The sequence below is a fragment of the Schistocerca cancellata genome, chromosome 5 (genome assembly GCF_023864275.1).
Source record: "Schistocerca cancellata isolate TAMUIC-IGC-003103 chromosome 5, iqSchCanc2.1, whole genome shotgun sequence".
Taxonomy (NCBI): Eukaryota; Metazoa; Arthropoda; class Insecta; order Orthoptera; family Acrididae; genus Schistocerca; species Schistocerca cancellata.
The window spans coordinates 642,520,649-643,590,222 of record NC_064630.1 but is presented as its reverse complement, the minus strand read 5'-3'; the positions used below and the strand labels follow the sequence as shown (position 1 = coordinate 643,590,222).

Below are 1,069,574 nucleotides of genomic sequence, written 5' to 3'. Positions count from 1 at the left end.
CTTCTACGTTACTCATCTTGGATGGGTCCTGCCAACTAGGGGGAGCCTTGATCTCGCTCGACTTTAATAACGCATCACACGTTCTTCGACGCAGTAATGGAAAGATTGGGAATCCCACATACGTTTGTTACGATAATCATGCGATCCTTTATACAACATGCGTTCGAAGGTGGTGGTGAGTGGGAGGGGTGCAGACTACTGGGGTTGTATCACAGTCGGTACGACAGGGTTGCACACTGTTGGTATCATTATACAAGATGGCTTTGGAGCCCTGCCTGTATAATCTCTGCAGGCGGCTGGTGGGAGTGACGATGCAACACTTGACCTTTCAATGCCGCGCTTATGCTGACGATTTAATGTTATTAGTCAGAACGGAGGATAAAGTAGGCATCGTGCTGGCTTGGATAAAGTGATACAGGGTGTCGGCGGGAAGCGTCCTCAACCTTCAGGCGGTTCCAACCATTAATCGCCTAGGTATCATGTTCCGTGCAGATATACAGCAAACGATAAACGATGGATCGGATAAACAAAGTAAGAGCCTACGGAATATCAGACCAGCTTTGTGGCTGGATAGAAGAGTTTTTAGCAAATAGAACACAGCATGTTGTTCTCAATGGAGAGACATCTACAGACGTTAAAGTAACCTCTGGAGTGCCACAGGGGAGTGTTATGGAACCATTACTTTTCACAATATATATAAATGACCTAGCAGATAGTGTCGGAAGTTCCATGCGGCTTTTCGCGGATGATGCTGTAGTACACAGAGAAGTTGCAGCGTTAGAAAATTGCAGCGAAATGCATGAAGATCTGCAGGATTTGCAGCGGATAGGCACTTGGTGCAGGGAGTGGCAACTGACCCTTAACATAGACAAATGTAATGTATTGCGAATACATAGAAAGAAGGATCCTTTACTGTATGATTATATGATACCGGAACAAACACTGATAGCAGTTACTTCTCTAAAATATCTGGGAGTATGCGTACAGACCGATTTGAAGTGGAATGATCATATAAAATTAATTGTTGGTAAGGCGGGTGCCAGGTTGAGATTCATTGGGAGAGTCCTTAGAAAATGTAGTCCATCAACAAAGGAGGTGGCTTATAAAACACTCGTTCCACCTATACTTGAGCATTGCTCGTCAGTGTGGGTTCCGTACCAGGTGGGGTTGACAGAGGAGATAGAGAAGATCCAAAGAAGAGCGGCGCGTTTCGTCATAGGGTTATTTGGTAAGCGTGATAGCGTTACGGAGATGTTTAGCCAACTCAAGTGGCAAACTCTGCAAGAGAGGTGCTCTGCATCGCGGTGTAGCTTGCTGTCCAGGTTTCGAGAGGGTGCGTTTCTGGATGAGGTATCGAATATATTGCTTCCCCCTACTTATACCTCCCGAGGAGATCACGAATGTAAAATTAGAGAGATTCGAGCGCGCACGGAGGCTTTCCGGCAGTCGTTCTTTCCGCGAACCATACGCGACTGGAACAGGAAAGGGAGGTAATGACAATGGCACGTAAAGTGCCCTCCTTGCGGAGTATAAATGTAGATGTAGGTGTAGATGTAGACGGCTGACAATTACTGGCACACTTTGAAGATGACATGGACTTTGGTACACTTGCAAAGTTTACGAGCGTTAGACATGATGCACAAGGTCGCCAATGTAAACGTGTACTTGGCACACAGATTCACACATGCAGCTCATGATCTACCCTTAACGCGCACGACGGCGACGAGACTGCAAGCGACGTATGGCGCCTATGTGAGTGTTGAAAGTGTACAAGGCGTTGGTATTATGGATCTAGATGATGTTCCGCCTGTGGCCCGAGCAGTTTCACAGTCTTACTGGACGGACGGCCGAAATACTAGCGCCAACAACAATGGTGCCATCAACTGTGGGTCATATATCCCCGATGATGTCTCACTACAAGACGTTCTATTTGCAGCTCAGCTATTTCAGGGCAGACCTCCCAACAACTCGATCACGGATGTCGTGCGATGTTTACCTTATCCTGCAGCGATCCAGTCTGAGGAATGTCATGGGAAAGAAATACCCAGATAAGAACTGGAGGCAAATGTGGTGTATATTACGAAATAATTACCTCCCGACAACTATTCGGTCATAGTGGATCGTGGAGGTTAATCGAAAATACGCAGCCGGCCGAAGTGGCCGTGCGTTTCTAGGCGCTACAGTCTGGAACCGCGTGACCGCTACGGTCGCAGGTTCGAATCCTGCCTCGGGCATGGATGTGTGTGATGTCCTTAGGTTAGTTAGGTTTAAGTAGTTCTAAGTTCTAGGGGACTGATGACCACAGCAGTTAAGTCCCATAGTGCTCAGAGCCATTTGAACCATTTTTGAAAATACTCCACGAACAACGGCCCCATGCAATTCGTTTGATGGATTTTCCGTTATGTCTCAACTGCATGACGGTCGACACAGACGAACATCGCTTAGTCTGTGGTGGGGTGACCGAGGTGTGGCACCTGGCACAGTCCTCGCAGATATTGGCTTTCCTGTTACGTGTCGCGCCCCACGCGATATCGCCGGGCACTTTTTACTTTCCTCAAGAGACTTACCTCCCGGTATCTAAGACAAACTCAGTGACTTCCCAAGGGGAAGAACACGCGCAGGTACAGCAACGTCAACCGTACGGACAACAGTTTGCTAATTGCCTGCGACTGATATTTTCCGACCCGCCGGACAGATGGAGTGTACAGGGTGCAAGATGACCAAGGAGTAAAGACGAACGGCGTTTCTTTTTCGATCCCACACACGGAAACCGAGTTTTTCATAACGTTAAAACTTGTGGTGTGGCTCAGTACAGGTTCTTTGCTGTATCGGGATAAGAGGGGGGTGGGTGGCGGGGGGGAGGGAGGGTGGTCGCCGGTCCCGGTATCAGTGTTGCTTGCTGGAAGTGCACGATGCTTGTTTTGTTCTCCATCCATGGTTCTTATTTTTACGTTTTTCTTCACTACCAGCAATATGCTGGAAAACAACATAGCGTTTGACGTCCGGGCTACATTTATGTTTAAAGAACAAAAGTTGCTTTTTTACTGTATGTAACGAAATACATGGCTATACGCTCCCAAGTGGTTAAGCTATCGGATTTAGCTCGTATTTCTTTTTCTCTGTTGTAGTTTGAGGCGAACGCTCGCGTTGGAAAAAAAAGGATAAAAAGAAATGGTTGAAGATCCAAACTATAATGCCAAAGGCTTTGGTTTCGACCACCCTCTGGTCCTACGATTTTTCTGTTACTTATTTGTTCTTTCATCTCTGTTGTTGTTGTGGTCTTCAGTCCTGAGACTGGTTTGATGCAGCTCTCCATCCTACTCTATCCTGTGCAAGCTTCTTCATCTCTCAGTACCTGCTGCAACCTACATCCTTCTTAATCTGTTTAGTATATTCATCTCTTGGTCTCACTCTACGATTTTTACCCTCCACGCTGCCCTCCAATACTAAACTGGTGATCCCTTGATGCCTCAGAATATGTCCTACCAACCGATCCCTTCTTCTGGTCAAATTGTGCCACAAATTTCTCTTCTCCCCAATTCTATTCAGTACCTCCTAATTAGTTATGTGATCTACCCATCTAATCTTCAGGATTCTTCTGTAGCACCACATTTCGAAAGCTTCTATTCTCTTCTTGTCTAAACTATTAATCGTCCACGTTTCACTTCCATACATGGTTTACACTCCATACAAATACTTTCAGAAACGACTTCCTGACATTTAAATCTATACTGGATGTTAACAAATTTCTCTTCTTCACAAACGCTTTCCTTGCCGTTGCCAGTCTGCATTTTATATCCTCTCTACTTCGACCATCATCAGTTATTTTGCTCCCCAAATAGCAAAACTCATTTACTACTTTAAGCATCTGACACAACGTGCAACAGAACTAGACATTTTTCTCCTTATTAGAGGTGGTTCAAGAATCATGAAAGAAGGTTGTATACATGCAAGAAGCCTGGAGATACTAGAAGGTTTCAGATAGATTATGTAATGGTAAGACAGAGATTCAGGAACCAGGTTTTAAATTGTAAGACATTTCCAGGGGCAGATGTGGCTATTGGTTGTGAACTGTAGATTAAAACTGAAGAAACTGCAAAAAGATGGGAATTGGAGGAGATGGGACCTGGACAAACTGAAAGAACCAGAGGTTGTAGAGAGCTTCATGGAGAGCATTAGGGAACGATTGACAAGAATGGAGGAAAGAAATACAGTAGAAGAAGAATGGGTAGCTTAGAGAGATGAAATAGTGAAGGCAGCAGAGGATCACGTAGGTAAAAAGACGAGGGCTAATAGAAATCCTTGGGTAACAGAAGAGATATTGAATTTAATTGATGAAAGGAGAAAATACAAAAATGCAGTAAATGAAGCAGGCAAAAAGGAATACAAACGTCTCAAATACGAGATCGACAGGAAATGCAAAATGGCTAAGCAGTGATTGCTAGAGGACAAATGTAAGGATGTAGAGGCATATATCACTAGGGGTAAGATAGATACTGCCTACAGGAAAATTAAAGAAATCTTTGGAGAAAAGAGAACCATTTGCATGAATATCGAGAGCTCAGATGGCAACCCAGTTCTAAGCAAAGAAGGGAAAGCAGAAAGGTGGAAGGAGAATATAGAGGGTCTATACAAGGGCGACGTTCTTGAGGACAATGTTATGGAAATTGAAGAGAATGTAGATGAAGATGAAATAGGAGATATGATACTGCGTGAAGAGTTTGACAGAGCACTGAAAGACGTAAGTCGAAACAAGGCCCCGGGAGTAGACAACATTCCATTAGAATTACTGACAGCCTTGGGAGAGCCAGGCCTAACAAAACTCTACCATCTAGTGATCAAGATGTATGAGACAGGTGAAATACCCTCAGACTACAAGAAGAATGTAATAATTCCAATCCCAAAGAAAGCAGGTGTTGACAGACGTGAAAATTACCGAACCATCAATTTAATAAGCCACGGCTGCAAAATACTAACACAAATTCTTTACAGACGAATGGAAAAACTGGTAGAAGCCGACCTCGGGGAAGATCAGTTTGGATTCCGTAGAAATGTTGGAACACGTGAGGCAATACTGAGCCTACGGCTTATCTTAGAAGAAAGATTAAGGAAAGGCAAACCTACGTTTCTAGCGTTTGTAGACTTAGAGAAAGCTTTTGACAATGTTGATTACTCTCTTTCAAATTCTGAAGGTGGCAGGGGTAAAATACAGGGAGCGAAAGGCTAATTTGTACAGAAACCAGAAGGCAGTTATAAGAGTCGAAGGGCATGAAAGGGAAGCAGTGGTTTGGAAGGGAGTGAGACAGTGTTGTAGCCTATCCCCGATGTTATTCAATCTGTATATTGGGCAAGCAGTAAAGGAAACAAAAGAAAAATTCGGAGTAGAAATTAAAATCAATGGGGAAGAAATAAAAACTCTGAGGTTCGCCGATTGCATTGTAATTCTGTCAGAGACATGTTGAATTATATGACCCCTCTATCTGTATAAGATGGTTCCGAGGTGTGAGCAAGTCAGGGACACACTGCAGTGCTCAAACAAACCTTCGGGTTGAGCACAATTTTACAGGATTTTAACCACAACAAAAGCAACACAAAAATACTTCAGAGACGGCTGACATTAGCATTTACACTATCGATGTGACCAGATTCACCTAACTCTGCACGTGTTTGAACTCCCCTTTCTGCCTAGTAGCACGTGGAAGCGCCCTGCGTAAGTAACCAAAGATGAGAATGCAGTCAACAGAAAATCGTAACCTGCAGCACCTTCCTCCAGTGCGCCAAAACTGCTATCGGATGTGGGCGTCTCGTTCATGTAATTACACAATTTTCTCGTTTTTGTGGTACTACAGAATTAGTAAACAAAGCAATAACTCAGTTGCTAACAACAATCAGCAAATGACTTTAAACCTGAAGAACTTCTGAAACGTTTGCGGATTGCTGCTGGACGTCCAGAGTTATCTGAAAGTGTTTTGGGATTAACCTAGTCTAAGCTTCCCGTTATAATATGGAATAGATGTTCGATCCGACATGATTCTATGCAGTTACAAAGAGCTTTTAGATTCAAAAATTTCGGGATATACTCTCTGTTTGAATACGTCTACATGAAATGTACGTAAAATTGCAGCGCACTGTTAACTTTTTTGTAGCGAAAGTGTCAAGTGACGTTTCGAAGATGTTTTTTTTTTTTTTACACCAACTTCATTTATAGCAGCAATGTCTTACTCGTGATTTGAAAAACGAATAGTTCAACTGTGTTGCTGTCCATGAGCAAGAGAAGCTTACAAGAAACTATAGGCATACAATACCCAAAGAAATATCCAAGAAATCGTGTCGCCAGTTTCGAACGATGTATGACGAAAATTGAAAATTTTATTTTGAAAGTAATTATGAAAGTGAAGCTATCGTGGAATCACAACGAGTTATTTGCCAAAAACTACAAGGGGACTGAAGAGTTCTCAATGTCTGATTAAGAAGACTGTGAGTTGAAATTCGTGTAATCGGTATCATGGAATAAAGATGATTTTAGGACATACAACGCACCAATATCCTCACTGCGTGTAAAGGATGTATTTTCTTTGGTGTTACAACGGCATATCTTCGAAAATCAAAGTTTTTGATGAGATGCTTAGAAAAATTTTCTGAAAACTCTGTTAAAAGCAACAAAAACTGCAGTCGATTAGCAAACGACGAAAATCTGGAACAATAATGTCATTTGATTTCAGATTTTATCTGTTATTCCTAACACTTTTTATTCACATTTTATCATAAATGAATGTTTTTTATTTGTGTGGGTGAGTAATGTTTTCGAAAAATATTTCTTATCTTACGAATGGCGAATAATATTTCTATCTGCATTCATTATTCGAATGCATTTTACCCAACTCAGGGAACAAGCAAAGCACATACAGGGTACGCACGCTGCAGATCCACAGTCTATATGAAAGTGAATGCACAGTCGTTTTAAACGTAGTCACTGCCCCGCTGACAAACAGAAACTATGCGAAATGAAAGCAGCTGTCAAAAGGTCAATAAAAGATTCTTTTAATGAATTTGAAAGCGATATTTTATCTGCAGATTTTAAAAATAATCCCAAAAAATTTTGGTCGTATGTAAAATCTATGAACGCTACAAATAATTCAATACCTTCTCTTGCTGACAGTACGGGTAATGTAACGAATGATGATAAACACAAGGCCGTAATTCTAAAACTAGCTTTCAAAAACTCGTTTACGGTAGAGGACTGCAGCACCATTCCCCCTTTCAATTATCGAACTAACGCAAGGATGGCTGGCATAGTGTTTAGTGTATCTGGGATTGTAAAACAGTTAAGATCCTTACACGCTAGGAAGGCATCTGCCCAGACGGTATCCCTATAAGATTACATCTTGACTATGCTACAAATATAGCACCATTCTTATCCATCATCTATCAGAGATCACTGAAACAGCGAGAAGTTCCACGGGACTGGAAGAAGGCCCAGGTCATAGCAATCTGTAAAAAAGGCTAGCAAATCGGAAGCACGTAATTATCGGCCAATTTCACTGTCATCGATTTGCTCAATGTAACCTACTGCGTATAACAAGGCGAAAATCCCCATTAATGTACGAGTACAAAATAAATGCCCAAGGCGAAAATCCCCATTAATGTACGAGTACAAAATAAGTGCCCAGTCTTCGGAAGCGGTAACATCCGTCAAATATCTGGGTGTGACTATTCGAAATGATCTCAAATGGAATGAACAGATTACACAAGTAACGGGCAAGGCGAACTCTAGATTGCGGTTTATTGGTAGAATCCTGAAACGATGCAGTCCTTCAACAAAGGAAATAGCTTACAAAACGTTAGTTCGTCCAGTCTTAAGAGTATTGTTCGTCTGTATGGGACCCTTACCAGTTGGGTCTCATTCAAGAGATTCAGAAGGTCCAAAGAAGAGCAGCAAGATTCGTGACTGGTACATTTAGCCATCGCGAGAGCGTTACAAATCTCGTAGTAAGTTTGAAGTAGGATGCACTTGCAGATAGAAGACGCGCTAAACGGAAGGGGCTGCTCACTAACTTCCGAAATCCGATCTTCCCTGAGGATGTAGAGCAAATATTATTACCGCCGACTTTCATATCGCGCTATGATCACCATTCATAGATAAGGGAAATTAGAGCTCGTACTGAGGCGTTCAGACAGTCGTTTTTTCCTCGTGCAATCCGCGAGTGGAACAGAAGGGGGGGGGGGGGGTGAATATGACTTTGGCGCGAATTGTGCCCTCCGCCACACATCGCTTGGTGGCTAGCGGAGCATGTATATGTAGATGTAGATGTAAGTGCGTTACATCCACGTGGCCGTGAGCAAATGTTCACTCGGCTGTGCCATCCACGTGGCCATGAAACGGGTGGTTATAAGAGTCAGTCGACGTAAAATTTTTCTGTGGTACCGCGTCATATTGTATAAAACTACTGCTGGGGAAAACCAACGTTTCGGCCACGGTTGCAGCGGCCTTCGTCTATGTCACAGAAGTCCAGTGTGAGCTGCAGTTATCACACGGCAGTGAGGCTTGGTACTTCGTTAATGCGGAACTGATTTATCCTGGACAAAATTTAGTTCGGATTTTGGTCACTAGCTACAAATCGGGCGCTGTGAATCCAAGAGAAACCTACAGAAATGTTTCCATGTGGAATGAATTACAAACGAGATGCAGGCAGCGCAAAGCTTGTGACGAATTCTAAGTTGTTCACGAACCATCAAAGCCGCGAAGTTTAACTGAAATCCACCCAAACTGAACCTGTGCAGGGAAAACGCCAAAACTTGGTGTAACCTTAAGGCGACGCCTTATTTGCTTCATTATTCAGATCCAAACTTATCACACTTCAGACACAACATGCTATGTTTGCAATAGGATCAGGAACAAGGTCAGTCAGTTTAGCAAAGATTAAAGCATTTTTGACGTTAACGATGTATTAGCTTAAGATGAGTGTGAAAAAACAGCATCAAAACAACATCATTTTATGAACTGTGATTGTCCTGTATATATTCATTGTGGAAAACAAATACAACTCGTACTGCGATCAGCATTCGGTTTCTCTGTGCACTGAAGGCATCGCAGTTTAGTAAGTTCTCTAGAACAAACACAGGAACCAAATACACTCTAAGACTAAAAAACTAAACACTGCGAAGGAATTAACCGAATGAATGGAAATTGATAGGTATGATGTACAGTCGTGGACAAAACGAGCGAGACCCCTCGCCTTTTCGTTATGCTGATCCGCACGGCTTTAAAGTCTGCTACACAGCATAACCGGCAAGGCGACGAAGTGCTACCAACATACTATGCACAGGCGTGAAATTGACAAACTATCTGACCTTTTTTAGGCTGTTTTCAATAATTTGTAATACTATATTAATGCTGATTAGTGTGTTAAATACAACACGTAAATATAAGACAGAATGAAGGAAGAAACGCTAATTGGTATGAACTGAACCAATAAAAATGAATTTCAACTTATCGAGATAACATAATTGTTTTAGTAATACAAAGAACGCCGGATCGTTACGAATTAGCAAAATATTATCCGCTTTCGGCCGCGAAACGTTCAGACCAGTCATACTGGATTACCGTTGCTGACCTACCATGAAAGTGTGCAAGATTCATAACGAAATTCAGTTAAAAATCATTCAGTGCCACACTTAAGTCAATTCCATTATTGACAGAAGCGGAAAAAATAGGCAGTAACATGTATGAAATTCTACAAGAGTGTCATATTGACATGCACAGGGCGCCAGTACAGAATAAAGGTAGCGATAAAAAGTATTGAGGGCGCGAGAATTTCTTAAAATTGCTTTACTGATATTCTACCTGCCTCCATCGAGATTAGAACCGAAAACAAACCAGACTTTCCTTTCACTACGCTAGCAGACAACCCAGGCAAACAGCCCTCTATTATTACCCCAGACATGAATAAGCCGGCAATTTCGCAATGAAAATGGTAAAATGATCTACAGATTCTGTTGCATAGAGCTTTCTGGGCTCAAAAACATAAATTTTCTTCCTTTATGTCACCGCTTATGTGACAATCATTCGGGATGTTTATCGAAATAACAAAATACTCTTATTAGAGGGTAAATTTAGTAGGATAATTCTGCACCACCTCAGGAAATGAACGGCTACATAGCTGCCAAACATATTCTACACTGTTTCGAATTCTCCACTAGACTCGCCACAGCCAGAAAACGTTCATTAGCCTAAGTGTTTCTTAAGCTACCTAGCAATGGGAATGTTCGCACTTCTAAAACGCGGTAGCATTAATACTGGGATGTGAATTACAACGTGTATAGGCAAATGGATTCTATTTGCATTCCTGTAAACATGATTTGGATCGAAAGCGTAGCTACGAGTAATATGCTGATGTATCGACTACAACTAGAACATTTCGAATAAAGAGTAGGGGGTGTTATTTATGCGGCCCTCATCTTCAGTAGCTGTCGTAGCTGTTTTCGTTGTTAGGATTTCGTCATCTAAACCGGTAAAAACGGAACCCTACTAGTCTCACTTTCTTGACCGTCTATCGGTCTACCCAACCTTTAAAACTCGTTTACCTCCACAACGGGTAGACATGATAAGCGGAAATGTATCGCACTTCTTGCGGTAACCGGTCCCTTGGTGGTGTAAAAAAGTGAGCTTCTATGTCAACGCAATCTAAAGATACGGCCGTTTATGTAAAGAAAATTTACGCGAAAGGTCAAAAAATGGCTTCAAGAACTATGCGACCAAACTACTTATGTCATCAGCCCCTAGACATAGAACTACTTAAACCTAGCTAGCCTAAGAACATCACAGACATCTATGCCCGAGGTAGGATTCCAACCTGCGACTGAAGTAGCCGTGCGGTTCGTGACTGATGCACCTGGAACCGCTCGACCACAGCACCCGGCGGAGCCCTATTCACCTCATGTATAATGATAAACTGTATTCGCCAGCAACTCAGATCGTTTGATCACGGAACTTTTACGAAGCTACATTCAAACTTTGTTCGAAGTCGTCTGCAATATCCATTTATAAACACCCTAGGAACGTCGTATGTGATATCCACTTCTGAAGACGCTGGCAGATACTGCAGTACCATAACAAGTAGGTAAGAATTTATTGTTATTGGTCCATGCATCACACTTTATTTCAATATCAATTTAACGCACCTAGGTGTTCATATATGGCTGAAACTAATGAACAACAAGTAAATAAATAGCAAACAACTTCGATGTTCAAATCAAATGAAAGTCACATGTTGCAATTACAACATAATTTCGTTGTTACATCTACATGACTACATCAACAAGATTTCTGTGCAATCCAGACTTACGTGCCTGGCAGAAGGTTCGGACTATTTCTCTACCGTCCCAGTAATTAACAGTGTGCGGGAAAAAGGACCACTTAAATCTTTTCTTGCGAGCCTTGAATTACATTACTACTATGGTTTCTTCCTGTGTAAGTTCCCGAGGATTGGCATTCAGAACAGATGTTGGTGATTGAAATTTCGTGAAAAGATCTCGCAGCAACGAAAAACGCTTTTGTTTTCATGAATGTTACCCCAACTCGATTATCAAACCTGGCACCCTCTCTCCCCTATTTCGTGACATTACAAATCGTGCTACCGTTCCTTGGACGTTTTTGCGAGCGCAGTCAATCACTTCTGTCAAGGATATTATAGCAGTGGACGGACAAACGTAGTGTAGGCAGTGTTTTCAGTTGGCCTGTTGCGTATTCTTAGTGTGCGGCCAATAAAACGCAGTCATTCGTTTGCCTTCCCCACAAAGGTATGTTTTCGATCGTTCCAGTTTGAGTTTGACTGGGTACTGAGATGAACTGACAGTGCTTCGACTTGTGTTTTGTCATGTAACCGAAAGTTAATTATTGTTATTGAACGCAGCTTTCGTGTTTAATGTATTCCTCATTCAACAGAGTACACTCCTCCTACACCACATATAACTGTTTCAAAGTATTAAATTGTTACTGATGTTACCAAGTTGCAGTGGTCATCTTAACTTGCCGTTTTGAAACAAAGGAAAATGTAGCAACTAAGAAGCGGAGTATCCAAATAAATAAACATTTCCGGTTTAAGAAGTTGCAGTAGGTCTACTACACAGTAACGTAAATTAGGAGCAAAGTCCATTAGTGGATCGTTATCAGGAAAATCAGCCCTCATAATGCAAAGTGCCACTACAAGAAAGAAAGTTTCCAAACATGTCAATGAGTAGTCGAGGAAAGTGGACGCATTCTGTCTACTGAATCCCAACGCACGCCACTTACAAGGGGACACGCAAAGCGTCATACCCCGATCTTGCTGAAACTTCCCTCAGTGAAAGAGGGGACAAAATAAGCGAACACGTGTCTTAGCTTATCTGCTTACACTCTACCGCTTCTGAGAAAACGACGGTCAAAATTTTCAATGCGCTGTTGCTATAGTGTAGATACCTCTTAGCGGGTAAGGATTCAAATGAAGCGGTGGCTCTGCGGCTGCCATAGCGACTTCGGAACTTTGCGCTGCGAGTTCGAAACCCGGTTTTTCCTTCCACCCCCCCCCCCCCTCACTCTCTGAATTATCTACGAATGTTTATTCCAGTTAATGTTGAAACACTGTTGTCGTTATTCGTCAGTTAATTTACTGTGTAAAGAAATAAGTTAAAAAGGGAACACATAGTGCGTAGTGGGGCGATCACTCTGTTGTAGAAATAATTCAGAAGCCAAGATCGCTTAAATACTGTTTACTGGGTAACCGGGTTCAACACACTAAAGGTGCCGTCATCGGATCTGAATGTAGATTAACATTTATAAACCATTTGGATATAACGATACATGAGGCAGACCAGATGATTTTAGATCAGCTTGTCTCATTCGTTTATTATTTTTTAATTAATTTATTACACATAAAGTTAATTGGCGAATAATGACAACATTATTTCAACATAAATTAGAAAAAAAAAACATTCGTAGATAATTCTGATAGAGAGGCAGGAAAAAATAGTAATAAAAAACCCAATATGGTCTCGAACACGGGAATCAAAGTTAAAAAGGAACGACGGTAGCCACTGAGCCACCGCCTCAATTGCGTTCTCGGCTGCAGAAGGTATCTACACTATAGCAAGAGCGCGTTGATAACTCTGACCGTCGTTTTCTCGGAAACGGTCGAGTGTCTGCAGATAAGTCGAAACACATGTTCGCTTATTTTGTCCTCTCCTTCACTGAGCAAAGTTTCCGGACAATCAGCCTATGACACTTGGCGAGTTATCCTCGTTAGTCGAGTCGCTTCTTACGCCCGGCGAGAATTATGTATGCCTCAGAGAAAACTGCGCCACTTGGAAACACGGCAAGCGAGGATAAACACGTTTTCCTTCTTATAAGGCAACCTTCTACAGCTAAAATTCACGAAGTGTTCTTCAGGTTGCCTCATATATTTTAGAAATGTTTCTTGCTTTAGGCCTGCCGCATATGCAAAACGTAAACATTTCATTTCATGTAATATTTATCAGGATAAGACATGACAAGAGTGGACCAGTCCCTTCTGAGAAAAATTACAGATTCTAAGTTGCTCCACTATGTAATGACACGGGTACGGGCTTGCGACCTCTCGTTTATGCCATCGATTTCCGTGTTACACATACTTGGCCACTGCGTTGTGGCTGCCGTCGTGGAGGAGGCAGTCTGTTTCCTACTAGCGCTGTTTCCGCAGCAGATATTAACCGCGACGAATCATTCGGTCAACGCTAAATGGCCCATCTGGCTGAGGAAGACAAGGGCGCTATAATAGCACTCCATGCAGAGGGATCTTCAAATGGCTATACAGCACGAACTATGGGTCTTCACAAGTCGACGGTAGCCAGATGGATCAGACGAAAGGAAGAGAGTGGTAACCTGAATGGGAGGCCTCGTGGGCGTCGCCGCAAAACAACAGCAGCTCAGGATCAGCAGATACGCCGTTTCAGTGAGAACCACCCATTTGTCACCCCACGACAAATTCAGCAGACTTTGGGTCTCAATGTTAGTAGTAAGACCGTCACTCGTCGTCTAAGAGAAGGTGGACTGAGAGCAAGAATCGCTGCTGTGAAAGAGACATTGACTGTTTCCCACAGAGAAGCTCGCCTTGCTTTTGCTGCTGAAAATGTCGACAAACCTCTCCAGTTTTGGAGGCGAGTGAGTTTCACGGACGAAAAAGTTTTCTCTACGGCATCAACGGGAAAAGTACTTGTTTACCGGCCTGAAGGTGCTAGGTATAATCGAAAATATATTACAGTTGCCGAAGGAATGGAAGGGAGTCGGTAACGGCCTGGGCATGGATATCGGCCGAAGGGCGTGTGCTCCTGTGGGAAGTGGAAGGAAGATTCGATGCGCGCAATTACATATCAATTCTGGAGAACGTGGTGTAGCCTTCTGTGACAGCAAGATTTGGCGATGATCAGATCATGTTCCAACAAGATCGCTCGCCTATTCATATGGCACGTGTGGTTAAGAGGGGGTTCGACGACCATAGTAATATCACTGTAATGGAATGGCCACGTAAAGGAGCTGACATGAATCCCATTGAGAATATTAGGGCAGAAATGGTCAGAGTAATACGAGAAAAGGGGCAGTCACCGTCGACTCGCCGACAGCTTTCTGATGTGATTCATGACGCTTCGAATGAGTTACTTGAATCTCCTAGTTATGTGGCTCGAGTTGTGGGCTCAATACCCAACAGACTTCGAGCTGTCGTGGAAGCCGAAGGAGGCTTTACGCGATACTAAGCAGCATCAGCGGAGGTGGTTTTTTTTTTTCAGCCCTCCACCAATCAGCTGCAACAGCTGTTTCAAGTTTTTTCTTTATTTACAGACGTATATTTTATATAATTTCAAGGAAACGCAGTAAGTGGAATGTGGACAAACAAATTAATTCACAGCAAGATATGTAATATTTAATTTGACAAGAGAAGAAATACACACCTTATATATTCATGCAGTCTGTAAAAAATACATGACACACGTGTATATGCAAGAAGGGTACAAAACAATTCAGCACAAATGAAAAATATTGAGGAGAAGCTCGCCGATGAAGGCGTAATTGGAGAACAAAGGTTGGGCTAGAAGGAGAGGTAATGAGGCCCGAGAAAGCAGAGAAAAATCAAATACCCAGTAGACTTTGAGTCGTTGTCGCTGCAGAGGGCGGTTGGTATATGCGATTCGGAGCAACAGTAGAAGAATAGTTTTATTTACTGATTTTTGAGGCTTTCTTTTGTGACGGCTAAACAGTGCTGCATCATGAGACCCACTATTTGTCCACATGTGGCTAAACATCAGAGGTGTAAAAAATTTTGAGAGATGCCGAAGTTCTCTGGAAGAGTAACGTGTTTTAGACAAGAATATGATTTTTAGTTCATTTCATTTTAACCATTCACACTATGCTTTGACATTCTAATCTTTGATTTCATTTTATTATCGTGCATCTTTTCTTCAGTGAAAGTCAACGGTAGTAAGTTTCAAGATATGAAGAATAACTGGAAGTTTTTAATTTGTGGAATAGCGTATTTAACAGCTAATATTTTCAACAAATCTGTGGTTACAGGACATATTAAGAAGCAAGTCAAAAATGGCATTGTGGAAAGATCAGGTTGGTTTCTAAAGGGTAACGACGGTAAAATAGCAAATACGAAACTATGGGTAACAACTATTGTTGATGGTGAGGAGCAATAATCGATATCCAGAATGAGATTTTCACTCTGCAGCGGAGTGTGCGCTGATATGAAACTTCCTGGCAGATTAAAACTGTGTGCCCGACCGAGACTCGAACTCGGGACCTTTGCCTTTCGCGGGCTGTGGCTAAGCCATGTCTCCGCAGTATCCTTTCTTTCAGGAGTGCTAGTTCTGCAAGGTTCGCAGGAGAGCTTCTGTAAAGTTTGGAAGGTAGGAGACGAGGTACTGGCAGAAGTAAAGCTGTGAGTACCGGTCGTGAGTCGTGCTTCGGTAGCTCAGTTGGTAGAGCACTTGCCCGCGAAAGGCAAAGGTCCCGAGTTCGAGTCTCGGTCGGGCACAAAGTTTTAATCTGCCAGGAAGTTTCAATAATCGGTATGCCACTATTCTGTAATTGTTTTTCTGAAGTTTATCGTCAATCCTAGGACTGAAACCGATACTCTGTTTTACGTAAAGAATATAACCTTCAAAATTATTTAGCAGCGCAGAATATTAAATGGTTCAAATGGTTCTGAGCACTATGGGACTTAACATATGTGGTCATCAGTCCCCTAGAACTTAGAACTACTTAAACCTAACTAACCTAAGGACACCACACACATCCATGCCCGAGGCAGGATTCGAACCTGCGACCGTAGCAGTCGCGCGGTTCCGGACTGCGCGCCTAGAACCGCTAGACCACCGCGGCCGGCTATTAAATCATAGTTTATAGATCAGGAACCTAATCCAACTGCCTTTAATTTTATTCTCACCGATGACATTGAGACAGTAAATAACAAGAGAAATAACAAAACTCTCAGAATCAATATAGAGAATTCAAGTGTCCAGTGGATTCAAAAGTTTGCTATAATAGCGAATAATTGCTTTTACTGACTCCTTCATGCCTACGTCTTCTGTCAGACAATATTTGAAACTAGGACTAGCAAGGTAAACAATTTTTCCACAAATTGTCAAATTGGAAGTCGGAGAGCCAGTTACATAAATTACGATGGCAACAAACGTTTTTCAAGTAAACTGATCACAGGAGGCATCCAACACATTTATTGTGTGTTACATGCACAGTATGTAAACTGGCAACGCCTCCAACACACAATACCACTAACAAGGGAACATCCCCATCGCACCCCCCTCAGATTTAGTTATAAGTTGGCACAGTGGATAGGCCTTGAAAAACTGAACACAGATCAATCGAGAAAACTGGAACAAGTTGTGTGGAACTATGAAAAAAATAAGCAAAATATACAAACTCAGTAGTCCATGCGCAAGATACGCAACAACAAGGACAGAGGGAGCTCAGGAGCGCCTGATCCCGTGGTTAGCGTGAGCAGCTGCGCAACGAGAGGTCCTTCGTTCAAGTCTTCCCTCGAGTGAAAATTTGAATTGTTTCTTTTCAGACAATTATTATCTGTCCGTCCGTCCGTCCGATGCGAGGTAACTGCGCCGTAGTATGATGACGCTACACCGAAACAAACATCGAAACACATGACGTCAGTCGACTACAGCGCACGGAAGAGAGAGTATTCCTGCTAACTAGGCTCCATGGCTGGCAGTTGACTGTTCGCTACTTTAGAAGGGAGTGAATTAAATACGTGAGATGCATTCCGTGGGCAATATGAATCCAGCAAATAGAGCTCGCAACTTCAATAACACTTTCAATGAATATTTTCCGAACTGTAAGGCATTGGAAAGTTCCTTAAGGGATCGAACGATTGTCGAACATTTGTATGATTATTTCCTACATTTGTTGATAAACAGTATGAGTGGTGACGATTGTCTGAAATCAAAAAATGAAACGACTCACTCGAGGGAAGACTTGAACCAACGACCTTTCATTCCGTAGCTGCTCACGCTAACCACGCGACCACGGCGCTCCCGACCTCACACTATCCCTGCGCATGAACTACTCAGTTTGCATATTTTGCTTTTTTTTTCATAGTTCCACACAACTTCTTCCTGTTTTCTCGATTGATCTGTGTTCAGTTTTTCAAGGCCTATCCACTGCGCCAATTTATAACTAAATCTGAGGAGGGTGCGATGGGGAGGTTCCCTTGTTAGCTATGAAACAACTGTAGCAAAACGGAGCATCCTCGTTATCCATGTGATGGATAAGACGACTAATTCGCAACACAAATGTCAGTGTATGCATCAATTTATGTTGGAACGTGCTTCCTGGACCAAATAACATACGTTTCCTACGTCTTCAATACGAATCATGAAGCAAATGTAATTTAAAGGACATAAAAATATCGAGTGATTTTACTAACATAATTATAAACCACCCACAAACATAAATCGATGATCACATAGTTGTCAAAAAGTATTCTACAGTATTGCCATTGTCCATTAGACTAGCAGCAGGAAGAAAACGTACGCTCAGCTGTGCTGAGATATCTTGCACTGACGAAGGTCGCGCTTCGAGGACACCACAGCATCGTCTGCCACCATTTCATGGGAAACGAAATATCTCAAGTGTACAGCCTTAGACATAAAAACACCGCCGGCGCAAGCACCGTGCGATCCGCGATATGACGCCGTTGAAAGCACGGCTAACCCGTGCAGGAAAGCTGTTAATATCATCTGATGTTGCTAACAAGTTATTTACTTCTGGTGAATGATTTTCTGCGCAGTTCATTTAAGATAGAATAACTAAAATATATTTGATGTACGGAAGACGAAGGACGCCTAATTCATTTCCCTCTCTTTACTTATGATGTTACATTCGCAATCTGAGCATACGTATTATCCATAACCACACTTTAGCGCCACACAGATACGTGAATGAAACACGTTGGCGTACAGTTTTAGACATAAAAACTGACCACCGGCCGCCTGCCACAGAGACTAAGTCCGAGTCTATTCACTTAACGTAGCCAATAAAACTGACCGGCCATCGGCACAATCTGGCAACACTGTAAGATGCGGAAACGTTAGGAGGAAGTGTTGTCTACTTCCGAGATGTTCTCGGATTGTGTGAGCCCGTGGTCTAGTGCTAGCCGGCACGGTAGTTCAGTGTGTTCGGTCAGAGAGCCGGCTGGCCTCTGTAATAAAAAAACTGAGTGGAAGGATCAACCACCGAACTTGAACAGGATGTCCTGCGACGTCCGCAACGACCAAACACAACGATCGATAATGAACAATAAGAAAAAAAAAGAAAAAATGGTAATCGTCATGCATTCTAAGCTTATGGTCGCCTGTTCGTGTCCAACTATTTTTTTTTTACCACATTTCGGTCTAAAGTTATGATTCTGATTGAGCATCGAAGATAATTCGCTTAACATTCTACCCACCAGCAACGACAAGTATTCCAGAAACAATTCCGCAGGACAGCTCGTGGCTGCGCCGCGATCATAACAGCTTACGCTCGAGCGTTTCCTCGCGCTGCAGCGGCTACCGGCCACCGGCCAGACGCCACCCGCCGCCTGAAATCCGGCGCCGCCCATGTGAACGCGGCGCCACGTTGTCAGTGTATGTATCAACTGTCATTTTCGAATTTGAAGTTCTAGTTATCATCTTGCAGTTAAGCACTGGATTTTGCATACTTGAAAATCATTAACTACAGTTAAGCATTGTAAAATTGAGTCGCAAGTGGAAAAAGGTGTAACACCTGAAACACAACGTTTACTTTTGGTATAACAGAGGGGTGAATGCAGAGGAGGCAGCTAGAAAGATTTGAACTGTGTTTGGAGCGAGTGCTTTTGGTAAAAATACGCCAGAAAAAGATATTCGTGTTTCAACAAAGATCGTTCTGGCATGATTGATTTTCCACATTAAGGAAGTCTCGACTACTGATATATGTGATAGATTACTATTTAACCATCATGCGACGTTTGCATTCAACAGGCAAAGTTCAGAAGTCTGATGTAGGAGTACTGCATGCTCTAATTCGAAACAACAAAAATCAATGGAGTGACTATTATTGAACGTCATCAGGTCATTCATCGAGCATTCCTATGCAGTACTGTTACTGGTGACGTATTTTGTTGCTTTTATTGTCAACTTCGTAAGAAGAAATAAAGGCTGTGCCCCACCAAAAGACATAAACTCGAGGAAAGAGTAACGTGAACATGATATTTTACATCTGATAATTCTAAAAGTGTGTTTTGGGCTACGAATTCTGCCCCCAGGGTGTGTGCAACACAGCTGGCATTTGTTGCCACAACTGAGACACCTTTCTTTCGCAGTGTAAGAAAATCGAGCAACAAAACTACATCACCTGTGCTACTGCTTGATAACGCACTATGTTGATTTGAGAAACAAAACTATCCAGGAGATTGATAGGAAAGTCGTCTGTCAGGCACTTGTATTGATAGGGACGTCCTCTCTCAAGCACTTGTCCCTCTCGTCATATATTTGTAAAATTTTACCTTTCCTGCTCTTGATCGATCAACCGTCAAGACAATTCATTTCTAGACGAAAATACTCTTAAAAATACTCTGGTTTAATAACATCGTTAGAAGCAGTAGGTTTCTACAGGCGTAGAATTTGTAAACAACTTTAGTATTGTCAGATCGTTTCAGATATCGTGAAAGAAAATTCTGCTGCTGATTAATTTCTCTTTGATAATTACTGTTGCGTTTAGTAAACTAATGGAAAATGCAATTAAAATATTCACTGTACTAATACAAATTAAATTCAGCTTACTACAGAAACATCACGACGGCAGTCTATCTTAATAAAGCATTAAGTGTCTGTGAGACGATTGAGCCTATTTTAACACGAATTAGTAGGATATTACCAACTTTTGACTTCGAAAAGATCTGTATTTATTTCATTTCCTGTACCATTCGTAAGTATTATGAAAATGTGACATTTCATAGATAAAATTATGTATTCACAACAACAAAAAATATGTCGGCAGAAAACAAAAGTGGCATTATGAATTTGGCAGTACCGTAAGGTTTTCGCTCTGACACTAAGAGTTACTGAAAGTAGCAAGACGAATTTTGCTCGAGCGTTGTCTTACGATTCCCTTATTGAGTTTTTATCAGCCTGCTTGTAGCTGTGCTACAAAAGAATTAAAAATCTGGCTTTCAGCGAGTCGCGAAAGGCGAACGAAAGCAGCTTGCACCTGTTAGCTAAGCATGTTACCTGGGAACTGGTTTTTTCCTAAAGTGGGAAGACGACCTTTTGTGGTTGAATTGTTGGCAAATGTCAGTCAGACGTGTGCCGTTGATATAAGGGTTTCGGTGTGTTGAATTTGTACCAAAGATTTTTCTACAGTTTTTTCTGCCCAAATAGAGAGTTGAAGTTTCCCATTAGTATTTTCACGTCATCCTGGTGAATTTTGCTCATAGTATTTTCGACTGGGTTCCAGAATTTTTCCCATGCACTTTTAAGTGCTACAGTCTGGAACTGAGCGACCGCTACGGTCGCAGGTTCGAATCCTGCCTCGGGTATGGATGTGTGTGATGTCCTTAGGTTAGTTAGGTTTAATTAGTTCTACGTTCTAGGCGACTGATGACCTCAGAAGTTAAGTCGCATAGTGCTCAGAGCCATTTGAACCATTTTGAACCAGAATTTTTCGACATTTTTGGTGTTTTTCTTATTTTCGATGTTGGTGGGGACACGTGCATTGATGAGTGTATATTTTTTACTGGGGCTCAGAATGAGCATAGTACCTAAGCTTACACACTACTTAACCTAAATTATCCTAAGGACAAACACACAAACTCATGCCCGAGGGAGGACTCGAACCTCCGCCGGGATCAGCCACACAGCCCATGACTGGAGCGCCCCAGACCGCTCGGCTAATCCCGCGCGGCTACTAAAAGTATAGTCGCCCACAAAACCCATGTGGACAATTATCGGATAATCGGTCAAGCTTCGCTTTGTCGCAGCTCTTTAGCATACAAGTCCATTTACTTTCAGGCTCCTCCTTACAATTCTTTCAATGCGAGGTAATTGAAAGAACTCATCCACTCGACGCCAACTGAGGAACTGACTGGTGCATGTGTTGTTCAACACACAGAAGTTGTCAGCCTCACTAGAATCAATGACTGTGTGTCTGTGTGTGTGTGTTGTGTTTTCGTTTTCATGCACAATCTGAATCAATACTATTAACATTAGAGAGACAACCAACAATAAATAATTCATCAAATATGACTGTAAAGTATTTCAATGCGATGGGAAGTTACTAACTGAATTTTCACCCAACCCACGTCCTGCATGATACGTTAAGTAAGATGTATTAACACCATAGTATCGTTAGCAGAGGCAGTGCGCTCTTGCTGTCGAGGCTCGCGACAAGCGCAGCGATCAGCAGTGCCCAATGCCGCCGCGATTTGTTTATGTTGGCTGAGCGTGGACACTGCAGCAGACGCTTCGTCATAAACAGAAAGAAATCACCTTGTCTCTGACCGCAGTGAGCGGATATCACTGCCTGCGTGTTCTTATAGTAACCAACGTGAGACTCTACTCACAGGAGCCATGGAGCAATTGCAACGGGTATCATGTCATTAGTCATCATAATATTAACCAGTGTTGAAATGTCCACTCTATTTGAATCCCGAGAAAATAGGAACCTTCTCACAAAGGAATGTGAGGTGATATCAAAATTTATCCAACATACAAATGTTAACTGCAGGGGTCTCATGTATGCAGTAGTAGCACACAATGAAATATTATGTCTTGGAAGCGTATATTTCATTTCCTCTTCTCATTTTAACGCCCTTGTTTTAGTATGAAGTGGGAAAATAAACACGAAAAACTTAAGTTCCTGAGAAGCATATAAGTCATTTCCTCTTCTCATATCATAACTTTTGTTTTAGTATGAGGTAAAAAAATAAACAGTTTAGGGTTCTGAAACATAATATGACACCAGATTCTTATCGTAGGCGCTATCGGAAACGCAAAAAGCAGGGAGCTGTCCATTGTTTTGTCCAAAAGTCTGTTTCCTTTCATGCATTACTCACGTTAGGAGATTCTTATTTAAGGACTTGTGGGCATCAAGTTCTTCAGCAGAACAAGCCTTATGTTATTGTGCTAATTACGGTATGGAAAAAGTGCAACAAACACGAGTTCCCCTGGAGCACATGTCTGTATTCAGCAATGACCGCCAACTGCCACAACACTTCACAGAATCCTTGCGGCGGGCAACACAACTGTGCGTGCACTTCAGACTTCATTCAGTAAGACGTCAGGAGATGGATGGAAACGTCAAATTAACGTTTCTTTCCGAGTCATATTCAACCCAGAATGAGGTGTTATTAAGGTAGTTGAACGTTCTAGCAATTACACTTATATAATTCCAATATGAGTATTCAGATAGCCAAAAGAAACCGTTAGTGAGAAACCATCTGGAACTGCATTAACATCAAACTGCAAGAACTTGAGACAATACGTGGACTCTTCTCTTCGCTAGGTGACCTATTACTGATATTTAGGATTCTCTCCGTCCTAGGCGTAATGGAAACGGAACTTCAGAGGCGCTTTCCGCTATTCTTGACAAACATGAGAAACTTGTAATCACTGCGAGTTACAACTGCGTGATGATAATGGTTCAGGTTGTCAGTAGTTGTGGTGGTGTTATGCTGTCAAACTGCTTACGGCAACGTTAATGGTGGTGCACATAATTTAGCGCTGACTACCTACTTAAGTAAAGATAGTGTTGTGGCGTCGTCGCTTGTCTTTATTTGGCCTCAGCTTGAGTAATCCGATTTAACGAACATAGTACTACATTCGCGGGCTGCTAATGATACAGTATGACTACAGAAATCATCGTGCGGGTATTACATTAATTCTGCAATGAATTGCTTAAAAAATGTTGCCCTCAGCTATGCAGCTGGAATGACTCATTACACAGGTACTCTATGTTGCACTTGGTTAAGTGATCAGTTCGCTGCAATCCTGCTTCTTCTGTTTGTAAATGCTTGTATACGTCAAAAATGGTTCAAATGGTTCTGAGTGCTATGGGACTTAACGTCTGAGGTGGTCAGTCCGCTAGAACTTAGAACTACTTAAACCTAACTAACCTAAGGACATCAGACACATCCATGTCGGAGACTGGAGTCGAACCTGAGACCGAAGCTCTCGCGCGGTTCCAGGCTGTAGCGCCGAGAACCGCTCGGCCACCCTGGCCAGCATACTTGTATACTGACCATTCGTTATTTGACTAAATATGAACTACAATCTAATTCGCATGTATATGGCATGGGTTAGCTCCGGCACGAAGGTATGACTAAGGATTGGTTTCCGTTGGAGTCCAGTTATTTTGATGGCAAGACTAATGTTCGCAAATCACCTCTATTGCCTCAAAAAACAATTGCATCTTAAATATCGAAGGACCGACGTCCGCACTGTCACTGCGCGTTGAAATACAGCAACGACAGCAAATGAAAATTTGTGACCGACTGAGCTTCGAACCTAGACCTGCTGCTTACTAGACAGACGTAATGACCACTGCACTACTTTTTTTTTTTTAAAGTTTGAGAAGTCTTTCAGCACCAGGTAGGCGGAGGCAAAGAGGGCAGGGGTCGAATATCCGAGGCCTGGCTACAGTGCCTCCCCCATACCTGTCACTGAGCAGCTGCATTATTCACATGTATTCCAAGTTTGCACTCATATATTCCTTTAAATTGTTGAACAAAATTACAGACTGTCGCCTCCTATCGCGTGCGATCCTTTTGGAACATAACTTATAACAGTGAACAGGGTGACGGAAAAATAAATAACAAACATTCATTCAGAAGTATATTCACAATTTAAGTTATTATGCACTGGATGCATATGAAGTCTGTAAGGAAGCCATATATTTTTCAACAAATGGAAGAAGTTTCGGAGCCGGAGGGGGTTTGCCAAATTAGAACAGTTGTGATTTAAGATCCGACGTAAAAGAATATTCCAGGAATAAAAAAAAGTGAAAGAATAGTATTCTGCTTCTAATCAATAAAACTGTCCATCTCTTTGTAGCCCACATAAAGCAATAGATAAAAAAATTTTAAAACATTCCTTATATTTGTTATTCTTCTTCAGCTTAAAATGTTCTTCTGCAATATAAAACATGCACTCTTCTAAGTTCTAAGTTTTGTTTATTACGACGTACAACACAAACTGTCCCAGAAGCCACGAATAACTGTTATTCTTTGCGGACTGGTAACATTTCCAGTCAGGTTTAAAGCTTCAGTTCTCGGTATATGACTTTCTGCGGTTCTGTGGCTAGTGCTAATTTCTTCGTAGTCCAGTTCCAAATTCTGATTCTATTTTCACATAAGAAGGTGTGCGCTACAGTTTCTACAAGCCCACATTTGTCGCAGTATGAAGATGGTCTCAATTTGATTTTTCATAATCGTTCCGCTGTGGGTATGGTTTCGTTTAGAACGTCGCACCATACGGCACTGACTCTAGTTGGTATAATTTTATTGTTGATATTTTTCCAGACGTTTCTCCAGTTTTTTGTAGGTTAATTCACCGGAATTGGTTTGTGTAGACGATGTCTGGTAATATAATCATAGACGGTTCTAGTGTTGGTTTGTGCTGGTGGAAGTCTCATACAGCTCCAATCGCCATAGTACTTTCGGACGTAATCTAGGCTGGCGTGCTACATTAATAGGAGCGTTCCTATCTCCAGGATCTAACGAGAGGAACAGAAGTTTCGTGATGCTTGTCTTAGTGGCATGTATTAGTTTAAAGGCACGTCTTTAATTCCAAGTCCTCTGTTTTGCCTGTGCAAAGTCGCCGTGTGGAAGGGTACTTTGAAGATATTTTGTTTCCACACATACCAAGAGGCTACAGCTAATATTTTATGTGCAGTGACCTGCAGTATCGGTAAGACTGCTGTGACATGATAAATTTTGCTAAGTATGTATGTATTTATAAACTGAACTTTCTGCAGTCAGTCTAACGATCGCATGTCATGGTCCTTCAACACGGTTTGATGACATTAAGTTTCCGCTCCCAACTGTTCGTGGCCATTCGCTTGGGGTTCGCCCTTAACCACAATCCGAGATGGAGACTCACTTCAGTTACATCTAACCAGTGCGCACTTATTGCACTATTGTAGGAAACGAGATGCAGTATTTTGGATATAAAATTTTGTAAATTTGTGGTGAGAACGTATGGGACCAAATAAGCTTACACACTACTTAATCTAACTTAAACTATGGACAATGCCGGAGGGAGGACTCGAAGCTCCGACGGTGGGCACTGTCGGGACGCAGCAACCAACCTCTCTGCAGCACATATCTACACACGCTCCTCATCAGACGCGATTCCCGTCCTGCCATCTTGCCATCTTGCCGTGTACCACATGCGCGGTACTCCCCCCTCCCTCCCCCCCCCCCCCTCCACACCGTCCATTATTCCACTCGCTCGCGGCCACACTGTATTCCCGCGAGGGTTCGGACGATGTCGTGCGTCAGGGTTCGGACGATGCCGTGCGTCTAGCACTGAAAACTTTAGATGACCCGTCGAGAGCCAAATAATTGTACAGGATGTTTCAGGAGAAATAGTAATTATTGTAGGAGATGGTAGTATAGACAAATTGCAGAAACAATGACATATAACATGTGTCCAATTTTTATTGAACATACATATAGCTGGGTTGTAATGTATCTAGAGGTAGCCCTGGATGGAAAAATATTATGAACACCTCACATAAATAATGTGTTCCACTGCGAAAGACAATCTTATAAGCACTAGAAGCTGCTGTAGGGTAAAATGGGGTCTAAACCCAGTACTTACTGGATATACACCTCTGTAAAAAGACCATTGGTAATTTATAGGCCTATAATATGAACAAAGTCGAACAGAAGGTGGCTGCTAGGGAGTCTGGCAAAGTGCAGAGACTGATCTGCTTTCACAAACAGATTGAATTAGCAGGACATCCACTCTTGGGATTGATATTACGCTAGACATGCCAGCCTTACACCTGTGGCTTAAAATGGTGACAGCGGCAGGGACATAAAGGCTAAAAATTGGAAATGGCTGGATATAGTTAGAATATACGGAATCCCAAATCAGTATGGCGCTGGCTCGGGAAATGCCGACTAACTATACAATAACTTGTAGCTGTTTCAATCAATAAACCTTGCCATGTAACAGTTGGAGGCAGGGAGCATTGGAAGAACGAACCACTAAACCGTGCAGGAGACATAATATAGTGGTTTGCTGACAGGTCGAAAACAGATGAATGTACCGGGTCCGGTGTACTGCCTAGAATCTCTTTAGGGAAGATGGCCACAGTATTACATGACATCTTCTATCAGCAAGTGCACGGAGGATAATTAGAGTAGACCCTACAAAAATCGTAGCATCTACTTTTATTCAGACAGCCAAGCAGCTCTGAAATCTCTATCAGCCCGTACAACTAGATCGAAGGTCGTTGCAGAATGCCATGAAACATTTTCTTTCGGACATGTCCGAAAGAACAGACACCACACATATATCCAAATACAGGGTGTTTGAGGAGGAATAGTAGATATTTTAGCAGGTGGTAGTACAGACGAAATGCATAAAAAAATTCCATATAAATGCGTCCACTTTTTACTGAGGACAGAGATACAGCTGTTAGTACGTAACCCTAACAAACTCAAATCAAAGGCAAATGAGGACGTTCAAAGTTGATTTTTAAAAATTTCGCCACCAACTTCAATGCACATTTGACTTCTCTTGATAACACCACGCGTAGCTCTTCTGAGGTCGTCTTTGCGTTCTTTTATGAGGGCTGCACTATTCATAATCCGATCAAATCGGCTCTTGGGTTTACTTTTTCTTTGTAGACTTCGCCTTTAACCATCCCCACAGGCAAAAATCCAAAGAGAGAACGTCCAGGGACCTTGAAGGCCAAGAAAAGTGCCCATATCTAATGATCCATCTTCCAGAAAATGTTAGGTATGGATAATGTGTCACCTGACGACTAGAATTTGCAGGAGCCCCGTCATGCTGGAGGAACATAGGCATTCCTGTAGCCAAATAAACCTCTTCCAATAACGCTGCAAGTCATTTTCAAGGAAATGTAGACAACTGGGTCCTGTAAGGACCAACATACGAAACGTAAATGCATTGAACCCAGCTGTATGTACGAAATAAAAATTGGACACATGTTATATGGCATTTCTTCTGCAACTTGTCTATACTACCACCTCCTACAATATTTACTATTCCTCCTGAAACATCCTGTATAATTATTTGGGTCTCGGCGGTTCATCTAAAGTTTTCAGTGCTAGGCGCACGACATCGTCCAAACCCACGCGGGAATACAGTGTGGCCGCGAGCGAGTGGAATAATGGTCGGGGGGCTTGGTCTCATAAATTCTTATCACAAATTTACAAAATTTTAAATCCAAAATACTGTATGTCGGTTCTTACAATAGTGCAATAGCTGCGCACTGGTTAGATGTAACTGAAGAGAGACTCCAACTCGGATTGTGATTAAGGGCGAATCTCAAGCGCATGGCCACGAACACTTGGGAGAGGAAACTTAATGTCATCGGAACCTTGTTTTTTCCACAGTGTTTAAGAATTCAGGCCCTGTCATAGATAAGTGATCTATATTCAACAGTCCGATTAAGAATGTGATTTGCCCAGTCTATCACATGATGAGATTCGTAGTCAGATATCCACATTAAGACTGCCTAGCTGAATCCGATTAGAACTATCTGGTATCGAAACGAAATTACAGAAATCGGATAATTTGAACGTCTGTATTGCAACAATGCTGCGCACATAAATTCCTATGATGGAGTAACAGGTAGCAACTATCTAAGAAAAAGTGAGAAATATGTCTTCTAGCAGCAATGTAACGTGATTATAACCCACATTTATGTGATGGAAATACTGAATCGAACAATACACATCTATTTCAGTGGTGGGAAGATACACCATATCGGATTTGCTGATGACATAATGACAATAATAATAATAATAATAATAATAATAATAATCGCGTGTGGCGGATAGGGGAAACCCACCCCCATATGGGTGGTACCGAGGAAATCAAATACTAGGGGTGAACCAAATACTAACACAATCCTGAACGGCTACCAAATCCGTTGAACCCAAAATCCAGACACGTCTGAGTGAAAATCACCGCTACTCTGGTCACCGTCTCTTAGCTCAATGAGCTTGGCTGAAAATATTTGCTTTCAAAGGCTTCAACACCCTCTGGTCCTGTCCGATCCTCGTATCATCCAAGACAAACCAATGAAACACAAGCAAACATGAACTATGCAAGCAAAGTCAACTTTACCCCAGGTGGTACACAACCCGGCTGTCGACAGGCGGCAGTTGGATTTTCGGATTCTGGGGAGTCCAGGTTAGCACGGCAGAGAATATCGAAGATCTCTGGTAAATTTCCCTACAAGGAAGAAACATGCATTTAAAAGTAAACATCGATACATTGATCCAAACACGAAAACTAAATAATCTCACAAAAGAAATCCACCGACAAAAAATTCTCATCCTTGCTCTTCAAGAACCACGACTAACTGACAATGAAACCTTGCATTAGGGAAACCATTGCGTCTTCAAAAGCAAATTACAACAAAAGGTAGCGAAAGGTGTACCAATCTTCGGTATTGCATTTCTCGAACACAGATCTAACATCAACTCTGTCAAAGAAATCACACCCATCAACAATGAAAAGGTTCAAATGACTCTGAGCACTATGGGACTTAACACCGGAAGTCATCAGTCCCCTAGAACTTAGAACTAATTAAACCTAACTTAACCTAAGGACATCACACACATCCATGCCCGAGGCTAGATTCGAACCATCGGCCGAGCAGTCGCGCGGTTCCGAACTGAAGCGCCTAGAACCGCTCGGCCACCGTGGCCGGCCCATCAACAAGCGACTTATGACTATGCTCATTCAGAGCCACAGTAAAAAATATACGCTCATCAATGCACATGTCCCCACCAACATCGAAAATAAGAACGAAAATGTCGAAAAATTCTGGAACACACTCGAAAATACTATGAGCAAAATTCACCAGGATGACGTGAAAATACTAGTGGGAGACTTCAACTCTCTATTTGGGACAGAAGAAACCTGTAGAAAAATCATTGGCACAAATTCAACACACCGAAGCTCTTAGACCAACGGCACACGTCTGACTGACATTTGCCAACAATTCAACCACAAAAGGACGTCTTCCCAGTTTAGGAAAAAACCAGTTCCCAGGTAACATGCTTAGCTAACAGGTGCAAGCTGCTTTCGTTCGCCATTCGCGACTACTCGCTGAAAGCCAATTTTTAATTCTTTTGTAGCACAGCTACAAGCAGGCTGATAAAAACTCAATAAGGGAATCGTAAGACAACGCTCGAGCAAAATTCGTCTTGCTACTTTCAGTAACTCTTAGTGTCAGAGCGAAAACCTTACGGTACTGCCAAATTCATAATGCCACTTTTGTTTTCTGCCGACATATTTTTTGTTGTTGTGAATACATAATTTTATCTATGAAATGTCACATTTTCATAATACTTACGAATGGTACAGGAAATGAAATAAATACAGATTTTTTCGAAGTCAAAAGTTGGTAATATCCTACTAATTCGTTTAAAATAGGTTCAATCGTCTCACAGACACTTAAAGCTTTATTAAGATAGACTGCCGTCGTGATGTTCCTGTAGTAAGCTGAATTTAATTTGTATTAGTACAGTGAATATTTTAATTGCATTTTCCATTAGTTTAGTAAACGCAACAGTAATTATCAAAGAGAAATTAATCAGCAGCAGAATTTTCTTTCACGATATCTAAAACGATCTGACAATGCTAAAGTTGTTTACAAATTCTACGCCTGTAGAAACCTACTTGTTCTAACGATGTCATTAAACCAGAGTAGTTTTAAGAGTATTTCCGTCTAGAAATGAATTGCCTTGACGGTTGATCGATCAAGAGCGGGAAAGGTAAAATTTTACAAATATATGACGAGAGGGACAAGTGCTTGAGAGAGGGCTTCCCTATCAATACAAGTGCCTGACAGACGACTTTTCTATCAATCTCCTGGATTGTTTTGTTTGTCAAATCAACATAGTGCGTTATCATGCAGTAGCACAGGTGATGTAGTTTTGTTGCGCGATTTTCTTACACTCGGTCCGAAAGGAATGCTCGATGAGTGACCTGATGACGTTCAATAATAGTCACTCCGTTGATTTTTGTTGTTTCGAATTAGAGCATGCAGTACTCCTACACCAGACTTCTGAACTTTGCCTGTTGAATGCAAATGTCGCATGATGGTTAAATGGTAATCTATCACATATATCAGTAGTCGAGACTTCCTTAATGTGGAAAATCATTCAAGCCAGAACGATCTTTGTTGAAACACAAATATCTTTTTCTGGCGTATTTTTACCAAAAGAACTTGCTCCAAACACAGTTCAAATCTTTCTAGCTGCCTCCTCTGCATTCACCCCTCTGTTATACCAAAAGTAAACGTTGTGTTTCAGGTGTTACACCTTTTTCCACTTGCGACTCAATTTTACAATGCTTAACTGTAGTTAATGATTTTCAAGTATGCAAAATCCAGTGCTTAACTGCAAGATGATAACTAGAACTTCAAATTCGAAAATGACAGTTGATACATACACTGACAACGTGGCGCCGCGTTCACATGGGCGGCGCCGGATCTCAGGCGGCGGGTGGCGTCTGGCCGGTGGCCGGTAGCCGCTGCAGCGCGAGGAAACGCTCGAGCGTAAGCTGTTATGATCGCGGCGCAGCCACGAGCTGTCCTGCGGAATTGTTTCTGGAATACTTGTCGTTGCTGGTGGGTAGAATGTTAAGCGAATTATCTTCGATGCTCAATCAGAATCATAACTTTAGACCGAAATGTGGTAAAAAAAAATAGTTGGACACGAACAGGCGACCATAAGCTTAGAATGCATGACGATTACCATTTTTTCTTTTCTTTTTTTTTCTTATTGTTCATTATTGATCGTTGTGTTTGGTCGTTGCGGACGTCGCAGGACATCCTGTTCAAGTTCGGTGGTTGATCCTTCCACTCAGTTTTTTTATTACAGAGGCCAACCGGCTCTCTGACCGAACACACAGAGCTACCGTGCCGGCGAGCACTAGACCACGGGCTCACACAATCCGAGAACATCTCGGAAGTAGACGGCCAGCGGTCAGTTTTTATGTCTAAAACTGTACGCCAATGTGTTTCATTCACGTATCTGTGTGGCGCTAAAGTGTGGTTATGGATAATACGTATGCTCAGATTGCGAATGTAACATCATAAGTAAAGAGAGGGAAACGAATTAGGCGTCCTTCGTCTTCCGTAACATCAAATATATTTTAGTTATTCTATCTTAAATGAACTGCGCAGAAAATCATTCACCACAAGTAAATAACTTGTTAGCAACATCAGATGATATTAACAGCTTTCCGGCGCAGGTTAGCCGTGCTTTCAACGGCGTCATATCGCGGATCGCACGACTGCTTGCGCCGTCAGTTCGAATCCTTCCCCGGGCGTGGATGTGTGTTAAGTTAGGTTTGTTTAAGTAGTTCTAGGTCTAGGGGCTGATGACGTAAGCTGTTTGGTCGCATAGTTCTTGGAGCCATTTTTTGACCTTTCACGTAAATTTTCTTTTCATAAACGACCGTATATTTAGATTGCGTTGACATAGAAGCTCACTTTTTAACACCACCAAGGGACCGGTTACCACAAGAAGTGCGATACATTTCCGCTTATTATGTCTATCCGTTCTGGAGGTAAACGGGTTTTAAAGGTTGGGTAGACCAATAGACGGTCAAGAAAGTGAGACTTGTAGGGTTCCGTTTTTACCGGTTTAGGTGACGAAATTCTAACAACGAAAACAGCTACGACAGATACTGAAGATGAGGGCTGCATAAATAACACCCCCTACTCTTTATTCGAAATGTTCTAGTTGCAGTCGATACATCAGCATATTAATCGTAGCTACGCTTTCGATCCAAATCACGTTTACAGGAATGCAAATAGAATCCTTTTGCCTATACACGTGGTAGTTCACATCCCAGTATTAATGCTACCGCGTTTTAGAAGTGCGAACATTCCCATTACTAGCTAGCTTAAGAAACACTTAGGCTAATGAACGTTTTGCGGCTGTGGCGAGTCTAGTGGAGAATTCGAAACAGTGCAGAATACGTTTGGCAGCTGTGTAGCCGTTTATTTCCTGGGGTGGTGCAGAAATATCCTACTAAATTTACTCTCTAATAACAGTATTTTGTTATTTCGATAAACATCCCGAATGATTGTCACATAAGCGGTGACATAAAGGAAGAAAATTCATGTTTTTGAGCCCAGAAAGCTCTATGCAACAGAATCTGTAGATCATTTTACCATTTTCATTGCGAAATTGGTGGCTTATTCATGTCTGGGGTAATAATAGAGGGCTGCATGGGTTGTCTGCTAGCGTAGTGAAAGGAAGGTCTGGTTTGTTTTCGGTTCTAATCTCGATGGAGGCAGGTAGAATATCAGTAAAGCAATTTTAAGAATTTCTCGCGGCCCCTATACGTTTTATCGCTACCTTTATTCTGTACTGGTGCCCTGTGCATGTCAATATGACACTCTTGTAGAATTTCATACATGTTACTGCCTACTTTTTCCGGTTCTGTCAATAATGGAATTGACTTAAGTGTGGCACTGAATGATTTTTAACTGAATTTCGTTATGAATCTTCACGCATTGTTAAATTTGCACACTTTCATGGTAGGTCAGCAACGGTAATCCAGTATGACTGGTCTGAACGTTGACACAGACCGTTTCGCGGCCGAAAGCGGATAATATTTTGCTAATTCGTAACGATCCGGCGTTCTTTGTATTACTAAAACAATTATGTTATCTCGATAAGTTGAAATTCATTTTTATTGGTTCAGTTCATACCAATTAGCGTTTCTTCTTTCAGTTCTGTCTTATATTTACGTGTTGAATTTAACACACTAATCAGAATTAATATAGTCTTACAAATTATTGAAAACAGCCTAAAAAAGTTCAGATAGTTTGTCAATTTCACGCAAGTGCATAGTATGTTGGTAGCACTTCGTCGCCTTGCCTGTTATGCTGTGTAGCTGACTTTAAAGCCGTGCGGATCAGCATAACGAAAAGGCGAGGGGTCTCGCTCGTTTTGTCCACGACTGTACATGTACACACAAACAAGTGATTACAATTTCACAAGTTAAGCAAGTCAATAATGCATCGGTCCACCGCTAGACCGTATGCAAGCAGTTTTTGGCATGGCATTGATTGCTAAAGTTGTTGGAGGTCCTTCTATAGGACACCGTGTCAAATTTTGCCCAATGGGTGCTTTAGATTGTCAAAATCCCGAGCTGGTTTGAGGGCCCTGCCCATAATGCTCCAGACATTCTCAATTGTGGAGAGATCTGCCGATCTATCTGGGGAAGGTGGTGTTAGGCAAGCACGAAGACAAGCAGTAGAAACTCTCGCCGAGTGCGGGCGGGCATTATTTTGCTGAAATGTAAGCCCAAGTTGAGAATGTTTGGAGCATTATGGGCAGGGCCCTCAAATTACGGCGGGATTTTGACAATATAACGTGCCAGTTGGACAGAATTTGCGGCCGGTCGGTACCGTTTGGCCTTCATGGCCTAGTCGGACGGTGTTCAATTTCTTTTACTGCAAGTAACTTAACATTAGGTTAAGACGTCCTCCCAATGTCTTAACATAATGACAACATCTCTTCAGTAAAAGAATGAAATAAAAGATAAAAAATAATAAAACACACACACACACATACACAAACACACACACACACACATACAAACACACACACACACACACACACACACACAGGCAAGTACGCACGCAGAGAGAGAGAGAGAGAGAGAGAGAGAGAGTGAGTGAGTGAGTGATCAGTCGGCAGTTGACAACGCTTACAAACACAAATAAACAAAGCGACACCAAGTGCCCCCAGTGTTACAACGGAAATCTCTCTAACCGCCCTCTTAAGGAGAGTCTGCAGTTCTTGCCAGATGAGTAGTGTGGCCTTCCACAGATGTTACGTAACGAAATATGAAACCTGCAAAACAGAAAGATCGTGACGTGAAAACGTGGCGGTGTTTTATAAGTGAAGTGACATTGTGACCCTTCACCTATGATAAGACAAGAGGGAGCGCAGATGTCGGCCACAACGACGTCAAACTGCAAGTAACCATTTATTCGTGCGAAAATAACATCGTGAAGTATTTTCTAATCTATAAATATCGCATAGAAAAGCCTGTCGCGGTGGTCTTGCGGTTCTAGGCGCTCAGTCCGGAACCGCGCGACTGCTACGGTCGCAGGTTCGAATCCTGCCTCTGGCATGGATGTGTGTGATGTCCTTAGGTTAGTTAGGTTTAAGTAGTTCTAAGTTCTAGGGGACTGATGACCACAGATGTTTAGTCCCATAGTGCTCAGAGCCATTTGAACCATTTTAGAGCCGCATAGAAAAACAGAACTTTGTTTTTCCAAAGTAAATCCACTGAAGATGGCTTAATATAAAAGACGAAACACGCAAAAACGCCTGGAAAATAAATTTACATGGCTGCATGAAAAAGCGTACACTTTATAATACGAATATCTATATACTTGTTGAGAAAGGTGACCACATCAACAAACGCGCCGTATGTTGGTTCAAATGGCTCTGAGCACTATGGGACTTAACTTCTGAGCTCATCAGTCCCCTAGAACTTAGAACTACTTAAACCTAACTAACCTAAGGACATCACACACATCCATGCCCGAGGCAGGATTCGAACCTGCGACCGTAGCGGTAAGCATTCTGTTGCATGTGTACCGATTAAACTGACCAGGTAAATTTGACGCACCAAGCTCTGTTGTGGGTTTGTAAGCAGCCGTATCGTAAATATTATCCATAGAGAGAAACATTAAGTTTGTCGTCACGTGACACTGTGTGAGAGATTGGTATGAACATTAGGACCTACCTTCTGATTCTGTTAAGAGAAATAAGAGTATAAAGCAGGCAGAATGGCCGATAGTTGCCACATTCCATAAGGCAGATGGTACAATAAGTAACGCCATAGAGAAAATTTTCCATGTTCCAAGAATTCTTTTTATGTTTGCAAGCAAAATTTTGTAGCTAGAGGATATTATACCTAGGAACAAACGATGTTTTTGGTCGTTACGTCAGTCTAGCGAGTGATTTTAGAATCACACGAAGGAAGGGCGCGCTAGGCGCCACCATAAGCACTTTTGCAATTTTCTACACTTTGTTGTTGTTGTTAGACGTGAGATCGTGTTTTTTGCAGCATTTGTAAATATTTCACGTTCTGCACATTTAATTGCTGTATAATGTATCAAAGCTATTCGGAATATATTGTTAATTCTCCAGTCACAGAATTTTATGGTGAGTAAAATGATGTATATTTTTGGGACTATTTGGACAACGTGTGGACAGTTCAGCGATACTCCGTCGATGGTACACTATCTGGTACCTTGAAACAGAAGGTCTTTTACCACGGAATATGTGAAACTTACAAATACACTGTCTTTAAAGTCTTAACAATTTTACCTGTCTTGAAAATTGAAATATACGTAAGTTTTCAAAAGCTTCTATTTCAGTATGTATTTAACTTGTAAATAGTTTTTGATGACACTTCTACCTAATTGATTTTCACATACTGATTATTGCTGTGTAACAGACACGGGCGATTCTGTAAGTCAGTCAAGGGATGCAGGGGCTAATGGGGGGGGGGGGGGGAGGGGATTTGGGGCAATGGAGTATGGCTTAACAAAAGTAGAGTTGGGGTCCTCTACCGAGAAATTAATAAAATTTGGTGTTGCTTAAAGTAGTTTTTGGTAACTGTTTTCGAGTTCAGGGTAAAAAATGTGTATTAATAAATAATAAGACGCCTATTTTAAGTTAAATGATATTTATTGGTTTAGGTTGTAAACTATTTGCCGCTCTTATTCTTTTGTTAAAATGTGTTTGGAATACATTGCAACCTATATTGCTACATAATTATAAAAAAATGATTGAATCTGTTGGAGTAATACATTCGCTGATTTCTGAAGTCATTTTATCCAGTGTAAATTGGTACTCCATGGGGGGAGGGGACTATAGCCCCCATAGGCCCCACCCCTTGCCACCGCCACTGTTAACAGAATAATAATGCAACAGATAGACGATTAAAAGCAGTATTAACAAGAGTTTCTCGATTGTAGCTCTTTTAAAGTTCAATAGTATATACGTTACTAGCTACATGGCCATGTTGTACTTTGGAACACGTTTTTACATTTGGAAAAACCTTATTTGTCCAGAGTAATTTTTATAATTTTAGAAGAAGATTACAACACAAAAAAGTAATTGACGTCTTTTTAAAAAGGATTAAGAAAATATATTAAACTTCTATTTCAGGGCTGACTAGAGGTGAACGTCTAAAAGTGTACCAAGCACTAGACATAAACAGAAACACTAATAATTAATAATGAAGGTGATGACATTCCGCAGGTGATAGAAGATGACGTATATATAGTCATTTTAGGTATGATGAAGGAAAGGCTTCGATAGGGATTGGTATTTCAGTAGAAAGGATTAATTCAGAAGGAAAAAACAAAAGAAAGTAGAAAATTGTTCACTGGATCTTTTCGGAAGAGGGCAGTTCCCAGAAACTTAAAATAATTATTTAGTTATTCTCCTTAAGAAAATGGCTCTGAGCACTATAGGACGTAACTTCTGAGGTCATCAGTCCCCTAGATCTTAGAACTACTTAAACCTAACTAACCTAAGGACATCACACACATCCATGCCCGAGGCAGGATTCGAACCTGCGACCGTAGCGGTCGCGCGGTTCCAGACTGTAGCGCCTAGAATCTCCTTAAGAATAAAGTAGACAGACATAACATAGAACTACAAATCTATCAGACTCCTAAAGCTAATGCAGAAGATAGTTACTAAAATGATGATGACGATGATGAGCATTTGGCGTCATTGACCGGGAGGCCCCTTGTGGGGCAGGTCTGGCCGCCTTGGTGCAGGTCTTATTACATTCGACGCCACATTGGGCGACCTGCGCGCCGGATGAGGATGAAAGGATGATGAAGACAGCACAACACCCAGTCCGTGAGCGGAGGAAATCCCCGACCCAGCTGGGAATCGAACCCAGGCCCGTAGGTCTACATTCTGTCACACTGATCACTCAGCTATCGGAGCGGACAGTTACTAATATTATAACCGACTATAAAAATACTTTAGACCTAAGTATGAAAAAGTGCAACCTGGATTTCGGAGAAGTACTAGCGCAAACCATTTTCAAATAGTAAGCGCAACAGTAGAATGGAGCAATAACATGAATACTACTTTGCGTACAATTGATCCTGAAAAAGCTTATCTCTTGGTTTCAACGAAACCTATACTAGCACCCCTAGAGAAACAAGACAATGGCTCAATTTAAGTGAATATACTCAAGAATGTATGCACCAATTCTATAGCTTCCGTTAGACTTAATCAGGATAAGTCAGAAGTTTAGAATTAAAAATATGAATCAGTAGTAGAGATTCAATATTTCTGGAACTATTCTCAGCAGCTTTTGTAAGTGTTTTATCATTCTTAAACTGCGAAAACGAATAAGGAATACTTTATAACGGATATTACCCTAATCACCTTCATTTTGCGGATGACAATGTACTATTTACCTGCAGTGCAGTTAAACTTCAAAAACAAATGGAATAAATTTAACAATTTGGAAAGTAGCTTGAAATAAATCATAATAAGACAATAACGCTGTATAACCAGCATAAAAGAGAACATCACAGATTATCAATGAAGTAATGGTGTTTCCTTTTTTAGGGTAGGTGGAAACATACTGGATGAACAGCAATAAAATAAATCCAGTGAAGAGACTGTTAATCGTTGACCTCACAGGATTTCACACAAAGCTTCCAAACCGTCTGAAACTTAGTGTTTACAATCAATGTGAATTAACAATTTTTAATTCCGATAGAGAGGCAAGGACTAAAACTGAAAACAAAAAATTCGAATAAATTGGAGTAGGACTCGCGCACTGAGGGTACCCAACAAACGTAATTATGTATGTAGATAATTCATCCATCCCTAGAATCATGACGATTTTTTCCTGTTATAGATATCGATACTCGCAAGATATCTGTCCTGGGAATTCCATGACTTTGGAGAATCACAAAAAAGTATTTTTCTCGTTTGATGTAGTTAGAAAATAACACTTTTTGGATTATTTTCCTTTGCTTGTACTGTGAAATCTTGCTTCTTGCCAGATTCCATGTTTCTAGGTCAATGGGAAGTAATCTGTAGGGTTTGAAAAGTGAGTTTGCGAGTATGAAAATATGTGACATAAATTGCCCTATCTTTTGTCTGCATTGGCTTACAAGCTTCAGTCTTTTAGACCGCTAAGGGATAATAGGTCTTACAACTTAAATCAGAACTTGATACAGCAACTCGTTCCTGAGCAAATGGGTTTTCAACAGTCAGACAGGCAGACACACAGACAAGAAAGTGATTCTACAAGGGTTCCATTTTTATCGACTGAAGTACAAAAACCCTAAAAATTGAGCAATGTTAAGTGAACTATGGAGAGATGTTTGATGAGAATTGCTAGCAGACACTGGAAATCTAAAAAATGGGGGAGTGGGAGACGTAATTATGACCGTAGTGAACGTGACATGGGTGTCGGCGAAGCACGTAGCCAGACTAGTGGGTGACACATGGTGTTACTTTTCCAGCGGCGTCGAATCTTTGGAGTGGAAGCGCTGGTAGTTGTGGGAGGGTAATTTTATGAGACTATAGTCCTTGACTTAGAGGTATTCGAAACGAAATACAAATTTATCTTAAACAACCTTATACACATAATTTGGGAGAACAGAATTGGGCTAGTATTGGTAACGACACTTTTACTCTTTTTAATGGTGTAATTATACTGATAATAAAGTAGAAATATTAGTAATAACAATCTGTAAACAATATCCTCAAAACATATAAATGTACAAAATTTAAGCAACCATTGCTCTGGATGCACTGAGAGGTCCGTTCAAACTTATTTGTGTACGAGGGTTGAATGAAAAACAGTGCCTCCACCTTCGTTAATTAGGTTTGGATGGGAATATTTTAATAAATCAAACGCAGAAATAATCCTTAGAATGTGATCTTTAATTACCAATATTCACTTTTCCACATCATCACCAGCCAGTTGGATACATTTCTGCCAAAGTGTGAAAGTTTTCTGAAGCCGTCACAGAAGAAGTCGACACTCTGTTTCCGTAACCACAGTCTCACAGTTCTCTCAACGTCTTCAGCAGAAGCATAATGATGTCCCGCAGATCGTCTATCATTATCGGGAGCAGATGGAAGTCAAACGGTGCTAAATCTGGACTGAAGGGAGGATGCTGTACGGTGATGAGATTCAGTCTCTGAAGTTCTGCTGTGGTGGCACGTGAAGTGTGTGGTTGGCATTGTCATGCTGCAGGAAAACATTTTCCCTTTTCATTTCGGACCTGTTAGCTATCGTTTCAGAGTTGGTAGCATTGTGATGTAACGCTCTGAATTTATTGTTGTTCCACGATCAAGGAAATCGACATGGATAACACCAGAACACTGTGGCTATGATTTTTCCAGCTGAGGGCTGCGTCTTGAATTTCTTTTTCTGGGGCGAGCCTCCATGTCGATATTCCGTAGACTGACGTTTCGTCTCGGGTCGTAGTGGTGTACCCACGTTTCGTCTCCTGTCACAACGGAATGGAGGAAGGCGTCACCTTAATTCACGTAACGCGAGAGGAATTCCTGGCAAATTTCAAGTCTGTGTGCTTTCATTTCAGGACTGTTGATATACTTTCCGGGATGTGAGGTCGTGGTCCAAGAACTTTTCTGCTCCTTACGTTTCGTCCAGGACTGCGCTGGACTTTCTCAGAGGCGCTGCTACGCTGAGTCTTGCCGACTGACTGGTCGGGTGTCTGAGAACGACTTACATACTGTGAGAAAGGGGGGCGTGGTTCAGGTGACACGTGATGAGCAGTGATAATCCATAGCAAAGATAAGGTTGACTATCGATTACCACCTTGTCAAAGATAAAAATTGTTAGCAATTTAGTAGAGCCACTGTCCATATATCGCTGAGTTTCATAGCCTCCTCTTTCCTATTAAAATTATCGTGATGTTTATAAATTTCCATAGCTTCTGTATAAAGCCGTGGATAGTAATTTAACGTTGTATATAAAACCTCGATATCCGAAAACTTCACTTGGTGGTTGCCTGGTTGAAGAGTATGTTCCGCTACAGCTGACTTTTCTATTTTTCCAAGTCGACAAAGACTTATGCTCTTTCAGTCGCGTGTTTACGCTTCTTTTGGTAGTACCAATGTAAACTTTACCACAGGTACATGGAATCTTATATACACCACATGTCGACAGGGGAGGGCGTTTATCCTTCACAGATCGTAATACTTGATTTATTTTCTTTGTTGGTTTAAAGATCGGTTTTATGTCATGTTTTCGTAAAATCTTACCGATCCGATCTGTTACTTTTTTAATAAAAGGGAGAACTACTGTATTTTTCTGTCGTTGTGGTTCATTCTTATCTTTTGGGTTTCTGTTCCTTGGACGCAAAATTCTATTTATCTCTTTTCTTGAGTAGCCGTTTTTTTCAAAAGCCTGCTTCAGATGTTTCACTTCAGCATCCAAATGTTCAGGTGTACATATCCGTTCCGCTCGATCGACAAGACTTTTTATAACACCTCTTTTTTGTTGAGGATGGTGATTAGAATTTTTATGTAAATATCTGTCCGTATGTGTTGCCTTCCGAAAAACTTTATATTCCAAGCTTCTATCGGGCCGTCTCATAACTAAGACATCCAAGAAAGATATTCTGTTTTCCTTTTCTATTTCCATGGTAAACTGTATTTTTGGGTGAATTTTATTTAGATAATCAAAGAAATCGTCCAAGGCCTTTCTGCCATGGGACCAAACCACAAATGTGTCATCTATATATCGATACCAACGAGATGGTTTGTTATTAGCTTTGTCTAGGGCTGATTATTCAAATTTTTCCATATAAAGATTGGCAATCGCAGGGCCTAATGGATTACCAATTGCTACTCCATCAAGTGGTTCATAAAATTCATTATCCCACTGAAACTGACTTGATGTAAGACAATGTCTGAAAAGAACAGTCAAAGCTTCTGGAAAAATATCCGCTATGAAAATCATAATTCGTCAACAGGAATCATTGTGAATAAGGACACAATGTCAAAACTTACAAGAATATCTTCAGGGGCCAGAGTTAGTCCCCCTAGTTTTTCAATAAAATGACGCGAGTCTTTTATATATGAGTCAGTTTTTCCAATAAATGGTTGTAAACAAGTTGTTAAATATCTTGCTATTTCATAAGTGGGAGAATTGATGGCACTGACTATGGGTCTTAAGGGAAAATCTATTTTATGAATTTTAGGTACACCATACAATCGAGGACACATAGCTTCACTTTTCAATAAAGTTCTTTTATCTTCTTTTCGGATAGAGGTAGATGACTTAATCAAATTATTTGTTTTCCTAAGTACACTGGCTGTAGGATTCCTCGCAAGTTTTTTATACTGTCCTGACGTTAAAACGTTCAAAATTTTCCTTCGGTAATCTTCTGTATTCATAACAACAGTAGCGTTCCCTTTATCTGCGGGAAGAACCACTATTTCTTCATCTGCATTCAAATCCTTAAGAGCCTTCCTCTCACCTTTTGTTAAATTACTTTCTAGAGGTCTGCTGTGGCTTAAAACTCTAGTGGTTTCAATTCGAATTGCATTCGCGGTTGCCTTAGGGATATTTCGTATGCCTGCTTCTATATTCGCGATAATATCTTCAAGTGGTACTTTTACAGGTGTTATAGCGTAATTTCCTCCTTTTGCAAGGACGGAAATCTCGTCTTGAGATAACACTTTCTTTGACTTGTTTATAACAGTATCAGTCATCATCGTATTACTTGTAGTTGTTACATTAGCTTGTAACTTTCCGAACTTTTTCTTATGTCTACTAGTAGTCATTTCTATCGTAGCTTCCGTAGACTCGCATTTCAGGAGTCAGCATCCGGGGTACCCATCGTGCACAGATCTTCTGATAGCCAAGCAAAGCAATAAAGTGACCCACACGTTCTTGTGAAATGCCTATTGTGCTTGCAGTTTCTCTCTGAGTGATACGACGATCGTCCTGAATCAATCTGTCAACATTTTGCTTGTGAAACTCAGTGGTTGCTGTCACAGGACGTCCATATCTTTGTTCGTCACGCAGGTCAGATATTCCCGCCTCAACATCTTTAAACTTAGTCACCCAACGACGCAAAGTACTCACATCAACACAATCACCATAAACTGTTTTCATTCTCTGATGAATCTCCTTTGGAGTGACAACTTCTGCAGTCAAGAATTCAGTGACTGCACGTTGCTTAAATTGCATTGACCGACCGTCTGCGCAGGGTTCCATACTTTACACTGTAACAACACAACCATTCAATGCTAAGGCTTCCCGCCAACTGGAGCTGTAGAGAAGCGGCTACGGAACAAGCCACTACCTGCCGCGTACCAATGCTGCCAACTGTTGAAGAGATACGAAGGCGGAGGCATTACTTTTCAGTCAACCCTCGTATGTAGACAGTTCATCCATTCTGGAAATCAAGGATATCGACCATTTTTGCTTGTTATTGACATTGAAACTGGCAAGATATTAGTCCCACGGATTCCAAAACTTTCCAGAATGTTTTAATTTTATGTTTGAAGCCGCGTAACAAATGAGAAAAGAATTTTTTCAAGTAGTAAAGCGTACAGCAATCAGTCGCAATGATGTTTACTGCATATCTAGATCTCGGTCACTGTGTGGCCATCTTCAGTGCTACAAAACACGTGAAGGACCGGCTACAATAACGCAACATGTATGCCTTATTATATGTGCTGTTGGATAAGTTTCAAATGTAAGTAAATCATGAAATACTGATGCACTGACAACGTGAATTAATTTTATCTACACAAATCGTGAGTTCCGTAATTTTATTTATTATTTTACACTTTTTAAAACAAACATACATAAAACCATTCTATAGTTGCACGTACATGGTGTAACAACGTGAACTAGCCAGTGGCGTCAGTTACTCCTGCACATTTTACAAATAGACATAATTTTAAAAAATACAAAACATCTCGCTCAAATACCCAAGATAATAAAATTTATTATAAAAATTTATTAAAACCGTGCTACATATTAAGTACAGTTAAAGAAATTGGAACAGACAAGAGTGGTGCTAAAAGTCGTCATAGCAGCGGTATATCGAAAGCATAGGAATCTTTCTGTTTTAAAATGTCCTCTCTTATGAGTTTATGGCGGGTCATGGCCCATCGAACATAGGCCGGTGTGAGGTGGAGGTTACACCATTAAGTTAAGTAACGGTTTAGACTTTGTACATATGTATTGTTTGTGTTTCCCTCCTTTTTTTGTTTATAAATGTATAGCTATCGTGTTCTTTTAATCATTGACAAAGGTCTTCTTAGACACTTGTGGGTTTTATTGTTCTGAAGAAGGTGTAGTTATCTACGCCGAAACCCAGGTTAACACAAGGTGTTTTTTTGCAATCGAGGCGGCTTTCTAGTTTTTTAATATATTAACCAACGATTGCTAACGCGCTGCGATGTTGAAGGTTCTTAAGTTCTGTAGTGCAGTGGACAAGATGGCGGTCGAAATACAGCTGGTTTCGATTTTACTATCGATTTGTCGATCTATGTGGTGTCAGATGTTTACATGTCGTCTGCACGTCTTGTTATCGTATTACAGATGTAGGATGACAAAATACATTGTAAGTTGAGCACCTGTTACAATATTATTGAACACATCATGTTATAAAGTATTTATTTTACATATTTCTAAGCTATTGCTGGGGTTAGAAACAAGATGGCTTCAAATTTTCATTTAGTCCACACCGGTCGAGGTGCCTTCCATTACTACCCCAAGTCCCATGGAACCCCAGGTGAATGTCCTTCCCACCAGCTTCGTCCGTGATGCAGTGCATGCTTTAAGCAATTGTTCGCCTGGATGACGGAGTAACTGGATACAACCGTGTACCTTGTATCACAAAAACCTGATTCACTCAATCAGTCCAATTTCGATATTCCTGGACAGAGCGAGGTGAAGCAGTGGTTAGTGCTCTGAACATGCATTCGGAATGACAACAGTTCAAATCCGTGACCAGCAGTTCTGATTGAGGCTTTCCACGATTTTCCCAAATCGCTCCAAGAAACTGCCGGAATGGTCCCTTTCATAGGGAACGGCCCATTTCCATCACCCGCCCTCGAAACAATCGGAGCTTGTGCTCCATCTCTAATGATCTTCTATGTCGACGCAACGTTAAACCCTGATCTTCCGTTGATATTCCTTAGCCCATTGCAATCGTAACTGACGATGTCATTGAGTCAACACGGGGACATGTAGGAGTCATCTGCCGTAGATCCATGTTCAACACTTGTGCCTGAATCAGGATTGTAGATCTCCTAGAGATGCCCCCGCCTATCCTTTTCTAAAGAGTGGGCAAGCCTCCGACCTACAAAATTTGTAATGGGCCATTGTTCTCACCTTGCCATTTACTCGTGGTTTCTTTGTCCTTCAACCACTTTCCACAGATGCTCACAAACTGTATCACATGAACAGCCAACCAGCTTCGGCGTTTCCGAGAAGCTCAAATCTAGGCACCAGGTAAAAGTCAATCCCTTGTCAAGGTCGCTATGTCCATATGCACTACTGGCCATTAAAATTGCTACACCACGAAAATGACGTTCTACAGACGCGAAATTTAGCGATAGGAAGAAGATGCAGTGATCTGCAAATGATAAGCTTTTCAGACCATTCACAGATTGGCGACGGTGGCGACACCTACAACGTGCTGACATGAGGAAACTTTCCAACCGATTTCTCATACACAAACAGCAGTTTACCGGCGTTGCCTGGTGAAACGTTGTTGTGATGCCTCGTGTAAGGAGGAGAAATGCATACCATCACGTTTCCGACTTTGATAAGGGTCGGGTTGTAGCCTATCGCGATTGCGGTTTATCGTATCGCGACACTGCTGCTCGCGTTGGTCGAGATCCGATGACTGTTAGCAGAATATGGAATCGGTAGGTTCAGGAGGGTAATACGGAACGCCGTGCTGGATCCCAACGACCTCGTATCACTAGCAGTCGAGATGAAAGGCATCTTATCCGCATGGCTGCAACGGATCGTGCAGCCACGTCTCGATCCCTGAGTCAACAGATGCGGACGTTTGCAAGACAACAACCATCTGCACGAACAGTTCGACGACGTTTGCAGCAGCATGGACTATCAGCTCGGAGACCATGGCTGCGGTTACCCTTGACGCTGCATCACAGACAGGAGCGCCTGCGATGGTGTACTCAAAGACGAACCTGGGTGCGCGAATGGCAAAGCGTCATTTTTTCGGATGAATCCAGGTTCTTTTTACAGCATCATGATGGTCGCATCCGTGTTTGGCGACATCGCGGTGAACGCACATTCGAAGCGTGTATTCGTCATCGCGATACTGGCGTATCAGCCAGCGTGATGGTAAGGGGTGCCTTTGGTTACGAGTATCAGTCACCTCTTGTTCGCATTGAGGGCACTTTTAACAGTGGACGTTACATTTCAGATGTGTTACTGCCCGTGGCTCTACCCTTCATTCGATCCCTGCGAAACCCTACATTTCAGCAGGAAAATGCACGACCGCGTGTTGCAGGTCCTGTACGGGCCTTTCTGGATACAGAAAATGTTGGACTGCTGCCCTGGCCAGCACATTCTCCAGATCTATCACCAATTGAAAACGTCTGGTCAATGGCGCTTGAGCAACTGGCTCGTCACAATACGCCAGTCACTACTCTTGAGGAACTGTGGTATTGTGTTTAGCTGCATGGGCAGGTGTACCTGTACACGCCATCCAAGCTCTGTTTGACTCAATGCCCAGGCGCATAAAGGCCGTTATTACGGCCAGAGGTGGTTGTTCTGGGTACTGATTTCTGTCACAAGAATGCTTCCCCCACCCGTCTCTGCTCCGCTTGTACACTTTTCTTACAGTATAATGTGCTCCGAATGTCATCAGACGTCATTCAGCTTCCTGATGGCCAGTGGCCGTCATGTTTTGGCCCATCAGTGGACGTGTTGAAACATGTATAAAAAAACTGGCCAAGGGCGAGTAGGACTCGCGTACTGACTGTTCCGTACATGTAAACAGAGTTGTCGTTTTTTTTTTCTTTACAATGTATATGGGTAACTCATTCTTCCCAGGAATTGAAAATCTGAACAGTTTCTGCATGTTATCGAAATCGATACCGGCAAGATATTGGTCGCGGGAATCCCAAAACCGTATCAAAATCTCTTCAGTAGTTCCTGATACTAGCCCGGACATACAAAAAGAAGCTAGTAGGGGACTTCAGTTTATACGGAGAGTTCAAAAAGTCTCTCCGCAGTGCCGTATGATCGTTAGGCACGTGTGCCGTACGATTCTTCGCCTGCCTAGGTTACTTCCCTTCAAGTGGACTCCCCCAACATTCCATTGTTTCGATTATCTCAGTAAAAATGAATATTCAATAAATTAATAACTTGTATTTCACTGAGTTTCATTTCGGTATATTCACTGCGGCATACAGCACTCGCGGCTAACAAAAAAAAATGGTTCATATGGCTCTGAGCACTATGGGACTTAACATCTGAGGTCATCAGCCCCTAGAACTTAGAACTATTTAAACCTAACTAACCTAAGGACGTCACACGCATCCATGCCCGAGGCAGGATTCAAACCTGCGACCGTAGCGGTCACGTGGTTCCAGACTGCAGCGCCTAGAACCGCACGGCCACCCCGGACGGCCACGGCTAAAAATCATACGGCACTGCGGAGAGACTTTTTGAACACCCCGCTGTATTTACCTTCCGATTCAGTTTTGTTTGTCGCCATTCCGCCAGTTATAATGTCCATTGATCCTTACTTGGGATTCGCGAATCGACCAGCTGATCGGCATGCAGCGAGTGTAGATGTAATAAAATATTTTTATTTACTTACTATAACATGACTACAACCTACATGTTAAGTTTGTCTGCAACAATATTTTTATATTATGCTTTTGAGGGATGATAATTGCAATATAAGTTCTACCGGCAAAAAGACGTTTTTATGTGATATAATTGCATTTAGCAATTTTCGGATTTTTTTCTTCACTTTTACTATGAAACCATGCTTCTTGCCAAATTTCATAATTCTAGGTCAACGGAAAGTAGTCTATAGGCTTCGATAAGTGAGTTAGCGGGTATCAAAATACGTGACATAAAATGTTTTACATGAAGGGACCGCAGACACACCGTCAAGGGACCGCAGACCTCAGTACGTAACATAAATTTCAGCTTGATTAACCCTCCGTTAATCGTGCGAAAATTCGTGACATCGTCACTCGCCCGGATGACTAGTGTCATCAACAAAACAAGCGGTCTATTTATATACTTTGAACGGTCTTTATGACTGGTTTTATGATTTTTTTTTAAATCTAAATATAATACATTTAACATTTGTACACAGTATAATATATTCTAATGTTTGAAATAGTTTGACCATTCGAGGAACAATATCTTCAGCTGGATTGCTGGCATTACATGGTCCCTCTTGTTGCTTACCGACGGACGGTTCTAAATTCTACATCTACATCTACATCCATACTCCGCAAGCCACCTGACGGTGTGTGGCGGAGGGTACCTTCAGTACCTCTATCGGTTCTCCCTTCTATTCCAGTCTCGTATTGTTCGTGGAAAGAAGGATTGTCGGTATGCCTCTGTGCGGGCTCTAATCTCTCTGATTTTATCCTCATGGTCTCTTCGCGAGATATACGTAGGAGGGAGCAATATACTGCTTGACTCTTCGGTGAAGGTATGTTCTCGAAACTTTGACAAAAGCCCGTACCGAGCTACTGTGCGTCTCTCCTGCAGAGTCTTCCACTGGAGTTTATCTATCATCTCCGTAACGCTTTCGCGATTACTAAATGATCCTGTAACGAAGCGCGCTGCTCTCCGTTGGGTCTTCTCTATGTCTTGTATCAACCCTATCTGGTACGGATCCCACATCGCTGAGCAGTATTCAAGTAGTGGGCGAACAAGCGTACTGTAACCTACTTCCTTTGTTTTCGGATTGCATTTCCTTAGGATTCTTCCAATGAATCTCAGTCTGGCATCTGCTTTACCGACAATCAACATTATATGATCATTCCATTTTAAATCACTCCTCATGCGTACTCCCAGATAATTTATGGTATTAACTGCTTCCAGTTACTGATCTGCTATTTTGTAGCTAAATGATAAAGGATCTATCTTCAAAGTGCAACCTGTTTTTACATCAACCAAAGCAAACACTTTTAACCAATACTTTGCTGGTTTGCTAGGAATATATTGCCTGAACGGGCAGTTTCCTCTTAAGTGCCAAAAGCTGTTTGTCAACAGTAAGATATTCAGTAGGTGAAAAATATTTTTGGCAACTGTTCCTGAATAGTTCAAGTACCTATCTGATAGTTCTGAGAGCAGCCAACTTGTCTCTGCAAACACCTCTATCATGGATAGATCAAACCTCAGACATCTCAACAGAAACCTGAATCGGTTTTCACTTATGCATAAATAACATCATTTAAGTCCGTTTCCCTTTGAGTTATCCCACAATTTCAATATACTCTTCCTATAACATCTCAAAGATCCACACAGATATAACAAACCAATGAAAGCTCTGATCTCTATCGCATCTGTTTCTTTAGCGTCCCTTTCCCTAGAGAAGTTACCACGAACTTAATTGATGTATATATTAGTGCATGTTGCGATAATGCTTATTATGTTTCATCCAAGAACAAATTCAGAATTTCTGTTTGTCTTTTTTTATACGATCTTGATTTTTTGGTCCAGGCATAATAAAATTACGAGATCTGCTTCTAACACTGATAGGATATTTATTTTTCCTCCGTTCAGTTATTCCATCTTTCCCTAAAAAAATGTGTCCTCTTGAGTTACTTCTTCCTGTGATTCATATTCATCATTTTCTGACACTTCTTTTTCTGTTCCTGAATCATGACCGCTTTCATGAACAGAATCCTTAGTGTCTGAGTCAGCGGTATCACTGTGAGCATCTTCATCACTCAGCTCATTGAACCATTCCAATCATACATTAGGATCTCTACTAAACTCTGTCCGAGGTCGACTGCCTTTGACATTTCTTCCACAATTCAGAAATAAAGAGAACACTAGGTAACATGGAAGGTAACTGCAATCAGTTCTAGGCGCTTCAATGTGGAACCGAGCGAGCAGGTTCGAATCCTGCCTCGGGCATGGATGTGTGTGATGTCCTTAGGTTAGTTAGATTTAAGTAGTTCTAAGTTCTAGGGGACTGATGATCTCAGATGTTAAGTCCCATAGTACTCAGAGCCATTTGATCCATTTTTTGCAATCAGTTTCAATACGTCTAAATTTCCGCACATGAAAAATCGATTGAATCTAGGAAAGCAATATCGTAATACAGAGTTACTTTCTTTCAGATTGTGGCAGCAGAGCTCCAGACTATAATAATGTTTCATAAACAATGTATCTTTCATAACTGAAAGCCAACAATGATTGAGGCTAACAGCCGGCGAGTTAACAGAAAGGTACTTAAAATGGGGCGAATTCAATCCTGCCCTGTCAGACAAAATTGAGCGGGAAAGCCATGTGGATGACGAGTGTCATCTGCGCGAGCAACGGATTTTCCTTCGTGAGATTTATTTCAGATTAACAGTTACTAACTGTGGAACTTTGCTTCTTGCCAATTTTTCATGGTTCTGCGTCAACAGAAGTACCGTACGCCATACACAGGTTTTGATGAGTGAGTTTTCGTGTATCAAAACGTGCGACATAAATAACCGTATCTTTTGATTGCGTTGGCTACGATCCCTTCAAGGCCGGGTTGAAGATTTTTCTCCGCTCGGGGACTGGGTGTTGTGTTGTCCTCATCATCATTTCATTCTCATCGCCCATTGTGGCGTCGGTCGAAATAAGACTTGCACTTGGCGGCCGAACTTCCCCGAATAGGGGCCTACCGGCCAACGATGCCATACGCTCATTTCATTTCCATTCAACTTGATGCATATACTGGTTCCTGAAATAAAGGCTTATTAAGAGACCGACAGGCAGACAGATACGCGTACGGACAGCAAAGTGATCCTATAGGCGTTCTGTTTTCACCGAGGAATCCTAAAAGTAAGAAAGTCGGAAAACATTGTATTTTGTGGAAGGCGAATCTTTTCTAAAAACCAAATTTAATTCGTACACATGAAGAAACGGCAAAAGGAGCTTCTGCATTCAGCAAGACGATTATTTAAGAAGAAATAACTCTCCCCTTCCCGTCTCCATCGAAGTACAGGGTGATTCAAAAAGAATACCACAACTTTAAAAATGTGTATTTAATGAAAGAAACATAATATAACCTTCTGTTATACATCATTACAAAGAGTATTTAAAAAGGGTTTTTTTCACTCAAAAACAAGTTTAGAGATGTTCAATATGGCCCCCTCCAGACACTCGAGCAATATCAACCCGATACTCCAACTCGTTCCACACTCTCTGTAGCATATCAGGCGTAACAGTTTGGATAGCTGCTGTTATTTCTCGTTTCAAATCATCAATGGTGGCTGGGAGAGGTGGCCTAAACACGATATCCTTAACATACCCCATAAGAAAAAATCGCAGGGGGTAAGATCAGGGCTTCTTGGAGGCCAGTGAAGAAGTGCTCTGTCACGGGCTGCCTGGCGGCCGATCCATCGCCTCGGGTAGTTGACGTTCACGTAGTTACGGACAGATAAGTGCCAATGTGGTGGCGCTCCATCCTGCTGAAATATGAATTGTTGTGCTTCTTGTTCGAGCTGAGGGAACAGCCAATTCACTAACATCTCCAGATACTGTAGTCCAGTTACAGTAGCACCTTCGAAGAAAAAGGGACCAAAAACTTTATTGGCTGAAATGGCACAGAAAACGTTCACCTTAGGCGAGTCACGTTCATACTGAGTTGTTTTGCAGCTTTCTGCTAGCTCTGCGAGTCGATTTTCCTGGGCTGCGAACAAATGCTTGCTGGATGCGTGCTACATTTTCATCACTCGTTCTCGGCCGTCCAGAACTTTTCCGTTTGCACAAACACCCATTCTCTGTTAACTGTTTATACCAACGTTTAATACACAACCTATCAGGAGGTTTAACACCATACTTCGTTCGAAATGCACGCTGAACAACTGTCGTCGATTCACTTCTGCCGTACTCAATAACACAAAAAGCTTTCTGTTGAGCGGTCGCCATCTTAGCATCAACTGACGCTGACGCCTAGTCAAAAGCGCCTCAAGCGAACAAATGTACAACTAAATGAAACTTTATAGCCCCCTTAATTCGCCGACAGATAGTGCTTAGCTCTGCCTTTTGTCGTTGCAGAGTTTTAAATTCCTAAAGTTGTGGTATTCTTTTTGAATCACCCTGTATATTCAGAGCAAACCTTGTGCACTTTGCTCCATCACCAGGCGACAGTAGCAGTCCTGAATATCAACAAATAGGACTAAGAGTGCCGATACTCTTAACGATTTACCTGTCACAATAACCGACGTCGTAGGTACGCTCAGTGCTCGAGGAGAGGTAATTATAATCTGTTCAGCATAAGAATAAACCTGATGTAAACAAACACAAACGTGTTGATTGGTCAGAGGCCTTAGCACACGTAGACTGGTGTTGTTACGCTCTTGGAAGTAGGTCCTACTTACATATTAGGTATCTTATTACTGAGTTAAGTTAAATGAAACTTTGAGATACTCAAATGTATTAACGGCCATCAGCATTTTTCTCAATCACGCTTTAGCTACGCAGTTTTTATTTCAAAAATCGTGTACAGTCACAGCCTCTGCAGCGTTGTGCTCTGATTGTCGCGCTGTTTAATGTGCTTTATGAAAATGGCTGAAGTTGCTTTCTATTCCGTAGTGAAACACGCGCTTGGAACACGGTAAAAAGTGCCGATGAATAGGTTGTTCTTAATGTTTTTCATAAATTTACGGAGATAATCGGCTTTGAAGTTTTTTCCTGCGTTTATATACCGCGGGTGATATGCAAACCCAGATTGAACGTGTAGCGCAGTCGAGAATGTAAAGGAATGCGAACCGAGTGAGATTATTCGTGTGTTGGTTCTAATCTGCTTAATATCGTTTTTTTCTCGTTCAATTTGAAATACCTATATCTCGTAATTATAAAACTCATCATCTTTTTTTATGAATAATGCACGTCTTCTTGTTTCTAATTATATATTGGACACGAATTTTCTGTTTCCATTTCAAATACAAATTCTTAATTATCAACGTTTTATGAAAGACTGTTCATAAAAGTTGTATAAATTAAGAAAACATAACAATTTAACTTTTTGAGGCAAAAATGAAAAACCAAACCCTCTTTATTTGGACTATGTCCATCGTTTTATACCACAGAGGTAGATACAATGAGTCCGAAAAGTATTCGTCTAGTTGTAATTTTGTTTAAAAACTAAGTATATGTCACGTGAAAGAAAGGGAACATAAAATGTGAACATCCAGTCATATGCAATAAACCTTGGTAAGTCATTTTTATTGATGGGCAAGAGACTAAGTACATCCATAGCGATAACAAATTTGACAAAATGGAGAATTTATTCAAGGGCTACTTCAAAAAGTATTCGTCCATTCATATTTTTTTTAATTTGCAATCTGAAAATGTGATTTCAATTACAAAAATTAATATTTAGGGGGGTTTCGCTTTGCAGCTATTACTGCTTGTAGTCGTCTGGGCACCGACTTGACCAAGTTTGCCGTCAGAGAGGCTGGAATATTGTCCCATTCGTCTTGAAGTGCTTCTTTTAGGCCTCTCTTGTTAGACATGTGTCTTCCCCTGATGCTGTCTTCCAGTACTTTCCAAAGTTGTTCGATAGGATTGATGTCTGGGCTCTGAGGAGAGTGTTAAGGTGTTTTGGGGTATTGTACAGGAGCCACAGCCTTGTATTTATAGCCATATGCTTTGGGTCGTTATCTTGCTAAAATGTAATTTCCTTGCACACCTAATTTTTCGGTGCTAGGATTCAGATTGTCCTTTAAAATGTTGATATACATATGGTGATCCATTGTACCTTCTATGAAATGTAATTTTTCAACACCTGCAGCACTCATACAGCCCCACACAATCAGGGAACCACCACTGTGTTTAACCGTTGGCGGCCGGCCGGAGTGGCCGAGCGGTTCTAAGCGCTACAGTCTGGAACCGCGCGACCGCTGCGGTGGCAGGTTCGAATCCTGCCTCGGGCATGGATGTATGTGATGTCCTTAGGTTAGTTAGGTTTAAGTAGTTCTAAGTACTAGGGGACTGGTGACCTCAGAAGTAAGTCCCATAGTGCTCAGAGCCATTTTTTAACCGTTGGCACAAGACTGCGTGGCAACATTTCCGCATTCTTCTTACGCCACACCATTTGTGGAACGCATGAAGTTCTTCTTCGCCGTGTGGCCATATAACAAATGTATCATCCACATAGCGGAGCCAGCAAGAAGGTTTCAAAGGAGCACTACTTAACGTTTGTTGCTCAAAATGTTCCAAAAGAACGTCAGCTACAACTGGCGGCCGGCCGGTGTGGCCGTGCGGTTCAGGGCGCTTCAGTCTGGAACCGCGTGACCGCTACGGTCGCAGGTTCGAATCCTGCCTCGGGCATGGATGTGTGTGATGTCCTTAGGTTAGTTAGGTTTAAGTAGTTCTAAGTTCTAGGGGACTGATGACCACAGATGTTAAGTCCCATAGTGCTCAGAGCCATTTTTTTTGCAACTGGCGAAATGGGTGAGCCCATAGCAAGGCCGTCAGCCTGTTCATAGAATTCACCATTGTATTTAAAATAGCTCGAACGAAGACATAATTCAATTAAGTCACAAACATCTGGAGCAACATTCTCTCTTATTTATTGTATCTGATACGATGTCACATAGAAGTCAACAAGAATGTCTCCTGCAGATATCCTCAGTGCGCGTATAATTTCTAAAAAATATTTTGAATCTTTTATAAAAGTATTTGTTTCACCAACTAGATGTCTCAGTTTGCCAGATTAATGACGTGCTAAAAAATAAGTCCCACTGACTATAGGCCTCAAAGGAACCGATTCTTTATGTATTTCGGTATTCCGTACATTCTGGGTGAGACAGACTTTAGAAGAAACATGACGCGGCCTAATAACCCAGAAGATTTTAACTTCAATGTTCGATTGATCACTTTAAAGTGACAAATACGACTACTGCATAAATTCTTTTAAAACTGTTTTCTGTTAAAAGATTACTACAAAAATTGAGTCTGAGAGATGTTATGCTCAAAGACGAACGGTCAACATGAAGAGTGCCCATTAGCGTTGTGTGGCTGGTTCACGAAGCTCTGCGAACACCTGAATGGCGAATAATGTCAGACCGTCGGTGTTCCACACTACACACGCTCAGTATGCACGGAGAATATCTTTGGGGCCATCAGTACTGCTCGTCAATATTTCTGTTATTGATCATACGTCGATATGCACACTCAGGCGGTCAATATGACGGATTGACAATATTATTGAGCGGATGAGGCCCCCTTCCTTTTTAGGTGTAATGCGAAGCAATGTTGGTAGTGGCCGTTTAATGTATGACGAGAAACCGAGATGCTCTGTCGACAGCTGATTTTAAGTGACTAAACTGCTAACATAACCACAACCCCGTGATATGCGAGGAGACGGCGGTCAACAACTTGTGGCAGAACTATTCATCACACTCGCTTTGTTCATACCGATTAAAGCTGACCTGTGCGAGCAAACTCCAGAGAGAAATCAGTGACAAAAGCAAACTGTAATTTCTAGTTTTCATTGGTTACGTGGAACTACCCTCACACTGGTTTCAGGAGCTGACACGTTTATAGGCCACACAGGCACGGCACATGGAAATAATGTACACTGTTTAAAAGTAAAGAAACTTCTATATGTACATACCTCCACCGATTGATAGCTGCAGGCAGGTGCACTGTCCAAAAGAAGATGGATACCACTCATGTCAGAGTCACTGGAACTTCCCGAAGTGGATGTGCAGCTGGAAGTAATAATAAGTTCCGTAGCACTATCTTCAAGAAGACTTCCATTATTTCAAGCTTCATAAATTACTCGCTTCGTATGCATCACAGCAGCCCTCCAGTCCATTTCGGTGACATTTTTCAGGCCCTGAATAGTCAGTTTCTCAACTTCACTCATAGTAAATTTTTTTTATTTTCACGAAAAACATATCCTTTCACTTGCGCCCAAATAAGTTCAATAACATTGAAGTGGCAATGGTAAGGTGGTAGTTAGTCTTATGACTCTATGTTCATATTTATAAACTACCACGTCGATAACATAGGTTGGAAACTGTGGCTTGTGAGGGACCCGATTTCTTGTAATCAATGCATCATCCGCAGTGACTCTGTGTTGTAACCGCTGGATAATGTCTTCCTTTCGAGACGACAGGGTTGGATTCTTATCCTTTAAAACTGAGTGGTATGGGGCATTGTCGATAATAATTACTCACAGATTTCTAAACTAGGTAACAACTTATTTTCGAACCAATTTAAAAATGTTTCATGATTCATTTTCTCACGTTACTATCATGTTTTCTTGGATCTGAAAGCAGTTGGCAGCCGGGAATAAAGCCGTGGTAGGTACAAGCATGCTAAAGAATAATTGTACCACCATTTCCAGCATCGAGTGCCATACTTCTCCCTTGTTGTCACTCCAGCCTTTCGTAACTGTATGACCTGCATTTACCCATGTTTTATCAATCAAACAATGTCCTCGAAATTAATATCTTTCATTTCATTCAAAAATCTGCTTCGCCATGCAGCTATGTCTTCTCGTTCCGTCAACATTTTACGGCATGAAATATTTTTGTATTCAAAGCCGAGATTCTGCAGCAATAGTCAAGACGACGATCTGCTACCTTCAAAAAGTTCGGCCTCACGCAGTGTTGTACGAAGCTTATCTAATGTAGGTCAATCTTTTTTATGACAATAATTGTATACGTGACGTCGGATCGTGTCTTGTGCGAAAGCATCCATGTTTGTTATGCGTTTCTGCATAGTTCTTTTCTTACCCAGCGTATGAAAAGAAGAGGGTCCTGCTTCGCTTCTTTCATTCTTGTATTTCAGCTTGCTGTTACCAAGTACTGTCGGCTCACTACCCTTAACTGCGGCTGCAATTTGCGCGGCTACTTAGGAAACCGCTAAGAGAGGGCCCCCATTTTTCGCCTCCCTCTCAAAGCATTCCCGCCAATTGCACACGAGCTGTGATTGTTCTTTAAACGTAATTCCTTGCCCGACTTTTTTTTCTGATGTGTTCACATCTCAGTTCCTGGGTCTGCCCTTTTTCTTTCGGATTTCATCAGACACGATAAACCACACGAAAAGCACACGCACAACAACGGTAGCGGAATACGGAAGTTTGATGCACAGCACTAGCCAAACAATGGAAGGCAGCTGAGCATTTGTTGTGGCAGTCTGGCAAGACGAACAGTTCGGGCGTGACGTTGGAGGGAACCAGCTCCAACCCATGAAGTGTCAACTATCAAGTAATTTAAAACGGACTATAGTCAAGTGTCGAGTGCTGTGTAACGTGCACAGCTAAATAATTCTGTGATCGATTGCGAATCAAGCTGTACTCGTACATGTTGCAATAAAAATTACCCTGGAAGATGTACATGAAGAGATTACATATGTAGGGAAGAGAAAATGGGTACGAAAATTTTTATCGAAGACATGTGAATGGACTATGAAGACAAAGCCAAAACCCACAATAGTATAACAATATATATTCTCACTAGTTCTGCAGACGAAGAACAGAGCGAAAAACGAGATAAAATATCGTTTAGGGAGACGAAAATTTAATTGTGAAGGCTGACTGTAATTCAGTGTAAGGAAAAGGACAAGAAGGAAAAGTAGCAGGAGCACGTGGATTGGGGGAGAGGAATAAAGGGGCACCGAGTTCGCAATGAGCATAATTTAACGATGGGAAACACCTAGTTTTAGAATCATAAAAGGCTGTACATGTGGACGGAACTTGGAAACACCTGGATGTTTCACACACATTGCATAATGGAAAGGCGGAGATTCAGAAACCAGATTGTAGCAGTTACCTCTTTTTTTTTATTGCATGGAAATAAGATATGCTGCCTGTAACTGTTTCCCTATCAGCAGTTAAAAGTACACTCACATGCCAATCTTCCGTCCCCTGATCTCAGAGACATCAGTCCTCTTCTCCTACACTTGGTGTTTCTATTGCCTGAATTAATAACTCATTAATGAACGAGACAAGGGAAAACTACAGACGATGAACTGAAACTAAATCAAATTTATTGACGACAAAAACATGATAAATGCGAGATTGTCTTGTCACATAAATTGGAACTTAATCAACTCACATTTCTTGGGAATTCGGCGAGCTGCCGCTTTGCTGCAGGACAAGAAAAATACATTGAAAAACACTGAAAAATAAATGATACCTCGTCTAGTCCCTGGAGAGAGTGATAATTGGGAAACTGAGATGAATACTGGAAAATGAAAATCACAAAAGAAAGTTGTTAACCATGAGTCGCGTAATACGAATATGCAGATACGGGCAGCACGGCAAAGCTTATCTCGTTTATATTGATGAAATCGCTACGACAGTTGCTGTTGGCTCAAACGGCGTATTTGCATAGTAACGACAAGTGAAGCTGCCCCGAGCGTTCTACCGCAAAACATCTTAACTATAACTGATCGAGTCTCGAAGTGGCTGCTTCCAAGGTATTGGGAGCCAACACATGTAGAACAAAGTGGCAGCAACTCCTACACTACTATTAATAAATGGGTGAAGCCAACCAATACTGCAACGTAATGAGGCGTGGAGAGTGTTTCGCGATGCTGTAGCCAAATTAATTGTGGATGGCAGTGAAAACGGTTCCGCGCAGGAGAGCAGCTCGGTTCCTGCCGTTCATATCGGGGAACCTGTCGTAGTGCCAGTTCTTTGAAAGTCGGCGGAACTGGTGTTCCTAAACATCGGAGTGGCTGCACCTCAAATTTGAAAGTAATAGCCCTGAGCTTCTACAGAGTTTCACCAATTTGTGAATTATCTGAATTAATTGATCAGAGATTATGAAAATAGCTGCACCTCTCATTCCTTTACTCAGGCGAATCATTGGTGGTTTCAGCTGGCTAAGGAAAATTGATTTTAATGCCTAACTAACTAATTAGTTCTATCGACTTCTAATCTAATTCCATCACAGCCAAAACTGTCCTACCTGATCATTTTTTAAAAGGCCTTTTCATTGGGACAAATCGCCTTTAGCGCTACTGAGCGAGTCATTTAAAAGCCGCGTACTGGATGATTTACAAGAGCCAGTGACTTGTTGGGTACAAGGCAGGCCGACACCGCAACTACTGCAACGAAATGTGCCCGGCGTACTAAAGTACATCGAGAAAAGCATGTTCCTGTCATAACGACGAAGTCGCCGTAAGTTTTTGGACAACCTCTGTAAGGGGTCACTCTGCATTGTTGCCAGATGTATCCAAGATGACGTCATCCAAGTTGGCGTCGTGTACACTTGGCAACAGCGCATGACATCATCCAAGATGGCTGCCATGACGTCATTCAAGATGGCGGCTTTTGGGGGAACTTTATATTTTGGCGGGAAAGTACCACACCCCCTCCCCCAGAAAAAATTGTGAGAAGTTCAAATTCCAATAGGATAATCCATCACACCAAGGTTATCTCTACTAAGCATAGAAAATCGCGGGAAGCTCACTTGACCTACCTCTACAAACCTAAGTCACCCAACCGCCACTTCCTCCTACGACGCCATGTTTGAATTTTGGCAGTAAACAAAGATCACTTGGGGTTTCGCTGCTAAGCTAAGAAAACGGCGCTAAAGAAAAGACACTTGTACTAACCTCAGTCACCCGACCGCCACCTCCTCCTAAAGATTCATGGGAAAAAAGGACCTAGACATAAGTCTTTTTTTAACAACTTTCTCAATGGTATGCTGAAGCCACATTGCTATCTAAAATTATAACAAAGTCAAACTCTAGTAAATTGCATAGTGTCTCAGAAATACTTAACGTGCACTTTTTTTTTAATTTGCTTTCATCAATAAAACTGGTTTAGTCTTGAATTGTTCCGGGCACACCTTCTTCTTTAAGTTTGCTCCTGCAGAGAAGTTTGGTTTCTGCAAGTGTGCTAACCGTACTGTGCATCGAAATGCCTGCACCCTTGCTGTTAAGGCTGTGCCTAATGAGTTCGATCTTACCCATCTCTCGCCACATCAGGCTTCTCAATTGTAGGATTTGTTACAGAGGTTCCCTAAGCTTCTCTGTGATAAGTTGGGCGTTACTAATATTCTTAACTACCATCTTCGTCTGACCATATTCCTGTCAGGCAGTCCCCATATCGTCTCTCGCCCCATAAGATGAAGGTACTAAGAGCTAAAATATCCAAAATGCTTGAGCAAGGGGTTATTAGGCCTTTTAAATCTGCCTATGCTACCCCCACATTCCTTGTTCCTAAGGATCAGGGGCGGGATTTTAGCCCTGTTGCTGACTACTGGCGCCTCAGCACCAAGGATGTCCTTGAATCTGTTCCACTACCTGATCTTCATGACTCCTTTACTTGGTTTGTCGGTGCTAATTGGTTTACTGTGCTAGATTTGAATCAAGCCTATTATCAGATTCCCTTAACTGAAGAATATAAACATGTTACAGTATTTCGTACTGATTGGAATCTGTTTGAGTTTAAAACGGTTCCCTTTGGTTTGGTTACTGGTGCAGCCGTTCTTACTCGTTTGCTGGATAATATCCTTGGCGACTTGAAATTAGTCTGTGTTTATAATTATTTGGACGACTTGGTGATTCATAGCCGTTCGTTTCACGAGCATTTGGATCATATCCAGCAAGTTTTTATGAGATTGCAGGGGGCCGGGTTAACTGTTAAATCCAGTAAATTGACGTTAGCCAGGCAGCAGGTGTCATTTTTAGGTCACCTAGTATCAGGCCAGAGTATTCGCATCGACCAGGGACGTACTAAGGCATTAAGAGCTCTGCCTCCGACTACTTATAAGCATGGAATTGCCGGGTTCATAGGCATGGCGAATTATTTTAGGCGTTTTGTCCCTAATTTTGCTCAGTTGGCGCCTCCGTTAAATGAATTGCGCCGGAAAGGAGTGCATTTTGAATGGGGACCTGCGCAAGAGGCCACGTTTGAGCACATAGCCAGCTATAGCCAACCCTCCCGTTCTCGGAGTGCCAGATTTTAATAAAAAGTTCCATTATCCAAACTGACGCTTCTAATGCGGGTATTTCGGCTGTCGTCCTCCAGGAGTTCGAAGGTCAGAGGCAACCATTAGTGTACACGTCTCGTCAGTCAACCAGTGCCGAACTTACCTTGAGCATCGGGTATTTCAGCTATAATCCGACAATCAAGCATTAAGCTGGGTGTTAGCCAGGCCACCTAAAACTGACTGTATCGCCAGGTGGGCAGTACGCATTTCTACATTTCAATTTGAGGTCAAACACATAAAAGGGACTGAAAATGTCCTTGCGGACGTCCTCAGCCGTGTGTTCACTAAACATATATCTAGTGAGGGCACCTGGGGAACAGAAGGAGGCAGTCGAGTTGTATCATGTGGGGCGAGATTCCTTATTTTTTTGATGATGTTGCTCAGCATCAGGATCAGGGCCCTACTTGGGCACCCGTTAAGCAACACCTGTTGGCTGGGAAACTATTGGATAAGTACATTATCAAGAAATGCATTTTGTTTAAAAGGGTGGGACCTGCTAAGCAGTCCAATATCTGTTTGCCCGTAGCTCTGGTGCGCCCGGTTTTTCACTGCTTTCATGATTCGTTGGTTGGCGGGCACTAAGGAACTTATAAGAATTTGCAAAAAATATTAAAGAACATTTGACTTGGCCTTCTCGTTGTCAATTGTGTAATGTGGCCAAACCTAAGAACGCTCTTCAACAGTGTCTGTTGAGTTCTGAGCGTGAATCCTGTCCTATGCACAAACGCTATATCGATTATGTGGGGCCCTTACCTCGTACTAAGAGAGGCGCTGCAGTCATGGGCTGTGCGGCTGGTCCCGGCGGAGATTCGAGTCCTCCCTCGGGCATGGATGTGTGTGTTTGTCCTTAGGATAATCTAGGTTAAGTAGTGTGTAAGCTTAGGGACTGATGACCTTAGCAGTTAAGTCCCATAAGATTTCACACACATTTGAACTGAGAGAGGTCATCGGTACGTATTGGTTATTATTGATGCGTTTTCGAGATTTACCTGGCTCCTTCCGTCGTTGCTACCACCACTATTTCGCATTTAACTAATGTTTTCAGTGTTTTTGGACCTCCCCCCCCCCCAAATAAATCGTAGTGATAACGCGTCGGACTTAGTTTCCGCCCCCTTCAAGGTGTTCTGTTTTCAAAACGGTGTCAAGCATGTGACTACTACACCATATTATCCGCAGGGCTCTTTTGCGGAGAAAGCCAATCTAAATCCTAAATCCGCACTGATTATTTTCCATCAGAAGGCGCCTAGTAAGTTGGATTTTAGTCTTCCTTGGCTTAGCTTTACTTTCAATACCGCCAATCATGAGGCTTTGAAAGCTACTCCAGCCTCCTTGATCCTTGCCTATCTTGTTAATTCCCCCCTTTCGTACTTATGGGGAATTCAAGATCTAATTCCGGCGGATATTACCCCTCAGGTCGTCAAGGAGAACTGGAACCGTGCCAGATGTAATATTCTCAGGGCCCATAACAAGCAAGCTGAGCGTTACAATCGTAATCGGGAAGCCTTTAGGGGAAGGCCAGGAGATCAGGTCGATGTCTGTAATTTTCCCAGGAGACAGGTGTGTGTCGGAAATCTTAAAAATTCACTCCCCGTTTTTGGACTCTTGTACCATTTTGCGTATTTTAGGCCCTGTTAACCTTCTGGTTAAGGATAACCACACCGGTAAACAGTATCGGGTCCACCTTAGCCAAATTAAATTTGGTTAACCAAGTTGTTGAGTTACCCCCGGGTTGGTGTTTAATGGGGGGAGGTTGAGCCGTGTGCGGCTCGCGTTCATGCCGTTTGTTCTTTGGCATTTTGTCACATTGAGTGGCGTCTTGTTTCTTCCTTACTTCCTGGCGTCAGGAAGTTGGTGGCTTGCCTCCTTGAGTGGCAGAAGCAGCACTTATCGATACTAGTACTGTAGTACTATCTTTGGTGTGACCGCTAGTATTTCCAGGTGGTGGTGGTGTGTGTGGAGAGTCAGTCGCTTGGGACAGAGCAACAAGGAACTCTCTGCGGCATGAGGCCAGGCCGGGACCGCTGGCGGCGGGCACGCGCTATCGGATCGTGAGGCGCTAGCTGCGAGAGCTACAAAGTTCATTGGCCACTGAACCTGGACGCTGAAGTTGAGTGAACAGTTAACCTGTTATGAAGCCTCAACTATTGTGACATCTCTTTGTTCATTTGCGGGTTGTTGCTCCCTGGGCCATTCGGGCTAGCAGCAACAAATGATGCATTGGGGTTTGCGAAATCTTGCAGCCGTCTTCCTATATTGTGATTAATTATTAAACAGACTATTACTTACTAGTTAAGTGCACCAGCGGTATTTTCTACTCTGTGGCTATTAACGTCCCAGTAACTGCCCTGGTCTTTAGCGTACTTTTCCAGTAGTGTGCCTTTCCTCATTGTGTTGATGCTGTGGTGTCCAGCCCGGCATGTAGTTTGACAGACTTTTAAGTTGTTTGGTTCGTATTTGCTTAGAGTGGTCATTGTTCCCTTGGTTGTTTTCAAATGACAGTTTGTGAAGATGTAGTGTTGTTCATATCCTCATCCTCGACCGATATTTTCCATCATTGTGCTGTTGCTTGGATGGAAGGGAATTGGTTAAATTGTTGATGAGTCCTCGAGCCGTCCCTGGTTTGGGTTGCCACCCAACTATTTAACTTCAACTCTTGGCTGCCTGTCTCACCTTACCTTACGTTTGAGCTACCTTCTCATACCAACACTTGGAACACTTCTGAGCACCACTTGTTCTGTTTGTTTTCGATCGTGAGTTTCATTTTAATTTGAAGTATTGTGTGAGGCCTTCGGTCGTGTATTAATTCAGTTCTTTTTAAATTTTACATAAAGGCCTTCAGCGCCAGCCGGTGTGGCCGAGCGGTTCTAGGCACTTCAGTCTGGACCCGCGCAATTGCTACGGTCGCAGGTTTGAATCCTGCCTTGGGCATGGATGTGTGTGATGTCCTTAGGTTAGTTAGGTTTAAGTAGTTCTAAGCTCTAGGGCACTGATGACCTCAGATGTTAAGTCCCATAGTACTCACAGCCATCTGAAAGGCTTTCAGCCTTGTTGAATTAGAATTTTTAAGATTAATTTCATTTTAAAAAAGAAAAAAAATTTTTTTTCTTAAAATTGGTTCTATCCGAAATTCTTGTAATCCAGGCCCTAAGCCGTTAATTGCTTTTTTATTCCAGTCTCTGATCACAAATGAATTCTTTAGATGATGACTGGTTTCAGTCTGCAATGACCATCCTCAGATCTTTTTTACACCATGTCCTAAAGTGATATGGCCATAATGGCATCGTCAAAACATGTAAATATAATCAGCATAGCTTTGTCACATAGATTTAAAATATGGTGTAGAATAGGCCACATCGTCCACGTAGTGATTATTGCCAACTAGCTACTCAAGAGTTTACAGTATTGAATCACTGTTTGTATACGCGATTATGTTGCAGTTGGTGAAACCTAAGCCGTTAGTTGTTCGATGTGTTACATGTGGCCTTCAGCCAAGAATTTACGTGAACCCCTTTTAATAAGGCCTTCAGCCCTGTATTTTCTTTAGAAAAAAATTTGCTATAAGAAGGAAGGGGTTTATTTCAAATTGTTTGTCTGGCTTGTTGTTCAGGCCTTCAGCCATTGTTTCAGATTTATTTGTGGCCTTGAGCCGTGCAATAAGTTATTCTTTAATTAGGCTTTCGACTGTTCTGTTGTAAGTTTAAAAAGAAATTTCTTGGTTGGAAAAATTGTTTATTGATTTGTTTTAATTATAGTTGTCATTCAGACATGTAGTGTAGGCCTTCAGCCGCTAATTGTTTTCAATGGCATGTTTTTTTTTTAAAGAAAAGATTTTTAGCTTCTATTTTTAATTGCTATTGATTTCTAAGCCAGGCCTTCAGCCGTTCTTGTTTTGGTGTGGGCCTTGAGCCCAGAAAACATCTCAAGTTCTTTAACTAGGCCTTCAGCCATATTGTTTGGTTGTGATCTTTTAAAGCAATGTGTAAATGAGTGGTTCTTAGAAAAATAAAGTTGTGTATTTGATTGTGCAACTCACAGTAACTGTTTATGGCCCCATCCACAATCATAACCTTATTCCGTGCGCTCTCTGAGTACCTATCAACCTGGTTTTAATTATTTACACTACAAATTCTTCTTTAAATAAGTATTACACTTATTTTGTTTGATATACAAGTTAAATTCTGTTGGGATAAACAATGCTATAAGTGGTATTCTAACTTAAGATTCTTACTGAAGTCTTCCCCATGCTTAACAACTTATCCACTGGCAAACCCACTGCAAGCCACTGGTGTCTCGCATTAGTGGACCAATGAGATTCAGTGCAGAGTTACTTATGCTACAGGGCAACCAACAGCATTTACATTAAGGAAATTGTCAACAGCAGAAAAGAACTACTCACTGATTGAGAAGAAGGCTTTAGAAATCATCTATGATGATAAACTATTTTCCTTGAAATTTCTGGACATAGGTTTCATCTAACAGATGCCCTCAAACTGTTGACTGCATTATTTGGCCCTCATTGCCAGTAGCATGACAAAATTGTGGAAGAATTATCTGCATTGAGACCTGTTCATGAGGACACGCAGCCATGAAATGGATTCTAATCCCACACGTCAGCATGTAAGCATTTATGTTCTTTCCCAGGTATGCATCTTGATGTGGTATTCGGTACCTAAGCAGCTCTTTGCCTACAGATCGATGAATCCATGTAATATTTTTCATCACTGGACCCCTGAAATCACCAGTATGGATCCTGCATTGTACAAAGCATTGTGTTAGATGCAGTAGGATTGTTTGGATCATGTGCATTGCCAGAAGTACATTTCTTCCCCTATGCTATTAACCTTTGGTGACAGATGATGTTTTCATGTTTGACACAGAAACCTGACACCACACTGCCTATAACAAAATGTCAAGTTACAACTGACGGCATTGATGTAATAACCAGATAAGTCCCATTTCCACAACTTTGAGTAAAACACAAGGCACTATCCACAGGCAGAAATTTTTTTTTTAATCAGTCTTGCCTTTTATTATACTGATGGAAATGCTGAGACCAGCAACAAGTTTTCTTGCAATGATTTTTTCATACCATACTAGTTTTGGGCCTGAGCCTTTCGCCAGCTGGTAGCATTGACTTTGGTTTTAAGTTCAGTTCATGGATCAGTATGGATTGTAAAAGAAAACCAAATCTCTGTCTTATAATATGTAAAGGTGGGGTTTCCAGAAAGACACAAATGTGAAACTTACAAGAAGTCCACTTTACCATCTGACGAAGGGCAACGGCTTAAAACTAGTATGGTATAATCAAATCATTTCAAGAAAACTTGTGGCGGGTTGCAGTATTTCCTATGACCTACAGTGTAATTTACACTGAAGCGCCAAAGAAACTGGTATAGGCATGCGTATTCAAATACATAGATGTATAAAAAGGCAGAACATGGCACTGCAGTCGGCAACGCATATGTAAGACAACAAGTGTCTGGCACAGTTGTTAGATCAGTTACTGTTGCTACAATGGCAGGTTATCAAGATTTAAGTGTTTGGGTGTGATGTTATAGTCAACGCACAAGCGATGGGATACAGCATCACCAAGGTAGTGATGAAGTGGGGATTTTCCTATATGACCATTTCATGAGTGTACTGTGAGTATCAGGAATCTGATAAAAAATCAAGTCCCGATATCGCTGCAGCCAGAAAAAGGTTCTGCATGAACAGGACCAACAATGACTGAAGAGAATCATTTAATGTGACAGAATTGCAACCCTTCCACAAATTGCTGCAGATTTGAATGTTGGACCATCAACAAATGTCAATGTGTGAACCATTCAATGAAACATCATTGACATGGGCTTTTGGAGCCAAAGACCTACTCGTGTACCACTGATGACTGCACAACACAAAGCCTTATGCCTCACCTGGACCCATCAACTCTGACATTGGGCTGTTGATGACTGGAAACATGTTGCTTGGTCAGACGAGTCTCATTTGAAATTGTATCAAGCAGGTCGATGTGTGTGGGTGTGGAGACAACCTCATGAATCCATGGACCCTGCATGTCAGCAGGGTGGTGGGGGCTGTGTAATGGCGTTGGGCGTGTGCAGTTCGAGTGATATAGGACCCATGATACATCTAGATATGACTCTGACAGATGGCATGTACATAAGCATCCTGTCTGATCACATGCATCAATTCGTATCCATTGTGCATTCCGACAGACTTGGGCAATTCCCGCAGGACAGTGCGACACCCCACATGTCCAGAATTGCTATAGAGTGGCTCCAGGAACGCCCATCTGAGTTTAAACACTTCCACTGGCCACCAAACTCCCCAGACATGAACAGTATTGAGCATATCTGGGATGCCTTGCAACTTGCTGTTCAGAAGAGATCTCCACCTGCACTTCAGACATTAGTCAAGCCCATACCATGTTGTGTTGCAGCACTTCTGCTTGCTCTCATGGCCGTACATGATATTAGGCAGGTGTACCAGTTTCTTTGGCTCTTCAGTGTGTAAAAACTGCTGTGGTGTTCTCCAACCAAAATGGATAAAATAAGATCTTGTCTTTTCCTAACCTTTTTACTTCCTACTAACAAACAGGCAGTAACAGATAATTTGAATTAGTTTACGGAGGCACTACATCAACAGACATTAGTTTCAAAAAATACAAGCCCTAATGAGATAACAGAATTCATTAGGTCAGAAAAGTGGTGGTTCTTCTGGATGTTATGGTGTTTATAGCACGCTTAATTTTTTGTGTTGACTTGATAAGTGTTATGCTTAAGTTTTCTTTGTAATAAGTCAGTGATACAGGGCATATTTCCTCTGGCTTTTATTGATCCACTAACCAGCAATACGCACTTTGGGGAGGAGGGAATAGGTCATCTTGGCAGATTAGTTGCTGCCATAAGATTTTCCAAGGAAGGCACTCAAACATACAAAATTAACACAAAATCAGTAACAAAATATTAATTGACAAACCTTTACACACCCATTTTTATTGTGTTTTCCACTTATTTGTGTACTTCTCTACCAAAATTTCTATTTTGGAGGCGGCTGTATTGGATAAATATTAGATTCCAGTGTTCTGTGCAGGCACACTGGCTCAGATCTTCTCTTTTTAACCCCCCCCCCCCCCACCCACCCAACACACTTGTGTGCGCATGTGCAAACACAAAGACAGATTTTCTATTGGCACTGTCACAGAAAATGGATTTGATTCTGAGACTTAGTTTCATTTGTTATGTGATCAAATAGTTGGCACTTGTTGTTCAGTGCTTTAAAAAAAAACCCTAGGACATTAATTTTTCTCTGTGGATTAGGATTTTTCCTCTGATAAATATCAAGTACAAAGCTACAGGAAGAAATGCATAAAGTTTTAAAACCTATTTCATCCTCTATCCTGTTTCTCCACTCATTGTCAAGATGGAAACAATACAAGTCTTTAGCTCAACAGATCAATAATTTATTGACACTACTGATCAGATAAAGGCCAAGTACATAAATCACTCACTGATATAACGCCATCCCAAAATAATATGTTTTCAAAATTTTCTTGATATATTTCTCATTACTTTTAGTACTTATAAGATTAATGTCAATACACATTTGATGTTATCTTCATACAATTTTCAAGTTGTGATTCCTCTGGTTGTAATCGTAGACTTAGACCTCTGGAACTATCATTATTTTTATACATCATCATTTCTACATTATCAGGTTTTGCCTGAAACACAAAACATAAATGTCAAAATTATATGAAAATTATACGAACAGTATAAACACTGACAATCCCCATCCATGCCACTAAATATTGTAATACAACAGATATTACACTGTTTTGTTTTAAGTAGTCATGTTAATGTCAGTCACTAATAATATATTCTCATACAAGTACCTCCTTTAGTACTTATAAACAGAATGTGCTCCAAAATAAAAACTCAATATATAGTATTAAATGTGACAAATTAGGAAAGCAGGAAACACCATCTTATAGCTCAAATTTGTCCATGTTGCATGGAAATGGTTGTGGTCTGTGACTACTAATAAATTCATAAAAAACACTTCTTCATCTTCAGTCATGTTTATTTTCCAATAGTTACTGCCGAAAATTATTTCAGCAGCTTGCTGTCATCATCAGGTACCTAACTGTTATGTGCACATCAGTGTTACATTAGATGTTCTTGTGAAGTGCAAAAGTATTTTTTTATGGTTGTGCTACTGAGGCCATTTACAACACAACAATAATCAGACCACAGTTGTTGTCAATTGTTAATGCTTAACAGAACCTAGTGAACTGAAGTGCCTTCATTCAGCATACATTACCAAAACCAATGTACAATATGTTTATCCTTTCATAAGTGACAACCACTGCACATACAGTTTTTTTTTTCAAAATGTAATTTTTTGTTTTATTTTGAGTTTAATGCTTCTATATTGTTTGTCTTGAGAGATGGACAAGGCTAGAACACTGATTTACAAAGATGTCAAGTTCTGTTCTTGCTCTTTCATTTATTCACTCACCATGTATCACAAATCCTATCATGTAGGATAGCCCTGAGGGACATGGATCAAGTCAAGTTATAATATTAATATGCAGAAACAGCCACTAGACTTCTGTAAATTATACTAACAACAGTCTATGACTAACATACTAATCTACTCATATGGATAATTGTTGGAATAACTTAAAAATTACTTTTTACATATATTATGTATATTAGGGGAACAGATACTTAGGAAATAGCCACTCCTCCTCCTCCTCCTTCTCCTCTTTTGTTGCTCAACAGTGTTTCTATTGGATACTTCAAAGTATTTGTGTTACTTTGTTTCTGAATATCTGGGACTTTTCAACTGAAGTTTGTCAGAAACCTGTTACCTGTTACAGACCTTTGCAGCAGAATATAAAACTCCATTTTCATTTGAACTCTGGAGATCGGTGCATAGTCTGTATGGAAGTTATTATAACTTCTAGCAGTTCATCTTGAAATCACATTAATTTTAATCAAAAGACTATTAGGAAGTGTATTTATTGGTACGTGAGTGTCAAGAATCCCCAGGTCCCTGAGGAGGTGTCCGTAAGATATCCAGTTATCAAATGTATGCAACATTCTACTGCACACTTATATATAATACGTTTTTGACTTGACCTGCACTAAATAGACTGTATCAAAAAAAAAAAAAAATTGATGCAGAATTAAGCTGCAAATACACACTGAAGATTGTACACCAGAATGTACAGTCATTAACAAACAAAGTTGATGAAATAAATATATTCCTCAATAGTGAATAGAAAGATGTTTCAGTGTTATGTTTTTGTGAGCATTCGTTACAAAATGAGTATTTTCAGTACTTAAAAATATTGCGTTTTAACTTTGCAAACTGCTTTTGTAGAATGGAATCAAAACAGGGGGAACTTGTATATATGTATATAAGAGTATAGCATTTGTTTGCAAACTTGGTTGTGAAAGAGACTTTGAAATCTCAGCTGTTGAATTAATGTCTGAAAAAACTATTATTTTATGTGTGTATAGATCTCCTGCTAGCAACATAGGTGTTTTTTTTTTCAAAAAATTGGACCTTGCTTTAGGCAAACTTAAGACAACTGAGAAAACAGTGGTACTATGTGGTGATTTCAGTATTGACATTCTGAGCCATAGCCTTCACAGGGAAATGTTTTTTAATATTAAAAGAAGCCTACAATCTTTGTCTGACTGTTAGCTCCCCAACACATGTAACAAAAACTAGTGTCACTCTCCTTGATCAGGTATGTGTAAACATGGACAAGTGTACATCAGAAAACTTTGACACCTGTTATAGTGACGACCTTTCGCAATTACTAACCATACCTGTAAATCACATTTTGACCAGTATAGAAAATGTCATCCATAAAAGAATTTATAGTAGGAAAAATATTGAATACTTCCAGTACCTAATCAGCGAACAATCTTGGAGAGAAGTATATGATACCTCTATTACCAATGAAAAGATGGAAAATTTTTTGAACATTTTCAAGCATTACTTTGACATAGCTTTTCCACAAAGGAAAGTGATTTCCAAAAGCACAGATAGATTCAACAACTGGATTACATCAGGCATTAGAGTATCTTTTTCTGTAATCAAAAACTTACAGCAGTCCAGAATTTATTAATTATTTCAAAAAATACAAGTTAGTTTTGAAACATATCATAAAAGAGGCAACAATTGAGGAAGATGACAAATATATTATGAAGTCATCCAATAAAACTAAGTCCATGTGGAAAGCTGTGCAGGATCTTACGGGAAGAAGACAACTCATAAGAATACAGTATTGTGATATCACATGATGGCAAGAATGTCACTGACCTTAGGGCAGTTGCAAACAGTTTCAATTCTTATTATGCAACTGTTGCTGGAAAATTAGTGAAGGAAAAATTTGGAAATCCACCTACTATAACATGGAAAGAACTTTCATCTATTGAAATAAATAATATATCCATGTTCCTCAGTCCAGTAAGCCCAACAGAGCTCCTAAATACCATTAATTCACTGAAGAGTAAGTATTCAACTGGTATTGATGATATTACAGGTTATATTATAAAAGTAACAGCAAGACAAATACTTTCACCTTTACTGGACATATGCAATTCATCCTTATCATTTGGTGTCTTCCATCAGCAACTGAAAATGGCAGAAGTAATACCCCTATATAAAAAAGGGTGATAATCAATGTATGGGTAACTATAGGCCTGTGTCTCTATTGTCAGGGTTTTCGAAAATCATTGAAAAAGTGTTCCCTTCAAAACTAATTACATTCTTTGACAAGAATAATATTATTTCTGAATGTCAACATGGCTTCAGATGACAGTGATCAATTGAAACAGACACTTTCAATCTGATAAACCATGCCTTCAATGCAGTGGACAACCACAGAAATATCTCAGATTTATTCTTGGACCTAACAAAAGCTTTTGATGTGATTGATCATTCTATACTCTTGAGGAAGCTTGAATGGTATGGTGTAAGAGGTGTGCCAAATCAGTGGATTAAACCATATTTGGAATATCGCTCTCAGGTAACTGAAATTAAGTACATGGAATGAAAAGAACTCAAGGTACACCTTTCAGAACCATGTGGACTAAGTCATGGTGTTCCACAGGGCTCCATTTTAGGTCCCTTTCTTTTTTGGTCTACATTAATGATTTCCCATCACACGTTTGTTATGGGATTCTGAACCAGTACTGTCTGCAGATGACACCAGCCTATTGATTGAAGGGAATAAAGAAGAAAATCTTACTGCATCTGCAAAAGATATTACAAAAGGAGTGTCTGAATGGTTTAACAGAAATCTAATAGTTAATCCCCAAAAAATGGTACTCATGAATTTCCACACTGATCAAAATAAAAATCTGTCACAACCTGTAATATGTATAAACAATCAAAACATTAGTGCTGTCAATGAAACTAAATTTCTTGGGATTCATATCCAGGAAAATCTTAAATGGAGCACTCATATCACATCCCTAAATTCAAAACTAGCAAAAATGAACTATGTAGTATGAATTCCCTGCAACAATACTAGTGCAGAAACAGTTAGGGCTGTATAATTTGCTCGTGTACATTCAATACTGAAGTACATTATCATTTTCTGGGGAAATGTACACCAGGCCATAACAGTTTTCAGGAAACAAAAGGCAGTAATAAGAATAATGAAATGAGTGAGCAGCAGAAAACCATGCAAACCTTTCTTTAAAGATCTAAAGATCCTGCCCCTTCCCTGCATTTATATACTGGAAGTGATCATGCAAGTCAAAAAAAGCATACTGAGAAAAGACAACCTTTTTCCTCAAAACAAAAGTGTCCTTGATTACAGTACCAGGTCAGACAGTGACATACATGTTAATCATTGTAACACCACATTATGCCAAAAAGGTGTATATCATGCAGGAACAAAACTTTACAACAGATTACCAAGACATATAAAATCTCTTCCTCAACTACAAAGCTTTAAAAAGTAAGTGACAGTCTACCTTCTGAAAAACTGCTACTATTCAATCTCACAGTATCGTATGCAAGAAAAAATGTAATTTGTATCTTTAATTGTAGAAATAAGTTATAAATATACAGTATTCAAAAATATGTAATTATTAAGTGTATAGATTCAATTTGTCCTAAAAATTTAAGTAATGTATGTTTGATGTTTGAAAAACCAATAGCTAAAAAGGTTTTCTTTCCAATATCCTGTGTCCAATATATGTACTGAAAAAGATATTTATATGGACAAATAAATAAATAAATAAACCCAGAAGATCATGCCATAGGTTAGTATTAAGCTAAAATGTACAAAGTATGATGTTAGTCCTGTCTGCTGATCTACACAGTGAGAGATATTTCTAACTGTGAGGCAAGCAGAACTGAGCTTTTTAGTTAACTTAAGCCACATGCTGGTACCAGCACAGTTTACTATGTATCTAGTTGCCATGAGCATTCTACAAGGAGACTTGTCCAATGTGTGCCCTTTCATCTCTACTTCTGATACCAAAAATTCATTTTCATTTGTGTATAATTTATATTATGTATGTTGTGAATCAACTGTAAACTCCTGGCTGTGATTGGTTGCTGTGCTTGCTTGGAACTTTTGCTGCTGTACTAGACTTATCAGCAAACATCACAGTTTCTTAAGAAACCTTCAGTGTCCCAGGGTAACCATTTATGTACGCCATGAAGTGGTCCAAGCACCAAACCTCGCAGCATACCAGTCTGAATGTTTCCTGACTCTGAACTTCATATTATCCCTGTCACATAATTTGATAATGTGACCATTTGTTTTGTACGGCCATGATACAGCTCCACTGATGCAAAGGCAATGCCTTTAATGCCAATCCTCACCTTCACCTGATTTATATGTCTTAGGTGTACAAGTGCAGATATTTTTATTGGTAACTGAGGACAGTGTACTGAACAACAGTAGATCAATATTTACTTCATTTGTAGGCTAATGATTGTAGCTGTTAGGAGAAGTATGTTTTTAGGTTGGTTAGTACCTCCAATTACAAGTGGCAAGAGCAAGCCATTAATGCTTATTTTCCCCTAGGCAGTATGTCATATTGAAGTGGGGATTCAAAATAGTCAGTCTATACTGATAGGGGTTGTCCACATAGAGGTGCAGTTACGATTATGCAGAAAACATCAGGTAGTAAATTATGTGATATGTTTGCTGGAAAACTGTTAGATGCAGAGAAAACACAACTAATACGTTGAAGTGGATACATATCAAGGTACAATTGATCACAATATCTGCACTTATACTCTAACACCCTGTGTGTGCATGCATGCATGCATGCATGTGTGTGTGTGTGTGTGTGTGTGTGTTTGAAAAACAATGTGAGGTATGTTTTTTTCCACGATCACAGCTTGCTGTCATTACCATCCAGCAGTAGCATGCACTGTGAAAGACATGTCAACATCTGGTAGCCCCAAAACTGTTCATAACACAATAACATGAAATTGAAGACCATTTTTGCAGTCAGATGCAAATTCATTCCTAATCTCAACTTATCACATGATTCCATTCCTGACTGATATGATTTTGGGAAGTTTAAATCCATACCACCTATTATAATAGGACATTCTTTATCTACCAGTATATGGTTTATGAACAGACCTTTGTACAGGTAAACCACAGCAAAATAATTACCTATTGCACTGCAAGAAAGTACGCTTATTTTACAACAAACATTATTCTGCAGCATCCAATGTCCTCTTAATCCACTCTCCATAAAAATCTACAATTTCAGTATATTTATTTTCTGAAGATTCCTTTTAAGAACTTTAGTGGCAATATATATTCATTTCACTACATTAATAGGTTTCAACAACTGATGTCAGTTTGAATAAAACCATTTTGGCATTATGTTGCATCATTACAAAAAACTAAAACAACTAAATCACCAATGTTTTGATCATTATCATAGCAGTTGTCTTGGTGGTGTAGTTGTTTTAGTGTCTTATAATGGTACAATCTAACAAACAAAATGATTTGTTCAAATATTCTCAGTTCATTTATTCATTCGTCATGTTCCATAAATCCTACAGTGAAAAAGACTTTCAGGAATGTGGAATGAGTCGTAACATACATTAAAAAAAGTAAAGCAGCTATTGAAAACCACATTAAGGGGACATTGTATGTCGTATGCCGCCAATGTTAAATTATTGAATTTTGTGACCCATTATCTCGGAAACTTTTTAAGACACCAATTTACAATTTTCCATAATTATTGAATGCACCTTTCTAGATACACTGAACTACAATTATTACTAAAATTATATTGTGGGGCATGCTATATTTTTTGTTTTTCAAACATTCAATTTTTTACCAACTGCCTATTGGCTTCTGTCTCAGGTTCTTCGGCCGATGTTCATCTGATGATTTTACTGACATTTTACCAGTTCATCACCGGCAATGGAAGGTAAAGCTTTAACAATGCCAGCCACTTGTGCTGGTGAAATGTTAGTAAAATCATCAGATGAACATCGGCCGAAGAACCTGAGACAGAAACCAGTAGGTAGTTTGTCAACAAGTGGCCATGAAAGACTTAACAACTAAATTTTTTTACAGAATTTTGTAAATAAATGAACATAAAAACAAAACAACTCGGGATATTTTAATTATTCTTGTTCCATATGTGTTGAATCTCACACTTGGTATGCTGTGAAAATTTCATGTCTCTACCATCAGTACTTTTTTAGAAAACAGGTCATTTATTGCAAAAAATGCAATTCAGAGATATTGAGGTTTAAAACTTTTTTATTACAAGTTCTTATAGAGACTTACATTTCTGCATATTTTATGCACTAGAATTGCCCTGGCCCATAGTCTGTCTCTTCGTCAGTGTCACAGCAGCCCAGTGCTTGCCTCCTCCTTTTCTTTCTTGCTTCTTTTGTCATTTGCTGAGCACCTAACTCTGCTTCAGGGTACACGAAGCTCATCCAGTTCCCGCAGTCCTTTAGCTGTGTTCTGTCCAAATCTTACACCTAACTTCTCCAGAACCTTAAGTCTTTCATAGTTCCCACCATTAAAAGTTATTACAGCATCAGACACTGCTAACGTTAGAGTCATAAGGCCAACAAATACATTTTTAGGCACACGACACCACACAACATTATTGAAGGACTCATTCACATTCTGGGTCTTCCCATGTAAACACTTCTTTAGAAGCTCGGGATTTGCAAAATCTCGGTAAATATGTTTGATTGCCTCCATTACTGTCAAAGGAAGAGCATGTTTATGTGTAAATTCATGCAGGGTGCCAGAAAATTCAGCTTGCCTATATTTACACCAAGTGTTTGGTGGAAGTGGAGACAAAGCATGACATGGCTTTTCATTGGTTGATATTCAATGAATGTGCTCCAAACAGCTCTCTTCATCTTCTCTAAATTGTCACAGTTATCTCTAATGGCCTTCCCATAATATTCCTGTAATTCATCAATTACTTTGTCTGTTAGTCTTACAACACATTTTATTGTCTTGCCATCAGACAGTTTTGTTACCCAGCTTGGTTTTTTAGGTTTATTCGTAATGCCAACTTCTGAGACATAGCAGTAGGCACAAGACAAAGCAATTCACAGCCTTTTAGACTGTGTAGTTCCCAAGATATGACTGCTCAACTATGGCAGTATATGCATAGCTGCAAAATTTGACAGTCACACGTCAACATTCAAAATATTATTTGAAGGACTCGTGCCAAATTTCAATGAATTTCACGTACAATGTCCACTTAATTAATGACTGTCATTAACTGCAATAAGCTATTGTGGCTAATCAAGCTAAATTTACCACTGCATAAATAAAACTGTATTTTGAAAATAACTGCTGCCTTCTCAATAAATAGCTGCTGTTCATTTCCAATTGCTACTTTTATATCTTCAATTTTCATCCATATTTATTGTAGAGTAGCAGTTATCAACGTGCCATTAGAAAAGATATTGATTCAAATACGCAATGCTACTTATAATATAACCAATGGAATCTTCAGTCCTCGAATCTTGACAGTCAATCAGTACAAAGTGTAGTTATAAAGGTATTTTTTGTAGTTTCTTCTAAAGTTATAAGCTTTATCATTCTCAAGCTCAGATGAGATATTGTTGAAGACTTTTACATTATAGTACAAGACCCCACTCTCTATCCTAGGTAAGGAGTCAAAGCCTATATCAATATCGTTTTCCTGTCCTACACTGTTGTATAAACTGTAGTTCAACTAAACCTGGATGTTGCTACCAGTAGTGAACACCATTTTAATAAATTTATAGAATTTGGAGTATTTCCAGAATCACTCAAGCCATCGAAAGCTTTTCCAATCTTTAAAAAAGGGGAAAAACAACTTTTCCAAAGTTTCAGAGCAGTCTTAATTATGCCAATATTTTCAAAGATATGTGAGACACTGCTACACACAGAAATAAACAGCTAAAAACAAACACAATCTCGTATGGAACAATCTGTTTGATTTTTGCAAGGGGAGAAACACAACAGTGGCCTCTTTGGAAATTGTGATCAAACTTAAACAGCTCTTGAAGACAAAAACATGGTATCATTGCTGTTACTTGATGTTAGCAAATCATTCTATTTCATTATTGTTGACTTACTACTGAGGAAGCTGGAGTTTTATGGGGTGTTGGAGCACATTAGCTGTGATGTGTTCTTATTTAAGCTACAGAAGAAATTTGCCTCAGTCAGAAATGTAAATTTCTCCTTAATGAAAATCAGCACAGGGGTTTCACAAGGATCTATTCTTGGGCCCTTCTTCTCCATTACAGCAATCAATGATAACTCACTCTGTCATATGATATGCTGACAGTACAACAATACACATCTGAGAATTTCAAATCAGAATAGGATTGCAAAAGAAACTCTTGATATGGTATTGGAGTGGTTTGTAGCTAATAAATACCTGTGTAATCCTGATAAAACCCGACAGCTCCTAATGGGAATGTCAAATGTAGTAGAAAATAAGCCAGTAAAACTTTTAGATATTTACATTGACTATAAACTGCTGGGAGGAACTTATCAGTCATGCATATGAAAAAATATCTCAGGTGTCATGCCTCATTTTGAAACTTAGGGATTTAGTGAACTTGGATTACTTAGGGTACCATACTTTGGATTATTCAAGACACATTTGTCATATGGTCTGGTTGTATGGGACACTCCCCTCACATCAAGAATATTCTAAAAATACAAAAATGTCTTACGCATAATGTGTAAAATGTTCATAAGGAGCACTGTTGCCCTCTTTGTTCCAGGCTCAGAATACTCACACTTATAAATTTATACTTATATGTTTCCATGCTCTATATTAAAATTAATATTTCAGAATTTGCTGCTAGAGAGAAAACCCATGAACAAAGCAGCAGAGCTAAGGTTATTTAGATATACCAAGCCACAAGTTAGCAAGAACTGGATATTTTTACAAGGTGAACCCACTCAAAATTTTCAACAAGTTAGGAATCTATTTTTGGTGTATGGATCTAAAAATGTTCAAAATAAAGTGGTACAGCTGGCTATCAGATCACCCATTTTACCACATTAAATAATTATTTTGGATGCCTGAGGAGGGCATTAGCTTTTAACAATTTTTCCTACAGTCTCTTGTATTATCATGTTTTATATGATTATGTTTCTATGTTTTGTATAATTATGTGGTGTATACTCTGTCCAATTATTATTGTACAAGGTGTGTACCATTCTATATTGTAGTATAATTTACTGACACCAGCTCTTAGAAATTTGCTGTAGTGCATTTTATTATTGCTGTGCTTAATATGATACTATACATAACTAACATTAATTTATTTTATCATTATATACTAGCATGTAGTCCTACATCCTGTATTATACTACTATGACAACGAGTATTTGATTGTAAAATGATCAGTGGTGAAAAAAAATTCTTGATACTTGAGTAAATGTATTGGGAATTGAGAGCAAGAATCCAAGGATCGTCAAAGAGATGTCAACAAGATGTATGGTCATCTATTTACAAAGTAACCATTCTACTCAACTACTTCTAAATGAAAGAGTTCATCACTATGAGCCAGAATCAAAATGCCAGAGTATGGAGTGGAAGCACCCTGAATCAGCAATGAAGAAAAAATCAAATCTGTGACATTGGCAGGAAAGATTACGCTAAACATGTTTTGGGATGAAAAAGGGCCTATACCAGAAGATTACATGGAGAAGGGGAAATACCATCAACAATGACTGTTACTGTGCACTGTTGACTAACAAACTTAAACCAGCAGGTTGCAGCATATGATGAGATGTCTTTTCATGTGAAGTGTTGCTGTTAACATGAAAACACTTGTCCTCGCACAGCTCACATCACCCTTGAAACCATCCAGAAACTGGGTTTCAAGCTGCTGGAACATCCACATTGCACTCCAAATCTTGCTCCATCAGACGTTTTTTGTTTGGCCACTGGAAGATGCTTTATGAGTTCATCGATTTTCCTTGGGCACAATGGTGAAAGAAGCGGTGCATAAGTGGCTTTGCAACAAAAAGAAAAAACGTTCTTTTGGCAGGAATACACATGCTTGTAGACCACTGGGCCAAATACATTTCAAAGAATGGAGACGACTAGTGAATATTGAAAAATAATGTGCAAATCAAACTGTACTATTGAAGAAAATGAAGTGTTTATGGAAATTTTGGATAGTTTTTGACTTACCCTCCTATTTAAACTTAATATTGTAGACCACTTAATGGAAATGTAATATTCATTGTTTGTCACAATGATGGCTACTGTGCAATGCCATTAGTAGATGTATGGTTTATTGTGCATCATAAAATTTCTTTATCACTCAATAAGTGTTTACATTTGTGGTGGAATGAATGGTTTCATTGTAAATACATCTGACTGCAGTTGGTAATTTTTTATATGATGAAATGCATTCCATTGACTGACTTAGTGCTTTTGCATTTACTGCATTAGTCCTCCTGCTCCCATCTGTGGTGTGCTTTGTCTGTCATTAGCCAGCCGTATACACTACTGCCTGTGGTCCAGTATGGCTGACCTGTGGCCACATGTAAACACCATACTGTCAAAACACGGCCGTTTGCTAGCACCAATATTCTCATTGTCCATAGGCCCTCTCAGTGCATACACAGTGGACCCTTAACACTCATCTTGTGAGTTCTCAAAGTGTCTCCGTAACACTTACATGTTGTTCGAACCTATCAGTAACAAATGTAGCAGCTCACCTCTGAATTTCTTCGATGTCCTCCTTCAATCTGATCTGGTACAGATCCCAAACACTCCAGCAGTACTCAAGAATAGGTCACACCATTATCCTATATGTGGTCTCCTTTACAGGTGAACCACTCTTTCCTAAAATCCTCCCTATAAACCGAAGTCTACCATTTGCATTCTCTACCAGTTTTTACACACTTGTTCCACCTCATGTCACTTTACAGTGACAGGTATTTAAATGACTTGATTGTGTCAAACAGGCCGCTGGTAATACTGTATCTGAATGTTACAGGTTTGTTTTTCCTACTCATCCACATTAACTTACGTTTTTCATATTTAGGGCTAGCTGCCATTCATCACACCAACTGGAAATTTTGTCTAAGTCATCTTGTATCATCCTACACTTCGTCGTCTTAACATACACTATGGCATCACCAGCAAACAAATACAGATTGCTGTCCATCCTGTCCGCCGAATCATTTATGTATACAGAGAACAACAGCTGTCCTATGACACTTCCCTGGGAAACTCCTGATGATACCCTTATCTCCGATGATAACTCACTGTTGAGGTCAACGCACAGGGTTCTACTACTTAAGAATTATTTGAGCCACTCACAAATCTGTGAATTTATTCCATACGCTCGTACCTTTGTTAAGAGCCTGCAATAGAGCACTTTGTCAAATGCTTTCTGGAAATCAAGAAATATGGAATGTGCCAGTTCTCCTTCATCCATGGTTGTCAGTATATCATGTAAGGGAAGAGAAAGCTGAGTTTTGCATGAGCGATGCTTTCTAAAACCATGCTGACTGATTGACATAAGCTTCTCAGTCGCAAGACAGTTTATTATATTTGAACTGAGAATATGTTCAAGGATTCTGCACCAAACAGAAGTTAGGGACAATAGTCTTTAATTTTGCGGGTCTGTTCTTTTACGTTTCTTATGTACTGGTGTCACCCGCACTTTTTTTTCCAGTCACGTGGGACTTTGTGTTGGGTGAGAGATTCACGATAAATGCAAGCTAGGTAAGGAGCCAGTGCCACAGAGTACTCTTTGTAAAATCAAACTGGGATTCCATCCAGACCTGGTGTTTTATTTATTTATTTATTTTTTTTACATATTTCAGTTGTTTTCTACGCCCAGTATGCTTATTTCTAAGTCGACCATATGGTAGTCTGTCTGATGATCAAATGACGGTATGTTTGTATGGTTCTGCTGTGTGAAATTTAAAACTTCAGCTTTCATTCTGCTATCTTTTCACCTTGAATTTTAATTTCACTCTTGAACCTTTCTTTTATTTCCATTACTGTTTCTTCAGTGTATAGATTGAATGGTAGGGGGCAAAAGACTAATCCCTGTCTTACACCATTTTTAATCCAAACAACTAATATTTGGTGTTTTTATTTACTCAGATTCAAAATTCACTTAACTATTTTTTATGTTCCATTGCAGCTTTGGAGTTGTCCCAAGACTCATTAAGTTACAGTCTTCTGTTTAAGGGGGTCCTGGTCCCACTTGCTGAACAGGAACTATACCTTGACTGCTCTACAGACATTAACTACTTGATATGTTCAGGTTCTGCCAAGGCTTCTTCCTAGACTCATTATGTTGCAAGTTTTAAGTTCAAAATGTTCCTGAGCTAAACTTCTTGGTAAACTTACTTGTATATGGATTCCATTTAAACTTATTACTCAGTTTGACATCAATAAATTTTACATACAGCATTTCACTCAGTGTCCTATCATCAGTGTCTGTTTCTAGTACCAACAGACATTTGTGTTTGTTCAAACATTAATATCCCTTGTAGAACAGAGTGTATCATACTGTTTAGTGAATAGAAAAACAGCTAAATCAATATGTGTTAAAAATATAAGCCTGAACCTGGAAAGACATGTCCTCTAGAGTCAACACAGTCCGCTGAACAAGATTTGCAGCAAGTCAGAAAAAGTGGTGGAAATGTAAGCAATGTTGATTACAGTGCTGAAGCAGTGAACAGAAAATATGTTTACAACTGTTTCAGTCACTTAGTATGTAAAGGAAACTGTTGAAGGTGCACTACATTTGGGGCATCAACAAGCATAAAAATGGATAACATCATTGAAGTGCAACAGACACTGGCATAAAAGTGGCAACATCTCTGAAGAAGCAATGAGGAAAGTTATGAAACATTCACACAGAGGTTTGAAGAAAAAGGAAGAAAGCTTAGGATTTAATGTCCTTTCAATGAGAACACAAGTTTAGATTAGTGAAGAGCAGGGAAAGATTTCAAATATCTTCTGTCATTCCAGCATTTGTCATAAGCAGTTAGGAAACCCAGAGAAAACCTAAATTTTGATGGCTGAATGGGATACTGAACCTCTGTTCTACTAAATTTGAGTCCAGTGTCTTACCACTGCACCACTTTGCTCAGTGTGAAGGTTTGAGCCAGTGGAAGGTGCATTCCCAAGATGCACAGCACACATTAACTGCCAAGGAGACCCTAACACAACTATATTTGCAGGAAATTTCTACATCTTGTGTGGCCGAGATTTATTTTTTTCTGTGAATCATTGTCATACAAGATGAGAAATGTGTTAAAAGAGCTTCAAGCAATCGTCTTCTGATACAGAGGGTAAAGACACACTGAATAAAAAAAGCTCCACAAGACAGTCACTTGAACTATGTTACTTGAAATTTCACTACTATGATACCTTTCACTTGGAATTCTTTTTCAGGCATCCTGACTGCAACCTTTGTTGCGTCAGGACCAGTTACAACATCTAAGATTTCAGGGGTTGTATAAGGGTAAAAAATTAAGTAGCAAGTCCCAGTGGCTAAGAGCATGCATCTAAATTTCTTTGAGTGATGATCTTCTTCAAGAATATGCGCTTCCTTTCCTACCAACATCCTTGAGAACTGACACCACTGATTGAGGCAATTGTAGTGAATTCAACTTCAATAACACTCAGATCTTCTGAGAATTGAGACAGTAACCATATTTATCTTTTGTATTATTCCTCTGCTGTAGATAAATCAATATGGATGTCAGGAACAGGTTCTTCAGACACAGTAAACAAGTGCTTGGGTGTCGTTTCATTTTCAAACGGCCCTTGTAATTTACTTGACAGTGAGCCCAAGATCACTGCAAGCACTATTATCATATGCTGTGACAAAATAGTCATTCTGTATCACTAGGGTAGTCAACCTTGTGAAGCAACTGTCAAGAATTTTTTCGTGCTTTTATGTTGTGCAGCAGTACCATCATACAAGTACATCATCTTGTTTACTTTAGGCAATGTTTCCTTTGACGCCAAGAACAACTTGACTAAAAGCCAGTAAGTGGCACTGTATCAAGTTCTAAGCACTCAAAAATGAAATTATAATTTAATGTCTGAGTTCAGAATTTCCTTACTGAAGTCCACAATGAAATGATACTTTGTGACTTGGCAGTTAGGCCAGTGGTAGGACTGAATTTCATTTTTAAGCACAAATGAATCTTTTTATCACAGTCATAGGTTATAAGTATTTCTGCATTCCTCAGTTTATTTGGTATAACCAGAAAACTGGTTTGCTTTACTTTGCACATCAAATATGAACTAACAACAGAAGCTAATATTTTATCAGACCTTGATAAGATTTCAAAGTGGTGCAGTGATTGGCAGCTTGTTTTAAAAGTTCAAAAATGTAAAACCGTGCACTTTACAAAACATTGTATCATATGAATATAATATTAGTGAGGCACACTTGAAATCTGAAAACTCATACAAATATTTGACCGTAGCACTTAGTAGGGTCATGAAGGGGAACTATTACATATTCTCAGTCATGGGTAACGCAGATACCAGAATTCAGTTTATTGGTAGAATACTAGGGAAACGTAATCAGTTTACAAAGGAGACTGCTTATAAATCACTTGTGCGACCAATCCTAGGATACTGCTCAAGTATTGGGACCCATACCAAATAGTACTGGAGGGGATATTGATCTATAGCTAAGGGCAACATGAATGGTCACAGGTTCGTCTGACCTGTGGGAGAGTGTCACTGATGTGTTGAAAGAACTGAACTGGCAGACTCTTGAGGATAGGCAGAAACTATTCCAATATAATCTGCTAACAAATTTTCAAGAACCAGCTTTAAATGATGACTAGTAATATATCACTTCCATAGAAATCTTGAGGATATGATCAGATTAATTACATCACACACAGAGGCATTTAAACAATCATTTTTCCGGCACTCCATATGTGAACAGAATGATAAAAATGTCATAATAACCAGTACAGTGTGACGATCTTCCAGCCACACACTTCACAGTGGTTTTGCAGAGTGTTGCTCTTGAATGCAGCTTCAGTTACAGCTAATGCCAAGAATTAAATTGCACATGAGAGGTTAAGAGGATCTCTGTCGTACATGACACCAATACAGTGCGACGAACTCCCTGCCACGCACTTCACAGTGATTTGCAGAATGTAGATGTAGAAGTTGAAGTCTTTTGCTCTTGACGCAGCTTTAATTCAGCTAATATCTAGAATTAAATTGCACATGAGAGATTAAGAGGATCTCTGTCGCACATGACACATGCACAGGTGCACACTACAGGGTGAAGGAGGAGGACTTGACCCCATTCCCTGGGATATGGAGTAAAGAGTTTTATTCATTATAGAATTTTCATACACTTCTAGAAGTGAGTGGATAACCATCAAACCTCTTGGATATAACAAATTCTTTGTGTAACCTATAAAATTTAGTTTTTGTAGCATGACACATCTGTAAACTGACCAACTCATTCACATACAAAAGGAAATTTTATATGGCGTCTTGCCCCCTCCATCTCCTGGATAAATGTCTGTGGACGCCCATTATACATGTCAAAAATCTGTATTCACTATAATGTAAAACTCTTATCATCTAACAGTAGAGTAAAACCTACAACAAAAACTCTGTATCTGTTAATTTTATTGGTCATTTTTTACAATATGAACTGCTAAGAAAAAGTTGTGCTATATTTTTCAAGATTAATTTAATCTCATAGTAGTGTTGCATTGCATATTAAATTGAAGCACAGTTTACGAGCTTCAAAATATTGCCCGACAAATCTGTAACTTCAGTGGTTTTAGAATAATAGTCGAATTAATTCCAGTACAAATTGGAAAAAAATTGTCAATTTTTCATAATTTGAAACTTAAACACAAAAAACTGCCTTGGTCTAAAGCTGTTAGAAATTTGCTGCATTGTATTTGTTAACTGCATGGATGCAGCCGAATACTCAAAACAATCATAGAAATCTAAGATATCTGTATCGAAGTCCAAAAATTGATCAAAGTGTTTGATTTGATGTAGATTGACCCCGGGGGTGACCTAAGTGAAGATGGATAGATCACACAAGAAAAAATACAAAAGCTACAAGCTGTGGGTGCATATAGTTAAAGGTGGTTAGGGTATTAAAAAGCCTTTACGCACTAATGGATGCCACATGGATGATGACTATTAGAAAAATGATGTGTCCTGCTTTGAGGTAGCTCTGTCTGGCTCTAGACAGAGAAGTATGATCGCAATGATGTTGATCTGGAAACTTCTTATATAGTGTTATTCTGACAGTACTATCCCTTTACTGGTATGCATTTTGTTCTTTCATGAGGTCGTGTCCGCTGCCATGCGGCTCCTCTCAACTTGCACGGTCATTGCTGCTCCCATCATTTAAAAAGATTTTTAGAAAGATTTTTAAATTTTAACTACCGCTTTCACCAGGTGATGGTATATTGGACATGAATGGTGGGGAGTGACTACAGGGCAATGTTCAACGTTACTATGTTTTAAATAGTGTATATTGCCTGAGGATGCACCGATAAGTGGTGCAAAACCAGTCACAGATTTAATAAAAATCATTCATACAGCCAGTGCGGCATTTTCTATGAAAAAATTTCATGCGATTTCTTGTTAACAATTAGGGCTGATTCAACAGGAATTGTTGGAATCACTCCATGTACACTACAGAGACACTGGTATCACACTTGGGTATAGTGCACACAGAATAACGTGGCCGATAGATGCACAGCGGTAGTGGTGGGAGGTGCGGGCAATCGCTGCAGGGGAAATGTCCAGAATAACGTGGCTGATAGATTCACAGAAGGGAGGGCACGAGGGGGGGGGGGAGGGGAGCGGTTGTGGTGGGAGGTACAGGCAGGCACTGTAGGGGAAATGCCGAGCACTGGAGGGGAAGTGCCCTGCCGTTCTAAACTGAAGACTATGCTCATATTTTTTGTAAATATTACGTGGATCCCTTCCAAGCCCACACTTACGCCAATGACCATTCAAAGTGCTCTACTGTTATCTCTGCGCGGGACTGCTACGGTCGCAGGTTCGAATCCTGCCCCGGGCATGGGTGTGTGTGATGTCCTTAGGTTAGTTAGGTTTAAGTAGTTCTAAGTTCTAGGGGACTTATGACCTAAGATGTTGAGTCCCATAGTGCTCAGAGCCATTTGAACCATTTGTTATCTCTGCTTTGGTTGGTATCTAAAAGGAATTCTGCTCAAAATGCAGCAACAGCAGCTATTTGTTTTCGCCCAGCTTGTTAACAAGTTGTAACTCCCAGGGAAATGTCATGAGTGGCGAATTTTGAGTAAAATCTACAGTTCTCTTGTTGCAGTATTAAAATTCGTTTCTTTTACCAAAATACAATGTAGTTTACACAATGTCATCTCATTAAAATGTGCAGATGCAACTGTGACAGAACTCTGAAACAGTGGTTTATTAAATAAGGAACTGAAGAAAAGTAAGGTCAATATGAAAAACCACATCTTCGGTTCAAAAATAAACGTGTAATGTCTTCACCTACGTTGTTCCCAAACCTATAGCATTTAAAAATTACATTCTTGCATAGAAAAAGTCCGTAGTTAGTGGAATAAAACGGCAGATAATGGAGTTCTGCATTGTAACCATATGGAAAATACACTCCTCTTTGCGTGTTATCATTAGGTAATGAAAATCTCATTTCGATATCTCAAACCGTTTATGAAATATGAAAAATGGTGTGGGTATTTCGTATTTACTATATCATTAACTTTCTCGAAATTGGTGACAGAGAGAGATCTCCACCGAAGTCTAAAGAAAATTTCAATATGTTGACCCAATTTCATATGCAGCGCCATACTATATAACATGCACCATAAGCAAAATCATAGCGTCCCCTCTTTTTCACTGTAAACTTTTTCAACTTTCTGGCAGTGTCTTACGTAAATGAAAATATCACAATAGTTATGACCATTAACGAAATGATGGGCATATCATTATAAAACTGGCATATAAGGTTATAAGTGTGGCAAAAGTGAATTTTTTTTTACCGAGTAGTACCTGTAAAATCATATGAGAAAGATTATAGGGCATATGCCTCGACTCTGCTGTCGCACTGCGTACTGACCGGCAATGTTCAAGGTTATTAATAATAGGCAATGTTGGCCTCCCCTCCTGAACAAACGAATGAACTCGCCCAGTGTTTTGGACGAAAATTGCTCACTGCGCATCGGCCACGGTATCGTTCGTGGACTCTACAACGTTTTTTAATCACTACAGAAATAATAACAGCTATCAAAGCTTGATAGCTTGGCTTTCGAGTATAACTCAAAAGCCTTCCTTTTAGTACCTTTCTTTCCCTTTAATTCTATGCAGGTGGTCCTCATAATATCGATGTACTCATCAGCGTGTTCATAAGCACTGAAGTAACTGAGACAGTAATAGTTATAAAAAAGCATTTTTTGTGTTTTCTTAATAACGATTTGCCGACATAGTTCGATGAAAATCTGTGGAAGAAAAAGCTGCAGTGCAAGGCGCTCATTCAAGCCTGTACATCGGTATCCTGTATATGGATCTCACTACTCTTTCTAACAACAGAATCTCACTCAGATTGTGGTTGTTCTACGACTGCAATTATCTCTCGTGCAGTATGTAGGCTACAAAGTAATTTCTTGTATGACCGGGTCACTTTAGCTCATATGGTTCCACAGACAGTAAGATGTAAAATGTCACGATTTGCACGTTCCCCCCCCCCCCAGTCTATATGCAGAAAGGATAATAAGACTCAGATAGAAATGCTAGAAGAAGATTAAAAAACGTCTCCCTTAGAATAAGCATCTTGAGCGAATTATAGTGTCATCCGTTACAAAAATACATCGGCAGCATTGTTGCTCACACCCAAAAGTCAGATTAATAGTTACAGATAGAATTATATATTTTACTTACGTTTGCAAAGAGTAATAGCGACAAGACAAGCACAACAAAAACAAAAATTGCAATCATTTTGATAGCTTCACAGTGCGCAGCGTATTTAACATCACTGCCAATTTGACCTGTTATAAGGAAATTGAAAATACTGGTTGGTAAAAAAGAGCACGCAATACATAATAACGATCGCCAGAGATATGTAATTATTCTCAGATGATATGATTAGTTATTGGAAATTAACCTGGCACTGAAGTAACTGAGACAGTAATACAGTTATAAAAAAGCATTTTTTGTGTTTTCTTAATAACGATTTGCCGACATAGTTCGATGAAAATCTGTGGAAGAAAAAGCTGCAGTGCAAGGCGCTCATTCAAGCCTGTACATCGGTATCCTGTATATGGATCTCACTACTCTTTCTAACAACAGAATCTCACTCAGATTGTGGTTGTTCTACGACTGCAATTATCTCTCGTTGCTTACTAGCCCTACTTTGCTCATTTTCTGTTGCTCTACACTACTATATACATTTTCTTCAGAATTGTATTTATTATTCTGTTAGTTGACCAAAGAGTATATTTTGACTTGCTATTCACGAGAAACAATATGCAACTCAAACGACAAATTTTTGCTGGTGTTTGAAATTAGTTTTAGGATTGAAACTAGGAATAATTCAACACATGAAAGAGCCAACTAAATTCGTGTCTGGTAGTCCGAATTACAAAAAACTAAAACAAGGTAGCATTTTACACTATTGTTGTATTAATTTTATTTGTTCACAATTAACTTCAGCCTTCTAGGCCATTATCGAGTGATTATGTGGTTCTGCAACAAAAAACTATGCCTTACGTATTAAATTGTCAGAGTCTTTATATTTGTGTTTTCCATTAGTTTTGGTTAACAAATACTGTCTCTTAAAAAATGTGCACTGTACTTAGCCTTCTGTTTGTTGTCGTTTGATTGTTGGACTCCATTCTTGTGCAGTGTTGCCAATTTAGCGACTTTGTCGCTAGAAATGGCGACTTTTGCATTCGTCTTAGCGACAAAAAAAACTTTTTAGCGACAAAAATTATTTAGCGACTTATCTGGCGACTTTTGGAGTACTGACGACTTTTGAAGTACAAATCAAAACTATTTTGGGCCAGTATTTTCATTAACAAAACTAAGATTTTAACTATAAAATGGGTACTACACTGACTTTGATCTAGATTTACCAAGTTAAATTAAGTTCTGAATGTGGGAATTGCCTACAGAGTAAGAATACCTTGACTATAGAACAATTCATTATTCATTACCCACTAGCTTGTTATCATCGATAGCGTATCGATCTATAATACTTCAACTTTTGAACTCCCTTTATTTTTCGAATTGTCAAAAAACTACGTAATATTAAGTATAATAAAATACATTTCTGTCCAGCAACCTCTAATTTTTCGAAACGTTAACTCGCAGTCAAATTATTACCGCATGCACAGTGGTAACGTAAGAACAATTCGGTGGGGGTATCTCTGACATTATTACGTTTTAAACAATGAACAATAGGACTGATATCGAGTTACCGAGTGAGTAGATTGTTTCATGACCTCTAGTTCGCCTGAGTTTTAATGTATTTTCAGTGATTATAAATTGGTGAAACTTATGTTGTGCTGGCTTACATAATGGATTTACCGCAGAAGATGCAGTACGCTCAAAAATATCGGGATGCGTGGGAAGCAGAACCTGAATTCAATGGGTGGCTGAAACCAGTCGTTGGAGACTTATCTAAGGCATGATGTCAAGTATGTGCAACAGAGTTTTATGCTAAATTGTGTGATATTAGGAAGCATTCGAAAACTATTAAGCATAAACAAAAAATTGATTTAAAAAAAACACAAACCATCTTATCTGTGAAAATTGTTCCGAAAACTACAGTTAGAATAGCAAGCAGAGCGGAAGGCGCCCTTTCTTTATTTATTGCTGAACATTGTCTATCTTAGCTGTAGATCATTTAGGAATACTGTGCAAGAAGGTGTTTTCCGGTGATGAAGGCGCTAAAAACATGCAATTACATCGTACAAAGTGCACTAACATTATAACTGAAGTTTTGGCTCCATATTTTACACAATCATTGGTTGAAGATATAGGTAACCAAAAATACAGTGTGCTAACAGATGAATCCACAGATGTATCTATATCTAAAATGCTAGGTATCGTTATACGGTACTATAGTGTAAACAACCAAATCATTAGATCAGCATTTCTCAAACTCGCTGTAGTAGAAACTGCAGATGCAAGAAATCTGGCTGCTGTTCTTGTGAATTCTTTGAAAGATCTCCAACTTCCAATCGCTAATATGGTAGGAATTGGCACAGATAATGCTTCTACAACGGCTGGAATAAACAATGGGCTTTTCGAACAACTCAAGAGAGAATATGGTTTGAAGCATTTGGTATCGATCCGTTGCATTTGTCACTCTTAAGCTTGCAGTTTCGCACGCCTCAGTGAATACCATACCTAGAAACACATAATTTCTTGTACGGGAAACCTACTATTGGTCCTCCATTTCACCCAAAAGACAAGAGTAATATAATAAGGTTTATGAGACAATAAATTGTGAAAAACAGCCACTAAAAATTTGTAAGGTCTTCGCAACACGTTGGTTTTCAATTGAACCAGCAATACGAAGAATTCTGGAGCAGGGGGAAGAACTAAAGCTACATTTTTCACTTGCCATGGTTCAAGGCAATTGTTACACTACCGATCTTTTGTACAAGATGTATTGTGACGAATCAAATCATCTTTACATGTTTTACCTTAAACATGCTTTAAAAGACGTACAGATAGCTATAAAAGCTTTTGAAGGAGAAGACAATGACCCCACTAAATTACTAGATACACTTGTATTTCTCATGCAGTCACTCGGACAAAACATAGTTTTTCCAACTGTTTATTTGTTGACAACACCAGTTCCAAGCGAATGGATGTACGCAAATCCGAACCTTGGCTTTATGTTTGAACAGAAATTGTCTGAGTCAAGTTTGTCTGAAGAAAATAAAGTTTATTTGAAGAAGAGATGCATTCAGTTTAGTTGAAACTCATTAAAGAAGTTCAACAAAGACTGCCAAGTAACGTTACGATCCTGAAAAAAATGTCAATGCGAATGTTGAAGGAACACTAAAAGTGAACAAAAATAATGCTGTAGAGGATGTAGCCAAAGAATTGGGTTTTAGTGGCGATTTCATAGACGGTATGCTGCAAGAATGGCATAATATTAACTTCATTAGATGGAATAACACTACTAACATTGTTCGAAGTTTGTACCCGTGGTCTAGGGGAAAAACAAACAACGTAACAGATTATCGTTAAAGACAATTAATGCTTTGATCGTATTGAGAGACCAGCTGAAGAAACAAAGATTGTGCATCTTCTGACATACCGTCAGACGTGTTGAAGCTTATTGGAACGAACAAAAGTTACTCTTTTGCGACAAAACCAGTCGAACTGCAACATCATCTTTTGAGCGACGTTCAACCCTCTACATCAACTATAGTTCTGTCAGAGCATGAAACAGAAGAGTTATTCGATCGTCTGAGTGACGACGTTGAATAGCTCACATACCGGTATGTATATATTTTGTAACCTAATTTGAGTTCTTGCTTTCTTTTGTTACAAATGTAGTTGTATATTTCTAGTATATTTGACTACTGAGATTGAAACAACAATTTATGTGTTGTGTCAATTATAATAACATGTTTAATTAAACGTTAGCGTATTTTATATGTATGTTGTTGCAAGCGATGCGTCATTTAATTAAGACAATATAGCAATTACGTATGAGACAATTTTTATTAATATTTTATTACACCCCCCCCCCCCCCCCACACACACACACACTGGCTTATTGCACCATTCACAGCACGAAATTTTCAGTACACCCCTAGTAAAATCAGTTTTAGCGACTTTCTAGCGACTTTTGATATTGAATCTAGCGACTCGGGTTTTTTAGAGTTGGCAACGCTGTTCTTGTGAATTAGTAGACGTCGGAAGTCTTCAGGTTGCTAATGCTTTGTGTTTGGCCACTGAACTACCACCACCAATAATAATAATAATAATAATGCTGTTTAGACTCTATAGCAATGTAGTTGCCATTACTTAGTGTTGTTCTGTCGCTTAGTTTACTGTTGCTAGATGAATAATGGAACAATTTCTGGTCTATTGCGGAAACTACCTACAAATCGGAGAAGGCATTTTCTTGAGATGTTCAAGTATATTTGATGCATATGTTTCAATTATACTGTCATACGTGCATGTTCCAAAGTACAAAGTATTTGTGTAGTGGGTGGAACATAAGTGATCCTCCAAAACAAAAATTGTCATTCATTAATGATAGTACTTGAAAAACAAATAGTACTTACGAAAACGGTATTGCAAGCTTAAGAAAAAATGATAATAGTAATGACAGAATGGCCGGCCAGTGTGGCCGTGCGGTTAAAGGCGCTTCAGTCTGGAACCGCGTGACCGCTACGGACGCAGGTTCGAATCCTGCCTCGGGCATGGATGTGTGTGATGTCCTTAGGTTAGTTAGGTTTAATTAGTTCTAAGTTCTAGGCGACTGATGACCTCAGAAGTTAAGTCGCATAGTGCTCAGAGTCAATGGCAGAATGGTTATAAACAGTCCGAAAAGCTTGAAAGGGTTTAGCAGGGTAGGTTACACTGAGAAATAATTGTTAAGAAATATATTCGATACGTTGCACCGTCTCCGTTTTTATCAGCATCGAAGTTAGCCAACAAGATCGTTTCGCGCGCAAATTCAAGCGCCCCGCCCGATACATTTAGCGTCAGATCAGGGCTTCGCAACATACGTGCTCGCGGAGCAAGCTGTGAGCAGCAAGGCGCGAGCTTGGAGCAGCGCGAGCACGCTACCCCCACTACCGGACCAGAGCTGAGAATGGGGAGAGTCACGTGGGGCACACAACACCTGCCGCCAGTCAATGTAAATCCGCGGCCACCTGAAGGGATATCATTCACGAATTATTACTGCGACAATCGAAACAAATAAAGGAGAATGTACACGTGCCACATAATTTTATTAGCTTAGTGTATGCCTCTACATTCGTATTAATTTGTGAACTATTACACAATAAAAGGTGTCACTGAAGTGTGAGATTCTCGGTTATCTTGTACTTTTGGCCTTTACAGTTGCGTCTATGTTCGGAGTAATTGTTCTTGTGCATCGTAGGCGCAGCGTGCAGTTTAAATTTTGATCAGACAATGCGTTTCTCAGGCGCGTCTTGTTACATTTCATTGCAGAGAACAGTTGTTCACAAACATACGTGGAACCGAACATTGATATTATTGTAGCCGCCAGTTTGTGCAAGCGAGGAAATCTATCCTGAGGAAAGTGTCTGTAGAATTCCAAAATGATTTTCTTGTTCTGAAATTTGTCTCTGTATTCTCTGTCACTGCTGCAGCTCAGGACGAATCTCTTAAATATTCGCTGAATATAGAGAGAACAGATCAAAATCACTGTCTAGTGCTGTCAGATCTTGAAAGCGCTGATCAACTAAACTATGTGAATAACGTTCACAGTCTTTGTGAACATCTTGCGTGGATGATAATTTAGGAAAATGAGCTAGGTTTCCTGTTTCCAGCTGACTCACCCAAAGTGTCAATTTCATTTTAAAAGCTCGTATTCGATCTATGAAATGAGTAATTAGCAGATCTTTACCTTGTAGTGGAATGTTCAAAGCATTCAGATGGCTAGTTAAATCTGCTAAGAATGCGAGATCAAATTTCCACGAAGGCTCTTTCAATTCAGGAACACACATGTTATTTATTTCCATGAACATATTTATCTCATCTAATAGGCAAAAAAATCGATTTTATAATTCGCCACGACTAAGCCAGCGGACCTCGCTGTAATAAGGCAGACTGCCACACTGGCTTTCTACATCCTCAAGGTAGCTTTTAAATTGCCTGTGTTGTAGCCCATGCTTCCTTATATAATTGGTTGTACGAACAACAACACTCATTACATTTTTTAGAGTGGTACTCTTTGCACATAAGTTTTCCTGGTGGATCACACAGTAAACGCCCCATATTTCAGTTGGCACGGTCAGTTTTTGCATTTTCTCCTTCAACAGCGCAACGAAACCTGATTATTTCCCTGTCATCGCTGGTGCACCGGTTGTAGACACTGAAACTAAAGAATTCCACGACAATCCTATATTTTCAACACTTTCTTCAATACTACTTAAAATATCACCTCCGGTTGTAGTGTTCTTCATGGCTACTACAACGAGGAGCTCCTCCCTCACCTGAAGATCTCTTTTAACACCTCTAATAAATATGCCAAGCTGCGCTGTTCCAGTGATATCAACACTTTCGTCCAGAGCTATAGAATAAGCCATAAAATCTTTACAGATATTTGCAAGCTTGCTCTGGACGTCGTCTGCCATGTTCTGTATGCGACGCATAATGGTCATGTTAGATAATGGCACAATCCGAAACTGTTCAACTTGAGATGGACCTCAAATGTTCCGCTGCAACTACCAAAAATTCTTTTATTAAATCGCCATCAGTGAAGGGGCGCAGGGATTTTGCTAAAAGCAAAGCAATTTTGTAACTCACTCTGAGAGCTGCCTCAGTTTATTTTTCTTCGTCGTCCAGATCTTCTTCGGATAGCTTTCTTTTAAGTTTAATAACTTCCTCTGCACGATCTGGTCCATCACATTTTCCACTTCCGTAGTCTTTCGCGTGGTACGACATATAATGTCGCTGCAAATTAAATTTCCTAAAAGAATTCAGCGTTTTGTAACATACTAAACATTTTGCTCAAATGGCTCTGAGCACTATGGGACTCAACATCTGTGGTCATAAGTCCCCTAGAACTTAGAACTACTTAAACCTAACTAACCTAAAGACATCACACACATCCATGCCCGAGGCAGGATTCGAACCTGCGACCGTAGCGGTCGCGCGGTTCCGGACTGAGCGCCTAGAACCGCTAGACCACCGCGGCCGGCAAACATTATGCAACATCATCTTTTTCTGTAAACAGATACAATTCCTCCCAACTGCGAAAGCATGGTTGGGGTTACACTACGGCGACTTGACATGATTCTTAACCAGCGAAGTGACTGTTAGAGCTGATCGTAGTACTTTAAACGTTACACAGTCGTGATTTCAATAGGCAAGCTGCGGCCCTATTCAAACGTGCGCGCGCATTTCCCCTCCCTCCCTTCCCCACGAACCTTGCACCCGCCCGCGAGCACGTGCCTGAGCAGATGCGAGTACTCGCGCTCAAAGCCGGCCAGTTGTTAAGCCCTGGCGTAGATGATAGCGCACGAGCCTGCTCGGCCTTCGTCTCGGGTTCGATCCTTACCATCATCTCATGTCCAATTTTGGTAGTGCTCTCTTTGTTCTGTTTTAGGAAACCAAACAAAGCACACACGTTTGGCGATACCAACTCTGGCGGGCCGCTTAAATTTGCGCGCGCAACTGCCTAACTGCCTACTTCAGCCCCAGATCTATTGTATTTCATGTTCATCTTCCTGAAGACATTGATATACAAAGCAGACATGTTCGAGGAAGTGTAAGAGATTTTATTCGGTCATAAGTGTGCCAAAGTGCAGGCATCGTACGTCACTGTATTTAGCTCTTTGGAATCCAAACGCGTAAATTATGTAATGGAAGCCATCAAACACATAATCAGGACACTGGAAATTAAAATGTCCTGTGGTGCCTCTCCTGCTCCCAGTCGACTAGTTTGACATCCTACCCCCATTATGGGTGGGATCATTTGTGACTGGGAGAAAAACAACTCTTCAGAAAATTTGCACTGCTTCTCGCCTATTAATTGTTAACTTTCTGTTTCGAGTGACTAAAATTAAATATAGGAAACATAAAACCATTAAAGATGAGAGACAAGCAAAGCTGTGCAAATTTCTTCAAACCTTAGGTCCCAGCATTTTTCTCCAATCTTGGTACAGCTTTCCAAGGCGTGCTTGTCGTTCTGCGAAAGAATCTATCACCTCGTCAAAGTTCGTAAAACGTTTTACCACATGAAAAACCAAAACATCGTTGTCTAATACCGCAAAAGCTGTTGATACGAATAGTACCCAAGACTGGCGTGGTTTCTCAATTTGATTACGTCTATTTCGTCACTATCGGCTACATAAAACGAAATAGGCCTTTGTAATACTGCTGCAATAGTAACACACGCCAAATAAGCGAGACTGTTTTGGCGCAAATGGTAATTTTTATGTACTTCATTTACTTAATAACACAAAAGAACATAATTCACGAAGTACCAATATCATGTGCCTATTAGGCCGACTACAAGCAAAAAGTTTTATGTTCGGAAATACTCTGAAGCGCTAAAGAAACTGGTACAGGCATGCGTATTCAAATACAGAGATATGTGAAGAGGCGAAAGACAGAACTGTGGCTGGCAGTGCCTATTAAGACAACAAGTGTCTGGCGCAGTTGTTAGATATCAGTTACTGCTGCTAAAACGGCACGTCATCAAGATTAAAGTGAGTCTGAATGTGTTGTTACAGTTAGCACACGAGCGATGGGGCACAGCATCCCCGAGGTAAAGATGAAGAGGGGATTTACTTGTACGACCATTTCACGACTGTTCCGTGAATATCAAGAACCCGGTAAAATATCAAATCACCGACATTGCTGCGGCTGGAAAAGTATCCCACAAGAACGGGATCAATGACGACTGCAAAGAATTGTTCAACGTAACAGAAGTGCAACCCTTCTGCAAATAGCTGCAGATTTCAATACTGGTCATCAACAAATGTCAGCGTGCAAACCATTCAATGAAACAACATCGATATGGGCTTTGGAGCCGAAGACCCACTCATGTACCATTGATGACTGCACAACACAAAAGCTTTATGCCTCGCCTGGGCCCATCAACACTGACATTGGACTGTTAATGACTGGAAACATGTTGCTGGTCGGACGAGTCTCATTTCAAATTGTATTGAGTGGATGCACGTGTACAGGTATGGAGGTAACCTCATTAATCCATGGAGCCTGCTTGTCAGGAGGGGACTGTTAAAGCTAGTGGAGGCTCTCCAATGGTGTGGGGAGTCTAGAAACGACTCTGACAGGTAGGTAACCATCCTGTCTGATCACCTGCATCCAATCGTGTCCATTGTGCATTCCGACAGACTTGGGCGATTCCAGCAGGACAATGCGACACCCCACACGTCCAGAGTTGCTACCGACTGGCTCCAGGAACACTCTTCTGAGTTTAAACACTTCCGTTGGCCACCGAACTCCACAGACAGGAACATTATCGAGCATATCTGGGATAACTTGCGAGGTGCTATTCAGAAGAGATCAACATACCCTGGTACTCTTACGGACTTATGGACAGCCCTGCAGGATTAATGGTGTCAGTTGCCTCCAGCACTACTTCAGATGTTAGTCAAGTGCATGCCACGTCATGTTGTGGCACTTCCGCGTGCTCGCGAGGATCCTGCACGATATTGGGCAGGTTTACGAGTTTCTTTGGTTCTTCAATGTAGTTTCACATTTCATTCATAGCCCAAGTTTCTCAAGCATGAGACTGAAAAGTAGTGGTACGAAATTTTTATATAAATTTGGACTAGTCATATTCTTCCTTATAATTTGTGTGATGCCCTTGTTTCTTCTTCCTTGTTCTGGCAAACAATCTTGTTGTCACTAAATCTGTAACAATTCCTGCCATTGTCAAAACTTATTCTCCGGTTAAGTTTACCAACCCTGTCAGACTCACAAGTTCTATTATTCTGCATTTATTCTCCGGTTAGATGTAATACATTTTTCGCTCTATTCCGAGAACAGAAGTTAAAGTGGCTGGCAACCTGTGAGTGTACAACTGGTACTGTAGCAATCTAGCAAAAATTTTCTGTCAAAATTTCATTTTCTTCGATACACCGGGAAGATAATATGTAATCTTTCTTTAGCACAATTTCATTGACAACTAACAAATCCATAAATCCTGAGGTTATGCACACTAACAGGAACCACTCCCTCAACATCTGTAGTTGGTACTTCCATGTATAAAACATTGTGATGCATAGTTATCCAGTAGTGGTTCTGCTTTATAATGTGAGCTGGAACTTAGTGATATCACCTGCAGTTTAATTGGAGCTCTTTTATTACCCTTGCACCTCCAAGGCTCGTATTTGTTGTCTGTCTTGCCACAGTATTGTGCAAAATTGTAAAGAAAGCCATTGGAACATGTAAGACAGTGAATTTTATGTCCAGGTTTGTTAGGATTTCCCTTAGAAACATCTTAGCTGAATGTTTGCCTTAATGACATGCCATCATTTCATCAGTTGAGGGTTCTGAATAAAATATTTCAAATTTAGAAAATTTCTTCTTCAGTGTTTCAAAGTACAGTCTCGGATTTATATCTTGTCAGTTGTCTCTATTTTGGAGCTGTCATTTAGGTGACTTAATTTCTTTATTTCCTGAAATCTGTGTATTGGCATGGAGTTGAAGAGTAAAAGAACACCAACATCCTGAGCTATTCCCAGTACGTACTCTGATGGAGAAGCTTATGGAACCCACTCAGAAGCAGTATGCCTTTAAAGGATTCTGGTTTTCATCTGGTTACAAGAAAATTTACGGTGTTCTGTTGGCATACATAAATTTTTGCTTTGTTCTATAATAGCATTCACTAGTTCCTCAGAAAGTAATTCCTCAGACACAATGGGCACTGACTTATTTGCTAGACATTCTGCAGCATAATTTTTGTTGCTATTACTTGGTTCACTAGTATTTGTATACTTTGGTTCACATTTATTCCACTTATATTTGTGTTTTTGTGCGGATGCCTGTGTGTGTCCTAATGTTTGTCTTCATGTCGGGGCTCCAGCCAGAACATATTGTTATCTGGACACAATATTTTGGTGGTCCACCTTGCCACCATCTTCAGGTGAGAAGACTGTCGCACTATTTTGCCAGAACTGAAATCAAACATGCCATGGTGGCTCCTTTATACACCGACCGAGGGTCCACTGTTCGTGAGCGAACATAACTGCCCTCTATCAACAGACACAACAGAACACCGGTGGTGCAATCTCACAGAAACAATAAATTTATATCAAACACTATTGACCATTTTTGATGAGTGAAACAAGAACTGTTGCTTCTTAATGTCAAAGAGAACAGGACTCTAATTCTTACTTAAAGGATACCCCTTATCAAGGGTGGTGGCAAGGGGTCATATCATATTACACTGGATAAAATGACTTAGAAATCAGTGCATATATTACTCCAACAGATTCAATCTTGAAACTTCCTGGCAGATTAAAACTGTGTGCCGGACCGAGATTTGAACTCAGAGTCACAGTTATTAAAAAGTTAAAACACACATTATTAATGATAATTTGCACAAATCTATATTTCACTATTGATGATTTCTTACAGGCGCATGGTAAGTAACATTGTTTGTTGTAAGCAAACTCTTTACTCTTACAGTGTCGATATTTTAATAATTATTATTGATATTCTTTTTTAAATATTAATCTAGCATGGAGGCAATAAACAACAACTCTTTCATACAACAGAGGGCAGGAAGTCTTTTTAAAGCAGCATTCTCGCTAATTTCTACATGTTTGTACATGGTCACTTAATTAAGTGCCAGGACTGAAGTTCTGCATGAGAAACATGTGGCACAGTTACTTGAACAAATATGAAGCTATGCAGACTGAAGTTTCCTGTATAACTGCTCTCTCTCTCTCTCTCTCTCTCTCTCTCTCTCTCTCTCTCTCTCTCTCTTTTAAATCAAGCAGTTGCCAACCACGGTAACATTCTTCTGTATCAGTTTACATTCATGCCCATGCTCATCTAATTTGGCCCCATCAGACTTCATGTTCTTCCAATGCAATCTGCCCTCAAGGATGAGCCGCATATCTGGGACCACGAAAGGTATTATTTTGAAAAAAAAAAAGAAAAAGAAAAAGATACAATAATAATTTGATCATAATTTTCTTTTTTATTAGTCTATGTAAAGAAAATATGTATTATGTAGTGGTATGTTGGTAATTTAATGTTAATACAAAGTGTAGGATAAGTTTCTAACAGTGGTTCCTGTGTTTTAGTCTTCATTTGAAGAATAAATATGTTCTGTTTAAGTACCTGGTGTTATCTGGAGAGATAAACACCAAATACAGAGGTTTATTAATCTGCAACAGAGTTTATGTACTAAGAATTTCTTTGATGATCAGAATAATGGCAAGATTTATGAGTATTTCACCTGAAAATGGCTGAACCTGTTTTAGCCTGTATAACAAGTCTGTATAGTGACTGAAACTGGTGGAAGGAAGTACATCACATAGATTTCAAAGCCGTATTTTTGTTTTGAGGTGACTTTTTTGTATTATCTGACAAGGCATGTAGAAGTTTCATTGCACATTGTATCTCACAAGCAGCAGTGTGTGTCAGCAAAGGAAGAGAGGGGTGCATCACACAGCAGTTGCTCAATTTTTTTGTTTTGAAAACTGAGAAATAATTTCATGCTGCAATTTGGAGGTCTGTGATTCAATGTTATCTTCCTTTTCAATAGTCCCTTGAGCAACAAGCACAAAAAAAGAAAAAAATTAATCACTCCCTGGCGACATCACGCTAGTACTACTTTCTGGCCTTTGTAATGGCCGCTGCTTGATGATGTTGAAAAGTCACATTTCTTCAGCAATGCCATATCCAGCTGAAACTAATCACTGATGATTATCAAACAGTGAGGAAACTGACTTCATTGTTTCACACTCTATTCCTAATGGTCCCAGAAATTGTCTATGAGATTAAGATCTTGTGATAGGGGTCCCAATTGTTCATCAAACCAGGAATGTATGTGGAAATCCATTGAACAGAGCCAGTGTTATCTTGGAAGACAGAAATGTCCACATCTTGAGGATGCCAAAGAAGGGAACACTTGTCACCGATAATGTTGGAATAAACATTCTGATTTGTATTTACAGTAACCTGAATGAGTGAGACCCTTTCACAGTACAAAAAACACTCCCAAAATATCACAAATCCACGTCCAACCTGAAAAACTATCTCCACACACTGCAGTGTGTTCAACACCTTGCATCACTGGAAAAGAGGAAATCTTGAATCTCTATCCTATACCACATGTCTCCTGTCAAAACAGCCCAGTTTTTGTGTTGTTTGTCACCTTGAAGACCTGCAGTTTCATATGCAGATGTGAGCAATAGCCTTTTGCAAAATACACGACTCCAAACGTTCCAGTTTATTATTGAAGTACAACACTCAAAGTATTGATTGTTGTGCCAATTCTTTATGTGATGTGGGACTTTATTCCACTTTCTGTGTATTTATCCACTCCATCTTTCCTTATAAATTATGTCTATATTAAAAGAATACAACTTCCATCCATCTAAATGAACATGTTCTATTTCTGTAACTCCCAAATGATCCAGTCTGTCGTGGACAGCACATCTGAGGAAATACCTTCGGATTTTTCAAGGTCCAGTAGTACTCATCCTTTTTATTTGACGACCACTCGAGTCTCAATCCTGCACAGAGTTTTAACCTGCCAGGAAGTTTCATATCAGAGCATACGTCACTGCAGAGTGAAAATTTCATTCTGGAAACTATTTTAATTGTTTCAACTGTGCGTGCCTTAATTTGTCAGCTCTGTTTTGCCCTACCTTAATTTAAACAAAAAGGACTTAGTGAAAATAGTGGAAATTGCAGAGATTAGACACAGTGCTCTGATTACACTGAATGGTTTTGAAAATTGGTTGTTCAAGTAACCTCTTACCATAAACATTCAAATGCAGACCAAACCACTTGTGGTGCGATGAACAGTGGCGGATACAGAAAAACCTCAAGGAGGGGCCACTAAAGATACCTTGAGCTATCTCTACATTTACCGTAATAAAAAATAAAGTCACATGCAAAGTTTAAGAAAGTTTTATTTAAACTGATTATATAGATATACAGTTTAATATTTCTGCTTCTGAATGTAAACTAGTTTCTTATTCGGCAAATAGTCAAGGGTTCTCTGTACAAGAAAACAGTAGAATATTCATGACTTTTCTTGAACAAATGCCAGTCAGAATAATGTATCGAGATCACTATAACGGCCATGGCTTTTCTCGTAGGTATGTATTAGCTATCTATGTGCCACACAGAAATGTATAAAATATGACGACATGGATGGGTGTGCTATATAGGAAAGTACAACCACTCGATAACTCAATTCAGTTGAGTCGACTGATGAAAGAAACGAATAAATAGCATGCGGGCTGACTGGCAGGGGCAGAGCGGGTGGCAATGTGTGCCCCCCCCCCCTTCCAATGTATCCGGCACTGGTGATGAGCAACACATCAGTCATCCATATGCGAGATTGACAGCTATCATTCCTTTAAGTACCTATGTACAAAGGTTATAACAGAATTCCTGATATCTAATTAATAACTCTCACAAAATCAAATTTCCTTATTCAGACGGAATAGTACCTTCTTGTCAGAGTGTAAAATGGTCACTTTGGAGGAGGCTGCAACAGAACTGAACCATGATCTTCGTACTGTACCAAACTATTTTCTGCCTGAAGTTAACCTGTTTGAAGAGGCAGTTAGAAATGAAAATTAATAAGTTGACTCTTTGTTGAACCGTAGTTTTGCCTCACAATTTCAGTGGAAACAAATTTAATTTTCTGAACCTCAAGTAAATATTCAAAGAATGTCATGAGTACTCTTGTTGTTAGGTTAATATTACCTCATCTGTACTTCCAACTTTTCAAAAATATGAGTGGAAGTAGTCAAGTAGAAGGAACTATAATGATAATTTATTTGTGGGAGTACTTAACTGTGTATATACTGTTTTCCACTTCTGGTATCTTGATAATCAGTTCAATGGTCTGTTGATGTTAAAATCCTCTCTGCCAAAATGTTTATCATTATAAGCAGCAGTCATATTTGGTCCATCTCTATTGCCAAACATCTGAGCCTGCAAATATTCTTCCTAACGATACATTTCATAATGAGCAGTCAGGCTCATTCTAAGATCTGTTCCAAACAGCTGAGAATTTTAACAACACCAGATGAGTACATTTACCAATCAGTTGCCCACATCAACAATAACATTTATAATTGCTGCACAACAGCTCTGTCCATGATGATTGAACAAGAAGTAGACTGAACTTAACATTTACCAATAAACCTAAAACTCAAAACAGCTTTTTCTACCAAGCAATAAAACTATGTTGTTGTTGTGGTCTTCAGTCCTGAGACTGGTTTGATGCAGCTCTCCATGCTACTCTATCCTGTGCAAGCTTCTTCATCTCCCAGTATCTACTGCAACCTACATCCTTCTGAATCTGCTTAGTGTATTCATCTCTTGGTCTCCCTCTACGATTTTTACCCTCCACACTGCCCTCCAACGCTAAATTTGTGATCCCTTGATGCCTCAAAACATGTCCTACCAACCGATCCCTTCTTCTAGTCAAGTTGTGCCACAAACTTCTCTCCTCCCCAATCCTATTCAATACCTCCTCATTAGTTACGTGATCTACCCACCTTATCTTCAGCATTCTTCTGTAGCACCACATTTCGAAAGCTTCTATTCTCTTCTTGTCCAAACTAGTTATCGTCCATGTTACACTTCCATACATGGCTACACTCCATACAAATACTTTCAGAAATGACTTCCTGACACTTAAATCTATTCTCGATGTTAACAAATTCCTCTTCTTGAGAAACGCTTTCCTTGCCATTGCCAGTCTACATTTTATATCCTCTCTACTTCGACCATCATCGGTTATTTTACTCCCTAAATAACAAAACTCTTTTACTACTTTAAGTGTCTCATTTCCTAATCTAATTCCCTCGACATCACCCGACTTAATTTGACTACATTCCATTATCCTCGTTTTGCTTTTGTTGATGTTCATCTTATGTCCTCCTTTCAAGACACTGTCCATTCCGTTCAACTGCTCTTCCAAGTCCTTTGCTGTCTCTGACAGAATTACAATGTCATCGGCGAACCTCAAAGTTTTTACTTCTTCTCCATGAATTTTAATACCTACTCCAAATTTTTCTTTTGTTTCCTTTACTGCTTGCTCAATATACAGATTGAATAACATCGGGGAGAGGCTACAACCCTGTCTTACTCCTTTCCCAACCACTGCTTCTCTTTCATGCCCCTCAACTCTTACAACTGCCATCTGGTTTCTGTACAAACTGTAAATAGCCTTTCGCTCCCTGTATTTTACCCCTGCCCCCTTCAGAATTTGAAAGAGAGTATTCCAGTCAACATTGTCAAAAGCTTTCTCTAAGTCTACAAATGCTAGAAACGTAGGTTTGCCTTTTCTTAATCTTTCTTCTAAGATAAGTCGTAAGGTCAGTATTGCCTCACGTGTTCCAACATTTCTACGGAATCCAAACTGATCTTCCCCAAGGTCGGCTTCTACCAGTTTTTCCATTCGTCTGTAAAGAATTCGCGTTAATATTTTGCAACTGTGACTTATTAAACTGATAGTTCGGTAATTTTCACATCTGTCAACACCTGCTTTCTTTGGGATTGGAATTATTATATTCTTCTTGAAGTCTGAGGGTATTTCTCCTGTCTCATACATCGTGCTCAACAGATGGTAGAGTTTTGTCATGACTGGCTCTCCCGAGGCCATCAGTAGTTCAAATGGAATGTTGTCTACTCTAGAGATGGGGGATCCGCTCTTGAACTAATGCATAGAGTTGAATCTTTCAAAGGAGTGTACAATCAGTGATTCAGAAAAAAAGAACGGTAGCTCCAAACGTTTCCCACGGCAGAGAGAGAGAGAGAGAGAGAGAGAGAGAGAGAGAGAGAGAGAGAGAGAGAGAGAGCATATCAGCAGCACCTCTGCTGTCAGAGCACAGTGCACGCCACACAACACAGCCAGCGCCGGCCTCTGCCCTGCTTCTACCTTGGCTGCCTACATTGTGCAGTGCCCCATTGGATTTCACATATGCCGTGCCGTCTCTGTGCGTCGTCTGCCGCCTGCAGTGTCTGGCGCAGCGTAACTTCGCATCGCACTCTGTCGGCGATCGTTTCAGTCGCACGTCCTGCCCTCTGGGCAGTTGATGCAAGTAACAGGACAGAGAGCCACCTAGCGGATAACATAGGAACTACTTGCAACAACCTGCTCGCAAGGGAACGGACGATTTGTCTCGGAGCGGGTGAGTTCACCGCTCCCCCCCACCCTCGGAACTCGCCCGTTCAACGCTCGCCCCACCGTCTCGACTCTAGCCAGAGCGTTGAGAAAAGCGACTCAGGTGTCACTCTGGTCTCTGCGGTCTCAGCTCACGCAGTAATACAGCTCGCGGCTCAACCTGCTCGACTCAGCGCCTCTGCATTGGAGTTCGTCTCTACTGGATATTGTTCTTCGTAGTAATACCGCTATGTATATTACATTATTGTTACGTATACATCAATTGTTTTTATTTTATTTTTCTTTGTTTAAACTGATTAGAATAGGTTCTTGACGACTCCTCTTACTATAGGATTTTTATTATGGACACTCGAATTTTCGCGTTAATTACGAGCGAACCGATAAACGTATCGCAAAATGTGATACACCAATATTTTCCTTGTTTTATTCTGCGTAAGGCTATATGCAGCACTTTCGTTTTACAGTCAAATTTATATATTTTTTTCTTATTCTGGTACGGATTTTGCGATTTTAGGCGTCTTCGGAAGGAAACGTTCACTTTAAAAATATATGGCTTGCGATGTATTTGTATGAGGTTAATGAAATTTTAATACATTATAGCCAAATATATTGTTAATGTAAATCTCAAGTTACAACATTTTCCGATCACCCAAAAAACCACGATAGTGCAAAATAAATCAATAATCCAAAACTGTCATATCGTGGAAATTTCAATAAACAATACAAAATTCTTACTCATTATCTGTGTTACTTCAAAATAGGATCAAATAAGATCAAAATACAGGTATAGTACTGGAATAAACCCAGTTTAAAGGGCAATGTGCCTTCCATTTATTTTCTATTGTAAATGAGTGGTGAGTCTTGAAAAAGAGCTAATTCATTTCAGGGAGTGAACAGTTCTGATCCAATCTCTGAAAAGAACAGTTTTGCCCATCTCTAGTCTACTCCCGGGGCCTTGTTTCGACTCAGGTCTTTCAGTGCTCTGTCAAACTCTTCACGCAGTATCTTATCTCCCATTTCGTCTTCATCTACATCCTCTTCCATTTCCATAATATTGTCCTCAAGTACATCGCCCTTGTATAAACCCTCTATATACTCCTTCCACCTTTCCGCCCTCCCTTCTTTGCTTAGAACTGGGTTGCCATCTGAGCTCTTGATATTCATACAAGTGGTTCTCTTCTCTCCAAAGGTCTCTTTAATTTTCCTGTAGGCAGCATCTATCTTACCCCTAGTGAGACAAGCCTCTACATCCTTACATTTGTCCTCTAGCCATCCCTGCTTAGCCATTTTGCACTTCCTGTCGATATCATTTTTGAGACGTTTGTATTCCTTTTTGCCTGCTTCATTTACTGCATTTTTATATTTTCTCCTTTCATCAATTAAATTCAATATTTCTTCTGTTACCCAAGGATTTCTATTAGCCCTCGTCTTTTTACCTACTTGATCCTCTGCTGCTTTCACTACTTCATCCCTCAGAGCTACCCATTCTTCTTCTACTGTATTTCTTTCCCCCATTCCTGTCAATTGTTCCCTTATGCTCTCCCTGAAACTCTCTACAACCTCTGGTTCTTTCAGTTTATCCAGGTCCCATCTCCTTAAATTCCCACCTTTTTGCAGTTTCTTCAGTTTCAATCTGCAGTTCATAACCAATAGATTGTGGTCAGAATCCACATCTGCCCCAGGAAATGTCTTACAATTTAAAACCTGGTTCCTAAATCTCTGTCTTACCATTATATAATCTATCTGATACCTTTTAGTATCTCCAGGATTCTTCCAGGTATACAACCTTCTTTTATGATTCTTGAACCAAATGTTGGCTATGATTAAGTTATGCTCTGTGCAAAATTCTACAAGGCGGCTTCCTCTTTCATTTCTTCCCCCCAATCCATATTCACCTACTATGTTTCCTTCTCTCCCTTTTCCTACTGACGAATTCCAGTCACCCATGACTATTAAATTTTCGTCTCCCTTCACTACCTGAATAATTTCTTTTATCTCGTCATACATTTCATCTATTTCTTCATCATCTGCAGAGGTAGTTGGCATATAAACTTGTACTACTGTAGTAGGCATGGGCTTTGTGTCTATCTTGGCCACAATAATGCGTTCACTATGCTGTTTGTAGTAGCTAACCCGCACTCCTATTTTTGTATTCATTATTAAACCTACTCCTGCATTACCCCTAATTGATTTTGTATTTATAACCCTGTAATCACCTGACCAAAAGTCTTGTTCCTCCTGCCACCGAACTTCACTAATTCCCACTATATCTAACTTTAACCTATCCATTTCCCTTTTTAAATTTTCTAACCTACCAGCCCGATTAAGGGATCTGACATTCCACGCTCCGATCCGTAGAACGCCAGTTTTCTTTCTCCTGATAACGACGTCCTCCTGAGTAGTCCCCGCCCGGAGATCCGAATGGGGGACTATTTTACCTCCGGAATATTTTACCCAAACTATATTTTACCAAACTATACAACAAATTATCTCAGGATATTATAAAGATTCTAAAAAGCAAACTTATTTGAAAATGCTGTCAAAAAATACCTGTTAACCCAAACATTCTATACAATGAAGGACTACTTAGATAACGGAGCAGAAGTGTCACAAATGTAACACACATAATAATAATTATAATAAAATGTCTAACATATCACATAACACTTTTACACTATTTTTTCCGTTTTCTGATAAAAAAAAAAAAATGCTCCCAAAGCAATGCAATTTGTAATACAACACCTTATACTCATTCTGAGCTCAACGTCTCACTCATTTTAGAGGGATGCTGGCTCAGTTTTTCAGGCTAGCAAATGGGGAGTTATGGTACCCAAAATGGAAAGCAGGTATCATTGCTATGGTCCTGACATCAGTTGATAGCATGTGTAGTGTTATGTTATAAAACAGTGTGGTGCTATCCTTTTGCATTATTAAGTAACTATCTCTGTAAAAAAAAGTACTGTATGCTAGGGATAAATTGATTGAAATAGCACTGTTTTAAACAGACTGATCTTTTATTTGGGAGGGGGCCTCCAATCTCCATTTGACCATCCTAATTTAGGTTTCATTTGTTTTCCTGTAATTACTTCAAACAAATACTGTGATGTCCTTACTATAATACCATGGTCGACTACCTGTTCCATCCTTGTCATGCCAGACCTGTTAAGTACGTAAATGCTTACGTTGCTGTTGTTCATACACTGTATGCCAAGAAATGTCCAATATCCCTGTAAAAGTGATCTATGATGATGACACTGATTACTACTACTACTACTACTACTACTAGTACCACCACCACCACCACCACCACCACCACCACCACTACTACTAAATTTGTGTCAAACTACTGGTTTGTGTCATAACACTTTGTGCATGCTGTTCACAGGCATTTCTACCTGTGAAGCAACAGCATCATTTTATTAAACATTTTCTCATATATTATTCTTACTGCAGGTTTCATTTTCTCCCATAGTCAACCACTACACTGAGAACTAGCCATTTTCATTCACACACTGAAAGGTTACCAACTCATAACATCTCAAGAACCGATTTGCTTTTCTCTGAAATGACCTATGCCCTGAATTTTTTTCTTGGCTCAAAATGACAAGTATTTCCTTTCTGATAACAGTGTTTTACTTTTTGGTTCACATTTATACAGGGTGATTCAAAAATGCATGTAAATATTTCAAGGGTGTATTTGTGAGGTAAATATAAGACAAAAATGTTCTATACAATTTTTTCCATACTTGGCTTATTACAGAGTTATGAACAAAACAGGATAATACATTCAATACAACGTAAGGTATTTAATTCCCAGAGTTCACAGTTTAATTACAGTGCATTTGGACTAACAACGCAAACTGATAAATAAATGTGACGTAACAAACTGAAACAATTCCTCGCGAACACTGTATTAATTTAGGTCCTGTTGATTGAACTACAGCAATGCACAATAACTAAGGAAAATTGAAGCATTTTACAGACTGTACTGTACTGTACTGTATTTGCACAAATCTTAATGCAATGCATGTTCAAAATGCTGTCCCTGAACTTGCAGACAGACCCGTGCTCGCCGCATCAATGATCTCTGCACATTACACAGTCCGTTCAACTCTCCACGAATAATTTCACAACCACCTTCAATTCTTTGTTGTAGCACTTCTCTGTTCGGTACTGCAGAAGAATACACCAATGTCTTTAGTCGGCCCCATAAATAAAAGTCTAAAGGGTTCAGGTCAGGTGATCTGGCTGGCCTAGCAATTGGTCCTCCGCGACCTATCCATCGATGTGGATACGCAGAATTGAGGTACGCCCTTACGTTGCGGCTGTAATGGGCGGGAGCACCATCGTGCATAAACCACATGGTGGCTCGTGTTGCAAGAGGGACATCCTGTAACAATCCAGGCAATTCTCCCTCCACAAATTCGCAGTACGCGTGCCCATTCAGCCTTGGAGGCAGAACATGAGGTCGGAGTAAGTAATTCCCCACAATACCACACCAAATGTTTATGGAGAATTGATGTTGATATCCACGCACAATTCTCGCGCCAGGATTCTCGACAGCCCACTGGTGCATATTATGCGAATTGATTACACCCGCACGAGTAAACATGGCCTCATCTGTGAATAATATCCGCCGAATGAACATTGGATCATTCAAATGACGCTCTTGTAACCACTGGCAGAATTGCTGACGGCGAGGATAGTCTTCAGGTGTCAATTCGTGCACTTTTTGCAGGTGAAATGGATGCAACTGTTGTCTCCGAAGCAGCCGCCATACAGTAGATTGTGGAAGTCGTACAGCTGCACTAATTTGTCTCGTACTGATAGATGGATCTTGGTCTACCAGGTCCAAAACATGTTCCTCGACGTTCACTGCATGCTCAAGTGGTCGACCTGAATGCGGCCCAGGACGAATGCCATACTCCCGCATACGTCTGTCCACAGATACAAACGTCTGATGACTTGGTAACCGTCTTCCTGGAAACAGCTCACTGTACCTTCGTCTTGCTGCAAGTGCATTTCCATCTGCTGCACCATACACAAGGTGCATATCAGCACACTCACTGTTTGGGTACATCATGTGCACGAAACCTTTGGCCTTCCGACGATGAATGAACGACAGGACGTACTTTTCCGTTACCAACAACATCAGCGCCATCTTCCGTACAGTAGGAGTAAACATCACGTGCAAACAAAAACAAACACTATTCATGCAGTTTCGAATCAACTGTTGGGAGATACGTATGTGAATTACGTACCAGAATATGGCATCCTGCTGCTTGCACTGCCGTCGTTTTGATACGGACATGACTTTCGTATTTAACGATAACTCAGGAATTAAACGTTTATGGAAAAACATTTATAGAACATTTTTGTCTTATATTTACCTCACAAATACACCCTTAAAATATTTACATGCATTTTTGAATCACCCTGTATACTCTGGTTAACATCAGCAATCTGTTATTTAGTGATTCTGACTAAGAATTTTTGCAGTACGTAATTAGAAAAATGTGTTGTACGATGTAGAAATGTATATTGTAAAATTATTGGATGGGCTGGGCACTGGTAACTTAAAATAGAAAAAAAACCACATTATTACTTTCAAACACTTGTGTTTCATGGGGAGTACAACTTTTATTCATAAGCAGCACATAACAAGCATGTAAAGTCCATTCAGTGCAATTCTTAGTACAAAGTCAAATTTTAGCTTTCTGTTTTTCAGTGACTATTTTAACTATTCATGTCACACTTTTCAGTTTTCATTTTTTTGCCTATCATGTTAACCATTTACCTTAAAACTTCTCTGATGACCAACTGGCTTGAGCCAGACAATGGAGACATACAGGAAACATTTTTTTTGATGAAAGTAACAAATATTACTTCAAATAAAATGCATCAAAAACTAACACTCTGCATTGTATATGTAGGAGATACAACACAGCCACATTTATATAGCAAAGTACTTCCATTAAAAGTAAAATATAAAAACCGTATTTCTGCTTAACGCAGCTGTATCTAAATGATGTTGTCACACAGTTAATGCCAGTCACAGCACTGAGGTAAAAGTGATACATTTCAGAAATCACTAAAATATTCAAAACTGTTGTTGCACAATAAACAAAATAATGAAATAAAAATAAAAGCAGTGAAATCAATACTTTAGGTATTTCTAATGGGGCAAGTTGTATACATGTTACTAGTGAACTTGTATTCACCACTGAAGCAGTACCCTAACATTAAACTGTGAAAATGTTTTAGCGAGTCATATTGGCATAATTTACTATCAGTTTTGCTGAAACTATGAACTACTAAACTCAGTAGTTGTCAGTATACTTGATTTCACATGACAAATCTCCTATTATTGTATGCGTAGTGTTCTGTTAAGGCACCAGAGTGAATTTCAAGCTGTAAAGGAAACCCCAGTTCAAATGTAACATTTTCCCCAGATAAAAAGCCTGATATACAGTTTTGGTTTCATCCTAACCAAACAGAAACACTTCTTGTTTGATTACTGCGAAATATGCACAAATTAAACAACTAACAACATTTACATCCTTATGGAAGAAGTGTAATAAAAATATAACTCCATTAACAGTGATCTGTATCCTGTTTCTCTTCACACATTCTTACCGAGATTTACAATATAATCATACAATAACATAAATTTATTCCAACACCATTTATATCAAGACTGATTTCTCACCACTGAAATTTCTTGTAGTACTAACTATAAAATCAATACTTTCTAACCAACAACGTGGACCAAGCGGCATGCATTTTCTGAACACAAGCTTGGACACACAGTATTCAGTTCCCATTAAAATGCTTAATAAAATATATATATTGTGTGTGATGTAAATATATTTGTATATTATATATATATATATTATATTTATCTCATAGACATCTATCAGAAATCCATGCTATATTTCTGCACTAAAACAATTGAACTGTTTGGCGTAGTATATTTTAACATATATACATTTTTATTTTGAAGCTATTCACATAAACAAAATCCAACCTCAACATATCCAACATCAATTTTAAAAAGTAAAGCTAGATATTCTATTGACAAAGTTAGCTGTTAATTATGATTCACGAGTTTTAAAACAAAAATGTGGAAACAATATTACAGGCGAGAACTTTATCTACAGAATACAATGAAACAATAACATGCTTATTTTGTATCAGCTTCTAGCTGACAAATAGTCAGTGATCAATTACTTACAACATACATGAAAAAGTTTATACTACTTTTCAACAACATGAATTAATAACATGAACATTTATACTATGTTCAACACAGACCAATGCGCCCACTACACAAAGTGATTTAAGTTTTAACAAAGAGACGATTCCCCTTTATACACACATCTATACTAATATTTTGTACAAAATATCAGCTACACCAATTTGGTTTTGACTATATGGTAATAGCAGCACACACAGAGAGAGAGAGAAAGAAAGAAAGGAAAGGAAACTTAAAATTCACACCAGATTATTTTGATATTTGGGCAATAAGCTATATGTATTTACCAGTATTTACATGAAAGCATACACAAACCATGGTTACACTTAAATCATGACATGATTACTTTAGGTGCTATCATAGTTGGCTTTGAACATTACTATAAAAGGTTTATTTACTATTTGCTCAATTGTATTTGAATGCGTTCCTGCCAGCAGCAACGGCTTACACACATAGATATATGCATAAAGTGTAGATATCTCTTGACACCAGTATTTCCGGCCTGCCGGTAAATAAGTTTTATGGAATATGTAAACAGAAACAGCAATAACAGTTGCTTTATATTTATGGAGGAAAAGAACATACTTTATACAATTGTTTGTCATTTATTCAAACATTTAATTAAAAATATCAAACAGCCAGAAAGAGAAAACAAAACATATATTTACGAATAATAAGAGTGAGTTCTTGTCAGAATTGATAAACACGGAGGAAACTATGGTAAAACCTAGCAAATTTACATTCAGTGTCCTTGAGAAACCTTTCTTCATTAATTTTTTTAAACAAAGTAAACCCTTAGACAACTTTCTTTTATATTCATAATGGATACCGGTAATATCAAGGCACAGCTTTCTTGTCAATTAAGTTTGTGTACAGTTGCTCTGTCCACATGTGATAAAAGTGCTATAAGCCTTTTTTTTGTTAACAATGTAACCAGGACGCCAGTGGTTTCATAACCGAAATTTCTGTTAGTCTACTTCATGATTTGCTACTCACACTTGTACAGTGATTTAACAATCCTAATTTATTTGTTTTATTCACTCCCAGATGTCTTCAACATATGTATCAAACTGTCTATTTTCTCCTTCTGTATATTTGTTTCACTCTGAGAGTCTAATCAGTACCCTGTCTGTTCTATGTAAAGTGCTCAGTTTTGAACTAGCTTCCTCAGTGCATAACAATGTCACAATTAATCCTGTGTGTGCACGTGTGTGTTTGCTTCATGTGTAAATACATAAAAAGTTTGATATCATTTCATCTGAGTAAATGTTACTGGTTGGGCTTTCTCTTACAAAATCAAAGTTCTATTCGTATATATTGAATTAAAAATATATATATAGATATATTTCTGAGCATTCTAAAATCCTATACCCTGTCATCAGTTAAAACAATCACAAGTCTACACTATGGTACTCTAAATTACAATAATATTATTCATGTACAGATGTGCTCAAGTCTTGACTGTTCATTAACACCAGACATTAATGTACTTAGACAGTAAAATACATTGTCCCTGTATGAATGGATGCTACTTTAATGAATAAGATTTTGCATTTTTTTTTTATGTGGAGGCTGGTGGTTAATAGCTGCCAGAACTGTGTTACTTATTTACCTCCTAGATAGCTTCTGCAGTTGGTGACAAAAGCTGCCTTCTTTAAAGGTCAGAAGCACATAAATTTCCAATTGCTCCATCATGTGAAAATGGTGATAGCTATGACACATGAAATAATTGCTGCCAAAAGTCATTTTGTTCCTTTTGACAAATGATATTAGTCCATTCTTGTGGCCACCTCACCTCATACTGTAAACACTGAGATAATACATTAATTGCAACAGTTCAGCTGAATTACAATGAGTTTTCAACATATTCAGCAGTAACGATTGTGGTCACAATTGAGATGAAATAAGGTTCAACTTCCAGTTATGCATGTATAATTAAATGGAATTCAAAAAGTTAAGCATTCCATCTCATGATATAAACATATTTGCTGTGTGAGTCTACTTTGTTTTAGGAACTGCATCAATATTGTGGACAAGGTGGCCACGTTAGACTTGTGTACCCAACTACACATCTGTGAACTTTGATAATTTGTCTCTCAACAGCATGTTCTCTTTCTTCAATCGGTCCAGCTCCTGTCGTAGGTTCATGTTCTGAAAAAGAAAATATAAAAATTAAAATCACAGTTAAAATGTAATAAGTGAAGTTTGCTGTCAATGACATTATAAATTTTTAATATATGACTCTCCTAATAAACTGAACACTTGAGTTTCAAGACTATATGCTACAGTTATGCTGCTTTCATGATAAACAGCATGTATAGTTTCCTGTTATTCGTTTATCAGATGCGATGTAGCTATTGTTATATTTTATCAGGAATTACTGGTAGCATTCAACCATTTTAATTGTATTAACACACAACAATAACATCAGCTACTGAGAATCAATTCTCTCATCACCAAGTTGTCAACATTTAGCTAATGTGGTTAAAGCATAAAAATCTATAAAAACACATTTGTGTCTTTCATAAAATGAAATAAAAAGATGTTGGACTACAGGTCTTCATCTTACTTTAAAACTGCCCAAGAACTGAGGACCCAAAACACAATATAATTTATGAAAATTTTATTTATAAACACTGCAGATGTGATGTTAAGAGCTTTCAGTTCTGACTATTGACAACTTGATGATGAGAGCACTGTCCCCTGAAAAGTAGTGTTGAATTGTGTTAAGTACACTAAAAGAAGTTGATTGCTTCCAGTTATTACTGATAATGGAAAATTTGTTCTGATTACTACATTATACATAACAGTAACAAAATGATCAATGGTCTGACTATCTGCTACATGGCAGAAGCATTACGTGTTAGACAGGCACATAAATAAAAACTGGAATGTGGTAGCTTAAGTTGTAAATGTTTGGTCTTATTTAGAGCACACAGACCTGTACATACACACAAATCTACATTCTCCCATCAAAGAAGGCCGACTGGATTTAATAGAACGAGTGGTTATCTTCAGTTACTTCTATTCTGACAACTATTTTGCAGTTGTGTATAGATGTGATTACAAGTTCCATTTATTAATTTCACCAAACGGAAGAATTTAACTGCTTTCAAATAATTTTAGATATCTTGCATATTAACATGTAATGTCAGAAAAGCAGAACCTGGTATAGTCAGTCTGCAAACCGAAGAGTGAATAGGCAAGTCCCCACTCTGTCTATCCAGCTATGTCACAAAGAGCACCTACAACCTTTCCCACGAACTTACATACACCATTCCAAGTGCGCCTTTTGTACCAGTGGTGACACAATGTGCGGGCTCACTCAGGGAGTGTTTATTTTTTGCTTAACATGTTAAAACTTCACAAAATACACCAGAAATGTGCATAAACAGAATCTACATAAATCACAGAATGCTGCACTGAAATTGATTCTTAGTCGTCCTCTACAACAGGTATAGTGTTCTTCTGGGAAAGGCCACTACCCCTACCACAACTGCTGATTGCTCTTCAGTTTACGAACTGCATACATAACTCGAGATAAGTATGAAATGTGTAACCTGTTTAAGTATACTTAAGCACAGAAGCATATAATAATGCATGTGTGTTCACACTAGAGCCTCTTATAGACAGCTCTTTAAACAGATGGGCATACTGACAAAAGTCTCACAGTATGTACACCAATAAGCCAAAACATTATGGCCAGTGCACACCGCAATATTGGATGCTACCTGCTGGCGTTGTGGGCACATGATGCAGTAACAGAAGTATGTAAATGGAGTGACACAGACAGGGTCACCCTAGCAAAGATTGCAAATGGGGAAATCCACTGAGGTAAGTGACTTTGTCAAAGGGCAGATTATTATTATTATGCAGAGTCTGTGAATGAGTATATTCCTTTATGAAGGTCTTGGCAACAGTCAATCAAAGCAACAGTCACAATTCTAGGGACGAGAGAGAGAGAGAGAGAGAGATAGAGAGAGAGAGAGAGAGAGAGATGAAAAAAAATCTACTTCAGAAATCATGTAAGCTTTTATGATCCACCAACAAGCAAATAACTTACTGGGCATGACTGATAGTTCTATCCATAGTCTGCATGTTCTCAGAGGGACTTGTAGGTAATGGAAATGTCAAGTTATAGGTCAGCTGATTTCTCTGTTTTGGAACCTGCACATTATAGACTTGTAAAATGTTACTGAATTTACCTCAAAAATTAGTAAAATATCCAAACTAGCAACTGAGAATGTTAGTGTCTTTGACACAATGTGACAAGATAGAAAGAGTGAAAGGCTGGAGTCCTACTTCACAAAAAACAAAAGATTGAAGAAGTGAGAATATGTAAAGTGTACAGAAACACACAGAGTTTGATGAAATGTAAGGGCAGGAGATGTGCCATAATGGTCACCATGTATCATGACTATGCACTTCTAGAGGAAAATTCTAAGAATGACATCATGCAAAAGCCAATTGTCATGGATAACAACCTGGATGTGGGAGGATAGGAGCTATTACCAGTTGCAAAGCACTCAAATGATCCACAGCAGCAAAAAATTACCACAAACTTTTTACCATTTATTGGGCACTGTAAGTTTCATTATATTTATGTATTTGTTCCATATAAAAATCACAGTAGCAAAAATTACAGAATGCAAGCATCCTCAGTTGGATGCCCACTTTGAAGACCAAAAGTTACTGTCTTATAGACAGGCAATTTTCCAGATTATTTACCAAGCACAACAAAGAAATGTCCAAAATGAGGGTATAGAGTAACCATCATATGTAGATGTAGAAGATGAGGCTTTCAAAAACAAACATCATACTCATGTGTAAAATGTGAAGTCCCTTCGTGTGCAGCACCACATTTTAAAATTTTCTACACCGAAAATGACATGAAATTTTGCTAACATAAAATGCACTTGCTTCTTTAATACATTCTGTCTCACCTTAATCCATTTAAATTTCAGTTCATACACTAAAATCCAAAAATGTGTTTTCATGAGTTAGCAAGGCATATGGTGTGTTATTGCCAGCCTACAGTAAGTGAGAACAACCCAATGAGGCACAGGTACATGCACATAAAATACCCACTTAATCTTTGTGCTGGCTTCCAAAATTATCTAATTAATCACCCATTTCTGGTATAGAGATGAGGCATCAGTAGTATTTGAATAACACTAATTGCATATTGTTGGAACGTCTTGAACTTACATAATATTAGTGACTGGACTAATTTTCACTCTCATGTGAAAGTCATGTAGAAACATGGACAATGGAAGTCTGTAGGTGGAAATAATTTCCATGCACACAAAAATGACTATTTTCCTATTTAAACATGTTAGATGTTGTGAATGTATGTTCTTCATAAGTTATTAACATCTAATGTATTAAAGGCGTAACATAGAAGTACCAAAATTTACCACAATGTATAATATACAGTTAATGTGTAAAAAATTGAGATATTTTTGTAACAAATGTGATGAATGTAATGTGGAAATGACATTCACACTCCAGCTGTATGTAAGTACTATAATACTATAAAACACATGTCGCTCAGCAACTTCGAACTATTTCAGTTGGGTCTATGTAGTAATCATAGCATTATTTTTTATTTAAACAGTAATCTCCAACTTTGAGCACTAAAACATGTAACTGAATGTAAATTACCTGAAGGTTGGCACAAGCCCAAAACTGGCCACACATTTAAAATCATCTTTTATTGTGACTGGTAGTGGTTATTATTCTATACCTGATATCGTTTCATGTTGTGAGAAATTTATAAAGACAAGTTAAATATGTTGATGGAGATACTGAGTTATAATAGTTACATTAGGACATGAGAATGTCGAACAACAAAGACATAAACAGTGGCTTTGATGAAGTTACAGTCGTAATGATAGTAAAAGAAAGGCAAGTGTCTTATATGAGACATTCAGTGGACTGAGGTTGTCCAACACATTTTTCTGAATATTTTGGTATAAGGGTCCCATAGTCTCTGGTAGCTCACTACACAGTAATTACATAATTACAACTTACTCAGTTGGTCAGCCCAGTTACATTTGTTCCTGTGATTACACTTTACCAAGAATGAAAAAAAGCCTGTAATATGTAATCATTAAAATGTAAAATGACACAAAACACACTATGTAATGGAATAACCCTCAGACTGATGCAAAAATACTATGATGGGGTTTCCATAACTATAAGAACAGCTCAGCATCATGCTGTTGCACCTCTCCTCCATTGTATTCAGTAAAACCATACACAAGGTGCATATTTGACAACTCCTTACCAGTAAACTTATCCATATTACTGTCTGTCACTGTTAACACACAATTTACAACCAGAAAAGTAAATCCAAGATAGAACTGAGCTGTAGTGTATGTAAGCTAGATGGCAAAGAGTAAAGTGGGCCTTATTACTGCCAGCAGCCAGTATTTTGAGTGAAAGGAACAAGTTTGTTTCTAAACAAGAAACACAACACATGCTGACAACAATTCTACCATTGTGCAGATATTTTCCATGCCATACAGATACATTAAACAATTTTCATGAAAGCTATTATATTAACCATTCAGGATGTACGTGAACATCTCTCCTGTTCACCTTTACTTAAGATACTCAAATTTCATATTTTTCTATAAGCTGAGTGTTGATTACATCATTAGAAACATTACAGTGTTGCATCTTATGTAACTAACAGCAGCTGAATAAATACGGATGTTGGCCTAAAAATACTTTCATCAATAAGATTTAAGAAGAGCTGCTGTGAGTGTTATTTAAAATTGAGGCCATTAGGGGCAGGGCAAAGATTGGTCTGGAGATTCGGCACAGCTTTTTTGAAAGAACCATATGGCACTTGACCAACACAGATAATGCAAGGATGGGGATTTGTAGCCCTCTACTCCTGAATATGTATCCAGAGCCAAAACAACTCTGCTATATGACTAGTTAACACTAAAGCATTCAAATATTCTGTTTACATGTTATAGTGAATTTATAATGTTTCTTGAGGTATACAGTACAGTGGAAGGAAAGGCTATTTTTCATTTCAGAGTTATATAATTCCTGACAGTCTTAACTTTTTCCTTAAGCAATTTGGCAGCATCTGCTGAATCTGAATGCTTTCATTTTATGTACATGGATTTTCTGAAATTTATTTTCAGCTTGCATACACAGCTAAGTAAACACTCACCTCCTTCTCTAAAAATCCTGCACGCAGTGCTATTTGATTTTCCTTGACACGCCTTGCATCACGAGACCTCTTTGCTGCCAAGTTATTTTTGCGGCGCCGTGCCCAGTACTTCTCATCCTTCATATCATCGGGAACAAACTGAAAGTTAAGCAGAAAATTCTATGAAATACACAAAACTGATAGATGCCAATATAAGAGGTGTTTGTAAACAGAAATAAAAAACTGAATTTTTATAAGTAAGTTGTGTCTGTTCTTTTTTAAGAAACTTTTCAATTATAACATTGATTTTAAACAATCTTCAGAATCTGGTAACTGTGTGGGCTATTTACAGGTGCTATGCACCTACAGTTAGTGGTTGGCATACAGAGACTGTAAAAAGAGGATTAGAAGAATAATGGAGGAAGCCCAAAGTGTGATGTGTTACAAGGATATCATTAACTGCACACTAATAAAGAAAAATTTTTATCATGTATGCAGAAGACCCCACTTATCAGACAAATTAGAAAATGAGAGTATTTATCCAACCCACTGATATCAGTGGATATCTAGCATCTAAATATGCCCTTTTCAGAGGTATCCACTCCTCTTTACCTGAACTGTTTACTCCGGGGTTTCTTATAACAGTATACACATTCTGAAGGAACAAGTTGTCAGTAGATATTACATAAAGAACTAGAAACATATGAAGATTAAAAGTAAGACCTATTGTTAACTACTACTCCTTTGTATATGCTTCCTGACCTCCTGTAATCTGGGATACAAAATTTCTGACAGAGAATTTTATTATACTTAGTCATTTCACGCCAGCCAAGAGAGAGATTGGCCTGGGACCAAAAACGATAATATTAAAAAGTGCATTGTAGGTACTTTTACATTACAACCAAAAATAAAAAATCGAAGTTAGCAAATGACATATTGAACTATCCCCTCTGCAGCACTGCAGAAACTCATTGGCCACATAAATTGAACTCTACTTGTTTGCATATGTTAGAACAAGCAGTCAAATTTACAGCACTGTCAGTACTATCCTTACATGTGTCAGCAAAAAGCATAAAATAATGTTAGTAACACTTGGTACAGTGGACTTTGATGCTCAGGATTTGGAAATTTACATCACTGAAGCTCTTGTGAATAGAAGGTCAACTGAGAATGTAAATCACAAAAACCCAGAAATGTTTGGATATCTGGATGAATGCAGTGACTGTGAGATGGAAACTACTCAAAATTTGTCAAGTAACCCATATTTTCCAAAAGAGGTACAATAGTGCTTGATAGGTGCTTGGGTGTTGGATGGGATGGTGTGGTGTAACTCCACAATATCTTAATGAGGTGGCCACCTGTAATCTTCTGATGCAAATGTGCAGTGCTGTAGTGGCTCACCAATGGCTGTGAATTGGTGAGCTGTTATGTCTTCCTACAATTGTACCTAAAGATAACAAGCAGCTATCTTGCTCAAATAATTGTCAGTTTCCACAACACTGTCTGACACTATGTCAGAGAACCTTCCATGCAGTTTTTATGTCAGAAAAACTTTAAGAATACAACAGTATTTATCACTGACACATGTGCTAACAATTATTTTCCTTTGTGGAAGGCTCTTGCTATGTTAAGTACTCCAGTAAGTCATCAGGGAATTTTCTTTTCAAGTAAACAGTAAGGTGGGTTGAGCAACGTGTTATTGGTCTGAGATGAAGGAGAGAGAATATGGCTTAGAACTGGTTGTAAGAAGGAGAGTCTGTAGTTGGAAATAAGTGGCTACTGAATCATTTGTTATGTAGTGGTGACAGATTTTACATCAAGATACATTACTTTGAATGGCTTGCATAATTTTCTGAAAATGTAAATAACTGTTTTCACAAAAAGTAAAGATTACTAAGGTAGTTGTCTCTTGTCTTTACAGTGAACTTTTTAAATTATGATAGTTGGCAACCACTGTGATCATATAGGTGAAATGGAAAGAGCATATAAACAGTGTGTACAGCCACTTCTAACCTCTCATACTGAGACTGGGGACTTAATGTGCAAACCATATGATAACAGAGAGTTGCACACTGGGTAATATATAAAAGATGTAATGGAAATCAGAAGGCACCAGAGGATAAACTAATGACTAAGGCTTGCCTTTGTAAACAACTGGGAAGTTATATGCTTTATTTGACGACTTTGTGGACCCTTTCTGCTACCTAGCAGTGAATGGGAGGCAGACAGCATCAAAAGAGGAGAGGGAAGAGCACAGGACAAAGTCTTACAGATTCTGCACAGAAAATGTACTGCATTTTAAGGAGAGAGACAGCTCCAAATTCTCATTTAATAGGGTAACTTTCAATTGAAATAAAATGCATATATCATATTTATTATACACGGTCATGTTCACATAAACATTCTACTCTCTTATAGTTAGTAAAACAGAAGGCACCATATTCTGGACTTGAGGGTAGAATGGGAAGCTCCTGCGGAAAGCAAATATTTATGACTTCCTGCAGAAGCTGAACATTACATTTACTTTGAGAATATTCATCACAGTTCACACCTCTAACATAATGAAACCTGTTTACTTTTCATTCTTTCATTCCTTGATGTTACGTGGGACCATATTTTGGGACAAGCCAGGGCAACAGAAAGTGAGCCTCTCATGCTACTAACTTATTAATTCCAAAGATATATGAAACAGGCAAAATACCCTCAGAGTTCAAGAAGAATATAATAATCCCAATTCCACAGAAATACGGTGAAATGTAGAACAAGTGAGGCAATACTGACCCTAAGACTTATCATAGAAGACAGGTTAAGGAAAGGCAAACCTACATTGATAGCATTTGTAGACTTAGGGAAAGCTTTTGACTGGAATACTCTCTTCAAAATTATGAGGGTAGCAGGGGTAAAATACAGGGAGTGGAAGGCAATTTACGATTTGTACAGAAACCACACGGTAGTTACAAGAGTCGAAGGGCGTGGTAGGGAAACAGTGGTTGACAATAGAGTGAGACAGGGTTGGAGCCTATCCCCCATGTTATTCAATCTGTACAGTGAGCAAGCAGTAAAGGAAAATTGTAGTAGGAACTAAAGTCCAGACAGAAGAAATAAAATCTTTGAGGTCTGCTGATCACATTGTAATTCTCATAGAGATAGCAAAGGCATTGAAGAGTATTTGAATGGAATGGACAGGATCTTGAAAGGAGTTTGTAAGATGAACACCAACAAAAGCAAAACTAGGATGATGGAATGTAGTCAAGTTAAATCAGTCAATGCTGAGACAATTATGTTAGGAAACAAGAAACTTACAGTAGTAGATGAGTTTTGCTACTTGGGCAGCAAAATAACTGATAATGGCCAAAGTAGAGAGGATATAAAATGTAGAGTGACAGTGGCAAGAAAACCATTTCTGAACAAGAGAAATGTGTTCATCAAGTATAAGTTTTACGAAGTCTTTTCTGAAAGTATTTGTATGGAGCGTAGCTATGTACAGAAGTGAAACATGGGCAATAAACAGTTTAGACAAGAATAGCACAGAAGCTTTTGAAATGTGGTGCTACAGAAGAATGCTGAAGATTCGGTGGGAAGATCAAATAACTATTGAGGAAGTATTGTACAGAATTGGGGAGCAAAGAAATTTGTGGTACAACATGACTAGAAGACGGAATCGGTTGGTAGGACATAATCTGAGACATCAAGGGATCATCAGCTTAGTACCAGAGAGAGAGAGAGAGAGAGAGAGAGAGAGGGAGGTGTGTGTGTGTGTGTGTGTGTGTGTGTGTGTGTGTGTGTGGGCGCGCGCGCTAGAGGAAGACTAAGGTATTTATATCGTACGCAGATTCAGAAGCATGTAGGTTGTAGTAGTTACTCGTGCTCAGTACTGCACAGGATACAGTAGCCTGGAGAGTTGCATCAAACCAGTCTTTGGACTGAAGACTGCAACAACAGGTCTCTATTTAATAAGATGGGGAACTGTCCCTGGTGTTCACTAAACTCATGGTACATCTACTCACTTACCCTCAAATACTATTTACATAATATGCAGCACTCTGGAACATACAGTTTCTATGGCCTTCCATAAAAGTTGGAGGTTGTTCTTGAGAAACCACAAATTTACAAACACAAGCTAAAGTAGATCCCCTGAATTAGTCGTGAAAGTATCTGTGTGCACTTATGAGGTAGACTTTCACCTCACTATAGGTGAATCTCTCTCACCTTGAAGTCTGAGTGACCTATTCTTCCAGTTCCTCTCTCCTCCCTGAGGAAGAAACTAATAGTCCTGAAAGCTAGGACGGTGTCATACACTTTTCTTTGGTATGTATCTATAATTAATACTCAATATTTTGTCTCCTGAAGATTATAATCACCAGAAGTTCTTTCTCATAATTTAATAGTTTTCTCAAATGAAAAAATCTTTTTATATTAAGGTTCTCCTTGGAAAACTATTTGCTTAGAAATGAATTATTGCTCTATTTTCAGTCACTTGATACCACTTTAACATTCAGTGTAGCAGTATAATAATGGACTGTTATTTGTTCTGACACCATGAAGAAAAAATCCTGTCACCCACAAGTGCATACCGGTTAATGCAATTGTCGATGCACAAAATTAATAACATCTAGTCATTTCTACTTTTATGCTAGCAATGTGCCCAAAATGATGTTCAATGTGTCTTGATATTGTTCCACTTGCAATGTGGTTTTCACTTGAATTACTTCTGTTGAATGTACCTATGATGGAAGAGAAATAGAATTAGCTGCAATTTGCACGAAGATGCTACGAGATGAGACGGGCATCTGGATGCCCTTTTAATGACTTTACTTATGTTTTGACCACTTTTATTTTTCATCAGTGTAGAATGTTGATGAAAAATAAAAGTGTGGTCAAGACATAAGTAAAGTTATTAAAAGAAATAGAATTATTTACTATAAGCCTTCTCAGTGTCTATGTCATTCTATTTGGCACTTTATTTGCCAGTTTTGTCTGTTTGTTTTCTCCAAGTGTACTGGTGCATCTATCTGTAATGCATAATGAGAAAAGATTCTTATAGTGCTTTTTTATTTTGGAAAAAAGGTAAGAGATTAGTGTATAAAGCTCATATGACACTGTTTTATTCTTGTGTAGTGTTTTCGCGTATCTGCATCATCTGGCTGAGGCACAGAAGAGAAAGGAGACAAGGACCTGCTGGCTCACCAAAAGTCTCATTTCAACTAATGGAACAAAACAAAACTCTGTTTAACTGCCAGTTGTAAGAGACTTCATTACTATTGTACTTAAATGCATCTAGGGGCTAACTTATAAAGTTTAACAATTTGCAACATTGTCCTACGAGGACTTTCCTGTTTCTCATTTGGTCTTAAAAATTAAGAGCATTCGAACAACAGTGCACAGTTTTGGCACAACGGAAAAGTAATTTGTTATTAAAAATGCACATATTTACAGGTACCTGCTTTCTGGACTTCTTGATCATCGGTTGTGGTTTCAGCTCTTCGTCCGAAAAGGCTCTCGTCCGAGGATCGAAATCACGACCAGATGACGCCAGGGACAGTGCTGAGGACAAAACTAAAAGTTTGAATTGCATAAAATATTAGTAACATGCTGACGCTTAACTTTTAAACAATAATATCTTAAACTAACAAACTAAAACTATGGAAGATAGTTATGTAAGTGACCAAATTGGCGACTGCCCCGTGTATCAGGATTGTTTCTACAAATTTTCCATGATTTTGTATTTCCACATCACAAGCTTCAAAATGCTAATTACACCAAAATCTGAGTGTCATTGTTTTCATGTTTGCTTTCCTTCTAAATGTAAGTGGTACCTCTGGCTTCAATTTCACTCTTCAGAGTATTTTGTGCTCCCTGAATACCCACTAATTCTAATGTAAAGTTCTTACTCTAGGTCAGCTTAGCAAAATGAAACAAACTACACACAATTGCACTTAACACACAGACAAATGTAACACAGCCATATCATTGCACATTGCTAATTTGTTGCATGTGATTAATCAAGCTCATATGGGAGATTTCTTGGTAGATTAAAACTGTGTGCAGGATGACTGAACTGTAAAGCAATTAAACAAACTAACTGACAGCACAACACAACAGTAACTACGTAATTGCCCTATATTATTGTAGGTCCTACATATTATTATTATTGTTATTATTATTATTATTATTATTATTATTACTTAGTGGTTATGATCAGGCACGAAACATTGCAAGCCTGCAATCATCCAATTTGTGTCAGTTGAGAGACGATTTACAAATAATAAAAATAGTGCACTCATTTTAACTTGGTCGATTTTACAAGGGGGTGTAAGGGGGGGGGGGGGGGAAGTGGTGCAGAGGAAGCATAATCTGTAACAAGTGTCTACCCTCAGTGTGGATAGTTAGCTTTCTTTTATAAGAAGGAGTTGTAGGTAGTAGATGCGCACTTATCATTGTATAAGAAAAGGTTCTTAGAAGTAAGCAGTAGAAGTCATCTCATCGACTCATTACTTTGTGATTTAATAAAACACCTACAAAAAATAAATATCACTTATTTCCATCATTTTTACAAATAAAAATGTTCAAAGGAAATTCTTTTTCATTCTAAAGCTTAGTCATGTGCTAAAGTTGATGGGGACTGGGGGGGGGGGGGGTGATGGGAGGGGAGGGGGGGAGGAGGAGCAGATACTAGCTAATATCTGATTATGGTTAGATAAGTTGGGAGCCAGAGAACAAGAGTTATTTAGTGTTGCTGTAAATAAGTTCTTAGCCCACCAGTGACACCATACTTTGAATATACGGTTCACCTTGGTCTTTTCAGAACTACTTGCCTTTTTTTCAAATATTTACTAGCGTAGGGGGGCCAGAGAAATTCATAATGAAATAGAAGTAGTGTGCCAAATCGACTACTCGAAGTAAATCAGTAAACAACCACGCCGCGAGTGCGACGTCTGTGATCTATAGATTGTGCGGAAATCCTAAATTACCGAGGGTGGTGCAGCTGCGCATGCCCAGAGACGAGGGACTAAGGCGGTGTCTAACATCGGAAGTTATAACCTATTCTGCTCGAGCTCGATCCTACTATAGAATTATTTTGTGGTTTCGTGTCTTCTTAATCTTTATTATGTTGTTTGCTTTGTTTTCGTGGCACGCTTAAAAGTTAATTCCTACTAGCGTTTCCTAACGCAAGCAAAAAGTTATTTGCATTTCACAAAGAAAAAACTTACACTACACAAAAATAAGAACGTAAATAGATAAAATATTTTAACGAAAATTATTGCAACAGTTAAAAAGTATGAAAGATTGGACGAGAGAAATAATTTTCGTTGTTATTTGCCACTTTGCGAGAAAACAAATACAAAGGATATAGCAGAAAGACGCTATTTACTGCGTTCTACGTATTGTCTGACGTGTTTGCAAGTATATATTTTCTTGAGCAATAAATGTATATGTTCTGAAATGTTTGGATGACGCTTTTCCTATTCTTTCAGTTCTCAGGAGTGAGAGCAATTTACCACACGACCTATGACAAGAATTTCCACTACGGTCATTAATAAACTATATCGTTATTGATTGTTCCTAGATTTTGTAACTATAGTCCCTCATAACCTCACTTTCTCACTGTCAGTACGGGAATAAAACGGCGGGGTTCTGCAGTAGACGCAACACGACTGACCGTGTAAAAGGACCACAAGAAAATCAGCGTTATGAAGTCACAAATCTCATCACCATTTCACGTCCAGGTTCGGGTCCACAGCTCCTGTGATAGGATCTCACCGATTTAACTGGAGGTTATTTATCAAAATTAAACTCTGTAAAGTTATCTGAACTGAAGATATGTAGGCTACATCCAGTTCTACCGTCAATTCCGATCCCAAGTCTCCGTGCAGTGTGCAGTGCAAGTGACAATCGGTGACAGAAAAAGCACAGCTGAAACCTGGCCTGAAGGTTGTCTACTTTCTTCACTACTTTATCAATGGTCCTGTCATGCTCTTTATTATCGTCATCCGAAAACTTAGGAAGATTTCTGGAGGGAATTGCACAGTTTATCGTCACATAACAAGAGTCTCTCGCAAGGCAAAAGGCCCTCCAAAACTGCAGTTTTCGTACGGTATATAGCTCAGATACGACCTCACAAGTGAAGCCTGTTTTACACAGGCGACTTTCTGTTGGAAATCGACTTACTCGTTGTGGATGCGCGTCGCATATTTATGTGTAAATCAGCAGCTAGCCACATTGCGAGTGGGACACTGGCTTCGATGTTCGATTGACTGTACTGAGGTACGCTGGAGACACTTGAGCATGCACAGGAACAGGGGACCATGACGTCGTCTCCCAAAATCATAAGTTAAACTAATTTCACATCTCACTGTTGTTATAGTAATGGAACTGTGCTTTTGTGTCTTCTTAATGCTTATGTCTGTTGTTTTTTTTTTTTCCGTGACAAACAGCAAACTCTGCACAAGCGCCTGATATTTTTCCTATTAATGTTCTCACATCAGAGACAGAGAAAATATCTCAGGCAAAACAGTATTTATGTTTTACAATACCTGGACAGAGAAAAGGCATACACTATGCATACCTAACAACGTAAATAGGTAAATGTTTTAATGAAAATTGTTTCAACTGTGGAAAATACAAATCTAACAAGAAAAATAATTTTCTATGTTATTTGGCATTTTGAAAGAGAAAAAAGCTACAGAGGATAAAGTAAAAAAGCACTACTTACTGCCTTCTCAATATGTTTTGACGTGTTTGTAAGTATATGTTTTCTCGAGCAGATACACGATGTTCCGGAGTTTTTAGACGACACGCTTCTTATTCCCTCATTTCTCAGTAGCATGGAGTATTTACCATACGAAATTTGTCAAGAACATCCACGAGTGTGCATCTTCATATTTTCGCGGCGCAAAGATTGTTCCACAAAATTTCGGGCGTGCAGCCGCATAAATTCTACTTCTAATATTTCGGCTGTATACCGTTCAGCTGTGAAGAATTTATGCGGCTGCACGCCCAAAATTTTATGGAACAATCCAGTATGAGTTTTATTTTGGTCTTTAATAAACGCTATTATCATTTTTCCTACACTGTTATATTTAGATACTTTCCTAAAAAGGACGGTACCTCATAAACTCACTTTCACTGTTCAGGTGCCAAACCGCACAGCAAACAGCTCTCTCAAAGCATGCAAATTTTTATTCAAGGTGCCCTGCAGCCTGTATAAATTTAGTGAATGACATTGTCTGTATATACACAGAAAAGGCTGTTTGTTTTATTGTTTACTTTTATTTTACCTGGACCTGTGTCTGGCTACATGCCCCATGTTCGGCGGTCGTATAATTTATTATTGTGCCTTAACAGAATCTTTGTAGTTTTTTTTAAATTTTATTTTACTTTTCAACTGGTTTTTCGCACATCCTCGTTGTGTTATGGATGAGACGACGAGCTTTACATTGCCAACTTCTAACAAGCGACTTTCCCAAGGCGAACACGGCAGATGCCACAACCCTATTTTCCAGCAACTTCTTTCAGTGGAAGAGGGGCAAAAAGAAAAACGATCAAGTGTCTCAGCGTACTCATGGATACTCGACCGTTTCTGAGAAAATGACAGTCAAAATTTTTGAGACTTTTATATGCCTTTCAGGGCATAACTAGCTTTGTTGAAACTTTGGCACAGTTGGTAGCATGGCGGCTTCATACTTTTGCGGCCCGTGTTCGAAACCCAATTATTGCTTTCATTTTATTTTTTTCTTCCTCATTTCATGTCCGTAGAAGGCTACTGCACGAATGTTTCCTAGCAAATTAGGGGATACAAGGGCGTCGTATTAATTGTAAAATTTCAACTGGGTCTCACAATAAGTGTCATACATTTATTATATTATATATGTGTGTATGGCCCCTTTCTGGCTGTTCGGTTTGAGAACTAATTTGGGTATGATGTGTTTCCCTTACTCATACCATCAAGAGGACAAAACCAGCTGCGCAGATCAGAATCGATTGAATACAAGCTTCATAGTGCTCTGCTAGTGCCGCAGAGAGTGGCAGGAACGGCGGTTATATTAGCCACCGGGCTATTGGCTGATGTCGTCTCACAGCCTTCTCTGCTCTTGTGTTCTTCATCTCCGTGCCGGCGCTTGTCGATAGACCGGAACACAGTCCATTCCATGTAAACACAGCCAGCTTTCAAGGTGCCTTGTTGACAACTCGAGTCCATGGCTTCGTGGGGTCTGCGCCACAATCGAACCGTACTTTCAGCTCTCACCAACTGAAGTCGGGTCTCATCTGACCGGGCCACGAAATTCCAAGCGACAGCTGTACGCAAACACCGCTGCTGTCGGTCGTTAAGTGAAGGCGGTCGGCCACTGCATTGTCCGTGGTGAGAGGTAATGCCTTAAATTCGGTGTTCGCGGCACATTCTTGACACTGTGGCTCTTGGAATATTGAATTACGTAACTATTTCCGAAACGGAATGTCCCACGCATCTAGCTCCAGCTACCACAACGCGTTCAAAGTCTGTCAATTCCCGTCGTGCGACTGTAATGACGTCGGAAACCTTTTCACATCAATCACCTGAGTACAAACGGCAGCTCCGCTTTTTTTTCCTTTACTGTTATTTTGACACCTTATACAAAGGTAGGCCGACAGCGGCAATACTACGACGCTCTTCGGCCACAGATAATACATTTATTACAAGTGGAGACATCGGAAAACGAAACCACATGGTGGATAGACAACAGTAGACACACAAATTTAAGAATACATGAGGTCGTTCCCAAGTGCAGCGTCCAAAGAAAGACGTGCAGCACTCGGGGACTAACAGACGACAGAAACGGCACACGTGAACGAAGGATCACAAATGACGAAACACTGAATCACTAACATGATGGCAAACACAAAACACTGGCGACTCCAGTGCGCGAATGTTCACTTTACATGTACGAGACCGGGGACCTGCGAAAGGGGAAAAATGTGGGGGAGGAGGGAGAGGGGAGGGTGTAGATGCCAGTGGCAGAGGAGATGGTAGGGGGAGGATAGAAGGTAGGGGGGTAGGGGAAGCCCGGGGGAAGGAAGGGAGGAGGGAGAGAGGGTGCCCTAAGGAAGAAACACAGGGTGTGGAAGGGGAGGATCAAAGTTGGTAGGAGGGGTAGATGGAGGGGATGAGGGCTTCATCAGGGAGGGGGAGTTGATGGAAGCCACCTTGGGCGAGGGTATGGAGAGTGGAGAGAAGGAGACAAGGTGGGACGTGGGAATAAAGGCGCGGCAGTGGACGGGGGTGGGAAAGGATGGGAGAGACAAGCGGGTGAGAGGGATCAAGTTTACGGGAGGTGTAGAGGATCCGTATTTATTTTAGGATAAGGAGGAGGTGTGCGGGAACAGAATAAGGTCATACAGGATTCCCTTGGGGGAGGGGAGACGGATGCGATAGGCGAGGCGGAGCGCATGGCGTTCTAGGATTTGAAGGGATTTGTAAAAGGTTGGAAGGGTGGAGATCAAATGGTTCAAATGGCTCTGAGCACTATGGGGCTTAACTTCTGATGTCATCAGTCCCCTAGAACTTAGAACTACTTAAACCTAACTAACCAAAAAACATCACACACATCCATGCCCGAGGCAGGATTCGAACCTGCGACTGTAACAGCCGGCCGGTGTGGCCGTGCGGTTCTAGGCGCTTCAGTCTGGAACCGCGTGACCGCTACGGTCGCAGGTTCGAATCCTGCCTCGGGCATGGATGTGTGTGATGTCCTTAGGTTAGTTAGGTTTAAGTAGTTCTAAGTTCTAGGGGACTGATGACCACAGATGTTATTGCTCAGAGCCATTTGAACCATTTTTTTGCGACTGTAACAGTCACGCGGCTCCAGACTGTAGCGCCTACAACCGCTCGGCCACGACGGCCGGCGGGTGGAGATCCATGCAGGGTGGGTGTAGTAGAGGATAGGGCAGATGAGGCATTTATAGGTGTGCAGGGGTCCAGACCTGCAGCTCCGCCAATGCACTGCCCTTTTATGCCTCGTGTACGTGGTACTACCGCCATCTGTATATGTGCTTGTAGCTGTCCCATGACTTTGGTCACCTCAGTGTAGTAGTGGCACAAGAAAGTCGTTCGTGTGATGTCCGTGTATAGGCCCCTTGAGAATGGCTTAGGCGGGCTAGATAGCAGCAGAGTAGCAGCGCGTGGTGCTTACTTGAGTCGGCCGGCGACGGCGGGTTGAGCGGCTCGGTGTCGGGCGTGCGCGGCTCGCAGGGGCTGGGCGAGCGCTCGCGCTTGGCCACCAGGTCGAGCGAGGGCGCGGGCCCCGGGCCGGGCGCGACGGCGACGACGGGCGCGGCCGGCGGGTGCGCGTGCTGGTGGGGGTGGGGGTGCGGGTGCGCCAGCGGGTGCTGCGGCGCGTGGTGCGGCGCCGGCGTCGCGGGCGGCGCCGGCAGCGCCTGCTGCGGCGGCTGCGCCTGCTGCTGCGACTGCTGCTGCTGCGCCTGCTTCAGGTGCTGCGTGCCCGGCAGGCCCTCCACCGGGATGCCGTTCTCCGACAGGAACTCGTCCAGGTCCACGTACTGCCCACACCACACCGTCCACACTCGTCAAACACGTACTCAGTATTACCTCTTTCCTACACGGTGACAATTATTAACTATATAAAAAACGTAAACTAAACTACTGGCCATTAAAATTGCTACACCACGAAGATGACGTGCTACAGACGCGAAATTTAACCGACAGGAAGAATATGCTGTGATACGCAAATGATTTGCTTTTCAGAGCATTCACACAATGTTGGCGCCGGTGGCGACACCTACAACGTGCTGACGTGAGGGAATTTTCAACGGATTTCTCATACACAAACAGCAGCTGGCCGCCGTTGCCTGGTGAAACGTTTTTGTGATGCCTCGTGTAAGGACGAGAAATGCGTACCTTCACGTTTCCGATTTTGATAAAGGTCGGATTGTAGCCTATCGCGATTGCGGTTTATCGTATCGCGACATTGCTGCTCGCGCTGGTAGAGATCCAATGACTCTTAGTATAATATGGAATCGCTGGCTTCAGGAGGGTAATACGGAACGCCGTACTGGATCCCAACGGCCTCATATCACTAGCAGTCGAGATGATAGGCATCTTATCCGCATGGATGTAACGGATCGTGCAGCCACGTCTAGATCCCTGAGTCAACAGATGGGGACGTTTGCAAGACAACAACCATCTGCACCAACAGTTTGAGGACGTTTGCAGCAGCATGGACTATCAGCTCGGAGACCATGGCTGCGCGACGAACCTGGGTGCAAGAATGGCAAAACGTCATTTTTTCGGATGAATCCACCTTCTCGCACCCGTGTTTGGCGACATCCCCGTGAACGCACATTCGAAGGGTATATTCGTCATTGCCATACTGGCGTATCACCCGGCGTGAAAGTATGGGGTGCCATTGGTTATACGTCTCCCTTACCTCTTGTTCGCATTGACGGCACTTTGAACAGTGGACGTTACATTTCAGATGTGTTACGACCCGTGGCTCTACCCTTCATTCGATCCCAGCGAAACCCTACATTTCAGCAGAATAATGCACGACCGCATGTTGCAGGTCCTGTACTGGCCTTTCTGGATACAGAAAATGTTCGTCTGCTGCCCTGGCCAGCAGATTCTCCAGATCTCTCACCAACTGAAAACGTCTGGTCAATGGTGGCCGACCAACTGTGTCGTCACAATACGCCAGTCACTACGCTTGATTAAATGTGGTATCGTGTTGAAGCTGCATGGGCAGCTGTACCTGTACACACCATCGAAGCTCTGTTTGACTCAATGCCCAGGCGTATCAAGGCCGTTATTACGGTCAGAGGTGGTTGTTCTGCGTACTGATTTCTCAGGATCTATGCACCCAAATTGCGTGGAAATGTAATCACATGTCAGTTCCAGTATAATATATTTGTCCAATAAATACCTGTTTATCATCTGCATTTCTTCTTGGTGTAGCAATTTTAATGCCCAGTAGTGTAGTTGAAAACTAAGGCGTGCACATACTTTATTCAACATGTAAACGTCACTACAGATATTGGGATTTAGGTTGTGACGTTTTATAAGCCTCAACTAATAAAATATTCCAGGCAATTATGCCGTTGTCTAAAGGATTTCACTTCAAAATCCGACGTTTCGTCCCGATCTGCAGAGAACATTTTCAAGGGGGATCGTGGCTTTGTTGAACGTCCGATTCGGTAGCGAGCCAACAAAGCTACGATCCCCCTTGAAAAACCAAGCGGGGTGGCGCAGTGGCTAGCCTGGACTCGCATTCGGGAGGACGACGGTTCAGTCCCGCGTCCGGCCATCCTGTTTTAGGTTTTCCGTGATTTCCCTAAATCGCTCCACGCAAATGCCGGGATGGTTCCTTTGAAAGGGCACGGCCGACTTCCTTCCCTAATCCGATGAGACCGATGACCTCGCTGTCTGGTTTCCTCCCCCAAACAACCCAACCCAACCCTTTGAAAATGTCCTTCGCAGATGGGGACGAAACGTCGGGTTTTGAAGTCAAATCTCATAGACCACGGCATAATTGTCCGGAATATTTTATTGATAGTCAGAATTCCTCTCGTTAAAGTTTACATTTTACATAAAGTTTGATATGCCTGTCATCATTGGCGATGACGTGGCGCGGACGAATTGCGAAATTCTGCATGACCCACCAAAGTGTCGGAACACCGACACTGTCGCTGACCTCCTGAATGGCTGTTTTCAGCTGAGAAATGGTTTTGGGATTATTGCTGTACACCTTGTCTTTAATATATCCCACAAAAAGGAGTCGCTTGTGTGCAGACCCGTAGTATATGGTGGCTAATCGAGGCCCACGCCAGTTGCCTCTTGGTACCCCCGGACCATAATGTGGTCCCCAAGTGCTGCTCCAGGACATCAAACACTCTCCTGCTTCGATGGGGGTCGAGCTCCGTCTTCCATGGACTACCTCTTGTCGAAATCAGGGTCGCTTTGAATAACGGGGATGAAATTATCTTCCGAAACCTTCACATACTGTTCGGTAGTCATCGTGCCATCAATGAACATCGCACCGATTATTCCGTGTCTGGACATTGCACACCGCAGAGTTACCCGTTGAGGGTGAAGAGACTTCTCCATCGCGAAATGCGGATTCTCAGTCCGCCAAATGCGCCAATTTTGCTTATTGACGAACCCATCCAAATAACTGTGGGCTTCGTCGCTAAACGAAACTATGTTTACATACTAATAGCCATCCTGCCCCGCGGCCAACCATGCAGTCTGAACGTCCTAACACAAACCGTTCAGAAGTTATGACGATTTTATTTCATACAGTTCAATAATTGTCACGCTGTAGTTGCCTACAGTCTCTTTGTTAAATGTCAATCATGACAATGCCTTGATCACTTTTATTGTATTTTATGTAGTGACGGAGAAATCTTTTTTCTAGACTTGTAAAACTACCGAAGACAACTACATGGAAGCCTAAACTACGGCAGTTTTCCTAGTAGCTTTGGTCAGTTATAGTCATACTTGCATTACTTATATGTTATGTGTGTTGCGTCCTTGTCGGGCGTTACTTCATAACGATCGCTTTCCTTAAGCGGTGCTTGCGCTGGCATGTTTACGAGTGACAACTGACATCAACCCGCGCTATTGACTGTTCCCATGGGCGTGAAAATTTTCGCTCCTATCAAGTCCAGTTAAGCTTTTCAACATGGCACCAACTCAATTAATACGCGCAGGAATTCGAGTCGTGGCTTTAATAGCAATTCAAAAAGCTACAGAACGCTTGAATAGGGATTATGAGAAGAAATAAGTTGCGAACGTCTACAATGCTAATTACTGAGTTGGAAAATGAGGACGAAGCATTTTCGATTGAACAGATCTAGTTTTGAACATTTACTGAGACTCGTAGGCACTTCTATTCAGAGAAAAGGTTCTCTCATGTGGGATGCTATTCCTGCTCGTGTAAAGTTGCCTAAAGGTATCTTGTTTCAGGCGATTCACTTACCTCACTCAAATAAGCTTACCGCATCCCTAAGTCTACCATTTCCAAGTACATGCCTGAAGTTCTGGATATAATGTATGAAGCATTAAACGTTCTTCATAGAGTTCTAGAAATTGCACAGTATACAGTGATGGCCACTTTTTTGTCACTGCAATTACATTTCAGACCGCCGGCCGCGGTGGTCTAGCGGTTCTGGCGCTGCAGTCCGGAACCGCGGGACTGCTACGGTCGCAGGTTCGAATCCTGCCTCGGGCATGGGTGTGTGTGATGTCCTTAGGTTAGTTAGGTTTAAGTAGTTCTACGTTCTAGGGGACTTATGACCTAAGATGTTGAGTCCCATAGTGCTCAGAGCCATTGCATTTCAGACCTTGTAAACTAAATCTGCGCCATCTCAACTCTCGAACGGACGGAAACAGACATGAAGAGCCATGTCGCGAAGAAGATGAAAAACTTGTGCGGGGAAGCCAACATGCGCAAGTAAGTAGACCCGGCTTCAAGTTCCATTTCTAAGTGGCCACACGCGCATCTTTACATGTTTTGCGCCAACGATATGTGCCCGCGTAAACCCCGTTTTACGTATGCGATCTGTGTCTTCGCAGAGTCCCCTAAAAAGGCATTTATCAGTAACAACAGGAAACGCTTGCCTTTGATCATGATGAAAAATTTTCTACTGAGCACAAAATAACAACAATAAGTATTTATGTTTGTTCATATAAACTGTACTTGCATCAAAAGTAATTCTTTACATAAAAGCGCAGAAGTTAGACGATCAACTAATTTTTATTACTTATAAACTGCAATTTAGATTCTGCAAGGATACAAGGTTCACAGTGGACTACCACTATCTTGAGTACTTGTTTGACTGGTCCATCAGTGTCGAGTTCTTAATTTTAGCTATTAGAATACTTTCTTGAACTTATACTCCACAGTCATTACATACATAGCGAAACAATCAAATACTGCTGGGATCAAGTCATTATCCAGCCTATGTCATCCTATTGTGCAGCTGCTTCGTATGTCAAAAGCAGTCATCGTGAAATACTTAACAAATTGTGTTGTATTGTCTGTTTAAATATTTTACCTACCTATTTAAACGATGATTGATATACACCATCTGCATATTAAGTAGTGATAGAGATTGCGGTTATCGCTCAAATATTCGGTTTCCACTAATATAGCTTTTTTTCCAACGCTAGTTTAGCCTGAGTGTTAAAACCACTTCAAATAACCGCCTTCTGAAATAACTGATTTTTGGGCTTTTTACTCCTATTATTTCCTGTAATAAACACGAATATGGTGTAAAGATCGAATAATTTTGACTCCCTTTGTTTCAAGATACATGGAATCAAAATATTAAGTAGGCAAATAAAACAGTGCGCCCACCCTTCGGTGCTTTTCTCGAAGAGTGATGCGCGGTTGAATACTACTAAGAATCACTAGTATTCTCCTACTGATTCTAATTTTCTGAAACTCTGCTCAAAAATCATGTTCTAATCGAGGATCGTACCACTAACTGGGCTTTACGAACAGTTAGTGCTAAAGGGTGAAAACTGAGTTTGAAGCACTCTATTTTTCAGGTTAATCTGTGCGTTTTCAAAAGCTGCAACCAGATAAATACATATTATGTACAACACAGGAGCTACTTCCTACTTTTATTGTAATCTGGGAATGAACTGTTAAGTTCTCTCCTTATATGATGTCGCAAATTTATTGTGCCTCCTACCTTTCTTAATCTTGTAAAGAAAATTGGACATTGCATTCCGTAAAATAACGTCAAGACTAGGAATGGTGCCATTAAGTAATAATACAACTGAGATCCGACGATAACAGCGGGAAACTACCATACAGACCAGATGGTACAGGTCTTGCACATTGCATGCACACGCTTACCATCCAATAGGCCATGCCACAACATTGCTGTACCAATCCGTATGCCATGTGTCCGTTGCTCATTTCTGTCGTTTGTCATTAAAATAGCACTGAACCATGTTCCCATTTTCTATAATAACGTAATATTTCGAAGCAATGCAAATTTCACAAATAAAAATTTCTCGTTTTTTAACGAAAGTTTAGCAGCAAAAAAATTTAGCACCGTTGTGCCTAATTGATATTTTTATTTTGCCCAATCACAAGCCAAAAATAAAAAAAACACCTGTTATAACCGATACCAAAAAAATAAAGAAAAATACCGGTTATTTTGAACTGAAAACCGATATCAGTCTTAACCGGTCGGTTTTTCCCATCCCTTCGCAGTAATGTGTCCCCTAATACACGCTCTTTACTATTAAACAAAAGGTCCCAGGAAAAGCAGTAAGAGATACAGAATTATTGACCAAGTTAAACTACATATCAAATAAATATCAGTTCGTGACTTTTGTAATTAGACGGCTACCCTATCGAACGTCTGTCGATGCGTTCGAACTTAAACACATTATTCATTTGCATCGGTAAGTATATAATGCATGTGACATTGACCGTAGACGCAATGTAGGTAACGACACGAGTGTGGTAATAAGGGAAAATAAAGTGGTAACTGAAGGCACGTCATATTTTAAGTAACAAATTAAAATTATGTGACGACGAAACATAATACGTACAGGATAATTTCCGACTGCTTGGGGATAAATATTTGAGATACTCGAGAGCGAGAACGTTTCTGAAGGAATAAACTAACGTTTGTTATCTGCAAGTGAAGGCTCTGCTCAGTCGTTCAGTTAATAAATTACACCTGGACGATTGATCAGTGACGTGTTTCCCGGTTTGTAAGTACGGCTGCCAGAGAGTGCGCTGCGCACGTTCTGAGCAGGTGGCGTCGAAGCGGTGAAAGACTGTCCTCGCTTCATTAAACAGCCTTCTGGGAGTACTGCCGCGTCATCTTATAAAATACTAGAAGCCTAGAGTACTAAAATAACCGACGTTTCGGCCGTGTTGCGACAACTCCTTCAGGACGTAGACTAAGATAGACACCGGCCGAGGAAGCCTACTTGCTTGCCCTCTGTTTCGGGAGGAACAGATTTTCAGTACCTGTTGGTCAAAACACACCTAGACTTTCCGCGATCTGCTTTACGACCGCCGCTTGTTCCCTATAAAGATTAACCAAACCTTTACTCCTATGATCAATGTTATAGGCGAAATAAACTCCTAAATTATTTTTAGAAGTGAATATTTCAGGTGGCTTCAGTTTTCTAATGAGAAATGTACACCAGCCGATCAAAAGTACACTACTGGCCATTAAAATTGCTACACCACCAAGATGAAGTGCTACAGACGCGAAATTTAACCGACAGGAAGAAGATGCTGTGATATGCAAATGATCAGCTTTTCAGAGCATTCACACAAGGTTGGCGCCGGTGGCGACACCTACAACGTGCTGACATGAGGAAAGTTTCCAACCGATTTCTCATACACAAACAGCAGTTGACCGTCGTTGCGTGGTGAAACGTTGTTGTGATGCCTCGTGTAAGGAGGAGAAATGCGTACCATCGCGTTTTCGACTTTGATAAACGTCGGATTGTAGCCTATCGCGATTGCAGTTTATCGTATCGCGACATTGCTGCCCGCGTTGGTCGAGATCCAACGACTGTTAGCAGAATATGGAATCGGTGGGTTCAGGAGGGTAATACGGAACGCCGTTCTGGATCCCAACGGCCTCGTATCACTAGCAGTCGAGACGACCGGCATCTTACGACGACGTTTGCAGCAGCATGGACAATCAGCTCGGAGAACATGGCTGCGGTTACCCTTGACGCTGCATCACAGACAGGAGCGCCTGCGATGGTGTACTTAACGACGAACCTAGGTGCACGAATGGCAAAACGTCATTTTTTCTGATGAATCCAGGTTCTGTTTACAGCATTATGATGGTCGCATTCGTATTTGGCGACATCGCGGTGAACGCACATTGGAAGCGTGTATACGTCATCGCCATACTGGCGTATCACCCGGCGTGATGGTATGGGGTGCCAATGGTTACACGTCTCAGTCACCTCTTGTTCGCACTGACCGCACATCCACATCCGTTGTCCACTGTCAATGATAAAATCGGGCACAGCCGTAAAAATTATTTATTTCTAAAAAGGAAAGCAATAGCCGGTTTCAGGACGTACGTCCCATATCTCCAGGTCCATATTGTATTGTGAGTACCGCAAAGGATGGCACAACTTAGATTAAAATACCTTAAAATATGTAAAGATACCGCTTCCCTTGTAGATGATATGCAAGATATTCTCTTGCATGTCATTTACCTGGGACGCACTATTTCAACTTAAGTTATGCATCCTTTGTAGTTCTCACATTTTATCATGCCCCTGAAGATGGGACATATGTCCTGAAACCTATTAGTGCTCTCCCTTCTAGAAATAAATAATTTTTACGCGTGTAGAGGATTTTATCATTGACTGGTTAAGATGAGTGAGTGCGTGTTTGCTGTCGAGTTAATACTTGATCCGTCCACAAATGGTTGGAGAGCGCCGGAGAAGCAGTGGAGGAGCGAGGCGACGCGACGCCGCCATCGACCTGGGCGCCTCGCGCTGGCTCTGGCGCCGCGGCGGCTCGTTAAAGTTGGATGCGGGCGACGCCGCTCCGTCTGCAGACGCACTATCGACGCCCCGCGGGTCACGGACGCCGGTCACTATCGAGGGGACGGCCGGCCCAGACCGCCAGCTGCTCATCTTTTTACGTGGCTCGCGTGTACGTGCACCACACGACACCCAGCAACACCATCCTTGTGGCTCGTTTCTCCCTACTAGTAAGAGTTTCCTTTTGCCCTAAGATCAAGACACATCTACGCCATAATGGTCCTCATTTGCTTTGGCGGTCAGGCCATTCATCTTTTACACTTTAATGGGTATTTCCGATTTTTTTTACCAGCCAATAAAGGAAATATCCAATCTACGGGGCCAATAAGTTACAGTAAACTTTAAAAAACTGACCAAGTGCGAATAGGACTCGCGCACTGACGTTTCCGTGCAAACTTAATTCAGACACCCCGGATATCTACACTACTGGCCATTAAAATTGCTGCACCACGAAGATGACGTGCTACAGACGCGAAATTTAACCGACAGGAAGAAGATGCTGTGATATGAAAGTGATCAGCTTTTCAGAGCATTCACACAAGGTTGGCGCCGTTGGCGACACCTACAACGTGCTGACATGAGGAAAGTTTCCAACCGATTTCTCACACACAAACAGCAGCTGACCGGCGTTGCCTGGTGAAACGTTGTTGTGATGCCTCGTGTGAGGAGGAGAAATGCGTACCATCACGTTTCCGACTTCGATAAAGGCCGGATTGTAGCCTATCGCGATTGCGGTTTATCGTATCGCCACATTGCTGCTCGCGTTGGTCGAGAACCAATGACTGTTTGCAGAATATGGAATCGGTGGGTTCAGGAGGGTAATACGGAACGTCGTGCTGGATCCCAACGGTCCCGTATCACTAGCAGTCGAGATGACAGGCTGCGGTTACCCTTGACGCTGCAGCACAGACAGGAGCGCCTGTGATGGTGTACTCAACGACGAATCTGGGTGCACGAATGGCAAAACGGCATTTTTTCGGATGAATCCAGGTTCTCTTTACAGCATCGTGATGGTCGCATCCGTGTTTGGCTACATCGCCATTCTGGCGTATCACCCGGCGTGATGCCATAGGGTGCCATTGGTTACACGTCTCGGTCAACTCTTGTTCACACTGACGGCACTTTGAACAGTGGACGTTACATTTCAGATGTGTTACGACCCGTGGCTCTACCCTTCATTCGATCCCAGCGAAAATCTACATTTCAGGAGGATAATGCACGACCGCATGTTGCAGGTCCTGTACGGGCCTTTCTGGATACAGAAAATGTTCGACTGCTGCCCTAGCTAGCACATTTTCCAGATCTCTCACCAATTGAAAACGTCTGGTCAATGGTGGCCGAGCAACTGGCTCGTCACAATACGCCAGTCACTACTCTTGAACTGTGGTATCGTGTTGAAGCTGCATGGGCAGCTGTACTTGTACACGCCATCCAAGCTCTGTGCGACTAAATGCCCAGGCTTATCAAGGCCGTTATTAAGGCCAGAGGTGGTTGTTCTGGGTACTGATTTCTCAGGATCTATGCACCCAAATTGCGTGAAAATGTAATCACATGTCAGTTCTAGCATAATATACTTGTCCAATGAATACCCGTTTATCATCTGCATTTCTTATTGGTGTAGCAATTTTAATGGCCAGTAGTGTAGAATCTCAATAATTACTGCCGTTTATCGATGTCGATACTGTCAAGATATCGGTCCCTGGAGTTCCCAGACAGTAATGAAACATCTACAGTATTTTCTGAGAGACATCAGTTTATATCAATAGCGAGAGAAGATGTAATACAATACTTTTATTTACTTACTAAAACATGACAACATCTTACATTTTATGTTTGCAAGCAGTAATATTTCTCTGTCATGCTTTCATTGGATAATGAATAAAACGTTAGTTAAAACGGCAAAAAGATATTTTTATGTGATATAATTACAATTTGCCTATTTTCCGACTTTTTCATTTATTTTTTTGGTGGAACCTTGCTAAATTTAATGATTCTAGATCAACGAGATCTACCCTGAATGACATTTTCACTCTGCAGCGGCGTGTGCGCTGACATTAAAATTCCTGGCAGATTAAAACTGTGTGCCGGACCGAGACTCGAACTCGGGACCTTTGCCTTTCGCGGGCAAGTGCTCTACCAACTGAGCTGCCCAAGCACGACTCACGTCCCGTCTTCACAGCTTTACTTCCGCCAGTACCTCGTCTCCTACCTTCCAAACCTTACAGAAGCTCTCTGCGAACAATGCAGGACTAGCACTCCTGAAAGAAAGGATATTACGGAGACATGGCTTAGCCACAGCCTATGAGAGCTTCTGTAAATTTGGAAGGTAGGGGACGAGGGACTGGCGGAAGTAAAGCTGTGAGGACAGCGCCTGAGTCGTGCTTGGGTAGTCAGTTGGTAGAGCACTTGCCTCGAAAGGCAAAGGTCCCGAGTTCGAGTCGCGGCCCGGCACACAGTTTTAATCTGCCAGTAAGTTTCATTTGAGTTCTACGCTATAGGTTTTGATGAGTGAGTTTGGTAGCACCAAAAATGTGACTTAAATGACCGAATATTTTGATTCCATTGACTTGGAAGCTTAAATTTTTTTCATCCCCACGGAGCACACCTCAGTATGTGACATAAATTTAACTTGACACGTCGACCTATTCCTGAGAAAAAGTGTGCTTAACAGTCGGACAGGCAGACAGAAAGACAGACTTACAAGGGTTTTTACAGCTTGAGGCACGGAACCCTAAAAAACAAGGTGGAACCACATTCACGAAGGAAAATGATTTAAAAAAAGAACTAACCTTCCATATGCTTTGCCCTTCAACAAAAGCACCTATATTCTCTTCAAATTCGAATGGATAGGTAAAATACTTACAATTTTAAAATGATAAGCGCAATGTACTCTGCACATGCGATACATAATGGTATAGCGCTTAATAACGTTAAATAGTTGACAATTCTAATTTATGTTCACGTGTACCGCTACGTCGACATTGTAAATAGGCATTTTAAACGCAATGCTTTGGTGTCTTTTTGGATCTCACGAGCTTTTTCAGCAACAACTAAAGTAACAACGTATGAGTAGTTTAGGCAATCAACGAAGCCGCGCGAAATCGGTTCAGTTTTAAAAGCATTCATACATGTAACATATTCAACATTAATATCTCCCTTAATTGTTTTTTCTGAAAGCGCCGGCCTGGGTGGCCGAGCGTTTCTAGGCGCTACAGTCTGGAACCGCGCGACCGCTACGGTCGCAGGTTCGAATACTGCCTCGGTCATGGATGTGTGTGATGTCCTTGGGTTAGTTAGGTTTAAGTAGTTCTAAGTTCTAGGGGACTGATGACCTCAGGAGTTAAGTCCCATAGTGCTCAGAGCCATTTGAACCGTTTTTCTGTAGTCTTACGTATTTTAATGTACCCTGAGGTGACAGAAGCCATGGGATACCTCCGAATATCGTGTCCGCCCTCTTTTTGCCCGGCATAGTGCAGCAACTCGACGTGGCATGGACTCAATGTCGATGGAAGTCCCCTGCAGAAATACTGAACCATGCTGCCTCTACAGCCGACGATCATTGCGTTTTGTGCCGGAACTGACATCTCGGTTAGGTCCAAAACATGTTCTATGGAATTCGTGTCGGGTGATCTGGGTGGCCACACCATTCGCTCGAATTGTCCAGAATGTTCTTCAAACCAATAGCGAACAACTGTGGTCCAAAGACATAGGGCACTGTCACCCATAAAAATTCCATTGTTGTCTGGGATGAAGTTCATGAATGGCTGAAAATGGTCTCCAAGTAGCCCAACATAACAGAGGACTCAGTCCATTGCATGTAAACGTAGCCCACGCCATTATGGAGCTACCACCAGCTTGCACAGTGTCTTGTTGACAACCTGCGTCCATGGCTAAATCAGGTCTGCGCCACACTCGACCCCTACCATCAGCTCCTGACGACATTTACCAGGGCTCATCAGACCAGGCCACTGTTTCCCTGTTGGGTAGGGTCCAACCGATATGGACACGAGCCCAGGAGGGAGGATGCTAAGTTCACCGGACTTGGATACGATATGACGTCATTATGACGTATACACGCTACATCGAAAACGATAGAAACCGTATATCGACTATTCGACTTTTGTGAACTTTCGAGAGGTTGTGACAGGGTAGCGCTGTGCTCTGCGCTATTCGTTTAAATGTGTTTTTGCGTTCCTTGCGTTTAAATCGTGTATTGCACTGTGTTTGTGTCCTGTGCGTTGTTTTTCGTTTGATCGTCTCTAATTATTGTGGCTATCCGCTCATGTTGTGATGCAATTCGTATTTTGCATAATCTTGTCTTAGCAGATAATACTGCTGACATAAACCACATTGACATGGCCAGGTACATGCTAAAACTATTGTGGTTGTATACATGACATAATATACAGTACGTCTGGTTTATCATACCACCATGGAATTCTTTGACACTGCATTCAATCATTTCATACGTTAATCAGTACTAGACACTAACCTTTGGTTAAGATTACATTGAGAAATCCACTTCCCCTCGTATTTCATCTCCGGTCGACGATTTTTCTTCAACAATGCCTCATATTTTTCTTTTTAAGTTCGAAATTCAATCATTATACACACCAGTCATTACTGGACACTAAGGTACCTGTCTCTGCGGTCCGAGTGTAAAATTACTTGGAATTATGGTTGATAAAAGACTATCTTGGGATGGACATGTAAATTACTTAGCTAACAAACTTGCACGAGTTCTCTTTCAGCTATATAAATTAAGAAAAAGAAGTCAGCAAGAGTATGCTGCTACAATCTAATATGTACTGACAAGACAAATTGTATGAAACCATACTAAAATGTTGATAATAAATAAATATTATTTTCGGCGTAAGCATTCAATACAACAATCACGCAATCTAATTTGGTCGGGAAATAAGAAGACTTCACTTTTTTACGAAACGTGTTGTCCGTGGTGTTTTCAAGGCCACGGTCAGGAATATTCCTATTAATATCCAGCTCTTTTACTTTTATTTTGGCGAAATACATATACGCTGCCACTCAGCTGTTTTCAGAATCGCACGTGTCAAAACAAACCACTAGCTGACGACAGTTTAGAATCTCGAACGTTCGTAAAAGTCGATAGGTGTGTTAATCGACTAAAGCGTATATACGTCACAATGACGACGTCACATCATATCCAGGTTGGGTGAACTTAGCATCCTCCGCCCAGGAGAGGCGCCACAGGCGATGTCGTGCTGTTACGTCATCTGCCATAGCCCATTAATCTCAAATTTCGCCGCACTATCCTAACGGATACGTTCGTAGTGCGTCTCACATTGATTTTGGCGTGTATTTCACACAGTGTTGCTTGTCTGTTAGCACTGACAACTCTACTCAAACGCCGCTGCTCTCGGTCGTTAAAAGAAGGCCGCCGGCCACTGCGTTGTCCATGGTGAGAGGTAACGCCTGGAATTTAGTATTCTCGTCACATTCTTGACACTGTGGATGTCGGAATAGTGAATTTGCTATGGATTTCCGAAATGAAATGTCCCATGCGTCTAGCTCCAACTACCATTCCACGTTCAGAGTCTGTTAATTCCCGTCAGGTCGGAAACCTTTTCACTTGAATCACCTGAGTAGAAATGACAGCTCCGCTAATGCACTGCCTTTTTATACCTAGCGTACGCGATACTACCGGGAGGAGGAGGAGATCAGAGTTTAAAGTGTTCTCGACAACGATGGCTTTAGAGATGGAGCAGAAGCTTGGATTAGGGAAGGAAGGGAAGGAAATCGGCTGAGCCCTTGCAGAGGAACCATCCCGGCATTTGCCTGAAGTGATCTAGGGAAATCACGGAGAACCTAAATCAGGATGGCTGGGCTGGGTTTGAACCGTTATCCTCCCGCATGCGAGTCCAAGCGGAAGGCGAAAGAGACTTTAGGACCGGGCGCTGTGTCCCGCGGGCTGGATCTAAGGGCGTCGCTTCCTGTTTCAACGGCTTATCAGCGCCCTTGGCACGTGCATGGCTGGCGCACTAGGGCGGCCAGCCTTGCCCTCCTCGCTCCAGCAAATGCGGCGTGCTTCTGGTCCAGTGCAAATCTCCAAACTTCCTCCGGGGCTAATCTAGAACGAGGTCAACTGCTAACGTCTGCAAATCCGACAAGTCTGTGTCGCGAGAACGCCCATCCGTAAACTGTCTACAATGGTTACTGTTTTCGCACCATGACTTACAGTCTTCTGTCTCTATATTAAACAAAACGTTTTCTCGAAGGAACTAATACTGAGTAAATTATAGCTGAGGCGGTCCTTTCAGACTGTAGCAAGTAACCCGTCGTTTAAAGTCATAAACGATTCATTATTTTTTCATCTCGATAAATTTTTAAATCCAGCAGTCACGAAGTATTTTAAATATGAAAGGTAAGCTTGCAGCTTTGTTCCGCAATGTATCCCCGAGAAATGAAGTACACGCAGTCATCGTTTTACTGATTCAGCACTATGAAGGCACCTGTAATATTGTGCCTAAGACAATACAGCGGTTAACGCCAAATAAAAGTTATTTATAAGATATGGGGCTCAAATGGCTCTGAGCACTATGGGACTTAACATCTTTGGTCATCAGTCCCCTAGAACTTAGAACTACTTAAACCTAACTAACCTAAGGACATCACACAACATATATGTTCTGCCAGATGTTCTGATCATACAGAAAGCATGTTTCCCAGGAATATTATGGGAGGAGGAAACTTGAAATACCTGTCCGGCCATCAAACGTTTTCTGTAGTTTACTTCAAGCACATCATGTGAATACTTGGACTATTCCTATTACCTCCTGATCCTTGACCGCGTGATCTAGCACTAAGCTTCTTATAACCTAGACATTGGCGTGTTTGTTTCTTCCTTCCAACCAAAATTCCAGCTACAGTAGAACTCTGTGAAAGAATTAAAGTATTTTGCACAAGACTCACGATGATACAACGAGGCTATGCACGTATCTTTGCAGGTGCTGGACGTTAGAGTTCATGGGGATCAAGTAATTAGTGTTCGAGTTTCGTTAAGTCGAACGTGTATGAAGCGACGGTTCGACTACCGCTCAAAACTTCATTTCTGTAGTACAAGTGTATATTCTGCGATATTAAAAAAAAAATTCACCTACGCTATCCGTTATTACTGCATTAGCAACGTCTCACCGCTACGCAGGTGAACTGGAAAATGGGGCCAGCCTCTGTGTCTGCAGCTCGAGGTGTCAACGTGCGAAGTGGTTCCGAGTACCTTACCAGGCTGCATGTGTAAGGCATTTCGCAAATCACGAGAGGCATACATTTTCAGGAAAACTTTCTCGGAACTGCCAGAGTAGTTCACCACACTACTTTCACATTATGTTGTTGTAATGGCCTAATAAAGGCATACAAAGTTTGAAGCAAATCTGTGATCCCCACGTCGTGGCCTCCCCTGTCAGTATCTCCACTTTTCTAAACTAGGTATTTCTTGGAGACGAATTCCACCTCATGCAAGACACCTTTGTAATTTTCTTTTCACCCATCTTTTTGTGCTGTCTTCCAGCCGGCCGTTGTGACCGAGCGGTTCTAGGCGCTTCAGTCCGGAACCGCGCTGCTGCTACAGTCGTGGGTTCGAATCCTGCCTCGGGCATGGATGTGTGGCTGTTATCCTTAGGTTAGTTAGGTTTAAGTAGTTCTAAATCTAGGTGACTGATGATCTCAGATGTTAAATCCCATAGTGCTTAGAGCCATTTGAACCATCTGAAGCTGTTTTCCAGTGGGTTTGTTTACTTTCCTTCTCACATGGTACCACTGGATATTTATGGTAATACTTTTAGGTTTACTATGCAGCCGACATCTTGTCATAGTTTTTTTTTATGCTGCGATGTTTTTGCTGTTTTGTGTTTCTCTCCTTTTGGTCGTTACACATTCATTTTATAAGACTTCTTGCCGAGCATTTAACGACAAAAAACTAAAGAAACACGCATGTTATCTGAACACAAAACAGTAGAAACACCGCAACATAAAAAAACTATGAAGAATGGTAGATTGCGTAGTAGACCTGAAGCTACTAGCATAAATATCCAGTAGCAGCATATGAGAAGAAAAATAAACAAATCCACAGAAGATAGCACAAATAGTGCTGAAACATGTCTGGGTGAAATTGGAAGAAAAATACGTCGTGGGAGTTACATACTCTACATCTGTTGAAATACCTACATAAAGAGAACCCACATGTTTTTTCTCCTCTCGTAATAACCGTAATCTATTTTCAACACAACATTTATTACGAAGGCAAAAGCGCTTAAATGCTTCAGAAAAGATTTCCGCGTTAGTATTTGTCTCATGTACCATATATTTTTTGACAGAATTCGTCTACCTTTTGAGAAAGCCGTACGTACGCTTCTTGGTGTTCTCCCGACGACTGTCTTGTCAAGATCTTAAAGACATACATTATTTCCTATTTTTTAAGTTACACTACTGAACGACAAACCGAGAGAGCCAAATACTTTCAGTACATCTCCGCCATGCAACTACCGTTCATTCTATACCCTACTATGGTTTGGATATTTTACTTGCAGAAAAATTCTCTTTTAGGCCTACTTTCTTGTTGTGCAATATGTTCCAGTGTAAATGCCAATCGTGAAGGTTTAGGAAGAAAAAACCAGCTCAGATATCATTAAGATACAGTAGAAAATCTAAAACATTGGCATGGTAAGACTTGATAATTAACATCGAGCTCCGTACACAATACATTGGTTTACAAGCAACTAATTTTGAGATTCTTTTATAATAGGTATGTTGCTGAAACAATGAATGTGGTCGTAATCTGCTATTCTTGACTAAATTTCGATACGCTGTGCGAACTTGGCAATTCTTGTGGGGGGGGGGGGGGAGGGGTGAGGATCGGGGGGGGGGGGGGGGGGAAGGCAGGTTGATGTGGCGGAGGCTCGCGCGACATGGCCTGTACGGTTGCGGCCGGTTACCTACATTCCGTTTCCAGGTCGCCCAGCACGGACCCTCCCGATGAAATTGAACTTTAGACAGCTCGGATTTCAAGTTGTCTTCGGAGCTTAAATATTTACGGGCTCTTTGTTTATGGGTTGCTGGGGCTACATCAATAACTGCGAGTAATCCACCGTTGACGTCGTTTCAAGTGACCCTCTTGACAGCACGTTGCTGAATAGCACATAGAGTCGTCCTGGCAGTATTAAATGTGATTCCCACGAAAAGGAATCCATGATTTTTTTCCGTAATTTTTTTTTTACAATAATCGCTACCCATTGTTTCAACGAAGTTGCGCAAAACTGTAACCTCAAATCAGTTCTCGCCGTATTCTTTTGCCTATAATGGATCCAGAAGTACAGTATATTCCAGTTTTCTTGACACCAAAAAAGACGAAGTAAATGTTCCATAATTCGAATCAAGAACAGCTGCCAACATAAGTACCTTAGAAGTACATATCCTCGGAGCAGTGAAGCAACCTAAATCACTGAATACAAGCAAGTCTTCCGGTCCATACTGTATACCAGTTAGGTTCCTTTAAGATTATTCATACGAAGTACTGAGTGCTATTGACAAAGGATTTCAAATTGATCCCGTATGTCTAGTTTTCGAGAAGACTTTTGACAATACCACATAAGCGGCTTGTAGTGAAATTGCGTGCTTACGGAATATCTTCTCAGTTATGCGACTGGAACTATGATTTCCTGTCAGAGAAGCCACAGTTCGTAGTGACTGACGGAAAGTCATCGAGTAAAACAAAGTTATTTCAGGCGTTCCTCAAGGTAGTGTTATAGGCCCTTTGCTGTTCCTTATCTACATAACCGATTTAGGTGGCAATCTGAGTAGCCGTCTTAGGTTGTTTGCAGATGATTCTGTCGTTTATCGTCTAGTAAAGTCATCACAAGATCAAAAAACTGCAAAGCAATTTAGAAAAGATATCTGTATGTCGCGAAAAATTGGCAGTTGTCCCTTAATAATGAAAAGTATGAGGTCATCCACATGACCGCTAAAAGGAATCCGTTGAACTTCAGTTAAACGATAAATCGGTCAAATTTGAAGGCCGTATACCTAGGAATTACAAACAACTTAAACTGAAAAAAAAAGAACCACAGAAAATGTTGCGGAGAAGGCAAACCAAGGACTGCGTTTTATTGGCAGAACACTTAGAAAATGTAACAGAGCTACTAAAGAGACTGACTACACTACGCTTGTCCGTCCTCTTTTGGAGTACTGCTGCGCCGTATGATATCCTTACCAGATAGGATTAACGGAGCACTTCGAGAAAGTTCAAAGAAGAACAGCACGTTTTTTATTATCGCGAAATATGGGAGAGAGTGTCACTGAAATGATACAGGATTTGCTATGGACATCATTAAAACTAAGGCGTTGCTCATTGCGGCGGAATCTTCTCATGAAATTTCACTCACCAACTTTCTCCTTCGAATGCAAATGTTTACGCCGATGTACGTTACATACAGTCAACACTACGTGGCTCGTTAATAGTGAACGAATACGGCCTTAGAAACGTGAAGCTTTGGAAAAGCCAAATCCCCTCGCCACAGCTCATTCTCCCATTTTCTCTAGTCCCATGGTATCGTGTGTGAACCTCTCTATAGTTTGGAAGGAATACAGCAAATCAAAGCTTTCAGTCGGTACCTGAGGAGTGTTGGAACAAACATTTGGTTGAGAGGAAGGTATCTGGATTTAGTGTATGGTGGGGTGCAGTTGGAAGTTGCCAGATGTAAACATCTATTGCCGTGGCTCGCGGTCATTACTTGCACATCTACTCTTATAAGCTCCAAGCCGATGTACAGTGCTTGGCAGTGGGTGCTGTCGCGAAGAGTTTGTTATGTTGGTTATCGGAACAGTGAAAGGACCCGATCTAGTTTGTCTTTTGTTAATGGAATGCGCTACGTAAAAGGAATAACGCATACTTAGTGTACGAATTGGAAATACGAGATAAGTAGACTGGGCTACACTTCCAAACCGTATCGCTGCACAGTCGGTTGTCACTAAAGTACACGTTAATGCTAATAATCTGTACAGCCGTCGGCCAGCAAGAATTCATGGCAGAATATTGGCAGGAGGCTAATGTGTCCGACTATACAAGTCTGATAAATGGCAGTTGCTGAAACAGCAACCTGAAACTATCAGCAGACTGTGCTGATAAGGTTCTTTCAGGGTCTAAGGCACTTCAGTGGCAAAGTGAAGGAGGCAATGCTGCAATGTTGGGAACTAACTCGTATTCAACCACTTAATCCTGAGTGTACAACGTTAATGTGCTCGCAAAATAGCACAGTTTGTTTCTACAGCATGCCGAAGGACGAAGAAGCCAGGAGAGACTCGATTACGCTGCATTCGCATCATTTCCTCTACTTCTGACCTGTGTAATTCAGTGTTTTGATCACGAAAAGGTTTAATATCGCTCCGAAACCATTATACTTCTGTAAGTCTTAAGAGACGAGAGTACAAGCTCGGATTGGCGAAGAGCGTAGAAAGACATGCTGCAGAATGCTATTAAAAGCATTCTCCCTGACATCTGCCTTTGGCGAACAACAGTAAAAATTAAATCTACAGTAGTACTTTGTGCCCACCACAACAAAAATTTAAAAAAAATGTATTTCGTTAATTGTTAACTTTTATTAACAACATCCTTTTTAAACAGGTACTGATGTATAAAGAGGACCCAGGACCTAAAATATCTTTTAGCGCTATCTTAGCAGTACCATCGCATTTTCCGTAACGTGGACACTGGGAGGAGGGGTACTTTATGAGCACCAGCAAATTTAAAAATTGCATGTTTCGTTTACTGTAGCTGAGTTTTATTCACAACATAGTTTTTAAAGATTGTGCAGTAGCTGTGTGGTCAGCGCGACAGAATGTAAGTCCCAAGGGCCCGGGTTCGATTCCCGGCTGAGCCGGAGATTTTCTCCGCTCAGGGACTGGATGTTGTGTTGTCCTAATCATCATCATTTCATTTCCAACGACGCGGAAGTCGCCGAAGTGGCGTCAAATCGAAAGACTTGCGCCCGGCGAACGGTCTACCCGACGGGAGGCCCTTGTCACATGACATTTCATGATTAGATTATAATATCTTCAAAAGGTGGGTACTGCGGGGCTTAAGTGAGAAATCTGGATGTACTTTACACAGAAATCTCTACATATGGATCCCACAGGGACAGCGAAGATAAGGTTGGACTAACTATAGCAAGCACAGAGGCATTTAAGCAGTCATTTTTCCCTCGCTCCAACGCGAATGCAGAGGGAAGAAACCTTAATACTCGGTACAATGGGAAGTAATGAGTACTATGCAGCGGTTTTCGGAGTATTAATACAGACATAGATCCCAGCTACTGTGGGGTAGGACAGAGGAGTTGCAGACTAAATGCGCCAATAACGCCGCCTGCGACTGCTGCATAAAAGTACGCTTCTGATCTCACGTCACTGCACTCGACAGGGTGCGGTTTACGTTCCACACGTCGGAGAATCCAGTGACATAGGCACGAATGTGAAGGAATAAATGGCACCATATGGGTCTCGGCGCTAAAAACTGACGACGAACAGAGCTACAGGTGTATAGCCACGCGAGCACGGCAGGGAACCTCTTCATCTATTACAGACTATTTCTAGACCTATAACTGCGAGACGAGCCTATCAGACTTCCGCGAGGCGAGCTTTCTCGCCGCTGCACGGCGCGCCGCCGCGGAAGGCGTTTCCATTTCACGCTGTGATGGGCTGTGGAAGGACGGCTACCGGTAATTGCGGAGACAACGCACAATTTGCGGCGGAAGTGCTGTAATTGGTAGGTGCGCTACGGCGGCTCAGGATTCTCCGAAGACGCCGGCCTTGCTGCCCTCAGCTCGCTGCGCCAACACCCGGAACCCAATCCGCCACGGATACCTCTTCGTACAAAAACAACAGTCCTTCTCCCCCCACCCAGCGACGTTCTTACAAGAGGGCACGCTTACAGTGACGTTCTCACAACGTTCTGACGGACGGATATACAGTGTGTCCCAAAAGTAGTGCACGCAGTTGGAATGCAAATAAAACGCTTAATACATCATCATAAACTTTTTGTTTGTTGCAGCTTGGGACAACATCCAGGCGTTATTTCAGCAAAATCGGAACACGGAATGAAAGATATCGTAATTTAAAATTTTATCTAAACTTGTCTGCTCAGCATAGTAGTTCGGATGGTTAATCCACCCGAGAACCAATTATCATCTTGGGGTTGAAGCTCTTTTTTTCCGTGTTTGCTGTAACAATAAGTATGTTTTTGGATAGGGTCTGCCTTTAGCAAAACACAATTTTGTTTTTTAACCTTAACATGTTTCACTGTAGTTGCAGCATCTTCAGTGGGCTTTTATTTTTCATCTGTTAAATATAAAGAATGTTCTTTACTGTTTGTACCCATGTAACTATTAATTTTAAATCGTAATTACAGATATCAGATATAAATCGCAATTACAAATATCTGCAATTACGATTTAAAAACTAGTAGTTACATGTATACAAACAGTAAAGAACATTTTTACCTTTAAAAGGTGAAAAATAAAAGCCAACTGAAGATGCTGCAACTGCAGTGAAACATGTTTGAGTTAAAAAACAAAATTGTGTTTTGCTAAAGGCAGACCCTATCCAAAAACATACGTATCAAGAACCAATAGATAGCGCTGTTAGTTTCGTAGTACATCTAAGGACTAACAGATTGCGCAGCTTTTTTCTTTTTTTTTTTTTTTTTTTTTTTTTTTTTTTTTTTTTTTTTTTTTTTTTTTTTTTTGACTGAGTGAAATGTATTTTCGGCAGTTCACGTCAGTGACAGAATTAAGCGCCGCAATCTTATCTTTACAAATACAACCGAACAGCGGATTTACTTGGCCAGGATATATGGATTTATTGATTTCGCTTAGTGTATTAAGAACATAACGACACAGCTGTCTTTCTTTCGATAGGTTTTATTTATATCTTTTCTAGGAAAAACGAGTTTGTATGATTTGGGTATCTACTTATTACATTTTGATTTCGTTTTGTTTAGGAATATGAATGCCTAGAAAACGGTCGTGTATTTCTGACTACATCGCGACGCCTAACAGAGTGAGGACTACGCGGCCTCAAGTATAAGATGAAGTTCGTGAGGCTAGACTTGACTGTGGCTCGAGAACACCAGGTTTTTAACTCGCTCTTTGGAAACTCCTTCTGAAAGCGAGGTGTAACGTAACTCTGATCGAAAGCGTCTGCGTTATCTCGCTCCTCAGAACCGTTCACTCACAAAGGCTTAAGGTTATTTCTCTCCAAAGTAACTTAACAAAAACGGAAATTTTGACGGGAAGTGACGCGAGCGTGCGAGTTTTTATATCTCCTTATACTTAACAATTTACCATTTCTCTTTAAATGTGTTCAATTTCCGGTGAGCTTATGTTATTCCACGATCATAAACGACGCACAAGGCCAGACACACCGCGAACGGCTGTGGAGCTTATTGGCAGCTGCTTTTCGCACGGCCAGCTCTATGTGACTTTCTCCTACGTTAATGAAGCAAACATGCTCTTCGTTCATGTTCCCTACCATACTATTTCAAACGCAGTATACAAAGAAGCTTTATTAGTCAAAAATAAATTCCAAGCATATGAAGTGTCATCAAATCCTAGGAAAGCCGGATTTCTCAGTCAAGTCAAGAATAAGAGCTATACGTGAACTGTACTTCAGACGTGGCCAACATGTTGTACAAGCCCAGCAGGCATAGAAAAGAAAATTTACTATTCGTAATGCAGTCACTTAGTTACGTGACACTGGTAACCTTCCCAATAGGCTCAGACGTGGACGTCCAAAATCCTCATGGAATGCTGATAAGATTGACGATGTCCGCGCATCAAGGACAAACAGTTACCGAAAGTCACTTCGCCGTCTGTCTCAACAACTTTGCATATCAAAATCCACGTTACATGGAATTTTAACAGGTGACTTGGACACATGTCCCTATAAAATTCAGATATTACAAGGAATATTGCTTACCGACTTGCCAAAAAGACTGCAGTTTGCAGATAAAATTATCTTAACGGCAGAGCATACCAATTTGCGCAACGAACTTATAACGAGCGTTGTAGCTCATTTTTATCTCAGTGTCTTTCCCTATAAACAAAATTGGCACATTTGAGCCGCAAAACTACCAGAAATTCTCCGCATACTTCTCCACAGGCATAGTGTAACAGTGTGGTTTGGTAAAAGGTAGTATCCTGTGTTTGGTCCTTTCTGTTTTGGAAATGCGGAAGGGATCGCTGTCACTGTGAACGTCGAACGTTACCGTGACATGTTAAACATTTTTCTAAGACCATTACTGTGGTTTCAGCAAGACGGCGCAACCCGAAATAGCGCTTGACAAACCATGACACTTCTTCAAGAAATATTTCCATGTCGAGTCATGTCTCGAACTGGAAACATCAGTTGGCCGCCGATATCGTCGGATCTCTCGGCGCCCGGGGTTTTTTCTTTTGGTTTTTCTCAAGGACAGTATTTACAAGAATAAAACACGGAGACTTGCTGCTCCCAAAGACAACGTTAGCATGCTAATCCGCCAACTTTCGCAAGAGTATTTGCTGAAGGTCATGCAACATGTTGTGGAACAGATTCGTTACTGCCAAAACGTGGATGGTGGACATATAATGTTGTTTTTCAAAAATTTACTTCTGAATATAGGTTGTAAATATTTATGAACATTTCAACTGCGAAACCATTACTAAACAAATTAGCAATTACTCAAAAGGGTACACTATTTTTGGGACAGTCTGTATAATAATGAAAAATGTGTGCTTCTTGCAGTTCTAGGAAATTGAGTTCTGGCCAAGCGGGAAGCCAAAAACTGTATGTTTTCTCGTTGGCTGTCCACGTATAGAATTTGTAACGTCATGTCCAAAGATCATGGCTTCTGTTCAGATGACACGGGAACGCAGTCCTGCAATGTCCTCGATAACAACCGATATTTCGACAGAAGAGCATACTGTCAATTTCAAGGCACAAGTATGATGAGATATCGCTGTGTACGGCAGCTTGAGTCATAGATGGGCGGGGCTATGCCAACCGGGAACCGAAAGAAAGCGTATGGGGAAAGAAAACACATCGTTAATCAACGTTACACTTTATCGCTAATAAAATATGAACAACGGATGATTAAGTATTACCAACTGTATTCCTCTGTTGTTCGACCAGTGAGGCAGCAAGAGTCAATGCAGAGCTAATGATGTTAAACTAGCATGTGAAATTGTAAAAAGGGACGGGGATTTTGCTTAAATTCTGCCTGGAATCCTTGTCTGTCTCCCTGGTCAAACAACAGAGGGGCGGAGTTAGTGCTACTTCGGCACCCGTTGTTAATATTGCAATGCCGATAGCGTCTGATGGTTATCACTGGTTGTGTGGTGGCACTAATACTGTCTTTCTGCATACGCCGCATTTTGGTTCCTGGTTGACGTATCCCCGCCCACCAAGGTTTAAGTTAACATGCACATCTGTCTATAGTTGCACTTATGCCCTGAAAATGGTAGGGTGTTCACCTATCGAAATATTGGCGTTTGTCGACGATGTTACCCGGCTAAATTCTCGTAAGTTACTTGATCTTTTAATACGCCATGAGAAGCTCATGTTTCCCATTGTGGCTGCTAATAACAGCAGTATTCAAGCGAATGTTCAACTGGTGGGCGCGTAATGGAGGATTGCTGGTTCGTGATCAGTGCAAGTACAGCAAAACCTTCGCCCATGCTGTACATTCCTTCACGTAGATACATTTTATATTTGGCTGTGAGGCGCAGCTTTCATCCTACACCTCACACAAATTCAGGGTTATTACAAATGATTGAAGCGATTTCACAGCTCTACAATAACTTTACTATTTGAGATATTTTCACAATGCTTTGCACACACATACAAAAACTCAAAAAGTTTTTTAGGCATTCACAAATGTTCGATATGTGCCCCTTTAGTGATTCGGCAGACATCAAGCCGATAATCAAGTTCCTCCCACACTCGGCGCAGCATGTCCCCATCAATGAGTTCGAAAGCATCGTTGATGCGAGCTCGCAGTTCTGGCACGTTTCTGGGTAGAGGAGGTTTAAACACTGAATCTTTCACATAACCCCACAGAAAGAAATCGCATGGGGTTAAGTCGGGAGAGCGTGGAGGCCATGACATGAATTGCTGATCATGATCTCCACCACGACCGATCCATCGGTTTTCCAATCTCCTGTTTAAGAAATGCCGAACATCGTGATGGAAGTGCGGTGGAGCACCATCCTGTTGAAAGATGAAGTCGGCGCTGTCGGTCTCCAGTTGTGGCATGAGCCAATTTTCCGCGGGCTACGCGTGAAACTTGCCCGCACGCGTTCAACCGTTTCTTCGCTCACTGCAGGCCGACCCGTTGATTTCCCCTTACAGAGGCATCCAGAAGCTTTAAACTGCGCATACCATCGCCGAATGGAGTTAGCAGTTGGTGGATCTTTGTTGAACTTCGTCCTGAAGTGTCGTTGCACTGTTATGACTGACTGATGTGAGTGCATTTCAAACACGACATACGCTTTCTCGGCTCCTGTCGCCATTTTGTCTCACTGCGCTCTCGAGCGCTCTGACGGCAGATACCTGAAGTGCGGCTTCCGCCGAACAAAACTTTATGAGTTTTTCTACGTATCTGTAGTGTGTCGTGACCATATGTCAATGAATGGAGCTACAATGAATTTATGAAATCGCTTCAATCATTTGTAATAGCCCTGTACAGAGCGTCAGGACAGTTTCGGACAAAGCCATCTCGGCTCCGAGATGAATCATCTAATGACGGTATTTAGAAGCATCAGGTACTCAGACCATGACATTTATTCAGCTTCCTATAGAAAAACAAATCACTAAAGTGTTCAACCAAGCCAGGAGGACGAACATAGATAGCAGCTTCCGTTCTGCGGCCTAACAAAAAGTAAGACTGACTGATGCGTTCCGGCCACCCAGAAAAATTACAGAAACAATTCGATTTCTAAAACACGATCTCGCTTAAGTGCGTCAGGCTTTTATATATTTCCATGCGAGTATGGTAACATTTATGCGGGACGATCTCTACAAACTATTATGGATCGCAGTGCCGAATACTAACGCCACTTCAGCAATAGAAATTTCGAAACATCAGCAGTGGCGGAGCACAGACTAATTGATAAGCGCAACACTAAGCCTCAACACACATATGAAATTAATTAAGTGCGCTCATATGAAGTGAATGGATCGATGGCGATTAAATCAGTCAAGAAGCAATGACATGAAATGGTATCAGTGTAAACTGTTCAGATTTGCTGAAATTCATATGTAGCTAAGCAATAGGACATCTTAGAGGCTCGCAGCCGCGACATTTCATTAGTACGTTAAACATCATAATCTTCCTCAAGCTGCGCTTTATTGATGTTGTTTATATTAATTGAAATATAAATAATCGGTTTCAGAATAAACAGTCAGCTGAAGATGTGTCTGGGAAATCAATCTCATCTGGAAATAACTGCCCTGGGAAATATTTGATGCGCCTTAATATGAGCAGTGCAACTCATATCGTCTACAACTGAGGAGGATGATCTAAGTTGGGTTGACTGTCTTAAGTTGCATGAAGCAATTTACAAGCCGGTTTTATTATGCCCAGCACGTATATCGATTCAAAGAAATACGTCCATGCATGGATAGCATGGCATGCTTTTGCAAATAAAAGAGATATTACATATGTCTGTCTCATCATTGTGACGTGGGGGGGAACTCATGTAGAATGATGCGCCGGGCTGCAGTGCCATAAAGACATACTGCATGGGATCCGCCTGCTTAGTTGAGTGGTAAACCGGGTTCTATTCCCGGCCGGGTTGGAAATTTTCGGACGGCCGTGGTGGCCGAGCGGTTCTTGGCGCTACAGTCTGGAACCGCGAGACCGCCACGGTCGCAGGTTCGAATCCTGCCTTGGGCATGGATGTGTGTGATGTCCGTAGGTTAGTTAGGTTTAAGTAGTTCTAAGTTCTAGGGGACTGATGACCTCAGAAGTTAAGTCCCATAGTGCTCAGAGCCATTTGAACCATTTGAACAATAATGAGTAAACTGCAATACGAGAGAATCGAAGCGTTTGAAATGTGGAGCCACAGAAGGATGTTAAAAGTAAGGTGGCCTGATTAGCAATGAAGAGCACCACAGAATAGTAGATTAGGGGAAAATATGGGAAATACAGACAAGAATAAGGGACAGGATGATAGGACATATGTTAAGGCACCATGGTATAACTTACACGGCATGGTGGAGGATAAAAACTGTAAGGGAAGACAGAGATTGGAATATATTCAACAAATAATTGAGGGTGTAGGCTGCAAGTGCTACTGTGAGGCAATGAGGCTGGCACAGGAGAGGAAGTCGTGACAGGTCACATCTAACCAGTCAAAAGTCTGATGATTCCAAACAAAAACATATTCTGGAAGAATGTGCGATTCGACAACAGCGCGGTGTGGACTGTGGAAATTTTGAAAAGAAGATAATCGAAGCGTTTGATGGAGATGGGCTTATAGAATAAGGAACGAGTGTACGATATTCCAGTGCCCATGTTGTTCATAAGTATGACAAAATGTTCCTTTGTACATCCATGGAAGGAACAGCCTCTGCGGCGATTACAGCCGTTATGAAATACATGTTGCGAATATGGACAACCATCAGTTGCGTAATGAAATGACGACAATGAAAATTTGTACCGGACCAGGACTCGAATTCGGATTTCCCGCTTTTCGTGAGCAACATGCATGCATGCATGCGTGCATGTCTGAAGGAATAGGGTGATGACCAAAGGAACAATGCATCGTACTTCTGAACATCACAGGCAATTTATCCGCCGATACCGGGTTAGCGACCTTCAACTAAAATGTCTTCCCTGTACGGGAATATACATAATGGCTGTAACAGTGCAGGTTGTAGGCACATGGTCGACGAGATATAGAGGTTTGGGGCTGGTGTGAAGCGTGCTCTGACAGCCTAATGGTAAGACAACCGCTCGCAATAAGCGGGAAATCCGGTTTCAAGTCCCGGTCAGGCACAAATTTTCATTTTCGTTATTCCATTATACAGCTGGTGGTTCTCCATAAGCGAATACGTTTCATCTAAGGAGTGAAGAGGTTCTTCGTAGAATCGGCGTGGAAAGGAATATGTGGAAAACACAAAAGAGGGAACAGTATAATAGGACATGTATTAAGATATCAGTGAGAAACTTACACGGTTCTTGAATGAGTCGTGGAGAGCAGAAACTGTAGAGGAAGGCAGAGATTGGAATATATCGAACAAAATATCGAGGAATTTTCGTGTTATTTGCTACTGTGTGATGAAGAGGTTGCAACAGAAGAGGAAGTTGTAGCGAGCTGTAACAAACCAGCTACATGACTGAAGACATCTCCAAAAAAGAAAAAAGAAAATACACGAAATTGTTCTCAGTCAGATAGGTCTGTAGTTCTACACTACTGGCCATTAAAATTGCTACACCAAGAAGAAATGCAGATGATAAACGCGCATTCATTGGACAAATACATTATACTAGAACTGACATGTGATTACATTTTCACGCAATTTGGGTGCATAGATCCTGAGAAATCAGTACCCAGAACAACCACTTCTGGCCGTTATAACGGCCTTGATACGCCTGGGCATTGAGTCAAACAGAGCTTGTATGGCGTGTACAGATACAGCTGCCCATACAGGTTCAACACGAAACCACAGTTCATCAAGAGTAGTGACTGGCGTATTGTGACGAGCCAGTTGCTCGGCCACCATTGACCAGACGTTTTCAATTGGTGAGACATCTCGAGAATGTGCTGGCCAGGGCAGCAGTCGAACATTTTCTGTATCCAGAAAGGCCCGCACAGGACCTGCAACACGAGGTCGTGCATTATCCTGCTGAAATGTAGGGTTTCGCAGGGATCGAATGAAGGGTAGAGCCACGGGTCGTAACACATCTGAAATGTAACGTCCACTGTTCAAAGTGCCGTCAATGCGAACAAGAGGTGACCGAGACGCGTAACAAATGGCACCCCACACCATCACGCCGGATGATACGCCAGTATGGCGATGACGAATACACGCTTCCAATGTGCGATCACCGCGATGTCGCCAAACACGGATGCGACCATCATGATGCTGTAAACAGAATCTGGATTCATCCGGAAAAAAAGACGTTATGCCATTCGTATACCCAGGTTCGTCGCTGAGTACGCCGTCGCAGTCGCTCCTGTCTGTGATGCATCGTCAAGGGTAGCCGCAGCCATGGTCTCCGAGCTGATAGTCCATGCTATTGCAAAGGTCGTCGAACTGTTCGTGCAGATGGATTTTGTCTTGCAAACGTCCCCATCTGTTGACTCAGGGTAGAGACGTGGCTGCACGATCCGTTACAGCCATGCGCATAAGATGCCTGTGATGTCGACTGCTAGTGATACGAGGGCGTTGGGATCCAGCACGGCGTTCCGTATTACCCTCCTGAACCCACCGATTCCATATTCTGCTAACAGTTGTTGGATCTCGACCAACGCGAGCAGCAATGTCGCGATACGATAAACCGCAATCGCGGTAGGGTACAATCCGACCTTTATAAAAGTCGGAAATGTGATGGTACGCATTTCTCCTCCTTACACGAGGCATCACAACAACGTTTCACCAGGCAACGCCGGTCAACTGCTGTTGGTTTGTGTATGAGAAATCGGTTGGAAACTTTCCTCATGTCAGCACGTTGTGGGTGTCACCACCGGCGCCAACCCTGTGTGAGTGCTCTGAGAAGCTAATCATTTGCATATTACAGCATCTTCTTCCTGTCGGTTAAACTTCACGTCTGTAGCACGTCATCTTCTTGGTGTAGCGATTTTAACGGCCAGTAGTGTAAATGATTTATGCAGCTCATGCTACGTCCTACCTCTTTACCTCGTGCTATGGTTGACTGTCGCAGCCGTGGCACGTCATTGCAGCACTTCAAAGGACTGAGGAGTCTTGAGACACAGTCGAGTGGTAGTTATCCTCACGTACAGTTACTTTACACAGCCGTTTAATGTGGGGAGCTATTTACGAGAATACACAGCAGAGAGACAGACTTGAAAGACACCAAATGGATCATTTTCTTTTGACTTGAGTGCATTTTAATTAAAAAACTGTCTGGGTTTCGGTTTATCATACTCCCCATGTAAAATCTGTAACAAATTTGGGTAGCACTTTCGGATGGGATGATGGAAGTATGGTACCATTTTGTGATGTTGTTTAAGAGTGTTGGGAGATGTACTCACCTTCAGGTCGGCGTCGTACGTCTTATCCCAGAGGTTGGGTCCCAGGAAGGCGGCCTGCGCTTCCACGTTGCACCACAGCTCGCCGTCGTCCTTCTTGTCTTCAGGGCCATCCTTGCCGCTGGTCTTCCCTGTAACACAGACAGAGCGCTCGTCTTTACTGGCAGTCAAACCAGTGTCTCAGTAGTGACGTCTCTCCGAATATACGACCAACAGATAAGACGCGGAGCCTGCAATTGTACATTGTCAACCAGCACTCACCTCAAAACAGCCTCACTGCACCGTCTGTAAGAAAATTTTAGTCTCTACACACTACCAGTTATTAGATAAAATTCAAAGTATAGCTTTGAGTATGTACTCGAGAGAGAGATACAGCGCGCCCAGGCCTAAGAGAGTGTTATGTCTCTATTCCACTTAGAGACATATCGTCGTATTCTAATACTACATAAATCGTGTGGAAAGGTAATAATACTACTCGAAAATTTTAGCCTCTTGTGCGTACTCTTACCCAAGAAATGCTTCATGTGACATGGTTTATAGCCTACCGCCAGCCTAAAAAAATATACAATATTTATTACTTCCTTGTGCCTTCCTAACTGTCGACAAAATCTTCAGCAGCAATTAAACGCAGCACTATAAGAATCGTGAAGACAGCAGCTCTCGGCTTCGTCTATAAGGAAACGGCTTACAAGACGCTGGTGAGATCAACGCTGCCCCGACGTATAGAGCGCTAATCAAGTAGGAAAGGCAGCTGAAACAGAACGAATTTAGAGACACGTCTAAAGTAGCAACAGGTCGGCATAGCCCATGGAAAAGGAGTAACTGAATAGCTAAGAAAATGTAAATTCCAATCTTTGACACAAAGGCGAAGTTGTTCTCGTGCGTAACCCTATTGGCACTCCTCCTCCCCATCCGCTAACAGGATTTCATGAGGAGAAAGTCATTTTTATATAAAATATTCGAATTTACATTGTGAATGTTTGTTTCCTCAGTACATACGCAATAGGAACAGGACAACAGTTCACTAATATTGCTACAAAGTACCCTCCACCACACACAGGAGTCTGCATTGAGAAGTACACACACACACACACACACACACACACACACACACACACACACACGGTTGTAAGTTCAGATATTTTTGCATGTGGTACTTCAATATGTACACACATATGTGTCAATTGTTTTTTCTCTGTGTCAAATAGTCTCCCCAAAAACACATCACAAAGTTTACGACCTGATATATTCTGCATGGCGGTAGCTGCATCATGAGTGGACAACGCCTGTCACTATAAACTAACTGTATTACATCGATACATTCCACTGCAACATCTGACTTGCTGCCCAGGGGAAAATAAGCATTATTGCCACATGTACTTGGAAAATAAGCATTATTGCCACATGTACTTGGAGCTGCCATCCAACCAAAACACATATGACTTGTAATAGCTATACGGTCTCTTAAACTGACATACGGCCGGGAGAGCGGTGTGCTGACCACATGCCCCTCCATTTCTGCATCCAGTGATGCCTGTGGGCTGAGCATCACACGGCGGCCGGGCGGCACCGTTGAGCCTTCATGGCCTGTTCGAGCAGATTTTTTTTTTAATAGCTATAATTATTAGTCTACAAATGACATAAATACTGATGTAATGTTGTTAAGTACACCATCCTCAATCACCAGTGAAAATATCTGCATTTATACCCATTACACCCTGTTTATATACATACACAGTGTTAGGGCTATAAGCAGGCCGGAGTGGCCGAACGGCTCCAGGCGCTACAGTCTGGAACCACGCGACCGCTACGGTCGCAGGTTCGAATCCTGCCTCGGGCATGGATGTGTGTGATGTCCTTAGGTTACTTAGGTTTAAGTAGTTCTAAGTTCTACGGGACTGATGACCTCAGATGTTAAGTCCCATAGTGCTCAGAGCCATTTTAACCCTTTTGTTAGGGCTATAAGTGCAGATATTTTTTATTGGCGACTGATGAAGGCTATTAGAAGTAGTATGTTTTTAGGTTGGTTGGTACCTCTAAGTACATGTGGCAACAGCAAGCTGTTAATGTTTATTTTCTGAGGCTGAGAACTGATAATGGCAAAGGCCTCGACGCTAACGACCCATTCGAGGACGCTGTGGATGAATGCATTTCCAGCACGAACAGTGCGGTTTGAGGATTACGGCGGTACTACGTAAACATGTGTTCTCCCGCCACAGACAGGCATTTACAACGCAGACGGGCGCCGGCGCGGTACGGAAGCAGTGTCCTTGCCGCCGCCCGAAAATATGAGACACGGTGCGGTGCGTGACGCACTTGCCAGACGCCGTTATCTCCGCTGCGTAGCGCCGCGTCACCACTGCCGGCCGTCCATGGGCGCAGTGCGGACACTGAAACGGCCCGTCCTGGACAGCGGGTGTCTCAGCTGATGTTCCAACCTTTTGTTCTGAACAGCGAACATGGGAGCGGTCCTCCTCCACAGCTGCAACGTCAAGCGCGGCAGATTGCTAAACGAAGGGGCCATGGTTCGATTTCCGGCCTGGTCGGAGATTTTTCTCCATCTGCGGACTGGGGACTGTGTTGACCTTACGTTCATATCATCATAATTCACATTCTACTGTTGAAATGGCCATAAGGGCACGTACCGAAAGCCAATTAAAAAAAACAACAACATGTGAGCGATAACAGTAAATGTGTGGCTGCAACTGCTTGGTCCGTACCTGCTTCTTAAATTTTAATCTTCCATATTCTGCACAGAGTGCTGAAGATGCCAGCGAACAAGCATCAGACAAGTTTATCATACGCCTTTTCTTTTCTTGTCATCAATCTTTTGACTTGTTTTGATGCAGCCTGTCACGAACTCCTCTCTTGAGCCGACCTGTTCATCTCATGGTAGCCCCACCTAAGTCCTCAATTATTGGTTGGATATATTCGAATTTCTGTCTTCCGCTACAGTTTTTACTGTCTACACGTCCCTCCAGCACCATGGAAGTTGTTCCCTGATGTCTTTACACATGTAGTATCATCCTGTCCCTTCTTCTTGTCAGTGTTTTCCAGATCGTCATCTCCTCGCCATTTCTGCGGAGACCACCTCATTCCTTATCGGTCCACCTAATTTTCTACATTCTTCTGTAGCATCAGGACTCCAACGATTCTATTCTCTTCTTTTCTGGTTTTCCCACAGTCCGTGCTTCACTACCATACAATGCTGTGCTCCTAAAGTATGTACCCAGAAACATATTCCTCAAATCAAGGTCATTCTTTGGTATCAGTAGCCTTCTTCTGGCCAGGAATGCCCCCTCTGCCTGTTCTAGTATACGTTTTAAAGCCTTCTTGCTTCTTTTGTAATGTGTTATTTTGTTTCCATCGTGGCACAACTGCTTCACTTTGTGGTATCAGCAGTCTTCTTTTGGTCAGGAATGCTCCCTTTTCCTGTTCTAGTCTACGTTTTATAGCCTCCTTGCTTCTTCCGTAATGTGTTATTTTGTTTCCAAGGTGGCAGCATTTCTAGTTCTTGGTCAACAATTTTGATGTTCATCGCTAATCTCATTCTTACTCCTCATTACTTTCGTTTACTGTCAGTCCACATTCTATGCTCGTTAGACTGTTTATTCCATTTAATAAGTCTTTTAATTCTTCTCCACTTTCACTGAGGATAGTAATATCACCAGTGAATCTTATTACCGACATTATTTCACCCTGATTTTCAATCCCACACTGAAACCTTTATTTTATTTCCGTCACTGCTTCTTCGACGCACACGTTGAACAGTAGGCGTGGAAGACTACAGCCCCTCTTATATATTTCCTAATCTTAGCACTTCGTTCTTGGTCGTCAATTCTTTTTGTTTCCTCTTGATTTTTGTACCTGTTGTATGCTACACGCCTTTTCCCTACAGCTTACTCCTATTTTCCCCATATTTTTGAACGTCTTGCACCATTTCACTTTGTCGAATGTATTTTCTAGGTTGACAAATGATACAATAGTCTTGATTTTTCTTATGCCTTGCTTCCATTATCAAGCGAAACGTCGAGTTGCCTTTTTGGTTACTTTACCTTTCACAAACCCCAACTGATTGTCGTCTAACAGATCCTTAATTTTCTTTTCTATTGTTTCGTATATTACTCGCGTTAGCAACTTTGATCCATGAGATGAAAACTTACAGTACAATACTTTTCGCACTTTCTGCTCTCGCTACCTTCTCATTTGTGCAGATGATATTTTTTCCGAAAGTCTGATGGTAAGTCTCCAGTCTCATAGTTTCTGCAGACCAACATGAATAGCCGTTTGGTTGTCACTTCTTCCAATGATTTTAGAAATTCCAAAGGAATGCTATCCCTTCTGAGTTATTTGATCGCCAACCTTTCAAAACTCTATTATGTTCAGAGTCTCATATGAGATTCCCTACGCCTTCCATATCGACTCCAATTTATCCTTCTATCATGTGAACCTCGAGGCTCATAAAAAAACCTAATTTCTTGATCTATCCAACGTGTGTGCTACAACGGAAATATAACGCAGCCTAGAATTATGTCGAAGCTTCCCACTCACTCAGAGTCATTTTTGTTCAATGTTGGAATCGGACATTATATTCTGATTGTCAGGTCTAACACACACACACACACACACACACACACACACACACACACCTTCTTTGAATTTCGGTTCAGCTAGATGAAGAAACATTTCGCAGAGGTACTTTAAGCATTCTCCTACTTTGGGAAGGCTTTCACATACTGTTTCATTAGACACAACTTAATGTGTAGACGTGTAACGTGTAGATGTGATATATTTTTTCCGACCAATGCAGTTCATCTGAAGAAAAAGGCGCCGAAGAGTTTACTATAGTATAGGGTGGGCGAAATAAAACCGACCCGGAAAATATTTTATGCACCTTAAGGTAGGCAACCCAACTTACGTCGTCCGTAACTCGGGCAGATGATGTAACTTGGCGTTGCCTATATCCTAAAGCGCTCCGTCTTCAGGCCACAAGTGGCCCATCGGGACCATCCGACCGCCGTGTCATCCTCACTGAGGACGTGGATAGGAGGGGCGTGTGGTCAACACACCGCACTCCCGGTCGTTATGATGGTTTTCTTTGACCAGAGCCGCTACTGTTCAGTCGAGTAGCTCCTCAGTTGGCATAACAAGGCTGAGTGCACCCCGAAAAATGGCAACAGCGCATGGTGGCCCGAATGGTCACCCATCCAAGTGCCGGCCACGCCCGACAGCGCTTAACTTCGGCGATCTGACGGGAACCGGTGTATCCAATGCGGCAAGGCCGTTGCCACCTATATCGTAAGGTGCATGAAATATTTGCAGGGCCAGTTTTATTCCCCCCCCCCCCCCTGCAGTTGTGATACAAGTACACTAGTCAGTGCAACCGCTGCTACCGAAATTTTAACTCCATATGATTGAAGTGGAATGTGAAATATCTATAATTAAAATCACTAATATTGCATTTTTCTTAAATTATGGAGTGTTAATTCTAAAAAAAAGAGGAATTATGAGCCTTTTTCGTTAAAATTTTAGAATTTTGTTCACTAAGGGCCACTAGTATCGGCAACTTCATTAAAAACGTTTTTCCTTCGTACGCCTGTGATATTTGTACGAGTCTCTCACAGAATCCTCAGAGTAACTAGTTGCGTGTGTGCCCTCGTCCTCATTCGCTTCGTCTCACAAAAACAGCCTCGCAGGGTGCCGCTTTCTGTGAAGAATGCTTTACACCAGAGCGATCGTCAGCGAAGAGAGCATTCTCTCGGGTGTGAATGCTAAGCGGGTACTAGCGAACAAAGGTCGGTCGTGCTCGGTTCATAGTTGCTCGTTCGTGTTCCTTCCGTTTTCTCTTGAAACGCGCACGTTTCATATGTATTCGAGGCATGCAAGGCATGACAGAAACTCTGACCAGAGAGTTATTTATCGTTGCTAGTCTGCGCTTGACCGCGCGAGAGTTCAGTTCGAGAGCAGTAGTTGTAGCGAGTGGACTGTTGTACTGAGCGGACGTCGACATGGGTCGGCGGCGTGCTCTCCCTCCATCTCTGGTCACGATTCAGGACGAGGTATATTGTTATCAAAGGTAATGAAGCAGCATTGGGTTATGAAACGCGTACGTTTCATATGTATTCATTACCAGCGATGGCGAGGCATGACAGAATCTCTGACCAGAGAGTTATTTATCGAAAATGAAGCCAAATATCGTTAAATTGAAATGGAACCATGCGTGAACCTCCCACAAAATTAATAAATGAAAGTTGACCAAAAACCACAGTAATATCAATTAAATAATGAAGCATGAACTGAATGTAACATCTCAACAGCAATAATAAAACCTGATAAATCTTATAGGCACAGCAGCGCTGACCTATGGCCCTGTGAAATAATCAAACCTGATAAACTCTTACCTCAGTAAAACTGTATGTCTATCTGCTCTTATTTTTGGCACAGCTTCGTGCAATGCTGGCGTATATTTAATTCTGATTCTTGGAGGAAATGCATAGGAAATATTCTTTGAATTGAAATGAATGCTTTTTCTTCAAAAAGGGTGGAAAAATTCTTTAAAATGAAATGATTACTTTTCTTTAAAAGATTTACTTTATCAAAAAAATTATTATTGGGCATCTCTTGAACAAATTAATTACAATTAACAGATGTTATTGGCTGAGCGCAATGCTGCTTCATTACCTTTGATAACAATATACCTCGTCCTGAATCGTGACCAGAGATGGAGGGAGAGCACGCCGCCGACCCATGTCGACGTCCGCTCAGTACAACAGTCCACTCGCTACAACTACTGCTCTCGAACTGAACTCTCGCGCGGTCAAGCGCAGACTAGCAACGATAAATAACTCTCTGGTCGGAGTTTCTGTCATGCCTCGCCATCGCTGGTAATGAATACATATGAAACGCCGGCCGCGGTGGTCTCGCGGTTCTAGGCGCTCAGTCCGGAACCGCGCGACTGCTACGGTCGCAGGTTCGAATCCTGCCTCGGGCATGGATGTGTGTGATGTCCTTAGGTTAGTTAGGTTTAAGTAGTTCTAAGTTCTAGGGGACTGATGACCTAAGATGTTAAGTCCCATAGTGCTCAGAGCCATTTGAACCATTTGAACATATGAAACGTACGCGTTTCACTCTCTTACAATGAATCATTCCCGCGCTCTTCACTTCGACGCTCGTCACAGTATAAACAGAACAGAGCATTCACTTGAACAGCGTTTTTCGTCGTTGTAACTTACTACCAGATGTAGAAGCATGAAACCGGAATTTGGATGCAAATGATGCAACTGAACGTCTCTATCGTTTCCCTGATACGTTTTGCTGTGTGTGATGGGACGTTACCATGGAGCAATATGACTTTGTGTTGCCTTTCTCCATACTCCGGTCGTATTTCATGTAATGATCGATTTAAATCGATCATTTGCTGCTGTTAGCGATCAGTATGAACGGTTTCGCCAGGTTTTAACAGCTCATAATAGATGACATCCTTCTGATCCCACCAAACACAGAGCAGTGTCATCTTTCCAAAGTGATTTGGTCTTGCAGTGTATGTCGATGGTTTGCCTGGATTCACACATGATTTACGACGCTTAGGATTCTCAAAATATATCCACTTTTCATGGCCTGTCACTGTTTGATGGAGAAACGACTTTCGCAAGTGGTCTTTCGAACTCCTTGATATCTTTCATTCAGTTCATACGGAATCCATTTTCCCACTTTCTGAACTTTTCTCTTAGTTTTCAAAGGAAGAGAAACGGCTTTCTGCGTCACATTCAATTGTTCTGCGAGTTCCTGTTGAGTTTGAGTATCATCTTGATGAATAACACCTGCAATTCGTTGTCTTCGAACTTTTTCGGTGGTTTCCCGCGTCGTTTCTCACGTCAAAATCATCACTTTTGAATTGTTTGAACCACTCGAAATACTGTGTATTCCCGAGAGCATGTTCTCCGAAAGCTTCGACAAGCATTCGATGCGATTCTGCAGCAGTTTTCTTCAAATGGTAACAGAAAACCAATGCTGTCTGCCGATCGTAGTTCGTAGACACAAAACTCAACGTATTTACGGGTTTGAAACTGATGTCAATGTATGGAAATTGGGTTACTGTGTGTGACATTCGTCGTCAGCCTTTACTGGAAGCAGATGGCGCTGCAGACGCGGTCTCACGGGCCCTACACTGACGGCTAGCGCCATCTATAGGGGAATTCTTCTACATCTGGTATTTGCCTGTGTTCTGGGAGTGGTGGAACAGCTGGACGGAAAGAGTTGATGATTACCGAGGAATATCGGAGACACATTTAACTGTGGAATTTGGTTGAAGTGCAACAGAAAATGCGAAACTTGAAGGTATTTAGACTTGACGTAACGAATGCTTCGTAATGGCCAGAAAGGGCCCACTCAGGTAACTGGAAATCAAAGATAGAATGATCCTGAGGTGGGTACTACGACCAGCAAAACAAGAAGAAGGCACACACAGAATCTGGCACAACGACGTTCTGTACAAACACCAAGAGGGCACCGTCACGCGTGTGTGGAAAAGGCGATTGGCCATCTACGGACACTTGACCCGCTGGCCCACATGAACCCCGAAAAACTCACAAACAGAATCTACACAGTGGCAAGTGGGTCGCCTCGGTCTGGAACAACTGGAGATCCCAATGGAAAAAACATAAGACCGACTTTGGTTCTGGCAAGCCAACCGCGAGGGAATTTTCCTAATTTCCCTTATCCATAAGAAAGCCACATGGCCCTCGGTATACCCAAGCGACGACGACGATGACGGAGAAGAAGAAGAAGATACACGTGGCAATAAATTTTCTTTATTCGGCTGATGTTGTTTATGTGCAGTTAGTGACCTGGTTTGCATTTTCTTCGTACAACTGCAGTGAGTAAACGCGGGAGAAAGGAAAGAAAGGGAGCTTAGGCTTTCACCTCGCGTCGACGACGAAGTTGTTAATTACGGTGTACAAGGCTGAATTACGGATGGATGGGAAAGGAAATCGTTCACGCCCTTTCGAAGGAAACATCCCGACATTCGCCATAATGGATTAGGCAACTCGCGGAAGACTAGATGGGGTTTTGAACGGATAATTTTGTCTCCACTGTTTTGCACTGTAGTAAATGAAATCTTACAGTGCGAAGCACCCAACGTTGGAAGTGCTCGCTTGCTTCGTTACCGGTCCTCTCGTGTTGTGTTCCGCCCGCTGCACTGCATTCGCTTCCTGAATAGGTGCAAATGGTCACTGGCGAATGTTCACGACTCTCACTCTCTACCCCTTCGTTCCGCAAGCAAGACGCAGTATGCCAGTAGCAAACGTTATCGGCACTTACCTGATACATTCAGATACTTCTTGCATTTCCTCGCTTTTAAAATTTATAATTAACTCTCTTGATCGGGACGACCATTTACAGCTCCGCTCGTTTCAACGTAAGGCAGTACGAGGTCATTGTGGATCATCATATTTGAAGACAAAGTAGAGGGCATGGCGAGCACTTTTAATAGAGTGAAAAAGTCACATTATGTGTTTATTCGGGATCGTATTATTCAGAGCCTTTGTGGAACTGTAGTCTCGCAGTAATTGGATTTGGGTCTGAAGATGTCCTCAGAAAAGAGTCAGAACCGGTAATACGAATAAACGGACAAGACGGTGGATCATTTTCTCATCATGCAATTTACGAGGGAGTTACTCAGAAATAGTATAAATTCTTGGGAGGAGGGGCGCAATCGAGAGGGCCAGGCGATCCTGAAACAAACAGGGACGACAATGATGAAGGAAGTCACCGGAACAACCTTGGTACTAACAATACATCTGGCAGAAGACAGGAGGAAGCTGCGGGACAATAGAAGACGTGGCCTTCAAGTCAGCGATTCGAAGAAATTAGAGAAGGAAGACGGAGGGAGTGATATGTTGCTCTTGGAGAACCTACTTTCACCATCTGTAGCCTCCTGGGACTGAAGGACTGTAACGCCAACCGGGAGCGGGTATTAAAAAAGTGCACGACGTCATTTACTCATAATGGTCATTTTAATGGCTAAAGACGTCCGCTCCATGAAACATAATGCTGTTGTTCTTCCTCATGGTTATTTGGTGATGGAGGACAGCAAACGGAACATAGGCGGTGACACGGAGTTACGCAAACGTCAGTACCTGAGCCGGCCGGTGTGGCCGAGCGGCTCTAGGCGCTTCAGTCCGGAACCACGCGGCTGCTAGGGTCGCAGGTTCAAATCTTGCCTCGGGCATGGATGCGTGTGATGTCTTTAGGTTAGTTAGGTTTACGTAGTTCTAAGTCTAGGGGACTGATGACCTCAGATGTTAAGTCCCATAGTGCTTAGAGCCATTTGAACCATTTTCAGTACCTGAAATCTTCGATTATTTTTCTAAGTCTAACAGAGGTAATTTTCTTTGCGGACTGACCTGCGTCAACTGTTAACTTACCCGGATGTATCATGAACACTGGCAACTGTCCTGCGCGACAGTTTTAGTCCACCAGTTCTCAGTCTATCTGTCGGTATAGGCTTAAGCCATTTGTGCCTATTTATCAATTTTTCGTTACTTAGAAACTGTTCAAATATCTTCTTATATCTCCATTGTAAATATGATCCAGTCTACTACAACACTTTAAACTTCTTAGAAATTTCATTTCTGTGGTTTGTTGGTCTTACGAATCCGTTCTTCGCTGCTACACCGAAGATTTGGGACTTCTAGAGCCTCATATTGGTCTTTGTGTGGCCGGTTTTCACTAGTGCTGTTCTGTTTGCGCCGCATTTTCTTGAGAAACCAAGCACCTTTCGGTCGATGTCTCCAAAAGTAGCCGAACACCTATTAGGGGACATTAAAACCACCCGTCGCCTTTTCGACGACTTGAATTCTCCTGGAGACACATTCACTGCGGTTTGAAGTTTTCTGGAGATATAGAGGAATGGCACCCTATTCTTCCTAAAGTGCAGCAACCAGAGAACGTAGTGCTGTTGGACGCTGGGTTGTGGAACGAAGACGACGTTCTAACTCTAACCAAGGGTGTTCCACTGCGTTCAGGTCGGAACACTGAGCAGGCCAGTCTGTTTCAGGGATGTTATTGTCCACAGACCATTGCCTCATAGATGCTGCAATACGACGGGATGCATTGTCTTTCTGATACAATACCGTCTTCGAACTTATCCTGTGCTGCACACAGTACATAATTTCGTAAAATGTGTTCATATCCTTCTGCATGTACCATCTTCTTAAGTGCAACAAGGAAACCATAGCCTAACCACGAAAAACACACCCATATCTCCTCTGTACTTCAGTGTTGGCACCACGCATGGCAGGCAACGTTCTCCATACATTGGCCAAACCCAGACCTATCCATCTCTTTCACATACGGTGTAGCGTGACTTATAATTCAAAATCATTCGTTTACAGTCATACTGACTACAGGAAAGTGTGGTGGCTTACGAGGAGTTGGCTCTGAGCACTATGGGACTTAACATCTGTGGTCATCAGTCCCCTAGAACTTAGAACTACTTAAACCTAACTAACCTACGGACACCACACACATCCATGCCCGAGGCAGGATTCGAACCTGCGACCGTAGCGGTCACGCGGTTCCAGACTGAAGCGCCTAGAACCGCACGACCACACCGGCCGGCTACGAGGAGTTGTTCGGCCTTGTACCTCATTCTTTTAGCTTCCTACGCGCTGCGCCAGCTAGACTGTTGGTAGCACTTTGGAACTGACGAGTAATTCCTGCTGCTGAGTTAATGAGAATTTTTCACCACCACACTTCACAGTCTTCGACGATCCCTGTGCGTCAGTATACGGTGTCTGTCTGGGTTTAGTTGTGGTTGTTCCTTCGCGTTATCACTTCAAAACCACATCACATCAACAGTCGGCTTTGCCACCTTTAGAAATGTTGAACTACGATTATTTGTTACTCAAGTGACAACCAACATCTAGTCCACGTTTGAAGTCACTGAACCCTCCTGATCGACCCATTCTGCTGTTACTGCTTTTGTGCTGACAGCACAGTACTGTCCCGTGCGGGAGGGGGAAAGGGGGGGGGGGGAGAAGGGGCGAAGAGGGCAAACGGACAGAATATTTTATGATCAGTGGTTCTTGGATGCTGTCTTTAACATTTTGTACGACAAAAAGATCTTCTATTTCTTCACTTCAGCACAACTAAGCAACCTAAAGATATTCCAAGAAACCAAACCGGTAGTAACACAATATATGGGTAAAAATGTAGCTGAGTTGGTTTTCATTAATCATTAAAATTACAACAGGCCCGTGAAGAGAGCGCCTGCTCCCCTTTAGCGCTAGTGGTACTCACTTCTTATCGCGATGTCGTATTATACTACACTGTATAAGTTTGTTCATTTGGAGCATCTGTTGGCAAGACATATTACTCTGCGCATCCGTAGCAACAACGTTAATTAACTTACTTATTTGTACTACAACCAAACAATAATAAAAATAAAATCTGCATTATAGAGTGATATTTAACGACGTAGACGATAAATAGTTTAGACAGGAAGAGAACAGAAGCTTTCGAAATGTGGTGCTACAGAAGAATGCTGAAGATTAGAAGGGTAGATCACATAACTAATGAGGAGGTATTGAATAGAACTGGGGAGAAGAGAAATCTGTGGCACAATTTGACTAGAAGACGGGATCGATTGGTAGGACATGTTCTGAGGTATCAAGGGATCACCAATTTAGTGTTGGAGGGCAGCGTGGAGTGTAAAAATGGTATAGGGAGGCCAAGAGCTGAATGCACTTAGCAGATTCAGAAGGATGTAGGTTGCAGTAGGTACTGGGAGATGAAGAAACTTGCACAGGATAGAGTAGCATGGAGAGCTGCATCAAACCAGTCTCTGGACTGGAGACCACCACAGCAACGACAACAATAGCTTAATGACAAAACATATCTAATAGCGTCTGTTCAGAATTTTGCTAAATCACGGGAATTAGATGTCGTTGCCATCAAATCCTCCATTGTGAATCTCAGAGGGTAACTGCCTGAGTTCACGAAGATAGGCTAGGTGTACCGCTTTATACGAGGGTGAGTCAAATAAAAACCTTAAATTTTTTTTTAATACGATTCACTGTGCAGCAGTGGTACAAAGCTGTTTCACTTTTCCCAACATAATCTCCCCTACGCTCAATGCAAGTCCTGCAGCGCTTACAAAGTGCATAAATTACTTTGGAAAAAAAATCTTTTGGTAGTCCGCGCAGCCACTCATGCAACGCGTGGCGTACTTCTTCATCCGAACGGAACTTCTTTCCTCCCATTGCGTCTTTGAGTGGTCCAAGCATATGGAAATCACTTGGGGCAAGGTCTGGGTTGCTCGCTCTCTTAGTTTCGGGTTGGTGGGAGTGAACCCAGGTTTCGTCCCCAGTAACGATGCTTGCAAGGAAGCCATCACCTTCTCGTTCAAAGCGCCGAAGAAGTTCTTCACAAGCATCAACACATCGTTCTCTCACTTCAGGAGTCAGCTGCCGTGGCACCCATCTTGCAGACACTTTGTGAAACTGGAGCACATCATGCACAATGTGGTGTGCTCACCCATGACTATTCTGTAAACATGCTGCAATGTCATTCTGTGTCACTAGGCTGTTTTCCTTCTTTATGGCTTTAACTGCTGCAATGTTCTGTGGAGCCACATCTCTTTGTGTCTGACCTGGACGAGGAACATCTTCCGCTGAAGTCACACCATTTGCGTACTTCCTATTCCATTCGGAGACTTGCTGATGTGTCAAACACGCATCAACGTACTGAACCTTCATTCGTCGATGAATTTCAATAGGTTTCACATCTTCACTGCGCAAAAACCGAATAACAGAACGCTTTTCTTCCCTGGTGCAAGTCGCAAGTGGGGAGGCCATCTTTATACTGATACTGCGACGGTATGTGTGCATCTGCACTACGCTGCCACCTACAGGCAATTCTGCACGCTGTTTGTAGCACGCTTACCAACTTACAGGATAACGGCGAGAAATTTCGATTTGTTATTACAAGTTTAAGGTTTTCGTTTAACTCACCCTCGTAACATATTCATTCTGGAATTGTCAGCACCAATATGAATTTACGAAGTCTGTTTAAGGATTTCCGGGTAGACAAGTGTCCCTCATATGCTAGGAGGAGGTGGGAGGGGCGGAGACGTGCGATTGGTTGCTTCCAACCGGCAAGTTGAGTGGTTCTCGCCCTTCATGATCTTAACTTTTCAGTCTCACGAGGTTCGTTTAGAGTTTAGGTTTTTATGGAGGAGATCCCTTCTAGACCTCAGTCGTTTGTGGGCTGGTTGACATCGATACAATGGGTACGCATGTGAGACACGTGCTTTAGATCTCTCGTTCATGGATGTCTGATGTCTGGTTCAAAAATGGTTCAAATGGCTCTGAGCACTATGGGACTTAACTTCTGAGGTCATCAGTCCCCTAGAACTTAGAACTACTTAAACCTAACTAACCTAAGGACATCACACACATCCATGCCCGAGGCAGGATTCGAACCTGCGACCGTAGCAGTCACGCGGTTCCGGACTGAGCGCCTAGAACCGCGAGACCACGGCGGCCGGCTCTGATATCTGGTGGAGCGAAGTAAACTTTATCATGTGGTGTTGGTCTTCGTAAACCAGTAATGAGTCTACATGTTTCATTCAAAGAAGGGTCAACTTCTTTAGCATGACTGGATCTGTACCAGACAGGGCAAGCATACTCTGCGGCAGACTAGCACGAAGTCAGTAGTTCCCAACCGCTCTGGTTGTGAAACCCAATTGGTTCCAATCAATTTGCGATGGGTTTTATTTCTAGCCGCCGCTTCCTGTTTGGTCTTTACGCAGTGCTTTTGTATGTGAGGCTGCAACTCATTGTTAAACGTAAATCTTAGATGCTCTGCAGTGATTTAACTAAATGACCTTCAAAGCTGCCTGCAATTTACTTGAAGACTACTTGCGAGTGACTACGAGAGCAGGCACACGCCCGAAGTAGAAAGGCTGACTTTTAGGATGTGCCGGACTCAGCGAAATCATTAGAACGCAATCTGCATCCAAGTTCGCACAGAACAGGAGAAACGAGAGCGCTCGTGTACTTGGAAAATAAAAGAGAACATGTGCTTGAGGTGTTTTGCACTGCAGCGAGCTGAAGGACGGCGCCTCTGAGGTGACAGTTTGCAGTCAGCATGGCACTGTGGACGACGATTCCCGCGTCACTCAGCGCAAGACAAAACGTTTCCTGCTATTTGTCCCATTGTGTTTCCCAGCAGCAGTGTTCACACGCATCCGGCGAATAACGCGAAATGCTGTCATGGCCGTGAGAATGCCGCGAAAAAAATGTCTGTCTGATGGCGACTGCACAGCAATAACCTCGACAGCGACGGAGACGACGCCGACTACTGCTGTAATCACGATAGGGTGAGGTATATAGAGGACTGCCTGCATCTGGTGGTAAACTAATTTGCAGTTTTCGGATGTTGTTCCCCAAACCCGCGACCGAATTCCTTGCTTTACTCTTCGTGAAAGCAGACACCTGGAAAAATATGTATTTGTTTTCGGAACTGTAGTACTGGAATACGTACTGCGAAATGCTGTTACGCGCACTACACGAACATATACTGAGGGTAATTGTTTCTGTTGAACAAGAACTTTCCCTGTGTAACCCCGAAAGAATGAAAATTGGTTGCTGCAGTGTAATCAAGAAATCAGCACTAGGCTGAACACCTACGAAAAGAAACCGATTTGTAAAGGCGGTGTAGGCTTCAGAGGTTGATCCGTGAAGTGAAGAGGATAAGCAACTGGCGTTCCTGTAACGTAGGATCCCTAATTATGACGGCGTATTAACTGAGGGAGCGCCAAGAAGATTTAATTGGTAACGCACTCACTGAGACAGGCATCTGTGTTTATTTTTTCGCAAGTTATATGTTTTGTTAGAAATGAAGCTTCTGGTCTGCCTATTGTCGCACCGTACTTGCTTGCACCATTGCTGAATTCCGCTTGTTCATTACTGTGTGATAAGAAGTATCTACAGATTTTGTGGAAACTTAATTGCTGATAGCCGGCCAGAGTGGACGAGCGGTTCTAGGCGCTTCAGTCTGGAACCGCGCGACCGATACGGTCGCAGGTTCGAATCCTGCCTCGGGCATGGATGTGTGTGATGTCCTTAGGTTAGTTAGTTTTAAGTAGTTCTAAGTTCTATGGGACTGATGACCTCAGATGTTACGTCCCATAGTGCTCAGAGCCATTCGAACCAATTGCTAATACAAACCGCTCCAAACAACTAAATTAAAGTGCAAAGCGAAAGAAGTTTTGACGACAGAAGAGATCGCGCTAGAACGAAGGAAAGCGCTTTCTATTGTCAAACAAAGCAAACGTCATCTGAAAGTGTGTGGTTATTCGGATGTATGTTAGTGAACACTGGAAATTTAAATCACACTGTAGATCACGCGTTAAAGAGAATAAAAAAATCAAAGTACCTACTACGCGTAAACTGTTTACAGAAAAAGGTGAGAAGACCGCTATGTTAAAGACACCACAGAAATAATAAAAAAGATATTTGTAATCTAACGCAAAGCTATTAAAATTACTAAACTCATAGTGCAGGGTAATTTTGTTACATTTCACTCTAGAATTTTTCGCTTTGGCAGAGCTGGGATTGTAACTTATACGAAATTTTACTTTCTGTCTGAAGGATTACGACGATAGTGCGTAAAACTATGCTTCACCCTCTCGACACAAGTACACAGAAACAATCGTCCTAAAACGTTTGTTCGAAGTTAACGACCGAAACATAAAGAATGTTATTGAAATTCGTCACCAATAAAAACGTGAATTCGATACTAAGCTTGTGAAGTTTGGCTTTGCCTCTTGTAGTTAACACTGATTAGTTCTAACTACGTAGTCACCTCGTTGCCGTAGTGCAGTTGTCATAGTATAGTTGTGTAAATTTCTATTGAGCAGCGTATGGATTGCGTACTTATCTGGGCAAAGGAAATGGGTATCCAGTTGGAAATAAAATACTGCGCTGTTAGTTCAAATATGTCCTCGCTTTTCGACCTGATATCATCCTGGGTCATGTACTTTTTGTCCAACTGCCAGCACTTCCGCATCCCTTTCCTGAGCAATGACTTTGGGAAAAGTCTGAAATACCCCTCTGCTGCTGCTAAATCTGCAGTGCACTCTAAATATTAGACGAAGGAACAAGGGCATTCCAGAGGATTCTTCAAATTCCTGTGTCCTCAATGCCAAAAATTCTTTGTGGGCTGGCGCAGAAGTTTCTTTCTTGGATCTGAGCTTTCACTGTTCTTGTCCCAGTTCTTTCACGAAAGAGAGTAGAGGAATACAATGTGAAGGTACATCTGTACGATACTTGCAACACAAATGCGTGAAAATGTTGTGATGCGAATTTGTACACAACAACACGCACTGCCCACGCCAACTGTATCAGCTGCTGTAATAAAATGAATGCATACACAGCAATACCGATTGAGATTTGTAAAGGTGGTACGAAGATGCTCTTTGAATCCATTACTTGCACTCTGTATGACCATGGCCTGAAATGTTTATGTATATCAAAATAAGTTTAATTATTTTTAAACAGTCGTAGATAAGAAATGTTGCACTTTAAAATGACCCCACTGTCGAAACTGCGGGTTTGATGATTGGAATTAAAATGACAGTCAAAGGCGAAAATACTGCCCTGCAAAAAGTAACGGAGTAGTTTATATGAAACACTTAGGGCTTAAATATTATGAATTTCTCGTCTTAATAACTCTCCCTGCCCCTCTCGCTGTACTTCCCCACGCTCCCATCCTCCTCCCTCTGTTTCCACTCCTATCTTCTCACCTCCCTGCTTTCTTAATATTCCTTTGTAAATGTTCCCATTACCACTGCATTAAGCAAAAAGGTCCTTCAGGTAGTGCAAAAGCAGAATGTTTTACTTAGGAGGTGACTGAATAAAACAGTGGTATTTAATTTCGATGTTGCTGCGATGTTATTGGCCACAACACACAAGCAGAGCATGGGAACGGGGCGGAGATTATTTAAAGGCGGCGGCACCGGCACGGGGAACTTGAGCGAGCCCGTATCTGAGCGCGCCGTCCGTGGCGTGAACAGATCCCAAGGCCTCGCCGGGGAGACCTTGGCAGGAAGGCCTCAGCACGCTCCGAGCGTAATGGCTGACGGGACGCGGCGGCGCTAGTGCAACCTCACTCGCGGCTTCTTGCCTCTCGCCAGCTCAGCAGTAAAAACTGGACACATCTTTACAAGCAGATACTCATTTCCCTGCCCTCCTACGATGCTTTACAGAGGTGGGTAGAAATGTGGAAGCACCAAAAACACAACACTTTATCACGCCTAACACGGTGTAGGAAAACTTTTTGGCGTTCAAAACAACTTCCAGTCCTCTAGGAATGGATGAGTCCAGGTCCTGCGTGGTTCCCAGGAGACTCTTATACCATTCTTCCTGCAAAACAGTGGCAAGTTCAAGTAACTATGACGGAGCTGGATAGCAAACAAGCAACCTTCTCTCCAAAGCAGACCACAAAGCCTCAGTAATACTCAGATACGCTGTCGTGGCTGGGGGAGATGTTACATTTCATCGTCGTATTGACAAAACCTATGTGGACGGCGTCAACTGTTTACAGGGGCCCTAACGTCCTAGCATAACCAGTGGGGAGCAAACTTTGTAGCATACGATGGGCCCGTTCCGCCAGAATGGTCATATACTTCTTGGCAGAAATGCGACATTGCAGAGTAACCAGGATATGGCTGCCAAAACCACCACCATGTTTCACTCTTGGGACGTAAACTTGTCCAGAAGTGGGAAACAGTATGAAACAAGACTCTTCCGACCAAATGACATTCTTCCATTTCTCCACAGTCGATTTTTAACGTCGTCTGCACCACATTTTCCTGTCAGAGGTGTTTGCATCAGTGATGATTTGTTTTGGTATTTCAGCTCATCCTTCAGTCCCCTGATTATGTAGCTGCCTTCGTGTTGTTTTGGCGCTGACAGGGCTCACGAGTAGGACATTCAGTCCAGCAGTAACATTTGCACTGTTGGCCTCTTACTTTTCTTCACAGTCGTCTTCTATGGCCATCTGTCATGATCTCAACACATACTTTCGTCCATGTTGTAACTTGGCGGATTACGTTTTTCCGCTTCCCCTTCGACAGCTTGCCTCCGACCGCCTCCGTACCCGAACGGTTAGCGTCGCTGCCTTCGGCACGGAATGACCCGTGTTCAATTCCCGGTAGCACCTCATCTATCTTCTGAGATAGCGACGTCTGGTACGCGGTCCACTCAGAAAATGTGAGGCGAAATGAGGAGCTGCTTGAATAAAGAAGCAGCGGCATCATCAGGATTCATCTACCGACAACAACGGTCAGACGGATTCGCAATATCCTGATCCCACGTAGCACGATCATAGATAGTTCCTCGCTCTGCCTTGTAGGCAGCAGGCGGTCAGTCGGAACAAGCCTATGGCCTAACCCGTGAATTGTGTTTATTTTATTTTACTTGCTTCACGGTGCCTCTCCAAACACTTCGACTACCTTTCTTACGAAATCACCCACCACACTAGCACCAACAATTTGTCCACGTTCGAATGCACTGAGCTGCGACATAGTACACTCACAACTACAGGGAATACTGTTCTGACCACGATTCTTGCAACGTAACGAGGACATTGCACAGGTGCCATTGGAGGTCAAATGCAACAGAGCAACCTGCAGTGTTGTTTAGCACCTGCGTTTATGTTCAAGCGTGGATTTCTCGCAGTGTCTATTTCTGTCCACGCCATGTCCCATTACTTTTCAGTTACAAACAGCCGAATAATGCTCCAATGCTGCATGTCACAGCTCTACATCTGCATCCACATCTATACTCTATGGCGGAGATTATTTCCTACTGTACCACGTATTAGAGTTCCTTCCCGTTCCATTCGCGCGTGGAGAGCGGGAAGAATGATTACTTAAGCGCCACTGTGCGTGCTAATCTATTTTTCACATATTAAAGGAGTGATACATAGAGTGTTGATGATGATGTTGATGATGATGATGATGATATATGGTTTGTGGGGCGCACAACCGCCCGGTTATCAGCGCCCGTAAAATTCCCAATCATTTCACTGTACAGTCTCGCTACCTTCCCGAATGGCGATGAAATGATGAGGTCAACACAAACACCCAGTCCCTAGGCGGAGAAAATCCCCAACTGGGCCGGGAATCGAACCCCGGATCCCGTGATCCAGAGGGAGCAACGCTAGCAACTAGACCACGAGCTGGGGACTAGAGGGTTGCTGCACTAGCCCAGACTCCTCACTTCATACTTGTTCGTATAACTTTGTAGGATAGCTTTCGAAATATTGGCGTCTTTCTTCAGGCATCTGTCTGCCATTTCTCGTTTTTCAGCGTGTCTGTGCCGTTCTCTCGTGTGTCAATCAAACCTCATGGACATAAGTGTTGCTCTTCTTAGGATATGTTCAATATCGTCTGTTACTGTTATTCGGTAAAGATCCCAAATACTTCAACAATATTTGAGAATGGTCACACGAGTGTCCTGTAAGCTATCTCCTTCGTATGTTGACACCCTGGGTTCCGGTTGTCATTCACTGACTTCTCTTCGCGCTGTACTACGTATTTTTGTTTTGTGAAGTGCACAGTTTTAAATTATGGGCGGGATCGGGTAGGACACAGCACGTTTCCTGGTTGGAGAGCCATCTGCCGGCCGCAGTGGTCGAGCGGTTCTAGGCGCCTCAGTCTGGAACCGAGCAACCGCTACGGTCGCAGGTTCGAATCCTGCCTCGGGCATGGATGTGTGTGATGTCCTTAGTTTAGTTAGGTTTAAGTAGTTCTAAGTTCTAGGGGACTGATTACCTCAGATGTTAAGTTCCATAGTGCTTAGAGCCATTTGAGAGTCATCTATAGACACTAAAGTAACGTGTGGTGTATCTCTGTAATAGGAACGTTATTGTTCGTATGTACATTAATGGCTTGGCCAACAGTATTAGATACGAATATGTAATAACACACTCTTTGAAATTCTAAAGTTAGCAGAGATAAAACACACGGAGCAAAAGCTTACATATAACTTTTACTGAAACAGGATTACATTTATAAAAACCCTAGGATGTGAACTGGAACCGGTGGTTTGTAGAACGCTGCATCTATGTGGCGAACCCGCATAAGCGACATTCGTTACGCATCACTCATTTTGCACGTGCGGAGCACGAGGCAACAGGTGAGTGGACATCGATACGTCGCAGCTTCGTCACAACGTAGCGGCACTAATAGGCCCCGCAAGCGTTGTAACCCATTTAGAATTAGAATTCCTCTTTAGCTTTTTATTCCCTCTCTTTTTCTTGGGAGAAAGTGTATGCTACATACTTGAGATTTAGCACGCTATTACTACAGCGACTATGATAATGTATAACGGAATTTAAAGTGACAATGACAATCGAACATTGAACGTCACTGAAGGTCACTAATTTCGCTATGGAACTGTAAATTTTTGTCAAGGAATAGCTCATAAAATAATGTTCGCATTCTGTCTGCAGCTAAAAGCGCACTGACGATCAGCTGTATTTTGGACAGAATAAAGGAAAAAAGATTTACGTTGAAGAACGTGACAAGTGACTATATGGGTCAATTTTGTTTGTAATTAACAACGAAAGTTCAGTCTAGTTACACGGCAGGCTCCCGTGCACAATTCGAGCAAATGAACTAAGAGGGCTGGTTACAGTCGTTAATGTTATCAGCGGCGACGGGGAAGAGGTAGGTGCAGTACGGGAAGCACATCGCGCATGCGCACACTGCAAATTCACAGCTCGTGTGCAAGTGAGCGCGAGCACGTGACATCCGCGTGGCCGTGGACAGCGCTCTTTCGGCTGTGTCATCAGGCGAGGCAGCATCGGTCATCTTCGGCAACTTCCGCCAAGCTACGTGAAGTGTATTCGCACTCCCTCTCGCATGGCGCAGTCGCGTGCGGGCCACTCGGATGGGCCGCGCGCCTGTAGGGCTCTCTTCGTTTGTTTGGCGATGATACAGAGTTAAGGCTATCGTCTATATTTTCAGTCATACACTGAGGAAGCAGTAAAGGAAACCAAAGAGAAATATGGAAATGAAAGTTCAAGGAGAAGAAATAAAATGTTGGATGTTTGCCAATGACGTCATTCTGTCCGAGAACAGCTGAAAAGAGGTGATAAGATGAATATAAGCCAAAGTACAGAAAAAGATAGTGGAATGTGGTCGAATTAAGTCAGGCGATGTTGAGGAAACTGATTAAGAAATGAGACACTAAAAGTAACAGAGGAATTTTGTAATTGGGTAGAAAAGTAACTGGTGATGCAAAAAAGAGGGGGTCTAAAATTCAGACTGCTGCAGCAGGGAAAGTATTTCTGAAAAAGATTAATTTGTTAACTTAGAATTTAATTTAAATGTTGGAAAGTCTTTTCTGAATGTACACTCCTGGAAATTGAAATAAGAACACCGTGAATTCATTGTCCCAGGAAGGGGAAACTTTATTGACACATTCCTGGGGTCAGATACATCACATGATCACACTGACAGAACCACAGGCACATAGACACAGGCAACAGAGCATGCACAATGTCGGCACTAGTACAGTGTATATCCACATTTCGCAGCAATGCAGGCTGCTATTCTCCCATGGAGACGATCGTAGAGATGCTGGATGTAGTCCTGTGGAACGGCTTGCCATGCCATTTCCACCTGGCGCCTCAGTTGGACCAGCGTTCGTGCTGGACGTGCAGACCGCGTGAGACGACGCTTCATCCAGTCCCAAACATGCTCAATGGGGGACAGATCCGGAGATCTTGCTGGCCAGGGTAGTTGACTTACACCTTCTAGAGCACGTTGGGTGGCACGGGATACATGCGCACGTGCATTGTCCTGTTGGAACAGCAAGTTCCCTTGCCGGTCTAGGAATGGTAGAACGATGGGTTCGATGACGGTTTGGATGTACCGTGCACTATTCAGTGTCCCCTCGACGATCACCAGTGGTGTACGGCCAGTGTAGGAGATCGCTCCCCACACCATGATGCCGGGTGTTGGCCCTGTGTGCCTCGGTCGTATGCAGTCCTGATTGTGGCGCTCACCTGCACGGCGCCAAACACGCATACGACCATCATTGGCACCAAGGCAGAAGCGACTCTCATCGCTGAAGACGACACGTCTCCATTCGTCCCTCCATTCACGCCTGTCGCGACACCACTGGAGGCGGGCTGCACGATGTTGGGGCGTGAGCGGAAGACGGCCTAACGGTGTGCGGGACCGTAGCCCAGCTTCATGGAGACGGTTGCGAATGGTCCTCGCCGATACCCCAGGAGCAACAGTGTCCCTAATTTGCTGGGAAGTGGCGGTGCGGTCCCCTACGGCACTGCGTAGGATCCTACGGTCTTGGCGTGCATCCGTGCGTCGCTGCGGTCCGGTCCCAGGTCGACGGGCACGTGCACCTTCCGCCGACCACTGGCGACAACATCGATGTACTGTGGAGACATCACGCCCCACGTGTTGAGCAATTCGGCGGTACGTCCACCCGGCCTCCCGCATGCCCACTATACGCCCTCGCTCAAAGTCCGTCAACTGCACATACGGTTCACGTCCACGCTGTCGCGGCATGCTACCAGTGTTAAAGACTGCGATGGAGCTCCGTATGCCACGGTAAACTGGCTGACACTGACGGCGGCGGTGCACAAATGCTGCGCAGCTGGCGCCATTCGACGGCCAACACCGCGGTTCCTGGTGTGTCCGCTGTGCCGTGCGTGTGATCGTTGCTTGTACAGCCCTCTCGCAGTGTCCGGAGCAAGTATGGTGGGTCTGACACACCGGTGTCAATGTGTTCTTTTTTCCATTTCCAGGAGTGTATTTGTACGAAGTATAAGCTTATATGGTAGTGTAACGTGTATGATAAATAGCCCACGCAAGAAAGCAGAAGTATTCGAAATACGGTGTTACAGAAGAATGCTGAAGATGTGATCGGTAGATCGAAAAACTGAGGGATACCGAATCGAAATGCGGAGAAAAATTTATGGAACAACTTGACGAAAAGAAAGGATCGGTTGATGTGAGACATTTTGAGCCATCAACCAGTACCTATTTAGAAAATGTTCAAATGTGTGTGAAATCTTACGGGACTTCACTTGGTTCAAGTGGCTCTGAGCACTATGGGACTAAACATCTGTGGTCATCAGTCCCCTAGAACTTAGAACTACTTAAACCTAACTAACCTAAGGACATCACACACATCCATGCCCGAGGCAGGATTCGAACCTGCGACCGTAGCGGTCATGCGGTTCCAGACTGAAGCGCCTAGAACCGCACGGCCACACCGGCCGGCGGGAATTAACTACTAAGGTCATCAGTCCCTAAGCTTACACACTACTTAATCTAAATTATCCTAAGGACAAACACACACTCCCATGCCCGAGGGAGGACTCGAACCTCCGCCGTGACCAGCCGCACAGTCCATGACTGCAGCGGCCTAGACCGCTCGGCTAATCCCGCGCGGCAGTACCTATTTAGGCTACCAGCTGATCGACGCAAATAAGTATTCTTGAGTAGAGTGTGACGATCTGCAACACAACTTTCGCCACGATATTTACACCACTAAACACCAGAACTGGTAAGAACAACGACAGAAAATAATCTCTAAATAAAGCTGACCCATGGTTGAATACAGAAGTGAGTTACTACGCATGCTCCTCTCGAAAAAGACGTTACCTTCTTCCAACCTTTGAACTGACTTGCCCATACAGTTTATACCCTTAAATCGAGTGTAACGTGGAATTCGAACGACAGAGAAACTTAATAATTTTCAAAATATTTCAAATGGCTCTAAGCACTATGGGACTTAACATCTGAGTTCATCAGTCCCCTAGACTTAGAACTATTTACACCTAACTAACCTAATGACATCAGACACATCCATGCCCGAGGCAGGATTCGAACCTGCGACCGTAGCAGTCGCGCGGTTCCAGACTGTTGCGCCTAGAACCACGCGGCCACCCTCGCCGGCTATCACACTCAGCTTCCACCTTAATAGAAACAATAGTTTTGTCAACTGCTATGAACACTGCCCCTACTGTCGACTCTAATCTGCCTTTCCGACATACGTTCCACTACTCACTAAATATTTCAGAGCTTTGGGTTTCACCCAGCTCTCGGTCACAAGAATAACTCGAGCGCGAGAACTTTCCTGGAGGGCAGTAAATTCGAAACTTTATTACGAATACTTCGACAATTTACTGACAAAAGTTTGAGAATCGAAGCGTGTTTCCTCTGAGCGCCGTCTCACTTCCCTCGCTGTAGTGGACCCGATCTCGGTAATGTAAGGACTGTCACACATTGGAAACGGCACAGCTGCTAGTATCACGCTGCTGAGCTAACGATTGTCGCTGCGAGTGAGATAGGGCTCTCCCAAGAGTTCTCGTGTCAACAAGCGCGGAGAGCGCTGCCGCGAGAATCAACAGGTGTGTGTGGCCGGCTGGCGGCCAACTGGCCCGTGGCTCACACCGCTACGCCAGAGACGGTGGATCACTTGCCAAGCTCAGCCACTGCTAGAGCCACTGCACGTGCTCGCCAGCTCTGCTCATCACCAGACAACGTGCAACCGCCAGTGGCACAAGCGAAACGCGAACCCAATTAAGACAGCTCGGCTAGCCGGGGCGCACTTTCTGCGTGTGTATTGCAGACGTCGGAAGTCTTCTGATAAGTACCGGGTGATCAAAAAGTCAGTATAAATTTGAAAACTGAATAAATCACGGAATAATGTATATAGAGAGGTACAAATTGACACACATGCTTGGAATGACATGGGGTTTTACTACAATCAAAAAAATACAAAAGTTCAAAAAATGTCCGACAGATGGCGCTTCATCTGATCAGAATAGTAATAATTAGCATAACAAAGTAAGACAAAGCAAAGATGATGTTCTTTACAGGAAATGCTCAACGTGTCCACCATCATTCTTCAACAATAGCTGTAGTCGAGGAATAATGCTGTGAACAGCACTGTAAAGCATGTCCGGAGTTAATGGTGAGGCATTGGCGTCGGATGTTGTCTTTCAGCATCCCTAGGGATGTCGGTCGATCACCATACACTTGCGACTTCAGGTAACCCCAAAGCCAATAATCGCACGGACTGAGGTCTGGGGACCTGGGAGGCCAAGAATGACGAAAGTGGCGGCTGAGCACACGATCATCTCCAAACGACGCTCGCAAGAAATCTTTCACGCGTCTAGCAATATGGGGTGGAGCGTCATCCTGCATAAACATCGTACGTTCCAGCAGGTGTTTATCAGCCAGACTGGGGATGACGCGATTCTGTAACATATCGGCGTACCTCTCACCCGTCACGGTATCAGTTACAATACCGTGGTAAATCCAACCCATACCGTGACATGGAGTTTCCACGGCAGTTCTAGGATTTTAGGTAGCCCAAATTCTGCAGTTGTGGGCGTTGACAGACCCTCGGAGCGTGAAATGAGCTTCGACGGTCCACAACACGTTACTCAACCAGTAGTCATCTTCCGCCATCTTTTGAAACGCCCACACCGCAAATGCCCTCCGCTTCACTAAATCGCCAGGTAACAGTTCATGATGCCGATGGATTTTGTACGGATAGCATCGGAGGGTACGCCTAAGTGCCAACCAAATACAGGGCTATTACAAATGATTGAAGCGATTTCATAAATTCACTGTAGCTCCATTCATTGACATATGGTCACGACACACTACAGATACGTAGAAAAATTCATAAAGTTTTGTTCGGCTGAAGCCGCACTTCAGGTTTCTGCCGTCAGAGCACTCGAGAGCGCAGTGAGACAAAATGGCGACAGGAGCCGAGAAAGCGTATGTCGTGCTTGAAATGCACTCACATCAGTCAGTCATAACAGTGCAACGACACTTCAGGACGAAGTTCAACAAAGATCCACCAACTGCTAACTCCATTCGGCGATGGTATGCGCAGTTTAAAGCTTCAGGATGCCTCTGTAAGGGGAAATCAACGGGTCGGCCTGCAGTGAGCGAAGAAACGGTTGAACGCGTGCGGGCAAGTTTCACGCGTAGCCCGCGGAAAATTGGCTCATGCCAGAACTGGAGACCGACAGCGCCATCATCTTTCAACAGGATGGTGCTCCACCGCACTTCCATCACGATGTTCGGCATTTTTTAAACAGGAGATTGGAAAACCGATGGATCGGTCGTGGTGGAGATCATGATCAGCAATTCATGTCATGGCCTCCACGCTCTTCCGACTTAACCCCATGCGATTTCTTTCTGTGGGGTTATGTGAAAGATTCAGTGTTTAAACCTCCTCTACTAAGAGACGTGCCAGAACTGCGAGCTCGCATCAACGATGCTTTCGAACTCATTGATGGGGACATGCTGCGCCGAGTGTGGGAGGAACTTGATTATCGGCTTGATGTCTGCCGAATCACTAAAGGGACACATATCGAACATTTGTGAATGCCTAAAAAACCTTTTTGAGTTTTTGTACGTGTGTGCAAAGCATTGTGAAAATATCTCAAATAATAAAGTTATTGTAGAGCTGTGAAATCGCTTCAATCATTTGTAATAACCCTGTAGTAGTTTATGGAATGCCGGTGCGACGTGCGACTGCAGGAGCGCTGACTTCCCCGTGCATAGACGAACCCACTACAGTCTCCATTTCTTCCTGAAATGTCTCAGCAGTCTACGGGGTCTATAGTCTAAACAACCCGTGGCTTCGAACTTCGAAATCATTCTCGCCACAGCTGCATTTGTCAACAGACCTTTACCCGTTCGAATCCCCTTCCTATGGCGATAGGATCGTAACGCTGAACTAGCACATTCCCCATTCTGATAATACAGCTTCACTGAAAGTGCCTTTTCAGGTAACGTCAACATGCTGCGAGTGCTAGCGCATCTGATTCTCTCTCTCATTACAGCTCCTTTTATACACGATTGTCATGAGCAGTCACTGACGTTTTGCTGTCCAGAGCCATCTGTCGGACATTTTGTGAATTTTTTTAATTCTAATAAAACCCTATGTCATTCCAAGCATGTGTGTCAATTTTTACCTCTCTATCTACGTTATTCCGTGGGTTATTAAGTTTTCAAATTTATAATGACTTTCTTGATAACCCGGTATATCGAATGACGTGACCCAGTGGTTAACACAGTAGACTGCCTTTCGCGCTCAAATCTCCTTTCGGACATCCAGGTTTTGCATTTTTTTAGTTTTCCTAAATTATATACGGCAAATGAATCCTCTGAAAAGTAAACACCTGATTTCGTGGCTACTTGCCAAAAACTGCCTTTACCCGCAGTGCCCTAGGGACCGCGGTCATCGCTGAAACAACCGATATTCGGTTATATCTCTTTTCCACGCCAGTTAAACCTGTCTGTTAAAACCGCTCAAAATAACTGGTTTCTGAAATAACCGCTTTTCGCTTTTTTATTCTTGTTATTTCCTGTTGTAAATGTAGAAACCTAAGAGAGACTGAAAAGTTTTCACTCCCACAGCTTCAAGAAAAATATTTGTAGAATCAAAATATCAAATTAAATACGCAAATAAACGAAACCTTAGCCCGTGATAAGTGGTTGAACACTACAAAAACCCATCAGCATTCTCCTATTGATTCTAATTTTTTGAAACTCTGCTCGAAAATAATCTAAGAACATACAAGTATTGGGCGTTACAAATAGTCAGTGCTAAAGGGTGAAAACTGAGAATGAAGAACTCTCTTTTTCATGTTCATTTGTTCCTTTTCAATGGCTACAAGCAGATAAAGGCGTATTATGTTGACACAGGCAGCAGATCAGCTACTATCTATTTTTTTTGTAACTACGAATGAATTGTTAAGTTCTAAGTTGTCTCCTCATATGATGCAAATTTGTGGCTGTCACCGTTTTTAATGTTTTAAAGCAAATGGAGCATTGTACTTCATTGATACCGCAGCTTCGGAAAATAGATCCAGGCTAGGTATGGTGCCGTTCTTTAATACAATTGATGTCCGACGGCAACGACGAGAGACTACAGTATAGACCAAATGGGAAATTGATTGCCCATCCATCGCACATTTCCCGACAGACCATCTTCACTACCGCAAAGTCTGCGCAAGAGGGGTGCCACGTTTGCTGAAATGAAGTCCACACGCAACAACGGATGGGTTCGGCAAGAATGTTTCTGGAAATGCGGCAGAGACAGAGGGGGGATTTGCTCTTCAGACAGCTTGTCGCTGCGGATGAGACTGCTGGGGCAAAACGTCAGGGTGTCGTGTGCAAGAAACCTAGCGAGAGTACCCCAAGAAGGCCAAAGATCACACATTCGGCAGGGAAAGTTGTTGCAGCTATCTTCTGGGACTACCAAGAGGTTTTGCTCGTTAACTACTTGCCTCGCAACACCGCAATGAATGCAGAGAAACGCTGTATTGTGTCTTGAGGAATCTGCGAGCCGTCGTCAAAAGAGAACGTCCTGCACTTATGTCTCACGAACTTCTCTTCCTTCATGACAATGGTCCAACTCATACAGATCGAATGACCCAAGCGTGGTTCGGAAGATTCAACCCGCACCCTCCATATTCATCAGATCTTGCCCCGAGTGATTTTCACATTTTCCTCCAACTCAAAAGATCATATTGTCGGTAAGCACCGCAAACCAATGGTGAAGACACATCGACAGTGAACAGCTGACTATGAGCACAGGAGTCGACCCTCGACAATACTGGTTTGGAGAAACTTGTGCCGCGATACCAAAAACTCTTGGAAAAACATAATCGCTAAGTAGAAAAGAAACAGAAACGTTGTATAACGTCAAAAAAATTATTTCAACATGATAAAGTGTGGGTAATATTTTTTTGTAAAACTTACTGGACGCCGCTCGTTATCTTAAATACCTTACTTGACAGAAGGAATGCGAGAATGTGTTCAAATAAAAGAAAATATAATAACGATTACAACTACATCTCCATACACAAGCTGCATGACAGAGGGTAGTCAGCTGCTGGTGAACTTTCCAGCTTTGTATGGCCTTGGTCCATGAAAGCTTGTAGTTCCAGACGTTTCGTCCACAGCTGTGCTCAACATCTTCAGAAGTGCTCCTGTTCCCGCTGAGTCTTTCCGACTCGCTGAAAGTCAAACAGGACTCAGCGGAACCAGGATCACCTCTTGTCGAAACGTTTGGAACTAAAAACTTTCATGGACCACGGCCATACAACCCGGAAGGTTCACCAGCAGTTCAGACACCCGGTCGTGAAAGCCTTCATTGTAAGATCAGAGGTACTTAACATGGTAACTCATGTTAACGTTTCTTCCCGTTTCAATCGAGATAAGAATCACTGCTTAAATGCCCCTGTGCATGTTCTAATTAGTCTATCTTGCCGTCAAGATTCATGCGGAAGCGATACGTAGGAGAATAATTATTTGGAAATTGATTAAATTTGATAAACATGCCTTTGCGGGATAATTTGTATGTATCTCCTCCATGAGTATGTCTGTTCAGGCTTTTCAAATTTCCGAGGCTCTGTCACGTGAGTTAAACAAAGCTGAGACCATTCGTGCCGCTTCTCTTTGTATACTTTCAATGTCCGCTGTTTACAGTAATGCTGTATTGCTCAACGGTCTGGTGTAAATCTATCAGCTGGAGAGCACTTCGGCTTCTTGCGTATACCTGAGCCAATGATACAATTTTTTAAACATATATAAAGCACCCGGTGTTCCCAAGCGGTCACCCATCCAAGTACTAGCCAAACCCGACATTGCCTAATTTCGGTGATCGGGCGAGAACCGATGTTTGCAACGTGACAAGGCCGCTGGTTTGTCGCCTGTAAGTCATATTTGGTGTGGTTCCTACGATGTAACTTGTAAGTGATCTGCAAGCAACAGACTGAAAGCATTTTTCCAGTATCCCGCCAATGAACGAAGTCCAGCACTTTCTTTATCTACGATTGTGCCTATCTGATCATTCAATTTCCTACTCCTACAAGTTGTTGCACCGAGGTACTTGTACGAGTCAACTAATTCCAACTGTGACTCACTGATGTTGTTGTCATAGGATACTTCTTTTCTGCAAGTACTTTAATTCTGGATATTTAAACTTTTTCCGAAACGTACCTGAATAAGTCCAATCTGTCCCCTTCACCAGCTGGCATTCCATAAATTTGTTCTAGATAAATACTTGTCTATCTTTCGTTTCCTCGTAATTTTTTGAACTGAACTAGAGCCGAATCTGTTTCGCCGAATGGAAGTCTGTGTATATACCCTTCTCAAATTACTCACAAAAATGTAAGTACTAGGGCTGGCCAATCCAGACAGAGAGTTGAAACCACAATGAAAATTCTAGCATGTTATGGACGTCCTCTGAAGCGGAGACGGCTTCTCTGTCTAAATACGCGTGCGTGTTCATCCGCCTGAAGACCAAGATGTGGAATTCGGGTACGAGGATCAGTGTATCCTTCCTAGATCATTACTGAATAGCGGAGCAGGTGTCTGTCCCCAAATTCCTTCTCCATCCTGGTTCGATCTAGTGCATCGCTTCTAGTGATGTCGTCTTCTTGGTGAAATGTGACGACCACTTAACAGTGAAGTAATACTAGTGATGTAGCCATAAGCACGTTGAAGTATATGGCGAAACAGCGTTTAGAATTTGTGGAATTCAAGACAGTCTTTGAAAGCATTCTTTTTTTTCTTTTGACCGGTTTAGATCCACGGGATTACGTGTTTATCAGGGTTTTATTATATTTTTACTCTGTTGACTGTGCCTATATCGCGTAGAATTTTTTTTATTTTTTGTTTTCTAGTTTATGTCATTATGGTTTAATACATCCAAACCTACAAAAAATGCATAGATCGAAAATTATCGCAAAATATGTGAAAATTTTTTCGATCAAAGACTGTTTTGAATTCCAGAAATGCTTAAGCTCGTCGTCAACGGGGCATTTAAACCTAATCTTCGTTCCTTTCCGCGCAAGTCGTGTTTGCTTCATCCGCAGCCAACCAATGCGACCTGACAACATCAAAGCATTTTATCAGCTAGAGGAGTATCGTTTGGCGCTGTTTTCCATTTGGTGCGCTGCGTACCGACTTTTTTCTGTGGAGAACTGAGTGAAGAAGCGAGCACGAGCTTCACCGGCGACTGATTATGGTATTTAACTTGCAAAGTGGAGTAAGTACAGAAATTCTTTCATATAGGGAGCGAGGTTATGGAGTATGGAGGATGGTAGAATTACTGAAATAACAGAAGCAGATCGACACAGGCAAAGACAGCTGCTTTCAGTACTCGTAAAAGAGCTCTATTCTTGATATGGAAACGAGGAACAAATTATTGGCGGTGTACGCTGCTACAAATCATAATACAGAAGTGAACCGTCGACCATCAGAAATAAGGAAAAGAAAAAAATGGGAGCACTTACGATGTGCCGCCATAGAAGAACGTTAAAAAATTAAGTAGACAGACAAAGTACGAAATGAGGAAGCACTAAAAAGAGGTGAGGAAAGAGGCCAGGGGAAGACTGTTGCCAGTAGTAGACAGGAATATATTTACAGATTGTTTCATCTCTTCTTAGTATATCTGTTTCATATTTAAGGTTGAAAAGCAAACAGTCTGCTTCTCTTCAACTACTATTCCGGTTGTGGAAGGAGCAATAGAAACTGAAATAGTAGAGGCAAATATTATTAGAACATAGAGGGTGTTGCGTGTAGTAGTTATGCAGGACTGAAAAGATTAGCAGAAGATAGGAAATGATTGAGAACCACACCAAACCAGTTGCAAAACTGATAAACTAAAGAAGTGATACTGTTAAGTATTCTTCAGCGCAGTAAAAACGGGTGCTTATTAGGAAGTACACATAGGTGATCCCGTTTCCATTGTTGCAAATCCAACATAAACGAGTGGAATGTAACCAACCCCCCCCCCCTCTACTAATACTAAAAAAAGCGAAGAGTTTCACACCACACAAAACAAAAAATACTCAAAAGAGAAAGAAATCGCGGAAGACGAAGAAATCGCGAAAGACGAAGAAATCGCGAAAGACGAAGAAATCGCGAAAGACGAAGAAATCGCGAAAGACGAAGAAATCGCGAAAGACGAAGAAATCGCGAAAGACGAAGAATGACACAGAACACGAGTAACACACATATCACAAAAGATAAGGACGATTCCCTCTCCAATGAAGATGATGATGTCAGGAGGGATAATCTTTTTCCGGGGCAAGTAATGAATGGCTGATGCCTCACTGCTCAGCTATGAAGAAGATAAGCGTTGAAGGTGACAACTGCAACATGCATCACAAGAAATGCCATAACATACGCTCTGACAAAACAATGCGAAAGTGCCACACAGTACTGACAACATCCGGTAGGAGACGCTACAAGGCCACTCTGGCTCACAGAAAGTTTTGCTCTTAAAACTCTATAACATTCAGAAGGTAGACGTTTCAAGATAATCCGCCAAGAAAAATGTTATTTCCTCATACATACTTCTTGCGTATGATTCGTGACAGTCAAATAAGACATATTAAAGCTCTTCCACGTTAGTACTGACAATTGTTCTCAGACTAGTATACAAATAGCACGCAGAGAGATTCCTCAGGAATATATCCAGACCGTCTCTGATGCCATGCTATAACATCTAGAAGCTTCATGTCATTCTCAAGATCAGATATAGCATGGAATGTATTTTCAGGTAAGCTCAGCGGACAAAAAATTTGTCATCCCAAGAGAAATCCTTGCAAGCACCATTTAATTTCGTGTAATTCCGGGGCTGGACTTGATAACTGTCCGCTTTCGGTTAGGCAGTGAGTCCACAAGGTTAGGCAGGTACGTCGCATCCTGGTTAAGCCACTCTCTGGGATTTTGATAACACAGATCTACCAAATTGCGGTGATGCTGAACAGATTTGTTATGTTCAAGTCAGGTGGTTTTGCAAACCACTCGAGATGTAACAGGGTGGACGTGGGTTCAGAAAATCTGTCACATATTCTTCCAGTCCGACGAACTCTGTCGTTGTCGTCCTATGTGCTTGTGTGAGCAGTGGTCTCGCGTGAGATGGCCGACTCCAGACGTTCATTGCGTGCAGTTCTCGTCGCAATGTTCATTTTTGGAACACAACCTACGACCAGCTTAGAGACAGAAGTGATGACACTTTCTGCAGTACCTGACCATCATTTTGAGTGACAATGCTCAAGCACGTACAGTACAAGCTGTTACTGATTTGTTTGACTGATGGGGCTGCTAAGTGCTATAACAACTACTGCCCCCCCTGACTTAAGCCCTCGTGAGTTCAACTCGATTTCTAAACTGAAGGAAACACTTCACGGCATTCGCTTCACAACTGCTACAAATTCGTTGAGCAATAGACCGCGCCGCTCGAACTATCCACACAACTGGCACTACTAGGCGTACCCTACGACTTCCACATCGCTGGCAACGGGTTATACACAATGCTGGTGGCTACTTTGAAGGTCAGTAAAACTTCGAAACACGTATCTATTTTGTACGAGCTGTAAATAAATAGTTGCCACTATTAAAGTTCCAACCCTCGTACTGTGCCTCAGTTGTACGACTGCATCCGTGAGTTCCTGTCAGAAAAGTCACAATTCGTAGTGACCGACGGAAAGTCATCCCGTAAAACAGAAGTGATATCTGGCGTTCCGCGAGGTAGGTTCTAGGCGCTCTGCTGTTCCTGATCAACGCAAACGATTCAGGAGCCATTATGAGCAGGCCTCTAAGACGGTTTGCAGATGTTGCTGTCATTTACCGTCATGTAAAATTAACAGATGATTAAAACAAATTGCAAAACGATTTAGACTAGATACCTGTATGGTGCGAGAAGTGGCAATTAAGTATCAATAATGAAAAATGTGAAGTCATTAGCAAGAGTGCTAAAAGGAATCCGGTAAATTTCGGTTACAGCAGGAAACACACAGTTTAAAGGCTGTAAAAATCAACTAAATACTTGAGGTTTATAATTACGAAAAACTTAAACTGCAACGGCCGCGGGGAAATCAAACCAAAGACTGTGATTTATGGCGGACACTTAGAGAATGCAATGGATCTACTAATGAGGCTGCTCACACTACTCTTGTCCGCCCTCTTCTGGAGTATTGCTGTGCGGTGTGGGATCGGCATCTGATAGGACTGACGAAGGATATCGAGAAAGTTCAGAGAAGGGAAAGTTGTTCTGTACTATCGTGAAATAGCGGAGAAAGAGCTACGGATACAATACACGAATTGGGGTGGTAAACATTTTTTTAAAGGATTTCTCGTCGTGGTAGGATCTTCTAATGTAATTTCAATCACCAAGTTTGTCCTCAAATGGTTCAAATGGCTCTGAGCACTATGGGACTTAACATCTGAGGTCATCACTCCCCTAGAACTTAGAACTACTTAAACCTAACTAACCTAAGGACATCACACAAATCCATGCCCGAGACAGGATTCGAACCTGCGACCGTAGCGTTTGTCCTCAGAGTGCGAAAATATTTTGTTGATGCCAACCTAGCTAGGGTGGAATGATCTGCAGAATAAAATAAATCACAGCTCGCACTGGAAGATTAAGTGTTCGTTTCTCACGTGCGTTGGAACGGTAGAGAAATAGCTGCCGGGCACTTAACTGTGAGCTGAAGAGTAATCATGTACATGTACATGAATCCGGTTTGTTGGGGGACAACTTCTTTACAATAGCATACACTTGCTGACCAATAATTGCCTCAAGACTCTTGGCAGTCATCCGTATGTGGAAAACAGACGAACAGAATACCATGACGGTACAACCCACACCGCTCCATTTTGAAACAGTAGTCACCCAGCTTCACTTGCTGTCGTAAAGAAACTAGTTGGGTCGAATTAGAACCTACGGACCATCGTCTGTGAACTCTGCGTGGCCCAGTAACCAATTACGTCGCTTAGTTAGGAGATACGCGTTAGAGTCTCGAACTGTTGGCGCTGATGAATAGATTCGAGTTAAGGTGCACACCGTTACTGAACAATGACTTTCATTCAGGAGGGACTCGGCATTCATCGCGTCAGCGGCGCAAATTATGCACTCGTTTCGCGTCGAAGGACGTACTCGTCCGCGCCACTTCCAGGTGAGGTGGGAGGTGGCGGTGGAGGTGGTTGCAGTGTCAGCGTGAGCATGCAGCAAAGCTGTCGTAAGTATGAGGATCGGGGGGGGGGGGGGGGGCAGGAGGCACGCGGCGTTCTCAGAAGAGGAGGGGGAACCAGTGGCGCGTGTCCTAGTCAGTACACGGGACGACCAGCGGCGCTGCAGAAGCTGTGAGCGGCGGGGAGAGGGGGAGGGGGAGGCAGCGAAGCTCAGGAGCGGGGTATCGATTCCCTGGAGAGCCGGGCAGCGAAGGAGGAGGCCACGCCGCAAGGCGCCCCCACGTGACAGCGGCAGTCACGTGGACCGCCACGAGAAGAGCGCGGAAACTCGGCAGTTCACGACGTCAGTCCATGGCCCGAGCTGCCCGCAAACGGAGAGCGATTGGTTGCTGCGGTGAGGCTAACCAGGACAGTGGAAACACCTTTGTGTCGTGACGCGCCACCTTCGGGTCGTTGTAAAACTGGTGATTGGTCGTGATGATATCTGATTGGTCGTGATGATATCCACTGCTTTTGAAGGAGAATCCAGTGACAGCTCCGCGACGTATGTCTGTGTGGACTCTTTGATTCTGCAATCTATGGCTATGAGGCGTAGAGTCATATTTACAAAGAATTTGGCAGTATGACCCTACACATCTGTTTGACGTTGCACCCCCTCTGGTCTAGATGCTTGGGAAGGGTGTCAAAGCCATTGCACCCTCTCCTGAGCAAATCTGGCCCACAACTATTGTAATTGGTCCTTGATATCCTGGACGCTGGAGCTGGGGCGAAGTTTACGTCTGAGCTGGCCCCACACGTGTCCTAGCGGAGACAGATCTGGGGATCTTGCTGGCCACGGATGTACCTCAACATTACGCTGGCAGTTCAGAGAGACAAGTACTATGGGTGAACGAGCGTTGTTCTGTTGAAAAATGGCACCATGATACTGCCGCATGACAGATAACACATGAGGACGCAGGATGCTCGTCACGTACCGTTGTGCCGTTCAATTTCCCTCAAGCACTAATTCATCAACCGACGGAGTGGCCGAGCGGTTCTAGGCGCTTTAGTCTCGAACCGCGCGACCGCTACGGTCGCAGGTTCGAATCCTGCCTCGGGCATGGATATGTGTGATGTCCTTAGGTTGGTTAGGTTTAAGTAGTTCTAAGTTCTAGGGGACTGATGACCTCAGATGTTAAATCCCATAGTGCTCAGAGCCATACATGTATCAAACCATCTAAGACTAATCTCTAAAGAGCGTAAAATGTAGTATAGATAACAAATAGTTGCAAGAAACTGTGCAAGTAGCTGTGTCGAATGTTAGATTCTATGTTTTATAATTATTAGTCCCAAGTCGAAGTAGGCCTCTCCGCTTGCAGATTGCATGTTTGTCACTTGTACTACATTTTACGTTTTTGTAGGGACTAATCTTCGAATGTCTATTACATAAATTACTGGCAGCAGAATGCTATTATGATCTAATTCAGCACAGTTTTGCGACGTGTGTCCCTTTTTACGTGTATCTACATTTTTATACAGGATTGCTTGGAAATGGGGTTGCGACCCGAAACTGTAGTAAAGTCTGCGAGAGAAGTTTCCTGGCAGCTGACAGTACTGTTGATGGTTTTCAACTGCGCAGCGCAAACTGCTGCTGGCGAAACAATACTCGTCTACAGAGCTACGTCAACATTGAGGTGCTGACATGAAATCCTACACAAAATCGCTTGACATAGTTGGTTGAGATAGACTCGCGGAGCAGACGCGCCAAGACCATTGGAATTGTTATAGATTTTCTCTATCTAACACCTACAATCGTCGCAATGAACTAAACATATATACACATAATAGTATTTGTTTTGGGATCATAGTCTCGTAATTTTTTTAAATATTCAGCAACAGAATGTTGTCGCTACAGAATGTATGAAAGATAAACAAATAAAATAAATAAGACATCTAGTTGTGAGACATCTATTTACGGAACAATTACTCGCCATTGGTGCAAAGTTACTGTCGATTACGATCGCTAAAGAGCATGGTCCTTTACAGTATGCTAGACGGACTTTTCCTCGGAACTCGTAGGAACCACAAAATGACAGACCTCCCTCTCAAGGGTGGCCGATTGTTGGACCTGTATTACTTGGAGAAAGTGTTTCGAAATTTGTGTATATGTCAGGTGTATCAATAGCAGTAAGGTCCACTGCGATGCGAAGATACGAAAGCTTGAGATAAGAAATCATCAGGATGGAGGAACAGATGATGCCCCCAAGTCATCAGCTACAGAGATTGCTCCACACCGAAGAGGTTCAAATGGCTCTGAGCACTATGGGACTTAACTTCCGAGGTCATCAGTCCCCTAGAACTTAGAACTACTTAAACCTAACTAACCTAAGGACATCACACACATCCATGCCCGAGGCAGGATTCGAACCTGCGACCGTAGCTGTCGCGCGGTTCCAGACTGTAGCGCCTAGAAGCGCTCGGCCACCCCAGCCGGCCACTGAAGAGGACTGTCGGAGAAAAACATGGGAGCTGACGCTAGACAAGTGACGTCAGAACTCAATCAGTAACGCGAAGAACCTGTTCCTGCGACCGCAGTCAAATGGATCTGCACGAACTGAATATCGTCGTGACAGCCTCCGTATCTCTAATAGCTACTACGAAAGTATTTAAATGACGTAATTGGTGCCTAAACAACGCAACGTACACCGAAGATAGTAGGTAGGTTGTAATTCGATACGAGTGAACGTTTTTTGTAGTCGCTCATAGAAGACAGAGTCGGAATGCTTCCTGTCGATTGTTTAAAAATGGAGTTAAGTCCCCAGAGCTTAGTAGTTTCATGGTATTTTGTAGACCTATTGTACAAGTACGAACGATGGTCAATAATAATGAGGACATTCTTGCTGACCATTTGCATTCTGTGGCAGAGACATGGTTCGCTAACAAACCCGATTTACTCAGCTTGTTCAAATGGCTCTGAGCACTATGCGACTTAACTTCTGAGGTCATCAGTCGCCTAGAACTTAGAACTAATTAAACCTAACTAACCTAAGGACATCACACACATCCATGCCCGAGGCAGGATTCGAACCTACGACCGTAGCGGTAGCCTGGTTCCAGACTGTAGCGCCCAGAACCTCACGGCCACTCCGACCGGCCACTCAGCTTGTTCTATTGTTGCTAGATATACGTGAGGATGAATTTCATCGCGTTCCCTTGTCATTCCAACCACCTAAGGAAAATACCGAGCCTCTACGATCAATTTCCCTACATATTTTTCTCCTTTTGTCACTGTAAGGTTAAGGTTCAGCATTGCACGATGCGTGGTATGAAATCTCTAACGGCATAATTTATGAAATGTGTTTCAAAGTTCCGATTATGGGCTCTAGAGGGGAGTTAGTTCTGATAAGTAGCCCATATCCGGAAATGAACAGTTTGTATATAGAAGTAGTTTGAACTTCGGATCACTTTTAATTTCCTGCTTCACGATACGCACTCAAAGAAGAAGGTGCCGTCGTCAGTCCTTTTTGTAACTACAGGGTTATTACAAATGACTGAAGCGATTTCACAGCTCTACAATAACTTTATTATTTGAGATATTTTCACAATGCTTTGCACACACATACAAAAACTCAAAAAGTTTTTTTAGGCATTCACAAATGTTCGATATGTGCCCCTTTAGTGATTCGGCAGACATCAAGCCGATAATCAAGTTCCTCCCACACTCGGCGCAGCATGTCCCCATCAATGAGTTCGAAAGCATCGTCGATGCGAGCTCGCAGTTCTGGCACGTTTCTTGGTAGAGGAGGTTTAAACACTGAATCTTTCACATAACTCCACAGAAAGAAATCACATGGGGTTAAGTCGGGAGAGCGTGGAGGCCATGACATGAATTGCTGATCATGAGCTCCACCACGACCGATCCATCAGTTTTCCAATCTCCTGTTTAAGAAATGCCGAACATCATGATGGAAGCGCGGTGGAGCACCATCCTGTTGAAAGATGAAGTCGGCGCTGTCGGTCTCCAGTTGTGGCATGAGCCAATTTTCCAGCATGTCCGGATTCACGTGTCCTGTAACGTATTTTTCGCAGAAGAAAAAGGGGCCGTAAACTTTAAACCGTGAGATCGCACAAAACACGTTAACTTTTGGTGAATTGCGAATTTGCTGCACGAATGCGTGAGGATTTTCTACCGCCCAGATTCGCACATTGTGTCTGTTCACTTCACCATTAAGAAAAAAATGTTGCTTCATCACTGAAAACAAGTTTCGCACTGAACGCATCCTCTTCCATGAGCTGTTGCAACCGCGCCGAAAATTCAAAGCGTTTGACTTTGTCATCGGGTGTCAGAGCTTGTAGCAATTGTAAACGGTAAGGCTTCTGCTTTAGCCTTTTCCGTAAGATTTTCCAAACTGTCGGCTGTGGTACGTTTAGCTCCCTGCTTGCTTTATTCGTCGACTTCCGCGGGCTACGCGTGAAACTTGCCCGCACGCGTTCAACCGTTTCTTCGCTCACTGCAGGCCGACCCGTTGATTTCCCCTTACAGAGGCATCCTGAAGCTTTAAACTGCGCATACCATCGCCGAATGGAGTTAGCAGTTGGTGGATCTTTGTTGAACTTCGTCCTGAAGTGTCGTTGCACTGTTATGACTGACTGATGTGAGTGCATTTCAAGCACGACATACGCTTTCTCGGCTCCTGTCGCCATTTTGTCTCACTGCGCTCTCGAGCGCTCTGGCGGCAGAAACCTGAAGTGCGGCTTCAGCCGAACAAATTTTATGAGTTTTTCTACGTATCTGTAGTGTGTCGTGACCATATGTCAATGAATGGAGCTACAGTGAATTTATGAAATCGCTTCAATCATTTGTAATAGCCCTGAATATGTAGGCCTAAATTGAAGGTGGTGACGTGAAGAAAAGAAAAGAAAGGAAAGGAAGGGGAGGGGATCATTGTTGTCTCCTGCAGCAGATACCGGGTTCGAATCCAACATCGGCTGTGAGTAACTGGTACTCTTGCAACTAGGAGCGTTGACCGCCGTGCTCCACGAACGCGCCGCAATCTCGAATTTGGAAAGGCGGCCTTCCTCGCACAGAAGAGAATCCGACGACAAGAGCTCGGAACGCAGCCCATGCCATGGGCTCCAGCAAAGCACAGAAGGCTGTATCTCATTGTTTCCGCTGTTCGCGCACCGTGAAGCGGGGCATTTGATAGTGGCTCGATATTCAAATTCAGTTTATATCAATATTGTACATTATCAAAACCTAACAGATAAAGGTGCCGGCCTCGGTCGCCGAGCGGTTCTAGGCGCTTCAGTCCAGACCCGCGCGACTGTTACGGTCACAGGTTCGAATTCTGCCTCGGGCATGGATGTGTGTGATGTCCATATGCTAGTTAGGTTTAAGTACTTCTAAGTTCTAGGGGACTGATGACCTCAGATGTCCCATAGTGCTCATAGACTTATTTTTAAACAGGTAAAGTCCCTTCTACATGTCCAAAAAGCCTGTAATAGCAATTCGAAGCACCCTATATTGTACCCATAGACACTACTCACCAGGTGTTACTAATGTTTGAATATGTTGTATCGGTGGCTACAATTAATGCAAGTAGTGTCCTGTTTGACATAGTCAAGTCGTTTAAATATCTGGCGTAACGTTGCGAAGCGATATGATATCGAACGAGCGTGTGAGGGTTGTGGAAGGGAAAGCGAATGGTCGACTGCAGTTTGTTGGGAGAATTTTAGGTAAATGTGATTCATCTGTAAAAGAGACTGTATATAAGACCAGGTCGGATTGAAAGAAGACATCGAAGCAATTCAGAGGAGAGCTGCTAGGTTTGTTACCGGTAAGTTCGACCAGCATGTAAGTGTTGCGGATACGCTTCGGGAGCTAAAGTGAAGGAAGAAGAAGGGAAGAACACATTCATTTCAAAGAACACTATGGAGAACGTTTAGAGAACCGGCATTTGAAGATGACTGCCAAACGAGCCTACTGCCGGCAACAAACATTTCGCGTAGGGTCCACGAGGGCAAGTTACGAGAAATTAGGGCTCATACGGATACGGAGACATATAGACAGTCCTTTTTCAAATGGTTCAAATGGCTCTGAGCACTATGGGACTTAACAGCTATGGTAATCACTCCCCTAGAACTCAGAACTACTTAAATCTAACTAACCTAAGGACATCACACAACACCCAGTCATCACAAGGCAGAGAAAATCCCTGGCCCCGCGGGGAATCGAACCCGGGAACCCGGGCGCGGGAAGCGCGAACGCTACCGCACGACCACGAGCTGCGGACAGTCCTTTTTCCCTCGCTCTATCTGCGAGTGGAACAGGAAAGGAGACGACTACTTCTGGTAAAGAGCACCCTCCGCCACGCAACGAACGTTGGCTTGCGGAGAATGTATTTACATGTGATATAGCGTGTAGCGTTATGTCCGTAATTTTACAGATAAATATGCAAATCGAGAGAAGGGAGAAGATGGAACTTGCTGCCCGCATATGGAAAAATTTTTCGCAAAATTATCAGGGAAACGCCGGGGTCAGTGTACCAATCAAACGGTCGTACACACATTCGCACTAAATAAGACAACGAAAGAAGATTTGGAATTTTACTAATGTGACTGGCACAGAGCCAGGTAATACAGAGAATCACATCACGTGTACAACTTTCGTAGGTTTACAATAAGACTGTCCTTCCACAGTTTCTGTTTCACGCCATTAATAAATAGCTTTATTTATAACTGTTTCAAAATGGCTCTAAGCACTATGGGAGTTAACATCTGAGGTCATCAGTCCAGTAGACTTAGAACTACTTAAACCTAACTAAGACATCACACACATACATGACCGAGGCGGGATTGGAACCTGCGACCGTAGCAGCAGCGCGGTTCCGGACGGCAGTTCCTAGAACCGCTCGGCCACAACGGCCGGCTACAACTGTTTAAAATGGCAGTTGCGAAAGTAATACGAATGCAAGAAAACCGTGAAAAGTAGAACCTGTAAAACTGTCGTTTAGTCAATATTTGTGTGACTTTTTGATGAATGCTATTGAAGAGAATGACAATGAAATACGTACGCACATTAACTGAATCAATATCGTAAAGAAAATGGTTTTCTTTTTCACAAATGGGACGAAATATTTCATATCTTATTTTAACGCAAACACGGTCCAATTTAGGAACTTGACAATAGGCTACACGTAAATAAAAATAAATTGAAATACAAATGATCCGTGCAAAACAGAAACAATGCTTTTAGGGCGCGACGCAGTCGAACAGGAAGAAGTGATTTGGGTTTCATATAGATGCGTGCAAGAACAAGAGGGTCATCGGAACCGGTCTGTGAGATTACTGCCGTTCCGTTAAGAGGATCTGACAGAGTTCGCCTCTGATAATGCGGATTGGAAGTCACCAGAGCTACTTTCGGTTAAGCATTAAATATCCCGCGTTCCGATTTCATTTAAACCCAACGGCCAGCGCTTCGTTGGCCGAACTTTCACAAAAAAACAGGGACTGCCATTTTGGGAGTGAAGTTGGAAAGCGACTCACTTGTGTCCAAGGAAAACTGCTAAGAGAGATGTAACACTTTTTCAGGGTTTTCTCTCTTCTTATCATCTTAACCTTTACACATGACTATCAAAATGCAAAACGTCAAGCATAAGGAACGCTAGGGATCCTTGAACGGGAATTCTTAACAACATAATCGAAGTGTCCAGCTTCGTGATGATGGCAGTGCTCTTATTCGTCATAACCTCTTGACCAATCATGTTATTTCACGTATTTGATCTCTCGTTTCGTTCAGAAGCTGTTATTTGCGTGGGCCAGGTACAAGGTTAGTGGCGATATTTGCACTGATTTGCAGGAGCAACGATCCAAAGAAAACTTTTAAAAAAAGGTGGGTAAAATATTAAGGGAAAGATTTGATATTTTTAAGCAAATTTAAGGAAATTATACCCTAGTCGGAACGCAGCGCTACAAATGGTTCTCCTGATCCAACAGTGGTCGTTAATCTATTGAAAACATCCCTCGACCAGGAAAGTCTGCGATTTCCACTGGTCGCGCTCATATCCAGAAAATCAAGGATCTGGTTCGCACCAATCGTCGTCTGCCGGAGAACTTGGAACCAATCGTCGTCCGCCGGAGAGCTTTCAGTAGAGATTAGCATCTCGACTGGTTCGACTCACGATATTACAACCGAAAAAAATCGGCGTTCATGAGCTGCAGCGAAGTTTGCGCCCCTTTGGATGAACTAAGGCACAAGAAACATCGAGTGACTGTTTGAAAGGAACTCCCAGAACAATCTACGAAGAAATATACGAGATGAAGCATCACTATTCGAGACCATTTCTGGTGCTTCCTGCTGCTATAGCAAAGACTTTAAAACACACACAACGGTTTGACCAAGGATCTCCATTCCCAGACAAATTAACGATAGTCGCGATTCGTTGCTAAAGACATACTCAAAAAATTTCTTTCCATTCTGTGGAACGGTGCATTTCAAATTCCTGCCTCTATATTAAACGATGAAACGTTATTATCATTCTGAAAAGGTTGTGCGAGAAAATTCGCGAACTACAACTCAACGGTTCCTCCCTCATGGCAATGTACCAGATTACTCGACTTCAATTAGATTTTGTGCCACAAATAAGATTATCCGTCTATTCCAACCATCCTTCTCGAAAGACTATGCTTCTTGTGATCTTATTCCGTATTTTCAAAATTAAAATCAGTAATCGTAGCTTTCCATTTGGACATCATAGATGAGATTAATGGGAATTCGTCACGAGCACTGAATAACATTACAAAACCACTTTGCCATTACGACGTGGCGAAAACCGCTTGAAAAAAATCAGGCAATAGAGGAGACGAGCATTTTAAAGGAGAAAAGGACTAAAATTATTACATGAAAAGATGAAAAAAAATTCAAGTAGACCAGGTAGTTTCGATCACATCTCCTGATAAACAGGAGAAAGCTCAAGAAATCAGTTTCCATATTTCTGACGCAGAGAAAGATAGTTTTCTTTTTGAGTCACCGTTTTAAATTTCAGTGCAACTGCTTAGCATACTGTTACTGAATGTAACAGACCAAGCGGCTACCTTCGCCCCATGTCTTCTGTAGCAGTTACAGATCTTGTGCTGTATGGAAATGAAAGAAAACAATGCAAAAAGAAGGTGGTCACCGAACGACCGCCAGAAGCGAGGAACATCAAGGAAAAAACGACACAAACACACACAAAAAATTTGTTTTTGTTTCTAGTATACACTACGTGATCAAAAGTATCCGGATACACCCAAAAACATATTAGGTGCATTGTGTTGCCGCCTACAGCCAGGTACTCTATATCAGCGACCTCCGTAGTCATTAGACATCGTGAAAGAGTAGAACGGGGCGCTCCGCGGAACTCACGGACTTCGTACGTGGTCAGGTGATTGGGTATCACTTGTGTCATACGTCTGTATGCGAGATTTCCACATTCGTAAACATCCCTAGGTCCACTGTTTCCGATGTGAAGGGACACGTACAGCACAAAAGCATACAGGCCGACCTCGTCTGCTGACTGACAGAGACCGCCGACAGTTGAACAGGGTCGTAATGTGTAACACGCAGGCATCTATCCTGACCATCACGCAGGAACTCCAAACTGCATCATGATTCACTGCAAGCACTATGACAGTTAAGTGGAAAGTGAGAAAACTTGGATTTCATGGTCGCGCGGCTGCTCTTAGGCCATACATCACGCTGATAAATGCCAAACGACACCTCGCTTGACGTAACGAGCGTCAACATTGGACGACTGAACAGTGGAAAAACGTTGTGTGGAGTGACGAATCACGGTGCACAATGTGGCGATCCGGTGGAATGGTGTGGGTATGTCGAATGCCCTGTGAACGTCATCTGCCAGCGTATGCACGGCGAACAGTAAAATTCGGAGACGGTGGCATAATAGGGTGGTCGCGTTTTTCATGGAAGGGGCTCGCACCCCTTGTTGTTTTGCGTGGCACTATCACAGCACAGGACTAGATTGATATTTTAAGCACCTTCTTGCTTCCCGCTGTTAAAGAGCAATTCGGGTATGGCGATTGCATCTTTCAACACGATCGAGCACCTGTTCATAATGCACGCCTGTGGCGGAGTGGTTACAAGACAATAACAGCCCTGTAATGGACTGGCCTGCTCAGAGTCCTGACCTGAACCCTACAGAACACCTTTGGGAATTTTTAGAACGCCGACGTCGTGCCAAGGTCCACCGACCGACATCGATACCTCTCCTCAGTGCAGCACTCTGTGAAGAACGGGCTGCCATTCCCCAAGAAACGTCCCAGCACCTGATTAAACGTATGTCTGCGAGAGTGGAAGCTGTCATTAAGGCTAAGGGTGGGCCAACACCATTTTGAATTCCATCATTACCGATGGAGGGCGCCACCACGTGTAAGCCATTTTCAGCCCGATGTCCGGATACTTTTGATCACATAGTGTAATAACAAACAGTGGCGTTTCTGCAGTTACAATATAGAGAGATAGCTGAAGAAAGAACTGTTTTCAAGTACTGGAGAGGCAGAAACCTCTAATATCGAAGACATGAAAAAAAGTTTCGTGAGCAACAGCAGGAGCAGTTTCGTCGACACTCTGAATACGTACTCCACGTTCTCTGATTCTGCCTCCACAGTCGCCCCGCAAGCGGGTGAATGGTAGGCACTGTTTGTCGTCGCTCAGAGCCTTGAGATATTTTCCTGTCTTCCTCACCGAGGTAGTCGGTCCAGAGGCGGTGACAAACAGGCGCTCTTTACGTCGGGAAGTCGACCATGTCTTCTCGCATCGAGCGAGACGCAGCAGCGGTTGACATACAGACTCGTATTCGCTCAAAATCCCGTCCTCCTATACAGATTAGATTTTATGTTGTTCCTCTAAATAGGTTCAAGAAAATGCCGGGATGGTTTCTAGAATTTGGCAGTCGCCCATTCCTCGCACCGTACTTGTCCGATTCGAGGTAATACTGCGTCTTTAAGGGGGAAACCACATTAGCAGGGTTTTTTAACACTGATTTTTCGGGATTTTTTTGGGTGGGAAGAATTAATTAGAATTTAATCAAATTTTGACACCACTTCATTCGTATTTCTAACAGTTTTTGTGATTTTTTTAAATAATTTCAGTCAAAAACAACAAAGTTACGCTACGGTGTCCGCTGAAAGTTGTGAGTATAGGTCTCCAATTGCGTGCAGAGTAGCCATTGAGATTTTCATCTGAAATCAAAAAGGTTTTGATTTTACCTTAATAACTTATTTTCTAAGAATGTGAACCTCAATGCAGGTAAAATAATGAAAATTAAAAATTTTGCAGGCGTTGGAACAATTTACTTCGATTTTTTCTCTAATTACGCAAAGAAAATGCGCTTAAAATCATGATATCACCTCACAAGGTGGTTCATATAATTCGTAATTTTATCTATCAATTTTCATAATGAACGGTTCTATACCTTTTGAGTTAGACTGCCCGCAAATGTGGAAAAAGTCATTTCTAGATAAATGCGTTGCCGCGCGGGATTAGCCGAGCGGTCTGACACGCTGCAGTCACGGACTGTGCGGCTGGTCCCGGCGAAGGTTCGAGTGCTCCCTCGGGCATCGGTGTGTGTGTTTGTCCTTTGGATAATTTAGGTGAAGTAGTGTCTAAGCTTAGGGACTGAAGACCTTAGCAGTTAAGTCCCATAAGATTTCACACACCTTTGAACCTTTGATAAATGCGTTCTGTGAACAGATTCGTATCATGTACATGATACGAATCTGTTCATAGCATTGTAACACCGACTGGAGTTGTAGCATGCATGAGTGCACTACCTAGCACAGTTTTATAGACTGACGGTGTATCGTTATTTATATTGCGATATACCTAGAGTGTCTGATTCATCGTTTTATCATATGACGTTAACCATTTTATATTTCGCTTAACATGATGCTGTGAAAACTTTTAGAACCTCTTGATGGGCTATCTATACTGGCTGTCTAGTTAAGTAGAACTTTCCGACCGATTAGGTGACTACGTTGAAAAGTAGTGTAATGTATCAGCGTCAGTGTGGCGCAGCATTCAATAACAATTACTTGGCTTGCCTGTCCTAATACTATGTAATATTTTAAAGTCATCTCGTATTAGCAGAAAAAAGAAGCACAATTCGGGGGTGGTGACAGTTTCACTTTGGCCTTCAGTCACGAATCAAAGAGACAAAGGCCGGCCAGGGTGGCCGAGCGGTTCTAGGCGTCAGTCTGGAACCGCGCGACCACTAGGGTCGCAGGTTCGAATCCTCCCTCGGGCATGGATGTATGTGATGTCCTTAGGTTAGTTAGGTTTAAGTAGTTCTAAGTTCTAGGGGACTGATGGCCTCAGAAGTTAAGTCGCATAGTGCTCAGAGCCATTTGAACCAAAGAGAGAAAAAAAGGCTGATGTAGGCAGTGAAATACAGCGTGCAAAGACAATTGGAAAGCATAAAAAAGAATATACAGACGAGTCGCTAAAAATATAGAACGGTGTGTGATAATAAAAGACAATTACTTCTTAAGTATGTAATTGGAATTCAGTATTCCGAACTGGAACGTGTCATGCCTTTAAAGAATCATAAACCGAGCATTGCGCAGGCAGAGCCGTCGCGAAGCGCGCGGAACCGGTTGTGTAGTGCTAATTACAATGTTTCTCACAGCGCAAGCGCAGTGGGAATTCCCTGCTCCTACGCCGCAGAACACAGCCAGAGGTTCGAGCGTTTACACACACAGCAGCGACAAATTGCCTGCCTTCATATGTGGCCGTACCAAGCGGACGGTGCCCAAAAACACTTCTGATATGAAGAATCAGTTGAGTGAAAAATCTATGTCTTCGCAACAGTTGTGAAGTACAGCCATGGTTTTACTCGTGTTACACAATCGAAGTCGTTTCTTTCTGTGAGATTTATGCAGTGCGAAACTCCGACGTTCGGTCGCAAGAGCGTTTAGCGTTGTAGTTAACGAACAGTCCTGATCGCATGCGGAAAACAAGATACAAGAATAGACTGTATTTTACTGTAAATACTTGCAGAAACCTTACTCATTACAGCAGAAAGTAATGTTTCGTGTGCTCGTGTGCTTTCGCTCGTATTATCGTATGCCTAGTGAGTCCCGAATCGATGCCACATTATCTCTGGTGATCCAAGCCGGAATATATTAACAATACATTAAATGAATTCGCAATTGCGAATAAGGACAACCATCAGCTGTAGAATGGAATGTCGACAATGAAAATTTGTGCCGAACCGGGACTCGAACTCAGATGTCCTGCTTATCGCGAGCGGCCGCCTTACCATTGGACTATCCGTGCACGACTCAGGCCAAACTTCCATATGTCGTCAACCATGCGTCTACAACCCGTACTCGTACATCCATTATGTATATTCGCGTACAGGTCAGACGTTGTACTTTTAAGTCGCTTTCCGGTGTTATTTTAATTACGATGCAAAATTCCTTTGGACATGCGTGCATTTCCAGAGAAACTTTGCATTGCAATTAGAATAACACAGTCACTGCAATATTGTAACATTAACAATGATCGCTTCCAGGCAACTCGTCATAAATAATGAAACAGAAAATAAAGCATGCGAAGAATTCTGTAGCACTGAAACCTTCGGCACAAGATCAATTTCTGGTTTGCTAAATCAAACCTACAACTGCACGCTCAGTCATCACTTCAACTATGTCCGTAGCGGGAGAAAATTAAATGCCAATTTTTGGTAACAGCGAAGTAGTTGTTCTCAAAAGAAAAAAAAACAGCTCTAGTGGTTGAGAAAGGAAATATAAGGGGTACTTATAAATGATGAAAGTATCATAGATTAACCTTGGCTATGAGAAAGTTAAAACGTAGCGAAGCTGCGTTATGGTTAACATACTGAATTCGTATTCGGGAGTACCGCAATTCCCTTCGGTGTTCAATCATCCTGCATTTGTTTTTCAGGACTATCGTCTATCTTTCGGTCCTAGTTGCACATTTTTTCCCATTACTAAATGATCCCGTAACGAAGTGCGCTGCCCTCCGTCGGATCTTCTCTATCTCTTCTATCAACCCTATCTGGTACGGATCCCACACCGGTGAGCAGTATTCAAGCAGTGGGCGAACAAGTGTACTGTAACCTACTTCCTTTGTTTTCGGACTGCATTTCCTTAAGATTCTTCCAATGAATCTCAGTCTGGCATCTGCTTTACGGACGATTAATTTTATATGGTCATTCGATTTTAAATCACTCCTAATGCCTATTCCCAGATAGTTTATGGAATTAACTGCTTCCAGTTGATGACCTGCTATATTGTAGCTAAATGATAAAGGATCTTTCTTTCTATGTATTCGCAGCACATTCCACTTGACTACAATGAGATTCAATTGCTATTCCCTGCACCATGCGTCAATCCTCCTCCATTTCAGTACAATTTTCCATTGTTACAACCTCTCGATATACTACACCGTCATTCGCAAAAAGCCTCAGTGAACTTCCGATGTTATCCACAAGGTCATTTACATATATTCTGAATTGCAAAGGTCCTACGACACTCCCCTGCGGCACACCTGAAATCACTCTTACTTCGGAAGACTTCTCTCCATTGAGAATGACATGCTGCTTTCTGTTATCTAGGAACTCTTCAATCCAATCACACAAATGGTCTGACAGTCCATATGCTCTTACTTTGTTCATTAAACGACTGTTGGAAACTGTATCAAACGCCCTGCGGAAGTCAAGAAACACGACATCTACCTGGGAACCCGTGTCTATGGCCGTCTGAGTCTCGTGGACGAATAGCGCGAGCTGTGTTGACCTCAAGGGGGTTTTTGTTGTTGTGGTCTTCAGTCTTGAGACTGGTTTGATGCAGCTCTCCATGCTAATCTATCCTGTGCAAGCTCCTTCATCTCCCAGTACCTACCGCAAAACCTACATCCTTCTGAATCTGCTTAGTGTATTCATGTCTTGGTCTCCCTCTACGATTTTTACCCTCCACACTGCCCTCCAATGCTAAATTTGTGATCCCTTGATGCCTCAGGACATGTCTTACCAACCGATCCCTTCTTCTAGTCAAGTTGTGCCACAAACTCCTATTCTCCCCAATTCTATTCAATACCTCCTCATTAGCTATTCTCTTCTTGTCCAACCTATTTATCGTCCATGTTTCACTTCCATACATGGCTAGACTCCATACAAATACTTTCAGAAACGACTTCCTGACATTTAAATCTATACTCGATGTTAACAAATTTCTCTTCTTCAGAAACGCTTTCCTTGCCATTGCCAGTCTACATTTTATATCCTCTCTACTTCGTCCATCATCAGTTATTTTGCTCCCCAAATAGCAAAACTCCTTTACTACTTTAAGTGTCTCACTTCCTAATCTAATTCCCTCAGCATCACCCGACTTAATTCGACTACATTCCATTATCCTCGTTTTGCTTTTGTTGATGTTCATCTTATATCCTCCTTTCAAGACACTGTCCATTCCGTACAACTGCTCTTCCAGGTCCTTTGCTGTCTCTGACAGAATTACAATGTCATCGGCGAACCTCAAAGTTTTAATTTCTTCTCCCTTGACTTTAGACCTACTCCAAATTTTTATTTTGTTTCCTTTACTGCTTGCTCAATATAGAGATTGAATAACATCGAGGAGAGGCTACAACCCTGTCTCAGTCCCTTCCCAACCACTGCTTCCCTTTCATGCCCCTCGACTCTTATAACTGCCATCTGGTTTCTGTACAAATTGTAAATAGCCTTTCGCTCCCTGTATTTTACCCCTACCACCTTTAGAATTTGAAAGAGAGTATTCCGGTCAACATTGTCAAAAGCTTTCTCTAAGTCTACAAATGCTAGAAACGTAGGTTTGCCTTTCCTTAATCTAGCTTCCAAGATATGTCGTAGGGTCAGTATTGCCTCACGTGTTCCAATATTTCTACGGAATCCAAACTGATCTTCCCCGAGGTCGGCTTCTACTAGTTTTTCCATTCGTCTGTAAAGAATTCGCGTTAGTATTTTGCAGTCGTGACTTATTAAACTGATAGTTCGGTAATTTTCACATCTGTCAACACCTGCTTTCTTTGGGATTGGAATTATTATATTCTTCTTGAAGTCTGAGGGTATTTCGCCTGTCTCGTACATCTTGCTCACCAGCTCAAGGGGGTATGTTGAGTAAATAAGCTTTTTCTAAAAGTATTTTTCTTTATAAAGCCAAGCGCTTACCAAAAGCCCCCTCCTACATAGTTTTTTAACTTTGTTCGTTATTTATTTTCGTCTCTCTACATTCCCTTTGTGGCTCTGGGTAGATATCACCATTGTCATTATCACCATTCGAGCTCCACTGCTTTATATGACTGACCAAGACGTTTCCACGCTTTGCGGTCTTTAGTCATATGCATCCATCCTGCTACGAGGGACGTTCAATAATTGATGCAACCTATTGTTTCTTCTGAAAGAAGGTTGGTTTTATTCAGGATTCCATTAAACCATATTATTTCCCACTCTTCTGGCTACAAAACCCTGTTTTTCAATATAATCTACGTTCGATGAGGCGGCCTTTCGCCACCTTACTGGGAGGGACCGCATTCGCGCATGGTACCACTCTACTGGTCGATGTTGGATCAACATCTTGCTGCATCAGTAGCCTCCCGGTCATTCACGTACTGCTTCCCGCAGAACGCATCCTTCCTTGCGCCAAACAGATGGAAGTCGGACGTTGCGAGATCTTGCCTGTGGGGTGGACGAGGAAGAACAGCACAATGAAGTTTTGTGAGCTAGTGTCGTGTGCGCAGATGTGTCAGACACCTTGCGTTGTCATGGAGAAGGGGAAGTTTGCTTAGTTAGTTAGTTACGTGTTCCATTGATCAATAGCACGGAAAAATCGTTATGATGTGGAACATGTCAAATGCACAAGAAATGCGCACAGGAAACAATTTTTTTGTTTACATTATAGTGTTATACCTAACTATTTCTATTATCTATCCCATTCCCTAAAATGACACAAAATGCATATACTATATCTCCAAATTTATTTACTCATATTCAAGAATTCATCTATGGTATAGAAGGAGTTGTCAAGGAGGTATGATTTCAAATTGTTTTTGAAACTATTACTGCTGTCTGTCAGACATTTTATTTCATGTGGTAATTTATAAAAAAGTTTTATAGCAGCATATTTTACCCCTTTCTGGGCCGAAGATAGGTTAAGTAAAGGATAGTGTAGGTCTTTCTTTTTTCTGGTATTGTAATCATGAATGTCGCTGTTGATTTTAAACTGGTCCATGTTGTTGAGAAAAAATTTCGTTACGGAGTAAATGTACTGCGAATCAGTTGTAAGAATTCCTAACCTTTTAAACAGATGCCTACAAGATGTGCGACTTTGAACCCCATACATTATTCCAACTACTTTCTTTTGCCTATATGTTGAGTTACCCCAGAATATTATTCCGTATGACATCAGAGAGTGGAAGTATGCAAAGTATGTTAGCTTACTAATTTTTACATCCTCGAAATTGGCAATTATTCTGATTGCAAAAGTCGCTGAACCTAGTCGCTTTATGAGATACAAAATATGAATTTTCCAGTTAAGATTCTCATCTATATGTACACCCAAAAACTTAATATGCTCTACCCTGGCTACTGACTTCTTTTGGTGTGTTATGTTTATTGAAGGGATTATACTTTAAGCAGCAGGAAATTGGATGTACTGTGTTTTTTCAAAGTTCAGAGCAAGCCCATTCGCAGAAAACCAATTAATAACTTTTCCAAAGACCTTATTTGTATCATTTTCTGGTGGAATTCCTTTTACTGGATTAATAATTATGCTTGTATCATCAGCAAACAGTGTCATTTCAGCATCTTGTTTCACATAAGAAGGGAGGTCATTCACTTATATCAAGAACAGGAGGGGACCCATGATCGAACCTTGTGGAACACCTAATGTAATTTCACTCCAGTTAGATGAAGTGGCAAAGTCCTTTGAATCACTTGAAGCATATAAAAGAGACTTTTTGCTTCCTGTTCTGTAGATATGACTTAAACCACTCATAGCCATAGAATTGTAATTTCTCTAACATAATCTCATGGTTCACACAATCAAATGCTTTGCATAAGTCACAGAATATTCCTACTGGTGACATTTTACTATTTGGAGACTCTATTATGTGGACAGTGAAATTGTATATTGCTGTCTCAGTGGAACAGCGTTTCTGAAATCCGAACTGTGATTTACTAAATATCCCATTACTGTTGAGATGGCTAACCACTCTTGAGCACATTAGTTTCTCAAAAATTTTTGAAAATTCTGTAAGCAAGGATACATTTTTGCGGCGACTAACACACTTAAATCGCATCCTCAATTTCCTGAGGATAGAGGAATACACTTCAGAGTTGATCGAATAACCGCTTCACAGTCCCAGCAGCATTTTACAAGCCGAGGGTGCAGCTATGAACTTTTTCTTCGGAGGATTTGGCACGGCGTTATTTCATGCATTGACGTTTTGTTTCATTAATTGTGATCCGTCGATCACCTCGAATGAGAGGGTCCGTACGTTCCAAAACTGCAGGAGAGACAGCTATGTGCGACCGGTTGGCACGCGGGAGATCTGACAAGTTTTCGCGACCACGTTGCGACGATAACGCCTCGCCCAACGACTCACCGTGTTTTTATTTACTGCCAGGTCTCCGTAGACGTTTTGCAAGCGCCTATGAGTATCTGCGATGCTCTTGTTTTCCGCCAAAAGAAACTCAGCGACAGCTCTGTGTTTGGAACGCCCCTCCGGCACAGAAGACTGTTTGAAGGCTACGTAGAGCGCCGTCACCCATCGGAACTTCACGAAACTACAGGGGCTGAAGCGGCAATGTTCCACACAGCAAATTCTGCATTGTTTCAACCGAAACTTGCCGAGAAAATGTGTGTTGCACTGCTTACTGAATGCCTCTCGAACTTCACGTTTCTTCATGTCAACAAGCACGTTCCATCAGGTCGTTTCCATGGTCTCTTCTTATTTCGTTGTAAGTACTCCCTCTAACATTGAGTCGTGTCCTGCACACTTGCACGAATAACGGGGAATCTCTGAAACCTCCACTACAGGCCATTAAAATTGCTACAACAAGAAGAAATGCAGACGATAAACGGGTATTCATAGGACAAATATATTATACTAGAACTGACATGTGATTACATTTTCACGCAATTTGGGTGGATAGATCCTGAGAAATCATACCCGGAACAACCACCTCTGGCTGTAATAACGGCCTTGATACGCCTGGGCTTCGAGTCAAACAGAGCTTGGATGGCGTGTACAGGTACAGCTAACCATGCAGCTTCAACACGATACCACAGTTCAGTGAGAGATCTGGAGAATGTGCTGGCCAGGGCAGCAGTCGAACATTTTCTGTATCCAGAAAGGTCCGTACAGGACCAGCAACATACGGTCGTATATTATCCTGCTGAAATGTAGGGTTTCGCAGGGATCGAATGAAGGGTAGAGCGACGGTTCGTAACACATCTCAAATGTAACGTCCACTGTTCAAAGTGCCGTCAGTGCGAACAAGAGGTGACCGAGACGTGTAACCAATGGCACCCCATTCCATCACGCCGGGTGATACGCCAGTGTGGCGATGACGAATACACGCTTCCAATGTCCGTTCACCGCGATGTTGCGAAACATGGATGCGACCATCATGATGCTGTAAACAGAACCTGGATTCATCCGAAAAAATGACGTTTTGCCATTCGTGCACCCAGGTTCGTCGATGAGTACACCATCGCAGGCGCTCCTGTCTGTGATGCAGCGTCAAGGGTAACCACATCCATCGTCTCCGAGCTGATAGTCCACGCTGCTGCAAACGTCGTCGAACTGTTCGTGCAGATGGTTGTTGTCTTGCAAACGTCCCCATCTGTTGACTCAGGCATCGAGACGTGGCTGCACGATCCGTTACAGCCATGCGGATAAGATGCCTGTCATGTCGACTGCTAGTGATACGAGGCCGTTCGGATCCAGCACGGCGTTCCACATTACCCTCCTGAAACCACCGATTCCATGTTCTGCTAACAGTCATTGGATCTCGACCAACGCGACCAGCAACGTCACGATACGATAAACCGCAATCGCGATAGGCTACAATCCGACCTTTATCAAAGTCGGAAACGTGATGGTACGCATTTCTCCTCCTTCCACGAGGCATCACAACAACGTTTCACCAGTCAACGCCGGTCAACTGCTGTTTTCGTATGAGAAATCGGTTGGAAACTTTCCTCATGTCAGCACGTTGTAGGTGTCGCCACCGGCGGCAACCTTGTGTGAATACTCTGAAAAGCTAATCATTTGCATATCACAGCATCTTCTGCCTGTCGGTTAAATTTCGCGTCTGTAGCACGTCATCTCCGTGGTGTGGCAATGTTAATGGCCAGTAGTGTATAAGTGAACGTTCCTTTGGCGTCTACACTGCCGAGCTGTGGATTTTTCTCGGCATTGCGACCAGACGAGACCGTCCTGAGCAGCGATCAGCAGCAGCAGCAGGTGGTAACCGGAGAGGCCGGTCAGCGGGCATCGCGCCGTGGCGCCCTTGGCTGGCCAGCGACCACAGCCCCGGCCCACCACTGCTGGCGCTCTTGTTTTGTCGGGCGCGCTCTCCGGTATCGGATGATACTCTACGACAGCCGGCCGCCTCGCCTCCTTTGGTTTCGCGTCTGCTGCCTGGAAACTGCCACGGCTCGCAGCACGAGCTTTCCTATAAAACTCGCGGCTGCTCACGGCGATCGATGTTGCTGGGAAGAACACCTGCAGGTACGCCTCAGTATGAATTTCTCCGATTTTCTCGTCGCGGTCATTTCGCTAGACGTACACTGTCTGATGAAAAGTACCCGGACACCTATTCGTACACATTAATATGGAGCGTGTCGACCGTTCGCCTTCATGACGGCTTGCACTGTGTTTGGAACATTATCAATGAGCTGTCCAAATGTCTGTGCATGAATGGCAGTCCATTTCAACCGAAACCAGACAAAGTACTGATTTTGGACGCTGGGACCGGGAGCGAAATCGACGTTCTAGCTAATCCCAAAGGTGTTCGATATGGTTCAGGTCAGGACTCTGAGGAGGCCAGTCCATTCCAGGAATGTTATTGTCCACAAAGTATTGCCTCACAAATGCTGCTCAAAAATGGTTCAAATGGCTCTAAGAACTATGGGATTTAACATCTGAGGTTATCAGTCCCCTGGACGTAGAACTACTTAAACCTAACTAACCCAAGGACATCACACACATCCATACCGGAGGCAGGATTCGAACCTGCGACCGTAGCAGTACCGCGGTTCCAGATTCAAGCGCCTAGCACCGCTCGGTCACAACAGCCAGCTACAGATGATGCTTCACGGCAGGCTGCACTGACATGCTGATACAATCACTGTCCCCAATCTGTCCCTCTACTGTACACAGGATACACTGTTGCAAAATGCCTTCATATACTTCCACATTAAACACACAAAAAAAAAACTGTCAGGTCTAACACCGCCTCTCCGTACATCAATGTCCGCGCCACACATGTTGGCAGGTAACTTTCTGCAGGCCTAATCCAAACCATTCCAGCGAATTGCCACATCAGTCCAGTTGACTCATTACTCGTTTCCAGTCAAGCACTGTCCAGTGGCGTCGTATTCGCATCATGCAAGCTTCGCTTTCCACTTAACTACAGGCGATGTGGCTTACGATGAGCTACTCCACCAGTCATAGTGCTAGCTGCGCTGATTTGGAGCTCACTGCTCGTCAGCACTTGAGGTTTAGCTGGTCTCGGTTTAGCTGTGATTGTCCCTTCAAGTTTCCACTTTACAGTTGCATCAGCAACAGTGGTGTTGGGCAGTTTTAGAAGGGTTAAAACGTCCCTGACGGATTTGTTACTCAGATGAAATCCAGTGGCTAGTCCACATCCGAAGTCACTGACCTCTTCTAACCGAGCCATTACGCTGTCACAGCTTCTCTGCTCGCGAGATAATACTCCCCGCCTCCATTCACACTGGCGGCTCCACCTCTCGTGACACATCAACCTGGTAACGGTGTCATACTGAGAAGCAATATTCAAGATCCAGTCGTACGAGTATTTTGTAAACCACTTTATTTGTGAATCAGTCACATTTCTTTATGCGCCTCAGGCTGTTACCTCTTTCTCATGCAACACGTTTTGTGTCGTCATTCCACTTTGCTCCCTCCGGACGGGTACTGTGCGGTATTTTACGAACATCACTGTGTCCCAGTAGTTTATCGGCAATAGCGCACTCGATCAGTAATGGTTCTCTTCGCCTGTTCGTGCGTAATACGTTCTTTTACGTTCGTTCAGAGTGAACTGCTACTCCTTAAACCAGTCGTCGATCATCCACGTATCGAGCCGCCGCAGTCTTCTGGCATAGCTACCTTCCCCAGAAACAGAATCGACTCGAACACGCTCATGGAGCGTCCGACGATGTGCTGTTGCACCGCGCCTGCCCAAAGCTTCAGCTAACGAATGCAACTTCATGAAGCTGACGTCGTACCGTGTGGCCTTGGAAGCACCTGACTCGATCCTAACTGCAGGTGTGAACCAAGCGGTCAGTTTTGGCACTGATCAATCGAAGCTAATCACTGGGCAGTAGGTGAACAGGATGAGCACTAGCACAATCGTAACAATGGAAACAGCCTATATTCCCATTTTCACTTCTTAACGGCGATGTACTTTGCATTCAAGATTTAGGAAGCATTAGAAGACAGATATTACGCATTGAAATCGGGAAAGTGGACTAGTGTTCAATATCAACTTCATAGATTATACAGCACGAGCTAAAATAAGTTAGAAAAAAGCAGTCAATGGAGCCCCTATAAGGTGGAGAAGACGAAGAAGGAGAAATGCTAGCAATTAGGAGCCGGCCTCTGTGGCCGAGCGGTTCTAGGCGCTTCACTTCAGTCCGGAACGGCGCTGCTGCTACGGTCGCAGGTTCGAATCCTGCCTCAGGCATGGATGTGTGTGATATCCTTGGGTTTGTTACGTTTAAGCAGTTCTAATTACAGGGAGCTGATGACCTCAGATGTTAAGTTCCAGGCCGGCCGAAGTGGCCGAGCGGTTCTAGGCGCTACAGTCTGGAACCGCGCGACCGCTACGGTCGCAGGTTCGAATCCTGCCTCGGGCATGGATGTGTGTGATGTCCTTAGGTTAGTTCGGTTTACTTAGTTCTAAGTTCTAGGCGACTGATGACCTAAGAAGTTAAGTCGCGTAGTGCTCAGAGCCATTACTAAGGGAACTAACCACAAGTGACAGGTTGCCATTGCGTGTCTGGTTGTAACCACAAGCTACGTCCCAGGAAAGTATCCCTGCTCTACTCGCATCTTCCTTTGAAGCAAAGAGCCTCTCTATCACCTCCATTTTGGTAAGCATAGTATGAAAGGCGTTGCCTTAAAACTAACCTAGCCGACAATTACTCCTGCCAAGAGCGAACGATGCTGAGTAATTTTCTTCTCACTCTAGTCTCAGGACAATCGGGGGGCAGATTTCTGTATTTTAATTCGTAGCTTCATTCCCTAATAAAATGTGTGTAGTACCATAGGTTCAACCACTAGAACATGCATGCATATTATAAAATGTAACGGTCTCGTAGCACTCAGATCGGTAGTCCCAAAGTTACTTTCACGTCAGTCCCAAAGTTACTTTCACGTCTCACAGAAAACCGAAACCTGGATGCCCAGACGTGGATTGGAACCTGTTTGCTCCCGTTAGATCAATGTAACCACTGTGCTACCTCGTAGCGCGCAAACATACGAAATATGGTACTAACCAGTGTAGGCAGTCTTGCCCAATATCGCAACACAGAGAAGAGTTCTAATGATCGTTAATTCCAAGGTGAAGATTAAACAAGTGTTGTGCGCTGCTAAAATTCCTTGCTACGTTTTCTGACAAGTAATGCACATGCATCTGACAAAATACCGCTGTCCTGGAATGTGAAGATTCTGGAATGCCTTCATTACGTTGGTGCTGCTGTTGAAATAGCATATCGCCTAGCTGCAACTGTTGCACAATGAAAGGGTGTTTTACATATATGGAGAGTATTCATCTATCAAATGGCTTGTCATGCCTATACAATGTTAATACTAGTGTGTTCCCCCAAGTGCTCAAATTTTTGTAGTCCTCATTCAAGCTCGCAATTCTATTCAGAACAAACTAAAAGACAAAATATGTAATTTTTCTACTTGCCAATTACAGGCACTAATCAGCGCAGGTCTTAGTACACGCAGTGGCCCCATTAGTCGACCTTCGCTCAACAGTTTGAGGAACGACAGATAATGCCCAGTCCTTCCAGTTCTGCACACGAACTAAGCACTATACCGCTGCAGACCAGCTCCCTTATGAAAGTCAGCAACAAAAAATATTTTTAAAATATTTGAGCCGCGTAATATTTGACGATTAGTGTGATGGGTTTGTTACGCAATCGAGGGGATACAATTATCACTCTGCGTCCTCGCAGATAGCCAGCGGAAGAGCAGTGAGTTTCTAGTACTTGTTTATGTGGAATTACGAAGCCATTTGCAGCTGAGAAGTATTCAGTCCTACGGTTAGTTGCTTTGTCGCCAGAGAGGAATAACAAGTTTTGGAAACAAGAAGAAACGCACCACAAAAACAGATCCCTAGTAACAGTAGAATACAGAAGAGATGGTTACGCCATCGACGAGAAACAAAATATGTTTCTTTTCCCCGTTATCGACGGTTGACCAGGGCTCTTCTTGTCACTTCGTTTGTGGATAGAAATAAACTTCTAAAAGAGTTGAGAGCGTAACCATGGTCGCCAACTATCGCTATTTGACCATCAAAACGAGAAGGTGTGGCTCCCGTTACTAATAACCAGTTTGGGCGTTAATATCCTGAGTAAATGCAAAATCGGCATTTTTTTGAAACTGCTCGTGGAGAACAGCGGTTTTTCTTAGTGCAGTACGAGTAAACAGCCTCGACCGCAAGCAACCTTTATTTTTGTGGTTACCGATCAGCAGTGGATGTTCGTGAGGTTCGTAACGCCTGATACGTTCTCCGTCACCACCGACCATCACATGACATGAGGTCTGAAGATGGTCAGTAACTGACCGAAACCGGTTACCGTAAAAATAGAGGATTCTTGCGGTCGAGACTGTTCATGAGTTACGAGTTAAGAAAGAAGGTTATCAGGAAAAATAGGCGAGGAAAGCGATCTGTAGAAAATGCAAACTAAAAGAAGGGACAGGATGATATATGAGGGTGAATCACAAACAGAAAATTGTCAATTTCTTTAAGCTTCAGAAAAATTCATGCACAATAACTTATCTCTCTACAGGGTGTTACAAAAAGTTACGGCCAAACATTCAGGAAACATTCCTCACACACAAAGAAAGAAAATATGTTATGTGGACATGTGTCCGGAAACGCTTACTTTCCATGTTAGTGCTCATTTTATTACTTCTCTTCAAATCACATTAATCATGGAATGGAAACACATAGCAGCAGAACGTACCAGCGTGACTTCAAACACTTTGTTGCAGGAAATGTACAAAATTTCCTCCGTTAGCGAGGATACATGCATCCACCCTCCATCGCATGGAATCCCTGATGCGCTGATGCAGCCCTGGAGAATGGCGTATTGTATCACAGCCGTCCACAATACGAGCACGAAGAGTCTCTACATTTGGTACCGGGGTTGCGTAGACAAGAGCTTTCAAATGCCCCCATAAATGAAAGTTAAGAGGGTTGAGGACAGGAGAGCGTGGAGGCCATGGAATTGGTCCTCCACTACCAATCCATCGGTCACCGAATCTGTTGTTGAGAAGCGTACGAACACTTCTACTGAAATGTGCAGGAGCTCCATCGTGCACGAACCACATGTTGTGTCGTACTTGTAAAGGCACATGTTCTAGCAGCACAGGTAGAGAATCCCGTATGAAATCATGGCGGTGAATCGAGAAAGTTCAGTAGATACTGACGAAACTAAAATGAGCTCTAACAAGGAAATTAAGCGTTTCCGGACACATGTCCACATAACATCTTTTCTTTATTTGTGTGTGGGGAATGTTTCCTGAATGTTCGGCCGTACCTTTTTGTAACACCCTGTATATAGGTCTCCTGAACGGGAAACACATTTTTTCTGGCGGATAGGAAGTTTTTTCTGGCTGATAGCAAGTTTCAAGTTTCAGTTTTCGTAAAATGAACGTGACTGCGACAGCAGCCAGTTGCGTACGAACACTTCGACAGTACCGTCGTCATCAAATCTGTATCCTCCGCCTACTTTATTTACTGGTCCAAACAAATGAAAATCGCAAGGCGGTAAGTCCAGACTGTAGGGGTCACGTTCTAGTGTGGTCCGGAACAATTCCTGAATTTTCTGTGCTCTGCAGTGAGAAGAAGAGGCACCCACCTTACGGACACTTTCCGAAATCCTAGGTTGACAGTAATAATCGCCCGAATACTACCGTAGCTTGTGTCAACCTCAGTAACAATTTGAGGAAGTGTTATTTGGCTGTTGTCTTCCAAATACTGCGTAATAATTCAGATAGTCTTCTCATTAATGCTAATCCCCGAGTGACGACGGCGAGCTGCGTTCTCAACTGTTTCTGGTTCTCGTAGAAGCTGTTTGCGCCACGCGTACACTTGAGTCTTTCTCAGGGCTTATCCCCGAACTGTGCCGCACGTCTTTTCAAAATTTGTTGTGTGAAACTTGATTGTAATGTGTTGCACAGCAGATGGCGGGCCGGCCGGTGTGGCCAAGCGGTTAAAGGCGCTTCAGTCTGGAACCGCGCGACCGCTACGGTCGCAGGTTCGAATCCTGCCTCGGGCATGGATGTGTGTGATGTCCTTCGGTTAGTTAGGTTTAAGCAGTTCTAAGTTCTAGGGGACTGATGACCTCAGAAGTTAAGTCCCGTAGTGCTCAGAGCCATTTGAACAGATGGCGGTACCTCTTGCTCTGTCATTGAGATTCTGGCTAAAGAAACGGTACAACGTTCTAGGTGTGGAGAACAATCAATGGAAACGAAAGCAAAAGCCGGTTGTGACGTTAAGCATGTAAGCGAGAAAAAATTTAAAAAGATTTGAAATTATGTTCAAAGTTTGCTGGAAGTCGCTAAGTGCTCTTATTCTCAAACACTGGACGAGTATATTCTAATTTCCTTTCCGTTTCAAGCAATAGCAGCTTTTTCACACAGCTAAATTTTTACATCATATCTCCTGAACTATGTATCGTACATTGATAGAATCTTGCAGGTACGTTCAGTAGTAAATGTGGATACGATCTGCAAAATGCATTGCGAATGAAAAATTCGTAGCAAACAGGTAATCAATCGTCGTGCCTGATACCTTAGTTTTACTGCACGAACAGCGAAAATGGTAATAAGCGATAAGTGTTTTTCCTTTCATCATTTTGTGTACTGTCAACGAGAAAATAATTTGCTAAAGGATTGGAATTATATGTAAAGTTTATTGTAAGCACTAAGCGTGCTCATGCACAATGTTTCTAACTGCAATATTTGTCTTATGTACGAGTCGCGACATAGTCGCAGTGGGGTTGCCCAGCTATCAAGCAGTTAGTTACTGTTGAAAATCAGTCTTGATCACAAATTCATTTATTCTGGTAACAGGTTTCGACCACGCCTGTGGTCATCTTCAGACCAAAATGCTGTATGAGCAGTGATTTACCACCAGAAGGAGGCTCCTGCTCATACAGCATTTTGGTCTGAAGATGACCACAGGCGTGGTCGAAACCCGTTACCAGAATAAATGAATTTGTGATCAAGACTGATTTTAATAGTAACTATTAGTAATAACATTGATTACTGTATGCTCCCACAGTGTATTCAAAAGTTATCAAGCAATAATTTAATTTGTTCAAACTCAGGTCTGAAGATGGTCATCGTCGACCGAAAATAATAACGTGATTGATAAACTTTGTGGTACGTGATTGGATTTACAATAAAAGAAAAGCAAATTTGTCTTATTGTGTTAAACCTTTAACGTAGGATTATACCTCGTAATGAGTAGTTTATGACAGCGTTTTAAATTTTTAAATTCTGTCAAGAATTACGCGTAATATTCAAAATCAAATGTTTGTTGACTGCGGATGTCGTCAGTTAGGCAACCTCAACTGGAACTACGAACCACCATCCATGAACCGGGCTACCTGTTTAGTAATATTGACATCCGTGGATGGAGGCGTGTGGGAGACATAGACCAGAATATACAGGCTGTCTCTTCTACGAGCCGTCACACGCATTTTTTCTAGTGTTTCAACTGGTATTTGAAATTTCATTTTTGAAATGTGTAGCTGGAGTCATCACAAACAAGTAGTCCCCATACGTCTTTCGTGCTACGCCCAGCGTCAGAGAAAAGCGTTGCTTTGTTTCCCTTTACAAACAAGATCATTTTGAAAGTGTATTTGTCATGCCCATTTGATAGACCGATACCAAATTAATATGGGGCGATATTCGTTTCCTGGACATATATTAACAGGGAGAGTAAAACACGAAGAATAATCAGTACTCGAGCAGCGACTGAGCATGGCGGTAGCAGTCAGCACGGGCCAGGGCGGTGACGTCGCGCTGGAATACTGGTTATCCTTCGTGCTTTACTGTCCCTCTAAATATATGTCGCTGAAACGAATATCGCACTGCAGTAATCTGAGACCGCTCTATCAACTAAGTACGTAAAATTGCGCATTAGTAATCATTTTGTTTGTAACGGAAAACAAACCGCTGCTTTCCGTCGACACTGGACGTCGCATGAAAGACGACGCGAGCAGCATTTGTTTGGACTGACTGCAGCTACACGTTGCAAAAACGAAACTGCAAGTAGCTGCCGACACACTAGAGAAAATGCCCCTGATGATTCTTAGGAAAGACACCAGGTATAGCAAAAATGATAACTGAGGACGTTACGTGTCAGTGCTACTCTGAGACGAGGAGGCTGGTATAGAAGAGAAATTCGTCGCGGACCTTATCAAAATCGGTCAGAGGACCGATGAAGAGGAAATAAGAAATGCTGCATAGGCTGTCTCCCTTGTCATGAACAGCCTGCCGGGGTGGCCGTGCGGTTCTAGGCGCTACAGTCTGGAACCGAGCGACCGGTACGGTCGCAGGTTCGAATCCTGCATGGATGTGTGTGATGCCCTTAGGTTAGTTAGGTTTAATTAGTTCTAAGTTCAAGGCGACGGATGACCTCAGAAGTTAAGTCGCATAGTGCTCAGAACCATTTGAACCATCTGTCATGAACAACACATGACGCAAGAATACATTCTACACGCACTCATCACAATCACCTACATTAAACAGCTACATTCTCACACACTGTCACGAATATGTGGCTAATTGCGGAAGAAAAGATTTCCCATTACCTATCCTTTCTGTCTTTCGTGTCTCTTACGTGATCGTGCAATTAGCATTTCAAAAGTAGGGCTGTGCATGGCAAAAGTAGGGCTGTGCATGGCACTGATGGTGTGTTTGGTCTGGAAACATCCCGGCATGCCAGCCGGAGTGGCCGAGCGGTTCTAGGCGCTACAGCCTGGAACCGCGCGACCGCTACGGTCGCAGGTTCGAATCCTGCCTCGGGCATGGATGTGTGTGATGTCCTTAGGTTAGTTAGCTTTAAGTAGTTCTAAGTTATAGGGGACTGATAACCTCAGATGTTTTAAGTCCCATAGTGCTCAGAGCCATTTGAACCATCCCGGCATCTACACAATTCACCTCAGAAAAGAGAAGGAAAACGTAAATCGGAATGCACTGTTTCAGTGCCTGTGTTATTCGGAATTACGATGCAAAGTTCCTTTGGATGTGTAGTATGCTTGCATATCCAAAAGGAACTTTGCGTCGTAATTCGGAATAACACAGGCACTGCAACATATTTTTATCCGCCGATATCGGGCAATCGACTTTCAAGCAATGTCTCACCCGTATGGGAATATACATAACGGATATACGAGTACAGGTTGTAGACACATAGTTGACGACATATAGAAATTTGTGTCTGGCAGTGAATAGTGCACGAATAGGCAAATTGTTAGGCGACCTGTTCGCGTTACGCGTGAGATACGGGTTCGAGTCCCCGTTTCATTTTAGTCCTTCCATTCTATAGCTGATAGTTGTCCGTACCTGCAATTGCGAATACATTTAATGTAAATCCGAATGAGCGGAGCGAATCTTTAACTCAGATCTTGCCAAATACACGTGCTGTGGTGTATTACGGCTGTGGTGTATTACGGCGTCAACTCTGTCATACTGTACTAATGTTTTGATACGAATCCTGAAGCAAAAAACGGTTTCGCTGACGTCCGAAAGCGTCATTACCGGAACACTTTTATGTTATTGAGCTAAGACGCCATTCGGTAACCTCGAAAGCGTGTCTGCGTCGACAGGGAACTCGGAAGTCGGTAAACAGAGCGGCAGACACAGAAACCTGAGAGCTGCCTGTCCACGGCACACTTCTTTGTTTCCGGCGTCATTTCACTTTCGTCCGAGCTGGAGAAAGCGTCACGCGGCTCTAGGCAAGCGCACACGTTATGTCACGCAGATCCCCTCTCCCTCCCTCCTCCTCCCCCCTCCCCCTCCCTCCCTCCTCTCTCTCTCTCTCTCTCTCTCTCTCTCTCTCTCTCTCTCTCTCTCTCTCTCTCTCTCTCTCCTCCCTCCAAGGGCTTCTTTCCCCGATTTCCTGCTGAATCAATTATATATGCACTTTTCCTCCTGAAGCCGCTGCACTTCCTAGATCCCAGCTAAATTGCAACTCTCAATGCGTCAAACCGAGTAAGGTGCCGCAGTAGTTAACATACGGAATGCGGTTTCAAGAAAACGGCGGTTCAGGTTTCCGTCCGACCATCCAAATTTGGATTTCTAATGACCACGTTGTTGACGGGACTTTAAATGCTAATCTTCTTTTGTTTCGAACCCAACTGTTAATATGTTAGGATATGGAAGCCATTCTACCGCACAGTACACATGTTGTCGTGTACGTTACTGCTGTCAGTTCTTAGACGGTGACATTTCTTGGTCACATTTGACATAACTGTCATATAAAGCAAACATGGAACTGACAGATAGGCCAAAGAGTCTACTGTACAGGGTTGTTGTTATTTCTGGGACCATATTGATACGCATCTGTGATCATGTATTCGTATACGGAATATACCATATTTGGACAATTAGTATGTAAGCTTCGAATACAGAAATAGTATGAAATATATACAAAAATAGATATGTTAATTGTCACTGCCCAATAAGTGACAGCAGTAACATACATATGTGCACTGTGAGGTAGGACATACATATACTAACGTGTTAACATAGACATGGTTGGCCGGCCGTGGTGGCCGAGCGGTTCTAGGCGCTTCAGTCTGGAGCCGCGCGACCGCTACGGTCGCAGGTTAGAATCCTGCCTCGGGCATGGATGTGTGTGATGCCCTTAGGTTAGTTAGGTTTAATTAGTTCTAAGTTCTAGAGGACTGATGACCTCAGAAGTTAAGTCCCACAGTGCTCAGAGCCATTTGAACCATAGACATGGTTGTAATTGGTTTCTAGGTATCCACATAGTTGTTTGCTTTTTAAATGAATATCAAGTTGACAGTATCAATGAATTTATAACTGACATAAATGGCTTTGAAGAGATACATAATGCAACTAGACTTATGTTTGTGCTGTTATGTACATAACTGACACGTTGTAGATATCAATTTACATAGAATTACTTGTTGTCCTCTGTAACAGGTGCCACTGACGATAGGCTATACATCCGTACCTATTAAACATTTTAAGTGCAGACGTCCTTGAACAAATATTTACAGGTCGCGAAGCAGCAAGGATTCGACATTTTGACGGAATGTACCCATTAGATGACAAAGGAGTAGAAATTACAGGAAGAAGAGTAGGGTGTTTGAGGTTTGCGGATGACATGGTCCTTCTAGCTACAGGGGAAAAGGAATTACAGGATTTGGTGGACACCATTGAAGCTAACGGAAAAAAATTATGGAATGAAAATTAATACAAAGAGAACAAAAGTATTGTCACTACGAGGAAATAAACAAATAAAAATTATAGTGAATGGAGAAATATTAGAACAGGTGCAAAATTTTAAGTATCTTGGAAGCAGAATAGACCCCGACTGGAAGTGCACCACAGAAATTAAAACATGGATAGCAATGGCAAAAATAGGTATTTTATAAAAAAAAGGAGAATTTTCTGCAGCGGTCTGGACAGAGAACTAAGGAAGAGACTCATAAAATGTCTTGTATGGAGTGTTCTTCTGTATGGCGCTGAAACATGGACTTTGAGGGAGAAAGACAGAGAAAGGCTGGAGGTTTTGAGATGTGGACATGGCGGAGGATGGAAAGAATAAGTTGGATGGACAAAGTAAAAAAATGAAGAGGTAGTGAGAAGAGTGGGAGAGAAAAGACAGTTACTAGATGTAATATAAATAAGAAAAAGAAATTGGATTGGGCATATTTTAAGAAAGAATAATGGACTGATAAAAACAGTTTTAGAAGGTTATATAGGAGGGAAAAGGAAGCGAGGAAGGAAGAGATTTCAGATACTAGATGACGTGATAAACGGTACAACATACAGCAGCCTTAAGAAGGAAGCAATGGATCACAGAAAATGAAGAGGCAAAGGACCTGCTAATATAGCAGAAAACTGATGATGATGAATCTGCAAACGGCAGATGGTTTTTCCGGAAGTTCTACATGTTAGGACTTTCTTCTGTTCCATTCGCAAAAGGAACGCGTTGTAATTAGTCAGATCTTCTCTTCGCAGTCCCTACGGGAGCGTGGTTGTAGGAAGTATATTCAAAGATTCCTCAATGCTGGTTCTTGAAACTCGAAAAGGAAGTTGTCACGCAATAGCTGGCGTCTTAGGTTGAAGCGTCTGGCAGTTCAGGTTTTCCAGCGTCCCCGTGACGCTATGCGTTAGGTAAAAAAAAAAAAAAAAAAGGTGTGACCAGTCGCGGCACCCTTCTTTATATACTTCCACGTTTGGCATGGCTCACATACACTTGAGCAATGTTCCAGGATGAGTCGCACGAGTGTCTTGCCCCACGGAGGTGGAACAAATCTTAATTATACCGCTTGAGACAGGCATCAAGTTCTGTTTCCTAGGCCGGCCGGGGTGGCCGAGCGGTTCTAGGCGCTACAGTCTGGAACCGCGCGACCGCTACGGTTGCAGGTTCGAATCCTGCCTCGGGCATGGATGTGTGTGATGTCCTTAGGTTAGTTAGGTTTCAGTAGTTCTAAGTTCTAGGGGACTGATGACCTTATAAGAAGTTAAGTCCCATAGTGCTCAGAGCCATTTGAACCAATCTGTTGCCTAGAGCTCTTTCCCTATCTGTGACTATTTTATTACATTTTCATAGAGAGTATCTAGACTGGGCAAGTGCACACAGAAGGGCGAGTCTGTTGTGACGAGGCGACCACCCCGGCGAGCAGTTGGTGCGCCTGGCGGTGCGGGAGGGGGAAGTCCCTACCGCGCGCTCGTCCTCAAGCGGTGCGCGGCCGCCTAGCGCTGGGACAGCGGCTCGGCGCGGTGAAAGCGAATTTACGGCGGACGGCGCAGCGGGCAGCGGCTCGGTCACGCTCGGAGAAAGACGTGCCCGTTAGCGGCCATCAGATACGGACCAGCAGGACCGCTCTCCACCGGCGGACGTCTGCTGCTGGCAAGCGTAATTGCTCTTATTTTACGAAGGCACACGCACAAGGCTCCCGCTGTGGATATCCTTCTTCCGCATCAGCGCTCCTGTGTGTGTGTGTGTGTGTGTGTGTGTGTGTGTGTGTGTATCAGCTAGTGCAATAAACTTAAGAATAGGGAACCTGCATTCGTCATGATATGGTTTCTACACATCACTGATGCGTGAAAAGCAGTATAACTCAATCAACTACGATATTATTGCACTTGCCCGCTACCGGAACCACAGTAAACAAGCACAGGAGTGACTAAGGAAAACGCATACCATCAATCCCGATTAGCCGACCGAATAGCCTTCACCAAAGTGCAATAATATTGTGGTCGACTACTAGATCTTCACATGCCTACTGACAGGAAACCAGTACATATAGACTGCTGGCCAGTAAGATTGCAGCTGCATGAAGACAACATGGAGCTAACTCAATATTGGTATGACGTGTACTATATGCTTCGATGTGCAAATGATTATCATTTCAGTACAGCCACAAAAGGCACGTAGCAGTGACGCAATCTAGATTTTGTTAGTTAGGGGTCTCCTTTGACTGTTGCTTGTTTGTTCAAAATGGTTCAAATGGCTCTGAGCACTAATGGGACTTAGCCGGCCGAAGTGGCCGTGCGGTTAAAGGCGCTGCAGTCAGGAACCGCAAGACCGCTACGGTCGCAGGTTCCAATCCTGCCTCGGGCATGGATGTTTGTGATGTCCTTAGGTTAGTTAGGTTTAACTAGTTCTAAGTTCTAGGGGAATAATGACCTCAGCAGTTGAGTCCCATAGTGCTCAGAGCCATTTGAACCAACTAATGGGACTTAACTTCTGAGGTCATCGTGCCCTTTAGAACTTATAACTACTTAAACCTAACTAACCTAGGGACATCACACACATCCATGCCCGAGGCAGGATTCGAACTTGCGACCGTAGCGGTCGCGCGGTTCCAGACTGAAGCGCCTAGAGCCGCTGGGCCACCCCGGCCGGCGCTTGTTTGTGAAACGATCGCATTACGCCTTGTGTAAGAATTCACGTCTCGGTATTAGACGGTGGCAGGATCGTGGCCTGATACAACTGAACTTTATCGTTCCACAATATTGCTGCTCGCGTAGGCTGAGAATGCAAGACGCGAGCTTGGGACCCCAAGACATATGAATATGGAATCGATCGGTTCAGGAGAAACACACTCAGTTCATGACATCCAGTCTTACAAATTTCGTTTTTCTGATGGACACACGTCCAGATCGTCCGCTCTCAAAACTCTGCCATCTCTCATCCCACATCCACCACCGCTGGCGGTTAACCTGCCACTGCGCAACGCTACGCTCTGTTCACATCTAACTGCCCAACACTACAATAGGGAATATTCCAATAACGCCAGCCAGCCACAGACTGCACACAGCACAGCCAGTGATTTTCATACAGAGCGCCACTTGACGTTACCAACATAAAAACCTAAACAGCCTACTTACAATTTATGCAATTTTTCAATTCCTCGGCGTTATACATCTGCTCCTTCATCACGGAGCCATCCAAGAACCGCTGTGGGAGCGCCCTCGTCGTTGGCAAATGTGTGACTGCTGCGAATAGTCCCACCATTGCCTGGACATTGTCGTCTGTCTTCGCTCATCCATATTTAAACTGGATGAAGGTGGGACACAGCTGGTATAAGTTTTATTAAAAATGAAATTGCTCCAGCTGTACTTAAGATTTTATATTTACTTCGCTACTAGTTTCGACGTTGCGTGAACGCCATCTTCATGTGCAGCACATTTTGGTCTCACCGCGGACTGCTAGACTGAGCCACACAACTGATTTCATCAAAGTGTCGCGGGCCTGAAGGTGGCGTTGACGCAACGTCGAAACTAGTAGCGAAGTAAATATAAAATCTTAAGTACAACTGGAGGCATTTCATTTTTAATAAAAATTGTCGTCTGTGGTCGATGTCGATGGAAATTCCAATCAGCATCGCCCACGTAAGTACTGCCTTGGTCAAATTGTTGGCAGCATTTCACTACGGCTGGACGCAACCTTGCACCTGCTCCATACATAGCCGTAATTTCACGCTGACATCTGCACGCTATTTAGACGTTTTGCTCACAAGAATCCTACTTCCCTTATAGTTCAACTGTGGAGTACGTTTCTCGCTGTCACACCATTTTATTCGGACACTGTGATGCGACGCAGCAGAACCGTGTCTGCAGGGAACCTAGATCATCACAATGCGCCACTCTTGTTGCGCAATGTTCTTAGCGTGGGGAGACATGTGCAAAATGCTTTCCGAAGTCCCCGCGTTATATATATATGACTGTGTGCGAAAATAAATTATTTTAACAAATATTAATGGTGGCGGTCGTCTCCACACTCTACAATATAAATATGTCATACTTTAATGCAACAGGTCTCCCACAGCACATACATGTGACCGTCTCAAAAAAAAAAAGGCACTCGTTTACTTCCAATATCACCACTGCTTTGGAAAATGACGGCAACCTGCCCACGTGTGAGGGCTAGCACACTCTTCTTTAATATTTGTACGAGCTGGTCAGCGTAGCATGTCGCGCCGCCTTAGTGGACGCGACTCTGAAGGTCACCTGCATGGGGTATAATTTAGATACGCTATCGACTACAGTGATGTTCACGGGCGCTGCGCCGTCAAGGATGTTTCATTGTATCATAAAAACACAGGCGCTTTCTCCCTCTGGAGACGGTGACAAGGCCATCCACTTTCACTGTCCAGTCCGCCACCTGTAGGAAAAGTCCGTCTGGAGTTGACGCGTCGAGCACGTGGAAGAAAGGCGACATGGTGCCGTCATCTGTGACTAAGGGAACGTCCTACTTTCAGTACTTATGCTATAATATGACTTAACTCTTCCTGGCTCTGCGTCCTAAAATAAAGTTCGTGACAAGAGAAGCGCTGCAGTCGGCAGCGGTTTGCTTCCTTCTTTACAGCACTTGCTCATTCAGTGGCAGCGTGGCGCTATTGTTATAGGCCTAACACGCTAGGAATCGCCACAATACTGAAACGCATCATAGTTGGCGGACGAAGCTCACAAGATAAACGCCAACCGGACGGCGTGATAGCATTACACTCTAGCGGGAAGTGGTGGCACGATCTCCTCTCCCCCCCCCCCCCCCCCACGTCTTTCGCCAGCCCATATGTTGCGTACATATGATATTCTGAGTAATTATTACAATGGTAAATCACACTGAACCACAACAGCTGCTGTCATGAATCATTTTTAGCACCAGCAGCAGAATTCCGCCGGGTATAAGACAAAATTAATTTATTTATCTTAGACATAGAATTTTTAAATTATTCTACCTGTAAAGTTGTGATATGATATACTCCAAGATGATAAAAAAAACCGCCGTACCAACGAAGTAATTATCCGAATGGGACGTAAATCGATAGATGTCATGTAAGTGTACAGATAAACAAACGAAGATAATTTCAGAAAAAAACTGGATCATTTATTCAAAAGAAAGAGCTTCAGAAATTGAGCAAGTCAACAACGCATTGGTGCAGAGCGTTTCCAGACATATCTTCGCTAGTGACTGGGGCTCAGTTCGAAACGGTATTCATAACTGAAGACAATTCTAGTCCAGTCAATGAGATTCCAGGCTGAAGACGTGTCTGGAGACGCCCTGGACAGCGGTGGGGTACCACCTGACTGTCGCCGGCCATACGGTCCGACAACCAGGAGTGATCGTCCGAGGTGCCATTTCTTTTCATAGCACCCTCACGGCCCGTTTTGTTGCCCTTCATGGCAAGAAATCCTGGATTTACAATGCAGCAGGACATTGCCCGTCCGCACAAGGTGTGGGCTCGTACTGTTTGTCTTCGTGCTTGCCAAACCCTCCCTTGGTCAGCAAGGTCGCCGGGTCTTGAGAACATTTGGAACATTATGAACAGGGCGCTCCAACCCTCTGGGGATTCTGATGATCTATCGCGACAATTGGACAGAATTTGGTAAGGTATTCCTCCGAAGGACATCCAACAACTTTATCAAACAAGGCCAGGCCGAATAACTGCTTGCATAAGGTTCAAATGGCTCTGAGCACTATGGTACTTTTCATCTGAGGTCATCAGTCCCCTAGGACTTAGAACTACTCTAAACCTAACTGACCTAAGCACATCACACATACCCATGCCCGTGGTAGGATTCGAACCTGCGACCGTAGCAGTCGCGCGGTTCCTGACTGAAGCGCCTAGAAGCGCTCGGCCACGGCGGCCGGCGCTTGCATAAGGGTCAGAGGTGGACCAACACGTTACTGACTTGCTCAGTTTGTGAAGCTTTTCTTCTGAATAAATCATCCAATTTTTCTGAAATTATAACAATTTGTTTGTCTGTACACGTACATCACACCCATTGATTTCCGTCCCATTCGGATAGATCTTTCCTGGTGCGTCCTTTTTTTTTTAATTTCTGTCTTAAGAGTCTATTTTGAAGCAGCACTGTGCGCTCACAAAGAATTTTTTTAAACCGAAAACAGGACGGTCAGGCAGATCTGCAGTGTCAGTTCGCAAACTAGGTGTACGCTATTGTTCAGATGTCCCTGAATTCTAACTCTGCCATCTCTCTATATTTACTCCACCACGGGATTTATATATATATATATATACTCATTAAGAAGGAAATGCAACAATCACACTAGAGTGGAAAAATACATGCTTTTGATGACTCTTCTTTAAGAAATATACAGAAATGTGCGCATATTGCAGTAGGTTTTACTTTCAATAGACTTCCAGCAGAACTAAAAGTTATGAGTGGTAAACACTATGTCTTCTAATCCAAACCAAAAGGTTTCTTTGTGGCACTATTTTTTGTTATACACTGGCGTACCTTGCAGTAGTTGAGCACATTCGTATACTCTCTCACAGTTAATTTTTCGTGTTTTACATATACATCTACATATATACTCCGCTAGCCACGAAGCGGTGTGTGGCGGAGGGCACAAATCGCGGTAACGTCATATTCCCCCCCCCCCCCCCCCCCCCCCCGCCACCCGCCCCATTCGCGGATCGAGCGAGGGAAAAACGACTGTCTGGACGCCTCAGTACGAGCTCTAATTCCCCTTATCTTTGAATGGTGATCATTGCACGATTTGAAAGTTGGTGGTAATAGTATATGCTCTACATCCTCGGTGAAGATCGGATTTCGGTATTTAGCTAGCAGCCCCTTCCGTTTAGCGCGCCGTCTATCTGCAAGTGTGCAAGTGTGTTAGTTCTTTAGTGTGTTTTCTTTATAAATTTTCTAATCATCGTTCTGTAAACTACACACCGGTTCATACCATGAAGAAACTAGAAGAAGGTATCGGTTGTTAGGACATGTTCTGAGGCATCAAGGGATCACCAGTTTAGTATTGGAGGGCAGCGTGGAGGGTAAAAATTGTAGAGGGAGACCAAGAGATGAATACACTAAGCAGATTCAGAAGGATATAGGTTACAGTAGGTACTGGGAGATGAAGAAGCTTGCACAGGATAGAGTAGCATGGAGAGCTGTATCAAACCAGTCTGAGGACTGAAGACCACAACAACAACAACAACAACAACAAACGATGAAGAAATAACTTCGGCTTCCATTGTCCCACAGAACATGATAAATAAATAATAAAATAATGGTGGTTTTCTCACGATGTATGTTTGCTACTACATCGGCCCTTATGTGATTTTGTCTGGCTCTAAAATTTCCTGACAAGAGCCGTTATTGTCAATTTTAAAGTTCTGACATATATACCGTTTGTGGGCTTCACTGATATAGTAATGTAATTTTTTATATTTTGGCTTTACATGCCACTGGGCGTAATTTTCTCGGTGTAAGCGCCACCTGCTTTTTTGATGTATAACGACATTATTTGTACCAATGCTCCCATACTGTTATAACGGGAATGTTAATTGCCTTCCTTTTTTATTGTTACTTTACCTAAGGGCGTTATTAATACTGATAATTTACACGTTGCCTTTGTACGCCAATTGGCACATGTTTCTCGCCACGAGCGCCACCTGCCCTGGTTTCAGAGTAACTACGCTCGCCGATTACACTCAGTCGGTTGTGAGCTCTTCAAGATCCGTGAGCTATTTTATATTTACGTGACAAACCCTAATTCTAGGGCTATATTTCATTTTTGACAAATGGATCTATGCCGACATTTGTAAAAACAGCGATGGTACATTAGTCCTTACTAATGTAAAATTGTAAGTACCAGTCGTCGTTATCATATTTCTGTAATGCAAGAGTTCTCTAATTTGTGTTAAAATTTATTCTTGGCTTAAGTTTCATACTTTTCTAATGTAAGCAATGATGTTCATTGTCATTAGGCTACCTTCTGAAGAAGACAAATTTATATTTGTCGAAACCTAGGTACAGAATTCTTTATCCATTGCAACTGGTCGGCTGTTTATAATTTTATTACGTGGAACCGTTGCTGTTGTGCAGCTATGTTTAAAATATTGAAATAAATAATAATAAATTTCCCTCTCGCTTGTCAACACCACTGTATATCTTTAGTTGCAGAGCCGAAACGGTCGGGACAAACTTCAATCAACTGAGCGACTGACTCCGGCATATCATTTGACAAGATCTCTGGCCTTTCTCACATCAATCTGTAACGTAGGCGATGCCTGGTGAGACGCTGTTTGTTAGATGCTGAATCAGGGGCGATGAGCGCAACACACATCCTTGGCTCTATGAGCAGACACCACCTGTGCGTCAGCTGCCATTGCGAAACCACTCGCCTCCAGATGGTGTTCGTGGTCATGACCCCGGCCTTGTCCGACCCAGTCTCTTCTGTGTCCCTGGTCTAGTAGTTGTGAGCGCTGGGACTTTCCGCTCGCTGTTATACTGTAAGCGCTGTATTCGCTTTACATCATTCGGACGACTGTGAGGTAATGTTATGCTGGCCTAGTTACACAAAGCGCAGAACGAAACAATTGCATCTGCCTCTAGGTCAGATACACCATTATTCTTGTTATGACCAGTCGAACAACTGTGACATGTTTCCTACGGGCTGTAGTATCTATTGTGCTGTTGCAAATACAATTCAGTACTTCATATGGGGCAAGCTTCTAACAAGAGTCCGCAGCTCGTGGTCGTGCGGTAGCGTTCTCGCTTCCCGCGCCCGGGTTCCCGGGTTCGATTCCCGGCGGGATCAGGGATTTTCTCTGCCTCGTGATGACTGGGTGTCGTGTGATGTACTTAGGTTAGTTAGGTTTAAGTAGTCCTAAGTTCTAGGAGACTGATGACCATAGATGTTAAGTCCCGTAGTGCTCAGAGCCATTTGAACCATTTTTTTCTAACAAGACCTCAATTAAAAGTCATAAACTAAGGCGGCCGAAAACTTCCGCTACCAGCGTTCTGTTCAGAAGAACGGAAGAAAGGAGACAGATTCACGTTTCTACACCATGTGATCAAAGGTATCCGGACACCTGGCTGAGAATGACTTACAAGTTCGTGGCGCCCTCCATCGGTAATGCTGGAATTCAATACGGTATGGCCCCACCTTAGCCTTGATGACTGCTTCGACTCTCGCAGGCATACGTTCAATCAGGTGCTGGAAGGTTTCTTGGGGAATGGCAGCCCATTATTCACGAAGTACTGCACTGAGGAGAGGTATCGATGTCGGTCGGTGAGTACTGGCACGAAGTAGGCGTTCCACACATCGCAAAGGTGTTCTATAGGACTGAAGTCAGGACTTTATGCAGGCCAGTCCATTGCAGGGATGTTATTGTCGTGTAACCACTCCGACACAGGCTGTGCATTATGAACAGGTGCTCGATCGTGTTGAAAGATGCAGCCGCTTTCCCCGAATTGCTCTTCAACAGTGGGAAGCAAGAAGGTGCTTAAAACATCAATGTAGGCTGTGCTGTGATAGTGCCACGCAAAACAACAAGAAACACGACCTCACTATAACACCTCCGCCTCCGAATTTTACTGTTGGCACTACACATGCTGGTAGATGACGTTCACCGGGCATTCACCATACCCACACCCTGCCATGGGATTGCCACATTTTGTAACGTGATTCGTCACTCCATACAACGTTTTTTCACTGTTCAATCGTCCAATGTTTTCGCTGCTTACACCAAGCGAGGCGTCGTTTGGCGTTTACCTGCATGATGTGTGTTACACTGCCAATGGTGACGTGACGTTAAGCTTGATGGCCCCTCCGTGCTATTCGCGAGGAGTAGCCGATGTGCCGGACCCGGGCTTCATCTTCTCCCTTCTCTCGTCATCATCATCATCATCATCACCATCACCACCATCATCGTCCAACACAAACATTGCACTGCACACACACACACACACACACACACACACACACACACACACACACACACACACACACACACACACACTTGATCTTTTCTTTTTTTTTTGCGAACTTGACCCTCCTAAACAGAATAAACTCTGGCTTTTGTAAGGTGCTGTTTTACTAACGTCCTTTTCACCTCTGTGACACACACACACACAACATGAGAGGCATGCAGTACAGTGAGCATTACGATTATCTTTGTTTATTAAGATATGCCTAAATATGAGCCCTGTTCCTCTCTGGTCTTATGTCGTCTTCCTAGCCAAGCCATTAGGGTTTTTTTGAGTCAAATAGGATACTTGCGAGTTTGTCGCTTTAAATGATGACGCATTTTACACATTTCAGTGTAGCAATAAAAAAAGAGGGAGGGGGGGGGGGGAATTTTACCCGCATAACGTCCGTCTTCCACGCTGGTGTGTGTTTTTAAGCCCAATAATTTTACTTGTATTTTATAAAAAAAGTTTTCTTGCTAGAAGTTCTACCTCCGAATGGCGTAGTATTGAATATTATATGGTTGGCCTCTTCATCTGAAATTACGGTCCTGTGTTTTTAATGGTCTCGTTCTAGTGGTATATGATACGAAAAATTTGTTTATGTACTGCATCTGTGTGTTGTATTACACACCTTGTTTTCTTATTTTAAATTTACCGCCTTCATTTATATTTTACTTCGTCAAACTTTTAGGATAAGTTATTGCAGAGGTGTTGCCCCTAGTAATGCCATCTTATCAATGTTTTATGAGCATTACATTTATAAAGTTTTAGTGGGTATGTATATCCAGTTTACGATCTCTCATTCTTATCGCTGCTGCGTCGCAGCGCCACCTATTGAGGTGATTCTGTATTAGGCTGCAGTACTAGCACACGACGCTGTGGTGCATTATGCTTACTACCTGAGCCCCCATCTTACTCTGTTACTCGCTCCTGTGAACGGGAACGCGTTATGCAGATCTTGGTGCAATGATTTTACTATTTTATATTTCTAGTTTTTACTGAGATTAACGAAGGCGATGTTGGCCTGATATATTCGACGATGCCCTTTGGCTACACTGACAAAAGGATTCTTCTAAGAAATACCAAATTAAGGTATTTGCTCTTTCAATAGTTGATCTGTTTATACATGCTTATAGGTTATCCAAGTCTGCACAACGCGATCGCGATTCTTAAATAGATGTATTTGTTCTCTGTTTTCTATGTAGATAACCTGAAGCTGCCGAAATCAGGCGAAACGCGTCGTTGAAAAATAAAAAACTAAAATTGCAACCAAGACTGTTTTTAACCAATAATAACGTAAAACTTAACTATTCTTACTAAATTTGGTTTTCAGTTCCAACTTAAGCTTTCAATAGTTTCGTTATCCGAGGACGAATGCAGCCATAAAAATGCCTGTATACTGTAAAATGCACGGAATAACAACTATGTTCAATTTGTGACTCGCTAGTGATTTCGTGTATGTTCTATGTAACGTCTTATGAGTGCAGGTTTGCCAACTTGGCTTTCTTCAGACTAAAAGTTGAATTTTTAATTTTAGTCTAGCTTAGAAGACAGCCTGATAACTTAAACATTCACGTAATGAATAGATTAAATTATGTGTTTAGGTATGATCGGGATTTTTATCTATCCCGACAAGGTTTACATTTACATTTACACTCCGCAAGCCACCCAACGGTGTGTGGCAGAGGGCACTTTACGTGCCACTGCCATTACCTCCCTTTCCTGTTCCAGTCGCGTATGGTTCGTGGGAAGAACGACTGCCGGAAAGCCTCCGTGCGCGCTCGAATCTCTCTAATTTTACATTCGTGATCTTCTCGGGAGGTATAAGTAGGGGGATGCAATATATTCGATACCTCTCGAAACGTGGACAGCAAGCTACACCGCGATGCAGAGCGCCTCTTTTGCAGAGTCTGCCACTTCAGTTTACTAAGTATCTCCGTAACGCTATCACGCTTACCAAATAACCCTGTGACGAAACGCGCCGCTCTTCTTTGGATCTTCTCTATCTCCTCTGTCAACCCGACCTGGTACGGATCCCACACTGATGAGCAATACGTAAGTATAGGTCGAGCGAGTGTTCTGTAAGCCACCTCCTTTGTTGATGGACTACATTTTCTAAGGACTCTCCCATTTACGAACATGGAACAACGAAATAAACTTCGTCAGATTTTAACAAAACGGCGTAATTGATTATAAATGCAGAAAACGTCGACCACTCACTTTTGTTTACTCCCATAAAATAATTGTAGAGTCTTTTCAAGCTCATCTTGTGTTGGGTCGTATAGAAGTTACAGCACTATTTTCACTTACATCTGCATCTCCAGATTCTAAATTTCGTGTAGCCATTTGTACCTCGCATATCGAGAGTCGACAGGCAGCCTTTCTGGAACGGAGGTGTGGTCTCTGGGGCGAAGGTAGTGTTTTCGTTGTGTATATCAGAATTCGGGAGTAAGTGATCCTTCTTGGTCACCCGAGTTACCGAGTGCAGTGCGGAAGAGTGACAGAAATCGACATGCGTTCTCGGGCGCGGGCGATAAGCTCTACTTAGCGTTGTTTTTCTCGGCGAGTGTTGACCTGGAGGAGAGCACTGAGGTGTGATGTGGGATAAAAGTGACGGACTTTGCTAGAATTAATTCATGTCACTAAATTTTCTTTCATGCAATACGTTTAAGGGACATTGATATAAAAAAGACGCATGGAAAAAGGCAAGTAAACTCGCCATAACTATTAAACATTTATCCAACTGTGAGAAAAGATGGTCAATGCCTTCACGGATAAATGTTCGCTGATGCCTACGGAACCATGATTGTACCCAGGCGTGCAGATCTCCGTCCGAGGCAATCGACAGCCACGAATGTCTTTGTTCAGCGCTCCAAAAATACGGAAATTGCATGGAGAGAGATCGGGGCTGTTTGGAGGATGTGTAAGGGCTTCCCAGCGACAGTGCTGCAGTCAGCTCCGGGAAAGTCGTAATGCTAGGGCCCGCTGGTAATTGACTTTCCGGAGTATAGTGACACAATCAACGCACAGCGGTATGTGGATACTTAAAAAAACTGTAGGCGGCCTCAAGTCGAAACGCCGGGGATTGTTGACGGATGGCACCATTCTGTTGCAGGCTAATGCCGGCCGGCCCACATGTTGTCAGGGTTGTTTCGACTACACTGTGGAAGTTTCGCTGGGGTAACCTTACACATCCTTCATGGAATCCCGATCTCTCCACATACGATTTTCAAACTCTGAACAAAGATATTCGTCCCTGCGGATGTTCTTCGGGGAGAAGGGATGCGCGCTCAGGTAAAATCATTATTCCGTAGGCAACGGCAAACATTTTACGTGCAGGCACTGACCGTCTTATCTGACAATGGGATAAATTTATTGACAGTTATGGCGATTACTTTTTAAATAATAAGCTGTTCACTTACTTTTTTGCACATGTCTCCATTTCGTTTCACTGCCTCTTATAAGTCTGACGATGATGCTTTGTGCTTCTACGCGACTAACTTCGATCTGTATTCCTGTTTTGTTGTTGTGGTGAGTATCGGCGAGAGCTGGAGGCGGTGTGCGAACTGTTAGTGGTGTACATATTGCAGTCCAGTGCTCGCATTTCGAAATTTTTTCTCTAAGTTGTTGGATTACTACAGGGTTTTGGTATTAAATCTGGGCTCATGATACGTTTTTGACACTGTCTTCGGGTCAGACGGAGACTGGCCATTTAGTTGTATGGGAATGCAGACAGTTAATCCAGGTCCGCTAATAAACGTTTCGAATTACAACAGCGTGACAGTCGGTCGCATGATTTCTCCTCGCGCGCCGCACATCGCCAAGAATGCGTGGATTCACACCGGCGGCCGCGAGTTTTGCTTCTCGGGACGCGGTGGAAGCTGCGAAGAGCGGACGAAAGAGGAACGTTTCAGTGTGCTGGGGAGCGGGTGCCAACACGCGGAACCGATCCGCGCCTCGTAAAAATGCGCTCACCGTAAGACAAGTCCGGCCGGGCGGGCCGTGTTGGGTGTCGGTGACGCCGGCGCGGCTGCGGGTGTAGCGTTACGTTTGGCGGGACGATGCTATGCGATGAACTCCCATCGGCCTTCCGCAGCCACGCCCAAAGCCGCGCGCGCCCGGTACACACAGGAATGCAACACGCTCTGCACTCCCCTTTCAGCCTGCTTTCCTCTCAGCCCGTAATAAGGGGACGTCAAATTGATTCCATATTTTTAGATTTCCAGAAGGCTTTAGACACCGTTCCTCTCAAGCGTCTTCTAACCAAACTGCGTGCCTACGGAGTATCGCCTCAGTTGTGCGACTGCATTCGTGATTTCCTGTCAGAAAGGTCACAGTAACAGACGGAAAGTCATCGATTAAAACACAAGTAATATCCGGCGTTCCCCAAGGAAGTGTTATAAGCCCACTATTGTTCCTGATCTGTATTAACGACATAGGAGACAATCTGAGTAGCCGTCTTAGATTGTTTGCAGATGATGCTGTCATTTACCGTCCTGTAAAGTCGTCAGATCATCAAAACGACTTGCAAAATGATTTAGATAAGATATCTGTATGCTGCGAAAAGTGGCCATTGACCCTGAATAAAGAAAAGTGCGAAGTTATCCACACGAGTACTAAAAGAAATCGGCTAAATTTCGATTACGCGATAAGTCACACAAATCTGAAGGCTGTAAAATCAACTAAATACTTAGGGATTACAATTACAAATAACCTAAATTGGAACGATCACATAGATAATACTGTGGGTAGAGCAAACCAAAGACTGCGATTCATTGGCAGAACACTTAGAAGGCGCAACAGGTCTACTAAAGAGACTGCTTACACCACGCTCGTCCGCCCTATTCTGGAGTATTGCTGTGCTGTGTGGGATCTGCATCAGGCGGGACTGACGGATGACATCGAAAAAGTACAAAGAAGGGCGGCTCGTTTTGTATTATCGCGAAATAGGGGAGATAGTCTCACAGACATGATACGTGCAGGGGGTGGCATTCACTAAAACAAAGGCGTTTATCGTTGCGACGGGATCTTCTCATGAAATTTCAATCACCAGTTTTCTCCTCCGATTGCGAAAACATTCTGTTGGCACACACCTACATAGGGACAAATTATCATCACGATAAAATAAGAGAAATCAGGGCTCGCACGGAAAAATTTAAGTGCTCGTTTTTCCCGCGTGCCGTTCGAGAGTGGAACGGTAGAGACACAGTTTGAAGGTGGTTCATTGAACCCTCTGCCAGGCACTTGATTGTGAATAGCAGAGTAACCACGTAGACGTAGATGTAGATGTTCGAAAGGTTTCATTTAGTTTAAACCAATAAACTCCCGCTCCTTAAAAAAATAAGACTCCCTTGTATATAACAGCTTAAAACGTCTGATTATTACACAGACGAGGTAATGAGTTAAATATTTGACGTTAAGCATGTAAGCAAGAGTAAGTTTAGAAAAGGGCTGAAATTATGGTTATAGTTTGTTGGATGTCGCTAAGAGCTCTCATTATAAAACACTGGATGAATATAATCTGCGTTAACTGCGCTCCATTCAAAGCAAAAACTAGTTTTCTACGCATCTCAATTCATATCACGTCATCTGCTGAAGTATGTGTCGTACAGTGGTGAACGTCGGAGCCAACGCCTCGCCATCATCCACGTACTGCTTCCCGCGGATTACATCCTTCACTGAGCCAAACAGATGAAGTCGGAAAGTGCGAGAATCAGCTTGTAGAGAGGATGAGGAAGAACATTCGATAGAAGTTTTACGGTCTCCTCTCAGGTGCGTAGACTTGTGTGAGGGCTTGCGTTGTCGTGGAGAACGAGATGTTCGTCTGCATTTTTGTGCCTACGAACGAGCTGAAGTCGTTTCTTGAATCTCAGAGCTGTGTGCTGCCGGCCAGCACGCTGGAGATCGGACAGGTTTGCACGACCTTGTTGCGATGATGATAGACGCCTCACTCAACGGCTCACCGTGCTTTTGTTCACCGCCAGGTCTCTGCAGGCATTCTGCAAGCGGCTCAGAATATCTGCGATGCTCTGGTTTTCCGTCAGAAGAAAGTAAATGACAACGCTATGCTCACAAGGGAACCTCCCCATCGCACCCCCCTAAGATGTAGTTATAAGTTGGCACAGTGGATAGGCCTTGAAAAATTGGACACAGATCAATCTAGAAAACAGGAAGAAGTTGTGTCAAACTATGAAAAAAATAAGCAAAATATACAAACTGAGTAGTCCATGTCCAAGATAGGCAACATCAAGCGTAGTGTGAGTTCAGGAGCGCCGTGGTCTCGTGGTTAGCGTAATCAGCTGCGGAACGAGAGGACCTTGGTCCAAGTCTTCCCTCGAGTGAAAAGTTTAATTTTTTATTTTCAGACAATTATTATCTGTCCGTCCGTCCTTCCGATGCGAGGTAACTGCGCCGTAGTATGGGGACGCTACACCTAAACAAACATCGAAACACACGACGTCAGTCGACTACAGCGCACGGAAGAGAGAGTATTCCTGCTAACGAGGCTCCCTGGCTGGCAGTTGACTGTTCGCTACTTTGGACGAGACTGCATTAAATACGTGAGATGTATTCCGTGGGCAATATGAATCCAGCAAATATAGCTCGCGGCTTCAATAACAATCGCACGGTTGTGCGGTGCGGTCGCAAAACACAACTTATTACAGTTAACAGAGACGTCAATGAACGAATGGACAGATCATAACTTTGCGAAAATAAAGAAAGTAAACTTTTCACTTGAGGGAAGACTTGAACCAAGGACCTCTCGTTCCGAAGCTGCTCACGGGACCATGGCGCACCCGAGCTCACACTATCCTTGATGTTGCCTATCTTGCGCATGGACTACTCAGTTTGTATATTTTGCTTTTTTTTTTCATAGTTCCACACAACTTCTTCCAGTTTTCTCGATTGATCTGTGTCCAGTTTTTCAAGGCCTATCCACAGTACCAACTTATAACTAAATCTGAGGGGGGTGCGACGGGGAGGTTCCCTTGTCAGAATGGAACTCCGTTACAGGCACCATTTCGATGGCTGCCTATTGAGCCTCCACCTATCAGAACTGGTTCAAATGGCTCTGAGCACTATGGGACTTAACTTCTGAGGTCATCAGTCCCCTAGAACTTAGAACTACTTAAACCTAACTAACCTAAGGACATCACACACACACACACACCCATGCCCGAGGCAGGATTCGAACCTGCGACTTAAGGGTCGCGTGGTTCCAGACTGTAGCGCCTAGAACCGCTCGGCCACAAAGGCCGGCACCTATCGGAACTACACGAAGTTACACGGCTAAAGCGGGAATGTTCCACGATGCCCCACAACAAATTCCGCTTATTTTTAATCGAAACTTCCCGAGAAAAAAATGTGTCGCATTACTTACGAAGGCGCCGGCCACGGTGGCCGAGCGGTTCTAGGCGCTCAGTCCGAAACCGCGCGACTGCTGCGTCGCAGGTTCGAATCCTGCCTCGGGCATGGATGTGTGTGATGTCCTTAGGTTAGTTAGGTTTAAGTAGTTCTAAGTTCTAGGGGACTGATGACCATAGATGTTAAGTCCCATAGTGCTCAGAGCCATCTGAACCATTTTTTTACTTACGAAGGCCCCAAGTGGGCCATAAAATGACTCGCTCCACACGGTTACGATACGTAGCGCACGTGACTGTCGGACTGTGTGGACAAGCCGTATTGGTGATGGGGCGCAGAGGCGTGTCAGTGGGAGTGACGGAACAGTGAGTGTCCCGTGCGAAGAATGGGGGTGACCTCGGCGAAGCACCTGGCGCCGCTATTAATAACCGGGCCGGGCAAAAATAGCCGCCCCGTGATCTACGCCACTGCCAGCGCCGGCCAGCGCGGCCATGGCCGGCCACCGGGCCAGCTGGCCTGAGGGTAGAAGGGTACCCCGTTCTGCAGCTACCAGCCTCCACTGTGCCTCGCTGCGCCGTCCACACCTCCCGGCCCTGCACTCGTTGAACATGTTTTTGTTACGTGCTATCAGGCGATATAGAAATCAGCCTATGACACACACACACACACACACACACACACACACACACACACACACACACACACATATACACACCTCAACGTCTGTGTGCAGTGGCACAAGCGTATAATACGCCACTGGCCATTAACATTGCTACACCACGAAGATGACGTGCTACAGACGCAAAATTTAACCGACCAATAGAAGATGCAGTGATATGCAAATGATTAGCTTTTCAGAGCGTTCACACAAGGTTGGAGCCGGTGGCGACACCTACAACGAGCTAACATGAGGAAAGTTTCCAACCGATATCTCACACGCAAACAGCAGTTCACCGGCGATGCCTGGTGAAACGTTGTTGTGATGCCTCGTGTAAGGAGGAGAAATGCGTACCATCACATTTCCGACTTTGATAAAGGTCGGATTGTAGCCTATCGCTATTGCGGTTTATCGTATCGCGACATTGCTGCTCGCGTTGGTCGAGATCCAATGACTGTTATCAGAATATGGAATCGGTGGGTTCAGGAGGGTAATACGGAACGCCGTGCTACATCCCAACAGCCTCGTATCACTAGCAGTCGAGGTGACAGGCATCTTATCCGCATGGCTGTAAAGGATCGTGCAGCCACGTCTCGATCCCTGAGTCAACAGATGGGGACATTTGCAAGACAACAACCGTCTGCACGAACAGTTCGACGACGTTTGCAGCAGCACGGACTATCAGCTCGGAGACCATGGCTGCGGTTACCCTTGACGCTGCATCACACACAGAAACAGCGATGGTGCGCTCAACGACGAACCTGGGTGCACGAATGGCAAAACGTCATTTTTTCGGATGAATCCAGGTTCTGTTTACAGCATCATGATGGTCGCATCCGTGTTTGGCGACATTACAGTGTACGCGCATTGGAAGCGTGTATTCGTCATCGCCATGCTGGCGTATCACCCGGCGTGATGGTGTGGGGTGCCATTGGTTACACGTCTCTGTCACCTCTTGTTCGCATTGACGGCACTTTGAACAGTGGACGTTACATTTCAGATGTGTTACGGCACGTCGCTCTTCCCTTCATTCGATCCCTGCGAAACCCTACATTGCAGCAGGATAATGCACGACCGCATGTTGCTGGTCCTGTACGGGCCTTTCTGGATACAGAAAATGTTCGACTGCTGCCCTGGCCAGCACGTTCTCCAGATATCTCACCAACTGAAAACGTCTGGTCAATGGTGGCCGAGCAACTGCCTCGTCACAATACGCCAGTCACTACTCTTGATGAACTATGTTATCGTGTTGAAGCTGCATGGGCAGCTGTACCTGTACACGCCATCCAAGCTCTGACTCAATGCCCAGGCGTATCAAGGCCGTTATTACGGCCAGAGGTGGTTGTTCTGGGTACTGATTTCTCAGGATCTATGCACCGAAATTGCGTGAAAATGTAATCACATGTCAGTTCTAGTATATTTGTCCAATGAATACCCATTTATCATCTGCATTTCTTCTAGGTGTAGCAATTTTAATGGCCAGTAGTGTACGTCTATACTGACGGGTTAGTGATTCATTTGTCAACGTCATAGGTCAGATGGCGCTCGAAAGGCCTATCTTTGCGCACTCAGTGTTGATTCTCCAGGCAGTAATTGAGCCGAGTTTAGACGTTAACATTGTCTGCAACATTTATTCTAGTGTACTAGGTTACAACCATGCCCCATTGACGATTAAATATCCTGTGGTACAGGATCTTTCTTCTGCAAAGAATTTGCGGATAATTCTCGACCATCACTTAGACTGGACTGAACATACTAATGTAGTCTGCAAGGTGTCAGCTTCACTTCATAAATATAGAAAGTATTCCCTTTCGAGCTTAAAAAAAAACTAGTTGTTGTTGTCTTCAGTCCAGAGACTGGTTTGATGCAGCTCTCCATGCTACTCTATCCCGTGCAAGCTTCATCTCCCAGTACCTACGGCAACCTACATCCTTTTGAATCTGCTTAGTGTATTCATCTCTTGGTCTCCCTCTACGATTTTTACCTTCCATACTGCCCTCCAATACCAAATTGGTGACCCCAGATGCCTCAGAATATGCCCTACCAACCGGTACCTTCTTCTAGTCAAGTTGTGCCACAAATTTCTCTTCTCTCCAATTCTATTCAGTACCTCCTCATTAGTTATGTGATCTATCCCGAGAATCCTCAGTATTCTTCTGTAGCACCACATTTCGAAAGCTTCTATTCTCTTCTTGTCTAAACTATTTATCGTCCATGTTTCACCTCCATAATCCATACAAATACTCCATACTCCATACAAATATTTTCAGAAACGACTTCCTGACACTTAAATTTATACTCGATGTTAACAAATTTCTCTTCAGAAAGGCTTTCCTTGCCATTGCCAGTCTACATTTTATATCCTCTTTACTTCGACCATCATCAGTTATTTTGCTCCCCAATTCGCAAAACTCATTTACTACTTTAAGCGTCTCATTTTCTAATCTAGTTCCCGCAGCATCACCCGACTTAATGTGACTACGTTCGTACAGTCACTAAATACCCCTGTCCTTAACTATGGTGATTCTATTCTCCAAGGACTTCCGTATATGAGCTCACATCTGCTGGAACTGACGTTGAATGCTTGTTTGCGATACAGTGTGTGATGCATGCTATTCCGACTGTATCACTCATGCCTATGAAAAGTTGTCATGGTTACATACCGATACATTCATTATACCCTGTGTTCGCTGTATAGTCTTTCCAATAATACCACTCCTTCCTATTTATCTTGAAACCTTACACTACTATCTGATTAACACAGCAGAAACAATGCCATGTTCTCTAAATTAATCACTGTATCAGGAACCCATCTTTGGAATAATCTTCCTCAAAATATTAGACACATTAAAATCCTTTCGAACTTCAGAAAGTGTGGCCGAGCGGTTCTAGGCGCTTCAGTCTGGAACCGGCCGACCGCTATGGTCGCAGGTTCGAATCCTGCCTCGGATATGTGTGATGTCCTTAGGTTACTTAGGTTTAAGAAGTTCTAAGTTCTAGGGGAATGATGACCTCAGATGTTAACTCCCATAGTTCTCAGAGCCATTTGAACCATTTTGAACTTCAGAAGACAGGTAAAGGTCCACCTTGTATCACAACAGCTATCTCTCATGTAGCTTACTTTCGTCAACCCTTCTTCCTCCACTTTTTTCCCTCCCTGTTCGTGTTCGATCACTGCGTTGCCACTCACTTGAAAAAGCGCGTTGCGGAAGGGCCGGAATATCATCATGAAACAGCCTGTAGTTGCTCCTTATGTCGTAGTTCGTAGAATAGGCACTCACACGGTCGCTCTTTAGTTTACCGACAAACTAGAGCACAACCTCAAAATTTCGATCATGACAGTAAATTCCGGATGGCTGTTAAACACAAAATATTGTAAGCATAGAAATTTCGATCGTATGTCAGAAAGTCCTGAACTTACAGCCTGCTTTTCTAGATCAACACATCATAATGTCTGCTTCTAGTACACAGGATGCCCCAGAAATGTTGTGACAAACTTTGATGTGTTGTAGAGGGTGTCTAGAGGAACAGGCCCAGGAGAGGTTCAAATGGCTCCGAGCACTATGGGACTTAAGTACTGTGGTCATCAGTCCCCTAGAACTAAGCTAAGGACATCACACACATCCATGCCCGAGGCAGGATTCGAACCTGCGACCGCAGCGGTCACGCGGTTCCAGACTGTAGCGCCTAGAACCGCACGGCCACTCCGGCCGGCGCCCAGGAGAGGAAAACGTGTCAGGGAACGTCATCCAACGACGCTACAGAACGTCGTAATTATACGCGCCCGCGCCTGGCACCAGACTACCCTTTCGGCAGCAAACGTGCGCTGACGGACCGTAGGCGGAAGCTCTCGCAAAGTTAGTTGTTATTCTCAGTGATAGCCACTGACTGCCACGATCGCCTGTGGAGATGCAGGTAGCTGTTACGCAGACAGGTCTTATCTCCTATGAAAACGATGGATCGTTGCCTTGTTGGATTACGGTTTCGACAACGGGTTTCCATCTTCAGTTTATTTTCATACTGTATCCCGAAAAACACTGGAGATTTTAGAAGGTTCCAAGAGAAAAACTGCGGATGGAAAGCTGTGTGAATAGGTTTACGATCATTGAACAGTGCCCAGTTTCGGTACAAGATTAATGGTTTGTGAAAATGCACCGACAATGAAACAGCTTCGGGGCGTTTACGGAAAGATTTGTAATCAAATCCCTAGTCTTGTCTCCGTGAAGATCTAACGCGACATCAAGTATCCTGGAGCGGAAGCGAAACACTAGTAGCTCCTCTTTCTGCTTTCCCTTCCAACGAAGACTATTTTTTAAAAAATTATTTATTGACCCCGAAGCTGAGATGTGTGTTCCGCATTCCCCGGAATCGCAGACATCTGCGCTCCGGCGCTGCAACTAGAGCGCAACCACGCCGTCACGACGCGTGATCGCCATACGCGTAACCACACACACTGTACGGCGTGCTGTGGCGTGGCGAGCGCTCGCGGAATGCTGATAGCGCCGCGCCAGAGTTGCTGCTCTTACAGGAATCTGGCTTTCGCTCGATGAAAAGCAACTCGACGGCGGTGCACGTGGTCCACTGTTCACCGTACGATTTTCCGTCTGTACAAAGCTCCAGGATCGTAGCTAGCGTGTCTGTACGTCGTACAGAAGAATACACTGAATCAAACCTTTGTTGATACTGGTTACCTTTAAAAAACCAGGATGAATTCGGCCACGCAACGTGCGCTCAGTTGAAACTTCTTGGCAGGTTGTACGTGTGTGCCGGACCGAGACTCGAAAACTTGGGATCTTTGCCTTTCTCAGGCAAGTGCTCTACCGACTGAAGTAACCGAGCAAGGCTCACGACCACACTACGAGCTCTGCTTTTGCTGGTACCTCAGCTCCAGCCTCCCAAACTTCACAGAATTTCTCCTGCATGTCTCACGGGGCTAGGACACTCTCGAAAGAAGGATATTGCGAAGACATGGCGTAGCCACAGCCAATGTGACTGTTTTCAAGATAACTTTTCACTCTGCAGTACAGTATAAGCTGATCTGAAACTTCCTGGCAGATTAAAACTGTGTACCGGACTGGGACTCGATCCTGGGACCTTTGCGTAGTGCTCTACCGACTGGCACACAGTTTTACTCTTTGCCCGCATCTCGTGGTCGTGCGGTAGCGTTCTCGCTTCCCACGCCCGGGTTCCCGGGTTCGATTCCCGGCGGGGTCAGGGATTTTCTCTGCCTCGTGATGGCTGGGTGTTGTGTGCTGTCCTTAGGTTAGTTAGGTTTAAGTAGTTCTAAGTTCTAGGGGACTTATGACCACAGCAGTTGAGTCCCATAGTGCTCAGAGCCATTTGAACAGTTTTACTCTCCCAAAAAGTTTCTTATCTTAATCATGTTTTGTAGTTTATATTAATTCATTGTAACAGTTCAGAATAACGCGCCGAACGTCGTTAATGACTTGCACAAATTACACCCGACATGGCTGCGTTTTTGTGCTAGGAGACGGTGGAACATGATCTTTCCTTAATCCAGAGCTTATGCAGTCAATGGTGTGCCAAACAGAAACAATTTTTTAACCTCGTAGTTGTGTACGCTTTATTACAATGGAGACACCTTTGCTTCGTATTATGAGATTATGAGCACGTTGATTACATCTACATCTACATCCATACTTCGCAAGCCACCTGACGGTGTGTGGCGGAGGGTACCTTGAGTACCTCTATCGGTTCTCCCTTCTATTCCAGTCTCGTATTTTTCGTGGAAAGAAGGATTGTCGGTATGGTTCTGTGTGGGCTCTAATCTCTCTGATTTATCCTCATGGTCTCTTCGCGAGATATACGTAGGAGGGAGCAATATACTGCTTGACTCTTCGGAGAAGGTATGTTCTCGAAACTTTAACAAAAGCCCGTTCCGAGCTACTGAGCGTCTCTCCTGCAGAGTCTTCCACTGGAGTTTATCTCCGTAACGCTTTCGCGATTACTAAATGATCCTGTAACGAAGCGCGCTGCTCTCCGTTGGATCTTCTCTACCTCTTCTATCAACCCTATGTGGTACGGATCCCACACTGCTGAGCAGTGTTCAAGCAGTGGGCGAACAAGCGTACTGTACCCTACTTCCTTTGTTTTCGGATTGCATTTCCTTAGGATTCTTCCAGTAAACACGGCAGGTCTTCAAGGTGTTTATATACTAAGGCGAAACACTTGACGAGACAGAAATCAGTCTTGACGGCTAAACAGCTAAAGCCCAACTACTCAAAAATTCCACTCTGCGCTTTTAGTCTCACGAGCAGGAAGGCCATAAGAGAATAAAATTTTCCTTGGAACGGTGCCCCTCGGAATACTGCCTCATTCCAAAGTACCTAGACGTAACACTGGACCGTTTCCTGACCTTCAGACAACACTGCTGCAACGTCTAAAAGAAAACCGGCACTCGGAGCAAAATATTGAAAAAGTTAAGAGGCGCAAACTAGGGAAGCTAAGTCATAAGTTCTTAGAACCTCTACTTTGGTTTTGCAGATTATGTCCCCCTGTGTCGCGCCGAATATGTGGACCCTGCTCTGAACGAAGCTTGCAGGCTGATTAAAATCCTTGTTGAGAAGATTACTCTCTCGTCAGTATCGCACCACCAAATATTCGTCGAGAAGTTACAACCGATCATAGACGCATGAAGGCTGAGAACGGTGAAGCTCACCCACTGTTTGGCCATGAAACTACCGCAGCCTTGGCTAAAATCAAGGCAAAGTTTCCTTCGAACAGCAGTTTCCTTAGAACCTTTGAAACTCTCGCCAGGCAAGCCTTTTTCAATGGAAATCCGTACAACAAGATTGGTTTGAAGCGCGAGAACATCTTGCGCCCGGCCACAACAAGGAGTGGGGTGGTTGGAGGTCCCTTAACCGCTTAAGACCTGGTGTCATTAGGGCGGAGGCCCCCCCCCTCCCCCCCTTGAATGAACTAGTGGAGGACAGCAAGTGGGAGTGTGGAGAAGAACAGACTATGGAATACTTGTGCCATTTCCCTAGCTGTGACTCAATTTTTGACAAATGTCTTCTGATTTGCAAACTCTGTCGATGATATTTCTGACTGTCCTTTTTTGTTTTTGTATGTATATATTGTGCATAAATGTGTGTACTTTAACGGTACTAGAAATCGAAACCGGATCCTCCGCATAAGGATCATACACGCTGAGCGCTTTGCTGCAGAATCGAACACACAGTCGGCAGTAAACAAAGTCACAGGTTGCACACGTCCATATTTCGCATTTTTGTAATATTTCTTCTTCATAGCCTTCTACAACACTTCCAGAAAAAAATAATCAGAATGCAAAGTAAGATTATAGTGTGAAAAGAGTGCAAAAATATGACAGTTAGGATTTATTATTTTCCCATATAAAACGTCGAACAACGTTCTGCATGTTTGTATCTTAAAATTAGGTAAAATTTAAGCACTTGTTGGGATAGTAATTTATAGTAAGACATAAATAAGTTAGACATTGTTACGACAGCCCAAGTAACTTTCATTCAATACTATACTACACTTCAAAGTGAGACAGATACATTAAACTATTTTTAGCGTAGTCACTGAATCCTTGTAAACAACCGTCGGAACATTCTACCAGACGTTCAATTCCTGAACGATAGAAATCCACACCCCGATCATTGGGCCATTCGACGACTGTTGTGTGAACGTCCTCATTATTGGAAAATCTCTTCGCCCCAGGCGTTCTTTCAGCTTGCCGGAAAGGTGCAAGATCTGAACTGTATGGTGGGTCAGCATCATCCATGTCTGTGCAGCGCGGTCAAATTGTTGGCACCATTTCACTACGACTGCACGCGGCGCTACATTTGGTCCATACGCCGCCATAATTTCACGGTGAAACTGTGTGCAGTTTAGACGTTTTGTCGACAAAAATCTTACTGCCCCACGTACTCCAACTTTGGAGTACATTTTCAGTTGCCGCACCATTTCACTGGCATACTGAGATGCACCTGTTATCTGTACTGAAATAGAACTCTGTCTGCAGGGCACCTGGGATACGTAATTTCTTCTGGAAATGCGTCTCTGAAGTTGAGATGATCTTAGCCTGGAGCGAAATGTGTTAAATTTCTTTCCGAAGTCCCTAGGTAGTTACTTTAATAGTAGGGCGTTATTTACACCATCTATCTGAATCCCTTGGCGGTCGCAGAGTTCATTCGGTGCTGCTATCATCCTCCTTACAGGTATCTGAAATTTTATGAACCACGTAGAATTGCTGATTCCGTCTAAAAGACGGAGCAGATGGAGCCTGTGCAACAAAAAGCTACTTCCTCATTTTAAGCGCTGTTGCTCAATACAAATCATATAACAATAAAGCGCCTCATATACAAACGTACTTTACAAGAAAACGTCAAGACAACTGAAAATTTGTGACGTACAGGCCATAAGGATTTTCTGTTTCTCACGAACAGCTGCCTCAACCACTAGGTAACCTGAGCAGCCCTCTGACAAACTCGGGTTCGAGTCCCGGTGTAGTACAAATTTTCAGTTGTCACGACATATTCATCATATTGCTCATGCCAGCATATCTGAACGTTTGAACTGATATCATTTCATGTGATTGTACGAGGGGCGGTCAATAAGGAACGCACCAGAGTTTTTTCTGCAAGCAAGTTGGTTTTATTCAGGATTCCAATACACCGTATTATTCCCCACTCTTTTGGCTACAAAACCCTATTTTTCAACATTATCTCCGTTCAATGAGACTGCTTTAGGCCACCTTATCGGGAGGTCCTGTATGCGAGCATGGTAGCACTCTACTGGTCGCGCTGGAGTCAACCTCCTGCTGCATCAGTGCCTCTCCATCATACACGTACTGCTTCCGTCGGAGTATATCCTTAATTGGGCCAAACATATAGAAGTCGGAAGCTGAGAGAAACGGGCTGTAGGGTGGATAAGGAAGAACAGCCCAGTGAAGATTTGCAAGATCCTTTCGGATGCGCAGACTTGTGTGAGCCCTTGCGTAGCTCAAATGGCTCTAAGCACTATGGGACTTAACATCTGAGATGACTTAAGAACTACTTAAACCTAAGTAACCTATGGACATCACACACATCCATGCCCGAAGCAGGATTCGAACCTGCGACCGTAGCAGCAGCGCGGTTCCGGACTGAAGCGCCTAGAACCGCTCGGCCACAACGGCCGGCCCTGCCGTAGCCATGGAGAAGGAAAAAGTAATTTGCATTTTTGTGGCGACGAACACACTGAAGTAATTTCTTCAGTTTGCTGAGGGTAGCACAACGGCCTTGCCGCAGTGATAACACGGGTTCCTTTCAGATCACCGAAGTTAAGCGCTGTCGGGCTGGGCTAGCACTTGGACGGGTGACCATCCGGTTTGCCAATCGCTGTTGCCAAGACTCGGCCCTAGTGAGGCAAACTGAGGAGCTACTTGATTGAGAAGTAGTAATCTGACATCCGTTGGGGGGGGGGGGGGGGGGAGCGGTGTGCTGACCACATGCCCGTTCCGTAATCGCATACAGTGACGCCGATGGGCTGAGGATGACACGGTGGCCGGTCGGTTCCGTCGGGCCTTCATAGCCTGTCCGGGCGGAGTTTAGTTCAGCACAGTAGACTTTAGAGTTGCTGTGTGCGGTCGGCCGGCACGCGGGAAATTAGACAGGTTTGCGCGACCTTGTTGCAACGATGACAGACGCCTCGACCAACGACTCACCGTGCTTTTGTTCTCTGCCAACTCTTTCCTTTGATTTTTCGCTAAAAGAAACTCAAGGACAGCTCTTTCCTTGTAACGCACCTCCCTTAGATACCATTTAGATGGCTAGGTATATTCATATAACTTACGGGTTTTGCTGCCGGGTGACGTCGTCGACCACCGCCGATATTTCGACAGGAGCACACCCTGCCATTCTCAAAGCACAAACGCATTTGTGCCTTGAGAACGGCAAGTTGTGTTCCTGTCGAAATATCGGCGGTGGTCGACGACGTCACCCGGCAGCAAACCCGTAAGTTATTTGAACATTCAGTTCGCCGGGAAAAGTTAAGGTCTCACATGGCAAGGTACAGTTCCACCACCTGTCGGAACGTCATAAAACCTTAGGGGCTGAAGCGGAAATGACCACGATGAGCCTCAAGTTACACACGTTTTCAACGGAAACTGGCCGAGAAAGAAAAAAATTGTTGTTACTTACCGAACGCCCCTCGTATCTCCATTGATTTCATCCTCGCCGAGAATGTCCTTCTAGTGCATTTCACTAGTTTCTTCCCTTCTAAGTGACATTTGGTTACACCTCCTGTACCGCTGTTACAAGACGAACATGAGCTCCGTTCAAAGCGCGCACGAATAGTAGGAATAAAATTGAATATGGTACTTCATTGCTAGGGATAGTGGCAGACTGTGGTACTAGGCAGCCGCAATTATGTTGTGGATAACATTACGCGCGACGGTGGCGCAACGGGCTCCGCGCGGATGAGCGTCATTCGCTAGTTGCACGCCGGGCACTTTCACCGCGGCACGTCGGAACAGGAAGCCGTCCGCAGCCGCCGCATCCTGCCGCCGTGCGCCCGCGACCAAGTTCCGTCCGCTCCTCGCCGCCACCACCAAACGTCCTCTACGGCGTAAACGGCTAACTACTTCGGGGTGTGATGCCCCGTTACTGTATATCTGTCTTCCCCCATCTGACAGCCGGCCTACGCAGCCACTCTAGTATCAAGGGAAACTCTTTCAGAAACGGCCTAAATGAACTATTGTAGCACACTCTGTCGCTCTTATATGACACTACTGTCCATTAAAATTGCTACACCACAAAGATGACGTGCTACAGACGCGAAATTCAACCGACAGGAAGAAGATGCTGAGATATGCAAATGATTAGCTTTTCAGAGCATTCACACAAGGTTGCTGCCGGTGGCGACACCTACAACGTGCTGACATGAGGAAAGTTTCCAACCGATTTGTCATACACAAACAGCAATTGACCGGCGTTGCCTGGTGAAACGTTGTTGTGATGCCTCGTGTAAGGAGGAGAAATGCGTACCATCACGTTTCCGACTTTGATAAAGGTCGGATTGTAGCCTATCGCGATTGCGGTTTATCTTATCGCGACACTGCTGCTCGCGTTGGTCGAGATACAACGATTGTTAGCAGACTGTGTAATTGGTGGGTTCGGGAGAATAACACGCAACGCCGTGCTGGATCCCAACGGCCTCGTATCACTAGCAGTCGGGGTGACAGGCATCTTATCTGCATGGCTGTAACGGATCGTGCAGCCACGTCTCGATCCCTGAGTCAACAGATGGGGACGTTTGCAAGACAACAATCATCTGCACGAACAGTTGGACGACGTTTGCAGCAGCATGGACTATCAGCTCGGAGACCATGGCTGCGGTTACCCTTGACGCTGCATCACAGACAGGAGCGCCTGCGATTGTGTACTCCACGACGAATCTGGGTGCACGAATGGCCTATTTCATTTTTTCGGATGAATCCAGGTTCTGTTTACAGCATCATGATGGTGACATCCGTGTTTGGCGACATCGGAAGCGTGTATTCGTCATCGCCATACTGCCGTATCAGCGGGCGTGATGCTATGGGGTGCCACTGGTTACACGACTCGGTCACCTTTGTTCGCATTGACGGCACTTTGAACAGTGGACGTTACATCTCAGATGTGTTACGACCCGTGGCTCTACCCTTCACTCGATCCCTGCGAAACCCAACATTTCAGCAGAATAATGCACGACCGCATGTTGCAGGTCCTGTACGGGCCTTTCTGGATACAGAAAATGTTCGACTGCTGCCCTGGCCAGCACATTTTCCAGATCTCTCACCAATTCAAAACGTCTGGTCAACGGTGGCCGAGCAACTGGCTCGTCACAATACGCCAGTCACTACTCTTGAAGAACTGTGGTATCGTGATGAAGCTGCATGGGCAGCTGTAGCTGTACACGCCATCCAAGCTCAGTTTGACCCAATGCCCAGACATATGAAGGCCGTTATTACGGCCAGAGATGGTTGTTCTGGGTACTGATTTCTCAGGATCTATCCACCCAAATTGCGCGAAAATGTAATCACATGTAAGTTCTAGTATAATATATTTGTCCAATGAATACCCGTTTATCATCTGCATTTCTTCTTGGTGTAGCAATTTCAATGGCCAGTAGTGCAGTTCTGGGAAGAGAGCGGCTTGATAAGCTGTTGCAGTCGATTTCACTGTATCAAGTTCAGCAGAGTATTTTGCGTTTAATGTTTTACAAATAGCCAAACCATTCAAATGTTACTTCACACATTTAATGCCATCTGTGCGTGCAGCTGCGATCTACATAATTCGAATTTCAGTAAAAGTCTATAGCGACTGGCTTCTGAAGGCTGTTAAGGTAAAAGTTTGCTCCCAGAGGCTACCCTATACTCTTCGGGAAGCAGTTGAAAAACACTGCAGCTGGAACATCGTACTTCGTAGTCCGTATAGCACTGTAGGAGATTCCCGACATCCTGTACTTGACAGATTTGCTTAAACAAATACGTGTAAAAAAAGCGTTCTAGTTTTACTGGATATCGCAGATACGACAAAACGTCATACGCAGAACCGCTATGTTCATCATTAATGGAACGATTACACTCTACTCCCACGCACCTCTTCTGAGCTTCCACTGGTACCGATCTTTCGCTATTGGTGTAAAAGCTATGTAGCCCCGAGTATTTTGAGCACAACGAAGTGTGCTCGCTCTAGGTACATTCAATGATAACTAATTACAATGGAGTCGGCTATATTTGTTGTTGAAAGTAAAAACAGCAGGGGAGTGAGACTCTAGAGTGACGAAGAATACCTTCCTGTAGGAGCGAAGCACGTCTTGTATCAGCGTAGCAGGAAGTTGTCAGCCCTACAAAGGGTAAAAAAAAAAAAAAAAAATGGTTCAAATGACTCTGAGCACTATGGGACTTAACTTCTGAGGTCATCAGTCCCCTAGAACTTAGAATTACTTAAGCCTAACTAACCTAAGGACATCACAAACAGCCATGCCCCAGGGCAGTATTCGAACCTGCGACCGTAGCGGTCGCGCGGTTCCAGACTGTAGCGCCTAGAACCGCTCGGCCACTTCGGCCGGCTACAAAGGGGAACATCAAACTCATGGAAGGACTTACATAGAGGCTTTCCATATATGTTGCAGAGTACCATCACCGAACTGTTAATGTTAAAGAGATGGATATTGGAATTTGTATCTTCTACTGCGTCTCACTATGAAAAGGCAGTCGTCGATTATCCGAGGACAGCCTGTGGAACGCTGAAATATATCTCCAACAAAGTCATCAATATATCTGTCCCAGTACCGATTTAATCTTTTCAAACATAAACAGTATTTACAAAGTATCTATTTATTTACAAATTAAAAAAGTTGTATGCCTCGCTGTGCATTCTAGCGACAGGTAACTACCAACTGTAATCTTAAGCGAAACGGAGAAAAGTGCGACCCCTCATTCGCAGCAGAAAACTTAACAGGAAATACGAACAATGTGATCGGAAAGGTAACGGTGCTGCCAAGAATTACAATAATCATCCATGAAGCGATCGGGGCAATTCACTGTGCTTCGAGTGACTGCAAAATTGAGGGGAAAATACTTCGGAAGAAGAATGACTACAAGCTGGCGAAAAACGGGTGTACTGTACTAGCAGCTGTATAGAAAGAATTATTCGAATTTAAGCTAAGGCGAACCCTGGACGCACAATCAAAATTCCGCGTACCGGTTTCTCCTTCGGTAATTGGAAACTGATAAGCTGTTATTTACGAGGCAGAAGTGATCATTTGAGTGCCTGAACTACTATCGAGCTCTGCTAGGTATAAAAACCAGAGCGAAAAATTACGGTACAATTATGACTTTCCCCATCCAAATCAGCTGTATCCACAGAGATGGAAATTACGGACACAGACTTTCAGAAAGGTATTATTTTTATTTTTCGTTATCTAGAAAGCGTCCTGAGAACATGATCCAGCTGTTGTTATACTGTTCTTTCGAAAGTAAATATAGTAACATTTATCCAGGGCCCTTACTTATACGTTGCGGTAGCGTCGTGAAGCTGGGTAAGACCAGTGCAGGGATAATAAACACAGTCATTCCTCCGAGTAGCGGAATGTCATATACTGCCACTGTCATCTTACTTGATCGATTAGTGAATATTTACAGACTTTAGCTGCCTGTTACACCCTATCTGACGTAAGTAAGTTCTACACAGGAATCTCTCTCGTAAGCCTCCAGAAAGCCAAGTGGCGCAAGGGAGCCTGGAACTTGCAAGCAGTTTTTGCACGTTTTTCGCAGTACTGGAGCCAAATAACGCGTAGACTCAGTACTTCAAGGCAAAACAAGTAGAATGCGATGAATTCCTTTTTGAATATGGTGCTCTTGGTGTCAGCAGAGAGATCAGCAGAGATGAGACAGCGTGTAATTTTTGGAAAAGAAAGCTTTAATTCGTTATGACTAAATACAAATCCTGCATCTCACTAATTCCGTAGCGTGAAATGTCAGCAGAGCTTTGGGGAGGAGAGCCCATCTTTTCCATGTGCTTGAAACTATACCGGTAGTCCTCCACACTAATTTAAAGGTAAAACATTCAAATCTAAAATATGGAAACTGGTAGAACATTTGAATTGCCGCCGCTCCTGTAGACGCCTAGAGAAGCGTACTTTGCTCTGTTCTTAACAAATGAAATGGTTCTTCTTTTAGTAAACAGAGCTCGCATTGCAGAAGAGCAGAACTCACATTCATCCATGCGGCCGTCATGATTTCTTTATCGTCCTTTCCTTAAACAGTTTCAGGTAAACGTCAGGATGGTTCCTTTAAGAAGGCTATGGCCATTATCCTCCACCATTATACTTCAAATTAGCCAGGGTTCGTTTCTAGTGACCTAGAATAGATGCTATGTGAAACACTGGAAGAATCTTCTAGTCTGAGTGAACATGAAAAGAAAGTATTGCCAGAGTAATTTCAATACTATACTTCAGTTTTCATCGAACAAACTTTTTTAAAAAATCTTTTAATGCCTGGACTGAAATGTTCCTATTACAATTACATTACGATAACTAGTTTCGGTTGCTATGTGAAATCATATTCCGATCGTTCAAAACGTAAAAAAGTGCTGGATATGCATTGGAAAACATCATTAGCTGTAGTCATGCGACGATATGAATTCTTAAATACGAAGACAATGACAGTACGTAGCTTGCAAACATCACCGGGATGAAGCCAGGTTGTAGAGCGTAATCTCGCAGGAAGACTAATAATGAAGGACAATAGCCAGCTGCGTGAGTAAAGGTTGCATCAAAAACTCACTATTTGCTACTGTATGGCAAGTGTTACGCTGAGGACAGTATACGCAACGGTTCCAAAAGCTGTCAGCTTTTCCGTAGCCTGGCTTACAAAAGAATGATTCTACATGACGTATGAAATAGTTATCTCCATAAAATTTGCACAGGTTGAAGAGTAAAAGAAAAATTCCACAAGCCTACCACCCTGACAAGCAGAAGCCGTTGCATAATTCAGCCAGTTTTGACATGTCTTACAGCTTATTTCTCCGTGCTACGATACTTTATAAATTACGTTTTCGCCCTACTCCGTATTTTACGTGTACCAACTGGTATCCCGCACGGCTTTGGTACCTAAAAACCACGTTCTTTTGGTGTTCCTTGATAAGGATAAAGATTTTTGATAGCGGCAAGATAGCACTTCTAAATAAATGCGTAGAGAATATACCGATGAAATCTGAACAGTTTGCTGAGGTTAGTTAAATAACTAACTTAAATAACTAACCTAAATTACTAAATAACTAAATAACTTCCCTAATAAAAATGGTTCAAACGGCTCTGAGCACTATGGGACTTAACTTCTGAGGTCATCAGTTCCCTAGAACTACTTAAACCTAACCAACCTAAGGACATCACACACATCCATGCCCGAGGCAGGCTTCGAACCTGCGACCGTTGCGGTCGCGCGGTTCCAGACTGTAGCTCCTAGAACCGCTAGGCCACCTCGGCCGGCACTACCCTAATAAACAAGTAACTAATTAATTAAATAACTAACCTAAATATACTAACAGTTGATGACGGCGAAAAATTGGTGAAAAACGGTTTTTACGAATTGTCTCAGGAAGCACCCATGAACTAAATGGTGCCTCCATAAGCCCCATAAGGGTCACTGTAGACCACAATTAATGCAAAAAGAACACACTGATTTGCTCCATTTGCATATGCTGGAAGAAGTGTGTAATATCGTAACTCTGACCCAGCACTCTAGTATGGTTACAATGAGATGATCCTTCAGTTGGGTATACGAAAGGCCCCTATCCCATTCTTACGAGTGGCGTTTTGGAACACGTTGCTACTTAAAGAAAGTGCACAAGTACACAGTCAGCTAATAAAATACCTGTGTGTATCAATTTAAAGGGATATGGAATGGATCCATCACATAGGTTTAGTCGCAGATAAGAGAAGTTGCAGGCTTCGGTTCGTTGGCAGGATACTGGGAAAACTTAGTTTACAAAGGAAACCGCTTACAAAACAATCGTACATTCCATCTGAGACTACTGCTCATGTGTGCGGAACTAACATGGCGTACTGAACGTACACAGAGAAGGAAAGAACAAACGGGAGAATGTTTATTCGACTCATGGAAGAGCGTCACAGTTGGTCGAGGATATATGCAAATTAGCCCGGAAAAATCTGCTTACAAATTCAAGAAGCATTGCCCGCTGAAGAATCTAGAAATATACGCCGGGCCCCAACGTATGATTACGGTAGCGTCCGTGAAGAGAAGGTGATAATAATTACAACATGCACAGAAGCATTTAAGCCGTTATTCATTCGGCGCTCAATACATGATTCTAAAGGGAAGAAACTGTAGTGTTTGGTACAATGCTGATCGTCGTCTTCCATGCAATGCACAGGGCTTTGCTGAATGTGTATTCAGATGTCGACGTTGATAAAGCGTGCACGCTTCCAAGGCTTGGACACGGCAGATAACGCACTCGTGGTGCGACTGGTTGATCACGTGAATGAAATTTCACTGTACAGCGGAATACGCGCTGTATGAATCTCCCTCGCAGATTGAAACTCGAGACCTTTCCCTTGAGCGAACTGAAACTGAAGAGCGAGCGAGTCCCAACTCTGCCAACCCAGCTACGTCACAAGGCGCTTCTACAGGCTGCGTTTCCCAACGTAGTGCCGCCCCTGCCGCGGCGCGCGCTTCAAATCTGTGCCGACGCCGTGTACAGATACGTCTCGGCTGCGTTCATTTTTAGACAAATGTATTAAGACCATAAGGAATACAAAAAACGTCAGCTTTCTTCTGGATCACAACATTATAGAGTAAATAATATTAAGAATGGAAGTCAGGATTCTACTACAAACATAGAACCAAATGCTTGCTCATGTGAATGTACTGTATGTTCCTCTATTGCTATTCGTAAAACGAACCCCACATAATGCAGTGAATCTGTAGAATTTGAGGCTTGTTTTTACTTTGTGTTTCTACTAAAACATATAAGTTTTCTTTGAAGGAATGCACTGAAACTTAACAATTTTTGCAACAAGTTTTTAAAAAGTAAGCACAAATTTATAATTTTATATATTGATTAGTCCGATTTGCACTAATTTTTTGTCACTGTCTTCGTAAACATGTCTCAAAAGTATGTGTACGATGTTATGCATATTGGGTATTTACTCTGTTCTCAGCTGTCAAAAAGGTTACATGTGTTTTGGTCGCATCAACGATTACCAGATCAGAGAATCTGTATTAAATTTTGTTATAGAAATGGAATAAAGTGTAAGAAATTTTTAGAAATGTTAAATATTGCTTTTGGTCAGCCTGTTATGAGTGAAAGAAGGGCATACAACTGGTATAAACATTTCAAAGCAGGCCTTAAAGAACAGCGGTTTTACAACAATGGATCAGATTAAAAATGCACAGTTAAGAGACCTATAAACTATCCCGAAGAAACAGTTCCTGAAGAATTCCGGAAATTGGAAAAAGCACCGGCACGAGTGTATAGTATGTAATGGGGAATATTTTGAAGAGGATAACATTGCTGTAGATAAAGTTATTACCAAAAAATAAAAATTAATATATCAACGCACCTCGTACGTCAAGCTTTTTGCTTAGAAGTCCAGAATCGATGCACATGTTTCAAAGAAAATTTCAGCAGTGTTTAGAATAGCTAATGCGCACATATTTCAAGCAATATATCTGAGAATGGGGTGAATAGTGACCGAGATAGAGATTTAGTGTTCGATAAGTATCAAAGGTTTTACGTGATTTTGAAACTGTCTATAACGATCGGTTTTCTCCCAAGATTATTAGTTTTCCTTCGTGACGATTCCACAAAACCATGCGGCTTATTTTCGCGTTCCTTCCTCATGCGTCCTATTGGACGACGCTGACGTTTGCATGAATTGCAGCCCTTTCATTGGGACTAGTAATATTAGCCAACAGTTCTTCTTGGGTCGCCTCTTTAATACACGCTGTACTAACATTAGAGACGATAGAACGATCGTTACTCCGCAAATACCTCCTCTTCCTCGTATTCTGCACATTTTCTTGCAATGCTAGACGATTATCCATCACTTCCGGACATTGAAGTATATCAGTGTTGTGTACATAGTTCCGCGTAGTCAGCACGTACACAACTTTAGCGTGCCCCGCTAAGCACAACAGCGCAGGCGCAGCGCTCGTCCGTCTCCGCATTACGAGACAGCGCTGCCATAGAAAACGGACCAAATTCTGCTTCCGCCGATCCGCGTATTAATATGTAACGCAGCCAATGAGATTGCTGCTAACGTAGAACCTTTTCGCCTCGCGTATCACATTCGCGCAGTGATACATGAACGTGCGAGGTATTATAACGAGTGTACAGACCTCCGATTAGTCAGTCTGCATTTGTGTGCAACAGTCTGTACGAGTTCTACATTTGTCTGTACCAGTCTATAGTCAAAGTTTCAGTCTGCGCCCAATAAGATCACCATATTCCTGTACATAGCCATGAAGATAAATGAAGAGACACTTTGTCAAGTATCAGAGATATGTGAGAATAAGATTAACGTACCAAGACCAAAGGAACTTCAGATTGTCAATTGTAAATAGCATCCAGAACCAAGTTAAGTAATTTTTATGCTTCTTATTATTTAAATAAATGTGTGTGAAAATTAATCAAGTTCTGTTTAGAGTTGGTCACCGTCAATCTCCTACTCTAAGCGTGCAAGTGGCATTTCTATCGTCTGACCTAACGGCAGAAGATAAACACGCCATGATAAGACCACGAGACATAATGCTGACACTCGCCTACTTCGTTAGAGCGACAAGTCAAATAATCTGATGGTGTGTGTACCGAAGGTCTTACAGTACGCACACCACACTTTCATTGCCAACTAAATCTTTAAATTCTTCGTGCTCGGTACTGTAATTTCAGTACCTGTCGATCATGTTACCGCACAATAGACAATGAAAATTCTCATTCCTCTCTTCTGTGTTTCCCATTCAGTTTTCAAAGCTTGTGACTATAGATCGCTAGAGTGCCTCTTGGTATGAAAAGAGCCAATGGCGGCCTCTTACTGTGTTGCACACCACGAACAAATAGCGAAGAGTAAACAGCGCTGATACTACGATTTTGCCGAACAGTTGTGCCTACCGAAAAATCTTTCTTTCGGGAAGAAACGACGGAAACTGAGAAAGACCGAGGCTTTGCCCGCAAACTCGGTACGCGTGAAGTTTTGTACGCCATGGCCGGCCGTGTTCTGAGGCGTTTACTAATGTAGACGTAGATAAATGATATTTGCCGGCCGTTGTGGCCTTGCGGTTCTAGGCGCTTCAGTCTGGAACCGCGTGACCGCTACGGTCGCAGGTTCGAATCCTGCCTCGGGCATGGATGTGTGTGATGCCCTTAGATTATGGTTCAAATGGCTCTGAGCACTATGGGACTCAACATCTTAGGTCATAAGTCCCCTAGAACTTAGAACTACTTAAACCTAACGAACCTAAGGACATCACACACACCCATGCCCGAGGCAGGATTCGAACCTGCGACCGTAGCAGTCCCGCGGTTCCGGACTGTCCTTAGATTAGTTAGGTTTAAGTAGTTCTAAGTTCTAGGGGACTGATGACCACGGATGTTAAGTCCCATAGTGCTCAGAGCCATTTGAACCAATGATAATTAATTTAAACCAATCAATTGCCGTCAGTTGTTGTTGATATACCACGATGGGGAGAGCTGAAAATGTGTGCCCCGACTGGGACTCGAACCCGGGATCTCCTGCTTACATGGCAGACGCTCCATCCATCTTTTTAAATCTCATTATGTTCACTTTTTGTTCGTTGCATCCGCTCGGGGCGGACGTCGTAAGACATCCAGTTAAGTTCGTTGTTGATTGATTAACTCAGTTTTTTATTACTATTACTACTATTTATTACTAACCGAACACGCTGAGCTACCGTACCGGCTGAGCCACCGAGGACACAGATGAATAGCGCGACTGCAGGGACTTATCCCTTGCACGCATCCCGTGAGACCCACATTCCCAACTGTCCACAACCAACATACGTAATGCACCTAATAGGTATTTGCCCATCCACTCATTACTCGCGCACACTAAGATGACGATTCCCGTAAGAGTTCGAGCAACCTGTGCGCATCCGCACAGACGAAGGTCAATGGCTGGGTAGCCTTTAAGTATATATGTGAAGGTAGTAATTGTTCTCCAAAGAACAGATACCATTGATGACCGCGCAGCTTCTCTAGAATAGACAGGCAGCTGAGGGTTTCAATTAATTATCATTTATTCTAGAGAAGCTGCTCGATCATCAATGGTATCTGTTCTTTCGAGAACAGTTACTATCTTCATAGATATATAGACGAAGGTACGTGAGTTCCTGTAAATACGACTCTGGCAGGTATCTGAATTGACTTTCAGGTCTCATCGCCTCGATGTCCTTAACGGAAGATTTCAGCGGCTGTCAGTGGAGAAATGTAGTGATGAACAGAGGGTCCCGTATGCAAGGCCTGCAGGCAGTCGAAAGTGTGAGCGGTGCGGGCCACGCGTGCGGCTGGGTGCGTGCGTGCGCCGCCCACGCGTCACCCCGGCGCTCGCCGCTCGCCCAGAACAATGGCTCATTTCCATAGCGGCCACAGCCTCGCCTCTCCTCATGACGGCTCTCGCCGGCCGCGTCGCAGTCGCTGCTTTCCTTGCCCCTGGGGTCAGCGGCGCGCTCCCGCTTTCGGTAGTCGACCGGCAGAGGCGCTACGGCCACAAGTCCGCAAGTACACAGCGGATTAGAATTGTTCGTATCGGCGCACACTCCAACAAGAGTGAAATTTCGTTCTGGAAACATCTCCAGGCTTTGGCTAACCCATGTCTCCTCAATATCCTTTCTTCCAGGACTGCTAAACTTCCAACTTTCCCAGGGGAACTTCTTTGAAGTTGGGAAGGTAGCAGAGGAGGTACTGGCGGAAGTTGTGACGACGGGTCGTGAGTCGTGCTTGGGTATAGTCAGTCTGTGAACTCAAGCACAAACAGCGCTTTTGGTGGGAGAAGTGGCCGTTCCCGGAAGAACGCTGCCACCAGCCTACAGGGGCACCCAAAATGTGTTGCCCGTTACCTGTGTAACGGTGTAGATCGGCGTGCACTGATATACGTCGTTCTGTTCGTGGGATCTTAGTTGCCAGAGTCATTCAGTTAACTTTGTATACTTACTGATTGTGGTGTGCATACTGTAAAACCTTCAGTACACACACCATCAGATTATTTGACTTGTCGCTCTAACTAAGTAGGCGAGTGTCAGTAATGTGTCTCGTGGTCTTATCGTGGCATGTTTATCTTCTGCCGTTAGGTCAGACGATAGAAATGCCACTTGCACGCTTAGAGTAGCAGATTGACGGTGACCAACTCTAAACAGAACTAGATGAATTTTCACACGCATTTATTTAAATAATAACAAGCATAAAAATTACTTAACTTGGTTCTGGATGCTATTTACAATTGACAATCTGAAGTTCCTTTGGTCTTGGTACGTTAATCTTATTCTCACATATCTCTGATACTTGACAAAGTGCCTCTTCATTTATCTTCATGGCTATGTACAGGAATACGATAATCTTATTACGCGCAGACTGAAACTTGACTACAGACAAATGCAGACTGATGCAGACTGACTAATCGGAGGTCTGTACACTCGTTATAATACCTCGAGCGTTCAGGTATCACTGCGCGAGTGTGATCCGCGAGGAGAAAAGGTTCTACGTTAGCAGTAATCTCCTTGGCTGCGTGACATATCTATACGCGGATCGGCGGAAGCAGAATTTGGTCCGTCTCTAAGACAGTGCCATCTCGTAGTGCGGAGACGGACGAGCGCTGCGCCTGCGCTGTTCTGCTTAGCGGGGCGCGCTCTAGTGGGAAAGTTGTGTACGCGCTGACTACGCGGAACTATGTACACAACAGAAAGAGAGACAATTACAACGATCGACAGATTAATTCATTGTTCTGTACATCAAGAAGTACTTTGTGTGAAATTTGCAGGCATGGAGTACGTGAAGAAATTGGTGGTACGCATAGTAAAATTTCAGAAGTCGCACACATTATTCCAATATAATTTGTAACAGTTTTCAATAGAACTCGATGAAGGGTATGGGGACTTCTCGTATTACTGCAAGGTACGTTGGTTAAGTCAAAGGGTACGGGCGCAACAATTTTTCGATTTAAAACTCGTTGTTGTTGAATTTATGAAGCAGAGAAGGAGTGTAGAAACGAAAATTAGAACATCCCGCTTTTTAAGTGGACTTGATTGAACACTTTCCACAGTATGACAGTGCAAGGAGAGAAACAACTTATTTGTCATTTGTTGGGAATACATTTAAAGGTAAATGTCGTGTTGTAGAAGGAACAAATTCTGACAAACTTATCTCTGTTTTCGAGATCGTTTGCCGTTTCAGCTGAAAGCGCCGCTGTGCATGTGCAGATGTAACTGACTGACCTGCAGTGTTATTCCCGTTTTAATGACAAATCCTTCTACATTAAAACTATCCAGGACATCTGTGTTGTTTTCTTCAGGTAGAGGTCGCAAAATGCTATCATATAAAAATTATATTACGTCTTCACTGCGTCAAAAATAATTAAATGAGACTGAAAATTTGTTTTGTTTGTGATGTATCTTGTTCAGAATTGTGAAATATACAACGAACTCGTACGGAGTGTGACTGTGCTGCCAGTTTCCACCTCTACCCCCTCCTCTCTCATAGACGGCTTAGCATGGCGGTGGGGGAAGTGTGTAGCGAGGCTTAGCGCTTTGGCACTTGTCCCAGCTCACGGCCCACAACTCCGTTGTTCATGTTGTAAAACTTGAGCATCTGACATGTTTTATTTTATTACTTCTTTATGACTAACTCCATTTGCAATATATTTTGCATACAGTATCCTGAAACATTATTGAATATTTTGCATTTTCAACCATAAACATTTCACTTGCTTTGCGACAACTGTTTAACAAATTAACTCATTTGTTAAGTAATGAGGCGTTTGAAGCTGTTTGATTCTTTAAATAATCAGTGGCAGGATGGTTATCGGTTTCCATTTGATGAAGTAGCCACCTTACGATGGCGAATACTTAGTACCATGTTCTCGTTCACCCTCCCCCTTTCCCTCTTCTCACACTGTGGAATTCATTACTAACCCAAAGGCTTTTGGGCCACGCCGAGTTCCCTCGGTCTTTACCTCGACAGACATTCTCCCCTATGAGCGCAAGAGACTTACACTGGCAACTGAGGTGAATGTCGCCAAAACTAATACTATAGTTAGAGTGCTATGGGCTCTTTGGAAACTGACTGACAGAACCTGGACTCAACAATGGTTAGCGCTATGGTCAGGGCTAAGCAACTTGGACCCTGGGCTCGCTCACTGTACGGTTGCTTTTTCGGCAGTGTCTCCGCGTGCTTTCCCGAGGACAGCCGTCTGCGGTTTGACATCGACTCGCTGTTGCCTAATGGTAGAGCTCTTTGGAGAGTCTCAAGCCGTAACAGTGTATTTCTTCTGGCTAACTTCAGAGGCAGTGAATAGATGTGTTCGTGAGTACCCTTTGACTTGCCTAGTGATAGATTGTTTTACCACATAAATAGCGAACTACTTTTTCATTATGAGCAATTATTTTTCCGGGTACAGCTCGGGACAAACTGAAGGCAACTAAGAAAAAAGGTTAATCCTCTGCATAAGCTCGAATTTCTCGTACTCTGCCGCACGGATAGTTTGCAAGACATAGTACGTAATAAGCTGCTTGACATGCCTTGGAACATTTCTGATCAGAATTTTAATGGTACACTGCTCCGTCATGCACAACGCCTGGTTTTTAGCGTGTGCGACTGGAGTTGACGGAGCATTTGCTTGATGCTTTCCCGTGCCACCCAACGTGCTCTAGAAGGTGTAAGTCAACTACCCTGGCCAGCAAGATCTCCGGATCTGTCCCCCATTGAGCATGTTTGGGACTGGATGAAGCGTCGTCTCACGCGGTCTGCACGTCCAGCACGAACGCTGGTCCAACCGAGGCGCCAGGTGGAAATGGCATGGCAAGCCGTTCCACAGGACTACATCCAGCATCTCTACGATCGTCTCCATGGGAGAATAGCAGCCTGCATTGCTGCGAAAGGTGGATATACACTGTACTAGTGCCGACATTGTGCATGCTCTGTTGCCTGTGTCTATGTGCCTGTGGTTCTGTCAGTGTGATCATGTGATGTATCTGACCCCAGGAATGTGTCAATAAAGTTTCCCCTTCCTGGGACAATGAATTCACGGTGTTCTTATTTCAATTTCCAGGAGTGTAGAAGTTGATTGTGGTACCAGGCTAAACAGTATTCAAGAATCGGTAGAACTACAGTTTTAGAGGCTACCTCTTTCCTGAATGAGTTACATTTCCTAAGCAAAACCTTGTTTTGAACTTACTTTCATGTGTTTGTTCACTCTGAACGCTAAATATTGAGTAGCGATCCTCTGGTAGGTATAGCTTTTTCACTGTCTAAGACGGCATCACTCACGAAAAAGTCAAAAGAGGTTTCGTCGCCATCTACATCATCAAATGGATACAACTACGTAACCTGAACGCACTGAATACTTCGCAAAACATTTTATGTACCGATATTCAAGAGAAAGCCGCAAGAATTTCGAACGAAGCGCGGCGCGTTTCGTAGGTCGCAGCGAAAGCGTTACCAAGACACTCAACAAACTGCAATGGCAGACGTTACAAGAGCGGTGTTCTGTATCACGGAGAGGTTTACTACCGAAATGTCGAGACAGAGGTTTCCAAGAAGAGACGGACAACGTATTCCTTCTCGCGAAATGACCACGACAAGAAAATTCGAGAAACTGGAGTCAATACAGAGAGGTTTACCGACAATCATTCTTCCCACGCGTCATTCGCTAGTAGGGGGGGACCAGTTAGTGGTAACAAAAGTACACTCCACCTCACACCATTTGGTGGCTTGCGCAGTATGATGTAGATACGGATGAGAATCTGCTATATTGATAACACTTCTATCTTCCTTATCTACAGCGATGCTGGAAGCGATGTATTTTTTTAGTGGCATTCGAAACCTCGTGGAAAGATGAGTTCTGTGTTCAGCCACTCGATAAGGTTCGGTCTTTATTTTCTAAATACGGGTGACAGGACAGGTGACCAGATACTTACAGCAGTACTTTTGCAACCGAAGAGAGCGCCATTAAAAATGTATCGTTCCATTAATAGAACAGTTGCTTCAGTATCTCGACAGATAAGGAAAGATAGAAGCTTTACAAATACAGCAGACACCATTTGCGTGCTATCACTTTGTGGAAACTTCTTTCTGATAACTACACCCGTTTACGACTTTCGGGGTGTCCAACTTAACGTGGTTCACACGTACATAGTGAAAAACAACCATTCTGTAACACCACGTTCGGGTATAGCCGAAGCTAATTTCACATCTGGAGTTACGAAGATACGAGGGATGAAGTTTTAACTGTCTTCTTGAAAAGATAAAGTTACCTCATTAGTATTTTGTTTGTTTGCAGGTGCCTGTCTAGAGAGCCGCTGCACAATGGTATTCCCGCGCAACACCGCTGTATAACACGCCGCTAGAGGAACAACAACAACAACGACGACGACGACGACGACGACGACAACAACAACACAACATTCATCAATACAGTAATTCGTTTTCGGCAGCCGCTGTGTGTGGCCGGTGCACGTGGCTACGGAAGTCATCTGGACTGGATCGACACAGCTTTCACGTTAGGCGCTATAAGTTGCGACGCGCCTGTTAAACGTAAGCAGCGTAAGGCTTAAGTCTACAAGGAAGTTCCTCAGGGAAGTGGTGCGCCACTGTCTTCCTTTCACCTGCAGGTCTCGTTGGTCAGCATTCAAACCAGTTACGGTGACGGACGGAAAGTGGAAACCGCAAAGACCGAAGGGCGCTTCTTCCCTTTCCTTATTTTCTGAAATATCCTGGTGTTTATCCAGCTTACTGAGAAAGTTACAAAAGCTTACTATATCAGTTCCAAGCATTTTTTTAAAGCACCATCTTCAAAAGTTTTGAGAGTGCAATCTTTGTTACACCACCTGAAGGCGAAGTCTACAAGTTCAATTCAGTTCATTCCGTTGTTGTTCGTTTCAAAAAGCACTATGGGACTTAACAGCTGAGGTCATCAATCCCCTAGAACTTAGAACTACTTAAACCTAACTAACCTAAGGACATCACACACATCCATCCCCGAGGCAGGATTCGAACCTGCGACCGTAGCGGTCGCGCGGTTCCAGACTGAAGCGCCTAGAACCACTCGGCCACACCGGCCGGCTGTTCGTTTCAGACCAGCAAACTTCCGCACATATGTAAGGGACAGTCAAATGAAAAATGAGCAGCCGCCAGAGTGGGACGATGGAATTAAGACATTTGTCCCAAGGGGAGGCGAGACTATCAATTCCGTTTTCGTAGAATGCGATAGGCCGCAGACGGTCCACAACCACACCCACTGTTTCACTCCACGTTCCGGTTAAAACCGGCGTCCATGTATGTCTTTCTTCAAATCGCCAAAGATGTAAAAATCACGCAGTGAAAGATCCGGGCTGTACGTAAGACGTTGGAGTGCTTCCCAACTAAATCGCTGAAGCGTAGCCCTGGCAGTGCGGCAGCGGGCGTTATCGTGACCTCCTGCTCAGACTGCAGGGGCCCTCTGGGCGTCGAGTTCCTCAAGCGTGAAGCCAGAATCAACGCTCAGGGCAATGAAGACACTTTGCAGAAACTGCGACGCGCCGTGAAGTCAAAACGCCCAGAAGTGCTTCGGGCGGAATCATCCTGCCGCACTACAACGCGCGGCCCCACACTAATTGGGAAACATGGCAACGGCTTTTTCGATTATGAAAACTAAATAGGTCACGATTACGTGGCAACCTAAGTGAGACAGTCTGTGAAATTCTCTGCGTCTGTCCTTATGCCAGCAGTTTGCCGTAGATTAAAATTGTCTTCAGCGTGAAAAAAAAAATACTGAAAATGTTTTGTCTGTGTTATATGTTGTTGCGAAATGTGAAATATAAAACCAATTCGTCTGCAGTTTCTCCCTCCTTCCTTCCAGACAACGTGCCGTGGCGGTGGGGAGAAATGTGCAACCAGGTTGATTGCTGTGGAACCCGTGTCAGGGCACGGCTTACGAGCCGAATTTTTGGCCACCCCTCCCTTAACGGATTTTGAGAAACCACAAATAAGGCGTGTGACGGGATTTTGAACCGTTGTACGTCCTGAATACCCGACCAGTGTTAACCACTGCTATACATCGTTCTGTCTACTACAGTTGGCGTACCCAACATTTTTCTACACTACTGGCCATTAAAATTGCTACACCACGAAGATGACGTGCTACAGACGCGAAATTTAACCGAAAGGAAGATGATGCTGTGATATGCAAATGATTATCTTTTCAGAGCATTTACACAAGGTTGGCGCCGGTGGCGACACCTACAACGTGCTGACATGAGGAAAGTTTCCAACCGATTCCTCATACACAAACAGCAGTTCACCGGAGTTGCCAGGGAAAACGTTGTTGTGATGCCTCGTGTAACGAGGACAAATGCGTACCATCACGTTTCCGACTTTGAAAACGTCGGATTGTAGCCTATCGCGATTGCAGTTTATCGTATCGCGACATTGCTGCTCCCGTTGGTCGAGATGGAATGACTGTTAGCAGAATATCGAATCGGTGGGTTCAGGAAGGTAATACGGAACGCCGTGCTGGATCCCAACGGCCTCTTATCACTAGCAGTCGACATGACAGGTATCTTATCCGCATGGCGGTAACGGATCGTGCAGCCACGTCTCGATCCCTGAGTCAAAACCTGGGGACGTTTGCAAGACAACAACCATTTGCACGAACAGTTCGACGACATTTGCAGCAGGATGGACTATCAGCTCGCAGACCACGGCTGCAGTTACCCTTGACGCTGCATCACAGACAGGAGTGCTTGCGATGGTGTACTCAACGACGAACCTGGGTGCATGAATGGCAAAACGTCATTTTTTCGGATGAATCCAGCTTCTGTTTACAGCATCATGATGGTCGCATCCGTGTTTGGCGACATCGCGGTGAACGCACATTGGAAGCGTGTATTCGTCATCGCCATACTGGAATTATCACCCGGCGTGATGGTATGGGGTGCCATTGGTTACACGTCTCGGCCATCTCTTGTTCGCATTGGCGGCATTTTGAACAGTGGATGTTACATTTCAGATGTGTTACGACCCGTGGCTCTACCCTTTATTCGATCCCTGCCAAACCCTACATTTCAGCAGGATAATGCACGACATCATGTTGCAGGTCCTGTACGGGCCTTTCTAGGTACAGAAAATGTTCGACTGCTGCCCTGGCCAGCACATTCTCCAGATCTCTCACCAATTGAAAACGTCTGGTCAATGGTGGCCGAGCAACTGGCTCGTCACAATACGCCAGTCACTACTCTTGATGAACTGTGGTATCGTGTTGAAGCTGCATGGGCAGCTGTACCTGTACACGCCATCCAAGCTCTGTTTGACTCAATGCCCAGGCGTATCAAGGCCGTTATTACGGCCAGAGGTGGTTGTTCTGGGTACTGATTTCTCAGGATCTATGCACCCAAATTGCGTGAAAATGTAATCACATGTAAATTCTAGTATAATATATTTGTACAATGAATAACCGTTTATCATCTGTATTTCTTCTTGGTGTAGCAATTTTAATGGCCAGTAGTGTACTTCCTTTCCCAGTTTTTGCTTCTCATCTGAGATCAGACATAAGTCTTGGTCCAAATAATGTAGCACGTCAGCCGCGACACATACTTCTGTAACGACTCCAACATCCGGTTAAACACGCTGACTGCCACAATCGATGAAGCGGCCGTACTCCTCCACCAGTTCTCCGGAGGCTCGTCGAGTGTCTGACTCCATTACAACACTTCTTAGAAGCGGCGCGGCGTCGCAGTGACTGAAAGCTCGTTCACCGAGCAATAGCACTCGTGGACTGGTTCCCGTCGCGTACCTTTCGCTAGTGCGGATGCCGAGTCTTCTGACAGTTAAAAGGGTATGTGTGTTGGTGAGCGAGGGAATGAAGAGCAATGGGATGACAGCGCTGTCGTAAACACAATTCAGTGCGGGACGAGAAACACCAGACACTGCTTTCGACATGCCTGCTGGCTGCAGCGCGAGTGCGTCTTTAGAGGAGAGTTACAGCATTCTGCCAGCACCCTCTCTGACAGCTACTGCAGTCTTCGGACGCCAGTAATGTTTGTCAAGACAACGTGCATGAAAACCGACGTGTGAGGTGGTCAGGTGGCTGTCGGCATAGTACCAGGAACAGCGCTTGCGTCATTTACAACAGAAGTGAACTCTCTCGGTATGGTAAACACGAGTACTTTATGTGTCCTATTGTTACATTCGTAGGTTCCCGCTAAAGTTTTTTCATGTTCGCTAATTAAATTTCGTTTCATAAATTCTGATTTCCGCCAAACATAATCTAATACTTTTTTTATTTACGCCTGCGTGTCATCTTCAGTGGGTGTCGATTTGTTTCTGTAAACATATCATAAAATGTTCGCGGTTAATTTTAAATTTTAGGCCTAAAAGTTGTAACATGTGTACCTTTTCATTTTGTTTGGATTGCTCACCTGACAGAAGGTTAACTGTGAAAGTGGTTGGCCTGTTTTTATGCCTATTTTTCGTTTAACAACATGTCATCCCTGAAGTAGCCCGAGGAATTTGCTTTGGAACACTTCTTCGAGAGCAGTAGTTGTGTATGCCTTGTACTTAAGTTTTTCAACTTCTCGTGCATCTTCGATGCATTTTCTTTTTCTGTTGCAATTACGTCGGCGCGACGGAAAAGTAATGCCTCCGCATATTTATGTGAAAACTCTTAAACCTTGTCAGTAAAACAAACGATAGCAACGATCTAGAGCATTACTCTTCATGTCTACATATTCATTTCTCAACATGTCACCCTTTCGACAACACTCTTCTCTCTACTAGAGACCAGTTTGTTGATAAAGCCACTGCAAAACGTTTTGTTAACGGAGGCATAACCTCATATCCGCTTGCACCAGTGCATCACTATCGAAGCGAAGTCCTCGAAGGTGTTCCTTAAGATATGCAAATAGATTAAAATTGTATGGGGCCGAGCCGGGACCGTATGGAGGCGTCGGACCGTTTCAGATGACGCCGAGCTCGTGTTTGGTTTGCATGGTCAGGCTGAAGTGGAGGCTGCTCCATGTGTGGACGAGCTTTTGGGATTCGAAACTCGATTACAGCACGCTGATTCCCACGCACCGACACAGTTACATTGCCCACCTCCACGTTCCACGCTACAATTCGGAGCCGTGTAGCCGCAGAGATCTGCAGATAAATAGGGATCAAAAATAAAGTTTGTTTTATTTAGAAAATTTTAAGTTTCCACGAAAAAAACCGGATGTGGCCTATTACTTTTCAGCACGCCCTCGTACATAAAATGTTTCCCAGATGTTGCAGAAACCAGCATTAATACTAACACGTAAACAGACTAGTTTGGAGTTGGCTGAAAAGCATATGTCATAGACTTCAGAATGGGATAAAGTGATCTTCAGTGATGAGAAGTTTAAGATAACTGGGCAGAGGTGGATTTCAATATTATTGCGATGGTCTGGGAACAGAGCGACAGGTAAGAATGTGGAAAAATTTGGCTGGTGGTAGTTTTACGATTTGGGCAGCCTTCTGCGCTAAAGGTAACTCGAGCGCTGCTTGACTGAACACTGGAATAAATTCAACATATACTCTGGGTGCTAGAAATAGAAGTGACTATAAAGTACGAGGATCCAGGGGACGAAAACCTAATGTTTCAACAATATAATGACTTGTCTACGATTCTGCTAGAATCAAAAAGTGGTTTGAAGAGAAAGATATCGCTGTCTTGCCCTGGCCAGCACTTCGTCGGGATTTGAACCCAGTGGAAAATCTTTGAGAAATACCTGCAAGGCGTGTTTATAGGAATGGAAGGCAGTTTGAGGCCGTATGTAAGCTGAAAAGTGCTATACGAGAAGAGTGAGGCACAATTTCACAGCAAAAACTACAAACGCTAACAAAATCAATCCCGTAAAGAATTTTTAAGGTAATTCGAAAGAATGGAGGTGGGACAAAGTACTAACAGTGCAATAACACAACACGCCAGTGAGTGCCTTTATACCAGTTTTCATCCCGGAAATGCAAACACCTCATTTTGTTACTCGTGTTATGAAAGAAACATTGTAATTTCCATCAAAGCTGTTTATGTCTTATACATATCTAGTACTTTCATAGTAAATTCAACATGCTTCAGACATTGCACTCAGGTCCGAGGCTCCATCCTTGGATTTTTACTTATCGTGTCCTGAATCTGTGGCAATTGCATGTCATCATCATCAGTTATCTGCTATATTAGCAGGTCCTTTGCCTCATCATTTTCTGCGATCCATTGCTTCCTTCTTAAGGGTGCTGTTATGTTGTGCCGTCCGTCATGTCATCCAGTATCTGGAATCTCTTCCTTCCTCGCTTCCTTTTCCCTTCTACGTAACCTTCTAAAACTGTTTTCATCAGTCCGTCATTCCAGAATGAGATTTTCACTCTGCAGCGGAGTTTGCACTGATATGAAACTTCCTGGCAGATTAAAAGTGTGTGCCCGACCGAGACTCGAACTCGGGACCTTTGCCTTTCGCGGGCAAGTGCTCTACCATCCGAGCTACCGAAGCACGACTCACGCCCGGTACTCACAGCTTTACTTCTGCCAGTATCTCGTCTCCTACCTTCCAAATTTTACAGAAGCTCTCCAGCGGACCTTGCAGAACTAGAAGTTTCATATCAGCGCACACTCCGCTGCAGAGTGAAAATCTCATTCTGGAAACATCCCCCAGGCTGTGGCTAAGCCATGTCTCCGCAGTATCCTTTCTTTCAGGAGTGCTAGTTCTGCAAGGTCCGCTGGAGAGCTTCTGTAAAGTTTGGAAGGTAGGAGACGAGATACTGGCAGAAGTAAAGCTGTGAGTACCGGGCGTGAGTCGTGCTTCGGTAGCTCGGATGATAGAGCGCTTGCCCGCGAAAGGCAAAGGTCTCGAGTTCGAGTCTCGGTCGGGCACGCAGTTTTAATCTGCCAGGAAGTTTCAGTCCGTCATTATTTCTTAATATATGCCCAATCCAATTTCTTTTTATTCTATTTATGTATACGTGAAAAGTGTCAAACTGCAATGTGGTTCTTCCAACAATAGTGCTCTGTCTCTAATGACCGCGCTGTCGACGGGTCGGTAACTCGAATCTGCCTTCCTTTCACTGCGTAAAAAGAATGGCGCATTGTCAGAAGACAGTACATGTTGTGAGTTTCCGCTGCGGTTCGTGTGACAGGTTCATCACAGAGTGCGAGGGAAATCGCGCGGCAACTGGAAACGTACTTCACAGTTGGCAGTAGGCGGAACACTAAGATTCTTATGAGCGAATTGTCTATACTTGACAGTTTCATCGTGTAATTCTGGCGGTATGTGGACGTAATGCGATGTCGTGTCCAGCCACTGTGAAACGGTGCCTACAATTTGACCAAGCCACACAGACGTGGGCGATGGTGGAGCCTATATCATTCACCAGGCGATTTGCACCTTTTCGGTAAGCTGATGAGGATAATTATGGGTTTAAAGGGACTAAACTACTGGGTTATCAGTACCTGCATTTGAAGAGAGAAACACGTAAAAAAGATAAAAAGCGAAAAAATTGGGGACTTGGCTGCTCCAACCGTATAAGCAAGTGAAAGAGTTTAAAAAAAGGGCGTGACAGTAGTTCTAACGTGAAAGGCAAAAGAAACGAGAGACAAGAGAGGCAGCATCTTCTTCAGAGGTTCTAAAGGCACATCAAGATGAGGGGAAAGAAAGGAACCCGCGATCACATGGAGGAAACCCGCCGCGAGGGAAGGCTGACCCCCCTCCCCCTCCCACCCCACACACACGCACACAACCACCCCTAACACTGTAAATGCGGGAGTATTACAGTTTCGGGAAAAATCCGCTCTGTCAGGAAATGCAACACTTTGGTAGTGGCTGCCTCGTGATACGTAAGCATCTGAGGTAGTGAGGTAGGCAAGCTGAGAGCGCGAGGCAGATCGGCCAGCAGGGCAGGGCGCACTCAACAAGAACGTGCGCTACCTTCAGTAGACTATCCCAGCTGCAGTGAGGAGGACCCTCCAGAAGCAACTCGTGGGTCTCGTGCGGCTGAGCGCAGTCGGCACAGCACAGTGGCATCTTTCAGAGAGGCCTGGAAAGATGCCTGCCACACCTTAGTAGGCCCCTTATTCTCTCTTAAGGGGCTCCGGAACGCCCTATACTTGCAATGTTAAAATAACGCTTATAAATTACATCATTCCTCACAAAGTATTTGAGGTAGGAAGTTGAACTTTTTACAGATTATTTATTGGAATATGGGCTACAACTTAACACAGGGATTTTACAAAATTTTAGTTCAGTTATTAAAGATGATTTTTTTTTTCAATTGTAATGAAAATTCACAACATTTTTTTTGCAATTTTTTATTTATATGTTAAAAAAACAGTTTTTTGGAAAAAGGCTGTGTTAAATTATGCAGAAGGTACTGTGTAACATTTACTGAAAGTTTGAAACAAATATGTTTGGAAGATCCTTAGAAAACATGTAATTAGTATGAGAAAATAAAAGTTTTGGGAATCGAGCGACAAAGATTGGATTAACTTTTTAGTGCATTCCAGGTCCATAGGATGGATTATCTTCATCCTCTGCAAACTCCTCCTCCAGCTTCCTCTTGTTCCTCCTCCTGTTTACTCTTGCTTGTATTTCTAGACTCTTTACAGCCCTGTCTGCAGCCCGAAGGCGTTCCTTGTCTAAAGCAAGCATCGCTCGTACCATGTTAGAACCTATCTTCATTCCCATATTTCTAAATACCTTGCACTTTACAATGTTGCCATCATTGAAAGTCGCAACAGCAACTTTACTTTTACTCATTATTATACTTCAACAAAACAGAGACTCAAGAAACAGAAATAATTACGAATATTTTCGAGATAACGACAGAGTGATTAAACATGAAACAATCGACAATCACACCAGCGATATATATTGAACCATCACAGGTTAGCCACAACACATACTTTATCTCACATCACTAAAATGTACCTGATGAACACGGACGTTAATAATAACACCATTTGACAGCAGTTTAACAGCGCCACAGTGGGTCACGCCCATGTAGAACACATTTCAAAAAAAAAATTAAAAATAGTTGTAGTCTTCGGAATTGAATAAATTATATATCTATTAAAAGGTAATAGTCTGCAGATTCAGAAAACGCAAAAAAGTAAAAATTGAACTTTTCATGATTTTGAGCCTTTCCGGAGCCCCTTAACTTGTTTTGGGTCGTAGTAGCCTGCCATTCCATTTCCCAGAGCCTCATAACATTGCGTCGTAAGTATGTGCCACGTATTCCGAAGTCAAGATGATCTCCTGTATTTGACCGAGCGGGGTGGCGCAGTGGGTAGACACTGGACTGGCATTCGGGAGGACGACGGTTCAATCCCGGGTCCGGCCATCCTGATTTAGGTTTTCCGTGATTTCCCTAAATCACTCCAGGCAAATGCTGGGATGGTTCCTCTAAAAGGGCACGGCCGACTTCCTTCCCTAATCCGATGAGACCGATGACCACGCTGTCTGGTCTCCTTCCCCAAACAACCAACAAATCTCCTGTATTTGCGTCTATAGCTAGACGGTCGGTGAGTTCATTTCCTGGAATGCCTACGTGGCTCGGTGTCCAGATGAAGGCCACTGTCTCGGTAAGCTGAAAGAACATCTTGTGGGAAAAAAGATTTTCCCACGATGAGGAAGATCAGACAGCAATTCTTGAATAGCTCCTTGACCAAGGAACGGAGATCTGTCGTCGAAGAACTAACCGGTTGGTAACAGGTTCTAAATGTTGAGTATAAAGACCTGCTGCCTGGTGCATAATAGTTGACGTATATGTCTCACTTCGAAGTGTAGCGCAGCTATCAATAAAACTTGCCTGGCGTGCCATAACTATGTGTACATTACCTTCTTGTCCTCTCGTGCAAAGCCATGTCATGACCTGTGTGGCTCAGCCCAACATTTGGACTGAGAGTAGCTCTACCTCAGTTTTGTCACAGCGGAAGAGCGGGCTCAATAAGTAATACATAACGTTACTTCACACCGAATGAGGAAGAGAATATTTATATTTGAACATCGTACAATGTTCAACTTGTAAATCATCAAACCACCTTAACTGCTGTGGGTTTGGTAAGTTAATCACTGGACAACTAAGCGTTTGATTCGCGTATCACGCCGTCCATTCAGAGCAAGTGTCCATGGCCAGTTGTTTGACATACACGAATGTCGTCATTACTTCATCAAAATCAGGGAAACTTAACACAAAAGGACACTTTTTTTTTTTTTTTTACTTATGTGATGAAGGCTCACGCGCAAGACGACAGATTTCTCCTATTAACTGACTCGTGGGGAGGAAAAAGTTATGCACAATATTATACTACGAGATTATCCGAGATGAAGAATGACTGCCATCATGCAAACGTTACGGCAACGCTGCGATGTCTGTTTCTACCGTCAGGCAAGGAATTTGATCAAAACGTTTCACAACTGTTCCTATCTCATCATGAGAGAAAAAGAATTCACAGCCCGAAACGAATGCATCAAAATACGTTCGATTGTACATATTTGCCGAAATGACGTGTTACGTGTGGTTTGCTGCCAAACTATGCCATGATAGAGAATCTTTTATGAATGTAAATCACCTTTGTTTCTCTATAGAACAAAACCACCATCTAACTGCAAAAACGCCAGTAAGTGTAAATCATCTGTTAGTTCAAATGGCTCTAAGCACTATGGGACTTGAATCTGAGTTCATCAGTCCCCTAGACTTAGAACTACTTAAACCTAACTAACGTAAGGACATCACACACATCCATGTCCGAGGCAGGATTCGAACCTGCGACTGTAGCAGCAGCGCGGTTTCGGACTGAATCGCCTAGAACCGCTCGGTCACAGCGGCCGGCCCTCTGTTAGTAATAGTACCCAATTTTGTATACGAAGTTCTCGTGTATGTTTTGTCATCTCTTCCTGCAAATTTATTTGCATTGTTACATTTTCGTTGGCCTTTCCTTTTCATATCATTTATGAAAATATTAATAAATACTATATACTGAACATTATTTCGCTTCTTGTGCAGTGTAAGTAACATAAAAATTTAAGATAAAAAAGGCCAGTTTCCGCATAGGGACTCGACCCCACGACACTCGAATCACACTTTCGTACGCTTTCCGTTGTGTCAACCGCTGCCTGGGAACAGTGGTAACATAAAAAGTGCCCGATCTGCGTCAAAAACGGTATTTTTTTTCTAAACCCTTGGCTATCTGGAGTTTCCAGTTCTGTCACTTTCATTTCTAGCCAAGCCATGCATGTACCATAGATCTGAACGATATCGGTAATGACGAATAGACGCGGTGTTCCTACAAGAATGGGAGCAATCAAAGAGTGTGGAAAACTGCGCAAAATGCACATTTTGGCTTCGACGTGAGACACCATCGCAGATGCCTAGTCTGCCGGAAAGACACGATCCGCGGTATTTCCCGAAAGCCTGTCGGCGCGGGCTTCTTTGTTTTTCGCATAGGGAGCAGAGAAGTGTGGGCGAGGCGTTGGCCGAACGAACGGCGGCTGTCGGCTGGAGACGTTACGCCGTGGCACAGACAAGCAGACATCGACCGGCCGAGGCGGGGCTAAGTGGGCGCAGCACGCGCCGCCAATTAACTGGCCGCTCGCTGCCGCAGCAACAGGTGGCCCCGGCAGGCGCAGCCTCCGCTCCTGCGAGCCAGAAAGCGGCCACTGTTCACTCGCCAAACACACCGACGTCGCCCACTCCATGCGCGCCTCTAGTTACGTCCAGTTCCCGATACTCTCACTGCACGGTGACGACTCGTATCGGCTCAGACTTACGACTTGCACCAATTCCCTGCTTAGTGCCGACCTCGCTAAGACTGGGGGTCCATTACGTTCCTTTCCGCGCCCAACAAGGGTCGGCGGAGTTGCGCAGACTGTAAATTCACCACTTCCACCCTGGTGCTATATGTTGCACGGAACCGAAAGAAAGTACGTGCCTGAAAGCGCATCCGAAGAAACACCGGCGTTACGAACGGAAACCTGAAGCGTTTATTCACGGGCGTGCTTTAGAGCAAGGGAGACGTCTTCTTCATGGCTCCCATGGCTCTCTGCCAAACGTATTCCGAGACGATTAAAGGTAAAACATGCTGTCTGGTGCAAAGGGCAAGCGAGTGTTTAATACGAGCTTAAATAAAAAAAAAAATGGTTCAAATGGCTCTGAGCACTATGGGACTTAACTTCTGAGGTCATCAGTCCCCTAGAACTTAGAACTACTTAAACCAGGGCTTCCCAACGTGTGGTCCGCGGACCCCTTAGGGGTCCGCCGGCTCTTTCTAGGCGGTCCGCGGCCACCCTTCACCAAATCGTGTAAAATAATGAGTAAAATTATTGAATGAAAATGTGACAATCAAATTCATCACTTTTTTTGTGTGTGAAAAAAATGTCTACTTTTACTTCAGGTCGTATTCCCAAACTGCCATTGCGGTTCCTAAATGAGATCGCATACACAGTTTAGTGCCGGAGAACGCGGCTTCTCTGATCGACAGTTTCGCAACAATACGGGGGTCGCTTGTGCGACGGCTCATGGCGGTAGATGCGCTGAAACCTTTTACGCATGCGCGGAGCGAGCTTTGTCGACCAATCACAGCACTCGCTGGCACGTATGCGGCCCCAGGCATCATTAAATGTAAAACTTGCTTTGTAAGTGCACTACCTATTTCATAAGTCGATTTTTGGCCTTAAAGTTGTTTTCATGCATGTCTAAACCAAAGACTATAGATACTTCGAGGGGGGGGGGGGGCAGTCATTGGGAACAGACTAGGGGTCCGCCATGGATTTGCGACTGAAGAAGGGGTCCACCAGCTGAAAAGGTTGGGAAGCCCTGACTTAAACCTAACTAACCTAAGGATATCACACACAGCCATTCCCGAGGCAGGATCCGAACCTACGACCGTAGCGGTCGCGCGGTTCCAGACTGTAGCGCCTAGAACCGCTCGGCCACGCCGGCCGGCGAGCTTATATCGTGTCCCATTAACATCAAAGGTAAATGTTATCACAACAGGAACAAACGAGATACAGCATTAAACGAAATGTGCTGTCCGCTAAAAGACTGTAGGCCGCACTCAACGACGGAAAAAATTAAAACGTAAATAAAAACACGGCGTTCACAGAACTGCCAAAACGTCATTCAGACCAGTGGTCATCTGCGATGCCATAGTATATACAAAACGGAGTTTAGGGAACCAGGATGCAGACAAGATGACTGGAACTCTATAAACACCATCGCTGACGAAGTGTTACGAGCATTACATGCACCACAGAAACGGCAGAGACCATATGGTACAACAAGACAGGCTCCACATCAGACAGATCAGCAGTACATAGTAAACGACATTGATACAGACACTGACTCGGATGCTATATAACACACAGGCAGTGAAGATGAGATACACATAAAAACACAGCAAAAGCAAGCGGAGGTTCTCCAGCTCTAAATCGAATCAGTCTTAAAATGTAACACTCTATGTAGATGGTTGTTACACCACTTCATAGCATGTAACGCTATCTGGAGACGTGACATTTCTTTTTCCTTTCGCTACATCAGGTGTGTCCTTATGCAGCTATGAAATAACAAATCAACTCCCACCCTCCACTGTTACACATTGTAACCTAATTAATCAATACATTACTTGGAAGAAGGATCGGTCGCAACAGAACTAGAGTAATAACAAATATATACACAAAACATCTTGCCATACCAAAATTACGTTCTTAAAAATATAAGGATGTGTTAAATCGCTGATAAAATTCACATTTACATCGTTTGGTTTGCAGATGACAAGCTATCAGTGCAGACCACCACACGTATGATCCTGCCAAACTATATAATGTAAAAACAAGGTAAGAACACAGGCGAAGAAAAACTCTCCTTAGGCTTCGTTTTGTTGTATCAGTTACAGACTAAAATATGTTCACTTTTTACAGTTGTTCAATAAACAAAACCCACTGATGATGGCACAGAGGTGCCGAAACCCGTTTCGGTAACAAGAAAAAGGCAGTGTTTTGCATAAAAGATGGAACCTAGATCCTAAAATATACGAGCTTTCAGTCACAGAACTGACTGAATTATTTCTATCCCTCTGTAACTAAAGCTTACTTACCAAAGTTTCACTGTCGTTTTGCGCCCATGCATGCATCAAAAATTTAGTCAGCTTCTTAATCAAGACTGGCCGGAATAGGTATTGTAGCCGCTGGCCGCTGTGACCGGATGGTTCTACGTGCTTCAATCTGGAACCGCGATGCTGCTACGGTCGCAGGTTCGAATCCTGCCTCGGGCATGGATGTGAGTGATGTCCTTAGTTAGATTTACGTAGTTCTAAGTCTAGGGGACTGATGACCTCAGCTGTTAAGTCCCATAGTGCTTAGAGCCATTTGAACCATATTCTAGCCATCAGAGCACTAATGGTTACGGAGCAGCTTTATTACTGATCTGCAACGGGTCACAACAAAAACAGTACCAACATGGTGTGCATCGCATCTGGTCTCTTCCAAACAGCGACTTCGCGTGTAATCAGGATTGCTGCTTACGCATTATTTTACAGGAAAGAGGGCACAGAGACAGTCACGAATACAGCAATAATTTCACAATATTCACATGACAGTGTTTATTATTATATTACCCCCAGGAGAGTCGAGCGGCGTCTACGTACTGCGAGCACACAGAATAGCTTCCGCGGCTGGCAGACGTCAATTCGCCTCAACCCGGCGGTCGATATCGAAGTTGACCCTATTGAGTCGGCGGCGAGATGCAAATTACTCGCCAATTCGGCGGCTCCACTGCCGCCCAGTTAATGCTAACAAGGCGGACAGGAAAAGTGCCACACGTGCTGCCTGCCACCGAGCCAGACGGCGGTACCAACACCCATGGCCAATTCAAGAGCCAGAAAAATTTTACTAAATCGTGATTCTGCAATAGCGATGCACAACAAACTCTACATTTGTTCTCACTTTTATGCAGTTTCTGCGTAGCGCACTCTGAGCAAGTGCTAACATCTTAGATCTGCAGCAATGAGTCCTGACATTGGAATGCTGATTCTATGTACAACCCCCTCCCCCTTTTTATTTCATTAGCACATGGTACTTGGGAAGAACGACTCTCGATAATAATTCGTATGGGCTCTAATATCTCAGATTATTTTGGTCGTATACGTGGGAGGAAATAATATGTTGCTTAAGTCCTCTTCGAACGTACGCTCTCGGAATTTAAATAGTGACTTCCTCGTAATACACAACGTCTCTGTTGTAGCTCAGTTTGCTGAGCACCTCCGTAATGCTCTCGCACCGACCAGATGATCCCGCGACGAAATGCGCCGCCCTTCTCTGTATCTTCTATCCTTCCTACCTAGTGAGGGTCCCAGACTCATGAATGATATCCAAGAATTGGTCGAACACGTGTTTTGTAAACCACTTGGCACGTGGATGCATTATATTTCCCTAAGATTCTTACAGTGAATCTCTGCCTGGCATCTGCTTTCACTATAATTTCATTTACGTGGTCATTCGACTTTAGCTCGGTACAGGAGGTTAATCTGCACTCATGCTCATAAATTAAGGATAATGCTGATACATGGTGAAACAACGCTCTGGTGGGCGGTTTGCGGGTTTAAATAATCTCGGGGTATGACCATGCGGTGCATTTGACCTGCGGTCGTCACACGGTGGCGATGGCAGCAGTCCACATACGCACAGGTGTGTTGGTGCATGTCAGAGTACGGTGCAGCGAGTAAGTGTGCAGACGTTTTCAGACGTGCTAATTGTGACTGCGTGTTGCAAATGGCTCAAGGAACACACATTGATGACGTTATGGACGTTATGAGGGGTAGAATACTAGGGCGACTGGAGGCTGGTCAAACACAGCAGGTCGTAGCACGGCCCCTCACTGTGCCACAAAGTGTGATCTCAAGTTTATGGCAACGATTCCAGCAGACAGGAACCGTGCCCAGGCGCTACAGTACTGGGCGTCCACAGTGTACAACACCACGAGAAGTCCGATATCTCGCCATCAGTGCCCGCAGACGGCCACGGAGTACTGCAGGTAGCCTCGTTCGGGACCTTACCGCAGCCACTGGAACAGCTGTCTCCAGACACACAGTATCACAGTATACAGACGACTCAACAGACATGGTTTATTCGCCCGGAGACCTGCAAGGTGCATTCCACTGAACCCTATTCACAGGAGAGCCCGTAAAGCCCGGTGTCAAGAACACAGTACATAGTACCTGGTACATGGTCATTGGAACAGTGGTCCCTGGTTATGCTCACGGACGAGTCCGGGTATAATCTGAACCGTGACTCTCGCCGGGTTTTCATCTGGCGTGAACCAGGAACCTTGAAAGGGACCTGTATGGAGGTCGTGGTTTGATGGTGTGGGGTGGGATTTGATTGGTGCACGAACGCCCCAGCGTGTCTTTGAGAGAGGAACTGTAACAGGTCAGGTGTACCGGGTCGTCATTTTGCACCAGTATGTCCACCTTTTCAGGGGTGCAGTACGTCCCACCTTCCTCCTGATGGATAATAACGCACGGCCCCACCGAGCTGCCATCGTGGAGGAGTACCTTGAAACAGAAGATATCAGGCGAACGGAGTGGCCTACCTGTTCTCCAGACCTAAACCCCATTGAGCACATCTGGGATGCTCTCGGTCGACGTATCGCCGCACGTCTTCAAACCCCTAGTACACTTCAGGAGCTCCGACAGGCACTGGTGCAAGAATGGGAGGCTATACCCCAGCAGCTGCTCGACCACCTGATACAGAGTATGCCAACCCGTTGTGCGGTCTGCGTACGTGTGCCTGGTTTTCATATTCCATATTGATGTCGGTGGTACAAGAGCAGGAAACAGTGGCGTTTTGTAGCACATGTGTTTCTGGACGGTTTTCTCAACTTATCACCAACTCCGTGGACTTACAGATCTGTGTCGTGTGTGTGCTATTAGCGCCAGTTTTGTGTAGTGCCACATTCTGCAATTATCCTTAATTTATGAGCATGTGTATAGGTATTTTACGGTTATTAATGTTTCCAGTGATTTTTCATCAGTGGGGTTGTCGAACAGTAATGTACCTCTTCCGGCATTTACGCGCAATATGTCGCACTTATTTAAGTTCATGGTCAGCTCCCACCCACTGCAGCAGTCATCGATCCTCTGCAGGCCAGTCTGCATTTCGCTGTAGTCTCCTTGCATCGCAACGTTTCTACAGACAACAGCATCGTCTGCAAAAAGTCTCGCAGACTTTTCAGCACTACATAATCAACAAGGTCCAGTCACATTAATATGACCAACCCCAATTCTGGACGTCAACGTGCAATAACCACTCACAGCAGACAGGTGACAGCACTAACACGGTATATAAAGCGTGTCAGGGGACGCCGTAAACAGTGCAGTCGCTGTCGTAATGCGGAAACGGGGCGATTTATCTGACAACCTAAATGGCATGGTCATTGGCCTTCGGGTCGAGGGTAGAAGCATTCCCGAAACTGATTAGTCTGTAAACTGTTCGCGTGCCGAAGTGGATTAAGTATACCGTGCATGGCAAAATAGCGCTATCCAAATCCGGCTCCGAGGCAACAGCGGTGCACCAAATGCCATAGATGACAAGGGTGAACGACCGCTGCGGGGACGTCTACGGCGAATAGACGTGCAGCCGTTGAACAAATAACCGCCTCGACGACCGTTCAGCGAACGTTGCTGCGTGTGGGCGTCTGCAGCAAATGGCTGGTTCATGCAACCATGCGGACTGATGTTCATTTGGCGACGAAGACGACGAATCGATGAACTCGGTGGTAGTAGCGAGCCACTTACTACAGAGCTGTGTTTCTGCTCTCCGCCGGAAGGCAAACACGATGGCGCTCGTGAACAATCTCATGGAAAACTACATATCTAACTATGTCGAGCAGTGGAAGGAAGGAATACAAATGTTTGTGGACTCATACAGATCAGTTAGTTAGGTAGGTAGCTAGCTAGTTACAGGTTCCATAGGGCATTTGAACGATTTTTGCTATCGAAATGTTATGGAATGAGTCCATTTACAGGCTATGTTCAACTTTCTTTAAAGGCCAGTAGTTTTTAACTAAAAATTCGTCGGAGGAATAGGAGTTGCTGTCCAGAACAAATTATTCTAGGTTAGATGTAAAACTTGCCTTGTTACGTGTCGGAGTTTTATGTTAGTGAGCAAACCAACAAAAATATTTTCTTTTTGAAGCACCGGCAGCTTTAATACTGTTTAATAAAGGTCGTTTTTTCTACTACTGTTGATATGTACCGGATGTAAATAGTGCCACACTGGTGTAAGGGAAATCGAGACGAACAATTTGATATGTGACACCTGCGGTCCATTAAGCCGGGAAACAACCTGTAATATGTTACAAAAGCCTAGCCCTAGATAGATGTCAACCAAATTTGGTACAATAACGCTTTTTGTCTGTTTTTGACTGAAAAGAAGTGCTGTTGGGATAAAAACTACACAGCTCCCACTGGTGTGAGGGTGACATAAGAGGTGAACAGAGAGAGCGGATAGGACGAGATGGGTGGAGATGAGGGGGGACGAGGACAGACAGAGATGAGGGAGAACGAGACAAAGATGAAGGGGAGGCTCTGGCTCTGAGCACTATGGGAGATGGAAGGGGAGGATGGAGCTGTAGGAGGCACGTGGAAGGCAGAAAGGGATAGTGGGCAGGTGGAAGAAGAAGAAGAAGAAGAAGAAAGAGAGAGAGAGAGAGGGGGGGAGAGGGAGGAGGAGAATGTGTTTGAGGAGACAGGTGGAAGTGAGAGGGGGTGTGGGGAGCCAGGTGGAAAAGATAAGTAGGATTAGGGAAGATATTTACTAAATTTTTCCCATGAAACGACAGCTAACATTATTCACCATGGATTTAGTTGACCTGAAGTAGTTTAAAATATGAATCTGTGTCAACCAAGTCCCAAGAATGAGCAATGCAGTTAGGTAATAGTTTTGTCGACGTAGTCGATCTTTTTCCTTGACACAATGTGAGTTTCAACTCTATCTCTGATGATTATGGAAGCTGAAGAAATGAATTAGAATTCGAGCCACAGCCAGGACTAGAACCTTGTTCTCCTGCTTACTAGGCAGATTTGCTAACCATTACACCACTGCAGCAGTGTTGCCAATACTACTACAGTGTTGTAACAGTTAGCTCATCTGCCTAGTGAAAGGCAGACCCATGTTCTAGTCCCGGCTGTTGCTCGAATTCTAGTTCATTTCTTCAGCTTCTCCCATTATCGAACATAAATTTCGTGTTTCAGGACGAAAGATCATGTCGCAAGGCCACATCATAGATAAATTAGACATCCTCTCTTGAGCTGTACAGCATTAAAAAAAATCACAGGTTCAAACATGTATTGTAAACAGAGTATTATAGCATTTGGGGGCGCGGGCCGGTGGCAGTTTCCAGAATGCGGGTGGCAGAGCGGGAACAGCACAGAATGATAATCCGAGGGTCGTGGGATCGAGTCCCTATGCGAAAACTTTCTTTTCATTTTCAATTTTTATGTTACTTATACAGCAAATAAAACGAAATAATGCTCAATATAACTGTATTGAAAGGCATTAAAAGGAAAGGCACACGAGAACTTCTTATATAAAATTAGATTCTTTTATTATTTTTCAGTTGTTGATTTACACGTGCTGGGGTGATATTCATCATAAAATCAAGGGTACTTATTGTTTGCGTGCGGCTGCCGAGGGCTGATCGAAGGTCCAAATGAAATTAACGGTTATCCTGCAAGCTTTAATTACAGTCTCTTCTTGGAAAGTTATTTGCAACGTCTTCGTGGAGGCTCTTTCTTGGAAATTATTTGCAATCACAAAATTTTTGCCTCTCCTTTTCATGCTTTTATGAAGATATTAATAAATGCAATATATTGAGCATTATTTCCCTTTAATTTCCAGTGTGACTAACATAAAAATTGAAAATCAGAAAACACATAAAAGTTTCACATACGGATTCGAACCCACGACATTCGGATATCCGTTCTGAGCTCTTTCTGCTGCGGGGCTTCATGGAAACAACTCTCAGATAAATGTCTCGTGTCTCGCCCGACCCGTGCCAAAAATGCCTTTTTTGTTTTCTGTGAATTCTTGGACGTCTGGAGCTCCCACTTCCGTCGCCCTCACACCTGTAGAAGCCACGCATACACCATAAACTGGATCGAAATCGGTGATGCCGGGTAGGCGCGATCCCCTTGTACATGATGAGTTACTCTAGAAACTTATTCCATACACTCGTATTGAATGGAATTGAATTAGGAGGTTGATCGTTTCTTAAAAGCGAGGACCACTCAAATATACAACAGGAGAGTCATTTTCAGAATGAATTTTCCACTTTCCAACGGAATGTCCGCCACTTTGAACTTTCCTGGAAGCTTACAGCTGTCTGCTGTACTGGGACTCAAGTCAGATACCTTGCCTTTTGCGGGCAATATTCTTACCGCCTGAGCTGTTCAGTCATGATTCACATGCACTTGCACTTCTGCCAGTACACATACAAAACTTCTCCTGCATAGTCTTGCACATCTAGCAGCAAGTTTGGAAAGAAGGAATGAGATAGTGGCAGAAATGAAGCTGTGAGGGCAGATCTTTCCTGGACAGCTAAGTCAGCAAGACCACTGCCCGCCTAAGGCAAAGTATCGAGTTCGAGTCCCGGTCCGATACACATCTATAATCTGGCAGCAAGTCTCAGCTGCGCCATTTCTCTTGTGGCAGACCTCATACATGACATTTTCCGGCGGAACCTAAGACAACGACAGTTGTAAAGTGCTAGTCCGCTGCTGTCGAGTTGATTTCCATGAAATTTGTTAAACCGTGACGACACAGTATAGGTCCGAAAAACACAAGCCATTCCCTTCAGCAGAGATTATAATAAAAAGGATGAATATGTGCCGGTGTAGAGACCACTGGTGCGTATAAAATAAAATACTTAGAAAATGTAGAAAAGATATTTAATGCGACGGAAATGTTCGAAACAGATTGCTGTCACGAAGACTACACAGTAAAGATTAGATAACAGTTCATTGATATGGTTCGAGAAGAGATGGCGGAGTATTTGGAGCGGGATAAGAAGCCCCTTCAGGGTATATAGCCTATTTTTATACGGTTTGTGGAGGGATGGCGCAGTATTTGGGAGGAGTGGGACAAGAAGCCCCTTCTGGCCACATACCCTATTCTTTTTAATGTTTTCCCTACAATCACTTGTAAATGCCAGAATGATTCCTTCAAGGCGATGGGGGTATTTGTGTCCCAATACTTATCGAAAATCTGAGCTTGTACTCCATCTCTGGTAACTTGACAGTCGGCAGGACTTTAATAACACTAATCATTGAGGAAAACTCGTTACCAAAGCTTTTTAAGAACTGATATATTGTCAAACGGAAGCATGCGACCGCATAAATGTTTATAGAGTAATTTATTAGGTAAATATCGCCTAATCAATACAGTACTCACATTAGCGACTTCGTAAATTTATGTGATGATTAACTCAGAAACAGTTTTGTTGTGATATATGTTAATAGATATCATGTTAATAGAGTAACATATTTCATACAATTTAATGATCTTTAGAATGCATAATTTGAGTTTACATATCACGACGAAACTGTTTGTGGATTAATTCACACGTCTGAAGATGCCAATAAATTTACGAAACCGATGATGTGAGTACTGTTGTAATTAGGCGATCTTGACGCAACAAATTTTTAAAATGTTATCAAAGGCATATAAAAAACGGAATGGACAATTATCGTACTTACTCGCTGTCTCACTTTGAAGTAAAGGACAACGTCAGTCGCCGACAGTAGGCGCTTGTGGCTTTCGTCATCTGCTACGTCGCTCCAGTTCGCTGTAGGTTCCTACAGCCATGAGGCTGAACCGAGACAGTCTTTACGTTTTTCGAGGCACTTCTGGCCTTGATGTTTTCTCAAGGCAGTTGCAATTACGTCGCAACTGTTGCTGGCTGCGCCTACTATGGGAACATCTTCCTCTAGGTTGCTGAATGAAACGGTTTGCAAGAGAAACCCTTTCACAAGTACGGAAAAGTACCTGCAGCCCCACTTGCGCTTTTCGTCACGCAACTTACCGTGTCGCATGCGAGCAGAGACTTCATACAAGCGCACTTCCCAAAGTTGAATTCTTTCGGCATTCAGCTAAGCCTCCAGGATGGTGGAAGAGATACTGCTCGCAAACTTCTTAGGATCTCCATCCGCGCTCGCTATTGATTCGGTACGTGTGGTAACTCGCACGAATCCTGCTCTAATGTGATACATTTTTCATTTTCTGAACTATGGTACAGGCAATCGATTGCAGATGTCTTTTTCGGACGCGTGCCACACAACCCATTGACAGGTAAGCAAAATCGTCTTCCCTTGAACCGACTCCAGCAGTTTACTTCCTGCAAACGGTACGTATGTGATCGAATGAGAGTTCCAAACCATCAATAAGGAGTCAGTAAGTTGATCATCTAAGACAAATATATCGACGCTCTGTACCAGTAAGCGCGTCAAGAGTTGTTAAAATTCATGACGAAAACTTCAAATGTCATTTATTTTGCACAGTTCCCTACTAGTTCCGGTCAATGACCATAATCAAGCTTACTGGCATAAACGGCAGGAAAGTTATACTGATATTCCTGCCGTTTAAGCCAGCTAAGCATGACAATGGTCATTGACCGCATGTAGTAGCGAATTGTACAAAATAAATGACAGCTAAAAATTTCACCATAAATTTTAACAATTATCTGGTGGCTGAAAATCCCCACCTGCAATCAGTCATACAAGCGTAAAGAGTTGCCGTGTCGAATTATTATGATTAACTTGAAATATGATATTTTCACTAAAGCGGGAATAGTACAATTAACTAGGCGGTCTAGTTAACTGTGCTATCTACCTGTGAAATAGAAAATTAAGCAGTACATGTACAACCCGATTTTCTCATCTTTTTCCAGAAGCTGTACTCCGTTCACCAATGTTTACAGCCACATGCCCCGAAATTTTTCCCAACTACAAAGTGCTATTAAACATCTACTTAGCAGTACTTAAAAGCGAACCACACATTCCTTTTAAACTGAGAGGTTAGTTGAATAACACCGAATTAGAAAACTACTCGAATGCCCAAAACAGGTGAACATAATCTTCCTAGTAGCGCACATGTCAACCATTGAATGAAGCTGTAAAAACCGACAGAAATAAGCGATTCACTTAATGACCTGCGCTGGGTTCTGTTTGCATATTTATTATCTTAACACAATTTCATTTTACAACCTATAAATTTTTGCTACTACTGAGATTATTCACGGACGATGCTGTTTCCTCATCACATGGTCAAAACTAATTGCTAAATGAATTAGACAAGATATCTGCATGGTGAGAAAAGTGGCAACTGACCCTAAATAATGAAAGTGTGAAGTTCCCCACGTGAGTGCTAAAAGGAATTCGCTAAATGTCAGTGACCAAATTTCTTCTCCGAACGTGAAAATATTTTGTTGGCGCCCCTATGTAGGGGAAAATGTGCACGGTAATAAAATAAGACAAATCAGAGTTAGCACTTCGTTCTTTCCCGAGAGTGGTAACGGTAGAGAAATACCTCGGATGTGGTTCGATGAATGCGATTCCAGGCACTTACACGTGAACTGCATAGTAATCATGCAGCTGTAGATTTTCTCTCTCTGTCGTGTGACGGAACGCCGCCGGGTGCAAATCTTCTTTTACGTGATGCTATTTAGGCGAGTTGCGCGTCGTTGATGATGAGGTCAACACAACACACGATCTCCGAACGGAGAAAAATCTCCGACCCTGCTGGAAATCGGAACTGGGCACCTTCGGTGCCTAGCCCAGCCAAGTTTACAACGTAGCTGTCGAAGCGGACGTAGATGTAGATGATGTAAGGAACTGCATTTCATCCACTAAAGAAGTGGCTTACAAAACAGCTGTTAGCCTGTTTCTTGGATATTGTGTATCAGTCTGGGTACCCTACCAATTGATTAATGGATTAACTGATGAAAACTTGAAGTGGAATAAGCACATTACTGAGCTTCTCAGACAACTAAGGTCAGCAACTAATGTTCTTCGTACAACCGCTTGTCTTGGAAACAAACTAATTAACCTGACGTATTTAGCATACTCGTATTTACACTCAGTAATATCTTGCGCAATAATGTTTTGCCGGTAGCTAATCACTTGAGTGCACAAAAGCGAGTAGTAAGAATAATATGTGGTGTTAATCTGCTGTCGTCGGGTAGGTACCTCGTGAAGGAGTTGGGAATTTTTAACTGCACCATCGCAATACATATATTCGTTAAAGAGATTCTTTATAATTTATGCATCACAATTTGAGAAGAACTGTGTTATCCAAAGCTACAACACTGAAGAAAATTTTTTTGATTTGCCCAACACTGTCAAGTGCCTGACACGTAACAAAACAAGTTCTGTGTCTAGCATAAAATCATTTCTCGTAGACAATTCCTCCTATTCCACGGACGAATTTTTATTAAAAAGTTGGTAGCCTGCAAGAAAAAGTATACTTTTTTTGGCATGAGTAGGATTAAATATTGATGTCTCTATTAATGTTAACATGTATACCTTGTAAACGGTCTCGCTCCGCACGACTTCAATGAAAGAATCGTTCAAAAGATCTATCGAACATTAACTAACTGAACAGAAAAAATACACACGGTCCAACGAAGAATGGCGCGTTTTCTCAGAGGACTGTTTAGTCGGCGCGAGAGCGTTACGGAGATGTTCAACCTTCTCCAGTGGCAGAAGCTACAAGAGAGGCGATGTGCTTCAGGGAGAGGTTTACTGTTGAAATTCAGAAAGAGTACGTTCCGGGAAGCGTCGTAAAACATTATTTGCTGCAAATACGTCTCGCGAAATGGTCGCGAAAAGAAACCTGAGAAATATAGCTCTAAGCACTATGGAACTTAACTTCTGATGTCATCAGTACCCTAAACTTAAAACTACTTAAACCTAACTAACCTAAGGACAGCATACAGATCTATGCCCGAGGCAGGATTCGAACCTGCGACCGCAGCAGCAGTGCGGTTCTGGACTGAAGCGCCTATAAATTAAGAGCTCACACGGAATTTTACCTATAAACAACCTTCACATGCGACTTCCGGAATGGAACAGGGAAGGGGGATCAGAGAGTGATAGCAGAAGTACCGGGTGATCAAAAAGTCAGTATAAATTTGAAAACTTAAGAACCCACGGAATAATGTAGACAGAGAGGTAAAAATTGACACACATGCTTGGAATGACATGGGGTTTTATTTGAACAAAAAAAAAAAAAAAAAAAAAATCACCCCATATTGCTAGACGCGTGAAAGATCTCTTGCGCGCGTCGTTTGGTGATGATCGTGTGCTCAGCCACCACTTTCGTCATGCTTGGCCTCCCAGGTCCCCAGACCTCAGTCCGCGCGATTATTGGCTTTGGGATTACCTGAAGTCGCACGTGTATCGTGATCGACCGACATCTCTAGGGATGCTGAAAGACAACATCCGACACCAATGCCTCACCATGACTCCGGACATGCTTTACAGTGCTGTTCACAACATTATTCCTCGACTACAGCTATTGTTGAGAAATGATGGTGGCCATATTGAGCATTTCCTGTAAAGAACATCATCTTTGCTTTGTCTTACTTTGTTATGCTAATTATTGCTATCCTGATCAGATGAAGCGCCATCCGTCGGACATTTTTTGAACGTTTGTATTTTTTTTTTTTTTGGTTCTAATAAAACCCCATGTCATTCCAAGCATGTGTGTCAATTTGTACCTCTCTATCTACTTTATTCCGTGATTTATTCAGTTTTCAAATTTATACTGTCTTTTTGATTACCCGGTACTTTCCGCCACACAAGATGTAGATTTACCACATCGTTCGTTTGGTTGAGAGATTATTACAGAACAAAAACGTAGTAAGTCTTACCAAAATATTCTTTGACTTCTGTGAAAAATTTTGACAGCTGTGTTGTACAGAAAATTCAATATGAGGCACTCCAGTACGTTCTCAAAAATTACATACAAACTTCTTTCAAGTGAGAGCTATTCCGCCTTCGAGACACACCGAGGAATAGTTAAATTTGATATGAAACAGCGCTACTCCACAGTGAATAAGAAAATTCGTTTGGAAGTCAATGAGCTAATGGAAGAGCTATTACTCTCCATTAAGCACACGTAATCACATAACGGAAGTAACGAGCCGATGAATTATTCATGTTGCCGCAGCCTGGAATGGGATTATAACAGATCGAACCGTACGCCTGCTGGTACAGCTCCCGTCTGCCCGCGACTAAGTGGTGCGCCAGGCGGGAGACGGGCTCATTTCAGGAGGACCGCCGCAATTATTTCGGCTCAACTGTTTTCGTCGCCGATATGCCGGGCTTAAGGAATTCCCGAACTAAATATTAAATGGTTCCTGGCAATTATATGCGGAGGAGGACAGGAGGCAGGACGTGGAAGAGAGCAAAATTACGAGGCTAACGACTCGTTGACATCGAGAACATCAGAGACAGTGGTCTATCTGGAACCGCCCATGGCCTTATCGTTAAAGAAAAACTTTGCTGCCGTCATTGTAGTTGATTTAAGGAAACGAACACATACCACTACACTCTACTAAGTTGGTCTCTAACTTAACCGTTCCGCTAAGTTCGTAAACTTTAATATGTGTACCCACCAGGGCTGTGAGGAAGTACGAAAAAGGTTAAAAATTGAGACGTTTGAAATGTGCTGTTACAGAAGGTTGCTAAGAAAATAATTGGACGTACTACATAATAACTATTTAGAACTATGAAAAACATATGATCCGACTCAAACGAATCAGAACCAAAGCTCAAAGATAAACATCAATAAGGTAGAGGAAAAGGCCAAGAGTAGAAAAGGATGTTTCCAGAATGAAATTTTCGCCCGTCAGCGGAGTGTGCGCTGATATGAAACTTCCTGGCAGATTAAAACTGTGTGCTGGACCGAGACTCGAACTCAGGACCTTTGCCATTCGCGGGCATGTGTTCTAGGAGACGAGGTAATGGCGGAATAGAAGCAGTGAGGACGGGACGTGAGTCGTGCTTGAGTAGCTCAGTTGGTAGAGCACTTGCCCGCGAAAGGCAAAGGTCCCGAGTTCGAGTCTCGGTCCGGCACACAGTTTTAATCTGCCAGGAAGCTTCAGTAGAAAAGGAATTAGACACGGATGTCGCCTGTCCCCAAATTTATTTAAAGTGTTCACTGACGAAGCTACTTATATCGTGAAGAAGACAAAGAGAATACAAGCGAATGGAGAAAGGATATATACTATTTGATGATGACATCGTGACAGCTACAGGCTTCGAAAAATAAATGAATAGAATGTTTCAAGTCCTATCAGCGACCATTAAACTATGGCAATTAAAAGTGAACAAACGAAAAACAAAATTAGCTGTAGTGCGAAATCTATGGGAGAAATTAAAAGCAATAAAAAACTAAGGGCTGCACAACTGATCCGGTACAACAATTTTGTTATCTTGGTAGTCACAATAGATGCTTAACAGAAGTGAAGAGAAGGATTGCATAGAGAGACGAGGCATTTTCAACTTAAAAAAAAAAAAAAAAATTAACCGGCCAACGTATGAACATAGATATAAGAAAATCCTTTGCAAAATCATTTGCATGGAGTATGCTGGTCTCTGAGTAAATTGAAAAGGACTCCACATGATGCTGCTGAAATGCGGACATGGCAGAAAATGACAAGAATGAGCTAGACGGGAAGAAAGACCAACCTGGAAGTCTTTAGGGAAGTTAACGAAGAGAGAAGATTATTGGAGGAAAGGGCAATGAGAAAAAAAATGTATTGGACATGTCATCAGACACAACATCTTAATCATTAATATTGTTGGAGGAAAAATGCTGGGAAAGAACGGAAGAGGAGGGCCTAGGATGAAGTATTCGGAAGGCGTCGAGAAGAGGATGGGACGTGACAATTACACTGAACTGAAACGAACACCCAGTGAAAGAAGAGAGTCGATACATCGAGAAGGCATTACTCTTTAGGATATTTGTATGATGACAGACTAATAAATGAGGTTGTTGAAACTTCCTGGCAGATTAAAACTGTGTGCCGGCCGAGAGTCGAACTCTGGACCAGTGCCTTTCGCGGGCAAGTGCTCTACCATCTGAGCTCCCGAAGCACGACTCACGCCCGGTCCTCACAGCTTTACTTCTGCCAGTACCTCGTCTACCTACCTTCCAAACTTTACAGAAGCTCTCCTGCGAACCTTGCAGAACTAGCACTCCTGAAAGAAAGGATACTGCGGAGACATGGCTTAGCCACAGCCTGTGGGATGTTTCCAGAATGAGATTTTCACTCTGCAGCGGAGTGTGCGCTGATATGAAACTTCCTGGCAGATTAAAACTGTGTGCCCGACCGAGACTCGAGCTCGGGACCTTTGCCTTTCGCGGGCAAGTGCTCTACCATCTGAGCTACCGAAGCACGACTCACGCCCGGTCCTCACAGCTTTACTTCTGCCAGTACCTCGTCTCCTACCTTCCAGACTTCACAGAAGCTCTCCTGCAAACCTTGTAGAACTAGCACTGTTGGAAGAAAGGATATTGCGAAGACATGCCTTAGCCACAGCCTGGGGGATGTTTCCAGAATGAGATATTTTGACTCTGCAGCGGAGTGTGCGCCGATATGTAACTTCCTGGCAGATTAAAACTGTGTGCCGGACTGCGACTCGAACTCGGTCCCGAGTTCGAGTCTCGGTCCACACAGCTTTAATCTGCCAGGAAGATTCATATCGGCGCACACTCCGCAGCAGAATGAAAATATCTCAATCTGGAAATGAGGTTGTTCTCCGCACACCAAAGGAATATGTGGAAATCACAAACAGAATCAAAATAACAAATATGTCTCACAACTTTAGGATACGCATGATTCTAGAGCCAGCGGTGGAGGGTAAAATTTGGAGGATAATGGAGATCGGAATATCCGAAAGAAATAGTTGAAGGTGCGTTATGTCTTATTGTGAGATGAAGAGGCTGGCACAGACGGAACAATATTGTTAGACAGAAACGTTTTATTTATGGATTTCATGCTACTACGCGTCTTATTTCTCATGAGGTTTTTGTGCTGTGTGTGTCTCTCATTGAAAATTAAATCAAAGATGTTTCAGAAGCAGCCATCACCTAAAATAAACTATCGATAGGGAGCAAGTTTTATATTCCGACGACATATGCATAAGTGTTTATCCATTAAGAGCCGGCCGGTGTGGCCGAGCCGTTCTAGGCGCTTCAGTCTGGAACCGCGCGACCGCTACGGTCGCAGGTTCGAATCCTGCCTCGGGTATGGATGTGTGTGATGTCCTTAGGTTGGTTAGGTTTAAGTAGTTCTAAGCTCTAGGGGACTGACGACCTAAGAGGTTAAGTCCAATAGTGCTGAGAGGCATTAACACAGAAGATAATCCGAAACGTTATGCATTTACGAACGTTACATAAAACTCCTAGGAAAAGCAATTGGGCGGCAGAGAAATCGTAAGAGAAACCCCCCCCCTGGCGCTTACGAAGTTGACGCACGCTCGAGGGTGGGAACAAAGGCTTGACAGAGCATCTCTGATCTCGAGGAACGGCTGCACCTGACGTGTACGCCGCCTCCAGCTATCTCCACCGCTGTGGAGGCAGAGCGGAATACAATAACAGCCAGCGGGCTGCACGCCGCGGAACCGTTAAAAAGATACCAATCTGGGGCTGCGCTCGAAATAAAAGCCGTCCCGGTGCCAGCGCCGCAGCGAACAGCTTGACCAAATACCTTTCACCGGGCGCGGACAAACACGTTCTTCCGTGAAAGCGCAGTTACCGCGTCCAAAACAAAGCCTGCGTCCCAGTCGGCCGCCCTGCTGCTACGTGCTGCACGAGTTACTACTCCCACCGGCATTTACCCCTACAGCCGGCCGGAGTGGCCGAGCGGTTCTAGGTGCTACAGTCTGGAACCGCGTGACCGCCACGGTCGCAGGTTCGAATCCTGCCTCGGGCATGCATATGTGCGATGTCCTTAGGTTAGTTAGGTTCTAGGGGACTGATGACCTCAGATGTTAAGTTCCATAGTGCTCAGAGCCATTTGAACCATATTTGAACCCCTACTTGCTGCAACGGCTGCTCACTTTGTTGTAGAGATTTCGTCTGTTATTCCCTCTCTTACAACGTGGTCAAAAAATGGTTCAAATGGCTCTGAGCACTATGGGACTTAACATCTGAGGTCATCAGTCCCCTAGAACTTAGAACTACTTAAACCTAACTAACCTAAGGACATCACACACATCCATGCCCGAGGCAGGATTCGAACCTGCGACCGTAGCGGTCACGCGGTTCCAGACTGTAGCGCCTTTAACCGCTTGGCCACATCTGCCGGCACAACGTGGTCGACAGAAGTGATATAAGCTTGTCTGCTCATGTGATACTTAACTTTCGTCTTGAACAGTCATGAGAGGTTAAAACTGAGCGTTATAAAAAAAATTTATAAATTCAGACATTTTCTAACAATCCATTTTTATCTGCTTAATTTAAAACGAGAAAAGGACCCGCTGCTGAGTGGTAGTAAACAGGGAACCGATGGGGAAATTCCTTTTGTAAATCTGTGTGTTTCGTGTTACTAGTTGCCAAAGAACATTGAACTCTCACCCAGTCTCACATACCAGGAGGGCCCAAGTACCCGAAAAACTGATACTAATGATGACTGGTCATGGAAATGATGAGACAGCCTCCGCAACAAAAAAGTTGTTTTAAAACAATGAAAATTAACACTGTGATATGATAAAGTCAGTCGCTGCTTTGTATTCGGACTTGATCGACGAGTTTCCGTAGAACTGTAGTTACTCACTGAGCCGTGCTGCGGCTCGCTTTGGTGCTGCTTGCAGATTTCCGTCCTCTGTTAGAGTCCAGACCATGTCGTTTAGTGGACATGGTTGCGACTGTTTGTCTTCTTCTCGTGTTGACTGGCGCCACTCGGTTTCGCAAGCGTTGCTTGTCCGCTAGTGGCAGCAGCGGCGGCTTAACTGTGGCCTTATCTTTGGGGCAACGTCATGGTTCTTCTGGGTAGAGTGAGTGTGCAGTTCGGTTGGGGACTCAGGAGGAGCGAGGTTCGCGCAGTGCGCGATCACGCCGGGACAGCTGGCGGCGCGCAAGGAGTGCCGGATTGAAGGCCTGTGCTCACGAGGGTGCACGAGCTCGTCGTAAACCGAAAGCTTTGACTGCATTTGATTTAAGTAGAGAAACCTCCATCACTGTGAGATCCTGCGATTCTCCAGTGACTTGGGTTAGTGTTGCTGCTTGTAATATTGCCGAGGTAAAGAGCAGCGAGTGGAGTGCTGGGGGGAAGGTGTATCTGATTAGCTTTCCTGGACTTCTATTTATTATTTATTCCGTTCAGTTTATTACTATTTATTAAGTTCAGCCAGCTGTATTTTTCCTGCCTCGTGGCTGCTGCAGCCCCAGTTACCTGCCCTGGGTGTATGTAACAGCAGTGTACGTTTCCTCGCCTTGCCGCTGCTGTCTGGTGGGGGTGTAGCTTTGACAGCTTTCTCGATTGTAAGTTGGTTGGCGATTCTTCTGCTCTGGTGGCAGTGATTCCTTTCTCGTTCTGGGCGCTCTAAGCACAGTATTCTGCGAACAGGGGCCAGACTGCCAGCTCCGGCTTTGGCATATTTTTAGATCTTTGCTTTTGGTTTATTGGACGTGAGGTAGCCCACCAAGATTATCATTACTCATTCGTTAGTGCCGCTAGTCTGAGTTACAATCCTGTGAAGTGAACGGAACTCTCGGCTGCCTATCTCATCACTCGCGAAAGTGTTGTTTTGACGGACCTACCCAGATGTCGATTCCTGGTGCACCGTCTGTGACTGGCCATTCTGTTTTATTACTGTATTTGCTGTTTTATTGTATGTTTCTAAAATTTTTTGTAATTGTAATTCTTGGCGTTACAGAGGTTTACATGATTGTGCTACCAAGTTTACCATCATTTTGTCTCACCCGTTTGGTGGGCAGTTGGCTATCTTTTTAAATTAACCTTTGCTATTGCATTGCTTTTTACAGTGAGTTTGTTACATTTTTTATAATTGCCTTTATTGGCGTTAAAGGCCTTCAGCCGTGACTGTGGTTACGTGCCTTAAAATTCTAATTGAGGTCACACTGGCTTGTTTTAACAACTTTATTTGCTGTGTCTGTATGTTACGCTCATTTGGTAAATTGTAACGCACTGAAAGCACTATTAATTACACAATTGTTTACTCTTTCATTAATAACGTGTGATATCTTTATTTATTGCTGAATCTGGAATTATCGTTTTAAAATAAATGTGTGTAATTGCAAAAGGGAACCAATAGTAACTGATTTCGGCCCCGTCCAAAATCATAACCAAATCCTGCCTTCCTTTACTATCAGGTTTCACACACTGTTTTATACCTGTGCAGTGCAGCTATTCATGGAGGTCCGCCCGCATCTCGTGGTCGTGCGGTAGCGTTCTCGCTTCCCACGCCCGGGTTCCCGGGTTCGATTCCCGGCGGGGACAGGGATTTTCTCTGCCTCGTGATGGCTGGGTGTTGTGTGCTGTCCTTAGGTTAGTTAGGTTTAAGTAGTTCTAAGTTCTAGGGGACTTATGACCACAGCAGTTGAGTCCCATAGTGCTCAGAGCCATTTGAACCATGGAGGTCCAGTATGGCAACGAAGGTAGGTATGGCAAAGCGATAATACGGAACCGATTTACTCTGCACAAAAATTAGTTCCAATTTTGGCCACCAGGTGCAAATATGGTGCTGAACACTGTTGTATGACGGCATGGCATCCACGCTGGCATTTGACGAGCCATAACATGAGTGATCTCTATGGCAATGGAGAAGAGAGGCTGTCCGCTGTTAGTGAAGTGTTTTATGTGAACGGCAGCATTTACGGTGCTGCACTGAGAGAGTATCGCCTACTGAAAAGTCTGAGGAGAGGGCCCGAAGTCATCAAATGGTTTAGGGAGCTTGGTGTGGCACCTGGAAGAGGAAGGCGTCCTATTCCAGCGCAAGTTATTGACAAGGTTGTTGTTGTTGTTGTTGTAACTGACCATGCAGCACGTGCTAGTGCTCTTGCAGTTCAAGGGTGTTATCCATCCTACGATCAACAGTACGAAAAGTTTTGCGGTCTGTTTCACACTGGTACCCGTACAAGATCCAGAGAGTATAGCAACTACACTCCTGGAAATTGAAATAAGAACACCGTGAATTCATTGTCCCAGGAAGGGGAAACTTTATTGACACATTCCTGGGGTCAGATACATCACATGATCACACTGACAGAACCACAGGCACATAGACACAGGCAACAGAGCATGCACAATGTCGGCACTAGTACAGTGTATATCCACCTTTCGCAGCAATGCAGGCTGCTATTCTCCCATGGAGACGATGCTGGATGCTGGATGTAGTCCTGTGGAACGGCTTGCCATACCATTTCCACCTGGCGCCTCAGTTGGACCAGCGTTCGTGCTGGACGTGCAGACCGCGTGAGACGACGCTTCATCCAGTCTCAAACATGCTCAATGGGGGACAGATCCGGAGATCTTGCTGGCCAGGGTAGTTGGCTTACACCTTCTAGAGCACGTTGGGTGGCACGGGATACATGCGGACGTGCATTGTCCTGTTGGAACAGCAAGTTCCCTTGCCGGTCTAGGAATGGTAGAACGAAGCGTTTGATGACGGTTTGGATGTACCGTGCACTATTCAGTGTCCCCTCGACGATCACCAGTGGTGTACGGCCAGTGTAGGAGATCGCTCCCCACACCATGATGCCGGGTGTTGGCCCTGTGTGCCTCGGTCGTATGCAGTCCTGATTGTGGCGCTCACCTGCACGGCGCCAAACACGCATACGACCATCATTGGCACCAAGGCAGAAGCGACTCTCATCGCTGAAGACGACACGTCTCCATTCGTCCCTCCATTCACGCCTGTCGCGACACCACTGGAGGCGGGCTGCACGATGTTGGGGCGTGAGCGGAAGACGGCCTAACGGTGTGCGGGACCGTAGCCCAGCTTCATGGAGACGGTTGCGAATGGTCCTCGCCGATACCCCAGGAGCAACAGTGTCCCTAATTTGCTGGGAAGTGGCGGTGCGGTCCCCTACGGCACTGCGTAGGATCCTACGGTCTTGGCGTGCATCCGTGCGTCGCTGCGGTCCGGTCCCAGGTCGACGGGCACGTGCACTTTACGCCGACCACTGGCGACAACATCGATGTACTGTGGAGACCTCACGCCCCACGTGTTGAGCAATTCGGCGGTACGTCCACCCGGCCTCCCGCATGCCCACTGTACGCCCTCGCTCAAAGTCCGTCAACTGCACATACGGTTCACGTCCACGCTGTCGCGGCATGCTACCAGTGTTAAAGACTGCGATGGAGCTCCGTATGCCACGGCAAACTGGCTGACACTGACGGCGGCGGTGCACAAATGCTGCGCAGCTAGCGCCATTCGACGGCCAACACCGCGGTTCCTGGTGTGTCCGCTGTGCCGTGCGTGTGATCATTGCTTGTACAGCCCTCTCGCAGTGTCCGGAGCAAGTATGGTGGGTCTGACACACCGGTGTCAATGTGTTCTTTTTTCCATTTCCAGGAGTATATATCCTCAAGTTCCGCAGTAACGTTCTGTGCCTGACGTGGATCGAAGTGGGTGACATGTGATTGGGCAATATTCTATGGAGTGACGAGATGCAGTTCACACTACAGGGTGCAGTGAACACACACAACTGCCGAATTTGGGGTAATGTTAAACCACTTGTTGTGCACGAAGAGACACTGCACTCGCCATATGTGCTGTGTGACTGTGTGGCGTGGACCACAAGCATCTGTATTTTCAGTCCGTTCTTGTTTCTAGATAATACACCCAGAGGGTCTCTCAGGTGAACCGTAACGTCTGGACGTTATCGAACCCTCCTTGTACAGCACGTGATTCCTGCTTTGGAAGGGTCCACCTGTATGGAAACCACTGTCTTCATGTAAGATGGGGGAGCTCGTGTCGCTCGCCCAGTGAAAGATCTGCTTAATGCAACCTTCCACGAACGTGTTCCCTCCAGAGGTTGTCCAGATGCATGGCCTCTAGCACCACCTGACCTGAATGCATACGACTTCTTGCTTTACCAGAGACAGGTTCGATCTCTACCTGATCTGGAGGCCAGTTTACAGGAACACACTGCTCAGGTTCCACCAGAGCTGCTGCGAGGAACCGTTGAACACTTTGTTTTAAGAATGCAGCATCTCTCGACGTCTCTATTGCTCACACTGAACAAATTTTGTAAGCGGACGCTAGTAATGAAATGAACATTATGCCTTTCTCATTTGTTTGACCTTTTCTGCCCACATCCCGTTCCTGATCCACTACATATGAAAACATTTCTATACGTCTTTCTTGCATTCACAGCAGCAGATTTTCCCCTGGTGGCCAGAGCAGAAACTATTTTTATCCAGTGTACATCAGTTCAGCATTAACGCATTGGCATATCTACCAAGTTTCTCTGCGATACGATAATTACAGCCCTCATTGGACATCCGTGATAGCTGCACTTTAATTATAAGCATCTGGTATTATGAAGGTTAAGTAATACTACGTGATGCAGTATTTATATTTGTAATTACAAATAAAACAAATATTTATATTCATACCGCCTTTGTATTTTAACCGTTTCACTACCACTGTGACGTATGTGTCCCGCGGTAGGTTATCAGAGAACCACTGGGAAATTACTGCACGTTATTGCTCTGTAACAAAGAAAGGGAAACCTGCTAACGGTTTGCGGTATTCTTATAATATTACAGACTGCACCTGCTGGTATAACATGTAGGCAAATCAGCCGTTCCGTATTGTCGCATCGAATTCGTTCGCGCTTGCAGATAGGCACCCTTACTGGACAACTCGTGTCATTGAATCGCAGACTCGCACTGACGTTTGCCGCGGCTCAAGCGGTTCCTATACTGAGCACCTGGAATATGAGTCAAAAAACTTGGATAGATGCTGTAGTATCCGCTGACGTGTATCTGTTTTCCTTTTGCAGTTACTGCGCATGCGTCTTCTGAAACCGCACAGATACTTACGAATAACCCCGTATGTGCTACCAATCCGTGCATCGGAAAAAGAATTGGAGGGGAATTTTTTTCATATTGTTTCGTCTATCTGCGACAGTAATGAAAATAACCCTATATTAGTGTCTTTCAATATGGCAAAAGAAAGCAGTTAGTGAAAGGATTAAGGAGCGTGAACGGACTGACGAGACGCGCTTTTTCAAAATGTACCTTTGAATTAAAGCGATGTTGAGATTTAAAACGAATATTCATAATTGACGTTTACAAGCTAGGGCAGTGCTTTGTTCTCTGGAATTTCAACTTCTGGGATTACATTTGCTTGACGAGAGGTTGTTCACAATGGCGGAACAGTAACATTATGCAGTCATGCCGATTTAAACTCCAAGTACCGTTTTCTGTGCTGGTAAAAAAAATTTCCGGGAGAATTTTTAGTTGGGTTCCCTAAAATGTGGTGTTCACACAAACATTTTTAAATAAACATACCAGTATAGTATTCCGAACATTAGCGCTTGGGAACTACGCTATCTGCTCCACTGACGTAGTCCTTCAGAACACCGTACTCGGCCTTTCGCCTTTAGTGCGAAAAGCGTATGTCTCAAAAATCATTTACAAGGAATCCCTAACCTTCACGATCAAAACTGTGCGTAATGTAAAGGATTATAAACTGAATATTTTGAGAGCAGAAACCAATGCTCGAAAAGTATCATCTCAAGCGATAGAGATGGTTGATTTGGGGGCGAGACCAAACGGCGATGTCATCCAGTCTTATCGGATTAGGGAATCACGGGGAAAGGAAGTCGGCCGTGCCCTCTCGAAGAAAGTATCGCGGCATTTCCCTTAAGCGATTTAGGGAACTCACGGAAAACCTAAAAGTGGATGGCCGGACATGGGTTTGAGCCGTCGTCCTCCCAAATACGAGTGCAGTGTACTAACCACTGCGCCGGCTCGCTCGTTGCATAGAGAATTTGAATGAGCGACAAGTTTGGCGGGTGTCTGTAAATTTCACATGCTTCACAACAAATAAATGCTTGTTGCATCAACAATGGCTGCATTATTTTGAAAAACAATACACAATAGTCGGCAATGTATCAAAAGTTGAGTTTAGTACTATTTACAGATTCTCCAAGATGGAGTATCACATTGACAGGAGCTTGTAGGCATACACAGAAATTAACGACAAATTGAGTTATTCAAGCCGCATACAGTTGTCCAAGGTCTCCATAAAGAATTGTTTGCTCAGAAGGGGGAGGGGCGTTTGAATCGCGTGGGAAAAGAATCATCAACAAACAGCCGTAATTTTGACCAGGAAATGCACACTTTCAGAGTACAGGATGGATAATACTGGTGGCACAGCAGTTACGCCCGATCACAAACAACGTGCAAAGGGCCAAATGATTTTGAACTGAAAACTAAGTTCCGTCAATGGACTATTTCGTCGTATTCTGTAAGTTTGGTTCTATAGCCGCAAATAATTTGTTGAAGGTTAAAACCATCGTTTATTAACACGCATGGTGATTCAGCTGCCCCTGCTTATGGGATTTATGCAACCTGCAACATCTTCAAAAACCACATACGAGATTTTTCATATTCCCTAGATCGCTACGTGCAAACTATTAGTCCTACAGAAAAACGAGAAGGACATTTTTTTCTGGAAATGTGAAGTAGTTAATTTTTTTTACTGGGATACGTTTTCGCTGGAGGCCACATTTTTCGAGTTATTAACGAAAAACGTGTCTCAATGTCACTTTTGTACGTTTTTCTTGAATAATTCGAAAACTATGGCCTTTAGTGAAAACTTATTTCATTACAAAATTTACGTACATTAAATTTCCAACAAAAACGTCATGTTCATTTTTTCTGTAAGACTAAGAGTTTGCACGTAATGAGTGAGGGAATATGAAAATCTTGTGCGTGACACTTGGAGCTGTTAGGGGTTTCTCATATCCCATTGGTAGGACCAGCTGAATCACCCTTTATACTACAATCCTCTGTCGGCGCTTAAGCCACTGTCAAATAGTACTGATGAACGTTATGTTAATTGGAGAACTACTTGACAACTAAATTAATCCCGAAATTTTTGCAAAAGAAACACATTGTGCCTATAGTAGAGTGAAGTAGCAGGTCAGCGTGGAAAGGGTGTACCTTTCATATTCCGCCACCAAGGACGATTTTAGTTTTCTTCAGTTTCGTTAATTCCCTTAGCTCCACATCTTAAAAATCCACTGACATCAGTCGTAAATATCGTGTACTTGCCGTGCAGTTCGAAGGAGTCTCAGGCACGTGGACACACGAATGATGAAATACCATCTGGGCAAAAAAATTCGTTTCCACTGCAGTTACGTGAACTGGTGATACTTACGCTCCAAAACAACCCGACTAGCTACCACAATGAATCGGATTCGAGGGTTGTTAAACCCACGTCCATCGTGTCACGCTGTCATACATCGGACACTTTCTCTCGACACTGCCGGACACACTTCAATTGGAAGCCATTAAAGGATTGGACGGAGTGACAAGGGCTCTTCGCAGAAGTGGATGAGGAAGGCGGACGAAGCAGCGCGCAATGAAGTTGAGCCCGAGAAGCGGCGACGGTGGCACGTCGGCTAAGGCGCATGCCGCAGACCCGAAGAGCAGGAATGCGGAGCAAGTGTCAACGAGAGCCAATTGCGGGCGCAGACAAACGCAGGGCGCGCCGATCGGACCGACTTTCTTCTGTCGCGCCAGCAAGTGCCCGCTGTGATCGCTTCGTCTCCCTAATGGCCCCGGACAGCTGCCTGCCCTGTTTACACCGAAACCGCTGTCCCACGGGCCAGTGTAATCTTGTGTGTCTGGCCGATGAACGAAGGTACTATGGACCGCTGTTCACATGTCAGCGTGTATTCCCACGTGACCGCTGCACGGAGAGTTCCCAAAATGAAATCTCGTGCTCTGCTGTGGTTCGCCCGCCGGAATGAATCGCCGTAGCAAACTAAAACCGTGCGCGAGGCTGGCGTGCACGAGTGTCACAACAGGCGCTCTAGCAATTGAGCTATTCGACTACGCTTCCTTTAATTCTGCGTATCAAATACTACTCTGGCAGGCACAATCGTGTGTGTAATGCAGTGGTTGGCCAGGAGAACAGCTGCAGAATGTGACGCAATTGGAAAGAGAACAGCTCTGACCAAGATTGTCTTTAGACCAAGCTGTTTTACAGCGTGCGATAACACAGTCGGGTGTTACTTTTGCCACAGGAGCAAACAAGGAAGGAAAGTCTATTAAAAAAGGCGGAAAGCGAGTTAGGGACAAAGTGCTAGCTCACTGTGGACAAGGGACTGGTCGTCGAACTGTTTAAGGAATCACGCCAACATGTGCCTGAAGAGATTTGGGCAAAGCACTTTGCATGTGCATCAGGATGACTGGGTGGGAATATGAACCTTTCCTCTCCAAAATGGCAGTCTAGCATCCTGGTAATTTATTACCTAGCTCCATCGTTCACGCCCGGGCATGGCGACGAGTTTCTCTCGCAAAGTCACACTTGCCGCCAGCTACTATTTTCTTATGTCACCAGCATCATTTCTCGGAGAGTTTTTTTTGTTTCCATCATCAGACCTAAGGTTTGGTTTAATGCACTTCCCCAGTCCTGTCGCCTGTTGTCTATTCTCTTCACTTTAGAGCAAGTTCTGCATCTTGCATGGTGAACCATGTGCGTAAGCAGTAGGTAGTAAAATGTTCGACCTTTGTCAGTGAAATAAAGTATTCCTCACACTACATCTTTCGGCAAGTATCTTCTACCTTCAGGTGGTTTTTAGGTGAAACATTTAGAGGATTTCCGTGAATGCGTAGTCGAGATACGTAACTAATTACATCTCGCGAATTCGTTCACCGGCATAATCTAATTATTTCATCTAAACACACCTGAAGATGGAGGATACATTGCGGAATATGATACATTGCGGAATATTTAATTGAGGAATAAATTAAATCGGTGGTAAAGGTCAAACATTTTGTTTCTTCCTACTCAGATAACCACGTTACCAGCATGAGATGGTTAAGTGAGCGCTCAATCCCCTCTTTCGATTCCTTCTTTCGACCATCCCTGTCACTACATTTCCGGGAACGACTTATGACATAACATGTGCGTAAACATTCTGTCTCTTCATTACGTTATTTATTAGAAATGTTCCTTGTTGACTCGTTGCACATCTCCTAAAATATTACTCTAATTGTTTCATCTCTGTCTTCCCCATTGTCCACGATTCGTGTAGTTCTCGAAGTATAGCTTTCAGGAATCTTTTCCTGTTCTCAGTATTTATATTTTTGGAGACTGGCAGGCGCTGTTGATAAATAAATTCTTTTTAACTTGTCGAATCCTTGTTATTTCTTTCTTGCGCTATTCTGCTTTTCTATTCTGCTACCTAGTTGTTCTTGCATTATAGCAAAACTGTCGGTGATCGCTACTACGTCATCAGCAAAATTTATCGTTGAATTGTTACAGGACATTCTGTATAGTCATTTCTCCATCATTAGCTCCATATTACGATTTAAATATACAGCCGTTGGAGATACCCAAGACCATACTCTTCTACGTACTATAGGAGAAAATCAACGTAAGTTATGAATGACTCCGGTACATATCTACACTTGAAGCGTATGAATGCAGCAGTGTTGACGTAATCATGTTTAAATTTATCGCAGGGCCTGAAGGGCGCCAGAGTAAATAAAAGGTTAGTAGTTAAGACCGGAACAGTAAAAAAAAAAAAAAAGTCATTTTCTGTGACCTCATTGTTGATAGACGCAACTTTATTCACAATAGAAAAAGTGTTGATGGGAATTAAAATATTATGCTCCCAAAAGGCAACGGCCTTGCCGCAGTGGATACACCGGTTCCCGTGAGATCACCATAGTTAAGCGCTGTTGGACGTGGCCGGCACTTGGATGGGTGACAATCGAGCCGCCATGCGCTGTTGCCATTTTTCAGGGTGCATTCAACTTCGTGATGCCAATTGAGGAGCTACTCGACCGAATAGTAGCGGCTTCGGTCAGGAATGCCATCATAACGACCGGGAGAGCAGTGTGCTGATCCCATGCCCCTCCTATCCGCATCCTCCTTGAGGATGACACGGCGGTCGGATGGTCCCGGTAGGCTGAAGACGGAGTGCTCCCAAAAAAGAAACATGCTACAATGGTCAATTTGTAAATTACACAGTATGGTGAAACTGGGCTTATCGTTGGAGAAGTAACTTCTTTGCACACTGACGATGAAGTGTTCAAAAAGTGTGGGATCTCGCCGACCAGTGACGCGCTCGTGACACACGTCTAGCATGAAGCTAACTAAAAGCTTATTTCTCAGGCAGAAACCGAAGCTCATGAGAGTCGATGCCACGACGTTCGTATCACAGCGAGTAGCGGCTTCACTGGATTGCGTTATACGTCGTATATTGAGTGAATTTAGTTACTTATTATGTTTCTCTCGCACGGCTGTGGTTTTTTTACAAACAACAGGAGCAACCGTATGAAGCAACGTGTGAGTATAGTTCTACAAAGAGATCAGCACCGTTGTGAAAAGTAGCAAGCCCAGTTTCTGGCTTTCTCTTTCCGACAGGACCGGCGAAGGTACCTCCCATTCAAGTTGGACGCTGAGGGGAATCGCTACGATTGACAGAACAGTGATGCCCTAAGAGCCGTGCCGCGGCCGCCAGCCGGACCCGCTCGGCCGTTCTGCGCCCTGGAGCGGGCTATCGCAACGTCCCGGATCCACATTCACGCCAGCCCAGACGCAATTTCCGTCCTGGCCATTGACAACGCCTTTCAGGCGATCTCCCAATGCACTCATGTTAATGGCAGGTCAGTCCCCGAACGACGACCCCGGTCAAGCCTCCCGTACGACTAACCCCAACCTCAGCAGTCTGCTGGTGCCTATCTGAGAGATTTTCCTCAGTTCTGTTTCAGAGAAACGTGCACATTTCTCCGCCTATACCGTTCATATAGCTCGCAGTCAGCGTGCGCGGGAGCAGTTACCTGAAGTGCACCTTACGGCGCTGTCGCTTACGGAAGTATAATGTGTTCTTTACACAGGATGAGCTAAAATTCGCGCACCATAAGGCCGCAGCGCGATCGCTTGCATACCAAGAGTACAACATGTCTCTAACAAAATTTCGTCGAATGGACATTTTCAGTACGGAATGGCAACACTGTAATAACATGTAGGACGAGGACCTTGCTTGGGTGCTCTTTAACCGTGTTGCCCAGCTAGAGTAGTGGGTAGAGTTTTGTATTCGGACAGTGGAGTTAAAGACTCAGATTCCGAGACTAATTTTAGACTGCGTTTATTTGTTTTGTTTTGTTTTGGGGTGAAAAAAACAACTGAGGTCATACGCGCCCAAGTCAAAACTGTAGAACGCAAACACAGAGACGAGGGAAACGACTACATGTCAGTCCCAATGGAAAGAATAGGAGACGTCTAAACAAGGCACGTGGAAAGAGTGGACGTCGGGGGTGAAGTTGCGCATCATGCAGCCTGTTGGCCACAGTTTGAGTCGTAACACGACGTCTGTGGCTGCACGAAAAGCGTTAAACATGGTCGCGTTGCTGTCACGATTCCTTCGAACCGTAATCCGTAGGCCTGAGCGAGGCATGTCATCGACAGTTCCTGTCTCTCTATATCTCCTCCATGTCCGAACAACATCGCTGCTTTGGTTCACTCAGAGACGCCTGGACACTTCCCTTCTTGAGAGTCTTTCCTGGCACAAAGTAACAATGCAAACGCGACTGAACCGCGGTATTGACCGTCTAGGCATGGTTAAACTACAGACAACACGAGCCGTGTACCTCCTTCCTGGTGGAATCACTGGAACTGATCGGCTGTCGGACCCCCTCCGTCTAATAGACGCTGCTCATGCATGGGAGGGGGGGGGGGGGGTTAGCGACATCTCTGAACAGTCAAAGGGACTGTGTCTGTGATACAGTATCCACAGTCAACGTCTATCTCAGGAGTTCTGGGAACCCAAGTGATGGAAGACTTTTTTTTATGTCTGTGTTTATGAAGAGTAATGATAAGTTCAAATGGTTCAAATGGTTCAAATGGCTCTGAGCACTATGGGACTTAACATCTATGGTCATCAGTCCCCTAGAACTTAGAACTACTTAAACCTAACTAACCTAAGGACACCACACACATCCATGCCCAAGGCAGGATTCGAACCTGCGACCGTAGCAGTCGCGCAGTTCCGGACTGAGCGCCTAGAACCGCGAGACCACCGCGGCCGGCAATGATAAGTGCTAGTGGTAAGCACGCCGTTAGGCAATGTGGCTGTGTTATTTGCGTGGTTTTAGGGAAGCTACCCAAGACAAATGATGCCGTGATAGACCAAGAGGCAGAGGGGTGGAGTTTGTTTTTCTTTCTTTCTTTTTTTACTTTGGGGCAAGAGGGCGTCAGTGCAGGAAAAGAGACCGGAAAGCAAGAAGCTGTGCAGTAAACGTTTAAGTGCAAAACAAGTCTTTAACAGTGTAGTAACACCCGCCTCCGTAGCGGAGATCGCTAACGCACTCCCTTAGCGGTGGCGCTCTTCTCAGGGGTAAGCCGGTTCGAATCCCAGTGGTGAAAAAAATATATCACTGCCGGTATTTGGCCGGCAAGGGCAGGAGCATTTGTGGCGTAAAGTTCCTGATCACCAGTCTTTGCGCCAATGTCCTGCTTTAAGTACCAAACCTCCCCGCAGAGTCTCGCGAAGTGAGGGCATGTGTCACCGTTGATGGTGACGTGAAGTGTGAGCTGCGAAGCCCGAGTGCGCGAATGTCGCTTCAGTTAATGCGGTAGCTTTCATTCGATTGTATAAGAACAGTAGGAAATTCAGAATTGAAAGAGGCGGCACGCAAGGAGATCCCATGCTACGGAAACTGTTCTCAGCAACTATAGAACCTATATTTAGGACAACTAGCTACAATAACTGGATGCACAATAACCGAGGTAGAAAGAACTACTGTTTTCAAAACTAAATTTCACAAATGTCTGTAAAGGAAATATTACTTTCTGAATTCTGACAGTAAGACGACGACATTTAATGCGAAAACCACTCAAAACCTATAGGTTGCTCAGATGGAAGTGGAAAAATGGATGTTAGGGATTACCAGGAGAGAAAATAAAGGATCATTGGGTAGACTTGAAATTAAGATATAAACTGACTGAAATGAAGTGGAGATAAGTGGGATATTTTTTCAGGCGAATGAATGTTACGGTGGCTACAGCACTTTTTCCATTCCCACAGACAACAATAGACCAAGACGATAACTTAATAAAAGGTGGGTGGTTTTTATTTAAACACAGCTGGCTATTTGTCGCTAAAGATCGTTATGTATTGAAAAGTCTGTAGGATGACTTTACTCAACGACGAGTATCAAATGGAGGATGAAGATGATTAAGCACGACGGTATCTCGTGCTTATTACACTGACAAAGAGTGAATATTTAAATGAAATACATGCAAAAACAAGCCAACTGAAGACAGATATTATACAGAGATCTGTACCTTATGACAGCTCTCCAACTCGCTAAACATTATTCAGCTACGTTCTCCACTCATTGAACATGTCGGACGTTTAGTTGGCTACCAACTCGCGCGCAATTCTTTTCGGGTATTCAGTACAACAGAATTCAGGATTAGGCTAGAAACTGTTGCTTAGGGACACAGTCTAACGTATTAATTTGATGTCATGATATATGAAGACTTCCTGCAGCCCGTGGAAGATTCAGCAAATACTGTTTCTGCATTTGTAACGTCGATTTATTCCTCTGCGCTACCAGCTCAGTACACAGACCAAATTTCGTACGTCCCCCACTACCGTCTCCTTCATGGTGCAGCAGTTTCCCTCACAGAGATATCCGTGTGACGGTGTAATTAGACGTATTCAGGGAAGATCTTTACTAAACACGTGATTCGAAGTACTGACTGGATCATATGAACTGAGTGATCGTCAATGAGCACTGTTACTGGAACAGCAGCACCAACCAACAGCATTTATTGCTGAAACGTCCGGGCTGATTTCAAAACAGAGCGTACTCCGCTAGAGGAAAGATTCATGCTACAGCGTTTATTGCTGCTCGTACGAAAGCCCCCGTATGGGTCTAAAGAATTTCTCGGACAGTAGCTTTTGAAAATTCGAACTGAATACACAGTTTGGATTCCGTTAACAGCTACGTTTTTCCACGCAGCTCTCTTACATCAGGTCTACTAGTGAAATCTCAAGCATGAGGAAAAGATGTGCCGACAACAATGTTACTGTCAGAAACAAACAAAACATTCCTTTTTGCTTGAACACTAGTACAAAGACACACCTCCCAACTGTTAATCTTACACAAAATTATACAAAAGGTTCTACACAAGATTAGTACCAAAAACTACACAGTATCAGTATGAATGAATACACTATAACGAAACACAAAGGAAACAAATTAAACCAATTTTTAAGAACTACTAACATACAGACCAATTACTACGAAAAAAATTCTGTAAAGGAAAGACAGTGTGTATAAGAAAAACAAAGTGACTAATATTAATGGCCTTAAAAATAAACGCGTGGTTTTGGCTGCCTTGCAGGCTTCGTATTATAAGCAGATGTACTGCAGTCTCAAAACGCTAGACAGTATGTAAAGCAGAACACCCTTACAGCACAGATCGTCTGACTGCCTCGTAAGAGAGCCAAAGCCGAGCGCTAATCTAAGAAAATGTGTATAAAGAAAAGAAAAAAAGAAATATTCACCGTATATGGGACTTCGACTTGGCAAGGCACCGTCTATCCAGGACTCACCTGAAACAGAGAAAACTCGAATAAGATACGTGATTCGCTTTCCGTTCCTAACTATACATTGATTGACATGCACCCATCTTATCTAAGATCATTTCTGGTTTCGCAGTACACTGGCTTTTCTTCTTATTTGAGCCTTCTACGTCAGTGGTTGTATCCTTGAGCTTGCACATACGAGGTCAACGTTTCATAGATAGCTTCCCATAACGGTCAAACAAAAGACCATCATCAGGCATAGAAAAACTATATTAATTACAGGATGTGTTTCTAACCATAATCATTTGTATCAAGAAGAATGTTTACATTAACCGCATCGAAGTTATAAAACGCATGGAAGTACCAGATTTATACATTAGGTAACACAAGGTGATCGAAATAAAAATTGCTCGAGAAAAATTTCCTGCACCTTAAAATAGGCAATCCAACTTACATCCACTGCCCCGGGTGCACATGATGTAAGTTGTTTGTTTAACAATGAAATTCGCCAAACAGCCGTGCAATTGCGACGTTATTTTATTTTATTTTATTTTATTTTATTTTCGCAACCAGTTTCGGCAGTTCATTATGCCAACTTCTGATCCCATATATACCTCTAAAAAAATAATCGACACTGGCACACTGTGGTCATATATTTCTGGATGTCGTGAATTCGTAGCTCACTTGCTTCCTTTGAAGCAACACCAACATCACTTTTTCTTCTGTTTTTCAGTCATCGGTCTTCTCACTAGAGAGATGCGGCCCGCACCGAATTCCTCTCCTTTGCCAACCTGTTCATCTCAGAGTATCATTTGCAACCACTGTCCTCAATTATCTACTGTATGTATTCAAATCCATGTCTTCCTTTACAGTTCTCACCTGTCACAGCTCCCTCTAATACCTTGGAAATTATTCCTTGAGGTCTTAAAAGATATCCTACCAACCTGTCCCTTCCTCTTGTCAGTGTTTTCCATATGTTCCTTTCCACGCCTCGGAGAAACTCCTCATTACTTACTTTATCAATCCACCAAAATTTCAACGTTCTTCGTAGCACCACATCTCAAATGCTTCTATTCTCCTCTGTTCCGGTTTGCCCACAGTCCACGTTTCACTACCATACAATGCTGTACTCCAACGTACATTCTCAGAAATTTCTTCCTCAAATTAAGGCCTATGTTTGATACTAAATGACATCTCTTGTCCAGGAATTCCCTTTTTGCCAGTGTTAGTCTGCATGTCCTATTCACTCCGTCCGCTAAGTACAGGGTGTCCCACTCAAACTTCCCTGATTTCAAGGACTCAGGAGAGAAAAACCACAGTAGATACGTCAGTGAAAAATGTACCACATTGTAGACCATCTCAGAGAATTTATATTCCCGGATCAGAAGTGCCAAGTATCGTCGCCAGAGTGCAGCATGGTCGTTAAAGTGAAAATGGCGATTCCACAGCAGCGCCAGAATGTTTCAGAACACTTCCTGTAGCCAGAAACTTCCTATACCATTCCTTAATTGTTTCCACATCAGGTGGATCACATTCATACACATGATGATAATATCTTTGCACAGTAATCGGCGATTTTGTTTCTGCAAACCACACTACTGCTTGCGCGCACTGCTGCGAAGTTGCCATTTTCACTTCATGCGACCGCGCTGCACTCTGGCAACGACACTTAGCACTTCTGACACGGGGATATAAATTCTTTGAGATGCTCTACAACGTGGTGTATTTTTCACTGTCGAATTCACTGTGATTTTTCTCTCCTGGGTCCTTGAAATCAGGGAGGTTTGAGTGGGGCACCCTGTATTATTTTGCTGCCTAGGTAGTAGAATCTCTTAACTTCATCACCAATCCTGATGTTAAGTTTCTCGCTGTTATAATTTCTGATGCTTCTCATTGTTTTCGTCTTTCTTCGATTTATTCTCAGTCCATATTCTGTACTCATTAAACTGCTCATTCCATTCAGCATATTCTGTAATTTTTCTTCACTTTCAATGAGGATAGCAATGTCATCAGCGAATCTTATCATAGATATTTTTTCACCTTGAATTTTAATTCCACTCTCGAACCTTTCTTTTATTTCTCTGACTGCTCCTTCGATCTATAGATTGAACAGTAGCGGCGAAAGACTACATCCCTCTCTCACACCATTTTTAATCCGATCACTTCATTCTTGGTCTTCCACCCTTGTTGTTCCCTCTTGACTCTTGTACAAGTTGTATATTACCCGTCTTACCCTACAGCTTACCCCCACTTTTCTCAGAATTTCGAACATCTTGCACCATTTGACACTGTATATGGGCCGGCCGCGGTGGCCGAACGGATCTAGGCGCTTCAGTCCGGAACCGCGCGACTGCTGCGGTCGCAGGTTCGAATCCTGCCTCGGGCATGGATGTGTGTGATGTCCTTAGGTTTGTTAGGTTTAAGTAGTTCTTTCTAGGGGACTGATGACCTCAGATGTTAAGTCCCATAGTGCTCAGAGCCATTTGACACTGTCGATCACTTTTTCCGGGTCTACAATCCAATGATTTGTCCTTGTCTTGCTTCCATCCCAACCGCGTCAATAGTACCTATCTGGTGCTTACAGCCAAACTCACCGTCGTCTAATCTATCCTCAATTTTCTTTTCCACTCTACCACTACAATTGCTATTCATGTATTCAGCCTTCAGTATATGACAGCCTTTAAGGTCGCACCCACGTGGAAGTATCACGATTAAGACGAAAGGCGCTGGCATCAGGCGTCGTAAGTATTCCGCACCTGTCGCCCGAGCACACAGCGAAACTGCGCATGCGCGGCCATTCCGCGAGCTACTAGGGGGGCCCGGCCTCGAAGCGGACGCGTTGGAAATACGGTAGAAACTGCCGCGTCGGATCTACTGCGGGCCCCACATACGCCCAAAAACTAGTACGCTGCGGTACGGTCGCAGTTTCCCGTCGCGGCTGAAGCCCGTCACCTAGAGCGTCGTGCGAGCGCGGCAGTTCCGCGAGCTACTAGGGGGGCCCGGCCTCGAAGCGGACGCGTTGGAAATACGGTAGAAACTGCCGCGTCGGATCTACTGCGGGCCCCACATACGCCCAAAAACTAGTACGCTGCGGTACGGTCGCAGTTTCCCGTCGCGGCTGAAGCCCGTCACCTAGAGCGTCGTGCGAGCGCGGCTTTTTTGACAGGCGTCCAAGGCTGGCCCGCGCCGGTCCTCAAGGCCGGAAGCCAACTGGCTCGCCTCTGCCTCGCGGGTGCCCAGGGAAGAGGGAAGCCGCGCAGCCGTTCCAAAGCTGCGTCACAGTATCGCCGCACGCAACAGCTGTCTGCTACCGCGAGGGCCAAGGTCACCGTAAAGACTCCGCAAACGACCGAACTTCTTTGCCAAATTCGCTGTTTACCATCCACTAGTTCGTCAAACAAGCGCGCAGCCGTATCAAACAAGTGCGCGTATCTTTGGGCGAAGTATTTTGACTAGTGGGCAAAGTACGAGGTACAATTCAGGATACAAATTCAACTCTTCGAAATCTACTCCAGTTGCTAGATGTATCAAGGTTACAGATAATAGCAAGACAATCAACTGTCTTTTGTTTTTCAACCACTTGCGTAAGCGGTCAAATTTTTTGTCAAATCGACCTTTGATCAACATTTTTCTCAAGAACTTCACAGACGGTGTTTAGAAAATAGATCAGACAAAGCAGCAGGTCGCCAAATAATTTGACAAGCATGCAAAGTTTGCAGAATTGTAGTACCCACAGACCCAAATCGCGCTGTTTGTGCCCTTCCTCTGTGTGTGACCACGCAATTATCTACAGTCACATATGCGAGGAATGAACTCCACAGCATGTTTAGCATACTACCAATTATCTTCCTTCTGACGAACGAGATGACTTTTCACAGATGATACAGATAATAAGGCATTGTCTGAAAATAATGCACAAATATTCAGCCACATGGTGAGTTTCAAAATGGTGCAAAGAGTGAAATTACTTGAAATGTTCAAAAACACAGAATTTTGCACTTCAGTATGACTGCAGTATCGATGAGCCACAATTGGAATAAGGCTTATTCAGCTGCGTGTAATGATTTCCATGGACATGGTAGGGAACGATCAGACAGTCGTAGACAAATATGTGCGACATTTTGGTCAGTGGCAGACTACTATGCAATGCCTATGAAGGAGACTGCTTACAAAGCATCCGTGCAAACTAATCTGGAATATTATTGTGGTACTCACGCCAAATAAGACTAGCAGGGGATATTGTACTTATCCAAAGAAGGGCAGCAGGATGGTCACAGGTTTGTTCGAGCCCCACAAGGGTTGGAGGGTGGGGAGGTGAAGGGGGTCAGGGGCTTACTAACAAACTCACACTATCCCGTAAAAGCCTACTTACAAAGTTTCAAGAACCAGCTTTGATGGATCTACAACGCCTTACGTATCGCTCCCTAAGGGGTCGCCAACAGACGATTAATTAAAATGCTCGTAGAGGCGCTTCAGCAGTCATTCTTCCAACACTTAATGTGTGCCTGTAACGGGAGAAGCCCAAATAAGTGGTAGAACGTTAAGTTCCGTTCGGCATGCTGTATGACTGAGTGCCTACTCTGAAGAGTTTGGCACAGTACAGGCAATAGCGACGGACCATACCAAGCCAGACAGAAGGCTGTTGATCCAAAACGAATAAATAAACAAACAACATATACACAATGCCTGTATCGTAACGCTCTACCACAGCGATAGCGATTATCTTGTCGAGGCTAATACCAAGTTCCACGTGTTACAGTAGTACAGCCTATAGAAGCACATGCTGCCGAAAGGCGGCGTGGCAACGTGTTCGCTGTTAAAATCCCATTATGCCGACCGGCGGTGAGTCATCGCCAGCAGTTCATTCCGTCTGCAGCCTGACTACATCCACGCAGACGGCGTAATTATCGGACAGGAGAGCGGCCGTTAGGGAACGCATTCATTCGGACTGACACGCTGCGACTCTTTCACATGAGCAGTGTTACAATCGTATGCTGATGGTATCACGAGGAGGCAATGCATGCCAGTCAGTATGATAAAATGAGAAAATAAAACAACTTATGAGTTTATTTACTATCGACCCGCTCCGGCAACGAACAGGTAGTACTAAGCATCTTATGCTGGACGTAGCGATAATTAAATTATACAGGGTGTTAAAAAAGTGTGGAACATTCTGAGCGGTGGTAGAACTCAACGAAGCAAGAAAATTAAGCCCAATAAACATGCGTCCACTTTCCGAGATAAATACGTGTTTGTGGGAAGGACTGCGCGACTCTTGGTTGCGGATATTAGCACAGTCGTTGCACTGGCGCTCCGTCAGAAGTGTCGGCAGGGTATGATGATGTTTTACTGACAGTACTGTACCTACCATTAGGTGGTCTGCAGTCAGTTGTGTGGCTCGAGTCGTGTTGTAGGTTACGTTAGTTTTCGTCGTGTGCTGCGGAAGTCTGCCGCAGAGCCACTGTTCACATCCAAGATTTTATTTACCGATGAGGCAGGGTTCACCAGAGATGGTGTTGTGAATTTCCATATCCAGCATGTACGGGCAGACGTAAATCCCCAAACAATTGAGGAAAGACGGCAGCAACAGCGAATCTCAATCCAGTGTATGGGCAGGCGTACTTGGTGATAGATTGTTGCCACCACAAATGTTAACTGGGGCGTATTATCAAGACTTTCTCATTAATTTACTGCCTACCTCGGTGAAGGCTGTGCCATTGCAGCAACGAAAACAGATGTGGTTCATGCATGATGGCGCACCAGCGCACTTTCGTCAAAATGTGTGCGAATGTCTGATGCAGACATTTCAGAACTGGTCGCGGGGAGGGGGGCAGGGGGGCAGGGGGGGAGAGGGGGGAGGGGGCAGTGTGGGAGGGGGGCGGCGGGGGGCGGTCACACCTTGGCACACTTGGGACAGTTTGGTCCATGCCATACCAATCAATGATGTACAGACACTACACACTCGCGTCTTCAGTGAGTGCTAGCAGGTACAACAACAACCGGGTGTACTTCAAAAGGTGTGTCATTCCTTACGCTAGAGGACAGATGGGTGCATTGTTGTCAATGGACGCCACATTCAACACCTTCTGTTAACACCACCGTGTTTATCGCAGTAAGTTTCTTTTCTGGATCTATGTTTATTGTACTTATCTCAGAAAGTATGCATTTCCGGTACCGTGTTTATTGGACTTATTTTTCTTGTTTTGATGAGTACTACCATTTCAAAGTATTCGACACTTTTTTTGAACAAATTATAAATACAAAGCTCCCTCTTGAAGCTGTCTTACCTGTTAGTGAAAACCATATGAAAAATCACTACAGAAGTTATCTGAGATTAGACTTCACATAAAAACGCGACAGGAATCTTTATAATACGTACAGATTTATTCACCTTGGCGTTAGCTCACCGAGATCAGCCAAGCTTTAGCATAGGTGGTGTACCTCTTCTTCCGCCGGCTCTTCTGTTCGAGCTGTCGCTAGGCTCTGCAAGTTTACTTATTGTCTTCGCGAGACGACTATGTGGCTTCAGCTATTTCTACGCGAGCGACATTTTCTCAATCGACTACTGGTGACAAGTGAGTGTACTGCGTCTCTGATATATCATTCCTGTACTGAGTCTCGCCTGTCACGTGTGATCGTTGTCGTCCACACGTCAGCACCAAAGGTGCGTGTATTGTGAGAGCTGTGCAGTTTGATACGAGAGCTAATTGAAAAGTAAGGTTCAAACGGTTCAAATGGCTCTGAGCACTATGGGACTTAACATCTGAGGTCATCAACCCCCTAGAACTTAGAACTACTTAAACCTAACTAACCTAAGGACATCACACACATCCATGCCCGAGGCAGGATTGGAACCTGCGACCGTAGCGGTCGCGCGGTTTCACACTGAAGTGCCTAGAACTGCTCGGCCGCAGCGGCCGGCAAAAGTTAGGTCCGAAAGTCACAAAATGGAAACGACACTGGAAATCCGATGAGCTTGGGACAGAGGTGTTGGGTAAAGTCTCTAGTACGCCTGTCGATCGCGTCACATCTCGTTTTTCAGTTCTGAGCACACAGTGATCACATGCCTAGAACAATAATGTCTCCAGCCAAGTATGGATGCCCTCTGTGAGGTTTCGCCTGATATCATGCAACCCCACATAACGTGTCACGCACTTCCTTCTTCAGAACAATTCTCGGCCGTGCACTGCAGTGGCATTGAGGAACGCTCCTGCAGCCCTTGCGACAGGAAGTGTTTGATCTTCCAACATAAAGCCCGGACTCGGTTCCTTCTGATGTCCATTTCTGCTCACATGAACCACTGGCTATGAAGACAATATTTTGGTACTCACAACGAGCTGCAGTCCAGCGCAGACAAGTGGCGGAAAGCACAGCCGGCTGCCTGCTCTGGCGAAGGTATTGGAAAGTTGGTATAACGCTAAGACGAATGTCGGCGGCTATGTAGAGAAGTAGCTGGAAGGTGTAGCTAACTATTGCAAACAAAACATTTCTGATTTTCCATGTGGTTTGCATTTCGTGACCGATCGGATCTTACTTTCCGAACAGCCCACGTACCTGCACAATGTAAATAAGTTTATAAGGGACCGTCCTTCTCAAACAAATCGCAGTACAGTAAAATATAGGAACAATAAATGACAATGGAGTTTACTAATGACAGAAATATAATTCATGGTGGATGTTCTTCGCAAAAGCAGGCATGGAAAAATCACAGTAATGACAACTGAAACAATGGAAAAAGCGTCCTCCAAACATTTGCGGAAGGAAATGTATGCTTATGAACACATCAAATACAATGTAGAAAGCAGTAAACAGCTCATTTTTCTGTTTTCTTTTAAAGTGCCACATAACTTCAAAAATTATTTTTCTCGTCAAACAGAGCTCACGTTTTCATTCTTGAAATACTTTTCATTAATAAACGTGCATCTACTTACGTTCTTATTTATGCATAGGATAGTTTTTTGTCCAGCTACTGTAAAACGTAAATACTGTTTTGCTTTCCACATATTTCGTCTCTCTCTCGTGGGAGAACACCAGTACGAGAAACACCAGACCCTTAAGCAACCTCTGTAATTTGTCACGGAAACAAAGCAAACAACGAAACAGAGGTAAAGAACAAAACCACAAAATCCTTTACAACAGGAGTGAGCTCGGCGAACTTCCGACGTCGGCAGACGACACCAACGTCTCCTGTTTCTGCTCATGCGCGGTCGGCAGCATATTCAAATTTTAGAACTCTACGCCATCTTCAGTCAACTGATCACACGCAAGAACCACCACGAATAGCCGATTTTGACGGGAAAGCCGCTAGACCGTAAAAGCGGGGTTTAGCAATGCGATGCGCGCATCTGCTCTGCAGTAGTCGGCCAGATGTTTTCTTGGCGTGTGTCTATGTATATGAGAACAGTGTAATAAGTCGAGTATATTTCTATATAATGATTTTATTTTCTCTTGGACTTTACATTAAGGTGGCCTAAAGTTTATGAAAATTCGGACTGTCACAAAAGTATTAAAAATAGGCTGAGTGTGTGTTTAATTGCAACTTCCCCTCTGTGGGTGCACTCTTAGAATGGATCTTTTCTAGAAACAAACGACTATGTCATTTTCATTTCCACGCAGAGGAAGTTAGACAGAGATTATCCAACTGTGTGGCAGATGCATTTTAGGCGCTTCCTTGATAGGAGGACAGTTACGGTACCTCCGAAAAGCACAGTTACGGTACCTCCGGCTTTCGACTCATGAACCACAACCAATAGGTATCTGGGGATGAGACACAACTGTCTTGATACTGATCGCACACGCACGAGATAAACACAGAACCACTTAGAACCCCACTAAGATTAAATGACATCACTCTTCAATACATATGCTTAATCGGATAGAGATCAATTACGTTGTTTTTCATTCTGTTCAGTGATATCATCATCTTAACAGCGATTGGAGATATCATAAAACGAGCTCATAATCTCTCGAATGATGTAGACCAACTCATCTCCGTATCGTTCTTTGAACTACTTTTGGACTGATGTACGAAAACAGCATTCCTTTCAGTTTTTTTCAGATATTAATACACACCGCAGTGTTTTCAGCAACGTAGTAAGAAAGCCGCAATTTGTGATGATTTGTCCACCGGAAGAGGACATTAGCATGGCCCTCTCCTCATTCTTGTTCCCCAAATGATTCTGAAGTGATTGTCAGTATCTGGCTACAACCTATTTTCTTTTATCATTTTAACGCTCTTACACAACAGCAAAAAACAGCAGAAATACACTTAGTACGCGTATGCTATCTTCGTCCACAAATGACAGTTATTGGGTTGGCCCATAAGTTCTGGAGTTTTTTTCTTTCTTTTGTTTTAAGTTTTGCTTTCCAGTTTCGCACTCAATGAACTCGTGCAACCAAGCCTTCACCCCCACGTCATTACTGGGCGAAACGCCACGCACTGCAATCGAGAGGGATCGGAGGAGGTGGGAAACCGTAAGCGCTGATTCGGGAGAATACGGTGAATGGGGCAGTTACTTCCCCGCAAAGAGTCTGAATGGCTTCGGTGGCGAACTGAGGGCGTTGTGGTGTTGCAGCACAATGCTGTGTCGCCGATCAGGTCGGTTTTCCTCCATAGCATTGTTGAATCGTTGCATGTGTTGGGTGTGAAGTTCCGCATTCATGGTTTGGTTCCGGTCAAACAATTCGTGGTGGATCATGAATGTCTTTGAGGTCAAAATGCCGTCTTTGGATCGCTTAAAGCACTTTGAGCTCTTCTACGAGGCATCGCTTCTTCGCCACGCACTTCCCAATTCTCTCGAGTAGTTTCTGTGCATTTGGCACCTCGATTAAAGGCGCACTCCATTTTTATGACTTTAAAAGAACAGAAAGTACTTCAGCATAAAAAAAAGAACACTAAGCTGTGAGGGCGGGTCGTGCTTGGATAGCTCAGTTGGTAAAGCACATGCCCGCGATAGGATAAGTTCCCAGTTAGAGACCAGGTTTTAATCTGCCAGGAAGTTTCAGCATAAAAACTACTGCCAAAACATTTTATTCTTCACGCGTAAATTTTACTAAGAAAAACCGCCATGACTTAAGGGCCAACTCAATTCATTCGGAACCCGAACTACCAGGACCATTGGAATGCAGCTCTTACATTTTCAGGAAGTTATTGTAGGGCTATGGAACTATTCGGTAGTTTTTGGAAGCGAAATGGTTTTCCTGTACACCTTCTGATTATGGTTTCTTAATGAAGTAGGCATGGTATTATTTACAGAATCTTCTCGGAATGCTTATGATTGATTTACTAGACCTACACAAATATGATTCCGGATTTCACTGTATCCACTGTGAACGATGAATTGCAATTGTGATTCAAATTGGCGATTTATGTCAGTATAATATGAAACTAGTCACTTTCTTGAATTTGATACGACTTGCTGTACCATTAACTAGCTATCGAGACACTTCAGGATCAGTATGTTGGGGTGATACAGCAACACCATTTCATGGGCCATGTGCATCTAGAAGCCAGGGTCGTGTTCCTGGCGAAAACGATGAAAATTTACGCATAGTTTACCGAAATGCTTACGTAACGAAGATTTTTTTTTTTTAGGATCTTACACTGCATAGCCTCGTAGTATCCGTAATAATTTGTCATGAATACCCACGAAGTGGTACAACTTAAGTATTCTAAAATATAGATGCGAAAGCGTCGTTAGGTCAGGATAACTCACGATCACGAACACGATTTTTAGAAATACACTACTGGTCATTAAAATTGCTACACCAAGAAGAAAAGCAGATGAGAAACGGGTATTCACTAGACAAATATATTATACAAGAACTGATATGTGATTGCATTTTCACGCAATTTGGGTGCACAGATCCTTAGAAATCAGTACCCAGTACAACCACCTCTGGCCGTAATAACGGCCTTGATACGCCTGGGCATTGAGTCAAACAGAGCTTGGATGGTGTGTACCGGTAAAGTGTACCGGTAAAGCTGCCATGCAGCTTCAACACGATACCACAGTTCATCAAGAGTAGTGACTGGTGTATTGTGACGAGCCAGTTGCTCGGCCACCATTGACCAGACGTTTTCAATTGGTGAGAGATATGGAGAATGTGCTGGCCAGGGCAGCAGTCGAACATTTTCTGTATCCAGTACCTGCAACATGCGGCCATGCATTATCCTGCTGAAATGTAGGGTTTCGCAGGGATCGAATAGAGGGTAAAGCCACGGGTAGTAACACATCTGTAATGTAACGTCCACTGTTCAAAGTGCCGTCAATGCGAACAAGAGGTGACCGAGACATGTAACCAATGGCACGCCATACCATCAAACCGGGTGATACGCCAGTATGGCGATGACGAATACACGCTTCCAATGTGCGTTCACCGCAATGTCGCCAAAAACTGATGCGACCATCATGATGCTGTAAACAGAACCTGGATGCATCCGAAAAAATGACGTTTTGCCATTCGTCGTTGAGTACACCATCGCAGGAGCTCCTGTCTGTGATGAGCGTCAAGGGTAACCGCAGCCATGGTCTCCGAGCTGATACTCCATGCTGCTGCAAACGTCGTCGAACTGTTCGTGCAGATGGTTGTTGTCTTGCAAACGTCCCCATCTGTTGACTCAGGCATCGAGACGTGGCTGCACGATCCGTTACAGCCATGCGGATAAGATGCCCGTCATCTCGACTGCTAGTGATACGAGGCCGTTGGGATCCAGCACGGCGTTCCGTATTACCCTCCTGAACCCACCGATTCCATATTCTGCTAACAGTCATTGGATCTCGACCAACGCGAACAGCAATGTCGCGATACGATAAACTGCAATCGCGATAGGCTACAATCCGACCTTTTCAAAGTCGGAAACGTGATGGTACGCATTTCTCCTCCTTCCGCTAGGCATCACAACAACGTGTCACCAGGCAACGCCGGTCAACTGCTGTTTGTGTATGAGAAATCAGTTGGAAACTTTCCTCATGACAGCACGTTGTAGGCGTCGCCACCGGCACCAACCTTGTGTGAATGCTTCGAAAAGCTAATCATCTGCATATCACAGCATCTTCTTCCTGTCGGTTAAATTTCGCGTCTGTAGCACGTCATCTTCGTGGTGTAGCAATTTTAATGGCCAGTACTGTAGATATAATTAGCAGCAAAAGCAGATATATTAATATTCTCGGTAGACTGTGTGGACTGATTTCGAGGCGGAAACACGACAGCTTCCCTCCTTCCAGCCGAGACCTCGGGACCTGAGCCGCCTTCCAAACTGGAACCTGTCGCGCCAAGGCTGCTTTTGGAAAGCAGTCCTCCCACATGCCTCCGGTGCACAGAAAGGGGATACCAAACATATGGTGGCTCCTACGTCACTTCGTACCGATTTTCGCATCCAATAGTCCGCAAACGCGAGTAATATCGCAGGAGTAATTACCTGGGAAACTGTTCTTATTAGACTCCTGTACTGAAACTGAAGTCATTGGTCTCATACTAATACTCCTTATTTTCCTGTGTTTCTTCTGAGTGGTGAACTGCGACGCTGAATACAGGGCTGTTAACTAGTATGAAACGACTGTTTCCTTCGTAACTGGGCGCACAACCATCAAATGCTGTGCAGTTGCCCAGGTTCAAAGTCATGGTAATTAGGAAACATCTGAACGTAAGTTGTCATATATAGCTACTGTTTGTAAACCACGCATGAAAAAAAAAAGTATTGGGAATAATGCTGAGAGATGTTCCAGGCAACACTGTTCAGCTGTGGCTGTTGTTGAACAGTTGTGCACCTTAGTTCAAATAGCCTGATAACGCTCAAGAGACACGCAAATCTAATTTTTTTTTTAAAAAACCAAGAGATAAAAATTGAGCAATAGCAAATATGAGGAGTTAAAGTTACTGCCTCAGTGGAAACATGTCTTCATTTAACCAAAATGAACAGAAAGATTTTAAAAAATCGTAACGCAGTTCACCTAAGGCCATTTGACAATATAATGAAACACTTAAACCAGGTTTCGAAACTAAATCGTACACATTTCTGTAGACCGTCTGTCGAATGTTTCACTCTCGGCTTTTTTCTCGATTTGTAAATGTGTTTACTGATCTTATTTATTTTCCTCAGTTTCCGTGGCATCGTGTAAACTATAAGGCTACTTTATCATCGAACGAGTCGCTGCGTCGTTCACAGAATGCTGAGGCAAAATTTAAAAACTAATGAACACCACAAAGCAAGATCTGCTCAAGTACACACAAATAAATAATACTTACAGCGAAACGATTTATAACACTGCAAGGAGTATCAGTACAGAAGAAAACGGGCGAAGGGAAACCTTTCCAGCTAGATTTGAAAATATGGGGTTTATTGCTCATAAATTTCAGTTCTGCAAGGACAATATTGAAAATGGAACTTGTAGAACAGTACAGTTAAGGAATTATTATCAAAGAGCAACACATGATTCTGTCGGTCGTTCACTGAGACCTTGTTGCAGTTCGTTTTAAATGAGTCTGTATTATTAAACAGATCACACGAAGAATTGTATCTACAAGTATACAACGGTTGCAACGTCGAGAGAGTTGATCAACGGTCTGTGCGAAGTTCGCGAACCGAGGTGACACATCGCTCTGGCTGTTCCTTTCTGAACTAAGAATATTCTTTGTTAGCGCACTGAGTTGGCTCAGTACGTTATACCACAGAGCGTAATAGATTGAAAACAAGCAAAATAAACAAGATTTTCCCTTTCAGCGTCAGCAGTAGGGAGATAACACTTATAGCGAAACAGCAGCATTCAGTTTAAATACAAGATACGGCACGTGATGCTAGACAAGACAGTCTTGCGTCTAGCTTCAGTCCTCAAAATTTAAAATAGTTTATAGATTATTAGATGTGTGTCAAAGGAAGGAAGGAAAGAGATGAGGATGTTTATAACTGATTACCGATATTCAGATTACTGGAGGCGGACTACAGCTGCGCGCTTACTGAAGATGATGTTGGCAACAGCGACAAAGGGTGCAGACACTGAGAGACACCTACGATGTAATATCGTTTACCTGTAGCGCTGGTGAAGTTTACGTTCTTTTTACGGAAGATTATAATGCTGATGTTATTTCTAGCTTTGTAGACATTGTTCGTGCATTCCCTACTGATGTCTCATTTGCTGCTGCTACCGTTAACGAACTGTAGCTGTTGAATTGCGTCTTATTTCCATCAATGTCGAGGATCCGTCGGGCAGTAATCTTGCTGGAACATATTCCATGACAATTTTCTCCAAGTATTTTTAACATTCTAGCCCTTCTCCGGCACTCCGGTGGCTATGAGCTTTTGGTGTGAAAAATTCGATGTATATAGTGGGGAAGAACTGGTCAATGAGACGAATATAAACGGCAAAATAAATCGTTGAGACCCAGCTTGCATGAACTAGAAAGCGAGTCCGGTGGAACAACAAAGGACTTTCACCGGAAAAAAAAACATGTTTTGCTGTTCGCTCTGCAGTTCCACAGCTGCACAAAAGCTTTTACTGTCGAGTAAGAGACGAGTCATGGATAGCAAGGACCGCAATCTCAAATAAATGCTGCATTCCACCCTTCACTGCTTGTGCATTACTACCTGGTTCGAAAACTCGTAATAACCATAATGACCAATTAGGGTCTACATAATTTTTTTTCTGGATAAATGTAGCATTCCACATTCACTAAGAAATTCTTCCCCCTTTGAGGCGTCCTGGTGTCATGAAACAGAGCACTACGTCAAATATGTCACCATTTCGAAAGGTCACAGGAAGGTGTTGTATTCCTGTTCCTTGTGTTGTTATGCTTTATGCAGTTTGTGGCAGTTCAGTGGAGATGGCTGTGGTGATCACATCCTAATTGCAGCATTGTGTGGAGAAATGAAAGAAATGTTGACAAAAAAAAACTGACTACAACAGCTGAACTGATGCTTTCAAGAAGTTTGTCATTTACTCAGTTCCATACGAGAATGGTTCAAATGGCTCTGAGCGCTATGCGACTTAACTTCTGAGGTCATCAGTCGCCTAGAACTTAGAACTAATTAAACCTAACTAGCTTAAGGACATCACACACATCCATGCCCGAGGCAGGATTCGAACCTGCGACCGTAGCGGTCGCTCGGCTCCAGACTGTAGCGCCTAGAACCGCACGGCCACTCCGGCCGGCTCCATACGAGAATACAGCGATATTTTCGAGTTAAGGCAGCGCACTACTGTACCATACAATCCTCAAACTATCGATACTGAAGTATCATTCTACATTAGTATTCGAACCAGCTAAGGTCGAAGAAGGTACTGCTGTGTCATAAAAATGTCACGATTCTGAGACCACTTTGGACGATTTTTGGTTATTTCACAATTCCTGGAACCACATCGAATAAACTGGAGATTCGCAGTTGATACGAAAATTCTGACGCTCTACTTTCTTTTCTCCTGGACGTTCATCTCGTTCTCTAAGTGGTCTGTTTTTGCCGTTGGCACAGTATTGTCGGTTTTAGGCCATCCCTCACTTTTGCTTCCTAGCCTGGAACTGGCTAGACCTGCCATGACGCTTACAGGGATAGATCTTCCCTTTGTTTACTGCAACTATAGAGCAACAATTGTGACAGGAAGTGTAGTTATTCAATTATAAAACACGCAAACATTTCGAGGTAAATGCTTCATATCGTATAATACGTACAGCAGCAATCCAACCGTCTCGTAAACCATACAAGCAACGCCAACAAATAGTACGCGATCGATTTATACAATGCGCAACACAATCAAACGATAACTTTTTCGAAACCCCATAAATGTCTCTCATTGCAACTCAGAAGTTTGAAATCTGACGCTCTAAGGTGGCTGTAGCCTTCCTCACTAATGTTGCTGAAAGTTGTCGCCCTGTGACGTCATCCATGCGCTCGGCGACGCCTCAAATAGCAATGTGTCGACATGTGAGGAAAAAAGGCAGATCAGAAATTGATGTGACGTGTGAGGTCGGTTAACGATGTCACACTGGCATCAAATTTCATAACAATTTTGCCCAACGTCACCGTGCACATCCACTCTTATCCACATTCCACCCGTTCTTCTGACGCCTATGCGTTCCGAGGACATTGTGGGGTTGCCACCCCACAGAACGTGATCTCGCCCCTTTGGAGTGCAGCGCGACCCCAATTTTTGCTCTCTTTTACACGTAGGAACCACTAGGGACGGTTCAGAACCACTCGACGAAATTCGAACATGATCCGAAGCAGGAACGGGTGCTTAAGCTTTCTCATCCATACGAACTGGCCTGGATTCGAAATTTCAGTGTACAGACTTTTCAAGTGGAGTCAACAGCCACAGGAAACATTGACACGGAACGTGTCAGGTGGATACGTGGCATTTCTACCTCAAATTCCTACAAGACCATGGTTATGGGGGCTCATTTGCGCCGATCATCGATTTCCATCATCCGACTCCGCTTTAAGGATGCCTCTTTACATCTGCACAGAACCAAAATGGTTCAAATAGCTCTGAGCACTATGGGACTTAACATCTGAGGTCATCAGTCCCCTAGAACTTAGAACTACTTAAACCTAACTAACCTAAGGACATCACACACATCCATGCCCAAAGCAGGATTCGAACCTGCGACCGTAGCGGTCGCGCGGTTCCAGACTGAAGCGCCTAGAACCGCTGAGCCACAACGGCCAGCCTACAGAACAAACATTTACAGTTCTGCTGCATGTGAGTGTGACACTGTCTGAAGATGATGTAAATGATATTTTTTTCTGTGTCTCAAATCTGAGTGTGAACGATAGAAATTTTGCAAGAAGCTGATGTTTATGGGATACGGCCTCCCTCAGCTAGCTTCTATTTTCGTTGGTGAAAACGTACACCTTTATAAAGTGACTTATTTACGTTAGGAGTATATGAAAAGTATGTAGTTTTAATGATATTCGTATTTTCGTCTCTCCGTATCGCTTATAATTAAATTTAAAAAATAAAGCGAAGTGGTCAGACAGAAACTTCTAGTTTATTTGTGAAAAACTTTACTGTGGAGGAAACAGTGGCAGTTTGCGCTTTTAAGCCTGTAAATGAGCTTGTACGTATTTTCTCTGCCCTGTTAAGTAGGTAATACTTGTTTTTAACAATGTCTGAAGAAACAGACATTGGTGACGGTCTTGCACCTGTACTAAATTTATGAGATTTATTCGGAATCTCTCTGAGATACTTGCATTAGGTATGAAGACATTACCTGAAAATTTGTGCCAGGTGGGGACTCGAACCCAGATTTCCGGTAGTCGCTAGTGGTCACCTTAACCACTTCGGCTATTCGAGCACGCTCCCAGGACCGACACGCACTTCCATATGTCATGCTATCTACGACCCCATCGCTCGCAGCTTCACTTGGATTCCTGCCACAGGACTGAAACCCTGGAGCGATGGAGGCTTAGACAGTATGACATATGGACGTTAGGTTCGATCCTCGAAGCGGGCTCGAACATATGAAGTGGCAAGGCGAGTGCTCGCGACGAGTGGGAAATCCGGGTCTGAGTCCCGGTCTAGCAAAAATTTACTTGTGTCATTAATAGGTGATATTTCATACCTAAAGCAGCTGATGTCAGAAAAATCTCGGAATTGCAAATAAATCTCTTAAGTAGACAATGCAAACATTTGTTTAAACGGCTAAATGGAGTATAATATGTGGAGGCCAAATAAAACGAAAAAAGGGCAGCCGTCAGTCGTGGCAACGCTGTACTGACGTGTAAGACGTTCAAATCCTACGTCGGAAATGGATGTGTGTGATTTCCTTATGTTAGTTAGGTTTAAGTTCTAGGGACTGATGACCTCCGATGATAAGACCCATAGTGCTCAGAGCCATTTGAACAGAACCTTTGTATTCCACGAATGAATCCTCTATCCCTTATTCCAGGACTTCTAGCGCCGCAAGGTGTGCAGGATAATTTCTGTGAAGTATGGAAATCAGGAGATGAAGTACTGGCGGAAGTGAAGCTATGAAGTCGGGTCATGAGCTATTCCTGGGCAGCTCAACCGGCAGAACATTTGCCCACGAAAAGCGAAAGTTCTGGGGTAGTATCCTGGCCTGGCATTGTGCAGAGTGAAAATCCGTTTTGTTGTCTGCTACCCACAGTTCATAGAGTCCGGAAATGACTGATCGACGTTATTCGTCTTACACACTACTGGCCATTAAAATTGCTACACCACGAAGATGACGTGCTATAAACGCGAAGTTTAACCGACAGGCAGAAGATGCTGTGATATGCAAATGATTAGCATATCAGAGTATTCACACAAGGTTGTCGCCGGTGATGACACCTACAACGTGCTGACATGAGGAAAGTTTCCAACCGATTTCTCATACGAAAACAGCAGTTGACCGGCATTGACTGGTGAAACGTTGTGATGCCTCGTGGAAGGAGGAGAAATGCGTACCATCACGTTTCCGACTTTGATAAAGATCGGATTGTAACCTATCGCGATTTCGGTTTATCGTATCGCGACATTGCTGCTCGCATTGGTCGAGATCGAGATTAGCAGAATATGGAATCGGTGGGTTCAGGAGGGTAATACGGAACGCCGTGCTGGATCCCAACGGCCTCGTAACACTAGCAGTCGACATGACAGGCATCTTATCCGCATGGCTGTAACGGATCGTGCAGCCACGTCTCGATGCCTGAGTCAACAGATGGGGACGTTTGCAAGACAACAACCATCTGCACGAACAGTTCGACGACGTTTGCAGCAGCGTGGACTATCAGCTCGCAGACCATGGATGCGGTTACCCTTGACGCTGCATCACAGACAGGAGCGCCCGCGATGGTGTACTCAACGACGAACCTGGGTGCACGAATGGCAAAACGTCATTTTTTCGGATGAATCCAGGTTCTGTTTAGAGCATCATGATGGTCGCATCCGTGTTTGGCGACATCGCTGTGAACGCACATTGGAAGCGTGTATTCGTCACCGCCATACAGGACGTATCATCCGGCGTGATGGTACGGGGTGCCCCTGGTTACACGTCTCGGTCTCTTCTTTATCGCACTGACGACACTTTGAACAGTGGACGTTACATTTCAGATGTGTTACGACCCGTGGCTCTACCCTTCATTCGATCCCTACGAAACCCTACATTTCAGCAGGATAATGCACGACCGCATGTTGCAGGTCCTGTACGGGCCTTTCTGGATACAGAAAATGTTAGACTGCTGCACTGGCCAGCACATTCTCCAGATCTCTCACCAACTGAAAACGTCTGGTCAATGGTGGCCGAGCAACTGGCTCGTCACAATACGCCAGTCACTAGTCTTGATGAACTGTGGTATCGTGTTGAAGCGGCATGGGCAGCTGTACGTGTACACGCCATCCAAGCTCTGTTTGACTCAATGCCCAGGCGTATCAATGCCGTTATTACGGCCAGAGGTGGTTGTTCTGGGTACTGATTTCTCAGGATCTATGCACCCAAATTGCGTGAAAATGTAATGTCGGTTCTAGTGTAATATATCTGTCCAATGAAGGCCCGTTTATCATCTGCATTTCTTCTTGGTGTAGCAATTTTAATGGCCAGTAGGGTATCAATCCCGTCAGGCACCCCACCGGGGGCCTTCTGAGGGTGGGTGTACAGCAGGTCCGAGGTACTCCCAAAACGTTGGCGATGACGCGTTTTGTTCCGCGGGGGCGCCCGGCGGGTTCCGGAAGTGGGCAGCGGCAGTGAGGGAAAGTGGCAGCAGGGCCGCCGCGCTGCGCGGGCCCGACTTTCTCCAGGACGGCACAGCGCAGCGACTGCCTGCCTGCAGCCGCTACGCCGCGCTGCGCCGTGTCCCGGCTCTTGGACTACCTCTAACTACAACACCCAAGTCATGGACCAGAACCAACAACCAACTAGGGCAAATAAGCCATACGCCAATTACCGATCTACAAGGCTTAAGGTTATGCGCGTTTCACAACTTACTTAGAAATGCGACCCTGGCCAACTTCATGTACACTAAAAAGTAACCTCATATGGAGACTAGCAACGAATGCAGCAAGTTAGCTGCTTTAAACGATGTAAGACATATCGGACATTAGTTCCCCTCCAATTCAGAACTGTCTTAAGGCCCCTAAGTTTGCACTACAAATAACCAGACAGGTTAAAAGTAGAAAAACAATCACAACAACATTGCTACTACAACAAACTTCATCTCCTACTGGATACCCCAATGATTGATCTACTTATAAACTCTAAAAACCAGTGGTCTCCCAGATGAACCTCATCTGAAAAATGGTTCAAATGGCTCTGAGCACTATGGGACTTAACATCTGAGGTCATCAGTCCCCTAGACTTAGAACTACTTAAACCTAACTAACCTAAGGACATCACACACATTCATGCCCGAGGCAGGATTCGAACCTACGACTGTAGGAGCAGCGCGATTCCGGACTGAAGCGCCTAGAACCGCTCGGCCACCTGACCTGGAAATCCACTGAAGCACAAACTAATTACTTAGAAAACCGTAAACGGCTGTTAATTAATGATTTATTCACGGCCGGCTATGCAGTTAAAGGAGAGTTGGTTCTTACTTGTACAATCGAGAAAAGTGAGTAGTGAAATCGATATGAAGTGTTTTTCCGACTGAAATCGCTGCTAACAACGAGAGAAAAAAAAAACATGTGAAAGAAAATGAGCAATAAACGCTGTAAATAACGTATAGAAAACATTGTATCTTAAGAAAAATTTTTTGTAAGAGTAGAGTGATCGAAATGCTAAAAGCCGGCCGTTATGACAGAGCGGTTCTAGGTGCTTCAGTCCGGAACCGCGCTGCTGCTGCTACGGTCGCAGGTTCGAATCCTGCCTCGGGCATGGATGTGTGTGATATCCTTAGGTTAGTTAGTTTTAAGTAGTTGTAAGTTCTAGGGGACTGATGATCTCAGATATTAAATCCCATAGCGCTTAGAGCCCATTGAACCAACTGAAATGCTAAAAACTATCACGTATCCAAAATGTTTACATACAGTCCATTGATTATGCTCTACCAGTAGCAGAAACGCAATTGATGGAAATCTTTCCAAATTTGCAGTAACCAAATTAATTTCTGTTGCGGAAGATGTTCACCCAAATAAATGAACTTATGTGTTCGTGTTCGTCAGGTTAGGCGAGAATAACAGCGAGTAGAACTGTGATGATATTTCAGTCAACAACTAGCAAAATAGTGACTATGTTGTATTCAGGAGTGTAGTGTCCTGATAGAAGCCTTGCATGCCAAATGATTCTTGATACCATTGGCCAAGACATAAGACGGGCTACTGGTAATAACTATACAGAGAAATCGGAGAAACCACAATATTGTTTTCCAAATTTTTGATCGCAATGGACTACATTCTTCAAACATTACACGTTTCACAAACAGCGTATATAAGTTTGACTACAACCTCCGGTTACAACGACGTTGTGCCTCAGAAAAAGCATCCGGAAATGAGTGCCCATCACATGGAGGCCAGGAAGAAGCTGCGTCATGAAGAGAAAGGATAAACGCTGTTTGGTTTGAAAATGAGTGTTGGAAGATTTCCCTAATCAAATTAGATGAAGAGACTTCATAGTAAATGGAACGTGCAAATAAATGTGGCTTACAATTGTTAATGTTCCCTTTCTGTAAGTTGCCGTAGGTCTAAATGAGTGTGAATTATAGGCAGTATTTTGATGGTCACTAGACCAGCACAAAGTCAGTATGTATTAAGGAGGAAGATAGAGGAAAAGAAAAACTCAGTTTGAAGACGACACGGTTCAGTTTGGTTCGCTTCCGTCTGTTGTCGCCGACGTCTTACAATTCCGTATCGTCTGCTGTCCACGACGTGTTAAAATTCCGTATTATTGTTAACGTGGCGTAAACTGTATTACCTGGAGCTCTGCGTGGCTCGCAATATACCTGCTGCTTCAGTTACAGTCACTGCCTGTAACGACTCGTGTAACACCAGAGCAGTACGCCAGTTTCTTGCGGCCATAAATCTGAACCACTTTCAACAAAAGGGCCTGGAGATAAGAGTTACAACTGTTTCTGCAGCCTGCCGACACAGGTGGAAGATAATTTTTACTATGTTACGACGTAAGTGATTGTAGCCAACATAGAGGGCGTTTGGCTATTGCAGGTAGAAACGAAAGTGTCGAGTAAAGGACAATGTTCAATGTTCAAATGTGCGTGAAATCTTATGGGACTTAACTGCTAAGGTCATCAGTACCTAAGCTTACGCACTACGTAACGTAAATTATCCTAAGGACAAACACACACGTCCATCCCCGAGGGAGGACTCGATCCTCCGCCTGGACCAGCCGCACAGTCTGTGACTGCAGCTCCCAAGACCACTCGGCTCGGCTAATCCCGCGCGGCTAAAGGACAATGAAACAAGCTTATAATCCTAATAAACGTAGCTCCAAAATCCAAAGCTTTCCCCGATATGACATATACACAGGTGCACTCATGCCGATGTTACAACGCTATAATGTCTAAGGCTACGTTTAGACGATGTTCCTTACGGTGAATGAATGCGTGTGCAGTACATGCGTCATGGCGCATCGGCGCGTTTTCATGTTGCCGTTACCAAATACGTAGCACGAATCTTCGACAGCAAGCGTATTAGTTGCAGCTCGCCAATACCATTGCCTCCCATGTCCCACGGCTAGCATCCGTTAAATTTGTTGTTGTTGTTGTTGTTGTAAGTGAGGATATTTAAAAGCTTTGGTGTATTCTAGCCCTGCGGATAGTGTCAACGACCTCTGGCAACCTCAATGCGAACGGTTGCAATGCATTCTGAACATGCCTGGGATTTTTGAACGTGTGCGAGCAACTATTAGGAGACCTGCCGAAGCCTGCTTTCAAATGAACGGTGTCCATGTGCGATAATTGTAACGTATTTGCCATCAAGTGCACATCTGCAGTTTCGAACACTTTCTGCAACAGTCAAATCCCGGTAACGAAAGGTATCAGACAGCTAGTAATGTCTCGGCTAAAAATTACGATGAATGAAATTTCATTACAGCCAGCTATTCTTTGAACTGTGAATTTTTCCCTACCGGTCACATCAGTCGCTGTCCTGATAGATCGATTTGTCATTCTCGCAAGTGAATTCCACTGTTCGTCGACATTTCAGCCTCTAAATCCCTTACCAGTTTACTGCATCAATCCTTGACTGACCGTTTTTCAAAATATCTAACGGGTTATTCCCAACACACTGACAATCTATATTTTGTGTCAGGAACAAGTGTACGCATTTGTTGATTCCTCAAGGAACGAATCTCCAAATTTCTTGGGTTGCCCATATTTCGCACGACTGTAGCTCACACTAGATGCTGCTGTACGATCCGCTTCTCAAGCGACTCAAATTTTTCTTCGGAAAGAATCAATAGCCATAATCATAATGATTCGTTCGAGGCGACGTATAATCGTGTTAAAATTAACGCCTATCTATCGATACTCTTAAGTGCGTATCGCAGTTAAGTACTAGGGCGTGCTGAAATGTAATTTCTCTGAATTTTCTTTTCTGTTCTCAATATCGGATGATCTATGTCCTACATGCTACTCGGTCAATTTTCCCGCTACGCTAACACAAGTTGCAACCATGTGCTGCTGGAGGGGTCAGAATTTTAGCGCGTAAAAGGCGGTAATTCTCTTTATCACATTAGTCAATCGTTCAAACCGCACAGGGCGCTCGTTCATTACTGTGTACTGCAAATACACGGCCCCTTTTTTTAAATGGAGCCGTTACCAGCGACTGAAGAATCGTCGTATGAGTATTTGGTGGAAAATTACAATAACAAAATGAAGAATAAGCAAACAAACAACGCGGGTCGAAAGCAGTAAACTCGGACATCTACTCTGATGGCTTAGGCGGTTGCGTTAATGCCGTTGCTCGATGTCTGGCGCTCTCATTTTTGATTCAACAAGCTCACTGAGCTCTGAACTTCGATTTGTTGGAAATGCTGAGAAGCGTATCGTATTAGAGCAGCAATTGTTATATAGCAAGTGAGTACGACAATCATGCGAAAAGAGAGGAGAATCTGTAAGCTGTATGGTGTATGCTCCCTTGTGCGATGAATGAGGCTTCAAGCTTACCAGTCATTAGAAAGTTTAGACGATTACCTAAACACAGCCTGTCTAGCTATTGGCGAACTGCGGTCGCTTTGAACGGAAAGAATTACAAGGGCGTAAAAAAAAAACAAAAAACAAAAAAACGTAGAGCATGTTTTCGGCTATGCTAGATGCCAATCGTGAGCTCTGAAAAGTTAGTCGCAGAACGTGGCGCGCAATAATTACTTTCGCTAGTTCGCAAAGCACTTTGCCGTCCGTGGCTTTCTCTTCACGCGCGTGTCAGTCAAAAGCTCGGAGCGACTGGCCCAGTCGGTAATTTGGATGATGCATTAGCACCTACTTTCTAACACAGCTGCTCTTTTTATTTCTACTTCACTGGAGCTTTCTTCACTCTCAACGTGTCTTAACAAGCAGCACGGAGCGCAAAAAGTAATATTTTTCAATTTAATTGCATTCACAGGCATGAGTAGGATGGAATCTGGACATCAATTGAATTAAAAGCAGTGACGTAATCATACGGTCAGAAACGTACAGTTCTATTTGTGATAAGTAATGGAAACTTGTGGTAGATCTTGTGCTATTGGCTGGAAGTCGCTTTAACCATCGCGCTATATGAGAACGATGTTTCCCTGTACTCCTTAACACGATTTCTGGGATGGCTGCAGTGACAAGTACACGGTGATACCCTTCTCCCGTTACTTATCTCTGATGATCACATTGTAGAATAGGCGTTAATTCCTGGTCTTCTTTTCCTTCCCATGTTCTTTAGAACCTGTAGGCGTACAATGACTTAATTCTAAACATGACAAAGGTTTAAGAGAATAATTTAAAATACCGTATCGCACACAGAGGGATGCAAGCCTTACGACTTGATGTCACTTCGATAGGTTGCGAACCAGTCCCGCTGCTTGTTTATTCCCGCAATCTCTTTCTTAGCTTTACCAACTTGAATGGATCCCGTTACAGATCCCTCCCAAAAAAGTTGGTTATGCGGGATAGATCCCGGGATCATTAGTCGGTATACCAAGGAGTGCGTCAGTTTCCCATTTTGTACAACGTCAGTGCGTAGGATTCAATGCACATCTTTTGTTTATTCAACCAACAGAGTAGCAGAAATCACAATGACATTATCAGCGCCTGTTGGAGACAAAACCAAGAGATCAACAAATCGTGCCATTTCCGTTCTGTCTCTGGAGGTCACAGCACGAAGATAACAAGATCGTAAACCTTTATGCTACAGAGATACGAAAGGCAACCGTACTCGGCGCCACATGGCAAGGTGGGCGTTCAAAGGTGCAACATAGCTGGGGTCAGACGCCACCGTGGGCGCACCAACACAGACTACGTTATGCTTCCGCCTTACGTTACGCGAATTGTTCCCAAGTGAACATCCATCCGCCAAATACGAACATAAGCAGACGGACGGGTCCATTCAATGTATCAATAGTTAGTTCGGCAGTAGTAACACCGACTTCAAGAAAGTACCAGGAGATTTCTACAGTAGCAGTCCAGAAGAGCTCACCGGGACACACTACTTGTTACGTTAGACGACTACGTTCACTGGATTAAGGACTTGACAAGTGTTCAAATACTCCTCAATGCATGTGAACATTTGACTACATTGCCAGCTATCATGCGTAAATTGCATCTTCATTTAATAAATCATTGTAAATTATTGTTAATCTGTGATGCCGCCATTTTTGGCCTTGTTTGCCAAAATCTTAAACATGGCTGTTAAACAGGAACTGTGTACATTTCAAGAGGCTGAAAAATCAGCCAACCAGTTGCAAAACAATGGTTTATTAGCCCTTGACCTAGGTTTCAATGTTTGTAAAAATATATTTTTTCAGAAAGAGTGGACCTTGTTACATCAAATGATGGTACATTAGATTAGGTGAAGCCGAGCGGCTCTTGTCATACACTCATGGAAATTGAAATAAGAACACCGTGAATTCATTGTCCCAGGAAGGGGAAACTTTATTGACACATTCCTGGGGTCAGATACATCACATTATCACACTGACAGAACCACAGGCACATAGACACAGGCAACAGAGCATGCACAATGTCGGCACTAGTACAGTGTATATCCACCTTTCGCAGCAATGCAGGCTGCTATTCTCCTATGGAGACGATCGTAGAGATGCTGGATGTAGTCCTGTGGAACGGCTTGCCATGCCATTTCCACCTGGCGCCTCAGTTGGACCAGCGTTCGTGCTGGACGTGCAGACCGCGTGAGACGACGCTTCATCCAGTCCCAAACATGCTCAATGGGGGACAGATCCGGAGATCTTGCTGGCCAGGGTAGTTGACTTACACCTTCTAGAGCACGTTGGGTGGCACGGGATACATGCGGACGTGCATTGTCCTGTTGGAACAGCAAGTTCCCTTGCCGGTCTAGGAATGGTAGAACGATGGGTTCGATGACGGTTTGGATGTACCGTGCACTATTCAGTGTCCCCTCGACGATCACCAGTGGTGTACGGCCAGTGTAGGAGATCGCTCCCCACACCATGATGCCGGGTGTTGGCCCTGTGTGCCTCGGTCCTATGCAGTCCTGATTGTGGCGCTCACCTGCACGGCGCCAAACACGCATACGACCATCATTGGCACCAAGGCAGAAGCGACTCTCATCGCTGAAGACGACACGTCTCCATTCGTCCCTCCATTCACGCCTGTCGCGACACCACTGGAGGCGGGCTGCACCATGTTGGGGCGTGAGCGGAAGACGGCCTAACGGTGTGCGGGACCGTAGCCCAGCTTCATGGAGACGGTTGCGAATGGTCCTCGCCGATACCCCAGGAGCAACAGTGTCCCTAATTTGCTGGGAAGTGGCGGTGCGGTCCCCTACGGCACTGCGTAGGATCCTACGGTCTTGGCGTGCATCCGTGCGTCGCTGCGGTCCGGTCCCAGGTCGACGGGCACGTGCACCTTCCGCCGACCACTGGCGACAACATCGATGTACTGTGGAGACCTCACGCCCCACGTGTTGAGCAATTCGGCGGTACGTCCACCCGGCCTCCCGCATGCCCACTATACGCCCTCGCTCAAAGTCCGTCAACTGCACATACGGTTCACGTCCACGCTGTCGCGGCATGCTACCAGTGTTAAAGACTGCGATGGAGCTCCGTATGCCACGGCAAACTGGCTGACACTGACGGCGGCGGTGCACAAATGCTGCGCAGGTAGCGCCATTCGACGGCCAACACCGCGGTTCCTGGCGTGTCCGCTGTGCCGTGCGTGTGATCATTGCTTGTACAGCCCTCTCGCAGTGTCCGGAGCAAGTGTGGTGGGTCTGACACACCGGTGTCAATGTGTTCTTTTTTCCATTTCCAGGAGTGTATATAAAATTGACAAAACAAGAATTATCCTAAGCTATGGCTTTAAATAGCAGCCAGATTACATATATCCCGGGTTCGGTTCCCGGCGGGGTCAGGGATTTTTTCTGCCTCGTGATGACTGGGTGTTGTGTCATGTCCTTAGGTTAGTTAGGTTTAAGTAGTTCTAAGTTCTAGGGGACTGATGACCATAGATGTTAAGTCTCGTAGTGCTCAGAGCCATTTGAACCATTTTTAGATTACATATATCTTACTTCAGAATGAATGCTCACTAGTAAATGCCAACAGGTCGAGGCTCTTGTCAACATAAAATTGTAACAGGCGTCACAGGATAAAATGTTTGCATAAGGTACGTGTACATCATGCCAGAGGCTAAGGCCAACTGTTAAAGAAGATATTTTTACAAATTTCAAAACCTAGGTTAAGGGCTAGTAAACAATTGTTTGCAAGAGGTTGCCTGATTTTTAAACCTCTTGTTTGCCTAAATTTATTTGGCCCTGTGACGAGGTAGTGTAGTTGCTCCGTTCGAGCAAGTCACCTAATAATGGCAACAAGATTATGTTGTAAGGAGTTTTCTTAGTGCTACCTATATTATGTTAGACGCCAGTTGTATTTGGTGAATGGAACACTTCAGCTAGAATAAACATTGCCGTGATTATTTTTTACGTCCAGTAGAAAATTGCACAACAAATTTGAAATCGAAATGAAATTTAGGATTTCGTTTGGTAATGATTCAGTATTTCGTATTTTTCCCCGAACGTCGTGCAGGCTGACTTTTCTGCCATCGACGTCTTTAGACGTCACATTGAAAGCGACTTACAAACCGTTTCCCAGTTGATCGAACGATAAAGCCCTGTACAAGGCTATATACAGACGGACAAATCCCCGAGGCGCCTCTACATAGCACGAGGCACTGTGGCCTTCCTGATAACACGTCACTGTACCCAGAAACAAACAGGCTAGGCCGCGACTACTGTATATTACTTATTATCTGGTTCTTTACAGCACGATATGCACAGCTACTGACGATCGTCTCCGGAAGGCGTTTTCGTTGCGACACTACTGTTATGGCTGGGTTGCACATGTGCATTACACAGTACCCAGAAAGGAGGGGAAAAGCGAGTTTGCTCGTAGGCGAACTCTGATAGAATCATAACTTTCATCCTTACAGGGCTGCTGTATGACTGTCCGTTGTGATGAATACATCGTGATATCTGAAAATTTATGCCATTATGGATACTCGAACCCATAGTTCCTTCTTTTCACGAGCAGTCGCTGCAATCATGAGGCGACCTGAGTACGCCTGATGGCCAGACAGTGTTATTTCTGTTTCACCCTGGTTAGTGCTGAACGCGAGGTCCGTAGGAAAGGATATGGAGATGATACGACATAATCACATTGATGTTCGGCATCTTCTGAGCTTTCGTCCCCGATATAATTTTTTATGTCACTGCATGTAATTCGAATCAGTCTCGTCGATTAATTAACCAGCCTTTGTGATGTGATAAGGTTAATATAGTGGTCAGCGTCATACTGGAAACATCCAAAAACATTACGGTAAACATGTCCTAGCATCTGTAAGAAGTAAATGGCGAGACGAACACATCACATATGATGGATGTAGGACCGATGATTGTGGAGCCCATTGAAGGAGACAGTTATGGTGAGGAAAATTGCCAATCTAACACACCAGACGTTCAACAGTAAGATATAATTGCATGAAATTTGAGATCAAGGTTAAATAGTCAAAACTGTAAATGCTTTTACAGCCAATAGCGACTAACTCCGTGCTGCCGTCTGGTGGAACCATTCAAAATCTCACTTCGCGAATTAAGGTTCTAAAAAGTCCTCGTGACATCACAAGAACCCATCTACTTGTCGGTTCACGGGATGGATGGCTCTGTGCACTATGGGACTTAACATCTATGGTCATCAGTCCCCTAGAACTTAGAACTACTTAAACCTAACGAACCTAAGGACAGCACACAACACCCAGCCATCACGAGGCAGAAAAAATCACTGACCCCGCCGGGAATCGAACCCGGGAAACCGGGCGTGGGAAGCGAGAACGCTACCGCACGACCACGAGATGCGGGCGGTTCACGGGATGGATCCCAACCTCCAAGAAAGTATTCTCCGTGCATTGAAAGTTCTCCCACACGGTTTCACTATGGTCGCATTTGGGAAAATCCACCCGTCCCTATGAAGATTTCGATCAAAGCAGTATCCCAATCCCCTTGCAACTCCGAACGTCTTCCATAAATCTCGTTAATGTCAGCACTCGTCTCAATGAATACAGCTTTTTTGTCACCCGTGTTCTGATTCGTTTGATGCAGCCCGCCACGACAACCAACATCTTCGTCCCAGAAGAGCATTTTCATCTGGATCTGATTTGAAACTTCCTGGCAGATTAAAACCGTGTGCCGGACCGAGACTCGAACTCGGGACATTTGCCTTTCGCGGGCAAGTGCTCTCTAAGTGGCAGAGCACTTGCCCGCGAGAGGCAAAGGTCCCGAGTTCGAGTCTCGGTCCGGCACACAGTTTTAATCTGCCAGGAAGTTTCATATCAGAACATACTCCGCTGCAGAGTGAAAATCTCATTCTCGTTCAGATTTATTTCATAGTATGCTAATGTCTTGCCCTACAAATTTTGCGTAATTTACGTCAGTCTAGCCATTTCGCTGCTACAGACGTGCCGCTGAGGGCGGCTTTTGTTATGGATGTACTGCTCGCCGAATGCTCGTGCGTATGCTGAGAGTCGGGGATCCGGTCGATATAAAATACCTGAAATACTTGGCATCCGATTTTTAGAAAACTACGGTGGAAAAAAAAATTATTTCGGCAGTTCTTACAGTATATCTTCACTCGACAAAGAAATTAATTTATTTTCGTTGTCGATAATATTTACTTCACTCCATTAAATTAATTAAAACATTGCAGCCTCGTGATGACTGGGTGTTGTGTGATGTCCTTAGGTTAGTTAGGTTTAAGTAGTTCTAAGTTCTAGGGGACTGATGACCATAGATGTTAAGTCCCATAGTGCTCAGAGTCCAAAAACATTGCACACAATTCTAAAGACTCCGCAGAGGTAAAAATGCATTGCGAAAACCTTGTGTACGATAGATTTTAGCTTGTACATTTCACTGAATGAAATGTAGATAAGATATCTAAACTGCATTTAAAATTGAGAGCATAACGATATCTCTTTCGTTCTCAGCTCGTCGGGTTTCATATGCGACAGAGGCGCCCATTCACGTCCTTGCGCAACGCGAATGATGTGGTCATAACAATCGTTATATCTCAAACGATTCAAGATATTGGAACGAAGTTTTTTTTTTTAGAAACGATAGCATACAATGAGGCACATACGTTGTACGATAAATACTCGAAACTTTTACATTCACACCGTCAGGCGGCTTGCGGAGTATAGATGTAGATGCAGATGTAGATGAAACTCGTCCGCAGCGGGAAGAGGTCGGCGGTTCAGGACGCTTACAGACGTCCACAGCACTGTACGAAAACCCAAGCGGCGCACGCATACATGTTCACAGCACCTGAGGAAACAGCGCAGCAGGACGTCCATACACGCTCACAGCAACGTAAGGGCTAGTGCCATGTAAGTTTCTCAAAAATGTATGTGTGAAATCTTACGGGACTTAACTGCTAAGATCATAAGCCCCTAAGTTTACACACTACTAAACCTAAATTATTCTAAGGACAAACACACACACCCATGCCCGAGGGAGGACTCGAACCTCCGCCAGGACCAGCCGCACAGTCCGTGACTGCAGCGCCTGGGACCGCTCGGCTAATCCCGTGCGTCGTAAGTTTTCCCCCCTCATGTCTCCGCACATGACCTTCCATTCTGTTCCATCTTCTAGGGTTTTCCACACATTTCTTTGCTCGCCGTTCTGAGGAGGACCTCCTCATTCATTCATCACTTCTCTTCATTTGTCCTTACTTCTGTATCAGCATACCGGGTACGCTTCGATTCACTATTTTTGCAGTTTACACACTATCCACTATTCACTTTCACGGCACATAGCACTGCACGGAAAATTACTTACGGAATTTGAGATCTGGATCGAAATATTACTGCTCCGACAACTCGCCCCCTACGAGTATGTGAAACACGTTACCAGGACGAGATGTTTCCCTCGCACCGAGCATATTGTAACAAGTCGGCGGAGCTCTTTTTCCGAAAGCGGCGCTACCAGAATGTCATTATTGCGGTGCTGCTGGGGGGTATCAGATTTCCCGGAGTTTCTGGACGGTGGGCGGTAATTGGACGCGTGATGAGCGCGCACGTGCGGCGTGGCGAGCGGTAAAAATACGCTCCGTGCTGCGGCTGCGGCCAGCTATTTGTGAGGCGCGTGAGTGACGCCGTCCTTCAGGGCCGGAGAGGGCCCTCCATCCCTGCGAGTGGCCAGCGGGGAAAGTGGCGCACCGGCTCCCAACAAGTGCCCCGCACATACTCTCGTATCGAACCACACTCCACGTACGGCCGTCTGCTCTGGCACTCCAAATGTGGCCACACACCTAGCCGCGTGCTTGACAAGCATTTTATGCAAGCAAGCAAAAAATTCATCAAGTGCGCTTGTACAAGCATCAGTTTGTACTAAAAACGCACTGAGAAGTCGTAGGATAGCGATCTGCACATATAAAGATGGCGGTAGTATCGCATACACAAGGAATACGACGGCAGTGCATTGGCGGCGCTGGTATTTGTACTCAGGTGATTGGTTGTTTGGTTGTTTGAGGTTTAAGGGACCAAACAGCAAGGTCACCAGTCCCTTGTTTCAAATAGGCTCCATTCCGCTAATGGGACTTCGCAGTAAAGTCAGAAAAATAAAACGGAAAAAGGTAAAAACGTAAAAGGGCAGTCATGTTGTCATTGGTAAAAACAAAATGAGGGAAGTCGGCAAGAGAACGAACCCAACACTATGCTGAAGCAGCATAGGCAAGACCAACTGTGACGTAAAAGGTACAACTGCTAGAATGTAGAAAGTACGTATGGGAATAGAAAGACTAACCAAGCCTTAAAAAAAAGGGGTAAAAACAGAGTAAAAGGGGAAGAAAAGAGGATTTCGGTCAGGGAGGGGAATCGGGAATCTCCGAACACTGATTACAGTGGGAGACACCCAAACACTCACCGCCCTGCCCCAACACCAGAGATCTCAGGTGATTCATGCGGAAAGGTTTCCTAAGTGATTATGTCCGCACGATCTAACAAACTTTGAACGCGGAATGGTAGTTGCAACTTGACGCATGGGACCTTTCATTTCGGATCTCGTTACGGACTTCAGTATTCCGTGATCCTCGATGTCAGGAGTCTGCGGTGTACATTAATGATGTCTCATCAGTTACACTGCCAGAAGAAGAGTTCGTTTTGTTTGCAGATGACACAAGTAATGCAATAAATAGTATGTCGAGTGTAGTTCTAGGAAGATCTGCTAATGATATTTTCATGGATATTAATAAATGGTTTAAAGCCAACTCACTGACATTAAACTTCGAAAAGACTCACTATATGCAATTCAGAACCTGCAAGAGGTTTCCACCCAGCATATGCATAAAGTATGAAGAAGAGCAGATAGAAGAGGTTGACAGTCTTAAATTCCTGGGATTACAACTTGATAATAAATTCAGTTGGGAGGAGCACATCACAGAACTGCAGAAACGCCTTAACAAATCTGTATTTGCAATTAGTGTGTTAGTAGACATAGGCGACATAAAAATGAAAAAAAAAAAAAAAACTTGCATACTCTGCCTACTTTCATTCCATAATGTCATATGGTATAATATTTTGGGGTAACTCTTCAAGTGAAACAAAAGTTTTCAGTGTCCAAAAGCGTGTAATACGTATTATTTGTGGAGTAGAAACCTCTTCAAAGAACTGGGTACTGCCTCTCAGTATATTTACTCCTTAATGAAACTTGTCCTAAATAATATATCTCTTTTTCCAACAAACAGCTCAGTTCATACATACAATACCAGGAACAAAAACGATCTGCACAAGGACTTAAAAGCACTTACTTTAGTTCAAAAAGGGGTCCACTACTCAGGAACACTCATCTTCAATAATTTGCCAGCGAACATAAAAAATTTAGTTACAAATAAAGATCAGTTTAAAAGGAGCCCGAAAGACTTACTAGTGACCAACTCCTTCTACTCCATTGATGAATTTTTTAAATAGAAGCAAATAATGTATATATTGATACTATTAGTATTGTTATTTCAGCTTTAAAAAAAATTGACATGTTCCACAGCCACGAGGATCTCCTCAGCACGGCTCTATGGAATGAAAAACTAATCTAATCTAATCTAACACCAAATTTCAGGCATTAGCTCTCACCAGGGACAACGCAGTGGACGTCAGCCTTCACTTAACGACCGAGAGCAGCGGCGTTTCTATACAGGTGTCACTGCTAACAGAGAAGCAACACTGCGTGAAATAACTTCAGAAATTAATGCGGGACGTAAGTTTGCTAATAGCCCGATATCACCTCCAGCGTGTCTCATGGGCTCGTGACCGTATCTGTTGGACCCTAGACGAGTGAAAAGCCGTGGCCTGGTGAGATTAGTCCTGATTTCAGTTGGGATGGACCCGCTAAGTGAACCGATCATTGACTGGAAATGGTTTGGTTCGACTACTTGAAGACCATTTGCAGCAGCCATTTATGGAATTTTTATGGGTGACAACGCACCATGTCACCCAGCGTGACAAGTCTGAAGGACATTCTGGGCAAATCGAGCGAATGATTTTTTCACCCGACATGAATCCCGTCGAACATTTATAGGACATAACAGAGAGGTCAATCCAGGCCACAAAATTCGACACCGGCGACACTTTTGGAATTATGGGCGGCTATAGAGGCAGCATAGCTCAATATTTGTGTCGGAGACTTCTAACGGCTTGTTGAGGCCACGCCACGTCGAGTTACTGCACTACGCTGGGCAAAAGGAGTCCAACACAGTATCAGGGGGTATCCCACGACTTTTCTCACCGCAGTGTTAAGCTCAGGCGACGATTGGCTGGCTTCGGCAGGACTTGCCCCTGTACTATGGAAAAACAATGGAGGGAACGTGATATGTGGTTCAAAGAGTGGTTAAAAACGGAAAACTTATTCCCATAATAACGGCTGCTTTGTCATTATTTAACGAGCACAGTGCGTCAGGCCTATGCTCCACATAATGTCATAGGTACTGCGGACGTAGAAAAAGGCATATCCATGACAAACTAACATCAGAGAATTCCAATGTGTTACCATTACAAACATATATCATTGGAAATATTGCACTTGATGCCAAACATGTCAGGGAAGAGTTCATGAACTACTTTGTAAACGAAGGACAAGCTCCTTGGCAACAAAATTTTATGCATTAACGAAATGAAAATACACTCCTGGAAATTGAAATAAGAACACCGTGAATTCATTGTCCCAGGAAGGGGAAACTTTATTGACACATTCCTGGGGTCAGATACATCACATGATCACACTGACGGAACCACAGGCACATAGACACAGGCAACAGAGCATGCACAATGTCGGCACTAGTACAGTGTATATCCACCTTTCGCAGCAATGCAGGCTGCTATTCTCCCATGGAGACGATCGTAGAGATGCTGGATGTAGTCCTGTGGAACGGCTTGCCATGCCATTTCCACCTGGCGCCTCAGTTGGACCAGCGTTCGTGCTGGACGTGCAGACCGCGTGAGACGACGCTTCATCCAGTCCCAAACATGCTCAATGGGGGACAGATCCGGAGATCTTGCTGGCCAGGGTAGTTGACTTACACCTTCTAGAGCACGTTGGGTGGCACGGGATACATGCGGACGTGCATTGTCCTGTTGGAACAGCAAGTTCCCTTGCCGGTCTAGGAATGGTAGAACGATGGGTTCGATGACGGTTTGGATGTACCGTGCACTATTCAGTGTCCCCTCGACGATCACCAGTGGTGTACGGCCAGTGTAGGAGATCGCGCCCCACACCATGATGCCGGGTGTTGGCCCTGTGTGCCTCGGTCGTATGCAGTCCTGATTGTGGCGCTCACCTGCACGGCGCCAAACACGCATACGACCATCATTGGCACCAAGGCAGAAGCGACTCTCATCGCTGAAGACGACACGTCTCCATTCGTCCCTCCATTCACGCCTGTCGCGACACCACTGGAGGCGGGCTACACGATGTTGGGGCGTGAGCGGAAGACGGCCTAACGGTGTGCGGGACCGTAGCCCAGCTTCATGGAGACGGTTGCGAATGGTCCTCGCCGATACCCCAGGAGCAACCGTGTCCCTAATTTGCTGGGAAGTGGCGGTGCGGTCCCCTACGGCACTGCGTAGGATCCTACGGTCTTGGCGTGCATCCGTGCGTCGCTGCGGTCCGGTCCCAGGTCGACGGGCACGTGCACCTTCCGCCGACCACTGGCGACAACATCGATGTACTGTGGAGACCTCTCGCCCCACGTGTTGAGCAATTCGGCGGTACGTCCACCCGGCCTCCCGCATGCCCACTATACGCCCTCGCTCAAAGTCCGTCAACTGCACATACGGTTCACGTCCACGCTGTCGCGGCATGCTACCAGTGTTAAAGACAGCGATGGAGCTCCGTATGCCACGGCAAACTGGCTGACACTGACGGCGGCGGTGCACAAATGCTGCGCAGCTAGCGCCATTCGACGGCCAACACCGCGGTTCCTGGTGTGTCCGCTGTGCCGTGCGTGTGATCATTGCTTGTACAGCCCTCTCGCAGTGTCCGGAGCAAGTATGGTGGGTCTGACACACCGGTGTCAATGTGTTCTTTTTTCCATTTCCAGGAGTCTAAGTAAAAAAAAAACTGTAAACACAGGGTGTAGCTCAGAAGTGCAGATATTTTCATATGTGGAACCTTAAGATGCACACATCTAAGTGTTGGTCGTTTTTCCTCTGCGTCGAACAGTCTTCCTACAAACATACGCATAATTTACTACCTGAAGTTTCCTACACAGTCGTCACTGCACCACTAAGTAGACTTTGCCTGTCAGAATAGGCTAACCATTTGACAACCATGCATTCACACTTCAGCATCTGACTGCTGCCTGGAGGGAAGATAAGCATTACTGGCTTGCTCTTGTCACATGTACTTGGAGGTGCTTACCGATCTCAAACATACTAAAATGTCAAATCAAAACACTCTTTGCTGTCGAAATTTCCAGTTTTGCTTTATTTTTGTTACCGGTTTCACCGTTACATTACATCTTCTGGCCTCTGGAACGACCTGTAAGAAGAATCCCACCTTTTACAACTGAAGTAGGGGCCACCGTACAGTCACTGGGGCCGGCCGGAGTGGCCGTGCGGTTCTAGGCGCTTCAGTCTGGAGCCGAGCGACCGCTACGGTCTCAGGTACGAATCCTGTCTCGGGCATGGATGTGTGTGATGTCCTTAGGTTAGTTAGGTTTAATTAGTTCTAAGTTCTAGGGGACTGATGACCTCAGAAGTTAAGTCCCATAGTGCTCAGAGCCATTTGCACAGTCACGGGTATCCATAGACTTCTTCATAACACAGCAGTCCCTTCGATCATGGCCGATGGTGTCTTTGTATCACTGCATTGCGATTCTGCCCACAACGAAAGCACAAACCTGACTACGATTACTGTTCATGTTTCAATCACGTTCCTTCTCGAAGCAGTGCGTAGGCCTATAGATACAGTACACAGTGGCGAAGTCTTGACTATAATTTACAGTGCCAAAGGTAAGATTCAGCATTTCCATTGGTAAGCTTCCGACCATCCGCGTCTCTGTCGCGAACTCGCACACAGAGACTGTTACCACTTCTTGCAGTTCAAACAATGGCTTGGTGGGCAACGGTTTGAAAATGAAGCAATCTAGACCACTACTTTCAACTGATTCAGTTACAAGGCTTGGAATTTTTATGCGTTGGGCTACGTTCCGCGAAGTGCTTAGAAGTGAACGACGCTTAGATACGAAAGAGAAGTATGTTAACAGGAAATTATAACTACCAGTAAAAGCTTTTCCTGGCGAATATATATTTTTTGTACGGACGAACAGCCTTTAATTCTAAAGTAACTTTAGCATTATGAGTCGCATCTCATCAAAATTTTGGACGTTTTTTGTGTTATGCTATCGTTCCGTTATTATATAGGATTTCCTTCAGCTACGAGTGCAGTGTCAGCTGCAAATCGCTGCATACCCGGCTTTTCGCCTCAAGATGGTGCTTGGTCAAGTTCCTGACTAGCGGGTAAGTTTCAAACCCTTCCACTGTGTCTCTAAGTCAGGGCTTCACAACATACGTCGTCCGCCGCTCGTGGTCTCGCGGTAGCGTTCTCGCTTCCCGAGCACGGGGTCCCGGGTTCGATTCCCGGCGGGGTCAGGGATTTTCGCCTGCCTCGAGATGACTGGGTGTTTGTGCTGTCCTCATCATTTCATCATCATCCAGGAAAGTGGCGAAATTGGACTGAGCAAAGATTGGATAATTGTACGGGCGCTGATAACCACGCAGTTGAGCGCCCCACAAACCAAACATCATCATCATCACAACATACGTGCTCGCGGAGCAAGATGTGAGCAACAAGGCGCGAGCACGGAGCAGCTCGAGCACGCTACCCCCACTACCGGACCAGAGCGGAGAGTGGGGAAAGTCACGTGGGGCACACAACAGCTGCCGCCAGTCAATGTAAATCCGCGGCTACCTGCAAGGGATATCACTCACGAATTATTACTGCGACAAATGAAACAAATAAAGGAGAATGTACACATGCCACATAATTTTATTAGCTTAGTGTATGCCTCTACATTCGCATTAATTTGTAAACTGTTACACAATAAAAGGTGTCACTGAAGTGTGGGATTCTCGGTTATCTTGTACTTTTTGCTCTTCACAATTGCGTCTATGTTCGGAGTAATTGTTCTTGTGCATTTTAGGCGCAGCGTGCAGTTTAAATTTCGATCAGACAATGCGTTTCTCAGGCGCGTCTTGTTGCATTTCATTGCAGAGGACAGTTGTTCACAAACATACGTGGAACCGAACATTGATATTATTGTAGCTGCCAGTTTGTGCAAATGAGGAAATCTATCCTGAGGGAAGTGTCTGTAGAATTCCAAAATGATTTTCTTGTTCTGAAATTTGTCTCTGTATTCTCTGTCACACTGCAGGTCAATAATTTCTTGCTGCAGCTCAGGACGAATCTCTTAAATATTCGCTGAATATGGAGAGAACAGATCAAAATCACTGTCTAGTGCTGTCAGATCTTGAAAGCGCTGATCAACTAAACTATGTGAATAACGTTCACAGTCTTTGTGAACATCTTGCGTGGATGATAATTTAGGAAAATGAGCTAGATTTCCTGTTTCCAGCTGACTCACCCAAAGTGTCAATTTCATTTTAAAAGCTCGTATTCGATCTATGAAATGAGTAATTAGCAGATCTTTACCTTGTAGTAAAATGTTCAAAGCATTCAGATGGCTAGTTAAATCTGCTAAGAACGCGAGATCACATTCAAACGTGCGCGCGCATTTCCCCTCCCTCCCTTCCCTCCCTACTCCGCGACCTTGCACCTGCTCGCGAGCACTTGCCTGAGCAGACGCGAGTACTCGCGCTCAAAACTGGCCAGTTGTTAAGCCCTGCTCTAAGTGGAGGACATGAGAAACTGTTGATAATATTCTATCCGTTGAATGGACGCATGATGCTCAGCAGGGCTCTTTATGCTATTCTTTTTTGAAATTTGGCTTTGGTTTATTGAAACATACTGCCAAAAACTTGGTATATATTGTTGTGGTCTTCAGTCCTGAGACTGGTTTGATGCAGCTCTCCATCCTACTCTATCCTGTGCAAGCTTCTTCATCTCCCAGTACCTACTGCAGCCTACATCCTTCTGAATCTGCTTAGTGTATTCATCTCTACGATTCATCTCTACGATTTTTACCCTCCACGCTGCCCTCCAGTACTACATTGGTGATCCCTTGATGCCTCAGAACATGTCCTACCAACCGATCCCTTCTTCTAGTCAAGTTGTGCCACAAACTCCTCTTCTCCCCTATTCTATTCAATACCTCCTCATTAGTTATGTGATCTACCCAACTAAACTTCAGTATTCTTCTGTAGCACCACATTTCGAAAGCTTCTATTCTCTCCCTGTCCAAACTATTTATCGTCCATGTTTCACTTCCATACATGGCTACACTTCATACAAATACTTTCAGAAACGACTTCCTGACACTTAAATCTATACTCGATGTTACCAAATTTCTCTTCTTCAGAAACGCTTTCTTTGCCATTGCCAGTCTACATTTTATATCCTATAATAAGAAATCTATTTCTGTCAATGCGAAACTATGGGATTACAACACAGTAGTCCTACCAGAAGCACTTTATGCTGCAGAAACTACAGTGATTCATGGTCATACGAAGACCAGAGAGATTGAAAAGCAGGAAAGAAAAATTCTGAGGAAAATATATTGGCCATTGTTTCGTGCAGAAATTTGGATGAAGAGGCCAACTAGAAAGATGTACAGAGACATATAAACAATAACAGACACCGTTAGAAAGAGAAGGATGAAATTTTATGGACATATCAGCAGGATGAGTAAAAGCAGGCTCACAAGACAAATCTTTGAGATAGTAAACAAGAGCAAAATCAAGACAAAGTGGGTCACTGAAACAGAACAAGACATTGAAGAACTGGGGATCACACAAGACAACATAAACAATAGAGAACAGTTTAGAAACATCAATAAGAAACACGCACTTAAACAAGAACACACGGAGAACAGAACGGGAAAAAGATGGTCGGAAGAACGCCAGAGAGAACACAGTGAACGTATGAAGAGAATTTGGAAAGAAGAAGAAATCATGACAACTCAATCGCACTCTTAAAAATAAATAATCGAAAATAATAATACGGAGAGAACGCAATACAACAAGTTAGAACACTGATTTAAAATTATTTTACGCTTTCCACAAAGGTACAACACATGTAGTTAAGGGAATCTGGCTTATTAAATAAAACAAAATAGAAAACAGAGTTTGAGAAGCATACACCAGAGATTAGTGTGTTTGTGCATTCACAGATAGAACACCAAATTTCATATGCACACGTTACAATCTCGTACAAAACGAAGAAGGGCTTTGTATATTTGAGGACGTTCGTGACAAAATAGGTGCGCTGGTTGGAAGGATCACCTTCAGTTTCACGAATTTGTGCTGTAAGCGATTTTGCTGCGCTTCGAAGAAACCGTATGAAAGCTGCAAGTGGATGACATCTGCTTATTATTTCTTCTGACAGTCGTAGCAATGCTGCTCAGTATGAATAGGCTACGTGCCGTCATCGGTTTTCCTCCACGTCTTTTCAGTTCCATCATCACCCGTAACAGCACGCGAACAGAATACTACAGCGCATTGCGCCAAGTCACACGCCTGTCACCTATGGAACACAGCGATATTATTGACACCATCGCGGAAGAAATCTCCCCGTTTAGAACAAATGCCTAATTTGGTATCTGTAATACTGGTAACAATGTACTTAAATATACGAAGATAGAGCGCTCATAGCAGATAATTATGCCTTTTTGTTTTTTTAATAGGTGATGGGACTAATGTACGAGGGGCGTTTGAAAATTCCGTGCATAAATAAAAGCTACTTACGTGTTCGGGGTAAACCTTTTTTACTTTTCGACGTAGTCTCCTTTTAGACTTATACACTTCGTCCAACGCTGTTCTAATTTGTTGATTCCTTCCGAATAATAGAAATTGTCCAAGTCTGCAAAATAGCTATTAGTTGCTGCAATCACCTCCTCGTTTGAGTAAAATCTTTGTCCCGCCAGCCATTTCTTCAAATTGAGGAACAAATAGTAGTCCGAGGGAGTAAATTCTGGAGAATAGGGGGGATGTGAAATGAGTTGGAATCCTGTTTCCATTAATTTTGCGACTACAACTGCTGAGGTGTGTACTGGTGCATTGTCGTGATGAAAAAGGACTTTTTTTGCGTTCCAATCCGCGGCGTTTTTCTTGCAGCTCGGTTTTCAAACGGCCCAATAACGATGAATAATACTCACCTGTAATAGTTTAACCCTTTTACAGATAGTCGATGAGGATTATCCCTTGCGAATGCCAAAAGACAGTCGCCATAACCTTTCGGGCCGAAGGAATGGTCTTCGCCTTTTTTTGGTGCAGATTCTCACTTGGTGACCCATTGTTTAGATTGTTGTTTGGTCTCAGGAGTATAGTAATGTATCCATGTGTCATCCACGGCGACGAAACGACGCTTGAAGTCTTGTGGATTCTTCCTGAACAGCTGCAAACCATCCTTGCAACACTTCACAAGATTCCGTTTTTGGTCAAGCGTGAGCAATCGCGGAACACATCTATCGGATAGCTTTCTCGTGCCCAAATGTTTGCGCAAAATATTATGTACCCTTTCATTCGACATGTCCACAGAAGTAGCAATCTCACGCACCTTAACTCTTCTGCCATCCATCACCATATCATGGATTTTATCAATGATTTCTGGAGTCGTAATCTACACAGGGTGTCCAGAGCGTTCAGCATCACTTGTGCCCATATGGCCATTCCGAAAATTTTGAAACCACTTATAAACTGTTCTAATCAAAGGTGCAAAGTCGCCATAATGTTTATCAAGCTTCTCTTTAGTCTCCTGAGGAGTTTTGTCTTCCATAAAGTAACGATTAGCCACCACATGGAATTCTTTTTCGTCCATTTTTGACAATCACTCGACTTCCTTGATTCACACAAATGCCAAACAGAAAGAAATAGACCAATATGGCTGAAACTTGGTGCGCGTTTTTTCCAAAGATGCTACTAACTAAACATGACCTCGATACGCGCCGGTGGTGCAAACTCTCTCGGACTTTGCATGGACTTTTCAAACGCCCCTCGTATCTGGAAGACTAGAGTGCAACACCATAATAATGACGATTTGAAGCATTCATGTGTGAAACGAGGCATAACGAAGTCGGTGGGACGACTGTTACGCACGGTTGAGCTTGTTTCCAGCGAAATGTTGACGACAGTGTTGTCGTCACTAGCGTAGCAGAGCATGACCTAGGCCAAGCGAAGGACTTACGCTAGCGTCAGGAACACAAGAAGCCGCAACGGAGCCACAAGAAAAAAAACCAAATGCTACAAAGTGATTTACTGCGTAGAAATGCTTTTAGCAGCAACAAGGGGCGTTACACAATCAGCCTTCACATTTGTCAGCCGCACTAGCAATATAAAAAGCGGGAAGAGACTTTGCTAACGTGCTCAGTGATGAATCTCAAGGTGTAATGTCGTTGTAAGAAGTGGTTTGAAACTACGTCGGTTTGCAACATCTGTATAGGCACAACAGTTCACCGAGTTCACGATTGGTTTGCCTGAACAGAGTTGCAGCGTGAAAGAATGTAGAGGTAAAAAAGTAAAGCAGTCATTATCTGAAGATCACTGTGCTCCGGTAGTCATGGCCCTGTTTTTTAATCTTTATTATTATTATTATTATTATTATTATTAATATCCAAAACTACCTATGAAGATAACAGTTCTGTAAGACATCAATTCACGGTGTTTAAGAAACATTGTCCTGGGTATTTCATTAAAGAGCAATACGTCTTGAAATCGTAATTTATAGTTTCTGATACATTTCTTTGTGTGCTCCCAGGTGTGAAAATATCCAGTATAATTTGCAGTTTCGCATCATGCGGTGATCCACGCTTCCTGAACGTTTAGAAATCGTTAAAATTTTTTACCAAACTGCCAATTACGTTGTGAGCGTTCATCGTTTGTTCACCAGTCCGCCCCGGTAGCTGAGTGGTCAGCGTGACAGACAGTCAATCCTCTGACCCCGGGTTCGATTCCCGGTTCGGTCGGGGAATTTTCTCCGCCCAGGGACTGGGTGTTGTGCTGTCCTCATCATCATCCTGTCATCCTCATCGACGCGTACGCATTCGAAACTTTTGTGATAATGATTTGAGGGGCACTTCACATCATAGTCATAAGCGCCCTGACGAAAAGTCAGCATGCTAATCCCATGGATAGGGACACTGACTGTCCCTATATGCGGAAGAGTTCATAATGCATTACAGTCTGCCTCCCTTACCCACCAATTTAGGGATGGGGCCTGACAGTTCACAAAATTTCACCAGATTTGTAACACTGGAACCAGTATCTGCGAGGATGGTGGGCAGATCTCCATCGAGACTGAGGGCTGCAAAAATATGCTGAACTGAAAGTGGCACGCACCAAACTTCACATAGTAGCGGATCCTCCCGCCGGAGGAGTTAAGCAGAAACTCCTTCCAGCGGTGAAGCTTACATGAAGTCTGCCATGGTCGGTTTGAGCGACTGCAGTTTCTTTTCTGTCACTTTCAACCATTACGTCTTCCACTGACGCAGAAAATGAAACGATGGCGTGCAACAGGATGGGACATTGACGAACAGCACCATCCCGACATGCTTCCTTGGCGGCTTTGTCAGCCATGACGTTTCCCTGTATCCCGGTGTGGCCAGGTGCCCAGCAAGAGATCAACTCCTTACAGCGGCTCCAACACCGTGGCAAGGAGTCGTGGATGAGCTGAATCAGCGGTCTGTTGGATACATTTGGTGAAGTGCTTGCAGTGCACTAAGCGAGTCGGAACAGACAACAAACCTTGTACGGTGAAGTCTGCGAACCTTCTCCAGTGCCATCAGAATGCCATATAATTCCGCAACGTAATTTGTAAATTGTTCCGGAAGGTGCACTTTAAAAACCCTATCAGGGAAAACAGAAGAACAACCGAGGACATTCTCTTGTTGGGATCCATCTGTATAAAAAACAATAAAAATATGGTACGCACTTAAAATGGACGAAAACCAAGTTGTAAAAATATAATCTGGAGTGCAAATTTCTTTTGTACTGTGCCAAGCTTAAAATCACTTTGGGCCTCTGAAGACGCAAGGCGGTAATGCGTTCCATCTATGGCTATGTATTTCGATGCCTGACAGATCCAGATCCTCGAAACTTTTGTATTTTGTCTGAGTGTTCCGAGGAGACCTAAGCGGACTACTATCTATTTTTGTGAGAGGATGCCTGACGAAATTAACACACGTAGTAGGATAAGCGGAAATAAGGAAAGCATCCCGTAGAAATCCTTTGGAAAAAGTGTCAATAAGGAAATTTTTCACTGGTGAAAAGACGAACATTTTGTGACTAAATGAAGCCAACCACCGAGACGCTTAACTCGAAAACACTACTAGTTGTGACGTCCATTAAGTGCCACCTGATAAAAATTAAGGATTATGCTTATCCATTACGGATATGTACAACCAAAACCGTTGATATAGTTGCTGAAAATGGAGTTGTAGCTCCAAAATGCTTTGGGCTTGCACAAGAAAATGAAATATTGCGACTGAAGAAGGCGTTTTAGTAGCAGCAATCTGCCACTGCTTGCTGATGAGGCTGCATTGTACGGGACTGTCACCGTTGAGTGACGGTAGAAGCACACATAATTATGTGGGCAGAGTTTCTGTTCGGTACCTTGAATAGCGGGCTTGCTCTAAATGCGGAAAGGTTAATGCCGATGAGCAGGAAAAATAACCACGTAATGTTAGAATCAGTATTGGCACGGGGTCATTGACACAATCACGTCGAGTAAATATCGAAGCATAAAGTTCCAAAGCAATAGCCTCGTGATGACTGGGTGTTGTGTGATGTCCTTAGGTTAGTTAGGTTTAAGTAGTTCTAAGTTATAGGGGACTGATGACCATAGATGTTAAGTCCCATAGTGCTCAGAGCCATTTGAACCATTTTTGAACCAAAGCAATAGCAGATGGTGCAAGCATCTAAGGTTGGTTGTAGGAAACGAGAATGGTAGATTTCGTTTTATTGGCAGAAATTTAGAAACGTGTAGCTGATCTATAATGGAGGCAGCGTCGGGAACACTAGTGAGACCAATTCATGAGTTGGAACTCAATATGTTTCAGTGATCCTATGTATGCTAACAAAAAATACTGAAAATTTTCCAGTTGCAAGGGATGCTTCCACCTGATGCATTGATTACAGGGAGTGTCTTATGAGGACACAAATATGAATTTTAAGAGGAAAATGTAAGGAATAAAACTACACCATCAGGCGAAGCATTAATTTTTATCTTACTTGAAAGAAATCACGAAAATCACATATTTTTCACTTGTTCAAAGAGTACTACCCCCATGTAGCTGAAACGTACCCACGTATCCTTGGATCTTAAGGGACATCACCTTCGCCGTTCACAGAGTTAACAACTGAAAAACAGCACCAGGAAGACAGTTACAGAAAGAATTAAATGTAACTTCCGCCCTACACACAGAGACACGTAATATATTAAATTATTAACTGCCGTCCTGATCTCCGAAATCGCTGAGGTTCTTTGCTATAAACATGGGTATTTATGAACTGATATCGATCGAATTCAGACTAAATGAATTTAAATAAAGTATGAAAACGGAACATGAGACATGTCAGTCGAACAATAGACCGTCACGCACAAAGACATCGAAGCAATTCAGGGGCGTGCTGAGAAGTTACGTTGCAAATTTTCACCAGGCGGCCTGGCTGTTGTTACCGGTAGATTCCATCGACATGCGAGTACCACGGAAATATTCGGTTAACTCAAGTGGGAATCCTGGACGGGAGAAGCTTTTTACACGAAACCCGTTGAGAATGTTTAGTGAACTTGCATTTGTGAGACGCTGCAGAATGATCCTACTGCACCCAAGCAAATCTCACGTAAGGACGGCGAAGTGAAGATCAGAAAAATGACTCATACGGAAGTGATTCCGCGCGGGGTAGCCGCGCGGTCTTGGGCACCTTGTCACGGTTCGTGCGGCTTCCCTCGTCGGAGGTTCGAGTCATCCCTCAGGCATAGGTGGTGTGTGTGTGTTGTCCTCAGCGTAAGTTAGTTTACGTCAGATTCAGTAGTGTGTAAGCTTAGGGACCGATGACCGCAGCAGTTTAGTCCCACAGGCTCTTACCACAAATTTCCCGAATTCACGAAAGCATAAAGACAGTAGTTTTCAAAGGTTCAAATGTCCGCCCCCGGTAGCTGAGTGGTCAGCGCGACAGACTGTCAATTCTAAGGGCCCGGGTTCGATTCCCGGCTGGGACGGAGATTTTCTTCGCTCAGGGACTGGGTGTTGTGTTGTCCTCATCATCGTCATTTCATCCCCATCGACGCGCAAGTCGCCGAAGTGGCGTCAAATCGAAAGACTTGCACCGGGCGAGCGGTCTACCCGGCGGGAGGCCCTCGTCACACGCCATATACATATGTATAGGTTCAAATGGCTCTGAGCACTATGGGATGTAACATCTGAGGTCATCAGTCCCCTAGAACTCAGAACTACTTAAACCTAACTAACCTAAGGGCATCAGACACATCCATGCCCGAGGCAGGATTCGAACCTGTGACCGTAGCGGTCGCGCGGTTCCAGACTGAAGCACCTAGAACCGCTCGGCCACACCGGCCGGCCAGTGGTTTTCCCTCGACCCTTTTACGAGTGTAATAGGAAAGGGAATAATTGTCAGTGGTGCAGGGTACCCTTCACCATGCACCGGGTTATTGGCTACGCAATGTATAAAGATGAAACGTAAAGAAGTATTCTAAGCCGATCCAGTAACAGCCTGTGTGGCAGAAACGTGCGAACTGTGGTGGCTGTGGACCGTGTTTAACATTCTAGCGTCCTCGCCTGAACGGCTGTATCAAGAACATTCCTCAAAGGCGTATGCACGGGCTGTCGCACGTGTCAGCTGGATCTAGTACTTGTCGTCACCTGTGGTATGACGTAAAGAAACCGCGCGAGGCTTAGAGGTGGGCGGCAGCCGCATGCGCCACGGGACGCGGCCGAAAGTCAGTGGTGGGGGGAGGGGTCCGGATAGCGGGAGGCTGTGGTACACTCGAGGGGTGGGAGAGGCAAGGGAGCGATGGGGTGGAGGGTGGGGCGAAGGGTGGATGCTGCGCCTGCTGGAGAAAGCAGCCACGCGGGCGCGCTGCGCGTGGGATGTGGCAGCACGTGGGGAACGCCGCACGTGCAAGCAGGTGGGGCGCCGATACACGTGCAGCCTGCGGTCTAGCTCCATAAACTCTCCACATCACACAGAACTCTGATACTCTGTCAAAGTAATGCAGAAGCTGGAAACAGTTTGACTAGTGATGTGCTCACTATCCAAGTTCGGCGTTGAACATAAAGAAGCAGAATACGAACACCGTACCCCAGGAAAATAGTTACTGTACCGAAGGTGGCGTGCTTGCACGCTTGCAGATAGACTCGCGATAAATTCTAAAACAGATACATCAATATGAACCAGAAACAATCATTTCAGAAAAGTAAATACGTTAATACAATCTATGCCCATATTAATGTGACCACCTGCCAAACGCCTGAATAACCACCTTTTGTAGCGCGTGACGTCCAGAAAGAGCCAATGAGGTTTTTGAACTTAGCGACAGGGACGTGGAGCCGTGCCGACTCACGTGCAGTGGCCGGTTGCGCTAGGTTTCTCAGCTGAGGATCCATGGAGCGTACAGCCCGACGGAGGTGATCCCACAGGTTCTCGATTGGGTTTACATCTGGGGGTTTGGTGGCCAAGGGATTAGGCTAAACTCATCCTGGCGATCTTTGTGTGACGCGTGTACATTGCAAGCCGTCTGATATTCTGCATTGTCCAGTTGCTAGATGCCACCATGCAGAGGGAAAACAAACTCCTTGTGGAGGTCGACATGGTCCCCCAGGATAGATGCATACCTTTGTTGATTCATTGTGCCTTCCAGAACGATGAGATCATCCAGGGGGTATCACGAAAACATTCCCCAGACCATAACAACAAATCCTCCGTCCTGGACCCTTCCGACGATTGTTGCAGAGTTCCTCCCAGACATTTCACGCTGTACACGCCAACAGCCAACCTGTCCTATGGAGCATAAAACGTGATCCATCTGAAAAGGCCATTTGTCGCCAGTCAGTGGACTTCCAGCAGCGGTACTGGCGTGTAAACTCCAGCCTTCGTCGCAGGTGAACAGGTCAGCATAGGTGCATGAACCAAGCGCCTACTGCGGACGTACATGCGCAGCAAAGGTCGTTGAGGTGTCACTGTTGGTATGCCCTTGGCTCATCTGGTCCGTCGTCGAGGTGTCACTGTTGGTATGCCCTTGGTTCATCTGGTCCGTCGCTGAGGTGTCATTGTTGGTATGCAATTGGCTCATCTGGTCCGTCGTTGAGGTGTCACTGTTGGTATGCCCTTGGCTCATCTGGTCCGTCGTCGAGGTGTTACTGTAGGTATGCCCTTGGCTCATCTGGTCCGTCGTTGAGGTGTCACTGTTGGTATTCCCTTGAATCATCTGGGCCATCGTTGAGGTGTCACTGTTGGTATGCCCTTGGCTCATCTGGGCCGTCGTTGAGGTGTCACTGTAGGTATGCCCTTGGCTCATCTGGGCCGTCATTGAGGTGTCACTGTAGGTATGCCCTTGGCTCATCTGGGCCGTCGTCGAGGTGTCACTGTTGGTATGCCCTTGGCTCATCTGGTCCGTCGTTGAGGTGTCACTGTTGGTATGCCCTTGGCTCATCTGGGCCGTCAGCTGCTCAACAGTTGTACGTCCCGTCGCCCATACACGGATTATTAGCCATTTTTGACCCTGTAATCTATGGCTCGTGGTGCACCACAGTTGCCTCGGCGTCAATTCTGGATAGTGCCATTTTGCCATGCATGGTATACTTTAATCACGGCGGTACGCAAACAGTTTATAAAAGTAGCCGTTTCTGAAATGCTTTTACTCTTGCGCCTAAAGCCAATTATCATGTCTTTCAACATTTCCGCATTCCGACAACGACTACAATGTTCACCGTGTAATCCGACACGGTATATACAGGGTGCTTTAAAATTTCCCTTGCAAATTTCAAAGTTTTGTAGAGGGGACCGAGTAGATCATATTTTCCGTGCTACAATCATTTGAACACTAGTTGATAATGCGGCCACTTTTACAAGTAATTTATTAGGCGTGCCATAGTACATCACTTGTTTTACAATTTCCTCGTTACTAACCAAAGACGAATAGCTCTTCCATTGCCGTGAGGTTCGCCATTGAGAAGGACCATGTCTGTGTATTGTGTAAATGTGTACTCAACCATGTTGCTTTAACACGGACACGTGAATGAGGCTCGAAATAGGCCAGAGAGGTAGGTTACGTCATGTCAAACGACATCTGCCAATTCCACGTAAGAACGCTCCCCCCCCCCCCCCCCCAGTCTGACTACTCCGTTCCATACCTACCTAGCAAACATGTTTTCAAACGGCTGTAGCATGCAAATGGTACGTTTCCGGACATGGGTTCCAAATCAAAATATTGCCTGCCCACTCCGTTCTATACGTCCTATCTGTTTATAGATGGAGTTTAGAAGAATCCCCTCCTGTGCTGCCACCTGCCATCTACGAGTGGTTATTGCACGTTAGCGTCGAACACGTCGCTGGTGCCATTAACCTGACTGGACAGTGTCATAACACTCACCATAGTGTGATGTAGGTTTGCATGGCACTGAAAACCTAGTTGGTATACAATCTGTCCCGAATGCTGGAATTTATTAAGCGACTTAAATTGCCTCACTTCATCACGAGTATCTAATTCCAAATTACTCATGTCGACAGATGTTTCTGATTCAAATTCTGAAACATTTTCTGCATCTTCTTTGGCGAAAGAATTTCTGAAAAAGTGTTTAAAAACTCCGATTTATGGCGCTACTGAACTCTACAAAAAGAGCACGCTAATTAACGAAGGTTCAAATATATCATCAAAATGGAAGGATGCGAAACGTACCTGTGCCAGGTATTTCTACCTTTCGCATTAACTCGGCATTATAAAGCACTACCTATGAGATTTCGCAAGCTATAGAATAACTACTCTTCAACTGCTCTATTCGGACAGATTCAAATAAACTTAACTGTCTGTCAACGCTTCGGTAAGATGTGGTATTACAGGCTATCTACCCACGGGATTATACTAGTCCGCTTGTAATGAATCCGCTATTAAAACGCCACTGACTTTCGTTAAGTTCACTGCTTTCCCTTCCTTATAGCTCTGCTGTGATGGCGTCAGACTCATTCAAAACTGGGAATGTATTTATGCTGTAAACAATGTGATGTAGACTTCAATCACAGAAAAACTTAGGAATGCCTATGGTATCAAAGAAAACATAACAGTAATTCTTCTCCAAGTGGGTCGTAATACTTCAAGAGCGAAACATAGTTTACAAACATTACTGTCGTAGCCGAAATAAAGCATGAGTGGCAAATAGTATTAAGGTCCAGTTTTCTTCACACAACGATGAAGAGAGACCAAGTGTCTCGAAGACGCCACGTGCAGTGCGTGAGGGGACACGCATCCATCTTCCGCAGCTGCTGCCCGTCAGATGGTGCGTCGTTCCAGGGGAACAGGTTCGGCGTGCAAGGTTAACCACTCCAGACGTCAATGCGAGACGTAGAGCCTTCCTACACGCCCCTGTTATTAACCTGATCTACGAGGTCTGAAGCACGTAACACAACTTGTGAACCACACAGTACAGGTGGCGGGCATGAAAACAAATGCACCTGTCGCATCGGCACTGGTTTCCGGAGTGCAGACTGCACTGTAGGTAGAACTACAAAATCCGAAAGCTCAGTGTGTCGTGCACAGAGTTGTACGACGAAGGATGTTCTAACGTTGCTCGCTTAAGTCTGCTTTCCCACATTATTAGATGAACGTACCTTACTACGGGAGCTATACGTGACGGTACAGCTTTACACTTAATCAGCCTGTGGGATTTCTGAACACGCTTTGTTGCATTCCAGAGACCATTACTATTCTCGTGTGGGTTTACAACAGTCAACAGCAAGATTACTAGCATACTAATAATCCTAATGAACACGTATGAGAGCAACTTATCTCGCGGGATACACAGACTCCTGTAAAACATTACCCTGAAGTAATTGAGCTCTCTCAAACAAGTCAAACTAGTCAGTGTCAGTCCCTGGTGATGAATGGCATTAGTCACAAAAATTACATTTCAGGAAGTATGCATTCACAGCTCGAACGACCATATAAAACTAGTTTTCGAAAATATAAATACTGGGCATTCATTGAGGGACTTTAATTAAGTGTAATCAATCGATGCAAGAGGTATAACTTACTAAACTTTCATCCCACCGGACTAGCGGAAGAGAGAGGAAAAACTAGAACAACAGACGCACCTTTCGTCATGGGCTCGTTTCCTTAAAGCTCAAACAACTGCAGCGGCAGAAAGTGCAACAGAGGTGCTTTCCAAAAAGAAAGAAAGAAGTATTACTTCCTACTGAGCGTATGTCACGAAATGAGCACGATGTTAAAACCAGATGTAGAGCAGTACAGAGGTCTATTGATACTAGTTCTATCGGTGCACCATTCGCGAATGGTCCAAAAAGGAGCTAAATTGTTCAAATGGCTCTGAGCACTATGCGACTTAACTTCTGAGGTCATCAGTCGCCTAGAACTTAGAACTAATTAAACCTAACTAACCTAAGGACATCACACACATCCATGCCCGAGGCAGGATTCGAACCTGCGACCGTAGCGGTCACCCCGTTCCAGACTGTAGCGCCTAGAACCGCACGGCCACTCCGGTCGGCAAAAGGAGCTAGATAATAGTGCTAAACCATCCGCCACACACTGCATGCTGCTCTACGGAATACAGATGGGTAAAATGACATCAGGGGGCTTACAACGTTCGTGCAGCGGGTCTAGGTCTGTTAACTTATTTTCGCGACCGGTATTGGTCTGTTCATTTTGTGATTTGCGACTTACATACTATTAAACTCGTTCCGAACAGACCTCGGAAGGCCCAACGGTAACGACCGACCGCCGTGTCATTCTCATCTGGTAGACGTCACTGGATGCGGAGAGGAAGGGGCATGTATGAGCGCACCGCTCTCCCGTCCATTGCCAGTTTTCGTGCACGAGCCGCTACTTCTCAGCTGGCCTCACGAGGGCTTGGTACGCCTCACTTGTCAACAGCGCTCGGCAGGCTCCCACGGTCATCCATCCAAGTGCTAGCCACGCCCGACAGTGCTTGTCTTCGGTGATCTGACGGAAACCGGTGTTATCACTGCGGAAGGCTGTTGAGCATGTACTGTTAGCTTGTTCGTTTATATTTTTCTAGTGGCAAGATTTGCTGGTTGTGTTGTCAAAGATTTTTTTTTAATAATTTTATTCAAAAGTCAAATGAGAATGTACATTAATACGTTTTCTCACGATGAAACCATATTAACATACAAAATATTTTCATAAATAAATTATGTTGAAGATAATATTAAAGAATTTTATTATATCTCTGATTTGTAAGAGAATTATCATGTCGTCCTTGGCGATCACGTGGTTTTATTTATTTATTTTTTTAATTGGTTGTGAAATAGAATTCGTTGTAATAAATTGCAAGATACAGATGTGAAATGATCTTCGTTAAGAACCTCTACTAAGTGAATTTAGCGTAGAATGCGGAAACCTTCAGTAAATTGCTTGAGAATTGGCTACAACACATGAATAACTACAGCGAAATTAGTAAAAAAATATGTTGTACTAATTGTTTTGAGTCGTTTTTAGGGCTCCGTGCCTCAGCCGGTAAAAACGAGACCGTTACAGGTCACTTTGTTGACCGTGTGTGTGTGGGAGCGCGCGCGCGCGCGCGCGCGCGCCACTGCTCACAACCCAAGGTGGACTTATAAAGTTGAAAATTATATCACATATTAAGGTCTATGGTCCAAGTCAATGCAATCAAAAGATACGGCCATTTATGTGACGCATTTGGACACACGAAAACTCACTCATCAAAATCTACAGCGTACTTCCTGTTGATCTAGAATCAAGAAATTCTACAACAAGCAAGGTTTCACGCTACAACCAAAGGAAAGCACCGAAAATTGTCATTTTGTAATTATATAACACGAAAAAATATTTCTTTTGTCATTTGCTATCCGCTTTCAGACTTGAAATTAAAATACTCTCAAAAGTCTTGGGACTCAAAAAAAAAGTTCAAATTTGTGTGAAATCTTATGGGACTTAACTGTTAAGGTCATCAGTCCCTAAGCTTACACACTACTTAACCTGAATTATCCTGAGGGGACAAACAAACACACCCATGCCCGAGGGAGGACTCGAACCTCCGCCGGGACTAGCCTCACAGTCCATGACTGCAGCGCCTCAGACCGCTCGGCTAATCCCGCGGGGCCTTGGGACTCCCTGGGACAGATATGTTGCCAGTAACAATGTCAGCAACTAGCAAAAATCGACGAGATCCTCTATTCCCAGAATGGATGGACTGCCTATACAGGTTATTCATTAATTCTAGGGAAGTGAGTACATAATATCTGAATAGGAACCCATGTGCGGAAACGTACCGTTTCCGTGCTACAGCCGTTTGTAGATATTTTTGCTAGGTAAGTCTGCAGCAAGGTAGTCGTGGGAAGGGGTGTGGGGAGGGGGGCTGCTTCCGTCTGAGTGGCTGACGTCACGTGAGACCTCACCTGGTTCGAGCCTCATTCACATGTCTGTGAGCATTAGAGATGGTATAGAGCGTTGGATGTAGTTGGTGGTCATCACAACACATCACACGGTGGTGGGAGCAACACTCATTGCACGTGTACTTGTCGACGGGTTCTCTTCAAGGTGACGCAGTACGGCCTCTTTTAAGTTCGGGCGTGCATCGTCTCCTTCGAGCACCACTTCTGACGGTCAAGATACCCCTGGAAAGTGTAGGCGGTGGAGTCGGACGCTTTGCATATCGATATTAATAAAGGCAACGAGCAGCTCTTGCATTACCGTGAGCTTGGCCTTACAGAAGGATCATGCCGGTGTATTCTGCAAAACGTGTACTTCAATGTTCCCCTCACACTCACAAACGTCAATGAGGCTCGAAGAAGACCAGAGGGGTAGGAAAGGCGTCAAATGTCATCAGCCGATCTGACGTATAGGTGTGACACAGAAACGGTACAAGTCCTAGAAACTTGTAACGCGAATTTCCGAACACACTGTATATATAATGAGGTTCGTATGGAGCCCTCAGCGCGCGAATGCTACTCGCTGATGGAACATTTCTAGAATGTGCTAAAGATTCGTTTCATTGGAGTACAAAGGTGGCAGGGGTAAAATACAGGCAGCGAAAGGCTATTTACAATTTGTACAGAAACCAGATGGCAGTTATAAGAGTCGAGGGGCATTAAAGGGAAGCAGTGGTTGGAAAGGGTGTGAGACAGAGTTGTAGCCTATCCCCGATGTTATTCAATCTGTATATTGAGCAAGCAGTGAAGGAAACAAAGGAAAAATTCGGAGTAGGTATTTAAATCCAGGGAGAAGAAATAAAAACTTTGAGGTTCGCTGATGACATTGTAATTCTGTCAGAGACAGCAAAGGACTTGGAAGAGCAGTTGAACGGAATGGACAGTGTCTTGAAAGGAGGGTATAAGATGAACATCAACAAAAGCAAAACGAGGATAATGGAATGTAGTCGAATTAAGTCGGGTGTTGCTGAGGGAATTAGATTAGGAAACGAGACACTTAAAGTAGTAAAGGAGTTTGGCTATTTGGGGAGCAAAATAACTGATGATGGTCGAAGTAGAGAGGATATAAAATGTAGACTGGCAATGGCAAGGAAAGCGTTTCTGAAGAAGAGAAATTTGTTAACATTGAGTATACATTTAAGTGTAAGGAAGTCGTTTCAAAAATGGCTCTGAGCACAATGGGACTTAACATCTATGGTCATCAGTCCCCTAGAACTTAGAACTACTTAAACCTAACTAACCTAAGGACAGCACACAACACCCAGCCATCACGAGACAGACAAAATCCCTGACCCCGCCGGGAATCGAACCAGGGAACCCGGGCGTGGGAAGCGAGAACGCTACCGCACGACCACGAGATGCGGGCGGAAGTCGTTTCTGAAAGTATTTGTATGGAGTGTAGCCATGTATGGAAGTGAAACATGGACGATAAATGGTTTAGACAAAAAAAGAATAGAAGTTTTCGAAATGTGGTGCTACAGAAGAATGCAGAAGATTAGGTGGGTAGATCACATAACTAATGATGAGGTATTGAACAGAATTGGGGAGGAGTTTGTGGCACAACTTGACTAAAGAAGAAGGGATCGGTTGGTAGGACATGTTCTAAGGCATCAAGGGATCACCAATGTAGTACTGGAGGGCAGCGCGGAGGGTAAAAATCGTAGAGGAAGACCAAGAGATGGATACACTAAGGAGATTCAGAAGGATGTAGGCTGCAGTAGGTACTGGGAGATGAAGAAGCTTGCACAGGATAGAGTAGGATGGAGAGCTGCATCAAACCAGTCTCAGGACTGAAGACCACAACAACAACAACAACGAGTACAAAGCACTCAAATTTTACTTGCACAGTAGAGCACTAGTAGGCTACAACATGAACGAAAAACTTTTCCCATAGTCGCACACCATCACCTCATTTGTATTTTGCGACACTGAAATAAACAAACTGTCCTTCGCAATAATTTCATTACGCCGCTGTTACAGCTGTCGCTGGCGGCCGAGCCACGGCGACGCCGGAGACTGCGCCGTAGGTGTGGCGTTAACAGACGGGCCGTCCGTCGCAGAGTGGTAACTAGTTGCCCGCGGCAGCGTCAGCTTCCACTTTCTCCGGCAGGCGGCAGCGCCGGCGCGCCTCGGCGCTGGCCACTGGGTCACTGAGTCGCGCATGAAGCTCTCACTTTCCGCGCGGCCCAGCGCGACTGCCGGAGACAGCGAAAGTGCGTCTCGGCTGTAATGCCGCCGCCTTATCTAACGAGGCGCCAGATCACCGCAGCGGAACAAAGAGAGCGGCCACGTGCTAGCTGCGCACCTCACTTCCTCCGCGTTCTAAACAAAGTACAGCATTTATTCATTCCGGACCGGAACTACCCGGCGACAGGTTTAATTGCTGCCTAAGCCGTAGGACTGACGTACTTTCTGCTACGACGGGCAATCAATCTCGCGATATGACACGCTCTGGAGCGGAATACTACGCGCCGTTCTATTGACATTTTCATGAAAGGCATTACGGCGACACTGCAGATTTGAATAACTCGATGAGACTAGAGCAACGGAAATGCACTGCCTGACAGAGAAAGTTAAGTACTCAGTAACATGGTCGTACGTGAATGTGACTTCGTACACGTAAGCACATGCGTTACCAGGCACTGTAGGGTATTTAAGGTATGTGAAGAGCTTCACGGTAAATGATGACAGCCAAAACAGTTGCCGGATAAAGATTATTAAAATTCTTGACCACAGTTTCGGTATATCTAAATATACCTTCATCAGAAGTAAAATACACTAAAATCACATCCTGCAATGGAGATTCATAAAACAATTGTGCCAAAGGCGTCGTCAGTGTTTGGCTGTCATCATTTACCGTGAAGAATTTCATTGTTGCTGTTTCAGCCATGTTTAAAATCTTGAGATATGTAAATAGCGTCAGATGAAGGACACGAGGATGCCGTGTTCCCAAGTGAGACGGTGTTATCAGCAACTGACACAAATTCGTCTCATTTGTGTCCATTTGGCTGGCTTGTCAAACCATTGAATATCCAGATTGGTGGGGCATTCGGATGTTACAGTGGTCCGATGTTGTATTACATCTAAAGGTGAAGGCAGACATACTCGTCATCAAGGTTTCGTTTGAACAGCTCACATCGCAATGGAGGATCCACGTTTTTGTGCTCCAAGCACATTTTAATAATAATAATAAAAAAAAAGTTCAAATGGCTCTGAGCACTACGGGACTTAACATCTGAGGTCATCAGTCCCCTGGAACTTAGAACTACTTAAACCGAACTAACCTAAGGACATCACACACATCCATGCCCGAGGCAGGATTCAAACCTGCGACCGTAGCGGTCGCGCGGTTCCAGACTGTAGCGCCTAGAACCGCTCGGCCACTCCGGCCGGCTGCAAAATGATCGCTGGTGGTGGTGGTGGTAGTAGTAGTAGTAGTAGTAGTAGTAGTAGTAATTGCTGTTGTTGTTATTGTTGTTGCTATGTCATTACCACCCTGCCGTAGAGGTCGGTCGCCGATGTTTAGCTTCCGAGGACTAGGAATTGATTCGTTTTAATTTCGTGAATAACAGGAAAACGAAAGACGAATACGTCTTTCAATTTACAAAGGTTAATCGCAGTACTGTATCTTCACTGTTACTCTAAATGATCTTAAATATCGAAATACGCACGTACAGTGCATCCTGCACGAGTCAAGCAGTGGTAGGCTTCAGACGTATAAAGTGGAAGGTGTAGAAGCAAACACCTGGGCAGACGGTATAACGCTGGTGTGTGCGTAACAAGTCAGTCTTCGGTGCCAAGATAATCGTAGGATGCGTTCCATTTCTCTTCGTAATACTGCCCTCAGCAGGCATAATAAGCTACGACCGACATCCAATGCAGGGAGCTCCTGGCGTGGCGAGAGGGCTGGATGGAATCGATACGGATCGACGGGGCCACACTGCGAGGGCTTCTCGGAAGCACCGGCCACTGTTCTAAACCTAGCAGCCGGGGCCCGCCGTGTACTGCTGCCAGCTGCCAGCGGTAACTCAGCAAGGCGTCGCGTCGTAGTCTTGCCTACACGGCTTAGGCGTCAGTCTATCCGTCTTCAGAGTTAACGTCTTCTCGGACGACCTGTGTCGCATCTTCCTTTCGCGTTCACGTCAGGATTTTCATGCCAAGTCTTTCATCTCTCACCGAATTCACATGTCCCCAGCCCCCCCCCCCCTCCTCTCTGTATTCAGTCGCCTCCTCATTAATAGTATGCATATTCAGCCCATTTAGAGTTTCTTCTACTTCTACTTCTTCTTCTTCTTCTTCTTCTTCTTCTTCTTTTCGGTTTCGGCACCCCCGACTGCATTACTTCAACTGCACTTTTGCATTCCCTTATACCTGGACTCTGACTTTAGCCCAGTATTCCAGCATTCGTTTTCTGCTAGTGAACTCTATACTTTTATGGACCGAGTAAATGTATTAAACATTTGACTTCAAGCATTTACGAGAAAAATTTTACGAACGCTTTGAAATTATGCTCAAAGTTTGTTTGAGTCCGCAGAATCGTTACATTATGAAACAATGGATGAATATAGTATGCGTAATTTGCGCTCCGTTTTAAACAAAAAATCGTTTGTCATGCACCTCAGTTTCTATGACTCGGTATCTCCTGAACTATGTCTCGCTCACAGGTACATTCAGTGATACAGATACTGTCCGCAAAGTGCGCTGCGAATAGATTTATTGGTAAGGTCTTATGGGACCAAAGTACTGAGGTCATCGGTCCCTAAGCTTACACACTACTTAATCTAACCTAAACTTACTTACGCTGAAGACGACACACACACACACCCATGCCCGAGGGAGGACTCGAACCTCCGACGGGGATAGCCGCGCGGACCGTGACAAGACGCCTGAGACCGCGCGGCTAGGTTTAGTAGTACAGAAATTAATAAGACATGGGTGATGCTGAAGTTTTCCTGCATGAACAGCGAAAATGTAGTACGTTATAAACTTTTTTCCTTTTATAATTTTGTGCGGGGTGTTTAGGAAAAAAAGTGGCGTAAAAGTTTGTTGGAAGTCGCTGAGAGCTCTCATTCTCAAATACTGCAGGAATATAGTCAGGGTATTTGCGCGCCGTCAGTTACGTTGCCTTGAGAAAAACAAACAGTTTCTGACTATAATACTTGTCTTACTGTATTAAACTTTTAGCATAAGATTATACCTCTTATTGAGCGGATTACAACATTTTTAAATTCCGTCGTTAATTATGCGAAATATTGAAATCAAATTTTTGTTGCACTTGGAAGCTGTGAAGTAATCAACCCGCAACTTTTGCTTGGTTCTAGGATAGTTTGGTAATAAGATGCTGTTCCTTCCTCTGTTCATACCATATTTTGTCAATTTTGTCTTTTCTTCGAGACCACGTTGCTCTTTGCAGTTACTGATCGAGTGGAATGCCTTAATGGATATCCTCCACTGTCATCCAACTTCTTGCAGGTCGTCTTCTATCTCGGTCAACCATTCTTACAGAAAAAGTAATGGAAGCTCGACTTATCAACCTCGCAGGACTCATAAGGGCAACGTGAGCATAGAAAACCTCCTACGAATGGTGTATGGAGTTCATGGGTGTGCCGTCTCTGAACTCATAATTTCGTTCGATGGGGCCTAGGATTTACCCCCCACGATCTTTCTTTCTCTTGTTAGTAATTACTGTGCCGTAATGTCGTACCCTGACATTAACTGATATTAATTGCTCAGTCGTATACCTGTGGTATTGCGGGTGGTCACTTCATGTCGGCAATACATTGTGGTTCCTTTAAAAAAGGTCTGGAGTCCTGCCTTTGCTGCATAAATTTTACGAAATATTTGACTAAACATGATATCTCGTCCGTCCCGCGCCTAAAATGATATCTTTTTTCTACAGGCTTGGCCATCTGAAGCTACCATTTCAGTCACTTTCATTTCATGCGAAGCCCTGCATAAGGCATAAATTTGGACGAAATCGGTGATGACGAACAGGCAGGATCCCCTTGATAAATATTTCGGAACTAATTGAAACACAGGGCACATTTTGAACAGTTTGCAGTAAAAAATGTAGTCACTGTCCAGTTTACGGTTAGCACACTGGATTCGCATTCGGGAGGACGACGGTTCAATCTCGCATCCGGCCATCCTGATTTAGGTTTCCCGTGATTTCCCTAAATCGCTCCAGGCACATGCCCGGATGGTTCCTTTGAAAGGGCACGGCCGACGTCCTTCCCCGTCCTTCCCTAATCCGATGAGGCCGATGACCTCGCTGTTTGGTCTCTTCCCCCAAACAATCCAATGCAATCCCATTCACGTTTTATGCATTTTAGGTCACACAATGCTGCATACCAAATGTCGCCAAAGTATCAAAATTGTTTTTGACGCTGGAAGTCCTGCGTAAATAAGTGACCTACTATTTGGAGGTTGTCGGAGGCTGGACTGGCAGCGATGTGCCACACGTGTGGCTAGGCTATTGCCACCTGCTGTGTCTCGTTGCTTGTCGCACCGGTCCATTGGGAGCACGAGTGTCGCACCGGTAAGTCTTCCGTTGCGCGACCTGTATCGCAACGTGTCGATCGCGTTAGGGAGAACCGCGCCCAAGATATCACGATCGTCTAAGAGAGATCGCTTACAATATACAGAAATAGCCCATTCAGTTTGCTAGGAACGAGGTCCACTGTGTTTCTTCTGTGGTGTCTGCTAAATGGAGGTCAGGAGTGTCTGCTCCTGTGAGTGAAAGTCGCCCAGACTGAGGAAGCAGTTATTGAGTTATGGTGAAGTACAAACAGAAAGGCGCGATCGCGCCGGCCACGAGCCACGGGGACAGAGTGTAGGTGGGGTGGGCGAGTGGGGTGGGGGGAGGGGGGGGGGGAGGTTAGAGGGAGTTAGGCTAGGCGCTCGCTGCCCACCGGACGGGATTTCTCCCGTACTCTCACTTTCGACGCTCCCACGGCACAGATTACTGTTCTGCCAGGCACACTGGGTTCCGTATCAAAAGCTTGCCTGCACTCATTAATGCTGCATTGTCTCCAAATGATAACATTCTACCTTCGGCATTTGGCACATATGTTCCTGTCCTCATTCTTTTCTTTAAAAATCCATCTATAAGACATCGACGTCTGTCAACAAGGTTTTATTGCACTCTGTATGTACATGAAATCAGACATGATATGGAAACTACGAAGAGGTCGCATGGAATAATAAAAGATGTCGCTCTCCCCCTGCTCCATCCGTGGATGCAGCGGGGAAATGTGTGTTACAGTGAAATACAGGGTGCAACAAAAAGATACGACCAGACTTTCAAGAAACATTCCCCACAAAATATTTCGTATATCTGGGGGTCCGGAAACGGTGTACTTCCATTTAGAGCTCATTTTCTACTTCTGCTCATAATTACATTAAACACTGGAAACACGCAGAAACGGAATGCACCAGAATTACGTGAAACGTTTTCTTACATGACATGTTCAAACCACTCTCTTCGCTATGTTTGGTTAAAATGTTGAGTAAGTTGTACTGGTGTGATTCAGCGACATTGTCTGTTATTCCAAATGAACCAAGATCAAATGCACAGATGTGACTCTGTTTTTCTTGCGTTTACATGTGACTAACTTCATTCCTCAACTAGTATAACAGATTCCGTGACAGAGGATAGGTAAAAATGGACCAATTCCATGGACTCCGCCCTATTCGGACATGAAGCCACCAGTTTTATTCGTGGGGGCATTTTAAAGTTCTTGTGTGTGAAACCCCGATACGTCTCCGTGTTCTTATTGTGGAAGTCTGTTAATAGGGATACGTCAGGGCCTCGAGGATTCAATTGACGGCGCGTTGATGCATGTAGCCCTGCTGACGGAGGGCCGTTTCAGTTAGGACAGAGTCTCATACAGTGCTGATACGTGCTTTCCCACGATAAATATTACTACGAAGAGAAGTAGAAAATGTGCTCTAACACGGAAACAATGAGTCTCTGGACTCATTCATAAAATATATTTTCTATCTCTACGTGTGAGGAATGTTCCCTGAAAGTTTTTCTACGCCACGTATAGCGCCTAGATACCTGTCGTTGTTCCCCAGCATACGACCATTCAGCACCTGTCCCACTGCCCCAACCCTCAGAATAATCCTGTCAAAATTTCTCGCTGCAACAGCTTCCCAGCCATGTCTCACTTCTGCCGTCGTCCACAACATCTCATGAGCACCTTCCACACACCTGTCTACCGGCAGATGCTCATAATGCCTCCGAATATTATCTCCTAGCTCAACTACTCCAGCACCTTCTTCACCACTCGGCGTATCTCAACACAACTACACTAATCTTCAGGAAAGAACAGAACACGTTGAACGACTGGAGATAGGGCGTTCATATTCACAGCACTTATACATTCGGTCGTTCTGCAGAAATGGGTAACAGTTGAAGCATGTCGACCAGTGGGTTCAAGGCCAACATCGATATCGCGGAGCAAGACCACCTAGCGGTAAAACGTGCCTGTGGCTCTCGTTGTAAAGCAGACGTGCAGGATGCGCGAACTATATCAACAAATCAGTGAGTTTGAAAGAGGGATCATCACTTGTAAGGTGAATATGATGCGTCCAACCCGGAAACTGCTGCTCGTGTGGGACGAGGTGTTTCAGCAGTGCGATGGGTGTGAGCAGAATGGTTGATGGAAGGCCGTAGAACACGAAATGAGTCATGTCGCACCAAACAGACCAACCCCGAGAGAATCGACACGTCATCCGAATGGCACTGCAGGACAGATCTGGCTCCTCCTCGGCTCTGGCGCAACAGTGGAACACTGGAACAGTGTAAGACATCGTACACTATCAGGGTTGACAGTCCACCGCCGTTTATTGCGGCATTGGTTACGTGCGCGTCGACCACTTATCCGCCTACCTTTGACGAATGTGCAGAAACATACTAGACGGCACTGGTGTGAGGCGATGGTTCGTGGACAATAATATTCCTAAAATGGGCTGGCGTGTCCAGAGTTGAAACCTGGACCCAATGGAACTCCTTTGGGACGAGTCAGAAAGTAAGCTTCATTCCGGACCCCAGTGTCCAACATCGCTATCTTGTTTGGTTTCGGGTCTTGAGGATAAATACGCTGCCATTCCTCCTCAGACATTCGGACACCTCACCTCACTGAAAATGCCCCCAGCGATGTTCACATTGTCACAGAGGCGAAGGGTCCACTAATAGGCGTCCGGACGCTTTTGAACAGATAGTGTACATTCTGCAGGCAGCTGTACTGTGGCTGGCGGAGGGTTCGATAGTATGAATTCAACCACGTCATGAACCTAGATGGATACACTTTCGCCTTTTCATCATTTTTCTGGAAGGTGGCATGTGGGGAAGATGCGGCCAGCGGCGATTTATATGGTCCTTGACCGGGAAAGCCAACGGCCTTGCCTAGTGGTAAAACCGGTTCCCGTCAGATCACTTAAGTTAAGCGCTGTCGGTCTTCGATATCACTTGGTTGGGTATCCATCGGGGTCTGCAGAGCGCTATTGGCAAGCGCCGGCCAGGGTGGCCGAACGGTTCTAGGCGCTACAGTCAGGAAATGCGCGACCGCTTCGGTCGCAGGTTCAAATCCTGCCTCGGGGATGGATGTGTGTGATGTCCTTAAGTTAGTTAGATTTAGGTAGTTCTAAGTTCTAGGGGACTGATGACCTGAGATGTTAAGTCCCATAGTGCTGAGAGCCATTTGAACCAATGGCAAGCGGGGTGCAGTCAGCTCTTGTGAGACCAATTGAGGAGATTCGTGACGAAAGCTGACAACGGCCGGGAGAGTGGCATGCTGACAACGTGCTCCTCCATAACGGCATCGAGTGATTCCTATCGATTGAGGATGACATGGCGGTCAGTCGGTGCCAGTGGGCCTTCCGAGGCCTGTTCGGACGGAATCTGAGTTTTTTTGATCAGCAGAACTTAATTACTGACGAATCTAAGCGGAAATATTACTGTAACGGTTGAGGAAGCCTATATTATGTGTTCCACGTGTAAATGTCATGATTGGTCCCAGGAAGAATGTTCACAGTTTTTCGATCATACTTTACCGCTTAAAATTTACGTGAACTTTGAATAAACTACACTTTTGGCAACATGTGTTGCCCTCAAAGTGACAGCCGCCTGCCGGTGGTGGCGGCGGTATTAGGAAGACGAGAGGAGAGAAAGCAGGTGGAAACGGTAGCCGACTGGCAGGAATTTTGCGTCGGCGGTCAGTGGTGGTTCGCGGATCCGCACATCCGCCGCTCATTAGCAGGCGCGCCGCTCGGACCCGGACGGCGGCGGAGGCAGCTTTCGGCGGCTCGGTCGCCCGCCCGGCTCGGCGCGGAGAAAGTTACGGCGGGCGGCGCTCTCTCTTCCTGCAAACACACACGCGCGCCCGCGCGAGCCTCACATGTGCCCGCATCCGCACATTTCGCCGGGCGGGCTACGTTCCTTTTCGTCACTTCATATTCGCCTCTTGCCGCCACTTCAAAGTAACCGGAACGGTACTCGTAGTGCGAAAAATACTGGCACGAAAACGAATACCGTTGACCTACTTGCAATGCAAGGGTAAAGATAAATTTAAACATAAAATTATATTTAGCGATTCCGGCGGAGAGCAATGAACTGGAAACTGCCTGAGATGAGGGCCTATCCGGTTTTCTGAATACGTTTTTACGGCCAAGACTTTTACGAGGCCCGTTTAACAAGTAATCCAGTACTTTTTTTTTTACTCGGTCAGCGACGGTTGAAAAATGCCGTACTTGTTGTGGGACATAATGAAATATTCCCGCTTCAGCTCCTATAGTTTCGTGAAATTCCGATACATGGCGGCGCTATACGTACCCTTCAAAGTGGCGTCTGTAACAAAGGTCTGTCCCAAGCAGAGCGCTGTCATTGATTTCCTCTTGGTGGAAAACCAGAGCGTCGCCGATATTCATAGGCGCTTGCACAGTGTCTACGGGGACCTGGTAGTGAGCAAAAGCACGGTGAGCCGTTGGGTGAGGCGTCTGTCATCATCCCAACAAGGCTGCGCAAAACTTTCCGGTCTCCCGCGTTCCTGTCGGCCGCACAAAGCTGAGCCTCTTGCAGTGTTGAAACGTGTGGACACTCTCATTTTAGGTGATCGACGGATCGCAATCCAACACCTCGCTGCTCAACTGGACGTCCACCACTTGGGGCACTCAAAGGTGTGTGCCCACTGCTCCTCGCCGCCTAACCGAAGACCGTATCTTTGGTCCAATCAAGGATGTACGCTGCGGGAACCTGTACGTGGATAAAGGGGATGTAACTGAGGCAGCAACACGTTGGGTTCGACGACGTAGACTAGAAGTGTAGTACCATGCGGGCCTACAGGTCCTCCAATTAAGGTGGCGTAAGGCCGTAGTACTGAACCTTGAAAAATTGTGTTTTGTAGCCAATAGAGGGGGGGGGGGGGGGAAACATGGTGTATTTGAATCCTGAATAAAACCAACCTACTTTCAGAAAAAAATGTGTTGCGTTACTCATTCAACGCTCCTCGTATTAGCATCCGCCACTGTAGCGGCACAACCACTGGTGCTAGTGCTACTGGCGCCAGTGCAATGTCATTATCAACAAAAGTTCGGAGTCTTCAGTAGATGGGCCCCAGCATCTCCTATTTAAAACTTACAAAAGACTCAGTGCTTACTTGTATGGAACCATACACAATGGGCACCTGTAACATCTCTGGACTGTTTCTTTTTTAATTTTTATGTGCTATTCAGTGTTCTCCAACAGAATACCTGTGGCCCACATACTACTGTTGTAACCCAGCATGCTCTGCAGAGTCTCGACATGTTGCCTTGGCCTGCTTGATCATAAAATCTACCTTCAATCTAGGACATAGGGGACATCATCGGACAACACTTCCTGTGTCACTTACTAACAGTATTAACCGCGCCTGTACTGACCAACTAAGTGCAACAGGCATGGAACTCAATTCCACAAACAGACATCGGGCACTCATTCCACACAATGTATGCAGGTCTCCATACTTGAAGTCAACATTCTGGCCGTTACACACGTTATTAATGTACCAGCATTTCACATTTGCAATCGCTTGTCTCGCACTGTAATCTCCCACTGTTAGTTACTTAAATATATTTATGATGATGATGATGATGATGATGTCCCATACTCCGTGACGATGCGGGAGACCCGCACCGCGGTACTAGGCAAGGTCCTAGTGGAGGTGGCTTGCTATTGCCTTCCTCCTACCGTGATGGGGACGAATCATGATGATGAAGACGACGCAACAATACCCAGTCATCTCGAGGCAGGGAAAATCCCTGACACCGCCGGGAATCGAACCCGGACCCCGTGCTCGAGAGGCGAGAACTCTACCGCGGGACCACGAGCAGCGGACTAGATATGCTACCTAGACAAATGTATACCCGAAATTTCGTTACTCTATATTAATTATTTTTTGTGTTGCGATTTTCTTCCGTCAGTGTACTTCTCTCGATGGATGGTAGACTCACTGAGTACATGGAACGACGTCTGCCAAAATGCGGTAGAAGTTTCGTAAGATGATGTGTATTTGTGTAACCAATAACACTTGATAAAAATAGATTCCACTGGAGAACTTTTATATAAAAGTCTATTCGAAGGGGATATATATCAGCCCGGAAACTACGATAGCAGCTATATTAGTAACTGATGACGTAACAAATAATCAGTGACATGTCGCGTAACATGAGACAGACTCGCAATACGAAGCAACGAAGTCCTGAGGCGTGTATCTCCAGTGAAGAGTGTCAAGACAGTCAGTTTAGGCGCCTCGATAAAGAAGTCGTTCACGATAGGAGCCGCACATCGGCGTCACGTCTAGACATGCGTCCACCTCCGCCCCTCACAGCGGTATGAGGAAACGCAGATCTGAAGCCGGGGGCTGAGTGGTCATCACTGCCGAGCCAAAAGAGCGGCCTACGGAGGACGGTGCACGGCGCTGCAGCAGGCACCAGGCACGCCCTATTGTGACACTTGGGGCACTACGCCAAATTACGTCACGCGTGTCTTTGGTTCAGAAGAGATCGGGGCAAAGGCTCACCCTTCAGCGGGCAAATGGCGGGCTGATCCCAATCTGTGCTTCAGAAAGCACCAGAAGTAAACATGTAAAAGTCCATAATCGACAGAACAAACAATATATGACCGACAGACAAACGGCACACCCGACTTGAACACATTAGATGGACAGTAGCGGCAGGGACGTTATCCGCCAACACAGTTGAAGCAAATATATTGCCAAATCGTAAAATACGTCACCAGACTAAGTGAACGCCGTGACCACTGGACGATCGCTAATAAGAAGATATTTCTGATGTATACACACACTTCTTTGTTCTTGAATCAGGATTCGAACCGAACTGGTCGAAAAAAATGGCTCTAAGCACTATAGGACTTAACGTCTAAGGTCATCAGTCCCCTAGACTTAGAACTACTTTAACCTACTAACCTAAGGACATCACACGCATCCACGGCCGAGGCAGGATTCCAACCTGCGACAGTAGCAGCAGCGCGGTTCCGGACTCAAGCGAATTGGTCGCCGTTGCTTACCTGTAACGAGCAAATCTTGGCAAAGAAGCCAGAATGTTAAACTGTCCTTAAAACGTTTCATTACGTCTTCGGCTTCCTAACATTCCTCTCTTCTCGTTGACAGACAATCATGTTTTACTGTCATACGAAACTTCAAATCTCTGAATTCGTAGCCTTATTCATGTCTCATGTGATATATAAACATATTTATTTAAGAAGAATAATAAAGAGTGAAAGGACCTCGACAAAAAGTTGTAGGAGTCAAGGAATCATGGGAAATCCAAAGTGGCTCAGGAGAATGCCGTGCCATTGCGAGAAATACAGTTGGAAAGCAGGAGAGAATTTCTGGCAGAAATGAAGCTGTCAGCTCGCGTCGTCGGTCGTGTTTGGATAACTTAGAAGACAATAGCACTGTCCGCGAAAAGTGAGAGTCCAGATTCGAATCCCGGTCCGACACACCATTTTAATCTGCCACGGAAGTTCCCAAAGTAGCTTAGCTGACATCTCTATTTTGATACGGCTCTTATTATAGAATATTGTCTGTCCCACATTAATTGTTCTTATTTCATTCCTTTAGGCAACACGTACAGTCTGTCAACTGATACTGTTACTGATACATAAAGTTGATTAAGATTATGTAAAGGATCGTCAGAAACAGTCTGAAGAGCTTATAAGATTCTTACAAGGGTAGATTCTGCTGAGCAATAATTGTTCAGAAAAAAAATCGATACGTTGCGTCATTTCCGCGTTAATTAGCCTTGAAGTTTGCCAACGAGGCTAAAAAATGATAGTAAAGAAAAGGCACTTTATATATATATATATCAAAACTGAGCCGTAGTAAAACTTGCTGTTCTGAAAAGTGCGCCGCAGCGGGTAGTGTAAAGCAGTCGCCCTCCGTTTCTGGCGGTGGCGCCGCTGTGGCAATCGCAGCTTTGGTGTCTCCCTCTGGTGTGAAAGGGGAAAGGTTGCCTGTTCACGTGCATTTAAGGGGCGCTATCAGCTCGGCAGGCGGTGAGTCGGATGAAGTCAGTCAGTGGGAGGCAGCTGGTCAGCCAGGGCAGTCTGTCAGTCTGGGCGAGTCTGGTCAGTTGGTCAGCAAACTTAGTCTGGGTCTGTCTCTCGTCCGCATTGGTGAGGCGGTTAGTGTCTGTCGTCTTCCGGAGTGTTAGTACACACCTGGAAATGGAAAAAAGAACACATTGACACCGGTGTGTCAGACCCACCATACTTGCTCCGGACACTGAGAGAGGGCTGTACAAGCAATGATCACACGCACGGCACAGCGGACACACCAGGAACCGCGGTGTTGGCCGTCGAATGGCGCTAGCTGCGCAGCATTTGTGCACCGCCGCCGTCAGTGTCAGCCAGTTTGCCGTGGCACACGGAGCTCCATCGCAGTCTTTAACACTGGTAGCATGCCGCGACAGCGTGGACGTGAACCGTATGTGCAGTTGACGGACTTTGAGCGAGGGCGTATAGTGGGCATGCGGGAGGCCGGGTGGACGTACCGCCGAATTGCTCAACACGTGGGGCGTGAGGTCTCCACAGTACATCGATGTTGTCGCCAGTGGTCGGCGGAAGGTGCACGTGCCCGTCGACCTGGGACCGGACCGCAGCGACGCACGGATGCACGCCAAGACCGTAGGATCCTACGCAGTGCCGTAGGGGACCGCACCGCCACTTCCCAGCAAATTAGGGACACTGTTGCTCCTGGGGTATCGGAGAGGACCATTCGCAACCGTCTCCATGAAGCTGGGCTACGGTCCCGCACACCGTTAGGCCGTCTTCCGCTCACGCCCCAACATCGTGCAGCCCGCCTCCAGTGGTGTCGCGACAGGCGTGAATGGAGGGACGAATGGAGACGTGTCGTCTTCAGCGATGAGAGTCGCTTCTGCCTTGGTGCCAATGATGGTCGTATGCGTGTTTGGCGCCGTGCAGGTGAGCGCCACAATCAGGACTGCATAGGACCGAGGCACACAGGGCCAACACCCGGCATCATGGTGTGGGGAGCGATCTCCTACACTGGCCGTACACCACTGGTGATCGTCGAGGGGACACTGAATAGTGCACGGTACATCCAAACCGTCATCGAACCCATCGTTCTACCATTCCTAGACCGGCAAGGGAACTTGCTGTTCCAACAGGACAATGCACGTCCGCATGTATCCCGTGCCACCCAACGTGCTCTAGAAGGTGTAAGTCAACTACCCTGGCCAGCAGGATCTCCGGATCTGTCCCACATTGAGCATGTTTGGGACTGGATGAAGCGTCGTCTCACGCGGTCTGCACGTCCAGCACGAACGCTGGTCCAACTGAGGCGCCAGGTGGAAATGGCATGGCAAGCCGTTCCACAGGACTACATCCAGCATCTCTACGATCGTCTCCATGGGAGAATAGCAGCCTGCATTGCTGCGAAAGGTGGATATACACTGTACTAGTGCCGACATTGTGCATGCTCTGTTGCCTGTGTCTATGTGCCTGTGGTTCTGTCAGTGTGATCATGTGATGTATCTGACCCCAGGAATGTGTCAATAAAGTTTCCCCTTCCTGGGACAATGAATTCACGGTGTTCTTATTTCAATTTCCAGGAGTGTATGTGTTAGGCCGCCAGTCTGCTCGAGTTTGTTCAGGCAAAGGGCACTGGCGGTTTGATCAATCGGTTGGTCGGTCGCGCACTGGACACAAGATGACTTGGCCGCCTGGAGCGTATTGCACTTTCGGTGGCAAATAATTTGAGGGTTGTACCGTTTCCATTCCTCTTACGGGGTGCATAGTTAACATGTTTGTGTGAGTTGTTAAAATTTTTTTGTTTAAAGTAATCTGGTGTGTTGCAGATTTGCACCAGTGTACTCTTTCAGAGGTTGTTGTGAGCGGTCATGACTACGGCCGTGTTGAAAGGGAGCGTGCAAGTTTCTCAGCCCGAAGGCTCCTACTGTTAATATGGTTCTTGCCTCTAAATAAAACTGTAACTTGAAATTTCGAGGGTGCTTTTCTGCTTATAATTTTAAATCTGTTTTGGAAAGGATTTTAGGAATAAGTTCACATTTGTTAAAAGTAATTTTCAATCGGTTATTTCCTGGCAACTTCTTCCACGCTCACCTAGTGTGATTAAATGTGTCAATGTTCTTGATGAATTGCCAGTAAATAAAGAAAATTCTTAAAAAAATTTTGAAAGTAAATTCACGGTTCAAAAACTTGCAACGACATCAAAAAAAATTTAAACACTACGTATTGTAGAAACAGAAAGGAAGTAGGTCTAGAGGATGTAATTTTTTCCTCCTATCTACGTAATTCTGTTTGATTTCAATTCGTTCGAGCAATCAATCATTAATGATAGGAAACACAGTCATAGCTCAGTCACTCCAAAATGATTCTGAAATTTTACTTGTTAGAATGAAATCAGGCGATGATTCTTCTTCTCTGCAGGCTCGTGCTTTGCGGCAGTCTGCTAATCTGTACAAATAAAATACCTCGTAATTTTGGGAGTGTTGTATAATCAGTCGGGAAACCTCAGATCAAGCGGATATTTGGCTTTGATGAAGTTTAACCTTCCGAAGAAGTAATGGAGCTCTTGGATTATTAAATGCAGGTTCGTATCCAGTCTTTCGGAAGTCCCTTCTGATTAACAACTACGCAATATATCGATAAATATCATTAATTCCCAAATGTCACATACACGCCTTTTTTTGAAGGAGAAATATATATATATTTCCTTTTTAATCGTACAGTTCGTATCAGTTATCTTCTGTGATAAATCTCAATAATCAAATTACAGTTCTTCCAAACCAAGCTCATGCTAATCCGCACGAAGGCAATCTCGGAAGATCCCTTTCCTTTTTTTCTAACAACCACCAGAGAGAGTACTACAAAGAATACTTATGCGCTCATGGCTTAGCTATTGTATGAAACTATTTTGCGCATGGATTCTGCGAGTATGAAGATAGAAAATTTGTAAACGTCATTCAAGGGTAGAATTGTATCAGAATAATTCATCGAATATAAAGAGATATTACAAGGAGGCAACAAAATAAATGAATCTATCAATCCAAGTTAGTGCCACAAAATTTCACTCTTCAGGAGAAACAGACAAAACAAGACTTTTCTCTGAATCTGTTCATAGCATGTGAGTTGCTTCTCGGAACACGTGTATCCATAATATGCAGGATGTGTATTTGCTCCCTGCGCGTGTATTTGCTATTCGCCCGGCGCTGGCCAACTCGAAATTCTAGGGATGATTCACATGTTTGCGTTCGCTGTGTTCACGGAAAGGCTTTTCCTGGACAATCGGGAGACTGCGACACTACGCAGTGAGCACAGCCCTCCAGGTGGAGCTCGTCCCTACAATGTGTACTCCGCGTCGCCCTTCTACTCGCCAAGTGCGAGACGGAGACTTGAGCGTCCAGACGCTCGCTCGCTCGCCTCCTGTCGTGCGGCTCGAGTGGTGTGAGGAGACGTCGGTCTTTTTATCAGCCAGGGTGCAGCGCGACCCGCGCTGGTCAAGGCTGGCTGGGAGCCGGTTGTTATCAGGCCGAGGACGAGGATGCTGGGCGCTACACGCCAGCGATCGCTACAAGTTGCTCCACAGCCGATCTGGTTCGCAGTACTTTCTTATGTACATATGTACTAAACCTGCAAACTGCAACCGGCCGCGGTGGCCGAGCTGTTCTAGGCGCTTCAGTCCGGAACCGCACGATGGCTACGGTCGCAGGTTCGGATCCTGCCTCGGGCATGGATGAGTGTGATGTCCTTAGGTTAGTTAGGTTTAAGTAGTTCTAAGTTCTAGGGGACTGTTGACTTCAGGTGTTAAGTCCCATAGTGCTCAGAGCCATTTTTTTTTTTTGCAAACTGCATCAAAATCTTTTTGTCAGACTTTCCGCGACGGCCTCATTCGTTAAGAGTTGTTTGTATACAGCTAAGCGTAGCGTGGAGTGAAATTGCTGTGCCGTCCCCCACGTCGCTTCTAACCGGAAATGTCAGGTGTCGATTGTCTACTGTGAAACTCGAGACGACTGCAGGCACTTAATACACTCCTGCCGTAACCTGTGTCAGAAAATATCCTGTTTTCCACACTTGGTACAATACCTGATCTTCACTGATAAACTGATTACGTTAAATTTCCTTGCTACATATCATCGTAATGTCCTACGCTGAAGAACATTACTTGCTCTAAAGAGTCCGGGCACCTATTATTGGACATCAATATGGGGTGCGTCGCCGGCCGCGGTGGCCGAGCGGTTCTAGACGCTCAGCTCGGAACCGCGAGACTGCTACGGTCGCAGGTTCGAATCCTCCCTCGGGCATGGATGTGTGTGATGTCCTTAGGTTAGTTACGTTTAAGTAGTTCTAAGTTCTAGGGGACTGACGACCACAAATGTTAAGACCCATAGTGCTCCGAGCTATTTGAACCATCTTTTTGGGGGTGGGTCAATCTTTCGCCTTTATGACGGCTCCGACTCTCTTTGGGACGAAATGGTAATTCAATCGAAACCCTTAGCTGCCGACAGTGTTGCTTTAATCTGCAACAAATTCCTATGGAGAATCATTTCCATTGGCAGCACAAAGGAGGTCAAGTCTTGCGAGGCCTTAAAGAAAACTAAAAAAAAATGCTGAATGATGCACAGTATGAACAATGGAGCCTTTACACGAAAGACTGAGAAAGTAGTCGGGAATTTAATGTCATTTTGTGTGACAACGTAAAACAAAATTAGCATGAAGAAAAGCCAAAAGAAAACAAAACTCGCCGAGCAATGATAACATAAACATGGAGCTGATTAAACATACGTCTGAAATCTGCAGAAAAGTTTACAGATCATCAATTGAGACAAAATGTCGCTAAATAAGGAATGAAGAAAACACGTAAAAGAGAAATTACGGCATTTCAAGTATTGGAATCAATAACAGCTAAAATTGTTATAGATGGACAAGTAAACGAACAAGTAAGAGAGTTTAAAAATCTATGGTGCAATTTGAAATTTTCCAGGTCAGAAGATGTAGAGCTGATATTGGCCATATTCAGACATTTCTGAGGAATAATACAACGTACATTAAAACACATCGTACGGAAAGAAACATTAATTACACTGTTCAAACTAAGGGCCTTGCCTTACTTGCTGTATGGTAGCGAGTGTTCGAACCTAACAGTACACCAATTACAACAAATCGAATCATCAGAGATAAAGTTCCTCCGCTTTGTAAGGGGTATACATTACTAGACCATAAAAGAAGCAACGATATTAGACAGGAACTAAATTAGAAGCTACTGCAACTCTAACTGAAAAATGTAGACTGAACTGGTAAGCACATTAACGTATGTCCAATAAAAAGGAACCTAAAGCTGCAATGCTATACGATAACGAGTCAAAACATTATGACCATCTACTTGATAGCTAGTTTGTTTGTCTTTGGAACGAAATACATCACTGATTCTGCGTATCAGAGATCCGACAGAACGTCGGTATGTTCGTGGAGGCATGTGACATTAGATGTCTACGCACAGCTCACGCAATTCGCGTAAATAACGGGCAAGCTGGCACACTTGGTGATGGCGCCCGATGGTGACTTAGATGGGTTCCACAAGATTTACATCGGGTGAATTTGGTCGCTGAGTCATCAACTGGAGTTCACTGTAGCGCTTCTCAAACCACTGTAGCACGGTTCTGGCTTCGAGACACGGACAATTACACTGCTGAAAGATGACGACGCCGTCGGGGAGACATCAAGCATAAAGAGATGCAGGTGGTTCGTAGCTGTCGGCGTGTCTTCAGTTACCATCAGAGGACCCATGCAAGCGCAGAAGAATGTCTCCCGTAGCATAATACTGCTCCTACCAGCCTGCACCGAGCGAGGTGGCGCAGTGGCTACCACACTGGACTCGCATTCGGAAGGACGACGGTTCAATCCCGCGTCTGGCCATCCTGATTTAGGTTTCCCGTGATTTCCCTAAACCGCCCCCAGGCAAATGCCGGGATGGTTCCTTTGAAAGAGCACGACCGACTTCCTTTCCCAGCCTTCCGTAATCCGATGAGACCGATGACCTCGCTGTCTGGTCTCCTCCCCCAAAACAACCCAACCCAACCCAACCCAACCAGCCTGCGCAGCACGTTTCGGGCCGCGGTCCACCGCGCTGGCGGTGTTTGTGGAGACGAACATCGATCTAGTGTAGCAAAGTGTGATTTAGCTGAAGAGCCGACACGTTTTCACTGATCAACGTGTAATCTCCCCACGGAAAATTACCCTCTACCCCGCAATAATTAATAATGGTCAATCAAATCATCCACATTTATTTACGTTTGAAAAGTATCTGAGCAGATTTTCTAGTAATATATGCGCCGACAGCTCGTCGACGCCAAGGTATTTTTCTAGTACGTTTATTCTTTGGAACAACAGAGGTACAAAGATGTACACTCCATGGTCATTAGAGAGAGAGAGAGAGAGAGAGAGAGAGAGAGAGAGAGAGAGAAAGGAACAGCTTCGGAAAGTATCGGTTGGAAGATTTTCGGATTGCTAAAGGAGATTTATTTATTCTTCTTCGCGCTAAAGCGAGACAGGAAAGTTTGTGCCGCTAGCGTGGTAGATAAAGAGAAAGAAGGACTTGTAAAAGTAAATTGCATGAGACTTAAAATCCACGGAAACGGAACATGTACGGAAATGGATTCAATATACAATTTTCCTCAGAAATAAGGTTTGTGACCATTTTATTCTAGAGTGAATGACGAATGCGTTCTCTGTCTGAATCATTGATGATTGTCTGGGCCCTGTACTTAATTGGGAAGTTTCAGCTGTGACGAAGAGAGCCTGCAATCTCTGAGTTTTATTGAAATCGTCCAAAAAGGCTTCGTCCACATCTGAAATTTTAGATCTGTCGTAAACTGAACGAAGTGTTCGAACGATCGATTTTCCCAACTGAATGCAGCGCTTAATAATAATAACGTATGTAAAGATCTTTTCTAGCAAGCCAGCCGCTGAATATTAAGACGAAGGGCTCCACCAGAGATTCTACTAGGCTGATTTCATGTAACTTATATTTGAACTGTACACAGATAAAGGACAGAGAGAGAGAGAGAGAGAGAGAGAGAGAGAGAGAGAGAGAGAGAAAGAGAGAGCGAATGGAATTCTAGAAGTTACTCAGAATCCTCCCATTAGTATAATTTTTTTGTCTGTCTTTGCACGGATAAGCCTGATAAGAAAACCTAAGCCCTTGACTTTATTGTACAGAATTGTGTATGAGGGTGAGAGAGCGATAAAGGCGACAGATACACTTCTGTACAGACAAAACATTACACCAAGTTAGCGGCTAGCTGCATTAACACACACACATAGACTTTCATCAAAACCAAAGAAGTAAGAGAATTCATTAGAAACGGTCGAATCCTGACAGTCCCGTGCCCACTGCAATCGTAACTGACGACGTCGTTGGGTCAACATGTGAACACCTAGGAGTGGTCTGCTGCGGAGCTCCGTGGTCAACAATGTACGTTGAACGGTGTGCTCCGAAACACTTCTGCGTGCACCAGCATTGTGCTCTTTCGGCATAGGTGCCACAGATCACCGCCTGCCCTGCTTTACAGAGCAGCCAAGCCTCCGAACCCCACGTTCTGTGAAGAGTCGTGGACGTCCAAAGATTTAGCTCCTAGAGGTATACGCTGTCCTCCTACCTCTTTCCGTAGATGATCACGACAGTAGCACGTGAACAATCGACCAGCTTCGCCGTTTTCGATATACTTGTTCAAAGGCTCTGCTTAATAGTAATCAGCCCTTTGTCAAAGTCACTTATCTCAATGGATTTCCCAATCTGCAGCCCGTATCTTAGCTAGGGTGATCCCTAGGCCGTGTTTGCTCCGCTTACACACTTCTGTTACCGTGTTACGTGCCTGCAACGCCACCAGGTGGCATCCAACGCCGCGGTGGGCAATGGTTTAATGTTTTGGTTTATCAGTGTCTTAGACAACAGAAAAGAGAAATGCTGACGTCCATTAAAAGAGACGGCGTGAACAATTCCAAGATGTAACAGGCCAAAAGGCCTTGTCCTTCTTCATGATGATGATGATGATGATGATGATGATGATGAGGAGGAGGAGGAGGAGGAGGAGGAGGAAGAGGAGGAGGAGGAGCAGCAGCAGCAGCTTCAAACATGATAAACGGCCCGTTCTGTAGAGAGGCACCGCTGAATGGAGCGTGAGATCACTGGAGTAAAGCAAGTGGGAACTCTTGTGTGTGCCGGCCGGTCCTGTGATGTGACAGGAACGGTTCCGTTCGACACGCCAGCTTGTGGCGAGGCAGTATCTTATCTAAAGGCCAAGGGCGACTCTCCGTGAACCCTACGTGCTCTCAGCAGCGCCTTACAAAGCGGGAAAAGAACCACTCGTAAGTCTCACGATCGCTAATAGTATTCACCGCAAAGCGTCCTTCGAAAAGTACAAAAAAAAAAAAAGTAAGAGTTGACGATAATTTCCTGCTGCGGTATAAGTGGTTTTGTAATCGTATGCCGTAACTCCGAGAAACACTGTAGTTTTCAGGGGGGGGGGGGGGGATACCCTCTGAAGGCAAAATTACATGTCGCCTAGAACAGCTTCTTCAACACTTGCGAATATTCCTGTCTTTATCGATTGTTAAACGTAGTGTCTTCCCCATTTTATATGAAAAGTAATAAGAGCCACTTTTTACCAAGCACATAAATTTCTCTGTTATAGATGTACAGTGGTTTCTGGCGGCTTCAGTAATTTCTTTCCAGAGAGGGAAAGATGCGTCTCAGCGGTAAGGCACTAGACTCGCCTTCGGAACGACGGCAGTTCAATCTGTCCGGCAATGCTTATTTACGTTTACCGTGGTTTCCCTGTATCATTTGACGCAAATGACGAGATCGTTCCTTTCAAAGGAGCACAGTTCATTTCCTTCTCCACCTTTCCGCAGTCTCAGTTTGTGCCTATTTACAACATCGTCAGAACGTTTATAATGTTTCTTTTAGTTCTCACTGTAACAAGCATAAATGCTTTCATGGCGTTCACAACCGCAAACACAAAATACGAGGTCTATGCTTTTCTCAACCTACGAACGGCCGCGAAATACTGTGAAAATGAAAACTGTTTTATTTGCAACATTTAGCTACACCTTCCAGCTACCTTCTCTACTTAGCCGCCTCTCAGACTTACACCTGTCGTGGCGTGCTACCAATTTTCCAATACCCTCGTCACAGAAGGCAGCCGGCAGTGCTTTCCACCAATTCCCTACGCTGGTCTGTCGTTTTCAATTTTGTTGGACCTACCCCCATTCATAGGGAGCAGATGATTCAAACATTTTTTTTTTTCAATTTTAGTGCCTTTCAGTTCGTGTCAATGCAGCCATCTCAATAATGGAAACACGATACGACAGTGTGTGCGAGGCAACTTTCGTGTCAGTAACGTCGATACGAATGTAAGGAGAAAATGAAACTTCCTGGCAGATTAAAACTGTGTACCGGACCGAGACTCGAAATCGGGACCTCTGCCTTTCGCGGGCAAATGCTCTACCAAGTGAGCTACCCAAGCACGACTTACGTCCCATCCTCACAGCTCTACTTCTGCCAGTAACTCGTCTCCCACCTTCCAAAATTTACAGAAGCTCTCCTGCGAACCTTGCAGAACTAGCACTCCTGAAAGAAAGAATATTGCTTAGCCACAACCTGGAGGATGTTCCAGAATGAGATTTTCACTCTGCAGCGGTGAGGTCCCGAGTTCGAGTCTCGGTCCGGCACACAGTTTTAATCTGCCAGGAAGTTTCACAACAGCGCACACTCCGCTGCAGAGTGAAAATCTCATTCTCGTAAGGAGAAAATCTCCGAACCGACCGGGAATCGAACCCGGGCCCTTCGGTTAACAATGTGCCGAACTGACAACGCAGCTAACGAGGCGAAGATGATTGAACTATAGACAACACACGAGGCATACACACGCCGCTATGCCACCTCTCAAGGGAGCGCCATCGAACGTTTGGTTTCTAATAAAAGTTGATCCCCACGATGCGATGTGTCACCGCTAGACGTTTGAGGCAAAGAATTTCAAACATCCTCTCTCTCTCTTTCTCACTCACTCATTCTGTGTGTGTGTGTGTGTGTGTGTGTGTGTGTGTGTGTGTGTGTGTGTGTGTGTGTCACGAATAACACCCTCCCCCCCCCCCCCTCTCTCTCTCTCTCTCTCTCTCTCTCTCTCTCTCTCTCTCTCTCTCATATATATATATATATATATAATCACTCACTGTGTGTGTGTTTGTTTTACCAATAATGTGGTACTGCCTATTTTTTTCTTCATATTAAAAGGCGGTTTTGACTGATGCTGGGAAACTTCAATTGGAAATGAAACTCAAACACTAGACGCAAATTTGTTTTAGATACGAAAGTCGCCTTATAAGCTACCTATTACATTGCTAAAGAGCATCTTCTCATTCCTGGTTGGTTGGTTGGTTGGTTTGGGGAAGGAGACCAGACAGCGTGGTCATCGGTCCCATCGGATTAGGGAAGTATGGGGAAGGAAGTCGGCCGTGCCCTTTCAGAGGAACCATCCCGGCATTTGCCTGGAGTGATTTAGGGAAATCACGGAAAACCTAAATCAGGATGGCCGGACGCGGGATTGAACCGTCGTCCTTCCGAATGCGAGTCCAGTGTTCTTCTCATTCCTGTCGTAAAGTCGCAAATACTATTTACGACGCGACAAACTTGCCTGAAGCCGATACGCCTTCCTGAGATATACTGGCTGGACATTAAGATAACAGGCCTATACGGCCGGACGGCAAAGCATCTGCGTTTACGGCAGGCGTAACTGAAAGCGAGCGCTCGGTGAATGAGCGAGCACGCAGTCTTCTGCCCGATCCGGTCGTGTGGCCGCAGGCTGCCGGCCGCTGCTCGTAACTCAGTGAGACGCCGCGCTAACAGCGCCCCGTCGCGGGCCATTGCTCCTAGAATGTTACGTCTGCATTTGCTCGCACTACCCAGCAGCGGCGAGCGAGTGGCGCTACGGACCACCAACGGTGCTATTCATCAGACGGAGGAAACGTCCGTCTCAAGTTCAGACTTCTGTAAAATTTCTACCACTAACTCAGACATCTAGTACAGCAACTGTATGTAAAATATCTGAATTAAAAACAGCCTTCGTTGCAATTTTTTTTTTAAACGCGTTTCGCCTTCGTGGGCCATCTTCAGATTACCTTAAAATTTTACTTTTGCGACCTATTAAAAATAATAGTACGGCTCTGTGCTACACTGAAGAACGTGTCGAATCAGATGGAAACTCCAGGATCTTTTCCTATTCCAGGAAAAGTCTTGAAAACATCTCGGCGGGTCCATCTGATTCGAAGCGAGCTTAAGTTTAGCACAGAGCCGTTCTACACTGAAGCGCCAAAGAAACTGATGTAGGCATGCGTATTTGAGTACAGAGATTTAGATTTCCAGAAGGCTTTAGACACCGTTCCTCACAAGCGTCTTCTAACCAAACTGCGTGCCTACGGAGTATCGCCTCAGTTGCGCGACTGGATTCGTGATTTCCTGTCAGAAAGGTCACAGTTCGTAGTAATAGACGGAAAGACATCGAGTAAAACAGAAGTAATATCCGGCGTTCCCCAAGAAAGTGTTATAGGCCCTCTATTGTTCCTGATCTATATTAACGACTTAGGAGACAAGTAGCTGTCTTAGATTGTTTGCACCTGATGCTGTCATTTACCGTCTTGTAAGTCATTAGATGATCAAAACGACTTGCAGAATTTAGATAAAATATCTGTATGGTGCGAAAAGTGGCTATTCGCCCTGAATAAAGAAAAGTGTGAAGTTATCCACCTGAGTACTAAAAGAAGTCAGCTAAATTTCGATTACGCGTAAGTCACACGTATCTGAAGGTTGTAAATTCGACTAATTACATTCGGATTACAATTACAAATAAGCTAAATTGGAACGATCACATCGATAATATTGTGGGTAGAACAAAGCAAAGACTGCGATTCACTGGCAGAACACTCAGAAGGTGCAACACGTCTACCGAAGAGACTGCTTACACTACGTTTGTCCGCCCTATTCTGGAGTACTGCTGTGCAGTGTGGGATCCGCATCAGGTAGGACTGACGGGTGACATCGTAAAAGTACAAAGAATGGCAGCTCGTTTTGTATTATCCCGAAATAGGGGGGAGAGTGTCACAGACATGATACGTGAATTGGAGTGGCAGTCATTAAAACAAAGGCGTTTCTCGTTGCGACGGGATCCACTCATGAAATTTCAATCACCAGTTTTCTCTTCCGATTGCGAAAACATTCTGTTGGCACCCACCTACATAGGGAGCAATGATCATCACGATACAATAAGAGAAATCAGGGCTAGCACAGAAAAAATTAAGCGCTCGTTTTTCCCGCGTGCCGTTCGAGAGTGGAACAGTAGAGACACAGCAAGAAGGCGGTTCATTGAACCCTCTGCCAGGCACTTTATTGTTAATAGCAGAGTAATCAAGTAGATGTGGAGAGATGTAAACAGGCAGAATACGGGGCTGCAGTAGGCAAAACCTATGTAAGACGACAAATTTCTGGCGCAGTTGTTACATCGGTTACTGCTACTACAACGGCAGGGGCAACACGACGTGGCATGGACTCGACTAATGTCTGAAGTAGTGTTAGAGGGAATTGACACTGTGAATCCTGCAGGGTGTCCATAAATCAGAAAGAGTACGAGGGAGCGGAAATCTCTTCTGAACAGCACCTGGCAAGGCATCCCATATATGCCCAATAGTGTTCGTGTCTGGAGAGCTTGGTGGGCAGCGGAAGTCTTTAAAGTCAGAAGAGTGTTCCTGGAGCCACTCTGAACATGTGGTGTGTCGCATTGTCCTGCTGGAATTGCCCAAGTCCGACGGAATGCACAGTGGTCATGAATGGATGCAGGTGAACAGACAGGATGCTTACGCACGTGTCACCTGTCAGAGTCGTATCTAGATGTATTAGGGGTCCCATATCACTCCAACTGCACACTCCCCACGCCATTACAGAGCCGTCACCGGCTTCAACAGCTCCCTGCCTGCTGATATGCAGGGCTCATGGATTGAAGAGGTTGTCTCGATACTCGTGCACGTTCATCTGCTCGATACAATTTGGAACCAGACCCGTCCGAGCAGGCAACATGTTTCCTGTCATCAACAGCACAATGTCGGTGTTGAAGGGACCAGGCGAGGCGTATGGCTTTGTGTCGAGCAGCCATCAAGGGTACACGAGTGGGCCTTCGACTCCGAAAGCCCATATGGATGATGTTTCGTTGAATTTGTTCGCACGCTGACACTTGTTGATGGCCTAGCATTGAAATCTGCAGCAATTTGCGGAAGGGCTGCACTTCTCTAACGTTGAACGATTCTCTTCAGTCGTCGTTGGTCCCGTTCTTGCAGGAACTTTTTCCGGCCGAAGTGATGTCGGATATTTGATATTTTACCGGATACCTGATATTCACGGTACATTCGTGAAATGGTCGTACGGGAAAATTCCCACTTCATCGCTACCTCGGAGATGCTGTGCCCCAACGCTCGTGCGCCGGCTACAACACCACGTCCAAACTCACTTAAATCTTCATTACCTGCAATCTGCAGTGCCGTCTTCTGTCTGTATAAGTATATCTGTATTTGAATACGCATGTCTATACCAGTTTGTTTGGCGCTTCAGTCTATAAGTCTATATATATTCGATTTTCTGTATCTGGTGTCTTACTATGGTTCAAATGGCTCTGAATACTATGGGACTGAACATCTGAGGTCATCAGCCCCCGAGAACTTAGAGCTATTTAAACCTAACTAACCTAAAGACAGCACACACATCCATGCCCGAGGCAGGATTCGAACCTGCGACCGTAGCAGTCGCGCGGCTGGACTGAAGCGGCTAGAACCGGTCTGCCACAGTGGCCAGCTACCTTACTATCGCTAATCGTTGTAAACTTTATTTAAGCTATAAACATGCATCTTTATGTACTGACTACGTGCCTACACGTCGCACCCAAATTTTTGGACAAGTTATTCATTTCATGCGCACATCTGATGTCCATTTCTTGTTTAGTAAATCTGTTGATACGTTGTTGTTTCATTTTCTGATTTTTATATCTGATGATGGCTGACAAGCTGAAACTACTTTTTAATAAAATATTAAAGGAGCAAGAGGACTGAGTTTTATAATCTTTAGTACATCTCTAGTGACCGCACAGTCTACGAGCGGGATAGAATGGAATCTTGATTAGATACAACTTTTGCCTGTTATCGCCTTCCTCGTGACTACCCTTGCAGAGTAGTGAAGACAACGGAGAGAAAAACTGGCCGATGGTTTCGCGTGGCGTGGGTGGTTACGAGCAGGCGGGCGGAACGGCGCGCAGAATGGCGATAAGAGAGAAATTGGGCAGAGTCGGCCGGGCCCGGCCCAGTACTGCCTGGGGCGCTTTCTCTGCGATGCTGCTTCCGGGGCCGCTTTCCGCTACGCTGACACTCCCAGAAAACCACTCTGGCCGTTTGAAACCACAGGCTGTTCGTTGCACGTGTGAAGGCCGATCAAATACGAACGACAGTTTTGGGAGGCAGAGCTATTTTTCTACATTTACGTGGTTGATTGTAGATACGCTAGGCATAGAAGTGTTGTCCTGATACTTTATTCACAGACGACGGCGAAGAACGAATAACACAAACATACGCAATACAACGGGAAAACAGCCAAAGTAGTGAATTTCATTTTTATTCACTTCATGACTTTTTTCGGGTCAGGGACAATTTTCAAACCATCCAGAGGCACCAGATGTCTGCTCACAGGTACCTTAAATTACTGACCGGGAGTTTGTGGACGAGTAACTTTCGCCTGATACCATCATATATATGTTCCATTGGGTTTGGATCATTTGAATCAGAGTGAGTTCACTATCACACTCGTCAGACTACTGCAGCACGACTCTGGCCTTGCGACACAGATAGCTACCCTGCTGAAAGACTGCAAAGCCGTCAGGGAAGGCATAAAATACGAAGGTTCAAATGGCTCTGAGCACTATGGGGATTAACATCTGAGGTCATCAGTCCCCTAGACTTAGAACTACTTAAACCTAACTAACCTAAGGACATCACACACATCCACGCCCGAGGCAGGATTCGAACCTGCGACCGTAGCACCAGCGCGGTTCCGGACTGAAGCGCCTAGAACCGCTCGGCCACAACGAAGCACCAAGAGTAGCATGTGATCTGCAATAATGTTCATGTAGTCTACATGATAAGTTTCACTGATGGAATTGCTATTCTCGGTGAAGGCGAAGTATAATTAAAGCGTCTGTTGGATAGGATCAACAGTCTAATGAATACAGGGTATGGACTGAGAATAAACCGAAGAAAGATGAAAGTGACGAGAACTAGCAGAAATGAGATTAGCGAGAATCTGAACATCAGAATTGGGAATCACGAAGTACATAAGTTAAGGAATTTTGCTACCCTTGGAGCAAAATAATTCACAGCACACGAAGCAACGACATAAAAAGCAGACTAAGCATGGCCAAAAAGGGGCATTCCTCGCCAAGAGAATTCTGCTATCAGCCTTAATCTGAGAATGTACATTTAGAGCATTGTATGGTAGTGAATCACTGACTGTGGGAATACGGGAAAAGAAGAGAGTCGAAGCGTTTGAGATGTGGTGCTACAGAATAATGTTGAAAATTAGTTGGATGGAAGAGGTAAGTAATAAAGAGGTTCTCCGCAGAATCAGAGACGAAAGAAATATATGGATTACACTGACAAAAAGAAGGGACAGCTTAGTAGGACGTCTGTTAAGACATCAGGGAATCTTCCATAGCACTACAGGGAGCTTTAGAGGGTAAAAACTGTAGAGGAAGACAGAGATTGGAATACATCCAGAAAATAAATGGTTCAGATGGCTCTGAGAACTATGGAACTTAACATCTGAAGTCATCAGTCGCCTAGACTTAGAACTACTTAAACGTAACTAACCTAAGGACATCACATACATCCATGCCCGAGGCAGGATTCGAACCTGCGACGTAGCAGTCGCGCGGTTCCGGACTGAAGCGCCTAGAACCGCTCGGCCACAGAGGCCGGCCCAGAAAATAACTGAGGACGTTGGTTGCAAGTGTTCTTCTGAGATGAAAACGTTGGCACAGGAGAGGAATTCGTGGCGGGCCACATAAACTCACTCATAAGGTTTAAGAACATAAAAAAGGTATAGCCAAAGGATAGGCAAGCTAATATTCGGAACGCAAACGACGACGACAATGTGTGACCCGTTGACACGTCGAAAACAGAATGTTTCAACTTTGATCCACCTTTATATGTCCCTGTCTACGAGAGGCTAGGAATGTCGGTTTAATACTAATCTCCAGCAACCAATTCTTACTGCATCTAGCGAAAATGAAATTCTTTGCGACATACAAAACGTGTGTATTGCTTTTTAAGCGCTGCAGGTCAGTGTTAAGTAGAGGGGTACGAAGTTGACATATTTTGCAGGAGCGGAATTCGAATCTGCTACCGATTTCTTCCTCAACCTGATCCAGCCTAGTGCATTCTATGTTTTCAATGAACTCACTGCCAGTGGACTGATGAACTCTAACCTATCTTCATTTCTTCTAACGAAAGCAAGTGTTAGCTGAATCAGAGTTTCATGGCGAAGTCTGCTGTGAAATTTTGTGTTCCCATTTCCGAGAACGTTATGGTATTATCGTACGCTGTGTGGCAATATAGTTAACTTTTCCTAGTTGCAACATTTGTAATTGATAAATAGGAATTATAAAATTGTTTTGTTTTTTGTATTTCAACATGGTTAGGTCAACTCGCTCCGGTATCGTGAAGAATTCCCCCGCGCAAATGAGTGGGTTGTCCAACAGGCATGTTGTTGAAACATTGGGGAAGGAAGCGCCTCATACAACGAATACTCGACACATGAGCCAATACATAGTAAAACACTATTTCGAACATACAAACAGAAATGATGAAAAGCAGAAAATTTTTGCCTACAACATTCCAAACGCATACAAATGCTCGCAATTTTGCCGTTTCCAGATCACAATATGAACCATATAAATCAGCACCACTGAAAAGCCGTTTGCACTGAACGTCACAAACAAGAGATTTGGTGACGAACGTTTCTTGGCCCACGTAAATTTCCTGGAAGGAGAGACTGCTACGTCGCAGTAGCTCCATTTCCTGGAACTTTATCTGGCATCCAAGGCGAACCTTTAACCCTGAGCAGTGATGTTACTGCGTGGCCCGTTCGTCTAGTTTCCAATACCACTCGTGCTATGGAAGCTCTCAAGCTATAGCTCAACAGTGACATTTAGTAAGGAAGTTGGAAAACTGCAAAGAGTATATCTTGACTATCTCTTTGCCTATAACTTGACTTATTGGGTACTAAAAATACTGCCCTAAAATCTTAATTAGAGATACAAAAAATTGAGGACCCAGCGGATTAAGATAGGCGCGTTTCTCTTGACATCTGTAATGCGCAAACGCTGTATTGCTTGTGTCACAAGTTTCCCACTACAATTTAAACCTTTTGTGTGGCACACTGTGGCTTCATCCTCATCTACATCAACATGACGGCTCTACAACTGACAATTAAGCGCCTGGCAGATGGTTCTCTGCAGTTCCACTTTCTAATAGCGCGCGGGAGAAATGCACGTCCGCAGCTCGTGGTCGTGCGGTAGCGTTCTCGCTTCCCACGCCCGGGTTCCCGGGTTCGATTCCCGGCGGCGTCAGGGATTTTCTCTGCCTCGTGATGACTGGGTGTTGTGTGATGTCCTTAGGTTAGTCAAGTTTAAGTAGTTCTAAGTTCTAGGGGACTGATGACCATAGATGTTAAGTCCCATTTGAACCATTTTTGAGAAATGCACTCTTAAATCTTCTCGTACGATCTCCGATTTATTTTATTATGATAGTAATTTCTCTCTATGCAAGCTGGCGACAGTAAAATATTTCTGCCTTCAGAGGAGAAAGTTGCCGGCCGGAGTGGCCGTGCGGTTCTAGGCGTTACAGTCTGGAACCGAGCGACCGCTACGGTCGCAGGTTCGAATCCTGCCTCGGGCATGGATGTGTGTGATGTCCTTAGGTTAGTTAGGTTTAATTAGTTCTAAGTTCTAGGCGACTGATGACCTGAGAAGTTAAGTCGCATAGTGCTGAGAGGCATTTGAACCATTTTTGAGGAGAAAGTTGATGACAAACTTCGTGGAAAGATCTCGCTGCAACGAAAAATGCTTTTGTTTTAATGATTGCTCCCCAACACACTTATCAGTTCCGTGGCACTCTCTCTCATATTACGTGAGAATGTTAAAGTGTTGCTCTTAACGGAAATTTAAGGGATTTATTTTAGGGCTCATATGGATGACTTCACAATTTTCCTTACTCAGGACAAACCGCCACTTTTCGTACCATACTGATATCGTATCTAAATCATTTTGCAATTGGTTTTGATTTTCTAATGACTTTACTAGACGGTATACGACACCATTATCTGCAAGCAATCTAAGAGGGATTCTTAGATAGCTTCCTAAATAGTTTATATAGTTTAGGAAGAGCAGAGGGCTTGTAACACCGGCTTGGGGAACGTTATCACTTCTGTTTCACTCGATAATTTCCTTCAATTACTACGGACTGTGATCTTTCTGAAGGGAAATCACGAATCCAGTCGCACCACTAAAACGATACCCCATCGGCACGCAACTTAATTGGAAACCGCTTGTGAGGAACAGTATCAAAAGCATTTTAGAAAGCTAGAAATATGAAATCAGTTTGAGATTCCCTGACGATACCACTCATTACTTCGTGAGAATAAAGAGCTAGTTTCATAAAAACGAAATTTTCCGAATCCTTGTTGGCTATTTAGCAAAACACCGTTATCTTCGAGGTAATTCGTATTGTTCGAACACATTAAATGTTCCAGAATCTTATTGCAGACCGACGTCTGTGATATGGGTCTGTAATTAATCGCATTACTCCTATTTCCTTTCGTAGATACACAACTTTCGACAACGAAACATTCTACCGTTTTAGGTGTCTTAGCACGCCTCAGTACCCGAATTTAAGAGCCTGTTCGTCACTGACTCTTACCAATTCTTCCATAACCCGCAGAAGTTCTTCTCCGATGCTGATGGATTGGGAACTCCGAGTATATAAATTTAAGCGCTCTTTTCTGCCTATAGGTCAAGACGTGGAGTTCGAGTAGGGGGGGATTAGTAGACCCTTTCTCGATCTTTCCCGAGTCGCGGAGTTAGCGTCTACCCATACTTGGGTAGCCCTCTACGTGCGGCACAGAGAAAGGCGCCGGTGCGATGCATGCGGTAGTCAAATGGTACACGTGCTGTGAGCTAAGATGTGTACAGTACGTCTGTCTTGTGGTCAGGAGTGTACGCTGTTTATAACCCGCTGCCTCCTCCAGTGTACAACAGACACCCGGGATCTTTGCTACGTACACAACAGCTATTGTGTACCGTATTTATATCATACAACAAGCATCTGCCAGCAATACGTATTTCGACGCAGCCAAAGGACAAGATGCTATGTGTTTTTAAAGATTTTTAGCGATGACAAACGTTTATAACTTGTTGAGTTTTATCCACTTGACATTCTGTGCATGAGATCAGTGTAAAAAGAACATGTGTTTTACTACAAAAAAAATTGTTTAAGACCTGAAGACGACAGCTCTGACTGTTGAAACCGGTTGTCTTGAATAAAAGATATTTTGTACAATCCTGGCTTTTGAATGGTTTTTAACAGAACGCACTTCAGTACTCTCATAATGAGAAAATTCAATCTTTGTTTGAGTGCGGCAGAATTGCAGTACCGATGCAATACGTTCATTGGGACTGGCGGTCGTCGCTTTGAACTATTACTATGAGGTACGTTGTTGTTGTTACGCGGTGTGCACTGTGTAAGTCCATAAAACATTATGCATTTCTGACTATTTATTTCCTCTCTCAATATAATCGGCTGTGGACCCAGTATCACTTGTTTCTGTCCGGGGGATATTGGGGACCAGTCACGAATTTGCCTAATCCAACGTGCAACACCGCCTGAAAACCGCAAGTCAAGCTGACCCGTGTACCGGACCAACGGACGCGAGATTCGATCCAGGTATGAATCACCTGCTGTCTCGGAAGCTGGTGAGCTGCGCGTTAAGCTGTATGCACAGATCACGAATATAGCTACATACTACGGATACGAAATAGTGAAAGTATTTACAAAATGCTGTACGGGCAATTGTGCAGACAATCTGCAGGTTGACAAGTTATGGAGAAGGAGCCGTAGACAGACTGACTCTGCCTTAAACAATATAAAATGACGGACACAACTGACCTGCTAGCAGGAAGTAGTACTCTATCGACATCACTGTCAGTGCGGAGAGAACAACGACGGTTCCCCGAGGACAGCAACCGCACAGTGGCGTACTGTAACGCAGAGGTGGACACGAGACGACAGCGAGGGCAGATGCTCACGGACGCTGGCTCTGCTAATGGGCGCTCCAAGGTCCTCGCCGTTGCTGCCGCCGCCACCGCAGCTTCGCTAACGCGCGCGACCCGGAGCAATGCACACACACACACGTACGCGACCCGACATTCCCCGTCACCTGTTGCTGCCCCGATGGGTAATGGAGATGCAGCGAACTATCCCATCCAACTAACACGCTTTCTCAATTAAACGGTTGTTCTCTACGAATGGTCGAACATTAAAATGCAGTGCTTATCGTCTCACTTGTGCCCGCCGGGACTTGCGGTTGGATATCACGAGCCAGCATCTTTCAGCAACGCGCACCGATTTCATCCCGAAATGCTTGGTCTCATAGAACAATCGGAAATTCACAAGCGGAATACTGAAAAACGCTTGAATATAAGAAGACACAGAGCCTCTCCCGTGACTGTAAATCAGTGCACGGTTCAGTCACAAAGATTTATTGTAGCTTACGCTCTACCGAAGCGAAGTCTGCATGCATCTGTGCTGCCATCACAACTGCTGAGATATTCACTGCAGACGCGGATGTATGTACTATTTTTGGGTTGACGCTGCTTAACCCTAGTCATACATGACCCTTTCTCCTACTGAAATTTTGTTTGTGGTGGTGCTCTCTGTAGTGATTTTAGAGTCCTGCCGGCTTTTCCTGTTTATGCAGCTTAGACGTTATCTGCAAGTTTCTGTTTTCATTTAACAGGGTCTGTCACCTTCCATCAGTTACCATATTGCACAGCCTGTGTTGTTTCGAAGTACGATTCAGGCACTGCGGCGACTACAGCCGTTATGAAACATATTCGCAGCTGCGAATACGGACAACCATTATCTGTATAATGGAATGACGACGATGGAAAGTTGTGGCCGACTGGTACTTGAACCCGGACTTGCCGCTTATCGCAAGCGGTCGCCTTACCTGAGCACGACTCACGACCAGGCCCAAACGTCCACATGTCGTCAACAGTGTGCCTCCAACCTATACTCGTACATTCATTATGTACACTATATAATCCAAAAGTATCCGGACACCTGGTTGAAAATTACTTACAAGTTCGTGGCGCCCTCCATCGGTATTGCTGGAACTCCCTGAAGTCAAACTGAACATCGTCTAATATCTCCCAAAGTTTGTTTTCTTCTGTACATCAATCTCGTCAGCAGCTTGGATGAATGAGCTGTTAAACTGGTTGTGCGATAGTTCTCCCACTTATCTGACCTTGTTACTCGGTTGCATTCGACGACCAACGAGTTGGGTAATATACGAACTCATCAAACAAATCAACGCGGACATAAATACGCATATGAGTATGCACCTTCGTCACTTCACAATACGTAAACGAGAATCATACGTTCGTTTGCTTTATCGTGTGGTAGCTATCGCGCAGATAGGCGGGCAGTATTAGAAAAGAACAAAAAGCCTCGGAAACTTTCCATCAGTTGCTAACGTAGAGCCAATCAACGCGGAGACAAGCGGACGACTTCAGGAGCGGCAAATGCCCCGGCTTGGCGTTCGGCCGGCCGCACAGTGCCGACAAATGGCTCATTAGGAACGCAAACGCCAGACAGCTTTATTCATGAGCGTCTGCCCGTAATCCCCTCGCAGTGACCGGGTACAGCGGCTGCCTGCGACACACACACACACACACACACACACACACACACACACACACACGTGTAGCACCCGCTGTGTGATTCACCGAACGGGTACATCACTGGATGCCAGCACACCAACCAGCATTGGCCGGAAACCAACCCTGAAGCCATGTTTCCAGGTGAACCTAAAGCGAAGTCACTCGAGTGGCGTCAGTGATTGTCCCGCGCGGAAAAATAAACTTTTCGCCATACGACTGAAAGCTAAAATCGTTTGAAGTTTGTTAGGTTAGTAGCCTTACCGAAGCGAACCGGTGACTAGTGCCGTTTGACTACTAACTATTGCAACGCCGTTGAAGTTTCAGATTTAGTCGAGTGCCACAAGAAACACGTGAAAGTATTATTTATTGAAAACAGCATGAGGATTTGGAGCAGTGTGTTCAGTGCACTAGTTTCCTCACACTTGAGCCCACAGCCTCAGGGTATTTTATGAAGGGAACACCCACATCGTCTACAACATAGTGCTTAATATGTTGAAACAGCCCTAACTTCAATATTTGTCTTGAAGTATTAGCCAGTTTCGCCCCATGGCTAGTTTCAAATGCAAATGTGCGAGTACACCGAGAACCGCAAAATAATTCCTGTTACGTTCAAAATGGTTCAAATGGCTCTGAGCACTAGAACTTAGAACTACTTAAACCTAACTAACCTAAGGACATCACACAGATCCATGCCCGAGGCAGGATTCGAACCTGCGACCGTAGCAGTTGCGTGGTTCCGACTGTAGCGCCTAGAACCGCTCGGCCACCCCGGCCCGCGTGTTAGTGGGAAAAGGAATTTTTTTTCGCGCTGATATGTCAAATTTCTTTGTACGTAATTGCGATGTGAATCAGAATGTGCAGTCATATGTACAAATTGCCGGAAAATGATGAAGTACGACATAAATGATATACATCGTTCCCCCAGGTCGTGTTATAGGCCCTCTTCTGTTTCTAATCTATATAAACGACTAAGGAGACAATCCGAGCAGTACTCCTAGATTGTTTGAAGATGATGCTGTCGTTTACCGTATATAACGTCATCAGAAGTCCATAATAAATTACAAAATGACTTACACACAAGTAATGTATGGTGAGAAAAGGGGCAATTGTCTCTGAATAAGGAAAAGTGTGAGTCCGTCCACACGAACAACGAAAGTTCAGTTACACGATAAACCACACATATTGAAAGGCGGTCAGTGGAATTAAATAGCGAACAATTACAATTATTAACAATCTGAATTGGAGCACACAGATAATGTTGTGGGCGGGCAAACCAAAGACAGCGTTTTATTGGCACAACACTTAGAAGATGCAACTGATCTATTAAGGAGACTACATCACCCTTATTCTTCCACCGCCTGAGTGTTGCTGTGCGCTATGGGATCCTTACCAAATGTCACCGATAGCGAACATTGTCCAACGAAGGGCATCACGTTTCGTATCATTGCGGAATAGGAGAGAAAATGTAACGGATATGATAAGCGAGTTGGAGTGGCAATTGTTAAAACAAAGGCGTTTTGCGTGGCGGCGAGATATTTTCACAAAATTTCAATCACCAACTTTCTCCTCCGAATGCGAAAGTAGTTTATTGTCGCCAACCTACGTAAGGACAAATGATTATCATAATAAAATAAGAGGAGTCAGAGCTCGTACAGAAAAAGTTAATTTTCTGCACACGCTGTTAGAGAGTGGCACAGTAGAGAAATGGTCTGTGAAGGTGGTTCGAAGAACCCTCTTCCAGGCACTTAAGTGTGAATTGCGGAGTGGTGATGCAGATAAATCTACAATAAATTATACTTTCCGAAATGCTAGTATCTCTCTTTTAGGTGTACTAAGAAGTTATTTAAATACAAGTGAAATAATATGAGATTTTGATAAACATTTGATGTGTTGTTGTATGAACAAAAAAAAATCTGTGTCAGAGGTTGCTGTCCATACCACAGCGCTCTACTATAGTGCGGTGTACGTAAGAAGGCGGATGATGGGTCGATTCGCACTGACAAGTGAATTAAGCGATGCTCCAGCCAATGGCGTCGTTCTACAGCGTCTGCTTGTAGAGTGCGCATCAGGGTGCGTGTAGATACTTGTAACGTTGTTTTTCATGTTAGCTTACGTACAGTGACAGTGCACGGCCACTGTAGTGTTCACTATGGGTGCCAAAAAGCAAACACGATAACTATTACGTCAGGAAGCGATAGTGATAGTTTTCCGAACATACCCATGTTTCTAGGGAGAGCCAGACACAGGAATGGCGTGGCCAGTTACAAGGTAGGCAACGGCTGGCGAGTGAGGCGTGGGACAGAGAGATGATAACAATGGCGACATCGGAAAGTATTCTCCAGCCCCCTCTGGGCAGAACGCATCACGCGACCTTCCCAGTTGTGCAGCGCTGTATGCACGGTCGTACTGCCTTCCCTCGAACAGTGGACTCACCCAAGTAGTTGTACGTGAACATCCACGCTGATGTTGTGGAGTCCAACACACGGTTGCGGCGGTACGCTTATTGCGACCGTCATTATCCATTTTAATCCTTAAATACACCGTCAGGTTGTCATATTCTTAATAATCGTTGATGCTGAGAGGTCAAGCGGGCTACGGTGGGTGAATGTTTTTATGCAAATAGTTGGATGACTGTGTTGTAGAAGTTACGAACTGGAACGAGCCCATCTACCGTGCGAAGTACAGTACTTGGTAACGAAATGGGCAAGCAGCGATGGCAGGGCACAATCCCAACCGTCAAAGAGTCTCGTAACGCCATTCCTGAATAACGAAAAAATGATAACACTAATGTTATTGGGTGAGACGACCACTGCGCTGTATTCCTGGACGACTTATGCGCCATGTCGCTGACAATTATTTGGATTGTAACTGAATTTACCTAGTTAGGAAATATTACGGCGCTTTATGTGTAAATGACACCGGCCTTCCCGCAGTGGTAACACTGGTTCCCGTCAGATCACCGAAGTTACGCGTTGTCAGGCTTGGTCGACACTTGAATGAGTCACCGCCAGGGTCTGCCGAGTGCTGTTGGCAAGCGGGGAGCACTAAGCCCCTGTGAGGTCGACTGAGGAGCTACTTGTTGGGAAGTAGCAGCACCGGTCACAATAACTGACAACGGCCGGGAGACTGGTGTGCTGACCGCATGCCCTTCTGTATGCGCACACAGTGATGCCTAAGGGCTGAGATGACACGGCGGCCGGTCGTTACCGTTGGACCTTCAAGACCTGTTTGGATGGTGTTTGTTGTTTTTGTGTGTATTCAGAATATATGAAGCTTTCATGACTATATTTGTGTTGTTCTGACTTTTAGATCGATGTTTATTGAAATGATTGACTTTTGCAGTGGTTATTTTATGAAGTTCAGCATTGAAAAGTTATACTTGCCGTTGGTAAATGTTTGCGGAAAGTCGCGGATAATTATTCCTTGGAAACGCTAGAGTCTCCGAGAGTTACAACTTGTATCCATTGCGAGCCGTCACGACAGATGGGTAAGAACACCTCTATCAGGGCCATAATACACTCCTGGAAATTGAAATAAGAACACCGTGAATTCATTGTCCCAGGAAGGGGAAACTTTATTGACACATTCCTGGGGTCAGATACATCACATGATCACACTGACAGAACCACAGGCACATAGACACAGGCAACAGAGCATGCACAATGTCGGCACTAGTACAGTGTATATCCACCTTTCGCAGCAATGCAGGCTGCTATTCTCCCATGGAGACGATCGTACAGATGCTGGATGTAGTCCTGTGGAACGGCTTGCCATGCCATTTCCACCTGGCGCCTCAGTTGGACCAGCGTTCGTGCTGGACGTGCAGACCGCGTGAGACGACGCTTCATCCAGTCCCAAACATGCTCAATGGGGGACAGATCCGGAGATCTTGCTGGCCAGGGTAGTTGACTTACACCTTCTAGAGCACGTTGGGTGGTACGGGATACATGCGGACGTGTATTGTCCTGATGGAACAGCAAGTTCCCTTGCCGGTCTAGGAATGGTAGAACGATGGGTTCGATGACGGTTTGGATGTACCGTGCACTATTCAGTGTCCCCTCGACGATCACCAGTGGTGTACGGCCAGTGTAGGAGATCGCTCCCGACACCATGATGCCGGGTGTTGGCCCTGTGTGCCTCGATCGTATGCAGTTCTGATTGTGGCGCTCACCTGCACGGCGCCAAACACGCATACGACCATCATTGGCATCAAGGCAGAAGCGACTCTCATCGCTGAAGACGACACGTCTCCATTCGTCCCTCCATTCACGCCTGTCGCGACACCACTGGAGGCGGGCTGCACGATGTTGGGGCGTGAGCGGAAGACGGCCTAACGGTGTGCGGGACCGTAGCCCAGCTTCATGGAGACGGTTGCGAATGGTCCTCGCCGATACCCCAGGAGCAACAGTGTCCCTAATTTGCTGGGAAGTGGCGGTGCGGTCCCCTACGGCACTGCGTAGGATCCTACGGTCTTGGCGTGCATCCGTGCGTCGCTGCGGTCCGGTCCCAGGTCGACGGGCACGTGCACCTTCCGCCGACCACTGGCGACAACATCGATGTACTGTGGAGACGTCACGCCCCACGTGTTGAGCAATTCGGCGGTACGTCCACCCGGCCTCCCGCATGCCCACTATACGCCCTCGCTCAAAGTCCGTCAACTGCACATACGGTTCACGTCCACGCTGTCGCGGCATGCTACCAGTGTTAAAGACTGCGATGGAGCTCCGTATGCCACGGCAAACTGGCTGACACTGACGGCGGCGGTGCACAAATGCTGCGCAGCTAGCGCCATTCGACGGCCAACACCGCGGTTCCTGGTGTGTCCGCTGTGCCGTGCGTGTGATCATTGCTTGTACAGCCCTCTCGCAGTGTCCGGATCAAGTATGGTGGGTCTGACACACCGGTGTCAATGTGTTCTTTTTTCCATTTCCAGGAGTGTATAAGGGGCAGTTGAATGAAAAGGAGACAGATGGGAAAAGTAAGCAAACTGTTTATTATTTCAAAAGTAATCGCCATAACTGTCAACACATTTATCCCACTGTGAGACAAGGCGGTCAACTCCATCGAAAAAAGTTTGCGGTTGTCTACGGAACCACCATTGTACCCAGGTATGCATCTCTTCGTCCGAAGGAAATTGAGGCCCACAAATGTCTTTCCTCAGGGCTCGCCCACATGTTCGGAAGGTTGTTTCGAGTATGCTGAAGAAGTTTCGATGGGAAGACCTTACACATCCTCCAAACAATCCCGATCTCTCCCCACGCCATTTCCGTATCATTTGACAGCCTTTTAAGACTATTAATCACTGAGCGTTATCAGTGTATTCCTTTTAGGCACCTTGACCTGGCACTTGCACCTGTATCGGGGTTTAGATACATTGCGCGTCCACGTTCGGGAAAGCAAACTAATTTAACAGTACCAGTAATAACACTCGCCTCGCGATAGGCAGACCACCAGAAGATGCAATTCTGCATTTTTCGTGTTAACAAATCCACTCCAGAAGTGCAAGAATCGTTAAGTATACTAAGAAGTCCTATAAACTATCGGCGATTTAACCCGGGACTGTTGGTTCGTACTTAGTCACAGACCCACACATCACACTCCTAAACCACACATACAAATGTATGCATTTCAATTCCTATGCTGACATTTCCACGAAATTAACTACAAAATGGTATTGTGCTCCCTAACCGAAAGATGTTGTTCTATTTATACATTTTACTTAATTAAAAAAAAAATGCAGTCACCAATCTGAAGATTGTTCTGGACGCCACAATGCTTTTCCTGTTGGAGGTGGTACGCCGTTGCCTCCCTCCGACCTTTGAACTGACTCAACCAGAGTGTTACAGGGGGCGCTTACAGTTTAACGTGGACTCCGAACCACGGTGCAACTGGACATTTTTCAAATCAACAAGCACTGTCAGAAGTGAAAGACGTGATAAGTAACAGATAAAGATCATAGGATTGCACAGAAGCTAGTTATATCTGGGTAGCCTACAACATCGTTCACATTTGCTTATTAGCAAAGAAACGATCCTGAATGTTTTCAGTGGACAACATTCACTAAAATTTTCGAAGCTTTGTCACAGTTCTTTGTCAAGTAGTAGTTCATGCACAGGTTTCTTAAGGAGAGCTTGTGTTCGTACTCTCTAACAATCCTACGGTAGAGAAAAGTATGAAATTTGTGATGAAAAATGTGGTGATAAATATATAAGGAAGTCTGCAATGGGCATATGTGTTACACGAAACCATTTGTGGATGAAGCATGTAAGCGACAAGAGGCTTGTCTACCGCCCTTGGTCTGGTGGACTCGACAGGTCTCGAAATAATTACCCGACAGCCGATAACGACTGTTCTGCCTAACGACTTGGGTAATTGCATAAAAGCTTGTCAAGCAGACCACGCCACTGACCGTGAAGAATAATTACCGATATTTACATTTAGTTAAAAATCAACAGGTGTATGAGCAGCCGGAACATTAAATCTCTTTTTCTCGCAGACTGATCTCGAACGCTCTCTGCCAACGAGATACTCAGGGAAAAATAATGCAGCGAACAGATAATGTTGTCCTCACTTGATTTTTCTCCGGCATTTGACTATCACATTTCGGAATCTAGCCCTCCGATTCTCAGATATGGAAAGAGAGAGGCCCTGGCAGAGAAGAAAGGAATATGAATGTGAGGGGCTACGTTCTTTTCCTTCCGTGCGGGATATTTCGCAGTAGCTCAACGGCGTCAACTCTCGACGAGGAATCTCAAAAACAGCGCATCCAGAATCTTATCGGGCCACAGTACAGGGAAGACACAAAGTATTTCTGATGCCGATGACATTCTGCAGTTTATGCTACGTGATTTATTGCAACCAATTTTGTGGAGCGGTTCGGAGCTGGCGAAATCGAGGGGCTGAGGAAGCAGCCGTCGCGGGAGCAGAGGGCAACGTAATAGCCCCTGTGGGGTACAGGTCATATTTTAGACAGTCGAGTATATCGAGTCGGAAGAGAGTGACCAACCAAGCTACTTTTCACATAGGGAAAGACTAAAAGAACCGAAAGTGAATTTCTTATCGTGGGCGTTGGCATTTTCCGATTTTGCTAGACGCCTTTCCTAGACACTAGCGCACGTATTTAATAGAAACGATACTCATAGCAGAACGTGGAACCGTTATCAAGCTGGACGTGGCGTTTTAATAAAAGCGATGGATTTGGGTTTCCGTGGAAACATGAGGTATGATGTTTTTGTGTAATTCTTTAGCCAACTGACTTTGACCTGTATTTCTATTTTGTCTCTGTGGAAAGTAACTACGAGTAGCAGACAATAGATTAGCGATAAACTTGACACCAAAACTAGCGAGCAAGTGGTACACTACTTAATGCAATTGAAAAATGTATGTGAATTCCTAAGGGAGCAAACTGCTGAGGTCATCGGTCCCTAGACTTACACACTACTTAAACTAACTTGCACTAAGAGCAACACATACACACACACACACACACACACACACACACACACACACACACACACACACATGCCCATGCCCGAGGGAGGACTCGAACCTCCGATGGGAAGGGCCGCACAATCAGTGACATGGCGACTCTAATCGCGCGGCCAGTGCGCACGACACGCAATTGAAGAATGACTTTTTCTAAAACACGCAACTGTCTTCCACGGCGACGAATAAGTTTGAAATGTGGTTCCAAGTGCCTGCAACATTCCTGTGTATTGGTGCAAAAGCGTGGCGCTCTAATACGTCACACTCGAGCACGGCGCAGATTCAGACTGCAAGGTGTCGTCACATCAGCAAGAAAAAGGCCAGCGCTCAGAAGTTTATGAGAGATATAGATGGGTTAATGATGCCACTTTGGCATCAAATTTCACCACAATTCTGCCCAACGCCACCGCGGTCGTCTCAAACGATGGGGACGTTGTCACACCGATTCTTACCCACATTTCACCGCTGATGTTGACGTCCCTGCGACGGATGTCACAAATGCGACGCCTAGCGTTGTAATCGCATGGTTTCCTTATCGGTGACCGAGAAAAACATTTCACACAAACGCCGCTCAGAATCGACACGAAAAAGTTTCAGGCAGTGACATTACGGTCGTCAGTGTAATCACCCCTTTCTTTGGGGTGTTGATTCCCACACATTTCGCAGTCTAAAACGAAATTCTGTAGTGCTTGGAAACCTTTGACGGGGCTGAAACCCGCACGACGGTTCAACCCCTGTCTAGAGTTCAAAATGGTTCAAATGGCTCTGAGCACTATGGGAGTTAACATCTGAGGTCATCAGTCCCCTAGAACTTAGAACTACTTAAACCACCTAATTAACCTAAGGACATCACACACATCCATGCCCGAGGCAGGATTCGAACCTGCGATCGTAGCGGTCGCGCGGTTCAGGACTGAAGCGCCTAGAACCGCTCGGCCACAGCAGCCGGTCATCTCTAGGGACCTTGTGAGCAAGCTCCCCTTTGTGAAGTGCTGCGCAACCACAATCTTTGGTTCGGTGCACAGCGTGGAACCACTAGGGATCGTTCAAAACCATTCGACGAAATTTGAACGACATCCGAAGCAGCATATTGTGCTTATGCTGTTTCAGCCCTCCTGTTTAGTACCGTCCTGCGGCACGGTCCTAGAGGGATGCTACATTGACGCACACGTGAATAAAGCGGCAAGGCGTCCATCTGACGAACCCTTCCAGCATCACCCTCTGTACCACCCGCCCACCTTTGTTGGGCACTTTAAAAATCTACCTGTTCTTGGCGCCTGCGGGCAGGCAACCCACTGACACCCCTCCGAATCTAGAGCAGCCATATATAGGCACCTAGGGCTCTGTCACGACTTGTCTCCATATTTGTGGATTTTTAAAATGCTCAACAAAAAATGGCTTATGGCACCGATGGTATTGCCGAACTGGGTGGTCAAACATCGGCATTAACTTGGGAAAGAAATTACTGGGAATGGACGTTTGGAGCACTGCATTGTATAGTAGTGAAACATGGAGTTGAGAAAACCGGAATAGAAAAGAATCGAAGAATGTGAGTTGTGGTGTTCCACAAGAATATTAAAAATTAGATGGACTGACTGATAAGAAATGTGGAACTCCGCAGAATCGGCGAAATCTTGACAAGAAAAAGGACAGGTGACGGGAAGTGTTTAGACATCAGGGAGTAACTTCCAAGGTAGTAGAGGGAGTTGTATAATGTAGGAACGTAGAGGAACAGACTGACGGGAATCAACAAATAATTCAGAGCGTAGGGTGCATGTGCTACAATGAGATTAACAGGATTCATACGAATTCGCTGCGGGCCACGTCAAACCAATTAAAACCGCAGCCCTCCACGGCAGAACGTCACGACGAGGCGCCGGCCTTCCGAGAGGCAGCCAGCCACGGCTGGCCGGTAGTAAATCAATCGCCGCGGCGCGCAGCGCCGAGTGGCGTCGCGTGAGAGCCCGCGCGGCCGGAAGCGGCGGCTCCCACAGGCTGAGCGCTAATGACGGCCAGATGACAGTAATCAGCTGGCCGCTTCCTGTCGCCGCCGCTGCGCCGCGCCGCCGCCGCCGCCGACCGCCGAGGCTGCCTGAACCTCGAGAGGAGCCTCGCGTAGCAACTCTGCTGGACAACGTGTTACCTAGCGTCCGGCACTCGTCAAATAAACTGGTGCCTGTGACACAGGAAAATATTAGAGAAGCCCTGGGAGGAGCGCACTGCTCGCCTTGGACCACCGTACATGGGGTAGAACTGGTACCTCCGCCGCTGACGTAATTCCTGAAGCGGAGTGGTGTTTTTCGAGCCACTAGGTCCTTATGGAGTCAGCGCAGTAAGGCGGGTGACAGAAGTGTCTCCAAGGAATGGTGTGCCTTCCGCAGCCACGTAACACTGCGAGATAATAGTTCAAAAGTGGCTCTGAGCACTATGGGATTTAACATCTATGGTCATCAGTCCCCTAGAACTTAGAACTACTTAAACCTAACTAACCTGAGGACATCACACAACACCCAGTCATCACGAGGCAGAGAAAATCCCTGACCCCGCCGGGAATCGAACCCGGGAACCCGGGCGCGGGAAGCGAGGACGCTACCGCACGACCACGAGCTGCGGACGAGATAATAGTGATCGTACAAAAATCCTAGCCGCCAGGGATTGGAACGCCTCCTGCCAATGATAATGGGCTTTTTTTTTCTTTATTGAGTTTCGATTCCCCCCCCCCCCCCCCGAAGGGGGCGGGCTGGCAGCAGCTTAGTACGCCGCTCTTCAGCCTACAGAATTTCTTTTAAAAAGATGAAGATAATAAATAATAAAAACAGGCGATAAAATCGGAGACTTAAATGGTAACACGGCGGAAAAATCTTGGAACTTAAACATAGAACAAAGGGATGATGGTGCTAATAAAATACATATGAAGCAGACAGGTAAAATAATAGACAGACAATTAAAAAATACGGCGACAGTCTGGTTTCTGTTCGCAAGAGACATAAAATTCACACCCAGCGACAGCATTATTTCTGTTCGCAACACTTTGGAAAGACGAACAACACTGAACATTCACTTGAACACTGCACTAAAAAGTTCGCAAACGTGACATACCACAGCCGAGGGCAGGTGGGGGGAACCTGGACAGATGATGGGAAAGAAGAAAGGGGGGAAGGAGAGGAAAAACGAAAGGGGGGAAGGGGGGAAAGGAGCCGATGGAGGACGAGGATCCACAAGAGGGGGTGAGGGATGCTGGGCAGATAATGGGCTATGCACGACAGACTTAAATACGGTGGCACTCAAAACAACGGCTCACAAACTCAGCCGTTTCGGAAATGCTTCTACCTTTGCCCCAAAACCCAATGGTCATTCCCTTTTTGGACGTCACATAAATCGCTCCGTTTCTGCATTACGATAATGACTGCACTGTTTTCTGCATTCCCCCCCCCCCCGCTCCCTTCACTGCCAGTGTTGCCATCTGTGAGTGGGTATTGCACGTTGCGTCGAACATATACGGTGGTCACATTACGGGGTGCATTCAAGTTCTAAGGCCTCCGATTTTTTTTCTCCGGACTGGAAAGAGATAGAAACATGCGCATTGTTTTAAAATGAGGCCGCGTTCATTGTCAATACGTCCCAGAGATGGCAGCACCGTACGGCAGATGGAATTTTACCGCCAGCGGCGAGAATGAGAACTGTTTTAAATACTTAAAATGGCGACGTTTTCCTTACTTGAACAGTGTGCAATCATTCGTTTTCTGAATTTGCCTGGTGTGAAACCAATTCAAATTCATCGACAGTTGAAGGAGACATGTGGTGAAGGGGTTATGGATGTGTCGAAAGTGCGTTCGTGGGTGCGACAGTTTAATGATGGCAGAACATCCTGTGACAACAAACCGAAACAAACTCAGGCTCGCACAAGCCAGTCTGACGACATGATCGAGAAAGTGGAGAGAATTGTTTTGGGGGATCGCCGAATGACTGTTGAACAGATCGCCTCCAGAGTTGGCATTTCTGTGGGTTCTGTGGACACAATCCTGCACGACGACCTGAAAATGCGAAAAGTGTCATCCAGGTGGGTGCCACGAATGCTGACGGACGACCACATGGCTGCCCGTGTGGCATGTTGCCAAGCAATGTTGACGCGCAACGACAGCATGAATGGGACTTTCTTTTCGTCGGTTGTGACAATGGATGAGTCGTGGATGCCATTTTTCAATCCAGAAACAAAGCGCCAGTCAGCTCAATGGAAGCACACAGATTCACCGCCACCAAAAAAAATTTCGGGTAACCGCCAGTGCTGAAAAAATGATGGTGTCCATGTTCTGGGACAGCGAGGGCGTAATCCTTACCCATTGCATTCCAAAGGGCACTACGGTAACAGGTGCATCCTACGAAAATGTTTTGAAGAACAAATTCCTCCCTGCACTGCGACAAAAACGTCTGGGTAGGGCTGCGCGTGTGCTGTTTCACCAAGACAACGCACCCGCACATCGAGCTAACGTTACGCAAGAGTTTCTTCGTGATAACAACTTTGAAGTGATTCCTCATGCTCCCTACTCACCTGACCTGGCTCCTAGTGACTTATGGCTTTTTCCAACAATGAAAGACACTCTCCGTGGCCGCACATTCCCAGCCATGCTGCTATTTCCTCAGCGATTTTCCAGTGGTCAAAACAGACTCCTAAAGAAGCCTTCGCCGCTGCCATGGAATCATGGCGTCAGCGTTGTGAAAAATGTGTACGTCTGCAGGGCGATTACGTCGAGAAGTAACGCCAGTTTCATCGATTTCGGGTGACTAGTTAATTAGAAAAAAAATCGGAGGCCTTAGAATTTCAATGCACCTCGTAATTTGACTGAACTGTGCACAAGGAAGCGCGCTCACACACACACACACACACACACACACACACACACACACACACACTCAAAAACACTGTACAATACATACCAGGGGATACTTCGCAACCGTATGATTATTTTCTCTCTTTGTGTGTGTGTGTGTGTGTGTGTGTGTGTGTGTGTGTGTAGATTAGTTGTAAAGCGCGAAAAGGGGCCCACTAGAAGTCACTACGTTAGTTGCGGGGGTCTAACCCTCACAGTGAAATCTTGCCATTGAAGCACGTACTGCCAACACACGTGCCGACGACGCTTGGGTCTAACTGGCGCTAAGTGACTAGCCGCTTGCAGGGCCAATTGGCTGCTTGCTACCGATTTGTCAGGTGCGCCTGCTGGCTATCCTTCTGGACGTTCACTTCTCGTAGTATCAATGAAAGCCTCTATGAGGGTGAAGATTTGTCTGATGTGATAGAGGAAGAAACAGGAGTCGATTTAAAAGAGATAGGGGATCCAGTATTAGAATCGGAATTTAAAAGAGCTTTGGAGGACTTACGGTCAAATAAGGCAGAAGGGATAGATAACATTCTATCAGAATTTCTAAAATCATTGGGGGAAGTGGCAACAAAACGACGCAACAAAACGACTATTCACGTTGGTGTGTAGAATATATGAGTCTGGCGATATACCATCTGACTTTCGGAAAAGCATCATCCACACAATTCCGAAGACGGCAAGGGCTGACAAGTGCGAGAATTACCGCAAAATCAGCTTAACAGCTCATGCATCGAAGCTGCTTACAAGAATAATATACAGAAGAATGGAAAAGAAAATTGAGAATGCGCTAGGTGACGATCAGTTTGGCTTTAGGAAAAGTAAAGGGACGAGAGAGGCAGTTCTAACGTTACGGCTAATAATGGAAGCAAGGCTAAAGAAAAATCAAGACACTTTCATAGGACTTGTCGACCTGGAAAAAGCGTTCGACAATATAAAATGGTGCAAGCTGTTCGAGATTCTGAAAAAAGTAGGGGTAAGCTATAGGGAGAAACGGGTCATATACAATACGTACAACAACCAAGAGGGAATAATAAGAGTGGACGATCAAGAACGAAGTACTCGTATTAAGAAGGGTGTAAGACAAGGCTGTAGCCTTTCGCCCCTACTCTTCAATCTGTACATCGAGGAAGCAATGATGGAAATAAAAGAAAGGTTCAGGAGTGGAATTAAAATACAAGGTGGAAGGATATCAATGATATGATTCGCTGATGACATTGCCATCCTGAGTGAAAGTGAAGAAGAATTAAATGATCTGCTGAACGGAATGAACAGTCTAATGAGTACACAGTATGGTTTGAGAGTAAATCGGAGAAACACGAAGGTAATGAGAAGTAGTAGAAATGAGAACAGCGAGAAACTTAACATCAGGATTGATGGTCACGAAGTCAATGAAGTTAAGGAATTCTGCTACCTAGGCAGTAAAATAACCAATGACGGACGGAGCAAGGAGGACATCAAAAGCAGACTCGCTATCGCAAAAAAGGCATTTCTGGCCATGAGAAGTCTACTAATATCAAATACCGGCCTTAATTTGAGGAAGAAATTTCTGAGGATGTACGTCTGGAGTACAGCATTGTATGGTAGTGAAACATGGACTGTGGGAAAACCGGAACAGAAGAGAATCGAAGCATTTGAGATGTGGTGCTATAAACGAATGTTGAAAATTAGGTGGACTGATAAGGTAAGGAATGAGGAGGTTCTACGCAGAATCGGAGAGGAAAGGAATATGTGGAAAACACTGATAAGGAGAAGGGACAGGATGATAGGACATCTGCTAAGACATGAGGGAATGACTTCCATGGTACTAGAGGCAGCTGTAGAGGGCAAAAACTGTAGAGGAAGGCAGAGATTGGAATACGTCCAGCAAATAATTGAGGACTAGGTTGCAAGTGCTACTCTGAGATGAAGAGGTTAGCACAGGAAAGGAATTCGTGGCGGGCCGCATCAAACCAGTCAGTAGACTGATGACAAAAAAAAAAAGTATCAACATTGTCGCTCGGAGAAACTTGTCCATTTCGAGAGTCTCTGCGGAGAAGAAAATACCAGCGTTTGCGCTAGCGAAATGCGAAAGTGAAATGACACTATCGCAAACGAGTGAATGTCTGAGGGAACGCAATAAAGATGTACTACGTTAGTTACTTTAGGGAAGGCTCCTATAAATGAGCCGGTTCCGTCGATGAGCCAACTAGATTTCTCTGTGGCTATTTATAATACGCAGATACTAGCGGTCACTAAGCGTAGCCGGCCGCTGTGACCGAGCGGTTCTAGGCACTTCAGTCAGGAACCGCGCTGCTGCTACGGTCGCAGGTTCGAATCCTGCCTCGGGCATGGATGTGTGTGATGTCAAATGGTTCAAATGGCTCTGAGCACTATGGGACTTAACTTCTGAGGTCATCAGTCCCCTAGAACTTAGAACTACTTAAACCTAACTAACCTAAGGACATCACACACATCCATGCCCGAGACAGGATTCGATCCTGCGACCGTAGCGGTCGCGCAGTTCCAAACTGTAGCGCCTACAGCCCCTCGGCCCCTCCTGTGTGATGTTCTTAGGTTAGTTTGGTTTAAGTAGTTCTAAGTCTATGGGACTGATGACCTCAGATGTTAAGTCCCATAGTGCTTAGAGCCATTTGAGCCATTAAGCGTACCCCTTGTTGACAAAGATTTGCCATCCTAGTACTGAGTTGTTCCACAAAGACAGAAAGCAATAGTGAAAAAAGGTAAGATTTGCACTATGTTCTTGTAATTGACTAGTATTAATCATTGAAGCATTATAATGCTATGGTAACAGTGATTAAATTTTTGCAGATAGAATTGGAAAGTACGAGCAGTTTACACCATTTTGTCATATTTACAATGTAAAGTTACATGCTGTTGACAGCGACCAAGCGTTAAGTGACGCAATGCGAGTTGCCTTGAAAGAGCCACCTCGAATTTTGTCTAATCTTAGGCCTAAGCAGACCACTATGAAACAAATTTAAGGAATGGTTTCATTATATGTTTTCTAATCGTTTATGTTTTGATAATCTGTCAAATGTGTTTTTCTTTGCCTTCGAAGGCGACATTTCTACTTCTAGCTTGTTTGGTTTCGTATATATGTTATTCGGTTACAGACGAAAAAAAATCTGAAATGTATTGACACGTATTTAAAGGTATGAAGTACTTAAAAGCTAGCATACTACAGCCCATTCACAGAACCTACCTGGCCTAATGAAGGAAACCAGTCACCTTGATTGGGTCAATGACATTTTTCAAATATTTCATTGATACTGTATATTTACGACTTCTGTGTCTATTACAGTGAAATGCAAAAGATGCTGTTGAAGTTATACTGAAAATAAAATATTTATTACAGTATCTGAGGGTTTTATTGTACATTTTCTGTAGGTGGCCCATCGACAGCAACTTTTCCCCACTGTGTTTACGTTTGTCTACTACATGGAGACTCCTCGCTATTCTTCGTTTTCAAATGCAGCAACTCGACTCTGTTTCTGAATGAAAGAACATTCTCCCACGGCGCTTCTTTCGTAATGCAGTCCATTGCTACCCTTTGCGCTACGCATTCATTCATTCATTCTCGTAAAGGAAGTTTGTCATGTCAGTAATGGACCTGGAGGTAATTTTTCTTTGTTATTCCCAAGGCCTATTGCGTAGCCGGAAGTCAGCTATGTCAAGCCTCCAAGTATCTCAGGGAGCCACTAAAAACAACGAGCCCCGCAGCGTCAGCAGTTAGAAAACACCTTGCATTTTCGTTTCGTCCACAGATCGTTTCAAAGAACGGAGGTTATTGTTAGGGTAAATGCGGGGGTATTCTTTAACTGGCTCCTTCATTTCATCTAGATTAACGTTACCTTCGAACTCCATAAAATAATATCTAAAGACTGTTCTACCGCTGGGACTGAAAATATTTTTCTCTTTAATGAAGCTACAATCGCATAAGTTCAAGGAGTTTAGGAACTGCATTTTATGGTGTGGTACGTTTGGGCATCGAAAATTGGAAGATGCTAGTAGTAGACCACAATGTTATTACACCTGAGAGTGAGGGCGTTTCGGTCGGCTTATCATGAGTTTTTATCGTGATATTTCACGAGGACACGTTGTATCTCTTGATAGTATATGCGCAACTGTCTTAAAATTATTCACAATGCGATGCGTTTTCCTTAGTCACCGCTGTACTTGTTTACTGTAACGTCGCCGCGTGCTTCCGATAACGGCTACGGGAGGCCAAGTGCAATAATATCCTGATCGGTAACACTTTTTTCTGTACTGCTGTTGTTGTTGTTGCAGTGGTAGTGGAGGTAGGGATGAACTCATGTTCTTAGGAAATGCTACGTGCTCGTTTCCTAAACATAACAAATATGGTCGTAAATTAAACAGGCAAAACTAAAATGGATGGAACGGAAATAGGCCGGCCGGAGTGGCCGAGCGGTTCTAGGCGCTACAGTCTGGAACCGCGCGACCGCTATGGTCGCAGGTTCGAATCCTGCCTCGTGATGTCCTTAGGTTAGTTAGGTTTAAGTAGTTCTAAGCTCTAGGGGAATGATGACCTCAGAAGTTAAGCCCCATAGTGCTCAGAGCCATTTGAACAATTTTTGAATGGAAATAGGGAAAGATATACATTTTTGATGAGGTTCAAATGGCTCTGAGCACTATGGGACTTAACATCTATGGTCATCAGTCCCCTAGAACTTAGAACTACTTAAACCTAACTAACCTAAGGACATTACACAACATCCAGTCATCACGAGGCAGAGAAAATCCCTGACTCCGCCGGGAATCGAACCCGGGAAGATTTTTAATGAGGTTCACGCGTTATATTATCTGCAGTGCACGCTGATAAAAAAGAAAAAAACAGAAAGAAAAAAAAAGTAGTTGTGTTGCTATTAGGCCAAGATCTCGACTGTGAACGATTGTTTTGCTTGGAATAGGTGTATGCATAACTCAAGTAGTAGTATTCGCCTACTCCACACTATAGAGGATGCGATCAAAAGCAACACACTTGTGGCTAGTGAACAGCATCAGAAACTACAAGTCTGTTGGCTGACCTATGTGCGACACGTACTACATTGATACTGAAGCATCGGGTTCCCTCCCTCCTTCCCTCCCCCCCCCCCCCCTCTCTCTCTCTCTCTCTCTCTCTCTCTCTCTCTCTCTCTCTCTCTCTCTCTCGTTCAGTCTTAAAAAGTACTATATTCGTCCCTATTTCCTTTACGACTTGACTTAGTAGATACGCACAATACGGGATGGCCGTCGATGCTTATCTCATGCAAAACCCATCGTCTCGCAAGTAGCAGTTGTGTAATTCGCTCCTCAGCAGTGAGCTATTACGTGAACAAGAACCTCCAAGCTGTGTCGGAAGTGTTAAATGAGACAGCGTAACAACGCTCAAACACACATTCGGACTAACATAGTTGCAACCTAAATGGTAGTTCATTAACTCTTTTTCCCAAGGTAGCTCCGCCGAGGGTTACGTAATTAACTCGCTGTTACCTGTTTACGTGCCTCGTATTGGTGATTCACTTTACGCGCACGTGTCTGCAATCCCCGGTCTCTGCAAAGAGGCGCGGACAGAATTTCTCCTTAGAAGAACAGGGCGCTTTCCACGCGCCCTCGCCCATTGTATGGGAAACGCCGTGACTGGTACCGTCCGAGCAGGAAAGTGGCTTGCGGCTCCCGTCCACCGGTGTCAGCGCGCCGGTCACGCCGCCACATTGTGTCGGGCAGGAGTCCTCGCTGCCGCAACGGCGGCCACCGTTACATTTTACCTGCACAATGCTTTCTCCTCCTACACTGCTTGCTGCAGGGTGTGCGGACATTTGCCACGCCGGACATTTGCCACGATTTTACCTGCTCCGAAGGGTTGGGTCCCTTGTCTCCCCCCCCCCCCCCCCCCCGTCCTCCTCCTCCTCCTCCTCCTCCTCCTCCTCCTCACTCGCCGCCCGACCCGCAGTAAAGGTACTTACTGAGCCTTTCCGCTGGTTTTCTTAACATAGGACCAGAATCTCTATGGATTTTTCGCCACATTTCTAGAGAGAGTTTCGTTGTAAAAACTATTAAATGCATCTCGCATTGAAATCCGCACCAAATTTCGAGCCACAGTAAAACTTCGCCAATCTTGGAGATTTTGCGCTCGTCTAAATTATATGTCCGTTTTTCGGTGCTCCTGCAGCAGCTTTCTGTCTTGTTTTGTGTACCATGGGGGATCAGTTCCTTCTGATATTAATTTATTTGGTATGAATCTCTCGAGTGCTGTTGATACCATTTCTTTGAACTTAAGCCACATATGGTCTTCACTTACATAGTTGGATGGACTGGAGACTGTCTCTTAGAAAGACGTCAACCGAATTTTTAGTTGCTGTTATAAATATAGTTTATTTTTGGTGAATTTCTTTGTTACGGAATTGAACCTCGCTACGGATGTGTGTTCACTAATTCCTGTACCCGTCATGATGCTCAGGATTATTTGTGGCTAAGAGGTCAAGTGTGTTTTCGTAACCATTTACAATTTGAATGACCTCGTGAACTAAAATAATTTTATAAAAAGTATTTAGAACAATTACGGAAAATGTTTTCTATCTACAGTAGGATCTGTAAATGTATTTTTGTCAACATACGGAAGGTAGACTGAAGTCACTGCCAACTATAATTGTATGAGTAGGGTACCTATTTGCGATGAGACTGGAGTTTTCTTTGAAATGTTCAGCAACTGCTTCATCTCAGACCGGGGGTCGGTAAAAGGAGCAAGTTATTAATTTATTCTGGTTGTCGAATATAACGTCTCTCCATACTAAGTCACAGGAATTACCTGCTTCAATGTCGCTTGTGAGCTGGAGCACACATTACATTATTTTTCCTTAAGTTGTGCTTCTTGTTTCTGTTGAAGTGGAGATCATTACAATTACGGCTTTTCCCTCCAAAACCTAGGATGCTTTCTCTGTATGACCCTGTTAATACCAGAGCTAAACAATGTAGAACAACAACGTACGTTACAAGCATAGCATTGTGTATTACTTCATTTCCTTATTTCTAACATTTTAAAATTGTACGTCGACTTTAGATGATATGTCAATCATAGATGTTCTTATCTCTGTTTATGAACGTACTTTCAATCATGTTTTGAACACTGACCCGCTACACTTTATTAACTAATGTTTCGTCAGAAGGGATATCAGATTTTAGAGAGTAAATTAATATGGAGTATCTCGTTCTTCTTTTCAAACATTCACATACCCATTTCTTCTTTCCTTATTGTCTTTTGGCCATGCAGTTGTAGTAATTAAAGTAGGCACAAATGCAGCGATCAAAAAGAAATGATTAGCGTACATTCGCATTCTCTTTACAGCATTCCTTTCTTGTTGCTCCCATGATGATGGACTGTTTCTATCGCAATCAGTAAGCGTGAAAGGAAGCTACCGTACAGACATAGGGATCTATATTTATACTTGAAAGCACTAATTACATACTGACATAATCGTCGGAATTGCTTTCGTGTCCCAAAAGATACAACTATTTCGATGTCGGAAAATAAGCTCTGTATTTCGCCAAAATGTCGAAGAAGAAGGTCCCTTACGTACTGGTTGTATCGAGTAAGATGTGGAGACGGCGGTTTGACAGCGGACAGAAGTAGTACGATGAAGGGCGTCCCTTACCTGAGGGATCACTACCTGGCGAAGGGGCAAATGTGGCAAATGTCCGGCGCGGCAAATGTCCGGCATTCTGCTGCGAATAGCCCGCTCTCTCAAAATTACCTCCAACAGTTGGATACCGAGACAAGAAGTACATTCCTGTGTACCTGAAATTTATCCATGTTATTTGGAACTGGTTGAGGTCAACGAATCCATCAAATATTTATGGAACATTTTTTTGCGAATCAGTCACTTTTTACTAATATTTATTGCCGATGACACTGTAATGCAAAGGACTTAGAAGAGCAGTTGAACGGAATGGGCAGTGTCTTGACAGCAGGATATAAGACGAACATCAACAAAAGCAGAACTAGGATTATTGAATAAAGTCGAATTGAACCAGGTGATGATGAGGGAATTAGAAACGAGGCAAAGTAGAAGTTGAGTTTTACTCAAAATGGCTTAAATGGCTCTAAGCACTATGGGACTTAACATCTTAGGTCATCAGTCCCCTAGACTTAGAACTACTTAAACCTAACTAACCTAAGGACATCACACACACATCCATGCCCGAGGCAGGATTCTAACCTGCGACCGTAGCAGCAGCGCGGTTCCGGACTGAAGCGCCTAGAACCGCTCGGCCACAGGAGCCGGCTGAGTTTTACTATTCGGGCAGCAAAAAACAGATGATGATGGCCGAGGCAGAGAGGACACAAAAAGTAAACCGCCAATGGAAAGAAAAGCGTTTCCGAAGAAGAGGAATTTGTTAACATCGTATATAGAGGTAAGTGTTTTGAAATATTTTCTGGAGTGTAGTCATATTTGAAAGTGCAACATGAACGTTAAATAGTTTAGACAGGAAGACAATAGAGACAATAGAAGCTTTTGGAATGTGGTGGTACAGAAGAATGCTTAAGATTAGAAGGGTAGAACGCGTAACTAACCAGAAGGTACTCAACAGAATTGGGGAAACAAGAAATTTGTGCCACAACTTGAATAAATGAATGAATCGGTTGACAGGACACACTCTGAGACTTCAAGAGAATGACAGTTTAGTGTTGGAAGGAAATGTGAGAGGCAAAAATCATAGAGAGAGAGAGAGAGAGAGAGAGAGAGAGAGAGAGACTAAGAGATACAGTACATACATTAAGCAGATTTAGAAGGATGTAGATTGCAGAAGTTATTCGGAGATGAAGAAGCATGCACTGTATGGAGTCTTCGGACTGAAGACAACAACACACCAATTAGCACGACGCGTTTCGGCAGCCTGCTGCTATCATCAGGTGCATTACAGTTACGTGTATATTGATCTGAAATGCAAAAAGTATTATTTTCTGGGTGAGGCAGTGACGTTATATAACGAAATTTAATCATTTTTGCTGGAAATTTGTCTGGAACACAGATCACAGTAATAAACGTAGCATCATTACCGAATACTTATACATTAAGGTGTGTGTGTGTGTGTAGCTCAACAGAAGTAAGAACAGACAAAAGCTCAGCACACTAAGAACATGTGACAGACTTGGACGCGAAAGTAGAACCTAGCTTTCCTCGGTCAGGTCTGCTACCGACTGAACTACACAGCCCACAGCTTTATTTATGTCAGTACCCCTCTACTATTTCGCAAATTTCATAGCAAGTCTTATCCATACCCTCGAAGATTAGCATTCACTGGGAAAAACGTAATGCGGAGAACTGGACTCGAACGTGGAACCCTGCCTTTCGGTGGCAGTGTGTTAATCAACAATATGATTGTTTTACTAACAAAAAATAGCAAGAACTTGAGCTCATAACAACATTCAAAGTGATGACCGTCAGTCTGAATTCATGAATTACACGAACTACAACGGCGCATAAAATAAGCCAACATCCCTGTTTCCTATTGTGCAGTGTCACGAACAGCTAGGGTCCTACGAACTTCGATATCTATTGGGATTTTATACACAACGTGGTCAAAATAAATCTGTAAGGAAAATATTTGATGCACGTTAAGACAGGCAACCCAACTTACATCTTCCGCAGCCCAGACCACTGATATAAGTTGGATTCTTTATCTTACGGTTCATGAAATATGTTCCGGGCAGTTTTATTTTGACCACCCTGTACAAGCAATTTCATGTACTAGCATTGGAAAAAAATCCGTAGTGAATACACCACAAACGATTGTGCACTGTTTTTGTAGATACCTCCATCATCGTTGGCACAAATAGCATGCAATTTGCAAAATGTGCAGTTTGCAAAATTTAAAATGGTGTTAAGTATCGTGGTATAAGTCTCCTGACTTAGTACTACTTAAACCTAACTAACCTAAGGACATCACACACATCCATGCCCGAGGCAGGATTCTAACCTGCGACCGTAGCAGCAGCGCGGTTCCGGACTGAAGCGCCTAGAACCGCTCGGCCACAGGAGCCGGCTGAGTTTTACTATTCGGGCAGCAAAAAACAGATGATGATGGCCGAGGCAGAGAGGACACAAAAAGTAAACCGTTAATGGAAAGAAAAGCGTTTCCGAAGAAGAGGAATTTGTTAACATCGTATATAGAGTTAAGTGTTTTGAAATATTTTCTGGAGTGTAGTCATACTTGAAAGCGCAACAAGAACGTTAAATAGTTTAGACAGGAAGACAATAGAGACAATAGAAGCTTTTGGAATGTGGTGGTACAGAAGAATGCTTAAGATTAGAAGAGTAGAACGCGTAACTAACCAGAAGGTACTCAACAGAATTGGGGAAACAAGAAATTTGTGCCACAACTTGAATAAATGAATGAATCGGTTGACAGGACACATTCTGAGACTTCAAGAGGCTTACATAAATTTCAGATCTTACTAGAGAAGGACAAAACTACTATTTTTCGGCAGATATAAGAGAAAGGAAGTGAATTTCATTTTCTCTTCGTCAAAGCGTTGGAAAACGATAATAGGAATAAGCTGTGATCAACAATAGGAAATAATGAACTTCCTCAAAAATCAGTAAAGGCCATGTTAAAGCCTGTAAAAAGAATATTATAAACAGAGAAACGACAAAGAGAGCTGAAATTTTAATAAATAAATACTTGCGACAAAGGTACCCAGTATCAATTATTCTTTCGAACATTTATATTAATGCCATCATCCGTAACTGGATGTAGTTTAATTACAGAGGTACTGGACTATCAAAAGAAACAGTTTTGAAAGTTTTACTATATGAAGACGATGCCTCAATACTTGAAGAAAAATAAGACAGTTTACAGCACGCCATTTACAATTTAAATAACTTACGGGGAAAAGATGGTGACATTTCTAAAGTTGCAGCAAAGTTAACTGCGTGCGTTCCAAGGGTCCAGTCCGAAGCAAGTTTATTTTACACCGTAAAGTATTCAAGCAAGTGTGTCTCATAGTTGTCTGGGTCGTCAAAGAGGACCGATAACATACGAGAATCAACTTCTATAGGACTACTGCCTTTCCAGTCCGGTGGCAGCGAAACCTGGGAGGGGGGAAAAAGGTATACGAGATAATGCAGAAATGAAATTTTAAGGGCAATAAGTTATTCTATAACAGAACATAATTACACTCGTAAAAAATGCAAGAATACCAGTAGAATTAGAGGTGCAGGCAGACCTGGAAAAAATAAGCAAGTACCTGAAAAACTGGTATGAAGACACCACATGCTGGATAGTGAAAGACCTTCCGAATCGTATGTAAATTATTAACGATATGGGACGAGACGCATCGGAAGATCTAGCAAGAGATGGAAACATTCTGTGTAGGTTAATTCATGACGAAGCAGTTTCCCAGCATGCGCATCACAAGAACTGCTCATTCCCGACATGATATCCGTTGAAGTATTCATCTCGATACTGGTTTCTCATCTCAAAACACTCAGTTTAAGAGACTGTAGCGTCTGTGTCATTTTGAGTATAATGATGTGGGACTCCCTATACTGTATGCGTCAATGAAACCTGATTTATCTTATTTGGCCAGGAATGATATTACAATACTGGTAGACTATTAGTAACATACATAACACAGTTTAATACACTCAAAGAATCTATTGCAGAGAAAGTTCCATAAAACAGATATAGTAATAACAAAATACAAGAATTTATAAACTACAGACTGGAAGATAATAAAAAAATCAACAGCAAGATATTTTTCTTAATGTTCTGTGGAGAGCTCACTTTTCGGTGGTTTTGATTGCTGCTTTATTTTATCTGCAGCAAGGTTACTGATGTAGGTCACCACATTGGCAGACTGCATCACCATTGGCGAAGCCCCATTTCCTGAGTTTTCATCGTGAGATCGCAGCTCAGCGCCTTCGACGTAACACAGGTAGGTGTGAACCTGCCGCCGGTTCGTCTTCGACGATCGTTTGTTGTACTTCAGACAACATGTTACCAGCCATCAACAGTCCAATGCCGGTGTTGATGGGCCCAGCGAGGCGTAAAGCTTTGTGTTGTGCAGTCATCAAGGGTACTCGAGTGGGCCTACGGCGCCGAAAGTCCATATCGATGATGTTTCGTTGAATGGTTCGCACGCTGACACTTGTTGATGGCCCAGCACTGAAATCTGCAGCAATTTGCGGAAGGGTTGCACTTCTGTCACAACGAACTAGTCCCTCTGGTCGTCGTTGGTCCCGTCCTTGCAGGATCTTTCCCGGCCGCAGCTATGTCAGAGATTTGACGTTTTACCGGATTCCTGATATTCATAGTACACTCGCGAAGTGGTCGTACGGGAAAATACCCACTTCATCGCTACCTCGGAGGCGCTGTGTCCCATCGCTCCTGCGTCGACTAATAACACCACGTTCAAACTCACATCTTGATAATCTGCCATTGTAGGAGCAGTAAACGATCTGAAAAATGCGCCAGATATTTGTTGTTTTACTCAGGTGTTTCCGACCACAGCGCCGTATTCTGCTTGTTTACATATCTCTGTATTTGAATACGCATGCCTTTACCAGTTTCTTCGGCGCTTCAAATGGTTCAAATGGCTCTGAGCACTATGGGACTTAACATCTATGGTCATCAGTCCCCTAGAACGTAGAACTACTTAAACCTAACTAACCTAAGGACAGCACACAACACCCAGCCATCACGAGGCAGAGAAAATCCCTGACCCCGCCGGGAATCGAACCCGGGAACCCGGGCGTGGGAAGCGAGAACGCTACCGCACAACCACGAGATGCGGGCTCTTCGGCGCTTCAGTGTAATAATACGATAGTGAATCTTATCTCTGGTACTGTGAACGATACATGTTTAGAGTTTTTGGGACACGGCTCCTGGAGACAGGCACTGACGCTGTCCATTATGTGAGTAGGCTGCGCCGACAGCGCGCCGGCACAGTGGAAGCGAGTCTGTGCCGCGGCGGTTCGCGAGACGGCGCAGAGCTGCGCCGCACCGAGCGAAGGCCGCGCCGTGCCACACATCCGGGAGCACAGTGGCAAGGCCGCCCCGCCGCGCCGCGCCAAACACCTGACTGTCGGCGCACGCAGGGCGCCTCGGCTGGTTGTCACCCAGCCGGCGTCGTCCCACTGCACGAGCCGGCCGCCTCTTCCTAAACCGGCCTCCGAGGTTCCTATATTCCCTGTGGCGACATGTTTACTAGTCACCAGGTTCCATACAATGCTCGAAATATCTACACCGGAACAACGTTATCCGCAAAGTTACAGGAACCACCTAGGGCGCTCAATGGAAAGTGCTTCGAACATCTGCTCTGGCACTATGTTTCTCCGCGACAGATCATTCTGAACCATTTTGGCAAAATTTTTTTACGCGCCAAACAAGCTGAACATGACTGGACGCTTTGTGACAGTCTGTCTCCGACCAACTCCTGTCTGTAAACTGTGCCAAATCATGGCGATGTCACAATCAGCTGTTTGCAGAAAAGCAACTTCATTGAATTTTCTCCTTATGACAGTATTGAAGTGCGATATGTTTTAACTGTTCAAGACAATCAAGACAATCGTTTTCAACAGTCTTTGCTGTCATCTTCAGATCTTAAACTTGTTTTTGTAGTAAATGACCAGCGAGATATTTTCCCTCATTTTCTGTGGAGAGTTCACTATTCGGGGGTTTTGATTGCTGCTTTTTTTTTTTAGCTGCAGCAAGGTCACTGATAGTACATGCATCCAATCGGTGCATGTATCCTGCAAGTCAGCATATTGGCAAATTTCACCACCACTGCCGAAGCCCCATTTCCTAAGACCGCAGCTCAGCGTCTTCTGTGTGACACAGGGAGGTGTGTACCTGCCGCCGGTACGTTTTTGACGCTCGTTTGTTGTGCTTCAGATGATGCTACGCCAATAAAAGGAAGTAAAACGTGTATGGCATGCTAGCAAATAGCTATTTAGATAGTTCCGTAGACTGACTACATTTCCAAGAAGATATAATAATAATAATAATAATTCGTGTGGATAAAGCGAAATACAGGCGGTCAGTAGGAGAAACGAAAGGTTTATTCAAACTGCTTGACCTAGTTTTCGATGTCATCTTGAGAAGGATCAATGGTTACACTGATTTCGTAATGTTGTGGAGGTAGGTTAAAAAGATAGCCGCAAGGCACCAATGAAAGATAAAATTCGCCTCCGTAATAGCAAAAGCATACAGTTACGGTTATATTTTTAACGTATCTTCACAACATTATTTAACCAGTATAAGCACTGATCCTTCTGAAGAAATAGCGCTCCCTTCCATATTGTGAAACAACATCACACAATAATTATTCTTACAACACTTCATCTACACACCAATACTGAAAGAAAAACATGTAATGGCGTCGCTAATATGGATGAATGGGTTTAATTTTTTTCGCTGACCAGCGTGATCGCGAGCGCCGGTTTCAATACATAGCTAAGAATAGCTACAGTTCTTTCAATTACAAATAAAAACGATTCGCGTAAGAAGTAAGAGCTCGTATTTCAATACATCGAGATTTCAATTTCAATACATCGAGATATCAGAACTCAGTCCAGTACACGGTTTTAATCTTCCAGGGAGTTTCAGTACAGACAACACTTTGGTATATAATGGAAGATTCATTCTTTAGTTACGTGCCAGATATATTTTTTTTTCCGTCTTCGTTGAGTCTTGGCTTTTTGGCTCGCGCGCAACAAACCAGTGGGCGGGTGCGATAATATGCAAAACGTAAGTAGTTCAGACGATAAACAAACAGTAATTCACTGTTGTGCAGTTGTATGGCATGTTACTGGTTTATGGAGATAACCTCATCCACTTACGAGTAGAAAATAAAAATGTAATATGTTTTCTGTTCCAGGCCGCAGAAGATGACGCAAAAAGAGGAAGAAAGAATGAGGGCTGGAACTCGTCTGTTTTCCAAGCAATGAGCAGCGCGCTACGTGCCGACGCAAGATTGCACGTTTCATAACTGGCTAATACCAGCGTAAAGCTTCCCACGAGTCGTCTAAGTAAGAATAGTAAAAGCGGGTGATAAGGCTGGCAAAAATAATATAGGTAGTTGTAGCCTTAAAATAAATTATTAGTTCAAAAAAATGGTTCAAATGGCTCTGAGCACTATGGGACTTAACATCTATGGTCATCAGTCCCCTAGAACTTAGAACTACTTAAACCTAACTAACCTAAGGACAGCACACAACACCCAGTCATCACGTAAATTATTAGTATTCTACACAAGAGAGTGTATACACAAAGATGCTATCATCCAGACTCGATATTATGCCTGCCATGATGATACTGCGATGTCAGACTTATCAAGATTTTAGTTTCTGTTGAAGTTATGATTAGAGTGGAACTACATCCACGATGCAAGATTGCGAAAATTTTTTAACACTGAAATTGAAACGTTTCTCGCGAACTGTCATTTTTTTAAAGTCTTATGGGTCAATATTTACATTGACTAATAAATACACGTTGGTTTTAACGTAAAAAATGCTTACTTTAACTAAAATGTGCAGAAGAACAGATGAAAACTCCCGCCTTCTTCCCGTCTAACAGCGAATCACCATCTCTGCCACACTGCCAGCTCTCTCCCAGCTTTCCGCGTCATTTCAAGCTTCCGTTTCATTTTCTCTTCCTGCTGTACTCTGATAATTCTCTTTCCCAAACCAGTTATTTCCTCTCCCAATTTGTGTCGTTCGGCACTGCTGTCATGCGTTTATTGAAGGGGTGATCAAAAAATTTCCGTTCGATGGCCGTACAGTTCAGAATCGGTAAGCCTATCAGACAAAATCGCCGTGAACACTGAGGTGATCATCCCATCGATGCACTAGGCTGAAGATACCCGTTTGGTTAAAACACCGTGTCCAACGGCGTGAAGAGGTCCGTGATTGCCTGTAGCCCATCCTCGTCCGACAGGAGTTGTCGACCCTTCAAGACTTTTTTTAAGGGACCGAAGGCGTGGTAATAACAAGGAGAGAGATCAGGACTGTAGGGTGGATGTTCGGGTGTCCTCCAGTTGAAGATGAGGTTACTTCCAGATCGGCCGGCGTCTTGATCTACCAAACACATGTCAGAAAGACACGAATGCCACAGTGATCCCTGCTTACATGTCGGTGCTCATATACCGGCATCGAATTCCCGATATGTTGAATATACACTGCAGCGACGCCCTCAACCGGAAACTTTTTGATCACCTCTTAAGCATTCCATTTATTACGTTTATTATTTATAGTATGATGATACAGAGCTTGGATCAAATAGATTATTTTAGGGGTATACAGTGTAAGAAATGACAAGCGAAATACAGGTACAGAATCAATTGTCCAAAGTATTATGCTAAATTATGTACACATTACACAAGTTCTTAGATTTCTAAGTCCAATCAGTTGATCCAGTTGAGCCCTTCAGGTGGTGGATGGTGGATGTCATTTATTGATTCCCGAAGGCTCGTTTCGGTCATTCACCAACAATGTGATTTATTGTTTGCAGGGCAGGTCATAAACTTATACCTTTATGACCTGCGAGCCACAACCTCAAGGAAATTCATATATGCTGATGACATCTGTTTGGTAACCCAGAGTTACAGTTACACCACTGCTGAAAGCACATTAACTGCCGACATGGAAATCCTGACACATACTTCAGGAAACGGTGCCTCCGCCTAAACCCTCAGAAAACTGTTACTTCAGCATTCCACCTTCGGAACAGACACTCTAACCCATAAGTTAAACTCCGAAGACAAACCCTACAGTACTGCAGCACACCGAAGTACCTCGGAATAACACTCGATAGGTTCCTAACTTTCTGAGAACATCCCTCCAACGTGCCCGCAAAAGTCAAGAACCGTAATATATTCAGAAGCTTGTTGGTACCTCCTGGGGTTGCAGTGCTCAAACCCTTAGCTCAACTGCTTTGGCAGTATCATGTTCATTCAAGCTGGACAACAGCATTCAGCGACAGTGCTCAGTGTAGCAAGATAGATGTGCAGCTCAAGCAGACAATGCGACTTATCACAGGCTGCATACATAGTATTCAAACTTCATGACTACCAGTTTTAAGTAACATCCAATTCCAGCTCTACGAAGAACAGTTGCTCTCCTGAAGATCAGGAGAAACATTCAGAAGAATCCCCAGCTAACCGTACACAGTGATTTATTACGTGAAAAGTACTTTATGCGAGCGACATTACCGCAATACTTTTGTTTACTACTATTTCTCTCATATGGAATCAAATAAGAGTACCAGTGGCTCTTACATTGCATGTGTACTCCCCACGTCAAATAGCCTCATAACCACTGCAAAATGTCTTGATGGTCGTAACCGGTCGTGGTGATCGAAAGTACAACTGCAGTTCTTGCTGTTACCTGATTCTCAGTAATTACGTACTGCAGCAACGTAATCTGCACCATCATGTTCCACAGGCTAGATAAGAAATTATTCTTATTGTTATTACTATGCAGCTTATACACTTTGGACATTGCAATATTAATTGTAAAGTGGGTCTCTGAGGATGCCTGGATTGACATAAGAGAAGGACTTACATTGCTGATCTCAACAAGTAATCGAAACTTATACATACGTGAGTAAAAATAAAGCTATTTCTACTAACGTTCCTTATCTGAGTTAGGGCACGAAGCCTCTGCAATAGATTAAAATTGATGGTGTTTGGTATTTTACTGCGTAGTGTGAATATCACGTGCACTCCTTTACTCATTGAGCTACATGGGAAAGCATTACGATTCTTGTCGTCAGTTCCTTGCTGAGGGAACTCTTCGATCTCGAAAATTCATTTCCCGTGCAATTTAGTTGCAGTGGTTTCTTTGACTACAGACTAATTCTACCTGAGAATATATAGTGAAATTGAAAATCTTCCGGAAACTGAAATTCCACATGATGCTCCCTTTGTCGCAAATATGTTTTCCGAGAATCGACTGAAAAGAAAGCGAAGTTGTACATACTGCACAGTAGTACCAGTATTCGCCGCCTACTTTGTTACTATACACGTGTATTGGAGCTTCTGCTCCAACGTCCATCACCTCATTTTTCATTTAGACAGTTTGACGTTACAAATATTCTGCGACTGTGGCACTTCTGCTAACCGGTCCGCGTCGGCTCTCCTCGTTCGTCTACTGCGCAGTGGGGGGGGGGGGGGGGGGGGGGGGGGGGCGTCTCCGCGCAGAGCAGACGTGCGGCTGATAAAACCCACAGTACGCCTCCGCGATCACACGACACCGCGCGGAATTTCGTCATGTTGCGAAATATCTCCGATTCCAACTTCTCTTTCGCGCTAAAAATGAGGAGCAACAACTCTAATTCAAGGTGATTTTTTTTCGCGGAAAATTTAACAACTACATCGTTTACTTACTGGCGGGTAATAAGCTGAAGCAGGTGTGGCGGCAAGAAACGTCCATGTAGTCCTTAAGAATTGAGATGCAGTTCCGAAAGGTGTACGGCTACAACAGGAAAGCAAAATATAGTGACCCATTATGTTGTGTTCGACGGCGAGTGTTCATCTAATGGTTCAAATGGCTCTGAGCACTATGCGACTCAACTTCTCAGGTCATTAGTCCCCTAGAACTTAGAACTAGTTAAACGTAACTAACCTAAGGACATCACACACATCCATGCTCGAGGCAGGATTCGAACATGCGACCGTAGCGGTCTCGCGGTTCCAGACTGCAGCGCCTAGAACCGCACGCCCACTTTGGCCGGCGAGTGTTCATCGGAGACACACTAACATCAGGTGTGCCCCAAGGAAGTGTGATACAACATTTGTATTTTCTATGTACATAAATGATCTGGCAGGAGTGGGTAGCAATTTGCGGTTGTTCGCTCTTGATGCTGTTTTGTACAGGAAGATGTCGAAGATATGTGACTGTAGGTGATCAACATGACCTAGACGATAATGAGATTTTCTCTCTGCAGCGGAGTGTGCGCTGATATGAAACTTCCTGGCAGATTAAAACTGTGTGCCGGACCGAGACACGAACTCGGGACCTTTGCCTTTCGCGGGCACGTGCTCTACCATCTGAGCTACCCAAGCACGATTCACGCCCCGTCCTCACAGCTTTACATCTGCCAGTATCTCGTCTCCTACCTTCCAAACTTCACAGAAGCTCTCCTGCGAACCTTGCAGAAGTAGCACACCTAGAAGAAAGAATACTGCAGAGACTTGGCTTAGCCACAGCCTGGGGGATGTTCCCGGAATGAGATTTTCACTCTGCAGCAGAGTGTGCGCTGACATGAAGTTTGGAAGGTAGGAGACGAGATACTAGCAGATGTAAAGCTGTGAGGACGGGGCGAGAGTCGTGCTTGGGTAACTCAGATGATAGAGCACTTGCTCGCGAAATGCAAAGATCCCGAGTTCGAGTCTCGGTCTGGCACACAGTTTTAAACTGCCAGGAAGTTTCACATCAGCGCACACTCCGCTGCAGAGTGAAAATCTCATTCTGGAAACATCCCCCGGCTGTGGCTAAGCCATGTCTTTGCAATATCCTTCCTTCCAGGAGCGCTAGTTGTGAAAGGTTCGCAGGAGAGCTTCTGTGAAGTTTGGAAAGTAGGAGACGAGGTACTGGCACATGTAAAGCTGTGAGGACGGGGCGTGATTCGTGCTTGGTTAGCTCAGATGGTAGACCACTTGCCCGCGAAGGGCAAAGGTCTCGAGTTCGAGTCTCTGTCCGGCACTCAGTATTAATTTGCCAGGAAGTGACCTAGACTAAATTTCTAGTTGGTGTGATGAATGTCAGCTGGCTCTTTATATAGAAAAACGTAAGTTAATGCGGATGAGTAGAAAAAAACAAACCCTTAATGTTCTTGCATTAGTAGTGTCCTGCTTGACACAGTCGCGCCGTTTAACTATCTGGGCGTAACACTGCGAAGCAACATGAAACGGAACGAGCATGCGAGGATTGTTATAGGGATGGCAAATGATCGACTTCAGTTTACTGGGAGAATTTTGGGAAAGCGTGGTTTGTCTGTAAATGTGACCGCATATAGGAGTTGGTGCGATCTATTCTTTAGTATTGCTCGAGTGTTTGGGATCCGCAAAAGGTCGGATTGGAAGAAGAAGTCGAAGCAATTCAGATGCGAGCTGATAAATTTGTTACTGGTATGTTCGATCAGCATGCAAGTGTTACGGATATGTTTCGAGAGATCAAGTGGGAATCCCAGGAGGGAACACGGTCTTCATTTTGAAGAACACTACTGAGAAAGTTCAGAGAATCGGCATTTGAAGCTGACTGCAGAACGATCCTACTGCCGCCAACATACACTTAGCGTACGGACCTCGAAGATACGAGAAATTAGGCCTCATACGGAGGCATGTAGAGAATCGTTTTTGCCTCGCTCTATCTGCGATTGGAACAGGAAAGGAAGCGATCACTTGCAGTACAGTGTACCCTCAAGCCACGCACCGTAAGTTGGCTTTCGAAGTATGTATCTAGATGTAGAATTATTATAAACAAAAATATTCACAACGTACATGTTATAGTTACGGGCAGCCCCTAATGAAATGACTGTTAATAATGCACTAAAGACAAAAGATTATTATTGTACAGTTGCTGTTACCCATTTTATACGCATTTTTATTTTGCATAATGGAGAATCTACTATACCATTACTATTTTGCAACACGGAGACCCTCATCATCTAAAACAGCAGTTTCCGCAACGCTCGTGACTGCAGATTTGCCACTTCCTGTGCAGTTACGTTTCGTTGGGCGAAATAAACTATTGACGGAGCTGCATTTGCCGCCAGCGGACTATGCATGGCTTCACGTTACGGCAGACAGATGACGCAGTCGGAACCTGACGAGTTGATTGCCTTTTCGGAGCGTTTAATCTCGCAAGAGGCGTCTACAAAACGTGTTCCACGCATAATCCTAAGAACCATAGCTGCACGATGAGACGGCCAGGTGAAAGGTTACGTTTCTTTCGGAGATTCCAGACACGTGCACCTAGAGGCTCAGAGATGTTGGGGGCTTCAAGTTGATGACAGGTCGTATTGTCTGGCCAGAGCTCAAGTGTAGGTGTTACAGGGGAGACGTAAATGAGCTAATTTTATAGCAATTTGAATTTACAAGTTTGCCATCGGGCAAATGTCGTGTAGTGATATCTAAAACTACGTTGCTTGCATTAAGCTTTTACGACAGCTCCTGCTGCAGAATGAATGTGACTGGACTGAGAACTGCATGGCAATTCCGTCCTTGAAGGAGAGAAATCATCTTACGTCATCTCCGGGCGTACCCCTCAAGGTAATGTTGCATTGCGATTACTGTAAATTATTTTGTTGATAATGTCGAGTAAGTGCATTGTGGGAATCAGCACAGAATCGGCTGTGCATACAAAAATGTAATTAATTATTTAATCATTACACTAGTACAAAAAGTTCACTCTAAGACATACTTTTTGGGACTGCGAGACGAACGATGAGGTACGTTCGCTGGTTGACACGTCACTGACGACCGCACTGCGGCACATACCTACCTAGCCAATCCAGAAACTGATTTTTGCTGAGCCAATAAATTTGTCTACTGCAAGGGTAAAATACAAGTAAAATAGAAGCTACGCGGTATTATACGATCGTTTGGCGATGTCTGTAGTGTCCATGATAAAAATTATGTAGAATAGAAAAAAAATTAATCCAAATATATATCAAAACTGTCTAAGGAACAACTAAAAAACTGTAAATATTAAAAAAATTGACCAGATAACGAAAGTTAGTGGACGCAAATATTAAAGTACTAGTCATCTGTTATTCCAGCAAGTTACCACAGCAAAAAGTGTTTTTTGTATTGTTACACTGGAAAGAATTAAGTGTGTTTTAATAGGGGACGCAAATAATAAATAAATGTGTAAAATCGTAAAAAAACGGTCAGGAATAGATATAATGATGCAATAACGTCCTCATTTAAAGCATGATGAAACGTTGAAGGCAACTGACATAATTGAAAATAATGGGACACAAGTTGATGCTGCAAGGCATCTAAATACGAGAAGAGATGTAATTTCAAGCATGTGGAGTCGTCATCAACAATTTGGCGACCTAGAAAAAGCCACTGACGGAATCAAAGGTTTACCACTGCACGACAGGACTTATTCCTGTGTGTGATCTCTGAAGGAAAGAGCTTCAACAGCCAGAATGTTAAGAGATGTCTTGCAACATGTAACGTAAGTGATTCAATTCAAAGTACCAGAAACAGACCGCAAGAAAGCGGCCTTCATGCCGTCGACCGTTAAGGGGTTGGGTTGGGTTGTTTTGGGTTCAAATGGCTCTGAGCACTATGGGACTTAACTTCTAAGGTCATCAGTCCCCTAGAACTTAGAACTACTTAAACCTAACTAACCTAAGGACATCACACACATCCATGCCCGAGGCAGGATTCGAACCTGCGACCGTAGCGGTCGCGCGGTTCCAGACTGTAGCGCCTTTAACCGCTTGGCCACCACGGCCGGCGTTGTTTTGGGGGGAAGAGACCAAACAGCGAGGTCATCGGTCTCATCGGATTAGGGAAGGAAGTCGGCCGTGCCCTTTGAAAGGAACCATCCCAGCATTTACCTGGAGCGATTTAGGGAAATCACGGAAAACCTAAATCAGGATGGCCGGACGCGGGATTGAACCGTCGTCCTCCCGAATGCGAGTCAAGTGCGACCTTTAAGGTTTCCAACTGTTCATCGTGGAAATCGTGCACGTAGTGTTTTGTGGTGCCAATAACATGAAACCTGAATCAGTACCGAAAAGTCCTCTTTACAGTTGATTTACACGTCAGTTTGCACGCAGATTCCAGAAAAGTGCACATCTGGAGGCGCCAGGTGACGCAGAAACGCTTAGGAACGTAAAGAAGATCCACAAATTTCCGGGAGCGTCTATCACAGTCTGGGGAAAAATAATGACCAATATGAAGAAGGTCCTTGTTTTTGCAAAGTGAATACAGTGAGCGAATATTTATATTCAAAGCATTTTGCAATATGGGCCTGAATTCCTCTACATGCATGATAATTCCAGACTATATGTTGCCGGAGCCGTGTCTGAATGGTTTGAAATGTAGAACATTCGGTGTGTGCCACTGGCCTACTCAGTCTCCTAATACAAACCCCACAGAGCATTTTGGGATACCCTTCAAATAAAAGTTTTGGAGGATGTAGACAGCATCCAGAGTCTGGGGCAGGTGTGCAGCTTACACATCACTGGCAGAACGTTCCTCAAGCTGAGATCTCCCATCCCATTCCGTCAATGTGAAGGAGATGCCTAGTTGTAACGGACTCAACAGGAGGTGCTACGACTTACTGATGCCAAAAGAAGTGATAATGGAGATTGATAAGGTGTAATGAACCTCAGAATTTTACGACTGTTTCTTTATAATTCTCGTGCCGAATTCCTATGATTTTTCGTTAAGAGTTAAAATAGTTTGTCCTTTCGATAATTTTAATGTGTGTACATTACTTCATCAATTATTCGTTTGTTGTAATGTCGCAAGTAAACCTCTACTGATGAAGGCTTATTATTCTCATATCACCAACTAATAATAATGATAATAATAATAATAATAATAATAATAATAATGTCGTGTGACTAGGGCCTCCCGTCGGGTAGGCCGTTCGCCGGGTGCAAGTCTTTCGATTTGACGCCACTTCGGTGACTTGCGCGTCGATGGGGATGAAATGATGATGATTAGGAAAACACAACACCCAGTCCCTCAGAGGAGAAAATCTCTGACCCAGCCGGGAATCGAACCCGGGCCCTTAGGATTTACATTCTGTCGCGCTGACCACTCAGCTACCGTGGGCGGACATATCACCAACTGAAGCACCTGCCGACAAAACAAGTGCCGTCTCAACATCTTCACGAACAACACTGCTCTGTACAGAAAACACGCAAGGCCTGAAAATGATCACGCTTGATCCAGGAAGTGACAGTGGACTCTCAAAGAATCTTCGACTAAACAGACAGAAAACTATTGCCCGATTACAACATTAGAGAGAAATCGCTGGAAGCAGTAACAACCGTAAGGTAACTGGGGGAAAATTACCGGAACGCCGTAAATTGGAAAGAACAGATAAAATGAAGCTCACTGGACAACATACTCGTCACCCACATATTACGCCACACTGGTCGGATTGGGGGCACTGTAGACAATGTAAGGTGGAGGATGTAGTTCAGATTGGAGTTGGTTATGTGATGCTTTGAGGCTCTTTTTCCTACCATAACTTAGGCCTACTCACTCAGGTTACTATGGTGATGGATTGTGGCCGAGCGGTTCTAGGCGCTTCAGTCCGGAACCGCGCTGCTGCTACGGTCGCAGGTTCGCATCCTGCCTCGAGCATGGATGTGTGTGATGTTCAAAAAAGGTTCAAACGGCTCTGAGCACTATGGGACTTAACATGTGAGGTCATCAGTCCCCTAGAACTTAGAACTACTTAAACCTAACTAACCTAAGGACATCACACACATCCATGCCCGAGGCAGGATTCGAACCTGCGACCGTAGCGGTCACGCGGTTCCAGACTGAAGCGCCTAGAACTGCTCGGCCACCCCGGCCGGCTGTGTGTGATGTCCTTAGGTTGGTAAGGTTTAAGTAGGGGACTGATGACCTCAGACGTTAAGTCCCATAGTGCTTACAGCCACCATGGTGATGACGCGGATGTTTATTTGGAGATTCTTAATGACCAGGTATTGCTCTTTGTTCGATATCTTCACGATTAGCACGCCGCGGACACTCTCAAGATAGTAGCAGCCATGTTCATAGGATTGGGCGCATACGTCGCTAGTTTGACAAACAATCTGTCACCCTTCGCCTGACCCGCTAAACCTCCCGCTCTTAATGCAGTAGAAAATGTCTGGGACTGTTTGGAGCAGCAGGTGAAACGTTGCAGTTAATATAACTGAAGAAACTTCGTTGAAGCTGTTGTCAGGGGTAGAGATGGTGTCTATCTTTGGCCCGAAGCTTATTTCTAGGGACAGCATTTCGATTGGGGATCTTTGATCTCTTTTTTTTTTTTTCTCTCCACAGGAGCTACTTTCGAGTAGTAGTATGCCGAAATCGGTGTATCCTTGTCTGGCTAATTCATGACATGGTGGTGCTGGTGGTTGTGATTATTATTATCATGATCACGAGGATGACGATGATCCCGAGGACGACGATGATCACGGGGATGACGATAATCACGGGGAAGATTATGGTGGTGGTGGTGGTGGTGGTGGTGGTGGTGGTGGTGACTAGACAGCCCAAAATCTCCTGCTTACAAAATGAGCAGCATTCGGACAACGGTAGTGGCCTAGCTTCCGCAACGGCGTTCAATGCCAGTGGCTTCCGCGACGCATGGGCCGGGAAGCGCCCCGCGGTGGGAACGCAGCCAGGTGGGGGTGTTCTGCAGTTTGGCTGCCGCGACCCGCCCAGCCGCGGCTGCGTATCGACGCGAGCCTTCCAATCAAGCGTCGAGGACGTCAGCACGCTGCGCTGCGGTGCCACCGACGGCGGTTTGTCAAGCGCCATCAATAGTTTAGGAGGCGGCCGCACGATCGTCTCGAGGACGTCGATACCGCAGAAGGCACGTCCACGCGACGACAAAGTGGTGACCCGGAATGACCAGCTAGCACTGGTGCAAACGATCCGCCCGGCACCTCTGCCCCACTGGCGGCGGCTCGCAACGCTGCCGCCACAATACACCAACACCCGCTTGTACGCGTAAATCGTCACACACACACACACACACACACACACACACACACACACACACACACACACACACAATATATCACCCGTAAACTATTCCCACTACTTATCTCGCCAACGAGGAATGTGGACACTACACTGGACGTGGAAACTGTTGTGCTTCCAAGCAGCGAATAGGGATGTATGCGCCGCCATAAATGTAAAGCTGTGTTGAGACCAAAGATTGGTTTGAACACCACAGAGCTTTACTTGCACTGGTCCTGTTGGTATGCCACTGCCTTCCTCCTTCCTTTCAGCTGTATAAACCAGTCAATTATAGGGGGAACTTCAATTTACAGTTTAACGTGGCATTCGAGCCACGGCGCAACTCAGCGGCTTTCACGTCAACAGACATTGCCCGAGGTGAACCTCTCGCACGAAGATCATTATTAGGGCCCGTTGCATTGTAGGTCTGCCAAACCGGCTTTGGAGCGTAAACTGTACAACTGGTTACTATCAGAACTGGATCCCATGGAGGTCACTTATGAGTCTTCATTCTGGAGTTGGAACATCTAGGAGTAATTTCGCGAAACGAAGAGACCGCACAACAGTTGCTTAATCCATAATCATTTATTCTGTACACCTCAGGTTTCGACGTAAAAAAATAAAATCGCTTAACCATCTGTAGTCATTCAAATCCCAATATTCCTATGGAACCAAAGGTTCTGTATCAAAGGCATAAAAGGGACATAAATTCCCCAAGAACTGTACCCCCGTATTGCGATTGCCTGTTATTATGGAATGTATGTCCCTTTTATCCTTTTGTCACGGAACCTTTGGTTTCATGCGGACATACATTCCATAATAACAGGCAATCGCAATACGGGGGTACAGTTTTTGGGGAATTGATGTCCCTTTTACGCTTTTGATACAGAACCTTTGGTTCCATAGGAAAATTGGGATTTGAATGACTACAGATGGTTAAGCGATTTTATTTTTTACATCATATGATGGAACTTTTAAGTGTTTCGACACCAATTGTGTACACAATTAAAAATTGTGGATTAGTCAACTGTTGTGCGGTTTCTTCATTTCACTAAACAGACTTATACAGTTGCAGCTGCCCCAGAAGAGGAACTCTTTATTCAGGAGTAAGTTCGAGAAATGAAATTTTCCTGTGGGTAGCACCAACTGTGACTGCGGAGAACCAAAGATAATGGAGCACCTACTGGATTATCAATGGAGTACTGCATCTTGCAAAAACAAAAATCTTCTGGTTGCCATTCTGAGCGCAAATGGAGTTGCAAGATTTTGGCAGTGTATTTGTTTTTACCAGGGCATGCTGAAAAGTGATGCCTCCGAATTTTTAAAGTGAAAACTCTTAACGATTTTTAAATAAAACAAATGTTACTACCATTCTACACCTTTATTTTTCAAGTCTACATATTTATTTCACAACATAGTCACCCGGGCGACGAATAGGTTTCTCCCGACGAGACACCAGTTTGTTGATACCGTCACTGTAGATTGTTTGACTTTGTTGACGGATCCACCACATCACCTCCGCTTGCAACGCTTCATCACTATCAAAATGACGTCCTAGAAGGTGTTCTTTAAGTTTTGGAAACAGATGGAAATCGGATGGGGGACAACTCGCGACTGTATTGAGCATGATCACGCCGGATTATTGCAGTGGTCGTGTGCTGAAGGAGATTGTGCACCATGTCTCGACGACCTCTTCGAATTCGTGTTTCCAGTTTTCTGAGAGACGCAGTACCTTACTGAGTTTATAGTGGTACCTTTGAGCATGAATTCCTAATGCACCACACCTGAATATCCCAGAATACTGTATGACGTTTCCCGCTGATGGCATGGTCTTTTAACTTTTTGGCGTCGGTGATCGTTTGCGGCGAAACGCCATTGATGCTCTCTTGTTGTGGTGTCACCGCCAGACACCACACTTGCTAGGTGGTAGCCTTTAAATCGGCCGCGGTCCGCTAGTATACGATAGACCCGCGTTTCGCCACTGTCAGTGATTGCAGACCGAGCGCCGCCACACGGCAGGTCTAGAGAGACTTCCTGGCACTCGTCCCAGTTGTACAGCCGACTTTGCTAGCGAAGCTACACTGACAAATACGCTCTCATTTGCCGAGACGATAGTTAGCATAGCCTTCATCTACGTCAATTGCTACGACCTAGCAAGGCGCCATAACCAGTGTATATTGAGATTGCACTTATGTATCATCAAGAGCGATGTACAACAATTATGGATTAAAGTTAAGTATTCCAGAAGTTATGTACTATTTTTGGCTACTATAATTCCTTGTCATTTTCCAGACCTCACGCCAGCCTGCGTGAGCTTTAACGCGTGCATTTCGGCCTCCTCTAGCTATACGGTGTTGGCTCTTCTGCCAACACACCACTTGTTTTCAGTATCAAATTGGTGAATCCAGTTTTCATTTCCCGTCACAATGCTGTTAAGAACCCTATCACGCTCACACTCAAAACGCAAAAGGAATTGTTGACAGATGTCCAGTCTCCTCTGTTTCTTGTCAGAAGTCAGCATTGCGTGCACCAGCAGTGCACAGTTTTCTATACCGCAGTTCTGCAATGATGGCCTGTACATTCTCTCCGTATATATACTACAGCTACCTGAGAGCTGTGTCTGTGTTACGCGACGATTATCTTTGACGAGTTCACCAGACTGATTCTGGTGAGTGCCGTCTGTTGCCGTACGCGGTCGTCCATTCCGAGCTCCGTCACACACGTTGAGGTTAACGTCACTCTTCCCTTCATTACGAGCACGAACAACCTAACGTTGCACATTACTGACATCGACACAATCATCACCACACAAAGCTTTCATTCTTCTCTGGATTTCGAGGCACGCTTTCTGCGGTTAGAAACACTATTGCAGCGCGCTGATTCTCACTCACCGGCATATTTACGTTACCGACCACCGTGTTACACGCTACTATTCCGAGCCCTCTAGTGGATAGAGAGTTGCAACTGGGGAAAGTCGACCGAGTAATATAGATGACATGTAATACCTCAATCGACATTGCGAAGAGGATAAAACATGCGTAGGCAATACTTTTCAGCACGCCTTCGTATTGTACTTGTCCAAATGAATGGTGGAATGATTCCTTCAATGGGTTAAAGACTGTTTCGTTTTCCCATCTCCCACCAGACGAGAAAACGATCTACGAGGGCTATTCGGAAAGTAATGCCCGATCGATCCCGAAAAGGAAATCGCTGTGGAAACCAAAAATGTTTTATTGGCAGCAGTTGGCCACAACTTCCAGCTACTTCTCTACATACTGCCACTCCGACTTAGACATTAGCTGCAGCGTTGTACCAACTTTCCAATACGTTCGTCATAAAAGGCAGCCGCCTGCGCTTTCCGCCAATTCTCCAACCTGGTCTGTATCTCGATCTCTGTGCCAAACTGTTGCCTTCGTAGCCAGCGGTTCATGTGACCAGAGATGAAAATCGGAGGGAGCAACATCCGCGCTGTATGATGGGCGATCAAAGAGTTCCCATCGAAAACGCTGCAGAAGGGTCTCTGTTGCCGCTGCAATGTGTGCTGCCGATAACTGTCATGAAGATGGAAATGCATGACAGTTACGTTATGTGGGCTGCATGAAATCAGGCGAAATCTCATGGCAGTACCCGTACTTGTCAGTAAACGCTATTTTCTACGCATCCTTACGTGCCCACTGTACGCTTAGAACTGGAAAGTGCGATGTGACGCGATCGACGCGCATACTACAGACACTGCCCAACATATCTGTGCAAAGCTTCAGCGGATTTTCATTGTGGTTTCCATTTCGCACCCAATCGGTCCTTATTTCCCGAACAGCTCTCGTATTTCGAGGCCTCGCTATCTAAACGATTTTAAAATCCATAAAAAATGGCGTTGCGGTTGCAAATACGAGGGTCACTCCAAAAGAAACGCACACTATTATTTTTTAAATCCTTCTTTTATTCTACGTGTTTGAAAGTTTTTCAGTGTTTAGATACATCCTTTAGGAACAATATTTTCATTTATCCACATAATTTCCATCCCTCTCAACTACCTTACGCCATCTTGGAACCAGCGCCTGTATACCCGCACGGTAAAACTCTGGACCAACCTATTGGAGCCACTGTTTGGCAGCGTGCACAAGGGAGTCATCATCTTCAAACCTTGTCCCACGAAGAGAGTCTTTCAGTTTCCCAAAGAGATGATACTCACATGGAGCCAGGTGAGCACGGTAAGGCGAGTGTTTCAGTGTTGTCTATCCGAGTTTTGTGATCGCTTCCATGGTTTTTTGACTGACATGTGGTCGTGCATTGTCGTGCAGCAGCAAAACATCCTGCTTTTGCTGATGTGGTCGAACACGACTCAGTCGAGACTGAAGTTTCTTCAGTGTCATCACATATGCGTCAGAATTTATGGTGGTTCCACTTCGGAATCGAAAAACACCGTAGCCATAAATTTTCCAGCAGAAGGTGTGGTTTTGATTTTTTTTTTCTTGTGTGAATTTTCATGATGCCACTCCACTGATTGCCTCTTCGTCTCTGGTGAAAAATGATGGAGCCACGTTTCATGACCTGTCACAATTCTTCCAAGAAATTCATCTCCACCATTCTCGTACTGTTCCAAAAGTTCGCTGCATACCGTTTTTCTCGTTTCTTTGTGAGCCACTGTCAACATCCTGGGAACCCACTTGGCACAAACCTTTTTCAACGCCAACACTTTCAGTATTCTGCAAACACTTCCTTCCCATATCCCAACGTAGCGTGACAATTCGTTCACTGTGATGCGTCTGTCAGCAGTCACCAATTCATTAACACTCTGCACATTGTCAGGAGTGTGTGCAGTACGAGGCCTGCCACTGCGAGGACAATCCTCAATATTGCCGTGCCCGCTTTCATCACGTAACCTGCTTGCCCACCGACTAACTGTACTGCGATCGACAGTATCATCTCCGTACACCTTTGTCAACCTCTTGTGGATATTTCCCACTGTCTCGTTTTCACAGCACAGGAATTCTATGACAGCACGTTGCTTCTGACGAACGTCAAGTGTAGAAGCCATCTTGAAGGCATGCTGTGACGGCGCCACTCACGGGAACAGATTGAGCTAAGTTTGAAAACAAGCGGGAAGGATGTATCTACACACTGTAAAACTTTCACACATGCAGAATGAAAACTGTATTTTTACAAAAATAGAGTGCATTTCTTTTGCAGTGACCCTCTTTAACAGTGAACAGAGAAGATAGGTGCAGTATATTTGAGCTGCAAATATTTCGCGAGCACATTTCTGCGATGACCAAATAGGAAGTCGTGCAAATGGTACGCGGGTGACGAGCGGTGTTGTCGCGCTGTAGAAGCGTCGCGCGCGCCAGAGCGGGAAGTAAGACATCGGCGAGTGGTCCAGCGAACGACCTTGCAGTGGCCGCGAATGCTAATTCTGCCGCCCAGGGATGTCCAAATACAGCGCCGCTGCCGCCGCAGACTGCAGTGACCATCTCTCTACCACTGGAGACTGCCCGCCGCCATTAAATTCCACTTCCCCTCTCTAAATAACGGCAGCGGTTTAAGCGACTCATTCGTGGTCCCAGCATTCCGAGCGGGGGTTCGAGGAAACGCAGGTGGCCTGTCAGCCCTAGTGTCTCAACGACCGACGAGATAGGATGCATATTAAGATAGGCGCGCCGACGGGGTGGTTTTCCGTCCTGGATAACGAACGTGAGTGTCGGGACGTGAAATGTAAACTCGTGCAATCACTCGTTCTACCGAACCTCCACTGTTGTGTAATTCAACACGGCACGTTTAGACGAAACACTACACAGTTAAGAACTAATGACGATTGCTTCTGTGTTTTACGTTTGCAACACTTTATATGACCAAGGCAGTGTATCATACGCTCAGTTAGGGAGGCTGTGGTCAGTCAAGTTAAGTGCTTGCCTGCTCCTCAGTACGCAAGCACCCCAGTACTTTGCATCAGAGATTAAATACCTGTCATTTCTTCATAATCTAAACACAAGGTCCCTCTCATACTATCCTCTTGTGCCTATTCGTAAAATAAAAACAGTCACGAACTGCTTCACTGCTCCTGCTGTCCACCTCTGGAACAAGATGCCCTAACTGTGCGCACAATTCAATGCTCGAATTTTTTTTTTTAGAAAAAAAAAGAAGCACCTGAGGCACTTCTTTCTCTCACCCTCATAACGTTTCTCCAAAACTTAAAGTATATGGGCAATATCCCCACTCCCTGTCAAATAGCGGAGCCAATGCTCCTTAGGTTCTCCCAGTTCCTTAATCTGATATCACGTCCTCTTTTTCTTCCTCTTTCACCTCTTTCTCTGATGCTCATTTTTGCTAGCGCTCATAGTTGTAACCTACCTTCCCGTAACTTCTTCAAATGGCTCTGAGCACTATGCGACTTAACTTCTGAGATCATCAGTCGCCTAGAACTTAGAACTAATTAAACCTAACTAACCTAAGGACATCACACACATCCATGCCCGAGACAGGATTCGAATCTACGACCGTAGCGGTCGCTCGGCTCCAGACTGTAGCGCCTAGAACCGCACGGCCACTCCGGCCGGCCCCCTAACTTCTATTTAACACTAGGATAGCGTCTGCTGCTTCGCTCGCGTAGACTGTATTCGCTCACAAAATGCAACGCCTTCTAAACTTTTCATGCTAAATAAGGTCATAGAAGCACGTTCTTTGCCGAAAGTACTTCTAACCAAAAACCGATTCTGCTAGCAGGAGTCAAAGGTTTTTGTTACTTATGCGTTTTGCGCTCTTGCTGTGCTACTTCCAAAGAAACTGCACCAGTAACACATTTTTTTTTTATATCTAAGCGAGAACTGTAATACCATTTTTCATAGATTTACATTTAATTTTTTTAACATAACTAAATACTTTCTTAAAAATTTCCATCCCCCATTCCACCCCTTTAGCGACAGAATTTTCAAACACATCGAAACACGGGTTTTATTTTATTCATTTCTGACTGAGAAGCCAAATACCAACAGTCGGAGATTTAGCTTTCAAAATGCTTTCACAACAAAATATTATCGTAAAACATTTCAACCCCCCCTCCTATTTCATCCCTTTAGGGGCTGAGTATCCAACGACAGTGAAATGTGAATTCTTTTACTTCTAACAGAGAAGCCAAATACACATTTTCATGCATTTATGTTCAAAAACGCTTGCATAATGAAATGTTTCCATAAAAATTCTCATCCCATATTTCATCCCCTTAGTGGTGGAATTTCGAAAAATCCCTTTTTAAACAACGTCTACGTGATAACATGAACATCCTTTGCAAATTTGAAATTTCTATCTTTAGTGGTTTGGGTAGGGCGATGATGAGTGAGTGAGTGAATGAGTCAGTTAGTCAGTCAGTCGGGACATGTAGATTGTACCGCTCATGAACGAATATAAAATGTGTGGTTTTTATCTGTTCTACGGTTATGTTCAATGCATAATGTTTAATTTCTAATTTTAGTATAATACGATCATGGTAATATACAGGCTGTCACAGGAGGAATGGTCAATATTCAAAGATATGACAGGGACTTGTTCATGTTCGGTACTCCGAAACACATCTGTTCTACTGATCAAGGGCTCGCAGCTCCTAAGGCACGCGTTTTAAAGCTCTAGTTTACTTGACTGTTTAGCTTCGAAATACAGTTCCTGCCATGTCTGTGTGTTCTGTACGGACAAGTTACTCTGTAACTACAACACATGATCTGAAGATGGGCAGCTAGCCCGAAACCGGCAATTGAAAATAAAGAATAGCGATCGTAGACTGAAACGCCGTATTTTATCTAATGAACGATCGCGGAATTCCCAGTGAGACAACCATGTCTAGTTTTGATAAATATTGACCTTTCCTCCTATGACATCCAGTACATAACATAAAACGTGTAGAATGCCTCGTCAGATGTAAGACAGGGCCTGATGGCCCTTATATTACCCCAATAAATAAATAAATGTAGCGTAAGGTGGGAGCTGCGCAGATCAACTGACGAAGCGGTTGCGTAAGATCTTGTAACACTCCCGTGGAATGTTAAAATACAGGGCGACTGTGTAGGCCTTTTAAAACCAAATCTCACAGCCAGAATAATTTTGATCGGTTTTTTCTTGGCAACCTCTAAGTCTAGTTCTATGCGAGAAATGCTATGAAGTTTTCACGAAGTTAGTTTTTCCTTGTATGGTCCATAAAATCACAGAAATTGCTGGTTAATAACAACACATTTATACATTTCGTCAAAGCGGTGTATTCTGTTTGCTTTTGTTGCTGTTTTCTTGCGGCAAATACACTAATCCCACTCAGCTCACTTTCGTGTCCGTCTTGCTGTAATTTTCGCACTATTAACTGTCGTACTCAACTTTAACATTTTGCTTGCTCCTTCCTTCGCATTTACCGTCCGCACTGTCACACTTCTCTCCTGCTCAACGTCAGCTAATCTGACGACGTTAACAGCAAGCCGTTGCGGCTGCGAACGTAGGCGTTTCCCGCGATCTCTCGCCGCGCTTGCACTCCGAGATACGAGCGCGCTCTACCGTGAAGTAGAGCGCGGCTGCGACTAGTGATATTACCAAATTATTTCGCGCCACGGTCTGGTCTGTGGGTAAGATCGCAGAGTTAACAGCTAAAATTTTCTAACGTTGCGACTTCTAGTATGCAGAACATTATCATACGCAAAGAGCCTCATGGTGCTTCAGAAGTTATATGCTGTAACAGTTTCCTCCTCTGGTGGGATGATTCACCAATATTCGAAGCTTGTGCAGTGTCACTTTCCGGACGACATGCAGTGTGTTCACATGAAACCTACCTTATTTTCAAACGTTATTAAAAATGTAGTGAGCCTAGGTACTTGCCGTTTGCGACATTATGTACAGGAACACACAAATTTTTGTACAAAAATTAACACACTTCTACATGGACTTGCTTTGCAAACCCGTAAAGCGTCTAAACGATACACTATCTCAACCCATGCGCGCTCAAGCACGTCCCGGGCGATGGAGGCTATTGCATCCACAATTCTTATGCAGAGTTCATTAAGATCACGTACACATGAGCCATACATAATGCCTCTCATATAACCCCACAGGAAGAAATACAGAGAGGTCCACAGAAATAAACCAAGAGGGATTATGTCTGGAGATCGCGATGGCTACTTTCTTTGTGCATTACGTCCTCTACATCGATGTGGAAATGTTCGGTCCAGGAAGTCACGAACAAATGAACTGCAGTGCGGTGGTGCACCACCCCGATCGAAGGTCACACTTGCTTGAAGGGTAAGAAACTATGGGACAGCAAGTTGCTCAAGCACGTTCAGATAAACGTTTCCTGTTACTATTGCGTTTGGAAATCAGTGTACGCCCTGTGTTTTAACATGGGTTTCATAAGCCGACGTAAAGGCAACACTCCGTTTCGCAGTGGGAACAGTATAACGGGCATTTCAAAATGTTATTAAGTGTAGGGCTATCTATCTAAAGTGCTGTAGTGGTATGAGCTTTGAGTGGATAGCTCGGAACCCGAATGTTTATTAAGTGGCCAGTCGTCCACATTGAACAGATAGTTTATAATTTGTATTCGCTTGAGTCTCATTCCATTAACTAGTATCTCGAATCTGGTGCAGTACAGTTTCCTTGGATTACGAAGACGCCATTTTGGTTGGAAATGCAAACATTCACTGTGAACTGAAAACCGATAAGAACTTTTCTCCAAACGATTCGTGGATTATAATGGCGAAGTAACCGAATAACTGATGAGTGACGAACCACGTTTGTGTCGACATAATCATTCTGAGAAAACCACTAATGTGTGTTCTTGTGGAAACGTCACAGCAGTTTCGTTTATGAGAATAGACAGCGTTCAAAGTATGGACGTGTGTGTTTGCAACACATCATTTTCTGGCCACCCGCATATGCTTACCCCAAGCGGAAACTGAAGTCGCCTCAGCCGGTTTCCGGTTGCAGGGGGATGAGGGTTTTTATTCGGCAAGAAGAAGGTACGCCAGTTTTTCTCTAATCGTCCTAAATAGGAGACTGATGGAGCCGATTAGGCCGATTTTAAGGCGACTTGTTTCCCCAAGGTGGCCCATATTTTCAACATCTGCAGCAAAGACCTGCCAGAAAGCGGCACCTTGCAGAAGCGCTATAAGCAGGAACAGGGAATGACCAATGAGAATACCTAAACATTGCTCGTGATTTTGATTGGTTGAAAGACCTGTATGTTATTTTCATGCAGCGATTTGAAACTAGCAAAGTAGGGGAGTGGACCGGTAGTCTTGGTAGGATTGCGATGCCATGCCTTGGGCCCTGAAGGGACAGAGCCTCTGTTTTAAGACGGTTACCATTTCGCAAGTCTGTTGCTAAGGATCGTCGTTATAACGGCGTTACTTCAAATGGCTCTAAGCACTATGGGACATCTGTTCGAAACTGCGACCCCGTAGCAGCAGCGTGACTCCGGACTGAAGCGCCTAGAACCGCTCGGCCACAGCGGTCGGCGGCGTTACTTTTTCGGTTCGGAAAGCCTACGAAGCATTTCACACTGCTTTGTCGTGCGTGGGCATAGAATTCTGTTTCCTCGACGAGTGTTGCCCATAGTCAGCGTGGACTGGTTACCTTTTTTTTGTAACTAATCTGTTTTTTTTTTCTTTCACATAGTTCAATAAATGTCACTCTGTATTTACCAGGTGTACCGGTATGAAATGAGCGTTTTTTTGTGAAAATGAAACACTAATTTTGAATTGAAAAGTAAAAACATTTTATTCAAAGTACTGACCATTGCTTTCTTTACATTTTGACCACCTTTCTGGCAATTTGTGGACACCACGCCAATAGAAATGTTCGTCTTTTGAAGCAAACCAATCAGACACCCAATTTTCGATTTCTTCGTAGGAATCTAAGTGTTCCTCAGCCAATGCGTGTCCCATTGATGAAAACAAATGGTAGTCGGAAGGGGCCAAGTCTGGTGAATACGGCGGGTGGGGTAGCAGCTCCCAGCCAAGTGTTTTGATTGTATCCTGAACCAGGTTTGCTTTGTGTGCAGGTGCATTGTCGTGTAAAAAAATTACTTTGCCATGTCTTCTGGCCCATTCTGGTCTTTTTTCGATCAAAGCATTGTTCAAATTGATCGTTTGTTGTCTGTAGCGATTAGTATTCACAGTTTCACCAGGTTTTAGAAGCTCATGATACACCACACCTTTCTAATCTCACCAAACACAGAGCACTGTCTTCTTGCCGAATCGATCTGGTTTTGCAGTCGATGTTGATGGTTGTCCCGGATTAACCCATGATTTTTCTCGTTTAGGATTCTTAAAATAAATCGATTTTTCATCGCCAGTAACAATTCGATGCAAAATTGATTTTCTTTCATGCCTTTGAAGCAAAATTTGACAAATGGTTTTTCGGTTTTCCATCTGTCTTTCATTCAATTCATGTGGCACCCATTTTCCACACTTTTGGATCTTTCCCATAGCTTCCAAAAGGTCAGGAATTGTTTGTTGTGCAACATTTAGCATTTCTGCCATTTGCTTCTGACTCAAAGTATCATCTTCATCCAATATTGTTTGGAATTCGGCGTCTTGGAACTTTTTTGGTGGGCTTCCACGTTCTTCATTTCTTAAATGGAAATCATTATTTCTGAACCGTTGAAACCATCTTTTGCATGTTGCTTCTGACAGAGCATGATCACCATATGCCTCGACAAGCATTCGATGCGACTCTGCAGCACTTTTATCAAATGAAAATAAAAAATTAATGCTTTCCGCAAATCATCACTTTCTGGTACAAAATTCGACATATGATGTTGTTTGTTCCATGACTTGATGTATACTAAAAATAACTTTGACAGATGTCATACCAACCAAACAAAAAAAAAATATTTAAGGCTCGTTCATAACAAATGTTCCCTATCGACACATTGTATCTTAACGCTCATTTTATACCGGTGCACCTGGTAGATACTCCCAAACTAGTTCATCAAAATCTACTACTTCGATTCTAACCGCGACACGAATGTGACTTCGCCCAATGACAAGGAACCTCCGAGCGACAGACGAAAACAAACTTTCACGTTGATACCCAGTAAGAACGCTGACGATCACGATGTAAGCGCCATAAATCCAAAATTCGCAACATCGTTATAAACTAATGCAACAATAGCATATCTAGTACAGAAATTACACGAGTCCAAGAGTCGAAATTACAAAATTCAGTCCACGTGGCCTCAACGGTGGTTCAGCACCTCAACGACAGATCAGTCTGCCATACGTAGCCCTTCCAGAAAGCTATAGACCTATCTCACTACTAAACGGCATGAGTAAAATACTCGAGCTGCTCATCCTCTCACCCCTTCAACACTTCCTTACTGCACACAACATCCTGATGCCCGAGCAGTTTGGTTTCCGCTCTGAACACTCCACAACCCAACAATGCCTGCGCTTGGTAGAGCACATTTGTCTGGCCAGGGCAAAGAGAGAGTCTACAGGAGCAGTGTTCCTGGATATAGAGAAGGCATTTGACCGCGTCTGGCACGATGGCCTAATATACAAACTAGACCAAATAGGGTGCCCAGGACATCTAATACAGATCATTGACTCATTTCTTGCGGAGCGTCAATTCTTCGTAAGAAGTGGATCGAGATCGAGCCAGACACGACCGATTGCGGCCGGAGTGCCGCAAGGTTCGGTTCTGGGTCCCATTCTCTACTCAATCTACACTAACGACATACCCAAGCAGGTCGGCGGAGGGATTGCTCTCTACGCCGACGATACAGCAATCTTCAGGAGCTGTAGTAACCTTGCATTCATACGGCGCAAGCTACAGGAGCACCTCGATACAATCACACAGTGGTGCAACATTTGGAAGATAAAAGTAAACCCTGAAAAGTCCCAAGCAATATATTTCACGACCAGGCTGAAACTCCCAGACCAACAACTCACCATTGGCGGTCGGGACCTAGCCTGGCGTAACCGTATCACATACCTAGGCCTCGAAATAGACAGTCGTCTTACGTGGCAGAAACACGTCCACAAAGCTGCGAACAAAGGCTGCGCCCTCCTGTCGCAACTATACCCCCTCCTAAAGGGTGACGGCCTCACCCTAAACTGCAAAATGCTACTCTGGCGTCAGCTCATGTTACCGGCCATCTTGTATGGATCGGAAGTATGGTCGATGGCGTCAGACACCACGCTGGCACGATTACAGCGACTGCAGAATAAAACCTTCCGAATCATCACAGGCGCTGACAGATACGTCCGAAACACACAAATAAGAGAATTTTTAGGCCACCCAACCATATACTCCCTCATAAAGGAGAAATCCACCATACTTTATGAGAAAACTCAAACATCGCCCCACCAACTCATACAAAATTTAGGTCACGATCACCCCCATTTTCAACATAAGCGCCCAAAACTAACACTCACCCGTCAATTTAGAGACATTTAGAGAACACAGACACACACACAGAGCAAACATTTACATAAAAACACGCACACAGCACAATATCTCATTTTCATAAATCCCCAAGCGCACTACTTGAAGTCAGACGGGCACAGCCCAGTGGCACTTCGGTACACTAGAACAACCTGAGAGAGACTCGCATACGTAGCCCGAATGTCACTAGGTTGGTTCTAGCGACGGTGTTGCCCAAGATTCGCAGGAATATCGTCGGCCCTGCTGGGAAGGAACGGCCGTGGCTTGGCTGGCGTGCGCGTCCTTGCCGGGTTCCCACGGCAGCGTGAAGGGCGGCCCGGTCCGGCCAGCCGGCCCGCCTGTGAAGGCTGCGGCGGCCCCTGGTCTCGCTTAGCAGCAGCAGCAGCAGCAGCGGTGGCCGCTCTTTCCGGTGGCCGTCGCCGCCGCCGCCGCCGCCGCCGCCGCAGGGGCCCTGAGAAACTCCCAGAGGGCTCCGCCTCGCCGCACCGTGACGGAGGCCCTCCACAACCACTGCTCGCGGCGAGCGCACGCCGGAGCCAGCCAGCCTGCCTCCCATTCATTCATGCCGCCGCACAGTTGCGCAGCGTCTGACATGTGATGCGATTCCCACAGTGATCGGCACACGCTGCGCCGCGCGCTCGTCAACAGCGGCATTACTCCTCCTTTGACTGGGTTATAAGGGACAGGCAAGGTGAAACTGGGCCACAAAATGTTTCATTCGCTTTAGATATGCAACCCAACTTACTCCATTGCATTCGGGGTGGAAGATGTGAGTTGGGTTGCCTACCCAACGTGGACGAAATACTTAGCGGGCCAGTTTTATTTCACCCACCCTGTATTTAGGGGGCTTATTACAGCACTAGAATCTTGAAAACTGAGCTACATTATAGTATGATTTAAAATAGTTTGCATCTGACATTTGAAGTCCAAAGAAGCGACTCTGTTTCCGCGAATAATATGTGTAGGGCAGCCATCACAATGCCCACTCTCAGCGGCATTTATGTCTCTGTCTCCTAAAAAAGTCAAGTCTGAGATCACCAGTGTATCCAAGCATGCGAAAAAATTTGTTCTGAATTTTAACTAGAGTCAGGACTGATTTTTTTGAGATTTGTGAAATTTTATCGCCCGAGAAAGAGCTCCAAACTATCACGTCATATTTCGAAAACTACTGAACTCGATAAAAGTCTTCTAATTTTGTTGGTTACCAGAATATCTAGCTCGGCAACGGACCTTTCCAAAGCACTGTATCGCGTTGCTGTGATATGTATTAATTTTTGGAAAGCGCTCTTTTTTTGTCAACATCTAAAGCTTAACAAGTACGAAATTTAAAGTGTGGCTCAAATGGCTCTGAGCCCTATGGGACTTAACTTCTGAGGTCATCAGTCCCCTAGAACTTAGAACTACTTAAACCTAACTAACCTAAGGACGACACACACATCCATGTCCGAGGCAGGAGTAGAACCTGCGACCGTAGCGGACGCGCGGTTCCAGACTGTAGCGCCTAGAACCGCTCGGCCACTCCAGCCGGCCTTTAAAGTGTGTATCTCCTACAAAAACCAGATAAAAATTCTGTAACTAAGGTATGGTGTTGATCCGTTACTCTCTCCCCTGTACCCTCCTACGCTTACTTTCACTGCCAAGGCATACGTTCACTCGAATCGTCTACGCCTCGCGGGATTAGCCGAGCGGTCAGAAGCGCTGCAGTCATAGACTGTGCGGCTGGTACCGGCGGAGGTTAGAGTCCTCCCTCGGGCATGGGTGTGTATGATGTCCTTAGGTTAGTTAGGTTTAAGTAGTTCTAAGTTCTAGGGGACTGATGACCTCAGATGTTAAGTACCATAGTGCTCAGAGCCATTTTGAACCAACAGTTCGTGATGCTCCGGGCTGTCCGTGTGGACACTTGGCTAGCTGCAAACAGCCCCACTTCCTGAGCCAAGGAACGTCATGTGGCTGTACCATCATGAGATACGTTTCGGCTTCCAACGTAACACTCTCTTCTGAGAAATAACCAACTGTCGAATGAAAAATCTGAATGAGAAACCCAATGCGTCATTTTTCCTTATACAGGGTGTCCCATGAGGAATGTTCAGTGTTCGGGGATATTACAGGAACGTCCATTTGAAGCAAAAAGCTTCACATGGGCTTACGCCCTTTCCCGAATGGTTTCAGAGACGGAACACACTTTATGCACATGTGGTTTACGGCTAGTGGCGACCACGTACGTCTCTTATCCATCCAATCTCTTTGACGTTTTACTCTAGCCCAGTGACCTAGCTGGTTTCAGCCTCTTTGCTCGGAATATCTTCCTGCAGTAAACTATTTCGTTAAACGCGCAGTTGTCCATGGTATGCTGCGAGCGAAGAAGTGCGACAGGTTGAGAGTATATCAGAGAGAACCATCGGTTATCTGTGCTTCTACGCGCGCTGTCTAAAATCAGCACGTTACACTAATGAAGAATATGGCGTAGTATGTTTATAGTGCCTGTGATGGTAGTGCTCCTGGTGCTGTCGAAAAATACAGTCGGCGCTTTCCAACACGCCGAATTAGTAATCGCAGAGCGTTTAGCAGCGTTTTCAGGACACTGCGTGAATCATGTATTCTGTCGAGTTCCCAGTTCCCTTCTGAATGTGTCGCTCAGCAACTAATGCAGGAACAGCAAAAAATTGTTGCGGTGATGCAGTGTAGTCCCACTACTTGTACACGGCGATTTTCTGCAAGTATCAGTGTCCCACGAACACGTATATGGCGAACATTACGTGCAGAAAACTTGTACCCTCTTCAAATACAGCACGTCCAGAATCTGAAATGACAATCCTCATTTTCTGCCATTAATTCTATTGAGTGATGAAGCCAAGTTTATACAGAATGGAATCAACGAGACACGTAATAATGATAGATGGTCACAGAAAAATCCACATGCAATTTCCAAGTTCGTTTTTCGATCAATGTTTGGTGCGGCATGACCAGTAACATGCTGTTAGGGTCAGTTATTTTAGAAGAGCGAATCACAGGACAAAATTATTTGCATTTCTTGGAAAATTCGTTTGTTGAACACCTCGAGGAAGTTCCTTTGGCCACGTGGACTGCAACATACTTGCAACATGAGGGAGTCCTCAACATTTTAACAAACGCGTGAGGGAACCGTCTGAACCGCACTTGCCCTAATCTCTGGGTTGGTGGTGGTAATACAGTTAACTGGTGACCAACATCGCCAGACCTTACGTCATTGCATTTTTGTTTATGGCGTTGGGTAACGCCTGACGCGTACAAACGGAAGGTGAATATTTGAGATGAACTGGTTCGTACTGTTATTAGGGAACGTGCAGAGGCACTGAAGACAAGCAGTATTTTGTTAAAATGCATGTTAGAATGTTTACTAAATTTGCACATGTGTAAATCTGACAACGTGTTGAATAATAACAGGTAATAAATAATAATGTACGTTAAATGTGTTCTATCTCCGAACTCATTCGAAAAAAGGCATACGTCCATATGCAGCTTTTTGTTTGAAACGATCGTTCCCTTCATAATCCTGAACACTCAGCATTCCTCGTGGGACATTCTGTATACAGAATGTAGATCGCGTTACTTCTACCCACTTTTGTATATTAAAATATGAAGTGCCCTTTGAGCCTATTTGGCATTTGTTGTTCGTCGTCTTCATGTCGTTGCAATTTCAATGCTAAGAAGTGTATTAATTAATGCGCCAACTCAACCGACCGTAAACGTAGCAAGATACTATTAATGAGTCTGGAAATGCGCCAGCAATAAATCAGCTATCAATGTTAAAACCGGTTAGCCTTCTTCTGTTTATACTCTGCACATGAGGTGTAAGTGTGCTGGTTGCCTAGCCTGCCTAATGGTACATCAAATTTTTATTTTAGTTCTAATTTTTCGCTTTAATATCGTTGTGCAATGTTCAAGTAAAGGGTGGCGTAGTTACAAGTTCGACTTCTGAAACAGAGTAAACAGCCACAACAATGGACAGTTTTGTGCAATAATCGATTGTTAGCATTCTTCTGTGAGCATTTCAGTTCATTACATGAGTGAAGTTAAATGTTTTCCTTCACGGTTTGCAAAATGAATTTTTGTTAGAGGAAAGCATTGGAATAGTGGAAACGTATGTGAAAACAGGTTCGATTAAGGAAACTCGCGGGATTTTCTGGGTCAAGTATCCGGATAAAGGATTACCAGCAAAGAGTGCAGTATAGAGGTTCTACAAAGGTAGATGCACCTACGGAGCTGTGCAAAATGTAAAACGACAAAGAATTGTTTCAGTTTGCACATGAGATATTCGCGTAAATTGGCCCAACAGGGGAGTAAGTAGGAGGAGTTGCTAGCGGATATTGCGAAGTCTTAATTTGAAGCCGTATCACGTGACAGTTGTGCAGCAATTACGGGAGGAGAACAGTCAGAAACGTGTAGATTACTACACGTGGCTGCTGAATGACGTCAACGATTGTTTGTCAGACCCATTCCATTATCATGAGTGATGAAGCATAGTTTCATTGTGTGAATTTACAGAATACGAGGTACTATGCAACGCAGAACCCTAACATTGTGTGGCAGCAACCGCTCCGTCATGAAGAGTTCGGCGTTTGGTGCTAGGTAACAGGAGCACGCATCACTGAACCGATGTTTTTTGACACTACCCTCAACACGGTTGCGCATACGGATATTTTTGATCCATTTTGTGCTCAACTCACTGAATATGAAAGGCAATGCTGCGTCTTCCACCAAGATGAGGCAACACGCCTCACGTCTATGGTATCCCTGGAACGAGGCTATGACGTCTTCACTGAGAAACGAACTGTCGGCAAACATTTATGGCCACCACGTCCGCCGAATCCTAACAACATGTGATTTTTTCCTGTGGTGTCACTTGAAGAGCAAGGTCTATGAAACAAATCCACACACAATACAGGAACTGGAAGACAATGCCAACCGTGAAGCTGGCGCCACCGATATCTGAACTTCACTGCGGTTATATCCGATTATGCTTAGACATACAGAGCTGTGTATTGATGTTGCACGGGCTCACTTTCAACATCATTTATAAACACATTTTTCACTGTATTTTTCGCTGTAAATAAATGTTTAGTACATCTCAGCTCTTCGTTTCTTTAATTTCACTGTATTTCTTTATACTACACCCTGTTCTATTCATTGTGGCCTAAACGTGCAGAGTAGGACCGTCACACGAGAAGGTTGTTTGTTCCTGTAGCATGTGCCGAGAAGCCCGCTGTGCACCGGTGTGGATAGCCAATAGGAAGCGCGGGAGAGAAAACACGTGCCAGCTACTTGTCGCCCCCTGGAGCGTCGTCCCCAGGCTAGACTATCTCGCTGACCCCTGCTTCCCACTGTCAGTGACGTCAGTTCCCTCCTGCGCTCTTTTTTCTCAGAATTTATTCCGACACTGAAACATCGTCTTCTCGTGACCGCTATGACTGACTACGGGCCTCAACGGCCAACCTAGCCGCTCTCGTACGTATCCCGTACAGTAAATACACTGAATTTTACTCTTCTAAGCAACTCTTTCTACATATACATCTACTTAGATACTCCGCAAGCCGCCGTAAGGCGCATGGCGGAGGGCACTTTGTACCACTACTTGTGATTTCCCCTTGCCGGCCGCGGTGGTCTTGCGGTTTTAGGCGCTTCAGTCCGGAACGGCGGGACTGCTACGATCGCAGGTTCGAATCCTGCCTCGGGCGTGGATGTATGTGATGTCTTTAGGTTAGTTAGGTTTAAGTAGTTCTAAGTTCTAGGGGACTGATGACCTAAGATGTTAAGTCCCATAGTGCTCAGAGCCATTTTGAGCCATTTCCCCTCCTGTTCCATTCCCAAATATGATGATGATGATGTTTGGTTTGTGGGGCGCTCAACTGCGTGGTTATCAGCGCCCGTACAAGTACCCAATCTTTGCTCAGTCCAATTTCGCCACTTTCCTGGATGATGATGAAATGATGAGGACAACACAAACACCCAGTCATCTCGAGGCAGGTGAAAATCCCTGACCCCGCCGGGAATCGAACCCGGAACCCCGTGCTCGGGAAGCGAGAACGCTACCGCGAGACCACGAGCGGCGGACATTCCCAAATAGACGAGGGAAAAAACGACTGTCTTATGCCTCAGCATGAGCCCTAATTTCTCGTGTCTTTTCTTCGCTGTTTCCCGAAAAGAGCACCGCCTTCCCTCCAGGGATTCCCATTTGAGTTCCCAAAGCACCTCCATAACATTTACGTGTTGTTCGAACCTACCGGTTACGAATCTAGCAGCCCGCAACCCGCCTCTGAACTGCTTCAATGTCTTCCTTCAATCCAACCTGGTATGGGTCCCAAACACTCGAGCAGTACTCAAGAAGAGGTCCTATATGCGGCCTCCTTTACAGATGAACCAATCTTCCCTAAGATTCTCCCCAATAAACCGAAGCTTGCTGTCGAGGTTTCGAGAGGGTGCGTTTCTGGTTGAGGTATCGAATATACTGCTTCCCCCCTACTTATACCTCCAGAGGAGATCACGACTGTAAAATTAGAGAGATTCGAGCGCGCACGGAGGCTTTCCGGCAGTCGTTCTTCCCGCGAACCATACGCGACTGGAACAGGAAAGGGAGGTAATGACAGTGGCACGTAAAGTGCCCTCCGCCACACACCATTGGGTGGCTTGCGGAGTATAAATGTAGACGTAGATGTAGATTTGCCTTCCATACCACAGTTTTCACGGGGCTCGTTCCAGCTCATATCGCTTTGCAACGTTACGCCCAGATATTTAAACGAATTGACTGTGTCAAGCTGGACACTAGTAATACTGTATCCGAACGTTACGGGTTTGTTTTTCCTACTCATCCGCATTAAGTAACATTTTTCCTCATTTAGGGCTAACAGCCATTCATCATACCAACTGGAAATTTTGTCTGAGTCGTCTTGTATCTTCCTACAGTCACTCAACTTCGAGACCTCACCGTACACCATGCCATCATCAGCAAACAACTGCGGACTCCTGCCCACCCTGTCCGCCAAATCATTTCTGTATATAGAGAACAACGGTTCTATCACACTTTTCTGGAGCACTCCTGACGATACCCTTGTCTCTGATGGACGCTCGCCGTCGAGGACACCATACTGGGTTCTATTATTTAAGAAGTCTTCGTGCCACTCACATATCTGTGAACTTATGCTCGTACCTTCGTTAGTAGCCTGCAATGGCTCATCGTGGCAAATGCTTTCCGGAAATACAGAAATATGTAATCTGCCTGTTGCTCGTCATTCATAGTTCGCAGTATATGATGTGAGAAAAGGGCAAGCTGAGTTTCGCACGAGCGATGCTTTCTAAGACCGTGCTGATTCGTGGACATAGGCCGCTTTTTCTTTACTCTTCTAGTGGAGTAACTCCGTCCTGGTGCCCAGATCCCCGCTATGCTGACCAGGCACCGACCGCACCTGTACGTAAGAAAACAAGTGGCAATGGCGCCGCGAATTCTCCGAGACAGAAGAGACGCAGTACCGGGCGTTCTTCATCGGGACCGCCGGCATACAACGGCGCGTAATAGAGTCACTCGTGAGACGCGATATTCCGCGGCAGAAGATGTTTGAGAAACAGCATCCTTCAGTGTTGAGACTCTCGAGGGAGATAGGAGTCCTATCAGCAGCAGTTCTGCCAACTCCGCGTCTGCGTGGGCACGAGGCTGAGCACCGAGCCAGCAATTACTCAGCGGCGGCGTGCGTGTGTGTGTGTGTGAGTCCATGTGAAGGAAGGCGGCTTCGTTTATCGCGGCGCTGACAACAAAAGCGCCGCAGTGGAACTCGTGTGACCGGTGCCGGCCCACCTCCCCCTGCTGCCTGCCCAGTAGGTCGTCCTTGGCGGTGACCTCACGCCAACGGGCAATACAACCACTTGTCCCACATTCTGAATGCCGTTTCCTCGAAAGCTTCAAATTTCACTGAATATCGAAGAATATACTGCGGATGCAAAAACGGTTTTGTATTAATATTACAGGGGTACACAGTATGAGAGAAAACATGACGTAAAACGCAAAATAGTCTCAAAAGAAGGAAAACAGGGGAACGGTATAGGTGTCGATTCCCAACCCGCTATTAGGTTAATGTAACCTATGTCACGTCGCTTTCAAAGCCTACCACGAACTACGAGGGCTATCCACAAAGTACATTACGTTTTGAAATTAAAAATAAATAAAGTATTGGATATTTTTTTTATTATATACAAATGAAAGCCACACGTAAATACTACTTTTCTACATAGTTGCCATTTAAATTAAGGCACTTATCGTAGCGATGGAAATTCCTTCGTTGTAAAATTCGGCCGCCTGCGCCTTCAACCATGTGGTTACCTCTTTTGGGACATAAAAGGTGTGATTTTTGTGGATTTCCTAGCAAGAGGCACTACAATAAACTCTCAAAGGTATTGCCGAACTCTGCACAACCTCAAAAGAGCAATACAAAACAAGCGCAGGAGAAAGTTGGGCTCAAAGATCTTGCTGATTCACGACAACGCCCGGGCCCACACGGCAAATGCCACTCGTGAAGTTCTCGAATCTTTTAAGTGGGAGTTGTTTCCTCATCCGCCGTACAGTCCCGACCTGGCACCGAGCGACTTCCACTTATTCCCAGCAATGAAGAAGTGGTTGCCTATACAGCGTTATGATGACGACGCACAGCTTCAAGAAGAGATAACCACGTGGTTGAAGGCGCAGGCGGCCGAATTTTACGACGAAGGAATTTCCAAGCTCGTCCATCGCTATGATAAGTGCCTTAATTTAAATGGCAACTATGTAGAAAAGTAGTCTTTAAGTGTGGCTTTCATCTGTATATAATAAAAAAAATTTCCAATACGTTATTTATTTTTAATTCCAAAACGTAATGTACTTTGTGGATAGCCCACGTATATCTGTAGAGCCGCGGCAGTTGGCGGAAGTGGAATGCAAAGCCGCAGAAGTCTCAGATCCTACATCAGAAATATCTCATATTCTTGAAAAGACCATCGAGCAGAATGAAGAATGGCAAACGGCTTTGGTAAGTGGTCCGAAGCAAGGTAAGCAGAATGAAAGAGCGAGATTCTTTCCGCTGGAATCAAAAGCGCTCGGAGAACGAAGACTGTCGCGAGCTATTCTTTACTAAAATCTTCACGGTATCTAATTTTTGTTCGTTCTGAGCAAACAGCCAGATTTTTCGCGGGAGCTCCATTATCAACAGCAGGAAAAAGAGGCTCTCAAGTCCTGACGGTCAAGGCAAAGATAGTCTAGCAACCTAGCGCACATACCTATAACGGGGGCAATTTCGACTGGTAAAACGTTTTACTACTAAGAAGTCCTAATTAGATCGACAGCATCAAAAGATATATGCAGTCACCTATGTCTGCATCTCATTTCCATTTCCCTTCGGTTCTAGGCGCTGCAGTTTGGAGCCGAGCGACCGCTACGGTCGCAGGTTCGAATCCTGTCTCGGGCATGGATGTGTGTGATGTCCTTAGGTTAGTTAGGTTTAATTAGTTCTAAGTTCTAGGCGACTGATGAACTCAGAAGTTAAGTCGCATAGTGCTCAGAGCCATTTTTTTCCATTTTCCTTGAGGTTTGAAATATGTCATTTCATTTCACAATACCAACTTGAGAACCTGCCGATACGTTATCCGCTATATTCCATTACTAAGCCGATGAGAATTGTTTCTCTAGGGCCAAACAATTTTAAGAAGACACGTGCTCGTAGTATGCTCACTTGAGGCACACTCGATGTTCTCTGTATCAAGTTACCCCTAAGCAAATAACCACAGTGTGAGATGTGAACTCTAGGATAGTTCCATTCTCTGCAGATCTAACCCCCCTCCCCAGTCCTCACCATCTTCTCATCTAGTTGAGCTGCGCTCCATCTTCTATGACGGCAACGTACATTAGGAACTACTCACAAATTTAATTTTCTTTCATCCCACAAAAATGAAGGAAAAAGGCTGACTGTTAGCTGGAGGGACAGTCGCAGCATCTAGCTTGTGACACTGCACAGTTAACGCCGACGATTTACTATAGCCAAGCACTTTATATCTCACGATTGTGCACAAGCCATTGAAACAGGTCATACATTAACAAACAAAAATTTTTGCCATCGAGACGGAAATAAACTGTTATATAATGTTCAAATGTGTGAGAAATCTTATGGGACTTAACTGCTAAGGTCATCAGTCCCTAAGCTTACACACTGCCCGAGGGAGGACTCGAACCTCCGCCGGGACCAGCCTCACAGTCTATGACTGCAGCGCCTGAGACCGCTCGGCTAATCACGCGCGGCTGTTATATAATCAACAGCATTGAAACTACTACGGCCGAGTGACAGTATCACTATTTCAAGTAATAGTTGGTATATCAAAATGCGGCGAAGTCGGTGCTTACGAACAAAACATACCAAGGAAGCATAATATGGACAACTACAAAAGCATCAAAAGAAATAGCCAATTACTTTGCATATGATATTCTGTAGGACCATGAAGTGCGCAGAAATTTGCTGTCCTGTGAAATACAAATCTTAAATGATACAACTTACAATGAGCAATCATAATAAATGGACAAAGACATTATTTTGGGCTTAAAATAAATATGTTCGTAACTGAAACTTTCGCTGCAGATGTACAAAGTTTTCATTACTCAAGTCTTACTCAACCCGGTTTCGGGATCTCAGTCCTATCTGCAAGTGCAACTAATGTAAGTACAAATGCACAAGTTAAATTAAAAGACAGCACATCTACCGCGCACGTTAATCAGAGGGAGTATAGTTAAGTGACCATTCCAAAACTACCTTACAAATGTATTTGACGTAATATGTAGGAAATAAGTAAGGCATGTACAACATTTTTGTACAAGGCTGTGGATACACAGAGAAGACACACAAGTGCCGAAGACTGAGTTATAAAAACAGTTTAAGAAAGGAAAACTTCGTCTACAAGAAATTAGGATTCACACTGCGCCGTTCTATGAAGCGCTATGAAGTCACATCATAATACGGTACAGAACAGAAACCATCAGAAGGTAACAGAAGGCAGCGTCCGAGCACGGAAAACCTGCCCGTCACGCACAAAACGACGCTAATTCCGCGCGGCTGCTTTCTCTGGAAAGTCCGGGAAGGTACGAGATTTCGCGCGGAAGTTAACGTACACAACTGGAGAGACGCACTGGCCGTACAATAGAGCACGATAGAGTTTCTGTTCTGCTCAGCATGTCCGTTTCTTTGCGGCAGTTTTGAGCCTATGCTAGTTGGCCACAGCAGCAAGTACACACGCTGTGAAGAAACATGAAGTTGGTTCAAATGGCTCTGAGCACTATGGGACTTAACATCTGAGGTCATTAGTCCCCTAGACTTAGAACTACTTAAACCTAACTAACCAAAGTACAGCACACACATCCATGCCCGAGGCAGGATTCGGACCTGCGACCGTAGCAGCAGCGTGGTTCGGGACTGAAGCGCCTAGAACCGCTCGGCTACAGCGGCCGGCAAAAAATGAAGTTGTTGGAACACAGTGTTTACTTAACTGAGACAGCAGGATTTAGCTGAGACAGTAGGATTCCCATCTGATTTCCGACATCAAGAAAAGTAGAGATTCCTAATTCCCACAGGAATGTCATGAAGTGCTGAGTACACCTTCATGATTACTATGCAATTCACTTAAGGGTTTGGCGGAGGGTTCAAAGAAACCACTTTCAGTATATTTAACTACCGTTCCTCTCTCTCGAATAGCGCGTGGGAAAGATGAACACTTAGATCGAGCTCTTATTTCTCTCATTTTATCGTGATGGCCTTTCCTCCGCATGTACATGGCAGTCAATGTAATATCTTTGCGTTCTGAGTACAAAGTGGGTGGTTGAAATTTCATGAAGAGATATAACCGCAACGAAAAAGGCCTTTGTTTTAATGACTGGCATCCAATTCGCTTAGCCGTGACACTGGTCCACATCTCGTGATAATGGAAAACAAGCTGCTCTTCTTTGCTCTACCTACCTGGTAAGAATTACTCCAGGAGAGACACAGAAGCGTGGGGCAGGTAGTGTCTTCAGAACATCTGTTGCAGCTATTTTAAGTGTTCAGGCGATAAAACGCATTCTCTGATTCGTCTTACCCACATTTTGTGTGTGATGGTTCCAATATAAGTTGTTCATAATTTTATTTCCTAGGTATTTAGATGAAACGACATTTAAATTTGTGTGATTCAGAGAGTAAGCGAATATCTTTCTTTTGTATGAAAAACCACACGCCAATGGTGTAACATGCTACAATATTTATTGCTTTACAAACCTGTTTTCGATATTACGCGAACTTCTAATATGTGGATAAATAGGTGTGGCTGTGAAATTTTTGTGGAATCATAGATTTTAAAACTAGGTGCATCTACAGAGCGTCACTATTGGTTTTCGAAGACGACAATTCGACGACAGGAATTATTTCAGTAAAAACGGCGTAAAACGATTTGGCTTGGATGAAATATGATATATTAAATTATGAATTGTGTGACAAATTTACAACCATTATTCTGAGAACAAAAGTAATTGGAACAATATACAGTAAACTTCGGTGGCAAGATAGTCTGTAATATTGTTTTCGACCTGCTAAGCAAAAGGTTATCTTGATCTGTCAAGCCCTGGCAGTTTGTCACCAAAATTTAGTACATAGTGTTCCACTCAGAAGAACTGTCATTACATGTCACTAGTTCATTTTTTAATGTTCCACTTATTTTTTCTAAGCTATTTCTCATACACAAACAGCCTGGTGGAACGTTGTTGTGATGCCTAGTGTAAGGAGGAGAAATGCGTACCATCACGTTTCCGACTTCGATAAAGGTCGGATTGTAGCCTTTCGCGATTGCGGTTTATCGTATCGCGACACTGCTGCTCGCGTTGGTCGAGATCCAATGATTGTTAGCAGAATGTGTAATTGGTGGGTTCAGGAGGGTAATACGGACCGCCGTGCTCGATCCCAACGGCCTCGTATCAATAGCAGTCGAGATGACAGGCATGTTATCCGCATGGCTGTAACGGATCGTGCAGCCACGTCTCGATCCCTGAGTCAGCAGATGGGGACGTTTGCAAGACAACAACCATCTGCACGAACAGTTCGACGACGTTCGCAGCAGCACGGACTATCAGCTCAGAGACTATGGCTGCAGTTACCCTTGACGCTGCATCACAGACAGGAGCGCCTGCGATGGTGTACTTAACGACGAACCTGGGAGCACGAATGGTAAAATGTCATTTTTTCGGATGAATCAAGGTTCTGTTTACAGCATCATGATGGTCGCATCCGTGTTTGGCGACATCGCGGTGAACGCACATTGGAAGCGTGTATTCGTCATCGCCACACTGGCGTATCACCCGGCGTGATGGTATGGTGTACCATTGGTTACACGTCTCGGTCACCTCTTGTTCGCATTGACGGCACTTTGAACAGTGGACGTTACAATTCAGATATGTTACGACCCGTGGCTCTACCCTTCATTCGATCCCGGCGAAACCCTACATTTCAGCAGCATAATGCACCACTGCATGTTGCAGCTCCTGTACGGGCCTATCTGGATATACAAAATGTTCGACTGCTCCCCTGACCAGCACATTCTGCAGATATCTGACCAATTGAAAACGTCTAGTCAACGGTGGCCGAGCAACTGGCTAGTCACAATACGCCAGTCACTACTCTTGATGTGATCTGTGCGGCTGGAAATCAGTGCGGCAGCATTTCTGGTGGCGCACTAGGAGCGCAGCACAGCAGTGGTTGGTGAGCCTGACGGCGGAGCAAAGCTCAAGGCGGCGGTTATCAGCGGCTGCCGCGTTGGACAGGCCGGCTCCGCGGCGAGCCGTTCAATTACGATTGCCAGATAACCGACTCAACAGCCCGCGTGCCTCGCCAGCTTGCCCACACCCGTCTACTGGCGCGAGCAGCGCAGCCAAAAGGCACGCGAGCTAGCTGCCGGTCGTAAAAGGCTTTACGATACGATGGCGGCGGCTCTGAGGAGGGAAACGTCCTAATTTAAACAACACGGGCGCAGCGCCCGGAGCGGCGCTCGTTCGGCAGCGCTCTGAAGTGGAGAGCGATCGGTTTCTGCGCGGGCGGCGCGGACACCTGTGGGGCGGGCGGTGTTTGGGGAAAACGAGAAAGGCGCCAGTGAGCGAGCGTCGGCGTCGTGTTTGCCGGCGCTATTTGCAGAGGCGTGTGTGGCCGCGGCCAGAGATAACGCACGCTCCCGCCACCACGTGTGCCGCGCCGCCGCTAACTGCCGCTCTGCATTCGGCGCGCCCCAAAACTCGTCGTACCGACTGCCGCTAGATCTTCGAAACACTGCGCCACCTTCCGAGAGGCTAGCTACACATCGGTGAGGTATACAATGAAGTAAAAGTCATGGCATAGGGATATGCACATATGCAGATCGCGGTAGTATTGCGTATTCTTTTGCTTGTGCCTCTATCCCGCAATGACGCAAGGTCGGCATGGTTAATCGGATTTGGCAAGTTTAATTGAAGGGGTGGCCGGATGCCCTTTCTGCCGCCACCCAGTACCCCCCGGGACAGAATGAGTGTACCCCAACTGTCTGTGTCTAGTGTAATTCATGGAATATTGCGAATGTGTTCAGATGTCTGCGATCTGTGTAACTGAGGCGGGACATGGGTACCAGCCCGGTATTCACCTAGTGGGGTGTGGAAAACCGCCTAAAAACAACATCCAGGCCTCCGTCGTTAAACCGCCGGGCGGATTCGATCCGGGGCCGGCGCGCCTACCCGAGTCCAGGAAGCAACGCTTTAGCGCTCTCGGCTAACCTGGCGGGCTAGTGGTAGTATTGCGTATACGAGGTATGAAAGGGCAGTCAGTGCATTGGCGGAGTTGTAGCTCACACTCAGGTGATTCCGGCAGCACGACGGGAATTAACAGACTCTGAACGCGGAACGGTAATTGGAGCTAGACGCATGGGACACTCCATTGGGGAAATCATTAGGGGATTCAAAATTCAGAGATCCACAGTGTCAAGAGTGTGCCGAGAACAGCAGATTCCACGCATTACCTCTAACCACAGACAGTGCTAACAGACGAGAAACAATGCACGATGCAACAGCAGAAATCAATGTGGGAACGTGTTCATTTGGGCACTGCGACGAAGTTTGGGCCGGCTGGTGTGGCCGAGCGGATCTAGGCGCTTCAGTCTGGAACCGTGCGACCGCTACTGTCGCAGGTTCGAATTCTGCCTCGGGCATGGAAGTGTGTGATGTCCTTAGGTAAGTTAGGTTTAAGTAGTTGTAAGTCTAGGGGACTGATGACCTCAGATGTTAATTCCCACAGTGCTGTGAGCCATTTGAACCATTTTTTGACGAAGTTTGGTGTTAACGGGCCACGACAGCACGCGATCGACGCGAGTGCCTTTGCTAAGAGCACGACATCTATCGGACACTACACGAACGGAAAACTGTGGCCTGGTCACATGAGTCGATTTCAGTTGGTGAGCTGATGATAGGTTCTAGTTTGGCGCAGACTCAACGGATCCATGGACACAATTTGTCAACAAGGCGCTGTGCGACCTGGCGGGGCCTGTGGGTTGTGCTTACAAGGAAATGATTAGGTCCCCTGGTCCAACTGAACCGATCAATGACTGGAAAAGGCAATGTTCGGCTACTTGGAGACCATTTGCAGACATTCATGGATTTCATGTTCCCATACAACAATGGAATTCTTATGGATGACAACGCGTTATGTTACCGTGCCACAATTGCTCGCAATTGGTTTGAAGAATATTCTGGACAACTTGAGCGAATGATATGACCACCCAAATCGTCTGATGTGAATATCAATTATTTATGGGACGTAACTTGGAGGTCAGTTTGTGCACAAAATCCTGATCGCCAACAATTTTGGAATAATCCTGATCGGCAACATTATGGACGGCTATAGAGGCAGCAGGTGATTTCCAACCACTTGTTGAGTTCACATGTCAAGTAGAGTAGCTGCATTACTCCTGGCAAAAGGAGGTCCTACACGATATTAGGAGCTAACACTCAGTGTAACCTTGCTCAGGTACAGAGACAAGAGCTTTCAAATACGATCTTTTGTGAATAACATCGTCTAGATCCCTTAATATACCTGTCTTTATATATGACTTCGTTTCGGCCACTGCCATTATCAGAGAAACACTCAGAACTTGTAAAACGAAGTTCACAGTCAGTAACAATAAAACCTGTCTAATCGGTCTGATGACGGTGTTATAAAACGAAACTAATAACCATAATGTAAAAAAAATGTTAGCAATACAGACGGCTTTTTATTAATTTACTTGCTGAAAAGCCCCGCCGCTGTCACGTATTCATTTTGCGAATTTTCTATTAGAAACGAAAACACAAAACTAAATGTGTTTCCAGTGAAGTATAAGATACGCTTTCCCAAAATTCTCCCAATACAACGAAGTCGAGCATTCGCCTTCACAAATACCAACCTGACGTGCTCATTCCATTTCATATAGATTGGAACGCTACACATAAATATTTAATCAATGTGACTGTGCCAGGCAGCACACTACTAATGTTGTAGTCGAACGGTACGGGACTGTTTTTCCCACTCACCCGCATTAATTTACATTCGTCTACGTTTAGAACTAACTGCCATTCATCGTTTGAACTACAAATTCTGTTTAAGTCACCTTGTATCTTCTTGAAGTCATTCAACGACGACATCTCCCAATCTGCAGCGGGATGTTCGCTGATTTGAAACTTCTTGCCAGATTACGTGTGCCGAACAGGGACCCGAACCTGCGACTTCTGCCTTTTCGCGGGGAAGTGCTGCAGCAACTGAGCTATCCAAGCACCTTGCTTCCAGAAGTGCTAGTCCCTCAAGATATGTAGAAGAACCTCTGTGGGGTTTGGAAATAGCAGATGAGATACTTCCGCAAGTAAAGCCGCCTGGGCGGGTCGTGATTCGTGCGTGTATAGCTCAGTCATTAGAGCACTTTCCCGTGGAAAGCAGGTCTCAGTGTCGAGTCCCGGTCGAGCAGGCAGTTTTAATCTACCAGGAAGTTTCAGTACTTGCATCTGTTTGACTTCGCACAAGAAAAGTGAGAAGAGTGAAAATCAAAATGATAGAAATGTAATTTTTAACTGGTCTACTATCTTACGCTCTCAGTTCTCAGTAACTACTTGCCGTTTATATTTAATGTTAGTACCGTATCGCTGTTCCATACACAAAAGAAACACTGCAAATGAGCTATTAACAGGTACGTTATTTCGTATGTCGTATGTTCTAAATGCTGCTGCTGTAAGCTGTTTGCACCACTTGCACGTTGTAGTTTCCTTCGCAGTTTATCACCATGTGCCGATAATCACCTTTCTATAGGAGACAGTGACATCTACTATCTTGTTATTACTGCCATACCTCATTCATAGCATCAATGGATATCAGAATCGACAAAACATTACATCAACGAAGAGAGGTTTCATCCATATATGCAGATAATTTGAAGTATAGAATCAGCTAACTAAATGTTAAATTTCTTCGACATGTTAAAAATAATGCAAAAGAAGGAAAGGACAGAAGACAATTGAACTTTGTCACTGTGACTGTCAAATTCGGCCTACAAGCCACACTTCGGCCAAACAGAACGCGACCTCGTCGCCGCGGATCGATTTAAAGCGAATTTATTCAAATCGCTAGGCATACGTAATTAATTTGCACAAATGATTTCAAACATTTTGCACAATTTCTAGCGCATCGTGTATTGCGCGAATCGGCAAAATGTGCTTAATAAATTTAGGTTTTCTTTTTTTGTGTGTTTTGTTGTTGTTTTGTTTCGCCAGCTATGTATGTCCCATAGTCTTTTTGTAGGAAATCAAACAAGTTAGATACCCATAAAATGATAATCTACAACGATCGGGAGATAATCCAGTCATATAGACAGGATGTGACCAAGGAAGTAGAGAATTTGTTAACTATCCGTCCACATCTTCAGCTGTATGCTTCTTTACGCGTGTCGCAGTGAAGCGGCTTGCAAGTAGTAGTCTCCTTGTTATTTTCTTACAAACAGATGGAGAGAAGGAAAAATGGTCAGTTGTCTGTTCGTACAGATAGCAATCTCGTGTTAAAACGTGTTCATGTTACCGACTGACAATGTCACTAAACGTTTTCTCCTAGTCCACTGTAATTTAGCATAAAATAAACGCAGCAAATTCAAATTCAGGACAAGCGTTTCCACTGTAACATATCAATCTTTAATGTAACACAATGTAACAAACAAAAAAACAAGATTTCACTACATTTTGGCTCTTCTCTTCCACTTAGCTTTACACTGTACTGAGTTTAAAGTATGATATCTTTTTACGCACGTCTGAAGGTTATTAATATTCTAAGGAATGTCCTAACGAAGCCAATCGTAACTGAAGCGCAACCAGTAGTTATTTAATGGAGGACAAAGGGGCGCGGACTAGCAGGGAAAGGAAGGCGAGAGAGCAGGTGCTAGAACAATCTAAACACGAACGAGAGTACGGAAAATAGTGATGTCACAACTCGTCAGCGTTAGTACGAAGATATTTCAAGCATTTGTGAGATATGGCTCAAGAACACGTGCTGATAAATTTTGGCTCATGAGGCTCAGTTGTGACATCTCAGCAAAACTATTTTTTTTTACTAAGTATAAAACAGTTTAATCAGTGAGTTCGGGGCCAAATGTTTGTTCTATCGAGTTACATAATTGAAAAAGCAAACAATCTGCACGCTTGGTTATGAATGGAATACAATGTCTGACGCTTGGAGACAGACAGCTACAGACACGATGTAATTTTCTTTTCTTTTTCTCGATAACGCAGAGTATTCTGAACTGATAAAACAGCAAGTGATTTGTAACAGTATCCTCATTAGAAGGTTATGAATGAAGTTATCTGAGGACATAATCGAAACTAGGCCAAACTGCAGGCAGTCAATTTCTTTAATGCAGAGGTAGGTTTGCTGTAGCAACAGGCGTGTTTACTCGCTCTACACAATGCACACGTATCCGGCGTGTGGGAAAGCTTGAGTTGGTGGAAGAACGTATCCGCAGGCTAGGACAGACCACATGGTTTCCCGTACAAATATACGCTAATACTTCTAGCTCTAAATACTAATTATTAAGAACGTAATACAAAGCTAAGCCAACGGCACAGGAAGCTTTATTTAAACGAATGTTCCTGTTTGAAATACTATTTTATTAAAAAAAGCTCTTCAGAATATAAGTAACGCAATATCGTTACCACGAAGGTCGGCGGAGATTGCCGATCGTCAACGGACATAGCCGACATACAGTATCAGAAGTTTGCATTCAAGGAACTATAGAAGCTGTGAGAAGTGCCTCGGGCTACTGCAAGTTTTTCTGTTGGGTGCCACTTGCCTGACACTAACGAACTGATGTCGCTACACAAAGTGACTCTTGTTAGTGTAAGACGGTGGCAATAGCCGTGACAGGAGCAGAGCTCATAAGTAGGGTTAAACACTGCGGACCTTAAATAAATAATCAGTTATGTATGTTGCTGGCTTTCATGCGGTATTATGTTTACTACAACTTCATTTATACGTGCAGTTCCCCTTATTTAGCACTGAAGGACAAATAAAAACTAAGAAGTCATCCACTGTTAAGTTAAATGACATGTGAGAATTCACTTCGGAACAGTGTCAGCAACGCTGTTCAACACATTTATTGTCAGTGTTCGGCTTTACGGGAGAGACGGAGGAGAAGGACCGGCCGTTGTGGCCGAGCGGTTGTAGGCGCTTCAGTTCGGAACCGCGCTGCTGCTACGGTCGCAGGTTCGAATCCTGCCTCGGTCATGGATGTGTGTTATGTCCTTAGGTTTAGTTAGGTTTAAGTAGTTCTAAGTCTAGGGGAGTGATGACCTCAGATGTTTAGTCCCCTAGTGCTCAGAGCCATTTGAACCATTTTTGAGGAGGAGGAGGAGGCAATCCAATGAACGGAGGTGAGCCAACCTCTCTTCCAGTGCTCAGAGAACCACTGACTGCTGACTGTTGGTATCTGCTCTCTACGTTTATCCGACGTAGCCTGCCATACAAAACTTTTTGTAAGCAACAATCTACGAAATTTGAATATTTAAACACAGTGACGCGTATGGGTTGGTAATCGAATGCTATAGGATCTCTTGAGGATAAAAACGTCACTTCACAGAGTTGTGTGGACCTAGTCGTAAAGTACAGACCACTGAGTTGAAACTTGAGAAACAGGGGATTGGCCCCATCGGGGCAAAGACAATTGGTTTTATAAAGGGTGTACCAGAAGCAAGTTTTAAAAATTCGGGAGATTGTAAAGGATGAAATTTTGAACGTTTTGATATAAGGAACCTAAACCGGAAATATGAAATAAAGTTTTTACACAACTATGCACTTTCTCCGCATTCGGTAGGTTACAGGAAACACCAGAAAGCTGTACTCTGCAAAACGTTTATTAACAATGCAGTACAATCAAATACCGTAAACTAAACCTGTGGCTACAGCACAGTAAGAGTAGATTTTCAATGTGATGACCTTGAACTTAGTTACATAAAGTGCAACGACGAACCTTGATTTGTATGATTCTCTGTAAGACACCGCGCTGCCCTCTAATAGTAGCAAACGCTGTAAAGATGTCCCTACCACTATTGAGTACAAGAATTTAGATGACGACAGAATAAAAAGTGGAAGTCAAGGACTTGACCAAGGAACTGGGCTTCCACTTCCAATTCATCCCTGCCCAAAGTTTTCTGTGAGGTGCGCCCATCTTGCCTTACAATAAAAGTGCTGCGGAAAACCATCGTTTTGAAATCACAAACCAGTGCGCAGTTGCGTGGGAATGTTCTTTAGAAGTTCGTGCACGGTATTCTCCAGAAATTCAAATATCATGCAACATTCACTCGATCCGGTAAGATGTGTGGTCCAATAAGGCTACCTGCAAGAATTACAACCCAGATGTTCACCGAAAATCTTACCTGTAACTTCTCGTATCCAATAAGGCAATCTCAAAGAATTACAGCCCAAATGTTGACCGAAAATCTCACCTGGAACTTCCCGTACATCTAGTCCGCGAATTATCAACAGCCCAGTGGCAACTATAGAAACTTGTATTTCACATTGACGGCTACATGTTACTTATATCAAATCGTTCAAAATTTCATCTTCCACAATCTCTGAAATTTTTAAAATTTCTTTCCGTCAGACCCTGTGTATCTCTGACTGAATATGGTTTTAGGTGGCGGCGTTATTCGCATAGACCACTTCTACGCCAATTCCCGATTTTCGCCTGAAAAAATATAAACGAAAGAAATACGCAGAGTTTACGCGACAGGCAGTACATGACCAAACTTATCCTCTCTGCTTACCATAAAGTTCTTAATCGAAAAGACGCATGGCCAAAAGCCGAAAGACGGTCCGCAATGAGCGAACGGTCCCCACAAAGGATATTCCGCCTAGGTGCCTCACTTTAGTCCTGGGGACAAGTCTTTTCGTTATAATAAGGAGATTGGTTCGTAAAGAAAACTATGATAACGATCAGGATTAAAAGCACGCTGGCAGCACACTCGTCTCGTGCGCCGACTGCCTGGCGGAGTCCACTGTGCTGCCCACCACAACTGATCAGTGAATACACATCGGCGTCGCCCCAGCCAATTCGCGGCCAGAGGCGGCTGCTCCCTTCAGTGGAAAAGTTCCAGGGGTTGACCTCTGCCACCTGGCACCAGCGGTATCTGCTGGAATTTCCGGAGCTAAACCCTTGCCTCTTGCCAACTAACACTGATGTACAACTAATTGGCTTGCGTAAGTCAGCACCAAAGACAAAGGCTCTTTTGATGAATTTGGCACAGAAACACATACCCTTCGCACATGTTCATGCGTTGTCCTTGGTGGTGGAACGCCCGGGTGTATTACGTAGCCTGTCTGCCTGAGCGTGGCTGTCTGTGCCTCGGATAGGCAGAGCCGACATCGAACTACACTCCTGGAAATTGAAATAAGAACACCGTGAATTCATTGTCCCAGGAAGGGGAAACTTTATTGACACATTCCTGGGGTCAGATACATCACATGATCACACTGACAGAACCACAGGCACATAGACACAGGCAACAGAGCATGCACAATGTCGGCACTAGTACAGTGTATATCCACCTTTCGCAGCAATGCAGGCTGCTATTCTCCCATGGAGACGATCGTAGAGATGCTGGATGTAGTCCTGTGGAACGGCTTGCCATGCCATTTCCACCTGGCGCCTCAGTTGGACCAGCGTTCGTATGGACGTGCAGACCGCGTGAGACGACGCTTCATCCAGTCCCAAACATGCTCAATGGGGGACAGATCCGGAGATCTTGCTGGCCAGGGTAGTTGACTTACACCTTCTAGAGCACGTTGGGTGGCACGGGATACATGCGGACGTGCATTGTCCTGTTGGAACAGCAAGTTCCCTTGCCGGTCTAGGAATGGTAGAACGATGGGTCCGATGACGGTTTGGATGTACCGTGCACTATTCAGTGTCCCCTCGACGATCACCAGTGGTGTACGGCCAGTGTATGAGATCGCTCCCCACACCATGATGCCGGGTGTTGGCCCTGTGTGCCTCGGTCGTATGCAGTCCTGATTGTGGCGCTCACCTGCACGGCGCCAAACACGCAGACGACCATCATTGGCACCAAGGCAGAAGCGACTCTCATCGCTGAAGACGACACGTCTCCATTCGTCCCTCCATTCACGCCTGTCGCGACACCACTGGAGGCGGGCTGCACGATGTTAGGGCGTGAGCGGAAGACGGCCTAACGGTGTGCGGGACCGTAGCCCAGCTTCATGGAGACGGTTGCGAATGGTCCTCGCCGATACCCCAGGAGCAACAGTGTCCCTAATTTGCTGGGAAGTGGCGGTGCGGTCCCCTACGGCACTGCGTAGGATCCTACGGTCTTGGCGTGCATCCGTGCGTATCTGCGGTCCAGTCCCAGGTCGACGGGCACGTGCACCTTCCGCCGACCACTGGCGACAACATCGATATACTGTGGAGACCTCACGCCCCACGTGTTGAGCAATTCGGCGGTACGTCCACCCGGCCTCCCGCATGCCCACTATACGCCCTCGCTCAAAGTCCGTCAACTGCACATACGGTTCACGTCCAAGCTGTCGCGGCATGCTACCAGTGTTAAAGACTGCGATGGAGCTCCGTATGCCACGGCAAACTGGCTGACACTGACGGCGGCGATGCACAAATGGTGCGCAGCTAGCGCTATTCGACGGCTAACACCGCGGTTCCTGGTGTGTCCGCTGTGCCGTGCGTGTGATCATTGCTTGTACAGCCCTCTCGCAGTGTCCGGAGCAAGTATGGTGGGTCTTACACACCGGTGTCAATGTGTTCTTTTTTCCATTTCCAGGAGTGTATATTGATGCAGAACACGTCTCAATATCTCTTCCATACCGAAGCAGATGAAGCTGCAAGTTGGTCGCCGCGGAGCTACTGTTGTGCTTGTACCGAAAGGCCGAATTTGGTTGGGAACGGGAGCAGCGGAAGAGCCCTGCCATGACAGGGTACGGCGGAGAACGCAGGGCACGCGACCTCCCCTGAATAAAAAGCTGTCTGCTGCTCCACCAGGCCCTACATCTGCCGCGCACATTAGTATCCCCTCTCCAGTTGCCCTTATTATCCCAGCCACAGAACAGTCATCACCGGCAGGCGACTGCTGTGCCTCCAGCTTACTAGAACGAATAACTTGCAGCCTGAAGGGGAACTGGATGTTCCGTCTACAGTACGTGGACGTCATTACAGACAGAGCAAGCTACGATAGGTGGATAACAGTGCCTGGCTTGAGGTATTTTCGATCACTGAGTTTAGTAAAGAATGTACTGCAAGGTGATTTTTGCGTCACAGTTGAGGTTCCGTTCCGCTCCGCTCAGCAGGTGACGCTAAAGCTGCAGGATGTCGCAGCCAGTGCCGCCAAGATCCACGAACACTGCTTCGGTGGAATGACGTAGCAGCGGGTTAGGCTGTAGAGTGAAGTGGCTAGGAGCAAATACGCAGAGGAAAGTGCCGTAAACTGACATCCTCCCCCGGCCCCCTCCCCGCAAAGCGGACCGCCTCTTTCTTGGCTCTATATTCTCCTGAATTCTAAGGAAACCAAATTTGAAATAGGCCTCCATCACACTGCAGCGGAGTACACAATTTGCCACCTACATTTGTTGCTTATCAGATCGCCGTTAAGTATGTGTTGACAACGGAAAAAGTTTTTACACTCTCCTACATTTTTCGATATTACCGTAGATTTTGGCACGTAAACCCTTCAAAACATTTGTGTTCCTGAACAGTAGGTTTTAAGGTTAGCCGGCCGGGGTGGCCTTGCGGATCTAGGCGCTACAGTCTGGAACCGAGCGACCGCTACGGTCACAGGTTCGAATCCTGCCTCGGGCACGGATGTGTGTGATGTCCTTAGGTTAGTTAGGTTTAGTTAGTTCTCCGTTCTAGGCGACTGATGACCTCAGAAGTTAAGTCGCATAGTGCTCAGAGCCATTTGAACCATTTTTTAAGGTTAATTTTTATCATTAAGTGGTTTCATTTACATCTTTGGTTAAAAATTTATTTGGTTAACAAATTGTAGACTGTGGCCCCTGTCGTTTAAAAAGGCCCTCTTACTTTTTAGCGTTTAAAATCTGTCTTTATTAGTACATACCCTTACTCTCTCTGAATCCAATTTCAGATTTCACGAGAATAATGGAGAAGGTCGGTCAAAGAATGTTGATTTCCTCTCAAAGAACTAAAGCTATTGATGCAGTTCAGAAAAAAAAGAAAGTTTGGAGGAGGGTCAGTAACATTTTTAATGATCCAAAGAACAACACTTATGAGGTTGTGTATGAATGCATGGTTTTGCAGCGATAGGAATTAATAAAATTTTCTTGGGCTTCCAGCCGCATCAGGTGGTTAACTTTCGACCGCGCTCTCCTCAGTCACTGTCCTGTGGTAAGAATGACTCACTCATTCTTACCACTTGACAGTGACTGAGGAGAGCACGGTCGTAAGCTCGTAGGATTTTAACCACTTGACGTGGCTCGAAGCCCGAGAAAATTTTATTGTCCACACTTCTTAGGTCGTCCAGCATGAAGTATGGTACACCAGGGAAAGTAGCAAAACCAAAATAGGCAGAACTACAATTCTGGGTAAAGATCTTGAAGAAGAGCTGATTTAGTATTGGTTTTGTACGTAAGCTTCTTTGTTTGAGCTTCTCGTAATGATTTGTGAAAAATGACCATACAATTCACAGAGAGAATGCCATAACGACAGTTTGGTGAGGACCGAGCAGTCGTCAGATGCAAAATACATGCACACAGATCGTTGTATATAAGAAATGTCTTAGGATTTCCGGTGTGGAAGTGGGTGGTTGGATGACCTTGAAAAGTAGCTGAAAGTAGGTAGTTGAAAGCGAAGCGACCCCCTTTTCATACCTATATGATGGCGGTACTGCCTCTAATGCGTTAAACAAAGACTTATGTCCAGTTCCTAGGAAGAGGTGACTTAGGTTAGTGGAGGTAGCCCATTTACTTAGGTTAGTAGAGATCTTTCTTTCCTGCCATTTTCTTAGCTTAGTAGAGGTAGCGCAATTGACCTATCTTCCCTCCAAAATTCAAACTTCCCGCCAGGGGGCGTGGCCATCTTAGATATGGTACTCGCGTCATCAGCTGACGTCACGGCAGCCATCTTGAATGACGTATTTTGGGATGACAGCGGCCTAACCCAACTACTGACAGGAACATTAGTAGGCAGCTAACAGAAAGGGGACTGAGCTCACCACTGACCTCTGTACACCAGAAAGCCAGTCTGTGGCAATGTCGGATAGATTTGGCCATTGGATGTCTTTGACTGGAGTGGAATTGTCTTTAACGATGAGTCCCGCTTCGAACTGAGTCCCGTCCCGCTTCGAACCGAGTCCCGATGACCAGCGGATACGTGTCTGGAGACGATCTGAGCAGTGGTGGGATACCAACCAAACTTTCGCCCTCCATACGGCCCGACTACCAGGAGTGATGCTCTAGGGCGCCATTTCTTTTCATAGCAGGCCCCGTTTGGTTGTCTAACATTTTTTGGAACATTGTTCCAGCGAACAGCGCTCCAATAATATTAAAATTTATTTAGTAAACACATGGTCGCATATATGTTGTTACTTTTCATTTGTGGACGACTGGTTTCGATCTACTACAGAGACCATTATCAGGTCTACATTCATCGGTGACAGCAGTAATCGTCGGCGTGGAGCAGGTCTGTGCGTGCCGGTGCTGAGAACGCTGCTCACTTGGTTGTCATCCGTGGCATCTTCACAGTACAGCGGTACGTCGACGATATTCCCTGCACCGTTTTGTTGCCTTTCATGGCAAGCCATCATGGGCTTCTATTTTGGCAGCTGGATAGTGCCTGCCCGCACACGGCGACACTTTGTACTGCTCGTTTTCGTGCTTGCCAAACCCTACCTTGGCCAGCAAGGTCGCAGAATCTCCTCCGATTGAGAACGTTTGGAGCATTATGGGCAGGGCCCTCCGAACATATCCGGATTTGACGATCTAAGGCGTCAATTGGACAGAATTCGACACGATATCTCAACAGGAGGAAATCCAACAGCTGTATCAATTAATGTCAGGCCGAATCAACGGTTGGTGCAGGGGCCAGAGGAGGACTGACTTGCTCAATCTGCGAAGCTCTTTCTCTTGACTAACTGATCTAATTTTGCTGAAATTGTAGTCTTTTCTTTGTGTGTATATGTGCATTATATCTACAAATTTCCGCCCGATTCGGATAACTCCTTAGTGGTGCGTCGTTTTTTTTTCTTCTTATTTTTGTCTTAGAGGTATAATAAGAATAAGATATCCACACCGGCTAAATTTCAAGCAAAGAAATGTTCTTTAAAAACAAATGGTGGCAACGAGTTCAGTAACATCACTACACAATAAGTGCACTCTTGTACGTCAGTTAAAGTATATAACATCCCACACTGTCTATTCAATGGAACTTCAATTGGAGAGGAGTGTTTCACTTTGGGACTGAACTACTGGGCCCAAAGTGCTAGGCGCAGACACAACCAAGGGCGTAACCAGGATCTGAACTGAGGGAGGGGGGGGGGGGGGCGGGGGCAGGTCATACTAGTCTCAGGACACAAGGACTCGAGACAACATACAGCACTTCTTATTAAATAAAACAGTAAACTAGTGAAAAACTGCTTTCAATAAACATTTTAAATATAAGAATGCAACTTTTTAAGCAAAGCAACCGGCACGCCCCCGCAGGCCCTGCTCTGTGCAGCCGGCGCCACTATCTCTGAGCTGAGCTGCCAACTGGACGGCCACCTGCCGCCCAGTCGCTCACTCCTCCTCCAGCTGAAGCTGCCAAGCGTCTTCCTCTTGCCGCCATCAAGTGGCCCGCTCGTAACGCACTCGGCCGCTGGTGAACAGCCGAGGCGCTAGTGCGGCGTCCTTTGATGATTCCAGCGCCAGCTCCCAGCAGCTTTGGCGCAGCGTGCTGAGAGTAGTGGGGCGTGTGTCCTGTTTTCTGTCGGTATTCTCAACAGCTCAGATGCCTACTGATCTCTGCTCACCGCGAGATTCGTCGCAGACTTACACCGGTTTAACCGACTTGCCTTGGTAGAAACTTTACGTGCGTAATCGCACCATGTACCGTACTTACTTGCTTAATCTCTAGGAATGGAGAAAGGCAAGTACACTTTTGATTTGTGAAATCTTCACAAGGTACGGGCTCAAACACGGCCAGCCGTTTCGGTTCGTGTTTAGTAGGTTGCTTGTAGAACCTAAAATAAACCCCTCCGTTATTGAAAAACACACCTGAAATTCATGGGTCGTTATTGTCTCAAATGTAACTGGATCGACAGATAACGGAAAACTGAGCATTCTGCATCGTCACACATGGAGTCTGCAAACACGTATTTTCCTCAAACTTTAATGGCTCTGAGCACTATGGGACTCAACTGCTGAGGTCATTAGTCCCCTAGAACTTAGAACTAGTTACACCTAACTAACCTAAGGACATCACAAACATCCATGCCCGAGGCAGGATTCGAACCTGCGACCGTAGCGGTCTTGCGGTTCCAGACTGCAGCGCCTTGAACCGCACGGCCACTTCGGCCGGCCTCCTCAAACTTGAGGACAGGAACTTTCACGGCTGTTGATGAATGCGTTGCTGATGTACCGATCAAGGCAACTGGCTAAGAAGCAAAAAACCATCTATTCGATTCCAACATCACGTGCACTCTGCAGTTTTTTTTGTCCGTATCGAAATGGCTTAAATAACGAATAATAAGTAAGAATAACATGGTAGGTAAATAAATTACTCAAACAACTTGACTTAACAAAGAATTACATTGCGCTTTCACACACTCTGTTACATGTTCTCACTACCCTTCGAACAACGAGATGGACGATACTTGTCTGTTCAGCAATAAAATAATAACAAGAATACTAATATACTCGTGGCACCGAGAACACCTAATGAAAGGAAACTTCGCGCAACTACATCGTTCCTTCTGAAGATGTGTCGGAAAACATACTTGGTTTACATTTAAAAATATTTACTTTCCGGGAATTAATTTTAACGCTTGCTACGGATACGATAAAGCCGCCTGAAAAATCGCTGCTGGAAATTGATCATGAATTATGCTATGAATTGTCGTTGTACAAATCTCACTGAGTTTCTAGAAGCAAATTTCAATTTTGAAACCCCCACATAAAGTTCTGTACCGCGCCTCGCTGTAAACGAACATCGCCAGGTTGGCTGTCTGTGGTCCCCGTGACGAACTCGCAGCAGGCTCACTAGGAATTGTTTTCACAAAACAATGCTTAAAATTTTAATTCTTTACTAACGAAAGCCGTTTGAGAAATTTATTTGCCTACTATCTTATTATGTCCTATTCATTACATTATGAACCCTCCTACTGCTACCAATTTCTATACGGAAAGAATTACAATTAAAAACAACTGTAGAATGCGTATGGGAATCGAACACAGGTTCTCCGCTCCACACCCGGATGCCTTGGTCGCTACACCAGCGGCGCTTTCGTTGAAAAACGTTTACCTTATGGGTACACAAGCGGCATTGATAATAGTTTGTTTCCTCGATTTCTAGGAAAATATGCGTTTGCGGACACCGTACACTGACGACAAATGCTTAACTTTCAGTTATCTATCGATACCGCCAATTTTGAGTCGATAACGCGTCGTGAAGTTCAGGAGTGGTTTTCTCAAAAAAAAAAAAAAAAAAAAAAAAACAGGAGGGTGGTGACCCAATGTATATTAGAGTCTTTCATTTTAGGTTTTACAGAATCGGCGTATCTAATATGACCCAAATCGAAGTGGCCGAGCGGTTCTAGGCGCTACAGTCTGGAACCGTGCGCCCATTGCGGTCGCAGGTTCGAATCCTGCCTCGGGCATGAGTGTTTGTGATGTCCTTAGGTTAGTTAGGTTTAAGTAGTTCTAAGTTCTAGGGGACTGATGACTACAGCAGTTAAGGCCCATAGTGTTCAGAGCCATTTGAGCCATTTTGACCCAAATCTGTTGGCCGTGTCCGAGGCATTACCGTTCTCAGCATCTGTTATACAGGTTTGTTCATCGGCTTACGACCACGCATCACAGCTACATAATATCGTTATATAAGCAGGGGACGTCACGTTAATACCACGTAACTCCGCCTCTAGTCTTGGTAGCGACCTCACTTCGACGACGAAGAGCGTTCCCAAGTTTGTGATGCCACTCACTGAGCATCAGATCTCGTAGAGTTGTCAAATAGCATGCGTGAAAATCTACGTCTCACCTGTCGATCCAAAACAGTGCCAGTCATTTTCTATAGGATTAAGATCGTCCGACTTAGGGGGCCAGCCGAAGTGCGGCAGTGCGCCTGTGTGTTCGTCAAGCCAGCAATGTACGCGTTCAGCCGTGTGAGCGAAGGTATTCTCTTCTTGCGAGATGGGCAGTGTCCACGGCTTACTCATCGTGAAAATGTGGAAGAAAAAAAACGAGAATGTTGAAACTAAAATCCTAGTTCATGTTCACGATTACCTGAGTGAGTGATGTTACGAAACAAAACACGGCCAATACGTCACAGAACCACGTTCGGCAACGCTTTCCATACAGTACAGGTTAAACGCCTCACTAACCCGTTGGTGCAGTGGACGCCTAGCAACATTTGAAAAGCTGCAAAATAGTGAGTAGTGGGACCAAATTACAACTACTATCTAGTTTTTGTGTTGTTTGTCCCACTGTAGCCTTAAACTGTCAACATTCCGAGGAAGGTCGCTGCAACACGGCCGAAACGTCGGATATTTTAGTGTTCCAGTATTTAAAGTACTTTATAAGGTGAAGCGGCAGGGCATTTAAACCTATTTTAATTAGACAATACCTATCGAGGAAGCCAACGTATTTACAGATGAAATCTAATTCCACCCATAAAATTTTAGTTCAGCAATATTCCCTAAGCATTTTGGTATAACAGGCCCGTGGTCTCCGTGGCTCGTTTACGGCATAACTGCATTTCGTTTGATTTCTTAAAAAAAAAAAATGGCTCTGAGCACTATGGGACTTAACTGCTACGGTCATCAGTCCCCTAGAACTTAGAACTACTTAAACCTAACTAACCTAAGTACAGCACACAACACTCAGCCATCACGAGGCAGAGAAAATACCTGACCCCGCCGGGAATCGAACCCGGGAACCCGGGCGTGGGAAGCGAGAACGCTACCGCACGACCACGAGATGCGGGCTTTGATTTCTTACCTCCATTTATCTTTTTGTCCGTATAGCACTGAAAATGTCTACATAAAGTGCAAATGTCGATAGTATGCGCTACGTGTGTAGTTTGGAAACTTTCGATTCGCTCGCTGTGCTTGCTATTGACAATAGTAATAGCCTCTCCATCTTTCCCCATGAAGCATTCATTCAATACTCTCGCGTTTGCTCTACATTAATCATGACACACAGTAATATGGATAGGTTTATTGATGAAACTTGCCACTCGTGCAGGGTTCACTGAACGCAATGGAAGAACGCCAGAACGACGCGTTCCGATCTGTTTCCGCAGCAACAGCAACCGCATCACAGTACTTTTGCGCTTACCAGAAACCCGATCCTACTTTGTTTTGGTAATTCTACACTAAAGCGCCAAATAAGCTGGTACAGGCATGTGTATTCAAATACAGATATATGTAAACAGGCATAATACGGCGCTGCAGTCGGCAACGCCTGGCGCTATTGTTACATCGGTTACCGCTGCTAAAATGGCAGGTTATCAAGAATTAAGTGAGTTTGAACGTGATGTTACAATCGGCGCACAAGCGATGGGACAAACTACCTCTGAGCTAGCGATGAAGTGGGGATTTTCCCGTACAACCATTTCACAAGTGTACCGTGAATATCATGAATCTGGTAAAACATGAATTCACCGACATCGCTGCGGCCGGAAAAAGAACCTGCGAGAACGGGACCAACGACGACTGAAGAGAAGCGTTCAGCTTGACAGAAGTGTAGCCCTTCCGCAAATTGCTGCAGATTTCAATGCTGGGCCATCAACGTCAGCGTTCGAACCATTCAATGAAACATCATCGATACGGTCTTTCGGAGCCGAAGGCCCACTCGTGTACCCTTGATGACTGCACAATGCAAAGCTTGTGCACTCAACACCTACATTGGACTATTGATGACTGGAAACATGTTGCCTGGTCGGACGAGTCTAGTTTCAAATTGTATCAAGCGGATGGACGTGAACGGGTATGGAGAGAACCTCATGAATCCATGGACCCTGCATATCAGCTGGGGACTGTTCAAGCTGGTGGAGGCTCTGTAATTGTGTGGAGCGTGTGCAGTTGGAGTGATATGGGTCCCGTGATACGTCTAGATAAGACTCTTAACAGCTGACACGTACGTAAGCATCATGTCTGATCACCTGCATCCATTCATTTCCATTGTGCATTCCGACGAACCTCTGCAATTCCAGCTGGACAATGCAACTCCCCATACGTCCAGAATTGCTACAGAGTGGCTCCAGGAACACTCTTCTGAGTTTAAACACTTTCGCTGGCCACCAAACTCCCCAGACATGAACATTACTGATCTGGGATGTCTTGCTACGTGCGGTACAGAAGACATCTCCACTCCTCGAACTCTTACGGATTTATGGATAGCCCTGCAGGATTCATGGTGTCAATTCCCTCCAGCACTACTTCAGACATTAGTCGGGTCAATGCCACGTCGCGTTGCGGCACTTCTGCGTGCTGGCGGGAGCCCTACACGATATTAGGCAGCTGTACCAGTTTCTTTGGTTCTTCAGTATACAAAGCAGTAGTTTTCACTGTTTTAAAAATATTATAACAGGTAGAAAAGTAATTGGGGTAACAAGTCAAATACATTACTTAATGAGTCGTTAGAGACAATCACTTTGTCGTACCGAGATAGAAAATTTGTCTGAAAAAACCTCCCAAATTTTACCCTTAAACGACAATCCAGTTCGTTCTCCGATTCCAACCCCCAGCCCCGTGGCGTCCTTTGCCAGAACGACAGGAGGGGAAGATCGCAGTTGTCGGAGCCGGACAGTGGGGACCTTGTACGGAACGGAAACCGTTTACTGCCGCAATGTCGGACAGCGGCGGGTTCCGCACGAGCCGCCACGGCCTCACTGTCCTTCATCCTCCGGATGGCAGCCCCCAAATACTGTACTGCACAGCGCAGCCACTGTGCCCCTGCTGCCTATTGTCTGATCCGACGTCCTGGCGCTCCTTCCTGGACGCCCTCTCGCCGCTGACAGTGTCATCTGTAGCTGGAGGACGGCTCGCAGCCTTCCCTGCTGCCCTTCGGTTCCGCCGACAGATAACGGTACTGATACAACCATCTTCTCCCGACAAAGTGACTGCCACGTGTTGAGTCCAGAACTACGCCACGTAGGTAATCGAGGAAACCATTTTGCCACTGTATACTCTGCCCATGGCGACTTGCTTTAAATGTTTCCACAACTCATTTAATCTCTTCTATTCACTTCAAATGGAAAAAAAGCTGCAACTGCTGCGTAAAAGTGATTAATAAATCACGACTAGTTTCATGAGATTACCGTCGCATCTTCAGGTAACAAACTGTTGACCTAAAGAAGATACGACGGCCAACACCACGAGTACAATGCAGGTCCACTCCTAGAAACGACGCACAGCAATGCGTGAGCAGAACCTGCGGATTCGAGATAATGGGTCAGGGGTCACAAACAAACGCGAAAAGCAACGTCAAAGGGCCAAACTAAAAATGCATAAATGCGGGTAACCATTGGAAGATACGGAAACCTCTGTACACAACAAAAAACCTGGACAGGAGGTCTGAACAGCTTTACAGATAACAAGAAGACATAACACTATCGTAACACAATGTGACAATAACATGCAGAATATCAAACCACAGAGGGAGAATGACTGAGAAGACGTACCCCCTATGTCCGGTAAGCTCGTTAAGATTTGGGTCCTTTGCCATGTCTTATGATGCCTTTTCTTATTCAACAATTTTTATCTACGCTTACGTCTTTCTCTTCTTCCACTGGCTATTTTTTAAGTGGCGGCTGTGTGCTCCACGACGCCATTTTTGTGCAGCAAGATAGGGGACGTCTATTATTTACCCTCACAGAGATTTTAAAGGCATTATGTATTGAAAAATATCGACTGAGAGGGAATCACTACCTAGAGCGGTTCATTTTCTCGTCTATAGCATTTTTTGACTTCTGAGCGGAATACTTCCGATATTTTGGAAACACAGCCATCCAATTCGTCTAGAATTAAGATATCATCATTGATATCATCATTGTCTCTCATTCGGCTCTGGTCTGTGTCTAACGCTTTAATCTGATTCGTTCCAATCATAGGCTTGTGATTGGCTATTTTTTATACAAGATTTATTTTCAAGACTGGCTTTTAGAATATCTTCTTCATACTTCTTGATGTCGTCTTTCACACTCTTTCTCAGAGCCTTGCACAGTTCTCTATATTCTGTCTTATTTTGTCTGTTTCTACTTCATTTTTCTTCTCTTGTCCATCAAACTTATCGTTTTGTTTGTTAGTTTCTTTGATTGGTTTTGAGATTGGCACAGGCCACCCTCTTCTTCACTGGCTGTGACAGTATCTTTCCTACTACTTCTGCTTCAAATTATTTTAATTTTCGCGAAAAAGTCATTTCTAAATTATATTGGAAAACGAATGAAATCCAAATTCTGGGGAAGAGATTAAACAACACGAGGTTCGCTGGTGATATTGTACTGTTTGCAAATAGTACAGAACAACTTATGATTAGTGCACTTGCGTCAGTCTGCTCTGAAGTTGGTTTAAAAATGAACTATGATAAAACCAAGATCATGACGAATGAATGGACACAGAATGGAAATTTATCTGTTGGAAGTATGGAAGTTCAAATGGTCACAGAATAGGTCTTTCTGGGTCAACTGCTAAATATGAAAGAATACCTAAAACCATAAATATTTCGACGTGTTAAAGTAGGCTGGCAAACTTATGGAAGCTACTCCTCAGTTTTGAACTTCAAGCTGTCGACCAATGTATAGTGACAGTAATAAATTTTGGGTGTGAGACCAATGAATTTACTTCCAGCAAACTAACAGTAGCCCAAAAAGGAATTGAAAGATCAATGCCGGCTACATAAAGAAAGCAGCTAATATCAAACAGATAACAAAGGTTAGTGACATAATAGAAAGAGTGAGTACCTTGCAATTGCAGTGAGCTGGTCCTGTCTCTCGAAGAAAGATAGCAGGACTGAACTGACAACGGGCAGCTCAAGATCGGCGTAACTGGTAGAATGTGCAAGGATCCTATGTTGCACGCCGACTCAAAGAGGCCAAGTCACCTAGTGGTCTAAATGGCTGGTGATGAATTGAAAGTTCCGTATTCACCACTTGCTAAGCAACGTTATACGAATTCGGTAATCCAGTTTTAAGATAGTTCTAATTACGATTTTTGTATCTTCTTCAGATCAACAGTTCATTACCTAAAGATGTGACTATAACTTCACGAAACTGGTCGTGGTTGATAAACTACTTTGACGGAGCTGTTCCGGTGTTTCATTGTTTGAAATACAACTGAATTTTAGTCTTCTATTTATTCTATAACACTGCAGCTCTAATTGATTCTGTACACAGGTGCATGCTGTCCAATTATATTTCTGTTTCTGCATCAGATATGATGTTGCATGGGAAAAATATGTCTGTCGAATTAGAAATCGAAATGAAAGCGGCTGTGTATTGACAGCGAAGAGAAAAACACGAAGTAAAGGCTGTTACGAGAGTACGGATCACGAACAAACATCTAACTGGAAGTTCAAGGATATAGCTGCATGTCGTCGCGAAAAGGAAGTGACAACCCGTTTGCACGGCATTAGCGGAAAACATATTTACGAAACCATCACAATAGTTTATCACGTAGGGTCTATTAGAACATTTATGTTAGTGGCATTTGTTAAAATATTCCCAGTTATTATGCTGTTGTCGGATGAATGCCTTACTGAACCCCAACGTTTCGGTTCCTCCTGTGGAGGCCTTGTTCAAGGGGGTTTTGTAGCTTCTTCGGAAGTCCGATGTACAATACAGCTCTCGGAAGATTCATTTCCGATAATCTCGAAATACTCGGTTCAGAATTTCTATCTTCTTCACAGTTTTGCCGTTGAAGGTTCGAGGCACGTTGCATTTAAAGTAAATTATAACGATCAAGCGTCAACAGTCGACGTCAGCGTCTAATGGCACATGGTAGTTAATTTGGGAGTAATTCGATGTTGGATTTACAGTGGAATTTCCCTTCATTCTCAAAGACGGATTAAGATATATCACATAGCGATATTAATCGATTGCTGACAGTTTGTGATATATTGACCGTAATAAGCAGGAATAAATAAGTGACGAACGAGTGTACAAGTAAGGAAAGAATTTAACGAAATGAAATTTATGTTAATAATAGGAAAACTACAAGTGAACTTAACTTCTGTACTCCACCTTTATGGCAACAAAAGTGATATTTTTCGTCTCAGCTTTTAAGGCGGAATTGTTTTTCCTCCTGTAGCTGTGGTATGAAGGCTAAGCCTTGGAAACCTCTCAGTCTGAGGTGGTAAAAGAGAAAGAGTATTCAGGTACGGCCTTCCGTAGCACTCGTACAGTTAATACGTAATGACTGAGTTGCGCTTCAAGTCATCTTCAACCGTTCCTTTCGTTTGTGCCTCTAAACTTCCGTGGCGTCACGCGACTCACACTAGCGGCCGTGTCCAGAATACACGTTCTCCCTCGTCGATGTGCGGCGCGCGACACACATTACGCAACTTTTGCTCCGCGGATTTGATCGGAAACGTTTACTGACGGATCAGGATTAATTCACTGCTCTGCTACACCTTCGGTCTAAATTAAGAATCGCCTATCTCGTTTTAATCCGTGGGAGAACGTTAAAAGCTCTAGCAATTCCAAAACTCAATGATTAGAAACCGTGTAGCTATCTAACTCCTTTCGAGACAGATTCCAATATTCGACTACTGGACTGGAATATGGTCACCGCTAAAAGATCAACACACTGCCGATAATAACCGCAACAACAAATAGGTGTTCAGTTTAAAGTCAGTAGGGAGAGGGTCAAAAACATCACTTTCAAATACGCACGAAAGCACATGAAATATTTATTGGCATGTTAACCCTCGCTGTCAGTTTTATTCAACACCACCTCCATCTACCTAATGGTTCCAAGCTGTACACTGGGGCCTCTCTTATTACCGAAAAAGTCCAAGCCCAGTAATCCGCAACATTCGCAGAGAAAAGTAAGAAAGCGCCGAAGCAGAATTGCATGTCTGCGCCCACGAAACGCACGTCGGATTCTCTCAGTCTCCAGTACTGCAATAAGTAATTTGATCACGAAGGATCATCTACTACCGACTTCAGAAATACACAACGAATCCACAACATCCGCTTCAGAGAACAGATGACCACAACAACACCTCGCGAGGGCTACCGACCGAATCGTCGATTTCGCCGAGATAAACAAAATTATTTCAAATTCAGGTCTTCCAGTGAACCCGAATCACGAGTATTTCCATCGGTCATTTCCTGATATCAGCAACAACTTCAGTAAGGTTCACCGTGAAATTAATCAACCCAACAATACTTCCATTTACATAAAGAAAAATTATGTAAATACTCTTTTAGTAAAAATTAATAGTTTAACGTCTAAATAATTATATTCCATGCAGGCTATTTAAAATCATGTGGAAGCTTTAACATAGGCAATTTTAAACAACGAGGAAGCTATAACATAAAATTTAATACAAATTAAATTATTAATTTTGCTGAACATGTACCAGCGAATGTCTGAGAAAGACGTAAACCCCTTGTTTAATATAGTACCTCCGTTCATTTTCGTTGTCTTTAGATTCGTCCGGCAGGGATTGTAAATGGAAGTCGAGTCGTTTTGTGAGGCTGCAGGAAGCAGACGAGTTTTTTTTTTTTTGTTCAAATTGTGCGGTGATAAAATGTGAAATTTTGAGAAGTACAAAAGTTTTAATGTTAAGCTACTTTACTTCATTTAGTATTACGAGATTCACCCTATTTTTCACAACCGTTCATCAGTCAACTTTCTCCGTACTTGAAGAAAACCTGTGGACGTTAAGCCTCCAAAGAAGACGACGAAACCGATACCAAAATAATCAGCAAAATAAAATACGTAAATATGCCCTTCGGTGTAACTAACTTCAAAATAATGGTTCAAATAGTTCAAATGGCTCTGAGCACAATGGGACTCAACTGCTGAGGTCATAAGTCCCCTAGAACTGAGAACTACTTAAACCTAACTAACCTAAGGACATCACACACATCCATGCCCGAGGCAGGATTCGAACCTGCGACCGTAGCAGTCGCGCGGTACCCAGACTGAAGTGCCTAGAACCGCACGGCCACTCCGGCCGCCTTTCAAAATAATGACTCGAGTCCGATGAAACGTCAAGTCATTGAAAACAGAGCATTGAAGAGGTACATTACAAGCGTGCTTACGGGGCATTTACACCTTTTTTCCGCAACGGGTGTCGGAAAATTGCGACCATCATGGTGAATTTACTCGCGCTCAAGGTCGGCATATTCACCTCAGGCTACCACCCATTTTGGAGGGATTACGGAAAGCGACCCATCTTCTTCAGGCCGAGCGAAAGTCCTCTTCCCAGACTCAGCCTGAAACTGTCCGAGACGACTACAATAGCGAAAAAGGCCAGCGCACATTGACGGCCAGGAGACGATATGTTACAATATTGCGTAGCTTCTGCCACAGTATCCTTCGTACGACGCTAACGAGAGCTACTTGCAAGGGGGACTGCAAGCCAACCGGATTTGTATAATTTTTAACTTATCTCACAGGATCACTTTACGTCACATACTAAGGTCTATGGTCCCTTGGTGATGTGAAAAAGTTAAGCTAACTAAATGCAATCAAAGATACTGCCATTTATGTCACGTATTTTAAAGCTCGCAAAATTATTAACTAAAACCGTTGATCTAGTCATGGAATTTGACAAGCAGAAAGCGTCCATAGTAAAAGTAAAGGAAAGAATCAGAAAATTGTTAATTTGTAACTTTGACACATGATAAAACGTATCTTTTGTTACTTGTTACCTGACTTCAAACTTAAAATTAAAACATACTTTAAAGTCTTGAAATTCTCGGGACCGATGTCTTGCTAGTATCAGTATTGATAACAGGCAAAAATCACTAAAATTATTTATGCGTAGGATGGGTGAACTGTCTGTATACATATTTAAGTTTATAATGAACCCTCAGAAAGCGAGTATTATTCACATCTGGCCAATTATTTTCTATTAAGTGTACGTGAAATTCAGAATTGAAATATCACTCTCCCAAAACAGTTTGTTTCAACTCTCATCTGAAACTTTCGAGAAAATCACTTTGCAATCTTTCGAGCTTCTTTAAAACACTACAGTAAGCTCGATATTTCGCCAGGTAGTGTGCCTCTGTGGTACAACGCTCAACTGCAACGTTGAGTGTGTGGGTTCCATTCTTGGCTGAAGTAATTTTTTGTCAACAAATTTGCATGTTTTACGAACATTTCCGTGGAGCATAAAATACACAAACGTGGGAAAAGCTCGGTAGCGCTCGAGACGTGTAATTGCTGGTTCCAGTTTCGTTTTGGTCATGATTTTTCTTAGTTTTTTCCGTTCAGTTCAAATACTTACGTCATGTCAACACAAAATTAATCAAATCCATGCTAATTAACACATATGTCATTTTTTTATGAAAAATGAACGTCGTCGTATTTCCAACTAGCTGCCAAACCCGACATTACCCGGGTACTGATTTTCCCAATTTCCTATTAGAAACGAAAAATGAACTATGTTTGTACTGTAAAGGCGAAAAAATTTCATTTACATGTATTTGTGAAAACAGCTTTCAAATTATGAAACAGTCGTACAAAGAAATATGCATAATGCTTAGCGAGTCTACATCGCGACTTTGTAAACGTCTGTAGCCGGCCGGAGTGGTCGTGCGGTTCTAGGCGCTACGGTCGCAGGTTCGAATCCTGCTTCGGGCATGGATGTGTGTGATGTCCTTTGGTTAGTCAGGTTTAATTATCTCTAAGTTCTAGGCGACTGATGACCTCAGAAGTTAAGTCGCATAGTGCTCAGAGCCTTTGTAAACGTCTGTATGGCAACGCCCCTTCATAACTCTGTACACGGCTGTATTGCTTTCGCCTACTGCCATGTGAGCGTCGCAGTTGAAAGCTGTCAAAGGCATTGCAAGGCGTCAGGGATTTCCTTAAGTTGAGTCGACTGTAAGAGTGTCTTACAAGGGAACATCCCCATCGCACCCCCCTCAGATTTAGTTATAATTTGGCACAGTGGATAGGCCTTGAAAAACTGAACACAGACCAGTCGAGAAAACAGGAAGAAGTTGTGTGGAACTATGAAAAAATAAGCAAAATATACTAACTGAGTAGTCCATGGGCAACATAGGCAACATCAAGAATTATTTGGGCACAGGAGCGCCGTGGTCCCGTGGTTAGCGTGAGCAGCTGCAGAGCGAGAGGCCCTTGGTTCAAGTCTACCCTCGAGCGAAAAGTTTACATACTTTATTTTTGCAAAGTTATGATCTGTCCGTTCGTTCATTGACGTCTCTGTTCACTGTAATAAGTTTAGTGTCTGTGTTTTGCGACCGCACCGCAAAACCGTGCGATTAGTAGACGAAAGGACGTGCCACTTCAATGGGAACCGAAAACATTTGATCCAGGAAGACACGTCTGATATATTCTATACGACCCTGTTGACGGCATGTGTGTCACATGACAGGAATATGTTGTCGACCTACCTAACTTGCACACTTGGCGAATGAGTAAAAAGATTCTTCTACCTTGCCCGATTTAGGTTTTCTTGTGGATGTGATAATCACTCCCAAAAAAGTGATGAAAACATAAGAGTGTGTCACATAAACTGCAACAAATGAATGCAACAGTTTCACAGTCGCACAGTTTTCTCTGTGCTCTGTCAAAACATATGTTTTTAACGTTTTCAAATTTTTCCGTGTGTAGACCGTCAAATCCTACATATGTCCAAGCAAATCTGAACATTTCCTGGAATTTTGGAGAGCGAAATTGATGATGGGTGAGTGCCTGAACTCTGATAATTGTCTGAAAATAAAAATTTAAATTTTTCCTGGAGGGAAGACTTGAACCAAGGACCTCTTGTTCCGCAGCTTCTCACGCTAACCACGGGACCACGGCGCTCGTGTGCCCACATTATCCTTGATATTGCCTATGTTGCCCATGGACTACTCAGTTTGTATATTTTGCTTATTTTTTCACAGTTCCACACAACTTCTTCCTGTTTTCTCGATTGATCTGTGTTCAGTTTTTCAAGGTCTATCCACTGTGCCAAATTATAACTAAATCTGAGGGGGGGGGGGTGCGATGGGGAGGTTCCCTTGTTAGTAGTAAGGAATAAACGTATTAAAATGTACTGGAAGATGCGGCAGTTTTTCGCGCATCTCACTGTTTATGACGTCCTACCTCCGGAGCTATGACAGGTAGGTTGTCCTTATCCCCGCAGCTATTGTTGTCTGACAGTAAGGGATAAAATTAATTTTTACCATGGTTATGTATTTGACATTTCGCGCAAATTCTCGTAGAACATGCGTCTTTGTTTAAAAATTTACCTCAGGCGGTAATCGAACTTCGTAATCGAACCTTAGCCGCGCACATGACAAACGAGCATTCTACCTCACAGCGATGTGGACAAACGATAAAATGAACTCGCTGTAGAATATAAAAAACGCTCGAAAAATTACAAACTCGATTGTCTGAGGATTTTTGAGAGTTGCACCCAACTGTTGAAACAACCAGCTTTCGGTCATATTCGATCTTTTCAACGCCACTTTGAGCTCAATTTTTAAACCGCTCAAAGCACTGGTTTCTGAGATAACGAATGTTCTGTTTTTATTCCTGTTATTTCTGTAATGAACGTAAAAATCCAAGAAAGACTGAAAAATTTTGACAGTCCCAGTTTCAAGACAAACAGAATCAAAATATTAAACAGGCAAATAAAAGAAAATTTAGTCTGTCCATTGTTGGCTGCTTTTCTCGAAAAGTAATACAAGTTTTCAATACGACAAAAAATCGCCCGTATTGTATTGATTCCAATTTTTTGAAAAGCTGCTCAAAAATCATGTTATAATCGGGGATGATACCAGTATTTGTGCGTTACGAGTAGGCAGTGCTGAAGGGTGAAAACTGACGTTGAAGAACTATGCTTTTCGTATTAATTTGTACGTTTTTAAGGGGTGCAAGCAGTTAAAGGCAGAGGCAGTACATCAGTTGCTTTCTATTTTTATTATATTGTTGTTGCTGTTGTGGTCTTCAGTACTGAGACTGGTTTGATGCAGCTCTCCATGCTACTCTAATCCTGTGCAAGCCTCTTCATCTCCCAGTACCTACTGCAGCCTACATCCTTCTGAATCTGCTTAGTGTATTCATCTCTACGATTCATCTCTACGATTTTTACCCTCCACGCTGCCCTCCAGTACTAAATTGGTGATCGCTTGATGCCTCAGAACATGTCCTACCAACCGATCCCTTCTTCTAGTCAAGTTTTTCCACAAACTCCTCTTCTCCGAAATTCTACTCAATACCTCCTCATTAGTTATGTGATCTACCCATCTAATCTTCAGCATTCTTCTGTAGCACCACATTTCGAAAGCTTCTATTCTCTTCTTGTCCAAACTACTTATCGTCCATGTTTCACTTCCATAGATGGCTACACTTCATACAAATACTTTCAGAAACGACTTCCTGACAAATCTATACTCGATGTTAACAAATTTCTCTTCTTCACAAACGCTTTCCTTGTCATTGCCAGTCTACATTTTATATCCTCTCTACTTCGACCATCATCAGTTATTTTGCTCCCCAAATAGCAAAACTCCCTTACTACTTTAAGTGTCTCATTTCCTAATCTAATTCCCTCAACATCGCCCGACTTAATTCGACTACATTCCATTATCCTCGTTTTGCTTTTGTTGATGTTCATCTTATAGCCTCCTTTCAAGACACCGTCCATTCCGTTCAACTGCTCTTCCAAGTCCTTTGCTGTCTCTGACAGAATTACAATCTCATTTACGAATCTCAAAGTTTTTATTTCGTCTCCATGGATTTTAATACCTACTCCGAATTTTTCTTTTGTTTCCTTTACTGCTTGTTCAATATACAGATTGAATAACATCGGGGAGAGGCTAGAACCCCGTCTCACTGCCTTCCCAACCACTGCTTCCCTTTCATGCCCCAGGACTCTTATACTACGAATGAATTGTTTTTAAGTTTTTAATTTATTACTGTTAGCGTAATTTCTTTGTAAAAATTTGCCCGTTAATGTTTGGCCCGACTAATATGGCGGTCCCGGCTTCGAGGCAATGTACAGCTCAGTCTCTAGCGCCACCTCCCCTTACTCTGCCTCCACGGATAAGTCAGTGATGAGGGTGGGTCCTCGTCCCGCCGCAGGCTGTGTTGTGTGGGGCCGGCCTTGCGGCGCAGAGCAGAGCCTCCGGCAAGTGTCCGCCTGCTGAGGCCACAGCGGCCGCCTCCAAATATTTGCCCAGCTGCCGGCTGCCGGCTCCGATTGTTCGACGCGCCGCGCCGCCACCTTGCCACGCGCTGCAACGCACACCGACTGCGAGCGGCACCCATTGGCCGCCTTCCCTCGCGTCGGTGTTTCTGCAGTTCCTACCCGCGTAACACCCATTTCACACGTACGCGGTTGCATTCGATTCGGTTCGCTTCCGGTTGCTACCGAAAACGATTGAAACCCTTTCAAGAATACACGGTTCATATCGGAGAATGTCAAATGAAACACCTTTCAGCTTGTATTGGGCTTCCAGTTTCCGCGATATATTACGCCTTCTTCAGGTCCCCTTGTCGCCGTGTAGGAAGATTCTCACCCCTGGTCCACTCAAAATATGGGCCAGCATTCAGTGACCGGTATCCGTATACTTCTGAGACAGCGATCACTTCAAACATCACCTAGTAATGGTTCTTTATTTACGTGACCATTACGGCACTCCAACCCCAGTTCTCGATACCAGTAATATCGTACTACTTTTCTGCGAAGTAACAGACATATTTTTGTGACATTAATCACATTTGGTTTTATTAATGTATAGGTACTCCGATGTATCGATATACACTCCTGGAAATGGAATAAAGAACACATTGACACCGGTGTGTCAGACCCACCATACTTGCTCCGGACACTGCGAGAGGGCTGTACAAGCAATGATCACACGCACGGCACAGAGGACACACCAGGAACCGCGGTGTTGGCCGTCGAATGGCGCTAGCTGCGCAGCATTTGTGCACCGCCGCCGTCAGTGTCAGCCAGTTTGCCGTGGTATATGGAGCTCCATCGCAGTCTTTAACACTGGTAGCATGCCGCGACAGCGTGGACGTGAACCGTATGTGCAGTTGACGGACTTTGAGCGAGGGCGTATAGTGGGCATGCGGGAGGCCGGGTGGACGTACCGCCGAATTGCTCAACACGTGGGGCGTGAGGTCTCCACAGTACATCGATGTTGTCGCCAGTGGTCGGCGGAAGGTGCACGTGCCCGTCGACCTGGGACCGGACCGCAGCGACGCACGGATGCACGCCAAGACCGTAGGATCCTACGCAGTGCCGTAGGGGACCGCACCGCCACTTCCCAGCAAATTAGGGACACTGTTGCTCCTGGGGTATCGGCGAGGACCATTCGCAACCGTCTCCATGAAGCTGGGCTACGGTCCCGCACACCGTTAGGCCGTCTTCCGCTCACGCCCCAACATCGTGCAGCCCGCCTCCAGTGGTGTCGCGACAGGCGTGAATGGAGGGACGAATGGAGACGTGTCGTCTTCAGCGATGAGAGTCGCTTCTGCCTTGGTGCCAATGATGGTCGTATGCGCGTTTGGCGCCGTGCAGGTGAGCGCCACAATCAGGACTGCATACGACCGAGGCACACAGGGCCAACACCCGGCATCATGGTGTGGGGAGCGATCTCCTACACTGGCCGTACACCACTGGTGATCGTCGAGGGGACACTGAATAGTGCACGGTACATCCAAACCGTCATCGAACCCATCGTTCTACCATTCCTAGACCGGCAAGGGAACTTGCTGTTCCAACAGGACAATGCACGTCCGCATGTATCCCGTGCCACCCAACGTGCTCTAGAAGGTGTAAGTCAACTACCCTGGCCAGCAAGATCTCCGGATCTGTCCCCCATTGAGCATGTTTGGGACTGGATGAAGCGTCGTCTCAAGCGGTCTGCACGTCCAGCACGAACGCTGGTCCAACTGAGGCGCCAGGTGGAAATGGCATGCCAAGCCGTTCCACAGGACTACATCCAGCATCTCTACGATCGTCTCCATGGGAGAATAGCAGCCTGCATTGCTGCGAAACGTGGATATACACTGTACTAGTGCCGACATTGTACATGCTCTGTTGCCTGTGTCTATGTGCCTGTGGTTCTGTCAGTGTGATCATGTGATGTATCTGACCCCAGGAATGTGTCAATAAAGTTTCCCCTTCCTGGGGCAATGAATTCACGGTGTTCTTATTTCAATTTCCAGGTGTGTATTACAGTGATATGGTTCTTGTGTGTATTCATTTCTGTGAGACTGTCATAATCTTTGACTTACTTGTAACCGTTTTAGCGCGAATGCGCACAGAGCAGTCTTTGTTTCACTTTGCAGAAGTTAAGTTGTTATTTCGCTTTCTAAAAGAACAGTCAAGTCTTGTGTTTAGTTAAAGTGGAAATTAAATATATGAAGATTGATACAAAACTGTTTTCTTGATGATGTGACAATTAACAAGAAGTATATGTGAATTTACAAGAAGTTTAAAAAAATGTGGATCGTGAACACCAAGTCAAAAATTATTTCTACCATACCATTGTTCTGATCTGGGATTGTTTGATCATTAAGAATTTCCTGAAAAACGCATGTGTTAGGTCTTGAAATATTGCTAAAATACAGATCTGGACCTTCTAACAGTCAAAGTGGAATCACACTACAATCAACAAGATGAGCCATAACAACTTCGACGAAATATATGTGGGAATCCATTCAAGATAAGTGCCAAAATTAATGACTTTTTTACAATGACTTCATTATTCCATTCTGACGATACCATCCACAATCAATAACTTTGTTGTTGTCCGATAAAGCGAACATATGCTGCGTGAGCAACATTACTAATCTGATTTCTAACCTACTTTGCAAGTGGTGTTATTGTTAGAACCTGCCGACTGAACAGTCGGGCATGAAGATGGTTTAATACATTGCTGAAACCGGTAGCCCAATAAAATGACAATTTGAAAATTTATACCGCTGACAGGTGTTTCATTTGACCTGCTGTACCAAACAGCTGAAGTCCCGCAATCATCTGTAAAAAGGTGGACATACACTGTTCATACTATGTTTTGTATTTTCTCTACACATGCTCAGTAATGATCATGAAGAGAAGTTAAGTTGCTCTCTATAGAAGAATAAAAAATGGTGTACGATATTTTATTTCTATATGTATTTTAAATAAATCTCATTGGTTACTTTCTTAATTTTCAAATAATTCCCTTTTAAATTCCCTCAAAAACGCGGTGAGTTTACCAACTGTCCTTATGCACTACGTCTCTTATTAGACAAAAATGAATTTTTCAGTGCTTACACAAATCCATTTTTTAGTGACTTCAGTTTCATCGAAGTCGTTGGAAATTTCCTGTGTCTCCAGTATACCTTTATATTTTTCACACGTTTTGTCTCACAGCACTGATTTAGACTGCACTGCAGAAATCAGCTAGTGCGCATCAACATCTAGTAAAGTTAAGTGTATAGTGCGCATCAACATCTAGTAAAGTTAAGTGTATATGTAAAGTTTGCGCGGTACCCTCAGTGCGCGAGACCTACTCGCTCTTGGCCAGTTCTTTTTTTTTTAAAGTTGGTGTCGCGCTTTACCTAATTACATGAGCGATTTACTAGATGTTGATGCGCACTAGCTGATTTCTGCAATGCAGTCTAAATCAGTGCTGTGAGACAAAACGTGTGAAAAATATACAAGGGTATATTGGAGACACAGGAAGCACAGAAAGACGTTTGTATTGAAATTTCCAACGACTTCGACGAATCTTAAGTCACCAAAAAATTGATTTGTGCAAGCAATGAAAAATTAATTTTTGTCTAATAAGATATATTCCACAATCTGATGTTAGACTTTGATATATACAACATCCATCCTGCGCACTGAGTATCTCAAAGATTTTTGCCTGTTTTCTATGTAGATACATTATATGTGTAGGTATAGAAGATTTAACAAAATATTATTTATTTACTTACTAAAACATGACTACAACTTAAATTTTATGTTTGCATGTAGTAATGTTTGTCTTTTAGGCCTATACTTTTGATGGATAATGAATGGGATGTATGTTCTAATAGCAAAAACATATTTTTTATGCGATGTAGTTACAATTTAACAATTTTCAAATTTTTTTTTTGCTTTACGTGTACCGTGAAATCTTGCTTCTTGCCAAAGTTCATGACTCTACGAGAAGTACCCTGCAGGTACTGATGAGAAAGTCTGCATCAAAATATGTGACTTAAATGACGTATCTTTTGATTCCGCTGACTTAGAAGTTAAAAATTTGTAGACTGCCAAGGGACTGTTGAACTTAAGATGCGATATAAATTTGAACTTGAAACGTGTACCCGTTCCTGAGGAACAGAGTTCTTAACAGTCGGATTCACACAAAAAACAAACAGACAACAAAGCGATCCTACGACGGTTCCGGTTTTACACACACAGGAACGGAACACTAAAAAACGTAACAGGTTAAAACAGAAACTGAACCAGGCGTGTCTGAACGCTTTCAGTGCTTTCTGTTCCCTGGACACGAGTTCGCACCTTGTAGAAACCTGACGATACCTGTTCGTGTCTGAGGAATACTCGGCGCTCTACTGTTTCTATTACGTACCGAACAGAAACCGAAACACCTTTTCACACTTGTCCGCAGTAGCAGAAAAAGAACTGTAAACGAACAGAGCCGAAGGGAACCGTATAGTGTGAAACAGGCCTAACGAGCGCTTCGTGATGAGGCAGCGCTAATTAATACGACTTTTTAATGTGCTCCTCAGTATTGGAACTAAGTCAAAACAAATAACATACGCTTAGAAGAGGACCGTACGGACTTTCCCTCACCGATTTGATTCATATTGATAGGGTGAGTACAGCACGATCAAGATTTTAACACATGTAAATAGCAAAACGTTTTCGAGAAAATCGACTCTGAACATTTTACGTGTGCCAAATGAGAGAGTCGTATGTTAACCAATGAGCCATTTCTCAGGGTACAACATTTGACTCCCTCATTTCCGGAGTAGCACGTCAAATCGATACATTTGCCCTTCTGTATCATACCTGATTATAATATCACCACACAAGCGTGCTGTGAAAGCTGTTCTTCAGTGAGGTGCAAGACACGATAACACTCATTTCTACTCGAGGAGGAGGAGATTAGTGTTTAACGTCCCGTCGACAACGAGGTCATTAGAGACGGAGCGCAAGCTCGGGTGAGGGAAGGATGGGGAAGGAAATCGGCCGTGCTCTTTCAAAGGAACCATCCCGGCATTAGCCTGAAGCGATTTAGGGAAATCACGGAAAACCTAAATCAGGATGGTCGGAGACGGGAATTTCTACTCGAGCCAGGCCGGCCGGGGTGGCCGAGCGGTTCTGGGCGCTACAGTCTGGAACCGCACGACCACTACGGTCGCAGGTTCGAATCTTGCCTCAGGTGTGGATGTGTGTGCTGTCCTTAACTTAGTTGGGTTTAAGTAGTTCTGAGTTCTAGGGGACTGATGACCTCAGAAGTTAAGTCCCATAGTGCTCAGAGCCATTTGAACCATTTTACTCGAGCCGATTTTATACCTACGCAGTCGCGCAGGCGGTGAACTGTTTTAAACATCTTCAGCAAAGCATCACTGCTACAAAATAATTGTCGTCGCAACGTTATGAACGTCCGCTTTGTGACATAAAATGTTTCACAAATACCGTGTATAGACAACATTACGCGCGAACCAAAAAGGCAGAAACAGCAGAACTCGCGCCGGTCCGTCGGGGAGAGCGTTATCATGCAGTGCACGCAAACAGTGATTAGCGGACTTGCGAGGCACGTAATGACGTCGCAGACATGTGTCGTCGCTGCTATTAAGAGTTGCAAAACAGCGTAGCGCCCCAGTGTATACGCGGCAGGTCAGTGAGTCGCCGACTGTGCGAACAGCGCATGCGCATGCGCAGCGCTTGCCAGCCGCGGGCCGTCCAAGGCCTTCCACTGGCTGGCCGGCAAGCTGCGGCCGCGGCGCCCGGTTTATACTGACTCACACACCGACCGCACGAGAAGACCAGCCAGCGCCAGCGCACGGCAGATCGGGTCCCAAGCCAAGACTGCTTTCACCTGAACCCCCAGCTTCCGGAATACACTGCCGACTGGTGAAGCAGACGGTGTCTCCTAGTCGTGCCATCTCCGATACGAGATAACTTCTGCGTGTGCATTTGGGTTTACAACGGAGGCAGTGGTAGGGGCATACAGGGCTTTTTGGGTTTTTGGGCGCAAAACATCTAAGGTCATAAGCGCCCAGTATATAACCATAGAATGCTGGGACCGCGAGGGTAAAAAAAACCGTTTAGAGGTCCAACACAGAAAGGAAGAAAAGACGTTACGGAAGAGTATCTAAACGACGTCGACAAGACACCGGGGTCACCAGGTAGAAATCAAGTCTCTGTTGTCATATTACTGCTTTTAAAAAAAACTTAAAACGTGAGCCACAGCTCGCACGTCATCCGCTAAAATGTCCGGCAAAGAGGGCGGCAGCCCGACTCTGAGACGTAAGTGGCTAAAATAAGGGCAGATGATTAGGAAATGTCTGACTGTTATTGGCTGGCTGCAGAAAGGACAGCTGGGTGCAGGGTCGCCACTCAACAAGTGGCGGTGACTAAAGCGGCAGTGCCCTATTCGCAACCGAGCCGACATTACTCCATCACGGTGAGACTGCCGGGAGGAAGTCGACCACGCTGTTGGGAGAGGTTTGACTTCTCAGAGTTTGTTCCCATGAAGAGAGCACCAATGGTCATGGCAATGTGACGTGATACGCCGATAGAGAAAATTAGGAATATCTTGCGAGGGAACAGAGTAAGAGGCGGGCCGACCAAGATGGACTGCGGCCTTGGCTGCAGCGTCATTCCCAGCCACACCAACATGGCCAGGAACCCACATGGACATCACTTGGGCTTCCCCAAAACAATGGTTCAAATGGCTCTGAGCACTATGGGACTCAACTTTTGAGGTCATCAATCCCCTAGAACTTAGAACTACTTAAACCTAACTAACCTAAGGGCATCACACACATCCATGCCCGAGGCAGGATTCGAACCTGCGACCGTAGCGGTCGCGCGGTTCAAGACTGTAGCGCCTAGAACTGCTCGGCCAGCCCGGCCGGCTGGGCTCCCCCATCCGGGAACAAATGGAGGCAGTCCTGGAGCCGTCGAACGATGGAGTGGACTGGCTCTGGATCATCCAGACTCTGAAGGGCACTGAGGGAGCAGGTACACGTTTGAAAACTGGAAATAATTGGATATCATTCGGATATCCAGAATCTCACACCATTACAATGAGTGTGGTAAATACAGGTGTGTACGGAGAAACACTGGCATACCTTACAGTAACTAGCAGCTGCAGTTTAACAACTGGAAGAAGCGAGCAGTGGAAGAACGAACCATGACACCGTTCTGGAGATCAGTCAGATTTATGGCGGAGACAGGCGTTGGTGCCAGGAGGGGAAGCCACGGTATTCCAGGCGGAAATATACGCTATCAGTGTGTGCTCTGAGAACAATACGCCTTCGTGCTGCTGCATTTACATTTATTCAGACAGCCAAGCATCTCTGTATCAGCCCCTGATCGTTGCAAATTGACATGAAGCCCTTGGGAGAGTAGGGGAGAGCAACAGGGTCAAGCTGCTTTTGGTCCCTGGTCACTCAGGAATCAGGACCACAGCCATCACCAAGGCGATGGTAAAATCAAAATTACGTAGCTGAATCAGGAGGCAGCACGTAAAATACTGGACTGTGATCTAAAAAATAAAAACATGGCAAGTCAAGGTGTGGCCAAAGCCATGTTTCAAGAGAAACTCTGTAATCCTAGACCTGAACAAGAGACAGATTATACTGACGATAGAGGACTTGTGATTGAGAATGGGATCTTTAAACACCTACACACGGCGCATGTAGAGGAAGAAGCCCTAAGGTTAGGTTGTGAGGAGGATGAAACAGCACCACACCTAACCTTCCAATGGGAAGCGTTGAACGCAAAAGAAACAAAATATCCGAGTCATTAAATCCAGATCTATTAGGAACAAGTGACTGCTCTTGATTAGAATCACGCGGAGCGAAACCGCACACAAAGCTCTGTATCGATGCGGGAAACAGTGAGGTCTACTGTTTTTGTCTTCCTGTGCAAATCAAATCCAATCAAATCAATGCAATAGGTTACGAAGAGCGCCTATGAAAAATTTCCCAATAGCTAGGAAGCTAACTGAGGCGTTATATGTACCCTATTGAGGAAATCAAAGGCTATTCTCATTGTACTTTTCCGTTCAGCTGTGTTTATTGTTTTAATTTATTTGCAACCGACTTCGAAGAAAATACGGCTTCATCTTGAGGCACTTTAACTCTGTTATCGACGTATATACCACCACAAATATATTCTATTAATGCGCCACAGCATCTTCTAATGAGGCAGCTACGAGACTTTTATCTACTTACACAGACTTTTAGTTAGCACACTAAAAGATGATATGACGCACTAACAGCATACAGGATGATCTTGCGAAATGAACACAGACCGCAGGACACCATTCCTGAGAGAACAAGGAGTCAGATGCATATGTGGCCGAAGATGTGCCGCAAGGGAGGTACATTCACTTGAAGTGGAGAAACAAGATGTATGATAATGAAGGTTTCAATGATTGAAACAATACACGAGAACATACCAGACAAACGGGACTACTATGTGTGTACTAGTGTTTTACCTCCACACTCAAGAAGCCTGTGAGCTGGACCACTATCATGTAGCAGCAACATTGTCCTGCGTACCACCGAAGGCACGTCATCCAGAAGGGAAGTCGCTATCACCCACAGGAAGTGCCTTTGAGGCGTTGTGGAAGATTGACTAGTCTCACCAAAAGATCGGGTATCATCTCCGGCTATACACTCAGGCTGAACCGGTGCTGAGATTCGCTGTCTCCGTAGCCAACAGACTGGTGTTGCGAAGGTTGATGGTGTACACTCCTCGTAAATGTAGCCTCATCAGTGAGTAGGACGGAAGACGCAATCACAGCAACGTGCTGGCCTCTGCGACGAACCAGCGACAAAGCCATTGCCACGGAACTAGGTCCGTATGTAATCAGGCCTGCACGCGTTTAAGTGATACGGATAATGGCAGTTGTTGTGGGGAATGTACCCATGATCTTGTATCTCTACATCTACGTGATTACTCTGCTGTTCACAATAAAGTGCGTGGCAGAGGGTTCAATGAACCACCTTCAAGCTGTCCGCAGCTCGTGGTCTCGCGGTCGCGTTCTCGCTTCCCGAGCACGGGGTCCCGGTTTCGATTTCCGGCGGGATCAGGGATTTTCACCTGCGTCGAGATGACTGGGTGTTTGTGTTGTCCTCATCATTTCATCATCATCATTAAAGTGGCGAAATTGGGCTGAGCAAATGTTCGGAATTTGTACGGGCGCTGATAACCGCACAGTTGAGCGCCCCACAAACCAAACATCATCATCATCATCATCATCATCACCTTCAAGCTGTCTCTCTACCTTTCCACTCTCGAATGGCGCGCGAGAAAAACGAGCACTTAAATATTTCTGTTCGAGCCCTGATTTCTCTTATTTTATCGTGATGATCATTTCTCCTATGTAGGTGGGTGCCAACAGAATGTTTTCTCAATCGGAAGAGAAAACTGGTGATTGAAATTTCATGAGAAGACCCTGCCGCAACGAAAAACGCCTTTGCTTTAATGATTGCCACTCCAATTCACGTATCATGTCTGTGTCACTATCTCCCCTATTTCGCGATAATACAAAACGAGCTGCCCTTCTTTGTACTTTTTCAACGTCATCCGTCAGTCCCACCTGATGCGGATCCCACACCGCACAGCAATACTCCAGAATAGGGCGGACAAGCGCGGTGTATGCACCCTCTTTAGTAGACCTGTTGCACCTTTTAAGTGCAGTCTTTGGTTTGCTCTACCCACAATATTATCTATGTGATCGTTCCAATTTAGGTTATTTGTAATTGTAATCCCTAAGTATTTAGTTGTCCTTCTTCATGTGGGTGTACCTCCGTTGTAAAGCTTCTCCTGGCAAATATCGGTACGACCCTTTTTGCTCCTTGATCTCTGAGGGATCTTTAAAGAAATTTTGAATTGAAGTTTCTTGTAATGAGAAATGAGAAGGGGCGATATGTACGTAATTTAAAGAAATTTTTTGTAGCCAAGATCGCATTAAAAACTGCTAACATCGCATGGGCAATGAACGCAGACTGGAACATGACGTACAACCCAAAACATTTTTGAAGATCTGTAGATGACATGTCCCCATTTATCAAAATCTCCCCGTATCCCTGCCGTAATGTATCATGTATAATGCAGTCATAGCCACTAGACGGCAGACCTCACCGACGACAAATAAACAAAGAGAACGTCAGACGTAATTAACTGGCCGGAGTGGCCGTGCGGTTCTAGGCGCTGCAGTCTGGAGCCGGGCGACCGCTACGGTCGCAGGTTCGAATCCTGCCTCGGGCATGGATGTGTGTGATGTCCTTAGGTTAGTCAGATTTAAGTAGTTCTAAGTTCTAGGCGACTGATGACTTCAGCAGTTAAGTCGCATAGTGCTCAGAGCCATTTGAACCCTTTAGACTTAATTATGACAGCAAAGTGCGAGGTCCAAATTTATCACTGCTTTGACGAGTGACTGGCGACTGCCTCGACGTGGGAGAAACACCACCCGCTACACGAATCCTGCGTCGAGGCACACGTGTGGCGCCGCCGAAAGGCCTAACGGTGCACAGTTAGGTGAAAGCTACGAACGGAGCGCCGGCGCGAGCTGGCTGCGTCCCTACACCGCCACGGTTAACTCCTGTCCGTCCTTCTAGCAGCGCCGAGGAGAAACGTCTCCGCAACGACGATTGTTTTACTTACAAATCAATGAACGATCGAAATCGGGGCCACTAGAGAAAAGAAAAAGAGGCTGCTTTTGCCCACAACGGAGAACTCAACCGTGGCCCTGTCAAAGAAACAGTACCGTTATTCAGCTGCTAAAGACGGGTAGATCACAATGGTCGGACAGTGATTTGACCTCACCAGCAGCCCACTACGTAACCTGCTTTCTGCGGCGTGTCAGGCATCAGTAGCATGGGTTCGCTGTTTCCCTGAACGGCTGCAGCGAGTAGCTAATGACTCACAGCCTGCAGCTCAACTTACTTTGCGAAACGTGAACGGACCATCTATTTCAATTACGCGTGCTGTACTGGCGACCACTCCACTCGTCCCGGAACGTAAGCCTCAGAGTTCAAGTTCATTCATTCCCATAACTAGTGTACCTGGCGTACTGGCTAAATTTCGATAATGGACTACCTCTTCCGCCCCTCTACTAACATCAGAAATTCTATTATTAATCCTCAACTCCACGTAGCCCGTTTGTTCGTTTTTCCAGATCAAGACTATTTTAAGTGAAGTCAGTACACATATCAATAACAAAATTTTGTAGGATACAATTCGAAGTACGGAACAACATAGTCGCACTGCTTGCAACAATATCGCGATTCGTTTCTCACTGTTTCATTGCAGGCTAATGTGAAACCGTAAAAAACAAAACAATTCACATAAAACATTCTCTTTACAGTTTTTCGTTTCGTTGGTCCACTTGGCTTACAAGAGCGGCTCCATCTAGTAGCCAAAAGCATGAAACAAGCGTCTTGTGAAAGTGTTTTCCAACGCATTCCTTTAAGAACCTCCTTTTGATTCCCTCTCAGATATCTCTATCCCCTCCCCATTTTGGCAGTCTCCAGTCCTTTTCTCCGCCTCCCCGTTTTTAATTAGCTTCAATCTTCCACTTTTTCTTCCCTCACTTTTTTTTTTTTTTTTTTTTTTTTTTTTTTTTGCCCTTCACGAAACTGCCTCCCTCACGGAAAAAGCGACAACGACACGCGCCCCGCCTGCCATAAATTAGTTAGGCCACTGAATTCATTCCTTACAACGAAAAGTCTCGGATTACGGTATCTTGTGGGAGAATAAAGCATTTTGGGCGAAAGAAACCCAAACGAAAATTTCTAACATCGAACCACATGCTTAGAACGTCAGATGGTTGTCAGTTCAATGTCAATTTTGACTTGGTCAAGAAAACGCGGAGACCAACCAGCACTCGTTTGTTTTATTCCGATCCTGATGAAATTTTGCGCGCCTTACCTTCAAGACAAGAGGAAGGGAATTGTCTACAAAAGATTTCGTATCTGACTTGAAAGACATATGTATGTAATATATAGAGAGCAAAGGTTGTTACCAAAGGTCTCTAAAAGTTCTTGGCCGATTTACTTCAAATTTCTATATTCATATGAAATAATCAAGAAAATTAATAGAAGATAAATGCCTAACAAACGAAATATATCGCGGTAAATTGACTGTAATTCCTATCGCGAGAATAAATGACAGTGTCTTTGTACCCCGTCTCAGTACCACCAAATGTCACTCGATCGCGGGACGAGAATTTGACAGAAACGAGACCGCAAACTGTCAGTTACTGATTAGTTGCCATTGTTGCACATGCAAGCTGGCTGTGAAGAACCTTTTGCCGAACATAATAAGTGTCCACCATCATCACGGATTATGCCACATTCCTCGCATTCCGTTGACACCCAGTGATTTAAAAGTGCACTTCGATGTACAGCAATTCCAGTTTCCCATGAGGCTTGCATTCGCTATGAGTATCAACAAGGCACAGAGCCAGTTACTTTGTGTGGCAGATATTAAACACTCTGGGCAACGCCGTGCACTGCAACTAGTTCAGTATGTTACAAATTTAGTGATGCTACGGTATCTGTGAGTGTCTTAACACCCACTATCGTAAGTACAATTCCTTTTTCCGACAACACAATTTGCATCACTCATGGTTCCTTAATTATGGAAGGCAACTGACACCATTAACAGGTTAAGAGCAGGCCACATAGCTACCAATAAAACGAAGTACCTGCTGAAGCCCATTTCCTCTCCTTGTGCGATTATTATGCAGGTGAAAAAAGAATACGGCATTTTAAATAGAAGGTGCAGAAAGAACAAATAACTCGCAGAAATACTACAAGAATCTCTGAAAAATTATACTTTTATATACTTCGAACAAACTAGCACATATATATACATATAGACTCAGTAAAAAAGAAGTTTAAGGTTTATTTTTGAATGACGAAACGTTCAGTTGAGTTACAGTTTCAACAAAGAAACTTCATTTTAAAAGTTTCATTATGTTCTATAACCTGTTCTCGAAGTGTCTTCAGTTTAATATTGGTGTATGTTATCATAATTTTGTACTTGGTAGTACGGGCTATTGCAGGTAGACACTTATAATAGATAAATAAAAAGAGGAGGTTGAGTGATAGGCTGTATAACAACGATTAGTCCCGACAAAGCTCTGAGTAATTTCTTTCCAAGTGATAAAATATAAAACACAAGTCGAAGCAATTCCGTCAAGAATCGATATGGTACAACTACGCGACTCTTCCGTTACACTGAATTTATTGAAGACACGACAACGAACAGTGACCAGACAAATTATTTAATTTGTTTATTGACGTAATTGATTAGGAGCCAGAGGCACAAGTCGCCTCGTTGTAAGTTGTTCGAGAGATCCAGCCGTGAACGAAAACTTACAGAGGATCCCTGGTTACTGCTCTAGTACATGTTGTGGAGGGGTGGAATCGCTGACATTTCTTTCATAAAATAAATGGCGCGATGCTTCGCTAAACGAGGAGATACTCGATTCCCTTCCATACTTGTCCATTTCGATCATGTTCTGCGTTTTCTGACGTCCTCAGGGTCAATTCGACACCAAACTCCAGAAGACAAATGCACAATTCTCGCTGAGAAATTTAATGTATTACATGAAAATAATGTCATTCGTCCTTTCAGGGCCTGAAGACGTAAAAAAGGAAAACCTTCATTAGGATATTAAAAAAACAGAAGTTGTCGTGTCTTTCACAGACATGCATAATATAACACAGAATCATGTAAATAAAGTGTACCATTTATGAAACTGTCCATGTTTAGTTCATAAAGTAACCGTGGTATTTATCTGATACGTTCAGTTTCTGTGCAAAGAATGTTTTTACTACGACCACTCATTCAAAATGTAGTGGGAAGACACGTGCTTACGGAATTACAGAAATGAAGACACTAGACGTGTACTGGAAACTGTTATACAGGTGTGCTGGAGGGCTTGGAGGCCGTCTGGCCCCTCTTGATGGTATTTTCAATCTGACGAATACCGCTCAGCCTTGAAAATATAGCGTGCACAGTAACGGGTCACAGGAACTCGGCAAACAGAATCGGCCATAAAGGGCTCGCTGTTGGGAGTCTCGTGTAAAAACGAGTCAAGCGACATCTAAGCTCCTACTGACGTTCTGTCTTAGAATTTGGCCCTCAGACGAGGTCAGCACTTAGCTTTGCACGACGAGCTCGTTTTGCTCGCCAAAATGATAACCGTAGAGGTAGCTTACATGCTCACTTATATGTCAAGTTCAGAGAACACATTCTGCCCAGAAAATCCAGGGTCTAAAAAAATATTAATGGTCAAGAATAACAAGGTTTTTGTTCACTCTGGAAATGGAAGCATGTGTTGCAGAACACGTTTCTTGAGCGGCTTGGTATTGCAGCCACAACAGACGTTGGAAAAAAAAATTCGTCGAGATAGTCACTGTGCAGTCCTCAAGAAAGTGATGAACTTAGCCTGATACAGAAAGAGTCAAAGTTGCCAATTTCCGTATGGTACTGGTTAATAAAAGTTGCTGTCCTGCAATTAATCCACTATGCTGGAAAGCCATAAAGCTTGGGCTTCATTCTAATTTAGCTACTTCTGGAGACACTTCTCGAGTCAAATCATACACCGTGAACTTAAGTAATTTTAGGTGTTGACTGCGGTGTTGCAGCCGACCAGTGTGGCCGTGCGGTTCTAGGCGCTTCAGTCTGGAACCGCGTGACCACTACGGTCGCAGGTTCGAATCCTGCCTCGGGCATGGATGTGTGTGATGTCCTTAGGTTAGTTAGGTTTAAGTAGTTCTAAGTTCTAGGGGACTGATGACCTCAGAAGTTAAGTCCCATCTGATGACCTCAGAAGTTAAGTCCCATAGTGCTCAGAGCCATTTGAACCATTTTTTTGCAGTGTTGCAAATTTAGTGGCTTGCATAATTTCTTAACTGTGTACACGCCTTCCATTGTGGCATATTCTTTTATTTTGACTTACCGACTATCCGATGTTCCTCGCAGTCGAAAGTGCAAGAAAGGTCGGTCACCACCGACAAAACGGGAATATTTTCTCACGACTGCTTCCTATGCAAAACACTGGAAGGTACGAGATGCGTCAACAAATAAATAGTAACAGAAAGGTGATGGACCGGTAGTACTGTACAGCATAGTTCTCAATGTACGTTAGTTGACACGTTACCAGCCACACATTTTCAAGTGGTGAGTACTGTGGTACTTCATGTTTCCCTACTGTAAATGTTTTAATTTCCGTCAGATTTCCACCCTCCAATCAACGCGGGACACATATAATTACCATGTGGATCTCTTAAATGCGATTCGATCTCCTTCAGGCATTTATAAAGCCGACCTGCCGATGTAACAACATACGGCGTAAACTGCCGCTCCTTAATCATTTTAAATTTCAACTGTATAAACTCCGTTTCGAAATGAAAATTATGAACGTCAGTCATTTCACTGCACACTTGCCGACAATTGGATGGTTCGGCAGTAGCCGACTGTGCATAGCACTTAGACACATCAAAAAAAGTTTTGCATCACCCCGGTTCCCAGAACTTCTGAAGATAGACATTGACTGTGGATATTGTATCACAGACATGGTCCCTTTAACTGTTCAGCGATGTCACTAAACCCAACCAAAGATGTAAATAACCATGCATGAGGAGCGCCTATTAGACGAAGGGGGTCCGACAGGCAATCAGTTACAGTCGTTACAGCAGGAACGAGGTACACACGGCTCGTGTTGTCTGTAGTTCAGCCACGCCTAGACGGTCAATACCGCTGTTCGATCGCGTCCACATTGTTACTTTGTGCCAGGAAGAGCTCTCGACAAGTGAATTGTCCAAGCGTCTCGGAGTGAGCAAAAGGGATGTTGTTCGGACATGGAGGAGATAGAGATAGAGAGAGAGAGAGAGAGAGAGAGGAACTGTCGATGACATGCCTCGCTCAAGCCGCCCATGGGCTACTACTGCAGTGGATGACCGCTACCTATGGATTATGGCTCGGAGGAACTCCGACGGCAACGCCACCACGTCGAATAAAGCTTTTCGTGCAGCCACAGGATGTCGTGTTACGACTCAAACTGTGCGCAATAGGCTGCATGGTGCGCAACTTCACTCCCGACGTCCATGGCGAGGTCCATCTTTGCAACGACGACACCATGCAGCGCGGTACAATGGGCCCAACAACATGCTGAATGGACCGCTCAGGATTGGCATCACGTTCTCTTCACCGATGAGTGTCGCGTATGCCTTCAACCAGACAATCGTCGGAGACGTGTTTCGAGGCAACCCGGTCAGGTTGAACGCCTTAGACACACTGTCCAGCGAGTGCAGCAAGGTGAAGGTTCCCTGATGTTTTGGGGTGACATGTGGGGCCGACGTAAGCTGCTGGTGGTCGTGGAAGGCGCCGTAACGGCTGTACGATACGTGAATGCCATCCTTCGACCGATAGCGCAACCATATCGGCAGATATTGGCGAGGCATTCGTCTTCATGGGCGACAATTCCGGCCCGCATCGTGTACATGTGCACGATGCGGGCTAGATATGAACACTATCGAAAATGTCTCGGATAAAATGAAAAGGGCTGGTTATAGACGACGTGGCCCACGAACCACTGTGAGGGATCTACACCGAATCGCTGTTGAGGAGTGGGACAATCTGGACCAACGGTGCCTTGATGAACTTGTGGACAGTATGCCACGACGAATAAAGGCATGCATCAATGCAAGAGGACGTGCTATTGGATATTAGAGGTACCGGTGTGTACAGGAGTCTGGATCACCACTTCAGAAGGTCAGGCTGTATGGTGGTACAACGTGCAATGTGAGGTTTTCACGAGACATAAAAAGGGCGGAAATGATGTTTATGTTGATCTCTATTCCAATTTCCTCAACAGGTTCCGGAAGTCTCGGAACCGTGCTGATGCAAAACTTTTTTTGCTGCTTATATTTATAATCTTCAACTGAAAGTTATAAATTTAATTTCTGCCCAAAAAGCATTCGTTTTCGGTTTCCGAGCTTTCGCGTATGTGGCCATTCTGCACGTCGCCTCATCAATACCGACTGCCTAGCGTCATGAGCTCGCTGCTAACGGATACTTGGACAAGCACTGTGGGGTGCCACAGATTTACAGACAGCCATTGTCTGCAGCGGCCGACAAAGGCGCATGTCTCAGCGTGTGGTTTACCAGCGGCATAAAAACGTTTCCTATGGCGGCGCGGTCCGTGGGGCGAGGGCAAAAACCACCGACAGCGGGTCCGTGGGATCTCAATTAGGGGGCTTCGGAGGACGTGCAGTTGCGCCGCATCCATCAGCCAGCGGCGGCGGCGGCGGCGGCGGCGGCGGCGACCATAGCGGCAGCGCGTGGCATCCGCTGGCCTGGCGCGACCACTGCGACGTCACGTCTCTCCTGCTACGGCGGGACTCTTTATGTGCCATCACAACTTCAGTTTCCTGCAAAACTATTACCAAACACATACTTTCTCTGCCACAGCTATCAATACCTGCTGATGTGCACTGATGAGCCTGATCGCACTGCAGGCATGTGGCGTGATAAGGAAATTGTAGGATTATTCATAACCACCTCCAGAGTTTCGGAAAGACGACTGTGCGAAAAGTACAAGGCATAAAGGACAACAACCCATATAGGTCGAGCATCTACTCAAGTTCTGTTTTTTAATACACGCTATGGTGGAGTATTAAGGGCATGCGTGTCAGAACGAGCAGACTAACCATCTGCTACTTATTGTGGTATCGAAATAGTTGCATCTGCACATAGGCAACACAGTGAACAGATTCACAAAGTGGGCTGATGTCATTACGCCTTTCCAAGCAATTCAATGGATTGTACGTGTTGTTCTAACCGTACTGAGGAAGATATGATTTAACATCCCGTCGATATCGAGGTCATCAGAGACGGAGCACAAGATCGGATTGTATTAAGAATGGGGAGGGAAATCGACTGTGCCCTTTCAAAGCAGCCGTTCTGGCATTTGCCTGGAGCGATTTATGACCATACGGATGGACGGAACCGGGTTTGAACCGTCGTCCTCCCGAATGCGAGTCCAGTGTGCTGACGACTGCGCCACCTCGCTCGGTGCTGACGTCTGCCGCATAGTAAACGGTGCCCATATTGAGAGGTCGTCACCTGAGATAAAAAGTTGGAGAGATGCTGTTTCCACTAACGTGTGCCAATTTTCTATATGTCGTGTAGATTTTGCGCATTTGTTTATGATATCACGAACTACCTACGAATAATACTGTACATTATTCGAGCAGAAACAAAAGGAGAATCATTCTAGCGACGGTATGATTCGAAAATGGTGGAATCCACCGACGTAAACGACTTTGACAAAGGACAGATTGTTTCGCCCTGCCAACTGCGAACGAGTATTGTTAGCTGTCCACCCGCTACTGTCGTGAACATCAATGGAAAAAACATTGAAAGACGGACGTCCACAATTCGTCACATAACGTCGAGGTCGGGGGCTTGTCCGCTTCTGTGAAGCGAGATAAGCAGCCATCTGTGGCAGATCTGACAACAGAATACAATTCCACAGCAGGGGTAGGTATTTAGGACCACACCGTCCAGCGCACACTGTTCAACATGGGCCCCGTAGCAGGCACCCTCTACATGTTCCCACATTGAGCCAACGACATCGACAATTACGGTTACAGTGGTAACCTGATCATACGGATTGGACCGTGGATCAATGGAAACATGTCGCCTGGTGGGATGAATCACGTTTCATGTTACACCAAGTTGATGGTCGGGTTCGGATATGCCGTCTCCAGGCGTATGGCTGCCCGAAACATGCACCGCGAAATGGTAGCAAGCTGGCGACGTCACTATTATACGTATTATCGGGGACATTGACCTGGGATTCCATGGAACCTGTGTTAGCAGTTGAAGGCACTATGATAGCTATGGACCACGTGAACATGATTGCGGATCACCTGCCTCTCTCAAGCTCGGTGTTTTCGCTGACAGCGACGACATCTTCCAGCGGGGTCACTACCCATGTCGTAAGGCCAGAATTGTGCTACCGTGATTTGAAGAGCATGATAGTTAACTCACTTTCATATCTTGCCCGCCAAATGCTCCAGTTATGACCGCGACATAACACGCTATAACGTGACAGCTTCGTGTCCACAAACTTAAGGCCCGTAATTTACGGACAATGCGTGACCTATTAGTAGACATTTGATACTACGTACCTTCGGAAGCCTACCAAGGACTTCTCGAAACCGTGCACCCCGAATCGCCTCTGTACTGCGTTCGAAAGGTGGAGCGAAAGAGTACTAAACAGACTATAATAATGTTTTGGCTTGTCTGTGGATGTGCCTTCATGTATGTCACTGTTCCCACGCTTTGTACGACTTTGTGTACATCGGTGCGAGTGGGAGGACGCACTGTAGTGCGAAAAGAATTCATGAAATACCCAGAGGACAAGTCATTGCAAAATTAGAGTTACATAATGTACAGTGAAAGTTTTGCTCATAATCGTTCTGGTTTGCCTCTTTGTCTGTAGCACACTGGACTCGCATTCGGGAGGACGACGGTTCGATCCCGCGTCCGGCCATCCCGATTTAGGTTTTCCGTGATTTCCTTAAATCGCTCCAGGCAAATGCCGGGATGGTTCCTTTGAAAGGGCACGGCCGACTTCCTTCCCCGTCTCCTTCCCTAACCCCATGAGACCGATGACCTCATAGTTCGGTCTCTTCCCCCAAACAACCCAACCCTCTTTGTCTGCTACCATCCATACTCCCGCCTACCCTCTTCTCCACAGCTTAAACCTAACTGCATACCTTTGTTTATACTAACACTCTATGACCCTAGAGAACGTTTGGCCTTCCCTGTCATGCCGCTTGTCAGTGCAGTTCCTTATACATACAGTTTCAAACTAAAAAGTCAACAGTTTTTTTCTCACTGAAAACCATCATTTAACAGTTTTAAAATATACTCATATCCAGGAAAAAACTGAACACCTTGAACGACAAGAGATAGGACGTTCATATTCACAGGACAGGTACATTAGAATGTTCTGCAGAAATGATTAGCATTTTAACCATGTCGGCTCGCGTGTTCAAGGTCAACATCGATATCGCGGCGCAACAGTATCTACCGGTAAAATGTGGCCACGGTTCTCGTTGTCGCTATAAACCGAAGGTAATGGAACAATCTGATTTGAGCAGACGTGCAGGATGCCTCGCAGACGTAGGCGCGAACCGTACCGTCAAATCAGCGAAACTGAAAGAGGGAGCATTATTGGTACGAGAGAATATGATGCATCCATCCGGAAAATTGCTGCTCGCGTGGGACGAGGACGACGTGTTTCGGTAGGGCAACGGGTGTGTGACGAATGGTTCACGGAAGACCGCAGAGCACTTGGAGATGGGTCAGGTCACCCAGAAAACCCCAAGAGAAGATCGACACCTCATCCAAATAGCACTGCAGGACAGATCCGCGTCCTGCTTGGCTCTGCCGCAACACTGGAACAGTGTAACACATCGTGCACTATCAGGGTTGACAGTCCGTCGCCGTTTATTACGGCATGAGTTAAGTGCGCCTCGTCCTTTTCTCCACCCACCTTTTACAAATGTGCAGAAACGTTCTAGACGGCAATGCCGTGTGGAACGACATTACTGGAGACAGGAATGGCATCAGATAGCGTTTCTGTTTATTTGAAAGAGAGGGCCGCCTATTTGTTTGCCGCACACAAGGGGAGCTGCATCACAGTGACTGCAGTTGCACAAGACATAGAACGCCAACTCAAGGCCTTAAGGTATGGGAATCTATTGGGTATAACAACAAATCACAGTTGTTGCTTGTGCAGGTCACTGCGACCAGTGTGACCTACGTGAATACCATCCTGCGCCCCGTAGCCATACGCTTTCTGCACAATACTCTAGACGCCATTTTTCAGCAAGACAATGCACGACCACATGCTGCTGCACGAACACGTGCCTTCTTGGTGTCACAGGATGTCTGCCTTCTGCCGTGGCCCACCAGATGATCACGTTTGTTGCTAATCGAAAATGTGTGGGATATGATCAAACGACGAGTGCAGTGTTGTGACCCAATGCCAGCCACCGCAGTTGAACTTCGCAACCAGGTGAACGCAGCACGGATGGCTATATCACAGGACGCCATTCGTGCCTTATACACGTCGACGCAATCACGCATGGAACAAATTATCAGGGCCCATGGCGGACCCTGTGCCTACTAGGCAACAGGACACATGCTGAAACGAGGTGACAAAGTCAGTTCCGTAGAATCTACTATTGTACATGTACTGTGAATATGAACGTCCTGTCTCTAGTCGTTCAAGGTACTCTGTTTTTTTTCTTCTGAAAATGAATTTATTATAGGTGTCTCATCTATTTAATAATAAGGTTTCGATTTTATGTATTTTAAGCTCGTTAGGCTAAAGAGCGAGATGCTCGTTCCTTTACCTATGCGATAGCTTGACACTATTTCGAACATTAATACTTTTATAGTAGTATTTCATCTCCTCACTACTGTCAAGATTTTAGAACTACGGCATAGACTTAGCGCGCAAAGATATTTCTATCCGGAGAACAAATTTGTGATACTCACAAAAGCCTAATTGAACTAATATGTCGATCAATAACGAGAATATGAATAAATTATTGTCCTCGTTTAATGAAAGTACAAAAATGGACACAAATAAGAGAATCAATGGTTAATAGTGGTCCAAGGTACTCTTTCCCAGCCGGCCGGGGTGGCCGAGCGGTTCTAGGCGCTACAGTCTGGAACCGCGCGACCGCTACGGTAGCAGGTTCGACTCCTGCCTCGGGCATGGATGTGTGTGATGTCCTTAGGTTAGTTAGGTTTAAGCAGTTCTAAGTTCTAGGGGACTGATGACCTCAGAAGTTAAGTCCCATAGTGGTCAGAGCCATTTGAACCATTTTTTTACTCTTTCCCATGCCAAACACGTATCTGTGATGCAATGCATAACTTTCACAACAGTGTTCTTACTGTGATCGAAGAGGGAGAGTGGGGAACAATATTAGCCGCAGCTCGGACTGGTACTGGAATTTTCACTTCTTTTAGCCGCGAGAGTTCTGAAGAAAGTTGCCGAATCTTGCACAAAGCTCGAGCCCCTTTACTTTCCTACATAACAGATCTGTACCTCAGTTTTGTACGCATGAGTTGTAAGCATCATACGATTACGCTCCAAATGTTTATGGAATTAGTGCAAGCTGTTAAAACGTTCAAGGTCCACCTGCGCCGTTAGGACGCTGAAACTAACATCTAAAAATAACCGACTTAGCACTGTGTAGTCAGGAAGTTTGTCCAGTACTTGTACTCGCTCAGTCAGCCTCAATGTCGCAGAGAGAGAGAGAGAGAGAGAGAGAGAGAGAGAGAGAGAGAGAGAGAGAGAGAGAGATTATATATTCTGGTCTGGCCTCAGAGAGTAGCAAAATAACTAACAGTCCGTTAGCAGAGCCAAGTGTCGACCTTTGAAGCTGTTGCTTCATAAAGACAGTTATTAGTTTCAAGTGTACCTGCATGTGTGAAAAGCTATGTTCACTGATAGCAGCCGAATGAACCAAAATTGGAGAAGCGCCAAACCCTACCTGCCAATCGGAGTAACGATTGTTGTATGGATTGTACAAGTCAGTCTATGATTTAAGGGCAATTTTTGCTGCATAGTAAATACACATCAGGCAAGGAAGGAAGGCGCATTAAGCTCACAGAATAGTGACTGTATGATACGTTCACAGATTACCTGATTGATGTTCCTACGTCGTTGATGCAACACTACTGGCAACGTAAAGAGGTAATAGTGGCCAAAATTTGTCAGTTTCGAACACAAGAAATTCTAAGAAAATGATTTTCTAATTCCTCTAAATATGTATTTTAATTCAACGCAAAAAGCGACGGACTGTTCGCTAAGTTGAGTAAGTACTACGTAGAATAGAGGAGGAAAGGAATATATGGAGTACCCTTACCAGAAGAACGGGTATGTTAATTGGACATGTGCTACGGCATCCAGAAATAGATAACTAAGCGCTGGAAAGAGTAGCACAGGGATGAAATTGTACGAGGGGACTATTATTATGGGAGGCCAAGTAACTATTCTATCGAATGCTACACAGAACTTCAAAGTGGCAAAGATCCATGACACTTTTTGGAAACATTGTCACCAAGTCACTCTGTAAAGAACGGTCGCAGTTTTCTACACGACAGAAGTCAGTTCCTCTATCATGGAGCCATTCGAGAACCCCTTTGTGAACGTCCTCATAGTTGAAAAATCTCTCCCCCCGCCTCTCCCCCGCCACGGGTGGTCTTTTAGCTTGCCGAAAAGTTGGAAATCACATGTGAAAGATCCATTTCCCAATCAGCACCACCGGTGTCTGTGCACATTTCACTAAGTCTGGACGTGAATCTGAAATTTGTCCACATATCGCCTAAATTTCATGGTGAATCCGTGGAATTATGACGTTTTGTCCACAAAAGTTCTGCGTGCTTAAACTAAGGAGTGGATTTCCATTTACCGCGCCTTTTCAGTCGTCATTGTGATGGACCTACTAACCGTACTGCAGCACGAATGTCTCTGCGGGAAACGTGGAACATGTTCTCTCTTTTGACAACGTCAGACTCTTGTTTCTCAGTGGTCTTAGCGTGGGAAGACGTGTGTAACTTACGTTCTGAAGTCCTCACGTAGGTGCAGACCAAGAGTAGAAAATGCAATACACATTATAGAGGATGTGGAGTGTAGTAGTTACGTACGGATTAGAAGATTACGAGAAGAGAAGAAAAGATAGAGAGAGCAACACCGTGCTACTCGAACGACAGACGCCTTAAAACAGAAGGTCAATAGTGCGGAAGAATCAATAGCAGCGTCGTTGAAGAAACCATCCAGCATTTTTAGAATCAGCGGATCTCAACTGGAAGTTACAGCGAAACTATACATATTTTCTGATTGAATATCAGGTAACAACAATAAAAGAAAAACAAAAATCATGAATCAAACAAACAGCTATGTTGATAAGTACAAAAAAGAGGAAAATGAACAATGCTAGACAAACGAATGGAGATATGTGTGAGATGCATGTGACGCCTTTAGAGGTGAGTGGTCGGAAGAGATTCGACGACATCTGAATTAGAAAACAGTCTCAAGAAACAGTACAAAACATTTTGAATATCAGTTGATTTAGTTGCCAGGAATGCGGGTCACGAGTAAATAAGAAAACGTTCTGAAGCCGATTCATATATAGATCAAAAACTTACTGGTCTTTTAATGGAATGTGAGATCTATTTCCGTGGTGTAAACTGGTCGTGGGAAAAAAAAATTGGCTGACTAAGCGAACTTCAGGAATCAGGCATGAGGCATCTGACGAGGCGCCAAGCGTCCGCTGACAGTGAGTCAGAACGCAAACCACGAGTTCAGAAGCGCAGCGGATGTTCTGCCAAGTCACCGCCGCAAAGAGATCACACAGGTTTCGCGGAGTGTCGAGGAACACTGCAACACGTTTATACAGGGTGGACATCAATAAAACATATAAACTGCAGGGACTGATTCCTCACTGGAAATGGAGGAATAAAGGTACTATGAACGTGTGGCCGGAAATGCATCGTTGCCACGGTAGGTGGCGCTGACGAATGAAAGTTCCTCTGACCACGTGCCGTGTGTTACTTGTCTGTTGCAGACTGCGTGATTGATGCAGCGTACTGTAAGCCGCCGGATGGTCTGGTATTCATGTTAGGAACAAGCCGAAATGGTTCAAATGGCTCTGAGCACTATGGGACTTAACAGCTGAGGTCATCTGTCCCCTAGAACTTAGAACTACTTAAACCTAATTAACCTGCCCGAGGCAGGACTCGAACCTGCGACCGTAGCAGCAGCGCGGTTCCAAACTGAAGCGCCTAGAACCGCTCGGCCACTCCGGCCGGCGAACAAGCCGAGATGATGTCCGTGTACGGCCATGGCAGCACGGCTATACCAACCAACAACCACATTACACAACATTTTAAGCCCTTTTTGGACGTCTGTGTGCTCGTGGGTCCATTCAGACAGACGAAACTGCAGGGAGGCGACGGACTATGTGTACAGCTGATTTAGAGGACCGAGTTCTGTAGGGTATGGAGACGAACTCTTGTACAAGCTCCAGGCAAGTGGTCCGCCGACATGGTCTAAGCAAAGTAAGGTTATGTGTATCCTACATAAAAACAGCTACCACCCCTACCATTTGCGTCGAGGCTACTATGCCTGTCACCTGCAACGATTGAAAGGATTATCAGCAGCGATTTCCCTCTATGGGATGGATTTTATTCATGATTTTTGCACCAGACCATCGTAATTATGGGGTTTCTGTCATCAGTCCTCTTTACCGACGAAGCAATCTTTGCCAGAACGGATACCATCACTCTGAATAATCATCTGTGTGAGTTACAGACACGGCACGTGGCCAGAGGAACTTCATTCGTCAGCGCCATCTACCGGGGCAAAGAAGCATTTCCGGACACAGGTTCACAGGACATTGTCCCCTCCCTTTTCAATCAGGAACCCATCCCTGCAGTTTGTCGGTTTCATTAATGTCCATCCTCTGTAGAAGGAAGAGAACCACCTCAACAAACGCGTGGCATCCCTGCTTCCATAATATTTTGGATTTCAGTCTGGGAAATGAAGAAACGACGAACTGAGAACATTCGTTTGCGGGGAAGACTGAATAGATCTAGTTTGCTGTTACGAAAGCGTTCTGTTCCGACGGTACCCTGTTAAGATGTTGTACATGCAAGTTTCAGAAGGTGATGGCGTCACAGCACCGTCTGGATGTTAAGTGACCTTGCATTTGCTGTATAATGTGTGTTGTACTCTCGTCACGCAAACCATATCGCGACACGCTAGTATGTACAGTACAGTAAATGACGTGAAACGTGTAAAGAATGCGCGCCGTATGTGTTTGTAGGGGAAGGCGATATAGTCTCACTGAAAGTTTACGTGGGATGACATATTTTAAATTTGCGACAACTTTTAAATAATAAAAGTCGTTCACTGAAGAGCCGGGGTTTTTTTTTTCTGGAAAGGACGCTCGTGGCGCTGCGGAGTTCTGATCCTGAAGACAAAATATCGAGCGTGTAATGTCTTTTCCTACACCTGGAGCTTCTTTCGTAGACGGAAGCGTAGTCTTGTTTCCCTCTCTCCTTTCTTCCGTAGACTGCTGACAGGACGGAAGTGGTTTAGGTATTGAATTCTGCCTCCCCAGAATCCAACTTTTTTTCAGATAAAATTACCCATAATTTTTAAAATTGGCTTCCACAATATATTGGAATTCAGTCTGGGAAATGACGAAACGAGGAACTGAGAACATTCAAAAATGGTTCAAGTGGCTCTGAGAACTATGGGACTTAGAACTACTTAAACCTAACTAAGCTAAGAACATCACACACATCCACGCCGGAGTTTTTGCATGCCAACAGTACACAGAAACAAAACCGAAGCGTATCTTTTAACGTAATGTACGTAATGTCTGCATTGTGAAGACAGACGCTGCTATAACAAAGCCGACGCTCGTATCAATTGTTACTCCCAACAACTGTGTTTATTTCAACGATTCTTGGCCCGGGGGGCGGGGGAGGGGGGGGGGGCTCAGAGATTTATAAGCAATGTAGCCAAATATTTGTAACCTCCAACCTACATTTACCTGGCCTTAAATCTATTTCCATCGTCCTGCACAGGTCCCTTGCTAAGTATTTTGCCGCCCTAGGTGACAATTAAAATGAGGAGCCATCTTTTTTACTACCATCGATCTCCCCGATATCCCCCTCCCCCCCTTCCACTACCACCAACATCCAACAGTACAACAATTCAAATCTCCTCTTCCACTTTTAATCATTAAAATGAGGTTACCAGACGTCTCCATTTTCTGGTGATAGTCTTCAATTTTCATCCTTTGCCCTAAATTCCTCCAAAACTAACTGGGGACAAAAAATGTCCTCAGGTTCTTGTTTTTTGTCCTCAGTTTTCGAAATTTCCCAAAATCACAGAAATATGAAGAACGTACTGAACATTTTGAACTGCAGCTCAACTGAATATACCAGTGAAACAAAATTTGTCATCAATAACTGATTTCATTTAATTACAATAAAATTGACTAATGAAGGTGTGAAACTGTGTTTTTCGTGCGTTCCTTCAATTTAGAAATGAAGTTTATTGTTATATATCATCAATCTACCTCACTTTTATTATTTATGTAGATGACCAAGACTAATGGCAGCTAGTCAAACTAACAGACAAACGTAAAATTTATTAGGATGTGTGATACCAGAGAGATGTCCGTAATAATCGCGTTATTTTACACTACTGGCCACTAAAATTGCTACAACAAGAAGAAATGCAGATGACAAACGGGTATTCATTGGACAAATATATTATACTAGAACTAACATGTGATTACATTTTCACGCAATTTGGGTGCATAGATACTGAGAAATCAGTACTCAGAACAACCACATCTGGCCGTAATAACGGCCTTGATACGCCTGGGCATTGAGTCAAACAGAGCTTGGATGGCGTGTACAGGTACAGCTGCCCATGCAGCTTCAACTCGATACCACAGTTCATCAAGAGTAGTGACTGGCGTATTGTGAAGAGCCAGTTGCTCGGCCACCATTGACCAGACGTTTTCAATGTGCGTTCGCAGCGATGTCGCCAAACACGGATGCGACCATCATGATGCTGTAAACAGAACCTGGATCCATCCGAAAAAATGACGTTTTGCCATTCGTGCACCCAGGTTCGTCGTTGAGTACACCATCGCAAGGGCTCGTCGTTGAGTACTGTGGTGTCACCGCCAGACACCACACTTGCTAGGTGGTAGCCTTTAAATCGGCCGCGGTCCGTTAGTATACGTCGGACCCGCGTGTCGCCACTATCAGTGATTGCAGACCGAGCGCCGCCACACGGCAGGTCTAGAGAGACTTCCTAGCACTCGCCCCAGTGGTACAACCGACTTTGCTAGCGATGGTTCACTGACAAAATACGCTCTCATTTGCCGAGACGATAGTTAGCATAGCCTTCAGCTACGTCATTTGCTACGACCTACAAAGGCGCCTTTACCAGTTACTATTGAGATTATGAATAATGTACCCTCAAGAGCGATGTTCAACATTTATGGATTAAAGTTAAGTATTCCAGCAGCTACGTACGTTTTTTTGCTAAAGTCTAATTTCCTTGACCTGTTCCAGACGTCACGCCAGCCTGCGTGAGCTAAAACGCCTGCCTTTCGGCTTCCTCTAGCGTACCGGGTTGGCTCTCTTGCCAATCCACAACAAGTACACCATCGCAAGCGCTCCTGTCTGTGATACAGCGTCAAGGGTAACCGCAGCCGTGATCTCCAAGCTGATAGTCCATGCTGCTGCAAACGTCGTCGAACTGTTCTTGCAGATGGTTGTTGTCTTGCAAACGTCCCCATTTGTTGACTCAGGGATCGTGACGTGGCTGCACGATCCGTTACAGCCATGCGGATAGGACGCCTGTCACCTCGACTGCTAGTGATACGAGGTCGTTCGGATCCAGCACGGCGTTCCACATTACCCTCCTGAAACCACGGATTCCATATTCTGCTAACAGTCATTGGCTCTCGACCAACGCGAGCAGCAATGTCGCGATACGATAAACTGCAATCGCGAATGGCTACAATCCGACCTTTATCAAAGTCGGAAACGTGATGGTACGCATTTCTCCTCCTTACACGAGGCGTCACAACTACGTTTCACCAGGCAACGCCGGTCAACTGCTGTTTGTGTATGAGAAATCGGTTGGAAACTTTCCTCGTGTCAGCACGTTGTAGGTGCCGCCACCGGCGCCAACCTTGTGCAAATGCTCTGAAAAGCTAATCATCTGCATATCACAGCATCTTCTTCCTGTCGGTTACATTTCTCATCTGTAGCACGTCATCTTCGTGGTGTAGCAATTTTAATAGCCAGTAGTGTATTTCACTTCAAGGCGCAGTCAGTCAGTCTCTCTCTCTCTGTCCCTCTCTCTCTCTCTCTCTCTCTCTCTCTCTCTCTCTCTCTCTCACACACACACACACACACACACACACGATGCTGAATCGAACTAAGATGGTGGAAGTCTAGGCCCATAACCAACATGTGCGCTGTAGAGACGGCAGAAACAGCATCTACCAGTAAATAACGAATACCGACTATAGAGAAAAGACATGAAGATATACGGCGCAATACGAAGCGCAGTATTATTGAGCTGAAACACAATGCCTTGGTGTCCAATGCATCATCCGAAACAGTAGACAGTGTTGGCATATAGGTGACAGTGGCGTGGTACAACAAAAGAACCATCAACAGCTTTGTCATTTAGCACTTGTGTGTAAACAATTTTTTGTGTGCGAAGACGATTGGACGAACAGCTCGGAAAGGTGGAAAGCTTATACAAAAAAGAAAGTCTCGCGTGTGCGCATGGAAGCTGGGAAGGCGTGATCGGTGGCGTTGGATTGGAGGGGGGGCGGGCGACTAGGAGTGCGGTAGGTAGTGGGGGGAGGAAGGAGGACCACGTGGCCGGCCGCGTGCAGTCGCCAGGTCAGCGTTGATGAGTAGCCAACGCAGTTTCTCTGATTCGCACACAAGATACCCGCTCTCTGTGTATGATTCTGGGAAGCCGCGAACACTTTATGAGCTGGGTGTCAACGAGCGATCTACAACGTCGAATATGTTCTCGGAGCAAAGGGTCACCGAACATTCGACACAGTGATGAAAGTTCAATCGCGCGCAGTTTTTGCTTCAGCCTGTGAACACGTGGTCGGTCGAGCTGTTGTGCTTGGTGACATTAAGCGGTGCTATACGAAAGCACTGTGGTGGACGTCAAATCTCAGGAACACCTGCGGAATAATGACTCGAATGACGCAAGCTGATACCGAAGGTGTGGTTTTCATTCTGGCGCATCTGTCTGCCACTTCAGCTTTTCGTTGCGTGCTCTACGTGGCAGGGTACGAACCAATTAACACCGGCCAATAAAATCAATTTAGAATTCAGTGAATGACAGAGGCTGTATTAGATTAATAGTACTGGAAACAGCTCATCCACAGATTTTCCGTGACTTTTGTTCAGGAATCCATACGAATGTTCAGAAGCAAAGTTAGAGGTTAACAATTCTCAAAGTCGAGGTATATTACAAGTAAACCACAAACTCAGGAGGGGCAAGTATAGGGAAGGAAATTGCTTCTGATCTTGTTTGAGGCACCCTCTCGCACTTTCCATTTACTTATTTCGGAATACTTACGGAAATTCTAAATGCGGGTGGTCGAGAATCTGAGCCACACTCCTCAGAAATAACGAGTTCTGAACCACCTCGCACGGAGTGCATTTCGAGTCATTTTAAAAGTAGCACTGCGTCTTGTGGTACGTTGTATAAGGTACCGGCACATGCCGGTATGTCACGACTGCCGAATTAGTCTGTACTCTGGACTCGTACAGAGACATTAAAGCTACTTGATACACTAGGGGCCGAACGCGGAAATTTAGCATTAAGGGTCAGTTGCCTGCCAGCTCAACTGCAACTATCTCATCTTTCGCCCTCCTTCCAAAATTTCATCACTGGTGGGATCCGTTAAAGACGACCTGGGCCTGCGTAAACCAGGTGTTTACAAAATTCCGTGTGAATGCGGCAAATCATATATAGGGCAAACAACACGAACTGTGCAGGAACGCATTGTGGAACACCAACGGCATACTCGCCTTCTCCAACCCACCAAGTCCGCAATCGCCGAACATTGTATTTCCACAGACCATTCCATGAATTACAACGACACAAAAATTTTGGCCCATATATCAAACTTCTGGAGCTCGATAATCAATGAATCTGTGGAAATAAGATTGCCTGACAATGAGACTCTCATCAATCGAGATAGCGGTTATCAGCTGAACTCTGCTTGGAATCCTGTTATAGAGAAACTTCGTAGTCGACGTAGTTATCTGCATAAAGATGGAAATCAACCTGACACCGATACGCCAGGCTTTCGCAGTGGAGGGCGCGAGGCGCAGCGCACGGAGCCGTTATGAACGCGCACGCTGAGCAGCGCATGCGCAATGTCACCTCAGAAGGCTTTAAATAGCGGAGCTCAGCGCGTACTCGCCAGTACTACTACAGTGGCATTCACCTGAAGATGGCCAGAAGACTCTGCGCCGAAATATCGTGGCAGGAAGTTACTGATATCCGGCAGTTCTCCCGTGTTTTTATGGAACAATCAGTACGCCGGGAAAGCTTTAAACATCATATCTCAGTACACTTCACGAACGGCTGGAAGTCGTGACTATGATAATAATTGTGTCACATTTAATATGCACACAATGACACAGTGGCGTCAGTGTATTATGCATTGCCTAGGCGTTGTTTGCTACGACAAAACTGTGACAGAAGTGTCCAATGGAGGGAAGCGGAGTTGTATCTGAAGCCCTGGGTTGGCATCTATGGGGGAGTAGGCTTTAAGTATGCTCATGCAGCTGCACCTTTCGCTCGACGTGGACACAGATGTCGCGAAAGAAATTTATGCAGCTGCGTCCGCGCTGTTTCCTGTACCAAGAGCAATTTAACGCAGTGGTAAGACTCTCGCACTCGTGAAAGTGATGGTTCAAGTCCCGTACGGTCACAAATATTTACAATTTCCTAGGTTTTTCGAACTTGCCGTCACCCCAACTTTTTAATAGGCCGTTCATACCCACGACACACTCAGGCAACAAAAGTCATGCGATACCTCCCAGTATCGTGTCGGACCTCCTTTCTCCCGACGAACTGCAGCACCAGACTCCACAAGTCGTTGGAAGACCCCATCAGAAATACTGAGCCTTGCGGCGCCTATAGGCGTCCATAATTGCGGAAGCGTCGCCGATGCAGGATTTTGTGCGCGAACTAACCTCTAGATTATGTCCCACAAATGTTTGATGGGATACACGTCGGGCGATTTGCGTGGCCAAATCATTCGCTCTAATTGTCCAGAAAGCTGTGACATAGCGCACTGTCATCCATAAAATCTACACTCCTGGAAATTGAAATAAGAACACCGTGAATTCATTGTCCCAGGAAGGGGAAACTTTATTGACACATTCCTGGGGTCAGATACATCACATGATCACACTGACAGAACCACAGGCACATAGACACAGGCAACAGAGCATGCACAATGTCGGCACTAGTACAGTGTATATCCACCTTTCGCAGCAATGCAGGCTGCTATTCTCCCATGGAGACGATCGTAGAGATGCTGGATGTAGTCCTGTGGAACGGCTTGCCATGCCATTTCCACCTGGCGCCTCAGTTGGACCAGCGTTCGTGCTGGACGTGCAGACCGCGTGAGACGACGCTTCATCCAGTCCCAAACATGCTCAATGGGGGACAGATCCGGAGATCTTGCTGGCCAGGGTAGTTGACTTACACCTTCTAGAGCACGTTGGGTGGCACGGGATACATGCGGACGTGCATTGTCCTGTTGGAACACCAAGTTCCCTTGCCGGTCTAGGAATGGTAGAACGATGGGTTCGATGACGGTTTGGATGTACCGTGCACTATTCAGTGTCCCCTCGACGATCACCAGTGGTGTACGGCCAGTGTAGGAGATCGCTCCCCACACCATGAAGCCGGGTGCTGGCCCTGTGTGCCTCGGTCGTATGCAGTCCTGATTGTGGCGCTCACCTGCACGGCGCCAAACACGCATACGACCATCATTGGCACCAAGGCAGAAGCGACTCTCATCGCTGAAGACGACACGTCTCCATTCGTCCCTCCATTCACGCCTGTCGCGACACCACTGGAGGCGGGCTGCACGATGTTGGGGCGTGAGCGGAAGACGGCCTAACGGTGTGCGGGACCGTAGCCCAGCTTCATGGAGACGGTTGCGAATGGTCCTCGCCGATACCCCAGGAGCAACAGTGTCCCTAATTTGCTGGGAAGTGGCGGTGCGGTCCCCTACGGCACTGCGTAGGATCCTACGGTCTTGGCGTGCATCCGTGCGTCGCTGCGGTCCGGTCCCAGGTCGACGGGCACGTGCACCTTCCGCCGACCACTGGCGACAACATCGATGTACTGTGGAGACCTCACGCCCCACGTATTGAGCAATTCGGCGGTACGTCCACCCGGCCTCCCGCATGCCCACTATACACCCTCGCTCAAAGTCCGTCAACTGCACATACGGTTCACGTCCACGCTGTCGCGGCATGCTACCAGTGTTAAAGACTGCGATGGAGCTCCGTATGCCACGGCAAACTGGCTGACACTGACGGCGGCGGTGCACAAATGCTGCGCAGCTAGCGCCATTCGACGGCCAACACCGCGGTTCCTGGTGTGTCCGCTGTGCCGTGCGTGTGATCATTGCTTGTACAGCCCTCTCGCAGTGTCCGGAGCAAGTATGGTGGGTCTGACACACCGGTGTCAATGTGTTCTTTTTTCCATTTCCAGGAGTGTATATCGTTGTTTGGGAACATGAAGTTCATGAATGACAGCAAATGAAGTAGTCGAACCTAACCATTTCCAGTCAATGGTCGATTCAGTTGGATGAGAGGACCCAGTCCATTCCATGTAAACACCATTATTGAGCCACCACCAGCTTCCACAGTGCCTTCTTGACAAATTCTTGTCCCCGGCATCGTGGGGTCTGCCCCACACTCTAATCCTACCATCGGCTCTTACCAACTGAAATCGGGACAAATCTGACACGGCCGCGACTTACCAGTAGTCTATGATCGAATCGGTTCGGTCAGGAGACCAGGAGAGGCGCTGCAGGCAATGCCGTACTGTTAGCAAAGGCACTCGCTTCAGTTCTTTGCTACCATAGCCACTTAGCGCCACATTTCGGCGCACTGTCCTAACGGATACGTTCGTCGCACGTCCCACATTGATTTCTGCGGTTATTTTACGCAGTGTTCTTTGTCTAGTAGCACTGATAACACTACGAAGACGGCGCTGCTCTCGGTCGCTAAGTGAAAACCGTAGGCCACTGTGTTCTCCGTGGTGAGGCGTGCTGGCTGAAATTTGATATTCTCGACATACTCCTGACACTACGGATCTCGGAATACCTAATTCATAAAGATTTCCGAAATGAAATGTACCAACCGTCTAGGTCCAATTACCACTCCGCGTTCAAAGATTGTTAATTACCGTCCTGCGGTCATAATCGCGTCGTAAACCTTTTCGTATGTACCACCTGAGTCCAAATAATAGCTCCGCCAATGCATTGCACTTCAATACCTTGTGAAAGAGATACTACCGCCATCTGTATATTTGCATATTGCCATCCCATGACTTTTGTAACCTCAGTGTAATAATAATAATAATAATAATAATAATAATAACTGTTTAAATCTGTTCTTAGTACGATGATTCAGTGTTGAACATAGCTTAAAATTTTCTATAATTTCTCGGCATTTTCGGAACTTTTAGTTTTCACTTTACCTTATTCTCCAACAAAAGCTGAAAAATTCGGAAACGAGAAATGTAAAACTATAAACACTCTCACTAAAACTTTTTTTTTTCACTTCACAGCTGACGGCAAGTTAAACCTTAACATTCCTTTCTTTTTCCTGAAGCCGATTTTACTCAGCTTAGGGAAATCAAGTTGATCAAATGTTCAAATGTGTGTGAAATCTTATGGGACTTAACTGCTAAGGTCATCAGTCCCTAAGCTTACACGCTACTTAACCTAAATTATCCTAAGGACAAACACACACACACACCCATGCCCGAGGGAGGACTCTGACCTCCGCCGGGACCAGCCGCACAGTCCATGACTGCAGCGTCTTAGACCGCTCGGCTAATCAAGTTGATCAGCTCAGTACTGCCGATAAGGGGAGTATCCCAGTCAGACGCTGATCGGCTGTGTCTTAAGAGAATCCAGCGGATGCCTTTATTCAATGCCGCAATCGTACAATTAACGCTAGAATTAAAAATCTGGGTTGCAAAATACGCTGCTGCGTTTGTTACGAGACTCACGAGAAAGACAGGCCACGGCGCGTGCATCACAGCACGTGACATTGCAGGTCTGCTGCTAGCAGCGAGTAACTGCTTGAGATGAGTTTAATAATTATCGACTGCTCGTTTAAATGCATGCAAGCTGTCGATAGCACACGACAAAATAAAGACGTTTAGGGTGAACCTATTCAATTACATATTGTTTTCCTATGGGCTCTGCACGGAGTCGAGCGTTCGCCAGGTGTGGCGGAAAGCCGACTAGTGTGACGTTACAAGTCCGTTGCGGGGCCCGTATTTGTCGTGGGCCCCGGCTTGTTAGATCCCACAAGACTAGGCAACGATACAGTGCATGAGCAACGACCATGGGAATTCTGTACTTAGATTCTGTTTTGAACCGTGAACCTTAGTGACATTAATACACTGTTTGCTGTACAGATAAACAGCCACACGTCGCATATTATTTGATACGGTATTGGTTGCTTTGTATTGACGATGGTACCGAGCGAAGCTCTAACGTGTTGCCATCAAAGCAATGAACATGTGAAGATGCTCGAACGTTACGAGCGAAACTTAATTCCTAGCTGCAACTATTTGCCCTTAAGGCGATTTCTACGTCTGCTATGTTAGTACGCTGTGTCCGATATTGCTCTCTACAGGCGGAAGAGGCGTCTGTCTGCTTCGTTACCACGACACTACTTCCGAGATTCAGGGGAAGGGGAAGATAGGAATCGCAGCAGAATAAAGCTTTTGTTCTGTAGCTAAGGTTCGTTCGATACTTAAGGTAGCGCAATGCCAGCTCAAAACTTATATCCGTTAACAGACGTTTGGCGCTAGATCTCGCTACAGACGTTTGGCGATAGTTGCTCATCTCGCAAAGTTGCATGGGGGGAGCAGACGCCATGTAATTGTGGCTTAATCGCCGCTTTCTCGAATATCACCTGGTGCTCTCGTGCTTCAAACGAGAGGCAGAAAGAAGCAGAGGAGGCAGCATATACTCAGATAAGCGTATCATTCTCTTAGACGACTGAAGAGCTGACGGGTGTGCCTGTGCTAACATCGTTATCAGGTTCACTAACTGGAGGAACAGATAACGCCCCCTGGGAACTGCTGCTACCTGAAAAGGACTTACGTACTGTGGGCGAACTTACTGTCTTGTATAAAGCACTGACGCCATTTGTGGAGCTACGATACGACCTGAAATTCGCACCGCTGCTCTCTTGACCACCAGGAGCCGAACGCCGGCGACAGCCACGCCGTTTGGCCCCACGCGGTGCGGAATCGCACGAGCGAGCCGACGTGCAGCACGAGACTAGGTGAGACGAAATAAAGGAAAAATTTCGCACTTTTCTTTTGGTGAAGACTATGGACCGGCAGTGGTTAAATTACAAGTACGTATTCCTCTTGGTTGTTATGTTTTAACTCACAAATTATTGCATGTTATTACTTTTCACGCGATCTACACAATTAATTTCAAGCAACAAAGGAGGATATATGTTCTGAAACGCAACACCCAAGAACGCTAAAAAAAATTTACTTCACTCAATTCACATCATCAGTCAATTAAGAAACAAAGGCGCTACAGTCTGGAACCGCACGACCGCTACGGTCGCAGGTTCGAATCCTGCCTCGGGCATGGATGTGTGTGATGTCCTTAGGTTAGTTAGGTTTAAGTAGTTCTAAGTTCTAGGGGACTTATGACCACAGCAGTTGAGTCCCATAGTGCTCAGAGCCATTTGAACCATTTTTTGAAGAAACAAAATTTGGAATGAACTAGAGTTTTCATTGGTTGGGTTATATTTTCTAACTCTACGTCGATAACACTCAATAACTAATGATTCTGCTTCGTCTCGCAGTGAGGGCTGGCTTTCACCTGGTCCATCACAGAAAGGGCCTCGTAATGAAGGCACGTTGCTGGTGATGAGAGTGTTACATTCAGAATATTTTTTTGTCAGCTCATTAGTTGCGAGTTCCACCTATCATGGCCATTTTATGTACTGCCCTGAGTGCCGATTCAGTCACCAGTGATTATAATGGGCTATGAGAACAAAATGCTGCCAGCCTGAACACAAAGTAGTTCTTCTAATTGCACAAAAAGTGATTTTCCTTTGATTCTGACAATACGCTGTCCAGCCTGCGATGTAGAGTCAACCGTTCACAAGCGTGCAGTAAAATATCTGCTAAGATCTCAGTTGGATTCCTAGAAGTTATCATTATGATCTCTTCTCCGGAGCTGCCACTCGAGACGCGAAGTAATTCTGCGAACAAGGTTTCACATATCTTTGAGTGCAATGAAGCAATGGAAGAAAAAGACTTGCAAGTTGAGCAAATGCATTTCATATGCATCACTCAAGGTCGATTTCGTCATATCCCCACGGGGGGGAAAATTAACTGAGGAGAAACCTCGTCGGTCAGGTTGTCACAAGTGTCAAGTCTACCAGAATCATTACATTGTGTGTGAAGATGCAGACAGAAGAAAAGTAACACTTGTTTACGCTTTCTTGCATATGTTTTACATGCTAAAGGATAGGTAAATGTGGTGAAATTGAGAACTATTTGCAACAATTTTCCCTCCAGCGCTCAAGAATTATCTATCTCTTCTTCAAAAATACACTCCTAAGTATCCTGTAGTAATGAAACAGAAAAACATTGTGTTTTCTCTTAAGTAATCAGTATTCTACTTCCCGTGTGTGTAAGAAGCGTAACGACAACAAAGTAAGATCTTACGCTGTACGGATGTGCAACAAATATCTGAAATAAGCACAACGTGGTTGTGAGTTTGGAAGAGCAGTTAGCTGTGACCTTCCTTCGTTCCTTGCGGAACTAACCATTTCACTTTCCTTCGTGATGTTTGGGCTTCCCACTGGCCTGAATTGATATACCGGTGTCGGTACACAAAGACATCATACCGCTATGGCACGGGCGTCTTCAAGACTATACGAAACAATCGCTGCGAGCATTCGGTTTGGACGGGCACAGGAAATACGCTGACAGAACATGATAAAAATCAGAACTTCGCTGAACTACATATGCAATCGCTGAACTACATATGCAAAACAACGTACTAAGAACAGTTTTTTACCTGGTTCAAAATTTAGAGGAAAAATGTTTTAACACGATTAGCTTGGTTATAGAAGGCTAAGGTTTGTGACGATTCTAGTGCGGAAAGGTGTGGAAGATAACAGTTCACTTTTGATTCGGCGTTTCGGGGAAGCTGTATATTTCATTTTCTCGATATTACTCGTACTGTATCCAGACACGTCCTTAAGCTGACGGAGAAATAGTTTTCATTCATTCATCCCTTCTCGGTCTTCCGTAACAGTTCTCGTCAAATCCTCTTCTCGTAGCGGTCTCGTTAAGACGCGAGCAGGATACGCACAGTTTGTAGATCCTGTCCTCGGCTGGAAGCAGTGGGTTCACTTCCTCGTCGCGGTTTCTCAGCTTTCGCTTCTGCGCCGTTTAGCTCACGGATACGTTCTCCTTGCCACTGTCGGTGGAAGCTTTCGTTTGTACAGGATAAAGCTTCCAGGCATAAACATTACACAGGAAAGCTAAACTTCAGTTTTGGTGTACGTAATGAATAGTTCACAATCATGTGTATACGTTCATAGTCATGTGCAGAACGTATCTGAAACCACAAGATGATACTGCAACACCGAAAGTTAAGCCGCACTTTTGTCACTTTCGTGAACACGGTGTGGATAACAAAACAACCACGTCAATCGAACAGACCTTGACATACATATTCTTTAAAGGAAAATTCAGGGGCGAAATTTCCGAACATTTCCATATTAGAACTGGAGGACAACAGGGTGACGGGCTCTCCCAACTCCTCTGCAACCTAGTACTGGATGAGACTATCAAAACTGGGGAGAAAGAAATACCTGGAATAAGTATGGGAACAAAAGATAAACGAATCAATATTAGGTACCTTTCTTTTGCTGTCGACCTAGCAATAACCACCCGAACCCTCGAGGAAGCCAGCCACGCCACTGAGAAGCTTCGTGAGCCTCCATCAAGACCGGACTCTTTCTTACGAAAGAACACGCTACATAGACTCCAATAGCCTGAACCTGAGATCAATTTCAGCCAAGTATGACAACATTACTCAAGTTAAACGCTTTAAGTATATAAGTGAAATAACTGGAAACACTGGCAAAGAACAGTAGCTAACAGTGTATGTGCACAAAAATTTGCAAAACCTACACGATTACATGGAATAAGTACAACAATAAATTTCTGTCCACCAAAGAAAAACTTTGTCACTACCGCACAGTCGTTGCTACAGAAGCACACGATGCGACGGAGACGCCATGATTAACCACCAACGTCAAAGACATCGAGAAAACACAACAAAAAATACTGATAAAACCGAAAGTGACTCTCACAAACCGGTATTGACCCACTGATACCTACACGGACCATGTACAGGCAAAAAATCAACACACACACCTCCATATCCAAAACCCCGTAGGAAGGAATCTGGAACTTTAAACGCATGGACGCAAGATAGAAGGCAGGGCCAAAGTGGAAAGATGAAGTTTTGGGACGATAAGATGAATAAGAAAGCCAGTGATAAGTAATGGTTTTACGTGTTTCTTAGAGGGCGAAAAGATATACGCCATGTGGTGTCTAGTTATGAGTCGCGTTGATTACAGAGGTATTTATCATGCTTGGTATTTTGACTTTTACAAGTTCAAAGCTGTATTTAGTGAAGCTATGGACTACATGACCATAGATTAAAAGCGCGATTTACCGATTTAAATTCGAAGTAATATATGTGACTATATGTGAGTTGTGCTTCAAGTCCAAAAGTAATAGTTTACTACGTAAAACGTTAGACTTCTACGACACGTCTTTCACAAATATGAGAGAACATCAGAGCAGCACTATGAGCTTCCAGGACTCACCAACAGATGGAGACATTTTTTGTCAGTTTCGAATAGATGATTGACAAAAAACTGTCTTTGCACGAGTGAAATAAAGAACACGCATACCAATTTACTCTGAGTTTATTTCGATGATATCTTATTGTCACGTAAGGTAATTAAATGGGTACGCCTCAACAGAATTAGCCTGGATTTATTCTGCCACTAACCGCCTCTCATATCAAAACACCATATGTATGGCTGTTTTGGAAGGAAGGGTATGGCGATAAAACGCCTCGCCACTGATCAAAGCTAATTCCAATCGTAGTGACGTTGCAATACCTCTTCGTTACAAGAAATTGATAGTTAGTAGGACTGTTCTCTCAACCAACAGTAAGCAAAAGATGGAATAAAACAGTACAAAGAGGAGTTACCTAACAGACGCAAAACAATGTTATCTGAAGGATCAGAAGATCGTGACAGTGGACAAATACAATTTACCCCTGACTATGACCCATGTCAGCGGTGCTCCGTCTCTGTGTATTTCAAGACAAGGGGGAACTGAGTCACTCCATCGAAGAGCTATTTCTCGTTTCTGTACCGAGTCTGTGTCAGCTCTGTTTCGAAGACAATATTTATTTTGTTTTGGCACTGTTCAAAACTTGTTATTTTCAGCATTTTGAGACGATATAATACTTGCAAAAATCTAGAGAATGATTTGCAACAACTGCAATATACAATAACAAACTTCGAACATCGCTCAATTTGTTCCATCAGAAAGGGTTGGTGAAAGAGTGCGACTGTAAAAACACGTGTTTTGTTTATGAAATGAATTTTCTACTGCCTGTCAAGATCTTTTTTATTTAGGCATTGCATGATGGCTAGGTACGGGAAATGATTCCGATTTTGAAGAGCGTTTTCTGTGTGCTATGCCACTTATTTGTGATATTTTTAGTGTGTGAGGGGCTGCAACGTTCTGTTCTCTTTGCTGTAATAAAATAAACACACACACACACACACACACACACACACACACACACACACAGAGGAAAATGTCAAAGTACTCCACCGACTAAAGAAATAATGTCTCAGAATGCATCTGTCGGAACAATTGGATATATATTGACATTAAAAAAGGTAAAACATTAAATGAAAAACTGAAAAGTGATTCTGTGAATTTCTTCACATGCTTCGACAGTACACTTAAATAAAAATAGTAACAGACAGAAATACGCACAACTGTAAATATATATAAGCAAATTACGATCCGGACTATTAAGCTAAATACCCTCTATACGAAAGTATATACACTCTGTAGACGACATATGGAGTTATCTCTGTTGCATACATGTGAGAACGTGTTTTTAACTGTTTATTTATGTACGTTGGCTATTTTCAATGTGTACGTGTACAGAAAAATATGTGTGATATTTCATATGTGCGAGTTTCTGCTCAAGTGGACCACACGAAAACTATAAGTAAAAAAAATCCTTCAAAATTTCACCACTAACTCTATGTGACAATAGATGATTTACTAGGAACTTTTGTATAGTACAGTAAACACAATAGTGCATGACAGCACCTCACTCATCGAAAAACATCACGAGTAAATGACATCGTATACAGAAAACGCACTTGAAAATGAACATCATTTGCCGAAACGCGTAGTGCAAAGTATAACTAGAAAGAAAATGGTGAAAATGGTGTCTGGTAGGAAAAAAGTTATTTCATAAAGAAACCCATCAGAACATTAACTTGTTCTGGTAGGGTAGAGTCCACTTTTCTGTTATTTTAATACCCGATCACCCACTCACACTGCGGATGTTGATCAAATACGTCGATACTCAGCAAGTAGGAGGGAGCTCCGCAACTTCATTAGTTTTTGTCTTAGTAGTTACTGCACGAAATATTTTGCATAACGCAGCGACTGAACGTACCATTAATGCAGTTTTGCAAAGAAGACAAAACACTGATCCTTTCGAGAATCAGTACGGCACGTGGGAAATAGGTGGTCACTGTGTGCTGATGGTGAACGACCATTCGCATTCCTCGTGATTGTTTTCACAGCACTCACAGCCAGGGGGACGCCTCGTGGGGGCGGGAGATTTAAACGTACCGTTGTGGTGGGCGTGGTGCTGGCGCCAGAAGTGCTGGTAGTGCGTCCAGCGGGAGGAGGCGGCGTCGTCGGCGACGAGCGTCTGCAGGGTGTGCAGCGTGTGGTGGGCGGCGGCGTGCGTCAGCGAGGGGTGGTGGGCGGCGTGGGCGGCGGCGCTGGCCGCGGGCAGCCCCAGCAGCGGCGGCGGGCCGGGCGCCACGGGCACCGGGTGGTAGTCCATGGCTGGCGGCGGCGGCGGCGGGGGACCGGAGGCGCGGCACACGACACACGGCTAGCTGAAGCACGGCACCGGCACGCTGCCGCCTGCTCGCGCCGCTCTCGGCACTGCACTGGCGCCAGCACCGCGGCTGCCGGCCACGCGCCGCGGGCGGGGAAGAGGTGGAGGGGGGGGGAGGGGGCGTTCCCCGCCAGGCCAGAGGAGGCGTGCCCGCCGCTGGCCGCCGACCCCCCCACACCCTCACACTACCGCCTCCCAAGGAACCCCTTGACTGCGGGGTCGGGAGGCCCATTTAAAAGTGTTGTGTTAAGAGTTACGATAGCAAAAATATCAGCTGCTGATGACTCACCACGTGCAGCTGGAGGGCGACAAACTGGAGTGTCCGGCAGGTGCAGGCATCAACATTCTATGGGATGTACGTTTTACACTTCACAAAACGGACATCGTCGAGATTCAAGAAATGTACAAAACAAACCATTAACTGGCTCCATGAACACCGAATGAAAAATGGCCCGCCACAGTGATCGCAAGCGTCGCACCATCAAGATCGAAGACGAAACCCTTGGAAGTTACAAACGACGCAGAACGTTCAACTAGGTATCCATCTTAAATAATGCCTATAGAATCATATTGGTATGACGGGTCGATGCGAACTGATGGAATGTGATGGCGTGCAACAGTCTGTCACGGAGCTTACTGAGAAACTGGCTATCCTGTAAGGAGAAGCTGCAGAAAGCGCGATAATATGTTTTATAGGTGCGCATGAAACAAACAATCGTAGGTTGAATTTGTCCGGTGTTTCCCTTTGGTATCACTTGCAGTGTCACACATATTTCAGGACAAATAGTTTGCTCCAAAAGGAGTATGATTCTTATAAGCTGACCGGGAGCCAAGCAAAAGCAAGTTATTTTGACCAGCTATTGGCCAAAAGAAGTGCTCATACCATAGTTGCAGTTCTCTTACGTTCATTTTCACATTCTTGCTTGCTGTGACGTAAATATCCCCTACTACCCTCGTAAGATCACGCACACGAGAGAGAATTGTATGGGGGAGAGCACCTCCAATTTCTCGCAGCACAATAAATAACTCTCCACCCAATTTATGAGGGTAATCCCAAAAGTAAAGTCTCATATTTTTTTTGTAAGTACATAGGCCTACATCAGTTTACAGCTCGAACATTTAGATATTTTTCGACATAATCACCGTTTCTGTCTATGCATTTTTGTAGACGCTGTGGCAGTTTTTGTATGCCCATGTCATACCAGATCGCCGCCATGCTGTTAAGAAAGTTATGAACCTCTTCTTTCACCTCGTCGCCGGAGCTGAATCGCTTTCCGACCAAATGTTCTTTTGACCTAGGGAACAGGTGATAGTCATTGGGCGCCAAGTCATGTTACACTGAAACTGTTGTAGGAGAGCAACGGTTTGCTGAGCGATGTGTGGACGAGCGTTGTCATGGAGAACGTGTACGCCCTTGCTCAACATTCCTCTTCTCCGGTTCTGAATTGCTCGTTTGAGTTTTGTCAGAGTCTCACAGAACCTGTCAGCGTTAATTGTGGTCCCAGTGGCTCAACCTTCAACACTGTCTCCTCAGACTTTGACTGTCTCCCGCTTCTTTGTTCGTCGTGAATTTCGGTCCGACCAGCTGCAAACTCTCTACATTACTTACGAACATTTTTGACATCCATGCACGGCTCACCATACACTTCCGTCAATTGGCGATGGATTTCAATCGGCGCAGTGCCCTTTGTGTTCAAAAACCGAATAACTGCGAGCAATGTGCACTTGGCGGTAACATCCGAAGGGAGCTCCATTGTCAACGGCTGCCAAGCTGAGGGTCTCATCGCGTCTTGAGCATGTTTACACACAGCGCGTGAAGCTCTCTTCATAACAGTGTGACCAACTGCCACATAAACAGAGTTCTGTACTTATAAAGAAATAGGAGACCTTACTTCTGGGATTACCCTCGTACCATCCAGATTAACAGTCACCATAATTGTATACGAATGTGTTATGGCATTGATGTTAGTTGATCGAGATACAACCCTCTTTAATTTTCAGGGTTCCTTTCATATGCATTTCCTCTTCAAATTCTGACTGGACGGAGCTGAGAACAAATTCCTTACTAAATGATGGGATGAGTTTGTTTATCTGACCTACAAATTTTCGGGCCGATTCCGCTGTTTGCTTTGCATCGTCAAGTTGACAATTTGTTTGAAATTTCGCTGTCTTATGTATTTCAAGTCTGCAGCACTGTTTGAAGCTATGCAGCCATTCACTGCTTCCCTTGAAAATACCGTAACCTGTGCCGCGTGTAATTTGATGTGCATAACTTAGTAGGTAGCTATCATGCACATCCTGTAAATTGCATCGAAAGTCCTTCAAACGAGTAAACACCAGTTTTTGTAACAAGTAGTCCTTCTTCTCTCTCGAATATCAGTGGTTTTTCTAAGGCACTACACGGTCATATTGTTGCGAACTTATTCGAAATCTGTTCATAATTGATCTTCTACTATGGTGCGGTTGAACTACCACGTACGTAATTTTGTTTAGTACTAACTCCTTGGACAACGATTATCCTTTACTACATTTCACTGGGGACAGGATTTGTGGCTCCCTGCCCGACAAGGATCAGTAACTATATGGCTCGACGCCTTTTTCAGTATCACATTCACGTATTAAGCACTTATCGTCATCATTTTACTCCTCATGCACATTGTCCACACAGTTGAGCGTATACGACACCACTTTGTTCCACTGACTCATCTTGCAGAAAAGCTAATACTTCATCTGCCACTTCTTTCCCGCTCTGCGAAATTCCTTGGGTTCCTTTGTGACGAATGTCAACTTCGGCAACTTTTATTGTAGATATAATGCAATGTTTGCTTTATTTATCGTTGCCATTGCTCTGCTCTATATCAACACCACTTACAATGTTATGTCATCTTAGCAATTCAGTACGATCCACAGCCTCATGCTGTGCATACCACTGATACCAGTTTCTTGTCAGAACTGTTCGTATTCTCTGAGACTCCTTCAATGTTGGAATGTGCGGACGTTCGCATTCGAGGTGCCCAACGGATCACAATCAAACACCTCGCTCACAAGTGGGCGCCTCTGTTGGCAGTGCTGACATACTCGTCCACCAGTTGGAGTACTCAAAGGTGTGTGACCGCTGCGTTGCTCACCGCCTACCAGAAGACTTCCATCTTTTTGATCCAATTAAAGATGCACTCCACGGGATGCAGTAGGTGGATGATGGAGAGGTTATACTGATGCAGCAAGACGTTGGCTCTGATGTCGGCCAATAGAGTGGTACCATGTGGGCATACAGGCCCTTCCAGTAAGATGGCGTAATGCTGTCACATCGAACAATGATAAAAAAAAATTGGGTTTTGTATGCATAAAAGTGGGCTATTGATTTATTTAATCGTATGGCTAGGGTCCCCCGTCGGGCAGACCGTTCGTCGGGTGCCGGTCTTTCAATGTGACGCCACTTCGGTGACATGCAGTCGAAGAGGATGATAGGATGATGATGATGATAACACAACACCCAGTCCCTGGGCGGAGAAAATTCCCCGAGCCCAGAGGATTGACAATCCGTCACGCTGACCATTCAGGTACCGTGGGCGGACATAAAAGTGGGTGATAATATGGCATATTGGAGTCCTGAACAGAAACAACCTGCTTCCAGATAAAGAGTTGCATTACTTATTGAACGCCCTTCGTATAAACAGAATATCATCAGTGGTGGTTGGTACTTATTAGTAATTTTTTACATGCTTTGGAAATGACAGGTTTTTTTCCTCATTGTTAGCGGAGGCTGTAGTCGGAAAAATAGGTTGCACTTTCGCCCATCGCGAACTCGTAATGGCAGGCTGAAAGGATACAGATGGCAGTAGAGCTGCATCCGATGAGTATCAGGTCTGAAGACCACAAGCACAACATAAGGAACCTGGATTTTATTTTGTAGCATTTGGGTTCTTTGTACATCAGTAGAGACAAACTGTGTGATGTTTCAGAAAAAGGAGACCGAAGTACAGAGAAAGCAATTGCAACAAAAGAAAAAGGGGCCTCCTTAAACGCTGACAAATTGCGAAAGGTGAAAGTACAAAGAAATATTTTCGGCAACCACTGCTAGCAACGAGGGAAAAATTTGTCGACTTCAGAACATGCGTAGAGGAGTAATGAACGCCAACTGACACTGATGATGCTTTATAAACAATAGCGAAGTGCGTCTGGTGTAATACGCTCTTAGACTACATTACGCTCAAGAAAGAATAAAAGAAATAATAACTGAAATACAATCTTCAGTGGTTTTGGTGACATTTGTCTCTGCGAAACCTTTAATTTGGAAGTGTCAATTATATTCAATACATTATCTGATTTTTTAGACTGTTCCTAAGTGATTTTCTTTTTTTGCTATTTGTAACATAAGCGAAATATGCTGACCGCAAGTAATCATTATTACCTTCATCAATATACGTGAAGTCTTTTGCTCCTTCTAGGTATCGGCTGTGAGTGGCTCCGAAAACATAAGTACAAATGTCTCTTGTTTTAGTGTCTATTAGTGTGTTCCACCTATATACTGCTACATGGGGCGAATCACAAGTCGCTCGCCGCCCGGAGGGGCCGAGCGGTCAAAGGCCCCATGTCACGGATTGCGCGGCCCGTCCGGCCGGAGGTTCGAGTCCTCCTTCGGGCATGAGTGTGGGTGTTGCTCTTAGCGTAAGTTAGTTTAAGTAGTGTGTAAGCCTAGGGACCGATGACCTCAGCAGTTTCCTCCCGTAGGAATTCACACACAGTTGAAAAGTTGAACGAGACGCTCACTGTTACTTTTAGAGCTTGACGGTTTACTGGTTCCCGTCTCTATCTCATTCTGTGACTGTACTCCTCTTATACGCACCTCACAGTTGATGTCTTAGCTAGTAGACGAATGACGGCTCGAACATAACTTAGCGTCATTTTACAGGAGCGCCATAGCACTACGCCCTAGTCACTAGTCACTATCAGAACCTTAACGCTGTGATCGGCACTGAAGCACTGAGATTAGATTTCTTTCGTTTAGTCTGAGAAGAATGTAAAATAAATAACTGTATCGCACGACTTACCATGAAAAGTGCGTGTGCAGGGTACTATTATATTTTTGTGCTCTGGCTGCTTATTATTATGAAACTGAAGAGATATGAGCGGACAAAACTCTGACAGCGCAGTTTTAGAAAATAGTGGGACACGTAGCATATGGACTTGAAGTGAAATTACTTAGTTAAACATGTACTGAAGGCAATGCTTGTCAATGATAATGCAGCCCACGACCAAACGCTATGAACATTTATAGAATAGGAAACGAAAACAGCAAGAAACAAGAAGGAACGAAAAATTCCTTAGTGTGACGGATATACAGAAAAATGTGCTATCGACAATCCACAGAAGAGAAAAAATTAAAGTCAATTATGAAAAAAAAAAATAAATAAAGGGAGGAAGAAATGGAAAACGTCAAACATGCTGACGTAAATACGAGGGAGTGCGATTCAGATCGTTTCAGATGCACCAGATCAATTTTAAATATTTCTCGCTCGCCTGAGAATCTCAGTTCTAGTATTCCGCTTCTCAGTCGTCACCGAGAGAAACTGTGTAAAGCTGGAATGATCAGCTTCAATACACAGCACCAGAATGCCTCTACTTAATATAGGGTCAGGAACATCATTCTGTCGGAGTACCGTGTGATCTAAGGAAAATGACAACTAAATATTATCACCGCAGATTTCGATAATGTTGTTTCCCATTCACTACTTATCTTCTCCTCTGCAAAGTAAAAAAACGTAATCTTCCTTATCACGAATGCTTTTTTTTTTCCTCTTTGTGTCAACAATCCACTGTATCTGCAAATACATGCTGAAAGACGTTGTTTTCCACGACAGCACCTTGGCCATTCCTTATTTCAACGAACTATTTACTATCCCATAGTTGAAGGCATGTGTGCCCCCGGTAGCTGAGAGGTCAGCGCGACAGAATGTCAATCCGAAGGGTCCGGCTTCGAGTCCCAGCGGACATTTTCTCCGCTCAGGGACTGGGTGTTGTGTTGCCCTAATCATCATCATTTCATCCCCATCGACATGCAGGTCACCCAAGTGGCGTCAACTCGAAAGACTTGCACCCGGCGAACGGTCTACCCGACGGGAGGCCGTAGCCACACGACATTTATTTAGTTGAAGGCATGACGTCTTAATAAAACCACAGTAGTATACCACTGTTCATATACTTAAAGAAATGATAAGCTTAATAAATGTTCCAGACGATGTTTTATCGAAAAGTGCAACACTTTTTGTTTACTAGTTGCTGTAGTCTGATAAATATCGTATGTCAAGTTTGACACAGTATACTTCTTAATGAGATTTCCTATTGTTGCAGTGCTAGATATAAACGTCATTTGTTAAGGAAATCGAAACCGATAAATGCAAATAAATAAATAAATTACTTGGCATCCTGATGGACATAACGTGTTTTGAAATCGAACTGCTGAGTGTTTGGCTTAGAGCTCGACGAGCACGTAAGTTGCCACTTATATGAAATGATTTCTCTAAACAACATAACAATGCTTAGTGTCCTGATCCGATTAACGCCATCTTCACCTAGATCTATGTGACTACTTTGAAATTCACACTTCTAAACGAAGTAAGCAAGCAACACTCAGATACATGCTCTGTAGACTCAACACAGCACCACTCAGCACGAAACCTACCAAAAACAACTACACATGATCGTAAAAATAGTAACAGACAATGGATACTAATAATATAGTCCAAAATGGAACAAAAGTTGAAAAACAAATGCAGTTAATAAACACAACACAACACACACACACACACACACACACACACACACACACACACACGACCAACAACGTGTTGTGGCGTATCAAGACAGCCACGCCACTCTGAAGTAGCCGAAATGCACGCGTTACACACGCCGGCTGGCGTGAGGTCTGAAACAGGATACGTAATGAATGCTATAAAGAAAAGTACGTAGCTTCTTTAATACTTAACTTTAATCCATCATTTGTATACAGCATTCTTGATGATACAAGTGAGACTCTATGATATGGTTAATGACGCCTTGCTAGGTCGTAGCCATGGACTTAGCTGAAGGCTGTTCTAACTGTCTCTCGGCAAATGAGAGAAAGGCTTCGTCAGTGTAGTCGCTAGCAAAGTCGTCGTACAACTGGGGACGAGTCCTAGTCCGTCTCTCTCTAGACCTGCCGTGTGGTGGCGCTCGGTCTGCAATTACTGACAGTGGCGACACGCGGGTCCGACATGTACTAATGGACCGCGGCCGATTTAAAGCTACCACCTAGCAAGTGTGGTGTCTGGCGGTGACACCACACAACGCAACAAAAACCCCACACAAAGAAGCACACACCCTGTGAGGAAAACAACAACACAAAGCATACATCACAAGAGAGAAGATTCAAGGTGGTACACAATGACTTACAATCACATCAAAAGAGAAGGTATCAAGACGGCATTCAAGACGGCCAGTTCTGTTCAAAAGTACATCCCAAAGGGAACAAAAGAGACGAAGGTAGAAATACATCAATTACTATGTAACACATGTGATAGTACGCATGTAGGATAAACTGGCAGTTAATTAGACACCCGATACAAAAGACATATCAGAGCCTCAAAGTATGGACAAGCCATTCAAATTTTGCTGAACATTTCAAAGAAATGAATCACAAGCCAAATAGAAGGGAGAATGGCACGAAAATAGAATAAAGAATGAAGACATCTGCTAACTTTAAAGGACATTTATCACATATGGGTGTCCAAAAGAAAGCGTCGAGTGTTTCAAGACGTGCTAGTACTCAGCGAAACAAGCAAAAATTTCCAATACACATGGGCTCTAAAATGCATACCTCAAGAGCTACAAGCAGTTGTTCATTTTCGATACCGTGAAAGACGGCTCTTCTACCGCACACGCTCTTTGCTTCCCATGTTTTGAGTGGAGGTGGTATGGACCAAAACAAGAAGAAAAATTCCATTAAACGTAGACTCTAAAAATGACACCTTAAGAGCTAGAGATACTTCTTCAATAGCAGCGAATACGTACAAGTTCTCATAGCTCTTACGACACGCAATTTGAAGCTCATATACATTCCACATTTTCCTTGATATTCGGCACATACAAAACGAAGGCAGAAAAGAAAAAAAAGTGTGTGTAAAATGTTATGGGACTTAACTGCTAAGGTCATCAGTCCCTAAGCTTACACACTACTTAACCTAAATTATCCTAAGGACAAACACACACCCATGTCCGAGGGAGGACTCGAACCTCCTCCGGGACCCGCCGCAATGTCCATGACTGCAGCGCCTCAGACCGCTCGGCTAATCCCGCGCGGCCAGAAAAGAAATCCATACTAAAATTATAACTGCGAAAGTAAGTCTGTCTGTTACTCTTTCACGACTAAAGCGCTGAACCGATTTATGGAGATAGCTTGAACGCTGAGGAAGGACATGGTCGGGAAATGTGGAACAATAATCACTCTTTGAAAAGTCTGTTTAGTATTCGAATTTTGAACTTTGTCATATTTACGAATATGCTTTTATTGTTGGGTATGTTCTAGATACGACGATTCAACGTAAACAATATAGTACTTATACAATCCTCACTATGTTTAATCCATACTTCTATTCTAACTTCAGTCACAAAGCAATCATATTTTAGCTACCAAGCATCACTCGTCTCTTACACCTTATGTGATGCTTGAAGACTCGCAACTACTACGTCCTTTCAATGCTGTATGACAAACGGAGAGACACGTAGAACTTGGGGAGTTATCAGTAAGACTGCATTTGATTATGCTACGCAAGCACAGCTGTGGGTAATAGGAAGAAATGTGACGGCATATGACGTTACTGCACGTGAAAATGTTATAAAATTTATGCTGCACAAAACTACAAATTATTTATTTTCTTTCTTCGCCAGTTTAACGCTATTTAATAACTGTCCACATTTTATTTTAGTACAGTCACAATCACTCATCGTAACTGATAAGCTTCAACAATTCGTGGTCTTTGGTTAGCTTTCTTGACCCTTGATCACAGGGTCCCGGGTTCGATTCCCAGCAAGGATAGATTCTCTGCACTCGGGACTCGTGTATATGTGTGTGTGTACTCTCATCATTTTATCATCAACGACGCGAAAGTCACCGAATTGGCGTTAAATAAAGAGACTTGTACCAAGTGGCCACACGCACATTTCTGTTGTGAAACTATTATGACTACAGAGAAAATAGGAGGCTTTCAACCGGTGTATGGTTCTCAAGTAATAAATTAGACTTTCTGGTGTATCTTTCTATTTCATAATGTGCCAAGGGTGGCACAATTTTTGGTTCGGTAACATGGTTGGCGCGATTATGGTGCATCGAGTCGGTGACCAGAGATGATGTTTGCTCCGTCTGCCGAGAACGGTGCTGTGTCGTGTCGTGTCGGTCGGTCGGTCGGTCGGTCGGTCGGAGTACAGGCCTGCCTTTTAGGGAACGTGTGGCTCGCTGGTGCAGTGTGGGCACTTGTGGCTGTGATTTCTCGCATGTTGGACACGGTACATTATTGCGCGTAAATGTGATTAACATGTGCCTAGTGAGGCAGTGCTGATGTTTTCCCTTCTCTGCCCGACCTTAGTCGAGTAGTTGTGCTGTTTTTTAGCTCCATGGAAACTGGTGTAACTTGTTTTGTTTGATGTACTGGCCAGAATACATGCCTTGCTTTCTTTAATGGGAGCAATTTTTCAAAATCAATTGTCTTTTAAACATGTTTACACTGCTGTTATAACAGGATGTTGGGTCTTGTTGCTGAGGCTGAATTGTTTTAGATGAACATGTTTGTGGTTATTTGTGATGAAAACTATATATGCTGATGAAGGTTTATCGTTTGCCAGGCCGCACGTGTAATGGAACGAGGTGGATGTTAATAGCGGCCGAGTTGGGCAAGATTGTGGGATTCAAATCTGGCTTCAGTGAATAATTACTAAAGAGAATAGTTGAACCTAAACGTTTTTTTAAAGTCATAATCAGTTTTTAGTTTCGTTTCACATGTTGCTTTCTCTATTATTAATCTGCTCTTCTGAAGTTGCTCTGATTTTTAAAAAATAAGGTCTTCTAACAGCTGTCAACCTTTGTAAATTCTTCAGGAATTTCTAGTCAGCTTTTGTGTTTACAGTGGGTGACCGATGTTACCTTGTTCATTTACGAGAAAATCTGGTATAACTCTGTGTATGTAAGTTCTTAATTGTTTGAACTCAAGTGAATTTTGCGACTGAAAACAGTTTTGTCATTTGTTATATACAGGGTGGTCAGAAAATGCGTGAAATGCTTGTAGGGATGTTACAGGGCAGGTTGTACTGAGACATAGATGTTAAGAAAGAAATTCGATACGTTGCTCTGTTTGCGAGTTATTTAGCATAGAAGTTAGCCTATCGGGGCGTCGCGCGCTCGCATTCAAGCGGTCTGCCAGGGGCGGTGTTGCCCAACGAATGATTTGTTTGGTTAGCAGAAACTTGAATTTACGCACGCGACGATCTGATTGGCTAACTTCAATGCTAAATAACTCGGAAACGGCGCAACGTATCGAATTTTTTTTTCGTAACATTCATATCGCAGTACAACATGCCAACATCCCTACAAGCGTTTCAGACATTTTCTGACCACACTGGTGATGTTGCTATTTGCATCCTAATCAATCGGTCCTAAACATCAGTCCTACTGTCCGTAACTGCGAAAATATAAAAAAACTTCCGTGAGCTGTTTTTTTAATATCTGTAATCGATAAAGACAATGAAAAAAAAATTGTGTAATGTTTCAGGTCACTCACTCAAGCTCCCTTGTTAAAAAGACAAACGCGGTTCTCTTACAAAGTACTGCAACTCAGCCTAAGTGTGTGGCAGCAGGGTTCACACAATCACATTCAGACTCGTTGACTGCAGCTACACTCTTGAACAGCACTCAGGAAATATGAACACCTAAGTCTTTCCACCGAGTTGTGGTTCTTGCTGTTTTATTACAGTAGTCATTTCTCTTTGTGTATTCAACAAAAGATTTTCGTATTCGGAAGAGAAAGTTGGTGATTGAATATCTGTGAAAAGTTCTCGCCGCAGAGAAAACGTCTTTCTTTTAATGACTGTTATCCCAATTCGCGTATCGTATCTGTGACACTCTCTACCCTGTTGTTCGATACGAGCTGGCCTTCTTTGAGCTTTTCGGTTGTCCTCTGTCAATCGTATCTGGTAATGACTCCATAGTCTGCCCCCGGTAGCTGAGTGGTCAGCCCGGGTTCGATTCCCGGCTGGATCGGAGATTTTCTCTGCTCAGGGACTGGGTGTTGTGTTGACCTAATTATCATCATTTCATCCCCATCGACGCGCAAGTCGCCGAAGTAGCGTCAAATTGTAAGACTTGCACCAGGCGAACAGTCTACCCGTCGGGAGGCCCTAGTCACACGACTGTCATGACTCCATACTCCACAGCCATACTCCAGAATCCAGAAGAGGACGGACAATCTTAGTGTAGGCAGCTGCTACAGTAGAGCTCCAGCAGTTCTGCCTATAAAACAAAGTCGACTTCCCCACAACATTTCGTGCGTGATTGATCCAATTGAAGTTGTTCGTAATTGCAATCTCTAGGAATTTAGTTGAATCTACAACCTTTAAATTTGGGGTGTGTAACCGAAAATTAATTGACTTTTGTTAATAATTACGTGGAAGACGTCACACTTTTTATTGTTAAGAGCCGATAGGTGCCTGCACCATTCAAACATCATTTGATAGTTGGTTTTGTAATTCTGAAGACTTTATTGGAGGTACCCGACAGCATCGCCTATCTAAGAGGGCTGCTCATATTGCTTTCTAAATCGTTTATATAGGTTAAGAACAGCAGAGAGCTTATTAAACTTCCGTGGGGACCACAAATGTCACTTCTATAATCCTCCATGCGACTTGCGTTATTTTTTATTTGGTTTAAAGTGTAAAAGACATCTTAACAGTATACACGGAATATGTTGCTTTCGTTCAAGTCACCAGGTCTCTCTGTGGGCAACGCGAAGACGAAGACCAGAGCAAACGGCAGGCAGAGAGGAAGCGACGTACGGCTTCCGCTCGCGGCGACAGCAGCGGAGGACAATGAAATCCGGCAATTCATGGTGCGCAGGACTCGGCTCAAGGACGTGCGCTCACGCTGACATGTGAGGCTCGACAAAAAGGAAACCAGCAATTTCGCCGCTGCCAAACAAACGGGAAATCCCGTAATTTAAATAGTGAATGAAACGTGAAAGTCTGTAAATTTTGTATTTCATACAACAGTCACCAATAAGTATTACAACGCCGGAAAAAGGCTGACTGTTCCCCAGGAGCCGTACACGGCTGAAGCAGAGTAGTCTAGCATCATTACTCGCCGATGCAAAGCAGCCGAGGTTCTCGTGGGGGATGACAACAGCGATGCATGAGGCAGTGTCAGTAACAACGAACTGAGGAAACATTCGTGTCAAGTGTGTTGTTGAGCGGCGTCCTTAGCATGCTCAGAAACGCGCTCTCGAGTCTTCCATCCGTCACAACGAGAACAACCAAAGAGTCTTACAGAAACTAAAAATTATCAGTAAATGTCTCCCATACTAATCGCGCAAATATTACAATCATATTACGTAATACTCCTAAAGGTAAAAGAAAAATGAGGAGAAGAAAACAGTCTTAGTTGCGATGATGAAATTATTGTTTAATATTGAGCAATGTAACGCATGTTGCCTAATTCAAGGGATCTTCCAGATTGGATGATAGGATATCGATGATAAAACATTCGCCACCTCGCCTCTTGTATCCGCTTACCTTTTCCCATCTCGCATCGTTTACCAACTTACCCGCTTCCCACACTTTCTTCTCTTCCTAGAGCGCCTTCAGGTCCAACGCAGTAATCATTAAACGTAATCTCAGCACCCAACACACCTTCCACTGATCTCCAATCCATGTACCCTGCTGCACCAACACATCCCTATTCCACCTTCCATGCACGTTCGTACCTCACCCATCATCTTCCTAGGATCTTCAACCAACTGCTACTCGCGAAAGACGAACTCCATCCCGAGATATATCCTTCAAAATGTTCAAATGTGTGTGAAATCTTATGGGACTTAACTGCTAAGGTCATCAGTCCCTAAGCTTACACACTACTTAACCTAAATTATCCTAAGGACAAACACACACACCCATGCCCGAGGGAGGACTCGAACCTCCGCCGGGATCAGCCGCGCAGTCCAAGATTGCAGCGCCTTAGACGGCTCGGCTAATCCTGTGCAGCAGATATATCCTCCTATCCAACCCTAGTCACAACTCTCCACGTTATTCTTACATTTTCACTCTTGCCCATTCGTCTAATTCACTGACTTTTAGTCGCTAGCTACGGTTCCACAGAGTACCTTAGTCATATTCATCACTCCATCTCTATCATGACTATGACCATACTGAAGCTCCACCAGCATCATCATTCTACTACATCATTATTATCAATAGCGATTTTAAGTGGAACTGAAAATAGTATGAAAATTTTAAACATCATAAAAATTGTACATCAATTTAAAAAAAAGCATCATTTATAGTCATCTGTTCTTTATGTATTTCAAAACTTCTTTTAATATGTACAAACTATGGCTGAATGGCGGCTTTTGTTCGCTGTGAACTGGATGAATCGTGGGGAATTCAAATAACGATAAAGAAGAAGAAACAGTGCAAAAATACTTCGCAACATCAAGCAGCAAGTGACATCGTCTGAACTGACAGAAACCAACCATTGCCTGTGAACTCGGGCACGTGCGGTATTATGATGTCAGACGACTTTGCTAATGCGTACGGCGGCTTGGATCCCTAAACATTGCGGTTAACCTATTCTATTCTGTTTTGGGCTCTGGTGGACTTCGACTCGGCACGAACAGGTTACGAAGTATGTCATTTATTATCTGTTATGGCTGTTATTTAAGTCTGTTGAATAAATCAGAGTATTGATCAAGTTCAGTGTCTAATATTTTACTAGTCTTCGAGAGTCATACAGTGCATGTCGAATGTTACGCGAAAAGAACTTCGTCTTCCGACCAGAGATTCCCTCGTGAGTTCACGAAGCATCTCGCTATTGCTGGCGTGTTGTTCGAACCTAACGGTAACAAATCTAGCAGAACGCCTCTGAATTCCTTCGATGTCTTCCTTTTATCCGACCTCGCAGGGGTCCCAAACGTTCGAGCAGTACTCAAGTGTGGGTCACCCCAGTGGTGTATACGCGTTCTTCGCTACAGAAGACACACACCCAAAATTCTCCCAGTAAACCGAAGCCGACAATTCACCTACTTTACTACGGTCCGTAAGTGTTCGTTCCATTTCATACCACTTTGCAACGTTACGTCTAGATATTTGATCTACGTGACTGTGTCAAACAGCACACTGCTAATATTGTGTTCGAGCATTAAATCATTACTTTTGCTACTCATTTGCATTAACTTACAAGATTATACAACTAGACCAAACAGCCGTACATCACTCTAGATTGAAATTCTTTCTAAGTAATACTGTATCTGATGACACTTTCACGTACGCTACATCAAACAGCAAACAATTCGCAGATTATTGATCACTCTATCTTTCAGATCATTTACGTATACACAGAACATCATATATCGGTGGGGCACTTCTGACGACATCCTTATGGGAACACTTGCTGTCCAGGATAACGTAGTGGGTTCTGTCATTTAAAAAATCTTTTAGCCCCTTCGATAAAGGCACATAGTGCCAAGAAAGGGCAACCTGAGTTTTCCACGAACGACGCTTTCCAAATCAGTGCCCATACGTGTACGTGTAAAATATGGGAAAGTGACACAATCACGCTGATTAAATATCTAAGAGTAATGCTGCCAAGCGATACGAAATGGAATGAGCATGTAAGGATAGCAGTAGGGAAGGCAAATGGTCGACTTCGGTTGATTGGGAGAATTTTAGGAAAGTGTGGTTCATCTAAAAGGAGATCGCATATAGGACACTAGTGTGAGCTATTGTTGATTGCTACTCGAGTGCCTCGTGATGACTGGGTGTTGTGTGATGTCCTTAGGTTAGTTAGGTTTAAGTAGTTCTAAGTTCTAGGGGACTGATGACCATAGATGTTAAGTCCCATAGTGCTCAGAGCCATTTGAAGAGCTACTCGAGTGTTTGGGATCCGCACCAGATCGTGTTAAAGGAAGACATCGAAGCACTTCAGAGGCGGGTGCTAGATTTGCTACCAAAAACCATGCAAGTGTTACGTGGACGCTTCGGGAACTCAAATGGAAATCACTGGCCAAAAGGAGACGTTCTTTTCGGGCAGCTGTATTGAGAAAATTTAGAGAAAAGGCGTTTGAGGCTGACTGCAGAACGATACTACTACGGCCAAAGTACATTCTGCGTAAGGACCACGAAGCCCGCCTGGTTAGCCGAGTTGTCTAACGCAAGGCTTTCCGGAGCGGGAAGGAGCGCCTGGTCCCCGGCACGAATCAGCCCGGCGGACTTCTGGTGAGATCCGGTGAGCCGGCCAGTCTGTGGATGGTTTTTAGGCGGTTTTCCATCTGCCTCGGCGCAAGCGGGCTGGTTCCCCTTATTCCGCCTCAGCTACACTATGTCGGCGATTGCTGCGCAAACAAGTTCTCCACGTACGCGTACGCCAACATTACTCTACCACGCAAACACAGGGGTCACACTCGTCTGGTGTGAGACGTTCCATGGGGGGGGTCCACCGGGGGCCGAACCGCACAATAACACTGGGTTCGGAGTGGGGCGACGGAGGGGTGATATGGACTGCGGTAGTCGTCGTGGGGTTGTGGACCACTGCGACTGCGGCGGGACGGAGCCTCTCCGTCGTTTCTAGGTCGCCGGTTAACATACAATACAATACAATACAATACAAGGACCACGAAGATAAGATTTGAGAGATTCGGGCTTGTACAGAGTCATACAGACAGTCGTTTTTCCCTCGCCTTATTTGCGAATGGATCAGGAAAGGAAATGGCTAGCAATGGTACAGAGTACCCTCCGCCACGCACCATACGGTGGCTTGCAGAGTATGTAAGTAGATGCAGATGTAGATGAATTGCAAACATCAAACCGAGCTACAGATCAATCTGTAGGGACAACCTTTATTCTGTATTCGACTTCGTCGGCTCCGCCAACTCACAATCGAATTATCGTCGTCCAAAGTCGTCCGTCAAGGTATCCTAAATTTCAAGTGCAGCCAGTAGCACAAACAAGGCAAAATTTAAACATTATAACTAAGATTATAGTCAAAAAATGAAAGAAGAACAACGTCTTTGTTACAGCAATCAGCAGAACTACAGCAGAAGATGGCGAGACTTTACGGCGTCCACGGAGGCAGCGAGGCGTGTGGGGGACGCGGAAGCACAGAGCCGTGTGCCCCTTTCTCCTGACATTTCGTCTCTGCGAATTCGTTTTAGCCACCGCGGCGCGCGGCGCCGCCCGCTGTAGACAGGTTAGTGTGGCGCGCCTGGAACAGATGGGATAGGATAGGCGCGGCGTCCAGCGGTGAAGGGTGCGCTGGCGGCTGCGGCTGGGTGTGCGGTCGCTAGGCAACGGGGAGCGCCGCGCCGCGCCACGCCGCCCGCGGCTGCGCACGGCCGCTCCCTGCTTTCACTTTTCCCGACGCGTCGCGACGCGAGGCAGATCGCCGCCGGCCGATAGGAAAGCTGGGACCGGGCCGCAAGTGTGCTCCGGAGGATCCCCTTGCGCCGGCTGTCCCCTTGCCCGCTGCCGCGGCGAGATTGATTACAGATTTGTTACGCTCCTCGCCCACTATCCAGCCTCCAGTCCCCCTTCGTTCCAGTTCTCTAGTGAAGGGTGTAATCCGTAAATAGCGTGATTGAAAATCATGATCTGGTGTTCAATAAGGACAGCAAAATTGCGCGTGACGAGTAAAGCAGATTTGCACAGGCAAAGAAGGCGCATTTGGAGCACAGCATTGCATGAAAGTGAATCATGGACTGAAAAAAAAAAAAGGAAGCATCTGAGATGTGGTGCTACAGAAGGATGTTGAAAGTCAGGTTGGCGGAAAAGGTAACAAATGAGGTGGTTTTCAGCAGAATGGGCGAGTAAAGGAATATGTAGAAAACACCGGAATGTGTTAAAACATCAGGAAGTAACTTGTATGGTACTGCACAGATATGTACACGACGAAAATTGTAGTGTAAGACAGAGATAGCTATGTATCCAACAAATAATCGAGGATCTCTGTTGGTCCATCATGGACAGGGAACATCAGCTGGTTAAATTGCTATCAAGTCTTCGAATTAAGCAATAGTGTGACGACTGAATTCATGATATCCAGAGATTTGTGGCTCTATAACATCTTTCGTCATTTTAATTTGGATAGACGCATATGGACCTGAAAATGGCATAATGAAATGCTGAAACTGGTAGCCTTCACAATAAAGTAAAATAATATCGTAAGTAATATCGTAAGTTGGTGAATTTCATTGGCATTGACAATAATCGAGGAGGTTGGTTATAAGTGTTAAACTGACGAGGGGACCATCAGACCTGTTAATTATCGATTTGATGTGTCTTAGGTAGCCGGCCGGAGTGGCCGTGCGGTTCTAGGCGCAACACTCTGGAACCGCGTGACCGCTACGGTCGCAGGTTCGAATCCTGCCTCGGGCATGGCTGTGTGTGATGTCCTTAGGTTAGTTAGGTTTATGTAGTTCTAAGTTCTAGGGGACTGATGACCACAGCAGTTAAGTCCCATAGTGCTCAGAGCCATTTGAACCATTTATCTTAGGTATGTCCTGAGTACCTGCCAAACTGACGAATTTTTATCACGCAGAGTACCACTGAACAGCACATCTCTTGAAATATTATTCAAAAATAGTCGTTTTCGCCGTAGTAATTTCATCAACAAACTAGTCATTACAGCACACTTTCTTCATATGTGTCTTCCGTTTGTGGTTCGTAGTTAATATTCCAAATATCTGGACAGCTCCGACGAGTTCACACCTATGAACGAAACATCAACAGCTGCGAAAGGATTCCAGACATGAACGTAAGTACTCATCCCTATTTTTGATGACGATTACGGAATTAATACCGATCAAACCGGCTGCCAGTATCGACGTACAGCAAATTTCTTGCGGAACTTGGAGCGAAAACCGTCCATGTGCAGAAAAAAAACTGAACAAGATTATTCATTCCTTTACAGCACAGTAAACTATAGCTGCGTCAGAAAAATATACCTTTACGTTCACTTACATATGCATACATCATACGGGAAATTTGGTCGAATTATTCAAGAGAGCGTTGACAAGTTGATTCATAAATTAAATAATAATTCATAAATAAAATAATCCTTTCTGTTTCCATAAATTTACAGCTTCCATTGAGATGGAAGACTGTTCGGAAGTCATATGCTAAGTTTTTCACGGCGGAAAGTGAATACTATACAGGTTTTTTTATTTTGTGTATGCAATAGTTGTATTCATTGTTTTCCAGTTTAATTACTATTGATTTGTAAGTCACAATGAGCAGGCATTGATGGAAATACATCAGCAAGTATAGGATTTGACCATGGGAATTCTTCATCTATCCACAAACTGACAGACGCAACTAAAAAAGGTAAGAAACACTATACACAAATAACGATTTCCTCTAATTTGCACGTAGTTTGAACTGTGAACTACTTCGTTTCCTGGCGACGCTTTTGATTGTAATTAACGTGCTATGCAGAACATAATAATAAAAATAATAATAATAATAATAATAATAACGTCTGCGAAAGAAAAGAAATAATAATAGTAGTAGTAGTAAGCACTTTAAAATCATTTAGGGAAATAGTGACCAACTGAGCAGAACTTTGGAAAAAGATGGTCCGCACATTACCAAACACAGCAAGCAAAGATAAATCTCATAAAAATCACAGAACGAACTGAATACTTTTGCGTCCAAGTTGCTCACAAGAATTATACACAGAAGCCTGGAAAAGAAAATTGAAGATTTCTTAGAATATACGCAGTGTGGTTTTAGGACAGATAAACACCACATTGCTCTTGATAATGGTTGCAAGACTTCAGAATAATCGTATCCTTAGAATCTGCTGACCAAGAAAATTCGTTCGAGAATATAAGACGGTGCAATATGTTCGAAACTGTCAGGGAAATGTGGAAAAAGGAAGCTAATATAAAATATGTATATTAATTGAAATGGAACAATAAGAACGGAAGAACAAGAAGAAAGTGTCGGATTAGAGACGATGCACACTTTCTCCCGCACTTTTCAATTTGTACAGCGAAGAAACAATGATAGAAATAAAAGAAGGTATTAGATGGAGGTAGAAAGGGTACAAACGCTAGGAAAGACAGAGTTGGCAATACAGTCAACAAATAGTTGAGAACATTAAGTGCTACTCTCGGATGAAAAGGAAGTCGTGGCGGTCACAATTAGAAGAGTGATAATGATGAACAAAATATAGTCCCCATTTATTTATATAGCCAAACAGTTATACTTATTGTTTTTCAGTTTCAAAGCTCAAAGGCCACAACTTTAGGCACAAAAATTTGGGAATCAGAGTAAAGTATATCTGCAAGTAAGTACACCGCACTAAAAATTAGCCAACGCAGCAGGAATCACGATAATACCATTTACCACGGCCTCAAGCATTAATAATGGCCTTAGTTTGGCGAGGTAGAACACCCACAAGTTTCTTGAGGTGTGCCATAACTGGAACCACCCGCGGATAATTAAATCCCGCAGAAGTACCAAACTGCGAAGATGTTTAATGCTATGTTTCACCTGCTGTTTCAAAAAGTTCCAGTCGTTTCCTATGGGATTGAAAATCGGTTGATTCAGGGGGACAGTTTAAGGTAAGGTAGGGCACCTGATATTCATCAAGCCACAAACATACGCGTACGCCAATGTGAACACAGCTGTTTTAATTTAGAAAGACAGAAAAGTGTATAGATGCAACTCGTGAAGATTTAGAAGACAGAGAAAACACATGATCACCGAGAATGTAGAAATAAACATCATGGTAACATGAATTAGTCGACCCAACTCCTGGTATATAAAACACCACTAAAACATCACAGCAACACCTGCGGCCTAAATTACACCCTCCAAGCACAGCGGTTTAAACGTCTATTGGGTTGTCGCTCCACTCGAAGCCTTGTATGATCTGCAAAGAAACACAATAGCGACCCCTCGGACGCATCGAGGCTCCAACCGGCCAGTTTCTTCATTGTTTTGCCCTTTAAAGGCGAGCACCTCTATGTGCCGCTGAACAATTGCCTTTTGCGAGAAACATTATTCCAAAAGTCAACTACATGCACTTCCCGTCTTCTAAGATGAGGACAGTCGTCTTCATAGGACTGCACGCTGATGTTCCTGATTTGACTTCACTCAGGCGGCCTGAAACACAGCGACTCGCCCCCCTAAATCACCCGATTTTTTCTCTCACAGGAAACATGCGGCACAAGATGGAAGATCTGTTGAAACGTACAATAAGTTCCACAAAAAAAATGTGTACGCCATAATTTTAAATGTAACGCCAGCAGCGACATCTCGCTGTCTCGAATCTGTAACCAACGCGATTTTGCACAATGTATGGACAAACAGCGTCAGAGCTGAATGTTTTATTTTGCCGGCTGCAGTTTAAAATGAGTGCAAAATTTCTGACACGTCTTTTATTTGTATTAATATATTTATCAAAAATGCCTTCTGTGGTCCGTTAAGAAGCTATTTTGTTCGAACGAGGCAAACTAGGTACTTCAAGAGGATAATGATCCGAAACATGGCAGCCGTCTCTGTACAGCGCGGTAACAAGACAATCAGATGTCCACATGGATTGGCCTACAATGTCTCCGTGTGCAAATTTCGAAGCAGCTGTCATATCAAATCAGGACGATATGGAAATCGTTACCGAGAGAATGTGCAGAAAATATCGTGAAAGCATGTCGAAAAGGTGACAAACTATAATCGATGATGGCGGCAATTGTGTTCAGGTAATACCATGTATTTTCGTGTAGACATATAATAGTGTCTTTTACTTCATACAGATAATGGCATACACTTTCTTGTGGAACTGACTGTAGCAACCACCGCAGTTTGGTGCCTCTGCGGGAGTGGCCTTTTTTCAGGTGTGGTTATTACATGAATAAAAAATTAAATAACATTGTAACAAAGCTCAGCACTAAACGACGAACATATTGCAGAGAACTAATCTTTCCCTCTGTATCCCAGTGTCTCCTGCTGGAATCTTATTGCAGGACTCGAACTCCGGGTCCATGCATGGTAGATCTGAAGTGTTGACAGAATTAAAGCTATGAGCTTCGCTTACATAGTACAAACGGCAAGAGAACTGATCATGAAAAGTAGGCTTTTACTTAGTGGTCCCGCTCCAGCACACAGTTTTAATCTATCATAAAGACACATACGGTATTCACCTATTACCATGTTCTTACAATCAAGGTCCGCTTTCATTTCTACAGCTACAACTGCTGTGAACTTGCGTGTCCTTATCACATCAGCCGGATAAAAGCGTTTTAATTACACTGTTCTACACTCAAAATCTATCAGGTTTGCCATCCGGGTTGGCCGAGCGGTTCTAGGCGCTACAGTCTAGAACCGCGCGACCGCTACGGTCCCAGGTTCGAATCCTGCCGCGGGCATGGATGTGTGTGATGTCCTTAGGTTAGTTAGGTTTTAGTAGTTCTAAGTTCTACGGGACTGATGACCTCAGAAGTTAAGTCCCATAGTGCTCAGAGACATTTGAACCATTTTTCTATCAGGTTTGAAATAATTAAAGCCTATTCGTTACGATGTGAAATAAATTAATGTGATGCTTAAAATGTTTGTTTAGCTCTCAGTCCCTAGAATAAACAGAAATTAATTTTATGATGGAGCGAAATTTTGCAGTGTTGATACTTTTTTATTGTCAAAAATGAAGCTGTAAATACTGAGTATGCCATATTTTGTCCATACAGAAGCCATTTCGATTACATAAATATCTTTTGCTGTGGTTAGAGACCGTATCTGACCTTCCTTCTCAGTAATTTTGTGTGTTTGAAGTTTCACGGGCACATAAGAAATCAAGCGCAAACCTTTATTTATCTTCACGGGTGCAAAATACATATCCATAATCTAAATTTTCCCAAGCAGATTTCAGATTAAAACAATTTTAACATGACATGGAAATGTGTTAACAGTGAGAAAAAAATTTTGCTGTGTGTGCGGTGAAGTGACTTGCTTCTCAGAAACATGAAACGGCTCCATTAATAAAGACAACACATTAAAGTTTTCGTTCTGTACGTGCGAAGAGCTATGGATATGTAAAATTGTTTCTTGAAAAAATAAATTGTACAGCTCATCAGTGGCAGATATGTGGCGATCAGAAATTTATTGTCATCGTTCTCTGAATGCAGTTAGGATATACCAAATATTTCTGCTTGACTTGCGAGTGGAACAGTCGCAATGAGAAGTAACACTGTGCCTGAAAGGGAAATGATGGAGACTGCGATTTCGTGATGAAATCTTATTGCCACCGTTACACATAAAGCTAGGACTTATAAAGAATTTAGTGAAACCAATGAATCAAGAAGGAAAAGCTTTCAAGTATTTAAAAACAAAATTCCCACATCTCAGTGATGTCAACCTCAAAGAGGTATCTTCATTGGACCGCAAATTCGAAAACTGTTTAAAGATGTAACATTTAATAGGGCCATAGAAGGTGAAGAGAAAGCAGCTTGGAAAGCCTTAAAAAATGTTTAATTTCTTGGGAAATCAAAGAGCAGAAAATTACAATCTAATTGTTACTTCTGATGTTATACGAAGAGCTAGATTGTAATACGTAGCTCAAGATCCACTTTTTGGACTCACATCTCGACTTCTTTCCAAGTAATTGCTTTACTGTTAGTGACGAGCGCGGGGAGCCTTCCTTCAAAACACTTTAGCAACAGAAAGAAGGCATCAGGGTAAGTGGAACTCATGTAAGCTTGCAGATTATTGTTGGAATGTCAAAAATGGTTCAAATGGCTCTGAGCACTATGGGACTTAACTACTGAGGTCATCAGTCCCCTAGAAATTAGAACTACTTATACCTAACTAACCTAAGGACATCACATACATCCATACCCGAGGCAGGATTCGAACCTGCGACCGTAGCGGTCGCGAGGTTCCAAAATGAAGCGCCTACAACCACTCGGCCAACCTGGCCGGCTGTTGGAATGTCATGAGAGGACCCAGAAGCAGATAAAATACCGGAAACGCTCGGTTTAGAGACCAAAGGGAGTAGTTCTATACAAACATGTACTATATATGTAAACATCTTTGAAACAAAAGCTAACATAAAATTTCTGGTGTCATATTGCTAGTCTTCGATCTCAATTTGACATTAACTATTTTTGTAAAGGATAGAGAGAACTTCAGTTTTCTTGTGGAGTATTGTTATTCCTGTTATAATGAACCAGTATTGTTCTTTTACCCAGCAGTCACGTAGCAGCCTAATACACTTGCTTACCTGTTCGTTCCTTCAGAATGAAACGCTTCATCTACACGAGTTTCCATATGAAGTTACTCGACACTAACCGAAAGCGCTCAGGGAGTGAAATGTAACTTTATAAATCCCCCCGTTTAAAGACCGCTTTTAAGGTCGTATAGATTTATTCTTCTGCTCTTGATCTATACATTCAAAAGACATTAATTTTCGACATCCCTTATGTCATTGGTCAGAGTGTGAAGAAACAAATGAAGGCGCAGTATCGGAGAAATTAACTGTGAGGGAAGTGCCCTTTGCAGATTATCCTAACACGCCTGTCTGAACCAAGTTGTGCTCTAGCGCTCCAGGAGACTGCAACATATCCTCACATTCCAAGAACTTTTAGACGAATACTGAAGGGCTTATCGCTGTGGTAAGAAGCCGCGCCCCACGATAACCCTCGCGCGCCGTACGGATGACGTGTGTTTACTTGGTTTGATTGATGTGGTCAGTCGTATTAAAATGTCTTATTAGCGCACTCTCGATTATGCTCTCGTGTGTGTGTAGTGACTGATACTATTACACAAGACTGTTATCGAAATAAAGCTGAAGGATCTGCGCAGCCACCATAATGTGTCACCGCAAGTCATCGTTATCTCACTGAACAAGGCGCTTTGCGTAACCGATTAAGACAAGGTTTGGAGCGCACAGTTTATTTGCAACTTGTGACTTCATGAGTTGCGTTTCAACAAAATCCTTTAGCAAATAAAACTGCATTCGAGGTATAAAGTATTGGTGAACTCTCGCACATCACTAAAGCTATTGAGCACCTGCACATGTGAAGACGATAAGGAAATATATCACAAAACTGGTAAAATTACTGAACACGTTTTACAGTTTGTCACTTCATCATTAACTCCCGCCATGGCTCGACAGACGAGTTAGAAACTTACTTGCTACGGAAGCAAAGACAGATTCACTGCAAATTTAAATGTAGTCGAAGCATCATACGAGGGCGAGTCAAATGAAAACCTTAAATATTTTTTAAATATTCCATTTAAACATATTCTCCCCCACGCTCAATGCGTGTCTCCAGCGCTTACAAAGTGCATAAATTCCTTTAGCAAAAAATTCTTTTGGTAGTCCGCGCAACCACTCATGCACCGCGTGGAGTACCTCTTCATCATGGAGTACCTCTTCATCAGAACGTAACTTCTTTCCTCCCATGGCGTCTTTGAGTGGACCAAATATATGGAAATCACTTGGCGCAAGGTCTGGTGAGTATGGTGGATGAGGAAGACACTCAAAATGCAGGTCTGTGATTGCTGCAACTGTTGTACGGGCAGTGTGGGGCCTTGCATTGTCATGTTGCAAAAGGACACCTGCTGACAGCAATCAACGTCACTTTGATTTGATTGCAGGTCGCAGATAATTTTTTAGATCTGTGTAGGATGCAATGGTGACAGTGGTCCCTCTAGACATGTAATGCTTCAAAATGACACCTTTTTCGTCCCAAAAGAGAGTCAGCATAACCTTCCCTGCTGACTGTTCTGCTCGAAACGTCTTTGGTTTTGGTGATGATGAATGGCGCCATTCTTTGCTCGCTCTCTTCGTTTCCGGTTGGTGGTAGTGAACCCAGGTTTCGTCCCCAGTAATGAGTCTTGCAAGTAAGCCATCACCTTCTCTTTTAAAGGGCCGAAGAAGTTCTTCACAAGCATCAACACGTCGTTCCCTCATTTCAGGAGTCAGCTGCCGTGGCACCCATCTTGCAGACACTTTGTGAAACTGGAGCTCATCATGCATAATGTGGTGTACTAACCCATGACTAATCTGTAATCAAGCTGCAATGTCATTCAGTGTCACTGGGCCGTTTTCCTTCATTATGGCTTCAACTGCTGCAATGTTGTGTGGAGTCACAACTCGTTGTGCCTGACCTGGACGAGGAGCATCTTCCACTGAAGTCACACCATTTGCAAACTTCCTACTCCATTCGTAGACTTGCTGCTGTGACAAACATGCATCACCGTACTGAACCTTCATTCGTCGATGAATTTCAATAAGTTTCACACCTTCACTACGCAAAAACCGAGTAACAGAACGCTGTTCTTCCCTGGTGCAAGTCGCAAGTGGAGCGGCCATCTTTATACTGATACTGCGACGGTATGTGTGCATCTGCTCTATGCTGCCACGTACAGACCATTCTGCACGCTGTTTTTAGCACGCTTACCAACTTACGGGATAACGGCACGAAATTTCGATTTATTTCAAATTTAAGGTTTTATTTGACAACCTTGTACAAACGAAAACAAAACTATGCTGAAATTAGCGTAAGGAGAGCTATGAGTGAAGTATTCAGCGAAATTGGAAGTGAAACTATCTATCGAACAGAAAATCCTAAGAATTTTGAATTAGTAAACGGATCGAACCCATGTACAGAAATTGTGTGACCATAATGGCATCGAAACGGAGGATAGAAAGAAAGCAGAAATACTACTTCTTCCACAACTATTTCATTGGGGAAGAACATAGTCACGGTTCCTCCTTCAAATTGTTGTACGAACGTTAAAATGTCAAATATCGAAATAAGTGACCACTGGGTACGAAATCCACTGATATCGCCCTACAAAGGAAAAGAGAATGAACGTGACTTAACGTGGAACGATCACATAAAACTTACCAGAGGTAATCTAGATGCCAGCAGAGATTCACTGGAAGAACCCTAAAGAATGTAGTCCACGCATAGAGGAAGTAGGTCACAAAATCTCTTTCGACCAATACGTAAATATTGCCCGTACGTCTCGCACCCGTAGGAAATAGGATTGATAAAGCTAGTAGAGAAGAGGCGAAGAACAGCAGCGCTTTAAGCCTTAGATTCATTTAGTAAGCACGAAAGGGTCCGGAGATACTCAGCCAAGTGCACTGGCAGACGCAGCAAGAGAGGTGTTCTGAATCACGCTATACTCCACTGTTTAAATTCTGAGAACGTATCTCGTAGAAGAGTTCACTAACATACTGCTTCCTTTTACTACGTTCTACGAGAAGAGCATGAAGATAAAATTAGAGAAATTTGAGAGCTCACACGGTGGATTACTAACAATTGTTCTTCTCGCGGACTATTCGAGATTGAAACAGGAAAAGGAGGAAGTGATGATGTTACTGAAAGTACTTTCCGCCATACACCATAAGATGGCTTGCGGAGTGTAGATATAAATGTCGATACTTGTCCTCCATATTACATACACTGGGTGTTCCAAAATACGCATTTCTCACTTCTAGAGATTGTAGAGTGGACGAAGTAAATAAAACTCATCTGCGTCATCTGCGTCATCTTACAGAATACATATTGAAGTAACCGATTTAATATTATCCACTGCGGATGTGACGTAACGGTTGATATCTTTTGACATTAATAACTGGTAGCACTCACCCGTAATTCCTGTCTTACATACAATTCAATTACGCGTTTCAGGAGACAATCCTCACATCATCAGGTCGTAAATCTTAGCTCATGAGGTTAAAACGCTAAAATGTCTACCAACACAGTTGCAGCGTTCACAAAATGAAATGGAATGAAAACACACTGGACTATGTGCTGTCGTCTCACATTAAAATCGACGAATTCTGTCAGTGGCCGCCCTTATCACTACACCAGGCCGTTTCCTGCTGATCTGCTTTGGGCTCCGAGATTAACACGTTGAGTCTTATGCAGAGCTCCGGTGGGCGCGCTATTACAGCGTGAGCGCAACTACTGACTCAACCATATTGCTGTTCTATTGGTCGCTTATATTTAGCCCATTTCCTAAGCGTATGGTAGTCCGCTTATAGCTACATCGTCAGAGTGCCATTGAAAATTTATAATTATGTATCTCCCTTAAATTAGTTCTGTAATTCCACTAAGAAATCTCATTCCGCTGTCATTAGCTTCCGCATTCGGAATGTTGCCATGTTTCAGGGACAATTCTTCCAGCAAGTCGAGTTTTCTACCTTTCTTCCCTATGTGCAAGATTTCAAATTCTTTTTTTATTCCCTTAAAGGGATGGCCTGTTCCGTATACATGATTCGCAACAGATGATTTGTCATAACTACCCCGTCCGAATACATCTTTCTTGTACCTGACCGAAAATGTTCTTCTTCTATGTCCAATATAATCTCATCTCAGTATTCACACTGAATTTTATAAACGCCGATCTTTCGAACTTATTTGTCTTCTTGCTGATACCTTGTCTCAGGTTATACCTTATTAGATTGAGTGCCTGGAACGGTATTTTAGCAGCATGTTTTAAAGATGTTCGGTACCTTTTGCGAGACTGTTCCATAATACAGTATAGTGGACCTTTTCTCTGTTTTTATTACCTTTGCGCATACTTTATTTACAAGATCTACATTGTAACCGCTATTAACGGCTATGGTGCAACGGAAGGCAGCGATTTATAAGCCCGTGGTTGGCACGAATCATTTGGAATTACAGCATCAGTTGTTGCCGGCTTCCTCTAAAGCCGGCTTCCTCTAAACGGTAAACAAGTGCTTATTGCCCTATCTTTTAACATTAAGATCGAGCAATTGCAAATTGCTGTCAGTTTCGCGCTCTACGGTAAACTCAATGTTCCTATGAGCTTTATTGAACTTCTTTACTATTTCTTCTGTATCTATAAATTCAGACCGCAACCAGGGATGCAAAGTATATTGAAAACACTGAAGAACAATTTCGGTCAGATGTGTACTCATACAGTTTCTAAGGGGAAAGAGGGAAGCGTGAGAGAAACGATGCTTCAGTTTATACCGTCTCTAATGTAGATGTCAGACCATCACTCTGCTACCTGCGTTCATAGGTAGCACACCGCGCCTAGTGTGTCTCCACCGCGTCGCTCGGGGGCCACAGCACCAAGTTACGACACCTTAAAGCGCCCGAAACCGGTCGTGTGATAATAAATAACTTTACAACTGAAGCAGTATTTTCAGCCTTCGGTATTAATCAATTATTTTTACGAAATAAACCTTTTAGATAGCAATGTAGGTTACGTTCTACATCTGACTTTTCATCTCGGTCTACAACTGATTTTATAAAAATATACAGAGAGTACTTTAAAATGAGTAAAATAAATACCAAGTTAGAATGTTTACCTCAAATGCACACTAATAAACGGTCACCACCTCTCAGTTCTTTGGAAGTCATGCATCTTCGTGTACAAAAAGCAAATAGATAAAAATTCGTATCTAGGATAACTGGCCAAGCTTTCACAGTAATATCTAAAAAAAATCTGCTTCAGGCAGACTTCTACGTGAGCAAAACATTTCATGACGTGTACAGCCCAAGGTTATGTCTGGATAGTCGTTTCAAGGGCCAGCGCCTGCGTTGTCCCACGATGCTACCCGCGCTACAGCAGTGCTCAAAGTGCAGCGGAACGCGGCAGCGAAGGCGAAGGTAAAGTCTTCTACTTCCAAGATCAGTTTTCTTCCGTAACCATCATCATCATCATCATCATCATCATCGCTATAATCGTCATCGTCATCATCATCCTCATCAAGTACAATAACATCGCAGAGATCGACCTCTCAGTACACTTCATAGAGCACCGGGCGCTATTCGAATGCACACTTCTGAAGATAACTAAACCTTAACAACAAAAAAGGACATTATGCAAACCTTAGAAGTTATTAACTTCCTGTGGACTTTATACTAGATAGTTTCCTTATTAATGAATAAAATGTTTTCTGCAGATAATGAACCCTTTTTTCTGACAACTGAAATAGCAATGCCATCACCGCGTTATTTCTCGCCCCCGCCTCCCCAGTATCATGCCGAGCAGCTCAGCCGAAATTTGCAAATAGTTCCAGAAAGTATGGATTTGGTAAGGATTCACTACATCGTTCTACGGACTGACGTGAAGAACACTGCGTGAAATAAGAAGTATGCAAGAGTCATGGGTCTGTTGGCAGGCGGTGTCAGTTTTGGGACTTAATTGCGAGAGTAGTTACGACGATTAAACGCGGTGAACTGCCGAGTTCTGGCGCTTATTGCGTCACGGTCGGCGTGACGAACACTATACTTTGACAAACACCAGCATCAGCATAAAAAGTAGTAAAGTTTTATGAGAACTATAACACAACATCTACCCAATTTAATGAAATAGTTTGTAGTGGAGGATGTCAACAGGGAGATGCCGTTACTGGAAGCAACCCTAGTGAGGTCTGTCGGGACAGCCTCACAGTGTCACTCGATAATACACGACTTAATGTAATTGGTCCACATCGATAAGACAACAGTTGCCGAAAAAGAATTCAGATTTCATTTCTTGGTGTAAAATACATTTTATTAAATTTGAAATATACAGTACAACTGGTATAGAAAGAAACTCTCTTAGGGGTAGCCGTGCGCCCCTTCCTGGCCGGAGAGATGCGCCACTCGATAGATTAACGACAAGGGTCAGTGTGCCAGCCAGCAAGGATGTGGTTTCTATGTGGCTTCCCACATCCTACTAGGTGAATACCGGGCTAAGTTACACATTTTCGCTCTCTTCCACATGAATAACAAAAAAAATTTCGTTATTATTTTGAAGTCCTATCTAAAATCTATATTCAGAGTATTCTTAAGAGCTAGGTGATTACGTCGCAAAACTGTCTGCACTGACAACACACGTACTGAGAGTCACTGATTTCATCCAGTGCGCTGACATAAGCCCCATTTACTGGGTAGATCAGACAAACGAATAGTAAAAGTTAACACCAGCTAACGAGTGCAGGATAGGTTGTTCATTGAATTTTCGCATCTCAGTCAGCCACAAATTGGTAGCAACTTCTGTTTCAGAATAACTTTCATTGTCAGAAATAAGAATTTTCCTTACATGAGACTACATACAGTGTGACCACATGTTCGTTAATTAATTATTAATTAATTATTTACATTTCTTCTTTTGTAGAATGTTGTTCTTGTGAGCGTCCAGAGTCTCAATATGTTTTGGTTCAAAAAAAGCTGTAACATGTTTATTGTCCGTGCTATTAGCTATTTTCGACTGTCAGTCATTTTCAAGCACTTATCATAAGCTTCAAGCTCCACATCACCTTAACTAAATGGCCGGTACATATATGTAAAGATGTAAAGGCACACATCATTTTCATGTAATTACTAATGGATGTAATCTAGTACACTACTGGATTGTATTTGTGCTACACGCGCATGGAAGCGACATGGGCCTTTACATATGTACAGGCTGTTTAGTCATATATGAGGTGATGCTTGAAGCTTGTGATAAGTGCTTGAAAACAACTAAAATATTTGAAAACGACTGACAGTCGGAATTAGCTAATAGCACGGACAATACATATATTACAGCCTGTTTGGACCATGTTTTCTTTACTAAATTTTTCCTTTTGCCTAAAATGTGGTGATGATCGAAGTTTTGGTGCAAGCAACATGTTGGGCCTATATAAATTCTAGAACCCCGAGACCAACAACAATAAAATATCTAACGATGAAATCAAGATAAAACACCATCTTAGTTAAATAAAAAAAAAACACTGCAGCACTCTTAAGATTTTATGACTAATGGTTGGCTGTGATTACCTGAATGAATACAAGAGAGACTTAAGAATAATCGTGAACAGTTAAGATTTTTTGCTTTTTTGCAGGTATATGTCTCCAGTTTTAGTACAATCTAACGAGTCCGCGTCACAGTACCGTAGCACGCCGCTGGAGGATTCAAAAGAAAGTGCCACAGCCTATCGATAAAGTTCAGTATCGCACGGTAATTCGTTTTCTCTATTTGAAGCGGAACTTTGGTGCAACAGCCCAGAAGTGTGCAGCGACAATACACCATCATACGACACAGCGGTTAGGTGGCGCAGACGTTTCCAGTGGGGCCAAACAAGTCTGAATGATGATGAACGAGGTGGAAAAGCATCTATCTGTAACGAACCGAGAATCGTTAGGCAAGTGGAGGCAGACGAGCGTACCGCAATTGAAACGATAGAGGAGAAAGTGAAAATCAATAGTGGGTCACTTTTCATCATCTTGCATTTTGAACATTACGACGATCTCTGTCCATTTGTTCAACAACTGCTCACACCCATTCAAGAATCTCACCAACAGAGACAGCTGAGAAAACATCGGAGTTGTGTCAGAACATCAGAGATCCCTGGACACCACGGACGAGTTGTGGATATAACACTATGACTCCCAGACATCGGAACACAGCAAGCAGTGAAAATAAGTGTATCCACCATCGTTGAAGTAGGCGAAAGCCCATCACTGGATAACGAAATGTTGAGTCGTGTGATTTATTGGGACTGCCACGGTGTGCTGCTGACATGTTCGTAAGCGGCAAACCTTCGTAGGAGCGCACTATCGAAATCTCACGAGGTTAAGTAAGACTATCAAGACGGAAGAGCCGCGGGAAGCTGACCAAGGGGTTGCATTAGCTCTGCGACAACGTCCCACTTCATTGTACACAGGAGCCGGCCTGAGTGGCCGAGCGGTTCTAGGCGCTACAATCTGGAACCGCGCGACCGCTACGGTCGCAGGTTCGAATCCTGCCTCGGGCATGGGTGTGTGTGATGTCCTTCGGTTGGTTAGGTTTAAGTAGTTCTACGTTCTAGGGGACTGATGACCTCAGAAGTTAAGTTCCATAGTGCTCAGAGCCATTTGAACCATTTTTTTGTACACAGGACACATATTGACTGACGTCTTGCTCTGTCCTCGGATGAAGAAACCATGGGATGCATTTCCAAAGTGTCGGCGAGGTCATTTTCGAGGACGAACGTTTCTCGTACAGCCAAAAGGCAGAATTCTACAAACAAAGTCACCATCAAGTCATCCATAGCTTGGAATAATGTGTCACTTTGAAGGGTCAATACAGTATATGCTAGAAATTATCCAGACAGCTGTCAGTGCACATTAATGGGGGGGGGGGGGTGTCAACCCTTCGCCTTTATGTCGTCTTGAACTCTGCTGGTGACACTTTCTGAATGTCTGCGGAGGAACGGCAGCCCATTCTTCCTCAAGAGCCGAAACCAGAGAAGGTTGTGATGTTGGAAGCAGGGGTTCTGTAGCGAAGTCGACGTTATAGCTCATCCCAGAGGTGTTCCACTGGGTTCAGTTCGGGACACTGTGCAGGCCCGTCCATTTCAGAAGCGTCATGGCGCACAATCCATTGTCTCACAGGTGTTGCATTATGACAAGTTACACTGTCATACTGATACAAACAAGTATCGGCTTCGATTTGTTCCTCTTGCGCACGTTGTAAACAATGTTGTCAAATGTATTCATATCCTTCGGCATTTAGAGTTTTCTTAATCCCCATAAGGAGAACTCATCCTGAACCCAAGCAATACCCCCATACCGTAAACAGTACATTTTTCTGTAATTTACTGCTGGTATTACGTATGACGGCAGCTAACGTTCTCCAGGCGTCCGCCAAATCCAGATCCTTCCATTGGAATGCTGCAGGGTACAGCTGATTCGTCACTCCAAATCCAGTCATTCACTGTCCACTATTTTCGCTCTGCACGCCATCTCAAGCGTCGCTTGACACTGATTACAAGAATTTGTAGCTTATGACAAGCTGCTCGAACGCTATACTCCATTATTTGTATGTACCTACGCACAGTCACTGTGCCAGCTAGTCTGCTGCTAGCACCTTCGAAATCACGAGTGATTCCTTCTACTGATTCCTTTGCGATTTTTTCCCCAGCCACCTTCCGCAATTCTCGACGGTCCCTCTCAGTCAGTATATGAGGTTTGCCTGGTCTTGGGTTAGGTATGGTTATTCCTCCGCATTTCCATTTCACAATCACAACAGTCTACCTAGGCAACTTTGGAAGCGTCCAAATGTTAAAAGTTCCTTATAGATTTGCTACTCAAGTTAAATGATTAGTCCACGTTCGAAGTCACTGAGCTCGCCTGACCGACCTATTCTGCTTTTATTCCTTCTCTATGCCAACACAATGCTTCATGCCAGACATGTTCGAAAGAACAGAGCCGGCCGCGGTGGTCTAGCGGTTCTAGGCGCTCAGTCCGGAACCGCGCGACTGCTGCGGTCGCAGGTTCGAATCCTACCTTGCGCATGGATGTGTGTGATGTCCTTAGGTTAGTTAGGTTTAAGTAGTTCTAAGTTCTAGGGGACTGATGGACCACAGATGTTTAGTCTCATAGTTCACAGAGCCATTTGAACCATTTTTTTGAAAGAACAGACACTGCATATATAATTAAGGTGAGGACAACCAGTTGATCACTTCAGTGCATATACACACCACGCTCAAACTCTTACATGAATCGGCGCAATTAAGCGATTAATAAGGATAATGGGCAACGGGCACAACATCAGCAATGTGTGGGCAAGTTGAGAATCTGAGCTGGCGCGAGGCATGCTAGGCTAGTCCTTACACCAGCGATCTACATTCCCAGGTAGATGCCGTGTTTCTTGACTTCCGCAAGGCGTTCGATACAGTTCCCCACAGTCGTTTATTGAACAAAGTAAGAGCATATGGACTATCAGACCAATTGTGTGATTGGATTGAAGAGTTCCTAGATAACAGAATGCAGCATTTCATTCTCAATGGAGAGAAGTCTTCCGAAGTAAGAGTGATTTCAGGTGTGCCGCAGGCGAGTGTCGTAGGACCGTTGCTATTCACAATATACACAAATGACCTTGTGGATAACATCGGAAGTTCACTGAGGCTTTTTGCGGATGATGCTGTGGTATATCGAGGGGTTGTAACAATGGAAAATTGTACTGAAATGCAGGAGGATCTGCAACGAATTGACACATGGTGCAGGAAATGGCAATTGAATCTCAATGTAGACAAGTGTAATGTTCTGCGAATACATAGAGAGAAAGATCCTTAATCATTTATCTACAATATAGCAGGTCAGCAACTGGAAGCAGTTAATTCCACAAATTATCTACGAGTAGGCATTAGGAGTGATTTAAAATGTAATGATCATATAAAGTTGATCGTCGGTAAAGCAGATGCCAGACTGAGATTCATTGGAAGAATCCTAAGGAAAAGCAATCCGAAAACAAAGGAAGTAGGTTACAGTACACTTGTTCACTCACTGCTTGAATATTGCTCACCAGTGTGGGATCCGTACCAGACAGGGTTGGTAGAAGAGATAGAAAGGATCCAACGGAGAGCAGCGCGCTTCGTTACAGGATCGTTTAGTAATCGCGAAAGCGTTACGGAGATGATAGATAAACTCCAGTGGAAGACTTTTCAGGAGAGACGCTCAGTAGCTCGGTACGGGCTTTTGTTGAAGTTTCGAGAACATAACTTCACAGAGGAGTCAAGCAGTATATTGCTCCCTCCTACGTATATTTTGCGAAGAGACCATGAGGATAAAATCAGAGAGATTTGAGCCCACACAGAGGAATACCGACAATCTTTCCCTCCTCGAACAATACGAGACTGGAATAGAAGGGAGAACCGATACAGGTACCAAAAGTACCCTCCGCCACACACTGTCAGGTGGCTTGCGGAGTATGGATGTAGATGTAGATGTATATGTATATGCGATAATCAGTGTGCGGATGGCGCAGTGGTCAGCGCATCTGTGTAGTAAGCAGGAGATCCGGTTTCAAATGGCTCTGAGCACTATGGAACTTAACATTGCGGTCATCAGTCCCCTACAATTTAGAACTACTAAAATGTAACTTACCTAAGGATATCACACACATCCATGCCCGAGGCAGGATTCGAAACTGCGACCGTAGCGGTCGCGCGGTTCCAGACTGAAGCGCCTAGAACCGTTCGGCCACAGAGGCCGGCAAGGTTCCTATTGTACTGGTGGATCTGTGGCTCGTCATATTTAGTGGTCACTCCCCAATATACTGGGCTGTTCGGGTACTTTCTGATCCGAGCGTGCATGTAGACAATGAATGACAAAATTTCATTGCCACAGTTTAGTTTTTGCACGTCATTGTTAAAACTTATGACTACCTCCCCTGAGTAACGTTTGTTTCTGCGTCTTAGGATGACACGGTGGTTCACGGTGAGTACGCAGATAGCGCCGATTCAGGGGATGCGACGCAGCTGTCGGGCAATGTGTCGGGCGTCAGCTTATGGCGACCGTGAGGTGGGAGATGGCGCGCGCGTCCTGCAGCGGGGTGTGTGGGCAGTGCGGTAACAAGGCACGGCCGCTACCCACCAGCCAGCCACCCCTGCAGGTAATTATCGCTAACAACCCCGCTTACTGTATTTGCCTGGCCACCCGCTCGTTAGCCCGGTTCTTCCGCTGTCAGTCCCCTCTGCAGGCCTGTTTTGTTGTATCCGCGTTCCCGCCTTACGGCCTGGCGGAAGCTGCTCGTTAATATGGTCGACTATATTTAGCCTCTTCGACCTACTGATACTGGGGTCCGCCGAGAAATGCGTTCGGCCTTTTCTTTTTTCTTTCTTTTTTTTTTTTTTGTTTCTCAGAAAATGGCGATCGATTTGTCCGGCAAAGTGGTTTGGCGACTCACAGCGATATGGCCCCTGCATTCATCCATGTGCCGTCTTTCCACAAGAAAAAAAACAAAAAACAAAAAACAAAAAGTGCCTGTGGTGTGCGTACTATAAGACCTTCAGTACACACACCATCAGGTTATTTGACTTGTCGCTCTAACGAAGTAGGCGAGTGTCAGCAATATGCCTCGTGGTCTTATCGTGGCGTGTTTATCTTCTGCCGTTAGGTCAGACGACAGAAATGCCACTTGCACGCTTAGAGTAGCAGATTGACGGTGACCAACTTTAAACAGAACTTGATTAATTTTCACACACATTTATTAAAATAATAACAAGCTTAAAAATTACTTAACTTGGTTCTGGATGCTATTTACAACTGACAATCTGAAGTTCCTTTGGTATTGGTAAGTTAATCATATTCTCACATATATCTCTGATACTTGACAAAAGTGTTTATACATTTATCTTCATGGCTATGTATAGGAATATGGTAATCTTATTAGGCGCAAACTGAAACTTGACTATAGACTGGTACAGACAAATGTAGACTGGTGCAGACTGGTGCAGACTGACTAATCGGAGGTCTGTACACTCGTTATAATACCTCGCGCGTTCATGTATCACTGCGCGAGTGTGATCTGCGAGGAGAAAAGGTTCTACGTTAGCAGTAATCTCATTGGCTGCGTTACATATTAATACGCGCGGATCGGCGGAAGCAGAATTTAGTCCGTCTCTATGGCAGCGCCATCTCGTAGTGCGGAGACGGACGAGCGCTGCGCCTGCGCTGTTGTGCTTAGCGGGGCGCGCTCTAGTGGGAAAGTTGTGTACGCGCTGACTACGCGGAACTATGTACACAACAGTGCCCAATTGAGGACGAAGTCACAGTTTTTCGCTATAATGATTCTATTGGCGTTCAATAAGTAATGTAACGCTTTTTTTTCTCGGCCAATTTTGGTCGAAAAATGCGTAATTTGTTGTGGCACATCGTGGAATATTCCCGCTTCAGCCCCTATAGTTTCATGAAGTTCCGAAAGGTGGCATCGCTATATCTAGCCTTCTAAATAGCTTTTGTAACGGAGGTGCGTTCCAAGCAGAGTTATCACTGCGTTCCCTTTAGCGGAAAACCAGAGAATCGCAGATATTCATAGGCGCTTGCAGAATGTCTACGGAGACCTGACAATGAACAAAAGCACGATGAGTCGTTGGGCGAGGGGCCTGTCATCATCGCAAAGAGGTCGCGCAAAGTAGTTCGATCTGCCTCGTGCTGGTCGGCCGCACACAACAGTCTTCCTGCAATGTCGGAACTTGCAGACGCTCTCATTCAGGTGATCAACGGGTGACGATCAAACACCTCGCTGCTCAACTGGACGTCTCTGTCGGTAGTGTTGACACACTCGTCCACCTCTTGGGGTACTGGAAGGTGTGTGCCCGCTGGGTTTCTCGCCGCCTAGCAGAAGATCATAAAAACCAAAGGACCATCTGCGCAGAACTGCTTGCGCGTTACGAGGCTGATGGTGACAATATCTTGTCGAACGTCGCCACAGGCGGTGCAACATCATTTCTAATAGTAAACAAAAAGGCAATCAGACTTTCTGGCAGACTAAAACTGTGTGCCGGACCGAGACTCGAACTTGCCCACGAAAGGCAAAGGCCCCGAGTTCGAGTCTCGGTCCGGCACACAGTTTTAATCTGCCAGGAAGTTTCATATCGGCGAACACTCCGCTGCAGAGTGAAAATCTCATTCTGGTAAAACGAAATCCATGGATTGGCGCCATGCAACCCCTTCCCCGAAGAAAAAGTACAAAGCCGCACCCTCAACCGGCAAAGTCCAGGTGACGGTCTCCTGGGATTCTGAAGGGGTTGTTCTGTTTGATGTCCTACCTTATAGTGCAACGATCAACTCTTAAGTCTTCTGTGCTACACTCAGGAAAATGAAGCAACGAATTCGGCGTGTCCGTTGCCAAAAAAAATGTAAACGAACTTCTCCATGACAACGCAAGCCATCACGCAACTCTGCGAACCCGAGAGGAGCTTACACTTCCTCATCCACCCTAGAGTTGGGGTTTCGCATCTTCCGACTTCCATCTGCTTGCCCAATGAAGGATGCAAATCAGCGGGAAGCAGTACTTGGATGATAGAAAGGTTGCTGATGCAGCAACACGTTAGCTCAAACGTCGACCAGTCGAATGGTACTTTGCGGGCCAATAGTCCCTCCCAGTACGATGGCGTAATGCCGTCGCATTGGACGGAGGTTATGATGAAAAACAGGATTTCCAGCCAAAGAGTGAGGAATAATATGGTATATTGGGATCCTGAAGAAAACTAACCTGCTCTCAGGAAAAAAAATCTATTGCAAAAAAAAAAATGGTTCAAATGGCTCTGAGCACTATGGGACTCAACTGCTGTGGTCATAAGTCCCCTAGAACTTAGAACTACTTAAACCTAACTAACCTAAGGACATCACACACACATCCATGCCCGAGGCAGGATTCGAACCTGCGACCGTAGTGGTCGTGCGGTTCCAGACTGTAGCGCCTTTAACCGCTCGGCCACTTCGGAAAAATCTATTGCATTAGTTATTGAATTCCCCTCGTGCATAACCTGCTGCTGGGAGTGTACAATAAATCCGTAGTTCTGGAACTTTGGAACGCTCCATTATCTTGTCCTCGGAAATTCAGCGGCGTCTTTTAAAGCGATGTGAAAGACGCGAAAGTTTTTCGACGTTTTTCTTCTTTGATTAGCATCAAAACGTTTTACAGCTGATGCGGATTCATTTTCTGCACTGCTACTCGGAGAAAATAGTCTTCTTAAAGAGTCTCCAGCCTCGCTATGAACCGCGAAACAAGGTTAAAATGGTCATTGCTCTAACACTAATGATAAATATCCTTCAGACTTAGAATGCTGTTAGATCTGCTCGTTTTACTGAAAGCGCAGAGCGCTAGCATGCGAAACAGGGAGGTGATCTAATCTAAGGGTTGCATGAATGATCTTTGATCTGGTACACCTCCCAGTGGTTTTTAGGCGATCTTCCACGTTCGTTTGGGAAACCGTCGGCTGGTCCCCAATCTCCCCTCAGAAAATACGATACACAAACAGTTAAAACACGGTGACACACAGAACGAAGTTTAAAACCTGTGTATACCGATTTGTCATTACCGCGGGCCGCAAATGCCTCACTGTGGCTAAGGTCAGCAACCTCAAAAACACCGTGGCGTGAGACAACTTATTATTCCGAACTGGGATTCCCGTGCCTCAACACTAGCTAGACAGAGTACAAAAGGGTTAAGTTCTACAATACCCCGTTCTGTTCTTCACGCGAGGGAATGACAGATGAATAAAAAAAAAATTCCAAGAACGAACAGTGAGGGGTCGGCCACCATCAAATCAATGGCCGGCTGCGTGTGGCCGGCGGGTCGCGGACTGTGTATTCCTGGTTTATACGATTCACAGGCAGGTGGTACACACGACTTCTCTCCTTAGTGTTAGCTGACGACTGTGGAGATAGAAAGGACGATCGGCCACAAAGTTAAAACAAAATAAATTTCCTAAAACATGAGAACAGCAGTTCCCATCTAAATCTAAATGACTACTCTGCAATCTAAGACCTTTCACTTTCAAACAGCATGAGGGAAAAACGAAAACTTAAATCTTTCCATGCGAGTTCTTATTTATTTTATCGCAGTGATCATTTCTTTGCCTTTGGAATTTTTTCAATGTCCTCCGTCATTCCAATGTGGTCAGGATCCCATACCCCACATCAATACTCTTGCACAGGACGGATAACCGCAGTGAAGGCAGACTCTGAGAGCTTCTGTTGCAGCTCCCCCATGCGAGAAGATAACTCCAAGAAAGGGAGGGTGGGAGGGAGAGGGGGAGGGAGGGAGGGAGGGAGGGAGGGAGGGAGGGAGAGAGAGAGAGAGAGAGAGAGAGAGAAAGAAAGAGAAAGAGAAAGAGAGAGAGAGAGAGAGAGAGAGAGAGAGAGAGAGAGAGCTGTAATCAGAAAGATTCACAGATCTGGCCACTGGTATGCAAAACATACCCCGTCGGACCAAAATGTTTCGATACTGGTTTAATAAGAAACAGAGAAACGTTAAGTGGTGGCTTTAACGCTTCAGTTGTTTTACATAGTATCCATCCACTTGAGTAGAACTCACAGAACGTTCATTCTTCTTCGGATGTTGTCCAGCTCGCGCTTCATATTGGCTTCAATCTCTGTTATGTCGTCAATCCGTTGACCCTTCATATGACTGTCTGCACTTTGTTTTTTGCTATGTTCGTACTGACAATACCAAGTCTAGTCGCCCGCGATAATTTTTCCAGAAAAGAACTATGCGCATCTTACATTTCAGTCACGCCGTAGCAAGCGTCCACACATCGTTGTTTTGGTTGGAGAGCCAAAGTGTGTCCCAAACCTTTTTCTCTTGTTCAAAAGGTTCTGGAGAATATCTTCAACGCCTGATTTATATTATGTTACTCCACTGCGATTTGTGACACAACAACGTTGACACACTACGTCGCACGTCCACTACTTAACACTGTCTGCTCACAACTGACTGATGGAAGCACATCTGTGGTTTACAGATGACAGTTCCTGCTGCCACCGTAGTTACTGCGCTGATGTTGCTTGTAAGTTAGGAATGAAATCAGTCTCCAAGCTTTCTGGACAGACGGTGTACCCCTTAACCGTCAGTAAGCCCCAAAATGGTTTCTCGCGGCTTCCACAGCAATTTCTACAGGGGCAAACACTTCACAGCTGAATACGACTAGAATAAAAAATAAAAGTGGTCTATTGGCTTCAATTATATCTTGCAAAGTCCGTCTTCTTCCTTAAACACCAACTGCTAGTGAGCTAATAGCTCCAGGAGGCACCTGTCACTTGCCCATTCACTAAGACCGAAAAGAACTCGCATACAGACAGAAAAAGACTTATTTGGCTCGCTGGTATAAGAAGCAGAAAATGATTTATTCGGTTCGTTGCTGTATTTTTTCCAGTTATTCCATCTACAGCCACAGAACTCAATCATAATCATCATGGATAAACGGAGGAAAATGACCAATCAGAATACAACAACTGCGCATGGGAATGCACTTGCGAACTCTCCTAACCATTCTGTAATGAGAGTCTAATTTGATCGATCCACTGAGACGCGCTGACGCCCAAATTCGGAAATTTCATATGAAAATATATAACAATAATTTACCTAAGTCAAATATCCAACCAAATAAATACAGTGTTCAAAATCACAAATATATAGCCAGCCTTCGTAGTAAGCACCACCTCAAAATGACACTACGTTCAAATGGTTCAACTGGCTCTAAGCTCTATGGGACTTCACATCTGAGGTCATCAGTTCCCTAGACTTAGAACTACTTTAACCTAACTAACCTAAGGACATTACACACATCCATGTCCGAGGCAGCATTCGAACCTGCGACTGTAACAGCAGCGCGGTACCGGACTGAAGCGCCTAGAACCACTCGTCCACAGCGGCCGGCAACACTACGTTCGAGCAACACTAAATCCTCATAATATGCTAACACAAGTATATATACAATCATGTGTAAGAAATTCAGTAACTTCTAAATCGGGCGAACACGACGAAATTTTAAAGTTAGATGAAAAGTGCACATCAGAAAGAGCGACAATAACAAATCGAGATCTTTTCTCCATCTGAAAAATTAAGACCACACGGACCATAAAACTGAAAATGCGTAACAAATACTGCATAGAATACCCACAGGTCTCCCTATGAACATTCTTAACGAATTAGAAATTTATATACACATGAAAAACTATCCGCAAGGAATATTAAATGAACATACAGATTTTAAACACAAACTCTACCCCAAAAAACTATATTGAAATACTGGGACACAAAAGGGATTAAATCACGAACAACACACAACAACCAAAGACAGCCTCCACCGAAATCCAACTAGTGCGAAATAACATCAGCGCTGTCTCTCCATATATATTGTGTAAACATCGTAGTAAGAGGACTGTCAAATTACCGTCAAAACATGTACAATGTATAACAACTATTACAATTATACAATTTTACCAACAACTCAGCACTGACAGTTACGTGACAGTTTACTATCGATGTAGTATGGACGTCATTTTCACCTAGACGTACGTGCCAATAAATAATCAATCGATTATGAAAGGCGTACTTCGCATGTAACGGATCTCACCAAATCTGTATTCGCTGGCTGCTTGAAAAGGGCAATGAAAACCGAAACAGATCTGCCGTGAAATAAAGACTGATAATCACACTGCAGCTATTCTAGACCTTCTTTATGATAATGTCATCGACTCACGTATACCATGCTGTAGACCCAAATGAACAAAAAAATTTAAACAATACCTCCGGACCCCGAGGATCGACGACTTACATCCTATACACACGAGTGCTGCCGGCTGACTCCCCGATTTCACGAGCTGCCAAAATAATATTTCAACGTTGAAGCCCTCCAGCCGAAAAGCCTCTTAAGCAGATGTGGAAATTCTCATTGGTCACCGAGTACTCCCCCGCAACTTGCTTCTTGTCAGGATTTCTCGCAAGGTGACTTGACAAGCGAAGAAGGCTGCTGTTACCATTCGAACGGTAGTGCGTGCGAAACACCAAGATCTTCACAAAAATTGTACAACAGACAGGCAGAATCTCTACAGTCTTGCTGCCGAAATGATCAAGTCTACCTCTGCTGCAGGAATTTGTCCAATCCTTGCTATACCTCAGGTACCCAAATGTCCACATGAACCATTCCATACTGTCGTACACCATTTCTTCGGGAAGCCTGAAATATTATGCACAACGCCAAAAAACCGCACTTAGCTCACAGCATCAATTATGTGAGCTAGCATGTCCTCTTGTTCGATTCCACATTTAGATTTTTCGGAAGTACAAGTTCTGCCATGAACACGATTTCGTGAAATCAAATAACAACTGAGTAACTTAACTGAAATTATAAACTGTGGGACAATATCCTACTGAGATCTACTTCCTTTAATAGTCTGTAATACGTTCGTGTTTGTGGGAATGTGTTACGGAAATATCCAAGCGAGATATTTATTTGCTCGAAGTAAAAGTTTTCCATGCTAAATCGCCTTCGGAATTCGATCAAAGTTGATGTAAGAAACTTGGCTCATTTGTCTGTTATACGACAAAAAATGTCCTTAATGTCCCACTACTTGGTCAGGAGCTAAAAAAAGCCACAATTAAATTCAATGTGTTTCACAAATGAGGGCCTTAAAAACTCAGGTGGGGAAAACCGAAATGTAACTGTCAAGATATAAATCTACGAACGTAATTGTTCGGCAGTTGCATCGATGGGAGTAATTCTTTTTTTTTTTTTTTAACCGGTTTTACAGCGCGTTATTTCACGCACTTCTCGGTTCATTCGGAAACGTATCAGACGTTGGTTGCACCCAATCACACATGGCACAATGCCTTTCGATGCACTAATGTTACCAGCTGGTACGCACAGCGTAAATGGGGATCTATTAAGTGAACAACATAATATATCTAGATAGAAATGAACGGGATTAAAGATGATCAAAATATTCTATTGTGATATCAAGGAAAGAAGCAATGCATGTTACAGATCTTTTATGAAATCACAGATGAAGTAGATTTGTGACTGCAATATCGGTCTCGTGGGCTGATACAAATTTTGCATAAAATTTACGACGGTTTGCGGTTTCTTTCTGAGTTCTTTCACTGATTTTTTTCTTCTTTGTCATAGACATTTTGTTTCCTCAAATTTTCATTACATGGTAATAGACTCATGATTGTATAAATTCGATGTCAAACTGCAGCTGTCTAAAGTCTTAAGTTGATGAGTGTCCTACAGATGCTAATGTTAATTTTCAATATTTTTTAAAATTTTATTGTTGGTATCGAAGGTTGCGTCAAACCTCTGTATAGAACAAAAACTAGAAATTTTAAATATTTTTAGTTGACAATTTGCAGAAGAAATAGGAAAGCAAACAGTAGGGAACAATCCAAGAACTGCTTCATAAAAAAGAATAGCTTCCCAGAGAATTATTATTAATTCTGAGGAGATTAGGGATTACGTGGAAGATTCCTTCGGGGCAGGTATCTATTCACAAACAGAACGTCAATTTTTTTTGGGGGGGGGGGGGGGCGTCAACGTGATGGTCCAAAAACAAATCTAAACATAACTGCAAAAGTTGTGCACTTCTTTCTTGAGAGTTATACGGCTTTTCTTCTAACAGTCATAATACACTATTTTATTCGTCATGTAGTTCACGGCATTAACAAAAAAAAGATGTAGCTATTAGAAATGTTATCAGAATATTTAAGAAAGAGAACAACCCACATAATTAACATTGTAATAATTCTGGAACTGAGGGCGTTGAAAAATATTCACAGTTGTTAATGCAGATTACAGGAAAAGTTGCACTGTAATGATTTATGCCTGAGTTCAACGGTACAAAAGAAACAACGGTACAACATGTACTTCGGTGGAACGGACCAGCTTGCATGAAAGTTCGCATCCCAAATGATCCCATGTTTCTAGCAGCTCACGTTGGTGGCTGCAAATTCGTTAAATTCGCTTTAACAACTTGTAATTTTCTCAGATAGTCTTTTAGCAAATCATTGCGTCAAGTAGCGAGACAGATCTTTGCGCCGTGCAAATATGACCAAATTTATAGTGTTTTGCGACTTAGGGGGTACTGGGCACCGCAATGAAAACTTCTGAGCATAAGCATGACTTTTTTTTATAGCAAGAACTCCGCAGATAGCTGTATTTTGAACCAATTTATTAAGGCACTACCGGTTTCGCCGCTAATAGCCACATCATCTAAACAACACAGTAACACCAGCGTTATAAGCAACTAAATATAAGAATAGATGAACTAACCTATGGAGAACTAATTTTTTTAATATTATTTTTAAGAGAACGAGAGTGCGAAAACAATGAATGCTTCCAATCAATTTTCCTGTTCCCTGACAGACCAATGTTTTTTACCTCTTTCCAAAGTTACAAGACAGCAAGACAGGGAATTTTCACCACACAGAAGTGAAATACCTATGCAAAATACTGCCAGCAGATTGAGTTAAGCGTGTGGAATAAGATGAAGTTAAAAGGTAACGTTTAATGATCTGAGGTAGTTTCACACGCTACCAACACCTGAAGCTCTTTTGTGGAGCAAATTGGTAAGCAGCATGTGCTGTGAAAATAGTAGTAGTGATTTTGTATTATTGACAACCGTGAATCAGTATTGCGATAAAAATGGCCAACACACTTCATCGAGTCTAGGTAAATAAAAATCCATAGGATTAATCGGCGGCCGTACAAGATAAAAATAAGGAAATAAGGAAGAAAATGACAAATACCATATTGCATCTGTTTCCACCACAGACGATCAGAATGATTTCTATAACCTTTTCCTTTCCTTTACCGCTTTCTTCATTCCAATATAAGATGTGCTGGGCATCTCAAGATACCGCCTGCTTCATGATCATTCATTCATTCATTCATTCAAGAATTATCTAACAGTGGACTCTTATGCTTGGCTATTTGATCGAAATGTTCATATAACAGTACAAACAAAATAGCAAGATACACTTGGCCCGATTTTCCGACTGCAGTATAACCACAAAAAGACAACTACAGTATAAGAGAGGAAGAACAACAACCATGCGAAGACAACACAAAATATATATGTATATATTTGCAATTTATAATGAGAATAAATTCTCCAAAAGTGTCCTGATAAGCACGAGAAAATACGTAATTGGGGCAATGTTTCATTATGTACATCTTTACAGAGTTACTGCTGCTTTTATTCATACAACCGAATAAGTAGAAGTTTAACGTTTGTGTTGCTCTGACGCCTTCCACGTTTATTGAATGCGTTAGGAGTTCCTTGTTTATTTTCACAAAACTGTGAATATCATCGCTCAGCCCTAAGTACACACTGTCTCATATCTAATGGAACCCGCCATAGTCAGGCCAGAGAAAATCAGCGCCACGTTGTATCTCCCTTACGATTTGATTTTGGAAGTGGTATATAAGAGAAACTGGCGCTGTGCTGCACTGCAGTTATGGACTAAAGAGATACGCAAAATGGATAATGAATGTGATAAGAATGCGAAAAATGCAAACGTCTCCGACCATTTAACGTGGTATATAGCAGTTTCAGAAATTTCTCCACTGCTATGTGAATATCCGTTTGTTGGTACAGACCACATCTTTCTGTCGATACCTCGTCCCAGAAGTTCAGTTGTTTCTCGCTGACGTAGTGTTGCTACGTAACTTACTGAGGTGACAAAAAAAAAAAAAAAAAAACACGGGATATACACTCCTGGAAATGGAAAAAAGAACACATTGACACCGGTGTGTCAGACCCACCATACTTGCTCCGGACACTGCGAGAGGGCTGTACAAGCAATGATCACACACAGCGGACACACCAGGAACCGCGGTGTTGGCCGTCGAATGGCGCTAGCTGCGCAGCATTTGTGCACCGCCGCCGTCAGTGTCAGCCAGTTTGCCGTGCCATACGGAGCTCCATCGCAGTCTTTAATACTGGTAGCATGCCGCGACAGCGTGGACGTGAACCGTATGTGCAGTTGACGGACTTGAGCGAGGGCGTATAGTGGGCATGCGGGAGGCCGGGTGGACGTACCGCCGAATTGCTCAACACGTGGGGCGTGAGGTCTCCACAGTACATCGCTGTTGTCGCCAGTGGTCGGCGGAAGGTGCACGTGCCCGTCGACCTGGGACCGGACCGCAGCGACGCACGGATGCACGCCAAGACCGTAGGATCCTACGCAGTGCCGTAGGGGACCGCACCGCCACTTCCCAGCAAATTAGGGACACTGTTGCTCCTGGGGTATCGGCGAGGACCATTCGCAACCGTCTCCATGAAGCTGGGCTACGGTCCCGCACACCGTTAGGCCGTCTTCCGCTCACGCCCCAACATCGTGCAGCCCGCCTCCAGTGGTGTCGCGACAGGCGTGAATGGAGGGACGAATGGAGACGTGTCGTCTTCAGCGATGAGAGTCGCTTCTGCCTTGGTGCCAATGATGGTCGTATGCGTGTTTGGCGCCGTGCAGGTGAGCGCCACAATCAGGACTGCATACGACCGAGGCACACAGGGCCAACACCCGGCATCATGGTGTGGGGAGCGATCTCCTACACTGGCCGTACACCACTGGTGATCGTCGAGGGGACACTGAATAGTGCACGCTACATCCAAACCGTCATCGAACCCATCGTTCTACCATTCCTAGACCGGCAAGGGAACTTGCTGTTCCAACAGGACAATGCACGTCCGCATGTATCCCGTGCCACCCAACGTGCTCTAGAAGGTGTAAGTCAACTACCCTGGCCAGCAAGATCTCCGGATCTGTCCCCCATTGAGCATGTTTGGGACTGGATGAAGCGTCGTCTCACGCGGTCTGCACGTCCAGCACGAACGCTGGTCCAACTGTGGCGCCAGGTGGAAATGGCATGGCAAGCCGTTCCACAGGACTACATCCAGCATCTCTACGATCGTCTCCATGGGAGAATAGCAGCCTGCATTGCTGCGAAAGGTGGATATACACTGTACTAGTGCCGACATTGTGCATGCTCTGTTGCCTGTGTCTATGTGCCTGTGGTTCTGTCAGTGTGATCATGTGATGTATCTGACCCCAGGAATGTGTCAATAAAGTTTCCCCTTCCTGGGACAATGAATTCACGGTGTTCTTATTTCAATTTCCAGGAGTGTATGTACATATAAAGATGGCAGCAGTATCGCGTACACTAGGTACAAATGCACAGAGCATTAGCGCAGCTGTCTTTTGTACTCAGGTGATTCACGTGAAAAGGTTTCCGACGTGATTACGGCCGCACGACGGGAATTAAAAGGCTTTGTAGACGGAATGGTAGTTGGAGCTAGAAGCATGTGGCATTCCATTGGGGAAATCGTTGTTGTTTGTTGTTGTGGTCTTCAGTCCTGAGACTGGTTTGATGCAGCTCTCCATGCTACTCTAGCCAGTGCAAGCTTCTTCATCTCACAGTACCTACTGCAACCTACTTCCTTCTGAATCTGCTTAGTGTATTCATCTCTTGGTCTCCCTCTACGATTTTTACCCTCCACGCTGCCCTCCAGTACTAAATCCCTTGATGCCTCGTAACATGTCCTACCAACCGATCCCTTCTTCTAGTCAAGTTGTGCCACTACTTCTCTTCTCCCCAATACTGTTCAATACCTCCTCATTAGTTATGTGATCTACCCATCTAATCTTCAGCATTCTTCTGTAGCACCACATTGCGAAAGCTTCTATTCTCTTCTTGTCCAAACTATTTATCTTCCATGTTTCACTTCCATACATGGCTACACTCCATACAAATACTTTCAGAAACAACTTCCTGACACTTAAATCTATACTCGATGTTATCAAACTTCTTTTCTTCAGAAACGCTTTCCTTGCCATTGCCAGTCAACATTTTACATCCTCTCTACTTCGACCATCATCAGTTATTTTGCTCCTCAAATTGCAAAACTCCTTTAATACTTTAAGTGTGTCATTTCCTAATCTAATTCCCTCAGCATCACCCGACTTAATTCGAATACATTCCATTGTCTTCGTTTTGCTTTTGTTGATGTTCATCTTATATCCTCCTTTCAAGACACTGTCCATTCCGTTCAACTGCTCTTCCAATTCCTTTGCGGTCTCTGATAGAATTACAAAGTCATCGGCGAACCTCAAAGTTTTTATTTCTTCTCCATGGATTTTAATACCTAATCCGAATTTTTCTTTTGTTTCCTTTACTGCTTGCTCAATATACAGATCGAATAACATCTGGGAGAGGCTACAACCCTGTCTCAGTCCCTTCCCAACCACTGCTTCCCTTTCATGTCCCTTGACTCTTGTAACTGCCATCTGGTTTCTGTACAAATTGTAAGTAGCCTTTCGCTCCCTGTATTTTACCCCTGCCACCTTTAGAATTTGAAAGAGAGTATTCCGGTCAACATTGTCAAAAGCTTTCTCTAAGTCTAGAAATGCTACAAACGTAGGTTTGCCTTTCCTTAATCTTTCTTCTAAGATAACTCGTAGGGTCAGTATTGCCTCACGTGTTCCAACATTTCTACGGAATCCAAACTGATCTTCCCCGAGGTCGGTTTCTACCAGTTTTTCCATTCGCCTGTAAAGAATTCGCGTTAGTATTTTGCAGCTGTGACTTACTAAACTGATAGTTCGGTAATTTTCACATCTATCGACACCTGCTTTCTTTGGGATTGGAATTATTACATTCTTCTTGAGGTCTGAGGGTATTTCACCTGTCTCATACATCTTGCTCACCAGATGGCAGAGTTTTGTCGGAAATCGTTAGGGAATTCAATATTCAGAGGTCTACAGTGTCAAGAGAGTGCCGAGAATACCAAATGGAAGGTGTTACCTCTCACCACGGACAACTCAGTGGGCTACAGTCTTTCCTCAACGACCGAGCGCAGCGGCGTATGCGTTGAGTTATCAGTGCTAACAGACATAATCGCAGAAATCAATTTGGGACGTACGACGAACGCATCCGTTAGGACAGTGTGGCGATATTTGCCGTTTATGGATACGACCGACACGAGTATCTTTTCTAACAGATCGACAATGCCTGCAGCGCCTCCCGTCGGATCATAAGAATATCAGTTCGACCCTAGACTACAGGGAAAGAGTTGCCTGGCCAGATGAGTCCCGATTACAGTTGGAAAGAGCTTATGAGAGGTTTCAAGTGTGGTGCAGACCCCTCGAAGCCATCGATGAAAGTTGTCAACAAGGCACTGTGCAAATTGGTGGTGACTCCATAATTGTGTGGGCTGTGTTTACATGGAATGGACTGTGTGGCTGATGCCGACGGAGGTTTGAGTCCTCCCTCAGGCATGGGTCTGTGTGTTTGTCCTTAGGATAATTTAGGTTAAATAGTGTGTAAGCTTAGGGACTGATGACCCAAGCAGTTAAGTTTCATAAGATTTCACACGCATTTTTGACTGGGGCCTCAGATCCAACTGAACCGATCATTGACTGGAAATAGTTAAGTTCGGTTACTTGGTGACCATTTTCAGCCATTCATGGACTTCTTGTTCCCAAACAACGACGGAACTTTTATGGGTGATAATGCGGCATGTCACCAGGCCGCGACTGGTTTGAACAACATTTTAGACATTTCAAGCGAATGATATGGCCACCCAGGTCGCCTGATATGGCTCAAATGCCTCTGAGCACTATGGGACTTAACAGCTGAGGTCATCAGTCCCCCAGAACTTAGAACTACTTAAAACTAACTAACCTAAGGACATCACACACAGTCATGCCCGAGGCAGGATTCGAACCTACGACCGTAGCGGTCTCGCGGTTCCAGACTGCAGTGCCTAGAACCGTTCGGCCACTGCGGCCGGCCTCGTCTGATATGAATCCCGTCTATCATTTATGGGACGTAATCGAGAGGACAGTTCGTGAACAAAATCCTCCACCGGGAGAAGATTCGCAATTACGGACGGGTCTGAGGGAAAGTTTCTGCAGTGGATTTCCAACGACTTACTGAGTCCGTGCCACGTCGAATTTGTGCACTACGCCGGGCAAAATTATGTCCAACACGATATTAGGAGTTACACTGTGAGTTTTGTCACCTCAGTGTATAGTGAACTTCGCAACAGTCTGGCAACGATAGTTCTCTTACGTTAATGAGTTTGCTCCTCAAATACATTTCTACTAATAGCAACAAATGACAAATACAACAGGTATGTCTTTTCTCAAAATTTTAAAACGCAGCTTACATACACTGAAATAAGTATAAGGAGAAAGTAAGCACATACTGATGGATTTCAATCCTCGACACGTGCTAAAATGATCTAGCTTTTTTATTTTAAGGTTCACTTACGGTTGACTTCGTCCTCCCACGGAAACTTACCTGAAACAAAAGGAGAACAGCGATTATTAAAATGAAATACAATGTTAAGACATATAAGAGTCTAATAAAAATTCGTTCAAACAGAAACTGTATGAAACGTCTATGTTAATATCGTATCGGATCGGATCAACAACAATGGAATTACGATGGTGACAACTTGAGGGCAAAGAGGTAAGAAAGATGAGATCACACTTTAAAATCCCATAGAGGCCAAGGATGAAATGTATCTCTTGAAACGGCGATTTACTTTTGAACCACTCAGTTTGCAAGACAGTTCACGTGTCAACTGGGGCAAAGGGATCGGTGGATCACAAGGGAGGTGGAAGTGAGTCAGCGCCGTTTTTTTCCTCCAATTGTTGGTCTGTAGATTAACAAATTTTCTGACTTGGTTGATACTACACCAATACTTTCACTAACTAAATGTCTTCTATACTCTGGTTGTAAATTTCGTACCTCTGTCATTGCCAGCGTTTTTCTACATTATAAGTAACGTTACGCATTAATGGGCGTGCACGTCATTCATTTTGGACACTCTGATGTAATCAAAGCAGAAGAAGGAAAATGATTCAACACAGCAAATAGTCGACACCCTGGCGACAGCGTACTGTAGTGCGTAAATGGCGCAAGTATCAACAAAGAAACTAAGTCTCAATAAAAATTCTTGGAACCGCTGCCTGGCGTTCTGCGGATCGCTGGTTCAAACCTAATCACCAGCAATTATTTGTAATTTAATATTTATGGTTTCTAAAAGACTCTTGAAACGTCACGTAATGTTTTTATATCTGCAATACTTCGATGTTTGTGCAAGTATGTGCACACACTGTACAGGAGATTAGTTCTGTTCTCGCTGTACGTTGGTGGAGACAGTAAAAAACATGCTTTCATTTCTAGATATTATGCTTCGTCGACGATTCCGTCTTCGGATTTGGACTTGATTGTGGTTTCGACGTGACAAAATTGCTTCAAAATCTGACGAAGCACTTCGTAACGTTCGATCTCGGTTGATGTTTCTGGTGACACGCTCATAGGCTGCGGGCTCCTTTCAGAAGCAGCAGCAAGAAAAGCGATGCTCACTGAATATTACTGGCGCTGGTTACTGTGATTCGCAAACATGAACTAGTTTATGACCATGACGGAAGAAAAAACTTAAGATGGCCGGACGGAGAACTGAACTACACTGAATGTAATGGTGGCTGCTCAAACAATGGTTCAAATCGCTCTAAGCACTATGGGACTTAACATCTGAGGTCATCAGTTGGGTTGGGTTGTTTGGGGAAGGAGACCAGACAACAAGGTCATCGGTCTCATTGGATTAGGCAAAGAAGGGGAAGGATGTCGGCCGTGCCCTTTCAAAGGAACCATCCCGAAATTTGCCTGGAGTGATTTAGGGAAATCACGGAAAACCTAAATTAGGATGGCCGGACGCGGGATCGAACCGTCATCCTCCCGAATGCGAGTCCAGTGTCTAACCACTGCGCCACCTCGCTCGGTGGGTCATCAGTTCCCTAGACTTAGAACTACTTAAACCTAACTAACCGTGATAGCGTTACGGAGATGTTTAACAAACTTAAGTGGCAGACTCTGCAAGAGAGGCGCTCTGCATCGCGGTGTAGCTTGCTCGCCAGGTTTCGAGAAGGTGCGTTTCTGGATGAGGTATCGAATATATTGCTTCCCCCTACTTATACCTCCCGAGGAGATCACGAATATAAAATTAGAGAGATTAGAGCGCGCACGGAGGCTTTCAGACAGTCGTTTTTCCCGCGAACCATACGCGACTGGAACAGGAAAGGGAGGTAATGACAGTGGCACGTAAAGTGCCCTCCGCCACACACCGTTGGGTGGCTTGCGGAGTATAAATGTAGATGTAGAACCAAAGGACGTTACACACATCCATGCCCGAGGCTCGATTCGAACTTTCGACCTTAGCAGCCGCGTGGTTCCGGACTGAAGTGCCGCAGCGGCTGGAAATAGCGGCTGCAGTGTCTTTAACAAGCTAAAAGTAGACAAACAACTGTTACCAAATAAGTAGGATTTTTTAATCGACATCTTACTAACATCAATCAACTTTAGAAGACAAAGTAAGGGGGTATAAATGGACTATTTAAGAGTTGCAACAGACATCATAAACGCTCTGTACACACCTCTGAACGTCACCGATGAGTCATCAGGTAATGCATCAAAATACCAGAAGTGTTTCCCGTCAGAATTATCCGAAGAATGCAATGAGACTGAACTATATAAGACGCTACTGGCACCACTAGTTCACTTGTACTGTTAGTGATGTTATCATGAAGTGAAAGCTTCGGAAAAGTACTAGACCCGACGTCTCTCTCGTATGTCTAGATATATAGATCACGCTATTGTACTGTGTATCAGTTCCATATATACGTCAATTAACTGCAGAGTGCTTAAACTGTCACCCTGATACACAGATCGTTGACTGATCCGTCGAAGAACGCTGTCATTGTTCTGTGAAAGAATTACAGGAAGCTTGCTGTGTCGTGATGGGCATCGTGCAGTTTAATTTGTGCCATGATGGATTCGGCGCCGTTCATCTTTTATTTCCCAACAGCAGGGACGAGCGAGGAAACCGGGCGATGTTGGCAGCGCTGTTATCCTTGTCTTAACCGAAGTGGGAGAATGCGTCCCACCCTTGGAGTCTTCTTCCGTGGGAGTTGGACGAGGCAGCAACGGCCCAGGCAGCGTGCCACGATGTGCATGACTGCGCTGGTGTGAGGTCTTCGATGAGTCGATGTGCCGACGATGCGGCAATAAAATGCAGATGTGTTCCTCACGTGGCAGTTACTGGCAGTTCTGGTCATTCGATGTGGTCTGATTGAGTCCGTTGTTATCAAAGTAACCAGTTTCAGTGCAGCCTTAAGTATCGGTTCCTTTCGTTAATATTATGTTGGCGAAATTTTGTTCATCTCCTTGCTGATACTTTTTATAATGTCTGCAATTAAGCTGTTGCCCTAGCTGATCTTGTGCATAAGGATATTTTGCTGTCACGAAAGACAAGTCCTCTTACTTAAAATCGTGATATAATTCTGTATTCTGTTGCTGATTTTGTATTTTAATTCTTGCAATTTAATCTGATTTTCCAAAATCGTTTTGTATCAGAGTTCATTAATATTAAATAGAACATAGGATTTTCTCATTATTTCTTTAAATGTTCATTTCTCAATTTGGAGTATATATAGAGCCGGCCGATAAATCCTTTAGTCATCTTAACCGAGTTTAATGTGTAATCCTCGGCAGATACCTGGCCAGTGCCATTTATCTGAAAGTGTAGCGGCGGCAGTGACGAACAACAGAAGTGGAGTGATTATCTATAGCCTGAGTTTTAAATTTTGGCATGTGATCAAATGAATGCAGGTGTTTCTGACAGCATTTTAAACAAATGCATACCTCTCACATTTTACCGTTGTAACTGATTCATTCCTGTATTGGCTTAACAGCATTACTTCCGACGAGTCTATGATCTCAGCTCCGTGGATGGTGGAAAATAAGGGAGATTTACTGGATTCGCCGGTCGGAGTGGCCGTGCGGTTCTAGGCGCTACAGTCTGGAGCCGAGCGACCGCTACTGTCGCAGGTTCGAATCCTGCCTAGGGCATGGATGTGTGTGATGTCCCTAGGTTAGTTAGGTTTAATTAGTTCTAAGTTCTAGGCGACTGATGACCTCAGAAGTTAAGTCGCATAGTGCTCAAAGCCATTTGAACCATTTTTACTGGATTCGCCCTATGAAAGGCCAGGTCTTAGACCTCAATGAACATATCCGTGTAAGTCGGAGTATCAGATGCCAACTTCAGCTCAGGCAAAATCCCAACACCAAAAGTTCGTCAGGATCAAAGATAAACAGAAAAAAATTCCACACTACTGGCAAGTCTTCACAGAAGCAGTTACATGAATTCCATCCGGGAGTTCTGAACTCGATGTTGTGCGCTTTAGATTACTGCAACTTTTATTTTTAATGAAAAAACTTGCAGTTATATAGAAAACAGACATAAATGGGTTTGAAAGGAATGGTTAATTTATTATTTAAATTGGGGAATTAAAATGTAAACAGTATTTCCGAATTCTCCATAAAACAAAGATTTCAATTCACAGGCTGTTTATTAGAACCTATCACGCGGAGTAGATTTACCGCCAAAATCGGTCACATGTTGCCAAATGGCGTTGTCGACATTCAGCATACAACCATTTAGACAGGGTTAATTTCGAAAACTTAATCTATCAAAAGACTAAATTTGTTTTCTTGTTTGTCAAACTGCAAAACACATTTATATTATCCGAGATTACGAGGCGAACTTAAAAGATATATTAGAGACTTCAATGCGTGGTATGTTCACGAACCTTCATACTGCTGATATGTGAGTCATGTTTTGCTTGGCAAAATGGATCTGAACACTATGGGACTTAACTACTGAGGTCATCAGTCCCCTAGAACTTAGAACTACTTAAACCTAACTAACCTAAGGACATCACACACATCCACGCCCGAGGCAGGATTCGAACCTGCGACCGTAGCGGTCGCGCGGTTCCAGACTGTAGCGCCTAGAACCGCTCGGCCACTCCGGCCGGCCTTTTGCTTGGCAAACAATCTTCATAAAAACTACTTTTTCTTAGGTAAGTCTTTCGAGAGTGCTTGGAATTATAAGAAATGAAAGAAACAATCGGATACAAAAACGCCTGACAGCTGTTTCTAGAGGTGAATTTTACGCCAAGTGTGTTTACGGGAAACATGTTTCCTTTGTGCACTAGATTTGACGCTACAGACGTATTGCGACCTCGGGAAAACACCGAGATTATGAGGTCAGCACCGTACTTCCAGTGACTTCTAAATCGCTTAGAAAATGTAGTTAGGCAGCGCATTAAGAAAATACAAGAAGTACCCAGGAGCCTAGTATGCTGATAGACACCGCAGCCTACACAAGCCGGCTAGTGCCGTTCACCATTTGTATACACAGCGCACTCAACTGGTCTGTGCGGTTACTTTAACCTCCGTTGCAAAGGCTGCCGTACGCAGCAATTACATGTTGTCAAAACTAGTGGAAAGGTTTCCAATAAAAGAAAAAAAACCAACAAACTATGAATATAGTGGCCTAAAACATTAGTAAGTAGTTTATTTCTACGTAGATAAGTTATTAGGCCTGCAGCTTTGCTTCCGGTGTTTTACAGTAGATAGCAGTAGCGGCAAATGGTAGTGCGGGTGGTAGCTCGCAAGTGTTATACAGTAAGCTTAGGCTTTTGTAAACATAGCGTCATCCATCAAAATACAGTCAGTTTCACAAGAAAGTGTACGCCTTCATCTCAACGAAATAAAAGACACTATTATAAATATACGTTTACATGAAAACACATGTTACAATTAATTGCACAATTACTTAATAGTTAATCCAATCGCCACCATTGTCGATTCTAGCTTGGCACCTTTTCGGCGTGCTTTACCAGAGATTTTCTGCACATTCTAGTAACGATCTCCATATCGTCCTGATTTTAGGTGACAGCTTCTTCGAAGTGTATATTGGGTTTCCTTTAAGCTTCATCTTAATATGTGACTAAACATTTTCGATCGGATTTCCATCGTGGACACCCCATTGTCTTGTTTCGACGCGGTACACAGACGGTTGCGCTTGAAACCCCCAGTTTGCTTCGTTCGAACCAAGTAGCTTCTTAACGGACCTCATTTTTGATAAACATTGCACATTTTCTCAGCGTTTAAATTGGCTGTAAATAAGTGCGAACAGCCTAAACTACAACTGACAAAACATAACATTCAACTCTCACACTGTTTATCTATACACTGTGCAAAAGCGCACTGAGTAGATATTCGAGACCACTACCAGAGCCAGCCGGGATGGCCGAGCGGTTCTAGGCGCTACAGTCTGGAGCCGCGCGACCGCTACGGTCGCAGTTTCGAATCCTCCCTCGGGCATGGGTGTGTGTGATGTCCTTAGGCTAGTTAGGTTTGAGTATTTCTAAGTTCTAGGACACTGATGACCTCAGATGTTAAGTCCCATAGTGCCAGAGCCATTTGAACTATTTTTGAACCACTACCAGAGATGTCGTTGCGGACGTTACATTTAACATTATGGCGTACACTTTCTTGTGGAACTGACATTATTAGTCAATTTATGAGCGCATCATAAATTTATTCTCGAATATGTCAACTTAAGAGTCCAATTCTCGTCATTTACGGGAAGTTTTAATTTTCTGCTTTAACAGGAAGAGGTCTGCGGTAAAAGCCCATAAACTATGAAGACCGGCATGATAGTGGAAGAAAAGTTTTTTAAGCCACCGAAACCGACGGAGATCGTTATCTAAAGCAACTGATGAGCTTGAGGCAAGCACTGGAAGACAAACAGCCACAATACAGCGATAGACGTGAAACGGAGATTTTGCAGCAGGGCAATGCTCGGACCCGTATCGCAAAACCCGTCAGAACGTACGTGGAAACGTTGAAAACTGAAGTCCTACCTCCTTATTTGATCAGTGGCACACGGTCTGAGTCATATGAACAAGTGCAACATTGGATCGATTCTTGGAGCCCCTCAAAAGGCGCCCAGTTCTTCCGCCACGTGATTCGTATGTTGCCCCGCAAGATGGGGGAAAGTACTGGCCAGCGATGTCTAGAACTTTGAACTGTAACTTTTTTTGTTACTGTTTCGCAATAAAGCCTGGAACTTCTAGAGATAACGGCGGAACCAAAGTTATAGACCTAATGAAATAAATGTCAAAAGACACAACCGTCTCTTGTTAGTCGGAATACGACGCTGTCAACACTTCCATACTGAAGGTGAATTTGCAGTTCACATTTCTAATCATATGTTGTCGTTGTTGTGGTCTTGAGTCCTGTGACTGTTTTGATGCAGCTCTCCATGCTACTCTATCCTGTGCAAGCTTCTTCATCTCCCAGTACCTACTGCAACCTACATCCTTCTGAATCTGCTTGGTGTATTCATCTCTTGGTCTCCCTCTACGATTTTTACCCTCCACGCTGCCCTCCAGTATTAAATTGGTGATCCCTTGATGCCTCAGAGCATGTCCTACCAATCGATCCCTTCTTCTAGTCAAGTTGTGCCACAAACTCCTCTTCTCCCCAATCCTATTCAGTACCTCCTCATTAGTTATTTGATTTACCCATCTAAACTTCAGCATTCTTCTGTAGCACCACATTTCGAAAGCTTCTCTTGTCTTCTTGTCCAAACTATTTATCGTCCATGTTACACTTCCATACATGGCTACACTCCATACAAATACTTTCAGAAATGACTTCCTGACACTTAAATCTATATCTCGATGTAACAAATTTCTCTTCTTCAGAAACACTTTCCTTGCCATTGCCAGTCTACATTTTAGATCCTCTCTACTTACCATCATCAGTTATTTTGCTCCCCAAATAGCAAAACTCCTTTACTACTTTAAGTGTCTCATTTCCTAATCTAATACCCTCAGCATCACGTGACTTAATTCGACTACATTCCATTATCCTCGTTTTGCTTTTGTTGGTGTTCATCTTACATCCTCCTTTCAAGACGCTATCCATTCCGTTCAATTGCTCTTCCAAGTCCTTTGCTGTCTCTGACAGAATTACAATGTCATCGGCGAACCTCAAAGTTTTTATTTCTTCTCCATGGATTTTAATACCTAATCCGAATTTTTCTTTTGTTTCCTTTACTGCTTGCTCAATATACAGATTGAATAACATCGGGGAGAGGCTAGAACCCCGTCTCACTCCCTTCCCAACCACTGCTTCCTTTTCATGCCCCTCAACTCTTGTAACTACCATTTGGCTTCTGTACAAATTGTAAATAACCTTTCGCTCTCTGTATTTTACCCCTGCTACCTTCAGAATCTGAAAGAGAGTATTCCAGTCAACATTGTCAAACGCTTTCTCTAAGTCTACAAATGCTAGAAAAGTAGGTTTGCCTTTCCTTAATCTAGCTTCCAAGATAAGTCGTAGGGTCAGTATTGCCTCACGTGTTCCAATATTTCTACGGAATCCAAACTGATCTTCCACGAGGTCGGCTTCTACTAGTTTTTCCATTCGTCTGTAACAAATTCGCGTTAGTATTTTGCAGCCGTGACTTACTAAACTGATAGTTCGGTAATTTTCACATCTGTCAACACCTGCTTTCTTTGGGATTGAAATTATTATATTCTTCTTGAAGTCTGAGGGTATTTCGCCTGTCTCATCATATATCTAGCAGTATTTTAACTTTATACCACTACTTTTAAAAACTGACAACTATTTTTGATCGCGTTTCACAGATTCATTATTCCTGTACAACCTAAGTTTCCGGTCATAAGCCCATTTTCTAGAACGTAAATGATCCCAATGACAAGAACCAAGCACAAAGAAACATGCCAAAGTTCTTCACTTACACTGTGGACGTTATCTCTGTTGACAATTTTGACAAAATAACACTAAATAATTAAGAAACTGACATGTTTATCTTTGATTGGTTCTCCTCTTTGGGATCAGTTATGTACTAAAAATGAGCTTACAATACGAAACGTGTGTCATACATCACTTATAAAGTTTATGAAACACGGCTAAAGAATTTTTCATTTAGTTAATATAATACACAATGTTCACCAAGAACCCATAGTTGAATCAGGTAAAATGTATTTTTACTCCGGACATAATTGTGTTGTTAAAGACTACACCTGGTTTGAAACCGAAGATAAATAGACAGTCACGAAACATTACATGTTCACAAAGAGTTTCGAAAATTTACCTCCACTTTCAATCAACGATCTTCAGTTCATCTACATAGCTAGCATAAAAAATGTTTCATTTGCACTAAGTAATTACTCATAGGGAAGTTTCCCCATCGGAACTTGACGCTGTTTACACGATGCTGGCAGTGAAACATGGACTGTAGGAAAACTGGAAAAGATGAGAATCGAGGCATTTGAGATGTGGTGTTACAGAGGAATGTTGAAAATCAGGTAGACTGATAAAGAATGACTGAGGAGGTTGTCCGAAGAATCGGAGAGGACTGGAACGTATGGAAAATACTGACAAGAAGAAGGGACAGGACACACACACACACACACACACACACACACACACACACACACACACAGAAGAAACGCAGGTGTCATTCGTAGTTTAGGAAAAACATTAAAGAAAGGAAACTGCTACTTCTGTATTCTGACTTTCTCCACAAGTCGAGACAAGAAGCGTATCGGTAACTGGGAAGGCAGCGGCAAATATTGTAGCAGGAAAAGGAGATTACGTGCGCCTTAATACAGTGCCGCACACCAAGAAAACCGTGACACAGCCAGATTAATCTTTCGAAGACACGTGTAAATTATTCGAATATGGTTGGCGCAACTCCATAGAAACTGCTTTATGGATTCTCCCACGTAAGGAACACATTCTGTAGACGATGGAGACCCGAACGACGTAGTTTTGATGTACTAAATATGGTCCACGCCAAAATGAATCATCTAAAAAATGTGGATTCTCTTTCGTTTGAGCAATTAGTTGTCCATTAATTTCAAAACGCTACCGCATGTAGTGGCTGCCAGACTAACATAAGATTCACCCAGTGTCAGAAGTAAGTGGTTATTCGCCAGTGCCATTTTCTGTGCTTGTAATATAATACATCTTATGCTGAATTTTTCTATTTGGGATATGGCGGTGCGTCTAGCTCCCGAGTAGCTAGTTCGGGCTATCGCTCTTAGATAGCCTGATCCTTGTTTAACCGAGTTTTTTCACTCACCTCACTCATTCGAAACAGCGTCGGCATTTAAATGTGCCTTCGACGTTGCCAACTGGACAACGTGCATCCGACATTGACTTAAGTGTGGCAAAACCGCATCCTATACAAAGTATTTCCACAGCGTTAACTGGTGACAAGACTACGTTATCATCGATGGGTTCGATTTTCTTCTGGATGAGAACCGCAGTCTCGACTACTTTGAAGTAGTGATATCTTTTCCGCCAGGCTACTATTTTATAATACTACTTTATTAAGCACTAAACTAAGCTTAAGTTATTCTCAAGTGCATAACAGAAGAAGACACATCATCCTAATCCACATACCCAACCATGCTACGCATAACTGTGTATTGCATACGACATTTGTTTCATACAACTTACATGCATGATGCATCCACCGCGATTGTACACTTGAGAATGAGCAAGGCTCGAAACTAGCTAGTGGTGCATAGTAAAACACTATTTTGAAATATCACTTTGGTTGAAATGCTGTCATTCTTCATATCCGTAGATTCCACGGCATGATCAACAAAGGTGCAAATGAACCGATTAGAAAATTCACACTCAACATCGACTCAAGCGAAGATACGACAGTCGTGTAGATAGAAATCCCTCTGGGACGGCATGCTCTCTTTGTGGACCTACGAGGGTGAGTCAAATGAAAACCTTAAATTTGTAATAACAAATCGGAATATTCGCGCCGTTTACCTGTAAGTTGGTAAGCGTTTTACAAACAGCGTGCATAGTTGCCTGTAGGTGGCAGCATAGTGCAGATGCACACATACCGTCGCAGTATCAGTATAAAGATGGCCGCCCCACTTGCGACTTGTACCAGGGAAGAACAGCGTTCTGTTATTCAGTTTTTGCGTAGTGTAGATGTGAAACCTATTGAAATTCATCGACGAATGGAGGTTCAGTACTGTGATGCATGTTTGTCACAGCAGCAAGTCTACGAATGGAGTAGGAAGTTCGCAAATGGTGTGCCTTCAGTGGAAGATGCTCCTCGTCCAGGTCAGGCACAACGAGTTGTGACTCCACACAACATTGCAGCAGTTGGAGCCATAGCGAAGGAAAACCGCCGAGTGATACTCAATGAAACTGCAGCATGTTTACAGCTTAGTCATGGGTCAGCACACCACATTCTGCAAGATGTGCTCCAGTTTCACAAAGTGTCTGCAAGATGGGTGCCACGGCAGCTGACTCCTGAAATAGAGAACGACGTGTTGATGCTTGTGAAGAACTTCTTCGGCGCTTTGAACGATAAGGTGATGGCTTCCTTGCAAGAATCGTTACTGGGGACGAAAGCTGGGCTCACTTCCACCAACCGGAAGCGAAGAGAGCGAGCAAGGAATGGCGCCATTCCTCATCACCAAGTGATTTCCGTATGTTTGGACCACTCAAAGACGCAATGGGAGGATAGAAGTTCCGTTCTGATGTAGAGGTAGGCCACGCGGTGCATGAGTGGTTGCGCGGACTACCAAAAGAATTTTTTTCTAAAGAAATTAATGCACTTTCTAAGCGCTGGAGGACTTGCATTGAGCGTGGGGGAGATTATGTTGAAAAGTTCAAAAATGGTTCAAATGGCTCTGAGCACTATGGGACTCAACATCTTAGGTCATAAGTCCCCTAGAACTTAGACCTACTTAAACCTAACTAACCTAAGGACATCACACACACCCATGCCCGAAGCAGGATTCGAACCTGCGACCGTAGCAATCCCGCGGTTCCGGACTGCAGCGCCAGAACCGCACGGCCACCGCGGCCGGCATGTTGAAAAGTGATACGGCTTTGTAGCACTTGTGCACAATAAACAATATTTAAAAAAAATTAAGGTTTTCATTTGACTCATCTTCGTAATAAAAACAAGCTTTGTTGCGTCGAAAATGACCTCGGTTTACGGATGGCCGGTGTATACCAGGTTGCGTGGCAACATGGCAAGACATGTACTGGACAAACAGTGTGCACCATCGAAAATCGCTGGTTAGAACACCGTCCACAGCCCGTGGTCTAGTGGCTAGCGTTGCTGCCTCTGGACCAGGAGTCCCGGGTTCGATGCCCAACAAAGTCGGAGTTGTCTTCATCATCATTCAGGGAAGTGGCAAGTCTGGACAGTAAGAAGATTGGAAATTTGTACAGGCGCTGATAACCATACAGTTGAGCTCCCCACAAACCAATCATCATCATCATTATCATCTCAAACACTAGCGGCACACTCGATTGATCTACCCTAACAAGTCGGCGGTCGCAGAGCACTGTTTGTGCTCAGCTGTTTGTGCGCAGCCAAAACCTCTCAGACAAACAGAAGCTAAACGATGTCAAAGTTAGCGTAAGGAGGGCTATGCGTGAAGCGTTCAGTGAATTCGAAAGTAAAATACTAGGTACCGACTTGACAGAAAATCCTAGGAAGTTCTGGTCTTACGTTAAATCAGTAAGTGGCTCGAAACATCATGTCCAGACACTCCGGGATGATGATGGCATTGAAACAGAGGATGACAAGCGTAAAGCTGAAATACTAAACACCTTTTTCCAAAGCTGTTTCACAGAGGAAGACCGCACTGCAGTTCCTTCTCTAAATCCTCGCACCAACGAAAAAATGGCTGACATCGAAATAAGTGTCCAAGGAATAGAAAAGCAATTGGAATCACTCAACAGAGGAAAGTCCACTGGACCTGACGGGATACCAATTCGATTCTACACAGAGTACGCGAAAGAACTTGCCCCCCTTCTAACAGCCATGTACCGCAAGTCTCTAGAGGAACGGAAGGTTCCAAATGATTGGAAAAGAGCACAGGTAGTCCCAGTCTTCAAGAAGGGTCGTCGAGCAGATGCGCAAAACTATAGACCTATATCTCTGACGTCGATCTGTTGTAGAATTTTAGAACATGTGTTTTGCTCGAGTATCATGTCGTTTTTGGAAACTCAGAATCTACTATGTAGGAATCAACATGGATTCCGGAAACAGCGATCGTGTGAGACCCAACTCGCTTTATTTGTTCATGAGACCCAGAAAATATTAGATACAGGCTCCCAGGTAGATGCTATTTTTCTTGACTTCCGGAAGGCGTTCGATACAGTTCCGCACTGTCGCCTGATAAACAAAGTAAGAGCCTACGGAATATCAGACCAGCTGTGTGGCTGGATTGAAGAGTTTTTAGCAAACAGAACACAGCCTGTTGTTATCAACGGAGAGACGTCTACAGACATTAAAGTAACCTCTGGCGTGCCACAGGGGAGTGTTATGGGACCATTGCTTTTCACAATATATATAAATGACCTAGTAGATAGTGTCGGAAGTTCCATGCGGCTTTTCGCGGATGATGCTGTAGTATACAGAGAAGTTGCAGCATTAGAAAATTGTAGCGAAATGCAGGAAGATCTGCAGCGGATAGGCACTTGGTGCAGGGAGTGGCAACTGACCCTTAACATAGACAAATGTAATGTATTGCGAATACATAGAAAGAAGGATCCTTTATTGTATGATTATATGATAGCGGAACAAACACTGGTAGCAGTTACTTCTGTAAAATATCTGGGAGTATGCGTGCGGAACGATTGGAAGTGGAATGATCATATAAAATTAATTGTTGGTAAGGCGGGTACCAGGTTGAGATTCATTGGGAGAGTCCTTAGAAAATGTAGTCCATCAACAAAGGACGTGGCTTACAAAACACTCGTTCGACCTATACTTGAGTATTGCTCATCAGTGTGGGATCCGTACCAGATCGGGTTGACGGAGGAGATAGAGAAGATCCAAAGAAGAGCGGCGCGTTTCGTCACAGGGTTATTTGGTAACCGTGATAGCGTTACGGAGATGTTTAACAAACTCAAGTGGCAGACTCTGCAAGAGAGGCGCTCTGCATCGCGGTGTAGCTTGCTCGCCAGGTTTCGAGAGGGTGCGTTTCTGGATGAGGTATCGAATATATTGCTTCCCCCTACTTATACCTCCCGAGGAGATCACGAATGTAAAATTAGAGAGATTAGAGCGCGCACAGAGGCTTTCAGACAGTCGTTCTTCCCGCGAACCATACGCGACTGGAACAGGAAAGGGAGATAATGACAGTTGCACGTAAAGTGCCCTCCGCCACACACCGTTGGGTGGCTTGCGGAGTATAAATGTAGATGTAGATGTTGTTAGAGCCTCATGCAGTGGAACACGAAAGGACCAGGAATTTAGCACAAACCTCGAAATACTGGGACGGTGTTCTCAGGCCATCAAAATACGGGAAGGGGGCAATCAACCTGGACTGCGGCTATAATCTCACTAAGGCTTTGGAACTAGCTCTGCATCTAATTACGAAGATAGCAAACATAAGGAAGTGACGGCCAGCGTAGACGGAGCGCCTACATCCACAGTGCCACACCCACAGACGCCGACGCAATCGCCTCCCGTGCTGGCCGTGTACGGAGCGGTGAGGGGCGGGAGGGGGACGTCCCTGTGGAGGACGGAGTGAGAGGGGGGGGGGGGGGATGCCCTAAGCATGTCAGTTCCTGAGCGCACCTGACGATGGCGACATGTTTCATCAACGAAATATTGTGCTCACTGGACACTATCATCCGGCAGTACGCCCATGGGTTTCGATCAGCTAATAGTCCAGAGAAACATAAGAATTATAAAAAGCAAGAGTTGTCTGCGTAAACAGGCGGACACTGAATTCCCATAATTTAGTCTGTAAGCACGGTTACTGTTAGGAGCCCACAAAGCAGTTTCGTCGAACTGTCAAAAATTCTCGAGAAAATCGTCTTTGAACTTTTTCGACCGTCTTTAGTATCTTAAACTAAGGTCTTTTTTTCCCAACTACTCCTGTGGCTCTGTGCTAGAACGCTCGCCTGCCTTGTAGATGGTGTGGGATGGATTTCTACATGTGGTAATTTTTGAACAAAGACGCATGTTACGAGGTCATTTCCATGCAGTGTAAATTACATAAAAAGATTAAAAAAAATAATTCGTATTTTCTAATTCAAACGATATTTATAAAAACTCTTTAATAAAAGATCAGTAATTAATAATTTACATTTGAAATGAAAACTAGATTTTCGAGTCAGATATGAAGCTACAAATAAGAAGACGCATATTTTTCATGAAAATGACATTGTTAATTAGCATATATTTGACAAATTTTACATTTAAATAACGTATGTATTCGAACAGAACGAAAAAAAAGAGAAAGATCACAGAAACTAGACTCGAACCAACCAACCACCGAGCGAGGTGGCGCAGCGGCTAGCATACTCGACTCGCATTCGGGAGGACGACTGTTCAATCCCGCGTCCGGCCATCCTGATTTAGGTTTTCCGTGGTTTCCCTAAATCGCTCCTGGCAAATGCCGGTATAGTTCCTTTGAAAGGGCACGTCCGACTTCCTTCCCTAATCCGATGAGACCGATAACCTCGCTGTCTGGCCTCCTCCCCCAAACAACCCAACCCCCACCAACCAACCAGCGATTACGTCTCGAGCGCTACTACCGATTTTCTTCCATCGTTGCCTGTTTTACGCTTCATGGAAATTCTCGTAGAAAATGCAGCTTTGTTTAATAATTTACTAGGTGACGAATCGAACCCAGGCCCCCAATGTGGCAAGCGAGCATTCTACCCCGAAGTCGCGCTAATTTTAGGACACTAAAGACGCTCAAGAAATTTCGAAGTCGATTTTTTTCGAGAATTTTTGAGAGTTACATAGAAATGCTTTGAGATTATGATATTTGCGATCTGGACTTCACGCACCACGAACATCAATGAAAACGAAAATTCGAGTTCTGTGCGGTCTCTTTGTGAGCTCCAATAAACTGCTGGTGTCAGTGAGGTAAGCAGCCCACGGGGGAATGCAATATTTAAACTCGCGACGTCAGTCCTAGCCCCCCCCCCCCCCCAGTGCATTTACGAAAGATAAGCGATATTTTTTATGGTACGCGTTTACTCGGGAACAACATCTAGAATTTTATGAAAGCCTAAACGAAGTGGAGAACAGAGGACTGCCGCACAGGGCCTAAACGACCCTTTCGGAGCGAAGAGCTATTCGAATTCCTGAGGAAAAGGGCGCGCATCCCCGCAGGTAGGACGACACGGGGAGCGCTTTGCCGGCGGCGGTAGCGGGAGGCGGATAAACAGGCGGGAGCGGATTTTTATGCGAGGCGGTCCCGCGGCCCTTCCGTGCCGGCCCAAGATTTACATGCGGCCCGGCGAGGCGGCGTTACGCAATCGCTCCTCGCGTGTCCGCGGCGCCGGTCACTTACCGTATGAAGGAGCGGCCAATAAGCTGATGGCGGCGGCACGCAGCGCCGGGGCCCGGGTCCCCCGTGGCCGCAGCCCGGGCCCCGCAGACGTGCGCCGGGCTGGGGACGGCGCGGTACCGAGAACCATCTCTCATTTACCGCCCGAGCGTGACGGGTTTGCTGCCGGCCTAATGCGGCGCTCGCTTCGCCCGATACGCCGGCGGGTTCAGAGCCGCACACCGTCCAGCACTGCACGCGAGATGGTGATCTTGTGAGCCACCCGTAGTGGACGACGGACGGCATCCGATACAATTCCGTACTGTCGATTAGTGAACAAAATACGAGCTTACCGAACATCGCACCACATTTGCGAATGGATTCAGGACTTCCTAATAGTGGGACACAACACGTTCGTCTTTAGACGATGATTATATATATATATATATATATATATATATCGTGTTACAAAAAGGTATGGCCAAACTTTCAGGAAAGATTCCTCACACACAAATAAAGAAAAGATGTTATGTGGACATGTGTCCAGAAACGCTTAATTTCCATGTTAGAGCTCATTTTAGTTTCGTCAGTATGTACTGTACTTCCTCGATTCACCGCCAGTTGGCCCAATTGAAGGAAGGTAATGTTGACTTCGGTGCTTGTGTTGACATGCGACTCATTGCTCTACAGTACTAGCATCAAGCACATCAGTACGTAGCATCAACAGGTTAGTGTTCATCACGAACGTGGTTTTGCAGTCAGTGCAAATGCCCATTTCATGTATGGATTAGCACGGGGCAATAGCCGTGGCGCGGTACGTTTGTATCGAGACATGTAATATTATTGGTATTTCCGTCCTATGAAAGCTTTGAGTACCCTTTGAAAGACATTTGTTTTGTATAATTTACATAACTGTAAAGATGCGCATCTAGCGCGGACGCTAATACATCGATTGCGCAGTCAAAGAAACATTTTAACAGAAGTTGAACTGTCGTTCCGTTTCGATCTAAATAAAAGATGACGTCGTTCCGTTTCGATCTAAATAAAAGATGACGGTAGAAAACTTTTGTAGGTCTTCAGATTTTAATGTACTTCTGCTTGTTATGTGAAAACGTAAAGGAGGTCGACTTTAAGTTTAAAAAAAAGTGAGCGGTCTTGCTAGCGTGCAGACAACATTATTAATTAATAAAATTAAGGTAATTCATGTTCGAAACTGTAAATCAGCAAGTTATTGTTATCGGAGGTGTTGAACAGTGCAAGAATTGTCTTCAACGAAAGGAGAAAAGTAGTGACTATAATTTGTGAAAAAAAAAAAAAACGTGAACCAAGGAGACAGCACAGGACAGGCTGAAATCTGATCACACCATACTGTTAGAAGAGTACTTATGTAAGTTATATTGTTTATAAATAATCCCCAATTTGCTAGTGAGAACTGTAAATGCCCATTTGATGTATGGATTAGCACGGGGCAATAGCCGTGGCGCGGTTCGTTTGTATCGAGACATTTCCAGAACGAAGGTGTCCCGACAGGAAGACGTTCGAAGCAATTGATCGGCGTCTTAGGGAGCACGGAACATTCCAGCCTATGACTCGCGACTGGCGAAGACCTAGAACGACAAGGACACCTGCAATGGACGAAGCAATTCTTCGTGCAGTTGACGATAACCCTAATGTCAGCGTCAGAGAAGTTGCTGCTGCACAAGGTAACGTTGACCACGTCACTTTATGGAGAGTGCTACGGGAGAACCAATTGTTTCTGTACTATGTACAGCGTGTGCAGGCACTATCAGCAGCTGATTGGCCTCCACGGGCACACTTCTGCGAATGGTTCATCCAACAATGTGTCAATCCTCATTTCAGTGCAAATGTTCTCTTTATGGATGAGGCTTCATTCCAACGTGATCAAATTGTAAATTTTCACAATCAACATGTGTGGGCTGACGAGAATCCGCACACAATTGTGCAATCACGTCATCAACACAGATTTTCTATGAACGTTTGGCAGGCATTGTTGGTGATGTCTTGATTGGGCCCCATGTTCTTCCACCTACGCTCAATGGAGCACGTTATCATGATTTCATACGGGGTACTCTACCTCTGCTGCTAGAACATGTGCCTTTACAAGTACGACACAACATGTAGTTCATGCACGATGGAGCTCCTGCACATTTCAGTCGAAGTGTTCGTACGCTTCTCAACAACAGATTTGGTGACCGATGGATTGGTAGAGGCGGACCAATTCCATGGCCTCCACGCTCTCCTGACCTCAACCCTCTTGACTTTCATTTATGGGGGCATTTGAAAGCTCTTGTCTACGCAACCCCGGTACCAAATGTAGAGACTCTTCGTCCTCGTATTGTGGACGGCTGTGATACAATACGCCATTCTCCAGGGCTGCATCAGCGCATCAGGGATTCCATGCGACGGAGGGTGGATGAATGTATCCTCGCTAACGGAGGACATTTTGAACATTTCCTGTAACAAAGTGTTTGAAGTCACGCTGGTACGTTCTGTTGCTGTGTGTTTCCATTCCATGATTCATGTGATTTGAAGAGAAGTAATAAAATGAGCTCTAACATGGAAAGTAAGCGTTTCCGGACACATGTCCACATAACAAATTTTCTTTCTTTGTGTGTGAGGAATGTTTCCTGAAAGTTTGGCTGTACCTTATTGTAACATCCTGTATAGGATGGACCATTGATCGTGACCGAGCCAAATATCTCACGAAATAAGCGTCAAACGAAAAACTACAAAGAACGAAACTTGCCTAGCTTGCAGGGGGAAACCAAATGGCGCTATGGTTGGCCCGCTAGATGGCGCTGCCATAGGTCAAACAGATATCAACTGCATTTTTAAAAAATAGGAACACCCATTTTTATTACATATTCGTGTAGTACGTAAAGAAATATAAATGTTTTAGTTGGACCACTTTTTTCGCTTTGTGATAGATGGTGCTGTAATAGTCACAAACACATGGCTCACAATTTTAGACTAACAGTTGGTAACAGGTAGGATTTTTAAATTAAAATACAGAACGTAGGTACGTTTGTACATTTTATTTCGGTTGTTCCAATGTGATACATGTACCTTTGTGAACTTCTCATTTCTGAGAACGCATGCTGTTACAGCGTGACTACTTGTAAATACCACATTAATACAATAAATGCTCAAAATGATGTCCGTCAACCTCAATGTATTTGGCAATACCTGTAACGACATTCCTCACAACAGCGAGTAGTTTGCCTTCCGTAATGTTCGCACGTGCATTGACAATGCGCTGACGCATATAGTCAGGCGATATCGATGGATCACGATAGCAAATATCCTTCAACTTTTCCCACAGAAAGAAATCCGGGGACCTGAGATCCGGTGAATGTGCGGGCCATGGTATGGTGCTTCGACGACCAATCCATCTGTCATGAATACCGCTTCAACCGCACGCGAGCTATGTGCCCGACATCCATTATGTTGGAAGTACATCGCCATTTTGCCATGCAGTGAAACATCTTGTAGTAACATCGGTAGAGCATTACGTAGGAAATCAGAATACATTGCACCATTTAGATTGCCATCGATAAAATGAGGCCGGCCGCGGTGGTCTAGCGGTTCTAGGCGCTCAGTCCGGAGCCACGCGACTGCTACGGTCGCAGGTTCGAATCCTGCCTCGGGCATGGCTGTGTGTGATGTCCTTAGGTTAGTTAGGTTTAAGTAGTTCTAAGTTCTAGGGGACTGATGACCACAGATGTTAAGTCCCATAGTGCTCAGAGCCATTTGATAAAATGAGGCCCAATTATCCTTCCTCCCGTAATGCCATACCATACATCCTCCCTGATGTTCCACTTGTCGCAGCCATCGTGGATTTTCCGTTCCCCAATAGTGCGTATTATGCCGGTTTACGTTACCGCTGTTGGTGAATGACGCTTCGTCGCTAAATAGAACGCGTGCAAAAAATCTGTCATCGTCCCGTAATTTCTCTTGTGCCCAGTGGCAGAACAGTACACGCCATGCAATTCCTGGTGCACAGAAACATGGTACGGGAGCAATCGATGTTGATGTAGCATTCTCAACACCAACGTTTTTGAGATTCCCGATTCTAGCGTAATTTGTCTGCTACTTATGTGTGGGTTAGCCGCGACAGCAGCTAAAAGACCTACTTGGGCATCGTCATTTGTTGCAGGTCGTGGTTGACGTTTCACATTTGGCTGAACACTTCCTGTTTCCTTAAATAACGTAACTACCCGGCGAACAGTCCAGACCCTTGTATGATGTCGTCCAGGATACCGAGCAGCATACATAGCACACGCCCGTTGGGCATTTTGATCACAATAGCCATACATCAACACGATATCTACCTTTTCCGCAATTGGTAAACGGTCCATTTTAACACGGGTAATGTGTCACGAAGCAAATACCGTCCGCACTTGCGGAATGTTACGTGATACCACGTACTTACACGTTTGTGACTATTACAGCGCCATCTATCACAAAGCGAAAAAGTGGTCCAACTGAAACATTCATATTTCTTTATGTACTACACGCATATGTAATAAAAATGGGGGTTCCCATTTTAAAAAACGCTGTTGATATCCGTTTGACCTATGGCAGCGCCATCTAGCGGCCAACCATAGCGCCATCTGGTTTCCCCCTTCAAGCTAGACGAGTTTCGTTCTCTGGAGTTTTTCGTTTGATGCTTATTTCGTGAGTTATTTGGCCCGGTCACGTTCAATGGACCACACTGTACACTGAGGTGACGAAAGTAATGGAATAGCGATTTTCACATATACAGATGGCGGCAGTATCGTGTACGCAAGGTATAAAAGGGCAGTGCACTGGTGGAGCTAAATGGTTCAAATGGCTCTGAGCACTATGGGACTTAACATCTATGGTCATCAGTCCCCTTGAACTTAGAACTACTTAAACCTAACTAACCTAAGGGCATCACACAACACCCAGTCATCACGAGGCAGAGAAAATCCCTGACCCCGCCGGGAATCGAACCCGGGAACCCGGGCGTGGGAAGCGAGAACGCTACCGCACGACCACGAGCTGCGGACTGGTGGAGCTGTCATTTGTACTCAGCCGAATCATGTGGAAAGGTGTCCTTCGTGATTATGGCCGCACGACGGGAATTAACAGACTTTCAACACGGAATGGTTTATTCCATTTCCGCAATCGTTAGAGAATTAAGTATTCCGAGAGCCACAGTGTCAAGAGCGTGGCGAGAATTCCAGATTTTAGGGTGGCAGACGATCTTCACTTAACGACCGAGAACAGTGGAATTTGCAGTGAGTTGTCAGTGCTAGCAGACCTGCAACGCTGTATGAAATAACCGCAGAAATCAATGAGGGGCACACGACGAACGTATCCATTAGGGCAGTGCGGTGAAATGTGGTGTTAATAGGCTATGGCAGCAGACGATCGACTCGAGTGCCTCTGCTAGCAGCACGATATCGCCTGCACTGACTCTCCTGGGCTCGCAGCCATGTCGGTTGGACCCTAGACGACTGAAAAACCGTGGCTTGGTCAGATGAGTCCCGAATTCAGTTGGTAAGAGCTGCTGGTAGGGTTCGAGCGTGCCGCAGACCACACGAAGCCATGGACCAAAGTTATCAACAAGGCACTGCGGAAGCTGATGGTGGCTCCATTTTGATGTGGGCTGTATTTACATGGCATGGACTGGGTCCTCTGGTCCACCTGAACTGATCGCTGTCTGGAAATGGTTATGTCAGGCTCCTGGAGACCATTTTCAGCCATTCATGGACTTCGTCTTCCCAAACAACGCTGGTATTTTTATGTACGACAATGCGTGATTGGTTTGAAGAACATCGTGGACAATTGGAGAGAACGATTTTGCCACCCAGATCGCCCGACATGCATCTCTTCCAAAATTATGGTTCATGATCGATGTCAGTTCTTGCATCGGCTACTCTCCCGCAATTATGTGACACCATGGCTCAGGGGACTTCCAACGACTTGTTGTCTGCCCCGATAGCTGAGTGGTCAGCGTGCCGGATTGCTGTCCTAAGGCCCGGGTTCTATTCCCGCCTGGGTCGGGGATTTTCTCCTCTCAGGGACTGGATGTCGTGTTGTCTTCATCATCATTTCATCTCCATCCGGCGAGTAGGTCGCCCAATGTGGCGTCGAATGTAATAAGACCTGCCCAAGGAGGCCGGACCTGCCCCGTAAGGGGCCTACCGACCAATGGCGCCAAACGCTCATTTCCATTTCAACGACTTGTTGAGTCGAGTTGTTGCACTATGTCGGGCGAAAAGAGGTCCGACACGACATTAGGAAGTATTCCATGACTTTTGTCATTTCAGTGTAAAGTTACTTGAATAACTGGGCTGAAAGGACTGGAAAGGAAATGAGATGAAGAGAAGAGAAGGAAATAATACTTCTAGCCGTACACGACACAGAGCTATTCAACGGCGAGAGTAGAAAACTTATGCCGAAGCGGAATTCGACCCCGGATGCTCAACTTCTCTACGACGGTTGCCTTAACCACCACGGCCATCCGGACAGACTTCCCGTCAGAGTCAAATATCGAACTTCCCGCTCGCCCCACCACAACAGTCCCTACCCATTAATCCCCTACTAGCAGATTTCTCGTTCGGTAGGAGTTTGGACGTTGATTATCCATCCATACTGAAATTTTGATTAACTTGGTGATATCAGTTCTGTCGGCGTGCGATGCGTCATAGAGCAGACGGGAATGCTTGTCAGAAAACGTCATTCACGCTGCTACAGAGCACGGGCGGACAACCGCAGATTGGTTTCAATCCTGCCGGCGGAAGAAATTCGTGGAAGAGTGAGCGTAGACGTATTAGAGAACTGCAACTGTGAAACTAAACATATACGAGGGTAATCCCAAAAGTAAGGTTTCCTATTTTTTTTATAAGTACATAGATCTCTGTTTATTTCTACAATGGTTTACATCAGTTTACAGCTTGAATATTTAGCTATTTTTCGACATAAACACCATTTCTGTCGATACATTTTTGTAGACGCTGTGGCAGTTTTTGTATGCCCATGTCGTACTAGCTCGCCGCCAGGCTGTTCAGAAAGTTATGACCTGGCGTGGTTGTTGCTTGGTCTCAGGTGTAAAGTGGTATGCCCAGGTTTCGTCACCCGTGACAATTGAGTCCAGAAAGTTGTCCTGTTCGGCTGCAAGGCGGTGAAGAAATGAGCGGGAAGCATCAAGTCGTTGCCGCATGTGGTCCCCAGTCAGCATGCGTGGCACCCATCTCGCGCACACCTTCCGGTATTTCAATGTTTCCGTTAAAATTCTGTGAGCGATGCTTCGGGAAACCTCAGGAACTAACGTGCAAAGATCATCCAGGGTGATCCGCCGATCTTCACGCATACTTTGCTCAGCCGTCAACATTGTCTCCTCAGAAATTGACGGTCTCCCGCTCCTCTGTTCCTCGTGAATTTTAGTCCGACCAGCTGCTAACTCTCCACACCACTTAACGAACATTTTTGACCTCCATTCACGACTCACCATACACTTCCGTCAACTGGTGATGGATTTCGATCGGCGCAGTGCCACTTGCGTTCAAAAACCGAATAACTGCGCGCAATTCGGACTTGGCAGTAACATCCAACTGCAGCTCCACTCTCAACGGCTGCCAAGCCAAGACTGAGCACCTCAGCGCGGCGTGCGCATGTTTACACACAGCCCGCGAAGCACTTTTCATAACAGTGTGAACAACTGCCACACAAACAGAGTTCTGTACTTATATAAAAAAAATAGAAGACCTTACTTTTGGGATTACCCTCGTATTTATAGGGCCTTCAATGAATTTATTGGCAAGCAGTTGTTTTTATAGGCTTTTATTTTTGGCTCTGAGCACTATGGGACTTAACATCTATGGTCATCAGTCCCCTAGAACTTAGAACTACTTAAACCTAACTAACCTAAGGACAGCACACAACACCCAGCCATCACGAGGCAGAGAAAATCCCTGACCCCGCCGGGAATCGAACCCGGGAACCCGGGCGTGGGAAGCGAGAACGCTACCGCACGACCACGAGATGCGGGCGCTTTTATTTTTCCATGGCTGTATTTCAAGATGTGTGATATCCCGTCTGTGATATTTATTTGTGTGTCGTGACTGTCGTTTCTTCACAAATGCCGCTGCAGAATCTGCAACAGGAGCTTTTGAGACACCTATTGTAACTAAAGAAACAAAGTTCACGAGGCGTAATTACATGTAAGCGTATGAAGATGGAGAGAACACAAAATGAATGTAGTCTCAAAAACGGTGTGTTCTGAGGCACAATTTGTTGGCGTGTCGCGTCGGGAATGAGTTACCATTCATATCGGTGCGTTACCGCAAAACACTAACTTCACGGACGCTACAGTTTTCACTTTATGCCCTTGGACCGCTACTCCCGCGTCGCGTCACGTACTGAGGCGGTCCGCAGGCGCATGTGAAACAGCGCCACGGGGCACCAAAGATTTCCCATGCCCTCTATGTAGTGTCGACGTTGCTAGGATGAACAGAAAAAACTAGGTCGCCTCTTCGACGAAAAACTTAAGTTTTCACGAGCTACTTCACGTAATAAGTGTCGTTAGGTGACATGTAACACGTCCACGCCTTTCACACCACTGCAAAGATCGCTAACTCAGCGTTGGCGTACAAAGACAGCGTACAGTCACGTCTGTTGCCGAAAGGGTGGCCTAGCGGTAGCCGTTAACGCCTGTATTTTTAATGCTGTGTAGCGGAGTTGCATAAAGTCTCCGCCGTCAATATCATTTGCTACACCTCATATATGAATGATACAGTGGATAGCGTCGGAAGCACCAGTTAATTATTGGCGAACAATGCTGTCATTTGTACGAAGATGGCAACGCAGGAAGGATGCAATAAAATGTAGGAAGAACTGTAGACAATTGACCATTGGCAAAGGAACTGACAGTTGACCCTGGAAGTTAATAAATGTAACATGTTGTGAGCAAATAGGCGAAGAGATTCACTACTGTTCGACTGTGCTATTGACAATAAAGCACTAGAAACAGCAACACTAGTAAGATACGTAAAAGCAACCATCCATGGGTACCTTTAGTGGATCAATCACATTGGAAAAATCGTAACGAAAGCACATACTAGGATAAGAATCGTTTGAAGAATATTAGGGAAATCTAAGTCATTCACAAAAGAAGTGGCTTGGTGAAAAACTTGTAGGACTGATCCTTGAATACTGCTCATCACTATGAGATCCTTATCAGGTAGGATGCAGTTTGGGATGCTTAACATGTAGGGTTAATACAAGAGAAAGAAAAGATCAAACGAAGGGCGGTGGGTTTCCTCACGGGATCGTTTAGTGCGTGCGACAGCGCTATGGAGAGGCACAATTAACTATAATACAGATGACAAAAGAGAGTCCTTCTGTATCAGGGAGACGTATACTGTTCCGAGAACATCCGGACAACAAATTTGTTCCTACCACGTATTTTTTTAAAGACAGAAGTGAAAAACTGTAATGTATTAGATTTGGCTTACAACAGAACAAATCTTCCAAGTTTCGAACGACCACTACTGCACTGACGCTGAGGTAGCCAGTTGAGTCCTCATTGGAGCTAAAATTTTTATCGGCAGAATTCGGCCAGTAAGAGGAGCAAAGGAGGTGGTGCAGTGGTGTACTGTTCCTGCCAAAACGATAACTTGAATTAAATTATTCATGAATTTTGAGTATGTGACTTCTTTGTGGAATGGCCTACGTGTTAACACTATGCTACATCCTATTGCTTCCTCAGCAAGAACACAAACCTGAAACAACTTATGCAACACAGGTGACTAGAACAGTCAGTTGACAGCTACGTGGTTATAGGAAGTGTTCTTCTAGAACACGGAGGTGCTGTAAACTGAGGGGTGTATACAATTACTTTGACTGTACCGATATCTAAATAACTACACAAAGTGTAATTTCTGTGCAGTTTTACAGAGGGGTAGGTGAGAAGCTGCCATGTAGTGCTGAACGTATCAAAGTGAAGCAAATTTCTTCGCTGCGTCCACCTGAACACTGTGAACTACTCAAGTTATAATACAGCGGATAAACACTAAATTTTGTTAGTAATTGCGGACAACTGTGATGGAGAGGCGAACAGTATTGGTGAAGTGGGCCAATTAGAAGCTGCTAGCAGAAAGTACTTCTAACTACTGGTTCAAACGCTTTAGGTAAACAAAGGATAGGAAACTGCCGACGTTACGCCACCTTTGGAACTACACAAAGAAGCATGAGTACAGTATATCGAGAAAGAGCGAATAACAGTACAGAGTCGGCAACTGACTCCGAGTTTTAAACTAGCTGTTACCCATGGCTGCACTCGCATATCAATGATTTTCTGATAATGAGTGATAGTGAGTCAGTTATCGTACGTGCAATAACGTCAGCTGCCCTCATGTGTCTGCCTGTTCGGGTAAGCATAGTTCGTGACGTACGCCGCATCCCCTCCCAAGCGTTCCAACGCATGACCCAGCCGCACGCGCTGCGTTGCTGCTGTGTGGTGCGTGCAGAGCAGCATGGGCAGGAGCGAGCATCTACGCATCGTGCTACTGAAGTAGCTACACGTCGCACAACAAATACGTAATGTACATGTCGCAAAAATCTGGAGCACGGTGGGCACAGTACCCAAGTGCTATCTCAAAAATGCCCTTATAAGAAGAATCGGAGTGTTGCAGGGTGTGAGCGCGTACTTAGAAGAATGCATAATTTAGCGGGAGAAAAGTCAGGTACAGCATTTCGTAAAGCGTGTGTTCAACTTTTACAAATGGTTCAAACGGCTCTGAGCACTATGGGACTCAACTGCTGAGGTCATAAGTCCCCTAGAACTTAGAACTACTTAAACCTAACCAACCTAAGGACATCACACACACATCCATGCCCGAGGCAGGATTCGAACCTGCGACCGTAGCGGCCGCGCGGTTCCAGACCGAAGCGCCTAGAACCGCTCGGCCACATCGGCCGGCCAACTTTTACAAAACGGTGTAGTAGCACATCGGGATCTTCGGGTACTACTCTCCGAATTTCACCCCTGAATCCAGTATCTGCTGCTGCAGAACGTAGAGCGGCAATTTGGCTCAATAATGCCCACGTTACGTAGGTAGAGAGAGAAGTGAGTCACACAATTGGAATAATACCTGGATCGACAATGTGTATGCCTAGCAATTTGGCCTCAACGATCCGCCACATTCACTCACCCCAAATACGACAGAACCGTTTACTTGTCAGCGGCCACATCACGATACAAAGTTGTTCCCAATTCACCAAATGTCCGAAGGTGTGGTAATAGACTTCGCTCCAGAGCCTCTCTGTATCTAAAGGACAATGAACTACTTGTAAATCTTCTTGTCACGGCTATTACTTTATCCAGAAAACTGTGGGATTTCAGCCGTAACCAGACTTTGTCTTCTACAAACATTTCCACTTTAAAGTGCTCAGACATCTTAAAAGAAAGCTGTAAAGACTGAAAATAAAGCTCTCCCGTTCACTTTATATACCGGAAGGGAGAGGCAATTGCGCATGCATAAACCGAAGAACGTTGGGTGGACCATCGACGCTATGTCCGCCTGCTGGTCGCCGAGGAACACCAGATAGATCACGCTACGAGAACGCCCCAATTTTAATATCTTCTATCATCCTTCTGGATTCGGGTTTCAGGGAAGGTACTGAAATACGTGATTCTGGTTTCAACCTCCATAAAAATGAGGAGTCCGAGACGCAATAGCTAGTTCTCTTAGACGTCAGTACCGTTCATCTGTCGACCAATATTTGTGACACTACACCATTCACAGAGGGTGTCAAGGCAGCATATATATCTGCTAGGAGTGTGGTATTTCTTCCGCTATGATCCTTCGTAAACGCATGCACAACTGGGTCACTCTACCGGTATATAAGAGGTACGAGAGCGCTTTACCGTCAGGTAAGGAACAGGACATGAACCAAATATGGAAGGTCATGAAAGCGTAGAAGGCACGGAAGACAGGATACTCCGAGGGGAAGATGGACTTGTCTTTGACGGAGAGGAGAAAGTGGAAGTACAGGGGACATCACTGGAGCCACAATTCCGAACTCATGTCATCGAATACGATAAAAGTGAAAGACAGGAGAGAGAAACAGTCGGACGACAGGCTCAATTGAGAGATATTAGGCCAGAAATAGAGTTTACACCAGTTTCCGATCACCTTCGAGTTTCTACATGAGACAGCTAGGGAATAATAAATCACCCGGTCCCGACAAGGTCTGTGTGTCCCACCTCAGGCACAACCACCTTCAGAAGTCACATGCCTCACCACAATCTACAAATAGTGCCTCGCCCTAACCTGCTTCTCAAGCACTTGGAAAACTGCTCGGGTCATAATCCAACCTATACCTAACAGGAACCCAACCCTCCTACAAAACTACAGACCCACTTCACTGCTGTGCTTTCTTGGTTCAAATGGCTCTGAGCACTATGGGACTTAACATCTGGGGTCATAGGTCCCCTATAACTTAGAACTACTTAAACCTAACTAACCTAAGGACAACACACATATCCATGCCCGAGGCAGGATTCGAACCTTCGACCGTAGCGGTTTCGCGGTTCCAGACTGAAGCACCTAGAACCGCTCGGCCACACCGGCCAGCTGTGCTTTCTTGGGAAAGTGCTGGAGTGTCTTATCCACATAGTGCTCACCTAGTTCCTGAGAGATAACAACATTATCACACACCTCTCCCCTCCAGAGCAGTTGTAGTCCGTCCAGAACAAAGTACTATCCACGAATCCCTATATCTGGTGGAACATATACGCAAGGTTTGGCAATTTGTGTTGAGGTACTATGGGACCAAACTGCGGAGGTCATGGGTCCCTAGGCTTACACACAGCTTAATCTAACAAACTAACTTACGCTAAAGACAACACACACACCCATGCCGGATGGAGGGCTCGAACCTCAAACGGGAGGAGCCGTGCGAACCGTAACAATGCGCCCTAGACCGCGCGGCGAAAACAAACGCAGAGCAAGAGATAGAAACCACAGCACTGCAGCGGAGCAGTCTTTCTCGACACCGAGAAAGCGTTCGACATGGTCTGGCGTGTTGGCATAATCTAGAAACTGTCCCTGTTAAGACATTTCAAGGCACATGATCGACGTTCCTGGTAGAAAGGCAGTACGCTGTCAGGTGCGGCAAGCAGGTTAGCACGATCAGGAACGCCGTGACCGGGTTCTGCAAGGCTCGGTTCTGGGACCCGGACATGAATGACGTTCCTAAATTGGCAGGAAGTGAAATTATCTTTCGCGCAGTGACACGGCGCTCTACAGAAGCATCAGCAATCTCAACTTCATCGCACGAGAACTACGTCAAATCTAGATACTATCACCCAACGGTGCAAGATCTGGAAAATAAAGATTAATCCTGACAAAAGCGCTGCAATAATATTCACAAGCAAGGTAACGCCTCCAAACCGAAAGATTTCTGTGGTAAGCAGAGTAACAGAATGGAGCGACTCGGCGATCTGTCTTGACCTGCTACCAGAGAGACGCTTGGCCTTCGCAAGACAAATCAACAGTGCAAGAAGTTGCCGCTCCTAAAGGGTGGGGAAGGGGTGGGGCTGTCGGTAGAGACTAAGCTAAGGATCTACAGTAGTGTGATCCTTCCTATCATGCTGTACGTATCAGATGTGTGGTTCGTGTCGGCAGACACACACCTGAGCAAATTACAATCATTGCAGAAAAAGATAATCCTTCATGTCAAAGTCGACGCTGACAGGTAAACGCCAAACACGCATATAAGGGACATCTTGGGCGAGCCATCTATCGATACCTGCATTAAAAGAAAGCCAGAAAACCTCTGTGAGAAGACTTCCACTCCGACCCACCAACTCGTCCATCAGTTAGGAACACAACATCCCGGTGCTTCAGATAAAAGACAGGTTTCTACACTCACCAGACAATCACGATACAACAGATTACAGATAACAGTCATACATATATGCAATCATTTAGACCTATAAACACTAGCCATTTTCAATCTTCATCAAAGCCATACTAGAACTGAGAGAACCGAAGTCCTGTGGTGCTTCTAAGGAATGATATAAGATATCCCGACGATAGCGTCGCTCAACGTGGCTAGCTCTGCAGATGGCTACAGCAGAAATATTATCAGAAGTAAACTCCTTGCATATAATTTTAATATCACCAAAGCGCTGCAATAAAAACAGTGCGCAGAGTCCCCGTCATTATGTGTTTACACCTTCCCTGTATCACAGAAAAAAAAACAGGCTTCATTCACGCCGAAACACATTAGCCGGCCTCAACACGATAAGAACAAACCACGGAAGACATGTGGAATCATTACACCGATGGTTAATGTCAGCTTCATCAGAATGTCAGTGTGGTGTGAACAGACAAACCATCTACCACGTTTCAGAAAAGTACTCTTACTCTTGTCAGTGATTTGTTTTCTTCATTATGGCCCAAGATAAATCAAATATGTAAAAATCTGTTTTTTTGTGACTCTTGTGATTTGTTTGTATTTCACGTATATGATAATGAGTGATTTACACTGCGACACGCTAAATATAAATAAATAAACTCTACCTGACCCACAGCAAGCGAGAGCACTGCAAGTAATCATCCTCCGCCTGCTGTCAGCTCAAGGCGAACGTCTGGCAAGTCGCCTTTTCCGTAATCATATTCACCGTCTTGTGCTAGGAGCTAAAAAGTTGTACGCAGACAAAGAAAACCCGTTATCTCCCAACTATATTTTTCTTTACAAAAACAGGCGTGCTAAAAGTTTCATTGCAAACGAACCGTTACGTCGGTTCATCCTCCCTGAGTGCAATATCAAAATAGCGTTACCAGAAGAGGACTCTTTAACTGGTGATCCGGTGTTCCAATCTCGCCCACTTTCATCGGTACCATAGGCTGCATTATTATTATTATTATTATTATTATTATTATTATTATTAGGTGTTGTTTGCAGCTTTTTAGGCCGTTTCTCGCAACCTCGTCTCCAAGCCTCCTGATTCTGTCGCATCTTTTATATTTATTCGTTGCTTATCCTCCTCCAGTTGCTTTTTCCATTCTCCACAGGGTCTTTTTCTTTTCTATGGAGGTTTCCAACATAATACTTCTTCAGCCAGTGTTCGTCCACTAATTTCATCACATGCCAATACCATTTTAAGTGCCATTTTTCCACCTCTTCGGTGTAGTATGTTTCGTTTGCTGATTTCCTTATTTGGGATTTTTTCTCGGCTTGAAACTCTACAACTTTTCAAAAAATCCATTTGAACGGCTTTCTATCTTGTTTTGTTATTTCTGTGGATTCCTCTCCACATAAACAAATTCTTTGTATTACGGATTCGTATGACTAACCTTTTTTGTCTTTCATTAATTTTACCTGATTGAACGACGGAATTCAGCTGAAAGATTTCCCTTTTCGCTTGTTTTGGCCTCTGCCTTATTTCTTGGAGTCCTGAGCTCAGATTGTAACTCCAGAATATTTATACTTATGACTTGACTCAATAGTATTACCATCTATGATAATGTATTTTTGTTTTCTTCCTATAGAGACATTTCGTTTTGGGAAAATTTATTTCTGTCCGGCCTTATTGCACGTTTCTATCAATTTCTTCATCACACACTATACATTACAGTCATCTGCATCCAAATTATTTTAGCATCATCTTAGAGACACATTATAGAAAGGAAAACCTATTTTAAAGTATTTGTAGATTTAGAGAAAGCTTTTAACTACATCGACTGGAATACACTCTTTGCAGTTGTGATGGCAGCAGGCGTAAAACACAGGGAGTGAAAGGCTGTTAACAACTTGTACAGAAAACAGACGACATTTGGAGGAGTCGAATAGCATAATACGGAATCAGTGGCTGAGAAGGGACAGGGTTGTAGCTTATCCCAAATGTTATTAAATCGGTACGCTGAGCAAGCAGTAACGGAAACCAAAGAGAGATTTGGAGTAGGAATTAAAGTTTGGGGAGAAGGAATATAAACTGTGAGGTTTGCGGATGATATTGCAATTCTGTCAGAGGCAGCAAAGGACTTGAAAGAACAGGTGAACGGAGTGAACACACTTGAGCAGACGATACAAGATGAACACAAAAAATGGCAAAACGAGGGTAATGGAATGTAGTCGAATTAACGCCAAGGGAATTAGATTAGGAAACAAGACACTAAAAGGAATAGTATTTGGACAGTAAAAAAACTGATGATGGCCGAAGAAGGAGCGATATAAAATGTAGACTGGTAGTGGTAAGAGAAACGTTTCTGGAAAGGAGAAATTTGCTAACGTCGAATATAGACTTAAGTTCAAGGAAGTCTGTTGTGAAGGTATTTGTTTGGAGTGGAAGGCGGATGACAAATAGTTCTGACAAGAAGAGAACAGAGGGTATCAAACAGTGCTACAGTGCTAGTGCCGTGGATACAAAGTAGAGCAATGGTAGTGGTAAACAAAGCAAACATTGCGTTATATATACAACAACAGTTGTTGAAGTTGGCATTTCGTCAGAACGGAACTCAAGGAATTACGCAGAGTGAGAAAGAAGTGGCAAATGAAATATTATCTTTTCAGCAAGATGAGTCAGTGGAATGTGTGGTGTAGTATAGGCTCGACTGTGCAGACAATGTACATGATGAGTACAATAATGACGACACTGATTAACAAGTGAAAGCAATATTGGAACGGGAGTCGAGGCATGTAGTTCAATCATACTTGTCGGTCAGGGAGCCACAAATCCGTCTCCAGTGAAATATAGTGAAGGACAATCGTTGTCCAAAAAGCGGGTACTAAATGTAACTACGCACTTGGAAGATCATCCGCAGCATAGCTTGTTTCTCCTTTAGAGCAAACTATCCGTTCTGAAAAGTGTGTGACATTGCAATTCAAACCACTGGACAAATTCAGCCCCTAGGTATTTGCTTTCTCGTGCCTACAAAACATATTACCGTTCTATCTGCAGCTAGGTCTTAAACGATAGCCAGTTTCTCGATAAGCTCCACGGTAGCGTGTTTCGCTTTCGGTTGCATACCATCACATTCCATCAGTTATTATCTCGTTACGCCAATACGATTGAGTATGCATTTTTTTTTAAGAGTTGATACCTAGCTGAGAGTCCTACACGATTTGTGATTCCCAAGGAGTTCGCCTTCGATCTTGACGGTGCGAACCTTTGTGATCACTGTGGCGTGCATTCGGTGTTCATGGTGCAAATTAATGTTTTGTTTTGAACATTTATTGAATGTCGATGATGTCCATTTTGGAAAGTGTAACACACACATCCGTAGAGGGTTGATCTTTGCAACTCACGGACACTCATTTTCTGTGGGCCTCGCCCTCCCGATGCACATGGCGAATCATCAGCCACTCGTATATGTCCTGTCATAATAGTTAACACAGCGCCTTCAAAAGAATCTTACTAAAGATTGAACTTGCGATGTCGCACTCAAGGAGTTACTTTTCAGACGTCAAGGGATTACCAATTCAATACTTTAGGGAAGAGTGTGTTTGTGGAGGGGGGGGGGGGGGGCGGAGTGGGGGGGGGGGGGTTAAATTGTAGAGGAAGACCAAAGACGAACGTAGTAAGGAGGTTCAAAATCATGTAGGTTGCAGTAGTTATTCGGAAAAGAAGAGTCTTTTACAGGGTAGGACAGCAAGGAGAGTTGCATCAAACAGTCTTTGGACTGAGGATAACAGCAACAGTTAATAGCAAATTCGATTTGTAATCACCATCTATGCCTAGGCCCAATCCTCCGAACTTTCTGATCCACGCTTTAAGAACTTCTGATAATACAGCGTGTTTATAAATGAATGTCGGGGTTTTGACGCTTTATAATATTTAATACATTAGACTTACAGTTCTAAATGATAAGCCAAATGAAAGAGCAACTCAAACAGTTTTACCGAGAATCTTATAAATGTTCAATGTGAGCACCATTTGTGACACGGGACACATCAAGTCTCCAGCCGAGTTCTTCCCAAACGTTGACAAGTGTGTCTTCAGTCATTGTAGCAACAACTGCTTTCTTAATCCAGGGAGGTCTGCTTGTAGCGGAGGCACGTACACACGATCCTTGCTGAAGCCCCAAAGGAAAAAATCTCATGGTGTTAGGTCTGGTGAACGTGGAGGCCATGCACAGCAAGTCCTGTTATTGGGCCCCTTGTGTTTGGAAAGAACTCGGCTATGGACTTTATGTGTGTCGTGTGACAAATGGTGCTCACATTGAACATTTATAAGGTTCTTGGTAAAACTGTTTGTGTTGTTCTTTCACTTGACTTATCATTTATAACTGTAAGTGTAATATAACAAATATTATAAAGCGTTAAAACCACGATACTCATTTATAAACACTCTGTATTTGGGCATAGTAGGTCCTATACAACAGAATGTGTAAGGTCTTTGGTTTGTTCTACTGCTCGAGAGATTTGTTTCCCTATTTTAGTTCTTGTCTCTAATCCTTCGTAAACTTTTTGTCCGCCCCCGATAGCTGAATGGTCAGGGTGACAGATTGTCAATCCTCTGGGCCCGGGCTCGATTCCCGGCTGGGTCGGGGAATTTTCAACGCCCAGGGACTGGGTATTGTGCTGTCATCATCATCATCCTATCATTCTTATCGACTGTAGGTCGCCGACGTGGCGTCAAATTGAAAGACCGGCACCCGGCGAACGGTCTGCCCGACGGGGGGACCCTAGCCATACGATTAAATAAAAAGTAAAATTTTTAACAGTAGCAACGTATGTCTCATGTACTGCGCTCTCGCCGAGTTATCGATTCAGATTCTTTATTGGCTTTTCGTAAATGTGTGTGTCTCTTCCACTGGCGGTGCGTGGGCAGAGGCGATACCGGCAAGCGACTCCTGGAGCCGGCTCTGGCGGGTGCGGGCAAATGCCAAGGGCGCCGAGCCCGCAGGCGACTTCCCCCGTATAATTCCGGCACTCGCTACTCACTGGTCGCTGGTCGCTCGCTACTCGCTCCCTCACCACAGCCGGCGAGGACGCCTGGCCCCCATCCAACGCGATTCTTCTCACCTGCCAGCCAGCCCCGAGGCACCGTGTACGGTCTGAATGTGTGTGGCTGTGAGATCACGGAAATATCGTCAGACAGTCGCAACAACACGAGGAGCAAAACAGCGACCATGCGTTTGTTTGACGTGGGTATCAGGTCCCGTGAGTGACTGACCTGACCGCCACAACTTTACGTTTTCAAAATGGTTAAAATGGCTCTAAGCACTATTCGACTTAACATCTGAGATCATCAGTCCCCAAGACTTAGAACTACTTAAGCCTAACCAACCTAAGGACATCACACACATCCATGTCCGAGGCAGGATTCGAACCTGCGACCGTAGAAGCAGCGCGGTTCCGGACTGAAGCGCCTAGAACCGCTCGGCCACACCGGCCGGCGTCTTCACGTTTTCAGAATCATTTGGTTCCTCAGTGAAAGTGAAGAAGAATTACACGATCTGCTCAATGGAATGAACAGTCTAAATAGGACAGCATACGGACCGCAAGTAAATCGAAGAAAGACGACAGTAATGAGAAGTAGTAGAAATGAGAACAGCGAGAAAATTAACATCAAGATTGATCATCACTATGTAGACGAAGTTAAGGAATTATTCTACCTAGGCAGCAAAATGACGGACGGAGTAAGGCGTGTGACAGTACGTCACATGAATGGACATTTGGAGAAAGGGAAAACAAGTTTTTGCTATGAGACGTGTGAAACATAAATTATCTAAAGACTAAGTACGTCTGCGCGATGTATAACAAATAGTAAAGAACGTAAGTTGTTATTATCAAAACACAAATATCGATGTAATTAAGAAAACACAGTTTTTTTGGTATAATCTCTGTGTAACATTAGCCATGAAGATCAGAGACAAGCTTTGATTGAACCAGCTCTCCTGTTTTTGTTTCGTCTAGAGGTAGGCCGCCATTGTAGCGCTGGATAATAATTAATGTAAGTTTTCCTGTATTTTTGCAAAATATAATAGAAATTGTTATTAGAATGTGTATTATTGACTTAGTTGTCACCTCTCATGATCGCAACCATTAATTATAATTAACAAAGTTTTTACAGAACTTCACTGTGCAGGGAGCTCATCTCCCCTAGCAGGATTTAGTCGACCATTACGCTGACTGTCATAATATTAAATGTAAATGTGAGAGGTTTCTCTGCCTTGATCTTACAATAGTTTCAGAGTTAGCAGAGTAAAAATAGATTTCGTTTATTAATATTTAGAATACTGAATGAGTTCAATATGTTTAGAGTTTGGCCGCCTAACGGCAGATGAGATTCTCTCCAGTTTTTCCTTGCAAAAAATGAACAAAAAATATTGAAAATCATTACATTCTGCAATATCTCCATTAATCCTTGTGTAGTTTGGTACATAAATAACCAGTAGCCCCTGAGACCCATATTAATAATTACAGTTTGCGTAAGAATATGCATATTTTCTTTGCTAAATAGCAGCGCTCACGCGAACTATTTATTAGAAGGCGGTGAGTCGCGCGTTGTGTTTAAAAAATATTATATCGTACGTACTTCAGGGCAGCCGATGTCCGTACGAGTGTTATCGCGGTATAAGTTAATTAAAAATCTCATGCTAACCCACAATATTTAAAGCCACCTCAACCAAAACCATAAAATATATAATTATAAGCCGGCCAGAGTGGCCGTGCGGTTCTAGGCGCTACAGTCTGGAACTGCGAGACCGCTACGGTCGCAGGTTCGAATCCTGCCTCGGGCATGGATGTGTGTGATGTCCTTAGTTAGTTAGGTTTAAGTAGTTCTAAGTTCTAGGGGACTGATGACCTCAGAAGTTGAGTCCCATAGTGTTCATAGCCATTTGAGCCATTTTTGTATAATTATAAAAATAAAAATATACAATTATCCCGTGATAAGGGACCCACACCCATACATATAAAGTTATACCGTGATAGGCGGACATCAAAAGCAGGCTAGCATTGACATAAAGGGCTTTCCTATCTGAGGCAAGCCTTCTAGTATCAAACTGGGGCTTAAATTGAGGAAAACATTTTTGAGAATGTACGTTTGAAGCACAGCACAGTATGTCAGTGAGATATGGACTATGGGAAAATCGGAACAGAAGAGAATCGAAGAATTTAAGATGTGGTACTACATATGAATGTTGGAAATTAGGTGGACTGATAAGGTAAGGAATGAGGAGGAAGTTCACAGAATTGGCGAGGAAAAAAATATATGGAAAACACTGAGAAGAAGAAGGGGTAGAATGGTAGGACATCTGCTAAGAGTTCCATGGTACTAGAGGGAGCTGTAGAAGGTAAAAACTGTAGAGGAAAACAGAGATTTGAATACATTCAGCAAATAATTGAGGACATACAGAGTGGCGCACGAAATGTCTTCCATTTTGTTTTTGAATATAAACTTTACTGTCAATACAATCTGAAAGGAACATATACTACAATGAAGAGCCGTCCATGGAGATTTGTTCTAACTCAGCACATGCTCAATATGCCCATTTCGTTTCCTAACTTCCTTCAAACGAACACTGAAGTTAGTGATTACCCCACGGCACATGTATTCCGTAATTTCACTGCAAGCTTGAGGAATAAGTCTTCTGAGCTCCATTAAATCACGTGGACGTTTCGGGAATTTTTTTCCCTTTAAGTACCCCCAAAGAAAAAAGTCACATGGATTGATGTCTGGACTATTGGGGGGCCAATTTTATCCGTCATTGAAGCGACCTGAAAACCTGCTTGTGTTCTTCAGTGAGCTTCTGTGCGCAGGTCATCTTGTATGGGTACATATGGAGGTCACTTTTAAGAATGCGTTGAACGAAGCGTCTGGATATTCCCAGTTGCACTGCTGCCTTTCCACACGATTTTCCGGGATTTCTCTGTACAGCAACTCGTACCACTTCAATATTCTTCGGCGAACAAACATGCTTAGGCCAAGGTCGCTTCGCTTCCAATACTGTTCCTTCCTGTAAAAATTTATCGTACAACCTGCGGATGGTCTTCTTGTAAGGGACCCATCGTGTGTTAAACTGTTGTCGAAAACGCCTCTGAGTCACAACAAGGCTTTTAGTTTCATGAAAAAGTAACACAATAGACGATCGTTGCTGTGTCGTCAGTCTTCCAGTGTCAGCCATTGCTGCTTACTACTCGCCTAGCGCCAGTATCGTGAATTACACGTCATTTCGTAACTCATTTGTCTTTCCAAGCTCTGCTCGTACTGCTGTAGAGATCCCAGCGGGATATCTAATGTGCGTCGTAAATTGTGTAAGAAACAATTGGTAACACATTTCGTGCGCCACCCTGTAGGTTGCAAACGCTCCTTCGAGGTGAAGAGGTTGGCACAGGAGAGGAACTAGTGGCGGACCGCTTCAAACCAGCAAGAAGACTGCTTACGTACCACGTGCAGTCTATTTCTACAAAATGTATCGGTAATTCAATTATGTACCCACTACTTTGGAAAGTAGTTCAAATATTCAAATTGTGAGGATAACACTACGTAACAATATTAGTTTTTTATTTTCCCATGATTTCTTCTTTTCTTGTTTTCTGCTTTCTTTATGGTACATTGGAAGATTTATTGTAAGTCGGATTTTGTAACTTTGCTTCTTTGTGCAATTTTGTTTCTGTACGTGAAATGGAGTTCCTATGCACGTGATTGCTATTTTTTCCTGTTTATCCCTAATGTCGTGGGCTTAAAAATGGCTCTGAGCACTATGCGACTTAACTTCTGAGGTCGTAAGGCGCCTAGAACTTAGAACTAATTAAACCTAACTAACCTAAGGACATCACACACATCCATGCCCGAGGCAGGATTCGAACCTGCGACCGTAGCGGTCGCTCGGCTCCAGACTGTAGCGCCCAGAACCGCACGGCTACTTCGGCCGGCTAATGTCGTTATTTGAAATGATTTTCCACGAGCATGATAATGAGAAGTGTCAATTTTGTACTCAATGTAATGCTAAGCGAGATCTGTTGAACTGTAGAAATACATCGATAGATAGATAAAGAAATACCAACAAAGAGTATGGAGAACGAGAAAGGAGGTAACTGTTGAGCCATGTGAATGCGAGTGTACTGTGTCTTCGGTCGATGTTAAAAAACTGTTGTATCGGTGATAGGCCTTTTTGATTTCGGTGTGTACCGTAGACAAAGAAACTAAGAACCAAACGTGCCACATTGCGTCTAACTGCGAACTGCTACTCGACAGCGCTCCGAAACACTTGCGTGTGCAGCAGCATTGTGGTCAGTTGTCAGGTTTGCCACACACCACCGCCTATCCCGCTTTACAGAGCGGACAAGCGTCCGACCTCAACGTTCTGTGATGAGGCGCGCGCGTCAGACATCTTGTCTCCTACTTTTGGTTTCACTGTTCTTCAACCACTTCCCACAGATGCTGAGGGCAGCAGCACGCGATCATATAACCAGTATCGCCTTACACAGGAGCCGGGCCACAACTCTCTGCCCCTTATCAAAGTTGTTTATATCAGTAGATATCCCCATATGTGGCCCGTACCATCGCTAGAATCATTCCTTATCCGCGTCTGTTTCTCCTAAATACTTTTCTTACCATGCCGCGTAAGCGTAACGCCACCACGAAGTTCAGTGTCGTGGTGGTCAGTTTTCGTAATGCTTTGCTCCACGAGTTCCTCTCCTATGCCAACCTCTTCACCTCAGGGGAGCACTTGCAACCTATGTCCTCAATTATTTGCTGGATCTATTCAAATCTCTGTCTTCCTCTACAGTTCTTACCTTCAACTCCTTCTAGTACCATGGAAATCTTGGATGTCCTACCATTCTACACCTACAGAATTGTGACAAGAAGAAGTATAAATGTCATTGTCTATTGTTTCATGCATAATAATTTCATCTTTCATTTCTTGAACATATGGAAGTCACGAAATCGGAGATACTCGTTACTGAGAAAGCGCGCTCTTACTTGTAAATTACAATGAATACTTCAGAAAGTTGCTTAACTTTGACGATTAACGAAGTGTCAGAATACATTGCAAACACGAAGAGGAAAACAAATATTTTCGCATCCAGCAGAATACGAACCTACATCCTTTGCCATGGCAGTTCGCCACCACACCAACTTCGCTGCTACTACAGCTTACATCCTACTGCCGCTTTATTTTATGCAATTCCAGTCGACAGAGACGCAGGCTGACTTCGTTGCCGAGTGATGCGGGCCTAAGCAGTAAATGCATGACATTTTTGAAGGTTTCCTCTATCAGGCTTCACGAAATTCCTTTGCATCGTTAATTAAAAGTTTTAAATGCGTTTCGATAATTAATACGTAAACCATTTGCAGAAAAGAGTACGCGATGTCACCAGTAATTTCAGATAACACTCATGTAATATACGTAAGCAGAGCCGATATCCTGACAGTTAATGGTCTTTTAACTCTTAACTGCATAAAATAACAGTTATTTTGGGAGAATATTGACCGAAAACGTTTTTTTGGATGCTGTATTCATTCACAGCAACAACCTACCCTAACCGTATTTCTAACAAAGGAAAATAGTCTATTATGAACTCACTTTCCAACCGGAACATCCTTTGGTGGTTCCTTAGTAACACAATCACTAAATCGAAAGCTAAAACCCCTCAATATGTTTAATGCAACAAATTATAGGTGTAAATAAACCACAGCTATCCGAATGACGGGGTCATACCGAAATACAAAACCCCTCGGTACAGTTGTTGAAAAATCGGCGGGAGGACCGTTTGGTAGTAACAGGTCTGATTAGGAAATTCGGATAAATGACGTCACTATCGAGACTAACCTACTGCACCGATCGGTATGAACGATACACAATGGGGCCCCAGGCCGCTCTTCTCGACAGCCGACAAAGAAGTGCAATAAACAAGAAACTACTGGCAACGAAAGTGGATTTTTATTCTATCAATACACTATTCTCGCCGTGCTCACTAATGTTGTAGGTCCGCAGCTCGTGGTCGTGCAGTAGCGTTCTCGCTTCCCGCGCCCGGGTTCCCGGGTTCGATTCCCGGCGGGGTCAGGGATTTTCTCTGCCTCGTGATGACTGGGTGTTGTATGATGTCTTTAGGTTAGTTAGGTTTAAGTAGTTCTAAGTTCTAGGGGACTGATGACCATAGATGTTGTCCCACCATAGTGCTCAGAGCCATTTGAACCATTTTTTTTTAAATATTGTAGTAGTGGACTTTTTTGTTTTCTCATTCTGATTTTATGTTTCCTTTGTTTTTGTGACATTAGACATGTCCGAAAGCGATTTGTTTTCCAAGAGTTTTCTTCCGCAAAAGACGCCAGAAACATGAAAGTGGAAAAAAATTTCGATTCTACAATAACTGTACGAAGAAAAAGCCTACGATGTGCTCAAAAGAAACATAAATGAAGCGATTTTCATTAAATACTGAAAGATGAAATGCGGTTTTGACTTTACTTCAAACCCAGGACAAAAAAAAAAAAAAGGAAACTCAGTAAATCACGTAAAAAGGCTGCATTTATCGCCTTCTGTATAATGTTTTGTATGTTTGTTTATTCACATTTTCTCTCGCGAATAAATGCCAATGTGTTGAAATATTTCGGCGGTGCTTTTTCTATTGTTTGGTTTCTCAGCAGCTTAGCAGACATACTTTGTTAAGAACATTCATTACTAAGTTTACGTTGCCAGTTCATACAGATAGTTCCTTAATTCTGATTCTACGTTCTGATTTTATGCACAGGGTGAGCTAAGACAGGCCACGCCAATTATAACCAGAATAAATACGAATAAATATATCGAAGTGTGTTTTCGCCATGTTATATTGGATAATATGGAGAATTTTCTGACGTTGGCAAGTAATTCTTATCGTTTATAGTCGCCAAATTACGACACCGAATTTTACCTGTCTTTTTTTTTCCCCTCTGACGGAAATTTATACTTCTCCCTGTCGCATTTGGAAGAAGCTTCTAACAGATCTTTAACGACACAACATGTATTGAAGCACTCCGTCTTCTGGCCACGAGTGGCCTACCGGGACCAGAGGAGGATGCGGATAGGAGGGGCGTGGGGTCAGCACATCGCTCTCCCGGTCGTTATGATGGCATTCCTGACCGAAGCCGCTACTATTCGATCGAGTAGCTCCTCAATTGGCGTCACGAGGATGAGTGAACCCCGAAAAATGGCAACAGCGCATGGCGGCCTGGATGGTCACCCACCCAAGTGCCGACCACGCCCGACAGCGCTTAACTTCGGTGATCTCACGGGAGCCGGTGTATCCACTGCGGCAAGGCCACACAACAGGTATTGGGCGACGCAAACCATTGTCCCGCCGTCAAGAGAAGAGGTTCCACAAACGTTTGACCTATCTGTTAAAACAATCAGATAACTTCCTCGTAAAGTTACTGAGACATTCACAACTTCGCGTTAGTCGAAGAAGTGAATATAGTTTATGGGGAATATTGACAAACTATCGTAGCAGCGTTGCGGTAGTATGGTGGAGTATCCAGATCGTGCCAAGCGCTCAAGATCTGTCTTTGCAAACATTATTAAAAAAAAGTTCTAGAAACTGGAATTGTGGAGAATAAAATACGCCAGGGAAAAAGATGAGACACTGACCAAAGAAATGAAATTAACATTTTAGCAGCAGTAATACATAGTGCAAATGTCACTAAGAGGCATTCGGAAGTACGAGAGGGATGACTCGAACGAGTCTCCCGCGACCACTTCATTCCATCGCATTTCATCATTCCCACATTTCACTGCATCTACAGCTTCATGGCCACGACTTCCGAATTGGTTAAAATTCTTCTCATTTTATCTACGAAAACTTCGAAGTGATGCGACATATCTATGCAAAATTTTGTTTCAGGGAGAAACATCGTTTACAAATCACATGCAAGTTAATCTACGCAATGTCCACTAATCGTCAGGCGAAACCCCACGATGGCTCAAAGAAGTGAATAAAAACAATGGCCTGGATCTATCAACGTATTGGGCCTGTTTAATTAAGATACCCTCCTTGGTCCCTGTTTTATTGATGGGAATCTAAATACAAACAAGTACCAGGTGTTACAATTAAATTGCAACTACTGATGGACGTCCAGTGTGAGCTATAATTATCGTATGGCAGCGAAACTTAAAAGGAATGCTAATGCGTTAATGCTGAACGAATTTAGACTGGAAGAAATTAGTTCCAATTTTGGCCACCAGGTGGTGGCGCTGTACAGTTGTCATCGTCTCCAGTGCTCGTATTGAACGAACTGTGCAAAAAGTGGTTAGTTATAAAATCAATGGCGCTGTACAGAATCTTGTCATCGTCTCCAGTGCTCGTATTGAACGAACTGTGCAAACAGTGGTTAGTTATAAAATCAATATTATGACTTTCTCACTTGTTTGACATTTACTACCCACGTCCCGTTCCTAAACTATTACGTTCGGAAACATTTCTATATGCTTTTCTTGCATTCACAGCTTTAGATTTGCATCCGGTGGCCAAAATTGGAACTAATTTTTTTTCCTGCCCTGTGAGCGGCTGCACTTTAATTATAACCGCCTCGTATCTCGAATTCTTATGATATGAAGTTGCTGCAGTTACTGGAAGACACCCAAGTGGACATAGAGAAATCAGTGTGGTCCCAACATGATGGATGTCCCGTTCTGAACATGTAACGATACTCTCTCTTAAGAGAACATTTGGAGAACACTGGGACGGTCGTTTAGGAAACTCAGAGTTGTCTGCACACTCACAAAACTTAACACTTTTATCTTTATATGCGGCAAATATTAAAATAAGAGATCCACAGGGTGGCGCACGAAATGTGTTACCAATTGTTTCTTTCACAATTTATGATGCACATTAGATATCCCGCTGGGATCTCTACAGCAGTACCAGCAGAGCTTGGAAAGACAAATGAGTTACGAAATGACGTGTAATTCACGATACTGCCGCTAGGAGACTAGTAAGCAGCAATGGCTGACAATGGAAGACTGACGACACAGCAACGATCGGCAATTGTGTTACTTTTTCATGAAACGAAAAGCCTTATTGTGACTCAGAGGCGTTTTCGACAACAGTTTAACACACGATGGGTCCCTTGCAAAAAGATCATCCACAGGTTGTACGATAAATTTGTACAGGAAGGAACAGTATTGGAAGCGAAGCTACCTCGGCCTAAGCCTGTTTGTTCGCCGGAGAATATTGAAGCGGTACGAGTTGCTGTACAGAGAAGTCCCGGGAAACCGTGTGGAAAGGCAGCAGTGCAACTGGGAATATCCAGACGCTCCGTTCAACGCATTCTTAAAAGTGACCTCCATATGTACCCATACAAGATGACCTGTGCACAGAATCTCACTGAAGAACAATAGCAGCAGAGACTACTGTTTGCTCAGTGGGCGGAGGATAGGGAAGAAGCTCTCAACAACGTTTGGTTTTCAGACGAGGCGCATTTTCATTTAGACGGTGTGGTTAACAAACAAAATGTACGCTTTTGGGCCACTGAAAACCCACAAGTGCTTCATGAACGACAACTTTATGCTCCGAGGGTTTTGCGTGAGGAGCAATTCCCAGTCACGGTCTTATTGGACCCTTTTTCTTTGACGAAACTGTGAACAGCGAGCGTTATTTGAGCATGCTTCGCAATAACTTCATTCCACAGCTCCTTGCTACTGCCTTACCCTTCAACACGCAGTGGTTCACGCAAGATGGAGCAAGGCCTCATATTGCAAACACTGTGTTGGAGATTTTACACGAGCATTTCGACATGCGGATCATTTCTCTCAGGTTTCCAGGTCGCTTCAATGACGGACGAAATTGGCCCCCCAACAGTCCAGACCTCAATCCATGTGACTTTTTTCTTTGGGGGTACCTAAAGGAAAAAATTTTCCCGAAACGTCCACGTGATTTAATTGAGCTCAAAATGGTTCAAATGGCTCTGAGCACTATGGGACTTAACTTCTGAGGTCATCAGTCCCCTATAACTTAGAAGTACTTAAACCTAACTAACCTAACGACATCACACACACCCATGCCCGAGGCAGGATTCGAACCTGCAACCGTAGCGGTCGCGCGGTTCCAGACTATAGCGCCTACAACCGCTCGGCCACAACGGCAGGCTAATGGAGCTCAGAAGACTTATTCTTCAAGCTTGCAGTGAAGTTACGGAAGATATATGCCGTAGGGTAATCACTAACTTCAGTGTTCGTTGAAGGAAGTTAGGAAACGAAATGGTGGACATATTGAGCGTGTGCTGAGTTAGAACAAATCTCCATGGACGGCTCTTCATTGTAGTATATGTTTCTTTCAGATTGTATTGACAATAAAGTTTATATTGAAAAACAAAATGGTAACACATATCGTGCGCCACCCTGTAATATGATACACCGACGACTCTGCAGTTCATGAAATGCCTTATAACACGGGCCTGTGCAGCCGACAGCTGGAGATGAAATTCAGCTTGTAGTACTATTTCTCCAGTATCACTTTACAGCATGTAGCAATTGTCAAGGTCAACATTTTGAGCACGTGGTATGACAGCCATGATACGAAACACGCGAACCGTACCATAGTTACGTGCTTGCTTACATTTGGTAGGACAGAGTGGACGTTTGCAGAACCTCTTCTCCTGACGGCGGCACAATCGTTCGTGGCGCCGTTATCTTGGTACTATTTGATCAAGACTCATACATGTTACGTCGTTGAAAACTTTTCGAAGCTATTTTCGAATGTCACAGAGAAAAGTGTGTAGTGCCATTAGGAAAGTAAACGAAGTCGATGTCGTAATTCGGCGACTGCGAAGGATAAAAATTACTCGCTAACTTCACGAAAGCCGCCATATTGTCAGCTATAACTTGGCAAAAACTGCACCTCGATATACATCTCGATTCAGCTGCCCCTACCTATGGATCTTATGCAAACCGCAATGCCTTAAGAATCCATGGGCGAGATTTTCATATTCTCTTGCTCACTACACGCAAACTATTAGTCCCACACGGAGATGAACAAGACATTTTTGTAGGAAATTTAATGTAGTTAAATTTAGTACTGGGATACGTTTTCGCTGCAGGCGACTATTTTAGAATTTTTCAAGAAAAACGTACAGAAGTGACATCCAAACGCGTTTTCTTGAGTAACTCGAAAACCATGGCTTCCAGCGAAAAGGTATACCAGTACAAAATTTAGCTACATTGAATTTCCTACAGAAAGGTCCTATTCATGTTTTCTGTAGGACCAACAGTTTTCGTGTAATCACAGAGAGAATATGAAAGTCCGATACGTGGATTTTGAGGGTGTTCTGGGTTGCATGAAACCCGTAGTAGATGCAGGTGAAACACCCTGTATTTATTAATTCTAGATATATACTGAAGCGCCAAAGAAAATGGTATGGGCACGCGTATTCAAATACAGAGATATGTAAACAGGCAGAATAGGGCAGCGCCTGTGTAAGACAACAAGTGTTTGGCGCAGCTGTTAGATCGGTTACTGCTAATACAATGGCACGTAATCAAGATCCAAGTAAGTTTTAACGCGTTATTATAGTCGGCGCACGAACGATGGGACAGAGTATCTCTGAGGTAGCAATGAATGGAGATTTTCCCATTCACGAGTGTACCGTGAATATCAGGAATCTGGTAAAACGTCAAATCTCCGAAATCGCTGCAGCCGGAAGAAGACCCTGCAAAAACGGGACCAAAGACGACTGAAGAGAATCGTTCAACGTGACAGAAGTGCAAGTCTTCCGCAAATTGCTGCAGATTTCAAAGCTGGGCCATCAACAAGTGTCAGCGTATGAATGATTCAACGAAACATTATCGATATGGGCTTTCGGAGCCGAAGGCCTACTCGCATACTCTTGATGACTGGACCACACAGTGCTTTACACCTTGCCTGGGCGCGACTTTGGATTGTTGACGACTCGAAACATGTTGCCCGTTCGGACGAGTGTCGTTTCAAATCGTATCGAGCGGATGGACATCTAGGGGGATTGGAGAAAACCTCATGAATCCATGGACCCTGCATGTCAGGAGAGGATTGTTCAAGGTGGTGGAGGCTCTGTAATGGTGTGAAGCGTGTGCAGTTGGAACCGCTGATACGTCTAGATACGACTCTGACAGGTGACACGTAAGTAAGCATCCTGTCGGATCACTTGCATCGCTTCGTCCATTGTGTGTCCCGACGGACTTGGACAATTCCAGCAGGACAATGCGACACCCTACACGTCCAAAATTCCAACAGAGTGGCTCCAGGGTCACTCTTCTGAGATTAAACACTACCAATGGCCACAACCCCCCCCCCCTCCCCCAGACATGAACATTATTGAGCATATCTTGGATACCTTACACCGTGCTGTTGAGAAGAGATCTCTATACCCTCCTAGTGTACGGATTTATGGATAGCCCTGCAGGATTCAAGGTGTCAGTTCCCTCCAGCACTACCTCAGACATAAGTCGAGTCCATGCCACCTCGTGTTGCGGCACTCCTGCGTTCTCTGGGGGCCCTACACGATATTAGTTAGATGTACCAGTTTCTTTGGCCCTTCAGTGTATTTGATGAGGCCTTTCTTAGCTGCCTCAGCCGTATAGCTCACTTTCACTGTTCGCTTATGGGCAAAGCGAAATGCCGTTGTGTTGACGTTCCGTCTAGCGTGAAGCACCAATTGACGGTGACGTCACCTGCATTCTGTTCTATTCCATTTATTTGACGTACAATGTGAATCGGCCGTAAGGTACGTCGCTAAATTACTGCTGAGCACGAAAAGCCTGTGATCAAGTCGATGCCGACGGGTTGCGATAAGCCTTCAAACGCACGACCGTAACATAGGGTTTATCGGGCTGATCCGATGCGGCGGCAGCCTCAGCCTCTGCTGGTAGCAGCTACCGGGCCCGTGTAATTAAGGCAATGATGCGCCTCCTCTCCCCGCCGGCTAGAAGACAGGAGGACTGGCCGCCGGCGGTCCCGCGGGAGCCGGCAATATTTCATTACCGTAAAAGGCCGTTCGTCAGGCGGCCGACACAGTTCTCCCATTTTAATACGGCCCACGCTATGTATCGGGGCCATGCATATTGCATGCGTCCCGCGCCGAATGAGATTCTTACGGCGCGCGCGCAGGACGCCGCTCTCAGCCTTGGAGGTGGCGAGGCGGCAGTTCACAGCCGTACACACGTACCTCCGGACCCGGCCGCTTACCGACCTCGCCCCGGCTCCGCCGCCGCCGCCGCCGCCGAAGAACAAACAAGAACACCACTCGGCAAGCGTTTTTTTTTTTTATATTTATAGTACGAGAACTTCAAACACAAATATCAATCGATCACAGCAAACCGATGCAACTCTAAAAAATTCTCGAGTAAATCGCCTCTGAACATTTCCGCTGTTGTTGTTGTGGTCTTCAGTCCTGAGACTGGTTTGATGCAGCTCTCCATGCTACTCTATCCTGTGCAAGCTGCTTCATCTCCCAGTACGTACTGCAGCCTACATCCTTCTGAATCTGCTTAGTGTATTCATCTCTTGGTCTGCCTCTACAATTTTTACCCTCCACGCTGCCCTCCAGTACTAAATTGATGCCTCAGAACATCTCCTACCAACCGATCCCTTCTTTTAGTCGAGTTGTGCCACAGACTCCTCTTCTCCCTAATTCTATTCAATACCTCCACATTGGTTACGTGATCTACCCATCTAAACTTCAGCATTCTTCTGTAGCACCACGTTTCGAAAGCTTCTATTCTCTTCTTGTATAAAGTATTTATCGTCCATGTTTCACTTCCATACATGGCTACACTCCATACAAATACTCTCAGAAACAACTTCCTGACACTTAAACCTGTACCTGATGTTAACAAATTTATCTTCTTCAGAAACGCTTTCATTGCCATTGCCAGTCTACATTTGATATCCCCTCTACTTCGACCATCATCAGTTATTTTGCTCCCCAAATAGCAAAACTCCTTTACTACTTTAAGTGTGTCATTTCCTAATCTAATTCCCTCAGCGTCACCCGACTTAATTCGAATACATTCCAATGTCTTCGTTTTTCTTTTGTTGATGTTCATCTTATATCCTCCTTTCAAGACACTGTCCATTCCGTTCAACTGCTCTTCCAATTCTTTTGCGGTCTGTGACAGAATTACAAAGTCATCGGCGAACCTCAAAGTTTTTATTTCTTCTCCATGGATTTTAATACCTAATCCGAATTTTTCTTTTGTTTCTTTTACTGCTTGCTCAATATACAGATCGAATAACACTTGGGAGAGGCTACAACCCTGTCTCACTCCCTTCCCAACCACTGCTTCCCTTTCATGTCCCTCGACCATTATTTCCGAGGAACCTTAATTCACTACACTTAAGGGGACTTTTTCCAATGTGGCTTACGTGTTAGAGTCAGAAGATTGGGTATTCAATGGATCGTTGGTTAGAATCTCGCCATGGTCTGTTTTTTGTCGTTTCTTTTTTCGTTTAGTTCGAATACTTACATCATTCAAATATAAAATTCATGTAATATAGGCTAGTTAACACTTATATAATCATCATTTTTTATGAAAAAATCACGTCTTCTTGTTTCTAATTACATATCGCACGAAATTTAAATATTAGACTAATGATCGATAGTTTATGTAAGATTGTTAATAAATCTCGTTTAAACTTTGAAAAAATTACAAATGTTTTAGTAGCTTTTAATGAATATCGATAATTTAGAATTTATATTTGCAATAAAAACTAGCATTTTCTGGGCAATATGAATTTAGGAACAAGAAGACGTGTATTTTTCATAAAAAACGATTAGACGTGTTAATTAGCGTATTCTTGGTATATGATGTAAATGATGCGGGTGTTCCAGTTGAGCAAAAATTAAAACGAAAGAGTTAGACAATGGTGAGATTCGAACCAACGATCCATTGATTACGCAAATACCATTGCGCTATACAGTTTATCCCAAAAGTTTTATTGACAATAAGACAGTGGTTGAGGGTAGAAGAGAGTACATGGAATAATCGGCAAAGATGATGGAAGAAGATAGCTGAGGAGGTAAGAAAGTTCTGATATGCAATGGTGAAAAGTAAGAGGAGAAGTCTGAGTGAGGATGCAACAATAATGAATAACAATGGGGTAGAGGTTAACAATAATGAGACAAGGGACTACTCTGAGCATTTGCTGAATCCGAACAGACTTTGAGATGAAAATAATAGTCTAAAGAAGGTAGAAGTAAACCCTTGGGTGTGAGGGGTGGTTAGGAAAGGACCTGGCATGGAAAGAAATGGAAATGGCACCAGACAAAGTGAAAGGAGAAAAAGCACGAGGTGTGAACGAAGGAATTGCCGAAATACTGAGGACAGCAGGAGAGGCTGGGAAACAGTGGTTGCATCGTGTGATAAGCGTGGTGTGAAATGAGAAGGAGACTCCAGAAGGATTGTAGAAACTACAGGAGAGTCACCCTGATACTACACTGAGCCAAGGTATATGAAAAGATCTTGGACGGGAGAATCCGAACTAGAGTCGAGAACAAATTGAGAGGAACAGTACGATTTCAGACCTGGCAGGTCAACTGTTGATCTCATACTTGCAGTGAGTCAGCTCCAAGAACACCACTTCGAATTTGGGGAAGACTGTGATGCCCTTCTCTATATAGAAAAAGCATTTTATACCATCTGTAGAAGAAAGGTTTGGGAAGCACTAGAAAAGTAGGTTTGGAAATTTAGACAAGTACAGTAGAGGAAATGTACTGCGTAAATCTGAGTTGGAGGAAAGCGGGAAATGAAAGGACGGACTGGTTCCAGCAAACAAGTGGTGTGCACCAAGGTGGTGGACTGTCACCTCTCCTCCTCATTGTGGTTTTGGACGAGATAATGATAAGGTGGTAAGAAAGACTGAGGATAAGATGAAAGCAATGATGTTCGCGGACGACTTTTTGATCTTGGGGAACATGGGGGAGGAGATACAGGAACAGCTTGATGCTTGGGAAGAAAGACATTTAGGAATAACATTTAATGTAAACAAAATTGAGAGCCTGATTACAACTAGAAAGAAAGGAAGACCAAGCGATGAAATAAAGATTGGAGGTGAACAATGGAAGAAGGTGGAAAATCTCAAGTACGTGGTAAATGTGACAGTGGAAAATGGAGAACTGAGAGAGATAAGTGAACGTGGCAGATAGGCAAAAAACATTCCTGCAGAAACATTCCTGCGAAGTGTTAGGAGACTGGTTTGGAACAAAGACGTCCCACAAAAAAGCAGAGAGGAAATATGCATCTGAAACTTGGGTAATGAAAGGAAATGTAAGCAGTTATAGGCAAGTGGAATGAAGTTCCTCAGATGTAGGATAGGAGTAACAAGGAGAGAGAGGATGGGGAATGAAAAAATTAGATAGTGAAAGAGGAACCCATGACAGGGCAAGACAGAAACACCAAGACTAAGATGGTATGGGCATTCGCGATCCAGAGGAAACAACCACGAGGAAGACCGAGGGATAGATGGCTGAAAGATGTGGAGAAATGTGTTGAAAAATGAGACGAGCACTGGAGCAGAGTGAATACAGAAACATACTACAGGACTAGATGGCGAGGTTCACTCTCCAACCAGATCCAGCCTGTGGCTGGAAACTGTACAAGACGATGATAACAATGAAAATACAAATAAAACAACAAACAGTACGATACTACATCGCTATCACTTGAAAAAAATATTGTAATGACGGTCTTTCCAAGATAAAGATTCTTAATTTCTGTTAAATTGTCCTATCGTAAAGGTTTTGCAGCACTTCCTGTATTTCCGTCCAATGTTTAAAATTGTGTGTTGTTCCGTGATGTAATGTATATATATATTCTTGCAGTGACGGGCATTTCATTGTCAGAATGTAGTAGGCGCAACTGCCGAACAGTTGCTTTTGGCCCCTGGGAACAGTCACCAACCCGATTTTGTGATCTGTTGCACTGTTACGACGTTCTCACTGGTTCTGTTGACAATTGCTGTTTTTTTCCCCCTGGTTCATGTCGACATCTGAGTCTGGTCCCAGCAAGCAAAGATATGTGGCAGATAAAGTTCATGGTGAAGCCTTCAGCTCTCAATTATTTTCCACAACTGCAAAATATACGACAGCTGAAGATTTCACCATGAATTTTAACAATTATTTTGCAGCTGAATCCACCACCTACAAACGTACAGAAACATCTGGCTGTGTTTCAATTAGTTTGCAATTCTTGCACTGCGATGAAGATCGTGAGTAGACTTTACTTGTGTGTGTGTTATCGTATATAAAAACCTGGGAATGCGAACTGACAACCTAAATGTGCTACTGAGCTCAAAGCCACGTCACTTACATGAGATCGAAAAGAATCCTGTGTGTGTGAAAACCGACTCATTCATAAGAAAACCAATAATTTCACGCTCGGTAGACTTGATCAGTGCGAACCGTCTGAAAAAAAAAATCGTAACTGTGTAAAAAAAAATCAATACAAACCAAACTGTAATGTCAATCTATACAAGAATGTAACCTGAAAAACACGAAAATTTCTGTACTGACTTACAGAACCTACATTGCGCAAAGGAAACTAAACAATCACGTATTATGAATCTCACCTGCAGAATGAGGTACCGGCAGGAATAGCAACACCACAAGAGTCCGCAACAGCTAAAAAAATACTGCTAAAAACTATCTACAGTTGGACAGGGAAATTCGGTTCATAATCTCGACACAATCTTGGGTCATGAAACACATGACTCAACCTTTAAGTACTGAAATTTCAATTACGAAGGACCTTATCAAAGAAAACAATTATAGACTCGAATATAAAACTTAATTTATTGTACCATGGAAGTTATTAGATTAAATGAACTCAGAAGATCAACCAATGGAATAATTATCAAAGACTCGTCTGTGATGAGGGTGAAATGGGAAAACAATACAACTCTACAAAAATAAAAATGAACTTTTTACCTCGTCAAATAATACCTTGTTCTTCATTTAAAAACCTATTTTATGTCCGTGTGCTACCCAGCCACTGTTCGGAGTCATCATTCCTGCTCGTAATAGATCCGCATCTCACGCAGTTCCATAAGTGCGTCCTGTACACTCAACGAATCCCGCCTGCTGCACACAGCAGCTTTCCACTACTGACTGTCAAAGATTCTACGACTTCACAGTTCTGTCATCGTAGACGCAGATACTGTTCGTAGCAACTGTTTCTCTGACCTCAGTTCTTCAAATAGATCATTTTCCTTTACAAATATTAACACATGCAATAACATCATCAAAAAATAGCCGTCTTACAAGGTCTTAGTTTTATTTTGTGCAGCCTTTCTCCTGTATGTATGACCTTGTTTAAATACGTCATACCACGAAGCTCTAACTTCGCTGTTTCAAACTGGATTATTTATGTTGTGCCAAACACTTCCAATTTGTGTGTGGTTACTTGCGCTCAATTGGGTTCCATGTGGCTTAACTTGTGAGCAGAACGTGTAGTGACAGGGCACGGATTGGACTTCATCGCTCAATTCTAAGCAGTATTGGCGTACATGGTCCAGTTCTGGATTTATAGCGGCGAGATTTATTGGAATTGTATTATCTGTCGGCTGAAGGCTGGTAAACAGTTTGCTCTTCAATGACGTTAGGTAGTTCTGTATTATTTTTATATTTCTGATCATGAAAAAGTCTTGCATTGCTGTTAGAAACTTTTTAACGCAAGTCCTCAGTAGTTTTGAACGCGAACCTGAAGATCTTACATTGTCACAAAGGCCAGGCAGCGCAATTTAGGAATCCTAGGTCCTCATATTACGAAAGCGGTAGAGTGGATACGATGAAATATAACTTGCTGTACACGTGAGTGGGCTACGAGGACCGTTGTGAAAAACCACATACTTTTAGAGAAGTAAAGTTCCTCGGAAATCTTTAAAGCCGATTTTCTCAATAATTTTTGAGAACTGCTGCGGATGACTGATATTTGCGTTCTAATCTTCACGTACCATAAATATAAGAAACTGCTAAAATCCGAATGCCAGGTGGTCTCTTTGTAAGATGTATGGTTAAAAAATGGTGCAAATGGTTCTGAGCACTAAGGAATTTAGCATCTGACGTCATCAGTACCCTAGAACTTAAAACTACTTAAACCTAACTAACCTAAGGACATCACACACATCCATGCCCGAGGCAAGATTCGAACCTGCGACCGTAGCGGTCGCGCGGTTCCAGACTGAAGCGCCTAGAACAGCTCGGCCACACAGGCCGGCCCTGTATGGTTAGAAACCAGATTGTTCTCCTAGACATATATGTGGAAGGTGGCCAAATTTGCTTGACCAGAAGCGTAAGATTACGCACTTCAAAAAGCTGCAGCCTTAAGACAAGTTCGGTCGTAGTATGTATCGTCTACAGCAGGGCCGGCCAGAAATTCTGCACGCGTGCGGTGCTCCTGCCCATGTGCAACTTCCGGGTCACAGCGTGCACGCCGCAGCCGTCAGCGTTCATGTAGTGCATGTTTCTACGCACAGATGTCGCTTTATCCACTTGCTGAGGTACTCTGTACCGGCGCGTTCTATTGCTTTTTCCACAGCTTGCAAGCCAACCATGGGAAGGTATTTCGCGTATTAAACATTTAAAATACTATCACGGTCTACTCATTGAGACGTCTACTTTTATGTTAACAGTTTAACCCAGTAAGACAAGTAATACAGTTAACAACCGTGGGTTTTTATTAAGGCAGCTTGACTGACAGCACGTAAATACGCGTAGTGTTTTTGGTCTAGTATTGAAGGAAGAGAGCAATTAGCGACTTCCAACGAGCCTTAGTCATGATTTCAAATAACATTATACTAATGCAAGGTTTCCTATAAATAATTCTCGGTGTCCTGAGCTATACCCACATAATTTCTGTCTCACTGACCTCTGAACAGAATGACAACCGCAGACTTCTCGATGATGACCTGTACCATTATTGCTATATTTTTCATCAGTTCCGTCTGAAATCTGCACAATAACCGACAATTAGATGAATGTTATGGTTTATCGACTTCAGCTGAGCGTAGCCCTTCACACTTTTTTTTTAAAAAAAGAACCTAAATGTAAGTATACAACAATCGGTTTAATGACCAATTTTCCTTATAATAATGTAACATGGAGCAGAATGAGCTAATAGTGCACAGTTAGTTAGTAAACAATAATTTTTAATTATCAAAGGAATAAGCCCAAACACGTTTATCACTGGTCATGAGAAATGATATAGCTAATATCGGGCACAAAAGCACGGCTCATTGACAAACGCAAGCAGTTGCGGGAGATTTTCATCACTGATGCTTGATCAAAACGACTGAGAACATAGATCTTCCGTTCTTTGCTTTTTCACAGTACCTGCCATTTCTCAGTACTTCTCTGTTAAAGTTACGGTCACCAGGGGTAAACGAGACTGGGTATGTTGCGCTCTTGCTTGTACCGCATAAACAGGGAAGAGGAGCCGCCGCCGTTCATTTAGGACACATGCCTAGTAACAGATGTCGCTGTCGCACACGTGCGCACATGTGCAGCACTTCCGCACGTCTGCACACTGTGCAGCGTTTGGCCGGCCCTGGTCTACAGTCTACCGACTCTAGTCGGCGAGAGAAGGATCCCTGACGCAAAGTTGCAGTGGATATGGTGCGACTGCTACCTCAGCCAATCACGTAACGCCATGTCGTATACGTCTGTGGCAACGCCTCGGTGTTGTCGCTGCTGTATAGACGACTAGTGTTTTCGCCTGCAGCCGTTTGCTCTTCGTAGCGAAAAGCTGGTAACAACGCTGCAAGCTCTTAGGGGCCAACTCTCGTCGACTACATCACCGGGTACGCTTACGTTGCAGCTTCGCTGCTGGCCCGGAGCGTTTACCCTGCCCTTGTTGATACAGCTATTTGAGAGGCTTACTGGGTGTGAAGCAATAACAGATTCCTCTGCTTCGTCCGAAGACAATAGCAATGGTTCCTTCACGCCGAAAATGTGGTCACTGGCAAGGACAAAAGAGCTACATGAGTATCCTTTGGAAGTAGAACGTCCACACTCTTCCAATTTATTTAAAATATTACTGAACCACGACTAGACATATGTAGATTCAGACTAGCATTACTGATGAAATTTGTAAGGGAGTGCTATTACTGGTAGGCCGAGTCAGTCTGAGGAAATATTTCAGTTTTCATTCGTTTCTACGCTGAGAAACAGAATTAAAGGGTCACTTTTTTGAAACCCCGTACTTGTCTCCCACTGCGGTGCAAAAGTTTAAAATTTGGCTCAAAGGTACGTACAACCACCGTCCGTAATGCGATATTGCAGTGCCTGTGTTATTCCGAATTACGATGCAAAGTTCCTTCGGACATACATACGTATATCTCCATAGTAATTCGGAATAAGATACGCACTATCGTATTTATCCACCGACACCGGGCAAGTGACTTTCAAATAAAATGTCGTGCCTGTACGGGAATATACTTAACGGGCGTACGAGTACAGATTGTAGACACATGGCTGACGAAGTTTGGAAGTTTGGGCCTCATTGTGAGTCGTGCTCGGACAGTCTAATGGTGAGGCGCCCACTCATGATAAGCGGGGAATCGGCATTCGCGTTCCGGTCCGGCACAAATCTTCATTTTCGTCACTCCATTATAAAGCTGGTGATTGTCCGTATTCGCAATTGTGAATTTCTTGCATCCCTCTGTAATGGTACAAAAGCGTGGCACCCAGCGACATCATCGTCGGACACGACGTCGTTTCAAACGGCAACGTGTCGAAACATGTGAAAAAAACGCTACGCTCACAAGTTCATATGACGTGTAAGGTGCGTTAATGATATCACATTGGCACCAGATTTCACCTCAATTCCGCCCAACGTCGCCGTGAATGTGTCAGATGGTGAGGAGGTCGTCACACTCCATCTTATCCTCATTTCACCCCTTCTTCTGACATCTCTGCGATGGAGGTCAGAACAGCGACGCTCATCATTGAAATCACGCGGTTTAATTACCCCTTTCAATGGGGTGTTAATCTGTAGCATCAAATACGAAACCGTACTAACAATCTGTATGGCTCTGGTCACGGACGTTTCAAAAAAAGCTGAAATCATCATTTGTGTTGATCACTCTTGAAATTTTCCCCTCGGTTCATAACAAATAGTACAGCCTGCAAATGATGGTTTCACTACTCGAAATACTGCAAAAATGAAGTCAGTCTGCAGATGAGGTTGCTTGAAAAACACTGGTGAGAGGCACTCTAGAATATTGTGAGGCTCATACCAAATGGAATTCACAGAGGTCGTTGAACGTATAAAAATAAGGGTGGCACGAATGGTCACAATTTTTTTTGCGGTTTGGAACACTTGTGCTGGGTGAGACTGCTGTGGACAACCATTTCTGCGGAGCGTGGGGCTGGATGCACGGAAGTAGCCTGTTTGTCAGCTGGCGAAGCGAACGAACGTGGAAACCAGGTTCGGTGATAGTTTGGTTGTGAGTTGGTGAAACCAACGAATGTGGAAACAAAAAATGTAGTTGTAGCTAAACACCGGTCTGTAACTTACTAACCGAAGGTCTGGTTTAGGTTGGAATGTGAGTTGGTGATGCCAACGAACGCTAAACCAAAAACTACCTGAAGTGCCTTGGGCTTCGCAGAAATGTCAACAGGCTCCACGTCTGCCCAAGTGTCACTCCGCACAGCCATAACAAATACGTTTTGTTTGACCCTCGGGAGAGCGTCATTGAAAAGCTGGAAAGCCTGAACTCGCGAACGCTTGAAGATGATACCGCGAAAACCTAATTAAAAATTTTCAAGAGTCACAATTTAATTAACTGCATTTGCTGTTAAGTCCACATGGTATCACTCGTCCTCTCGCCCACGTAGCAGCAAGTTCTCTCTCATTTGACGGAATCTGAAGACTGATTTTCAGGCAAGAGGACATACCGCTGCGAGGGTTAATTCAGAAATGCCTACCGCCGCTCACGAAATAGAAAAGAGAGCAGCAAAAGGATTTAAAATAATAGGAACAGGCCTCATACAGTGCTGTTATTTATTCGGCACAGGATTTAGCTCTTTGTCGTGTAACGGCAGGAGGGAAAACTGCACTTCAAATCATGGAGTGTAGTAACACGCATGGAGACAGTGGTCCGGCGAAGGAAGTGTGAGCCGTTGCCAGGCAGCGACTATACTCACTGCAGCCACTTGGCGGTGGCTCAATTGTTGTTGTGACTCGCGTAGCGTCTTCCGGCAGTGATACGAGAAGTGAGCCAGCGCTGTATGAAGCTCCCAGGCAGGTGTGGAACGTCGCGAAAAGTCAGCGAGGAGTGCCGGCGCTAGTGCTTTGGAGGAGTTCAGACAAGACGCTCGATGGCTGTGCGGCTATCTCTCTACGATGAAAGGAGAGCCGTGTGGCAGTGCGAGTCATAGAGACCACGCCTGAGTTGAGCCAACATCGGACCTGTTGTAGACGGCATTGTGGTGTAGGCGGTCGTGGGTTCAAGAGCAAGAATAGCTAGAAGACATTGCAGAGATCAGAAGATTGTTCCTCAAGTGTTTACCCCACTGTCCATTAAAATTGCTACACCACGAAGATGACGTGCTACAGACGCGAAATTTAACCGACAGGAAGAAGATGCTGTGAAATGCAAATGATTAGCTTTCAGAGCATTCACACAAGGCTGGCGCCGGTGGCGACACCTACAACGTGTTGACATAATGAAAGTTTCCAACCGATTTCTCATACACAAACAGCAGTTGACCGGCGTTGCCTGGTGAAACGTTGTTGTGATGCCTCGTGTAACGAGGAATAATGCGTACCCTCACGTTTCCGACTTTGACAAAGGTCAAATTGTAGCCTATCGCGATTGCGGTTTATCGTATCGCGACATTCCTGCTCGCGTTGGTTGACATTCAATGACTGTTAGCAGAATATGGAATCGGTGGGTTCAGGAGGGTAATACGGAACGCCGTGCTGGATCCCAACGGCGTCGTATCACTAGCAGTCGAGATGACAGGCATCTTATCCGCATGGCTGTAACGGATCGTGCAGCCACATCTCGATCCCTGAGTCAACAGATGGGGACGTTTGCAAGACAACAACCATCTGCACGAACAGTTCGACGACGTTTGCAGCAGCATCGACTTTCAGCTCAGAGACCATGGCTGCGGTTACCCATGGCGCTGCATCACAGACACGAGCGCCTGCGATGGTGTACTCAACGACAAACGTGGGTGCACGAATGGCAAAACGTCATTTTCTCGGATGAATCCAGGTTATGTTTACAGCATCATGATGGTCGCATCTGTGTTTGGCGACATCGCGGTGAACGCACATTGGAAGCGTGTATTCGTCATCGCCATACTGGCGGATCACCCAGCGTGATGGTATGGGGTGCCATTGGTTACACGTCTCCGTCACCTCTTGTTCGCATTGACGGCACTTTGAACAGTGGACGTTACATTTCAGATGTTTTACGACCCGTGGCTCTACCCTTCATTCGATCCCTGCGAAACCCTACATTTCAGCAGGATAATGCACGACCGCATGTTGCAGGTCCTGTACGGGCCTTTCTGGATACAGAAAATGTTCGACTGCTGCCCTGGCCAGCACATTCTCCAGATCTCTCACCAATTGAAAACGTCTGGTCAATGGTGGCCGAGCAACTGGCTCTTCACAATACGCCAGTCACTACTCTTGATGAACTGTGGTATCGTGTTGAAGCTGCATGGGCAGCTGTCCTGTACACTCCATCCAAGCTCTGTCTGACTCAATGGCCAGGCGTATCAAGGCCGTTATTACGGCCAGAGATGGTTGTTCTGGGTACTGATTTCTCAGGACCTATGCACCAAAATTGCGTGAAAATGTAATCACATGTCAGTTCTCGTATAATATATTTGTCCAATGAATACCTGTTTATCATCTGCATTTCTTCTTGGTGAAGCAATTTTAATGGCCAGTAGTGTATTGCAAAGCCAGCTGATGTGTATTAACGGAAGTTATTCGAGGTGCCTTGAGGACAACGTTACATCAAGTCACCGTCTAATAACGTCACCGGCTTTTGTTTGCTGCGTTGAATGCAACTGTCTTTTCTCTTAACGGCTTTGTCGCTTCGATGGCCTCTCAACATCGTCACTGGTTTCAGCATCCGTCGTTGTTTGTTTTGTCTATGTTTCCTCGTACAATAAGATTAAATTTAACCAATCTTTTGTAATGATCTGGCGTATATCTAATCTGATATACGCTACTTTTTTATACTTGTAATTGATATCTGAACTCACTGATCAGGATCCATTTTTTAAATAATTATTGGTGTATAATGTCTTACTAATTGTTTTCATTTTGGGAATTTAAATATGGTCCTCGAAATTTAATTACGAAGTTTTAAAATTTTACTTTATGCAGTGACTAATTCTTTTTTAAATTTTGTTGGGTTAAATTATTTTTTTGTGATCTTGTCGAACTTCTGTCCAGCAGATTTTACATATTACTGCATATAAATACATGTTGAAATTATTTAAATGTTGCTAAGCAGAAATTTCAAAAGCAGTAAAATCAGTCCCAACTATTTCGAAACCCAGACAGGAACTTTTACGGCAGTGCTATAATTTAGTGCCGCAACCAGGCAAGCGCATATTTGTGACGTCCAGCGGCGGGCCTAGAAATCGGCATAACTCTCCTTGTTATCAATGAAGAATGCTTTCCATCAGAAGCATACGGAGGAGCAGAACGATCGAAGGGGAAAGAAAAAAAAATAACATTTCCTAGAACAGGAAAAAAGTTTTCATCAGATAGTACGCATCAGTCGAGCTAGAGTTCGCACCTGTGATTCTTCTACAGTGGTCACAGAGATAATGTCCTACACGTTCGTAATTCGTACAGTTCTCAAGCCACCATTCTTTACATTTGTCACTTCCGCACTTTGGGCAAATGAAATATATATACGAGGGTCACTCCAAAAGAAATGCACACTATTTTTGTAAAAATACATTTTCATTATGCATGTGTGAAAGTTTTATAGCGTGTAGATACGTCCTTCCTTCTTGTTTTCAAACTTAGTTCAACCTGTTCCCGTCAGTGGCGCCGTCACAGCATGTCTTCAAGATGGCTGCTGCACTTGACGTTCGTCAGAAGCAATGTGCTGTCATAGAATTCCTGTGCTGTGAAAACGAGACAGTGGGAAACATCCACAAGAGGTTGAAAAAGGTTTATGGAGATACTGCTGTCGATCTCAGTACAGTTAGTCGGTGGGAAAGCAGGTTACGTGATGAAAGCCGGCACGGCAAAATCGAGGATTGTCCTCGCAGCGGCAGGCCTCGTACTGCACACACTCCAGACAATGTGCAGAGTGTTAAAATTGGTGACTGCTGACAGACGCATCACAGTGAACGAATTGTCACGCTACGTTGGGATAGGGGAAGAAAGTGTTTGCAGAATACTGAAAGTATTGGAGTTCAAAAAGGTTTGTGCCAGGTGGGTTCCCAGGATGTTGACAGTGGCTCACAAAGAAGCAAGAAAAACGGTATGCTGCGAACTTTTGGAACAGTACGAGATTTCTTGGAAGAAATGTGACAGGTGATGAAATATGGCTCCCTCATTTTTCACCAGAGACGAAGAGGCAATCAATGGAGTGGTATAATGCAAATTCACCCAAGTAAAAAAATTCAAAACCACACCTTCTGCTGGAAAAGTTATGGCTACGGTGTTTTTCGATTCTGAAGGACGCTTGCTTGTGGACATCATGCCAAGTGGAACCACCATAAACTCTGATGCGTATGTGACGACACTGAAGAAACTTCAAGCTCGACTGAGTCGTCTTCGACGACATCGGCAAATGCAGGATGTTTTGCTGTTGCACGACAATGTACGGCCACATGTCAGTCAAAAAACCATGGAAGCGATCACAAAAGTCGGATGGACAACACTGAAACAACCGCCTTACAGTCCAGACCTGACTCCATGTGACTATCATCTCTTTGGGAAACTGAAAGACTCTCTTCGTGGAACAATGTTTGAAGATCCCTTGTGCACTCTGCCAAACAGTGGCTACAACAGGTTGGTCCAGAATTTTACCGTGCCGGTATACAGGCGCTGGTTCCAAGATGGCGTAAGGCAGTTGAGAGGGATGGAAATTATGTGGAGAAATGAAAATATTGTCCCTGAAGGACGTATCTACACACTGTAAAACTTTCAAACATATAGAATAAAAGATGGATTTTAAAAAAATAGTATGCATTTCTTTTGGAGTGACCCTCTTATATGTATAAAAAATTCCTTAACATGGGGTTTTATAAGAACAAAAAAAAAAAAACAAAGTTCGCAAGGTGTCCGACAGATGGCGCTGGACAGCAAAACTGCTACCTTGACGGGTATGAGGTACGCCGATATGTTACAGAATCGCATCGTCCCCAGCCTGGCTGATAAACACCTGCTGGAACGTACGATGTTTATGGAGGACGGCGCTCCACCATATATTGCTAGAAGCGTGAAAGATCTCTTGCGCGGGTCGTTTGGTGATGATCGTGTGCTCAGCCGCCACTTTCGTCATGCTTGGCCTCCCAGGTACCGAGACCTCAGTCCGTGCGATTATTGGCTTTGGGGTTATCTGAAGTCGCAAGTGTATCGTGATCGAGCGACATCTCTACGGATGCTGCGTCATCTGGCGCCAATGCCTCAGCATAACTCCAGACATGCTTTGAAGTGCTGTTCACAACATTATTCCTCGACTACAGCTATTGTTGAGGAATGATGGTGGAGATATTGAGCATTTCCTGTAAAGAACATCATCTTTGCTTTGTCTTACTTTGTTATGCTAATTATTGCTATTCTGATCAGATGGAGCAGCGCCATCTGTCAGACATTTTTGAACTTTTTTATTTTTTGGTTCTAATAAAACCCCGTGTCATTCCAAGCATGTGTGTCGATTTGTACCTCTCTATCTACATTATTCCGTGATTTATTCAGTTTTCAAATTTATACTGACTTTTTGATCACCCGGTACAACCCGTGCCTCTTCGCTTAGCAATCCGCCGCGGTGGCCGCGGAGCTACCGAGGCGGACAGGACCATTTCTCCGATTCCTGATTGCGCGCTGTTGTTTGAAAGGGGGTGTTCTACCGCTTTTTCGCGAATTATCTTCTCCGAATACAATTATGGTTGCTTTAAGAATGTATAATTTGATTCTGACACCAATAGTGTGAATTTTTTTGTTTTTTTGTTTTTTGCTATTGAGACAGTAATTTCACATGATGCTTTAATAAGTTTCTTATTTTCTTCCGGAAAAGCTCAGTACAGTCGAGTTTCATGCGATTTACAGAATTTCTTTTTCAAACCAAAAAGCGCTTTTGATTTATTTTTACGCCGGCTGGGATGTTGTTAGATGACGTTCCAGACGCTCGCACCGCATCGAGTTGTTTGTGACGACATTATGACATATAACACACTGTGGCACTTTGACACTGTCTTTTTGAATACACGTGAATCCCTATTTAATATATCCTTCATTATACGGTCTCCCTTAAGCACACAATTTCACTTAACATATAAAGCCAATAAAAATAGCCTGGTTGGTTGATTTGGGGAAGGGGACCAAACAGCGAAGTTATTGGTCCGTTCAGACCAGGGAAGGATGGGACAGGAAGTCGGCGGTGACTTCTCAAAGGAACCATCCCGGCATTTGCCCAAAGCGATTTGGGGAAATCACGAAAAACCTAAATCAGAATAGCCGAACGCGTGTTTGAAACGTCGTCTCCCGAATGCGAATCCAGTGTGCAAACCAATGCGCCACCTCGCTTGGTCAATAAAAATACAATTTACTTCTGCAGAGCACAAGGAAGGCGAGCTAAGAATGCAGAGCGGAGAGTGAAGAATGTGTTGTGCCTGTAATAACTTGGTGACAAACAAGACAAAGCTGACGCTGTCAATTTATAAAATATACATAGGGTGGTCCATTGATAGTGTCCGGGCCAAACATCTCACGAAATAAGCATCAAACTAAAAAACTACAAAGAATGAAACTCGTCCAGCTTGAAGGGGGAAACCAGATGGCGCTATGGTTGGCTCGCTAGATGGCGCTGGCATAGGTGAAACGGATATCAACTGCGTTTTTTCAAATAGGAACCGCTATTTTTTATTGCATATTCGTGTAGTACGTAAAGAAATATGAATGTTTTAGTTGGACCACTTTTTTTGCTTTGTGATAGATGCCGGTGTAATAGTTCAAATGGTTCAAATGGTCCTGAGCACTATGGGAATTAACTTCTGAGGTCATTGGTCCCCTAGAACTTTGAACTACTCTAACCTAACTAACCTAAGGATATCACACACATCCATGCCCGAGGCAGGGTTCGAACCTGCGACCGTAGCAGTCCCGCGGTTCCGGACTGCAGCGCCTTGAACCGCACGGCCACACTGGCTGGCGAACATTACGGAAGGCGAACTACTCGCTGTTGGAGGAATGTCGTTACAGTTATTGCCAAATACATTGAGGTTGACGGACATCATTTTGAGCATTTATGGCATTAATGTGATACTTACAGGTAACCACGCTGTAACAGCATGCGTTCTCAGAAAAGATAAGTTCACAAAGGTACATGTATCGCATTGGAACAACCGAAATAAAATGTTCAAACGTACCTACTTTCTGTACTTTAATTAAAAAAACCTACCTATTACCAACTGTTCGTCTAAAATTGTGAGCCACATGTTTGTGACTATTACAGCGCCATCTATCAAAAGCGAAAAACGTGGTCGAAGTAAAACATTCATATTTCTTTACGTACTACACGAATACGTAATAAAAAATGGGGGTTTTTATTTTAAAAAAAACGCAGTTCATATCCGTTTGACCTATGGCAGCGCCATCTAGCGGGGCAACCATAGCGCCATCTGGTTTCCCCCTTCAAGCTAGACAGGTTTTGTACTTCATAGTTTTTTCGTTTGACGCTTATTTCGTGAGATATTTGGCCTGGTCACGATCAATGGACCACCCTGCATATATAGGCACTCTCAAGCTGTAATACCATATAAGATTTTTGAATTGTCTGACCGCATGCTTCTACTTTGCTCCTGAGCTGTCTGCACCTCCTACTACCATATAAATGGAACCCCCCCCCCCCCCCCGGGGTAGGCACCCTTGCACTAGATCATTTGTATATCATATAAACAGTCTCACACTTCCTTGCGGTACTCCTCAAATTACCTTTACATCTACCGATTTCGTTCCGTTACGAACGTGCTGAGTAGGTCCCTAGCGGCCTTGATGCCTGCCGCTACGTCGCCGGTAAGCTCTGGCGCTTTCTTTGCTGCGCCTGCGGCTGCCGCCGCAGCTATTCCGGCCTCGGCCGTCGCATCCACAGCACAGCACGTATCTATTCGTGCCGGGTTTCCCACGGGGCAAGGCCACAGCACCTGCGGGTCTTCCGGCCGGCGCGGAGCTGCGCCGTGCTGTGCTGACGCGAGTACACCGCGCAGCGCTGGATGGCTCGCTAACTTTGTTGTTGTCCGATAAAGCGAACATATGCTGCGTGAGCAACGTTATTAATCTGATTTCTAACCTACTTTGCAAGTGGTGGTATTGTTAGAAGTACAAAATTGTTGCACTCTCATGCACTCGAAATGGCAACACAGTCACCCAATCTTGCATGTGCTAAAACACAAGAGAGGGGAAAGTAGCTATGCATGAAACTGAAACACAGAGAGCTAAAAGAAAAGCGTAGGAAAATGTCACTGGCTGACCAGTTACAAAAAAGCTAGGGGGGCCAGTTACCCTGTTAACTTATTAAAACCATCTACGTAATATCTTGAGAAAAATGCTGGACAATTCACAAAACTTTAAAACTTGATCCACATTCGTTTGAACGTTAGTCAAAGTAGAGGGCAGATCCGTCGGAAAATCCGCCGCGGCCAGCTGGTCGGGAAATAAAAAACAGTCCAAAAAACTTTTGTAGTCCTGTCTTCTTCAGTTGCGTGTAATATTACGGTACATTGAAAACCAAAACATTGCACTGAAACAAGCGTTCAGTTCATAGTGCTGTGGAATGTGGGAAAAAACCACAAATTGGCATTCATAGGATGGAGAACAACACCAAAAATGCAACAGGAGCGTAATATGTAAGAAATTGTCCACGCAACCTGCCGCTGATGATGCCTTGCAGAAAATAAAGGCGAAAAGCGTATGGCACTAAAATTGTCTTTTATTCAGTTGCTGTCAGACGGTCCATACGTAAAAATTATCAATATACCGTAACAGTCCAAAACAATGTGGCGCACAGTGATCTGCACGCCTCAAGTACCGTACATCGAAGGGTTCTCTCGCCGGAGTAAGAAGGCATGCGTCATAGGGCTGTGGCCTATGCGAAGACCGCGTCCCGTCGGGGTGGTTCGAAGGAGGTATGCCACGGGCCTGTTGTGGGCCTTACTACAGGGAGCTTACGGTCAGTCACTTCTAGCCATGTGTCTTCCCATGGTTGCATGACTTTATACCCCAACAGCGAGGTGACAGCATGCAGGGGGATGGCACACTGAAATCAGAGCGTCGTCAAGGCCACCACTGGCTCTACACGACTTGATCTTAATTGATTAATAAACGTGCAAACATGAGAGGTCAAATGGCAGGTCACCGTACGAAACACATCGACATGCTTTCGATGTAGACAAAGACAAGGAGTGTAATCCAGATCACAGAAAACTAAGTGGTACAGTCACATTAATGCGACGTAAACGTGAAATAACCACTCAAAGACGACAGGTGACAGCTCTAGCAATGGAGCGCATATAAACCGTGTCTGTGAGGGGGGGGGGGGGGGGGGGGGGAGCCGGCCGCGGTGGTCTCGCGATTCTAGGCGCTCAGTTCGGAGCCGCGCGACTGCTACGGTCGCAGGTTCGAATCCTGCCTCGGGCATGGATGTGTGTGATGTCCTTAGGTTAGTTAGGTTTAATTACTTCTAAGTTCTAGGGGACTGATGACCACAGATGTTAAGTCCCATAGTGCTCAGAGCCATTTGAACCATTTTTTTGAGAGGGGGGGGGGGTGCGGAAAACAGTGCAACCGTAGTAATACGGAAACAGAGCGATTCATTTGACATCCAGAAGGGCATTATCATTGACTTTCAAGCTAAGGGTGGAAGCATTTACGAAGTTTGTGTCGTGGTTAAAGTATACGCTATGGTGCATGGCAAAATGGCGTTACTCAAAACTGGCGTCGTTGTAACTGTGATATATGTTCAAATGAAGCATGCAGTCGGTGCACCGACAGCCTAATGAGAAGTTTAAGCTGCAGTGAGTGCACAGTGTGGCTCAGGCCGTGATTAATTGTCATTCGTAGTGGTATCACAATATTAGTCCATCTTCCTCAGTAGTAAACTAAAAAAGACAATTAATCACTGATTTTAATCTGAATAATGGGTTTCTACCTGGGATTACCCAGAATACACTGTAATGTGGCGTTCATCTACATCTACATCGGTACTTTGCCATCCACCGTCTGGCACATGTTCTCTTCTGACTGACAGGTGGTAACACTCCTGGGGATAATCACTCCTTTTGATTGACAGGTCCTTAACCTTGACATATCCTTAACCTGTCAATCAAAAGGTGCGATTATCCCCAGGGGCTCACCACCTGTCAATCAAAAGAGAACTATAGGTTTACCACTGAGTGCATACCTGCCCCTGATGTAGGCAACCTGCACTAACAAATTGCACCAGGAGTGCTGGTGCCCCACTACCGTTCGAAACTTCCAGTAACAAATCTAGCAGCCCACCTCTGTATTACTTTAATGTCTTCCTTTAATCCGACTAAGTATAGTTCAAAAACATTCGAGCAGTACTCAAGAATAGGTCTCACTGGTGTCCTATATGCAGTCTCCTTTAGAGATGAACCACACTTTCATACTATTCTTTCTATAAATATAAGTTGTGCAATCGCCTTTACTACCACAATATTCACATGTTCATTGCATTTCATATCCCTCTGCAATGCTATGCCTAGGTATTTAAATGACCTGACTGTGACATGCAGGACACTACCAATACTGTTTTTGATCATTATGGGTTTGTTTTTGCTACTAATCCGCATTAACTAATATTTTTCTAAATTTAAAGCTAGCTGCCATTCATCACACCAACTACACATATCAAAAAAAAGTTTTGCATCACTTCAGTTCCGAGAGTTCCGGAACCTGCACAGAAAATTGGAATAGAGATCAACATAAAGATTTCCGCCCTTTTTATGGCTCATGAAAACCACACATTGCATGTTGTACCACCATACAGCGAGACCTTCACAGGTGGTGGTTCAGATTGCTGTACACAATAGTACTTCTAATTCCACGTAGCACGTCCTCTTGCATTGGTGCATGCCCTTATTCTTCGTGGCATACTATCGACAACTTCACCAAGGCACTGTTGGTCCAGATTGCCCCATTCCTCAACGGCGATTCGGCGTAAATCCCTCAGTGGGTCACGTCATCCATAAACAGCCCTTTTCAATCTATCCCAGGCATGTTCGATAGGATGATGATGATGATGATGATGATGTTCGGTTTGTGAGGCGCTCAACTGCGCAGTTATCAGAACCCTCACAAATTCCCAACCTTTGCTCAGTCCAATTTCGCCACTTTCATGAATGATGATGAAATGATGAGGACAACACAAACACCCAATTATCTCGAGGCAGGTGAAAATCCCTGACTCCGCGGCGAATCGAACCCGGGACCCCGTGCACGGGAAGCGAGAACTCGACCGGGAGACCACGAGCTGCGGACATGTTCGATAGGGTTCATGTCTGGAGAACATGCTGGCCACTCTAGCCGAGCGATGTCGTTATCCTGGAGGAAGTTATTCACAAGATGTGCACGATGGGGGCGCCAATTGTCGTCCATGAAGACGAATGCCTCGCCAATATGCCGCCGATAAGGTTCTAACGGTCGGAGGATGGCATTCACGTAACGTACAGCCGTTACGGCGCCTTCCATAACCACCAGCGGCGTACGTCGACCCCACATAATGCCACCCCATAACAGCTGGGAAGCTCCACCTTGCTGAACTCGTTAGACAGTATGTCTGAGGCGTTCAGCCTGACCGGGTTGCCTCGAAACACGTCTCCGAAGATTGTCTGGTTGAAGGCATATGCGACAGTCATCGGTGAAGAGAACGTGATGCCAATCCTGAGCGGTCCATTCGGCATGTTGTTGGGCCCATCTGTACCACGCTGCATGGTGTCGTGGTTGCAAAGAAGGACCTCGCCGTGGATGTCGTGAGTGAAGTTGCGCATCATGGTGACTATTGCGTACAGTTTGAGTCGTAACACGACGTCCTGTGGCAGGATTCGAACCTGCGACCGTAGCAGCAGTGCAGTTCCGGACTGAAGCGCCAAGAACCGCTCGGCCACAGCGGCCGGCTTCTCACGAATTCGAAAGTTCTGGAGTTTCAGAACCTGTGGAGCTGCCGCAGTTGTACACTGTGTGCAACAGTGCCTACCATCTTTCTCATACACACAATTTAAATGCTTATTATAAGGGCAAAAATGGCTGGTTCTCTTCATACATTACACAAATAGGATGATACAGTTACTTCGTCACGATTTGTATTTGTGGTCGACCGATAATTGTCGACGAAGCAATCATATAAAGACATCTGATTAACAAATGTCAGCACCAAAATAGATATGTCACGTCCGATTTCAAAAAGTATGGAGACGCATCTTGCTGAAGTCTGCAATTTTTGAGGACATCTCTCTCTGGAGTACAGCGGTTTATTTATTACTTAAAATGAACAGTCACAACCTCAATAAACTTTTTTATATTACGAGGTTACCGGTTTCGGTCTGTTTGAGACCATCTTCAGGCCTTGCACCATGATAGTAGGTGGTAGCTGTGAACGGAGCAGGCGCTCTACGTCCACGAGCGTTAACTGCTGTTTTACAATTTCTTGGAGCAAGGTCTTCGCTTTGTTTGCTGTGTCAAGCAGAGGGCGCGATTACAGTAAAACGGTGGATCTAGCAGCCACAGAAGTTATTCTTCTTTACTTTGGTAGTAGTTCAAACAGCGCGATGAATGATGGTCGCCAGAAGAACGAGGTGTAATCATAAAGCATAAATTAATGCGTCACGTAAATAATATTTTGTTTCTTTGCAGGTGCATGTCTGTGGTCCTACTACACAGTGAAATCTCCTTATCGTAACACGCCTGGGTGCAAGGGCCATAGCGGGCCCATATGTCCCGACCGACCGCCGTGTCATCCTCTTCCAATGGCGTCATTGGATGCGGTATGGATGTGCGCGCGGTCAGCATACTACTCTCCCGGTCGTTGTCAGTTTTCGTGACCTACAGCAGCCACTACTTGGTCAAGTATCTCTTCAATCACAAGGCTCAGTGCACCCCGCCCCAGTCCGCTTACAAAGGAAAAATCCCTGGTAGTACCGGGAATCGAAACCGTGCCCCTCGCCGGGCAGTAAGCCGCGCTGAACGCTCCGATACGGAGGTGGACGATAAAGTGGAGCACTGAGGGCCGAACCACACAATAACCCTGGGTTCGGAGTGGGGCGGCGGTGGGGTGAGTGGACTGCTGTAGCCTGTTGTGGGGTGGTGTATCACTGAGGGCTACGGCGGGGACGAAGCCTCTCCGTCGTTTCTAGGTACACAGATCAATACAATACAATACCACAGCAACACATAGACATTGGAGAACACGTATTTTGCAACACTTTTGAAAAGCTAGCGAAAAAAAAAACTCGAGGCACAAGACGAACTAATTGACCAAAAAAAAATTCACAAAGGAGGTCCGTTAGAAGACCGAAGAAGTCGTCTTCAAAAGACGATTACAATCCCGAAGTGAAGCAGGCGAAAATGGAAAGCGATTACGTTCCACAGGATTACAAGATTTATATCGTCATAACTGATGTGTTGGCAGAATAGCCAACACCGTGTTGCTAGAGGAGGCCAAAATGCACGCGTTTACGCTCACGCAGACTGGCGTGAGGTCTGGAACAGGACAATGTAATTTATAGTAGCAATAAGGTACGTTGCTGCTGGAATACTTAACTTTAATCCATAATTGGTGTACATCGCTCTTGACGGTACATTAATAACAATCTCAATATAAACTGTTAATGGCGCCTTGCTAGGTCGTAGCAAATGACGTAGCTGAAGGCTATGCTAACTATCGTCTCGGCAAATGAGAGCGTATTTGTCAGTGTAGCATCGCTAGCAAAGTCGGCTGTACAACTGGGGCGAGTGCTAGGAAGTCTCTCTAGACCTGCCGTGGGGCGGCGCTCGGTCTGCAATCACTGACAGTGGCGACACGCGGGTCCGACGTATACTAACGGACCGCGGCCGATTTAAAGGCTACCACCTAGAAAGTGTGGCGTCTGGCGGTGACACTACAATAACAACTCTGGGTTATTTTCAAACTCGATTTTCTCGAAAACGGTTGAGTGTTGCGTCTTCCTGTTTACGTATGTTGAAGTCCTAGTGATGTCCTACACACCCTGTCAGTATGAATCAAACAGGTGAGGCGAAGTTCGTACGGTGCCTTTGTGAGTGTATTTTGGGACTGCCATGTGTGTGGTGTTAGCAGGTTATGTCTGTAATGGAGAAACTATTTCGTGGCAAGCATTTCCAGAACGATGACCAGCTGACTTCGAACGTGGAACGTCTCCTAAACGGCCAACACGCTGACTTCTACAACAAAGGCCTCTGCCAAATCAGCCATCGCTGTGAACAATACATCGCACTGAAGCGAGAATATGTGGAGAGGGACTAGCACCATCATACCGTTTCATGGTCGCAGCTCTGTTTTTCCGAAGTTTATAATCAAAACATTATGGCTACCACTCATAAATAAAAGACCCGCCTCTGTAACTGAGTGGTCAGTATAGACGGCTGCCATGTGAAGTAATATTTGAGCACAAGCTGCCAAAGGATATTAAAATATTGACGGCAAAGCTTACAGCGCTCTTGCAAGCTTCTAGTGTCCGGGTGGGTGCTGCTCACCCCATCGTTTTAGGACGCTCTCTAAGTCCACCTTAGGGACTGACACCGCTGTGTTCAGCATTCGTCATTGTTTCCCTTGGTGCAATCAGACTGTATCCAGGATAGAGTTTTCTGTCCCAATGCCGGTGTTATTCAGGACAGCTTCATCGAATTGGAATATTTTCCATGCAAGTGTAATTCTCTACGAAAATCCTAGATGTGTTACTTTGCCAGACTCTGGAATCACCTCACTACCAAGTATTCATACCTGTGAGATACTGTAATTGTGCTTTTGTTATTGTCGTTGAAGCAGACGTTTCTTTCCTCGGTCGATAAACTTTTGTAAACTTTGATCACTGTTTTCCTTGTGTCGGTGTGAGCGACACATCGCACAACAATACACAAACGCTCCAGCAGAGGATATTACCGACATACAGACAGAGGATTCTGAATGAGTGGGACAAAGAATGGGAAGCTTCTCAACTAAAGCAAAATACTACGGGCAAATGCCACCAGGTCTACCAACCATACCTTAGACCTTAGTACCATGGGCTCCCCCGTGAACATGTAATATTTCAGTTCACATAGCGCAGTTGAAGTTCAACCACCGGTGCTTAGTACAGCACTTACGCCGCTAGAGAACAGCACACCATCTCTACTTGGTAACTGTGGCGAGGTGGAAGACGCAACAACACATTTTTATTAGGCCACTTTCTTGGGTGTCTGTGTGTTCATTCCCAATTTTGCCACTTATTTTAAAGTTAACTTCCCGATGACCTAGAAACTTGAAATTTCAAACATAACTCGGAACTGGATTACAGTGCAGTAAAATGGCGGTAAGAACCAGTATCTGCAATAGGGGAGGGCCGGCGGTAACAACAGGCTGACAAAGAAGCATACCGCAGAGCACCGCCTGTCCTTAGAGTTCCTGCAAGATGGCTGTGCTTAGCACATTGCGTCACAGCCCCTACACAAGCAATGTGCGTAAATTACTTGCTGCTGCAAGTGTTCGCCACAACTCATTCGATTTGTAAGTAAACTTCTGCAACGCTTGAAGCAATTTATACCAAACTGGGCACACGTATCACTTGACACGTGGGAAAATATTAGTGTGCGAACATTACCCCCTAACACCCTTATAGATGAAGGTGGTGGGAAAAAAAGGGTGATATAAAAGCATAGCTCAAGGGGCCTAGAGAAAATTCAACCAAATTTCATATATACATAACTCATTTTACCAAGTTTTAATTACTAAATACACTTGTAACTGGGATTCACAATCGTAAATTTTTTTTGAAGGACATCATCTTTACGCCAGTTTCTATAAGTCACTGACGTAAAGATACTTGTTCTGTTACCTGTCTGCCTGTGCGGTACAAATTTTGCAATCGATTTTAATCCTATGGATACCAACGCATTTTCCATAACGTACATTAGCAAGGGGAGAGCGTGCACTTTACACAAGCACTAAAAAGGAAAATCATTATTTGTTATGTTATCAATATACTCGTTAAAGAATTACTGACGTATAGGTAGGGTCCAGAACGTGAAAATATGTTTTACCATACTCATAGAAATATCAACGCATTTTCAATAACGTCTACTACCCAGCTGGGAACTTTATGATCACCACAAAAAAATTAAGACAGACAAATTTCGTTATCCTTTGTTGACTTTTACTCACAACATAGTTTTTGAAGATATTCTAATGAGCAAGTAAGGTCCTGAAAATACTGAATGACATTCACTGCAGAAAGTTACGTCTACGAGCCAGTTTAACTGAAAAATTTAAAACATTCATGGAATCTGGTGAAATAATTAATTAAAGAATTAAAAACATTTTTTTTTCAAAATTTTAAGATATAAAGTAACTGACAAGATTAAAATGTTTTCAAAAGGTGGTCAAAAGTACCCAAGTAACCCCTTTCCACCTCCCTGTGGTACTGCGAGGGTTAAACTAATTTCTCGATGAGCAGGAGACTTAAAATTTTAAACATACTTAAGAACTGGATGACAGCACAGTATTAACTCGCTGTCTTGCCTGGCGTGTGAGGGAACTTTGTGTGCCATCGTCGTTTCCCCTCTTTCTGTTCCAGGAGCGAAAGGTTCGCGTGAAGAACGGTTACTTCTAAGCCTTCCCGTGCGCTCAAATCTCTCTAATTTTCATCTTTACAGTCTCCTCGTGAGATGTAGGTAGGAGGCAGCTACATGTTGGGTGACTCAGGTGAAGAGAAACTGAAATAAGCCTGAAATTTACTACAGGTCTCTATTGTAGTCTCACCAAAATGTCTGAAATCGATGGAAAAATTCGCCAACGAGACTAAAAAGCAGAATTAATAATTCAAATTAAAAATAAATTTTTAATATAACACGTTTTTAAATCAGACTAAAAAGTAGAAAATTTCTTCTAGATCCTACAGATTCCTAAAGCCCAAACGATATATTTCTGAAAATTTTCGATTGTGAGTTTTTAATCGGTACGAAAATACTTGTAAGTTTTATAACGGAAAAACGTGGGGCGCATGGAATACACACTTGATGCGTGACTTGTTCATCTATCAAGTCTTATTATTGCATTTGCCCAATTTTTCGTTATTAAATCTAATAAGTATTATCATAGCTATTAATAATTCACAACCACAAATTTGCAGAACTATCGGGCATGGGAATAGGAGAAATTATTTTAAAATTTTTAGTCCCATTTAAAACACGTATTATGTTAAAAATATATTTTTATTTGAATAATTATTTTGGAAGTAACGACTGTGGGAATTCGCACCGAAGTTGTTACGGGATGTTGTGAGTAAGAAATACCAGTTACCAATGGGAATCTTATTAGCAACCACAGACTTAACAATGTATAAAAACTTTATTGTTTTCTAACGGAAGCGAAAAGGAAGATCTGAGCCGTCCAGAGTGGCCGAGCGGTTCCAGGCGCTGCAGTCTGGAACCGAGGGCCGCTACGGTCGCAGGTTCGAATCCTGCCTCGGGCACGGATGTTTTTGATGTCCTTAGGTTAATTAGGTTTAAGTAGTTCTAAGTTCTAGGGGACTGATGACCTCACCTGTTAAGTCCCATAGTGCTCAGAGCCATTTGAACCATTTGAAGCTCTGAACAAACCCACGTAAAGTGGATAACTTTGGCTAATATCAGTATGTTATTTCGAGTTGATTTGTCTTTGTTCTGTGTGTCTTCATTAGTGATTGCTTTATGAATTAAGATTTATTATCTACACCAGCTATACGTAATTCTGATATATTTACACGGTGGCTGTACGCACTTTTTATCGAAATGTCACTCTCGAAAAGTTAGCGTGCGCCATACAACCGCTATCTTTCTTTTTAGATATCGTTGCTGTTAAACATTTATACTTATTTGCAACAATACAGTTACCCTCTGTACCCGTGGTCTAGGGGTAGCGTCATTGATTCATAATCAAAACGTCTTCGTTCCCGGGTTCGATCCCCACCACTGCCTAAATTTTGATAAATAATCAGCATTGGCGGCCGAAGACTTCCTGCATAAGAAGTCAGCCTCATTCTGCCAACGGCCTTGTCAAAGATGGCGGAGGAGCGGATAGAGGTTCAGGGCACTCTCTTGTCCTAGCGGTGGGAAAATGCCCCTAAAGGCGGAAGAATCAGCAATGATCAACGACATGAGGATGCAGAAGGCAATGGGAACCACTGCATTAAAGACACGTAACGTGTATCCACAGGACATGTGGCCTGTAATTGAAGAAGTGTCATGATGATCTCTCCATTGGCAAAAGATTCCGGAATAGTCCCCCATTCGGATCTCCGGGAGGGGATTGCCAAGGGGGAGGTTACCATGAGAAAAAGACTGAATAATCAAAGAAAGGATAACGTTCTACGAGTCGGGGCGTGGAATGTCAGAAGCTTGAACGTGGTAGGGAAACTAGAAAATCTGAGAAGGGAAATGCAAAGGCTCAATCTAGATATAGTAGGGGTCAGTGAAGTGAAGTGGAAGGAAGACAAGGATTTCTGGTCAGATGAGTATCGGGTAATATCAACAGCAGCAGAAAATGGTATAACAGGTGTAGGATTCGTTATGTATAGGAAGGTAGGGCAGAGGGTGTGTTACTGTGAACAGTTCAGTGACCGGGTTGTTCTAATCAGAAGCGACAGCAGACCAACACCGACAACGATAGTTCAGGTATACATGCCGACGTCGCAAGCTGAAGATGAACAGATAGAGAAAGTGTATGAGGATATTGAAAGGGTAATGCAGTATGTAAAGGGGGACGAAAATCTAATAGTCATGGGCGACTGGAATGCAGTTGTAGGGGAAGGAGTACAAGAAAAGGTTACAGGAGAATATGGGCTTGGGACAAGGAATGAAAGAGGAGAAAGACTAATTGAGTTCTGTAACAAGTTTCAGCTAGTAATAGTGAATACCATGTTCAAGAATGACGAGAGGAGGAGATATACTTGGAAAAGGCCGGGAGATACGGGAAGATTTCAATTAGATTACATCATGGTCAGACAGAGATTCCGAAATCAGATACTGGATTGTAAGGCGTACCCAGGAGTAGATATAGACTCAGATCACAATATAGTAGTGATGAAGAGTAGGCTGAAGTTCAAGACATTAGTCAGGAAGAATCAATATGCAAAGAAGTGGGATACGGAAGTACTAAGGAATGACGAGACACGTTTGAAGTTCTCTAACGCTATAGATACAGCAATAAGGAATAGCGCAGTAGGCAGTACAGTTGAAGAGGAATGGACATCTCTAAAAAGTGCCATCACAGAAGTTGGGAAGGAAAACATAGGTACAAAGAAGGTAGCTGCGAAGAAACCATGGGTAACAGAAGAAATACTTCAGTTGATTGATGAAAGGAGGAAGTACAAACATGTTCCGGGAAAATCAGGAATACAGAAATACAAGTCGCTGAGGAATGAAATAAATAGGAAGTGCAGCGAAGCTAAGACGAAATGGCTGCAGGAAAAATGTGAAGACATCGAAAAAGATATGATTGTCGGAAGGACAGACTCTGCATACAGGAGAGTCAAAACAACCTTCGGTGACATTAAAAGCAACGGTGGTAACATTAAGAGTGCAACGGGAATTCCACTGTTAAATGCAGAGGAGAGAGCAGATAGGTGGAAAGAATACATTGAAAGCCTCTATGAGGGTGAAGATTTGTCTGATGTGATAGAAGAAGAAACAGGAGTCGATTTAGAAGAGATAAGGGATCCAGTATTAGAATCGGAATTTAAAAGAGCTTTGGAGGACTTACGGTCAAATAAGGCAGAAGGGATAGATAACATTCCATCAGAATTTCTAAAATCATTGGGGGAAGTGGCAACAAAACGACTATTCACGTTGGTGTGTAGAATATATGAGTCTGGCGGTATACCATCTGACTTTCGGAAAAGCATCATCCACACAATTCCGAAGACGGCAAGGGCTGACAAGTGCGAGAACTACCGCACAATCAGCTTAACAGCTCATGCATCGAAGCTGCTTACAAGAATAATATACAGAAGAATGGAAAAGAAAATTGAGAATGCGCTAGGTGACGATCAGTTTGGCTTTAGGAAAACTAAAGGGACGAGAGAGGAAATTCTGACGTTACGGCTAATAATGGAAGCAAGGCTAAAGAAAAATCAAGACACTTTCATAGGATTTGTCGACCTGGAAAAAGCGTTCGACAATATAAAATGGTGCAAGCTGTTCGAGATTCTGAAAAAAGTAGGGGTAAGCTATAGGGAGAGACGGGTCATATACAATATGTACAACAACCAAGAGGGAATAATAAGAGTGGACGATCAAGAACGAAGTGCTCGTATTAAGAAGGGTGTAAGACAAGGCTGTAGCCTTTCGCCCCTACTCTTCAATCTGTACATCGAGGAAGCAGTTATGGAAATAAAAGAAAGGTTCAGGAGTGGAATTAAAATACAAGGTGAAAGGATATCAATGATACGATTCGCTGATGACATTGCTATCCTGAGTGAAAGTGAAGAAGAATTAAATGATCTGCTGAACGGAATGAACAGTCAAATGAGTAAATCGGAGAAAGACGAAGGTAATGAGAAGTAGTAGAAATGAGAACAGCGAGAAACTTAACATCAGGATTGATGGTCACGAAGTCAATGAAGTTAAGGAATTCTGCTACCTAGGCAGTAAAATAACTAATGACGGACGGAGCAAGGAGGACATCAAAAGCAGACTCGCAATGGCAAAAAAGGCATTTCTGGCCAAGAGAAGTCTACTAATATCAAATACCGGCCTTAATTTGAGGAAGAAATTTCTGAGGATGTACGTCTGGAGTACAGCATTGTATGGTAGTGAAACATGGACTGTGGGAAAACCGGAACAGAAGAGAATCGAAGCATTTGAGATGTGCTATAGACGAATGTTGAAAATTAGGTGGACTGATAAGGTAAGGAATGAGGAGGTTCTACGCAGAATCTGAGAGGAAAGGAATACGTGGAAAACACTGATAAGGAGAAGGGACAGGATGATAGGACATCTGCTAAGACATGAGGGAATGACTTCCATGGTACTAGAGGGAGCTGTAGAGGGCAAAAACTGTACAGGAAGACAGAGATTGGAATACGTCAAGCAAATAATTGAGGACGTAGGTTGCAAGTGCTACTCTGAGATGAAGAGGTTAGCACAGGAAAGGAATTCGTGGCGGGCCGCGTCAAACCAGTCAGTAGACTGACGACAAAAAAAAAAAAAAAAAAAAAAAAAAAAAAAATCGAAAAAGACAGCAAGATATTTTATTACACAATTATGCAAACTTGAGTGACTGTATACTGTTTTGAATCACGGTTCTTGGGCAGTGCTGGCTAAGAGAGCCATGCTAGTCTTAGATGCTTTTAACGGACATACAACTGCTGAAGTGAAAAATAAAGTTACTGCGTAAAAGACCGACCTTGTCGTAATACCCAGAGGAATGACTTCAAAAATACAGGAGCTAGATGTGGCAATAAACACGCCTTTCAAGGACAACCTCCGAAAAACGCATTCAGATTGGCTCCTGGGAGAAGACCATGTCCTTACACCGTCTGGTAAGATTAAGAAGCCATCAGTCCCTCCTGTAGCAGTGGATTCTTGCTTCATGGTCCTCCACATCATCAGAATCCATCATCAACTGGTGCCAGAAATGCTACATATCGAATGTGCTGGATGGTAGCGAGGATGGCGAATTGTGGGTACGGAAGGAAGAAAATAATGGGAGTGAGAGAGAGAATGATGAAGTTAATACCGGTACCGTACTGTCAGTTTCAGAGTGAGTAAGACAAGATATGATGCCGGTATGTTAGGTGCTGTAACATCATAGATTAAGGGTCGACCTGCGACAGCAATCGCACAAATTGCGTACGGGCCACTAGGTGCCGCCACGAGCTCAAATCTATGTAAGTGCCGACGGAGTTCGGCCAACTCTCATTTTGTTGGCATCCTAATTTTGCCTATTCTCTTATTTGCTTAGTTGCTTAGCTCTTATTCGTTTATGGCTCATGTTATTGTGCTCTCTTTCAGCCATTCTGATTGTTTTGATTTACTTCCAATTGAGAAGTGCTCATTTTGGCATTTCACTTTTGCATATTTCTCATTTTGCTATTAATATGCTCCTTAGCTTTTTACACTTGAACTGATAAACGTAGTCTCAATGTACTATTTGTTCATTTCAGCCTGTTCATATTTTGATGTTCTTTAAATACTGTAATAATGATCGGAAGCATTTCTTCCCTTAAACTTGTGTAAAGTATTCTCGATGTAGGATTTGTTCTGTGACACAGGTGTAAGGTTTTGAATATGAATTATATACGAAACTGTGCTTTAAAAGGAATTTATTTTTTTCAGTCTGTAATACATCAGACGACAATTTTGTGATATGAGGGAGGAATTTGAGGGGCGAACCCATGGAAATAGTCTTAAGTGATCCCCTTTAAAAATAAAAATTTGTGTGACACTGAAAGACGTGACACTGTGGGCACCGAAAATTTTTATACGTCACAGTGCCAATGTGTTGTATTGTATGTTACAACAAATGTTTACGATACATACGATACATACAAGATACGATACATACAAGAAATAAATTACTGATATTATTACTCGTCTCATTCAGCGTGCGACTTATTTTCGGGCAAAATATATATTGTGTTTCTTTCTCAAAATTTAGGGGGGCTGTTTATACGCGGTGGCGGCTTATTATCGAGCCAATAAAATAAAAAGAAACCAGTTAGGTGCGTGAAACAAAGGAGAGTCACGTATTCCCCCCTCTCGACTCGCCGCGCAGTGGCCGAGTAGGCGCAGCCGGCGCTCGAAGCGCGGACAGAAGGTCGCAGCAGCCGAGCGGTAATCCGCGCTGTCGGCCTGCGAAATTGGCCGGTGGGCGCGGATCAAACGCAGGTATAAGTTGTAATTGGCAGCGGGCGCGCGGCTGGACAGGCAATTAGGGTGGTGGCGGCGGCGGCGGGGGTGGTGTCGGTGGAGGCGGCGGGAAGCGAGAGGCGTCACGTGGGCCGGCAGGTGAGCCAGCAGGCGGGGCCACGTGCCGTGGGTCACGTGGGCCGCTGCCGCGCGTCAGCCGCCGCTACAAGCTATCAATAGAGGCGCCGGCGACACACGCATTTAAAATTATGTTCCTATTTCCGGAGAAACAAGCTGTGGGTACAAGTCAGCAGTACAAACTGCTCTGTAGCTATACGTACGATTATTAGCAGAATTAGCTCCCATAGCGAACAGACTAAAACCCGCAAGAGCTCGGCCGGGGGCGTGGCGAAATAGGCCCCCGTAACGGGCGTAGGCACGGGCACTGTGGGGGCGTACGAACTGATCGAGAAAACAACGGAGACGGCTTAAGAATTAACCGAGACGGGTACGTGACTACTGTCCTACCTCTCGTGTTCCTGTTTCCATTCTGCAAGAAGATGCCTTTCCCTCCCTACCCGCGACAATAAACGCAGTCTCTTGTTTCACAAGGGGAAGGCCTCCGAGATGGCCACCAGATTCGACTCATACCTGGCAACCTGCATAACATTATGCAGTCTGCTTTCGGGACATCGGCCAGTTGCCAGTACGGCGGATGTACGCACGTTATAGAGGATTTTAAATTTTACTTACGTCTTTTCTATACAGGGTGGTCCAATGATAGTGACCGGGCCAAATATCTCGCGAAATAAGCATCAAACGAAAAAACTACAAAGAACGAAACTAGTCTAGCTTGAAGGGGGAAATCAGATGGCGCTATGGTTGACCCGATAGATTGCGCTGTCATAGGTCAAACGGGTATCAACTGAGTTTTTTTTTTTTACATAGGAAGCCCCGTTTTTTATTACATATTCGTGTAGTACGTAAAGAAATATAAATGTTTTAGTTGGACCACTTTTTTCGCTTGTGATAGATGGCGCTGTAACAGTCACAAACGTACTCGTATAAGTAAGTGCTATCACGTAACATTCCGCCAATGCGGACGGTATTTTCTTCGTGATACATTACCCGTGTTAAAATGGAGCGTTTACCAATTGCGAAAAAGGTCGATATCGTGTTGACGTATTGCTATTGTGATCAAAATGCCCAACGGGCGTGTGCTATGCATGCTGCTCGCTATCCTGGACGACATCATCCAAGTGTCCGGACCGTTCGCCGGATAGTTACGTTATTCAAGGAAACAGGAAGTGTTCAGCCACGACCTGCAACAAAGGATGATGCCCGAGTAGGTGTTTTAGCTCCTGTCGCGCCTAATCCGCACATCAGTAGCAGACAAATTGCACGAGAATCGGTAATCTCGAAAACGTCGGTGTTGAGAATGCTACATCAACATCGACTGCTACCGTACCATATTTCTATGCACCAGGAATTGCATGGCGACGACTTTTAACGTCGTGTACAGTTCTGCCACTGGGCACCAGAGAAATTACGGACGATGACAAGATTTTTTTGCAAGCGTTCTATTTAGCGACGAAGAGTCATTCACCAACAGTGGTAACGTAAACAGGCATAATATGCACTATTGGGCAACGGAAAATCCACTATGGCTGCGACAAGTGGAACATCAGCGACCTTGGCGGGTTAATGTATGGTGCGGCATTATGGGAGGAAGGATAATTGGCCCCCCTTTTATCGATGGCAATCTAAATGGTGCAATGTATGCTGATTTCCTACGTAATGTTATACCGGTGTTAGGCCGGTATTACACTATCAAATTTCTTTGTCAAAGATTTGATCAAAGATGTGATCCAATATTCCGTCCAATGTATTTGACAAAGATCTTTGACATAGCGCTAGAGGGGGTATTACACTGTCATCAAATTTTTCGTCAAAGTTCAAGATGGCTGACAACAACTTGTTACTAACCGCAGCAGTTCTACGTACTCCAATTGCATTGTGTGCACATGCGGAAAAGAAGTGGGGGAAAAAATGGAACCATACATACGAGGTTGACAGTCTTAAAAGTCCTGGGATTACAACTTGATAATAAATTCAGTTGGGAGGAGCACACCACAGAACTGCAGAAAGGCCGTAACAAATCTGTATTTGCAATTCGAGTGTTAGCAGACATAGGAAACATAAAAATGAAAAAGCTTGCATACTTTCATTCCATAATGTCATATGGGATAATATTTTGGGGTAAATCTTTAAGTCAAACAAGTTTTCAAGGTCCAAAAGCGTGTAATACGTATTATTTGTGAAGTAAATTCACGGACTTCCTGCAGAAACCTCTTCAAAGAACTGGGTATACTAACTACTGCCTCTCAGTATATTTACTTCTTAATGAAATTTGTCGTAAATAATATATCTCTTTTTCCAACAAACAACTCAGTTCATACATACAATACCAGGAACAAAAATGATCTGCACAAGGACTTAAAAGCGTCTGTGATCTATTCTGTTACTCGTTTTTATTCTCTGTGGGTGTTTTTAGTATTTGGAAAAAGGGACCGATGACCATCGCAGTCTGGTCCCTTTAATCCCACAAACCAACCAACTTACTTTAGTTCAAAAAGGGGTCCACTACTCAGGAACACTCATCTTCAATAACTTGCCAGGAAACATAAAAAAATTTAGTTAGAAATAAAGATCAGTTTAAAAGGAGCCTGAAAGACTTACTACTGGCCAACTCCTTCTACTCCATTGGCGAAATTTTTAATAGAAACAAATGATGTAGTGTATTTATTCATACTGTTAGTATTGTAATTTCAGCTTAAAAAAAATCGACATGTTCCACATCCACGAGGCTCTCCTAAGCACGGATCTATGGAACGAAAAACTAATCCAATCTGGGTGAAGCCGTGGGTTTTACGACGACACGATAAAAGCATTCAACAAAACTTGTTACGTGAGCTTACAGTGGAAGACGTCAAGTCGTACATCAATTACTTAAGAATGGATGAGCATACGTTTCTGTATGTGCTCAATGAAGTGTATCCTCATATCACAAAGCACAATATTCACTTAAGAACTGCTACATCTTCAGAAGACAGGCTCACTATAACACTCCCATTCCTTGCTACAGGAGGGTTATGTTAGGTTAGGTTAGATCAGGTTAGGTCTCCAATCTTCTTAATCTATTTTTGTATTCAGGGTGCCTCACGTTGTAAAGCGCCTCATCAGCTTCAGACATCTCTATTAATTTTGTAGTTGTCGGCACACACCAATTGTATTTACCGGCAATGGTTATAAAAACACTACAGACGACAGTACGCTGCAGCGATGCTAGCGCTCCATGTGGTAACATGTCACATTGCAGTGAGCAGAACACAAGCGGATTCTTTGATCAAATATACAGCGAGGCCCTAGATTTGATCAAATATTGGACGACATTCGACAAAGTCCCTATTACACTATCAAATATCTTTGACAAAGATATTGGACAAAGAAATTTGATAGTGTAATACCGGCCTTACTGCAAGATGTTTCACAGCATGACAGAATGGCGATGTACTTCCAACATGATGGGTGTCCGGCACATAGCTCGCGTGCGGTTGAAGCCGTATTGAATAGTATATTTCATGACAGGTGGATTGGTCGTCGAAGCACCATACTATGGCCCGCACGTTCACCGGATCTGACGTCCCCGGATTTCCTACTGTGGGAAAAGTTGAAGGATAATTGCTTTCGTGGGGAAAGTTGAAGGATATTTGCTGCTGTGATCCGCCGACAACGCCTGACAACATGCGTCAGCGCATTGTCAATGCATGTGCGAACATTACGGAAGGCGAACTACTCGCTGTTGAGAGGAATGTCGTTACACGTATTGCCAAATGCATTGAGGTTGACTGACATCATTTTGAGCATTTATTGCATTAATGTGGTATTTACAGGTAATCACGCTGTAACAGCATGCGTTCTCAGAAATGATAAGTTCACAAAGGTACATGTATCCCATTGGAACAACCAAAATAAAATGTTCTAACGTACCTACGTTCGTCTAAAATTGTGAGGCACATGTTTGTGACTATTAGAGCGCCATCTATCACAAAGCGAAAAACGTGGTCCAACTAAAACATTCATATTTCTTAACGTACTACTCGCATATGTAATAAAAATGGGTGTTCATATTTTTAAAAAAAAAGCAGTTGACATCCCTTTGACCCATGGTAGCGCCGTCTAGCGGGCCAACCATGGCGCCATCTGGTTTCCCCCACCAAGCTAGACAAGTTTCGTTCTTTGTAGTTTTTTTCGTTTGATGCTTATTTCGTAAGATATTTGGCCCAGTCACGATCAATGGACCTCCCTGTATAGCTGGTGCCTACGGAGTCTTGCATTATATCTTACGTGGTGTTATCCGGCTTGGCTCATTCAGCAGCCATGCTCTGTACGCTTTTAACAAACATCTTTTGACACAACGAAAAACCAACACAACTTACAAATATTTTATTTATCATACATTAACTACTTTCGGGCGACACTCATTTTCAAATCAACATTACAAAGTTGAAAATGATATTTCCGAAGATGTCAACAAAATGTGTAATGTACATTCACAGTGCGTACATGTAAGTGTATAGTTATCTGTTGTGCATAGTTATCTATATGCACTGTGAATCTACATTACACATTTTGTTGACATCTTCGGAAATGCCAAAAAAAAAAAAAATGGTTCAAATGGCTCTGAGCACTATGGGACTTAACATCGGAGGTCATCAGTCCCCTAGAACTTAGAACTACTTAAACCTAACTAACCTAAGCGCATCACACACATCCATGCCCGAGGCAGGATTCGAACCTGCGACCGTAGCGGTCACGCGGTTCCAGACTGACACGCCCAGAATCTCACGGCCACAGCGGCCGGCTCGGAAATGCCACTTTCGACTTTGTAATGTTGATTTGAAAATGGGTTTCGGCTCGAAACTATTCATCGAATGAACAATAAAATATTTGCAAACTTGGACTGGTTTTTCATTCTATTGATGAAAAGAAATTGCTGTCCCAATTTACTCCAGCATTCTGGAAGTTCGTAAACATTTTTTTGTTTTATTATGACAACCCACCAATGTAATTTGACCCTTAACGTGGATAACTTCCTGAATGCTCGGGCTCTGTAACCGTCCATCGACATTATGAAAATATAACTATTATAAACCTGGATGTGTGTCTATACTAATTTGAAACCAGTAGTTGCGAAAAAAATGACCTTTATACAGCTATGCGGCTATTGGAAACACTTCATCATTCCCGACTTACTTATTGTTGAAATTTTTATGATAATTTAAATGGTTATTGAGTGTGGGTGTTTCTTATTGTTATTTGTAATATCTCTAAGCTGTGACTGCTCTCCAAAGGACGTTGTTTGTGTCATATTTGGCAGCCCGTTTCTGTGTGACTTAAAATGAAAGACTAAGATATTTTGGCTCAACACCCCTCCATTTTTGATAAAACCACATCTAAAGTTCAAGAGGCGTAATCAATTCAAAGTTGACGTGATAGATAACTGAAAACTGAGAGGTTTTATCTTCACACATATTTTCCTAGAAATCGAGGACAGAAACTTTTTCGATCGCCGCCTATGTACCAAAGAGGTTAACGTTGTTCACCGGAAATGCCGCTGGCGTAGCAATCACCTCATCTGGCTGGGAAGCACAGAGCCTGTGATCGATTCCCAAATCTATTCTCACGTTCTTTTTCGTATTTTTTTTTCTGAATCGGAATTTGTAGGAATAAGTGGGTTAAGAACGTACGTAAATCGATAGGAAATAATAAGAAGGTACGCAAATAAATTTGTGAACCGACTTACATTAGTAACGAATTAAAATTTTATGCTTCGTTCAGTGAAAATACCGAGTAAGGCTAGTAATAAAAAAGAAACCCTTGTCGCAGCTGGTAGTAGACATAAAAAAAACGCGTACGTTTGCGGCACAGTATTCCATTATAGCGGCTGGAAAATTGTTTCCAGCATTTTTCAGCGCCTTACAAGCAACTAATGATTAATTTGGTCTTCGGGGTTATGTTACGTTAGACGGGAACCTAGAAACGACGGAGAGGCTCCGTCCCCGCCGCAGCCGCAGTGGTCCGCAACCCCACGACGACTACCGAAGTCCACTTCACCCCTCCGAGGCCCCACACCGAACCCAAAGTTATTGTGCGGTTCGGCCCCCGGTATAAACCCCCCCCCCCCCCCCCCAGGTAACGTCTCAAAAAATGTTCAAATGTGTGTGAAATCTTATGGGACTTAGCTGCTAAGGTCACCGTCCCTAAGCTTGCACACTATGTAACCTAAATTATTCTAAGGACAAACACACATACCCAGGCCCGAGGGAGGACTTGAACCTCCGCCGGGACCAGCAGCACAGTCCATGACTGCAGCGCCCTCGACCGCAGGGAACGTCTCACACCAGACGAGTGTAACCCCTATGTTTGCGTGGTAGAGTAATGGTGGTGTACGCGTAGGTGGAGAACTTGTTTGCGCAGCAATCGCCGACATAGTGTAGCTGAGACGGAATAAGGGGAACCAGTCCGCATTCGCCGAGGCAGATGGAAAAGCGCCTAAAAACCATCCACAGACTGGCCGGCTCACCAGACCTCGACACAAATCAGTTCCTCGGGGTACAGAAGAAGTCAACCGCTTAACAAACTCGTTAAAAATATTTATTTCACCTACTCGAAACTCGGAAAATTGACAAATTCAGTTTACAACAAATATCTAGACAACATTTTAAAATCAGAGAACATTTTAAAAGTTTGTACAGATACTGAATTCCTGGGGAGGACGAACTAGTACCGTCATATATGATAGCATGTTTATAGACGACGTGGGTCAGCCGACTTGCCCGGTAGAAGTAATACCGCCAAACTGCGCCCCTGTGTGTCAGCCATGCGGTCTTCATTTCGAAAGTCACGTACAAACTTTATTTCGAGGCTTCAAAATTGCAGTCTGGTACTGGAAACCCAGCGAGAATTGCACAAACGCGGGGGTGCAAGAACATCATAATTCATGAGCAACTTTCAGTACCGATTTTGCAGGCGCTGTTGTTTGCGTGGTATACATAAAAATTAATTGTCGAAAACAAACATTTAAAAAATGTTAAGTAAGTCTGTTTTTCGCCGAATCATTGAAATGAACGATGTCGTTTCACGAAGACTGCATTCATTGGATGTTAGTGATGCTGTGGGTAAATTTGATTCGAATACCATTCACCTTAGCGTAAAGTTTAAAACTGAGGACTGTAACAGACTATGTGAAACAGCCACTGTAAGGCGACCCTAACTAAATTTTTAGTTCTATGTCAATTTATGTCTCTTGAGAAATTCGTTTGCATACCTTGTTACTATTCCTTATCGATTCACTTACCTTATTAACTCTTCTGCTTCTACCAATTCTGGAAAAAATACAAACGGGAAAAAACTGCAGAGTGGATCTGGGAATCGAACTCAGGTTCTCCGCCTCCCATCCGGGTGCGTTGTTCGCTACGCCAGCAGCGCTTTCGGTGAACAGCGTTTACCTTAAGCGGCAGTCGAAAAAATTTCTCTCCTCGATTTCCAGGAAAATATGCGTTTTCGGACTGCGTGTACTGATGAAAAATGCTCAGTTTTCAATCATGTACCAATTCCGTCAACTCTGCGTTGATTGCGCTTCTTGAACTTTAGGGGTAGTTTCACCAAAACCTGAGAGGTCTTGGGCCACAATATCTTAAGAGTCTTTCATTTTAGATTGTATGCAAGCGATCTGCCGTATCGGAGGGCTTATCTTTGTCAGTATCATCTTGCGGAAGTACCAACACTACGCTTGGTTCACACAGTTGCCGACACTGCCCGCAACTAAGACGAATGCCGGTACAGGAGTTTGGCTGCTAGTACGGTGACGTGGTCTAGACAGAATAGTATTCGCTGTTGTAAATTATTTTCACGAATAAAACAACTTGGAAATTGTAACTTCGAGCCGTGGGCCTTCGCATAAATTCATCTAAGAGGGGGTAAGGTTCTTAAATTGCCAATTATGATGTTACTTATTTTGTGAGAAAGTGCACTCGAGTACTAAATTTGACGCGAAATACACTAATCGTATTGAATGTCAAACGATTTATAGTTTCAGATCAATATTTTTTGAGAGTAGATCACTATGACACCAAAAAGCTAAGTATATTTCATTAATATATGCAAAGTACATCTACTGTCTCCAAAATGTTTTTCCACTCTGCATCTTTTATACAAAGCGATTCAGCTGTCCCCCCCCCCTCCCCCCCTACAGCTAGCTGTCTTTCTACGCAACCCTCAATCTTATATCTGCTTTCAAAAACCACTTGCGAGATTCTCTCCCTAGCTACGTGGAAACTATTAGTCCTACAGCAGAAATGAACAGGACCTTTTTGGAGGACATTTAACGTGGTTAAATTTTGCAGCCGATTACGTTTTTGTAGTTTTCGACTTATTGAAGCGAAACGTACGAAAGTGAGCTTCAAACGCATCCACATTCCCACACTCTGCCACCACCGGTCAGGATTTACATTATGTTGTTCGTGGCGCTGCTTCCTGTCAGTGTACAAATTTTAGCGATTGCGCGAATCATTTCCCACATCCGACCTTTTTTTTTGTCTTCATTGACTGGTCGTATTACGCCGCTGGCTTAGTTGAGCAAGCCGGCCGGAGTGGACGAGCGGTTCTAGGCGCTACAGTCTGGAACCGCGCGACCGCTATGGTCGCAGGTTCGAATCCTGCCTCGGACATGGATGTGTGTAATGTCCTTAGGTTAGTTAGGTTTAAGTAGTTCTAAGTTCTAGGGGACTGATGACCTGAGAAGTCCCATAGTGCTCAGAGCCATTTGAACCATTTTAGTTGAGCAATTAGAATTTGTAAAATTGACGTTTCTGTCCATTTCACCTGACAATTTTGGGAGTTTTAACGGATATAATAAACGATTACATCGTTGTATTTGTCAGGCCTAGGGGACTGATGACCTGAGAAGTCCCATAGTGCTCAGAGCCATTTGAACCATTTTAGTTGAGCAATTAGAAATTGTAAAATTGACGTTTCTGTCCATTTCACCTGACAATTTTGGGAGTTTTAACGGATATAATAAACGATTACATCGTTGTATTTGTCAGGCCTTTAAATTATCAAACTATTGTGTCCATAAGGGCTAAGTTGGAATCGAATTGTTAACTTCACAAGTTTTAGCGTAAAGTTTAAAAAGCTGTTTTTCTCTCATTACCCTCGGGGGCACGGTTAAACTAATAACGTGAACGAAATAGCCGACTCTGCTCGTCGCGTGATAGCCCAATCTCCCAATCCACAGGTACTAAGTAAGGTCGAATTAACTCCATTAAATTCGTTTGCTTTACTTCTGCCAGTACCTCGTGTCCTACCTTCCAAACTTTACAGAAACTAGTTCGCAGGAGAGCTTCTGTAAAGTTTGAAAGGTAGCAGACGAAGTACTGGCGGAAGTAAAGCTGCGAAGACGGGAAGTGAGTCGTGCTTGGGTAGCTCAGATGGTAGAGCACTTGCCCGCGAAAGGCAAAGGTCCCGAGTTCGAGTCTCGGTCCGGCACACAATTTACATTTGCCAGGAAGTTTCCATCTCAATCAGTTTATCTTCTGACGTAACCAATGACTCCTAAAGATATACCTTACCAAAACTCACTCATTATTTATAGGACGCACTACTCCTACCTTGCCGGCCGGAGTGGCCGAGCGGTTCTAGGCGCTACAGTCTGGAACCGCGCGACCGCATCCTTCCTCGGGCATGGATGTGTGTGATGTCCTTAGGTTACTTAGGTTTAAGTAGTTCTAAGTTCTAGGGGACTGATGACCTCAGAAGTTAAGTCCCATAGTGCTCAGAGCCATTTTTGAACTCCTACCTTCCGTCTCCATGACAACTAAATACAAACTTCGCAGTTCATCGTTGGGTGAGTGGCGCAGGGAACCCTGTTCTACTATTGGTCATTTCATTTCCTGTTCGACTCAAAAATAGACTGAGGGAAAATCGATAGTCATATGCCTCCATATGAGCTCTAATTTCTCGTATCTTATCTCCGTGGTCCTTAAGCGAAATGTATGTTGGCAGCAATAGACTCTTACTGCAATAAGCTTCAAACGCCGGTTCTCTAAATTTTCTCACTAGTGTTCCTCGAAAAGAACGCCTCCTTCCCTCCAGGGATTCTCAGTTGAGTTCCCAAAGCATCTCCGTAACACTTGCGTGCTGTTCCAACCAACCAGTAGCCCGCCTCTGAATTGCTTCGATGTCGTCCTTTAACCCTACCTGGTGCGGAAACTCAAGCAGTACTCAAGAGAAGGTAGCACTACGGTCCCATACGCGGTCTCCTTTACAGATGAACCACACTTTCTCAAAATTCTCCCAATAAACTGAAGTCGACCATCCGCCTTTCCTACGAGAATCCTCGTTTGGTCGCCCATTTCATATCGCTTTGCAACCCAGATATTTAAAGTCGTGACTGTCAAGCGGTACATTAGTAATGGTTCAATCGAACATTACGGGTTTCTTTCTTAGCATTTATAGCCGGCCTATGCAGTTAACTAATACACTAAAATATCTTGGACTAACCATCAAGCGGCAACAGAAGTGGCTCCCTAACCTACTAACCATCCATCAGAAAGCCCATAACAAACTACGACTGCTAACTGACCGAGTATGAGGATTGCTCCCCTCCATAGACCTTTACACCCAAAAAACCTTGATCCGACCTGTCCTTCGCTATGCTACGTTCTATCAGTCCTTCCAGATCCTGGAAAACCATTCACTCCGTCTAGCTTTCCTCATCTGTCGAGCTTTCCCGACAAGGATCCTTTACCAACTAACCAAATTCTCACTCACACTGAACACCTTCTAACAACGTAAACCATCCGTAAAGTCGACTCCAGTAATTATTTTTTTCTCATACTTTCCATTCCCTATATGTTGCCGCGCCTCTACCAACACATCCCACTAACCCTACATCAACCGTCTCCCCCTCCCAGATCATGAACTCCGTCCCGACGTGTACCCACCTGACGAACTTTAAATCCACCCATCCATACCACATCGTCAGGGGTCCCTCTCCTAACCCCTCCTGATATTTTCCTGCCCCGTTTTTCCCCTTCCGCCTTCTCTTTCAAATGGTTTAAATCCCTCTTAAGCACTATAGGACTTAACATCCGAGGTCATCAGTCCCCTAGACTAAGAACTACTGAAACCTAACTAACCTAAGGGCATCACACCCATCCATGCTCGAGACAGGATTCGAACCTGCGACCGTAGCAGCAGCGCGGTTCCGGACTGAAGCGCCTAGAACCGGTCGTCCACATCGGCCGGCCTTTGTCTTTCCCCACTACCCTTTCACCGATACCCCCCTCTACTCCCTCCTTCTTGTTTCCCAGGAGCCACTCCTACCCCATCAATAACACGCCCCCTACTCCATCCTTAAACCACCATACCCTACCCTCCTCCATGAAAGACTTTTCGCCATGCAACAACAGTGTACCAGTCACAGGACACGTCCTTCCAGTTTTAGTGAAAGCGAAGTACCTCTTTTTAATATCAAAACCTTTTCAAATCGTACTTTTAATGTTCCCTTGTTGCTTTTCGTTTTACCTTTTCATTATTACTGTTTTAAACTAAACACGAACAAAGCCATGTTTCTTACACACAGAAATACTTCCCACTACTTTCATCCTTTAAAGTTTTGTAAAATCACTTGAGAATACAAAACACTAACATAAAGGTGAGAGATTTACGTTTTGTTTTATTTGCAATTGGCTGAAGAGCGGGTGGAAAGTACTGTAAATGATGAGCCAGACAGTAGGGGATTTTACTTCATTATATGAGCTTTCAAACAGTAACTTCATTTTTCTATTACGGCCAAGCCACGGGCGGCAGCGTTAGCTGCCTGTAAATTCTGTCAAAAAATGGTTCAAATGGCTCTGAGCACTATGCGACTTAACTTCTGAGGTCATCAGTCGCCTAGAACTTAGAACTAATTAAACCTAACTAACCTAAGGACATCACACACATCCATGCCCGAGGCAGGATTCGAACCTGCGAGCGTAGTGGTCGCTCCGCTCCAGACTGTAGCGCCTAGAACCGCACGGCCACTCCGGCCGGCGTAAATTCTGTCGTCACACGGTTTAGTAACAGGAAGTCAGCACCGAGGAAGGGCACCTTGGCCACGCACCTCACTCACATGCTGACAAGGTAACGCCGCCCCAGGCGTCGCTTAGCAGGCGACGCTCTGGTTTTCGTGCCACCCGCACGGTTTTCTCGATCCCGACCAATCAGGGCGGAGGAAGCCGCGTGGTGCGTCGAATATACCCGGCCGCCCGTCGCCGGGCCCGCGCTCTTGTATTCTCGCTCACCCGCGAGTCGGATGCGCGCCCTGTAGCAGTCAACATCTCCCGCTCCTCCCGGTGCTGCGGCACTGTGGACTTAGTTTTGGCAGACAACTTTTGTTAGCTTCGTGAACTATGTTTCGCCAAACTCTACGCTCTGGCTCATCCTCACCTCCATAGGCCCATGTGACCCCTTTTGAACATGCTTTCGCCAATAAATGGCCTTTATCTAAAAATTACCCTATTCATTCCGTAATGCCCACTGCCTACCCATACGCCCATCGTGTACAGTACCGCTGACAGCGTTGCCCTCCCCGCCCATATGGGGGATAAAGTAATAATAAAGAAAAAAAAAAGTTCTCTAAATCTTCACATCAGCCGTGACTGTCGTACTGCCCCGTAATGATCACTGCGCAAACAAAAAGCTATTACTGTCCTTGACCAAGCTAACAACAAAACAAATCCAGCTTTATAAAAAAATGTTCAAATGGGTGTGAAATCTTATGGGACTGAACTACTAACGTCATCAGTCCCTAAGCTTACACACTACTTAACCTAAATTATCCTACGGACAAACACACACACACACATACACACACACACACACACACACACACACACACACACCCATGCCCGAGGGAGGCCTCGAACCTCCGCCGGGACCAGCCGCACAGTCCATGACTGGAGCGCCTTAGACGGCTTTTTTTTATGGGTTATGAAACTGAATTGCATCTTGAAGACAATGTTAGAAGATAGTAAGCCGAATTGATTACGGTGAAAATAACTCTCTCTATAATACTATTGACCGCATTAACGGTACGCAAAATATTCTTCCATTAGAATTTAAACAAAAATGAGAGAGAAGCAAAAGTAAAAATTAAGAGAGGAAATTAAACTTCTTCTGTGATGCACGTCTTATGCATGAGAGTAGTTTTTCCCTACTATTCTTGTACTGTGGCTTGACTCCTATTACTTTTTGGGAAAACATGCTTTTTCGGGGTTGTGTTGAGGCCTTCACGGCTACCGTGTCGGTCCCGGAGAACACGAAGTCCCCACCGTACTTCACCCTCAACAGCAATCCCCTACTTTGGGAGTCTACCTTGCTCGGTCGATTTCATATTATTTAGGTATTAACCGATGCCTTGTTTCTGAAACAAAATTTGCATCATATTCCCGAACTTATTTTTATGGTCTTTGTTCCGGTATATTTTGAAGTATTCGTCTTTCATATATTCTCGATATTCTTGTAGATTGTCATTGCCTTTGTTGTTAACAACATAACTGACAAAATTTCCGAACAGCCACAAGATGACATTGTTTTTTTGCGGTGGAAAGGAAATTTCTTCTGAAAGGAGTATATCGTTCAGTGTGATTTCTCTTCCATCGGTCCATTTGAGAAAAGCGACTTGCAATACAATGTCATCCCAAATATTCTTGTATTCATTACAGATAAAGCGATGCTTTAAGGAGTCCAAATTGTGACATTTTTGGCACACATTGGTTGCATGTAGTCCTATTGAATACAGTTTTTCATTGGTACTAATAATATTGTTGACAACTCTGTACCATGACGCTGGCACTTCCGTAGTCAGTGTTTTGTTATTTATATTAGTCCATATTTTTTCCCAGTTTTTGTTGGGATACTTCAGCTCCATTTTATTTTGGATTTCGCTTGATTGTAACTTCTCTACTATATATTTACTTGTCCTCTTATTTTTGTCTGTTAAAATTCATGTCAAGTAGCTTAATTCTGCATAAAAATCCTTAATATGCTTTAGGTTGTAATTTATGTTGTGAACATCTACTGGCGGTTGCATGCTTCCGGGTTTGAGAAGGTCAAATAGAGCGGCAGTTATGCTGTTCGGCTGAGTCTCTATAAGTTTTAGCGTTCTTTTAATGAAGAGGGCAGTGTTGTTCCTCCGAAGGTCTGTCAGCCCTAGGCCTCCGCTTTCTGGTCTCGATGTAGTCGTTCCTACTGCTACCCTAAAAATATGGCCTTTCCATACGTATCGACAGATTGTGCTCATTATAGATTTCACTATGTCTGGAGGTGTTGGTAAAATCTGAGCGACATATGCAGCTTTCGAAAGAACTGCACAGTTTATTAGTTTAATTCTTTGCTTGATATTTAAGTCTCTGGTTTCATGCAGTATTAAGCTGCCTCTGATTTTTCCTAACACCTGTTTCCAATTAGCAGCCGTTGTTCTTAATGGGCAACTGTAAAAAGTTATGCCCTAAGCAGTGTGACGGTCCACTCTGTTTGCCCACGGTAGCTGCACATTGTCAAGACCCTGTAAATTTAAAAAGGAACTTTTCGTTTCATTTATCCTCGCACCAGTTACCCTGCTATAAAGCAATAACTTGTCCGTTAGCTGGGCACAATCATCATCGCTCCTTACTAGATCTCCCACATCGTCAGCGTATGCATTTGTAACCGTCTTCAGCCCAGCTATTGTTACGCCTTCTAAGGTTGTGTTCAAAAGCCGTAAAAGGGGTTCCAGAGAAACCACATAAAACAACATGGACAGGGGACTTCCCTGAGGAACTCCACTACTCGGCTAATCCTGCGCGGCTCAGTTTTATAGTAACTGCTGAAACTACAATATAGCCAGTCGCACTCGACAATGGTAGATATATATAGAGGGTGAGTCACCTAACATTACCGCTCGATATATTTCGTAAACTACATCAAATACTGACGAACCGATTCCACAGACCGAACGTGAGGAGAGGGGCTAGTGTAATTGGTTAATACAAACCATAAAAAAAATGCACGGAAGTATGTTTTTTAACACAAACTTACGTTTTTTTTAATGGAACCCCGTTAGTTTTGCTAGCACATCTGAATATATAAACTAATACGTAATCAGTGCCGTTTGTTGCATTGTAAAATGTTAATTACATCCGGAGATATTGTAACCTAAAGTTGACGCTTGAGTACCACTCCTCCGCTGTTCGATCGTGTGTATCGGAGAGCACCGAATTACGTAGGGATCCAAAGAGAACGGTGATGGACCTCAGGTTAGGTTAGGTTAGTGTTTAACGTCCCGTCGACAACGAGGTCATTAGAGACGAAGCGCAAGCTCGGGTTAAGGAAGGATTGGGAAGGAAATCGGCCGTGACCTTTCAAAGGAACCATCCCGGCATTTGCCTGAAACGATTTAGGGAAATCACGGAAAACCTAAATCAGGATGGCTGGAGACGGGATTGAACCGTCGTCCTACCGAATGCGAGTGTTAATTGCGGAATGTGCAGGTGTACCATCATGCTGATACCACATACGTCGACGCGTTTCCAGTGGGACATTTTCAAGCGACGTTGGCAGATCATTCTGTAGAAACGCGATGTATGTTGCAGCTGTTTGGGCCCCTGCAATGAAGTGAGGACCAATGAGGTGGTCGCCAATGATTCCGCACCATACATTTACAGTCCACGGTCGCTGTCGCTCTACGTGTCCGAGCCAGCGAGGACCAGTAATGCATGTTCCGTAGATTCACTGCCCCGTGGTTTGTGAAACCCGCTTCATCGGTAAACAGGTAGAACTGCAACGCATTCTCTATTAATGCCCATTGACAGATTTGCACTCGATGATTAAAGTCATCACCATGTAATTGCTGATGTAGCGACACATGAAACGGGTGAAAGCGGTGACGATGCAGTATGCGCATGACACTACTTTGACTCAGTCCACCGGCTCTCGCAATGTCCCGTGTACTCATGTGTGGGTTCATGGCAACAGCAGCTAACACACCAACTGCACCCGCTTCTCCTGTGACGGGCCTGTTACGGACCCGTTTGCGTGCTACGTCCATACCTGTTGCATACAGTTGGCGGTAGATGTTTTGCAATGTGCGGCACGTTGGATGCTCTCTGTCTGGGTACCGTTCTGCATACACCCTGCAGGCTTCAGCTGCATTTCGTCGACACTCGCCATAGATGAGTATCATCTCCGCCTTTTCAGAGTTCGAATACACCATGGTCACAGTTCCTACAACACTACACTATCACAGACGTCTGGTAACACGGTGTACTACAGTTGGTCTGCGTGCGGAGACGAATGCAGAATAACAATAGCAGCAAGCGCTACATGCGGACACTGCGACAGCTAGACCAAACCACAACAGTGCACTACAGCCACACTCGTAAACACGGTCGTCATCGTAAGCATGTCCCTGCAGATGCTGCTCGCAGACCGTGGCCCGTGTTTGTTACAACACGCAACTGAACGTCGGAGGTTTCAAGCGTCAACTTTAGGTTACAATATCTTCGGATGTAATTATCATTTTACAATGCAACAAACGGCACTGATTACGTATTTGTTTATATGTTCAAATGTGCTAACAAAACTAACGAAGGTTTGTGTTAAAAAACATACTTCCGTGCATTTTTGTATGGTTTGTATTAAACAATTACACCAGCCCCTCTCCTCACATTCGGTCTGTGGAATCGGTTCGTCTGTATTTGATGTGGTTTACGAAATATATCCAGCGGTAACGTTAGGTGACTCACCCTGTGTATATATATATCATAGAGAATAATACAATCACAGGTAACCCAGACATGTGTTGGAATTCTGCAATTAATAAAACATTTGTACCCACATTCCAGAAGGGGGCAAATGTCCTCTCTTGACCCCCATGCGGACGTCTCTGGGGATAGGCCACGGTCTATTTCAATACATGAGAATTAGAACTGCCACACAACATGTCGGAGCGCAAGCAGGTGGGTGAGACTTGCTGGTGAAGCCAGCAGGTCACTGAGTCCTGCAACACGACAGGACAGTGCTCTTCCGGTCACCGAAGGTTGTTGTGTGCGGACGTTCATTGTTATGTCCGCCCTGAGTGATACAAAGACCCCAGCCATAGAATATTTATTCTCCAGTCATCGCTTATACGCCATATCAGCGTATAGCTTAGCATAAACGCGTCTCACAAATGCGTCCACAGGGCACACGGTACACGTTTATCAGACAAATCTCATCTCGGCACGTATCTACATTTGTAATAGCCGTAGATACAGGGTATTAATTAAGCTTTAATGCGGGCGACTCGGTTCGGGTTCCATCAGCAATTCCAATAGACTGCACCCAGGATCCCGTAAAAGTGGGACTCTCAAAAATGTTTTATTAATCCGGAGATCCCCCACACTTCAGAAGGGTGCTAGATCTGACAACAACGATAATAGGCAAACAGACATGGAACAGTGAGGCCAGTCTGATTTACTCTTAACTCACTGCGAAACGACGCTGAATTTGTAAGGCGCTCTGTGGCAGACGAACTGTGTAACAGCAAGCATCATTTACATCGTCTGTTCATATCGGTTACACGACGCTTGCGCCGATACAGATCGTTTCTGAGAGATGTCAAATAACGGAATATCACAGCTGTGATGAGGCAGTAGCTAACATTTCACTTTCTTTCACTTTTTTAAGTTTTCGTATAACTGAAGACTTGATAAGAAGTTCATAGAGAAACACTCAAGGGAATAACAATGTCTTTCAGTGGTAGTAATGAATTAAGGATGGGTCCCCCTTTTTGCAAGTACACATATTATTGTTTTGTTTTATCACCCAAACATTTTTTCATCCTCGGTGGGTCTTTATTATTTGCCTGAAATACATACAAACAGTTTATTTTCAGGTTAAGTAATACGAGACATTAGATTCTTGTAATGTAAATTGTATGTGCACTTGTACTTTATTTTGCGTGTGTATCTTGTTACTGACAGCCAAAATAAGCTACAGATCTAAATTATTACACCATGTCATCTGCAAATATTAGGGATGTTAGAAAATCATCTATATTGAATTTTTTATTTATTATCCACTCATTGGAATGTACGTTCTAGTGAAATTCGTGGCATTTTTTTTACCTTAGCATTGTAGTATTTTGCTGGTCCTGAGGTGTGACAACGTGTTTTTATGTATCAAAAGGCTTTTTGTGTATCTGAGCTGAACCTGTGGACATTGCTAAAAGTTCTGTGAAACTTAGGCACGGCGAAATAGTTGTGTACTTACAAAAAGGCGGACCCATCCTTAATTCACTACTATTTTCTGCAAGTACGGGAACTGAGGTCAAAACTCTATTATGATTCTTTCAGTGGTATTCGGTTTAGCATGTCGCGCCCTCAATTAATCCATATTTTCAGTTTGTATCTTCGTAGGAATATTTGAATAATTTAAGCTAAATTGGTCTCCTGAATTGGTCAGTAGCATCACGAATTCACTGTGGACATTATGATTATGACAGTTTAACCAAATGAATTGCTGAAATGGATATGAATGTAATACATTCATTTGGCTTTGCACCCCTAGTGTAGGGTTGCCGAAGACAAGACTGGACTAATTGTAGCGCGCAATTCATCTCGTTCTCCATATATGAATGGAACGCGAAGAGATCTTAATAACATGTACAATGGTAAGTAACCTTTGCCATTCATTTCACAATGGCTTCTAGAGTATGGTCTTCGATACAGATGTACATACAGGGTGACGGTTATTGAATTAAAGAAACAAAATCGTCATGACTTCTGAACTGTTTGCATTAGGACGTTCAAACTGCACGGTTGGCCACGGAGCGTGATGGGAATTAGTATACGCATGCGCATTAGAAACGAAGCGCACTTTCATTTGGATGGGTTCGTCAATAAGCAAAATTCGCGCATTTGGGGGACTGAGAATCCGCATTTCGCGATCGAAAAGTCTCTTTACTCTCACCAGGTAACTGTGTGGTGTGCAGTGACCAGTCACGGAATACTCGGGCGATATTCCTTGATGACACGGTGACCACTGAAAGGTTCGTGAAGTATTTGGAAGACGATTTCACCCCCAGTATCCAAAATGACCATGATTTCGACAAGATGTGGTTCATGCAAGACGGAGCTAGACCCCATCTACGCAGGAGAGTGTTTGATGTCCTGGAGGACCACTGTGCGGACCGCATTCTGGCTCTGGGGTACCCAGAGGCCACTGGCATGGGCCTCGATTGGCCGCCACATTCTCCGTATCTGAACACATGCGACTCCTTTTTGTGGGGCTATGTTGAAGACAAAGTGCACAGCAATAACCCCAAAACCACTGCTGAGCAGAAAACAGCCATTCAGGACGTCATCGACAGTATCGAAGTTCTGACACTTTAGCAGGTCATGCAGAATTTCGCTATTCGTCCGCGCCACACCATCGCCAATGATGGCAGGCATATCGAACATGCAGTAACCTAGATCCGAATATCTGTAGTGACCTTTACATGTAAAATGAAATGTGTGCACGCCATAGTTTGTAATTAATTTACGTTTTTTTCACATAGTTCAATGATTGTCACCCCGTAGATATAGATGGTTAGGTGTTAAGCTGTCTAACAACCCGAAATGGAGCCATCTGAGGGACTGAACCATCTGTCAGGATCCGTCCCTTCACGAAACAGGGAGGAATTCTTCCATTACTTTACAAAATGCTCGCTACTTATTGCCTGAAAATCCCAGCGTCTTGGGAATTATTATTGCCACATGATCGTGTGTTCAGGTCGCCTTTTTTGGATGGAATTCACGGGTCAGACAATAAGTACGGGAAACAAATCAGGTTACTAAATCATTACCACTCACCGTTCGCACACGTATATGGGGCGTCCAAATGAAATTGTGAAGGAAGAATAGTAAAGCAACGATTTATTTTTAAAAATCAATTAATGCATATGACTGGTTGATTCGCTCCTTCCCTCCACGCCACTACGACTGAAGTACTTCTCCGAATTCGATATTCCAACGCAACAGATTCTAAGAATTTACTATAAGTAAAGTGTTGGCTGTATATAATGATGTGGAATTGAGAAAGGTATTCATTTGAGAAGAATCAATAAGAAAAAAAAGCGAAATCGCCTCAACCTGCAATGAAATTGTCTGTTATCTTTCAACAAAGCGCACCCTCAAACCTACGACTCATGGCATCACTGACGAAGCGATAGCCCCAGCAGCCGGTTGCAGATCTTGACGGTGGACTTCAGTTAGAAATGATCCAAAGTGAACATACTGCACATCGCTTCGCCATGTGAAAGACGAAAAATACGGTAGCTGCGCGAGACTGCATACTTGAACATAAACGCAGATACTACCAAAGTCTGCAGGTTGCGCTGTTGTATTTTACCATGAACGGCACTTGTGCAATGTCCTCGGTACGACTCAAGTGTCGGCCGTGGTCTCAGAACAGCGTTCTGCGTAGTTGTGAGTGCATCGCCTCGGAGCTGAGTTCGCACGTGGGCAAATTGTTGGTGTTCGTGTGGTGGATGCTTCAGTAAGCAAGGAACCAGAAGTGTCTGTTGTCGGCACCATATTGAAGATTTATATTGCATACTGAGGAAGCCGAAAAACATCACCCGCTAAGTCACAACGCGGACGAAAGTGTGTGTTGAGCGATCGCAACGGACAGCCATTGAACAGGATTGTGACGAAAAAGAAGAGGACGATGGCTGCAAAAGTCACTGCAGAACTACGAGGGTCGTTCAGTAAGTAATGCTCCACTTTTTCTTCTCAGAACGTATTTTTTGTTAAGAGTCAGAATTTGGTGACAATATACATCAACATGTCCTGTCCATGTCCTATTTTTCTACGTAGTCCTCATCACGTTCTATGGCTGTACGCCAACGTTGTGGAAGAGCATTTATTCCCTGCTGGGAAAAGCTCTTGTCCTGTACACGTAGCCATGTTTTCACCGCAAGACCGACACACTCGTAATCTTCAAAGTGTGTTCCCCGTAGACAATCTTTAAGCGGTCCAAAGGGATTGAATCCGAGGGTGCCAGGTCTGGACTGTAGGGTGGATGAGGTAATGACGTCCAACCCAATTTGGCGATGTGTTAGTGGGTTCTCAGACTTGTTTGTGGCCGTGCATTATAGTCCGATCGAACTCGTCGGAAGCGGTTCTTGAGTTGGTTCAAATGGCTCTGAGCACTATGGGACTTAACATCTATGGTCATCAGTCCCCTAGAACTTAGAACTACTTAAACCTAACTAACCTAAGGACAGCACACAACACCCAGCCATCACGAGGCAGAGAAAATCCCTGACCCCGCCGGGAATCGAACCCGGGAACCCGGGCGTGGGGTTCTTGAGTTTATTCAGAGTCTTCACGTATGCCTCTGGCGTCACATCACGAGAATGACGCCATCACAATTCCAGAAGACTGACACGATGACTTTTTTTTATCAGAGTGTGTGGCCTTGAATTTCTTCCTTTGTGGTGCATGAAGATGATGCCACTTCACGGGCTGCCTTTTTGTTTCCGGAGTGGTGCACCCAGCTTTCGTCCACTGTAACGATCCGTGACAGAAAGGGTTCTCCGTCGATCTCAAAACGCTCCAATAAAAAATGGTTCAAATGGCTCTGAGCACTATGGGACTTAACATCTATGGTCATCAGTCCCCTAGAACTTAGAACTACTTAAACCTAACTAACCTAAGGACGTCACACAACACCCAGTCATCACGAGGCAGAGAAAATCCCTTACCCCGCCGGGAATCGAACCCGGGAACCCGGGCGTGGGAAGCGAGAACGCTACCGCACGACCACGAGCTGCGGACACGCTCCAACAATTCCGATGAAATGCCCTTTCTTTGAATCTTGTCGTCCGCAGTGACCATTCGTGGAACTCATCGTGAGCACCTCTTTGAATATCCGAGAGTCTCGATCATTGCAGACGCACTTCCAATGCTGGCCGACAACTGTAGAACCAATTGTCGAGTTGTGATGCGCCGGTCGGCACGAATATTGGCATCCGCACGATTCAGCATGTCTGGAGCAGTGGCTGTCATAGGACTTCCCGAGCGTGGCTGATCATGGAGCTCTGTTTCTGCATTTTCTGAGACTGTAACTTTCTTTACTATCAACTGCAGCATCGCCATGCACTGCACACGAACGTTTATGGATGATCACCACGGTTTCTTTTCTGCACACTACAATTCAAAAACAGCACCCTGCTTGTAACGTGAGTGGTATGCAGACGCTATTTTGACGCAGTACTACGTCTCTGCCATCTGCCAGAACGGTTCGAAACTTCACCGGCGCACAGAACAAACATCAAATGTGAAGCACCAACAAGGACTTTTGTCTGTGTATAGTAATGATATTTCTTTTAAAAAATGTGGGGCATTACTTGTTGGACGACCCTCGGAAACAGCGCGCTCGCGAATCCTCTCAGCACAACACGAATATAGCGCCACAAGCAGGGACTTGCAGGGTGAACCGTAAATCCAAAACAATTCAACTGTAATGCATGTGCCCCTAACAAGAAAACGTGGTGCCGAAGCCATAAAGCATGCACTATGGAGCAATGGAAAATTGTCATTTGTTTAACTGATTCCTAGTGCACACCTGTTTCCAACTTCTGGCCGAGTTCACCACCCAAGAATGAAATATGTCGGAGGTTCGGTGATGAATTCGATAGCTATAACGTGATATATCATGGGCCTATGGTTACTCTGCAACGTCGAATCACTGTTAAGGTTTGTGTGAACATTTTGGAGGAGGAGGAGATTAGTCGTCCCATCAGCAACGACATCATTAGACGCGGAGCGCAAGCTTGGATTGGGGAAAGACGGTAGGAAATCGGCCGCGCCTTTTCAAAGGAACCATCCCGGCATTTGCCTGATGCGATTTAGGGAAACCACGGAAAATCTAAATTAGGATGGCGGACGCGAGTTTGAACCATCGTACTCCCGAATACGGGTCCAGTGTTCTAACCACTACGCCACCTGGGCCGTTGAACTTTTTGGCAAATCGTGTCCATACCACGGAGCAATGTTTTTTACTCAATGATGATGTTGCGTTTTGAGGCGACATGGCCCCTGTTCACATAGCTCTCATCGTCCAGCACTGGTTTTGCGAGCACGAGGATGAACTGTCGCGTCTCCCCTGGCCACAACAGTCATCAGAGTTCCGTGCTATTCAGCCTTTTGTGGTCTACACTGGAGAGAAGGGTGCACGGTCGCGATGCACTATCCACCTCAATCATCGTTATCTAAACACGCCCCTATTCTGCAGAAAGATTGGTATAAGATTCCTTTGAACACCATACAGGATCTGCACTTATCTATTCCGAGACGATTGGACAATTTTTTGACTGCCAACAGTTTTCCTACACCATATTAGGCGTCGTAATGTGTCCCGTTTTAGGTGTTTTCGTATTTTTATCTATCGCCTGTATGTATCAGGTACATCTGATGATGAGTCTAGAAGCCTCGAAATCATTCTTGGTATAATAAAAGACCATGCAATTACAATATGAGCTAATTTCCTTTTTTTTTTTTTTTAATCTAACACGACTTCGTTCCCCACAGCATCATCAAAAATGGTTCAAATGGCTCTGAGCACTATGGGACTTAACTTCTAAGGTCATCAGTCCCATAGAACTACTTAAACCTAACTAACCTAAGGACATCACACACATCCATGCTCGAGGCAGGATTCGAACCTGCGACCGTAGCGTCCGCGCGGTTCCAGACTGTAGCGCCTAGAACCGCTCGGCCACCCCGGCCGGCCAGCATCATCGACGGTGATGGAAAGCTTACATATATAAAGACTTATTTTCTGAACAAGAGCGCTTAGTTTTTTAAACAAGGCTGTGAACGATTACCTTTTCGAACTTTGCTTATGTTATCACCATGACAAGCATCACCATCACAAGTTGCCTGCCGTAATGTCTTTATCTGTATTGCGAAGTAAAAATTATCTGACGTGTTGAATCTTTATACAGTGCAAATGTTACTCAAGATCAGTCACGTTCCTACAAACTAAAATGTATACAATGAAATCCATTCTGCCGTTAAGTGAATTCATGCGGGGCGCTGAATATAATTTATTTTTTATTTGTACTTAAATACTGATTATCTCCCGTAGTAATGGCACCCAAAAGGATACTAAACATCTGAAATAAAGAACCTAATAATTTATATATGTTGGCTTCTGCGACTGGAGTAAATTTCTATAAAATTATTCTTTGTTATAGATCAAGGCATATTGTAAAATAAAGAACCAATGTTTGGGCCACTACTGAAAGTAGCCGAAACGTTAGTTCATTATTTTAACAATAAGTCGCGGTGTTCAAACACAGAAGAATTTTATTGAAACTGACTAACGATTTAACAATAGTGGAATTAGTTGCATATTCTCATGTACTTATTCACATTCTAGGCCAAAATTTCAACAACAGACGTAAATAGGGCATAAAGACGTGGTGTTTAGCAACCTGATGCGAGTATAGGAAGAGAAAGGACGTAAGTCTTCTGCAGCAAGTTCAGTTGTTGTTAATATTCCTAAGACAGTGGTTTATCCAAATTATGTAAAAAATACGAATGTTTTATCAGATACATTGCTGAAATGAGAAAGTCTGTGAACTGCTCATTTACAGTTACGGTATAAGTGAATTCTGAATATACGAATGATACCAATATGCATAGCCTACGTCGGAACTGGAGACCTGTAAACGCCTCTGGTGTGGACACGAGCACTATGCTACAAAGCATCTACAAGATGGTTCATACAGAAATCTTGAAACAGCAATGAAAATTTGGAAGGCAAAATCTGAATTCTGAGGCAGCAGTAGTCACGATTACGAAACATACCGACAAGTGGCAGATTCCTGCAAGCACGCTACACAAAGAAGCAGAAACAGTGCTAAGACGATTGCTCTGTTGTCGATTTGCACCGAAGTGCAACAGACTTGTAAAAATATTGAAATCTATCTTAGATAGCGTCGTCATACATACCCATCCGACTACAGACACACAGGCCTCATTTGAATGGAAGACGCTAGCGACTACTCTCAGCATACGAAGTAGTAACGCTACGAAATCTCGCACTGAAAGACACTGTCGACGATAATTGGTGAGAAAAAAGAAATTAAACATATATAGAAAGTTATGGTTACTGTTTTTGTAGAGTATCAGAGTGTACCAGGGTAGATAGTTCAGTTGAAGAAAGCGGATACCTCTAAAATGGGCAATCACAGATGTTGGGCAGGCAGACAGACATAGGTACAACGAAGGTAACTGCGAATAAACCTTGGGTAACAGAAGAAATACTTCAACTGACTGACGAAAGATAGAATTAAAAAAATGCTCAGGGAAAGACAGGAATACAGTAATATGAATCCCTTAGGAAAAAAAAGTATAGGAAGTGCAGAGCAGCCAAGGCTGTGGCGTGGCGCCTTATAACGCTCCTGTCTTAGAGACTTTGTATCGGGAGAATCACTCAAGCGTGCATAGTGACAGATGGTCTGGAGCGGGATCAGTCGAGTCCGTGGTTCTAATTTTCATCAGCTAGAGGACAGCAGTGCACAGACACATTCAAGAAATAGGTCAAGAGAATGTTATTTTTTAATTGTTCTGTTTGTTTCTTGAAGGTGTTTTTGTTTATTTATGTTTGTACAGTTTTGTATACGCTTTTTGTAGTGTGAATGATGCGTGAAAGTGGTCTAAAGTAAATGTGTAGATCATTGTTCTACTGATGAAAGTTGTACAAGGGGAATTTTGTATCATATTATGTTAAGTAAGTTTATGGTAAAAGGGAAACCTAATTCGAGTGAAAATGAAAAAAGTTAGTAATAAAAAGTGTAAACTAAATATCAGAATGTTAAATATTTATTTCGGAAAAAAGTACAGTTCGAAAACGTGTTATTTGTTGGCTGGTTAGTCATGAAAAGCGCGGACCAAGGCGGGAGAATAATGTTTTTCTTTTGGTCTTAAACAAAACTGACCAATCAGAACGGAGTGTTCTTCGCGCGTCTTTTCTCTTGGAAACATAGAATGCTTACAGCAGTCTGAAGTAGTCGGAGCCCAGCCTTTCAATGGTACGGTCGTGTGTAATATGAGATCCGAAGGAAGTCATAATTTGCCGGTTTTAGTTGTGCTACACGTTCCAAAAGTGTTTTAAAGTGAAGGAATATTTATTTCTGTGTGTTTTTTAGAAAGTACGGATTTTTTAAGTAATTTTGTGTATGAGAAAAGACAGCAATTCCGGTTGGCGTATTGAGCAGATCACTGACTAAAAACTTGAGTGCGTTTGACACCGATGAACTTAGTAGCACGGCGAGCATATTCATTTAAGAACAATCCGTGCTTAGTAGCTGTTCAGATTTCGGGAAATACGTTACCATAAACTTGCTAACGTGAATCAAAGGGCTTGTGCATGACTGTGTTAAGATTAGCACGGACTTGGCAGTGAACGTGTACATTAGCAATCTGAATAATAAAACGTTTCACCACTTACGTTGTTTTTATTATACGAACTCTGTGAACAGAAATTAATCTGACTGAATTTTATCGCATCAGCTACTTGTCGCTAACAAGATAAACTCCCCATCGCACCCAACTCAGATTTAGTGGTAAAACGGCCCAGTGGATGGCAGTTAAAAACCGAACAAAAATCAAGCATGAAAACAAGAAGGTCTATTGAACTGTGAAAGAAGAAGCAAAATACAAACAGTGAATAGTTTAACTCAAGATGCGTAACATCGAGCGATATGCAAAATTATGCCGTCGTAGTTGCGTGGTCATGGTGTTGGGATGCAAACCGGAAAATACGTATCGAAACCGCCGTCGTGTCCCATTTTTTTCCGTGCAGTCACTGGCGTGTCTGATCTCCTTCTGTAGTCTTGGTAATTGTGATAGTATGCGTTGTTTATAGAAAAACAGTCATGTGCTAAGAATATATTACCGTCGCAAGTAAATCTGATGAATAGTGAGAGCAGGTGAGGCGCCGCATAGACCTCCCACAGAAATGAAAAAACCAAATAATTATGTTACAAAGAGGAATTCAAGAGTCAAAACTTCCAAAACGGAACGCAAGGGTCATAACAAGTTGTACTTGTGTAGAACAAATAGGAGGTACCTTCCTTACACCTCGCTTGCAAACGGACGTTACACCACGACGTGGATACCGCGAACAGACACGTCAGTCACCGGATTGACAGTTTAGTGAAAGAAATGAGGCACGAGGTAGGTTTGAACACGGATCTCCACTTCCACTTTGCAGTCCAAAACAATGAACACAGAACCACGACACCGTGGCTAAGCTAATTCGCTCGATGTTGAGCTCGTACCGTTCCATATTCTTCTGTTTTCATGCTTGATCCGTGTTCAGTTTTTGACGCGCCGTCCACAAAGCCTGAGAGGGGTGCGATGGGAAGGTTCCTTTGTGAATAACATCTTAGAGTGCAGGTGAATTAAAGTCCTGTATACACCTCCAAAGCAAATGCCTGACAATCGTCTACAATTCTTTCAATTTACTTAACTCTTTTTCTGAAACAACCGTTATGGTTATGATGACTGGGTGTTGTGTGATGTCCTTAGGTTAGTTAGGTTTAAGTAGTTTTAAGTTCTAGGGGACTGTTGACCATAGATGTTAAGTCCCATAGTGCTCAGAACCATTTGAACCATTATGGTTACCACACCTTTACAAGAAACAGAAAAAGATGCATTTAACTTCGGAGCGGTAACATGATGCATAGAATTCAATGTATCGCTATTTGTCGGTAACGTTTACGCCTGTACACTCTTCCGAAGACAAAAATGTTTCTCTCGAAGTAAGGGTCTCTCATCGTTCCACCAACAGTGTTGGCTCAAATGGTTCAAATGGCTCTGAGCACTATGGGACTTAACATCTGTGGTCATCAGTTCCCTAGAACTTAGAACTAGTTAAACCTAACTAACCTAAGGACATCACACACATCCATGCCCGAGGCAGGATTCGAACCTGCGACCGTAGCAGTCGCGCGGTTCCGGACTAAGCGCCTAGAACCGGTAGACCTCCGCGGCCGGCCCAACAGTGTCGTTTCGGTTTTGAGCTGTACAGGCATTCGTGAAAATATACATCTCTGTGCTGACGGGACAATCACCCTAACTTCAACAGGTGTTCGATTACAGTTAAAGTAGCATCTTTAATAATAGATTTGCATATGGAAGCAATATGAAATCAAACGATAGTTTCTTCTTCATGAATGGTTCTTTATAAATGTTGCATCCACTGGGTATGGAATAGATGCCAGGACGAAAGCTGCAGGCATTAAAAGTAAATCTCTGGAACAACGCAACTTTCGAACAAGGAACGCCGAACAAAAATTTAGGACACATTACGCAACGAAAACAAAAATTGTGGGAATTATGGAAATCTTGCTCACCGTCCAGATCTCATCCAAAATGACCAGACACAACTCAACACTTCCCCTCTCCTAAACTTCATATAATCATCTTTGCTGTTCATTACTTCCCACACTCTCTCTTCCTACATATTCCCATTTTCCTGTATTCATTAAGTTGTTTTATTTGTTGCAGTTGTCTTTGTATTCCACATAGGCTGTAATTTCAATAGTTAAGGGTTTCCTTTTAACTTGTACTTGTATTACTGTCCATGTTAAACTCCCCTTGTAGTTGTCTCATCAAATACTGTTCATATTTTACTTTGCTCATTTATTTAATGAAAACTGGTTACAGCCACTGCTTTGATTATAATGTTAATGTTAAAATGCAGTAACACCACACTCTCAAACTGCAGGTTCCCTCAAACACCTCCATTTCCCTGCATTTATTAATTTCTGTTTATCTTATTGATATTGCTTAAGTTCCTTATGTATTCTGTATTTACATTGACAACTGTCTCCTCTTTTTTTTTAATTGGTTGTGTATCACTCTCCATGTTTCATACCTCTTGATGCAGCCTTATCTAATACTAATTTTATCTTAATTTTATCAGTTTTGTTTATTAATAGAAACTGTTATGTAGGCATGCTATTCCTATTTTGTGCTAAAGGTTTTCCTGTCAACTACATTGTTATTTATGTACTGTTCAGTTTTTACTATTTCATTGCAAAGATATTACTTACTGTATGTTTCTACTTCACTCTAGATGTGTTACTTCTCTTCCAATGTTGTCTGCTAACATTTAACTTCTTTGGTGATAATACTCATAAATGTCTGAAGATGGCCTTGTAAGCCGAAAACCGGTTAGCAATAAAAGTAATATTGTAGAACAAAAGCAAACTGGTGCTTTTCATTTATTATTATTATTATGGAAGAGTATTAGATCACCCACAGTGCGAAGCTGTAGCTGTTGTCATTCCCCGTCATGTAGAGGGCCAACGCTGCTGTACTAGAACACGGGAGGCAGATTAGGTTTTAATATTCTGTCTTCGACATCAGAGACAGAACTAGGATACTGACGAGCATTGGGGCTAAGGGGCGCGGTGGTGGAAGGGGGAGGGGGGGTAGGGTGGCGTAATGCTACATTCTACAACACAATGTTCAGCAACATTTGGAAATCGACTGATATCAAGTTCTGCATTTTGTAATGCGACGGATCTAGAACTGTCTGGCGTAACAGATTGCTTAAGATGTACCAGAATTATTTCATTCCTCTTCTCTGTGTTCCAATTGTGGGTCTAGGAGCAATTCCTCTTCCCCTTACCCATCTTCTTCTTCTTCTTCTTCTTCTTCTTCTTCTTCTTCATTTCTTATTCCTCGTCCATCTCTTCCTGTCCTTTTATCTTCGATATTTAAATCGAGTAGGTAGTTAATTTGTTCGGTTCATTCATTTACTATATTTCTAACACCTTCTGTTTTAACTGCAGTGTAATAATTATTGTTATCTTACCGCTTTTTTTTATTGCTGCAGATGTGCCTTTCATTCCTTCGCTGCTGGCTTTGCATATGTATTGCTCGTTTTAGTACAATTTCGTTCATACTTCGTTAACTCACAAATTTCCGTTATTTTCGTCAGCACCACGACCCTAGAGTCTAGCTGTCCACGGTCTACAATGTAACGTTCCTGTAACACCTCTATTTGATGTAGTACCTCTAAAACTAGTTAACGGTACAATGAACCACACAAAATACAAATCGCAGCTGTTTGCGTATACTACTTACGTAAAATGGCAATTTACGTGGCAGTTGCAGTTCGTTATCCACAACAGATATAACGTATACACCAAGAGCTGTTATAACTACAGCCCGGAGTGCTTTCAGAACATAATTATTTCATATTATCCTATACGTAGACTACAAACAGCAAAGCTATTCTCAAGGAGCTCTCTCGACTGATGTTTGAAGCGATGTTGTGTCTATTTACTCCTTGAGACTTCAACGGGATTAAACAGAGAAATCACAGGCATCGTTTAAGGCACAATAGGTCTGCATGGAAGAGCCGCGTTAAGCAAATGGTCTTTCAAAATACTTGGTGATGGAGAGCCAGAACGAAATTTCCTACGACAGCACAAACGTGAAATTCTCACGCCACTTAATTAGTTATATGCTAACTGTATTTCAGCCTTTTCTTTAAGCACAGAGCCTTAAACACATGTAACTGTGGGCAGTAGAGGTACAACACTTAGCCACAGATTTGTTCGGCATAACAATACGGATACGCCGTCCAAATTCGATACATCGTGTACCGTACGTACGGTGTGCGTGATACGTAGTACTCGTATGTGACTTTCGGGACATTGACACTGCCAATTATCAGTTCCCGAAATTTTTTGAAGGTATAACGTTTGGTATAACAGTTTCCGTTATGGCAGATGGGAGGAAAAGTATCCAGTGTCTCACAGGTCAAGACGGTATCTGTTATAGCGGGTGTTAACAACGTTCCATTACCACGAAAGACGTTCAGGTTCCGTGTCAACGTTGCAAATATTATACAGGACAAATGTCATGGACTGTATGTGAACGATGAATCGAAAACGGGGCCACACTTCTGCCGATCCTATATACTGCACTTTTTAGCACCGTATCTCTACTGGACACTACGAATTACAACAACATTCAAACATTGATCTCAGACACTGTGGTTAAAGATGCGGTGAAAACTACGATCAGTTAGTTGTCAGTCTAGTCAATATATTAAATACACGTTCTCATAGGAATTTTCATTCTGAGTCTGCACTCAGAAATTAAAAATGTCTAAACGTCTAATGTACAACCCACGGATTTCCGTTTCCCACCTTGTGTTTTTGTGCTCTGGAAGACAATTAGCACATGAAATTAGTCATCAACATTCCTTCATGATGCCTATAAGGTTCGTAGCCAAAATATCGGAAGATGAAACAACGTCGCAAATTGTTGGAAAAAGATACGTGAAAGTTTCAAGAAACACATACCAACAGTTATTACTCGTAAGTAATAAGAGAAGAGGTCTAGGCACTGCATTTGCACAGCATTTCCCTCACCTGTTAGTCCCATATCTCCCTTCCCGTAACTTGTTCTTACGTGAAAACCCTGTAATGCTCTTAGAATAGAAAGATGCAGACTTGAGGTAGTGTACTTTTACGTAATGGAAAGTGAATACATAAACTTTCTGCAGGTAAAATTCGCAATGATCAAATTGCAGCTGTATACCATCTAACCTTATAATCCAATTAGTGAGCAACATCATAAGCAGAAAGCGATGACATGTAGGTGGCAAGCTGTTACGACATAGGCTGTGACGCTGACGTTCGTCATCAAAGAACTGGCTCCAAGTGAAGGAAAAAGGATCATTACAAAACACTAAGTATCCCACTCAACATGATGCATCTGAAGTCAAGATTTATTGAAGCAGTTACGACTGGCGATTCCCAATGTACTGAGACACATTAAAGTGCCCCGTCGCAGCAAAGGGCAACAGCGACTCTTCTCCCATCCTCAAACAGAAAAAAAAAATAAAAAGTCATCTTCGCACACCGGACTCATATGCGGCCCGCCAAAGAGATAGACATATCTGTTTAGTATTGGCAACAAGAAAGCCAGAACTGTAATAATTACTATTAGCAAATATATTCAGAGATATTTGGCTTGAAATGTGGTATCTATTTCGTCATTAACTATCCCTCTCCCTTCCCCCCATACCAGATCCTGGGTACACTCGTTCCTGCTATAAGCAAACGAACACAAACAGAAAAATAATGAGTCACAAAAGAAATAACAATCCGTTTGGAGTTTCTCGTAATGAGAAGCGAGAAGGAGCGATCTATATGTGCTTTACGGAAATCTTTTACAGCCAAGATCACGTTCAAAACTGTTTTTTATTGATCGGTTTCGATAGGTAAGACTGTCATCTTCAGGTCTTGAAAAACTTTTTTGGTTGTACGTCATATTCGATCGTGCGTTCATTACTCATGCCATGTTAACATTTTAGTGGAAAGGATATTGCACATTCCACACAGATTTCTAAAAATAAAATTACATACAGGTTTGTCGAAAAAAAATATACACAGGTAAAAAGCACCTTGTGGAACTTGGCATGTCTACATATCCCTTTTGACAAGCACGCTCCTAACTCCAACTGACAAGCATCAAAGCAGTCTTCCATATGTAAAAAATTTTAACATGTCATGAGTAATGTACGCACAATGTAAGATGACGTACAGCCACAAAAGTTTTTAAAGACCTTATTTGTCGAAACAGGTTAACAAAAAACAGTTTTGAACATAATTTTGGCTACAAAATTTCTATAAATAATAGTCCAAAAACAAAACAAAAAAGAAACGAGACAAATGGACTCAACACACGCTACAGACGTATAAAAAATACTGGAATTTTAGAGCTACTTCATTACGACGGTGGAGGCGTCCAACATGAGAAATGTCGTCCTCGAAATGACACATCATCATTGCCAAATAACTAAAGAATGAAATATTTTATTCATGGCAAGGTGAAAACTATCTAAAAAGCATCCCACGCTGTGACCAAACTAAGACGTAGAAATTCTTAATGAAATCTACACGAAGAGCAACGTTTTACGATTTTGGGTGTGCAATAACACCGGAATGGCTGTCTTGCTCTCCTACTTTACATCATGCCCCAATTTTATACGACGTGTATAGCCAAAAGAGTATGGCGTCCATCCAACATCTCTCTCATTCATTCAACAATATTGCTGTTTTCCGTTATGACAAGGATATTTGTCGCTCATAAAGCTTTTCTACGTGTGTTCTTTCTGTACCTTTTTCTGTAAGTGACACTTCGTTTTTTGCTCTGCTTTTTGTGTGAGATCCATACTTTCGATGTTACTGTTTCGAATCGCTGGAAAAGGTCAAGTGTAAGTAAGAGCGTCAGATGGGGAAGGGAGGGATATAAATGTGTCCTCAAATGATGACGGTATTCACTATTTCTGTAGGTGTCCGACTACCACTGGCAATCTCTGCAGCAAAGTCGATTAGCGAAAACGCTATGCATTGCAGAGATGAATGGCCAAATGATGTTGAATTCTACACGGCGCCCGAAGTGTCTCAAGTCATGTGCTTCATTTCGGTGCAGTGTGGGTGTAATGGGTATGGATTAACTTACATACGAATGAAAGCAGAAGTATTTGCACCCAAGATGAAGCCCAAATGCAGAGTTAGTAGAAAACACACGAACTACCTTCACCTCAGATTCCAACAGCTTATTAATATGTGTTGACGAAAGTGGAAAATGACGAAGGTTCTTTCCGTTCAAAAAGGGCAATAGAAACCATATGTTTTGAAAAGACTTGCGATCGAGTACATCGAAATAACTTCTAGGCCTTAATGAGTGGCAAGGACTACCCATCTCAGGCCAAACGGGCAGCCAATATTAATAATGTTCCGCCACAGGATACAAGAGGGTAATAAAGATTTTCTTAAATTCTCGCTAGCACATCCACAGTCGACACCAGGCAGAGGTGGTGACATAGCTACGCAGAAGAAAGAAACAATCAACACTATAAGTCGGTCGCGTAAAACGGCACAGGTTGCTACACTGGGATCAACCACCAGCCGCAAGTTACGCATTCAGCGAAACGTACACTGTGAGACAGCTCTTGTTACTTTAAGCAACAAGCAACACATAGGAAGCAACAACAACTACTGTGGACTTCACAGTGCAATTATGAAAATGGTTCAAATGGCTCTAACCACTATGGGACTTAAAATCTGAGGTCATCAATCCCCTAGACATAGAACCACTTAAACCTAACTAACCTAAGGACAGCACAGGCAGGATTCGAACCTGCGACCGTAGCAGCAGTGCGGTTGCAGACTGAAGCGCCTAGAACCGATCGGCCACAACGGCCGGCAGTGCAGTTAGGAGCATGCAACAAATTGTCAAGCCAACACGAAGGACCGCCGACCTCGAACAAAGAAGAGGGCCACATTAACTCATAACGAACGGAGCCACACGTCACAGCCTGCTGCCAGTCTCCAAAAATATCCCAGTTCTCCAGGTCTGAATTCAGTTGGTCATTAGGATCGACGACATTCTTACCGAAGCATTAGAGTCAACTACCATTACGCTGTAGTGACATCCATTATTAGATGTTCGAGCACTAGTCGTGAATACGCTGCTTGACGTTCCCGAGATGATAGTATCCAAGTAACCACAACCTCCCACTCGTGGGACTTTGCACTGGTCACACACCACATCGTTGATGGGGAGACTGAGGGACTTCTGTCACCAGCGCATCTCGTGGTCCTTCTACCACTATCCTCATCGTTATTGCTGGGTGAGAGGGCCCTTCGGTGCCTGTATTCCCAATCCACGCTGGAGGTACTTCCGGGCACCAAGGGACCTGCTGGTGGCGCCAGGATCATCCGAATACACGACTTCCGCCAGCGCGGTATATCCTGGTGGGATACCGTGGGTAACACTAAGTTCCTCTGGAGCGAGATCGAGGACGCTCTAACCGAGTCTGAGGCCATACTCTCACACTAGAGTGCTGCAACGCTCCATGTTTGACCGGTCACGGCTCGCCTGCTGACGGGGGGACCGAGCAGCTCGTGTCCGGCCCCACACGACTCGGCTCGGTCACGTACTCGCCCCATGTCTGATGTCCGGATTCCGGACACGCGGATAACCGAGCATGACCGGTCACTGCTGACGTCTCACCTCGCCTCGCCACGGTTCGCTGCACTGTACTGTACTTTACTGTACAAATCCAACGCCTCTCTCTCTCTCTCTCTCTCTCTCTCTCTCTCTCTCTCTCTCTCTCTCTCTATTTCTTTTAATACAAAAGTAACGTTTCCAAGAATGGGTACGTTACACGGCTAAATTCATAGAGCACTTTCTTTTATAATATTTACTCCCGTCTTCCTAACGTCCGGGAATTTTGTTGTAAATAAAACATTGATCAGAAGAGACCAATCTGTGTTAATGTAATGAGATGTAAGCGTCAAATAGTGCACCTGATTATGAGAATCAGTCCACATATCAACTATCGCAGCACATGTTTTATTAATAACTTCCGCAATAACAGAAGGCATTGTACTGTTTCGTATTGCATCAGCTTGTTCTTTGACATGTCTGCTTATAGTAGAGGGATGTGGCATGACATCTGCCACGTTAACTTTTCCATAATGCGCACCTAGATGTATTAATTCTTGGCCTAGCTCTCTGAAACCTTCACCGCAAACAGCATTAAAAGGTCTCATATCTTTAGCACACATTGCAACACACTTTGCTGTAATACTATTTTGTATTACTGCCGGTATTCCTGAAGGAGCTGTGTCTTTGTGAGGTTTCTTGCAACTGTGTTTCTTTAAAAGAGTGGTTCCCGGTTGGAAACACAATAATGTGGAGCAGTTTATGCACGATACGTATCCAGTAGACGCACTGTTTTCGTCTACAGCCACCAAAAATATGCTCCGGACATGGCTTTTTAGGCCTTCCCGTCTCTTCAATGTGTAAACATTGATTTCAGTCTTACGTCTTACTGCACTGGTTTCCTCGCACTGCATGGTTGCAGAGAGAGAGAGAGAGAGAGAGAGAGAGAGAGACACCACAAATGAGAAGCCCGTACTGGCTGCAGTCTCACACGGATAATGACACGTGTAATGTGTTTGAAGTTACGTGCTACGTATTCGGTCACGGCTTCTATGCTCGGTCACTAGAACTAGTGCGGGCAGCCTATCCAGTGCTCGCCCCATCTCGTATTTTGTGCTCGCTTACTCGGTCATGCAGGACTCTATCTCACACCACACCTACGCCTGTCGGACAGCAATACGCCATACTTCGGCTGAACTGCTGGAGCAGCGCCCTTGCAGGCCCTAGAACCAATTTGGTTTATCGTATGCGAGTGAGCCGAGCATCGGCAGTAACCATAACTATAACTGCCGTTTCCTGTACCAGTACTGTGGCTATTTATTTCGATAGTTTTCTGGTTGTCTGTCGAGGTTCACGTCCGGTTCCATATCTCACTTCTGATTACTGCACTGTTGTTCTCTGAACTGGCCACACACTAGGATATTTAAGGTCTGTTAATTTCACGAAGGTTCTCAATGACTATTGTACCATTCAGGAACCAATATTTAACATCAATTTTGTCTGCTTATTTTTCTTGCGCGCCTCCGCTATCCGGGGTAGAGTAATTTTCTTATACAGTGCTTATTCGAGGAGTAAACTTTTATTTCGAACTGTAAATCTTAGACTTCATTTCTAAAAAGACTTTTTAACTCTTCTTTTGTACTGCAACAGTTTTTACTTCTGTATATAATACGTTCGCTGTTAATCAATCTGGTACCGTTTTGTGATTGTACATTCTCCGTTTGTTAGTAATCAGTGAAACTGGTAGCGTTCTTCGAACGTTGTTGTTGTGGTCTTCAGTGCAGAGACTGCTTCGATGCAGCTCTCCATGCTACTCTATCCTGTGCAAGCTTCTTCATCTCCCAGTACCTACTGCAACTTACATCCTTCTGAATCTGCTTAGTGTATTCATCTCTTGGTCCCCCTCTACGATTTTTACCCTCCACGCTGCCCTCCAATACTAAATTGGTGATCCCTTGATGCCTCAGAATATGTCCTACCAACCTATCCCTTCTTCTAGTCAAGGTGTGCCACAAATTTCTCTTCTCCCCAATTCTATTTAATACCTCCTAATTACTTATGTGATCTACCCATCTGATCTTTTCAGCATTTTTCGAAAGCTTCTATTCCCTTCTTGTCTAAACTATTTATCGTTCACGTTTCCACTTCCATACACGGCTACACTCCATACAAATACTTTCAGAAACTACTTCCTTACACTTAAATGTATACTCGATGTTAACAAATTTCTCTTCTTCACAAACGCTTTCCTTGCCATTGCCAGTCTACATTTTATATCCTCTCTAGTTCGACCATCATCAGTTATTTTGCTCCCCAAATAGCAAAACTCGTTTACTACATTAAGCGTCTCATTTTCTAATCTAATACCCTCAGCATCACCCGATTTAATTCGACTACATTCCATTGTCTTCGTTTTGCTTTTGTTGATGTTCATCTTATATCCTCATTTCGAGACACTGTCCATTCCGTTCAACTGTTCTCCCAGGTCCTTTGCTGTCTCTGACAGAATTACAATGTCATCGGCGAACCTAAAATTTTTTATTTCTTCTCAATGGATTTTAATACCTACTCGGAATTTTTCTTTTGTTTTCTTTACTGCTTGCTCAGTGTACAGATTGAATAATATCGGGGAGAGGCCTCAACCCCGTCTCACTCCCTTCCCAACCACTGCTTCCCTTTCATGCCCCTCGACTCTTATAACTGCCATCTGGTTTCTGTACAAATTGTAAATAGCCTTTCGCTACCTGTTTTTTACCCCCTGCCACCTTTAGAATTTGAAAGAGAGTAATTCAGTCAACATTGTCAAAAGCTTTCTCTAAGTCTACAAATGGTAGAAACGTAGGTTTGCCTTTCTTTAATCTTTCTTCTAAGATAAGTCGTAAGGTCAGTATTGCCTCACGTGTTCCAGTATTTCTACGGAATCCAAACTGATCTTCCCCGAGGTCGGCTTCTACCAGTTTTTCCATTCGTCTGTAAAGAATTCGTTTTAGTATTTTGCAGCCGTGACTTATTAAACTGACAGTTCGGTAATTTACATGTGACGTAGCATGTGAAAGTTGCTGGATTTGGACGGGTTACTCCTGTAACTGAAATATCAGATCTGAAGATGGTTCTGAATGAACCGAAACCGGTCATATGAATAATAAAAAAAAAAAAAATTGCAATCAAGACGGATTTTAAGTAACATTATAAAATCACTGATTGCTGTTATCGCATAAGACATTATGTCTGTTTTTGCAAAATTTACATATCTGTCGACACCTGTTTTCTTTGGGATTGGAATTATTATATTCTACTTGAACTCTAAGGGTATTTCGCCTGTCTTCGAAGAGGTGTTCAATAAATCTTAGTGCGTTCTATTAAAATAAAGAGAAAGATGACAGCACGAATGACGTTCAGTCTCCCTGTGGCCCTGTCCTTCCTACCACGGACAGCTTGACGCGGGTACTGCGTACCAGGTATCTCGAGGAACAAATCAAGGATACAAACCCCTGTCTGGAAACGTCCTCGAACGGCACTACAGATAGTCGAAGTTACAGGCGCCGGCGTCACTGGGCCACCACCCCCTCGGGCAGCAAACGTGACTTTATACGCTCACGGACCTTAGAGCGAACGTTGCGCAATGACTGTTATTCAGTGATAGCGACTGATTTCCACGATCACCAATGGAGGAGATGGATGTAACTGATACACGGAAAGTTCTTGTCTCCAATGAGTGCGATGCTCTGCCGCCTCGATGGACGACGGTTTCGGACACGTGTTCCCATACGCAGTTCATTTTTCTCCTAGAACTCTCTAAAATCTCCATGGTTACGGTATAGAGGAGAAAAAGAAGCTGCAGATGGAAACCCCTGTCCGATACTACCACGGAAACAGAGCATCGCATGCTTGGGAGACAAGGCCTGTATCCGCAGCAGTTAGATCCGTCTCCTCCACCGGCGATCAAGGCAGTAAGTCGCCATCACTGAATAATACTAAACATTTTGTAGGGAGCACATTGTGCTTATGCGGGAGTGATCTATGCTCCATCACATACAAGCGCAAGCTAGGTAGCACCTAGCTTGCGCTTGTATGTTCAAATGGTTCAAATGGCTTTGAGCACTATAGGACTTAAGTTCTGAGGTCAGCAGTCCCCTACAACTTAGAACTACTTAAACCTAACATAAAACATCACACGCATCCATGCCCGAGGCAGGATTCGAACCTGAGTCCGTAGCGGTCGCGCAGTTACAGACTGTAGCGCCTAGAACCGCTTGGCCACCCCGGTCGGCGCTTGTATGTGATGAAGACACTTAACATTTATAATGTCATCTCTCTTGGACGCCTACGAGCCATTAAAATTGTTACACCAAGAAGAAATGCAGATGATAAACGGGTATTCATTGGACAAATATATTATACTAGAACTGACATCTGATTACATTTTCACGCAATTTGGGTGCATGGATCCTGAGAAATCAGTACCCAGAAAAACCACCTCTGGCCGTAATAACGGCCTTAATACGCCTGGGCGTTGAGTCAAACAGAGCTTGCATGGCGTGAACAGGTACAGCTGCCCATGCAGCTTCAACACGATACGACAGTTCATCAAGAGTAGTGACTGGCGTATTGTGACGAGCCAGTTGCTCGGCCACCATTGACCTGACGTTTACAATTCGTGAGAGATCTGGAGAATGTGCTGGCCAGGGCAGCAGTCGAACATTTTCTGTATCCAGAAAGGTCCGTACAGGACCAGCAACATGCGGTCGTGCATTATCCTGCTGAAATGTAGGGTTTCGTAGGGATCGAATGAAGGGTAGAGCCACGGGTCGTAACACATCTGAAATGTAACGTACACTGTTGAAAGTGGCGTCAATGCGAACAAGAGGTGACGGAGACGTGTAACCAATGGCACCCCATACCATCACACCAGGTGATACGCCAGTATGGCGATGACGAATACACGCTTCCAATGTGCGTTCACTGCGATGTCGCCAAACACGGGTGCGACCATCATGATGCTGTAAACAGAACCTGGTTTCATCCGAAAAAATGACGTTTTGCTATTCGTGCACCCAGGTTCGTCGTTGAGTACACTATCGCAGGCGCTCGCGTCTGTGATGCAGCGTCAATGGTAACCGCAGCCATGGTCTCCGAGCTGATAGTCCATGCTGCTGCAAACGTCGTCGAACTGTTCGTGCAGATGGTTGTTGTCTTGCAAACGTCCCCATCTGTTGACTCAGGGATCGAGACGTGGCTGCACGATCCGTTACCGTCATGCGGATAAGATGCCTGTCATCTCGACTGCTAGTGATACGAGGCCGTTGGCATCCAGCACGGCGTTCCGTATTACCCTCCTGAACCCACAGATTCCATATTTTGCTAACTGTCATTGGATCTCGACCAACGCGAGCAGCAATGTCGCGATACGATAAACAGCAATCGCGATAGGCTACAATCCGACCTTTATCAAAGTCGGAAACGTGAGGGTACGCATTTGTCCTCGTTACACGAGGCATCACAACAACGTTTCACGAGGCAACGCCGGTCAACTGCTGTTTGTGTATGAGAAATCGGCTGGAAACTTTCCTTATGTCAGCACGTTGTAGGTGTCGCCACCGGTGCCAACCTTGTGTGAATGCTCTGAAAAGCTAATCATTTGCATATCACAGCATCTTCTTCCTGTCGGTTAAATTTCTCGTCTGTAGCACGTCATCTTCGTGGTGTAGCAATTTTAATGGCCAGTAGTTTACTTAGGACAATTTTTAAGGCCTGCGTGTTATAGGCAACTATTAATATCACATTTGTTTGCCTTGATGTTGTAACCTGTAAGTGTCCTAAGATCCGATGATGGCGACTTTAGTTTCTCCGAAACCGGTAATCATGGAATAAAAAGAATTCATGCGATCTCGGCTACTAGTTTTATAACAGAAAACATTGCGCGACGTTCCACCTGTGGTCCATCAGCGCAAAAAGTCACGTTTGCTGCGGGAAAGGGTGTCCTAGGGGCAGATACGGGCGCCTGTGGCGTCGCTGCATGACGTTTCCGGACACGGGTTCCTATCCTCGTTTTGTTCGTCAAGACAGCCTCTGCAACCTCTCGGAAGTTTCTGGGACACCAAGAATAGGTCGCCCAGCAGATGGACATAAACTATCTGAAGACGGGACAGGTAGACGGCGGCGGCGACGGCGACGACGACGACATCATTTACAATGACCTCGTCGGTCTACAAGGACGCAGGTTCACATGAGCTAACGCAGTGGGAAGAGAACAGCTTGTAAAATGAAAGTCCCAGGTTGCGGGACGGCTACCGTAGCTTACATTTTCTTGTTGCTTCTCTTAGTTGCAGCAAGTGGATCCTAAAGAAAGAACAGAAAGACCACGTAAATTTGTTTGTTGCACGAGACAATAATCGAATAAAAGTAAAGCCATCCTCACACTGGAAGAATTAGCTAACGATGACGCGGAGCTGTACGAACTTCCTGACGTCACGTCCTGTTGTTTCACGGTCAGGAGCCATGCCCTCGCGAGAAACACGAAATACGTTCTGCGATATTTCAGCAAGTGCTGCTAAATGCTGAACCAATTAAAAGCAAGAATGGTCTCTGTTTCACAAGAAGAACGTCCAAGAAGGGAAACGTATTTGTCGTTTCCATTTTGAGCCCATATTCGGCGAGTTTTGTGTAATAACTTACACCCTATGAATATACGCTGTTTCTGTGCGCCAGCGTATTAAATATACAGAGAACGCGTCATTATTGGTACAATTTGCTGAAATAAAGTGACGGGAAACGTCATACTGGTGGTTAAAAAATTTTCGTATTTCATTATTTTTGTGTTGTAACTCACATGTCATGAAACTGCGCCGTTTAAGGCAAATGCACATTGAAGATTCATAAAAAACGCGTCTTCTGGTTTTTTATAGTTAAATATCGGGAACATACCGGCGATTAAAACCTTCGATAGATCGTAACATAAAATAGAGGTGATATGATGGTAAAGTTCAACAGCGTACTTGGTACAGGCGCCAAGTTCCGAAACAATGGTTATTAATGGGTTCGTGCTTGTTGTATCCTTTTTCTTTTTTTTTCATCTTCGCGTTTTCTAAAGGGTCGTGGGGCTTTCTTATTGAAGTAAAAGAAATATTTTCTGTAATATATCGAGGTTATCTACATCTCTCGCGTGAGAGTTTGTCCCAATTTGTGCAGTTTTATAAGCTAATGTCCTTACTGACTCCTTGGAACTTTGTTTTTCGTCTTATGGCATGTTCATGGACATCGAAGATTTTATTTATGTGTACAACAGACAGACCAACATGACGAGCATACGGAAAAAGGAGGAGGTGCGTGTTTCAATACGCTAGGTTAGCAATTTCATGCGCGTCGATTTACTTGAACAAACAGAGTGCTTTGGGAGCCACATACAGCCGCACCGGTCGCATATACACCGGTCGCATATCACGTTAACTAGCACGTCCCGTGTGACGCGGACACTGCGTGTCGTGAGGCTGGACTTACGGGACGCGTCCACATTAAAGGGAGGTTTACTATCTTTGGCCCGAAAAAACCATGTTCTTTGATAATTTTTTTTCTCGGGATGTGTTTCTACAAACTGGAATTTTTTCGACCGGAAATGTGGAAGAGCAAAGGAGGAAGTGCAGTCGGAACGACATAAAAGTTCGATGTAGACCTCCACGCGCGGTATGTCACAGGTCAGCCGGCTCGTCTGAAATCAAAATTGAGTTGACGTTAGAGAAGTATATAAGATTCTTTAGGGGTTGTATCTAGCTTAAGTTATTTGGACCATAGGAAACAAAACGGCGGGCATCTGAAAAAAATAGGGTTTTTTCCATCGAAAATAGTTATAGTTGATGTATCGGAATAAAAGTGGTACAACTTCTACACAATTTAGTTAGCTTCGTCGGAAACAAAGAATCATGCCAATCGGTTCAGCAGATTTGAAATTACAATACCGCGCGATTAAAAAAAAAGTCATTTATAGAAAAAAAGCGTTTGAAGTTTTGACTACATATAAATGCAATATTATGCAAAGTACGTTCAATCTGCTATTTAGGGTCCATACTACTCCTTCCTCTTCCTCATAGAGGGCTTTCTGCTCGATCTGGGCCATTCTGCGCTACTGCAGAGCCGCTCGTATGGCCGGTGACAAGCGGATTTCGGCCGCTTGAATCCGGTGGCCGTCCGAATATTTGGCGAACGGCGTCGAATAGAGTCCCAGGGTGACGTCCATCGTTGTCATGGTCTTCATGATACCTGAATACCCTTCGCTGAAGCTGCTCACTGGCAGGAAAATCGCAATCACCACAGTCTTCGCACCAGAATGCAAATGCTTGGGGGCTAACTTCCAAACATACGAGTTCAAACTTTCATTTGAATTTTGTGTGTTTCCTCCCAAGCACCGGTACAATAAATCGTCCTCTGAAAGAAAAAAAGCTGATGTGTGAAAAAGGCCAATTTTAGCCAGGTGCAATTTTTTGTTCAACCGCGAATAACAAACATTTCCGTTCCGTATTCGGAAAAACCGTTTCAGGGGTGGATTCTAAACACTTTTATGGATCCAAAAATGCAGTTTTATAAAAATTGATTTTTGAACCAGAAGATAGTAAACCTCCCCTTAAAGTTAGCTGCCTCGTCCCGTGCGAGGAAGGCGTAACATTCTTTCTCTCACGAGGAAAATACTGAAAGCCGGTAGAAATGTAACGTTACCAATTGTCGGAAACGAATCGCTTAATAGTTTCTCACATTCAAAATACTTCTCGCCTACACTTCACTAATAATCTATACTTCAACAGAAGGGCTGTTGACGAAATGCACAATGTATAAACCTAAATAAATTGTAACAGAAAGCCACGAGTAGTTTTTCCAACGTTGACCTGCAATGGCTTTGGCTTTGCAGATAAACTATGGATGACACCAAGATTTTAGAGAAATGAAAATGTAACAGCCGCTGAGACTTCAGACACACGTTTGGGAGAAACTGTGTTTAGTCTGCCGTCAGGCCAGTATTTTCCATGTTCTCGTTGAGAACGCAGTGTTTAGTCACTGGAAATAAATTTGGAAGGACGCAGCTTCCACATACCGTGGGGCCAAGTAGATTCAGTTTTCCCCAAATCAATTTTGCTGACTGGCGGGAGGGCCAGTTCTACAAGGCCACAGTCACCATCGATGTTGAGGTTACATTTTTCCATGCTACTCTGAACAGATGGCAGGGAGGTGTAATCCTACCCTCCTCCTACCATCGACATTCCGTCCCAATGTTCTTCCCACTTTGTCATATCGCTTCCTCTTCAATCCATGTCCCAAATCTTCCCGTACTGAATTTTAACAGAAACCCTAAGCACCGGCACCCTTTTAGTTTCACGATCATACGCATCACCATTAGCGGAGTGAGACAATCGATTTTAATAATCTCATTGTATTATCACGTTTCAGAATGAACATCTAGAAACCGCTGAAATCTTTCTATAATTATAATTTTAACAACTATTCTTAGCTCACCGCCAGGTCCACAGATATAACATGGGAGGCCATTGACATCAAAAGAATAGATTCTAAGAAGAGAGTATGCAGTATCAGCTATCATGGTGTTACAATGTAGTTCAATTTGTTGACATCACATGGTTCAAATGGCTCTAAGCACTGTGGGACTTAACATCGGAGACAGAACTACCTAAATCTAACTAACCTAAGGCCATCTCACTTAGAACTACCTAAACCTAACTAACCTAAGGACATCACACACATCCATGCCCGAGGCAGGATTCGAACCTGCGACTGTAGCAGCAGCGCGGTTCCGGACTGAAACGCCTACAACCGCTCGGCCACAGCGGCCGGCGACATTAGATGAGTAAGTTGTAAGTGCCCATTATATATTGTAGTTGAACATGGCTACTCATCCGATGTTATGAAAGAGAACTACTATACTGTAAAACCATGATGCCTGGTACTGCATATTCTCTTCTTCTGTGAGCATTTTAGATGCCAAGGAACCACATCACATTTCTCGACCTGATAACGATATTGAAACTATTAGAAAATGGTAAATAATTAATAGTATAGTTTTAACGGTTTTTAGCGGTATTTTCTGTATGAACTAACAGCTGTGGAGCACTTTCTGCAGACATTATTTTCTGTATTTTTAATTAATTTAATCGTAAACGGAAGAGCGACAAAATGGCCGCTTCTGGTCTGTCACTCTTAGAGGAGGGGACGGAGTTACAAATAACAATAAAAATGGAAAGTTGTTTCAGTCTGTAAGGCCACTTTTGGTTCTTCGACCCACTGTTCCCTAACAATCAGCATTCTTTGCCTAATCCGTCTGATCTGAGAGGCCGTGGTCGATGTATAAAACTCCTCCATGAAGTTTCGTCTCCTTCTACAGGAACCATCTTCAGGAGTGTACGGAAACGAAACGTCACGGCGTAGTTTTATACCAATAAATCCCAGATTCTTTAAAGAACTAAACTCCAGTAATAAAACAGCGTCAAACGTCTGATTATAAATACTTTAATGTGTTTATATTTGCTTTAAGCATATAATGGAGAAAAAGTTTAGAAAAGGTCCGATATTGATCTTAAAGTTTGTTAGAAGTTTCTAAGTTCTCTCATTATGAAACACTGGAAGAATTAAAAAGGGGACTTCCCCGCTGCATTTTAAGCATAAGCTAGTTTATCACGCATCTCAACGCTCATTATATCGTATCTTCTGAACTGTGTATAGCACAATGATATACACTCCTGGAAATTGAAATAAGAACACCGTGAATTCATTGTCCCAGGAAGGGGAAACTTTATTGACACATTCCTGGGGTCAGATACATCACATGATCACACTGACAGAACCACAGGCACATAGAAACAGGCAACAGAGCATGCACAATGTCGGCACTAGTACAGTGTATATCCACCTTTCGCAGCAATGCAGGCTGCTATTCTCCCATGGAGACGATCGTAGAGATGCTGGATGTAGTCCTGTGGAACGGCTTGCCATGCCATTTCCACCTGGCGCCTCAGTTGGACCAGCGTTCGTGCTGGACGTGCAGACTGCGTGAGACGACGCTTCATCCAGTCCCAAACATGCTCAATGGGGGACAGATCCGGAGATCTTGCTGGCCAGGGTAGTTGACTTACACCTTCTAGAGCACGTTGGGTGGCACGGGATACATGCGGACGTGCATTGTCCTGTTGGAACAGCAAGTTCCCTTGCCGGTCTAGGAATGGTAGAACGATGGGTTCGACGACGGTTTGGATGTACCGTGCACTATTCAGTGTCCCCTCGACGATCACCAGTGGTGTACGGCCAGTGTAGGAGATCGCTCCCCACACCATGATGCCGGGTGTTGGCCCTGTGTGCCTCGGTCGTATGCAGTCCTGATTGTGGCGCTCACCTGGACGGCGCCAAACACGCATACGACCATCATTGGCACCAAGGCACAAGCGACTCTCATCGCTGAAGACGACACGTCTCCATTCGTCCCTCCATTCACGCCTGTCGCGACACCACTGGAGGCGGGCTGCACGATGTTGGGGCGTGAGCGGAAGACGGCCTAACGGTGTGCGGGACCGTAGCCCAGCTTCATGGAGACGGTTGCGAATGGTCCTCGCCGATACCCCAGGAGCAACAGTGTCCCTAATTTGCTGGGAAGTGGCGGTGCGGTCCCCTACGGCACTGCGTAGGATCCTACGGTCTTGGCGTGCATCCGTGCGTCGCTGCGGTCCGGTCCCAGGTCGACGGGCACGTGCACCTTCCGCCGACCACTGGCGACAACATCGATGTACTGTGGAGACCTCACGCCCCACGTGTTGAGCAATTCGGCGGTACGTCCACCCGGCCTCCCGCATGCCCACTATACGCCCTCGCTCAAAGTCCGTCAACTGCACATACGGTTCACGTCCACGCTGTCGCGGCATGCTACCAGTGTTAAAGACTGCGATGGAGCTCCGTATGCCACGGCAAACTGGCTGACACTGACGGCGGCGGTGCACAAATGCTGCGCAGCTAGCGCCATTCGACGGCCAACACCGCGGTTCCTGGTGTGTCCGCTGTGCCGTGCGTGTGATCATTGCTTGTACAGCCCTCTCGCAGTGTCCGGAGCAATTATGGTGGGTCTGACACACCGGTGTCAATGTGTTCTTTTTTCCATTTCCAGGAGTGTAAAATTGGCAGGTACATTTACTGATACATGTAGAAACCGTCTGCAAAGACCAATAGAGGGAGCGGCTAACAAATTAGTAATAAATTAAAACGTCATGCCTGATGCTGCCGTTTTACTGCGTAAACAGCGGAAATGTAGTAAACAATACACTTTCTTTCTTTCTTTCTTTATGCAGTTAATTTTTGGGGGGGAGGGGGGGGGGTCACAGAGCAAACGTTTGTAGATGAATTCAAATTTATATATAATGTTTTCGTTCGAAGTCACTAAGTGCTCCCATTCTCAAATATTGGATGAATAAAGTCAAGTAAAAAAAAAAAAAAAAAGAGATGCAACACGAAATTATCGCACTGGGACAGAAATCGGTAGATGTGATGTATATATACAGACAAATTAATGGTTACAATTGGATGATTTATTCAAGAGAAAGAGCTTCGTAAATTGATGTCGACAACGCGTTGGTCCATCTTTGCCCTTATGCAAGCAGTTATTCGGCTTGACATTAATTGATACAGTGGTTGGATCTCCTCCGGAGCTGTGTCGTGTCAAATTAGGCCCGGAGAGAATTTGCCGCAATATCTCTCAGGAGGATGTCCAACAACTTTATCAATCGATGACAAGTCGAGTACCTGCTTGCATACGGCTAAGAGGTGAACCATTGTCTTATTGCTCAATTTGTCGAGCAGTTTCTCTTGAATAAATAATCCAGTTTTTCTGAAATTGTGATCATTTTTTTGTTTGTGCGTGTGAATCGTATCTGTCGATTTCCGCCGGCCCGTGTGGCCGAGCCGTTCTAGGCACTTCAGTCTGGAACCGCGCGACCGCCACGGTCACAGGTTCGAATCCTGCCTCGGGCATGGATGTGTCTGATGTCCTTAGGTTAGTTAGGTTTAAGTAGTTTTCACTTCTAGGGGACTGATGATCTCAGATGATAAATCCCATAGTGCTCAGAGCCATTTGATTTGCCGATTTCGGCCCCACTCGAATAATTGCTTTGTGATGCGTCGTTTTTTTGTCTGAGAGTATGTGTGTCTTATTGTGTTAAAATTTTAACAGAAGATTATACCTCTTAATGATCAGATTACGACAGCATTTTAAATTTTTGTATCCGTTCAATAATTACGCGAAATATCTTAAATCAATCTTTTGTTATCGTGGAACAGTCAACCTGCAAATGGATTTGCATACCGTGCTCCGGGTTCGAAGGTAGTCGTTTAGTGATGGAGATATCGATTACAGCCTTTCAGCCCGGAAGTTTTAGCTGGAGTAAACAATGGCCGTGAATGTCTACATTGTGAGAGTTAGTATACTGCTGACGTCAACACTAGCGGTAATGATAAACTTGTGATTAATAACTCGGGGTAATGAAGTTACGTAAATTGTTTTTGTTTGTTTCCAGGTGTATGTCTGCAGTCTTGGTATACTTTGAAAACCGCCCAGTAACGTAGCACACGGCGAGAGAGGCGAAAAAAAAGTGGCGCTACCCACTAATGAAGTCAAGTATCAAGCGGTACCTCGTTTTCCTCATTTGAACGGTAACAACGCTGGACAAGCCATGCTAAGTTGGTGGAAATGCCACACTGTAAAGCTCAGCGGTTGGGTAGCACACACGCTACCAATGTGGCCTTACAAGTCGCAATAACGAAGAAGTGACAGATTGTTGCACTGTGAAGAAATGGCAACAGCAAGAAAAGTGGAAGTTCTGCTGCTCGAATATCGGAGTATCACAATCGAGGAGGTACTGAAGAAATGAAAATCAGTCGTGCGTTAGTTTTAAGTCTTGCGCGACATTTTGAACATAAGAGAGGTCGCAGTCTGCTCCGAGCCCTAGCTCATTTTGCACACGAGAGATACTTGCTGCTTATTTGGTCCATCAAATTCTGCCTCCCCCAGTGCTCCCCTGGTATGGCGGCCAGTGAATTGCTCTTCTTTCTTCGCCTGGAGAAATCATTACGTTGTAGGTGTGGTGTCACCGCCAGACACCACACTTGCTAGGTGGTAGCCTTTAAATCGGCCGCGGTCCGTTAGTACGAGTATACGTCGGACCCGCGTGTCGCCACTATCAGTGATTGCAGACCGAGCGCCGCCACACGGCAGGTCTGGTCTAGAGAGACTCCCTAGCACTCGCCCCAGTTCTACAGCCGACTTTGCTAGCGATGGCTCTTCTGCCAACACAACAGTAGGCATTTCCAGAAAGAGGAGGAGGTGATTTTCGAGATCGAACGTTTCCTGAATAGCCAAAACGCAGACCTCCGTAACAATGGTTTCCACCACGAGATGCGTCGAATTGAAGGGTGAATATGTAGAGAAGCACTACAACCGTCGTAGTCGAAACCTGATTTTTTTCGAGGTGATATTTAAAAGTCTGACTACCTCTCATAAACAACACTCGAAACGGTCGAACTATGAGGTTTCCTGGAAAGTAGAACACTAAAGCGCTGCTTAAGAAGCAGTTCTATGTACTTAGTAAGCGAGCATAACTCACCTACTCTTTTATTGATAAACGTCTCGATGGCATTTGATAGAGTACAGTTACCCGGTTCTGACTCTAGAGAATCATCATCAGAATTAAAAACCTGTATCTTGATACGAAAGAAATATGACGTGATAATAAACACTCATTGTCGTCATTTGTTTGTGGTGTTTTATTACGTAACAAGACACGGAACTCTTAGTTCTGATGAGGATCTAGAGTCGAAACACGTTCGCTGTAGTTTATAAAATTTGCTCGAGACATTTATAAATAAGAGAGTTTATTGCGAAAAGATCGCGTGCTCCAGTTGAAGTTGTTAATTTATTATAAGACATTTCCCTTTCCCATCTTTATTATGCTTACAGTTATTTATTTACGAGGACGTGTTGAAAAGAAACGGCTACGAATTTTGTGTGTGTAAACTTCTACAGCTTTTAAATAAAACATGCGTTATTAACATTCTACATGTTTATTTTTAGAGTCTACATATTTACTTCTCAAGGAAGTCATCCTGGCGAGGACCAGAGGACCATATTTCTCTCAACGAGATACCAGTTGGCTGATACCGCCACTGTAGAATGTTTGACTTTGTTGACAGTGGCATAACCTCACCTCTGCTTGCACCGCTACATCGCCCTCAAAGCGAAGTCCTCGAATATGTTCTTTGAGTTTTGGAAACAGACGAAAATCGAATGGGGGGACTGTATGGAGACTGACTGGATGCCAATGAACCCAAGGCGTCGGAATACTGCGGATGTCGCAGCGCTCGTGTGTGACACGTAGTCACGCCGAAGGAGAGTGTGCTCGATGTGGGAACCAACTGATCGAATTCGATTACAGCGAGCTGTTTCTATGTGTGTGTTTGGTTTTGGAGTTTACGGGCAGTCAACGGCGAGGTTTGCAGCGACGCACGCTGTTTCTCAGCACCGACACAGTTGCACACCGCCGTGTTACACGCTACAGTTCAGAGCCATCTAGCGGCAGAGTGCTGCAAATATGAAGGTTGATTGGCTGATTTGGGAGAGGAGTCCAAACAGCGAAGTCATCGGTCCCATCTGATTTGGGAAGGAAGTCGGCCGTGACCTTCAAAGGAGCCACCCCAGCATTAGCCTGAAGTGATTTAGGGAAAGTACAGAAAACCTAAATACGGATGGTCGGACGAGGGTTTGAACCATCGTTGTCCCGAATGCGAGTCCAGTGTGGTAACCACTGCGCCCCCTCGCTCCGTCAAATATGTAGACATATAAAGATGCAGAATGGCGATAACGTTTGTTTTACTTAAAAACTGTACGAGTTTTCACATAAAAAAAATCGGAGGCATTTTCAGCATGCCCTCGTACTTCAGACGTTCAGCTCACCTCGCAGGTGACATTTTCAAGTGCTTACTCCTCGTCATTTTGAAGTCGCCATGTTTGGGTGCATACATCGTACGTCTGTCATTTAAATTGTGTATACTCATACAGCCTGACTGAGGGCATGAGTAAACACTTGAAAATGGCACACCGCCGAAATTACCTGATCGTCTGAAGTAAAAAGCTGGTGAAAAATGGAGTTTCTATCAATAAATTCGCGTCTGTAGCAGCCGAAATGGAAAGAAATGTCAGATTTGAATGGACTGGAAATAACAGCCAACAAATTGCAAAATACGGGTATAATGAACCTTGCCCATGAGTTCGCCGACCGGATTGGCCGAGCGGTTTTAGGCGCTTCAGTCTGGAACCGCGCGACCGCTACGGTCGCAGGTGCGAATCCTGCCTCGGGCATGGATGTGTGTGATGTCCTTAGGTTAGTTAGGTTTAAGTAGTTCTAAGTTCTAGGGGACTGATGACCTCAGCAGTTAAGTCCCATAGAGCTCAGAGCCATTTTTCTTGCCCATGAGTTCGCCGGTTTTAAAACTTTTTCCAAAACACATTGTACGTAGCATCACATATTATCTATATCCGGTGCGGGAATCGTTGATTAGTACATGTGATTGTCATCCACTTAATCACCATTTAAATATGTGGCTTAAAAGTAGTAGCTGTGTATTAGGGGTTTGTCTTACAACGTTTTAAATACCACGTATTTGACAATGGAGCCGACAACGTGTAGCGTGCCAATTGAAAGCTTTGTATAAATACAAGTTTTCAAGTGGTACACTACACGTTGTTGGATTCTTTGTCAACAGTGTGTATTTTAAAAAGTTTTAAGACAAAGCCCTACAATAGAGAGCTACTGTTTCGAAATAATTTATTTTAAATGGCGATTAAGTGGACGAGAGGCACATGTACTAGACTGAGTCAGCGACTCCCGCGTAGGACATACAGGGTGTTTCACAATTCATGTTACACACTTCTAGAGGCTGTAGAGGCGACTTAGTAGATGGAGCTTTACATAGGAACGCCTACACGGAAACGTCATCCAACGACGCTACAGAGCATCAATTATACTGGCGCCGGTGCCTTTAAATATATATACAGGATGATTCAGTGATGATGCTACAATCTTTCTAGGATGATGCAGACGGGTAAATGTATCAATTTGAGGTAAGGGTCCCTGTACTGGAAACAAACGAGTCGAAAGTTGTAAGCGATCTGATATCTCTAACACTAGAATACGTGTGCTAGTGCTGTTTTTGCTAAGATTGTAGGCTAGGCAACATTCGGAAGTGGCAGTATGGACCATGAGAAGAAAAATGTCTAGTAAAAAGGGGATCTAAAATGCATACCTGAAAGGCGATGAGCATTTGCTCAATTGAGGAAATGTATCTCACAGAACTGAAGATGAACAAGTGCCCATAGCTTCTCAGGTATGCATTTTAGCGTCCATGTTTACTAGACTTTTTTCCTGTTTTGGTCCATAATACCACCCGTGGACGTTGGTTACCCTACAATCTTAGCAACAACAGTACCAGTACGTATATTCCACTGTCAGTGATATGCGAACGGCTTTTATTTATAACTTCCGACTCGTTCGTTTTCGGTAGAGGGGCACGTACATCCGACTGATACATTTATTTATCCATCTCCATCATCCCTGAAAGATTGTAAAATCATCGCGTCATCACCCAGAATATACAAACATTTAAGGGCGCCGGCACTTATAACTTTGACGTTCTGTAGCGGCGCTGGATAACGTTTCCTAACATGTGTTTCTATTTCAAACTTGAGCTACTACGTCCCCTCTACAACCTGCAGAAGCGTGTAACGTGAATTGTGGAACAGCCTGTAGATAATATGTGATTCTACGTACAATACCTTATGAAAAAGTTTTAAAATTGTCGAAACCACGGACGAAGTTCAGTAGACCTGTATTTTGCAAATGGATGGCTGTTATTTTCAATCCATTGAAGCTACTGCATGCATTGTTGCTGAAGCGCAGCTTTGTTTAAAATATTAATGTCAAACTTCTTGTAAGGCGCGAACGTCCCACGCGCAAGCACGAAGGAAGTAATACGAAGAAAAGTAAAAGGCTTTTAAGGACATCATATTCGCCGTTGACTGTAGAAATTATTTATTTCACTATTGCAGTTTCAGCCTTTGGGCCATTTTGAGCGAAAAACCTATTTTTGGCGGTGACACGCATAAATATCGGAGAATTTTCAGGTCTGGCGTTTGTTGAAGAAAATCTCAGCACCACTTGAAAATGACTCAAAGGCTGCAACTGCAATACCGAAATAATTTCTACAGTCAAAGGCGAATTTGATGTCCTTTAGAAAATTGTATATGACTGTGAGCCCTGACCATGAGAAGTTCTAAGTTTCCTTTAATTTACGTCTATGGTCACAAACTTCTTGTTACCAGATTACCGGTTTCATGAAACAGATCTGATGATGGTCATTAAAGACCGAAACCGGTAATCAGTTAACAAAAAGTTTGTGACCACAGACGTAAATTAAAGGAAACTTATTACATATACGGGTCACTGATTATTCGCGACGATGTCGCAGCTTGTGAAACATGAGAAGTTCAACAAAAGCAAGACTGCTGCAGTTACCTTGAAGCAAAAATCTCTTGGGAGGAGGAGGCGGTTGTTGTGGTTGTTGTTGCTGCTGCTGCTGTTGTTGCTGTTGTTGTTGTTGTTGTTGTTGTTGCTGCTGTTGGTGCTGTTGTTGTTGTTGCTGCTGGTGTTGTTGTTGTTGTTGTTGCTCTTGCTGCTGTTGTTGCTCGACGTGGTGCTGCTGCCTGGCGGCCCAGAGCAGCTGCTGGTGGTGCTGCGGCGGCGGCTGGTGGTTGTGGTTGTGGCTGTGGTTGTGCTGCGGCGGCGGCGGCTGCTGCTGCTGCTGTTGCTGCGGCGGGCCCCAGTGGGCGTAGGCGGCGCCAGAGCCGGCGCCCACCACGTCGTGCTGCTCCACCACCAGCGGCGCGTACGCCGCCGCCTTCACGTCGTAGTAGCAGTCCCAGACGTGGCCGGTCAGCCGGCCCGGGAAACTCATCGGCGTGCGTGGGCGCCACTGCGCCTCGCCATAGCTGTCGAGCGGGCCTGCAATGCCTGCAGCGGGGCGTCGGCGGGCGCGCGGTCGCTACTCGGCCTCCGCCTCTGGGCACCTTCGAGACAGAACAAGCGGACCGTGGGCCGGCGGCAGGCGGGGGGGTGCCCTCGCCACCAGGAGCAAGGCGCTCGCGCTAGGCAGCGAAGCGCGCGCGGGGTGTGCGGGCAGAAGCGAGAACCAGACAAGGTGTTTACATGCAGCAGCAACGATACTCAGCGCAGTGGGCGGCTGGTGGTCGGTGGTGCTGGTGAGCTCCCGGCCGGCGGCAGACTGCGCCAGGCGGAGGCGGCGGCGCCGAGGCCGCGGGCCGCACGTGGCCGGCGCACGTGCCCGCAGCTGCCCGCCTCGCCCGCACAGCCGCCAACCCCCGCGCGCACGCACACTTGTTGGACGTCGCGGGGCGCAGCCGCGCATGCGCCCCGCCGCCCGCGCGATATTCCGCTAACGCGGCCGCGAGTGGGGCGCGCCGGAGGGGAAGTCCCGCCGCTGGACCGCCGCGCAAAGAACAGCTGTGCCACGGAGAGCGACGTACGTGTAATTGGCTCACGAGGGTAAAGCCGTCGGCACACGAACCGTGCTGTCGAACGTTAACGTTGAGCGTACTAAGTTCGACGTGCTGCTGAACGCTCAGGTACCGTGCGACTTGTGCGTACGGTACGTGGGCCCCAACGTGGTATACGCGATCGCAACGCACTCCAGCGGCAGTTGAGGGATATTTCTCGTAGAGTCCTGCATGACCGAGTAAGCGAGCACAAAATACGAGATGGGGCGAGCACACCCTAACTGGATAGGCTGCCCGCACTAGTTCTCGTGACCGAGCATAGAAGCCGTGACCGAGTACGTAGCACATAACTTCAAACACAAGTGTCATTATCCGTGTGAGACTGCAGCCAGTGCGGACTTACCATTTGTGGCGTAATCAGGCAGCGCGAGCAAGCGGTAAGACGTAAGATTGAAACCAATGTTTACACACTGAAGAAACGGGAAGGTCTAAAAACTCAAGTATGGAGTACATTTCTGTTGGCTGTAGGCGAAAACAGTGCGTCTACTGGGTACGTATCGTGCATAAACTGCTCCGCATTATTGTGCTTCCAGTCGGCAACCACTCATTTAGACACACAGTTGGAAGAAACCTGACAAAGATACAGCTCCTTCAGGGATACCGGCAGTAATAAAAAATAGTATTACAGAAAAGTGTGTTGCAATGTGTGCTACAGATATGAGACCTTTTAATGCTGTTTCCGGTGTAGGTTTCGGAGAACTAGGCCAAGAATTAATACAGCTAGGTGCGCACTATGGAGAAGTTAACGTGGCAGATGTCATGCCACATCAAGCAGAGATGTCAAAGAACAAGTTGATGCAATACGAAATAGCATAATACCTTCTGTTATTGCGGAAGTTATTAATAAACATTTGCTGTGACAGTTGATATGTGGACTGACTCGCATAATCGGGTACACTATTTCACGCTTACAACACATTACATTAACACAGATTGGTCTCTTGTGAACAGTGTTTTATTTACAACAAAATTCCCGGACGTTAAGAAGACGGGAGCAAATGTTATGAAAGAAATTGAAGAGAGAATGGCTGATTGGGATATTTCGCCTGACATATTGCACAGTTTTGTTTTTGTCTCCGACCAGGGTGCCAATGTAATAAAGGATTTGGAAAATTACGAAAGGATTCTTTGTGCTGCTCATTGTGTAAACACAGCACTTAGCCATACTTTCGATGAAAATAACTTCTTGTTAAATCATGCCCCGAACATCGTATCAACAATAAATACTGCAAAATGCATTGTAATGGACATTAAGGAAAGTGGCCTCTGCTCATCTTGAAATCATCGTTGAAACAAGAGGTCTGCACACGCTGGAACAGCTTGTACACTGTGCTCAGTACAACGAAGTTGCTGCTTTGCTGACGGAAAAGGACTCCGCTTACAGATTGCAAGGATATGATAATGAGCTTGCAGGAAAAACTGCGCATTTTCTGAGACCATTTAAAGAGGCCACCGATGAATTAGAAGGAGAAAAAGAACCGACAGTCCAGTCAGTTCTTCTTTGGTTTCACAAACTGCAACAAATTTGCAGTGTCAATGACATTGACTGTCACGTGAGTAATTACTGTAGTTGAAAGCACTGTTTCATTATGACACGCGATAGATTTATAATTAACTAGCGTAATTGATGTGTACTAACAGATATGTACTCCTTAACAGGAGGTACAAAGGATTAAAAATCGAGACTTTCCTTTCGTTTGTGAGAAGACTGTGATCACTTCAAGACATGGAAGTGCTACGTTTGTTAGGCCGTCTTTCCGTGATCTTAATATGCTTGAAATAAATGAAAAGCAGGAAATTCTTAGCAATATGCGATAAATGTGTGCTACTTACGCAGGTACAACATGCTATCATTAACTTAATCGTTTCTGCATAGTTAGTGGATAGTGTATTATAGAGAAACGGGAATGTTATGATTTGTATAATATTTCATTAACGTGGAACATCTCGTTTTTACGGGAACGTTTCGATGATATTCACATCAGCTTTGTATTAATTGTCTCTTTTGTTTATTATCATAAATTCTTCAGGTACTGTTTCATCACCACCCAGAAAGAGAGATCGTTTCAAGGAATAGAGGAACAACACATCATCCGCAGCAGATGAAGTAGATCTCTACATTTTAATGCACCTCGGAGACGATGATGACATCTTAAAGTGGTGGAGCAGACATGAAACAGATCTGCCAGGCCTGGCTGCAGTTGCGTGACGCATTTTATGTATCCCAGCAACCGGCGCACCTAGTGAAAGATGCTTTAGTAAAGCCGGTATGTTACTAACAAATCGCCGCAGCCAATAAAATCCGGAACGCGTTAGTGGTTTGCTGCTGATCAAAAACAGCTATAATTTTGTTTCTCTTGGAAACAAGTGAAAAGTATGACAAGTTACTTATGTAAATGTTTAATGTTCTTTGTATACTTTATTTATGAAGATGGTTGTCTTCTAGGTTACAGGGACAGCACTTATTTTATGTTTCCTATTGTTGTTGTTATTGTTCTTGTGGTCTTCAGTCCTGAGACTGGTTTGATGCAGCTCTCCATGCTACTCTATCCTGTGCAAGCTTCTTCATCTCCCAGTAACTACTGCAACCTACATCTTTCTGAATCTGCTTAGTGTATTCATCTCTTGGTCTCCCCCTACGATTTTTACCCTCCACGCTGCCCTCCAATACCAAATTGGTGATCCCTTGATGCCTCAGAACATGTCCTACCAACCGATCCCTTCTTCTGGTCAAGTTGTGCCACAAACTTCTCTTCTCGCCAATCCTATTCAATACTTCCTCATTAGTTATGTGATCTACCCATCTAATCTTCAGCATTCTTCTGTAGCACCACATTTCGAAAGCTTCTATTCTCTTCTTGTCCAAACTATTTACCGTCCATGTTTCACTGCCATACATGGCTACACTCCATACAAATACTTTCAGAAATGACTTCCTGACACTTAAATCTATACTCGATGTTAGCAAATTTCTCTTCTTCAGAAACGCTTTCCTTGCCATTGCCAGTCTACATTTTATATCCTCTGTACTTCGACCATCATCAGTTATTTTGCTCCCCAAATAGAAAAACTCCTTTACTACTTTAAGTGTCTCATTTCCTAATCTAATTCCCTCAGCATCACCCGAGTTAACTCAGCTACATTCGATTATCCTCCTTTTGCTTTTGTTGATGTTCATCTTATATCCTCGCTTCAAGATACCATCCATTCCGTTCAACTGCTCTTCCAAGTCCTTTGCTGTCTCTGACAGAATTACAATGTCATCGGCGAACCTCAAAGTTTTTATTTCTTCTCCATGGATTTTAATACCTACTCCGAATTTTTCTTTTGTTTACTTCACTGATTGCTCAATATACAGATTGAATAACATCGGGGAGAGGCTACAACCCTGTCTTACTCCCTTCCCAACCGCTGCTTCCCTTTCATGTCCCTCGACTCTTATAACTGCCATCTGGTTTCTGTACAAATTGTAAATAGCCTTTCGCTCCCTGTATTTTACCCCTGTCATTCCTATTCCTATTAATGAAAGGAAAAATATATCTTCTGTTTGGAAAGGAGACTCGTCTTCTATCCGCGATTGTATTGAAATATCATTTTACTTTCCAGGTGCTTTATGAATTTAGCTGTGTCATGTACCCTTTCTTGGAAACGTTGGTTTTGTATTAAAAGAAGAGCGAGAGACAGAGATAAATACATTGTGTGAGAGAGAGAGAAAGAGAGAGAGAGAGAGAGAGAGAGAGAGAGAGAGAGAGAGAGAGAGAGAGAGGCGTTGGGTTTGTAGAGTACAGTACAGTGCAGTGCAGCGAGGCGGGGTGAGGCGAGGTGAGACAGCGGTGACCGGTCATGCTCGGTCATCCGCGTGTCCGGAATCCGGACATCAGACATGGGGCGAGTATGTGGTCGAGCAGAGTCGTGTGGGGCCGGACACGAGAGGCTCGGTGCCCCCGTCAACAGGCGAGCGGTCAAACACTGAGCGTTGCGGCACTCTACTTTCTAGTTCAACACTTTTGCTGCGGCGTCGGTGCAGGCGCGCAACTCCCCAGTGCGGCCCGGCAACGTGCGAGTGCGGGCCGGTGACTCTCTGAAACGGCAGGTGCCGCTCGGAGCCGACGCTCCTAAGCACACCTGAGATGCAGGCTGAAGTCAAGACCTTGTAAGACCTGTAGGATCATGTTCTACACAGACTTAATGATGACACCTTAGATGCATTACTTCAAATAAGCTTCGACTGTATTGTAGTCATGTTTTAACCTTCATGCGCTCGCGCTAGAAATAGTCACGCTCGCGCGGGCGTCGGCCGACCGCCCGAGAGTTTTCATCAATCTCTTGACGTTTTCCGTTCTTAAAGGTCATATTTCCATAAAATATCGACATAGGATATCTCACACAATATTGCAAACACATTTCCAATCAAAATTATTTATTTAACAATAATGTACACAATGGAATACAAAAAGGAAGCCCAATACCCAAATGAAATATAAGAACATTTTTTTAATTGTAATGTTTTGGGACTATATAATGTAATACTTAAGACTAGAATTATTCACTGTCTTAACTCGTCACAAGAAAAGCTAATTTTGCTTTGAAAAAAGAATTTTTGATTGAAAACGTCACAAACATTTCTGTCAGATGAAAAATGCTGAACAGTCTGTATGCATTTCATTTTCGTTTCGAGGCTGACAACAGATATTGCACGTAACTGTCGTGGTTCAATGTCGTAGACAGACGTTTCTTCCGCATTCACCGCATTCTCGCTTTGGTTTCATATTCTTTTTTGAGCCACACAAATAACATATTCCTCTCCTTGTAGGGGTTGATACAGCTGGATAAACTACATCACTCTCTCTGTAATTTTCCAAAAATACTAACAAATCTTTTGGTAAATGCTTCAATTTAGCTCTTTCTTTCAGGTTTTTGCTCATCAGTTCCAAAGATAACGCATGTAAGAATTGTCTTCTCGCTTTTTCTTTCATATTACCTGTGTTGACTTGAAAAATGCGTAACGAATTTATTCCTGCCAACTCAAGTAATCGGAAAAATATACATGCAGGCCACCTTTGTGTTCTTCTTGATGTTGAAATTCTGGAGCACATGCACATTCACTAGAGAAATGGAACGGTCTATAACATTGAGAAATTATAGGGGAATTACAAAAAGAAATACTTACATTCCGAAGTAGACGAGTAGAACAAAGTCTCGTAAGCGCTCGCAAGGCGGTAAACTGACCGCCGAACGTGTTCGGACCTATTTGAACTTGTCCTGAGAGGCAGAGAGGTGCGACTTGGACGAACTTTGAGCAGCATCTGTCGGAAAAAGGTGCAACTAGAGAATACAATTCCCTCCCGCCGCCTCGTTACCTTTGTGGAGTAAGTATGGCGCGAAATTGCAAAAAGGCGATCACTTCACCGCCCGCGCGAGCGCGTGAAGGCTAAAGTCTGTTTGCTGTCTGACACCTATAGGGGTCACAGGCGTCATTCAAATGTTCGTCATCTGTTGACAATGTAACAAAAACTACAATTCAAACAAGCACCAAAACCACCGCATTCAGGAAAAATTTGGATTCCAAAACGCAAATTCTTATGAAGGAAAAAAAGGGAAAAGGAAACTGGATTCATTTGAAATTATATTTACTTCAAATGCGCATTTTTAAGACTGACTCTGTTAGAGGTCGTCAGTTTAGTAGCGGAACTGTCACGAAACAGATTCGAAAGCTGTGCTTCCACGCTATCATCACTCTGCAATCCTTCTGCACCCTCTGAATGACAATCTCCGTGGTATGCCTCGTCCTCACTGCACAGAAAATCACTGTCGTTTAGTACACAAAGTAACTGTTCCTCTGTCAATTTAACACTTTTCCTGCTCCTTTTCACATTGGAAGGACCAGGTGTCGGTTCACTAGCCGCCATTACGAACAATATACGTTCGATAACTGACCACACAAAAAAAAAGTTTACACGCTTTGATGGCAGCTTAGACACTGCAACTAGACTGAGTAATCCGACAGTGAGCGCGGACGCTTATAAGCGTCAGCCGTACTGGCTCGTGGCTTGTTTTGACGCTTATAAAATGGTGCAAATGGCTCTGAGCACTATGCGACTGAACTTCTAAGGTCATCAGTCGCCTAGAACTTAGAACTAATTAAACCTAACTAACCTAAGGACATCACACACATCCATGCCCGAAGCAGGATTCGAACCTGCGACCGTAGCGGTCGCGCGGTTCCAGACTGTAGCGCCTTTAACCGCTTGGCCACCACGGCCGGCGTTGACGCTTATAAGCGCCAGCCGCAGCGAAAGTGTTAAGAACCTTCAACATCGCAGCGCGTCAGCAATCGTTGGTTACTATATCAAAAAACTAAACACCCGCCTCGATTGCGAAAAAAGCACCTAGTGGTTAAGTGTTAACCCAGGTTTCGGCGTAGATAACTACACCTTCTTCAGAACAACAATAAAACCCACAAGTGCGTAAGAGGACCTTTGTCAGGTATAAAGAGCATACTCCTACTAGAAGTGGTGACGGTACTAAGGGCTCTACTTATGCGGAACACGTTGTGCAAACGGCCCATGCGCCGAGCCCTCCAGTTAATATCGAGTTACTTCATGCCGAGGTTAAGGGCTTAAAACTGGATGTTTCGGAAGAAATGCAGATCTTTAAGCATCTGCAACATGTTAAAGACAAATATCCTCAATGACCAACTCCTACTAAGAAACAGAACATTTTTTGAAGGTTTCGCGTCTTTACTTTGTTCTTCATACTTGTAAGTCTGATGTCTGGGGATTATCAGACGTGCGCTGATTGGCGAGCGCGGTTGGTCAAGCTGTTCATCTTCTTTCTTTTTATCCTCATTTCCTTTTTACGATGAAGGTGATTTTAGCGCGTTGAACACCTCACGTTTGCCGGCTGGAGTGGCCGTGCGGTTCTAGGCGCTACAGTCTGGAAGCGCGAGACCGCTACGGTCGCAGGTTCTAATCCTGCCTTGGGCACGGATGTGTGTGTTGTCCTTAGGTTAGTTAGGTTTAAATAGTTCTAAGTTCTAGGCGACTGATGACGTCAGACGTTAAGTCCCATAGTGTTCAGAGCCATCTGAACCATTTTGAACCTCACGCTTTATCCCTATATCTTTATTACCACGACGTCTTCAGATTACGACCCCTCAGCTCCCCCCCCCCCCCCCCCCCCCCAGGCTAACTACTGGCTTTAGGTATAGTTTTTAAGAGTTCCTCCTGTTATCATAGGTAGCTTCATATATAAATTTCTTTACTAGCATAAGCAACCGTGTGCGGTTACTTTTAGGTTTCATCTTCTATTTAGCTCGGCTCTTGTTCTATCCATTTCATTTTTTGATATACGTTGATCTACAGTTGGGAGTATATGGGCCATTTAGCCCCGACCCATGTATAAACTTTCTCGTATTCTTATCCGCATGTGCATTTAAGTAACTTCCCTTGTCTTGCGCAAGTGCATAGATAGCGGGTCAGGCTTGTAAGTGAGCGATCTTTTGTAGCTGCAGTTTATGGCGGGTCATGGCCCATCGAACGTAGGCCGGTGTGAGGTGGAGCGTACACTATTAAGTAGCGGTTTTGACTTTGTACATATGTACTATTTGTGTTTTCCTTTTCTTTTTCGTTTATAAATATATAGCTATGGTGTTCTTTTAATCATTGACAAAGGTCTTCTTAGGCACTTGTGGGCTTTATTGTTGTTCTGAAGAAGGTGTAGTTACCTACGTCGAAACCTGGGTTAACACTCAACACTAGGTGCTTTTTAGTTTTTTAATATATTTCCAGTTCGTAAATCACTGTTTACTCAACGGGCGCGAGTAAAATTCCCACGTTAGCTCTATTAAAACGCACATTTACTCCATCGTCGATGGAAAGGAAAGTACCATGTCTAATCAATAAGGACACAGGCTTATAAAAGTTCCATTACAAACAGGGCGCTACAAATGTGGAATACTTCTCCGCGTAAGATAAACATTATTTCATCATTCCCACATTTTAGTAAAAGCCCAAAGTCAGTTTACTTGATCACTGTTCCTACCCACTAGCAGAATCTTTGCAACATGTGAATTACGAAGCGTAAAAGAAAAAGGAGCAAAATATCTTTATACAAGTAGCGCAAGCTGTCCTGTAGATTAAGCCAATCGAACAGTCACCACTCAAAAAAACGTGAACATATATTGGTATATACTTATATTAAACTAATAATAAAGTATCAGATCCTAATAAAAACGAGAATGTTGAGTAAAAAAAATTTGGAAATGTCAAGACGCGAACCACCGCTCTAATAAGTAACTCATGACTGGACAGTTATGCTACTCATCACGCTAAACCAGCAACACACCCCTTGTATCTAATCATATTATGTTACCCCTGGCTGAAAACCTTAATCGTAGATATGTTACTAATTGAAATTTAATTATAACAAATTGTACCAAGAGCAATGCACTTTGGGTCGATCTTCAGTGTGTCGCTGCCTTCAAATAGCCTACTCTCATAATACGCAAGTTACAATAATTCTTTTGCCGTGAATACGATGTTTCTCATTATTTTATTGGAACGAATCACACAGTTAACAACGAGTTTTCCAGTGATTCTCAATTTGCTGGTGCTCAGAAACGACATACATACATATAGGCTTGAAATGAATGCCAATATGGCGCCTCGCAAATCTGTACTGAAAAGAGACGGCGTGCGTGTGACGTAGGTGGCGTTGTGCCTTCTCATTGGTCAACGCTCAAACGCACGCCCAGAATATTGACATGCCAGATACTGCTCTGCACGTTCGGAAAGACCACGCTATGACGTCAGAAACTCGGCACGCTCAACGTTCGGATGCACGGTCCGTCTGCCGACGGCTTAACGTACATGTAACGGATCACAGGTTTTGATATTTTCCGCAGTTTTAGCACTCAGAGTAATAGATGCATTTCAAGCATTTTCGCGAAATAGAGGTTCAGTTTCACAGCCTAGTGAACCGTCGCGCAGCGGCATTGGCCCAAAAATCTAAGGAGACATCCTATAGTCAGATGAAAATTACATGATAATTGACATTTCACGCGCTGAAGCTGGTTTTCTCCAATCCATCAACGCCGGACCGTGCGCCTTTGACGATCTATTGCAGTTGGTCAGTGCGCCTCTAATTCCTTGTCCGGCATTCTTTCTTGATGTATTTGAATGAAAAACAGCCCACAGTTGCACTAAATTATGTTTATTTTAAACCTTGACCATGGTTTCAGCTATGATAATATAGCCTTCTTCGGAAGTCCTAGAAAATGATCAAAGTAACATCTAGACCAGTGATACAATCTACACATAAACTTCAAAATTACGTGTGTGATAACATATTACTTACATACACACTAATAAATGAAAAATGTCTTAGCCCAGCGATTGCGTCAAGACCAATAAAATAACTTCAACAGACATAAGCCTGTTACGAACATAAGTAAAATTACATATGTCTCCGCATGTCCTCCGCCATTACCTCTGCTATACTGGGCGCACGGTCGTCAATGTACTGCATCCCGCGCACCATAGGTTACACACGATCATTAGAGTGGTAGAACATTAACAATATCATATAACAAAGTTTGCCGTATCACTATTTGAAGCATGATTCAGAAACGAGACTATCATATGCAAATATAACTCCAGCTTACATTATACGCTCTAGCAGCTTATAGGGCTAATTCTAGCAGCCGACCGTAGTCGTTCTACATAGCGACACTACCAACGATTGACATTAGTTCTACGACAAGAACCCTAGTGCTTGAGTGCGGTAGCATGGTACAAGATAACAAAGGGCACATTAACGTATCTGTCTCAACACAAACCACTGTTAACATAAACGCAGCTCATGACTCTAATGACAAATTCCTGCTAGAGCACTGTCGTAATCATAATTTAGTGCAGCTGTGGGCTGTTTTTCATTTGAGACAATTTCACAACGGCCGGCCGCGGTGGTCTAGCGGTTCTGGCGCTGCAGTCCGGAACCGCGGGACTGCTACGGTCGCAGGTTCGAATCCTGCCTCGGGCATGCGTGTGTGTGATGTCCTTAGGTTAGTTAGGTTTAAGTAGTTCTAAGTTCTAGCGGACTTATGACCTAAGATGTTGAGTCCCATAGTGCTCAGAGCCATTTGAACCATTTCATAACGGCTGCTGTTGTCGCTGCCTTCATGAAAATAATAAAATATTTTTACTTCGCAATTCACCTCGATATATCATCTCACATGACATTCAGACCAAAGGCAAAGACACACACACACACACACACACACACACACACACACACACACACACGCACACACATCGATGCTAAATAAACGTTGAAACTTCCTGGTAGATTAAAACTGTGTGCCGGACCGTGACTCGAACTCGGGACCTTTGCCTTTCGCGGGCAAGTGCTCTACCAAATGATCTACCCAAGCACGACTCACGCCCCGTCCTCACAGCTTTACTTCTGCCAGTACCTCGTCTCCTACCTTCCAAACTTAACAGAAGCTCTCCTGCGAACCTTGCAGAACTAGCACTCCTGAAAGAAAGTATATTGCGGAGACATGGCTTAGCCACAGCCTGGGGGATGTTTCCAGAATGAGATTTTCACTCTGCAGCGAAGTGTGCGCTGATATGAAACTTCCTGGCAGATTAAAACTGTGTGCCGGACCGAGACTCGAACTCGGGACCTCAGTTGGTAGAGCACTTGCCCGCGTAATAAGGCAAAGGTCCCGAGTTCGAGTCTCGGTCCGGCACACAGTTTTAATCTGCCAGGAAGTTTTATATCAGCGCACACTCCGCTGCAAGGTGAAAATCTCATTCTAAATAAACGTTTCCCACACAGCGCTAACGAAACACTGCTGGATACTTTCGCACAAGACGCGATTCAGCGTTACATGTACAGTTATCATAATCACAGATATCGGCTTACATCGGTTAAGCTTCGCACGACTTTGCTTGAAGCCGATTTTTCTAGGCTGCAACTCATCGTTGCGACTGGGTGACCACAGTCGTTGATGTAACTATTTCATACAGTATTGTGGCGTAGCGCATTAACCTGCCGTGTAGAAGGTCGTAGGGTCCAATCTCGTCATACGACTTATTTTTTTATTCATATATCTAACCAAAAGAGTATGATTATTATTTATATTCAACTATTTGGTCTAGACGCATTTTTTAATTTCTAATTCCATTCCGCCTCATTTTACATCATCGTACTGGCGTTTAAATTTGATCTCATTTTTCTTCCTCTCATTCTTTTTTCGCCTGGAATCCGCCTGTGTCGGCTATAGTCTGCAACAAAATGCCAACGAGGACTGCTCATCGGTTGGCAACGCGCCAGCTCGTGTAGCCTGTGTGAAGGTACTTGCAGATAGTCAATAATAGCGGGAAATTACTGTTTGCTATTACCGCTGAAAATGAACTTCTTCTGTCTTTAGTTTGCTCTTAAATGTTACCATTAATCGGCGTGAACAAAGCGGTCGTGATTATAGTTCTTACGCAGATCGCTGACAGCCGTTTTCTGGTATACATTGCACATCACAAGTTCGTGGTTAGCTTAGGACACGAGTTTAAATTCGGGGCTATTAAACGCGTCGTCTGCCGCAGTTCTGTCACTGGCCACTCAAAATCAGTAGTGGACAGAGCATCTCGCAATTTCGACGTACCTCGCGGCGACCGCTTCCATCATTGCGCTGCGTCACACATCTACCTGCCCTGTTCGTGCGTCACCTATAAGCGAGCGGTAGCCGGCAGCCGACGTGACAACACTGTAGCGGCAAGCGACAGACGTCAATTGGCAAGTAATTTTAATTGGACTATGCAAGCTCTGAGCGTATTGCGTTCGAGGCATGTAACTTTGTGTACTTACCTTCCAACTGACGCTTGTTTCGCAGCAAAAAATCACGTTTTTCCGGAATGGAACGATAATGTTTTCTCTGTTATTCATCATCAATGATCAGATCCGCTACAGTTGTAAAATTTATTTATTTCTGTAAAGGAAAGCACAACTACGTTTCAGGACCTATGCCCATCTTCAAGTGCATCGCAAAATTATAAATCAATAGTAACACCAATCCAAGTTAACAAATCAAATGGTTCTGAGCACTATGGGACTTAACTTCTAAGGTCATCAGTTCCTCAGAACTTAAAACTACTTAAACCTAACTAACCTAAGGACATTACACACATCCATGCCCGAGGCAGGATACCAGACTGTAGCGCCTAGAACCGCTCGGCCACCACGGCCGGCCCCAAGTTAACATAAGAGAAGCTAAACAAGGGCAACAGAAAATCAGGAAACAGATCTGCATAACCGAGATTAAAACAGATAACAATGTATTGAAATGGTGCATCCGTGATACATGGCATAAAACAGGGCGACCTCTTCGATACTAGACCCGCCAGAAAGTCTCTCGCAGAGGGGGACCTGCAACAAAGGCCACAGGTCCACAATTAAAAGAGCGGTAACTACTGTTGAGTCAAATATGAAACATTAACGGCCAGACATCCCAAATCCTTATGCGGATATATGTGTGGCATAAGGATAGTTAAAACTTTTATAATGAGGATTTGGGATGTCGGACCGTTAATGTTTCATATTTCGTTCATCAGTTGTTTCCGCTGTTGTAATTGGGACCTTTGCACATTTACGTAGGTCCTCCTCTGCGACACACTTTCTGGCAGGCCTACGGTCGAAGAGGACACCTTGTTTTATGCCACACATGAGGGATGCACTTCTTGACATACTGAAAACTGATTTAACCTCGAAACTTCCTGGCAGATTAAAACTGTGAGCCGGAACGAGACTCGAACTCGGGACCTTTGCCTTTCGCGGGCAAGTGCTCTACCTACTGAGCTACCCAAGCACGACTCACGCCCCGTCGTCACAGCATTACTTTTTCCAGTACCTCGTCTCCTACCTTCCAAACTTTAAAGAAACTCTCCTGCGAACCTAGCAGAAATAGCCCTTCTGAAATAAAGGAGTTGTGCGTTCTGTTTTAACCTCGGTTATGAATTCTTTATGGACTCACTTTTTTAATGTACGTATAGAGGTTTTCCCTAAGAATTTATGTTGCTTCTTTTTAGGTTTTCTTTTATTTGCTACGGTCGCAGGTTCGAATCCTGCCTCGGGCATGGATGTGTGTGATGTCCTTAGGTTAGTTAGGTTTAAGTAGTTCTAAGCTCTAGGGGACTGATGACCGTAAGTGTTAAGTCCCATAGTGCTCAGAGCCATTTGAACCATTTTTTTCTTTTATTGACAATGTGGACAGGTGTCATTGTTGATTTATAATTTTGCAGACACACCTGAAAGTGGGACACAGTTCCTGGATCCGGCTGTGTTTTCTTTTTAGAAAAAAATAATTTTTACAACTGTATCGATTTTGTAATTGTTGGAGAATAATAAATGTCTTCTTTTTCCATTTCTTGGACTGTTTGCTAGTCCTTTCCGAAATCAAAGGTATTTAGCAGAACTGTTGTCTCCATTGGCCGTCCTATAGCCCTCTTCCAGTACCGTTAAAATGAAATGCTCGCCATGACAGGCACTCAGTGGGTAACCATCTGATGTGATCGTACTATTTTTTTCTTCTTTTTGCAGTGCCTGAACTCCTCACATCTTCATTTCGCACAGTGTCTCTTAGTATTAATCCTAAAAGTGACCTGAGAAAACGCATCTCAGTTGCTACAACTATTTATTTCTCTCGTTTTCTTAGAATCAAGTTTTGACTACCACGCATAAGAGCAGGTTGAGCAAGAACGTTGTGTAGCCTTACTACTATCTCTTTCCTCTTAGTTTCGCCTGGCGTACGGCACTGCTATTCAACTGTGTACTAGTAAAGGTAATCACGGACTGAATGAAAAGAAAAGAAGGAATTATAAAAATCACAGCTGGGTGAAAGGGGGATTTTCTGGCTCAGATGATCTTGGCATCTTTGCTGAATCTGTAGTAGATGCAACAATGCAGATAAATCTCCTACAAGAGACAGCTTCAAAGGCAGGCCTATATATAACTTTTGAAAAAGCAGAGTATATAACAGATGTGAAGGTGGGACAGAAATGCATGGAAACTGATAATGGTAGAATATAAAAGGCTACAAAATTTAAACATCTAAGTGAAATAACACAACCAAATGCCTTAGACAAAGAAGGTAACCTAGGAAGGGCAAAGAAAGTGGTGGTGGCTTTCCAACTAACAAAAAACCTGTATCACAAGAAATTTATTTCCATAAATGCAAACATTCGCCACTACAATACTACCATTAAACCAGAATGCCTTTATGCATCAGAATACCTGTCGTTAAATACAGGCAAAATATCAGGTGAAATAGAAAAGAAGGGAAGTAAAATAATCAGGAAAGTCTTGGGACCACAATATGAGACTAAAAAAATGTAAACTCCGTCCGAAGAGTCTTTGGAAGGCCCAACGGTACCGACAGCCGCCGTGTCACCCTCAGCCCACAGGCGTCACCGGATGCGGATATGGAGGGGCATGTGGTCAGCACACCGCTCTCCCGGCCAAGGTCAGCTTAAGAGAACTGAGCCGCTACTTCTCAGTCAAGTAGCTCTTCAATTGGCCTCACAAGGGCTGAGTGCACCCCGCTTGCCAACAGCGCTCGGCAGACCGGAAGGTCACCCACCCAAGTGCTAGCCCAGCCCGACAGCGCTTAACTTCGATCATCTGACGGGAACCGGTGTTACCACTGCGGAAAGGCCGTTGGTACAATTTAAGAGTGGGAAATTAAGAAGTAATACAGCAGTTTAAGGAAAAAAAAGAGCGAATGTCAGACATGATGAGGAAGAGAAGAGTTGCATTCCATGGACACCTAAAAAGGATAGATGGTTAGGTTAGGTTAGTGTTGTTTAACGTCCCGTCGACAACGAGGTCATTAGAGACGGAGCACAAGCTCGGGTTAGGGAAGGATGGGGAAGGAAATCGGCCGTGCCCTTTCAAAGGAACCATCCCGGCATTTGCCCGAAACGATTTAGGGAAATCACGGAAAACCTAAATCAGGATGGCTGGAGACGGGATTGAACCGTCGTCCTCCCGAATGCGAGTCCTGTGTGCTAACCACTGCGCCACCTCGCTCGATAAGGATAGATGAAAACAGGATAATAAAAAGAATTTTTAACTTCTTTGATAGAAACCCCAGAACATCTATGACGTGGACTGAAGAAGCTAAAGCAGACCTGATAGAAATAGGGGAAGAAAGACAAAGGTTCAGAGCAAAAGTAAAAGGTTTCAGGAGAAAGCAAAGAAAAAGAGAAGCGCAAGAAAGAAAAACAGTGAAAGAATGCAAAATTACGGGAAAGAAAGAAAGAATGGAGAAAAGAAAGAATACGTAAGTTATTACATGTGGTCCTTAATTATCAAAACCAATTAATAATAATAAACCCGAAGTGGTATACTCAAGAGAAACCTTGTCACTCCACAATAAGATGCTGCTACAAAATCTACAAAAAGAAGAACGAAAGATCATTAGGAATATCCTTGGACCACGACAAACTGAAGCTGGGTAAGGACTGCAAACTAACAACACTACAGAGAAAATTTCAGATATTGCTGCTGACATTAGAAAAAGACGCCTAAAATTCTATGGACACACACACACACACACACACACACACACACACACACAGTCTCCCTGAGTATAGACTCACACGCCACTGAAAACCTTACAGGTATGGACAAGGGCCGAACAAGTACGAAGAGACCTTACTGATGCTCAACTCAACATTCAGGACACTGCAGACCATGACATCTACAGAAGCAAAATAGACAAGTGGGAAGTCCAGCCGGAGACAAGAGCCAAAAAGACCTATACAAAGTGGAAAGATGACAGAAAGAAAGCCATGAGCGACAAAATGAAGGTCTGATGGAAGAACTGCTGAGGAACTGTAGAAACTTCACGTGATCCACAACGGGTCTACTACGTGTATAATAATAATAATAATAATAATAATAATAATAATAATAATGCAGTTGTTGGCACCTTTCTGAGGGGTGAGTGGTGGAGTGACTGGCCAGTGGGGCCCAGAGACATTTCGTCTTTGACAATGTGGGGCAGACAAACCCCACTCTAGTGCGAAAGGTCGCTGATGGCCAGCGGATGGCTCGCTTCCGCCTCAGTACACAACAGCACGCGTCAGCACCCTGCGCGAGGCCTATGAGGAAGACTGGACGCGGCGAGTACGTCAGGAAGGTAGCCTTAGCTCGCTCGCAGACTCGACTCAGCAGACAAACTACGTTTCTTCCCCTTTTAACTCGTAACTAGGTGTGTGCGTGCAAACGAGAATTGCATCTTCTACTGGAATCCGCCATTATAGAGTCTTGCTCTTATTAGTCCTACAATGATGTGAAGTCCATAGGGCTACTTACAATTTGTGTAAGTAGGCTGTTCAGGTTTTTATGTTGGTAACGTCAACTAGCGCTCTGTATGAAAATCAGTGGCTGTGCTGTGCGCAGTCTGTGGCTGGTTGGCATTGTTGGAATATTCGCCATTGTAGTGTTGGGCAGTTGGATGTGAGCAGCGCGTAGCGTTGCGCAGTTGGAGGTGAGGCGCGAGCAGTGGTGGATGTGGGAAATGAGATGGCGGAGTTTTGAGAGCGGATGATCTGGACGTGTGTCCATCAGAGAGAGTAAATTTGTAAGACTTGATGTCATGAACTGATATATATTATGACTTTTGAGCACTATTAAGGTAAATACATTGTTCTTTCTCTATCAGAATCTTTCATTTGCTAACTATGCCTATCAGTAGTTAGTGACTTCAGTAGTTAGAATCTTTTATTTAGCTGGCAGCATTGGCGCACCCTGTATGGCAGTAGTTCGAGTAAGGAAGATTTTTGTGAGGTAAGTAATTCATGAAAGGTATAGGTTATTGTTAGTCAGGGCCATTCTTTTGTAGGGATTTTTGAAAGTCAGATTGCGTTGCGCTAAAAATATTTTGTATCAGTTTAGTGATGATCAGAATAAGTAAAGAGAGAAATGTCTGAGTACGTTCGGTTCTGCTCAGCTGTTTGAAAATCAAATAACGTAAGGGGTTTAGCAGCACAGTAATTCATTAATTTTTCTAAGGGGACGTTTCATTTGTTACGGCTGTACTGGGGTGCAATAAAATTAAACTCATGCCAAAGTGATTATCAGTTTCATAAAGGCACAACTTCTTGAAGGAAATAAGCACTTTTAAGCAGAAGAGACTAAATGCTATAAACAAGCCGTTGTACCATTTATATCGAGTATTGATCTTAAATTAAATTTTGTTGGAGTACTGTTCAAAAATGGTTCAAATGGCTCTGAGCACTATAGGACTTAACATCTGAGGTCATCAGTCCCCTAGAACTTAGAACTACTTACACCTAACTAACCTAAGGACATCACACACATCCATGCCCGAGGCGGGATTCGAACCTGGGGCCGTAGCGGTCGCGCGTTTCCAGACTGTAGCGCCTAGAACCGCTCGGCCACACGGGCCGGCTACGTTAATCAGTAAGGCTTCCTAATAGCAGATTCCAGTACAAGATGCAATACTCATTAGTACGTACACGCCCAGCTGCGAGGTAACAGGTTCAGAAACGCATTTTGCCTGCTGAGCTGAACGATCGAGCGAGTTTTGGCCTGTCTGTGTGACGCGCACGCCGCGGCCTGTCTTTCTCGTGCGCCTCGCCCCTGTGTTGGTGACGTCAGGCCGGGCAACGACTGTCTGTCAGTAGGCCGCGGCCCCAAGGTCAGTTGCGCGTTTTTTCTTTCTGCTGACGCCCGCATTCAGATGAGCCGGGCTCGGCTCGCGCCCACCGCAAACAGGGCAAGACCCACTGTCTTCCAGCAGGAGGCTGGCGACGTCAGGCGCGGATGGCAGGTCGGCGGTGCCGCGGGACCACGTCACACAGGGGAGGCCGAGGGCGACGGGAAAGACAGGTGGGGGCGCGAACGTCGTAGCACGTGACACTGCAGGTCTTACGAGTGTCTGCAGCCCTCTATGGCGGGGAGCCAGTAAGTATTTCAAATGAGTTGAATAATTACTAAATGCGCGTTTAAATGCATGCAAGTTGTAATATTTCTGGCTTAGTCAGCCATCATATTAGGCTCCAAAAAGCTGTCCCCAGAGCAGTAGAGATGCAAGAAGTATATAGATGACGAAAAGTGGTGTGAGGTACCTGTGACAGATGTTAGATTCGGTACCATTCCCGTGAGAAAGACCGCTTCCAAAATGCTACTGCTCTGTGATTGGCTGCTGTGTTCGGAGCAAGGGCGCCAAAACGTTAAAGTATAGTTATTATTATTAGTTAAACTACACATTGTAATGACTTCACTTTTTAATATAAATATCTCTCAACAGCTGACTATCAATCAGTCATTTTAAAATTATTAAAAAAAATTAAATAAAAAACAAAAGACTGAAGAAATTGCAGACGAAGCACTTCGGAAGCGTTCCGGTCACGTCTTTCCTGCTATGGCGCGCGAAGTGTTTCGGGCTGTTCGTCACTCTAGATTAGGCAGTCGAGAAGAACAGACATGTTGTCTATCGTAGGATGTGTTTCCAATTTTTACTTAAGTTCCTGTTCGTCACTCTGGATTAGGCAGTCGAGATGTACAGTCATGTTGTCTGTGGCAAGATGTGTTTGCCAGTATTCAGTATTAAAAGATTCACTCCGGTAGTCATGAGGCACAGACACGTACCACAAATAGTGTAAAGATAAATTTTCGTAAACATTGTGTTCGATCATGTACTTTGCTGTATCAGAAGGTGTTGTATTAAGATCATGTAGTCTTCTCGTGTGGCTGTATTAAAATACGAGAGTGGCATCCCAAAGAAGTGATACATTATTTCAGAACAGAACCTCGCTAAAAGTCAGTTTCAGCTTCAAGATACAGAACCTACGACCTGCGTGCTGTTTTCTGCGCTGGGGACATCAACTTGAAGACAGAAGGTTAGTGAACTATAACAGAACCTTCGTGTTACACACAGTGCAGTGGAAACAACTAGGCGCCTCACGTGTACTGCATGCACAGAACAAATGTGCTCAGTGACACGTCATCTGCAGTGATGCAGAGGAGGTAAACGAGGATGATCGTTATTAACAGCAACAGTCCATTAATTCTTCCTTTCTTGCCGTAAAGTTCTCGATAGCACACGATAAAATTGAGATCTTTAGTGGGTACCTTTTCAATTAAGGGGAGGTTTACTATCTTTTGACCGAAAAATGCATGTTCTTTGACTATTTTTTTTCTCGGGATATGTTACAGATATCAATGTCAAATTTGGTCAAAATGTTATTGATATTCCCTCTACAAACTAGAATTTTTTCGATCCGAAATGTCGAAGAGGAAAGGCGGAAGTGCCGTCGGAACGAAACAAAATTTCGATGTAGACCTCCACCCGCGGTATGTCACAGGTCAGCCGGCTCGTCTGATTTCAAAATTGAGTTCACGTTAGCGAAGTATAAAAGATTCTTTAGGACCTGTACCTCGCTTAAGTTATTTGGACCATAAGAAACCAAATGTCGGTCACTTGAAACAAAATACGGTTTTCTTCATCGATTTTTCGGCCAAGTAAAAATATTTATAGTTGACGTATCGGAATAAAAGTGGTACAACTCCTAGACAATTTAGTTGGCTTCGTCGGAAACAAAGAATCATGCCAATCGATTCAGCAGATTTGAAGTTACCATACCACGCTTTTGAAATTTTGACTTCATATAAATGCAGTATTATGCAACTTACGTTGCTATTCGGGGTCCATAAACTAGTCCTTCGTCTTCCGCATAGAGGGCGTTCTTCTCGATCTGGGCCACATTGCGCTGCTGCCGGGCGGAGTGGCCGAGCGGTTCTAGGCGCTACAGTCTTGAACCGCGTGGGATTCTTTTATGGATCCAAAAATGCAATTTTAAAAAAATCGATTTTTTTGAACCAAAAGATAGTAAACCTCCCCTTCAACATTGATTTTCCCGTGGGCCCCACACGGAGCGATAGTTCCCGAAGCGTGGCGGACAAGCCTACTAGTCTGACGTAACAAATTCGCTGCAGGGCCTGTATACCTCGTTGACGCCGGAGGAGAAATTCTGCTGGAGGCGGCTGACCCAACCCGATCTCAAACCCACGGCTGTAACCAGCGGTGTCCACTTGTCTCGTCGTGTAGCGTGGCCCTCACAGCAGCTGCAGGGTGCACACGATGCTGTACTACCCAGCATCCGTCACATAGCTCACGACATGGGTCTTGCCCTGTTGTGGTCACATCGACGTGCCCGCTCCGGCAATTTTACCGGTGCGCGGAACAGTTTTTACCGAGCATTGCTTGCTCGTGTCGCGATCTTTTCCACGGTAGCTAATACAACCCTTCAAGGCGGCTTTCTTAGAAATTCCTACAAATTTCACCTGAAGCTAGGTTGCAACACTACAATTCGTGATTAACAAAGATAAATCAGATGCTGAAAAGAAAAATTTAGGTATTCATTTTTCCCATTACATTACATTTAACGTTTGCCCTGTATCCCTTGGAGAGGAGTCTCTGGGATGTGAAAGAGTCAAAGTATGTACGAGGGTAATCACAAATGTAAGGTCTCCTATTTTTATAAGTACATAGACCTGTTCATTTCTACAATTGTTTTTCACCAGTTTACAGCTAGAACATTTAGCTAATTGTTCGAGATAATCACCATTTCTGTCGATGCATTTTTGTAGACGCTGTGGCAGTTTTTGTATGCCCATGTCATACCAGCTCGCCGCCATGCTGTTCAGAAAGTTATGAACCTCTGCTTTCACCTCGTCGTCGGAGCTGAATCGCTGGGACCACAATTAACGCTGACAGGTACTGTGAGACTCTCAAAAAACTCAAACGGGCAATTCAGAACCGGAGAAGAGGAATGTTGATTCTCCATGACAACGCTCACCCACACATCGCTCGGCAAACCGTTGCTCTCCTGCAACGGTTTCCAGTGATGATCACCTGTTCCCTAGGTTAAAAGAACATTTGGCCAGAAAGCGATTCAGCTCCGACGACGAGGTGAAAGAAGAGGTTCATAACTTTCTGAACAGCATGGCCTTATTTTTGGGATTACCCTCGTATTATATACACTCCTGGAAATGGAAAAAAGAACACATTGACACCGGTGTGTCAGACCCACCATACTTGCTCCGGACACTGCGAGAGGGCCGTACAAGCAATGATCACACGCACGGCACAGCGGACACACCAGGAACCGCGGTGTTGGCCATCGAATGGCGCTAGCTGCGCAGCATTTGTGCACCGCCGCCGTCAGTGTCAGCCAGTTTGCCGTGGCATACGGAGCTCCATCGCAGTCTTTAACACTGGTAGCATGCCGCGACAGCGTGGACGTGAACCGTATGTGCAGTTGACGGACTTTGAGCGAGGGCGTATAGTGTGCATGCGGGAGGCCGGGTGGACGTACCGCCGAATTGCTCAACACGTGGGGCGTGAGGTCTCCACTGTACATCGATGTTGTCGCCAGTGGTCGGCGGAAGGTGCACGTGCCCGTCGACCTGGGACCGGACCGCAGCGACGCACGGATGCACGCCAAGACCGTAGGATCCTACGCAGTGCCGTAGGGGACCGCACCGCCACTTCCCAGCAAATTAGGGACACTGTTACTCCTGGGGTATCGGCGAGGACCATTCGCAACCGTCTCCATGAAGCTGGGCTACGGTCCCGCACACCATTAGGCCGTCTTCCGCTCACGCCCCAACATCGTGCAGCCCGCCTCCAGTGGTGTCGCGACAGGCGTGAATGGAGGGACGAATGGAGACGTGTCGTCTTCAGCGATGAGAGTCGCTTCTGCCTTGGTGCCAATGATGGTCGTATGCGTGTTTGGCGCCGTGCAGGTGAGCGCCACAATCAGGACTGCATACGGCCGAGGCATACAGGGCCAACACCCGGCATCATGGTGTGGGGAGCGATCTCCTACACTGGCCGTACACCACTGGTGATCGTCGAGGGGACACTGAATAGTGCACGGTACATCCAAACCGTCATCGAACCCATCGTTCGACCATTCCTAGACCGGCAAGGGAACTTTCTGTTCCAACAGGACAATGCACGTCCGCATGTATCCCGTGCCACCCAACGTGCTCTAGAAGGTGTAAGTCAACTACCCTGGCCAGCAAGATCTCCGGATCTGTCCCCCATTGAGCATGTTTGGGACTGGATGAAGCGTCGTCTTACGCGGTCTGCACGTCCAGCACGAACGCTGGTCCAACTGAGGCGCCAGGTGGAAATGGCATGGCAAGCCGTTCCATAGGACTACATCCAGCATCTCTACGATCGTCTCCATGGGAGAATAGCAGCCTACATTGCTGCGAAAGGTGGATATACACTGTACTAGTGCCGACATTGTGCATGCTCTGTTGCCTGTGTCTATGTGCCTGTGGTTCTGTCAGTGTGATCATGTGATGTATCTGACCCCAGGAATGTGTCAATAAAGTTTCCCCTTCTTGGGACAATGAATTCACGGTGTTCTTATTTCAATTTCCAGGAGTGTATGTGAAACTTTCACTTGGCTAAATGGTTGGACGTCCACGACTCTTCACAGAACGTATGGTTCGGAGTCTTGTCTGCTCTGTAAAGTAGGATAGATGGTGATCCGTTGCATCCCTGCCGAAACAACACAATGCTGGTGCCCGCACAAGTGTTTCTGAGCACACTGTTCGTCGTACAGTGTTGAACACGGAGCTCCGCAGCAGAATACCCCTACGAGTTCACATGGTGACTTAACAACATAGTCAGTTACCATTGCAGTGGGCATGAGACCATCGGGATTCTACCGTCGATCAATGGGAACGTGTCGGCTCTGCGGATGAATCACAGTTTTGCTACACTGGCCCGATGGGCGTCTGCACAGACACAATCATCGAAGCGAACAGTTCGCAGTTCGCGGCAGATCGTTATAAAGTGAACATGCTCTCAGACGAGCATACAGTTTCAGTAAGTAGGAAGGGAAAGAAAATGTTGGTTTTGAAAGATAACACCTTCGGTTTTCAAAGACTTCTGAAAGGTGGTCTAGCGCGATGGACGTGCAACATTAATGGCTGCAGAAGTTTTGTTAAAACTATTTCTATTGAGGAGCTGGATGTTGTGGAGTGTCGAGAAGAGCAAAATCATGAAGAAATGCCTCATAACAAAATTCAGAGGCAAGAGATCTGACCTAAAGAGAGCATAATGAAAGCTGGAAGTGACTTGTGGCCCGATATTCGCATTCAAGGATGCAAAGTTCATTTAACACAGAGCTCATGGCGAAAAATACAACCATTGGGGCTTGCACATGACTACTGCGCAAAAAATGAAATTGGAAGGTTTCTGTCGTACATATTTGGTTTGCCCATGCTGACTCCTGATATGGTTGGCGACTGTTTCATGGCAGAGATACCTGCATCGGAAAAATTGCGAGCGTTTTGTGACTATTTACTAGAAACTTACTTAGAAGAGAATGCACTCTTTCCTCAATCCATGTGGGCAGAACGAAGTTGTACCAGACAGCGAACAACTAATGCTTGCGAAAGTTTCCATAGCAAATATAATAGTCAGTTCTACTCCTCAAGTCCTGACATTTACCGATTTCTTGAAGTGCTGAAACAAATTCAGCTCAATTTTAAAATTGCATTAAATTCGTCGAAAACGAAGAAAACGGAAAGAAATTGCCCACAGTTTAAATTTATGGAACAGCAAGTGGTAAATTTCGAGGCTGGTAAAATTTCCAGATTTCGGTATGTAAAATCAGTTTCACACAAAATCACACCAGGAGCTACACAACAAATAATTGTGATTTTTAGATGTACATAAACATATTAGGATAAAATGATTTTTTGTAAATATACTTAAAAATGTAAAAACTAAAAAATTTAAAAAATTAAAAATATAAATATTTTTGGGGTGTGAATCAGTTCGCCTCCTCGTGGTGTAGCCCGGGTAACGCTAAACGAACTGATATTTTCCGCATGCATCTTCTTTAAAGCTTATTTCCAAGAACTAGGAGCTTTCATCATAGTAGGCCTAAACTATTCGGGTTTTTTCTGAGTCTAATTTATCAATTACACGGTCAACATTTATACTTTTTGCAACATTGTGTTCAATCCACAATAATTTTTCACCTGTGCCCCAGCGGTGTGCTGGCTGCAGCTGTGGGTGCAAAGTGCCGACCCCCTGGCCAACCCCTAGCTAGGACACCGGCATCCGCGCAAGGTCTTATGGTAAAACTATTGTAACTCTGCTTCTAGGTTGCTTATAAAGAAGAAATATGTACCAGATTTTACATTAGAACCGCAACAATACGAGTGTCAAAACAGCATCCAACTTCGCGCATTACTTTTTGCATAATGCGAGTACAAACAGGCACGCAGAAGAAATTATAAAAATATTTTTTACCGTCTATTGTGCTTCTATAGACCATTCAAATTAAATTTTCTTAACCATCTCCTATATTCAGGCATCGGACACTTATTACTTTGTTGTATGTATAGATTTGCTGGAAATGTAACTATAATTCATAAAATGAACTCTGACATAGAACATGTGTTGCGAAATCATGATTTGCTACTTTAACGAATTAATTATGAAGAAATTAAGGCTATAAATGATTTCAGTTTCTAAAAATAAATATCTAAATAAGATAAAAGATAAAACTTTTAAACATACAATACACGCGAAAAATTTTTACATCTTCTACTGTAACTTCATATGCTTTCCTTTGCCTGCTTGGACTGTTCATAACGTTTAGAACTGCTAACTGCTTCAAACGGGAGGATTCGGTTCCATCGTTTTTCAGCCCCTTGCGGGCTTGGGAGGGTTCGGTGCAATTTTTCTGACCGCGGGAGGATTTGGGGCTCTGCCCTTGGTGAGAGCAGTATTATGCTATGAGAGACATTCTCCTGCGCTTGCAAGGGACCTGTGGTAGTAATCGAAGACACGCTGACAGCTGCGAACCACCTGTATCCCTTCATGCTTGATGTCTTCCCCGACGGTCATGTCATCTTTCAGCAGTATAATTGTCCGTGTCTCAGAGCCACAGCGATTTGAGGTTCGTTATAATGTATCCACATTGATGTGTCGGCGACCAAATTCGCCTGATGTAAGTCCTATACAAGCCATATATTGGCGCCATCACTGTGTGGGAGATCAACGGTCCTTTCCATTACATGACCTGGGCGCAAACACCGAAAGCCACGTACCTCCACAAACACACCAACGAACTGTCTGATCCCTGATACGCAGAATCAGTTATGTACTTCGTTAAAAGACGGACAAACAAGCTATTAAGCAGGTGATCATAATGTTTTGGGTAATCAGTGCACGGTTGTATGGAAGTGCATGTGATATGACAATTAAGTTTTGAATAGTTGTCGGTTGCCACTGAAAGACAGTGGCACAGGCTACCCGAGATTTTATACATGTAATACAACCGTCTGTGTGATGGAGAAGGCAGCTGGGGTGGCGGCTTGAACCTCTAAGTTCCAGTTTCTGAACCTTCATTGACACAATCCACGTTACCATGGGGGAATAATATGTCCAAACATGTCTTGGAAAATATAATAAAAGTCAGCGTTTACAGTAATGTCATATTTTATATCCAACAAGCTGTATTTTTTTATTTTTCACCAATCGCAATCAATTTCCGAGCACGAAGGTCTTTATCCTCAGCTACACAGCGTGATGATCGATGTATTACACGCCTGCAAATGTATCAGGTACTCATACGGCAGCATCTGTACATCATTTCGTGTGGCTACACTACTGACGTTGCAGGAGGCGTACCAGTCGCAATGCACGATCCTACACCGGCTGTGTGTGCTGAAAGCTTGAATCCTTCGCATTCCCACATACTTACGGCGGCACACTCCATGATCAGCTGGAGCAGCGACTTGTACACAATTGTGCTGAAGTATTCTGATAAATTTATTATTGAATTTAGCAGCGGGCTGAAACTGGTTGCTCGAATACGTGGGGAATAGTAAGTAGTAGCTTTAGCAGCCGATATGGTTACATTTTCGATTTTGCTTCATACCAGGAAAACCTGAATCTGATTTGTCAGGGAAGAGTTGAAACACTTAACTCCAGCGTCTTAAACTCTTTCTTTTCTACTTTCGGTTGCTCTATACAAACGGTGTCTGCCTTACTGTGCAGGTTTCCCCTCCGATGTTTTATTTTCTGTTCGCGGTACTCTTCAGGTACCAGGGACCGGAATACCTACATCAGCCACGAAAGTGCAGTGTACTAGGCTCGATCGTAGGAACTGACAACCGTTTTGCTATGTAATAAAGTCACCAGCTTTAGCAGATCAAATTTTCTCCTACATCAAGTGGTTGTAAATCTAAGTCATATCGTAGCTTAATATTTGATATATTTTATGCGGACTCATCTAGTTTTTTCCTCTTCTTGAAAATATTTACAAAGTATTCCAAAGAAAACACATTACTTTCATAATATACTGACCGATTTTTCAGTGCGCTATCACTAGCAGTCATCGGTGTGGACGTTGACACGAAACCCACACAAACGATATGTGATAAGACTAGAATGTTCTTAGAGATGAAAAGTTGGTTCCGGATAGTCGAAGTCGCAGACCAACTGTTTTTTATGTAAGCCTAGCACGATAAACGGCATAATAGCTGCACAGTTAAGTATAGACAAGACAACTAACTGTTCCCGTAATAGGAATAGCCTGAAACCTGTAGAATACAGGGCAGCAGGTGAAGACCGGCAGTGACACATTCAGTGGGACACGGAATCTCAAACCGTGCTAGAACGTTGACACACAATTCTATTTCCATCTACTACAAAATCTTCAAGAGATATCCGCAGAAAGAGCAAACGTTACATTTATTTCTTATATTTTCTCACCGTCATCGCCCTTTTATTCCAGAACCATAACAGGGTACTCTATGGCATCGTGTGCAACGAGTTGCTTTGCGTCTGAATACCAGAATGGACTATAGACTTCTATTGAATAGAAGGCTGAAAAGCACAAAACAGAAAACTCGTAAGCCTTTTGACGTAAACAAAAATGTCATTGTCAGATTGTTCATTATCTTACTGTCGTGACTGATCATGTATATTTTGCCTTCGTTGCATTTTTGTAAAATAATACAATCCGATCACGTAACTTATTTTGCACATGTCTTAAGCACCACCAAATTGGAGTCACCATTCGACCAGCAGGTGACCGGTTAAAAAGTTGATAATGAAAGACAGTTTCATCATTAGACTCTTAACCGGCAGTGGAGGCGGTGGCGTGCAGTTTCTTGTCAGAAACGGAGCCATTGTCTTGATGGACCCCCAAATTTACCCGCAACATTTAATAAAAGAAGGGCGTGTGACGCAGCTGACGGTAATCCGTCTCTTAGATGCGGACATTAAAGTCGGTGACACTCTTTGTGTTATTCGAGAGGAGTAGACTAATATGTCGGCTCCAGGTTCAAGTATCCCTTTTATTTCCAGGACGGAAAGAAGGTCAGTATCTGTCTTTTTTATCGCAGATCTAGATTTCAGCTAACAGTGCAGCTATCTTCGGTTTGTTATAGTTAGTCATATAGACTAAAAGTAAATATAACACCAGGTATCCCAATACAACTTAGGCATGCACAGGCTTAGTTATCTCCATTTCATATTCAACCACTACAACGCAGTCACGATACTGAACTGTAGAAGCACTCCCCACAGCCACATGGTTCAATAACGCATTCCAGATTTTATAACACATTTTAGAAAGGCAGCATCAAAACGCCCCCCCACACGACCTTATCGCCGAGAAGGCAGTTTGGGTTTCCGAGACTGTCGTCGAATATTAGCATTACTTGAAGGACGAGGTTCTTATAGCTAGACTCAAATGCATCCTGCCAGAACTGAAAGAAGGCTAACGGAACATCGGGAACAAGAAGTGACATAGGTAACGTCAATGCTTCATGAGCGGTTTACGATGCACAAACGAAGATTCCGGTCAGAAATGATATGGAAAGCAGTGAGTGCGACGAAGTTGTTTCAACCGTATTCAGTACCTCCAAGAGACTGTCCAGCCTGATAGCATTGCACTGTTTCACCTCCATTACAAAGTAAACATTGGCGACAGTTTGGTCTCTTCCAATTATCAGACGATCCCTTTGAGAGCTCTATAAATAAGAAAACACGTTTTCTACAATATGCGAGTGTGGGCAAAAAAACCTTCACTTCATTACGCATATAGGATAATAGTCGTACTTTGCCTCTTCCCACTTGTCGAAAACGCTGTCTCCACATCAAATCGTTTATAAAAAATTGTGGATTCCTACGATACTTGTGCTCATATGCACAGACTTCTGTATCAGTCGAACACAATATCTACGTATCCAACAAAATCAGTCACGTTCCCGAAATACCTTGGAGTGACTAAGCTAATTATTAGCACCCTATAGCCTACATAAGACATACTCTTGTTCGCTGAATGGACACTACCCTATTAATTTAAGACTTGTTTACGTATCTGTTACGTAGTGCTTGTTCACGAAGTTGCTACCATGTTAGGCGACTCAGTAAACTGTGAAAGTCCCAATGACGTCAGTTTGTGTGGTAACAGATTATTACAGCCCTTATAAGAACACTGTGGGCCGATGAATACTAGCATATGGAAAGGTCGGTATGTAATGAAATGGCATGTAAAATGGTTCAAATGGCTCTGAGCACTATGGGACTTAACATCTGAGGTCATCAGTCCCCTAGAACTTAGAACTACTTAAACCTAACTAACCTAATGACATGACACACATCCATGCCCGAGGCAGGATTCGGACCTCCGACCGTAGCTGTTGCACGGTTCCAGACTGAAGCGCCTAGAACCGCGAAACGGCACGTAGATAATTTCGGGATGTAGCAACTGTTAGCCCCACTGGCTGTGTTGGCAGGAACTAATGATGAGCAGATTTCAATACCTATGCGTTTAATCGGGATGACCCCCGTGTACTTGATGTTCTGTGGTCTCTCTCTCAGCGGCAGAATGGCTGTCAGGAGTGGTGACGTCATAACCGCGGAGGATGCGCGTCGTGTCAAGGTCTAATAAGGTTAATAAAGTTAGTCAAGTACAACGCGAAAAAAGTGAAAAGCTGTACAGCATCCCACATACGGGAGCCAAAATAAAGTGTTATGCTGGAAGGCAATAAAAAAGTTCTTTATAGCAAAAAAAGTTCACACACATTATTCTGTTTTATTATTTAATTTGAATGTTAGCTTTTTTAAAAAAATATACACATTACAAATTTTATATCGGATTATAATACATTATCAAATACCTTTTTTTTTAATTTATTGGCTTTCCGAAGCTGCCCATACAGCAATCTCAACACAGGAACTGATACATTACAATTTGCTTTGACAATTCATGGTAGACATTATTTTAAGTCGACCCTGGTACGAAGTTACATAGAATTAACAAAGGAATTCAGAGTAGACTAAAACTATTAAACAAGACGAAAATGGAAAACAGGATACACAGAGGCAGATACAATAAAAATCCTACTGGTAACACAATAAGAAACGATAAATCACATTTGGTACACATTTGGAATATTCTCAATTCAGTCCATATTAATGACTATATATGTCTAAGTTAACAATAAAATGTTCTTTGTATGTTCTGTGAGAATTGTTTCAAAAGCTGTGGATAGAGAATTCAATATTTGTGCAGATCTAGAAGTACCATCTAGACAGAGCAGGAGAACAGTTTATATTAACCAAAGTTGTGTGTTGCAGCGACATGACCATTCAGTGATATACGTATAGGAGGTACATAGTGACATACGTCTAAAGGCTGAACTTTTCATATTCTGCAGAGCAGCACATGAGGATATAGTCACTTAATTGAGCTTTGGGCTTCCCCTGGCATTCTTAAGTACCAGGAGCACTAGATGCTGGCACTGTTGACAAACTCTTACAGTAGCTTATACTTTGCTATAACGTTGGATGGCAACAAATTTTCGTGGCTGCTTGGGAACTGATGATCAAGAGCCCTAAGATTACTTGCAAGGACGTTTATCTGATACTTGTTACGAGGCTGTCCTAGAAATATATGGTTTGGATCTCCTGTCTATCCGCAAACATATAGAGGGGAGGCGCTTCGGTGAAGCCGCTAAAGGTGTTTGTTGAATTCCAGTGATTAAATTTCAGCTGTGCTATAACTGTCGTGAAGCTCCTCAGAAATGCGAGTGCATAGTGAGTACCTTTAATTTTAGATGTCCTTGACCGTTCCTCTTGTCAGTCCGAGGAGAACCGAACCCAGAGCGTGGGTGTCATATGTGTGAGAGGGACTTTACCATAGTTAATACTTCCATGCAGAGATGGCTGCTTCGCCACGGCATCTACTTGTTCACTGTCAGTTATATCAGACTGACTTTTCATCCATAACATCGTTAAGGTGCGACAGTTCCTCTGCATCCGAAACAACGTCGAGAAATGCCGCAGCAAATACTTCGTACCACATGGCTCACAATTTAGAACAAATCTGCAATACAGTTTCAAATAATGTACAGTATTTAATGTAGGAAGAACAGGTGCCAAGATGAGAATAATTGGTAGAATTCTACAGAAACATAATTCGTTCTCATACGAAGTAACAAAAAATTTTCATCGACCAGTTCTTTAGTATAGCTCGTGGTACCGTTTCTCGCAGGATTAATAGAGGATATACAAGAAGTAGTGATTAGCGTCTAGGTTCGTTGAGTAAGCGCGAGAGTATTACAGAATCGCCGGCCGCTGTGGCCGAGCGGTTCTAGGCGCTTCAGTCCGGAAACGCACTACTGCTACGGTCGCAGGTTCGAATCATGCTTCGGGCATGGCTGATGTCCTTAGGTTTAAGTAGTTCTAAGTCTAGGGGACTGATGATCCCAGATGTTAAGTCCCATAGTGCTTACAGCCATTTTTTATTACAGAGATCCTCAGCAATTTCCAGTAGTAGACGATACAAGAGAGACGCATTTCATCACAGGGATGTCTGCTACTAAAGGGGCGATCAAAGAAGAGTCAGCTATCGTGTTACCTGTTCTCACATTCGTCTGGCGAAATGACCATGACTCTGGACCAATTCGTTCTCATCTGGAGGTTCACTGACGGTCAGTCTTCCCACGCATCGCTTGTGACTCGAACAAGATACGGAGGAAATGATAGCACCAGAAAAAGCCTCTTCATTCACCGTGAGGTGGCTATCAGACTGTGTATGTAGCGCTGGATCCTTGTCTGTAAAATTATGAATATGTAGAGGTTTCTTTTTTAGAACAGCATAAAATATACCCATCCTGAATTTCAACGCACAATTATACTTTCAGATCAAGTTCCGACGCTAGTCTTAATGCATCTTTACGCTCCTTTATGTAACGTTAACAGTCCTGATGCGACCTGGCATGTTTTCTTTTGCCCAATGTTCCTCTGTAAACGTCTTTCTTAAACTGTAAACAAAAATCTAATGGCGCATTGGTAGCCAAATAACGGTGTTAAAAACTTTCCTGAGATGTTTTCGCAAGTCTATGGTATAAATTGCTGGGACTCCAAGTTGAAATAAACTGCATTCCATGTAGTCAGTTGTTCAACAAGCTTCTTTTATAATAAAAATTTGGGGTAGTTGTACCCTGCCAATCGTTCCTCAGAAACAAAAGGTCTTACGCAGAAATCGTCCGTAATTAGGATTATCGGACGGGTATGCAGGGTTAGCACAAAGCTGTAAGAAAGAAACACTTAAGATCCTCCGAAAACAATATTTGCCGTTAGAGAATATGTTACAGCTTCCCCTGAGTCACTGTTTGACAATACCGAAGCATCTCTGTATCTGCTAAGTAGGCCGTATTCTCTGCCGATAAACGCTTGAATAGAAGTTTTAGGGCCCACAAACTAAGGACAAGAAGATGTAGAAGATATTACTGCCACACATCTTGATCACCTCCGTACTGCCGATTACACTGTGCTGACATCTGTAATGCACATTACTTTTAGCAGCAAATGGAGAAATTTAATAGAGTAAGTTCGCAAGCACGGCTGAAAATTAACCACAATGAGGCTAAAATAATGTACTATAAGCAAATCGAATGACAATTTTACACGTTAAGAATGAAGTCATAGAACCAGTTGATGAGATTGTGTCTAGCCAATTGTTAATAACGTCTGGATGAAAAAAAGAGAAGCGTAAAAATTACCTGCGATGCATTTGGTAAATTAAACACGATTTTAAAACTAAGCTTTGAACGTTCCTTACATCCTCCCTCGGTGTCTTCACTCGAAAGTAAATAGGTAGAAGTCGCGCAAAAACACCACGCCTTAATGCTCCACGGACAGAATTGTAATTAACTGGCTTCACTTAATTCTCATCAAGTTCGTGTCTGAATGTGCGTCAACATGCCTAGCAAAATGGTAATAGCTCAAGCAGAATTCCACCCCTGCATGGGACGGCACTATCGGATTCTTCTACAAGACATTCAGCTCTTTCAGCCCATATGCCTCAGGAATGGAATTCAAGCATTCCCATTGGCCATTTCTTACTCATGCTAATAGCACTCTTCAGCGATGAGTTGCTCCTTGCCAGAACTTTTCGAAGTTCATTACCAAACAGATGCGTAACACAGCTACCATCATGCGAAAAACAATCCTCCTTAGGCCAGTGCATGGTACTGGCAACCACGGCCTATTTACAAGGAATTGCGGGATAAGCGACGTGTTATCTCAAGGCTGGACAAAGTCCCCTTCCATCAAATACCGTTTTTACCACCTCTGCCGTTCACAACAGCCAAAGGAATGTGCCGACAAGCGCTGATAGGAACGATTTGTCTTAAACAAAACGTTTAAAATCAATCAATGTGCGTCACTAGATTCGACTTTCGAGCAATGAAATGTGGTCTCTGAGCGCGAAAACCATTTAAAAAAGCTAGAGAGACGCACGCTGAGATTTAGCAGAAAATAGGGAATTACAACTAAATGAATAAGGAAACAGATTGGAGTGGAAAACGTCATTGTTAACGTAATGACAACAAAATGGACGTGGGCGGTATACTTGCCAAGGCAGATTGATGGTCGATGCACCAAAGAAGTTCCTTCCTAGACTTTGTAAGAAAAAGACCGAGATTATAACGCAATAGACGGCTGGTAGATGACTTTAGGAAAAATCCAGGAGCTACATCGATGCATATATCCGAAGACTCGTGAGGAGTCGCTATCAGAAAGTGGACGTCAAGTAGATGTTGATGATGACGTAACCATTAAATGACATTTAAGCATAGTGTTTCAAAAAATTCATAAGGTTTCACAAGACTATACAGGGTGTTTTGCTATTATTATTATTATTATTATTATTATTTGAGTCATCAGTCTTCTCACTGCTTTGATGCGGCCCCCCCACGAATTCCTATCCTATGCTGAGTACACCCCGCTTGCCAACACCACTCGGCACAACCGGACAGTGACCCATCCAAGTACTAGCCAAGCCCGAAAGCACGTAACTCAGGCGATTTGACGGGAAGTAGTGTCACTACTGCGGCAAGGCCGTTGGCATGAAAATACATTCCTGGAAATGGAAAAAAGAACACATTGACACCGGTGTGTCAGACCCACCATACTTGCTCCGGACACTGCGAGAGGGCTGTACAAGCAATGATCACACGCACGGCACAGCGGACACACCAGGAACCGCGGTGTTGGCCGTCGAATGGCGCTAGCTGCGCAGCATTTGTGCACCGCCGCCGTCAGTGTCAGCCAGTTTGCCGTGGCATACGGAGCTCCATCGCAGTCTTTAACACTGGTAGCATGCCGCGACAGCGTGGACGTGAACCGTATGTGCAGTTGACGGACTTTGAGCGAGGGCGTATAGTGGGCATGCGGGAGGCCGGGTGGACGTACCGCCGAATTGCTCAACACGTGGGGCGTGAGGTCTCCACAGTACATCGATGTTGTCGCCAGTGGTCGGCGGAAGGTGCACGTGCCCGTCGACCTGGGACCGGACCGCAGCGACGCACGGATGCACGCCAACACCGTAGGATCCTACGCAGTGCCGTAGGGGACCGCACCGCCACTTCCCAGCAAATTAGGGACACTGTTGCTCCTGGGGTATCGGCGAGGACCATTCGCAACCGTCTCCATGAAGCTGGGCTACGGTCCCGCACACCGTTAGGCCGTCTTCCACTCACGCCCCAACATCGTGCAGCCCGCCTCCAGTGGTGTCGCGACAGGCGTGAATGGAGGGACGAATGGAGACGTGTCGTCTTCAGCGATGAGAGTCGCTTCTGCCTTGGTGCCAATGATGGTCGTATGCGTGTTTGGCGCCGTGCAGGTGAGCGCCACAATCAGGACTGCATACGACCGAGGCACACAGGGCCAACACCCGGCATCATGGTGTGGGGAGCGATCTCCTACACTGGCCGTACACCACTGGTGATCGTCGAGGGGACACTGAATACTGCACGGTACATCCAAACCGTCATCGAACCCATCGTTCTACCATTCCTAGACCGGCAAGGGAACTTGCTGTTCCACCAGGACAATGCACGTCCGCATGTATCCCGTGCCACCCAACGTGCTCTAGAAGGTGTAAGTCAACTACCCTGGCCAGCAAGATCTCCGGATCTGTCCCCCATTGAGCATGTTTGGGACTGGATGAAGCGTCGTCTCACGCGGTCTGCACGTCCAGCACGAACGCTGGTCCAACTGAGGCGCCAGGTGGAAATGGCATGGCAATCCGTTCCACAGGACTACATCCAGCATCTCTACGATCGTCTCCATGGGAGAATAGCAGCCTGCATTGCTGCGAAAGGTGGATATACACTGTACTAGTGCCGACATTGTGCATGCTCAGTTGCCTGTGTCTATGTGCCTGTGGTTCTGTCAGTGTGATCATGTGATGTATCTGACCCCAGGAATGTGTCAATAAAGTTTCCCCTTCCTGGGACAATGAATTCACGGTGTTCTTATTTCAATTTCCAGGAGTGTAGTATTTAAAGTTGAGATATGTACAGCACTCAATCTAAGAATTTGTTTATTGGAGATCTAGGCTTCAACCACTGTGGGGCTATCATAAGTGAGATCAGACGCAAGTCAGATCATCATTAACGCTTGCTTATACAAATAGCCATTACTATTCATGTCAGTACTCTGGTTCACACAAAGGCCGCTGCCTAATAGGAAATGTGGTGTCGCAAGCATAACGCGCAGCATCAGGCAGTACCACAGGCGTCGATAGGTCGGCAACCCGCACTAGGGGCAGCGTACTGCCGCTCCAAGAAGTCGCAGCGGTGGCGTCACCAGAGAACTGTTACGCGCCGGCGCCACAGCGGAGCGGGCAGTTCCACGTCAGCTCGATTACCGAGAAGACTGCCTCCTAATTGTGTACTTCGCACCGCATCGTCTGCTTTTAGCGACTTCACACCAGCCTGTCTTCAGTGAACCTTCTAGTGGGACAAGAACTGTTTACTACCAAGCCTTAGTTTATGGATTAGTGGTCGAACTTCCAGGGTCTATTGCCTGAGCCGATTTGTACAAATTTGAGCATTCGTGTGTGCTTGCCACTGTTCATTATCAGCGTTTCAGTGTCCTCCTCGTTCTCCTCTCGTAGTTGCGGAGAGTAAAATCTCCTCCTGTGGCTGTATCAGAAGTACGATGTAACAGGAATCGCATACCCGTCAGGTACCACTGGAGGAAAAATCACTCGCAATTTTCATTTGTATTTAACTTTATTACTTGACAGTGTCTTGAAAGGAGGATATAAGATGAACATCAACAAATGCAAAACGAGGATAATGGAATGTAGTCAAATTAAGTCGGGTGATGCTGAGGGAATTAGATTAGGAAATGAGACACTTAAAGTATTAAAGGAGTTTTGCTAGTTAGGGAGTAAAATAACCGATGATGGTCGAAGTAGAGAGGATATAAAATGTAGACTGGCAATGGCAAGGAAAGCGTTTCTCAAGAAGAGGAATTTGTTAACATCGAGTATAGATTTAAGTGTCAGGAAGTCGTTTCTGAAAGTATTTGTATGGAGTGTAGCCATGTATGGAAGTGAAACATGGACGATAAATAGTTTGGACAAGAAGAGAATAGAAGCTTTCGAAATGTGGTGCTACAGAAGAATGCTGAAGATAAGGTGGGTAGATCACATAACTAATGAGGAGGTATTGAATAGGATTGGGGAGAAGAGAAGTTTGTGGCACAACTTGACTAGAAGAAGGGATCGGTTGGTAGGACATGTTTTGAGGCATCAAGGGATCACAAATCTAGCATTGGAGGGCAGTGTGGAGGGTAAAAATCGTAGAGGGAGACCAAGAGATGAATACACTAAGCAGATTCAGAAGGATGTAGGTTGCAGTAGGTACTGGGTGATGAAGAAGCTTGCACAGGATAGAGTAGCATGGAGAGCTGCATCAAACCAGTCTCAGGACTGAAGACCACAACTAACTAACTTTTCAGCGGTAGCCACAAGCCCGCAGCAACGTTGCGCGAGGTTATATGACTACACGACTTCAGGACAATCATTGGAAGCAGTCACATCCATAAAATATCCAAGGAGTATGCGTACGGAGCGATTTAAAGCGGAACGATCACATAAAACTAATCGCATTTAAGGCAATTGCCAGACATTCACTGGAAGGATCCTAAGGAAATGTACACCAAGAAAGGGGGTAGCTAACTGCTCGACAGTCTGACATCCGGTTTGGAATATGTAACAGACAGAGTTGATACAGGAAATAGAGGAGATCCAGAGGAAAGCGCGTTTCGTCACAGATTCATTTAGCAAGCGCGTAAGCGTCCCGGATATGCTCAGATAGCTACAGTGGCAGACGCTGCAAGAGAGGCGTCCTCTGCATCACACTGTTCCGAGAATTTGTTTACCCAAAGGAATCAACCAATAGATTGTTTCCTCCTACCTGCCTCTCCCGAAAAAAAATCATGAAGGTATAATTAGAGAATTTCGTGCTCACACGGCAGCTTACAAGCAGTCGTTCTTCCAGCGAACCATTCGCAACTGAAACAGGGAAAGGGGGGAAGAGGCAGAGGTACACAAAGTACCCTCTGGCACATACTGTGAGGTGGCTTGCGGAATATGAACTTAGATATGGACGTCGAAACCCACCACGGACGCTGGAGACTGCATCATCAGGCTCGGGCCTCAGTTGCTCCGTGGCTCGAGGAATGCTACTTACCTCTCTGCTACCAACGGACGTGTCCTCCACTTGTAGTTAGTAGACTTACCTGCAACAATGAAACACACAGTTCAGAGCACTGAAAACACTTTCCACGAACCTTATAATTAGAGGAGCTTGATAAAAGTAGCTGCTAGGAAGTATGGTCGCCTACAAGGATCACCTTGCGGTTGTGCAGTAGCATGGGCACGTCCTCAGTTTGCAAGAAGCCAAAGCCTCCACTTTGATGTTGCTTCATTTTTGTGTGGCAACGAGAAAAAAATTACTGAGTGTGAATTATCATAGCAGAACGCCGGCGTGACTAATGACGAGACACGGTTTTCTTACGTCATTATTTTCATCATGTTAATGCAGAGGCCTCAAACACAAGATGCTTTAAAAAAACAATCTGCACGGAAAATCGGAGCAGCGGTTCTTTAGGACCATACTAAGAAGCCTGCAATATCTGCCAGCAGTGTTAAACATTTTCGATACTGAAACGTGCCAATAACCAACAGATCTGAGGAATTTTTAAAGCTAATTTTTCTTGTTTTTTTTTCATGTTGCACACAATCGTTTTCTTAGAGGTTGATAGACTTATGCCATTATCAACTGCGAGACCTATCAAATCTCAGTGAAAATATAAGCTATCTCAATTCCTACATAAGAGAATCAAGCTTGTTGCTTTGTTCCGTAAATTCTTTGTAACTGTCACTCAGAGACGTGGCTACACAGTGGAGACTTCGAGTGAGAAACATTTTCCAGACCACGTTGCATCCCTACACTTCATACCTGACTTTTAATGAATAAATTTTCCCTTTCCATCTTGGCAGGCTGTTACAGCAACCGCTTTAAAAGTGTTTCAGAACAAAAACGGTCTCGGTTGCGAAATTATTTAATCTGCGTTTCACTCTTTTGGGGCATCATCTGGTGATGTCCCAATAGGATGAAACGCATCATCGACATTAAATAATTTCGCAATCGTGACTGTTTTTGTTCTGAAACGATCTTCTTGTGTTTGTGTAATGCCTGAGATCTGGAAGTGTTATGTTCGTGTTAGTAGACATTACCATCCTTACTGCTAGGATGATTCAGGGCTTTACAGTGGAACTTTTCGAACACAGTCCTGGCTTATATCCACACGTGAGTAAAGGTGCTGAAGCCATCTGCAAACTTTTCACACTTTATGTTTTCCTTTCATAGCGATATAAAATATACCTTACGAATGAAAAACAGACAGTTCTGTAATATCCTGCAATATGTATTGACCACACATATTTATCTTTGTACCTGTTGTTGGTCTAACACCCGAAAATAAGTTACTTAAAGAAATAATGTGGAATAGTACACTAGTGCCACGTGTTTTTTATTCTACTGAGTAAAATATTTTACCAGGAAGTAACGGAACGACGCAGCTCGTGCTGTCGCCATTCTGCCACAATCTTGTAGATCATGGCAACATCCCCATCTGAACGCGTTTACCCGAATTGTCCTCCTTTCCTGAATCTTTTTAAGTCATCAGTCTTTCGGCTGGTCCGGTGCGAACCGCCACGAATTCCTCCCTTGCACCCTATGTTTATTGGATGTATTCCAATCTTTCTCTTCCCCGGCAATTTTTACCCTCTACAGCTTGACAGCTATTCCCTGATAACGTATGTTTTCCACCCGTCCAGTTTTCTTCTTGTCAGTGTTTTCCTTATGTTGCTTTCTTCGCTGACCCAGCAGAGAACCTCCTCATTCTTTTCCTTATCATTCCACCTAATTTACAGCATCCTTCTATAGGACCACATCTCAAACGCTTCGATTCCCTTCTTTCCCGAATTTCCCCACAGCGCGTGATCCATTACCGTACAATGCTATGCTCTAGATGTATATTCTCAAAAATTTATTCCTCCGATTAAGCCCGATGTTTGATACTAACAGACATCTCTTAGCCAGGAGTGCCCTCTATGAACGTTCTGTCTGCATTTTATGTTCTCCTTGGTTCATCCGTCAGGTATTTTTTTTTCCTTCCAAAGTAGCAGAATACCTTTTCACCTTTTCGAGTTAGCCTTACGCGCTAAATGAATACCTCTACTGGCATTACATAAATCGGCTGGTCCCGGCAGAGGTAAGAGTCCTCCCTCGGGCATGGGTGTGTGCGTGTGTTTGTCCTTAGGATAATTTAGGTTAAGTAGTGTGTACGCTTAGGGACTGATGACCTTAGCAGTTAAGTCCCGTAAGATTTCACACACACACACACACACACACACACACACACACACACACACACACACACACACATATTACATAAATACAAGGTGACTGATTAAAAGTCAAGTGAGAAGTGTAAAGATTCAGCATGGCCTGGAAAATGTTTCTCGTCCGCAGGCAGTTCCGTTCTGAAGACGTAAAAAAAAAAGCTGAATATGAGAAAGAATTGCAGTTTTAACTGTCATTTCATCTATTTGCTAGTAGGATTTACGTTTAATAATATGGAGACACTGAAAAGCAACTGCAGAGCATTCCGCGAACATTAGATAGGAAAAACGATTTACACTTCAATAACGATTCTGAACTGTTGTATAGGAAGGTGAGCACTGTTCTGCAGGTGCTTACAACAACTGATTAATTTCAGCAATAGATTCCACATTTTTAAATCTTTACAGCACAACCCTCTAACTCACCTGAGAAATTGCTTGCAATATTTTAAAGCCATCCACTGCAGAGTGATATTCACATGCGCCGGCTGGAGTGGCCGTGCGGTTGTGGGCGCTACAGTCTGGAGCCGAGCGACCGCTACGGTCGCAGGTTGGAATCCTGCCTCGGGCATGGATGTGTGTGATGTCCTTAGGTTATTTAGGTTTAATTAGTTCTTAGTTCTAGGCGACTGATGACCTCAGAAGTTAAGTCGCATAGTGCTCAGAGCCATTTGAACCATTTTTTTTTTTTTTTTTTTTTTTATATTCACACGCGTATGGCATTTCTTCCAGTTCAAGAAGTTTTTGACTCTGTAATCTGTGAAGCATTTACATAAACTCGATGTAACTAAATTGAGTACTGAGGTGTTTAGCAAACGTGTGCACATTTTATCCGCCTATCGACTTCCTATGAGCAAAACTGAGAATAGTCGGTTGCCCGTTGTGGGTCAAGGATTTGAATAAAATTTCGTACAGAGGTTCTTGATTGAAGAAAGAAAGACACTTCCTTTGCTTTTTGCTTAGCATTCCTTACTGTTTTCAGAAGTTTGTCATAGAAGCTTTCTCAGTTCTTTAACAGCTATTACAATTTCTAGAGACACTCCTGCGGCAATCAGCGAAAACTCTGTTCTCGGAATTTACGGATTCCGATTCAGAATTCGCGTTTCGATTTTGAACAATTTTTTCCTGCTGTAATTGTTTCTCTAATACTTAGAAGCCGACTGTTTTGTCGAACCATAGGCCCATGGAATCCGTTCGCAAATCAGTTGTTTGTAGTCTTTAGGACATAAAGCAAATCTGAAAACTTCTACGTCATTTCCATCAAAGACCAGGGAGTGTGCAGCCGAAAAACTATTCGATAGTTTCCACAAAGACGAATATCAATTGCAAAATTTCATCCAAATCCGTGAGATTGGCGGCATCTCATTGTGAATTGGAGCAGTGAACAATCTGAGGCGTACAACACGTATCACACATCACACTGCCGCAGGTGAGCCGAATAGTATCTACACTGTCAAAACAAAAGAAAATCGCAATACCAAGAAGGAAATGTGCGACATAAACGAAAGTTGGTAGGCGTGTATCTACATATGAAAGATGACGCACATTAAAATTTGGCGCCAGTGGCGTAAGTCGGGCGCCACTAAGAGAATATATATATATACTCCTGGAAATTGAAATAAGAACACCGTGAATTCATTGTCCCAGGAAGGGGAAACTTTATTGACACATTCCTGGGGTCAGATACATCACATGATCACACTGACAGAACCACAGGCACATAGACACAGGCAACAGAGCATGCACAATGTCGGCACTAGTACAGTGTATATCCACCTTTCGCAGCAATGCAGGCTGCTATTCTCCCATGGAGACGATCGTAGAGATGCTGGATGTAGTCCTGTGGAACGGCTTGCCATGCCATTTCCACCTGGCGCCTCAGTTGGACCAGCGTTCGTGCTGGACGTGCAGACCGCGTGAGACGACGCTTCATCCAGTCCCAAACACGCTCAATGGGGGACAGATCCGGAGATCTTGCTGGCCAGGGTAGTTGACTTACACCTTCTAGAGCACGTTGGGTGGCACGGGATACATGTGGACGTGCATTGTCCTGTTGGAACAGCAAGTTCCCTTGCCGGTCTAGGAATGGTAGAACGATGGGTTCGATGACGGTTTGGATGTACCGTGCACTATTCAGTGTCCCCTCGACGATCACCAGTGGTGTACGGCCAGTGTAGGAGATCGCTCCCCGCACCATGATGCCGGGTGTTGGCCCTGTGTGCCTCGGTCGTATGCAGTCCTGATTGTGGCGCTCACCTGCACGGCGCCAAACACGCATACGACCATCACTGGCACCAAGGCAGAAGCGACTCTCATCGCTGAAGACGACACGTCTCCATTCGTACCTCCATTCACGCCTGTCGCGACACCACTGGAGGCGGGCTGCACGATGTTGGGGCGTGAGCGGAAGACGGCCTAACGGTGTGCGGGACCGTAGCCCAGCTTCATGGAGACGGTTGCGAATGGTCCTCGCCGATACCCCAGGAGCAACAGTGTCCCTAATTTGCTGGGAAGTGGCGGTGCGGTCCCCTACGGCACTGCGTAGGATCCTACGGTCTTGGCGTGCATCCGTGCGTCGCTGCGGTCCGGTCCCAGGTCGACGGGTACGTGCACCTTCCGCCGACCACTGGCGACAACATCGATGTACTGTGGAGACCTCACGCCCCACGTGTTGAGCAATTCGGCGGTACGTCCACCCGGCCTCCCGCATGCCCACTATACGCCCTCGCTCAAAGTCCGTCAACTGCACATACGGTTCACGTCCACGCTGTCGCGGCATGCTACCAGTGTTAAAGACTGCGATGGAGCTCCGTATGCCACGGCAAACTGGCTGACACTGACGGCGGCGGTGCACAAATGCTGCGCAGCTAGCGCCATTCGACGGCCAACACCGCGGTTCCTGGTGTGTCCGCTGTGCCGTGCGTGTGATCATTGCTTGTACAGCCCTCTCGCAGTGTCCGGAGCAAGTATGGTGGGTCTGACACACCGGTGTCAATGTGTTCTTTTTTCCATTTCCAGGAGTATATATATATATATATATATATATTTTTTTTTTTTTTTTTTTGATCGGGCGTGGTGAGATGATGATGATGTTTGGTTTGTGGGGCGCTCAACTGCGTGGTTATCAGCACCCGTACAATTACTCAATCTTTGCTCAGTCCAATTTCGCCACTTTCCTAGATGATGATGAAATGATGAGGACAACACAAACACCCAGTCATCTCGAGGCAGGTGAAAATCCCTGACCCCGCCGGGAATCGAACCCGGGACCCCGTGCTCGGGAAGCGAGAACGCTACCGCGAGACCACGAGCGGCGGACGATCGGGCGTGGTGCGTTGACGTCAAGAATGCCTTTAAGCAGACAAGGACGTCAACATGCTAACACCCCGCTGAGTTTGAACGAGGTCGTGAAAAGAGGCTACGAGAAGCTGAATGTTGCTTCTGCAATACTGCAGAAAGGCTTGGCAGGTATGTAACCACTGTACATCATGGCTGGCAGCGGAGGTCACAAGAATATGCAGTCGAGAGAAGACACGGCGCCGGACGGCCAGGCGGCCCTACCTAGAGGGATGACCACGTGTTTGGCTCTGGCGCATCGTGCTGCATCTGCAGCAGCAGTGGGCACCACAGTGATACAACGGACTGATACAAATCGCTAACTTCAAGAATGCCTCCGGGCCAGAAGCCCTGTAGCTTGCAATACACTGACCCAAAACCACCGCCACTTGAGACTTCAGTCATGTCATGGGAGAGTTCTTTGAAGGGCAGGGTGAAGGTCTGTCGAGTTTTCTAATGAAATCTGGTTCTGCCTAGGTGCCAGTGGGTCTGGTAAAGGTCTGCAACTAACGTGTCTGCCTGCTATACGCACTGGAGCTATACCTGGAGTTGTGGTGTGGCTCAAAGGGCTGAATGTTAGATTTCATGGAGTTGCTTGTAGGGAAAGCCGAAGAAGGATCTGATAGTGCCCTCCCTTGCAAAGGCTTGGAATTCTACTCGAGCCATTACCATTTTTCTAAGCATGTTGACCCATATTTAGATACGGACCTGGTGATAATTAAGTGAAACCAACAAATTACGAATAAATTACGTTTCTGTCCATGGAATATTAAGGCATGATGTTTATTTGTGACTTTTACCAGCTGACGTTCAAGTGGAGGCTCTGAGGAGGACGCAAGCTGAGTTCAACGCTCAGTTTTAAAACCGTATTTAGTTTACCAAAAGAATTCCAGGTAATTTTTTCGCTTCTACTCCTTTTCTTATCCAGTCTCATTAGCTGGTTCTATGAGTTCAGTCTTAACGTGTAAAATTTTCATTCCATCTGTTTATAGCACATTATTTTAGCCTCAATGCGATTAATTTTCAGACGTGCATACGAACTTACTTTATTAAGTTCTTCTATTTACAGATGTCAGTATACAGTATGAGCGGTGCGGACGTGATTAAGATGTGTGCCAGTAACACTTATTCCTTCTTTTTCTTAGTTTGTGGACCTAAAAATTTCTTTTCCAGCGTTTCTTAGCTGTGAATACGTTCTAGTACCCAGATACAGAGATGCTTGACTCAGAGGAAGCTGTAACGTATTCTCTAACGACAATTATTATTTCCGGGGGATCATAAGTGTTACTTTCTTACAACTGTGTGTGTTAAACCAGAATACTCGTCCAATAACTCTGATTACCAACGGTTTCTGCGTGGGACCTTTTCATTCTGAGGAACAAGTGTCAGAGCGCCATTACTCTAAATATTAATATAATAGAAGGTTGCTGAATAACTTAGTACATTGAATGCAATTTATTCCTCGTTGATGGAGTCCCACCAATTTCTACCAAACGCACGTTACATCATCTCAGGAAAGGCACCAGTGCGCCGTTAGACATTTGTTTACAGCTTGTATAAAAACGCATACAGAAGAATAGTGGACGATAGAAAACTTGCCAGGTCGGATCAGGAATCTGAGTGTTATGGTTTGGGGTCCGATTTCGTATGGCATTAAGAGCATCCTCGTGGTTATCCCACGCATCGTGACTGAAAATTTAGAAGTCAGTCTTTTGATTCGAGCTGTTGTGCTGCCATTCATGAACAGCATTCCAGAGAATGTTTTCTAACATGACAATGCTCGCCCACATAGCGCTACAGTGATCCGAGATGCTCTACAGAATGTCGAGGTGTTGCCCTGGACCACTCGATCACGAGACCTGTCTCTAGCCGAGCACATAAAAGGACAGCATCAGACAACTCAAGCGTCATCCACAAACAGCATTAACTGCCCCTGTATTGGCCGACGAAATGCAACAGCCATGGAACATCCCACAAACTGACATCTGGCTAATGTATAACACAAAAAATGCACGTTTGCATGCTTGCGTTCGAACTACAGCGGTTACAGTTGTTTTTAATGTACCAGTATTTCACACTGTTGACGGCTTATGTCGCACTGTAATCTTGCCATGTTAATTACTTAAATACGACACCTAGACAAATATATTCTCGAAATTTGATTACCCTACATTAACTATTTTATGGTGTTACTGTTTTTTCCGTCAGTATGTTTAGGATATGAAGTACTACTGTCAACAGTGCGGACTATCTCTTTCTGCAACAGTAAGCACGAAAAGACTGTTTAAAAAATGTACAGTATTTCATACTGCTGATAGCTCTGACGATGTGAAAATGTCGCGAACAGCTTCTAAATATGTCAGCGGCGTCGGTATAAAAGGAACGCAGTCTCACGATGACAAAGGATTCGACCCGCCTGGATCCCTTCGAAAATCCGCTATTCACACAGACCGCAAAAGGCAGGCACCGTTTTGGAACCGCTTCTTACCGACTTTCTTCGCTAATGGCCGCCGACAATCTGCATTTGTGGATGTCAAAGGATCACGTTGCTACAAAGCAAGAGGGTGGGGGCAGTCACGTGGTCACGTGGCCTAGGAGAAAGCACAGGATATCTCGGGTGCGGCTCGCTCTAGGTCTCCGTCCCCTCAGGCACACGCAGGCAAGCGTCACATGCCTGTCGCCCATCAAAGGCGACCGTCAAGCCAGGGTACAATAGAATATTCTTGGACTCTCTGCGAAAGCCGCAATCAATTTTAACAAAAAGTTGCGGACTGGAAAGACGATCTGTATGGTGCGAAAAGTGCAATTGACTCTATACAATGACAAGTGTCAAGTCATCCACAAGTGTGCTACCGAAATCCACTAAAAATCGGTTACACGATAAATCACACAAATCTAAAGACTGTAAATTCAACTAAATACTTAGGGATTATAATAACGAATAACTTATTGGTATTGGTTAAAAACAGCCTTGGTTGCAATGTTAGTTTTTTTTTTTATTTTTCAGCGACGCGTTTCGCCTTATTTAGGCATCTTCAGGTTATCTTAATTGGGTATTTCTTAGAAGAATCCTTTAGTCAGTGTAGCCAAAGGGCATCGTCGAATATATCAGGCCAACATCGCCTCCGTTATACTCTTTTACTGAGTTTAACGAAGGCGAAGTTCGCCTGATATATTCGACGATGCCCTTTGGCTACACTGACTAAAAGATTCTTCTAAGAAATACCAAATTAAGATAAGCTGTAGATGCCTAAATAAGGCGAAACGCGCCGTTGAAAAATAAAAAAAAACTAACGTTGCAACCAAGACTGTTTTTAACCAATACTGTTAAGCACTGGTTTGCTGTATGCCACATATGGATTGGAAGAATTTCTAACGAATAAATTAAATTGCAACGATCACAAGGATGATAATGTGGGAAAAGCAAACCAAATACAGCGATTTACTGGCAGAACGCTTAGAGAGTGTATCAGGTCGAATGAAAAGAGTGCTTACACCACGCTTGTCCGCCCCCTTTTGGAATATTGCTGAGCGGTGTGGGATCCGCTTCAGATGGGACTGACGGACAACACCGAAAAAGTTAAAAGAATAGCAACTAGGTTTGTATTTCGTGAATTAGGGGATAGTGCCACGGATATGACACGTGAATTGGGTTCGCAATCATTAAATTAAATAGGCGTTTTTCGTTTCGGCAGGATCTTCTCGTAATATTTCAGTCACCAACCTCCTCCTCCGATTGCGAAAATATTTTTTTGGCACCCAAATACTTAGGGAAAAATGATGACCATAATAAAATGAGAGAAATCAGAGCTCGCACAGAAAAATTTATGTGCTCGTTTTTTCGCGCGCCGTTCGTGCGTGGAATGATAGAGAAATAGCTTGAAGGTGGTTCGATGAACTCTCTGCCAGGAAATTACTTGTCAACTGTACAGTAATCATGCAGAAGATGAAAAGCTAATCCATTTATAGCATTTGTGGATTTGTAAAAGGTTTTTGAATGAAATACACTCCTTGGAATTCCGAAATTATCAAGGATAAAATATTGAGAGCGAAAGGCTGTATAAAACGTGTAAGGAGATTAAGTTGCAGTTCTAAGAGATGAAGAACATGAAAGAGCCAGCAATTGGGGAGGGAGAAACGTTGCAGCCACGTTATTTACTCTTTACACTGAGGAAGCAATGAAGCAGACGAGAGAGAATTTTAGAAAAGGAAAGATTAGGGGAAAAATGAAATTATTTAAATGTGCTGATGACATCGTAATTCTATCAAAGACGACAAAGGACTTGCAATATCAGTTGAAAGGAATGGACAGGGTCTTGAAAAAAGGTTGAAAGATAAGCATAAATTAATGTAAAACAAGAGCAATGAAGCGTAGCCAAATTAAAAATCAAATGATTCTGACGGATGTATGTTAGAAAATGAGAGAAATTAGTGGACAAGTTTGGTGTTTGGTAGGAAAATAAGAGAATATGAAATGCAGATTGGAAAGACCCGTTGCAAGAAAAGATTTTCTGAACAAGAAAATTTTCTTAATATTGAATATAAGTCTGGAGGTATTTGTCTGTGTTGTAACCCTGTATGATAGTGAAATGTGAGCGATAAACGATTCAGACAAGAAGAGAATATAAATTTGTGAAATGTAGTGTAACAGAAGAATGCTGAAGATTAGGTGGGTAGGTAGAATAACTAATGAAGATGTACTGTATCGAGCTGGTGAGAAAAGAGATAGGCTAATAGAAGGGATACGCTGATAGGACATTGTCAAAGGAATAGTTAATTTGGTTACGGAGAAAAGTATGGGGACACCAACGCTCGAATACAGTAAGTGGGTTTTGCACGGCACTAATGTGGAGAGCTGCATAAAACCCACTGAAGACCACGACGATAGGAGCTGGCGGTTTATGATCAGACAAAAAACTTGTTGATAAGTCATTTGCACATACGGTTAACAGACGATCCCAGAACACGTACTCATACTTAACGATTGAAGCAGTTGTGCCAATCCACCGGCTCGCCGAACCCACGTTGCCGCTGTTCCTTTGTTGGTTTAACCTGCCACAACAGTATCTAGTCTACTAGGTACACCTGGATCTAGTACATCTTGATCCAGCATAATAACATTCAGCTGAGTGGGCGAATTTAGTTGCTAAGCCGAATACAGTTAATGATTCATCCTTTACGAAGAGAGTGAGCGAAGCAATAAAGTGAACATCCATCTCTCAGTTGATAACTGAGATTAACATCCGTCTACAGGAATGAAATATATAGGAAGCGCAGGGAAGCCAAGGCGAAAGGGCTACAGAGAAAATATGAAGAAATTGATGAACTGGACGTCGGAAGGAGAAGTTCAGTGTACAGAAAAGTCAAAACAACTTTTGGTAAAATTGAAAGCAAGGGCGCCAACGTGAAGAGAGCAACGGAAATTCCACTGATAAACGCATAGGAGAGAGCTGGATATGCAGGTCAAATCACCTAAAATTGCGGAAATGGAAAGTGCTAGTGATGTACGGTTTCCACACAATGGATTCGTAGCCAGGGGTTCGTATTACTAGCAAATAAAGACTGCAATAATACTTTGAAAGTGTATTGTTCATGAAGACATAGCTATTTTTATACAGAACAATGCCTATAGACATTAATAAGCTATAAGCAGATGAAATTAGCATTTCAGCGGAGATGTACCAGCATGCCGTAGAAATACGTTGTTGCATACCATCGGGTGTAGTTGGTATGTCGTTATAGACAGCGCCTTTCAGCTTTCCCCACAGAAAAACGTCTACAAGCGTCAAATGGCGGCCAATGATATGGAAACAATTCGTGAAGACATGGTGTAGTACATCGTGCTGGACAGCCATCATGTTGGTGTCACAGTTTCCTCCTAGTCTGCAGAGGAAAATCTAGCATCCTTGGAAGGTGGTCTGTTAGGAGGCTGCGATGTGGAACACAGCTCTATGAACTGATGGTTCACTATCCCACACCACACTTTATACTTCACGGACGTTGGCGCTGACTTTCCCCTTGACAAAGCCAACGCGGATTGTCAACAGAACACTAGGTCATGTTTCGACGGTTTACCACGCCGTGACTGGTAAATCTGGCTTCATCACTAAACAAGATACATGATACATCTCGAGTATCCTGTCTCAATGTCCTAGTACAGGAGTTAACACAATTCTCATAATCGTTTCCACATAGCTCTTGATAGAGAAAGATGTGATTGGGATGGAACCTACGTCGATGGAGAATGCGTAGGCCACTTGCCTGATTCATGCCACTTCCTCGTGCGATTGAGCGGGAGCTGACGTGCGGATCTACTGCAAGAGCAGCAGGAATATTAATTTCTTACTCTTCTGTCGTCACTTGTTTCCTTCTGTTATATTGTCCAGGTGTTTCACTACCACTTTCACGTAACTGGTTGAAGAGTTTCATAAATAACTGCCGAGATGGTTGACGTCTATTGGGGTATCCTGCCCCATATACCATACAAGTACGAACTGCATTCTTCCTACACTGTCCATACAGCACGAGCATGTCGGCTTTTTCTGCACTGGTAAATCCCATAGTGGACTCACGACCTACTGCTTGGACTGTCACACGCTGACTGACAAGCAAGTCACAATGCGCTCAAAGAACACACAAGCACATTGTAAGGAAACAACATCGTACCTAGCAACTACGCAGGTTGAATATCATAAACAAGTGTCAATGTGGAAGCTTTTCAAACTATCTCGCAAACGACTCGCTCCTGAATTCTGCAACAAACACCACTAACATTCTAATATAAAAGACGTTCAGCAAAACTAACAAAAATTGATAGACGCCAGTATTGAAACTGGTTAAAAGATTTCCTTGTGGCTCACTGTTATAATGTACTGGAGTTCCCCACAGTCGTTGAGAATTTTTCTCTGTCACGTGTTCTTTATTAGTATACTCTATTTTTTCGTGTTTCATTATTAAGTTCTTTTGTTTATAAATTGCTATCCAGCGACCTGTTTAAATGGTTCAAATGGCTCTGAGCACTATGGGACTTAACTTCTGAGGTCATCAGTCCCCTAGAATTTAGAACTACTTAAACCTAAGTAACCTAAGGACATCACACACTTCCATGCCCGAGGCAGGATTCGAACCTGCGACCGTAGCGGTCGCGCGGTTCCAGACTGTAGCGCCTAGAACGGCTCGGTCACTCCGGCCGGCCCAGCGACCTGTAAATCGTGTACTGGCTTATACCATGACCAGATTTAGGTCGCAAGGCTCCACGGAATCTGGTAAATAAAAGCTCCCTGAAAAGCACTCAAGAGCTAAGCAATGTGTGTCGACTGTCGTAAGACAATTTTCGCTTACACTTTTTTCCTCCCTCATTTTCTTCACGGCGTACCTAAGTTACTGTAAGAGAGGAAATCGTAGCTGCATTTCTTTAAGGAATGTGACAACCGACTTAAAAGATGCGATCTAAGTGTCTTGAGTAATATAAATGACATGTGACTCCAGTCTCGAAGAAACTCCACTGAAAGTGTGTAAGTCTTTGATATTCACTGAGAATAAACATGATTTACGCGCCTCGCAGACACTTACGTGTGGTGTGCAGTTAGCGCATTCGGACATCAAAACGGGATTGCGACTTTCTCGTGGATCACAATTGGAACTTTCAACAGGGGTGACCGCATATGGCGGAGGACAGACACTACTTTGCATTACTGATGTTGTGTCGGATACATTAATGGAGTGGGTCCCCTTTTCTCTGTTTATCCTAATCTCATTTGCGCCCAAGGGACTCAAACATGCCCGTGTGAGAGAGAAGGCAAGCACAGCTCTGGCGTTTTATATTCATGCGGTTGCTCCATCGTCGGCTCAACATGAGGGAGCTCGTCAAAGGGGGGGTTCCAACCACAACACTAGAGCCACTGATAAAACAAATCTCTCTCTCTGGGTGACATAAAAAAAGTTAAATACGTCTAAAGGAGAATACTGTTGAAAATGTTGTGACTAATGCAGATTTGTGTTATAGACTGGGCCTCGAACCGGATTTTCCGCTACGCGTTAACCATTAAGCTAACTGAACACACCTCCACGCCGAGCTCAGACCTTTATTGACACTACGGTTTCCACCCACAATTTCCGCACAAAGCTGCTCATATTTCGCTAGTACTTCCGTAGTTCATCATAGCTTCAAAAATGTATGTTATATCAGTGTTAGCTTGTCTATGAAAATCAAACAGACCTCATTTTGGAACTAATGATTAATAAAACCTTTTGGACTCTGAGCCAACTGATATCAAATGTTTCTTTTAATTTTTGCGTTTAAATGAGTGTATCCCTTCCTTTTTATGACTTACAATGCTTACATTAAGTTTTTTAATACACTGGAGTACTTCTTTCTATACAAAAGTCTACATTCAGATTTTTGTGCTTTGCTTTCCACTAGCGACGGTTAGTGGGCGTTAACTGATCCTGTTGTACTTCATGACGTTGTGAGGGCGGCAGTCACTTCTCCACGTAGATGAAGGCTCAAGTAGTGCGCATCCGTATTTCAGGAGGACTGACTGTACTCTGTACGCGAATAAAACATTCCACACAACACGTGTTCAAATTTTTGTCGTTTGTACAGGAAGAACTAGCAACTAAGTTTTCTTTCCCAGCGTCCAGTTGCTATGGGTTTAATTATAGATTCAAATGGCTCTGAGCACTATGGGACTCAACATCTTAGGTCATAAGTCCCCTAGAACTAAGAACTACTTAAACCTAACCAACCTAAGGACATCACACACACCCATGCCCGAGGCAGGATTCGAACCTGCGACCGTAGCAGTCCCGCGGTTCCGGACTGAATTAAGACTATCATTTTTGTTTTGAAGTTCAAGTTGTGAATTTGTGCTTGAATTTATATAGTTCAATTTTTGAGCTGCGACTGTAATTTTCGGTCAGTTCTATAGTATCGTTTAAGATACCAGACGTATTCACAAATGTTAAGCATTTTGATATGGATTTGATATGGATTTGTGTTCGGCTTTTGTAATGGAAAAGTTGCTGCTGTTTGTAAAGAATAAGGCAGATGATTTCAATAGCGTTTATTAGTGTTTTCAATACACTGCATGAGACTGGTGCAGCTTCCAGCAATAAAACCTCATCCGAAAGTGCAAATGAAAAGTGTCTGGTTGAAGTAGAAGACGTAATTCATTTCATAGAAAGCAGTCCAGTAGCGGTTGCTGGCTGCTGTAGATTATGGCGTGAATACTAATGAGTTAATTTGCAGAGACGTGGCAAAATAATTACTTTTGCTGACTATTTCTCTGTTTTCCTGCAAGCGGTGAGGTATGCCATTCACCTATCTCTCGGCTGCTGTCCCGACCGTGGCTGGCACCGAACTACTACTAGTAGAGGTTCAGTTTGGTTAACACGATCAGTAGGATAACAGAGGGAAGCTACAGTCATGAGAAAATGATTTTGTTCTGGTAAAATCTGCTATATTGTTCCGTCAATAGCACATAATAAATTGGTGAGGTAGTCCGATACAGGAGTATAACAGAACACTTATGAAATCCTGCTGGTCCTATTGGTTCTTGCTGCAGGACAATAATATAAATTACAAACCTTCAATCCAATGAAAATCATTAAATTAAAACGGTCGAGCCCTTGAACTACGAGAGTGTGCGAGGAGAGAAAATATGAAGAACTTTGTTCAGTCGGATGAATGGTAACAAAAGCCTGGGCAGGGCATTCCAAATAACTAGCCCTGTACCGTCTTAAATAGCGCCCGGTCTAAAGTGTATTGAACGATTAGCTTCATAACTGCAAAAGTTACTGAATGCGAACTCGGAGGTGAAATTAACGATCTGCAACCTCGCTCGCGGAACGGCCGATGGCGCAAACGGTGCACTAAGGATGCTCACCCAGCACACGAACATCGTTACTGCCCAACTCCCTTCAATTCCATCAACTAGTCACAACTGGGTGATCATGACATCGCTCGTCACTTTCGTGGGCGAAGTGTGTCGGTACAATGAATTTCTACCGAGAAATAGAGGGCAGTGTACCCAACCTAACAAGCGCTGCGTTTACCTTCAGCTCCCCTGTGCTGCCGATCAGGAGCCATGACTCAGGAGTTGGAACTCCTGAAGAGGTGGAAACTTCTGTGAAATAGCCGGGCTCTCTCGCGTCGTTCAGCGACAAGCTATCGAGGCCTGAATTTGAAACTAACAAGTGGCTAGCCTCAGCCAATATTCGCCACCTTGCGATAATGTAGAAATAATCAAATTAGGAGCCAGGAAATTCGTCCGCCGCCACCCTCTCCTCCCCGTCCCACGAGATCATGGTATACTGGTTAGGCAAGCCGACGGTGGTCTCATATCATCGGGGAATATTGATCTCATAGCTAATAATTAAAGACTAATAGTGACGACTTTTGAAATAACAATTTAATCAACTCGAGATGCCAATCAGAATCATTGATTTAATTTACTTAGAGCACTCTCCCCTTGTCACTGAGCCAGACCATTCTGACCATTCTGCAGCAGAGAATGGTGCCGGCCTTGGGCCAATTCAGAAAACTCTGCACTCTACAGTCCTTCAACACACACCTGCGAAATTCTTACTCGTATCGGTTTTCCAGAAGGAAGAACGCATCAGGTATTACATATAGCCGGCCGCGGTGGCCGAGCGGTTCTAGGCACTCAGTCCGGAACTGCGCGACTGCCACGGTCGCAGGTTCGAATCCTGCCTCGGGCATGGATGTGTGTGATGTCCCTAGGTTAGTTAGGTTTAAGTAGTTCTAAGTTCTAGGGGACTGACGACCACAGATGTTAAGTCCCATAGTACTCAGAGCCGTTTGGACCATTTTTTATTACATATACACGGCCTCTATCTTCATCATTTGCAGTGCATTCAGTACCTCCAAGGACCTGACGGTAGGCGACCGGAATTTTGTTGTTGGCTAATTGCAAATCGCCGAGTTATCTCGTTAATACTGTTTACTGATAAAGCCACTTTCACTCGTGACGGTATAAATAAGACACGTAACTCACATCGTCGGTCCAACATACCTTTGTGGAGGGACAGTTTCTCTGTAAGTCAACTGATTGGGTCTCTTGTGCTTTATCTAGACGAAAAAGAGCTTCCAGAAGCATTGGAAGAAGTTCTTATGACGGTGCCCCTGTACACATTCGTCAGGAAGACGGATCGATTGTAACGTTCACGTTTCTTGGCCACCAAGGTCTGCGGGGATGGTTGTAAGACGAAGTCTACAAACACACACTCAATTATCAATAGTACTGGCCTCATAAAATAGCGCTATGATGATCTCCGAAGAGATACGCGTCATGATGTCAAGAGAATTCCAAAGTGCATTGAATTCAGAGTTGGAATTATGAAAATCAACTTCGAAATTACTCATATCCCTTTGCCTAGTACCTATTGTAATTGTTTAGGATTATTCTGATGGCTGCATATCTCTAACGAAAAAAAATTACTACTAGTCTTTATTTATTTACTCATTCCCCATTTGCAAAGGCAATGATAATGTACTGACTATAATATACTTACAGATCTATACTGATTAAAATATTCCATACACATGTTATAATACTGTATTATAAATATTACAAGTATTCATGAGCACTCTGACACTGAGGAGTGTCTGTGTATGTCCTTTAGTTCACCCTCACAGCCAAGCACTTCACCCACAAGTAAATGGTCCACTGACTGAATTTTCCCGCACTCACATTCAGGAGTGTCCGACAGTCCCTATTTGCCGGCCGCTGTGGGAGAGCGGTTCTAGGTGCTTCAGTCCAGCACCGCGCTGCTGCTCCGGTCGATGTTCGAATCGTGCCTCGGGCATGGACGTGTGTGATGTCCTTCGGTTAGTTAGGTTTAAGTAGTTCTGAGAGTCGGGGACTGATGACTTCAGATGGTAAGTCCCACAGTTCTTAGAGCCATTTGAACCATTTGAACAGGCTCTGTTTGTTCATCCGTTATTTACGCCTATCAGCATTTGTTCCGACTCGGTTAAAGTTGTTCATAATTTTCCTGACGCTGAGGTTGTCACCAAATTTTGGTTACTACGTCCACTTACAGCCCACAGTACTTCGCAAAGCGGTCTTCGACTCGAAGCCTTGCAGTTCTTTGCTGATTTTCCACAAAGATATGCTGTATTTAAGTCCGTATCTACTAGGTTTTGGTGCATAGGGAGTTCTGGTTGTCTAGAATTTTTGTGTATGCTCACGTGGATAACTGTGATCAGTCAAATTTCAGAGACTCTATGTTTGCTAAGACGGAGAGCCAGATACATGACGTGACGCTGCTGAGTGTTCCAGAGATTATCCGCACTGTTTCCTTCAGTTGCACCTCTACTTTCGCAACGTGTGCCCTTTCCATCAAGACTGCCGAACAGTGTTCAGCAACATGCAGAAGGTGGCTAGCGTTGAAGTACTCAGCGACTGTTTCAGGACATATGTTCTGCTACATGAGACTGCCTTTTAACTTTCTTTGGTAACGTATACAATGCACTTCTATATTCTCTTGGCTTTGATTGCAGTATCTGAAAATTGCTGTGCCAAAGTACTTAACAAACAAAAATCTCTTGAGCTACAAAGACAGATAAGATACACTGAAGGCACTATGATCTATGGTCGCAGACTAGTACAGTATTTCACTGATACCCCAATAGAAATATAGCCTCAATTTATTAGAGAACAAGGGGCGTCTCTTGACTCGTACACCATATATGAATAGATATTGTAAAACGGTATTTGGAGATGAACTTGACATTCGTGTTTAATGGCGTGTCATCCAAATTCCCGTCCACCCCAACTTCCCATTATACTTCTGCTTCCATGATACGCCACTGACAGCGCCTCCTTAACGGATGAGCGTAAAACAGGAACAGAAAAGCACCATTCGACCAGTCTTGTACGTAGGTTTCGGAACTCAGAACATATGTAACGCAGCTGAACTCGTCAAGTTGATGAAATTGGTAAGTTCGCTGAAGTCCGGCCACAAATGTATCAGATTCGAATCCTCGTAGGGAACGACATTTTATTAGCCAGAATGTGACCGATAATCGACGCGGAAACGGTAACGCGCAGTTACCCACGACCAGATCGCGCAACAGTCCTCTACGGTTAAATAATAATCTGTTAACCGCATGCAAGTGAGGCACGAGGCACTGTACATGGCGAGCCGTCAGTCAGCTGAGAAGATTACGACCGTACGGCATTGTATGTACGTTATACCCTTCCTCGTCCGACGCTTCAAGACTGGGATTTTTCATAAGCCCTACAAAGTGATCTGCATTCTCCTTCCTATTTATCTGTAGCCTACAATCACTTCTTTTTAGCGCACTGCTCCTCGAGAGGTCTGACACGTCCACACTATCTTATAGACGAACAAAATTGTGAGATTAAAGGAAGAACAGCGAAACCCTCACACAACTTCTTCTGCTGTGCAGAACAATGAACCAAGTGGTCAACTTTCGTATTTCATTACAGCAACTAGTGCAACATGCAAACTTTCTCCACTTTCGAAACACACCTCTTCACTTGTTGGGATCTCTCAGAGCCACTTTCCGATACCTGTAATCTTCCTGCTTTACGGACAGACAGGGGCGATATTAGTCACGGCCATTTTTCCGGCGTCCGCGCTCTGAATTGCAGATTTGTGCGGCCACTTGCTGTGCGGGAACGGCCTCTTGCTTCCTGCTTCTCGCTCCGTTGAACAGTGACCGCTCGTGACCCCCGGAGATGTCACAAGAAAGCGCGACATTATGAACTCTGCAAACTCTGGAAACGCGACTGTCTGGACCGTAAAGTCCTAAGATATGCCAACTCTTGATGGATCCCGTAAATGTAGAGTGACTACAGATTGTACGATCCCTTCCAGCAATATCGGTGTAACAGCGCTTAACATGTGATTCACCTCCGTTTATCCATTATACGAGGCTTTTTTCTCGCATTTCATTCCTTATTCAGGAGAGCAAAGCGAACTGTTGTAGAACTCCTTTTCAGTCAATTTGTCTCACGAATTCGGAGAGTGAGGCAAATGATTTCCTAACTTGCAATATTTGGGAAGGGTTTCTCAGCTTTCGCACAACTGATAATCAAGGGAAACATTCTGGCAACTGTGGGAGAGTGTTGTTGATTTATTTATTCGAAAACGCTATCCTAGAGAAAATAATAATAATAATAATAATGTGTTGTTGAAGAATGATGTTCTATTCGATCGTTGTAGCTTAGCATCATTCAACACACTTTAAAGCAGTATGTACATAGCTCGAGCGTACGACAGTGTTCTTTAACGCTTCTTCCAACAGACTGACTGCTGTATAACGGCAGCTTCAGCCCATAAACAGGCTCTAGATACTCACTGTGGAAAAAAATGTTTCCAGAAAATTACAGCTCTGACCTTGGGACATTTTGCAATTCGATCTTTAGCATAATTTCACTTGAGACAATATAGTCACCTTTGTTTTTTCGGCAAATTCATCCTTATATTGCTCAAATTAAGAAAAAAATTTACTACTTTTGTTTCTCAGTTGGTTTTTCAGCTGCAGGTACAATAACTGCGCGGAATATGTTTTCCGAGCGGAACACCAGTTGGAGGTGAACTATTTACGGGATACGGCGCTCCGAGGTTCTCATAATAATCAATATTCTCGTAAATATAAATCTGTTATATTTTTATATCTGCCATTATTGAACTGGATGGTGGCTACTTTCAAAAAGTCTCTGTGCTATGCCACGAGCCTTAACTAAGTCAACATATCGCTTAGAACAGAGAAACTAATGTAACTATTGTGTGGCAATCCGGAACACCAACACGGACATTTGTGGCTCGCGCAATACACTACTTCCTTTGTCGGCTCCGCAACGTACCTATGAGAGCGCTATTAGTATTTTCAGGAGCAGGGAAGAGCTTCTCTGGCAGTGTGGAGCTTTCGAGAAGGTCTAAAGGCGTGAGCGTACATATAAAATGGTAAGAACTTAACCCACAAAAGTAAAGAGTGTGTCCTCAACCTTTAGTACGGAACAGAGAATTAGTCCGTCAGGAAGTTTCATCATAGCTTACACTGAGAAGCAGTTTAAGGGATTCGTGCAAAGAGAGGAAATAAAAATTTACAAGTCTTTTTTATGATTTTCTTTCCATTATGAGTCACAGCAATGTAGGATTTTCTCCGAGAGCACGCTATTGTCATTTCACTGTCTTTTAATTTCCTTCTAGATACATGTTGCAATTTAGGGTTTATAGCAATAATGTGTACAGAAGGAAATTTAAAAAAAAGGCGACTGCAACGTCATTCAGATGGTGCTGTTTGTGTTTCGCTGCACTCACTTGTGCCTGCCATGTAACAACAGTGTTTCCATAGTACTGCAGCAATTCTCACACTTGTGCTATTAATCTTGTAGACAAATCAAAATTAGTTGAGAGGAACGTGAACGAGAAAGCATTTGAGTGGCAAATAAGGATGTCTATTAGTTCCTAGCCATCCCGACAGAATAAGTGCGTTCGTTGTAGTTTGCACGCTAATCAGTTTCATGGAAGAAGTCACTGGTAATTAATTATTTTCGCAGTCATACGAGCTATACATATAGAAATATTTCGGACCGACGAGTATCGGCAGGGCGTGCTAACAAAATTATCTGACGTTTGAAGTAATACACACTAAGTTTACAACGCGTACATCTCGACCAGAACGGTGTATTAGTCCGCGGAGGTTCTCGGACACGAGGGAACCCGTTCTCGCGAGTGACGGGTTAGTTTCTTAATTAAAGCCAAGGCCGGTTCTTTATCTCCAGACAACGAGAAGGGAGGGAAAAGCTCCGCGTTTCACAAGCAATGTGCTTACAATCGGCTATAAATCTGAAATAAAAGTGTGTGTACGATAGTGCCTCTCTCTCTCTCTCTCTCTCTCTCTCTCTCTCTCTCTCTCTGTGTGTGTGTGTGTGTGTGTGTGTGTGTGTGTGTGTGTAAACACACCTTCAGTCATTAATACACTGCCCTGCATGTGCTGGTAATACATTTTATGAAATACTAACTCATGAGAGGTGAGGAAATAAGAATTCTAAATGCAGCGTCATTATTACTGCCGTAACCGACTTCCTCTATTCTTGTCACTTAAATCTGCGAATGTAAAGCCGGCCGCGGTGGTCTAGTGGTTCTAGGCGCTCAGTCCGGAATCGCGCGACTGCTACAGGTTCGAATCTTGCCTCGGGCATGGATGTTTGTGATGTCCTTAGCTTAGTTAGGTTTAAGTAGTTCTAAGTTCTAGGGGACTGATGACCACAGATATTAAGTCCCATAGTGCTCAGAGCCATTTGAACCATTTCCGAATGTTGCAGCACTTCTACAGGGTGTTTCAAAAATGACCGGTATATTTGAAACGGCAATACAAACTAAACGAGCAGTGATAGAAATACATCGTTTGTTGCAATATGCTTGGGACAACAGTACATTTTCAGGCAGACAAACTTTCGAAATTACAGTAGTTACAATTTTCAACAACAGATGGCGCTGCGGTCTGGGAAACTCTATAGTACGATATTTTCCACATATCCACCGTGCGTAGCAATAATATGGCGTAGTCTCTGAATGAAATTACCCGAAACCTTTGACAACGTGTCTGGCGGAATGGCTTCACATGCAGATGAGATGTACTGCTTCAGCTGTTCAATTGTTTCTGGATTCTGGTCTTTCAAGTGTCCCCACAGAAAGAAGTCACAGGGGTTCATGTCTGGCGAATAGGGAGGCCAATCCACGCCGCCTCCTGTATGTTTCGGATAGCCCAAAGCAATCACACGATCATCGAAATATTCATTCAGGAAATTAAAGACGTCGGCCGTGCGATGTGGCGGGGCACCATCTTGCATAAACCACGAGGTGTTCGCAGTGTCGTCTAAGGCAGTTTGTACCGCCACAAATTCACGAAGAATGTCCAGATAGCGTGATGCAGTAATCGTTTCGGATCTGAAAAATGGGCCAATGATTCCTTTGGAAGAAATGGCGGCCCAGACCAGTACTTTTTGAGGATGCAGGGACGATGGGACTGCAACATGGGGCTTTTCGGTTCCCCATATGCGCCAGTTCTGTTTATTGACGAAGCCGTCCAGGTAAAAATAAGCTTCGTCAGTAAACCAAATGCTGCCCACATGCATATCGCCGTCATCAATCCTGTGCACTCTATCGTTAGCGAATGCCTCTCGTGCAGCAATGGTAGCGGCGCTGAGGGGTTGCCGCGTTTGAATTTTGTATGGATAGACGTGTAAACTCTGGCGCATGAGACGATACGTGGACGTTGGCGTCATTTGGACCGCAGCTGCAACACGGCGAACGGAAACCCGAGGCCGCTGTTGGATCACCTGCTGCACTAGCTGCGCGTTGCCCTCTGTGGTTGCCGTACGCGGTCGCCCTACCTTTCCAGCACGTTCATCCGTCACGTTCCCAGTCCGTTGAAATTTTTCAAACAGATCCTTTATTGTATCGCTTTTCGGTCCTTTGGTTACATTAAACCTCCATTGAAAACTTCGTCTTGTTGCAACAACACTGTGTTCTAGGCGGTGGAATTCCAACACCAGAAAAATCCTCTGTTCTAAGGAATAAACCATGTTGTCCACAGCACACTTGCATGTTGTGAACAGCACACGCTTACAGCAGAAAGGCGACGTACAGAATGGCGCACCCACAGACTGCGTTGTCTTCTATATCTTTCACATCACTTGCAGCGCCATCTGTTGTTGAAAATTGTAACTACTGTAATTTCGAAAGTTTGTCCGCCTGAAAATGTACTGTTGTCCCAAGCATATTGCAACAAACGGTGTATTTCTATCGCTGCTCGTTTAGTTTTTATTGCCGTTTCAAATATACCGGTCATTTTTGAAACACCCTGTACATGCACCAACGACCGTCTACCGCAGATATTCCCAACCTTTCTCCGTCCACTCCTCCGAGCTTAATCAGATATTAGCTAGTACACCTCTTCCCCCCTCCCCTCCCCCAGCTCCCATAAACATTACTATTAGCAACTAACTAAACTTTAGAATTAAAAAGAATTTTCTTTGAAGACTTATTTTTTTCAAATGAAGAAAGATAAATGACGTTTAGTTTTTGTAGGTGTTCGTTTAATAGCGAACTAATGAGTAAATGCAATAACTGGTACTGCTTACTTCAAACCTTTTTCGTACGAGAACGACTTACAGTTCTCAAGTCAGTGACTGATCTGTTGGCTACTTCTTAACTGGCATAACTTGAAACCTCGTTCTGCTAAAGATCAGTTTATGACAATTGTCACTAATAATAATAATAATAATAAATGTAATAATTACAACAACAATATTACTGTTGAGACAATACAGCAATGTAGCAGCCATTACATGGTTACTGTTGTGCTGTGCTCTCAATTAGTTCTTTATTGGTTGCGAAGAGAATAATGAAGTAATTTCCGGTTTATCGCGGGAATTACCTAGTACTCGGAGAAGCCATTATCATGAGCTGCAGGGATTGGACGAAAATACGGAAAAACAATGAGAAATTTATTTTTATACATAAATGCAGACGCTAGCTAACCCGCAGGTTGTGCTGTTGCATTTGACCACGAATGGCAGCTATGCAATGTCCTCAATACGCTGCAGGAGTCAGTTGTGGTCAGAACAGTGTTTTCTTATGTATTCTGCGGAGCTGTGAATGCATTAAGTATGAGCTAGACAATTTCAACGAAGGCATATTTTTGGTCTCGTATGGCAAGTGCTACCGTAACCAAGGTAGCTGAAATGTTTGGTGTTAGTACCATATCGAAGATTTATACCGCATACAATGAAAGCGGGAAATCGTCATCCGCCAAATCAAAGTGGACGAATGTGTGCGTTGAGTGATCCTGATGGACGGCCACTGAAGAGGATTCTGACGAAAAATAAGAAGACAACAGCTGCAAAAGTCACTGAGCTGAATGGTGTGCTCGCGAACTCTGCCAGCACCAAAACAACACGAAGGGAGCTACATAAGCACGAAATTGTAGGGCGAGTTAGCATTCGAAAACCACTCATCAGTGATTCAAATACCCGTAAGAGTGAAACGTGGTGCCGATGCCGTAAAACATAGACTACAGAGCAGCCTTTGGAAGTACCTGTAGCTACGTTTTCCCTATCCTTGCCTGTTCTCTTCAATGAGTGATTGGAATAGCTGGCAGTTCCCGCAACCCTCAAACACATATTTAATGGCACTGCATATAATTACACATGCTAGATTAAGAATAACTTTCCTTGCATTTACAGGGCGCAAAGAATGCAGTGCTATCCAGTGCAAGTCAACAGGTGACAAGCAATTGAGGCGGCCGACCCTTCGGAACAAACTTATTTTGTGCGAGCTCCACCTCTAGGTAGAACAATAGTGCACTGACGAGCTAAAGAAACATTGTATTTTAACTTTCCAAGGACAAGGAGATCACAGACGCAACAAAAGATCGGGTAGGACAAAAGATAATGAAGGAAATCCTTTTTAAATGAACAATTCTGGCATTCAACTTGTTCGATTTAAGCAAAGCATGGGAAATGTACATGTAGACTGAAGCGCCAAAGAAAGTGGTATTGGCACGCGCATTCAATACAGAGATATGTAAACAGGCAGAATGCGGCGCTGCAGTAGGCAACGCCTGGTGCTGCTGTTAGAGCGGTTACTGCCTCTAGAATGGCAGGTACTCAAGATGTGAGTTTGAACGTGGCGTTAAAGTCGGCGCACGAGCGATGGGACACAACATCTCCGAGATAGCGTTGAAGTGGGGATTTTCCCGTACGACCATTTCACGAGTGTACCGTGAATCCAGTAAACCATCAAATCTCAGACATCGCTGCGGCCGGAAAAAGATCCTGCAAGAACGGCACCAATTACGACTGAAGAGAATCATTCAACGTGACAGAAGTGCAACCCTTCCGCAAATTGCTTCAGATTTCATTGCTGGGCCATCAATAAGTGTTACCATGCGAACATTCAACGAAACATCATCACTCACGTACCCTTGATAACTGTACGCCGGCCAGAGTTGCCGTGCGGTTCTAGGCGCTACAGTCTGGAGCCGAGCGACCGCTCCGGTCGCACGTTCGAATCCTGCCTCGGGCATGGATGTGTGTGATGTCCTTAGGTTAGTTAGGTATAATTAGTTCTATGTTCTAGCCGACTGATGACCTCAGAAGTTAAGTCGCATAGTGCTCAGAGCCATTTGATAACTGTACGACACAAAGCTTTACGCCTCGCCTGGGCCGGTCAACACCGACATTGGACTGTTGATGACTGGAAACATGTTGCCTGGTCGGACGAGTCTCGTTTCAAATTGTACGAACGGATGGGCATGTACGGTTGTGGAGAGAATCTTAAGATTCCATAGACCCTGCATGTCAGCAGCGGACAGTTCAAGCTGGTGGAGGGTCTCCAATGGCGTAGCGCGGGTGCATTTGGAGTGATATGGGATTCCTGATACGTCTAGACACGACGCTGACGGGTGACACGAACTGAAGCATCTTGTATGATCATATGCATCCATTCATGTCCATTGTACGTTCCGACGGACATGGGTAATTCCAGCAGGACAAGGCGGCACCTCACACGTCCAGAATTGCTACAGAATGGCTACAGGAACACTCTTCTTAGTTTAAACACTTCCGCTGGCCACCAAACTCCCCACACATGAACGTTATTGAGCATATCTGGGATCCCTTGCAACGTGCTGTTCAGAAGAGATCTCCACCCCCTCGTACTCTCACGGATTTATGGGCAGTCCTGCAGGATTTATGGTGTCAGTTCCCTCCAGCACTACTTCAGACATCAATCGAGTTAACGCCACGTCGTGTTACGGGAATTATGCATGCACGCGGGGGCCCCGCATGATATCAGGCAGGTGTACCATTTTCTTTGGCTTTTCAGTGTAGTTGGTCTTAGTGGATGTTTGAACCCCGGCCGAACAAAGAATCTCAGCAACTGCTCCCGTTCTCGAGAGCTGATGTGGGTCAGCGAATTAACTTGGAGAATGTTTCCATTCAGTTAAATATAAATAAGTCTGTATTCGTTTCTCTGCAGTCTTCACTTACTGCTTTGAGCTCTCTGATGCAGCGTAGATGTGCCAGATCAACTGCATCCACCAACGTACGAACCGAGTATGCACAAGGATCATTTTTTTAAATAAGATCAAGATCTAATAAGGAGAAAAATGCTGTAAATATCATTGAAATATATGTCCTATTCTATATGCTTTTCTACAAAATTTCCACTCTTCAAACGCTTGTCATTTCCGTCAACAATGTTTTGAACTCCATCACAGAAATCTGTCGCCCATGAAGAAACCCAATCGATGACTGCAGCCGGCCGGTGTGGCCTAGCGGTTCTAGGCGCTTCAGTCTGGAACAGCGCAATCGCTACGGTCGCAGGTTCGAATCCTGCCTCGGGCATGGATCTGGTTGATGTCTTTAGGTTAGTTAGGTTTAAGTAGTTCTGAGTTCTAGGGGACTGATGACCTCAGATGTTAAGTCCCATAGTGCTACAGCCATTTGAACCAAGCCATTTGATGACTGCAGTTTTCACTTCTTCGTCATTTTTGTTGAAATTCTGACCACCAAGTAACTCCCTTAAGTAGAAAACCAAGTGAAAATCACCTGGTGTAAAGTTGGACCAGAAGGTGGATGATCCAGTTGTTCTCAGCCAAAAGACAGGATCAGGCCTCGTCTTTGGGCAGAAACATTTGGCCTTTCACTGCCATGGAGCAACGTCGCACGAGAAGGCACTAGGACACGCCACTTCTTTTTTTTAATGGCACGTTGGAGTTTTCTGAAGCTCTTCTCGAATTTCGTTCTCCGCAACGTATACCAAATCTTCAGAAATCAGCTACTGTCCTTTAAAATTATCACCCACTTTTGAAGAATACTGTCCCTTGTAGCATCACTGCCATGAACTTCACAAATCTGGTGGTGAACTTCCGCAGCTGCAAGCTTTCTACACTCAAGAATCGAATTACAGATCTTATGTAACAGTCGGCGAAAGACTCTATTTCAGTGGTGGCCGGTGATCACGCGATAATGCGCTACAGCACACTAAAATTATGCCGCTTCTCTTCGAATGAAAGATGAAAATAGCGCTAAAATTACGCCATTCTCTTCGAATATGTACTTGTTTGCGAGTAGAAGTGGCGAAACATGTTCTGCAGCGCTGTCTCCAAAAAAAAAAAACTATAAGCCATTGTCGAGTACTGAAATGATGGACAGACGCGCTACAGAACTCAGACAAGGGAGACAGCTAACTGTTTTCGACCGTGCATGGTCGATGTGACGTCATCAGTTACGACACTAAGGCTGCAAAGTCGCTCGCAGCACCAGTTAAGTGTTTTTCTTTGAAAGTGCATTTAAAGTACTGTGCAAGGAACATGGCGAAGCCTGGAGATGATCTGCTAAAGAGGCCCTCACGCAGAAACTGATAGCTAAGACGAAATTTAAGTCTAACACGGAGAGGGTGCGGGATGGGACCCACGATCTGGCTCAATCTGTGTGAGAAGGAGCAGGTACATACCCTTCCAAGTTACTAGAATACTTTAACTGAATATACCGTGCAAAACGGTAAAACGCTCTCTAAAGATTAGTGACTGTAGTATGAGGGATTTTTTGAGCAGTATTCAAAGCGTCGATACTATGGCACAGTGATCAAGAGCACTCAGTGGCAATTTATCGGTTCGGGTTCGATTCTCTCTGCTAACACCTTTTTTTCTCCATTTTATTTCATTCACCACAATATTGAACCATTAACTATAAAATTTATACATGTATAGGCAGTGTAAGTAGGCTGTTTAGGTTTTTATGTTGGTAACGTCACCTAGCGCTCTGTATGAAAATCACTGGCTGTGCTGTGTGCAGTCTGTGGCTGGTTGGCATTGTTGGAATATTAGCCATTGTAGTGTTGGGCAGTTGGCTGATAACAGCGCGCAGCGTTGCGCAGTTGGAGGTGAGCCGCCAGCAGTGGTGGATGTGGGGAGAGAGCTGGCGGAGTTTTGGGAGCGGATTATCTGGACGTGTGCCCATCAGAAACAGTACATTTGTAAGACTTGATGTCATGAACTGATATATATATATTATGACTTTTGAACACTATTAAGGTAAATACATTGTTTGTTCTCTATCAAAATCTTTCATTTGCTACCTATGCCTATCAGTAGTTAGTGCCTTCAGTAGTTAGAATCTTTTATTTAGCTGGCAGTAGTGGCGCTCACTGTTTGCAGTAGTTCGAGTAAGGAAGATTTTTGTGAGGTAATTGATTCATGAAAGGTATTGGTATTGTCAGTCACGGCCATTCTTTTGTAGGGATTATTGAAAGTCAGATTGCGTTGCTCTAAATATATTGGTGTCAGTTTAGTGTTGATCAGAATAAGTAAAGAGCGAAATGTCTGAGTACGTTCAGATCTGCTCAGATGTTTGAAAATCAAATAACGTAAGGGGTTTATCAACACAGTCACTCATAAATTTTTCTAAGGGGACGTTACAACAGTTCAATTTACGTATATAAAATTAATATTTTCAATTAAGTCAAAAAGCTATAGTTGTCAGTAAAAGAAGCTAGTATATGAGAAAATTTAATACAAAAGAGGATGAAAAGAGTTGATCTGCGGCAGTGATGACCACAGTGCAAGTTTTTGTTTTCCATTATGTTGTTTGGGAACAGTGACGCGTGGGGTACAGGAGGAATGAAGGATATAGGGCATATTAATGCATCAGAAAAGAATCGGAAATCATACACATATGAACAACATACTTGATTTTAGTGCATTAGAAGCTAACAATACAACAATATCGTGTCGCGCGTTATCATTCTGACGTAGTGAAACACAACTTGTTTATTTTTCTAATGTACAGTCTGGAACCGCGCGACCGCTACGGTCGCAGGTTCGAATCCTGCCTCGGGCATGGATGTGTGTCATGTCCTTAGGTTAGTTAGGTTTAATTAGTTCTAAGTTCTAGGGGACTGATGACTTCAGAAGTTAACACCCATAGTGCTCAGAGCCATTTGAACAATTTTTCTAATACTGGAGCTCTTCTGCACGAGCCGCCACCGATTAATTTTTTTAACGTTATAAAAAATGGCTCTGAGTACTATAGGACCTAACTTCTGAGGTCATCAGTCCCATAGAACTTAGAACTACCTAAACCTTACTAACCTAAGGACATCACACACATCCATGCCCGAGGCAGGATTCGAACCTGTGACTGTAGCGCCTAAAACCGCTCGGCCACCCCGGCCGGCTTAACGTTATAAACCTTTACAGCTCAGCTCAGTACAGAGACGATACGGCTGCAAATGGCGTCTCAACTCGCGCAAAGCATGCTGCGAGCAGTCGCGTACACGCTCGGCGGCGATGCGCGTCGTTGCCACCCTCATTCACAAACGGACCATTTTTAAATGTACCTCTCGTACAAGCCGTGTAAACCGTATGCAGTCCAAAAGGTTTTGGCTACTGTCTCGGTGTCGGCGCAGGTGGCAGCGGTCCAAAGTTTTGGCAAACTGGTGCGGATCTGACAGGTGTTCGCGTGCTCGCGCGGCTCGCGATTTATAATGCATGCGCCGGCCGGACGGCACAGTCCGCCACGGGGGGTCTGCGACCCCAGGAAACGGCGCGGCCTATCATACTTTATGATGAAGCGCTCTGCTGCGACCGCCCGTCATTCTTCCAGGTTCCAGGCGACGCCGCCTTCGCCGCCGCAGGACGCTCTCGTCATCACGCACGCCAGCAGACGACGGATGACAGCGGCCGCATTTCGCAAGATATGGCCAGTTCTGCTTCAGCAGAGACCAAAATGTATGCGTCAAGTGCCACACAGTACTCTTTTGTGAACGAGAAATCGGTACGGTACAGATGTAGGTCAACACATCCAATGGTGTTGTCTCCCGATCGTAAATCGCTTATATCATGATATCCACTATATTTGCCACGACATAATGCCAGCTGGCATGTTGCAGATTGAGCGTATCCTAGGGCACAGCATAGGGTACGCAGATTGGCCAACCGAGACAGGGCAGCACAGCAAAGACAGCTGCTGTAGGGAAAGGTAAATATGTCATCAATCCGAAGACTGGTTTGAACACCACAATGATCTACTAAGCATGGTCCTAGAATGAGATTTTTCCCTCTGCAACGAAGTGTGTGCTGATTTAAAACTGTGTGCCGGATCGAGACTCGAACTCGGGACCTTTGCCTTTCGCGGGCAAGTGCTCTACCATCTGAGCTACCCAAGCACGACTCACGCCCCGTCCTCACAGCTTTACTTCCGCCAGTACTTCGTCTCCTACTGGTAGAGCACTTGCCCGCGAAAGGCAAAGGTCCCGAGGTCGAGTCTCGGTCCGGCACACAGTTTTAATCTGCCAGAAAGTTTCAAGCATAGTCCTGTTGGAAGTCTTCCTCCAACATACAAAGGGACCTACAGTTTAACTGTGGTCTCCGAACTACGGCGCAGCTGGTATTTTTGACATCAGCCAACACTGCCAGATGTGAAGAGTGATAGATAAAAATCGTGTGACTCACCGCAGATCGAACACAGTAGCCGGCCAGTGTGGCCGAGCGGTTCTAGGCGCTGCAGTCCGGAACCGCGCTGGTGCTACGGTCGCAGGTTCGAATCCTGCCTCGGGCATGGATGTGTGTGCTGTCCTTCGGTTAGTTAGCTTTAAGTAGTTCTAAGTCTAGGGGACTGATGACCTCAGATGTTAAGTCCCATAGTGCTCAGAGCCATTTGAACCATTTTTCGAACATAGTACCTTAGGATCAATAGTGCGGCCCTTTATCGACGAGCCACACCGTTTGTACAGTCGCTGTAATCCTGTAGCTATAGTATTCTTACGAGATTTGGAACCTACTGGTCATAATGCTTCCTTACTGACGCGATACATGACAACCACATAGGTTGCAAATGTTAGTAGTGAGCGATCTGTCATTGGTGAAGAGGAAAATCTTCTGCAGCCAAGATTGCGTGGTATTTTTATTTTATTTCACAATGACCAGTTTAGACAGAATCTTGCTATCGTCGTCAGATCTTCGGAATTCCTTATTAACATGCACACATGCCACCAACGCTGTGAGAACACTTCCCCTTATAGGAAACGAAACCGCGATAGCTTGTCGGACACATAAAAAAGGCTCTTATAAAATATCCATTGCACCAACTGTTTGCCCAGGAGAACAAACAGAAAGTGTAGTCGTGGCCCAACCACATCACAGTAAAAGCCAACGTTATGTCGTTTCTGCCGGCCGCTGTGACCGAGTGGTTGTAGGCGCTTCAGTCCGGAACCGCGCTGCTGCTCCGGTCGCAGGTTCGAATCCTGCCTCGGGCATGGATGTGTGTGATGTCCTTAGGTTAGTTAGGTTTAAGTAGTTCTAAGTTCTAGGGGAGTAATGACCTCAGAAGTTAAGTCCCATAGTGCTCAGAGCCATTTGAACTACTGCGGCATTATAGGTCTGATGCAATCTTAGTCCTTGATCACGTGTGTATTCGGGGCACGGAGTACATCCTCCCTGAATATGTAGCTCGTTTATAGATCGTACTGAAATACTGAATATTCATTTATATTTGAAAATTTGCTCCTTTATTCTGTGTCTCTGCTCTTTTTTATTCCAGCACTCTGATGATTCACAGCTAGTAAAGTTTTCAATCTTCACAAGAGTTCGAAACAACAAGTGCACGAAAAATCGATCATCCTTGCTAACTAGTGAAACTGTACGTAAAAGTTAACACTGCTATATTCACACAAGTTGCTGTATCAACGAAATGTCGTACAACGGCAAGAGAGGTCATTAGACACGAAAGACAACCCGATATTCCACAAGGATAGGAGGGAAAATTAAAAACTATTAAAGACACATCACAATTTTGGTTAGGGTAAGGACGTGGAACCACACTGGTGCAGTCCATTGAACAAGACCTGTCCAAAAATTCTATTCATGGAAATCGCGAAAAAACAGAAATTTGAAACTCACTCCTACCGAATACGGCTATAACGTGCAAACAAAGGCACAAACTCACTGTGTAGTATGGGAAAGAAAACAGACAGCAACTGTTTAGAAGAAAACACTGCAGTACTCGACAGAAATCGTTGTAAATCAGTAGGCCCTATGACGATTGTAACTTATCATATCGCAAGCGCCACCCCACAGTGTTGATGTGAGCGTCAGATATTAAGTACTGTCTGCTGGATACCAGTTCGAAAATCAGACAAACATGACTAACGCTAATGACGGATCTGACCGAATGCGGGTGACAAAACGGTGGACATGTGACCTGATGACGGTATCAAAACACTACAGAAAGTTTTCTCTTACGTATGTACATAACTCTGCATTTAGGCTCTTTAAATTCATTAACCAGTCACTACATCAAGAGGCAAGTTTATGTTAACTAAAACCGTGGCAACATTCTGCCCTTAACATATATCTGAAAGTGACCGCTGGGTATTGTTGAGACAGAGACTGATGAAGCTACCGTTATAAGAGGCATCTCAAGACTGAATTTCGGTAACAGAATAACTTATACAGCACTGCAAAGCGGAAATGCTTTTGAAGTGGATTCTATTCCAAATCGTTTGAGATACAGCAGCTTTTGTGAGGCGGCTTTGAATTTCTGATGTATGCTGTAACACTTGGCATACAACATTTACCCGCTTCCCACGTGATAGTCATGGCCCGTGGCGTTCCCCTCGCAGAAGTAACCAGACCACGTGCAGCGTATTCATGGAAAGGCACATTTATTCTGTTTCTCTTTTTCACTTGAGTCCATTCTACACGCAATGGAGAGTTCTGTATAGCACTTACTTTTTATTCATTATTTATTTTACACTTGTAGTTACGCAGGACCAAACTGAGGAGCAAATCTCCAAGGTCATGGAACGTGTCAGTACACTAAATTATAACTTAAAACCAATGACATATGAAATAAAATGTTTATGAACGCAAAAAGTGACAATCCACAACTTTATGTAAACACAATCAACAAAATAACACAGGAACCAGATTAATTTTTCAAGAAACTCCTCGACAGAGCACAAGAAGTGACCCATGAGGAAACTCTTCAGCTTCGATTCGAATGCGCGTGGACTGCTGCTCAGATTTTTGAATTCTTGTGGTGGCTTATTGAAAATGGATGCAGCAGTATACTGTACACCTTTCTGCACAAGAGTCAAGGGAGTGCGATCCAAATGCAGACTGGATTTCTGCCTAGTATTAACTGAGTGAAAGCTGCTAATTCTTGGGAATAAGCTGATATTGTTAACAAGAAACGACAGTAAAGAATACACATATTGTTAGGCCAATGTCAAAAGGCCCAGACTAGTGAACAGGGGTCGACCCGAGATTCGCGGACTTACCACCACTTACTGTCCGAAACGCCCGTTCCTGAGCCGAAAATATTCTTTGAGAATGGGAAGAGTTACCCCACAATATAATACCATACGTCATAAGCGAATGAAAATAAGCAAAGTAGACTACTTTCCGCGTCGAACACTCACATACTTCAGATACCGTTAGAATAGTAAAAATAGCAGTATTAAGTCTTTGAACAAGATCCTTAACGTGGGCCTTCCACGACAGTTTACTATCTGAACAACAAGAAATTTTAACTGCTCAGTTTCGCTAACCATATGCCCATTCTGTGAAATTAAAACGTCGGGTTTTGTTGAACTGTGTGTCAGAAAATGTAAAAACTGAGTCTTATTGTGATTTAGAGTTAATTTATTTTCTACAAGCCGTGAACCTACGCTATGAACTGCATTACTTGAAACAATGCCAGTGTTTCAAACAGCATCCTTTACTACCAAGCTAGTATCATCAGCAAACAGATATATTTTAGAATCATCTCTAATATTAGAGGGCATATCATTCACATAAATAAGGAACAGGAGAGACCCCAGCACTGATCCCTGGGGCACCCCCCATTTGACCGTGCTCCACTCAGACCCCACATCATATCCATTCTCAACACTGTGGATAATGACGTTTTGCTGCCTATTGTTCTGCAAAAGATGTCCCCCGTTTAGTCTCCGTTACACAGTCATAAACTGTTTTTAGATCACGCAACAGGTGTTTGCAGGACAACTTTAACCTGGTTAGTCCTGTTTCGTAATCAGCCGCCAGCACACTTGGTGGCCATGGCAAGTTATTTGGCAACTGTGCATTATTTAGATACAAAGCTCTGAGCACAAGGTACATTAAAAAGAAATAATTCACCGCTGAATCTATCTAGATTGAAAACTGCACTTCATTTAAGCTTAATGTGTGTTTTTGCGACTGGGATCTGATTGTACCACTTATTCAGCCGGTTCTATACACGGTCTTCGAGGAGGTTGCGCATTCAAATCCAGTTTCATGCGTGTCTGCTTGTCGCGCAGTTTCTGCTACGTGCGTTTGTTCAGGAGTCATCCAAATGCTGATCCCGTTGCCCTGACAAAGTGCCGGAATGTTGGATATTTCAAAACTCACTAGAATTTTGTAAACAATTCGAGGACACTGGTTACTAACGAATGTTCTACAACCTGATATTGTAATCAGAGTGGTATGTACGTTTTGTAAGTTCTTGCGAAAAACTATATATAAAACACAAACATTGCAGGCAAAAATATTCATGGCACTGTTCCTAAGAAAGGGTAAAGAAACTGCGCAATGTCAGGCAGATTCTCTTCGCATTGCTTCCCTCGCGTGCATCGAACTTATTTGCTCGTCCTCAGTACGTAGTTTTCCTACACATACCTCCAACAGCATTACAAAAATTTTAGCACCTAATTGTAATATGAAATGTTGCACCTTTTTAATTTTTTGCTGTGAATAGTTTAAATATCTGGAGAAAACAAAGGCAAGCCATCACAACAACAAGCTGAATAAATGTAATGCAGACTTCACTAACCTCCACCATTTCTATATCGAGCCTTTGCATTTCCCTTCTCAGATTTTCTAGCTCCCTACCACGTTCAAGTTTCTGACATTCCACGCCCCAACTCGTAGAACGTTATCGTTTCGTTGGTTATGGAATCGATTTCTCATGATCAGCTCCCTCTTGGCAGTCCTCTCCCGAAGGTCAGAATTGGGAACTATTCCCGGATATTTTGGCAATGGAGGCATCGTCATGATAGTGTTCCAGTTACAGGGTCAGTTTCCCACTCCAAGGGCAAGAGAGTGGCCTTGAACCTCTGTCTGCTCTTTCGCCTTCTTTGGCAGAATGAAGATGACTTCTTTTGCCGGAGGTCTTCGGCAGCTGAAGCTGATGATTTTGTTATTCAGAATTTAAGCAGTGGAGTGGTTCGAACCTAGAACCAAGGACGATTTGATTGCTCGTCAAAGACGCTATTCCTAGACCATGGGTTCAGTCATATAGAATATACACTCATACAAGGAACAGGAGTGGACCCAAAATTAAACCCTGTGGGACTCCCTTTGTGACTTCTCCCCAGCCACTAAAATTTTCTAGACTACCGACACTGTTTGAATTAGTCAGCACAAACATTCGCATTTCCATAAAACTTAAGTTTTTCAAAGAGAGTGACACGATCGACGCAATCAAACGCCTCGAAAAGATGACAAAAACTGCCAACTGGCGGTATTTTATTATTTTAGGCATGTTGTATTTGAAGAGAGAACTTATAAATAACATTCTCAGTCAACCAACCCTTTTAGTACCCAAACTGTGATATGCTAAGTAAATTGTTTGGAATTAAGTGTGAAACTACTCTTGACTACTCTACTTTTTTGAATATTTTGGAAAAAGGTTATCTCAACATATCGAGAATGTCAATGTATTTTCCACTCTTTTGTAAATCTACGAGGTGTGATTGGACAGTTTTAAGAATGGATCTGCTACTGCTAACTGGTTTGGCGGGCAGGTACACGGAGGGTGGGGAGTTAGTCAATGCCTTGTCCTTGAACGCCCTTGACCGGACACTGCATTTCCTTTATTCAGTTCGTTGAGGCAGCTGGTTGAGAGCGGGTCTGTTAGGGCTTGTTGCCGGATTCTGTCTGCGTGAAAATGGACGTAAAAACGGAGCAACGAGTTTGTGTGAAATTTTGTTTTAGAACTAGGAAATCAGCTTCTGAGACTTATGAACTATTACAAACAGCTTTTGGAGATATTTTTATGAGCCAGTCAAATGTTTCTGTCTGGTTCAACGGATTTAAAAATGGCCGCGAATCATTTGAAGATGAACCACAGTCCGGCCGTCTTCCATCTCAGTAACGAATGAAAATGTTGTGAAAGTTCGCGACTTAGTGAACTCTGATCGTAGACGTAGAATTAGTGACATGGCCTATGAACTTATTTAAGTATCTACGCAGTTAAGTCAATTTTAACTGAAGATCTGAACATGCGTCGAGTGTCCGCAAAATTCATTCCAAAAGTGTTGCCAAGTGACCAGAGACAATACCGACTTCAAGTGTGCCAAGAGCTGATTAATCGGACTACAAATGACCCAGATTTGTTAAATATTGATATGATCCTGAAATCAAAGTACAGTCTTCGCAGTGGAAGACTCCAGGTTCACCACGACCGAAAAAAACACGGAAAAGTCGGTCGAAGGTGACGACAATGTTGGTGACTTTTTTTCGATTCTATCAGTACTGCGCATCATGAATTTACCCCTGGAGGACAGACAATTGACCAGGAATACTACAAATGTGTCCTTGAGCATTTGCGCGAAAAGGCGCGGAAGAAATGGCCTGCATTGTGGAAAGACAGGGGTCGGGTGCTGCACCGTGACAATGCCCCGGCTCAACGTGCCTTCTCCGACGTTGAATTTTTGACCAAATTCTAAATTCCTGTGTTTCCACAATTGCCATATTGCCCTGATTTGGGCCCTGCGGACTCCTACCTGTTTCCTAAACTGAAATTTTCACTGAAAGGGAAGCGATTTGACTCGATTGAAGACATCCAGGCAAATACAGAGAGCGTCCCTAACACACTTCAGGAAAAAAAATTTCCAGGAATCTTTCCAAAAGTGGAAACACCGTTGGAGTCGGTGTGTTCAGTCAGAAGGGGACTATTTTGAAGGAGATGCATCACAGTAACATTTAAGTACCACCACTGTACAATTTCAGGCCCATTATTAAAAACTTTACAATCACACCTCGTATGACTTCTTTGCACAGACTGTGCGCTAATGCAGATGTTCAGCAACCGATTAACAGGCAATATGCCACATATGGTTGTGCGCGGTCCATTTCATGTTGTAATGCGCTCCACGTTTGATTTCATTTCATTGCTGATACCGGAATGTCATTTTGTCTTGCAGCATAGTGATCTCTAATGTGTCACCAATCGCGGAAATTGGTTGTGTGGTATGACGTATCGATATCACCCCAAGGCATGTCAAGGCTTGTATCCGTCTGATGCTGATACAGCTTGTGCGTGACCTGGCGAACCGAATGGTTTGCATCTTCTGTGGCACACCTCCAGCAGCTCTGTACCTGGAGCGGCTGATTGCCAGAGCAATATCGGACAGCGGGAGGCAGCCGCTCATCCCACTTGCTCTCTGAGCCACTTTCCACGTGACGCTACGCGGACGCCGTCTGCTTGCGGCTCCAGCACCACAGTTCGTGCTGAATACAGCGCGACTCTGTTTCTTGATGCATTATTTGTAACAAGTCTTGGTGCATTTTGAGAAATATAAGTTAACTACGGCTTCAGTTAACTCTTTAACTTGCCCATTAATCATTTCTGCTCCTTTCCAACTTTCCTATGACGACAGCTGCCGCACCACGCTGTAGCCCACCTCTCCTTACTGTTGTGTAACGAGTTGTATACAACAGGTTGCACACTACATCCGTAATCTACACTCCTGGAAATTGAAATAAAAACACCGTGAATTCATTGTCCCAGGAAGGGGAAACTTTATTGACACATTCCTGGGGTCAGATACATCACATGATCACACTGACAGAACCACAGGCACATAGACACAGGCAACACAGCATGCACAATGTCGGCACTAGTACAGTGTATATCCACCTTTCGCAGCAATGCAGGCTGCTATTCTCCCATGGAGACGATCGTAGAGATGCTGGATGTAGTCCTGTGGAACGGCTTGCCATGCCATTTCCACCTGGCGCCTCAGTTGGACCAGCGTTCGTGCTGGACGTGCAGACCGCGTGAGACGACGCTTCATCCAGTCCCAAACATGCTCAATGGGGGACAGATCCGGAGATCTTGCTGGCCAGGGTAGTTGACTTACACTTTCTAGAGCACGTTGGGTGGCACGGGATACATGCGGACGTGCATTGTCCTGTTGGAACAGCAAGTTCCCTTGCCGGTCTAGGAATGGTAGAACGATGGGTTCGATGACGGTTTGGATGTACCGTGCACTATTCAGTGTCTCCTCGACGATCACCAGTGGTGTACGGCCAGTGTAGGTGATCGCTCCCCACACCATGATGCCGGGTGTTGGCCCTGTGTGCCTCGGTCGTATGCAGTCCTGATTGTGGCGCTCACCTGCACGGCACCAAACACGCATACGACCATCATTGGCACCAAGGCAGAAGCGACTCTCATCGCTGAAGACGACACTTCTCCATTCGTCCCTCCATTCACGCCTGTCGCGACACCACTGGAGGCGGGCTGCACGATGTTGGGGCGTGAGCGGAAGACGGCCTAACGGTGTGCGGGACCGTAGCCCAGCTTCATGGAGACGGTTGCGAATGGTCCTCGCCGATACCCCAGGAGCAACAGTGTCCCTAATTTGCTGGGAAGTGGCGGTGCGGTCCCCTACGGCACTGCGTAGGATCCTACGGTCTTGGCGTGCATCCGTGCGTCGCTGCGGTCCGGTCCCAGGTCGACGGGCACGTGCACCTTCCGCCGACCACTGGCGACAACATCGATGTACTGTGGAGACCTCACGCCCCACGTGTTGAGCAATTCGGCGGTACGTCCACCCGGCCTCCCGCATGCCCCTATACGCCCTCGCTCAAAGTCCGTCAACTGCACATACGGTTCACGTCCACGCTGTCGCGGCATGCTACCAGTGTTAAAGACTGCGATGGAGCTCCGTATGCCACGGCAAACTGGCTGACACTGACGGCGGCGGTGCACAAATGCTGCGCAGCTAGCGCCATTCGACGGCCAACACCGCGGTTCCTGGTGTGTCCGCTGTGCCGTGCGTGTGATCATTGCTTGTACAGCCCTCTCGCAGTGTCCGGAGCAAGTATGGTGGGTCTGACACACCGGTGTCAATGTGTTCTTTTTCCATTTCCAGGAGTGTACTAATAACAACTCGCAAAATAATGCCTGGAAGAGCACAGTACTCCTGCTCCTGGGATGTTTAAACATCCTGAACATAAATCCATAATCAAAATAACGGGTCATCTTAGGACGTATGTTTCAATGGTGGAAATATTTTCAAGAACAGTGCGATGAACTGCGCGCTGCTCAGCTGCGGCGTCCAACATTATGTCCTAATAGCCAAATAAAACTCGTATCCCCATAGTTACGATTAGAACTGTTCGGACGTTTAGCAAGTTCGGCTGACACTCTTACTTTTCGTTTTCACTGATACGCTGCTCTGCTAAGACGCAGAATTTAGCAAAGTCTATTTTTCCCGCATTATTTTCAGTTATTGCTGAGTTGCCGGGTTGATTGCGGTGACAGGTAGTGCAGTTAATAAACGATGAAGTTAAAAGTTAGTGAGTATTCTTACCGCCTCAAACAACTCAGCACATCAGCCGTCACTGTACACCATGAAACATGTGGTCAAGATACTGAATAATTTCAGCAGGGGCGAAGGCTTTGGGCTGCCGGAGGTTTGGCTACCCGAGCCTACAAGAGAAACGCGCTTAGTCGTCATCAGCGATTATATTGAAATTTGTGGTATATGCAGTACTTGAACACAAATGAATTTGACAGAAGTGGGACTCCACATGGCTAAGCGATAAAAAAAAATCTTTTTTTCGGCGTGTGTAGGGTGAGCGATGAGCCTTTCATTTTACCATAGTTTCCAGGCAGCTCTTGGCGCAGCGGAAGGAGTACCGAACGGTAATTGGAATGTGTGCGGGCGAATCCCTGTGCGAAAATTTTTTATTTTCGTTTCTTAAGTTGTACGTTACTTACACTGCGAATAATCCGAAGTAATGCTCGGTACAGCGTATTTATTAATATTTTCATAAAATGCATGAAATGGAAAGACAAAGAAAATTTGCGATTGTAAATAAAGTCATACGTGTAGAATAACAACTTTCTTATGTTAACTCATTCGTGAGAGGGGGGGGGGGGCAAAAAGAAAATCTACTACTGTACGACGATTTTTCAAAATGAACGACTGGCATCGTGCAGTATTAAAGTGATTTCCCTCAAATGCATTCCGCTAGCTCAACCTTGTGATGTCTGTTTTCGTCGTCAGGTCAAAACGCTTCAAAACTGCCTTTATCTCGGGAGAGAAAAGTAATCAGACCCCGAAAAGACTGGATCAAAATTCATTCCGTTGTATATCACCAGCTATCTTCGGCAGTAAGTGGCGAAATGAAGCGTTACGCGTGGTATCTTGCAAAACTGCATGATGAGAAACAACCTTCTATGAATGTAAACCATGTTTGTTTTCAACAGAAACTTTAAGGCAACCAAGTAGTTGCAAAATATGCGGCGTTTATAACGTGGGCAGGATGGTAAGATAATTACTATTTTCTTTGTTTTTAATCGCATCACGAGTAAATCATCAAATGTAAAATAGTGGATGTATCAACTTTTATACACGAAGTTCTCGTGTACGCCTTACCATCCCTCCCTGGAAATAAATTTGCAAACTCGAATCTTCCATTGTCTTTCGTTTCATGCCACTATGAAAATATTAACTACAATATACTTGCAAGGTAAGTAAAGTAAAAAATTGTTATAACACGCATTTCTGACACAGCGGTGCATATACCATAAATTTGCACGAAATTGGTGATTATGGGTACGCGGGTCCCCTTGTCAGTGTTATAGTGTATGCAAACGTGAACAGAAATACACTACTGGCCATTAAAATTGCTACACCAAGAAGAAATGCAGACGATAAACGGGTATTCACTGGACAAATATATTATACTAGAACTGACATGGGTGCATAGATCCCGAGAAATCAGTGCCCAGAACAACCACCACTGGCCGTAATAACCGCCTTGATACGCCTGGGCATTGAGTCAAACAGAGCTTGGATGACGTGTATAGGTACAGCTGCCCATGCAGCTTCAACACGATACCACAGTTCTTCAAGAGTAGTGACTGGTGTATTGTGACGAGCCAGTTGCTCGGCCACCATTGACCAGACGATTTCAATTGGTGAGAGATCTATAGAATGTGCTGGCCATGGCAGCAGTCGAACATCTGTATCCAGAAGGGCCCGTACAGGACCAGCAACATGCAGTTGTGTATTATCCTGCTGAAATGTCGGGTTTCGCGGGGATCGAATGAAGGGTAGAGCCACGGGTCGTAACACATCTGAAATGTAACGTCCACTGTTCAGAGTGACGTCAATGCGAACAAGAGGTGACCGAGACGTGTAACCAATGGCACCCCATACCATCACGCCGGGTGATACGCCAGTATGACGATGACGAATACACGCTTCCAACGTGCGTTCACCGCGATGTCACCAAACACGGATGCGACCATCATGATGCTGTAAACAGAACCTGGATTCATCCGAAAAAATGACGTTTTGCCATTCGTGCACCCATGTTCGTCGTTGAGTACACCAGCGCAGGCGCTCCTGTCTGTGATGCAGCGTCAAGGGTAACCGCAGCCATGGTCTCCGAACTGATAGTCCATGCTGCTGCAAATGTCATCGAACTGTTCGTGCAGATGGTTGTTGTATTGCAAACGTCCCCATCTGTTGACTCAGGGATCGAGACGTGGCTGTACGATCCGTTACAGCCATGCGGATAAGATGCCTGTCATCTCGACTGCTATTGATACGAGGCCGTTGGGATCCAGCACGGCGATCCGTATTACCCTCCTGAAGTCACCGATTCCATATTCTGCTAACAGTCATTGGATCTCGACCAACGCGGGCAGCAATGTCGCGATACGATAAAACGCGATCGCGATAGGCTGCAATCCGACCTTTATCAAAGTCGGAAACGTGATGGTACGCATTTCTCCTCCTTACACGAGCCATCACAACAACGTGTCACCAGGCACCGCCGGTCAACTGCTGTTTGTGTGTGAGAAATCGGTTGGAAACTTTCCTTACGTCAGCGTGTTGTAGGTGTCGAAACTGGCGCCAGCCTTGTGTGAATGATGTGAAAAGTTAATCATTTGCATATCACAGCATCTTCTCCCTGTCGGTTAAATTTCGCGTCTGTAGTACGTCATCTTCGTGGTGTGGCAATTTTAATGGCGACACTCACATCTCGTGCACCAGCCAATAGCAGACCGATGAACGCTTCCTCCTACTACGGCAAAGTCCTTCAACAACCAATTACGAACATTTACGGTGATAGACGCCGGCAAATAACCTTTTGCATCTCAAGCTGAACCACAACCGTTTTGTTAGCGCCTGTTTACGCTGCAGCTCACATGAGCGCGAGCGTGTCGTTGCCATTAGGGTGCAGGTGCACCCAGCGCGGACGGGCGCAGGAACAGGTGTGACCTGTCGGACGGGCAGCGTCCAGTTTTCGGCACGAGGCGGATGAGCAAATGTCAGCGAAGCCAGCGGCGAAATCTGGTTTAGCGCCCGCGCTGGGGCTTCCTTCTGCACGGCGCAGGTCACGGCCTGCTGGCTACACACCACGAGAGCACGGAGGTCAGCGAGGGCACGGCCGAATTATTTGGGAAACGACTTCGCGGATCTCTCTGCAGATTAAGGAAGGACTAGACGCTCCATCCGCATAGTTCAAAAATTTTGGAAATCATTCTCTGTCTGACACAAGAATGCCGAGGGACATCTGAAAGTAACAGCTACGTCGAAATACTGATTTTCATTGACAATGTCGTGCTAATGTCTGAGGTTTGTCGATGCCACTGTAATTCGGTCACAGACTTTTGAAGTACCAGCGCCTTTAGCATGAAACCACCGTTGCTGTTGCAAGACAGACATCTCAGTCGTACACTGAGATACTTCTGCCAATATCATGCATTGTAGCAGTCACTTATAGCGTTCCAAGTAACAGTCCGCGTGAAGATTCTACTACGTGATTGTAGGTGGTTGTGACATGCTTTAATTTTTTTTATTTTTTGTACTGACCATACTTAGACCACTGTCAGTGAATGTAAGTACATCTAAAGTTATTGAACGTAAATTATTGAACTTTTATAAGTGGTTTTGAAATGAAACCACTGGGACAGTACGCAGTAGTAACACAAAATGTATTAAATTTTAGGCTCTTTTTCACTTGTTATTTAGGATTGTTATTTGTTTTAGGCATTATGAGCTCACGAACGTTTCGAGCTGTGTAATTTTGCATAGGAAAAATTCGAATATGCTTTCAAATATATCAAATGAAATGATGGGTGGTAGAAAACTTTATGTTCCAGCGATTTGAAAACACGTACTTAAAGCAACTGATTGTTTACTTGTTGCCAAATTCTTCGTGTGTTTGTTTCTTACTATGATGATAACGGTAAATTTTGTGGTTCAGATGGCTCTGAGCACTATGGGACTTAACTTCTTAGGTCATCAGTCCCCTAGAACTTAGAACTACTTAAATCTAACTGACCTAAGGATATCACACACACCCAAGCCCGAGGCAGGATTAGAACCTGCGACCGTACGGTCGCGCGGTTCCAGACTGTAGCGCCTAGAACCGCTCGGCCACTCAGGCCGGCGGTAAATTTTGTGAAAAATTTTAAAATTACATTCCGGAATGAATCCACCTCCTTAAAACACTTGAAGATTTATTTTTTGCCACCGCGCGGTATTAGCCGAGCGGTCTGAGGCGCTGTAGTCATGGAGTGTGCGGCTGGTCCCGGCGGAGGTTCGAGTCCTCCCTCGGGCATGGGTGTGTGTGTTTGTCCTTAGGATAATTTAGGTTAATCTTAGGGACTGATGACCTTAGCAGTTAAGTCCCATAAGATTTCACACACATTTGAACATTTACTTTTTGCCAATTTCTTCTTGAATTCTTTGCTTACTATGATAAGAAAGGTTACTTTTGAGAAAAATTTTAAAATTATATTTCTTTTCGTGTTGCTGGGACTCAAAGGGTTAAAAGATGTTACAAAATCAAGAATGGAATTTTCACTCTGCAGCGGAGTATGCGCTGATATGAAACTTCTAGGCACATTAAAATTGTGTGCTGTACCGAGACTCGGAAAAGGTCCCGATTTCTAATCTCGACCGACACACAGTTTTAATCTGCTAAAATGTTTCAGGTTATAAAATGACGGTCAACAAAAGTACAAGCAGGCTTGCACAAGAAATCTGCATCAAACCCGTCTTCGGGTGAAGAGCACAAAAACAGAAGCTTGCGAATAATTAAAACAGAAGAGGTAAGTAACTGTGCTTTCCTTATATATTCTGTCTCTCTCCCCCCCCCCCGCCCCCACCCTCTCTCTCTCAGCTCTCCTCTCGTAACATGAAGATAGTCTATTAGCACATTTCGGGTAGAGTACTGGAACATATGTAGTAATAATGTAATCTATGTGTATATATAAAAGGCAACGTTCCGACTGATTCATCATACCCAACCCAAACCACTAAGGACAGAAACTCGAAATTTGGAGAGTGTGTTGAACCTACACTACAGACGTCGCTTGAGAATGGTTTTTTCGAAATTCGATGCTTAAGATGGTGAAACAGGGATGAAATACTTTTTTTTTTAAATCAGTCGCCATGAAGATAATTTTGAAGCTAGATCCACAAAAATTGGTATTTAGTTTCTCGGTCAGAAAAAAAGCTACATGAGTTTCAGCGTTTTTGAAAATAAATTGTTATTCAAGAACTAGTAAATAATTTTTCAATTAACATTGATGAAAATTGGCATTTGACTTCTCGGTTACAATTTTAAAAATACGTTTTTCGGAGTTTGTGGAAATTCAATCCCTGAGGAGGTGAAATAGGTGTGAAATGTTTTACGAAAATATTTCATTATGAAATCATTTTTAAAATTATACCTTTGAAAACTGAATTTGGCTACTCGAACAGAAATACGAAAGTACATGTTTCACTGTTTTTGGAATTTCAATCCGTATAGGGGTGAAATACGGGATGGAATATTTTTGCAAATATATCATTATGCAAGCATTTTTAAGCTAAGTCTACAAAAATTTGTATTTGAATTCTCTGTTGGAGATAAAAAAATACACTTTTCACCGTTTTCGGAAATTCAACCCCGGAGGGGACGAAAAGTTTTATCAAAATATTTCACTGTGAAAGCTATTTTATAGCCAAATCTTCGCAAATCAGTATTTGGCTTCTAGGTTGGAAATGAAAAATTCGTGTTTCACTGTTTTCGGAAATCCAAGTCGTAAGGGGGTGAAATAGTGTCAGACTTTATAACTGACTCGTCATCGCCCAGCCCTAACCGTTAAGAAAAGAAATAAATACACGTTTCATTGTTTTTGGAAATTCAGCTCCCAAGGGGATGAAACAAGGGATGAAAATTTTTAAGAAAGGATTTCGTTGCATTAATACATTTTTAAAGCTGAACCTATCAATTTTTGAACTTCACTTCGCGGTTAGATATAAAGAAATATGATTTAGGGGATGAAGTTTCTATGGAAATACCACAGCAACAATGAAAAAGGCATGAATAACACGAACCCTGTACTCTAGCTACCAGAATTGCTTTTTGGTCAGAAGGAAACCCGTAAAAGGCCATGTTTCTATGGCTTTAATTAGCGGGAAAAGTTTAGAAAGCGTTGCAAATTGTGAACAACATAAAAATTCTACCAAAGAAAAAAACGAAACAAGGAACATCTGTGCAGACCGTACAGTCTACACGAGCGAAGCAGCGGGCGCTAAGCTCGTTTAACTGAAGCGTTGGGCAAAATGTCACTACGCATTGAAACCTTTTGAAATATTACGGCAATCTTGTTTTTCGCGATAATTATAAATACAAACGCCAGAGTGCACTGCTATTAAATCAAAGCTCGCTGCTATTGTTCATCGTTGATTATAAACTGTTGTGAAGATTTCCAGAATGAGATTTTCACTCTGCAGCGGAGTGTGCGCTGATATGAAACTTCCTGACAGATTAAAACTGTGCCCGACCGAGACTCGAACTCGGGACCTTTGCCTTTCGCGGGCAAGTGCTCTAGCATCTGAGCTACCGAAGCACGACTCACGCCCGGTCCTCACAGCCTTACTTCTGCCAGTATCTCGTCTCTTACCTTCCAAACTTTACAGAAGCTCTCCTGCGAACCCAGCAGAACTAGCACTCCTGAAAGGAAGTTCAAAAATGGCTCTGAGCACTATGGGACTCAACTGCTGTGGTCATCAGTCCCCTAGAACTTAGAACTACTGAAACCTAACTAACCTAAGGACATCACACACACCCATGCCCGAGGCAGGATTCGAACCTGCGACCGTAGCAGCAGCGCGGCTCCGGACTGGAGCGCCTAGAACCGCATGGCCACCGCGGCCGGCTCCTGAAAGAAAGGATACTGCGGAGACATGGCTTAGCCACAGCCTGGGGGATGTTTCCCGAATGAGATTTTCACTCTGCAGCGGATTGTACGCTGATATGAAGCTTCCTGGCAGATTAAACTGTGTGCCCTACCGAGACTCGAACCCGGGACCTTTGCCTTTCGCGGGCAAGTGCTCTACCATCTTTTTTTTTCGCCAGGACATGGGTAAATGAAAAAAAGATCTTTATTGGTGCAAACTCAAATACAACAGAAATGCCATCCTTCCGGCGAAAAATACACTCCTGGAAATGGAAAAAAGAACACATTGACACCGGTGTGTCAGACCCACCATACTTGCTCCGGACACTGCGAGAGGGCTGTACAAGCAATGATCACACGCACGGCACAGCGGACACACCAGGAACCGCGGTGTTGGCCGTCGAATGGCGCTAGCTGCGCAGCATTTGTGCACCGCCGCCGTCAGTGTCAGCCAGTTTGCCGTGGCATACGGAGCTCCATCGCAGTCTTTAACACTGGTAGCATGCCGCGACAGCGTGGACGTGAACCGTATGTGCAGTTGACGGACTTCGAGCGAGGGCGTATAGTGGGCATGCGGGAGGCCGGGTGGACGTACCGCCGAATTGCTCAACACGTGGGGCGTGAGGTCTCCACAGTACATCGATGTTGTCGCCAGTGGTCGGCGGAAGGTGCACGTGCCCGTCGACCTGGGACCGGACCGCAGCGACGCACGGATGCACGCCAAGACCGTAGGATCCTACGCAGTGCCGTAGGGGACCGCACCGCCACTTTCCAGCAAATTAGGGACACTGTTGCTCCTGGGGTATCGGCGACGACCATTCCCAACCGTCTCCATGAAGCTGGGCTACGGTCCCGCACACCGTTAGGCCGTCTTCCGCTCACGCCCCAACATCGTGCGACAGGCGTGAATGGAGGGACGAATGGAGACGTGTCGTCTTCAGCGATGAGAGTCGCTTCTGCCTTGGTGCCAATGATGGTCGAATGCGTGTTTGGCGCCGTGCAGGTGAGCGCCACAATCAGGACTGCATACGACCGAGGCACACAAGACCAACACCCGGCATCATGGTGTGGGGAGCGATCTCCTACACTGGCCGTACACCACTGGTGATCGTCGAGGGGACACTGAATAGTGCACGGTACATCCAAACCGTCATCGAACCCATCGTTCTACCATTCCTAGACCGGCAAAGGAACTTGCTGTTCCAACAGGACAATGCACGTCCGCATGTATCCCGTGCCACCCAATGTGCTCTAGAAGGTGTAAGTCAACTACCCTGGCCAGCAAGATCTCCGGATCTGTCCCCCATTGAGCATGTTTGGGACTGGATGAAGCGTCGTCTCACGCGGTCTGCACGTCCAGCACGAACGCTGGTCCAACTGAGGCGCCAGGTGGAAATGGCATGGCAAGCCGTTCCACAGGACTACATCCAGCATCTCTACGATCGTCTCCATGGGAGAATAGCAGCCTGCATTGCTGCGAAAGGTGGATACACACTGTACTAGTGCCGACATTGTGCATGCTCTGTTGCCTGTGTCTATGTGCCTGTGGTTCTGTCAGTGTGATCATGTGATGTATCTGACCCTAGGAATGTGTCAATAAAGTTTCCCCTTCCTGGGACAATGAATTCACGGTGTTCTTATTTCAATATTCAGGAGTGTAACACAAGACATTACATTCGTACAAGGCGAGCAATTTTTTTTTATGAACTAGGTGTAGGAAAAAAAAGGAATAATAATTCTGATGTAATCTAAGAGGTGTGAAGCAATATACAGTGGAGTGAGGGAAAGACCAGTGTTTTCTGGTGTAGTGCATAAAAGAAAGGAGGCGCGTGTCCATGCGCCTACTCCACTGTGGGTTACAATGTAGAAAGTAGCACGGGGAGTCTCAGATGTCAGCAGGGGGGATGGGAGTGCTGTCGGCGTGTGGCACCATCCAACTGAGCGGGGGTGAAGTAAAGATAGCATGTAGGTAATTGGCGAAGAAGGCGCGTTAGCGCGGTCGGTGTTCGACTTCACTGTGGGCGGTTTGTAAGTACTGCCAGAAATCAAGGCGTGATTTGTCGCCATCATTATACATGTAGGTGATCGTCCATCCCTTGACCCATACAATCGCATGATTTTTGGTGGAGGGGAAATAAGTATTCTCAGGATGGATAAAAGTCCATGGGTCAATCGAGTCCGGCGGAACGCGGAGGTAACAGGCAACGAACTGTCGGGCAAGTTTCCAGACGTCACTGGTGGCAGCACAAGTCAATTGATGGACGTCGTCATCCACGAGGTGGCAAATGGAACAAAGTGGAGAGTCCTTTAGTCCGATGGTGTGAAGACGATGATTTGTGGCGAATTTTTCATTTGCGACTTGGTACCATGTTGCCCTGACGTTGGAGGGAAGAAAAGGCTGGTGGATATGACGCCAAACCGTTGGACACCGCGTGGACGGATGTCTCAGTTCGATATTGTTTCTGGATGGAGTGGGGTGTAAAAATCTTTAGGTCGAGGAGAACGCGTGGTCGGTAAGTGTGTGTGAGCATAACTGAAGTCGACGATGAAATCAGAAATGTGGGTCAGATGGTGCTTGATGTGTCCGACTGGCACTGGTGTAGTTATGGTCGCGGGCACAAGAATTTCCAGCAAGCTGCGCGTAAGGGAGGTGCCCCCGTGCCACTGCTTGTGCATGGTGGACAGGTACAAGGACGCCGCGCGGAGTCGCACATTGACAAGGCCGAGGCCCCCCGCTCGCGGAGGTAGGGTGAGCGTGTCGTAGCGGACCTTAAAGAGCGTACCGGCCGTAAGGGAGTATCCGAAGGCAGCTTGGAGGCTGCGTCCAATAGTTGATGGCAGCGAGAGGACCTGTGCGATGTGGACCATTCTGGCCGCCACATGTTGATTGAGGTATTGGACACGTTGTAAAGAATCGAGTCGTCGGAAAAGATTTTGTCGCACCGGCGTACCGGCCGTAAGGGAGTATCCGAAGGCAGCTTGGAGGCTGCGTCCAATAGTTGATGGCAGCGAGAGGACCTGTGCGATGTGGACCATTCTGGCCGCCACATGTTGATTGAGGTATTGGACACGTTGTAAAGAATCGAGTCGTCGGAAAAGATTTTGTCGCACCGTCGTGCGGATAGTTTGGAGTGCACGCCGAAAATTGATGGCAGCGGAGCGGCCCACGGCGGAGGTGAAAATGATACCAAGGTATCGCAGTTTTTGTACACACGGGAGAGGTGCTAAGTCGTCGTGTGAGAGGCCGCGTCCAATGGGCATCGCCGCGGATTTAGCCACATTAATGTTACTGCCCGCTGCAGTGCCGTACGTTGATATCAAATCAAGTACCGTGTGTGTTTCACTCCGTGAGCGGATCAAGAGGAGGAGGTCGTCCGCATACGCACGACATCGAAAACTGTGCTGTCGCAAAGTGAGACCAGAAAGGTGGCTCGTCAGACTCCCGATGAGTGGCTCCAGGCTTATGGCATAGAGTAGGGTCGAAAGTGGGCAGCCTTGCCGTACGGAACGCCGGATCGCCACTGGTCCCGCCACACGGCCATTAACCTGAATCAGCGATTCGGCGGTGCCGTACAGGCGCCGGATCACGTCGATAAAGGCTGGTGGAAAACCCATGCGGTTCATCACTGAGAACAGAAAAAGATGCCGCACTTTGTCGAACGCGCTGTCAAAATCAACGGCAACCACTGCGGCGCGGAGTCTGCACGCCGCTGCCAGTGCAATTAAATCGCGACATTCTCCTGTGGCCGTTTGTATATTAACTGAGCCGCCCGGAGTTGTCTGTTCCGGGGATAGAATGCTAGGCACGATCTTGCGGCATCGCGTTGCCAGTAGGCGTGTAAAAATTTTACAGTCTGCGTTAAGCAGAGTCAGGGGACGGTAATGTGCTGTCGTCACACCTGGTGTCGGTTTATGGATGGGTATAATAATTCCCTTGACGAAGGACGGCGGTACGGCGTTCCCCATCGTCAGCAGTTCATGAAACATCGTTGTCCACCGTGACGCCATTAGTGTGAAGAAAGCGCGATAAAATTCTATCGGCAATCCGTCGATACCAGGTGACTTATTCAGAGCACCTTTTTTGATTGCATCGTGGATTTCGCGTAATGGGCTCCATCAGCTCGTCCGCTTCGTCGCTGGTGAGGGTGCGAGTTACGTGTGGTAACACAGACTCCTCAGCGTGGTTGTTGCTAGTCTCCTCCTGGTACATTGTGCGGTAGTGGTCGACAAAGGCACTGACGATTTCGGCCTGGCAAGTGACGCGCTGGCCGCGACAGGTGGTGATCTCGGAGATGAGTTGTTGTCGTCGATGTTTCCTATCGGAGGCGATATGATGCATGGTCGGATGTTCTTGTTCCGCCGAATCTTGACATCGGGTTCGCACCATAGCCCCCTGCAGTCTACGGCGTGTCAAATTTACAATTTGCGCCTTAATACTGCTGCTCTGGGTGTCGGGGGTGGGCGGTTGGGCGTCCAGGTCGCGCAGAACGGCGTAGAAATAGTCCGTAGTGTGCCGGCGCCCCATAGCAACTTCCTTTCCATACTGAATCAAAGTACGTCGAATGGCAGGTTTGGCACATTCAAGCCACCAGGTCAAGTTCGTGCAGTATTTAGGTAAGCGACGTTCACAGGTGGCCCATGTCTCGGTAACACGTTGAAGGCATTCGGGATCATGAAGATGGGAGGTGTTTAGCTTCCACGGTGCACGACTACGCCAGACCACTTGCTTGGGGAAGAGAATGTTGCAGATGTAGGCACAGTGGTCCGAAAAGGCCAGGGGCCAAAGTTCTGCACCTTGGACTGCAGGTGCGAGGTCTCGAGAGACGTAAATCCTATCAAGGCGGTTCGCGGAGTGACTCGTCTGGTAAGTATGTCCAGGCGCGTCGCCGTGCCGAACTTCCCAAGTTTCGCGGAGCAACAGATCTCGGACGACAAGACGCAGTTCTTGACAGGTGTTGTAGTGGGACACTTGATCTTTAGGGTGCAAGACACAATTAAAATCACCCCCAAGCAAGTAATGGTCGCAGCGTCCAAGAAACGAAGGAGCGATTTCTTCTGAATAGAAGAATGCCCGGTCGCGTCTGCGGGTGGAGCCTTACGGAGCATAAATGTTGACGATACGCGTCCCCATGACGGTGACGGCCACGCCTCTGGCAGATGGAAGGTATGTGATATCGGCCACTGGAATGCCTTCTCTGGCGTAGATGGCTACGCCGCGTCCCAGGTGGTCACCAGGAGAAGGATAAGTGTTATATCCCGCGACGTCTGGAAGTGTGGCCAAGTGTACTTCCTGTAGTAGTGCGATATCGACGTCCGACGCCCATATCATCTCTCGCAGCAGTTGAAGTTTCACGGGTGAGCTAATGGTGTTACTGTTGATCGTCGCTATTCGGTAGGTTTGGAGCCGTACCCCGCCATGGAGAGGAACTCCACCGGCGGAGGATGAAGAGGGGCGAGGCAACGGTGAGTCGTGCCGTACGCCACCTCACGGCGTTATCAGCGGCGTAACGATGCTTCCGTCTGGGGGTAACTCTGTCCCCAGCGTGTGGTCCCGGTCCTCATCGACGTCCTCACTCCACACCATTGAAGGCGTTGTCGTTGTGATGGTCGTATGTTCCACTTCGGTCGTAGGGGCGGAGGACGTCTCGGCGGCAGTCGCATCGGTGGAGTCCATTGGTTCAGAAGCACCTGAGCGAGCCAGTAGAGTAGGCATCGACGCATCCACAGTCGGCGTCATGTTGTCGTCATTCGTATCGTCGTGTAGGTTCTCCGAGGCCTCGTCGGGTCGGACGGCATCTGGAGCATCAGGGGGAGGTGATCCGTCTCGTTCCGAGACCGTACGGCGCCTCCTCTTGCGCCTCTTAGGTGCACGTTGTTTGCGGGTTCGTCCCTCCGTGTCGGAAGACGGAAGGGAGTCGCGTCGCTCTGAGAGAAAGGCCGTCGCGGGAACGTAAATGAAGGGGCGTCCATATGTTCAGGCGGGTGGGTGTCGGAAGTCGTCGCTGTTGGTAATGGCGCCGGAGTAGCGTCAGGCTTTGAGCGCGACGTGTCGGCCCCGGCGGTATCCGTAGCAGCTGGAAGGGTCGCCGGTACGTGGTCCGATGGGCGGCGGCCGGTGGGAGGAGAAGAGAGCGCCGATGCGTAAGTGATCAGTAATACCGTCGTCGAAGCCGGAGGTGCCACGGTAGCGGCTGGCAATTGGATGATTCGTCGCTGAAGACACTCAGATCTGAGGTGGCCTTCTTTGCCGCACCCGGAACAGGTCTTGGGTTGGCCGTCGTATATGACAACCGCGCGGCACCCGCTAATTTGCAGGTAAGATGGCACGTGGCGATGGAGGTCGATGGTGATCTGCCGTACACCGTTAAGAACAGGGTACGTTTGGAATTGCGCCCAGCGTTCGGCAGTGTGGCCATGTACAGTGTCATAGGGGCGGAAAGCCGCGATAACGTCTTCCGCCGGAAGCTCGAATGGGAGTTCGAAAACTCGTATGGTGCGCATTCCTAAGCCGGCATGGTCGACAGTGACCGCTCCGACATTGCCGTAGGCGTGGCAAAAGCGTAATCCATGGTTGGTGTCACGAAGTATTCTTTCACATACCGCGTCATTGAAGACTTTGACGTACACAGTACTGCTTAATATGGACAAATGGATGCCCAAGATGTCAGAAGCTGGGATCTTAGCAACGTCGCTTAGGAAGCGTTCCACTTCCAAGGCCTTTGGTCGTAGTCGTTGCAGAAGTTGAATCGTAAAGTTGATTTTCGAAAACGGTTGGCCATGGTTCTAGTGCACGTAAGCGACACGTAAGTGACGGCCGCTTAAATGTAAACAACAGCGAGCGCGCGCGCTCCGCAGGCGGAAACAACAACACGTCCGCACTGCACGGCGGCGAAAGCCGGACTGTCCATCTGAGCTACCGAAGCACGACTCACGCCCGGTCCTCACAGCCTTACTTCTGCCAGTATCTCGTCTCCTACCTTCAAAACTTTACAGAATGTTGTGAAGATGTTTTCTAATAAAGAAAGAGTTTTCTGTTTAAAAAAAACGTGGTAAAAATGTGGTTATTATTTAATAATAAGCGAGTTGAATAATAATGTCAACACTGTTCCATCTATAAAGAAAGCTGTCAACAATTTACGGAAACGTTTTTAGAAAAGTAGATCTGCAACGGATTGCCACATATTAGGTAGGCCTTCAGTAAGCGATGAAACTAAGCTTAAAGGTTTACAAGCGGTTGTCCAGAGCTCTAAAAAGTCTATTCGTAGGCTGTCTCTCTAACAGGATATTTTAAGTACTGGTGTACTGAGAATTTTTACATAAGGCTAAATTCGAACATTACATCGCTTTTGAAGACATTGATTCTAACAAACTACTGTGTAAACAAATATGCTAGAACGTCTCTGATCGTCTGATGAAATGTATCGAAAAAAATTAAAAAAAATAATTCGGGAAAGAATGTTATGAATAATTCAGTAGCTTCAAAAAAGTGCTCAGTTATTTCAGAATTCGTAGTTTCCTTTTTCGTGCCGGCCGGAGTGGCCGTGCGGTTCTAAGCGCTACAGTCTGGAACCGCGGGACCGCTATGGTCGCAGGTTCGAATCCTGCCTCGGGCATGGATGTGTGTGATGTCCTTAGGTTAGTTAGGTTTAAGTAGTTCTAAGTTCTAGGGGACTGATGACCACAACAGTTAAGTCCCATAGTGCTCAGAACCATTTGAACCATTTTGAATCCTTTTTCGTGATCGAAGTATTCTAATGAAATTAGCGCATAAGTATGGCAAGCTACATATTGCGCCTGTTGCCGGCACATTTTCAATCTTCCACTCGACGGAGGGGCGGGGGGGGGGGGGGGGGAGGGGAGGGAGGGAGGGAGGGGAGGGAGGGAAGGGGGAAGGAGGTGAGGCTGAGCGTCAGGCAACTAAAAGGCAAGAAAGAAAAGGAAGAAGACTCTCAGGCTGCCGCGAGCCTCATCACTCCACGATGGATAAGTTCGTATTCTTCAAATCTTATTTTGTTTTTGTGTGTCACACTGCACGTTACTGAGCTAGAGGCTTTAGAAAATAAAGTCTCGTGCCCTGTTTTCTGTCTCTATGAGAAGACTAATCTCAGGAACTACTGTATGGATTTTGATACGGTCTTCACTGTTAGATAGGCTCTGAGCACTATGGGACGTAACATCTGAGGTCATCTGTCCCCTAGAACTTAGAACTACTTAAACCTAACTAACCTAAGGACATCACTCACATCCATGCCCGAGGCAGGATTCGAACCTGCGACCGTAGCGGTCGCGTGGTACCAAAATGAAGCGCCTAGAACCGCTCGCCCACTCCGGCCGGCGTATAAATACAGTTTTGTGTTTCGCCTTCTCGTGGTGCCTTGTTGATACCATGTTCATCTACCTGAGTCTGTTTCCTACCGCATAGTATTTTTGACTGTTCGTTGTTATACAACTAAATGCGTACGTGTCTGGCTAGAAACAGCAATGTTTAATGGAGTATACAGACAACACATTTTTAACAGTATGACAGATACGTAACAAAATGATTACTGTAATTAAGTGATGCTTTTAACCATTTTTACTATTCGTTTTGTTCACTTTTTAGTACATCTTTTGAACAGAGTAGCATCACTGGAGAAAGTTCTAGGGAAATACTTAATTTTGAAATTATATATCTCAATCCCCTTTGCATATCCTTGTCAGGTATCTCCACACAAAGAATGCTTCAGGCAAAGTGTTTCCCTATCATAACGGTACACCAAAGGAAAGCACAAACGTCGCTTACAAATTTCCATCAGGCCATTATTTGACGTGAGCACTGCAGACATTACAGAGCTCGAACCAATCTGGCCGTTCATTTCGTAAGTATAAGTAGATTTAATCAATAGCGAGATAGAAGGTTACGCACTTCTTGCTCATAAAATTACAGCTTTTGACAACCTTGAGACGACGCTGTGCTAGATTCTAATATAGCAATGGGTGATGATGTAGATATACAGCTAGACACCTTCATCTCCTCTAAGCGTACGGAGCCGTACGAGCTGACAGAAAAACTACAAAACGCACTGCAGTTTCAGTCCGCTCGACAACTGAACCACTTAACTTACAAAGGCATTTTCTCATGTTGTATTTCTTGTGTCTTTAATAACCTGGAATCACCAACAATGCGTGTTCTGGAATTGGGTGCACTACACGCCAGTTCGAAGCCCCTTGTGCCTATGCAACCCGGATACCTTGTCTCCTTCGCGTAACGTGCCATCTTCTAACTGTCTATCACAATCAATCAGTATAAATTTAGCTTTTCTTAAAGGGAAGATGCGTGCAGAGCAGATGTAATTGCACACGACACGAACTAATGACTAAGGAATGAAAAACGACTTGAAACCAGTCTCGAAGCTTTCCTTGCACCACGACTCTTGAAGATCACTGCCACTTACCTTACTTTTATATGCTGAAGGAAGCTCAGTACATGTATACGAGTGCCTGCTGAAAAGTAATCTCTTGGAACTTTTCTATGTGCAAACTCTTCAGCTTTTTAAAGGAAGCTTTATTAACATTCTAAATCTTTATTATTCATGTCTACATACTTATTTCTCAATGTAGTCTCCCTGGAGACGAACACATTTCTCCCAACGAGAGGCCAGTTTGTTGATACTGTCACTGTAGAACGTTTTATTTGATTGACGGAGCCGCACCGCTTCATCACTATAAAAAGAAAGACGTCGAACATGTTCAAGTTTTGGAAACCTATGAAAATCGGATGGGATTAAGTCAGAACCGTATGATGTATGATCGGTGACAGCGAAGCCATATCGTCCGACTGTTGTACACTACAGGCCCTTAAAATTGCTACACCACGAAGGTGACGTGCTACAGACGCGAAATTTAACCGACAGGAAGAAGATGCTGTGATATGCAAATGATTATTTTTTCAGAGCATTCACACAAGGTTGGCGCCGGTGGCGACACCTACAACGTGCTGACATGAGGAAAGTTTCCAAACGATTTCTCATACACAAACAGCAGTTGAACGGCGTTGCCTGGTGAAACGTTGTTGTGATGCCTCGTGTAAGGAGGAGAAATGCGTACCATCACGTTTCCGACTTTGATAAAGGTCGGATTGTAGCCTATCGCGATTGCAGTTTATCGTATCGCGACATTGCTGCTCGTGTTGGTCGAGATCCAATGACTGTTAGCAGAATATGGAATCGGTGGCTTCAGGAGGGTAATACGGAACGCCGTGCTGGATCCCAACGGCCTCGTATCAATAGCAGTCGAGATGACAGGCACCTTATCCGCATGACTGTAACGGATCGTACAGCCACGTCTCGATCCCTGAGTCAACAGATGGGGACGTTTGCAAGACAACAACCATCTGCACGAACAGTTCGACGACGTTAGCAGCAGCATGGACTATCGGCTCAGAGACCATGGCTGCGGTTACCCTTGACGCTGCATCACCGACACCAGCGCCTGCGATGGGGTACTCAACGACGAACCTGGGTGCAGGAATGGCAAAACGTCATTTTTTCGGATGAATCCAGGGTCTGTTTACAGCATCATGATAATCGCGTCCGTGTTTGGCGACATCGCGTTGAACGAACATTGGAAGCGTGTATTCGTCATCGACATACTGGCGTTGCACCCTTCGTGATGGTATGGGGTGCCATTGGTTACACGTCTCGGTCACCATTTTTTCGCAGCGACGGCACTTTGAACAGTGGACGTTACATTTCAAATGTGTTGCGACCCGTGGCTCTACCCTCCATTCGAGCCCTGCGAAACCCTAGATTTCAGCAGGATAATGCACGACCGCATGTTGCAGGTCCTGTACGGGCCTTTCTGGATACAGAAAATGTTCGACTGCTGCTCTGGTCAGCACATTCTTCAGATCTATCACCAATTGAAAACGTCTGATCAATGGTGGCCGAGCAACTGGCTCGTCACAATACGCTAGTCACTACTCTTGGTGAACTGTGGTATCGTGTTGAAGCTGCACCTGTACATGCCATCCAAGCTCTGTTTAACTCAATGCCCAGGCGTATCAAGGCCGTTATTACGGCCAGAGGTGGTTGTTCTGGGTACTGATTTCTCAGGATCTATGCACCCAAATTGCGTGAAAATGTAATCACATGTCAATTCTAGTACAATATATTTGTCCAATGAATACCCGTTTATCATCTGCATTTCTTCTTGGTGTAGCAATTTTAATGGCCAGTAGTGTAACTGAGCAGTCGACATCACAAGCTACACACAGTTTAACGAACACTTGCACGATGGTCTAGACAATACTAACGGCAGCGACTGTGCAATAACAAGGATGAATCACGAGTCAGCACACGCAGGCAACCCATAAGCGATCGCCGGCCAACATACGTCCGACAAGACGACTGACCAACCATGGTGGTCCGCACTCAAGTGATATGTAGCAGCAACCGTCAGGCGAGGAGTCATGGCTGTCCGAACCTCTCTGTAGCCGCCCCCGGACTGAACTTCTGCCGCGTCCTAAGTCAAACACTGCCAAGTGCGAAATGCACTGCTAGTGCCTCCCAACTCACTGGCAGATCCGAAGTAATTCCGTCACACGATAACCGGGAAGTAAAGATAATACGCCAGAGCTTATATCGATAAGCGCCGCTGCTGCCGCTCACGGGCAGGCAAGGCGGCAACTCAGTGACACCAGTAATTGAAATTAAGATAACGAGGTGGTAGTACAGTAAAAACAGGATGTCAAATGAGATATGGCACGAACACGAGCCACGCACGGCTCACTAACAAAGATGCGAACGGTATAAAAAACGATCATCGCTAAAGCAAGAATACAGTTGCGAAGTACATCCCATTAATCCTCTAAAGGAGAGCGGCTCGTTTTATCAATGGATTATGTAGGCGCCACAAGAGCGTTGCGTAGTCGCTCAGCAAACTCCAGTGGCAGACGGTACAAACAATGCGTACTGCATGACAGAGAGCTTGCTGGTGACATTCCGAAAGCGTACATTTATTGAGGAGTAGGCAACCAATTGCTTTCTCTCACACCCGTCTCGCGCAATGACCATGATGAGGCAAGCAAAGAAATTAGAGTACATAAGGAAGTTTACCAAACTATCACTTTTCCCGCGCATCATTCGCGGATGGGTCGGAGGAAAAGGGGGCAGTGGGAGGGACCGGCGGTGGAGGGGGCGAGGACTGTGATATGAAATTCATTTTGAAATTCATTCCAAAATGAATTCATTAAAACCTCGTTACAGTGAGTAAATTGTTGAATGTAGTATACCAACGTATTGTGTCATTAAAAGTCTACATTTATTAAAATCTTAAACAAAATTATATAAAAAGCTGTTACCATCTAGACCGCAATGTACAGCAGACTATTAAAATATGATTAGTTTTGGTTGTGAATAGTAACCAACATCCATCGTTCAAATCGTAAATGCATGTGCATATGCATTGAACAGTATCAGCAGTGAACAACATCGTGTAAAAACATGCATTCATATTTTAAAAAAAGAAAACACCCTAAGGAAATATTAACGTTAAAAGCATCATCAAGGGCGAACCATCTGGTAACCCATAACCTTGCGAGACCCAGGTAACAGAAGAGGGACAGGGGAAAGTTGCCAGAAGTACAGGGTGATCAAAAAGTCAGTATAAATTTGAAAACTGAATAAATCACGGAATAATGTAGATAGAGAGGTACACATTGACACACAAGCTTGGAATGACATGAGGTTTTATTAGAACAAAAAAAAAAGTTCATAAATGTCCGACAGATGGCGCTTCATCTGATCAGAATAGCAGTAATTAGCACAACAAAGTAAGACAAAGCAAAGATGATGTTCTTTACAGGAAATGCTCAATATGTCCACTACCATTCCTCAACAATAGCCGTAGTCGAGGAAAAACGTTGTGAACAGCACTGTAAAGCATGTCCGGAGTTATGGTGAGGCATTGGCTTCGGATTGTGTCTTTCAGCTTCCCTAGAGATGTCGGTCGATCACGATACACTTGCGACTTCAGGTAACCCCAAAGCCAATAATCGCACGGACTGAGGTCTGGGGACCTGGGAGGCCAAGCATGACGAAAGTGGCGGCTGAGCACAAGATCATCACCAAACGACGCGCGCAAGAGATCTTTCACGCGTCTAGCAATATGGGGTGGTTCTAATAAAACCCCATGTCATTCCAAGCATGTGTGTCAATTTTTACTTCTCTATCTACATTATTCCGTGGTTCATTAAGTTTTCAAATTTATACTGACTTTTTGATCACCCGGTACAATTGCATCAGACATCCATTATATACTTTTGTACTGTATCACATGTTTTACAAATGATTTTTTTTCCCTGGATCTCGCAACGTTATGGCTTACAACCTGGTTTGCCCTAGATTATGATTTTAGCATCAATACTGTCTTAGTCTGATGTTTTTTTTTTAAATACAAATGCATGTTTTTGCATGATGTTTGCCACTAAAACTGTTAGTGCATATGCACCTGAATTCACGATTTGAACGAACTGAAGGTGTTCGTAGTTCAGAATCAGAATTACCTAATGCAAATTGCAGTTTAGAGAGTAAAAGATATTTGTAAAAAGTACGTCAGATTTCACAGAAAACTCAAAAGATATCTTAGTAAGTTCTTAAAGGACAGTTGACATTATACTGCAACGAGGTTTTAATGATCGGGTCACGACTGTCTGATCGATCTAAGCCGCTCATCGTTGTACACTGAAGAGCCAAATAAACTGGTACACCTGCCTAATATAGTGTAGGGCCCCCACGAGCAAGCGGAAGTACCGCAACACGGCGTGGCATGGACTCTGCTAGTGTCTGACGTAGTGCTGGAGGGAACTGAAACCGTGAATCCTTCAGGGCTGTCCATAAATAACATTACGAGGGGGTGGATATCTCTTCTGAACAGCATGTTGCAAGACAACCCAGATATGCTCAATAATGTTCATGTCTGGGGAGTTTTGGTGGCCATGGGAAGTATTTAAACTCAGAAGAGTGTTCTTGGAGCCACTCAGTAGCAATTATGGATGTGTGGGGTGTCGCATTGTTCTGCTGGTATTGCCCATGTCCGTCGGAATGCACAATGGACTTTAACGTATGCAGGTGTTAAGACAGTGTGCTTAAGTACGTGTCACCAGCTTCAACAGTCCCCTGCTGACATGGAGGATCCATGGATTCATGAGGTTGTCCATCCGCTCAATACAATTTGAAACGAGACTCGTCCGACCAGGTAACCTGTTTCCAGTCAACTACAATCTAATGTTAGTGTTGACGGGCCCAGGCGAGGCGTAAAGCTTTGTGTCGTGCATTCATCTTGGGTACACGATTGGACTTCCGGCTCCAAAAGCCCATATCGATCATGTTTCGTTGAATGGTTCGCATCCTGACACTCGTTGATGGACGAGTATTAAAATCTACAGCAATTTGCGGAAGGGCTGCACTTCAGTCACGTTGAACGATTCTGTGCAGTCGTCGTTAGTCCCGTTCTTGCAGGATGTTTTCCGGCCGCAGCAATGTCGGAGATTATTAGTTTTACCGGATTCCTGATATTCACGGTACACTCGTGGAACGGTCGTACGGGAAAATCCCCATTTCATCGCCACCTCGGGGATGCTGTGTCCCATCGCTTGTGCGCTGACTACAACACCACGTTCAGACTCACTTAACTCTTGATATCCTGCCATTTTACAAGGACGAGTCAAATGAAAACCTTAAATTTGTAATAACAAATCGAAATTTCGCGCTGTTATCCTATAAGTTGGTAAGCGTGCAGAATAGCCTGTAGGTGGCAGCATAGTGCAGATGCACATGTACCGTCGCATATCAATATAAAGATGGCCGCCCCACTTGCGACTTCCACCAGGGAAGAACAGCGTTCTGTTTTTGCGTAGTGAAGGTGTGAAACCTAATGAAATTCATCGCCGAATGAAGGTTCAGTACAGAGATGCATGTTTGTCACAACAGCAAGTCTACGAATGGAATAGGAAATACGCAAATGGTGTGACTTCAGCGGAAGATGCTCCTCGTCCAGGTCAGGTACAACGAGTTAGGACTCCACAGAACATTGCACCAGTTGAAGCCATAGTGAAGGAAAACCGCCGAGTGGCATTGAATGACATTGCAGCATGTTCACAGATTAGTTCAAAAATGGCTCTGAGCACTATGGGACTTAACAGCTGAGGTCATCAATCCCCTAGAACTTAGAACTACGTAAACCTAACTAACCTAAGATCACCACACACATCCATGCCCGAGGCAGGATTCGAACCTGCGACCGTAGCAGTCGGGAGGTTCCGGGCTGAAGCGCCTAGAACCGCTAGGTCACCACGGCCGGCTTACAGATTAGTCATGGGTTAGCACACCACATTGTGCATGATGTGCTCCAGTTTCACAAAGTGTCTGCAAGATGGATGCCACAGCAGCTGACTCCTGAAATGAGAGAACGACGTGTTGATGCTTGTGAAGAATTTCTTCGGCGCTTTGAACGAGAAGGTGATGGCTTCCATGCAAGAATCGTTACTGGGGACGAAATCTGGGTCCACTTCCACCAACGGGAAACGAAGAGAGCGAGCAAGGAATGGCGCCATTCCTCATCACCAAAAGCAAAGATGCTTCTAACACAACCATCAGCAGGGAGGGTTATGCTGACTCTCTTTTGGGACGAAAAAGGCGTCATTTTGGAGTTTTACATGCCTATAGCGACCACTGTCACCAGTGCATCATGCACAGATCTCCTAAAAAAATCATCTGCGGTCTGCAATCAAATCAAAGCGACGTGGATTGCTGTCAGCAGCTGTCCTTGCAACATGACAATGCAAGCCCCCACACTGCCCGTACAACAGTTGCAACAATCACAGACTTGCATCTTGAGTGTCTTCCTCATCCACCATACTCACTTGCCCCAAGTGATTTCCGTATGTTTGGACCACTCAAAGGCGCAATGGTAGGAAATAAGTTTCGTTCGGATGAACAGGTACGCCACGCGGTGTATGAGTGGTTGCGCGGACTACCAAAAGAAGTTTTTTCTAAAGGAATTTATGCACTTTGTAAGCGCTTGAGGACTTGCATTGAGCGTGGGGGAGATTATGTTGAAAAGTGATACAGCTTTGTACCATTTCTGCACAATAAATAATATTTCAAATATATTTAAGGTTTTCATTTGACACACCCTCGTAGCAGCAGTAACCGATCTAACAACTGCGCCAGACACTTGTTGTCTTACAAAGGTGTTGCCGACCGCAGCGCCATATTCCGCCCGTTTACATGTCTGTGTATTTGAATACGCATGTCTATACCAGTTTCTTTGGCGCTTCAGTGTATAAATTGACGAAGAGAGCAACACAGATTTTATACAGGGTGTTACAAAGAGGTACGGCCAAACGTTCAGGAAACATTCCTCACACACAAATAAAGAAAAGATGTTATGTGGACATGTGTCCGGAAACGCTTAATTTCCATGTTAGAGCTCATTTTAGTTTCGTCAGTATGTACTTTACCTTCCTTCAATTGGACCAACTGGCGGTGAATCGAGGAAGTAATGTTGACTTCGGTGCTTGTGTTGACATGCGACTCATTGCTCTACAGTACTAGCATCAACCACATCAGTACGTAGCGTCAACAGGTTAGTGTTCATCACGAACATTGTTATACAGTCAGTGCAATGTTTACAAATGCAGAGTTGGCAGATGCCCATTGCATGTATGGATTAGCACGGAGCAATAGCCGTGGCGCGGAACGTTTGTTCAAATGGTTCAAATGGCTGTGAGCACTATGCGACTTAACTTCTGAGGTCATCAGTCGCCTAGAACTTAGAACTAATTAAACCTAACTAACCTAAGGACATCACACACATCCATGCCCAAGGCAGGATTCGAACTTGCGACCGTAGCGGTACGCGGTTCCAGGCTGAAGCGCCTTTAACCGCACGGCCACACCGGCCGGCAGGTACGTTTGTATCGAGACAGATTTCCAGAACGAAGGTGTCCCGACAGGAAGACGTTCGAAGCAATCGATCGGCGTCTTAGGGAGCAGGGAAAATTCCAGCCTATGACCCGCGATTGGGGAAGACCTAGAACGACGAGGACACCTGTAATGGACGAGGCAATTCTTCGTGCAGTTGACGATAACCCTAATGTCAGCGTCAGAGAAGTTGCTGCTGTACAAGGTAACGTAGACCACGTCACTGTATGGAGAGTGCTGCGGGAGAACCAGTTGTTTCCGTACCATGTACAGCGTGTGCAGGCACTATCAGCAGCTGATTGGCCTCCACGGGTACACTTCTGCGAATGGTTCATCCAACAATGTGTCAATCCTCATTTCAGTGCAAATGTTCTCTTTACGGATGAGGCTTCATTCCAACGTGATCAAATTGTAAATTTTCACAATCAACATGTGTGGCCTGACGAGAATCCGCACGCAATTGTGCAATCACGTCATCAACACAGATTTTCTGTGAACGTTTGGGCAGGGATTGTTGGTGATCTCTTGATTGGGCCCCATGTTCTTCCACCTACGCTCAATGGAGCACGTTATCACGATTTCATACGGGATACTCTACCTGTGCAGCTAGAACATGTGCCTTTACAAGTACGACACGACATGCGGTTCATGCGCGATGGAGCTCCTGCACATTTCAGTCGAAGTGTTCGTACGCTTTTCAACAACAGATTCGGTGACCAATGGATTGGTAGAGGCGGACCCATTCCATGGCCTCCACGCTCTCCTGACCTCAACCCTCTTGACTTTCATTTATGTGGGCATTTGGAAGCTCTTGTCTACGCAACCCCGGTACCCAATGGAAAGACTCTTCGTGCTCGTATTGTGGACGGCTGTGATACAATACGCCATTCTCCATGGCTGGATCAGCGCATCAGGGATTCCATGCGACGGAGGGTGGATGCATGTATCCTCGCTAACGGAGGACATTTTGAACATTTCTGTAACAAAGTGTTTGAAGTCACGCTTGTACGTTCTGTTGCTGTGTGTTTCCGTTCCACGATTAATGTGATTTGAAGAGAAGCAATAATATGAGCTCTAACATGGAAAGTAAGCGTTTCCGGACACATGTACACATCATATATTTTCTTTCTTTGTGTGTGAGGAATGTTTCCTGAAAGTTTGGCCGCACCTTTTTGTAACACCCTGTATAGAGTGTTAAGACCGCTTAATGGACAGACGTGACCGCGTCGACGACCGCTGTGTCCCCGTAACAGACAGCCTGTGGAGCGGGCTCACGTGTCGGGCACGCGCGTGTCGCACGCCTGGCCGGGCACAGGTGCAGCTGCTGGTGCTGACGCGGCCGTCTCGTTGACACTGACGTTGACGGCAGCCCGCGACATGAGCGCTTACGGCACCAGCCGCGGCTCTGCGGGGTGCTGCTGCTGCCCGGGCTGCGCCTCGCTCGTTCGTTATTACGCTGTTGCCTTTATTTCTGTCGAGGCTCACCCGTCGCCACTGTGCCGTACGGCCGTGCTTTGTAGATGTTCCTGGATTTTCTGTAATTTCATGGTGTTGCGTATTTCCTATATGTAACAGCACCGTAAGCGAACCACCGTGTTCCCGACGTTATTCAATTCATCATTTATCCAGAATGGGCATCATTCGATTAACCGACTTTCGAGTTATGTATCAGTTACGAAGCAAACATGTGACTCAACGACTGTCGTTCAGTGGTCGCATGCGGCCCGACGCTGGTAAACGTGCACCTATGAACTAACGAGGGGACCTTCTGGGAGGTGCATCGAGTTATGAGCTCCCTCTTCACCTGCTTATAGTGTGGGTAGGCACCTATCACACCCTAAAATTGTAGGTGCCAATGCGGCCTCGTTTTTGAAATATTGCCTGTTAAAGTTTCGGCAGCTCGTTATACACAGAAAAGTTTCACTGTTGTGGCAAGTGAGCGAGTAGCCGAGTGGCAAGCGAGCGAGACTCCCGTCCAGGCGACTCTGGTTCAAAATGGTTCAAATGGCTCTGAGCACTATGGGACTCAACTGCTGTGGTCATCAGTCCCCTAGAACTTAGAACTACTTAAACCTAACTAACCTAAGGACATCACACACATCCATGCCCGAGGCAGGATTCGAACCTGCGACCGTAGCTGTCGCGCGGTTCCAGACTGAAGCGCCTAGAACCGCTCGGCCACTCCGGCCGGCGACTCTGGTTCGAGACCCGAGTATGCTACTTTTGTTTTCTTTTTGTTTTTTTCAAATGCTTGTTAATTTATAATTACTCATTAAAATTTTGCAAGGAATTGATTAAAAAGAATTACAAGCCTCTATAAATCAAAATTACAAATTGAATGTCACATTTGGTTTCAATCTTTTGCGTTTTTTCGTATTTTAACAAGAAATTAACCGTAATCAAAACGTTGGCATACATAAATTTGCCTATTTACCTGATAATTGAGAGAAGTTGTTAAAATATTTCTTCGAAATAGTCATAAACCCGTCATACAAATGTTGGGACAGGGTCCTAGAAAATTTTATGCCTCTCAGATCGTTGACGCGTCGCCGCGCCTAAATCCTGTTCATGGTCTGTGACCGTTGGCGTTCCCCAATTTGTACCTGCCGTTCCATGAATGAAGGGACTCTACTGTCTGTACGTGAGTAGCGACGGTTATAAGTGCCGAATAAACGTTTCTCGTCAGTTGCAAGCTTGGCTTTGAAGTGTGGAGACGTTTATCGTTTACAATGGAGCAAAAAGTGCAAGTTGTTCACGAGTTGTCAGTCAGTGCAATTTTGACAATACTGAACATTTGGTGGAAGAACAATAAGGTCTTTTGTGGGCTCCACATGCGTCATCGTTCTGACAGGTATAAAATTTTCTAGGACCCTGTCCCAACATTTGTATGACGGGTTTATGACTATTTCGAAGAAATATTTTAACAAATTCTCTCAATTTTCAGGTAAATAGGAAAATTTATGTATGCCAACGTTTTGAGTACGGTTAATTTCCAGTTAAAATAAAAATAAACGCAAAAGGTTGAAACAAAATGTGACTTTCAATTTGTAATTTTGATTTGTAGAGCCTTGTAAATCTTTTTCATTAATTCCTTGCAAAATTTTAATGAGTAATTATAAATTAACAAGCATTTGAAAAAAACAAAAAGAAAACAAAAGTAGCATACACGGGTCTCGAACCAGAGTCGCCGGCCGGAGTGGCCGAGCGGTTCTAGGCGCTTCAGTCTGGAACCGCGCGACAGCTGCGGTCGCAGGTTCGAATCCTGCCTCGGGCATGGATGTGTGTGATGTCCTTAGGTTAGTTAGGTTTACGTAGTTCTAAGTTCTAGGGGACTGATGACCTCAGATGTTAAGTCGCATAGTGCTCAGAGCCATTTGAACCATTTTGAACCAGAGTCGCTTGGACGGGAGTCTCGCTCGCTTGCCACTCGGCTACTCGCTCACTTGCCACAACAGTGAAACTTTTCTGTGTATAACGAGCTGCCGAAATTTTAACAGGCAATATTTCAAAAACGAGGCCGCATTGGCACCTACAATTTTAGGGTGTGATAGGTGCCTACCCACACAATAAGCAGGCGAAGTGGGAGCTCATAACTCGATGCACCTCCCAGAAGGTCCCCTCGTAAGAGCTGGATCCAAAATTGTCAACTAACGTTACGAGCTTCTTAAGAGCATAGTTTTCCTGCTCAGTATCAAACAAAATACGGCAATATTTTAAGACGTGCGTTATTTTAACTGATATTTGTGAATTCGTCCGTGAGCTAAGTAACTTTGGCGTCTTATCCCACGGGTAGAGGGGTTAGTCGCGCGGCCACTGCAGAGTCAGTGCTTGTGGAGCTCGTGCCAATCATTTCGTGTGGTATACATTTCAAATGGAAGTAACATGGATACGTGAATGTATATTATAGAAACTGTCATATTCAATTGCGTAACGTATTTCTAGCATGGAATACGAAATTAAATTAAGACTTGGTGTACAATGCAATGAGTAAGAGCAAAATTACATTCAGGACATTTAGTAAGCGTGACCGTATCTCATACTTCATTATCCATTTAAATACATGTACAATTACTATTATTACTGAATCATCCGCCCAAACAGACAACACAACACTTCGTCAGAAGATCACAACTTCGGGGTTCCTTCCCCATCTTTCCCTTATCCGATGGGATCTATGACCTCGCTGTTTGGTTCCCTCCTCCGACCCAACCAACCAACCAACCAGAACAGCCGACACGATATTTTTCGGTTGGTGCCGACTTTTAATTATCAGCACTTGCTGCCCGACGACCAACTTATGGCGCCCTTACTAAAGCTAGTCTAAGTTTCCTTTAATTTACGTCTATGGTCACAAACTTTTTATTAACAGAATCTGCACCTGCATTTAACATTTGACGATGCCACTACGGCTGCAGTACATTAGGACTTCGTTTTTATAAAACATATCTGATGATGGTCATTGTAGACCGAAACCGGTAATCTGTTTAACAAAAAGTTTCTGACGATAGACGTAAATTAAAAGAAACTTATTGTATATACGGGTCACTGTTTTATTCGCGACAATGTCGCAGCATGTAAAGCTAGTCTATTGAGGACTCATAACGTACTAATTTATGTAGGTTAACCATAAATCTTAATGCCTGTTCACCGATCTCCTAGTGCTACCTGGCTCGTTATTTCATGTGATGACGCAAAGAACATGGGGATAGCTAAGTGCGAAAAATGATATTTATCACTGCTGATGCAGCCTCACGATGAACATCCTTTTCTGACGTAGTTTAAATTGACATCAATATGTACTTCGTGATTACTTTATTCAAGCGCAAAACTTAGAAATACTGCATGCTGCTTATTTTACTTTTCACTAAAGGATCAACGTCTGGCAACACTTTCTGAGCACTGGTAATTCGAAGACAAGTTTTTAAATAGAAGTCTCTCAGTGGGCTTATGTGGGTAGATTTAGTTATCTTCATTGCAGAAAAACGGTGCTCGTACAAATGTGTAGCTCGAAACATCGACATAATCCGTATCTACAGACTTCTGCTCTACTGGAAATTTACGTTGAAAATTTTTATACTAATCTTCAAGACTTACTTTATTATGACACGTATCACATAACTGCCCGTAACATTGAAGGCCTATACGTTCCAAATGTAGCTAGGCCTAGGTGTTATAAATTGATAGTGGTGGGTCTGACCTTGGCTTTCAATTTCATAAATCGGTCATAATGCTGCTTTTCATCGATGAAAAAAGGAGCTGCTCTTCACTTTAAGCATGTGCCATTAAGTATATAGGCTTCCGTTAAAACTGCGGCGAACTTTCTGTCATGTCTCTGAAGACAGCTGACAGTTTGCACTTTCACCGCGCTACGTACTGTATAGACACCTGACAGGCACATCTTACCGCGAACGCTTACTACATCTGCATCTACATGGAAACTCTGCAAATCACACTTAAGTGCCTGGCAAAGGGTTGATCGAACCACCTTCACAATAATTCTCTATTATTCCAATCTAGAACAGCGCACGGAAAAAGCGAACACCTGTATCTTCCCTTACGAGCTCTGATTTCCCATATTTTATTATGATTTCCGTTTCTCCCTATGTAGGTCGGCGTCAACAAAATATTTTCACATTCGGAGAAGAAAGTTGGTGATAGAAATTTCGTGAGAAGATTCCGTCGAACGAAAAACGCCTTTCTTTTAATTATGTCCATCCCGAATCCCGTATCATGTCAGTGACACTTTCTCCCATATTTCTCGGTAATACAAAACGTGCTGCTCTTCTTTGAACTTTCTCGATGTACTCCGTTAATAACATCTGTTAACGATCCCAATCCGCGCAGCACAACTTCAAAAGAGGACGGATAAGCTTAGTGCAGGCAGTCTCTCCACTAGATATACACTCCTGGAAATGGAAAAAAGAACACATTGACACCGGTGTGTCAGACCCACCATACTTCCTCCGGACACTGCGAGAGGGCTGTACAAGCAATGATCACACGCACGGCACAGCGGACACACCAGGAACCGCGGTGTTGGCTGTCGAATGGCGCTAGCTGCGCAGCATTTGTGCACCGCCGCCGTCAGTGTCAGCCAGTTTGCCGTGGCATACGGAGCTCCATCGCAGTCTTTAACACTGGTAGCATGCCGCGACAGCGTGGACGTGAACCGTATGTGCAGTTGACGGACTTTGAGCGAGGGCGTATAGTGGGCATGCGGGAGGCCGGGTGGACGTACCGCCGAATTGCTCAACACGTGGGGCGTGAGGTCTCCACAGTACATCGATGTTGTCGCCAGTGGTTGGCGGAAGGTGCACGTGCCCGTCGACCTGGGACCGGACCGCAGCGACGCACGGATGCACGCCAAGACCGTAGGATCCTACGCAGTGCCGTAGGGGACCGCACCGCCACTTCCCAGCAAATTAGGGACACTGTTGCTCCTGGGGTATCGGCGAGGACCATTCGCAACCGTCTCCATGAAGCTGGGCTACGGTCCCGCACACCGTTAGGCCGTCTTCCGCTCACGCCCCAACATCGTGCAGCCCGCCTCCAGTGGTGTCGCGACAGGCGTGAATGGAGGGACGAATGGAGACGTGTCGTCTTCAGCGATGAGAGTCGCTTCTGCCGTGGTGCCAATGATGGTCGTATGCGTGTTTGGCGCCGTGCAGGTGAGCGCCACAATCAGGACTGCATACGACCGAGGCACACAGGGCCAACACCCGGCATCATGGTGTGGGGAGCGATCTCCTACACTGGCCGTACACCACTGGTGATCGTCGAGGGGACACTGAATAGTGCACGGTACATTCAAACCGTCATCGAACCCATCGTTCTACCATTCCTAGACCGGCAAGGGAACTTGCTGTTCCAACAGGACAATGCACGTCCGCATGTATCCCGTGCCACCCAACGTGCTCTAGAAGGTGTAAGTCAACTACCCTGGCCAGCAAGATCTCCGGATCTGTCCCCCATTGAGCATGTTTGGGACTGGATGAAGCGTCGTCTCACGCGGTCTGCACGTCCAGCACGAACGCTGGTCCAACTGAGGTGCCAGGTGGAAATGGCATGGCAAGCCGTTCCACAGGACTACATCCAGCATCTCTACGATCGTCTCCATGGGAGAATAGCAGCCTGCATTGCTGCGAAAGGTGGATATACACTGTACTAGTGCCGACATTGTGCATGCTCTTTTGCCTGTGTCTATGTGCCTGTGGTTCTGTCAGTGTGATCATGTGATGTATCTGACCCCAGGAATGTGTCAATAAAGTTTCCCCTTCCTGGGACAATGAATTCACGGTGTTCTTATTTCAATTTCCAGGAGTGTATTACATTTTTTAAGAGTTCAGTCTTTAGTTTGCCTTCCCTACAACTTTTCTGTGCATTCCTTCCAATTTAGTACTCATGTTCCGAGCGAGCCTGAATTAGCATGGTGTAAGGCATGTAGGTTATTTAGTCACTATTTTCGATGTGGAATCTAGCCTAGCCAATCGTACTACTTGGGCGGCGTCCTCTGCCGGACGTGACCTCTCAACCGATTCTGTTCTCTGAATGTTACTGGTGAGACTTCCTTGCTTCACTGCAGAGACCTGACTTAATTCTACCTTACCTGATTTTTCAGGTACATTTACATGACGTATCTGCAATTACGTTGTCGTGTGGGCAATTATAGCTCTTTGTACCATTCGCAATTTTGTAAGAATTTATTAATTAAATCTGATAAGGGTTCCAGACTGACGAACTACATTTAACTATGTTTAGTAAACCATTTCTTTCGTGGACGATTAGCTTCTTTAAAATTCTCCCAATAAACCTCTGCCTGGAATCTTCATTTCCTATAGTTTACTTTATGCTTTTGTTCCACTTTATGTCACTCCCGTTTGTTGCTCGTAGGTATTTTACTGTTCAACCTGGGCGTCGACGAACCAATGAAGGATATAAAAGTGAATTTCAGGAGTGGATTAAACTTCAGGGTGAATGGATATCAATGACATGATTCCCTGATGACAGCAAAGAGTGCGTTCCTGACTAACTCGAGGATGAAATTTCTGAGATTTTACATTTGAAGTACAGCATAATATGGAAGTGAAACATGGGCTACAGGAAAACTGGAAAATAAGAGAATCGAAACATTTGAGATGTGGCGCTAAAGAAAAATTCCGAAAATTAGGTGCACTGATGAGGTGAGGCGTGTGGAAGCCTCCGTAGAATCGGCGAAGAAAGGAATATACAGAAAACACCAACTAGAAGAAGACACAGGGTAATAGAACATGTGTGAAAGCATGAAGGAATAACTACCCTGCTGCTTTAGGGTCTATAGAGCATGAAAACTGTGTGTGAAAACGGATCATACAGAGATCGAACAAAAAAAGTGCTACTCTGCGATGAAAAGGACACAAGAGAGGAAGTAATGGCGTGCCGTAGCAAGCTAGTGGCAAGGCTGTTCAAAAAACAAATAAATTACATAAAATAAAAAGGCGAGACAGAAAAACAGAATTTAAATGTATTGGAATATGGGCGGCGACAAATGGCGCTCTACAACAAATGCCGAGTAATTGAATCATCCGTGTGTGTTGGTTTTCAATAAACTTACCCATATTAGACAAAAACGTCTTCACTTAACACCTACTTTATAAAACTTCATCAAATAATCTGATTGCTTCAGTAATGGTATACGGTCAAAGCGCATGGGCCCACCTACGGATATTACATCATAAAACCTGCAATGGCTATACGAAGAGTCCATAGAAATAATATTCTCACAAATACTGGGCTATCAGGGGTTTATACATTTAACTCACTACCAGTTATAGTCGGGTTCTATCCTTCCTATTGGTAATGTAGCATGAGTCCACGTGTTACTGGATGAAAAAAAAAATGAGGAATTCGACAGACAAGTTTACAAATTAGTCAAGCAATATCCAGAAATTAGGAAACTGACAATACCGTAGTACAGACATCCCAGAAAATGGGAATCTTCTACTAAAAACGTCGCAAAAAGTACGAAATATCTCCAAGCGTACGAGAGAGATTTCAATTACAATTTTCCTAGGCAATACGGGGAATTGAGCACTTCCATATTAATCACGGCGCTTACGCATCGTATTTACGGAGGATAGGGAAAAGGCCTACACGAGGTTGTGAATATGATGCTTCTGTAGTGCCCGTGTTGACTCTAGAGAAAACGCATATTGATACGTAAAAATATGTCTGAACCTGTCAGAGATAAATGGACATATTTGATACCATAGCTTTGCAGGTTTAGCAAGGCAACGAAATCAGGTAATGTACAAAGAATGACAAATCGAGAAACTTTAGTAGTGTGTGCTTGTCATTATTGTCCGATCCGAATACTGGTATATTTTGGTGCAAACGTAACAATTGCTACGGACGGTGTATTTACAGCAGGGCATGCAACAATTATGTTGCGCTAACCATTTTTAATAGGAAATGTAAATAGATGACTGGTTCTACTTTAGATAATTTACTAGGATATGATTCACTGCTAATAACTTGTAGTAAATATTCGCTTTGGTAGATTTCGAAATCCACCTACTGATGGGTCAAGTGACCATAGATGTAGAGAATACAGGGCGATTCTGTGATGATGTTGCAAACTTGCAGAGATGCTTGGGAAGGGTAAATGTATCATCCTGAGGTAACGGGCCATGCTCTGTAAACGATAGAATCTAAAGTTACAAGCGACAATCGTTCTGACAGTGGAACCCATGTATAGGTACTGTTGTTCCTAATATTGTAGGATAGGCAACCTTCAGAGGTGATAGTATGGACCAGAACAAGAAAATAATGTTTTGTAAACAGGGCCTCTAACATGCCATGAGCCATGAGCATTTGCTTATCTTCGATACTGCGAAACATATCTACTGGACAAGTGCTCATAGCTCGTAAGGGGAGGTTTACTATATTTGGACCGAAAAAAAGCATGTTCTTTGAGAATTTTTTTCTGGGGATGTGTTATAGATATCAATGTCAAATTTGGTCAAAATGTTTATTGATATTTCCTATACAAACTGGGTCTTTTTCGACCGGAAGTTTCGAAGAGCAAAGGCGGAACTGCCTTCGGAACGAAACAAAATTTCGATGTAGACCTCCACACGCGGTATGTCATAGGTCAGCCGGCTCGTCTGAAACCAAAATTGAGTTGACATTAGCGAAGTATATAAGATTCTTTAGGAGTTGTACCTTGCTTAAGTTATTTGGACCATAGAAAACAAAATGGCGGCCATTTGAAAAAAATACGGTTTTTTCATTGATTTTTTCCACTTCGTCGGCCAAGTAAAAATATTTATAGTTGATGGATTTGGAACAAAAGTGGTACAACTCCCAGTCAATTTAGTTAGCTTCGTCGGAACAATCATGCCAATCGGTTCAGTAGATTTGAAGTAACCATACCGCGCGATAAAAAAAGCGTCAGTTCGAGAAACACGCGTTTGAAGTTTTGACTACATATAAATGTAATATTATGCAACGTACGTTCAATCTGCTATTCCGGGTCCATAAACTAGTCCTTCCTCTTCCTCATAGAGGGCATTCTGGTCGATCTGGGCCAACCTGTGCTGTTCCAGAGCCGCTCGTACGGGCGGTGACAAGCGGTTTTCGGCCGCTTGAATCCGGTAGTCTTCCGAATGCTCGGCGAAATCCGTCGAATAGAGTCCCAGGGTGACGTCCATCGTTGTCATGGTCTTCAGAACTGCTGAATACCCTTCGTTGAAGCTGCTCACTGCGAGGAAAGTCGCAATCTCCACAGTCTTCGCAACAGAATGCAAATGCTTGGGGACTAACTTCCAAACACACGTGTTCAAACTTTCATTTGAATTTTGTGTTTCCTCCCAAGCACCGGTACAATAACTCGTCCTCCGAAAGAAAAAAACTGGTGCGTGAAAAAGGCTGATTTCTGGCAGGTACATTTTTTTGTTCAACCGCGAATAACAAACATTTCCGTTCCGTATTCGGAAAAACAGTTTCAGGGGTGGATTCTAACCACAATAATGGATCCAAAAACGCAATTTTTTTAAAAAATCTATTTTTTGAACCTTCAGATAGTAAACCTCCCCTTAAGGTACATCTTACAAGGTAAACTCCCCATCGCACCCTCCCCAGATTTAGTGGTAAGAGAGCTGAACACAGATAAAGCACGAAACAGAAGCAGTGAACGTGCCAAGGACAACAAGTGCAATATAGAGCAGCCGTACACAACAATGGCGTCGTAGTTAAGTGCTTTCATTTCTGTGAGACGTCTGTGTGGTATCTCGCCTGCTCTCACTGTTCATCACGTTTACTTGCTACATAAACATATTCTTACCACATGACTTATATTCCACAACCAATGTATAGTATGACAACTGCCAAGACTAAAGCAAGAGAACAAACATTTCAATAACCAGACGGACAGTTTACAATATTCTGAAAAAAATAAATGGTACGAGAGACATCTGAGCACAGCTCGCCTGCCCGGCATTCCAACACCGTGAACACTTAACCACGACGCCGCTGCTGTTTCGGGCTGCTCTATATTGCATGTCTTGTACTTCCCACCGTTCACTGTTTCTGTTTTGCTTTTTTTTTTCACAGTTCAGTACACCTTCTTCCTGTTTCACGCTTGCTCGACGGGCTGTCCATTGAGCCATCTTACCATCAAATCTGAGGGGGGGTGCGATGGGAAGTTTCTCTCGTTAGAGCCCATGTTTACAAAACAATCTTTTCGTGTTTTGCTCCATACTATCACCTCTGAAAGTTGCCTACACTGCAATCTTAACAGCAACAGTACCGGCACATTTGTTCCGCTCTCAGACGAATCAGAACGATTTAGCTTTCAACTTTCGACTCTGTCGTTTCAAAGGCTCATTATCTCAAATTGATACATTTACTCTTCTCCACCATCCCTGAAAGCTTATAGCAACATCACGGAATCACCCTGTTACTCTTCTCCACCATCCCTGAAAGCTTATAGCAACATCACGGAATCACCCTGTTACTCTTCTTCATCATCCCTGAAAGCTTATAGCAACATCACGGAATCACCCTGTACACGCAAAACTTCCTAGTGAATCAGGCTATTACTGAAACCCATATCAAAATTACTATAGTAGTTCGTGAGATTAGTCTTCACATACAGACAGAAAAAAGCGATAAGGAACTTCAGGCGATAGTTAATCTTCTGAAGAAGTCCCTAAAACCGATTAAGGAAATAAAATTTATTTTATGCAGTGATTGCTGATTATTTCGGTATAAACATGTATAGATGTTAACATAGTTCTCTTGTTCACTTAGCTAATCTACATCTACATGGGATACTCTGCAAATCACATTTAAGTGCCTGGTAGAGGGTACATCCAACCACCTTCACAATTCTCTATTATTCCAATCACGTAAAGCGCGCGGAAAGAATGAACACCCCTATCTTTCCGCACGAGCTCTGACTTCCCTTATTTTATCGTGGTGATCGTTCCTCCCTGTGTAGGTCGGTGTCAACAAAATATTTTCGCATTCGGAGGAGAAAGTTGGTGACTGGAATTTCGTGAGAAGATTCTGTCGCAACGAAAAACGCCTTTCTTTTAATGATGCCCAGCCTAAATCCTGTGTCATTTCTGTGACACTCTCTCCCATATTTCGCGATAATACAAAACGTGCTGAACTTCTTTGAAATTGTTCGATGTACTCCGTCAGACCTATCTGGTAAGGATCCCACACCGCGCAGCAATATTCTAAAAGAGGACGGACAAGCGTAGTGTAGGCAGTTTCCTTAGTAGATCTGTTACTTTTCTAAGTGTCCTGCCAATAAAACGCAGTGTTTGGTTAGCCTTCCCCACAAAATTTTCTACACAACTGGCCATTAAAATTGCTACACCAAGAAGAAATGCAGACGATAAACGGGTATTCATTGGACAAATATATTACACTAGAACTGACAAGCGATTACATTTTCACGCAATTTGGGTGCATAGATACTGAGAAATCAGTACCCAGAACAACCACCTCTGGCCGTAATAACGGCCTTGATACGCCCGGGCATTGAGTCAAACAGAGCTTGGATGGCGTGTACAGGTACAGTTGCCCATGCAGCTTCAACACGATACCACAGTTCATCAAGAGTATTGACTGGCGTATTGTGACGTGCCAGTTGCTCGGCCACCATTGACCAGACGTTTTCAATTGGTGAGAGATCTGGAGAATGTGCTGGACAGAGCAGCAGTAGAACATTTTCTGTATCCAGAAAGGCCCGTACAGGACCTACAACATGAGGTCGTGCATTATCCTGCTGAAATGTAGGGTTTCGCAGGGATCGAATGAAGGGTAGAGCCACGGGTCGTAACACATCTGAAATCTAACGTCCACTGTTCAAAGTGCTGTCAGTGCGAACAAGAGGTGACCGAGACGTGTAACCAATGGCACCCCATACCATCACGCCGGGTGATACTCCAGTATGGCGATGACGAATACACGCTTCCAACGTGCGTTCACCGCGATGTCGCCAAACACGGATGCGACCATCATGATGCTGTAAACAGAACCTGGATTCATCCGAAAAAAACGACGTTTTTCCATTAGTGCACCCAGGTTCGTCGTTGAGTACACCATCGCTGGCACTCCTGTCTGTGATGCAGCGTCAAGGGTAACCGCAGCCACGGTCTCCGAGCTGATAGTCCATGCTGCTGCAAACGTCGTCGAACTGTTCGTGCAGATGGTTGTTGTCTTGCAAACGTCCCCATCTGTTGACTCAGGGATCGAGACGTGGCTGCACGATCCGTTACAGCCATGCGGATAAGATGCCTTTCATCTCGACTGCTAGTGATACGAGGCCGTTGGGATCCAGCACGGCGTTCCGTATTACCCTCCTGAACCCACCGATTCCATATTCTGCTAACAGTTATTGGATCTCGACCAACGCGAGCAGCAATGTCGCGATGCCGTAAACCACAATCGCGATAGGCTACAATCCGACCTTTATCAATGTCGCAAAACGTGATGGTACGCATTTATCCTCCTTCACGAGGCATCACAATAACTTTTCACCAGGCAACGCGGGTCAACTGCTGTTTATGTATGAGAAATAGGTTGGAAACTTTCCTCATGTCAGCACGTTGTAGGTGTCGCCACCGGCGTCAACCTTGTGTGAATGCTCTGAAAAGCTAATCATTTGCATATCACAGAATCTTCTTCTTGTCAAATTTCGCGTATGTAGTACGTCATGTTCGTGGTGTATCAATTTTAATGGCCAGTAGTGTATGTGCTCCTTCCAATTTAATTTGCTCGTAATTGTAATACCTAGGTATTTAGCTGAATTTACGACTTTTAGATTAGACTGATTTATCGTGTAACCGAAGTTTAACGAGTTCCTTTTAGCACTCATGTGGATGACCTTACATTTTTCGTTATTTAGAGTCAACTGCCACTTTTCGCACCATTCAGATATTTTCTCTAAATCGTTTTGCAGTTTGTTTTGATCTTCTGACGACTTTATTAGTCGATAAACGACAGCGTCATCTACAAACAACCGAAGACGGCTGCTCAGATTGTCTCCCAAATCGTTTACATAGATAAGAAACAGCAAAGGACCTATAACACTACCTTGGGGAACGCCAGGAATCACTTCTGTTTTACTCGATGACTTTCCGTCAGTTACTACGAACTGTGACCTCTCTGACAGGAAATCACAAATCCAGTCACATAACTGAGACGATATTCCCTAAGCACCCAATTTCACTACGAGCCGCTTGTGTGGTACAGTATCAAAAGGATTCCGGAAATCCAGAAATACGGAATTGATCTGAAATCCCTTGTCAATAGCACTTAATACTTCACGTGAATAAAGAGCTAGTTGCGTTTCACAGGAACGATGGTTTCTACACCCATTTTGACTGTGTGTCAATAGACCGTTTTCTTCGAGGTAATTCATAATTCTCGAACACAATATATGTTCCAAAATCCTTCTGCATATCAAAGTTAACGATATGGGCCTGTAATTTAGTGGATTACTCCTACTACCTTTCTTGAATATTGGTGCGACCTGTGCAACTTTCCAGTCTTTGGGTACGGATCTTTCGTCGAGCCAACGGTTGTACATGATTGTTAAATATGGTGCTAATGGATCAGCATAGTCCGAAAGGAACCTATTTGGTATACAGTCTGGACCAGAAGACTTGCTTTTACTATGTGATTTAAGTTGCTTCACTACTCCGAGGATATTTAATTCTACGTTACTCATGTTGGCAGCTGTTCTCGATTCTAATGTTAGTCCGCATTGCATTACTCTCATAGCTAGTCAGTTTTCTACGTACTCCAGCATTTGGCACAGCCGAAACCGGTGGTTGTACGAGTAATTAAGGACACAATTGCCACATACCATCCAGGAATTTAACAGGGAAGCAGGACTGTGCATATCTGTGTCAAGGGATGTGCATCAGTTTGATACGAACGGTATGAAGCTTGGATTGTGTAGTATTACCCAACATCATTGTGTAACATATCCTTTCTTTCTTGAATGAAGCTGTCGTAACAGCTTTGTCCAGCACCAGTGGCCATGGAATTTTTTTTGCAGAAATATCTGTGGATGACGTATCAACAGTTATTTTGAGAGTACTGTAGCGTTCAGATCGCAACGCCACTAAACGCGAATACGTACTCAAATTAACGATAGCCTCAACAGGGATCAACTTTCTTGTTTAACTAACCGCCAACCGTCTCATGTGACCTCACTTCACGATGCACGAAGGAAATTGCGCAATAGTTACACATTATACTCATGTTCTGGAGAACGACGGTTCAAATTCTCGTGCAGTACTTTGTGCGGGATCTGACCTCTGAATTACGTCCCATAAATGATCGAAGGTTTTCATGTCTGGATGGCCAACTCGTTCGCTCGGATTATCCAAAATGTTCTTCAAACCAATGGCTAACAACTGTGGCCCGGTAAATGCAGACTGTCATCCAAAACATTCCGCCGTTGACGAGAGTGTATACTTTCTGTGTGTGAAAGCAAGCCTTCTCGTAGAAGCAACTACTTTATGTGTTACGGGGGTTTCTCTTCCTCATTCATTTGTGATGGACTCAAGTAACTCTGATACTTGGTGAATGCAACTGTTTCTCCAAGCAACCCTAGCCAAATGCAGGAATGGTTCATTTGAGAAAGATACGACCGATTTCCTCTCCACCGTTCCTTATTCTGAATTAGGGATCCGTCTCTACTCACATCGTTGTCAACGGGACGCTGTAGCCCAATCTTAGTTCCTTCCGTCCTGCAAGTTTTCCGTCGTGGCGAAACGATCAAAATGATATACACTCCTGGAAATGGAAAAAAGAACACATTGACACCGGTGTGTCAGACCCACCATACTTGCTCCGGACACTGCGAGAGGGCTGTACAAGCAATGATCACACGCACGGCACAGCGGACACACCAGGAACCGCGGTGTTGGCCGTCGAATGGCGCTAGCTGCGCAGCATTTGTGCACCGCCGCCGTCAGTGTCAGCCAGTTTGCCGTGGCATACGGAGCTCCATCGCAGTCTTTAACACTGGTAGCATGCCGCGACAGCGTGGACGTGAACCGTATGTGCAGTTGACGGACTTTGAGCGAGGGCGTATAGTGGGAATGCGGGAGGCCGGGTGGACGTACCGCCGAAATGCTCAACACGTGGGGCGTGAGGTCTCCACAGTACATCGATGTTGTCGCCAGTGGTCGGCGGAAGGTGCACGTGCCCGTCGACCTGGGACCGGACCGCAGCGACGCACGGATGCACGCCAAGACCGTAGGATCCTACGCAGTGCCGTAGGGGACCGCACCGCCACTTCCCAGCAAATTAGGGACACTGTTGCTCCTGGGGTATCGGCGAGGACCATTCGCAACCGTCTCCATGAAGCTGGGCTACGGTCCCGCACACCGTTAGGCCGTCTTCCGCTCACGCCCCAACATCGTGCAGCCCGCCTCCAGTGGTGTCGCGACAGGCGTGAATGGAGGGACGAATGGAGACGTGTCGTCTTCAGCGATGAGAGTCGCTTCTGCCTTGGTGCCAATGATGGTCGTATGCGTGTTTGGCGCCGTGCAGGTGAGCGCCACAATCAGGACTGCATACGACCGAGGCACACAGGGCCAACACCCGGCATCATGGTGTGGGGAGCGATCTCCTACACTGGCCGTACACCACTGGTGATCGTCGAGGGGACACTGAATAGTGCACGGTACATCCAAACCGTCATCGAACCCATCGTTCTACCATTCCTAGACCGGCAAGGGAACTTGCTGTTCCAACAGGACAATGCACGTCCGCATGTATCCCGTGCCACCCAACGTGCTCTAGAAGGTGTAAGTCAACTACCCTGGCCAGCAAGATCTCCGGATCTGTCCCCCATTGAGCATGTTTGGGACTGGATGAAGCGTCGTCTCACGCGGTCTGCACGTCCAGCACGAACGCTGGTCCAACTGAGGCGCCAGGTGGAAATGGCATGGCAAGCCGTTCCACAGGACTACATCCAGCATCTCTACGATCGTCTCCATGGGAGAATAGCAGCCTGCATTGCTGCGAAAGGTGGATATACACTGTACTAGTGCCGACATTGTGCATGCTCTGTTGCCTGTGTCTATGTGCCTGTGGTTCTGTCAGTGTGATCATGTGATGTATCTGACCCCAGGAATGTGTCAATAAAGTTTCCCCTTCCTGGGACAATGAATTCACGGTGTTCTTATTTCAATTTCCAGGAGTGTACTTTGAGAAACCGAGACTAGGCGTCCTCGACACAGAAGCACGGCAGAAAAGCCATATCGTCAATAAGATAAACAGAATGCTAATGTTCCAAATTGCCTAATTTTGTACGACGTAGGCTGTATTTCGTCATCGACGGGTGGTGTCCTTGCCCGGCTCGGTAGGCCGGCGGCAGCCTATTGGTCTCTCAGCTGACACTCTTCCTTCCTCCGTAACTGGTTTCGCGGCAGCGGATCGGCCACCGTCGGTCTGCCACACCGGTGGGACCCGTGGATTTATACGCTTGACGGAAGCGGAGCACGGCAGCCATCCATCACAGACAGCCTGCGGCAGTCGGCGCGCGACCAGTCGTATCTGGACTGCCATCTCGGAGAGTGCGCGCGCGGTAATTACCTGCCCATTAGCCGCGCAATTTATGACACCCGCGAAAGAAGCTATCAAAGCAGCGCTTAAATTACTGTGTAGACAAGAAAATTGGGTGGTTACGGCGGTACAAAACTGAGAGTCAGCGTGCGAATGAGGCAGAGGGTTGGGGGTGGGGGGGCGGAAAAAGTGGCAACGACTTACGCAACTGCATAATGTGAGAGAGCCGGCCCGCCGATTGAGACATCACGTTCGCATTCTGCGGTCTCGTGTCTTTCGACAATTGTGTACACCTAACAATTACTCAAATAAGCTACAGTGAACAAATCTTACTTAAGAACCTCTAACATCCATCATAAAATCTGTAAGCTGTGTATCAAAATCGGAAGCACATCCTCTTAACACCACGAAACAACAAACATCTGGTCATTAAAGATGCAACACCATTGAGACAGCACGCAACAAAAGTAAAATTGATACGAAATGTACTACATGCTTCTATATGCAAATCTTTCACTAAGGTTCCTTTAATTTACACCTATGGTCACAAACTTATTTTTAACAGATTACCGGTTTCGGACTAAAATGACTATCATCAGATCTGTTTTATAAAAACAAAGCCCTAATGTACTGGAGTCATAGTGGCATTGTCAAATGTTAAATGCAGAATCAGCACCAGCATTGTCAAATATAAATACATATCATCATATGCACGAGTCACGTTGTCGGTAGCACTACTGCTCAAAAGTAGTGCTACTGACAACATGACTCGTGCATATGATTTTACTTATATATAGGGTGGTCCACTGATAGTGACCAGGTCAAATAACTCACGAAATAAGCATCAAACGAAAAACTACAAAGAACGAAACTCGTCAGCTTGAAGGGGGAAACCAGATCGCGCTATGGTTGGGTTGCTAGTTGGCGCTGCCATAGGTCTAACAGGTATCACCTACGTTTTTTTAAAATAGAAACCCCCATTTTTTATTACATATTCGTGTAGTACGTAAAGAAATATGAATGTGTTAGTAGGAACACTTTTTTCGCTTTGTGATAGATGGCGCTGTAACAGTCACAAACGTATAAGTACGTGGTATCACCTAACATTCCGTCAGTGCGGACGGTATTTGCTTCGTGATACATTACCCGTGTTAAAATGGACCGTTTACCAATTGCGGAAAAGATCGATATCGTGTTGATTTATGGCTATTGTGATCAAAATGCCCAACGGGCGTGTGCTATTTATGCTGATCGGTATCCTGGACGACATTATCCAAGTGTCCGGACCGCTCGCCGGGTAGTTACGTTATTTAAGGAAACAGGAAGTGGTCAGCCACATGTGAAGCATCAACCACGACCTGCAACAAATGATGATGCCCAAGTAGGTGTTTTAGCTGCCGTCGCGGCTAATCCGCACATCAGTAGCAGACAAACTGAGCGAGAATCGGGAATGTCAAAAACGTCGGTGTCGAGAATGCTACATCAACATCGATTGCACCCGTGCCATATTTCTATGCACCAAGAATCGCATGGCGACGACTTTGAACGTCGTGTACAGTTCTGCCACTGGGCACAAGAGAGATTACGGGACGATGACAGATTTTTTGCACGCGTTTTATTTATAGACGAAGCATCAGTCACCAACAGCGGTAACGTAAACCGGCATAATATGCACTATTGGGCAACGGAAAATCCACGATGGCTGCGACAAGTGGAACATCAGCGACCTTGGCGGGTTAATATATGGTCCGGCATTATGGGAGGAAGGATAATTGGCCCCCACTTTATCGATGGCAGTCTAAATGGTGCAATGTATGCTGATTTCCTATGTAATGTTCTACCGATGTTACTACAAGATGTTTCACTGCATGACAGAAGGGCGATGTACTTCCAACATGATGGATGTCCGGGACATAGCTCGCGTGTGGCTGAAGCGGTATTGAATAGCATATTTTATGACAGGTGGATTAGTCTTGGAAGCACCATACCATGGCCCGCACGTTCACGGATTTCTTTCTGTGGGGAAAGTTGAAGGATATTTGCTATCGTGATCCACCGACAACGTCTGACAACATGCGTCAGCGCATTGTCAATGCATGTGCGCACATTACGGAAGGCGAACTACTCGCTGTTGAGAGGAATGTCGTTACACGTATTGCTAAATGCATTGAGGTTGACGGACATCATTTTGAGCATTTATTGCATTAATGTGGTATTTACAGTTAATCACGCTGTAACAGCATGCGTTCTCAGAAATGATAAGTTCACAAAGGTACATGTATCACATTGGTATAACCGAAATAAAATGTTCAAACGTACCTACGTTCTGTATTTTAATTTAAAAAAACCTACCTTTTACCAACTGTTCGTCTAAAATTGTGAGCCATATGTTTGTGACTATTACAGCGCCATCTATCACAAAGCGAAAAAAGTGGTCCAACTAAAACATTCATATTTCTTTACGTACTACACGAATATGTAATAAAAAATGGGGGTTCCTATTTGAAAAAACGCAGTTGATATCCGTTTCACCTATGGCAGCGCCATCTAGCGGGCCAACCATAGCGCCATCTGGTTTCCCCCTTCAAGCTAGACGAGTTTCGTTCTTTGTAGTTCTTTCGTTTGACGCTTATTTCGTGAGATATTTGGCCCGGTCACGATCAGTGGACCACCCTGTATATCTGACGATCCTGGTGCTGATATTTAACATTTGACGATGCCACTATGGCTGCAGTACATTAGGACTTTGTTTTTATAAAACAGATCTGATGATGGTCATTATAGACCGAAACCGGTAATCTGTTAAAAATAAGTTTGTGACCACAGACATAAATTAAACGAAACTTATTGCATATACAGGTCACTGTTTTATTCGCGACAATGTCGCAGCTTATCAAATGATTCACGTTTCAGCGTAATTTGGTCCTAAGTTCGATAATTTCCAACATCACTTGCAAGCGGAAGTTACTTTACCCGTCATTCAGATCTCCATCATCGATAATTCCGCGTGCTGTGTACGCAACCGAGAGCGATCTTTTTTTGCCATAGGCAACACAGGCATTGAAGAATTTACAGTTCCTCACAATCATGTAACACACCTCACGATAAAAGCCATAGTGGTCGCAAAGAGCTTTTGTAGAAAATCCAGTTTCTGAACCAGCGACTTGCAACGTATATTCTTTAATCCAGTGAGAGACTAGAATAATACTCCGCTGTGTCGTCAGTTTCAATCTATCGGACCATGTCTTTCTCCTAACCCTAGTTGTTTCTGACATTTCGTGCAACATAGTTGAAAAGAGAAATAAACGTCGGTCGTTTTCATACCATGTTTCTACCATCTTTCTAACAAGACAATCAACGGAATTTCTAAAATCATAATTCGGCAATAAACGATATTCCCAGCAGAAGTCCTAACCATTTTTCACAGCACACAACCTCGAAATTAACTCCACCCAGGAAAGTGAACATTAAGCCGACACTGCACTGGCTTCAGTTTACTTATCTGCAGAGCACTGCTGCCAAGGTTCACTGTTACAAGAAGTTCTGTTATCAGTTACATAAATAAAATCGCTGCCTGGCGCCATGACAATCGCAATTGTTGTCATTGTCAACTTTGTAAACAAAAACCGATATCTGGCGCCGTAACAGTCACGCACTCGATGTGTATCGGTTGCAAGTGATCTTGAAAATTGGCGTAACTTCTTCTTCTTTACTTTGATTCAGACTTACCACTGCTGTTCGGTCAGGACTGTATTACGAAAAGCTGAAGGGGGTGCCATTCGGCTACGTGTTCCATAATGATTTCCACGGTTTCCTATAAGTAAATACGCGGCTGATACCTTCCCCCGCCTTGTCAACCAGCTTGTAATATTTGACAGGTTATTTGGCAAAACGTTCACAGACCATTACGATTAAAGTGCCACGTACCTGTCCATTTAATACAATCCTAAGCGAACTGTTTTTATCCTAGACTGTCTGTGGTATTTCTAGTAACAGCGTCTAAGATTGAGATCGCTGATACGGCTCACAAGCATACAAATACATGTAAGTGAGACACACAAACAGATAAAATATACTCAAATATTATTTTTGTAAGTGCTGTTATAATGATAAATAAAGGGTTACTGTTTGACAATGAAGGCGTATATGTGGGTAGGGAGTGCAACTTTATCACACGAAAACATCTTTCACCAAGCTAGTCAATTTGATTCGTTTTGGCTTAGATCTGTTAGTATTCAGAATGTCCTTGGTGGGAAACTTTAATTACTAAGCAGTAGACTACAATCAACAAACAACAAAGATACCTGATTGAAATAATGTTCACGTCAGCACTAAAGAATAAGTGATGACCTGGTGTGAAAGACGCAGCTGTAAACATTTTCGACTTAAAGTCGTTGTTAACTGTGAAAAAAGGAGGATATAGGTTTTTTTTTGCAATTTTCGGAGAAAACGAATGCCGATTGGGCACTTTTTGAGGACAGGTAAGTTTGCACATAGAAATAATTTTGAAGTGCAAGGGAGATACAACTTGTAACCGCAATTGTCAAGAATAAAAAAATTAATTTGTGAAAAAGAAGGTAAATATCGTTTACGCACTTTTATTTGGTTTTGGATCCCTGGACCTTCATAAAAACTATTAGTGTGTTTATCAATACAGTGCATAGTGATTTCTTCGCGAATTAACAATACCGGGCGAATCTCCTACTATCACGGTGCGAACGACGTGCAATATTTCGCCGTCAGCTTGTATGTTCAAGACGTTCCTTAAGCGATCAGTTCAACTTCCTCATTCTGAAAGTGTTTCCAGAAGAGCTTACGGCGACTGTAAGTATTGTAGCTGCCATGAGAGACGGTGTCTTCATCACGAATTGTAGCAGTTTCCTCCGACATTGCCTGGAGTTCTCTGAGAACCAGAGAAACGGAAACCTCCGACCGCCAACTCATCGTGTACCTAATCTGTCCTCAAGTTACAGCAGCCACGAAGAAAACATATTCATCCAAGGTTAATTTTTTTCACAGGTTGTTTGTATTAGACAGGCAAAAAATTCTAAAATGTTCGCATCTAGGCAAAAAACCGAAAGAGTCTTAAATGTAGTATTTGTCTTATCTGTGTCAAAGGTCAAGCAAGTTAGTTTGTTAATTTTTTTCCCCTTTAGACATAGCAGTTCATTTTAGAGTGAAGACCAATTGACGGGGCTGATTGCAAAGTTAGGGAACTTGTTAGGATTTTGTATCATTTCCATGTGTGTATGCTATTGGTAAGAAGTATACTAGAACGTGTGTTTCTGTATTGCATACCCTGTCCTTGTTCAAGACCACAACGGGGAGAGGGGGGCCGGCAGACTGACGCTGTACGGTTCATCTCAACAGACCACCTAAACGTCCAGGCTGCAAGCAAGCAACAGCAAGTTTACCCGTCTCGAATTTAATACTGTCCTTTCTTTAGAGTCTTCCTATTTCTATTAGTTATAGATGTATACTTTTAAAAAATCATGTGCTGATTTCTACTGTTTTATGTGTGTATTGTGAAGATTTTTTAGTGATTTATGGTTAGGAGACGCGCCCAGTCGAGATTGGAACGGGAACACAGTACAACGGACAATATTCTATCAGTTGAGGATGTCCCTTCCACTGATAGTCCAGTACCTGTAATGACCGCAGGTAGGACTGAGGAGTTTAACATTTAAAGATCTTGTACTTAGTATATCCCAAGCGGTGCAGACGTTAACTGCAAATCAACAATCGATGTCTGCTAAAGTGCATTCTGCAGCAACTGATCAGTCTAGGACAGCCTCCGCACAAGAATCAGTGGCAGCGGAACAAAACAAAATGTCCACTATAGTTCATACTGCCCCCCATGAACCATGGACCTTGCCGCTGGTGGGGAGGCTTGCGTGCCTCAGCGATACAGATGGCCGTACCGTAGGTGCAACCACAACGGAGGGGTATCTGTTGAGAGGCCAGACAAACATGTGGTTCCTGAAGAGGGGCAGCAGCCTTTTCAGTAGTTGCAGGGGCAACAGTCTGGATGATTGACTGATCTGGCCTTGTAACATTAACCAAAACGGCCTTGCTGTGCTGGTACTGCGAACGGCTGAAAGCAAGGGGAAACTACAGCCGTAATTTTTCCCGAGGACATGCAGCTCTACTGTATGATTAAATGATGATGGCGTCCTCTTGGGTAAAATATTCCGGAGGTACAATAGTCCCCCATTCGGATCTCCGGGCGGGGACTACTCAGGAGGACGTCGTTATCAGGAGAAAGAAAACTGGCGTTCTACGGATCGGAGCGTGGAATGTCAGATCCCTTAATCGGGCAGGTAGGTTAGAAAATTTAAAAATGGAAATGGATAGGTTAAAGTTAGATATAGTGGGAATTAGTGAAGTTCGGTGGCAGGAGGAACAAGACTTTTGGTCAGGTGATTACAGGGTTATAAATACAAAATCAAATAGGGGTAATGCAGGAGTAGGTTTAATAATGAATAAAAAAATAGGAGTGCGGGTTAGCTACTACAAACAGCATAGTGAACGCATTATTGTGGCCAAGATAGACACAAAGCCCATGCCTACTACAGTAGTACAAGTGTATATGCCAACTACCTCTGCAGATGATGAAGAAATAGATGAAATGTATGACGAGATAAAAGAAATTATTCAGGTAGTGAAAGGAGACGAAAATTTAATAGTCATGGGTGACTGGAATTCGTCAGTAGGAAAAGGGAGAGAAGGAAACATAGTAGGTGAATATGGATTGGGGGGAAGGAATGAAAGAGGAAGCCGCCTTGTAGAATTTTGCACAGAGCATAACTTAATCATAGCCAACACTTGGTTCAAGAATCATAAAAGAAGGTTGTATACCTGGAAGAATCCTGGAGATACTAAAAGGTATCAGATAGATTATATAATGGTAAGACAGAGATTTAGGAACCAGGTTTTAAATTGTAAGACATTTCCTGGGGCAGATGTGGATTCTGACCACAATCTATTGGTTATGAACTGCAGATTGAAACTGAAGAAACTGCAAAAAGGTGGGAATTTAAGGAGATGGGACCTGGATAAACTGAAAGAACCAGAGGTTGTAGAGAGTTTCAGGGAGAGCATAAGGGAACAATTGACAGGAATGGGGGAAAGAAATACAGTAGAAGAAGAATGGGTAGCTCTGAGGGATGAAGTAGTGAAGGCAGCAGAGGATCAAGTAGGTAAAAAGACGAGGGCTAATAGAAATCCATGGGTAACAGAAGAAATATTGAATTTAATTGATGAAAGGAGAAAATATAAAAATGCAGTAAATGAAACAGGCAAAAAGGAATACAAACGTCTCAAAAATGATATCGACAGGAAGTGCAAAATGGCTAAGCAGGGATGGCTAGAGGACAAATGTAAGGATGTAGAGGCTTGTCTCACTAGGGGTAAGATAGATACTGCCTACAGGAAAATTAAAGAGACCTTTGGAGAGAAGAGAACCACTTGTATGAATATCAAGAGCTCAGATGGCAACCCAGTTCTAAGCAAAGAAGGGAAGGCAGAAAGGTGGAAGGAGTATATAGAGGGTTTATACAAGGGCGATGTACTTGAGGACAATATTATGGAAATGGAAGAGGATGTAGATGAAGACGAAATGGGAGATAAGATACTGCGTGAAGAGTTTGACAGAGCACTGAAAGACCTGAGTCGAAACAAGGCCCCGGGAGTAGACAACATTCCATTTGAACTACTGATGGCCTCGGGAGAGCCAGTCATGACAAAACTCTACCATCTGGTGAGCACGATGTATGAGACAGGCGAAATACCAAAAAAAATGGCTCTGAGCACTATGGGACTCAACTGCTGAGGTCATTAGTCCCCTAGAACTTAGAACTAGTTAAACCTAACTAACCTAAGGACACCACAAACATCCATGCCCGAGGCAGGATTCGAACCTGCGACCGTAGCGGTCCTGCGGTTCCAGACTGCAGCGCCTTTAACCGCACGGCCACTTCGGCCGGCGGCGAAATACCCTCAGACTTCAAGAAGAATATAATAATTCCAATCCCAAAGAAAGCAGGTGTTGACAGATGTGAAAATTACCGAACTATCAGTTTAATAAGTCACAGCTGCAAAATACTAACGCGAATTCTTTACAGACGAATGGAAAAACTGGTAGAAGCCGATCTCGGGGAAGATCAGTTTGGATTCCGTAGAAATGTTGGAACACGTGAGGCAATACTGACCTTACGACTTATTTTAGAAGAAAGATTAAGAAAAGGCAAACCTACGTTTCTAGCATTTGTAGACTTAGAGAAAGCTTTTGACAATGTTAACTGGAATACTCTCTTTCAAATTCTGAAGGTGGCAGGGGTAAAATACAGGGAGCGAAAGGCTATTTACAGTTTGTACAGAAACCAGATGGCAGTTATAAGAGTCGAGGGGCATGAAAGGGAAGCAGTGGTTGGGAAAGGAGTAAGACAGGGTTGTAGCCTCTCCCCGATGTTATTCAATCTGTATATTGAGCAAGCAGTAAAGGAAACAAAAGAAAAATTCGGAGTTGGTATTAAAATTCATGGAGAAGAAGTAAAAACTTTGAGGTTCGCCGATGATATTGTAATTCTGTCAGAGACAGCAAAGGACTTGGAAGAGCAGTTGAACGGAATGGACAGTGTCTTAAAAGGAGGATATAAGATGAACAACAAAAGCAAAACGAGGATAATGGAATGTAGTCAAATTAAGTCGGGTGATGCTGAGGGAATTAGATTAGGAAATGAGACACTTAAAGTAGTAAAGGAGTTTTGCTATTTAGGGAGTAAAATAACCGATGATGGTCGAAGTAGAGAGGATATAAAATGTAGACTGGCAATGGCAAGGAAAGCGTTTCTCAAGAAGAGGAATTTGTTAACATCGAGTATAGATTTAAGTGTAAGGAAGTCGTTTCTGAAAGTATTTGTATGGAGTGTAGCCATGTATGGAAGTGAAACATGGACGATAACTAGTTTGGACAAGAAGAGAATAGAAGCTTTCGAAATGTGGTGCTACAGAAGAATGCTGAAGATAAGGTGGGTAGATCACGTAACTAATGAGGAGGTATTGAATAGGATTGGGGAGAAGAGAAGTTTGTGGCACAACTTGACTAGAAGAAGGGATCGGTAGGTAGGACATGTTTTGAGGCATCAAGGGATCACAAATTTAGCATTGGAGGGCAGTGTGGAGGGTAAAAATCGTAGGGGGAGACCAAGAGATGAATACACTAAGCAGATTCAGAAGGATGTAGGTTGCAGTAGATACTGGGAGATGAAGAAGCTTGCACAGGATAGAGTAGCATGGAGAGCTGCATCAAGCCAGTCTCAGGACTGAAGACCACAACAACAACAACAGTTCATACTGAAGCAGTTGAACAGGCAAGCCTCTCTGCTAAACAAAACGGTCTCGTTAAGCAGCAGGAGGCACTAGTAACCGAACAAGCAAATATCAAGCTAACTATGCAAGATATTATTGCTATGGCTGAGTCATCGCCAAACAAACAGTATTGGCTCAAATGGTTCAAATGGCTCTGAGCACTATGCGACTTAACTTCTGAGGTCATCAGTCGCCTAGAACTTAGAACTAATTAAACCTAACTAACCTAACGACATCACACACATCCATGCCCGAGGCAGGATTCGAACCTGCGACCGAAGCGGTCGCTGGGCTCCAGACTGCAGCGCCTAGAACCGCACGGCCACTCCGGCCGGGAACAAACAGGATTTTGAGAGTCTGAAATGCGAAGTGGATCATTTAAGCATTCAGCAAAGTGATCTTGCTACGGAAACGGCACATCTTAAGCTGTCCCAGGAGAAAGTTCCTGAGGAAATCTCTAAAATCCAAACCGAAGTTGTCGCAACCGTAGATTCTCTTGTGTCCAAATTGGAATTTGTTAAATCAGATTGTGTCGCAGTTAAAGAAGAGAGGGTGACGGAACGTGTTTCTGAACAACTACAACAAGCTGTGCAAAACCTTCAACTGGCTAATGTATCGGATTCCACAAGGATCCAGATTGATAGTGATGTGATAAGCCAACAATTTAGTGAAGGGTTCTCGAAGTGGAAAGACAATATAACCAAATCGGTTGAAGAATGTTCCAAGTCACTAAAGGAAATAAGAGCGAGTGGTTCTGACACACATGTCACATTTTCCGACGAACCGAAGCAAACTGTGATGAATTCGGCGTCAGTGATGAGTAAACCGATGTGTACGACAAAAAGAGCACATGTGATGTCTGACCCTATTTATAGCAATGTACCACCCAACAACGTATACGCCCAAATGTTAATGGAGCAGAAGCTCCTTAAGCACCGGCTGTTCCAAGCCTTCCGTCCGGAGAATAAAACTTTTAAGCCCATCGTTTTCATTCGTGGGTTCAGAGGTGTTTAACCCCGCGCATGGACTGACGCACAAAAGATTTCTTTTGTCGCTGGCTACGTACAAGGGAAGGTAGTTTATGGTGCACGGATACTATGGAAACCTGTGGCGCCTAACAGGATTCTGAGCGAGCGTTCTTGAGTAGGTACAGGTCTAAGAGAATTCAAGAACGCCTGAAAAAAAAAAGAGATTTATAATCCAGAACCATTTTCAATCAAGAGTGGGAACTTGCGTTGGTACTTTGAGAAGAACCTGAATAAAAGTAGATATTGAGATACTCCATGGACATTTTGAAGATTATTAAGACAAAGTTAGCGGTCGAAATACGTGAAAGACTCATGTATGCTCCCGAAGACAATGTCGAAGACTTTCTCTCTGTCGTCGACATCATCGACCTATTAAACGAAGACTTAAGAGCTACAAATCATGGGAATGGGTCGTCGACTAGTGTAAACAAGGGCTTTGTATATCACCCAGGACCGAGCGGAAATAATAAAAGTAGAGCGCAGCAGTGATCAGATTTCCAAGCTCAGCATAACAAACAACAGCTGAACGGCGGATAAAGATTGAATGCCAGTGCGGTGCAGTTCCAACTTAGCTGGGCGAAAAATAAACCTAACGAGCGAAGATTCAATCCGATGCAAACCACGAGTCAAAATAACCACAACCTACATAGTCGAAATAATCAGCAGTTCCACGGGAATAATCCGAGCTGGCAACCACAAAATATTAACCAGCAATCTCCGAATATAAATGACTGGAGAGAGCAACCGCCAGTGATTACGGATGTCACTGACGAACCCAGAGCCCATCCGTCAAACTAACGACGACCGGATCGTGCTCCGGAGAAACGGTCGGATGTGATGTAAGGGGCTCTGACAAGAAAGTTGTCATGTTCCAATGCAATGACGGACAGAGACTAGTAGATGAACTTAACTCATGACGTCCAGCATTGTACAGCCAAGCGTATGACCGTTGCCACACCGGCGATATATGCAGAAGTCTATGGCCATACCATTAAAGTAATTCTTGATACAGGTGCAAATGTGAATGCAATCTCCGCAGCGCTGTTTGCGAGGTTGACACAACACCGGAAACTACCAGTCTTTCCTGTGAGTAATTTTAAAGTTATAGGTGCAATCGGTACCAGACCACAGAAGATAAAGATACAGATTCATACTGAATTAAGAATAGTAAATGTAGCGACTTTATGCACGTTCCTACTAATAAATAATTTGACTGTATTTTGGGTATTGAGAGTATCCGGGAGACGGGCGTTAAATTCGACTTTTCTGCGGGCTGTGCCTCTTAAGTTTGATGCTGAGAATTTGTGTGTGTGGAGCTGATCAGAGAAGACTGTAGCCACAGAAGATAATGTCGGGATTCAACAATTAAGCTTGTAAGGTATTTCAAGAGGAGTCGGAGATCATATGCAGAAGACGTTTATCAAGTATGCACATTAACTGATGTTATATCTCAAAAGACGTCTGAATCTGTTTGGATGATCGGAAGCGAAAACAATTGGCAGACTTATTGCAGCAGAATATCGATGTCTTTAGTGATAAACCGGGTATAGTGAAAGTCTATGATTGTAATTTAGAAATGTACCCACATAGTACATATTGCCAAAGTTTTTATCCTGTACCTTGGCGACTTCGACGATCTGTCGATGAAGAATTACAACTAATGTTGGATTGGAAGTTAATTGAGCCATCCGCATTCCCATACTGTAGGCCTTTATTGGTTGTCCCTAAATCAGAGGGCAAAGTTGGATTAGTCTTGGACGCAAGACACATAAATGAGATTATAATTCCTGTCCGCACTCATCCAGAAAATATCTATGGGTTTACACAGAAGTTTCATGGCAAGAAATTCTCTTCAATATGTGATTTCATAAGTTCTTACTAGCAGATAATGCTAGGTCCTGAATCGAGGAAGTACACACCATTTGTTTATGCAGGGAGAAGCTATCATTTTAAGGTTCTTCCATTTGGCCTATGTTGTGTTTATCCAGGCACTGGATACTGCATTAGGACCTGAACTGCGTAGTCAGCTTACGCTTTTTGTCGATGATATTCTCATCTCTATACCTTCTTGGGAAGAACACACTAACCTCTCGGCCAGAGTCATAAATACATTTAGTAAAGCAGGAATGACAGCCAACCTGCAAAAATCTCATTCACTCGAACGGATCCGTTTGATCCGGCATATCATGGACAATAAGGGAAAAATGCCGGATTCAACAAAGGTGAGCGCCATCAAGAATTTCCCCACATCATCAAACAACAAGTAGTTAAAATCTTTCATAGGAATGACGACCTTCTATAGGCGATTTTCAAACAAAAAGGTGATGAATACAGAGCCCTTACTCCCTCTTCTACGAAATAACGCACCTTGGATTTGGACAAATCACTGTGAAGTTGCATTCCAGCTTATCAAAGACTCTCTTGCGGATGCAAAATTGTTACACCACCCGGATATGACTTTGGAGTTTGGTTTGATGACTGATTCATCGAGCGTTGGTTTAGGTTGCTGTTTGTTTCAAATCAAGGACATCAATAATCAGCCAACGTTCTGTCCCATAGCTTACCCAAGTCGCGTGTTATCATGATGCGAGCACTCCTACACAACCACAGAATTGGAAGCTTTGGCGGTTGTGTGGGCCTTTCGAAAATTCCACTATTACTTGTTTGGAGCACGCACTGTCGTGTACTGCGATCATCAAGCTCTCACATTCTTTCAACAATGCAAACTATTTCACGCTCATCTATCACGCTGGACCTTGGCTTTATAAGATTATAATTTCAGAGTTGTATACATAAAGGGACACCATAACCAGATCGCAGATGCTTTATCTAGACTACCTGAAGGTTTGGAGAACATTACCACTGTGGACGATGAGGAATACCAACATAGCATATTGCTGATCCCTCTGGGTCACGGGGTCCCGGGTTTGATTCCCGGCCCGGTTGGGGATTTTCTCTGCTCGGGAACTGGGTGTTTGTGTTGTCCTCATCATTTGTGACAGTGGCTAGAGTGGACCGTGAAAAAAATTGGACTGAGTAACAATTGGGACTTTGTATGGGCGCTGATGACCGTGCAGTTGAGCGCCCCACGAACCAAACATCATCGTCATCATCGTCATCATCATCATCATCATCATCTTACTGATGAAAATTTGGAATACATGTGTTTGGAATACATGTGTAGTAACCTGTCCTCCAGCAACTAGATGATCATTGGTCTATAATTTTGAGTAAACCGTGTCAGTCAGATCAAGGGCAGCTCCGAAGATTTTTCAAAGTAGTTGAAAATGTTTTGTTTTACAGAAGGTCGGGTCCTTCAGATAATTGGTGTGTATGTATACCATAAGATTACGTGGAAAAGCTCATACTGCACACTCACTACGTTTGGAGACATTTTGGATTACATAAATGCGCAAGCAAGGTAGCTATTGTTACTTTCCGAATATCAGGAGAAGAGTTCAGCAGGTTTTGAAGAAATGCAAAGTTTGTCAGCTGACTGAGCCTTATAACAAAGGTACACAAGATGAGATGCACTGCATCATTCCACATAAGCCCTTAGATCTAATTTCTGTGGACATTTGTGCGCCAGTTCCGAGGGCAAGAGGAGGTAGTAAATACACAGTTGGATTTTTGGACATGTTTTCTAAGTATGTAATGTTTTACCCAATTCGTTATGTACAAAAAGATAATATTTTATGCCGACTCTGATGCACTCCAAGGTTAAACTACTTAGCTCCTATCAGCTGTGAACTCGTTCTAGCTACGAACTTCGTTACATATTGATAGAATGTATTTTGACCTGATCCTTCACTTACACTACATAGACTACCTGTACAGCTCTCACTTCTTAGGTTTCTCATCTTTGTGTACATTATTACGTTAACTACTATTACACATCTCTCTTAGACTTATATGGAACGAGCTGTGTTTTTTTCTTATACCTATTATGACGTTTTGGTCTTTCTACCATCCACCAAAGAAAATGATTTACGTATTCACCTGAGCTGTCTTTGCCTTGTAAGTTTTCACGACCAGATTATGCTTATGTACTTTCTGAAATTTCTATTTTATATTTTCCTGCGTAATTTACCTGTACCATTTTGTACTTCTGATAGACGTCCTGTGAAGATGGCAAACGATCAGAAACGGCAGATATTAAGATTCAAGCAGAACAGCTGATGGTTAAAATGCATAAGACACAAAGAAATGGAAGATATTAGCTGCGGGTGGGTATTTATTGAAAGGACTGACATTATGTATAAGGCGAGGGCGACCAGTTAACTCTTCAGTGGGGATGCACATCAGGCTCGAACTCACGGTAATCGGAGATATCCCGCGAGTAATAAGGATAATGGGCAAGATACGCTACATTAGCAGTGTGTGGTATAAGTTGGGAATTCGGGTCTGACGGGAGGCGTGCTACGGTTGTCTGTGTGGTTGCGGTTATGATGACCAATGTGTCCGGTCAGCGAATCTGCCTCGTAAGCAGATGAGTCGGGTTCAAAAATGGTTCAAATGGCTCTGAGCACTATGAGACTTAACATCTGAGGTCACCAGTCCCCTAGAACTTAAACCTACTTAAACCTAACTAACCTAAGGACATCAAACACATCCATGCCCGAGGCAGGATTCGAACCTGCGACCGTAGCGGTCACGCGGTTCCAGACTGAAGCGCCTAGAACCACACGGCCACACCGGCCGGCTGAATCGGTTTCGAATCCCGGTCCGGCACAGATTTTCAACCTGCCCCAAGACTGTAAATCAGTGCCCACTGGCAGATAATGTCTAATTCCTTTGTGTCTCGATTCACAGTGACTGCACCATCAAAACGGTGTCTGTTCTTCCGGACATGTCCAAAAGAACCAACACTACGTACATACTATTTGGAACAGCGCGTGCAACTTAGCAATTGACCGCCCACAACACGGTAGCTCTACAGGATCTAATTGTCAGTTAGACGATTCAGCTGGATATGGAAACTGAAGAAGAGAATTCTCTTCTCCGGCGAATTGAGGGTATTATCAAGGCCAGACGGGTCGTTGCACGATATTAAAGTGATGTAATTTGGGTTCTTATTTGAGCCCTTCAATACCGAGAGTTTTAATTAGATACGCTGTGCCACTTAGGTAGAGATTCTGTTCCCTTTATTACTACTGCAACTAGCCACCATTCAAAATGATTAAATGTAGCGTATGTGCCAAATGAAGCGATTAAAATTGAGTTCAAGATGAATCTCGAATGAAACCGCACAAACGAAGGACTGGTGTTCGTCGCGATTTTAACTCGCGGTTCACCCGCTTTTGTTCGCCAGTGCTAAAGTTCGGCACGGTCTGTTAGAAATAACTTCGGCCGAGCGGCATAGCACGTCGCAGTTTATGTGGGGTGCGGGGGTTAGAGAAGCGTCACGGGGCTGCGGTCACGGGGCCAGGACGGCAGTGCGGGGTGCCTCACGTGGCAGCCACGTGTCGGTGGCCGGGCGGCACTCAGCATGCACGAGGGCGCACCGCACCGCTGGGGATGTGTTCTGGTAGGGGGTGAGCTGCTCAAGTCATGCGCCGGCTTGGCACACGTCTGCGCGTGACTGCTTAGGAGACTATATACCTGGAGCGCATAACTTTTCCACCTGCCATTTACCGTCTACGAAAGTCATCAGAAAATCAAAAAGAATTTAAAAATAATTTCGACACGACGGTGAGAAATGTGGAAACTGCCCTTAAGTAATAAAAATTCTAAGACGCAAAAGAATTAATGACACTAACTGAACTGATTTAAATCAGTGGGCAAAGTTGAAAATTTGTGCCACACTGGGATTCGAACCCAGGTCACCTGCTTGCAAGGCAGATACGCTGACCGCTGCGCCATCCTGACAGAGTGGTCATCGCATCTGCACAGACTACTCTAGGACGCCCCCCGTCAAACATGTCCGACAGAACAGACACCAGACACATAATTAAGGCGAGAAGAGCCAGTGATCACTCGAGGAGCAGGAGATTAATGTTCAGCGTCTCGTCAACAACGAGGTCATCAGAGACGGAGGGCAGACGCGGATTAAGAAAGGACGGGGATTGTAACACCGCTCGAAACCCGAAAACCCAAATAAGAATGTCATGATAAGTTAAAGTAGGGAACAGAGTTATCCTGACAGGTACGACAACTTTGACAATAATATAACACCTTAAAGTTTTGATGAACACCAGTTTCAATAATTATTGAGTATGTCGTATTAAAACTGGAAGGAAAGTAAGGTTATTTATAACTAGCTATCAAACATCTCAGTAATAAAAGCAAATCAGTACGACGACAGTTAAGTCCAAAGTAATATGGCAGTCAGAGATAACATTTCTTGTGAAAGAGAGTTGTAAACGTGGCGAAAAGAAAATTCAATGCGTCTACAATGCTCGATCATGGAAAAGTTAGTCGCTTGCTAGCTTGCTTGCTTCAAGTCGAGAGAGGGCACCGTTTGTTATACTACTACGAACGGAACGCTACGAGATTTTTTTTTTAAAGAAGCAAAGGAATATTGTGTGATAGAGATGCGCGGACTTTGTTCTCAGTTATTCTGACCTCAGAACTTGAACTGAAGTGATATTCTGATGGCCGGCCGGAATGGCCGTGCGGTTCTAGGCGCTACAGTCTGGAACCGAGCGACCGCTACGGTCGCAGGTTCGAATCCTGCCTCGGGCATGGATGTGTGTGATGCCCTTAGGTTAGTTAGGTTTAAGTACTTGTAAGTTCTAGGCGACTGATCACCTCAGAAGTTAAGTCGCATAGTGGTCAGAGCCATTTGATATTCTGATGGTGTACGACGAGTTAATGAACGCTAATTATTGGAGATATTATTGTTGCACTCAACCTTCATCAAAGTGAACAGTTACACGAAGAATGGACATAGTATCGAAGACTGCAATACCTGATTAGCCTTGAGTAGGAAAGATTAATACGACCACACGAAGATAATACAAATTCGCCGATTGTAAAAGTTGTCGTAATTGTCACGATCACCGAATTGAAAAGAATCGTAATTGATCTGATCCATCGGTGTGCGTGTGGTGTGATGATTACAAACTAGCTACTAAGAAGGAACAATCAAATTGTTCGTCAGCAATGGAAATCTCACGTGTTGGCTCCATCATTAATTGAACTGTGTGATAGTTGATGATCAAAATTAATTGTGAACATTTTAACTGAAAGAGTGACTTGATGAACATTGAGCACTGAAAGGAGTGTTTTGCCGAAATAATATCACGACGCACGAAAGCAAGACAACATTACAGATTATCTCTGGATTTGCGTCGTGCCGTAGTGAACAATTCTGCCTAGAAACGTAACTACAACTACTGATACTGAACCGCAAATGAATTTTACCTCGCTTCAGCGATGTGAAACTACGCCGGTGACGAATGATTCACTCAATACTGCAGTAAATAACTAACCGGGCATAACAAATCATCATAAAACCACAACAGACAATTAAAATCAGCAGTTCGCATCGCTGAGAAGACTGCGCGCACTCACAAACGGACTTTCATACATTACGCGAAGATTTTCAGGTGCTGTTCCACGTCATCCGACGGGGACAGCCATCACTGCGCGTCGCGTCTCCATTCCACCGACCGAGCTGTAGCAGCAGCGGCTCAACATCAACAGCGACAACAAAAAGGGGAGAGGGGACGTCACGGGAAGGAAGTCGGCCGTGCCCTTTCAAAGGAACCATCCCGGCATTTGCCTGAAGCGATTTAGGGAAATCACGGAAAACGTAAATCGGGATGGCCGGACGCGCGTTTGAGCCGTTGTCCTCCCGAATGCGAGTCCAGTGTGCTAACCACCGCGCCACCACGCTCGTTAATGATCACTTGAGTGCAGATGCACACCACGCTCGAACTCTTACGTGAATCGGTCACAAATTTTGCGATTAACGAGGATAATGGGCAAATGGTACTACGTCAGCGGATAAGTTGAGAATTTAGGTTTGACAGGAGGTGTGCTAGGTAGGCCGATAAGTTGTGATGACCACTGTGTCCGCATGGTGCAGTGATCAGTGTATCTGCCTTGTAAGCGGGACACCTTGGTTTTAATCCCGGTCGAGCACAAATTTTTAACTTTCCACATTGATTTAAATGAATGCCCACTGGTAGCTGTCATTAACTGTTTTGTGTACTGATTCATAGTGCCTACAGGATAAAAATGATATCTGTTCTTTCGGACACGTCCATCTGCACGACAAATCACACAAATTTAAAGGCTTTCGGTTGAACTAAATACCTACGAATTACAACAGCGCACCAGTTAACCCTTTCATTAGCAATGGGGCATACACTACCTGGTTATAAGCATCCAGACACCACTACGTAATACGGAAGTGACCTTCAGAGTTGTCCGCCGCTCGTGGTCTCGTGGTAGCGTTCTCGCTTCCCGAGCACAGGGTCCCGGGTTCGATTCCCGGCGGGGTCAGGGATTTTCACCTGCCTCGAGATGACTGGGTGTTTGTGTTGTCCTCATCATTTCATCGTCATCCAGGCAAGTGGCGAAATTGGACTGAGCAAAGATTGGGTAATTGTACGGGCGCTGATAACCACGCAGTTGAGCGCCCCACAAACCAAACATCATCATCATCACCTTCAGAGCCGGCCGTTGTGGCCAAGCGGTTCTAGGCGCTTCAGTCCGGAACCGCGCTGCTGCTACGGTCGCAGCTTCGAATCCTGCCTCGGGCATGGATGTGTGTGATGTCCTTAGGTTAGTTATGTTTAACGGTTTCTGCGTCTGTGATTCCAAATGACATCATTAAGTATTCCTAGCTTTTATGAGCTTCCCAATGCTTCAATGATAGCGTTTGGCATTGCTTCACGTAGTTCCAAGATTGGGCAACAGATCACAGTGGCGTTTGCTTTCATGACTCGCCGTTTATTTGAAGTGCAGAGCAGAGACGTGTCGTGAGTTGTGCTACTGCATTTGTGAATGTTGTGTTTAGTTTTATTCTGTGTATACTGAAATTATTGGCTAAGGAACCAACTTCACGTAGTTCCTCAAGGGCAAGGGAAAGAAATACAGTAAGTTTACAATACACTTATGTGTGCATTTTTTTGAGTAATTATTATGTAATTTCTAATTATGCCATTTGGAATCACTATTTTATTTATTAACCAATAGCTTCAAAAGAACTTTTGCAATGAATATGGCATATGTGCAACATATACAGTAAATATTCATCACAAAAAAAAAATTCCGAAATTTTTTCTAAATGTGATGCACAAAGGGTTAAGTAGTTCTAAGTCTACGGGACTGATGACCTCAGATGATAAGTCCCATAGTGCTTAGAGACATTTGAACGATTTTTGACCATCAGATGTCGCGAGAGACGGACCCGCAGGATAATAGGAGGCAAAGAGTATGGTCAGTAGAGAGGCACTAACAGCAAATCACTAACAGCAGAATGAGTCGGTAAGGAGGTGACTTCGAATTGTGGACTAGTAATCTCAGTAACAAATCCATGACATTTCAATATTTCCCAAGTCGACTGTCCGTTGTGAAGAGAAAACGCAAAGGAACAAACACAGACTTCTTGTAGAGACACACATGGTCCGTCGAGTATTTCGGAAGGTGGTTGTACAAAAGCGCACGAAATCAGCGGAAGGAATTACACCAGAGTCCCGAACTGCTCCTAACAGTCCAGTTAGCATAATGACTGTCCATAAGGAGGCATAAAGAATGCGGTACAAGCCAAGTAGCTCCCCAAAAGCCACGCTTTTCTGTAGTCACTGATAACCGACGACTTTGGACAATGGATGATTGGAAATAAGCGATGTGGAGTGATGAACACGCTATACCATGTGGGAATCCGGTGGAAGGGCTCCGGTTTGGCGAATGCCTGGAGGTGGTTACCTGTTATCAAGTTTAGTGCCAACGCTGCTGTACGGAAGAGGTATGGCGGAATTTTTCGTGGTTAGGATGAGGTCCCCTTATTGAACTTAGGAAAACGCAGAATGCAGAAGGAAATAAACACATCTGGCATTAGAGGAACAGTTCCGAAAAAATGGTTCTTTGGCTCTGGGCACTATGGGACTTAACATCTGAGGTCATCACTCCCCTAGAACTTAGAACTACTTAAAACTAACTAAACTAAGGACATCACACACGTCCATGCCCGAGGCAGGATTCGAACCTGCGACCGTAGCGGTCGCGCGGTTCCAGACTGTAGCGCCCAGAACCGCTCGGCCACACCGGCCGGCTAACAGTTTCGAGACGGAGTTTGCTTGTATTCACATGGCAATGCACCTTGTCATGAAGTAGCATCTGCGACGCAATCGTTTGTGAACAATAACATTCCTGAAATGGAATGGCCTGCCCGGAATCCGACTTGAATGCAATACAACATTTTTTGGATCAGGTACAACATCGAATTCGCTCCTTTACGTTGGCTTGTCTTCAAGTTTCATTGTTAACGTTTACTCCGTTCCGTACCGTCGCAGCGAACCAGTTCGCGCCTGCAGACAGGCAACCCAATGAACAGTTAAGCCAAGCAGGCTGTTGTTGCGACTTCCCGGAAAATCCATGTCACTGAACTGCACATATTGGCGTTTAACGCGTCACAGACGGCACTCATATTCATCACCTGCAATGTGAATTAAAACTTTGGAGAAACGCTCTATACACTGAAGTGTGTCCACTTTCTACACGTCTCGTAGTTTTTGCACAATCGTCTTTAGAAATCCCAGAGATACTTACGAATATCTATGTATGCCCCACCCCTATCCGCGATGGAAAACGAAACGGCGGGAAATATTGTTACTTCTATGACAATAACTCAATGCAAAAAAATGGTAGTGAATGGGTTACATTGGAACCACCACATAAAAAATGTTGTAGCGAAGGCATACCAAAGGCTGTGTTTTATTGGCAGAACACTTAGAAGATCAACTGATCCATTAAAAAGGCTGCCGACACTACTCTTGTGCTTAGTCTTCCGGAGTACTGCGGTGTGATATGGGATCCTTTCCACACGAGACAGACGGAAATCATCGAAAAACTTTAAAGAAGGTCAACTCATTTTGCATTATCTCGAAACAGCGAAGTGAATGTCAAAGTCGTTATAAGCGAGTATGAGACTGGCGATATACTATCATAACTTCGGAAAAAACATCACCCAAACAATTCTGAAAACAGCAAGACCCGATAAGTGAAATAATTACCGCACAATCATTCTAACAGCTCTCGTATCCAAGTTCTTGACAACGATAATATACAGAAGATTGGAAAAGAAAACTGAGGATGTGTTAGATGACGATCAGAAAGGTAGAGGCACAGAGAGGCAATTCTGACGTTGTGGCTGATAACGGAAGCAAGACTGAAGAAAAATCGAGACTTGCTCATACGATTTGTCGAGCTGGAAAAACTGTTCGACAATGCAAAATGGTGCAAGATGTTCGAAATTCTGAGAAAAATAGAAATAAGCTATAGGGAAAGGCGAATAATGTACGATATGTACAAGAGCCAAAGGGAACAATAAGATTGGAAGACCAAGAGCGAAATGCTGGGATTAAAAAGGGTGTGAGACAGGGATGAAGTCTTCTCCACTGCTGTTCCATCTATACATCGAGTAAGTAATGAGGGAAATAGAAGAAAGGTTCAAGAGTCGGATTAAAATTCAGGGTGAAGAGATATCACTGTTGATATTTGCTGTCCTCACTGCAAGTGAAGAAGAATTGCAGAATGTACTGAATGGAATGAACAGTCTAATGAGTACAGAATAAGCATTGAGAGTAAATCGAACAAAAACGAAAGTAATGAGAAATACTGAACTGACAAAGTGAGAAACTTAACATCAAAATTGGGGATCATGAAGTAGACGAATCTGATTCTTCTGCTACCTAGTAGCACAAGAACCTATGACGGGCGGAGCAAGGAGGACATCGAAAGCACACTGGCTATGGCAAAAAGGGCTTTCCTGGCCAAGGAAAGTCTGCTAGTATCAAACATAGGTCTTCACTTGAGGGAGAAGTTTCTGAGAGTGTACATCTGGAGCACACCACTGTATGGTAGTGAGACATGGAGTGTGGGAAAACAACAACAGAAGAGAATCGAAGTCTCTGAGATGTGGTGATACAGAAGAATATTGAAAATTAGGTGGACGGATAAGGTAAGGAATAAAGAGGAAAGAAATATATGGTGGTGGTGGTGGTGGTGGTGGTGGTGGTGGTGGTGGTTAGTGTTTAACGTCCCGTCGACAACGAGGTCATTAGAAACGGAGCTCATGCTCGGGTTAGGGAAGGATTGGGAAGGAAATCGGCCGTGCCCTTTCAAAGGAACCATCCCGGCATTTGCCGGAAGCGATTTAGGGAAATCACGGAAAACCTAAATCAGGATGGCTGGAGACGGGATTGAACCGTCGTCCTCCCGAATGCGAGTCCAGTGTGCTAACCACTGCGCCACCTCGCTCGGTAAGAAATATATGGAAAACACTAACAAGAAGGAGCACAGGATGACATGACATCAGTTAAGACATTTGGAAATAACTTCCATGGTACTACAGGGAGCTGTAGAGGGTAAAAACTGTAGAGAAAGACAGAGGCTGGAATACATCCAGCAAATAACGGAGGAAGTAGGTTGCAAGTGCTACTGTGAGGTGAGTTTGATGACTCACTGAAACCGCGAAGAACTGGCGTAGAAAAGAAAAGAAAGTTATTTACTTAAAAAAAAAGAAATTCTTTAAATGCAGATAACAATCTCACCAGACAAATTTTCCTGTCTTGTTGTCTTATAGATCATATCAACGCTTCTTGAGAAAAGTTTATACAGATTAAATGATCTCAGAGTAATTGTATGTCCATTTTGTCGTAAGTTAACAATACTGCATCATATTCGTATCTTCTCTGTTTTCAGTGCCAAGAAAACTGACAAAACAACTGCGTTAGTTGCTTCCTCGATACAATACAAATTTTTTGCTTTGCGCTCGTTATTGGATAAGAGGATACACCTACAGTCTAATTCCAAACAGGTATTAAAGACATATTATATCTCCCCCCCCCCCCCCCAATGGGAGGAGGACTTTCAAATAAGGCTGCTAGCACTCAGTTTAAATTACTCATACAACAGATTATCAATTTCATCATGCATGTTCTCTGCGCTGTGAAATTACGTAATTTTTTCAGCTTAGCATTGCATACGATTAGGGTTGTTACCTCATTCAGTCACTACGACTAGTTATCTTAAGGCTGATTTTCCTTTGCACTAAGAATAATCGTAGTATGCTACCTTGGATAGCAATATGCTTCCCCATGAGGGTTAAAACACGCAACAAAAACCAAGGGAAAATCTTCAACGAAGGTATCGACCTTGAGTTACATTGTTTTTACAGGCTTAATTACGTTTAACAACCAAATAATGAATACTTCAGATAAACAGAGTGCATGAAATTCAGTTGTGGTGGTCTCCTTCCTTAAAAATGAGGTTTGAATTTAATTAAATGTTATTCAGTCCCGGGAGCTAAGTTCGGTACTAATTTACACCGTACAATTTGTGTCGGGTGAATCACCGCATAAGGGGCCTAAAATAAAAAACCGCCTGGAAAATTCAAGTTACCGGTATAAAAATCGTAACTTGAACCCTAGGTCTACCGTCCAACTGCACTAAATATTGCTCCACTGTTATTGGATTCCTATAAGCTTAGTGGCGCACATCTCTCACAAAACAATTGAACTGAACTCCGTCCGAACACGCCTTGGAAGGCCCAACGGTACCGACCGGGCGCCGTGTCATCCTCACCCGCAGGCGGCACTGGATGCGCTTATGGAGGGGCGTGTGGTCAGTTTACAAGACCTTAGCCGCTACTTCTCAGTCAAGTAGCTCCTCGGTTTGCCTCACAAGGGCTGAGTGCACCCCGCTTGCCAACAGCGCTCGGCAGACCGAATAGTCACCCATCCAAGTGCTAGCGCTGACCGACAGCGCTTGACTTCGGTGATCTGACGGGAACCGGTGTTACCACTGTGGCAAGGCCGTTGGCAAACAATTGACCACAAAATGATAAATCAAAGAGTACAAGTTTGTTTCAGATTCATGCAGCGATTAAAAAAAAAATAAAACTACAGAATGCGCAAATTTCCGACGTACTTTCATTAGCAGTCCTCTATGTAAAATAAACCATTTGTTATTGAACTAAAACCACCTTGTATCCTTCAAACAATATTATAGACACTGCACCTCATGGAAATAACTTCCTAACAGTCTTTCAAAAATATCGGTGGTAACTGCATTAGCCCTGGCGCAAATAATACTGTATTGGCAAACAAAACATTGATGAATTCTAAATTATTCTCTATTATCCACCTATAAAATGTTAAGTCGGAAATATGTGCGGCTGACAGGGTATTAATGTTTATGAATTTCCATGATGATGCAGGAAAATGGATCACCAACTTATTTTTATTAAAATTGTTATTTGTAACTCTGGCGAAATTTCAGTGAGACATTTTCTTTACTTGCGATGACTAATTTCGGACATGAGTTCCATTATCGAACCATCAGAACTTATGATGAAGGCGATCTTGTGATAATGGACGTCGTGTCCGAAACTAGTCATCGCAAATGAAGGATATTTCTCACTGTAACTTCCACAGAATTACAAATAACAGTTTTAAGCTAACAATGTTTTGACACAGATCTTTTGACGTGATTCTTTCGTAGGTCTGACAAGACACTACAGGACAAATATATGTTGAATATGGAGATTTTTGTGCTCTTATAGTTGATTGAATGATGTACAAACTGGAAGATTACATCATACTCAATAGCAATTTGTGCCAGCGTGTTGACATACAACGTAATGAATGAGTGTTTGTTACAGGAGTTAAATATTTTTGTACTGAAGAGAATGTGACTCAGATCTACAGTGATTGAACTATAGATCAGTCAACTCCTGAGAGGGGCAAGACAACTGATAAAGTATCTGTTGTCTCGACGATGCAGGTTTCGTAAACATCACTTATGGCTTGCTTGAGCAGTGCTCGTCTTGGTGAAGACCACGGTGATCTTTCGAACGGCACACCATTGAAAGCGCAGCAAAAACAGCATGAAAATCCAAATTCAATTTTTTCTCCTTATATGCTTGGCGAACGTATAAAATATATTTCGTCCAATATAAATCTGCTTTTCTGTAGGTTAAAAAAAATCAATGGTTCAGTTAAGAAATAATTGATGCCTGTATTCTGACGATAAATGTACTAAAATCCATTGGTCTTCGTTTCTCTGTTCACTATTCGTCTAGGTGGAAAGACATTGAAAATATTTTAAAATGAGTCAAAAGTTATCTGCGGTAAACCAGTTGGGTGCCTCATCTTTCATAAACTAACCCAAAACCACCAAGTTGGTTTGTGTGCCAAGTAAAGAACGTATATGTCATATTCAACACCTTCGCTGCAGTTCATACTTTTATCTTGTTTACTGAATGCGAAGGCAAGTAGCAGAAAGTAAACGAAGATAAGACGGGTGATACGATACTACGAGAAGAATTGACAGAGCACTGTAAGACCCAAGTCGAAACAAGGCATAGACATTTTACTCAGTCCGTATATCGAGTAAGCAGTAATGGAAACCAAGGAATTTAACCAGGGAATTTAAGTTCAGGTTTGCAGACGAGACTGCATTTCTGTCAAAGACTGCAAAGGACGTACAACAGTAGATGAATGGAATGGATAGCGTCTTGAGAGGAGGTTGTATTGCAAGCATCGACAAATGTAAAAAAGTGTAATGGAATGGATGCTAAGATAATGAACTTGGGAAACGAAACACTCAAAGTAGTAGACAAATTTTACTATTAGGGTAGTAAAATAACTGGTAGCAAAAATAGAGGGTATAAAAAACAGACTGGCTGTAGCAAGAGAAGCATTTCTGTAAGAGGGATTTGTTAACATCGTATTCTGGAGGTATTTTTCTGGAGTGTAGCCTTGTACGGAAGTAAAACGTGGACGATAAACAGTTCATATAAGAACAGCAGCTTCTGAAAAGTGATCCTACAGAAGATAGTTGAAGATTCGATGAGTAGACAGAGGAACTGCTGAAGAGTTAGTGAAGCGAACTGAGGAAAAATATTTATGATAAATAAAAGCTGAACGAAGCTAAAATAAGCGTAAGGACAGAAATGAAAGAAACATTCAGTGACTTGAAAGTAAAATTTTGTCAACGAATCTGAATAAAAACCCTTGGAGATTTTGGCCTTATGTAAAATCAGTATGCGATTCGAAATCATCCATTGATTCCCTAAAGAGACCATACTGGTAGCGAAACGGAAGATAACAGAGAGCAGGCCGAAATACTGAATTCGGTCTTTGAAACTGTTTCACCCCGGAAGATACTAACAAAGTCCCTCCTTTCAATCATCGATGTGAAAATGTCAGATATTGAGATAACCGATCACAAGACAGAGAAAGCTTCTATAATCTCTTAGTAGTTGGTTGGTTGGTTTGGGGAAGGAGACCAGACAGCGTGGTCATCGGTCTCATCGGATTAGGGAAGGAAGTCGGCCGTGCCCTTTCAGAGGAACCATCCCGGCATTTGCCTGGAGTGATTTAGGGAAATCACGGAAAACCTAAACCAGGACGGCCGGACGCGGGATTGAACCGTCGTCCTCCCGAATGCGAGTCCAGTGTCTAACCACTGCGCCACCCCACTCGGTTCTCTTAGTAGTGGAAAGGCATCAGGAACAGATGAGATACCTACAATGTTCTAGAAAGATTACACGAAAGGTCTTGCTGCCCTTCTAGCAGCACGATATCGTAGATCGCTGGAGCAACGAAGGGTACCTAACGACTGGAAAAAAGCGCAGGTTATTGCCGTTTTCAATAAGGGCCGTAGGACAGGTGTACACAATTGCGGACCTACATCGTTGGCGTCAATTTGTTGTAGAATTATGGAACATGTTTTATGCTCAAGAATTATGGCGTTTTTGGGGAATGAAAATTCCTCTACAAAACTCAACATGGATTCCGCTGACACAGATCTTGCGAAACTCAGCTGGCTCTGTTCCTCCAAGAGATCCACAACGCTTTGGAGAGATGCGGTCTGGTTGATGTCGTGTTCCTTGACTTAAAGAAGGCGCATGACATCGTCCCGCTCTGCCGTTTACTGAAAAAAATACGAGCTTATCGAGTATTGCAGCTGATTTGCGACTGTATTCAAGACTTTCTCACAGATAGAACTCAACACGTGGCTCTTAATGGAACTTAATCGACAGATATAAAGGTATTTCCGGAGCACTCCGAGGAAGTATCACGGGACCGTTACTGTTTACAAGGTATGTTAGTGATCTAGCAGGAACGGCCGGAAGCTCTTTAGGACTGTTCGAAGATGATGCGATGTACTATATGAAGGTAGCAACCCCAGAAGACAGCATCGATTTGCAGTGTGATTGATGAATGGTGCAGGCTCTGGCAGTTGTCGGTGAACGTAAATGAATGTTACATATTGTCCATACGCAGGAAACGAAATCCACTATTGCACAGCTACACTGTTGATGACAAGCTGCTGGAAACAGTTATCTACTGTAAAATATCTGCGAGTAACAATCCACAGCGACCCTAAGTGGAATCACCACATGAAACAAATAGTAGGAAAAGGGGCTGCAAAACTGATATTCGCAGGAAGAACCTTAAGGAAAAGTAACTCATTCACGTAGGAGTGGCTTACAAGGCCCTTGTTCGACAGACTCTTGAGTATTATTCATCAATCTGGGACCCTTACCACGTAGGGCTAACAGGTGGGAGAAATGAAATGAAATGATCGTATGGTATTGTCGGCCGGGAGGCCCCATGCGGGGCAGTGTACAGCAAGAATAATCAGACTCCGTATAGAAAATAATTTAGACTGGAGAATCTAATAGAAAGGATGCAGCTATGAATGTGGCAGCACGCTGATGGTGCGTAAATGTCGAATCTTTGTTCTTTCGCTATCCAACGGAATTAAGGTGCTAAAACACAAAATACATCTCCACGTACACTATGTGATCAAAAGTATCCGGACACCTGGCTGAAATTGACTTCATCGGTAATGCTGGTATTCAGTATGGTGTTGGCCCACCCTTAGCCTTGATGCTAGCTTCCACTCTCGCAAGCATACGTTCAGTCAGGTGCTGGAAGGTTTCTTGGGGAATCGCAACTCATTCTTCAGAGTGCTGCACTGAGGAGAGACATCGATGTCGGTCGGTGAGGCCTGGCAGGAAGCCGACGTTCCAGAACATCCCAAAGGTGTTCTACACGATACAGGTAAGGACTCTGTGCAGGCCAGTCCATTAAAGGGATGTTATTGTCGTGTAACCACTCCGTCACAGGCCGTACATTACAAACAGGTCTTCGATCGTGTTGAAAGATGCAATTTGCCATCCCTGAATTGCTCTTCAACAGTGAGAAGCAAGAAGGTGCTTAAAACATCGGCGTAGGCCTTTGCTGTGATAGTGCCACACAAAACAACAAGGGGTGCACGCCCTCTCCATGAAAAACACGACCACACTATAACACCACCGCTTCCGAATTTTACTGTTGGCACTACACACGCTGGCAGATGACGTTCACCGGTCACTCGCCATACCAGACGCTGCCATCGGATCCACACGTTTTTCCACTTTTCAATCGTCCAATGTTTACCCTCCTTACACAAAGCGAGGTGTCGTTTGGCATTTACCGGCGTGATGTGTGGCTTAGTAGCAGCCGCTCGACAATGAAATCCAAGTTCTCTCACCTCCTGCCTAACTGTCATAGTGCTTGCAGTGGATCCTGATGCAGATTGGAATTCCTGTGTGATGGTCTGGATAGATGTCTACCTATTACACATTACGACCCTCTTCTACAGTCGGCGGTCTCTGTCAGTCAACAGACGAGGCCGTCCTGTACGCTTTTGAGCTGTAGGCGTCCCTTCACGTTACCACTTTCCTATCACATCGAGAACAGTGGACCTAGGGATGTTTAGGAGTGTGGAAATCTCAGGTATAGACGTATGACACAAGTGACACCCAATCACCTGACCACGTTCGAAGTCCGTGATTTCCGCGGAGCGCCCCATCCTGCTCTCTCACGATGTCTAATGACTAATGATGTCGCTAGTATGGAGTACCTGGCAGTAAGTGGCAGCAGAATGGACCTAATATGAAAAGCGTGTGTTTTGGGGCTTGTCCGGATACTTTTCATCACTTAGTGTTCAAATGGTTCAAAAGGCTCTAAGCATTCAGACGGTTCTGCGACCATGTAGGCTGCAGATTCGTTGACTTGTGCCATAGGGTGCTGTGGTTTATGATTACGGTAAAAATTTCAGGAGTCCATTTCACACAGGAGGTGGCTGTTGGGTAGCGGGGCTGTGTGGGGTGATTCGGCATAGTTTAAGAGAGTTTCGGGCAAGCAGAGAAAAGGGTTTGTGTCAAACAGTGCAGGTCGAACACATTAAGAACGTAGTTCTAGGAACTATCTGCGTAACAGTTGCAAAATATGGTATCTGTGTTGGGAACATGCCAGAGCTCCAAGCGCTAATGGAAAGCACTGATGCCCAAATCGCTGTAGGCATTGAAAGCTGGCCAAAGACGAGGATAAGTTCAGCCGAAATTTTTCCGAAGTAACTAACGGTGTTCAGAAAGGATAGGCTAAATACAGTTGGCGGTGGCGTGTTTGCTGCTGTTATAAGTATATCATGTAGCGAAATTGAAGTAGATAGTTCCTGTTAGTACGGGTAGAGATCAATTTTGGCAACCAGAATAAAATAATAATTGGCTACTTTCACTGATCTGTCAACTCAGATGATTCAATTGCTGAAAGGTTCAAAGGAAACCTTAGTCTAATTCAAACACGTACCCGAATCATACAATTATAGTTGATGGTTCAAATCAAATGGTTCAAATGGCTCTGAGCACTATGGGACTTAACTCCGGAGGTCATCAGTCCCTTAAACTACTTAAACCTAACTAAACTAAGGACATCACACACACCCATGCCCGAGGCAGGATTCGAACCTGCGAACGTAGCGGTCGCGCGGTTCCAGACTGTAGCGGCCACCCCGGCCGGCATAGTTGCTGGTGGCTTCAATTCACCCTCGATATGTTGGCGAAAATACACATTTAAAGTTAGTGGCAGGGATAAAAGACCAACTGAAACTGTGCTAAACGCATTGTCTGAAAATGTTTTCGAAAATGGAGTTCGTGAGCCCACTCGAATAGTAAACGGTTGTGGAAACACACTTGGCTTCTTAGCAACAAATAGTCCTGAGCTAATAACGAGCATCAAAACTGATACAGGGTTTAGTCCGCAGCTCGTGGTCGTGCGGTAGCGTTCTCGCTTCCCACGCCCGGGTTCCCGAGTTCGATTCCCGGCGGGGTCAGGGATTTTCTCTGCCTCGTGACGACTGGGTGTTGTGTGCTGTCCTTAGGTTAGTTAGGTTTAAGTAGTTCTAGGTTCTAGGGGACTGATGACCATAGATGTTAAGTCCCATAGTGCTCAGAGCCATTTGAACCATTTTGATACAGGGTTTAGTGAACACCGGTTTGTCATGGCGAGCGTGAATATTGTAACCCCAAATCCTGCAAAGTTAAACGAAAAATGTATCTATTCAAGAAGCAAATAAAAATTCGCTTGACGCCTTCCTGAGACACAATCTCCACTCCTTCCAACTTAACAATGTAAACGTAGACCAGACGGGGCTTTCATTGAAAGAGACAGTATCGAAAGCAATTAAGAGATTTATACAAAATAAAGTAACAAAAAAAGGAGCTGATCCCCCATGAAATGAAAAACAAACGAAAAAATCATGCCAAATTTGAACGAACGCAAATTCCCCGAGATTGGTTATCTTTTACGGAAGCTCAAAATTTAGCACGGACTCCAATGCGAGACGCTTATAATGGTGCCCACAACGAAACTCTGTCTCGAAACATGGCAGAAAATCCGAAGATATTTTGGTCGTCGTATGTAAAATACGCTAGCGGCAAGACACAATCAATGCCTTCTCTGCACGATAGCAATAGAAATACTATCGATACAGTGCTGCTAAAGCAGGGTTACTAAACACCGCCTTCCGGAATTTTTTCACCAAGACGACGGCGTATACATTTCAGAATTCGAATCAAGAACAGCTAACATGAACTTAGAAGCAGATATCCTTGGAGTTGTGAAGCAACTTAAATCACTTAATAAAAGCAAACATTCCTGTCCAGACAGTATGCCAATTACGTTCCTCTCAGAGTGTGCTGATGCAATAGCACAGGACTTAACAATCATATACAACCGTTCGATCGACGAAAGATCCGTACCCAAAGACTGGGAAGTTGCGTAACTCACGCCAGTATTCAACAAAGGCAATAGAATTAACCCATTAAATTACAGGCCCATATCATTAACGTCGATATGCAGTAGGGTTATGGAACATTTATTGTGTTCGAACATTATGAATCACCTCGAAGAGAACGGCCTATTGACAAACAGTCAACAAGGATTCAGAAAACATAGTTCTTGTGAAACACTACTGGCTCTTTACTCAAACGAAGTGTTGAATGCTGTCGACAAGGGATTTCAAATTAATTCCGTATTTCTAGATTTCTAAAAGGTTTTTGTCACTGTACCTTACAACTGCTTAGTAATCGAATTGCATGCTTATGGAATATCGTCTCAGTTTTATAACTGGATTCGTGGTTTCGTGTCAGAGGGGTCACAGTTCTTAGTAACTGATGGAAAGCCACCGAGTAAAACACAAGTGATTTCTGGCGTTTTTATGGGTCCTCTTGCTCATCTATACGTGGTATAAACGATTTAGGAGACAATCTGAAAAGCAGCCGTCTTCCGTTGTTTGCTGAAATGGCTCTAAGCACTATGGGACTTAACATCTGAGGTCATCAGTCACCTAGAACTACTTAAACCTAACTAACCGAAGGACAGCACACAACACCCAGTCATCCATGGCCGAGGCAGGATTCTAACCTGCGACCGTAGCAGCAGTGCGGTTCCAGACTGAAGCGCCAAGAACCGCTCGGCCACAGCGGCCGCCGTTGTTTGCAAATGATACTGTCCTTTGTCGTCTTGTAAAGACATCAGAAGATCAAAGCCAATTGAAATCAAATGTAAAGGCCATACGTTCCAATGTAAAGGCCATACGTTCCTCTAAATACCTTGGAATTACAATTACGAACAACTTAAATTTGAAACAACACATAGAAAACGTTATGGGGAAGGCGGACCAAAGACTGCGTTTTATTGGCAGAACACGCAGGGGATGCATCAGATCTACTGAAGAGGCTGCCTACACAGAGTGCCTACGCTATGCTTGTTCGTCCTCTTTTGGAGTGCTGCTGTGTGGTGTGGGATCCTTACCAGATAGGGTTAACAGAGTACATCGCGAAAGTTCAAGGAAAGACAGCACGTTTTGTATTATCGACAAATAGGAGAGAGTGTCATGGACATGATACAGCATTTTGGGGAGGGGGGGGGGGGGGGGGAGTCATGAAAACGAAGGCGTTTCTTGTTGGACAAGATCTCCTCACGAAATTTCAATAACCAATTTTGCGCTTTAAACACGAAAAATTTTGTTGACGCCGACCTACATAGGGTGAAACGATCATCATAATACAATAAACGAAATCAGAACTCGCACGGGAAGATAAAAGGTGTTCGTTTTTTTCCGCGTGGTATTCGAGAGTGGAATGTAAATGTGTGGCTAGGGCCGCGTAGACCGTTTGCCGGGTGCAGGTCTTTCGAGTTCACGCCACTTCGGCGACCTGCGCGTCTATGGGGATGAAATGATGTTCATTAGGATAACACAATACCCAGTCCCTGAGCGAAGAAAATCTCCGACCCAGCCAGGAATCGAACACGGGCCCTTAGGATTGACATTCTGTCGCGCTGACTACTTTTTTTTTTTTAATCAATCTCATTTTGTTGGTTTTCGTTCTTTGCATCTGCTAGGGGCGGATGTCCCAAGACACCCGTTTAACTTCGTTGTTGATCCACTAACTCCAGGCCACCTAGCTCTCTGACCGAACACGCTGAGCTACCGTGCCGGCACCACTCAGCTACCGGGGGCGGACGTGAGTGGAATAATAGGGCATTAGTGTGAAGGTGGTTCGATAAACCCTCTTCCAGGCACTTAAGTGTGATTTACAGAGTATTCATGTATATATAGATCGCCATACAGTCATCCATTACATTTACAATGTATCTTTCTGAATGGTTATTCTACTATATTCTTAGAGAGTTGCAATTTTTTTAAAGGAAAGTGGGTATGAATAAATGACTGTTACATGCTACCACTCTAAACTACTAAGTGATTGTACTACACTACTGGAAATTGAAATAAGAACACCGTGAATTCATTGTCCCAGGAAGGGGAAACTTGATTGACACATTCCTGGGGTCAGATACATCACATGATCACACTGACAGAACCACAGGCACATAGACACAGGCAACAGAGCATGCACAATGTCGGCACTAGTACAATGTATATCCACCTTTCGCAGCAATGCAGGCTGCTATTCTCCCATGGAGACGATCGTAGAGATGCTGGATGTAGTCCTGTGGAACGGCTTGCCATGCCATTTCCACCTGGCGCCTCAGTTGGACCAGCGTTCGTGCTGGACGTGCAGACCGCGTGAGACGACGCTTCATCCAGTCCCAAACATGCTCAATGGGGGACAGATTCGGAGATCTTGCTGGCCAGGGTAGTTGACTTACACCTTCTAGAGCACGTTGGGTGGCACGGGATACATGCGGACGTGCATTGTCCTGTTGGAACAGCAAGTTCCCTTGCCGGTCTAGGAATGGTAGAACGATGGGTTCGATGACGGTTTGGATGTACCGTGCACTATTCAGTGTCCCCTCGACGATCACCAGTGGTGTACGGCCAGTGTAGGAGATCGCTCCCCACACCATGATGCCGGGTGTTGGCCCTGTGTGCCTCGGTCGTATGCAGTCCTGATTGTGGCGCTCACCTGCACGGCGCCAACCACGCATACGACCATCACTGGCACCAAGGCAGAAGCGACTCTCATCGCTGAAGACGACACGTCTCCATTCGCGACACGTCTCCATTCGCGACACCACTGGAGGCGGGCTGCACGATGTTGGGGCATGAGCGGAAAGCGGCCTAACGGTGTGCGGGACCGTAGCCCAGCTTCATGGAGACGGTTGCGAATGGTCCTCGCCGATACCCCAGGAGCAACAGTGTCCCTAATTTGCTGGGAAGTGGCGGTGCGGTCCCCTACGGCACTGCGTAGGATCCTACGGTCTTGGCGTGCATCCGTGCGTCGCTGCGGTCCGGTCCCAGGTCGACGGGCACGTGCACCTTCCGCCGACCACTGGCGACAACATCGATGTACTGTGGAGACCTCACGCCCCACGTGTTGAGCAATTCGGCGGTACGTCCACCCGGCCTCCCGCATGCCCACTATACGCCCTCGCTCAAAGTCCGTCAACTGCACATACGGTTCACGTCCACGCTGTCGCGGCATGCTACCAGTGTTAAAGACTGCGATGGAGCTCCGTATGCCATGGCAAACTGGCTGACACTGACGGCGGCGGTGCACAAATGCTGCGCAGCTAGCGCCATTCGACGGCCAACACCGCGGTTCCTGGTGTGTCCGCTGTGCCGTGCGTGTGATCATTGCTTGTACAGCCCTCTCGCAGTGTCCGGAGCAAGTATGGTGGGTCTGACACACCGGTGTCAATGTGTTCTTTTTTCCATTTCCAGGAGTGTATAATAATAAAAAAGAAAACCTACCATACAAAAAAAATCCACGCATCTTGTACACACTCTCGATAGTTACGTCACACATAATTAAGTGGCTGAACATTAATACCAGTGCACTGCTTTGATTGACAACAACGCTGCAACCCGCGTTGGAAGAGGAATCTTTGGGCATAACTAAAGCGCAATAAAGGATTTTTGCCTTGCCTCTTATCTGGTACACGAAAAGATAACACACGTCGTCTTCTTCGCTGCATAAATCACATAATGGAGATTCCTTCAATCCTATTCGCAACAAGGTGGATGGGAACTTACCACAATTTATGTGCATAAGTGTAATCGTTATCATTCGTCTGGTTCTTTCAAATCAATAAACCAAGGGGATAACGTTAATAACATTATTTTAGGTAGCAGCTGGCCATATTATACTCTTTTGATAACTTTGTTGGATCCCATTGCGTCTGCCAGTCGTTTATCGCTTTTTCATTGATTAAGCTCGGCATTTCTTGGTAAGTAAGTCTCTCATTTAGGATCTCATCTAAGCTCACTGCTCGCTTCGCTGTCTCCTGCTTCAATATGAAAGATGGTACTGTGTCCTGGAATCGACAAGGAATTTGTTACTATTCCTATTGATTGTTTGTAACTACTTCCTTAATAATGTCTATAATTACAAGCGACACAGTTTAGTTCCTTAATGGGTTTTTCAGTCTCTTTAGTACACTTAGGGAATCGATTAATATCATCATACTGCTTCGTGTGCAACATCTGCCGTATTTACTGTTTCCCTAATCGCAATGGCCTTCGCATAATACACTGTTGCTTCCTTAGGCAGAGAATATAGTGCTTGCTAATTTTATACATGTACAAAAGATTGTGCTGTGATATTCAAAGGGACGATATCATAAGGATCAGTGAAATGAAAACGAGACACATGGAAAATGTAAGCAAACTGGTTATTGTTTCAAAAATAATGAGGTCGGCCTTTGCCTCCATGGAAAAATATCTGCCGTTGGCTACGGAACCACGATTTTACCCAGGCGTTAACCTCTTCCTCCGTAGCAAATGTTGCGAGATTGCGCTGAAGAATTTTCGCTGGGAAGCCCGTCCACACGCTTCATAAAGTCCCCATCTCTTCCCATACGATTTTCATGTTTTTGCAGCCCTGAAAAAAGACATTCGTGGCCGTCGATTTGCCTCTGACAAAGAGGTGTACTCCTTGGTACAATCATCGATCCGTAGACAATCGCACACATTTTAACATGAAGGCATTGACCGTCTCGTTTCAGCGGGATACAACTATTAATAGTGATGGCGATTAATTCTGATATAATAAACAGTTTACTTACTACATCTGTCTCGTTTCCATTTGATTGTCCCTTATATACTACTGCCTCATATTTACTTGAGCTGCCGCATAATAAACAGAGAAATTCTAATTCTCTGATATTAAAATCCATATAGCAGAAATGTAGGCTTATCTAACAGAGCTACTAATCATTTACACTGATACACGAAAGCACTTGTCGCAGCTCGATTGTAATTTTTTAATTTTCCTAGTGATTACAGTTGTTTAAACAAAACTGTGTCTTAATGTGGAAAGAATGTAGCCAAAGACGGAACCTCACTTTGGTATTATGTTGCAGGCAAATCTGTGCCCACAGCACATATTCTGGTCAAGCACTATTAACTTAGGCCAATATCCTAAGCTTCACCTGTTACCGTTACGGTAAATTACGCAAATGATGGAGCACGAACTGTAATAAACTTTTAAATCGTTGGCATATATTTTACGCAGCTAAGCATGTTCAGATTAATATCTCACTAACGGCGTTGATGTACTGTCACTCAATGCATTAATACACTACTGGCCATTAAAATTGCTACACCACGAAGATGAAGTGCTACAGACGCGAAATTTAATCGACAGTAAGAAGATGCTGTAATATGCGAATGACTAGCTTTTCAGAGCATTCACACAAGGTTGACGCCGGTAGCGACATCTACAACGTGCTGACATGAGGAAAGTTTCCAACCGATTTCTCATACACAAACAGCAGTTGACCCGCGTTGCCTGGTGAAACGTTGTTGTGATGCCTCGTGTAAGGAGGATAAATGCGTACCATCACGTTTCCGACTTCGATAAAGGTCGGATTGCAGCCTATCGCGATTGCGGTTTATCGTATCGTGACATTGCTGCTCGAGTTGGTCGAGATCCAATGACTGTTAGCAGAATATGGAATCGGTGGGTTCAGGAGGGTAATACGGAACGCCGTTCTGGATCCCAACGGCCTCGTATCACTAGCAGTCGAGATAACAGGCATCTTATCCGCATGGCTGTAACGGATCGTGCAGCCACATCTCGATCCCTGTGTAAATAGATGGGGACGTTTGCAAGACAAAAACCATCTGCACGAACAGTTCGACGACGTATGCAGCAGCATGGACTATCAGCTCGTAGACCGTGGCTACGGTTACCCTTGACGCTGCATCAGAGACAGGAGCGCCTGCGATGGTGTACTCAGTGACGAACCTGGGTGCAGGAATGGCAAAACGTCATTTTTTCGGATGAATCCAGGTTCTGTTTACAGCATTATGATGGTCGCACCCGTGTTCGGCGACATCGCGGTGAACGCACACTGGAAGCGTGTATTCGTAATCGCCCTACTGGCGTATCACCCGGCGTGATGGTATGGGATGCCATTGGTTACACGTCTCGGTCACCTCTTGTTCGCATTGACGGCACTTTGAACAGTGGACGTTACATTTCAGATGTGCTGCGACCCGTGGCTCTACCCCTCATTCGATCCCTTCGAAACCCTAAATTTCAGCAGGATAATGCACGACCGCGTGTTACAGATCCTGTACGGGCCTTTCTGGATACAGAAATTTTCGACTGCTGCCCTGGCCAGCACATTCTCCAGATCTCTCACCAACTGAAAACGCCTGGTCAATGTTGGTCAAGCAACTGGCTCGTCACAATACTCTAGTCACTACTCTTGATGAACTGTGGTATCGTGTTGAAGCTGCATGGGCAGCTGTACCTGTACCCGCCATCCAAGCTGTGTGTGATTCAATGCCCAGGCGTATCAAGGCAGTTATTACGGCCAGAGGTGGTTGTTGTTGTTGTCGTTGTGGTCTTCAGTCCTGAGACTGGTTTGATGCAGCTCTCCATGCTACTCTATCCTGTGCAAGCTTCTTCATCTCCCAGTACCTACTGCAACCTACATCCTTCTGAATTTGCTTCGTGTATTCATCTCTTGGTCTCCCTCTACGATTTTTACCCTCCACTCTGCCCTCCAATACTAAATTGGTGATCCCTTGATGCCTCAGAACATGTCCTACCAACCGATCCCTCCTTCTGGTCAAGTTGTGCCACAAATTTCTCTTCTCCCCAATCCTATTCAGTACCTCCTCATTTGTTATGTGATCTACCCATCTAATCTTCAGCATTCTTCTGTAGCACTACATTTCGAAAGCTTCTATTCTCTTCTTGTCCAAACTATTTACCGTCCATGTTTCACTTCCATACATGGCTACACTCCACACAAATACTTTCAGAAATGACTTCCTGACGCTTAAATCTATACTCGATGTTAACAAATTTCTCTTCTTAAGAAACGCTTTCCTTGCCATTGCCAGTCTACATTTTATATCCTCTCTACTTCGACCATCATCAGTTATTTTGCTCCCCACATAGCAAAACTCCTTTACTAGTTTAAGTGTCTCATTTCCTAATCTAATACCCTCAACATCACCCGACTTAATTCGTCTACATTCCATTATCCTCGTTTTGCTTTTGTCGATGTTCATCTTATATCCTCCCTTCAAGACACTGTCCATTCCGTTCAACTGCTCTTCCAAGTCCTTTCCTGTCCCTGACAGAATTACAATGTCATCGGCGAACCTCAACGTTTTTATTTCTTCTCCATGGATTTTAATACCTACTCCGAATTTTTCTGTTGTTTCCTTTACTGCTTGCTCAATACACAGATTGAATAACATCGGGGAGAGGCTACAACCCTGTCTTACTCCCTTCCCAGCCACTGCTTCCCTTTCATGTCCCTCGACTCTTATAACTGCCATCTGGTTTCTGTACAAATTGTAAATAGGCTTTCGCTCCCTGTATTTTACCCCTGCCACCTTTAGAATTTGAAAGAGAGTATTCCAGTCAACATTGTCAAAAGCTTTCTCTAAGTCTACAAATGCTAGAAACGTAGGTTTGCCTTTCCGTAATCTTTCTTCTAAGATAAGTCGTAAGGTCAGTATTGCCTCACGTGTTCCAGTATTTCTACGGAATCCAAACTGATCTTCCCCGAGGTCGGCTTCTACTAGTTTTTCCATTCGTCTGTAAAGAATTCGTGGTTAGTTGTGGTTGTTATGGGTACTGATTTCTCAGTATCTATGCACCCAAATTGCGTGAAAATGTAATCACATGTCAGTTCTAGTATAATATATTTGTTCAATGAATACTTGTTTATCATCTGCATTTCTTCTTGGTGTAGCAATTTTAATGGCCAGTAGTGTATTAAAATCCATGCAGCACAAATGTAGGCCTGCCTAACAGGGCTACAAATAATTTACACTGCAGTTTCGATAACAGTTGGCCTAATGGCTGTACGATATTTACACGTACTATACATTGAAGAATGTACACAAAAGAATATGCACTAAAGCACTTGTTGTAGCTCTATTGTAATTAAATACTTCTCATTTTCCTGGGATTACAGTTGTTCAGACAAAAATCTGTCTTAATGTGGAAAGAATGTAGCCAAAGACGGAACCTGACTTTGGTATTACGTTGCAGACAAATTTGTACCCACAGCACAAATTCTGCGCAAGCACTATTAACTTAGGCCAATATCCTAAGCGTTTACTGTTACCGTTACGGTGAAGTATGCAAATGATGGAGCACGAACTGTAATAAACTTTTAAATAGTGTACATATCTTACTCAGCTAAGCAGGTTCAGAATAATAGCTCACTATGTATCATAACGCGTCTGTGACAGTGGACATTTAAATCAAAGCGTCGCACTGCAACAGCAGCTGCCATTCGAGATTTCCTGCCCTTCCCAGCGTAATGGAGACACAAACAAAACTTAAAGACTGATAAGAACACTGCATTTGCTGCACAACTACATTTTGTGAGAATAAATATATACTATGCCCCTCTTATTGCTCCAAGCAAAAAGATTTATACTAGGTACGTAGATGACATTCTGATTGTTTACACGGCGGTCCTAATAGCGGAACTGATCGTTTATTTACAAGTTCTTTAAACTTTATGAAAAAAAATTGCTTCATCCGAGAACTAGAAAACGAGAATCGTCAACTTAATTGTTTAGTTCTTATTCTAACTGTGATTAACCGTAATATCGATTTTGGTATTTTTCGAGAAGAAACTAGTACAGACAAAATTTTACTCTCCAGCTCAACACATCTCCAATCTCATAAAAAAGCCGTTTTCCATTCAGATATTCACTGGGCTCTTTCAACACCTTTACCACATGAAAAATTTAAGAGTTAAAATGAATTTAATAAAAACTATAGCATTTAATAACGGTTATGACCCTTCCTTAGTCGGTAACATTTTCAAAGCGAAAACTAACAGCGGAGTCACTATTTTAGGCGATATTGCTAATAATGACAGTAACGAAGGCAAAACAATTTTCTGAATACCTTACTTAGGAGTCATTTCCTACAGAACACGTCGCCCACCAGGAAAAAAAAGGATTCAAACTTGCGTTTTCCACTAATAACAGTTTGTAGAAAAATCTATCTTCGATTACTTCTTTGCGTAATTAAGGTGTTTATAAAATCGTCCGCGACACTTGTCCAGTTCATTACATAGGATGGACCGGAAGTATCAGATATAAAGAGCATTTATGAGGAAGAAAAGGTACTAATATGCATAATTCGTTCTTTGAAGATCATTTGGTAATTACAGGCCATATGCCGAAGGAAGCCGATGAAGTAACTATCCTCCATAAAGAAAAGATATTTTATGGACATTCATATCGAAGTTTCATATTGTCGATGCACAACGAAGGACCTGGGCCTTCAGAATTATCAAGATGCATGACAAGTTTGACGGTTATCAGTCGCTACTCTCTTTACACCTTTCTGCATTCTTAATTCATTTTTTATTTCTTTCATTTATAGTAGGAGAGCCGCTGCATATCTACTCCTGAAGGAAGTGTCACATTCTGAGACTTAAAGGCATTCCGTTATTAGTTTCATCGTAGCCTCTCCGCCAACATAATATAAGCTACACTTTGGTGCAGGATGTAGTGATTTTCGATGGTATGAAATGTCCTGACAGATTAAAACCTTGTGTCGGACTGGGAGTCTAACCTACAACCTTTGTCGTTCAAAGGCTAAATGATCTACTGTTTGCCCACAAAAGGCAAAGGGTCACAGGTTCGAGTAATGGGCCAGCACAGAGGTTTAATCTACCAGCACACTTCAGATTAGCACATAGTCCGCTGCAAAGTGAAAATTCATTCTTGATTTTTCTGTGCTTGACGCATAAGTCTTAATATAAGCCTAAGAGATCATAAGCTGCTTTTCAGGACTGCTGATACATGTCAGATACGAGTCATGTTGCTCATTGAAAGAAATGTGGTAGTGTTTTCATTAAGTGAAAGTGCAAACAGAATCAAAAAAATAGCTGTCTAGCAATCGAATTAATATAAAACTGAATCTCATTTATGTGACGATTACCCGCTAAAAGGATAATATCGAATGTTTGCCGCATTTATCGTTTCCAACGGGCGCGCTCCTCTGTTCCGACATTGCGAAGTCGCATGTCTGCCATCTGTTGGCCGACGGGCAGACTACACTCCGCCTACTACGCAGTCTCTAAAACTGCCGCTACATGTCTCTGGCGTCTTCACATGGACGTAAGTTATCGAATGGAACTATCGATAAGCAACACAGTTCTACAGTTAATATCAGTATACACCTTGTTCAAACAAAATAAGTTCTTTTTCCGTCTCTGTATGATATTCGTGTTTAACGTTGCTTCCTCACGTATTTAAATAAACAAAGGTGATCTAATGCAATTATTAATTTAGAAGTTTCACGGAAAAAAATGCCATAACTTTAATGTACAGGCTTTACACTGTAAGAGACCGGAACGTGATCATTCGCGCTACCGAGCCAAGGACATTCGTACTACATATAAACTTTACTTCATTGTACAGTTAAACATGATGAAAGAAGATATTGTGGCGGTGACACTTTAATGACAAAACAGATAAAGCATAACTTATCTGTCCATGAGACATGAATTACCAACAGCGAAGCCCTACAATCAGCTCAGGTGGTAACTTAGAGAGATAATGTTTCCGATAACGTGTCTACAGCAATACGGACGAGTTCTCGCGTTCGTCTACAGGCGACGATTCGAGGTAAAGCGCCTTCGTACGTTTTCCGTTCGCTCTAGCCATTATTTTGCACGATAATACCCAGAAGAAGTTGATTAATCAGTTTTCACGCTGGTACCTATGTTTGTCTGGGAAGTATACTGATGAGAAGGAATGACAGAGCTTTGGCCATCATTTTTCTCCATGGAAGCATATGTTTCGACATATCTCCACAGTCACAATTTTCTGCCACAAATACTTCGTAGGATTATACCCCATTCAGATAAAAGGTTTCTTTTATGTTACCACAGTCGGCTGAATTTAGAGAACACGATACACTTCATGACTTGCGTGTTCTTATCCGATCTACGATAGGAAACAAAGAAACGAATGAAGTATCGGAAATTTCCATTCCGTCTCGAGACATCGTCTTATAATTTGCTTCACCCATTGAGCAAGTACCTAGTGAAACGAAGGATAATGTGAATCCAGACTTCACGAAAACCCAATCACCATGAACTTAGGCTTACGCAAGGAAAGTGTTTAGTATGATCACATGTAACTTCGGGAACGGCAACACCGCTTGGACTGTTAGCAGATTTATTTACTAATTTATTAATGAATCCTATATAACTGATGATGGTCGAAGTAGAGAGGATATAAAATGTAGACTGGCAATGGCAAGGAAAGCGTTTCTCAAGAAGAGAAATTTGTTAACATCGAATATAGATTTAGGTGTCAGGAAGTCGTTTCTGAAAGTATTTGTATGGAGTGTAGCCATGTATGGAAGTGAGACATGGACAATAACTAGTTTGGACAAGAAGAGAATAGAAGCTTTCGAAATGTGGTGCTACAGAAGAATGCTGAAGACTTTAAGGTGGGTAGATCACGTAACTAATGAGGAGGTATTGAATAGGATTGGGGAGAAGAGAAGTTTGTGGCACAACTTGACTAGAAGAAGGGATCGGTTGGTAGGACACGTTCTGAGGCATCGAGGGATCACAAATTTAGCATTGGAGGGCAGCGTGGAGGGTAAAAATCGTAGAGGGAGACCAAGAGATGAATACACTAAACAGATTCAGAAAGATGTAGGTTGCAGTAGGTACTGGGAGATGAAGAAGCTTGCACAGGATAGATTAGCATGGAGAGCTGCATCAAACCAGTCTCTGGACTGAAGACCACAACAACAACATTTTCAGCTTGCATGTCTTTGTGATGTGAGAACTCACGATGAAGTGCTCCAGTACTAGGGCCATTCGGAAAGTAGATGTACGTCAATAGTTGCGTAACCGGTTGTGTGGGTTTGTAAGTGACCTGAACAAATACTGCAACAGTGCACCATTGGACATTTCATTAGTTTCATTTTAATGTTTTTTAACACCCGTATTTAAAAAAAAAAAACCTGTTCACCGTGTGAAGTGGCAAGTAATCCTGTACGACAAATGTTAAGATGGAGCGGCGACTACGTAGAGATGTATCTGCTGTTGTAAATAAAAGATTTAACTTTCACAGTGGTTTCCATTTCGCGACAGATTAGCCCTTACTTTCTCAATAGCCCTCGTACATATTCCTCACTGTTAAAACGACATCGTGTGTTCAACCGCATTTATAAATTTTTTTAATCTATTACTTTCAATTTACAGGTCAACAATATTTCAGAAACCGTAACATTTTCTGGCTGCTCGTTACTCAATTTACTTATTTCACAACTGTGATTTTCGCATATAACTAACCGTATAGCAATATAGATAGACTGCCTGGTAAAAGCAGTGAAGCACACAAGGGTGGCAGGGAACGAAATGTAACTTCACGGAAGGGGAGGATGGGCTTATGTGGTAATATTTCAAAAAATCACCGTCCGACGAGGTCATGAAGGATCAACGATACTGACCAGCCACCGAGTCATTCTCTTCTCTGACGTGTCACCGGATATGGATACAGTGGAGCATGTGGTCAGCATACCGCTTTCCTGGATGTTGTCAGTTTTTGTGACCGGTGCCACTACTCCTTAATCAAGTAGCCCCTCAATTGATCTCACAAGGGATGAGTGCACCACCCTTGCAACAGCACTTGACAGAGCCAGACGATGACCCATCAAAGTGCTAGCCAGCCCGACAGTGCTGAAGGGGAGGTTTACTATCTTTTGGTTCAAAAAATCGATTGTTAAAAAAATTGTATTTTTGGATCCATAAAAGTGTTTAGAATCCAGCCCTGAAACGCTCTTTCCGAATACGGAACGGAAATGTTTGTTATTCGCGGCTGAACAAAAAATGCACCTGCCTGAAATCGGACTTTTTCACGCACCAGTTTTTTTTCTTTCGGAGGACGAGTTATTGTACCGGTGCTTGGGAAGAAACAGATAAAAATTCAAATGAAAGTTTGAACACGTGTGTCTGGAAATTAGCTCCCAAGCATTGCGACATTCCTAGCAGTGAGCAGCTTCAACAAAGGGTATTCAGCAATTCTGAAGAGCATGACAACGATGGACGTCACCCTGGGACTCTATTCGACGCAGTTCGCCAAGCATTCGGACGACCGGATTCAAGCGGGCGACAACCGCTTGTCACCGCCCGTACGAGCAGCTCTGGAGCAGCGCAGGATGGCCCAGATCGAGCAGAACGCCCTCTGTGAGGAAGAGGAAGGACTGGTTTATGGACCCGGAATAGCAGATTGATTGTACGTTGCATAATATTGCATTTACATGTAGCCAAAACGCGTTTTTGTCGAAATGATTTTTTTTTTTATCGCGCGGTATGGTAACTTCAAATCTATAGAACCGATTGGCATGATTCTTTGTTTACGACGAAGCTAATTAAATTGACTAGGAGTTGTACCACTTTTATTCCGATCCATCAACTATAAATATTTTTACTTGGCCGACGAAGTCGAAAAATCAATGAAAAAAACCTATTTTTTTCAAATGGTCGCCATTTTGTATCCTATGGTTAAAATAACCTAAGAGAGGTACAACTCCTTAAAGAATCTTATATACTTCGCTAACGTCAACTCAATTTTGATTTCAGACGAGCCGGCTGACCTGTGACTTACCGCGCATGGAGGTCTACATTGAAATTTTGTTTCGCTCCGACGGCACTTTCGCCTTTGCTCTTCGACATTTCCGGTCGAAAAAATTCCAGTTTGTAGAGGAAATATGAATAAACATTTTGACCAAATTTGGCATTGAAATCTATAACATACGCCGAGAAAAAAATTCTCAAAGAACATGCTTTTTTTCGGGCCAAAGATAGTAAACCTCCCCTTAACTTCGGTGACCTGTCGGGAACCGGTGTTACCACTGCAGCAAGGCCGTTGGCTGTGATATTATTTCAATGGTTACAAAATCGTTTCAAATTCACAGATAACTAGGGAGTATGAGCCTGCTTATCAGCGTGACACTGCACCACCTCCTGCTCGGATGCGTACACTGACACAATTGGAAATTTTGTCATAGGCCCGTGGTCTCGTCTCCTGAGACAAGGTGATTGATGACTGTTATAATGAACGCTCGATATCCTTGATACTGGCCCTGGGACTGAGTTGAGCTGTTGACACATGTGTTCCATTGAAGACAGATATCGGCACCTGATGGCCAAGGGAATACAACGCCACTCTGGCAGTATATAAAGACATGTACCATGTGTAGTAGAACACTGTCCTGTTACAAAATTGTACCACGATACTGCCGCATGAGACATGAGAACGTAGAATATTCATGTGGTACTATCGTGCCTCAGAGTGCCCCAATCAATACCACCTGTCACCTGAAGTCATGCCTGACTGCTCTCCACATATGATACCATAGTAACAACACTGCACCTCTCCAAGACACTGGAAGAATGGATCCCTTACCCAGGTCCTTTGCCCAGACTCTCCGATGGTGGTCTCCTCGGGTACTGCAGAACTGTGATTCATTGCTCGAACACAATGTGACGCCATTCATCAGCAGTCCGTGCTTCCGATTCACGGCAACACTCCAAACGCACCGTCTGTGTTGTGATATTAGCGGCACCGTATGCGTGGGACGGTAATTCCTTAGTCCGGCTGCTGCTAATTGACGACCAATGGTGCGAGATGCCACGCAGTGTTGCAGGGAGTCCATTACTTGTTCTCGGATGGGAGGCGGAAACGTGAAGGAGTTTCACTGTACTTCGTCCACAGTACTGTGATTCTTCCTTGTGGTGGTCACACGTGGTCGACTGGAACCTTGATGACAAGTACGCCTACCCTCACTTTTCCGTTCATTCCATCACAGTGCCACTGTCTCATCCGAATGCCCCACGAATCTGGATATGGCACGATTTGACGATCCGACTAAATGAGACCACCAATGATGTTCCTTTCGAACTCAGGTGCTGGTCATTCTGCTGCAGGTCTCCGTGTCCAATACAAGGGGCGTTTGAAAAGTCCGTGCAAAAATAAAAACTACTTAATTGCTTGGGGTAAGCCTTTTTTTCTTTTTCGACATAGTCTCCTTTTGAAATTATACACTTCATCCAACGCTGCTCTAATTTGTTGACCCCTTCTGTATAATAGGAATTGTCCATGTCTGCAAAATAACTATTAGTTGCTGGAATCACCTCCTCGTTTGAATAAAATCTTTGTCCCGCCCGCCATTTCTTCAAAATGGGTAACAAATTGTAGTCCGAGGCAACCAACTCTGGAGAATAGGGGGGATGTGAAACGAGTTGGAATCCTATTTCCATTAATTTTGCGACCACAACTGCTGAGGTGCGTGCTGGTGCATTGCCGTGATGGAAAAGGACTTCTTTGCGGTCCAATCGCCGGAGTTTTTCTTGCAGCTCTGTTTTCAAACGGTCCAGTAACGATGAATAGTATTCACCTGTAATAGTTTTTCCTTTTTCCAGATAGTCGATGAGGATTATCCCTTGCAAATCCCAAAAGACAATCGCCAGAACCTTACCGGCCGAAGGAATGGTAAACCATTGTTTAGATTGTTGTTTGGTCTCAGGAGTATAGTAATGTATTCATGTTTCAAACACAGTGACGAAACGACGCTTAAAGCCCTGCGGATTCTTCCTGAACAGCTGCAAACCATCCTTGCAACGCTTCACGCGATTCCGTTTTTGGTCAAGCGTGAGCAATCGCGGAACGCATCTTGCGGATAGCTTTCTCATGTCCAAATGTTTACGCAAAATATTATGTACCCATTTATTCGAGATGCCTACAGCACTAGGAATTTCACGCACCTTAACTCTTCTGTCATCCATCATCGTATCACGGATTTTGTCAATGATTTCTGGAGTCGTAACCTCCACAGGGCGTCCAGAACGCTCAGCATCACTTGTGCCCATATGGCCACTCCGAAAATTTTGAAAGCACTTATACGTACACTGTTCTAATCGAAGGTGCAGAGTCACGGTAATGTTTATCAAGCTTCTATTTAGTGGCCTGATGAGTTTTGCCTTTCATAAAGTAAGGTTTAATCACCACACGAAATTCTTTTTTGTCCATTTTTTGACAATCACTCGACTTCCTTGATTCACACGAATGCCAAACACAAAGAAATAGACCAATATGGCTGAAACTTGGTGTGCGTTCTTTCCAAAGATGCTACTAACTAAACACGACTTCGTTACGCGCCGGTGGTGCCATTTCTCGGACTTTGCACGGACTTTTCAAACGCCCCTCGTACAGTGATCATTAACAACTGACGCTGTTCACGGCTCTTATATATCAGAAGAAGACAATCATTACTACAGATAACGTGAGATAGAAGCTGCATTTTAAGGGAAACTAACTTACAAACAGTAAAAACACGACACAATAAAAATCGTGGCGATGAGATGAGCTCGCTACATCTCGAAGCATGTTTCTACTACGATTTCTTTTGAGTCATAGTTTACTGACTGATTTGCTGCAGCCAGCTTCGAATTCCTCTCCTGTGCCAAGCTCATCATCCCATCATGTCGGTATATAATACTGTGTTGTATTTGTTACAGTATGTCGCAAACTATTAGCAAAAACTGTGACACTATTGTAACACTAGCTATGTACCCGACGTTGGCTGGCTATGTATTTACTCCAATCTTCTATCAGTTCCTCACCTTCTGTGAACATCGTTCATTCCCCCACCCCTCGTCCCCCCATCTCTGTCCAAGTACTCCTTCCTCCTCTACCTCCTCCTCGCAGCTATCTTTGTCCATCTCTTCCTGCCCCATCTCGCTGTCCATCTTTTCCTGCTCTTTGCGTCTATCTCCTCCTCTTTCCTTACTCTGTCTACTTCGCCCTCCCGCCAGAAGGTCATTTCCTCCTCTTTCTTTGGCTATTCCTCCTCTTTCCTTCCTCTGTCCATCTCCTCCCCTTCCTGTCCAGATTCCTCTCCCCCTTTTTGTGTACATCTCCTTCTATATCCATCTCCCTACCTATATCCATCTCCCCTCCCCCCATATTTGTGTCCACCCTTTCCTGTCCCTTCTCTTTTCATGCTGTCATGTGGCCTGGCAAGGATTGAAGTGGGGCTTCTTACCAATGGCCTGGTCCGCATACGCTCATGTCACATATATTCCACATATTTCACCTGCAGTTCGCACTGTAGTTTCGATTTCACGCAGCTCAATGTTTATTAGATCGAATTTTGTGAACTATGTGTTGTGGGTTGGCAGGAGAGCCAACACCGGGTTAATAGAGGAAGCCGAAAGGCACGCGTTTTAGCTCACGCAGGCTGGCGTGAGGTCTGGAACAGGACAAGGAAATTAGACTTTAGCAAAAAACGTACGTAGCTGCTGGAATACTTAACTTTAATCCATAAATGGTGAACGTCGTTCTTGACTGTACATTATTTACAATATCAATAGTAACTAAACATGGCGCCTTGCTAGGTCGTAGCAAATGACGTAGATGAAGGCTATGCTAACTATCGTCTCGGCAAATGAGAGCGTATTTTGTCAGTGAACCATCGCTAGCAAAGTCGGTTGTACAACTGGGGCGAGTGCTAGGAAGTCTCTCTAGACCTGCCGTGTGGCGGCGCTCGATCTGCAATCACTGATAGTGGCGACAAGCGGGTCCGACGTATACTAACGGACCGCGGCCGATTTAAAGGCTACCACCTAGCAAGTGTGGTGTCTGGCGGTGACACCACATTATGTGTCCTACAATGATATATTTTTTCAAGTATATTCAGTGGCATAAGTGAATATTGTTTACAAAATGTATTGCAAATAGTTAATACCAGAGAAGCAATAAATCAAATGGTATGCTCGTTGCGTCAGCTTTACTGCATGATCAGCGATAACGTAGTAAGCGATAAACTGGTTTCCTTTCATTATTTTGTGTGTAGCGAGGAGAGGGGTGATGTCAACGAGAAAAGTCTCTTAAAGGTCTGAATTTTTGTGTTGGCTCAAATGGCTCTGAGCACTATAGGACTCAACATCTGAGGTCATCAGTCCCCTAGGACTTAGAACTACTTAAACCTAACTAACCTAAGGACATCACACACATCCATACCCGAGGCAGGATTCCAACCTGCGACCGTAGTGATCGAGCGGTTCCAGACTGAAGCGCCTAGAACCGCTCGGTCACATCGGCCGGCTGAAATTATGTGTAAAGTTGGTTGAGAGCCACCAGGGGCCCTCATTCTCATATACTGGATGAGTATAGTCTGGCTATTTTGTGCGTCATGCGACCCATACAAGAATCCAAGCTAGTAGTCTAGTACCTCGACCTAGATAGTAGATTTCCCACTTCAAGAGCGGGTTCTAAATCTGCGGGTGCAGTCGTGAGGTGTCGCAAGTGAACTCTATACTGTGTGTGCGGCGGTTGGAGGGAGGGGGCGGGCCGAGGTTAGGGAGGGGGAAGGAGTGATGAAGTCTGATTGTTTATAGGCTCTCAATACAGCCGCTAGCTCTACATCTGCGTTCTGCTGTAATATGATTTTCCTACAAATGGAAGAGATGCTCAGCAACTTTACGTTTGCTTGACGGAGGATGACCACAGCGCCTGTTCGGTCTGGGAAAACCGTTACGTGACACAGCTGCTGTCGAATCAATCTCAGAGCACCACAGTGCCGTATCTCTCTCTCTCTCTCTCTCTCTCTCTCTCTCTCTCTCTCTCTCTCTCTCTGGCCTTCGGCAGCTAACGGCTAGTTGCCAGCTACAGGCCAAATAACTGATATATAGTACAAAACATACAATGGTGACGTGATATGAGAGCATGCAAATACAACTTTCACAATTGGCTTTAGAAACCTGCTATTAATTGACATGCGTACAAAATGTTTGTAACTCACGGGAGTTGAAGACATTAGCTGCCAGTGGCTACTGATTTATATCAAGGGGAGAAGCTGGAAGTTTTGTGCTGGACCACGATTCGAACCTGGGTATCCAGCTTATTAGGCAGATTTGCTAACCACTACGCTATCCGGGCACTGTGGTCACTACAACGGCACGGATTACTCTAGCACGCCCACCGTCAGACCCAAGTGCTCAGCTCATACCAAGCACTACTGATGCAATGCCCCTGCTCATTAACCTCACTCCTGTAAGAGTTCGAACTTGGTGCGCATCTGCACTGAAGGTATCATTGGCCGTCATCACCGTAATTATATATATGTGGTGTCTGTTCTATCAGACAGCAAATGTCTATAATTGTTTTGTCTCTTGATTCATAATGGATGCCGGATGTAAGGGATGTCTGTTCTTTCAGACATATCCGAAAGATCAGACAACAATTTATGTTTTATAACAGGTTTTGCTAATGTAAAGGAACAGATGAGAGAACGAAACAACATTAAAGATTAACGATGGTGTTGTGGTACAAATATAAATAGACGACTACACGTTTAACAAATGTTATTGACACGCGGTGTAAAAGTTTACACGGTAGTTAATTGTTCTGGCACCACAAACTTAAAAGACCTGAAAGAATAGGAATAATAGGCACATAAATGTTCAGTCCCAAAACTGAAGTAACTACACCAGTAAATGACGTGAAACGACGACTAAAATAGTTCCCTGTGATGCGTTATTGCTACAGATATACCTTGGCAGCTTGTAAAAACGTAAAAGTTATTTAGTATATGCGGGATTACTCGAACAAAGTAGAAAGGCGGAACTCGCAAAAAAAAATCTACTTTCAGACAAGATAATTGTTGCAAAATGTTTGTGCTTCTCCCATTTTGCACATCCAAAGAGAACGTGACTTCTGTACTCTTTGCACAGTGTGGAGTCATAGAATGGAGTTCGAGTAATTCCACTGCGGTGAAGGTGCATCGGATCAAATTCTGCGGTTGAGTGTCATAGGCAGACATTGGGTATCAGCCACCTCGGAAGGTGAACATCGCGAACACGTGGGGTGAAAGGCTGAAGACGGGCATAATGTTTTCCGCTGAAGAAATGAGACACGTTGCAGTTCTCATGAAAATGTCGAAAGGCATTCTGTATGGCCAGAAGGTACGATTCAGAAGGCGAAAGTTTGAGGTCGACGAAAGTTCCGAATTACGTGGCTTCCTGAGCAATAGTATCGACTTCTTTATTCGAAATAATTCTGCAGTGAAATTTAACGCACAGGAATTCTAAAGTCTGTCTTTGGATTTCACATTAGATACACTGCAAAATAACTACCAAAAAGAGGTGACTGTTTGCAGACTTCTACTTCTTTTGCATTACAGATTTTAGAACCGACTTAGAATCGGACAGAATGAGGAGGTTGGGAATCTGAAGGAAGCTGCTATATTTTAAGACTTCTAGTACAGCTACAGCTTCTGCAGAACAAAACGAAGTTTTCTTCGGCGGCTGTAACATTTCTGAGACTCGTATTTGTGGACAGAAAAACGTATACGAGTAAAAGCCTGACAACTTCTGGTATACTTGAGAGATTACGTCGTGATAGAAGTAGAAGCCGACCTCGAGGAAGATCAGTTTGGATTCCGGAGAAATGTAGGAACAGCGTAGCAGTACTGACCCCATGACTTCTCGTAGAAGATAGATCAAGGAAAGGTAAACGTACGTTTATAGCGTTTCTAGACTTAGAGAAAGCTTTTGACAGTACTGACTGGAATAATCTTTTTGAAATTCTGAAAGTAGCAGGAATAAAATACAGGGGGCGTAAAGCCATTTACAACTTGTACAGAAAACAAAAGGCACTTATAAGAGTCGAGGGGCATGAAAGGGGGAGCAGCGGTTGAGAAGGGAATGAGACAGGATTGTAGCCTATCCTCGATGTTATTCAATCTTTACGCTGAGCAAGCAGTAAATGAAACCAAAGAAAATTTGGAGTAGAAATTAAAGTCCAGTGACAAGAAATAAAAACTTGCACGAGAACTTGGAAGAGGAGTTGAACGGAATGGACAGTGTCTTGAAAGGAGGATGTAAGATGAACATCAAGAAATGCAAATGGTTCAAATGGCTCTGAGCACTATGGGACTCAACATCTTAGGTCATAAGTCCCCTAGAACTTAGAACTACTTAAACCTAACTAACCTAAGGACATCACACACACCCATGCCCAAGGCAGGATTCGAACCAGCGACCATAGCAGTCCCGCGGTTCCGGACTGCAGCGCCAGAACCGCTAGACCACCGCGGCCGGCAACAAATGCAAAACAAGGGTAGTCTAAATCAGGTGATGCTGAGGGAATCGGATTAGGAAAGGAGACATTTAAAGGAGATTTTTGTTATTTGGGCAGCAAAATATCTGATGCTGGCCGAATAAAGGATATACAATGTAGACCGGAAATGGTAAGAGAAGTGATCCTGAAGAAGTGAAATTAGTTAACATCGAATACAGATTTAAGTGTCAGGAGCTATTTTCTGAAAGAATCCGTGTGGTGCGTAGGCATGTATGGAAGTGGAACTTGGACGATACACAGTTTAGACAAGAAGAGGATAGAAGTTTTTGAAATGTGATGCTACAGAAGGCCGAAGATTAGATGGGTAGATCACATAATTAATGAGGAGGCAGGAAAGAAATTTGTGGGACAGCCTGACTAGAAGAAGGGATGGGGCACACTCCGAGACCTTAAGCGATCACCAGTTTAGTACTAGAGGGAAATGTGTGCGTGTGTGTGTGTGTGTGTGTGTGTGTGTGTGTGTGTGTGTGTGTGTTTTGGGGGGGGGGCGGGGGGGGGGGGATCGTAGACGGAGACCAAGAGAGGAATACAGCAAGCAGATTCAGAAAGTAGGTTGCAGAAGTTATTCGGAGATGAAGAGGCTTGCAGACGATAGAGTAGTATGGAGAGCAACATCAAAACAATCTTCGGAATGAACACCACCACCACAACAAGAACATCACGATAGATGAGTGGACTTTCCGTCAGTTATTTGCTGCCTGGTGCAAAGCCGTGCGTATACCGTAGATTTGGACGAAATCGATGATGACGAGTAGACCCTGTCTCCTAGTCAGTACACGAGTCCAGGGCTTTAATTGTCGGCCCCGAGCGCTGCGCGGTAAAGTACGTGCCTGGAAACGTAAAGGCCGCGGGATCGGATCGGTCGGACCAAGGAATTTTTCAGTCTGCCTTCAACCTAGCCTTGACATCTCAAAGACGGGCAGATTCATTTGGAACTACTCGTCGTTTAGAGTCCACGTTAAACTGTAGACACTGTTTCACGGTAGAGGTGGATGTAGTAAGTCCAGGAAGTGGCTTACAATTGAAAGACTTGCTCACACGAACTTATTATCAGTGCGATAACTATAACGTCTTCCCACGGACTTCGCGCGTCAAATGGACGATCGTGTCCCGAGCCGCATCGCCAATGGCGCGGTGGATTTGCGGGCGGCAGAGAATGGATTCCCTTGCGTAACGGGCGGATGGGACGCGCCTACACCCGCACACGGCGGTCGGAGGCGGTCTCGAGCCGGGGGCCGGCCGCCTGGTCGTTTTTTCATAATCGGAAACCAGCTCCGCCAGGAATGCCGCGCTCCGATCGCCGCCCGGCCGCTAACTCACCGCCACTTGCCTGCCCGTCGTGACGAAAGCACCTGCCAAACACCAGAGCCCGGGGCCGAGGGCCCGCTGCAGCTTTCTCGTGGCACACCTGTGCACTTGCACATCCATTGAGCCCGCTTCTCCAAATACAGCGGGAAAACTTTGGGAGCGTAAACTAAGGAACTCGGTAAATGCTATTTGTGTTTTGACATACCTGTTTCAACTCATTACTAAGAAGCATCTTCAGTAGTTTTAAATATAGCGGAATCGTACATAACAGTGCTCAGTTAAGGAATAACATTAAATATCTGGATTATTGTTGTTGTTGTGATCTTCAGTCCTGAGACTGGTTTGATGCAGCTCTCCATGCTACTCTATCCTGTGCAAGCTTCTTCATCTCCCAGTACCTACTGCAACCTACATCCTTCTGAATCTGCTTAGTGTATTCATCTCTTGGTCTCCCTCTACGATTTTTACCCTCCACGCTGCTCTCCAATACTAAATTGGTGATCCCTCGATGCCTCAGAACATGTCCTACCAACCGATCCCTTCTTCTAGCCAAGTTGTGCCACAAGCTCCTCTTCTCCCCAATTCTATTCAATACCTCCTCATTAGTTATGTGATCAACCAATCTAATCTTCAGCATTCTTCTGCAGCACCACATTTCGAAAGCTTCTATTCTCTTACTGTCTAAGCTATTTATCGTCCACGTTTCACTTCCATACATGCCTACACTCCATACAAATACTTTAAGAAACGACTTCCTGACACTTAAATCAATACTCGATGTTAACAAATTTGTCTTCTTAAGAGACGCTTTCCTTACCATTTCCAGTCTACATTTTATATCCTCTCTACTTCGACCATCATCAGTTATTTTGCTCCCAAAATAGCAAAACTGCTTTACTACTTTAAGTCTCTCATTTCCTAATCTAATTCCCTCAGCATCACCCGACTTAATTCGACTACATTCCATTATCCTCGTTTTGCTTTTGTTGACGTTCATCTTATACCCTCCTTTGAAGACTATGTCCATTCCGTTCAAATGCTCTTCCAAGTCCTTTGCTGTCTCTGGCAGAATTACAATGTTATCGGCGAAGCTCAAAGTTTTTATTTCTTCTCCATGGATTTGAATACCTACTCCGAACTGGGTTATTATCAATAGCGAAAGAAACTCATTTTAGCTTTACACGAGGGGCGTTTGAAAAGTCCGTGCAAAGTCCGAGAGATGGCACCTCCGGTGCGTATCGAGGTCCTGTTTAGTTAGTAGCATCTTTGGAAAGAGCGCACACCAAGTTTCAGCCATATTGGTCTATTTATTTGTGTCTGGCATTCGTGTGACTCAAGGAAATCGAGTGACTGTCAAAAAATGGACAAAAAAGAATTTCGTGTGGTGACCAAACGTGACTTTATGAAAGGCAAAACGCCTCAGGAGATTAAAGAGAAGCTTGATAAACATTACCGTGACTCTGCACCTTCGATTAATACAGTGTATAAGTGGTTTCAAAATTTTCGCAGTCGCCATATGGGCACAAGCGATGCTGAACATTCTGGACGCCGTGTGGAGCAGAAATCATTGATAAAATCCATGATATGGTGATGGATGACAGAATAGTTAAGGTGAATGAGATTGCTAGTGCTGTGGGCATCTAGAATGAACGGGTACATAATATTTTGCATAAACATCAGGACACGGGAAAGCTATCCGCAAGATGCGTTCCGCGATTGCTCACGCTTGACCAAAAACGGAATCGTGTGAAGTGTTTCAAGGATGGTTTGCAACTGTTCAGGAAGAATCCACAGCACTTTTTAGCGTCGTTTAGTCACTGTGGACGAAACATGGATACATTACTATATTCCTCAGACCAAACAACAATCCAAACAATGGGTTACCAAAGGAAAATCTGCACCAAAAAAGGCGAAGACCATCCCTTCGGCCGGAAAAGTTACGGCGACTGTCTTTTGTGATTCGCAAGGGATAATCCTCATCTACTATCTGGAAAAGGGTTAAACTATTATAGGTGAATATTTTTGATCGTTATTGGACCGTCTGAAAACAGAGCTGCAAGAAAAAGGCCGGCGATTGGACCGCAAAAAAGTCATTTTCCATCTTGACAATGCATCAGCACATACCTCAGCAGTTGTGGTCGCAAAATTAATGGAAATAGGATTCCAACTCGTTTCACATCCCCCCCCCCCCCCTATTCTCCAGACTTGGCTTCCTCGGACTACTATTTGTTCCCAAATTTGAAGAAATGTATGGCGGAACAAAGATTTTATTCAAACGAAGAGGTGATTGTAGCAACTAATAGCTATTTTGCAGACGTGGAAATTCCTATTATTCGGAAGGGATCAACAAATTAGAACAGCTTGGACGAAGTGTATAAGTCTAAAAGGATAGTATGTCGAAAAATAAAAAAAGGTTTACCCCAAACATGTAAGTAGTTTTTAATTTTGCACGGACTTTTCAAACGTCCCTCGTAATTATTAACACAAAATCTTCATGTTTAGAAATCTATAGCAGCAGTGAGGTAATACTTTAATTGAAATTTTCAAAAATATAAAAATGGGAAATATGCACTCTTATTTTTCACCTGCGCTTATGAGTAAGCAAAACATGCCCAAAGAGTTCGCATTTAGCAAATATCACAAATGAACGCAATATCACCCTCAAATGGAGAGCACTGTTCGTGCCACCATCTCCCCACACTTAGTGCACTGGATCCAGTCCTCTGGAACCGCCAAAATCTATGTTCTCTACTCACAGCTTCCAATCTTTCCCTTAAAGCAGATTCCTTCGTTCCACAAGCAGCGTCAAACATTGTTTGTTTTATCCATATTCAATTCGTTGTCTGGCCTCACTGACCAACTCTTCCATTTACATGTGCTTCCTGTCAGATTTTCGTACTTAAGTTGAAGTAATTCAGAAACAAAACCTATCTCTCAGGCTACACAACAAACTCAAAAGGTACAAACTTGCAGTTGTGGCCAAAAGAGAACGCACGTTATATGCGCGCTCTTTCGCACAAAAACTGTGGTGTCACCGCCAGACACCACACTTGCTAGGTGGTAGCCTTTAAATCGGCCGCGGTCCGTTAGTATACGTCGGACCCGCGTGTCGCCACTATCAGTGATTGCAGACCGAGCGCAGCCACACGGCAGGTCTAGTCTAGAGACACTCCCTAGCACTCGCCCCAGTTGTACAACCGACTTTGCTAGCGATGGTTCACTGACAAAATACGCTCTCATTTGCCGATACGATAGTTAGCATAGCATTCATCTACGTCATTTGCTACGACCTAGCAAGGCGCCATTACCAGTTACTATTGATATTATGAATAATGTACAATCAAGAGCGACGCTCATCACTAATGGATTAAAGTTAAGTATTCCGCCAGCTACATCCGTTTTTCTAAATTCTAATTTCCTTGTCCTGTTCCAGACCTCAGGCCAGCCTGCGTGAGCTAAAACGCGTGACTTTCGGCTTCCTCTAATAACATGGTGTTGGCTCTCCTGCCAACCCACAACATTGGCGACGAGACAATACCGCGTTCGTAACTATACTGCCCTGATTTACTTGTGTAATGGCTTCGCCACCATCTCCAGATATACTGTCCGAATTTTATCGTTTAGACAATCAGCAGACACAGGCCTTACTAGATGCCCTTGGACAGCTCGTCCAGGGTCAACGTGCAATGCAAAACGACGCGGCAGCCGCCGCTCCACCGCTAACGCAGCCACAACACACAGTTGCACCAACTTTTCGTCCTTTTGATGCTGCACTGGAAAGCTGGACGGAGTGGTCACGCCAATTTGGATTCCATCTCGCCGCCTACAGAATTCAAGGTAACGAGCGGCAGCCTTTTTTGTTGTCCTCCGTAGGGGTGCACACGTACCGTGTGGTAGTCAAATTATTTCCCCGACGCGACGTAGCAACTCTGTGCTACGACGAAATTTTGTCTGCATTAGATGCATATTTCAAAGAATCAGTCAATGTAGTTGCCAAACGGTATACCTTCTTTCGTACAAAACGTACGGCAGGTCAGACTAATCGGGAGTGGGTTGCAACCTTGCAAGGCCTTACTAGGGATTGTGCTTTTGAGTGTCAATGCGGACTCCCTTATTCAGATACTATGGTACGTGATGCAATTGCACAGAACGTTTCTAATGTTTGTATAAGGGAACAGATTATGAAACTAGTCAATCCCTCCCTTCAACAAGTGATGGACATACTGGATCGGCAGGACACACTTGACTTTGCTCAGGAATCATTTGAACTTCGCCACCCGTGTGTCAGGTTAACCGGCCCGCCGGGCGAGCTGCACAGTCTTCGTGCCCGGCCACGCCGCTTCCGCCAGGCTCTCAGCCACGTGTACCGCGGCGTCAAGCAAATGCAGTGCTAAAATCATGCCCGCAGTGTCATACTAGACATTCGCGTGAGAATTGCCCGTCACGCCAAGCTATTTGCTTTTACTGTAATAAAAAAGGACATGTTCAAAGTGTTTGCCAGAAAAAGCTCAGATCGGAAACTCAAAATCATTCCAGGCCCTTTGCTTTGCGCCGGAATCGGAATCGAACCAAGGATACTCGGGCTCGCGAAACTTCGCCCATGGAATTTCATATCGTTCATTCCACTCCGCCCAGTGCCACTCTCTCCAACAGTGACTGTTCGTCCCACAAATAGTGTGCGTCGACATCGCGGGAACTCCCGTCAAGTCGCAAGTGATTTTGTACCAGTGTCAGTTCACGTTGCACGAGATAGTCGCTCTTGTCGTCAGCAGGGCAATAACCTTTTTGTGGACGTGGACATTAACGGCAAAGTGATACCGTTCCAGCTCGATACCGGGGCTGCAGTTTCACTGATCAATCAAGACACTTACAAACTTCTGGGCACACCTCCGTTGCGTGCCGCAACTGTTAAGTTAACTACCTATTCAGGTCACAAGATCCCTGTGCTAGGATAGTGCAGACTTCTTGCAACATACAAGGGACAAACAAAACTTGTGTCATTTTACGTCCTTCGTTCTTCTTCAGCAGTGAACTTGTTTGGTTTCGATTTATTTCAGTTGTTTAACTTGTCTATCGTCAATCAGGTCATATCAGTGAACCAGACTGTGCCTTCCGACAGTGTTTCTCGTCTATGTGAAGAATTTGCAGACATTTTTGCACCGGGCCTCGGTTGCGCTAAGAACTATAAAGCACACTTGGAACTGAAAGTAAACGCGCAACCGCAATTTTTCAGAGCGCGCAATGTTCCCCACGCATTGCGTGATGAGGTCGCAAAAACATTACACGATTTGGAATCACAAGGTGTAATTGAACGTGTGCAGGCTTCTCTCTCGGCATCACCCTTAGTCATTTTGCCAAAACCTTCCGGAAAATTGAGACTTTGTGTGGACTTCGAGGCACCAGTGAATCCACAACTAGTGACTGCAACTTTTCCTTTACCCCGCCTGGAAGATCTTTTTGACAAACTCTGCCCGGGTAAATATTTTTCGAAGTTGGACCTAGCAGATGCGTACTTGCAAATACCGGTGGACGAAGAATCCCAGCGCGTTTTGGTGGTTAACACTCATCTTGGTTTGTATCGATTCAAACGACTGCCATTCGGGTGTGCATCCACCCCTGCATTGTTTCAGCAATATCTACAAACTGTTTGTGCGTCGGCCCGTACTGCAGCAAACTATCTGGACGATATTGTGATCTCCAGAAAGACGGAAGAAGAACACTTAGCCAATCTCAGAACATTATTTCAGGTCTTGCGACAAAATGGTCTTCGCTTGCGGAAGGACAAATGTGTATTTTTTGCTCGTGACTTACCCTACCTGGGACATGTATTCAATGCCCAAGGCATACATCCCAGTCCAGAGCATCTCCGTGCCATACAAGACTTGCCTTCGCCGCAGAATTTGAAGCAGCTACAGAGTGTGCTGGGCAAAATTAACTATTATCATCGCTATGTTCCACAGGCCCCTCCATTTCAGCTCCGCTTCATCGCTTACGCCATAAAGGTGTTCCGTTCGTCTGGACGACGGAATGCGAACGCGCCTTTCGCCAGTTGAAATCGGCGTTGCTTTCCAATACTTGCCTTACGCCATTCGATCCCCGGAAGCCCCTTTTGTTGATGGTGGATGTATCGGATTTCGGGATCGGTGCTGTGCTTGCGCACAAAGATGGATCGCACGATCGCCCTATTGCCTTTGCGTCCAAATTGCTCTCGTCTGCGCAACGAAATTATTCACAGATCGAGAAAGAAGCATTGGCCCTCGTATTTGGTGTTAGAAAGTTTCATGATTTCTTGTATGGTCGTCACTTTACCATCATCACAGACCACAAACCTTTGACATCGCTTTTTGATCCGACCAAGCCTGTACCTCCACGTACAGCGCAGAAATTCATTCGCTGGTCTATTTTCCTCTCGCAGTACCGCTACGATATCTTGTATCGGTCCAATGCTAAGCACGGAAACGCCGATGCGTTGTCCCGTTTGCCTGTTGCTGAGGATAGCGCATTCGATTCCTCCGAATTTGCTTGCATGTTTATTGATTCGGAAACCGATGACGTGGTCGAATCGTTTCCGATTGATTTTCGTCGTGTAGGGCGGAGGAGCGGATAGAGGTTCAGGGCGCTCTCTTGTCCTAGGGGTGGGAAATTGCCCCTAAAGGCGGAAGAATCAGCAATGATCAACGACATGAGGATGCAGAAGGCTATGGAAACAACTACATTAAATACACGTAACGTGTATCCACAGGACATGTGGCCTGCAATTGAAGAAGTGTCATGATGATCTCTCCATTGGCAAAAGATTCCGGAATAGTCCTCCATTCGGATCTCCGGGAGGGGACTGCCAAGGGGGAGGTTACCATGAGAAAAAGACTGAATAATCAACGAAAGGATAACGTTCTACGAGTCGGGGCGTGGAATGTCAGAAGCTTGAACGTGGTAGGGAAACTAGAAAATCTGAAAAGGGAAATGCAAAGACTCAATCTAGATATAGTAGGGGTCAGTGAAGTGAACTGGAAGGAAGACAAGGATTTCTGGTCAGATGAGTATCGGGTAATATCAACAGCAGCAGAAAATGGTATAACATGTGTAGGATTCGTTATGAATAGGAAGGTAGGGCAGAGGGTGTGTTACTGTGAACAGTTCAGTGACCGGGTTGTTCTAATCAGAAGCGACAGCAGACCAACACCGACGACGATAGTTCAGGTATACATGCCGACGTCGCAAGCTGAAGATGAACAGGTAGAGAAAGTGTATGAGGATATTGAAAGGGTAATGCAATATGGAAAGGGGGACGAAAATCTAATAGTCATGGGCGACTGGAATGCAGTTGTAGGGGAAGGAGTAGAAGAAAAGGTTACAGGAGAATATGGGCTTGGGACAAGGAATAAAAGAGGAGAAAGACTGAGTTCTGTAACAAGTTTCAGCTAGTAATAGCGAATACCATGTTCAAGAATGACGAGAGGAGGAAGTATACTTGGAAAAGGCCGGGAGATACGGGAATATTTCAATTAGATTACATCATGGTCAGACAGAGATTCCGAAATCAGATACTGTATTGTAAGGCGTACCCAGGAGCAGATATAGACACAGATCACAATATAGTAGTGATGAAGAGTAGGTTGAAGTTCAAGACATTAGTCAGGAAGAATCAATACGCAAAGAAGTGGGATACGGAAGTACTAAGGAATGACGAGATACGTTTGAAGTTCTCTAACGCTATAGATACAGCAATAAGGAATAGCGCAGTAGGCAGTACAGTTGAAGAGAAATGGACATCTCTAAAAAGGGCCATCACAGAAGTTGGGAAGGAAAACATAGGTACAAAGAAGGTAGCTGCGAAGAAACCATGGGTAACAGAAGAAATACTTCAGTTGATTGATGAAAGGAGGAAGTACAAACATGTTCCGGGAAAATCTGGAATACAGAAATACAAGTCGCTGAGGAATGAAATGAACAGGAAGTGCAGGGAAGCTACGACGAAATGGCTGCAGGAAAAATGTGAAGACATCGAAAAAGATACGATTGTCGGAAGGACAGACTCAGCGTACAGGAAAGTCAAAACAACCTTTGGTGACATTAAAAGCAACGGTGGTAACATTAAGAGTGCAACGGGAATTCCACGGTTAAATGCAGAGGAGAGAGCAGACAGGTGGAAAGAATACATTGAAAGCCTCTATGAGGGTGAAGATCTGTCTGATGTGATAGAAGAAGAAACAGGAGTCGATTTAGAAGAGATAGGGGATCCAGTATTAGAATCGGAATTTAAAAGAGCTTTGGAGGACTTACGGTCAAATAAGGCAGAAGGGATAGATAACATTCCATCAGAATTTCTAAAATCATTGGGGGAAGTGGCAACAAAACGACTATTCACGTTGGTGTGTAGAATATATGAGTCTGGCGATATACCATCTGGCTTTCGGAAAAGCATCATCCACACAATTCCGAAGACGGCAAGAGCTGACAAGTGCGAGAATTATCGCACAATCAGCTTAACAGCTCATGCATCGAAGCTGCTTACAAGAATACTATACAGAAGAATGGAAAAGAAATTGAGAATGCGCTGGTGACGATCAGTTTGGCTTTAGGAAAAGTAAAGGGACGAGAGAGGCAATTCTGACGTTACGACTAATAATGGAAGCAAGGCTAAAGAAAAATCAAGACACTTTCATAGGATTTGTCAACCTGGAAAAAGCATTCGGCAATATAAAATGGTGCAAGCTGTTCGAGATTCTGAAAAAAGTAGGGGTAAGCTATAGGGAGAGACGGGTCATATACAATGCGTACAACAACCAAGAGGGAATAATAAGAGTGGACGATCAAGAACGAAGTGCTCGTATTAAGAAGGGTGTAAGACAAGGCTGTAGCCTTTCGCCCCTACTCTTCAATCTGTACATCGAGGAAGCAATGATGGAAATAAAAGAAAGGTTCAGGAGTGGAAATCAAAAAAAAGGTGGAAGGATATCAATGATACGATTCTCTGATGACATTGCTATCCTGAGTGAAAGTGAAGAAGAATTAAATGATCTGCTGAACGGAATGAACAGTCTAATGAGTACACACTATCGTTTGAGAGTAAATCGGAGAAAGACGAAGGTAATGAGAAGTAGTAGAAATGAGAACAGCGAGAAACTTAACATCAAGATTGATGGTCACGAAGTCAATGAAATTAAGGAATTCTGCTACCTAGGCAGTAAAATAACCAATGACGGACGGAGCAAGGAGGACATCAAAAGCAGACTCGCTATGGCAAAAAAAGGCATTTCTGGCCAAGAGAAGTCTACTAATATCAAATACCGGCCTTAATTTGAGGAAGAAATTTTTGAGGATGTACGTCTGGAGTACAGCATTGTATGGTAGTGAAACATGGACTGTGGGAAAACCGGAACAGAAGAGAATCGAAGCATTTGAGATGTGGTGCTATAGACGAATGTTGAAAATTAGGTGGACTGATAAGGTAAGGAATGAGGAGGTTCTACGTAGAATCGGAGAGGAAAGGAATATGTGGAAAACACTGATAAGGAGAAGGGACAGGATGATAGGACATCTGCTAAGACATGACGGAATGACTTCCATGGTACTAGAGGTAGCTGTAGAGGGCAAAAACTGTAAAGGAATATAGAGATTGGAATACGTCAAGCAAATAATTGAGGACGTAGGTTGCAAGTACTACTCTGAGATGAAGAGGTTAGCACAGGAAAGTAATTCGTGGCGGGCCAGATCAAACCTGTCAGTAGAAAAAAAAAAGAACTACTCTAAAGTAACTACTGTGAGAGAGAAAAAAAAGAGATCAAAGATCCCCAATCGAAATGCTGTCCCTAGAAATAAGATAGACACCATCTCTACCTTTGACAAGTCTCAATTCAACGAAGTTTCTTCAGTTATATTAACTGCAACATTTCACCTGCTGCTCCAAACAGTCCCCAGACATTTTCTACTGCATTAAGAGCGGGAGGTTTAGCGGGTCAGGCGAAGGGTGACAGATTGTTCGTCAAACTAGCGACGTATGCGCCCAATCCTATGAACATGGCTGCTATTATCTTGAGAGTGTCCGCGGCGTGCTAATCGTGAAGATATCGAACAAAGAGCAATACCTGGCCATTAATAATCTCGAAATAAGCTTCCGCGTCATCACCATGGTGACTCTAAGCACTATGCGACTTAACATCTGAGGTCATCAGTCCCCTAGACTTAGAACTACTTAAACCTAAACAACCTCAGGACATCACACACATCCATGCCCGAGGCAGGATGCGAATCTGCGACCGTAACAGCAGCAGCGCGGTTCCGGACTGAAGCGCCTAGAACCACTCAGCAACAACCATCACCTTGGTAACCGGAGTGAGTAGGCCTATGTCATGGGAGGCAAAAGAGCCTGAAAACATCAGAGAACCAACTCCAATCTGAACTACATCCTCCACCTTACACTGTCTACAGTGCCCCCAATCCGACCAGTGTAGCGTAATATGTGGGTGACGAGTATGTTGTCCAGTGAGCTTCGTTTTGTGTGTTCTTTCCAATTTACGGGGTTCCGGAAATTTTCCCCCAGTTACCTTACGGTTGTTACTGTTTCCAGCGATTTCTCTCAGATATTGTAATCGTTCTCTCTGATATTGTAATCGTTCTCTCTGATATTGTAATCGGACAATAGTCTTCTACATATTTAGTCAAAGTTTCTTTGAGACTCAACTGCCACTTCCTGGATCAAGCGTTGATCATTTTCAGGCCTTGCGTGGTTTCCGAATAGAGCAGTGTTGTTCGCTAAGATGCTTGTTTTGACGGAAGCTGCTTCAGTTGGTGATGTGATGATAATAATAAGCCTTCATCAGTAGAGGTTGACTTGCGACATTACAACAAACGAATAACTGATGAAGTAATGTATACACATTAAAATTATCGAAAGGACAAACAATTTTTACTCTTAACGAAAAATCATGGGAGTGAGACGTGAATTATAAAGAAGCATTCTTCAAATTCTGAAGTTCATTACACCTTATGACTCTCAATTATCAGCTCTGTTCTGGCATCAGTAAGTGGTAGAACCTCCTGTTGAGTTTGTTACAACTGGGCATCTCCTTCACATTGACGGAATGGGATGGGAGATCTCACCTTGAGGACCATTCTGCCAGTGATGTGTAAGCTGCACTTCTGCCCCAGACTCTGGATGCTGTCTACATCCTCCAAAACTTTTATTTGAAGGGTATCCCAAAGGTACTCTGTGGGGGTTTGGATTAGGAGACTGAGTAGGCCAGTGTCCTACACTGAATGTTGTATATTTCAAACCATTCAGACACGGCTCCGGCAACATATAGTCTGGAATTATCATGCATGTTGAGGGATTCAGGGCCATATTGCAAAATGCTTTGATTATAAAAATTTGCTAACTGTATTCATTTTGCAAAAACGAGGACCTTTTTCATATTGGTCATTATTCTTCCCCAGACTGTGATAAACGCTCCCTGAAATTTGTGGATCTTCATTACGTTCCTAAGCCTTTCTGCGTCACCTGGCGCCTCCAGATGTGCACTTTTCGGGAATCTTTGTGCAAACTGACGTGTAAATCAACTGTAAAGAGAACTTTTCCGTACTGATTCAGTTTTCATGTTATTGGCACCACAAAGCACTACGTGCACGATTTCCATGATGAACAGTTGGAAACTTTAAAGGTCGACGGCATGAAGGCCGCTTTCTTGCGGTCTGTTTCTGGTACTTTGAATTGAATCACTTACGTTACATATTGCAAAACATCTCTTAATATTCTGGCTGTTGAACCTCTCTCCCTCAGAGATCACACACAGCAATAAGTCTTTTCGTGCAGTGGTAAACCTTTGATTTCGTCAGTGCCTTTTTCTAGGCAGCCAAATTGTTGATGACGACTACACATGCTTGAAATTACATCTCTTCCCGTATTTAGAGGCCTTGCAGCATCAACTTGTGTTCCATTATTTTCAGTTATGTCAGTTGCCTTAAACGTTTCACCATGCTTTAAATGACGACGTTATTGCATCGTTAAATCTATTCCTCGCCGTTTTTTTACGATTTTACACATTTATTATTTGCGTCCCCTGTTAAAATACATCCAGTGTAACAATACAAAAAACACCTTTTACTGTGCTAACTTGGTAGAATAACAGATGACTAGTACTTTAATATTTACGTCCACTAAGTTTTGTTATCTGGTCAATTTTTTTAATATTTACAGTTTTTTAGTTGTTCCTTAGACAGTTTTGATACACATATTTGGATTAATTTTTTTCTATTCTACGAGGGCTGTTCAGAAAGTAAGCTCCGATTGATCGCGAAATGGGAACCACAGTGAAAATTAGAAATGTTTTATTTTTAACAGTTAGCTACACCATCCAGCTACTTCTCTACGTAGTTGCCGTTCTGACTAAGACATTTGTCGTAGCGTTGTACCAACTTTCCAATACCCTCATCATAAAAGACAGCCGCCAGTGCTTTCCGCCAATTCTCTACGCTGGCCTACAGCTCGTTTTCTGTGCCAAAATGTTGTATTCATAGCCAGCGGTTCATGTGAGCAGAAATGAAACGCAGGGGGAGTCAATTACGGGCTGTATTGTGGGTAGTCAAACATTTCCAATTGAAAACGATGCAGGAGCATCTTCATTGCCCCTTCAGAATGCGGCTGAGAATATTGCCTTGTAGAAGAAACTGCACGACAGTTATGTAATGTTGGCTGTATAGCTTCAGGCGAAATTTCTCACCAGGTCCTCGTACTTGGCGGGAGACACTATTCTCTAGACAACTTTACGCGATCACTGTGAGCTCAGAAATGAGAGGAGTGACGTGATGCTATCTAGGGTCATACTAGAGACACTGCCCAACACATCTGTGCAAAGCTTTATCGGATTATCATAGTCGTTTCCATTTCGCGATCAATCGGAGCTTACTTTCTGAACAGCCCTCGTACATAATTTTTATCATGGACATTATAGACATCACCAGACGATCGCATAATACCGCGTAGCTTCTATTTTACTTGTCTTTTACCCTCGCAGTAGACAAAGTAGGAAAAGTAAAGGGACGAGAGAGGCAATTCTGACGTTACGGCTAATAATGGAAGCAAGGCTAAAGAAAAATCAAGACACTTTCATAGGATTTGTCGACCTGGAAAAAGCGTTCGACAATATAAAATGGTGCAAGCTGTTCGAGATTCTGAAAAAAGTAGGGGGAAGCTATAGGGAGAGACGGGTCATATACAATATGTACAACAACCAAGAGGGAATAATAAGAGTGGACGATCAAGAACGAAGTGCTCGTATTGAGAAGGGTGTAAGACAAGGCTGTAGCCTTTCGCCCCTACTCTTCAATCTGTACATCGAGGAAGCAATGATGGAAATAAAAGAAAGGTTCAGGAGTGGAATTAAAATACAAGGTGAAAGGATATCAATGATACGATTCGCTGATGACATTGCTATCCTGAGTGAACGCGAAGAAGAATTAAATGATCTGCTGAACGGAATGAACAGTCTAATGAGTACACAGTATGGTTTGAGAGTAAATCGGAGAAAGATGAAGGTAATGAGAAGTAGAAGAAATGAGAACAGCGAGAAACTTAACATTAGGATTGATGGTCACGAAGTCAATGAAGTTAAGGAATTTTGCTACCTAGGCAATAAAATAACCAATGACGGACGGAGCAAGGAGGACATCAAAAACAGACTCGCTATGGCAAAAAAAGGCATTTCTGGCCAAGAAAAGTCTATGTGATGATGAGGATGATGATGTTTGGTTTGTGGGGCGCTCAACTGCGTGGTTATCAGCGCCCGTACAATTACCCAATCTTTGCTCAGTCCAATTTCGCCACTTTCCTGGATGATGATGAAATGATGAGGACAACACAAACACCCAGTCATCTCGAGGCAGGTGAAAATCCCTGACCCCGCCGGGAATCGAACCCGGGACCCCGTGCTCGGGAAGCGAGAACGCTACCGCGAGACCACGAGAGGCGGAAAAGTCTACTAATATCAAATACCGGCCTTAATTTGAGGAAGAAATTTCTGAGGATGTACGTCTGGAGTACAGCATTGTATGGTAGTGAAACATGGACTGTGGGAAAACCGGAACAGAAGAGAATCGAAGCATTTGAGATGTGGTGCTATAGACGAATGTTGAAAATTAGGTGGACTGATAAGGTAAGGAATGAGGAGGTTCTACGCAGAATCGGAGAGGACTATGTGGAAAACACTGATAAGGAGAAGGGACAGGATGATAGGACATCTGCTAAGACATGAGGGAATGACTTCCATGGTACTAGAGGGAGCTGTAGAGGGCAAAAACTGTACAGGAAGACAGAGATTGGAATACGTCAAGCAAATAATTGAGGACGTAGGTTGCAAGTGCTACTCTGAGATGAAGAGGTTAGCACAGGAAAGGAATTAGTGGCGGGCCGCATCAAACCAGTCAGTAGACTGATGACCAAGCGCTACAGCCACAGCTGCCGACCCCGTCCTTGCTACCGTTCTGCGTTTTGTTGCTACGCAATGGCCCTTGTCAAAGTCACGGATCGGGGATCCGTTGGTTCGCCGATTTTTTGCTCACCAGGAGAGACTTCTTGTACGACGTGGTGTTTTGCTGTTGCGTTCTGATAATGATCAGTCTAGAGTCGTGTTCCCACGTTCGTTACTGTTCTCTGTCTTAGAGCTTCTCCACCAAGGACATTGGGGTATAGTGAGAACGAAACAACTTGCTCATCAGCACTGTACTTGGTTCGAAATCGATGCCGCGATTACGAATATGTGCTCTTCTTGCATGGTGTGTGCCGAACAACAATCAGCACCACCGCTGAAATTCTTTGCATGGCCAAAAGCCACTTCCCCTTGGCAACGCTTACACATCGATTTTGCTGGTCCATTCTGGAATGCTCGATGATTGGTTGTGGTAGATTCGTTCAGTAATTTTCCTTTTGTTGTCCGGATGTCTCCCACGACGTCATCTGCCACCATCCAAGCGTTATCTGCTATCTTTTGCATCGAAGGTCTTCCACAGACTATTGTTTCCGACAATGGCCCACAATTCATGTCCGCAGAATTTCAGTCATTCTGCAAGGCCAATGGTATTCAACATCTGACGGCGCGCCGTTTTCGCCACAGTCAAACGGTGCCGCTGAACGATTGGTCAGGACTTTCAAGTCACAGATGTTGAAGTTGAAAGAGTCGCATTCTCGGGAGGACGCGTTATTGCTCTTTTTGTCCTCGTATCGCTCTCAGCCCCGAGATGGTCGCTCGCCGGCTGAGTTGCTCCACGGTCGCCCTCATCGAACCTTGATATCTTTGCTACATTCGCCGCATCAGGTTCCTGTGCAGCGGCAGACACCCGCTATTGCCCCAGGCGACGTTGTCTACTACCGCCACTATCGAGGTTCACGGCGTTGGCTCGAAGGGCGCATTCTTCGCTTCCTCGGCCGCGCTGTGTATCTGGTTTTGGGGGCCTCTGGTGAGGTGCGACGGCATCTCAATCAGCTGCGCCTCTGTCGTCGCACGGGATCTGCCGCTCCCCGTCTGCTTTCAGCGACGGCGCCGTCCGGTCAGCGCCCTGGGGACCCATCTACTGGCTCGCCTCAGCCCCAGGTGTTACCGACGCTGCCTTCCATTTTGCCCCATGGCGACGCGCCGCCGCCGCCGCCGCCGCCTGTTCTCCCCCCGGCGACGCCCGCAGTGGACGCGTAGCTGCAACCGCCGGGCGCCTCCCTGGGTCACGCGCCGCCGATCGCTTTCCGTGACCAGTTGTCCTCCGACATGGAACTCTTGCCCGCTCCGGACCATATGTCGTCTTCGCCCTTCGGGTGCCCCGGCTCGATGGAGGTCGACCCTTCGGACCCTCCTGTCTCTCTGCGGGCGCATACATCGCATGTTGGCGTGCACCCTGGAGCAGGTTTTCAGGCGTTTCCTAGCTCCCCGCGGTACGAATGGCAGGGTGCGGGTGGCACAGCCTCGCCTGTTGTTAGGCTATCCACCTCGTCGCATACGTCAACATGGGGTCCTCCCCACGGCGGGCGGAAGCCTTATGCCACAACCGTACGCCGATTTGCGGGGGAGGAATGTGGTGTCACCGCCAGACACCACACTTGCTAGGTGGTAGCCTTTAAATCGGCCGCGGTCCGTTAGTATACGTCGGACCCGCGTGTCGCCACTATCAGTGATTGCAGACCGAGCGCCGCCACACGGCAGGTCTAGAGAGACTTCCTAGCACTCGCCCCAGTTGTACAACCGACTTTGCTAGCGATGGTTCACTGACAAAATACGCTCTCATTTGCCGAGACGATAGTTCAAATAGTTCAAATGGCTCTGAGCACTATGGGACTTAACATCTGTGGTCATCAGTCCCCTAGAACTTGGAACTACTTAAACCTAACTAACTAACCTAAGGACATCACACACATCCATGCCCGAGGCAGGATTCGAACCTGCGACCGTAGCAGTCGCGCGGTTCCGGACTGAGCGCCTAGAACCGCTAGACCACCGCGGCCGGCGACGATAGTTAGCATAGCCTTCAGCTACGTCATTTGCTACGACCTAGCAAGGCGCCATTACCAGTTACTATTCATATTATGAATAATGTACAGTCAAGAGCGACGCTCATCATTAAGTATTCCACCAGCTACGTCCGTTTTTCTAAATTCTAATTTCCTTGTCCTGTTCCAGACCTCACGCCAGCCTGCGTGAGCTAAAACGCGTGCCTTTCGGCTTCCTCTAATAACATGGTGTTGGCATGACAACAAAAACAATGATTCCAAGCGAAGTCAACAGACGGCAGAACACGTCAGATGTGCAAGACATGTGGATGCAGTATGGTGGACTACAAGCCAGCCTTTCAAAATGCAATTAAGAATTAAAGGCTATTGCTCGTGTATTCTGTATATAACTTACCCAACAGAGTACCACACTACATCAAGAAAGCTTGTGACTCTTACCTGCTGCACTACGTCAACACAAGATTTCTTTACACAACTTCTATGAAGTGTTTCTGATACCATTTTGAGCACAGCCAAGACAGTGGCGGGCTGATCAGTTTAGTCAACTGTCAGGAACACAAGGTGCGCTCTTTTTGGGAATCCGCAGTATTTGGTACAGTTACCCTACACTGTCTAATTAGAAGTGTCCGGAATTGACCACAAGTTGCAACGAAAGGCGGACCCGCCAAAAAAAGGAGATGGGGAGTATTGTGTTGTTAGCATAGAAGCAGCAACAGCAAACAGGACCGGCCGTAAGAGTTTCGTGACTTGTAACATGGACTAGTCATTGGATGTCACCAGAGTATCAAATCCATCAGGGGAATTTCAACTCTTCTGAAGCTTCCCACGTCTACTGTCGATGGTTGTGAAGTGGAAATGCGAAGGAACAATCACAGCTAACTAAACCAAGACCAAGATTTTATATACTGACGGGTAGTGTCCGTCGAGCATTATGGACAGTGGTTGTAAGAATCGGACGAAATCAGTGGAAGGAATCACTCGTCAGTTGCAACGTGCTACCAGCAGGCCAGCTACCACAATGACTGTGCGTAGAGAGTTGAACAGAACGAACTACAACGATCTAGCAGCTTCTCATCTCTTACACATTTCAGTAGCGAGTGTTAAGCGACGCTCGAGATGGTGCAAAGAGCGACGCATTTGCACACTGGATGACTGGAAACGAGTAATTTGGAGTGATGAGTCAGGCTGTACTCTGTGGAAACCCATTAGAATGGTCTGGGTATGGGAATTTTCTGGAGAACGCTACTTACCCATCACGCGTGCGAACAGTGTAGCACGGCGGAGGTTGTTTAAGTCATGGACGTGTTTTTCGTAGTTATTATGTGGTCTTCTTACTCCGCTGACGAAACCGCTAAATGCAGTAGGGTACGAATACATTTTACAGCATTGAGTACGACATGCGCTAGAGGAGAAGTCCCGAGTCGATGACTGTTTGCATGAGTATGTGGATGCACCTCCTCATAAAACAGTATCTGTGAGGCAACGGTTTGTGGACATTAACATTCGTCAGATGGACTGGTCTGCCCAGAGTCCCGTCCCGAATGCAGTGTAACTGATCTGGGATGAATTAGAACGTCGAATTTGCTCAAGACACCACCGTCCACCATCGGTACCTTCTCTGGTTGCGGCTCTTGAGGAAGAATGGGCTGCCATTTCTCCACAGACATTGAGAAAATGTTCAAATGTGTGTGAAATCTTACGGGACTTAACTCCTAAGGTCATCAGTCCCTAAGCTTACAGGACCAGCCGCACAGTCCATGACTGCAGCGCCTAAGACCGCTCGGCTAATCCCGCGCGACAGACATTGAGACGTCGCAGAGATGTTCAAGCAGTCATAAGGTGGGCATACACCATTTTAATGTCTGCTAATACGCTTGATCAGGTAGTCTACATCGTGAATTACCTAAAACTTGCATCACTTTTATTTCGTGAACTGATGACAAGATTCCCAAACGAGGTTTTGAGCATATGACACTACACGTTATATCCATCTAAGTCCTGTATCAACCGATGGTGTACATGGAAGGAGGAATGGCTTTTTTAATGGAATGATATATTTTTTAATGTGACAAAGCGATGTAACGTTTGTTAACGTTGTTGTTAAAATATTCCACAAAAGAATCCGAGAAATGAGCTGATTGGTAAGGCAAAGTAAGGGTATCGTGCTAGGTACTGTCGTCATATTCAGCAAGAAGACAGACCTACGCTACTAGCATTAGACGTTACTCCTCTTGGCCTTATGTCATATGCCGAAGATACAAGGTCAGCTAAGACTGTTGTAAACGGAGCTACAGACTGCGCAAAATAAAAGTTGCTTGGAAAAATACATCGTAAGATAGGCAACCCAGTTTACGTCATCCGCACCTGGGGCGGATGATTTAAGTTGGGTTGCTTATCTTACGGTGCTTGAAATATTTTTCACGCACGTTGTATTTTGACAACTTCAGTATATGCAGACTTCTAGCGTAGGCGAAGATGCTTAGGGATATTACTTCAAATCTCGATGCGTACTCGTGTTTCGTGAACAACTTTTGTCGGAAAAGGTGAAGAGTCGAAAGGTTTGATACAACGATCAAGCCTATTATGGCAGCTCCAGTAAACGACAATTACATCTCAGTAGCCGATTCAAAAGTTTTTTCTCAATTTTCACTCATTTCGCTGATATTTTTGAGAAACGTTTCGGAGCCCACATTAAGAAAAGTTATATGCTAGTATTCATTATTTCAGGAGTTCAAGAACTATATTGTTTCAAAATAACCGTCGGAGAAATTAACAGAAATGGTAGAAACATCAAGAGTGCAGACTTTCACGGTTAAACGCAAGGGCGATAGCGGATAGGTGGTAAGGATACACTGAAGACCCTTATGAGCAGGAGGACTTGTCCAATGACCTGACAGAAGAATGAATGGTAGTCAGTGTGGGAAAGATAGGGGATCCAATATTACAGTCAGAATTTAAAATGGATCTGGAAGATCTGAGATCAAACTGGGCAGAAGGGATAGATAAAATTCCAAAAGAAATTCTAAAACCATTGAGGGAAGTGGCAACAAAACGACTATTCAAGTTGGTGTTCAGAATCAATGGTACTGGCGACATGCCATCAAACTGACAAAAAAATACCATCCACGCAATTCCAAAGATAGTTATGACAGAGAAGTGCGAGGACTGTCGCACAATCATGCATCCCGGATTGCGCGGCCCCTCCCGCCGGAGGTTCGAATCCTGCCTCAGGCATGGGTGTGTGTTTGTTGTTCTTAGCGTAAGTTAGTTTAAGTAATGCGTAAGTCTAGGGACCGACGACCTCAGCAGCTTGGTCCTTTAGGAATTCACCCACGTTTTGAACACAATCATGCATCCAAGCTGCTGACAACGAATGGAAGAATGGAAAAGAAAACTGAAGTTCTGTTAGATGACGATCAGTTTGGCTTTAGGATCGGTAAAGGCACCAGAGAGGCAGTCCTGACGTTGGGATTGAAAACGGAAGCAAGACTGAAGAAAAGTCACGATACGTTCATTGGCTATGTTCACTTAGGAAAAGCGTTCGGTAGTGTAAAATGGTGCAAGAGTTCCACACAGAGAAAAACAGGAGTAATCTGTATACAGTATGTACAAGAATCAAGAGGGAACAACAGACTGGAAGAACAGGAACGAATTGGTCGAATTAAAAAGGGTGTAAGGTTAAAGAGTGGAATTAAAATTCATGGTGCCAGCTTATAATTGATACGATTCGCTGATGACTTTGCTATGCTCAGTAAAAGTGAATAAAAGTTACAGGATCTGTTGAAAGAAATGAACTGTCTAATGAGTACAGAATATGGATTACGAATAAACCGGAAAAAAGACTGGAGTCATGAGAAGTAGCAGTAAACGAAATAGAGATAAACTTAACATCAGAACTGGTGATCACGAGGTAGACGTAGTTAAGGAATTCTGGTACTTTGGAAGCAAAAAACCTACGACGGACAAAGCAAACAACACATAAAAAGCAGAGTAGTACAGGAAAAGAAGGCATTACTGTCCAGGGAAAAATTTCCTTGCATCCAACAAAAATCATAATTAGAGGAACAAATTTCTGAGAATGTGGGTTTGGAGCACAGTATCGTACGGTAGCGTGTCAAGGACAACAGGAAAATCAGAACAGAGGAGAATCAAAACGTTTGAGGTGCGGTACCGCAGAAGAATTTTGAAAAATAGGTGGACTGATAAGGAATCAGAAGGTTCTTCGCAGAAACAGATAAGAAATGAACATACTGACACTAAGCAGGGACTGGATGATACGACGTGTGTTAAGGTATCAGGGAATAAGAACCATGCTGCTGGAAGGAGCTGTAGAGAGTAAAAACTTAGGGGAAGGCAAGATGGAATACATGTAACAAATAACTTGTGCAGTAGGGTACAAGTGATAATCTGAGATGAGGACGCTAGCGCAGGAAACGAATTCGTGGTGGGCCGCATCAAAACATTCAGAAGAATGACGACTCAAAAAATAAATACATAATACAAAAATTAAGCGACCGGAAAAGGATATTTTCGTAGAAATCGAGGGAAGAAACTGTTATGACTGTCGCTTATGTACCCATAGTAAAAGTCTGTACAACGAAAATGATGTAGCGACCGAGGCTTGTGAGTGCGGTGCAGAGGACCTTTGTTCGACTCCAAGTGCATTCTTCAGTTTCTTATTTGTATTTTTTCCTTATCGACATTCATAGGCTACGGTAAATGAACAACTCGGATTAGCAAAAAATTAAAATTTTAACCTTGGTTATCTTACAATGGCTCTTTAACTCATTCTAGCGTATGTCCTAACTTCCTTTCGAACAACTACATGGATTATGCTTGTCATCTAAACGTTCCAAGCAAATATGTTCTCGGCACCAAGAAAATCTAACGAAAACAGTCTTCGCGCGACTGCATCGTTTCTTCCGAGGATCTGATGGAAAGTAGATTAGCTTTCATTTGAAAATATCTGTTTCTCGCGAATTAATTTTAAAGCATTCCACGCAGAGGATAACATCGTCCGAAAAATTGGTGCTCGACATTTCAATTGTTTACTAATCGAAGTTGTTTGAGAAATTTATTTGTCTACCTTATTATTATTCTCCGATGATGACTTTATTAGCTCTCCTGTTTCTTCAAATTTCTATGCGAAAAAAAACAGAAAATAAAAAAAAAACTTACAGAGGTATTTGAGAATCGAATCCAGGTTTTTCGCTACTTAGCCAGATGTCTTTGTCGCTTTACCAGCAGCCCTTTCGTTGAACAGCGTTTTCAATATTAGCATATAAGAGGGAATAGTAACAGTGTATTTCCTTGATTTCTAAGAAAATACGCGTTTGTGGATCCCACATGTGATGATGAAAAATTCTCAGTTATCCCTCAATCCTATCAGTTTAGAGTCGATTGCATGTCGTGAACTTTAGGGATGGTTTTCTCATACCTGGAGGGATGTTGAGGGATACTACGTTAGAGTCATTTATACTGAACGCAAGCAACTTAACAAATGTGAGTCGAATCAGTTCGCCGTATCTGTGGTCTTTTCCTTGTAGGTACCAAATGCAGGAATTTACACTCTTAATTAACAGAGACTCTAATATGACCGTTGTCTCACTCTAAAGGCAGTCGTTAAGTGTGTCAGTGGTACAGGTTCATGGTACATAACACGAAACTGATCAGAAAGCGAACACACACCTGCTTTCGACAGCCATGACAACTTCGTTATACAAGCGATTGCGTGGCCACTCGCCACACAAGCTATTGTGGATGCATTCGTATCACCGGCGTTCCGAATAACTGGTTTCCGTTTAAAATAGGGCAAGGTCACACTGAAGTAACAGAAACGCAGCTATGCGTGTGCTTATCGTTTATTGGCCGCAGCCTGTGATACATCCCGTCGTCTTACATTCATCTCAACGAATTGAAACAGTTGCAAATTTTACTGCCAAGCGCCGGTAATAGAAATCAGGACTAACGCGGAAAAAGTGTGGTAGGTATAGCAGAATTACAGCCACAATTGAAATTCAGCTCTCTCCTGCCGAGCATTTCACCACTCGTGCAGGGTCCGCGGCTTTCACGATCTGTCAAACTGATTTTACTATGTGGGCGGACATCTACATCTACATACACACTCCGCAAGCCACCACACAGTGTATGGCAGAGGGTACCTTGTACCACTACTAGTCATCCCCTTTTCTGTTCCATTCGCAAATGGAGTGAGGGCAATACTGTCTATATGCCTCCGTATGAGCCCTAATTTCTGTTGCCTTCGCTGTCCTTACGCGGGAAATACGTTGGCGACAGTAGAATCGTTCTACCGTCATCCGTGAATGCCGGTTCACTAATTTTCTCTACAGTGTTTCGCGAAAAGAAAGTCATAATTCCTCGAGCATTTGAGTTCAAGGAATATTTACGTAATAATCGTTTCCTGTCCGACTCTACCAGTAACAAATGTAGCAGTACGCCTCTGAACTGCTTCCATGTCTTCCTTTAATTCGACCTGGTGGTCGCAAACACTCAGGCGGTACTCAAATGTGGTTTGCAGTAGTGTTCTATACGCGGTCTCCTTCCAGACGATCTACACATTTCTAGAATTCTCCCAATAAACCTAAGTCGACCATCAACCTTCCCTACTAACGACCTTACGTGGTTCCACTGGATATCGGTCTGCATCGTTACGCCTAGATAGTTAATCGATATGACTGTGTCAAGTGACACTCCGCTAATGCTGCACACATCAAAAAAAGTTTTCCGTCACCTCGGTTCCGAGAGTTACGGAACCTGTACAGAAAATTGGAACAGAGATCAACATAAACACCCTTTCAGCCCTTTTTATTGCTCTTGAAAACCACACACTGCATGTTGTACCACCATACAGCGAGGCCTTCAGAGGTGATGGTCCAGATTGCTGCACACACCAGTACCTCTAATACACAGTAGCACGTCCTCTTGCATTGATGCGTACCTGTATTCGTCGTGGCATACTATCCACAAGTTCATCAAAGCACTGTTTGCCCAGATTGTCCCACTCCTCAAGGGCGATTCGGCGTAGATCCCTCAGAGTGGTTGGTCGGTTATGTCTTTCATAAACAGCCCTTTTCAATCTATCCCACACATGGTCGATAGGGTACATGTCTGGAGTTCATGCTGCTCACTCTAGTCCAGCGATGTCGTTATCCTGAAGGAAGTCATTCACAAGATGTGCACGATGGGGGCGCAAATTATCGTCCATGAAGGCGAATGCCTCGCCAATATGCTGCCGATATGGTTGCACTATCGGTCGGAGGATGGCATTCACGTATCGTACAGCCGTCCCGGCGCCTACCTTAACCACGGGCGGCTTTGTCGGTCCCACATAATGCCACCTCAAAACAGCAAGGAACGTCCAACTTGCTGCACTCGCTGGGCAGTGTGCCTAAGGCGTCCAGCCTGACCGCGGTTTGCCTCCAAACACGTCTCTGACGATTGTCTGGTTGAAGGCATATGCGACACTCATCAGTCAAGAGAATGTGATACCAATCCCGAGCGGTGCATTCGGCATGTTGTTGGGCCCATCTGTACCGTCCTGCGTGGTATCGTGGTCGCGCAGATGGACCTCGCCATGGACATCGGCAATGAAGTTGCGCGTCATGCAGCATATTGCGCACAGTTTGAGCCGTAACACGATGTCCTATGGTTGCACGAAAAGCATTATTCGACATGGTGGCATTGCTGTCAGGATTCCTCCGAGCCATAATCCGTAGCCGGCCGCGGTGGTCTAGCGGTTCTAGGCGCGCAGTCCGGAACCGCGCGGCTGCTACGGTTGCAGGTTCGAATCCTGCCTCGGGCATGGATGTGTCTGATGTCCTTAGGTTAGTTAGGTTTAAGTAGTTCTAAGTTCTAGGGGACTGATGACCACAGATGTTAAGTCCCATAGTGCTCAGAGCCATTTGAACCATAATCCATAGGTAGCAGTCATCCGCTCTCTTGGGTGGCGCGAGGGAGCCATGTTATCGACAGTTCCCGTTTCTCTGCATCTCCTCCATGTCCGAACAACATCGCTTTGGTTCACTCTGAGATGTCTGGACATTTCCCTTGTTGAGAACCCTTCCTGGCACAAAGTAACAATGCGGATGCCATCGAACCGAAGTATTGACCGTCTAAGCATGGTTGAACAACAGACAACACGAGCCGTTTACCTCCTTCCTGGTGGCATGACTGGAACTGATCGATTGTCGGACCTCCTCCGTCTAATAGGCGCTGCTCATGCATGGTTGTTTACATCCTTGGGAGGGTTTATTGATATCTCTGAACAGTCAAAGGGACTGTGTCTGACACAATATCCACAGTCAACGTCTGTCTTCAGGAGTTCTGGGAACCGGGGTGATGGAAAACTTTTTTCGATGTCTGTACATACAGCACAGTCTGGTTTCTTTAAGAGTTATAGGTAACCGTTCGCTCCTTATATTTTATCCGTAATACCCTCAGAATTTCATAGAATGTATTCCAGTCAACCTTTAAGAAAGGTATTCTAATTCTACAAATGTTATAAACATAGGTTTGTCTCTCTTCAGTTATGTTTTACTTACATGTCTATTACTGCTCAAAGTAGTCGTACATCTATGTCACTCATACTCTAGTTTCCTATTTAAATTTATCCGCTACAAGACTGTTCACTTGGTTTCTCCAGTGCATCCAATGGCTCTGTGAGGATTGGAAAACCTATCACCGATGTAAACGCTGCTATATTTTTACTACGCGTAACAAACCATACCTCCCATTCACTTAGTACGTAACTTCTCCAGATATTTTGTTATTGCTACATGTTGCGCGTCATGCGGCATGATGTAGGGATTATAATTTAAGGATGGCGATGCGCGGGTCACGGCGTCGATTGCTGCCGCCGATTATGATTTACGATTTCTGAAAGGTCATAGTAATTACTTATTTATCGCATATTTAAATATTCTGAGGCATGCAGTTCAGCATGTATTCAATAAAGGTTAAGTGTGCTGTGTTAAATTCTAGTTGATGACCCTGCTCTCATAACTGATACTCGATTCCAGATTCTGCGTGACAACTTTTCACTAATCTGTGTGCATACAGGAGAACCTCAAACCAATACTCCCGCTCACTCAGTTATGCTGTATGTGCGGCACGGACACGATCACGATTTATTCAACATATAACGAGCTTGACGTCTCTGACAATAATACGCTATATCTGGCAAGACTGATGATTGCCCACGAGACCTGAAAAATTTTGACTGAGTCATGATACGCATTACCGATGCAAAAGATTATAGATGAATACTGCATTTTATAGAGAACATCTCTTTGCTCCAGCAGAACGGTTGCAACAGCAAAAAGCAAATATGACGTCATTTAAAAAATTAAAGAAGCAGTGGATCCACATTACAAGAAAGTAACAGAAGAGTAGCTGTTTGTAAAAACAATACACGGGAGGGGCAGCCGAGGTGGCCTGTTCACCAGGGACTGGCTATATCAAGTAAAAAGTGTATCACGTAATATTTCACACATTCAAATACTGCACGGGAATATGAAGTGGCCGTCTTTTTGTTAACAGCAAACAAGAATCAACTCTTCGACTGATTTGTATATATACAGGATCTACTCGTGTGTGGAGTTTGCGCCACGTAGATTCATGGATGCACAGAGTAATTGAATGTGACAAACTGAAATCTTTTCGTACGAACTTCTTTTCTTCTTCCTTTTGCCCAGAGGTACAGCAAAGGAATTAGCTACGATTTTCCATATCTTTACTGTTGCCCCTTTCCTCCGTAAACTGAGTAAGTCTCATGTCCGAATGAAATAACATCTGGAAACACTCATTCGATAATTTTAATAAAGAAATTTTAAGTAATCAGCCTACTCGCCTCCGCGTACACAGAGTTCACTGCAATAACACTAACTCCATCTGCCTTTGGTTTCTTGCTCATTGTCATAAATTCCGTTTACCAGAATGAGAAGAGCTAGCCTCTATGTTCAGTATTTTTACATTCGTGAACGCGGTGAGCCAGTGTAAGCCAGCAAGATCCTCCTACATGAGTAGCTGACAGCTAAATTTCCATTCTTAGTTTCCAATTGCGCGCCTTCTGATTCGGCACTATACACACTGGCTCGCGTAAATAACCCGCACGTCTCTGTTCAATATTTTTATATCTCCAGCTCCTTTTCTGAACTGGATATATGAGACGTTCTTCCAGCTCCTTGGTTTCGCGTTGCTGTCACTGGACTGTTACCCGCGTTGGCGAGACTTTGCACCTTACGTAATTATCTTGGACAGGACGTCTGCAGTTGCACAACTCTCCTATATGCGTCGCACTGGAGACATAAAAGTATGCTTTCATTTCGCTCTGCCCCTGTTGAACGACCTAGCGAGGTGGCGCAGTGGTTAGCACACTGGTCTCGCATTCGGGAGGACGTCGGTTCAATCCCGCGTCCGGCCATCCTGATTTAGTTTTTCCGTGATTTCCCTAAATCGCTCCAGGCAAATGCCGGGATGGTTACTTTGAAAGGGCACGGCCGATTTCCTTCCCCATCATTCCCTAATCCGATGAGACCGATGACCTCACAGTTTGGTCTCTTCCCCCAAACAACCCAACCCTGTTGAACGCCTAATATCAAGTGCCCGTTCTAGTAAATCGTAATGGAACGAACGTTATAACGCGACAATGAACATTGATAATCATATGTAAGAAATGTTTATCCCCCTCACAGGAAACAGTTAAGCCGCTTCTCCCGAAAATACTGGGCTTTAGATGTCCTTGTTCTCTGGAAGGGTATGGTCTGGCATATCCTTCCTCTATCGCCGAAAATGATAAAATCACACTACAGAACACCTGCGCTACGGAAAATGTGTTTGTTTCCAGAATCCTCAAGCACATCCGATATTTTCTAAATATTCCGATGAGTAGTAACATGGAGACCCATGAAGCCATTCGAAATGCTTCCTCGACATCTCGAGTTTCCTCAGTTGGCACAGTGTTTCGCCATAAAGTTACACTTCTACTGTTGCAATATCTTCACTATCAAACCGAAATTCTTCAACTAATTTTTGAAAAATGCATACGATAGTGCGTGCTTATCTTAGCTTATTCACTCTATTTACTGGTATTTTTCTTGTCCTGTCACTATGAATTTGTTGTTCTTGCTTCATTATTTTGGCTTTCTCAAGGTTTTTGTAATGAACGAAAGGAAAGCCTATTTTCTATTTCTCCGTAAACAAGATTTTCCAACATTAATAACAAGGCTTTGATTACTGTAGTAAGGATATCACTCCTTTTACTGAAATCGAACTGGTATTTATCAGCTGAACTCACATTTGTTTCGACTTTTTTTGTACAATACTTGTCACTAGTTTAGAGCCACGTAATAGAAGATGATGGTTCTACATCGAGGCGAAACAAGCGATGGGATAGCGATATACACGTGTACAGATCGCGCTAGTGTCGTTTATACAAGGTATTAAAGGGCAGTGCATTAGCGGATCTGTCATTTATACCAGGGGAATTCACGTGAAAAGTTTCCGACGTAGTTATGGTCACAAGACGTGACTTAACAGACTTTGAACGCGGTATGTTAGTTGGAGATAGATGCATGGGACATTCCATTTCGGAAATCGTTAGGAAATTCCGGCATTACCTCTCAGCACGGCCAACGCAGTGGTTGGCGGCCGTCATTCAACGACAGAGAGCAGCGGTGTTTGCGTTCAGTTGTCAGTGCTAACATCTAACGCCGGAAATGCATATCCTCCTACTTCCATCCATTTTACTATAAATTTTTTCCTTATTTTGTTACCTGAAGATATGACATTTCTCTGTCTTTATATATTGTAATTGTTTTACTATTTGTATATTTATGCATTTATGTCGATGTATAATTGGTTTGTTTTGTAAATATTATTTGTATTTTTACACTGGGTCTTGCCTAGGGAAAACTATGCTATCGAACGATTACATCGATAGGTCGTGTGGAGAACCAAAGTGTTTAGGATCTTTGGTAGTGTTAACTCTGCCGCGTGGAGCCACCACCACCTAGAGACAAGGCCGCGGCGCGAAATTCATAGCAGGTCGTGACGTCACTCCAAGCGGGCCACCATGTTGTGTTTCGAAGTGTTTGTTTATCTACACGTTTGTCGGATGGAGTGCTATATTCGTGCTTAAAACTAGCGATTACAGTGTTTACGTGTAGTGAAGCTACTGTGAACATGGTTTACAAGTGTTGTGTGCCAAGGTGTCGTGGGAATTACGGAACTCGACCTAAAGTAATGTTGTTTTCCTTTCCGAAAGATGCGAATCTGCGTTGGAAATGTCTTTCAGCGATTCATCGGGACAATTTCCAACCCACTGAGCACACGAAGGTATGTAAAAACTATATACCTAGTACAATTATTATTTTTTTCTGGTGGAATATCTTGCATTTTGGATACATTTGACTAAAATTGTGAGCAAAAGTTCGCAGTAAATAGGCCTAGTATTCGTTATCAAGTGGCTTTATTTTGATTTTGAAAACGAAATATAAATTTGTGGCTCGTGTTACTTTTTATTCGTGTTTAAATTTCTCTACAGTTCGTATTTTGTTACGCATTACCGATACGTTTTATTCTCTATTTGTGAGTGGGTGTTGTTTTTCACTCTCGCATTAGTTAGTATGAGTGCTAACGAATGTTGAAGCTGCTGTTTTCATGTTTAAAAAGCGATCTCTCTGTATGAAGCATATCTGTTTTATTTTTCGATGTGTCAAACAATGGAACAAATTAATCTAGAAATAGGTTAAATTTATTATTGACGTTTTTAGCTTGACACATTGTCTCATTCCAACTGCTGAAAATGTCTGTTGAAGGTTTGTAGATTTTCACTGTTGACTTATGCTCAAAATCTGCCATATTTTTACAGGAAAGAAAATTTACATTATAATAACAACGCATAATTGTTTTTGTGAGGTGAGTTAAAAGTGATTGTTTGCTTGGGGAATGTACTCAGCTTTCCTGAGGGAGCTCTTATAAACAGCTACACAATATTTATTTAGGATACTAAAGGCAGAGGAATTTAATATTATACACTGTATTAGTGCAGAATTTTTCACGTGAGTGTAAATAATAGTTGTCTGGTCCAGAAAGAATGTACTTTATCACAGTGCATTTTTCACAAATGTACCTTGTTTTATCATGTATATCGCAATATTATTTACATCCCGCACTCGTACGTTTTCACTGGCTATTGATAAGTCTTATGCAATTACATTACCGGTAAAAAAGAATTATAAACTATAGTTTCTGCTATATCGCAATTGATAAAGTTACTTATTTTAACCATTCGTCAAAGTACTCTCCTCTTTACGTGGTATCATTTGCCAAGATCTCGTTTCGTTATCTCCAGCGGTTTACGAGATATGAGAGGCGTTATGAATATTTCATTCCCGCGCGATCCGATCGGAAGTGAAGTTGCTGCAGATGCTCAGTTTTTTCGAGATTGGAAGCAGATATTGATCCAAAGTTTTATGAAAATTTCAAAACCTCATCTGTATTTCATACTCGGCAATAGAATGTGTAATATGCATCAAACACAAATTCATAGCAACCCCTATTTTTTATGGCAACGTTCTCAAATTTGATACTCATCTGTGAAATACCACAATAGTTATGACCATTATCGAAATGATTGGCACTTCATCATGAAGCTGCCATATAAAGCTAAAAGTATTTCAGAAATTAATTATTTTTTACGGAATAGGTTCTGTAAAACCGTTTGACAAAGATTTGCAGGCCGTGCGTCTCGATTCTTTAAGCGCAGCGCCAAGCCAACCCTGGCCCGCTTTGCGTGACGTCACAAGAGCGCGCCGCGGCCTTTTATTTAGGTGGTGGTGGTGGTGGAGCGCGGGCAGAGCAGAGTCTGGCTGGAGTAGGGCGGTGGAGCAGGTGTGTTGAGTGACGCTCCCGTGAGTTACCACGCTTTCGGGGTTTGACAGCATGTGATTGCACTCGACTGGCTATGATAGTTTCTGAGACGGTGTCGCGGACGGGAAGCATTAGCTGGCATACGTCAAGAGCCCGTTTCGCCTGGTGACAGTGTCGAGAACAAGGCGCGCCAACATCCAGCTTCTGCAACAGCTACGGTCGACAATGAGTGATTGTCGCCACCTCCTCGATCGACGACTTCAAACCTTCAATCAACCAACAAGGAAGGCTAAAAGCACGTAAAGTTTTAGAACTGTACGGCAGAACTCAGCTTTTCAAACTGTTCTATTTGCATCACAAAAATACAGCAACTTAGCATGAACCTTTGTTGCTCATTGTCCCAATTGCATTACCAAGCAGGGTCCCTTCCTTTTCCAGAATGAACGCGAGTGTCATTGAAATTCAAACGCCAGCATTAAAGTAATATTATTCCATTTCACTGCTTTAATTTCAGTTAAAGAATTCATAGCTGGCTACAATATTTAGATTACACAAGCACAAATTAAGATTGCGAGTTTTGTTACCATATTTTAGCTTACCTGTGACTGCAACTCAGCTTGGCACGTACTAAATTTTACTATTGTTAATTGTTCAGAATCATTTAATTCAAGTTCAAAGTTAAATCTCTTATTTCTAAATTTCTTAGATTCAAGTAGCTTTTGAAATGATTGTTGAAGTAGCCCAAGACTAACCTTATTTTATTGAATTTCGTAGTGCTTCAGAAACGAAGTTCACTATTAATTTCAGTCACTAAATTAACTTTCAGTTTTGCGGTTTTATTAATTCTTTTGTTAAATTAAGTCAGAGTGTAGCGAAATTTATTACTTCTGACAAACATTCACTTTTCACACAACACGTGTCAACCTTCAGTTGCCACGCTTTTAGTGCTAATTATATGTGCAATAACTTTCTTCTTCAGTTATTATAGTAGTTGTCCATAGGACTGGCGACCGTAATTTTCCCCTCAAATATCTAATTAACGCTAGTTAATTGTTAACGTAACGACCGCACATTTACTTTCTTTATTAACTTTACCCTTTTTCAAAATTAATTTCCACCAGTTTCATTTCCATTTTTCCTTTCATTTAGATGTAACCATTTCTTCCCTCTTTACCGACAGATTAACTTCGGTGACGATTGCTTTTCCCAAATTTCCATTAGGTACATGTGGTTTAATTTTTACTGTCATTAAGGTCGATAAGTGAGGGGGAGGTTACAAACAGACAAGGAACACTGCATGAAACAAGCGCAGAAATTAAGTGGGACATTCGATGAACGTATCCGTTACGACAGTACGGCGAAATTTGGCGTTATTGGGCTACGCCAGCAGACGTTTGCAAAACGGCACGACATCACCTGCAGCGCCTCTCCTGGGCTCGTGACCGTATTGGTTGGACCGCAGATGAATGGAAAATGGTGGTATAATCAGGTGAGTCTCGATTTCTGTTGGTAAGAACTGATGGAAGGGTTCGAATGCGACGCAGATGCCATGACGCCATGGACCCAGATTGTCAACAAGGCAGTGTGCAAGCTGGTGGTAGTTCCGTAAAGATGTGGGCTGTGTTTACATGGAATGGAGTGGGTCCTCTTATACCACAGAACCGCTCATTGATTGGAAATGGTTATGTTTGGCTACTTGGAGACCATTTGCAGTCATTCATGGACTCCATGTTCCCAAACAACGACTTCATATCACCGGACCACTATTGTTCGCGATTCGTTTGAAGAACACTCCGGACAGTTCGAGAAAATGATTTGGCCACACAGATCGCCCGACATGAATCCCACTAAACATTTATGGGACATAATAGTGCACAAAATCCTGTACTGGCAATGCTTTCGCAATTAAGGATGGCTATAGTGGGAGCATAGCTAAATATTTCGGCATGGGACTTCCAACGACTTGCTGAGTCCATGCTACGCCAGGAAAATGGAGGTCCGACATGATATTAGAAAGTGTCCCATGGCTTTTGTCACCTCAGTGCATACTATTCACACGTTCAGGAAATGAACTTCAACAGCTCTAGATCAATCATCGCTACTACTCAGTGTTTATCATAAAGTTACAATTGCACCCCCTAAGTGGCGGAGGGTACTTTTTCGGGATTGCTGTTTCCCCCTTCCCATTCCACCTTCGACTGGTGCGCGGGAGGTAAGAACACCTTGCTATCACTCTTTTCTCACCAAAATTTGTCACAGATTTCTGGCACACACTCACAATGACTAAATCAACTTATATAATGCCGTTCTCGCTTTTCAACTTGAATGGTTTGTGGGCTTACAACCCATTGAAGATGCCTGGAATCCATATCTTCCCCGATACCTGTCGCTCATCTTCTATGCAGTTTACCTCGTTTCCTTTCTCCACCTGGTGTCCACCTCCTTATCTTATATGGCCATTTATTATTATACGTTCGTTCTAAACGTTTATACCATAGTAACCTCTTCCTCTCAAACGCTTCCATTACGTTCTTTTCCACATCCAGCATATATTTCTGATTTCTTAGTTTCTAATGGGGTTTGATCTTGAGACTCCAGCGCTTAACCACCAATAATTCATTTCTATAGCTCGTAATTTATCTTTTTCTCTCTTTCTTACACCACAAACTTCTGACAAAAATATACATTTGCATTTTATTTTTGTTTTGTACTTAGGTTCCTAATATATTTCATTTTGTATCTGAACTTGTTAGATGTAGTCACATCTAGATATTTAAACAAACAACAATTAATACTTTACAAACTAAAAATTATTTCCCTAAATGTTACCTTTAATACATTTAATTAAACAACTTGATCTTACGTTGTCCATAGGCTGTTACAAGTTGTTGTTATCAACAAGTTGAAACCCGGCTCCAACTCAGGTCTCACGTGACATTCCCACAGATACAGGGCTCAACTTACCTGCAACAACAGAAAAAAAAACGTCAGGCATGGATTACAATATGTTAAACATCATACATCATCATTTCTTCCAAAAGTGAAAGGCACAGAAACGAGAGCACGGTTGGATAATTGGGAAGATCACATTTCAAATCCAGAAAGGTTTGCAGCGTGACCTTTCTGTTAGTTTGTAGAAGGAAATAGAGAGGCAACCGTTGTAATTGTACTTGGAAGTAAAGAACTGGTATGTGGCGGACAGTACTTCTTGTACGTCTGTCATTTCCTCCCTTTCCTGTTCCAGTGGCGAATGGTTTGGCGGAAGAACGGCTGTTGGTAAGTGTCCAAGTGAGCTTGAATCTCTCTTACTTTACCTTCATGGCCTTTCTGCGAAATACATGCAGAAAAAATGATATTTTGATTCTTCAGCTTCTCCTGGCGAACTTCATGTCAAAATATTTGTCGGGTGAATTACCAGATGTCAGTGTCCAATGGGCACAATATTTCGGCAAACGACCGCGTACGTTGTCATCATCAGGTGGTGCTCGTTGGACTCTGACAGTTAGCAGTTCCCCCGCGAACTATTTTGAAACAATATATTGGTTGACTCTTCGTGGAAGGACATTGTGGGAAGACTAAACCGTACCATGATATACAGCGCCACTCTTTTAGCGTCTGCCACTAGAGTTCGATACGCATCTCCGCGACTCTTTAGAACTGTGTGAACAAACCTGTGACGAGACACACTGCTCTTCTTTGGAGCTTCTCTATTTCCTTGGTCGATCCCAGACTGGCGAGTAATATTCAAGTGCGTACTGTTCCAACAAGAGTGTTGTAAACTGTCTCGTTCGTGAACTAAACTTTCAGAGGATTCTTCCAGAAATCTGCCTAACCCGCTATTAGTTGTATCTGGTCATATCTGTAGGCATAATTTCAAATATGCTATGGATTTGATTGCTTCCAGTGATTGTTCTGTAATCATGTAGTCATACAGTAATATCTTCCTGCCTATTTATGCCACACATTTGTTCATGTTGAGGGTAACTGCCAATCCTTGCAACTTACACGGCTTCCTGCTTTTTGCTAAAATTTTCTAGCGTTGCAACTCCTCTGTATACACCTGCAAACACAATTGAGTTACCGAAGTTGTCAACTATGTGTGAAAAGTAATAGTAATATAACACTGATGATGATGATGGGTTTGTGGGGCGCTCAGTTTTCACACAGTCCAATCTAGCCATTGTCACGAATGATGATGATGATGAAATGATGAGGAGAACACGAACACCCAGTCTCCGGGCAGAGAAAATCCCCAACCCAGCCGGGAATCGAACCCGGGTCCCCGTGATCCAGAGGCTGCAACGCTAGCCACTAGATAGGGAGCTGCGGACTAATACAACACTCATTTGGGGTATGCTCAAAGTCCGTTAACTATGATATGGTTACCAGGGACTCGAAAATCCAATCACAAGGCTGGCCTGATATTTCGTACCCTAATACTTCGTTTATTAGGCGACAGGGTCAAATTGTATCGAACGCCTTTCAAAAGCCAAGGAATACGCAATTAACCCGGGCTGGTATCTACTACTTCCTGTGTCTCGTGGACGAACAGAATGAGGAGGGTATCGCACGGTCGCTGTTTGTGATGTTCAAGCCTTATTCGTACGGACATTTTCGGTCTCCAGAAATGTTAGTCAGCTGGCGTAGAACGTGTTCTAACGCTCTGCAATACGCTCTTTCGTTAATTCAGCTTGTTAAGCATTCAAAGACAATCGGACAATACTGAAGAATTCGTCAAACGAGGGTTTTGTAACAACTTTAACGTGTTAATTATATTTCCTTCCTGACGTATAAATTGATGAGGTCGTTTGACCTTAAATTGCTCCTGACAGATATCCCCTTGGTCATTGATGGCTGTCACTGATTCCAGAGACTGATGGCCGACTGCTTAGTAAAAGACCATACAGAATGTTTCGATCTATATGTTACATATTCATTGGTTATTTTGTGGAAGCAATGATTTACAGCTTTTTTTTTTTTTTTTTTGAAAAATCATGTTTAGCATACAGCTGTATTTTCACTTTATTACACACCCAATTTCGGTCATGAAATGAAGATCTTCAGGAGTACCATGACATAATAACTAGATGTATGAGGGCCTATAACTACTACCAAGCATCATGTCACAAACCAACGTGTTAATTCAACTATAAATGTGGAGAACATAAAACAATTATTCGATCTGTGGCGACGCACATGGCAAGACTGAAGTGGCATGGCATCTTCTCTAATTATGAACACAAAGTAGGTAGACTTCAGATTTGCTTTGTGATATGTGATACAGACTTATGGTTGAATCGAAGTGATGGTTTGTGACATGATGCTTAATAACAGTTATGGATCGTCATACACCTTATTATGTCACTGTACACCTGAAGACGATACATATCTGATCAAAACATTTTGTAATAAAGTGACGACACAGCTGTGTGAAAACTACGCCTTTTCAAATATTTATTTGTGCTGAGGGTCGTTTCTCAATCTCTACACCAAGCGGTGAGGATATGTAAGTCCTTCTGCACTTCATACATTTTTATGATATTACATACCAGTAGACATCTGTGTCATCTGCTAACAGAAACTATAGAGTTGATCTACCACGTCTTTATATAAACTGTGCGCAACAGCATTACTATTATGCCTAGAGAAACGCTGGACGCTACATTCGTCACTGACAACGCTGCCTTAGTAAAAGCGCTAATAGAACTTAACAAAGAAATTCTTATTCCTATTATTACACGAAAATATGTGTTGTTGTCGTATATACATGTGTGTCAACAGTCACCATGTTCAATAGATACACACGAATTCTATTAAATATCCTCCAAACTTACTCCTTACTCAGCATTATTTTGTGTGCAGAAAAGAATTTCTTCTCTCCTATAATCTTTAAATTTCTTTTTATCGATTCTTGTCCTCTTGGATGTTGGTCTTTCCTAGTCTGCTACCGATTGAGGTGGCGCAGTGGTTAGCACACTGGACTCGCATTCCGAAGGACGGCGGTTCAATCCCGCGTCCGGCCATCCTGATTTAAGTTTTCCATGATTTCCCTAGATAACTTCAGACAAATGCCGGGATGGTTCCTTTCAAAGGACACGGCCGATTTCCTTCCCCATCCGACCTTTTGCTCCATCTCTAATGATCTCGTTATCGACGGGACGTTAAACGTTAATCTCCTCCTCCTAGTCTGCTGCTATTGTGATCTGCCCCATTGGAATCCAGTCGGTAGTTTCAGTATCGATCAGTGGTTTGAAAACATGCTGTTATCTTTTAAGGGCAGTGTTCCTTTGAAAATAGGTATAGGACAAGTGGATGGTCTCCATTAAGTTTCAATTGCATACTGAACAACCGGCCGGTGTGGCCGTGCGGTTCTAGGCGCTTCAGTCTGGAACCGCGTGACCGCTACGGTCGCAGGTTCGAATCCTGCCTCGGGCATGGATGTGTGTGAGGTCCTTAGGTTAGTTAGGTTTAATTAGTTCTAAGTTCTAGGCGACTGATGACCTCAGAAGTTAAGTCGCAGAGTGCTCAGAGCCATTTGAACAATTTTTTTTGCATACTGAACAAGGTAATCAAAAAAATGGAAAAATTCACTTGAAGAACGAGGTATTAAGCAGCAGTTAGATTTTGCAGCAAGTTACAGAACCTTACTCTCTACTGCTTAGGAACTGTTGACGGTAAAGTGCTATTATCGGAAGATGATGAATCGGATATCACATAGAGACACAGCGTAAAAATACGGACTTCGTATAGCGTGTGAGAAGACAGATTACATCAATATACTTTAATACATTTCCGCAAAGAAATGCAAAACACACACGTTTCGGTAATTCAGGTACAAAGAAGTGGCAAAAGTCGTGGAATAGCGATTTGCCCATACACAGATGGCGGTAGTATAGCGTACACGAAGTATAGAAGGGCAGAGCTTTGTACTGGGAAGATTTAGGGTGAGAAGGTTTCGGACATCATTATGGCCGCACGACAGGGACTGACAGACTTTGAACGCGGAATGGTAGTTGGATATAACCGCATGGGACATCCCATTTCGGAAAACGTTACGGAACTCAATACTCGTATATCCACAGTGTAAAGAGTGTGCCGAGAATACCAGTTTTCATGTCTGTAATAACAGACACCACATATTCATGTAACTGATTCGCCTAGTTGGGCGATGGAGCCACCTTCTTCAGTGTGGATGCGCAAATACGTCCGACCTCCTGCGGGAATCTCAGAGTAGTGAGCATGGAGGAAATGGACAGGGACTGTGGACAGGTGACGCTCGGTGGGAAGGTGCGTCGGTCTCGAGGCGTGCCGAGATAGTCCGCGCAGGTGCGACGAACATTTGGGCCTAGGGTGGCGCAGTAGTTAACACACCTGCCTAGTAAGCAAAAGATCCTCGGTTCGAATACCGCTCTGGCACACATTTTCCCTCGTGCCGCTGATTCCTCCGAGTTCCCCGATGCAGCTGACATCAGTAACCCATTCCCTTTCTTTTCTCCCTTCTCCATCTTCAATTTGTTTATAAAATAGGGATAGCTGTAAAATTTAATTTCCGTCGTCTTTCACTGAAATAAGTGCTTAGTGATCACTTGGTAGCAGTTTTTCACCAACATGCGTTAATGGTAGCCGAATGGTCAGCGTGACGGAGTGTCAATCCTCTGGACCCGGGTTCGATTCCCGGCCGTGTCAGGGAATTTTCTCCGCCCAGGGACTGGGTGTCGTCAAATTTAAAGAGTGGCACCCGGCGAACGGCCTACCCGACGGGGAGCCCAAGCCATACGATTAAATAAATAAAATTAATTGCGCGGTGGCAAGTAACAAAACTGTGTTGTTATGTAAATGTTGCGAACTACTGAGATTTTAAGCCTAAATTCTGAGCTCTCTTAACTTAGGATAGAAAACTCTTCGTGGCTGGAGTTACGCTTGCTATGCTTCTTTCTCTTTAAGGGGAGGTATACTATCTTTTGGTTCAAAAAATCGATTTTTTATAAATTGCATTTTTGGATCCATAAAAGTGTTTAGAATCCACATCTGAAACGGTTTTTCCGAATACGGAACGGAAATGTTTGTTATTCGCGGTTGAACAAAAAAAAATGCACCAGCCTGAAATCGGCCTTTTTAAAGCACGTTTTTTTTCTGTTTCGGAGGACGAGTTATTGTACCGGTGCTTGGGAAGAAACACACAAAATTCAAATGAAAGTTTGAACACGTGTGTTTGGAAGTTAGCCCCCAAGCATTTGCATTCTGGTGCGAAGACTATGGAAGCTGCGACTTTCTTAGCAGTGAGCAGCTTCAACGAAGGCTATTCAGCAATTCTGAAGACCATGACAACGATGGACGTCACCCTGGGACTCTATTCGACGCTGTTCGCCAAGCATTCAGACGACTACCAGATTCAAGCGGCCGAAAACCGCTTGTCACCGGCCGTACGAGCGGCTCTGGAGCAGCACAGGATGCCCGAGATCGAGCAGAACGCCCTCTATGAGGAAGAGGAATAATATTGCATTTATACGTAGTCAAAACTTCAAACGCGCTATTTTCGAAATGACGTTTTTTTTATCGCGCGGTATGGTAACTTCAAATCTACTGAACCGATTGGCATGATTCTTTGTTTTCGACGAAGCTAACTAAATTGTCTAGGAGTTGTACTACTTTTATTTCGCTCCATCAACTACAAATATTTTTACTTGGCCGACGAAGTCGAATCCTATTTTTTTTCAAATGTCCGCCATACTGTTTCCTATGGTCCAAATAACTTAAGCGAGTTACAACTCCTAAAGAATCTTATATACTTCGTTAACGTCAACTCAATTTTGATGTCAGACGAGCCGGCTGACTTGTGACATACCGCGCGTGGTGGTCTACACTGAAATTTTGTTTCTTTCCGACGGCACTTCTGCCTTTTCTTTTTCGACATTTCCGTTCAAAAAAATTCCAGTTTTTAGAGAAAATATGAATAAACCTTTTGACCAAATTTGACATTGATATCTGTAACTACTCAAAGAACATGCTTTTTTCGAGCCAAAGATTGTAAACCTCCCCGTAAGTTGATTGTGGGGTCATTTTCTCTTGCGTTATTTTCATAGTGCAGCAGCAGATTACGATAGAAATGGCTCATCTAGAGGGTAGGTCTTATGTTGAGCCGGCCGGAGTGGCCGTGCGGTTCTAGGCCCTACAGTCTGGAGCCGAGCGACCGCTACGGTCGCAGGTTCGAATCCTGCCTCGGGCATGGATGTGTGTGATGTCCTTAGGTTAGTTAGGTTTAATTAGTTCTAAGTTCTAGGCGATTGATGATCTCAGAAGTTAATTCGCATAGTGCTCAGAGCAATTTTTCTTAAGTTGATTCGAAGAATGGCTGTTACAACACATGCACGCAAAAATATGTTACGTCTCATGGTTACCACATACTAACCTTGCAATACCGCATCAGCGCTTGAGCATAAATTCCGAGTTAAGCGAGCTTTTACTAGTTATGTTTTGGCGTTCTTTTGTACTCCAGACAGAAACCCACTCATTGTTCAGTAATGGGATGGTTACTGAAGCGGGCTTTGTGCGTATCGCAGCGCAGATGCCTTTGTTCATGCTTTCGCTGACAAAGCGCCCGCTATTTCATTCAGGGAGAAAAAGAACAGCACTGTTCATTCAATGTGTGTGCGAACGGACGTGAAACAAAGAAAGTATCAGCGCGAGAATTATCTTCTAAAGCTCTTCCATGTTCCCATTCGTTCGTGACATTAACAGCATCAAGGCCCCTTAACCCGTCCTAACATTCGTTATATATTTTCCCTGCTTCCCTCCCACCCCCAACCCATTCTCTCTCTCTCTCTCTCTCTCTCTCTCTCTCTCACACACACACACACACACACACACACACACACACAAAGCAATCAAATAACATCATTTTTTTCTCAACTGAGACACACAGCAAGGGTATTTACTACGGACAAGATTTAATTTTTATTCGCGAAGGGAAATGATACGGCGATTTTTACGAGCGTAATGACCACAAAGATGAATTCGTGTGCTAACGAGCTGCGGTCCTGGAACGCGGAGGCACGGCATGGCCTCGTATACGTTGTCGCTCTCGCTAATCGTCGCAACGCTGTGGCCAGCCTTGGAGCAGCTTCAGGAATTCCGAAACATCTGTACTGCCACGCAGTGTGCGCACTACCTTCTCATTCTAGACCAACCTACGAGAGTTTCTACAAACAGGTTTTCAAATGACGTGACGCTTTTCTTATATTCTGACCAGTCACCTAATAGGTGCATACTACTTGGAAATCGAATGACAGCACCGGTTGCAGTTTTTATTACCAGGACCGGTTTCGTCCATCAAGGATTTTTTTCCAGTGGTTACGTGCCTGTCGTCGTCGTTTTACATAAACAGACACATGACCATTGAGAAATGGTCTCGTTGGCCGCAAGCGGTCGTGCTAATCACAACGCTGCTGTCATTTGTTGCTGTTGTAGTCTTCAGTCTGAAGGCTGGTTTGATGCAGATATCCATGCTACTCTATCCTGTGCAAGCCTCTTCATCTCAGATTCATCTCTTATTCTTCCTCTACAATTTTCATCTCTTCCTCCCCCCAAAGTGCCCACCAATATTAAATTGGTGATCGCTTGATGTCTCTGAATACGTCCTATCAACCGATCCCTGTATTGATCATTCCAATGATCGCAAATACCGCCATTTGCGGCTTCAGTGGTATCAAGCTAAAGTTCACTGAAGGGCAAGGTGGAGGTCTATTGGGTTTTCTGACGACAGGTGGTTCTGCCTCGGTGTCAGTGACGGGCATGTGTTAGTAAGCAGGAGTCCTGTAACCAATCTATGGGCTAGACAAACTGCACCTACACCTGGAGTTATGGTCTGGGTTGTTATTTCGTGTGACAGCAGGTGCACTCTCATGGGTTTACCATGCACCCTGACTGCAAAACTGTATATCAGTCTGGTGATTCGACCTGTTGAACTGCAATTCATGAACAACATGACAGGATAACGCTCGCTCACAAACAGTTGTTGTAAGCATCAAACTCTACAGAATGTAAATGTTGCCTTGGCCTGCTCGATTACAATACGTGTCTCCAATCGAGTTACACGCTACATCATCGGACGACAACTCCACCATCATCCAGAAAAAGCATTAACCGTCCTTTTATTGACCGACCAAGTGCAACGGGCGTGGAACTCCATCTCACAAAAGCATATCCGGCACCTGTACAATACAACTCATCCAAGTTTGCGTGCTTGCAGTCAACATTCTGGCGGCTACACCGGTTATTAATGTACCAGCATTTCACATTTGCAATGGCTTATTGCGCTGTTACGTTAACCTGTGATCTTGTAACGCTAATCACCTAAGTATTTTACTTAGACAAAGTATTTCCGAAATTTCATTAATCTACATTAATTATTTTTTTAGTATTGTGAATTTTTTAACGTCAGAATATATAACCGAGTCACAGACCCATGGGGAATCACATGCTTGTATACTGTTACGCGCAGCACGATAGCTTGTAGTCAGACTCTGATCGAATCCTCGTGCTGTGCTGGATTAAAGGCCGTGACTCGTACATCGACCACTCTGAATGTGGTGTTTTTAGGCGGTTTTCCACGCCCTTTTAGGCAAATGCTGTGCTGGTCCCCACTTTACTTCAGAAAATGTGATCCACAAACAATTAAAATACTGTCGTAGACGGAACGAAACTTAATTCACAGACAGGTGGTGCACATTGTTTCCCTCCCGTAGGTGACTGCATGGACATCCGGCCGCAAAGTTAAACAATAAAATAAATTTGCCAAAACTTGAGTATAGTGGAGCCTGTAACGAGATGGAGTAAAATCTAATGAAAAGAGGAAGATGAGGAATGCTCAATCAATCTAGCGATGATACAGAAGAGAAATGGTGACACTGTAAGTCGCCTCGACTATTTTAAGATTTTATAATTAATTATTCTTAATTCATTCTTGCTGTTGGCTGGCTTGTTAGTAAAACTCGGCATCAGCCACTAATAAGTTGGCAGACATAGAACGCGAACTTACTTCCAAGGTACACGGGTCAATAGTTATGACAGTGAGCCTAAGATGAATGCCCTGTATATTCTCCCACAAAGTTCTATGTTTCTTTCCTTTCCAAATTTTTTTTTCAATAATGCAGAGATTGTCATATGCGAACAATTTTGTACCATATAGTTAAGTTTATTCCACTTTAAATTAAATTAAAATAATTAGTCCCTACTGTTTCTGATTGCACTTACTCTACACATGCAATCACTGATTTGTGATTCACTTTTACGTGCGATGGACGAGCACGAGCTCTCTGGACATACCCTGAAGGTTTGTTCAGACTTAACTGACTCACACCTTCGCGCCAGACGATCTCCAGTCGCCAATGTCTCCCTTCTAGAATTATGGGGCATCCCCGTCAGCGATCCCGCTGCGCTGTACCATAGGAGCTTAAGGGTAGATTCGATGCTTTCCAGTGAGATGTTAAACGACTTGTCTGGAACCAAGGTACCACAGGGAATCTTCGCTAGTAGTCCTGTACTCTCCGCTATACTCCAAGTCTTCCAAGCCAAAATGTTTGTATCAGGAAAAGCTGCAAGGCCACCATAGTCTGCATGACTGCCCCATACAACAGCTAAGGTCAACCATGTACTGCCACCAAACACTGCTGATACATCACACGTGAGCTGCATTTTAAGTCCACGAAAACACTAGGCCCACCTATAAGCGTTAATACTGATGTACCGCTGCAATGCCTCGTCGTCGTTATTATCGTCATGCCTTAGGCGGTATGTTCCTGTGTATAGGTCACTGAAAGCAATTAACATTGACCTTACTGGTCAATTTAATAAGCAATTTAATAATACCCTTATAACATGCACTGTCATGATGACTTTGACAGCGTGTGGATTGTTATGACCCAGAGTTTGGGGACAAGTATGCCGGAAACGGCAGAGCAGTTCGGATGTTTGCGTGCTGCTGTCGCGCTCATCTATGAAAAGTTGTTGAAGGACGATGAAACCACGATTAGGCGAGAAAGTGCCGGACGTCCACGGTAGATCGCAGAACGTGGAGGGCGGAGGTTTCGCGGCTCCGTAAAGCTGGATAGGCGGCGATCTGAGGCATATCTGATGACGGAGAGCAGTGCTGCTGCAGGCACCATCGTTTGACAGCTCACCCTTTAGCGCACACAGCAGAATACGGGGTTCCGCAGCAGACGACTCATCTGTGTTGGTGAGCTGACCCAGCGACATCGCCAGTTACGACTGCAGTGGCCACGGTATCACCGGTACTACACCGCGGACCAGTGGGTACGTGTGGCCTGGTCGGGAGAATCACGCTTCTTGCTAAACCAGGCCGACGCTCGTGTCCAGATAGGCCGCGCCGTGCGGTGGAGAATTGCTGCTGTATTGTATTTCCAAAAGTTATTAAGTAATGTTCTGGCTCTTCAGCATATTGTTGTCAACACAAACACAATGACTTCTAAGATATAGATATGCGAGCAATATTAGACTGGTGCCTAAGTTCGTAGAGTTTTTGTTCTGCAAGTTGGTATTCCGCTTGCTATGTACCGAACTATCAGTTACATAAGCCACAGCTGCAAAATACTAACGCGAATTCTTTACAGACGAATGGAAAAACTAGTAGAAGCCGACCTCGGGGAAGATTAGTTTGGATTCCGTAGAAACACTGGAACACGTGAGGCAATACTGACCTTACGACTTATCTTAGAAGAAAGATTAAGGAAAGGCAAACCTACGTTTCTAGCATTTGTAGACTTAGAGAAAGCTTTTGACAATGTTGACTGGAATACTCTCTTTCAAATTCTAAAGGTGACAGGGGTAAAATACAGGGAGCGAAAGGCTATTTACAATTTGTACAGAAACCAGATGGCAGTTATAAGAGTCGAGGGACATAAAAGGGAAGCAGTGCTTGGGAAGGGAGTAAGACAGGGTTGTAGCCTCTCCCCGATGTTATTCAATCTGTATATTGAGCAAGCAGTAAAGGAAATAAAAGAAAAATTCGGAGTAGGTATTAAAATCCATGGAGAAGAAATAAAAACTTTGAGGTTCGCCGATGACAGTGTAATTCTGTCAGAGACAGCAAAGGACTTGGAAGAGCAGTTGAACGGAATGGACAGTGTCTTGAAAGGAGGGTATAAGATGAACATCAACAAAAGCAAAACGAGGATAATGGAATATAGACGAATTAAGCCGGGTGATGCCGAGGGAATTAGATTAGAAAATGAGACACTTAAAGTAGTAAAGGAGTTTTGCTATTTGGGGAGCAAAATAACTGATGATGGTCGAAGTAGAGAGGATATAAAATGTAGACTGACAATGGCAACGAAAGCGTTTCTGAAGAAGAGAAATTGGTTAACATCGAGTATAGATTTAACTGTCAGGAAGTCATTTCTGAAAGTATTTGTATGGAGTGTAGCCATGTATGGAAGTGAAACGTGGACGATAAATAGTTTAAAATGTGGTGCTACAGAAGAGTGCTGAAGATTAGCTGGGTAGATGACATAACTAATGAGGAAGTATTGAATAGGATTGGGGAGAAGAGAAGTTTGTGGCACAACTTGACCAGAAGAAGGGATCGGTTGGTAGGACATGTTCTGAGGCATCAAGGGATCACCAATTTAGTACTGGAGGGCAGCGTGGAGGGTAAAAATCGTAGAGGGGGACCAAGAGATGAATACAATAAGCAGATTCAGAAGGATGTAAGTTGCAGTAGGTACTGGGAGATGAAGAAGCTTGCACAGGATAGAGTAGCATGGAGAGCTGCATCAAACCAGTCTCAGGACTGAAGACCACACAACAACAACAATATGTACTAATTTACCGATTACCATTTTTTATTTGTAGTTCACTGTTCCAATTTGAGTTTACATGTTGTCTATCATTTGGAGGTAGTTAGTAGAACTGTGGACGCTAGAAAACTTAGTGCAGTGTGGAGAAATCTTATTCTTCTATACAGGTGTCAGGAACGAAGGCAGCCAGCAACGTTTGCGTTGTGTATGGGAATATTACCACTGGACACTGCACGACGAGATAACGGTTTTCTCATCTTAAGGAAGCTCGTTCTGACATTAGTGACTCTTCATATTCAGGAAAACCTTCGGGATTTGATGAAGATCGTTTAATCGCATCCATCCGCAATTATCCATGTCAGTCTGAGCTGTGGCACCATTGAATTAGTAGACTGTTCTGTCTGGCGCCACTGGCTCAGTTGTAGTTTCGACTATCCCTCTTGCTGACCCATTGCCAATATCGATGAGAAAGAGTTGGTATCTGTGGGTTGTGTCCTTAGATGGTCTTTGCTTGCCGATAGACCAGGTGATCAAAAAGTCACTATAAATTTGAAAACTTCATAAACCACGGAATAATGTAGACAGAGAGGTAAAAATTGCCACGCATGCTTGTAATGACATGGGGTTTTATTAAAACAAAACAAAACAAAACAAAGTATTGCTAGACGCGTGAAAGATCTCTTGCGCGCGTCGTTTGGTGATGATCGTGTGCTCAGCCGCCACTTTCGTCATGCTTGGCCTCCCAGGTCCCCAGACCTCAGTCCGTGCGATTATTAGCTTTGGGGTTTCCTGAAGTCGCAAGTGTATCGTGATCGACCGACATCTCTAGGGATGCTGAAAGACAACATCCGATGCCAATGCCTCACCATAACTCCGGACATGCTTTACAGTGCTGTTCACAATATTATTGCTCGACCACAGCTATTGTTGAGGAATGATGGTGCACATATTGAGCATTTCCTGTAAAGAACATCATCTTTGCTTTGTCTTACTTTGTTATGCCAATTATTGCTATTCTGATCAGATGAAGCGCCATCTGTCGGACGTTTTTGAACGTTTGTATTTTTTTTTGGTTCTAATAAAACCCCATGTCATTCCAAGCATGTGTGTCAATTTTTACCTCTCTATCTACATTATTCCATACTTGCTTTTTGATCACCCGGTATATACGGAGTTCGCTGGCCCGAGACCGGGACGAAGTTTGAGGATTGGCGGTAGCGTCGCGACAGGAGGTTGCCACGAGGTCCGAGCGGCCGAAGCCACGAGCTGCGCAAGGAGGGCCTGTGCAGAGGGAAGATACCGGAGTACTTCACCGCGGTCAGCGTCGACTTCAAGCAGCAGGTCACCGAGCGAGGTGGCGCAGTGGTTAGACACTGGACTCGCATTCGGGAGGACGCCGGTTCAATCCCGGGTCCGGCCATCCTGATTTAGGTTTTCCGTGATTTCCCTAAATCACTCCAGGCAAATGCCGGGATGGTTCCTCTGAAAGGGCACGGCCGACTTCCTTCCTCGTTCTTCCCTAATCCGATGAGACCGATGACCACGCTGTCTGGTCTCCTTCCCCAAAACAACCAACCAAGCAGCAGATCGACATCCCGTCAGTTGGTTGGCAACATTCGTGTCGGACGACCGCTCGCGGTCTGGCTGCCCTCCTCTATCTGGTTTTCATCGGCACCACTCAGTAACCGCTGCGACGAACCGTCAATCCATGGAACTGCTTGCTGATAAAGGGGAGTAACATTCTGTAATCCTCGTGGTGATTTGTTTCATTGTCTACCTGTCCTCCTCATTATTTTCTGGTTTGTGCCCGACCCTCAGAGTTTTACTCGGTCGGATCTTTGGTCGTAATTACTGGCAGTAGTATTGCACTAAGATACCAGTTGTCGTTTGAAAATTTGACCCACTATTATATTGCCTTTCTTTTCTGGTTTGTACCTGATCATTAATGTTCTTGTTAATCAGCTCTTGGTCATAAATACTAAGTCACAGGTTGCCGCTAAACACAGAGGGACGTTGTGGTTAGATTTAGCTGTTAACCGGTTCAATTCTTTGGTTGTAACTGCATTTCTCAGCCATTAGTTGTACGAAGCTGTTCGTTTCCGTGTTTGAAAGACCGGGTCATTTTTGGCGTATTTTAGCTGGATTTTGTGGTTCCGTCGAATGAGTTCTCGTATAATAAATGTTCACCAGTGATGTTTTAAAACGTTCCTTCACAGCGGTCTTAATAACTGATCATCAGTTTAACCTGAACATCAACAAAAGCAAAACGAGGATAACTGGGTGTAGTCGAATTAAATCGGGTGATGCTGAGGGAATTAGATAGGAAATGAGACACTTAAAGTAGTAAATGAGTTTTGCTATTTGGCGAGCAAAATAAATGATGATGGTCGAAGTAGAGACGACATAAAAAATAGACTGGCAATGGCAAGGGAAGCGTTTCTGAAGAAGAGAAATTTGTTAATATCGAGTATAGATTTAAGTGTCAGGAAGTCGTTTCTGAAAGTATCTGTATGGAGTGTAGCCATGTATGAAAGTGAAACGTGGACGATAAATAGCTTAGACAAGAAGAGAATAGAAGTTTTCGAAATGTGGTGCTACAGAAGAATGCTGAAAATTAGATGGGTAGATCACATAACTAATGAGGAGGTATTGAATAGAATTGGGGAGAAGAGAAATTTGTGGCACAACTTGACTATAAGAAGGGACCGGTTGGTAGGAAATGTTCTGAGGCATCAAGGGATCACCAATTTAGTATTGGAGGGCAGCGTGGAGTGTAAAAATCGTAGAGAGAGAACAAGAGATGAATATACTCAGTAGATTCAGAAGGATGCAGGTTGCAGTAGGTACTGGGAGATGAAGAAGCTTGCACAGGGTAGAGTAGCATGGAGAGCTGCATCGAACCAATCTCTGGACTGAAGACCACAACAGCAACAGTTTAACCTTGAAAATATTAACAGCCGACGGTCACCAGGGCTTCAGCCAGTTGTCAGAATGGACGGGTTGGGATCCAGACGAACTTTGGTTGCCGATTGAAATTAAGAGGTTAGTTGGTTTGAACTAGGCCATATCATTTCACATTGTTTGCTAACCTGTTAAACCTTTAGGCACAGGTCCGCACCTTAACCCCGAATCTTTCGACATACAGCTTTCAAATTATAAATTAAGTCAATTGTTTCGAGTAATTGAATAACTTTTGTCATCAGTGGTGCTTATATAGTTTTCATGTGTTGCAGAAGGGCATTTAATAAGACAGTCTAAATGGTTCAAATGGCTATGAGCACTATGGGACTTAACATCTGAGGTCATCAGTCCCCAAGAACTTAGAACTACTTAAACCTAACAAACCTAAGGACATCACACACATCCATGCCCGAGGCAGGATTCGAACCTGCGACCATAGCGGTCGCGCGGTTCCAGACTGTAGCGCTTAGAACCGATCGGCCACCCCGGCCGGCTAAGACAGTCTGTCCAGCGCGGTAGTAAACACCGCTGTTTCACCCGATAGCGGGTGTGCTGGAGGTCCGGTTGTCGTATAGTAATTGTCATTTTGTTCGCTGTTTTGCACTAGAACACTTCAGATTTCTTTTGCAAAGGTTAAATGCTTATTCAACTTAAGGTTTAAGGTCAAAAGAATTTGCAAATTTGTTCATTTTGTTAAAGAAAATTTTATAGTAAATCCTTCCGACTATCTGTAAAACACAGTTTATATATTGTTAAATAAACAGGTTGTGTTAAAAGAAAGTTATATTGGTGGGTCCTCCCTTCCACGTTTTCCTCAATTCCAATAAGTACCACGTATCAAGTCTACTAGGGAACTGTAAAATGTGATGAACTGCAGTCATTCAAACTTCGTGCGATATTTGCATGAAGTGACGAGGTTCAAAAATGGGTTGTATGGGTACCGCATGCTCTAAGCCAAAATGACAAAAATCAGCGGATGCCAAATGTGCCTCTCTGCTTGCTCGTTCAATTGGCTCGTGAACAAAATCGGCCATCCTATCCTGTATGAATACTGGTGATCAAAAATGGCGCCTTTATGCTAAAGTACGGAAAAGAAAGCATAGGTTGAGCCCAAACGAAACAACTCCCCGTATAAAACGCACGCACAAAAGATAATGTTATGAATCTGGTGGAACAGCGATGGTGTGATGAACTACGAATTGCTCCCTCGTGGTGTAAGCTTCACTGTTAATATTTACTGTCAACGACTGAGACATCTCGCAAATGCAGTCGAAGTGCAACAACGAGGAAGGCTGCGTGAGATGATGGTACTCAACGATAATGGCCGCCCGCATTCTGCTAGGCTGACAAAGAACACAACACAGGAGTTGGGTTTTGAAGTCATTCCGCACCCAACCTATTTACCTGATCTTGCGCCCTCAGATTTTCACCTTTCCCGCCCTCTATCGAATAGCCTGCAAGAAACTTCCTTTTCCGGATGAAAATGCGCTCCGAACATGGCTCGACAAGTTCTTCGCCTCACAACCACGTGATTTCTACAGCAGCGGAATCGAAGAGTTATCACAGCGCTGGCAGACTGTTGTGAATACTGAAGGAGAATATTTTATTGATGAATTAAGTCTCTGTTGCATGTACTTGTTGTGTTTATTAAACTTATGGAAAAATGCTACGAACTCACGCACCTACCTAATATTAAGAAGTGAACACAAGCAACATACTGTATGATTTCTTTGGTGAAGAAACGGAAGAAAGGAGGGAGGTAGTGCGGTGTGACGAGCGTATCATCATGCAAGGAATGAAAATTAAAAAATAGAAATGTCAGGGCAGTGTGACTGATAAGAGTTTTAAAATTAATGCAAAGCGTCGGGATCCTATCCACGTTGGGTGCAAGGTTTTTTTTCCGGTAACTGTGTCTTTTTCCTCTTGCAACAGAGTCTGAAAGCTGCCAGACTGCATATGTGATTCAGTTCCACTCTTGAGTGAGCTAACGTTACGCCGGACGAAGGCAAAAGCACACTCTTTCCAAAAGAACCATGCCCAGAAAACCACTATTGTGTTCAAACCAACCTTGCTTTCCTCTTTATGTAATGGGGCACTGATAGCTTGTCGGTCTGCTACGAGAACACTTCCTGGCTAGCTGGTTCGTAGGCAGGGGCACCCATCCGTCGGCTGAAGGACGCTTACCTTTATCACGTGTGACGCCCGTTACATCGTACTTGCAAGCTGTGACTGATGGACGCCGCTATACTTAACGATGACGCTCGCCGTAAATCTTCAGCCGGTCGATTCGCACTCTCATTGCATCACCCCGGATGTCTGTTGTCCCTGTGGGTAAGCTGCTGATGGTTCATACGCGTATCTTTATCACAGGACTGTGCACTGTGCACTGACACACAAGATCTAACATACGGTAGCCACACAATAAATAACACTATAAGGACGGCTGTAGGCGTTTCATTTCCTTACAACACTATCATACGAAGTTCACGTTATCAGTTTATCTATAACGGATACTGTTACTGTAAGTTGTTGAATTCTGAGTCTGTGGAGTACTTTGAAAATAGTTCAGATGGCAGTATCCTAGGACGCGAAGCCGGTCGCTGGTGGCCGAGCGGTTCCAGGCGCTTCAGTCTGGAACCGCGCGAACGCTACGGTCGCAGGTTCGAATCCTGCCTCGGACATGGATGTATGTGATGTCCTTAGATTAGTTAGGTTTAAGTAGTTCTAAGTTCTAGGGGACTGATGACCTCAGATGTTAAGTCCCATAGTGCTCAGAGCCATTTGAACCATTTTTAGGACGCGAATCACAACATGTTTGAGCATCTTGTTGTAGCGGCCCATTCTACTAGGACAGCACTTACTAATATGCTTGTTTACAATTTTATTTACTCTCGTATCAGAAAAAATACGTATTACATACATGGTTACAACTACATTTTGGCTTCTTCTAGTGCATTTTTTACGCCTTGTTGAAGATCATCTTCTGTGCAGGAGACTGGACACAGTCAGTATTCAAGCGTATGATGATCTTCTTCACGAATATCACCTTGATCACTGTAGCCCTTTCTTACCAGATTAATGTTTGATCTGCCAACAAAAGATATCAGTCTCTTCAGAAACTTCCAAGTCGTCCATTTCTCATTATAACCAGGAGGCAGAGTTTCTTAAACACTAATCCAGCCAGGGGAAGGAAGGTCGTAACCTTCCATAGTTGCAACCAGTCTTTTTCAGCAGTGGTTGAAAGTGCCGCCGATCTTCTAAGGGAACCCCTACTTGACTTCAGTCGTTGCGGGTGTGGTTCGTGCCCGTACAGAGGATGCGTTCTCTTCTGCTCCACTTTCTTTCGTCATTCGCGGCTATTTCTCTTCGACCAGGAGAGGTGGAGCTGTCCTTGCGAAGTGGTAAAGCCATTCAACTGGATTGGGTTTCAAGCAACCTGTTATGATTCTGCAGGTGTTATTAAGAGCTATGTCCAACTGTTTGGCATGTAATACTGAACAGGGCATACATACGCTGCTGCAAAAGAGCATGGGGCCACTTCAGCGGTGCGTTGAGTTTCAGGTTGACTACTTCACAGTGACCCGGCCAGTTTTCGCAGAAGGTTGTTCCTGGTGAAACTTCCGACTTGGATTTCACGCAGTGCTTTACGATCAATGTGTCCTATTACACGTAATATGGCAAATGAAAAACTGGATCTTCCACTGGCCGACACTGTTGTATCTTCAAAAAATGGTTCAAATGGCTCTGAGCACTATGGGACTTAACATCTGTGGTCATCAGTCCCCTAGAACTTAGAACTACTTAAACCTAACTAAGGACATCACACACATCCATGCCCGAGTCAGGATTCGAACCTGCGACCGTAGCGGTCACGCGGTTCCAGACTGAAGCGCCTAGAACCGCACGGCCACAGCGGCCGGCTGTTGTATCTTCCAGTCGACTTCTATAATAACTATTACTGACGACAACAATTGATATAGACGAAACCTTCTAATCATTATTCCCCTGGAATAAAAAAGGAATGAGTATCGACTGATGATCAGTCAAGTGGTCTAACCACAGCTAAGTATTAGTCTAAATCTATATGGACGCAACCTAGAGTACATATCGTAGCAACTTCAAGAATATATTTGAGAACTGGAAATACATTGCGGACTCTGGTTTAGAAATGTGCGAAAAATGTGGGCTTCTTCACATAGCTATCGATGTTTCACACACATTGCGATCATTGTGAAAGAAAGTGTTTACACATACTAGACGTACTTCGTAGGTACACACAGTGGAAGTCTTATAAACGAATTTTTTGATCTCACAGAAGAATGTGTGTGTGTGTGTGTGTGTGTGTGTGTGTGGGTGGGTGGGTGGGTGGGTGTGGGTGTCTGTGTGTGTGTGTGTATGCGGTCGCAGGTTAGAATCCTGCCTCGGGCATGGATGTGTGTGATGTCCTTAGGTTATTTAGGTTTAATTAGTTCTAAGTTCTAGGCGACTGATGACCTCCGAAGTTAAATCGCATAGTGCTCACAGCCATTTGAACCATTTGTGTGTGTGTGTGTGTGTGTGTGTGTGTGTTAACCAGGAGGAGAGAGAGAGAGAGAGAGAGAGAGAGAGAGAGAGAGAGAGAGAGAGAGAGAGATTGCACGTAGTAAAGTATACAGTACTACATGCATGCAAAAACAAATCACGTTCAGAAATTATGTACATTGTCAGCATGTTTACATATTTTCCACTGAGATGTGCTGCATTTGTGAAACTCATTAGTTCTGTATCACACCAAGAGGTGGCAACTCTGATCAACGGGACACGTGACTATCAGAGTAAGTACTAGGATACATTTTCAATTGTGAATTAAAATCAGAAACTTTTTTCTAAAACTCCCAGTTATTTTCGTGCCTCGCTTTTTATTGTGCATACACGTAGTGTGTGGGTGGAAAACGGTGTTCTTGAACAACACAAGGCGATGACAGTGTCATCTACCGGAAAAATCATGGCCAGGATGTTAGAAATTGATTGTTCTTATTGGGTAAACCTGCAATTGATGAAAATTTAAAAAGTTTTCTGCACGTATAACGATGACACGAAGCCGAAATTCTGATTTCGTTATTCGTAAATTGTTTCACTGTGGAAAATGAGATTGTGAGAAGGGTTGTGCAATCGATTTAGGTAATTACTAGCTTGCCCGCCCGGTTGGCCGTGCGGTCTAACGCACGGCATACCGGGCGGGAAGGAGCGCCTGGTCCCCGGTACGAATCCGCTCGGGGGACTTGTGTTGAGGTCCGGTGAGCCGGCCAGTCTGTTTTTAGGCGGTTTTCCATCTGCCTCGGCGAATGCGGGCTGGCTCCCCTTATTCCGCCTCAGTTACACTATGTCGGCGATTGCTGCGCAAACAAGTTCTCCACACCACCATTACTCTACCACGCAAACATAGGGGTTACACTCGTCTGGTGTGAGACGTTCCCTGAGGGTGGGGGGGGAAGGGGGGTCGGGTTGTCCACCGGGGGCCGAACCGCACAATAACCCTGGGTTCGCTGTGGGGCGGTGGAGGGGTGAAGTAGACTGCGGTAGTCGTCGTGGGGTTGTGGACCACTGCGGCTGCGGCGGGGACGGAGCCTCTCCGTCGTTCCTAGGTCCCCGGTTAACATACAATACAATACGATTACTAGCTTATATCGCTGAAAGGATATAGAATTTAACGGCGCTTTGAAACACTTGATATCAAATAAGGGAGAACGGAAGGATAACACTGCTTCAGAATTTTTAAAATCACAGGGGGAAGATATCGTCGACACAGTCCCGAAGATAGCAGGAGCAGAAGAGAACTATCGCACAATCAACTTAACAGTTCAGGCATCCAAATTTCTGACAAAAATGAAATACAGCAAAATGGAAAAGAAAACTGAAGACCTGACAAATAACTCAGAAGTTATGGGAACTCAATGTAGATGTCCACATATTATTTCTAGATTACAGAAAGGCCTAGGATAGCACATACCGATAGACAGTGAGGGAATTTGAAATACCATCAACTCTCATCAGAATAGTGAAAATGTGTATAGGCGAAACTTTACGTCGTATAAACACACTCGTAGGAAGAACTGAAAATTTTAACATGTCACTGGACTGAGACAAGGGGACGCCATTTCACCTATTTTATTTAACCTCATTTTAGAGAAGCTCGATAGAGAATTTACTAAAACTAATCCACAAGCGATCCAAATGCAGCACGTGAACATTAATAGACTTGCCTATGCAGATGAGGGTTTTCCGGTCTTGAAGTTTCAAAACGACGATTGTTTATTGTTTTGCATATTTTTACTCCTTATAATCTTAAGAACATAAGAGCAAAAGGATTTTGTCGTGAAAATCGCGTTTCAATGTAGGCGCGCATACGCTCACTCTAGCCGCTCTCGGCACTTAGGCCGTTTGCGACTCCTATCGATATCTCTTTCTCTGTAAAGCGATTGTAACGTTTCGCGTCTAATAAATTATCGATATAGTCCAGATGTCACTTTCGACAAAAAAAGTGAGATAAAACAAGCGGTTTTAGCGACATATTACCACAGGAGATCAACGAATGACAACCCTCAGCAGGATTACTATTCTGAAAGTTGGTGCAAATGAAAGCAAGCTGAGATGAACACGACACTGGATACTTTTGATCACAGACCAGCGCTGAGAAGTGAAGTTCTTGAAGTTGTTGCTGATGTGTACAAACATCCAACTGACGATAATTTGGCGGAGAAATGCCTTGAAGCCTAAACGTAGCGCAACAATGAGGCACTGAATTCATTAATTCGGATGCTGCAAAACACACATATTCGAGTGTAAAATTCGTCCAAACTGCTAACAATAGGGCTTTCGTCGTTTTCAACGACGTAATTTAGGCGTTTGCTGCAAAACATGAGAAGCATGGGAGTCGGTATCGGCACCATGGCTTGCTCATTCGCCACGAAAAGGGACGAGAAACATTTCAAGCGTTCGGATCGGCGCTCGTCCCAGGGCGACGTCCAGGCTATAACTGCGGCTGGAGAGAAGCATGCTTTAGACAATGAGGTCTTCGGAAAAGAAGTAGGTTAATGTATGGCCCAGGAGTAGCAGTACAATGGTACACTGAAAAAATTTTAAACTTATATACACGAAAATCGAAATCAAAACTTGAAAAGCGTATCTCTCTTGACAACGTTTTTAAACTGGTTGGCATGGATTCTTTTTGTAAAAAAATGTAAATTGGATGCAGTTTTAGATTCAATAAAATAGGCACTTGAAATTTTGACGTGAACCTCAAATAACAAAAATACATTTTCGTAATATTTATTATTTATTTAAATTTAAAGGCAACAAAAATATGTCGATTTTCACTACCTACCTTTTCACGTGGCCGCCATTTTCAAACAAACTTAAGGAAATCTGATTTTCGACCTTCATGCCAAAGACAATTTCATTCTCATAATACTCATATGTTTAATTTTGACTTCAGACCTGTACGCCACTTTACACCTTGCGACCCTTTTAGCTGCGCAACCCGCGCAGAAGTATTTTGGTCGCCATTTTGTGTTGCACAGGCTCGTAAATTTACCGGCAAAAAATTTAAGATACGTACTTTTGTTCGTTAATAAATATTTGTAGTAGGAAAAATAAGTTTTTGCAGAAAAAAATTGAGTATGAGCATAAAATATGGTGCTGAAACCGGAAAATCCACCTAATAAATAGTTCCAAAACAGAATTCATCACAACGACGCAGAATTATTAGAATATCGCTGAGGAAACAGTATTACAAGAAAATAAAGAAAATACAGAATATTTATTAATGAAATCATTTCCATTTTGGCTGTTAAAACATTGTTGACTGCATCTGCAATTTCGACATATCATTTCCAAGCACTGTGTGATGCGGGATATTCCAAAGAAAAATACTAAGAAAAATTTCTGGACCGGTATCAAAATAACAGGGAATGAAGGATGAGAAAAGAATGAAGAATTAAGAGAGCTGTACAAACACCGTTACATCGAAGAGTTAAAGAAGATAATGTTAAATTGGGCAGTCCATATGGCAAGAATGACTGAAACATACATAAAATAGGATTCGGGAGGATAATAAATGTAACGATAAAATGCCACCCTTAAATGTGTAAGAGGACGGAAGCATTTTAGTTACCACTGACGCTGTGTGAGAAAAAAATACACAGTTTCATAGTTCTATGTATAGTTGGACAGTGGTAATAGTGAATTTTCAGCCATACCATCTTAGCAACTTAATAGTTTTGGGCCATCACCATCACAAGTACGAAGACGAGTGAAAACTAGAGAAATTCAATCATAGTTAATGAAAGTTCACATAATAACTTAGCTGCTCCATATGATGAGATACTCAACTTCGATATCCTCGGGGGTTGTTGCGAAAGTCCCAGATTTCGGCGTTGCTGAGGTACTAAATTTTAAATCAAACGCAGAGTATATCACTTTTCTTGTCTTATATTGTGACCAATTATGACCAATTATCGTGTACATTGGTGGAATACACATTGGCCGTCTGACAGCCTCCGAAAACTCTCACACAAACAGCTTACGAAAGACAGTAATGCAGACTGACTTCGTGGCTCATGCGCCACTTCCTTTTACATTAAACTAAACAATCGAATATACTGTTAAACGTAAGATTTACAAAATAACAACTAAAAGTCATGAGATGTTTTTAGTTACTTGCATCAAGAAAATGAGCCACATATTGCCCTACATGTTCTGATATTCAGTTTGGAAAAGTTTACTTAATTTAGTGTACAATTTCAATAAATTTTTGAGTACAACAATTTAAATTACATTTCAGTTACTTATAAACAAGTCATTTTCAATAATACATTGCTAACAATACTCTGATTTGCTCTCAAGCAGAGCTATCGTTTTAAACAAACATAATGAATAAACATCGTAGCTTTTCAGAAATAGTTGAGAAGTAAATTTTCAAGAATATGTGGTGCAACACGACTACTCCGCTCATATCACGAAATTTCAAAAATGGATTATTAACAAACGGCTTACTCCCCTTAGTTGCTAATATAAATCGGGTAGTATATCAATCTGGAATATAATCTGAGATAATAAACTCATTCCTAGGGATTTTTTAAAGGGTAGTTTACTACTGGAATTGGTTATAGACATAAGTGTATTAAGTCCGCAAAGTTACAAATTCGAACTAAATTGACCTCTTCAGAGAATGTTGACATGAGGGAGGAAATTCAGGTAAGGATGGGAAGGCAGTCCCATTTCAACGAGGCAAAGAGAGAGACCCATAATTAGGTGGAAAGACAACACCCGGGACGACACGGCTAGGACGAATATAAATACAGAATGGACAAACAGTGCACTGGACAGAAAGAAATAAAGGAGTGTCGTAGACCAGGGCTTTGCCACCTGTAAAGGAAAAAAAAAAAGGTTAGATGACGAGCAGTTCGGGTTTCGAAACGATAAAGACACGAAAGAGGCAGATCTGGCGTTACGCTTGATAAGAAAAGCAAGACTCAAGCAAAATTAAGACACGCTTATTGGATATGTCGACAATGTACAAGATGTTCGAAATTCTGAGAAATAATAGGTGTAGCCTGTAGAGACAGACGGGTAAAATACAATACGTACAACAACCACGAGGAAAGAATACGTATCGAAGAAGAAATGACGGAGCTAAAAGAAAGTTTTAAAAGACTGGGATTACAATTCAGAGTGAAAGGATGCCAATAGTAAGATTCAAGGATGACATTCCTATCCTCAGTCAAAGTTGACAAAAATTAGAGGATCTGTTGTTTGGAATAAACTGTCTAATGATTACTGGATATAACTGAGAGCAAACCGAAGGAAGACGAAAATAATGAGGAGCAGCGGAAACGAAAATAGCGAGAAGCGTTACATCAAAGTTGGTGATTACGAGATAGACGAAATTAAGGAATTCCGCCACGTAGAGAGCAAAATAACACATGACGGACGTAGCAAGAACGACACAAGAAGCACATTAGCGCTGGAAAAAACGGCATTCCTGGCTAAGAGAAGGCTGATTAGTATCAAACATTGCCCTTAATATGAGTAAGAGATTTCTGAGAATTACGTTTGGGGCACAGCACTGTATGGCATGGTATCATGGACTGTGGGGAAACCGCAAACGAAGAGAATCCATGCGTTCGAGGTATGGTGCTACAGAAAGATTTTGAAACTAAGGTGGACCGAGCAAGTTCTCCGCAGAATCTGTGAAGAAAAGAAAATTAGGAAAAATGCTGAGAAGAAGACACAGAATCATAGGACATGGGGGAAAATATAAGGGAATAACTTCCTTGATAATAAAGGTAGCTGTTGAGGAAGACAGATACTGGAATACGCCCAGCAAATAACTGAGGATGCAAGGTGCATATTGTGCTCTGAGGTGATTAGGTTGGCACAAGAGAGGAATTCCCGCCGGGCCACATCAAAGCAGCCAGAAAACTGATGACACAAGGGTTAAATAAATAAATACTCTGAAGCAAATCTACTGTAGAATAAGGGACCACATTTCGTGATTATAGATTATCATCCATTTCGGAGAACGAAAATTTCATATATAAGAATCAGCATGGTTTTCGCTAACAGTAAACTTGTCAACGCAAGCTCGCTCTATTAATAGGTTCCAGGATGCCCTAGACAACGGCGATCACGTTGACATCTTCCATGAGGCCCAGAAGCATTCGACACTGTTCCATACTGTCATTAATGAATAAAGTACAAGTTTTCGAGAATTGGACGAACTCTGTGACTAGATTTAATAGAATAGAGCACCCTGTAAATGATTCTTAACAAAATCGACAGGTGTAGAAGTAACTTTGGAACTACAACTAGAGAATGTTAATAGGGCCTTACTGATTACGGCGTATGTTGGAAATCTGTGGTAAGTTCTATGGGACCGAACTGCTGAGGTCATCGGTCCTAGGCTTACACACTACTTAATCTAACTACCTTACGCTAAGGACAACACACACACACACACACACACACACACACACACACACACACACACAAACACCAATGCCCGAGAGAGGACTGCAACCTCCGACGGGGGCAGCTGCGCGAACCGTGGCAAAGCGCCTTGGACCGCACGGCTACCCCGCGCAGCTTACAGCATATGTAAATGATCTAATGGATGATGTTGACATTTCCACGAGGCAGTTCGCGGGTGATGCTGTCGTCTACAGGACAGCAGCAACGCCGTGAAATGCATTATGTATCGACGTTAAGTGCAGCAACTGGCAGTTGACCCTGAACGAGAATAAGTGTACCGTATTGCCCTTAAACAGGCGTTAGATTCATTACTTTCGATAAATTGTTCTAACGAGCAACAGCCATGAAATACCGAGGCGTAACCGTCCGCAGCGACTTAAATCTACATCTGTACTCGGCACGGCACATTACGGCATGTGCCGGAGGGTACTTCGTATCCTTTTGCTGTTATGGTCGCGAAAGATTCGCGAGAAGAACAGTTATCGATGATATTTTTTTATATGTTAGAGATTGAAAACCAACGAAAACTGAAGATCGGATATGGACTGCTTACTAGTTTGGACTAACAATCCAGCCATCTTCAGATCTTGATATGAAACAGCTTTTTTTTCTCGTGTTAGCACCTCATTGTACATAATATTGTAGCAAGGTTCAAAATATGTACACCAATTAATTACGGAATACTCACCACATAACATTCTTGATTAATGTTGGTGACATTATGGCTTCACACATCGTTAAAATCTTTCTTGAAATAACATCCATAGGTGACACAATTAAATGCAGCTTTTCGTCGTTCGTGGGCAGTGTAACTGGACGATGGTCATGCCACTGAACATATACATTACTATACATAAGAAGCAGTGCAAATAAAACAATATTTGCATAAAAAGCTATCCACTAATTTACTAATTTTGTAAATGTGAAAGATATCGTCTTACCACAGGCGTTACGTTGTTACGACTTAGTAACCGACACAGTCAGTATTTATACCATTCCGTAACAGAGATCATCATATATATGTTGCTGAGATGTAATACATGTGGATAGTATGGCAGCTGATCCCCATTACAACGTTCAAGAAATGCAATATTCGGTATATACACTGAAGCAACATTTGGCATATACACCGAAGAGCCAAAGAAACTGGTATAGGCATGCGTATTCAAATACAGAGATATGTAAACAGACAGAATACGGCGCTGCGGTCGGCAACGCCTATGTAAGACAATAAGTGTCTGGCGCAGGTTTTAGATCGATAACTGCTTCTACAATGGCAGGTATTCAAGATTTAAGTGAGGTTGAACGTGGTGTCATAGTCGGTGCACGAGCTATCGGACACAGCATCTCCGAGGTAGCGATAAAGTGGGGTTTTTCCCGTACGACTATTTCACGAGTGTACCGTTAATATCAGGAATCCGGTAAAATATCAAATCTCCGACATCGCAGGGGCCGGAAAAAGATACTGCGAGAACGGGACCAATGACGACTGAAGAGAACCGTCAGATTGCAAAACAATTAGTAGGAGCATTAACTTCCACAAAATACGCAACAGGATGCCTACGTAGCGGTTTAAAGCGGCACGAGCACATACAATCAATAGCGGGTAAGGCAGATGCAAATGCCTAACTGAAATTCGTTGGAAGTAGCTTACAAAACTCTTATTCGACCAGTACTTGAATACTGCTCATCACTCTGGGATCCGTACCAGATACGATGCAGGAAGTAGACGAGATTCAAAGACGAGCAGTGCACTACAGAGATACTCAACAGTTTCGAATTCCGGGCTCCACAAGAGACGCGGTATGAAGCAGAGAAAAGTCGAGACCTTCCGTTCTAAGAAGAATCGCGCAACAATTATTTGTTGTTGTTTCCACAGTGCTGGAAAATGGAGAAGTTATTGTGGAGAATGAAGACTATTCTCTACGTTTTGTTTCCGCTCAGCTGTTTTTTTATCTTTTTTAAATGTGTTATTGATTTCCAGGCTCTCTGGTTTCAAGTGTTTTAGATGAGTGATCGATGCCATCTACTACCATCCGGCTCATATAACACAGCATCCTCTGGTGTGGTTACTATATAATTGTTTAGTAAATAATCAAACAACCTGCCTCGCGATCTGAGGGTTCCGTACAAACTTTATTACGTCTATAGATGATAATACTGACAATAATAATAATAATAATAATAATAATAATAATAATAAAAAGCTATAAATACTTACGCTATACCAATATTGACCTACTCATTTGGAGTAGTGAAATGGAGTAACACAAGACCTAGAAGTACTCAATACACTTACACGTTCACAATGCCACAAATATATAATACATCAGATACATTCAGCAACAGAAAGATTCACATTAAGCAGAAAGGAAGGAGGAAGGGGATTCATCGACATAAAAAACCTACATTATGGACAGGTATCAATTTAAGAAAATTCTTTCTAGAACGAGCAGAAACTAGCAAAACACACAAAGCAATCACTCATATAAATACATCGGCTACACCACTGCAATTTCATAACCACTTCTACAACCCTTTAGATCACATAACATCAACAGATACGAAGAAAGTAAATTGGAAAAAGAAAACACTACATGGCAAGCACCCGTATCATCTAACACAGACACACATCGATCAAGACGCATCCAACACATGGCTAAGAAAAGGCAATATATACAGTGAGACGGGAGGATTAATGATTGCAATACAGGATCAAACAATAAACACCAGATATCACAGCAAGCATATTATTAAAGATCCCAATACCACAACAGATAAATGCCGACTTTGCAAACAATAAATAGAAACAGTAGATCACATCACAAGTGGATGTACAATACTAGCAAATACAGAATACCCCCGAAGACATGACAATGTAGCAAAAATAATACATCAACAACTTGCCATAAAACATAAACTAATAAAACAACACGTTCCTACATACAAGTATGCACCACAAAATGTACTGGAGAATGATGAATACAAATTATACTGGAACAGAATCATTATAACAGATAAAACAACACCACATAACAAACCTGACATCATACTCACCAATAAAAAGAAGAAATTAACACAACTAATCGAAATATCCATACCCAACACAACAAATATGCAGAAGAAAACAGGAGAAAAAATTGAAAAATACATCCAACTGGCTGAGGAAGTCAAGGACATGTGGCATCAGGATAAAGTTGACATTATACCGATTATACTATCAACTACAGGAGTCATACCACACAATATCCACCAGTACATCAACGCAATACAGCTACATCCAACGTATATATACAACTACAGAAATCCGTAATTATTGATACGTGTTCAATAACCCGAAAGTTCCTAAATGCAATATAACATATACCGTACAGTTAAAAGGAAGTCACGCTTGATGAAGGTCCGTGTCACTTTCCATTTTCAACCAGACCTAAGGTCTGAGAAAGGAAAGAACATAATAATAATAGTTTTGGGTGGCTCAATCGGCTGGTGCAAGTCATTCTATACGTAACGTAACCCAGTTATGCAACCGGCGAAAGTGACATGCAGTTTAAAGTGAACCACGTGTTTGTTCTGGTGACTCCTCACATCGTTCAAAGGTGAAAACTGGGTTAAAACGAAGGCTAAAAAAACCGTGATCCAACCGATATTCGATCCTAAAACCTCTCGGTAAGGCCGGCCGGAGTGGCCGAGCGGTTCTAGGCGCTACAGTCTGGATCCGCGCGACCGCTGCGGTCGCAGGTTCGAATCCTGCCTCGGGCATGGGTGTTTGTGATGTCCTTAGGTTACTTAGGTTTAAGTAGTTCTAAGTTCTAGGGGACTGATGACCGCAGCATTTAAGTCCCATAGTGCTCAGAGCCATTTGAACCATTTTTGAACCTCTCGGTTTCCAGATATGCGCTCTTCCGCTAAACCACGAGGCCCGATAAGTTTTTAGATGTAGGTTTTCGTGAGCGAGTTTGAGTACATCAAAATATGTGACCTACGAGAGTCGTCCACAAAGTAAGTTCTATTTCTATCCGCGGCACTACGACCGCAGTTCCGAGCATGCGCGGCAGTTACTCTGACTCAAGGAGACGACATGTACGCCGTTTTCAGATCTCTGCTGCCGACGTGTGCTTTGTAGCGCTTCTTTATAATGTCAGCCGTAATTGAAAATTCCGCCCAAATTCATCAGCAAATCTGAGAGGTTTACGGACAAAATGCTATGAGTGATTCAGTGGTTAGAAGATGGGTCAAACTGTTCAATGAAGGACGTGATCAAGTGCACGATGAAGAACGAAGTGGACGCCCGTTTGTGGTTACTGATGAACTGGTTCACGCAATTGAAGAGAAGATTAAGCACAAGCGTAAGTTTACACTTAGTGCCCTTGCTACGGAAGTTACGCAAATCTGTCCGTGGTGGTCAACACTTCAACGATGATGACGAGCTGAAAGAACATGTTACCACATGATTGAATACACAGGTGGCAACCTTCTATGAAGAAGGCCTACAACAACTTGTGCCACGCTATGACAAGTGCCTACAAAATTTCGGAAGCTATGCAGAAAAGTAGTTTAACAGTTGTACATTTTTGTCCAATAAATATATTTTCTTTATCTGTACGCGTTTGTTTTATATAACCAAACGGAACTTACTTTGTGGACATACCCCGTATAACCGTATTTTTTGTCTGCACTGAATTAAAACCTTTAATTTTTTACCCCGCAAAGGGACCGTAGGCCCTAGTATCTGACAAAAATTTCAACGTGACACATATACCAGCTCATGAGAAAAAGAGGTCTTAACGGTCGGATGGACAGACAGACAGACAGACGGGCAGACGGACAGACGGACGGATGGACAAAAAAGTGATCCTATACAGGTTCCACTTTTACCGATTGAGATACGAAACCCTAAAACCAGTAAATAAGAGGTGTGATCAAAAAGTAATGGAATTTTTATTTTATTGCAGAATCTTTATTTATTCATCAACATTAGGTTTCTCCCCTTCAATGTAATCTACCTGAGATGCAATGCAGTTGTACCAGCAATTTTTCCAATCCTGGAAACACTGGAACTCGCTTTTCGTTAAGGTGTTCAGCTGCTTCAGCGGTTCTGTTTTTCTCTCATCATTGGTGGCAAAGCTATGTACTTTCATAGTTCTCTTCAGCCTCGGGAATAGAAAGATGTCGCAGGAGGGCCATGTCCGGCGAATACGGTGCCTGCGGCAACATAACGGTTTTATTTTCTGCCAAAAAATTAACAAGCGTTGAGGTGTAAGCGAGAGCATTATCGTGATGCTACTTCCACGAGCGGTTTTGCCACAGTTCTGGTTGTTTTCTTCGGATTGCTCCACGCTGACGGTGTATAACTTCCAAATGCTATTCCTTATTGACCGTACGACCATAACGCAGGAACTCGTGATACATTATCCCACAGTAATCGAATAAAACAGCGAGAAGAAACTTCACATTTGATCGAACGTGTTCAATTTTTTTCGGTCTTGGCTCTCCAGACAGTTTCGATTACGACGATTGGACCTTGGTTTCAACGTCATACCCGTATACCTATATTTCGTTACCTGTTATAACCTTCTTAGAAGTTCTGGATCGTCGTCGACTTCATTCAGAACTTCTGAGCGATGACTACGCGACGTCGTTTTAGGTCGAAATTCAACAATTTCGGAACAAACCTTGCCCTTACACGTTTCATGCCAAAACCAACCGAAGAAATTGCTTGGCATGAGCCAAAGGATATGCCGAAATCATCAGCAACGTCTCTGAAGCTGATTCGGCCGTGTTTAAGAACCACTTTCATTGTTTCTTCCACACTGTTGTTAGTAACTGATATGCTCGAGCGTCCAGCGCTGTCGTCGTCTTCAACGTCTTCTCGATCCTCTTTGAAACGTTTATCTACATCTACATCTACGTGATTACTCTTCTATTCACAATGAAGTGCCTGGCAGAGGGTTCATTGAACGACCTTCATGCTGTCTCTCTACCGTTCCACTCTCGAACGGCGCGCGGGAAAAACGAACACTTAAATTTTTCTGTGCAAGCCCTGATTTCTCTTATTTTATCGTGATGATCATTTCTCCCTATGTAGGTGGGTGCCAACAGAATGTTTTCGCAATCGGAGGAGAAACCTGGTGATTGAAATTTCTTGAGAAGATCCCGTCGCAACGAAAAGCGCCTTTGTTTTAATGATTGCCACTCCAATTCACGTATCATGTCTGTGACACTATCTTCCCTATTTCACGATAATATAAAACGAGTTGCCCTTCTTTGTACTTTTTCGATGTCATTCGTCAGTCCCACCTGATGCGGATCCCACACCGCACAGCAACACTCCAGAATAGGGCGGACAAGCGTAGTGTAAGCAGTCTCTTTGGTAGACATGTTGCACATTCTAAGTGTTCTTCCAATGAATCGCAGTCTTTGGTTTGCTCTACCCACAGTATTATCTATGTGATCGTTCCAATTTAGGTTATTTGTAATTGTAATCCCTAAGTATTTAGTTGAATTTATAGCCCTCAGATTTGTGTGACTTATAGCGTAATCGAAATTTAGCTGATTTCTTTTAGTACTCATGTGAATAACTTCACACTTTTCTTTATTCGGGGTCAATTGCCACTTTTTGCACAACACAGATATGTTATCTAAATCATTTTGAAAGTCGTTTTGATCATTTGATGACTTTACAAGAAGGTAAATGACAGCATCATCTGCGAACAATCTAAGACGGCTCCTCAGGTTGTCTCCTATGTCGTCAATACAGATCAGGAACAATAGAGGGCCGGTAACACTTCCCTGGGGAACGCCGGATATTACTTCTGTTTTACTCGATGACTTTCCGTCTATTACTACGAACTGTGACCTTTCTGACAGGAAATCACGAATCCAGTCACACAACTGAGGCGATACTCCGTAGGCACGCAGTAAATTATACTGGTAGCAGATTCACGAAAAGCCACGATCAACGTTTCGAAGGCGTTCTGTTCTTTATTCCATTTTTCGAGCAAAATTTAATGCAAATTCTTTGATCCATCTTTTTCGGAAGTAAAAATTCGCTGAGCGAGACGTATAACCTTTTCGACTTGGAACAATAAGATAAATATTCAAGCTAGCTGAAAATGCAAAGACATATCAGGCAGGATATTGTGTACTAAAAAGATAAAAAATTGAAAATCGGATGTGTAAAGCCCGCGAAATTTAAAAAATTCCGTTACTTTTAGGCCACACCTCCTGTAGCTGAGTGGAGACAAATATAAACAAGACTAATCTTTATTCGCCACATTAAGACATATTACTCTCTCGCACTTTCGTCTCGTGAAAAGACCATGAGGAGAAAATCACTGATACGGATGGTTTCCCAGTCGTCGTAGAGGCATAACCGGCACACTGTGAGAACAAAATAAATGGTTCAAATGGCTCTAAGCACTATGGGACTTAACATCTGAGGTCATCAGTCCCCTGGACTTAGAACTTCTTAAACCTAACTAACCTATGGACATCAAACACATCCATGCCCGAGGCAGGATTCGAACCTGCGACCGTAGAAGCAGCGCGGTTCCGGATGGAAGTGCCTAGAACCGAGCGGCCACAGCGGCCGGCACTTTAAGAACAGACTAGCGCAATGCACTTGTTCACAAATGTGTTTAGGGACGGCGAAAACTGAGAGATAATGATAGCTACAGCGTCAGAATATTTGACAGTCTTCTCATCACGTCTATAGATATCTGTGAGTGAGAAACTTTGAGTCGAATGATGTGTACGTGGCAGCTGTGATATGTGTCTTGCATACCTTCCAGAATTCCATCTTAAGCGTGCAATAAACTCACAAGAAAGACGTGAAGACGAGACTTAAGAGGGGTAGGACGTCAAACGGGCTGAATTGGAGCAGGAGAGGCACCACAGGACGTTTTAAGTTCCACTGTCAATACTTTTAAAAATAAATTCATAAACGTTTGTCAGCATTCCCAGGAAGGATTCAGGATTAACACCTATAGAAGTGGAATTTCAAAAACGTAACAAAAGAAATCTTTTATACATGTGAAGTTTCAGCATTTTTTCGCTTGCTATTGGCTGCATTTGTTGTTATAGGTACACCTTTCTTCATAAGTAAGAGAGATTCTTTGATGAATTTTGCACAGCATACAAACCATACTTACAGGTGTGTGAAACTCTATAATTTATTAATTTATGAAAAAATCAATGAGCTGTTACATTTTAAACTAAATTTTTAGAAAAAAACTCAAATTTTATAGTTAAATATTTCAATTTTTACCACAGTTTTTAATAGATTTGGAAATTTCTAGAATATCATGCACCTGTAAGTATGATTTGTATGCTAGGGAAAATTCATCGAAGAATCTCTCTTACTTATGAAGAAAAGTGTACCTATAGCAACAAATGCAGCAAATAAAAGTGAAAGACTGATGAAATTCCTCGTGTAAAAATAAAATTTATTTTGTTCTGTTTTTGAGCTTTCACTGCCATGAGTGTGAATCCTGACTCATTCCTGACCATGCTGACAAATTTTTATGAATCTATTTGTAAAAGTATAGTCAGTGGAAATTAAAACGTCCTGTGGTGCCTCTCCTGCTCCAATTCGGTCCGTTTGACGTCCTACCTCCCTTAAGATCAACAGTATGTGCATTTTCGTCGAGAGAGCATAGTCATTGACTGATGGGCGGAAAATTGGCTTTTTGCCCTCGGTAATTTCTCTCCTGGCCGGCTACGAACCCGTGATAAAGATACGGGTATCGGGCCAGCTGCTCACCTGCCCACCTGCCTCCAGACCGTGTAACAGTACCCACTGCGAGCCGCCGTGGCTCCCGCCCCCTCATCATGGCCGCCCCGGCGACCGCACGGCCCCCAGAGACCCCGTCTCCTCCCTTTCCCATAATCGTGCACCGCTCTCCCCCCGGCGGTAATGCAATCCGGACAAACTGGTATCTCGAAATCCAGGCCGCCGTGCGGCCGCCCAACTTGCAGCCACTGCGTTGCGTTACACCGCGTTACGATGAGTCAGTTTTGCACGAAACCTCCAGTTTCACTGCACCAACCACGGCCAACCGGCAGACACGTCTGCGTGGAAAATAATGCGAAAGCGAGGAGCTTTATATTCAGGCAGCACCTGGGTCACAGTAGTGCACTAAACCGTTGAAGTCATCAAGCTTTATATCATATTATTTTTGAGTCATCAATTTTCTGACCGCTCTGACTCGCTCACAGAAAAATACGTACCTAAACACAACCTATGCGGTAATATCTACACTAGCGGATCACTATTTTAGGAATGTAGGGAAGACCAAAGAACTTGCTTTCAGGTAACGACATACAGTTTGCCGACTATCAGTTTAGGGAGTTCTTAGCCTGGGTAACTCAATGAGTAAGGACACATAAACATGTGGTGAGCTACCGTTTCTCAAAACATTACGTCTCTGTTATGTCAGAAGCCTATTAGTTTTCATTCGAAGATGGTTATATTTATGGAGACTGTATGGTCTGCAACTTAATTATCTTAGAGTAGTTTCAATAAGTTAGTCACAAATTACCACGATTACTCAATTATAAGGGCAGCAGGTCTGAGGCCACAGAGATGCGAACTGATAATTAGGGTGTTCGTAAAACACCTACGCCGTACTAGCTTATATAATTGAGAAATCTCCGTCATTTGGTAGGTAATTAAGTTTAGTTGCAAAGCGATTTAGAAAAGATTGCTGTATGGTGTGGCAGGTGGCAGTTGACGTTAATAACGAAAAGTGTGAGGTGATTCACATGAGTTCCAAAAGAAATCCGTTGGAATTCGATTACTCGATAAATAGTACAATTCTCAAGGCTGTCAATTCAACTAAGTACCTGGGTGTTAAAATTACGAACAACTTCAGTTGGAAAGACCACATAGATAATATTGTGGGGTAGGCGAGCCAAAGGTTGCGTTTAATTGGCAGGACACTTAGAAGATGCAACAAGTCCACTAACGAGACAGCTTACACTACACTCGTTCACCCTCTGTTAGAATATTGCAGCGCGGTGTGGGATCCTTACCAGGTGGGATTGACGGAGGACATCGAAAGGGTGCAAGAAAGGGCAGCTCGTTTTGTATTATCACGTAATAGGAGAGAGAGTGTGGCAGATATGACACGCGAGTTGGGATGGAAGTCACTAAGGCAAAGACGTTTTTCGTCGCGGCGAGATCTATTTACGAAATTTCAGTCACAACTTTCTCTTCCGAATGCGAAAATATTTTGTTGAGCCCAACCTACATAGGTAGGAATGATCATCATAATAAAATAAGAGAAATCAGAGCTCGAACAGAAAGGTTTAGGTGTTCGTTTTTCCCGCGCGCTGTTCGGGAGTGGAATGGTAGAGAGATAGTATGATTGTGGTTCGATGAATCCTCTGCCAAGCACTTAAATGTGAACTGCAGAGTAATCATGTAGATGTAGATGTAGACTGGAAAATTGCTCAAGTCACACCAATACCCAAAAAGGGAAGTAGGAGTAATCCGCTGAATTACAGGCCTATAACGTCGATTTGCAGTAGGGTTTTAGAACATATACTGTATTCGAACATTATGAAGTACCTCGAAGAAAACGATTTATTGACATATAGTCAGCACGGATTCAGAAAATATCGTTCTTGTGAAACACAACTAGCTCTTTATACTCATGAAGTAATAAGTGCTATCGACAGGAGATGTAAAATTGATTCCATATTTTTAGATTTCCAGAAGGCTTTCGATACCGTTCCTCACAAGCGTCTTCTAATCAAACTGCGTGCCTACGGAGTATCGCCTCAGTTGTGCGACTGGATTCATGATTTCCTGTCAGAAAGATCACAGTTCTAGCCTAGCATTCCTTAATGCCATGTGCCTATGCAAGATTTCGTAGTTGATTTGTACCTTGCTCATAGCGAATGTATAGATGGTGAGAGACTTTATACCAAGTGAATATGTTCTTTTTTAACGCTTACAATACCTAAGACCATAGTGCCTAGACAGGTAAGGCCCAACATATAGGTTTAAAACGCTCGTCACATTGTACCTAAGTCGTGTTATGAACAGCTTTCTGTGTGCATATTCCTGACGTCCTTATATGAATAAAGGTAAATTATAATATCTAGTTTTGTATGGCGCTAATGGATAATGTCTGTGCCTCAGATGCTTTTACTTTTTAATTGACGTACGTCATAGTGATTGTAGTATGTACAGGAAATGTATGCGCAAATGTGGGCTTTGCATGGGTATGTGCAAGCAGTTATAGTAAAGTTGTGTTTTGTCCGCAGCTCGTGGTCGTGCGGTAGCGTTCTCGCTTCCCACGCCCGGGTTCCCGGGTTTGATTCCCGGCGGGGTCAGGGATTTTCTCTGCCTCGTGATGACTGGGTGTTGTGTGATGTCCTTCGGTTAGTTAGGTTTAAGTAGTTCTAAGTTCTAGGGGACTTATGACCACAGCAGTTGAGTCCCATAGTGCTCAGAGCCATTTGAACCAAAGTTGTGTTTTAGTAGTAATGAGTGGTTATACCGTGGGACTGTGTATGCGCTGCTTGAACAGCCCTACCTGGTGGTCGGTTGTGAACCGCTAGAATCACAGCAGGTAAGCCTGCGCGGAATAGGGCAGTGATGATGCCGACAGGTGTTAGGCGAGCAGCGGTACTTTCATCTAGTGACTCCAGTTTTATATTTTATGGAAAGAACGACCATGAGAACTGTTTTTTTATTATTTTTATTGGTTGTGACAATGATTTTATCAGATGGTCTGCCTCATATGCCATGATGTCCATATGGTTTTATAAATGTTAATCCACGTTCCCGGTATGTGGTTCTGTAATAATTGTAATGTATATAGTTAACTCATGTAAGCCCACCCTCAAACCTGTTATGTTATACCTTCACAGATCTGATAATGGCACCTTCAGAGTGCTGAAACCGGTCATCTAATAAACAATTGAAGCGATCGTGGCTTTTCAATTACTTTAAAAACAGAGTGATCGCCCCACGACATACCATGTGTTCACTGCAAAAAAAGGTCACAGATCGTAGTAATAGACGGAAAGTCATCGAGTAATATCCGGCGTTCCCCAAGGAAGTGTTATAGACCCTCTATTGTTCCTGATCTATATTAACGACATAAGAGACAATCTGAGTAGCCGTCTTAGATTGTTTCCAGATGATGCTGTCATTTACCGTCTTGTAAAGACATCAGATGATCAAAACGACTTTCAAAATGATTTAGATAACATATCTGTATGGTGCGAAAAGTGCGAGTAGTACTCACATGAGTACTAAAAGAAGTCAGCTAAATTTCGATTACGCGATAAGTCACACAAATCTGAGGGCTGTAAATTCAACTAAATACTTAGGGATTACAATTACAAATAACCTAAATTGGAACGATCAAATAGATAATATTGTGGGTAGAGCAAACCATAGACTGCGATTCATTGGCAGAACACTTAGAAGGTGCAACAGGTCTACCAAAGAGACTGCTTACACTACGCTTGTCCGCCCTATTCTGGAATACTGCTGTGCGGTGTGGGATCCGCATCAGGTGGGACTGACGGATGACATCGAAAAAGTACAAAGAAGGGCAGCTCGTTTTGTATTATTGCTAAATAGGGGAGATATTGGCACAGACATGATACGTGAATTGGAGTGGCAATCATTAAAACAAAGGCGTTTTTTGTTGCGACGGGATCTTCTCATGAAATTTCAATCACCAGTTTTCTCCTCCGATTGCGAAAACATTCTGTTGGCACCCACCTACATAGGGAGAAATGATCATCACGATAAAATAAGAGAAATCAGGGCTTGCACAGAAAAATTTAAGTGTTCGTTTTTCCCGCGTGCCGTTCGAGAGTGGAACGGCAGAGAGACAGCATGAAGGTGGTTCATTGAACCCTCTGCCAGGCACTTTATTGTGAACAGCTGAGTAATCACGTAGATGTAGATGCGCCCCATCACGAATTCCTTTCCTGTGCTAATCTCTTCATCTCCGAGTAATACTTGCAGCTTACGTCGTCAATTATTTGGAAGATGTATTACAATCTCTGTCTTCCTGTACAGGTTTTGTCTCCTAAAGCCCCCTCTAGTATACGGAAGTCACTCTCTGATGTCCTATCATCCTGTCCCTTCTCCTTGTCAGTGTTTTCCACTGATTCTTTTCCTCTCCCATTCTGCACAGAATCTCTTCATTCCTTATCTTCTCAGTCCACCTAATTTTAAGCATTCTTCTGTTGCACCCCATCTCAGACGCTTCGATTCTCTTCTGTTCCGATATTCCCACTACCCATGATTCACTGTCTTACAATGCTGTGCTCCAAACGAACATTCTCAGAAATTTCTTCCTGGAATAATAGCCTTGGCCAGGAACGCCCTCTTTGCCAGTGTTAGTCTGCTTTTTATGTCATTCTTGCTTCATCTGTCATCGATTATTTTGCTTCCAGAGCAGAAAAATTCCTTCGACTACTTCGTCATCCCAAATTGTGATGTTAAGTTTCTCGCTGTTCTCATTTCTGCTATTTCTCAGTTTACTCTCGAACAATATTCTGTAACCATTAGACTGTTCATTCCCTTCAACAAATCCTGTTAGCCTTCTTCACTTTAAATGACTGCAGCAATGTAATCATCGACTCTTATCATTGATAAACCCCACCCGTGAAGCTTTCTCTTTTCTTCGTCATTCCTTCTTCGATGTATAGATTGAACAACAAGGCGCAAAGGCAGCAGCCCTGTCTTGCACTCTTTTTAATTGGAGTAACCCATTCTTGGTCTTCCATTCTCGTTATTCCCTCTTGGTTCTTGTACATTTTGTTGGTTGGGTTGGGTTGTTTGGGGGAGGAGACCAAACAGCGAGGTCATCGGTCTCCTCGGATTAGGGAAGGACGAGGAAGGAAGTCGGCCGTGCCCTTTCAAAGGAACCATCCTGGCATTTGCCTGGAGCGATTTAGGGAAATCACGTAAAACCTAAATCAGGGTGGCCGGACGCGGGATTGAACCGTCGTCCTCCCGAATGCGAGTCCATTGTGCTAACCACTGCGCCACCTCGCTTCGTGTACATTTTGTATGTTACCCCTATTTTCCTTAGAATTTCGAATATTTTGCACCATTTTACATTGTCTAAAGCTTTCTCACCTACAAATCCAATGAACCTATGTTGATTTTCCTTCTGTCTTGCTTCCTTATCAAGGGCAACGTCAGGACCGCCTCTCTGGAGCCTTTACCCTTGCTGAAACAAAACTGATCGTCATGTAACAGATCCTCAGTTTTACTTTCGATTCTTCCTTCTGTTATTCTTGTCAGCAGCTTGGACGCACGAGCTGTCAAGCATGTCGGCTCTTGCTATCTTCGTAATTGTGTGAATAACATTTTTCCGAAACATTAATGGTACGCCGCCATACATTATACACACCAAACTGTATAGTCGTCTAGTTACAAATTCCCCAAACGATTTTAGTTATTCCGTTGGAGTGTTGTCTATCCATTCTGTTTTATTTGATCTCAAGTCTTTCAAGCTCTTTTGAACTCTGACTGTAATACTGGTTCCCCTTTCTGTTCCATATCGACTACAATTTCTTCATCATCAGACAATTCCTCCCCCTCGTAAAGGCCCTCAATGTAGCCTTTCCAACTGTCCGCTCCCTCCTTTTCATTTGATAGTGGAATTCCCATTTCACACTTAACATTACCGCCCTTGCTTTTAATTGTTTTGACTTTCTGTAAACTGAGTCAGACCTCCCCACGATTGTATCTTTGTAGCTTTTTCGTGTTCTTCACTTCTCTGCTGAAATCATACGCCGTGGCTGCTGTCCAATTTCTATTTATTTCATTCCTAAGGGATACATATTGCCGTAATCTTGAACATTTTTCAACTTCCTTCTTTCGTCGATCAGTTGAAGTATTTGTTGTGTTACCATTGGTTTCTTCACAATTTTCTTTCTTGCAACTGCGATTGTTCTTTTTTTAGAGATGTCCACTCCTCTTCAACTCAACTGCCTACTGTGGCATTCTGTATCGCAGTATCCACATCCTTAGCGAAATTTAACTTACTAACAGAAGACAAGACTAACAGAAGCCATGAAACATCGCAGTTCTCTCTCAATACACGAAGAGTCGTCATAACAGGTTATTCGTAACTCTGGATGCCGTTTCGTACTAGCACAAACAGCTGCAACGTGAGGAAAGTTTTTAATGAAACGTATCTTCGCCATCTAGTGTTGGAGACGAAGCAGTACCCAGTGGTTGGAGGACTGGAGGGAACATCAGCCGTGACTTTATTATGGAAAGCATCGTAGAACTGACAACAAATGGTTAAGACCTACTCTTTACAATATGCAGAGTGTTCATGAAGCCCCTTAACATTTATGTCTTAATGTTCAAACTTTTGACTTTTTTGCAGGTAATCTAAAAGATGTACGCAACAGAAATAAGAACACCTTTTGCTGACTGCGCGGAATGTCGTAAGAGAAGACGTAGAACAATTTAATTTCACAAACCATATCCTACCACCAGTGCCATTAAGAACATGTTCAACAAATTCATGGCAACTGGTTGTGTTGCTGACGAACAACTTTCAGGGAGGCCGGCTGTAGGAGATGAGACTTTAGAGATGATTCAGGAAGCGATTACTCGCAGTCCTTCAGCATCAACCAGAAGACTAACAAGTTGGATACTGTCGTCTACCAACAAGACGGAACACTTCCACATTTTTCCATAACTGTCCGGGACTGTCTAAATGCTACGTTTCGTGGGAGCTGTACTGGCAGTGCATCGTCAAGAGTTTTAGCTCCCTGGTTGGTTGGTTGGTTTGGGGAAGGAGAGCAGACAGCGTGGTCATCGGTCTCATCGGATTAGGGAAGGATTGAGAAGGAAGTCGGCCGTGCCCTTTCAGAGGAACCATCCCGGCATTTGCCTGGAGTGATTTAGGGAAATCACGGAAAACCTAAATCAGGATGACCGGACGCGGGATTGAACCGTCGTCCTTCCGAATGCGAGTCCAGTGTCTAACCACTGCGCCACCCCGCTCGGTTTTTAGCTCCCTGCTCGCCCGATTTGATCCCAGTGGACTTTTTCGTCTAGGGGTTTATCAGGTCTGAGGTGTACCACACGAAAATGATACTCTTCGAAAGTTCAAAAACAGCATTTTTGCTGCTGTGGAAGAATAACGTCGCCTATAATAGCAAGGGTGTTTCGGGCTTCACAGAAACAATGTGACTTGTGCGTACATTTCCATGTCTTTATCTGAAATGCAATATGTTTGTATTAAGAATGTCTCATTGTATGTTCATGTTGTTTGCAGCTCATATAAAGTGTTTAAGTGGTTAATGCGACGTGTTTTCACAAACACAGTGTACAATTATTACTTGCAGTTGATTTGTATCAAGATATCACTGGGACGAGAATTATTCAAGTCTAAGTACACACACCCCGAGTAATTCTGCTCCGCAGTGTCTGTTGCATTCGAACATTAAAGCAGTTGTCTAACCGATGACTGCTTAACACATCACTCTGCCTTTACTAGAAAGATAATACTTATGTCCTAGCCTGCGACTGATGTGTGTTTGTAGTGGATTTGCTGTAGAACATACATTTTAAAATGGATGCCAAGCCGCGGTGCAAATGGGTTCTAGCTACCGGAAAAAAAAGAACCTACGACAGACCGGAGATCGAACCCATGTTTGGATTTTTAATCTTTCATCCACTGAGCCACCAGCCATGTGTTGTGTTGCACTGTGTAGGGCGTAACGTATTAACGTTTATCGGAATTATCAATGCTACTTATCAACCGCCTGCAAGGTACGTGCTGTTCTCGGAACGTGAACGTGATCGGCGAAATATGAGTAATATTCACTTTTATTTTACATGCCACACTCGACAATTTTGGTATGTGAGTTAGTGCGCAATAGTGAAGCAAAAGTATATGACGATTACAGGTAACAAATGTCATCACTGTTTTGCTTTTGGCAGCCATTGCGCGTTCTTTCTATGCCAGGTCCAAATTTTATCGAGGCACGTTACTTGTCAGTGACACGTCATGCGAAAGTTACTTTCGCGGGGAGGGGGGGGGGGGTGAGCGAATCATTCGCAGACCAAGAGAGTGACGTAGTTGGTCAGGCAGGCACTTTTACTGTTACCATGTCGATATTGCTGCAAATCTCTTGTCAGCTATCATGGGTGTATTAACTGCGTACAAATCTCTTATCTTCAAATTATTTTTTGAAAACCAGGGTCTGTTGGAAAGAGCAGGAAACAGAAACTAAGCGTAACTAATTTTATTGTAGTGTATGTTGTGTCGGCTACTGTGGAAGTCAGCACGTACACAAACGAGGAACGAGGGTCGTTGTGATGGCCAGTGACAGGAATCCAAAATCAAACTTAACTCTTGCGCCTCCTACGTGCAACTGCATTTACCCATTATTAGTACTCGCAGAACGCAGGCTACGCATTGTTTTCCTAATACTCAGTAATGATGCTCTGGAACTCTGCGACCGAACTGGGCCGACCAGCAGTAGACGGCTGGTTAAGTCAGCGTTGACAGGGGGCGCTGAACTCTCTCTTCCTGGAGGTGCGCCGCTGCCTGGTCTTTCCATTGGCGCGCGGGCTAGCGCCTACTTGATGCCGTTTCGTAGGCGCTGCGTTGGTCGGTGTGACGTCGGTGCTTTAGGACTGCACTTCATGCGTCTTGCGAAACGTCTTCACTACTGCGATGAACTATCGCTTGGATTCTAACCATGTACGTCTCAGCATGTTCCTCTTTGCTGAAGAGCAACGCAGGAAACACTGTTGTAATAAAATTGAACCGTGTGAAACATCAAAGTAAAAGCTTTGAGAGTCTTCTGTACGACACCACGCACTCCCAATCAAACACGAAAATCCACAACCATGAGAGTCACTGGTACGAGGAGCAAGGCTGGAGCACGCCAAGAGACTTTCAGACAGGAATGTGCCTCCAGGTACAGTGACGAAAGCGTTTACGCCGAACACCACCTACACAGCACACGTACCTCTGCGGTTAAATTCTACTGTCCAGCCGTCAGCACCCGAAAACGTTGCTAGTGAAACACTGGGAAGCAACCACCGGACAAGACAATTCCGTCAGCACAGAGGTACGAATTAGGGAGTCCAACACACGGCTCTTCACCTCCCACGAACCTGTCTCCAAATCAGGCGAATGTCTTCCATATTTATGTCTGCCACACGAACTCCGTGCAGCACTATTCACTTCTCACACGTTTTCTGTAATTTCTTCATTCAGACGTTTCTTGTGCGTCAATGTTGATTTTCGTTCTAGAACATAAACACTTTCTATTGGCCCACTTATTCTCATTACTGCTCTTCCACACTTGCTTTGATGTTTCGTTTATGGTTCAAATGGCTCTAAACACTATGGGACTTAACATCTGAGGTCATCAGTCCAGCCGGCCGCAGTGGCCGAGCGGTTCTAGGCGCTACAGTCCGGAACCGTGCGACCGCTACGGTCGCAGGTTCGAATCTTGCCTCGGGCGTGGATGTGTGTGATGTCCTTAGGTTAGTTAGGTTTCAGTAGTTCTAAGTTCTGGGGGACTGATGACCACAGCAGTTAAGTCCCATAGTGCTCAGAGCCATTTGAACCATTTCATCAGTCCCCTAGACTTAGAACTACTTAAACCTAACTAACCTAAGGACATCTCACACATCCATGCCTGAGGCAGATTTCGAACCTGCGACCGTAGCAGCAGCGCGGTTCCGGACTGAAGCGCCTAGAACCGCTCGGCCACAGCGGCCGGCTGTTTAGTTTACTTTTCTAACAATGAGTAATGTGAGTTATCATAGTATTCGCTTCTCCACCAACTGCCTCTATGTTGCTCTGTACATCTCGAAACCCAACTCCGGAACGAAAGTTAGTAACGCACGCTAGAGCTGTAGCTAACGAACATCAGTCAACCGCACGATATTGCAGTGCCCATGTATGATGAAATGTTCCCTCGAACCATGGCCCAAGGAATAGGCACTGTGGCGACTGCAGCTGCTATGAAATACACTGAAGCGCAAAAGAAACTGCTATAGGCATATGTATTCAAATGCAAAGATATGTAACAGGCAGAATACGGAGCTATGGTCGGCAACGCCTACATAAGACAAGTGTCTGGCGCAGTTGTGAGAGCGGTTACTGCTGTTATATTGGCTGGTTATCAAGATTCAAGTGAGTTTGAACGCGGTGTCATAGACGGCGCACTAGCGATGGAACACAGCATCTCCAAAGTAGCGATGAAGTGGGGATTTTCCCCTACGACAATTTCACGAGTGTACCGTGAGTACCAGGAATCCGGTAAAACATCACATCTGCGACATCGCTGACGCGGGAGAAACATCCTGCAAGAATGGGATCAACGACGACTGAAGAAAATAGTTCAACGTGACAGAAGGGCAACACTTCTGCAGACTGACGCAAATTTCAGTGCTGGGCCATCAACAAGTGTCAGCGTGCGAACCATTCAAGGAAACATCATCGATATGCGCTTTCGGAAACGAAGGCCCACTCGTGTACTTATGATGACTGTACGACAGAAAGCTTTACGCCTCGCCTGGGCCCGTCAACACCCGTATGCGAATGCACATAACGTATGTACGAGTGCAGGCTGTAGACATATAGTTGACGTTTGGTTCTGCCTGTGAAGCATGCTCGGTTAGCCTATGGAAAGGCGAACGCTCACGAAAAGCGGGCAATCCGGGTTCGGGTCCCGGTCCGGCACAAATTTTCACTGTCGTCATTCCACAATACATTTTATGGTTGTTCATATTACTGCGAATACATTTACATGTGTAAGTAGGCAGTTCGAGTACTGGTTGTGGAAGAAACAGTAAATGCCAAGTAACGGAAGAAGAGTAGTGTCGTTAAGTTTTTGATCTCCAGACTGTCCGCCAGTGTCCTATGTTAAACTGTTCACCGTTCCGCGGTGTTTCGTGTAGCATGAACATGTACTGTTTTAAACCTTTGAAACGTCCCCTTATAACAATTGTACACGACTGTGCTTAAACTGACACACAATAATTTTAGCGCAACGCAATCTGACTATCAAAGATCCCTGCAAAAGAATGGCCCTGAGTAACATTAAACTATACCTTTCAGAAATCACTTACCTCACAAAAATCTTCATTACTCGAACTACTGCAATACAGCGAGCGCCACTACTGCCAGCTAAATAAAAGATTCAAACTACAGAAGGCACTAATTACTGATAGGGATAGTTAGCAAATGAAAGATATTAATAGAGAACAAACAATGTATTTACCTTAATAGTCATAATATATATAGCAGTTCATGACAAATTACAAAACTCCGCCATCTCTCTCCCCACATCCACCACTGCTGGCGGCTCACCTCCAACTGCGCAACGCTACGCGCTGTTCACATCTAGCTGCCGCTGCCCAACACTACAATGGCAGACAACAATGCAAACTAGCCACATACTGCACACAGCACAGCCAGTGATTTTCATACAGAGCGCTACGTGGCATTACCAATATAAAAATCTAAACAGCCTACTTACACCTTCTCGTGCTCCCAGTCGCATCCGGTTGTTATGCACCCGCAAATACCCCTCTCCCATTGTCAAGTGGTGCACGAGAAAGTTTTATCCTCCTTTCAGACTGTGTTACTGTTCACTAACAAACGACTTGCTGCCTAGATAGTAGAATTCCTTAACTTTCATTATCACCAGTCCTGATGTTTAGTTTCCCGTTGTCTCACATCTGCTACTCATTGCTTTTGTCTTTCTTGGATTTACTCTCAATCCATATACTGTACCCATTAGACTGTTCATTTCATCTAACGGATTCTGTAATTCTTCGTCGCTTTCACTGAGGATAACAATGTTATCAGCGAATCTTATCTTTGACATTCTTTCACCCTCAATTTTATTCCCAGTCTTAAAAGAAAAGTTCAAATCCGTTATTGCTTGTTCCATATATAGACTGAACAGTACGGGCGAAATACAGCATCCCTGTCTTACAACCTTTCTAATATCCGCTTCCGGTAGCTGAATGGTCGCCGGCACGATAGCTCAGCGTGTTCGGTCAGGTGGTTAGCAGCCCTCTGTAATAAAAAAACTGAGTTAATGGATAAACGACGAACTGATACGGGTGTCTTGCGACGTTTGCCCCGAGCAGATGCAACGAACTAAAACGAACAAAATTAGATTAAAACAGAAACAAAAAAATGGTCAGCGTGACGGATTTCAATCCTCTGGGCCCGGGTTAGATTCCCGGCTGGGTCGGGGAATTTTCTCCGCCCATGGACTGGGTGTTGTGCGGTGCTCATCATCATCCTACCATTCTCATCGACTGCAGGTCGTCGAAGTGGTGTGAAACTGAAAGACCGGCATCCGGCGAACGGTCTCCCCGACGGGGGGCCCTCGCCATACGATTAAAAAAATAAACCTTTTTTAATCCGGGCACTTTGTTCTTGGCCTTCCATGATTTACCTATCTTTCCCTATGGCTTACTCGTATTTTTCTCAGAATTTCGAACATCTTACCTCGTTCTACATAGTCGAACGCTTTTTCCAGCTCGACAAATACTATGAATGCGCCTTGATTTTTTTTTTGCTTCAATTATCAATCCCAATGTCAGAATTACCTCTCTGGTGGCTTTACCTTTCCTAAACCCAAACTGATCGTCATCTAACACTTCCTGAGTTTTCTTTTCCGTTCTTCTTTATATTACTGTTGTCACCAACTGCCGGCCGAGGTGGCCGAGTGGTTCTAGGCGCTACAGTCTGGAACCGCACGACCGCTACGGTCGCAGGTTCGAATCCTGCCTGGGGCATGGGTGTGTGTGATGTCCTTAGGTTAGTTAGGTTTAAGTAATTCTACGTTCTAGGGGACTGATGACCTCAGAAGTTAAATCCCATAGTGTTCAGAGCCATTTGTCACCAACTTGGCTGTGTGAGCTGTTAAGCTGATTCTGCGAGAATTTTCGCACTTTTCGGCTATGGTTTCTTCGGACTTGTGTGGCTGATGTTTTTCCGAAAGTCTGATGGTATGTCGCCAGACACACACAGTATACGCACCAACTATTAGTACTACAAACTCTTTCATTGGCCTGGCTAGAGGCGCAATTTCTCGGCCACTGCACGACCGAGCGACATTATTTGCGTAAACAGTGAGGAGTCTTGGGTCAAGACGACTGCTTCATAGGGTATTTTAGTTACAACGGACACTGAAACGGTGGGTTTAGAGAAAGACGCGCGTTGCGACCTCTGTGCTCTATAAATCAAGAGTGCGCCGGGACCTCCTTTAATGTCTCAATCCCAGCGCCAGCGGCTGTGACTGGCCATTCAGCTCCGACACGTTGTCGGCCCGCTTCCAAGCCGCTCGCCTTGGCAGGCACTGGTTGTTAAAAAAAAAGCAAAAAGAACACGGAAAAAATAATCTGCCACCAGTTTGAAATACGGACGCGCAGCACAGATTTCCCACTACTGGAGGTGAACAGGAACGCTGTCGTCTGCTAAACTCGGCTTTATGTCACACAGGAAGGGAAGCAGCTCCGGCCACAGCGGACAGGAACAGACGCTATCGCCTTGAGTTATTCGCCACTGCGGCTCGGAGACTCGCGAACAACATTCCACCTCACCAACAAGAATACTGTGGCGATTGTCAGAGACTGAATACCGTGTTTGTATCTGCATCTATATTCCGCAAGCCACGTTACGGTGTGTCGGTGAGCACTTTGTGTACGTCACTTCCTCCGTTCTCTATGCAACAGTGCGAGAAGAGCGCTTGTATCATATTGGAGCTCAGAGATAGCACGTGAATAAGGACACCCAACGGGTTGCAGTAAATGGTGGTATTAAATTAATCTTTACCATGGTTTCAACGTATTCAAACCCGTCTTCTTCAAAAGGACCCGTCCTCGTAAGAAGGACAAGAAACTAACTTCACATTTGCAAACAGCCAGTTCGTAGAGCAATCTAACATGTCGACATGAAATATGTCGGTAACGACCTGTACATCTATTTGTATCATGCCGACTCGGCATGTAGCTCGTAACATGGTCGGGCACTTCATGTGATTGGTTTTACTGATGTAACAAACCCTTGATTTGGTTCTAGGCACTGCAGTCCGGAACCGCGTGACTGCTACGGTCGCAGGTTCGACTCCTGCCTCGGGCATGGATGTGTGTGATGTCCTTAGGTTAGTTAGGTTTATGTAGTTCTAAGTTCTAGGGGACTGATGACCTCACATGTTGAGTCCCATAGTGCTCAGAGCCATTTCAACCAAAACCTTGATTTTAGGGGCCGTAACTTTTACAAATAAATGTAGAGATCGTTAGCGTGGAGATGTTAGATCGCTTTACTAACTGGCTGTTTGCAAATGTGAAGTTTGTTTCTTGTTGTTCTGAAGAAAACTGGCTTAAACGGGTTGAAAACATGGTGAAGGTTAGTTGAATACCATCATTTACTGCAGCTGATTGGCTGTTCTTACTCACCTGTTAATCTGTAATTTGCTGAAGTGCAGCCATGTTCAAAACATAGCTCAGAGGTAGCGTAGGTACAAGTTTTTATCTATGGCTGTATCAAATGGTTCAAATGGCTCTGAGCACTATGGAACTTAACTTCTGAGGTCATCAGTCCCCTAGAACTTAGAACTACTTAAACCTAACTAACCAAAGGACATCACACACATCCATGCCCGAGGCAGGATTCGAACCTGCGACCGTAGCGGTCGCGCGGTTCCAGACTGTAGCGCCTAGAACCGCTCGGCCACCCCGGTTGGCTGGCTGTATCAACTTCAGCTTAATGTGATACCACTAGTTTTGCCCAAAAATTTGTCATATAGTGTTAAAGATGTAAGTTTCTTGTGTGTTGTCGACAGCCATGTCTTCTCAAAAGAATGACAGTACAAATAGAAATACATGTTACTTCGCTACCTAGGTACTGCAGTTATTAACTGGTCACTTAAGACCCACGTTTTTAGAGGCGCCCGAGTTCCAAATATCATGTAAACTGGCAGTAATCATTATTAGTCTAAACACGTCACTTAAGGTATAGATCACTATGTATTCGGGTTAACACCATCCGTTACTCGACGTCTAAGTTTTATTCCATCTGTCGCCCGAGGTCTAGGTTTCACGCGCGTGTCATCTGATTATAGAGATTTAGGGAACGTACAACTTAAGGCTGTTAATTAAACGTTATATAGCAGAGACTATGGTTTACATTCCTTGGAATTGCATTTATTTGTGGACTTTTCACTGAAACGCGCTATTTAACGATAAATAAATTGCTTATACTTCTTTCTATGTCTCATATGCAATCTGACATCCACAACATCTAGACAGATACGTCCTGGCGTAGGACCCCTTCTCTACATCTGCTGATTTGAGATCGTTCTGTAGAGCTTCTACTGTCGCCTAATAATTCCCGAAAGGGCCAAATAATAATTTAACAAGATCTGCTTGGTTCAAATGGCTCTAAGCACTATGGGACTTAGCATCTGAGGTCATCAGTCTCCTAGACTTAGAACTACTTACACCTAACTAACCTAAGGGTACCACACACATCCATTCCCGAGGCAGGATTCGAACCTGCGACCGTACCAGCAGCGCGGTTCCGGACTGGAGCGCCTAGAACCGCTCGGCCACACTGGCCGGCCAAGATCTGCTTCTCATTTAAACACAATTTTAAGGTTGGACAGGTCGAATGGCTGGTTTCTACGCTTGGGTTCAAGGCTTAAGGCTTCTAATATTGTTACTGCCTCTTTTGACCTACACACATAATGCATTCCACTGCAACTCTCACATAGTATAAGTCAAACTTCGTAATAGTGCTTCGAATTGACTTCTTTCACAATATTTAGTGCAGCTGAATACCTTCTTTCTAATTTCTGTAACATTAAACTCGATGTACCACATTATAATAAAGGATTATGTACTGATGTTGTTGCTCAGAAAAAGGATATCATCTTATTTTGGTTGGCTGTAATCTTTGGCCAGACCGAAGAAACTTTGTAACTTTTCAGGCATTCGTACTGTAAATGTGTTTCAGCTTAATCTCTTTGACGATCTCATAGTATTTGTACCTATGACAGTTACAATGCGTCAGTCATTGAGTGTGACATTTTAACAAAATATGCACCATTGTGCCAAAGCACAACGTGTTTACATGGACAGTGTTAAGACAGATTATTTTGACAGTTATATATATTCTACATTTGTATAGTTCATACATGACGTAAATGCATGGTTGATCCACTGATGTCCAACGTGTAAGTATTATGGTTACAAATAACCTCTCAATTCCTCTAACGTTTGTGTATATTCTAGTAGGCTTTTTTTTTAGCTTAGTTTTCTCCTTAAAGATGATTGTAACACTTCAAACTGGTACAGAATAAGCAGAAAACTGTAGAGCTGATGGAACAAATATGCTTTTTCAAAATTATTTAACAGCTGTAGGCGATAATCTACGAAAAGCTCTATTCACACCTTTCACACTATTTACTACCGTTACACTCTCTAACAGCGCGCATGAAAAACAGCACTTAAATCTTTCCGTGCGAGCTCTGGTTTCTCTTATTTTATTATGTTGATCAATACTCCCTACGTAGGGGAATGCCACGAAAATATTTTTACACTCGCAGTTTGGAGATTGAAATTTGTGGAAAGATCTGGCTGCAAAGCAAAATGCCTTTGTTTTAACGATGGCCACCCCAACTTTATTATCATATCCCTGACACTCTCTCCCCTATTTCGCAATAATACAAACAAGCTGCCTTATTTGAACTTTTTCGGTGTCCTCCGTCAATCCCATCTGGTAAGGATCATGTACCGCACAACAATACTATCGCAGTAGACGGACAAGCGTAGCCTAGGTAGCCTCTTTGCATCTTCTTCGTGTTCTGCCAATAAAACGCAGTCTTTGGGTTTCTTTCCCCACAACATTATCTATGCGATGGTTCCAATTTCAGTCGTTCGTAATTGTAATTCCAAAATTTTTAGTTGTATTGACGGAATTCAGATAGTGCAACTGAAAAATAACGGATTCCTTCTAGGATTCATGTGGATGACCGCACACTTTTCATTACTTAGTGTCAAACTACCGCCTTTCGCAACAAACAAATATCATATCTAAATTATTATGCAGTTGATTTTGATCTTCTGATGAATTTACTAGATGATAAATGACAGCATCATCTGCGATCAATCTATAGATTAGAAACAGCACAGTGCCTATCACACTTCCTTGAGGAACGCCAGGTATCATTTCTGTTTTCTTTGATAAGTTTCTCTCAATTACTACGAACTGTGACGATACTTCAAACGCATGCAATTTAATTGGAAGCTGCTCGTGAGGAATGGTATCAATAGCCTTTTGGAAATCTAGAAATATGAAATCAATTAAAGATCCCATGTCGATAGCACGCATTATTTCGTGAGAGCGTGAATGTAAATACATTTTACCAATGTTGTCCTTCCTCAAACCAGATGGCGTTTCAAAATTAGTGACGTGCTTCCAATAATCACACAGTAGAAACATGGACTAGCATACACTTTTCTTTAACCAATGTTCCACTTCCATACGATCTTTGTTTCTGCATTTACGTTTATATTTTGCCAATGAATATAAAATGTGTGGCAAGGGCTACTTCATATTGCGTAATACATTACGGTTTTTTTTTTCATTCAGGTGGTTTAAGGAAGGAATATTTCTACGAACTGTTCCTAGCGGGATTTTATCTTCAAGATATTTACGCGATCAGTACTTTGCCGAGCGAGAATTTTTGGTAGTTTTTGCTCTGAAAGCCGCTTCTGGGAACTTTCTATACAGGTTTTCGCGAGATATACGGCGCCTTTCTTCGATTGTCTGGCAGTCGAGGTTTTTCAGCGTTTTCGCCACACCGCCAAACAAGTCTGCGACCATTCGCGTCGGCCTTCTACACGCGCAACGTCCCATTTTTGTCTGACCTGATCCTGCGCTCCCGAGAGTATTCAAACTGCTACGTTCCAGAATCGTACCAGTGAATGGATACTCACAGTTTGCTTTAGCTACATCTAGTGTCATACGATCGTTCCACACTGTATCTCGATGCATTGCTACTTCCAACTGAGAACTGATTTATGGCGAGACTCGTTCACCCAGTAGTCAAAGAACAATACATTTTCTGTGCAACTTAAAAGTTTCCCTACTTTCATGGGTAGTTTCCAGTCTTTCCATTCGTCTTACTAGTTGGTTTTCTAGTTGAACAGGACTACGAACAGAGACGTTAATACAGCACTCTAGTATTTACAACAGCAAAAAGGCAACAACCAAACGGGCGAGTAAGCCTCAGTTTTGCATTAAACACTTCGATGTTGCAAAAGGGCAAGGAATATTGTTCAAGTATCGTAACGGAGGTCCAGCGATCCAAATGCTTGAAATTGTTGATTTGTATAAGTCTTTGATCACAAGAGTTTTGTATATATTGTTAGTATTTTCGATCAGTATCATCTTCAGATCAACTTGTGTTAACAAAATTATATAAAAAAAACATTATAAAATTTGAGGCAAGAATGACAGCATTGGTCCCTCGCTGGTCCTATCGTACAATTGTTTGTCCTTTATTGTTACATTGATACACACTCCTGGAAATTGAAATAAAAACACCGTGAATTCATTGTCCCAGGAAGGGGAAACTTTATTGACACATTCCTGGGGTCAGATACATCACATGATTACACTGACAGAACCACAGGCACATAGACACAGGCAACAGAGCATGCACAATGTCGGCACTAGCACAGTGTATATCCACCTTTCGCAGCAATGCAGGCTGCTATTCTCCCATGGAGACGATCGTAGAGATGCTGGATGTAGTCCTGTGGAACGGCTTGCCATGCCATTTCCACCTGGCGCCTCAGTTGGACCAGCGTTCGTGCTGGACGTGCAGGCCGCGTGAGACGACGCTTCATCCAGTCCCAAACATGCTCAATGGGGGACAGATCCGGAGATCTTGCTGGCCAGGGTAGTTGACTTACACCTTCTAGAGCACGTTGGGTGGCACGGGATACATGCGGACGTGCATTGTCCTGTTGGAACAGCAAGTTCCCTTGCCGGTCTAGGAATGGTAGAACGATGGGTTCGATGACGGTTTGGATGTACCGTGCACTATTCAGTGTCCCCTCGACCATCACCAGTGGTGTACGGCCAGTGTAGGAGATCGCTCCCCACAGCATGATGCCGGGTGTTGGCCCTGTGTGCCTCGGTCGTATGCAGTCCTGATTGTGGCGCTCACCTGCACGGCGCCAAACACGCATACGACCATCATTGGCACCAAGGCAGAAGCGACTCTCATCGCTGAAGACGACACGTCTCCATTCGTCCCTCCATTCACGCCTGTCGCGACACCACTGGAGGCGGGCTGCACGATGTTGGGGCGTGAACGGAAGACGGCCTAACGGTGTGCGGGACCGTAGCCCAGCTTCATGGAGACGGTTGCGAATGGTCCTCGCCGATACCCCAGGAGCAACAGTGTCCCTAATTTGCTGGGAAGTGGCGGTGCGGTCCCCTACGGCACTGCGTAGGATCCTACGGTCTTGGCGTGCATCCGTGCGTCGCTGCGGTCCGGTCCCAGGTCGACGGGCACGTGCACCTTCCGCCGACCACTGGCGACAACATCGATGTACTGTGGAGACCTCACGCCCCACGTGTTGAGCAATTCGGCGGTACGTCCACCCGGCCTCCCGCATGCCCACTATACGCCCTCGCTCAAAGTCCGTCAACTGCACATACGGTTCACGTCCACGCTGTCGCGGCATGCTACCAGTGTTAAAGACTGAGATGGAGCTCCGTATGCCACGGCAAACTGGCTGACACTGACGGCGGCGGTGCACAAATGCTGCGCAGCTAGCGCCATTCGACGGCCAACACCGCGGTTCCTGGTGTGTCCGCTATGCCGTGCGTGTGATCATTGCTTGTACAGCCCTCTCGCAGTGTCCGGAGCAAGTATGGTGGGTCTGACACACCGGTGTCAATGTGTTCTTTTTTCCATTTCCAGGAGTGTGTATATTTTGACTCTGCTGTTCTTGGCTGAAAGTGCATGATAGTTCATAACGACTTTACTAACACAGACTGACCTGCGAATGATAATTACTAATATAAACTTGTAATTAAATACAAAAAGCTGTTGCGAACACAGACCAATTCAAATACAAGAAACATTCTTCACACACTAATTTGGAAATTGAACTAGTATGTTGGTACTTCAGTGGAATTAAGGACTAGGTCTGGTCACTTATAATCTGTCCCAGACCGTCCTTCTGGTGTCTTTTAGTTTACTGTATTTTTAACTTGAGTCCAAAATTTGGCAATCGCATTGCTTATTACAAGTATCTGAAGTCTCACATAACTTTGCTGGCAGTGCTTCTAGAGAGCGAGTACACGTAAACCCTAATTACTCTTACGAAGTCAATGGTTCCTTTGAAAGGGCACGGCCGATTTCCTTCCCAATCCTTCCCTACCCCGAGCTTGCGCTCCGTCTCTAATGACCTCGTTGTCGACGGGACGTTAAACACTAACCACCACCACCATCTTACGAAGTCATTTTGTCATCTTATTTTGACGGAAACCTGCAGATGAAGCAATATTGAAGAGTGCTTAAGCTACGAATAAATTGCTACTTACGACGAAACAGTCAAAGCGAGCTGAGTAAAGTGTCGATTCGTAGGTTTTCGCGGCATGAGCCAGCTCCCATAAAATTCTTCGGAGTTGTAGACTGCGTCGTGCGGTAAAATGTTCATTTTACAAAACCACGCAGACTTCATAAGAGTTTTATGGAAACTAATTTCTGCAAACGCCATTCAGAAATCGAACCAAATTCGTCTTAATTGTAAAAATAAATGTATAATTTAATAAAGTTACTCTAATCGTTGCTGATAAGGTTGTAACGCCAAACACTTTGGTTCTTCTTATTCAAATTTCACTATGATAACCTAATTATTTATTCCAATAAATATCTCATATGCTCTGCTCCCTTTGCTCCGATACTTATATTCACTAAAAATTTACACTAGCTGTTACAGACGGTATATTTCAATTAAAAGCAGACAGTTACATAATTTGCCATAAAAATGGCGAAACCAGGATTGGTAAATACGTGATCCGGTGACACTAGGAAAGTAACGTATAGCGAGGTTTTCGCCAGATACTGTGTACTACAGATCAGTCTGTGAAACAAACGGCAAGATCATTAAAAATAAAAAACATTTATCATATATCTATAAAATATACGTTACATAATATACACTTACAGGACAGGCATCAAACTACGGCTGATCTGCATACACTGCATACACTGCATACACTGAAGAACCAAAGAAACTGGTACACCTGTCTAATCGTGTAGGGCCCCCGCGACCACGCAGAACTGCCACAACGCGACGTGACATCGTGGCATGCACTCGACTAATGTCTGTAGTAGTGCTGGAGGGAAATGACACCATGAATCCTGCAGGGCTGTACATAAATCCGTAAGAGTACGAGGGGGTGGAGATCTCTGCTCAACAGATATGTGGGTAGCTCGAAGACTTCTTAAGCAGAACTCATCAAGTTCTCCTCGACGGCGAGCATTCATCAGAGAAGGGTATCGTCTGGAGTACCTAAGGGAAGTACGACAGGATCACTGTAGTTCTCTTTATTCACAAACAATCTGACGGGCAGGGTGGACAGCACTCTCCGGCTGTTTACTGATGACGCTGAGGTGTTCTGGAAAGTGTTGTCGTTGAGTGACTGTTGGGGGATAAGAAATGACAAAATTTCTAGTTCGTGAAATGGATGGCAGATTGCTCTAAATGCGGAAATATGATATTTAATGCAGATGCTTAGGAAAAACAAATCCATAACGTTCGAATACAGCATTAGTAACGACGTCGATTAAATATCTAAGCGCAATGGTGCGGAGCCATATGAAATGGAACGACTTTTATTGGGATAATTTTAGGGAAGTGTGGTTCATCTGTAAAGGAGAGGATGTGTAGAACGCTAGTGTCTACCCATTATGGAGTCTTGCTCGATTGCTTCGGATCCCCACCAGGCTGGACTAAAGAAACACTTCGAAGCAATTCTGAAGTGGGCTGCTAGATTTGTTACCGGTAGCGTCGACCAGCTCGGGATATCACGGAGGTGCTTTGTGAATTCAAGTGGGAATCCCTGGAGGACAGGCAATGTTCTTGTCGTGAAACACTACTGTCGAAATTTAAAAGAGCTGGGATTTGAAGCTGAATGCAGTACGATTCTACTGCCGCTAACGTACATTCCGCGTAAGGACCACGAAGATAAGATGTAATAATTAGGGCTCGGACGGAATCATAGTGACGGTCGTTTTTCCCCTCTCTCAATTTGCGAATGGAACAAGACAGAAAATGGGAAGGTGCCCTCGGCCATGCACAGCATGGTAGTTTGCGGAGTATGTGTGTACATGTAGATGGTTCTCCATATGTCGTCTGCGGTACATATGGAGACTTGGTGGAAACAAACACATTTCCTGACTCACGGTACGTCACTTTGACTGTACGATCCAACAAGGACTTCCCTCTCAGGCGCTGGTCTCGTGGAACGCTGAGATTCTTCATATCGTCGAATGTGGCCCTCATGAAGTCGTCGACTGCATAATTGCATTAACAGCTGCGGAATCCCGACCAAACAGAGCAGAAGTATTGCAGAAGGATAAACCACAGTCAAGATTTTGTGAATGTTGAATTTTTACGCGGGGCTGGAATAAGTCTCTCCTTCTTCCACGAGATGTAACACGATCTTCTCAGAACAACCAACATTTTAATGCTATTTCTGAATCAGAAATTCATACACAAAGTAATGGCGTACTATTGTCTACTTTGTGTGGTTGAGCTGATGCTATTTACATGCATATCAAAGCATATACACTACTGGCAAATTAAAATTGCTACACCAAGAAGAAATGCAGATGATAAAGGGTATTCATTGGACAAATATATTATACTAGAACTGACATGTGATCACATTTTCACACAATTTGGGTGCATAGATCCTGAGAAATCAGTACCCAGAACAACCATCTCTGGCCCTAATAACGGCCTTGATACGCATGGGCATTGAGTCAGAGCTTGGATCGCGTGTACAGCTTCAACACGATACCACAGTTCATTAAGAGTAGTAACTGGCGTATTCTGACGAGCCAATTGCTCGGCCAACATTGACCAGACGTTTTCAATTGGTGAGAGATCTGGAGAATGTGCTGGCCAGGGCAGCAGACAAACATTTTCTGTATCCAGAAAGGCCCATACAGGACCTGCAACATGCGGTCGTGCATTATCCTGCTGAAAAGTTGGGTTTCGCAGGGATCGAGTGAACTGTAGAGCCACGGGTCGTAACACATCTGAAATGTAACGTCCACTGTTCAAAGTGCCGTCAATGCGAACAAGAGGTGACCGAGACCCATACCACCACGCCGGGTGACACGCCAGTATGGAGATGACGAATACACGCTTCCAATGTGCGTTCAGCGCGATGTCGCCAAACACGGATGCGACCATCATGATGCTGTAAACAGAACCTGGATTCATCCTAAAAAATGACGTTTTGCCATTCGTGCACCCAGGTTCGTCGTTGAGTACACCATCGCAGGCGCTCCTGTCTGTGATGCAGCGTCAAGGGTATCCGCAGCCATGGTCTCCGAGCTGATAGTCCATGCTGCTTGAAACGTCGTCGAACTGTTCGTACAGATGGTTGTTGTCTTGCAAACGTCCCGATCTGTTGACTCAGGGATCGAGACGTGGCTGCACGAACCGTTAGTCATGCGGATCATCTCGACTGCTAGTGATACGAGCCCGTTGGGATCCAGCATGGCGTTACGTATTACCCTCTTGAACCCACCGATTCCATATTCTGCTAACAGTCTTTGGATCTCGACCAACGCGAGCAGCAATGTCGCGATACGGTAAACCGCAATCGCGATAGGTTACAATCCGATCTTTATCAAAGTCGGAAATGTGATGGTACGCATCTCTCCTCCTTACACGAGGCATCACAACAACGTTTCACCAGGCAACGCCGGTCAACTGCTGTTTGTGAATGAGAAATCGGTTGGAAACTTTCCTCATGTCAGCACGTTGTAGGTGTCGCCACCGGCGCCAGCCTTGTGTGAATGCTCTGAAAAGCTAATCATTTGCATATCACAGCATCATCTTCCTGTCGGTTAGATTTCGCGTCTGTAGCACGCCATCTTGGTGGTGTAGCAATTTTAATGGCCAGTAGTGTAATACTGTTCACGCAACATGAAGCTTATTGCATACTGCCTTTGTGGTGGTGGAACTTTGGTGTCCAGTAATGTGTACACACACACACACACACACACACACACACACACACACACACACACACACACACACACACGTCTGGGTCCCACGTTATAACATATGGATACGAGTTTGATCATAATCTTTCATCATAGTGATAAAGGAGGTAATGAAGTAATTCCATATCCTCAAACTTTCGTTGAGCGCATTTCAGTTCCAGTGGCTCCCTAACTTAATGCCTTCTGTAATTACGATGGACCGAGGAAGGTTGTGTCCTGGCCGTTGGGGGAAAGTATACCCAGACGGGACAAAAGTCATGGGATTCGTCTTTATATCCTGTCAGAACTCCCTTTGGCCGGCGAAGTGAGCAGCTCGACGTGACACGGACTCAACAAGCCGTTGGAAGTTCCAAGCAGCAATATTGAGCCATGCTGTTTCTACAGCCGTTCCTAACTGCGACAGTGATGTCAGCGCAGGGTTTTATGCACAACCTGACCTCTCGGGTATATCCCATAAATGTTCGATGGAATTCATGTCGGGCGATCTTGGTGGCCAAATCATTCGCTCGAACTGTCCAGAATGATCTTTAAAGCAGTCGCGAACAATTGTGGCTTGTTGATATGGCGGATTGTTATTCATAAAAATTCCATCGTTATTTGAGAATATGAAGACAGTGAATGGCTGCAAATGGTCTCATTTCAGTTGCAACAGAGTACGCAGTCCATTCCGTGTAAACACAGCTCACACAGCCACCACCGGCTTGTACAGTGCCTTGTTGACAATCTGGGTCCATGGATTCGTGAGGTCTGTGCCACATTCTAACCCTATCGTCAGCTCTTACCAACTGAAACCGGGTCTCATGTGACCAGGCCACTGTTTTCCAGTCGGGGTCCAATCGACAAGGTCGGAAGCTGGAGGCGGTGTCAAACTGTTAGCAAATGCACTCGAATTGTTCGTCTGCTTCCGTACCCCATCAAAGCCAAATTTCGCCGCATTCTATTAACGGATACGTTCGTCGCACGCCCCATCTTGATTTCTGCGATTATTTGACGCAGTGTTGCTTACCTGTCAGCACTGAAAACGCCGCTGCTCTGTATCATTAAGTGAGGCCGTAGGCCATTGCGCTGTCCGTGGTGAGAGGTAAAGCCTGAAATTTGGTATTCTCGGTACCCTCTTGACAATATGGATCTCAGAATACTGAATTCCCTAACGATTTCCGAGATGGAATGTAGCATGCGTCTAGCTCTAACTACCAATCCGCTTCAGTCTTCATTCCCGTCGTGCGGCCACGACCATGACGGAAACCTTTACACATTAGTCACCTGAGTACAAATTACAGCTCTGCCAATGCACTGCCCTTTGATACCTTGTGTACGCGATACTACCGCTATCTATAGATGTGCAAATCGCCGTCCCATGACTTGGCGTGTGTAAGGTGCAACCAGTGAAATCTATCTGTCAACGTGGTACCAGTGATGAGAGGAAGTGCACTGTAAAAAAGTACCCTCGGTTTTCTAAACAGCCGGCCGCTGTGGCCGAGCGGTTCTAGGCGCTTCAGTCCGGGACCGCGCTGCTGGTACAGTCGCACGTTTGAATCCTGCCTCGGACATGGATGTGTGTGATGTCTATAGGTTAGTTAGGTTTAAGTAGTCCTAAGTTTAGAGGACTGATGACCTCAGATGTTAAGTCCCATAGTGCTTAGAGCCATTTGAATCGCTTTTTTTTTTCTGAACAAGGCACCGCGCATTTTATTGATATGATTGCTTTCGATTGTACTAGGACATCTTGAGATCTGTTATACGCAGAGTAAGATATCAGCTGGAGTACATTGTCGGACCTTTTCTTCCATTTGCAGACAATTAGAGATGAAGTTCGACATAATTCTCAAACATCACAGTTCCTATTACAGAAAATTCTGAAATATTGATTTTCTTTCATGTTCATGCCCTCTAATATGAGGTCGGCTGTTTGACGATTTGCCAAATTTTTATTTTATTACTTAAGGGGCTCCGGAAAGGCTCAAAATCATGAAAAGTCCAATTTTTACTTTTTTGCGTTTTCTGAATCTGCAGACTATTACCTTTTAATAGATATATAATATATTCAATTCTGAAGACTACAACTATTTTTAAATTTTTTTTTGAAATGTGTTCTACATGGGCGTGACCCACTGTGGCGCTGTTAAACTGCTGTCAAATGGTGTTATTATTAACGTCCGTGTTCATCAGGTACATTTTAGTGATGTGAGATAAAGTATGTGTTGTGGCTAACCTGTGATGGTTCAATATATATCGCTGGTGTGATTGTCGATTGTTTCATGTTTATTTACTCTGTCGTTATCTCGAAAATATTCATAATTAATTCTGTTTCTTGAGTCTCTGTTTTGTTGAAGTATAATAATGAGTAAAAGTAAAGTTATTAGAAATCCTCTGAAGGCTTTTAAGAAAAGGAGAAATGTTGGAAAGCCAAAGGTATGTGTTATTACTGTAAACAATAAAGACGATAACTAAGAAAGTATCGCCCATATGTAACGACGCAGAACGCCTTCGGGCTGCAGACAGGGCTGTAAAGAGTCTAGAAATACAAGCAAGAGTAAACAGGAGGAGGAACAAGAGGAAGCTGGAGGAGGAGTTTGCAGAGAATGAAGATAATCCATCCTATGGACCTGGAATGCACTAAAAAGTTAATCCAATCTTTGTCGCTCGATTCCCAAAACTTTTATTTTCTCATACTAATTACATGTTTTCTAAGGATCTTCCAGACATATTTGTTACAAACTTTCAGTAAATGTTACACAGTACCTTCTGCATAATTTAACACAGCCTTTTTCCAAAAAACTGTATATTTTTGAATATATAAATAAAAAATTGCAAAAAAATGTTGTGAATTTTCATTACAATTGAAAAAAAGTCATCTTTAATAACTGAACTAAAATTTTGTAAAATCCCTGTGTTAAGTTGTAGCCCATATTCCAATAAATAATCTGTAAAACGTTCAACTTCCTACCTCAAATACTTTGTGAGGAAAGATGTAATTTATAAGCGTTATTTTAACATTGCAAGTATAGGGCGTTCCGGAGCCCCTTAATTCTGTGACCGGATGTGCTTCCTGACGCCACAGTCGTCAGGGTAACCTAAGGAAGGAAGCAGTGTGTGCTATTTGTCAGCGAACTGTGTAAACCTAGTCCTGCGCGCGATCGTATTTTAACTCTTCGTGTATCGCATCCTATGGGGCGGAATTTGGTTCAAATGATTCAAATGGCTCTGAGCACTATGGGACTCAACATTTGACATCATCAGTCCCCTGGAACTTAGAACTACTTAAACCTAACTAACCTAAGGACATCACACACATCCATGCCCGAGGCAGGATTTGAACCCGCGACCGGAGCAGCAGCGCGGTTCCGGACTGAAGCGCTTAGAACCGCTCGACCACACCGGCCGGCGCGGAATTTGGGGACCAGAGCAGCATTTGACGAAACGAGCGTGGGAAACCGCCTAAAAATCACAGTCAGGCTGACCGATGTACCAACCGAAGGTCGTCAATAAGCCGTGCGAAATCGATCCGAGTGTGGCTCACCGCCGCATATCGCAAAAAAGAGGACTTCGTGTTTAGCTCTACTAGTAGGACCCAGAACATTGTGGAATAATATAGATTTTTTAGGAATTTTGTAAAAATCCGTGAATTACCAGAACATCGCTGAAATGAACAGATCTGTGCAAGTCTGATTGAATTTTCTCATACTGAGAAATCAGAAGGAGTGATCTGTTGTACTTGGTAAACACTTGCTGAAGCCACCGTCACATAAATATTTCTTTAGTTACGACAACTGGTTTCTAAAGACTTTGCTGTCACCTTTCGCACCTTTCGATCTTCAAAAATTTTGTTGTAAGATGTGTTCATTTTGAGCTGTAACATCACGCAAAGTGAGGTGAGAGGTTTCAACTCAAAATGAAGACATTTTATAACAAAAATTTTGGAAGACCTGAAGAGGACAACAATTTTTTTCGAAACTGGTTACTGTAAATAAAGAAATACTTATGTGATCTTGGTTTTAGGAAGTTTCTACTGTGCAGTCCTTTTCATTATTAGGGTATAATCTTGTCCTTCTGGTTATCATATCTAACCGCGGAAAGTGAGAAGATACGAAACTGGAGTCGCCGTTCCAATGTTCTTTACGACGGCGCCGAAAATGATTTGAAATGCGTAGGGAATATCGCATTTGCAATCATGGCGCCAACGCAGCGTTTGGCATCTAAAAAAAGGAGAAACTTCATACACAGTATAACAAAAATCCCACTCTGATATTGAGCATCGTGAAAAACGTTGAGGAGGTCGTTACAAGCTGACAAAATCTACTGCGGGTGGAAGTTTCCAATTTAGTTTAGACCTACTGGTATGCGAAGGTCTCCGTAAGTGTAAGTTTCCGAAACGACTTTCACAGCTAGTACGGTTCCTTTTCTTTTTACGAGATGCTAATGAATATGCTCAGAGAAACGGTTTTATTACCTTCCAGCTACACCTCTGACATAAAAGTGTCTCTCTCTCTCTCTCTCTCTCTCTCTCTCTCTCTCTCTCTCTCACACACACACACACACACACACACACGCACACACACCACACAAAACTTGCTCTCACTCTTAGAGTCGGACTGTTTACATCGTATGAGGTTCTTTACAAGGTTTCATTTAATCAGATAGTCTAACCCACATGAACTTCAGCGAACAGGGAAAACAAAGCTATCAACATGTTCCGAAAAGACGTGAATCGCTTCCTTTTTCACCGCAAGCAAGACCCCGAATAACAGAGTCTATCGGACTTGTTATTAACGTACTCCTCCAGTCCATAAATGGTTGGTTGAAATGGCTCTGAGCACTATGCGACTTAACTTCTGAAGTCATCAGTCGCCTATAACTTAGAACTTATTAAGCCTAACTAACCTAAGGACATCACACACATCCATGCCCGAGGCAGGATTCGAACCTGCGACCGTAGCGGTCACACGGTTCAAGACTGTAGCGCCTAGAACCGCACGGCCACTCCGGCCGCCCCAGTCCATAAATCTGAACTCATTTCTTGCTGCAACTCTGTGACTATTACTTTACTTATTCATTTCCTTTACAACACCACCACTCAGCTGTAGCGCATTAAAATATTACTTTTCACGTACCTCCATGACATTTTCAGAAAAACGTTGAACTGAACATGATAGCGCAGATCGATTACCTGGAAGATTAGAGTTCAAAATTCATCCAATGTAAGAAAGATGTCCACCGTGCATGCTACTGAATGAAACCTCCCATACTCTAGATAACATTGCCTCTAATCGCTTCACGATTACCACCTTCATAAAAAAAGCCGGACTAGTGCGAGTAGGGCTCAAGCTCCGAGTGCACCGTATATACTTAATTATGTACGTACATAGAAAACAAGGTTCGCAGGAGAGCTTCTGTAAAGTTTAGAAGGTAGGAGACGAGATACTGGCAGAAGTAAAGCTTTGAGTACCGGCCGTGAGTCGTGCTTCGGTAGCTCGGATGGTAGAGCACTTGCCCGCGAAAGGCAAAGGTCCCGAGTTCGAGTCGCGGTCGGGCACACAGTTTTAATCTGCCAGGAAGTTTCAAAACAATAATAATTTCTTGTGGCCCAGTGGCCTGGTGCAAGTTCTTCTATCGGATGCCACTTAGGTGACTTGCGTGTCCCTAACCTACCCCAGTAACCCAACCCGGAAAGGGGACTATAGTTTAATGTGGAATCCGAGCTAAGTGTTGTGTCTAGCGACTTCAGGGACAGTTTCCTGACTGAGAACGGAGGAAAAAAGGTACTGTATGAACAGGTGTCCGGAAATGGAAGGTGTTCGTGCAACGACAACAAAGTGTCACCGAACACACAGCAAAGCTGCACTGCATCCAGGTCACAACAAACTTTTAAAATGGCCTCCATGGGATACAATACACGCGTCCACACATCGCATCATGAATTGCCGAACTCTTTCGCACGTTCCGGCCTCTGTCCAAACATCGTCACAGGCGTCGTGAACACGCTGTTGAAGGGTCTGCACATCACGAACTGGTTCGGCATGCACGTTTTCCAGAAGTGAATATTCTATACGGTATAGGGCCTGCGCATCCTACAGAACGTCCGAAGAAGACGATAAAAACTGTCGGCGAACTGTAATGCGGAAGTAGGGTGGTGCTCCGTCATGCACAAACGACATAACCTGTCGTAACGCCAAAGGCACGTTCTCAAGCAGCCCAAGCAACTCCGCAGGAAGTCCAGGTTAAGTTCCTCCGTCGAAGCACTGTGGAATAATAACCGGTCCAAGTATTTGGTTGCCAAAAATTCTGCCCACACATTGATACTGAACCGCTGCTGATGAGACGCCTCAGCCATTCCCCGAGGATTGTCCGTATCCCGCAGATGACGATCATGCAGATTGATGACGCAGTTCTGGCGAAAGTTGTTCGTCGGTAAAGAGGACTGACGACAGAAATCCCATAATTGTGACTGTCTGGTGGAATAACCATCGATAAAATCCTTCCTGTAGAGAGAAATCCTCTGCTGATAATCCTTGCATTCGTTGCAGGTGATAGGAATAGTAGCGGTTGTCATGCAAGGATACACTTAGTAGTACTTTGGCTTACACCAAGATGGCGGGCCACTTGCCTGGAGCTTGTGCTAGGGTTGTCTAAATATCTTGTAGAATCCGGTTCTCCAAATCTGGTGTATGCACAGTCCGCGTCTGTCTGTAACGACCCATGAGCACACAAATGCCCAACGGTGTCTGTCTGGGTCCTTGTTCCGGTATAGCCGTGCTGCCTCTCGACGGTTTCCATCGGCTTAGGTGTACGCAAACACCATCTCGGCTTGTTCCAGAAAGGAATACCAGACCATTCTGCTGCTTAGAGTACGATGCGTCAATCATACAGCCTCCAACATACAAGAAACACACGGCACGTGCTCAAGGGAACTTTCATTCGTCAGTACTATCTACACGAGGCACGACACATTTTCGAACACATCTTCATATGACCTCTTTTTCCTCCATTTCCAGTTAGGAATCTGTCCCTGAAGTTTGTCAGTTTTATTGATGTTAACCCTGAATCTTTTGATTGCATTTCACTCCGCCAAGGGGTCGTGTGCCTCAGTATGTGACATAAATTTCGATTTGATACCTCAACCCGCTCCTGAGAAAAAGGGGTCTTAACAGTTGGACAGGCGAACCAAAGTCATCCTACAAGTCGGTGAAAACGGAACCCTAAAAAGATGAAAATGTTTGCGCGATAATTCGAATGTGCGGTTACAATCCGCCACTGACTTCCGTATGAAGTAGCTGGTAAAAATATGTTTAACCTTCAACTGGGCATGTGGGGTGTTCACAGCACCCCAGGTGTAAAAGTTTACTGGTATTTAGTGAAGCATGTTGGTCACACTGTTGAGAGTCTTTTCACTTTTGTTCAAAGGGATGCACACTCTTATGATACCATTGTTTGTTTTTATTTAAAGGCACGCAACTTTGTACACAACAAGTTTTAAACGCTGATAACACTCCACCTGCCTTGTAGTGCAACTTTCTGTGTTGAACAGTGTACATCATGATGTCATATGAGGAGGAGCAAAAACGTTTTAGAAGGCTGTTGGAGGAAGTTTTTAATGAAGATGAATACTGTGAGATTCTACAGAGTTTGAAGATTCGGATGACAATGAAGAAGAACAGTGCGAAGAAAGCGATCATGCAACTGCAAGCAATCAACTGATGACGATGCTAGTGGAGATACAGCTTCCTCATTTCCGACAACACCGGAGAGGTTTATGCTTGGTATGGATGAAGTACCCAAATGGATGACTACGCCTTATCCTAATAGTATCAGAACAAGCAAGCAAAATATAGTAACTCAGCTTCCTGGTAACAAATTGCTTGCTAAAGTCTGCAAGACTGCTGTGGAATGCTTTGATGTGTTCATAAATGAGCAAATACACTCCTGGAAATGGAAAAAAGAACACATTGACACCGGTGTGTCAGACCCACCATACTTGCTCCGGACACTGCGAGAGGGCTGTACAAGCAATGATCACACGCACGGTACAGCGGACACACCAGGAACCGCGGTGTTGGCCGTCGAATGGCGCTAGCTGCGCAGCATTTGTGCACCGCCGCCGTCAGTGTCAGCCAGTTTGCCGTGGCATACGGAGCTCCATCGCAGTCTTTAACACTGGTAGCATGCCGCGACAGCGTGGACGTGAACCGTATGTGCAGTTGACGGACTTTGAGCGAGGGCGTATAGTGGGCATGCGGGAGGCCGGGTGGACGTACCGCCGAATTGTTCAACATGTGGGGCGTGAGGTCTCCACAGTACATCGATGTTGTCGCCAGTGGTCGGCGGAAGGTGCACGTGCCCGTCGACCTGGGACCGGACCGCAGCGATGCACGGATGCACGCCAAGACCGTAGGATCCTACGCAGTGCCGTAGGGGACCGCACCGCCACTTCCCAGCAAATTAGGGACACTGTAGCTCCTGGGGTATCGGCGAGGACCATTCGCAACCGTCTCCATGAAGCTGGGCTACGGTCCCGCACACCGTTAGGCCGTCTTCCGCTCACGCCCCAACATCGTGCAGCCCGCCTCCAGTGGTGTCGCGACAGGCGTGAATGGAGGGACGAATGGAGACGTGTCGTCTTCAGCGATGAGAGTCGCTTCTGCCTTGGTGCCAATGATGGTCGTATGCGTGTTTGGCGTCGTGCAGGTGAGCGCCACAATCAGGACTGCATACGACCGAGGCACACAGGGCCAACACCCGGCATCATGGTGTGGGGAGCGATCTCCTACACTGGCCGAACACCACCGGTGATCGTCGAGGGGACACTGAATAGTGCACGGTACATCCAAACCGTCATCGAACCCATCGTTCTACCATTCCTAGACCGGCAAGGGAACTTGCTGTTCCAACAGGACAATGCACGTCCGCATGTATCCCGTGCCACCCAACGTGCTCTAGAAGGTGTAAGTCAACTACCCTGGCCAGCAAGATCTCCGGATCTGTCCCCCATTGAGCATGTTTGGGACTGGATGAAGCGTCGTCTCACGCGGTCTGCACGTCCAGCACGAACGCTGGTCCAGCTGAGGCGCCAGGTGGAAATGGCATGGAAAGCCGTTCCACAGGACTACATCCAGCATTTCTACGATCGTCTCCATGGGAGAATAGCAGCCTGCATTGCTGCGAAAGGTGGATATACACTGTACTAGTGCCGACATTGTGCATGCTCTGTTGCCTGTGTCTATGTGCCTGTGGTTCTGTCAGTGTGATCATGTGATGTATCTGACCCCAGGAATGTGTCAATAAAGTTTCCCCTTCCTGGGACAATGAATTCACGGTGTTCTTATTTCAATTTCCAGTAGTGTAATTTGCTCAATAGCAGGGTGCACCAACCTTTATATTGATCGCATTGAGGCCTTCTACAAGAACAAAAGTAGATGCCGGAAAACAGATGTAATAGAAATACGATCTTTCATTGGACTACTTATAATTGCTCTTTCTTACAGAGCAACTAAAATGAATTTACAAGATCTGTTTTCTTCACAGTCACTAGGGGTAGAAATATTTCACACTACCATGTCATTGGACACATTTCTGTTCCTTATGAGGTGTTTGAGATTTGATAATATTCATGATAGGGGGCAACGGAAGGAATTGAATAAAATGGTTGTTCAACGAAAACTGCACAAATGCAAACAGCCTTGGAAGTTATACCACAACTGGGAACAACTGGTTCCCTTCAGAGGTAAATGTCCCTTTCAGAGGTGAATGTCCCTTTTTGGTGTATAGTCCTAGCAAACCTTCTAAATACGGAATAAAACTACAGACATTATGTGATGCAAGGACCTGGTTTACACCTCAAATGGAACTGTATGCAGGAAAACAGCCTGAACGGCCTTTCCAAGTTTCTAATTCAGGTAAAGACGTCGTTTTGAGGCTTACTGAGGGGATTCAAGGAACTGGACGAAATATACCAACAGATAACTGGTACACTAGTATCTTGCTTGCTGAAGAATTACTGAAAATGCGGCTAACACTTGTTGGCACAATGAGAAAAAATAAGCCTCAGCTTCCTACTGAATTGACTGTCATAAAAGGGAGGAAACTGCAAGTACAATTTTTGCTTACAAAGAGACGATCAGTTGCCTTTCATATGTACCAAAAAGAGGTAAAAATGTCATACTGCTGTCAACAATGCATCCAAATTTCAAGAATATTGACACTACAACCGGTGACAGAAAGAAACCTGAGATCATTACCTTCTACAACCTTACAAAAGGCGGAGTTGACACAGTTGACAAGTTGTGTGCAACATACACCGTAGCAAGAAGAACAAAACGATGGCCATTAGCGGTGTACTTTCGGATGGTAGGTATTGCTTGCATTACTGCTCAAGTTATAATGAAGAGCAACATCCCCAGTTTTGCTGTGGAAAGAAGGCAATTTGTAACACAGGTGGGGCAGGAGGTTGTGCATCCCCAGGTTTTTAATAAAAGCTTCAAACTCGGCTGTACCAAGATCCATCTGGCTGAAGGCAGCTAAGATCTCAAATACGGAAGAGTTTATTCCGGCTGTTCAAAGCAATAAACGCACATCAGGAAGATGCACATTTTGTCCAAGAAATGCTGACAAAAAATCCAAGTTCTTCTGTTGCAATTTATGTATTTAAATCATATGAAAAACATCTGCAGTAGATGTATCAATTCAGAATATTCTTCCAGCTTTGATGAAAATGTTCAGTGTTGAAATGTGATTTTTCTCTAGACTTTTGACATGAATGATTGTTTTAAGTTATATAAATATGTCTGTTGCTTAGTCTGTTAACATCTCTCTATAATTTTAAAATGGTTAAAGCCTTTCTTATTTGATTAATTTGAAAAATAGTATGTATACGAACATTTGAAACCATTTCACACATGTTATTGATTTATCAGTTACGGGCAACTGTTCGAGTACCTTAGTGATTAAAATTGTACTTAAATGAATTAATAAAATACTAAATGCAATATTGGCCCGCCCGGTTGGCCGTGCGGTCTAACGCACGACTTTCCGGGCGGGAAGGGGCGCCGGTCCCCGACACGAATCCACCCGGAGGATTTTGTGTCGAGGTCCGGTGAGCTGACCAGTCTGTGGATGGTTTTTAGGCGGTTTTCCATCTGCCTCGGCGAATGCGGGCTGGTTCCCCTTATTCCGGCTCAGCTACACTATATCGGCGACTGCTGCGCAAACAAGTTCTCCACGTACGCGTCCACCACTATTACTCTACCACGCAAACATAGGGGTTACACTCGTCTGGTGTGAGACGTTCCCCCGGGAGGGGGGGAGGGGCGTCCACCGGGGACCGAACCGCACAATAACCCTGGGTTCGGTGTGGGGCGGCGGAGGGGTGAAGTGGACTGCGGTAGTCGTCGTGAGGTTGTGGACCACTGCGGCTGCGGCGGGGACGGAGCCTCTCCGTCGTTTCTAGGTCCCCGGTTAACATAACATAAATGCAATTTTTATTGTATAATAAAAATTTAAGAAAAAATCCAAACCTCAGTACGTGCTGTGAACACCCCACGTCTCTAGTTATGTTATGAATACTCACCTCCCCAGTTAAAGGTTAACATGTGAGTTTATCGATTAAGTGGATCAAATTTTACTGAAGGCCTACCTGAACAGAAAGTACCATACTACTTTAGCACGTTACAATTTGCTGTACACTCGTACCTGTTGAAGCAGGTATTTTGCCTGCCATCCTCGATTTGGATGCCATACTGCACTCTTTTCTGTAGTGTTCAACAAATTCTTTCGAACACCCCCGAGAAACACTGTACAATTCACTGCTCCAATTCTTCAACATTATCAATGGGCACCTAATGCGACGCACTAAGATTACCACCAGAGTTCCACAGGTTTGAGGTTCGGAGGCCTTAGAGACCCAGGTACAAGTGCGTCTTTGTTGCACCTGCAGTGTAAGGCCGCTTTTTGTCATGAAGAAGGAAACGCATATCAGTTATCCTATGTACGCTGCATAAAACCAAGGGGAACCCTCCGCCATGAAGTAACCGAATGACAGCATTTCACGAGAGATTATATCGCTCTAGGCATCAACAGATGCTCACTGTTGAGCGCAGAAGGGGAAAGTGCGACGTGACGCTACAGATGGGCATAGTAAGAGACACTGCACAAAATATCTGCTTAAATCTTCATCGTGCTTTCACTGTGTTTTTAATTTCCTGACAGATCGGAGCTTGAAAAAGAAAATCCCACTCGTATACACACCTTTTTCTAGCTGACACAGAACACACATCACTCTCAATCTTAACGAGGTCTTTTTACAGCGCCACAGCAAACATACTTGGCTTTATCGGACAGTGTTAGCAACACGCAGCCATTAGCAGAATCTGAGCAGATCGCCCCAATTAGTTTCTATGTGAAGGGAACATCGAGGCAATTGCCTGTGAGTAGCAGCACTTGGCAACTGATGTGCCATTTACAGTCAAGACCAGAAACTGAGTTCTCCACTTACGACAATTTTTTTTTTATGGGGTCGGATACATGACTGGAAAGATACAGTGGCCCGATAACGAACCACTGACGGATGGCTACGTGCTGCCATTTTGCGGCGGATGTGTTCCATTGCACCAGGGCAGCAGACGATAATTGGCACCCGCTCTTTGTTCCCGAGAGCGGTTTCTCTGCAGCACGGTGCTTTTTTCCTTTTACAGGCATCTGTGAAGGTCTTACAAAAGGTAAATGTATCATACAGGCAGCTCTGACGTTGATTTTATAATGGAAGGAAGTCTGAAGAAAAATCAAGACACGCTCATACGATTTGAGGGCCTAGAAAATGCGTTCGACAATGTAAATGAACCAAGATGTTCTAATTCTGAGAAAAAGAGGAAAAGGCTGTAGGGAAAGACGGGTAAAATATAGTATGTACAACAACCAAGAAGGAACAATAAGGCTGGATGACCAAAAACGAAGTTCTCTGATTAAAAAGGTTGTAAGACAGGGATGCAACCATTCGTCCCATATTGCTCAATCTAAACGTCGAAGATGCAATGACGGAATTAAAAGAACGGTTCACGACTGGGATTAAAATTCAGGGTGAAAGTATATCAATGATAAGACTCGCTGATGGCATTGCTATCCTCTAGGAAGGTGAAGAAGAGTTACAAGACCTGTTGAATGGAATGGTCTACTGAATGCAGATTATGGACTGAGAGTAAACCGAAGAAAGAAGAAAGTAATGAGAAGAGTAAAAATGTGAATAGCGAGGAACTTAGTATCAGGATTGGTGATCAGGAAATAGACGAAGTTAAGGAATTCTGCTACCTAGGCAGTAAAATAACTCATGACGATCGCAGCAGGTAGGACATCAAAAGCAGACAAGCGCTGGCAAAAAGAGTACTCCTGGCCAAGTGAAGTCTAGTGGTATCAAACATATGTTTTACGTCGAGGAAGAAATTTCTGAGAATGTACGTCTGGTGTACAGCATTGCACGGTAGTAAATCATGAACTATGTAAAATCCGGAACGGAAGAGAATCGAAGCGTTTGATACGTGGTGTTACAGAAAAACTTTGAAAATGAGTTGGAATTGAAAGTCTACGTAGAATTGGTGAAGAAAGGGACATACGGAAAACACTGACATGAAGGGACAGGGTGGTAGGACAGCTATTTAGACATCACGGAATAACTTCCATGGTGGTAGATGGAGCTGTAGAGGGCAGAAACTGTAAACGCAGACAGAGAGTGGAATATACACTCCTGGAAATGGAAAAAAGAACACATTGACACCGGTGTGTCAGACCCACCATACTTGCTCCGGACACTGCGAGAGGGCTGTACAAGCAATGATCACACGCACGGCACAGCGGACACACCAGGAACCGCGGTGTTGGCCGTCGAATGGCGCTAGCTGCGCAGCATTTGTGCACCGCCGCCGTCAGTGTCAGCCAGTTTGCCGTGGCATACGGAGCTCCATCGCAGTCTTTAACACTGGTAGCATGCCGCGACAGCGTGGACGTGAACCGTATGTGCAGTTGACGGACTTTGAGCGAGGGCGTATAGTGGGCATGCGGGAGGCCGGGTGGACGTACCGCCGAATTGCTCAACACGTGGGGCGTGATGTCTCCACAGTACATCGATGTTGTCGCCAGTGGTCGGCGGAAGGTGCACGTGCCCGTCGACCTGGGACCGGACCGCAGCGATGCACGGATGCACGCCAAGACCGTAGGATCCTACGCAATGCCGTAGGGGACCGCACCGCCACTTCCCAGCAAATTAGGGACACTGTTGCTCCTGGGGTATCGGCGAGGACCATTCGCAACCGTCTCCATGAAGCTGGGCTACGGTCCCGCACACCGTTAGGCCGTCTTCCGCTCACGCCCCAACATCGTGCAGCCCGCCTCCAGTGGTGTCGCGACAGGCGTGAATGGAGAGACGAATGGAGACGTGTCGTCTTCAGCGATGAGAGTCGCTTCTGCCTTGGTGCCAATGATGGTCGTATGCGTGTTTGGCGCCGTGCAGGTGAGCGCCACAATCAGGACTGCATACGACCGAGGCACACAGGGCCAACACCCGGCATCATGGTGTGGGGAGCGATCTCCTACACTGGCCGTACACCTCTGGTGATCGTCGAGGGGACACTGAATAGTGCACGGTACATCCAAACCGTCATCGAACCCATCGTTCTACCATTCCTAGACCGGCAAGGGAACTTGCTGTTCCAACAGGACAATGCACGTCCGCATGTATCCCGTGCCATTCAACGTGCTCTAGAAGGTGTAAGTCAACTACCCTGGCCAGCAAGATCTCCGGATCTGTCCCCCATTGAGCATGTTTGGGACTGAATGAAGCGTCGTCTCACGCGGTCTGCACGTCCAGCACGAACGCTGGTCCAGCTGAGGCGCCAGGTGGAAATGGCATGGCAAGCCGTTCCACAGGACTACATCCAGCATCTCTACGATCGTCTCCATGGGAGAATAGCAGCCTGCATTGCTGCGAAAGGTGGATATACACTGTACTAGTGCCGACATTGTTCATGCTCTGTTGCCTGTGTCTATGTGCCTGTGGTTCTGTCAGTGTGATCATGTGATGTATCTGACCCCAGGAATGTGTCAATAAAGTTTCCCCTTCCTGGGACAATGAATTCACGGTGTTCTTATTTCAATTTCCAGGAGTGTATTATGCAAATAATTAAGGACATGGGTTGCAAGTGCTGGTCTGAGATGAAGACCAGTCAGAAGACTGGTGACTCAAGGGAAAAAAAAATGATTGTGACAGTGCAATGATATTGTAATTATTTTGGAACAATATTAGAATGATTTTGAAGTCGAGTAAAATGTGTGTAAGATGAGCATTTCAGAACGTCATAACCGGTTTCGACCGGCCAAGGGTCATCCTTCAGACTATCAATAAATAAAAATAGGAGATAATCACTATAGAATCTCTAATATGAGCTAACTAAGTAGTGATGGAAAAAGTATGAAATTGCACCTAAAAACACACGCTAAAAAGTAACGTAACGTTTCCGTTCTCTGTCAACAGTATTAATGGCAACAGTGGTCGAAGGCCGAGAATTTACAGGCGGAACGGAATCCTCTCTTTGCCTGCTCACAGATGCTATTATTCGTGAAAGGAATAGCCTGTTCGTCAGATTTTATAGCTGCATTCATTAGAGTACGGTAAAGTGCTTAAACAAACTGAATTTTTTTAATTGCAACATTTGTCAATAAAAAACGAGGAGCAGGGATGGTGGCTTGCGTGACCGTAACCTGCCGCAGTAGCTGAAGGTGGAATGTGAATGTTCACATCACTGACAGGTGAAGGTTAGATTAAATGTAGACAGAAAATTCCGTGCTCCGACCAGGAATCGACCTCCGCCCTTTCGTTCTCCGAACACGGGCTCTCTGTCACTAGACCACCATACCCGACACTGAGTACGCTAAAGCTGTGTAGTAAATGAGGGGGAAAGAATCAGTTGCGTTTTATGTTCGCTGTAAAAACGAGTACGTGGTTCACGCTGGCGTCTATGTGGCGCTGCACTTCTCGTGGTGGGCAGCTGTTAGGGCACCATTTCATCGTAGCTTGCAGCACTGGAGAGGGCGGGCACAGCAGTCGGATAGCGCAGGCGTGCGGCAGGCACTGTACTGCATGTAGCCGGGTATCAAGATGGCGGCGCGGCGAACGTCAGGCCAGTAGTTCGTTGTAGATGTTTGCGAAATCGATTTGTTCGTTCGGCTATCCATAACGTTCCTATCCATAACGTTCCTTCCTTCTTGAAACGTAAAACTCCAATTTTTCTAAAATGTCTGTATCTACTATTCTAATTAACAAGCAAGTCCTTTAACTCTACTTGAATCCCGCCGCGAGGGGTAGCCGCGCGGTCTGAGGCACCTTGCCACGGTCCGTGCGTCTGCCCCCGTCGGAGGTTCGAGCCCTCCCTCGGGCATGGGTGTGTGTGCTGCCCATAGCGTAAGTTAGTTTAAGTTAGAGTAAGTAGTTTGTACGCTTAGGGACCGATGACCTCAGCAGTTTGGTCCCATAAGACCTTACCACAAATTTCCAATTTTTACTTGAATAAAGCGAATGTTATGGTTCTCCTTTCCAAAATATGCACCTACAGCAGTTTCACTAGTTGCGTAGGGGGTAAATACTATCTCCGTGGACAGCGTTCTCCACGAATAAGACATTTTGAAACTGGTTGTATTAAGCTCAGGCTTAACAAATTTTGCAGTATCGAATTCGTAGATTTACGCCATGTGCATCTGAAGAAAATGTGGCCGATATCTTGCTATGCATACAGACCGATGCAGTGCAGATGGTTCATGAAGCAGGCGCGAATGAACGTCGGGTGTGCGATGATGGTTTATGAACTCCTTGTACATCGGTATTTGCTAAACCAGTGAGTTAGTTACGTGTTTCACACATCAGTCGAACGATTCTTTTATAGTAATGATGTCGAACGAGCTCGTTTACAGGTTATGGAGGAAGAGGAGGAGATTGGTGTATAACGTCCGTCGACAACGATGTCATTAGAGACGGAGCACAAGCTCGGATTAGGGAAGGATGGAGAAGGAAATTGGCCGTGCCCTTTCAAAGGAAGTACCCCAGCATTGAAATAAGAATTATATTAATACCTTCAACTGCTGACGGGCGTTGATATATATCAACGGGGACAGGTGAAAATGTGTGCCCCGACCGGGACTCGAACCCGGAATCTCCTGCTTACATGGCAGACGCTCTATCCATCTGAGCCACCGAGGGCACAGAGGATAGCGCGACTGCAGGGACTATCCCGCGCACGCCTCCCGCGAGACCCACATTCTCACCTTGTATGTCCACACACTACATTCGTAGTGTACCACCCCAAAACACTCATGACTCGTGGAAGACATTCTTACCAAGTCCCGTAAGAGTTCGGGGAATATGTGTGCATCCGCACAGAAAAAGAAGGTCGTGGCCAGTATTGCCAGAACTATATACTTATATGGATATGATGTCTGTTCTCTCGGACATGTCCGAAAGAACAGACACCGTATCCATATAAGTATATCCCAACGGAAAAACTAACTCAGCGGGTTTCAACCGTCGTTCTCCCGAATGCGAGTCCAGAGTGCTAACCGCTGCGCCATCTCGCTCGATAGTTTACAGGATATGTATACATGAGTAGTATTAACGTTAATTAACACACTATTTTTGTTGTCCTGCTCAAGTAACTTCATTTCTTATTACTCGTTTCCAGTTTTTAAGCACAACCTTGCCAATGGAACAGAAGAAGCTGTCTAGGAGAAATGATCTTAAGTTACATTTATTGCTTTGCTACCTGTCAGAAGTTTTATATTACTGGGTAAATGGTCAAAACATTTTGGTGCTGCAGACTGAACTCCTTTCTGAGCCACTGACAGCTTTATTAATAGGTAATAAAGGTGATTTTTTCCTCTAGGATTGTTGCTCTCAAATTGTGATGGATAATTTAAGACTAACTTCAGTAGTGAGTAAAATGTATGTATTGTGACACTGCAGCTTGACGAGGTCCCTCCAAGACGTCCATGGGCGAGCAAAATATTTCATTCTTACTGCTCCCTTTTGTGCGATCAATACTTTCTCTCTAAAGGATGAGTTGCTCCAGAAAATTATTCCACAAGACATTTTGAGCGAAATTATGCAAAATATCTCAGGAGGTTCATCTGTTCGTTTCCAAGATTAGCAATTATACGAAGAGCAAAAAAATCCCAACTTAATTGTTTGAGAGGCTCAGTAATGTGGTTCTGCCAGTTCAAGTTTTCATTAATATGTACACTCAAAAATTTGGAGCATTCTACCCTTTCACTGACCCCTACTTGTCTGCTACGTCAATTGTTGGTATGACCACTTGTTGTACGGAATTGAGTCATCTGTTTTTTTTTAATGATGTTTAATTCAAATGAGTGATTCTGAAATTAAATACGAGGCAAAAGCTTGTGGCAGTCTACCCTGAACCGTTGAGAGATCGATAGATCGAACCACGGTCTCTAGCAGAATATCTCTGCCTTAGGAGGGCGTGATTCGCGAGGGGAGTGACACTGAAACCGGGAAGGTGAAAACAACAGGCAATCATCGTAGGTCGTACCACTCGCTCCTTCCGGCTCCTGGATTTCTCCCTTACCATCTGCGCCCGTCCTGTCCGCTTCACCCCCACCCTCACCTACCTTGGCCTCACCACTGACCATCACCTCACCTGGATCCCTCATCTCCGCTCCATCCAATCCAAAGCCCACAACCGCCTCTGAATCCTCAAACTCCTCTGTGGCCGGACATGGGGGTTGCACCCCTCTACCATCCTCCACACCTACAAATCCTTAATTCGTCCCATCTTCTGTTATGCCAGTCCCGCCTGGATATCTGCCCCCCCCCCCCCCCAAATTCCATAAGTCCCTCCAGATCCTTGAGCGTCATGCACTCGCCTCGCCTTCCGTATACGCCTCCCATCCCCCACGCGGATCCTCTATGACCTCATTCCTTTCCCCCATCTGCTATTCCTCGAACATATCCGCATACTCTACACCTCAAGGCGGCGGCCTTGATCCCCCTCACCCCCTGGATGCTCCTCTCGTCTCCCATCCCCGCCCCCTGCCACGTCTTCACTGTTGTGTCCCCCCTACCCTCCATCTTTACATCCTTCATCTCAAGGTGGCTTCCATCAACTCCCCCTCCCGGATGATGCCCTCTCTCCCTCCATTTATCCCTCCTATCAACTCTGATCCTCACTCCCCCTCCTTTCCTCTGTCCTTTTCCTGGGCTCCCTCCCCCCCTTCCATCCTCTTTTTTTCCCCACCTACCCTCTCTCTGCCCCCCTTCTCTCCCCCGAGTCCTTTTGCATTTTCCTCCTCTGCCTTTTCCCATTCCCTCTCGCGTCTGCCCTGCCCCTCCCCCCCTTATGAATCCTCTCCCTCCTTTGGTTCCCCCCCCTCCTTTGGTTCGCCCCCTTTTGTTTTCCCCCTCATCTGTCCAGGTCTCTCCCCTCCCTCCCCCCCCCCCATTTGCCCTTGGCTAGGGTGTGTCATCTTTGTGCCGACATTTTCATGCAGTGTTTACAGAGTGAGTGTTCAGTGTTGTGCGTCTTTCTGGAAGCGTTGCGAATGGACATCATACTGTTGCTGGATGTGATTCTTATATCTCTTGCGGACAGTAACCATACTGTCGCCATGTTTTTAATTGTCTGTCTACTATGTTACTTGTCTGCTTCCTGTGTGTTTTATTAGCATTGCCAACCCTTTGCTTTACGTTTTAACTTTCCACAAGTTTCCGCCGTTTTACAATTTAAGTCACCGTTTTATCGCCTGCTTTTATTATTTCTTATCTTCTTCTTACGTTTTAAAAAGTCTGTAGGCTGCAGAGCAGCGTACTAAGCTGCTGCAAGCCCGCCCCCTTCGGGGGTCAGTGAAAGGGTAGAATGCTCCAAATTTTTGAGTGTACATATTAATGAAAACTTGAACTGGCAGAACCACATTACTGAGCCTCTCAAACAATTAAGTTGGGCTTCTTTTGCTCTTCGTATAATTGCTAATCTTGGAAACGAACGGATGAACCTCCTGAGATATTTCCGAAGGGAAAACAAGTTCGCTCGGTGTGATGCGGCCGAGTTGGAACCTGGCGGCGAGGCGAGTAGTGTGCCCGCAGTTGATGGCTGGTACGGGCTCGGCAGTTAACAGTCACAGGCTCTGAGCGTAGCAGCGGTACCAGGAAGAGACACTCAGGCGGTTTCCTGGATTGCGAACCATTATTAGCTCGGTTGCGGCCGGCTGCAATCCTCTGGACGTGTGGGGGCGTACCGAGGGGAAGAGAGTACTGTGTGCTCCAGCGACCGACCAGACCTGGAGGCGGGCGGCAGACCGCCGCTGAGTTGAAGCTGAGAGTCGGCTCCACGCCTCCTTCCTGGATCGTTGTACGCATATGTCTGGTAAGCTTCTGATTTGGTTTACCGGATGCGAGTTAGCTGAGTATCGGCAGTAACCATACCTATAATTGCCGTTTCCTGTACCATTACTGTGACTGTTTAGTTCGGTAGTTTCGTGGTTGGTTGTTCGAGGTTCACGTTCTGTTCCATATCGGAATTCTGGTTATTGATTCGGCTTTGTCTCTAGGTAGGAAAGTTGTGTGTACACTCTTACAGCACTACTGATGTTTTATTTAATGCTCCAATGCGAGTGTTATTGCGAAGTTCGGTCTTAGCTTCCTAACTACTTTAAGACGTTGGATTTGTTGGGGGGGGGGGGGGGTCGAGCTTTTATGTATTCAGTGGATCCATTTGATGCGCAACGTCCTGCATGTACTATTTCTGGAACGCACAATTTCATTTGTTGTCTTATTCGGTGTTCATACTACCATGTTTGACTGCCTTAAAGGGTGGCTGTAATGTTGTTCGAAAAGTGTGTTCTGTCTGCTTTTAAGGGTTCGTTAGCCAACCGAACGCATTAGTTTGGGGTTTAGCGCTCCGCTCCGCGTGGCGATTAACTGTTTACTCCTCGCATATGTGGCACGAATTTGGTACAATTTGTGGTTGACTGTTGAGCTTCCTGCTCGGTAAGTGCATTTGGAACTGTGTTTAGATGCTGGCCGCCTTACAAGTTTCATTGATTTGACTCCGTTAACTCACTGAAAAGTTATTTACTTGTTTTTCTTGTTGCTGTAATTTTTACTGTCGTGCGGCGGAGTTCGGTCTATAGTAGAAGCTGAAACATCCTCTTAGAAAAATTTATGAATTACTGTGCTGGTAAAAAACTGAACGCACTCAGACATTTCTCTCTTTACTTATTCTGATCAACAGTAAACTGACACACAAGTTTTTAGCGCAATGCAATCTGACTTTCAATAATCCCTACAAAAGAATGGCCATGACTAACAATAACCTATACCTTTCATGAATCACTTACCTCATAAAAATCTTAGTTTCTCAAACTACTGCAATAAGCGTGCGCCAATACTGCTAGCTAAATAAAAGGTTCTAACTACTGAAGGCACTAACTACTAATAGGCATAGTTAGCAAATGAAAGATTTTGATAGAGAACAAACAATTTACCTTAATAGTGTTCATAAGTCATTATACAAATTTCCTTTTTTCTGACGGACACACGTCCAGATCGTCCGCACACAGCACAGTCAGTGATTTTCATACAGAGCGCTACGTGGCGTTACCAACTTAAAAACCTAAACAGTTTACTTACAAAGCCTGACCCAGTTCCTGTAGTAAATTCTGTATTTCTCTGTTAATTAGGCGACTATCTGTGTTTCTTTTGGTGGGACCTGAGTGAAATCTCCCTGCTTCATACAGCAGGCGCAGCATCCGAAAGCGGAGCCAAGTCGGCGCCCACTACGCTTTGTCAAGTAGGAGTTGTATAACACTTCGATGTATTTATTTGCGTCTTAATCATTGCGCGCCTACCTGCAGCTCTCCTTCTAAAATTTTATTTCTAGTTTATGTAAATTGTTGCAGTGTTAACCGGCTAATTTTCCTATTGAATAATTACTAGATTTACTTACTTCAATGTGTTTACGGAAGTGAAGGTCGGCCAACTGAAGGGTTATTAATCTTACCCTCGTATGCATAGTTGGTTTTTGAACTGGCGAAACACTACGAGATTTAAATCTGTTTTCATGAAGAGTCTCACTAATTATTTGTACCATTCAGGACGCAACATTTAACATCTATTCTGCCTGCTTTTTTCTCTTGTGTGCGTTGCGCATCTCCGTTAACCGGCAGTGTTGTAATTTTCTTATATGGTGGTTATTTGCGGAGTATACTTCTATTTTGGGATAGTAAATGTTGAAGTTTCTTTTGACAAAGAATTTTTAGCTCTTTTATTCTACTGTTTAGTTTTTATTATTGTATTAAATGGTTCAAATGGCTCTGAGCACTATGGGACTTAACATCTATGGTCATCAGTCCCCTAGAACTTAGAACTACTTAAACCTAACTAACCTAAGGACACCACACAACACCCAGTCATCACGAGGCAGAGAAAATCCCTGACCCCGCCGGGAATCGAACCCGGGAATCCGGGCGTGGGAAGCGAGAACGCTACCGCACGACCACGAGCTGTGGACTATTGTATTAAATCAATTTGCTGTAAATCTGGTATATTCTTATGATCGTTAATTATTCTGTTTCTTTGTAGTTAATGGAACAGGAGGTGTTCTTCCAGTAGCTGTTTAATAAATCTAATTCGAGCCGGCCGATGTGTCCGAGCGGTTCTAGGCGCTTGTCTGGAACCGCGCGACCGCTACTGTCGCAAGTTTGAATTCTGCCTCGGGCATGGATGTATGTGATGTCCTTAGGTTAGTTAGGTTTAAGTAGTTCTAAGTTCTAGGGGACTGATGACCTCGGCAGTTGCGTCCCATAGTGCTCAGAGCCATTTGAACCATTTTTTGTCTGCAGTGGAATATGCAGGAAGTTTCTGAAGTTCTCGCGGTAGCGCCTGTGCTGCTGGGCCATCTTGTTCTTCTCCCAGAGGTCCAGCAGGAAGGCCAGCTGGTCGATCTGCCTCCTCGCTACGATGGCGTGTGCCATGATGGGGAGGATCCAGAGTTTCTCCATTCGTTTGGGTCGTGGAAATGGGTTGGTCTCGGGCGGTGATTGCTTCCACTGTGATTCTTCCCGGCGCCGTTCTGTTGATGTCGGCCACCATCTGCTGGCACGCTTCCCATATGTTGGTGGCATTCCCGCAGGTGAATCGGTGCTCGAGGGTGTCGGTCATGGCACATACGTCGCACTTCTCACTTGCAACGAGTTTTATCTCCGCCAGTCTTTGGTTGGTTGGAACCGTACTCAATACGATAACCAAACATATTGTGAGTACGAAACTTCCTGGCAGATTAAAATTGTGTGCCGGACCGAAACTCGAACGCGGGACCTTTGCCTTTCGTGGGCAAGTGCTCTACCATCTGTGCTACCCAAGCACGACTCACGCCCCGTCCTCACAGCATCAATTCTGCCAGTACCTCGCCTCCTACCTTCCAGACTTCACAGAAGCTCTCCTGCGAACCTCGGTCCGGCACATAGTTTTAATCTGTCACGAAGTTTCATATCAGCGCACACTCCGCTGCAGAGTGAAAATCTCATTCTGGATATTGTATGTTGGTACACTGATCAAAAGCATTCGGACAGCCTTACGTAGTGCGGAACTGGCCGCCAGGTGCCACGAGATGTGTCCTCGCCGGTATAAAATGAGGCGGAGTATTGTGTTGTCAGTAAAGAAGCGGTAACAGCAGAACATCATCGAGAGGATAGATCAGTAAATACTAACGTGAACTAGTCACTGGATGTCACCTGAGTAACGAGCCCGTCACGAATACTTCATCCTTTCGAAAGCTGAGCTGCTTGTAATGTGATTGTGGAGTGGAAAAGCGAAGGAACAAACACAGGTGAACCAAGACCAGGCGGACTTCATATACTGACGCATAGGAACAGTCGAGCACTGTGGAGGGTGGTTGTCAAAAAGAGTATGAAATCAGACCCAGGAAGTAGTCTTAGATACAAAGTGCTACCGGCAGTCCATCTGGCACAACCACTGTGCATAGGGAGTTAAAAAGAATGGGATACAATGGTCGAGAAGCTACTCGTAAGCCACAGGTTTATGTAGTCAGTGCTAAGGATTGCCTGAGAGGTGCAGAGAGCGACGCCACTGGACAGTGGATGAGAGGAAACGAGTTGTTTGAAGTGACGAATCATGGTACGTCCTGTGGCAAGATGAAAGTGTTTCGGTTTGGCGAATGGCTGGAGAACGTTGCCTGTGCCAAGTCAATTACAGAGGAGATGGTGCTATAATATGAGTATATTTTTCGTTGTTGGGGTGTGGTCCACTTTCAGTGCCTGAGAAAAAGCTAAATGCGGCAGGATGAGAACATACTTTTTTATAGAATTGCATACTGCATACAGGAGAGGAACATTTTTTAGACGATGATTGTATGTATTAGGAAGGCAAGACAATGCACCCTGTCATAAAGCAAAATCTGTGTGGCAATGCTTTGTGGACAATAAGAATCCTGAAACAATCGGGCCTACCCGAAGTCCTGACCTGGCCTGAATCCAATGGAACACCTTTGGGGTAAGTTACAACGTCGACTTCGTCTCAGTCCGCAGCGTCCAGCATTCTCTGGTTTCGACTCTTGAGGAAGAATGTGCTGCCACTTCTCTAACGGACAGTCAGTCACCTCTTTGAAAGTTTCTCCGGCAGGCTTCACCCCGGCATAGAGCTGAAAGGCGGACACATCCCACATTAATGTCCACTAATAGGTGTTCGGATACTTTTGATCAGCTTGTGTATGTATATACACTGAAGCGCCAAAGAAACTGGTATAGGCATGCGTATTCAAATACAGAGATATGTAAACAGGCAGAATACGACGCTGCCGTCGGCAAGGCCCATATAAGACAGTTAGTGTCTGGCGCAGTTGTTACATCGATTACTGCTGCGACAACGGCAGGTTATCAACATTAAAGAGAGTTTCAACGTGGGGTTATATTCGGCGCACGAGCGATGGAACACAGCATCTCCCAGGTAGCGATGAACTGGGGATTTTCCCGTAGGACCATTTCACTAGTGTGCCGTGAATATTAGGAATCCGATAAAACATCAGATCTCAGACATCGCTGCCGCTAGAGAAATATCCTACAAGAATTGGACCAACGACGACTGAAGAGAATCGCTCAACGTGACAGAAACGCAACCCTTCCCCAAATTGCTACAGATTTCAATGCTGGGCCATCAACAAGTCTCGGCATGCAAACCATTCAACGAAACATTATCGACAGGGCTTCATGACTGCACGACACAAAGCTCTGCGCCCCATCAGGGTCCGTCTACACCGACAGTGGACTATTGACGACCGGAAACATGCTGGCTGATCGGACGAGACTCGTTTCAAATTGTATATCGAGCGGATGAACTTTTACGGGTAAGGAGACAACCTCACGAACCCATTGGACCCTACATGTCAGCAGCGGACTGTTCAGGCTGGCGGTGGCTACGTAATGGTGCGGCGCGTTCGCAATTTTAGCGATATGGGACCCCTGATACGTCTACGTACGACTCTGACAGGTGACACGTACGTAAGCATCCTGTCTGATCACCTGCATCCATTTATGTCCATTCTGCATTCCGACGGACTTCGGCAATTCCAGCAGGACAAAGCGACACCCCATTCGTCCAGAATTACTACAGAGCGGCTCCAGGAACACTCTTCTGAGTTTGAACACTTCCGCTGTCCACCAGACTCTTCAGACATTAAGATTATTGAGCTTATCTCGGATGCCTTGCAACGTGCTGTTCAGAAGAGATCTCCGTCCCCTCGTACTCCTACGGATTTATGGACAGCCCTGTAGGATTCAGTGTCGGTTCCCTCCAGCACGAAATCAGACATTAGTCGAGTCCATGCCACGTCGTGTTGCGGCATTTCTGCGTGCTCGCGGTGGCAATGCACGATATTGGGCTGGTGTGGCACTTCCTCTGGCTCTTCAGTGTATATGCACATACACGCAGTATATGCTTTTGTCCTTCATATTGTGTACACACACAAGTGGCATATTTTTACGCTTACGATAAAGCTACTGATTTTCCATGTGGTTACCTTTTGGACTACTTTAAGTACAGGGTTATTACAAATGATTGAAGCGATTTCACAGCTCTACAGTAACTTTATTATTTGAGATATTTTCAAAATGCTTTGCACACACATACAAAAACTCAAAAAATTTTTTAGGCATTCACAAATGTTCGATACGTGCCCCTTTAGTGATTCGGCAGACATCAAGCCGATAATCAAGTTCCTCCCACACTCGGCGCAGCATGTCCCCATCAATGAGTTCGAAAGCATCGTTGATGCGAGCTCGCAGTTCTGGCACGTTTCTTGGTAGAGGAGGTTTAAACACTGAATCTTTCACATAACCCCACAGAAAGAAATCGCATGGGGTTAAGTCGGGAGAGCGTGGAGGCCATGACATGAATTGCTGATCATGATCTCCACCACGACCGATCCATCGGTTTTCCAATCTCCTGTTTAAGAAATGCCGAACATCATGATCGAAGTGCGGTGGAGCAACATCCTGTTGAAAGATGAAGTCGGCGCTGTCGGTCTCCAGTTGTGGCATGAGCCAATTTTCCGCGGGCTACGCGTGAAACTTGCCCGCACGCGCTCAATCGTTTCTTCGCTCACTGCAGGCCGACCCGCTGATTTCCCCTTACAGAGGCATCCAGAAGCTTTAAACTGCGCATACCATCGCCGAATGGAGTTAGCAGTTGGTGGATCTTTGTTGAACTTCGTCCTGAAGTGTCGTTGCACTGTTATGACTGACTGATGTGAGTGCATTTCAAGCACGACATACGCTTTCTCGGCTCCTGTCGCCATTTTGTCTCACTGCGCTCTCGAGCGCTCTGGCGGCAGAAACCTGAAGTGCGGCTTCAGCCGAACGAAACTTTATGAGTTTTTCTACGTATCTGTAGTGTGTCGTGACCATATGTTAATGAATGGAGCTACAGTGAATTTATGAAATCGCTTCAATCATTTGTAATAGCCCTGTATTTGTATGTTTCGGATGCATTGAATTGGACTAGAGCAAGCATGTGTGAAGATGAAATGGTTCGTTTGAATGGATTATGGAATAACATCCCAAGTACATACTGCTTTGTTTGCGAATGTAATGTAACAAAACGACCAGTAAAGAATAATTGGGACTACATAGTTATGAAATGCTGCACTTGACAGATTACGGAGATGAATGTAACTGTCGAGTGTTCTGATGGCAGCGCTGGCGAGTGTCAGTTTCTTTGCTGCGCTCAGACTGTCACCACTCGAAGCAAAATATAGTAACCACGATATAAACGGCAAGGTTGCTGTGGTTTCCTAACCGACACCTGGACAGGAGCCGCTTTTCCGACGGGGTTCGTTACATAACTGCCGTTGGCAGTGAGCCCGTATCTAGCTAGCCACGAGCAGCAAGGCCGCGCTCGGCGTCTCCTAGACGTACCGCCAGCGCCGCCCAAACACACAGCGTTCGCAGCGGCGTCTACGTGCGAGGCGAACGCACTGACACACGCAAGTCATGAGGAGCCAAGAAACCTGTTAGCGCGACTTGGTCGGGTGAGCGCTACGCACACAAGGCAGAATGCCCGGCTTAGAGTCCCAGACCGGAATACAAGTTTAAGTCTTAATTTACAGCCCACGGGGTCTCTTCGTGACGGCGAAACAAACTTTGAACAATGACGGGTAAATGTATCATTTTCACACATGGGTCCTTGGTCCAGAAACAATCGTTTTGAGAATGACGCAGTGCTCTGGGATCCGAGAAGCTACGAATCGCATATGTGTCACAGTTTTCTTCTTCGGCTTCGTATCCGTTATTAGGCCTAGTGGTCTGTCACAGTCTCCGTACAACTCTTCCTACATCTCTTCTAGCTCAGGGTTGGTATTTGTGGAATTTTCAGGTGCATAGCCTTGCGAAGATATTTTCGGGATCAGTACTGTGTTTAGAATCGGCCTGACATTGAGATCATTGTGGATGTCATCAGACCATTTCCTGTCTCATAGCGTGCAGACAGTTGTTGTTCTGATGAACTTAATATCGCGCTCATTAGTCTCCGTCCGTCATCTCTACGGAGTGCTCAAGTTTCGGTGCCCTAGATGAGGGTAGGTTTGGCCAGGGTGTTGCATAGTTGGAGTCTAGTGTGCCGCTGAACAATAAATGATCTGAAGATGCTGTTTGTTAGTCCTGCCACTTTTGTTAACTTTATGATTTTGTATCGCATACTGTGATCTTGAATGTAGCTGAAGTTTCCTATTTTATTGCTTTATTTTGGCGATGTTTACGTTTTTACCTCAAATCTTAAACATCTGTTAATGTTCTGTTAATATTGTAATTTACTGTTCTTCCTTTTTATGTTAATTATTTAACTTTTCAAATTGAGCTTCATTATGATTATTTTCTTCCTGTGATTTTTTTAGTTTTCTCCCTGCAAATGTTCTTTGGGCCTTCTATTTTGGCTTATGCACTCAGTTCTGATGGTAATGATCATTTTAATTCTTTTAGTTTATGTTAATGTATTTATAACTAATTTCTTGATCCATCCCTACTTATTGAATAATACTTGATGATTGGTCCACTGTTTAATGTGTCCGTCTAGTTTCGTTTTTCACGATTTTCCTTCACTCTTTGGCTGATTTGAATATAATTAGATATTATTTTGGGATTGGTTATTTTTCTTTGAGTTTGATTTTAAGAATTTGAATTTCTTCCTTAATGTTATTGCCAGAGGTTCAGGATATTTATCCTCTTACCACTATTTTTTATGGTTTTAGTTTTAATAACTATGTTGTACTGTTCAATTACTAGATTAAATTTATCGTGTTTTCATATTTATCTCCTACTTTTGATTTGATTGGTGTTATCAACCCCAGGCCGATGTTTGTTTAATGCCCTAACAATCTAAATGCTGAACAGATGAAGTATACACTCACATAATGGTACATGATGTAAAGGACTGTATTTAATGAACCGCCACATGTCGCGTATTATTTGATTTGTTTGACTAGTGTCGTTGATCAGACTCGAGCATCCTCAGATATCCACTGCCCTGGTGGCAACAATTTGTGCTAGATGACGGTACCGAGCGGTGCTTTAAGTCTCTGACGGGTTGCCACCATGGAAATGGATATCTGAAGACGATCGCATTAATTACAACGGTCGTTGTGTCCACCTGCAACGCTGCCTATATTTCCTAAAGCGCTGTGTTTTCAATTTCATGTGCACACTTGGTTTGCAGACTGTTTTGGAGTATGGTGAAGGAAATAGAAACTACGAGGAAGCTGACAGTGTTCGGGTCGAGAACACACGTAGCAGACATTCCATGTTTCTTCGGACGCTGAAAGGAAACAGGACACATGCTACCGCAATACAACGATCGAGGAAGACTCTCGAATAATACGTTCTCCTGATAAATGTAGCTGTTACAAGAGGTTTTTCTTTGTGGTCACGCAACGGGTATGAGTGCGAGTGTATGTGATGATACAATACAAAACATACTGAATTTTTTTTCGTCTTTTAATCCGTAACGACGCAACGGAGTGCCAAGTCGCTTTGAAACCTGGACAGAACACCGAAACAGAAAAATATGCGAGTTCCGACTTCACTCCCGCGAAATATTGTGTAGACCGCACTTGCGGAAACCTGTCAAGTGCCGCGGCGGCATTCCAGTCACAAGTCAGAATATGAGTGAATCGGACAAAGACACATTATTCAGGTATTGTTTGTGTGACCTATGACAGCGATTCTGTCCAGCTGCAGGATCAAATAAGATGGATAGCTCTCTGGCAGGTATGTTTGACACTTTTCACCGGTTTAACGACGTATGTCTACTTAAAACTGAACTACTACCGATAATATCCAAAATGGTTGGCTACAAAATTTCTTCTGCTTGGCTTTACTTTCGTGTATGACCCCCGTACCATTTTAACAGTACAGGTAAGACGTTCAAATGTAACCGCGCGCGCGTGTTTATGCATATTTAGTGGACGGACACTTTTCTACCTTTTGCGGTGCCACACAGTATTCTGCAATAATGCCCGTCGCGTTCTGCTAGCGATAATGACGCAAGCGACGAATCTGACTACGATTTAGATTGAAAAACGTGAAACACCTAATAAAACATATCAATACTCCAATTTCGACTTCATTTCTTATGAGTGACCTCAAAATTCTTTATACCCGATGTCTTACTCGATTCTGCTAAAATTATAATTTTTGATCAGCCATTTTGAATTTTCTAATCCAGATATCGGATTCGTAATCAGTGACCCCAAAAACGATAGAAAGGAAAAAAGTTTTGTAGGATTTTATATCCACTGTTTTGTTATGTCCAAGTTTTGAAGCGAGTTGGTCTACTGTGCGGCCTGAGAATGGACCATCATTACGATGCTTTTCTTTGAACGTATGGATCAGCGCAGCAGAACTTCATAAAAAATGTCCAACAGAAAGCAGCATGGATACCAGTGACAATTAACATTGAAAGCGAATCTTTTAAACTCATAGGTTCAAAGTTTTATATGCAAGAGCATAGTGAGTCGTGCGTGGCTCGTGTTCCCACCATCATGTATTTTACACCCTGTTTTTAAAGTACTTCCATCTCACTACGTTAATTTAAATTACTACTGTCACTGAGTTTCTGCTTTGCCTGACCGTGAGCGGCGTTAGCAGCGCCTATCGATATATCCCCTCTCGTAGTACCTTTGCTCGACTGCTATGACTTCCCGTTCGTTGTCTGTTGTAAATGAGTTGGTCGCAGTTCACATAGGGAGTTCGGGTTGCGAATTCGGGTCCGTCAGTCAGTTGGAACGCGTCTGGAGCGCAGTCCGGACCTGCCAGTTGGGGAGTTGCAATGCTGTACTAGTGCAGTGTGGTTGAGGTCTGCGTCGACATGGCTCGCCCGACCATTGCCGCCACGCATCACTTCAGCCGCGCCACGGTCCTGGTGGATCGTCGGTCGGTCGTCTTACCGGACGACGTGTTTTGGCTCGCCGATCGTTCGATCGTTCATGACTCGGCTGTGTGTGTGTGTGTGTGTGTGTGTGTGTGTGTGTGTGTGTGTGTGTGTGTGTGTGTGTGTAACTGCCGATTTGTCTTCGTTCAAAATGGTTCAAATGGCTCTGAGCACTATGGGACTCAACTGCTGTGGTCATAAGTCCCCCAGAACTTAGAACTACTTAAACCTAACTAACCTAAGGACAGCACACAACACCCAGCCATCACGAGGCAGAGAAAATCCCTGACCCCGTCGGGAATCGAACCCGGGAACCCGGGCGTGGGAAGCGAGAACGCTACCGCACGACCACGAGATGCGGGCATTTGTCTTCGTGTGTGTTTAGTTACTGTTGGGTATCGTTCAGTTCTTCGTTCAAGTGTTTCAGCTTGTGTGTGTAATTGGAATTATTTCCACTGACGACTATTTTAGATGTTGTCGGCTTTCAGAGGGGAGTCGGACGGTTGTTGTGGACGAGGGAAGTTACCCCCGAGCGGTGCAGTCTGCTGGGGCCGCTGGCAGTCCCTGCGCAGTGTCGGAGCGTGTGTGGAGCTGTCCGATCGCTACGAGTTTCGTGGTTCAACGACCCAGGACGTCGTCGAGTAGTGGTTTCAACTACCCAAGTCACGTCCATTCATGTTGTAGTGGTTCGTTTCGGTGGTTTGCTTTTGGGGAGGTTTTCCTATGAGATAAGTGTTTCTACTGCTGAAATTTTGTCGCCATGCTGTGCCATTGGTCGACTAAAATTTGAGTGCGCCAGTGGAATTTCCTGTCTTGGGGCCGTTATTGGTCTGGTTACCTGCCCTGGGTACTGACGTAAATTCAGGCATTGTTCTTTTGAATTAACTATATTACCGTGTTTCAAATTAAAGTGTATCTGCGGAATTTTCTGTCTAGTGGCCGTTAGTGTTCCGGTTACCTGCCCTGGCCACTAACGTAATTTCAGGCAGCGTCCTTTCCTCACCTGTTGTCGCTGTCCAACATGGCGTGCAATTTTGACAGCTAATACATACTCTATTGTGGATTTTCACGTTTGTAACATTTCCGTTTCGAGTTCTCACTTACTGATTGACGGCACCCAAGTCGTTATGTCGGTCGGTCGGTCCGTGGCTGTCCCCTGTGGTTGGGTTCCGGTGGATGAAGTACAGCTGGGCTCACCACCTGTCTCGCCTAGTGAACGAGGGCAGACCGACCTCCCTGGAGGCTTCTGAATACCAGCGGTGTTTAATTATTTGTTGTCAGCTACTTTAAATTCAAGGCTTATGGTTATTTTTTTACTTTCTTACAAATTTTGCAGAATTAATTTTTAAATTTATCTTTCAAGCTTAAAGATTGCGGCCTTCCGCCTTAAAACGTCTATGGTAATATATTCTAAAACTTCGAAATTTAATTGTGGCCCTCAGCCATTTGTATTGCACTTTGCATATGTTTGCTGGTTTAATTATTTTATTGCTATCTTAATTGGATTTTTACCTTGTTGATTTAAGATTTCTTTTTTGGAGGCCTTCAGCCGTGAGAGAGTTGCATTCGGTAAAGATCCGGCTATGTGTCGCTTTGGTTGTAAAGGTTATTAAATTACAATAAATGACAATTAGGAGAAACTGACCTCAACCTTTGACCTTTCCACAATCCTATTACGTGTTCTACTCAGAGGGTTTAGCGGGAGTTTCACATAGAAATGAGATAGTTCTAAAAAACTGAAAACTAAGCCATCCGGCCGCAACATAACTGTCTACCCTAGCACGCCTCCCGTCAGACCCAAATTCTGAACTTATCCACACACTACGAATGTAATGCCCCTTGCCCATTATCCTCATTACTGGCGGCATTTTGCCGATTCCCATACGAGTACGAGCTGTTAGAGCTTGGTGTGCATCCGCACTGAAGAGAACGAACATTGGTTGTCTTCGCCTTAATTTACGAAATGACGTTTTAGCGTGTGACGACATACGTGAGCAAACACCAAGGAAAGGATAAGTGATAATATTTTAATTTATTTAAAGTAGACTGGGGAGACGGTGAGAATTTGGATCGAGGAGAGATGCGTGCCGAGGTAATCCGTGCATCTGTGTGAACCGCTGTGCCAAGGTAGCTTAGTTGCTAACACACCTACGTAATAAGCAGGAGACCCGGCTCCGAATGCCCGGCTTGGTACAAATTTTCACTCGACAATTCGGTCTGCATCAGTGGTTCCCAGCCTGGCGGTAATTACCCCCCTGAGGGGTAAAAACTAAAAGATTCTGTTCTGTTTCAAGTCAAGAAAATAAATTTTTTTTCAAAAGAGTGTTGATTATATAAGCTATCAATAATTAATTTTTCTCAGTTAATAGCGTCAGTGCGGTGGAGGTTACACGTTCCCCATATAGTTAACCACTACATACACATGTTGTGCTTCGTCCACATCAATGATAAAAACGAGATGTGTAAAAAAAATGCTAAATATAAAAAAGTGTCTTCTATAAGTTGCACACAGTATCAGTAGTAGTAGTAGTAGTAGTAGTAGTAGTAGTAATGCCGGCCGCTGGTGACCGAGCGGTTCTGGCGCTACAGTCTGGAACAGCGCGACCGCAACGGTCGCAGGTTCGAATCCTGCCTCGGGCATGGATGTGTGTGTTGTCCTTAGGTTAGTTAGGTTTAAGTAGTTCTAAGTTCTAGGGGCCTTATGACCTCAGCAGTTGAGTCCCATAGTGCTCAGAGCCATTTGAACCATTTTTTGAGTAATAATAATAATAATAATAATAATAATAGTAATAATACCATTCGTGGCTGTGGTCAGACACAAAGCGTTAATAGCCAATTTCTGCCAGTTCAGAAGTAAGCAGTGCCGCAATCAAGCAATTTATTAACTATAGGTAAAGTGTATACATTTTAACTTGGTTGATTTTTAAATGGTGTTGGAGTGTGCACGTCAAGAAAGTGCCGCAATGGAGAAAAAGTGATGCTGGGGAAGCATGTTTTACACACACACACACACACACACACACACACACACACACACACACTCCATCTTTCATAATTAGAAACATAAAATTGTTCGAAGAAAAGTCTTTCATTCCAAAGTTTAGTTACGAGTTGGGGATAATGTGAAGAGGGGAGGGGGGTGAGAGGAGGTACTAACAAATGTCTCATTTCACTCAGGGGTACTGGTCTAAGAAAGTCTGGGAACCACTCGTCTACATATGTAAAATCATAGCTGTATGAGACCAGTTAAGTATCTGAAATTGTCATTTCATTTACTTTTTGGACGATCTTCATAAGCTGTCACCTCGTCATTATCCTCTACCAATCTGGCTCCGGATGGTAGCGGTCAGTCTGCGTTAGTCAGAGATTACCGTATTTCTAAATTTCTTTGCCCGTCAGGGTAAGTGTCGTCCAGTAATCATAATAAACCTTACAGATTTATCGAAGATTTCGGCAGTAGAAGGGTAAAACATTTTTAAGCCTTTTAAGAAAAACGTTAGCGGTGTTTTTCCAAGATTCCAAGTAAGTGCTTTCGAATGTCTCAGATTTTGGAGGGAGGTTGGTGACTCAAAGCATTTTTCTTGGAACATGTTGTGTACTGAACAAACAGGAGAGGGCACAACAATCACCGTTTAATATACAGGGTTATTACAAATGATTGAAGCGATTTCACAGCGCTACAATAACTTTATTATTTGAGATATTTTCACAATGCTTTGCACACACATACAAAAACTCAAAAAGTTTTTTTAGGCATTCACAAATGTTCGATATGTGCCCCTTTAGTGATTCGGCAGACATCAAGCCGATAATCATGTTCCTCCCACACTCGGCGCAGCATGTCCCCATCAATGAGTTCGAAAGCATTGTTGATGCGAGCTCACAGTTCTGGCACGTTTCTTGGTAGAGGAGGTTTAAACACTGAATCTTTCACATCACTATGCGTGAAACTTGCCCGCACGCGTTCAACCGTTTCTTCGCTCACTGCAGGCCGACCCGTTGATTTCCCCTTACAGAGGCATCCAGAAACTTTAAACTGCGCATACCATCGCCGAATGGAGTTAGCAGTTGATGGATCTTTGTTGAACTTCGTCCTGAAGTGTCGTTGCACTGTTATGACTGACTGATGTGAGTGCATTTCAAGCACGACATACGCTTTCTCGGCTCCTGTCGCCATTTTGTCTCACTGCGCTCTCGAGCGCTCTGGCGGCAGAAACCTGAAGTGCGGCTTCAGCCGAACAAAACTTTATGAGTTTTTCTACGTATCTGTAGTGTGCCGTGACCATATGTCAATGAATGGAGCTACAGTGAATTTATGAAATCGCTTCAATCATTTGTAATAGCCCTGTAAGAGTGCAGACGTGTAAGTCAACAGCTGTTTGGACTCCAAGAGTGTCGACACAGTTTGTAGCGAAAACGCAGTCCGTCAGCTTCACTGGAGCATTTGGCCACTCGTCTGCTCCTGTACTTTCGCGAAACAGAATTCCACTGGTTAATCTTCTTCGTTGTGTCTTCGCTATTTTTCAAAATCACCTGTTTGCAAGAACTCTCTAATGATCTGAGGTCTTCGGTGAGATGCCATACTACAATCTTCCTTTCTTTCGTAGCTTCTCAATTTTACCTGCGAAGAATATAAACAAATGGGCAGCTGTTTAATCCTGCATCCATCACGGGACTAGAATAAAAAAAATTAAATAAAAACAATGGAGATCGGCGGCTCAATTTCACTTGAATAATCTCAAATTTGAGCGGTTTATGCCACTGTCTGCAAGCGTACTGAAGAAGGAAAGAAATTTGCGGGTCAGCCAGTCGCAAACTACATCCCACTAATTATTCCAGGCGGCACTCCAGCGCAGCTGGCATTTTGCCCGCGCGTTACACGGAGGTGGGAGTGTCGCTGGCGTTTATAGAGATGATTAGAGTGTGTACGACTACCGCATCTGAGTCTCGGTATGTCTTTTCACTTCATAATCTGAGGGGGAAAGTACATGTCTCATGACGTGATGGAAGAAGAAACAGGAGTCAACAGGGAATCCAGTATTACGAGGGTTGCCAAGAAAGTAAGGCACTGCATTTTTTTCTCAGCCGAAAACGACGCTACGAGTGCGAAACGTTACGTATGTATTATTTGACGTCCCCCGAGTGAGCGCGCCAAATTTCCTTTACTTTCAACAGATAGTGTAGCTGCAGGACAGTTTCAAAATAGCATCTGTAGGTGATGTACGTTACGAGCAACGTGCCGTCATTGAATTTCTCACTGCAGAGAAAGAAACTACGGGAAACATTCACAATCGTTTGAGCAAACTCTACGGAGCGTCTGCTGTCGATAGAAGTACAGTTAGTCGCTGGGAATGGAGGGTGAGGTCATCAGGAGGTGGTTCGGCGGAGTTTCACGAATTGCAGCGGTCAGGGAGACCAACCACGGCTGTCACACCTGACATGTTGCAGCGAGCTGATGATCTCATTCGGGAGGACAGACGCATTCTCGGAAGGCTTTTGAGGACGATAAGGAGCTGATTCACACAATGAAGCACAGGCTCCGCCACCAGGACAAGTATTGGCACCGACAGGGCATAAATGCCCTTATTTCGCGCTGGAACTTTACATGGTGTTGTGACCCACGGCCTTTTGCGAGGTAGCAGTCTCCAGAAGCCAACTGCATGCAATTCCCTACGCAACGTTCGCTCAGAAATTGGTTGATATGGACCTAAAACAGCAATGCCTGTCAGATTAAAGAAGGTTACCGCAGATAGGACATGACATTAGTTTCCAGTCACTCTCAGTGAAGGATCTTTTTACGACCACTGTCCTTAGGCCACGTTACACAGCTGCGATTGCTACTTAATTTCCCAACTGCCGTTAGGTGATGTCCTTAAGTCAACCCGACATAGTGCGCTGCTTGCATACAAACGACTGGCGAACACATGCACGCACACCCACACCACTTCACTGCACTGCCTACGATGGAGCGTCACATGACCGCCTGGTACGTTTTCTACGCCACGTTTCAGCGCTGCAACCAGGGAGTGATTACCGTTTTGTTCGGAGAGCTTATATGCTCGTGTGGTCCAACGGAAATGTGTGGGAGCCAACAAGCTAGCGTGGGAAGTCGTTGGGGAGGTAGGAGTAGGAATCCAGTTTATCGGGAACGCTGGTCGGCTCCCGTGTCCCGCGGGAACCTGTCGCCTCCTGTGTTTCCGACCTTGTGCGTAGGCGGCAGATGCACACGGCGTAAATAATATGCACATCCGCAGGCCGGTTGAATCCAGTGCAAAGGGCAAGCTGCCACGAGGGACCGCAGTTTGCAGTGACCGATGCCCCATATTGCAGCTTATCTGAGACTGTCTTCATGTCACGAAATTTATTCGCCGATTGCATTTTCTTTCACGACAGAGCTGTATCAGGTGAAAATTTGTGCCGGGTTCGGACCACACCGCGGATTTCCCGCATATAGCGAGCGGTCGCCATAACCACTCCAGCAATGTGTGCACGCTCCCCGGACCGATCCAAAAGTCCAAATTTTACATTCTCTACGTCACCTAATGCTCGTACATTACGTGATTCCGCACACATTGTGCTGAAAAAGTATAAGCACTCTTTGCTATTTCGGACAGTGGTAAAATTTCATGTGTCTGAACGGTCCCTTGTGGTTCCACACAGAACACCACAGAAAAAAATTGGGTCGCACTGCACTCCACTCCAATGGGGTAGTATCAAGTTCTCGATGTCTTTAGGGAAGGGTTAAAGGTTCCGCCAGCAGTCTCAAAGTATGTCAAGAACGCCTTCAATAAAATTCTTCAGGGTATCAGACCGCATCGTCATAATTTAAAATGCGCCAACGTTTCGGCCAGCGTTGCAGCTAGCCTTCATCAGGGCCTTACGTTAAACGCTCACAGATGTCAAGAACGTCGGCCTGTTGCTCATCACACTATGAACTGTCTGTTTCGACTGCAAAATGTGTGGGAATCGAAGGCTCAAGAAAGAGTTGGTTTCATTGACGCTCCTTATGGCACCTCCCACCTCCCCCCCCCCCCCCCCCCCCCGTGGCCTTTTCATGTCGATTCTGAGCGGCGGTACGTCTTAAGTATTTTCCTTGGCCAGTCATAAAACAACGTGAATCGTGAATTCAACGTTGAGCGTCGCGGTTCTAACATCTATCGTGCAGGTATTAGGAGGGGGGATAAAGCATGGGTAAGAGAGGGTGCGACGACCTTCCTAAAGTGACATGTCCACGGTGGCGTTGGGTAGAATTTTGATTAAATTTGGTGCCAATGTGACATCTTTGACCCCCTTTTACACCCAACATGAACTTCCGAGGTTTAATCATTTTTTTTTTCGTATGTGTCGACATCTTGCTGTTTGAAGCGTCTGTGAGCTCAAGAGTGACGTTCCGGGGCGACACGCTTTTGTATCATTACAGAGGAAGGTTGTACGCACCTTCGAGAAAAATTTCAAATTTATACGGTGCAAAGGGAAATAACTATAGTGTTTCGAAAAAGTGATCCTTTAATTCTGCGCAGTGCAGATTACAATGGCCGCACAGCGAGAAAAGATTGAGCACACACTCTCTACAAGAAACGTCACTACATGGACAACTGGTTGCCGCTAGATGAAAATACCACAACCAATAGCTGACAGCACAAATCGTGCCTGGAGATCCTTTTACCACAACAAGATAATTTCACTTCCCGTAGCGAAGGGCGCACCTGGTTCGTGCCTGACGAGAGGACGATTAAAGTCAATTGCCACTCACAAGAGCGCCGAGTAATGACGTACTTCAGCCACGCGATAAACACTTAATTTACTTCGAGCATCGAGGCCGTCCACAGCTGGAACTAGGATCGGTCGCTCTCGCGCCCTTCTGTTTGAAATTACCTATTTTCAATCTGATGGTAATAATAAAAATGGTGAGTGCTTCGACGCTGGCTTGCCTTGCATCAACACGGGAAAGAAATGTCGGTTGATAGCGTAAATTAGAAAAAGTTCCTTTGCACGTGACGTGCTAAAAGAGAGCAAAACGCTTTCGGCACCTTTCGTTGACCCAGGATTAAACCAAGAGCACACGAGTTTCAGCACAAAAAGTAAAAGTAGTATCATTACAACAGTGTTCTCCGTGTCATGAAGACAGCACAGCAAACACTGCAGCTGAAGTATGAAATGGATAAAGACGAGGGCTTGTAGCCCTAAGTGATATCCATGTTATACTCCAGATAGAGTTCAGTGTTTCCCAACCTTTCTGAGGCCATTACCTAATAGTGCAATCAGATATTACCTACTACCCCCACCTCCCTCCCCATCACCACTAACGTCATTGACATCAGTGCGCAACTAAATTTTAGAATGGAAAAAATTCTATTTGAACACTTGAGTTTTAGAATGGCGAAAGATAGTTTCTGTAGCTGTCTTATTATATCATGACCTAACGACTCTGCTTACTTCTAACAATCATTTTTACTGAATGCGAAACACTTAGCGAATGCTGCCTGTAGAGTAACTCCCGTTCAAAAAAGAAAGCTAACTATCCATACTTGTTACAAAATGTGCTTCCTCTTCACCACTCCTCTACCTAGAGACTCTTGCTTCACCCACACTCTACATCTCCATTTAAAATCAACTGAATTAAAATGCGTGCGCTACACTTACTGTTTGTAAATTATTTCATTGCCGACTCCTTAGTTCTGAACTGGTAGAAATTGGACGACCTTAGTTTGCCAACGCTTTGTCTGACGACGGACGACGACTACTACTACTACTACTACTACTACTACTACTACTAATAATAATAATAATAATAATAATAATAAAGACAGAGGATGAGATGGTCAGATGAAGTTAATCGACACCTCATGTTCTGTTATTACCAAGCAACAAACCTAGGAACCAACACAACTGGATACAGATCACAAGTATACACAACATTTATTACCAGATACCCAGAATTAAAATTTTTAACAGAACAACGTCTAGCTGATAAGATTCGTGTAACAATAAAAAATAACAGGATACCCCCAGTCAGAATTAGAAAACATCAAACAACAAGTACAACAAATACTGGAACAAAATAATGTGCAATTAGAAGAAGAAAATACAGTAATGGACTCAAACATCCCAGAGAAAACAAACAAAGAACAAAAGGCATCAATTAAACAATCAGAGGAAAACTAAATCTTAAGAGAGCCACCAGAACAAGCACAAATAGAACACGAAGTGACACACATGTTAGATATAGAAGAGAAATTTCAGCTGACATATATAGAATACAAAGACACAAATACAGACATTAGACCATTCTTGCATAGACCGCCAAATAACCTACAAGTCAAAACAACAATAAAAACTATCAACACAATCATACACACCAAAAAAAAATGAAAACACAACTGTGGAAGAGTTACAACTACTCACTACACTAAATATACACACTAGGCAGAGATCAGAACAAACCAACACACAGAAGAAACCCACAAAACCAGCATGGCAACACAGGCTACAGATTAGAATATAAAAACTGAGAAAAGACATCGGACAGCTAACACAATTTATAAGAAATGAAATGTCAGAAAAAAAACGAAAAAGGTTAGGTAAAATCTCACAACAAGAAGCGATAGAGCAATTAGATGAAAAGAGGCAGAAACTACAAGCATTGGCCAAACGACTTAGAAGATACAAAAAAAGTGAAAATAGAAGGAAACAAAATCAGACATTCAACACAAACCAAAAGAAATTTTACCAGACAATAGATAACACACACATTAAAATAGACAATCCACCAAATATAACAGACATGGAACACTTCTGGAGCAACATATGGTCAAACCCAGTACAACATAACAAGCATGCACGGTGGATACAAGCAGAAACAGACACATACAAGATGATACCACAAATGCCTGAAGTGATAATTTTGCAACATGAAGTCACCCAAGCAATTTATTCTACTCACAATTGGAAAGCCCCTGGAAATGATAAAATAGCAAATTTCTGGCTAAAGGAGTTCACCTCAACACATTCACATCTACCTAAATTATTTAACAGTTACATTGCAGACCCATACACATTCCCTGATACACTTACACATGGAATAACTTATCTGAAACCTAAAGATCAAGCAGACACAGCAAACCCAGCTAAATATCGCCCCATAACATGCCTACCAACAATATACAAAATATTAACTTCAGTCATTACACAGAAATCAATAACACATACAACACAGAACAAAATTATAAATGAAGAACAAAAAGGCTGTTGCAAAGGAGCACGAGGATGTAAAGAGCAACTGATAATAGATACAGAGGTGACATATCAAGCTAAAACTAAACAAAGGTCGCTACACTACACATACATTGATTACCAAAAAGCTTTTGATAGTGTACCCCACTCATGGTTACTACAAATATTGGAAATATACAAAGTAGATCCTAAATTGATACAGTTCCTAAACATAGTAATGAAAAATTGGAAAACCACACTTAATATCCAAACAAATTCAAGTAATATCACATCACAGCCAATACAGATTAGGCGTGGTTGGTTGGTTGGTTTGGGGAAGGAGACCAGACAGCGTGGTCATCTGTCTCATCGGATTAGGGAAGGATTGGGAAGGAAGTCGGCCGTGGCCTTTCAGAGAAACCATCCCGGCATTTGCCTGGAGTGATTTAGGGAAATCACGGAAAACCTAAATCAGGATGGCCGGACGCGGGATTGAACCGTCGTCCACCCGAATGCGAGTCCAGTGTCTAACCACTGCGCCACCCCGCTCGGTTTAGGCGTGGAATATACCAAGGAGACTCATTAAGTCCTTTCTAGTTCTGCCTTGCTCTGAACCCACTATCCAACATCGTAAATAATACAAATTATGGGTACAATATTATTAGAACATACCAACACAAAATCACACATTTGCTATACATGGATGATCTAAAACTACTGGCAGCAACAAATCAACAACTCAACCAATTACTAAAGATAACAGAAGTATTCAGCAATGATATAAATATGGCTTTTGGAACAGACAAATGTAAGAAAAATAGCATAGTCAAGGGAAAAAACACTAAACAAGAAGATTACATATTGAATAACCACAGTGACTCCATAGAAGCGATGAAAAAAACAGATGCCTATAAATATCTAGGATACAGACAAAAAATAGGAATAGATAATACAAATATTAAAGAAGAACTAAAAGAAAAATATAGACAAAGACTAACAAAAATACTGAAAACAGAATTGACAGCAAGAAACAAGACAAAAGCTATAAATACTTATGCTATACCAATATTGACCTACTCATTTGGAGTAGTGAAATGAAGTAACACAGACCTAGAAGCACTCAATACACTTACACGATCACAATGCCACAAATATAGAATACATCACATACATTCAGCAACAGAAAGATTCACATTAAGCAGTAAGGAAGGAGGAAGGGGATTCATCGACATAAAAAACCTACATTATGGACAGGTAGACAGTTTAAGAAAATTCTTTCTAGAACGAGCAGAAACTAGCAAAATACACAAAGAAATCACTCATATAAATACATCGGCTACACCACTGAAATTTCATAACCATTTCTACAACCCTCTAGATCACATAACGTCAACAGATACGAAGAAAATAAATTGGAAAAAGAAAACACTACATGGAAAGCACCCGTATCATCTAACACAGACACACATCGATCAAGATGCATCCAACACATGGCTAAGAAAAGGCAATATATACAGTGAGACGGAAGGATTCATGATTGCAATACAGGATCAAACAATAAACACCAGATATTACAGCAAGCATATTATTAAAGATCCCTATACCACAACAGATAAAAGCAGACTTTGCAAACAACAAATAGAAACAGTAGATCACATCACAAGCGGATGTACAATACTAGCAAATACAGAATACCCCAGAAGACATGACAATGTAGCAAAAATAATACACCAACAGCTTGCCTTACAACATAAACTTATACAACAACACGTTCCCACATACAAGTATGCACCACAAAATGTACTGGAGAATGATGAATACAAATTATACTGGAACAGAATAATTATAACAGATAAAACAACACCACATAACAAACCTGACATCATACTCACCAACAAAAAGGAGAAATTAACACAACTAATCGAAATATCCATACCCAATACAACAAATATACAAAAGAAAACAGGAGAAAAAAATTGAAAAATACATCCAACTGGCTGAGGAAGTCAAGGACATCAGGATAAAGTTGACATTATACCAATTATACTATCAACAACAGGAGTCATACCACACAATATCCACCAGTACATCAATGCAATACAGCTACATCCAAACTTATATATACAACTACAGAAATCCGTAATTATTGATACATGTTCAATCATCCGAAAGTTCCTAAATGCAATATAACATATACCGTACAGTTAAAAGGAAGTCACGCTTGATCAAGGTCCGCGTCACTTTCCATTTTTGACCAGACATAACGTCTGAGAAAAGAAATAATAATAATAATAATAATAATGTGAAGGCCCTGCACAACGTAGTTACTGTTGTGTCGTGCCGTCAATTAGATGATTATCTATTGCCAAATGAACAATGAAGCAATCTGTGGTCCACTGAGAAAACTACCTACAACTCAGAAGGCGTTTTGATGAGATATTAAAGCATGTGTGATTAACACGTCTCAGTTTTACTGACATAGATCCTTGGCACAAAATAATAAGTTTTTGTGTAAAAAGTGGACTATGTGTGTAGGAGTAGATGTTCATACATCCGTTTCGTAAGCTTTAACCTGAACCAAATTGTCACCGGATAATGCTAGTGTTTGAAAAGAAGGTAAGGACTGTTAAGATAGTGTTCAGTGTTACAGTCTTATGGGATAGTAGTAGTAATAATAATAATCCTCAAATAAATACTTTAGTTCCGTAACATAGACGAATTCTTTTGTTGTTACCCCCCTTAGAAAATTTCATTTTACCCCTCAGGGGGTAATTTCCCCCCACGTTGGGAAGCGCTGATAGACCCATGTTCGTTCCGTGACACACATATGTTTCAACTCGTGAAACATAGTGAAAACTCGAAAGCAGTTGCAGTTTTGTAACGTCAGTACTCAAAAATGGTAATAGGAAAACACGAACAGAATAAGAGTAAAAATTGATGACAGCAAATATAAGTGGGTCAAGGAAGTCAAGTGGTCCTGTAACCTGGACACCGTTCAACAGAAACTAAACCTTATTATTGGGGGAGCCTACCCTTCGCTCTTACGACGGCTTGATCTCTGCTGGGGACACAGTGAGGTATCTGGTTCTTCCTGAATAACCGAAGCCAGAAAAGATATTCAGGTTGGACGCTGTGGTCTGGCACGAAGTCCGACTCATCTCAAAGCTGTACAGGTCAGTATTCCAAGGAGGTCAGTCCAATTCAGAAATCCAATTATCCACAAACCATTTCATTACCTCACCGATGCTGCTTTAAGACAGGCTGCTCTGTCTTGCTGATACACAATGCCTCCTGCAGTCTGCTTGTTGTTAAACGCGATATAGCGACCACACTCTAACCACGAAAGAACACCCCTATTACGCAACACCACTTCCTCCGTACTCCACTGTTGTCACTACACATAAGGCAGGTAACGTTCTCCACGCAGTCGAAACACACAAACCCTCCCATCGGACCGCCACAGGGTACAGTGCTATTCATCGCTCCAAGTAACTCACCTCTCGTTATCCACTATCCAGTGGAGTCTCTCTTTACACCACCTCAAGATCAGCTTACTACTGACCACAGAAAAGCGTGGCTTATGAGGAGATGCAAACCCATTGTACCTCCTTCTTTTTAATTTCCTGTGCACGCTCATTGTGCTAGATCGACTGCTGGTAGCAAAGTGTAACTCACATGTGATTGCTTCTGCTGATGTCCTGGGATTTTTTACATCCATCCTCTGCAATGCTCGACTGTCCCCGTCCTTCAATGCATGAGGTCCGCCTAGGGCCTGGTTTAGCTGTGATTCTACCTTTGCGTCTCCACTTCACTATTACAACTTATTTAGAAGGGCTCCAATCTCGCCGAAGGACTTGCCACTCGGGTAACATTAGTATTCGCTGAGCGCTCCTGACCGACCAATTCTGCTGATTCTGCCTCTCTTCTGACAATACAATACTCATCGCTTAATATTATACAGACAGGTCAACCTCTCATAACATCTAGTGATCAATTCCGCATTACGTAGGGATATCCGGATACTTTACAACACATCTAAGCTCTTAGACAAACTAGCGTTTCTAGAGAGCTCTCTCTTCACTAAATCCTAATACTCCTTGTCGGTTTTTAGAGTCGCAACGATTGGAGTAGAAGAAAACAAGACTGAAACAGCTCCTCACTGTAGAGAGAAAGTTGCTGGTCTTTAGAAAAATCTGCTGACTGATTACTGACATAAAATCTGTGTAGTGTGGCGTTCTCCGCCATGGAAAATTGTATGATATGTGTTGGCACCACGACTACCGAAGGCCTGGTTAAGAACTCGACAAGCGCTTTACATGAAAATCTAACGATTTTAATGATTACCATGAACATGCTTCCAGATTGCATAAGGCCCGCTGGAAGATCTCGGCAGATAGTTTGTGAAAAAGACCTGCAAAAACCCTTGGTAGTGGAGACATTTAAAGGAGGGCTGTAGAAAATAGAATGCGGCAGAAAAAATTAGTCACAACGTCGCTGTTTCCTATGGTCTGATGACGTAGACGGAGGATGGGGAAGGGAATCGACGAGGAGGAGGAGGATAAATGATGCTCTCCATTACTTTTGAAGGAGAATTTTAGCGGCAAGCCCGCAGCTGATATTTGTTTTGGAAATACAAGTTCCGTAGCTACACTTTGTTTTTATTTTATTTATTTGTCTTTCGCTCTTAGCTACTAGACCGTGAATCGCAGCCCCATTCTCAAGCAATCCTTCCTGCTGTCACTGAAGCCTTCACGATGGAATTGATTTAATCACAGTCCCACGTAATTTTCGTTTGGCTGTGGCCAATGGTAATGCTACATTCCATCCACCAGGCTATGGGCCAACGCCAAAAAATGAAAGATAAAGAAATGAAATAAATGGAAAAGTGAGCTGCTGAACTTCCATTTTCAAATTCATAAATAGATAGGATATGATTCCTCTCTGGTCAAAATAAATTGACTTATCTTCGCGATGGTAACCTACAGGCTTACATTACTTTACACGAAGGTGTTATGTAATGGTCTAAAAAAATGATTTGCAATACAATACACTACCAATGTTGATATCTCTTAGCATTCTTCCAGAGATGTTTATCACAGGCACAGAGCATTACCTAACTACTAGGTTGCCCCACTCTCGGCCAAAAGGATAAACTTTAATCCAATCTTTTGTTTATTTTGTTTGCTGTACATGGATCCACAGCCTCCGTGAATTTCTATAGGGAAGTCCTATCCTGCGTGGGCTGCTTCATTTTGAAGTAATAAATTTATTTCATAACTCGGCTATTAGCTAATTCCCCCCCCCCTCCCACGCCTTGTAAACATAAAGTATCATACATTCCACACATTTGTTTGGCGGAAGTAGGATGTCAGCACGTGATGGCGTCCTTAATAAAGGTTTCTCACAAAAAATAGTAGTTATTGGCACAATTGTCTCATAGTTAAATCCACATGGGACCCATTTTCGTCTTTTTACACATGATCTTCACATATGAGACAGCTGTGCCCCTAACTACCATGGCTGTGAGGAACCATCAGATGTTGCTTTCTCCAGAGATGTGTGGAATATAATACGCTACGATGCTTACAATGATAGACTGTGTCGCAAGTAACAGAGATGGCTTGAAAATGACCAAGGGGTACAAATTAGCTGATAGCTTCGTCATGAAAAACCGTGATTATTTCAAAATAAAACGGCTCACGCAGGAAAGTCTCTTCCCCACGAAATATAAATATGTCCTATCTTAGTCCTCATAAATCGAGCACTACCTCAGACTGGACTCAATCAATTGTCGTCTTACTACAGAGACCGATCTAGGATTCATTGAAGTGGTTACCTATGGAAAAGCTGCAACAGGAGGGACGAGAATAATATTGGGATGGGAAACACAGACAGGTTAAAACTGATGTCGGTACTTTAATTCTGAATAACCGGTAATTTTCGGTTCTAGTTTTGTCTGATTATTACAGGGGATTTTTATTTTTACTATTAACCCAGTGAAAAGCCGAAATAACAATTAGCCACAGCAGCAGCAGTGCTAAAATTTTTCATTTTTAAATAAACCTTTTTATAAAAAAATAAGTAATTTTTATTCTTGAAATTTGCACTGGTCTGAAATATTGCACTGTAGAAAACAGGAAAAACGATCAGTGCTATTTTAATAACAATGCCGACATAAACGAGCAAAAAAACTCATGGCATAGCCTCAAAGGAGGTGCTGTTAGGATACGTATGTACGTGCAGTGTGCAAGACATGCCACCATCTGATCTACACGGTAGTCGCCGCGCATGCGCTGTTTTGCGGAGTGGCACCAACCCTAGTCTGGAAATATTTTTATGGAGTGACTTAGCAATGAAGTACAACGCTTCATTTGCTTTAAAAGATTAGAGATTTGTCCGCCGTTTCTACGAAATAATACAAGAGGAAGGAAATTATGGTAAGAGTAATAAATTAAAAACTTAACAACAGTTGATTCGAAGTATAAAATAAAAATAGCAAGTAGCTGATCTTATGCCTGTGTCTACGTAATATGTATTTATCTGCTAGTAGTTCTTGAAAAGGGACAAATGAACACGAAGAACAGAGTTCTTCATCCTCAGTTTTCACCCTTCAACAATGACTATTCGTAATGCCCAAATAGTGCTATGATCCCAGATTACGAAACGATTTTTGAGCAGAGTTTCAAAACATTAGAATCAATAGCAGAGTACTGGAGATTTTTTGTAGTATTCAACCACTTATCACTTTGCGAGGAAAAGCAACGAATGGTGGGTGGAGTAAGTTTTCTTTTGTTTGCCTGTTTCATTTAAAATTTTGATTCTCTGTACCTTGCAAGTGAGTGAGTAAAAGTTTTTCCATCTTTGTTTGATTCCTAGGATTATTACAGGAAATAATAGGAACAATAAACGGAAAATCTCTTATTTCAGAAACCGGTTGTTTTGATCTGTTTTAACAGCCCGGTTGCACTGGCGTGGAAAAAGTCCGGTATAACAGAGAACCGGTTGTTTCAGCGATAACCGCCATCCCTAGAATCTATCCACAATTCATTCTTCTCATTAGTTTGTTTGGTTTGTTGTTTGGGGAAGGAGACCAGACAGCGTGGTCATCGGTCTCATCGAATGAGGGAAGGATGGGGAAGGAAGTCGGCCGTGCCCTTTCAGAGGAACCATCCCGGCATTTGCCTGGAGTGATTTAGGGAAATCACGGAAAACGTAAATCAGGATGGCCGGACGCGGGATTGAACCGTCGTCCTCCCGAATGCGAGTCCAGTGTCTAAAGCACTCCGCCACCTCGCTCGGTCTTCTCATTAGCAAAGCGTTTTATCCATTACATTATTTCCTTCGATTCATAACGAATCCTTACTGCAGGATCAAGTTCTTATTAACTACAGCTACTTGTCGTAAGTACTAAAAGTATGCCGCGTGGGATTAGCCAAAGCGGTCTAAGGCGCTGCAGTCACGGACTGAGAGGCTGGTTCCGGCGGAGGTTCGCGTCCTCCCTCGTGTGTGTGTGTGTGTGTGTGTGTGTGTGTGTGTGTGTGTGTGTTTGTGTGTGTGTGTGTGTTTGTGTGTCCGTCCTTAGGATAATTTAGGTTAAGTAGTGTGTAAGCTTAGGGACTGATGGCTCAAATGGCTCTGAGCACTATGGGACTTAACAGCTATGGTCATCAGTCCCCTAGAACCTAGAACTACTTAAACCTAACTAACCTAAGGACAGCACACAACACCCAGTCATCACGAGGCAGAGAAAATCCATGACCCCGCCGGGAATCGAACCCGGGCGCGGGAAGAGAGTACGCTACCGCACGACCACGAGCTGCGGACTGGGGACTGATGACCTTAGCAGTTAAGTCCCATAAGATTTCACACACATTTGAACATTTTTGAACTAAAAGTATAAATCACATAATTCCAACAATTTCTGGAGTTGTTATTGCAAAGGGATGTAGGAATTCTAGGAGTTCGATGTCGTCGGGTGGCTTGCTGCTAGCTACTACTGGCAAGCAGTGACCGCCTACGATGTGGAATAGTTACTCGCAGGAAATGATGTGGAATTTACACAACGTGATTCGGCGGCAGACTCTGTAGTCGTGTACTGAACAGATCCGCCGAACGAACTTGAAGTGTCAAAATACAGGAAACTCCTTCCAGACGGCAAATTTATCGTATTTAAATAAATCAGTTTCTGGCACAGCCAACGCTGAAAAAGTGGACAGCGGAAACTAGAATGTCCCTAGGCAGCCAGCAAGTTGAGAGATTATCTATACTTACGTATCTGGTGTGGCCTTACTGATGATACGAAGCTCAACTTACCTGCAACAACAGAAAACGGGAGTAAGACAAAAACTGCTATATGTAAATAAGGAGAAGAAAATAGTCTTTGTTGCAATGTTGTGATTCATCAATGATGCGTGTTCCGCCTAATTCAAGGCATCTTCAGATTCGCCTACATTAAAATACAATGGAACTAGAAAGCCTTGACCCTGCAGTGGAACTGGATGAAACTAAGAGAATTAAAAATTGAACTTACCGCTAAATGCTGATAAGCAAGTTATGGATATACCTGCAAAAATGAATTGGCCTCGTCATTTGCAACAAAAATAGACGAGGCAACTATATGCACCCTTCATTTATTAAGCGCATAAATAAACGGAATGTATTTTAAAAAAGGCAAGAACTGCAACCGGTCATTTTCATGAAAGTTATAGTCCATAAATTTGAGGAGGAAAAAAAACGGAAAAATAAACGAAGTAATTACCTTGTTGGACGTGTAATGTGGTCCAGTGAATATAAAAGGGCAGGATCAGGGCTGTACAATCTATCAAATGGTAAACATGCTTGAAGCGTCGTTCTACATCATGCGTCACATACACTGTACTGAACGCCGAGGCGCATTAAGGCCTCTGACAAGTGTGCGTTTATTTATTTATTTGATCGTATGGGTAGCCCCCCCCCCCCACCCCACCGTCGGGCAGGCGGTTCGCCGGGTGCCGGTCTTTCAATTTGACGCCACTTCGGCGATCTGCAGTCGATGATGATGATGATGACAGCACAACACCCAGTCGTTGGGCGGAGAAAATTCCCCGACCCAGCCGGGAATCGAACCCGCGTCCTGACGAATGACAATCCGTCACGCTGACCATTCAGCTAGCGGGGGCGGAGGTGTGAGTTGACCACGGTAGATAGTGTTAGAACACCGTAAGTGGTGGAGCGCTGTTTTTAAGAAAATTATTTAGAATCTTTATATAGAACTAACCACACTGTGTTGAAACAAAGTGTCTGGAAAAAGTACGTTATTCCCAGCAAGTGTTTCATGACTTGTTTATTCTGACAATATTGACATTTTCATTGGATTCGTTGTGTGGTTCTACACCAGATTTGTCGATACGTGAACCAAGTGCTACCATTCTGATAACTATTCAAAAATTGCTCTATGGGATAGAAAGGGCTGTTAAGGAGAAACGCCTTTAATCTACATTTGAAAGCACTTCGTCTGTCGGTCAAACAATTTCTTTCAGTGGGCAAATTATCAAAGAGCTGTATAGCTGAATACTGCACTCCTTTCTTGCCAAGAAACATTCACTAATCAATCTAGTAGTGTACTGGTAAATACCTCTCTGTTACAGTCAGCCACTAATGGATTGTTGAACGCAGATTTCGTGAGTGAATAAATTTACTGCGAGGTTGTTATTACTCCAAACTGTTTATGCAGATGCATTTAAACTGCCCGCATGTGAACTGCGAATATAATTTGTGCAATGAATACTTTTTGCCAAAGTGAGGAGATATACCATAATATTATCCCGTAGGACACCAGTGAATGAAATGATCGAAAGCATTGCTGGCCGGGAGTCCCCGTGTTGGAAGTTCGGCGGTCGAGTTGCAAGTCTTTTCAGATGACGCCACATTGGGCGACTTGAGTGCCACCGATGATGAAATGATGGTGAGGACAACACAATAGCGAGCCCCTGAGCGGAGAAAATCTTCGATCTGGCTGGGAATCGAACCCGTGCCCGCTGCATGGCAGTCAAGAGGCGCTGACCACTCAATTAAGAGGAAGGACATTGAATGAAAATATGCAAATATGTTAACTTATTAATTTCCCCAAATTTGTCAATTATTCTTATGGTAGAAGTAGCGGAACCTAAACGTTTTAACAGGTCGACTACATGGTTCACACTAGATGGAGTATTTTCGAATGTACGAAACTGGATGAATTACGCTTTTTAAGTTCAAAGCTAGCCCATTTGTGAAAAACTAGAAAAAAATTTAAGGAAAAGGAGATTTACTACTTTCCTTCACGTAAAAGGAGCGAAAGACATACATAAATCACTTGAATAGTCTTTTGTCAAGTCACACAAATGGTCTTTTAACCTAATAAAATACCACAATCAAGTCAGGAGCTACGGAATGACGAGGTACGAAGTGATGAGTATGAAATTCTACCTCTACTGTATTATTCTACTTTCCTGGTCTACTATGCACGATATCGTTTGAGCATCACGTCCATTTTCACACTGAAAGAACTCGAGAGTGAGTGTCACAAAATAGTCAATTACGGTTCTCCAATTCTTAACGACTTTTGCGTACAATACGCTCACCCGTTTCCAAAATGTGCTCGGAAATGCCCGCGACGCCAGAAACGTGTCGCGCATAGCGGAACAATGAAGACGCGTAAAACAACCGACATGGGATCATTTACGTCTTTGACGTAATGACAGCACTGTTACGCAAGCCGCGTTACTGGATGTGTGGTGCAGAGATTTGAAAGTTTGAAAGAAGTGACACCCTGGTAGGGCGCTTTCCAAGCTGATGGAATGTATCGCAGGAAGCAGAAACCGGTTACCTCACCCAACGGGCTGCCGACTGCCCACAAAGAAATCGCCGCTCTCGAGACAGGCAGAGCTGCAATCACCGGATGCTGGGTTCCCTAGGCAATCGCAGTCATCTATTTTTTTCCTGCGTCTGCCCCTCCTATTTCCTCTTCTTCGGTGTTCCTCTCCTCCCCCCGCCTCTCCTAGGAGTTACCCGTTTTCAAACTCAACAGGCCTCTTTCGTTAACATCCCGCCTTAGATTTCTGTCTTCCATTGCTTCCTTCTTTATTTTTCCCATCTTAGCGCTGGCCTTCCTCTCTTCCTCCTCCACCTGAGCGGCTTCCAGTTTGAAATCTGCCTTGGCTACCTAATGTTAGTTATTCTCGCTACCTAATGTTAGGTATTCTCTATACGTGCCCGCACTACTGAAGCGCTCCGTTCTCCAATGTTCTTGTTACGGAGTACGTCATCTCCATTCGCCTCCATACCTCCTAAGCTTTGTATCCGATCCTGTCTCGTTAACCGCAGACTTCTCATGTAGATGATGATCATGATGACGTTAACTTGTTTGGGGGCGCTCATCTGCACGGTCATAAGTGCCCGTACAAAGTCTCAGTTTTTACACAGTCCAGTTTCTTTTCACAATCCAATCTAATCACTCTCAGAAATGACGACGACGACGACATGATGTGGGCAACACAAACACCCAGTCCCCGGGCAGAGAAAATCCCCAACCCAGCTGGTAATCGAACCCTGGACCCCATGATCCAGAGGCAGCAACGCTAGCCCCTAGATTCTCATATAGAGATAGCGGCTTCAGCTTGGGTAAGTCATGGAAACCGCCGCTTATTGTAATAAGTTACATAGACGTCGTGACCGTGCAGCTCACAGTGATACATCCACATCCCAGCGTAAATCGACTGCGCAGCCTACGATAGAATTCATGCACGCTGCATTTCTTCGCCGCCGATCAACATCTCTGGCGCCGAGTACCTGTGGCAGCATGCTCAATGGTGCGCTCCGCGAGGTTAAATGGACGGAGCAAGTGCCTGAACGATATACGAGGTACATGAGGAAAGTAATGACACTAATTTTTTATCTGCCAGTTTTTTTTCTTCAAACACTGTCTCCTCCAAAGCACTTCCCTTCGGCAGCTATGTCGGTCACACTCTTTCGAATGTTCTCCTAAGTAGTCCCAAAACGACGTCCTTTTAAGATATTTTTCAATTTAGGGAAGGAAAAAAGTCACCAAGTCTCAGACGAGGTGAATAGGGCGCTGTGGAACTAGAGGAATGCCTTTTGAGGTCAAGAATACCGTGATGGAAGTGGCCGTGTGACTTGGGCCGTTGTCACGATGCAGCACCCAATTGTCAGCTATGTCCAGTCTCTTTCGATTCACCCTTTCCCTTAGCCTTTACGGACATCTTTGTAAAACACTCGGATGACAGTTTGTACTGGAAGAATGAACTCTTCATGCACGATACCTCTACTACTAAAATGCAAAATAATCCTTGTTTTGACCTTTGATTTGTTCATTCGAGCATTTTTCGGTTTAGGAGATGTCTCACTGTACCACTCCTCACTCTGCCGCTTTGTCCCAGGATCGTACTAGAAAAATCCAAGATCCATCACCTGTGACTGAATCATTCGTGGTAATTGGCAGTCCTCTCAAAATGATCAACACACACGTTTCTTCAATCGTCCTTCAGCTCAGCCGTGAGGTTCTTCGGTACCGTTGTGGCATAAACCTTTCGTATGTCCAAATCTTCGGTCAAAATTTGATGTACCGTGAACGTGTCGAAGTTTAACAGGTTACCCACCGGCCTTATTGTTAAAAGTTTGTCTGATCTCATAAGAGCACGCACACGTTCCACGTTTTCGTCAGTTTTTGGAGTTGAATGTCTCCCCCGAGCGATGTTCACCTTCACGGTGTTCTCGGCCTTCCAAAAATGATTTGTACCAGCGAGAAACTTCTGCTCTTGATGTTCCTCATAGGCCTGTTCCAACTTTTGAAAGGTAACACTCACGGACTCCCCAAGTTTAACACAAAACTTGATGGCATGACGTTGCTCTAAATTCTGCTGTTCCACAATTTCACTGATGGCGCTGTCAAAAATCACATGATGGCTGTAAGAAGCTGAAACTCTGACAGAGCATCTGGAAAGAATGAAAACTACAGTCTACACAAGTAGAACAACAGTGTTCCCAGATCGCTCGAACGCCGGCCGTGGTGGTCATGCGGTTCTAGGCGCTGTAGTCCGGAACCGCGCGACTGCTACGGTCGCAGGTTCGAATCCTGCCTCGGGCATGGATGTGTGTGATGTCCTTAGGTTAGTTAGGTTTAAGTAGTTCTAAGTTCTAGGGGATTGATGACCTCAGATGTTAAGTCCCATAGTGCTCAGAGCCATTTGAACCATTTTTTAGATCGCTCGAAGTATTGTCAGTCTCATTACTTCTCTCACACACTTCGTGCAACCCAAATATTAGAAGAAGAAGCTGAACGTATGCGGCCGCACAGCCGAAATTTAATGAAGCAGTCCTTGCGCAACAATACATGAAGATATACATATTCTCAATTAGTTCATTTTCACTGTTCTAATTTTCTCCCTAACTTTCCTTGTTTGACGTCACATCGCAGCTCCCTATACACTATGGAAGCAAAAGTATCCGGATACCCCCGAAAACATACGTTTTTCAAATTAGGTGAAATTGTGATGCCGCCTACTGCCAGGTACTCCATATCAGCCATCTCAGTAAACATCGTGAGAGAGCAGAATGGGGCACTCCGCGGAACTCACCGACTTCGAACGTGGTCAGGTGATTGGGTGTCACTAGTGTCATATGTCTGCGCGCAAGATTTCCACACTTCTAAACATTCCTAGGTCCACTGTTCCCAATGTGATAGTGAAGCGGAAACGTGAAGGGACGCGTACAGCACAAAAGCGTACAGGCCGACCTCATCTGTTGAGTGATAGAGACCGCCGACAGTTGGTCGTAATATGTAATAGGCAGACCATCACACAGGAATTCCAAACTGCATCAAGATCCGCTGCACGTACTATAACAGGTAGGCGTGAGCTGAGAAAACTTTGATTTCATAGTCGAGCAGCTGCTCATAAGCCACACATCACGCTGGTAAATGTCAAACTACGCCTCGATTGGTGTAAGGAGCGTAAACATTGGACGATTGAACAGTGGAAAAACGTTGTGTGGAGTGACGAATCACGATACACAAAGTGGCGATCCGATGGCAGGGTGTGGGTATGGCGAATGTCCGGTGAATATCTGCCAGCGTGTGTATTGCCAACAGTAAAATACGGAGGCGATGGTGTTATGGCGTTTTTCACGGAGGGGGCTTGCATCCCTTGTTTTGTGTGGCTCTGTCACAGCACAGGTCGATATTGATGTTTTAAGCACCTTCTTGCGTACCGTTGTTGAAGAGAAATTCGGAGATGGCGATTGCATCTTTCAAGACGACCGAGCACCTGTTCATAATGCACGGCCTGTGGCGAGTGGTTACACGACAGTAACATCCTTGTAATAGACTGGCCTGCACAGAGTCCTGACCTATAGAACACCTTTCGGATGTTTTGGAATGCCGACACCGTGCCAGGCGTCACCGAACGACATCGATACCTCTCCGTGAAGAATGGGCTGCCATTTCCCAAGAAACCTTCCAGCACCTGATTGAACGTATGGCTGCGAGAATGGAAGCTGTCATCAAGGCTAAGGGTGGGCCAACACCATACTGAATTCCAGCATTACCGATGGAGAGCGCCACGAACTTTTAAGTCATTTTCAGCCAGGTGTCCGGATACTTCTGATCACATAGTGCAGAACTATTTCTCTACCATACTGTAGAACAGTCTTTTCTCAGTGTCGTGCCGAATAATATTGTATGGAATTAGTATCATTTCCACATGAACTGGAGTTATTTTTTGTTGTTCCCAAATATTATTAACGTCTGCAGGATTTTATTTCTCCGTCCTCTGTGTCGATTTTCATCGAATTCTGTCGCAGACTCTTGCACTCTATCTTGTACATATTTATTCCAAAACCTCATTAAGCTTTCTCCGCATGTATTACATATCCTATTAATCTTGAGAGAATATTACTGATCGTCTCCAAATCAAAGAATGAGAAATATCGTCACCAAACTTTATTTCTATGCCTGAGCGTTTCCAGTATGGGCTGTTCCAAATAAAGGTTAAACAGGATACGTGACATTCCTCAACTTGTTTTAGACCTTCGCCAACGAAAATCCGTCGGGTTATCTTGTTTCTCATTTTAATCATTACTTTTATGTCCTTGTATAGCCACACTAATCTTCCCCATTGCCTCTCATAATTGTATTCTTAGGAAACTGTCACACGCTTTTTGTAGGTCCTCAGATGTCACCTACGTGCTTTTATTTTTATTTCTGCGTTTTTTTCAATAACTGTCTGCTACAATGAATGTTACCAAGGCACAGTCGTTCTTGCCTAGAACCATTTTGGTTTTCACTTACAGCCGACACATCCTCTGCTATTTTCTCACTCAAAATACTGGAGAAAAGCTGTTACTGGGATAGGACAGGGTGACACAGAAAAACGGGAATATTTCCACAATCTTATAAAACAAGAAGTGACAAAGAAAAGAAATTGCATTCATAGTAATTGAAACCTTACAATTTTGCCGTTTACGAAACACTGGTGGCATTTATAATTTTTTTAAAAATTACGTTCTTTAGATGGCGTCCTCCTGTACGAATACATTCGTGAAATCTGCTGCTGAGAATCCTCGTTGAACGCTGCAAACGCCTCAGGTGGGATACTGTGTATTGCATCCCGAATTCTCAGTTTTAACTCATCCAGGGTTCTTGGTCGAGTCGTATACACTTTGCACTTGAGGTAGCCCCACACAGGGGGAAAAAAAAAATCACAAACGTGTAAATCTGGCGATCTAGGGAATGTTACCGAATCGTGAGATCGCACGGTTGTCAATTCTCGCAGATATGCTATTGATTGCCGTGCAGTGTGTGATGCCGCTCCGCCCTGTTGAAAGGAGTCTTCTTGAACGTTTGCAAAGTTGTTCAATGCAGATGTAACGACAGTTCGTGGCATCTCCACGTAACGATCGGCATTGACAATTATTGTGTTTCCCTGTTCATCTGCGAAAAAATAGGGTCCGATAGTCCAATGTGATGAAACACCACACGATTCTGTCAGTTTACTAGCGTGTAAATGGCGCTTATGAACGTCATTAGGATTTGTGTTTGCCCAGTAATGGTAGTTCTGTTTATCCACATAACCTGTGAAATGAAAATGTGCCACATCTGACATCCACGATTTGTTCAGAAATTCATCGTCATTATTTATTTTTGTTATCATTTGTTGACAGAATCCTAATCGTAATCGGTAATCGTTGTCCTTCAATTGTTCCACGATCTGTAGTGTGTACGAATGCACTTTTGAATCAAGATGAAGAATTCTGTAAACACTGTGGTGTCACCGCAAGACACCACACTTGCTATGTGGTAGCCCTTAAATCGGCCGCGGTCCGTTAGTATACGTCGGACCCGCGTGTCGCCCCTATCAGTGATTGCAGACTGAGCGCCGCCACACGGCAGGTTTAGTCTAGAGAAACTCCCTAGCTCTCGCCCCAGTTGTACAGCCGACTTTGCTAGCGATGGTTCACTGTCTACAGAAGCTCGCTACGACCTAGCAAGGCGCCATATTCAGTTACTGTAAGTACTATCTTCAAGAATGTCTTCTGAACAGATAATATTGTGTCTCATGTACCGTCAAGAGCGACGGTCATCATTAATAGATCAAAGTTAAGTATCAAACTAATTACGTCCGCTTTCTGAATTCTCATTCCTTGTCATGTTCCAGACATCACGTCAGTATGGTTCTTTCCTCCCCGCGCCAGCCTGCGTGAGCTAAAACGCGTGCATTTCGGCCTCCACTCGTAACATGCTGTTGGCTCTTCTGCTAACACAAAAAACTCTCCCGGGACACTCCAACAACTGCTACTTGCTTACGAATTGAACGCCGTGGGCTCCGTAAGACAGACTGGCGTATATCATCAACGTTCGTCCTATTAGTTTCTTCTTGAGGGCAGATCCAGTCTCTTCAAAGTTATTAATCCAGCATTTTATCGCGTGGTTCGACGGAACGGCATCATGACGTCCTAAATTATAAAAACGCCGAAACTCTCTCTGCGCCGCTACCAAACTATCATTGTTTTTATAAAACATTTTTATGGCTAACGCACGCTGTTGTCCGTTCCACTGATCCATGATTAGTGAAATGGCGGACTGTTTACTCGCTGTCTCGAACTCGCATTGCTGCCACCTGCCCATGGCTGCCACTACTCATTTCAAACCTTCCCGTTATTCTGTGTCACCCGGCACGCATCCCTCTATTATTGGTGCATACTCTCTTGTTCTTTCAGATGTTTCACGCCGTACACGCCAAAGGATTCATCTGAAAAGGCCACCTGTCACAACTCAGTGGACGTCCAGTTGCGATATTGGCGTACGAATTCCAGCTTTCGTCGCCTATGAAAGCCGGCCAGCTTGGGTACTTCAACCAGGCGTCTGCTGCGGAGGTCCATATGCAGCAACGTTAGCTGAACGGTCGTAGAGGAGACACTGTTGGTAGCCCCTTCGTTCATCTGGACTGTCTGTTCAACAGTTGCTCGTCTGTTCGCACGTACACATCTCTGCAACCATCACTCACTTCTAGGGCCTGTTGTGCCGGTTTTTGATAGCGACATTTTGCCGTGCACTGTATTCGTTAACCACAGAGGGACGCGAACAATTTACAAACTTGACCGTTTCGGAAACGCTTCTACCTTTGGCCCGCGAGCTTATGATAATGCCGTTTTGAACGTCACATAAATCGGTTCGACAGTGACTACACTGTTTGAGCTGTGCTGCGGCTCGCGCTGGTGCTGTTTGTAGGTTTCCGCCCTCTGTTGGAGGCCAGACGGTATCGTTTAGTTGGCATGGTTTTAGGTGTCTGTCTTCTTCTCGTGTTGACTAGCGCTACTCTGTTTCGCAAGCGTTGTCTGTCCGCTAGTGGCAGCAGCGGCGGTTATCGATATGTAGTAACTGTCGTCCTATCTTTGGGACGACGTCGTTGTTTTTTCCGGGTCGTGTGAGTGGGCCAGTTCGGTTGGGGACTCAGGAGGAGCCAGATCCGCGCAGTGCCAGAACACGCCGGGACTGCCGGATGGAAGGGCTGTGGTCACGAGGGTGCACGACCTCGTCGTAAACCAGATCCTACAGGCTTTAAGATGAGTGCATTTTAATCCAAGTAGAGAAACCTCCACCACTGTGATATCTCGCGATTCTCCAGTGACTTGGGTTCGTATTGCTGCTCGTATTGTCGCCGAGGCGAAGAGCAGTGAGTGGAGTGCTTGGGAAAGGCGGATCTGGTTAGCTTTCCTCGACTTTTTGATACTATTTACTGCGTTCAGCTTGTTACAATTTGTTAAATTCAACCAGCGGTAATTTTTCTTGCCTGGTGGCCGTTAACGCCCCAGTGACCTGCCCTGGGGGTTAGTGTATGTAACGGCAATGTGCGTTTCCTCGCCTTGCCGCTGCTGTCCGGTGAGGCGTGTAGTTTTAACTGCTTTCTTGATTGTAGGTCAGTTGTGATTCTTCTACTCTGGTGGTAGTGATTCCTTTCTCGTTCCGGGCTAAACACAGTATTCTGAGGACGTAGTGCAGACCGCCGGTTCCGGGTTTGGCGTATTGTTCCATTGTTGGTTTACCGGACGTCAGGTAGCTTCAGCAAGATTATCGTTAGTCATTCGTTAGACTGCCATTAGTCTGAATTACCATCTTCTGAAGTGAATGCAACTCTTGGCTGCCTATCTCATCGCTCGCGAAAGCGTTTGTTGCCGGGCCTTCTCAGAGGACGATTCCTGGAGCACCGTCGGTGGCCCCTTGGTTGTTGTAAGACGTGTGTGTGCTAAAAGGAGGAGTGATGGCCAGTAGTTCAGTGTAACGCTCCTTCAGCCCACGCCTTCTGCGGGTATAAACTGCCTCAGTACCCTTTGAGGAACTTATGTACTGGTTTTATTATTGTATTATTTATTACAAAACCTTGTAATGCCTACATGAAAGGTTATATATGTCTAGTTAATAGTTCCGGTCACCTTCTGGAATAAATCTGGCAGTGTAGTGTTCAGGGGATGTTAAGGGTTATGTTATAAAGTTTACCATCATCTTATTTCATCCGTTTGGTCATCAGTTGCTTGTTTTTTAAATTAACCTTTGCTACTGTATTGCTGTTTTACAGTAGGTTTCTAAATTTTTTATATTATTGCCGTTCCTGGCGTGTAAGGCCTTCATCCGTGATTGTGGTCATTTGCCTTAAAATTTTAATTTGGTATTTGTGTTTTAGCAGTAAGCTTTAAAACCTTATTTACTGCCATTCCTGGCGTTTGATGCCTTCTGCTGTGTTTGTGGCGACTTGCCTTTAATATTTCAATACCTGTAATTTGCAAGTTGCAGCGAGTTTTAAACAATTCTTACTTTATTGCCATTCCTGGCGTGTAAGGCCTTCTGTCCAGATCACAGTGGCTTGCTTTTAAAACATGTTGTATCTGTATTTAATGGTGATTTGCTAAATTGTAACTCGCTGAAAACACTATTATTTACAGTTGTTTATTCCTTCATTAATAACGTGTGGCATTTTTATTTATTGTTGAGTCTGGAACTACTGGTTTAAAATAAATTGTGTGTAACTGTAAAAGTCAACCAATGATAACTGCTTACGGCCCCGTCCACAATCGTAACCGGATCCTGCCTTCCCTTGACTACCAGGTTTCACTGTCCCCTCCCCCCCCCCCCCCCCTCCACTGCGACACGCTTTATATACCCTCCACTACTAGTTTTGCCACCTTCCCCCTGTGAGTGGCACGTCGGACACAGGCAGTGGTCACTGTAATGTCACAGGACCGTGTATAACCCTATCAGGCGACTCCAAAATGTTCCCATGTTGACTTAACGGCATCGTGAATTAAGATTCCAGTTATGGCATGGTATCATCGAAATTGAACCGTGGATCAATGAAAAGTGCCGCTCGGATGGATGAATCACAACGTGCTACTGGATGGATCAATCACAATACTTGTTGAAGTCGCATCCGGTTAAGCCGTCATTCAGGAGAAACGCTGCTCGAAACGTATACCGCCACACGGGCGCAGGCCGGTAGAGGTAATATTATGGTATGGAAGACATTCACCTGGGATTGAAAGGGACCTGGGTTGGTAATCTAATGCACGATGGTAGCTGTGGTTTAATGTAACATCATTGTGGAACAAGTTAACATCATTGTGGGCCACCTGTATCCCTCACGCTTGATTTCCTCGCGGTGGCGACGATATCTTCCAGCAGGATAAATGTACATGATAAAGCCGGAACCGTATACAGTGGTTTGAGGAGGATGACAATGAGCTCTCACTGATGTCTTGGTTGCCAAATTCCCATTCCCCTCATCTGAACCCGATGGAACACAGCTGCAACGCGATCGGATACCAGCTCTGTGTACGCAAACAGGAATTGCGTGATCTGTGCATATACATTTGGCAAAAAATGAAATGATCCTGTAGCACTGATGGGCGGGAGACCCCATCCAGGGAAGTTTGGCCGCTGGGTTGCAAGCCTTATTTCAGGTGACGCCACACTGGGCGACTTGCGTGTAGGTGATGTTGATGAAAGTATGATGAGGACAACGCAACGCCCAGTCCACAAGCGGAGAAAATCTCCAATCCGGCCGGGAATCGAACTCGGGTCAGCTGCATGGTACGCAAACACATTATCACTCAGATAAGCAGGCGGACTATACATCTGGTGCCACGTACCTTCGGAAATCTACCGAGCACTTGACGAATCGTTGCAAAGCAAAACTGCTGTACTACTGCATTCCGAAAGTGGACCAACACACTGACAAGTAGCCAGTCACAGACACTGGCCTCATTAGTGTGGACCCAACTGCAGAATTTGACATTATTTTGGAATTACCACTGCGGAGAGATAAAACGATTGAATTTATTTGGCTGCTCCAGTCTTGTCAAGTCATTCTCAGTTGACGTGATTTGATTACAAAAATGTTTTTAGAATGGCGAATACAATTCTGCTTCGGGAAACGTGGCAATGCATGCCCAACTTGGTGTCGCATTGCTGTCGTGCGCATTCTACTCAACAGTGGATTGTACCTATGCACAAAGATTTAAGGGCTTGTCGTGGACTAAATTCAACTTTTCTATCAGATTAATTTTGTTGTGCGTTCTGAGACAACAGAAATAGCATGTTAGAATGTGAAACATGTATTCGGTTATATTTACAAAAGAAGTGGCACGGTCATACCAGTAAGAGATCAGTTTGAGGAGGGACAGTAGCCGTCAATTCCTTCCTCACCCAAACCTTTGAACTGTAATTAATATCAAATACCTTTCAGGAAGGTCACCATGTAGTTGTCACAGGTCGATATTTCATGCTTTCAAATTTCAGAAGGTGACAAGTCGTCAGTGAAGTCCAAAACGCGACGGAGGAATGAATATATTGCGCTATTACTGAGCCTTTAATTTACGTAAATAGTATTTTGTTGGAAATCTGAGGCGAGGATTCTTCTCGTTAGGGTTACTGCGTGATTTAACCACATCTACTACCCTCTTAGTAGATCGCCCTGCAGGTTTCATTATTAACCCAGCGGGTGAGTGCGTTTGCATCGGCAATAAATACCGGGAGATAACGTAGTTACAAGACTCGTAAAGCACCTCTAGTAAGCAGCTCATTATTTTTAATGTGTCGCTTTTCCTGTATACCACATAATAAATCTATTTACTGTGACACTGAGGTATTAAGAAAGAAAAAACATAAGAGCCCGATTGGTATCTCGTGAGTAAACCTATCATTAGCGCTGGTAAGTAATTGAAGCCGCTTGTAGCTTGCCTTCACAAATGTGTGTTATAAAAAAAAAGTGAAACGTGGAGCGTGTAATTACGTGCAGGTTGTTTACTTAACAGTGTGGGAGATTCAAATTAATGCAGAATAAGTAATCTCGTCATCTAGATATAGTAAAACTAATAGAACCAGTCGTTGTGGACTGGAAAATATTTACGTTTTCAGAGAAATTTTCGAATGTTGCTCAACTAACGGCTGCACTCCTAACGATACGTCCGTGGTGCCGACGAGAGTTAGTGGGTGAAGGTCGCTAGTTTTTAACCCGAGAACCCACAACATACGGCCAGACCGCTATACGCCAAGGCTCTTCCTCTACTCTCGCAGACCGTGCTTTATACTCCTCCTTCACTAGAGCCAGATGGAAATTCGTTATCTTAATGATCAAACTGCATCGTTCACTGGATGACTTCTTTTTAAAAATTTAATGCTCTTAAAATTAAGGCAATAAAAGCAAGTCTTCTGGTCCAGGCTGTATGCGAATTACGCTCCTTTTGGAGTATGCTGATGCATTAGCTCCATACTTAACAATCATATACAACCGTTCTCTCGACCAAAGATCCGTACCCAAAGACTGGAAAGTTGCGCAGGTCACACCAATATTCAAGAAAGGTAGTTGGAGTAATCCACTAAATTACACGCCCATATCTTTAACGTCGACATGCAGCAGGATTTTGGAACATAAATTGTGTTCGAACATTATGAATTACCTCGAAGAAAACGGTCTATTGGCCGGCCGGCGTGGCCGAACGGTTCTAGGCGCTTCAGTCTGGAACCGCGCGACCGCTACGGTCGCAGGTTCGAATCCTCCCTCGGGCATGGATGTGTGTGATGTCCTTGGGTTAGTTAGGTTTAAGTAGTTCTAAGTTCTAGGGGACTGATGACTTCAGATGTTAAGTCCCGTAGTGCTCAGAGCCAAGCCAAAACGGTCTATTGACACAGTCAACATGGGTTTAGAAAACATCATTCCTGTGAAACACACTTAGCTCTTTATTCACATTAAGTGTTGATTGCTATTGACAAGGGATTTCAGATCGATTCCGTGTTTCTAAATTTCCGGAAGGTTCAAAAAATGGCTCTGAGCACTATGGGACTTAATTTCTGAGGTCATCAGTCCCCTAGAACTTAGAACTACTTAAACCTAAGGACATAACACACATCCATGCCCGAGGCAGGATTCGAACCTGCGACCGTAGCGGTCATTCGGTTCCAGACTGAAGCGCCTAGAACCGCACGGCCACAGCGGCCGGCTGAAGGACAAGTCGTACATAATTTACTTACGAATGGATGAGCATATATCTCAGTATTTGCTCAGTGAAGTGTATCCTCATATCACAAAGCACAATACTCACTTAAGGACTACTATATCTGCAGAAGACAGGCTCACTGTAACACTCCGATTCCTTGCTACAGGAGAGACTTAAGTTGGGTTAGGTTACGTCTCCAATCTTCTTAATCTATTTTTGTATTCAGGGCGCCTCACGTTGTAAAGCGCCTCATCAGCTTCATACGTCTCCATTAATTTTGTAGTTGTCGGTATACACCAATTGTATTTACCGGCAATGTTTATAAAAACACTACAGATGACAGAACGTTAAAGCGATACTAGCGGTCCACGAGGCAACATGTGTCATTGCAGTGAACAGAAGACAAGCGACTTTTATGATCAAATCTACAGCGAAGGCCTAGATTTGGTCAAATTTATTTGACGACAGACGAGATTTGACAAAGTGCCCTATTAGATCATCAAACTTCTTTGACAAATATATTTGACATATCAACTTTGACAAAGAGATTTGATTATGTAATACCGACCTACGTTGTTACTGCACTCTGATGGCGAACATGGGCGGTGGTCACATTGATGTCACTGAGCCGTGTATATTGTACTGTTTCACAAGTTTGCTAACATGTCAGTTACAACAGTGTCTTTTTTACTGCTCAACAAAGCCATCATAAACTGCAACTAGTCGTAGTGCTACCACAGTTTGTTCCGTGAATACTGTAGAACACTTTGCACGGCGGAAAACAGTACTACTAACCTTCTGTGTTTCTATATCCAAAAATCTATATACGTTAGTAAGTCAGCAGGATTTGGTGGCTGTTGTCAATGACGGTCCGGTGGGGAGAGGGGGAGGGAGAGGAAGAGAGAGAGAGAGAGAGAGAGAGAGAGAGAGAGAGAGAGAGAGAGAGATGTGTGAGGGCGGTGGACAAAAATACAGAAACACCACGAACACAACACATTACCATACCTAACATGGTGTAGGACAACCGCTGGCATCCAAAACAGCTTCCAGTCGTCTCGCAATGTGTTGTGTCTAGGAATCCTGCATACTCGGTTCGCTAGACAAACGATCAAACAACTCGTATTAATCAGTTTTAATGCAACTAGACAAATACTTAACTTTAATTACACAGATGTGTCGCAAGCAAAGGCCGACATACAAAATCAACTGAACTTCAGTGACTGCTGATCTCTAACTGTGCTACGTAGAGTTTGCTAATGAAGAGGCTACTATGCGTCAGCTAACGAAGTGGCTAACGTTCAAGCTGCTATCGATGTGGGCTGCCACCAGTCGGTAGCAGCGTTTATGCCGTCTTAACCTAGGGGCCGCTGCTGTCGCATTGTCGTCCTGGTAGGAGGTCAGTCAGCGTGCGATTGGCCAACCACCTCTCACAGCCTTCTCTTCTCTGTCGTTCCACACTAGCGTGGCGGCGCTGAGTTTAATCGACAAACACAGGTGCTACGTGGTTTCTCAAGAGAATCTAATACCATTCTTCCTGCAAAATAGTAGCAAGTTCAGGTAACCACGACGAAGTTGGATAACGATCACGCACCGTTATCTCCAAAGTAGACCACAAACTGCAAGGCTGTATTTCTCGAAGGCTTTTCACCTACAGTTACGGTAACACATCACTCCTCAAGAGCCAGTGCTGATTAGCTATATTAGGCAACCAAATTTAATAAAAATGCGATCTGTATCCTGAGTGGGTCTCGCTGGATTTTCTATTCCTTCTGACTCTGGGCAGGGGATACAAACTACTTTGAAACTAAAATCATTAAGTATATTATATCCAGAATTAATTTCACAAATGACATATTAAATATTGTAAGGGTTAACATTCATTACGGACAGACTCAATTCAAACAGCACACAGATGGTCACATTAGACAGTAACTAGTTGTTCGCAAGGTTCTGAAATGGGGCGGGGATGACAACATGGCTACTAAAATTCATCTTCGTTGAAATTAAAAACAAGGGCAGTATTCATTTACAACATAGTGGTAATACCACTGATAAGTTCTGAGGAGAGAGCGGATAGGGGGAAAGAGTACACGGAAGGCCACTCATGAGGGGGACGATTTGTATGATGAAATGAGAGAGGAACAAACAAGAGTCGACAGAGAAGAAGAGGGGATCCAGTGTAAGAGTCATAATTTGAAAGATCTGTGGAAGACGTAAGAGCTAATAAGGCAAAAGTGATAAGCTTCCGCCAGAATTTCTAAAATCATTGGGGAAGTGGCAACAAAATGACTACTCAAGCTCGTGTGTAAAATGCCTGAGGCTGGAGAAATAGCATCAGACTTATGGAAAATCATCATCCACACAGATCAGAAGACAGCAAAAGCCGACAAGTGCGAGAACTGTCGCACAATCAGCGTAACACCTCACGGTTTCAAGTTGCTGACAAGAATAATACTCGTATACAGGCGAATGGAAGAGAAAACTGAGAATGTGTTAAATGGCGATCAGTTTGGCTTTAGGAAAGGTAAAGGCACGAGAGAGTCAGTTCTGACGCAGCTGATAATGGAAGCAAGACTGAAGAAAAATCAAGACACGCTCAGAGAATTTGTCGAGTCGAAAAAACCGTTCGACAATGTGAAATGGTGCAAGACGTTCGAGAAAAATGGGGGAAAGACGAGTAATATATACAAGAACCGAGACGGAACAATAAGAGTGGAAGACCAAGAACGAAGTTCTCGGATTAAAGAGGGTGTAAGACAGGGATGTAGTCTTTCGCCTCTACTGTTCAAACTATATATCGAAGAAGCAGTACTGGAAATAAAAGAAAGGTTCTGGAGGGGGGTTAAAATTCAGGGTGTAAGGATATCAATGGCAAGACTCGTTCGCTGATGACATTGCTATCCTCAGAGAAACTGAAGAAGATTTACAGGATCTGTTGAATGGAATAAACATGCATAATATGGATTGAGAGTACATTCAAAAAAGACGAAAGTAATGAGAAGTAACAGGAATGAGAACAGACAGCAACTTAATATCAGAATAGGGGATCACAAAGTAGACAAAGTCAACGAAAATAACCCACGATAGGAGGAGGACGTAAAAAAAAAGTTACTGGCAAAATGGTCATTCCTGGGCAAGAGAGGTCTACTAGTATCAAACACTGGCCTTAATTTGAAGAATAAATTCTAAGAATGCACGTTTGGAGCATGGTATGGTAGTGAAGCATGGACTGGGGGACAACCGGAACAGAAGAGACTCTAAGCATATGAGATGTGATGCTACAGATAAACGTTGAGAACTGGATAGACTGATAAGGTGAGGAATGAGGAGGTTCTCCGCAGAATCGGAGTAGAGAGGAATATCTGGGAAACACTGACAAGAAGAAGGAACAGGATGATAGGGTATCTGTTCAGCCATCGCGAAATAACTTCCATGGTACCAGAGGGATCTGTAGAGGGTAAAATCTGTAGTGGGAGACAGATACTGGAATACTTCCAGCAAATAATTGAAGACGTACGTTGCAAGTGCCACGCTGAGATGAAGAGGTTGGCGCAGGAGAGGAATTTGTGGCAGCCCGCATCAAACCAAGACTGATGACTCAAAAATGAATCGTTGTTAATAAATCGAAAAGCTGTATGGTAGGTATCCAGTAATTGCAAGGTGTGAGGGTGACAGCGAACGAAGATAGTTGTTTTACTGGGGCAGAGTCACCGTTAGAGAGGTCACCGCTTGCAACCAAATTAACGAGTTCTAGCGCCTTTCCATCCCTAACATGCTGGTGCTGCGATGTACTCTTACCGTAAGCATCGACGGTCGGCGTCGATTAGTAGTGGCCTAACTCGAGGGGACCCTCAGTATTTGTTGGTCAGGCGTGCGCTCCTCTTGAGGCCATCCTCTTAGTCTCCAGATGCGAAGTCTGACCCTCAATGTTCCATTTAAGTCTCACTTCTCGAATTCTAAAACTCAAATGTTTCCACTCCATCGCAATAACCCCCAGACAGCCTAAAAGAACACTCCTCCACACCTGGCGACAGCTTTATTGCGCGCCGGCAATTTCCTAGCCAATCACCCGAAATACCGCTAAACCTGGCCAATGGCATAATTTTTTTTCCAGCCTCCCTTCAGTGGCTCTGTAAAAGTTCCAATTCGAGTCAACTTATTTACGACCTTTCTCTATGTAAAAAGTGGAACTCTCGACCTATGTCACAAGCTTTCTACCAGTGAAAGACCATGCATTTTGGCATCTTGGAAAAAAAACAGTAAAGAAACAAAAATATGTAATATTGCCGTATTACGGTGCTGTCAGAAGAAGTACAGAGTATTAACGTGGAATTTTCCACTGAAACTAGGTTGGGTTGTCTGGTAATTAATAACATTCGTAAATATGTTGGGCTTGAATTAGGTTCCACGAACATGTGGCATTGGATAGGAGGGACATAGCAAACAAATCTAATTTTGCGGCATATTTGATATTTTTGTCCGACCCCTGTAATATCATCTAGATTGTTAGTCATGCTCCTCTTCAATTCCTTCTCACACAATCGACGTTTGGAACCCTCTGCTGGATCTGTTAGCTGAGCAGTCAAAGAAAAGGGTCGCATCTGCTCCTCAAAAGTAACCCCAGAGACAGAATCGTTCGAAAACGAAAATATTTGCTTTCAGACTGCGTAATGGATAGCTCTATTACATGGAATGTAACAATCCAAACAGATGTTTCAGCTAGCATATCTGATTATGGAAGATACACTAATAAGAGCGCCCACTGAGCTACAGCGAATAGAATTGAATCTCCAACTCTTTTTTTAGTGGGGATTTTATGGGCGGGGGTCTATGACTTCTGGTTGGAAGAAGTAATTCTTTTGTGAAAGATTCGAAACATTTCTTTTTAGAAATTTTACGAATGGTGAAGATATGGCATTCTTGTAAGCTCCTAAGTGACATCTTTATTTACTAACATCCTAGAGGCAGCTATTGTGGAGATCTTAGGGGAGAAAGCTGTTCCAGATGTGTGCGATCAGATAGAATTAGTCTAAGATCCAAAAATTTTAAATACAAATGACAGTTATGTGAATAACGTAACGCTGTTACTACGGGTTCACTTCTGACGCCAGTAGCAGCCTCCTCCTTGGTTCCACTGGGCGGATGACAGATTTGTCACATGGCCGCATAGTAAAGAAGAGCACCATATAATCCACTTTTTCTTAAATCACGTTACTATATATGTTGGTCCGTAAAAGAACTGAAAATAGGAGACATCGAGCATAGAAAGAGTACAAACACAAAGAAGTATTTCGATTCCACTTCCCACCGCCACCCAGCCCAGAAATAAGCAGGGCTCGACAAACTGTCTTTACGTGCCTTCTGCATCAGTTACAATAACAACTTGTAACCAGAGCTGAATTTTTGAAGATGAGATTTGAGGCCACCTACTATGATGGTTTGTCCATAGGCACGACTTTCAAATGTAATATTAATTATGCTAATAAGGACGAGGAGCCGCCTTCTCATTATGCTAGGTTACCGTTCTTTTCTAGTGTTACTGATCGCGTAAATAAAATTCTTTAGGAAAGTGGTATACATACCACAGTTTTCAGTCAAACAATGTATACTTTTTCTGACGCAAAACGGACAACAGCTCACTCCACACTGCGGGAGTCTATGAAGTGTGTGTCTTTGTC

At 43.9% G+C, this 1,069,574-nt stretch overlaps 1 protein-coding gene, 2 non-coding genes and 2 pseudogenes across 3 annotated transcripts; all 5 read right to left on the bottom strand.

Annotated features, from left to right (window-relative positions):
- Nucleotides 1–111,161: 111,161 nt before the first annotated feature.
- On the bottom strand, nt 111,162–733,281 carry LOC126188733 (hepatic leukemia factor-like). Its single transcript, XM_049930341.1, has 6 exons — nt 732,530–733,281; nt 162,809–162,936; nt 132,157–132,523; nt 125,430–125,545; nt 120,011–120,148; nt 111,162–114,969 (listed from the first exon to the last, which is right to left on the bottom strand). Exons 1-6 carry the CDS (start codon nt 732,966–732,968, stop codon nt 114,883–114,885), a joined length of 1,275 nt encoding a protein of 424 aa, XP_049786298.1. The 5' UTR covers nt 732,969–733,281; the 3' UTR covers nt 111,162–114,882.
- On the bottom strand, nt 167,977–168,094 carry LOC126189922 (5S ribosomal RNA; annotated as a pseudogene).
- Nucleotides 733,282–748,186: 14,905 nt separating the features above from the next.
- Nucleotides 748,187–748,304, bottom strand: LOC126189348 (5S ribosomal RNA; annotated as a pseudogene).
- A 120,745-nt stretch (nt 748,305–869,049) lies between these two features.
- Nucleotides 869,050–869,120, bottom strand: Trnaa-ugc (transfer RNA alanine (anticodon UGC)). Its single transcript has one exon. It is a non-coding gene; the product is annotated as a tRNA-Ala (tRNA).
- A 147,728-nt stretch (nt 869,121–1,016,848) lies between these two features.
- Nucleotides 1,016,849–1,016,923, bottom strand: Trnat-ugu (transfer RNA threonine (anticodon UGU)). Its single transcript has one exon. It is a non-coding gene; the product is annotated as a tRNA-Thr (tRNA).
- Between the last annotated feature and the right edge of the window lie 52,651 nt (nt 1,016,924–1,069,574).

What these genes read in the sequence shown, in the direction of transcription:
- LOC126188733 (XM_049930341.1), bottom strand. Translation starts at nt 732,968, where the DNA reads ATGAGTTTCCCGGGCCGGCTGACCGGCCACGTCTGGGACTGCTACTAC. An exon ending in CGTACGACGCCGACCTGAAG is followed by an intron (nt 132,524 to 162,808) that starts GTGAGTACATCT and finishes TGGTGTGGGCAG; the next exon opens with TACGTGGACCTGGACGAGTT. An exon ending in CAGGATTTTTAGAGAAGGAG is followed by an intron (nt 114,970 to 120,010) that starts GTGAGTGTTTAC and finishes TTTCTTTTTCAG; the next exon opens with AACATGAACCTACGACAGGA.